This window comes from Canis lupus, chromosome 31 (assembly GCF_003254725.2).
Source record: "Canis lupus dingo isolate Sandy chromosome 31, ASM325472v2, whole genome shotgun sequence".
NCBI classification, from domain to species: domain Eukaryota; kingdom Metazoa; phylum Chordata; class Mammalia; order Carnivora; family Canidae; genus Canis; species Canis lupus.
Genome location: NC_064273.1, coordinates 17,054,390 through 18,207,822, shown reverse-complemented (window position 1 = coordinate 18,207,822; position 1,153,433 = coordinate 17,054,390). Strand labels below are relative to the sequence as shown.

General features: G+C 34.2%; 1 protein-coding gene, 1 long non-coding RNA gene, 1 other non-coding gene and 3 pseudogenes across 4 annotated transcripts; 4 read left to right on the top strand and 2 right to left on the bottom strand.

The window, feature by feature from the left end:
- Positions 1-43,040: 43,040 nt before the first annotated feature.
- LOC112661651 (ADP-ribosylation factor 1-like) lies at positions 43,041-43,425 on the top strand (annotated as a pseudogene).
- Positions 43,426-276,529: 233,104 nt separating this feature from the next.
- Positions 276,530-288,184, bottom strand: LOC112661652 (40S ribosomal protein S4, X isoform-like; annotated as a pseudogene).
- Positions 288,185-303,053: 14,869 nt separating this feature from the next.
- NCAM2 (neural cell adhesion molecule 2) lies at positions 303,054-818,270 on the bottom strand. Of its 2 annotated transcripts, XM_025449670.3 has the most exons (18): positions 817,996-818,270; positions 524,432-524,506; positions 520,612-520,818; positions 518,221-518,364; positions 512,542-512,679; positions 483,756-483,873; positions 472,332-472,492; positions 471,566-471,711; positions 441,749-441,899; positions 409,552-409,739; positions 404,485-404,581; positions 386,205-386,378; positions 360,966-361,085; positions 356,805-356,926; positions 346,307-346,487; positions 317,986-318,190; positions 312,502-312,621; positions 303,054-308,518 (listed from the first exon to the last, which is right to left on the bottom strand). In XM_025449670.3, exons 1-18 carry the CDS (start codon positions 818,048-818,050, stop codon positions 308,407-308,409), a joined length of 2,514 nt encoding a protein of 837 aa, XP_025305455.1. In that variant the 5' UTR covers positions 818,051-818,270; the 3' UTR covers positions 303,054-308,406. The 2 variants fall into 2 exon arrangements, with proteins under 2 accessions (XP_025305455.1, XP_025305456.1); XM_025449671.3 differs by lacking the exons at positions 303,054-308,518; positions 312,502-312,621; positions 317,986-318,190 and adding an exon at positions 333,901-339,939.
- On the top strand, positions 447,663-451,579 carry LOC125754121 (uncharacterized). The gene is made up of 2 exons (XR_007407550.1): positions 447,663-447,747; positions 451,427-451,579. It is a non-coding gene; the product is annotated as an uncharacterized LOC125754121 (long non-coding RNA).
- On the top strand, positions 469,684-469,785 carry LOC112661948 (U6 spliceosomal RNA). The gene has a single exon (XR_003138105.1). It is a non-coding gene; the product is annotated as a U6 spliceosomal RNA (small nuclear RNA).
- Positions 818,271-830,727: 12,457 nt separating the features above from the next.
- LOC112661653 (eukaryotic translation initiation factor 4B-like) lies at positions 830,728-895,618 on the top strand (annotated as a pseudogene).
- Positions 895,619-1,153,433: the final 257,815 nt, after the last annotated feature.

Genomic DNA, 1,153,433 nt, shown 5'->3' with positions numbered 1-1,153,433 from the left:
TTATTTATTTATGATAGTCACAGAGAGAGAGAGAGGCAGAGACATAGGCAGAGGGAGAAGCAGGCTCCATGCACCGGGAGCCTGACGTGGGATTCGATCCCGAGTCTCCAGGATCGGGCCCTGGGCCAAAGGCAAGCGCTAAACCACTGCGCCACACAGGGATCCCCTTAATTTTCAATAAAACTATCAAAATTAAATAAATGTCTTAACAAGGATTTCTAGGAGGTTATTATTTATAAAATGGAAAAGAGTAAACACGATTTTCAAGTGTGAAATTGTTTTCATTTGTTATGCATTTCTCAGGTAAACTGAATTATCACTGATTCAGCAGATGTATTATGTAGTTTAGGATGGCATAATACATGTCATCCGGGAAATATGTTGTAGTTATCACACATTAAATTGGACTGTCTCCCATTGTCTAAATAAAGCATTAACTAGAAAGAATTATAGACATACCTCAGAGATATTGCAGGTTTGGTTCCAGACTTCCACAGTAAAGTGAATATCGCCATGAGACAAGTCAAGTGAATTTTTTGGTTTCCCACATGCATATAAAGGTTATATTTTCACTACATTGAAGTCTTCAACATATGCAATAGCATAATGTCTTTTAAAAAATGTATATACCTTAACTAAAAACAATTTGTTGCTAAAAGTTGCTAACCATCATCTCAGCTTTCCTTGAGTCATAATCACTGATCACAGATACAATAATAAATAGAATAATAGTGAAAGAGTTTGAAATATTGTGAGAATTACCAAAATGTGACACAGGAGACACAAAATGAACAAATACTAATGGAAAAAAAGCACTGTTAGACTTCTTTAGTGCAGGATTGCCCCAAACCTACGAAATTGAAAATCAGGGATGCCTGGGTGGTTCAGCCATTAAGCGTCTGTCTTCAGCTCAAGGTGTGATCTTGGAGTCTAGGGATCGAGTTCCACTTCGGGCTCCCTGCATGGAGCCTGCTTCTCCCTCTGCCTATGTCTCTGCCCCTCTCTCTCTCTCTCTCTCTGTCTCTCATGAATAAATAAATAAAATTTTTTAAAAAATAGAAAATCAGTATCTGTGAAGGGCAATAAAGCAAAAGACAAGAGAAAGACTGTATTGAAAATATCAGTGGAAAATATGTAACACTGTACACAGGATTAAATTCAGCCAAATCAATATATTATGCTGTATTATAGTTTTGGAGTTAATTTTGTGGTTTTCTTGTTTCTTTGTGGTTTTCTAGAAACCTATGGGTTTCTAGACTGGGAAATGTCATTTTGTGAAAATCTATAAGTATAGGGAAGATATTTCTGAGTTATATGATACAGACATCAGTCACACTTTTTGGTGGTCTGAAATGTTTAGAAATGCTTCCTGTGTTGGTGAAACTGATCATATGGAGAATCTGCCCCCACCCCCCACCACCAAGCTGGAGAATCAGCTAAGTAGGCTTTCTATCAGTCATTATTCAGCCATGTGAAATGAGTCCCAACAATCAGAATCTCACTTGAGCCTTTTGTTCATTAAACTAGAGATGCCAAGAAATGACCCCTCCACCCTTCATGCCTTTTCAGTGTCCATAAATGCAGAGCTTCCAAAGATAATGTACCTTGTCCAGTGTCTATGACACGAACTGAGATGTTTGTGTCTAGCTCAGCTCTTTATGCTTATGGGTCTGGAGAATAGTATTACATGTGTTTGGAGTACAACTTCTAATTGTCTAAACTCCAATACTGATTCTCCTGTCCTTCCTGAGATAGCAAATATCATTTCATACATTTATGTTCTCTCTAAACCAGTGTTTTTTTATCCTGTTATTCATAACTAAAAAGTGAAACAAATGATTTAAAACACTTTTTTTTAAACTGATGAGTCATGAAATCAATTTATCCCTCTCATATCCAAAGAATTCAGTTCTCTCTCATATTCCCATAACTTTTTCCCCTCCCCATAGAACCTAAAAAGATGCAATTGTGCTCATTCTAAAACACATGGTTTCATGTGGTTTTTCTCTTTATTTAAGAGATAGGAAGCTCTTAGAATTTTCTCTCAGAATGATAAGAATCTATTTTACATCATTATATAAGAATATCAAGAGGTTTGTTCCTTCAGTAAGAAGGTCATATCCAGCTTGTTTGAACTATTTTATTTCATAAAATTCAATAGTTTGTTTCCTTTGTTGGGCTTTGTGGTCTCTTGTGTCTGTGAAAAATATCTCAACAACCATGGATACATGATACTATTCCTGAACAAAGTGCCAAAGATCTTTGTATCTTGAGGAGATTCTGTATGATGAGACATGCTACATGTTACTAATATCAAAATAACAACTACTGAAGAAAATAGACATAAGCCTACTTATGTTCAGAATGAATGGAATACATAATTGAAATATAATTACTTTTCATGCATTCATTTGGCTGTAGAGAAAAAGGTAATTATGAGATGGATGTGTATGTTCATCAAGGGAGATCAGTATTTGATCAGTAGATTTTTACTTTTTTGGGATGATTTTATTTATAACTGTGAAGATAAACTTACCTTATAAGGGTAAAATATTTTTAAAATAAAATGTGCAGTTGGTTCACATTTATTAAGTTCCTCCTTGCTCCTCTTGGGCTGCGTCACTGGGAGTGTATACTCTCTGCCCCATTGACTTTGGATTTGGTCAAACTTTGATTCGCTCAATAGAATGTGAATAAACATGGCATAAGTCACATTCAGATTAGAGCTATGAATGTACTTGTGTGGTTCAAGTCTGTTCCCCTACCACTTCCAGCTTCTGTCCTCACCCAGAATAATAGCTTGTTCAATATAGTAACTGCACCTTTGTCCTGGATCCTAGAAAGAGAAGACCTAAAAACCTTGATCCAGCCCAGCCCCACACAGTCCAGATGCAGATTAAGCATTTCCCTCACTTAATATGAGTAAGAATATAATGAAATATGTTGAGTTTTAATTAAAGGTTGTTTATCACTGAATCAAAGACACTGATATAGAATGTAAAGAAGTAAAGATTTTCTTGGATGTTTATCTTGTATAAAAGAAAATTTTAAAATCTAACTCACAAGAAAAATCAAAAGAAAATTTTTTTTTTTAAATCAGAGACAATTGAGATCAGGTGCTGAATTAGAGTTTTGGAGCATAGAAAAATAAAATTTCTCCACGTTTCTAGAAATCTAGAAGCACTTGTGATCTAGATTTAAAAAAATATTAGTAAAGAGAGAAGCTAGAACATAAGTTTTGCTTTTCAAAAGGTTTTGTGACTTTCAAAAAATGGCCTGATTGCTAATTAGCACTTTGATTCTAACCATTTAGGCTGCCACTAAGGGACATACAACAAGCAGTCTAATCTGTTTCTGGAAAGGACAAAATAACCGTAAAATTTTAGAGTCTCCTCTTCCTAATCATTTAAACTAGGGGAAATAATATCAGTCTTAGAATTTCTTTTTGTTTAGGATCAAATTAGAAGATATACACAGAATAAGCTTATATTAGAATATTTATGATCACAATTCTCTATTGTGGTTGCAGTCCTGAGAACAAAAAGTAATATTTGATGGAGTGCATCTGAGATACTGAATTATCTGCTGACTTTCAGACTGTACATGTTTCCCATATCTACCCCCCTTAAGCCTGCTCCTGCAGTGTGCAACATTCAACTACTTCTTACTCTGTTATTCTACTTGCTGAAGACTTAAAACTTCATGTCATTCTTGATTCTTCTCATTCACACATGTCTATTTTCAGTGAGTTGGGTTGATTCTACATTTGAAACTATTGCAAACTTGACAACTTTTCATCATCTCATTGTTACCATCCCAAGACAGGTCACATTGTCTCTCTTTAGAATTATTGCAAGGGTCTGATAACTGGTATCCCTAATCCTATCTTTGCCCTCTTCAGAGTCTTCTCAACACAGCCATAATAAAGCGTAAACAGTATCATTTCCATTCTTTGCTCAAAACCTTCTGGTGGTCTTCTGACTTATTCAGGATAAAACCCAAGAGTCCTTCTTAAAGCCCCCAAGGCCTACTACCGGCAAAGGGTACTTCTCAACTCCACCATTTTATTTCTCTTTAACTCATTTTAGTCCAATCCATTGATACTGGCTCCTGCAAGATGCCTTGAACATCCAAGCATGTTCTTACCTCAGCATTTTGAACACATGATCGATCATTCAGTTTGCAAAGATCTTCTCCAAATCACCCACACTCATTCTCTCTCCTCCTTAGATCTCGACTCCAAGGTCATGTCCTCAGAGAGGCTGACCCTGGATACATCTATCTAAAATTTCAACTGCACCCACCCATACATATATACATCTTGTTATCTTTCCTGCTTATTTTCCCTCCCTACAACTTATCACCATGTAGCACACTATGCATTTAACTTTTATTTTTAAAGTTTCTAAGGTCAATGAGGGCAGAATTTGATTTCCCTTTTGTTTTATAATATATTCCCAGTGCTGGCAGTTTTCAGGCACTAATTTAAAACAATGTATTGAAGGATGAATCAACTAATGTAGGAATTGCAAAGAAATGTTAAAATTTAATGTTGGCACCCTTACCCTATCATGAGAGCAGAAATGAATAAACCATGAAGAGGCTTAAGGAGAGAGGGAGTATAGTTTGATTGGAGGTGCTCTATGAGTGTGCTACCAGAAATATCTTTGTAGAGGAGATTGTAAACAGCCAGACTTGGAAATACTGGCTTCCTCATCAAAAGACTATTAGTTGGAATTTTGGCAAAAAGGATCTGAGAAAGCCACAGAAGGGCCTTTGAGAGAAAGAATCATCCATTAAACCAAAGCACCTTCTACATGTGCCATGTGACAATGTGTAATTTCTAATTCTCATTCATGAACCTAACATATGGAGAGATAGGAATAGTAGTAAATGTGCATGCATGCATGTGTGTGTGTATGTGTACATGCTGAGCATGGAGCCACTATATCTAAGATAGATCTGGGTAGCTAGCTGTGCCCCCTGCTGTATCCCCCTCATCCCTAGGCTGATGTAGTAAGTAGCCAGGGAGAGGGAAATGACCTCAAATCTCTGACTCACAGCAGATACTCAATTCTATTTCCGAGAGTTGATAATAATCATCATTTCCATCATTTTATGGAAAGTGCAGGTTCTGTGCCAAAAGGAGAGGTACAAACAATATGTAGTACAGTTTAGAAAAAAAAAAAGCATTAACTGAGACAAGAAAGAAGTTTAATGGAGAAAGAAAATAAAATTGTCATTGATAATCTTGATGGGAAAAGAGAGGTTTAGATTTCAGGAAAGAGGAGTGGGGATTGAGAGAACTGGATGAGTTACTCTAAAGAATATAGGTACAGAAAGAAGAAAAATGTGTTTCAGGTAGTTGAGAACTTTGATACATTTTCCCTGAATTTTCGATGACTATGTTCAACTGCCTCATAAATTGGAAACCCAAGGGTTAGTGGTTGTCATATTTGAAATAAAAAAATAAAAAAAAAGTAAATCAATGTTAAAATCACAACTGCACCAATGTTAGTGGTTCTAGTAAAAATAGTCTATGTTGATTTATGAGTTGATCTGTGTGGGGAAGTTGGCTAGCTGTTCTATGCATCTTACATTAATCAGGTTTTGATATGTGAAAAGTATGTTTTCATCTCAATTTCATCACCTGTAGCACTAAAGTGATTTTTTTTAAGTGACATGGTTTATCTTAAACTTTTCTTACCAATCTAGCCTCTAAACTGGCATAATAAAGGGATATCTGATTATCATCAGCCTATAATTAGGAACCAAACTTAATGATCATTTATGATCATTCACAAAATAATTGACTGATCAAGAATGTTTTCTCTTTTATGTTTCTATGTGTGGCAACATATACCAGAGTATTGCTAGTCTCTTTAAGTATATTCAGGGAGCACGTATCATGTTTCTATTAGGAACAAGACTAATCTCTGATTTAGGACATGAGAAAAATAAGCACACTAATTAGAAATAAATTAAATCTAGTTTTATATTTCCATTAAACCCTACAATACAATACAATTTAAAAATGCTAATAATTGGAGAACTCATCTTGCAGAACAAGAGAAATAAGAGCTGGTTTTCTAACTTTACAAAGATGGCATTAGATAAATTATTAATGTGCCTTGAAATAAGTTGAACACCTTTTTTATGTTTATGGTAAAATTCCCTTTTGAATTTTTACTTATCACTATGGGTTGTTAAGCACATATTGTGCATAAATAATTTTGATAAAAGTTTTAAGAGAAACTCATGCAATGTGCTAGTGATTCAACAGGAAGAAGGTGGTTACCTCAGTTATATCCCATAATAATAACTTTATCTTTGTCAGGGAGGAAGCCCTGATAGCCTACATTATTGTAGCTACAGAAAATAGCTTTCACATCCTTATGTTAATAATAAAAAGTAGAAATGTAAAATTTGAATGTGCAAATACAACTCCCAAAATTATAATAGAATTAAACATGAAGACATTATGTTTCATGCATATTTAACATTATGCAGTAGGTATGTGCTGTATCCTCAATTCTGCTGGCATATTTGCATATTAAATTCTCCTTAGACCTAGTTCACAAAGACATCCTAAGGTGTGATACAGCAAGTGCTGTATCACAACAAATCATTACCATGGAACATCTCGGAACATCTTGACAGAGTATTATTGACATGCTAAATTTCTGTTTCTTTGCATCTTTAGTAATGACTTTGGTGGCCTTCATCTTCAGCAGCTAAACTGGTTTGATCACAAGTACAAACCATAGCATGTTATGAATGGCAAATGTTCAAATCCTCTCTGCAGTTGTATCTCTGAGGAGTGCACATAAATTCTCAGGTTTGCATCAAGGGCAGTGAGTTATTTTCTGCTCCCAGTGCAGCTCTCATGACCAGCAGGCAGATGATTAAGCTTAGTTGTGGGCCCAACGCCCAAGTAGAAAGCACATTTCTCTGATCATTGATGGTATTTTCATTTTTCCTCTTCGAACACAATGAATTTTCTTCTACAATTAGTTCAGGGAGCCAGCATATGCGACATCACAGTTGCAATGATCTAAATCCTCTGTGAATTAACCATCATTAAAATTGATTCATTCGCACTTGTAAATGGGATTCTATATCCTTTGGGAATTGTATTATTGATCTCATTTCTAACCATCTAAATACTTAAAAATTTTAATGTCATTTATCTATTATAAAGATAGTACAATTTCAATGTGTTTGGAATTTTCAAAAATGTACTGAATTGATTAAGGTAGCTAAAAGTAAGTTTAACAAAATCTTAGAAACTGCTGATGCTAACACTAATCGTGTTCATGAGTGTTAGCGTAAGACACATATCTTTGGGACTGGAGAAGGCTAGCCTTTATAAAATTACTTACTTGTAAAATAAGATTTTGACATTTTAAAAATAGTCTTTGGGACAATATTAAGTCATTAGATTTTTTAATATTTTAAAATAGGTTTTATTATTAGAGGGGCATAATCATTTGCTTTCACAAAATACTATGATTAAATGAAATGAAAATAAATATGAACATTAATAATATTTCAATGAGAGTAATGTAATTGAAAAGGCTACATTTTTAAAAAGTCTTCTTTTACACTTGTTAATACATTGACGTAAAGGTGTTCTGGGTACAATAGCTTCATACAAAATTCTTTAGATATTACTTTTATGCATAAAAATGATCAATTCTTGATTCTTTTTTTAAGCCACAAGATTTTTATTTAATGGAGAATATGCAAAGATGCCCAGATTTTGAAATGCTAAAGAATTCATTATATATCTATCATTGTTTCTCAAACAACTACAGATAACAGGAAGCGTTTTTTTTAATTAAAAAATCTTGACTATCATCTTTAAATAGGCTGATATAGTAAGTCTAATGGAGTACTTAGAAATCTGAAATCTTAACCTCCAGGAATTAGTACTCAAGTGATCACAGTTTAAAAACGCCAATGGGGATCATATTCCAGAATATTCTGTACCCTCTTTGAGTTAATACAAAATGGAAAATATTTATTTTATATTAAAAAATTAGAAAAGCATAAACAAGAAATAGGCATGCACAGGTTAGACATCGATTGATACTTGTTTGCTCAAATGTCTTTATCAGCAAAAAACAAGTAATAGAAAACCCTACTTGTTTGACTTAATAACTAAGAAATAAATCATCTCTCAAATAGGCTAACAGTAGAAATCTCCAGGATTATGAGTTTAGCTGCTAAATTATTTCCTGAAGGATCAATGAACCTTTGAAAATCTGTGATGCCACTCTTAGCATGTTGGCTTTTCTCAGGCTAACTCTTCACAAAGCATAGGAAACTTGCAGTAGTTCCAGCCAACGCATTCAGAAATGGAAAAGAAGAGTGAATGTGAAGGGAAGACTTAAAAAAAAAAAAAAAAATAGAATCCTATCCTAGAGATTCCTGGGAAACATGCCTTTTTATCTAATTGGCTAGAATTGCTTTACAAGTCAATGCTTAAATCCATTGGAAATGAGAATGACGCCTAAATAATTGGTTCAAACTGATCAGCTCTGAAACCCAGAGCTGGAGACAGGTAACTATTGAGTTAGTGAAGGATGAACATAAAAATTTGATTTCTCCAGCAAAGAAGTAAATATCTACTGGTCAGGCAACAGAGGTTCCTGTTATGGTTTTAAGCTTTCCTTCAAATAATTCACAAAGATTGTGTCTTTTTTTTCACCTGGATCTCATGAATATTAATAAATAAGCTCTGCAGTTTGTATTCCTTAGATATTTTTAGTGGATAAACCAAAAATAATGCTTGCAATGTGAGCCGAATTGAATATCTCTATTCAATTTGAATATTTTTATGATATCATCATTTGCAAGATCCACTTTGAGAGATTTTAGATGTTCCTTAAGAGCAACAATTGCAGGGACACCTGAGTGTCTCCATTGGTTGAGTATCTATCTGACTTTTGATTTCAGCTCAAGTCATAATCTCAGGGCCCTAGGATCTAGCCTGGCATCTGGCTCTGTGCTCAGAATGGAATCTGCTTGAGGATTCTCTCTCTCTCTCCATCTGTTGCTCCCTTGGCTTCTGCTTGCACATGCTCTCTTGTTCTCTCTCTCACTCTAAAATAAATAAATAAATAAATAAATAAATAAATAAATAAATAAATCTTAAAAAATAAAAATTTAGAAAAACTAAGAATTGCATTTGTCCTAAGAGTATGTAATATAAGTTCAGCATGCACTTTTTTCCTTTTTTTTTTTTTTTTTGCATCATTGATTATTGTGCAGGGTGAAGAGGAGATAACTGATGAAGGCAAGAGTGATGAATGCCCTAGGATAAGGTAATCAGGCTTTCTATTTTTAATATAATGTTTCGCAGTCCCACTAGATCCCCCATTAGTCACTATTTTCTATATGCTGTCGATCTCAAAGGATATAAATCACTAGTTAATCACTATGCTTTTTATCATCCCCTAATAGATCAGCATGCATTTCACACTGCACTAGGCCAGCATGATAAGAATATGGAATTGAGGGACTTTAGGATGTCATGCTTTCTCAGCTGGTACCTATGATTGATGCTATGGCTGCTAACATGGAATTCATGCTAGGTCCTATCAACAAAAGACGATTGGAACAGAAAGCTGAAGTAATATTAAAGTGATAAATAAGCCTGTCATCTAAAAACCACATCTTTCTTTAAAATCTACCCCTAGTTTAACATATATTGCTAGCCACATGGATTATGAGGCTCAGCATCATACACTAAGATTTCTTTCCCTTAAAATGTCCACATTGCCCATGATGATGTTAAATCTACATATTCAGATTGACTAAAATAGAATCAAGACACAGTGAAAGAATCACATTTGGGCAAGAGAAGCAATAAGCCCCCGAACAACAGTTTAAACGAATGTTAAAATTGTTTTCATTTATAGGGACTTTTCAAGGAAAGAAATCCAGGAGATACTATGGCTCTGACTAGTTTTCAGAGCAAACCAGTACTTTCTGACCTTATTTGTTTCCATCCTTTTTGTATGAGTATCATTTTTACACTTGTGAAATGTCTGCCAGAGATTCAGCTGTTAAGATGGTTTTTCCTCTAAAGTAAGGAGGCAAAACACAAATGGGGTTGGTGTGGAATTGGTGAGCTCTCTTTGAAGGGCTCCTAGTAACTTCTGCCTTTATCTTGTTCATAAAATCTATTCTATGATTTCAAGATACAAAGCAAGTTGGAGAAACCTTTTATGGGAACAAGGGAGGAACTTGCTAAAGCCAGAAGTCTTAATTTTTAACTTCCTATCATGTAATATATTCCAAGTCAGTCAGAGACTGACTACTTATTCATCAAAAATACCTTCCTCCTTTATCTGGGCTTCTGTGCATACTTCAACCTGTATGAGAAACAAGTTCCTAGCTATATCTGTTGACATTCTGTTCATATTTAATTTAAAATTCGAATAAAGCTTTCTCCATAATGAATTGTCTCCATTGGTTGTATTATTTTTCCTTGTTACTATTTGGTCCCTAGTAATATTTAATTACGTACGTCTTTTAAGTCATTTAACTTAGTATGCCTCTTATTCAAGTGATTAGATATAGTTTTCTACTCTTTTCTGGATTATACAGTCTAGAATAACAATTATTAATAATGCTAATTAATAATAAATTGGTATAGACATGTGACTCACTTCTATGCCCATACACACAAAAATAGACATTTATAAATTACGAATCATATCTGTGGCCTGGTGCATAAGACCTAGCTTCAATATCAGAGACTATTATTTATCTTCAGACCAAATGAAAATTCCCTCTGCTACAAATGAAGGTAGTCTATATCAGTGCTATTTAAACTTTAATGCCCCTATGAATCACTTAGGAATCTTATTTAAAATGAAGATTATAACTCAGTAGATCTTGAAGAGGGCCCAATATTCTTCATTTCTTACAAACTTCCCAGTGATGGTGATCCTGTGAAGCCTGGAACCATGTGTAGAATAGAAACCATAATAAATAAAGGAAGAGTTCAGAAGGAGAACATTTGAAAGGTTCTTTTTATAATTAATTATTTTATTTTATTTATGTTTAAGTCTACACAGCTATAAATGGTACTTCAATAAAAATAAAATCTACCTTATGCCATAGAGTATTAAATTTGATTATGACTAAGATGGGTTTCAGAAACATCATTCTGTTATTCCTTTAATCAATATATCAATTGCAAAAAACAGTTATATATTTTTCTTTAGAGAATTGAAATTTCGTAAGTTAAAAATGTAAACATGGAAGTTATTGAGTTGTTGATAAACAATATATATCTTTAATCGTAACCATTCAAAAACAATATTCTATTGTTACTTTTAAGACCTCAAAGATCTTTCCATTTTGACTTTTTGATCCAATTTTTTTCCATTTGAAGTTGCTACAAAAATGATCAAATAAATTTAGCACTGTGGACCCTAAACCCTCAGTCCCTAAAAATATTCTAAGTTACTCTGTAAAATTCTACCTTGTTTAAGCTTTAGAACAACTTGGAAAACTCATGCTCAATACACAGTAAGATATGTGTAGCTAGAAAGAATTTATATACATTGAAGCATTGTCAGTTCATCAAACCAGCCAAGCCATTTAACAATTAACACCCGTTGTCACAAAATGCCAACTAAATACAGAAGCATGTTTCTCTCATCAAACAGTCCAATTGTTTGTGCTGATGCATGGTTGAGTCATAGACCAGGTGCTCTGAGCTTTAAATATGAATTCATTTTCCGAAATTAAGTCTGAAAACCTAATGAAAAAGCTGACTGTAATTGCAAATGACACATTACAATCATGACAATCGCCTGTTGTAAATGATTCAAACAGCAATTGAGTATGCCTCTTACTTATTTGACAAAGGTAGTAGAAGAAATTTCGTTGCTTTGCTTTTAGTATTTTACAGCTGGATTTCTGGCAAATGAATATGCCACCCATTTCCACAACTAAAAGGCCAATGGATTTTCTCTGTATAACATTCCACTGGACTGCCTAACCTCAGCAGGGATACGCATTTATCCTATTAAAAAAAAATTTTCAAAAAACCTTTCCAACATTACAATGAAAATTGCAGTAATTGTTGCTGAAGATGATTTCTGTTTTGCTTTTTCACTAAATTAAATGTTTCTTTGTAGCCCAGCATGGTGGCTTTTGTAACCTTTTCAACATAAAATGAGCAGTTTACTGTTTACTAGAGAGTTTCTTTTTTAAGATAAATGAGTCCAGTTGATTGAATTGTATTAAGCAATAAATTCATCCCAAAATGTAAGAGGTTTATTTGTCCTATTTTGTATCTCTAAGTAATTTAACGCTTTGAAAAACTACTCCTCTCAAATATGTTGTCTGTAGTAAATAAAGGAAGTCATGTTACTTTAGACTTTTTAATTATGAAATGACATATTTATTAGTGACTTGATGAATGAGAAAAAAAGTGTAACTAAGCCCTAAGTTTAAGTTGGCATGGTAATGTTGGGGAAAAGTCCAAGTGGTAAGGGTTTTATAAAGTTATTGTATAGTGTTGTTTTTTCTAGACTTTGCTACTCTTAAAAATAATTTATCTGAATTTTTAACAAGCATACACATACCTATTTAGTCATTCTATTCTGAATTTACTAGATGTTTCAAACAAAATTGCTCATTTACTTCCCCACATAAATTCCAAAATGTATTTTAAAAAAACAATTAATTAAATAGACTATTTTTGATCCCCCAAATTTAAAGGAAAGTATATACTTTAAAACAATCACTTTACCATAATTTAACATTCTATGGCTATGAGAATATGATCAGCAAATATGGTCCTAAAATATTTTAACACTATGTCTTATAATCTCAAATTGTGTTACCACATAAACCAAAGAATAGTTTGGCAGTTGTGCTACCTAATTTAATCTTCAATAGTCTATAAATTTTACTGAAACAAAAAGAATTTCCTGTGATTCGTTTTGATTATAAGATCCTAAGATCAAAGATTAAATATTCTGTGCGCTGGTTTTATTTTTCAAAGGTGTTGGAGAAAGCTTAACCCTTTCATGGGCATGTCATGGTCTCATTGGTCTATAATCTGAGGGCACAGTAGCTGCTATTTCAGTAAGTGATAAAGTTAAATAGCATACTTCAAGTCTCTCAAGAAGTTTAGTTTAGTTTTTTTTTTTTTTTTAAGATTTTATTTATTTATTCATTAGAGACAGAGAGAGAGAGAGAGAGAGGCAGAGACAAGGGCAGAGGGAGAAGCAGGCTCCATGCCTGGTGTGGTACTCGATTCCAGGACTCCAGGATCACGCCCAGAGCCCAAGGCAGACACTTAAATGCTGAGCCACCCAGGCATCCCAAGAAGCTTAGTTTTTAAAAATGTTTTTATTATATCAGTATTTTGAGATCTCAGTGACAGTCATAAGTATTATGATATGAATCTGTGTGAAAAAATAGGAGGATTAAGAGTCATACAAAATATAGTTATAAAAAGTATCATTCATCAATCTATTTCCTATAATTCTGGTTACTATAACATCAATTGAATAAAAAATATGTAATGTTTTTTAATTCAGAAAAATAATACTCAGCATTTGTATACTTTAAGATCAGCTTACTCCAAGAACAATTGAAATTTTTCTAGAAGCCTGTAGGAAAATGTGAATGATAATGTTATAACTATGCCCATGAGGGCAATAATTACATTAGCTTGCCTTAAGGAGAGCACTTACTCCCACACTATCAATTGGAAAGTTCTCTGACATTGGAATTCACACTAATGAAAGAGTTAGTATTAAAAACTGCAATTCCTGACAGAGTGGAAATAGTAGCAGAGAAAGGGACAGGAAAATCAATTCAATTATAAGTGAGATATTTTGAGAATGAAATAATGAAAATAATCACAACTTGACAGATGAGATAATAAATTACAATATCTACTATCATGTGCTAGGAATCTTTATGCGATAGAAACAAGGAAAAGTAAAACATTACTTTGTTGTCAGAAGAACTAGAGCAAGTGTTGCTTTGGAAATGTAATAATAATGGAGTAATTTTGAAGGATAGAGAGAATAATAGAATCAAAGAATAATAGATCAAAAGTTGCAATATGTTCCTGGTTTAGCTCAATCTGCTGCAACAAAATATCATAGACTGGGTGTCTGAAATGTCAAATATTTATTTTTCACACTTTTGCAGACTGGGAGTCCAAGATCAAAGTTCCAGCAGATTTGGTTCCTGGTTAGAGCCCTATTCTTGGGTGTCAGAGGGCCACCTTCTTATTGTGTCCTCACAGGGAAAGAGCTGGAGTTTCTTCCTATTATTTCTTATAAAGACACTAGTCTGGATCATCCTGGGAGCTCACCCCCCCTCCCCCCCCCCCCCCCCCGCCCCCGTGTCCTTTCAAAACTAATTAACTCCAAATGCACTCCAAATTCCATCACACTGGGAATTAGGGCTTCAAAGTATTACTTTAGGAGGGGAGGGTCACAAATATTCAGTCCATAACAGCTCCCTTCACTGTGAGGAGAAGAAATTTAGTGTTGATTACATACATATTTTCATTTATTGAAGTTGATCATGCTTTCTATTTTTTATCACCTTCTAGGTAGCAAGAACCTCTTCTTTCCTATAGTCTTGTACCTCAAATGCTCAATCAGACTAAATCTAAGGAGATGATAAAGAATATGTATTTTCATGTCAGAAAACTCTTGTTCAGAATCCTGGTTCTACCTTCTGCTGATTGTATAACACTTGATAAGTTAACTGTTTTGACATCTGCTTTTTCATTAATAAAGTATACCTAATAGTATTTACTTAAGAGACATTTTTGAGGATTAAATGAGTTAATATAGCCAAAGCACTTTAAATGGTTCCTAGGCCAAGGTGGAAGGCTCCTTGGTGAGGTAAAAGTGATCAGTAGAAACCAAAGGGGAATTAACAACTCTTTTTTAAACGTAATGATGATCACATTTAGAAGGGCAAATGTTCCTTGGAATGTAATGCTCATCCTAAGATCAAACAACATTGATTTATATTGAAATAGAAAGTAATCCACTCCAAACCCCATTTCAGAGTGCTGGATGTTACAGAATCAAATGGAAGTTTTTGAAGGCTCTAAAGGGTACTCACATTGAAGAATGAATTATTGAATGATTATTCTGTAACAAGTGTAAATCAAAATGTTTTCTATGGATTTTAATTTCACTGTCTTCTTTTGTCCTTTGCAGGTGTTTCTATTATTTTTTCCACTTTAAAGATAAGACAGTAAGTCACAGAAAGATTAATTTACTTGATCATATCCACAGAGCCCATAAGTACAAAATCAAACCCAACTAGGCAATTTGACTCCGGAGTCTATGCTTATACAGTTTTCTATATCTATTCTCAAAGGTAAGAATGGATATTTAAAGTGGCTTATCTATTCTGTTCGTTCATAATATTTCTAGAATATCTGGAAATCTTATACTATACACATTAAATATTTCCAGAATACAGTGTTATTTTTTAAATTATTCATTTGTTTTATGTCCAGAGAAATAGATATATTTTCAATTTAAATATTTAAAAATCATAATACGTATCTAGCAATATATACAATTTTAAGTTGAAGCAAGAGCATCTCCTTCCAGTAAAAAAACACTCAACATTCATTATTAAATTTTCAAATTATTGCAATAAAAGTGTAACAAAAATGAATTTTATGATGATTATATAGCAATTATTGTGAAGTAAATTCCATTTTCCACATTATCTATGATCCCAACAAGAAAGCACTTAGTATATATTTAGCATTATATTTAGTACTACAAAATAAACTCAGACAAACCCATCTCTTGAAACCTACCCCAGACTCTTGAAAATCCAGACCTATAACATTACTAACAATAAGTAAGTAAAAATGTCTGAGTCATCATCAGATTTTCTATAATCAAAATGTTTCAGATCCTTACACCTTTAGGATTTTCTTCTGCATTTCAATCAACCTTAGAGGAAAAGATTGAACAGTCACCAATAGTTTCATCAGGATTTCTCTCTCCAAATATATGCTCCACTATGTTGTCATTGACTACAGAACAGCTATCAATATCTATAATTCTGGTTCAAGACCTTTTTAATAATCTTAATTAGAATTTGGAGCTAAAAAAAATAGAATTTGGAGCTACTGTGGATAATGGCAACACAGAAATTAAAAAACATTATTATATTAAGCATTTTGTTTGTAAATAATTTTATAAACATAACAGGTATTGGAAATGTGAAAGCAGCACCATACATACTACTTTATTTTTATAAATTGAAAAATTTGGTCACCTTCTTAAAAACACATGGATTGTTGAAAAGTAAAATGTGTAGTAACAATTGTGTGTCTTATTTGCATGACATATTCTTACTACCATGAATTTTAATATCCAAGCTACTGATTATTTATTTATTTATTTATTTATTTATTTATTTATTTAATGTAATTACCTTTTAAGGAAAATTGGTTAAAGAGACATACTTTCTTTTAATGTTTTAGACAAAGCAATGCAGAACAGATTTAATAAACTACTAAATCATCTAATGATTTAAAGTCATTTTTTAAATGATGGAAAAAAGAAAAATAAAAAATAAAGTAATAGATAATGGAAATAGCACAGAGTTTTAAGAAGTACATTATTAACCTAAATATGTGAGAATTGACAGATTTTGTAACTTATTTGAGTTTCATTTCTATCATTTGTAAGTGAGGATTAAGACACACATATCAAAAACTCAAAAGCCTTTTTGTCAAATAATCACTTTGCTTAAGTGACTTAATATAGTTTTCAACACTTAGTGGGAATTCCGTTTACACCTTAATGGATTTATTTGTTTATTCATTCATTCAAAAATATATATTGAGTATTTATTATATGCCAGGCACCCTTCTGGGACACGCAATGTGAACAAAATAAATAATTCCTATATTTATAGTTGTATCTTACATATTATACATGCAGATATGTGCACTGTAGACAGGAATGTTATACACAGAGAATATCATCTTAGAGATTTGGAGTATATCTTGTTTCATTAGAATTTAGTGATGTAATAAAGTCATCAAAAATCCTTGTCATGATATTTATGTATTTGCTTGAGTTGTATGCAGATGGCTTCTCTGCAGCCATCACAAACTGGATTATTACTAATACATAGTATTTGTAAAATGAAAATACACCAATATCTGGGGAGAAAAATGCTTAAAGAACTAAGTTAAATTTTCTAAAGAGTGTATATTCATCCTATAAACAAAATTTTAGTATTATTCCAATAATAACCACAATAATAATTTCAGAAAATAGATTTTTAATTATTTTATTTATTTATTTTAGACAGAAAGAGCAAAAAGCCCAACCCAGGGCTTTATCTCAAGACCCAAGATCATGACCTGAGCCAGGGGCAGATGCTTAACCAACTGAGCCACCCTGGTGCTTCTCAAATATGAATTCTTATAACATCTCTCAAAATATTATGTGTTTGAGTAAAAATTATTTTCAAAAGTCCTTAGAATTATGAGGACATGGAACTCTGTGGCTAAAACTGATGACCTGTCTTCAGACAGACATTTTTTGGCCTGATTAAACTGTTTAGAATTAGCTTCCAAAATTTGAATATCTAAGAACATTAAATTGATACCCAGATTTCAAACTTCTTTCCCCAGACTGGAATCTATGACACCACATAGCTTTCATTCCTACCTATAAACCAGGCACTTCTTCCCTGGGTATCTGCTATTTCTATAAAAACCTTGGGTATCTGCTACCTCTATAAACAAGGCATATTTTCCAGTTTGCATTGTACCTTGGCCTTACAGTTTGCCTACTCCATAAGTAGAGTAGGAACTCTACTCTATTTATTTTTTGTGGTGGAACCTTACAGAAACTGATGGTGAAATTTCTTCATTTTACCTAAGAAAAAACTTTCGCATTGTACCAGATATGTTTGGCAATTTATTTTTCAAAATTGTTCTTTTACAATTTTTTGAACTTTTGATTAACATGGGGAAGCATAAATTTGGAGCTTATTTTTTCAAATCATTTACCCATATTATTAAATAATTAAAATTAATTTATGGTAGATTATTTCCTTTCTGCATTGTTATTATTCTCTGAAAGTAGAAGACATGTGGCTTTACACAAGGCCAAAAATATTATAAGAATGTAGGACCATGCTAAGGTCTGAACATTTATGCTCCCACAGATTTATATGTTGAAACCCTAATTCCCAGAAATGATGATATTAAAAGGTGTGGTGTTTGGCATGTGATTAAGTCATGAAAGTGGAGCCTTCATGGTGCCTTATAAAATAGGCTTCTGAGAGATCTCTAGCCCCTTACACCATGTGAGAACACAGTGAGAAGATGCCAACTATGAACTAAGATGACAAGTCATATCATAACATGCTGGCATGTTGATCTTGGACATCCTCATCTCTAGAACTATGACAAATTGTTATTGATAAGTGACCAGTCTGTGGTATTTTGTTACAGTATGTCCCAGCATTAGTGTAGGCACCCCAGATAGAAGAGTTCATGTCTTCATGCAGTTTATATTTTGGTAGCAAGAGAAAAACAAATCAGGAAAAAAAAAAAAAGTATATTTTGTTCCAACTTAGGGTAATGCAATTTAATATATACATATATGTATTTGCAATTTAAAATATTAAAGGTAGTAATGGAAATGATAGAACATGGAGGATGCATACTATAAAAGGATGGCTACAGAAAGTCCTATCTGATGACACAACATATTAGCAGTTACATGGAGGAATGGGAGGGATAAGGCTTATTGCTGGAGGAAGAACTCTCAAGGCCACTTAATATCATCCTGCTAAAGGTCCAATCACACCACAAACAAATTTGTTCTTTGTCTTGAGAGCCTTTTTCACAATATGATAGAACATCTAACAAAAAATCATTGATGGAAATGGTATGCCTAAATCCTATTTACCTTATGAACTATATATAGAATTACTATTATTCATGGAGTAAACTAGCATATTATTTTAGATGGACTGTTCAGTAAATGAATACATTGATATATAATTTAGGAGAAGTTGTTACCTTTTAAAACTAATCACATCACACTCTAGAATGGATAATTGATATCAACCAAACAGGATGGCAGATGGAAAGCACTAATAAGGATGGAAGCCTGAATTACATTACATATCAAGTGGAAAGTTTAGATATCAGGATCATAGTATGAAATTGGGGTTACATGTTTTATTCATCATTTCAAGGGATATTAATTGAATGACTTTTATGTGTAATGACCCTAAATCTTGGAGGATATAGAAAAATACATGATGGGAATTGTGTCTAAGTTTCTGTCTTTGGGGAGGTGGGAGGAGGCAAGGGGAAAAATGTGTAACCAAATCATAACTAGGCTTTGTTGGATATACTTTTCTTATTTTCAGGTAGAGGACAGAATGACAGCATTTTCAATAGGTAACAACTTAGACTGACTGCTGACGTTCCAACTGATACTTCCTTAAGGAAGGATTAGAAGAGGAGAATACAAACTTGCAAAATGTTTTGGGCAGCTATTTGACTTAATATATCAATTAGGTAATGGGATTGTCCTTGGAGAGGGATGCCAAATGTGAAGGATGTATAGTACTGCAACATAATAACCCATAACCTTGGCAGTCCTGATGTTAAAATAACTTCAAGTATTTCTTTTAATCACAGTAGAGATTATAGTAATTTAAAAGCTGTATAATTTTTCTTACATTATCATTTCAAATCTATTTTATTTATTTTTTATTTTTTTCAAAGATTTATTTATTCATGATAGACATAGAGAGAGAGAGAGAGGCAGAGACACAGGAGGAGGGAGAAGCCGGCTCCATGCCGGGAGCCCAACGTGGGACTCGATCCCGGGTCTCCAGGATCGCGCCCTGGGCCTGCCTTTGGAAACCGCTGAGCCACCCAGGGATCCCTCAAATCTATTTTAAAGCACAGAGAAAACAGCATATTACATTATAATAAATTATTTGGTGCATTCAACACTCATAGCCTAAAATGCAAATGTGATATTAATAAAATACCATTTAATAATTTACAACATATTTGGTAAATAATGAGAAAATACCATAGTATGAAACACATGCTTTGGCCCCTTATTTTAAAATCAGCCCAATTACCAATCAGAAAATTGGTTATTTATACAACATAATGTTTATATCAAGCTTTAGCCGTGTAATATAAGATTCACCAAAAAATATTTGTGCAAAACTACCTAATGGGATACCCACCTGCAGAATGTTTTAATATTTTAAAATGAAATGTCAGCTAACTATCCAAAATTTATTTATGTAACCAACATTGACAAAATTGAGAGAAAGAGAAATAAAAACCAAAAACATGATGTTTGGTCAATTGTGTTCACATGATTTTGGAAGTCATATATTTTTCTTCATAAAATTATTCTGTGTCTTTTGTAAATAATATAATATCAAAAAAGAAACATAACTTTTTAATACTAAGCAGAAAGACTTTAGAATTTATTGGGTATAGCTTTGTAATATCAAATAATTTCATAATCATGAATTTTTACTAACCACTTCAACAAACTAAAAACTCAATTTTGTAGAGACTTCATGATCATTCTGCAACTGTTAAGTTTAAAATAGTTTAAGACCTGATTTACCTGGTTGTTTTTTTCTTCTAGTTATGTGTGTAGACACCTTAAAAGTAATTGATATTATATTCTATAGAAATAAATAGTACCTTTCTTTGTCCTAATTATATTTCAATTTTCATGAATATTATAACTTATTATATCATCTTTCTTATTAGTGTTTTATAAGGCTTCAATATTTTTTAAGATTTATTTATTTCATTTATTTATGATAGACAGAGAGAGAGAGAAAGAGAGAGAGAGAGAGAGGCAGAGACACAGAAGGAGGGAAAAGCAGGCTCCATGCTGGGTGGTACTCAGGAACTCCAGGATCACGCCCTGGCCCAAGGCAGGCGCTAAACCGCTGAGTCACACAGGGATCCCAGGCTTCAATATTTTTTATGTAAAGTACATACAATAGCTTTTTTCGAGAGTTTGATTTTTCTCTCTGGCACATTATAACCAGTCTATTAATTTTGCATAGATGTTAAAGTATAATCAATCTGCATTATTTAGCTTTTCTGATTTTCCTATCTATCTGGGACAAAACTTTAGGTTAACATATATGTGAAAAAATAAATTAAAATATAATGAAACTCTGGACACACATGTATTTAAATATAATACAATTTCAAATAAAACATGGTTGCTGACTGGCACCAGTTCTCAGACCCTTCCCTGTTCAATAATTAAAATCTATCCTTTGTCTTCTGAAAGTCTTTAGTATGTACAAGTCTTGTAAAGAAACTGAGGCAAATTTATCCAGTTTCAAAGTGATTTATCTAATCTTAGAAAGTTACCCTAAGGGGAATGCCTGACTGGCTTAGTTGGAAGAGCATGCCACTATTGATCTCTTGTAAGTTCGAGCCCTATGTTGGGTGCAGAGACTACTAAAAATCAATCAATCAATCAATCAATCAATCAACTTTTAAAAAAGGGAAAAGAAAGGTTCCCTATCCTTGGAAGAATGTCAAATTCTTATTTTTAAATCTGCTTAACATAAGCAAATGTCTAGATAGTTTGACTTTCCATATTTTTATTATTTAAACATTACTTGGTATGGGGACACCTGGGTGACACAGTGGTTAAGCGTCTGCCTTCTGGCCCAGGGTGTGATCCTGGAGTCAGGATGGAGTCCCTCGTCTGGCTCCCTGCATGGAATCTGCTACTCCCTCTGTCTGTGTCTCTGCCCCCCCACCCCGTGTCTCTCATAATAAATAAATAAAATCTTTAGAAAAATAAAACAATAAACATTCCTTGGTATGGAATGAGATGTGTTTTTTTTTTTTTAATGAAAATAAATTCTATTGTCACCTTATACAAATAATACTTTTTTCTATTTTTAGTAATATTTCATTATAGAATAGTTTTAGGTTTGCAGAGAAGCTGCAGGGATAGTGCAGAGTTCCCATAAATCCTGCACACCATTTATCTCATTGTTGACATCTTACTTTATTTTTTTTAAGATTTTATTTATGTATTCATGAGAGACACCGAGAGAGAGGCAGAGACATAGGCAGAGGAAGAAGCAGGCTCTCTGCAAGGAGCTGGATGCAGAACTTGCAGGGAACCTGATGTGGGACTTGATCCTGGATCCCAGAATCACACCCTGAGCCAAAGGCAGACCCTCAACCACTGAGCCACACAGGTGTCTCGACATCTTACTTTAGTATGGTAAGTTATTCACAACTGATGAACCAATATGAATACAATTTTATTAACTAAAATCTGCACTTTTTTCTATGATCTTAGTTTTTACCAAATACTCTCTTTTTTTTTGTTCAAGGATCCCATACAGGATGTCACATTATATTTAGTTGTCATCAATCCTTAGAGTATTCTTGATGATTTCTCTTCCTTGTTTTTCATGAACTTGGCAGTTTTGAGGAGACATGTCTAGTATTTTTTGGGTTGCCCATCAATTTTGTTTCGTCTGATATTTTTCTCAGAATTAGACTGGAGTTATAGGTTTTGAGGAGGAAGACAATAAAGGTAAACTGGCATTTTCAAAACATCATTTCAAGGATTCATGATATCAACATGACTTACTACTGATAATGTTAACAGAATTTATTTTTATAATAATTTATACTTAGTGTTATAAAAATTAGAAAAACATTTTTATTTGGCACATATTGATTTGAAGAGCAATGTCAGCACACTAAGAGGAGATGCATATCTCAAGGAAATCTCATTTTTCAAGTATGTGACACTATTAGAGAGCAAAAATGTCATTTTACTTACTCAAAAGGAAAAGGAAAAGCTTTATATGTGGAAGTATATGTAGATTTGTAGCATTAAACAGTCCATTCTTCTTAAGTAGGCTATGTGGGTAGTCAGATCATATTCAGTAGGTTGCTGGTGAACATTTAAATAAAACAAAGAGGAATAAACAAACTAAACTTTAAAGGGAAATGATGGAGAATAGTTGTATGTATCCTCTACATTAAGCAGAACCTTGCCAATGAAACTGGAATAATTGACATCTCTTGGCTAAAATCTCTGGACAGTGTTTGGATGGGTGTTAGTTGGTTTTTGCTATAATAATGAAACAAATGATCCAAGTTTTACTGCCTCACAATTGCCATCATTTATTTCTCACTCATATACCTGTAAATTGGCTGTGATGGTTCTGGTCAAGCTGTGGGTTGAATTTGGCTTGATCCTCCAGTTTTCTGATTTCAAAACTTAGGATGATAGAGCAATAACACTTGGACTATCTTCTTCTCATGGTAGAGGGAAGAGGCTTAAGGGACCAAGTTAAATCATGCAAATTATTTAAATAATTTACTTAGATGTGGAGTGTTATGTTTCAAATACCATTAGCCAAAGCAATTTGCATTGCTAAGCTCAACACCACTGAATGGAGATCTACATTCTTTCCCCAAAGGTCATGGGTACACCGAACATTTAGTGAAAAATCATATAATCTATCAGTGATGACTATTCATATTCTCTTATGCTTCTTTTGCTTCTATATGTAAAAGCTATATAATCCAGCATATTATTTACCTAGTCTTACTTTCTGTTACTCCATCCTAGTATATTCAACCAGTTCATGTTTAATTTTTTTTTTTTTTTTTGTAGGTTTAAGAACTTTTTTATTTATTTAGAAGTGCTTTGGATGGGTCATGTGTCATGTAATCTATTTCCCTAATTCAGGTTTTTGGTTTGAGTCATGCCTAATTTTACCTCCCAAGAAATAAAAGCCCATGGTATACCATACACTTTTAAAATATATATTTGTTCTTTTTGTCACACAGAAAGAAATTTCAAACTCAACTGATATGTTCAAAAATTATAATACGAATAAGTGAAATATGAAATTTATAGATCAAAAATCAAAGTGCATCATGCATTTAGATAATTGTACTAGCAAAATAGTTGATCTCAATATCAAAATCTGACTTATACAATAGAATGTCAGTATAAATTTATGTTTCTTATTTTATTGGAAATAAGCAGAAAGGGCAATTCAAGAACAAAACATAATTCATTATGAATGAGATAAGAAAAATTAACTTAAGAGAACCTGGGTGGTTCAGTTGGTTGAGCTTCTGACTCTTGGTTTTGACTCAGGTCATGAAATTAGGACCATGAGATCTAGCCCTGTGTGGGCCTCTGCACTCTGCACAGATTCTGCTTGAGTTTTCTCTACCTTTGCCACTCCCCCACTTTCTCTTCCTATCTCTCTCTCCTCTCTTTCTCAAAAAGATAAATAAAAATATAAATAAATCTATTTTAAAAAGAAAAATTAACTTAAAACTAGAATTTCTTTTAACTAGAATTTCTATAAAAATAGAAAATATGTTTACATATAATATACATATATACTAATTCATATATTTTATGTTAGAAACTCTGGATTGATTATAATGTTCATTAAATGAAGCTGAAATGAAAAGTTAATGATCTGGAAGACCAAGCTAAAATTAAACAAAACGTTGCATAGCTACCTAAAACTTGGGAAAGTAAAATAGAAATTGATAAATATATAGTATTAAAAGACAAAGTCTAATATGCATAAACTTTGGGTTCCTGATGTTTAAATAATCAACTGGGTTTGGTATAAGGCTGTATCTGTTTCTTTCCATCTCACTATCAGTATTACCTAAATTGTACTAACACTAGCCAAAAATCCATTGTTACTTTTTTCCCCCATCTCTTTAGAATATGAAACACATTTCAGACCTTGATTTCACGGAGTCAGTAAAGTCTCATATTGTAGGTATCCCTTTTCATTCCTATATCCTAAAAAAAGTCTTCTTTGTTTTTCCTTTCTTAGCTTGTTTCTTGATTCAGAAACTAGCATGCCTGCCCATTTAAACACATGAATTAATTTGTCTTTATATTCCATGTACTTTCAGAAGATGTTCTAGGAAAAACAGAGTGATAATGGGCACATGAAATATATAATTTCATAAATATGTAATTGATTAAATAATTATTTGTTAAAAAATAAAGAAAAAATAAAATTATATCCTAGTACACAAAAGCCAAAATAAGTTATTATTAGAACATAAACTACAAGATATGTTAAAGGAAATTTGTCAGGCAGAGGAAAGATGACAACAGATGAAAATATGGATTTACATACAAGGAATTTAGAATACCAGAAATTGTAACTACATAAATAAAAATACAAGATATATTTCTTATTATTTAAAGCTCTTTAAAGATATTTGCTGCTTAAATTAATAATGCATTGTGGAATTGATAACATGTACACAAATATGTATATAAATTCATACAGACATGTAATATTAAAAGACCTACACATATATAAACGGTATGAAAACATTTTTATAAAGGCTAGAAAATAAAAAATGAAGGTATACTATTTTATGGTTCTTATAGACTATGTAGAGTGGCATAATAACATTTGCAATTAGACTGTGATAAGTTGAAGCAATCACTAAAATAACAAAACAAAGAGATAAAACAGAATAGGCTATCATGGTGATAAAATGCACACATAGCAATACTCAGTTAACCCAAAAAAAGGTAGAGAAAAAAGAAAAAAGTGAATAAAGAGATGATGAAACAAACAGAACATAAATATTGTGATATAGGCATAAATCTTATTGTATCAACAACATATTAAATGTAATGGTCTAAAGTCTTCAATTAAAAGACAAAGTTTTCATATTGCATTAAAAGCAAGCTCTAACTATATGCTGCCCAAGAGAAAGGAAAACTACAAATATAACCACAAGTATAAAAAGTAGAAAGATTGAAAAAGAAATTAACAGAAAGTGAGAAGGAAGGTGAAATTATGATATCAATATCAAAGAATATTGAATTCCACTCAAAGAGTGTTTTGGGGTATGAAAAAGATAATTTCATAATAATAAAAATGCCAATTCATATAATAATCCTAAATGTCCATGCACATAATAATACACCTTCAAAGTACATGAAAGCAGAGCCAGTATGCTGCAAAAAGAAATAGGAGAATCTACAATTCTACAATTATAGTTAGAAATTTCAATACCCATTTTCCAACAACTGAAGAGAATAGACTTAAAATCTACAATTCTACAATTATAGTTAGAAATTTCAACACCCATTTTCCAACAACTGAAGAGAATAGACTTAAAATCAATAGACAAAGAAGAATAGGTAAAGAATCCATAGTATGTTTATACATTGGATTACTGCTCAGTCATAAAAACGTATGAGATCCTGTCATTTATGACAACATGAATGGACTTAGAAGGTATTATGCTAAGTGAAATAAATCAGACTGAGAGAGAGAAATATAATATGATTTCACTTATATGTGGAACTTAAAAGGCAAAAGAAATAAATACATGGACAAAAACCAGAATCTGACCCATACCATAAATGCAGAAAACGAACTGATGGTAGCTAGGCAGAAGAGGAGTTGGAGGTTGGACAAAATGGGTGAAGAGTTGCGGGAGTTACAGGCTTCCAGTTATGGAATGAATAAGTCATAGGAACAAAATGTACAGCATTTGGAATATGGTCAATAGTATTGTAATAGCACTGTGTGATGACTGATGTTAGCTACACTTGTGATGAGCACAGTGTAACCTATAGAGTTGTTGAATCACTATGTTGAAATCAATGTCACATCATCTGTCAAGTATACTCAAATAAAATTATTTTTTTTAAATCATGAGAATATATGACTGGAACAACATTAGCAACCACTTTGACCTAATTGACAATTATGGAACTTTCTAACCAACGATAGCAATACACAAACTGTTTTGAAGTATATGTGAAACATTTTACCAAGTTGGACCATATGTCACATCTCAATAAATTGAAGAGGATTGTAATCACTTGAAGTATTATTTCTGACTATAGTGAAAATAAAAGCACATGAATCTGAATTAGTGGGATGCTACTAAAGCAATACTAAAGGGAAAATTCACGGCAATAAATAAAATCAGCACTCTCAGTTTTGACTTGAGAATATAAGAATATGAGAAATAAATAAAACCTCAAAATAAAGCAACGTGTGGAACTCTGTATCTCCCTCTCCTCTTTATCTATCTTTCCCATCCTCCCATTCTCCTCCTCAACTCCTCTCAGCAACTATCAGTTTATTCTTTGTATATATATAGGTCTGATTCTACCTTTTATTTGTTTATTCAATATATTTTTAATTCTACTTATGAGTGGAATGATATGAAATTGACCTTTCTCAATCTGACTTATTTCATTTAACATAATATCCTCTAGTTCCATCCATGTTGTTCCAAATGACATCATCTCATCTTTTTATGTGGCTGTGTAATATTCTATCCACATTTTCCTTATCCATTCATCAGTTAGGTTGCATTCATATCATGGTTATTGTAAATAATGCTGTAATAAGAATAGGGTGCATATATCTTCTCAAATTACTGTTTCTGTTTTAAGTAAATACCCAGTACTGGAATTATCAGATCATATGGTATTTCCATTTTTAATGTTTTGAAAAGCCTCCATGCTGTTTTCCATAGTCACTGTACCAATTTACACTCCTGCCATCTGTCCAAGAGAGTTCTTTTTCCTCCACATCTTTTCAATACTTACTTTTCTTGGTCATTTTGATTTTAACCATTCTGACAGGTATAAGGTGATATCTCATTGTGGTTTTGATTTGCATTTCCCTGATGATAGGTGATGTTGAGCATCTTTTTGTGTATCTGTTGCCCCTTCTGTATGTCTTGCTTAGAAAAATGTCTATTTAGGTCCTCTGCCATTCTTTAATAAAATTGTTTGGGTTTTTGATGTTCAGTTGTATAAGTTCTTTATATATTTTGGGAATTAATCTCTTATCAGATATTTCATTTGCAATTATCTTCTCCCATTCAGTCGGTTGTCTTTTTGTCTTGCCCATGGTTTCCTTTGCTGTGCAAAAGCTTTTTATTTTGATATAGTCCCAATAGCTTATTTTTGCTTTCGTTTCCCTTGCCTTAGGAGATATATTTAGAAAAATGTTGCAATGACTACTGTCAGAGAAATGATTGCCTTGGCTATCTACTAGGATTTAGGTCTCATATTTAGGTCTTTAATTCATTTTGAGTTTATTTTTGAGTATGATACTAGAGAGTGGTCCAGTTTGATGGGAATAAAAGGCACAGCATAGAGAATACAATCAATGACACTGCAGTAGCAAGATGACAGGTCAGATAGTAGCTATACTTATGGTGAACATAGCATAATGTATAAACTTACCAAATCACTAAGTTGTACACCTGAAACTAATGTAACATTAGTTACAAACATTTGTGTGTCAACATATAAGAAAAAAGAAAGAAAAAAAGAAAATATAAAAATGCACTAATACTTTTTTTTAAAACTCTAAGGTTTTTACTATATTCAGATGCTAGGTTTTTTTTTTTTAGCTAGTTTATTTTTGTAAATAAAATGATATATTAAAATTGTAAGTTAATACAAAAGAAGATTAGTTAATAGTATCAGGGCAATTAGCTATTTGGAAACAGCTTAGGTTCTTGCCTCAGGTCAACAAATTAATGCCACATGAGTTTAAAAGTTAATGTTAATGTTAGTTAATGTTAATTATCTAAAATATCAGTAAAGAGGATTTGTTATTGTTCAAAAAAAATAAAGCAATGGAAAGGAAATAATGATCAGAACATGAATCGATGAAATAGAAAACAGATAAAAAATGAAGAAATATGTACAAAACAAAACTAGTTCTATGACAAAATGAATAAAATTGATAAATCTCTAGCCAGATTACTTAGAAAAGTAGAAGTCACACTCCATCATTACAAGGAATCAGAAAGGTAACAAAACTTAGATGGTTACAGATAACTAGGGAATATTATGAACAACTTGATTCCAATAAATTTAAATTAAGTTCAGCATTTTAAGTTTCTTTAATGCAAACATGACCAAAGTTTACTAAAGTAGAAATAGACTTGAAAATAAAACAGACCTGGAAAACAGTTTCTTTCATATAGCTTGAATATTCTATATCAATGAAAGACATTGAAATTTTAGTTAAAATTTTTCCTACAAGGAGAACTCTAGGCCTAAATTGTTCCTCTAGAGAAACTTTTCTTAAAAAAATTTATTTAGTTTTTATTTATTTGAGAGGGAGAGAGAAGGTGCTCACAAGCAGAGGGAGGGGCACAGGGAGAGAGAAGCAGACTCCCCACTAAGCAGGGAGCCCAACATGAGGCTCCATCCCAGGAGCCTGGGATCATGACCTGAACCAAAGGCAAAGGCTGAACCAACTGAGTGACCCAGGCACCTACCTCTAGAGAACTCTTAAGAAGAAATAATAGCACTTTTATAAAATCTCAGAATGTTAAAGAGGGCAAAACACTCATTCTATGAGACCAGCATTATGTTAAAACCAAGACCAAACACACTGTAAGAAAATAATACTATAGTTCAGTATCCCTCTTGAATACAGATGCAAAGAAAATGTTTATCAAATTTTTATCAAATAGAATCTGATAATCTGTAAAAAAAGATATTTCACCATTATAATTATTTTAGAAATGCAAATTTTGTTTCACATTTAAAATCATTTAATGTAATTAACCATATTGAGATAATAAAACAAAAACATAAGATGATCTCATAGATGCAGAAAAATGTTTGAAATTATCCAAAATTTATTCATAATAAAATCTCATAAATTTAGCATGTAATCTGATATAAGGCATTGTGGTAAGGAGAATTACATACCTTTCTCCTATATTGCTTATATCCTAAGCTTCTAAAACTAAAGAACTGATAAGTGAATTTAGAAAGTTTACAGGATCCGGGATCCCTGGGCGGCGCAGCGGTTTGGCGCCTGCCTTTGGCCCAGGGCGCGATCCTGGAGACCCGGGATCGAATCCCACGTCGGGCTCCTGGTGCATGGAGCCTGCTTCTCCCTCTGCCTGTGTCTCTGCCTCTCTCTCTCTCTCTCTCTCTCTCTCTCTGTGACTATCATAAATAAAAAAAATTAAAAAAAAAAAAGAAAGTTTACAGGATCCAAGACTAACATACAAAATCCATTGCATTTTTACAGAGTGAAAATCCAAATTAATTAACAAAATACATTTATAAAGTTTTGTCTTTCTTTTTTTTAAGATTTTTTATTTATTTATGATAGACATAGAAACAGGCAGAGACACAGGCAGAGGGAGAAGCAGGCTCCATGCCGGGAGCCCGACCTGGGACTGGATTCCAGGACTCCAGGATCGCGCCCTGAGCCAAAGGCAGGCGCTAAGTCGCTGAGCCACCCAGGGATCCCCTATAAAGGTTTTAAGACGTGAAAAGCTTAGAGATAAGTCTGACAAAATACATGCATGGCCTGTCCACTGTATCCTGTACAGCATTGCTGAGAGAAATGAGAGACTTAAAGAAATAGAAAAATACATCTTGTTCCTAGATGAGAAATCTCAATAATAATGTTAACATTTAGTTTCCCTCCTCTGATTGATGGTTGGTAAATTTGAATAAAATCTCCAAATCTCATCAGACTTTTTTTTTTTTTTTTTGGTACAAATTATCAAACCAATTCTAAAATCCAAAGAATTTGGAAAGGTCAAAATTTGAACTAGAATCTCTGCTAAGGAACAAGGCTTGCAGAGCTAAAGGGTGATTGAATAGATAGAGCTCTCCAGACCTACAAAGTGTTATCTTCCTATCTTCCTGGAGATAACATGTTTACATTTCAAAGCGAGAGTAAACCTTGAGTATTTGTATCAAAGGATAATAAACAAGGGATCTTTATCTTACCTCTAAGGGTAGCCTTGACTCTACAAAAAAATAACTTGTTTCTTTCTCTTCATTCCTCCCATCCCCTTCCCTCTACTTCATTTTCCCTTCTGTCTCTCCCTATATTTCAATATAAACCTGAACGTCATTCATATAACAAAAGGAATTATAATCCAGATCATCATGTATCAATTCTAATAATGCATAAATTATAATTAATATCTGTGATAAAATGAATTCAAGAGACAAATTTAATGTTAGAGACATGGCTAAAATATGATGAAAACTTTTTTTTTATTTTTTCAAGTTATTTATTTAGATTTATTTATTTATTTATTTATTTATTTATTTATTTATTTTAAAGATTTTATTTATTGATTGATGAGAGACACAGAGTGAGAGAGAGAGAGAGAGAGAGAGAGGCAGAGACACAGGCAGAGGGAGAAGCAGGCTCCATGCAGGGAGCCTGAGGTGGGACTGGATCACGGGTCTCCAGGATCATGCCCTGGGCTGAAGGCGGCGCTAAAGCGCTAAGCCACGTGAGCTGCCCCTCAAGTTTTTTTAAGACTCTCTTAGGATCCTGAACATCTTTGGAACCATAAATATATAAATATATCAGTGAAAGGGACGTACTTTTTACATTTTAGATTAAAATGGTGAATATAAACCAAGAAGACAAAAAACAAAATCACAAGGCAATTTAAACTTTGGTGGATGCAATCTGGAGATTACACGGATGATATATAAGCAGCTTAATAAAATTACTAGAAACAGAAATACCAAGTTATTTTATCTGTTAGATGTTAGATTTATCCTGCCCATCTCCCTACCCCAGTTTATCCCATAAAAGGAAACAAGTATGTACTCATGGCTAATGATGATTCAGGGAAAAAAATGTTAATTAATCTCCCCACCATCTCCTCCACCCAGAGAGGAATCAGCAACAATAGCGTAATATAACGGACAAACACCATGAACTGGTAAAATAAAATAATACAAGGAATATGTCCTCAATGACGATCAATAAATTAGAATAGGGATAGGACTTAGCAGTGGTAAAACATCAAGCTGATAAATGCTCTGACTATTTAGGGAAGAACTTTTTGGTCCACTCCTGATCTACCATGTCTAAAATTTTATTTCCCAGATACTGTAAAAGAAGTAAGGGATATTATTGTACTATACTAATTTTGAATAAGAAAGATGAATTGGCTGGTAAAAAATGTAAAAATGAAAGCACTATAACTTAAAATCTGTGATTCTGAATAAATGATTTGGACATGTATCCTAGACTTAAGGCAGAGAAAATAGGTATTAAATCAATATCTGAAATTTCTGAAATCATAAAAATATTTTAAATATTTTGAGAATTATACTCTGAAACCATAATTTTAAATGGGCCAAATGAGAATGAAAATGGAAATGATGAAATTTCAAAATTAACATATCTAAAGGTTAGGAGAAGTGAAAGGACAGTTCATACCCAAGAAAAAATACAAATGTCGGGAGGTTATAAATATAGTATTAGGATACCTAAACTTTAGATTATAACTGCTACTCATAAGAAGACAGGAACAGAAACTCTTGGCTATATCTGGAGGAAAAAAATGAACACAGAAGTCATAGGTCTGGTGCTTCAAAGAGACAGTCAAAAGACAAACAAACATAAGATAAAGTCTTTAAATGTTATTTTGAGTCCATTTTCTCTGTAATTTGGGAATGAGATGAAAACCACTTTGGTAAGAAAATATCAGCAAAGTAAACAAAAATGTTATGAAAAGAAAAGTAAGAATTCCCTGAGCTACCTAAATGAGTTTAAGATTCCTGGCTCAGGCAAATTACAACCCAGGCACTGAATGAATTTGATAGGCTCATTAAATGGATGTCAAATATGTGTGAGAACTATAGGAAGACAAGGAGTTGGTGAAGAGGCAAAAGGTTGGCTCAGTTTCAGAAAGGAAGAAGATGAAACTCAGATTCTAGACTAGATAGTGTTCAGTATCAGCTGATTAATTTGGAGGCAATTAGGAAAAGAAATGCTGAAAATCTGGAATGTTATAAAATTGGGATTGCCTATAACAGGTACACTACTTTCTGTGCTGGTTGTACTCATTTGGAATACTGCGATAAGTTGTTCATGAAATATATTTAAGAAAAATACGGACACACTAGAGCAGTTTATCTCTGGAAGTATAAAAATGATGCAACAATTAAAGCCAAGAAATTTATGCAACTGGGGAGCAATGAAGACATTTAATAAGAAGAGACACTTAAGAGTGACAATTGCAAACACATATTAGAAGGGAGGAAATTAGGATAAAGACTTGGGTGTGTTCTATCTAGTGTGATGAAAAGAAAAAAAAAAAAAACAGATGCCATAGTAAGAAAATGCTTTCTAATAATTTCACCCTCCCTTCATAGTTCATTGTGCATTGTGGAATAATTTTATTTGAAAATATGGATACTAAATTTGGGTTACCATGTACTGGACATGTTTTTTGAAGGATCTAGATATATGGAAGCAATAGAACTTCTGACCTTAAGACTTTCTTCTAAATGTGGTGATTGTGTGCAAATAGACATAACTATTGTGCTCACCTATGCAACTTTGAGAGAAGAAAGTGCAGTCTGAATATTTCTGTACCATTTCTTGAGTATTATCAATATTTGATCTTTTTTTACTCTGGCTATGGAGCCACTTATGAAGAACTATAGCTTATATTATTTAAATCTTGAAAATTCCTAAAAAATGTACTGTGGAGATACTCTGCATGTCAAGGTGATGATCCAGATGACCCAATAGATTTTACCTATCTACAATTTCTTTAGCTCTGCAGAAAAGTACCTGGCAGAAATAAAATATGTAGTGCATCACCCTAAATATCTATTATAGTCATTATGTTGCCAAGTTTAATACATTCTATCCCATATAATCTGTAAATCTCCATAATTAACACCTTATTCATTACAGAAGCTATATCTCATATATCATCCATTCACAGGATTAAGTAGCAGAGTTCCCAAGGGTAATTGCTTCATCTATCAATAAAGAAAACAGAGCATTGCACATTTTTACTTATAAAACATTTTATCTCAATAAGTGAACTAACATATTTAATTTCATTATAGATATATTTCACTTAGAAAATATTAGCCAATAAACAATGAATTAAGAGTTACAATTAGACTTCTCTGTTCCACTTTAAGTACTTAATGATATTAGAAAAACTATAAAAAAAGACTATTTAGAGAAATAACCTAAGTTCAAAACAAACATCTTCCAGGGCCAAATAGAATATAAGCATACAGCAACAGGCAGATTTAAATATGCAACCCTGCTAGTTTTGGGGCCAGAAAACAAGCAGAGGAAGAAGGAGGTGAGGGTTCTTTGAAGTAACAGGATTTAAGAGTTCCCTGAAATGCAGAACTGGGATATTTCTATGAAGTAAAGATATCAAATTGATTCCCTGATCTGAAAGGAGATGCAAAAAAGTTGTGATGAATCTTCTGGTTGGAGCTATGACTTATATAAGGTGGATATTTAATTAGGTGGAATGAATGAAGCAGGTACAACCATGCAGCCAAACATGTTGGATAAATTCTGCATGTATATCACCATGGGATAAAACTCTGAACTAACCATATAAGATTGTTCTGGTTGTGGTTGGGAGAGATATATGATATATAAATTCATATTATAAGGAAGGATGAGTATACACACACACACACACACACACACACATAGTTAAAAGAGTAAACCATACACAAAAATTTTTAAAACCCCTGATCAGTATGAACTTAACAACCCAAAATTTGGAAACTCAAACTGATATTAAAGAAAATAACAAACCAAATCAATTGAAGGTGAATATACACTAGATAAAATGAAAATACTAGAGGAAACAGAAAATTACTTTAATACTTTCAGGGGAAAAAATGGAAGAGCATTAATAAAAAGAACAATTTAGGCAGCCTAGGTGGCTCAGCAGTTTAATGCTGCCCTCAGCCCAGGGCCTAATCCTAGAGACCCGGGATCAAGTCCCATGTCAGGCTCCCTGTGTGGAGCCTGCTTCTCCCTCTGCCTGTGTCTCTGCCTCTCTCTCTCTCTCTCTCTCTCTCTCTGTGTGTCTCATGAATAAATAAAAATTTTAAAATAAATTAGATAAATAAATAAATAAATAATAAAACAATTTATAGGGTAGAAATTACATGAATATATGTGTTTATCAAGTGAACTGAGAAATCTTGAAAATGAGAAAATGTAATCATTGACTTGATTAATAAAAAAGAATGAGTGGAAAAAACTCTCGGACACATATAAATAAAGAAAGAATTAGTATATCAAAAGACAGTTCTGAGGAATTTACCTACAGAACAACACAGTAAGAGAAAATAACAAAAAAATAAAGAAATAAAAATAAGCAAAATTTTGAAACAACACATGTCTAATAGGGTTTCTGGAGGCTAATTATAGAGGAAAATGTCAAAGAAACAGTACACAAAGTTAAAAATAACCTAAAAATTCCTCTGATTTTAAAAGCTATGAAACCTCAGATTGAGAATTTGATGAGTTCTGGGAATGATAAACACAAATAAAAATATACCAAGGCCCTCTGAAAAAATTGAAGACAATTAACAATAATGAGTAAAGTCATAAAACCTGATGGGGGGAAAAAAAGAAGAAAAGATCGTAGGAAAAGAAATAATTAAATTGATGATAAGTTTTTTGCCATCAATATATGCCAGGAGTCAGTAGAGTAAAATCTTTAAATTTACAAAAAGAACTGTCAACAAAACATTCCCTATCCAGGTACATTATTAGTCATAATTGAAGGCCAAATAAAGGTATATGTCAAATAGAGGACTATGAAGAATGTTCACATACAACATACCTTCACTTTAAAATCTACTAAAGACTGTGTCAGGTGTGAACCTATATGGAAGGAGTGAGGTGACATGAAAGATCAATATATGGGGCACCTGACTGGGTTAGTGCATACAGCATCCAACTCTCTATCTCGGGGTTTGAGTTTGAACCCCGCACTCAGTGTAGAGATTGCTTAAAAATAAAATAAAATTAAAAAAGTTAAAAAGACCATTATAAAAAAGACCAAAATATAGTATCAATTTAGCTATCATGCACAGGAATAGTAATTGTGACCAATGTCCATCATTAAGACATTATAAATTAATTTCTTAAAAAACATTAGAAATTAATTTCTAGCTAGAATCATTAAGGATAATATGAAAAAAAAGTGCGTTTCCTAAGTCTTTTTAAAATTTGCTAAGGTTTTTCCTTTTATAGCAAAAGGCCAGAGGCACCGAATACAAAAAAATTTACTTAAATATGTACACTAAAGGTAATTACACAGTACAAACGCAGTGCTAAAATTCCAAACCACCAGAAGGAAAAAAGGACTCCAAGTTGGGCATGATATAGTATGGTGGTAAAAAAGTGAGAAAAAGTACAACTGAGTAAAAAGAAGGTAATAAAGAATTAAAAGTCAGCAAGATTAATCCCAACAAAATTGCACTAGGATTTGGAGAAATTAAAGTCACTGGCAAAAGGATATGGGATTGAATCAAGCCTCCCTGTTCAAGTGGTTCATAATTGAACTTATTGATTCACGGATCACTATATATAGTCTTGTAATATATCTGGAATTCTATGCACTTATTCTAGGTTTACTTTCATTTCAACAAATCAACTTTTACTGTTTTAAAACAAAAAATGGTAGCTGGTTTATTGTCAGTACTTATATAACAGAACATAATGCACCATTGATGGTGGCTCCTTAGAGCAGTGAACTGAATAGCAGTCATGGGGACACCGCACAGACACTTCTCCCTTTGAATTTCTCACATGCAGGGGTTTTCCTTGCTGTGCAATGTGTCTTCCCTTTGCTATCTTCAATTCACCCTCCGGCCTTCTCTACCTTCTCACTTGCCACGTGAGGCTGAGCCCTTATCTACATCAGTGAGCTTCCTTGAACTCTGGTGTTCTGGTTGGGCTCAATCCATGAGGTGCTCTGACAGGAAGTAGAGAAAGGTCAGGGTACTTGTGCCCCTGATCCTCTCCCTCTGAGGTTGCTTTGAACTAACTGTGTATCTTAATTGAATGTCGCTGCTACTCTTAAGGAATCCTATATTGTACAATTCTCTTTTATCAAGTTATTGTTACTGTGCCTCTCTCTTTCTTTCCTCCAGGGTCATGGCTGGTGATTGCTCTATTGCTACCAAGTCCAGGTCACTGTACACTTACTTATTCCTCATCCACTTTGGGTACTGTATTCGACTGGTTCCCTCAGAAATCCCATTAGGTACACAACTCAATAAATAGGTAATTTTTTTAAAGTAGTCACTATCCTCATGTATTCAATAGAAATATTTTATCCTTTGCACAGAGGGAGATGGAAGCTTCAGGAAATTATAGAAGATGAGTCATCACTCTCATTAAAAATCTCTCCCCTTCAACATCTTATATACAAAGGCTTCTTACAGCCGCGTATTAACGTGTAAATGTCAGATGCTTGCCTTCCTAGCAGCCATTTTCTTCCTCCTTTCTTCTTGCAAAAAACAACCTCCCGTGACAGAGACTGAACACTATTGAAGTGTATCTCCCCAAACTTCCTGTGAATCACTGTGGCCAAGCAACTCAGTCTTCACCAGTGATCTGTGCGAGAACACTGTTTGCGGTGAGAGGGACTCAGAGAAAGATTTTCACTTTAATAAATGTGGGAGCTGAAAAAAGAAAACTTTTGGATTCTATTCATCATCTTTTTCCTGCTTGGAAAGCTACCAGGTTTGGATTCAGATCCTTTCAGACACACTTGAATTCACCTATGAAGGAAGATACTGCTACCACATACAGGATGGAAAAGTAGACAGCAAGAACCTGGGTAATTTAGAACTTACTGAGGCTTTTAATCAATTCTGGAATAGCCAATATTTAGACTTCTTACTATGTGTAATTTAATGTTGTTATTTTTAAGGCATTATGAATTTTTTATTCTGTTACAGTCCAAACCATGTTTCATTGATAGAGAAGATGAGTTGAAAATGTCATAAAACCAACTTAAAATATATAAATCAAGATAAGGATTTGGATGAAGATATGGGGAACTCTTAAGGTCTCAATTATATAAAAACATCGTAGTCCCAGGAATAGTTGGAAGAAGTTTTATGAACTTCTTGTCTCTGCTTCTCTGCTCACTATTGCTGCAATGCTGAGTGGAACTTATCAAATGACTAAAAGATTAGTTTCTGACATCATCCCCAACCCACCCCCACCAAAACTTTTATATAATGTTTTATATAATGTGAGACACTCAAAAAGGTATTCTTAGTTCTAATTCTGAAAGTCCACAGGTAAAGCATATTCCATAAGCATGCATCAATTTTCTGACCTAGAACATCCCAGATGACTGTTGGAAGGGTACTGGACTACAATGGGAAAGGGGTGGCAGCATTTTGCCCTGAGTCCAACCAGGGGGGCTTTGCATTGCAGAGAATTTATCAATAATAATGAAACAGACTAAGTTATTCTACTTTATATCATCATCACATGTCTACAATTCCAAACAATGATAGTGATATAATAGACCTCTTTGTTGAGGCAACCACCACCCACTTTTAGCATGTCACTAGGTAGTTCTAGAAAAGCAATGAAGAGCGTGTGATCCCAGAAAGTACTATAGTGGTTAGCTACATCATGAATATTGAGTGTCTCTACTATATAGGCATTGGGCTAACCAATAGGAAGAGAATAACAATTAAAACAAGAATATTAGCTGCTCTTAATGAGATTTACAACGTGGTGTCAGTTATTAACCATATGAAACACATATTTTATTTACATTATGTAATGATTTATAGTATAATTATATTATTATATGTTACAATCTATACACATATACATTTTATATAGGTATGATCATATAATATTATACTTTGTATTATACTTGTACTTAATAATGAAGTTTTGGAATATAGGTGAGGTTTGGTGGGGTGAGGACTGGAGCTGACAACCAAGAAAGAAATCTTGAGACATCTTTGGTGCAAATGATGGTTTTATTAAAGCACAGGAACAGGACCCATGGGCAGGAAGAGCTGTTGCTCCAGGCCTGTGAGGCATGGCTGATTATATACCTGGGATTTGGGAGGGGTTTGAGGATAGCACACTCTCTAAGGAAGTTTGGAAGCAAGACTTACAGGACCTTGAAGGAGCTAGCTATTGTTGGGAAAAGGTGACTTATTACTGTCTAATATAGCCTGAGTCATGAGACTCTTCAGATGTATATCGATGGGCCATGTGCTTGGGGGATGATTGCCAACACATATCTTGGGGGGTTAGAGATAAAGGAAATTTCTGAAGGAATTTTTATATGTTAAAGTAGACTGATAGGATTCTGGGGGTCAGGCTAAGATTGCCTGTTGCCCTTAGCAAAGTATGAATATTGAGGCAGTTGAGTCCATAGAGGAATGTCCCTCTGCCTATTTCAAAGACTTGTCAATGTGCTGCCCTGGGCTTATGCATTGTCCTCAGCTAGTCCTCTGTTCCCTCATCACTCAACACACAAAAATAAGACAAATACAAATTACTATATTTAATTTTATTTGTGCACAATAAATTAGCTCTATCAGAAGTTCTAAAATAGAAAACTAAAACAACTCAACATACATTGAGCTTCTCAGAAATTCTAAGTAAGACAGTTTTAAGATAAAAAAAAAAAAAAATGAATTATATGCCAGGCAAAGGATAAGGTAAAAGTAAAAAGATAGTAAATGAAGAATTTTAAATAAGGGAAAACTTGTTTCTACTTACACAACACACAGTAGCCTTAGACAAGTGGGTGCAAATTAAAAACAACAATAACAACTGTATTTCCTTCAGGAGCTGCCATCAATTACTTGCTTTATTTTCTTCATTTGAAAAATGGGGATGGTAACTGTTCCTAACTCATTAAGCTGTGATGATTAAATGTAGTATTTGTACTGTACTTATGGTAGTGCTTCCACAAGAGTATTCAGCAAGCAAATGTTAAGTAAATAAAAATGATGGATGGATGAGTAGATAGAAGAAAGATAGAGAGGGTGGGGGGCTGAGGGAGAAAGGGTGAGATAAGAAAAGGAGAGGAGAGAAGGAGGGAAAAGGAGGCAGAAAGAGGAAAGAAAGAGAGGAAGATAGCCTTCTTGTTCACGAGTTCAAAAGTTTCTCTGCTCAGGTCATGATCCTGAGGTCCTGGGATCATGAGGTTCACATGGAGCCTCATGTCTAGTCCATGCTCAGCAGGGCAGCAGCTCAGCAGCTCCCTCTCCCTCTGACCTTCCCCTCCACTCATGCTTTCTCTCATTGTCTTGCTCTCTCTTTCTCAAATAAACAAATCTTTAAAAAAAAGTTTCTAGTCTATGATGTAGATGGATAGATCGATGATATCTATCATGAACATGGTAATTATCTGTATCTATTATCTGTGTATCTGTCAAGAACAGAATTGGTAGATCTTGATATTTGCACACATTCAACTCTTTAGGCTTTTGCCAAATTACTTGCTAAAGATTTTTTTTTTCTTTCTCTTGCAATTTTTCCCTCACAATTTACACTTACACATGTAGGTATGAAAGTATGCATTCTGCTATTTTCGTGACAATGTTTGTCATTATAGACCTTTTAATTTTTGTGATTTCTCATCGTGGTTTTATCTGCATTTTTCCACTTACAAATGAAGATAGGCATGTTTTTATCCTGTGAAAAGTCTGTTGATGTCTCTCCAAAGTTTTCAGGGGATGATCTTTGCCTGAGTTCCTTTTTTTTTTTTTTTTTTTATCAATTTTGAACAAACTTAAAAATTTGTGACCATATTTTCAATATTTTCGTGGGGCACTTTAATGAACAGAAACATTAATTTTATTATATATTCCAAATTATCAATCTTTTCTGTTCTATTTGTGTTTTTTTTGTCTTGTTTGCAGATATTTTAATGCTGAGTGGTGTGTCATTAATCACCTATATCTTTTTAAAAGGCTTTGAGATACTGTCTTTCATATTTATTATTTTTCATCTGGAATTGATGTGCATATAAACCTAAAATGAATTTTCCAACTTTATAATCAGTTTCACTGCTATTAACTGAAGTGTTTATCCTTTTCCCACTTATGTGACTTTATCTCATGCATAGTTTTAAATATATATGGGTCTGTTTCTGAGATCCATGTTAATTTAGTTATATTTCTGAGAAAAACTACTTCACTCTTTTATTTACTATTATATCACTTATTAATATCTAAATAAATGTATCATGAACCTTGTTCTAAAAATGTATTTTTTTTTCCTTTTCTGCCTTCTGAACACCCATATACATTTTTGAAACAATGGTCAATTGTGTTAATTAATGTAAAGTTTGGTTGTATGAGAGAGTGTTCCAAAAAATCTGTACCTTATAAAAAACAAATATTTATTTTTATCACTTAAAATCTCCATCCAGTGGGATTCCTACTGTATGGTATTGTCAAGGCCGTGAATTCTATTCATTTTGGGTGGTTCACCCTTCTACAGATGTTGCCCTCATTCATATATGCCAAAACAATTCTGCAATACATTCTTATTCCATATAGAAAGAAGGCAGGGGAGTCAATGGTGAGAGGCAAATCCCATTTAGTTAATAGGAAAACCCTGTAATTGTATACATTTAACAAAATGTTCTTGAACTTCCATCTTACTGGAGAGAATTTAGTCCCATGACGATACCTACATGCTAGGGAATGAAGGAAATGTTATTTTTTTCTTCTGGATAATGATACACTCAGAATCAAGATTCTGTTACCATGAAAGAACATAAAGGGACAGTGACCTTTTTTTGCTGTTGTTAATTTATTTCTGTGGCTATCCAAATAGCCATGCACTCACTTCTCATTCATGGAACAAATTCTTTTTCTCCAGCAAGAAAATCCTAAATTAGTATGGTAACTAAATATCCATGAAGAATGAATAATGTTCAGCAAGTTCCAGTATCGATGTTTAGTTTAGACAACTAGGAGACAAGTAATATGTTTATCCACCCCATGTTGAAATATGGAATAAGAATAAGAACACTGGGATCCCTGGGTGGCGCAGTGGTTTGGCGCCTGCCTTTGGCCCAGGGCGTGATCCTGGAGACCCGGGATCGAATCCCACGTCGGGCTCCCAGTGCATAGGAGCCTGCTTCTCCCTCTGCCTATGTCTCTGCCTCTCTTTCTCTCTCTGTGACTATCATAAATAAATAAATAAAAATTAAAAAAAAAAGATAAATTAAAAAAAAAAGAATAAGAACACTGTAATAAAAATTCATTTGGAAAGAGGAAAAAAAAGAAACACAGTCCCCTTTTCCAAGGCATTTATCAAATGTCACTGGTAGGACACAGCACTTTAGAAACAACTCTGTTGTTCATTGTCTAATGTGCATTCTGGCTCTGCCTTTGGAGAGTTTTTCTTATATAGAGAAGCCCCAGGTCACATTTAAGAGGAAATTGGGGAATATTCTCCTGGGAGGTTAGTGCAGGTTTGGTCTTCTGGAGGTTGTTTGTTAGTTATAGGATGCCTCTGCATATCAAGCTCTCTGTTTCTTTGCCAGTACAATTACTTGGCTAACAAAGTCCCCATCCCTTAAGTATGTGATGTGCATAGTAACTTCTAAAGGGTATAGTACAGAAAGTTGAGAATAAAAGAGTAACTTGACACTGGAGAAAGCTGACAAACACTCCCTTCAGGTGAGTGATGAATGATAGCATCAATAGTGAAAAGTTATATTGACAGTATGTACTTTTGATATGGCATGAAGAAAACAGCACTTTGCCTCTGTAATCTTTGTCCCACGAACCCATAAGCCCAGTATGACCATGAGAAACACATCAGACAGGATTAAACTGATGAGGACTTTACCGAGTATCTGACCAGTGTTCCTCAAAACTGTCAAGATCATCAAAAACAAGGACGGTCTGAGAAACTGTTCACCTTCTAGAAGAACCTATAGAGATACTATGAGTAAATGTAATAAGATATCCTGTATGGGGTACTAAAACAGAAAGAATATGAGATTGAAGGTATAACATCTTAGTGGGAGTGAAACCAACTCCTGGCTTGGAGCAGCAGCCTCACCAGGGCTCGCTGGTCTCCAAGGATTTCTCTGTCCAGTGTCTCTCCCTCCAGTCCACAGCATGGGAAATATCTACACAAACCTCTTCTTCAAGGGCCTTTTTGGCAAAAAAGAAATGCGAGTTCTCGTGGTCGGCCTGGATGCTGTGGGGAAGACTACCATCCTGTCCAAACTGAAGCTAGGTAAGACAGTGACCGCCATTCCCACTAGAGCCTTAACATGGAAACCATGGAGTGCAAGAACATCAGCTTCACTGCGTGGGATGTGGGCAGCCAAGATAAGACCCACCCTCTGTGGCACCACTGTTTCCAGACCACACAAGGTCTCATCTTTGTGGTTGATGGCAATCACAGAGGGTTTGTGAACGGGATCCCTGAGAGCTCATGAGGATGCTGGTGAAGGATGAGCTCAAGGATGCTGTCCTGCCAGTGTTGAAGCCCAAGTAGGACCTTCCCAAGACATGAATGCCGAGTTGTTTTTTGTTTTTTTTTTAACGTGGTTTTTGTTCCCAAGGAGGCAATATCTGGTATTCCTTTGAAATATTTTATTAAAAATAAAAATATTTTTTAAGAGGTGGGAGAAAATTTTAATTCATTCACCAGATTAAATGAAAGGACAACATAATACTGTAGACACAACTTAAGACAATTTGGAATCATAAAAAAAACGTGAGGTAGACCAACTAGTGAAATTCACCAAATTTTTGTGAAGAAAACTTTACAGTAATAAAAGAACACAGGTGCCTCCTTTTCCAAAAATCACAAAAAAACCAATTGCATAAATTACAGCCAATATAATTGAATACAACAATTCTCATTCTAATTTTAGCTTACATTCAGTATTAACTTGTGTGAACTGCTACATGTCAAGGTGCAAAAGGTGTATAGATCAATTATTATGCAGGCCTAGCAAACACATTCATACCACAATGTTCTAAAGGATGGCAAGGCTTGAAGCTGAGTACACCAAGGTATGTATTAGCAAATCATGGTGTCCTGTGCTTGTGCAATTTTTTTCTTAAAGGAGAAGGACCTAACATTCTCTAAAGAATTATACTGATAAGGTGATTTTAAAAGATCCAAACCTTAATAATAAAGGCATTGAAAAAAATAGGCAGGTCAAGGTGAATTCAAGTTGACTGTCTTTTGGCTTTCTTCTGGCATTTCTCTTTCACAGAGTTAAATAATATTTAAGAAATCATTCAGAATTTTTTTTTTTATGTTAAAAGTGAATCAATTCACTGTTTAGTACTGAGAAAGGATTTTAGGCGCTCGGGGCCTCCAGCAGTCACTGTGTGGGATCAGCCTTGGCACTCCTCCTCTGGTGTCCATTCTACATGGTCACAATAGGGTCCCTGTGATTCACTCTGTTTCAGTTCCACCTACATCCCTAGACTGTCTGTATTTGCCCTTTTACCCTAAACTATTTTCCAAATTTCAATTGACAATCATGATTGTTACTTGTCTTCCCCAATCTGGAGAATATTGAGAGACTGAAGATCCTAAGGTCTATATCTATATATTCCCATTGTGTGAGAGCTCAAGTTTAATCAGTAAATAGAGTCTCTTTGCCAGGATATAGAATTCTCACCGGATTGTAATTGCACATCTATATTTTTAATTTTAGAAAATACTTTCCTAGAATTCTTTCTTGGAAAACTCCTGCCATACATTTAAAAAAAAAAAAATTAGGATTGGCTAAGATGGCTCTTCTGGTAGGGCCACTTATGTAGATCTAGTAATCTTGCTGGAAAAATAGAGAATATATGCCCAAGCGCCAAAATTCCATATGTAGTTTAATTCCTTTTTATAAAAGCCAAGAAAATGTGACAAACTTGTGATGATCATCATTTCCCTTTATATCTTCAACATCATTAGCAACTGCTCTTTATAATGAATGGGGGACCATAGCAAAGACTAGCAATTAGGTTGCTGGCCTTAAAGTAGAGGTTTAGACAAAGGATGGGTAGATTATTGAGTGGAGGGTAGAAAGGGAAATGATTGATCCAGGATTTAATTGGTGGATGCATGATCCTGACTACTACTTACCTTTTGTATATATTTTGATCTATATTCATTTGGAGCTGAAGCAAAACCTGAAAATAAAGTTGCCTTTTGTTAGAAATTTTTTGCTACTATTCTTTCTTTATCTAATTTTTATTAGAATGCTATATACCTCCACTGCCGAAAGCCTTCAAGGCAACCCTATTTGCTTCTTCCTATGTTCCCAACCCTCAATTTTGAGACTTTGGTAAATACTGTTGAAAAGACAAACTATGGTGATTCCACAGTGGTCCCACAGTGGTACCACCATGATTGGGACATGAATGAATTCTAGGGACTGACATGTGACCGAATGTTGGGCAGTGTGAAATGGGGACAAGTCTGTAGTCATTGGAAGTTTTAGGCATAAGTCTTTACCTCCTCATATAAGAAATGCAAGGTCCTTTACTAGCTTGGTTATTGGTATGTGATGTGATGCCTGATGCCACTGCAACCATCTTGTGACCATGAAAGAAACTAACCAATACTTCAAGGATGTTAGCATAAAAAGATGAAAATAAGCTTTGAGCTACTGAATTGCCTACTTCTAAATTGCTACTTTGCATTATAACAAATTTCTTTAAGGCTTAAGTCATTTTTATTTAGTATTTATTTCTTGCAAATGAAAGTATCTTATCAATACAGATGGTCTATTAATAAAAATTCTGGGGGTTCCTGAGTGGCTCAGTGGTTGAGCATCTGCCTTTGGCTTAGGTCATGATCCCAGGAATCCTGGGATCCAGGGAGCCTGCTTCTTCCTCTGCCTATGCCTCTGCCTCTCTCTTTGTGTCTCTCATGAATAAATAAATAAAATCTTAAAAAAAAATTCTGTATGGTGTGAAGTGAATAAAATTTACCAAATTGTAGCTATATTTAATAAAAGTCTGCTCTAATATAGTTTTAAAACAAGTAGTTATTTTTAAAGGCTACATATAGAATATAGCTGCTTAGTATTTACTTGTTTAAAAATTCAAAATATTGCTTAAATGTGTTTTATTAAATTTAAAATTAATATAAAGGAGGGATGCCTGGGTGGCTTAGCGGTTGAGTGTCTGTCTTTGGCTCAGATCATGATCCCAAGGTTCTGGGATTGAGTCCCACATTGGACTCCCTGCATGGAGTCTGCTTCTCCCTCTGCCTGTGTCTCTGTCTCTGTCTCTCTCTCACTCTGTGTCTTTCATGAAAAAATAAATAAATCCTTAAAAAGAAATAAAAATTAATTAATTAATATAAAGGAATTAAAGTGAATATACTTGTATAATTAATATGGCAAGTAAAAGTAAATCTCTTTTTCCCTCAGTAAGTTTTTGTACTTTTTAAGGGGAGGAGACTATATGAAGGATACTGAATACTACTTTTAAAACATAGTTTATTTTGTATCAAATTATAGTCACACATTTTTCATGTACATTTGGTAAGTTTTAAAATTGACTCTTACTCTTAACTCTATGTAAATCATCTGTTGATCACATAGTAATAAAATAGAAAATGGCAACAAAGTCCTTAATAGTACTGAATAATAAGACTAGAGAATTAAGCTGTTATATGTGACACAGTCATAAATTGTATCATCAATTATGTGGTAAATATATTATTTTCTCTAGCTCATATAAAGAAATTAAAAATTCTCACCACCAAAGGTAAGGCTTACCTTTGCACTAAGATGTAATTTTTTTTTTTATTCATTGAAACTAACTTTATGAGAAACACACTAAAATAATTTTGACACAGTAATGATAGTAAAGTCCATTGTCTGATATTTCTATCAATGCAAATTACTTTCTTCATATATTTCTTCATTTATTTTGTACATTTCCATTCTGGTCATCATTCATTTTGTATTTCAAATCCTAATTCACAGATAGTACCTTAACTATTTTGATTGTATGTCCTGATAACATCCTTTGTGAACTTAATTTCATGAATACATGAATAACTACTTCTCTTTTAATATCTACATAATGATGAGATTTTGTCTGTTTATAAACATCTTCTTGTTAGCCAGAATAAGAATTCACTTCAAAATTAATACATATCTTAATGATTAAAGTGCTTTTAATTTCAAAAAAACTTTAGCCTACAAAATCCTGCAAAATCTGAGACTATCTTTATTTGAAATACATTCCAGATCATTCTGAAATTTGTGCTGATGAAACCATTCCAAAGATGTTAATACATAAAATAAGAATTTTTTTTCCAGATAACAACACAATCCTGCTGATTAAAACTTGGGAATTTATTGAGTCCAATCTATGATCTTTCAGCCTAGTGTTCCATACAGTAGTTTTTAATATAATTTTATTTCACATAAACTGTAACTGCTAGGAATGGATCTCAAATATTATAAATAGAATTAAAAATCTTATGGGTTTCCTTATTCAAAAGTCTCATCCACCTACAAAGAAAAGCATATGAAAGAGTTTCTATTAACTTTGATTTTAGAAATTTGATAAGATAAATACCTGCTTTATAGTTTTTTTAGTGTGGCTTTATGTATTTTTGCTGTTTACTTCTTTCCACAAACTCTTCAGATTTTCAACACAGGGCTTCACTCTCACCCCTAAATCTACTGTCTCTTTTTTTTTTCCAATACAATAATTCCATTGAATAGCTTTTTTTCGATGGTGGAAATTGTGATTTGAGAGATAGACTGATTCACATATACATATGAATGCATTAAAATACGGTGTATTTTTAAAAATATTTTATTTACTTCTTCATGAGAGACACAAAGAGAGAAGCAAAGACATAAGCTAGTATTATTTTCCATGTTTCATTTTTAAATTTGTGTGATCTTATCTTCTGAGTGTGTTGATTGTTTATTTTATTTTTTTTTTTAATTTTTATTTATTTATGATAGTCACAGAGAGAGAGAGAGAGGCAGAGACACAGGCAGAGGGAGAAGCAGGCTCCATGCACCGGGAGCCCGACGTGGGATTCGATCCCGGGTCTCCAGGATCGCGCCCTGGGCCAAAGGCAGGCGCCAAACCGCTGCGCCACCCAGGGATCCCGTGTTGATTGTTTATATTGGGTATAGCATATAAGGAACCCCATTACCTCCACCACCCACACTGTGGAGGCCGAGAAAAATTAAGGCCATCCCACCTAAAGTTTAGCATTAGCACAAGTACAGCCATCTTAGGCCCCTGTGAATAGGAGCTGAACTTTATGGGAAAAACTGCAGAATGTCCTCAACGTCCTCGGCAGGTAATCCCATATCAGAAAGACAACAGAGCCCACGCCCATGGTAGAAAGTCTCATATTAGAATGAGAACAGAGCTCAATGCCCTTGAAAGCCCCACATCAGAATGTAAACAGAACTTGGAGAAATTCTTCCACCCCTTCTGAATATCCCCTAGACCAGCCTATAAAAAATCCAGCTGTAACCCACTTGGAGGTCCAAGTCCCTGCTCCGCTGTGTCAGGTATACTTGGACCCAAGCTCGAGCTTGCTAATAAACCCTCGTGTGCTTGCATCAGTGTCGGCTTCTTGGTGGTTTCTCAGATTCGCAATCTTGGGCACAACACCACCCAATAGCTAATACAGCAGATTCAGCATCAGAAGACTGAACTACTGACATCACATCTCAAAGAAGAGTGAAGGTTTCTTTCATGGATATGAAGAGTGAAATACTTCCTTTCCAAACCCAACATCAAAGACAGCTCTTAGTTACCAATTTGCCAGACTGGGTATATAAATACCCCAGCTCCTGTAGTCCTCTAGTAAGTAATTCTGGTTTGTATGTTTTTCACAGTTTCCCAGAAGTGGTTGCTTTGTTTTGTTTGGTTTGATTTTGGTTTTGTTTTGTTTTGTTTTGTTTTGTTTTCCTTTCTTTTGTTTCTAGGATAAAATTGTACTTGTTCTGTTCATTAGCAACTGAATGCATATTCTTTACCGACTGCTTCCCTAGCCTTCAGGTCTTTGCTTGTGTTCATGAAAACACTGAAAATTTACATTTACTTAAATCCTTATCTTCAAGTCTGCTTCTGGGAACACCAGCAGAGATAATTAAATTCCCAATAATCAATTTGTTAAATAGAAAATTTATTTCTACTTACTTTTATCACGATTTTTGATAAATTAGAGTTCATTTCACCATCCTATTTTACTATTTTGATTTGCCCCATATTTATAATTCCCTTTATTACTTGGAGTACACACAGAGACAAAATACTTTATTTTGAACTTACTTTTATCTCCATTTAATTTCACCTGAAAGAAGGGAAATCCAGAAGAAGCTTGAAGTTAATTTCAGGAGTAAAATGTGTTTTTTAGTGATGCCTGGGTGGCTCAATGGTTGAGCATCTATCTTTGGCTCAGGGCATGATCCCAGGGTTCTGGGTCAAGTCCCATATCAGGCTTCCTGCAGGGAGCCTGCTTCTCCCTCTGCCTATGTCTCTGCCTTTGTCTCTTTGTCTCTCATGAATAAATAAAAATAATCTTTTACAAAATGTGTTTTAGTACAAAGAAGAAAAATAAATTTATATGTTAAACTATAGCAAGCATTAAAAAGACAATTCCAGGGTATGATTCAAATTACCAGACCAAAAGACATGGAAATAATTATAAATTGCTGAGAAATAGTTTATGCTCGAGCATGTGCTTTAAGTATTCAAATAAATAGTTGATACATCAAAATATGATTTATTTTGCAACTCTGAAGGCAGGAGGGAATTGTAAAAATTGAGTGTTACTATAATAACAATAACTATCATTTATCAACTATTAACTAGAACAAAGACTTAGTACTCAGAACATTATATATACTGTCTTTTCTCTTCATCACAACCCTGGGGTTATACACTGTTATCCTCAATTTTTAATTTACAGATGAAGAAACTGAAGTTTCCATACATTCAGTAAATTGCACCACAGACAAAACGTGCCCAAGTTATTCTGAAGTACATGATCTCAATAGCAGGAAAACTGAAGCATCTTGGAAGAGGATGAAGTTGAAACTATTTTCCTGAATCAAAAATTATATTTCGTTTCAAGTATTTAATACAAATCTTCACCATAATGCTCTATATTCTATAGTACTATAATAAAGATACCAGCATCTAAAAAGCAACTGCTGTTTAAATTTTTAAAATTATATTATAAAATTTCCAAAGAGATTATTTTCATTGCTTCATAAACATCCCCCTATATAAAAATCTATATTTTAGGTGTATCAATGTACTTATCTATCTACAAACCTATCTGTTAAAATTTATTCTGCTGCTGCATGGAATCTTCCTAAGTAGAGTCCTACAATTATCTTGGAATGTCATAAATGTTTCCTACATCCTAGTTTAGTGTATTTCAATACCGCTAACTACTTAACGTGAAGTTGAGTGCTATAAAATGTAAACAAATATTGACTTAAAAATGAAATAAACATAGTGTTTCAGAGCAAAGATCAAAGAATATTTTCAGAAAAATTTTGAGTTTTCTGTGTATTTAGTAATCATAAGCTTCTGATCCAGACTTTTAACATCTCAAACCTTTCTCCCCACACATAAGCATAAAATTGTCTCCCCATTCTTCACACATTTGTTGTAAAGGACAAATGAAATCAGGGTAAATGCTGTAAAAACTGTCAAGTGCTCTATAGGGAAAAAATAATTAGAGCATTGTTGTTAATAAAGTAACTATTTATAGGAATTTCCCATTTATAGTCTCCTCCACTGTCTCTCTGATGGAATGTCTTATCTTAGCCACATAAACTAAGTCCAGTATAGATAGATAGCCTCTATTACCTTGGCTTTTTTCTAATGCCAAATGATAAAAATCCTGTTCACTATCTGTTAAAAATTATAGCAAAATAATCCAATCTGCCAATCCTGACTTTATTTCCCATAAGCTTCCCGTATGAAGATACAGCACCTGTCATACTATGTCCCCAATAGAATTCTCACTAAAAATTTTAGTGATTTCAAGATTAATATTAAAAATCCTTTTAGTTCCTTAACCCCAGAAGTCCTTCAACTGCTTCAACTCCAATGATCTTGCCCTTCAGCCATTCACTCTGTGGTTATGCCCTAGTCTTGTTATTTCCCAGCAGCCATACCCTTTCCTTAATATCAACTTCAATAATTCCATTCTCTAACCACTGCCTCCTATCTTTTCAATTTCCCTTCTTATTATTACAGTTTTCCAACAACCTCTACTTTCTTTCTACTTGAACCTCCTTCAATCCATTGACTGGTATTCATTCCCATCATGTCTTTACTGTCTTTATTGCCTGACTTGGATTCATTGTAATCACTCTATTGCATGAACTTGAAATCCCCTTCTCCCTTCCCATTTTCCTTTATGCATTATGCATTTTTCTAAAAACCCCAACCTTAATTAAGTTTGACTCTCTACCTGTCCTGTTGCTGCATCTGTGTGACTCAACATGGCTGGAGGAAAACACATAAACGTCTACCAACTGATCTTACTTTTAACTCATGGCCAGTAACCTCAACTTCCTTCCTGCTCAGAGAGCCTACTTAATGTTGGTTGCCTATACATACTCCAATTAAAACCTCAAGGACTATATCACAACTTTGTCTTTCTTCTCAAACATCCTTTAAAAATATTGGAAAAGTATACTGAATCAGAAATAAAATTCTAGGGGCACCTGGGTGGCTCAGTGGTTGAGCATCTATCTGCCTTTGGCTCAGGTCATGATCCCAGAGACCTGGGATCGAGTCCTGCATCAGACTCCTCGCAGGGTGTCTGCTTCTCCCTCTGCCTGTTTCTGCCTCTCTGTGTCTCTCATGAAGAAATAAATAAAATCTTAAAAAAAAAGAGATAAAATTCAAGGACCTTTCTACCCATCTACCTGCATTTGTACTCATATTCTGGTTTTCCTCTTGGTTTAATTTTTTCTTAACTATATTACTAAGGCCAAAGGCCAAATCCTACACTTTTGCAATGCAATTATTCCTTTTCAAATTATCTTGTTGCACACTTCCTTTGTTTTATATACAATTTAAATTTATTATTAGTTAAAACTAAATGCAGAATACATTTTAAAATGTTAACTCTACATTCTATCGATTATCACCAGCAACATTTGCTCTCCTCTCTTTACAGTAGAACTCTTTCAACAGTTGTCTGCAGTTTGTATATAGTGTTTCTCCTCCCCATTCTCTCTTGATCTCAGTCATGCGAGGTATTTCAATGACTAAGCTAAAGTCCCCATTTGTTAAATCAAATGGACAATTATTTGTCCTTATCTTACTTGATTTATCAGAAACAATGGACACAGCTGGTCACTCCCTTTATAGAAATAGATTCTCTACCTGGTATCCAAGACCTATGCCCTCCCAATTCTCTTCTAACCTCACTGTTCAGCCACTTATGCTAATTCCTTTCCTGCATTTTGAGCACTTCCTTATTTTCTTAGTCAATATTCCTTATCTGAAATATACCTATGCAAAACAGTCACTTCCGTGCCTCTGGATCATCACAGACTTAGCATACCTGAATCTTCATTTTAGTTTTCATTCTTCTTTGAACTTACTTTTCCTTCAGTTTTCCCAATTTCAGTAAATAACAGCTCCATTCTTCCTGTTGCTCCTACCAAGGCCTTGGACTCATCATGGATTCACCTCTTTCTACTTCCTCAGGCATTAGTAGCAAACTATACAATTACTATGTGATTACACTGTTCTAACTGTTATGCACACATAAACACACACATTAGCAATGAATTTTTATAATAACTAAGGTAAGAAACATAATTTTTCATTTTTTACAGACAAGGCATCATGTAAGTTTAAGTAGCACCTGGCTATAAAACATGAGTCAGTTCTGGTATTTAAACCAAAGTAGTCTATCTCCAGTGTACATGCTCTTAAGTCTGTCTTAGTCTTAGTCTTATGAAATATAGCCAAGAGCCAACCTAATCAGTTCTCAAGGTCTGCAGTTACTGACTTGCTCTAAGCAACCACTGTCTAATTCTAGTGTTGCAATGTTCCACTAATTACTATCCAGGCTTCTACTGTTACTCTCTGTAGTTCAAATTCAGAATGATTTGCATTTTAAAAATATCCACATAATATCATATTCTCTGCTCAAATCCCTACAGTTCCGTTTCATCTCTGTCTCTCAAAAAAAAAAAAAAAAAAAAATCCACAATCCTTATCCTACAGGCATGGGTAGATCTGTCCCCCATCATTCTCTTTCCTTTCTGACTTCACACCTTACCATTCTCCCACTCCCAGGGAGGAGACTTTACTTGCCAACTTCAAACCCTGCTTTGTTGTAGCTGTATTTGCGATTCTTTCAGCCTGGGAAACCTTTCCTCTGGACACCTGCTTGCCTTGCTTTCTCCTTTCCATCAGGTCTGTTCAAACATTACTTTATTAGAGAAGCTGTCCCTTAACACACTTTAGAAAATAACAGCAATCTCTCTCTTATTATTTGACCTTGTTTTCTTAGTCAAGGGCTCTGTTAGGTCAGATGAGTTTTCTTCCCTCCCCACCTCTTTTTTATTTCCACTAGGAAATAAATATTTTTTTTATTCTTACAAGAGTACTAAATATTAGTAGATACTCAATAAATATTTATTGAATAAATTAGAAGTCCATGCATATACTAAAATTATTCTAAGTTGTCCAGATACCTTGTAGTTAGCCTAAAGTTTAAATTAAGCAAAAATCACATTATGCATCTCCTTTTAGACAGAAAGTGAGATTTAGGTGCTTATCTAAGTGAAAAAATATTGTCACACATTATGGGATAATTTGATATGAAGTTTTCTAGAAACTACCTTTCTATGCAAAGGTAGTAGCAGAAAAGAATAACTATTCCACAACCATAACAAGTCTGGAATTTGACAAAAGCTGATTTACTGGATCTCCTACTAAGACAGTTTGAAAATCTCCCGATATCATTTGAAAAGTTTGGTGTATGCTCTTGGTTGGCTGTGTTAATTTGTTCTCTGTATTCTCAAAATAAATTGTCTCCAAAGGGAGGTGTATGTATTTTCACAGGATGTGAGTAAGATAATCCATCAGGGTACAAGAAGAAAATATTACAATAAATAATATTTAAACATAGAGAAAGAAAGTGATTCTACTAATAATATATAAAATATGGATGAATACTGATCTTCTCACTCCATCTTAACAACAGATGGAGGATTAGCCTACATGGTTTAAAATGTTCCTTGAGGGAAAGGATGAGAGTTCAACCAGAAGGGATTTACAGTGACAAACATCTTTTTTCCCCCTGAACAGGTTGTCATGCTTTGTGATATACCTCTTTCAGGTTCAGTAAATTTCTGGATAGTATTATCTAGTTAAAAAAAAAAAAAGTCTAAAGTGGACAAGTAGATGAGAAAATACGCCTAGAAAGAACAGTGAATTGAAGATATCACTAGTAGTACAAGTAAGAGCAAACAAGCAATAGCAGAGTATATACTTTTCTTACTTAGAATATAATAAGCACTTTGGAAAAAAATAAAAGAGAATATAAGCACTTTGTCAGCAACTACAGGATAAAAACAGTGCCAGTATAAGATTTAAAAGAAAGATGAAACAAATTGAAATAATCAGAAAACAACTGGAAAAGTGCATTTATTTCTCATTTAAGTGTGTGTTATGCCTTGAGATAATGGTTAGTGATACTGCTAAGCCATCATTGTTAACAAAACTGTTAAGAACTACTGAAAAGTGTCAATTTTTACTGAGCAATAAGTATCAGTAATTTATTGTATTGGGATTTTCTTTGTGTCAGTAATTAATGATACAATTAAAATATCAAATCATGTAGAAATAGAGCTTGTTTATAATTATTCCTTTTTTAAAACTTAATTTTTTAAAAAAAATTCACCTTTTGTATATTTTAGAATGCAGCTGCGTACATATCAGTACATCACTATAAATATATAATATATAAACAAGTAGTATACTTTTATTAGGAGTATAAACTCAAAACATTTGATAATAGAGGTACATAATGAAAATGATTTGGCAATAACTGTCTCAGGATATGAATGGCTCATAGTCTATACATATTTATACAAATCTAAAACCACAAATGGAATATGCTTATTCACACAATTGGTTAGTCTGATAAATATTTAAAATCTGTTAAACAGACTGTTTGGCTCCATGCAAAAAAAAAGAAAATGATTGCATTAATGCTAAAAAGTTCTGTATTCAAAAATGAGAATTTTGATAATGTTTTAGCTAGTTTTTCTCACATGTAGTTAAATTAATTTATCATATTTCACAAGCCTGAAATATTCCTCCAAATACAATATAAAGAAAAGGCATCCTAAAGAATGACAAAGTAAAAACAACTAATAATTCATAGTAATAAGTAAACAAATTAAAAAAAAAAAACAGCTACACATGCACAAATGAACTTACATTGACTAGCAACTCCAAAACCCTTGTTTCTGTATAATAAATTGGTAAATTTAACATAAACACATTACATAATTAATACTATATATCATTAAACATTTTATTTTTTTTTAAGTAAGCTCCACACTCAGCATGGAGCACAATGCAGGACTTGAATTCACAAACCTGCAATTAAGACCCGAGCTGAGATCAAGAATTGGAAGATTGACTGAGCCACTCAGGTGCCCTAAACATTAAACATTTTCAATACAAATGCTTACATTAATATGGATTATAATTGTTCCACATTATTAGAATATTTTTACAGAAATGCAATTGTATCTCTAAGTTATTACTAATATTGTTATTTGAATGTATAATGTATGTTAAGTTTATAAAAATAATAGTATAATTCTTAAATTTCTGTGCATGCTAATGGTTCATATTTAAGCTTTTTAAGTATAAAAATTATTTTGCAAATGCAAGAAAAACAGCTATTGTATTCTGCTTAGAATTAATACTCAAAATTAATTTAAAATGTGGTCTTGAGAAATAATTTGTTCTTATATGCTTATTATTTATAATTCACAGGTATATTGAAAAGAACCCAAGAAATTGCCACAAAAATACTAAATCATGCTGTGACACGTTTTCAGTTGTATTTGCCTACAATAAAGTCTTTAGACTTCCCAATTAGAATCAATGTATATATTGTGTTTTTTTACATTTTGAAGTAAAAAGAATAAAACAGAGCTATTGTACCTAGAATAATCAAACTTCTCCAAAAGACTTGGAGAAATTCCTACACCACGCTAACGTAGATAATATTAAATTATTATTTTATTTCTTCAGTTGGAAAACAATGATCTACATTTTATTTGCAAACTGTGTTTTTTATTTTGATGTTTGGAGAATTTTGAAAGACGACTGAAGGGGAAAGAATATCCTGAGCATTTATAGAATTTTTTTAAGCCTACTATATTTTTTTTCTCAGATGCAGAATCTAAAAAGTAGAAAAAAAAAAAAGGCAGAGAAAGAAACTGTCAATCTAAAAAAAAAAAAGTTTAAACAAAAAAATACACAACAGTTCTATTTTCAACCCCCAGGCTCAATTGGTATTTCAATTAAATATGAGGTAGTCAAGTAGGGTAGTCAAATAAATGCAAGATAATGAAAAGATGAAGTGCTCTTAATATAATCATCCTCAATTTAGTGTGCAAATAATAAAGTGAGCTAACCGATGGCAAACCCAAGCACAAAGCAGTCCAGGCATTAATATTTATCATGTTCAAGGGAAGTTCCGTATTTGGAGTAACATCTAAGTAGGGTGAAATTTTTTAATACCTTAAACACACAAATTGCATTTCTGTAAAAATGTTTGCACTATCTAATAATCAAGAGCAATTATAATTCACATGGTTGTAAGCATTTGACCCTTAGAGAAAACATCTTAGTAAAAAGGCTATGCTGTGCTTTGGATATTAGGACACGGCCTCTCCCATATCTAAAATGTTAACTAAAGGGGTCAATTTTACCTCCAAAGTTTCTGTCATCATAATCTCATCTATCTTTCCCATGTGTAATATACTGTAGTTCCTTTTAAGTGAGACGATGTAATTTCTAAACTTTTCTATTAAAATATCCCCCTTATTCTTAATGGTGGGTTCACACCAACCACCACTGACACAAACTAAATTTTATTATTTAAAAACAAAGATACTACTGGCATTCTCTGCTTGAAGAAGAAAAAGCACCAATAGTAAGCAAGCAAGGATGTCTAAACAAACTTTTATTACCTACCTGTGGTCTACCAGACAAGCATGTGGTCCTGACTCCTTACCTTCTCCTGAAACATACTAACCAATCTCCTCCTGGAAATTGTTCCAGATTGTCACTCAAACTCAACCTTCTTTGCAGAGCATCCTGTGATCTTCCTACTCTAAACTTTCTGATTGTCACTCATGGATACATCTGACTCATTCAATACATTGACCAAGAAACAGGTTTTATGCACAGTCTAAAGTATCCTCATCAAAGTATGTATTTCTGTTACTGTAGAGAATTTAACTTGTCCTCATATTTGTTGATACTCCTTTAGGAAGTGGAGCTTTATTCTCTTTCCATTGATCTTAGATTATGTTCAGTTAGTACAGAGAGCTTTAGCAGTTTATGGACAAGTATAGGAATATTAGATGCATTTGGAAAGAAACATAAAATTAAGAATATCTTGAGCTTCCTAGAATGTTCTAAAAAGGTCCTCAAATTTGTGTAAATTAAGATTTTCCATATAATTTACAAAAGGCAATATTATACAGTTGTGAAATTACTAGAAAATTATTGAAATTGCTCTTGCTTAATGATGTATTTTTAAGGACTGGATTTCAAAATTTTTATTTGTAGTAAGTTAAGAAAGTAAAGCAATTTATAGACTATTTTCTTTTCCCTCAAACTTAAATCACACTTTACTGGGGAAGCTATTGACTTTTAAAAAACAATGGAAGAAACAGTTACATTATTCTAAATGAATTTTCAAAAACAAACACATTAAATCAAGTTAAGAAACTTGCAGATTTGTTTAAATCATAGACCCATGAGCACATCTAGTTCCCCTCCCTTACTCCTAAGCAACCAGTCAGCACAGACAGATGCTAATGAACTGAAAGACAATCCTGTGGGAACCTACAAACACATAGGAAGCTATATAGTAGTGCTTTTGCAGTAGATTTTAAAGTGTTTTTTTTTTTTCATTTATATCTGAAAATAAAATTACCACTGTATCAGAATCTATTTCCTATTGTTTAGTTATCTGGGGACTTGGAAAACTGCTTCTCCTTCCTAATTGCTCTATGAATGACTCATTTCTATAATCAGATCAGCCTTGTCCTTCCTTTCTCTAAGCTAAACAAATCTAATTCATTTAATTTCTGTTTGCCAGAGGTTAATTATCTTAGCTTCTCTTCTCTGACCATCTCCTGTTCTTTCATCTTTTTTTAAATTTTTTTAAAGTTCAATATCTAAAACTAGACACAATTATAAAAACCTGATTGATGTCGAACAGCAGGAAGATTACTTTCCACTTCTTCCATAATTGTTTTATTTAATACCTCTCATTATCCTATTGGATTATTTTTTATCATGACATTTCACTGTAGATTTCACCTTGGCCATAGATGCCATCTTCAGTGATCCTTTTAATTTTTTTTTCTAAATCTTAGAGCATCCTCCTTTCCCAAGGATTTCTCTTCTCAATTCATTCATATATCAACAATTTTGAGGCTCTGACAGTGTCATTTACCTCTGTCTCTATCCTCTCCAACCCATCTATCTTCTACCATCAGATTAATCATTCTAAAGTAGCATTGCTTCACAATAACCTATGGGAAACCAATCCCTGTTAACTGTCACACTGAGTCATGGCCCTTCTGGGTACTTGTAAGATGTTCCTTATTTCATTCTTGGACATGAAGGTGAGCTGCCTATACAATTGTGCTCTCTGACAATTTCTCCTATAATACTCTCTTTCTCCTCTACTGTAGCATTTATAATACTCTTCTGTGATGTTTTTCTCTTCCCTGCCCTACTTTAAATTCTTCGGGAACTTAGACTGTGTGATTCACTACTTATCTTGATAGCCTGGCATTTTGTACTAGCACTAAGACTTTCAATACATTTTTGTTACAAGTGTAAATACATAAGTTAATTAACATGCAAATAATATCATGGAAATATTAAATTGGTGTATTTTAAATGTTTCATAATTAAAATTTCTCCCCACACCCTTAGACATGTCTAAATCTAAACTTTTGTCTATCCTACAAAATGGACAAGTGTGATTATTACTTTGGAAGGAGGAGAACATAACAAAGCAGCACCTCCTGTGTAAAGAAACTCTTGCTTTATGGAGGGAGAAAGAGAAAGAGGGAAAGCTGTCAAACTTGAGGTTGCTGATCACTCATCTGGGCTATTACTTCATAGAGTAGAGGGTCACAAAACTACAAATTCCCCCAAATAGAGGAGAAAGCTAAGTCTATCAAAGCTTTTGTTTATATTGCCATTAGAAACTCTAGAGCACTTTGTAAAGAGCCCTGTACCTATATAATTTTAGGAGAATATAAATGGTGTTTGACTTATTTAGACCCAGAGAGGTGTTTAAAAGTATCCCTCCTGCATCTAAGTCAATTTTTAGCCCGTAAAGAGACAGTTGAGAGCTGGTAGGTACAATGTTTTGAAAGAAGGTGATCACCCCATGACAAGGGCTACAGTTCAAAGAACCTAGAACAAGTACTGAACAGAGAACATGTTGAGTTCCCAGGCTTCAGCAGTGCCAGCAAGAACTGGGTTGAGGATGGGTCCAAAAGGAGGTCCCAGCTGGTTCCACCTGTGACCAGAACACAGATGAGCTTTTCTAGCCACAATTGGTACCATGAATGACAACAGGACACCCAGTGTCATGGAGTATCATTGTATGAGCCCATGAGTACCTAGAGGACAATAGGAAGTTCTAATTCAGAGCTCAGGTTCATTTTTTTTTGTCATAATGAAGGCACATAGGCAGTCCTCTACACAGCAGGCCTACCAAGAAGAAGAATATCCAGAAGACTGGGCATTTCCTTCAAAGGAGAAAATTTTAAGATGAAAATGGGCTTCTTCCCTTTTAACTGTAATCTTTCAAAGCTCCCCTATCCTCCGTAGAAATGGAAATGAGCTTAATGAAAGTTTTCATAGGAAAAAACACTCATGCATTTTTTTTCAGAAAACCTAAAGGGTACTATGAAAAAATTCTCATCAGCAAGAGGTAAATGAAAAGACCACATGCCCCATTGACACTGGAGTGGATGCATGTGAATTTCTCACTCCTACACGTATTCTAGGTATCCACTCTAAAGCTGCATGCAGAGTCAGTGTGTAAAAACCTTCCCATGAAATCGAGCTCTAACTAAAGTAGTGGTACAAACCTAACATCCACTTCACCTTATATCTATAACCCCCTCTTATGGGCTGAATTGTATCCCATCAAAGTTCATATGTTGAAATCATACTCTCAATGTGACTGTATTTGGAGACAAGCCCTTTAAGGAGGTAATTGAGGTAAAATAAGATCATAAGGGTGAGTCCCTAGTTGATAGGATTGGTGTCCTTAAAGGACATTAAACTCATCTTTCTGTCAGCGCACAGAAGAAAGGTCATGGGAGGACACAGGGAGAAGGTGGCAATCTGTAGGCCAGGATGAAAAATTTCTTGATTTTGAATTCTTTGCTTCCAGAACTGTAAGAAAATTAGTTTCTGTTGTTTAAACCACCCAACCTGTGACATCTTGTTATGGCTACCCCAGCAGACTAATATATCCTGCTAAGTAAACTTTCTATAGTCATACCAATCTCTTCATCGTATTGCATTGTTCCCCATTGTGGAGTCTTTATTTGTGAGTCACTTGACCTTCTCTTCGCCTTTTCTGATCCCGCTACCATTGATCTTTAAGAATTAGGTAACCTTCTACCTTCTGGATACTAGTACACATTCTTCTCTCTCTATAGTAAGATCCCAGAGCTGCACAACTTAGCTCTTAAGTGAACCTGTATTACTCATGTTTATTTACTAGACTTTGTTCAACAATTAGACTTTAGATTTCTTAGGAAAGTATGCAACAATTTACACTTCTTGAATAAATCCTACCACATCCAGCAGAAGTTTAATTAGCAAGAACAATCTTTTGAGCTCATGGTCAGTGTTGACTTTCCAGGTCTATTTTATTAGTTTCAAGAAGTTATTATTATTATTTTTTTTTACCATACATCTTAATCCCATACTATGATTAATTTCCTTTTCAAGTGTACTTTTCTTACTGATTTTATACTTTGGATAGTTGTTCAGACAAATTTTCATTTTTAGTTTATATTGCTTGCTTGTTTTTGTTTTATTTTAAAATTTTACTATGTGATCACTCATTTAAAATATACATATTCCTTGCATATGGATATCATTATAACATGTCTAAAATATTGTAGAAAAGATAAAATACTTGGAATCCAGAGACAGATAATGATCTCTTTTCTTTCCTCTGAGCTTCTTAGCACCTTCTTTAAAATATGGAAAATCTATTATCTTTTCATTGTGAAGACCAACTAGAAAAATATATGAAAGTGCTTTTAAATCGTGAAGAATTATAGAAATGTTATTCTTTGAAAAGATCAAAAATTTAAAAATTATCTAAGTTTCAACTAATTAAAATACTCTGTAAATAATTTAAAACTAAAGCTACATCATACTTTATACATTATTTCAAATGTCAATAATTCATCAAATTAATTCATTATTTTAATATTTGATTAAAATGTAATTGAACATTTAAATCCTTGAATTAGCATGACATCTATATTGATAGCTTTCATACAGTTATTCTCCCCTAATTTGCCATTAGGCTCTAACCAACTTATGGTGCTTACATAGGTCAAAGCATTCATCATGGTCATGTGTTTACTGCCACTAATCTGTGATTTAACATCATTGCTTCTATATATCTTCCTTTGAAATAAAAGAGCTACATGAGGTTTAAAAAAAAGAAAACATGTTAGAAAGTGTTTGATGATGACATTGAGAACAAAATCTAGTTTAAATAACGAAATGGTCTGTGTTCCAAGAGAAGACACCTGAATGATGCAGAAAGAAGTGATTATGGGCCAGAAAAACCACTACTGCCAGTAGTTGGGACATGAAGGAATGTGTGTACACACATACACAGGAAGAACATGCATGAGCACACATATACACACACTTAATAGTTTTTTTTTTTCCTTATAGAGAGTATGCACTCTATCATGCTCAAACTAGAGTCTCCAGGAGATCATTTACTCTGCCATCTGTTACCAATCACCATTCTATTCCAGTTTATAGTTACTTTTTAAAAGATTTTATTTATTTATTCATGACAGACACAGAGAGAGGCAGAGACATAGGCAGAGGGAGAAGCAGGCTCCTTGTGGGAAGCCTGATGCGGAACTCGATCCTGGGACCCTGGGATCACAACTTGAGCCAAAGGCAGATAGATGCTCAACAACTGAGCCACCTAGGTGCCCCTTAGAGTTATTACTAAATTAACTTTTACCCTAAAAGTACCTGGTATCTCAAGCTTGACTAACATATTTCCATTTCTTAAATATCCTCATATAGTCATATCAAGATAAGAGAAACTTTTATTTTGCAAGATTTATTATATAATGTTGCCTGCTTTGTTTTTTCAACATATTTTAGCATGTCTACTTTTCATGACACAATTTTAACCAAAATAAGATATCGCTGTGTTCATAAAATACAAAAAAACCCTCATGATTAAAGGCAAATTATAAAGTGTAAGTATCATTTCTATCTGATACTATTAGCTCTCTGATCAATATGAATGTAGCCAGGAAGCATAAGAGGTAGTCTACTCACTAATAAACTGTAAATGAAACTCAGTGATTTATTATATTTTTAGAATTTAATGTGCACATAAATATTTCAATTTTCTCATTTCAAATATATTAAGAAACATACTAATAGATATTTGGATAACACTAAAGTCATGAAGTCTGAGGTTTTTAAATTGAATTATTATACTAATGGAAATTACCAGTGATGAAGGACTATTTTTTAAATAAAATATCATACTCCCTAGTTTTAATCATTTTTTTACTCATATAGATTTTCCCCTACTCTTTCTACTATTCCAAATCCTACAAATCCAGAATAAAGGACTTTTTCATAATTTATTTATGTCTCTCTAGTGGCACATTGCTTTCTATCTGAATTATATTCAAGTACCCACATATGTAGTTTTCCATATTATATTATATTATATAAAAAGTATTTGAGGATATATGTTTATTATCATTTCTTTATTTTCTACAGAACCTGGTAAAATGTCTTACACAGAGTAAATGTTCCATAAATATCTCTGTGTTAGTAAATCTATAACAGGTTGTTAAAGGAAGTTTCCTAACTCACTTTTGTCTGAGGCATAAAATTAATAGATGCTACATTCCAAAGTAGCTTGTAACTCCAAGAAGACATTTTATATTAGGTGGTTGAGAACCAGCTAGAGGATTCACCTTATCTATTTTATAAAAGGGTCAGATTTGTCTGTAGAGTTTTGTAAGAAAGGTCTAATTGGAAAGATCTGTACTAAAATTCCATTCCACAGCAAGGTGGAGAATCCAGGCCACTTTTCTCAATTCCATGGCAATACAGTACCACTTGAAAAGCTTACTATTTTGTGTCCTGCCACTGGAGATGCAGGGGCTGATGTCTGACCCATGACTGACAAAGGTGAGGGTGGGACCTGACTAGACCAGGACTGTTTTGGGAACGATCTGCACTTTTCTTCCAAACCAGTCAAAGGTGTGTGAATCCCAACAACCTCTACAACATTTCCAGTTCCGAAAGAATTCTACCAGAGGGTCGTTCATCCACAGAAGAAAGAGATGGAGAATATCTTCAAATATCAAAGTAGAAAGGGAGTTGGAAGTATGCAAATAAACGATTGGAATGGTCTACATTGAAAGAGTTGCAGTTGAAGTGACCCAACATAGGACACATGAGCATAGGCTAAAATAGCACTATAATATGTCAGCAAAGACACTTAAAGATAACAGCTCTGTCCAGTAAAACATTTTGGCTTTACTTTCCCTTCCTCTCTTCCCTTAGATCAACTCTGGAATCTTATATTGAAAGGGGATATTAGATAGAAGAGAGCAGGACTCTTAATCTACTTCCAAAACTGTAGGTTTTCAGCAGGCTTCAGCTGAAGATGAGGGAGACAATGTCACTGTTTCATCTCTGAAGAGCTTTTGTGAGATGTAATTGATATACAGTAAACTGCACAAATTTAAAGTGCAAAATTTAATAAGCTTGGCATATCCATGCATCTGCGATACTCACAGAACAATCAAGATAGGGAACATATCATCATCTCCCCCAAATCTCCTCATATTACTTTATAATACCTTCCTCCCTCTCATTCCCTACCCCACCTTTCCATCCCCAAACAACCACTGATCTACCCTCTCTATCACTAGAGATGAGTTTGCATTTTCTTGAGTTTTACATAAATGGAATCATAGAGTATGTATTCTTCTGGGGGGGAAGGAGAAGTCTGGTTTCTTTCATTCAACATAATTTTAAGGTTCATCCATGGTGTTGGTTATATCAATAGCTCATCCACTTTTATTGCTAGGATTCCATTTTTTTTCTGGCATACGACAATTTACTCATGAGGTAATGGACATTTAGATTGTTTTGTCAATTATAAATATCTCTGCTGTGGACAAATGTACCAGTATTTGTATAGATATACAATTCATTTTTTCCTCCTTGAATAAAACTAGTAATAGAATGGCTATATCATATGGCTTATATATGCTTAACTTTAAAAAGAGAAGCTGTCAAATGTTTCCCAAAGTGGTTGTTTATTTACTGTTCATGAAAGAGTTTAAGTTCTTTCCATCTCTCTTAGTATTTGATATGATCAGCCTTTTTTATTTATTAGCTATTTGAATAGGCATATCATAGTATCCCAGAGTTTTAATTTTCATTTCATTAAAGACTAATGATGTTGGGCATATTTTAAGATGTATATTTGCAGTTTACCTAAAAATTAACATTTCCAATTATAACAGTTTCTATGACTTAAATGATTCTAGGTTTGTCTGTTCCTTCTTTAAACACCAGACATAGCTAAATAAACTCTTTTTCAGCTTATTATTTCAATAAACATCCTCTGACTTAGTAACTCAGTAAAGCAGTAGCATATTGTTCAATTAGTTAAAAGTTGTGTAGTTGTTAAGGTGGCAGATTCTTAATTAAAGAAAGCTGCTTTTAGGAAACAGTAGAACAAGTTTTGGACTGTCATAGCACTAAGCAAGGCATTTGTTAGAGGTTAAACATATTGCCCAAAACAAATGGCAAAACTAAGGGATGATTTCAGGTCCACTGGACATTTTTTATGTTTCAAAACACACTTCAGACAACTGCTTCAGACTAGAGTCACCACACTGAATATCACTGAACCAATAAATAAAAACTAAATGTAAATTCAATAAAATATCACCGCAAAGTTTATTTCAAATTATTCAGTGTGTTTTAAACACCACTATTATACCTACTAAACTCTGATAGAGTAGAGGCTTCACATCCATCATATATGTGTTCTGAAACATCTTACATATATTCAATTTTAATATAGAACAGGAAGGAACTTATGTTACATAATCTTACATGTATTATGTTTTATTTTATTTACCAATTATCCATGCATTTTCCCTAATTTATTTGCTACCTTGGCTTATAAAATCTCCTAAAGGTATTCACTGATTCAAAAACATTCCTTCAGCAATTTTTTAAATTGGTGGTGGGGAATGCCACAAGATATTTCCAGTTTGACAAATGCAAGTCTTTTGATATCACATTAAACCTTTTGCATTATTGATCTAATGAGGAAGAAGAATATAAGAATAGTGATTTACTATTAACCCTCAATAGTAAGGCTTCAGTAGCATCCGTGCCAACAGTCTACTTGGATGATTGCAATAAACCAGAAAGAAAAGCCACTCTACTAACTTGCCTCATAATAAAAGACAAAATGATCACAAATTCAAAGAAGTTTCATTTTCCAGTGTCCACATACTCTGAGAAAGTATATTGATTTCTGATATAATTTTTTTACTCAATTTTTAGTTTGGAAAATGGAAATACTGGAAAATAAAAACTGAACTCCATTAATTAGAACATTTTTTAAATTGTTCAATACTTTGTTGGTGTTCAATACTTTTTATTAATAATGTTCAAAACAGAGGATAAGATGAATCACTCTTGTTGGGTGGAAATCTGAGAAATACTATCCTCTCATTAGCTAAACAAACTGATACTTCCCATTCCAGTTCTATACTACAAGATCTACTCTATGTCCAACCCCTTTCATTATTGTTATTCCCTTTCACAATAGTGAGACACCTTGTTGCTGTTGTCCACAATATGCATTTGACAGTCTCAGAATATATAGTACTAATTACTGATTAGTAATTAGTTTCCAATGTACTAATCTATGCCGATACAGAAATCTTGCCAGCCATATTTCAGAACATTTTTAAAGAAATCTTTTTTTTGTTTGTTCTGTTTGTTTTGTTTTTTGTTTCGGTCTTCTTACTGAAGGCTTTATAGTCAAAATACTGTGACAATGTGTTTATAAGTCACTTTGGTTATTTCTTTGTTCCACTTTTCTGTTTGGTTGTGCTATGCATCTGAAATACAGTTAGGTTAATTTGTTTTCCATTTTAAACATTTTCCCCAAACTTCATTTATTTTTATTTTATTGGTTGTATAAAACCTTAATGTGGTTCTAAACAAAAAAACTATATGTATATATAAAAAGGGAGATCAGAGAAGTTTTGGACCAATCATTCTTAGGATTTTTTTTTTTAGAAGTTGTAAATACATATAGATTTCCTAATTCTCCTTTCTCATGTAAATGTTAGCATACAATGTATCTCTGTTGTTGCTGTTTTCACCTGACATTATATGAAAATTACTCCATATCAGTTAATATAGACCTTCCTGAGTTTTTCTATTAGCTGCATAGACTCCAGTGTGTAATTATAGTATTTATTCAGCCAATATTCTGTTTGTGAATATGTCTTCCTCCAGTACCTTGCCCTTATAAACAATGTAGCAGTAGCTAACCTGTTGCATATGTATTTTCATATAGTTGGAGATATATCTTCACTCTAACAAGTGAAGCTTCTGAATCCAAACGTAAATACACATATGGTTTTAATATATATTGAAACATTCTATTCCTTAATAGTTGGACCAACGTGTATTCCTAACAATGTTTGAATGTTCATATTTATGAGAGAGAGAGAGAGAGAGAGAAATTGTTTCAGAGATTCAATCTTCTCAGGAATTTCAGAGATTTGACCTTATCCAGAACTGGTGAAGCCATATTTCTAAATCTGTTTGCTTAGTGTCTGATGCTAGGGTTTGAGGTCCAGCGGGGCAGGCAGCAGGGAAGGGAGGGGAGATGCCAGGGTGAGAGCAAGCACTAAATGGAACCCAAAGCCCAAGGTATAGCCCATGAGGAGAGCTAATGCCTGAGTCAGTTGTGGTTGTCTCGACCCTGAGCTATGCGGGCATTCTACAGGAGCGAGGCTCTCCATCAGAGGTAACAATGCCTGATGTAGGAGTTGGATAAGCAGAAAAGGAACAAGGGGAAAGTGAAGCTGCTGTCTTACATGAAGATGAGTTGACAGATCAGCAAGAAGGTGTGAGAGCTACCTAATGTCTCTGCCTCAGTTTCACCCACCAGACCTCTCACCAGTTCTCTTCTATAACTCACCCTAACTCAAAATATACAGTCGAGGATATTATGGAAAACATATTTAAGCATAGCCAAGTTGACACATTGCAAAGCCATGAAGGAATTTGATAACCAGTTTTCTATTTTCAAAACCTAAGTTCTCAAATTCAGTGCTATATGATGATCACTGGAAGGGGCTGGGAGAGTTCCTTCATGGTTTCTGAGTGTAACTATAGTAGAAGCTGCCATGTCCAGGCAATGGAGAAAAGCGCATTATCAGAGAAGTTACATCTAACCAGAATTACCATTATCTAGCACTGCACTTAGCACAATCGTCTGGCAAAATGTAGGCACTTGATAAGGACATATTAAATGAATGACTAGATTGGGGAAAGTGGGGAAAAGGAAGAAAAACTGAATTTGTAATAGATATGAAAGCAGGAAACATGATGCCAGAAACTTGATGGACCTGGAAAGCCAAAAGAATGTTTGAAAACCAAATATTCTGAAGTCAGCTAAAAGCCTAATTAATCAAAGTATAGATTTTTATATGATACTTGTAGTATAATAGATTACCCTTTTTGTTTGTTTTAAACTTCTTTCTACATTTTTATATTAATAGGAGCATTTACAAAATGTTCTGTGGATTTAGTGTTTTCTGGGGAATATGTACTAGAAAATTCTTTTTTTTTTTCAAAGATTTTATATATTTATTCATGAGAGGCAGAGAGAGAGGCAGAGACAGGAGAAGCAAGCTCCATGCAAGGAGCCTGATATGGGACTCGATCCTAGGACTCTGGGATCATGCCCTGAGCAGAAGGCAGATGCTCAAGCACTGAGCCACCCAGGCGTCCCTGTACTAGAAAATTCTTGTCTTTGCTCTCTATCACCACCCACTTATGCAGATTTGTAAAATAATGATTAGCCCAAAAAATTACATTACTTCTATTCAGCAAACATCATGAAGCCATCAACTGTCCTTTAGAGCAATTGGCTTGTTAGCAAAGAAAAAAATACTTTATGAAGAATTTTGGATGAATTAAAACCTATAATTTTCTTTGGCCCATTTTTAAAAAAACATTTTTAGAAATGATCCAAATATTCTAGTTTATCTAGGAAAACTTTCAATGCAAATGAAAGTTGGTCATTCTTAAAATTTTATTTTTAGTGTTAGATTAGCAAAATAGACTAGTGGATATAATCAGAGACTATTAATTGCCCTAACAAAAGACCATAAGGTATCATTTTGACCTGGAGTCCTGTCTTAATGAAGCATAAAAGCAACCTGTATCAGAGCAAAGTTATTTTAAAAATCAATAGTGATAAGTGTTAGATGGAAAGTGCAAATTTATAAGTTTGAGCAATAGAGTTTTTAATGGAAGTAACCTACATGGCCAAAAGTGTATCATGTGTCCCAGTTAGAGTTCATGCAGGTGAAAGGTGGGAATTAGTTTTCCAAAAAGCATACAGAAAAAAATGAAAAGCTAGTCATTTTTATCTTAAATACATAGAGTACTCTATTCATTAGACTTTGAAGTTTCCTGTTTTTTCATTGATTATTCAGTGTAATTATAACCATGCATTAAACAAGGTCACCCAGGACACAACTGAATATAGTAAGCTTGAATTTTAGTTTTGAAGCCTCACTCCAAAATGGAAATGAATGTGGTTAAATAGAAAAATAATTCTCAAACCAATTAACATATTCCCATTCTTTCCTTTATGATGCAAATTGCCATTAAGGAGCTGCACAAAATTTTGCTGCACATCACTTAATGAAATAGAAAAGCCTTGCCATTTAACTTTAAGTTGTAGAAGGAGTACCATTATAAATATTTGTAGCATTCTGAACTGTTCTTTAAACATTTTTCATCAAGTAAAACTCATAAACCAGTTATAACTGTCAAGGCACTCTATCATATCAAACATAATAATATCCCATGAAGTGAAATAGTATAGCATGACTACTCATAACTGCACACACGAGTACACACACAGCACAACATATCTAGTTGTCAACTTTTTGGTCCAACTTCTTCATTCACCAGAAACTCAGACACCCGGTGTTTAGCTTTTGCTTCATAAAAAGCCATCCCCAAACCCAGGAATTAAACACAGCCATCTCTTTTTCTCTCAAATCTATACCTATACATTTTGAAAAGATTCCCACAATCAAATTAATTAATTAATTAATAATCACCTCAGTTACTTTTTTTTCACTTTTTTGGTAAGAATATTTAAGATTTCTCCTAGAAAATTTCAATTATAAAATACAGTATTATTAATTATAGTCACCATGCTATAGATTAGATCTTCAGAACTTCATCATCTTTTTTTTTTTAATTTTATTTATTTATTCACAATAGACACACAGAGAGAGAGGAAGAGACACAGGCAGAGGGAGAAGCAGGCTCCATACAGGGAGCCTGATGTGGGACTTGATCCAGGTCTCCAGGATCACGCCCTGGGCTGAAGGCAGGCACTTAAATCACTGAGTCACCCAGGCTGCCCCAGAACTTCATCATCTTATAACTGAAAGTTTATACCTTTTTACCAATATTTCCCTATTCTCTCCCATGCCTCAGCACCTGGCAACCACCATTCTACTCTGTTACTGTGCATTTAATTTTTTTGTCCTCATATACGTGATACCATGAAGTAATTATCTTCCTCTGTCTGGCTTATTTTACTTAGCATAATGTCTGCCAGTTTCATCCATGTTTCATCCATGTTGTCCAAAGAGGAAGGATTTCAGGCTGAAAATGTCCCATTATGTACATATCACATTTTCTTTGTTCATTCATCTTTGATGAACATGTGTTGTTTTATCTTGGCCATTTTAAATAATGCTGCAATAAACATGGGAGTGCAAATACTCTTCAAGATAGTGTTTTAATTTATTTATATATATGATTTCTATTTATATATGATTGCTGAATCATATGGTAGCTCTTTTTTAAATTTTTTGAAGACCCTCCATCCTGTTTTGTCCGTGCTGATTCTACCAATTTACCTTCCCACCAGCCAATGTGCAAAGGTTCCCTTTACTCCACATTCTCACCAACATTTCTTATCTCTTGTCTTTTTCATAATAGATACTAATAGGAATGGTGTAAATAGCTCCTTGTGGTTTTGATTTGTGTTTCCCTGATGTTGAAATTTTAGGCAGGTTGTAGAAATTCTTTGGAAAAAAAGGTCTGTCCAGGTCCTTTGCTCATTTTCTAATTCGGGTTTGTTTGTTTGTTCATTCACTATTGAGTTGCATGGATTTCTTATAACAACAAAGAATATTGCTAAGACCAGTGTCAAGGAGCTTATCCCTTAGGTATTCTTTCAGGAGTTTTTGAGTTTAATGTTATGTTCAAGACTTTCCATTTTGAGTTAGTTTTATGTATAGTGTTAAATAGGAGTTCAATTTCCTTCTTTTGTATGTGGATATTCAGTTGTATTAACACTATTTATTAGACTATCCTTTCCTCTTTGTGTATTCTGGGAACCTTGTTGAATGTTAATTGACCATATGCATGTGGGTTTATTTCCGGGCTCTTGATTCTGTTCCATTGATCTGTGTGTCTGTTTCTTTTTTAATACCATACCTTTTTGATTACTGTAGATTTGTTACATTATTTGACTCAGGAAGTGTGGTGCCTCAGCTTTACTCTTCCTGTTCAAGATTACTTTAGCTATTTGAGGTCTTTTGTAGTTCCATGCAAATTTTAGGATTTTTTTCCCTATATCTGTGGAATATGTTGTTGGAATTTTGATAGGCATTACATTAAATCTTTAGATCCCTTTCGATAGTATGGGCATTTTAACAATATTAATTCTTCCAATCCATAAACTCAAATATCTTTCCATTTATTTGTGTCTTCTCAATTTCATTAATCCATGTTTTATGGTTTTCATTGCACAGAACATTCACCTCTGTGATTCATTTATTCCTATGTATTTTATTGTTTTTTGAATACTTTTGGCAAATGGGTTAATTTTCTTCATTTCTTTTTCTGGTAGTTTGTTGTTAGTGTATAGAAACATGGCCAATATGTGGATATTGATTTTGTATCATACAACAGTACTACATTTGTTCATTGTTTCTAACTCTTTTGGGTGGAGTCCTCAGGGCTTTCCATATAAAAATCATGAACAGAATAATCTATTTTCTTGAACTGATCTATTAACAGAATCTATTTTCTTGCTTTCTGATATGAATCACTTTTATTTCTTTTTCTTGCCTAATTACACTGACTAGGACTTCTAGTACTATGCTGAATAGGAGTGGCAAGAATGGGCATCTTTGTCATGTTGCTGATCTCATAAGAAAACCTTTCAGCTGTTCACTCTTGAGTATGTTAACTGTGGGCTTGTCATATATGGTTTTTATTATGTTAATATATGTTCCCTCTATAACCACTGTGTTGAGAGTTTTTATCATGAGATAATGAACTTTGTCAAGTACTATTTCTGCATCTACTCAGATAACCATATGATTTTTATTCATTTTGCTAATGTGGTATATCACATTTATTGATTTGCATATGCTAAACCATCCTTGTATCCCAGGACTAGATCCCATTTGATCGTAGTGTATGATCCTTTTAATGTGTTGATGAATTCAGCTTGCTAATTCTTCTTTTGAGAATTTTTTATATGTCTGTTCATCAGGAGTATTGGCCTATAGTTTTCCTTATTTGTTGTTTCCTTATCTGGCTTCGGTATAGGGAGATGCTGGCCTTGCAAAATGTATTTGGAAGTGTTCCTTCCTCTTCAATTTTTTGGAATATTTTGAGAAGGATTAGTATTAATTTTTCTTAAAGTTTTGTAGAATTCATCAGTGAAGCCATGTGGCCTTGGACTTCTCTTTGTTGGAAAGCTTTTGGTTACTGATTCAATTTCCTTACTCATAATAGGTCTTTTGATATTTTCTATTTCTTTATGATTTATATGTTTTAGGTTGCATGTTTCTAGGAATACATTCAATGCTAGGTTATTAAATTTGTTAGTATATAATTGCTTATAGTAATGTCTTATGATCCTTAGTATTTGCATACTATCATTTAGAACGTCTCATTTTTTATTTATGATATTATTTATCTGGATTTTCTCTCTCTTTTCCACTGTTAGTCTAGCTAAAGACTTGTAAATATTTTCTCTCCTTTTTAAAAAAAAATCTAGCTTTTAGTTTCATTGACATATTTTATTGCCTTTCACTTATATCCACTACAATCTCTATCATATCTGTCCATCTGCTTACTTTGGACTTAATTTGTTCTTCTCTTTTTAGAGTCTTGAGATAAATTGTTTGAGACCTTTCTGAATATGTTTGTTGTTGTATACTTCCCTTTTAAGAAATTGCCTTTGCTGCTTCTCATAAATTTGGTATGTTGTGTTTCCATTTTTCTTTCTTTAAAGATAACTTTGATTCTTCTTTGAACCATTGATTCTTCAGGAGCATGCTGTTTAATCTCTATCAACTTGTGAATTTTCAATGTTTTTATTTATATTTTTTTTTATTTTTTTAAGATTTTTATTTATTTATTTTAGAGACACGGAGAGATAGTGTAAGCAGGGTAAGGGGCAGAGAGACAGAACCTCAAGCAGACTCCCTGCTGAGCCCAGAGCCCAGATACAGGGGCTCTAGGTGAAAATCCTAATCATGACCTGAGCCAAAACCAAGAGTTTGAAGCTTAACTGAGTGAGCCATCCAGGTGCCTTAGGGTAGGTGCTTTTAAAGTTGTGGTCTATCCTCTTCCAAGGAAAGGCTAGGAAATGGACATTTTGCCTGCTCCTCCTATGCTTACCTGGAGTGGATAGATGAAGAAAGCAATAAGTCTTAAATTTTAGGTGCTATCTGTGTGGTCCAAACATTTTGCTCCTTACAGAGAAACTGAGAGTTTGGTATTTTCTCTCCATTTTAAGGTGCTGTAATGGGAATGGGGTTTATGGTTATCATGTATCTCAGTCTTTATTTCCTGTTTTAGTGTGATATCGTCTCACTCACCTGATGTGTAGGATTAATTCAACTAGTTCCTGGATTTTTCTCAGAGGAAATTGATCATTTGTAGTTGTATATTCAGTGCATCTGTGGGAGAAGGAAAAGTCAGGAGCCACCTATTTTGCCATCTTGGTCCATGCCCAAAACAAACAAAACCTCCCCTCTCTTTATACATTTTCTTTGGTAGTGCTTTCCCACACTAATGCTGGAACTGGCCATGTGATTTGCTTTAGCCAATGACACAATAACAAATGAGGTACAAGCAAAGCTTTCCAACTGCACTCTGCAACACTCTCTTTTGTGAAAATTGGAATCATTGTGCTTAGTCTATGGCATTATAAACAAGATCACAGTAGCTTATGGATGATAAGAAGCATATGGTCAGTAGTTCTTTTTCTGTTGGCCAACAGCCTACCAACCTCCATTCATGTGAGAAAGATCTTTCAATGTAATCCACTCCCAAACAACTCTCTAGCTGACTACAGACACATGAAAAAGCCTAAAATTAAGATAGACAGACATATAGTAGGTTTGAGAGATTGAAGAGATGGTTGTGGCTTTAATTCGCTGAGTTTGGAGATGGTTTATTAAGGAGCAAAAGCTAACATCATGTCAGAATTTTCATAATGTCATTCTAGAATAGCATTTCCAATACTCAAACATATTACCCCACTTAAATTTATTTGCATAACGTTAGTGGCCATCCAATTTTTTGTTTCTTTATTGTTTGCACTTCTTCCACTATACTGTAATCTCTAGGAGAGCATGATCATATCTGATTTCTTCACTCATATCCCCCAGAGCAGTTTTTTGACAAATAGTAGGAAATCAATGAATATATTTGAAACAATGAAGAAAGAAATGAAGAGTGTATCTGTAATTGTAAATACACTGTCCATGTCATTCTTTAATATGTTCACTCATTCTTTATGAATTCTCTCAGATACAATTTTGAGTCCTTGCTAGATGTATTTGCAGGTGATCAATAAACATTATCTTTATTCTTCTATAGTGAATTTATTTTTGTTTCAAAGCCCAACTCCACTAAGTAGTGAACCCTACGTTTCTTTAAATGTATGGCATCGTGAGCCTCTGAATTTTAAATAAGACTAAAGATATTTTCAGGCTATGGGAGAATGGGCAAAATGGGTGAAAGGAATCGAAAGATATAAACTTCCAGTTATAAAATATATAAATTTCCAGTTATAAAATAAGTAAGTCATGAAGATGAGAAAGTATAATACAGGGAAATAATTAATAATATTGTAATAAGGTCATATGGTGATGGATGGTGACTATACTTAACATTGGTGAACATTAACTTGTGTAGAATTATTATATCACTATGTTGTACACCTGAAACAAATATAATATTATATGTCAACTATACTTCAAAAATAAAAGAAAAACACTAAAGGAATGTGGGCAGTGCAAGTTATTAGAAATGTGTGACATTTGTTACCTGTTCTTCATTTTCTATCCATCAAGCAACATCTGAAAAGTCCTTTCTTCTTTTTTTTTTAAATTTTTATTTATCTATGATAGTCACACAGAGAGAGAGAGAGAGGCAGAGACACAGGCAGAGGGAGAAGCAGGCCCCATGCACCGGGAGCCCGACGTGGGATTCGATCCCGGGTCTCCAGGATCGCCCCTGGGCCAAAGGCAGGCGCCAAACCATTGCGTCACCAGGGATCCCAAAAGTCCTTTCTTCTAACTAATTTTTATATATAAATCAGTGCATCTCAGAAACATTCTTCAAAATCTGCCATTAATTCTCCTATTTTTCTTCTCTTTCCTAGCTGTGAAGCCCTTTAGGAATACAGAAAATTAGAAAATTCAGTCGGATTGTCTTAGGCCTTACACTCTCCCAGTCTTACTTTACTTTACATAGAAAATTATTCTACCCTCTATGTAGTTATGCTTCTGGGGTATAGAGAAAATCCGTGGAATTATCTAAGACTCTTATTTTATGGAAACCCAATAACAATTTCTATTCTATTAACTTGAGTCATGATTGTGCATCCAAAATATCTGGGATCATGCCATTATCTTGAGCATAAGCCTGTCCTGAAGTTCATTTTCCAACAAGTTTCTGAGTTTCAGTTGTTCCCTTCTAGCCTCAATCCCAGGGATACAGCTCTGCTTAGGGACAAGCTTCCTTGTGTAATTCTTACATTTTTCCTATAGCTTTTCCCTTCCTTCCTTAATCCAGAAGCAAAACAAACATCTCTTCTTATCTCTCCAATCTTTGTGAACTGTATTTAGATCCAAATCACCAAATGCATAATTCTTAACCTATATGTACATCAAAGTTGAGAATCAAGGTGAAGTCAAGGAACTTTTCTGAGCATATTGTTAAGTCATCAATCAACTCAGCCACTCAAAATATCAGGACAGTTGCTTGTTTGTTTGTTTTTTCCTAGTAAATTATCTAATCTAACTAAATGACTCTTAATACCAAGGCTTCCCAGAAACTTATATTTATAGTTATGTGTGTTGGAATTAAAAAATGCTGCCAGTGTTTCTCCAAGTACAATACCTAACTCATTTGAATCATCTAGAATTTGTAAGGAATGCAAACTGTTAATTCACACCCCAGAACTACTTAGTAAGAATCGCAAGGATGAAGGAAAAAGAATCTAACTCTTTTGCACTTTAAATACGTACATTAAAAAATAATAAATACTTGCATTAATAAATAAATAATAAAATTAAATGCATTAAAAAGGAACTGTAAAATGAACATAAGAGCAAGTATGTAAAAACATTTAGATGATACAACTAATCCACTAACAATTACATATATACTTAATGTTGTCCCTAAATTGTATAAATAATCCTATTATATTCTCTCCTTTAAGATAGAACAGTCCTATACCCTAACAAAAATTCTATCAAAGTGTCAAGAATGAAATGGCTACAAAATAGAAATATGTCATGGATTTTTATGGAAGTGAATAAGACATTTGAAAATAATATATTGCTGTTGTTCTAGGAAATTAGAAATTTCAAATACTATTGATTACCTCTGAAAATTCCGTTTAATACAAGAGAGTGTATATTCTTGTGATAAACCTACTTGGTTAGATTCAAGATCCTGACCTTAGATTATTTCCATGGACTTCATATTTAAAAAACAAATTTAATTCATAAACTTGTTCTGAACTAGCCTGTCTAAAGTAACCACTAAAGTAGTTAAACAACTATTGGTTTTCTTAAAGTAATTAGGTTAATTGATCAATTGAGATTATCAAATATTCACTATTTTAAAATGAACTTATACATAATTTCTCGGCAAGAATTAGTATACCCTGCTAATACAATTATTTATGCTTTCATATCAATTAAAAACAGATATGTGCATTCAAAACTCTGAACAATTGATATTAAGCATCATTTTATTTCTGGAATTGTCTTTAACATATGTGAAACTCAGACAAAAGATTGAATAAAAACAGACATTAAAGTCATTTTGAAAATGCTTATTGAGCTTGCAATATTAATTATTTAGCCTCTATTACAATTTCTAGTCTAAAGCTAATCAACACAAACCATTAGGAAATGGGTTCTGAATTCAGACTTCCTGGTTACAGATTTGAGCCATGTCTCAATATTAAACTTCTCTAAGTTTCAGTTTCCTAATTTAGACAGTTTGAGGACAAAATGAGTTATCAGTGAAATGTGTAGTTAATGCTCACTCAGTGGAATCTATTATGAGAGCCTAGACATTTCTTCTTAGTCATAATCTTTATATATTTCAAAGTAGCTAAATATATATTTTTAAAATGTAGGTCCTTCTAGCTCTGTCATTGTACATGTGTCAAACACATAACTGAGCTTACATTTTGTGAACTATGTGCCCTGCATCTAATGTGAAGAACAATCAAAATAATGAAGTTGTAAAGATTTTCCCAAAGACAGAAGAGAATCTCACATTAGTTATGACATGAAGTTTTCTACAGACATAATGACTATTATTTGAAATATAAAATTCATTTAGAATTATTTAATTATTTTAAAACATCTTTAACAAGTCCCTTTTGTTTGCTTTGATTTTCATGTTACAAATGAATACTTATGAAATAATCAGTATCTCTTACAAACATATGGTGCTTCTGATCATCACAGCTGTGGCCACAGACCCAACAGACAGTGGGTTACTCTATTACCATATGATGTGCATATTCAGGTAAAAAAATAAATCCAAAAAGTGGAGTTCATCTAGCCTCCATTCTCAAGTGATGTGTATTATAGTAAAAAGGAACACAAGAAAGAACTATGGAATCTCAACCATTTTATTAACTACATTAAAGGGAAAGAATTATAATATCAGGTAACAAGAAGGAAAAATATGATATTCTACAGTGAATTTGTATAAAATGGAGTAGTGTGTATCATAATGTGAATGAGATAGGTTTTTTAACAAAGAACAATGTAGACTTCTAATTTTGTAACCTGTGACTTAACGTAAAAGAATTCTATTTTTCATTTTCCTCAGGCTATTCCAACTAACTTCTTCTTCTAATTTACCAGCCAAATTGGTTTCCCAAATTCTAATGTGTGCCTATGCTAATAGAATCTATAGAGTAATGTAATTACCTAATCCATTCATTATATGGGTTAAAGATAGTACAGTTAAAATGTCAAATAGAACCAAGGCTATCTGAATAAGAAATATTTTCAATTGTAATTTTTCCTTTCCCGAAAGAGATATGAAGGTATAATTTCTTGCATGCATGAAGTGGTTTATATTAAGCTTCTGAAAATAAAAGTCTCAGGAACCATTTTAAAGTGTAAAGTACATCATATTTGTGACCTTGAGCTAGTTTCCTAATTTTAAGGCCTCAGTTTCCTCATCCCTAACATGAGAATTATGAATCAAATCATCCCCTCACTATATTAATTATAATCCAAGGATTTTATGAGTCCAGAAATTATTTTTAAGTAAGAGAAGAATTTAGTGGATTTTAGCAATTTAATAGGATTGAAGGCATCACAATGTTAGATTGATTGAGATTGAAAGCTGAAATTTAATTGAACAGCATTTTATTTTTTATATAAATTTATTTTTTATTGGTGTTCAATTTGCCAACACATAGAATAACACCCAGTGTTCATCCCATCAAGCGCCCCCTCAGTGCCCGTCACCCAGTCACCCCCCAACACACCCACCTCCCCTTCCACCACCCCTACGTCGTTTCCTAGAGTTAGGAGTCTCTCACGTTCTGTCTCCCTTTCTAATATTTCCCACTTATAATAAAATGTTAAAATGCAACTCAGTATTTCCCCTCTTAAAGTTAAACTTTTATCTCTCCTATGCACCATGCATCTCTGGAAAAGAATATGCCCCAGAAGCAAGGTGGAATCAAAAGGGTGAACACTTGTCCAGAGCCCATTATAATTATTCTGAGGGTTTTCAATAGCTATATATTCATCCAGGATAGAAAATGTGAATGAGAAAAAAGTTAATCAACATTTTATCTGCAAAACATACACACTACTACTCATTTTTTTATTATTTTAATTATTATAAATAGTAATCATGATATGAAAATTATATAATATGTTGAAAGCAAGTAAGCGCTTTGAGAATACTACAGACAGAGAGAGAGAGAGAGAGAGAGTGAGTAGATAAAGGTGGTTGGGGATGTCTTTTTGCAAACTACTTTCTAGCCACATTCCGCTGCATGCAGTATAGGCATGGAAGAGTCTAGAAGGTGAATTTAATCAGATTTTTTGAAATTAGTATGTAAAATCAAGAAAGGGAAAAGTGATTTGGGGACACAGGCAAGGGATAATTATTATGACTGATTATAGCATTAAACCTAGTAGGTAAAGGAAAGAAGCATAATAAAGCTGTGAAGATTAGTTGAAAGAAACAGTATGTAGGATCAATGAAATGTATGTTTGGTGAGTCAAAAAGTGATTTAAATGAGGGAATGCATTTATTTTAAACCCGGATCTTTATGTGAAATGAAGATTATGATAGATATTGGTAATATATAACATAATAAAGATTCTTATCAAGAAAAGGTAAAAATTGTTGGCATTTCTATAAAACCACAAAGCAATAATAAAATAATATCTTAAGTAAATTATTGAGTATTTTTATTAGGAAAAATAAAATCATTTTATTTTTTTAAAGATTTATTTATTTATTTATTTATTTATTTATTTATTTGAGAGACAGAGAGAGAACAAGCAGGAGTCAGGGCAAATGGAGAGGGAGAGAGAAACTCCCCAGTAGATTCTCTGCTGAGCCCGATGTAGAGCTCAGTCTCAGGACCCTGAAATAATGACCTGAGCTGAAATCAAGAGTAGGATCCTTAACCCACTGAGCCTCCCGGGAACTCCAAAATAAAATCATTTTAGTCATGTCATAGTTTAATCATGTCATAATCAAACATACTAAATGTTTTAGTATTTTATTTGAAATTTAACATCCTTCATTTCGATAACATTGGAAGTTTGCATTTGTTTCTCTTACTACATTGTCTGACAATTTGCAGGTATGGAAATAAAGGCACAGGTATGAAATAGCTGGCTGATAGAAGTTCCAGAGCTTAGACTCAGAGATCAACTTCTGCTAGCACCTTCCAGTAAAGAGCACAAATCCTCCCTCATAAACATGTTCAGTCACATCTCTTTATTCCATTCTATGAGAAGAGCAATAGACACAGGAAAAATGAGCTACAATGTCAAATGACAGGCATTCTCCTGTGCAGATTATTTAAGCTATTATTTGCATCATTATTTTCTGTAACATTATATCACATATATATGTAATATATATATTTTGAGACATACAAAATAAAGGATAGTTAGAAAATTGACAACTTGAGGGGACAAAGTTTTGAATATCCTTTTATCTGTTATTTTGGAGGAAGAGGGAGGAACTCTCAAATATCTTGCTATTGACTTTTGGTTAATTGCATTTTTGCCTATGTCTATAGCAAAAGTGCCATTTTCTTATAGTAAGAGTGTCAATGATTGTTTTTGTAATAGTGGGAATGGTGTCCAGATTCATGCAATCTTGATGCCCTCCCCTAATATAACACAATGCATAATTTTTCAATTTTATTATAATGAAAATGCTTCGATGTTGTGTTTTCTCTTTGTAATGTAGTAAACAGATGTGAAACTGTTCTACTACCTAATCTATAGTAAGTTTGTATTTAAAAGAATAAAGATTAATATTAGATCTTCTGATTGAAATGCAATTTAACTTTAGTGTCATATTTGAAAAATACTAAAATCTCCAGTTGTAATTGATAAAACTAAATATTTTTATTCAGCCTAATAATTTTAAAAAGAAAGCCCAGCCTTTTCTTAGAGCGTTTCAAAAAATATACTAAAATCATCAGTGACAAGGCTAACATTTCAGGGCATTCAATATGTCTTTTGAATATGCATTGTCAGACAAGCCCTAGATCCCACCAAAATATGTTTCCCTAACAGTAAATCATCATCATGATTGCCATTATTGATCTGTAGAGTCAGTAACCGAATCTATCCATGAGATTCAACACCATCTATCTTGATATTATATAGCCCCATCCTCCTGCCTAAACCCATTAAACTGTCATCTGTGGGTTTATATCATTTTTATTTGAGGGGCCTAGTGAAACTTTGCACTTTACTTGTTTTCTAAAACACTTCTAAAACCAAACTATCTCATCAGGAAAATTCCATTGTTTCCTGTTAACATCTGTTACCAAAATGGAGGCCATAATAACTTTAAATGGGAGGATAACCATTATCACTGAACCTAGCACGTCATAGAGAGTGTGCATTTTTATTTTCCTGTCCGTACATATACTCATATGAATATATAATATGATGATAATCTATATCCACTGGAACATGGGAAATATTATGTAACAATGCCTATCTTGGGGTACTTTCAGAAACAATTAGAATTGGTGAATACTATTTAAATACTATTGCCTACCTCCCCTAAATAATAAACTAGCAATAAAGAAAAGTTATTACTTACAAACTGTATAGTTAATACAATTTGCTTAGAGTAAATATGAAGATACTTTGGACTATGCTGTAAGGATCTTATTACTGGATATATTTCAGTGTGTGCATGGATATCTTGATAATGCATGTGAAGAATTATATCTATGTGCATCTCTGCTAATTGGTGAGGAAAAGATCAATGGTTTTCAATACAATCTCAGAAGATATCATGATCCTTAAATTATTAAGAGATACAGGATAACAAGAAGTCATATTTTTAAAAATCAAAACACAATTATAAAAATCAATCCGCTGAAAATAAAAAATGTGGCAGATTTTACTTAGTTTACACTCAAAACATTGAAAGTGAGCACTGAATATTGGTTTAGTATCAAAATGAAACACAGAACATTGCATATCTGTAGCCCAAAGCTCATTATATGAAATGTGTTAGAAGTTTTCAGAAAAAGCAAATGCATATTGCATGCAAAATAAAAGAAATACATATATAAAATGTACCCTTTGGTTTATGTGTAACGTTTTATGTTCTTGCCTATATTTTATCTCTTCCATGTTTACAAATTGTTTCTTATGTTTATAAAAGTATAAAAACTGCTTCTGTAATAAACTGCATTTGTCTGTTACATTTCATAAGTAATGAAACTTTGAATCTTTAAATCATAGATGTGTGCAATTGAACATACTCATTCTAACTGCTATTCTAATTGTGAGGTAAGAAAATAAACTGAAAATAATCATTCCCATTTACATTTCACATTTTTTCCCATATCAATACCTTCAGAAAAGATTTGAGAGACAGATAAACACAATTTCCTTTAACTTGATAGAAATGACAATGTTCAAAAAAAAAAAGAAAGAAAGAAATGACAATGTTCAATTGGAGGGAAAACAAAATCTTTCCTGCCCCTGTTCCCAAACTTCACTGTTGTTTCTCAAAGCCCTGAGAACAAGAGTGAAGTTTTAACGAATCTTTTAAAATTTTTTTAACTTTCTTTGGAAAAATGTAATATTTTACACTATGGTAATTTTTCTAGAATTTGTGATAGTACTAACAAAAACAATGTTTAAAGAATTTAAACACACACACTATGTCTTCTCTCAGAAAATGCATGTAATATAGGGTGCTTACCAAATAAGTATATTCAACAGTCATATAATGAATACACAATTCACTAGATTTTAGGCATCAGAGAGAAAAAATTATAAGGAATCTCATGTTATTTGTTATAACAGAATGTAGCAAATAAATTTTTCAAGATAGGTAAGTTTTACATGTATTAGAATATCTCTAAAGATGTAATTGGACATAGTTACTGATTTTTACCTTTAAATCATCACTTGAAAATTTTCATAACATATCTAAATGTGTTTTGCTCTAATAGGATCCCATTATATACTTTTTTTAACAAAAAGTATTTCCTGAATATATATATGGTGGACATATTTCTCACACTAGAGATTTTAAAGAGAAATAAGAAATGGTCCTAAAATTGTGGACCTAGGAAAATGCCTTCTACATGAGAAATATCAGGAACATTCTCAGATAAACAGGCCTTTTTCTGGGTCTTAAAATTAAAAAAATATATATCTTAACCTCTCCACTCAGAAGCACCAAGAGCTTTAAACTAAATAAAAAGGAGCGACATGTACAAGGCTCATAGATGCGGAAGTATGTGGTGTACTGCAGACAGAGGCAAAGATTACTATCTGAGAATGGGTTAAGCGAGGATTCTGGAGGGAAAGGGCAGGTAGTCAGGAGAAATGCTTCATCAGGTTAATGAATTGAAAACATCATTCTACAAGCAGAAGAAGCAACAGAAGGATTTGTAAACAGATTTGTTTTTACAAGATTTGGGTTCAGTTCAAGACGTGGACTCAGATGCAAGGCAGCAACAGGGGTTTTTTGCAAGGACTGAATGCGAGAGATGCTAGCTGCCATAATTTAACCTTTCCAACTTTTGACAGTATAAACACATGAGGACTTATGTATCTTTATTGTTATATGTCAAGAATGGGGTAGTAGGAACAGTTTACTCTGAGGAAAGGCGATAAGCAAATGGGTACAATGTCTGCAGAGAAATTGAAAACAATAATAAAGCTGACTAAAAATCAGTCTTTTTTTATTATTGCCTTGAGCCAATAATGCTAAATAATATCAGAAAATATCTTTCATTAGCCTAAGTTCTAAACAATTGCTGCAGTTAATGTTTTGTTTCAGTGATATCTCAGTAAGCCCCAACTTATCACATTTGTAATGCTTACCCTTTAACAAACATTAATACAGAGTATTTCTGTGTGGAAGTTAATACAGATAATTTCTATAGTTGTAACATACATCTCCCAGTGGTTTGAGACTAAGCTAGGCATGTTCATCTTGAGAGTAAGTTACTAAGAATTCATAACTGTTTGACCTTCTTTCAGTGCAATTTGTGTCTCTAACTCAAAGTATTATATAATTTTTATGCAATTTTTCTTTTATAAGTTATCTTTTTCTCCCAATGTGAAGTTTTAAATGAGGTTAATCAGAAACAAAATATATTCACAAACAGCCAGAATCAGCCTTAAAGAATGTACAATGAAACACTAAGCTTTGAAATCATTCTTTGAAAATTGGTGCATGGAAATTGTGGAGTATGTCATTAATTATGCAGGTGCAAAAGTAAGAAAATGGAATCTTCCAAAGAATAGTAGAATCAAATTTCAAAGACTAATGCTTGGAGAACTGACAAAAGATACTCATACTGTCAAAGACATCAAAAGAAATATTGTATTGCCTTGATTATTTTCATCAAGAACTGATACTCATTCTAAATTAATGAATCAATAATGTCAGCTTGCTATCATTCAGCCATTTTAAAATAATTATTATAGAAGAAAAATAACTTCAGAAGTTTTTAAGAAATATAATTGAAATTTATAATGTTTATTTTTGTTTCAGATATTTTAATGGAAAAGAATGAGAATAAAAACAAAACACTATATAGATTTCCAAATAGATTTTTATGAATCTCTACAAAAATTATATTTAAGTCTTTTCTTAACAACTTAATAACTTACTTCATGTGAAAGAATACTTTTGAAAATTAAAATGCTTTAAAAATTAAAATTAATAAGAACCTTTCTTTGAGCAACAAACAAGAGAAAAAAAGATTGATAATTTTGCTGATACTGTCTATTGGACATGAAGAAGATCTATTTTAAAGAAGTCATTGACAAATTTGTGTAGGGTAAAGCTCAAAACACACAAATTGTAATGATTGTTTATCAATGCAACAGAAGAATACATAAGCATGATTGTTTTTTTTAAAAAAAGTGCAATTAAAAAGCATTAATCCATCATTTTCCTCAATTTTATATATATATATCAATATTTTTAAATATAAATATATGTATTCTGTCATTATTTAATACATGTGAAATTCCATAAAATGCAATACTCACTCTGCATTTTCCTGGCCATTATTGCCACTTGTTTCACCTTATTATTATTCCTGAAAAAATTATGTCATGTAGATAAGGTGGATGTTAAAAAATGATCCACTCCACTGTCAAATAAGCCAGGCATTCATTACCTTCATTAGACCTCCAAAAAATTCATTTTAAATCTAACCTTGTGACAACCTCTCAGAAAATTTAAATAAATTCTATCAAGAATTCATCATACAGATCATATACCAAGGATACTAATGAGTTATACATTTTGTTAGGTATGATAATGACACTGACATTACATAAGAAAAGAACAGCATTTTTTAAAACATTCATTTATTTACTTTAGACAGAGAGAGAGAAAGAGAGAGAGTTTGAGTGGGGGGAAGGCCAAGGGAGAGGGAGAGAGAATCTCAAGCAGACTCTTCACTGAGCATGGGTCCCAGATGTGACTGAGGGACTCCATTCAAGGACCCTGAGATCATGACTTGAGACAAAACAAAAAGTCATATGGTAAACTGAATGACCCATCCAGTCACCCCACCCTATTTTTATAGTCATACAATGAGTGAAAGGCTATGAAATTCTGAAATTTGTTTAAAAATATCAATTATAGAAAAATAAAGGAAAATAAGAGAAGAAGGAAGAAATTGAAAAGAGTAAACACAAGGTCAGAAAAATATTGATCATTTTTAATTTGAATGATGGATGTTTGAGGAATTATTATTCTATTCTTTCTACTAGTTGAACAACTGGATTTTTTTGTAATAAAAATAATCAAAGGTGTGTTCACCTTCATATGTGGACCTAGATTGACACTTTATGGTATTATATTTTTTGAGAAGAAGCTGACTCTAACATGACTGAGGGAAAAAATAAAGTGTTATTTTCTTGAACTTGCCGCAAAGACTCAAGGTCTATGCTAAGGGTGTCACAAAAAGTAAAAGATGGAGAGGGTCTCTGTTGTAATGCATAATGGGAATTATGAATTAGTTTATTAATTAGGCCAAAGGTTCAGTGACAAACTCTGTGGAAATAAAGAGAAGAATCAAATTCAAAGTAGTAATAGCCCACAAATAACATTATCAGCCTTAATTTATCACTTTTTTTATAAACCAGGACCTCTTCTAGTTGATTTGTGCATTCTATTTCTATTTCCAGTTCATGAAAAAAAATTAAGTCAAGGCTCACTTATTTAAAGAAAGATCACCGCAAAAAGTTAGGAAAATGTTTGCAATTAGTGTGGCTTTGGAAATGGGAAAAGAAAGTGAGTATGCTACAATGAGAAAGCTGAATCTAAGTACCTCATCTCTCACCCATGTAATCATCAAGTCAGGCAAGGCAGCTAATCCAAGATAGAAAATATATTGAGTTAAAGCAATCAGTTGAGTCTTACAAGCCAAAAATCATAGGAAAGTATGAAAACAAAGCGAGAGAACTTATATACATGTAATTATTCAAGAACTCAGAGTTTGAAGAGGTAGAAGTAATAAGAATAGCTCTATTCTACACATGTGGGGGAAGGAAGTCTGGAGTCATAAACAGGCAGATTTCATGGCTGGTTCAGATCTGAACTGGTGTGAGACAGAGGAAGAAGTCCTGACCAAGTCTTGACAGTACTAGCAATACCACAGCTTGGTGATATACAAGATTGGTAGTTTCCTGGACTTCTAAGTAGACTTAGCAAGATTAGTAAATAAAAAACAGCTTTAGAATTGATCAAAAATAAAGTCCAAAATCATATGAACAATTAAAATTAAGAAAAGTCTGAGCAGCAAGTAAAGTAAGCAGTAGGATCAAGGTTTGAGGCAAGACTTAAGTATGTTCCCAGATGGTATCAAGCAAAACTTAAACCTGAAAAGTTGAACAGATAAGGAAGACTATTAAAGACTCTTGTAATAGTGAAGGGGAAAGTGCAGTCTGAACTCCAATCTGGGACAGCCCTGGTGGCGCAGCGGTTTAGCGCCGCCTGCAGCCCAGAGCTTGATCATGGAGACCCTGGATTGAGTCCCACATTGGGCTCTCTGCGTGGAGCCTGCTTCTCTCTCTGCCTGTGTCTCTGCCTCTCTCTCTGTGTGTCTCTATGAATAAATAAATAAAATCTTAAAAAAAAAAAAATGAACTCCAATCTGTTGGGGGGAAAAAAAAAGGAAAAAAGATGGGAAAATTTTTTCAGATGTGGGGTAGAGGATAGTAGGCTATTTCTGTTTGATAATTGGCTTTACTACTTTTTTTTTTTTTTTTTAAGTAAATTTTCTTCTATCTTCATGACAGGAAGGAGTTTTACAACTTGGAGTTAGACTGGAAGGTAAAAGCTTTCTCTTCTTAATGATTACATTTCAAAAAGATGGCTCCCAGCTCCTTAAGTAACATAGTCTTTGGTTGTAATATTGGCAAGAAACTTTTTAAAAAGATATACATTTTAGAAGGGTAGAGAAAAAATTTTCAATTATAAATTTTTTAAAGTAAATGTTCTAAGAAAAAGGAAATCAGAAGCCTAGAGTCAGGAAGAAGCCTGTCCAAGTTTTAATAAAGCAGAGGAAAATAGTAAGGTTATCTTGGTAAGTAGGCTGTCATTACAATGGGAAACCAAGGAATGAAGCAATCTCAATTTGACAGTTACCTCTGAATTCCTTGGAAGTAAATGTCTTCTATACTTCAAAGAGTCTCAGTTGTTAAGATTGGCACTAATTACTAAAAATATGTAGTCTTTTGCATTTTACATTTGAACTTAAAAAAAATCAAGGCAGATTTCTCTTTCATGATTTTAAGCAGAGGTATCAAATGTTCCTTCACTGAGGCCTTCAATAAACCTGGAAGTCAACCAATATGGGAAGGACATGGATTAATTAAAGGAGAAGGGGAACTGCTGTGAAGAATTTCTTAAGTGTTCACCAAATGATGCTTTTCTTCCTGGATACAAAGCTAACGTATCCATGCCCCTCTCTCTAACTTCTAGGAAGTGAGACAATGTGATCAGGTTTTGGCTACTAGAAATGTGGACTGAAAACATGTAGTTTTCTTCCAGGTCTTTGTTTAAGTTTTCTTTACCCCTTCTCTTCTATTGAGAGCTAGGTAGATGAAGATGATCCTGTGGAGAACATCTTCCTAGAGAGCATGGGAACCACTTCTGGAAGAATCAAGAATCAAGAGCAAGATTTCAAGTTGCCAAGAGCAGGGCATAAGCATTTGTGGTGCTATGATATTAGTTATTTATTTTGGCAGTATATGGAGTTTATAGTAGAGAGATAATGTGAAAAAAGGCAAGGCTGGAAATATAAATGTAGAATGTAGAAAAAAAAAGTAGAAATGCATGAACTCTCCATGAAAAAAGAAAAAGGTCAAAACAAGCAATGGTCCAAAATAGAGCCTTAGAAAACAACAAAATTAGGAAACAAAAGGAGGATAAGTATTTATAAAGGATGAAAGTAATCTGATTATGGAAGAAAAATATAACAGTATAATAGAGTAGAGATTTTCAAATTGAAAGGTTAAATAAAATAAATAAGATCCAGGAAAATATTGATTAAATATTTACATGATGGAAATTTCAAAATTTTATTTCTATTTATTATAAAATTCACTGATGACAGGAGACAATTAATTCAGTGTTCTTATTTTAAGAGAGAAGTGGATTAACTCATAAAGGAAGATAAATTATTAAAATTGTGTCATATAACTCCTTAAAAATAGTGTTTTAATCACAATGGATATCACGAAAATTTGAGCAACAAATATTTTCGAGACACTAAGAGAGTCCATATGAATAAAAGCATACAGTGTTTCTGCCCTCTTGTTCCAAAGAAATTATTAGCAATTATTTTGTAATCTTCTTTACATAAGATGATGGAATTGTATTATTATCAGATAAAAGAGATATCTGCAGATATGTATGTAAACATACAAAGCTAAAGCATCCATTGCCCCTCTCTCTAACTTCTAGGAAGTGAGACAATGTGATCAGGTTTTGGCCACTAGAAATGTGGACTGAAAACATGTAGTTTTCTTCCAGGTCTTTGTTTAAGTTTTCTGATTAGAGATAACTTATAAACAAAAGTTGGGGTTGCTCGGTGGCTCAGTCATAAGCATCTGACTTTTGATTTTAGTTCAGTTCATTTTCTGGGGGTTGTGATATAAAGCTCTGCCTCAGGCTCTGCTTTAAGTGTGAACTTGCTTGGGATCCTCTCTCTCCCTCTCCCTTTGCTCCTCCTTCTACACTCTCTCTCTCTCTCAAAAAAATAATAATAATAATAATAAAGAAAAGGAAACAAAACAGTGATTCTAGGGACACCTGGGTGGCTCAGTGGTTGAGCATCTGCCTTTGGCTCAGGGTGTGATCTAGGTACAGGGATCTAGTTCTGCATTAGGCTCCCTGCATCCTCTATGTCTTTGTCTCTCTCTGTGTGTCTCTCATGAATAAATAAATAAAATCTTTTAAATAAAGTGATTCTAGTATTTCATGCAATTGTAGATTTTGAGTCTGAAATTATTTACTAGTAGGAATCTCTGGAGATGATCCATAAATAAGCTGCAAGGTATTAACTATATTCCTAAAATTAAAAGTAACATTGGAACTGCAAGACATTTTTCTGGAGAGAGGAGACATGATTATCATCAAATTTACAAAATGTTCATGACTCAAAAAGATCAAAAGCTACCATTGTAGTCCATCTTTATCCTTTTTATAATAGAGGCAAGTGAAATTCAGACCAATGAAATCATTTGGTCTACAAAATCATGCAGATAGTTGTAAAACTAAAATCAGAACCTCTGTTTTCTCATCTATAGTCCTTTATTCTCTTCCATATATTCTTTTCAGCATCTTTACTATTCTCTGAAGAATTCTAGAAACAGGAAAACATTTCAACTGTAATGATTTAGTTATAGTTATCTTGAGCGGCATGAGACGTTGCATCCTGTTCTTTAAGCTCTCAAAGCCATTATTTGCCTTTATCTGTGAAGTTGTTTGGAAGCCATTCCCCAGCACATCCTTCCCTGGGTTTGAGGACAGTCATTAAATCAGTGTAGACCTTTCAAGAAAGATACTTCTGATGCTTCTCTTTCTTCATACACCATACTTTCCATTATTGTTATATTTGCTCTCTTCTAAAAACCTTCCAAGTCTTTTCCATGCATTATTGTGTCCAACAACCACAAAAAGATGGTATGTAAATTCTCTAGTAAAATATACAGTTCAGGGAGCATTTTCTGTCCTTTGTTGTCTAATTCTGTAGACATATCTACAATTATTATGGTCTCTCTGCAGTTGAAAAAACATGAAAAAGTATTCAAATAATTGAATGCAATACTTGGAAGTGTTTTAACACAAAATTTGAGATTTTTATGAAATTTTGTAGCAGTGTAGTATAAAGAAAATAGGCTATGAAGTATTTCTAACCTGCTGTGCAATCTTCTCTCTCACAATTCAATGTGTAACATTGCGTATTTTTACTTCTATGAATCCTCAACTCATTTTTAAATGGAAGTATTAATACATAGATTAAAGTCTTCAAACTAAATGCATTAATTAATGAATTATTTAGTTAATTAATGAGTTTAAATTTCCTGGCACTCCTGAAAATTTTACTTCATCATTAAAACTTTGTGTATCATTTGTAATATATATTAGCATCCTTTCTCAAAGGTACTCATTAAACCAAATGAAGACACAAGACTGGTAATTATATTCATTTTATCATTGTATGCATTCTACAGTGGCTTTCTCTTGCAGATTAACATGTTAGTGTTGAATTCCACAAATAAACTTCAGTGTTTCTCACTAGTACTCAGCCCTGAAATTCCTTGTTCACAAGGGATCCCTGATGACCAAAAGATGGAATAAATAAAACCAAAACTGTCAACATTTAATTGTGAATTGGTAAGTCAGTCTCACTTTACCTTTCCCCCATACCAATAACCCTCCAGAGAATTTATTTTAAAAACAATCATCTGGGAATATATTTATAGGAGGACTACATTTGAACTCTTTGTTTTCTTGGGTATAGATTTCTATAAGAATTTAACATTTTTAAGATTTAGGGTGTGTGTGTGTAGTGTGTGTATGTGTATGTGGTGTGATGTGTGTGTGATGTATATGAATGTAGTGTGTGTGTGTGTGTGTGTGTGTGTATAGTGGATGGTGATGGTGTTATGTGCCTATCTTCAACCCTGGAGTGATAATTTTGACTCCTAAAAGGATCACTATTACTTCCAGCAACTTCTTATTATCCTATTTCTTTTGCCTAGTAATTTATCTTTAAGGAATAATTTTTTAAGTTTGAAGAGAAAAACAAAATTGTTTTCCATATTTAACTATTGTGAAGCATTCCCCCCATCTGAGAAACATAGCTGAAGAAGAACTGGAACACTATTGTACAAGCAGTGCTTTATTTAAATAGCATATTTCATGTCCCAGAATTTCATTAACTTGCAGCTCTTTGCTTATTTTATTTATGTATTTGCTTATTTTCACAAGTTAATTTAAAATATGTTTACCAGTATATTATGAAGAATCCCAATAAATAATTGAAACTAGTACTGTGGAAATAGATATATTTTGTAGTCTGAAATATGCAAATTACAGCTTTTGGAAGAAATGAGAATACTATCCTTTTTTCTAGATAAAGAATAGTAGTCACATAAGTTAATGTCTGAATTACAGTATGACATATTACAAGGTAACATAATATGTCACAATAACAACACTAGGTACAATGTGCCACTGTGCCGTAAACTTTGAATTGTTTTATTGATAGTCCAGCAATGTAAGTATGAGTATCTGGTTATAATTTAACATGAACAATGCTTCTGCAGGCATTTTAACAGTAGAAATGTTTATTGTTAGTCAAATCTAGGTTTATGGATGGCAGGTAAATATAAAACAACAAAGACATGTTACTTCATAGTTTAGTGACCAATATTTTCAAAAATATTTTTTCCAAATGAAAATAACTTTCATATTTGTCATACTGAAAGAGATATAAATATTTATCAAGACTGAATTTAGTACATGCTTTATGTTTTACATGGGATTTTTTTCCACTGTTCTATAAGCACATCAATTTTAACAATTTAACTCTTCATGCTTTATATTTTAGATAAAATATATAATTCTGAATTAATTAGAAAAGTATGTCATGGTTCTTGAAAGTTTATATGAGTTTAAATACATTAAGTACCTAGCACAGTGCCTGGTAGAAAATTATTTCTTTCAATTTCTTTATTTATCAATTCTAGGTTTATGATTTATATTCTATGATCTTTAAAAAAAATTTTTTACTCTCAACTCAAAAATTGCCACTGCATGTCAAAAGTCCTCCCCTTATCTTCAAGGTTAATACAATTATTTCTGGAGAATCTCATTCAATTCTTATCTCTATCAAATATCTCACATCTTATTTTTCTTTCATTAGTCAATCCATTCAAAAGCTTGCAGTGTATACATATATCACTCTAAGGGCAATGGTGAACATGGAAAACACAGTGTCCACAAGAAAAATAATGTTCTCATGGGCTTCATATTTTAATGGGGGAATACATGATATAAAAATGAAAGAAAGACTATAATTTCAGAGAGTACTATGTCCTTTTATAAACCACAACAGAGTTCTTGGTTGATGAATGATAAGAAGCCAACTACTTGAGTAAAGTATTAAAGAAGGGAATCCTTGACAAGCTGACCAGTCCTGTGATCTTATTGATAAATCATATGAAAATCTAAGGGAAAGATGTTTCATGTAAAGGAAATGTAAAGATAATGCCTTGAAACTAGGAACAAGTTTGATTCAGCAAAGGAAAATAAATTCAACCAGCTTTAGTTTACATTACAGGAATAATTCTCTATTTCTCTCCTTGTCACCCTGCATTCAGACTTAACTCATCTGCCAAGCCAAGTCAGCCTGAGTCCTGACTCTGTCTGACATCTTCCATCCGTCTTCTCACTCACACTGACTTGATGGTCAAGGGTAGAATCCTTAACACACATGCCAGTTTGTCAGTTTGCAGTCAGTATTTTTGAGTACTAAGATATAAAAAGAAAGGTGAAAAATTGGTTAGATTTGGCATATGATCATCATATATTCTACTCTGTGGAGTTCTTATAACAGAGAAAGAAAATCAAGATTGTGCCCAAGATTCTTGGTGTGAGGATCTAGATTAAGAGGTGAAATGCGACCAGGTGTAACCCAAAGGTTGAATCTAGTATTGCCTTCCCAATTTTAACCTTTTCATCCATTACCAGGAAAATAATTCTTTTTAGACTTTATTACCTACAGTCTTCATATGTAATTAATAATCAGATTCAGTTGATTATAAGATCTTAATATTTTTGTACCTACTTTCTGTACCAGAGTCATATATTACCTGTGTTAATACTATCAACTATATATACACTGACCTTCCTACTTTTAATCCTCTCCTTGAAATGTTCTTTCTAAAATGCAAATCCAGCTATGCCATGTCCTGAATAAAGTCTTTTGTAACTTTTTATTATCTTCAATATCAAGTCTAAACCTTGTAGAATGAGATATATATGTGCCTCCATCAAAAGGCTTTTGCTTCTACCTCCAACCTCTCTTTTACTATGTCCTATCTAGGATTTCCTGCTTCAGCTATTCTAAAATAGTTGTGGACCTTTAAATCTGAATGTTTCATAATTTTATCTATGCTATTTTTTCCCTTAGATGTATTTCTTCCTCCACCATTGGACATTTATTCATCTTTGAAGACTCAGTTCAAGGCTATATCCTAATGAGGTTCACCTGCCCCTTATTGATCATAGTATCTTTTGTGAGCCCATTTGCTATTGTATACTCTTGTTTCTCTTTAGCTCTTTTGATTGTAAGAAATTTGCTCATTGGTAGCAGAGATGAATGTTATAAGGATATGGATGGTACAATAAGAAAGAGGCAGTTTTCATGGGGATTTAAAGACATGATTCACAGACAGCCAACCATCAGGATTAGCTTTATAATTCAACTGGATTCAAGGTCACTGTGGCAAGTTTAACAACATGAATTACTGTTTATTTATTCTCTTTTGCTCTATATGACCTATTCATATTCTAACAATCCCTCTTTTTTCTTTTGAGAAAAAACATGCCTTTTAATTTTTTACATTAAATTTAATTTTAATTCAGAATGAAATGTTTTTTTAAATAAAGCTGAAAGTAATTTTGTTTTATTAAAAAATTTGAGTATAGTACAGTGGCAGAAGGTAGCTATACTTGTGGTGAACATAGTACAATGTATAAACTTTATGAAACACTGTGTTGTACACCTGAAACTAAAGACATTTTACTATTCCTCAGTTTGCTCAAATATCTTTCTTTTCTTTTGCTGTTGTTGTTAGGATGATGATGATGATGATGATGATGATGATTCATGAAAGACACAGAGAGAGAGGCAGAGACACAGGCAGAGGAAGAAGCAGGCTTCCTGTGGGGAGCCTGATGTGGGACTTGATCCCACCCAGGTGCTTCTCTTTCTTGTTTTATAAAACCCCCATATTTTGATATTCATAAAACTCAAATGTCCTTGTATATTTCCAATATCCTTGTGCAAATCATATGCTTTTAGTTCATTTTTTGGAAAGATAATCAGAATAATCCAGTGAATCTTTCTATAAAATGTGTCACAAAGTCTGTATAGGTCTAGAGAAGCTTCTGGATTCCTTGTTCTACATTTTTTACTCTGCATCCATAGATACATGGTATAAAACAAAGCTACCTGGGTAAAATTGGCCAAGAATCAAAAAGTTTCCAAGATAAGGAAGTATGGGTGAAATGAGCATCAACCCAATATATGGCATCCTCTATTATGAATGCTTCCATTTATCTGATACTCATGACATCAGTTATAAAGATGGCATTTGCTGAATGTGGCCTAACCATCATATACAACCACCATACCCACCTTCATAGTCACCTCACAGAGTCTGATCAGAAATATAACTTGTTACTAGATCTAGAAGTAAGGACACAAGTCTCTTTAAAGGCATTTGCTGGGGTGCCTAGGTGGCTCAGCGGCTGAACATCTGTCTTGGACTCAGGTTGTGATTCCTGGGTCCTGGGATGGAGTCTCCCATTCAGCTCCCCTGAAGGAGCCTGCCTCTCCCTCTGCCTGTGTCTCTGCCCCTCTCTGTGTGTCTTTCATGAATAAATAAATTCTTTATTAAAAAAAGGCATTTGCCAATCTTAAAGTCTAGGATTTCTAGTGTTCCTTAATTTCCGACTTCATTCACAACCCCATTCTGATATTATTTATAGATCTTGCGAATCATATGAAATAAATGGTAGATATAACTACCAGTGCCACTGACTATTTAAGTACAGTATTAGGAGGGGGTCCCTGGATGGCTCAGTGGTTTAGTCCTTGCCTTCAGCCCAGGGTGTGATCCTGGGCTGAAGGCAGGCACACACAAATAAATAAGTAAATAAGTAAAATCTTTTTAAAAAGTACAGTATTAGGATAAGAGCAGAAACTGCAATAGTAAGGCCCATTTATAAAAATAATTTTTTTAAAAAAGGTCAAGGGCAGCACAATATATCAGTTACTGGTTGTATCATTTATCCATTGCTATAGAGAAAAATCACAAAACTTTGTAGAGTAGAACAACAGTTATTTATTCATCATTTTGTTCATGTATCTGTTTTGTTTTGTTTTTTCATTTTGTTTTGTTTTTTGTTTGTTTGTTAGTTTTGGCAGGGCTTGGATGGGATTCAGCAGGTACCTGGTCTTTAATTCAAGAGGTTCAGCTGAAACAATTCATCTAGAGCTGGAAGATCTACTTTCTGGTGGTTAATTCACAGTCACCGCTGTGAATTTAGGACTAGCTATCAGCTGGAATCTCATCTATACTGTTAGCCAAAGCTCATGCACACAGCCTTTCCATGGACTGTCTCTCCTTTTTAGGAGCAAGCATCCCAAAAGACCATGGTGGATGGGCATGACATTCTTATGCTGAGACTGTCACAAAGAGCCATTCAATTTCAAGGGGAGAGGACACAGATCCTATCATAAGTCACACTGTAAAAAGAACACACGGAATACAGATTCTGTTGTACTCATCATTGGAAAACTCAATACCCCACATTCTAAAATATATCACTGAAATTTCTGGCTCTCATTTAAAGCAACCAACCATTTCTTAATGATAATATATTTGATCAACCATCTAACAACATGATAAATAGTATTTTTCCTCATATGTTTCCCCATTTATACTCATGCCTAGCAATGACATCATGAGAAGAATCTCAATGTATTCCTCATGTGAATCACACACAAAATAATGATGAACAGGCTTGAAATATTTTTTGGAAATTCAACTTCCCCCCAAAGTCAGCCCACATTCACCAAGATTATAAAGTCTTCTCAGCTCTGTTTACTTGGAGATAATGATATCAGTGAGGATTCTTTTGCTTAACAGATTTGGTCCAGGCCAACTAATCCTAATTTACCTAGCCTAGTTCTCAAATATCCAATGTAACTCAGGTACTGTTAGGAAGTAATGTACTCTTACAGAGAAACGTGACCCATAACAGCTTCTCTAGCCTAACTCAATCTAATGATCTTTCAGAAATTTCTACATCACTCAAAGTCTTTATATAGGCTTAGCTTAAATTTCTGTGTCAGAAATTGTCCTTGGGTATTATCATCTTTATAAGCCCATTTTGCATAAACTGTAGGTGCCTGTAAATTGAATGCTTTCATGATATATCATCTTTTTGATCAAATCACCATGACTTTAAAGTAGAAGTTCTGGGTCATATAGTATGAAGCTTAACCACTAAGGCAGATGGAACTGGAGGGATACAAGGTGGGGATAAAACAGGAATAGGCATCTTCCATCACAAAAGCATATGGATGAGCAGGCATAAATATTAACATATCCAAAATGACAATGGAACTTGTATTTTAATTATGGGGGTTCTTATTATGTTGCATCTGTTTTGCATTCAGGGTACATGTCTGATTCATATTCTGTATTATGGCTGGCACACAATAATACTCCACCGATGTCATATACATCAATAAATGACAGAATGAAGGAACCAACAGGTTATAGTCTTTACTATTGCCACTATAGCACTGGGAGATTATGGTCAGAAGAGTTCATGTCAGTCTTATTTATAATGATATGAAACCATGTTGTATATGATAAAAGACAATTTTCAAGGATTTTTCTACAGTCAGGCACTTTCTACATAATGGAAAAGAAGGAATGTGTAATGCAAATGCTTGTATGCTTGGTTAATCAATTATTTAAATTTTTGCTATTAAACATATTATCAGGAGGTATGTGTGCTCAAATCTGCCTATTAAAAAAAAAAAAATAAAAAAAAATAAAATAAAATAAAAAAAAAATAAAATAAAAATAAAAAAAAAAATCTGCCTATTAAAGGAAACTATTTCAAGCTTAATACCTAATCAAGACCCAGACACAATACTTTCCACTTAAGTGCATCCTTATGAACTGATAACATGAATTATCCTGCATAAAACATTGAATAACTAACATAGTAGCTCAATAAATCAGGTTTTAGAAATATTCTGTTCAATTCAGGTATACTCAATATTTTAAAATATTATATGATTATCTGAGTTATATTTGAGGATAGGCATAGAAGAGTGAGAAAGGCAGGGTGGAAGAAGCTGATCAAGACAAAATGATATGAATAAGTTAGGAATATTTGCTTTGTGTAGCTAGATCCTGAAAGGGGAAATAACATCAGAATACAAGAAAATAACACAAAAGTTTGCTGACAAAATGATGCACAAAACACCATATATATTTTTCCTCTGTTATTTTTCATTAAATTGGGTTCTCTATGTAGGACAAAAAGGGCCATTGGATACAAATCTTAGTAACAAAGAAATAACTCAGGTTAATGCTTCATATAAAGATTGAAATTCTGTCCACAATTAGGATTTACACAATTGGGTGGTAGACAGGCACAAGATGGAGATTTTGATCCACTGATTATAACTGTAGAAATAACATAAAAGATGCATTTCCAGGAGACTTGAACAGCTTTAACCTGCCCATTATATTTCTGCAAATATTGCCCCTCCAACAGGAGTTAACTTTAGTAACACAATATTTCAGTTGTTGGAAAACACTCAAAAGTCACACAATCATCTAATTCTGGTTATAACTGTAGTACCTTTTGAAGCCCGACAGGGCATTTTTCATCTTCTGTGGACTTTTTCTCATTGTGATATGATACAGTGTGCTTCGGGGGCTCCAATATGTAAACTGTTTGCTCCCCGGTGTGCCTGTAGAGCGTGGTCATTCTACTGAAATTGTCACCCCTGGAAGGTAGCAACTCTTGCTTTCCTGCGGGGACTTTGAGATTGATTCATTAAACTCACTGTAGCCATGTGGCAGGATCATTATATACTTCACTTTGAATTTTGATAAGTTCAATGCAAATCTGTGATTGTCAATTCACATAAAATTACTTTTTATGTCAATTCAACATAAAATTATTTTTTTTACCAACATATAAAACGTCCATTTCAGCACTTTCAGGGGTTAAGAATATATATTTCTATTTTTTAGGATATATATATATATATATATATATATATATATATATGCTATTTTACATCAGATAGTTTTTAAGCTATGCATCTAACTTGTGCATATATTAGGAAAGTTATCTGATGTAAAATAGCCTGAATATGACTAAGGAACATGGTTATCAGTATTGATTGTTGTTAGAAATCCTTCTAGATTACTAATCCGTAATTCTTTTTATACTAAAAAGTTGCATTTTCATCTTTTTCCTAGTAATTTGATGAATGTAGTGTTTGTGTTTGCAGTATTTTTTAAAAGATTTTATTTATTTATTTGACAGAGTGAGAGAGAGAGTACAAGCAGGGGGAGCTGCAGGCAGAGGGCAAGGGAGAAGCACACTCCCTGCTGAGCAGAGAGCCTGATTTGGGGTTCAATCCCAGGACACCAGGATCATGACCTGAGCTGAAGGCAGCCCTTTTACCCAACTGAGTCACCTAGGCATCTTGAAGCATTTTTCAACACATTGCTCTATTTATACATTCTGGAAATAATTTTCACATGTTGATCCAGAATGCTTTAAGAAGTTTCTGGAGGCTTCCAAAAGACTTAGACATGATTTTTTTTGCATATCACATTGCAGAAGACCATCCTGGAGGATCCCTAATAATCCCCACTTCCTGATGTTCACATCTTTGTGCACTTCCCTTTCCTTGTGTGCAGGTGGGACCTGTGAGTTGCTTCTAACACACAGAATATGGCAAAGGTAATGGAATGTCGCTCCTTTGATTAGGTGAAATAAGATGACAAAAATGATAGGGTACCTCTTTCATATTTTTAGCAGCCTTAAATGAAAGATTCTCCCTTCCTGTACTTGAAAGTAAGCTTCCAGGATGCCTGCTCAGTGGGTAGTCTGCTTCTCCCCTCTCTCTTGTGCTCTCACTCTCTCATGCTCTCATTTACTCTCAAATAAGTAAGTAAAATCTTTAGAAAATTAAAGAAGAAAGTAGCTACCATTTGCAAGAGGGTCTATAGAGAGGGTCATGTGGCAAGAAATTATAGATAGACTCTAAGAACCAAGACCAGTTCTCAGCAGGTAGTGAGCTAAAAACCAAGAAGGTCTATCCCACAGACATAGGAGATAAAATCTGCCAATGACTTGAGAGAAATTAGAAATGTGTCTTGTCCTACTAGAGCCTCTGATGAGAATGCAGACATGGCTAGCACCTAGGGTGTAGTTTGGTGAGACCCAGAGAATCCCGTTCAACTGTCCCTAGACCCATTAGAATAAGCACCAACACAGATAAAGAAAAGGAGATATTCTTCTCCCCTCATTTACCATCTTTAAATGCTATGGTTCTAAAGAAGCATTGTAAATCAGAATCATCTGTTCATGTTATTAGTAAGTCATGATAAAAATTAAAAATGATTCACAATCCTTTAATATTTGGATGACTGAATGAGTATCTCCACATCCTCTTTCTTTAGAGACACTGAGGAGGGAACAAGTAGCTAGTGCGTTTCCTCAAATGGAAGTAGCTTTTTCAGAACTGTAAAGACAAATCTGAAATACTCTCCCAATTAACAACTACTATTTTAATGGCACTCTAGTTCCTGCAAGATGAAATGTAGTCTGACATTCAAGGCTGTTCACAGTATGACTCCACTTACCCCCCTAACATTAGCCAGCATTTAAGATATACCAACATGTTCAGCTCTCTGAACAGCAACAAAATGTCATGCCATTTGGTCTATGGTCTGCCTGTAATGTCCCTCCTTACTTTGTCCACTAGCCTGTTTCTTTAGTTCAAGCATGATTCCCTAGGCTGTGTCGATGAGCACTCCTTTCACACTGCAATCATGCTACTGAATTCATTCTTCTTTTAGTGTCAAGAATGCTGTGCTGTGATGATTTTTACATATATTTATCTTTTTCATTAGACAACAATTTTCTTGACTTCAGGGTATTTCATTCATCTTTATGTGTTTATGCCTTATGTGTCAGTGCTTAGTAGATATCCATATATTCATCTGTAAAATGTTATTTTTTTAAAAAAGTTTTATTTAGGGGTGCCTGGGTGGTTCAGTTGGTTAAGCATATGCCTTCAGCCCAGGTCATGATCCCAGGGTCCTGGGATCAAGCCCAATGTCGGGCTCTCTGCCCAGCATGGACTCTGCTTCTCCCTCTGCCTCTGCCTGCCACTCTGCCTGCTTATATATGCTCTCTCTCTCTTTCTGTCAATTAAATAAATACATAAAATCTTTTTCTAAAAAAAACTTTATTTATTTAAGCAATCTCTCTACCCCACATGAGACTCAAACTCATGACCTCAAGATCAAGTCACACGCTCTTCTGGGGCACTTAGGTGACTCAGTCAGTTAAGAATCTAGCTCTTGATTTCAGCTTAGGTCATGACCTCAGTGTCCTGAAATCAAGCCCCATGTCATGTTCCATGCTAAGCATGAAGCCTGCTTAAGAGTCTCTCTCTCTCTAAAAAAAAGTCACATGTTCTTCCAAATGAGCCAGCCAAACACCCCTAAAATGTTGTGTTTAGACATCTATGTAGTAGGCCCTCAATAGAGATCTACTAAGTCAAAATATGTAAGAAAACATTTAATCTAAATGCCTTCACAAATATAATGAGTCCTTCAGATGAAGCTTGGTTAGTGCTCAGTTGTTTACTCATACTCTACTCTAGATTTGGCTATAGAGGTAATTGTGAATGCTATAAACATTTACATTCAGTTGACTTGAAGTAAAACAGATTACTCTTCATAGAGTGAGTACATTTCATCCAATCAGTTGAAGACCATAAAAAAAGACTTAAGGTTCCTGAAGAAGAAGCAAAGTTTCCTCAAGTCTGCAATATACAAATTGCAGGCTAGGAACCCAGCATGAGTTCCTAGCCTGCTGAGTCACCTATAGATTTTGAATTTAAGACTGCAGCATCAACTCTTGCCTGCATTTCTAGCCTGCTAAGTAATGCTACATATTTGGGACATACAAAATAACTGTGTGAGTCAATTGCTTAAAATAAGTTTTCCTTTAGATAGATGATTGATGATAGATGATAGATAGATAGATAGATAGATACACAAACAGAAACATAGAGATACAGATGAGATGTATTTCTTAATAGGTCAATGGTTCCTTTTCTCTGGAGAACACTAATACAGTGAATAAATTTTAATTTTTGATGGCTTAATATTTACCCACTTTTAAAAATTATCAATTCAACAGGAGATGTAATTTCTTGATTTTGGACCTTAAATAAGATTTTGAATCTTTAAGATTTGTTCTTTGAATTAAAAAAAATGCTTTTGTCAGTGATAAGCAAAGTAAAAATGTCAGATTTACAAAATCTGCTATAGCTAAAAGAGAAAAAATATATAAAACAAGGTAAATCTTTCTATTTAACAGCTTTCCTTATGTAAGCTTGTTAATGTATAAATCCAAGTCTTGGTTGGTTTGGATGAAGATTAGATGATTTAAAGATATCACATTGAGATAAACAGCTTTTGAAAGGTTTTTGGTTGTTATATGGGCAGGGATATTTTTTATGCCATTGCAATGTATTCTTTGGCACAATACCTCTGTGAAGGGAAAAGAATTATTGCTTTTAACAGGTGTATGTCCTGTGGAAAGACTCAGAGCAACAGAAGTTGTGGTAGGCAGAGTAATATCCCTCCAAAAAGGGTGCCCACATTCTAATCTCCAAAATCCATTAATATGTTACCTTCCATTGTAAAAGATGTTGAAATGTGATTAAGACTTTTGAGATGTGCAGATTAGTCTGGCCCAGTATAATCACACAAATGCTGAAAAGGGCAGAACCTTCTCGTTTGTGATCAGAGGAAGATTTAATTAGGGGAGAAAGGTTGGACAATGCAAAGCACTGGCTTTGAAGATGAAATAAGTTGACCATGAGCCAAGCAATGTAGGTGGCTTCTACAAGCTGTAGAATAGAGGGTACAGGTTCTCTTATGAGTCTCTGGAATATAATGTAGTATGTGCCAACACCTTGATTTTAGCTCAGTGAGGTCCATGTCAGATACTTATCTGATGCAAGATAATGCAAGATAATAAATTGTGTTGTTTAATAAATGTTGTTTAATAAGTGCAAGATAATAAATTGTGTTGTTTAAGCCACTAAGTCCCAGGTCTGTGGTAATCTTATTATAGCATTATTAGAAAACTAATATGGAGGTTTTCAAAGTAATTATGATGTGGATACATAGTCATAAAGTTACAAATACAACAGAAAGAAACACAGGGTAGATTTTAACAGTGTCTTTCCCATGTTCTGCAACACTGATAGCCCAAACTGGGCAATATATATGTTATATTGATAGTTAACTAGAACTTCTCCTTCTCTGCACAGTACAAATAAGGTCACCTAGAACATGAAAAGTGTTTCACCACTGACATCTTCCCAACAGCAGGCAATTGTTCACACCTTAGATGATTCAGTTGGTGACTATGCACAGTTGGAACTATTTCTTATTCCCATGAAGCAGACCTGATTTAAAGCTGTCACCAAGTTATTTGAGAGGTGAGACATTAATTAAGGAGAGAGAAATTTTGGACTTCATAATATTGTCTTCCTTCCCAGCCTATCATCAGTTAGAATTCTTGTCTTCAGCATTTCTGAGACGTTGCTTAGCAATGCCATTGTCTCCAATGGGCGACAGAAGTAATATCCAAAGTGAAATGAGAGCTTGAGAAGTAGAGAGAGTTCATGTAGATGAAGAAGTAGCATGTTGGGCTCTAAAAGAGTGATTTTGAGGACAGCCAATTCTTCAAAGATGTATCAATTTTTTTAAAATAAGAAGGATTTCTTGACTGTGAATGTTGAATGAATGACTCACTTAGGAGTTTAGTTTCTCTAAGTTGCTCTGTCCCCTAGAGAGAGACAAAGGAGTAAAGGAAATGTAAAGATAAAATGGAGTAATTTCTGTCTTATCATATAGTGTTATTATGAAGATAAAATTAGATAAAAAAAAGATATTTGAAATGACATAAATATGGAATAACAGGCCTTTATTAAAAATAACAAACCTACTAAAGAGAAGTAGAGATAGTAGAAAAATCTATCTTTTGTATTGATAATCTATAAAATTCTTAAAAAGATCAATAGTAGCAATAGCTTTAATCATTTCTCTTTTTAAAGAAACTTTTGGTTCAATCTTTACAAAATTGAAAGTTTGCAAACAACTAATTGCTGCTATGCTCTTTGCATTGTTATTCTTTGATGTTTTTCAATGTCCAAGTGCTTTGAGATCAGCACTGACCATTAAAAGAAAATGTGAGAAACATATTTAATTTTAAATTAGGCCGGGGGAACACCTGGGTGGCTCAGCAGTTGAGTGTCTGCCTGCAGCTCAGGGCATGATCCCAGGATCCAGGATCAAGTCTCGCATCGGGCTTTCTACAGGAAGCCTGCTTCTCCCTCTACCTATGTCTCTCTCTCTCTCTCTCTGCGTGTGTGTGTGTGTGTCTCTCATGAATAAATAATAAATAAATAAATAAATAAATAAATAAATAAATAAATAAATTTGGTTGGTGCCTTGGTGGAAATAATTATAATATAATAATAATAATTATAATTATAATTATTATTATTAATAATAATAATATTATTATTTCTCTGACTCTTGATTTCCCCTCGGGTCATGACTTCAGGGTCATGAGATGGAGCCCATGTTGGCCTTGGCTCTCAGTGAGGAGTCTACCTAAAATTCTATGGCTCCCTCTCCCTTTGCCCCTCCCCCACTATCTCTCTCTAAAAATAAATAAATAAATCTTTAAAAATAAATAAATGAATGAATTTTTAGTAGCTGCACTAAAAAGATGAAGAAAAAAGTCAAATTAATTCTAACAATGTATTTTACTTTGTCTAATATATCCAAATAATATTTCAACATGTAATCAATATTAAAAATTATTAATGTATTTTACCTTTTATTTTTAGTATGCCTATAAAATATAGTGTTTATATTATATTTTGTAATAGTTACATTTTAAGGCCCTAATAACCACATGTCATTAGTGGTTACCATACTAGAAAGAAATATTTTAAATTTAATGCTTTTAGCATCTTTGGCTAAACAAACAAAACAATCTAATCATTCATCAAGTGCAAAGATTTAATCATTTTATTTCTTAGAAAACAACTTGTTGTACTCTTACCAGTGACTGTCAGTCCTCTGTGGTGGAGGTAGAGGTGGTTGTGAATATTTACCTTTTTTCACAGCTTTACAGCTTCAACTAGAGTCATTCTAGTTTATATTCTAGTCAGCTATTGTATATTTTTTATATTATTCTTTTTGAACAAACTCTTCTTGGTTATATTTTATAATAATAATCTCAAATAACAACATTTTATGATAGTGATCATAAAATAGAAACCATCAACAGAAAAAAAAAATCATGGACATCATATATTTGGGGCCTGTACAATATTTTTATTATTATTTCTCACATGAACAGCTACATTTGTAGTTTCTTTCAAAAAGAAAAAAAAAAATATTGGTTTACACTTCCCTTGCATGCCCATCCCACAATTGCCCAGGAGCTCCTCTGGAGCTAGTATCTGTTACTAATCCTCAACACTTCCTTACGCATCTACCAAGTACCTGCAGAAAATTAAACGTGCAATTTGTTCTCCAGCATTAATAATAGTATCCAAGACCAGACATCTACAATATCTGCTCATATGAAGTGAAAGTCTATTTTGTTCTGATACTTGAACAACACTAAACATTATAATTCATCAAGAAATCTCAAAATATATCACAACCAAACAAAAATTCCATTAATAAATAATTCTGATAGATGTGCCAGAAATGATAATTCAGGTATAGGAATATCTCAGAGATTTTATAGATGTGGTTCCATGCTACCACAATAAAGTGAGTCAAATGAATTTTTTGGTTTTCCAGTGCATATAGAAGTTATGTTTATAGTATGCCGTAGTATATATTAAGTATGCAATAGCATTATGTCTAAAGAAGCAATGCACATATCTGAATTTAAAAATACTAACCATTATATGAGCTTTCAACAAGCTTTTGAGCAACATTTGCCTCAGTGTTGATGGCTAAAACTGACTGAGCAGAGTGGTGGTTGCTGAAGTTTGGGGTGACTGTGGCAATTTCTTAAACAAGACAACAATGAAATTTGCTGCATCAATTGACTCTTCCTTTCACAAACGATTTCTCCATAGCACACAATGCTGTTTGATAGCACTTTACCCACAGTAGAACTTCTTTTAAAATTGAAGTCAATCCTCTCAAACCCTGCCATTGCTTTTTGACTAAGTTTTGTGATATTCTAAATCATTTGTTGTCATTTCAACAATCTTCAGAGCATCTTTACCAGCAGTAGATTCCATCTCAAGAAACTACTTTCCTTGCTCATCCATAAGAAGCAATCCTCATCCATTCAAGTTTTATTATGAGATGGCAGCAATCCAGTCCCATCTTCAGGCTCCACTTCTCATACTAGCTCTCTTGTTATTTCCACTACATCTGTGGTTACTTCCTCCACTGAAGTCTTTAACCTTCGATTTGTAAACAATACAATATCCGCAAAGCATACAGGTATGCCTATATATGTGTCAGATTTTAAAGGAAAGCTAAATAAAATTATATCATTTACCATCTAACATTACTTGATAAAATAAATTGATAAAATCCAAGAAAAATAGTTGATATACTAAGGTCATCCCAATATAAAGGGCCCCTACCTAATGGAGAATTTCCTAGTCAGCTGATTAATGAGGGAAACTTACTTCTGGGCAAGAGAGAGTGAAAAACAAAGGATTTGCTCTGTCATCTGAGAAACCTAAAAATCAGAACAAAATATAAGACGAGGTGTTTTTAAAACATTGACATTGGACAAAGAAGGCTAACAATCCATGAGATAGGAAACAAGCTGGAAGAACACTGCAATTGTCCTTAATTATTGCCTTGAGCATGCTGGCTTTATGGTCATGAAACCTATGCAGCTACAGATTGAACACTTAGTGCAATGCCTGCTGTCACAGCCTTGAAATTCCTTCTTTTTTAAAAGATTTTATTTATTTATTCATGAAAGATACAGAGAGAGAGAGAGAGAGAGAGAGAGAGATCGAGGCAGAGACACAGGGAGAGGGAGAAGCAGGCTCCATGCAGGGAGCCTGATGGGAGACTTGATCCTGGAACTCCAGAATCACGCCCTGAGCTGAAGGCAGACACTTAATCGCTGAGCCACACAGACGTCCCTGCCTTGAAATTCTTAATAGTATTTGAAAAAGGGCTTTTGCATTTCCCATTTGCACTGAGCCTGCAAATTATGTAACTGGTTCAGACTTTGAGATTTTCTATATCATCTTGTGAAATGGGGGAATCCCAACTAATGGATTTCCTTGAAAGATGGAAAGGAAGTGAGAGGGGGCAGAAACAGCTGGAATTGACAAAGCAGAATACCAAAGAGGACTATACAGATGGAGAACTCCAGAAAACCACAGATGGTGGCCTTTAAGAATTTAGCAGACACGTAACAAAAAGTTTAGGAGGCTTGGGAAGAGGACCTGAAAGGATCAGAAGAGACAATAATTTGAGACCTGGCTGAGAATAGGGACCTTTCTCACTTGCCAGAGTTGAAATCCTCATCATTCATGAAGCACTGGGTTGAATCTTGAGATAAATGCTGCTGTGGTCCAAACTAACAAAATTTAAAAGCAAGTCCCTAAAGGATCAGTTTGTTTCCAAATAACTTCGATGCACTTTAGAACAAAGCAGAAACATTATCTATAGGAGTACACACACATGCACAATGCAGCATCCAGGAAAGTAACATCACAGTGTCTGGTATGCATACAAAGAGGTAGAAAAAGTCTATGCGTGATGAAAAGAACAATCTATGATTTGAACTTTTCATAGAATTGATACATATGCTATAATTACTAGACAAAGACATTAAATTTCAGGTATTCAAGCAACTAGAGGAAACCATGAACATATTAAGAGAGACATGGACGATATCAGAAAGGCACATATCAAGCTGTAAGTGCTGAAAAATACAATGTTCAAAATAAAAAATTCATTGGATGGGATTTTTACCCAATTGAACATTGCAGAAGATTAGTAAATTTGGAGATATAGCAAGAGAAACTTTCTAAAACAAAACACTGAAATAAAAAATAACAGTAATATAATAAACAGAGATAGCTGGAGCATCTGGGTGGCTTAGTTGGTTTAACGACTGACCCTTGATCTCCCCTCATGTCTTAATTTCAAGGTCATGATTTGAAGCCCCTCATTGGGCTCCATACTGGGCATCGAGCCTACTTAAAAAAAGAGAGAGAGAGAAAGAGAAAAAAAGAGAGAGAGATGGGTGACAACTTTTTGGGATCAAATACAGATGTAATTAGAGTCACCAAAGGAAGGGAGGACTAGGAAAAAAAAAAAGCTCAATTATGTTTTACACTGCAAATTAAAGCTCTTACAGGAATACAACATATATTAGTTATGCTGACAACTCTTGACCAGATCTAGTCACATGGCCTCCCAAAAGGACTAGTTAGAGTTTGATGTTTCCTAAAGACTGTTAATATTTATTTTGAACAAGACAATGACTACCATACTCGCATTCATTGTTATAATATATATAAGTCCAAATCAGATTTTCCTAGTGCATCATATAGGGAGTTAGAGCAACACTAGCTATTATAACAAATTCTACAATTTTGGTAGCTTAACATAATCAGAACTATTTTTCATCACGTAAATATCTACTATAGTTTTTGTTTTCATATAACTGTTTTTTATACTTAAAAATTCAGAGATTTAGACTACTACCTTCTATATTTTCCTAGCATCTCAGATCAGTCTTCTTCCAGGTTAAATAAAAAGAGAGAGTGGAAAAGGCATTCATGCTTCCTAATTCATTTGGCCTGCAAACAACACGCAGCATTTCCAATCACATTCTACTGGGCATGGGCCCAACTTATTGCAAGGGGATCAGGAAATGTACTTTTCAAATGGCAAGTTTATAGGGTTCTTACATTTTCCTAAGTAGACTCTATGCCCAGTATGGAGCCCAATCTGGGGCTTGAATTCATGAACCCAAGAGCAAGACCTGAGCTGAGTTCTATGTGGTGAAGAAAGTGGTCTCACAGAGTCCAAGTCTCACATTTGATAGCTAGCTTCTAATACTAGAGAAGGAATGGCTTGTGCTTATTCTTATTTCAAATTACTGAAGTCTTGGGGAAGGACTCTAATTGGTCCATGAGGGTCAGGTACTTATTCTGGATCACACTACTTGATCAAAAACTCAGGGTGTACAGGATATGAGAGCTCTCTTACAGACTATATTTTTTCATGTAGTACTTAAAAAGATGTTTCCAAAAGTAAGAAAAAGGTTCATGTTCAGAGCAAACAATAGCAAATAATCACTTTCCTATGATCTTTTCTCTTCTTCTAAATGATTTCCCTCTCTAAGATATGCCTCATCTTTACCAGGCCCCCACCACCAAGCATTCCCTGCCATGCAGTTCTATAGCTGAAAATGATTTTGCCAAGTTTCCTACCCCAATTTCCTCCTTCCCTTTGTCACTGGGGATGGCATTGTTACTTCTTAACAGTGGAATGCAAGGCTATTTTGGACATGAACATTCCAATTTCCTGCTGTTTGGTAGATACTCTATTTATATGTAGGTAATGTGTTACCTCCTTTCCTTTAATTTCAGAAACTGAGGCATGTATCATTAAATGGGAATTTTAGTGCCTCCACCTCTACTCTGCCTCCTACATTCTCTCATCACTTCCAGGGCCATTTATTCTATTATTAGGCCATTTGTTATATTTTAAAATTCTTTTGCTACTTACATTCTTTTTGACACATTCTTATCCACATTACATATCTATTCTCTATCTAGGAAACGGTGCTATTATCGATAGTAATTATGGATGACAACGTGGGCTGCACTTGGACTCATCTGGGGATTACTGCTGCTACCACAGCCCCCGAATTAATTATAAGGGGTATGGCCTGTGTATCAGGATGCTTCAAAGTTGTTTCCAGATATTCTAATATGCAAAAGTTTGAGAACCATTGATCTGTATAATTTCTTAGCCAGAGCCTGATTCTGATCCTTCAGTCTCTAGTGATACCAGTTGCATGCAATTAACAACAGAAAAGCCCTATGAATCTTGCTTTTTGACTCTCTGACATATCTATTCCCTCTATATATACACACTGCCCCCTCTTTATTTGAGAAATTCCTTTTTTAAAATATTTTATTTGGGATCCCTGGGTGGCTCAGTGGTTTGGCGCCTGCCTTTGGCCCAGGGCATGATCCTGGAGACCCGGGATCGACTCCCACATCAGGCTCCCTGCATGGAGCCTGCTTCTCCCTCTGCATGTGTCTCTGCCTTTCTCTCTCTCTCTCTTTGTATCTCTCATGAATAAATAAATAAAATCTTTAAAAAAATAAATAAATAAAATAAAATATTTTATTTATTCATGAAAGACACACAGACAGAGGCAGAGACATAGGCAGAGAGAGAAGCAGGCTCCCTGTGGGAAGCCTGATGTGGGACTTGATCCCAGGACCACAGGATTACTCCTTGAGCTGAAGGCAGATGCTCAACTGCTGACCCACCCAGACATCCGAGGAATTCCTCTTTTCTCAGGATTATTTCATAAATAAAATTAATTTACTAACCTTGATCTGTCTGCTGGTCAATAAACACTGCAAATTGTCATCAGACTACTCTTTAAAATCACAAAACAGATATTTCACACTTGCTCAAAACATTTGGAAATTGACAATCTTGTTTTGCATGAAGTCCAAATTCTTATTGCAGCCATAACTCAACAGTCTGGTACCAGCCTAGTTCTTCAGATCTACTTTTCCTATAGTCCAGGCTTCACCAACCTTGGATTTCAACATTTCTAAACTAAAACATCAACTCATGTATCCAACCTTTTTCACTTTTCACATTTTCAACTCCCCCAACTGCATGCTCTAACTCAAGTTGAATTGTTATTCTCTGCTTTGGTGCCATAAATGAACTTTTTGCCAATTTGCATGACATCTTTATGCATTATTCACTTATAGGTTTAGTTTTATTCCGTAGATAATAAGGTCCTTAAAACCAGGGACCATACATTATTCATCTTTGTATTGTGATTGTGTCCACCAAAAGGGCTAAAACTGGATGAATAGACACTATCCCTTCCAAGATATTAATTCAATTTAACAAGTGAAAACATAATACTGGAAAGTAATGGTTTTCTAGTGATGAAATTTCAGACAAGGCCAAATATTTTATGAATGTATCCTACAGTTAGATGGTAGGCTGGTCTTATCTACACATAAGTAGCACCTACCATTCCTTCAGTGAGGCCACTTTATAACCTTGATGGGTTTATATATATCTGATCTAGAACAGTGGTTCTCAAGGTGTTTTCCTGGGACTATCAGCATTATTGTCACCTGGGATTTGGTTAGAAACACAAATTCTTGGGCCTCCCCTCAAATCCTAATTAACCAGAAATTCAGGGGAAGGACTCAGCAATCCATGTTTCAAGTAGTCCTTCAGATATTTCTAATGTCCCAAAGTTTGAGAACAACTACTAGGGTCGGAGAAAGAGCCATCATTTGCTACCTGACTAATGTTTTCCCTTTGCCTCATATGGTGACTGCAAGAGCCAGCTCTGAATGGGAATAATAGCCAACATGATCGTCTAGGTAGCATGAGGAAGTGGCTCAATCTTTTAAACCTAAGTTTCCTTATTTATTTAATGGGGTAAAATATTGCCAACCTCAGGAGTTGCTGTGAATATTAAATAAGTTAATCAATAGAAAATGTCTAATACAATTCATTGTATTAGAAAACTCAAATAATTTAGGCATTTTTTTTTCTTTGATACTTTGCTATTTCTTTTGTTACGTTGCTACACAACTCTGTTTATTTTTATTTATTTATTTTTTTCACAACTCTGTTTAATACCACTGTGGCCATTACTATTAATTTTACAATAAAACTAAAAAGGTAGCTGTGAGGTATTGTATTATTCTCATTTTAGGAAGATGGAAACAGACAAGAAGAGGTAGACTAATAGGATCACAAGGATTACAAAATGAAACCAAAATTAAACTATGAGTCAGTTTGATAACCCAATGAATACAATTTTCAAAGTAAATATTACTACTTAAATAACTTCTATTTCAAGAGAAGTCAAAATACTTAGAGAAATGATTAGTACATAAATGAAAAGGAAGTTCAGCCATTTGATAAGAACTACAGATACTATTAAATAATGCAAAGAGAGTATCATTTTTGGAGAGTAGTAACTCAATATGTCAAACTGGAAGCATGGTTAAAAGATGACAATAAATATACAGCTATATGGGCCTATTGATATTTTTCTTTGGGAGTTTATTTGTAGTTATGAATGTCAACTCAAACTCAAGTGCATTAAAGAAATAATGTATTTTTCCCAAGTATTCAACTTATTTTCTATTTTGAGGGCTCATATCACTGAGGTGACTTTAAGTCTTTAAGACTTGAAGTCACTCCATCTGGAGTTCTTTTTAAGTGCCCAGATATTATGATTTAACCCTTGAAATAGTCTACTAACATGAGAATCCTGAGATTTTCTTCATCCTTTCTGGTCTTCAGTCAGGGATCCATTCAGATTGACATTGAAACATTCCTCTTTCCTATCTGCTGACTTTATTTAGATTCTATTGTTTTTTTGCTACTTTCACCTAGAGTCACGGGCATTGTCTGTAGCTTCTTTGTTACCCAGGGGATGAAAATCCCTGGAAGGTTACCTGTGACCCTTATCTGCTTAATGCTGAAAACTTCAATTCCCCAATATATACATAAAATGGCCTAAATACTTTGTGTGATAGAGTGAGCAACTGAAAGAACAAAAAATATATTAATACTTATGACACACACAATATAAACATAGCATATTTTGTGTAATATTATAAAGCTTAAGTCATACGTCCTTCTAAATTCACCTTCAGTCTGCGTCATCTAAGCCTTTTAGCTTTCCTTCACGAAACAAATGAATAAGTAACCATTCAACTGATAAACTAATTCAATTCACTGGAACACAAGCTACACACAATTCTCCTATCTATAATGTGTTTGGCAACAATGAAAAAAGTTTGCATGCACCAGTACAGAGATTCAAATTTTTACCCTGGAGGAAAATGAGGAGGAACATATGGTATTCAAATGTTAGTGATTAAATCTCAAGAAATACAGGAAAAAAATCATTAAAAATTCCTGCAATGTGGAAAAAAGGAGAGTATTAATAATGGCTCATACATTAGTGGGGAGTTAGGGGGAAAACAGGCTTAACAAGAAAATGTTAATTCAAATTGATGAACTTATTTCAAATGGCAGAAAGAAGTTCAAAATGCCAGCAAGCCCAAGTGTCAGCTGTTAGGAAGCATTGACTCATAACACGATAATTGGCTTTGGTTCTTGAACATCATCAAACACACCCACATATACACACACCCCATGCACACATCCTTTACTTTTGATATATGATTGTAATAACCTTTAGGCCACAGACAGTTTTGGTTATGTAGGTTTATTTATTGCAGCTAATAATTCATACGCTCATTTCAAATTTATCTTAATAATGAAATTGATATTTTTATCATCTATGTAAATGAAGTGGTAGTTTATTAGACTGAACAAGCTAACTTCATGATCTGAAACTCACATATCTAATCCAGTGTTAAGCTAATTCATAAGATTGCTATTGACCCAGAAAGGAAACAAAAATATTCACAGAATAGTGCTTACTGAGTATCTATTAAAAAAAAAAAAAAAAAAAAGAATAAATTTGAAAACAGTGAAGGAAAGAGATAGGGAGAGAAGGAAAAAAAACTGAAAATAAAGAAAGGGAGAGGGGGCAGTGAAGAGAGGGAGGAAAAGGAGAAAGAAAGGAATGAAAATGAAGACTTTCAGAAACTCCAGTGAGATTAACATTCAAAATCCCTCTTTGATACTATTCTATTATGGTTAGTTATTTCTTCTTTCAACTTAAACATAACTTTGTGGTATGGTATCATCCAATTTTTCACAGTAGAGATTAATCCTATTTCTTTCAATTGTACCATATTCTTCTATTTAGTTTAACCCCAGAATGACTTCTAAAAATTCACTTTTCTTTGACACAGATTTCAATAGCTACTCATGAACTATTAATATGTTCCCATAAAGCATCCATGTTTTTTTTTTTTATTTATTTATTTATTTATTTATTTATTTATTTATTTATTTATTTAAAAGATTCCACCTATTTATTCATGAGAGACACAGAGAGAGAGAGAGGCAGAGACACAGGCAGAGGGAGAAGCAGGCCCCACACAGGAAGCCCGATGTGGAACTCGATCCTGGGACTCCAGGATCATGCCCTGAGCCAAAGGCAGATGCTCAATCACTGAGCCACCCAGGAATCCCTTCATGTTTCTTTTAAATGTTTGCCTCTACCATCATATTTAGATTGCTACGTTCACTACTTTAATGATTTCTAGGCACCAGAATCCCTGTAGACCTACCCTAAAGGTACCTAAAAACTATCACATTAATTTCAATACTCAGTTTCAATTAAGCTTAATACTACTAGTTTGTCATTATTTCTTTCATTTCTCCATTTTCTGCAATATCATATCCAAATGTGTACCCCCAAACTGTTGACAATCTGTTCCTCAACTTCATTCCCAAATCAATCTCCCACAATTCCTAAAATCCATCCCATGTAGGTTGGCCCCTAAATACTACTTGCATATTCTTTCTTTGCCATCTTTACTTCTGGGGTTCTATATTGGGAACATCCTGGGAGCCCTTTCTGTCACTTTCACATTATGAATGTTACTTTTTATACAAAGCTCATCAGCCCCCACTCCCATGACAAGGTTTTTGGGGCCAGCACAGTGCATGATGAGCTCCAATTCAGCTATATTTGGTCACGGCTACTGTCAGCACATCTATCCAACACATGCCCTCTTGTGTTCAGTGTTTGTGGGTAACATTCCCTGGAGGATTGCAATCACCTCCTTGTTGTAGGTAACAGTGGCAAACGGGTATGACAAACAAGTATTACGGCACAATGGTTAAGGGCATGGATACTTAAACCAGACCCAAGTGCACACGTCTGGATTCAGCACTTACTCTCTTAAATAAATTACTTAGTAACTTTGGGTGTCAATTTTTTTGTTTTGGGGGGATTTTTTTGGTATTTCAAAAGGAGATAATTACCACATTGATCTGATAGTTATGTTGTAAAGAGTAAGTGATTTCACATACATAAAGTTCTTTGAACAATATGGAGATATAATAAGTGATATCTCAAGTTTGCCTGTAACATTAATGACCATTATCATTACTATTTGAAAATAACCAGGGATCCCTGGGTGGCTCAGCGGTTTAGCGCCTGCCTTTGGCTCAGGGCGCGATCCTGGAGTCCCGGTATCGAGTCCCACAGCAGGCTCCCTGCATGGAGCCTATTTTTCCCTCTGCCTGTGTCTCTGCCTCTCTCTCTCTCCCTCTGTCTATCATGAATAAATAAATAAAATCTTTAAAAAAAAATAGAAAATAACCAGTTTTCTGAGAAATTGAACATAATATTAATTATTTTTATATATCATGGCTTTTAATACTCATAATCCCATTTTATGGAAAGGAAAATGGAGCTCAGGAATGTGGGCAACATATTTGAGGACTTGCAGCTGTTAGGGCTAAACTCTAAACCTAGCTCTGTCTCACTCTCAAATTCTGTTAATAACACACTATGCAGACTTGGTGTCAGTTCCTCATAAATGGTTCCAATGTTTTTATTGACTTCATGTCATGTGAAAAATAATATTTAATATAGCAGAAGACAAATTTTAAGGCTCTTCTTAGTCTTGATTTCTGTAACACAACAATTACCAGTCTTTTCTTTTACTTCTGTTTCAACACTAATTATTTCTGTGACTTTCTGCAATATTGTTTCTGGTTGTTTCAGGTCTTTAAAGATTTGTGATAGTCCTATCTATGTATTAATTCCACTATATGTTGAATTAATATTTCTAAGGTAAGATTATAAAATAATAAAGTGTATTAAAATAGCTGGATTGCAAGGCAACTTAAAACTAATACACTACTAGCAACAATTTAATTTACAGAAAAAAAAATCCAGAGTTTGCTAAATTTATAGACAGGTACTAGAATATGTGTTCTGTGTATAAAGAGAGAAATAGAGTGAATTGTTATCCTGAGTATATTGCCATATGTGGATTAGTTATGATGTTTTTCCTATAAAGATATTCATGTGTTTATGTGTAAATCTAATGTGAAATAAGGTTTATAAAATGCATTGATCTATGTTGTCCTACCATTATGTAGCATCAGAGCTCTATTTACAAATATAGCCAGATTATCTCAAGAAATACGGAATATATAAAGTGTAATATATATTAAATATAAATATGTACAACTGTATTTTAATATATTATATATTATCTAATGCTAATATAATAAACAATAATACTTATATTAATAATATAATATTTAACATATTATATAAAGATATATACTACATATATTATATATTTCAGCAGTCATACATGTTTTTATTCATTGCCATCAGGAAATATTGACTTTTTACGTACTGTTTACATACTGTTTTGCCCTCCTTTTTTGTGCCTTGAACTCTTGAAACACATCAATCCTTTCTTCAATGACATTCCTTTTAGCTGAATATACTTCTTAAAATTCTTTCTGTCAATCACAATCCTTCAGTTATTTCAAACAAACTCCAGTCTTAAATTGTTCTCCACATCCTGCTATTCCTTTAATTTTCAAATTAATGAAAAACAGCATAAAACAATTTGTTGCACAGTTTACAAATATCTAATCTTTTAGCTTCTTCTACCTGAATGCACAAACACAAGTAGACACATTTACACACACACACAATAACACACATACTGAAATATTAAAAAAATGGACTACACTATTTATTACTGTATACCTATGTACTGTAAAATAAAACCTGTAGTTTCTTCTTCCTTTAAGATATTGATATTTTTTAAGAGTTCAGTAGACCACACAAATGAGAATGAGCATTATTCAGAACTTTTTGTGCAAGGGAGTCATCACCATTATTTGTGTTTTGGCACATTCAAAGGCAGGCAGATGAGTGGGGAAGCATTATAGTGGGAAAAAGATAAGGCTTCAAGTACGCCCTAGTGTGAGGCATTTACCTAGGGAAGCTGATAGCTGAGTTAACTAGAAGTGAGGTAGCCTGTGTGATTTGTTAAAGGTACATATTTGGCTTTCTCCTGTTAATCCTAAATTAAAAGTAAGAACAAAAATTAACAAAGCTGTCACTTATTAATCAAGCCCTGGCCACTTGGGGCCAATTTTTTACAAAGGTTATTATTTGATTTCCCTGACTGGTTGCTAAGGAAATATTATGATATACTACAAATCTTGTAGGTTGACTTCCTGGACTGTCTACTATAGATAATGGGTTGAATTCTTGGGCCTGTTTTTTCAGACTATGGCTCAAAATTCTATTTTTATGCATGATCTAGACACTGCCTATTTATATATTCAGTCTCTCATATGAAATATCAGACAATCTGGATATGTGCGATCTGTCCCCATCTTTACAACTACACTGAACTTTGTTGTAGGTAGCATTACCGTGATGTATATTTTTTTCTTGCATAATGTATGTAGGTAGATATATAGAATCAATGTGTCCCAATATTTAAGTCAAATCACTTTGATAAGATGTTTGTCAGATTTCTCTGTTGTAAAGGAATTTTTTTCTCTTTGCGGTCAACAAGTAATGTGTAAGGTGATACTTTGAGATGTTGTAAATATCTTATAAATATCCTAGTTCTCCAGTAGAGTTTTATCCAATCTTTGTCTCCATTGATGATTATTACATTGATGGTGGCAAAGTATCTTCAATCATTCTTTCTCTGCTATTAAGTATCATTGCTCTGTTACTAAGAGCTTTCTCTTTACCCTCCTCCTTTTTTTGTTCAAATATCATTATGGATCCATGGAAACTTTTGTTATTCAAATTTTTAAAATCTATTAACATCAATCATTTTCTTATTTCTTTCTTTCTGTGCTTTTTTTTCACTTTAAATACACAATCTGTCCTAAATTTGTCCCATAAAAACACCTTTGCACCAGATTCTTGCCCTTGTCATACATTCACATTAGAATTTGAATACTCCCTTGCTTTCTGGAACAATATGTTACATGCCCATCTTCCACCTTGCCTCACCTAAGTATAAAATCAGTCATTTCTCCAAGGAACATTGGTGCCTTTTGTTGGAACACATTATTATTTTGTTTTTAATGCAGAGAAAACCTAAATAATATTTTCTACCTTGCTGGGAATATTTGTTAAGAAAAACTCTATTATAAATATTAATAATCTTAACATAAAAATTCTGTAGTGATCAAATAATATCGATATTATATATACATCCAAATTACTTAAAAATTTCCTAAGCAGTCACTAGTTCATTGGCCCATGTTAATCACTGTTCTTTTCTTTGTATATGTAATACACATGAGTATTCATGGACTAAACTGATAAAATAGTTAAGATTTGCAAGAGATAAAATTACATTAAATCAGATGTTTTCTTGACAGGGACTTCCCTTTGGCAATATAGTAGCAAATAAAAATGACAATGTTATTTTTTTTCAAATTTCTGGGTATGGGAGAAAAAATGTAAGAGAAGAAGGAAAAGCATTTTTTGTAATTTTTAAACTAATTCAGGTTAGAGAAAATATTTGCTAGTAGTTATGAAACTTTTTGGAGTTAATAAGTAAAAAAACATTTTTCACACCTAGCAATGATTAGAAAATAATTAAATTTAATTATTTAATTATTCTGAGAATGATGCAGGAAGACCTCAATATATATGTATATATGTATATTTTCAACTATATATATATTTTGATATTCCAACTGATGCATGATAAATGAGATATAATTTAAATAATATATACTACTTAATAGGTTTGTAAAAGAAAAGAAAAATAGCCTGATTTATAGGCAAGTTTAGAAATCAATTAAAATTTGAACAATTTATTAAAATAATTTTTCAATTTAAATGTGATCTTTTCTGTATTTTATGTCAAACAGATCACATATTTCTACCATACTGAACTATCAGTAACTCATATAATATTTTTCCTAAACCAAAAAAAAAAAAAAATACTGCTTAAGCAATAAATTACTGGATTGCTATGAAATGATGCTAAAATAATTTTCAGTTATATTGTAGAAATTGACTTTTCATTCATATTAAAAATAGCTATTCATTATGAGAGTTTTCTAAATTATTTCCAAGCTTCTTCTTCTCTTTTAAAAGAAGGACTCTTAAAAATATTGGAAATGTTGAGGGCACTCATCCATATGATTTAACTTAAATGCATGCATTTGCTTTATACTTTTTCCTTAACCCTGAGCTGATTAAGAAAGTTACTGAAAGTGTTGTATATATTAAAATATAAAACAAAATAATATAGGTGATCTTTAAATTGGTTAAAGAAGAAAAAATAGGAAAAGTAAAAATTTAACCTATCCCTCTTGATATCCATATTATTCCTTTAACAACTTTTATTTTGCATATACTGAAAATGGATTAGAAGGAACATGCAGGGGCTCAGTTCTTTGGGCAACCAACTCTTGATTATGGCTCAAGTCGTGATCTCAAGTTCATGAGATCAAGTCTCCAGTCAAGCTATACGTTCAGCATGGAGTCAGCCTGAGATTCTTTCTCTCTCTCTCTCTCTCTCTCTCTCCGTCTGCCCCTCCACCCACTACTCACACATGTGCATGCACTCTCTCTAAATAAATGAATAAATGAAATCTATTAAAAAAAAGGAACATGGGAGTATGTTAATGATAGTAATCAGAATACTAACAATGCATATTTACTATATATTTACTATATGCTTGACATTGTGGTGTTTGACTACCTAATCAATCTTCCTGATGTCCACACAGGGAGATCCTTTACTGGCACTATTTTATAGGGGGAAAATGAAGCTCAGGTACATTGAATAATTCACCTACAATTGCTTAATCTTGGGTGATGAAGCTGAGGATCCAAACAAGACAGTGTTATTCCATAGCCTCTTTGTCTCAGATCACAAGATAGTAAGTCTTCAGAATAGCTTAAGTACAATATTAATAAAAAAGGAGAGACATACAACATATAATATTAAAATGTCTACACATTTTGACATAGAATGTTGTTTAAAACTTAAAAGAAAAAGATGAGATAAACACACACATTTTTGTTTTACCGTTTTACATAATAAAACTGACTTTCTTTAAAGTGAGGTGACTTGCCAAAAGATCCAGAAAGTATTGGGATTGGGACCAGATCCCGATTTTCTCAAATTAAATTGTTTTATTTTTGTAAGAACATAAAGCCTACTAATGAAAATTATCAGGATTCTGACTGGTTAAATAAGAGATGAGAGCAAATAATAATAATGGGCTCATACATAATGTGTACTGTGTGCTAGACACTTCCTTAAATGTTATATATTTCAATGTGTTTATTTATTTATTTTTAAAGATTTTATTTATTTATTTATTCATTCATAAGAGACACAGAGAGAGAGAGAGAGAGACAGAGACACAGGCAAAGGGAGAAGCAGGCTCCATGCAGGAAGCCTGACTGAGACTCAATCCCGGGACTCCAGGATCACCCCCTGGGCCAAAGGCAGGTGCTAAACCGCTGAGCCACTCGAGCTGCCCCTATTTCAATGTGTTTAATCCACAGAACAACTATGTGAGATATGTTTTTATTATTAATCTCACTTTCAAGATGAAGAAATTGAGGAGCATAGAGAAAAAATGCATTTCTCAAGGACACAAAATTAATAACTGGCAAGCTCGTGCAGTGGGTCCAGAATTCTTGCTTTTAAGTCCAAGGAAATGCTGACATTTCAGTTTTGTGACTGGGAGGACTGTGGTAGAAATAAAGAAGGCAAATGCGGTCTCATCAATTTCCCCCCTAAAAAATGAAGGTGAGTAAGCGTTTTACATATGCTATGTTTGAGTCATCAAAAGGTATGATATCCAAATAGAAATTACATCTGAAGAAAAATAATATATGAAATAGTATATGAAATATACTATTTCATGTATATGAAATATATTATTTCATGTATATGAAATATATGAAATAATATATGAAAAATAATATATGCAATATATGAAACTAAATCTTAGCACAGGAATCAGAAGAGACATATTTCATTTACTAGAGATGATATTTAAACTGAGAAAGTAGAAATAATACTACTAACAAAAACAATTGTTATTGCAAATATCTATACTATAGTAATTCTTTCCTTTTATATTTATTTTGTAGTTTACAGCTAGAATTCTTGTCACATATAACCTTATTTAACCTTATATATTATTTAATCTCAGAAATAAAGCTACATATGGGGCAGAGAAGTATGCTAGGACAACTCAGGAAGCAGTCAGAAATAAGAAATGGTTGCAGACATGAGAAATGATCCAAATATAAACTAGATTTCAAGGGTTTGAGTTATGAGTGGATGATGAGCTAATGAAATCGATAAGTTCTCTGCATTTTCAAGAAGTTTAAGGGAAAGAAAAGAAAAAAAAGATTAAGAGATTAAAAGAGTTGGTCAGATTGAAGAAAATAATAAAGGGGTAGAACAAACTAGAGCATATTTGGAAATAGAACTAATGAAGAAAGATGAATTAGAGCATATAAGTCAGGAAGGGATGGTAAATCGATTATGTTCCTTGAGACATGAGTGAATGATATCAGAATATCCTATCCTCCCTTCCCATTAGAGATTATGGACAAACTGGTACAATAAGAAAAGGTTGAGTAGGAAATATGGGGTAGCGATCTAAAAGTTTTTTGAGGTTGCTGGCTTCAGAAAGGTAGCTAACTGATAAATTAATCTGTTGAGAATATGGAATGAGGGAAGAGTACTGAGAATAAAAAATGGTATAGACATGTAAGGAAATGTATTACAAAGTCACGAAGAGTACCATTTTCAGTAAAAATTGTGGTATTCGTCAGCTTTCTGTCTAAGGCACTTTTAGTAAGAATATAGTTTTTAATTGCTTCAATCATTTAAAATTTAAAAAATAAGGATCATATTTCACTGTAATAATAAAATTTTTAGATATTCATTTAATTGTTGTATAAGTAGGCAGCCAATGGCAAAATCTAAGAAAGACTGAATGGATTCTCAAATGGGCCAGTAAAGGATTTCTGTCATCATAAAATGTTAAATGGAAAGAGATTTTTTAATAATAATTACTGTAATCTATACTGGAGCTCAGAGAAGGCAGTAAAGCCAATCACTAAATGATTTATCATCAATTAATGTTTAAGTCCATAAGGACTTCACTGTTACTCTATCTCATACTGAAAGTTACATGTGTAACAGGGTAACTTTTAAAACTCATTCTTCTAATTATTTCAGTTCTATTTATTTCCATCTTCAATTTGTGAAGCTACTTTTCATCTATTTGAGTGTCCAAAATATGCTACATAGCTCTTGTGGGGAAAAAATACAAAAATCATTTAAAAGAGAGAAAAATAATAACTGAATTTTGTTCCTTATAATACCTAATTTCTTTATAAATTGTGGATTCCGTAGAAGTAGTAAGAGAATGTAAATTGAGACTTTTAAATTTTCAAATGAATTTAGACTGACTGTAGTGCTTTAGCAAAACATATAATTGTAGAATCTCCTAAGGAGTTTTAAGAAAATCTAGATACAAATATATACAAGAATTAGAGGGATGAGATGAGGTGAATGGCACCTAATTCGTTTCTGCCAAAACCACATAAATATTGTCTTTGTGCAATAATGACTATTTTGGTTATTGCTTCAGTGTGGAATTATCCTATATACTGAATATATATCAAGTATATATGAGAATTCTTTATCAAAATTTTAGCTGAAAATTGAGACAATAAACAGAAACCAAATGAAAATTGATTTCATTTATAACCAGAATATTCATTCACTAAATATATTATAACCCACAAAAACAAAGTTCAAAGTAGTCCATTATGATACAATATGCAGTTATAGTTTCTTATGCCTGCTATAATGAAGTATAACAGACTTTGCTACAAACGTCATGGCTTAATATAATACACATTTATTCTCTTAGAGTTCTGGGGGCCAAAAGTCCAAAATCAGCTTCACCTGACTGAAACCAAGATGTTCACTGGACCACTCTCTCTTTGGAGATACTAAAGGAGAATTTGTATCCTTGCCTTTTCCAGCTCCTAGAATTGTATTCCTTGACTCATAAGATACCTTTTTCATCTTCAAAGTCAGTGTCAGATCTCTTTCTCTTTCTGTTTCTCTCTGCTTCCTTCATATGGCTTTCCTTTTCTATAGTCTGCGGCAAATGTTTCTTTTATAAGGATACAGTGATGACATTTAGGACCTATCTAGAAAATTCAGACATATTCCCTCATCTCAAGATCCTAACTTAATTTCACTTGCAACGTTCCTTTTGCCATGTAAGGTAACTTTCACAGGTTCCATGGATTAGGATGTGGATACCTTTTGGGGCTCCATTATTCATCCTACCACAGCATGCAAGGCACACAATAATCTATATTGTGGTATCTAATGTATTTTTATTTTTAACTGGTGTATTAAAAGGAAATTGTGAGGAAAACATTTAATGGTTAAAAACTGGCATACTGAAAGGAGCATATGGTCTCAGAAAACCATGCTTGTACAAACCCATAAAACACAAAGGCTACTCCAACCCTAAGACTTGTCACCTACTTCTTCCACAAATCTTTAACAACTGATAACTATGTGGGCATCTTTAGGCCATAGCCTTTCTGTCAGACACTACCTAGCAAGTGTTTGCCCATGAACAAAATAACAGAAATGCCACAATGGAAGCAAAATCTCATGAGATCAAATCAAAATCAAGAACCAAGAGGCTTTAAAATGCAATGAGAATAATGTTTGGAAAAAGTTATGAAAAATCCTGAGAAATTTGCAAAGAGAGGGTAATATATACATGAAATTGATAATTAATTATATTTCAAGTATGTGTTATGTGACAGTCTGGGTTAATGGTGTTGACTTCATGTTATTTGTCAGACATTAATATCAGAAAATGTAAATGTATTTTAAAATATTTTGTTGAAATCACAAATCAGTAAGACCAGCTGGCATAAACTTCAATTTCAAATAATAATGGACAATCATGTTTTGACAAACAGAAACCTGGACATATTTTGGCATAGGGTTATCATGGCATGACAAATATGCAAATTCAGTTTTTCACAAGTTCCTAATCAAGATATGAGTCTTAGTGTCTATGTGCCACTAATTAGTATATTATGTACTGTTATCTTTCATAGTTAATACTTCATGTGTTTACATAATATCTCTTCAACTAGGAGTTTTGCCGCTTATGAGATAGAACATAGCTTGGGCATGCATAGCAATAAATATCCTGAGAAAAATATTGTTTCCCTTTTAACAATTGCAAATCCAAGAGTTCAAAATGAATTGTGTTCTAAAGTCACCCAAGCAAATCTTTTTCATGTATTGAAATGCCTAGCATAGCAATTGATACATAGAATGTAATCAGTAAAAGTATATAGATCTCATTAATGCAATATTTATAAAATAATCTGCACTCAGTTAAATAATTTATTTCCAAAACAAGCCAAAAAACCAGTGCTTCACATCAGGAAATTCTTAGATAAATAAAGTGTTGTGATGTTTTGCTTTGGAAAAATAATAGCACTTAGCCATGGTTTGAAGATTGTATCCTCCTCATTTTTCATCCACCCTTTAGATTCATGACTTGAATTCATAGACACCACTCAGATTTCTAACAAGGGCTTAAGATAGCTTCTCATAATGAAGGAAGAAGGAAAGATGTTACGCAGACTATTCTATCTGGGCACATAGCCAACCAAAATAAAAATGACATTTCTGAGGGTAGTTTCTAATAGGTATAGTTTCGAAACTAAGTTCTAGACACTGGGATATAAAAATGCATAACCTTTGCAATGACTTTAATGTATAAGAGTCAACCTTCTATTTTTTTTTAATTCCTTTAAGTTGTTTGGAATTTGTACATAATGGATACAGCTGGAGAGGCGAAAATGGACTATGAGAAATTCCTGTGAACAGAGTCTTTCACAATTTGAGTTGTGGATACTGAAATGGAGTTAGGTATGCAAGATATTTATTAATAGTACCTTTTAGATCATCCACAATAGAATGTAGGGCAAGGAAACAGGACTGGACAGAGGTAGAAATTGAACTGAGATGGGGGTCCCATAATAGCCTCCAGTGATCTCATGAGATCTATGGAGCAAGAGATGTCCTTCAGAAAGAGTCTCAAGGTGGGTTTGAAGTGGTGAAGGCTTCATACTCCTGTATTGATAAGTCATTAGCTGTCAGTAATCCAGGGGAGCATGAGACCCAAGGAGAGACAGCTCTTTGCTCCTAAAACTACCCCTTGAGTGGTTGACAACAATGTGCTGACAGTTCATTAATAACTGGGAAAACAAATCCTTCAGCGACGGAGATCTGATGGCATATCACAGTGTCCAAAGCAATGGCATGTTCAATGGGTAATAAAATAGAGGAATATCATAAGTCCTGGACCCCTGAAAGAACTTTCCAATCTTAAAAAAAAAAAAAAAAAAAAGAACTTTCCAATCTTGGACTGACAATCTCTGGACTTCACGAAAGAAAAAAATTCAAACGTCCTCTCAGTGGTATCTCCTCTACAACATGGCTTTTACTAACCATACTTATGACAATGAGCCCCAAAACTTCATCTCTAATCTAGATCAAGTACCACAGATATATCAGAAATAAATACTTGCCGTTTCTAGTTGAAACATGAATGCATCTTTATTTCAGTGTGATCAAATTAAACATCATACGTACCAACTACACAAAAGATTTTTTTGTACTACAATCTTATTACATGACACAAAAGTCCATGTAGATGCTCTGATTTCACAATCCAAATCCTTGTCATTCATGAGCTGAAATTTTCTATACCATCTCATAGAATTCCTCATCATACATTCAAAATTCCTTTGCAAAGGGGGTAATTTTCTCTTTTTCCTCTAATCCTTTGTCCACATCATTCCCTCTTTTTGTATTCTCCTATGCTCCTCTTCCAATTACTTCTATTCACATTTTATATCCTAAATTAGATTTTTTTTTCTGGTCACTATGCCCACATTGTAACACAGTTGTATTTGTAATTATTTATCTTCAAAACAAAGCATCATAGTCTCATTACATTATTGTGTCTCCAGCACCTACAAAATGTCTGGCCCATAGTAGGTCTATATTGATACTGAGCAGATAAATGAGTGCATGCATGAAAGAAAGAAACCCTTGATTCCATCTATTCCAGTTTTCTCCCCTTTCCAGTTCGGTCTTCAAAGGTTATAAAAATAGTGAAAACAAATCTGAAAAATATATTAGGATCAAATAACTGACAACAACAAATATTAGAAAAGGTAAATTGGACTTAATTTTTTAGACAATGTGGAAGAAGTCTTCAAGCATAACCTTGAGTTTGATTTCCAGGCCTTGGTCAATTAAAGATAACCAGAATAATAACTACATAACTGGTATCTTACTGGAAGTGTGTGGTCAGAGTTAAGTCATGAATCATTTAAGAGAAGGAATTCTGAAATCAGGATGATAGAATATCAACTGTGCTCATTGACTCTTCAGATAACATTAAACAGCAAGAGAGAAAAGGAAAGAGCTTGAAACTAAAAGAATCTGATAACAATTTAAAGTGACCTCCAGGAGTGTAAAGACACACAGAACAAAATGCATTAAATATAAGATGAGGGAAATATAACTGGAGAGGAAAATAAATTTCCAAATGCAAAAATGTAAGATGCGCAATGTGGCAGATACATAGCTGAGTGTCAGAGTAGATAATGAACTGGCCAAGATCAGTGATGCAGTTCCAGGGAAAGCAAATATAGTGCTGAATCCTAAGAAGAAACAGTGCACTCAGACATGATATAGTGATTCCCAAATCATATTCTCAGTGCTTTGGGTTTTTTTCTTTTTCTTTTTTTTTTTTTTTTTTCCCACTCTTTCCACTTTTTCTTTTTTTTTTTTCCAGCTTTGTAGAAAATTGGGACAGATTCAGGGGAGGGAAATATAATCTGTTAAGTGGTTAACTAATAAAGGAAATCCCAGTAAAGGAAAAGGAAATAAGAGTGACCACGCTAATAGTGGTTGAGGGTTACATTCTGCAAACAGTGGTGTCCAGGCCACTTCCCCTCAAAATTTGGAAGGCAGTGAAAACAAACAGTGATGCGATAGACTATGTTGTGAAGAATGATTCCCTAATAGTTGTTTTTTTATACCAGCAAGAAATGCCACAAAGATAAAAACTAGAACTGATTATAATTTTCTTGGAATGATTTAAGTAAAATTTTATTGACTAGAAAATGAAATAAATACCTTTTTGAATAACTCTTATCCGTCATAAAAACATTTTGATATTATGGGTCAGACAAAATGATTTTTTAAAAACCAATATTTTCCAGTATGAATATTTACACAGAGAAACACACACACACACACACACACACACACACACACACTAGTGCTGTGGAGAGAGTGGCTAACACTCAAGCAATCCTGACACAGTGGAATGAATGCCAGCCTTCTAGTGATCTTGAAAAAGGCAATGATGGGTATTATCAGGGATTTGGTGCATTCTCTGCTGGGAACCATGCTGATCCCATTCAGTACTTAAGTCACATTGAATTCTGATGATGATTCTGTGTGTAAATACTATCAGCATTCTCAATTTTACAATCAAGAAACAGTTAACTAGACTAAGTGACTTGTCCACACTCATGTACCTGGGATATATATCCAAACCGATGTTTGTTGGGCACGAAAATACATATTTCTAGGCATAAATAATACAAGAATTTCAGTCTCAAAAAAAAAAAAAAAAGCAGGAGAGTCGAGTTTTTCTTTTCCCTCTATATCCCCAATGTCAAGCACATGGTATTTACTTAAATATTTGTTGAAATAATATTATAAATGAAAAAAATTGGAAACTAATATAAGATGAAAGATGCTAATGAATTAATGTAAAGATTGTGTATCCTTTCATGATTTTAAATGGACGATATATGGGCTGAATTGTGTTCCTCTAAAATGTTGAAGCCCTAATTTAAAAAAAAGTTACTGAAACTGTACTTAGAGTCAAACCTTTTTGTTATGAAAATCATTAAGAGTATTTCTAGTAAGGCAGAAGTATCTCTGGGTTCACAAGACTAAATTTGACTTTGGACTTTATTCTTTAAACAAATTGTAGAGAATGGAGGGAAAAATAAGTGATTTACAGAAAACAATATCTACCTAAGCACTCAGGTACAAATCTCGTGACAGAAGAGAGTGAAGTACATGCTGGCATCGCACAAGCAATTCTCAAAGAACTTAGTTTTATTTTATTTTTTTTTAATATTAAGAACACCTAAAATCTTATGTCATCTTTGACCTTGGAAGCCAAATAGTATTTTCTATGTCCCATACTAACAATTTTATACTCTATAACAAGTCCATCTGTAGACTTACTGGGTGTTGCTGTAGGAGAGTGGAGTGGTTTTTGTAAAGAAGTCCAGATACCTTAGTGCTAAAGTTAGTGGAACTGGCTCATTTCCTCTCTATGGCAATAGCTTCCTCCTCTTGATGAACATTACTTGATTCTGACAACTTAATATTTATATTTCCAAGTTCTACATGTGCTAAAGGAATAGACAGGGAGGTTTGTTGTCCTACTGTCATTTGGTTTTTAAATCTGGGATAGTAACAATTCTTCTTAAATTCTCTCTTTGTATTTTTATTTTAGATATACTGTCTTCTCCTGAGTTAAACATATCAAATTTTCCAATATTCATGTAATATTTATAATAATTGCACATTTATAGGAAAAAATAGCATAGATATATGACCATAGAATATATGATGGAATGGGAAGGTGAAGACATCCCCTTCATTGTCATTTTTTTATGATTATCTTTCTTTTCATTGTTAATATCACTTTACGGTTTCTGATCTTGGTGGAGAGAAACCAGTCTTAACTTAAAGCGAACTACGGGATCCCTGGGTGGTGCAGCGGTTTGGCGCCTGCCTTTGGCCCAGGGCGCGATCCTGGAGACCCGGGATCGAATCCCACGTCGGGCTCCCAGTGTATGGAGCCTGCTTCTCCCTCTGCCTGTGTCTCTGCCTCTCTCTCTCTCTGTGACTATCATAAATAAATAAAAAATTAAAAAAAAAAAAAAAACTTAAAGCGAACTATTCTGACATTTTAGATTTCTTTAATTCAATGCTCAAGTTGGATTCAATTCAATTAATAGAGAATATTTAAAATGTAGGGCTGCCTGGGTGGCTAAGTTGGTTAAGCAACCAACTATTGATTTTGGCTCAGGTTATGATCTCGGAGTAGTAGGATCAATCCCAGGGTCAGGCTCTGTGCTCAGCAGGGAGTCTGCTTAAGATTCTCTCTTTTCCTTCTCCCTCTGCTCCTTCCCCTGCTTGTGCACTCTCTCACTCTCTCTTTCTCTGTCTCTAAAATAAATAAATAAATACATCTTAAAAAAAATAAATTGGTTTTTCTTAAAATTCTACAATGAAAAAAACAAAACCACGATAAAGTCATTTCCTTTATTAACCTTTTGAGTTACTTACTTCCAGTTGTAAAAGGTTTAAATGAGAAAAATAAATAAGTAAACCACATTGATTTTTTTTTAAATTGGATTGAAGTGTTATAAGTGGTTAGAAGTAAAAATGGGTAATGGAATATATAGAGAGAGAGTGTTTACTCTCTTCAAAATATAAATTTGTTGGTAGAGATTTGGTTTTATAGTCCAGACCATTATCTAATCTTCTGTGTCCCTCATACATAATTTATTTTTGGAGGAGAAAGACTTTCTGTTATGATGTGATATTTGATCCAATATTTTAAAAATGTTCTTCATCATTTCCTACAGAAATATAGTGACAAAAGGCTTTTTGGTCATCAGTGTAGTTGTTTGTTAATTACAACTATGAGAAAGAATACTTGACCGAATTTTCAAAAATGTAAATCCCTAACAATACATAATCTTAGTTTAATTTTAATTATTTAGCAATATTAGGAATGTTTACTGTTTACTGTTAAGCTTCTCTGAAACTGCCTTCCTTATTTATATTTTGGAAAGAAAAATTATGTCAATATGGCAGGCAAAACTGATATGAGCAGTACTTCTTTTGCTCCAAAGACATAAAAATACTGCATAAAAAACATATTTTAATTCATAACAAAGTTTTTAACACATAGCAACAAAATATTTACAATTTTGTTTCAAAAGTATTAAAACAGATGACATTTAGTCTTATATGTAACATTAATTATGTTTCAACTATTTGGTTTCTAAAGTATTTACATGTGTTCCATAGATGAGTAGTGGCATGTAGATAAAGACTGAAACATAATCAAAAGTCAATTCATGAAAAAATAAAATAAAATGCATGATGGAATCAGAATAAAGATATTTCAAAATATTGTTTTAAAAGGAGAGATTATGTAGACACTCTGTATTACAAATACATTAGAGAAATACAAAGCCCAAGTAAAATATCTTAGTGTAAAATAATACACAAAAACTCATCATATTTGTAGCAAATTCCATTTTTGAAATGTGCATTTGATAGAACCCTTTTTTTTTTTAAGATTTTATTTATTCGTGAGAGACACAGAGACGGAGAGAAGAAGAGACACAGGCAGAGGGAGAAGCAGATTCCATGCAGGGAGTTCGATGTGGAAGTTGATTTCACGTCTCCAGAATCACACCCTGGGCTGAAGGTGGCACCAAACTGCTGAGCCACCCGGGCTGCCTTTGATAGAACCCTTGTAGCTGAATTTCAACTGAAGTTTTTCAACTCTTGAATTGCATTATTTGAGCCTCTGAATCTTAATAAGATTTTCCAGACACATTTTTTGCTGTTTGAGTAGCACTCTCCATCAATGTTAATGAATACTTTTACAACATAACTTGTAAAGAACTGTTCTGTCCATTAAATTAGATGGGACTTTTAGCATCATCTTGAAAAAAAAAAAAAAAGATGCATCAGCTGTTTCCAAGCACTTTTAAATACATGATGTATAACTTCTAGACTACAAAATGAAGTTGGCAGAACTCATATAAAAATGCTCTTGATATCCTCACATGGAGTTTTCTAAGACTAGCATCAATGAAGAGAGCAAAATTTGTATAAAGAAGGAAGAAAATGTTGAAAAATCTTAGGATAAATAGCAAGTAACACTTGGTAAATATGTGGGGAGCAATATTGAACACACCTGGTAAGGATAAAGAAAGGTTAGCATAATATAATGACCTATATTTTTATATATAATGTTTATTTGTATATATTTACACACACATTATATATACATTATAAATGTAACTTGTACACTTATATGTGTTATAATACTTAACAAGGGGGCTAATACATATTTTTGATGAAGTTTTGCATTGCTTTTTCTTCACAGAGACTTAAGGAATACTAGTAAGAGTTTTTAAATTGACACTTTTTCTTGCTAGAGGGCTCTGGGAAATAAATTTATGTAACAGGAAAAAAAATCTATGATTAGTTACTGTCGTGTACGAAAATGCTATTTTTGTATCTTTTATAAAAATGTATAATGGGAAGGAAATTTTTGTTGACTGTTTTACTGCTCACAATATTAATAAGAATATTATATTTGAAAAGTAAGAGCAATTGAAATAACAAGTAACGTTTTCTGAATTAAACTGGTGAAAAATGCTAATAGAATAAATATTTTATCCCACCATGTTTTGAGTCTACCTTCCAATATTTAAATTTAATAGCAGTATAGCCCAGACTATAAAAAATCGAACACATGTAATAGGGCAGCTTCTTTCCCTCAATAAATCTAATGGTAAGTGAATTATGTTTTTGTGTAAGCAACTGAACTATCTCCATTTCAGAGGCTTTGGAATAATACATCAGAAAAGTGATGGAAAACAAGTGTCTCCCATGCCATAAAATTATGGCAACATAAAATACATTGGGAAGTCATCTTCTGGACATCAATGAAAAATATATCAAAATGTCTGCACATGTTTTATGTTTCTCGTCATGCCAGAAACATATCCTCCAATAAACTACAAAAATATGAACACGTTTCAATTAAGCATGTCTTCTATTATATATACATTTTATTATTCAACCGGTGCTCAGATGTACATTAGGGATAGTCAGTATAGTCTTTCCAACTCTGTCAATATTAAAATTTAGATCAAAAGAACTCTGAGAACTTAAGTTTTTATATATAGTCTCATTTTAGACTTGACAACTAAATCTTCAGGCTCCTCAAAGTATTTTTATTCTAAAAATCTTTAAATTGTTTTTTAATTTATCATGGCAGCCTGTTTTTATGAGATGTCAAGACAGCACGTAATATTGGCCGTTAATTTAAGTCCACACACCACAAAGTACATTTGAATTCTTTCATTAAGCTGTTTCTAGATCAAGTGACTATATATTTGCAGCAACTGAGATAAAACATATGATGAAATGCAGATGCATAATCACTTATCTGTGATTATAAAACCCAAAAACCTCTTAAAATTGAAAGTATTTTCATAACTCAGTGGACAATATTATTTGACTTGCTCTATGTTCACTTCAGAAGTGAATAGATTTGAGATTATAGCTTTTCTTTCCCACTTAGAGTGACTATCCATATGATTTTCTGTGAATATAACACTATGCTTGATAATAGATCCCACTAGGACTGTTAGGTACACAGGATCTGTATATACTGCTAATCAAAGCATCTCCAAAATTCTAATTTCTAAAATATATCTGGCTTTATGGGTTTGAGAAAAAAAAAACAGTATGAATATGAATAAAGATTTAAGGACATTGTTTCATCTGCATATGTTGAACTATCCTTGTATCTCAGGGATAAATCATGGTATGGTCCTTTTAATGCACTGCTGGATTTGGTTTGCTAGTATTTTATTGAGGACCATTCCTCCTGTGTTCCAAGGATATTGACCTCTTTGATTTTTTTTTGTGTGTGTAGTATTCTGGGTTTTGGTATCAAGGTGATGCTGGCCTCATAAAATGAATTTAAAGGTGCTCCTCTTATTTTGGAGAAGTTTAAAAAAGTTGTGTGTGTGTGTGTGTTAATGTTTGGTGGAATTTACCCTTGGAACCATCTGGTCCTGGGCTTTGTTTCAGTGGGAGGTTTTCAATTACCAGTTCAACCTCTTTATTTGCTATTGGTCTGTTCAGATTTTGCATTTCATCTTGATCCAGAAAAAGTGATACACATCCATACACACACACACACACACACACACACACACAGAGGAATATTATTCAACCTTTAAAAAGAATGGCATTCTGACATTTGTAACAATATGAATAAACCTGAAGGACATTATGCTAAGTGATAAGCCAGACACAGAAAGAGAAATACTGCATAATCTCACTTATATGTAGAATTTAAAATAGTCAAAGGTACAGAAGCAAAAGGTAAAATGGTAGTTACTAGGAAAGGGAGGTGGTGAAGAATGGGGAGATGTTGGTCAAGGGGTACAAAATTTATGTTTTGCAAAGTGAGTAAGTTTTAGAGATAAACAGTGTAACTATAGTTAACAATACCATGTTGTATACTTGAAATTAGCTGGGGATAGATAGCAAGTGTCTCACCATATACACTCAAAAAGAAAGAAGATGGGGGTACCTGACTGGCTCAGTTGGTGGAGCATATGACTCTTGATATCAGTGTTGTAAGTTTGAGCCCTATGTTGGGCATGGAGATTAAAAAATTAAAATTTTGAAAGTTAAAAAAAGAGGAAATGGTATAAATACATAAAGTAATAATATGTTCATTAACTTGAGTGTGATGATTATTTCACACAATGTATATGTATATCAAATCATCAACTAGTATACCTTAAATATACACAATTGTTAATTATTTATAATTACCTCAAAGGAAAAAGATACAAGGATATTATTCTAGAGTAAGTAAATAAAAGGCATCTTAAATTTTCCTCATATTTCTCATTCTGAGTTCATTGTAACAAGATCACAGCTATGAAAGCTCTTTGACCTTGGAACTATATCTCCTACTGTCCTCCCTAGAAGTCACATCTATCTGGATGACACTACCTCACTATTTTACTTTTTGGCAGTCTCATTATCCATATTTTGAAGCTGTGGTGTCACCTCTCTTCTCTAAGTGCTAGAAATAAGCTCCTATATAATAATTTTGTTGGAAGAAACTGTTTCATTACATCCCATTCAGAACTCCCCATAAAATGCAGCATGCAAATCTGACCATCCTAATCTGAGTTAGGGTTATCTCAGTATTTCAGGAGCCACCTGACTGGTGAACCTTTGCCCACTGTTGTGCCCTTAAATTTTCTTCTTAATAAAGCAATTGGTATAAGTCATGTCATTCCTTTCATTAAAACCTTGCTGTGGTTCTCATTTTCATCAGGGTAAAATACAAATTCCTTCTGCTGACCCTAGGATCCTTTCTATCCAGGCTTCACCCACTGCTTCTCTGACCTCGATTTCCATGACACACTCTCTTACTCTCCCCAGCTACACTGGCCTCTTCATGGTGGTTTCTTTCACACAGCCTAAGAATTTTCCAGGCTACTTCCTCTGCCTAACATGTTGTTTTCTAAAATGTCCACCTGGTGAACTTTCTCACACCCTTTAATTTTTTTGCTAAAATGTCATCTCTTAGGAAGTGAAGGCAATTTGGCTGGGATATCTATCACTCCATTGATCAGCAGGGTCTATTGACTAATCTGGCTGGCTAGGCATTTTCTCCTTTACTGCTCCATGTGTGTTCCTCCCAAAGCTGGGCACTCCGTGGAAGAGGACAGTCTTCCCGGATAGAGGAGTTCTTAAGTCAAGGATATGAGTGGCTGTGCTCTCCTGTTCGAGCCACCAAACAAGCTCTCAAGGTCCATTCATAGGAGAAGGTGGGATGGTCAAGCTTTCAAGACTCTAGACACATCCAATTGAGAAGCTGCATGTGGCAATCTGCCTTTCTTTAAAAAAAAGGAAAAGGAAAAAGAAAAAGAAAATTTCACCTCTTAAGTGGACGTCATTGACTTTTCAAGTTTCAGCCTTCCGTATACTCATTCTCTGCACTTTAAATGCCCCTTAATCCATTCCATGTATTTCTTCATAGTATATATAATCTTTTGACATAATGTATTATTTATTTACATAATAGTCACAATAGTAGGGATTTATGTAATGCCAAGTTTATATAATAGTTTTTGTCATAATAGGCACCTGCTGAATATTTGTTATGTGAATGAACAAGTGACTAAAATAATGAGATTAATATCAATTTAATTCAGCCTGAATTGAGAAAATGTTGGATTATTAGAAAAAAAAATACTGATGAACAATTATGATACCTGGGTCATTTTTTGTTTGTTTGTTTGGTTTGTAATTGATTTTGCTAACTTTGGACAAGTTACTTAATATGGGCTTTTGTGATCTAATCTAGTACAATAAAAATGATGGAACTTGGATGAGTTCATTTCTAATTTTCTTTCCTTCTCATTTTCCACCCTCTCATTCTATGAGTGTACTGTAGTTTTCCATAAAAATATAAGAAAAATGACCAATAGTTTATAAATATTTTCAAATCATGACATGCAGTAGGGATAGAATAAATGGCTGTTGAATAAATAAATGCATGGATGGATAAAAGTTTTCAAGTGTACCATTTTAAATATTCAAATGATAAGTTTATGAGTATATTTTGAAAAGTAATTCTGGAACTAGATAGAAATTGGAAAGACAGTGCCAACTCTTCCATGGTATAAGCATTGAAAAGGGGGCACCAACAATCTAAAAGCCATTGATGGGTCACATTCTAGTAAGTGCAATGAGAAATAGTCCTTGTGGGACCATAGAAAGGATACTTATGGAAGTGTGCCATGCCTGGGTAATTCTTTCTTAGTCCTGTTAGTCTTAAAAATGTATCTGTAGTTGAAAATGGATAATGGCCTTTAGGAAACAAAGGATGACCTAAGCTTTCAAAATCTGGTTCTGATGAGAGTAAGAAGAAATGTTGCCAACAATTAGTCCATTTGCTGTATTCTGAAAATGTTGCAGTCTCTGTCTCCAAAATAGATGATGATGTAGTAGATTGATTTGTACTTTTACTACCAATTTGAAAAATAATTGAATTCCACACTCCAATATTTCATAACACTCTTGAAAAGTTAAGCAAAGGTTAGTTTAATCATATTGTTACATAATTTAAAAAATTAATTGGACTATTGAAATATTTTGAATATTGAAATATTTTGACTCAGTATTAGTGTTTTTGTGCTATTAGTAATTATGCTATAGTAAAAACAATCACTAGAGATAAGTATACTTAAATGTATTAAATCCATTCACATCTGAGTAATGAGAAAAATTAGAAAGAACTTCGAAAAAATATATATATATTTTGGTCTCAAGTGAGTAATAGGTTATATCTGAGTATTTTCTAAAGGTCAGGGTAAACCAGGAAGGAACAAAATCTACAGCACACAGGATGGACAGAAACAGATTAAGGTGGTCCTGCGAAATTTATCAAATCAGGAAGAAGGAAAAATCCAAGGTAACCTGAAGCAATAAAAATGCAGTGGAAATTTGAAACAAAATTTGAGAATAGCTAAATCCATAACTTACGATTTTGAGTGTTTATCATATCAAAGAGATATAAGTCATAGGGAATAGAACAATACTTGGAGGCAAAATGTCTGAGCTTTAGAGGTTCAGAAAGGGAAGCAAAAGAAGAGATTCAGAAGTAGACATAGTCAACCTAAAGGATAAAATATAAATGAAACGGGCAGTCCTTAAAGGGCTGTATGTCTGTCATATGCTGTCATAAACAGCAACCTAAAGAAACCATGTAGAGCTGATCACCCCTCCTGTCACCATTGTAGGTGAAATGCTATTATTGCCATGAGCATCTGGGTTGATTCCCTTGGGGACCCTGTAAAGAGCTGTATAAAGCAGATTTAGAATCTCCTGCCTAGGGCAGGAGGCTGGGACATTTCTCCACTGACGCCCATGCCCAAGAGACAAGCTTATTCCCAGTAGTCCTAATGTCCCTGAACTTCTGTGTGGCACCTTCAGGAAAACTGAGGGGCCCTGTTCAGCTTTAGAAAAAAGCTTTTTGTACAAAGGCAGAGAAACATGATCTCAGGTGGGACAGCCTACCAGATATTTTCATGGAGGCTGTGCTGAAATTGAAGGTGTGCAGCAGTGATGGGATATGGGGCTTTAAAAGCATATGCTGCATCAAGTTAGCTTAATATAGTATTTTTTTAATTTTATAAATCATGTTTAATTTTATAAATCATAGTATTTTTTTAATTTTATAAGTCATGTTAAAAGCATATGCTGCATCAAGTTAGCTTAATATAGTATTTTTTTAATTTTATAAATCCAACATTTTCATGATTTTATAAATCTCAGTAAATTAAATGCTCAATAATATATTGTAAACTGCCAATATACCATTTCTATAAATGATCAGCTATCAAGTATGTGCCTATATCCCTTCACTCATGGCATGTTCATACAGAACAACAGTGCATTTGCTCATTAATTTCTTCATTCATTCAACATATAGGTATTGAGAGATAACTATGGTCAGGCACTTTTCAGGCCATGAGGAAATAGAACAGATAAGAAACTGTCCTCTGAGACTTTTTTTGTTTTGTTTTGTTTTTTTAATGGGGAAGTGTGTCCTAAGTCTTATATCATGCAAAAGGTATAACCTAGTGAATTTTCAAGAACTGGCAAGGCCATGGGAAATCCTGTTTTCCTAAATAAAAGCTAACATTTCTCATGTTAAATGTTCTGTATTCAATGAATAAAGTACAGGGGATCCCTGGGTGGCTTAGTGGTTTAGTGCCTGCCTTCAGCCCAGAGCGTGATCCTGGAGTCCCCCATGTTGGGCTCCCTGCATGGAGCCTGCTTCTCCCTCTGCCTGTGTCTCTGCCTCTCTCTCAATCTCTCTCAATCTCTCTCTCTCTCTCTTAAATAAATAAATAAAATATTTTTAAAAAATAAAGTACAGTGAGTGAGCAGGTCATGAAAATGTATTTGATAGATTGAAACCCCATTTAATTGTTAGCTATTTCATACAGTATATCAAATTAAGTGCTTAAATATAATTCAACCCATGCTAACAGTGTGAAGACAATTGAATGCAGGCTCCTTGAATTAAATTTGAATATTGATTGTTCTGATGATAGTAATAATGCCATCACCAACTTACAGACATTTGTTCTACAGACAGCTAGGCTAGGAGAATTTATCTATTGAGAACTTTGGAAGAGGTTAAATGAAATGAGAGCAGAAAAAAAATTTAAATTAATAGCGAGGTTAAATAAATGATTTGTAAAGCCTAATTCTTTAGTCTGACATGTTATAAATCAGACTCCCTATATAATAGCTGAAGTATATACTATTGCCCCAAAATAATTTTTTTGAGGAACTTAGTACAGTAGTTAGACATCATGAAATCTGGGATGCAGAGGGGCTCTGTCACTCCAGGTGTGGTATCCAAGGGTGAGTAATTTGCTATGCCTCAGTTGCTTCATCAAGTGAACATAATTTTACATTCAAAATATTCTCAAATTTCCATAACTAAAGTGTGCTCCAGAAGTTCTCTGTTTCTGTGAGTAATTCTTGGAAAAAAAACAAAACAAAACCCACAAATGGTCAAATCATGGTCTATATTGGTGGAAATTTGCTGACTTGGACATAAGCTATAAAATAAATTTGATTTTGCAGCAGATCATATACATTTTAAAGCTAAAAATATCCCTTTACATTTTGCTTATTTATTTTCTCAATGCTTATGAATCAAGGTTTATATAGAAGCAATATGGGGAATATTTAAAATGTGAACATTAGAACTGATCCATCAATGTGCCTTCTATTTAAATATATACATTTACTCAGGATGTACAACCATGTATCATATTTAAAAGAATTGGAAAAGACACGGATGGCAAAGCGCACTTTAAAATCATTTCCAATGACTTTTCTTTATAGTTGTGAAGGGAGTAGAGCCATATCTAAGTTCATACATAGCTTATGTGGCAGATGAAACATACTTTAAAAAATACAATGAACACTTCACTGTCTCCTGGGACTTTAAGACATCCTCGCCTTGGAAGAAGTATGTTTACCTTTAATCTGAGTAATGGAATTTTAGGATTCCATATTTGAATCACCAAAAAGGTGCCATTCTTTTATCTTCTATCTTTCAACTCTAAATATAGAACATTCTTTTTTGCTTTGTTTTGTGAGATGAAGACTGCACCTCATCATGCCCTTTTCTTTCTTTCTTTCGGGCTTTCTACTGTTTCTTTTCATGAGGGAACCAGATGGAGATCAGAAAGAAAGGAGTCTTGAGAAAGGACCTACTCTGTTTTATTTGCATGCCGCTCCTACCAGCTTCTTCCCATAGTGAACACCTGAACTGACAGAAGCACAGCAGCTGTTGTTTCCAGTTCCAGATCCTTCAGGTCTCCAGGGCAAGCCTCAGGCACCCTCCTTCCTGGAGCAACCAGCAACAGCCAGGCAATGGTTCCTCCTGAAACATCTCAGCTTGGTCTTCATAGGATCCCTTCTCCTGTTCTCCAGGTTTCCATGAGTGCTGCTTCCTCTAGCCTGGTCGCTCTGAATCTGAATGTTCCCTTTTTGACTTTCCAACCTGCCAGCAACCATGAAACAAATGACCGTACACTAAATCATATCTTTCTTTCAAAATACCTATTTTGGTATTTCTGTTTTCTTGACTGATATGAAATATATATTTGAGTGTTTATTTTAATTCCAGTTAATTAACATACAGTGTTATATTCATTTCAGACATACAAGATACTGATTGAAACCCTCCATACATCACAAGTGCCTCCTTAATCCCCATCACTTACCAGTGAGGAAGCCCAATTAGAAGGAATAATGTTTTGTTTGAGATTTAGAGGCTATAAATGAGATAGTTCAGAAAATCCATCCTACAGTACCCAATCCATACACTCTATTGATGGCTCATAGTATTGGACTTAAAAGATGACTATAATGGCTTGTCTCCCTCTCTGATTTCGTGTTGTTTCGGAAGAATGATAGGACACCAGTAAACCTATCATTGTAATTCACTGCATTAATAGAATAAATGGAAAATAATCATGATTATTTTATACACTTAGAAAAGATATTTGATAAAATTCAAAACTCATTCATGATTTTTAAGATACAATACTTTGGAAATTATGAACACTTATTTAATCCACTTCTCCCACTCTCCTGCCCCTCTGATAACCATCAGTTTGTTCTCTGTGGTTATGAGTCTGTTATTTGATTTGTCTCTCTCTCATTCTTTTTCTCCCTTTGCTCATTTGTTTTGTTTCTCAAATTTCACATATAAATGAAATCGTATGATATTTGTCTTTCCTTGCCTGACTTATTTTGCTTCACATTGTACTCTTTAGCTCCATCCATGTTGTTGCAAATGGCAAGATTTCATTCTATTCTATAACTGAATAGTCCATTGTATGTATATACCACTTATTCTTTATCCATTCATCAGTTGATGGACACTTGGGCTGCTTCCATATCTTGGCCATTGTAAATTATGCCACTATAAACATAGGGGTGTATGTATACTTTTGAATTAGTGTTTTGGATTCTTTGGGTAAATACCCAATTGCATGATTGTAAGATCATAGGGTAGTTCTATAGTTAACTTTTTGAGGAATATTTATGCTGTTTTCCACAGTAGCTGCACCAGTTTGCATTCCCACCAATGATGCACAAGTGTTGTTTTTTTTTTTTCTTGACGTCCTCTCCAACACCTGTCACTTCTTGTGTTGTTGATTTTAGTCATTCTGACAGGTGTGAGATGATATCTCATAGTAGTTTTGATTTGTATTTCCCTAATCATACATGATGTTGAGCATCTTTTCATACGTCTTTTGGTCATCTGGATGTCTTCTTTGGAGAGATGTCTGTTTGTGCCTTTTGCTCATTTTTAAACTGGATTATTTGATTTTTTGATGTTCAGTTAAGTTCGTTATAGATTTTTGATACCAACCCCTTATCAAATATTTGTCATTTGCAAATATCTTCTCTCATTTTAGGTTTATTGATTGTTTCCTTTTCTATGCAGTTGTTTTTTTGTTTTGTTTTGTTTTGTTTTGTTTTGTTTTGATGTAGTCTCAATAGCTTATTTTTGCTTTTATTTCTCTTTCCTCAGGAGACATATCTAGAAAAAAGTTGCTGCAGTTTATGCCAAAGTAGTTACTGCCTGTGTTCTCTTCTAAGATTTTCATGGTTTGGGGTCTCACATTAGGTCATTAATTCATTTTGGATTTATTTTTAATATAAAATATTTGTAATAATGTACTGTCTTAGAATATTTTGTCTACATTAGTTTCACAAACCTAAAGAATTTTCAGAAATTAAAAATGAATATAAAAAAAGAAATGCTGACTTGTGTTGATCATAAATATTTTTTAGTTTTCCATTTTTTAATTATGGAAAAAATGAAACTAAGAGTATTGTAGAAAGAGTTAGGGATACCTGGGAGGCTCAGCGGTTGAGCATCTGCCTTTGGCCCAGAGCATGATCCTCGAGTTCCAGGATCGAGTCCCACATCGGGCTCCATGCACGGAGACTGCTTCTCCCTCTGCCTGTGTCTCCGCCTCTCTCTCTGTGTCTCTCATGAATAAATGAATAAAATCTTTATTTTTAAAAAAAGAGAGAGTTAATAAAATATTCCAAATACTATGGTTGTTTTGGTGCATGACATCTCTGACTATTGATTGGCAAGTTTTTAATGAAGAAGTTTACTGATTTGTGGGTTACTTATAGATAAGTATACACACATAAACACACAAAACATCTTACATATATATTAAAGAAATTTTTTCCCATTGGTTTGTAAATTAATTCAGTTGAAACAATAACAAGTATCTTGGTCATCATCTGTAAGGATGTTTAATAAAAATAATTCACCTGGCTACAAGTATTTTACCAATTATATTTTAGAGATTTAACTGAAGAAGAATACCAATTATTCAATTTTCAGAAGAGTATAAATTTCAAGTTTCAGCAATAACACAGAAAGGACAATTACAATGTAGCAGGTTTTTGCTAATGCATACTGAAATGTTTCTTAAGTAAGGTAAATCCTGCAGACTAGACCATGTTTTTTCCACAACCATTATAGGTTCCTCCATGGAGAAATGAGAGATGCGTAAATCTAGATTGTGTTCTTCACTTTCTAAAATAAGGAAACTGTGAGTACTTATGCCAGTGGGTGAGGAGTTAGAACTGAAACTAAGACCATATATTAACATTCTAATAGAAATGTGAGTTACTGCAAATATGACCAAAAGTGTGAAAACCAAACCAAATTAGATAGACTACTACACGTTTTTTTTTTTTTTTTTAAGATTTTATTTATTTATTCATGAGAGACACACAGAGAGGGAGAGAGGCAGAACACAGGCAGAGGGAGAAGCAGGCGCCATGCAGGGAGCCAGACATAGGACTCGATCCGGGATCTCCAGAATCAGGCCTTGGGCTGAAGGCGGAGCTAAACCGCTGAGCCACGCGAGCTGCCCTTTTTTTTTTTTTTTTTTTTTTTGAAGATTACTACACGTTAATGATACTGGATAATCTTTTATCAACTACTACAGGCAAAGAATTGAAAAAGAGGTAATATGGATATTACATAATTCCATATTATAAGTAAGTTACAAGAACTTATTTTATGGTATATGGGAATAATGTTGGAATTATAACATGAATTTACAACAAAATAACTACAAGTAAATGCATGGGAACACATATAAATGATTTGAAAATCTTAAAATACCATGTTTTTAAAAAGTACTCAGGTAATATAAGCTTGTGCAGCAGAGAAGAATTTTCTCAAGTTTCTTAAGAAAATTTCTTTCTTTTTTTAATGTTTATTTATTTATTTGAGAGAGAGAGAGAAAGAGAGAGAGAAAAAGAGAGAGAGAGTGACCATGTGTGAGCCTGGCACGGTGGTGCAGAGGGAGTGGGAGAGAGAGTATTAAGCAGATTCTGTGCTGAGTGCAGAGCCCAATATGGGGCTCAATTTCACAACCCTGAGTTCAGGCCCTGAAACCAGGACTTAACCTGAAACCAAGAGTTGGAGTTTAATCAACTGTACCACCCAAGTACCCCTCTTAAGAAAATTTCTTAAAAATACTTTAGCAGGGCATCCCTGGGTGGCTCAGTGGTTTGGCGCCTGCCTTTGGCTCAGGCCATGATCCTGGAGACCGGGGATCGAGTCCCACATCGGCCTCCAGCATGGAGTCTGCTTCTCCCTCTGCCTGTGTCTCTGCCTCTCTCTCTCTGTCTTTCATGAATAAATAAATAAAATCTAAAAAAAAAAAAAAAAAAAACTTTAGCAGAATCTTATTGCAAATATGTGTGTATATACTGTAGGATAAACAGTGGACCTAGGATGCTGTAGTCTATGAACAGGGAACTATATGAATAGAATATAGTTGAACTATAAAAACATATTAAGAGAGACTAAAATATTCTATCTAAGTTCCTCTTAAGTTTTCTGATCTTTGGTATCAAAATGAAATTTGGTTCATATTTTTCCCCATACATATTCAATTTGTTTTGATTTTGGAGAGTAATCTATATGTATTATAAACTAAATCAAAGAATTACAAATATGTTTTAGAAGCAATAAATTGAGAACTAATGTTTTATTTAGTTCATCCATGCTTCTATCTTTAAAAAAGTTCTAGGTAAATGATATACTAATGGAACACATTTTCAACAACATTTCTTTTTTTTTTTTAAGATTTATTTATTTATTTATGATAGACATAGAGAGAGAGAGAGGCAGAGACACAGGAGGAAGGAGAAACAGGCTCCATGCCAGCAGCCGGACTCGGGACTCGATCCCAGGACTCCAGGGTCACGCCCTGGGCCAAAGGCAGGCGCTAAACAGCTGAGCCACCCAGGGATCCCCTTCAACAACATTTCTACAAAATAGTTGGATATTAGGATTTTAGGAAGTGTATTTCATGAAAAAGTGTCAACAACTTTTCATTGTTGATACTTGTTGATAATAGTTTTGATTCATTTAATTAGATAAACTCCTTGTGTGTCATAGTATACAAGATCAGAAATAAGATCTCCAAAATAAAAATCTACCAACAAATTATATTACAGCGTAAAAAAACTGAAATAAATTAGTTATTACCTTTAAACTTTCATCAAATCTCAGAACTATTTTCACCCAATCAGAGAAAATTGTGAAGCTTAGAATACAGAGGAAGAGCAGCATGACAAGCAGGAAGAAAACAATAGGAAGAGGAGGAGAAGAAGAAGGGGAAGGAAGGAGAAGAGGGGGAAGAGAAGGAGGTAAAGGAGGAAATGAGCAATTTAAATATCTTTGCACTGTTTTGCTGCTAATTTTGAAAGCTATGTCTTCCTTTCTACACTTTATTTTTAGGAGATGCAGTGCTTTTTGTGACATTGCTTTATGTAACAACATTTGCATAAATTTATCTTATTTTGTATTACATTATATTGATATGGAAATGTTGGGGTTTAGAGCAAATGGTTAAGAAAGAATTCTTGACATGTCTTCAGTGCAAGGAGGTGATTTTATTAAAGTATGGGAACAGGACCCATTGAAAGAAAGAGCTGCAGTGGGGTTGTGAGCGGTGGTTGATTATATACTGTCAAGTTGGAAAGGAGTTAGGGATAGCGTTAAGTCTCTTTGGAAGCATAGTTTCCAGGACCTTGAGGGGCTAGTTATTGTTAGGAAAAGGTCATTTATTACAGTCCAGTAAAACCTCAGTCATAAGACCCTTCAATTTATATCAATGGGCCATATGCTTGAAGGATGATTGCTAGCATACATTTTGAGAGGATAGAGATACAAGAAGTTTCCAAAGGAATTTTTATATGTTAAAGAAGGTTTATAGGATACTGGAGGCCAGGATAATGTTAAACTAAGATTGCCCTCAGCGAAGTATCAACATCAAGGCAACTGAGTTCTTAGAGGAAAGTCACTCTGCCTGTTTCAAGGACTTGTCAAGTAGTAAGGAAATTTAATATTTTCTTTTTTTTTTTTTTTTTTTTTTTTTTAATATTTTCTTTTGCCTTTGTTTCCCACATCAATATGAGAAGCATTTCAATTTTCTTGTAACACTTTTGGTCATAAATGTGGACATTTATTTAGATGTTTGCCTTTTAAGACAATCAGGTTAAAAGTAATGACTACCCCCAATGTGAATCAGATGAAATTTGCATGTGCATTAGGAGAATGAGAAAAATGAAAATGCTCACAATTTTAATACTCACAGCACATTTCCAAGGCAATTGGTGAAGTAAAGTTTGGAGAACTTTTGGTCTGTTTTAGTCCCACATCAATTTTCACTGGCAAATCAGATGCCCAAAATCTTTTAGTGTAATTTATTCTTTTCAGTCTAACACATTCCACAGAAATTTTTCAACAGAATTATGTGGGGAATGAGGGCCACATTTAATTTTAAAATAGTATTATATTATTATATATTTTGTAAGAAAATTTTTAATCCTTTGAGTTATTATTTGAACAGTAGACATTTGCACTCTTTTAAGAAATATTTGAGTACCTACAATATACAGGGCACTATAACAGGTTTTTTGAGGGAAGAAACTTTTTTAAAATATCTATAATCCAATGCATAACTATTTTACATAAATAAAGACTTTTCATATATATTGTCTTCTTTTTTCATAAAGCTTGCTTTATTTATTTTTTTATATTTTATTTACTTACTTACCTTTGCATACCTCTGCTTCAACTGCTACATAATCCATATCAGCATCTAGAAAGTAAATGGTGAAAGCAGCAGATCTGCCATCTATTCTCAATTCTGGAAAGGCATTGGTATTCCCAGGAAATAAAATTCAGGTAATGTGATCTATGTTTCTTGTAAACTTGGTAATGATAGGCTTCCTGGCAAACAATTTAATGGCATTTGCTAAACATAGCTTCCTGGGAAATGTGTAAGCTTGTGACCATCCGAGGATGATGGAGATGGTTTATGATTAAGATGGCTTTTTTGGGTATAATTTATGTGGCCACTGTCATTTTTTTGGAAACCTCACATTTTAATCTGGGCCACAACATATTCGATGTCATAAGAAAGCACCTGGTGAGGGATGCCTGGGTTGCTCAGTGGTTGAACGTCTGCCTTCAGCTCAGGGTGTGATCCCAGGGTCCGAGATCCAGCCCCACATTGGGCTCCCTGTGGGAGGGCCTGCTTTTCCCCCTGCCTGTGTCACTCCTCTCTCTGTGTGTCTGTCATGAATGGATAAATAAAATCTTAAAAGAAAGAAAAAAATAAAGTACCCGGTGAGCTCTTTTACTGTCTCTGGCATCTCCTGCATTGTTTGTGCCTAGTGATTGCTTGTATCCTTGTAACTATTCATAAAAATCTAATTCTGGGTAAATTCTCTAATTTGTGTGTACCTGATTTCCTAGTCTGATGTTTTGCATTATTGCATAAACTGTGTATTATTCAGGGATCTCTAGAGAAACTGAACTAATGAGATATATATTTATTATTAGGAATTGGCTCATATGATTATGGAGCCTAAAAAGTGTCAAGAGCTATAGTCAGTAAGCTAGCGACCCAGGAGAGCTGATGGTGCATTTCCAGTAAGAAGGCAAGACCCCAGAAAGAACCAACATTTCAGTTTGTGTCTGAAGGTAGGAAAGAACCAATGTCCCAGCTCAGTGTAATCAGAAAAAAAAGAATTCCCTCTCACTCATGGGCAAGTCAATCTTTTTATTTTATTCAGGCTTTCAACTGATTGGGTGAGGCCTACTTACATGAGCAGAGGTGGGGAACAATCTAATAGTCTACCAATTCAAATGTTAATCTCTTGCAGAAACACTCTCATAGACACATCCATAATAATGTTTGACCAGATATCTAGATATCCATCATTTAGTTGACACATAAAATTAACCATCACATTTAGTATTCAACCTTCCTCATTTTTGAAATATTGAAATGATATACAACTTTTTCTGTATGCTGATTTCCTATCCAAAAATAACTTTGAGAACTCTTTCTCAAACCAAATCAAAGAAGATCTCTTCTCCTAAAGTCTGCATAATTTTCCATGATGTATATACCATGGAACAAAAAGGCCATTTTTGTTTAGCTATTTTCTTATTGATGATAAGAACTCTATTTCTGATTTTTGCTATTTAGAAATAATTCTGGGATAAATATTCTTATGTATATATCTTTATATACTGTTACTTTTATTACTTTTGTATATATTTCAGGAGTCAGATTGATGTGTTTAATGATACATGTTTTTTTTGTTTTGTTTTGTTTTGTTTTGTTTTGTTTTGTTTTGTTTTGTTTTGAGTAACTGCTCCCTGAAGAAATCCCAAAAATGTATGTGGACACTCTTTCTTAAACCACAACATGAAAAAGTCTCATACATTAATTATATAAATTCTCTACAGAACAAATGTTCTAAATGCTTGTGACATGGAAAGATCTCTGTCAGTAATTTTTCCTTCGCTATTGCAAAGCCAACAGAATTTTATTTTTCAGTTTTTCATGAATATACCGGTGAGACAATTTTCTTTTTTGCTCTTATGTTCTTAAGCTCTCACCATCATTTAATAATTTCTATGGAAACTTGACCTAGGGAAATGACTCAGGTGGAACATGTAATATCTTTGAATAATCCACACCTTAACTCTGAATCTTCATCCTTTTTTGAAATCAGTGGGCTTCAATTTTCTCCTTCCCTAGGCTAGTTATTTCCCAGGAAGTAACTTATGAAAAGTGGCTCCCAGTAGCATTTACCCAAATGTCCCAACCTAGACTCTGGATATGCAAATATTTCCCCCATGTCTGAATTCTAGAGTGAGCATGTCTAGACTCTAGAGTCTGCATCCACCCTATAGAAGAAACTACTAATCTAGAAAAGTGTAAACCTTTACAAGAGGCTATTGACTAACTGAGGAATAAAAATGTTTCTGAAAATTCTATGAAAGGTACCATCCTGGAGTCATTGCTGTAGTGCTAAAAGGCTTGTGAAACAAGATCAGCAAGGAGTTAAAGGACTGGCAAGGAAATTTGATGTCAGTAATAATGATGAAGAGAAGACATTACATTGTGGTGGTAGCAAGGGAAAAGTATTTTGAGGCTAGAAAGTCATGAAGTATTTTTGTAGTTAAAGAAAGATTTCATGGAGAAAGTTTTAAGAAGCAAAGCACAATAAGGAAAACAAAATCACCAGAGATGATATGGAAGGAACCGAGGATACAAATGAAGGAACTGTCTTTGGCAAAACTGAAGGTCATTTCCCTTACCCATAGCCTAAGCTTTCCTACTTCCTACATTACTGGTCCATACAAAATATAAATATAAATTTGGTAAGTTGTATTTTGCCTTCCATCTTTTTTTTCTACCCAATCAATTATTTCCCATATGATTTTTGTGTTCTATATATTATTGTATAATTTAAAAGAAGTTACCAGAGGGTTCAAACAATTTACTATTCACAATATGATTGATTTTTAAAATTGTATCTTATAGAAATGTGACTTGGGGTGAGCCACAGCACAAATTTAGATAATCATAAAAGCCAAATAACTTTAACTTTTATTATTATAATTATATATATTTTATCACTACATATAATATGTGTAAGATTATATATATATATAATTTCTTAATAATAAGGAATTTATGTCAAAAAAATTCAAGACCTTCATACTATTTGAAGACCTTTCAGTTTTTAAGACCTTTAAGTATATGTATATAGTGTTTTGGAATATATTCTAAGTATAGGCCATACATTTTATAGATGTTATTTTGTTCTTGAAGGAAATAGTTAGAAGCAATGTAAAAACACAAGACACTTTATGTAAATTATTATTTTTCATATTTTCCATCACTGTCTTCTCCCAAATTTCCTTATCATAAAAATATTTCACAATTTTATTGTCATTTATGAGATTTTTATCCTGTTCATTTCTTGATTATCTTTGGTCTTGTGTTCACAAGCGCATGTGTATTCTGCTAATATATCAAAGCATCCTATTTTAAATAGACTAAGTGATATGGCATAGTTCACACAAATAATGATCTAGAATTTAATGAATTTTAAAATCCATTTATATGTGTAGCATCTTAGAGGTATGGTGTTACCAAAATAATTATTTTAGAAGTGCTATTTATGCGTTATAATATCACCATTGATCCTTGGGTATAAGCAATAATTAGCCAAATATTAGCATCCTCTGCCATTGAGATCCAGTATTAGTATTTTCCAGAGAAATGGAACAGATGGGATCGTATTTTATATAAAGAGAAAATAAGATTTATTAGAAGATACTGGCTCATATAGCCTGAGAAGCCCCATAAGATCTGCAAGCTGGAGATCCTAGGAAACTGGTGGTATAATTTGAAGGCCTGGGATCCAAAGAGCTAATGATACAGATTTCAGTACATGTCTGAAGGTCTGAGATCCAAGAGAATGTGGAGAGCAGCAAAAAACCAATGTCCCAGCTCAGTCGGGCAGAGAGTGAATTCAACCTTCCTCTACTTTTTTGATCTATTCATGCCCTTAACAAATTGGATAATGACCATTCACATTGAGGAGAGTCATCATTTAATGCTAGTCTCTTCCAGAAACACCCTAATAGAAGTACCCAGGAATACTGTTTAGCCAGATATCTACGCATCCTGTGTCGCAATCAAGATGACACATAAAATTAACCACGCAGGTCCCATAAACATGCTTTATCAGTCCCAGATCATTCAATGAAGATCTTAACTTATTTAGAATTCTGAGTTGGAATCAGAACTCTAAATATTTGATCTTCTTAATATTCCTCAATAGCTTGCCAACTGAGCTAATTTTTTTCCCTCTTATGTTCTAAATTCTATAAAAAACAACAAACACACCTTACAATCACCGTCTATTTCAGAGAAGAGAATATACCAAATTTCATTTTTCATTTGTACTTCTACCTGCTGAAATTGCAGCAAGGCATTAAATCAAAGAGTTGATATAGGTCAGAGTGATTCAGCATACCACACTAAATTTTTGTTTAACTATACAAGAAAAGAATGATTTAATCCACCTTTGAGATACCAATCCACTACAAACATAGTTTTAGAATTTTTTAAAGGCTCATGGATTTATTTCCATAGCTAAATTTTAAACAACTCATGAAAAAGGGATCATGTTATTGATGGATTTTTAGTTTTTATTTTCCCATTTAAGACAACGTATTAGATATTAATCTTTGTATTGTCCTTTATGGTACCAAATACATTTGCTATGAAGTGACTATTTTCTCTCCTAAGAAATTGAAATCAGAAATGACTATAGTGCCCTTATTTTCCATTATTTTTATGAAAAAAATATTTTTTTATTCCTCTAGTACATTACTGGTATAAACTTAGCTTAAACTGTGATTGAAAATTGTCCAATGGAATGACGGTAATAAACAACTAGAGTTTTAAAAGATGGTGAAGAAACTTCTAGTACAAAGTCATTTTAAAGGATAAGGAAGCTGGACATAATGAACCTGATCTAACTAAGACATTGGAGGAACTAGTCATTGCTTCTGTCCTCAGATTCTTCTTTAGCCCCTAGGACAAATTTAACTAAATTCAGAAAAAACTATCTCTCTAAAACTGTTGTGAGGGATCCCTGGTGGCGCAGCGGTTTGGCGCCTGCCTTTGGCCCAGGGTGCGATCCTGGAGACCCAGGATCGAATCCCACGTTGGGCTCCCGGTGCATGGAGCCTGCTTCTCCCTCTGCCTGTGTCTCTGCCTCTCTCTCTCTCTATGACTATCATAAATAAATAAAAATTAAAAAAAAAAATAAAACTGTTGTGAGACATTGAGGCAGAAACAGCAATACTTCAGTACACTTTATGCCAGAATAAATGGTCTGTTCTGTCAAAGGCAGCTGAGATTTCTAATATGATACACTAAGAAGTACCCTTTGGACTTAGAAACTACAGAGTTTATATTGACATTTGACAAGCTCCTTTAGAACAGAATGAATATACAAAGGAAGGGAATGATGATGACTCTTCCAAAAAATTTTGTGGTGAAACCAAGAGATAGGCAAGATTATATCCTCATAGATATTGAATGAGTACATTGAATACAGAAAAACTTCTGTTTTTGTTTTGTTCAATGTGTGCCTTTTTGTTTTAACAATGGGGAATACTGAGCTGTGTTGTATGAACAGAGAATTCATGAGTAGAAAGAGAGAAATCAAAGATCTTGAAGAAAAGAAATTAAGTGGCATGATGAGGTGCCAAGAAAGAATATAGGGAAAAAATCCATAGCAGAGTGAAAGGTTTAGTTTTTGTCACAAACAGATCCTTCCCCACTGTAATAGGAGAGCAGATACAAAAATCCATATAGAACTAGGGGTTGAAATTTGAGGTTGCACCCACCTTATGTCTTCAATATTTTCTATAAAGTAAAAGTGAGAGCATTTAGAAAATTTTGGTGTACATATGAGTGAGCAATCAGGAATGAAGCTCGTATATTTGAAGAAATAGTGCACAGATGGCACATGGTTATTTAAAGACACAACAGTATCACCCATATTCTATACTCTTCAGCACTATGGCATAACCACTTTCCTATCAGTAATTGGAATTTATTTTTTAACCTTTCTGAATCTAAGCAGACATACTGACTGCTTTCACCAATAAAACATAGGCAAAACGATTCTGTGCCAGTTCCAGATATAGCCTCTAATTGTGCATTCACCTTCTGATTCCTGTTCTTGGAAGCCAAGTCCTTATAAAAGGGGCTGATATCCTGAGTCCAGCATGCTCTAAGAAGGCAAAGCCATGAGGAGGAAATGAGATACCAAAGACAGAGAGGTAGAGACAGAAGTAGCAAAGTACCAGACATCTGAGTTAGGTACCCACTTTGAATGTCCAGCACACTTAAGAATTCAGACGGATCTATCCTTAGATATTATCTGCAACTAAAAGAGATGATTACTCAATTGAGCAGAGGCAACCTGCAGAGCTATGAGACATGTTAATGAAAAATTATTTATTTAAGCTGCTAAGTTTGGGGATTCTTTGTTACCTGGGAATAGTTAATTGGAAAACAATGTCAAATATGTTGTATTAGAGGGTTCTGGACTGAACTAACCAGAAAGATACAGTAGGAGCTACGAAGCAGTGCTTTTAAAGCCTAAATAGGGTGTGAAACTAAACTTATTTTGGAAACTCTAGTGCAATTGAGTAAATCTAGCCAGATGTAATCATGAGCTAAGTATGAGCATTGAACACAAAGAAAAATACTTGTTCATAATCTAAGGAGAGGATACCCAGGGTAGGTATAAGAAAATGAAAGTCATTTAAAAGAGTAAAAGATCAAAATAAAGAATTTTTTGAATTATTATTTTAAACTAAAATGAATGTTTCATTGTCTTTGACTGCTTTTACCATTTTTACTTAAACCATTCTAGAGTGCTCTAAGTCTCCATCATCGTCACCACCACCACCACCACCACCATCATCATCATCATCATCATTCTTATACCCTGCAATATGCTTTTCCATGGATCTAATCACAGTTTCTTTCTATTAAAATAGTGAGTGGAAATCACTATACTTTTCCTTGGTGCTGGTGTATAGTTTCTAATCTTTATCAAATGATTGGCATTAATTATAGATCATCATTCTTGGGAGGATATGTTCTTTTCAATGGTCTGATTTGGCACTGAAGTTTCTTTTTGTTCCTCCTCAAGTCGATTTACTGTAATTTAAAATCCAGGGATCCCTGGGTGGCGCAGCGGTTTGGCGCCTGCCTTTGGCCCAGGGCGCGATCCTGGAGACCCGGGATCGAATCCCATGTCGGGCTCCCGGTGCATGGAGCCTGCTTCTCCCTCTGCCTCTCTCTCTCTCTCTCTCTCTCTCTCTGTGACTATCATAAATAAATAAAAATTAAAAAAAAATAAAAATAAAATAAAATCCAGAAGATTGTATTGAATTTGAAATAGCCGGCAGGCACTCTAAGAAATATTTCCCTCCTAAATAAAGTTCTTTTCTTTAATGTCCTTCCTTCCTTCCTTCCTTCCTTCCTTCCTTCTTGCCTGCCTTCTTTTCTTTTCTTTTCTTTTCTTTTCTTTTCTTTTCTTTTCTTTCTTTCTTTTCTTTTCTTTCTTTTCTTTCTTTTCTTTTCTTTTCTTTTTCTTTCTTTCTTTCTTTCTTTCTTTCTTTCTTTCTTTCTTTTTCTTTCTTTCTTCCTTTCTTTCAGGAACCACATCCTTTATTGCTATTTAATTTTATACCTGAAGAAATTAGAGAAACTACCTAGAAGAAGAAGTGAACTTCCTCTAGGTTTGCTTTTCTTTCTTTTTTTTTTTAAGGCATTCTTGAGTACATGAGATTGTTGATGTTCTTAAGCAAGCAACTTCACAATATGTCACACATATGTCACACCTACATTTTCACCACACTCCTGAACTGTGAGTCACAGTTACACCTGCCAAGAAAAAAAGAGTACTTTAAATTTTAAGAACTGATTTTCTGTGTTTTCTGTTTTGTTGGCTGCCAGAGAGGAACTGCTAGTCTTTTTTTTTTTTTTTTTTTTTTTTTTTTTTTTTTTTTAATGCCAATGGAAACCAGAATAGAGACTCATTTACACTGATTGTGCCAAAGGGGAATGATGTGAGAAGCTGATATAAATGAAGTTGAAATGTTCTTTCTAGTTTTATTACTTAGGAAAAGAGTTTTCCTAAGAAAATAAAAGAATCACATAACTAATCATTTTGAATTAACTTTTTTAAATGAATTAAAAATTGAATTGGCCATCGGTATATTCCCTGTGTCCTTCAGCAATGCACAGGGGTAAATACTTGATGAAAAAAATTTTAAAACAGACATTCAAAGAACTATGTAGAACAATATGCTGGTATGCATTGGATAAAAAAAGATGTGACTCGACTTTTTCTATTTAGTCATGCAGCCTACACAAAATTCCCTAGTTTGGCCATTCTATTAAGTAGTGCAGTCATGTCTAAAAATGAATAAAATATAAGGGAGGCAATTCGTCTGAGGCAATTTAGCCACTGGAATTTATCCCCCTCCATTTTATAACACAATCCTGATAGATACTCAAATTTACTTTTATTTACATAATTAGGGATTAGACAAGTCCACATTTATATTCTCTTTCCATTTACAAATGCCCTATTGAGTCATCTATTATTGTCTCATATTCTTCTCTAAGGCAAGGACCCCATACATCATTACTATGTGATTTCAATACTACTGTCCATCCTCTAATTTGTAAAGACTTTCATCCATACATGGAAAACATAAGAATCACACGATCTGTGTTGTAATGAAACCAGAGATGCCTGTTATACCTACCATTCCTTCCCGTTAGTAAATTATCTTTGAAAAACTTCAGACAAATAAATGGGCACACAGGCTGATACTGATTACAGCAGTCCCCCTCCCAAAGTTTCAGTTACCCCCAGTTAACTACAGTTCACAGTCAGAAAGCAGATGATCCTTCTTCTGATATGTGGTCAGAAGGTCCATCGTAGCCTAGGGGTATGTCATAACGCTTATTCCATTCACCTCACTTCATCTCATTCTGTAGGCATTGTATCATCTCTCATCATTACAAGAGAAACATGAGTACAGTACAGTAAGATATTTCGAGAGTGAGAAACCACATTCTCCTAACTTTTATTACAATATCCATTATCTTAATTTTGAATGAGTAGGATGTCCCATTGGTAAAATATTCTCTCAGATTCATATATTCCCAACAAACCACAATAAATAACGTGATCGCAGTATTTTCCAGCTACTCAGAAGTAAGAGTGTCAGAGAACTGCAAATGGCAGATACATAATAATAGAATTAAGATTCAGACTCAATCAAGACCAAATTCAATATGACCTCCATGCACAAAGAGGTAGACAAGAGAAAGAGAGTAATGAAAAGCAGTATGAATTTTTTTTGAGAGAAAAGAGTTGGAATCATTCCTTTTTGACAGAAAAGAGTTACTTTTTTAAAATGTAGGTAGATACATGTAACGATACATGATTAATTATGAAGTGCTAAGTTTTAAAGAAACTGTTTAAAAAATTGTTTTAAAGATTTTATTCATTTATTCATGAGAGACACAGAGAGAGAAGCAGAGACATAGGCAGAGGGAGAAGCAGCCACCCACCTCAGGGAGCCCGATGCAGAACCTGAGCCAATGGCAGATGCTCAACCACTGAGTCACCCAAGTGCCCCCAAATTTTTTTGGTATAATTGAACTAATAGTTTCTTTTTTTTTTTTAAGATTTTATTTATTTATTCATGAGAGACAGAGAGAGAGACAGAGAGATGGAGAGACACAGGCAGAGGGAGAAGCAGGCTCCATGCAGGGAGCCTGACATGGGACTCTATCCTGGGTCTTCAGGATCAGGCCCTGGGCTGGAGGTGGCGCTAAACCCCTGAGCCACCGGGGCTGCCCTGTACTAATAGTTTCTAAAAGTTCTTTTTTTTGAAAAATAATAGAAATTGATATGGGATATGGCTAAGTCATTTTTCCATCTAAACCTATGTGCATTACTTTATTCTTTTTCCAAATTAGCTTTGAAATTTCTTTATGAGAATAAATTCTGATTAACAAAAATCTCATCTTAAATGTTGCAGTTTCATTTGTCATTTGAAACTTGTGAGAAAGTACTAAACATAGAAGGACATTTTTAATAATTCAATACTAAATATTTAAACATAATTCTGGAGCATCTCAGCATTATAGTTCTTAGGGTTTCTCTAAGATATAATAAAACTTTCCCAGTTAAAACTGTGATTATGCACAATAATGATCAATCATTCCAGAGATAACATTTAACAAAAGTATATTTTACTGTCTATACTTAATCAATTAAATAATAACATTCAAGAAATTATGCTCAGAGAGTATTTCAGATTTTGAATTTATTCATTTTTTTTTCATTTCTATATAGTACATCCTGCTAGCTGAATAAGTAATTTGTTTGTTATTGTTTCTCTTGATGGCTTAAATGCTTTAGCCATTTATAATTATCTGCATATTTAAATCAGGTATATTGCTACATTAAAGCTAATTTTTCAAGAGCCCTTAGTAGTATTATTTAGTTTGCCTTCCTATATTATATAGAATAGCACTATACAATGGAAACATACTACAAATGACATGTAATTTTAAATTTTCCTGTAACCACACTAAGAAAGTTAAAAGAACAAGGACAATTTATCCAGTAAGATATTTACGTGAACCAATACCAAAAATACCATCATTTCAATATGTAATCAATAGAAAAATTATGAATGAGATATTATACATTTATATTGTATATGAAATTTATTGTGCTTTTACATTTTAATTAAAGCTCACATTTCAAGTGCTCAGTATTCACATATGACTAGTGGATACCATATTTTGGACAGTGCAGTTCTCAAAAACAGAAAGTGGCTTTTTGTTTTGAAGGTTTATTTATTTGAGAGACAGAAGAGAGAGAATGCAAGCAGGGGGAGTGGCAGAGTGAGAGGGAGAGAATCTCAAGCAGACCTCTCTGAGCACAGAGCCATGTGGCTAAGACCCAGGACTCTGACACCATGATCTGAGCCAAAATCAAGAGGTGGCTGCTCAACAAATTGAGCCATCCAAGTGCCCCAGAATATCTTTAAATTTCTCCAAAAAAATGCATTTAAAAATGGCTTAATTAAACTAAGTGCTCAAGTATTCTCACTTTCTCTAAATGTTAACATTGTTTTTAACTTTTATAATGGAAAATTCCCAACTAATTGAAAAGAAGATTCAGAAAAAAGGAAAGAAAGACAAAAAGATAGAGAAAGAAAGAAAAGAAAGAAAGAAGAAAGAAAGAAAGAAAGAAAGAAGAAAGAGAGAGAGAAAAAAAGAAAGAAAGAAGAAAGAAAGAAAGAAGAAAGAAAGAAAAAGAAAGAAAGAAAGAAAGAAGAAAGAAAGAAAGAAAGAAAGAAAGAAAGAAAGAAAGAAAGAAAGAAAGAAAGAAAGAAAAAGAATAGGAGATTCAATAATGTAATAGATCCCTTGTGGGCATCACTCAGCTGCCAGAGTTACCACTTGTGGTATTTTTCCTCAACTCATGTGTCACCTATATCTCCACAGCACTCCCACCTCTATTTTTATTATAAAGCAAATTAGATAAATTATAACATTTCATTCACACAGTTAACTATGTATCTTTAAAAAATAAGCCTTTTAAAAAATGTAACCACAGTATCTCTAATACACCTAAAATATGTACTTTAATACTTTAATATGTACTAAATACAAATACTTTAATATTCAGTGTCACTTTTCGAATTCTAATCATTTCAAAGTGTCACAATTTTTTAACAATACTTTAAAATATGTGTAAATTTCTTGGCAGCCATGGTGGCGCAGCGGTTTAGCGCCGCCTGCGGCCCAGGGCTTGATCCTGGAGACCCTGGATTGAGTCCCACTTTGGGCTCCCTGCATGGAGCCTGCTTCTCCCTCTGCCCGTGTCTCTGCCTCTTTCTCTCTAGCTGTGTCTCTATGAATAAATAAATAAAATCTTTAAAAAATAAAATAAAAGAAAATGTGTGTAAATTTCTATTACATTTTGAGTTACTTTTCCTTTACAGACTTTCATCCTCTTATTTTCTCCTTCCTCCCCACTTTCTCTCCTTTTCTTTCATTTGTTGATTATACTGTTTTTGGTTTCTATGTTATTCCCATTTTGTTTTGTTTTTGAATGTTGCCTTCCTATAGTGTTCCCCACATTCTGGATTTGGAGGACTGTATTGCTACAAAGTAATAAAACTGCTTTTTCTCTTCATGGTATACCCTATACATTGGTAGGTGAATCTAGCTTCAGGTTGGATTTTTTTTTTAACAAGAATATTTTATAATATATCTAAATGTTGTTTTTCAACAGGAGACATAGTTTTTATCAGGCAACACATCTGGTCTGGTTATGTATGTGTGTGTGTGTGTGTGTGTGTGATGTTAACAAGTATTGATGATTAATGCATAAATCCATTAATTCACTGAGGATAGCAAAAAAAAAAAAATTCTAATCCAATCGTTCATTCTTTATGTATTACCTAGAAAGTTTCTATAAAAAGTAGTTTCCTATCATTCCCTACTTGATTACCCAGTATCACATACAATCTTTAAGAGAAAAACCTAAATACTTTTCTTTCTTTTTTTGATTTTTAGGAGCTTTCAATATAATTTTAACTCAAGCTTCAAAATGTTTTTTTTTTTTTAATTAACTTGTGGTGTGAATATATTTGATGGTTTATTTTTGGTAATGTCAAGCATGTGCCACCTTTGGCCAGTGGATGCTTCTTTTTTTAGGCTCCTGAATCTTTTTGACATGATCCTAGCATTCTTCCAGAGTTTCCTCGCTCTCTGATATTAGGATGTTGCAGACTCCTCTTGTGTATATTATCCTTAGTTAGAGTAAGACATTTCTCCTCCATATCCTGGATCAAATCTTGTGGAAGGCTGATCTCAGCATGCTATTTCTAGGGGAGCAACCATTTTTTTTAAGATTACTCAATTTGTATACTTTACAATACATACAATTACCTCAGAAAGGTACCACTTTAAGAAATATAAATTTTGAAAAATACTAATAACTTTCACAATACTTATTTTGGTTCTACTACAAATTAACAAATTACTGTATTTTAAATCCATTTGGCATCATTCCCACCTGTGTGGCTATGACCAACTTTGTGCATCTTCATATGCATTTATTACATTTTATTTTTGTTTGTATTATTTTGGATTTTTAATTCAATTTTGTTTAATAATTATATGAAATATTTGCATAGCTCCAAAGTAGAATTTACAAAACAAGGACTATTTAAAGAAGCCTAATTATTACAGAAATCTCCTCTATTTTATTTCTTTCATTATAAGTAACCCTTATTTTTAATTCTCCTGTATATTTTTTCATGCTATACTTACTATAAGCAAATGTTTTTGTATACTCCGTCTTTCTTAGGTAAACTGCATCATACTATAAATCATTTCATAACAATATATAGACATCAAATGCTCTTTTTTAAATTCAAAAATATTTTAGCCAAAAGAACTTCTTGCATAGATTGAAAGAGTATGAAACAATTTTATATTTTGTGTTATTTATTGTAAACTTTCTGAAGTAGGAACTTTACGTATATCCAAAAAGATAAAACTTTATTGTCTCCTTATGAAGGGAAGGTTACATGGTTTTCCTATATGATCGACTTTTTATTGGGATATATATTTGAACCCAGGGCAATCTTTTAGAAAAGGGGGTAAAGATATGTTAGAGTTGCTTTGTTGCTTAGAGATGGAAAAAAATGGCCATTGTATCTGTTTCATCTTGGAAATTGGAGTGTGGTTTCTAAAAACCTCTCATTTCCATTAAGTTTGAGAATATACCTTTTCCAGCAGGCAGTAAAAATTGCCCTCAAGCAAGATGAACCTATCTTCTATAAGTATCTTGCATTCAATTAAGCTTTGCTTTTTAATATAGCATTTATTAATATGTCTCATTTAATGGATGATGGATCCAAGTGAGAACATTTTGCTTTAAGTAATGTAAACCAATTCAGAATTGCCATTAAGTTGTGAATTTGAATTGCTCCAGTCATGGCTAATTACCAAAGAACTAGTTTAAATTTTTTTTTTTTTTCCATCCATCTCCTCTCTTAAATTTACAAAAGAGAAAAGATGTTGATGGCTGAGGTAGAGTGTCATTTGCTCCAATCAGAGAATTTTGTCAGGTGTTTAAATTTACCCTCTCCAAAGAAAATTTGCATGTCCAAAATGCCTGGAAACAAACCTACTAGAAATAGTGATTGTTACATTGCACATCTGGGAATTTTAAATGTGCTTGCTTTAAACCAAAATGATATTACACACACTAAGAGAGAGCTAGGATTCCTGCAATAACTCATTATGAGGTCAGAAATGATGGATCCTTTGCATATATGTATGTGCATGTGTGTGTTTAAAAACTAAATACCCCATAAACAAGACTGCATATTTTAAAAGTAAACACCTGGGAGATAAGTTCTCTCTCAACTGAATATTATTTTATTTATAGTTTAGCACTCAAGAATGTGAACAAGGACTTATCAGTTAAAAAGAAAAGAAAATTCTCACCAATAGCTTAGAGTGATACACTCATGGAATAAGAGCATGTGTGGGCAAAGGTCACTATAGTGTTAGTAAAATGTTCCAATAAAGAGATTGAAGGCATAAGAAATGCAATTTTTCTTTAAATATAGATAATATTGATACATAATATTGACCTCTATCGAGTATTGTATCATCTAGTTAGGGAGATATACAATTCACTTAGTAAGCCATCATCACAAAACATTAGCATATTGAGACAGGGACCAAAAGACGGCATATAAATGATGATGATAATGAATCATGTTTTGAAAAATTCCATGAGCTTATATTGCTGTTGAGATAAGCTGCTTTTCCAACTTCTTGATTTTGGGGAATCCAATGAAAGGGATGAAGTTCAAGTTGTTAGATACAAAAGCAGAGCAATGACTAGCTGAAAGTGTATGTATGGGGTAGGCAATTGAATGTTGAATAGAGTCTATATCTAACTTTATTGCAAAAAATATTTACCAATTCCCTCCATATTATAATTGTTAAATTACATGTGACTCTTCCATTACTATGGATAATTCAGAGCTGAATCTAATTCATTTCATTTTTATATGCACCAGCAAATGATTAATTAAAGATTTTATGATATACAAGGAAAAAAGTACCTTGAGGCTTAAAGATAATCATAACAAAAGAGATCCACAAAATTGAGGGAAAATGCATGAATCAAATATCTTATTCCTTTCCATTCCCTGTTATATATTGTCCTTCTAAGCAATTAAGCTCCTTTTCATTCAGCTCTTGCAGATATTGAATTCTAAATATCGAAGAAACCACATTTCATTGAAAAACGTAACACTTTCATTTTGGGATAAAAGATTTAGTTTATAAGAGATGAAACTTTAATCTGAATTTCCCTTTAAGGGTATTGCATTCCATTATCGGGAGGCCCTACATATAAATGGGGGATGATAGATTATTTTTTTCCAAATTTAGGATGTTTAGAGATCCTTTCAAAAAATGTTAATTTACTTTTTAGATATGGAGATTTGTTTTTTGAACTGACAGATTGTTATTTTAAGGCTGAAAATTGTTTATCAGTCAACATAATGTTCCATTGCTCATCTTTAAATGAGTCATCTCCCTCTTTCTAAGCCATTATTTCCAGATGCGTGGTAGGTGGCCAAACTCCTATTTATGAGAACTTTACTATGCCTCACCCAAGAAACAGAGACATTGACAATCGTCTTCACTGTTTCAGCTCCTAGTCTTGTCTACTAAAATAACGAGGAAATGCAAGGAGTTCATTGGTGACTCGACTGACTTTATCAATACCGCCTTAAAAGTTCTAAGATCAGTGGAAAATGTGATTTCTAGTCAAATCACTCCATAAAATCCTATGTATATAACCCTGAATTAAGAACTTACATAAACTGCAGCCCTAACTTTCAAATTACTGTTAGTACAGAAGTATGGGTATTATTATTTACACTTCACAAACAAGGAAACTCAAATCCAAAAAAAGTTGTAAGTCATGCTTGATGAAGTTTTGGAATATAGGTGAGGTCCAGAGCCAACGACCAAGAAAGAATTCTTAAAACGTCTTTGGTGCAAAATAGTGGTTTTATTAAAGCATGAAGACAGGACCTGTGAGCAGGAAGAGCTGCTGCCCTGGGCTTGTGAGGGGTGGCTGATTATATAGGAATTGGGATGCAAGCAACAGGGAGATTGCAAAAGGATTTTCATATGCTAAGGAGGACCTACAAGATATCAGAGGCCATGTAATTGTCAAGTTAAAGATTGTTTTTCCTTCTAGCCAGGCATTAACATTAAGACAACTGGAAGCTTCCTGAAGAATGTCACAAGTACCCCATCCTGAGTGGGGGCTGTTTGTGGGATATCAGTTCTCCTTTGTCCTAAAACTAGCCCTGTTCCCTCATCAATGCTCAAAGAGCAATAGCTGGAGAGAGTGAAGAAAAGATTTAACCTAGAATATCTGGTTCCAAACACAGATTGAATTGAGACATTACCCTAAACCACAATCTCCTTGTACATATTTGGACCAGGCTTAGTAAAAAATGCCTTGAAAGATATATGGACACTTAATTTCTCATTCCCCTTTTACTTCCTGGTGTTGAGCGTCTCATGATTAACATTAGTCCTTTTTTCCATGCTTATTTATATTCATTCCCCAGGTATCTCACCCCCCCCCATGATATCAACAAGGACTTTAAAACTCATGGAATGATTAAAGAAATCAGTACCTTAATCCTGTCTTCTCCTCTGTTCTTCTGTTTTGTTTGTTTTAATCTTGTCTCCAACTCTCTCAGATGTCTCTTTATAGATGTCTCACTAATGTCTTAAGAGTAAATTCTGTTTTTGCTTTTCTTCTTAATTTCTCTGCCAATACTCAGTAGATTCACACTGCCATTAAACCTTTGTGATTATCCTTTACCCTGAATATCCCCAGTATACTAGTTTCTTGGGCTAAAGGCATTATTAATCTCTTCTCACCATTGCTATCCTAGGCGAATCCTTGAGGAAAAGTGAAATATGACATAGAGATATTTTCCACGGAGTCATAAAAACATACACATTAAAAGTAACTTTAAAAAATACTTTTAGTATTTCCTTGCAAAATTTACATCCAAAAATGTCAAGAAGAAATTGTGCTACAAAGTAAAAAAAAAAAAAAAAAAAAAAAAAAAAAAAAAAATCTATGTTTAGCTAAACATACTGCTGAAGCAATTGAGCTTAATAAGAGGTCTCCTACTCTAAGATATTATTTTTAGATATTTCAGATTCCTCACACAGTGGGCTCAATCAAATATGGCTCACCTACAAAAGCAACTTGAAATCCAAAGGCTATTTGTAAAACAGCTACTCTTTTTAAACAAAAACCAACAAGGAAAAAAGAGTTTTAGCAACATACTGCATTTCTGGTGACCTCACAATATTCATCTCGCATTTTGTAGATTTTACCACTTTAATTATAATCATTACATATCACCATCGCAGCCATCTTCCAGTTTATGCAGTCAACCTTTCAAAATCTGCATTGGTCAACAAGCTCACTGATCCTTTCACCCAGCTCTCTGTTGTATCTATGAGTGGTATCTAACTTCCTGAGTGTTCTTATCTCAGACAGAAAGTGTCCTCAGGTTCATGCCATATACATTCTTCTATTTTATTTAGGTCATTATTATTTTCTTGATCTCCTTTCAAGTTGTCTTTTCTTGTTCACCATATATTAATTTTCTTAACTATCTCTTCTTCCTTCCATGATTAGCTAATGAATGGCAGCTCCTTCCAAAAGAGGCTAAAAAGATTGTCAATCTCTTTTGTAAATCTGTCTATCACTTACAATGGAGGGTCACACAGAAACCTGATTGAGGAGATTACTTCTCTGTATGTGTTACTGCCAATAATCCATTTTGCTAAGACATTGATACTGAACACATTTTTCTGTTTTCCATTGCTTTCTTTTTCTGTAGGAAATATTGTGCAGTAAAGCAAGAATTGGACTTGGAGTTGTTGTGCTTAAGATTGCAAATGCGAGAAACCACCAAGGAGCAGACATCTATGAAAGCGTCCAGGTCCTCCATTTCTAAGATCTTGGCAGGGGCCTTAGATCTTTTGTTAGGGCAATCTTTCACCCAGTGGCCCTCTTCTTTGCAATAAGCACATTGGTTTTTGTTCAGCTTAGGGTGCTCCCAATGGGGACCAGGGCCATCCTCCTTACTTGTCCCTGAAGCCAGCTTCTTGAGGTGCCTCCGTCTTTCCTGTGGGTCGTCCATGGTTGTAGCCAGCAGGATCTTGGCCAGGTTTCGGGTCTGCCAGTCACTTAGTTTGGTTTGTTGTTCTTCCGGACTTTATTATTATAGACTCGTTCTGCCACTATCACTAAGTCCTGCAAGCTCTTCTCTCCTAATCTCTCTATTCTTTGCAATTTCTTTTTAATGTCTGGAGCAGCCTGGTTAACAAAAGCCATGATAATTGCGGCCTTTGTTTCCAGGGCTTCTGGGTTCATAGGGGTGTACTGCCTAAAATCTCCATGACTCTCTCTAAGAAGGCTGGCTGCTGGACTCTCATCCTTACCCTGTCTCACATCATATACCTTGGCCAGATTGGTAGGCTTGCATGGCAGCCTGGAGACCTGCCCCTAAAGTCTGTGGGTAGACCCAGAGTCTCTCCTTACCTTTAGCCGAATTGTGCACTTTGTGGGGTAAAAAGGATTTTAGCCAAGGAGAGTAATTCTCGATCATGTCCTGCCAGGCCAGGATGTAGGGCACCTGGTCAGGGTGGCTGTCGGTTTGTCCCTGAAGATCATGGCCTTAACCTGTAAGATAATAGGTAGGTGGAAAGTTCCTTCTCGGGGCCATCCCACGCCAAAGGTTGGCCATTCTGACATGCAGTAAGTTTGAAATTTCCCTCTCCTTATGTAAACAGTTATGACAGTTAACAAAGACACAGAACACAGACAAATGCACAGTTAACAAGGACATAGTAACACAGACAAACGTTCCAGTGCGGCCACGGAGACACAACAGAAAGTAATCTGAAGGGCTGGCAGCCGGCCCTCCTTACAGATGAGGACCCCCTCCCCCTTACAGATGAGGACCCCCATCCTCTTTACAGATGAGGAGCCCTGTCCCCCTTACAGATGAGGACCCCCATCCTCTTTACAGATGAGGGCCTCCGTCCTTTTTACAGATGAGGACCCAGTCCTCCAGGCAGGGGCAAAGGCCGTCTCCTCAAGACCCCCGACAACAGCCCACCAGCGCTCTGCCTAAGCCAATGCCGACCCAATACAGACTGGAATTCCTACAGGTAAAAGTACAGTTTAGAGCTCTCAGGGAATATGCGCACAAAAAGTGGAAAAAGTTGAGTGAACTCATCACACATGAAACCCTCCGGATGGGGTCCTGGGGGTTTCTCAGATCTCGGATGAGCCCCCAAATGTTGTGCCCAAGATTGCGAATCTAAAGAAACCACCAAGGAGCCGACACCGATGCAAGCGCAGGAGGGTTTATTTACAAGCTCGAGCTTGGGTCCAAGTGCACCCGACACAGCGGAGCAGGGACTTGGAGGTGGGTAACAGCCTAGTTTTAAGGGCTGGTCTAGGGGACCTCCAGAAGGGGTGGAGGAATTTCTCAAGTTCTGTTTACATTATGATATGGGGCTTTCAAAGGCATTGAGCTCTGTTCTCATTCTAATATGGGGCTTTCTAGGGCGTTAAGCTGTAAGCTGTTTTCTTCCTGTAACTGAAGTAAGGTGAATTTTAGCTCTTATTCACAGGGACCTGGGATGGCTGCACTTGTGCTAATGCTGAACTTAAAGTGGAATGGCCTTAATTTTCTCAGCCTCCACAGAGTCATAACGATTGTGTGTTAGTCTTAGTTCTGCCACTGAATAAATTTGTGTCTACTTTTAAACGAAGTCACTGAAATACTTTGAGTTTTAGTTTTCCCAATAGTGAAATAGTAATGTAAAATTACTAGTATTTCATTTTTCTTCCAGTTTTAAAACATATTGAAATATTTTTATGTATCATATTGTGTCAAGTCTAGAGTACATCTCTCAAAAACAGAAAAAAAACCAGTATTCTTTCCCTTCTTCATGTGTAGTACATGGAATAAGATAAAACTTCTCATGCTCATTAAATATTTAATAATTTAAAAATCAAGGAAAATATTTCTTGCTATTTTGTTAAAAGTTTATGTCGCTATTTAACAATTCTCAAAACTAGATAATGTGCAGAAAGACCTATCACCAGATACAATCTAACTTAAGTAGACCAATGCTTGGACCAATTATGGATTTAAAAGTACCAGAAATAATATTAGTTTCTAGTAATTAAATACATATTTTTGATAATATACTTATTCAGTACTTCTAGGACCTAGCCCATAGCCCATGCTCATTACATAATTAGGTAATTGTATATTTATAGAAAATACAATATTTTGTTATTTGTTACACATATTTTCTTTTTTGTTGTTGTTTTTTCCAGAATATGTAGTACTTGCATAAGCAATATAAATAGACTTTGCCCAACCGACCTAAATATGTTTGATTAAATATCAGAATTAACAGAATATCAGAATTTTAAAGATTTATTTTCCAATAATAATTTCTAAAGATGATTATTACATTTCTCCATCTGTTTTGTGTGTGTGTGTGTGTGTTTCTTTCTCAAATGTTCAAGGCATTTTATTGTATTATTTGTAAATTTAAACTGAGTGTTATGGAGAAACAAAATAAATCTGTAGCCTTCCTCATTCTATAATCCTATATTTGCTGTTCTACTACTCATTTTTAAAAATACATTTAGCTTTATATACATTTTAATACTTTTAACCAATTCTGTCCCCAAAATCTTGTTTAGTAAATTCAAATAGAAATCAAGACTTCTAGAATTGAATTTTGTGAAGATGACATTTATTTCATTTCCTCAAAAACAGTAACTTGTAATAAACCTGAATTTCAGAAGAAACTATATTTTTGTGGAATGCTACAAAAGATCTGGGCATTCTCATTCAATATTATGTTTTAATTTCCTTTATGGGGCAAAACAAAGGTTGTATTGTCATGTGTATTATAAGGTCTTTACCACTCACATAAAATATAAAATTCAGTTAATCTGCTGTCAAAGTAAACTTTCAAAAAGTTAAAAATGTGACTCTAATCCAGGTACAGATTTAACACATATCAAAGATTTTTAAACTTACAAATGACGGAGCCAATAAGATGGTAAAGTTGTTTCTAAGAGCACTTAAGGACTGCTTATGTATAAAAAACAGCAAAAAACTGGTAATGCTAGTTTAGATGCAAAATTGGTTAATGTGTGTCTTAGTGGGCAATTAAGCCCTATCTTTTGAATCTTTTTCTTTTTTTTTTACAGACACAAGTATATCACTTTATATATAATCTCATAGCCTCTATCCAAATAGCAACATTAAACTAGTTATATTCTCCTATAGCTAGACTTCTTAAAATGTTCTCAGTAATCCTTTATACTAAAAATTATAGAACACTTACAAAAAAAGAAAAAAATTCAAGATGCTAATGAGTTTTGTGTTTTTTTGATTCTAGCTACTGAAATTTACAATATTAGAAATTAAATCTAAAAAATCATTAAAAATAATAAATCCATTGAACATTAATATAAATAACATATATCATTCTGAAAAATAAATGCATTTCCATAACAAAAAGTGGAAAGTGTGACATTATTTTATAGTTATTTGCAAGTCTTTTTAATATTAGGAATAAAACTGCAGGATTTTTATTTCTGTTTCTGCATTTGATATGATGAAACATAATATTTAATTTGAAATATATGATGAAAATTCAGCCTCATACACTACGTAATAGGAAAAATTAAGGTCTCATAGATGTTTGAAAGGATTTGGAGTACTTCTTGGGACCCATAGTTGGAGGATCAAATAGTTCTTGGAAGGGCCTGTTAAAACATGCCCAATTGGGGGCACTTGGGTGGTTCAGTCAGTTAAACTTCTGGCCCCTGATATCTGCTCAGGTCATGATCTCAGGGTCCCGAGATGGAGTTCTGTATAGTTCAGTTCTGGGCTCAGTGAAGAGTCTGCTGGAGATTCTCTCTGTGCTTTTCCCTCTGTTCCTTCCTTCCACTCTCTCTCTCTCTTTCTCTCTCTCTAAATCTGAATCTTAAAAAAACCTTCAAACATGCCCAATTAGAATACTAAGAGAACATTATAGTGAATATTCAGTTTTGCTTTATTTCCAAATGTTTGGTAATTTTCTCGACACTACACTCTTTTAACAAATCATTCTGCCATCTTCAATCAATGTCTTTTATTGTGAAGACATGTTTTATTACAGCATTAGTCACATAAGAAGAAAGAAAGGAAGACAGAGAAGAAAGGAAGAAAGCTCATAATCCATAACAGTGTAAAACTATTAAAAAACTAAACTAGTACTTTCAAGAGATATTTCTTAAACGTGAAAACTGTGATGATTGCAATTTCTATCCAAACCTTATACTCAGTTTAAGGGAACCTATAAGAATCCAAGGAATGAAAAAATATATTTGATTTGATCTGACTTTCAAGGGGTCTATCTATAGAATCTGTGGACTAGAATAAAAAGAAAATGCTCCAAGGAAAATGAAGATGAAGAAATTCCTTATTCAAACTGAGCTTCCAAAGGTCTATAGCAGTAGTATTCAAGTGACTTGGTTCAGTACCACACTTAGTATGAGGAAAACTGAAATAGATAATAAATGACCTTAGGCACCCTCTTTCATAGAGTGAATAAGTTTTGCATTATTTATTGTCATCAAGGAAGCCTGATAATAAACACTGAGTGAGTCATGAGGAGCGAGTACTAACAAGTGGCACAATGGATGACACAGCACCATGAGAAGTGAGGTAGCCAGCATTAAATAAGGTGATGTCAAGAAACTGAGAAAAGATTTATATAGTGGGTGTTTTTTTTTTTTTAGATTTGTATAATTTTAATACAGATTCTGAAGAGCCATGGCTTTGTGCTGTCCTTTTTCAACGTCAGTGACATGACATTAGCCAACAACTCTACCGTTGATGATAACACGCACACACACACACAGAGTACACACACACAGAGACACAGGTAGTTGCTATACAAGCAAAGGAAGATATGTGCCTAAACACTGGAAAAATCTTTACAAGCACTTACTGAATAATAAATAAATATGCCAGTGCCTCTTCTCTACTCTTTATTTTAAAACCTCACTGATGAGCTACCATGATTCACTTTGACCATAATTCACTTTGGTCATATATAGATAGGGCCCAGCAAATATTTGCCTGATCCTGTGTATTCTCTGACTTTGACCTAGTCACAAGTCTGACCTACTTTTATAACTTTTGGCTCTATAAAGTGAATTATTAAGATAGCAGGTTCATCCATAGCCACAAAGCTCACTGTTTACATTAAGTTGAATTTATTAATTAAAAACCTTTATCAGGGGGACCCCTGGGTGGCTCAGTGGTTTAGCACCTGCCTTTGGCCTAGGGCATGATCCTGGTGTCCCGGGATCAAGTCCTACATCAGGATCCCTGCATGGAGCCTGCTTCTCCCTCTACCTGTGTCTCTGCCTCTCTCTTTCTCTGTGTCTCTCATGAATAAATAAATAAAATCTTAAAAAAAAAAAAAAAAGCCTTTATCAGAGGTGCCTGGATGGCTCAGTTGGTTAAGTGGCTGCCTTCGACTCAGATCAGGATCCTGGGGTCCTGAGATGGAGCCCCCAGTCTGACTCCGTGCTCAGTGGGGAGTCTGCTTCTCCCTCTCCCTCTGCCCCACCCTTTGCTAGTGCTCTCTCTAGCTTCCACCCTCTCTCTCTCTCAAATAAATAAATAAAATATTAAAAAAAAGAACTCTGTTAAATTAATTTTACTATTCCAGGACATTTCTCACCCAGAAAGATGAGGTTGCCAATAATATTATTGATTATTTAAGTAACTTCCATATATCTCTTTATACAAACACTAGTTAGTCAAAGTAATCATCCTCTTTTCAGAGCAATCACTATCAAGATTAAAATGGTAGTAGTCTTTCTTACTGTAGTAAGTAATAAATTTGGGGTGATTTTATTTTATTTTAAAAAATATTCTATTTATTTGAGAGAGAGAGAGAGCACAAGCACATGTGTGGGAGAGAGAAGAGTAGAGAAAACCAAGCAGATACTGCACTGAGCATGGAGTCTGATGCATGGCTCAATCTCACCACCCTGAGATACTGAAGTCAGCCAAAACCAAGAGTCAAATATTTAACTAACTGAGCTACTTGGGTGCACCAAATTTGAAGTGATTTTAGTGATGTCTTGGGAAGTTGGCTATTGACATACACTCACAGTTAAAGCTTTTAAATAAATATGTGAATGAATAAATCAAGACATATATATTCTCTTTGAAATAAGACAATTTTAATAAATATAACAATTATAGATTTCAAACTGTATTTTATAATATCTACTAGAGACTACCATAAATGACATAATAGAGGGCCTTTGCATTTTAAGGACAGCATTTATGGGAGAGAGGCATCGTACATGCATTCTAGTTCCATAACCTATATGTAAAAATAATACAGTTTTAAGGTAAGAGGGACCTAAAAAATTTACTGTCAAATGACAAAATGTGTATTTTAAGTTTATTTAAAGCTCTTTATTGCATAATAAGAAAAAATAGGCCCTTTATTATGCATACCAAATAATTTCAAATACAGATCTCTCTTCTTTGAAGCTATTTTAAGAATTGATTACTAAAGTTCATCTTTCCATTTTAATATCATGTTAATCAACATCTTAAAATGTAAAGCATTCAAAAAATCACTTCTTCAATACTAATTTTTCCTCTAGTAGACTTTCTAATTAAAAAAAAAAAAGTTTTAGTATTCCTATCTCACAGATTGATATGGTTTAGTCTGTCAAATAAATGTATGTGAAACATCAAGTCTCACTTTTGCCCACAGAAAGCTCTGTAGCATCCATGATTTTTAGCTTCAGATTTGGGCAACCAGTATGGATGTAAGGATGAATGAGACTCATTCTGTACTCTAATTTATGCTCAGATGAAATTCCAGAAAAGGACACAGGAAATTGTAATATAATTTGCCAAATATAAAAATTAAAATGAATGTTTGGAACTAGAAGAGGAAGACCTATCCAAGCCTTGGAAATATAGTGTAGAATCCTCACTAAAAACTACTAGAAAACTAGATGTGATTTGAATATTTTATATCATAAGGGAGTTTACGTAGTTGACAACTATGTTTTGACTGCTTTGCAATGAGGGAAAACCTCCCATGCATAATCATATATGTAACTAACCCATCAAAATATATCTTTAACAATTTATACTTCTTTAGTGTCATATTTCCTTTTTGATTCTTTTTTATTCTTATTTTCAGAATGACTGTGATTCACTTTGTTTTCAAACACATATTTGAATCTCTCCTATGTATACTTTATTTTTCTCAAAATTTTCCTTTTAAGAAAATGAGTATTTAAAATTTTTTTCAGATGTAAATTTACCACATTGCTCAGTCCTTTCTCTTCCCAAAATGCATAGTTAAGTCACTTTCCAAATCTATATTATTAAGCATTGTAATTTCCTTTGCTTTCGAGTGCAAAGACTTGTCCTTTCTAATCTCAAAATTAGCAATAGGAAATGTGGGAAAACTTTGAATTGCACTCATAATATTAAAATGTTACAACTGGTGTGATATCTCCTGCTTTGGGATGGTGCTCAAAGATTCTCATTAAACAACAACAAAATACATGCTTCAGGACATGTGCTTTCATTTCTTTGAAGCTTGTTCTTTTATTTCTTTAGATCCTATACCGGGGGAATTTTCAAGCTCCTGAATCCCATCAACTCAAGATTTATCTCAAAATACCTAAAATTATCAGCCTCTATTGGAATCAAGTTTCAGATATATAGCATTGGTTTGCCAGTCATATGAACACTCAAGAGAGACTTCAGTTTGGAAGGGACTACAGTTGACCCTTGAACAGCATGGACTTGAACTCTGTGGTTCTACCTATATGGGAAATTTTTCTATAGTACAGTATAGTACTATAAATGTATTTTCTCTTCCTTGGGGTTTTCTTAATAACACTTTTCTTTCTTTTGCTTACTTTATTGTAAGAATACAGTATATAATACACTTAAGATACAAAATATGTGTTAATTTACTTTTATCAGTTAAGACTTTTCATCAATAGCAGGCTGTTGGTATTTAATTTGGGGGGAGTAAAAAGTCATATACATGGATTTTCAATTGCATGGGGGTCAGTGCCCCTAAAATCCACATTGTTCCAAGGTTAACCATAGTTGGAAACACACATCCAACTCTCAGAAGTGGTAGTAATTTTGAGTCCTTTCTCAAATCTGCTTCTATTACTGTGGAATCTTTCTCTAGAGCCTAGTGGGGCAGTAGAAGCTTGAGTGGTTTCCTCAACAGCCTGTTGTGTGTTTGAGAAAGCTTTGTTTCAAGTTGGGCTCTCTGGACTCCTCCCTGTGCTGTTCCACAGACTATGAAAACAAAAATAAAAGCCTCTCTCTCTACTTAGTGTTTAATCAGTAAGAGTTATGTTCGCTACAAAAAAATTGATTTTTATGGCTTCTAAAAGGATAAATCATAAAACCTTTGTGATACACAGCCTATTTTTAAAATCATCCTTGCACTCAGAGAAGAATAAAATTGAAAGACAGCAAGAAGTAACCACAAAATAAAGAATTCTAATTGATATATTAGACCATGTGCATTAGTTTTCCATGGCTGAATAACACATTACCCCCAAATTTTGCAATTGACACAATACATACTTATATTACAGTTTCTATGGGTCAGCTGAGCCCTCTGTTTCTCACAGAAGACTATACTCAAGGTACAGGCCAGGGTGCCTCGTCTCCTGAATTCTTGATTCAGGAAGAAACCATTTACAAGTTCACTTAGTGTTTCTTGTTCAGTCACTTGTGGGATGTTGAATTCAGGGCCCCTGTTACCTGTGGGCTGTTAGCCGGAGATGGCTCAAAGTTCCTTGCTGGGGTCCTCTCACATGACAGTTTGTTTGGTTAAAGAACAAACCAAGAAGGTCATTGGAAGAATGTGTTAGCAATACAGAAGTTACGGTCTTTTATAAAAAATCTGGGAAATGACATCTCCTCAACCTTGCCGTGTACTGTTGATCGGAAGCGAATGACTACAGGGGAATTAATAGCTCAAGACTGAATATCAGGAACAGGGATGGTTGTTGGCGTTCTTAGAGTCTCCCTAAATACAATTAGACTTTAATCAACCTCCAGATGATCCTTCTTATGCTTAGTCAAAAAATAGCTTAAAAATAAGTTTTTGTTAAAAGCCATGGCAGGTATTGACAGACAGGTAAAGCAATTGTATTTGTTAAGGTGTTAACACAGCATTTGTTTGGGGGAAGAACTGAACTTCAACCATTTGTGTGGATTGAACAACTAGAAATTAGCAACCTAAGAGCTGTAACACGAAATTAAAAAAAAAAAAATTAAATCTATGTTGTCATAGAGCGAAAAAGATGGTGTGTGAAGTGAGATTTGGAAACTTCAGAAGACATTCACAAACAACCTCTAATTACTGTTTCAACACAGATATAAAGACATTCCTATCCAATTGTGGACTATTGTGTATAATATTTGGCTAAAAATAGGTTGCATTGAGAAATGAGACTAAAAGAAGAAATCCTAGACAATAAAGAGGAAAATACTATAGCTGGTCATGGATTTGATCACAACTGGGGAAAATTTTAAGACTACTTATTATTTGACAAAGTTTTGTTTTGTTTTGTTTTGTTTTTAAGATTTTATTTATTTATTCGTGAGAGACACAGAGAGAGAGAGGCGAGACATAGGCAGAGAGAGAAGCAGGCTCCTTGCATGGAGCTTGATGCAGGACTCCATCCCAAGACCTCAGAATCAAGACCTGGGGTGCATCTCCCTTCTCTGGCTTTGAATATTCATCCCCTATCCTCTGTGCGGAGGAGGTAAGGGTGCTCTCAGGGGGCTGACATCTGTGGGCTGAAGGCAGATGCTCAACCACTGAGCCACTCAAATGCCTGACAAATGTTTTGTTTTGTTTCTCACATTTACAGTAAACCTATGACACAAGCAGCTTAGACCTCTGACTTCCCAAAAGTTCATCAACCGAAGTTGAGTTTACAACCTGCTGCATTAAAGGAGAGTATCAATTTGGCAAGGTTATAGCACTCCCTGGGAAAGGGGAAAATAGGGACAAATAGCAGTGTCATCAGTAATAGGACATATTTTTACCAAGGATAAAAATGTGCAAATCTTATTTAATAATTAATGAATTCTTGAAAGGGGTTTCTTATTCCTACGGAAAAAAACACACTCAGAATTGAGAACTAGATGACAGAAAACTGAACAGTGGTAAAGGAACTTAATTCTATCTTGCCAGGACTTCTAAAAGTGTTGGCTATAGATCTCCAGAAGATTGCCAGAATTGATCATGCAAAGTTGAGTCTATTGTCTGTAACTACAAGGCATCAGTTTGATGCATCTTGGTGTGGCCACAGGACAAATATCAATAGGTGTTCAGCGTCTGGGAGTGGAGAATTTAAGGTAGAATTTCAATGTGGACATTTAATTGAAATGAGCCAATTTTATGGGAAAAAAATTAAGATTAATGGGCACAGTGAGAGTTTTGAAAGTGAGTGTGAGCAAACAACAGTTTGTTCCAAAGTTGAATGGTTTTGTCTGGTTGAACAAGGTATTGTCCTGAAAAGGGGGCTTTGGGCCCAGATGGGCAAATTGCTATCCTGAGGAGGAAATTACTTGAGCAAGTTAGTCTTCAGATAAATTGGTTTCTGAGAAGTTCCAGAAACAAACAATGAAATTATTTACTGATTTATAGACTTGTCTTCCAGGGAAAGAGTTTCCTGGAACAAATAGTAAAATGTAGGCACTTTTCATTCTTAGTCCTAACAGACATGCTGTGTCTGCAGGCAGTGTTAGGTCTTAGTTTTGTTACTCCCCATACTTTTTAAATAGGGAAAATTAAGCTTCTAGAAGTTTTAGTGAGTTTCTATCAAGTACTCTAGAATAAGAGCAAAGGAAAAAAAAAATGAGAGAAAAAAAGTTTTAATTAGTGCTAGTGGGAAGATTATTCTGAAAGTAAGAATACTTTGATTTTCTGATCATGAGTTAGATATTTATATATTACACACATTTTGGTTGGTCTTGTGAAAAGGGACAGAAAAGCAAGAATTTGAGTTGTTGGGGAACGAGTATGAGACAAAAATGAATGAGTAACCACCAGTTCTGAGAAGCACATGCCCTAAGGGTAAATAAATTAGGGATAAGTACATTCTGAAGATTAAGTTTATCAATAAAATGGGTGGTTTAGTCGCCATGTCTGTAAACTTTGGCAACATGAGCTTTACAGAAATGTCTTAACTATTTGATGACTATAAAATACGGCTATACAATTAAAAAATGGCAAAAACCATATGAGCCTGTAAGAGTACCTCATTAAAAATCTATGCTTTCAAATAGGGATCATGTTATCTTATGGATTGTTATATCACACACACACACACACACTCACACACATAATAGACGCTTGATCGTACATATCCAATAGATGGTTGGTGAGTAAATAAATATAATATCATGTCTTCAGCTTAGTACATTGATGATTTTTTACTATTTTAGTTGTTAGCCATTTACTATGTATATGTGCATACATATGCTGAAGAGGCAAATATAAGGCAGCTTATTTTATATCCTGTAATATTTAAAAGGCAGTGTGATAATGGATATATCTTCTGATGATATAAAATTATTTCCTATTCTTTTTCCTAATAAGGAAAAATAAAATAATTTATTCTTTCTTAAAGAAAAATGTGCATTGAACATCTATGCTAGTTATTCTTTATCCAACCTCATTTAAATATTACTGCTTATATACATTGATTGAAAAATGTTATGGCAATAAACAAAAATGTAGTATTATAGGGATGTAGGAACTGAGAGATATAATTCATTAATCTATTGGTTTATTTATTCAATATATTTAATATAATATTTGCTAATGCTTTTTATATGCTAGATGCTGTTGAAAACAACAATTTTAGGACCAGTATATTGGCTTAATATCAATGATATTGTGTTACATAAAACAAGTTGTAAGACAATCATATATAAATTATATATATCATATAGATTGATATATATCAATCATATATATATGAACATTATGTTGTACATAAAAAGTACATAAATATAAAAGCTGCATTCCATTAATAAGTCTGGAAAATACCTTTTACCTCTGAGTACTAACATTTGAAAAATCAGAGAAATTATTTAGCTTTCTATTCTTTCTTAGTTGAGAATATTTGTATTATTTTTACTTTTATAATTCAAAATAAAAAATAAAGTTAAATATTGTTATTGGGCAAAGTTCTTATTTAGCAAGAAATTTCTTTTAAGAAGATTTCAGAAATAACACTAAAATTAGTGTCAGTTCTAGCTTTGATACTAGAACAAGTATTATAACTAATTTTTTATTTAAATGATGTTAATATGTAATTACTTTTATTTTTACTTTTTAAAAAATATTTATTTATTTATCCATGAGAGACAAAGACAGAAAGGCAGAAACACAGGCAGAGGGAGAAGTAGGCTCCCCGCTGGGAGCCCCTATGTGGGACTCCATCCTGACCCAGGGATCATGCCCTGAGCTAAAGGCAGATGCTCAGCTTAACCGCTGTGCCACCCAGGCATCCCTCTAATTACTTAAAAAAAAAAAAAAGCCATATGTTTTCTAGACAGGTTCCTCATCTGTAAAGTGAGGCAATTATTTACTTCATTATAAGGTAATATGATGTCCAATATAAAATTCTAATGTCCTCTGATTCTAAATAATAATCAAGTCAGAATACTCATGAAAGAAAAGATAGAAAAAATGCAAAAATCAACTGATAGCATTATGCTCACCAAAGTTTACATGCAAAAGCAAGAATTTTCAGGTATAAATTATGCCTTCATTTTTCTTCATAATTGTATAAGAGTTATTAACTATGTCTGCTGTTTGCAATTCACATAGAGGATAGGGAAAAGAGATAATCTTTCCTATAAGGGAAATGAAATTCTCAAATAATTTTTCTCAAACCAAGATCTTTGGAAAACTAGAAGCAAAATAATTAGGGGGAGTTTATTAAATATACTGGTTCCAGGGCTGCACCCAAGAGCTATTGGATTAGAAACTTGAGATGGATCACAACAATTGTCATTTATAACAAGTTGCTCCAGTTATTCTTATAGTTGATGACATCAGAAAACCACGAAGAATTAGTATTAGAATTAGGAGGACTGTCAATAAACATAGCCAACATTGTTAAGAGATACAAGTGAGTTAGAGAATGGTATATTTGAGGAGGGGAATGAAAGACTATTTATATTGGATCTTTTCATTGGCGCAATACATTTACAATGTGTTTTTGGTAGGATCATTTTGTCATTTGTTCCATAAATGCTTTAAATGCTATTTAAAGTAGTGACCATAACTTTACCAAAGTCAGAGACAAACTTGAAAATAGGATGATTTTGAACTTCTCACGGGCAAAGAATGTATATATAGGAAATTTTCATATGTTCCAGAACCTCTTGGAATCTCATTCATAATCCTGAATTTTTAGTTTAATGGATGTTTCTGTGAAACTAATGTAATAAAGTAACAAATATAAATTGATCTTATTAAAGATTCAGCTTTTCAAAGTTGGAAATGTAAAAGGTGCTTTATGATTTTTCAACTGTCAATCACACCATAGCATTAGGTAGGTTGTTCTACATATTAGTCATTTAATTTTATCTGTCAAAAGGGAAAATATGTGGGTAGTCACTTAAAAGTTCAAGCAAATTTAAATGAATTAAAGGTTCAAATAAGTAATTACTGTCATTGGATAAAAGGTTACTTAGGATTAAATCTGACCACTCCATCTATTTTATAGTCTGTAGTCAGTTAGGTGGCTGTATATCATTGCCACTCTTTTTTAAAAAGCTGACATAGGCATTAGTATGCTGACATTGAAACTAATTTTACAAGATATTTTGAACGTAACTAAGCATGAGACCTGAGCTCTAAAGATATCCTGTTCCTCTTTAATTCTAAGGACGAAACACTGACAGGTTAAGTGCTGTAAATCTCCTCAGATGCTGTCATGACTGCCTTCAGATGCCACTCAATGTCCCCAAAATGCTGTCAAGAAAGAAAGATCAATTATGGGTAAACATAAAGGGAAAGTAGCGAGAAAATCAGATTTTTCAAAGAATTATAATGCTGATTTGAATTTCAAAAAATGTTAGTCAAAATCCTTTTAGATGTAATTAATGGTAGTTAAGGTCAATTATAAGCCCTAAAGCTTTGGCAGAAAAATTTAAAAAATAAGAGTAACAATATAAATTTAAAGAAATTTATAAATAAATTATATTAAGCCTAAACATTGACAGGTAATGAATAAGTTAAGTTTGCTGAGCATCTACTATATATTGAGTATATTTTATTCACAAAGTTTAATCATTCCAAATAAGCACAACACTCTCTTATACACCTTGAAACCAATCTCCTTTTCTTTTGCTTATGAATCTGAATTTTGTATTTGTAAAAAATAATTGAGCATAATTAATTTCTCTGAAGAGGTATATCATCTTCAAAATTTTCCTGAAATTCTTTGCACCAATATATATTCATGTGCAGTAAAGTTATCACTTTGAGACTTTAAGTATAATGATAAAAACTTTCATATTACTAGATAAAAATATCAACTTTGATTTTTATTGCCCATAACTTTCATTTTCTACCCATTTGTAAGTGCTGACACTTACCAGCACATTACCTATTTCCTTTTAAAAGCTGAGTATTTATCAGCTTATTAGAATTTGTTTTTTTCTTAATACCTATGATACAGATTTTTACTTTTCCCAATATATACACAGGAGTATTACACTCACAGTATTCCTATGATGACTGATTTTGACTGTTTTCATAATGATTTTGAATTATTCTAAGTGAAATAAGGAACTAAAATTTCCTTCAAATTAATTTGGAACAAAAATATTTTCTGAAAGTATAAAATCAAGTTTAAAGGACCCACTTTAGGAAAAAAAATACTCACTTTATATATGTATGTATGTATGTATGTATGTATATATGTGTGCATCTGTATTCATCCATTCATTATTTTATTTTTTAACATTAAATATTTAAAAAGTGTGCTAATGTGTTTTTTTTTTTTAATTTTATTTATTTATTCATGAGAGACACAGAGAGAGGAAGGCAGAAACATAGGCAGAAGGAGAAGCAGGCCCCATGTAAGAAGCCTAATGTGGAATTCAATCCTGGGACTCAGGGATCACACCCTGGACCAAAGGCAGACACTCAACCACTGAGCCACCCAGGCATCCCTGGTAATGTGTTTCAATTCCCTTTCACTTAGCATTTGCCTGGGAAGCTTCAGAATAAAAAGAAATCATTAAACAAATTGCTAGAAGAACATAAATATTTGAGTGAAAAGAGTCACCATGACACTGCAATAAATAGTAAAATAAATAATTCTAGTGTTTTTCCAATATATTATGTAGCTCTAAATAAAACCAAAAAATGGAGAATTTGCCTTTTTTTCATCTTTCATACACATCCTTTATTAATAATAAAGATAATAACTTTATTACCACTTTCTTACACATCCTTTTACTTGTATCTCATCCCTATCAGATAATTTTTTTTCCTAGATGTGGGCTATCTAAATTAAATATGCTAGCTGGGACACTACTCTATTTCCTGCTCTATTTAAGGAACTACCTCTGGCTTATTCTCCCACTACTCTCACCAGAGCCCCTGACAATTTTCAAACATGACTCCAAATTATTTGATACTCATTCCATCAAGAGTCGTATCTCTATCTCCTTCACTTAAAATCTGCAAGGGTGGGTGTCAGCCTCAGCCAATAGAGTACATGGAGCTATAGCACCTCTGAGGCTCATTTATAACAGGTCATGTGACTACCACCTGGTTATGTTGTTTCACTTACCCTCTGGATGGTCCCTCTTGAGATGTATCTTCTCATATTCCAAATTCCATTTTGGGAGAAGTTCAAGACTCAAAGACAGGCATCTATATAGGTGCCTTGGTCTATCTTCCTTGCTGACCTCAGCTTTGGAGTCATTCCCACTCAGCCATTAGACATATGAGTAAGGGAGACTCCAGATACTCAATTTTCCTGTTATCGGAGTCTTTCCATTAGAAACAAGCCATTCCCCCTGTGTCTGGTTCTAATTCAGGATGTAGAAAATGAGCAATCATAAGGAAATGGTTGTTATTTAAGCCATTAGGTTCTATGGGTTTGTTATACCTTAGTAAATAATTTGAACACTTAACAACTGCCCCTAACCTATCTGTTCTTCTTTAGTCAAGATGCATTTACATGAGCAATTCAAAGTTTAAGATTACCATTGACTCTTTCATCATGAAAAGATAAATAGATACTGGAAATTCATCAATGAAAAAAATCTACATTGGTAGATCCCTTAAGCCACTTCATTTAACACAGTTCCCATAGCTGACCAGAAAGAAATACTTCCTAGGTCTGCTAGCTTGTCAGGGACAAATTGTCTGCACCAGTGCATTGGATACAGACAACTATATACCACTGCAGTAAGAGGAACCAGGCAAAACCTAAACTGATACTTGCTATTATTGCATATCAAAAATAGCCTCCTGTCAATTAAAGTAAAAAGAGAGAAGGAAGACAAGAATTACCGCTACTTTCAACAGACACAGCAAAAGCTGTTTGACTTGTTGGTAAACAAATCATAATTTTCACATTAGAAAATATTTTATGATTCTATAAATATAACTTACATCCCTATCAATAAACATATTTATAGAAGAAACTAAGTTGTTCATAGTTAATATACAAATTAACATTTTTCAAGCATTGAATTAATCTATAAATTAAAAAAGGAATGTTATTGAATTTTATTCAGTATGACATCTTTTTTTTTAAAGATTTTATTTATTCATTCATGAGAGACACAGAGAAAGAGAGAGGCAGAGACACAGGCAGAGGGAGAAGCAGGCTCCATGAAGGGAACCGATTTGGGACTCGTTCCTGGGACTCCAGGATCACGCCCTGGGCCAAAGGCAGGCACTAAACCGCTGAGCCACCCAGGCGTCCCCAGTATGACATCTTTTACAAAAAAACTTTGACTAAAACGTCTATAGTTGGGTATTCACATGCAAAAGCAAATTATAGTATTAGTCAACTAGATTGTCTGTAATATATTGATTTTAATTAGTTTTACCTAGACTGTTATCTAGACTGGAGATTCTTTATCAATTTTATTAATAAGCATTTCAATGAAGATAATAATTATTTACAAAAAAAAGTATGTAAAATCCAGAGACTGTTTTTGTCACTTTTTACATTACCCATTAAGATTGTAATTATTTTATTTCATTTACATGCTCAGTTCATTACATATACCACCTCTTGAGGAGCTTGTTAAAAGTTATCTTGGTAGGCTGGATTGAATTATCATTCAAGCAATATTTTTCAATGTTGCTTTCAAAATCCTCCATCAGCTTCATAAGTGGCCTCTATCCTAATACTCATTCTAGTAGTTTCTCCAGGGAGAGGGAGGTAGAAGAAGAGAGGGGATTCATCCCAAATTCAATGCACACTGCGTAGGGTATTAGAGAAGGTCCTTAGTGTCCATGTCTTTCTGAGACTCTAGGTCTTAGCAGTTGACAATAAGTCTGGTCATGTGTTTCCCATGAGTTTTCATCATCCTCTCAAGCATATTTATGATTTCAATGGGCCAAAACCTATGCAGCCATGTGTGAAATCACAGATTCTACAAATTGGACTTCTAGGACTCTCTCACCATGTAAGTTACCCTAAGAAAACATCCTTAGGGCTATTTACTTAAAGAATTTTATATATAGACATTTATAATTTTACATTTATTTATATTATATATATATTATGAAAGCAGCCTAAAATACCTTTAGGTTCCTGCTGAAGGCCAAAGGTGAGTGAGGAAGCATTTGAGTTGTGATGCACAACGCAAGCAGATTTTGAATAATATCAAGAGAATAGCTAGTTAATTAAGTAAGTGACACTTGGCTCTACTGCAACTAAGTTCTTGAGTCCAATTCTCATATGGGTCAATTAGCATCACTCTATCCTGCCCTCTGACTGCAACACTAATGTCAACCAAACTTTTTTATGAATAAGTGTTAGTTGCTTCTTGGTGGCTAGGCCAAGATAATATGCATGATTTCATGCCAACCATCAAACTTCTAAGAGAAAAAAATTCAAAGTCTGTGCTCTACTAACAGAGGGTATTATACCATATTTCATATGTGACACTCTTGCTAGAGATACTAGCCTATAGGTACTAGATTTACAAAGAAGCTTAATTTGTATTCCACATGGCAGTTCAGAGCAAGAAAATATTTATTAGAACAAAGTAATCAAAGTTATTTTATCAAAATGTACCTTTTAATCTAAAAATTGTATTAAATATATTGAGCTTAGATTTACATACACATATACACACACACATACACACACACATATATATACCTGAGGAGTTTATTAAACTTAGCTGGGAGTAATTCAGCACTCTGTAAGATTAGATAAATGACCAAAACTGATCTTTAGTTCAGCAGTGCAATTAAGTCATAGTCTAGATTATCTGATTTACTCTTGATTAAGTATGAGAATAGGAAGAAAAATCAGGTATCTTGAAAAGTATTTATCTTGTTGACATGAATGAAACAAGATAAGTGTATTAAAATCTGTATGTGTCAATAATATTGCAACCCCACTGGACCTTGGAAAATATGTTCACTAGTCACATAGCTGAGGAATGAACTTCAGGCATTCATTGGGAAAATTAAAATTAATCTTACTCTGTTATATTCCTAAGATTAAAGTAGTTTTCTGTAACTATAGAAATGCCGAAACTTAATCAAATTTGCAAAGCTACAAGTGGCAACACTATTATAATATTATAGAAACATTTGTTCCTTATTTTACAGTGGAAGCTTAATTTTCATGTTTGTATATAGGAGGAGAAATTCTCTATTTTAGATTTACAAAGAAACTAACACTATTGTTTGTTGAATGAATGAAGACTGGGGAAAAGGGAATAATATATGTAACACAATTTTGGCCAATACCTCCAAATACTATTTCATCACACATGATGTTTTTTGAGAAGTTATTTGCACGTATAAACCATACTTTAAAATAGATTCATTCGACCAGTGACATAAACCAAAAGATAATAGTTTATATTTAAAATGGCTGAAAATCAATACCTAGAGTATGTAATAAATATGTTTAATTTTTTTTAAAGTCAAATGCTTTTATACAAGAGAGAAGAGAAAAAAACAGAATGAGTGTCACATTAGCACAGAAACTCATAAGAATGCAATTTAGGTTTCTTTACTGTGTGCTCATGTTCACATGTTTGAGCTAAAAGAGTATGTGTCATTGACTGATGAATGGATAGAGAAGATGTGGTATATATATCCCTATTTCTACCTCTATCTCTATGTCTGTATACACACACAATGGAATATTACTCAGCCATCAAAAAGAATGAAAACCTGTCATTTGCAATGATGTGGATGAAACTGGAGCGTATTCTGCTAAGCGAAATAAGTCAATCAGAGAAAGACAAGTACCATATGATTTCACTCATATGTGGAATTTAAGAAACAAAATAGACAAGCATAGGGGAAGGAAAAATAAAATAAGATAAAAACAGAGAGTGAGGCAAGCCATAATAGACCCTTAACCATAGAGAACAAACTGAGAGTCACTTGAGGGGAAGTGGGGGAAGGGTGGTATTTGGGTGATGGGCATTAAGGAGGGCACTTGATGTAATGAGCACTGGATGATAAATGCAACTGATGAATCACTAAATTCTACCCCTGAAACTAATAAAATATACTATATGTTAACTACTTGAATTTAAATAAAGTCAAAATAAAATAAATAAAATAAAATAAAATAATAAAATAAAATAAAATAAAATAAAATAAAATAAAATAAAATAAAATAAATAAATAAAATAAAATAAAGGAGTATGTGTCCCAGGATTATGGGCTACTAAAATGAAACATGTGAGGTGGCAAACATAGGTCACTCATACTTAAACGTCACAGAAATAAACTTGATATTCATGAGATTAAGATGAATTTATAATATTCTGGATGTTTGGGTATGTTTGTGTACCTGAGACTAAAAGTCACATGGTATCAAATCAGAGGTCTTCAATGTAAAACATATGAAAGCCTCATCCTACCATAGTATTTCACTTATTACTCACTAAACTTTATTAGTCATCTTCTTAACTCCCGAAAAACTGGCCATATTTGGTGTTCTACTGGGAGGTGAAGCATATTTATATTAAGGAAAAAATAGAAATCCCAGACATAGAGAAATACTCAATTCTGAAATAGTCTTCATTTATTCACAATATATCTATGGCAGCTCCATTCTATGGCAGGCAGTAATCCCAAGTGCCAAATACTATCCGTTAGGTCAGGTCTCTGTTCTCACAGAGCTTGCATTCAAGTGAGATGGGACAGACAACAAACATACACTAAGTCTCTAAAAGTTAGCTGGTGGTATTTTTGTAGAGAATAAAAATAAAACAGCATAGGAGAAAAGGTAATACAGGAATGGAGATGCATTTGAATCAGGTGAAAATTGAGCAAGCTAGTCCAAGGCAGAGAGAAACGCAGGTGAAAAGATCCTGAAGTAGGAACAATGTTGGCATGTTTGAGAAAAAGCAGAGAGGCCAGTAGACTGCAGAAGGAAAAGAGTCAGAGGGGAGGGCACCCACTTCCACCCAACATGAGGGGCTGCAGAGTAATAATTCAAGTGGAGCTCAAGAATTTTATGTCCAATATGTAAAATGAATAAATTGGTGCAGCCAATTCCTGAATAAAATACCTAGACGTTTCTTACATTGACAAACTTACTTTCCAAACAACCGAGAAGTCTGTTTGTATTTAGAATTCTTGGGCTCCTTAATGTTATCACAAGCATGGAGCATCACAGAGAAAGCTCAGTAGGGAGAACAGTTAGGATCTACTGCAACATTCCACGTGGGATGATGGTGTGGTAGGCCTGGCTTATATCGATGAACAGTAAAACTTGATTAGATTCTGTGTGTGTGGGGATCCCTGGGTGGCTCAGCGGTTTAGCGCCTGCCTTTGGCCCAGGGCGCAATCCTGGAGTCCCGGGATCGAGTCCCACATTGGGCTCCCGGCATGGAGCCTGTTTCTCCCTCCTCCTGTCTCTGCCTCTCTCTCTCTCTCTCTCTCTCTGTCTATCATAAATAAATAAATAAATCTTTAAAAAAATATTCTGTGTGTGTTTCAAAGGTAGATTAGATTTGCAAATGGACAAGACACATGACATCAGATGAAAGGAAAGGCCCTGGATAAATGCAAGATGTTGAACATAAGGAATTGGCAGAATGAAACTACCCCCTCCCTTTAGGATGAGGATTAGAAGATCTTTTGGGCACACTGAAATGTGGATGCCTCTTAGACACCTAAGGTGGCAGCAGTTATTGTGAGTAAGCTCCCACCCATATTAGTCTGGAGTTCAGGGGTAAGTTTGGAGCCAAGGTTAAGCATCTGGGAATGTTCAGTGAACAGGTGGTATTTAAATCTGGTGTACTCACCCTGTGAGCAGGTGGGTGAATTTGGTGGTCAGAACATGTGGAAGTTCTCTTCAGTTTGCTCATCTTCTCTCAGTGAAATAGAAAGCAAGATGACCCTCTGTGAGAAAGGATGGTGGAGAAGATTTGGAAAGTTTGAGAAGATGGGACCAAGTATGAAATCATCCAGGAGCATGGATCAGAGAATGGAATAGGGAAATGTAGAATTCCCACATAGCACTAAAGGCTTATATCTACAAGCAAATGCATCTCCCGGCGGACATACATTATGTATTCACTTCCTTTGTGTGCCTACAATATTAATAGAGTATCTAGTATATCTTTGCTAGATTTTGTTGAATGAAAATGAATGCTGTATCATGAGATTTATCCCTGACCTAATAGATGATGTCTAAAGCTTTTCTAGGTTTCCATCACAGAGAGAAAATCTTTACATTTGATTTCCTGATTTCCCTTCACCACTGATTCTGGGACTTGGATAGAGGCCTGGTGTAGGACAACGTTGCACTCCCTTGTACATGACTTTTGTTATATTTGTGGCTGATCTTCCTCAGGGAAGCATTTGCACGCTTAGAGTAATGGAGGACTGCCTTTGCTTACATCATCAGCATGGGAGTCAACTGAGGAGATTCTAGAGAAGAAAGCTCAGCAATTTTAGAGCCTTCTTCCTGTGATAGCACTGCTGGTCTTAATCCTTCAGGCCCATTCTAGTATTCCACTTTCTCTTCTCTCTTTAAAATGTGCTTCCTTTCCAAATATCCTTGAAAATTGAAAAGTCCCTCTTCTGTCGACAATTTCAGCTGAAAAAATGCAAAAATAATAAAAGAAGCTTCTACCTTTCTGTTTCCTTTTTCCTTTCCTCCCTTGAATCACCTCAAGAACTCATTGTGTTGTACCAGAAACCTGAGAGCAGCTTGCCTAGGGGTGAGGGTTTAGTAACTATCCTTTGCATGTACCCCTGGGTTTTTTTTTTTTTTTCTGAGCACCCCTGGTGATGCTAGCTCATGACCATTGAATCAAATTGAATTGTAATTTTAAATGTCACACTGAACTTAATTTAATGTAGTAATTAAAATGACTTATAGCTCAATCATTTTTCACTGTTCAATTTAGATACCCTCCTCTTCTCTCCCTTGTACTGAATGCCTCACACTGCACTGTGCTTAGCAGAAAGGACAATATTGAGAAGTATCTTACTAGATCCTTTTCCTCAGGACATTTACAATGTTAATGGGGAGACAAGAAATGTATGCTTAAGATTTTAAAAACCACTGTCAAATTTCTGTATAATAATGAAGTCTGGAGAATTACATTTTTGGGGTAGAAGAGTTTAGTTTAAATGGTATCAGTTAAATGGTGTCAGATGATGGAAATGCATTCAAGTGGAAAAGTCCTGCAGGCGGTTGAAAATGTAGAACGGATGCTCAGAGAATGATGAAAATGAGAGATAAAGATCAATTATTCTATTGCATAGAATATGCTTACCCATATGGAGAAAAAAGTAGTAGAGCACAGAAATGACTGGACACATTGGAGAACTTTGAGTCAAACCAGGGATTAGAACCTGACTCTATGTCTCTTACTTCTAAATAATAGTACAAATCAGTCACCTTCTCTGAGACTCTATTTCTTCATTAAATGGTAAAATAAAGCAGTTCTACATTTTCAGTGTACAAAATGGGTGCAAGTTGTCAAACCATAAAACAAGTATTGACTGCTGACACCATCAAAAAAGCCACAGAAGAATCTGTTAATCAAGTAAAGTTTACTGGTCCTACTACAGTAAGAGAGACTTAAGAGTCTTTGCAGTGTCTCAGAAGGGGATTTACCAAGAAGGACATTTATAGATCGTTGGGGTCTGAGATCAAGCAGATATTTCAGATTATTTCCCTTATTCAGAGAGGAAGATTAATTGGATTTATGTAAAGATTGTGACATAATAATTTAAGACTAATGGAAACAATGAGTTGAGGATCTTGAAAGTAAACTGGTGTTTAACAAGCAAGGTATGGGCAGCCCGGGTGGCTCAGTGGTTTAGCGCCGCCTTCAGCCTAGGGCGTGATCCTGGAGACCCGGCCCACATCGGGCTCCCTGCACGGAGCCTGCTTCTCCCTCTGCCTGTGTCTCTGCCTCTCTCTCTCTCTCTCTCTCATGAATAAATAATAAAAAAATAAATAAAATCTTAAAAAAAAAAAACAAGCAAGGTGTGTGGCTAGGTTACAACCTATTGTCTGAAGGGAGACTTCTTTGCCCAAATGAGCTCTTTGCTTGGAAAAAAAATAGCTTATAAGGGTTTCCTGAATAAAGATAAAATTGTTTATTGATTTATGGTCTTATTTATCTGGGTAAAGATTTGTGAACAAAAAAGGTAGGTCATGCACCTTTCCTTTAGCTCAGTGAGACTGATTTTGGATGTCTGACCTCCAGAAACGTAAGATAATAAATTTGTGCTATTGGAAGCCACTATGTAAAATCTTGTTACAGTAGCAATAGAAGTGTAATACAGGTTCTAAGCTCTTTGTATTGTCAGAACTGAAACCAGAAGTCCCAGAGAGATTTTTAAATTTCTCTCCATACTGGATATATTCGACTCTTATAGAAGGATGGAAGTATTTTGAGGTCAGGTAGGAGGAAAGGAGGGATGCATCCCTACCAATATTTTTCAACCCTAACTGTAGTATAGAATTACTCAGAGAACCTAAAACAAAATGTAGTAGCCGAATTCTAAAGATATTCCCACAAAACTTCCATCCCTTGGTTATTCAATCAAACACCAATCTAAGTATTGCTGTGAAGGGATGTTACAGGGGAAAGTAAGGTTATTAGCTTACCTTAAAATAAGGAGATGGTCTTGAATTACCCAGGCGGATTCCATGTTATCACATGGCTCTTTGGATTAGAAGAGGAAGGAGAAGAGTCAGATGAATGTGGAAGAACAGGCAGGAGAGATGAGGCAGAGAGAGGGTGGCTCAGGGGGATTTGATGCATATAAAGGACTCAATCCATAGGCAGCCCAGGTGGCTCAGCGGTTTAGTGCCACCTTCAGCCCAGGCGTGATCCTGGAGACCCAGGATGGACTCCATGCATGGAGCCTGCTTCTCCCTCTGCCTCTGTCTCTGTCTCTGTCTCTGTCTCTCTCTCTCTGTGTCCCTCATGAATAAATAAATAAAATCTACAAATAAATAAATAAATAAATAAATAAATAAATAAATAAATAACCCAATCCAGGGATGGAGTTAAGTGGGTCATGAGCCAGGGAATGCGAGAGGATTCCAGGATCTGGTAATAGTTCACAGTCTATAGCTGATGAGGACACAAGGAACTCAGTCTTACCTATTCAGAGAATTGAATTCTGCCAACAAGCTGAACAAGCAAGGAATTCATCCCCAAATCTTCCAAATATGAGGATCTACCCGCTGACATCTTGTTTTTGGTCTTTTGAAATTCTAACCAGAGGGACCAGCCAAGTCATGCAACACCAGCCAATCAGACCTGCAGAACTTCGAGGTAATAGATTTGTATTGTTTTAAATCACTGAGTTTGTGGTCATCTGTTACGGCAGCAATATAAAGTAATAAACCAACAAAACAATACCTGAGACCCACCCCAGATCAATTTAAATAGTCTGTTGGTAAGAGCTTGGGCATATGTTTTTCTTGCAAATATTCCAAGATAATTTGTACAGTGAGAAGCAAAACTAGGGGTGACCCTCGCTAGTTCTGCCTCAGCCATGGATTTTCCTGATTTGAGCAATTGAATTTCCTTTGTCCTGAGAAAGATCTTAGCATCAAAACAGATACAGCTTGCCAACCCAGAAATCTTCCTAAAGGAAGCTAAAGCCATGTGGAATTTATAAGAGATGCTTTTGGAATTTGTACTTTTTAAGCCTCCGGCAAATTTCCTTGCAAATAGTTTCCTTCAAAACTATGTCAACAATTCTTGCCCTGCCTTCCTAGAAAATGGACCTGTATGTTGAACTTCTGATTCTTCCAGCAATTTGGTGTAGCTGCCTAGAACTAAACTAAAACTTTCACCTAACATCCTTTGTCTCCTTGCAGGAAGTGTAGTTATTGTCATTCACACACTTTTTATCAACCATTATGGTTGAAACTGCTCCTGAAATGTTACTATAACCATACCATGCTGGGCATTTCCACACAGAACATCTCAATCATAAAATTATGTTAAGAAGCAATATTCTTTCACATTACATTGAATCTCAGTTCATACATTTATGAATTGTTTTTACATGATTTGAAAGAAAATTAATATTCAGTCTTAGTTTACACATGTATGGAAAATCTGTATAGTACTATGTGAATGTATTATCTTTTCAATTCTTGATGACTAAACTCTTATTGTAGTTAATCTTAAATATGAATACTTACTCATTTGTATTCAAACAATTTATCCTCAAAAAATTATTCTCTATAATGGAAAACATAATATAAAAGCAGCAATTTCCAGCTATGCATACCATAAATGTTCCCCTCAATAATATCATTCTTCACATTTTATATTATCATTTTTTTTTTTTTTTGCTAACCCATATTCAAAGAGACAAAAAAATTACTTAGCTTTACTACAAATTTTTCAGGCGGAAAAATACACACACACACACACATTAAGGCATAAAATAAATGCCTTAAAATAAATGCATCCTTAATTAAAATGACAAATGTATTGATTTAAACATCCATAAGTTTACATGCCAAAATAAAATCCAGAGGAAAAATAAAAAATTAAGGTAATTAGTATGTCAATTTACTGATTTTGAGTTGTATAATCTAAATAAAATAAAAATATAAAAGCTCTACAAGAATGTATCGTTAGACGTTTTCCATTTAAAAATGACAATAGTTAGGGAACCCTGGGTGGCGCAGCGGTTTAGCGCCCGCCTTTGGCCCAGGGCACGATCCTGGAGACCCGGGATCGAGTCCCACGTCATGCTCCCGGCATGGAACCTGCTTCTCCCTCTGCCTATGTCTCTGCCACTCTCTCTCTCTCTCTGTGTGACTACCATAAATAAATAAAAATTTAAAAATTAAAAAATAAATAAATAAATAAAAATGACAATAGTTAAGTAAAGAAAATTAGAAAGTTAAGTTATTTTTGTTAAAGCTCCAAATAAAACTTTGATTAGAGGAATTATAGGCACTAAAATTAATATATCAGCCTTCATTTTTCTTTGGGTATACCTCATCCTATCCTTACTTTATCACATTCTCAGCCAGATCTCAATAATCATTAAGTCTTATATTTTACACATGTCCTTACAGCAGAATATCTGCTTCAAAAATTGTTAGACTTCTTATTAAATATTAACTTTTTTCAAATTTATGTTCCATTTGTATATTTTATGCTTACTATGAAAAAGTGAAACATGAGGTTAGGAATTATATTTGTCTTTATGTCATATCCTTCTTCATGTATAAATAAACATGATCCTTTTGGCTAAATCGATTTTTAGCTCAGGGAAATATAAATATAGAATGGATATGAATATCCTGTATTATTTTAACCAAAATCTCTCTCTAGCATCAAGTAAGATTGATTGAATCTTGTCTTTTTTCAAACTACTTCCAAAAATAACTCAAAATTTCTTTTTTTGAAGGACATTTATTTATTACACACTCAAATCAAAGATTTTCTGAACAATTCAAGAGGGCTTTTTTTTTTCCACCTTAGAGAGGATCATGCAAAGTTAATATTAGATCAAGATGGTTCACACTTGGGCAACCCTGGTGGCCTTGTGGTTTAGTGCCACCTTCAGCCTGGGGTGTGATCCTGGAGACGGGGATCAAGTCCAGCGTCAGGCTCCCAGCATAGAGCCTGCTTCTCTCTCTCTCTCTCTCTCTCTCGAATAAATAAATAAAATCTTTTAAAAAGAATAGTTCAGGGATCCCTGGGTGGCAGTGGTTTAGCGCCTACCTTTGGCCCAGGGCGCGATCCTGGGGACCCGGGGTCGAATCCCACGTGTCTCTCTGTGTGACTATCATAAATAAATAAAAATTAAAATAAAAAGAATAGTTCACACTTTTGAACATTCTTTAAATTTAGTATTTTATATTAAGTTGGATTCTCCATGCATGTTTCCACCATGACATGTTCAAATGACCTGAAAATATTTAATTTGTTCACTGTGATCAACACAGTCAAATTGCAAGACTGAATCTAATATGAATAAACTGGACTTTGTTAACCCCATCCCCTGATTTGGTTATTTTAAAAGCAGGGTTAGTGAGATATTGAAACAAGGAATTATAAAGTAACTCATTGTGGACATATACCTTATGTGTTATGCCCTTTAAAATCGACTCACTTTGAGTGTGGGGAAACTCTGGCTTGATTGTGCTGATAGGAGATAGGAAAGATGAGGGGATAGTCATTGCTAAGACTATGTTGTAGACCCCATCTTAGCAGAGTAAAACCAGAGAGTGTACTAGTCTTTAAGAAGCAAACTGTCATGATGAGAGGGGCTTAAGAAAGATCCATGACAGAAAAATTTGAACGGTCTCTGGGAGCTAAGAATTGCTTTCAATTGACAGCAAGAAAAGAAATACCATACTCATACAGTAGCAAGATGAATTCTACTAATAATCACATGAACCTCAAGAGATCCCAAGCTCAAGAAAGGAATTCAGCCTTATTGCCAACTTGACTGCAGCCTTGTGAAATCCTGAGCAGAGAACCTGTCTGTTTCATGCCTGGAACACTGGTACACACACATTATGAAATAATGCACCCTGATCGACTGTAGTTTTCAAAGGTTATTATTTTGCCAATCTATTATGTAAAATATGGTTCCTTACTATTTTAATTTGCATTTATCTATTTATAAATGAATTTTGACATCTTTTATATACTCATAAGGCATTTTATTATAAATTTTATTGAGATAATTGTAGATTCAAATACAATTATTGGGTCTATAATATACAATATGGATTATGTCTTAAACCAAATATACTAAACATATATTGTTATTCTTCATATTTTATTAAATATATTACTTATATTTCATTAGCTAAATATTAAAATATGCTTATTTATTTGGAGAGCAAATATACTGGAAAAAAATTAAAAATATAACCACATGAATATGTTGTGTTGAGGTTTCTTTCTATAATCACCAATATTTGGTGACCATATTTTCTCAGTAAATATATCTAATTTATTTCAAGTTCTCTGATAGCAAGCAACAGAAAGCAAGTATAGTCCATTAAGCAAGCAATCTTAAGTATATAGACTGGCTCATAGAACTTACAGAAAAGCTAAAAAAATACTTGTCATATTTAGTACAGAAAATGGATAAGCTTCAAAGATATAACTAGCAGAGACCAAGGCACAGTCAATGCTAGATGCCTCTGTTGGGATTAATCAGCTCTAAGTGTTGGGTGCCTGTGTCACTCCACTCAAGACCCAGGGGAGATAGGGCATCTTGACATTTCTTATCAGGACTCTGTCCATTCTATGTGTGGCAAGGGAAGGGGGTGATAGTTCGCAAAGGCTAATTATTATGAGTACCCAAAATAAAGGTCAAATTGGTGTGCTTCCAACCCCTGCAACATATGTCTATTACATCTGCTATGCTATTTTAATGACTTATTTGTATTCCACTTAATATTAAATCAATCACTTTCTGCTGGACATCAACTACTTTCTAATTTTTGTCATTGTATTCAACGTTGTATTATTCAATTGGCAGCCAAGGCTTTCTAAGCCATCTCTAATGCACTGGTTCAGGGCAATATAAACTTTTTTCAGTTAACTGCCCATCAGAAAATGTATGCCAATTTAAATTTGCACCCGTAGTTGAAGGGAGTATTTTCTAAACATATGAGACATTTGATTTGTTGTTTTACTGCATTGCTATTTTATTTGCAGTTCTTGGACCACCACTAGATTTTTAAAATATTGGACGTATTCTTCAAAATACAATTTTCTTTTGTGTATTATATATTGTCTGGCTTAACCATAGCTCAATTTTTTTCACTAGAAAGTTTGTCTATTATTTATTGATTTATAATAAGTCTTTAAATGTTCTGTTAACTCTTTGTATCTTATACATACAGCAATTATTTTTAAGAATTTGTTGCTTGTTTACTACTGATAGTATATTTCATTATACAGCGGTTTTATTTTTATAAAAAAGTTTTGCTTTTATAATTTCTGCTTTTTGTTGCTGTTGCTTAGATAGTTTCTGGGTGAAATGGAGTCTGTCTTTTTGTTGTTGTTGTTTTTAATGATTAATGGCTTGGACCTGTATAATGTAGTGATTAATCTATTCTTACATTATATAGTTGAAATATTCTTTTCATCATTTTTAAATGTATATGATTGATGTTGATAATGAAAATTATCAGGTAGTTGAACACACATAGGATCCAGAATATTCACCTTGGAACTCCCTCTTCTGCCTAAATTGGTTAACTGTCCTCCACAGTTCCTTCCTCCCACCACATTGAGATGCAGAGGAAAGCTGGTTCTTTACCATCCTCCTTAGCTCCTTGCCGGAAATAAACAGATATTGCCACAAGGTGATCTGACAGGCATTTCAAATTCAAATGTACCAAACAAGACCCCTGATTAACAAACTTTGTCTCCACAAAATCACTCCATTCCTTTCAAAAATATTGTATCAAGGAGCCATCCCCACAGTTCTTGTCCTGTCTTCTGAGTCTCAAACTAAATCTGTGACACTGTTTTGAATCTTTTCAATGGTATTTTGATTTTTCCATAGTAGCATTTTCTGTCTCAAAACTTCTTATTCAAAGGCTCAAAACTGGCTCATGTATCAGGGAGCCTGCTTCTCCCTCTGTCTATGTCTCCGCCTTTCTCTGTGTGTCTCTCACAAAGTATCAAATTGTGGAATTCTGAGTCCAAATATGAACATATCCATGGATAGGCTGGCTGAATAGGAGGAAGAGAGCGCTGTCTCTTTTTGCTTTATTTATTAGCATTTTCAAGAATTGTTTCTTTTACATTTTAAATAAAACTTCAAAAAAAAAACAGCTTGAAACAAAAATCTCCATGTAGCTTTACTTTAATATAAAATCTATGTCTCTTCATATTTAAAGTATACATAAAATTGAAGTAGATTTGGTGGGTTAAACATTAGATGACCAACATATTCCCTTTTTCCCCCCTGATCTTTAGTATATATTCAAAGGCAAAGTAGATCACAAATTTAAAATAACCATTATAGACATTATTTTGCAATGATTTAGTCTGATAAAATTAATTGTATTGGGACGCCTGGGTGGCTCAGCGGTTGAGCCTCTGCCTTTGGCTCAGGGCGTGATCCTGTGTCCAGGGGTCGAGTCCCACATTGGGCTCCTCGTGGGGAGCCTACTTCTCTCTCTGCCTATGTCTCTGTCTGTGTCTCTCATGAATAAATAAAATATTTTAAAAACCCTAACTGTATTTTGGTAGTGTATCCCCAAACCTCTTCATTTGAATATAGATATGCTGCAAGAAGTTCTACAAAACTGTGTATCTGTCACCTGCAGGTAAGAGACAGGTTGTGTACTATTGGCAAAGCAAACTGCATTTTGGAACTGATTTATATAGAATTTAAAAGTATTTGAAGCACAAAGGCCACTGTCAAACTAACATATGAAGTCCTTTGAATGGTACTTACTTTAAAAAAATATGGATGTCCTAATTTCCATTGTTGAAATAAAATAGAAATTCTGACATTTAAATGTTAATGGAAAATTCTCATATGGAGTTTAGGTACAACTTATACAATACCAGGTATCACAGAAACAATTGTATTTTAGGTTATCTTGATATTGTAATAGGGAAATAATAGGCAGTGTTTTTAAATATTTACTTCTAAAAGATCAAAAATAAGAAGATTGGGAATTATTAAAATTCATTTCCATATATTTTCATAAAAGAAAATATAGGAAATCACAGAGGTCAGTACCAAATATATGGGCTTTTTATACAGTTTTTTGAATAAACACAAAGGTATAATTTTTCTCTCACAAATCTGCATTAATGTCAATGCATGTTTAAAAGGAAATAGTATCTGCTTTCTTTCTCTGGACTAATCTGATATCTTTATTGTCCTAAAGCTTGGGAAAGTCATTATGTAGGTCAGGGTTTTACTATAGTTAATGGTTGGATTTGGCTTTCATGATTTCCTATAATTGTAACAGCAGTGGTATTTCTTCAGGCTACCTCCAGACAGAGTCTTGATAAAAAAGCATGGAGCACGGACTTTTTTTTTTTTAATCCTTGATGATTCTTTTCTTCTTTTACTCCCTGAACACAGCAGTTCTTGGTTCAGGGTGTGAACTATGAAGCAGTAAGTAAACCAGTTTTGGAATCAGAAGGTCCAGATTCATGCCCCAGCACTTTTTACTGAAGAAGTGACCTTTGGAGAAAGAAGCATGAGACAGTGCATTGAGTAGGAGCTTTACAAGCAGTAGAAACACATTCAAACCCAGCTCATATCTCTTTACAGCTGCATAAATGTGACAGGTTACTTAATCTCCTTGAACCTTGGTTATTTTTCTGTAAAACAGTGATTGATGTTTTATGCATATCATTGCTCTGCAGCTTAACCAGGAAAACATTCTAAAAGATTGGACCCAGAAAAAAAGTTCTCAAAAAATTGTGGGTGTTTGCCACTTGCCTCATCCTCTGTGCTACAGTAGCTCAGCTGTATAATAAAACCCTTCTCTATGCTTATGTCACTATACCAAATTGCCCCATTTCCAGCCCCTGAAGATTTCAGCCCCAATTTTGTTCCCTCTACCACAGGTAGTAACTCTTGAATTCTCATTTTCTAAAAAGGACACATTTCTGTTTCCATTTGTCCCCCTGACAACCTGCCCCTAATGACAGTTGTCATACTCAGCTGGCTGTACTCTCATTTCTAACTCATTAATTTTGGTGAGGTTTATACTCTCTACTAAAGCCATGGTTATGTTTATTAGACAGTGTCCATGAAATGATTCTAAGAAATGCATGTCAACAGAAAACATTCCCTTTCGCTCTGACTCCAAATATTCTTCAGAACTGAGCAAGGATTTTACTTATTTCACTTTGGGTTTAATGTCACAACTCCTGTACCACTCAGGGAGAATGTTGATGAGCTAAGTGTAAGTTACATCTCTATTTTTAATGCCACACATAATGCCTTTAATTTATCCACAAGATTTTCAGAGTGTCCAGCCATATATCCTTTCTATCAATGCCTCATTTTTACCAGGGAACACTACTTTCCAGAACCTTAGAATCAAGACAACCAGCAAGTTTTCTGCTCTGTTTCCCTGGTAGTTATTCTTTTTCCTGTATTCATTATTTCCATTTTTCTTTATAAAATGTTCATTCTGGGATCTCTGGGTGGCGCAGCGGTTTAGCGCCTGCCTTTGGCTCAGGGCGCGATCCTGGAGACCCAGGATCGAATCCCACGTCGGGCTCCCGGTGGATGGAGCCTGCTTCTCCCTCTGCCTATGTCTCTGCCTCTCTCTCTCTCTCTCTCTCTCTGACTATCATAAATAAATAAAAAATTTAAAAAAAATAAAATAAAATGTTCATTCCTCATCTATCAACTTTTTTCTACCCTCACTGGGTATATTGTTTGGCAGAATATGGAAATTTGGATAAATAGTGATTTTTTTTTCAGAGATCTGTACTCCACTGTCTTCTAATTTCTTCCTGATAAAATACCTGCCACCAATTTGACAACTGTTACTCTTTACAGGCTTTTGGTTTACTGTTTGGATACTCTATGTAATCTCTTGATCCTAAGAAGTTGGGAATCCCAATAATTGTTCTGAACCATCAATAGGCCTTTATGATAAAATGTCTCATATCCCAACATTCTCAAACTATGATGCTATGTGGGCTTTCGTTTTCATTTTCAATTAACATTCACTTCTCCTCTCTTAATTCCATTGATTTGTTGAAAATCTTGCATGTGCTATTTCCTATGATGTACAGGACATCATAGCTCTCTTTTACTTATTCCTTTGCTGTCATTTTAACAAATATTTAGAAGAGATAAATGCATTTTTGTTCCAATGTAGCATCCTGCCTTAGCCATCTGAGGATTTAGAAATAAATGAAAAAATTGGCTGATGTTTTTATTTGGACTCAGAATTCCACAATTTGATACTTTGCAGTGATACTTAGTGAAAAGTGGAGTCCTATCAGAACTGCCTGGAAAGCTATAACACACATGTCCAGCTCTTCTTTGCTTTTACTATGTGGTCCAAGAGAGGGCACACCATTACTTCCAAGGGCTTTGAACAAGAATTGAATTAAAACAAAGCAACATAAGACAAGACTTGTCCTTGAACCTCAAATAACATTCCTCAAACCTGAAAATCAGTGAATACAGGGGTGCCTGGGTGGCTCATTTGGTTGAGCATCTGCCTTCACTTCAGGTCATGATCTCGGGGTCCTGGGATCCAGCCCCGTAATGGGCTCCCTGCACAGCTGAAGTCTGCTCCTCCCTCCCCCTCTCCCTCTGCCTCTGTCCTCAGCTGTCTCTCTCTCAAATCAATCAGTCAATCTTAAAAAAAAAAAGAAAAAAGAAAATCACGAAATAAGATGATTATCTTATCTGTTCAATCTTATCTAAATTCATTCCATCATATCTTCCACTGTTTTCTCTAATATTTGGCCTATTGGCACTTTTCAGACTTTTAACATCAAACCAGATGGAAAGGGCTATGTTGATAGGTGGGTATTTGGTATTTCTGCTCTCTTCCAATGCACCCTACTCACAGACCTGTTGAAGAGTAAACCAATTTAATTGCTGCTTCCAGGTAAGAGCCTCCGTGGCTAATCTGTCTTACCTTGCTTCTCTTGCTTCCATTTAAGACCATGGCATTTCTCACTTGTTACTACATGGACACATGTAGACACTTTAGGACAAGTTTTAATTATTGATAAAAGAAAGCCATTTAAAATACCCTTTCCTTGTATTACTTAGCTTGTTTTCCCATTAAGAAACTGTTTACAAACTATTTTTTTAAAGATTTTATTTATTTATTCATGAGAGACACAGAGAAAGGCAGAGACATAGGCAGAGGGAGAAGTAGGCTCCTCACAGGGAGCCCAATGTGGGACTCCATCGGAGGACTCCAGGATCATGCCCTGAGCCAAAGGCAGACACTCAACAGCTGAGTCACCCAGGTGTCCCACAAACCACTTTTACTTCCAGAAATATTCCATGAAACCTCTGAATGAACCATCCTATACAAAACAACTAGAAATTGCCTGTGAAAAATTCATAGCAGTGGAAATCCACAAAAGACCAAGTGAGCAGTGAACTGCCACCTTACCACTTTAGAAACACTGCATAGACATTGTTTACAGACTTGGAAACGGCAAAGGAGTGACTCTGGAAACCTGTATCCATGGCAAGTTATAATGGCAAAACTTGAAGGAGAAGCATGATGGGAAACTGAAAGGAGAGGAGGGGTCAGATCCATTCACAATGACAGGGAAGCTGTGAGTGTAGAATATGTCTTGTTTTCTTCTCTCAGTATTTCAGTAAGTGAGGATTTGACACCATGATCAAATGACAAGCTTATCATGAACTCTGAAATTTTGTTTCTGATACTTTCTTTGTTTATTTATATCACAATTTTTATTGAACTGTATTCTTTAATGGTCATTTTATTTTGTTATTTTGATGCACAAAAATATATATTATCTGAATGCCTATCATTTTTACTAAACTCTTAGTATAAATTACTTATGTATATGTTTCACATTTTTAGAATCATATATGTTTACTCTTCCAAACTGAATGATGGATTCCCTAAGGTGAGGTCTTTTTCAATTTTTTTTTTTTTTTGTAGTTAATATCTATGGTATGGAATGCTAAATGTTGAAAACACAAATACATCAAATCCAATGCCTGCTTCTCTTCATATCCAGCATAATACTAGGGGCTTGATAAGCTGTAGTGGTCACAAAAAGTAAAAGTTTAACTTCAAAGTCCTTACATTTGTGTTTCTGTATATTTCTTTAATGTTTTGATTCTATTTACACTCAATGCCTTACTTCACCAAATGTCGAAATCTATCACTATATGCCCAGGTATGACTGATTTAGTGAAATGTGAAGAAGAACATAGGCTTTGGAAACGTGCATACAGTAAGAGAAATGCATAGTAAGGTCTCAATTAAGGCTCAGTTCTTGGTTGTCTGTTTCAGTTCTCTATATGCTCAATTCAGGAGAGAACACAAACTTTTTCAGTCTTCAAGTCTGACTTCTTGGCTGCATTTGGCCAATTCCTCTCTGTTTCACTCTTCCTCAAAAACCAATTCCATATTCCCATTGTATTATCTTAGAGACAAATGCATGTAAAATGAAATTTACTATCTCCTCACATTAATTTCCTTTCATCTTTTTTATTTTTTGCTTATTTATTTGAAACAAAGCCATAAAATTGAAATAAGAGATGTTGAATTTGAATAATATTTTTAGTTCTTTATCTTCTAATTTTTTTCAAGATTGTATTTATTTATTTGACACAGAGAGAGCACAAGCAGAGGGAGCATCACAGAGAGGAGAGGGAGAAGCAGGCTCCCCACAGAGCAGGGAGCTTGATGCAGGGTCAGTCCTGGGATCATGACCTGAGCTGAAGGCAGACTCTTAACTGAGCCTTCCAGGTGCCCCTCCTCTATTTTTTTTTTTTTTTCAAATAAGATTCTTTCCATACTCTGTTGTAAATTATTTGTACATTCTGGAAGTATTTCAGCATATCCCCAAATGGAGAGAATGACATAATTAGTAGTATACTAAACTCCCCTTTTTGTCAATTTTCTCCCCTCTTCTCTTGGTCTGTGTGTTCTGTGAGTATATGACACGCAGTTCTGGTTATCATTGTCTAGAGTGAACATCACATCTACCAGCATCCATAGACTTTGCCCAATATTCCTATCAGTAAAAACCTAGGTAGATTATTGGAATAGCAGTCCCAGCATTCCACTGATCATATCTAATATTGACAAAATGGTGTTTGAAAATTTTCATATAACCAATCCAAAGAAGGGTATAGACAGACATATACTAAAATAAACTAGTAAGGGAAACTGAGCATGAAAGGAGAGCATTCATTACGTGCCTTACATAGTTCCCTAATTTCCAAAACTAGTCTTTTATCATTTCAACATTGCTTTAATCATTTTCCATTCTTGTTCATTCTACACATTCACTGTCAAAATATTTCTACTGAGGTGTCAATGTCTTGGGATTCCATTCTCCACTTTCTTATATAATATATTTTTGCTACTATGCAGTAGGACTACTATGCAGTAGGCTTTAGTCAGATTAGAAATATTTCCCTGACACGTATGTCAGAATTATTTAAGAATTATATGAAGAATTTTTACATGAGTTTTTGTATATGGTTATAACAATAGATGATGAAAATCATTAATGAGATTTTAATTTCAGGTTTATTGGACACTGAGAGCAAAAAATGCATTGTAGAAAAAAAACATTGTAGAAAGTTGATGTATTTTTTAAAGATTTTACTTATTTGACAAACAGAGAGAGAAAGAGCATATGTGAGAGGAGTAGGGGCAAAGGGAGAGAATCTCAAGTAGACTCCACACTCTGGGTGGAGACCCAGGTAGAGAACTAACTTGTAACTGTCTAAAAAAGATTATCTTTTTATCTTTGCAAAAATTCCATATAATCACGTTTTTAATTTGTTTTCTTTTCACATTTTATTTTTATGATCTCAACCAAAAAACATTTATCCAAGTTTGCCAACACCTCTGTTTCATCTTATTTCCTTGTTTTTCTTTTTAAGATTTTATTCATTTATTCACCAGAGACACACACAGAGGGAGAGAGAGAGAGAGAGAGAGAGGCAGAGACATAGGCAGAAGGAGAAGAAGCAGGTTCCACGCAGAGAGCTTGATGTGGAACTCAATCCCAGGATTCCAGGATCACACCTTGAGCCAAAGGCGGACACTTAACCACTGAGCCACCCTGGCGTCCCATTTTATTTCTTGTTCAATCCAGCTATGCTTGCTACATCAGTAACTATATCAATTGGACAAGAATGGTCATTGTATAAATAAATATATAAAAGCTGCAGAAAGTCCCATACTTTAATAAATCATCACTAAATATTTAAATTTCTTAAGCAATTAGTAAATGCCTAATAACTCACTAATGTTTAGATTGTTTTCTTTTTTTTTTTTTTGTTTAGATTGTTTTCGAGGAAAAAAGTCACACTATCATTAATCTAAATTGTGTAAAGCTTTAATGACATCAATTTTTTTTTTAATCTGGGAAAAAATCAAGTTAAGTCTCTTCAAATACAATTATAAACCCACAGCATTTCTCTCTTGCTGAAGTGATCTGCAATTTCATAGCAACCATGTTCTGCTCTATAACTTTGCTCCTTTGAATCACTCATAACAAAATTGGTAGAGCAGAAGGGATTTGTTTATCTCTACAGTATTGTTCTATCCTGCTTCAGGTCATGTTTAATTTCTTCACACCACTGTTTGAAAAATCAGCTTCTGACTTCAAGGGTAGAGAAACAACCCTGAAGGATTCTGTTTGTTTTACAGCTCTGTAAGACATGCTTAATCTTCAGATTCCTACAAGTGCAAGATGACAATGGAGTACAAAACAAGGGTTTTAGGTCTTCATAAAAGTGCAAATGTAAAATCCTTGTTTTTCTTAATAACAAAAAATATTTATTAAAATCAGTTTTTAATTTTTGTATTAGCCAGGATGGTTCTATAAGATAGAGTTTCCAGACCAAATTTATCTTTTAGTTTATCCTCTTTTCCCAGAGGCAGCTCTGAAAAATTGCTCTGCCCTTAGAAGTCAGCCTCCATAATTGGAGACAAGTGATGTAAATAATTTGCCCTGCATAAGTAAAACTAAAAGACAGCATGTTAAATCTTTTTAGTTCCAATTACTAGGTAACACTGCTATTAAATTATCGAGCTCAAGGTTTCTGGAATAAATTTAGAATTTATACTTAGTATGCAATACCGTTTTTGAAATGTGAAATCTACATCATTATTCTGTCAGGATGTAGGTTTAGTGATTGAACATGTATATGATCAATTTCTTGCTCTGGTTGAACTTCAACCTTATGAGAATTATGGTATTGGCTTAGGTTTCTCCTAGAAATATAGTGTGAGAATCTGGGCCAAAATTAATAATCACCCTAATTTTTAACTTCTCCATAGACTCATCTATCTCATCTTGCATGAAACATCCTTTAACTTCAGGGGATTCTCAAAATTCAGAAAAGACATATATGTGCACACACAAAAAAAAAGATTATAGGGTACGTAATGGCATGCAGCATTATTGCAGCATCTGAATTAAAATAACTTTTCTTTCTTTTCCTTTTTAATTGTATCTTGTATATTCATGGTCATTTTTTAAAACTCTAGGGTGGGATACACAAATGAATGTAGATTTTATATAATGCTTGCCTGGTGAAACTACTAGGCATAGGAACCAAGTAAGAGCAAACATACAATCATGTTTGTTTGTCAGTATACAGAGAGACTACTTACATAATATTTTCAATATCCCATGTTTCTCCACAAGAGATAAATTAATAAGACAGTACATTATATAGGTCAGTGGAATAAAATGAATTCTGAAGTCAAAAGTGTGTGATCACTGGATCCACCCATTTTGAATAACTTCTTAAGAATCTCTGAACTAAACTTTTTAAGGATGGTGGTAAATCTTAACTCACATATATCATGGACAACAGAGTAGGTTTGCAGTATAATTTATGTTTCTTTCCTGCTAAATCCTAATTTGCTGAATAACTGTCAGTTACCATTAAAACAGCTGGGTAATTCATTCAAAAACCAGTTGCAGAGTCCTACTAAATCTTTGGTTTTGAATTACGTATGAGTGTGGTTTGATCTTGGATACTAGCAGTCCCTACTGTGTGTCTTCTTGAATTAAATATGAACTTATTCAAGCCTTGACACCAAAACTCACAATGAAACAGCTGTTAGTATTTTCTTATTAGATCATCTCTGAAATGGGGTAACAAACAAAAAGTAAGGTGTTTGAGGGAAAGAAACACTGGATATCTTTTCATTAGAAACATATCACTGTATTAAATATTTTTATGCAGAAAATTTTGCTTTAAAGATTTTGAAGGACACTAAAAGAGCTATGTCTAGAAGTTGTCTTAGTAGAAAGACTAAGTAGGTTACATATTGAGAAGGGCAGAGGCTATGCTTAGAGTTTTGCCTTGTATCATACTCAGCAAGTGTTGATTGTGTGATTGATTGGCTGTCCCCAGTCAAGAACTAAGATGAAGTTAAAGGTTTTTGACAAGAAATGGGTTTTGACATAGTGCTTTACTGGTTTTTAGTACTAATGAATTTCCACAGTGTCTATCTCTGTTCGTCTTTTTCATTACCAGAAACAATACCTGTATTAAAGTCTTATAAACCTTTCATGCCTAGAGTTTCTCTCTCGTGCACAGAGTCCCAACCTTGCAGTCATCATGACTTTACTGATCCTCCAACCTTATGCCAACCAGGTAAGATTATGGTTTCATGACTATAAGAGAAACTGTCCCAAATCCTAACGCAACTAGGGGGATAAATTTGACTGACCTTCAAGAAAAATATCTAAAAGAATTGTCATTGCTGCAAATCAACAAATCATGATGACGGGGGTGGAGTTCTCTAGGAAAAGGTATAGTCAACATTTACTATCTTGTTAGTTTTGCTTTCAAAGATAATGCATTTTCATTTTTCTATTTCAGCAGGATGATACAAACTTTCAAAAGTGTAACATCTTATTGAATCACCACAACATTGAATTTGTGATGAAGCCACTGCTACCCAGACCTCGTATGCCCTGCTATTAGAAATCAAGTTAGCAGTTCAGGAAAGATCTATTGTCCTCATCAATAAAACACAGCAAGAAAAAAATATAAGCATACTCATTTTAATTACTTGTACTATTTATCTCTCCTCTTTTTTGTTGAAATTCTTTTTTCCCTCTTTTAATTGAAGTATAATCAACATACAATGTTGTATTAGATTCAGGTGTACATTACATTGATACAAGAATTCTATATATTACTTAGTGCTCACCATGAGAAGTGCAGGCACCATCTGTCATCAAACAACATTATTACAATTTTTAAAAATATTTTATTTATTTATTCATGAGAGACACAGAGAGAGAGAGAGGCAGAGGGAAAAGCAGGCTCCATGCAAGGAGCCTGACGTGGGACTCGAACCCAAGTCTCCAGGATCACATCCTGGACTGAAGGCGGCGCTAAACTGCTGAGTCATGGGGGCTCCCCCATTATTACAATTTTATTGATTATATTCCCTATGCTGTAATTTTCATATCTGTGACCTATTTATTTTATGACTGGAAGTTTGTATGTCTTAATCCCCTTTCTTGTTTCCCCCTAACTATCCTCCCCTTGGATATTAGAATAAACTCCTTTTCAGAGAGGTAGTGAAGGCTTTCAAGCACAGACCTCAGCATTATGTAGTTGAAGATTTAAATCCTGGATTTATCTGTTATCACATAAACCTCAGTTTACACCTTTGTCAAGTCCAATTTAAAAATGCATGCTTTGTGGAGTTGCTATGATTAAATGGTGTAACATAGTTAAAATCCTTAGCCCAGAGCCAAGTATATAATAAGTGCTTGGTTAATCCTATTTATTGTTCAATATTATTCCACAATGCACATTGAAAATTGAAAGTTCAGTTATTCAGATTGCCATATTAATGGACATTTTCTTTATGATGCGATATTATGACTTAGATCTTTTCATGACAAACATATCGGGACTTTTTTTTAATAGAAAGCCCTTAAAGACCTGTTTTTTGTTTTAAGATTTTATTTATTTATTTTGAGAGAGATAACAGGAATAGGGGGGAAAGGGAGAGAGAGAATCTCAAGCAGACCCCCCTACTGAATGTGAAGCCCAACCAGGGGCTAAATCTCATGACCCTGAGACCATGACCTAAACTGAAATCAAGTCAGACATTAACCAACTGAACCACCCAAGTGCACCTAAATGTTTCAGGACTTTAATCTACGTGTGGTTGTTTCAAATTTTCCCTCTTCAATAACAATAATTAAAATTTCAACCCCCTTAGATGTTTAAAACATAATGTTTGTCCAAAGTATCAGGATCTAGCCCCCCAAACCAGTAAGGTACCCTTTAAGTTTTATTTTTAGAAGAGGTCTTGGACTGTAGTATTTCAAATACTACTTACCCCTTTTGATGGATATCCAATTGAATGAAAATTAATGTGTCCACAATTACTGTACAGATCTTGGGACAGGGAGACTACTTCTTTCTTTTAGAAATAGACCATGGATCTTTGCTTTTATCAGTCGTATGCAACTTTCATTCGATAAAGAATGCAGCTGATTTTTAAAAATTGCCCTAGATGAAAGGCGTTGGTGTGGCCAAGGTGAAAATCAAGAACTTGTGAATACATTAAAGGCTTAAGGAATTTTTGGAAACTATTTCCAAGGATGTATAATGCACAATTTCTAAAACGAATAAAAGTTTGAAATAAGCTTTAAATAAGATGTTGAGAAGATGTAAGAAGTGTAGCTACTTTCATCTTAATCAATGCAACTTGTGATGAGGCAATCAGTCAGAACCCAATCTACTCAAATGAAATCTCAAACAACAACAGAGGTTATTTTTTTACTTTAGTTTGTGTTAAGAGAAATGGGCAATGTAAGTGCTGTGCAGACTTAATGTGCTAATGAAATCAATTCATCAAGTTTTAAATTATGTAGGAAATTAAAATAAGAAACTGTTCTGTACACAAAAGAGACTATGCCCCAAGAGACTATCCAGCCTTGATTTAAAAAAAAAAAAAAAAAGAGGGCAGCCAGGATGGCTCAGCAGTTTAGTGCCACCTTCAGTCCAGAGCCTGATCCTGGAGTCCTGGCATCAAGTCCCACATCAGGCTCCCTGCATGAAACCTGCTTCTCCCTCTGCCTGTGTCTCTGCCTCTCTCTCTCTCTCTCTCTGTCTCTATGAATAAATAAATAAAATCCTTAAAAAAAAAAAAAAAAAAGAAAGAAAGAGGAAGAAAACAACAGCCCTAACAAATTTAGGTAAGATTTTTAAAAATGTTAAACATCAGCTGCTTTTAAAGAATTCTGTTTTTTGTTTTTTATTTTTAAGTTTTCCTATGAGTCTCCAGAATTTCTATTTAAAAGCAAGCCTAGGAGAGGAAATCTGAAAGAAGCAAGCCAAAAAGATCCTTTGTGACGTTGTTTAGCCACCAGTGTGGTGCTGTTCCTCACATCAGTGGTCTACCACCCGGCTTTTGTGTGCCACTAAAGTATATGGAGACATTCAAGAGTATGTGGCTACAGGTAGTTTAAGAGAATTGAAGGAATTACACCTTTTATATTAAATCTTTGCTAAGGGTCTTTAATGGAGTTTTCAGTCTAATTTTCCACCACTGTATACTAAAAATCTCCAAATTTAAAAATAAAATGTCTCCTCAACACTAAACTTATAGTGATAATAAGGATGGCTGGGTGGTTTAGTGGTTGAGCATCTGCCTTCAGCTCAGGATGTGACCCCAGAGTTCTGGGATTAAGTCCCACATTGGGGTCCCTACTTCTCTGCCTATGTCTCTGCCTCTCTCTGTGTGTCTCTCATGAATAAATAAATAAAATCTTTTTAAAAAAAATAATTTTTCAATGTTTAGAGGGGCTTATGGCCACAAAAATAAATTAAATCAATAAAACTCTTCTTTGCATAAAATTTATCACCTTATAATAAAAGTTAAGTGTGAGAAGTTGAATGAAATTGGTTTTAGAAGAAAAAATGTATTTAGAAGAAAAATGTATTTAGAAGAAAAAATGGAAAATTTCTGCTGGTTAAGCAAAACAATGTTGATATATATTCCTAAAAATATATAATAGTGGATATTAAATCATTAGAGTACTTTGCTTCCATTGGAAATGTTTAAAAGAGTGATGTAAATGCTTTTTTTAAAATGCCAATATATACCTTAGGCTGGATATTAAACTCTTTGTAATTATTAAAACCTAAGATATAAAGTATAGCTGTCTGCTTAAAAATATATCTACTGTATTTCATCTATATAAGTTCTTCTTTTTAAAGATTTTATTTATTTATTCATAAGAGGTACAGAGAGAAGCAGAGACATAAACAGAAGGAAAAGCAAGCTCCATGTAGGGAGCCCAAAGTGGGACTCGATCCCAGGGCGCCAGGACCACACCCTGAACCCAAGGCAGATGCTCAACTACTGAACCACCCAGGTATCCCTCATTTATATAGATTCTTACTAAACTAAAGACAGATTAAATATTGATTGGGATGGCTTAGACATACTTATGGAAATTTGAGTCCTCTGAAGAAGTCAAGACTGAAAACATCCATTTGTTCATTACGAAGTAGAATTTCATTGGTTCAATACTCTTACGTACACTATATTTTTCAGTAGTCTTTAAAGAAGCTGAAAATTCTATAGATTTTTATAAAGTGCTACCTTTTAAAAAATTATTGAGTGACAAGTATTTTCCATGAATTATTTCAAGTAAACTCTCAGTAGGCCTATGACAGCATTATACATATCTCTGGTTTAGAGGTAGAATGAGGAAAGGAATTTTTCTATGATCATCTACCTACAAGTGGAAGGGGCTGAAATTAAAATCAAAGGACTCTGACCATGGAGTATACATGGATTCTTATCCTTTAGTTTTTTTTTTTTTTTTTACTTATTAATGATAGGCACACAGTGAGAGAGAGAGAGAGAGGCAGAGACACAGGCAGAGGGAGAAGCAGACTCCATGCACCGGGAGCCCGATGTGGGATTCGATTCCGGGTCTCCAGGATCGCGCCCTGGGCCAAAGGCAGGCGCCAAACCGCTGTGCCACCCAGGGATCCCCCTTTAGTTGTTTATGTCTTGGTATTCCTCAATTTCAAGACAAGAAAATAGGAAAAAATCAGCCCATCTTATTTGATGATTTCTCTCTTTACCAATAATATATAATGGAATAGTTATACAACGAAAAGCCAGATTTGGACATACTTCCACTATGCTACAATACTATTCCCATACATTTAAGGAAAACTATGGTTTCAATTAATATTATGCTTATTTACTTTGTACCTTAGTATATTGAAAAATAATTATTTTCTAAATAAAAATAATAGTAAATGTTTATATATGTGACTGCAGATTACATATATCTCTAGCACATAGGGATAACATAAAAAAAAAGATTGAGTAAAAAAAACCAGTGAAACTACATATTAAATATGAAATCTATTCTCTTTTTTACTGAAATTTCTGTTAAGAATATTCAAAATAATTATTGAAGTTGAGAAATTTTGTTACTTCCTCTGAAATACTTATTATATTGCAAAGATCTTATTTTTTTTAAGAGATTTTATTTATTTATTCATGAGACACACACACACACACACACACACACACACACACAAACAGAGGGAGAAGCAGGCTCCATGCAGGGAGCCCGATATGGGACTCCATCCAGGGTCACCAGGATCACACCCCGGGCTGCAGGCGGCGCTAAACCACTGCGCCACCTGGGCTACCCAAAGATCTTATTTTTTACAAAATTATTTCATAAAGAAAAATGTCAATACCATGAGATATGTAAATTTAGTTGTTTAAATTTATCACTCACCCTGTTGATGAATGATGAAAATTTGAAAGGAATTCACATAGACTAACAAGCTTGGAATATTAAACATTCTATCTACAAAACTGAATGTGTCTCTTCCCCCACTCCAAATTCATAGGTTGAAATCTAAACTTCCACCATCATTTTATTAGGAGGGAGGAGGGCCTTGGAGAGGTGATTAGGTCATGAGGGTGGGGTCCTTATGACTAGGCTTAGTTATAATAAGGACCTTTAGAGTTCTCTCACCCTCTTTCTACCATATGAGGATTCCAGAAGATGGCAATCTACAATCCAGAAAAGGACTCTCACCAGAACCTGACCATGCTGGCACCCTGATCTTGAACTTTCATCACCCAGAATTATGAGAGAGAAATTTCTATTATCTACAAGCCACTTAGTCCATGGTAGTTTGTTATAACAGCATGAACTGACTGAGATAGTAATGATATAAAAAGAAAGGCAAAAGAAGAATCAAAATCTGTACAATTTCCAGTCTTTAGCTTAACAATTACAATGTCATAGAACTAGTTTGTTTTCATCTTTCTTCATTAATGCTAGATATCCAAACAGATTTTTTTATACATAAATGTAGATGTTCAGAGAGCTAATGTGGGCCTAATAACTTGCTAAAGATGATTTGGTAAGTTTTGGGCTCAGAAAATAAATTAGACTCACAATTATCATCAGACACAAAAAGTTATGAAGAAATTAATAAATCTTGGTTAGGTTTAACAGTTCATTATAGCCTGTGAAAGAAAATGATTTCTAGATAGTGCTATTTGATCTGTTCAGAAAGTATTGATCAATTTCTCTCTGAACCATATTTCCCACATTCAATTTATCCTAGAAAGCATTAGATTACTGAGAGAGACAAAGAGAAACAAATATTCTTGTCATGATCTATACATTAGGCATATTTATATATGTATTATGTGCATGTATGTATGCACATGTATAAATGCATACACAAGTGTATGCACACACGTGTATATGCATTACAAGCATACATGTATATATGTACATACATGTGTATGCATGTGTGCATATAAATGGCATATGCATTTATAAATGTGTACCTTCATACACTCATATATTTACATACACACATGCACATGGTGGCTAACTGATAAGAAAGAGAATACTGTCATTTTCTTAGGCATTGCTAAAGAAGATTGCATTAAATCTAATCAGGATATATCTTTGACTTGCTCAGACTGCCAGGAGTCCTTCTCACCACCATATCCACATCTACTAGCCACAAACACCATTCTGAAAAGTATTTACTTATCTAACTCCTTTTTTTTTTCATTTCTATTACTATTTACTAATCTCAGGCCCTTAAAATGAACTCATCACCCCTCAAACCAGAGTCTTCCTTCAACCCAGATGCTTCAGTAGTGCCAAATATCTTCTCTCATACATACAATAACAACATCCAACTTTATATATTTTATTGACTGTCCATTGCCTTTGGCTTCATGTTGTATAACATTAATTACACATGCAGACAAAAAATTAATTTGGATGAGGAATAAAAAAATGAATTGACAGAAACCAGTTATTGGGTTGCTGCCATAATCTAGGTAAGAAATGATAATAACATGAACCACAAAAGGAGTGAAACATTTAGAAAACAGCATATTCTAAAGACATCTAATGAGTAAAATAAATAAAACTTGATAATCAATTAGATAAGGAGGATAAGAAAGAAGAAATCTAGAAAAATCTAGCTTGTCTAAATTTGATCATTTGAAGGCCAATGAAGTCACTTTAAACTGGGCTACAAAAAATGGCAGATGGGAATTCATGGGTTCACTTTTGGACAGACTGAATTAAAGGTATCTGGAAATAACATGGAGATCTGAAGTGAGTATTTGAACATAGGAATGTGGATATTCAAGGAGAAGTCAGTGCTGGAAGTCATAGAAGTTGTAGAGCAAGAAAAAAAAGCCAGTTAATATGGAAAAATTCCTTTGAAAATAGCGCAGAATTTACAGATTAAAAGATTAAAGGACTGGGTTGTAAAAAGTCCAGCTAAAAGATGTGTAAAACTGGGTAAAATAAGGCGAAGAAGTAGGAGGAAACCAAAAGAGATATGTCATAAAAGACAAGAAAAAAAAAGTGTTTCAAGGAGGACGTTAGTTGAGGATGTTAGTGAGATAGGCTCCCATTTTTGCCAATTGTAATAGTACCTTCTGCAAATCAGTGATAATGTAATCCAGACTGAAACAGATTGTTTACAATGCAGGTAATGCATCCATATACTCTCTTAAGTGTTTGACTTAAAAACCAAAACCAAAAAACAACAAACAAACAAACAAACAAAAAAACAAATGAGGAAATAACGAAGATGAGAAAGATCAGGGCATATATAAATATCAATTGTAAAATGCTGGTTGGGATGGATAAGTTGCTTGAGACCTCATGATCACAATTGAAATAAAGGAAGTAATTAACAAGCTTTGGGCAGTGGGTCAAATTTCACTTTCTCCACATTTCACTTGTTTCTAGTGTCACTTTCTATTTTAGTTGAAGTTTGTGGAATACATCTACATGTCCTTAAAATGTGTAGGGCATTCTCAGTCTGTGTTCTGAGAGACAAAGACAATTTGAAAAGCATCAATGATTAAATGCAAATACCCCAATGCAAATAGAATGAAGCAGAAACACAAGGATTGGAAATTTTTGCGTCATTTTTATAGAATTCTTGTCAAATAGTGTTAGCACAGGTAAATAACTAAGGTTATTGGCTTATGTTAACCGTAGTTGTTACTCTCATCCATTAATTACACAAGCACACACCCACACACACACATGCCTGCCTGATTCTACAGCAATAAAATAGTAAAACAATGAAAATGATACATAAGCACATTATGAAACAGGTTTTAGTAATGTCTGGCACTTATATTCAAATTTTCATTCTAAATGATTGGTATGTTCTTTACATAATATATGCATAGCAGGTGTTTCAAACACCAAAACAGAAGCTCCACTGAGGTAGAAATAAAGTAATTTTTCTGCTTCAGCAACTGGGAAGATATTTTTTTAAGGAAAGAAAAAAGTTTTGCAAATACTTGCAAGTACTGGGGAAGCAAGGTATGTTCAGTCTTATCTTAATTATTGATAATAGACCTGACAAGCTAACTTTCAAGACTTTGTGTCATTGACAAGGGTCATTTAATCAATTATTTGCATGTAGAGTTACAAAAAAAACCACTCTGATTTCAATGCATCCAAGTCCGTAAATATTCAAACTAACATAAAAAAAATCCACATGACTGTATAAACCACTAACTTATTTCCTATATATTAGGTTGTAGTTTATTTTACTGCAGCTGTAATTCCTAGTGAGGAAACAAATCAGAGCGTAGCAAAATAATTTGAAACATTCATTTATAGCCTGTTTTATTTTAATTGAAATGAAACTGCAGATGAATTATGACAGTTAAATACTCAGTTTTGTTATGTATTAGCATCAATTAATAATATATTTTACATTCAATATATGATTCTATAGAACTTAAAACTACTATTTCAGAATTTTTCAAGAAAAGGACAGAAATATTATAGGGGTTTGATTGTTTTACCAAAAAGGTAACTCAGCACATACTCTTTGAAGCCAATAAACAACATAATATTTTGGGTTTAAAAGTTCAGATGTTGGGATGCCTGGGTGGCTCAGTGGTGGGTGCCTGCCTCAGGGTGTGATCTCAGAATCCTGGAATCGAGTCCCACGTTTGGCTTCCTGCATGGAGCCTCCTTCTCCCTCTGCCTATGTCTCTACCTCTCTCTCTGTGTGTCTCTCATGAATAGATAAATAAAATCTTTAAAAACAAAAACAAAAACTTCCTTCTTAAAAAAAAAAGTTCAGATGTTGCTATAATTCCAAGTATCAAAAAACATAAGAAATAAATTTGAAAGTAAATTAATATAAAAGACAATTTTAAGATTATATACATGTTCATGACATAAATAAAAGGGGAAAAAAAAGCAGCTTTGCTTTGACAAAGATACTTGAGTCATTCCTTTTGTTTCCCTGTGGTCCATTAAAGTGTTGAAATAAGTTTCTACATAAGCAATAAGCAACATGGAGTTTGCTTCTGCCCCAGGTGGTACATCAGGGAACTGAATCTCAGATAAACTTTCATGTCCCTATAAATACTTTGTTAGAGGAGAAATGTAGTATTATAAATCCAGTCAGCCAATCCCCAAACACAAAGCCTGCTCTGGGCACCATACTTACTTTCTGGTTCCTTCTCACCACTAACAAGGCTGACTATGTGGCCCTAGCCAATCTGATATTTTCTTTTTGTCTTTTCCTTTTTCGTTATTCTTTACCCAAAAAAAGCTTCCTGCCTTCCTTACCTTTTGCAGTTCTCAGAATGAAAACTACAGTCTCATGGTTAAATACACTTTGTTTACATCATCTATTGTTTTGTTTAATCATTTTTTTAACAAAAGTGAACAAATACATATGAAAATAGAACTATTAACTTTGTTATTTTGAGTCTTCATATAACAGTAAGAAGTAGTGGAGGCTAACCTATTTATCCATCCTTGACTTGAAATCTGCACAATAACTTTTAACTCAAGTTTTTTGAATTAGAATAGGCATCTGTGGGGTTAATAAGTAAATACAGTCCATTCTCATTATACTTGGTAATTATGTTTTATAAAGCCTCTGTGAACACTGATGTAGCAAGTGGGGAACCATTGTTCCAGGGAAAATACAGAGTTATGTACTGTGAGACTCTGATCACAACATGTGCAACAACCATATACATAATCTTATTTTTATGTGTGCTTCTATTTAAGGACATTTTAATATATAGTGCTAATTCATTAACACTGAATTCAGCAGTATATCTGATGCCTGAATGAAGCTTATCTAACACATGTATTTTATCAGAAAGGCATATCATCACCTAAGAAGATGCCTTTAGGAAATTTAGAGTAACTTTAACGCTAACTACGGGGCCATCTTAAACAGCTAAATCATCATCAACAATAACAAAAAAAGAAAATACAGAAAACATAGCACTAAATAGACTGCTCACGTAGAGTAAGGATGCTCACTTAGAGTATGAGAGCTGACACTAGAAGCCAGAGTGGCCAGAGTGGCCTTGGTCCATGTCAGTGGCAGAAGTTCATTCTGGCCAATTGCATTTTTTGATGCTCTGGGCATGCCTGTGAATGACCTTGACAGTGCTGGGAATACTGATTTGGGGGATATATATATAAATCTTAGCAAGTAGACAAATTTGCAATACAAAATCTAAGAATAATGAGGATTGACTGAATCTCTCCCTTTCTGCTGCCAGTCCTTGACAAATGGCTCCAATTGGCATGGACAACTAGAATTTAAGTAATTGTCAAAAGTACTTGGAAGACTTAAAAACTTAAAAAAATTAAACACATACAGGTTAAGAGGAATTTCTCAGGGCTGTATCATTGAATAAAGACACAAAAGACCATAGTTAGCAACTAAAACTAAGCTGCACATCTATCAACTTTTTTGCTAATTAAATTAAATGGGAGGGTTCTTTTAATTTTGTTTTTTTGTTTGTTTGTTTTGATGTTTCTTTGTTTTGTTTTTGGTTTTGCTTTCATTGACAAGGAAAAAAACGCATGGAAGGATTGATAAAAAATTTGCATTTCTACAAAAAATAAATAAATAACAAGTAAAATTTGCATTTCTGGCCCATAGCAGCTGTGGGTGAAATCAATAGCTATTGTATTGAGTTGGGGTTGCCATCTCCAGTTGATTGATAGTGAACCTATCCGGTAGTATGGGACCATCAGGGAGACTGCAAAAAAAGCTTTGGAACCTATTATTACTCAAGTTTTCATGTTTCAAACTGCCAATAGTTAAAGTTATAATATACCACAGTCTTCTGGGGTGGCTGTTTTCTAAGGGCAAATGCCTATTAACTTATTAAGATACCTGTATATATTTGCAGGCCACTAATTTTAAGAAGATTCTTAAAGTATAGGCATTATTCCATAATCAGTTTTCAAAGTGATTGATATACCCTTATATGTGACTATAAAGCAAGTCAGAGACGTTACTAAAATCTATTAGCAGAAGCATAAGGATCTGAAAATCATTTCTGAGTTATTTATAATTCTTAATAAAAAGTGAAATGTGGGGACTCTGTGGAATACAAATGGTGAATTTAAGGGACAAAAATGAGTGCATTTGGGGATAACACTAAATGCCAAGAAGTGACTTTAAGGGATAAAAGAACCTTTTAAAAATTTTTTGAAGATTCTGGGGAAAAAAAAAAAAACCAACAACTTTATATTCCAAAGAGAATATGGAGAATATAAAATTCAGATATTTGGAGGCAGGAACCAAGAGATTAAAGTGAATGGAGGAATTTCTAGATAATTAAGGTAGGTTAGCTCCATGCTGGTTATCCCCTATTCAAAACTAAAACAGAGAAAAGAAGCTTTTAAAAAAACGTGAAAACTAATATGTACAAACCCTAATGAGATTTTAACATGTTTTTGTAAAAGTCAGCAGATACAGAAGCAGTAGCTGACTTAGCAGAGAAAGGGGAGGAACAACTCCAGAGCAAAATGATCCCATTGAAGCCTAGACAGGTGACAACTTGGAGCCCTGGGATACCTTGCAAACAGGATTGAAGATAAGAAGCTTGAGGTTGAGAAGGAAAAGAGAAGAGTGAGAGCTTCAGAAAGATCAAGAAAGGAAAGTGAAGCTGGTAGGTTACCATGATATATTTGAGCATTTAGAAAACAATATTCCTAAAAAGTATTTGACTAGTTTGTTGAAGCAGAAAAGTGAAACCTATTTGATTAAAAAAATGCATCATACTCACAGCCCTGTGTGACTCAGTGGAGAAGAGTATTGACATAGGCTAAATATTGACATAGGCTAAATAAATACTGACTCAGAATGTGACCAAAAATCATGATTCTATTTGAGGAAAAGTAGAAGTGGGTGTCAACTTGGCAGGAAGAAAATAGATGATGTTTGAAATTGAAAATTTAAAATGAAACAGTATAAATGCTATGTAGAATATGAAGCTAATATATAAAGAAAGAGCTGGAAGACTTGGAAGTATTTTTTTTCTAGTGCTGAAGTTGGGAGTGGAGAGAGAGAAACAATTAACAGACAGGAAAAAAAAAGGTAGTTTTTACTATAAACTTTGGTAACATTTATTTTTTATAAATTTACTTGAATGTATTATTTTTGCTAAAATAAATATGAAACAAAAACAATAATTAAAGCTGGAAGGGGATTTTGGCACCTGTCTGTAAATGGTTTAAGATTACATGTACAATTTTACAGGGCCAGTGGCAAGACAAAAACCCATATTTCTAATAGATATACATATACAGATACAGGTAGATAAATAGATAAATACATACATACAGATATAGATACATCTCTATCATATATATATATATATAAAACATATACATTTTTTACTTCTCTATTAGTTATTTGGATTCTCTTCTTTGTAGATTTCCTTCATTAATTTCAATTCTGTATTCCACTGCTTAAATATGAGCACCCCTAAAGCCATCTACCAGCTTCTATCTCTGCTAAATTGAATTCTTTCCCTTTCCTAAAACTTTGGATCTCTTTCCATACGTGAAGCCACTCTATATTACACACTTTTAGACTTTAAACTTTCCACTCTGGATTTTGCCCTCTGTGTTTTCCCTGTCTTAAATATCCTTTTTCATCCTTCCGTCTTAATTGGGTCTCAACAGCATTCAGGATTCTGTTCAAATCATTCCAAGAAGCCTTCTTGGGCAATTTCAGTCTTCAAGTGATTATTCTTCCTCTGTGAATCAGGACTCATTTAATGGCTGGTTTCGTCAATTCAACTCAAATTGATTTAAGAATAGGAAGAATTTTTTGGTCAACATCCCCAGAAAAGTGCAGGGGTAGAAGAAACTCTAGGTATAATGAGATACAGGAATACCTCTCTCTCTGCATCTCTCAATACTGTTTTCTTTGTCTTAAACTTTATTCCCAGAAGGCTCTTCTAATTGAGTAGCAAAGATAATCAGGAGGACTTCCATGATTTAAGCCTACTAGCCTAGGACCTTCACAGAAATAGTTCCATCCACATTCACTTCAGTAGATCAGGAAGCAGATTTTCATTGGTCCAGTTTGAAGCAGTGTGGCTAGCAAGAAAAATATGCTAATTAACCAGGCAAGAGCCATATACATACTACTGGGGTTTATTGTGCTCTTATGATATCCCATGGCAGGGGCCGGGGAAGAGATACATTCCTAAACAGATTTCCACCATAGATCCCTTCTCTAGCCTCCCATATTTCTGGTCTATAGCACTTGACATTTAGCATTTACCTTACATTATTATAACTACATTGTGTTCACCCACATATGTTTATGAATGCCTATGTGTTTTCTCATCTAGACCATGATAAGCCTTTATAGAAGGCTACATTTTACACTTATTTTTTATACTCAGCACTCAGTCCAATGATATGTGCAAAATAAGAGTTCAATAAACATTTGTGGATAATGCAGAATTACATTCTGGACAGGATATCCAACTATTAATCGGCATATCCTATGCCAACTTGCATGTGAAAGCCTGTGATATGGAGATGTTTCAATACCTATCACATCCCTCAGTATAAGGAACCCTTATGAAAAACTGCTATGTACACAAAGTCTAACATATCAGCTCTGACTCTATTCTCCTAAAGACCAAAAATTGATTTAGTTTGTCAAACTGCACATAAACAGGCAGAAAATAATTCTGACCTTATGCAACAATAGAGCATGGTATTTGTGAAACCAAAAGTTTTAAAGAAACACATCATCTAATAAACTGGAAATGCTGGTGACATTTTATAGCTTAAATGTGAAATGAAAGGGCATTTCATCGACATTCATGATGTTTTAAAAACAAAGGAAATTACTTTGTATAAACTGCATTAAGTAGCCAACCAGTGTTTCTCCACACTGTTGATTATTCATGAAGCCTCTGGATAGGTCTCAGTTGGCTCATCCACTGCCCTGTCCTGCTCAACTCTATACCTCATTCTGTGGCCTCTACTCACTTAATTACATCAAAGCATCCACTTCATCCTCCAGTATGGCCTAGGCCACCTCTGTGGCTTCTGAAGCCTATTCAGCTCAGGGTTCTCTGGTTCTTTAGCTGAGACCAAAGCTGCTTCCTTTCCCAGGCTCTGCTATGCATGAATTGAGCTAAGAGTTTCATACAGGCAGAAAGCTCTTAGATATTAAGGCCTGTTTTCTCCCAAGGGAGCATACACCTGTGGGAAAGATATCAATGGACATGAAGGGGACATAGACTCAGAAGTTGTCTAGTGTGAAATTAATGATCAAGCTGAAAGACAATTGGAAGAATATGAGAAAGCTTCCTTTAAAGAGCGGGGAGCCACTGAGGTATCTGAGGACAGGGACAGCCATGTATGAAGCCTTCTCATGACATACTGTATGTTGCAGTTGTTCTTAAACTCTGGTTTGGGGACTGCTAGGTATTCCAAAACATTTTCATTAACATCTAAGAGGTCAAATTGATTTATTTTTATAAAAAAGATGAAGATTTTTCTTGCCTCTCACTCTTATTCTCTCAGGAGCATACTGTGTAATTTTATTATTGGTGTCATTAGACACCTAACTCTGGGAAATGAACAAGGGGTAGTGGAAGGGGAAGTGGGCAGGGGTTGGGGTGACTGGGTGGTGGGCACTGAGGGGGGCACTTGGCAGGATGAACACTGGGTGTTATGGTATATGTTGGCAAATTGAACTCCAATAAAAAAATTATAATAAAATAAAAATTTTAAAAATCTGATATAAACTAAAAAAAAATCTGAAGACTCATGAATCACACTCTTATGTGTCTTGGATTTTTAAATTTCTCAGTTTAAATATCTCATAAGGTCAACATCCAGAGATATAAGCTACATCAACAAGTTCTTTGGGTTCATCAATGCAGGCATTCCTTGCTTTGCATGGTTCTCATATGCATGAATTTTCCATTAATACTGTACTATGCAGAGTTGGCTGTAATTTTAAGAGTGTAAAGGTGGCCTTAGACAAAGTGTGTAATGGAAAAAAAAAATGTTTTAAGAGACAGAAGGCCTATTTCCAGTCTGACCTATGATCTATAGAACTTATTTGAGTTCTTACCTTTTGTTTCTTGATGTAAAGAAGGGATAAGGACTTCTGTTTAGTGTGCTTCACAGTTTAAGTGTGGGTGGGTGGTGACTATAAAGAACAAAGAAATGTATTTCTGTGGTGTTGGTTGTGATCTCTCCTCATTCCTTCATCATTTTATTTGGGTCCGTTCTCTTTTCTTTTTGAAAAATCGAGTGCGGGATTTATAGATTTTGTTAATTTATAGATAAGTTAATAGAACCAGCTCCTAGTTTCATTGATCTGTTTTGTTTTTTTTTTTTTTTTAATTTCTATGTCATTTATTTCTGCTCTAATCTTTGTTATTTCCCTTCTGCTGGATTTAGGCTTTCTTTGCTGTTCTTTTTCCAGCTCCTCTAGGTGTAAGGTTAAGTTGTGTATTTGAGACTTTCCTTGCTTTTTGAGGAGGACCTGTATTGCTATTTACTTCCCTCTTAGAATTGCCTTTGGTGCATCCCAAAGGTTTTAGACTGCATGACCAAATGAGATTTATTCCTGGGCTGCAGGGATGGTTCAACATATGCAAATCAATCACATTAATAAAAGAAAAGATAATATCCATATGATCCTCTCAATAAATGCAGAAAAAGCATTTGACAAAATAGAGCACTATTTCTTGATTAAGAAGCCCTCAAGAAAGTAGGGATAGGAGGAATACACCTCAACATCATAAAGGCCATATACAAAAGACCCACAGCTAATATCATTCTCAATGGGGAAAAACAGAGCTTTTCCCATAAAGTCAGGAGCATGACAGGGATGTCCCCACCATTATTGCTCAACATAGTACTGGAAGTCCTAGCCTCAGCAGTCAGACAACAAAAAGAAATAAAAGGCATCCAAATTGGCAAAGAAGCCAAACTTTTACTCTTCATAAATGACATGATACTCTATGTAGAAAACCTGAAAGACTCTACCAAAAATTTGCTAGAACTGATACAGGAATTCAGCAAAGTTGCAGGATAAAAATCAATGCATAGAAGGCTGTTACATTTCTATACAGTAATAATGAAGTAGCAGAAAGGAAAATCAAGGAATTGATCCTATTTACAATTACAACAAAAACCATAAGATACCTAGGAATAAATCTAACCAAAAAGGTAAAATGACTGTGCTCTGAAAACTATAAAACACTTATGAAAGAAATTGAGGAAGACACAAATAAATGGAAAAACATTCTGTGCTCATAGATTGGAAGAACAAATATTGTTAAAATGTCTATACTACCCAAAACATCTAGACATTCAGTGGAACCCTTATCAAAATAACACCAGCATTTTTCACAGAGATGAAACAAACAATTCTAAAATTTGTATGGAACTAGAAAAGACCTCGTAATGAGGCAATACTGAAAAAGAAAAACAAAGCTGAAGGCATCACAATTTCAGACTTTAAGCTCTATTACAAGACTGTATTCATAAAGACAGTATGCTTCTGGCATAAAAAAAGACACACAGATCAATGGAACAGAATAGAGAAGCCAGAAATGGATCCTCACCTATATGGTCAACTGATCTTCAACAAAGCAGAAAAGAATATTCAGCGGGAAAAAGTCTCTTCAACAAATGGTGGTGAGAAAACTGGACAGCAACATGCAAAAGAATGAAACTGGACCACTTTCTTAACACTGTACACAAAAATTAATTCAAAATGAATGAAAGACCTAAATGTGAGACAGGAATCCATCAACATCCTAGAGGAAAACACAGACAGTATCCTCTTTGACCTCAGCTGCAGCAATTTCTTATTAGACACGTCTTCAGAGGCAAGGGAAACAAAGGCAAAAATGAATTATTTGGGACTTCCTCAAGACAAAGAGCTTCAGCAAAGAGAACAATTAACAAAACTAAAAAGCCACATACGTAAATGGGAGAAGAAACTCAAATGACATATAGGATATAGGGTTAGTGTCCAAAATATATAAGAAACTTATTAAACTAAAACCTCCTCAAAATAAAAAATCCAGCCAAGAAATGGGCAGAAGAAATGAACAGACATTTCTCCAAAGATGTCCAGATGGTCAAGAGGCAGATGAAAAGATGTTCAATGTTACTCATCATCAGGGAAACACAAATCAAATATACAATGAGATATCACCTCAAGCCTTTCAGAATGGCTAAAATCGATAACATAAGAGGCAACAGGTGTTGGAGAGGATGTGGAGAAAAAGGAAAACTTGTGCACCAATGGTAGGAATGCAAACTGATGCAGCCACTCTAGAAAACAATATGGAGGTTTCTCAAAAAGTTAAGAATAGAACTACCCTAGGGCCCAGCCATTACACTACTAGGTATTTACCCAAAGGATACAAAAATAGAGATTTGAATGGGCACATGTACCCCAATGTTTATAGCAACAATAACCACAGTAGCCAAAATACAGAAAGAGACCCAATGTCCATTGACTAAGGAAAGGATAAAAGAAGAGATTATATCTATATCTATATCCATATCCATATCCATATGTATATCTATACCCATCTTGGAATATACTCAGCCATCAAGAAGAATGAAATCTTGCCATTTGCAATGACATGGATAGAACTAGACAGTATTATACTGGGTGAAATAAGTCAATCAGAGAAAGACAAATATTATATGATTTCCCTCACATATGGAATTTAAGAAACAAAACAGATGAACATAGGGGAAAGGAAGGAAATATAAGAGAGAGATGGAAGTAAACTATAATTGACTCTTACATATAGGGAACAAAGTAAGAATTGCTAGAGGAGGTAAGTCGGGGGATGGAGTAACTGGGTGACAGGCATTAAAAAGGGCACTTAATGTGACACACACTGGGTGTTATATGCAAGTGATGAATCAGTAAATTCTACCCTTAAACTAATACTACACTCCTATATGTGAACTAACTTGAATTTAAGTAAACTTTTGAAAGGAAAAAAAATAAAAGAAATGGAAAAGAAGTCCTAGTAAATCTAATTGATATACTACCACTAATAACAGCTAACCCATGTGTACTAAGAGACAAGCACTGTTCTAAGCAAATGGTACCTGCTGATTTAGCCTTATAACTACTATATGAAACAGATGTGATCATTACCTACATTCCTCATTGGACAAAACTGAAGTTGAGAGCATTTAAGTAACTTTATTTAATTCATAAATTTAACTTAGAAAAAAATTTAACTTAGAGAAGTTTCATTCATAGAAAAATTGAGCAGAAAATATAAAGATTTGTCATATACCCCCTGTCCCTGCACATGCATAGCTTCACCCACTATCTACATCCCCCAGCATAGAAGTACATTTGTACAAAAAAAAAAAATGACCCTACATTCACACATCATTATCACTTAGTTAACACATAGTTAACACTTGGGTTCATCCCTGGTGTTGTACATTCTATAGGTTTTGACAAATGTATAAATACATATGTTCATCATTACAGAATCATCATTGCAGAATAGTTTCACTGCATTAAAATTCCTCTGTGCCCTGCCTATCCATCCCCCCTCCCTCTAACCCCTAAAAAATACTAATCTTTATGCCTTCTCTACAGTTTTATCTTTTCCAAATTATCATATACTCAAAATCATAAGGTATATATAGCCTTTTCAGGTTAGTTTCTTTCACATTTACATTTCCCCGTGTCTTTTCATGGCTTGATGGCTCTTTTCTTTTTAGCTTTCAATAACAGCTAACTGTATGTACTATAATTTCTCTATTCACTCACCTGCTAAAGGACATCTTGGTTGCTTCCACATTTTGGCAATTATGAACAAAGTTGCTGTAAACATCTGTTTGTAGGTTTTTGTGTGGATATAACTTTTCTACTCCTTTAGGTAGTTAAATATCAAGAAGCATGTTTGCTGGATCAAACAGTAAGAGTATGGTTAAGTTTGTAAGAAACTGTCAAAATGTCTTCCAAAGTGGCTGTGTCATTTTGAACTCCCAGTAGTAAATGAATGAGAGTTCTTGTTGTTAATTAACTTTTTTAAAAAAGATTTTAATTATTTATTAATGAGAGACAGAGAGAGAGGCAGAGACATAGGCAGAGGGAGATCCCGGGTCTCCAGGATCAGGCCCTGGGCTGAAGGCGGTGCTAAACCGCTTAGCCCCCTGGAGTGCCAGTTAAATAACTTTTTTTAACTCGCCCAAAGCCACACAGTTAAATAGTGGTTGATGCAGGATTTGAATCCAGTAGATCAGCAAGCTTCAGAGTTCAAGATCCTTTAAAGGAAAAATAAAAATAAATAAAATAAAGCAATTTATATGCCTTTAGCTCTCCACCTAAAGTAAATGTAATTCTGAGTGAATGTAAAATTGACATACTCAGAAATGCCTGGCTGTTTTGGAGACTACTGTCTTGTTTAGTTTAATTAGCCTAGAGCACTCTGGAATTGTGTGCCAGGAATAGGATAAGAGAATATTGCCTGCAAAAATGCCACTAAACTAATCCCTACAGTTTCACATGTAATATATTTGCAAATACCTAGGAAAAAAAGATTACAGCTCCAAAATTTCCACTGATTACATAAAAATAAGTCTTTTCTTAAAATGAAATTTTTTAGTAATCAAGGAGAAATTTGACATAAAGTAGCTTAAAGAAAGAACTTCAAATACTTAAGAGTGATTCATGACTTTGATTCAATAGCCGATTGGAGGAAATAAGAGAGAATAGAAATATTCAAACTGTCTTTCTTTGGCCTGCAAAGCAAAAACTATGCATTTTGTAAAAATGCTAAAGTATTTTTGAACAGATATATCATACATAAGTATTTTATAAAGACTTTTCACTCTAATTTTTTCATTTTGTATTTTTATGCTTTTGACTTTTCAGTAATACATTACATGGTAATTGAGCAAGATGCATCTTCTCTCCCTTCTTCTTCTCTTCTCTTTTCCAACATTGACAAATAGAATCTTTAAGAGACAAATTTAACAAAAACCCTATTTCTGTTACAATATTTTGAGGAAACATAGTAATTTTTGAATGTAGCCCTGTTGGCTCCATCCCTCTGCACTAAATTTGGGTGACTCTGTCAACTGACTTCAATTTGACTGCTGATGTCTAATGGCTGTTTCTAGCTTTTGCTTATTGAGTTTTATGCTGGCTGCTCACTCTCTGCAGGAGATGGGAGGGAAAGGACAGTGCTTCATCCCCAAGATTTTTGTGTCATCCTATGTACTTAGTTTGGATCAGTCTTGGGTTATACCTTTTGCCTCAATATTTATATTGGATTTTTTCAGTGTTTAATGAATCAGTTTTATTAAAATAAGTAGCATTATATATTTTTAAAAGATTTTATTTATTTACTTGAGAGAAAGAGGGAGACAATGAACAATGGGAATGAGAAGAGGAGAGGAAGAGAGAGAAGCAGACTCCCTGCTCAGCAGGAAGCCCAATGCTGCGGGACTCAATCCCAGGACTCAGAGATCATGAACTGAACTGAAGGCAGATGCTTAACCCACTGAACCACCTTGGTGCCCCATTAAATAAGTAGCATTATAATAAGGCAGAGGTTTCGGTAGAACTTCACTTGCATTCCAGTTCCTGTCAAGGTCTCTATTAGTGATATTGAGGAGCATGTACAGTGAACAGAGATAATTGTGGTTAAATCTCACTTTGCCTATCAATAACCCAGCAAGAACTCTTTTCTCAGCACTTTCTATTGAGGCATACCTAAAGTCTCCTTTTTACAGTGGCAAACAACACAATTACTTACAAATTATCTTTAAAAATGCACCCTAAATGGAGCACCTGAGGGGCTCAGTCCGTTAAACATCTGCCTTGAGCTGAAGTCATGATGCCAGGGTCCCAGGATCAGGTCCCACATTGGGCTCTCTGCCCAGCCGGCAGCCTGCTTCTCCCTCTCTTTCTGCCTGCCACTCTGCCTACTTGTCCTCTCTCTCTCTGTCAAATAAAAAAATAAAATGTTTTTTAAATGCACCACATAGATTTAAATAGGCAAGGAATACTTTGTTCAAGACTATTGCAATAGGAGAGAGAGGGTGAGCTTAACTCCATGGAAATAAAAGGTTGAGAGCATTTTTAAGCACTGAGCACAGCTAATGAAAAAGTACTGGAGGGCATCAAGGGATAGGTCTTTGGATGTGAGCAGGGCATCTTGTTTGCTAAATGTTCCATTTTAGTAGTTAGACCTCTACTATCCCACAGAGACTGTTAGGGACACTATCATTCTTGATAATTACATTTCAAAGGAATGGTTCCTTAGGTCCTTGGGGGGGAAAAAAAAAATTCTAGTATTATAAAACTGACAGGAGGCTTGGAAAATATTTACATCTCAAAGAAGCAGGAAGTATTCCAACTGAAAATTTGCCAAGAAAGAAAGAGAGAGAGGGAGGAAGGAAGAAGGAAGGGAGGAAGAATGGAAGGAAGGAAGGAAGGAAGGAAGGAAGGAAGGAAGGAAGGAAGGAAGGAAGGAAGGAAGGAAGGAAGGAAGTCGATAAAATTATTTTTTAAAATCCTTGATTTTTATGTGATTAAGCTATTCAAACCCAAACCTGTTACCACTATTCTTAGAATTATTTCCTCACCTACTGGTTGTCTTCCCAAGATAATTCATATAAAATCCCAAGTGATTTCATTATCTACAATGATTCTCCCAAGACCCCTGGGCTCTTACTTCCTGGATCTTTTCTTCTGCAGGGAACTTGCCTTCCACAATTTATTCTCATGACCAAGCTTTGATTTTATCATTATGCATAAAACCAAAATCTCCATAATCTGATCACAAGCAATTATTTGCATACTCCATCAACTCGCTTGCCTTTCTCTTGCACTATTGTATTCTCTAAAGCACAATCTTAATGAAATCCAATTTTTTGCTTCCCTTTGGCTCCTTGAACTTGAGCATTGACAAAGAGGAAAAAAATGTGTTGACTGGTCTTGATTTAAAATCATAGCTGGGGCATCTGGGTGGCTCAGTGGTTGAGCATCTGCCTTTGGCTCAGGTCATGATCCTGGGTCTTGAGATCTAGTCCTGCATCAGACTCCCCACAGGGGACCTGTTTCTTCCTCTGCTTATGTCTCTGCCTCTTTCTTTGTGTCTCTCATGAATAAATAAAAATAAAATCTAAATAAATAAATAAAACTCATAGCTAATTTCTTCATTCAGAAAATAGGCACAGGTACTTCCCTTAATTCTTACTGTAATATCTGAGGACAAGATATATGTTTACCAAAACCGAATGGACACAAGTTTAACAAAATTGGAGACTTGTGCTTTAATTTCCTGTGATTGTCTTAAGTCCTTGTAACAGCTTTTTTTTTTTAAGAGTTTATTTATTTATTCATGAGAGACACTGAGAGAGAGAGGCAGAGACATAGGCAGAGGGAGAACCAGGCCCCATGCAGGGAGCCTGACGTGGGACTTGATCCCGGGACTCCAAGATCACGCCCTGGGCTGAAGGCAGGCGCCAAACTGCTGAGCCACCCAGGTGTCCCATAACAGCTTTATTGAGTTATAATTCACATACTATACAATATACCCATTTGAAGTGTACAGCTGTGTTCATTGCTACAAGGAAGGGGGTTAGGGATTGGCAAATGGGTGAAGGCGAGTGGGAAATACAGACTTCCAGTTGTGGAATGAGTAAATTAGGGGGAAAAAAAAGGAACAATTTAGGGAATTGAATGAATGGTATTGTAACAGTGCTGCATGGTGACAGATGGTAACTATACTTGTGGGGAGCATAGCATAATGTATAGAGTTGTTGAATCACTATGTTGTATATCTGAAACTAATGTAACACTGTGTGTCAACCATACTCACATTTAAAAAGTAAAAATAGGAAAATAAAGTGTACTACTCAATGGTTTTTAGTATATTGATAATGTTGTACAACCATTACCACTATCATTGTAAAACACTTTCATCACCTCAAAAAGAAATCCCATACAGGCAGCTGGGTGGCTCAGCAGTTTAGCACCTGCCTTCAGCCCAGGGCCTGATCCTGGAGACCCGGGATCGAGTCCCATGTCAGGCTCCCTGAAGGAGCCTGCTTCTCCCTCTGCCTGTGTCTCTGCCTCTCTCTCTCTCTCTCTCTCTTTCTGATTCTCATGAATAAATAATTTTTTTAAAAAAAGAAAGAAAGAAACCCCATACCCTCTAGCTATCCCCTCCAACTGCCAGGCCTGGCCCTAAATCACCTTAATCTACTTCCTATCTCTATAGATGTGCCTAGTCTGTACATGTCATATAAGCAGAATCATATATTTATTTTTAAGTGGTATATTACTAAGCACAATAATCTTTAGCTGACTATATCCTCCATCAATCCTGGATGCTGTTAGAAAGCATTTGAGTTTGGGTTTCCTGGGAAGAAACAAACATGCCTTATATAAATAAAATATGATTATATAAACCTATGCAGACATTTTCAATACTGTACTGAAATCTTAATAAGAAACTATGTTCAAGGGCATAAGTTGCTTAATTTTTTTCTAACTCAAATTTCTCCCCTCTGATGAAGGGTTAATAATATACAACTCACAGAACCTCTTAAAGTAACAAAAAACTGCATTATGTAACCAACACAATGCCTAAAACCTGAAAGCTTTAACACACTTTAGTTGCTTTCTGAGTCCATCTTATATACATACTTTTTCAATCCTTCTTGTGTGGAGGCTGAGAAAAATCGAGGCCATTCCACCTCAAGTTTAGCATTAGCACAAGTACAGCCATCTTAGGTCCCTGGGAATAAGAGCTGAACTTTACAGGAAAAACTGCAGATTGTCCTGGGCAGGGAATCCCATATTGGAAAGACAATAAAGGTCAGAATGCCCTGGGCAGAGAATCCCGTATCAGATCTTAAGAAACTCCCCAACCGGGATCCCTGGGTGGCGCAGCGGTTTAGCGCCTGCCTTTGGCCCAGGGCGCGATCCTGGAGACCCGGGATCGAATCCCACGTCAGGCTCCCGGTGCATGGAGCCTGCTTCTCCCTCTGCCTATGTCTCTGCCTCTCTCTCTCTCTCTCTGTGACTATCATAAATAAATAAAAAATTAAAAAAAAAAAAGAAAATATTTAATGCTGAAGACTTTAAAAAAAAAAAAAAAAAAAAAAAAAAAAGAAACTCCCCAACCTTTCCCCCATATTGGAATGGAAAAAATTCCTCCACCCCTTCTGAAGATCCCCTAGACCAGGCCCTAAAAAACTCAGCTGTAACTAACTTTGGGGTCCAAGTCCCTGCTTCGCTGTGTCAGGTACACTTGGACCCAAGCTTGAGCTTGTAAGTAAACCCTTGTGTGTTTGCATCAGTGTCGGCTCCTTGGTGGTTTCTTGGATACGGAATCTTGGGCACAACACTTGGCTGATTTTTCTTTCTGTAGGTAATAAAGGAATATTCAGAGTTTCTTTGAGGATATTATTTCAGAATTCCATTTCTTTTAAACAGAAAATAAGTTGACTTTTTCTGTGAAAGGTTAAAACAAAAACAAAACAAAACAAAAAACCCTTTCTGATTGAAGACTTCAGTCAAAAGATCCATATTGACTTTGGCATGTTGTGGAAACGTTGAATTGGAAATGCTGAACCACATCTCTGCTCTTTACCACAGAATCTATGCAGGAGTAGATCAAAGGGTCTGTTGAGTGCTGTGTTTGCCACACCTCAGTTTCTGTGGGTCCTCCTTTTCACATTCTCATTCATATTGGGCTAAGAAAGGCTTTCCTACTACAGCCTCACTCCTCCCACAAACACATTTCAACAACTGTTTTGGAATTCAAAAAGGAGGACAACCATTAAGTTGATTATGTGCATTTGAAGAGTGCTTCAAGTATATATTTTAAACAATGGGAAAGGTAGTAATAGTGAATGAGGTTAAGTACACAATTGAATGAAGACTCAAATGTGTATTTGAAAACAAAGAAAGTTAGTACACCTAGGAAGTTTACAATTGTAAAGGGAATGGGTAAAATTAAATTGAATTGAATTAAATTAAATTAAATTAAATTAAAATTAAGACACACATGAATATATATGTTATATATAACCAAATATTATATATAACCAAAATAGCCAAAATTTAGGAACATTTACAAAGTCCCAGTAACTCTATCAGATGCTTTAACCACAGGAGGTAATCTCTATCCTACTGTCTTTGAAGATGTTGCCATTCTCCTGTTCCAAATGACTTTAGGAAGCAGTATGTTTTCAGATTCTAAAGTAGTCTAAATGGGATGCCTAGGTGGCTTAGTGGTTGAGCATCTGCCTCTGGCTCAGGTCATGGTCCCAGGGTCCTGGGATCAAGTCCCACATCAGGCTCCCAGCAGGGAGCCTGCTTTTCCCTCTGCCTATGTCTCTGCCTCTCTCTGTGTATCTATCATGAGGAAATAAATACAATCTTAAAAAAAAAAAAAAATAAGGAAGGGGCACCTGGGTGGCTCAGTGGTTGAGCATCTGCCTTTGGCTCAGGTTGTGATCCCAGGGTTCTGGGATCATGTCCCACATCAGACTCCCTGCAAGGAGCCTGCTTTTCTGTCTGCCTATGTCTCTACCTCTCTCTCTCATATCTTTCATGAATAAATAAATAAAATCTTAAAAAAAAAAAAACAAGGAAGTCTATTTTACTAATTCTGAAATTGATGCTAAAATTTAAAGCTAAAAAAATAAATAAAATTTAAAGCTATAATAACAGCACCAGTATTTTAGCAAATTAATTTACATAATTTTAATAAATATTTTAAAATGAAAAATCTGCACAAAATGTGTATGCAGTAGTTTGCAACATGAAATGTCGATGAATATCTCAAAATGCCACCAAAATCATTTTATTGAAAAGTTACATCTATTATTTACATAGAAGTTTCTATATGCCAAATACTACTACAAACTATTTAAAGATTAACTTAGTCTTCATAGAAACCTAGAATTCACTCTCATATTACTCAAGTACAAGGAAACCAGGACACATCAAGAGAGGAAAACAACTTGCCGAAGATCACCCAGCTAGAAAGTGGTATAGGCAACATTTGAATACAGACTAGTCCCAGAATTCATGCTATCACTTATTTCACTAAAATGCCACAGGAAAGGAAAGAAAAAAAATCAAAATATTTTTCCCCAGAATGAGGAAAAAGTGAATTGATAAAATTTTTTCCAAGTTTTTTTTTTTTTTTCTTGTCTCCAAGTTTGTGCAACAATGTATTTTATGGGCATTTATTAATTTTGATATATAGGGAATATTTTTCCTTGAAAAGGCAGTAACAATAACCAAAATTTAGAAACAATTACAAAGTACCAGTTACTCTATCAGATGCTTTAACTACAGGAGGTAATCTCAGTCCTTCTGTCTTTGAAGATATTGCCATTTTTCTGTTCCATAAGAGTAAAAAGAAGCTCAAAAATATCATGAAGGATAGTCGGAAGAAAGTCAGACAGGGACAAAGAGCCATCAGCTTAAGAGGAAAGCACCCTTAAAGGATTTTACACCACCCTGGAAGGAGTCCTCCACCTTTTCCCACGTGACAAAAACCTGATTGGGTGACAGGCTCAGGGAGGGTTAATCAGATTAAAACAGCCTGCCAACAAACCCATAAAAACCCCTAGACTTATAAATTTTGGTGGCAATCCTCACAGGTCCTATTCCTTTTTGGGAGCTTTGTACTGTCCCTCAATAAACTTTGCTTTGCTGCCCACATTCTTCCAATTGGTATGACCAAGAACTCCACCACTAAAGGAAAAAAAAAATCCTGTAACAAATATATAGTAATTTATTCATAAGCTATGTGTAAATGGCAGAGTCATGACTTTAACCCAGGTTGTCCTTGCTCTACTGGGTGTTGCTTCTACATCATATTGTCTTCTTCCCTTTAGTAGTTGCTTTGGTACCAAACTCTGCCTTGTGAGGGCCTTCATCCAGCTTTGAATGTGTCTAGAGAAATACCTACCCTTCCTGTTATTCTAGCCTCTGCTACTGGCTCATTCTAACCACTTTCAGTCAACCAGACATACTTTTACTTCCCAGTAGTTACTTATTTAAAGAAAAAGGAAAAGGCAATATCAAATGTTGGACTCTATTGTTGACATAACATTAGAATGAATAGATTCCTTACTGTTGAAGTATAAAGGAAAATCAGAATTCTCAAAGTAAGATGAGAACCCAAAGGATCTCACTGGTTGTCAAATGGTATTTTTCTCAATGCTTCTCTCAGGCTCAATTTTTCTGTAGAAGAGATCATTTATTTGGTTAGGCTTTCTCCCACTGATGCCAAAGCCTTCAAAGTTCCTCAAGTTGGCTTTTAGGAAAAATGATGTCATCCATATTACTTCTATTGCTCAAAAAATCCAGTCACAAGGGCCCAGGTGTGACTGAGGCATTAGGACACGTCATGGCTTTTAAAAGGGCAATGGGTCTTCTGGGAAACAGATTTGAGGGATCATCAAAATGTCATATCTCTAGTTAGTAAATCATCAACTGCAAAGCATGTCCTTGAATCCACTTTAGATTATTTTAAAGATTTTTTTTGCTACATAAAAATGCATATTCAAACATTTATATTCAAGTACAAATTTAATGAGCACAACCAATGTTGAAATATGACTTTGATAACCAGACTGATAAGCATATTGGAAAAGAATCACCATGTGTTGTTTTTTCCTAAAAAGTGTGCATTTAGAATGTTGATCAGTGACAGCTTTCAAAAATTATTCCATTTTTCTCTTGAAACTATATATACCTGTAGCCACCTGACTGAAAGCAATAATGAGAGTTTTCAAGAGGTCTGTATTGTTCATTCTCTATACCCTTGTCAGTTTAATAGTGCTTGACATGGTCTCGGCATAAAAAATTCACGCCTTGCACTTATATAATGAGATACTGAGTCTAAAGCTCAATTTGGATGCTGAGCAATGTTTACCAATATTCTAAGACCCTTCATGATGGAATAGTTCATTGCACTCCTGTTAATGGCATTGTGTCTGGGCTATTTCTAATTCCAATAAAGTGCAACATGTTTGTATGATACACCCAGTTTTAATCAAACAATTTTACACAATGATAAATGAGGTCATAGCAATATGCTGAAAGCTGATATTAAGAATTATGCTATATTTCCTTGATAGATTCTAAACTACCATAACATTTTAGAATTTGTACATAATTGTATGCTTTATAATTAATTATATTCTGTATTTAGATGTAAAGATAAAAATCATCTGAGATTTAAAATTCTTTTTTGTTGTTGTTGTTTGCTTTATTTATTTGTTCATGAGAGAGAGAGAGAGGCAGAGACATAGCTAGAGGGAGAAGCACGCTCCCTACTGGGAGCCTGATGTGGAACTCAATCCCAGGACCCTGGGATCACAACCTAGGCCAGAGGCAGATGCTCAACCACTGAGCCACCCAGGTGCCCCATGAGATTTAAAATTCTAACACAGAAAAAAAAAAATTCTAACACAGAGATTGTAAGCCTCTGGAAAGCCTGCTGTACTTTATTATCAAGTAGCCAAGACTAGTACGTTTTTTAAGCCCATTCAACTCAAATGTCTCTTCAGTCCTCTAAATAAAATGTTTTGGTTCTGAATACTAACAGACTTTCACTTACTTGCAATTATTCCAATAGCTTTGGCCTTCATTGATTTTTTTATTTCCAAACAGTGTTTTGCCTCATGCATGGGTTCCTCAGTGCTGCCTTATGATCTTCAAATTACCCTCTCCACCTCTATGCCCAGAGAAAAGTGGACCATCCTTTCCTTTCAACCCACACCGAACAAGATGAGCTATAGTTTTTAATGTTTTCAGAGGTTGAGCTTCTAACATTTCATTAGGAAAAGGAAAAAACAAAGGATGTGGAGTTTGCAAGATAAATTAAAGGTTGCAATACAATTTTCTTGATCATAGTATAGAAACTGCCTGTTCAAGGAATTGGAAATAAAGAAACTTTACCTAATTGGTTTGTATCTGTCTGCCTCAGGAGCCAAAATCACTTGAATCATTCTAAACCATGATGCCAGAGGCATTTCAAAATGGAATGAAATGAAATTACATGGGTTTTGTTCAAAAACAACTAAGAATTTTAAGATGGTGATGGCAGAACAGGAAACCATCAACAAGGCCCTATTGAGTGTGGGATTCCATAAGGTTGCCTGGGTTGCAAACTCATCAAGCCCACCCAACCTTCAGCAGAGGAAGAAGAAGAAAGCTAATATAGAGGAAAGCCTCTATATTGGTATTTTAACTTGTAATTATTAGAAACTACTTGAAATAGTCTTTTTATACTTTGATGAATTACAAAAGATATAGTCTTTGGTAAACAAATAAAATCAGCCATTTAAGCACGCTTCTTTATCGAGAGCTGTGCCTCTGAAACTCATGCAGAAAGACATGAAGCACATCATACATCTTGGAGTGCCAGCACAGCACGGTGTTGACAATAAACATGAAGGAGAATGAGGTCATTTATCAGCTAGCTTTGGCAAAGCACCTCTTTAAAATTCTTAGTTCCTTAACTGCAATAAATATCCATGTTTCCAACCTGTAGAACTGTAATAGAGTTGTAGCCCACTGGAGGTGATTTCTTTGTTAAAAGTAAGGTGAACAGTGGTTACCCTATCAGGAATAAAACCTTAGCTATGAGAATAAGTAGGATGGCCACTGCTTGATCCATGAGGATTACCCTGTGTTCTAGAAGCAACTGTCTCAATAGGAACTTTAATTAAAGTCATTTCTATTTTAGTAGATGTCCAGCTGGAGAGATCATCACCACAGGAAGATTCTGAATGTGTTTAATATCCAGAAAGAATGTAAGAAAGCTTTACCAGTGTTTATGCATAGGTAAATTTTATACATTTATTTTTGTTGTTCTTACAACTAGTATGGCAGTAATAACAGATATATAAACATATAATAAACATATAATCATGTGAACTAAATAGAAAATACAACATACATAAGTATAACAGTCTTTTTCTTAACTATTTTAAATTGAACTAAAGAATGCCTGTATGGACTAATACAGTCTTTTTCTTAACTTTTTTTTTTTTTTTTTTTTTTTTTTTTTACTATCTTTAAATTAAACCAAAGAATACCTGTATGGACTAATACAAAATATAGTCATAACCAAATTGAATTCAGATTATGAAAGTTTTGGGCTCCCAGGTCAGTTTGTTTAACCAGAATATGAATATTGTAGAGCAGTATATTCAGGTAAGTCAATAATTTTGAGTAATTATCATGTTCAAGGCATTTTGCTATTTCCAAGGACATGTAAAACTGCTAAAGTTATAGTGTCCGACCTCATGAGCTAACACTTTATTAGGTAGAAAGGGAATATTACTGAATATATGGGGTTTATATCCGCATATGTAACCAGTTGTAATGCACATTAATATTGATGCAGGTACTCATATTATAGACAAAGTGTTACAGGAGAGAATGCATGGAAGTGATGATGTATTAATCACAAGAGAATCAAGGTAAATTTTACACTGTTGGTGACCTGTGAGTTAGGAATTTAGACATAGAAAGAGAAAAGCAAGTTCTACACCAGGAGAGTAGTTGAGCAAAAACACAGACTTGGAAGTATGACATATGTAGAAATTAGACATGCAATTTCAAGGGATTCAGGAAATTTTGCTACAAGCATAGATGGGTTATTGCAAGATTCCTTCTCTAATATTCTTTTTTTTAATTTCTCATAGTCATCATATGACTCATTCTGTATGAAAATTCATAAAGAAATCAATGGAGAGAAAAAAGAGGTAATCAGTTCATAAAATGAATGACTTTGGGATAAGCATGTGAATTTCTAATTCAATTTATATTGTTTAAAGCTGAACCTTTCTTTATCAGATGCCCAAGGGATAAAGGTCATTTAACATGGAGTAGTTAGCTACAATGACTTTTTAAATTATTCATTAATCAAACCATTTAAGATGCTTTAAAATATGTTCTTTGGCAGTTATATGGTTTCATAAATGCTTTCACTCTTGTAAAATCTTATTGTTTCCATTTTTTCATTCTCCAGTGCCATTTTAAAACAATAAAATGAAACCTCAGGAAGAATACCTTAAGAATTGATTTCAGAAGTTCAAACACATTGCCTCTGGATAGATAGATTTTTAATTTGTTTGTAGTTATCCTAACATGTTCTATAAGAACTTTTGAATAAAGGCTCCAAGATCTAAGACCTTTGAAGCACCTTATGAAAGTTGTGGATGCTAATCAACTTCTAGTCATTCAAGTTTGAATTTTGGACTCAAATTCTACACTTCTTAGTATCATCTTCATGATTCAGTCTGTGCCTTTATAGTTCAAATTAATTTCAATAGCTGTTAGTTGTAAGTTCATCGTTTCTTTATAGCAAATGATTCCTATTTATTTATTTTTTTAAATTGATTCTAAGAATCTTAGCCAGATTGCTTTATTTTTTTTTATTTTTATTTATTTATGATAGTCACACACAGAGAGAGAGAGAGGCAGAAACACAGGCAGAGGGAGAAGCAGGCTCCATGCACCGGGAGCCCGATGTGGGATTTGATCCCGGGTCTCTAGGATCGCGCCCTGGGCCAAAGGCAGGCGCTAAACCGCTGTGCCACCCAGGGATCCCAATGATTCCTATTTAAAAGAAAAAGAGATGAGATGGAGATTTATATCAATGTGGATTCAATCAGGGTGGGAAGGGAAGAGGAACTAGGATTTTGGTTAGGGCATTCATGAGGATATCAGTTATAGTCATAAGGAAATCTGAAAAAGGAGTGCACTGGAAATAGAGAGAATGGGGCCCCAATATAACATGTTAAATTTAAGTTTCTTAAATTTGAAATCAAATTGAAAATTCTGAGAAGATGAAGTTGAAAAGGATGCTTGATCAAATTATTTATTTACTTATTTATTTATTTTATTTTTTATGATAGTCACACAGAGAGAGAGAGAGAGGCAGAGACATAGGCAGAAGGAGAAGCAGGCTCCATACCCCAGGAGCCGGACGTGGGACTCGACCCCGGGTCTCCAGGATCGCGCCCTGGGCCAAAGGCAGGTGCTAAACCGCTGCGCCACCCAGGGATCCATTGAACAATACCTCCAAAGAAGCCTATAATATGAATAAATGTGAGAATGAATAACTACAGTTTTAGAGTTCAGGAAAGACTTTATAAACTTCCATAAGTAGATCACAGTTGAGACAATGAGATTAGATCATCAGGCAGATCATGAAAAGAGAGATGAGAAAATTAATAAAATTAAGCCTGAAAAATATCAGCAAATTCTGGTGTGTGAGAGGAATAAGAGCCAGCAGTTTCTCCTGAGAAGTGGCCAGAAAAAAAGGAGAATCAAAGCAAACAGTGGTTCAAAAACAAAGAGACATCAAATAAAATGAAATGGAAAGTCTACTGAGTTTGTTTTTTATAGACATATGACTGATCTCAGCCTTAGAATATGGTTTAAAAAGCAGATGGCAAATTAAAGTACATAAATGTCCTCTGTCTATTAAAAGTTATCACTATGTGAAAGGGAACATATTGTAAGTATTCTTGTTTTGACCAATTCATTATTTTGATCACTTTGTTTTCAACCAAAATCCTTTCTACAATCCTTTTTCTATTGAAAATAATCATTTTCTATTGAAAATAATCATTTTCTGTTGAAAATAATCATTTTCTGTTGAGACATATTTATTCATATTTATGTTGTAAAGTGAAGAAGGAAGGGTGTGTAATGTCATATTGTTATGTTGAAGTTTTATTTAAGTTTGATCTAATAATCTCTGTTTTTATTTCACCCATGGTTTCCCAAGCCAAACCGAACTCACTCTTTCAGCTGCCTGTGGTTCAGGTCTTGGTCCAAATCTGAGAGCTGATTTTCACTGCAAAATGAGCAGAGACTTGGTGAAGTGTTTAACTTTGAGTAGACAGAAGCAATAGGAACTTGATTTTAAACCACTGATTCCACTAACAAACCATAAATACCATTTCTATTCATCTTTTCATAACTTATTAAGGCCCAGGAAGACCAAGAAGATTGTACAATTAATGGTTATGGCCCTTGAATATATCCTGGCAGCTATCATGAGAATTGGCAGAAAAGTTATGACAAAACATTTGAGCGTATAACTTTAAACAAAAAAAAATCCAACTAGAGAAGGCGCTGGAAAATGTCCTGATAGGAAGAAATCACACAGCATGTGTTGAAGTTTTCAGATCACCAATTAGGAGTTATATAGATCACATTCTGTTCCTAAGTTTAAATTCTCTTATACATGATACAATAATAGTCTTTGCCTCACCAACCTCATACAATTGCTGAAAAACAAAATGTGTGACATTACTGCCATATACTGGGAACTTCTCTGGTATACGAACAGTTTGGTAGATTTAGATCTGTGTACCATGAATATCATAAAAGTGTAATACATTTTCTAAATGTAAGGTAAATTATTTTCAATATCACAAGATTTTCATTTTTAGATTAAAAAAAATTTTTGAGACAATTCTGCTTAAAGATTTCTCTTGCAGAGCAAAATAATGGTCTATGAAACTCCAAGCCCCTTTGCACTCATAGAAACATCAAAAAACAACCAGAAGCTGGCTTTATAAACCTTATAGGGTCTCTGAAAAATGATGCACGGTCTATAGCAATCAAGCAAATCCTTAATCAAGAAAATGTGACCTTCAAGCCAGTAGGAAATTTTGTGGTGTTTTGACTAACCCTTGCCCCCACAGATAATTGCAAACCAATGTTCATAGCAGCATTATTCACAATAGCTAATAAGTGGAAACAATCCATCAACAGATGGATGGAAGAACCAATGAGATGTGTGTGTGTGTGTGTGTGTATGTTATCTATCTATCTATCTATCTATCTATCTATCTATCTATCTATATCTATCATCTATCTATTTATAATAGAATATTTAACATTAAAAAGGAATGAAATTCTGGCACATGTTATAACATGAATAAACCTTGAAAAATTATGCTAAATGAAATAAGCCAGACAACAAAATGATAAATATTACATTCTTCCACTTATATGAGGTACCAAAAATAGTCAAATTCAGAGACCTGAAAGTATAGTAGAGGTTAGCAGGGCCTGAGGGGAGCAGGGAATGAGGAATTATTTTTTAATGGGTAGAGGGTTTTGGTATGAGATGATGAGAAATTTCTGAAGAGGAATAGTGGTGAGGTAATGCACTGTGTAAATGCACTCAATGAAATTTAATGCACTGAATTGTGCACTTAAAATGTTTAAAATGGTCAATCCTACCTTATCTATATTTTATCACAATAAAAAACATCTTCCTAGCATACTCTTTTTAAAAGTGTTAGTATTCCTTTGTAGAATTCTAGGATTTATTCTTGGGGCCCTATCAATAACCGTAAGGAAAGGTCATCAATCATTTTGAATTCACCAAGTAGATATTAGCTTTTGCTATTGAAAAGAATTTCAACATTCCTCTCTATATTCTCTTAGGGAGAAAAGGTGTGGGAATGTATCAATATGAGTTTTATTTTTAATGTCCTTGAGTATAATTTTGGATACACAAAATATTATTCAGAAATTATCCTTTGGTTTTGTTAATTAATATTCAGTAAATATCCAAACACAAAAATTTAGATTATTCTAAAGATTTTTAGTTTCACTTAGAAATACTATTCTATTTACACACCTGGCATGTTTTAACCTTCTGCTTATTTCCAAATCTTGAATGTATTTTTAACAATGGAAATTCAATTCTTAATATAACTGCAAATAATAACTATATCAAACCAAAGCAAATTATACCAATTGAAAAACTGTTCAAAATTTTTCCTATAATCTTTAAAAGTATAATAACTATGGCCAAATAGGAAACATGGGCCTTAAGTGATTACATAAAAAACAAAAAAAAATACAAGTAGTAACCTATGGAATTATTAGTGTTTTCAAGTTTTGCATTACCTTGGGTTGCTCAAAATTTATTTAAATAAACTTTGATGATTACAACATTCATTTCAACAAATTTGTTTTCAAAAAATTACTTAGAGCTGGAAATGGTATTTAAAATGTTATGAAAACATTGCTATTAGATAGAGTAGAAATAATTGACTAACATTACATTTAAAGTTTTAAATGATAAATTTGGATATACGGGACAAATGGTTTAAAAAGCTGATGGCAAATTAAAGTACATAAATGTCCTCTGTCTATTAAAAGTTATCACTATGTGAAAGGGAACATATTATAAGTATTCTTGTTTTGACCAATTCATTATTTTGATCAATTTGTTTTCAACCAAAATCCTTTCTACAAATTTAGTTTCCATCAGTTCTCCTGGAGCTGGTAGGAGCAGAAGAGGCTCGGTATTTTAGCAGCTGATGGAGGTGGCATGGTTGGAGTTGAACTATTTCATAATGCAGACTTTTCCTTCTTAGTTAAATAGTCTCTAAGGTCTAAAACTATCAGCTGTGATAATTAGGGATAAGGAAAGTGGTGTTAAGGATATAAAAAAGATTTGAACCCACATTCATAGAAATTAGGACAAAAGAACAGAAAGAAGAGAGAAAAAACTAGGGGGTTTAAAATTACAAACATATCAACAGCAGGAGAACACTTATGTAATATGCTGAACATTTTTTCTGATTCTTATAACCTAAACCCATGACCTGAATGGGCACATGTTTTGACATTCTCCCCTCTCTTGTCCCACTGCAGATGTACCTGAGGCTGTGAATTTAGGTATAAGCATATAGCTATTTTGTGCCATATCAAAATAATTATGTGGCTTTTCTGCTATTGAATTCCAGATTTTGTTTCAAGCCCAGGTTGGCTCTCCTCCCTGCTTCTTTTCTCTCCTCCTACTTATTTTTATTCTCAACTCTTTCTCCTCCTTCTCCTTTTTTCCTGTCTCTGTTTTTCTGTTTCTCACTCTGTATATACACACACATGCAAACACATTTCTCTACCTGACTCTCCACCATGCCCCCTGTCCAACCCGATGACAACTAAAGATAGGGACTCAAAGTATCCATCTCTTTATTTTGCTCTAGAAATAAAGGGCTTTATTTTGAATTACTATAGCTAAATAGATTCAGCAGGATAAGACACAATCTTGAGACAGTTATAGAATCCGGAATTCTCAGAAGTGACAGAGGTTATGGATTGCTCAAGTGTAGACTGGTGTAGACTTAATTCTGAAATGGTAACTATTCTAGTTAATCTATTGTGTACTGTGCCTTCCCTTGAGAGTGATGTTTACTATATGTTTTTTCTTTTGCTTCTGTCACCACTCTATTTATTCAGCTGAAGTGCTTTCCCCCTTATACAAATCCCTTCTATTCATTTGCCAGTCATGATAGAACAATAGCTATCTGTTATTTTAATGGCGCTTTGAATCCCTAAGGATCTTTAGGTTTGCAATCCATGAGACCTAGGGCTGAAATAACTTCCTCCCATTTCCTCAAAAAACCTATTAGTTATGAGTACCTGTGGAGTTGAGGATATTTACTTATGCATCTTTGTATTCTCCTGGAGCCTTTATGTCCTTATATCCCCAACTATTCATTGAGATGCAACTTGTGCCAAGCAATGCACAGGTCAATTAATGCTTAGTGTTTGAAATGCATTCCTTTATTTTCTATTAATTCTAGCCATAGTTTTTTGTATCACGCCATGCCTGCTGTCCTGTTGAGATATCTGGTCACTTCGGGTTCTACTTATGAGTTGAAAGGGCAGATTGCTAAAAATTGCCTTTTTAATTCCAGTTCTGTGTTTGAGAATGTTTGACTCCATTTAGGATTACGCCTAAAAGCATTTTTTTTTTGTAAGTGTGTCTTTCTCAAAATTAAATTTTTATTTAAATTTATGATGCACAGTGTATTTTGAGGTAAAAGCAAAATTGTGAACTAATATTTTGATTTTGTGCATTGATTTTTTTTTTACTAGCTGCGTTCTTTTTTTTAATAAATTAATTTTTTATTGGTGTTCAATTTACCAACACACAGAATAACACCCAGTGCTCATCCCGTCAAGTGTCCCCCTCAGTCTAGTGGGAGGTTCTAGACTAACATCACCATTAGGTGTTTACAGACTTTGAGAAATTAGAAAGATAAAGGTAGCCAAACAAGAGTTATTAAATCAAGAAAACCTCTCAGGCTTGGACGCAACTAAAAGACTCTCAGGAAAAATTTTTCCACAACATGTAAATGGCAAATAAGATTACTGAGTTTCTTTACATTGCAGTTCTAGACATTGCCTAGTCATCCTTCAAGGGTTATTGGACTTTTTTCTGTGTTTTCACCTTTGTTTGCCTTCCTTAAATAGATAATTTTATGACTCTGTAAGGGTGGAATTTAAATTGTATAAAATGGATGGAAATGCAAATAATTTTTATCCATTGCAAAGTGTACAATTTTTTAGTGGAAATACAATTGACTTCTGCTCTGTAGAAAATATGACCCCAATTATTGCATTTGCATTTTATTTCCCTATAAAATATGAACTCATTTTTGCAACTTTTAGCAAATGTATTTTCGAATATATAGATTTAGGTGTTTTTCAAATTTCTCTTTGAACTGATTTTCACATCTTTCTAGTTTCCACATGCGTTAATGAGTTAAGACATTCGACACATGTTAATTTTGTATTTGTATGAAATCTGTATTTTATCTTCTTAAAATTAAGGTTCAGTAGCAATACTAAGTCACAAATAAGAGCTTCCTTGACCCTTCCTTCACAGGACTTGATCTACCTTAATTTAGAAGGTAAGAATTCATCAAATGAAAGAATTCTAGACCACTACTTCAAATGAACTGTGGGGTCTCTGCATGAAGTTGTTAAAATAGGAACAGCACTAGAGCTACTTCTGTCTCAGAATCAGGAGGAAATCAAGATTAGCTCTTTGCTATTCCCATTGTTCACTGATCAGGAAGGAGCCTTTAGATCCTAAGAGTCTGGTGTCTGTGTCATTTATTAATGTTTAATAACTTAGGAGTATCAATTGGCTATAATCAGATATAATAATATGGAAAATACAGTTTTGATATCTCTTAGACAAGTTCTGTTCTCAATGGAAAAGTTCATTTTTACATCTTTAGGGAATATATCCATCTGAAGTCAAAATTCACATTGGAAATACAAATTTTAAGGTTTTTAAAATAAATTTTTAAAGTTTTTTTTTAAACTGTGGTATCCTTGGTTTTTAATAATATATCTTGTCTGTAATTTCTGTTTTGTTCTTTTGTCCATCTGCAGAGTTAGATAGGTTTTAATTTATTTTTCTTCTATTTGTAATTGCTATTCTTTATTATATCTATTCAGAAGATCTATCTTTGAATTTCAAAAATTAGAATTGTCTTTTTTCGGTACTTGATATCTTGAATGATTCATTTTCCATATAATTAGTTTCCTACAAAGATCAAATCTCTTCTGAACTAAGTTCATTTTTAACAGACTCCTAGAATATATCCATCTCTTTGAAATAATAGCATTTATAAAATAGTATCAGGATAGCTAACTTATTAAAGCTCTTCATATTTTGAAGTAATCGAAAAATATTCTCAAACTTTTACCAAAAAGAAACACTATAGAGCCTTTTCATTTATTAACAACTTTGGGGAAAATGGCAATATGAGAGTCAATATGCAATATTCACTTTTTTAATATCAAATATGTTCTGAGTGCTTTAATATATACACATTGTACCTGATATCATACTTATTTTGGATTTTAATATAGTCAAACCTCTGAATAGATGTGACTTTGAAACATTGTGCTTAGATGATTAAGTCATGCATATCTACTGTACAGCATAATGCCAGCAGTTAACAAATTGCATTCTCTACTTATACAGTTGCTGAGAGGATAGATCTTACATGTTTTTAATCACAAAAAAATTAAAATAAAGAGAGAGGAGGAACCTTTTTTAGATGATGAATGTGTTTATAGCATTGATTGTAGTGATGGTTTCATAGATATATACTTAACCTCAAACTCAGCAGGTTGTATACATTAAATACATACACCTTTTTGTTGTCAATCATAACTCAGCAAAGTGGTAAAAAAAAAAAGCATTGCACATAGAAATGAATTGTTAGAAATTATTATAGACAAGCAAGCATGGAAATACAGTTTTAAATGGTCACACTAGTTTGATAAAAGAAAACTTAATAAATTCAAACCATGGACTGAAAATTTTTCTATTTGTTTCCATGGAAATTTTACTAATACATAAAAATTTGACATTCGGACCATATCAACAAAAGTATTGAAAAACCAAACTGAAAATTAAGAACAGGAAAACATGGGCATTCAAATACACACAGCTTGTTTAAATACTAAAGAAAACATTTTCAGCTGTCCAATATTAATGGATGGTTAAAAACATACTCATCATTCATTCATCTAGTCAAGAACATGTCATTATTAAACCAATAAATGAACCACAGTAAGATGAGTCTCATAATTTTCCATGTTCATTTATTTACCAAATATAATTACCATGTATGGCACCTGAACATTCCCAAGATTATATGCTATTCCATTTAATACCACTTAAAATAATTCTAGAGAGTTTTACATTTCCAATGATATTATCAATAATAGTAGTAATGATAATGCATTTTATAACAGGATGGGATTTCAATGAACACAATTTTTTTTACTTGTTAATTTTAATTTCTTAAAAAAATGTACTCATTTATTTGAGAGAGTATACAAGAAAGAGAGAGAGCACAATCAGTGGGGGAAGGGCAGAGGGAGAGGGCCAAGCAGATTCTCCACTGAGTGGGGAGCCTGTTCCAGGGCTCCATCCCAGGACCCTGGGACCTTGACCCGAGCCGAAGGCAGTTGCTTAGCTGAGCCACCTAGGTGCCCCAAAACTACAGAACTTTTTTTAAATATGATGCTAAAGACCATGAAATAAGGGCCTAGTGACTAGTTCTCTGGTTGGCATACAAATAAGCAGATGTGAATTAAGCTTGTATCATACTGTTAAATTATCAGGTGGATTTGAACTGGACCGTAACAAGTCTTTACTTTGAGCGTCTGGATGCCACACAATTCTATGTTTTCTGACAGTTCTGGTTACCTTTCTGGAGATGATTATGCTTTTGTGTCTTTCATAAGCTAGAGACTACTTTAAAACACATGCTGAAAAGCCACTTGGGGACGGACCATGGCCATACAATTGAGTTGGAGTGAAATTACTCACCCACCTTTCACTTTGCCCTCTCATTTCACAGTCCACACTCTGCTCAGGCTTTGCAGATCTCTTCAATTAAGTGTATGGAAAAGGCAGTAAACTATATTTTCCATTTATTTTTTTTTTCATTCAAGTCACAATATTACAAGGAGTTTGAACTGGGGCCGGGTAATTTCCTACTTACAGAGGAAAGCATGGGTATTCTTTATCAACTATTTCATCAATAGCTTAGAGTTTTCACTAAACATAACTAATTTTTAGTTTTATTTTCTTATCTTAGGTAGTCCAACAAGGTTTTAGCCTTAACATCCAATTCAGTGGTTCTTCTAATTTTCCATACTTTGGCAATTTTCTGCTATGTTGACATATCAGGGCCTTCATCTATACTTCCAAAACTTGTAAAGCTCTAAAAACTAAAATATTTTTAATAACTCATTTAGAAGCAAAACCTGACCTGATTGACATGAATTTTATAGGATTTATTTGCTGTGAATATTTATTTGTTTTGCTTCAGAGTAATTTATTATGAGACATCATCCTCGAACCTGCTGATGAATGCTACAAAATATATCACATATACACTCTAATAACTTCATAAGTCTGCAAATTCTATATTCCATATATATTTGGTCCTAACAGTTTGGATGAAAATTTATGGAATTTTACTGGTTATTCCCTAACTTTTTATCTCCATAATGACTTAAGCTAAAAATCTCTTATCTTCCTTCTCTTGTAAGTCTGTTTTTCCTGATTACACTTTCTATGTCCCCAGTGGCATCATCTCCTGGACCAGCTCTGCTTCTGGTGGTTGTACCCTGCCCCCCTGTTTGTGTCAGCTGTTGCTGCAGAGCTAACACAAAACGTAGCAGTTTAAAGCAGCAATCATTTATCATCACTCATATATGTTCAAGTTGGCCAGGTGCTCAGTGAACCTTCACTGTCTCTGCTCCTCACTGGTGCTCTGCTGGCAGATTGAGGATGTAGAGATTGTGTCTGCAGTGAGTGGAGCGACTCTGTTTCCAGGTCCTTCCTCTTCTTCCTGGAACCAGCAGGTTAGCTGCCTATGTTCTTTTCGTGGTGAGGGAGAACTTCAAAAGAGCAAAGACTTACAGATAAACTAGAAGGATGGAGAAATGGGAATAGGGAGGAGAAGAAAGTGGAAATGAAAGGAGCATATAACTGATAGATTTTTAATTAAAAAATCTGATAGTTTTTTTAAAAAATACCAAATTCTGCTGTTGTTTCCCCTTCCTATCTATCATTACATCCCTTTGAGCGTAGAGGAGGACATAGTGGCTTATGGTCTCTTGTTAAGAGATTGTAAGCACTGAAAATTATAACATAAAATAAATAAAACTGAAGAATAAACTACCCTATTTCATTGTAACCAGTCCTCACCTTTGGAAATAAAGAAATAATGAGATTTTTATCACCTAACTAAATATTTCTCAATATGACCATTGTGAGCATTAGTCCCAAGTTTACACACTGGAAATATACTTTTCTTTAAAATACTTCCAAGTGAGAAACAAGTATTGATTACTTTCTGAGAGTAAACTGTATATTCCATACAAATTTGATTTAAGAATGTAGTTTTTGAACATATAAAAAAAAAAAAAAAAAAAAAAAACCTTGTGGCGCCTGGGACGCTCAGTCAGGAAAGTTTCCACAACTCTATGGCTCTGGTCATGATCTCAGGGTTGTGAGACTGAGCTCCTACTTGCGCTCCATGCTGGGAGTGGAGCCTGCTTGAGATTCTTTCTCTCCTTCTTCCTCCGCCCTTCCCCATGCCACTTATACTCTCTCACACACACACACACACACACACACATCCTCTCTTTCTCTCTTAAAAAAATTATTTAAAAATTCCCTCTATTTAAATTAATTTAAATATTTTATTTACATAAATACTACTCAACAATTAGAAATTTTTCACAGGTCGATGAAATTCAGTTTTTGTTTTGAAAGTGCAAAGTAATAAACACTTTTAATTAGAATTATTCAGAAACTAGCTAACAAAGTCATTGGGCAAGACAAAAATTGGCATGGTTTCAAGTGTTAGAAGAGTTACTCTTTCAGATTTTAAAAAATAAAGTTTAATTTCAATTCACTGGGTTTCAAACCTGTATTTCTCCAAATGCAATTCCTTTAACCGTCAATTTGGGACAATTGTTAAAAATGCAGATGCTCCATCTCTTTTCCAACCTACTTAAAGAGAAGATTCTCATGGTGGGGACCTGAAGTCTTCATATTTACAGGCATTTGGGAAATTCTTAATTACATTAATGTTAGAACATTCTGAAAGCTCTATAATGGGGAGTATTTTTGCTTAATGCTACTTAGTTGCTGGCTGAAGTAAATGCATCACTGGTGTTTCAAACTAAAACAAACACTGATTGAATCAAGGAAAGAATGCATAATGATTTATCTTTATGAAAATTACCTTTCTCCAAATATATTTATAATTGTAATAGGAATAAAATGAAAATTAAGTAATCAATTCTACCATCATTATACACTGCAGCTGTGTCTACAAAAGTTGTCAGTCATCCAGAAGGAGTTTTGTTTTAGGTGAGTGCAGCTAGTCCATTTTTGGCCAAAATATAAAGATGTTAAGGGGCACCTGTGTGGGTGAGCACCCAAGTTACATTGTCACTCAGGTAATGATCTTATGGTCATGAGATTAAGCCCTGAGTTGGGCTCCATGCCAAATGTAGAGTCTGCTTAAGATTGTCTCTCTCCTTATCCTTCTGTCCCTCCTCATCCACCATACACGCTCTCTTTCTCTCTCTCTCTCTCTTTCTCAAAAGGAAAAAAAAGACATTTAGTACTTTTAAGAACTTTGTAAGGAAAATAATATTCTTTCTATCTGAATATTTTTGTATATTATAGATAAAGCTTTTTATAGTAAAAAAAGAGAAAGAAAACTGGCTGATTTTCAGTAATTAAATTGACACTTCTGATAGTTTTCTTTGTAATGTAAAATTATAGTATTAATTCAGAGAGGCATTGGGTGTTTGAGTCTCTGATTTGGAACAGTAGGTAAGAATTAAAATGCAGTTAGGTAATTGTGCAGATATTTTTCATTCAGGACACATGGATTAGTCATTTCTACAAAATGGCAAAATAATTAAGAATAATTGTATAAAGACAATTTTATAAAAATGGGCTTAACATACAGTGTAGCCTTGGGGGCAACTATAAATAATGGGTCTGCTGTTAAGTTAATCACAGTGAAACCTGACCATCAATTTTTGTTTTTACCATCTTTTCAGAAGAAAATCAAGAGTAATCCTTTTTCCTAATAATTTCCCTTATTTTCTTTTCCACTTGAAATAGCAAAAATTGCTATCAGAAAACCTGTAATAATTGTCAAATGTGATATTAAAATTTTATTATGAATATTTCTTTAGGTTTGCAAATGTTATTGCACGATGGATATTGCATGTGCATGTTTGAATCATTTCTTTTAGAAACATCAACTAAAATATATATGAATTTTAAAAAAGAACATCCATATCATATGGATGGATATGTGAATGAGTGTTTACTACCACCTCTCCTCAGTAACTTCCTTTTCCTTTAACTGAAGGCCTGAGCCTATAAAAATCTGGAGTAGACTTGATTGCTAGTGAAATGAGGCAGCAAAGGCATAGGAGCTCAAGAAGTGTGTTTAAGTTTCCAGGACAGCTCTCATCCCTCAGAAAGGACTCCATGACCTGGAAATTTGGTTTCACTTATATTCTGCTTATTCTGCAGAAGCTAAAAGTGAGAAATAGTAAAGACAATTGGAGATATAACTGAAGAAGTTTATTAACTTTTCAAGTATCTTTTTTCTGTAATTAATTTTTGAAAAGACACATTAGTATTCACTGTAATGTCTATCATCAAGGAGGGGAGATGCCTATTATACAGCATATGATGCCTTATCATTTTGCTTGAGAAACTGGGATGTGGTGGTCACTATTTGTGAGTCTTTTCATCATTAATAAAAGTTGGGTGCAAAATCTCAGAGATTCCAATTTATTTCTTTAGGATCTAGATCAGCAATTATGGACCAGAAAAGATGTCTTTAACAAACTTGAAAATTTTCTTATGTTTCAAATTTTATCAGTTCATTTATTTATTTCCTATTTTTTCACAATGATTAACAAAAAATACTCAACTAAATCAATTTGGACACTTCTTTCCTTCAATAGCAGCAAATAGCAGCTAAAAGTCTTGAGCCTAAAAAACATTAAGAATTGGGCAACAGCAGCTTTCAGGGAGAAATGGCAAACAGCTGAGATTTTGCATCCTGCTGAGAAGACAGTATGAATCTGTAGGCAGCAGCTTGAGCTCAAGAAAGGCTGTGGCCCCGAGAAGACACCTCCTTGTGCCCTGTGAACTAACTCTGCCACTCTGGACAGGTGCTCAGGACTCAAACCCTTCCTCTCTCTCTCTAGCAAGCAAATAATTGAAAATAGTTTTTTAGTACAGAAAACCATTAAGGAAAGGAAGGAAGGAGAGAAGGAAGGATAAATGGAGGGAGGGAAGAGAGGGAGGGAGGAAGAAATGACGAAAGGAGGGAAGGAAGAAAAAAAAAAACAATGTCCTACTTAGTCATAAGTGTCCCATGGACTCTTATGGGACTCAGGAGTTGCAAACTCCTTTCCCTGAGGGTAAGCCACTTAATTTTTAAAGATTTTCTCATTTTTAACTGAGGCAACTAGATTATCTCTACACTTTTTGAATTTGAATATTCTCTATTATTCTTTAGTTCTAATAACAATATTGCACCTCCCTATGTAGCCTCAAAGACAAGGGATCAACTCACTTTCACTGAAAGTTCTTTCCTCTATAATAATGGGTTAATACTGTCAGATGACCAGATGACTAGAATAACTTGAGGTACTAGATAGAAATATTGATTCCTTGACCCCAGACTATATCTGAATTCATCTTTTGGAAGTCAGAAAAGCTTGATAGTTTCAACATTTTGCGGGAGAGTGGTACAAATTCTAGTCCACATAGCAACATCAGCATCTGTTGGCTGAGATATTCTTTTTAAACATGTATCCATGATATTCACATCAGATCTACTCAATCTTGATCTCCTAAAGTGATGCCAAAAGATGTATCTTTAAAAAATGTTGCAGGTAATTCCAAGAGGAATTCAGGAATAGAAACCATTAGGTTAGATGCTTTTCTGGTTATAATCTAGCAAAAAAGGTAATTTCCTGAGTGCTCAATGCTGTGATATTTTGGATTAGCATTGGTCCTTTAGTAATTGGTCTTTAGTAAATAAGGGTGGATGTCTCAGAGATGCACAAGTCTTTTCTTTCATCTGACTAAAATGAGATACTCAGAGCTTGATCTTTTCCCCCTCTGCAGCTGTTTATAGAAGAAGCATTTAAGGTGGGTGTGAGGGAAGAATGCCTTAAATTATGTGAGGCCAATTAGATGGTCATTATTATAGTTCCAAATATTTCTGGTTATGCTTCTGGAACATAATAGGATTGGATTTTCCTACTCTCATATAATTAGATAAGGCTGTAGGATTTTTCTTAGAAAATGTAATCAGAAGTGGTGTGTGCATGTTTTCTACACTGTTTTAGGTCAGCAATCTTTTGACTTCAAATCATCATTACTGCATATTATTATTATTATTGTGGGCTTCTCTAGAGAAGGAACTTTTCTCATGCAAGTTCAGAATTCTTGAACCTCATGTCTCTAATACAGAACCTGGCAATACCTTCATGGATTTGTGTCATCATATGTATGGTGACTTTTGACAAATTTGGCCAGATGAAGTCATAAGAATACACAAATATACACACAGAGAGAAAATATTTATATAGTGCCACCAACTGTCCTGATTTGTTCTACATGAGCAATTACCCATAGTAAGTATAAGATAGAATATGGAAATTTTCTCTTCTCTCAGTTATTTAGGTATCATGACACAAAGTATTTATTGAGTGCCACATATTATAGCTACTTGAGATCATTGTTGAACCAAATAAAGATTCACAGCCTTGGAGAGCTTATATTCTAGTGGAAGGGAACACGTAGTAAATAATTAACCTAGTACATAAGTAAATGTGTAGCATGTTATAATTGACAAGTGCTATTGAAAATGGGGAAAGTGGAGTAGAATGAGAAGAGATCTGTAACAAGGTGGTGTCATTGAGAGCAAGTTAAGACTTTAAATTAGTGGTTTAGTGGACCCCTTTGAGAAAGTGTGATCTGAAAAAAGACATGAAGGAGGTAAGGGATATTAGTTAAGCACATATCTTTGGAAATAGTGTTCCAAATGGAATGGATATCTGGAATCAATGCCCTATGATATTCTCCTGTATTTCTGATCATAGAATAGTATGAGATAAGCTGAGAAAATTAACATCTTATGGCCATTGGATGAAATACGTTTTTTGTTGTGATTGGAATGGGAATTGATCACAAGGCTTTGGGGAGAAAAAAATGACATGATCTGACTTAAATATTTGAAGAACTAATGGCAGTTTTCAAATGAAATAGATTCCTTAAAAGAAGGGTAGGGAAGGAAGCAGGGAGACCATTTGTCATGCACTTGCCACAATATGGACAAGGCATTGAGGTGGCTCAGACCATGTAGCTTAGCAATGGAATGGAGTTAGGTTAGGCATAGCTCACTTTCTGTCTTCTATGTCATGGAAAGAAAAATGAAGGATCATAGAATAAAATAGCAATCAACTGTATGCAATCCATATTTTTTAATCATAAAAATATTTATGAGCTGGGAAGCTATAGAAAAAAAATAAAATACCTGTAAGCCCACTGGTGAGATAAACTATTCTAGAAACAATAGAAGTCTGTGTCCCCCTCCACAATGACAGCCCTTAACCGCTGTTCCCAGAAATAGCCATTTTTGCTATTTATAAATGTGTCCATAAACTATAAGTAGGCTTGATTTACCTGCTTTTAAGTTTTATATAAGGGGTATGCTACTATATAGCAAGCAGGATGTATAAGTATACACATCTTTTTAAAATCAATATTTTAATTTTTAAGAATGATCTATGTTTATAATATAGCTCTAGTTCCTTTGATTACACTGTTTATTGTATGGATAAATTTATCTAATTTCTATGATCATGGAATTTTAGGAAATGTCACTTGTATTCAGGGAAATTAAAATTAAAGCTACATGGAGATCATTGGCATCACATTTTGTGAAATGTTTTTAAATTAAAATGTTTTAAAACCTAGCAGTATCTAAAATCTACCAAAACTAGGGATCTTACTATGGTAAGATTATTACTGTTAGGTAAAAATCTAAATTGTTACTACTTATGACCAATTCAGCATAATTTATAAAATTGAAAATTTATTTCAATTTCCTATAAATTCCCATTTATAGGAAATATTTTTTGGTAGTTTCAAGTTTTTATTTAAATGCTAGTTAGTTAACATATAGTGTAATATTAATTTCGGGAGTAGAATTGAGTGATTCATTACTGCCATAAACAGATTATCACAATAAGTGCCCTATTTAATTTCCATCATCCAATTAATCCATCCCCCTGCCCAGTACCCCCCCCCACCCCCGCCCAGCAACCCTCAGTTTGTTCTCTGTAAAGACTTTCTTTTCAATACACTCTTGGTTTGCCTCTCTCACTTTTTTCCCTTATGTTCATTTGTTTCATTTCTTAAATTCCACATATGGGTGAAATCATATGATAGTTGTCATTCTCTGACTTATTTCACTTAGCATAATACACTCTGGCTCTATCCATGTCATTGCAAATGGCAAGATTTCATTCTTTTGATGGCTAAATAATATTCAGTACACACGCACACGTACATATCCCACACCTTCTTGACCCATTCAACAGTCAAAGAACATTTGGGCTCTTTCCATAATTTGACTATTGTTGATAATGTTGCTATAAACATCTGGGTGCATGTGTCCCTTGGAATCAATATTTTTGTACCCTTTGTGTAAATACCTACTAGTGCAATTGCTGGGTTGTAGGGTAATTTTCTTTTTTAATTTTCTGAGGAATCTCCATACTGTTTTCCAGAGCAGCTGTGGCAGTTTGCATTCCCACCAATAGTTCATTTTTGTTTTTATTTTCCTGGCCTCCAAAGATAAATATAGATGTAAATGTAAATAGATGTGTGTTTTTTTTTTAAAGATGTGGTTTTAAGTAGTACCAAAAATTTTAAGCTCAAATTATCCCATTGTCCCCAAATGGATAAATTAAAAAAAAAAAAAAAGAGTGGTCAAAGGGCACTAGCTTCAGACACATTCTCATGGAAAATAGGTCTTGGCCAGAGTTACACTGCTATCATGTCAGCATGTCCAGCAGTCTTCTCTCTTCTTTTTTTTTTTCTTAACATACTTTATTTTCTTATTTTATGCATATTTTAAAATTTTAATTCCAGTATAATTAATATACAGTGTTACATTAGTTTTGGTGTATAATACAGTGATTCAACAATACATTACTCAGTCCTCATCACTATAAGTCTATTCTTATTCCCCTTCACCTCATTCACAAATGGTGTTGGGAAAACTGGACAGCTACATGCAAAAGAATGAAACTGGACCACTTCCTTATACCACATTCAAAAATACATGTGAAAGGAATTAAGGACTAAAATGTGAGAGATGAAACCATAAAAATCCTAGAAGAGAGCATAGGTGATAATTTCTCTGACATGGGCCCTAGCAACATTTTTCTAGATGTGTCTCCTGAGGCAAAGGAAACAAAAGCAAAAATAAACTGTTGAGACTATGGTAGTCTTCTCTTAAGACCAAATGAGCAGGGAAAAGGACTCTCACACTTGGCTTTTCCCCTTCAGTGTCAGTGAATGGTCAACTCAGGAGCCAGGGCCCACCCCTGGTCAGGCCCAGCATCAGCTCCTGCCCTCAGAAGAGTTGGCTCACATAGATCTCCCTTGAAAGAAATGAAAAATCTGCAGGAGCTCCTGCTTGAGTTTTTGCTGCCTCCCACTAAGACAGAACTCTACCGACAGCTCCCTGAAAGTGGTGCACATGCAATGGGCTTCTTTGGAAGTCTGCAGTGGGTGGCATGCTTCCTTTGGTGTCACATGGCTCCAGTAAGAACAAGTGGAGAGCAGTGAGGGAAATGAAAGCCCACCTACCTCCTAGCATAAGATGGATCTGCCGAGGGCCATCACACCATCTACCAAGCATCAGGGAAACTAGACAGTTAGGCAGTATGTGTGTATTCCCAAGAAACTCTTGTACATACACATATGGAGACATAGACAAGAATGTCCACTGCAGCTTGTTATAGCAAAATATTAGAACTCTCCTTCATATCCATTGAGAGGGGATTCTATTTATAATGGCCTTAAAGGTGGAACTTATGGAAATATGAACAAAAGGTATCTGTCGCAGGGAGAAGAAACAGAGTAATCAATACAAAAGGTTAGGAAAATTTAGACATGTCTTAGAAAAAATTCATGTCAGCTAGAGCATGGGATTTGTAAAGGATAGGACATGTGATATATCTGTAAAAGGCCGATTAACATCAAATCGTGGAAGGTTTTGTGTGACATGACAAGAAATACATACTTTTGTCTACAGATGGTAGATAGTAAAGACGGTGAGTCTATAAACAATCACAGACAATATGAAGACAATAAATGTATGTCTAAAGGGGTGCATGTATGGCTCAGAAAGTTGAGTGTGAAACTCTTGGTTTCCACTCAGGTCATGATCTCATGTGTTGTGGGATCAAGGTGGGCACTCATTAGGGAGTTTGCTTGAAATTCTCTTCCTCTGCCCCTTCCCCACCTCAAATAAAAAAAAAATATTTAAAAATAAGTATGTCTTAAGGCAAAAAGATCCATAACAAATACTTGTGAACAAGCACTTTTGCAATGTAGTACCATATTAACAGCAATAGTATAAAATGAGGGAGGAATTACTGTTAGGTAACAATGAAATTGTATTGCAAGTTCTGGTTTTTTTTTTAAGATTTTTATTTATTTATTTATTCATGAGAAACATAGAGAGAGAGGCAGAGACATAGGCAAAGGAAGAAGCAGGCTTCCTGCAGGGATCCCAATGTCAGACTTAATCCCAGGACCCTGGGATCAAGACCTGAGCCAAAGGCAGTTGGCACCCACCCAGATGCCCCTGTATTGAAAGTTCTAGGCAATGATCTACAAGATAAAAGAAATGAAAACAATTTTAAAGGAGCACATGACCAACATGGTAGATGAGCAATGATGAGCAAATAGTTCATGGTTGAGGAGTAATGGCTAAAGTCCTGGGGCTGGGACTATGTAATTAGCATATTGTTCCTGGAATGATGGACTTGTGTCTCACTCATCCGTTGCTTAGAAAGAAGTAAAATGTCTCAGATCAGAGACATTTGCTGAAATCATGAATACCTTGTTTACCAAACTCAGTAATAGGAAAAGCCTGCTGTAGCTCAGCTGTTATTGTGCTGCCATAATTAGAAAATAATATCTGAATTCATGGGAAATCAAGAAAACAAGGACAGCATGAAATATCAAACTGGAAAGTTTCAATAAAGAGTGATTTCAGGCATAATTGTTCTAGTCCTCTCTCTTTTATCCAAATAAGTAACAAAAGGGTCATAATCAGAGAGGTGGATACACTTTTTATTTTCTTAGGAACAAAGCAGTTTAAATCTGAGTGAAAATATTATGCCAACACAAAGCTTCCCCGAAAACAATATTAAATATTGGGAAACATCTGCTAACATATTTCCGAGTACATTTTAAAATATTTTCTTTGACATTTAGCCAAATATGTCTTTTTCTCATTTGCTATTTTTTGCAGGCTAGGTCGGAGCCAGTATTCATGGAATCAACAAGCACATTCCCATATATTTTTTTAAGGCTATGTTTCTTTAGTAGAATGTGAACTCAATAATATTACACATGACTTAAGAAGGTATGAACCACTATCACGACTATTGTTGAAAGTCATTTATTAAGCTCCCATCTGTTCAGCTGTTCTCCTGTGCATCGCATAAAGTGAATTGGCAGTACACTTCTTTGACATCCATATTTAACAATTAAAGACAAATATCTGTAAAACAAACCAACAAAAATAGAGGCAACTCTTTTTGGCAGAAACACATCCAAAGGTAAGGAAGAGACTAATCTTTTTTGAAAGTCAGTGTCTTCAAACAATTAATAATGTTGAATCCTCACTATCATCTAATGCGTTTGGTATCATTGTCTTTTTTGTCAAGGTGGCGACACATTGGCTTGTACAACTGTAACAAGATAGCCAATGGAGTTAGTGGAAGATCCGAATTCAGATCTCTTTGACACAAAATTTTGGCACTTTACATTAATGTCAAAACCTATCAGCCTAGAGATGCTTAACCCTATCTGTACCTTCTAGTCTTTGGTCTGGGACACTAACCAATCTACTGCTCCTCTATTGGGAATTTGAACAGGCAGCTTTCCAGACTCATTTCCTTTCCTTACCCAACTTTCTTGGGGTGTTAGTTCCACAGGTCAATGATTCCTGAGTAAAAAGCCAAAAATTTGCATATAGTATATATAGAGCAGGACAAGCAACCTGGCATGGTCAAGCACCAGAAGGTAGCCGTAATGCAGGTGACCTATTAACCAAACTGGAAAACACCATTTTTTCTCAGAAGCCTTCACTGATCTCCCAAGGCTAGTGAAAGTGCTCCTCTTGTATTCTCATATCTCACATTCTGTTTGATTACTTATACTCCCGATCTCACTATTACTATGCTTGTACATTGACTTAGTCTTCTTGACTAGACTTAAGTATGCTTTAGGCAAAGAAGTATGTGATGTGTTATTAGTCTTTGCCTACCCTGGACCCAACTCTGTTCTTGCAATAGTGTAGATGGTAAATAAGTGCTTGATTCAATGACTGAATGCATGAATGATAAATGCTCTTTACAAATCTAATGATAAACAACTGGCAGACCACTGAACAAATGTTTCTATCAGTTTTATAAATCTGTTCTTTGTTGTGAAGAATAGAATCAGTTTTCACTGTTTGAAGTAGAAACATAATTAATTATGTTAGGTGGTACGTAGAACTTTACCACTCTGCAAACACAACTGCCCCACACAGATACTACTTTTGGCTCAAGAATGCGACCTTGACGCACTGCTTTCCTAACACCAGACACCTCTAACATCACTTGCTTCAGCAAATTAGGTCTTCATACAGATCTGTGCCTTCATGTTGCTCACTTAAGGTCTCACATGGGGACATCTGATTGGGGATACACAGATTGCATGCCCACATCCTGACTGTAAGGAAAGCAAAGATTTCAAGTTACATCACTTCTCTGTTGAATAACATGAGAGCTTAGCCAAATATAAGAAGAAGGCTAATCCAAAGATAATAGACAATGATACATATCCTCTCTACTGGTCTATACCTTTCATGTGTAAGACATTGAGCCCGACTGGGGGTAGGTAGAGATACCTTCTTTACATTCAAAAAGCTCAGCTTTCATTCAGTTTAATAATTGCAATGGCTTTAACGTGGTCTTCGTGCTGCTGAATTTTTAGAACACCTATATGTTACTAAATTGACACATTTGGATAACCGTAAGAGAAAGTAAATCCTCCAAAACTTTTGATTAACTTTGGGAAATAAATTTGAGTGGCACATTGTTATATAAGGGTAAAGCTCTTTCTTGTCTCCTGATAGTATTCATAAAAAGGTGAAAATAAAAACTTGGAAAGACTGACAATAAAATTTTATTGCTAGAATGAACTTATTGGTATGGAAATGAAAGTCAGGTGAAAGTTATTTAAAATGAGGAAAAGTGGAACACCAGATCTTAACAAGAACAAGGCAATGCCTAAAACCTGACACACAGAGCATGCAAAACATCCTCAGAGCATTGCTGAATAAAATTCAAAATGCAGCCAAAGCAACGATGCACAATTTCTTACATTATACTTTAGTTCATACACACATTGATATATTATACATTAAATTGATGTGGAATACATTCCTAAATATTCATGCCTGTTTTTCATGAATTCATTCAAGTGAGAAGATTCATTGATTTGCTGAGTTCAATATTTTTTCTATTTTTTTATTACAGTAAAATATATATAATATAAACTTGCCACTTCAACCATTTTTATGTGGAAAGTTCAGTGCACCTTAAGCATATTCACATTGTTGCAAACTATTGCCACTATCTGTCTCCAGAAATTTTTCATCTCCCCCAACTGAAATTCTGTATCTATTGAGCACTGATATCCCATTCCCTTCTTCCCTCAGACCCTGTCAACCACCATTCTACTTTCATTCTCTGAATTTGGCTACTTTACATACCTCATATAAATGGTTGTCATTTTGTGACTGGCTTATTTCACTATCCTAATTTCCTCATCTTCTAGGTTTTTCTGTGGTTGTAGCATGTGTCTTATGTTGAACGTTCCCTAAATACATCCATCACACTGTTCCTAGGAATCTTGGAAATCTTCATGATAGAAGATATGCTTTCAACAAAGCTGCAGGTCATACTTGACATATATGTTTTCTGAACCCCCATATGCAATCAATCACCTTGATTGATTGTTATTGTATCACTTTACCCCCCAAACAATCAAAAACTGTGTGTGCTTCATTGCATCTTCATTGGTCCAATATGAATACTAGTAAACAAAATCCCTTGTCTCTGCTATTCTGATAACTTGTCTACCTTGTTTCTCCATTTCTATTCTTCTCAACCATCTCCACATAGCAGCCATGGTGATCTTTCAAAAAAAATTAGATTCTCAGTCTTCTTAGACAAGCTGATATTGAAGGCTCTATATGACCTAGCTTCTCCCACCTTCCCAAAATGTAACACTCGGCCGTCTTAGATTCACTCGCTTCCCTCCAGCAGCCCCTCAGAGCTCCAGGCTCTCACCTGTCTCTCAGACTTCACTCTTCCATTTCCTTGGCATGCTCATCCCTTAATTCTCTCTCAATCTATCCTCATTGTTTCTTTACAGAGCACCTGGATGTTCTTTTCACCAAAACATTGATTGCAATTTCAAATTTCATACTTGTGTTTCTATTTATTAAAAATATGTGTCTCCCACTGGAGCACAACCTCCATGAACCAGGCACTATGTTGGTTTTATATACTACCATAGAGCCAGGACTTGGCATGGCACCTGGAACATAATAGGCACTGTGTGGCACATATCACACAATATGTGGAAAAGGTAATGAATAATTTTTCTCTAACATGTATATCTGACCGTATAAGTAGGCAAAATCACATATAATTACTGACAATTCCAGAGTCATCTCAGGCTGCAAATTTCTTTAATTTACTTACTTGACAAATCAGGAGCTGAATATTCTTCATGATCAGCTTTAAGGTTGTTTATATTTGCAGGCAATGACTTCCTCAGTATGTAAAGTTTCTATCATTGGAAATCAGTTTTAGAAGTTTCCATAACTCTCCTTAGTGCCCTGAAGTAAAACCATGAGTCAGATAAGTAAGCTGGTGCTCAAGGGTAAATTGAAGAATGGTGAGGATAATAAAAAAATTCAATATTTTTTAAAAGATCAGATAAAATCATATTTTTGTTAAAAAATACAATGATTTTCAAGTAAGATTTTGGTTCTAATCTTGACTCTTAACTACTTTTTGAAATTTAATACATTAACTCTTTTCATTTTGTTGTCTTTAATATGAAATGAAAGTGGCAGTTCTTTCTGAAGCCACCTCCCTCAATTATTTACATCATTAAAACAAAAATGGCATTTCATGTAGTTGAAAGGGTTTTATAAATCTATTATGATAATATTTCTGTGTAGATGTGGTTAAGTGCTGAGTTCCTATACAATGGTAACACATGTAGCATATACATAAAGCAAATTGTAATTGCTTTATGGCTAATAGGTAGGAAAGGTAAAGAAAGTGATTTTTAAAAGAGTAACATTGTCAAAATAATGGAATCCTTACAGGTTTGTTAGAGATAAATCGGTCAATTCATTGATTTTTCTGTTGAATTATTCCAGAGAAAATAGCAGAGAGCAATGGCCACATTGTGTTTGACACGCTCTATTTCACAATATAATTCCCAGTTTTCCACTTCTACTGAGAGTTATGCAAACTGTTTTTCATTAAAACCATGGCATATTTTGATTTTCCACTTCAGTTTTCCCAGGGAGAGAATGTCTCTGAGACCACTCATTTGTGCTGCACTCCCCTTGAGAAGCACCACTATTAATTGGAACAAAAATGTTTGGATAGCAAATGTCACTGAATCTCTCAGGATGTTTCATGCCTCTGCAGCTATGAGAAAACGTAAAGCAAGTCATGGCTGCATTATCTGAGTATTAACAGGAGGTATCTAAAATTTTGCCAATGTGTTACAAATAGCCTGACCACTTTGATTGAATTCACCAGTTAATAGCATTTACTACATACCTATTATTTGTTAGGAATTTAACCTAGTTATAAGGTTGCAAAGATGAGCAAAAAAAAAAAAAAAAAAAAAAAAAAAAAAAAGGTCTCTGTCCCTGTGGGATAGATGAGTCACAGAAAAGAGAGAATATCAAGTCAAAGAAAGATGTGATAAGTGGGCTGACGAAAGAGTGCAATGTACTGTTGGCACACCAAAAGGCATAAATGTGCCCTAGGACATGTGGGCTAGGTAGTGCTGTGAAACTAATCACTCTGATATTTAGTGGCTTAAAACAACTGGCATTTATTTAGCTTTCAGATTTGAAAAGCAGCTTGCAACTGGCCTTGCTCTATGTTGCATATGCTGATCCTGACTTTGCTAACATATATCTGAGGCTTCAGCTGAGAAATTGAGCTGAATACTGGTCCATGGGCCACTCCATCTTCAGTGCCTTAGTCCAGACTTTTTTATATGGCAGTCACAGAGGACAAAAGAAGGAACGCAGAAATGTGAAAAGGACTCTTGAAATCTACACATGGAACTGGCATTATGTCATGTCTTTTAAAATGTCTTTTTAGTTAAAGCAAGTTTTAGGTCCAGCTTAGATTCATGGGGTAGGAACATGGAGTCTATCTTTTGAAAGAAAGAGCTGCAAAGACATATGGCAAAGGAGCATGGATACAGAGAGGGTGATAATTATTGCCATTTTTGCAATTAATTGCAGCAGATGGTTAAAAACAAGAAGTGATTTTGACCTGTCTCTTGAAGTTTGCATTAGGTGAAAGAAGGACATTCCTCGATAAGACTAAGGACAGGGGTGATTCTGAGTTTAATATATTTTATACATCCTTTCATTTCATTCTCACACCAACATTATTCAAGTTAAGATTTTATTGCTAAAAATGTAAACTCAGAAAAAGAAAAAGTTACTCAAGAGAAGCTGTACAGATAATAAAAATGGTGAGTGATAAATTGACCCATGTTGATTGACTCCAAAAGTGTTATCATTCCAATTGTTCTGCACCATCTGTTTACAAACAATACAGAAAATCTCCCAAAATGTAACATAGTCCATGCAGTGTGTTCTGAAACTTCTGAGCTTCTTTACTAAAAGTAAACTTCTTTACTTTCCTTTGTATTATTATTTATAATCATTTGTCCATTTGTTAGTCATATATTATTTGCTTGTTCATTTTATATATTTGTTCACTATTTGCACATGACATCCATAGTTGTTGTATTGGAAATGTTGACTACCTACATAGAATCTTTCTTTCATTCCTAAAGAAATTATTTTTTCATTTAATATCCTTGTGCCCCATATGCCTCAGGACCCCATCCTTAGCTGCAAAGCTCTATCTTTTTTATTCTAAGCCAATTAATGCATGATATTCTGATGGTGACTCCCCTTTGTCCAAGGGCAGTCATGTGACCTAAGCTGAATATGTCTGGCTGAGGTCATGAACTTTGAAAAGCTGCCTGTTCAGTAGGAACAATGAAACATGTAGTTATGGTCATAATAAGCATTCATTTTGTGACAAGAAAGGAAACCAGACATACATAATTGTTCCTTATTGTTCCCTTTTAGGATGGGCAGATGGTGAAAATAATCTGACCCTTTATGATATTACTAAGCAACTGATCTCACTTTCACTCCACCTTGGATTTCTAATTGTAAGACATAATGCTTTTATTAAAACTGTGTAGGCCAGCTTTATTGTTTTTGTTTTTGCCATTTGCTATTACTCACAGTCAAGCAAAGATCTGCTGACCTAGATTTTGTAATGTCCACCATACCATCTCCTATTCTCCACCTCCACCATCACAATCCTCTTCTGTTTCGGTTCTTAAATTACTCCTATGCAAAAAAGTTTGACTCTTCCTGTTTACTCAATTATTGACTCAAATTTATTTGGGATCCCTGCTTTTTCTGTATCTTAGTCAAGGCTCTAATAACTAAATTAACCTATTCCTAGAAAAAAAAAATCCTGATTACTCTGCCTACTATAATATTGCAACGTTATAATTACTCAATTTAAATTTGATGAAGGAATAAAAATGATCCTTCCACTTGTGATCCACAGTAGTCAATAAATGTTCTTACATATCAAACTTCTGGAACTGTTTTATATACTTTATAAATCTGGGAAATATTTTTTTATCTAAAACAAACATGTGTAAAATGTGTTTTATTGTCACATAAGTGTAAGGCAATAGAATTCATAATAATTTATGTTCATGAAATAGACATAATATTATTAGAATTTTAATGGATAGTATAATCACAAATTTTAAACTAATAGTTAAACTATACTACACATTTATGATTGTTTTAGTTCACTATTGGATCAATATATTAATTCAACTTTTTTTTTTTAAGATTTTATTTATTTATTCATGAGAGACACAGAGAGGGAGAGAGAGAGAGAGGCAGAGAGAGACACAGGCAGAGGGAGAAGCAGGCTCCATGCAGGGAGCCTGAGGTGGGACTCGATCATGGGTCTCCAGGATCACGCCCTGGGCTGAAGGCGGCGCTAAACCGCTGAGCCACCCCGGCTGCCCTCAACTAGGTTTTAAAAATAAATTGACGTGAAAGCAAAATAAAAAATAATAGAATCCTTGGAATCAAGGATTACAGTGCATAATTTGTTTTTCAGTGGTTCCAAATGTCACTATGTTTAACAAATTTGTTTTGACAAGAAAACTTACCTAGAATTCGCTACTTTAATTAAACTTACATGCACTGATAAAGCATATTCCAGCATAATACATCATTTTCAGAAATAAGACTTTCACTTTGGGGCAAAGAAAGTAATTAAAAACTTGAAGAATTGATTATAGGTAACTTAAGAAAATGAAGTTTATTTCTGTGAGAAGGGGACAAATTAAATGAGAAGCATGATTAGCATAAATCAGTATTAGAATATGTGAACATCTGGGAAGGCACATAGTTAGAGAACTGAAAACTAGCACCCAAATGCATAGTCAGCTAAGTCAATGGTTTATTAAATAAATACTTCTTGAACATGTAGTATGTCGCAGTCCATGACGTACTCTCCTGAGGTTTATTTCCTAGTTAAAGAAGCAGATAGCTTCACTCTTCTGGATAATAAATGCTCTGAATAATAATATAAACAATGATGGAGCAGAAGTATTGAACAGGCCAGGTGAACATAATACACATACAGGAAGAGTAAATGAAGTATTATAAACATCAACTGGGTGTTACCATAACTGACACAAATGAAAACAATAAAATAGCTCTGTTTTGCCAACACAATTGAATAATAGGATCAACTTATTATAAGAGCTAAATTGATCCCCTACAAAAGATTCTTCAAGCTCAACCAACACATAAACCTAGAAATTTGTTTTGTATATAAATTAGATATCTGAAAATATACAGCATTTATAGGAAGGATTGGAAATTAGACGTAAAAACACATTTTAACAGCTTAATTAGACCACCTTTAAGGTTAAATTAGTCAGTTACTAAAGTTATTCTCAATCTCCATTGCATGCTTTAAAGACACAATTTTAAATGTTAGCTTATCTCTTCTACTAGGCATTCACTTCAAGAAGATGGCTTCTTAGCTTTAAGTTGAGTAATTATTATTCACCCAATTATTATTCACTAATAATAAATGCTATTGATTATATTCAGGAATGGATAAATGAATGAATGAATATATAGATTATGATATTCTGTGCTCTGTGTTGAAGAGAGGGAAGGCATGTAACTTCTGGAACCAGTGCACCGTTAATATTCTTGACTGTTCCACTACAATGATACTTCCCTAAATTTTAAAAGTAAATTACCTTGGGGCACCTTGTGGCTCAGTGGGTTAGGCAACCAGCTCTTGGTTTCAGCTCATGTTGTGATCTCAGGGTCATGAGATTGAGCCCAACACCTGGCTCCCTGCTCAGTGGGGAGGGAGTCTACTTCTCTCCTTCTCTCTCTTCTTCTGCCCCTCTCCCTAATCATCTTCTCCCTCTAAAATAAATGAATAAATCTTTTTTTAAAAAAAGTAAATGACTTTAAAATTTCCTGAAGAAGGCAAATGTTCTGAGTATATGTATATATATATATATATAAATATATATATACACATATATATAAATATATATATGTATATATGTACACACATATCACAGACATGTAGTATTTTATATACTATATATACAATAAACAATATACATACACATATATATTTTATATATGTGGCTTCCACAAATAACTAAAAAGAAATCCCTGTATTTGGGAAGAAGACAGTTGGACATTAAATAACTGGAAGGCCAGAAGGCAGGAGGCTACTTCACACCATTTCTTAAAATACCACTGCTATGGCTTTTCATTTTATTCATAGATAAAAGCCAAGATACATTCAATCACCTCTTACTTTGTTGAGGAATCCTGTGATCCACAGAGAAAGGAGACACTTTTACTCAAAAATATACAAACTTTAAAGGATTGGCTAGTATTATATATTTAAAAAGTGATATTATATATTTAAAAAGTGTCAAAGTATACAGTTTGACAACATAAAAAGCAACCAGGAAGTGAAGTCAAATTCATATAGATTTTTAGAAGATATTTAAAATACATATTTTGAAGAAACGGGAGGCAGAATTAAGGTTAAATATATTTAAAGATATATTCTGAAAATACAGTTAAATATTTTAAAATTTACATTTGTTTAAAAATAATTTATATGCATATACGGTATTTTATGACTGAATTCTTTCATTTAGCACAATGTTTCTAAGGTTTATTTATATTGTAGCCTGATCAATACTTTGTTGATAAATAATATCCATTGTGTGGATATACCACTTTTTATTTATCTATTCATAATTTGATGGACGTTTAGATTGTTTCAACATTTTGGCTATTATGAATAATGCTACTATGAATATTCATCTACAAGTTTTTGTGTGGACATGTTTTCATGACCCTTGGGTCCACTTAGGGGTGGAATTGCTAGGTCATATGGTATCTCTGTATTTGACCATTTGAGAAACTGCCAAAATATTTGGAAAACCCTTTGATTTCCAAAGCCCATCAGAAATGTATAAGGATAACATTTTCTCCACATCTTCATCAACACTTGTTATTATCTGCCTGTGATTATAGCCATAGAAATCATTTCAAGATTTTGATTTATATTTCCCTACTAACTGTAATGTTGAGTGCATTTTCATCTGTTCATTAGCTATTTACATGTCTTCCTTGGAGAAATATCCATTCAGATCTCTTGTCGGTATTCAATTATATTATTTAAATTTCTATATTGGGTTATAAATTTTCTTTGTGATCCAAATCCCTTATCAGAGATATAAATTTCAAAAATTTACTCCCATTTTGTGGGTTGCCTTTTCAATTCTTTGGTAGTATTATTTGGAGCACAAAAGTTTACAGCTATGATGAAGTATACAATTTATCTTTCTTTTGGTGTCATATCTAAGAAATTATTGCTTAACTCCAGGTCATAACATTTATTCTTAACTTCTCTTTTTCCAAAAGTTCTGTAATTTTTGTTCTTAAATTTAAGTCTACAGTATATTTTTAGTTAATTTTGGTGAATGATGTGAAAAACAGCATCAATGGCATTATTTTCCATGAGTATATCTACTTGTTCCAATATCATTTGTTGAAAAGACTACTATTTCCCTATTGAATTAGTTTTGGCACACTTGCCAAAAATCAGTTGACTATAAATATAAGGACTTATTTCTGTACTCTCAATTCTACTTCATTGGCCCAAATATCTCGTCAATACCAACACCACACTGTCTTGACTACTATAGCTTTGAAGTAAGCAATGGAATAAAAAAATGTGGGTCTTCCAACTTTTCTCTTCATTTTTAAGGTTGTTTTTGTTGTTCTATATCCTTTGGTGCATTAGCTTGCTAGACCTATTGTAACCAAATGCTATTGAGTAGGTAATAAGTAACAAATTTATTTTCTCACAAGTGTAAAAGCTAGAAGTCTGAGATGAAAGAAATAGCAGGATTAGTTTCTTCTGAAACCTCTATCCTTGGTTTATAGGTGGCCCTCTTCTTATAGATTGTCTCTTCACATGGTCTTCTCTTCATGTCTCTGTGTGTTCAAATTTCTCCTGCTTATAAGGATACTGTGAGTACTGGATTAGGGCCCACCCTAATGATGTAATTTTAACTTAATTACCTTTTTAAGGACCTCACCTTTAAATATAGTCACATGCTCAGGTACTAGGGGTTAGGAACTCAACGTATAAGTTTCAGGAGAACACGATTCATGATACTTACATAAACAAGTGCATTTTAGGATCAGTTTTTCATAAAACAAAAAGAAACCAAGGTTTTGTTATGTATTGTATTAAATCTGTATGTCATTTTGGGGAGTATTGCCATCTTAATATTGTTTTCTGATTCAAAATCATGTGATGTGTTTCCATTTATTTAGATCTCCTGTAATTTATTTTTTTATTTATTTTTATTTTTATTTATTTATGATAGTCACAGAGAGAGAGAGAGGCAGAGACATAGGCAGAGGGAGAAGCAGGCTCCATGCACCAGGAGCCTGACGTGGGATTCAATCCCGGATCTCCAGGATCGCGCCCTGGGCCACAGGCAGGCGCCAAACCACTGTGCCACCCCGAGATCCCCTCCTGTAATTTCTTTCAATAATGATTTGTAGGAACTTTGAAAAAAGATTTTATTTACCTATTTATTTATTTGAGGGAGAGAGAGAAAGAGAGAGTGGGCAAATAGGGGAAGAGGCAAAGGGAGAGGGAGAGAAAATTTCAAGCCAACTTCATGCTGAATGTGAAACCAGATGCTGAGAACGATCCCATGACCCAAAGATCTAAGTGGAAACCAAGAATAGGATGCTTAACCAACTGAGTGTCCCAGGTGTCCCTGATTTGTAGTTTTCAATGTAAGAGTCTTGAGCTTGTTTTGCTGCGTTTTCTAAGTGATTTAGTGTTCTTCATGCTGTTGTAAATGGTATTGTTGTTTTAATTTCATTTTTGCATTTTTTATTGATGGTCTATAGAAATACAATTGACTTTTGTATAATGATCTTGTATCTTGTAACTTTACTGAGAGCATTTATTAGTTAATTTGTGTGCAAGTGTGTATTCTTTAGAATTCTTTCTCAATAGATGATAGATACTTATAGATATATAGATATGTATTTATATATTTATATATGAATGTCTTTTATTTCATTCTCTTGCCTAATTTCCTTGGGTAGGCCTTTCACTACACTACTGAAAAAAAGTGGTGATAGCATCCTTGTCTTGTTTCTTATCTGAGTAATAGTTGATCTTGAACCTTCACCCTAAGTGTGAGCTGTCAGAGTGATTAGAATCTGTTTTTGTTGGCCTGCCTTATTATTTTGGGCATTGTGGGGAAGTGAACTCCAGTACTCCTGAATGCATTTGCTAGAATACAGCTTCTGCAAAATAGAGCTACATGGTATAAAAGTTTCTGGTGTCACTCCCAGATTGGAGCAATGGCCCTAAGACTGAGAGCTATGTGGAGGGGTTCTGTCTAAGGTATGAGCAAAGAGGGCAAGTTGAAGTCAAGCACCACAGACACTTTGCTTGTACTATGATATAGTAGATTTTCTTGAACAAGTACTTCTCCGTTTGATGTATGTCCTTAATGCCATTTAGAGAGATTATTTATGATTTTTGCCTATTAAATGATTGTTTAGCTGAGACAGCATTGACTGGGCTCTTCACACAATGACGCTGACATTCCAGAAGCCCTTAAAAAAGGGTAAGTTTGGATGCCTTTAAATTTCACCAGCCCTTTGTAATCTTAAGATCATAAAACTCTTTAAGATACTTAAAAGTGAATTCAAGATACCTTGCATGTCTTTTTGCGACCCAAGATACAATCTAGAGGATGATTTCAAATCAGTAGAGGTAAACAATGTCTCTTTTATTTACATTACTAATTTTCATGTTCTTTCTTGGCATAACAAATTAGTGATAACAAAATAATTGATTAGGAAGACTCAGCACAATGCATTCTATCCTCTTCATCTTTATCAGTACCATTGGCTAGCATCTTTGTGTGTATGTTTCATTATGGACTTATTATTTTTAATATAACTATATAACTTTAATATAATTATAAGGCAAATCCAGTCAATATCCATTTGATTTAAAATTATTGCTACTTGGACAGTATGAACCTCTGTCAATTTAGTCTCTGAGTATTTGACATGAACCAATGAAACTTAAAAGCTGTCTTACTTTCTGACATAGCAATGCATTCTGGGCTTACTTTGTACCTTTCAATTCCAAACATGATGAATTCATTTCTCCAAAGGGTCATGATTCCATTTAGTGGAAAAATTATTGTATGGAAGAACAAGAGTCTGGACACTTAGATGAATCACAGGTTTGAAATTCCTCCTGGAACATTTCAATGGATATAGCCAGAAAAGGGGGAGGATTTTTAATTTAGTATTATTTTATAATATTTTATTGAGACTTATAATACAGGTAAAAGGACATAGTTCTCCTTAAGACTCTTGCTTCCTTAATTATACTACTCACTGTCAATTTTGAAATAGATGTGAGAGTGTGAGAGTTAGCCTTTGCTTTGGATCCACTTATTAAGTAAAATAATTTTTTCGGGTTGTAGGAATTCATTATCCATTGATATTCCAGTGAAAGTCACAGAAATAAGGCAAAGAGGAGAGTTTAAGCAGTTGCAGATTCCAGACAAGAGCAAGGAACAAACACTTGTGGAAGAATTTGTAACAAGAATTTTGTTCATGTTCTTTTCACTCTTTCCAAATCTTAAATCTTTGCATGAAACTAGATCCAAACAGGACTTTTTAAGCCTTTGCTTATTGGGATCTCCATTTACTCTGCACCAGAAACAAGAAAATGGTGACAGGACACAGCAGCAAGGAGCTTGAACTCTGATTCCAAAAGGATAAAAGCCAACCTTTGGCTTTACAACTTTTTAACTACATGATCTGGGCAAATTTTTTAAGCAGATTCTGACAGAGTTTCCTTTTTATGTGAATAGGGGGAGATGATAATTGTTTCTATTTGAGAAGGTTGCTATGATTAAATGAGTTCATATTTATAAATGTATAATATTAAATGAATTAATATGTATAAAACACAACAGTGCTTGGCACAGATTGTTAAATAAACCTAATATGATTCTTAAATAATTTTTCCTAACAATGAGAGTTGTTAGGTCACAGTATTTTCCTTCATGGTGAGTAGCAATCTTAAACAGTCTTTTTTCGTGTTTTTTTTTTTTTTATTTTATTTATTTATTCATGAGAGGCACAGAAAGAGAGTGAGAGAGAGAGAGAGAGAGAGAGGCAGAGATGCAGGCAGAGGGAGAAGTAGGCTCCCTGCAGGGATCCCGACATGGGACTCAATCCCGGGTCTCCAGGATCAGGCCCTGGGCTGAAGGCAGCGCTAAACCGCTGAGCCACCCGGGCTGTCCCTAAACAGTCTTTTTTGGGGGGTAATTGAAACCTTTCCTGGAAAAATATGACTAAAGCTATTTACAAATATTAAAAAAAGAAAAACTTGGGCTAAAAGCAATAGCATGGATAAACTATTTGACAGAAAGTGTTTATCAATCTTAAATATCTATTATTACTATTGTAAAATAGGCTAAATCAAAATAATTTATAATTTTGGAAAAAAGAAAATTTTAAAAATCAAACTAAAGAGTGTCTATTTACCCTGAATATTCTTATAAAACACATGCCACTTCAAAGGAAGATTTATAGCAGTATAGGAAATGATGATTAAGGTGGTTGCTCTTCCTTCTACTTGTCTTTTATAATAAGAATTTGCCTCAATTGTTGTCTCTGATGGAGGCTATACCAGATGTGCTCCTGAAGGCTCTTAAAACATACGAGGTTCCTGGGGGTTAATTTCTGCTTCCATGGAAACTACCCTGGTGTGCCCCAGTTTTAAATGACTCCCTGCAGGCTGACACCTGGAGGCACCTGCTCAAAGAAACACCTTTCTTAGGACAGGAGCAACACACAGGATGAGAAAAAAAGCTTTATGTTTACCCTCCTTTCCATTAAATATATCAGTTAACATTTTCAATTTTTAGGAAATTATTTCTTTAGAATATCCTTAGCTATGAATTCTTTAGCAATGCTGGTAGCTTAGCAATACTGGTAGTTCAAGAATATCACTCTTGACATGGAAGAGGTGTGTTATACCTCTTAATGATAAAAGAATCATTAATAAGTCATTTGTTAACTAAATAATTTATTTGATGAGCACTTATTTAATGGGCTAACAGGATAAGAGATAATTTTGATATAGATGCTGATCCAAAGAATCCAACTATCTGAAAAACAGACCCACAAAAAAAGAGATTATTCTAAAATAATCTGGCAAGTTAAATGAGTACTAAGTATATAGGATAATATGTGTTTAGAAGGCATATATTACTAAGCATGGAGAAGGAGTAGTCATGGAAACCTCTTTTGAGCAGGTAAGGCGACTCAGGAACAGGATAGTCAGAGGGCAAGCAGGGCATAAAGAAGAGAAATATTTTGGCATCTGGATACATATAGGATGTGGCAAGTTATTTGGCATTGTAGAAATACAAATACAAAGGGGGAAACTTTAAAGGTTCCTGAAGATATAGATAATATGGAGAGTCATATAATTGTTATGCTACGGCTCTTAGCCTGTACCTTTTAGGTAAGAGGATCCCTGAATGCTTTAGAGCAGAGAAGAAGCTGAGTTAGATTTGTATTTTAGGCAGATCTCTCTGATGGCCATGTTGAAATTTGACATTCAAGAGGACTGAAAGAATGGGATATGGGATGGTTCTACTGGAGGATTCTAGACCAGAAAACATGAAAGCCTAAAATAACACAATGAAGAGAGATAAAGGGGCAGAAGAGATTAAATATTTGCATGGAAAAAAATCAAAAGAATTTGATTTGAGGAAGTAACAGTTGAATGGGAGAGGTATCCACTGATATGGGAAGCAAAGGCAAAAGAAAAATTAAATTTCCTTATGACTTATAGCCCACTGACAAGTCCTTGAAACAGGCAGAGTGACTTTCCTCTAGGAACTCAGATGCCTCGATGTTGGTACTTTGCTAAAGGCAAAAGGCAATCTTAGCTTAATATTATCCCAACCCCAGAGGATCCTGTACATCTACTTTAACATATAAAAATTCCTTTGGAAATTTCTTTTATTTCTAACCCCCAAGATATATGTTAGCAATCATCCCCCAAGCATATGGTCCACTGATATACAACTGAAAGTCTCATGACTAAGGTTTTATTAGACAGTAATAAGCAAGCAGAGACTCACTTGCTCCAGGGCCCACCGTTCTGGTGGATCAGTGCCTGGGATCAGCATGCAGCAGTCATGCTGATTTCAACAACAGTTTTGGGAGTCATTATAATGGTGGCCCAACCTGAAGCCTGCTTTTCCAGATCTTCCAACATTTTTGTGTTTACCAATTTCCCTGTATTACTTTTTGCTTAAAGTGTATAATATGCTTTTTGTTACCTTCAAATAACTTTTACCTGACACACATTGCTTAGTTTATCAATAGAGCAAAAATATGGAAATATATTACATTTATACATGTGTATTAGTATATTTTAAAATATTAAAATATATATGAAATATACCTAGTATAAATCTTTTTTATCTCCACAAAACTTAAGAAGTTCTGACATTTAATGAGACCTTGAGACGGCAAGGAGAAGATATTTGTACCCAATCTGGTATCTGATCTATAAATATTCATATTTTTATTAATAACTGTAAAACAGATTGAGCTAAAAGTATACATATTATTATGAACAATTATACCTTACTTTTATGCACCTTTTGCATTAGATCAATTTAACTGTTTCTTTTTTTAAATCTATAATCTATATATTTCTCACTATGAAATAGACGTTAAAGTTGTGCTGGAATTTGACAGGGAAATATTAACTTCATATGCACATACTCTGGAACTAATGGTTTATACTGTGTTCTAAATTTGACACATTAGACTATGAAGAACCTTTGTTTCCATTGTCACTTTATTCATCATATAAATACGGTATCTTGACAGTTGCTGGAGGCATATGCAAGGCCCCGGACTGTCTTGATTAAATGCTAATGAGTAATTTTGCCTAGAAACTTCTGTCAGGATAGACTGGTTTGAAAGGTATATTTTGCTAAAATGTTTCATTGAATACTCTCAGTCCCTTCTTACAAGAGCAGTGTCCACTCTATGGTATGTTTGTTTCTTTTTTTTCCCCTTGCTTTTGCAAACATGAAATTCAGCTTTAAAGACTATAGTTCAATTTGAAAATCTTCCCACCTGGCAAAGAAGCAAATGAGAGATTCCTTGGGTTGTACATAACTTCACAATTAATTTTGAGATAGAGAGAGAAACATATCCTGATTAGTTTTAGAACTACTAACAAGAAAATTAGAGACACAACAATGGATTTTACAGGAACTTGAAATAGAAGCTATTTCTTGTTAATGATGGTCTTTGGTGCTCAGTGCTTCAGATGCAAGGTTGAGCATAACAAGGTGATTTAATAGGGCTGATAAGTTGCATGCACATGCAAACACACACAGAAAACAAAGTGGCATCTAGGAAGCTCAGTTTTCTGTCTGAATGAAAATTGTCTTTTATATTAAAATTACATTGACTAAGGTTTATGAAATTCCAAGTTATTTTAAAATTTTATTTATTCATGATAGGCACAGAGAGAGACAGAGATAAGGCAGAGGGAGAAGCAGGCTCCATGCAAGTTGCCTGATGTGGGACTCAATCTCAGATCCTGGGATCATGCCCTGAGCCGAAGGCAGGAGCTCAATCGCTGAGCCCCACAAGCATCCTGAAATTCCGAGTTTTAATCATGCTGGGAAATATTGCTTAAAAATATTATACTGAAAGGGATATAAACCTTAGTAAGCGAAGACACTGTAAAACCTGCGTCAGATAACTAGAGCCACATTTAACATTTTTAAAGTTTATTTTTTTCTCAAGTTTGGGTATGGGATCAGAGAGTTCTTAAACGTGGGGTAGCAGAGCAGCAGATAGCAGTTTATTGGAAATGGGATTGTTTATTTAAAGGAAGAGCTATTGGCACCAGCCTTTGCTTATCCTTTACTGCATTTCATCCTCAAACTAGTTGTGAATGAACAAATGGTAGGTGAAGACATGTCATTGTAACATAGGCCCCATTGGAATATGTCTATGTCCAAACCAGGATTGAAAGAGTCTCCATTCTACGAACTACAACAGAGAAATGTAGAAAGAAGAAAAATGCAGAGAAGAGTAGGTGCTGGGGTATGTGTGTGTGTGTGTGTGTGTGTGTGTGTGTGTGTGTGTGTAAGGGGACAATGGGTGTGAGGAGAAGTCAGAGTGATTCCACCATATGCTACTGTGATCAAATACTCACCAGAAGGCACTGAATATCTTCACTATAATGAGACTAAAACTCTTCTCAGCTCTCATGATACATCAATGAGACATTATACTGGTCATGTAGTCTCAATCTCAAGAACTAAGATGACCTCTGTTTTTGTTTTTGTTTTGTTTTTTTTTTTTTGTCTTTCTAGCATGTTCATATGAAATAAAGTAACCATCACTGTTAAGCCATCACTAAAGTGAAGGACACTAATCAAACAGCCTTATTATTATTGAATACTAGTTAGAATCTGATTAGAAACAATTAAATAAGAGCACACATGGCATTTTCTTACCAAAATCATGAACAGAAGCCATTTCCAAAATAGAGCAATATAAAGGTCATATATCCTCTAAAATAAGAATGCATAATTTAAATATGCCTAGGAGCAGCTGGAACTTACCCTCTAGCTATATAAACATATTTTTATTTTAATATTTACTCAAGTATTCATTATACATAGTTAATTTTCCATTTGCTTCCTCCCTCAAATTGCCCACACCATGCCTGAAAATACTGTATGGTTCTCTTTTGAAGAGTAATTCAGATTTATGAAACTTTTACTACTGAAAGTAAAGAGAAAAATGATTACCAAAAGATGACACTTTCATATTTTTCCAGTTTTTATACGTATTTCTATATTAATTGAGTTCCCAAGTGGATAGATATACTACTAGGTAATAAATGCGTTGTGTCAACAATTATTCTAAAGGACTTATTATATTTCATGTTTTCTTTAATATTTTGTCACTTAATAATTTCATCCTATTAGAAAAAAGTTTACAAATATCACACCAAGTGAAATTGTAAGTAGATAGGTTTACAGTGCATGCATACATTTAAACTGAGAGTGAAAGGAAAACTCAGCACAAAAAATGAACAATGACCTAAGAAAGCAATAGAGCTGACCCTTATTGTGCATTTACTATGAGCCAGATTGTATGTGATGCAATTTCCACAAGATTATCCTATTTAATCCTCAAAGAACTTCTAGATCAGCTTGAATTCTCACATTTTAAGAAGATGAAGAAACTGGAATTTGGAGAGTCCAATATGTCCACGATCACACAGGTGAAATAAAGGGCAATAGTGATTATTCTGCTCACCATTATCTGCTTTCCTTGCTGTGGACCCTGGGAAGTTCCAAGCCCCCCTGCAGGTACACAGAGGCCATGTGACTATTCTGACTAATGGGTTGTGAGGCAACGTTACACGTGTCACTTCTGGTGCGAGTCAGTTAGGAGCCTTTGGGAGTTATCCACATTTTTGCTCACCAATGATGCAGCCCTTGACTGCATGTAGCGGAGCTGTGAAGATGGAACTGGCATAGCAGACCCCTGTGTGCAGCCAGCAACTGGTGCTGGACAGAGAAAGAGAAATCAAATACCTGTTAAGCTACTAGAACTATATTGGCTAGAATATATGGAGGAAAGTAGCATCTTTTCCTGGTATTATTAAATACAAGGAGAAAAACCATCTTCCAGAGAAAGTATATTTTAAAGGCACTGCTGTTCATGCTGCATTGAATAATAGGGTAGCAGCTAACTGCCTATGGCCATTTAAGTTTAAATGAATTAAAATGACAAAATTTAAGTTTTAATTACCCGTATTAGTTACAATGCAAGTATTCAGTGGTGGCACATGGCTAGTGGTTCCTGTGTTGGACAACAAGAACATATCCAACATCACAGATGATATCAAACAGTATGAGGGATGGATTCCCTCTTTATTCTGTACATTCTATATATAGAGAGGTGGCTTCTGAAATTCTTCTGAGTCATAAATACTTTGAGAAAAAACTATATACTGTTGCTAAAAACAAAATTTATTTGGGGGAAAAATAAAAAAGATAGTCATGGGTTTTCCTTCCAGAAATTATCTTTGCCTTTCTGAAAATATAAAAATGTATTTAAAAATTGAGTATCCTGATATGATATCTAATTGTAATGGGAAATGTTATAAAACATAGAGCCTCCCAAGTAATGTGAAACTACTAGATTAATATTTGTTTTTTTTCTATGGACCCATATATAGATGCACACATTCTACTTCTCTGTCCATCAGCATCCATAATAGAATTTCACTGCATGTAGAAAGAAAAACATTATAAGCAGACATAGCTCTTTTTAATTAAAGTAAAATCTCAGAAGATTTATTTCTTATTACTGCCCCTAAACCAAAGTGTGAGGCTTTTTTTTTTTCTCATGTGAAAGAAAAGGAGAAAAATAAATTGAACATGAGAAAGGGGTTAACATAAATGGAGAATGAGAAACTATCTTTTTTTTTTTATTATTGGAGTTCAATTTGCCAACATATAGCATAACACCCAGTGCTCATCCCATCAAGTGCCCCTCTCAGTGCCCATCACCCAGTCACACCAACCCCCTGCCCACCTCCCTTTCCACCACCCCTTGTTCATTTCCCAGAGTTAGGTGGAGAATGAGAAACTTTCTGAACCAAAGCCAACTAAGGCATAAATATATCTGTAACATCACAGCATTATTTCTTCAAAGAGTCAAGCGTTTTTTAAAATTTTATTTATTTATTCATGAGAGAGACAGAGGCAGAGATGGAGGCAGAGGGGGAAGCAGACTCCCTATGGGAAGCCTGATGTGGGACTCGATCCAAGGACCCCAGGATTATGACCTCAGCTGAAGGCAGATGCTCAACTAATGAGCCACCAATTGGTGTCCCAAAGAGTCAAGCATTTAAATTTTCTTTTTTTTAAATCCAACTCTCCATCTCAGTAACAAACTAAGAAATAAGCTTTAAGAAATTAGTACTTTAGGGATCCCTGGGTGGCGCAGTGGTTTGGCGCCTTCCTTTGGCCCAGGGAGAGATCCTGGAGACCAGGGATCGAATCCCACGTCGGGCTCCCGGTGCATGGAGCCTGCTTCTCCCTCTGCCTGTGTCTCTGCCTCTCTTTCTCTCTCTGTGTGACTATCATAAAAAAAAGAAAAAGAAATTAGTATTTTAAAACAGTCCCTGGAACAAATTTCTCAATGTTCCAGTTTTGCTTTAAGTTCTAGACTTCTTTATCCTTATCAAGAAAAAAATGGACTATTATGAAATCCTCTTAAGTAACGCCTGGAGAAAAACCAGCAGCTAGCTCTTTCCTTCTCAATCCATAAGAGTGGAAAGGAGAAAAAAAATGACCAAGGCCCACAGATTCCACTTTTGTTCGGTAGTCAAATGCACCCTCTAGTACCATACATGGCAGGCTCCAGTGTTGACTCCTGATCAGTGACATATCAAGAGAGAGAGGCCATGGAAACAATCTGCCCTGTCTTGAGGAGCATTTTATCACTGATATTGTTTGAAATTGTTAGTATACAGTGACAATAAAAAGTAGAACAAATTTTAGTTGGATTTTATTTTTTTATCATGTTGTCTGATCTTTAATTAAGTATAAAGACTTCCTCCAATCATGTTACCTAGGGGCCATTTTACCCACTGCTGTGTTTGACTGCCAGTCTCTTGTTTCTCTCCTCAGCAATGGTGAAGTGGATACCTCTTCCACTGGGAAGAGATATCCATGGTTTGTTTCCTTTACCAATAAAAAAAAAAGGTGGAGAGCCAGGTGGCAAAGCTGTTGCCATTGTATCTTTCATGTGAACTACATCAAAAGAACAAGAGTATCTCTCTTTGATCACACCAGTTCTTCCCAGGTTAGCACTTCTAGTCACCATCCACAGATTACCATATTTGATGAAATCAGTAATCTTCCCAGTCTCCAAATCAATCTGAATGGTGTCATTCACCTTGATGAGGGGATCTGGATAGTGGGTGGAGTGAGCATTCTGTTTCACCAAGTGAGGGATTCCTTTTGTCCCCACAAAGATCTTTCTCACTTTCTATAACTTATACTTGGCCTCTTTAGGTGTAAGCCAATTAACAGCAAAGAGACCCTGGGTGTCATAGATCAGATGGAAATTCTCCCCAGGCTTGTCAGTGCTGATAACATTCATAAAACTAGCAAGGTAGGTTATATCAGTTTGGACCTTGCCATCACTCTTGATGAAACACTGAATACAGATCTTCTTTATTTCATCTCCTGTTAGGGCATACTTATGTCTATTTCTCAGGAAAATGATGAGAAGGAGACCTTCTCTTAGCTTCTGGGGGCAAGTAGATGGATGACAGACAAACATAACTAGTCAGTTTAATCAGTGTCCGATGGAGCTGCTACATGCTTTAGATGCTCCTTGGGACCATGAGCTATGGCTACACTAGGCACTAAAAGATTACTGGTTTTGGTTTTTTTTTTTTTTTTTTTTTTTTTTTAATTCTCCAAAGAAAACTTGTCCTTAATGGCCTGTATCACTCTTAAAGACCCATACATATCTTGGTAGCCTCACAAACTGGTCACATGGACATGCTAGTGACAGAATTTTGGGACTTTGTCTTATCTACAGGTCAAATATTTACTTTCATCTGGCAAATCTGTGCTCCTATGAAAATTTAGCAGCATTCTTCTGTTATAGTAGGATTTCACTTTTCTCAGATTATATTGCAGAATAGCTTCTTTCTTTTTTTAATTGGCTGTCGATTTAGTCTCAAATACCCTATGAAATATTTTAATTTGTTATGTCTATTCAATACTTTTAGTTGTTTTGTTGTGTAGATTTGAATTATCCTAATACTCTTTAGGGCATAATTGGCACAAACTATGCCAGCAAAAGTTAGGATACGTTGTTTTGAGTCAGTGCCAATTAAATTTAAAGGAATGGATTTTCCAACTTTAAGAAAAAAGGCTCACATCAGGCTAAAGGTGAGATAAAAACAAAACTAAACTAAAACCTTTGAAGCCCTAACATTTATCCTGAGGCTATGTAAGAACACCCATGTTCGATAGCTTTAGAAAAAAAATAACTTAATATCCACATTCAAACAGAATATATGCTGCGATTCAGAAAAGATGGGATTTTATTCAAGCCAATTGCTTTCCATGAGGAAAAAAAGATTAGAAGAAAAACTAATGAAGGAAAATATATAACAGTAATGCAATTTATAATGAAAAGGTCAGGGGTGAGAATGCTCTCTTATTTTCCATTAAATACCAGATACCAAACTGACTGCCATTGAGATCAAATATCTCATAATTTTCCTCTGCCTTTGCTACCACTATACCTCTATACCATTGCCTCTCTACCATTTCAGTCACCATAGCAGGTCCCAATCTAATGGTGCTAAACACAAAGAAAAGTTCATTTAAACACTAATGGAAGTACATACTGATTGATATCGAGTAAAGGAGACATTGAATAAAGGAGAATAACTCAACTTCATGTTGCATTCTTTGAGGATGGAATAGATAAGTACAATAAGTACAATGAGTACATGTTACACAACATGGCACAATGAATGAATGATCTAAAGTTTGTGATAAGCCATCATTATCTTCCAAATTTCAAGCTTTCTCTCCCCTCTCTTTCTACTACTCTCTGTTAGGAATTCTCAGTCCTGTTAATCATAGCACATCTATAAAGTATAGAAATTTCTATGAGTTTTTTTTTTTTTTTAATCCCAGGACTTTCTTTGGGATTCTACTCAAAGGGGCCATACATCCAAACACTGTAGGTCTAAAAGAGAAATAAATGAATGAGCATTGCTGAATTAAATATTTTTTTCTTTTAATTTTGAGAGTTTATCACAGACGTAATTCGTGGCACTTGGAAGGATTTGGGTCAATTTTATCTTGGAATTTAATATAATATTTTCAAATGTCTTGTGGCTTATGCATAATGCTGAGCTACATTTATCAAAGTAGTGAAATAGTGTTACTGAGGCTATATCAAAATAAGTACAGCAGAAACTGATCAGCAGTGATGGGGAGAATAAAAAGTGGAATCAAATAGAGCTGATACTGAGTGCTAGTCTTGTAGATTATAACCGTGTGGTGGAATGTTGTTACAAATTGAAATTCTCCAAATCTTTATTTTAGAATCTGTATAAAGTGAAGTTGTCACGTCTTATGGGATTCTACTGAAGACTTAACTTATTAAGGCACAAAAGTGCTTCTTACAAGTTTCTAAAGGCTCTACAAAGGTCTAGCATATTTTTAGTCATGGGATTTAAATTGTATGATGGTCTTGAAAAAAATCAGCATCAAAATATTCTAGATGTAAACTTCATAAGCAAACATTGCCATGTGATTTTCGCATTTACTTACTTGCTTTTGTATATGAGCTTGTCTGTAACAAGTAAAAGTAAAATTAATTTATGGTTCAGAGTTCAAGATTTCACTGTGGTTTAAATTGAGGGAAAAATGTGAAAGAAGTAGGGGATTTAAGTTGTCCTAAAGGGTAAACTAGTATGGATATACTGAACTAAAACAGAACAAAACAAACTGAACAAACAAACAAACAAAAACAGGCCACCCAAACTGGATATTTCAAGTAGAATATTATCTGACTATGGTCCCTTACTTACTAACTTATAACTGTTCTTTAGAACTGGTATTAATTTAAAATCATCATATTTGGTGAATGCATTATTGAATTAATTGATCCCATAAAATATGAGGAATTGATAAAAAAACTAATTTTAAAGGATATATAATCATAGAAATAATAGAAACATCTCAAAGGGGAATATATTATGTTCTGAATAGCAGTGATCAAGGAAAGAAGGAAAATTCAAAAGATGCATTTTACAGCCAAACCCAACATCAACATTACAATTTCAATAAATCAATAGTACACATCACATAAATGTAGTGGTGCTAACTCAAATTTTATTGAGAATGTGATTTTGTTTTTAATTAATGCATTTGTTTGGTTTTGCATGTGGTTAAGATCCTTAAGCCTAAGGAATTTTTTATCTATTTTGTATCTATGTATATTTCACTGTGTAAAAATTTAACTTAAATATTGTCAAGATTGGGATCCCTGGGTGGCACAGCAGTTTGGCGCCTGCCTTCGACCCAGGGCGCGATCCTGGAGACCCGGAATCGAATCCCACTTCGGGCTCCTGGTGCATGGCGCTTGCTTCTCCCTCTGCCTATGTCTCTGCCTCTCTCTCTCTCTCTCTCTGTGTGTGACTATCATAAATAAATAAAAATTTAAAAAAAAATTAAAAAAATATTGTCAAGATTCTGGTATACAGAAAAATCACTTTCTAAACCAATAATTGAAGCAACTACTTAAACCCATAATCTATTTCTAACGCATTAAAAACTATGTAATGTAAGGATTTTAATTGTGCATGTCTGTTAGTTTTTGCTTAGATTGGTAAGATTGATCTCTCTTTCAATAATGTTTTTCTCATCCTCCATTTCTGTGGTATATAGACCATTTTTATGTCAAGGATTCCAAACCCACAAGATAGAAAAATCTACAATCAAGTATAGCAAGCAAGAAAAAGAAGCTTTTTTTTTTTTTAGGAATAAAAAATAAATTTTATAAATAATAAAAAATTATAAATAAATTTATAACAACTTACCTTTTAAATAATTCAAAAGAGAAACAAAAGGATGTTGCATAACAACAATATTTTTATTGCATATTCTGCTTGTAAGAAGACAAAGCAACAGGGCTTCTTTGGCAATTTTAGTGTGAAATCACACATAATTGAGGAAAGGTACATTGACAGAAAGAAATGAAGATTCTAAGGGAGGAAAAAAGAAAGGTGTTGGAAACAGAGAGAACAGAGAGCAGAGGATGTGCCAAAATTTGCTAGATAAGAAGGAATAGAGGGATAAAAAAGAAGGAATTAGAGGACAGAGAGGCACATGGGCGAGGTGAAGCTAGGAGGGAAGCCAGGTCACACAGGGAGGAAGAGATCATTCATTCTTCATTCATTCATTCATTCAGACAGTCAGTCACATAGCTAATGAAACAAACACTCCTTTACCAAGAATATAATTGAGTTCTGGTTATGTGCCAGGCTCTGAGTTAGAATCTGAGTATGTTGTAGCAAATAAAATGAACACTTTAGTCATGGCTTAATAAAAGAGATAGTCAATCAAATGAACAAAGTTAAATACATCATTAATTCTACTCATTATATAAAAAGGGGACATTAATTTTCCTGTAACTCCTGCTTATTTAAGACACTATTGTGCCATGGGGCAAGAGAAGAATATATAGAAATTATGACTGCATAGTTTGTCTAAGGTTATCCAGCAAGCACACAAATGGAGCAGTTTATTATTCTTCACAGTCACATCTCTTTTTTTTTTTTTTTTTTTTAGCTTGTGTTCAGTTTGGGACAGAAACAGATCAGTTAATAATTTAGTTGGAGGTACACTGTATGTCACATGATGATATTCCCTTGAATTGTCTTTTGAATCATTCATTAATTGCAAATTGCAAATTGCAAAGAGCATAGAATGACCATTTTTATTTTAAAATGTCAAAACCCAGGAATCCCTGGGTGGCTCAGCAGTTTGGCGCCTGCCTTTGGCCCAGGGCGTGATCCTGGAGTCCCGGGATCGAGTCCCGCGTTGGACTCCAAGCATGGAGTTGCTTCTCCCTCCTCCTGTGTCTCTGCCTCTCTCTCTCTCTATCATGAATAAATAAATAATAAATCTTAAAATAAAATAAAATAAAATAAAATGCCAAAACCCATAATTGAACTGGAATTTTATTTTTGTCTTTGAGACTGCTAATTCAGGCCAACATTTCTAAAAATATTATTAGGGATTAGTAATAATTTAGTTTTGTGGTCATTTTTAAATTCAAATTAAATAAAGCATTATGATCTAGCTCGATATTTGTGGAAATGTTATCTAATAAAAAACTTAGGATGAACAATGCATATGTAGAGTTTACCCTTGTACAACATAGGGGCAAGGAACATGGCTCCTCCATGCAGTCAGAAATCTGCATATAACTTCTTACTCTCCAAAATCTATTAATAGCTTCTGTTGACCAGAAGCTTTACCAATAACACAAACAGTCAATTAACACATACTTTGTATGTTGTATGTATTATATACTATGTTCTTATAATAAAGTAAGCTAGAGGAAAGAAAATATTATTAGGAGAATTCATAAGGAAGAAAAAATATATTTACAGAACTGTTTTATATTTACAGGAATAAATCTGCACATAAGTAGACTCATGCCATTCAAACTGGTGTTGGTCAAGGGTCAACTGTATTTAATGCTACAGAACTATAAACTTGAAATAATTAAAATAATAAATTTAATATTATTTAATTTTGTCACAATAAAAAAAGAAATCCTAAGAATGTGTGAAAAAAAAATAAGAGAGGAGTTTCTCCACTGTTTCTTGATCTCAGCTTTCTTACCTAACCCCTTAGAGCCATGGACCTCAACCTCTTTTGTCCATGGGACAAATTTGAGAAACTGATCAAATGATGGTTTCTTTGTGTACATAAGGAAACATGCACAATGGTTTTGAATAATTTTGTAGGTTTCATAGACAGCCTTTAGTCTATCTTTGAGCCTTAGAAAGGATTTGACCTCCAGAATAGTCTTGGAGTCATTTTTAAATCATTGACTCATTAAAGAAAGATTTCTTGTAAAAAATAAATAATCAAAGAAACTCTAATGAATGAACAACTTTTTTTCCTTCTCGTCCAGTTCAGTCTGTTGAGAAATTGGAACGAGGCAAATAAAATAGAGGCATGGAGAGGTACTGTGGGAGAAGAGAAAGGAGTAGCTAAGTCAGGACAGGAAGTGCATAGATACTAAGACATGAGCTGGACATAAAGAATGGAAAAGAGCTTTACAGATTGAGAAGAAAGGAAGAACATTTTAGATAGAAGAATCACTGCAGGCAAGGTCTTGAGAGGGTCTGTGGGTAGGCAAAAAGAATAGAGATCCCATTATGAAAAAAAACATGTAGAGATCAGGACAGTGGGTAAAGAAGAAGCTGGGAGATTAGGCTTTAACAATTTGTATGTATCAGGCTGTGGTGTACAGGACTGATGGGGGAGGGGGAAGGCACAAAATAGGACTGAAATGGACAAGCTGAACAAGGAAGGTTATTGTCCTTGGCATGGAATTGAATCTCTTCCAAATGAGCTCACTGCTGGCAATAGAAATAATATATTTGATTTGCTACTGAGCACAACTTCAGGAAAACCACAATGGAAAATGTGAGTGTGATCACTTAGTTCCTCCATGGAATAAGAGCCTGTCACCGGGTTTGCTACCTCTCTGGCTTTGTGACAGTATGAAGACACAAGAACACGTCAGGTTCCATTGATGACCTACCTAATAATCTACAAGCGATATCCATTTGAAATCATATAACTGGAGCCAGAAAACAGCTATTTGATAGTTTTTTAAAAAGTATTTTAGGTTTGCAAATCTGGAAAGGCTAAGAATTTAAACAGCATAATTATCTTTTAAATGCTTCAATTTTGATATAATGTATGCTGTCGAGGTAAAATTTTTATGGTCCTTAATATAACTATACTCTCCCTCAACCTCATTCCCATCTTAGGATGTCCTCTATTGAGAGTAAAATTTTGAATAGCAAAACCTTAATGACTCACTCATGTTCATGTCATTTACAGCCATTACAGCATAGGTCACTCACAGCTTCTGTTATTATCAGAACATTAAAAACCCTGCTGGGGCTTTTCATTGTTATTTGTTTGACATCCGCTTATTATTTACCATTGGGAACATCACAGATGGCCCAGTTTCCTTCTGACCCTCTTAATGAAGAGTGATCATTATTTTTATGGGTCCTCCTAGGGTACCCTATCTGTAAGTAAATAGCTAGTGGGAAGAAATAAATTATATTCCAAGTTATTACCAATTGACCACACCTCACAAAGAAACCTGTGCAGTTAAACTGGACCCCAATTTTTGAACTTCAATCTTCTGGGAAAGATGTAGATACAGATAAGGAGTTAAATAAAAGTGAAAGAACATTGTAATCATTGCATTACTTAGGAATATGTAGGATACATACAGAAAGACCTTACTCAAACTGATTTAAGCTAGGGAATGTATTAACTTCTCTAATTGAAAATTCCAGAGGAATGCACAACTTTGACACAACTTTTTTTAAAGGTTATATATTTATTTATTTGAGAGCAAGAGAGATGGAGAGAGTGGGGAAAAGGGGCAAAGGAAGAAGGAGACAGAGAATCTCAAACAAAGTCTCTGCTGAGCATGGAGCCAGACATGGAGCTCCATCTCAGGACCTTAAGATTGTGACCTGAGCCAAAATCAAGGGTCAGATGTTCAACCAACTGAGCCACCCAGGTGCCCCAACACAACTTCTTTTAGAGTTCAATTAATGTCATTAAATTTAGTTTCTCTCCACCAATTGATTCTGTTTCTTTAGGTTACCTTTTTTCAGGTAAAAAACACATGCGATTTCAAGATTGCCACTCAACTTTTGGTATTAACATCCTCATCTAATAGGAAACTGTATTTGCCCTGATATTCCCTGCCAAAATCCAAGTATATCTCTTTGCATGGGATTGCATCTTTTGCTCGGCCTTGAATACAGAGCGACATTCTGATAGTGTGAAAACTGTTTTACTCTGGCTCACACAGTTCATATGTGCCAAAAGAATAGAAAATGGAAAAGAAACCAGTTAGTTAAAGCAACAAATTACCACAACAATGATAAGGCAATAATAAGATAGAGTTAAAAAATAACCTAGATATGATTGATATCAGTAGTGGATAGTTTAGTCACCAAAATAAATTAAAGCTAATGCCGTTAAAATTATAAAACTATATATATATATATTTTTTAAAACAGTAAATCTTATAAAGGTATATATTTTTCACTACTATTTTCATGTTTTCAGGCTCAAGACAATTCTTAAAGCATGATGTTCTCAAAAGTATCTTTCTTTCCTAAAATATAGCACCATCAACATTCTACTTTCCATTGTTGCTTTTGTAAAGCAAACATTTAAAGATACTTGGAAAATAGTCTGATGTCACAATTGCTTTTTTTTTAAACAGTTTTTCCTTCAATTTTATATGCTTGTATCAACAGTAATTTTTTTAGACATTCATAGCATATTATAACAGGTTATCTTCTTTCCCTAAAGCACACCCAAAATACATCTTCTTAGATTTCCATTTTTGCTTCCTTTAGAGGGGCTTACAGTCAAAACAAGATGGTATAGACTCATTTCTCCCTATTCTTTCCTGTTCCTCTGCACAAAGTACAACTATAAACCCTGGTAATAACATAAGAGACAACCAACAGAGCAACTGACAGATAGAAAGAAGAGAGTGGGTTAGAGAAGCCAAGATCTGAAGAACAACACAGAGGTAGTTTGGCTGCACCCCCACAACAACACAGACATAGAGACCACCCAGATCCCATGCCTTCAGATCTCCAGCCTAACGACAGAAGGCAGTCCAGGGAGGTTGATTTCTTTCTTGAGTCAGAATCCCTCTGACAGCATCAGAGCTAAGGGGGTCAATTGGGAACCCCATAGTGACAAGCAGCCAGCAGGGGAAGCATTCTTCTTTCCTGCCAAAAAGAAGACAACCCTCTTAGCAGCCTCTTTGTCTACGTGGGCCTGATATCTCTTTTTCCTGCCCAGAGACTCTGGCTGGCTTGGGGTAGAAAGAAGAGAGATTTTTAGTGGAATCCCACAAAATCCTCCTCTAATCTCCCAATCCAGGGACACCCTACTGCCACCTGAGGCAGCATGATCAAGGGAAAGGCGAGTGCAAGTTGCAACAGATAAACCAAGTCAACCAAGACAATTGCAAAGACTCTGAGAAGTCCACTGACAGCCTACAAAGTCAACTAAATCTTGGGGCCTAAACTTAAATAAGGTGCCCACTGGTGAAAAGAATAAACAATGAAGTAGGGGTAGCTGGGTTAAGCCTCTGACTCTTGGTTTAGCTGGGGTAGGGATCTCAGAGTTGTGTGATCAGGCCTGCAAGGACTCTGCTCAACTAGGAGTCTGCTTCTCCCTCCATCTCCCTCTGCTCATGCTCATATTCTAGTTCTCTCTCTCTCTCTCTTTCATATCTATCTATCTATCTATCTATCCATCTATCTATGATGGATATATATATATATATATATATCCCAGAATCTCCTAATTGTGGGGACATAAAACTTCTCTGAATTTCTCAGTATTCCTATAAAAAGGTCATAGTTTCCAAAGACTCTTTATATACCATGTGAATTAGATCTGCAGCCTTCTATCTACTTGATTGTTCTAATGTGAAATAAGAGTAAAATTTCTCCTCTCTAAGAGAACCAAATGATTCTACTCCTGCTAAGTTTCCCAGTAAGCTACAAATGAGCCCTGAGCACACGGAGTTATTTTCCTCAATATTTACATTTCAAGGAAGAATTCTTTGGACCTGGACCTTGAAAAGCGTTCTTCCTTATAGTGTAGGGCTATCTGGCACCCATCAAACATGTTATTTACATCACAAATGTCTGGAATAAAGATACATTTTCAGGAATACAGAGATATCGACCTCTTTCCCCTTTTTAGAAGCAGATAAAAATTTTTCTTCTCCCTCACCTATGACAAGTCAAGTCACTCACAAAGCAAAAAAAATCCTGTGTGCTATCATTTTGTTGCCCTAGGAGTAAGATAAAGTCCCTTAGGGGGACTAACCACTTCTTATTTACTATAAAGTATTTAATAGGAAATCTTCCTCTAATTCAAGAATATCTTATATATAAATTCAGTGTAAAATTATTAAAGATAAATATTAAAAATGTAGTATTACACAATAGACAAAATGCCCAGGATTCTGTTGAAAATCACCCACCATACTAAGAACTAAGAAAATAATGGCTTACATAAGAGAAGCCAACTGATGCCAACACTGAAATGAATCATCTCACAAGGATCTTAAAGCACCTATCACAAAAATGCTTCTGTGATCAATTACAGATTCTTTTGAAGCAGATTTTAAAAAAAGAAAAGAAAATCCCAGCAAAGAACTAAGATTTGTAAAACAATCGAATACATATTGTAGAGCTTAAATTAGAATTAAATTGATATTATATAACTGAAAAATAGAATAAAAGATACTTTTGAAAACCCACTAGACAGACTCAACAGTAGATATGACAAAGGATAGAATCAATAAGCTTAAAGTCCAAGCAATACAATTTACCTAGTATGAACAAAAGAGATAAAAAACATAGCTGAAAAATATTGAACACAGTCTCAGGGACCTATAGAAAAATAAAAAAAAGATCCCACACAGGCATATTCAGAGTCCTACAGGAGAGGAGAAAGAGAGTAGAGCTGAAGGAGCATTTAAATAAATTATGGCTGAAAATCTGCCAATGTTGGCAAAATATGCAAACCTACAGATCCAAGAAACAGAGTGGATCCCTAACAGTTAAAAAAAAAAGATATCATAATTAAATTTTGGAAAATTACAGGCAAAAGAATCTAAATGGAAATGAGGTTTCCACACTTTGTCCCAACTGGAAAAATATCATTAGTAGATTTCTATAAATCAAATATGTATTTTGTATTATCCACTGTAGCATCCACTCAGAAACTATACAGAGATCCATCCAAAAACATTGTAAATAAAGTGAAAACTTAAAAAAAATAATAAAGCGAAAACTTAAACATACTTTTGAAGCAGCCTGATCAAATTTTTTTTTCTTAATTTTGACATTCCCTCCCCCCCCTTTTTTTTTTTTTTAGAAAAAACACACTTTATTGGAGAGAAAGCACTACATATGAGCCATGGATGAAGGCAGGCAGCCTTGTGGGCATCCTACATGTCACTTCAAAAATTGACACAGCAGGTTCTGCTAAGAAAGAGCAACTGGAACATGGGTTCATCCGGGCAACTTTCCCAACCTCATCCCTCCGAGAGGTGGGGACACTCCCAAACATTTCCTTGAAGGCAACTGTGGTCTGCTGGAAACAGAGCTCCTCAGGGGTGCCTCCTTGTTTTATGAATAAAGAACACTTTCTTTAGATTTTTGAAGTGATTTGTTAATTTCATTCTACGTTCTCTCCAAGCCACCAGACTAGTTTCTGTGCAGAACGCCTTGATATGGGCACTGGAGAGATTATCTTTAGCCATGATCAAGTTGTCCCAGGTTACATCATCAACCAGCATCATTCTGCTGTTGTGGATCTGAAAAATGCACTTTTTCAATTTTACATCAAAAATTCGAGGGAAATCAAATCTACCCATCAATGTGGCCTTCTCTGATGAGGTCTAGATCTTAAGTTTCTATTCGGTTTGTGGCCATGATAACTTTCATGTCATGACAAGTATACTCTGAAGGAGATTACCTTCACGTATTTCACTCATCCTCCTACCTACCTCCCCTCTGGTAACCACCAGTTTGTTCTCTATATTTAAGAATCTGTTTTTTTGTGTGTCTCTGTTTTATTTTGATCATTTGTTTTGTTTCTTAAATTCCACATATGAGTGAAATCATATGGCATTTGTTTATCTCTGATTTATTTCAGTTAGCATTATATTCTCTTAGAGCTCTTAGATCCATCTAAGCTGCTGCATATGGAAACATTTCATTCCTTTTTTATGGCTGAAGTAAGGTCCCATTATGCATATATACTACATCTTTTTTACTCATTCATCTGTCAATGGATACTTGGGTTATTTCCATAATTTGGCTATTATAATAAGGCAACAATAAACATGGAGGCACATATATCTTGTTGATTAGCATTTTCATATTCTTTGGGTAAATATGCAGTAGTGGAGTTACTGGATTGTATGGTACTTCTATTTTTGATTTTAATTTTTTGAAGTAACTCTAGAGTTTTCCATAAGTGGCTATACCAGTTTGCGTTCCAACCAACAGTGCACAAGTGCTTCTTTTTCTCTACCTCTTTGCCAAAACTTGTTGTTTCTTGTGCTTTTGATTTTAACCATTCTGACAGGTGTGAGGTGATATATCATTATGATTTGGATTTGCATTTCTCTGACAGTAATGGTGAGCTCCTTTTCATGTGTGTGTTTGTTATCTGTATGTCTTCTTTTAAAAATGTCTGTTCATGTCTTCTGGCCATTTTTTAATTGGCTTATTTGTGTATTTTAGTATTGAATTGTGTAAGTTCTTTATATGTTTTGGATACTAACCCATTATTGGATATATATCATTTATAAATATCTTCTTTCATTCAGTAGGTTGTCTTTTGCTTTTCTGTGAAGAAGATTTTTATTTTGACATAGTCCCAATAGTCTGTTTTTGCTTTTGCTTTCATTGCGTTAGGAGCCATATATAGAAAAATACTGCTGTAGCCACCGTCAAAGAAAATATTATCTGTGCTCTCTTCTAAAATGTTTATGGTTTCGGGATGCCTAGGTTTATTTTTGTGCACATATGGTATAAGGAAATGGTCCAGTTTCATTCTTTTCATATTAATTGACCATCTCATTGGTTTATTTATGGGCTCTCTCTTCTGCTCCACTGAATCTGTGTGTCTACTTTTGTGCCAGTAATATACTGTTATGAAAACTGTAGCCTCATGGTATAGCTTAAAAACTGGGATTGTGATACCTTCAGGTTTGTTCCTTTCCAAGACTGCTTTGGCTATTTGGGGTCTTTTGTTGTTACATATATATTTTAGAATTATTTGTTTTAGTTCTGTGAAAAATGCCGTTGCTTTTTTGATAAGGATTGAATTAAATCTGTAGATTGCTTTGGGTATATGGATATTTTAATGTTTTATAGTTTTCAGAGTATAAGACTTTCAACTCCAAGGTTCAGTTCATTCCAAGATATTTTACAATTTTTGATGCAGTTGTAAATTAGACTGATTTCTTAATTTCTCTTTCTGCTACTGCATTATTAATGTATAGAAATGCGATGGATTTCTGTATATTGATTCTGTCCCCTGCAAATTTATTGAATTTATTAATCACTTTTAGTAATTTTTTGTGAAGTCTTTCAGATTTTCTATATATATTATCATGTCATCTGCAGATAGTGATAGCTTTACTTCTTCCTTACCTATTTGATGGCTTTTATTTATTTTTCTTGTCTGATTGCTGTGGCTAGCACATCTAGTACTATGCTAAATAAACATAATGAGGGAACATATTAGTATTGTTCCTGATCTTAGGGGGAAAAACTTTCAGTTTTTCACCATTAAGTATGAGTTAGCTGTTAATTTTTTATATACAAACTTTATTATGTGGAAGAATGTTCCTTCTAAAGCCACTTTGTTGAGGATTTTTATCATGAATTGATGTGGTACTTTATCAAATGCTTCTTCTGCATCTATTGAAATGATCAAATGTTTTTTATCTTCTCTTGTTTATGTGATGTATCACTTTTATTTCCAAAGATTAAACAACTTTGCATCCTAGAAATAAATTCCAGTTGATCATGGTGGTTTTTTTTTTTATTGTATTGCTGGATTCAGTTTGCTAATATTTTGTTGAGGATTTTTTGCATCTATGCTTATCAGAGATACTGGCCTGTAGTTCTCTTTTTTGTAGTGTCTTTATCTGGTTTTGATATCAGAGTAGTGTTGGCTTTGTAGAATGAATTTGGAAGCTTTCCATCCTCTTCCAATTTCTGAAACAGTTTAAGAAGAATAGGTGTTAACTCTTCTTTACATGTTTAGCTAAATTCTGTTGTGAAACCATCTAGCCCTGGACCTTTGTATTTTGGGCGTCTTGGATTACTGATTCAATTTCATTGCTGGTAATTGGTCTGTTCAAAGCTATTAAATTTTCCCGGTTCGTTTTGGGGGGTTACATGTTTCTAAGAATTTATCCACTTCTTCTAAGTTGTCCAATTTGTTGGCATATAATTTTTCATAATATTCGCTTATAATCCTTTGTATTTCTGTGGTGTCAGCTGTTATTTCTCTTCTTTCATTTCTTATTTTGATTTTTGAATCCTCTTTCTTTCTTGCTGCATCTGGCTAACAGTTTATCAATTTTGTTCTTTACAAAGAATCAGCTTCTGGTTCCATTGGTGTTCTCTTGTTTTTTGTTTGTTTGTTTGTTTTTGTTTTCTTTTCATTTATATTTTGTTTATTTCTGCTCTAATATTTACTATTTCCTTCTTTCTACTGGATTTGGATTTTGTTTGTTCTTTTTCCAGCTCTTTAGATGTAAGGTTGGGTTGTTTATTTGAGATTTTTCTTGATTCTTGAAGTAGGCCTATATTACTATAAACTTCTCTCTTAAAACCACTGTTGCTGAATCCCAAAGATTTTAGACTATTGTGTTTTCATTTTCATTTGTCTTCATGTACTTTTTTATTTCCTTTTTGATTTCTTTGTTGACCTATTTATTGTTTAGTAGCATGTTTTTTTTGTTTGTTTGTTTTTTGTTTTTTTTTAGTAGCATGCTTTTTAACCTCCATGCCTTTGTGTTCTTCCCAGATATTTTCTTGTGGTTGATTTCTGGTTTCATAGACCTGTGGTTGAAAAAAGTACATGAGATGACTTCATTTTTTAAAATTTATTAACACTTGTTTTGTATCCTAATGTATGGTTCTGTTATACTATTTTTTAAGAGCAGTTCTCAGCTCACAAAAAAAATGAGAAGATACATATATGTCCTGCTCCCACACATGCAGAGCCACCCCTATTATCAACAGCAGTCACCAGAGTGGTACATTTGTTCCACAAATGAATCTACAGTTACACATCATAATCAACTAAAGTCCATAGTTCACCTTAGGGCTCACTTTTGAATGTTGTACATTCTACAGAATTGGAAAAATATATAATGACATATGTCCATCATTATAGTACCATATGGAATATTTTCCATGCCCTCAAAATTCTCTGTACTCTACCTATTCAACTCTCCCTCATTCCCATAGATGGCAGTCACTGACCTGTGTATTGTCTCCATAGTTTTGACATTTCCAAAATGTCATATTGTTGGAATCCTGCACTATGTAGCCTTCTTAGATTAGTTATTTTCACTGAGTAATATGATTTTTAGTTTCCTCCATCTATTTTATTCTCATGGCTTGATAGTTTATTTACTTTTGATGCTAAATAATATTCCATTGTCTGGATATGCCACAGTTTATCCATTCGCCTGTGAAAAAACATCTTGGTTGCTTCCCAGTTTTGTCATTTATGAATAAAGTCACCAAATAAACATAGATGTTTAGAGGTCTTTGTGCAGGTTTTTGTGCAAACATGTTTTCAACTTCTTTGAGTAAATACCTTGAAGCAGAGTTGTTGGATCATATGGTAAGAGCATGTTTAGTATTGTAAGAAAACACTAAACTGTCTTCCAAAATGATTGTACAATTTTGCATTCTTATCAGTAATATATGAGAATTCTTCTTGCTCCACATCCTTACCAGTGTTCAATTTTATCAGTATCCTAGATTTGTGGCCATTATAGGTATGTAGTAATATTGTATTATTGTTTTGATTTGCATTTTCCTCACATTATATGATGTGGAGCATCTCTTCATATGCTTATTAGCTATCTATATATCTTCTTTGGTGAGATATGTGTTAGTCTTTAGTCCATTTTTTAATGAAGTTGTTTGTTTTCTTATTGTTGAATTTTAAGAGTTTTCTGTATATTTTGAATAACAGTCCATTATCAGATGTGTATTTTGCAAATATTTTCTCCTAGTCTGTGTCTTCTTTTTTTCATTTTTTTCCATTCTTCTTTTCTTTCTTCTTTCTTTCTTTCTTTCTTTCTTTCTTTCTTTCTTTCTTTCTTCTTTTCTTTCTTCTTTCTTTCTTTCTTTCTTTCTTTCTTTCTTTCTTTCTTCTTTCTTTCTTTCTTTCTTTCTTTCTTTCTTTCTTTCTTTCTTTCTTTCTTTCTTTCAGAGACAGAAAGCACATGTGAGTAGGAAGAGGGGGAGAAGGAAAGAATTCTTGAGAAGATTCCCCATTGAGCATGGAGCCTAATGTGAGGCTCAATCCCACAACCCGTGAAATCATCATGACTTGAACCAAAACCAAGAATTGGGTGCTTAACCAACTGAGCCATGAAGGTGCTCCTGTGGCATCTCTTCTTATTCTCTTGACATTGTCTTTCACAAAGCAGAAGTATTTAATTAAGTCCAGCTTATAAATTATTTCTTTCATGAATCATGTCTTTGGTGTCATATGTAAAACGTCTTGCCATTACCAAGGTCATCTAAATTTCTCTTCTGTTATCTTCTAGGAGTTTTATAGTTGTGTATTTAACATTTAGGTCTATGACCATTCATTCATTCGTTCATTCATCCATTCACTCATTCATTCTTAATGAACTGACAAAAGTAACTTATTTTACTTCTTTTTTTTCACCTTGAGTTTTAAGCAATGGTGCTCTATTCACAATAATCACTGTTAAATATAATTTTTAAGCTACACATCCTATTCACTTTAATTAAAACTTAATTTTCTATCATAGATATATTAAAATATCTCCATAGGAACACCTGGGTGGCTCAGCGGTTTAGTGCCTACCTTCAGCCTAGGGTGTGATCCTGGAGTCCCAGGATTGAGTCCCACGTCGGGCTCCCTGCATGGAGCCTGCTTCTCCCTCTGCCTGTGTCTCTGCCTCTCTGTGTGTGTCTCTCATTAATAAATAAATAAAATTAAAAAAAATAGAAAATCTCCAAATTACAAAATAAATATGCAATTTCATTTAGAAAGAAATTCAGTTTTCATAACTGTCAGAATAAAATGAGACTTTTTCAGATGGGATATCAAAGAAAGTGAATATAACAGCCAAATTATGATAAATCTTTATAGTATATTTCATTAATTATTCACCAAGAAATTGAGGGGCACTTGATGAATACTATTTTGATATCTTTAGTGAAAAAAATGCATGTTCTTTTTTGAAGTTACAACTTGACCTCATCAATTGTTACACAGCACAGATTTTGTTATATTTTCATCAGAGCCATAAAAATGTATGTTCCATTTTGACAAATTTGTTGAGGCATAATTAGTAAACAATAGAATGTACATGTGTATTTATGCAATATGGCCATTTTTGTCAAATGTATATAACTGTGAAAGCATCAAAACAATTAAAATAATAAATACATGTATCATCCGCACAAATTTGTCCTGTACCACTTTGAAATCTCTTCCTTCTGCTCCACTCCAGTTTCCCCACACCCAGAAAACCACTGACATTTATTTCACTATGGATTAGGTTACATTTCATAAAATTTGTTTTGTTTTTGTTTCTTCTTTCTTTCTGTAGTAAATGGAATCATAAAATCTGTTCTTGTTTCCGGTTTTTTCACTCAAATTAATACTTTTGAGAATAGTGTACATTGTGGCAATAGTTAACTTCTTTTTTAAACTCAGATATAAAGGACATATTGTGTAGGTATATAATATCTTAACTAGATATACTATGTATAATACAGTATGGTTGACTATAACCACAATGCTGTGCATTAGATCTCCAGAACTTACTCATCTTCTGACTGCAAATTTATACCCATTAACAATATTTTCCCAATTTCTTCGTTTTGTCTCTAGCTCTTCGTAACCACCATTATACTCTTCTTTTACAAGGTATGGTTTTTGAGATTCCACATATAATTGATATCATACAGTATTTGACTTTCTCTACCTGATTTATCTCACTTAGCATAGTGCCCCCAAGGTCCATGATGTTGTCACAAGTAACAGAATGTTCTTTCTTATGCTGAATAAGAAATACATATATATTATGTATACTATATACATATATTTAAACTATATATCATATATTCTTTGTCCATTCTTTGTCATCATCCAATTGATGAGTGCTTAAGTAATTTCCATATTTTGGATCATACAACTCAATAAAAAGCAAACAATCTGATTAAAAAATGGGTAGAGGAACTGGATAGACATTTCTCCAAAAAAGATACACAAAGAGCCAATAGGTACATGAAAAGATGTTCAACATCACTAATCATCAGGGAAATGTAAGTCAAAACTACAATGAGATATCACCTCATACCTGTTAGAATGACTATCATCAAAAAGACAAGAGATAACAAATGTTGACAAGGAGTAAAGAAAAGGGAACCTTTGTGCACTATTAGAATGTAAATTGATACAGCCCCTAAAGGTTCCTCAAGAAATGAAAATTTGGACTACTATGTGATCCAACAATTCCACTTCTGGGTACATATCCCAAGGAAATAAAAACATAGTATCCAGAAGATATCAGCACTACATGTTTATTGCAGTATTATTCATATAGCTTACTTTTTTTATTGGTAGTTAGTATTGTCTTAATATAAGACAAAGTAGATTTCAGAGCAAAGAATTTTATGAGGGATAAGTAAGATCTTTTTACAATGATAAAGGAACCAATTCGTCAGGAAGACATAACAATTCTAAATATTTCTATATGTAATAATGAGCTTCAAAACAAAAGTAGAAAAAACTGTAGAACTGCACAGAGAAAAAGACAAATTCATGACTAGAGATGCAGATTTTAACACCATTCTGTGAATAATGGATAGAATTAGGAGACAGAAAATCAGTAAGGATACAGAACCCTTACATAGCATTATCAACCAAATTGATATAATTGATATTCATAGAATACTCCACAAAAATGCAGAAGCAAACACATTCTTTTCAAGTTTAGATGGAATGTTTGCAAAGATAGATGATGCTCTGTGTTATATAATAAGTCTCAATAAATTTAAAAGTAGTCAAGTCATAACAAAGTGTGTTCTCTGAACATAATTTGATTTTTCATTTACCTATTATGTACAATTGAAAATCACAATTATTGCTCAATTTATAAAGTATGGGATAGTTTAAAATCTGAATAAATTATAAAATAACTAATGTAAAATCCCCAATAAATATGATTTTTAGAATATGTTTTTAAGTCACGACCTATGAATAATTTCTTGTCAACATGAGATAGAACAAAGACTAAACAACAACAACAAAACATAGCCAGTTCTCTCCTTTCATTTACTGAATTTTATTTTATTTTATTTTTTATTTATTTTATTTTTTTAATTGGAGTTCATTTGCCAACATATATCATATCACCCAGTGCTCACACCGTCAAGTCAATTACTGAATTTTAAATATTACTGATTATTTTGGGCAGCCCGGGTGGCTCAGCGGTTGAGCGCCACCTGCAGCCCAGGGCCTGATCCTAGAGACCCGGGATAGAGTTCAACGTCAGGCTCCCTGCATGGAGCCTGCTTCTCCCTCTGCCTGTGTCTCTGCTTCTCTCTCTCTCTCTCTCTCTGTTTCTCATGAATAAATAAATAAATAAATAAAATCTTTTGAAAAATAAATATTACTGATTATTTTAAAGTAATCAATGTTTTTTCAAACATTCTTAGACTGCAGAGTTTGACTCTCAACATTTCTTATCACTCTGGAGTAAAAATAAGGTAGGTGATTATTCACATAATTTTATTTGAGGTTGATAATTTTTTCTTTGAATTTTAAATAACCGGGCTTTAACGTATGTTCTATAATATCGGTCCTTATATTTTTAAGCTGTACATGTTTTATTTCTTACACTTAAATATATCACCAAAGAGTATATTTTGAAGTTATGTAGCTGATTCTATTAACATTGCTTTGTTGTCAAATCCAATATATATATGGAGAGCATAACTGAAGATCTTGAGTTTAAACCAGATATATTCTGAGATTAATTTTAAATTCATCATTAATATATGTTGTCTCTTGATATGTGATGCTTAGTGGAAAAAATCAGAATAGATTGACCTGAATTTGAATCTTGTTTCTGCTACTTCCCAGATATATAAATCCAAGAAAAAACATTTCATCTTTTTGCTGATCAGAATTTCAGTTATAAAGATAATGGGAATTAACAAGGAGGTGTCTAGTGCCTGTATACACTCTATTATTTCATTCTATTCTATGATTTTCTTTCTGAGTGTAAAACCTCTTTTTATCTATTGCAAATTTAATATTTTGAGCCATTTCACTGCTTAGTAGGATATGTTTTATTTGTCGCTGCTAATCCATCATGTGTCTTGATGAAACCCTCTCTCACAGTGACTGAGTAGGCACAACATTTGGAAGCTGTTGTCATATTAACAAGAGTAATGCAAACAGACGGTTGATAAATAATTGCACACTGGAATTTGTGCTCCTGAAAACTCTCTTTTGAAAGCCATTCACCATACTCTAAAGATCTTTGTACTGGACTACAGAATGATTTGGGGCCCTGTGGAGAAAGATCTAGAGGATGAGAGATAATTTTCCACATTCTAGTTTCCCCTGAGGGTCCAGCTGAATGTGGTTGTGTTACTGACCTTAGCACATCAGTAGGGGAAAAAAAAATCACATCAAATTGTGCAAAGTCAACACAAAAGAATCATAATATAATAGTGTTGTTGTTTTACCATTATATTTGATAATAGTTTATAATGTAGATTGGTAAGCAGAGCAATAACCCCCAAAGCCTGTCGGGGTCCTAATCCCTAAAACCTGCAAATATCTTGCCTTACATGTGAGGGGAAAAAAAGCTTTGTGTATTTGATTAAGTTAGGAGCTATGAGAAGAAAGAGATTACATTGGATTATCCAGTTGTACTCGATATGATCACAGGCTTCTTAATAAGAAATAGGGAGGCAGGCAGTAGGAGTCAGAGAAGGCTTGCTGACAAAAACAGAGGCCTGAGTAGTACCATTGCAGATGGAAGGGTACTAAGAGTCAAGGAATGTGGGCAGTGTTCATGTTATCAACTGAATATTTGTATCCCCCTCAAATTTTTGTGTTGCAACTGTAATCTCCAATGTGATGGTATTTAGAGGTGAAGTTTATGGGAGATAATTAAGGTTAGGTTAGGTCATGAGAGTCAGGCCTTCATGGTGAAGTTAATGCCCTCATAAAAAGAAAATTATAAAATGAGACTTCCCCTTGCTCTTTCTCTCTCTCCTCTTCTCCCTCTCTGTCTTCCTCTTTCCCTTCCTTCTCCCCTTCTTCTTTTACTGTCTGAATACACACACCAGGAAAAGGCTATGTGAGAACATAATCAGAAAGAAGGCCTTCACCAAATCCCCCACCCCCATGCTCACACCCTAATTTCAGACTTCCCATCTCCATAACTGTAAAAAATAAATGTTTTTTTGTTTAAGCCACCAATACTATGGTAACTTGTTATAGCAGCTTGAACTGACTAAGGAATTCTAGAAGCCTTCAGACTAATACAATCCTTCTGGCGTCTTGATATTAGCCCTGTGAAGCCCATATCAGAGTCTCACCTCTACAAATATGAAATAATACACTTGCAGGCAGTGTTTTTTTTTTTCTTTTCTTTTTTAGATTTGTTATTTGAGAAAGAGAAAGACATAGAGAGGGATAGAGAGAGCATGAGTGGGAGGGAGAGGGATAGGGAGGGAAAGTCTCAAACAGACTCCTTACTGAGCATGGAGCCCAAGGTGGAGCTTGATCCCAGAACCTATGAGATGATGACCTGAACGTAAACCAAGAATTGATGGCTAACTGACTGGAACACCAAGGCACCCTGGGTTGGGTTTTTAATTTAATTTTATTTTTTAAATCACCAACTTCCTTGTATTTTTTTGTGGCAACAGTGGGAAACTGATACAGCTCAGATAAGTGAGACACAAAGTATAACTGCAAGTGAGTTACTACTGTAACAAAATCTGAAACTTCTGTCTTTAGCTTTGTGACTGGATAGGAGCTAGAGGACTGAATAGGGTAAGGAGACCATGAAGTCCACTAGAACAGTTACTATCAGATACCAGAGACAAAGCTACCTTTTATACTGGCAGAACAATCAGGTAACAATCAGGCAGAACAATTAGGTAGGTAACAGTTAGGTAACAAACTGTTACCTGTGATAAATTGGGAAACAGAAAATGTAACTAATGAGTTCGTAAATCTGACTAAGGAGATATCCAGGCAACATACTGAAAGTGGTATCTATCTTCTTTTTTTTTTTTTTTTTTCCCTCTCAGGTATGATAAGATCTTTCAAGAGAAAGATTTGCTAACAAGACAGATACTCAAATTTTAAGCAGAATTAAGAGGAACAATTTTTAATCCAAGACTTGTTCTCTCCATCCCCACACTTATAGCTGTCAAAAGTTTCACAAAGCAATAAATGGCATAAGGATAAATATCAAATTAAGCTATTGTCAGTAAAACATAATCTTGAGGTCAAAAATCACAAGGGTTTCCTTTGTTTTGGGTCACATAGAATTTAAGGAATTGCTTAAGACACTTAAGGAAGTGTTTTGTAGACTTTCTTAATTAGACAAATGGGCTTTAAAGAATCTTAAGAGCATTATTCAATGGCTCATTTTGCAGCCCAACACAGAGAAGACACTGCCTTAAAAAGATTTGAGAGTGTGGATTTTGTCAAATGTAATGGTTATAATTTGATACGTAAAAACAACAACAACAACAACTTAAATAAATAAATAAATAAATAAAACAACCATAACAAAGAAAAACAAAAACACCCCTCAGTTTCTAAAGGAGTTGTATTAGTGGAACACCTGGGTAACTCAGCGGTTGTGTTTGCCTTCAGCTCAGGGTGTGATCTTGGAGTCCCGGGATCAAGTCCCACATGAGGCTCCCTGCAGGGATCCTGCTTCTCCCTCTGCCTGTGTCTCTGCCTCTCTCTCTCTGTGTCTCTCATGAATAAATAAATGGAATCTTAAAAAATATATATATAAGATAAAATAAAAGAGTTGTATTAGCTTGAACTTAAGAGGACTCGGTTTAAACGGAAATAGATTTGTAAGTACTAGATATATTTGGCCAGGTAGCAAGACAAGAAATTTACTTAGCTACACACACCATTTTCCACAGAAAAGAAGTATACCTCAAAGAGTTTTCCTAGGAGCCACTGGGAGCAACAGATTTAGTAATGACTGGCACAAATTCAAACCAAAGTTAAAATGCTCTCTGTTGGAAGCAAGGGGGAACTGGTGATGTTTGATTGGCTGGATTTCAAATTTTCTGTAGACGTGGTAATTGTTGAATTCCTTAATTTCCTCCCTTTTTATCTTAAATGGCAATGTCTAGTGCTTTTTTTTTTTTTCTGCTTATATCTTACAATTAATTATCTGTAGGGTTTCCCTGGGGCAGTTATATTGTCTTTTTAGTGCCTCTGTACTGGAAAGTTCCACCCAAGTTATAATAACCAAGGAGCCTTATTGACATTTCAAAGTTATTGAGTTGATTAAAGTCTGAAATTGAAGCTCAAGTCTCTTAAACTAATGAAATAAGACTTTGGAAATCTTGGGAAACGGATAAGTACACATTGCATGTAGAAAAGATGTGAAACATTAGGGGACAGAAAGAGAATGTTTCCATACTTAGGAGTGTTGCTCAAATATGTCATGCTCTTGTTACATTATGCTCACACATTGACTATATGTTATTCACTACTTGGATATCTCAAGTGTGATGCAAGTCTTGGTAAGTATATACACAATGAGGCTTCCATTTGTAGGATTTCTTCCTAGAAACCAGTAGCAATATAAGTGAACTTGGCTACACCATATGGAGGAAAATAATTGCCAATCCGAGTCAAATTAACATATGGTCATGAAAAATAATATATTGTTGATGTTTTAAGCCATTATATTTTGGCTTGATTTATATTTAACAAAAGATAATTAAAACAGAAGTAAAAGAAATAATGAAATGGAAAGCCATACTTTCAGCTTTTAATGACTCAAATTTAACCTATTAATAGATAATTTAATAAATTAGTAAACAATTGACTTATTTATGGTCAGTCTCTAAAGAATGTGAAGTAGCTGTCTAGCACAACTTAATTAGAATCAGTATTAAAAAATGGCAGATATAGAGATAATCATGGCTATCTTATTGTTATTTTCTGTGGTAGACACTGCATAAAGAATTTTATTAATAATATCTCAATAAATCTTTACATCAACTCTTGGAGATGATTATTATCTAACCACATTTTATAGATGATGGAATCAAGATTTAATTTTTTACATAAATTGTTTAAGCTTAGAGCTTGCAATAGGTTGTAGAATTGGACTGTGAGCCCAAGTATATTCTAATTCTAATACTTAGATTCTTATCTGTTTCCTATTATTACTTTAGTAATCTCAGTTCTATCCCCACTGCAACTTTGTGAGACATTCTTTCCTCATCTTTTTTTCTGGTGAGAAAAGATATGGGTCTCTTGGTTCCTGACTTAATGAAAATTTTATGCTTTCCAGGGGTTGTTTTCATTAGAATGGTTAGGGGAGCTTCACACGGTCAGACATGGTGACCAAGTTTCCCCAACCTCTACTGAGTGATCTCTCGCATATGGTTCATCCTCTTTTTTTTTTTTTTTTTTTTAAGATTTTATTATTTATTTATTTATTCATGAGAGACACAGACAGAGCGAGAGAGAGGCAGAGACACAGGCCAAGGGAGAAGCAGGCTCCATGCAGGGAGCCCGATGTGGGAGTCGATCCCGGGACTCCAGGATCAGGCCCTGGGCTGAAGGCGGTGCTAAACCACTAGAGCCACCCAGGCTGCCCTGGTCCATCCTCTTTAATTAGAAGGAACATTACCACTTCCGTTTACAACCCTCTACTTATAAAATGATTCTTCCAAGAAAGTTTGTAATTGCTTGACTTTTCCATTGTGAGTGGATTGATTTTAGCTATCATTCTTTCCTCTATATATCTCAGTCTTGCCAGGTCAGTTCTAGACATTGATCATGCTTTTGTTATGACAGATAAAGGAAGATAAAGGGATCTGCAGAGGAATGTGAAAATTCAAGGTGAAAGAAGAGATGTTGATATTAGTTGAATCATCAGGTTAGTCTTTTTTCCCCAAATCTTAATATCTTAATACTAGAAACCTCTGCCTTTATAGCCTGCTAGATTAATAAAATGACAAAGTAAATTAAATTTTGATTAAATTTAATATTATTCTAGTATAATAGCACAGTTGCCTCCTCCCTGCATCCCCCACCCCCAAATTCTGACTCTGGCAAATGACTTAAGTTATCCAGGAAAGTGAAAATATCCAAATGCATGCATTTTATTTTGGTGAACAAAGTTATGCCAAGGATAAGAACATATATAAGACCCTTCACATAAAACAGAAAACATTTATGATTGAGAACATTCTAACTTGTGTGTTGAAAATGCATTTAGAAAAAGTAATTAAATTTAAAAAGAAATTTAAAGTGCTGACTCCATATATGACATGATTCTTAGGAGACATACATTCATTACCTATATTACAAATAAAGAGGATTATAGTAGGTGATAGCTTAGATTAAAAAGAAATAGAAGAAGTTCTCTAAAATATTAACAGAGTTACCTGATGCATTTTTATCATATATCAGAGACTTTGTTTCAGCCTCTTTCTCATGGTATATTTTGTATTTTATTATAACTGTTCTTTTAATGAAATACAGGGTAACTGACAGAACAAGCACCATATATAAAGTTTTTTTCATTCTTGACCAACTATTAATATTATTTTTACTCTACATATGTATGTACTTTGTGGTATTTGTAAGGCTTATATTGAGAATTGTTCCCTTGTGAAAATTTGGTATTTGCTTTCCTTTCTTTAATTTTTTTTTTCATTTTAAGAATAAGTTGAACTTTACACTGGTTAAAAAATGAAAACACCTTATAAAAGCATGTGAAGAATGACTGGCTTCTCTTATAACTTGTGAAGTCCTGCTTGAACATAATCTATATAATAATGAGAAGTAAAATTTCAACATGAACTAGAAGTTTTTACTTCTAGATTGTCACCCAAATGTGTCTCCAATCCACTCGCTCTCAAATTTCTGTGTGCATTAGGTTACTAGAAAGGCTTGTTAAAATACAAATTCCTGTAGCCCTTCCCAGATTCTTCTAATTTAGGGGGTCTGGGGTGAGGTCCAGAAACTTATATTCATTTCTAACAAACTCCCAAGTGCTAATGCTGCTGGTTTGATTTTAAGTACTGTTCTTACCAACCGTTTATTATCAAAATATTGTGATTCAGCATAGGGCAAAATGGCAGAAAGTATTCCTTTTTTTTAATGTATAGAGATAAATTTGGAAATTCTTTAAAAATGAAAATATCTGAAAAAAAAGAAATGTCAAGTCATAAGCTCACTCAATGCAGAGATGTTATTCAAAATAAACATAAATGCAACACTTTATTAAAGTAAAAGTATCTTTACTATTAATATACAAATGGTGAAGAGTGACAATTTTGATATACTGTAAGCCATACTTTCAATGTCTCTCATAAATACAAAACTTCAACATTTGCAGTATAATTTTTACAGTTTAGACATATATATACAGCATTTCATAGGGACATACTATATTGAAACAATAAGAAAACTTCGTGGTAGCTAACTTAAGAATATAGAATTTGAATGGATATATACGTTAAAGAAAAGTATGTTTTTATGCATACTGAACACAGCATAGAATTCATACACCAAAAGGGAACAAAAAGGTTTTCTAATTTTATTTGTAAGAAGTTCACATATTCCTAACACAGTTTAGAGGCAAAAATGCTAAACCATGAACATTCCTTTAAGAATTGGAACAAATATGTTTTTTCTTAACAGTACCATTTTATATAATGCATATTGTTTTTGAAATAAATCCTATCTGCAAAATTGAATATTAGGTTATTAGGTTCTAAGTTAACTTTTTTCTCTGGATCTAATTGAGTCTTCTCTTTGCACCAGTATAATTGGCCTTAATTTTTATCTAAGTGGTGTTCCTAGTCCCTGGTCCAGCACTTCTCACACTTACATCCTTCCAATCTATCCTAAATATAGGAATTCAGTTTGCCTTTCTTGATTCTTTCAGTTTTTTGTTTCTTTAGTCTCCCATGCCTGGTTGTGATTTGAAATGCTCCAAGCCATTGCATGGCTTATTTTTTCCCAAAGAAGGCTAAAACCAGATGCTACTTTTAGTGTATTATATGTTTTTATTTTAGATTAAAAAAAATGGCAATGTTAAATTTATATAAGCAGTTTTTATATTAATAATTATGAACGTCCATGGCCAAAAACCTGAAAATTATATTAAAAAAACTAAAGTGGTGGTACCAGCTAAGGTATTTAAGTTATTGATAAAATTTTATAGTGAATAATGAGCTATTTTTAAGAACGTTAAATGTGTTATCAAACAAATATTAAACATTATATATATTATAAAAATCTCAGAGGGGAAATAATCTGCATTCTCATATAGTGTTGTTAAAAGAATGCATCTACATAGGTAAATGCATTTTTAAAAAAGGAGATTTGGAAAGACCTGGAAGGAAAAATTGTATGTGTTCAGCGAGTACTACGTCTAGGCTCTTTTTATAAGCTTCCCGTTTACACATATCATTGTTTCATCTCAGAACATGATTAAATGCATGAGTAGAAAGCTTTCTTGAAAGATTTTCACTTCAGGACTGAAGTACTTCATTTCTGTGACCTTACATAGTTTAATTTTAGTATACCCTAATACTTCCATGTGCCATTTCAGTGTGAGAGACAATGTAATGATGCTTCAAAGGATTAACACAAAGATGCAAATCTTTCCTCTCTAAATATAAATAATGCAAACAATTCATTTAAAAAATATTTTCCCTTACTCATAAAGTTTGTTGAGTAAACATTCTGGATATGATTATGAGGAAGAACTCCATGAGCAACTGACATTGAGCACTTACATTATTCTTCATGAAAAAGAACATTGCAACTTTAATAAGTAATTGTAATATGCTATTCCAATATTTCTTAAGAAATGGAGATTATTCTTTCTATTATATCTCTTGTAGATATTTTTATCAGTGGTTAGATTATCAATAATAAAGGATGATGTATGAACCCCAAATAAATGTACAAGATAATGTAGACCCAAGTGACACTAAAATAATTTACCCTATCCTAAAATATCATGTTGTCTTTGTCTTACAAGTGGTAGAACTCAATTTTAACAATATCTAGAATGTATTTATTATCTAGAACAATAGTGTAGACAAAATGAAATATATTTTACATGTGCATTAAAGGAATTGCTTTGTTATAAATGAAATAAGTTGCACAGTATTATTTATTATATTTAGATTTTGTATTCAAAGTAAAATAATTTAAATTGAGCTTATTCACTAAATGTAAATAAGACAGTACCACTTAAGTGTCACAGATATGAACAAAATTAATCAATAAAGATTGCAGTTGATTTTTTCCTTTAATAAAGCAGAATATCATGCTAATCCAAAGGCACAAATACATCTTAATTATTTAAAATAAGAAGCATAAAATAAAAGTCTGATTATAAAGTTACAATTAATTGTTGGCACTCAAATAAATAATTTGATTAATAAAATCCTATTTATATAAACGTTTAAACCAAAGACTCAGATTCATGTAAACTTTGCTGGATCAAATCATCTTTGAAAAAATGTATAACTATTAATATTAAAAATAAGGGAAAACTAGAGAAACATTACATTAATGTTAGCATTAGCATCAAAAGAATGGCAATAAATCAATCAACAAAAATAACAAATCTATAGAAATCACAATTCTTAAGTTCTTTTGCAGATCATTGTAAAATATGTTGACACATTAATTTATGCCAGTTTTAAAAACAGAATGTGTCAAAATGCTGATATTACTGTTCCTTCCTATATGTTGTTGAATATAGATTGTCATTGCCTAATTGCACATTACCTATCAAGAAATATCAATATTTTTAGTTACTTTTTTCTTCTTTGTTTAAATTAGCATAGGGTTCTGATTATTTAACCCACTTATATTCAGTCAAATCTTTTGACATTTTATATTAATATTTAAGAGCACTCTCAGACAGTAAAAATAACATTTATACAGTTATATGGCATGTTTGGAATAAGAATGAAAATAAGAACAGATTATTTCAGTTTTACTCATATTTTACAATTTACTACAGGCATCTCTTGTTTGGAAACTTTTAAAAATAGAGCAAGTTGGAGCATTCCATTGAAACATTATTATTATTATTATTATTATTATTATTATTATTTTTCATCACAGTATTGCCTTGCTCCTGCATGGCATAGATTTCAAGGACAAGAGATAAGGACCACTCAGACAATTGAAACAGTGCACTTGAAACGGTTTGTCTACAATTAGTTTCAAATTATCTGCTAACCTCAGATCATTACTCCACATTAGTGGCAAGAAATTTAACAGCATATATATGTATATGTATATATATATAATATATATATATATAAAAGAAATATTTAAGTAAATTGCTTTACATGGAAAGTCCAAAGAAATGAGAGAGACAAACTTTCAAACTGAGGAAACACAAAAATATTTGTTCTTTATTATGATTTCTCTGCTCTTGAAATATAGCACAAATATAATAATAGTAAACATGCTAAACTGGTTTCTCAGTTTTTCTAATTCTTTCACCATTATCAGTTTAAAACCAGCCCTATCCAGGAAAAGTTAGCATTCATGGCTATTGCTTCATGGACATTTTACTAAGCCTGTTTACTTTGCACAAATAAATTCAAGTACTTTGACTAGTTACAGCACATTGGTACAAAAGGGGGAAAAAAACGTCAAATAAAGCAAAGAGGTGATCAAACCAACATAAATAGATAGCAACAGTCAAGTCTATCAAAAGACCAGGTGGATAATTTCTACTCAAATTCCTAGGGAGGCACAGCATTTCTTCAGAATATGTCAGAAAAAAATATCAAGGGGGATATTCCTGCACTATAATCCTGTGAATTATGAAAATGATGCTGGAGTTTAGTCCACAAACATGCAGACGGACACATTCTGTCCTGCTAATAACTAAAGTTCTGTGAAATTAGTTGTCTCTCCTTGTCTGACAGTTTCAAGCACTTTGTAGAGAAAAGTGCTCATGAGTAGCATTAATATTGCATTTGATGTATTCATCAAGTTATCTCTACAGAGAGACATGCGAAGCAGGTTGCTCTGCACTGTTAAAACTCTTTTTCACTGTTCTGTTGGTATGCACTTCCCAACCAGCCAATATTTGAGCTATAATACCACCTGAAACACTAAAGATTATGAATGTAATGGGGCCTAAAGAAACCTTTGGCTCTCTAGGATAACAAATAATCTAAAACCTGCTCCCAACTGGTATGTATATTTATAAACATAAATACATTTATTTTACCTCACATATGAATGAAAATCACATTTCAGTCTTTTACCTCTGGGAGCTTGCATAGCTTGGAAGTTAATAAGTGTTTTATTCTGGTTTAGGCCCTATCAAGTAACATTAGAAAGTTTGTGTTGAACAGCCAAGGAATCTCTTCAACCAAAGTTATTTATCAAAATTTTAAAATGACTTCTAGCTACAATATCAAGAAGAAAAACAGAGTGGCAATTCAATTGTTTATCACTGACATTTTTATGGCATGTGTAAATGTTGATTTCTTCTTAATTTAACCACTAAGGATCTTAATTTCCAGTAGCCAATTACATTTAATGATTGACCTATAACATTGGGAAAATGAATTTTTAAACAATGATTATCTAAAACAATGGTCCAAAAGCATATCCGAGGATACGAGTTGAAGTATTTCAACACTAAGGACTTATTTTTTGATAAAATTATTTAAAAAGTAAAAGATAATCACATATTTATAAATATATCAAGACAACATTGATATTGTTACCATTTCAATTTACTTTATTTGAAGCTGAGGGCAGAAATCATATTTTCACTTGCAATACATTTATTATTTTGTGTAATCCATTGTGAGTGATTATGGCATATATAAAGAGAGATTTACGGAATCTTTCTAATCTAATTTTACACACAACTAATATTCGTTCAAATGGGTAACAATTTTGATCTGGCACTTTAGTCTACCAAAAATGAACATTGAAATAGCACTGTAATTATAACTTAAAAAGAATTTTCCAGTTTCTCTCAACTTATCTGCTAAAGATACTGGCTCCTTCAAGCCCATGTTCCCTGAAATTCTCCTGATAAAAAGTGTAACCTTTATTAACTGTTTTCATCTTAAACTGAAATCTACTTTAATCATCTATTTGCCCAAGATAGAATGAAAAACATGCAGGGCTTTCTTACACATTTAGCTCACAAAGTTTTTCTTTCCTTTTGTTTTTTCTTAAACCCCTGTTGGTTGGAGAGGTCATTGAATGAAATATATGTTTCTTAAGAAACAGAGCACTTTAGATGTATAATAAATTGCAGTACTTCAATCACAGAATCAAATTGATACCCAAGAGTTGATGCCAGTCAGGTCTCTCTACTGAAATTCATAACAAAATGAACAACAACAATAACAACAACAACAAAAGGTAATGGACCATGGGTAGGAATATTTGATCATATGTATATGTGTACAAGCTATTCCAAGCTAGAAGTTTCCCAAGAAATTAAGGTCAATGGAATAGTTTTGGTCATAGGGTCACTGCAATCCAAATGCTCTTTGTAGCATTGCCCAAGCCTCTGTGATCTTGGTGTTATGCTTTGCTGTCGTCTTCTTTTGATTGGATGATGTCATTAGAAACCTTAATTTCTATAGTTTCTTGATTTAAGACTTCTTTTCCATTTTCTTCTTTTAAAGGCAATTTTCTGGAAGGAAATATAAAAGTAATGAAGTTCATTTTCTAAGGTAATTAATGTGGTATTCTTTAATGCTTACATTATTGCTTTATAGAAGGCAATGCCCGCACTTATTAGAATGAAAAAAAATCAGATTTGTTAAAATTGATAGAAAAATAATTAAATAATTAGCTAATATTGTCCATTGTAAATGTGTGATATAGCACAGAACAATTAATGAGACATTTGAGGTATTTGTAGATTTACATGCACCAAATCGTTCACTATAGGGTGGCTTAGAATTGATAAACAGTCATTAGTATGAAAAATGTAATTGTTTGGAATTTAAACAAGCCAGTATTTTTATATATCAAATAGGTGAGTTACTAGTACATACATTTTTTCAAATAAAAACAGTTTAAAAATAAAACAAAAACTGTTAAAAGTTGCTGCCATATTCTATTACAGAATTCAAAAGCTGGGTGAATTAGCTATATTCTTTGGAACTTAATGGAAGTAAATGCATTTAAGGACTTTCTCACTTTTCTACATTTACTATATATGTTTTCTTTAGTCTCTTGACACTATTATTTTTTGTTGTTATTTTGGTATTATTTATGAGCATGTTTTTTTAAAGGAGAAAGAATCTCTCTTTTTTTTTATGATTTTATTTATTCATGAGAGAGACACACACACAGAGGCAGAGACACAGGCAGAGGGAGAAGTACGCTCCATACAGGGACCCTAATGCGGGACTCGATCCCAGGACTCCAGGATCACACCCTGGGCTGAAGGCAGGCGCCAAACCGCTGAACAACCCAGGGATCCCCTATGAACACACTTTTTGAAAGTTGTTTTCAATTATAACTAAGAAAAACAAGCTCCCTTCTTCTTCTTCTTCTTCTTCTTCTTCTTCTTCTTCTTCTTCTTCTTCTTCTTCTTCTTCTTCTTCTTCCTTCTTCTTCTTCTTTCTTTCTTCTTTCTTTCTTCTTCTTTCTTCTTCTTCTTCTTCTTCTTCTTCCTTCTTCTTCTTCTTTCTTCTTCTTCTTCTTCTTCTTCCTTCTTCTTCTTCTTTCTTCTTCTTCTTCTTCTTCTTCTTCTTCTTCTTCTTCTTCTTCTTCTTTTTTCTTCTTCTTCTCCTTCTCCTCCTTCTTCTTTTTTAGATTTTATTTATTTTTTTAAGAAAGCAAGAAAGAGAGCACGAGTAGAGGAAGGGGGAGCATGAGGGGCAGAAGGAAAGAGAAGCAGACGCCCTGCTACATGGGGGGCCCAAAGCTGGGCTCAATCCCAGGACCCTAAAATCATGGCCCAAGCCAAAGACAGATGCTTATTCGACTGACCCACCTAGGCACCCCTTTATTTCTAAATATTATGATAGCTTCACAAATCTTACTATCATGACAATGATTCAAGGTGTATAATTTTTTCTACCACTCTTGAATTCAATGGTTAACAATTATGCCTTGTGTACATGGCTTTGGGGGTAAAATTTCCTCCCTTGACAAAATACTTTTTCCACATCAAAAACAAATTCCAGTTCACTTCTGTACTTTAATGTCATCATAAAAAATAATGTCATCATTTTGTGGTGCAGTGAATGTTACTATGTTAGTTTCTCTGGGATTTACTTGTAATTTCTTTTCTATTTTTGAATGTATTGTATTCTGAAGATGAAAGCTATTAGTGAAAACTAACCAAACAAAAGTAAGTCACAGGTAAAAGTTACTACAACCCATTGCTGGGAATGAAGTACCATCTACTTTGTACCTACTAGGGCAGTTTCTTTAATTTATATTATAATAATGCCTTCATAGTTCTTCAGTTCTCCCATTCCCAAATATTGCAAACATTCATAATAAAAGATAAAACCAGTGGGTCACTTCTAAGCAGCAAAACACAGAGAAATTTAGAGCTTGGATAAAAGGTTAGCATAATGCTTAATATATCTCTTATTTGAAGAACTGTAACATTGTAATTAACCAGTGTTTTCAACTAATTCTTGGATGATGAATATTTGCATATATAATTTTCACTACTTACATTTATGTTAAATTGTTTTTAAAGATTACTGTTAATTCTATTGTTTTTATGTTGACTATTTCTTTTCTATAATGAGGACTGGAGTAGTTATAAAATCATCTTTTTTATTTTTGTTTTTTTTTTTTTTTGCAAAATATTATCCTGCCACATGTAAGGATATTTTTTAGCTAGTGTTTTTTTTTTTTTTTTTTTTTTTTTGTGGTTACAAGTTTTTATTTAAACTCCAGTTAGTTAACATAGAGTGTAATGTTAGTTTCAGGAGTAGAATTTAGTGATTCATAGCTTACATATAAAACCCAGATCTTAGCTAGTTTCCATACACACCAATCTGATTGCAGGTGTTAATAAGTATATAGAAATTTGTTTGTTTTGTAATATTTTGCTTCATTTAAAATTCTTCTAATTTCTGAAGGGGAAACTATAGAACCCATCTTGTAAAAGCTGCCTCTAAAGAGTAAACTTCAATTTAGAAGATAATAATCTCTAAATGCAGTCACTGACATGACCTGAGGATTTATACTGAAATTTTAGCTACATAGTAGTACTTTGCATTTCTCTAAATAGTAATTATTTCAGCCCCTTGAGAGCAGATATCAGGGAATTTCTGCAACAAGTTATTTTCTTCACCTGTGACAACTCACAGCCTTCCATTCAGGATGAGACGCCTAAATCAAATTTCTCTGCAAGGGAATCTTTGCTGGTAAAGAAAAAGGGATCCTTAAAAAAAATAAAATTTAGAAGTCACTTTAGTGAGCAGTTTTTAAAGAATAATGTGATAGCTATGGTTTTGTTGGTACCTAATACATTCCATAGAATACTATTACCATTCCCTCATAATGCCTTTGACTTTAATCACTTTAACTTTCATGTTGATGAACATCGTCATCTTTGAATGTGTCCATCCTCTTTGCAGATGTAGTTGAAATAAATATCTGCTATGTCTACAATGGACCTCTGATGGGTGTAGAAAGAAGTAAATAATATAATCTTGAATGAAGAGCAAGCACCAGTTGCTATATAGACATTAAAATGATAGACAATTTAACAGTATTTCTTTCTCTTCCTAATGACTCTTCTTTCCTTTTAAAGTACACTTGTGTATATTTTCACACTATTAATTTTTATTTTAAATTGTGATATTCATATTCAGAATAATAACTTATTTCCTGACCCTTTTTTTATATTTCAGCAGATATCACATTTTGAAAGTATACATTCTTTTAAAAACAAACAAACATTTATTTATTTTAGAGAGAAGGAACATGAGCTGGGTGCAGGGAGGCAGAGGGAGAGAGAGAATCTCAAGCAGACTCCCCAACTGAGTGCAGGAGGTTCCATCTTACAACCTTGAGATCATGACCCTGAGTTGAAATCAAGAGTTGGATGCTTAAACCTTAACTGACTGAGCCCCCTGGATGCCCTGAAAGTATCACTTTCTTAAAGAGTAAAATAAGTGTAAGAAAATCTGACTCTAACATGTTCCATGTTTTTGATAATTTTACATAAAATTATAAATACATGTTTGAACAGTTGATTTTCTCTGGTATTGATATAACATTTTCATATGAAATGTCTAAGTAAGAAAATGGTTTACAGAGGCACCTGAGTGGCTCTGTCAGTTGGGTGTCTGCCTTCCACTTAGGCCATGGTCTCAGGATCCTGGAATGGAGTCCCAAGTCCAGCTTCCACTCTGCAGGGAGTCCGCTTCTCCCTCTCCCTTTGCCCCTCCCTACCTCACTCATGCTAGCCCTCTCTCTCTCTTGCTTGTCTCTCTCTCTCAAATAAATAAAATCTTTTAAAAAATGGTTTTTGATATTCACATGTATTTTATTTGAAAAAGAAATATTTTTCTACAAATGATGTCATTTGGAAATATATGCTATAAGTAATTACAACATGTTATCATTAGATCATGTTATAATTTATCATGTTAACTTTTATCCAAAAATAATTAAGCATTTGAATTTACTTACTCAGGTTCTGTTAGTGGTGTGGTTTCATTTGGCTCATTTACTGGGCTCCCATCCTCATGATTAGTGATTCTTTCATCCTCTGTTCTCATCTCCACTATTGGTTCTTTTGATCCATCTTTCCTAAAAAATAAATAAACAAAAAACCTTACTCATGTAATGCAAAAATAGAAGCATTATGAAACATAGTTTAGCATCTCAACTTAATCCCACCTCCCTCTGCCAAAAGTCCAACACAGTCAGATTAAGAATACCACTAACAATTTTTTTAATTTAAATTCATCTCACCCACATAATTTTCACTCAGAAAAAATAGAAAGGAGAAGTTCCATTTTGTCTAGAATTCTTTTTCTCCTCAAAGCTATGTTAATTTTTTACAAAAGTCCAAATTTAAATTTGATGGTGTAGTTTATTTTGTGAAATAAATAAAAAATGTTTGCTAAAGAAAATTATGACATAAAGTAGCTTTTCCCTCTAACTAGCCATATGCTTTAAATTTTTTATTTGAAATATAGCATCAAAAATATTGTTCCTATATTACAATTCAGAAGATAAAATTTATATATGAGATGTTTTATTGTTTTAAATGTTTCCATGAATTATATGAATGATTTTAACTATAATGTGATATTCATATTTTCAAGAAAATAGCTTAAATAAAAATATCATAACATATGCATGATCTGAGCCAAAATCAAAAGCCAGACGCTTAACTGACCAAGCCACCCAGGTGCCCTTCTGTTTGCTTTTAAATTTGGTATTTTCTTTTAAATCTCTCAAAGCTCCGAGATTCTTTCTTCAGCTATGTCTAGTCTATTGGCAAGCTCATCAAGGGCATTGTTCGTTTCTACTAGGATGTTTTTGGTCTCTAGCATTTCTTTTGGATTCTTTTTCAGAATTTCCATCTCTCTACTACACAGGCCATCTATTCTTTCATGCTGTCCTACAGTGTTCTCACCATATTAATCATATACTTAAAAAAAATCTTGGTCTCATAATTCCAACATCCCTCCCCTCCTCTGAATCTGGCCCTGATGCTAGTTCTGCTTCTTCAAAATGATTTTTGCCTTCAGTATAATCTATAGTTTTCTTGATACTGGGACATGATGTACTAGTTAGAAGGAACTGCTAAATACAGGCATTTACTAACATGGTGGTAAAGTGGGGTGTGGAGAGGGTACATTCAATAGTCTTATCATTGGGCTTCATTAAGTCTCTGCCCCTGGACTGTAAATGTCACAACTGCTTCTCAGGCTTCTGTCCTGAAGTGAGTCAGAATGGCTGTAATGGACTGGAGTTATGTATTTCCTTTCTCTCACATGCCAGTAAAGGGGGCTGGATTTGGATATCTCTCTGAACATTGAAAAGCCATTTCCACACACACACATACACACACACACACATACACCTTGGCTAGTTACATCTTATTAATTTTTAATAATTTAGTTCCTTTACAGCTTGCTCAGGTAAGTCTAATCAGGAAAATCCTTTCCTTTTTATGTAGTATTTATAACATAAATTATTTATTTATTCATCCATTTGGTTGTTTTTTAACTGAAATGTGTTTCCCAGTAGAGTAAAAGCTAGATGATGGATGGGACTAGTTTGCTTTACTTCAGAGTTGTATTTCTGGGGCTTAGAATGGTGCCTATGTAGGTGTTCAATAAATATTTATTTGCACAAATTAATGCTTGGGTAAGCAAGAGTATAGGTACAGTTTGATAAAATAGAAATCATTCACCATTTTTATTAGATACATGATAAGAATGCAAGATAAATGTAAATTTAAATTTACAAGAGCCAAATGATATAATATTCTATAACTTTACACGAATGTCATTCTGTATGCTATGGACTTTAATTTCTCTTTTCTGGAACTTTATACTCTTTAAACAAGAATTCTCTAAGTGTGTAATTACCGTATTCTATAATAAAGCTGTATAGTTTTTAATTGTGATAACATGAAAGTACTAGTCTAAGAATGCTTCAGATCTTGTTTAAAGGCCAGTGGAGATCCAATCCATCAAATCAGTTATATTCTATTTCTCATTGCAATTTTATGTAATATTCTTGAAAAATATATATCATGTTTTCCCAAATCAAACACTGAATATTTGAAAAATATTTGAAAACTGTTTTCTCAAAGCACAGGAAATAATGATATAAAAAGTTATGATGGATAACAAGCAAGGAATGAACCCTGTGTTTTCATCTTCCCAAGTCTTTAAGGTTAATTAAACCCAGCAGGACTTATAAACCAAAGTGTTGATGGATAAATTACCAATTAATAGAGTGAAATAAAAATAAATGGCAGAACTTGAATATCCTCATTGTTTTGCACATGGTCACCAATATCCTCCAGTTAATTAAGACAAAAACATGATTTCTCTCTTTAGTTCACCCCAAAGTCAAATCAACACATAGTATTTGACTCTACCTCAGCTGTATCTAGACTCCATACATTTTATATGTCTATACCTTGGTTCAAAAAATGTTATTTTTTATTTGGATTATTTCAAGGACCTTCCACTCCATCATTCTGATTCTAAATAATTCCTCTATACCTATCAACCTTTCTGTAATGCATTCCTCACAAGTAGCTAAAGCAATCTTTAAAAACTTATTGGGCATGCCTGGGTTGCTTATCAGTTAAGCATCTGACTTTTTGTTTCAGCTCAAATGGGGCTCCACATGCAACACAGAGTCTGCTTGATTTTTTTCTCCCTCTCCCTCATCCTCTACCACTACCCTACCTCACTCTCTCTCTCAAATAAATGAATGAATAAATAAAATCAATTAAAAAAAACTTACAGGAGCTTTCTATTTAAAAATATTTCTTACTTGGACTGAAGTAAATTTAATACTTTGGTATCTAGTAATTCTCTAACATGACATTTGTACCAGACTCTCTCTGACTGGCATCACTCATGTTCATTGGCCTTTAACATAGTAAGATGATTTCTGCCTTAACAACTTTTGTATTAATTATTCCACCTTATAGGATATTCCTGCCCTGATTATTATATTCTTGCCCACTATCACTCATGCTACACCCTCCTTCATTTTCCCTGCAAGGCGTCTCATGACCCAATCTGTAGTAAGAATTTATCACTCTATTTTTGTTTTTTTTTTTCTTTTTAGTGCTTATTGCTATTAAACACTTCCTTTTTTAGTTACTGCCTATTATTGTCTTCATAAGTCAGAACAAGAACTCTATGTGAATAAAATTCTTACTTACTTTTGTCATCTCTTTACTGCTTGGTTGTATAGCAGTGCTTATTACCTAGTATTTATCCAGGAAATATTTGCTCAGTGGTTCAAAAAGAATAGAGATACATAAAATTAAGCTTTGAGTTATATTTGTATGAGTGATATATATGTATTATATCATATCATAACACACATACATATATGTGTGTGATACATGGTTTTATACAATATATAAATCATATATGTATGATGTTATATAATATATGGTTCTCTTAATATGTGAAAAAGAGACTAAAACTAAGTTTGGTATATATATATATATATTTAGGTAATAATGTAAAAGCACAGCAAGTTATTAAAAGTAGACTTTGTTCTAGCAAGAGATGCTGGATAGTGAATTGATCCCGCTACATTTACTATGGGACACATTACTATCTGATTCAAAGTGTGAAGTGGAGCCTGATTTCTGTTTGTTCTTTGTCCAACAAGTAAGTAGGTGGCATTTTGATATTGAAATGAATCTAATGTTTTTGAAATGAAAATGTATACTATCTGATTTAGAATCCTGTGAGGTGAAAATATCCCTTGTAGAGAATCCATAAGAAATGGTCATAGACAAATTGCTTAGTAGGATTGAAATAAGCTTGGAGATGTAAACAAAACAAAACAAAGTAAAAAAAAAAAAAACTCAATACAGCTATTAAAGAATGGTTTCTCCTATATTGTGAAGCCTAGAAATTAGTGCATGAGACTGTAGATGCCTAAAAGTATGCATAGAGAAGCAAATAGTAATGACTCAACAATAAAAATAAATGAACTACTAATAAGCAGAACACTATGAATGAATCTTAAAACATGATGCTGAATGAAGGAAGCCAGATACAAAAGAGTCAACATTACAGGAACCCATTTTTATCAAGTTCTATAACAGCTAAAAATTATTTATGATTTAAAAAATCAGAATAATAGTAGCCTGTGGCAGGGTGAGGTAATGTTAGTTTTCTGGATAGAAACATGAGAGAAATTTTGTGGATGATGCTATTTCTGAATTTTGATAGGGGTTGGATTATACAGATATAAACATTTGTCAAAACTCATCAAATGGAACAGTTTGTGCATTTTACACTATGCAAGTTTTACCTAAAGAGAACATTGACACATTTTGAATTGCATGCAGTGATAGGCAGGTCAATGAATTATGTAGGGTTCAGTGGATAGATACACTATGAAATGCAAAAAATAAAATAATGGATTGAGGGAATAGATAAATATGTGATAAGAGAAATAAAATAAAATATTTTTTCTATAATCCACATAGATGATAAATGGGTGTTGGCTATGAAATTCTTTTAACTCTTTTGTATGTGTTAGATGTGGAACAGAAAGACTAAGATTTAAAAAGTAAAGGAAATGTTCTCAATTCTTAAGAATGCTTATTTTTGATTACAGGGTTTAATATACACATATATGTATATGTATGCAAACACACATATACATAAACATTGCATGTTTATATGTGAATGTGCATGTTCTCCTGTGTCCTCTTTTTTTTTAATTGAGCCTTTTGTGTTTTTGATATTAGATAAAATCTAGCAAAAGGCCATGAAACAAAACAAAAAGTATTAAAACCTCTTAGTTGATCTTTTACATAACAAAAGTTTTCTATAGTATTCTGCTCTGTGTATTTTCTTGGAATTCATATTCTAACTGAAGGAGATGCCACAGAGAGTGCCAAATTCTAACATATAGTCATCTTTTGATCAAAATTTGGAAGAGTTAGTTTAGAATCTGTAATAATGTATTGCATGGCACATACAACATCTCTATACAATCTTGAAGCCTCTATGTAGCCTCTTACACTTGAAGGAATTTGCATAATACATATTTTTACTCAGCTTACCCAAGTTTTTAACTCAAATTACCATCTATATCCTTCTTTTATTCAACATAAACTGAAAAACGGTGGAAGAAATGATAAATATATTTGTACCATTGTCTATATTTCCATCTGTTTATATTTAAATCATAACAGTAACTAATTTTTGTGTGGATCCCATTTTAAGATTTATTTTTTAATAATCTGTTTTCAAAAGCATTTGGCTCCATAACATGTTATATTATTTAAGGTCATTAGATTGAAGATCAGAAAGCAGACAGTAGTGTTCACTGATCTTAGAGTTGAGCTCTTTACTCTGCTCAGCAAAGTCCCTGAGCAAAATATTCAAACTTGACTGTGGCACTTGTGTAATGTAATTGCTGCAAATATCTGCTACTCACAGGTATGCAGCTTTTCCTTCTTCGAGTTCTTTACTTTTCCCACTAGAACCACTTTTCTTCCCGCACATTCTCCTCGTGATGCACATCAATAACCCACATTGCCGAATAAAGAAGCAGCTGACGTCCGTTACCACAAGGATTAGCAAGAGTGCCGCCACGCCCAGGCCAATGACTGCTCCGAGCCCAAGACCATTAAAAAGCGTATCTTAAAAAAATAAAAGAAAATAATTTTACTAAGCTCCAAATTAGAAAAAAAAATAGATAGTTATTTTGAAAGTAAATCTTAACTAAAGAGACAGGAAAAAAGTGAGTCACTGGTAAATTTTAATTTCATGATTTTTGGGAACCATTCTCTGGCTTTCTAATAATATTTCAAGCAACTGACATGTTAATGATTTGAAATATATTTTTTCTTTTTTAAAAGATTTTATTTATTTATTCATGAGAGACAGAGGAAGAGACATAGGCAGAGGGAGAAGCAGGCTTCCCATGGGGAACCAGATGTGACACTTGATCCCAGGACCCTGGGGATCACGCCCTGAGCCAAAGGCAGATGCTCAACCACTGAGCCACCCAGGGGTCCCTGAAATATTTTTTCAGACTTCATTTAGAAAAATACTCTTAAGTAGCACTCTTTCCAATATATTTTTTGATTTCCCAAGGGGAAGATAATGAATATTATTATAGCCCCAACTGTACTCTATTAGAAACTCATAACCATTAATGGATCATCACATTATTAAGAGGAAAATGTAGTCAAAACTCCTGTAGGAGAAGGTTAAATAAATGTTCCATATAGAATTATCTCAGTTAAGCCTTGAACTTTCAAATTATGTGCACTCCAAGTACTTTGTTTTGACAGAGAATACATTTTAAAATATCTGTGTATGAATATTTTGAAAATCATCATTTTAGAATAAATGATTTACTTATATTTTTTCAGCTAATATCTTACTAAATCATATTAGACTAGAAGCAAACTTTTTCAGAGCTATGGTACTTATGACCTTTCTGAAGTGTATCATGGGAAGGCTAGGGACGATGGGAGTCATTTTTCCTTGACCTGTGGTTGTGGAAATTCTTGAAAGTCATACAGAAACTATCCATGAAAGAGGTAACTGGGAATAGGATGGAATATGCTGACTGACAAAGTAGAAATAGCAAGAAGGAGAGTGGAAGTGAGGATGTATCAAGTGTTTCATGCCTATAGTCAAAACTGATGTTAGACCACACAATCACAACAGTGTTGGCACAAAAATAAGTACCATGGAAAGAGATTAAACTGGTGATACTTTGTTATCTATCTGAGGGAAGAAAATAATTATTGTAAGACAGTGTTAGAGAATTATTCAAAATGATTCTTAACATAATTAAGTTAACATTTGCTTACATAACATTATAAAATTATAATTATCCTTTTTAATGATAAAATATATTTATTACTCAGCATCATAATGGCATCTTAAATATCTAAGATGTGTGCAATGCAATTGATAGGGACAGATGCACACTTAGTTTGGAGAAAATCACTTCTGAAAAATAGCTATGTAAAACAAAGTTTTTCTAAGTTATATTTTTAAAATTAGGTATAATATTTTAATAGTGACTTGAAGAAATTGTGATATAAAGGAATCAATGTAACTCATTTGCATTTTAAATCAAGCTGATGCTAGATGATGACAGACCTGTATAAATCCTAGTTGATTTTTCCACTGAATGACTGAGCCTGACATCTATATTTATTTTTTTTCTCCAGGAAATGCATGTTCTTTAAAAAAAAAAAAAAAAAAAGAATTCATTCTATCTGTGACATAGTTCCTGGCTTCTTACCCAGGTGACTTTGTGGTTCACCTGTGCTAGAACATGGAGGTACTTCTATAGCATTTCTGTGAAATTGCAGGTAAGAATTCCTGAAGTCTTAAATCAACAAACTTGCAACTTCCAAGCAATTACACTTCCAAGCAAGTGAAATTTTGATAATAGTTCTTTTACTTCTGATAAAGAGAAACAGGAAGCAAACACATAACTGTGTTGGAGGATAAATAAGTTTTCTGCAAAGTTCCAATACACAAATGGAGAGTGAGATTCTAAATGTTATTTATCAAAGATATATCTATAGGCAAGATTGAAAAAAAAACCTAGCGTCTCAAGCTATAAAAATAATACATTAAGCAAACCAGGCTTTCTTTTGACAATTAGAGAATCATTTTATACATTTTCTTCCATTATCCTTTTTTGAATATACGCGATTCCTACCTGAATGTACCATTACAATATAATAAGGACAATTCATCTATGAAATGTCTTTGATTACATATAAAGCTAAATTTTTTTTCAGAGTCCACGGAAATTCATTTTGCTCTACTGCACATGATTCAACAACTAAAGCTGAAAAAAGAGGAGTTGAAAAATAGAAATCTGATCGGGCATTAGGCCTTCTGGATATATTGACCAAATGACCCTTCTGTTATAAACTATTGCCTTTTCTTTTGCTTCACTTAGGATCCTCTCCCATGCAGCACTGTTCTAGACAATAAATCCCCCGGGTCAATGATGATCTACCTGGCCCATTGTTAAATCTTCATTTACCTTTTTTTTTTTTTTTAATGTAAGCTCCACCCCCAGCATAGAGCCCCATGCAGGGCTTGACCTTGTGACCCTGAGATCCAGACCTGAGCTGAGATCAAGCTTCAGACACTTAGCCATCTGAGCCACCCAGGCACCCTTTTATTCACCATTTTTAAGTATGAAAGGACTGGCTTTCTACTTAAATGCACTGAACCTGGTGTCCATCACATACTGCTGTATATCTTTGAGTGAGGCAGCTAACTTCTCAAGGCTGCAATGTCACTTTATTAAAATGAGAACAATTATAGAAACAGCAACAATCACAAACTTGGTCATGGGGTTTTGGAAAGAGTGTTGTGAACATATTAATGTACTTAACACCTCTACATTTATTGTCCAGTGCAGAGTAAAAATTTAACAAATATTGGCAATATTAGCACTAGTATTACTATTACTACTACTACTACTACTACTACTACTACTACTGCTACTACTATTTTGCTATTATAAAATTCTGGGGAAATGAAATTTTGCTAGAAAAAAATTGATCTTCTAAATTTAATCTATTCTGTAAGCATATTTTTTTTCATCAGCACCCTAATGTGGGACACTTTCTCTTATTAAACACTTATTATTTTCTTAAGAATACAGTCACATTATTTTCTTTAGTTTTAGCTAGTTAGCTTTTAAATAATAAATATTTTATTTATGACCTTTTTATCATTAAACCAGCATACTGATCTGCTTTATTACCATCTTTAGAAAAGCCTTTAGAAACATTATATTTGTAAAGCAACTTATGGTAAAGGAATATTGATGCTAAAATGCTAATTACTTTTTTCCTAGGAAACAAAATTATATCTTTTAAGCTCATGATTATAAATGTTGAGAGTTACTTGAAGTTATTTTTATGGAAAACTGAATATGTTTTGTCATTGCAGAGGATAGGGTGGACAGCAAGATAGTTTATGTAATAGATATTTAATTTTCTTGTTAAGTTATGGTTTTTAAAAATTGGCTTAACAATGTATTTAAATGCTAATATTTTCTCACATCCCATGACAATAACTATGAAAGCCAAATTTTCTAATGTTTTCATTTTTTTTTTTTCTACCACCTTTTTAGTCTGGTGTGAAAATTTACTTACTTGTCTTTGGGTTTTTCAGAAACAAAATCATGAACACATGTAAATTACATCACTAGGATTTGGGGACTAGCAATGATTTATTTTTTTCGGTGACATATAGAATATACTTTCTTTTTTAAGTTCATTACAGTTTTAATTATTTAACAAATTGAAACTGAGCCTAGTGATAATGTAAAAGATTTTAAGTTCAACTTTTCTTTTTTAGCTTTCCAGAATATTTACACATGTCCTTTATGATACTATACTTTATGATAATTTTTACAACTCCATGACATAGGAAAATGGTGTTATCTCTACATTACAGATAAGAAAACTGAGGTCCAGAGAGTATAGTGGCCTAAGTCTCAGGATAACCCTTGATATTAGATCAGTATCAGTGAAGACTATTTAGCTTCAGGTTTTATATTGTTTGTACTTGTGTCAGTTTTGTATTGTATATTCCTCATCAAATAATCAGAAGAGGAGGGATGCCTGGGTTGCTCAGTGGTTGAGCATCTGCCTTTGGCTCAGGTCATGATCTTGGGGTCTGGGATCAAGTCTCACATCTGGCTCCACCCAGGGAGGCTTCTTCTCCCTCTGCCTATGTCTCTGACTCTCTCTCTGTGTCTCAAATGAATAAATAAATAAAAATCTTCAAAAAAATCAGGAGAGGGGTAACATAGTAAATAAAACATGTAGTTTTTTTGAACAGGAAAATGTCTATTTTTTCCCTACACTACTAGAGGAACAACAATTTAAATGAGGTACAACAGTGTAAATCATTTATTTATGTATTCTTTATTTTAGTTTTTTTTTTTTTTTTTTTTTTTTTTTTTAGTTTTTTAAAGCTTTAATTATTCATGAAAGACAGAGAGAGAGGGGAGAAGGCAGAGACAGAGGGAGAAGCAGGCCCCCCACAGATCAGGGAGCTCCTCGTGGGACTTGATCCCAGGACCTTGGGACTATGACCTGACCTGAAAGCAGATGCTTAACTGACTGAGCCACCCAGGTGCCCCTTATCTATGTATCATTAGCTCTCTTTTTAGTGATCATTTTGTATTGCTTTTTGATAGAGTATTTTATACTAGAATTTAATAAGAATAAATAATTTAGGAATTATAAAATTTAAACATCTGTTTTTTTGGTATATATTTTGCTATTGAGAGCAAATAGGAGAGTCATTCTAATTGTATTTCTATAACTTCCCTCCCAGCTGACCTTCTGTCCCATGAAATTCAGAAATTGTCAAGCTCAAGCCATATTAGTCCCCAGACCTTGTGTAATCACATCCTAACTGAAATAAAAACATAAATTCAAAGCATTAAAATGAGAAAAAAACCTTCATTTAAAATTTGTCACATGTATATCTTTATGTTTCTGTTGTAGAAATTAATTCACAACTAAAACACGGAATTAATCTTCTGTGAAATGTATTACATTTGATAATAGTTTTCAAAAACCAGTACATTATATTTATAAAACTAGCCTTGTTTTTTGACTCTTTAAATAGTTTAGTATTTTACTTAACTATTTTTCTATGTGTACATATCATCTCCTCCAAATAGATTGAAAATGACTTTCAGTCTTGGAAAGGCAATAAAGATATGAAGAAAAAAATTTTCTTAATTTAATGGGTCCTAAGAGGGGAGATTTATTTTTTCCTCCCAGAATAGTGGTAGCTCTTTCCATAAGAGATATTCCTAAATATAGGTAAGTAAATAGTGTTAGTCTATGAAAGACAAGAAGACATTCAAAAACTTTTGGTGTTTCTCATAACATTGCTAGGTACTATATCCTCCAAAATCGCAGTAGGTATACTTGTCTCCTTTCTTGTATGTTTGTTCTTCCTTCATCCTGCTCAGAGTAACACACTTTCAAACATCAGTTGATCTATGGAAAATCTAGGTGTAAATCTATAAGCATGCATGTTTACTCATATATGTCCCATGTGAAAAGAGGTGAAGCAGGTGGTTTTCTGAGTTGGGCTCCATCTGAGCCACAATGGGAGCTACTTTAAAATCAGATCTGGATTAACTAAAGACTTTGTGGCTGTATAGTTAAAAAAAAAAGACTATCAAACCATGTATGCTTCACAAACTTTCACTGAGTGCCTGCCTAATTAGTGTAGAACTAGATGGGCTTTCTGATACGTACTAAAATAGAACTAATAGAAATCAACATAAATCTTTAGGATTATACATCCTTTTAAGTCCTTTTCTACTTACAAAGCACAAGTTCCTAAAATTTAATTTCATTCATTAAGCTCCAAAAAATACAAGCAAAGAACAAAAGAATAATACCCACCATTTGCTTCAATGTGGATGGAACTGGAGGGTATTATGCTGAGTGAAATAAGTCAGTCGGAGAAGGACAAACATTATATGGTCCCATTCATTTGGGTAATATAAATAATAGTGAAAGGGAATAGAAGGGAAGGGAGAAGAAATGGGTAGGAAATATCAGAAAGGGAGACAGAACATGAAGACTCCTAACTCTGAGAAACGAACTAGGGGTGGTGGAAGGGGAGGAGGGCGGGGGGTGGGGGTGAATGGGTGACGGGCATTGAGGGGGGCACTTGACGGGATGAGCACTGGGTGTTATTCTGTATGTTGAAAAATTGAACACCATAAAAAAATAAATTTATTATTAAAAAAATAAAGGAAGAGCTCAAAAAAAGAAAAAAAAAGACTTTTATATTAATAAAGGCATACAGTTAATAGTAAGGGTTTTCACTAGAATTAGTGGTAATCTTGCATTATAGAAGGCACACTCTACAGTAATACATCCCCCCCCCCCAAAAAAAGGACATTGCACTGGATTCAAAACCAACTATCATCCCTAAGGATTTCACAGTTTCTCACACTGTTGATAAACAAGCTGTTTTCAAAAATCATCTGTCACTTACAGACTTGGAAATTATCTTAAATTGGTAAATTAATGTTTTATGATTTTTCCATAGGATCTCCACATTAACAAAGAATAAAAAAGTGTAGCAGAAAGAACAAAAGTATAGAAATGAGACAAGGTCTAGACTAGTTCAACAAAATAATAATTTTTAAAAAGTTATAAAAAGTTTAATAAGCCTCACAATTTCAAAAATGATGGGGATATTGAAAATAAAGTCTAATCACAACATTCCCCCACTATAGACAAAGCTGCAGTATTTACATTTCTTGACATAACCCACTTGTCAAGAAAGAAAATAATATTCTCCAACCTATGGAATTGTGTAAATAAATGTCTTATTACGCATTTATAAGACTTTCTATTCTCTACTGGGAATAACAGATCTGTTAAACAGATTCTAAATTATGTTAAGATTTGTCTTTGGATTTGATAGCCTTTTCTCAGCTAAACTAAATGGAGAATCAGACATATGTTTGTAAATGTGATATTTATATATTGTATTTAGAAAAAATCATTATAAATATCTATTTTTATATATTTAACAAAAAACATGACTTTCAGGTCACCTTGGTAGTAGTAATCATAAATGAGGAAAAAAGTAAATGTTGATTTATTCATATTATAAAATTCACTATTAAAGAGGGAAGTGTTAAAACCACTCATCTTAGTAAACTGAGCACATGTAACACTGTTTCCATTTTTCCAAATACCACATTTCTCTGTGTCATGACCACAGACCTCCTCCATTTAGGGTGCCTGGTGTTCATTCCTGAATTGATAGATCCATTTTATTTTGATTCATATTTAATATCCCTGTTTGAAACAAAGGTTTGGACTTCTGAAGTTTCCAATGTGTGGTTAATACCCTCTTTAAACTGTATTAAATAAAAAGAAGGAAAATATTACAAGTTGCATCAGCAAGGATTAAAACTATTTTCTGCTAATTTAAAAAAATTAAAAATCAAACTGCAAACTGACGAGCAACTATATTGGATTTTATATTCTTCCTCCGTCTAAACTATTTTTTTGTTGCTTCCACATACACCCAGGAAAAAAATGGAGTGTACTCTCCTAAGATACATTTTTTTCATTTAAATTATAAATAGGTAATATTTTATGACATTTGCACTTTGATAGACACACAATGCAATGCATTGTTCATGCATTTTGTGGCTCACACATTGCAATTAGATATAACTAGATCATAATTACAATTTTATTCTTTTTCATTATTGATAAAATGTGAGTAATAATTTTAATGTATCCTAGCTAAAATATTATTTGAGAATCATATTATGAAAATGATTTGGGAATTCCTAAGAACTGTACAAATGCATTATTATTTCATTTGTTATACTTGTTACTTTATGCTCATTTTTATAGTAGCTTATTTTTATTTTTGTTTACAGTATTTTCTTTAAAAAAATAGAATTTCCCCACTTTTACCCCAAACCTTCCTATATTTTAGAAGCTTAAACATTTGAATATTGCTAACACTTATGAACTGCGATGCATAAAAATAATTGTAAACATGTATTTACATTTTACAAGTGTTTTTGTATCATTATTTTTGATAAACTGTCTTCATTAAGGTCTAAGGTTTAAAACCATTTTCATTCTTCTGGTTTTAGATGTGAATTTCACTATGACTAGAACTCAGCATGGTTAAATACCATTTCTTTTTCATTTGTTCATTATTCATATAGCAAATTATCTCTCTGGTCATTCATTCCCATACTTCTGTATGTCATAATCTTTCTTGATCTTTGTAAGGGTGATGTTAAAATAAATGAAAGCAAGAGAATTATTAAAAATGCTCTTTTTGACTCTTATAGATGAAACTGCTTTTGCCTGGTTTGGGACAAGAATATATATATTATATAGTGGGTATATATATACATATAATTCTATTCTGTAATTCACCTTCCCTCTTTACTTCACCATTAGATTTTTTTCTTGCTGTTACTATTGTTACATTTGTTTTTATGGTTATTTTGTGCATTTTAGACACATTTGTCTTCACTGAAACAAAAATTGGTTGAAACTTGCAACAGATTATTTCTAACAAATCAAAAACCTCTTCCCTGAAATAAAGACTGTACCTCTTTTGTATTCTGATCTTTTCTCTGTTGTATCTTGGTTCCCTCTTGGAAAAGCTTCTAATATTCATTAGATAATGAAAGTACATCGTTCAGCTTCCTGACAAAGTGCACTTATTAGCAACTTTTTAAGTTCACTCAAGTTCATATTATTTGGATATTTAACTGCCTAGTGAACTAACTGAGTGAAAACTGTGTGGGTGCAACATGAATTTTTAGGCATGCAGTTTTCAATGAACAGTGTAAAGAAAAAGTATGCAATGCAACTAATATCTGTGATGGCTGTGTAAGAGTATTGTTAATGGTGAAAAGAAAATTGTGGAGTCTTTTATAAGGGATTGCATTTGGGGAAAGGAGTCTTAGGATTTTAAAATTTAAAATCTTTAGAACTATATTAAAAATTAAAAGTTATAATCATGAGAAGAGTATTTAATTGTATGAAATTGCACTATTTATAAGTGCATTGTGATCAGCCTGACAGATGTTTGAGTTTTAGGATCACACAAAAGTAATTTGCTGTGTATTGAAAGAACATGTATTGAGTTTATTGGAGCTCTTTCAGTAATCCAAAAACAAATTATAAAAGTTCATGTCCGAGATTAATATCTGATAATCCTTGATAACACTATTTGTGTATCCACACATTAATTTCAAAAGGTGAAATTTCAGATTTTTATTAAAGATTTATTTATTTTAGAGAGAAAGAAAGAGAATGTAGGGGGCAGGATATAGGAGCAGAGAGAGAGAGAGAAACCCAACAGACTCCAAGCTGAGTGTGGAGCCCAATGAAGAGCTTGATCTTATGACCCTGAGATCATGACTTGATTGAAACCAAGAGTTGAATGTTTAACTAACTGTACCACCCAGGCACTCCTGAAATTTTCAGGTTTTTAATCTTATAAGTAAAATTTACCAATGATTTTTCAGTACTATTCAAATATATTAACAAAGCCTACTGTTACTATTTGTATGTGTTTTAAATCCTCAATATATTTCAGTACATTTTAATAAGGTGGTGTTGTCTTTTCTGGGTGTACTCAGTTAAGCGATATTGATGTAGGTGTATTCTTGCTTACTACCAAATTTCTTTGTTTGTGGGGGGGTGAAGATTGTATTTTATATCATCTATTTCCTACCATTGTGTTTCTGTGTCTCTATTATTTAGTTATTTTGATTCTTACGTCAATATGTTCTTTACACATATAACAAATACACACACACACACACACACACACACACACACTCAATGATAATACAAATTTCCCTTCAAGTCACTTATCCTTACTAGGAAGTATTATTTGGGAGAAGGTAGGTTGAGAGGGCAGCACAGATAAACCAGACTTTACTTATTTATCTATTTACTTACTTATATTTACTGTCTGATTTGGGGCAAGATAATTAGCTAATTAGCTAATTGAGGATATCTGGTTTGGTAATGGGAAGAGAATTGTGTGTGTGTGTGTGTGTATTATTTATAATTACAAAACTCTATACATTTTCCTAAGAATGTCTTTTCCTAGACAAGGAATGTTTGTTTGTTTACAAAGGCAGAATTATAAAATATCTTTTCAAAATATCTTCTTCTCCTTTGATAATACAGAAATATTTTTGCCCAAGGCTGAATTGGGCCAAAATACATGATCATCCTTTAATTTAGCACAATCTTATTAAACAATCTTATCAAGCAGTTGTGAAGATGAAATAAGAAAAAGGCAAAAGACTCTCTTCACTGGGGACTCATTAAATTGAGAAGAGTAGAGTAAGACATGTAACTGGAAACTGAAATGCAATGCAATTGATTGCTTTACTAGTGGTAAAAATTAATGTAACCTGAGCAGATGGGGGGAAAATCATATATGTTAGTAGTTCGTGGTCAAGTAAGACGTAATAGAGAAGACAATGCTTGAAATGGTATTGAAGAATGAGAACATTTCCATGTGATGACAGGAAGTGATTATTGACAGAATACGCCATGAGTAAATGTGAAAATGTATGAAAATATATGGTATGTTTTTAAATTAGCATATATATAAATATTAGAGATAAAATACTGAAGATGGTTGAAAAGGTCAAAGTGAAGTGATAAAAATGATGAAATTAAAAATGTGGACCTTGCAAACTGAGTAGATAAATAAATCACCCAAACCAAATTAGTCACCACCACTAACAGAACCTCAAACGTGTGATCTTTTCACAAAAGATGGTAGAGAGTTGTTAGAGATACATAGGAAGGGAACTAGAATCTGTTGCAGGAAAGAAGCTAGTGGAAGCCTGGGCTATGGCTTCAAACATCTGTCCAGTCTTTCCTGTCTCCTATTCCACCTCCATTTCCATAATGCACCCAGGCTTGTCAATCTCTACTTGATACTTGAAGCAGTGAGAAAATAGACTTAGCCTAGAACATGTGATTAGTGATAGAACATTAATTAGTGACCATTAATATGTTTTAAAAATGGACACTGTATAAGATAAAGTATTATCATTTACATAATATATATTTATAATTACATATAACTGTTCTGTGTAATTTGTAATGGAATGACATTCTAAGTGGCTCATCTCTTTCACACCATTTTAAAAATTTATTATCTACACAATCCTTCTTAAGGTTTTAGTATTTATCTTTTGAAAACAATTCCCTGTAAAAAGGAACACTCTAAAATATAAAGTTATTATTCTTCTATGAGAGTGTTGATGAAAACTTGTCACATTCGCAGAAAAAGTTAAAGTAGTATATTTAATATAAGGAAAGGAATTAAAGATATAAGCTGTCCTGATTTTGGAAAAAAAAGTATTATCTAATAGATAACAGCACATTTTTGGTAAATGTTTCAAATAACTGAAAACTTTAGAAATGAATATTTCTAAGTGTTTTTTATAAATCTGGTGCAACAAACCATGAGAGATTGTGAAATATCTAGAGTCCTTCCACAACAGAATACCTGTGCTCCTAACTACACTGACATTTCAAATTGCTAAGTGTGTTGGAATGGAAACCACTGATCATTTCACAAAAAAATGCAAGATATAAAATATTTTATATGTCATAACTATTTATTCAAACTGCTACTTTGGAAATTTATTGTTATCTCACTAACTGTACTTTTCCATATGCAGTTTAAATCTTATGGTATGTGTTATTTTTCTTTGGTGAAGATGATTTGAGTATTTCTCATAAGATAATGAAGGTTTTTATTGACTTATAGGGAAGAAAACTTCTTAGATTGGAATGAATATGATAAAAACAGACATGAACCAGTGTTAAAGAATAGAATAACTTAAATTTTAGTTCTTTGGCTTAACCATTAACTGGCCAAATTCATTTTTTTTTCTGTTAACATTAGTTAGTTCCATTTATTGAATATGGAATACTTTGCACAGGTAAAAAATACCATATTTTCTTTTTTAATAAGATTTAATTAATTTATTTATTTGAGAGAGAGAGAGAGGGAGAGAGAGTGCACATGAGTGCTGGCAGAGGGAAAAGGACAGCAGACTGTACTGAGAGTGAAGCCCCACGTGGGCTCCATCTCATGACCCTAAGATCATGACCTGAGCTAAAGTGCAGTCGAACGCTCAACTGACAGAACCACCCAGGTGCCCCCAAAATACTTTTTTTCTTAAAGACTCTATATTACAAAATTGAATCATAACTGTATAAGATTAAACTACAATATTTTACAAATTGTTTGTTTAAATTAAAAACTAATCTATTGCAAAATTATTAAATATACAGACCTTTGAATTTTATAAATATATAAGACAATAAATGAAAAAATATGAACAAATATATAGATCCTATTATTTTCTAAGGAATTTATAACACTAAGTTTTGAAAATTTTCCAGCATTAGACATTCACTATATTGAGTTGTAGAGATTTCAATTTCTGCCTTAGGGTTCTATTTTAAAACCCCCATTACATTATTAAAATGAAACATCTAAATATGTAAGACCACTTATAATGTATATTATTACATAGTACATAGTACTTCAAAATAATATATCATATAGTATACTTTAAAATAGAAGTGCAGATTTTCAATATATTTAAAAAGTACATCTAAGATATGCTCCTCTGGGTGAATGAATACACTGTGGTACATCCAGATAGTGGAATATTATTCAATGCTGAAAAAAAAATGAGCCATCACAACATGAAGAGACATGAAAGAACTTTAAATGCATATTACCTAGTGAGAGGAGCCAATCTTCTGAAAAAGTTATGTGCTATGTGATTCCAACTACATGACATTACAGAAAAGGAAAACTATAGAGGCTGTAAAAAAGACCAGTGGTTGCCAGGGGTTAGGAGAGAAGGAGGGACAAACAGGTAGACAATGGAGGATTTTTAGAGCCGTGAAACTTTTGTAAAATACTATAATACTATATAGTGCGCACATTTCATTATGCATTTATCAAAACCCATATAATGGACAACACCAAAAATAAATCCTAATGCAAAAACTGGTCTCTGAGTAAAAACGATGTCAGTGGTATCAATCGAGGTCGATCAATTGTAACAAATGGACCATTCTCCAAGTTGATAAGGGGAAGGCTATACATGTACTGGGGCAGGAAGAAATGGGGAACTCTGTACATTCCTCTCAGTTTTGGTATGAACCTGAAACTTCTCAAAAGTAAAGTCTTTCCAAAAATGGGAAAAAAATACAATGTCATATCTTGAAAATCTTCCCCCCAAAAATGGCTAACATGCCTCAATTGACTGAGAAAGTCTATAAATTCAATAAACAATCTTTTATGTCCTTCATTAATTAAAAAAAAATGACCTGCTAAGTGATGACACACAGGAAAGTCTTAAACATTTTTGGCTTCCTGTTTTAGTATTATGGGACTCACCGATGAACCAGACCAGCCCTTGCTGTAGAGCAATGGCTATATTCCCTTAAATAAACTTTTCTTCATGTCTGAGCCATTTGATGGAACAGGCCAGTATATAAAAATGCCACAATATTTTTTTCTGTTTTCCACCAATAAGCACTGTGAAAAATTTTTCTTAGCATTTTTCAAGAACATCAGAGAGTTTTGCATTTAATCTTCTATGTAACATATATATTTAGCCTTTGTGAAATTATATAGAGACAATAGTAAATTCAAAGTTGTTGTTCATGCATTCAAAGCAGAAATGCTAGTTTGAAGAGCTGATTTTTACTTTTGCTAACCTTATCTAAGTAAGGAAAAATAGTCTATATTAATTATAATATGAATTTTTAAATATTTTGTTTCTCTTTGTAATAATAAATGAGAAATCAGTAGAGAAGCAAGCATATAGTCACTATGTAAATTCTGGTTTGAAGCTGTTTATTTTGATTTCCTAAAATGAAAAGGACAGATGCTGATATGAAAACACCTGTTTTAGTCTTTATTAGACAGTACACAAAAATATTACTAGAAAATGACCTCTTTCCACTAACAATGCAAAAACGTCATTTTATAAGGTATTTTCAGGAAATATGTAAAAATCATAAAGTGATCACATTTAATTTGATATTCCTTTAGAGCTAGAAACTGAGTGTGAGTTTATTATATTACATTGATCATGGGAAAGGAGCTTTGTATAAAAGTGGAAGTGAGAAAGGTAAACTGATTTGTTGAATGGAGTATGGAGATTACTGGAAGGAACTGTAGTTGATTTATACATGGCCTTTCCTAACTCACATTGTTTTTTCTTTGAGGCAATCAAGAAGAAATTAAAGGAAGTGGGACAAAGACAAAGTCTGTATGAATTATAGACTAGGGATTGAGTTATTCTTTCTCTGATTCAGTGTAATTTGATAAAACAAAGACAGGAAGAATGCTGAGAGTTAATGCCTCCCAATTTGGCTTCTCTGATCCTCAATTTGTTTACATAAAATAATTGGTATTGATGACGCTATTCGAGTAGATTTCCTCAAATCTCTTTAGCTTTTTCATGGTGATCCCAAACAAGAAAGTAATATACAGCTAATAGAGTAATGTAAAGTCTCTGTGACAGTCACTATAAAAATGTCCAATAATTCCCAGATACTTCCCTTTTGATACTGTCTCATTGTCAAAGGGTTTCAGGAAAAATAAGAACAGCAAAGAAAAACAACTTTCTTTCTCTCCCCACATCTAAAACCTCTGTAACTGTTGAATCAACTGAAAGAGCTCAAAAGTTATAACAAAATATTATGTTAAAATTTTCATTTTGAAATGTATATAAATATGTTTTAATGGGGGATATATAGATTAAGACCTACATTTAAGACTAGGCTGTTCTGGAATAAGAAAGATTAAATGTGCCTTAAAATTATGCAAATCTTGAAAATGAACATTTCCTCCTTTGTAATTTCTACACTGTTTCATTTTTATCTGGCAATGCAGCACTTGACTTATTTATATAAGAGAAATACATATTCATATCTAATGCAGCAATTTGTCCTTTGTAAAAACCAACTGAATAATTTCCATATTAAAGAATTGTCATTTGAATCCAGGTCCACTACTAAAACAAAAAAAGAAATATAATGTTTCATTAAGAGCACTGGACCTGGATTCTAACTGTGACTCTTTACATAAATTATTCAACTTCTTTAGACCTCACTATTCTCATCTAAAATATGGGATAATGAAACTTTAAAGAGACTTTATGAAGAGTCAATTAAATATTCCACACAGCATGTGTGGCAGTACACATTAAAAAATAGAATTAATTAAAGAATAGAACCAAAGTCATTTTTGTTTCATACCCTGGCTGTGTATAAGCAGAGAAACTTAGGAACTTTCTATAATTTTATTCTTATGGTGCTTAAACCAAATTATAGCAATACATTAACCAAAGACATTTAAAAATCTCTTTAAGCATTTATCTCTGCCTTTATAAACTTTTGCTAGGAAAGGAAACTATTTAACAATGCTTGCATTATTAAAATTATTAACTATATTCTTGTATTTTATTAAGATAGTATCAATTACTTTCATCTCGTACTGGTTATCGAAGTCTTCTAAGAACACTTGAACTAGTTTACTATGAAAGAAACAGTATTTAATAGTGTATCTAAATTATTTTACATCAGCCGACTGATGATGTATTTATTTATCCCAAAAAGAAGTCACTCAATGATTATATGTTTATTACATTGAGAGATTGGATTTGACCAAGTTAGAAATGAAAACACACAACAAGGACAGAAAAGATTTGTACCAGTAATAAAGAAAACACATATAACAAAGATTTTCCTCAGTTTTCTTTATTACAACAATGGAGACACAGAGGTACAGAAAATAAAATGACATTTAATATACTATGAAACACATGCATAGGATTACACATAGTGCTGGATATTATGTTGGGGGTTTCAAATAAGAGATGATACTGAAGACAATACATTTACAACGTACATTTTTTTTTCAAGAAAATAAGCTATGATGAAAACAAATGCAATTAAAGTGATCAGAAATAGTCACTTTAAAACACAAGTGTTATACATAAAATCTGTAAGATGTGAGATAAAAATATTCTTAAAGAAGCTCATGAATCATGGATGTTACTTAAAACAGTAATTTTTAATTGCTTGCATTTAAAAAAATTAGCTAGGAGACTTATTTCATAGTTCCCATTTAGTACAGGTATAGAATAAAAATAAATATGATATAATTAAGAAAAAGATGCTATCTCTTAACATTATGTAGTGCTTGCAAATATGTAACTTTATATTTTATTAGTTAAAATGGAATGATAAAGAATAACTTAACACACACAAATTAAGAAAATTTACAATATACCTATAATACAATTAGTTCACACTTAAAATGAAATTTGATTATACTTGAATGAATCTATCTTTTAAAATTAGGTAAAATAATAGTCTATGAATTATAGTCTATCAACAAAGCAGTAAGGACATCAGTTGCAGTTCAGATCAGTGAAGCTATAATAATAGAATTCTTAAACATATGAGTTTTCCTTGGCTATTTCAATTTTTTCAGTTTGGGCTTTGAAATTAATGAATAGCTATAGAAGAAGAGTGGACTACTATCAAAAAATCTTTATCTGATTCATCTTAGATAAGAAGATATTAAAACCAAAGGCATTTGGAAAATGAAGCATTGATATTACACTCACATCTCTTATTTCAGAACAATTAAATTAGATTTAAGATTACTGAATTTTTTACCTTAGATAAAAATTGAGATGCTGCTTAATATACTATAATAAACATTATGTATTTCATCAAGTTTTTAGGTACAATAAATTAAAAAGAGATAGTACTAAAGCTTTATATTTAAAAGTTAAAAAAAATATTAACTCTAAATGTTAACTCTACCAATATAGATGGCGATACAAAAGAAATCAGGTTAATTAGATTTTTTTTTTCTTTAGTTAGATCCTAAAATTTACTGTGGTAATATCTTCTGAATTCTATGATAAACTATCAAGAATTAATAGTGACTAAATAATTCTCTTTATTTTTTATGACATCATCAGCTGATTTGGAAATGGAATTTTTACTAATTTCAATTCATACTGAAATAATTTCAAGGGCGATTTGTCAAATATTTGCATCTCTAGTCATATGAATTATGCAAATTTGAGCTACCCATTCAATACGTTAGTCTTTCTGAAGGTTTTAAGACATATATCCAAACCACAAATGCTAAGACTTTAATATTTACCACTGATTAATGGAAAAGGAATAGAAAAAATACATCCTATTCCTATTTATTTATGGCTAGAAATCCAGAGGGAGGAAAGGAAGGCTGGAGGGTGGGCGAGAGAGAGAGGAGAGTAAGAGAGACAAAGAGGAGGAAAAAAGAGGAATAGAGGAAAGAGACAGGGAAAGAGAGGGACTATTAGAAATTATAAATTGGAAGGAAAGAATGGAGGGAGGGAGGGAAGAAGAGAGGAAATGGTGGAATGAATGGGAAGAAAAGAATGAAGGAAGGAATTAAGCCATAATAAGAGAAAACCTACTTAATTTGTACCTATTCAAAGGTTGTTTGAAGGGTATTACATTATACCTCACAGATTTGAGCCATAATAATAAGATGCATAAAATGGCACATTTAGATATAACCTTATGATCTGATATCTTTATTCATTAAGCAAAATTATAATACATAAGGGCTAAAGAAAATTATAAATAACATTTAATTAGGTAGTATTGTAACACACTAAAGCTCCCAGTGCTGCCAATATCATAACCAAAAACAAACAGGTGGAAATTTTCAGATAATTTTACATAACTAGAGAGGTTTCTTAACTACTTCAAACTGCAAGTACTATTATAGGTAACATGAGCTAACTCTTCTTGAAAACTCGCCCCAAACATAGTTAATGGTTGTATTGGTAATATAAATATCTACCTTAAATCACTAAAATCATTTGTAATTTTAAAATTTATTTTTCAATTCCCAGTGTAGGTATACCATATTATAAATAAGACGCTTTTCAGATACATAATAGAGCTCATCCTGACTCAAAAATGATTAATTACCTCTTGCAACTCTGTTTTGTTGAATATAACTGACTAATCACAAATCCAATTGTATAAAGTTGAAACTACAGTAGAATTTTCCGTATTTCAGTTTTAATTTAGTTAAATACGGTAAGTGGCCATTCTTATATGGAAAATATTTGAGTTAAATTTTAATGGCTTCCAAATTGATCCAAATTGTAGAACCTATGAACTACTGTGCATACTTGTATTTTTAACTCTTAATTAAAAAAATCTTCTGTATATTTAAATAGTAAAAACTATTTGCAATTAAATTATTTGCATATGTATTCATTTTATATGTCCAACTGAAATTACATACATACACTATTAACCCAATGTCTAGAATATATTTATTTACTTATATCATTTTTTAAAATACTTAAGATACTTTAGGTGAAGGAAATAATGGAAATAAATTTAAAAAAATAAAGCCATAAGACATTTTAATCTTGTCCATGTCTACCAGGAATGAATGCATATATGTTCTTTTGTGTAATGTTTTTGGAAATAGTATGAGTGTAGCATTTATAAAGTATAGCTATTCCCAATGACTAATATGAGGAGAGAGGATGAAAAATGTTAATTGACCTATGAATCTCCCATGTAAGAAGTTTCATAGAAAAGAATTTACTGCTACTTGCTAGGCATACTCTCCTGGCACATCTGGCACGTGGTATTGGTGCGCTTTATAGTGATCTGATGAATAATTACAGAGTTTGGTTTGGGGTAGAGAAACCAGTAGCACTGAATAATTAAAGGAGAAAAGAAGACAGACCAAGTAAGAGCTGGGAGGAAAAAAAAAGGAGATATCTATGTTTATACAAGAAACTAACCCTGATGCTCCACATGCCAAAGCTGCAATCATCCATAAGTAAATCAGCCTAACCTAATAACTCATATAATATGCCCGTTAATAAAATTTTGGAATGATTAAACATTTGGAGATATGATATACATGTCAATAGACATAGACACATTAAATGTAATGATTAACATAAAACTCACCTTAACACACAAGTTCATATTTTATACATTTCAGACACAGCATTTTATTTAAAAATCTATTGGATGAAAAAAAATCATTGGGTAATATGAGGGAGAGACATAAAATAAGCTGAATTTTTATGTTTTGCTTACCAATATTCACATTCACTTAGACTTATAGGCAGATACTAATTAGACTAAAAAGCACTGTCAAATTACATGGTTGCATATAGACTAAAGACTAAAACTCAGATTATAAAAAAGATAACTTAGCAACACTTACACTTTATTATTATTTTTTTAAATCAGAGATGGTAATTTACAATCCCTAAGGTTTTGTTTATTGAAATGCTATAGCTATACTGTTCAGAGTTTTGTGCTTTCCTATTTCTTGTGGAAATAAACCAAAGCACAGAGCCTGTATTTTAAGATATCTAAGGATCTATTTTCAAGAATGTATGCATTTCTCAGAACTGTAAAATAACGTCTTCTAAGCATAAACATTTGGTCAAATGAAAGGTTGCTCATTAATTTCAGGATTAAAAACCTGATCTGTACTTAGATGTTTATAAAAACTAAATGAAGGGTTCCTGGGTGGTTCATAGGTTGAGCATCTGCCTCTGGCTTAAGTCATGATCCCAGGGTCCTGGGTTGGAGTCCTTCATCTGGCTCCCTGCAGGAGCCTGCTTTTCCCTCTGCCTTTGTCTTTGTCTCTCTTTCTGTCTCTCAGGAATAAATAAATAAAATCTTTAAAAAAAAAAACTAAATGCTGAATTTATTAAATGTAATTCTGTGAGAATAAAAGTTTAATTTTAGATTATTTTATCAACTGTCAAAATATTATTTTAGGTATCATATAAACCTGATTTCGAGTCTTCTTCATATCACTGTTGGTAACCTTAAGTCATAGAATATTAAATTTAAAAAATCAACTATGTTATCTTATAGGAGACCTATTCCATGTTCTTAAGAATATTTTGCTATCATATATTATGTCAAAATAATTTCTACATGACTTTCTTGAAGAAGCATTTATCTTATTGGAAAGATCCAGTCAGGTTATAGTGAACAGAAAAATTGTTCCTGGAAGAGTTATTGAAACTTTTTTCCCAACACTTTCTACATATTAGTAACCAATAAGTCTACATATCTTTTATAAGCACAGATATCCTTGAATATTATATGCACTTATAATTAGTTCTTTAATAAAAAACAAAAAGTTGGCTATGGTGATTTTAAAAATAGAACATTCCCCATAAGCAGGTTAGATTTTCATACTAAAGTCTGGAAGTTCCTTTGTGTCAGCAGAAGAGAAGGGAAGGAGGCAGAAGTATGTTTAATCTGTGGATGGGTTATTGCTAGGTAAGAAGAAAGAAAGACAGCAGTGCACTGCAGAGTTTAGAAAAGATAAAGAAGATAGACTACTAAAGAGAAGTCTAGCCTTAGATCTTACATAATAGGATCCTATAGCTAGTTTTTTGAAAGAGTAAGAGAATACCTTCATGCAAAAAAGTAAATAGTTTTTGATGAGTGATTCTCAAAGCCTAGAATCCAATAATATGATTTACCATATTAGTATGGTCACTTTTGCGCACATATGTAAATCTGATTGCTTTCTAATTATCCAGAATGAGTAGTAAGATCATTTACTAGGGTGTGGTTGGGAGTGAAAAGCACAAAACACTTCTTATTTTATAATGCATGAAAATGTGAAAACTGAAATCATTACTCATGATACTCCCTCAAATCCAGGTTCCTTTGAAAAATGGAACTCAGTTTCATCTTCTTGCAAGTAGTAGCTAAATTATTTACTTCTGTCTCTGGTCCTTGCAAAGATATTGACTCTTACATGTCCAGAAAGATGTGAAAAATAAGTATACGTATATGTTGTTACAACATCAATTTTTGATGCCAGCTCACAGCACAATCCATAACCAGTGAACAGGGTGCAACTTTTTAAACACATTCAAAATTAATTTATTATTTACTTTGGGATATTTGCAGAGATATATTTTCACTTAATGAAAAGTCTGGATATTTTAAATTGGTGTTCAAATTTAAAAGAGGAAACACTTTCACTTTATTCCTATGGCATTTTAGGTCAATAAAAGAAAAATAGGCAGCACAGTAGGGATACACATCTAATATAATAAAAGTTACCAGGTTTATGTTCTATATAAATGGTAAACACCATGAAATTTTATAAATGTCCATGAAGTTAGAAACTTACATTTGAAAGAGTAACAATGAAAACCAATATAAAAGATCCACAATTCTACATAATAAAATTACTATTTATACAGTGTATGGTCATGGATATTGAATTATATTTGCAAAATAATCAAATGAAAGAAGATTAGATGCAGCAAATGCTTATGTTTCAAGTAAAAGTGACATGATATTTAACAAGGTCAACCTTAGAAATTAAAGGAAACTTTAGAACGAAGCAAGTTATGCAGTGAACTGTATCCTGGAAGAAACATTCCTGATTCTCTTTCTTTCAGTGATTTTCTGACAAATTATCTACTTTAAAGATTGACAATTTGCGGAAAGGAAAATAGGCTAATTGTTCATGGGTGAAAATACATGCATAATTAGTTGGACCATAGAAAATCTTTTATCAGAATTCCCGATTAGTCTTGTAAACTTGCAAGGCATAAAAGGAAATATATTACAACAACATTAAAACATCCAAGACAAACTTATGGCTATAATGAAAGAAAACCCAGCAGCATTCAGCTGCCATGACTGGCTTCCATTTTCGCCTTTATTCGCTTCACAGCATTTATCTGCATGACGGAAATTGTTTTTGAAAATAGAGTAAGAATAAAATAATTAAGGAAGAAAAGAGTAGGGTTACAAACATGAAAGTAAAGAAAAGGAAAAAAGTGACAGTAGGAAAGAAAAAAAAAAGAGAATAATTAATGCAAGATTTACACAAAGCCGTTACACATTACCTACAAAAAAATTACATTGATACAAGACAAAGAATGGCTAAAATCGGTATAGAACATTTCTAAATAGCTGTCACATATTAAAAACATATCTGAGCCATGATATTAGTTATTCTTATTTCACATAAACCAGACAATAGTTCTGTCTTTGATTATTTAATATAAGCATCTTAATTATTCTCTAATGAAGATGTAACTTATGAGCCAGGAGGCAGGCAGCTGTCATATCACTGGGCTACTGGTAAATTCACATTGCTACTGTTAATTTGAGCTCGTCACATTCTGCAGTGTTTACTGATAGTACTTTTAGCTGCCATTTTATCTTAGAAAAAACATTTAATAAAAGTAGATTTTTAACAGTGAATAAAACTACCAAGAAATAGCAGTGAAAATTACATTTCACACAATGAAAATTTGCCATAAGAATAGAAGAGCAAGGAGCACTGGCCCAACAGACCAAAGGCAAACTCTAGACATATGTTATTGTATCTCTTTAAAAATAATCTCTTTAAAAATTAAAAAAAAGCATAAAAATATAGGTTTATTTTTTCATTACATGCTTCAAAGAAATATTGCTTTGGGTGTAGTATTAACATTTAGCTTTGAGATTTCCAGATAGTTAAAAAGAAGTTTTCGCCAATTAAATAAACTTCAAGTTCACCATTGTTTTAAAATTTCTCTTATTTATATTCCAAACAGATCATAAATTAAACTTTAAGAAGACATTTTAGTATTGGCCATGCACTTGAATGAGTTGTTTTTGTTTATGTTGAGTTATACTAGGTTTCTTGGAACTAGACTGAGCGTCATCAAGATAATTTTCCTCTACAGTTCATTAGAGGTATAATCAAAAAAACCATGAAAACACGAAAAGAAAAGACCTAAAATTTGTAGCAATATATTTAGTGATGGTGATTATATAATTTATTTGTTATCTTCTTAAATTTGAGGAACTCTCAGAGATGTATTACATGCTTGAATTCAGATGGTAGAATTATTTTATCATCAGATCTTAACAATGTATGAATGGAATTCTTTCTTCCCAAATTATATTGATAGTGCTAAAATTAGACATGTGTTCAATTCATAGTAACAAAAGCAGAAAAAGGGAACAATATTAAAAGAAAAAAGTTCCCTCTTTTTGATTAAAAGAAACAGTATTAAACATGTCACAAACCAAAAGAAATGGTGGGAAATGTTTTTCAAATAAATTGAAATACATAAAATCATCAAGGATTTTTTATTTTATGCATTTATTTTTAAAGGATTTTTTAAAACATTAGATTATATTCATTCCACCAAGTTAGGAGTATTTTTAATCAGAGAGATTATAGAATGAATCCATAAATGTCATTTTATCAGACTCTCCTCCTATAGATTTGTAATCATTTTATAAGAACGAGTCATAACATTTGAATATTCTCATTGGTCATAAATAAAAAGAGACAGCATTATGCTGTGTGAATATTCCAAAAAGGAACAAGATTGTTATTTTGCACCCTATTTCTATGTAAATCAAGAAACACATCTTTCAAAGTAAACACATGTTTAATAAGTGAAAATGAGAAAATACTATTCATCACAAAGTACTTTTTAAGTTAGGATAATACACTATGGAGAAGTGTGATATCCACTAATTTATATATGTAGAAAGGCCATTATTATCAATATAATATATATAAACAGAAGGTGAGCATAATGTTAAAAAATAGTTCTTCAGTCCAACAAGTATGTGTACTTTACATTTAGCCTGTTGCTTACAAAAGTTAAATATATTGAATGCACATGAGCAATGACTTTTTAAATTCAAAAGTCCATAAACTTATTTAGACAGTGTGCAATGCCTGCTACCAAAAATGAATTAAAACTAAATTAACTTGGAAAGTTCACATCTTCTAAAACTGGATAGAAAGACTTAAGGTCTGCTAGTTTATTATAGATAACATATTTCAGATATGAGTTTGAATTTATAATATTTACTTTAAAATGGTATAAGAAATCGTACAGCTACAAGAGTAATTTTGGTGAAGGCACATGCAGATCATTTTCCTTATTTACCAATACATAATTTTAACTCTATCGGATTCTGCTGGCATAAAGACTCCCAAACTCACCATCTCTCTTCACAGCCTTTAAAATTGCCCAGAGAAACCTTCTGGAGCTAAACCGAACAATTCTTAAACTATAAAGGCACATCTTTAATGTGGCTTTCCACAAGGCTTTTGCAGCCAGTGGATTCAGGATTCAAGTTGGTGGCTATAGTTAATTAGACATCATCTTGTGACATTTTTATAGATAAATTAATCTTTTCTTCTTCTTTCCCCTTTTCAGGAAGCTGTTATTGCTCTGCATCAGCTGCACAGTTTAGAGAGGAGAAATTCTTTCTCCTACCTTCTCAGATAGCTTTTTCTGACTTCTCCTTGACTGCATGATCTGCTTCATCAGCTGTGAAACAGACTCCAGCTTTTTTCATCCTAAAAGTCCTTCTGACACTGTTTTTCTTTTTTTAAACTCTGCTCACCTTCATAGCGAAGCTTCTTAAAAGCATTAAATAAACATGGAGTCTAAACCTCCCTAACCTCACATAAATCCTCATTCCACTCCTACCTAATTTCTCTCTCAGCCACTTCAGCAAAGTTGTTTGTACGAAGGACACTTCACATCTCTTTCAATTGAGTTCCACTGACCTCTCAGCAGCATCTAAAGTGGCAAATGCGATTTACAGCTTCTCTTTTTGAAAGATGACTCTCTCTTAACTTCCAAGATACTACAGTCGTCTCTTTTTACAGGACCTCTACAACATCTTATTCTCATGGGAGGGATGTGGTTTGCTCTTTCTTATATTATTTTAATTCCTTTTGGGCTCAGTTCTTCTCTACTCAGTAATCCCAAGAAGTACTCCTTGACATATATGTTGTGCCAGTCACCCTTCTAGGTACCAGGGAGATATCTTCGAGTATTTCAGACATTGACTCCTTTTCATAGAACTTAGGCACTATTCATCGTGTAATTGTTATCCTCACTCAGGCTTCAGATACCATTCAATTAGTATTAACATCATAATGTATGTTTCCAGTCTATGATAGTCTTCTTATCTTAATGCACACATATAACTACTACTTGACATTTCAAACTTAGTGAATAACACACTGATCTTATGTTTGATCCTATTCTCCAAATCCTGCTCCTCAAATTCTTTATCCTGAGAGATGATGCCAACATTGTTCCAACCTCCAAGCAGGAGACGCAAAAGTCATCAATATCTACTGAATTTGATCTGTTACACATTTAAGGTTAACCTACATTATACTATGTCCAGAATTTATTCATGGTTTTCTTTTTCTACCACTATCACTTTCTTTTAAGTGTTCTTGTTCATCCATCTCTTCCTTTTACCCATATGAGTAAGATCAATCTGTCGGTAATGCCTATCTACTCATATAATGTCCTTGCTTGAAATGAGTTCTTATTGCGTTTAAGATCTCCCTTAAGATTGTTTTTTTTAGTATATGTGCTGCTGAAGTGAGTACTCTCTTATGATTGTTTATGCAGTTTTCAGAAGACCTTGGATTATATCCCTCTCTATCTTTTATCTCTGTTCACATATCTCCAGGTTCTCTTTGGCCATGTTTTTTAAAGTTCTTAAAGCAGATCAACTTTTTTTCTCTTCCTTAAAGGCTTCTTCTATATATGACACTTTCCCTGGAAGGCTCATTTCCAGTAAGTTTCTTTTGGGAAGGCACTTTCTACGAGAACCCCTCCCTACCCCCACTCTATCACCCCAAGTTAGGTGCAAATGCCAACCCCCCTCATGGCAGCATACAGTACCAGCACATCTCCTAGTTGTAATTATTTGGTGGTTATTCTAACTCTGGTTTTATGTCTATCTTCCCTAGGAGATTGTAAAATCTTTGAGGACAGAGGCCAGCTCTGTATTTTTCACAGGTCATTCCTCTCTACTCATCTCCGTCCTTGTCACAAAGCAAGATCCCAATAAATATCTGGAACAAATGAATGAATCTTAACATTGCAGATCCAGAAGAACTAACTCAGAGATAAGAAAAAGCATATCAAGAGAAATTAAGTAACAAAAGCAAAGCTGAAACTATAAACCATAATTTTTCCATTTTTCTTCCAGGTACTTCCCACAAATTGATTTTGAAATTGAAACAAAATATTTTTTTATAGTAAATGTATCATAATATATCTTAGGTATATATATGTATGTATGTAATTATATGTATCTATATATGTATGCATATATGTATATACATATATTCTTATTTATTTATCCTTTTTTCTATACTTATTTTTGGCTTTTATTAACAATTTTTTTGAAAATAGCAGGGACTCTGAAAGTATAACATAAAGTAACCTGCATAAAATCTATTTTTTTACAGTTTCTGTGTTACCTATAAAATGTCATTAAAATGTTGTCTTCTAACTTCATACAATATTAATTTTTATCTCAATAAAAATAATTATTTCCTCCAAACATATTAGCTAAATTAAAGATTTAGGAAATAGAGTACACTGTTGCGATCATCCTTTGAAGATTTTAACTCAGATTTAGAATCATATTTATATCATGCTGCAGATATTTGTATAGAGGATAATTACTACAAATATAAAACATTGTAATTGTAGAAGTAGTTACCAATGTTTCAAAGTCACCAAGGCAATGAACCTGACAGTGTATTCAACCATTATTCTTGGTTAGGTGTATCATCTTATAAGGGTACTGGATTCGTCATATGACTAAAGTAGCTCTGATCTTGAACAGATCCCTTAACCCCCAAATTTATATCTGTAAAGTGAGTATAACTTTTCCTTGTTCAATTCAGAGTCAGAGATATATGAATTAAATAATGAGATAATAAATGCAAAAGTAGTTCATAAATTTTTATTTTATTTTTTTTTTTCTTTTTTTTTTTTTTTTTTTTTTTTTTTTAGTTCATAAATTTTTAAAAATGATATTATATCAATATTAGTTCTAGATGCTCCCAACTTCCTAATTTCAAATGATAATTGGAAGCACTTAATTAATATTAATAATGCAAAGTCAAAATATCAATTACTTTTAAACCACATAACCAATAATAATTATTTTTTAATAGGAAGATTAACTATATAAAAATCCTTTCAATTTGAAAGAGAAGATATACGGATCACAAGCTCATTATAATGATATTAATATCAATTTGAAGTTACAAGAGGGTTAAAGAGCATGACTGAACTGACAAACTTTATTTTTAACCCAGTTTCAAAAATGTTATGTAACAATACTGATACTCTCATATGACTCCAATAAGCCATGCTTACGAATATGCTGCTCTCATGTCTACATATATGCATATGAAGAGCATATGTATATTATATATATTCATACATGTATGTTTAAAATTTCCCAGTAAATATTACATATTATATTTAAAAGAACGATAGATGTTAAAATATGATCCATGTGACAATCACAGAGTCAAATATGACTATAAATCAGGAAAATTCTTGCATCTTTACCTCTACAGCATGTATCTGAAAAAAATGTTAACATCCCTCTGTGGACTTTGATCATATCACAAGCATATAATGATGCAAGCATTGTTACTTAATAAAGGTAGAATCCACTAGTGTGCTGTGAATATGGATGTAGGGTGTCCTGCAACATTGCGAGCCTCCTTTAACTCTAATTAATTTTTTTTCTAAGGCTATGTCTGTGGCCCTTTCTGCCTCATTGTGTGTTTGAGTCTATCTTTCCAAAATCAACTTGCTTGATTAGTCATGGATGGGCTTATCGTTATCTTTGACCACATTTTTCCAAAAGTGAAGGACCAGCCTCCATGTGTTTGGTAGAAAAGTTGTCTTCTTTGCAAAAGATTTTTTGGTCTCATCAGAAATCTTTCATGTTGACTTTTGACACTTCACTCTTACCTTCCGCCCCCCCACCCCCACCGTTTATCCTATCTCCATCACTTCACCAAAATTGTCAGCGTGTATTTACAAGTTAACTGATACTTCATGACAAGAATGACTTGAGAAATCTTGAGTAAGACATGTCACAATAATCATGATTAGAACTTGGAATTTACACTTTTCTTCTATAAAATTATGTTTTCAATATTAAGAAAAAATCCAGAGGAGTTATAAAAAAAGATGATATCGTTTTTATTGCCAGCCTAAGAAAGCATATAGTTTTGCTTACCTTTAATAATGTTCGGTTTTGGTGGCATGCTGAACTCATAGACTGTTGGTTCTGAATATCCCAATCTATTGGCAGCTGTAATTTGAACTTCATACCCCATTGTCCACTGTAGATGCTCCAAAATAATGTGGTCTTTATTTCCTTGGACTTTTTTCTCTAGCCACTGATCTTCTTTATCTTTCTGTAGAGGCAATACAAATATTTTGTAAATACCCATATACTAAAGTTGTAATTTAAAAAAAAACAATAATTTATCTTCAGATAGAAAAAGTGGTTTATTAATAGTGAAAAAAGATATTTATCATCTACAGAAAGTTGATAAAGTTGCTTTATCAATGAAGTCATTTCTAAGAATTTTCTATAATATATGTAATATTTTTAAAATTTTAGCCAAACAATGATTTCCTAATTAATTCCTGATAATTCAGTGGTTGATGATTCACCCTCATTAATATCTTTATTTTTATTTCACAGGTATAATTTTACTGTTTGGCCATTTTTCAATTATTAATAGTCATGTGTGCAGAAAAAATAAGACATGATTTACAGAAAAAGTCTAGTATATCCATTAAAATAATTGCCAGAGACTACTGTTTAAGGTTTGAGGTGGTGTGGGGGGAGATACAATGTCTTGCAAATGGAGGCTGGATATTTTTTATAGATTTAAATTTTTATTACTCTGATGTTTTAGAGTCATAATAAAATAATATGTAAGAAATATTATTACCTGTTAAAAATGTTATTAGCATCAGAAAATAAAATATGGTATGCTGTCCTTGGACACCTACACTTAAATCCTGATTCTAAAATAAAGGCTTTAGAACGTGTTTTATAATTACCCTCTATTTCAAAAATATACTATGATTACAATTAACACAGAAAAATAAATCTATACAATTTAGTGACAAACTATCCTAAATAATGTGAACATTTGGCTGTGCCATGTTAACCATTTAAACACTGGTAAGTTCCTCAACCTCAATGCCTTGTTTCTATTATAGAAATGATAGTAACAGTTGCATCTGTCAGCTTTCATGAGGGAACAATGAGGAAAACCAAGTACTTTGGGTCGTCCAGGGCCTTAGGAATCATAAGCACTTAACAAATGACAGCCATTATTAAGGAGAACTTATTTCCATAATAACTGTATGAAAATAAAATAATATTTTTCTGGAATGATGTATTTAATAAATTATCACTGAAACTGCAAAACTCAATTTCCCAGAGATATAATTATAAGTAAATTAGAGCCTGGCGATAGATAGATAGATAGATGGATAGATAGATAGATAGATAGATACATAGATAGATAGATAGATTTAGGTAGGTAGATAGACAGATAAAGGGCAGACAGATGAATCCTTTTTAACTTCAGAGCTCAGCCCAGTATTACTTTATGTTGAGCCAATATTTTACAATGTTTCTTTGGCTATAAAGCATAACAATGTTTTCAGCATTTATGGTAAAAATTGAGGATTTATTCTCTGAAATGAAATTATGGAAGTTAAATGCATGATTGCATTAAATTGATGGTGCTACAAACATGAAGTGCTCATTAAAAGGAGACAAGAAGACGTTATTAATTTGATGCCATACTATTACTCTATCTTCCTACTTAATTATTTTTGGTTATATAGAACTTTTATTACAAAAGCATCAGGCTATTTTGATAATTCATCTAAAACTAAAGATATTAGTACCCCTAATGAATCCATGAGTTCTGGAAAAGCACTTAAAGTTAGCCATATAAACAAGAGACATTTCCTTTGCTTTTTGAAGCTTATAAATGGATTAAGTTAATACATTGTTGTCCATTGCTATTTTAAGGTAATATGAGGAATACTGAAGAGACCAGTGGAAAAACAAATAATTTGGACCAGAATGCTTGTAACTTGCCTACATCACTACATGACTAGTAAGTCTAAGAAAGGAGGTTAGGCATGCTTTTGAAATGCTTGGGACAGCTGTGCCAAACAGCCATGATTTTCCCACCACCTTCATTCCTTATCAATCCATCCATCAACTATTCATTCTACCTTTACTGGGTAGAGGGCCTGTTCTAGAACTATGAACACAGTAGTGAACAACACACGTAGAATATGCTCATCTTGGAGTTCACATCAAGTGAGAAGAAAGACATGAGCTCTTTGAAAAACCAAGAATGCTCTGGGAGCATGAAACAGGGAAACTTAATATTAAATCCCAGGGCTAGGAATGTTTCTTCTAGGGAGGTGACATCATCCTCTTTGGAAATAATAAACTCCAGTGCCATTTTTCATTTGTCCTAACTTAACAAAAAAGTGTGATTCTTTCACAGTGGTTTAGACGCAAACATAAGCGCAATGATGAAAATCTCACAAAGGTGCATGAACACTGGGAGATAGTAAGATACACACTATAGGCTTATTGTTTTCAGTAAATGTAAAAATGCTATAGATATGGACCAAAAAGAACCCTTAAAATATTTATTCAAAAATGACATTAGAGGACATATTATATGCATATGTGTATACATATGTGTATGTATAGATTTTAGTGGTTTTATTATTTGTAGAGGACTGTGTGTGTATAGACATATATATTGTGTCTATATATGTGTGTATGTGTGACACATATATAAACACATACATAGACACAATAAAATCTATGTAACATAAATATCTGATATGTTCTATACTGTGTATACACATACACATCTATAGGAAGGAATGGGTGAGAAATAGGAGAGTTGAAAGGTTAGATAAAGACAAGGGGTACATAGAGCAGGAAAGAGCTGCCCTTGTGGCCTTCTTTTTACCCTAATAATTCCATAAGTTCTAAGTAACTATGAAGTGCTTGGTGAGAATGAATATCTTTTCTGTCTGCCTGTCTGTCGCCAAAACACAACGTGTCAGCTGAGAATGAATATCTTGATGAAAATCCAGAGTTGAGTTTTGCTTTGGATCTGAATAGAGATGCGGGTAAAAGAGCCAGAAAATGAGCCAACAGCTGAGGTCTGGATTATCCCAGGATAAAATTTATTCTTCATAGTGATGGAGACACTTCATGTCCTTCACATAATCCTCCAAAAATAGTATTTCTGGGAACTGAGCATTTGAAGTGATACTTCCTGACAAGCATAAGACATGTAGATAGTCTCTTCTGAAATACCTATCATTTAACTCTTAATTGCTGAAGCTCTTAGTATGATAAATTAAAAACCCCTCCATCATTTTAGGTAGCTGGACTGATGGCATAAGGAACCAAAGGGAGTCCTAATATCTCCCCCCATTTAAGTCAATTTCATTTTCCATTCAATATTAGACAAGGAGGCTTTTTTAATCCTTTAATTGCTGTTCCTGGGGAATAGGGAAAAAAATTAAAGTGGGTGTTACCAAATACTCCCCTAGGTATCAAAATCTCAATTATGCATCTGTAGAGTGCCTAATTTACAGAATTTAAATGCCTAGGGAATGATTTAAGATAATCTAGTTGCAAAATGTTCCCCTAGGTAACTTAATGAGATGATTTGCTGAATAGGGCTATTATTAATAAGCCAATTAATGTTGAAGGGCAGCTACTAAAAGAAAAATGGCCATTTTGCTTTGATATAGCTTCTCTTAAGCAATCCTTTTTCTCAGAAAATAGACAGCAGGGCCAAATGACAATTAAGATTTCTCCTTAATAGTTATTTTGAAATCATAATATCAGCATGTGGGGAAATACTTGCTATCATCTGTCTAGGGAGGAAAGCTGAGAGGAGATAAAGGGTGTGTTGGTTTTATTTGCAGAGGACTTGCTGACTGCATTTATTTATAAGAAGTAATTCACTAATCCTTTTGCAAGTGTCAGAGAATATATGGTCAATATCATCTTAAATGAAAGTAGAATCAGCAGAGGACAGGAGAGGCAATGTGCTTGTACTAAGTAGATGAATTTTAAGGTTCTTGTGAATCTCATGTGTTATGCTTTGTTTTTAAGATTTTATTTATTCATGAGACACAGAGAGAGAGAGTGACAGTGCTTGCATGCACGTGAGAGAGAGAGGGAGAGACAGACAGAGAGAGACAGAGAGAGACAGAGAAGGGTCCCTATGGGGAGCCTGGTGTGGGACTCAATCTCAGGACCCCGGGATCATGACTTGAGTGGAAGACAGATGCTCAACCGCTGAGCCACCCAGACATTCCTCCAATGTGTTAAGCTTTAAGATTTTGTGTTTCCATGAAAGGCAGTTTCTGCTTCCTGGATTACCTGGTAGCATGGTTCAGCTACTCACTATTTGTATGATCTTTTGTAAGAATCATCCCAGAATCTCCTACAGCTCCATTTATTACTCTGATTATAGGAGAGGTAACCTGGCAATTACATACACAAACACACGCCCGTGCATGCATGCACACACACACAAATACACACAAACACACACACAATTGTGATTTGAAAAGGTATAACATTTGGAGGATTTTAGTAAAGTTTCAAATTCTACTTTCTTTCTTTCTAACTGAATCAGCACAGTTGATGCAAATTCTAATTTCCTTTTTTCTATTGTCATAACTGATTCAAATTGCCTTTATTCCATTTCCTGAAGCTTGATAAAATGTTGTAAACTGGATCTTACTTAACCTACTCCTAGTCTCCATCACTCACATATCTCTTTAGGGAAAACTAAAATGTAATTTTTCCTATTAATCACTTTGTTTTCTCGAAACCCATAAAAATTCACCCAATGCAAGTGTTTTTTCCTCTTGCATTATTTCTTATATTTGTTAATCTAATTATATAATTACTTACAATTATTCAACACAGACTGATTCATTCATTGATTCTTTGATGGCTTTATTCATTCAGACAACAAAGTCTTTTTGAAGATATCAATACGAGAATGAATAAAACTTATCCTTTTCACTAGGTGCAAAGGAAAAATCCTAAAAAGCTTAGGATTGTTTAATGGCCATAGTTATTACTTGAAAATGCTTCAAAACTATACTGATGGCTTTAAATAAATTTCAGTATACCCACCTAAATACAAGAAAATCAGAAAATAGGTTATTATCATTAATAATTAATTAGAAAATAAGTTATCTCAACAACAAGAACTCAATTTTACGTAGGTATCATTTTAATATCCTTTTAAAAATTTTCTTTTCCTATGGCTATTGAGATACACCTTCCAGAGACTCCAAGTAGCTTAAGAAGGTCAATTAAGACTCAGAAACGTATGCTAGAGCACTGTTGCTAGTCCCTAAAGTACCTTCTTCACAATTGATTTTAAGCAACTAATTTTTTTTAGTCCTTCTCAGCTCAGGAAACTTATTTAATGTGCCAACACTAAGTGATAGTTATGATCCCACAGCTATCATCAAATCTGGGAGAAAACAGTGAAAAACTTATGGAAGCATGTAAAAAGCTATTTATTAAATTATATGCAGTTACATTGACTCTACAACACAAAGTAGGTGTAAAATATTCTGTTCATAAAATAATTTCTTTCATTTTTCCATATACATTTTGAAATTAATAAGCTTGTCTATTCTCCAAATACATGGTTTAATCCTACTGACTTACTGTTACAGACATTAATTTTCACAAAGAATCCATAGAGACATCTAATTCTTTTACTACTCTAGTTCTGATCTCATAAATTCTGTCTTCGTAATGTGTAACTGAACAAAATCATGTACTCTATCTACTATAAGATAACATGGAATAGTATGTTGTTCCTGGTCTATATTGAGTTACACATTCTCTATATTAGGATATGATTTGTCTTATCCTCATTCTGGTGAAATCCAGGTTTCATACTTAGATTCAATGTCTGCTAGCAGTCAACATTCACACTAGGAATATATTAGCTTAGTTTTGTTGTTCCTAGATGTGTTCCCATGTGTTCCTAAATATACAGTCCCATGCACATGGAGAAATTGAAAGATAGGGTCAAAGAGGCAATCAAGATTAAAATCCTTATAATGTTTACTTTCTGAATTCCTCTACTTCCTTCCATGGAGGTCATACAATTAAAAAAATACATTGCATATAGCTAAATATTTTTTCAAGTTTTTCAGTTGTAGTTTACTCCACTGTGGAATTCATCCAGTTTGAGAAACTAATAGATGAAGGGGCTTGTAATCATACAAAGAGAAGAGATGATTAAAAACGTTTTTGAAATAGTTTACTATTTCTATACAAGTGCAAATATCAAGGCAAATGCTGCCATGAATATCTAGCTACCAAATCTTAAAATGCAAATTTTTAAATGTGATGAAGTAATCAATTGAGAAAGAATATGTGGAGAAAGTTATTCCTTCCCAAGATCTGCTACTGTTTGACCACCTTAATTGAACTTACATTGAATCATGGAATTTCCTAATTAGACCTGCAGAGCATGATGTTTGTAGGATGAAGGAGGCAGAGAAGGAAGGGAAAGAAAAATAAACAGAAATATGGACATAATGTTGATGTGTTTAAGTAGAAGACATACCATAAATGATATGGTAAAGATAAAGTGGGTCAGAATGGCTGTATTTTGGATGTACAGAGCTAAGCTGGTCATTTGAAGTGAGATGGGAGAGTGGTTGAGGGGTCGATACAATCTCCGTAAGCGTATTTCAATTCAACACTTACTGCTGCAAAACTAATGTTTAGATTATAAAGTCTTATGTTCTGATATCTGCTCCCCATGCCCACTAAGTCACCCATATTGTGTAGGGTACAGTTTGCCCATTAGAAAGTATTAAAAGGTATCAATTTTTTTTAGTATAGGTGACACACAATGTTACCTTAGCTTCAGGTGTACAAAGTAGTGATTCAACAAGTTTATACATTGTGCTCTGCGCATCACAAGTGTAGCTACCATCTGTCCAGGTATTTCACATCCCTATTACAATATTGTGGACTACAGGCAATGATATTATGTCAATTCCTTATGCTATGTGTTTTATTCCAATGACTTATGTATCCCATAACTATGTCTCCCACTTCCCTTCACTGAATGTTTAATTAATGGTTTACGTTTATGTGTATACTTATATTTATAGTATCCAAGAGTAGAATGCCTTGCATGAAGTACAAAGGATGGAGATGAATTACTTTTATAAATCTTGCCATAGGAGCCGAAAATTCTGCTACTACAACAGTGTTCCATCTAAAATGCTATTAGTTCTAAGAGTACTAACACACTAATTGATTATCAGTCATTTGTAGCTATGCGTTAATTATGCAACCAATTATTTTCATTATGGCATTTAAAAACAAATCCTTCAGCACTTTTTCAAGTTAGAAAGGGCTGGGGATTGGAAATGAAGAGGAGAGGTATGGCAAGGCAGAAGTAAGATGGAATTGAAAAGAGAGTAAAACTTTTTACTGGTAGAGTAAACATAGATGTTGAGTAAATAGGCAAAATAGAGCTCCCTTGCTATTAGGGCTTCCCCTCCCCCCCTATTTTTGGGGGGAGGGGGAGAGAAGGGAAAAAGAATGAAAGTTACAATTATGTAAAAAATATTTACATCATCTTTATGGAAATTTGAATTACTCCATGTTTTTGAATCTATTATACTTAACACTTTAACTTACTTGTATCCATATGTTTCACACAAAACTTTGCATAAGACATTAATTCTAATCCATGTAAAACAAATAAAAATTAATTTGGCAGCATATTAAATGGCTTGTATTATTAATTAATTAAAATAATAAATACTAAAAATAGATAATAAAATGATAAAATAAATTATTATAATATTTATAATTTCCCCTTGAATATCTAAAATGCCATTTCCCCCCCATTTTGTGAATATAATTGGTTCTAAACAGATGCAGTGCTATTCTAGGGGACATTTTTGGGTTCAATAATGATCAAGGACACAACTGGTAATATAGTGAGTGAGGGCAGGGATACTAAACATTCTGTAATAGGGGGTAGATATCTGGAGGGCTCACTATTATATTTAAAATGCCAATAGTGAGTCCTTTCAGATACACAGGATTCATGACTGATAACTTGTTATGGACTGACTTGTGTCCCTCCCCCATTCATATATTAAATCCCTAAATTCCAGTGTGACTTTATTAGGATATATGTCTGTAAGGAGGTTATTTGGATGGAACACTTATGACTGATATTTTTATAAGAAGATGAAGAGCGGTCAGGGATGTATGTATACAAACAAAAGGTCATGACAGGAAGAAGGCAAAGAGGGAGGCCTCAGAAGAAACCAAATCTGCTGGCACCTTGATCTTGGAATTCTAACCTCCAGAACTGTGAGACAGCAGATTTCTGTTGCTTATGCCAACTATGGTATTTTGTTTTGGTAGCCCTAGTGGACTAAGACAGTTGTTGTGACAATAAAGATAATTATTTTAACAATTTGTGGCAGATCCCAGACCCTATTATTTAGTTGACCTAACTCCCAACTAACGATTTTTCATTTAGTGACAGTCTTGAGAACTATTTGTCTAATGGGACATAATTTTAATTTTGCTCAGTGGAGTTTTTGGAAAATTTGTACTGTATTGCTAGAAAAGAAAGACAAAAATAGCCTATTATTCTTTTGTGCTTTTTACCTTCTCTACATTTGGAATGTGGATGTGAATCCACTGTCTTAAAACACAAGATAATCTACATGAAGATAAAAGCCAACGTGCTAAAGATGAAAGACATGAAGAAAAATATTATGGATGCCTGATTTTATAAGATGAAAAAGTCATACATTCCTAAAATATAATGCTGCATTAATAAAAGCCATTAGTATATGAAGAAAAGATACAATAGGAAATAATAAATACTTGCTATCATCAGTTGAAATAAATGATTCTGGTTGAATTCAACATAGCATTGGTATTAATTCCAGTATCAAACTCTTTAGAAAGGATAAGTCAAACATCACTTTTAATTTTAGGTACAAATTATATTCATAGCAAATTTTAGATGTATTTTTATAACTCCTCATTGTAGCTCAGTTTAAAAATGGGATTTTATTGGAGTTGCCTATGAATTCCTATCATCCACCTGTATTTTGTGCCAAAAATTCTGTCCAATGGTAGGCCACAATCTGCACTGAGGTCTGTTCCCCCCGTTTAATTCATGATTCTGCTCAGGCCTATGACCTTTAGGACTCTTTCCCTTCCAAAGAGTTTCCAGATGGTCAAATAAGAATGGCCATGAAACCTGGCTTGAGTAGCATGAAACCATCAAATTCATAGAAAGACTGGTGAGCCATTCAGAGCCATTTTGGGGTAGAGGCATGAAACCTTCATAGACAATTAGCCACAAAATACCCACAGCTGCTCATCATTCCCAGCATGAAACCTGCAACAAAAAGGTCCCGGAAGGGGATATTAATTTTAAATTTAAAAGACTGATGTCTAAAATTAATAATTTTAAGTATGCTATTCAATATCAAACTTCTAAATAAAACTGAACTCTTTTTTTTACTAAACTTTAAAACTTAGATGTTTGAATTAAAAAATACTACAATTTACAAAATTATGAATTTGTGGGAAACAGCTGAAAATCATTTATAGACTATTAAGGAGCAATTACTTGGTATAATTTGCTAAAATATATATTTGCTAAAATATAATAAACTTAGAAAGTATTATGAGGTGTCCAGCAAATATAAACTTAAAATTGACACTGTATGACACGGATAATCATAAATGTTAATAAATAAACATTATAAAATTTAATTTAAAATTTCATTTCACTTTTAATATATTCCACAATAGACACAAATATTCGATGGCACTTACTACAAAGTTAAGAGAAGTCACTTTTAGTGGCTCTTGACATAATTTTCAGCCAAAGGCAAAATCCACTGGGTCATTTTCTTCATCACTCTACAAGCAGATGTCCTTCACCCCTACATGTATAAGTTCCAAAGGAGTTCTTAGCTGTCCAAAATTCCATATTAGCTAGTGCTAATTAAACTTAAAAAAAACTAATCCTTCTTCCACAAGTTCAATGTGGCCATTCTTTATTAAATGTTGATGAGAATAATTTGTTTTTAATGAAATTATTAATATCATATACCTAATAAAGTTAAGGTACTAATAATTTAATAATTCATAAAAATAAAAATAAAACATTTTTGATACAATAACTAAATTGAGAAGAGGGGCTTAGCTTGAAGCTACTAACATCAAGCAGAATGGAAGGTGAAATGTCCTGTTAAACTTGTCAGAAAAACAAGGAAATGTTACTTCACTTCTGAAATGTGAAGTTTAGAAAGCACAAGTTGAATACATGGCATGATTTGCATGATTAATGCTGAGATTTTTCACACGGATACGAAAGACAAGTATTTCACAATTTATAATGATTTTTCACACAGACTCAAAAGACAAGTATTTCACAATTTATAATGATGAATTTCAGCAATGGACAATTAGCAGTTGAATTTCTATGAGAACTGTTGATCATTACTATTTAATATACATCAACACCTAATATGCTTATGAATTTAATGCAAATTTAATGCAATTTGGAAACACTGTACAAAGATTATAATAAAAAGGTACTTACACTTCTATACTTCACAATGTATTCCAAAATAGGGGCTCCTCCATCATCCTGCTTGGTGATACTGAGTTTAAAGCTCTTCCCACTGCTTGGCTGCCCATGTATGGATGGAGGACTTGGTTCACCTTAATAAGCAAAACAACATTCTTGATGTTTACACACACCTCAGACACCTGGAGAAACTGCATTCTAATAAAGAGAACAATGTCATGTAATAAAAAAACATGATGTGATCCTGAATTTACCCTTTGGTGTGATAAAACCTCTGGTCCTTTCTCCCCATTCAAGAAACAGCAACATTCATAAATCTAGATAAATCTAAAAGTGTCATGACAAAATTGTGACACCTGAGAATCAAAATATTATTCAAATTGATATGCAAAAGTTCTGAGAATATTACTGCATTATACAAATGTAAATTTTTTTCTTGTGTTATTAATAGTGAGCAATCATATTTAATAATGTAATTTTGGTTTACATTGTGTACATATGTATTAATACAAACATATTAAGTTATCAAACTATAAAGAATACATACTTCCCAAGAAAGATAATGGCTTAGCAATTACATATTGCTTTAATGAGTATTTTCTTAAGATTTATCTATTTATTTTTAGGGAAAGAGAGAGAGAGAAAAGAAAAGAGAGAGGGGACGAGAGAACATGTGAGAAGGAGGAGGAGCAGAGGGAGATGGAAAGACAAAATCTCGAGCAGAATCCATGCTGAGCATGAAACCTGATATGGGGCTCAATCTCTTTACTCTGAGATCATGACCTGAGCTGAAACCACAAGTTGGACGCTTAACCAACTGAGCCATCCAGGCACTCCATACTGAGTATTTTTTAACTAGATGTAGATTTGAATTACAGAAATTTTGTTGTATCCAATTGATAGACATGTGTTCCAATATGTTTTTTTTTTCTTTTAACATCATGAACATACTTGCCTTTGATGTTTTTCTTCCCATGGAGGTGGTCTTATAACAAAGATGCTTATATGTTTAACCTGAATAGGGATCTAGTGGAATGTAAGAGTTTTCTATGTGAAAGATACCATCACTGCTTAGCAACTTGGAATGGGAACTATTTGCTGCGTGTCACTTATGTGATGTCCTTTGGCATGTGCTGGCATTCTCTACCTTTAATTCCTCCAATTCATATAGATAGGAATATAGCAATACTAAGGAACTTTCTAAGGACATGCTTTAGTTTGCAAGGTTCCAGAAACTGGTAGTATGGGTCTACTCAGAGGAATGTTAAGACAAAGTAAACAGAATAGAGTTGAAGAGGATTTTATGTATCCAAACTTGGGGGATCTGTTTTTTTTTTTCTCAGCAGGTTATCTTTTCTTAATATGGTGTTTATAAACCTATGAAGTGAGAAGTTTATTTGAGAAAAGGCATATCATTAAAGAAATATGCCAGTAGAATATGTTGATGTGCAAATAAAAAATAAAGCAGCCTAGCATACTAGAGCCATATAGAAACAAAGTAAATAGAGGTATTTTGGAGTGATTTTGCTAAAATTAATTAGTGTTCAGATATTATGATATAATACAATCTGTATTCAATGTAACATATTTTCAATAAGTGAATTAAAATGTCTGTAAAAACTGGTACAATAATTTCTTTAAAAGACTTAAGAGATTATGGAAAATTTAAGTATTGTAAAATGAATTTTATATTCAGTTTAGTATAATTTATAAATTAAATTTTAGAATGTATGCTGTATAGCATGAATTCATTTAATAATACTGTAATCATATTATTTTGACAATAGCATTTTGAGACAATAATTATACAGTAGGAACTGTATTTTCAGTCACAAATGTTTTAATATATATATTTAAAATATTTATGTCTACATTTAACCTTTACAATATTCTAAAATTGTGATTCCATTACAGTTGTTATTTCTTGAAAAGAAAACAAAGTTCCAAACAAATGTAAATGCTATCAAAAAGGAATTGATCAAAATAAGGTTTCCATTAGCAGTTTAATGGAATGTTTATACAAGAGTAATAATATAAATAATAATGAAGTAATAATGGATAGTTATGTCATATTAAGTACTTGGCATATACCATCTCATTTAAACTTCAAAAAAATCATGAGAAGCAGCTACTGGGCATTTGGGTGGCTCAGTCAGTTAAGCATCTGAATCTCAGTTTTGGTTTAGGTCATGATCTCAGGGTGGTGGGATGGAGCCTGTCATGGACTCCATGTTCAGCATAGAACTCTCCTCCTGCCCCTCCATACACTTGGATTCTCTCTCTCTCTCTCTCTCTTAAATAAGTAAATTAAAAAAAAAATCTTGCGAAGCAACTAAAATATATATTTACTATTCAAAACACTAAGACCTGGCCCTTAAAGTCTCAATGTCTAGGACAGAAGTCTGCAAGTCAACTGCAGTCAGTACACTAAGAAATTAAAAGTGTTAGAATTTATTTTATTTAAAAAGATTTTTTAAGTTTGTTTATTTATTTATTTATTTATTTATTTATTTATTTATTTATTTATGAAAGACACACAGAGAGAGAAGCAGAGACACAGGCAGGGGGAGAAGCAGGCCCCCTATGCAGGGAGCTGGATATGGAACTCGATCCCGGGACTCTGGGATCACGTCCTGAGCCAGAGGTGAGGCTCAGCCGCTTAGCCACCCAGGCATCCCAGAAGCATTAGAATTTAAAAAAGGAAAGATGAAAAAATAGTAAAGGAGAGGGGTTTTATGTTAGAAACACCTAGGAGGGTGTTCTAGGTATGAAGGAAGGGAATCATGCTGAGTTGAAGGAGGAGAAGTTGAGAAGTTGGAGTGGTTAGTCAGGGTCTTACTGGTCCCTGTTTGGAGGCTGATGTGCAGTGACCAGGAGAGAGGAATCAAGACAGAATGCACAGCACATTGGAAAGGGAATACAGCTGGATCAAACTTGATTTTCACCTACTGATGCCCAGAGCACTATGGCCAGAGGAAGGGGTAAGAGGAGGAAAGGCAGGCAAATGTGTGTGTGCACAGAAGGTGTGAAGGTGAAGGCTGATGTTGAGGATTCTAAGTAAAGAAGGGACAGATTTGCTTAAATTTGTGTAAAGTTGCTCTAGAATTATTTTAGTCTGAAAGTACGGTTGTGAGTCAAGATGTACCAGCAGTCATCCTGGAGAGAAAATAGGGAGGGACTGAAAAAGACATAGGCATTGGAAATGGAAAAAATGAGACATCTGACAGATTTTATGAAAACCAAGAGTAGGTCACTAATTAGAGTAAGATGATTTATTGTGGCCATTTTGTCAAATTAGGTGTATATAAGAAGCAGGGTGATACATAGATTTTGCAATAGCATTTGTTGAGTCACAGACAAATTTCTCACATTTTCAAATAATTTATTAAGCATAAAGGAAACAGAGGTCTTTTCAAATTTATCTTTGCATTATATAACTCAATTGATTTACAATATCCTGAAAAAGGATAGTAGTGGGGATAAGGATACAATAGTTAATCTTCTGCAGTCACCATGATATTTATTTATTCTTTTTTTTTAATTTTTATTTATTTATGATAGTCACAGAGAGAGAAAGAGAGAGAGGCAGAGACATAGGCAGAGGGAGAAGCAGGCTCCATGCACCGGAAGCCCGATGTGGGATTCGATCCCGGGTCTCCAGGATCGCGCCCTGGGCCAAAGGCAGGCGCCAAACCGCTGCGCCACCCAGGGATCCCTGCAGTCACCATGATAATGGATTAATTCAGTGGTGTCATTCTCTCACACTTACAGCCTAAATGGGCCCTTTATGGGGGATAAAGGCAGTAGTCATGTCTCATCAAAAGAATGGAATATTGGACATATTACAAAGTCACTATTTTTACTTTCTCACAGACTATGGTCTGAGCAATATAATCCAATTAATCAGGCTATAAATGAATAGGATACCTTCCTGATGAGGAAAATTTCCTGAGGGCAGTTTTACTGTATCATAGTGCACCTTTTCCTTTTTGCCTTTGTTCCAGAGAAAAGTTATTTTTATAAATCTCAGATGCCACCATGTTCAGAAACTACTTCACCAAAGACATAATTCACTTCCCCAAAGTGTTGAAACACCTCTCTGCATTTCAAGATCCCTTCAATTTGCTAGTGAAGAGAATAGTGAAAGAGAGCAAAACAGAGATGACTACTTACGAACTGGTAATGTCTGGAAGATTTCTATTTTACTGTAGTCTCCTTGCCCTTTTCCATTTACTGCTGCAACCCTGATTTCATAAGTTGTATTTGGTTCTAGGTTGCTCAAAACAACCATTGCTAGAAGAAGAAAAAAAATATATGTGTGTATGGTTAATATATTTAAATAAGTAAACAAATTGATCTATTACAAAGCTAAGTAAACAATTTCACTGTAAATCTTTCCAGAAAATACCTGAAAAAATAGGAAATATATATAAAAAGAGAATGATTTGTGAACACTCCCCTTTCATTTCTATTTCATTTAGTTTTCTAATTCTATGCAATAACTTCCAAAGAAGAAAATTAGTAGCTTCTTTTATGATTCTTACATTCACAATGTATTCAAGAAATAAGAGTGAGCTAAGCAAAACATCCTTACTGTTTGCATTCCAAATATTCTATCTACTTTAAATTGATTATTTCTATGGGACTTCATAAGATGTAGAATTAAGTACACAGAATTCTGGCCTCCAGTATAAGGTGTTCAACTCATGTCAGAAAAGTGTCACAAAGCTGACTCTACAACCAAAGTAGATCATTTATTTGAAAATATCAAATCAAATTAAGTCAAATTATTTTTAGTGCTATTTTGAAAGTTGTCACCTCTTGTATTTTCTCTCTGAATTTCTTAATTCTATACTTTATCAGACCTGGATTCAACAAGACACCAATAAGAGAGAATCCAAAAAAGTTATTAGAAATGTTTCTTGGGTCATGCCAATCTCTTCCATTTGCCAAAGAATTCTGGGTACAATTGCAGCTTTAAAATATATCCTTACAAATTCCTCTGAGGAAGCCAACAAAATTTCATAGCTGTCTTACTGCTTTTGCTAAGTAGTGCAAAAATTTACCAGTGGAAGTGGCAACGCCTTCAAAAACAATCACAAAGAAATTATATCTGGCTTATACAATAACTCTAAGTAAAATGACCAATTCATAATAGAAGATATAATCAATCGTGAAAAAAGCTTAAATCATAGATAACCAGGAACATATCTGTACAAATACTGCTTTATATCAACCATGAGTGAAGCTGATATACATTATTTATTAACATATTTCTGAAAACTAATTATAGATTTTAGATGATATATTTCATTCCACATTTTATGAATATACTTAATGAATTTGTTTTGATATTTCCTTGTTTCCTTTTTTCCCTAATATTCATTATCATGACATCTCTTTAGCTTTTTTATTATAATTATTTAATCTCACTGAATCACTTATTAAACTACAGAAAAGAAAAAAGTTGCTGAATGCACAGTAAAGATATTTTTTGTTTAAAATGCAGAATTAAAATATATAAAAATTATATATATATAATATGTATCTGATATATTCTATCATATGTGACAGATAATTCTTAATGGCAAAAAAAGAAAAAGACATCAACCAAACCTTATTTAATACAGGACAGATGTTCTAAGACCAGCAGAAAGGATATATTTCCAATTGGTAAAATTGACATTCGTATTTCTGTTTCTCTACATTGTAATAAAACTGATCTACTCAGCCATTAGAAACGACAAATACCCACCATTTGCTTCGACATGGACGGAACTGGAGGGTATTATGCTGAGTGAAAGAAGTCAATCGGAGAAGGACAAACATTATATGGTCTCATTCATTTGGGGAATATAAAAAATAGTGAAAGGGAATAAAGGGGAAAGGAGAAAAAATGAGTGGGAAATATCAGAAAGGGAGATAGAACATGAAAGACTCCTAACTCTGGGAAACGAACTAGGGGTGGTGGAAGGGGAAGTGGGTGGGGGGTGGGGGTGACTAGGTGACGGGCACTGAGGGGGGCACTTGAGGGGATGAGCACTGGGTGTTATTCTATATGTTGGCAAATTGAACACCAATAAAAAAAATAAATTTGTAAGTAAAAAAACAAAAACAAAAACTGATCTTGTTTTGGAGTTTCCATTGCTTTGTCAAAACCTCAGATTATAGTACTTGGTGTCAAAGTTACAGGAGGTCATGTGGGAAAGAACTGATGGGAAGGGATATCTGACTTTTTATAAGCCATAAGGATAAATGAGAATACAACTGTTTATTGTATCTTGAATCCAACTGTTGCTGACAAGCTAACAACCTGTGAGCTTTTTCAAGAAACCCAAATCCAGTTGGTTGGTGACCTGAAATCAGTGAATATATAACATCAGTCCAAGAAAAATAAATAGCTACAATTGAGAGGTTAGTGAATTAGATCATGCAGATTATGGAAAGGGAGGAGGAAATAAAATGAAAAGTTAGAAAGCTAAAATGCTGAGAAGTTGGAATCCTACTGTCCTTGAAAGAAAGCTTCCATTCAAGGTTAGTATAACAAGGAATTCAAGAGCTTAAAAGTCATCATATCTTACCAATTTTCCCAGTAAATAAATATAACAAATTTAAAGCCAATACGAAATAGGCTTACTATTCTGCAGAGATTTTCAAAGCTTTATAACGACGAACATATTTGTTCGTCAGGGCTTGTAATAAAAATGCCTTTGGACAATCAATACTTTCACAGACTAGTCAATGTTCAACGTGTTGTCATGGAACAGTCAGTGTTTGATTGCCATTTCCTTTACCCTACTGGAGAATGACTTAATGTAGCATAGGGACATAGAAGACTCGTACAGGTATTAGTTTGACTACACAAACTCTTGCAAGACACTGTTGTGATGCATGCTTTAAAATCATGAAAGAAGTCATTTGGTTCTGAGCCTTATTCTACCATTGACTGAGATTCCACCAAGTCTCATGGCTGAGTTAGTCTCCCACCTCATCAATGAAGACAGTTTTATTAAGTGTCACAGAAACAAAAGTACAAAAATAAATTGAAAGAATGTTCAGATAAAATAGTTTGTGCTCTGTGAAATAATCATCACCATGCACTGATGATCTATGCTGCTCATGATGCAAAATAATGGATCATACAAAAGTTGTTCATCTTTGCCTCCATTTAATGGCAAAATACTCTGTATTTATACACTTATTGATAAATATTAACATTTGCATAGATACCTATTTAGGCAGTATGCTACATAAGGATATAGGAGAAATTGTCTTCCTGTTGCAGACCACTTTGCTCTGTGCTATGCCTGTCCATATTTCTATGATGTAAAGATGCAACTGCTGTCATCATTTTAAGATCATTGATACTCTGTAACTCAGCAATGTAGGTGAGAACAATCCCTAATGTGTATGTTTAGTTGTCTTCATACAACTCAGCAAGTAAAACAGTAGAACTGAAATCATACAATTTTAATCGTAAATAAAATTATCTGTAAACCAAAAGTGTGAAAATCAGATGTTTCATCTTCTTAGGTTAAAAATGGAAAACAGAGCTAGCAAAGTATCAGAGCTTATCCAATGAGGGGGAAATGAGGTTTTTAGATTAAACAATGAAAACAACAACCTCCTCTCCCTTCCCAAATACCTCCCACATTTACTTGAATTATCTGAATGTTTCTAGTGAAAGCTCTTTCTGGCTTAACTGGTCAGCATTCTTCCTCTTTTACCATTTCACAGGGCTTGTGAGGAGCTTTGAGTGTCCCTCTGTCTCTGCCCAGGGGAAACTCATTTCTCTAATTACATTATAATTATTTTGAAATCAAGTCTCCTCATATTCTGCTGTTCTCCATGTTAGACTCCCCCCTCTCTGGTGTCTAAGAGCAGTGCACGGAGGAGAACAGCAAAGAGCTTAAATGTTGGCTGAACTGTTATTACAGTGCTGAGCTACAACACTCATAGGTAAACTGGATGAGGGGGCCTGATGGAGGGCCTTCAAAATTATAGGGGAGAAGCATGGAAGTAAACCTATTGAAGCAAGTTTTACGAAGTTTATATACAAGAAGAAGTCGGTTTTTGAGTTCTGACTGTAAGGGTTTCGGTACAATAACACTTATTATGAGGCTTATTAACATTGTGCGAACATAAAGATTATTGTGTTGAAATAGAAAGAACTTCTTAAATTGGGACCAATTCAAAGAGAGGTAAAGGAAAAGGTTCAGGGGAGGCAAAGCCCGAATCTGTAATTTGACTTGCCTTTCTTAAATGAGAGGATATATACATTAAGTCATCCACAATTTCCTGGCATATTACCAAACACGGGGTTTTTGAATACCCAAGGTAGAGATTGAAAGCAAACTACCACTTGAAAAACGAAAGCTGTGTACTCTATAATAGACTCATACCTCAAATTATGAAGTTAGTTAATAGAAGACTTGCTTTCCCCAAATGTGCCCATACAATACAACAAAAGAACCACAAACTGAGGTGTGGGATGGGTTCTTTCCCTATAATTTGTTAGAAATTTGAACTCAGAAATTAGGTGAAAGTAGATCTAGGTTACAAACTACTACAAGTTCTCTAAGGAAAAATGGCACAAATTAAGGTATTTTTATAGTTACATTCAGTCAGCATGATTTGGAAATCACAATGCAATTCTTCTGAAAATTATAAACCACAATGAATTTTTCTGTGACATGGCAATAGGTATTGGTTCTGTAAAGGTTCTGGTTTTCCTCATTAATTTAATGTTTCTGCCTGGTTTAATACAATTGAGTTTCATAAAAGACCGTTTGTCACCTGGCTGCAAATGCAAAGGTGCATCAAATATTAAAATGCATAAAATAATGACATTTAAACTAGCAAATGACGGAAAACAGAAACTTTTTTTACGTTACTTTTGCAAGTATGGAAATAGTATTGCTAGAGAGAAAAATATGAAGTTTCATTTTCCCTTTAAGGAGGGAATCAGAGTTCATTAAAGGGAGTTGAATAAAGTAAGTTTTTGTTTGTCCAAATTAGGTATTATAAATCCCATCCCTTCAACTGTCAAGAGAAGCAGAGGCTACAGAATCCTTATGACCCTCAGAGCAAAATAAATTACATATTTGCAAACTAATTAGGTTGAGTAAAGTTGTAAAGTGAGATTAAATTTAGCTATGCTCTTTTGGCTCTCTTAAAACCTCAGGCCTCTCCATAGGGTTTTCCAACTAGTCAATATTAGCAGATAACGACTCCCTGGATGGAGAAGTGCTTTATTACCCACCTGAAATGCCACTTATTTATGTTGTCAGGAATTGTGAGGCATGTCAGACAGCTATGAGAAATCATAAAGCTTAGCTAAGATGGGACTCAGCATTCAAAATTGCACTTGCTGCTTATCTCCTCAGATAAATCTGAAAATATAATAAAATTCCCTGAAGTTTCTCACCTAAGATTCAGCTTTTGTTCTCTACACAATGAAAATAAAACAAAAAACTTTCATTCCTTTTTTTCTTTTTCTTTGAGAGAGAGAGAGAGAGAGAATTACCATACTGTCTTCTGCAGGAGTTTGCAATAGGTTTAAATAAAAGTGTATTTATCCATAATGTAGAATTTATTAAATACTTTTACTCCAGTTATTCTCTACATACATATAAATGACTTGTGGAATTATTCCATTAACAGTGCAAAGTGTTCTTAAGTTTTAAGAAGTTTATATAAGCAACCTTCTCAGTTCAGTTAGATTTTCATTTACGTTTGAAAAGTAAAATATGCATTTTTGTACAAATCACATTGTGTTTCAAGATTCCATTAGTTGCAAAAGAATATAATCTCATCTTTTCAAAAGTGCCTAAAAATTTCTATGAATCATAATATATAACTTGCACAGATACATACTTTGAGATGTATAACATTTATTATGAATAGATTCTGTGTAATACATAATTCATATTGATATGTACTGATGAAAAGCAGAAGGAATAATTAATCAAATAATTATCTGGTTTGTCTGTGACTTTTACTCAAAACAGTATGTTGACGGCACTATTTTAAGACCACAGATCGTCACTTAGGATATTCATAATTTTTTCTTTATTGTACCGCTTTATGTTCTTTTTCATCATGAGTATAAACTATGCATAAAAAAACAATTTAACAAGTCAGTTTTAACTGACATGGGATTTTACATAAGAAACACATACTGTCTCTTGAAATCAAATGGCTTCCCTTTGAAGTAACTCTAGATAAAAACTTTGATTTCAAAACAGGATGGTTTCATCAAAGAATATTTTTTTCACAAACAATTCATACTTTTCTCACTTCAAATATATTTCTTAGGACACAAAATTTATTCATTGAATTTACTATTCAAAAGTTCAAATGATACTTGTTTTCAGGACCCACTTGGTATGTAAAATATGATAGATCTATAATTACCAAACATCTCTTTCTATAGTTTAAACCATAGGTTTTTGTAAAATATTCATGAAATCTCCTGATGATTAAAAGTAATCAGAGTATTACTTTTCATTTATAAATAGGCTAATTTCTTAAAATGTCCGTGTCCACAAAACTTTTAATGCTACAAACTTTTTGTTGCTATAGCTTTGTTTGTTTGTTTGGCAGAGGTTGTCAGCCTAAATTAAGCTTTTGTAATTAAATGCCCCCCTCTGCCCCTGCCCTCCACTGTGCCTATAGAAACTTTAAGCTACATTTCAGGTATTTAATCTCCTCACAACATATATATTTTTTCTCATTGATTATGCTCCCTACTTTTGTAGTTGACTGTGTAATTGTTGGAAGCATTTTATTGTAAGAATCTGGTAAGCTGTTTATATATATACAGGGAGAGTCTCCACCCCTTACAGAGGCTTCACATTTTGAATGCAAAGCAAGAATTAAATAGTTTTTGAATTGATATGGCATATTTAAAAGAATACGCCAAAGAAAACATCACTTTACAGAAACTGACCCAAAGAGGGCACTGCTAAATCTATAGCTGGTATCCTTTATCACTTATTGACTCTACTCTTACACTGCTGAACACTAAAAGTACATTTTATTTCTCCAAGAAAAACTTCTTGTTGGGGGTTGGGGAAATCCACTGTTCAAATTCCATTTGATGCTATTCATTTCACACTTCGACTAGTATAGTTTGGTTGTATTCTACATTCGATAAATAAATGGAAGCTCAGAAAGATCAACCAGCCACTAAGTAGCAAAGCTTAGATTTAAACAAGATTCTGTCTTAGAGTTAAAACTTTACATCCTTCCCCAACCTAATCCTGGCCTTTAAAACCAGAGTACAGAAAATCCTTTGTAAAAAAGGAATTGGAAAAATCCTCATAAACCTAAATGTAGGAAAATGTGTTCCATTTTCCCAAAGACACTAATTACATATAAAACTAAAAATGGTAAACTAACAAAAATGGCAATAATGTATATGCCTTTTAAATTTAATTTAAGCTATCAGAGAACACAATCTCTTAGAATACTCACGCATTTCTGGATTGTTATCAGAAAGAACAATGTAAATGCATGCTGATGATCCTCATAAATTCTGAGCAACATAAAATAAACACAACTCAGTGATTTTCTCCTTTAGTTCACAGGAGCATATTATAATAAAAGCCAAAATGCAATGATGAGAGATTCAAAGCAAAGTTAGATCAGACTATCTGATCCCTGAGTTCAGAGTCTGAGCCCTGTCACTGGAGAGAGGCTTTTACCAGCTGGGTCTGCTTATGGGCATTTTGTCTAATTTACTCTGTCTTATTTATTTTTAAACTAAATCAAACAGATTATTTCATATATCCCACTCAAGCCCATATATTCCTAGCCACTTTTCCATATAATGAGGGATTAACTGGTTTTGCTCTATCCTTTATCATTTATCAGAACCAAGTGCAACTTGGGCAGTTTTCTCTCTAGTTTCTTCTTCTTCTTTTTTTTTTTAATTTTTATTTATTTATGATAGTCACACAGAGAGAGAGAGAGAGAGAGAGAGGGGGGCAGAGACACAGGCAGAGGGAGAAGCAGGCTCCATGCACCGGGAGCCCGATGTGGGATTCGATCCTGGGTCTCCAGGATCGCGCCCTGGGCCAAAGGTAGGCTCCAAACCGCTGCGCCACCCAGGGATCCCTCTCTAGTTTCTTCTAAAAAACTTTTCTTTCTCTATTTCCAAGGAAGTTATATAGTATTTTTAAAATTCGTAACAGTACTTGAAATTTCATCTAAAGAAACCATGCTTTTCTATAGCTAACCCAGACATCCCCATTAGTTCTAATCAATTGCTCGCTATTTTTTAATGAATTTGAGAACATAGAAACATTTTACTTTATCTAGATACTTTGGATCATGTATGTTCCTTTCTTTATCTTGTTTAACATGTATGTATTTCATTTTCCATCAAACCTTAAGCATTTCAAGTCAGTCAATATGAATGCTTGCCATTCATATTTTATAAATATCATATCCTTTAACAACTTCTGTCAAAAATTTATCTGTAAATATTTGGAGTATTTTATGAAAATATTTCTATATAGCTATTTCTAAAGCTATCAAATTATTTGACTTAGAGCATTTTAAAGTGTTTTTTGGAGAATTTATATTTTGAGCCAGACAATTCTATGGCTAAATACTCATGTGCATAATTCATTTATTTATGAATACTTCATATAAACTGAAGATGATCATCTGAACAATTCCACTGGAACCTCTCATGAAAGTGTTTAAAAAAATCATCTGAATCTTGAATTTTAAAGCTAAAAGAACAAATGTCTATAATTAAATTGTCAATGAATGTGAAGAATTATAAATGGAAAGGGAGGATTCTAGGAAGATAGTGAAGGGGGAAGCACCAGGAATCTTGTCTCCCCACCTAAACAACAACTGTACTAGCAGAATCAGTCTGATGTAAATATTTTGGAAACTTAGAGTCTATTAAAAGCATGCAAATTCTAGGGAAGATATGGATGCCAATTTGGTAAATTTTGTTCAATTTCACCTGTTAGCACAGTAGCAGCTACCCATTCCCACCGCAGTCAAATAGAAGGCAGCTGCACACATGTTTCTAGAGTGGCTTGCACACAGCATGTGGGAGTCAGGCTGGGTAAAAAAGGGCACTCTCCTCTAAATACCAGGGATCTTACTCTGATTTTGATTGCTGCTTTTCATCACAGAAATGCAGACAAGGAGGGGGGCAGCCATTGTTGTTGCACACCCCTTCACTGTTGCATGCCCCATCTCTTCTGGCCAAAGTGACTTCCCAGTATTAAAGGAACTGGTGACCTAAGGAGACCTTACATTTACACGACAGTCTGATCCTTGGCACAGATATAGCCTACAACAACAATATTTTTTAAAAATAATAAACAAGAATAACAAGAGTTAATGCTAGGGAAGGGGGAGATATGATTCCCAGAGTTTTCATATTATTAAATTCAAATGTCCAGTTTTTAACACAAGTTTCACAAGGCAGTCAAAGAAACAGGAAATTATGGCCCATTTAAGGAAAAATTTTAATCAACATAAACTTTTCCTGAAAAATATCTCATAGTGGATATACCAGAAAAGGATTTTTAGAACAACCACCTTTAGTTCTAAGTAAAGAACTAAAGGAAGATGTGAACAAAGAAAACAAACAAAACAACAAAAAACAATCTATGACCAAAATAAAGGCAGAAAATCTAAAAAGAAACCAGTAAAAAATTGTGGAGCTTAAAAGTACAATAACTAAAGTGAGAAATTTATTAGAAGGTTTCACAGGTATATCTGAGTGAGCTATAGAAAGAACCAATGAACCTGAAAATAAATGATAAAAAATCTTGAATCTAAGGAATAGAAAGAAAAAAAGATTGGAGAAAAATGAACAGAGCCTAAGGGACCAGTGAGACATGATCAGGGGGCAAAATAATCATATTGTGGGAGTCCCACAAGAAAAAAAGCAAGAAAGAAACAGAATATTTGGAGAAATAATATCTGAAAACCTCAGCCATGAATGTAAATATCCAAGAAGTTCAATGAATTTCAGAGTAAATGAACTCAAAGAGGCCCATATCAAGCCACATTTTAATCAAAATTTTAAAAGCTGAAGACCAAGAGAGAATCTGGAAGCAGCAAGAGAGAAGTTACTCATTATATATAAGGCATCCGTAATAACATTCTTAGCAGATTTCTCATCAGAAACTGTGAAGGCCAAAGGCAGAGAGATGGTTTATTCAAAGTGCTAAAAAAGAAAACTGTGCTATATTTGACAGAATTGTTCATCAAAAATGAGGGATAAACTGAGACATTCTGGATAGACAAAAGCTGAGTTGCTTTGTTACTGCTAGGCTTAGTCTGCAAAAAAGCTTGAGGGAGTCTTGCAGAGTAAAAGAAAAGGACACAAGACAAGACAATAACTCACAGTCTTATAAAAAATGAAGGCAAATACAGAGATAATCACAAAAGCTGGTACTGTTAGAACAATGATTAATAACTGCACTGGTGGTTTTCTAAGTGATTAAAGAGATATTTTTTAAGTATTCTAAAAGCTGATATTATTGTAACTTTGTTCATAACTCCAAATTTTGTTTTTGTATATAATTTAAAATATTAACATTAACATTAACATTAATATTAACATAATTATTAACATAATTTAATTTAATTATTAATTAATAATTAATATTAACATAATTATTAACATAATTATTAACATAATTAACATAATTTAAAATATTAACATTAACATTAACATTAATATTAACATAATTAAAATATTATTAATTTAAAAGAATTACTGATTCATGTTCTTGGGCACACAATGCATAAAGATGTAATTTTTTGGCACATAATGCATAAAGATGTAATTTTTTGATATCAACAACCAAAAAGGATGTCTCCATCCTTATAGCTATAAAAGAGTAGACTTTTTGTATATTACTGAAGTAGAGCTAGTATATATTCAAATTAAAGCATTATAACTTTAGGATGTTAAATGAAGTTCCCATGGTAACCACAAAGAAAAGAGGATAAACACAAAAGTAGACGAGATCAGAATTTAAACATTTCACCACAAAAAATTGACTAAATACAAAAGAAGACAGCAATGTGGAAAACAAAGGACCAAGAAGCTGTAAGGCATAAAGAAAACAAACAGCAAGATGACATAAGTTCCCCCTTATTGATAATTACTTTAAATGTAAATGGATTAAACTCTCCAATAAAAAGACAGAGATTGGCAGAATGACTAGAATCTATAGGAGATTTACTTTAGATCCTAAAGTACTAACTGACTGAAAGTGAAAGGATGGAAAAGTTTATCCATGTAAATAATAACCATAAGAAAGCAGGGCTGGTTATACTAATATCAGAGAAAACAGACTTTAAATAAAAAAGTGTCACAGGAGACAAAAAGGAAATTATATATTAATGGAAGTTTCAATACAGCAAGAAAATACAACAATTATAAAAATATACATGTGTATTAACAGATAATCAAGATACATGTGAAGCAAAAACTGACAGAAATGAAGAGAGAAATAGTTTAATAATAGTATTTGGAGTCTTCAATACTCCACTCACAATAATGGATAGCACATTCAGATAAAAGGTAAGTAAAGAAATAGAGGAATTAAACAAAAAAATAAACCAATTAAGTATAGAACACTGTCCAAACAATTAGATTATTCTTAACTGCACATGGGTATTTTCCAAGATAGACCATATGTTAGGCCACAAACTAAGTCTCAAGAGACTTTAAAAGATATATATTATATCAAGTAACTTTTCTGACCAGAACAGTATAAAGTCAGACATCAGTAACAGAGGGAAATTCAAAAATTCACAAAATCATGAAAATCAAACATTACATACTTAAACCAACAAGTCAAAGAAGAAATCATGAGGGTAGTTAGGAAAACTTAGAGATGAATAAAAATGAAAATATCATGTATGAAAAACTAATGGGAACCAGCAAAAGGTGGGCTCAGGAGGAAATCATAGCACTAAATGCTTACATTAAGATACAAGAAAGATCTGAAATCAACAACTTAATGAACTAGAAAAAGAAGAAATGGCTAATCTCAAAGCCAGCAAAGTTAAAGAATAATAATAATTTGGACAGACAAAAATGAAATAGAGAATAGAAAAATAATAGAGGTAATGATACCAAAAGTTGATTCTTCAAAAAAGATCAACAAGTTAAAAAAAAAAAAAAAACTTTAACTACATAGACTAAGACAAATAAAAGATACTCTATTACTAAAACCAGATATTAACTGGATACATTACTATAAATTTTACATAAATAAAAAGGATTATGAGACTACTATGAACTGTATGCTAACTGGATAACCTAGATGAAAAGGACAAATTTCTAGATACATAAAGCCTACTAAGACTAAATCATAAAAAGAAAATTTGAATAGACTCATATCTAGTACAAAGATTGAATCAGTATTCAAAAATCTCCTGACAAAGAAAAGCCCTAGACTCAAAAGTTTCTGATGAATTCTATCAAACATTTAAAGAAAAACTAATACTGGAGTGCTTGGGTGGCTCAGTTGGTTAAGTGGCCAACTCTTGATTTTGGGTCAGGTCATGATCTTAGTCCTGAGTCAGGCTCCATGCTCAGCAAGGAGTCTACTTCAGAATTCTCTCTCTTGTTCTGCCTCCTCTCTCATTTTTTTTAAAATTTTATTTATTCATAGAGACACAGAGAGAGAGAGAGAGAGTGAGAGAGACGTAGAGACACAGGCAGAGGGAGAAGCGGGCACCATGCAGGGAGCCCAACGTGGGACTCGATCCCAGGTCTCCAGGATCACGACCCTGCTGCGCCACTGGGGCTGCCCTGCGTCCTCTCTTATTAAACAAATAAATCTTTTTTAAAAATAAAAAGAAAAACTATAAACAATTTTTCTCAAAAGTTCCTAAAACAAACAAACGAAAAAACAAAGAGAAGGGAATACTTCCTAATTCATTCTGAGGCCAGTATTAACATGATGCCAAAACCAGACAAAACACTACAAAAAAAAATTAGACTACAAATCAGTATCTTTTATGAACTTTTATGATACTTATCTTTTATGATACAGAAATCCTCAAAACACATTAGCAAACCAAATTCAGCAGCATATTAAAAAGTTTATCCACTATGACTAAGTAGAATTTATTCTTGAAAAGCAAGGGTATTTCAACATACAAAATTAAACACTACAATTATAGGATAAAAAATTATATCATCATCCTAATGCAGAAAAAACATTTGACAAAATTTAATAACCATCATGATAAAAACACTCAAACAACTAGGGAAAAATAAATACTTCAGCATAATATTAAAAATCTCCAGTTAATCATATTTAATGGTGAAATATTAAATCTTTTCCTCCAGAATCAGGAACAAGGCAAAGATGATTTCATCACTTCTATTTCACATAATGCTGGGATTTCTAACCAGAGCAATTAGGCAAGAAAAAATAAAAGGCATTTACATTAGAAAGAAAGAAGTAAACTTATCTCTGTTCAGAGATGATGTGATCTTATATGTAGAAAATCCTAAAAATCCCACAAAAACTTTTAGTACTAAAAAAATGAATTCAATGAAGTGAAAAGACACAAAGTCAACACTCCAAAGCAATCAGATGCTTTTCTGTACACTAACAATGAACAATCTAAAAAGGAAAATTAAAAAAAAATTCCATTTTAATAGCATCAAAAAGAATGAAACAGGAATTAACTCAATGAAATAAATTTAAGACTTGCACAACAGAAACTACAAAATATTTTTTGTAAAAATTTTGTGAAAGACATTAGAGGAGAAATCAATAAATGGAAATACATCCCATATCCATGGATTAGATATATGCAGGATAAGCAGCTTCACCGATAGATTCGGGGATAAAACAATGCTACCCTGGACTTGAGATCACATGTCTTGAACTCCGATTCCAAAGTTCTTGCTATGTGTGTCTGTGTCACAATACCCAGTTGTGAGGATGATCATCTCTAGTAAAATATGCTAAATGGACACAGTTTTACAGAGCATACTAATTTTTTTATGATGTGATAGATATCCTAACTGCCCATTGACATGCCCAGTTGCCAGAACTGCACAAGGATGTTCTATCACGTAAGGAGGTCTTCGTTTTTAATGTTAGGTGAGCAAGTAGCAGAAGTACATGACCTACAGTGGTTGGATGCTTACCTTTGGTCTGAAGTGTGGAGAAAAACAGGAATAATTAAGGCTGCTTTTTTAGGGAAAGATAAACTGCTGTCTCTATTTTCTCAATTGTCTACTTATGTCTAGATTTAGACTATTTTTAAAAAAGCTACAAAAGATTTTTAAAATCTTAATAATTGAAAGGGAGTTTTAATATACAATAGCATCAGATTTTATGGAACAGCAAATTCCATAACATTAGTATCCAGAAAAGCTTGTGGAATCTGAAAACTTTAAAGAAAGGAAAAAACAACCAACTTGCTTAGATGGCTCCATTTAATTTAGCAGGGACCCACTAATAATTTACAGATATTTGGAAATAGTTAAAAACGATATAATTTTATTTGAGTATAAGTAAACCTAGTAATTAAGTAATCCATTCATTCATCTCAGGTGATGTAGAAGATTCAAAGGTTCATACAATATGTTACACAGGCTCTCAAATGTGCAATCAAGATAGAGAAATGTGACTTGTGCCTTAATACTTATATTATGAGGTGAGAAGCTGGCAAATACTAGTATAAGCAATATTTACTCTAGAGTTTCAAAGGAATGTAAAAATATTTCTACTAAAAAATAAACCCTTACCAAAAAGCTCAAATTTATATTGGATCTTGAAGGATGGATAAGAGAGTGGAAGGAGTAACACAAACTCAAGTATGGCCATAAGAACATAGAACACATGTATGACACAGTGAGTGGAAAGGCTTTGATGTGCCATATGTTTATTTAGGGACGTTTTATGAGATGAAGAAAAGGGACATATGAAGCACATACACTCTCACATACATGTACACACACATACATATTTATATTGCCAATTGTTTGTAAATGTGGTTATCTGAATCATAACATATAATTTGATTAGAGAAATGGACCTTAATGGCTGATCCTTTATATATCGTGGAATACAAGAATCCTATTTCGATATCACTGCTATACATAATAGTGATTTTTAAAAAGGGCTGTGAGAAAAGTCAAAGCGGTGCATTATTAGTATAAAATGCTAATCAGACCTGTGTATACAGAAAAACTAAGGAACATATGAGATGGCAAGATATTAAAGAACATTATCTCCATGGTTCACATGTGATGTACAAGAGTTGAGAACCAGAGTATTGTCAGTCTTTGAAACCATTTCTGGTCATGCCAGTCCATGACAATCATCCTGCTTACAGGATGGCACTCCTGAGGAAGGCCTTAGAACCCTTCCAAAGATAGAAGAATCTTGAGCCACTTAGCATATAAAGGAAAAGCTCTACACTCCTCCTTAAACTTTGAGAATATTTATTTACTATAATACAGAAAAGGCTGTTACTAATATTGAACCTTAACAATCAAAAAATCAAATAATATTTATTTAATAAAGTGAAATGTGTTAGGTATGATTTTAAAAATTTTAGGGATATAAAATTTAATCATGTCTTCTAAGATTCCCTATTAGTTAAATTCACTATTAAAATAACCATGATGGTCAGCTCACAGTGATTCTTTGTCAGAATTAAGAAAAATTTATGAGCTATATTCTAGGAAAAATTATATTTACACTGAATATTAAGGTGTTCAAAAAAGTGTTTGAGCAGCGAGATGGACTCTTATTTTTTTTAAGTTTCTAGTAACAATGAATACTGCCATCCTTCTGTGGAGTAAATTCCTATAAAACACTCACGAAATATGTTTCTTTTCTCATTACTCACAAACATCTTTTTATATAAATTAAGTTCATTTTTTTATACCAGTTATTTCTCTGATTTATAAAATTATATACACACAGAATTGTTCCTTAATTTTATTAAAAAGTTAAGAATTATTTGTGTAGAAGTTCTCTTTATCATTATAGAAGAGACCAGGCTGAGTGCAGAATTATAAATGACTTGGGTCTTCATACTGAGATGTGAGGGGAAGTTTCTAACATACAAATAATTTTACTTAAGGGTATTATTTCACTCAAGTTCCTTCTTAGTCTCATTCCCCATATATTTAGATCTATATAGTTTAAATTCATTAAGATTTCTACTATACATAAATTTCTAATTTAGCTCATTGTTTTTAAAACAGGCACAATGAAAAATCCAAGATATTCTTGTTTAGATTTTTAACCTACAGAATTCTTTCTATTACATTCAAATTAGAACAAAGTTCCGGGACGCCTGGTGGCTCAGCGGTTGAGTGTCTGCCTTCAGCCCAGGGCGTGATCCTGGAGTCCCGGGATCGAGTCCCGCATCGGGCTCTCTGCATGGAGCCTGCTTCTCCCTCTGCCTGTGTCTCTGCCTCTCTCTCTTTCTCTGTGTCTCTCATGAATAAAAAAAAAAAAAAAAAAAAAAAAAAAAAGAACAAAGTTCCATTCACTGAAAATAATTAGAATTAATGTGGACTACTTTTATACTTTCTTTTGCAATTATAAAAGCTTATTGCACTTGTATTTAATATAGACAGATGATTTTTGTAGTCACTCTTTTACCATGTGAAACACAGTCATTAAAATGATAACCATTTTTCTTCAGGAGCATTTATGTTGAAAATAGTATAATTGTAGAAGATATTCCTTGTGGAGAATTTTTAAAAGCACTGGAATTTACTAAGATTTTAAAATCTGCAGTAGTTTAGAACTAATTTTAAACAATGGTTATTTAAAATTGTTTCTAAAATTGTAATATTTAGTAGTACGATATATGAAAATCCAGTGTCACCCAGGCAACTATAAATAACATTTATTAAAGAAATATTGGAATAAAAATCTTAAATGTAATTGGAAATGATGCTGTGATAACTTTTAGCCATTGGAAAACAATAGGAAAACTATACATCCTCCTACAGAAAAATCATTCCTACTAAAATAAAAAAGAGTAATGGCTACAGATTACTTAAAAAACAAACTCCAAAACCCTCTCAGACCCTTTTCAACACAATTGGTAGCCAAGGAAGTTTGTTGAGACCTGGTATAATATAGCATTGTAAACATAAGTAACTGTCATGTTCATGTCACTGTACCACATTAACCCTTTGCTCATTATTTAGAAAATAATGCCTACCAAAATATCACAAAACAAAAGAAAATTTATAATTGTGTTTCAAGAACACAGGCATAACACACACAAAGGTAAAAGAAAAGAAAAAGGAAATTCCTTTTTTTTTTTTTTTTTTTTAAAGATTTTATTTATTTATTCATGATAGTCACAGAGAGAGAGAGAGGCAGAGACACAGGCAGAGGGAGAAGCAGGCTCCATGCACCGGGAGCCCGATGTGGGATTCGATCCCGGGTCTCCAGGATCGCGCCCTGGGCCAAAGGCAGGCGCCAAACCGCTGCGCCACCCAGGGATCCCAGGAAATTCCTTTTTATAGTTAAATGAAACCATTATGTATTTGGTTGGTAGACAGGAGAGACAGAAGACAGAAAGAACCTAAAAGTATGATCATGTCATTTGTTACACAGGGACATCTGAGATGTATTTCCAAAAAAAATAAAAAGACAAAAAAAATGAAAAAAAAGTTTTAAGTAACAAAGACCTATCAATTATTTCTTTCATTATTTTTAGTGGTGCCGTAACACAACATAGAAAATTCCTGATAAATTTAGGAAAGTCACACATTCGAAGAAATACCTGGGTGGGCTTACTCTGGTTTAGTTGAGTTATGATGCTTGTTCTCAGTATTTTCCTTCTGTATTTTAAATAAACACTGGCCACCTTCTTAAGTATGAACAAAAGCAAGAAGGTTTTATATTCAATAATAATCACAGCAAAACATTTATAAACAATAACTTTAATATAATGTTTCCACTGACAATAAGTTACTTTTTTTGGAGTCACAATTCAGAAGAAGCCCAATCCTCTATATTTTCACTACGAAAATGAATTAATAATTTAAAAGAAAGAAATCTGCACTATTATATTATCATTCCCTCCTTGTCGACATAGCATTGTATATATACAGAATGTTCCTCAATTACCACTGAAGAATACAGGAACTATTAAGTAATCTGAACTCTATAGCACAATTAATGGGTTTTTGAACAAAAAAAATGAGATGAATATCAAATAGCATGTTTTTCAAAAAAGAGCTGGTTGTATTAAATTATCTTTGGACTCTAACAGGTTCTTTTGCACAATGTAATAATATCTACCAGTAGGCAGAATTACTGTAATGATTTCAGTGGATTCCCTTATATCACAGTCTATTGTAAATAGTTCTTTTTGTGGTGATATATTATACAATATATGCAACCTTACACTGTGTCCACATCTAATGGCCTTTGTTATTTTTAGTATTGTTAGAAAAACTGTCAAATATTGAAGTTTAATTTATATTTAAAATTTCTACTGAATGTGCCTATGAAGCTATCCAGTTTCCAAGAAAAATGTGAATTTCTTTTTGCCTATAAACCCACAACAGAGTAAGAAGATTAGCTGGTTATAGGTGCTAATCATTACTCAGTAAGTAACACTGATATGCTCATTTTTCTTAAAAGTGTGATTTTCAATACTATGTCATCAATATGTAAACAAATTAATTTAATATTGTCTGTTTTAAAAGTTGAAAAACCCACATATAAAAATATAATATTACATCAAAAATTATAAAACTCTGTATAAGATGAGATGATAAGGAGAGGTAAACTAGACCTACAGAAGTCAAGAAAGTCTCAGGAATTTTAAGTCCAAAAAGATGAAAGCACGAGATTGGATGATCATCAAACATTTAAACAATTGTATTATCCTGCCCTCTTCTCAGATTTAAAAGAAGATGAATTCCTCACTTTCACCTAAAAGGAAGATGATAGGTCTATTACCTGGATAACTGGGACCTAAGAAGTTTTGTGCTCTGGAATTCTAAACATGAGAGAGCATGGAGTTGATGTGCTAGACAAAACTTTGTGGAAAGCATCTGACTCCATATGACACAATCTGCTTTTCCACAGTGTCCTGGTAGCCAGGTATGCCAATAATAATCGAAAAGCCTCAAAAAGGATATCCGAAAATAATTACTATTTCACAGACCTCTGTTGATGAGGAAGTTAGAAACCCATATAATGTCAAGGCTTGAAAAACCCTGCCTTTTGCATAGAGCTCAGGCATGATTTTTTTTTCACTTTTAAATGCACATATCCAAGGCAAGGATCACCAAATACTTGGTGAAAATTTTCAATGTGAATGACAGAGAACAAAACAAGTAACAACAATAAAAACAAAGTAAGCCTAAGAAAATAAATGAAATCAGAAAGCAAAAATAACTCTGACAATGAATTATAATTACAGTTATCAGAGCGATAAGAGAATATATTGCACACATGAATTAAGTTATCTGATAATGGAAGATTTAACAATTTTAAAAGTTGATAGGTAAACTATAAAAAATAAGTGTTGAAAAATTCAGGGCAGAGTAAAAGATAAAAGTAGAGACAATGAGAGAAAACACTGGTAACATAGGAGGATTAATTTAAAAAATGTAACATTTGATTAAGAAATTCTAATACAAAACAATGGGAAAAAGTTACAAAAAACTGTACCAAAATCTATCTTAACTTTCTAAAAGGCATTAATGTCCAGCTTTAAAAGCTAAACAATTCTCTGAGGCAAATAATGTAAAAGAACACTTTGTAGGCCATATCAAGCCTGTTACATTAAGAGAAAGTGAATAGGGGTGGGGTGGTGAAAGGACAGCAGGGCATGGAGGTGATTTCTGGTGAAAAACTAAAATATGGAGGAATATGTAACAGCGCTGTTGGTACAAGGAAATTCCATGCATATAATAAATAAACTTATCATTGTTATGTGGAGAGTCAGCTTGAATATATATATGTATATGTATGTGTGTGTATATATATATATATATATATTAAGTTTGTGGTTTGGGAGAATTCAAGCCAGAAAGATTCTTTATTCCAAGAGAGCTGTTGATGCCATTGAATTAAGGGCACCCCCCGCCCCCCCCGCCCTTGAGACAAAGGAAGACACCGGGAAGTAGCATCTCTTCAGTTGCACTGAAATCTTTCTAAGGATTTGATTAATTTTCATTCTATTCCATTTTAAGCTCCTATTTAAAATAAGTTTGTGGGCCTATCAGACACAGGCATATAATTTATAAATCCAAACCTATACTTCAAAACAATCTTGGAAAAACTCCTTCATAAAGCTGAAAATGGATTTATCTACCATATAAGTTGATATTTTTTCCTTTAGATTTTATTTTTAAAAATTATTTATTTATTTATTCATGAGAGACATAGAGAGAGAGAGGTAGAGACACAGGCAGAGGGAGAAGCAGGCTCCACGCAGGGAGCCCGATGTGGGACTCAATCCCAGGACTCCAGGATCACACTCTGGGCCAAAGGCAGGCGCTAAACCACTGAGCCACCCAGGCATCCCTTCCTTTAGATTTTAATTAAAATAGAACTAAAACCAAAACCTGGATAAAAAGTTTGGCATTATATGAAATAATGAACCATGTACATAACCTTAATCACAACATTTACAAACTAAATGCTATAATGTTAAAATTACCATTTACAGATTAAAATATACATACTGCAACTGCAACCTGTGAAGTCATATTGAAGGTTTAGTGAAATTATGCAATGAATGAACTGTAGAGTCCAACTGTGAACTTACTTTCAAATTGTAGTTAGTTATTATTACATCCTTCAATTAATAAAAATGGTAAAAATTTGAATATATTCCTAATGAGTGTCCCATTTACAAAATGCGACTATTTTCAAATAAAAATTATCTCCCTTATTTTCAGGAACAAAGAGAAATTCTACTATAACCTTAGACCCAAATGAAGCAGAGCATATAATAATCTTGGTTGAGATTGAAAGGATGTCTGTGTGTGATTCTATCTGGCTAAACATTTCAAAATTAAAAGAAATAGATTATGCTATCTGAAGAATTGTTCTATTCTCTGATAAAAAGAACCTGATATTTCAAAGTGTTAATTTTTCATTTTTATTTTGAATACTGAAAAATGAGTAGCTGTTTTGCAAGATTATTATCTTCTCTTCATTTGTGCCCAATGAAGTATATAGAACATGCTTACAAAGTGTTAAATGATAGGGTAATGAAAATGTCATGTATCCCTCCCAATCAAAAAGTCTTGCTACACCTGTGCTACATATTTTTCACTCAAAATTAAATGTCAGAATGACTCACAGGTTTAAATAGTTCAAGTTGTTGATATCAGATCTGTTCATAATTCTTCATGTTTTTGAAATTTGGTTTTGTGTCACATCAGTGATTGGGATGATCAGTAAGACTTCAGCTAAACCTTGAAGAATATAATAACTGGTCCAGACTGCAATTGCACTCTAAACCTAGGACCAGGTGCAGAGTAAGCAGGTGAAATTCACTGGAAATTAATTAATGAGTTATTTAGAATCAGACTCTACTAACAGGCTTTTTTTTTTTTTTTTTTTGCTAAAATTTTCTTGCTTATGCTAACACAATCAAACAAGAGCTGATATTTACTTCTAGGTAGAAGTAGACACAGGAACAGTACATAATGAATTATAGATATTTATGAACAAAGAAAAATAACTGAACATCAACTAAACTCACGTAAATTAAATAAATAAAACCAAGTGAGGGTAAAAAGTAGTAGCTGAAATGTTCATGACCATAGTAACTGTCTTTTCATAGATAAACCTAAATTTATCTTCTAACAAATGTCTCAAAGACAATAAGTATGCTTACAAAACTCTCTTAAGCTTTAAAATGAATGAGAAGTACAAACTATAAAACAAAGGTACCGAAGAAGCATTTCTCCATTATTCAAAACCATGTATGTGTTTTAAAATACGTCTTCAGAATTTCAACAATATGGTCACCTATACAGCAAGAAAATCAAATTTTTAAAATATGCTTGCAATTTTACATACCATTTTCAAAAATCTCTTTAAATGCACATATTATCTCATAGAAAAGGAAGGCAAACTCTGAGATATGAAAAAAAAATGACGTGAATGGTGAGACCTGCAGCTAGAGGATTAGTCATGCAATTGTTTTTCTATCAATTACTGCAGTCTTGTGGAAATTATCAGTGATACTCAGACAGCTGAGAGCTTTTGCACAGATGTGTAATAGAGGAGATTGGGTTTGAATGTCGCCACTGGGGAAAGAAGAGAGAGGGAGATCTAAGGCTTAGACCCCTGTATGCAGCCAAGAATCTCAAAGTTTTTGGAAGAATGTAGAAGTGTGGACCAGAAAAAAAAATTGTTTGTCTTGGCCTTGGGCCAAAACCCAATTTTTCTCCCAATTGTAATCCTTTTGAAACCACCAACTAATACATCACATAATCTCACAACTCACATGTACACAATATCTATCATACGTATTCTGGATCCTGTCACCTAGTTAACCATACATATATTGGGTGGAGTGAAGAAACATGCTTAAGATGTAAAACCATAGTCATCTGACAGGTTCTTGTTCTTTCCTTTTTCTCTCCCTCCTTTCCTTCCTGTCCCTTCCTTCCTGCTTTCCTCTTTTTAAGAAGAAACTTCTAAATAATAGGGATATTTCAACTCTAATTCATATTTAACTTGGTTAGGCAAATCATTCCCTAAATTCTCTATGTAACTCCTTCTACTAAGTTTCTAAAACATATTGTAACAAACACACACACACATATTACACATTATATATATATATATACTATAAAATTATTTATATATAAATGTACATAAAATTATATTATATACCTTCAAACTATATATATATATATATACATATAATATATACACACACATGCACACATAGATATAATGGGTCATATTAATACTTTACAGAGCAGTAATTTCTATTACACTTTCTCAACTCTTGACTGAATAGAGGATGAAAGGTGCATAAGAGTCGACAGTACAGGCTCTGGAATCAGATTTTCTGCTAGGGCTTGAGTTTTAATTTCTCTATTATTTATCCATATTACTTTAGAGATAAGAAGCTACACTTTCTAGTCTCAGTTTTCTCCTTTATATAGATAACCCTCAGGTTCATACTCTGTAAAAGAGAAGATATTGATAATACCACATTCTTCAGTTTGTGCTCAAAATCTATTGATTTATTTTCAGTTCTTAACACAGTGACTAAAATAAAATGAGTTTTTTGGCACTATGAACTGAATTGTGCCCACCCCCCCATTCATATGTTGAAACCCAAATTTCTAATGTGATGGTATTTAGAGGTGGGCCTTGGGAAGGTAATTATGCTTTATGGGTCATGAAGGTGGAGCCCTGTGATGGGATCAGTGTTCTTATATGAAGAGGAAGAGAAACCAGGACTTTGAGTACTCAAGTCTCACTGGCAAGCTTTACGGTGTCCCAGTCTGAGGGCATTAGATAGCTCATTTGTGTAACTTCCCTGACTGATATTCAAGACTCACCAAACAGGTTTCTGACTCATGTTTTCTTTCCTCCATAAAATACTCACAGGTAAAGAGTATACCTATCATAGATATTCTAACCAACTAATTTCGAGGACAGTGATTTCTTGTTGTGAATTCACATATGTTCTTTCTTATATGCCTGTTTTATGAACGTGGAAATCTGCTTCTGAGAGATGGATGCATGGAGTAACAACATCAGGTTTTTTTTTTTTTAATTTTTTAATTTATTTATGATAGTCACACAGAGAGAGAGAGAGAGAGAGGCAGAGACACAGGCAGAGGGAGAAGCAGGCTCCATGCACCGGGAGGCTGACGTGGGATTCGATCCCGGGTCTCCAGGATCGCGCCCTGGGCCAAAGGCAGGCGCTAAACTGCTGCGCCACCCAGGGATCCCCAACATCAGGTTTTTGAACAGGAATAACTCCGCCAGATCAGGGCCTTAAACATTCTTCATGGGGTTTTATTTTGTAAGAAGTGGTGAGAGATTCTGTTAATCTTCTTCCCCAGAGAGGAAGGGTTAGGTGTGGCAATACTATTTTGCTAAGTTTAATGTCTCTAATATTCAGCTTTAACATCACATTTCCTCAGGATTGTGCACAAGCACCCACTTTGAGTGTTCCATAGTGTCAGAAAGAATTCATTTCTCTTGCTATCTCTCAGCTTTCACCTCTCTCTTAAAAAAAATTATTCTTGAATCTAGGATAATAGTTTCTTCCCCTAGAGTAAGAACTCACTTGCTCATTCCTTTGGGACATTGTCTTCTCTCCTAAACCACACAGCATTTGCACAAAGAATATTACTTATGCAAAGCCTCTCATCATTGAAATAAATGATAAGAGCTGATGTGTTTGGGGAGCATTATTTGAAGCATGTGGTAAATGACTTGTGACATATTGATTAATATTTCTGGCACTTCTATCAAAAACATATAGTTGATCCCAGTAAAAACGGAACAAGTAGGTGCCAGCATAGGTGAAACTGGAATGACTAGGACAATTCTTCACAGGAGGGCTCATACTTTTTTCATAGGACAGCTCATGGCTTTTACAGCTCCCTTACACCATACATGTTAGGATCCAGCCAGGGCCCCAGGCCAGGGCCAGCAGAGAAGGGGCACTATGGAACCATCATTTCCTCACTATTTTCCTTACTATCCTTTTCGGCTATGCAATGTAGTTCTACATCCCAGCCAATAGAGTCCAGTTCTCATAGTTTATTATGATTTTATACTTTAGTTTCTTCTTTTAGTGGGAAAACAAATCACATTTTTACAACATGATGAAATTCTATACAAGTGAAAAGAAGTGCTGTAAATTGTTTTAACTTCCCAGAATTAGCTTATTCTCCAAAATGCCATAATTGGTAATAAAAACCTGAGTTTCAAAACACAATTTTGAAATAAAGTTTAGTAGACAGATGAGTTTTTATAGATGGCTTCATAAATACATACGATAAGACATCCACATTTTATAGTATGACTTTTATGCCTACTTTTGGAAGACATCTTACTAATAAATGAAAGCCAAAGATATTTCAGAATATTGGATCATCAAATCTGACATGTCAGGAGTTGTTTTTCCACCACCACAATTCTAAATACTAACTTTTCTTCCATAAAATTGAACTTTGGTGATTTTGTTAAACTCTCCCATCTTTATTAAAGATGAAAACTTTCCAACTCCTATTAAAGTCATTCTCAAGAAGAGTAGGGCAGTAAGAAATGTCTTCTCAGCTCTACTTTATTAAAAGAAAAAAAAAGGTACATTTTGAAGGAAAATAAAAACCCAATCACACAAGAACATTGGAGATCAGCTTGAATTAACCAACATACTTTGAAATCACTGACTCACTTTGAACTCCATGGGAGCGTACTATTTTCCAGGTTTCTGATGCCACTTCTTTGACATCCACTTGATAGTGATGAATAGGCACACCTCCATGGGAGTCCGGCTTGTTGAAAGAAACCTTGGCTGTGGTCTGTGACAGCTCTATAATCTTCACTCCATAGGGACTGGATGGCACATCTATGAAAAAGTGAAAACAAAGGAAATATAAGCCAGGATAATGGATGGCTTAATATGGATGGCCATTATTAAGACTTAATGGTATTCTGCTAATTAGGAATAAAGGAAAATTGCTTCCCATGTTGCTTAATATATTTGAATTAGAAGGCTTGCATAAACTGCTGAATGATGTCTTCAAATGGCAAAGAAGTATACATTAATCAATCTTTTTAACTACAGCAAATAAAGAGTAAAATATTCATTATGAAATTCCATTGATTTTGGCAATAATTTTACTGCTGCCTTTTCTATATAATATGAGGATTCATTTGCATTCAAGGAAAACAAGCTCTTATGTGTATATGAGTATGTATGTGTGTGTATTTAAGTATGTGTGACAGAAAGAGAGGAAAGGAGAATGTAGGTACAGTTAAAATACAAGAAGAACAAAGACTTTATTCAATCATTAGCATAAGTAACTTTTGTGAAGATCTGAGATTTCTTTTTGTTCATTAAAATTCTATTAATAATTTTGGGGAAAGTGTTTAGAGTAAATGTCATTATGAACTAAATAAAGCTGCACATGACCTGGTTTACTTTCACTTATATATTATTTACTAGAATAAAGCTTTATTTGGAATATTTAAATTGTAACCCCTATATTTTAAAACAGCTATAAAATCTGTCTTGTGTGTGTTTTTGTATCAATCCATTACTCACATTTATTTCAAGCTCAATAATGTATCCTGCATTAAACTTTATTTTCCAGTATACAAAACTTTATAAACAATTATAAAAAATGGTAAAAAATAGAGAAAAAAGTCCTATGAGGAAATCAATGAAACATCTACTCCAGAAACACGAAGAATTAGAGGCAATTAAACATTGAAGGGATATCTATCTCTCAATTTCTCTTCCTCTACCCCTTTTTAAAGAAGTAATCTCTACACTGAACATGGGGCTTGAACTCATGACCTTGAGATCAAGAGTCACACATTCTAGTAACTGAGTCAGCCAGGTGCACCCTTCTTTCTTTCTTTTCAATACCACATTTGAAATCATCATAAAGTTGGAAATTTATATATAATTTACATAAAATATATACATATATTATAAAAACATGTAAGTAAGGGGCACCTGGGTGGTGTAATCGGTTAAGCATAAGACTCATGGTTTCAGCTCAGGTCATGATCTCAGGGTTGTGAGAATGAGCCCAGCTCAGCACAGAGTCTGCTTAAGACTTCCTCTCCCTCTGCCCCTCATCCCCACTCTCTCTCAAATAAATAAATAAATCTTTAAAATATATGTATATATAAAAATATATCTCTGAAATTAATTTTATAAAAAGAGAAAAAAAAACTTGATTAAAAATAATGCAGTAAATGCAAATTCCTGTTCTGATACAATCAAACATTCCTATAAAAATCTCTAATGGCTGTCAAAAGTCAAGTGTGCCTTATTTGCTAGAGTTGAAAGAGAGCACTGCAGATCACATAAAAGTATGCCTTATAAATGGGACTGGGCAAGAGCCAGAAAGACAGGCTTATGGCCTCTGGATAAGAATATTGTAGAGAAATGTAACAGTGTACATTTTAGCTTTAATTAGTAACTGTAAATTATTTGGATATCCTATTAAGTGTATTATGGAAAAATTCAAAGGTTTGGAAATTAATGTGCAGAATACTGATGCATCCCAAAGTCATATTGTTACTAAAATCTTATCTGGAAATAAAAATTTTAAGTTACCTTAAAAAATCTATGAAAGCTGCCATACATAAACATTATTATATCCTCATGTTTCTTTAATTCTTAGATTATGACTATAGGTTTTTTTAATCTGTAGGTCTGATCTAAAATTTGCAGGGGAAAAAAAAACATACATCCACACTCTGATTGCTCATAATAAGATGCCAATTCTTCACCTCATGCTCAAGACTCTCTAATGTCAGTCAGGTCTAAATTGGACATCATAGCAATTATAATCTTCAATTTAAGGTTACATTTAAAAAAGGAAAGGTACTAAGTACGGGGGAGGGGGGAGCGGTTCGTGGAGGGAGACATATGATACCTCTTGGGCTCCACCTTTGACCACACGTTCAGAATGGACATGGTTCTTGGTTCTTACTCTGACCACAGAGGTATGCAACATTAGCTGAGCTGTGCCTGTGACATAATACAACTACAGAAAAATAAGAGTCTTTTTTTTTTTTCTTAGCACAAAGATACCATTACCAAAACCTGAGCAGTACATATTTTTTTCTAGCCAGATAGTCTATTTTCAGATGGGCTGACTCTTACCCTGGTTTTTCATTTGTATTTATTTTTTGTTGATCTCTTCTTTCTGTTACCTGACTAAAAGGAAAAAAAAAAAAAAAAGACATGCTTATGACTTGCAGCTCTAGGAACTTCCTAAATATTTTTTCTTTTACATTCTGGTTTTGTATGTTCAACCACTTCCTGACTATCAAATTATTCCATACTTATGTGTATATATATGCCATTGAGAAAAATAACTGGACTATACTCAACCCCTGGGAAATAGATGATGAATTAAACATTTCATTTTAACAGAATCTATGGATCCAAAGACTGGCCTTGCTACTTTTTTCAGTAGCAATCTTGGGCAAATCCCTTGTCTTTTCACCAGTATTTTTCTTTCTAAAATGGAGATTAGAATTAAAAATAGTATACAAAAAAAAAATAGTATACAAAGGTACAGAACATATTCAGGTCTTAGATGCCTAAAACCAATATCTCTAATTCTTCCCTCCACTATCTCAATTGTTTTATAGTCACGTTCATCCTTGAGTCTCTCTTATATACATCACAATAAGTCACAAAATTATTTTCATCATTCCCACATCATAATTCTTGTGTTCTACTCTTCCTTCCTGTTTCCACTGTTAAGCCCAAGGCTTATTAGTTAAGTCCAATGCCATTAGTGGCTCTTGGTTTCCTTTCCTATTGGACATCCCACCAAATTTCAATGCATATGGTGTGTAAATGCAAAATCAATCTTTCTAAAGCACCACTCTAATTATGTCACTTCCCTGAGCAAGGTATTCAGAAGCTTCCTCCTCTTTATAATATCAAATTTAGACTTTTCAGTCTGGCTTCCAATACCCTGAATTATCGACCTCACTGGATCTATGCAAACAGAGGATTGTATTGTTGAAGACTATCCAATACAGTCCTATGTTTCCAATGGGGCTTGTGGGTATTGAATTCCATAAACAAAACTCCCATCGTTGTTAGCCTATTTTTCTAAACTACTTCCTAGCACCTTCCATCTCAATAATTAATGAATGCCACCCATCACTAAATGAATAGAACAACTGTACAAACATGCGTTTCTTTCTTTATTCTTTCTTTTCACCTCTACTAGAACCAGCATAGAGCTAGATGAAGAGCCTGGAACTATATCATCGGAATCTATGGATCCAAAGACTGGCCTTGCTACTTTTTTCAATAGCAATCTTGGGCAAATCCTTTGTCTTTTCACCTGTTTCTTTCTAAAATGGAGATTAGAATAATACCCACTGCTAAGATTGCTATAAGGATCAAGTAATGCAGTACACAAAACAGAACCTGAGATAGACTAAGTAAATGTTAATCATTGCCATTTTGTTATCTCTCTTTGATAGCCACACCCTTTCTATTGTATTATTATGTATCCACAGCTATTGTCAATATTTTGGTTACATGGAAGGTAAGAGACAGAACCCTGAGGTTCAGCTTAGAGACATGGACATTATATGATAGCAAAGAATGCCATGATGTAGGAGCAGGACAGAAACAATCTTCAGCAGATTGTTGTAGGAGTTGCTGTATGACCCTGGGCAAATTAAATGCATTGACTATTAGTTTCCTCCTACACAAAAGGTAACAAAGTGAACACTATAAATTGCTGTTGTGAGGATAAGTTGATGGACATAAACCACTGGAAATTCATAAATCCTATTTTCACTTATCCTTTCTTTAAAAAGGCTGTCAGAAAAAAAAAAAAAATAAAATAAAAAATAAAAAAAAAAAAAAAAAAAAAAAAAAAAAAAAAATAAAAAGGCTGTCAGTGTATAAATAATGTTGATAAACATTTTGATATTTATATATATGCTTAAAGCCACAGCTATAATGTAACAAATATAATAAACATTTTGATATGCATACATATGCCTTTAGCCAAAGTATAAAAATGAAACTTCTAAAAAGTATGCTTTGGTGATTATTTTATCTTGTGAAAGGTACCAACACAATGGAAAAAGTTGCTTCTCTGACTTTAATACTGATAAAATAAAATAATGGAATTAAAAAAGAGCTACGAGGGGATCCCTGGGTGGCTCAGCGGTTGGCGCCTGCCTTTGGCCCAGGGTGAGATCCTGGAGTCCCGGGATCGAGTCCCCACATCGGGCTCCCTGCATGGAGCCTGCTTCTCCCTCTGCCTGTGTCTCTGATTCTCTCTCTCTCTATGTCTATCATGAATGAATAAATAAAATCTTTAAAAATAGATAAATAAAAAAGAGCAACTAGTAAGTGAAATGGAAGTACTTGTTACATGGAGTCTTATTTAAAACAACAAAGAGTACAACAATCAGATATATACATAGATGTGTGAAAACAGATTCAAAATAATACATCAAATATCATATTCCTCTTTCTAACAACAATAACAAAAGAATCCCAAAGTAAAGATACACTCTAAAAAGCAAAATTCTGAAAATATATGTCCAAAGATACTCATGTGAAGGGGAAGGTCGTGAACTCATGAATATAATGTGAGTGCATAGGAAATCACGGATGAGTAAATGTTTTAGAAACATTTTTAAAAGGAGATGAATCATGGAATTACAAAATAATATTTCTTCAGGATTCAGGATAAGCTGAGATATGCTGAAATGACAGCAACAACAAAGATTAGCTGTGGTGTGTGCATGTGTGTGTTTGCATGTATATGTGTTTCAACTGTTCAAACTATTCCTCGACTGCATCCACAATTCTCAGCAAATATAAAAAGACCTTAATATCAATAGGGAAAATAGAAGTCGTCAAGTAAGCTCACTCAAATTGTATTCAATGGCTTCTGAATGAACCTGTAACGGAAGGCTGCCTTCCTCTTTTTTTGAAGGGCAAGCCCTCCATTTCTTTAACATGTCTGTTCTCCAGGACACTGCATCGCCAGAGAGCTCTTCTCTTCCCTCTTCTTCTCTTTTTTGTTTTTACTTCTTTTTGCATCTTGCTACCATGAACTATAAATCTCACACGACAAACTGTCTTCACCCTACTTTCTTCTCAGGCCATAAACTCTTCTTTTGCTTCCCTGTCATGCTGTTCCAACAGGCTATCTCTGATTTCTGGCCTGGCATCTTTACTTTACTTTGGCAATTTGGTTTCCTGAAATGCTGGGGTGCCAGTGACAAAGGTAAGGCTGAGAATCACTGACTCAGCTCTTTCCCCCCAGATGAGGATGTGGTATTGCTAAACTTAGATCAGTTGGAAGAGTTCAGTATTTTTCAAACTTCTCTTAAGTGGAAGTACTCGATTGAATATGTGTCCAGAATGGTGCTTTAAATCTAGGTAATAGAAGTACCTTAGACATTTTCTGTTGACACATCACATCCATTTCTATCATCTAAGCTACTCCCCTTTATCATAAGAAATGGAAGGATAAAATTTTCATTTTCCAGACTCACTTGCTGGTATGGTTTGAAGTGCCACAAAAGCTCAGGATGAGATGCACAAGTAAGTGGTTTAGAATACTGAAGAGGAATGAACACTACTTCCACTTCTCGATGGAGGTGCATCTGAACAAGAGGACCTAACTGTGAATGAAGACAGAAGCTGTACTCCCTACTCCAAGTCTATTCACACAGTTTCTGGTGCAGGGTGGCTGTGAAGTCAGCAGGGGGTAGCTTGGCAGTAGGACTTCCTGACCTCCGGTTGGTTAACAGTTGAAGACCTGACCTCTGAGCTTGTACTTTGCTAGATTATGACCTTGAAGCTGGAAGACTGGTGATTCTCTTATCTTCCCCTTTCTCTGCCTCTCCAATGATTTTATAACCACCCAACTCTCAATATGAAGTTCTTTTCTGCTTGGTTTGTTTCTCAGTCTCCCATGTGATAAAAGACACAAATATTAAAGGAATTGTCACATAAAGGATTGACCCTCCTGAATTTAGCAAGACCATGGAATATGCAGTATCATATTAATTGCATGCCCATGGGGAACTATGCTGAGATGGGTTCCATTGGCCTCTGCTCTGAGTAGCCACTTTATTTCCAATAAGATTTTGTATATATTTTTCCTATTTAAATTGTAAGCTTAATTTGACATAAGAGAAAATTTGCAACACATCTGAAACCTTATAAATTTCACAACCTATCCGTTTTTCTCCAATTGCAAATCCAAAGCATTAGTCTACCAATCTTTTCACAGCATTTGATCACACATTTAAATTTTTCTTTGTACAAGTGATTATATTAACTCTGAATAATTGTTTTTCATTTTATTTGTTCCTATCCTAAGTCCAACAATTAAACTGAAGTAACACAGGGATCTCTTTTTAATTACATCATTTTTACCTCTAATATTGTCCATTGAAATGCTCACTTACTCTTGAGATACCAGTGGAAATTATTACCTTCTATAATAGTCAAGTGTGGACCCTTCTCACAAGTCACTGACTCCTATGTCCCTTATTAATTGGACAATTCAACTATGATCAATCAGCAAATTATTATTATTTTTTTTAATTTTTATTTATTTATGATAGAGAGAGAGAGAGGCAGAGACATAGGCAGAGGGAGAAGCAGGCTCCATGCACCGAGAGCCTGACGTGGGATTCGATCCCAGGTCTCCAGGATCGCGCCCTGGGCCAAAGGCAGGCGCCAAACCACTGCGCCACCCAGGGATCCCTCAATCAGCAAATTAAATAGAGTATACTAAATCCTTTATACCTTCAATAATTCATCTAAACTTACTATGAGCTAGGCAGTTTTCTATGTCTGGGGTAAAACTGAGACAGCAATCATTATCTTATGGTGGTTATATCGTAACTACATAGAAGAAATTATATATACAAATTATTTATTGTAAATATTGTGGTAAAAAATTAAGCAAGCAAGGGAGATGGTTGGGAGTATAGGGATGAGAATTGGGAGTGTTGGAGTTTTAAAAACAAAATAAGATGAAATCAGAGAGGGAGCCAAAGCATAAGAGACTCTGAACTATAGGAAATAAACAGAGTTGCTGGAGAGGAAAGGGGTGGGGAGATGGGTGATGGGTGTTAAGGAGGACATGTGATGTGTGATGTGTGATGAGCACTTGCTGTTATATGCAACTGATGAATCACTAAACTCTGCCTCTGAAACTAATAATACACTATATGTTAATTAACTGAATTTAAATAAAAGTTAAAAATTTTAAAAAATTAAATTGAGTGGACAAGAATATCTTTGCTAAAAAAGGTAATATTTAACCAAGGACCTAAAGGAGAAAAAAATTCAACTCGAAAATGCTAGGAAGAGAAAATAGTAAGTACAAAAATTACATATGCCTTGGAGTTTTAAAGAAGGGGATGATATATGCGTAGGAGCATAACTAAGGTGGGAAAAAGGAGACAAAGGTCAGAGAAGCCAATGAAGACAGTGTAGGAAGAAACATTATGAAGTCTTTATAATCATGATGACTTCATCACTGGACAAAATGGTAAGCCACCAAAATGCTCTGAGCAGAAGAGACTTATGATTTTTGTTTGCTTGTTTTAGTTTTTAAAGAACTCCTCTTTATTTATTTATTTTTTAAATTTAGCCTATACTCTAGGGTGACATAGGCCAAAGCAGGAAGACCAGTTTAGGAATTTATGCAACTATCTATATTAAAAGCAAAAGTAAAGCAACCAACCAAACAAATAAAAACAACCAGAATGCAGAATTTGACATGAAAGCAATGAGACTCTTGAAATATTTTGCCAGCAGAATCAACAAGACTTGTCAAAGGGTTGGGCCTGAGTAAGTAAGTAGATTCAAGGATAACTGTGTGTTTCTTGGCCCAAACAAGTGGAAAGAGACAGTTGCCATTTACTGAGATGGAAAGAATGACAAAAGAAGATATGTAGGGGTGAATATAGGAGATTGGCTTTGGATATCTGGATATCTTAACATTTGCATTGCCTACAGAACACCTAAGTAGAGAGGGAATTAAGCAGTTGGATATAAAAATATAGCATTCAGGGAAAAGATCCAAGCTGAAGATGTATATTAGAGTTACAGGTGGAATACAAGGGGTATTTAAATCCATACAAATGGTGGTATTCTGTATTTGATTGTATATTGACTGTACTGATGCCAATATCATGGTTATAATATCGTACTACAAGTTTGCAAGATGTTACCATTGGCAGAAACTGGGTACAGGGTACATGGATCTCTGTATTATATCTTGCAATTATATGTGAATCTACAACTACCTCAAAATTTAAAAAAAATTAAAAGCAAAAAAATCCATATGAACTTAATGTATCAAGGATGAAAGTTTATATAAAAACAAAGAGATCCAAAAATGGAGTCCTAGTGAATTTTAAGAGGTCAGGGAGATTTATAACAACTAGCAAAAAATATCAAGTAGGGTCCAATGAGGAAGAAGGAAAACCAGAAAAGCATGGTGACATGCTAGCTAAGTTGGGGGCTGGAGAGATTATTCAAGGAGAAAGAAATGATCAACTGGGTAGTATTCTGCTATTAGATCAAGAAGTATGAGGATTGAAAAATGGGCCACTGATTGAGCATGAGCAGCTCAATGGATAGCTTAATAATAGGTTTTATAGAGCAGTAGAGGTAAAAACCTGACTGGAAGATGTGTGCCAGAATAAGAGGAAAGTAATTAGGTACAGAAAATATAATCAATTCTTTTGTGAAGTTTATTTATTAAGGAAGAGTAAGAGGCAGAGAAATTATGTAGTGGCCAGAAGAATTTATAAGGTCAGGATGATTTTTTTAAAGATAAGAATTATTTTTCATTACAGAAATAAAAAGCTTACTTTTTTTCCCCACACTGATACCCTCCAGAACAAAATAAAAGCAATCCATCTGCCTGTTATACACACACACACACACACACACATATACATACATAAAATATATATATATATGCATATAAAATATATATATGTTTATATATACACATTCTTTTTCTATCATCTCCCTTTCTTGAACAAAGGACATTACTTTAAGACGTTTGAGTTTACACTTAGAAATTTTAGGATATTTAGAGAAACATGGAAATTGGCAATTGCCACATACCGGTATCTAGGCCATGTTGAGATCAATGTCTACAATGCTACCAACATAAAAGGATCATGCTGCTTTATAACTAAAAACTCCAAACTTCCCTTGCTATAAACATGATGCAGGAGAATGCAAACATGCTAAAAGTTTCTAAGGACATGCATAATCTGACCATCTCGCTACTTTCCTGTTTGCGTCACCACCACTGATCCCCTCACATAATATGGCCTCCTGTCTCTCATTACTGTACAATTCATGCCATTCCACAGCATGGTACCTTTGATTCTTGCCATTTCTCCCTTTCTTTTCAATGGATCTGTTTCTAGTGTCTTTCAGACTTAACTCAGAAATTGATTCCTGTTTGAAACCTTCCCCAAGAATTCTAAACAGAATTCCATTTTGCATTCCTAAATATTTCACCTACATTTCTATCATCACCCTTTTATTTTGTACTCTTACTTCAATGTAAAGAGTGGGGGCCATATATTACTCATCTTCTGATTCTCAAGATCTAACACAGTACCTGGCACTTATTAGAAACTCATTATACAGGTTTTGAGTGAGTGAACTAAGAAATGATTAAAAATTGATGCAAGCATGAGCTCCTTAAAAATAATATCTAGCTATTCTAATTTCCTTTTTTCAGAGGATCAGGGGAATTACAAAATTAAGTTGATTAAGCCATAAATAATTTCTGACGACACACAAAAATTTGCCTCATAGTTTTTTTTAAAAAAAGAGCAAGATGTAGATTTTTCCAGGCTAGATAATAAAACTGATCATGTAAAAGAAACCTGACTTTATATTCAGCTGAAGAAAGTGTGTTTCTAAATGAACAAACTTGAATCTGCTTTCAAGCTTTATATATAATAAGGGTCCAGAAAAAATATGATTCAGATATAAGGACAAGTAGACTGACTATAATTCCATAAATACAGAATTCTGTTCAATTGATTCAGGTTAGCATATAAGCAGGTTTCTAGTCTCAAAAATGACTTGATAGACTTCTCAATGACTTAGGTGAAAATAGAGATGACCACACTTGATATTTTTGAATTAAGTCAATCCTGGAAAGAGGGCTAAAACATTGAATTTGACAGGGTCTCAGTAGGCTAAAAAGGTGAGCCCAAATGGACAAGATGAGATTTAATAGGGTTAAGTACAGGGTCCTGACTGAGGTTAAAATAAAAATCAATTGTGAAGTACAGCACAGGAGAACTCACTTAAGAGCAGTTTGTGTGAAAAAGATGTAGGAACAAAAGGAAAAACGTGGCAAAATCAAATGAAATTTTGTATCCTTTAATAGAAAAGTAATGACCTCCATATAAGTGAGGTCATTATCACATTATCCAGTTTTACTATGCATTGGTCTACAGTGTCTAGATCTATGTATTTTTTTTCTAGATCTACGTGTTATATCTAAAGAGATATTTAACAAACTGACTTTTACCCAAAGTAATCAATATGAACAACAACTTGGCCATAATAGTAGCTAGCTAATACTTATTGAGTACATGCCCTGTGCTGGTGCTTTGAATTCATTTTTTCACTTAACTTTCACACAATTCTGATCAGGTGGATCTTGGAATGGCTTCTGTGGAGCACTGAAACCCCCTTCAGGACAGAAGCACCCATTCCCCAATGTGTGATATGTTGCCTAACAGCTTACAGCAGAGTCCTTCCCCTAAAAGTGCACAGGAAAAGGTGACTTTATCATAAAAGCACATCACTAATGAAGCAAATGGGAGCTCATTATATTAAGCACTGGGTGTTATTCTGTATGTTGGTAAATTGAACACCAATAAAAAATAAATTTATTAAAAAAAAGAAACAGAAGAGAAGAAGGGGTTACAAAAAAATTCACTATAAAATATATTAACTGACAAAATAAGAAAAAGTTTACAGTTAAGAGTTAAAGATGAAATGAATTAAGAATACTAAAATTATTAATGGAATCATTTGATAATGTTCAAAAGTTAGATTAGGGACGCCTGGGTGGCTCAGTAGTTAAGCACCTGCCTTCAGCTCGAGGAGTGATCCTAGAGTCCCAGGATCGAGTACGATGTTGGGCTTCCCTGCATGGAGCCTGCTTCTCCCTCAGCTTGTGTCTCTGCTTCTCTCTCTCTCTGTGTCTTTCATGAATAAATAAATAAAATATTTTTTTAAAAAAGAAGTCTTTAAAAAGGGGGTGCCTGGGTGGCTTAGTGGTTGAGCATCTGCCTTTGGCTCGGGCTGTGATCTCAGGGTCCTGGGATCAAGTCCCACATTGGGCTCTGAGTGGGGAGCCTGCGTTTCCCTCTGCCTATGTCTCTGCTATTCTCTCTGAGTCTCTCATGAGTAAATAAAAAAATAAATCCTAAAAAAACCCACCTCTCTGTCTCTCTCTTCATTTTTTTAGATCGATTTATTTATTTATTTATTTATTTACTTATTTATTTATTTATGATAGACACAGAGAGAAAGAGAGAGAGGCAGAGACACAGGCAGAGGGAGAAGCAGGCTCCATGCCGGGAGCCTGATGCGGGACTCGATCCCGGGACCCCAGGATCACCCTGGGCCAAAGGCAGGTGCCAAACCACTGAGCCACTCAGGGATCCCCTCTCTCTCTTCATCTAATTGCATTTGTATCTGATATTTTAGTAAAAAGTTAATATAACAAAATTGTTATCAAACACATATGGGAAATACTTGATATTTCCCATTAATTGTAGTTTTCCAAAGACAGGATATAAATCAAAGAGAACTGAAACAATCCTTGCTCCTAAATATGAAGCCAGGGCCTGATAGGAAGATCTTGTTCAAGTTTTTTCTGATTTAATCTAAGCACAGCTAAATAAATTTTATTTTAAAAAATCATTTGACAAATGGATATAAGTTCCTTGATATTAATTGTGAGACTGTAAAAACAAAAATGAAATTAAAATTAGTACTTGGCCCCTTAAGATCACATGTAGGAAACATGACCAGAAAAAAAAAAACAAAATGTTGTTTTCTCACTGACACTTTAATCATTGGAGACCTCGGACTAGCCAGTATTTTATCCTACTTACTATTTAAATCATCATCAGAATAGGTATAAAAATAATTATAATTATTATTATAAATTGTGTTTTTTAATTTCTGAATGTATTTTTCTTCTGTAAAATATGTATAAATAGTATCTCATGTACTTCCATGAGGTACTTTGAGAATTATATTGATGACTACTCAAGATTCAACTTAGTTAATCACTCCTATGCATCTTCTTGCTAGAACTTTATCAAGCTGTTCTTTCCCAGCAAAGATAAAGGAAAATTAAGTTGGAAGCACATGGGTAAAATATCCAGCACATGAATATAAGTGGTGTCGATATGCCAATTTTGATACCCTATTATACCATACACTTCGATATCCTACTAAGTCTATGCCTTGATTGTTAAGAACAGTATTATCATCATATCTATTAAGATATTTTTGAAAAGTGTCTAAATTTTATTTCGAATAACATCTATTTTAGAATAAAATTCTATATTTTAGAATAAAAATTATACCTCCATATTTGAAACACCACGTGTCTGTGAATCAATGAATTATTTAATTATTTAATTATTTAATATGCAAACATTCTTTTCAGTATTTAAAACTATAAGATCATATATGAAGCTATGTATGTACACACAAAAGATTGGATTTTTTTTAAATTTTTTTGTTTAATTTCGGATTTTTTAAAAATCAAGAATGCTACCTATATTCACAAGTTATGTTGCTTTTTTAAGGTAGAGTGTATGCCCAGTGTGGACTCCAATGCAAGGCTTGGACTTGAAACTCATAACCCCAAGATCAAGACCTGAGCTGACTTCAAGAGTCAGACACCAACTGAGCCACCGAGGTGCCCTTACTTCTTTTTTAAAAATATAATTTCATGTTTATAGACAATGTACAAGAATAGTGTGTAGAACCTATCTTTTTTAATCTGAGCCATTTAAAATAAATTGATATGGTGCTAACTTTAGTATTTACTATAACAAAACACTCTCCTACATAAGCTCTATAAAACAAATTACTATCTAATCCAAAGACTGCAATCAAATTTCACCTATCATCCCAGTAATGTCCTTTATAACAAAAGATACAGGCATGGCATTTATTTGTTATTTATCTTTACTGTCCTTTAATACAGAAAGTTCCTTAATCATTCCTTTGTGTGGCTTTGACACTTCGAAGGCTGGTTATTTTGTAGATAGTACCTCAATTTGGGTTTGTATTCTATTTCCTCATACTAGATTCTGGTTATGCATTTCTGGCAGGAATATTACAATTGTTATTCTGTGTTCTTGCTGCCTATTTCTGACAGTGCCCAAGTTTAATTTTCTCATTACTGGTGATGCTAATTTTGATCACTTAATTAAAGTGGGATTTGGTAGGTTTACAAATGTAATGTTGCTATTTTTCCTTTGTAATTAAAAAATAATTTGAAGATAGGCACTTTAAAAGTATTTCCGTTTATTTTTTGGTCATCTAGCTCGCTATTTTTTTTTCAATATACACCTGCATTAGCAACCATTGATGCCCCTCAGGTGAATTCATTTGTATGGTGGCATTTGTTAGAAATGCTTGATTGGGGCAGCCCCGGTGACCCAGCGGTTTAGCGCCTGCCTTTGGCCCAGGGCGCGATCCTGGAGACCCAGGATCGAATCCCACGTCGGGCTCCCAGTGCATGGAGCCTGCTTCTCCCTCTTCCTGTGTGTCCCTGCCTCTCTCTCTCTGTGTCTCTCATGCATAAATGAATGGAATCTTAAAAAAAAAAAAAAAAAAAGAAGAAGAAGAAGAAAATGCTTGATGGGGGAACCTGGGTGGCTCAGTTGGTTAACTGTCTGCCTTCAGCTCAGGTCATGATCCCAGGGTCCAGGTATTGAGCTCCAGTCCAGGGACTGGGCTCTCTAGCTCAGCGAGTAGTCATCTTCTTCTGACACTCCCTACTCAAGTTCTCTCTTGCTATTTCTGTCTCTCTCTAGAGAGAGATAAGATAAATAAAATCTTTAAGAACAACAACAACAAAAAAAACCCCAAAAAACAGTTGATGTTTGTTTTCGACATGTCTTTATTCTTTTTTAAATTTCTTTCCTCCTGGCACAACACATTGTTCCAGGCTTATCTTGTACTCTCTTTGTCCCACTCCTAGAATCAGCCATTGTACAAGAAATCTTGGTTATTTTTAGTGAAAAACAGTATTTAGAAACCAAGATGTGGTTGCCAGAGACATGTAGTGCTTTGCTGTGTGGAAGCTCCCAAGTTCTCCCAGTGGATGGAGCTAGCTCAGCGATATATATATATATATTTTAATTTTAAGTTTTTATTTCAATTTTAGTTAGTTACCACATACGGTAAAATTGGTTTCAGGTGTAGAATTTAGTGGCTCATCACTTACACATACAGAAATTGTTTTCTAAGTAAGATTCCTGACAAAAAGAAGTTCCTTGTAGACATGGCTGAGTAAACACACACACACTCCTTTACTTCTTTTCTCCTTTCTATATCTAGCTACATACATTAAAACCTGATTTCACATCAATAACTCCAATACCCAACCATTACCCTAGGGTCATTCTAATTTGTGTGTCTGTATGCAATTACTGATGTTACTCATAGGCTTGTAGAAATGAATCACCCATCACTGCTCCCACCACTTTATTTGGGCCTCTCCTTACACTGATTAGATTCCAACACTCCTCTCTGAGTTGCTCTTTCTGTCTTGGCACATGCAAATCCTTCTCACTTGCCTAGACTCCAACACCCACACTAGACCACTGGACCCCTCATTAGTCTTTTAACTCTGCTGAGAGTCAGACATCCTATGCTGGGCTGCTTCGCTCCAACCTGCATACAGATGTCTACTTGCTCAGATGTAAGACTTCATTATAAAGGAGGTAAAAAAAAAAAAAAAAGGAAGAAAAGAAAAACGGAAAAGAAAAAGGAAACAAAGATTTTTGAAACAAAGGGAATTTAAAAGGTAGCTTTTTGCTGTATTTTTCACTGAATAGATAGCACATCATTTCATGTTTAATTGTCACTGTTTTAATTTATTGACATTTTGAATCAAAGTAATCTGTTATAAAGTACCATATGCCAAATGATCTGGACCTTTTACTAGGTCAGATAAACTAATGAGATATTGAGCTGTGATACTTACATCTATTTTGAAATATTTAAATTTCTACATAACATTTCTCTTACATTTTATTTAAAATCATATTGCACTTTCATTTTTCAAATTCTTCATTAATTTTGTAAGCATTAAATAAAAAGGTCCATCAAATGAATAATGTTTATAAATGCTGATGTTTAAATGTATGTTTCCCCTCTAAGTCTGTGGGTCTAATTCATTTTTATATCTCTGCTACAATTTCAGTCGAATCTATCTCTTTCTTTTTTTTTTTTTTTTAAGATTTTATTTATTTATTCATGCGAGACACAGAGAGAGAGAGAGGAGAAACACAGGCAGAGGGAGAAGCAGGCTCCAATGTGGGACTTGATCCTGGGACTCCAGGATCACGCCCTGGGCCAAAGGCAGGCACTAAACTGCTGAACCACCCAGGGATCCCCCGAATCTATCTCTCTTTTTTTTTTTTTTAATTTTTATTTATTTATGATAGTCACGCAGAGAGAGAGAGAGAGAGAGAGACAGAGAGAGGCAGAGACACAGGCAGAGGCAGAAGCAGGCTCCATGCAGGGAGCCCGATGTGGGACTCGATCCCGGGTCTCCAGGATTGCGCCCTGGGCCAAAGGCAGGCGCCAAACCGCTGCGCCACCCAGGGATCCCCCCGAATCTATCTCTTTCTGAAACAAATATTCAGTATGTATTTGTCACAAAATTTTGAAATATTAGGAAAGTTGCATATTTAAGAAATATTTCCAATAACATTTTAGCTCTTCGCTTGAGTGAACATATTCTATTTTTTTTTTTATGGTTAGGCTGAGGGAAACTCATTAAGTTAATATCTTAATTAGAAGGATACATATCAAATATATTTTTCAATAAAAAATGTTACCATAAGAAATGTGAGATATGAAAATGTACAGGCATTAAATATTTCTTGAGAATTTAATAAGATATTAAAATCTCATGAATATAATGTTCTATTTTTCATTTTTCTGGAATTACAAGCACTTAAAAATTTAAAAAACATATCTTGTCATTAATAAGTTTACCTAATAGATCCAAACGTATATGATTTGTAAGAAAACAATGTAAAATGGTATATCAATGTTAATTAATTGTATATACATATATTGATCACATTTATAGCTATATTTATAAAAAAGTTCATACTAACTACAAGAAAATTTGCCTAATTTTAGAGGCTTGGAATTAATGTAAGGAGTAAATGCTTCTGATCAGTACAGATGATGCTCACTTCAATTCATTATCAGTGAATTTTGATATGACTTAGCACATTTAATTTTCCTACAATTAATGCTTGTGTAATGGTTTATTCATATATCTAAATGTTGATAGTCTATTTCCTATGATTTTCATTGAGATCAATTTTCTAATGATGTCATGGTAGGCAATAAATACTTGTTTATTTCCTTTCTTCCTTAATCCTTTTCTCCCTCTTTTCTCCCTAAATTAAATTCCCTTTCATCTCAATATTTTCCTTACCCCCCTTCTTCCCTAAAGCACTTCACACAATCCCTTCTCTCCCTTCTCCTTCGTGTAGAAAAACCCGAATTGGAGATAAGCAGATTTCAGTCACATAATAATTTTAGTATTACTTGCTTTGTAAACTTTTAAATTTCTCGTTTGGTCTTTCAAACTAATGATGTGACTTTACATATCAATAGAAGGAAACATATTTCTTAATCAAGTTAATAGTTATATACTAGAACACTAATAAAACATTCTAAAAATTTTCATGGAAGCTACTTATTCTATTAAAACAGAACATTACAATAATTTTCTGATATTTCTCTAACTAGCCCTAAAGACAATAAATCATGTTTTTGTATCTTCTGAGCTATGTAAATATACTGCTATGTATATTTTCAGACTTCCAATCAGTCTTGTAAAACATAATGCAAATTCTATAAATATATATGTGTGCCTTATATATAACTTATTTATATTAATAAAAACATAACTAGTTTCTAGTTAAAATAAGTTGTATCTACAAGTTATGATCTCTATATCTTTAAGCTCTTGAGGAAGAACTAGAATGTTTTCATGCACAAAATGCAATAGTTTTCAGTGAATGTTATGTAAGCTCCAAATTTTCTTGAAAATAAGATTATTTGTACTTTCAAGTTTAAGATTTTAAAATAGATTAATTTTAGTGTATTTTCTTTCAAGAGGTCTTTTAAATTTTTTGATAGGATTCTTACTTAACATAAAATATAATTTGCTTTCTTTTTTTTTAATTTTTAATTTTTTATTTATAATAGTCACAGAGAGAGAGAGAGAGAGAGAGGCAGAGACATAGGCAGAGGGAGAAGCAGGCTCCATGCACCGGGAGCCGGACGTGGGATTCGATGCCGGGTCTCCAGGATCGCGCCCTGGGCCAAAGGCAGGCGCCAAATCCCTGCGCCACCCAGGGATCCCTATAATTTGCTTTCTTAAGATATATCTTTCCTATTTCTTTCGTAGATAGCTCACTTGTAAAGTTGGGGGATTAGAATCAGGGTTTAAAATCAATCTTGATTTGTAAAAGTGTTCTAAGTCCTCACTATCTGTCAGATGCAACTATTCCTAATTTTTAAGCACTGGCCCATTCATCCTAATTATAACATGTATTATGACCTAAAAAAATGTAAAGCTATTTGCTTATAAAAATATTTTATGAGATCTCAGAAATTATTGTGCTATACTTACCAGCCAAAGCAAGAATATATTCTTGAAATCTTGTTCCTATACGGTTAGTGGCTGTGCAATTATATCGTCCAAAGTCATTGTCAGATGTAGGTGCTATCTAAAATATTAATAATAATAAAAGTTTAACAATTTTGAAACAGTATCATGGCAGTATTAAAATAGACTCTAATATGACTACCAACTTCACACATGTTCAATTATTCACAATGCCTTGCCATAACTCCTTTTTTCTGTATTTAGTAAGCATCACAACCTTTTAAGATGTAAGAAATGGACCCATATTTCCACAGGACTAGATGAAACATAGGTTAACCAATAATTTAGTCAGTAGACAATGCCACAATTTGATTACATCTATTCAAAAGAAAAAATCATTAGATATTTATGCATGTAAACCTCTGAAAGTAGAACACAGTTTGAAAAAAATATATATTCTGCAACTGCTGCCGACATGAACTTGAAAACAGAACACTATACCAAAAGCAATGTTAATTAACCCTCTGGTTTTTTTGTTTTGTTTTTGTTTTGTTTTTAGCGTGAAGTCAAGCAGATTTAAAGTTCAAGAAAGCCAGGAAATGCATCAGTTTTCTTTCCCTCTCATGACTTTATTGATTGTGAAATATTAATGAAGGATGAAGACTCATTCTAAAATCAATCAATCAATCAATCAATCAATCAATCTTTCCAGGAAGTATTTTGGAAGAAAATGTCACCCTTGTGTAGCAATCCTTGCAGACAGGCACATTATATGGATAGCTAATAACAGTATCTTGCCTCCATTTCTGTTCAATTTGTATCATTCTCTTTCAGTTTAGGTGGAAAATAGCTGACCTCAGTCCTCACACATTTGAAATCCATAATTAAGTTAACCTTCCAGGAATCTATTGCTGAACATTGTGACCAACCCTGTAATTCAAATGTACCGAAATTTTGAAGTATCAATTCAGAAAAGAGATCTGATGATAGTAATAGATATAATTTTCAATCCCAGTAACTGTTATTAAGAGAGAATATGCTTACAACAAGAGTTGCTGTTAATTTCAACTCTATCCCAAAAGGGGGAAAATGATTTTGTGGTAATGGGAGGCTATTAACTAAAAGTGTAATTTTGAGGTCCATTGAAGATGGTGATTCTGAAAAAAGTACAAAAAAGCTGTGTCATTCATTCTCTGGTTAGCTGTCTATCTAGGAATAGATCATAAGTTTTAAGGATTAGAAGCTTTAATCATTCTTATGTAAGTACTCCTGAGTGATTAAAACATTCATTTTTCTTACATTCAGCTTTTAATATACCAGGCTAATTTAACTTGAAAATAACTTTACCAGAGAGAAAGGAATCTGCCAAAAATTTTTCTACAATTTACAGGCATAGGGGGGTTATTTGTATAGTCCACAGGGAATAATGTATGCTGTACTGATAAAATGTAGACAGGATGGCCATGACAGAGAATCAGGAATATTGTGCAGCCCCTCAGTATTAAAAAAGTAATTCAAATATAGCTAGTTTAATTGGAACAACTTTTAAAAGGCTCAATTCAGGGTTTTTTCATTTGATTGTTTTGTCTTCTGTTCCCAGGAGTTCACTAATCAAAAGATAAAAGTTTTACAGTTTTATCTGAAATAACTTCTTTATCATGTATGATTAACAAATACAGAAAACACCTCTAATAGCACAGAGTATTAAAAAAAAAAAAAAAACAAGCCCAAAGGCCTAGATATAATTTGATCAAATCATGTGCTCTGCAGCCTATCTGATGTGTTCTAGGAAAACAGTATGAATGCAACGCCCAGTAGTGGCTTTACACCCAATCCCAGCACAATTAAATGATAGTTAATTTTGTCAAAAATGAAATATTATACAACAAACATATAAGGCATTAATTTAAACATATTTAAATGTTTAAAATATATCAGGAATTGCTGATATTTATCCAGGAAGTGGTAGGAATATCTACATATGGTTCAATTTTTTCACACTTTAATATTCAGTTAACAATTCAAGTTTACCTAAGATACTGGGCTTTCATAGTATATAATAAATCAGATATAGTTTGATATAGTTTTTAACATCAAAATATGAGCTGGGAGTACAGTGTTAATAAAGGAGCTCACTGTTCTTTCTCCTAAATCTGCAAAAATTTGATTTCCTCTTTCTTTGTGTTCCATGGTGAGAAAATCACATATTTAATAGTTAGCATTTTACTTAGGGCAAAGAACAGCAATATAAATGATCAAAAGCACAATATTATTCCAATCAACCTATTACAAAATTCCTACAACAAATTTTTTCCCATATATTAAAATGTTGACTTATTACCTGAGAAAGTGCTCAGGGAAAAAAAATGGATGACCTTTACAGATAGATGATTTTATTGACACTAATCCAAAGATTTATAGATTACTTTTTATGTTTAAGAATTCATAAATTTGAAAGACTTAATATATATATTTACTCAATGAAAAACTTTAAAAAATCAATTCAAGAAATCTGTTATTGATCAACTTGTTATCAGTTGCAAATTTAATATTGTATTAAATGTATAAAATATTCTTAAGAATTACCAGTTACGTGACTATTATGAGTACTAACAAAAAATAACACTGCACTATCCTAAGCAACGATGTATGCTATTAATTCAAATTAGTAATGCTTATCTTTGCTTTTTCATTTTTGTAGTTATTATTTTGTTTTTAAGTTGTATTAGCTACCCTCTAGTTATTTATTCAAGATTTTAATTTTGTTTTAAAAAATAGTATATACATAAAAGTATATGTTCAAGGTCAATGCTTTAATCAACAGATCATGTGGTACGTATAAACAAAAATTGCTTCGTTTTCACTTTTGGGTGGGGAGGAATGCTATTTAAGCAGAAAAGTAAATAAAATGAGAGCTTTATATGAATACAATTTTTAAATATAAAAAAATTAAAATATTTAAATGTCAGATTTATAACATGTTGCTTGACATTGACTATGAAGAATTATGAGCTATCCTAGAAACTGAAAAGTGGTAAAATGAACCAAAAGCAGAAATCACAGATTAGTCTGCTATTTAAACATGAACTTATACTGATCTGCTATGGAATAAATTGTGTCACCCAACAAAAGTCATATGTTGAAATCCTAACCGCTTAAGGTTATTTGGAAATATGGTCTTTAAAGGAAGTAACTGAGGTTAAAAGAAATCATAAAAATGGGCCCTGATGTCCTTATAAGATAACAAGACACCAGACCTCTTTCTTTACGTGCACAGAGGGAAGGCCATGTGAGTACATGGTTAGAAGGCATATCTACAACCCAAGGACAGGAGTTTCACCAAAAGCCAATCCTCTGGCATCTTTATCTGGACTTCTAGCCTACAGAAATATGCAGGAGGGAGAAAGTTATTTTGTTTAAGCTACCCCACCTGTGGTATTCATTACAGCAGCCCAAACACAATAACACAGTGTCCAGAACTAAAGTTAAACCTAACCTGTTTTTAAATTTGGGTGAGTTAAATCTACCCAAATGTCTGTAAAATTGACCTTTGTGTCAACTCACCCAGTTAATTTTAATAAAGTTACAAAGAAGCCAATTTAAATCAAAACAGATATAGACACCACCCACCCCAAGGTGTCTAAATCCTCTGGGATGGGTGGTGTGCACAGATGTTTGTCTTACTAATATTTTATAATATGTGTATTTGTTGGGCATATATATAAGTAATAGTCAAAGCCTCTCTTCCCTAGGCCTCGAATATCGAATGTAAAACAATAGCTCTTTTTACAGTCTAGCCTTTTATCTTTTTGGCTATATTAATAAATAAATAAAATGCAAAATTAAAAAAAAAAGAAACAGATTAAGCAATTGCCTAATTAGCAAAGAGTCAGTTACCCAAATATTTGGGGGAAGTGCTAGCTAATTCCTTCCATTAACCAACATTTTATGAAGTCCTATTACCAGATAAAAGAGTTAATGTGGCACCAATTAGAATACCTTTAAGTTAATGAATTAGGAGTATCAGATGTTATTTTAAAACATGCATATATTAAATGTCTATAAATTGAATCACAAGGAAAAACACAGTATCCTTTTAGTGAAACAAAACACAGTATACTTTCAGTGAAAGAAGGCTATCCAAGGAAGATTCCAATTGTACCGAAAGCATGATAAATTAGAAGGGTTCATGATTGTGACCATGGACACACAAACTTTGTGAATTGCCACACACACACACAATCTACAATTAATAAATAAAAGGCATTGTATTCGAACAGAATTTAAATGCCAGGCACTTGACAGCATAAAGACAATTATCTAAAAAAATAAACAAACAAACAAACAAAAGACAATTATCTACAATCTTAATTTAAATGTAAATATAAAATAATATAATATAAAATGAAGTGAGGGGTGCCTGGGTGGTTCAGTCGGTGAAGCACCTGCTTTCAGCTAAAGTCATGATCCCAGGTCCTGGGATCGAGGCTCACATCAGGGCTCCCTACTCAGGGGGAGGCTGCCCTTCTCTCTCTCTCTTTCTCTCTCTCTCTCTCCCTCCCCATCATTCATTCTCCCTCTCAAATAAATAAACAAAATCTTTAAAAAATTAAAAAAATAAGGCACTGAAAAAGTAAATCTGGTTTATTTAGAAAGTTCTAAGTATGTACCCAGCAAGAAGTTACATATGCCAGTCTTAGAAGGCATGGTCTCAGAATCAATAGCTAGTATCAACACTGAAATTGAACTACTGGCCCTTAATAAATGACGAATTACTCATTCTCTCACCCTATTTTGTCCTGATATAATTTTTTTCCAAAAATAAATTTATGATAAATAATGGCTTTTGCTATACACTCATATTTCTATATAAGTAAATAGTGAGATATTAATCATTAATGGGCCATGGTCCAAACACATAAAATTTCCCTTTTAAGTAAATACACAAGAAAGATATCTAATGAGATTTGTATGTGTATAGATATTATATATTTGTTATATAAATATATTTATATTAACATATTTATATATATTCTAAAATAGCAGATAACTCCTAAAATAATACAACTTATTCATATGTACAAGACTTACCTCTAATATCATCTTTCTCCCTGCACTGTATGTCTTTAAATTAGTGGTGTTTTTAGCTGGCAGGACTAATTTCTCTCTTCTCCAATGGACTGATGCTGGTGGATTAGATTTCACATCACAGCTTATATTGATAGGGTTTCCTTCCCAAGAGTAATAAATTGTTTGGTTTGATATAAACTTGGGAGCATCTGTAAAGCAAAATAACATAACATTTATAGACCTTTTCTTTAAGATAATCACTTAATTAGTATAAACAATAGTAATTACTACTTGACTACAAAAAGAAGCTGCAACAATTCTAATTTCATATATTTATTAATACACGACATTGGAATTCATGATAATATGTCATTTGACTGTCTCATCAAATAATTTTAAAATTAATATAGAAATATTCAAAGTTGGCCAATTGTTAAAATATGAAACATTAGTGCCCAGACAAAAAATTATCAATCCAGTTAATTAATGGCTATCTATATATGTGAAATCTGTTTGTGAAACAAACCTCATTATAAAGTGTAAGTTCAGGATAACAAAATCAGTGGTCTTGTGTCATTTTTAAATATTGTCTTACTCATATAATTTCTTCTTTCAGATATTTTGAAACATATAAAATCTAATTTTAAATGTTAATATCACAATTAAGAAATAGTTTTTTCCTGAAATATCATTTCCAGTTTTAATTAAACCAGAAATGATTTAATTTAATCCACAAAGTTGATTTGAAAATTAACCAATCCCTATGAAGCTCTGTCAATTCTCAGGATCCTACGTCAGACCTCTATATAAAAATAGTTTAAGAGAAAAATACAATATTATTATATTATTTTATTGAAATAACCTAATTGTGAAGACACACAAATGTAGTTTTTAGTCCTGTTCCAATCTAGAACTATGATGTAGCACAAATGCCAATCAATTATAACTTCTTCTAGTCTCAATATTTTGGCTATATTATTATTTGAAAGAATTCACCTTTAAAATTTTTGCATAAAAGCAAAATCCTATATTAAGCGGTAGATAAAATGTTGCTGGTATTTATACTATTATTGTTATTAACCTTAAAAACTTTGTATCACTTCGTAAATTATCAATTTCAGTAATCTAACTTAAATGTTTTGTTTTACTACCCCTAATTACTTAAAACTGAGCTAAAGTAATTTTGTTGTACCAAAGGATTTTATGTAAGATACAAAAGAATCTGTATACAGATTATAATCTGTAGTACAAATGCACAAGTGATTTAAAAATTCTTGTCCTTTTTTTAGTGTATGTTTGTTATGCCAGTCTCACAGAGGAGTATGAAATATTAATTGAATGTTTTCTATGTAAGACAGTAAGATTATATATTTTATTCTATTTTATCTTTTCAATAATCTTGTGTGGAAGATGTCATCCTGTTGTAAGCATGAAGGATCTGGAGTAAGAGCTGTCAAGCTATCCTAGCACGAAGTTGTAGGTCTGGGATGTGAATTTAGGGTGATTTTAACCAGAGACCATTCATTCTATATCTATTCGCCCCAGGAACAAAATTATATTATTCACTGCTAGCAACATTTTGGTGATGTGGATCCCATCATACATTATTGAAGTGAGTACAATTTGAACAATTCCTCAGAAGATAAAGAATCTTAAAAAGCCTTATAATTTTGATTCTGCAATCCAGTCTTAGGTATCTCTCCAGAAAAATACATAGAAGTATCTAAAGTTTATACACAGGACTTTTAATGCATTGTTATCTTAACAAAACTCAAAAACAGCTTACTGTCCCTCCAAAGAGAATTGTGTAGCTATGTAGTAACACATCTTGGCACTCAGGTATGCTGAATATTACATAAAGGTATCTTCTGTGATTATCCTTCAGCTTGTAATGTGCCCGTCCTTCCTTCACCTGGCTGCTTTCAAAACTAACCTCCATACTACCTAAACACAGCCTTTCCATGACTTTCTATTGTGAGTGAGCTTCTGTACTTGGTGCTCCCACAGATTTTGTGTGTTCTCTTAGCCCAGTAATAGGAAGTGAGAGGATCTACATCACTGTTTCTCCACCAAATGATTTGAATCTTAGGAGCTAAGATATGTCTTGGTCACAATTATATACCTGATAGCTTACATAGTGTAAGATGGTGACTTGGTTCTCAAACACTGTATATCAAATTTACTTGAAATTAAGCCATCGATGAGTTTTCAATTCAACAGTTCACATATATTGAACAGAAGGTATTTTCAAGGAGAATAGAAAACAAAACAAAACAAAACAAAAACAAAAACTTTTTCAAGGTCTGGGAAGATTAAGTGAAAAATCTAAGGATGTGTAACTAATTAGGGGTGCAGTTGTAAGAGAAACCAAAGTTCCTGATATTCAGAGTCAAAAGCTTAGGTTATATCTATATCTTTATCTCTAGCTCTATCTATAAAACATTTTATTACACTTACTAAATATGAAATATAATCTCTTTAATATTATAATATTCTAAGGAAAGGTTTATGGGTAATTTATTTGCATATAAATATAGCTCAGTATGAAAATCATACATGCTAGCGGAACTATTAATAGCTGACTCACAGTCTACTCTGTCCACGATGTGGCATCTGTGTGAATATGTATTATGTTATTATAATTTAACCATAAACTTAGGGCAAGATTTGATTTTTCTATAAAAGCAAGCAATTGCTGCTAATTGTTTGCCTGATGATCTCAGTAGGAATTTAATTTGGAATCACTGATGTTGAATGCAAACATGCTTACAGGCAGTACATGCTATTCTGAAAGCCACATTAAAAAAAATATATTTGTGGTGTGAGGCAAGAAAATATTGATAATTTCCATCCACAATTAAACACAAAGTAAATTTCTATATGTTATATGCTTTGTAGATATCAAACCAGATACTGTAGCAAGGCACCAATATTCACTGGCACAAGATTGGCATGTTAATAAAATCCAACAATTAGTGCTGGGTCACTGTTTGAAGAAGGATGTGACTTTGGCACAGGCAGCATGTGAAAACTTCAGGCTAGAAACAAGTAGCCATATTTCATGTTGATAAATCAAATATAGTAATTTTCAGAGAATCGGCCTTTTTAAGAAGTAGGCCTTTCCCATCATGAAAAGCTTCAAATATTGTGCAGAGGAAATAAACTTGAGCAGTTAACAAAACAGCAGGGGGAAGGAAGAGGAGTAAAGAATATGGCATAAACAGAACACAAAGTAGTGGAAACTTCTCCCAAGGCATTATATGTCCTCCAAATCCTATTCAAGTCCAAAATAAATAATTCTAAAAAATTCAATGAGCAGAAATCACTTTATTGGAAGAACGTTTTATCTGAGCAAAGTAGAGAAAAAAGTCAGTGAAATCAATATAGTGACAAGATGAAATATTTCATTCATGGCATGGAAAAGTAGAGGCGTCCCTTAGAAACCTTCTGGTAACAATGAGAAGCAAGGAAAATGGCAACAATGCCCTCCTTGACAAAACTTTCGTCAGGCTTCTATAAGTCTTTCTATAGGGATGTGGCTTTGTGATTAGGTCCTGCCCTGCTCTGCTTCTTCCTTTAGTGAAGAATCCTGCTAAGTCTGTTTAGTGGGAATCGTTCAAGCATTGATATCTGAATATCTTTGAAATCTGATCAAGTTCCTTCTTACTCACCCTTAAAGCCCATGACCCAGGCCTGCCTTTCGTGAGAATTCTAGCATGCGAGTTTAGCGAGAATCACATTACAGCTGAAATTGAATAAAGTTTCTGTTAGTCATTTTCCATCCACTGACTTCTGTCATTCTGCTCCTTGGCTATAAATCCTCACTTGTCTTTATTGTATTTGGAGTTGAGTTCAATCTCTCTCTCCTATTGCAACAGTCTTGACCCCCATTCCAATAAAGTCTTCCTTACTATTTTTAAGTGTCAGTATAATTTCTCTTTGACAAAAGATAGAGTACCCCCCCCAAAAAAGGTAATTAAAGAAAAACTTATTTCCTTTTAAGAGGAAAGAAAACAAGAACAATAACAACAACAAAGATCTCAAGCAAATATGGCAGCGTTAAGAACTACTTAATTTTTGGTCACAATTATATATCAGATAGCTTACATAGTTTAAGATGCTGACTTGGTTGTCAAAATACAAAATATCTCCTATATTTTGTGTAATTGAAGTTGTTAGAATTAGACAATTTTTAAAAATCAATCACACAATAAAGAAATTTACCTCAGGGCAAGGAGAGGCAAGGTGGCGGAAGAGTAGGGTCCCCAAGTCACCTGTCCCCACCAAATTACCTAGATAACCTTCAAATTATCCTGAAAATCTATGAATTCGGCCTGAGAATTAGAGAGAGACCAGCTGGAACGCTACAGTGAGAAGAGTTCGCGCTTCTATCAAGGTAGGAAGACGGGGAAAAAGAAATAAAGGAACAAAGGCCTCCGAGGGGGAGGGGCCCGCGAGGAGCCGGGCTGAGGCCGGGGCGAGTGTCCCCAGGACAGGAGAGCCCCGTCCCGGAGGAGCAGGAGCTGCACCGACCTTCCCGGGCGGAAAGGGGCTCGCGGGGAGGTGGAGCAGGACCCGGGAGGGCGGGGATGCCCTCGGGCTCCCTGGGACACTAACAGACACCTGCGCCCCGGGAGAGTGCGCCGAGCTCCCTAAGGGCTGCAGCGCGCATGGGGGACCCGGAGCAGCTCGGGGGGCTCGGGGGTGGCTCCGCGGAGGGGGCTGCGGGGCGGGAGCGGCTCGGGGGGCTCGGGGGCGGCTCCGCGGAGGGGGCTGCGGGGCGGGAGCAGCTGGGGGGGCTCGGGCAGAGAAAGAGGCTCCGTGCGGAGGGGGCTGTGCGGTTCCAGGAGCAGCTCGGGGGGGCTCGGGGCGGCTCCACGTAGGGGGCTGCGGGGCGGGAGCAGCTCGGGGGGGGGGCGGGGGCTCAGCGGCGGGAGCGAGAATCCAACAGCGCAGGCCCCGGAGCACAGGGCGCAGGGACACAGCCCAGGACCCGGCCTCCCCCGGGACAGGCAGAGGCCGGGAGGGCCCAGGACAGCGAGGACGCTCCTGCCCCAGCTGAGCAGATCAGCGGCCCCGCCCGGAGCCTCCAGGCCCTGCAGACGGAGAGCTCCGGAGCTACTGCGGGAGCTGACTCCAGGGCTGCAGAGCTGGCCCCGCCACTGCGGTGGTTCCTCCTGGGGCCTCACGGGGTGAAAAACCCCCACTGAGCCCTGCACCAGGCAGGGGCAGAGCAGCTCCCCCAAGTGCTCACACCTGGAAATCAGCACAACAGGCCTCTCCCCCAGAAGACCAGCTAGACGGACAAGTTCCAGGGGAAGCCAAGGGACTTACAGTACACAGAATCAGAAGATACTCCCCCCGTGGTTCATTTTTCTTTCTTTCTTTTTTGTTGTTTTGTTGTGTTTTGTTTTGTTTTGTTTTGCTTTTTCATTTGTTTCCTTCCCCCACCCCTTTTTTTTCCGTTCTTTCTCTTTTTCTTTTTTTTTCTCTTTCTCTTTTCTTTCCCTCTTTCTCTTCTCTCTTTTTCTCCCTTTCCCAATACAACTTGCTTTTGGCCACTCTGCACTGAGCAAAATGACTAGAAGGAAAACCTCACCTCAAAAGAAAGAATCAGAAACAGTCCTCTCTCCCACAGAGTTACAAATCTGGATTACAATTCAATGTCAGAAAACCAATTCAGAAGCACTATTATACAGCTACTGGTGGCTCTAGGAAAAAGCATAAAGGACTCAAGAGACTTCATGACTGCAGAATTTAGAGCTAATCAGGCAGAAATTAAAAATCAATTGAATGAGATGCAATCCAAACTAGAAGTCCTAAGGACGAGGGTTAACGAGGTGGAAGAATGAGTGAGTGACATAGAAGACAAGTTGATAGCAAAGAGGGAAACTGAGGAAAAAAGAGACAAACAATTAAAAGACCATGAAGATAGATTAAGGGAAATAAACGACAGCCTGAGGAAGAAAAACCTACGTTTAATTGGGGTTCCCGAGGGCGCCCAGAGGGCCAGAATATGTATTTGAACAAATCATAGCTGAAAACTTTCCTAATCTGGGAAGGGAAACAGGCATTCAGATCCAGGAAATAGAGAGATCCCCCCCCTAAAATCAATAAAAACCGTTCAACACCTCGACATTTAATAGTGAGGCTTGCAAATTCCAAAGATCAAGAGAAGATCCTTAAAGCAGCAAGAGACAAGAAATCCCTGACTTTTATGGGGAGGAGTATTAGGGTAACAGCAGACCTCTCCACAGAGACCTGGCAGGCCAGAAAGGGCTGGCAGGATATATTCAGGGTCCTAAATGAGAAGAACATGAAGCCAAGAATACTCTATCCAGCAAGGCTCTAATTCAGAATAGAAAGAAAGATAAAGAGCTTCCAAGATAGGCAGAAACTGAAAGAATATGTGACCTCCAAACCAGCTCTGCAAGAAATTTTAAGGGGAACTCTTAAAATTCCCCTCTAAGAAGAAGTTCAGTGGAACAATCCACAAAAACAAGGACTGAATAGATATCATGATGACACTAAACTCATATCTCTCAATAGTAACTCTAAACGTGAACGGGCTTAATGACCCCATCAAAAGGCGCAGGGTTTCAGACTGGATAAAAAAGCAGGACCCATCTATTTGCTGTCTACAAGAGACTCATTTTAGACAGAAGGACACCTACAGCCTGAAAATAAAAGGTTGGAGAACCATTTACCATTCAAATGGTCCTCAAAAGAAAGCAGGGGTAGCCATCCTTATATCAGATAAACTAAAATTTACCCCGATCCAACAAGAGGACTTAACAATCCTCAATATATATGCCCCGAATGTGGGAGCTGCCAAATATATAAATCAATTATTAACCAAAGTGAAGAAATACTTAGATAATAATACACTTATACTTGGTGACTTCAATCTAGCTCTTTCTATACTCGATAGGTCTTCTAAGCACAACATCTCCAAAGAAACGAGAGCTTTAAATGATACACTGGACCAGATGGATTTCACAGATATCTACAGAACTTTACATCCAAACTCAACTGAATACACATTCTTCTCAAGTGCACATGGAACTTTCTCCAGAATAGACCACATACTGGGTCACAAATCGGGTCTGAACCGATACCAAAAGATTGGGATCGTCCCCTGCATATTCTCAGACCATAATGCCTTGAAATTAGAACTAAATCACAACAAGAAGTTTGGAAGGACCTCAAACACGTGGAGGTTAAGGACCATCCTGCTAAAAGATGAAAGGGTCAACCAGGAAATTAAGGAAGAATTAAAAAGATTCATGGAAACTAATGAGAATGAAGATACAACCATTCAAAATCTTTGGGATGCAGCAAAAGCAGTTCTAAGGGGGAAATACATCGCAATACAAGCATCCATTCAAAAACTGGAAAGAACTCAAATACAAAAGCTAACCTTACACCTAAAGGAGCTAGAGAATAAACAGCAAATAGATCCTACACCCAGGAGAAGAAGAGAGTTAATAAAGATTCGAGCAGAACTCAACGAAATCGAGACCAGAAGAACTGTGGAACAGATCAACAGAACCAGGAGTTGGTTCTTTGAAAGAATTAATAAGATAGATAAACCATTAGCCAGCCTTATTAAAAAGAAGAGAGAGAAGACTCAAATTAATAAAATCATGAATGAGAAAGGAGAGATCACTACCAACACCAAGGAAATACAAACGATTTTAAAAACATATTATGAACAGCTATACGCCAATAAATTAGGCAATCTAGAAGAAATGGATGCATTCCTGGAAAGCCACAAACTACCAAAACTGGAACAGGAAGAAATAGAAAACCTGAACAGGCCAATAACCAGGGAGGAAATTGAAGTAGTCATCAAAAACCTCCCAAGACACAAGAGTCCAGGGCCAGATGGCTTCCCAGGGGAATTCTATCAAACGTTTAAAGAAGAAACCATACCTATTCTCCTAAAGCTGTTTGGAAAGATAGAAAGAGATGGAGTACTTCCAAATTCGTTCTATGAGGCCAGCATCACCTTAATTCCCAAACCAGACAAAGATCCCACCAAAAAGGAGAATTACAGACCACTATCCCTGATGAACATGGATGCAAAAATTCTCAACAAGATACTGGCCAAGGATCCAACAGTACATTAAGAAAATTATTCACCATGACCAAGTAGGATTTATCCCCGGGACACAAGGCTGGTTCAACACCCGTAAAACAATCAATGTGATTCATCATATCAGCAAGAGAAAAACCAAGAACCATATGATCCTCTCATTAGATGCAGAGAAAGCATTTGACAAAATACAGCATCCATTTCTGATCAAAACTCTTCAGAGTGTAGGGATAGAGGGAACATTCCTCAACATCTTAAAAGCCATCTACGAAAAGCCCACAGCAAATATCATTCTCAATGGGGAAGCACTGGGAGCCTTTCCCCTAAGATCAGGAACAAGACAGGGATGTCCACTCTCACCACTGCTGTTCAACATAGTACTGGAAGTCCTAGCCTCAGCAATCAGACAACAAAAAGACATTAAAGGCATTCAAATTGGCAAAGAAGAAGTCAAACTCTCCCTCTTTGCCAATGACATGATACTCTACATAGAAAACCCAAAAGTCTCCACCCCAAGATTGCTAGAACTCATACAGCAATTCGGTAGCATGGCAGGATACAAAATCAATGCCCAGAAATCAGTGGCATTTCTATACACTAACAATGAGACTGAAGAAAGAGAAATTACGGAGTCAATCCCATTTACAATTGCACCCAAAAGCATAAGATACCTAGGAATAAACCTCACCAAAGATGTAAAGGATCTATACCCTCAAAACTATAGAACACTTCTGAAAGAAATTGAGGAAGACACAAAGAGATGGAAAAATATTCCATGCTCATGGATTGGCAGAATTAATATTGTGAAAATGTCAATGTTACCCAGGGCAATTTACATGTTTAATGCAATCCCTATCAAAATACCATGGACTTTCTTCAGAGAGTTAGAACAAATTATTTTAAGATTTGTGTGGAATCAGAAAAGACCCCGAATAGCCAGGGGAATTTTAAAAAAGAAAACCATATCTGGGGGCATCACAATGCCAGATTTCAGGTTGTACTACAAAGCTGCGGTCATCAAGACAGTGTGGTACTGGCACAAAAACAGACACATAGATCAATGGTACAGAATAGAGAACCCAGAAGTGGACCCTGAACTTTATGGTCAACTAATATTCGCTAAAGGAGGAAAGACTATCCATTGGAAGAAAGGCATTCTCTTCAATAAATGGTGCTGGGAAAATTGGACATCCACATGCAGAAGAATGAAACTAGACCACTCCCTTTCACCATACACAAAGATAAACTCAAAATGGATGAAAGATCTAAATGTGAGACAAGATTCCATCAAAATCCTAGAGAAGAACACAGGCAACACCCTTTTTGAACTCGGCCACAGTAACTTCTTGCAAGATACATCCACGAAGTCAAAAGAAACAAAAGCAAAAATGAACTATTGGGACTTCATCAAGATAAGAAGCTTTTGCACAGCAAAGGATACAGTCAACAAAACTCAAAGACAACCTACAGAATGGGAGAAGATATTTGCAAATGACGTATCAGATAAAGGGCTAGTTTCCAAGATCTATAAAGAACTTATTAAACTCAACATCAAAGAAACAAACAATCCAATCATGAGATGGGCAAAAGACATGAAGAGAAATCTCACAGAGGAAGACATAGACATGGCCAACATGCACATGAGAAAATGCTCTGCATCACTTGCCATCAGGGAAATACAAATCAAAACCACAATGAGATACCACCTCACACCAGTGAGAATGGGGCAAATTAACAAGGCAGGAAACAACAAATGTTGGAGAGGATGCGGAGAAAAGGGAACCCTCATACACTGTTGGTGGGAATGTGAACTGGTGCAGCCACTCCGGAAAACTGTGTGGAGGTTCCTCAAAGAGTTAAAAATAGACCTGCCGTACGACCCAGCAATTGCACTGCTGGGGATTTACCCCAAAGATAACAGATGCAATGAAACGCCGGGACACCTGCACCCCGATGTTTATAGCAGTGATGTCCACAATAGCCAAACTGTGGAAGGAGCCTCGGTGTCCATCGAAAGATGAGTGAATAAAGAAGATGTGGTTTATGTATACAATGGAATATTACTCAGCTATTAGAAATGACAAATACCCACGATTTGCTTCAACATGGATGGACCTGGAGGGTATTATGCTGAGTGAAGTAAGTCAGTCGGAGAAGGACAAACATTATATGTTCTCATTCATTTGGGGAATATAAATAATAGTGAAAGGGAATAGAAGGGAAGGGAGAAGAAATGTGTGGGAAATATCAGAAAGGGAGACAGAACGTAAAGACTGCTAAGTCTGGGAAACGAACTAGGGGTGGTAGAAGGGGAGGAGGGCGGGGGGTGGGAGTGAATGGGTGACGGGCACTGGGGGTTATTCTGTATGTTGGTAAATTGAACACCAATAAAAAATAAATTAAAAAAAAGAAATAAAAAAACAACAAATAGTGAGTTAGAGATTGAATGTATTCCTACCTCATCCCCACACCAAAACTAGTTGCATTTGTATTATTAATTTTAAAACAAAATATGAAACTACAAATACTAGAAGAAAACAAAAAAAAAAAAAAAAAGAAATTTACCCCAACCAGACTTTCAGAGGAGGAGATATGAAAGATTAACACCCAACTGTGTGTGAATTCACCAAGTTCTCGTTACGTGAAGAGATCTTTGTATTTATTGTATTTACCTATTGTATTTATTGTATTTACCTATGAACAAAATTAAACTTGTCTTTTGTGTACATGGTCATTTCAAGTTTGGCAGAACTAGACAGATCTCATAGCATCTAATATCTGAAAAGGAACATGAGAGTCATCTACAAATCTTTGTTCCACATACAAGAAACTTGATTCTGGGATATTTGGGAAGGTGGTGGCAGAGCCAACCCATAGACTTTTGGCTCTTTATGATCATGTTATGACAGTTATTCTATTAATAACTAAGTACATTTTCAGAGACTCATTCCTAAAGATCATTAATAGAAAATTAAAGTTTGAAGTGATTATACCAAGTAATCAAGGAAATATTTATTACTCCTGTATGCTATATTTAAGCAATAAAAGAAACATGTATGCGGTTTAGAAAAAAAATTTGATGGAAACGAGTGCACACTCACTTATGTCCAGGTGATGCCAATAAAATGAAATGATTTAAATCATGACCACTTCTCCAATTTCTCTGTTCATGTATGAGAAGCTATGATGTAAGAATAAATGTATTCTGGAGCAGAGCAGTCATTTTCTGCACTAATGGTTTTACGGTTAGAATTGCATTTAAGCAATATATCCTTGAATAAATAGTTCTTGGATAAAAACTCAGGAAAGTTAATCTCACATTAAGGTTAATAGAGAATAATGAAATCTGGAGTGGGGAGAAAAAGAAGGAGTAAAGGATGAAGAAAAGAGAGGAGGAAAAGAAGAAGGAAAATAAAAGCAAGGACAAGAAGACAATAAAGTATATTTTGCTTCGTTGTAGAATTTACATCTTATAAATATTTCCTGATTTCAACTTGCATTCTCTTCTGCATATGGGGATCGAATGATGAACATGAAAGACAAGGTTCCCCACCTTCTTGAAGTTTATATGTTCTTTCAAGTTTATTTTATAATTTGAGGTAACTTGAAAGAACTTACAGATACATCATTATCAGCATCAGGACACAAAAAACTAAAATAATAAACTAGAAGTTTACTAAAATTGCAAATAGGGAGAAAAATTAATTCACTGTTTCAATATCAAAGTCAAAGGTAATCCCCTCAGCTCCAGTGTGGAAATTTGAACATACTTTTCATTTTGAATAATAAGATATATTAAAGTAGTGTATAAAATTTGTTTGGTTGCTGCTTATATATAAATTGATATTTCAAAGTAATCTCAAAATTTGCTGTCTGGCCCTCTCATGGTTAAGAAATTATGAATAAGCTAGCCACAGCACTTTTGCTCTTGATCCATAATAAATGAAGTCTTGCATTAAAATTCCTAACATAAATGGAAGATATCATTCAACATCTCAATAAAGAATACATTTAATCCCCAAATGAGCATATTTACTAGTGCCTTAAAATGTAATGATTGTTTCTTAACACTTTTTAAATTATATTTTTTTATTTACTAGGGCACCTGGGTGGCTCATTCTGTTGGGTGTCTAACTCTTGATTTAGGCTCAGGTCATGATCTCAGCGTCCTGAGATCAAGCCTCTATTCCAACTTCATGCTCAGAGGGGAGTTTCTCCCTCTCCCTCTGCCCTTCCCTCCCCCATGCTGTCTCTGTCTAAAATAAATAATCTATACAAAATGCATATACTATGTAATTTTTATATGAGGAAAATTCATTGGAATTTCCAAAGTTGAGCTTGATATTCAACTTCCTATTAGGACATTTATGAAGAAAGTAGGTTGTTATTACTTTTCAAAACATTAAGAGTTGAAAATATGTTACATTGCTTCTATCATTATAATTACTAACATGTGCTATGAAACTGACATTTTGAATATGCTCTCTTCATATCTGAATCTGATAATTATGATTTATAGATTATTTTTGTATGTCAATACACTTGCACATATATTGCCTCTAATAAAAGACTATTTTAGAATATAATGAAAAACATGGGGTTTTGTTATTAAAAATATCACTTGTAGGATATAGCAAAAAAATACTAAATGTAACTGCTAAGATAGAGGATATTTTTCTAAAATATCCCAAAAATAGTGAACATAAAATTGCATATTCTAAAAATAGCAAACATATATACTGGTATCTTTCTCATTCTGTATCTTTTCAACAGTGTAATTCTACTTTTGATACTTTTTTAGTCTTAGTGAACTTACAAGCCTTACAAACTTACATGTGTGTGTCTGTGTATTTGCTCTAGTGCAAACACTTATATATGTATCATTTCAGGGAGATTTTAAGCAATCTGTTTTATTTGTTGAGAAATATTATTTGGAATAACTCATAAGTGGCTTCATTTTCATATTTCAAAAACTGTAGCTACTGCACATGAGGTAATATGCTTAAGATTTAAGCAGTAATTTATGCCCACTGACACAAAGCTACCACTAGTAAGTGTGGATATAACTGTTTAGGTATAAAAGTTTTGCCAACCTGGCTATCCATCAAATCATATTTTGAGCTTGTGGGGAAAAAAAAATCAGATGTCTAAAGCTTCCTCTTAAATATTCTAATGCACTGCTCTGGGAGGGGTGGCTGCTGCACTAATTACCCAAATTATTTTTGTTTGTCTATTTTATGCTAAATTCTATTAAAATGTGGGGGATTCGTGACAGCAGGGAATCCTATCTTAGTGGATCAGGAAGATGCAAAAATACATAACTATAATGAAGGCAATATGTAGTGCAATGGAAGTGGAATGGGCAAGGTTCTTGTCTCAAAGGTATTAGCACTGAACCTTGAATCTTCCCATCAAGCCTGACAATAAGAATCTGGACACACACACACACAGACTGGAGGCTGAACTATAATAGAAGACAGAAATTTGCAGTTACTGTTTATAAGTGAATATAATTATATTAGAATTATTATATAATACATAATAATTAATAATAATAATAACAATAATAAAATATTCAAAATAGTGTCAGGCCTTCTATTGGATTCAGGTCCCAATGATACCAGATAGCAATTATGTCCCCTTAATTTTCTGTTTATTAATTTGAGCTTTGGGTTTTTAATTTTTTTCTTTCTAGAACTAATAGTTGAACTTGTTTCTTTAACTCTAGGAGTTTACTAACACAGAAAATATGTCTTGGACAAATTAAAAATATAGAAAGAGGGTGATAATATTTACCATATATAAAGAGGCATTGGACCATATAAAAGTGACATTTGCTTTTGCTTAGAATTATAAATACTTCAGGATAGTTAATTATCTCATGGCTGGTAGTTTACTGTACACACATACATGTAATTACATATATATGTACACATATAATACAAATGAAGAATAAGCCTTCTTACTAAATATCTTTTTAATAAGTTAATATCTTTAAAAAACTGAAGAGTGCATGAGAGAAAATCATGAGTTCCTTGGTGGTGAAAATACTAGGAAGCACATGATTTTCAGGTTTCCATATATTCTACTTATGAATATGATTAATAAAACTATATATATGATTGCACAGACTGTGAGAAGGAGAACATGTAAAACCGAATATAAAATGAAAACAGACCTTAAAAATCAAGGATCTGTGTTCTCCTAGCTATTATCACAACAGGAAGATCTCTAAAGAGAAGTTATTTATGTTTAATTAAATGGTAGCTGAGCTAGGACATTTCAACAGTACTTATGTCCATGACCTTAACTGAATCTCTAATTTAAATTTGCCAGCATAAGAAGAAACAGCAGAGTGTGTCAGTATCTGATTTTGTCATTTCCTCAAAGTGGGGATCAGGAAAAGCATGTTCCAGGAGTACCAGGAGACATTAAAGAAACTTTTCAGACTTGGTGCCAAGTTACTCTTGTTTGGTAAATGTGTTTTCTTATTTTGCCTTATTATTTGTCTTATGGCTGAGACTTAGGGCTGAATGTGCAGCCAGCACTCATCACAGCATTCCTGACACTGCACGAAACTTCCCTCCTGGATTATTTGCTTAATGCAAGCTTTTCACTTTTCTCCTGTCATTCTCTCGTAGTCTCTGAAGGCTTTTTTCTGAACATGGTTTATCTGTGATTGGTACCTGTGACCTAAGTAAAGTCTTACTTCTCGCTGGGTGCTGGCCTGGATTCCTGAATTCTGCTTGCTCATGAGCAGGCTGGAGCTGATAACAAAACACAACACACAGGCTCTGGGATCTGATCTATAAAAATTCTTGACCTGAATTTCCAAAGGTTCATGAATAACAGAATCAGGCAACTCACTATACACACACACTATACACTATCCATTTTGTGAATCAAATTGAAAGGCATATGAGAGGGTAAGATTTAAAATCGATGAAAAATAAATTTGACTTTGAAAATCATGATTTGACTTTGAAAATCATATAGCGAATCTGTCTCACACACTCTCCAAATAATTTCTATACTACCACGAAATACCACCCCCTCTTCTAATCATCATACTTTCTGGCACAAAATTTTCAAATTCTTTTTATTTAATATTAGATTTTTAAGAAACACAATAAAGTGAAATATTCTTAAAAGTTTGACATTTATTCCTCACCAATAAATCACAGCATATAAAAATACCATTCACTTCTTCCAGTTATCACTATTATATCCCTGGTTGAGGCCATCATCATTACCTGGTTAACTTTAGAAGGCTGGTCCTTACTGGTTTCCTGGCCTACCAGCTTCTATTTTAAGATAACGTCACTATTCTGATTAATCCTTGCTGTAAGATTCTCTTCACACTTCTTAAATCAAAAACTTTTTAAAAGATTTATAAAGTTCCACATTAGCTGGCCTATGCCTATTTCTGCGTCTACTTTGTCTCTGAGTTAACTCAATCCATCCTAAGACGGATGAGGGATGGTGAGGACCATCCCTAACTTTCCTGCTTTCAGCACTTTGCACTAGCTTCTTGTATCTTTTCTGAGTTCTGTATGGCACCTGAATTAATATTTGACATTCAGTAAATAACAGTTAAATAAATGAATGAAAATCCAGGTTAAGTATAGATTCTAAATATTATCATTGCATTTAATAGAAAAGGTAAGGTATATCAACATTCGTTTCATTTTCCTAGTATCACAGAATTTAGGACTTTAATCCTGTATTAATTCTGTGCTAATACATTGTCTTTTGTAGATTCCGATTGCCTATTTTGTGAAGGAGCCAGCCCCTTAAATTAACTAAGAATTAACTGCACATGTTTTTTTAATATCTAAAACACCTTGATGCTTTTTTTCAGTCACTGAATTTTCTCATTTGATTTATGCTGAGGGAAACTACCAAGGGAATAAAAACTAATATATCCTTTGGCACATTTAGAGGATAATTCAATTAATAATTTCATAGACCCAGCTCTACTGCATGTTCACTCATAGGTGGAATCAGCTACGGCAATTAACTGGATTCAGTCCATGTATCATGGGAATTCTAGTGGCTACATGGAATACTAAATTAGATGTGTGCTTATTGCCAATTAACCAACCATAGTGTTGGATGTGCATTTTCTATACCAAATTTGAACAATCCAGTAATGCATAACCCTCAGCATATTTTACGACCCTGGAGTCCTAAGTGTCATATGAAGATAAAACTTATATAGGATTTTTAGCACACATTGGGGTTCTCTTTAATTTGACTAATATTAGTGATATAATTATTACTAATAAGAAAAGCTTGATTTCAAGTACAGTGAATTATTATTTCTATTACTACTCTTCTTTTTCTTGTCTTAATATTTCTCTTCCTTAAACCATACATATGTATACTAATAAAAGTATTTTACTACCTATGGTTAATTTTTCCTCTATTGATGCTTGATATAATTCAATTTTCTATAAAACTGCAGTATTTTAAGGACTGTATTATTATTATGCACAATTTTACATAGACATTTAGGAAAGAAAGCTTGAGTGGATCTCTTTGGTAAAAATTTCTGAGTTGTCAAAAGAAGATTGATTGGACATATGGATATAGCAGTGTTACAGTTGTTTTATAAATAACAATACTGTTAGTTTCTTCAGAGTCTAATTTAACTATAGCACATTCTGTTATTTATGTTATTTGTGCTTATTCATGTCAAATAATTTTGGAGTCTGTCACTACTATTAGAATTGAAAAGAAAGCCCTATCAAGTTAAAAGTACAGTTTTTTTCTAGTGATTCAATTTGATGTCTAGGTTATTAATCTTATATGCAGTAAGTTTAATTCTTTTCCCAAACTTATCAAACACTGATGAGCTAAAAGATTTCAAAAACAAACTAAAACATTTTCACTATTATATTTCAAAGTGCATTATTGTGTATTCTAGAATGTTGCTTATATGCATAAAGGAATGTCTGGGTCACAATAATGGAAACCAAAAACAAAAACTCTCAGTATTATTGCCATAATACAACAACAACAACAACAATAATAATAATAATAATAATGATAACAGTTAATGTGGTGCTTATGACCTATCAATGTTTAAGCATGTTGTATAATGAACAAATTTAGTTGCAATTACATTAGATATTATTATTATCACTACTTTATATTTATTGCCTCTTAGTTGAAAGGCTGAAATGCAGGGAATTATGTAAACCTTTTCTATCTTCCTTTAAATGTCTTGAATAAAAATTGGTATCAATTATCACATATTTTTAACTCTCAAAGAATCATAGTATTAGATTTATTTATTTATAAGATTTATTTACTTGAGAGAGAGAGAGTGTGCAAGTGTGAGTGAGTGTGTGTGTGGGGGGTGGACAGAGAGAAAGAATCAAGTCAACTCCCTGCTGAATGCAGAAGGTGGGGTTGGCTCTCATGACCTTGAAATCATGACCTGATCTGAAAACAAGAGTCCACTACCCAAGTGAATGAGTCACCCAGGCGCCCTCATTGTATTATTTAATTGGACTTAGATCACAATTTCTTCCTGCTTAACTGCTGTTTATGTTGACATGTATATTTTTAATGTGTATTTGATTAGAACATTCTTTTATTTAAAGAGGTGAGAAGCTATTGTTAAAATTAAATTATTTTTACATAACATAGCAAAATATTTTGAGCCAAATAGAAAAGTAATTCAAGCTATGATTAGAAATGAATCATGTGTGATATATTTTCAGAGCACTGCATCACAGTAAAATAAACAAAAACAAAAAATGTACAGTCTCTCCTAAAATAATATTGACATAGATCTCCATCTTCAGCTGTTTCTTTTATTGAGCTAAAAAATGTGCATCCTTTATTTGGGTTTCCCCAGGGCCAATATACTGCCTAGCATATAGTAAGCATTAAATAAATATTAATTTAATGAATGTATATGGCAAAAAGTATCAAGCAGCTGGTATTACACTATTATGTACAAAATTCATATTACAAATAATCTACAGTTTTATAATAACATTAATGTGTTTAGGAAGTAGAGAATTAAATGAAAATAATATTGAAACAACACATTGTAAACCATAGTCTGAAAGAAAAATACCAATGTATAATGAAGGTTTGACCAAGGAAGCATTTTTTTTTTACCTCTAATGTTTATTTTAAAATAGTTTATTGTCAATTTGATTAAATTCAAGCAGGTGGACAAACCTGTGAAAGTGCTTTTGATTTTGCTTTCCCAAAATAAAACTCTAAATTTAGAAAAAAAGAAATAAAGATTTAAGGATACCTATTACATACAAAAATAGTTTTGGGATTTCCCAGAGAGCTTCTAGAAAATCACAAATATGTGTTCCTTTTACTTTCTTTTTAACCCCACTTTAGAAAAAGAGAGATGTTCAAAATAATTGGCTTTGGCTTTGTGCATATTACATTATACTGGAAAAATCTCCACTTATTCTAGGAAAGAATATTTCATTGTACAAAATCAAACAACTAAAAATGATCCATATGAGTAAATGTAGTAAGGCAAATGAGTTACATAGGTTTTTGAAGTTGTATGGATATAGAATCCACATTATCTGATCTTAGTTTCTACTTCAGGATATTTTGATGATATTGCATTTCTAAGAGGCTTTTATGTGTTTTTTTTTTCTATTACTGCTCATTTGTATAGTCTCTATGACACATTTTTAATTATAATTGCATTAAATTATATGTTATTTTATAATAGTTTCTAAGCTGATCCACATAAATGGATTCCGGTTACCTAGATATATAGCAATATTTGTATATCCCTTCAATCATTTTGCATCTTTGAAGAGCCCTAATAATACATTACTTCTAATGTTATACAATAAATATTATTAACCCAAGTAATTATTATGGTCATTAAATGAAGATACAAAAATACCATTTACTTCTTTAATATCTTTAAAACAACTTAGTGAAAATTATGTTTTTCCTTATTCGATATGTGATGATACAACAATTCTGAAGCAACTTAGAGAAAAACTGTAGATACATAGGTTTTCACAAACTTGAATATCATTTTAAAATTATCTTTCATTCACGGGTATATACTTTTGATATATTCAGCAGATAGTCACTTCCAAAGCCCTCCCAGTAGGAGTGTGTTCTCCTGCTGGACTGATGATAGGCTTAGCCACATGACTTTTTGGATGTGACATGAGCAGACACATGAAATCAGCTCTCGGTATGGGGCTTGTTCTCTTGTGCCTCTGTCATTGTCACAAGACGGCTTCCTCCCTGTAGTTGTCACCTCTTCTGCCTGGTTACAAGTGTCATTGGATCCATAGAATGGAATTTAGCCTTGTTGCTTGACACAGAGCTCCCTATAGAAAGCCTGCCCGTATCAGCTGGTTCCATTTGAGCATGGGAATTATTATCAAGTGCCGCAGAGTTCTGGGATGTTTATTATGTCTGATTATCATAGCATTAGCTGCATCTCACTGCACTGCTCTATTTTCTTCTCCTTGATCCTTTTCACTGTCCCATATTATATATTTTACAACTTTGTTTTGTTTATTATCTGTTTTCCTTGAAACAGGGTGAGGTTTATAAAGTCATTTTTGCCTGCTTAGTTTAATTCTCTATACTCAACACCTGGAAAAGTGCTTGGTTTGTACTACATGCCTGATAAATACTGTTGAGTGAAAAAATATATAATTAAGATCCTAACCTCAATATGCCTAAATTCATAAAATAATGAGTTTAGATCCATCTCTCTCTCTCCCTCTGTACAAATCCGGAAACTGAAGTTTCCATAATTTAAATTAGCACCATCCTAGGATTAGATCCAGCAGATTCATTAAAATGTAAGGAAAGCTGCTAATACTAATATATTCAAATATTTTTGTAAAGCTCAATATATTAGAAAACTATCTATTTCAAATCATCACAAACAAAAGCTGACTTCAGTCAGTGGATAGATATCAAGAATACATAGATAATATTAGGAAAAGCTTGTCCTTGCCACTGCTCCAAAGAAATTAAAGAATAGAATTTAGAAGATTAAAGGATTTATGGCCACAGAGTTCTGGCTCATTGGATTCAAGCCCTTGGTGGTCTTTTTCAAGAATCAATATCATAACTTTTGGTGGCCATGCTATCGCAGACTAAGAATTAAAGTGGCAAATACAACAAGGTAAATCTCTGGCACCATGTCTCAAGGAAGAGGAGGAAAGTGGAGAAGCACTGTTACAAACTGAATGTTTGTGTCCCATCCCTACCAAATTCATATGCTGCAACTCTACTCCCCAATATGATGGCAGTAGGAGGCATGGCCTCTGGGAGATGATGAGTAGATGAGGTTGTAAGGGTGGACCTCTCATGAATGGGAGCAGTGCCCTGTAAGAGTCAGAAGAGAACATTGTTTCTGGGCCCTGCTCTCCATCCTGTGATGGAGATCTTGGTGGACAGCTTCACTCTGTGAACTTGTGCTCTAGTTCCATCTGTGAAGTGATCTTCTCTGTCAAATCCAGAAAGTTCACTGCTATGGAATGAATGAGGGGGTTCCCACCTCACCCCAATTTCATAGGTTAAAGCCCTAATCATTAATATAATGGGATTTGGAGGTGGGGGGGACCTTTGAGAGGTAATTAGTTTTGATGAAGTCAAAAGAGTAGAATCCCTTCATGGGATTAAGGTCCTTAAAAAAAGAGGAGGAGATAGAAGGTGTGTCTGTGCTTGCATCAAGGAAAGGCCATATAAGGACATAACCAGAAAAATGTTCTGACCAATAACCTGACCACACTGGCATCCTGTTCTTGGACTTCCAGCCTGCAGAACAGTGAGAAATAAATGTTTGTGTTTAAGCCATTCAGTCTATGATACCTTGTTATATAGCAGCTCAAATTGAGACACTCACTTGCTAGTGTGAACTGGGATTCCTGGGGAAAGGAATCAATCCAGAGGAAGGATGGACAACTGTGGCAAACTGGAGGTAGAGCTCACTATTTCTGGGCAGTTAAGTTAAGCAAGTGCCAAGAGGCAGTGATAAATTCAGGGGCTATATGATATGGCTATTTTTATTTCTTTGTTTGATATTTGCTTATTCATTTCTAAGGTTTATCCTCTCAAGAGCTGGATATCTCCTAAAATTCCTTAACAATTTATCATCATAATCTCTGAAGTACATTTCAACATGATTTTATTTGAATCAGATGATGTCTATCAGAAATAGACAAAAATGGAATAAGATTGGAATAACTGATAGTATCTTTACTTGAGGAGCATGGTATTTCAAATTTTCCCAGGAGATACATGGAAAGTTTGGGTTAAAAAAATACAGCAGAGCAGTAAAAGATTTTTCACTTTTTTCCTTAATATTCTATTCTTATCATCTGCATGTAGGTATAAGCTTTATATGCCTCTCAAATACTGTCCTTGAAATTATCATACTGGATATAAAACCTAAGCTGTTGGTAGCATTAGAACCAACTTATTTCTACAAATAAGCCATTTTCTTTAGAGTCTGGACAGCTTAAATTATTATGGTTAGTATAAAAGTTAGGATCATAATACAAGATTTCAATCACATATATAAGTGTGTGTCTACTATGACCAAGAAGGTTTTCTAATTTCAAAGTATTTACTAAGATAATTTTTTAAATATTAAAATCGAATTCACATTTTATCTACCTCATCTTGTACATGCAGCAGATCATGCTACCAGAATCACTGTTATCTTGAGAGTGCAAAATGTGAGGAAATAATTTATGTGATGAAAGATGTATCAATTCTATGAAACACATGTAAATATGGAAGTAACATGAGTCTGTTATAAGATTAATTAATATTGCCACATCCTTAAACAGTTTCTGATATTACTAATGCTTTTATATCACAGGAAAAATGAGTATAACTATTGCTATTAGTCTAACAAGAAATAAAAGCAGGTGCAGAGAGCTGGATGAGAAAAAAATGTAAATGAAAAATTCATTATTTCTTAACATGCATTGTTACATTGTAACTGTTAAATTTATCACATAAAATAATTAAGTCTAATTAACAGGTAATATGCAATGAGTCTGTAGTCACAAAGCTTAATGATATCCTAATTTCAATCAAATGTACTATGTAATCGGTGCTTATTGCATTAAGCCACAAATCACATGCCTGTTGTCTCCTTTGTTTTATAAATTGGAACTTTATTTGAACTTCTGTTTCTTCGTAAAAGTAATGCCTTTGAAATGTTGAAAATGAACTGGCAGGAAGCCAAGAAATCTGTTTCAGAGAAACATAAAAGAGGTTTTGAATATTTTAAAAAGGGAGTTTAATTTAAATACTTTAAGTTTAGTGCTATTACAGTAAATACAGTTGGTATCAATTATAAACGGCTTGATTCTTTTTCACTCTTTTTTAGAAATAAGACTGTAGCTGCTTGAGTCAGGCAATGAAGATTGTTCTGGTCAGTGTTTTATAACATTGTGCAATGCCTTTGTAGTTTTCATAGTTCCTATACTGTTTTTGATTTAAACAGAATAAAAATATTCTTACCATTCTCATTCATAAATATTTATTTACAAAAATAACTTATCATAGCATTGCCTATCAGGTTCCAAAAGTTTTATTGCTATTGTAATTTAGCTGCTAAATAAAACATCCTATCTTATAACAACATAGGCTTTAATTACCAGGAAATAAGCTTCAGTACTTATATTGGTGCAATATTCAAAAATCAAAATTTCTACTAGTCTTTATATGAAAGAAGATGAAGATTTGTTACAATAGTGTTATCACAAATATAAAGAGAGTTCCAAATTTCATAATATAATTACACTAATTTACAAGGAAAATAATTGGAAGAGAAGAGCAGGCCAACTATATTTTAAATTATGACCATGGTTACATATTCCAAATGATCATTTAACAACACCCCAAAATAATGTTAACTACTGTAGACAAATGATAACATTGTGGCATTTCCTCTATTTCTATCACAAGAATAAAATCTGAACTTTAGCAATTAATGAATTAAGATTAATAATTATGTTGATTTAGGTAAAATTCATCTCTCAGCATATTTACATAACTTAGCATAAATGGATTTTCCACTATAATTCTCATCAACTTTAAGCATTTTTATGATTCAGTTTTAATACATTATATTACCCATGAGGTAGTAATCTCATGTACATACAATAGAGAAGAGGTTAGCCACATGGATAGACAAAGTATTATCATGCTAAAGCTAAAATTTATTCTTAAATGTAATATAAGGGTGGAAAAGTGGGTTAGGATTCCAACATATTTTGTATCCTCCTAGAATTCATGAGTAATTTCAATTGTGAAAAATAAGGAATTCTCATTAAAGTATATGAAGAAATAGCATAACAATTTGGATCAATCAAAGCAAGCTAGACTTCTAGAGATTTATCGATAATTTGTAACGGCTACTTAAAAGGTATCCATCTGGAGGAGAAAACAAAAGGAGATAGCTAATACGTAGCATCTGTGTGTAGGTTATAACCGCAGGAAAAACTCCTTTCAATTGGAGATTTTTAAAAAAAAAGATGGAAAAAGAATGTCAATGGAATGTACCGTTAAATGTATTTATTCATCTTAAAATAGAAGATATTTTCTTTTGTTTTACATGAAATATAGCCTGTATCAGTAGAATTAGAATTATCTCTCTATAGGATAATTTCTAAGGGATACTATTAAAAACTTTGAACATCTAACTCTAAACTTCAGCTAAAGCTATCCTATTTCTTAATTTAAAATCTGAAATGATTTACATAGGAAGAACTTAATACACTTTTCAGGATAATTAAGGTTTGTGTATAGATAAATGAAATTGCACAGAAGATCAAAGTAGTAAAAGAGAGAAAAGAAACTCTACTTCTTTTTAGGACTTTGGATTTTAAATAATCTTTGATCAGTATAATGCTTTATTTGAGAACATATGATTTATAAAAAATAAAATCAAAAACATGAAATTTGAAAAAAAAAAGTGAAAGGAAGAAATATACTAAACACTCCAAAAGACTGAAATTAAAACATTTGTACCTCAATTCTGGAAACTAGGGAAACCAAATATTTTTGTGATTTAAAATTATATGAATATAATATATAGAAATTTCTGCTTCCGTAATGGCAGTATAAATCTGATTGTCCATTTCCTCTACTAGTAATGATTAAAAGCTTTAGAGATGATACAAATTAAACAAAAACACAAAAACAATAACAAAAGTCACTATATAAGACTTCTGTAGATTAAACAAAATCAAGGACATTGTGGAAGGGAATCAAAATTAGTTTCCCACTTCTTTTTCTCTCTCCTGGCTTTGTCTAAAGGGCAGGCCTTAGTCGAGCTTCACAGTGATACTGGAGTTAAAATCTGTCTAGAAATAGAGCAGTTCCTTGGAAGAAGCCAATACAGGATGAATAGCAAGGGGGCAATTCCAAATAGGGGTCATAGAGGAGATACCATAATTCTGCACATAAACCACAGAAATTGGGATGCCTGAGTGGTTCAGTGGTTGAGCATCTGCCTTCAGCTCAGGGACTGATCCTGTAGTCCCAGGATTGAGTCCTGCATCAGGTTCCCCACAAGGAGCCTACTTCTCCCTCTGCCTATGTCTCTGCATCTTTCTCTGTGTCTTTCATGAATAAATAAATAAAATCTTTTTAAAAAATTAAAAAATAAACCACAGAAATCAACCTAACCCCTGAACTTTGAATGTATGGGACAGGCACAAATTTATATAGAAAAGGCTTTAAGAAGTTAATTGAGATTTGAGTCACTGCTCACAGTAGGCAATACAGAATTAGGAGTGAATATCTGCTCAATACTCTTTTTCCAGATGTTTGTCAAAAGTCTTACAGTGTGCGCAACATAATAATTATAGTAACCAGGACTCAATCCAACATTTCTTGACATTCAGTGAACCAGAAAAAATATGATCAATTCTAAAGGGAAAAGACAATCAACAAATGTATTCCAAGATGACCCAAATGTTGATTCTATCAGATTTTAGATTTATAGATTTTGGACTGGCTATTCTAACTATGCTCAATGAGATAAAGGAGAGCATGCATAAAATGAATAAGGATAAAAAATGTCAGGAGATAAACAGAAAAAAAAAAGAACAAATAAATTCAGGAACAGAAATTAATATTTTAAAACAAAGAACTCACTGATTGAGCTTAGGAACAGAAAGGAAATAGTGGAATAAAGGTTCTGTTAATTTGAAGAGAAAACACCAGAAATTACCTAATTTAAAGAACAGTGAATAGTTAAAATGTGTAAAACTGAACAGTACCTCAGGGATTTTTTAGATAATTTCAAAAGGTCTCACATGAGTTGAGCAAAGCCCTAGAGATGAGAAAAAGATTAGGAAAGAACTAATAATTGAAGAAATAATGTCCAAATTGCTCAAATAGATTGAGAAATATAAATTTACAGACTTAAGAAGCTCAGTACACCCCAAACAAAAAACTCAAAGAAAACTGCACCTAACACATTCCATTCAGAGCTAAGAATAGAGAAAGAAAGTAATTTGAAAGTAGTTAGTGAATAATGACATGTGGCATATAAGGAATTCACAATTCAAATAATCATGAAATTCTCATCAGAAACAAGGAGGTTAGAAGATAGTGGAACCAAACTTTAAAAAAAAAAAATGTCAATCCAGAATTCTTTCCAGGGGGGAAAAATATCCTTCAGGAATGAGGGATGAGGAGAATATTTTCAGATGAAAAAAAAATAGAGTCTATCCCAAACATATATGCTCTAAAATTAATGGAGAAGAAATTTCTTCAGGCTGAAGGATTATACTATCAAAAAGAAATTTAGAACTTAAGGGATGAAGACAAGCAAAATAAATGGTGAATGGATAAGTGAATTAAAATATTTTATTTTCAGTTCCCAAAAATATGTATGACCATTCAATAGAAATTTAACATACTTTCTGGTGAGATTTCAATGAATATAGATATAATGCATATGAAATAAAAAATAAAAAGATCAGTGGTGGGGCAGGTGTAAAGGTATCTATATGGTTGTGAAGCTCCTCTATTTAATATAAGGTATCAAAATATTACCTCAATGTAAGACTGTGAAATGTTAGGTTTGTGTATTATAATTCCTAGAGAATCACTTAAACAAACCAAAAAAAAAAAAAAACACAACTATATTGCCAACATAAAAATTAAAGTAAATATATTGCCAACATACAAATATATAGCCAATATACAAATTAAAATAAATCATTAAAATCTTATATAACTAAAAATAATGAAGAAAAATCAAACAGAACATGAAAAAACAGAGAGAAAAAGTAGAAAACAAAATTTTACACCTGAATGATATTATATCAATAACAGCATTCAATTTAACAGTGTAGCCTATGAACTATGACAAACTATGAACCATGGACAAAATATACTCCAAGGATCTCTTATATGTATGCTTACAGTTAAGAATTTTTTTTTACATTTTTAATCATTTGTAAGAGAAAAATGTATGAGCCTTTAAGATAGTTTGTAGGTGATAGAGATTATATCATGAAAATTTAAAATATTTATTAACTGGTCCACTTATCACTGATTCCTACTTTAAACACTCTAATGTTAAGTTAGAGATTGACAGTATGAATGAAAAAGCAATATTCTGTCATAAGCCGCCTAAAAAGACACATTTTAATTTCACATAAAAATACAGCAAGGCAGAAAGTAAATAAATGAAAAAGGGTGTATAAACAGTAAAAACAAGAAGGTATGACTAGTTATCTGAATATTAGACAAAATAATTCTAGGCAAATGATTAGTGGAGAAAATAAGGGAAATAATTCATGAGGAAAACATATGTGGGAGAGCAAACAGTGACCTGCCCCTCCAAAGATATTCACATCATCATCTCTGGAACCTGCAAGCATGTCATTTTACATGTCAAAAGGAACTCTGCAGCTGTGATGAAGTTAAATATGTTAATTTGAGAAGAATATCCCAGATTATCCAATGTGGGTCTCATGTAATGGAAAGTCAGAGACAGAGAAGTGAGAAGAGCCCCAGAATTAGATGAGGTGATGTGAGAGAGACTCCATCTGCCATCGCTGGCTTTAAAGATGGAAGAGGACCAAGAGCCAAAAAATGTGGGCAGATTTTAGAAGCTGAAATGGACAGAAAACAATCTGCCCTAGAGCCTCCATAGAGGAACACAGCCCTTCTGACATTTTATTCAAGTGAAAATAATTTTGAACCTCTGACCTCCAGAACTGAACAATAATGTATTTGGGCTGTTTCCAGCAATTAAGTTTGTTGTCATTGGTTTTAGCAGAAATAGAAAATGAATACAACATACAAGCTATAAATGAGCATGGCCTCACTGAACTTAAAGATACGTGATGCAAAAAGCAACAGATTAAAGTGAGAGAGAAAAGTTCACAATCATGGTAGAGGATTTTAACAACTCTCACTGTCATAAAACAGCTATACAAAAAAGTCAGTAAAGACAGAAGATTTAAACAACACTGTCACCTACCTCTATCTAATGGATATTTATAGAACACAGTATTCTATGACTGCAGAATATATATGCTTTTCATATACACTGTGTAGTTGTTGAGATAGATCATATACTGGGGCATAAGTCTCAATAAACAAAAATGGCTAAAAATAACACAAGGGAGTTTATTCATTTCTTATTTCTTATTTATTTATTATTTATTTATTTATTTATTTATTTATTTAGATTCTACTTATTTATTCATGAGAGACACAGAGAGGGAGGTAGAGACATAAGCTGAGGGAGAAGCAGTTTCCTTATGAGGAGCCTGATGCGGGACTCAATCCTAGGACCCCAGGATCATGGCCTGAGCCAAAGGTAGATGCTCAACCACTGAGCCACCCAAGTGACCTAAGGGGGTATTTTTATACAAAACTGAATTAAATTAGAAGTAAATAATAGCAAAATATGTAGGAAAACACTAAATATCTGGAGATTAAATCCTTACGAATAACTATGGACCGATGATGAAATCACTGGAAAAATTAGAAAACATTTTCAAATAAATGACAATAAAAATATAACATATTATTATTTTTGGATTGTGGTGAAGTATTGTTTTGTGGCAAATGTAGAGTCTTATATGGTATTAGAAAATAAGAAATATTTAAAGTAAATGACCTAATATTTCACTTCAAGGAAATATTATAATATAATCAAAGGTCGAAGTAAGTCCAAAATATATAGAATGGAAATATTGAAAATAAAATGGAAATCAACAATCTAGAAAATAGATTTATATACAAAGAATGTAAATTAAAAAAGTCCAAAGCTAGTATTTTATAAATATCAACAATATTGACAAATCCTTAGCTAGAAAAAGGAAAGTCAAAATTAGTGCTGAGTCATTTTGATATATGTATGAAAAAATAATATATATTAACTCCACAAAAATGAATCCAAAACAGATCATAGACTATCATGCAAAAATCAAATCAACAAAACATTAAAAATAGAGCCTAGCCTAGAGGTGCCTGGGTGGCTCAGTTGCTTAAGTGACTGCGTTCAGCTCAGGTCATGATCTCAGGGTCTTGTGATGGAGCCCTGCATCAGGTTCCTTTTTTTTTTTTTTTTTTGCATCAGGTTCCTTACTCAGCAGGGAGTCTGTTTCTCCCTTTAACTGCACTCATCCCCACTGTCTGTGCTCTGTCTCTCAAATAAATAAAATCTTTAAAACAAATAATAAAATAAAATAAAATAAAATAAAATAAAATAAAATAAAATAAAATGAAAGCCTAGTCATAAATCTTTGTGGTCATAGGTTAGGTAATGATTTCTTAGATGGAACATGAAAAATATCATGAGTCCAATATGATAAGTTGGACTGGAACAAAATTAAAATCTTTTGCTCTTCAAAGAGACATTTTTATTCCAGAATAAAGAACAAATCTCTACACAATGTTCAAAAATGTTCACAAGAGCTTTTCATAATAGGCCCAGACTTAAAACAACCAAATGCCCATCAACAGGTGACTAAATAAACTAACTTTGTTTTATTCACACAATGCAAAGACAGAAACAAATTATAAATTTTTATTCATAGTCAACATATCAATGTATGTTGCCTGAAAGTGCTTAGTAAAAAATTAAAATTAATGTACGACTTATGCATATAAAGTTCTGGAAGTGCAACTAAATTATAGTGATAGAAGGTAGACTAACAGTTGCTTGGGAGGAGAATGAAAGAACAGATTACAAAGGAGCTTGAGAAAATCGTTGGAGGTTATGTAAATGTTTGTTTAGATAATGGTGACACATATGCAGGCACTTCCATATGTCAAAACTGTTAACATTTTGCCCTTTATATATTGGCATCATAACTACAATCCAACTATATTTTAATAAAATTGTCAACAAGGGGTATTTATTTCTCTAATTATTCTTAATAAAGAAAAATAAAATTCAATGTTTAATTGTTTAAAGGAAAAATTGATCACATGCTCTAAAAGCTATCCATAAAACAAAAATTATTAAGACAATGGTTCAATAGTTGAAACAAAGTATTTTATTATCTTTGAAATAGATTTACCTAGCCAGCTTCTAATCAACAGGTAGCAACAACAATCTCAAGGAATGTTCAAAGAATTCTCAAAACATTCTTTTACAAAGAAAATTGTTTCTTTTTGATCCTGGCTAAATAAGAGATACTGTATAATTTGCTGGTGAGCTTTATTCTAAACATATACTTCAGAAAATTAAACAGGCCAACCAATGTCTATACCTTTAAGCAAAGGAGAAATGCCTCTGTGATCAAAAGCAACTTGTACTTCGTTATATTAGTCCTTGAAAAAGAGTATCCTAAGCATGTTTTGTGTGTGTGTGTGTGTGTGTGTGTTAAAGTATTCATGCTATTAGAAGATCACAAGAACATGCAATTTGTACTGCAATATACAATCATTTGTTTACCCTATTGCTTTCTACCTATTTGAAATCAGTAATAACTAAAAATCTCATGTCATTATACATCAGCATTTCACATTATCTTGATATTTTTCTCCACCTATCTTTTGGAAATTTGAATTCAAGTTGAGGTTTGATTTAAATCTCTCTCAATCCCAGTGTTCTAATGAAGCATGAGCTCTGTTTTATTCATTTTGTGTCTACAGTCACTCAGTACCAATTCTAAATCTTAAACAGCTTAATGAAAAGATTCTCGGTTTGTTCCAGTATGGCATTTTAAAATTCTTTTCAATGAAGTTTTAAAACAGAACAGAAATTGTAGACCTTAATTTAACTTATTTATTTCATAATGAAAACTCAGGTAGGCATGCATGGAGGACAATTAAGAAGTTCTAGGATTGTAGGATGTGACTATGCTTGAGTAAAAGCATTTTTACATGGTTAAGTATAATGAAGCCCCACAAATTTCTTCCTTTAACCTTCTTAATTCACGTATATGGAAATCAAGGTCCCAGGGATGCATGTCAAACAACTAATTAGCACCAAACCTAGCACTGATATATTAACCTAATATTGCCTATAGGACCCAGTCAGCCTTACTCTGTTTTGGAAATATCAACAATGCTCATTTCTCATGAGCTCCACTTTTCTGAGTACTTATAGCAATAATTTAGTGGTAATTCTAGGATATATTAAATAAGCATTTAAATATTTACAAAATGCGAAGGAAAAAAGCCCTAAAGTTAAGTTTTATTAAGAGAATATGATGCCTACCATTTCTTTGGCACAGTGAGAAAAGGCTGGAAGTATTCTATGAACTGCCCCTCCAAACTGGTTGGGCAGCTCTAATATAAATCATGTTTTGGCACCCTTAAATTTTTGCTCATGCAGGTTCACATTTAAAAAAGTAAAAAAATAGTAAGGTAAATTTTGACTTAAAATACTTATTTTGAATTACAAAATATAAACAAAGATGTTGAAAATTTGAGAAATGTTCATAATTTGTACAAATGCTGTTGACTTGAAAAAGATATATCTATTAATATGTGACATATTAATACATATAAAATAATGGGAAAATAGCAGAAAATAGTGTTAGGAAATAAAGCTAATAAATAAGTTATCAGTATCACTTCTTCCTCTGTGCGTACCGTTATTATGGCTTTTTTTTTTTTTTTTTTTTTTTGCTGGTCTCTATTTTTTTAAGATGTATGGTGACAATAAAAGGACTTTCTTGGAAGTTCTCTACCTTTAGAAAATGAAACCTGCAATTTGTGAAATAATTATTTAATATCCTTCACATTTTTTGTAATTAATTGGCCTTTCCATGAATTTCTTAACAAGAACACTTATGAATATGTAAAATAACATGGATTATTTGTGTCTGTTCTTGAGGAAATATTTACTTTCTAAAGGCATTCTCCATGAAAATACATCTTATTTCACAGTTATTAATCACATTTTATCAATATTAATGCACAAGAAATTCTCCAATGTTTTGTCAATAAGAGCATCTTATACATCCCCACTATGACCGTTATGTCCTCTCAAACATCAGAGAATCTCCAACATTGATGATTCCTGAATATTCACTGAAAATAATATTAAATTTCTTCCTTTTTAGAAACATATATGTGAAATTATTCTAAAATCCCACTCAGTGATGGAAGGTGGATTGTGCATTAGCCTTCATATTCCCCAAATATTACATCTCCTTGTCATAATTCCCACTTACAGACAATAAACACTACTCTGATAAAATATGAATGCTGATACAATCATCTTAAAAACAGTATTTCATATCTTATGAGGATGCAAAATAATTTAACAAAATACACAGGTGATACACAGGACTATTACTATTATAAATAAACAGATAAAACTTTAAGAAGATACTGACCAATTACTGATAACTAATGCAATTCAAATTGTATTGTGTTTGGGTTAAACACTTCAAAAAAGAAAATCAAAGTTTTCAGGATAAGTAGTATCAAAACCATTAAATCTATATAGTACTGTGAAGTGTCCTATAACATCCACTAGATGTCTCTAAAAACTGACTTTGAATGCCAACAATAGTTCTAGAGCTATGCATCAAATCATGAACTACACAGGTATTTCGATGATCCTACCAAAATTCATACTTGTCAAAGCAGAAAAAGTTGTTTTAATAAACATACAAAATGAAAATAACTTACATTCAATATCAAGGTACATGCTCTTTTGGTGCCCTCCAATTCTACTTGCAGCTTCACAGTCATATCTCCCTGAATCTGACAACTTCACATCTTTAATATGCAGTGATGAGCTTCCATGCTGCCCTTTGACTTCGATACGACCATCTGGGCTCTGTTTACATCGATTCAGGAAAAAGAAAGATTTTACGCTTGTTTTGTGCAAAATTATGACCAAACATAGGGTGTTTATCACATATATAATAAACGAAAATAAAGTCTTACCTGTATTACTTTTTTAAAAACCAATGTTTCTGTGTTTATGACTTTCTGTTTTTAGCTTTTCCATTTTACCCACCCACTTGCTTACAGGGACACCAACATGTAGTAAAAACTTCAACACATATTTTATCAACCTCTTTATTTAGTGCACTCTTTGCTTTTTAAAAAGCTTGCATGTTCTAGGAAGGGCTTTGTTGGCTTCCAATTATGCTCTTCACAAACAGAATGGAACAACAATGCCCATTCAATTCTGGCTGAAACCCACCAGTGAAAATGATATTCCTCCTTCACTTTAGTTTCCATTTCACCATGTAAAGTCAGTGTACAAAGATGTATGGAAATTAAAGCTTTAAGAAGAATTTATATTTATTTTGAATGCATGAAACAGCACTGCTCCAAAGTCTGTTAGGTACCATATTTATAACAGATAAATTATTAAAAACAGCACTATGTAAGTCATTCTTAGAAAGTAAATGGAATCAACATGAAAAAGATTAATCACATGCCCTATGAATATTGATGCAAATCAAGGAGTTGCTCATAATCCAAAAGCCTAGAGATTATATTTCAAATAAGAATTCTTGTGTGCAACCTAATCGGTATACCTACAATTGTTTTCTTAAATCATTTAAATACCTTGATAGCACACATGTTAAAACAGAGGTAGTTAATTTACTGAATTTTACTTTGCACAATCAGGAAATATAGTGGTATCTGCCATTTTATAATTCATTTGTAATATGTACTTTAATATTATTGAATTGATTATTTTCAATATTTGAGGTTTTAGTGCCTCAATAAAAACTACATGCCATACATTTAATTTGAAATATGTAAGTTATTATGTAATAACATAATGGCTGTTTAATTTTCTATATAACTGAAATTCAAATGAATTTCAATATGTGTCTTTGTATCATTAAAATTTGTTTATTTTCTTTTATTAATATCAAAAGACTATTTTAAAGCTCCTTTTCAAACATGAAGTTGATTGGGACACAGTAGGATCACTTTTTTGCCTTCTAGTTTTATAAAGGAATGCAATTACTATACAATCATATCAGCCACTCATAATTCATTTACTATCATGATCGTAAAAATGGTTTTCAAAAACAAAGAAACAAAAACATGCAGGGAATGTATTATGTGACCCAGATCAGACCAAAAATATGCTCCTCAACTCTCAAGTATTGCTAAAAAATAGTAAGGTAAGGCTTTCAAGCAAAAGACATTCTCTTTTTTCCAATAATTAAGATGTTCAGTGGCCAACCCGAGTACATACTGAAGAGAAAAAAAATGCAGAAACTCACAGAAGTAAAAATTAGAATGAGTAATCTCAAACAGAATGGCCAATTTGTTATACAAAGTAACTACTTTTTGATAACTAAATGAGTATTATTTTCTTATCTTACTGCATCTCTATCATTGGACCCTACAAACTACCCTTCCGTCCTTATGTGCAAACTTCCCTTGGCTTTCAGGACACCCACACTCTATTGTGTTTTCTCCCAGTGTCACTTTCTGACTACTTGTTAGTCTGGGTTGAGGTTTCCTCTCTTTGGGGGCCCCTGTATTCTGTCCTGAACACAGCCAATGAATTCTGCTTAGACATTCTCATCCCCTCCCATATTAGCAGTTGTCATGACCTGTAGTCACTCTTTCTCTAGGCAAGATTCCTCTTTCCCGGGAGAGCTATGGAACCAGATATGTCTCTTTCAGGACATGCCCATTTGATGTTTCTCAACCAGCATGGGTATATCTGAACATATCACTCGGTCACCCAGCACAACACGATCTACTCCTGTGGTCTTTCCTTCCATGAATGGTACTAATTGTTTTCCATGCTCCATGGTAGACCATGTCTTCAGTCTTAGATCAGTTGCTAAGTCTTTATCCATTTACATGGTAAGTGATGATAAATCTCAGTTTATCATCTTGTTCAACATTATCATGTTCAATGTCTACCAACTGTATTTCCAGGGACCTATCTGCTCTCTGCTTCTCCTATTTGTAAGCTTAGTTGTGCTGCTGAGTTGGAAGAATGCTAACGGGCATCTCTGGGTTTCAGAGAGAACAATCACACTCAGGGTGAATGCGACTGAAAAAGATTCCCTGACTCTGCAAAAGCCATCAGCATAATGTTATTTCCTATGTTTCTTTAGCAAAGTCTCATTGCAGATGCAGAAATTATTTCTTGTGTAGCTAAGAATAAGTTTTTCTAAAAGCAAACTTTTAATTCTCCTAACAACTTCATGAAGGTTTCATATACCATGTGCTCTATAATCATGAATAACATTCTACTGACATCTGAATAAAATCCCAATGTCTCAGCCTGACATTTAAGGACTTCCATGTGACATCTCCTTTCTGTCTAAGACATCGATTTTTTGTTTAAGCCCACTTTATAATTTGGATACCATTAATTTGGATTCCAATTAATCTGAATTACTGTCATTTCCATAAGCACCCTCCATAGACCTGTCTCAACCTTTGCCCCTTTACCTCTTCTATGTTTACATGACAGGGTTCTGTCATCATCCCTTTAATTTCTTGGGAAAATATCAGTTTATATTCAAAATAAATCAACTGTTTTATATAATTATTAAATGTACTACTTTGAACTCTGTGCTTTTCTTAGAACACACTACTTTTTCTAATCTAATTGGAACTTCAGAATTCATCTTGTAGGATATTATAGTTGAACAAATGTGAGAACATTTTTATTTTTATGGCACTTTATGTTAAAGTCACCTGGACTAGTACCAAGAACAGGGCCATTATATTCTAATATCTTTAAAGCAAATTAAGTTATAGTGAAATTTAGATATAGTTGAGTAAAGGAAAAGTATTCCTCCAGTTATTATTTACTATGAATTAAAAATTTGCAGTTAGTAACTTTATTAATGTGATAAAATACCGTTTTAATAATACAAAACAAATTCTTCATTTTTCTATTACGAAAAGTATTGTTCTTTCACAGAATTGATAGAGAAAATATGCCTCCTTTGAAAATAAACAGGTCCTCATGTTATTACCTGCTGTAAATGATATGGTTTTTGACTTATGAAAAACTGGTATCTTTAAAAATTAGTATGATACTAGTAAAGATGTTGGAATTTAAAAGTTATTTTCAATGTATCTGAAATTATTAACAGAAATTCTGGAAGAACAGAATTTCTTTGGGAAAGTGTGTGATTCCCTGAGAAATCATAAGTCATTTTCAGACTTGACATTGACTCTGTAATAATTACAATGTGCATTTGTCTCAAATACTTACATTAGAAGACCAAAGTCATTCCTTCTCATATCTGACATTTCAAAGGACATCTTTCTCTTTGTGTTACAAAAAGGCATTACATATTTCTGAGAGAAAATTAATTTATATCTTGGCTTTGATTCACCACCTACCAAATATTCATGCAAGACATCTGATATTTGATTGAGACAGGTTAATGGGCATATTAGCTGTCCATCTAGTATTTTCAGGTTATATCACTGCATTAAGTAAGATGATTAGAAAGTAAAGTGCCTGACTATACAAAATTATTCCAATCCTTTACAGAAAGGCACTCTGATTTGACTTAATGTTATATTCTTTGCCTTTCCAAAAGGTCAATTTAAGAACTGCTTATTTGAATGATATTTCAATATTTTTATAAAATGGTTATTTATAGAGTGCACTGAAAAAAATGTTTATTGATAGTTTACTGTCCAATCAAGAATCATTTAATGATAAAAAAAAGAATCACTTAATGAAATACATCTATGTGATAACTACCTTCTAGAGTTTAGTTCCAACACAAATATTTTGTTGTCAATTTTAATTGCTGGACTGTTGAAATTATGCAATGTATCATGTTTACAGGTTGTTTTTGTGACCATACTGACCAGATATTTATTGCCAGGTTTAGAACCCAATTGTAGTATACAACACATTTGACGTGGTGATATTCCCTATCTGTATTCTATATACTGATGTCATTGGCCCCTTTGGCTGGCCTTTTGGGAGTTTTGTGAATTATGTCACTTAGTTACTCAGCAATTGTTTTCTTGTGCAATTATTCTACAAAAAGCACCCAGGCACTGGAGATACATGTTGAGCAAAACTGAACCATTTTTACCCTTTGGGAGATTAAAATTCGGCAGATATTAATTTGAAAAAATAATACAAACAAACTGAAAAGTACCATGTAGGAATGCCAAAATTCCATTTTAAGGATGAGTAAATGGAGGGGTGGGGTAGAGTGAGAAGAATGTTCCCTGATAAACGGAGGTTTGGATTATGATCTCAGAATAATGAAAGAGGAACAGTTTATAGAGAGAACTTAAAACTGGTGCCCCCAGAAGGCATATGAAGCAACTGAGAGAAGCCAGCAGGCACAGAGAAGAGAGTGAGGGTACATAGGCTCTCCTGATGTTGAACTGGCAAACAGAGACAGCACGCCGGACCCAAGACAAATACAGACACACAGAAACCATGCATCCCTATATCATACATTCTGTTTGCCTTTTTGTAATGGCATTCTAGCTTCATTGACTGTAAATTAAATGCAACTTCAAATACTTTGAGGTAATGTAAAAGCATAACTGTTAATTACATAAACAAGGAAATATGTTCCAAAGGTTACTGGTATTAATTTACTCAAGCTAACCTCTCAAAATTATGTTAACATTGGGTTAAGTTGAATAATTTCTGCAAGAATTTTAAACAGAAAGATTCTCTTCCTTCCTTATAAGATTCCTATACCTACTCTTAGCATTAATTTCTCTTTCCTCTGAGCTTGCTCCCAGCTTCTTAATTTTCTTCCTGCTCTGATTCCCTAAACTGAACTTTTGTACAACTACCCTTCTTTCTAGCATTGCAAAATCATATAAGGAAGAGTGATATGAACAATGTAATTTCTTAATTTACATAATTTTTCCCTAGGTTCTAATGCCCTCTTCTCTCTTTGTATATAGAGTCAATAATGTATTCAACAAATAGGAACTGAATATAGCGCAGATAGCAGGTAACAGTGGTAGTTAAGATACTATTTTAAATGTTCTACATTTATTAGTTCACTAAATCCCCAATTAATCCTAATACTACTACTATGAGATTTAGACTATTATTTTTCCCACTTTAAAGATGAGGAAATGGGGCACCTGGGTGACTCAGTGGTTGTGCATCTGCCTTTGGCTCAGGTCGTGATCCCAGGGTCCTGGGATTGAGTCCTGCATCAGGCTCCTTGCAGGAAGCCCTCTGCCTATGTCTCTGCCTCTCTCTCTCTCTCTCTCTGCCCTCTGCCTATGTCTCTGCCTCTCTCTCTCTCTCTCTCTCTCTCTCTGTGTCTCTCATGAATAAATAAATAAATAAATAAATAAATAAATAAATAAATAAATAAAATATTTAAAAAAATAAAGATGAGGAAATGGAGGAACAAAAACATTAAATACGCAATTTCCACACATCTTACAAATTATAGCACTGGATGTCAAGGCTGTCTGGCCCTGGAGTTCATATTTGGAATTACTTTCCTTATGTGGCCCTTTGCTGAGCCATAACTATGGGGTTGAACTACATATCTTACCACCGTGCTGGTTTCTGAGGACATCATAATGAATCAGAAAGGCAGAGCCTTTAGTCTTATAGGTCAAAGGGCATAGATGAAAAACATGACATCATAATGCATGCTGGTATAGATGAGGTTCAGGAAACACACATGATACAGTCTATGGAGGTGGGGGACAATGTCTTACAGGTATGTTTGTCTAAACTGAGATCTGAAGGATAAGTAATAAAGATGGGTCCAGCACCAGGCTGACTATATAATTATCAAGACCTACTGCAAAATGAAATGTGGGATATCTTGTCTAAAACTTATTGTGAATTTCAAGGCAACCACAGCAATACATGGAAGCACACAGGGCCCTTGTGAGTGTCAGGCTCTGCACAACTGTGCACACCACACATTGACAAAATTGCTCTGGCCAAGCTAAAAGAAGAAACAAAGGAGGAAGGAAATGGGAACTACATAGGCCTGAACTAGAAGGAAAAAAATGGCACATTCAGAAAGATGAAAGAAGCTCACTGGAACTAGAATACTTAATATAAAGTGGAGAGGGGCAAGAGATAAAGTGGCCAGAGAGGGACAGGACTGCTGTAATGAGGCTCAAAAGTCAAAGGAAGACCTGTAATAACATGAAAAGATGCTCAACATCATTAGCTACCACGAAACTGTCAATCAAAACCACAATACCACTTCACACCCTCTGGGCTAGCTGTAATCAAAAAGATAGATAATAGTATCAGTGAAGCTGTGGACAAATTGGCTGGTGGATGAGAATGAAAAATGGAGCAGGTGGTTTGGATAAAAAAAAATATGACAGTTATCCTGAATATTAAACACAGAGTTATCTTATGACTTAGCAATTACACTCACCAGAGAATTAAAGATATATATGCACACAAAATCTTATACATGGATGTCCATAATAGCATTATTAATAAAACCACAAAATTAAAGCATTACAATGTCCATCTACTACTGCATGCATAAATAGAATGATCTAGTCATACAATGGAATGTTATATGGCAATGAAAAGAAATTAAATACTTACACACAGGCTACAATATGGATGAACCTTGAAAACATTAGGCTAAGTGAAAAAAACTAGTAACAAAGGCTACATATTGACTGCTTCCATTTATATGAAATTTCCAGAATAGACAAATCTATGGATACAGAAGTATATCGGCAGCTGCTTGGGGAGATTGAGAGTGATGGCCAAGAGGGGAGGAATTTCTTTTTCAGATGATGAAAAATATTCCAAAATTGATTTTGTGGATAATTGCACAGCTCTGCAAATATACTAACAGGCATTTAATTGTATTCTTTAATGAGTGAATTGCATCCTGCATAGATTATTTGTAAATAAAACTGCTAAAAATTAAAGAAGGAATTTGGGTGTTCCATAAGCAATTGGAAAAGGATATGAAAGGTTTCAGGCCTACAAGGCAAATGTGTTTGCTCTTTGAAAAGATCATTCATGCTGTGGGGTGAAGGATGAATTCAAGAGGGAGAAGAGAGGCCCATGGAAGCATACTGCATGGATAAGGTGCTAAGAAAAGGTAGTGGTAGTGGAGATGGAGAGAAGTGAATACATTCTATAAATGCTTTAAAGGAGAATCAACAGTGTTTAGTGAATGATTGGATGAGAAATTGTGATGAAAGAAAAAGGGAAGAGAGTATTTCTAGGTTTCTGTCACAGAGCTCAGGATGGGAAATATTCTCTATCATTAGTAAACTATTGTATGTCTATAAATTATACATATGCATGCATATATTCATCTTTTATGATATGTACCCATATTTTAATAACTGGGATAATTCTGTTCCATATTATATTTTCAGTACTTTAAAATTGATATTTAAAATTGAAATGTTAATAAATGAGATGTTGATATAAAGTGAAACTAGAATAAACTCTTCACAGATTTTAATTTCAAAAAAAATTATATAAGGTGGGTTCCAACTAACAGTTGTCAAAATGATGGTTTTCAGAATGTGAACTGCTTATTTCATATTAATGCCCGAGTGTGATGCCAACTTTAGCATAACATAGCAGCTAAGACGGCAGAACCAGACTGGAAAGTTTATATCCTAATTCTGCCACCTACAACCTTTATGACCTGGAGTTAATTACTTAATTTAGTTGTATCTTAGTTTCTGTCTCTGTATAATGGGAGTGCAACACTCATAATCTGCTATGCAGATTAAACGAGTATTTGTAAAGAGCTTAGGATGTGTTATTACATGATAAATAAATTGGCATAAAACATCTGATATCCATATCCAAGAGATAAATATATAAGTTTATACAACATCCATTTCATTGTGATAGCGAAGGGTATTCTGTCTCACAGAGAAATAATAACTCTCCTATCTTCTTTTTACTCACCAGTGCATTACTACTGCTAGACTTTTCTCACAGTCCCATAGCTACATCCCAATTATTTATAATATTTTGTCAATTAAAAATTTGTAATATATTCAGTAAAGAACAAAATTAAAATAGGACAAAGAAACTACCATAGGAGAGCAAAATCCTACTGATAAATGATAAAACATTTCACACATAAATAATTAAATTACTGAATAATGGGATTCATATTTTATTATATCCATAATGCTAAAATAAAACTCTAGATATTAAATTTGTCTGTAATTGCCATCACATTTGTGGACAGTTTGCATGTATCCTTGACTTTGCTCTTCATCAGGATGACCTTCCCTATTCAAAGGCCATGACTTTGGTATGAAAGGTCAGTCTTGTAAGTGTTACATTGATATGAACTCAATGATACCATTCAATGGTTTTAAAATTTTAAGATTCCAATGATTATGCATCACCTTCCTGAAATTTATACTGGTCAAAGCCATATAAAGTAACATGACCCCATGTCTGTGATATTCACTATTACTTATTATGGCCATTCATTGTGATTAGAGCTCCAAGAAAGTAAATTTGAATAAGAGGAATATGCTTATAGTATAACTGACCATAATTCTGGCATAACTGTTGGCTAATCTGCCTGACAAGACTTATTTTTTGTTGTGTAATTATGTATGGCATTTTAATCTAACCTAAGGATAATGAAACAAAATATTTGATATCAGGATTGTTTAGAAAATGCAAAACACACGAATTTAAGTCATAAGTATGGGACTAGAATAGAAAGTCAGGACTTAGAATATACCACTGATTCAAAGTATCATCTATGTAAAATTCCAGTGGTTTTTCCAAGGTTAAGAAATCAAGAAAAATAGAATGGTCACTATCATTTCTGGAGTCTCATTTTTTTTCTGTGTATCCTTTATAATGGAAAATAAGATATGTAAGAAAAACTGGTTATCAAAAAATCAATAAGAAGTAATGAAGCCAAGAAGATACTCAGATCCAAAAATCACATCCTCTATTAAGGTAAAATTTAGTTTCATGTCATACAACCATGAAAAGACAGAAAAGGGTTGTGAAAAAATGAGGCACATTATACTCTAAACCTTCCTAGTCAACATTTATTATAAGATACTCAGATGTAGTGCAATGACTTATGTCACATAACTGAACTTAACTTGTGAACATTGATATCGTGTTATTAAGTCATACTGCTCTGGAAGTAATATGAGTAATCACTAATAAGCACAGATTCCATGATTTTAAGGCTTTGAAGAATCCATAGGTCACCTGGTTCCATGTTTTTTATTCTAAAATTTAAAATGTTTTACTATCTAGCACAAAGATAGTCATTGGAAATAGAAGAAGCACAATATTAAAAATACTAGAATTGGAATAACACAATATTAATACCTGTAAAGGTGAAGAATAGACATGATATTTCATTATACTGTTCTCTAATCTTTTGCCTTTGTTTTCAGTTACATCATACATTTACCATGGGAAATTATAAACAGCACAGTCAAGATGGATCTATTCCTTTAGATCATTTCCTGAACTGTTAGAACAATGTAGAGAAGATCTGAATCCAAAGTCAATACATAAAAATCCATAAAATTCTTAATTGAAAGGCACTGATATTTCAATGTCATTTATTTTGCTAGAGTTATCACAGTACAAGTTGTCTAATACAGAGTATTTACTCTTTGCTGCTTTTTCCCACATCTAGTTAGAATCATATAAGATTAGGTAAGCTCAGTTCTAGGTACATGAAAAATGTTATAGTCAATTATGTAACCAGTTTAAGGAGTATGGTAATCCAGTTCAAATTCTAGACAAAGAAGTTTTAAAAGCAGAAGCATAATATCAAATAGGAAGTAATACAATAATGTTATATGAAGTGCTTAAAAAATACCTGACATATACCATATATTCAATAAATGTTAATTGAGGTCACTATGCTTTTCCATTAGTATATCTTTATACAAATCCTACAAGATATTCTATAATGGATTTTTTTCCACTTTAGTATGAAGAAACTAAAAATATTTTGGGAACATTTTTCTTTGCTCTAACTAATGGGACAAATAGAGCCCTTATCCTATGTCATCTTTGGTCAATACTTAAGACAAAACAAAACAAAACAAAAAAAAGACAGGACTACTGAAAGAATATATTAGTCTGTTTCCTCCATATACATTTGAATAAGTTATATTGTTCTTTGATTTCACTAATCTTTTCTTCTGTAGTATCTTTTTTTAAAAAATTCTTAATTTTTTTTTAATTTTTTTCTTCTGTAGTATGTAATCTGCTATTAATTCCATGTTTTTTTTCTTTTTTTACTTCAGACGTTTCCTGATCTCTAGAATTATTTACTTTGTTTCTTTTGTGTCTCCTTATTATGCTCATGCTTTTTTTTAGACAGTATATATGTAAAAAATACATATATGATTATTCTTTTTTTTTTTAGATTTTATTTATTTACTCATAAGAGACACACACACACACACACACACAGAGGTGCAAAGACACAGCCAGAGGGAGAAGCAGGCTCCATGCAGGGAGCCAGATGAGGGACTCAATCCTGAGTCTCCAGGATCACACCCTGGGCTTAAGGTGGCGTTAAACCGCTGAGCCACCCGGGCTGCCCATATATGAATATTTTTATCTACTATTTCCTACGTCATTAATGGATTTGTTTATATTAATTGATGTATTTTTGTTTGCTATTCGTTATATATTTCTTGCCATAATTTTTGATAGGGTGCCAGACACTTTGAGTGCAGTGTTTTTTTTTTTAATTCCTTTCAGTGTGTTTGGTCTCTTCTCTGAGACACTGTTAAAATCCTTGAAAACTATTTTATTCTTTTGAAATTTTAAATTTTGTTAGGGGAGGTGGGAGCAATCTTTAGTTCAGGACTAATTTGGTCACACTACTAAAGCAACATTGTTCAGTATTCCAGTGGTTCTTTCTATATCTCTGAATAGTCTCTCACACATACACATATTGGTACTCAGCTTAAAACATCAGGGAAAAATACTGAAGATCTTTGGACCTCTCTGTGTGTGAATTTCCCTCTTTCCTACAGAGCTCTCTCCTCTCTAGTATTCCATACTGCGAATTCTAGCACCATGGATGACTCAAATTTGGAACACTGTTTCTTCAACTAAGAGAAACAACCAGACCATTCATCTCTTTGCTGTAGCCTGGAAACTCTCCCGACATTATGCTTGAGCAATCATAAGACTCATATCATTTGTTTCTCTTCTCTCAGGGATCAATGTGCTGCCCATAATGTCATAAATTGTACTTGTTGTTTAAATCCAGAGCATAAATCAAGCCCTGCTTTATCCATTATAAAAGAGAAGCTCTAATAGGTAATTTTTAAAGATTTATTTATTTGAGAGAGAGCACAAGGAGGGGCAGAGGGAGAGGGAGACAAGCAGACTCCCTGCTGAGTAGGGAGCCCAACATGGGCTCAATCCCAGGACCCTGAGGCTGTGACCTGAGCCAAAATAGAGTCTGATCCTTACTGCCTGAGTCACCCAGGGGCCCCAACAAGTATTTTAAGTTGTCACTAATTCCACACGACCATCAGAAAATTTACCTATTTACCCTCCAATGATCACTTTTTGTCATAGATATGAAAACTCTTAGAGTACACATCACTTTTAACATCATTTTCATCAGACTGAAACCGTAAGTTAAAACGTATTTTGTTAGGAGGAGCTAAAATGGCAGAGTAGTAGGAGGACACCAGCCTTGTCTTATCCTTTCAACACAGCTAGATAAATATAAAATCATTCTGTATACCCAAGAAACTGATCTGAGGGCTGACAGAACTGTACAACTAGAGGTAAAGAGGCCGCATTGTGGAGGTGCAGAGATGTGGTTTGGGGGGAGAAATGGATTGAGGGTGCTGTGGAGGAGAGGGAGCCCTGATCACAGAGAGAGTGAAGGGGGAAGGGACACATAGGGGATCACACAAGGAAAACACTTCCCCAAAGTCACTAACTGGGAAAATGAGAGGAGCTGATTTTTGTGAGTTTTTACCACCAGCCAGGCTCAAAGAGTGGAGTTTTGGAGGTACACACAATGGCTGGTGTGAAGCCCCTGAGGGCACTGCAGTGCTCTTGTGGATAAGGGCAGATAGCCCAGCGGCAAATGGCATGATGTAAGGATGCCCTGCGACATAATGGGAGAGAGGGTTCCTCATCTTTGGAGTGGATCTGGGATAGGTGGCATTTCCTCTCTGGGGACAAAAGAGCCAGTAACACCATTTCTCTCCCCTATTCCTCAGCATAAACTAACTTCAGTTAGCAGCAAAGAGCCAACATTGGCTGCCTAAACTGCATACACCAAGTCCTGGCCCCTAGGCTCTGCAAGTGCTGCTCTTCTTGGGCAAGTGTGCCTGAAAACTAGCACAGCGGGCTCATCACCCAGAAAACCAGCACAATGCTCTCCCCTCCCCACATGCACCACATCTACTGACCAGAGAGCTCTGCAAAGCTTCAGCTCTAGTGGAAATAACATCAAATCTCTTTTTTAACAAGCAGATTAGGGCACATCTAGTTAAAACTCACCACACTCTGGCCAAAGTCCAAACACTTCCTACTGCAGGCAAGGAGAAATTCTGCAGAGGGCTGACCTGAGAGAAAGAGCAGCCAAAACACAGCAGCATAGTGCACACAGCACACACCTGAGACACAGAAGTGCCAGGCCCTGGACAGCATATGACCTCTTCTTAATAAAGCCATTACTCTCAGGAGCAGGAAACATAACAGGCTTTCCTAACACAGAAAGAAAACAAGGACCTAGACAAAATGCCAAAACAGAGGAATTCATCTCAAAAGAAAGGACAAGAAAAGGTCAAGGATTTAATTGAAACAGATATAAGTAATATGCCTGATCCAGAATTTAAAACAATAATCATAAGGATTCTAGCTGGGCTTGAAAAAAGCATAGAAGACAACAGGGCATCCCTTACCACATAGATAAAAGAGCACAAGTCTAAAAACTAGTCAGACAGAAATAAAAATGCTATAACTGAGATATAAAACCAACTGGATATAATGACCACAAGGATGGAAGATGTAGAGGAATGAATAAGTGATGACAATAAAATTATAGAGAATGATGAAGATGAAAAGAAGAGGGAGAGAAAAATATTGGATCACAAATGTAGACTTAGGGAGCTCGGCAACTCCATAATGTGTAAAAACATTTATATCATAGGAATCTCAGAAGAAAGAGGGAAAAAGAGGCAGAATGTTTATTTGAGTAAATTATAGCTGAAAACTTCTCAATCTGGGGAAGGAAACTGATATCTAAATCCAGGAGGCACAGAGAACTTCCAGCAAAATCAATAGCAGGCCAGCACCAAGATATATTGTAGTTAAATTTGCAAAATACAGAGATAAGGAAAAAATCCTAAAAACAACAAGAGAAAAGTCTCCAACTTACAAGGGAAGTCAAATAAGGTTAGCAGTAGACCTCTCTACAGAAACTTGGCAGGACAGAAGAGAATGACATGATATATTGAATGCGCTGAATGGGAAAAATATGCGGAAGGATACTTTATCCAGCAAGGCTGTCATTCAGAATAAAAGGAGACATAAAAAGCTGCCTAGACAAACAAAAAGTAAAGGTGTTTGTGATCACTAAACCAGCCCTGCAAGAAATAGTAAAGAGAACTCTTTTAGCGGGAAAGAAAGATGAAAAGCAACAAAGGCTAGAAAAGAACAGAGAAAAATCTCCAGAAACAAAGACTTAAAAAAGTATTACAATGGCACTAAGTCCATATCCATCAATAACCACTCTGAATGCAAATGGACTAAACGCTCCAATCAAAAGACATAAGGTATCAGAATGGATAAGAAAGACTAAGATCCATCTATATGCTGCCTACAAGAGACTAATTTTAGACCTAATGATACCTACGGGTTGAACTTGAGGGAATGGAGACCATTATCTAGGTAGCAGATGACAAAAGAAAGCTGGAGTAGCCATACTTATATCAGACAAACTAGATTTTAAGCCAAAGACTGTAACAAGAAATGATGAAGGGCACCACATCACAATAAAGAGGTCTATCCAATGAGAAGATCTAATAATTGTAAATATGCCCCTAACTTGAGAGTATCCAAATATATAAGACAATTAATAACAAACATAATGGAACTCATGGATAATAATATAATAATAGTAAGAGACTTTAACACCCCACTCAGAGCAATGGACAGATCATCCAAGCAGAAAATCAATTAAGAAAACCATGACTTTGAATGACACACTGGATGAGATGGACTTAACAGATATAATCAGAATATTTCATCCTAAAGTAGCATTCTTTTTGAGTGCACATGGGACATTCTCCAGAACAGATTACATACTGGATCACAAATCATACCTCAACAAATACAAACAGATTTATATCATACCATGCATATTTTTCAAGCACAACACTATGAAACTTGAAGTCAACCACAAGAAATACTTGGGCAGTTGAACATAGGGATAAAAAAAAGGATGGGGGAGGGGAGAACATAAAACCAACTATGGTAGAGAATCAACTATGGTAGAGAATAAACTGAGAATTGCTAGTGGGGAAGAAAGTGGAGGGATAGGATAAATGGGTGTTGGAGATTAAGGAGGGCACTTGTGATGAGCACTGGGTGTTATTTATAAGTGATGAATCACTAAATTCTATATCTGAAACTAATATTATACTATATGTTAACTAACTGGAATTTAAATAAAAACTTAAACAAAAAAATAAAGGGAAGAAAAAAAGTACCTGGCAATGTATGTGTATGTTTTTCCTTCCTTTTTAAATTACATCATGCAAAATATATATTTAAATGTCTACATCATTGGATATATAAGAAATCTTATATAGCTAATATATATAATTATTATATGTGTCACTAGTATTATAGCAAATATATGCTCCTTTTTGAACAGGGAGCTATGCTGAGTGATTAAAACCTTATTTCAAAGTCTCATAACCAGGCATTGGGTAGCTGTGTTGCTATTTGACTCATAGCAAATGAACATAATTATCATAAATGAAAGCAGTGTATATTTATTGGAAATGCTTTATATAAGGCATGAATGTAAAAACCAAAAATTACTCACTATGCACCAAAATACCAAAAACCACAATTTCATCAAATCATTACACAGACACAGAAACAACCTATCTCCAAGAAATGGCTAAAAATTAAAACTGTATGTAACAAATATATAAACTCCATTGAGCTGCTTTTCTTTTGGTTTGGATTTTGCTTGTTTTATAGCAAATAAAGTAATCCTCCATAAAGAATAGGTAAGCTACAAGAAAGAATGCATATGCAAAGAGAACTTTTTATTATTGTTAGAAGCCTTCAATTAAAGAGAAGGAACTCTTCAGAAAGGATATAATAGAAGTTATTAAAATGATAATGCAAAGGAGGAGGAGAACTAAAAATGTTTGATGGGATAAATGAATCAATGCTGCAACCTGAAACCATGAAAAAGAGAAGGTACTGTGTGGAATTTGTCAAAGACATTAGGAGAAGATAAAGCATCTTGTATTTCTATATTGTAGTAATTTTCCTTAAAACAATCCAAAAATTATAAATCAGAAATGCCTGTGGTGAATCTTTACAGTGTTCTGTATCAATCATTAGACCATGAAAAAATTAAGAACATTATCATTAAAGGGAGATCTGGTGAAACTAAATGCCCAGGGATCAGAGATGGTCTGGGAAATTATACTACCTTGGCTACAAGACATAAAATTGATGAGAAACAGCTTTCATCAAGCCTCTAATTGTGTGCTGGAATATGCAAGCATAAGAAGAGGTCAAATAATTATAACATAGGGCAGAGTGTTGTAATTTTATGAGAAGGTACTAAAAAAGCATACTATTAGTGAATAAATATGTAACGTCCTATATCTCAAAGTGCTGATCAAAATAGCCAGCCAGGCAGTTTTCTTATAATATAGGAAGAGATGGATAAGGCCTCAATAAATCTCCAACATCTCCATGATACACATACAAAAAATGTGCAATTTAATGGCTTGATAATCTCCTATTTCTATTCATTTTGTGAACGGGATCCCCTTAATTATCACCTTATCTATCACTTGACTCCAAAGTGCATTTTAATTTATGGATAAACAGATTATTAACTTACTAAGTAATCAAACAATTATATCAATTCATTCAAATTTTGATCAATAGATATGCTACTATTACTTTAGCATTACATGTCTCTATAATTAAAATTTGTTCCTGAATCATCACAGCTCCTATGATAGATACAGTGAACTTCAGAGTTGAATGCAAACATCCAGAGAGGAAATTAACTCTCGTGTTTTAGAGATATTTAAGTTCTTAAGTGGCTCTGAATTTTGTAATTGAAAGAACAGTGGTCTGCAACTTATCCTTAGTTTACATGAAGAACTCAATAATTAACCAAAATATATTCAGAGTTAATACCTGTTAAAAATCAACCATCTATTATATAGACCTCAGTTTGTCGGTCAAGGACTCTCAGAAGATTCAAAAGTAATTGGAAACTGTAGTCAGTACATCAAAGATTTGTGACAGTTTTCACTACACTTATTACTTGCTATGTGCAGTTAATATTCTAGATGGATATAGTAGACACACTATTGAAAAACTTGCAATATTCAAGGATTGATGGAGGAATGTGAAATTTTACTTGGTTGAAACTAATTAATCTTAATAGTAGGACATATGGGAAAAAAGGAGATAACAGAGATTGGAAGAGTGGCCTACCTACAGAGACATGCAGGTAATAGAAGGAATTTCCAAACGATATGAGAAACTACTGGAAGCTTCTGAACAAAAGAATGATATTATCTGGCTTGTTTCAAGTGAAGCAATCTAGCTATTTTAAGGAGACTAATGCACTGAGATCTCTTCAAATCCATTGTAATAATCTAGGCCAAATAATTATGATGGCTTGGACTAGAGCAGTAATAAGTAGGTGTTAAGAAATGAACAAATTTTGAATATATTTAAAATTGGGCTAGAAGATTAAAGAAAGAATATGGGTGTAATAACAGATAACAATCAAAGATAACTCCAAGAATTTTAGTCTATGTAACTATAAGGAAAGTGTCACCATTTAATAAGGTTGAGATGATGGAGGAAGAAGCAAATATGAAGATAATGGACAGATCTGTACTAGATATTTTCACTTTAAACTACGTATTTAATATCCAAATGAAGTTGTCTGGTACATGACTGGATAAAGACTAGGAAGTAGTGAAGAGGTCCATTGGTTGAGATTTAGAGTTTACTGGATCCAAGTGGTAAACAAAGCCATAAGACTAGATGAATAAGTCAAGGGAATAAGCATAGAGAAAGGAATTCAAGAATGGGCCCCAAACCAAGGCCTTTAATCACTTAGAGGCCAATTAGAAGGCAAAGATTAATCAAAGGGTACTGAAAGGAGAGAGAAGTGTGGCAAACGAAAACCCAGAAGTATATTGCAAGCTAAAGAACAAGATTTAAGCAAAAGAGATAATTTCATTGGGTCACTGTTGTTACTAGGTAGAAAAAAAAGGGGGGGGACTGATAATTTACCACTGAGTTTTAAGAAGATGAACATTACTGGTAAATTTGTCAGAGAGCTTCAGTGGGGTGATATGATCAAAGCTTATGTTCAGGAAATAATTGGAGGAAAAAAATTAGAGCAAGGTTAAACAACATTTTTAAGGGATTTTGCTGACTACACAGGATAGAAAATCAGATGGCATGTGGAAGCTATATGAGATATCTATCTTTCCATCCATCCATCCATCCTCTGCCTGTCTATATGTTATACACACATATATTCACATATATGAAGGATATGTGTAGTAGGTATGTGTGTATGTTACAGATATACATATAAAATGCATATGTTTTATATGCAATATATAAATAAAAGAAAAATAATAGAATATTTTTGGATGTTGACAGGAATGATAAATAAGGTACTGGGTAAAAATATTGTTGAGAATAAGGATCTGAATTACTGGACTGATATTCATATGTTAGAAAGCATACTAGGAGCCATGTAAAAAACTCAGATTTTGCATTCATGGTAACATACAGGTTCAGATATGTATGAGTGTAGATGTAGTAGTAGGAATTTGTTAAAGTTTTTTTTTGATTGCTTCTTAATAAAAGAGCAGATCATCAGCAAAACTTTGGGGATAGAGGAAATTTGCAAATTTGAGGATGTAGGAAATGAACTGAAGATAGTTGTCTAAAACTGGTCAAGAAAATGGACCAGAAAAATGTGGAATGAATGGTACACAACAACAACAACAACAAAATGCCCACAGGGTATGCACCACAACTTTAAGGAGAGACCATTCAGAATGATTACAAGCTTTTCCTCCATGTAAGCTCAGCTGTCCTACCACATGTGTGGAATAGATGTGGAGGTTAATTAAACCATGAGTGCTGTTTTGCCAGAAACATTTCACGAAGCCAAAAAAAAAAAAAAATTGAGCAATGCGTATGAAGTCCTAATTATAATAATAGACAATGAAATTTTAGGCTGGGGATTAAAAAAGGTGAGCAAGATGAGTGGTCTAGGTCAGGGAAAAAACAGTAGAATCCACAAATATTAGAAATGCATTGCTTCTACATATCTGATAGAGTATAAATACATTTTTCTTATAAGTATATGCACTATTAAATATGCATCTAAAAATAATCTGAGGATAAGAGATTTAGAAACTCGAAAGAACTTTCTGTGGATTACAAAGCAACAGTAATAATGCTGCTCCAAGATGTAGATCATGACAATGTAACATTAATAGCCAAAACTGATTTACATGTAAAACATTTTTGTCCCACCCTGAACCCCTATCATAAACACCAGTGCTCAAAAGATGGCTGAACACAGCTATTATTGAATATCTTTGTTTAATACATCATTTAATTTTACTGTTCACCTCTGAGTCAAGGGCAATGAAGGCACTGCAGTAACTATGCTAAGGTAATTTTCATTAAAATGTATTCAGTTTTATTTGTTAATTATTGTGAAAGTAACATTCTTTTATGCACCTGTTTTTGTTGGATGCTTAAAGTTGACAACGAAATACATCAGATGTATTATTTTTATGCAAGTTGTTTATTAGATATTGGATTAAATATTTTCTCAGATATGCTGCATTTATTATATAGTAATTTGAATTTAGTTTTCATATATATTATTTTAAATCATACCCAAATGACTGCATAACTGTCATGCATTTATTCAAATTTGCTTCATCTTGTTTCTTGAATTTTGTTAATATTATTTACTAAAATAAAGAAGTTACAAATACCAGAAAATTTATTTTTTGGTCTATTAATATTCACTGACACCTCCATATTTCCTTATAGCTATATGATTTTGTATTTTTTCGGGGACAGTACTAGATTGCTTCATAAGAAGAAATAAATATCAACTGAACTCGATGTAGGACAAAGTATTTACAAGAAAAAAATATTTTCTGCTACAAAGCCATACTAAAATCACTTTCAGTATATAAATGATATGTTTCCCCAGAACAATTCCTGCGAAATCGTGAACTACTGTTATCTTACAAACCTGATGACGGCTTCTTTCAAGTAGAAATTCTTATAATACATTTAAAAATAATAGTTCATTAATAAATAATGTTTTTTAAAAGAATAATGACACTCCTATTTTTAAAATATTTCACCGAATTTTATCAAAAGTAGTTTTTAAAAGCATATGTTGAACTTATGGCTTGACTTCTTTGATAATTGTTATTCAAGCTGTGGGCTGGAAACAGAATTTCAGGAAGCTGTAAATGATTGAAAACCCACCTCTCAGCAAGCTCAGTAGCATCCAGGAAGATTTCCAACCTGCCTAATTCTATTCTACCACCTACATCAGATGGGGGATAGAAGTATCCATTTTGCCTATTGCCCAGCAGGGACCTATAATATTGCTCTCAGAGCACTAGTATGAAAAAATGCATTAGGAGGACCTTAAAAATGTCATTCAAATACAAAATCCTTCAGAAAAGCCCATTATCTCTACAAAGGGAAAAAAAAATACAGGCTTTAAAATCTACAGGTGCCAGACTTATGTTCTTTGGCATTCTTCTCTACAATCAGAATTGACTTTCCCCCCCAATGTAAAGATTTTACTAAAGTAATCTTAATTTTTCTTATAACTGAGTTGTATGGAAAAGCTATATAGAAAAAGGAGATTGCAAACACTGCCTCACTATACTAAGTTATTATTTCAATGTTGTGACTTATACATAGCACTAATTCATAACACTGTATTTTAAATGAACTGGGAATACCAAAGCTAACGTAGTTAGGAACCCATGGGTTATGCAGATTATTTTTTTTAATGTATCTTACTCTATGGATAGCTCCTTGAGATCCTCTAACGCACAGCACATTAAAAGAAAGGTGTTCCTTTCAGACATTGATTTTGCAAATTGCGCTAGAGGAATTCAAGGAAGCATTCTTTCATTTGAAATTTAACAATTTCATTATCTGTAATCCTTGATTCATGGAAAGTCTATGCCTTTTAATAACTTCTACCCTTTTGTCATACGATTACCTGCATTAAGCAATACAGCTAGTTCAACTGTATGTATGGATGTCTTTAAAATATTTGAACAAATATATCATCAGTGCTCTTTCAATTTTGTACTAAAACATTTTATTGATTTTATTTGCCTATTTATTTTTTTACATTATAGTTCTCACCTTGACCTCTATTCCTGTGTTTTTGTTTTGTTTTATCGGTCTCAGAATCAGGCACTAAGAATTGCCCATAACTGCATGCCAAATGGATCTTCTAGCTTTGGTAAAAAGGTATAAATAAAATTCATCATAAAAGTGATAAAAATACAGCTGTAAAAAATTTGCCCAGAAGTATAGCTACTTAAAAGATATATAAAAGATACAGACATTCTGTCCTTCATACTTAAAGATGATGCTATAAATATGCCATATTTTAGCTTTTCATTTCACTAGAGTATTTATAATAAAGTTCAGATATTTGAAACTCTACAGTCTCTCTTTTAAATCAATAATTGTGGATTTGTTGGTCTTATTTTGGTAATTTCTATTTAAAGAGGAAAATGAAGTTGAAAATCTTTCATTTTTCCTTATAATACAAAGACGCAGCCACTTATGCCATTGTTTTTGTTTTTGTTTTTAAATCAGTCTATGCAATTTTTATCATTCTGGAGCAAGCGGAGTGGAGATATTCTATGAGAGTAGACCTACTCTCCAAGGTGCATGATACACAGGCCAACCAGAAGAACAAGTTGAACTGGGTCTGCGATAGCACAAAAAAATATGCCAAAGCAATATCTGTAGTCTTGTAAAAACGCACTTACATACTCAAAATTGGTATTTTGGATGTGCAAATTGCATAATTCAGAATTGCATATTCATAGGGAAAAGACTACTGATTTTAAATATGCTTTGATTCCATCTCCCTCCGAAGTTGTATGCACCATAATGTAGAAGATTTTTTTTCCCACTGCTGCATTCTTTGTACCTAGCAGAGTTCATGCAAACATAACAGTTCTCAGTAGTATTTGTTGATAGCTGTTAAATGAATTTGGGTAAATGATAAAGAAAACATTAGTCATATAAAACCCTATCACTTTAAAGATTATTTTACTGCTTACATTTTATGAAATTTATCTTTTTAAGAAGTCATATTTACTTTAGAGTTAAAAAAAAGAGAGAAACACAGAAAAGGTTAATGTAATCTTCTCATTTTAAATATAAAAGATCTCAGAATTTTCAGTGTAGCTTTTCATGTGATGTGAAACATTCAATCCATTACCTTCTGCTTTTCATTAGAAGGGATTTAAATAAATCATTTTTTAAATGGGAAGTTTCCCGGGACACCTAGGTGGCTCAGTGGTTGAGCATCTGCCTTCAGCTCAGAGCGTGATTCTGGCGTTTCGGGATCGAGTCCAGCATCAGGCTCCCTGAGAGGAGCCTGCTTCTTCCTCTGCCTATGTCTCTGCCTCTCTCTCATGAATAAATAAATAAAATCTTAAAAAAAAAAATAGACTGGACATTTCCTTAGGTCCAAAGCTGTACATAGATAAAAAGTAATAATATCCCAAAGCATAAAATAATAATATAATAATGAATATAATCATGTAATAAATATATGCTGAGATATTTAAATTGTTATAAAATTTAAAGTGTCATATTTTGTTCAAGAAGTTGTATGAAAAAAAAAGTTGTTGTATGAAAGAACTGCCTATCCTTATTACTGCCAGAAATCTCTTTGACCTGGTATTTTAGTCTACAAGAGCATTTTAAGTAAGTATTGTCCAGATCACAGTGTCTAAATACCTGGAGAAATTTGCTCACCACTTCTACAATATTAAAATAGAAAGGGACATTTCAGTACAACTATGACTTCTGTACATAAGTGCATAATGAAATGTTAAAGTATTCATACTTAATTATTTTTAATCTTAAATTTCAGTTTAAATACTGTGAAGTAACAAAAAGCAATATGGGCTTAAAATACAAAAGTTGATGAAGAATCAGCTAGCTTTCTTGGACACAGACACCCTTTTCAAAAGGAATGTAAAAGAATGGAAAATCCTATTATTTTAATCACAAAGTTTTGACTTGATCTAAATTTAAATTCAGACTAGGAGTAGAATTCGGTGTTTTACTTCAGCAAAAAATAGGAAGAAATTGTTTTTGAGGTTAACCACTCCACTTTATGTACTGAGTTTATTGGCATCATTTTGAAGCAGTTTTTTATTTTTGAAGATTTTATTTATTCATGAGAGACAGAGAGAGAGAGAGAGAGAGAGGCACAGAGACAGGCAGAGGGAGAAGCAGGCTCCATGCAGGGAGCCTGACATGAGACTTGATCCCCGGTCTCCAAGATCACACCCTGCACTGAAGGTGGCGCTAAACCACTGAGCCACCAGGGCTGCCCTATTGGCATCATTTTGAAAGGATCACTTGGTATTAAGGACTGTTACTAAATGAGTTTCTGTTACTAGTATCTGTAATCTCTTTTGCCTTTAATTAATAATGAACCATGTTTGTTTAGGGAAGTGTTTGGTCCCAACAAGAAGAGGACGGGAAATGGGTTTTTGTCTTAATCAGGCTATGTGTGAATGTGTTCTACTCCACAAAATTTCATACCTAAACTTTGTATCATGTTAATTCAAAGTATGTTTGACACAAAAAATAGTCATTTTAAAAGTATAGTCTGTGTACCAGTGAAGGTACACATGTTTAGTATGACTTTGAACAACAATTTTATCTTATAGCTTTATATTTATTTAATGATATTTAAAACATAACTAGTATATAATCATACTTTTGATTCCACTGACATTTTGGGGTAGGGTTAGAATAAATGAAAAATTAATTCAATTTAAAGAAAAAATAAGTGCATAACAGGCAGCACATGATTACAGAGGAGATGAAGCTGTCAAATGACTAATGTTTGAGAAATTCTGCTGTAAGACAGTTATAACTTACTGCTATACATTTCAAATACTTCTTATACAATGTAGGGTGGGATTAATTTCTAGTAGAGGAAGGCCTATAATTTATTATGCAGGACAAGTGTACCAGGAATAAGATAATTATAGATTCCGTATCTTAAGAGTATATAAGTGGCATGTGTAAGATGTCATCTCCCAGACAATATTATAAGCACTTTATAATTATTATATAAAACATTCTACTCGTATAGATGGGGTTTCATGCTGTCATGTTTACCATTTTGTAAGAATTCTAAAAGTAAAAATCACTCCCTGTAGATCTTTTTACTTCCATTTACTCTTAAAATAACAAGTAACAATATTGCTTTAATAAATGTTTAAAAGATATCAGGCTTATCAGATGACTATGAAACCATATTTTGAAAACTTATGGACCAGGCACTGTTAAGTCATCTTGCTTTGTGGAGTGTGACATTTTTTTCTTCCTATTTTAATGACCTGTATACTCTTTATTACAATGCATAAGGGTTTATTTAGAATCAATATTTATTGCTATGTAATGTGGGAGATTTACATGGGTCCAAAAAAAAATGAATCACTTCCTACAGAGGAAAATTTGGGGGTTTAGGAGAAGACAGAACTGAGAGAGCAGAAAGAAATCTATGATATTTGATGTCTTTTAAGAAGAAACACCAGCCTTTCTTTAGCATAAAACCTATTCTCATCCAAGCCAGGAAGTTTGAGCCCTCATCTGCGCTCCCTTGCAGGGATGGAGATTGACATCAAACGTACAGTAAGATGAATACTGAAATTCAGATTGTCAACTTCCAAACGGAATGTGATATATAGTTACAAGATCTGGAATTGATATTGCTAGAGATGATTTTATAGTAAATTTCCATATACAGTTATGTCATAGAAGCACAATCTATAAAAACTATAACACTATTCTCCTGTTTTTGTGTTATTCATACGGGACATATGACCATGCTCAATTTTTTTAACTGGTTTCCTTTGTGACAGCAGTCATTAACAGGGAATTAATATGATCATTTTCTCATGCATAAAATATCAGAAGACTGGATACCCCTAAGGACAAGAAAAAAAACATTTTTAAGATATTCAATTTGTGTCTGGCATATAGTTATGAGGAAACATAACATCTTCATCTCCAGAAACTTTTTCCAGGGACATTTCATTATTATCCTGATTTGGACCTGCAAAAACTGAGGTCAGATATAAGAAGTAATATAGTGAATGACACACCAAAGTGACAAAATTAGGATTAAACTTTGACTTGTGTGACATTTTGCATGATATCCCATACTAATTCATCAAAACCTATAATCTTACATACACTAACGTTTATTGAGTAATAAGAATTATAAGAAGGAATGATTTAAAGAAACAGGTTCAAAATAGATGATAAGAATTAATGCCAGGGACTATGTCAAAACACTCTAGAAATATAATCTTACATAATCCATAGATCAATTCTGTGAAAGAAGCATGGTTTTATTTTAAAAATAAAGTTTTTAATATAAAATTAGATTGCTTAGTTTGTAAATTACAAAACAATTTATTAGTTTTAATTCATGGCTGTTTTATATTCCATAAAAATAGCTTTGGTTGTATCTTAAACTTTTTATATATATATATATATTTAAATATTATTAAAATTACGTGTATAATATCTATTAAATGAAAGGGCTAGTGATTTATGATTTTTATAACAAATGTATCTTACGATGACTCCAAAATAATATGCCAATATTAAGCTGTCAGTTTAATGAATTTCTGGATAACACCGGTAAATCAATATTTTTTATGGAAAATCATAAATAATACTTAAGTTGCACTAAAGTGCCTAGAAATTTTTCAATACATGGGTAATTAAAAGTTAGTTAAAACTGAATTTTTTAATAATAAAATGAACAATGAATTGTTTTTCTGAAATAACAATATTAAAAAAAATTTTAAAGCTCCTTTTCTTACATATTACACATATGTTTGAAATTTTCTGAAGTTTTAAAAATTATATATACTATTTTAAATGTAGATAGGATTCATTAAAGTGGATTAGATGATATAGTCATAAGTTTAAAAGGACTCTGTATTTAAGTACCATATTTTTTGTTATCATTTCTGAAGGATGCTTTATTATGCACAGATCTTTTATGGTATCTAAATATGCCTCATTCAGTCTTCAGCAAAACTACAGATATGGAAAACAACTACATGTGAGCCCATTTGAGGTGCCTCATCCACTTAGTCAAGCCTCCCCAAATTCCTGATCCACAAAATCATGAGCAAAAGAAAAAGGTTGTTTTTTGCCACTATGTTTTGAGGTTATTTACCATGCAGTAAGAATACCAGAAGTTAAATTGCAACAATGCATATACAGTGCTTTTTAAGATGTTATTAACATAAAGTTTGTCAGGCAGTGCACATTTCTCATGGACTCCTAACATTTATTCCATAGGAAGGGAGCTCTGCTAACATACGTACTGGACTTTCCAATTCCTTAATTACTCTCCCCCCATGAGAACTAGGCAGATGTTTTATTGGTAAATATGGGGACATCATACTGAATATGCTTTTCCGAGATATTCTCTTTGTATTTTCAGAATGGACTCAGGTTTTCCCTTGCTCTCAGCCATGGTGGTAACCTTAGCAGTGACACCTAGTCTCAGTCTCCCACAGTGGAGGGCTACAAGGTTTAATGCTATTCAGGACTGTGCTGTGTAAGTCTGTCTAATGCTCTAGTTTGGTATAAGACATTCACTTACCTGCAGATTTAAGCCACATGACATTTAATCCCTATTTATTTCTTTTGTCTTAGCTGAGGATTAAGAATTAGGCAAGGAAAGTGGATACTATTGATTGAGACCACATACTTTGAAAATCTACATTGATGAACATATTTGCTAAATGCATTGTCATATTTCTGGGCGAAGCTATAAATTTGAGCCATATTGCACTGATGTTGTTTCACTGTCTATGGCCTAAATAATTAGCAGTTTCATTAAACTTTGATAGTGTATGCATGATGGGAAGTTTTGATATGTTTTGTTCAGTATTTCCCAAGCCCCTATCAGCTGCCAAGTAATCTGTTAAGAGCATATTTCTGTTGACAGGATTAGTTGTTAAATATCATTTGACTTAGAGAATTGTTTTCCAGAGTATGGCCTGAATTCAATCCATATGATACCAACCTTATAAGTTTATTAAATATGTACTTCTTGGTCCTGTGTTAGCATTACCAAATCAACCCTGGGAAATGGGATTCTAGAGAGTGCATTTTAACAGGCTCTCCAAATGATTCTTGTTGAAAATATAATCTCATGCTTTCCGTGACAAGAGATAGGACCTGAATATACTCTGTGATACTGTTTAATCAAATCTTAGGCACCAGACTTTATGGAGTCTATTAACAACTAGAATTTGTTCCAAATAACAGAAATAAGATAAAGTATGCTTTGAAAATTATGTAATATGGCAAAGTAATATAACAAAGATAAATAAAGTTTATTGAATATTTACAAAATATAGAGTTTGGCATACTCCTCATTTCTTGTTCTTTAAGGGAACTATTACTATCCACATTTTAAAGATGAAGAAACTCATATTAATAATAGAGTTCAAATAATCTTGTCAAATGGCAGGGGTGAGATTCAAACGAGATATGTCTTATTTCAAAGCTTAGGTCAAACATTCAGGTTTTGAATTTTGGCTGCTGAAGAAGCTAGTAATGTTAGGAGAAAGGAGGCTTACCATGCAGAAAATAAGATATGAATCTTAAAATAACTTTGGAGAAATGTCAAGATAGAAAGTGAATAACCTGTATTTCTTATATACTGGATAAAAGAAAAACCATTTGGAAAAACAAAAAGAAAAAACATTTGGAAAAACCAAAGAGTATATGGGTTCTAGAATTGTGGTAACAAATAATCCCCCCACCCCACCAAGAAAAGATGAGTTATTTAATCGAGAAAGTTTTGTTCAAACAAAACCTGTTGATTATTGTTCATACCTACTAGAGAAGAAATTTCTGTATGTTTTGGGTGGTTTGGAGTTTATAGTGTAGAAAAAAATATCACAGCCTTCTAGTTACTTGAAAACTTCATGATTAAAAAAACTGAACATAATGTGTCTCTCATTTTTGGTATACACATAAGGAAACATCTATTAAATGAAGAGTGAACACTATCTTTAAGATGAGAACTTTTAGTTGCTGGCTTGTTCCCTTTGGCAGCACATATACTAAAATAGGAAAGATACAGAGATTAGCATGGCCCCTGTGTGAGGATGACATGCAAATTCGTCAAGTACTCCATATTTTTAAATAACTTTACATCAAATCATTCATCAATAAACAGCTACTAATGAAAAAAAAAAGATGAGAACTTTTAGAAATTTTACAGCGGACAAGAAAATAATGGAAGCATGAGGTAGGAATATGGACGTATAATTGATAAGGGCTTATAGACATGACAATCATTATTCTTGAGTGATCTTGTCTAAAGAAATGTACTGAATTGACAATTACTTACAGTTCTATATATCTATTTATATATATATAATTAATTAAATAATTTATTTATTTATTTTTATATATATAATTTAAAATAGATTTATGGAGGGACGCCTGGGTGGCTCAGTGGCTGAGCGCCTGCCTTTGGCTCAGGGCATGATCCTGGAGTGCCAGGATCGAGTCTCACATCGGGCTCCTTGTGAGAAGCCTGCTTCTCTCTCTCCCTATGTCTCTGCCTCTCTCTCTCTCTCCCTATGTCTCTGCCTTTCTCTCTGTGTCTCTCATGAATAAATACATAAAATCTTAGAAAAAATTAAATAGTTTTATGGAAATATACCTTTCAGATTTGGCAACTATGCCTTAATAATATCTGTGATTCTCTAACAAGAAAATATAAGGCAAACTCTATGGTTTCTCTGGATTGCCAGAAGATATTTTATAAATTTGATTTTCAATTTGTATATATAAAATACGAATACCAAAATAACATAACTATTACCAAAAAGGATTAACTCTTAAAAATGCCATTATGAGGAGGAAATGAGGCAAAGAAGTGTGATATATAGATATATATGAATACATGTCGTATATCATATATACGTATGATACATACATATGTACATATCACATATGTGAATACAATTCTTGCAAAGAATAAACAGTAAATAGGCAGGGAGGTAGCTGTTTTGTCAATTTATGGAGTTATCATATTGTTAAAAACTACATGATGAATTGGAGGGATAGAGAATGTCTTTTAGATAAATTGGTTTCAAATTTTTCTGCTATCAATGTTGGTAAGTCAAAGGTATTTATATTGTAGAAATCACTGTCCGTCACAGATCTGATTTAAATAAATGAAAAGTTTAAAAGGGGTTCTCCTTAATATTAAGAAGAGATCTGTAATATTAATCTTATCCTTTTTACATGTGTGAAATGTCAGCTCATCATATCACTAATTCAATATCTTTTCCTTTCTGCTTCACTTTTGTCTATACTTTGGAGTTTTATATGAATAATGAAAAATAACAATAATAAGAAACCTATTAATTAATTTGCTAGAAATTTTAATGCATTCTCAGAACAGGTTGCCTATTTACAGGGGAATGGCAATTGCCAAAATGATGTATTTTGTTGTGTTTGGGCTTATTTCTCTTTATTAGATACTAAATTACATGAAAGCCAAAACCAATCTCCCACTGTGTAACAACAATTCTAAAGAGGAAAGAGTTAATAATGAAGCAGAATCTGGTGAATTTGAATGATTTTCATTTTCACAGCATGAAGTGGGTGAGCTAAAATTGTAATAACACAATTTATAGATTCAATGTATGCTAAAAGTCCATGCAACCTAGTCTTAGCAACCTAAGATTTTTGTGGCTTAATGAAAACATCTTCAAATATCACACTTTCACTTTTTTTCTCCTCCACTTAGTTTTAGGCTGACTGTGGTAGTTACCTTTTTAAAAATTAAACCATTTCTTGCATTCCTACAAGTTACTTAAATTGGAGTCCACCATGAGATTTAATAATACACAAAACTCTGAAAATACAATGGCATTGAAAATCATTATATACTGAGTTCTTATTACCTTATCGCCTTCAGAAAATGTGATGCCATCTACTGCTCTCTTCCAAGTGATTTCTGGAATAGGCTCCCCTTCTGCTTCACATATAAGAGTGACTTGACCATTCTCATAGGTAGTCTCATTTTTAAGCTGTATTATGTGAGGCTGTACTGTAAAGAATACATACGTTACTCAATCTGTCTGGAAGAGAAATACTTCCATTTAAGTCCATATTAGTATAGTATAGAATTTTTAAGTTTGTAGCGTTACAGCAGCACACTTTGCTTGAAAGAGATGCCAAGAGACTTGCAAAGTACAGGAGAAAAAGCTTTAGAAAATAATTCTCATTGATTATCATAAAAATAATTTGAAGTGGCTTAGAAACAAACATGCAAATTATAATTCCTTTTGAAATTTTGCAATTTAAAAGACCTCTAGATATTTCTTCCTCTCTTAAACTACAAAATAAAAATTTCCTCTTTTAAAGTCATATGGTACCTATGTTGAGGAGTATATATGTGTTTATGTGTGACATTTGCATATTTAGTGATTATCTCTTAAATTTCCATCTACTATTATGAGTTAGCCAATATTTTGCAAGAATATACATGTATCATTTCATGTAATTCTTAAAATAATTCTCTCCGGTAGCTGCAATGCTAAAATATATTTCAGATGAGAAAACACATTTAATTTTGGAAAAGTTAGTGACATATAAGTCACAGAGGAGAATTTGACTCAGACCTCCCTCTAGACACTATAATTTTAACCACTATGCTAGAATACTTACCAAAGACCTGGAGGAATGCCTGCTTTTCATCTTCTCCTGCTTTATTTGTGGCCCTGCAGACATAAGGACCCGCATCACTATTAATTATGTTCCTGACAGTGAGCTCTGTATGGCTTCCTTTCAATACGTACTTTTCATTTTCTTCAATGAACTTGCCATTCCTAAAGAAGAAAACAGAGGTTGATCTTCATAAATCTGACTTTGTAACTCAGGAGGAGATTGTATTCCATTTTGTGATCAGTAGTCGTCATCCATTTCATGGCTTTTGATAGACAAAGCTATATTCTAATCGTTAAGTATACTCTGAATAGCCCAGTGAATCTCAATTATTAGATATTCAAATTATACTTGAAAATTGCTTTGAATTTAGAGACAAGAATAACATCTGAGCTATGCTGAAATCTTAACACTGACCTTAGGCAAAAAAAGCACACTGGTTCAATTTTTACTTTGCTTACTAGCAAAAAAAAAAAAATTTGTTTAATTGATCTTAACTCCCTATATACTTTTTATTTGGTAAGTCAACACATGCTTATTGACTAAGTTCCTAGGACACATTAACAGAATTTTTATGGAAACATCCATTAAAGAAGTTTCAAAGTAAATGCAATTTAAATATGTTACAAATTTATATCGCAAATAAGTACTAGTGATGGTAAGAGGGTAGGATGAAACAATTATGTGCAAATGCAGCTAGAAAAATTATGTTGAATATGATGATTTAAATCATTTATGAGAAGAAACCACTTTTCTTATATATGTTCCCTCTTAGATACAAATAATTTTCAATATTTTCCAAGTTCTTTTTGAGTTGAAATAGTCTTCACTCTCTTCCAGTTCTAGTTTTTGTTACCTATTAAAACAATGTCTTTCAAACTTTGTATAATAACTTATAGTAAGAAATACTTTAAATACACTTAAATCTTAAACTATTTCTACAATTTCCCTTCATACGTGTGAAACCTTCTTATACTGTACATTCTCTTCCATTCTAATTTATTCTCCTTATTTCCTCTTCCTCCTCCTTTTCTTTCTCATTTAGTTTTCCCTCTATGTTTTTCTTATAATGGTATTTTGAAGAATTGAATTGATTTTAAGGCCCATTAATGTAAAACGTTAAGGATATGTCCTAAGGGGATGAGACATCTATTTAGCCATACAAGTTTAAATTAAAAAAAAAAATTCTGAAAGAATTATAACAAATATTTCCTAGAATGAAAGAGAATATTTCTTCAATACAATAAATGATCTTTCCAGTGAATTCTAGTTTCACTTTCCAGAAAGCATTGGCACATATCCTAATATAATACTTCTCCTTTTATGACTCATTAACATCTGTTTTTCCATTTCTATTGATATCTCTAAAGATATCACGAAATGTGCAAAAATTTCCTAAGAGCAGGGTTCGAAAGTAGAGTTTGTAAAATACTAATATGTATATATATTGCTTTGTTTTTTTTAAAGATTTTATTTATTTATTCATGAAAGACACAGAGAGAGAGAGAGGCAGAGACAGAGGCAGAGGGAGAGCAGGCTCCATGCAGGGAGCCTGATGTGGGACTTGACCCCAGGGTTTCCAGGATCACACCCTGGGCTGAAGGCAGGCGCTAAACTGCTGAGCCACCCAGGGATTTCCCTGCTTTGTATTTTTTTTTATATTTTATTCATATTTTTATTAGTCTAAATCTCATAACAACTAAAAATGATGTTTCAGTGATTTTGTCTAGAATATAATGTATAGTTTGAACTTTCACAGCAACTAGTGATACAATGTATTTCTTACTCTAGTCAATAGAAATTATTCATTTGTGGAACAAGAAGAACAATAATAATAATACACTAGAGGTTTAAGCAATTTATGCCTTATAAAACACTTTCCTTATGTATTCTACTGACTTCAAAACTCACAATTAGCTCATTTGTTCATTTTCACTCCTACCCTCATTCACAGATTAGAGAACTAAATTTTTAAGTATGATTTTCCCAATCCTGAAATCACAGATGAAGATACCTAGATTTACACAGTAATATAAGCAGCAGATTAAATACATTCTAGTGTTCTTTTTGATAGAGTTATTTCCCCACCTCATTTGGAATATTGTGCTAAATGTTTGAAGTACAGCAAATAAGTGAGACATGGCTACCTATCATGAAGAATTCATAAAATTGGCAGTAACAGCAGTACCAAAGGATAAGGAAAATCCCATTAATGAATTTTTTTCATATTCTTTTTTTGTGTTGGGTAGGGGCAAGGAAGGATCTCTATAGTGGGAGAGAAGGAAAAAGAATAATGGATGAAAATTCCGGAAATTTTCATGGGAAAAAAAAATTATGACTTGGGCTCTGAAGCAGATGGGTAGATCTTAAAGAGATTTAGAGGAAATCACTATGTAAAGACTATGGTCAATTTAAAAATATCAGCAAGGGATATAACCAAAGTAATAGCTCTTTAATACCTATCTCCTAATAAGCCTGTGATATAGAATATACTTGTTATTATTTACTATCCACTTCTGAGGAATGTTATGCCTGAAAAAGATTCCCAAAGAATTCTGATTGAATTCTGTAAGCCCATACTTTAAGATGCAAACCAATTCTCTAAGTATCCCTTTTCTAGGCACAATAAAATAGGGATTAGAACTAGGGAATTAGTAGAAATTATAAGGAAGTGAGGATAATTCCACTTTAAACCATAATGGAGTAACAGGGTTCATATCTACCTTCTCATTGTAAACTGCAAACAACACTAGACATAGACTAAATAACAGTTTTCAAACACTATCAACAAATAGCTCATGAGTGTGACCAGTAAGGACCACCACAGCCTACTATTTAAAGACTGCTCCAAGCTGTAGCTCACAGAGAGAGAACCCAAAACACAAGCCAGGCAGAGTTCTCAGCTGGAGGAGGTTAAAGTAGCTAGAATTTGTGGATCAGAGAATTTAAGAAAAGACAGCTACACAAGAAAGAGGGCAGAGAGATTTGCAGTGCATCCCCAAATCATCTTTAACTAACTCCTTATAAGTGACTGCATGCCAGTAAGGCTTTCCCAGTATATGGAAGGAACCATTGAAAAAGACAAAGCACAACAATCCCAGAACCTGGAATAATTTGCATCTCAACCATCCAGAGTATAAAGACCTTCCAAAATGCAGGACATCAAGTCACCTCTTTAGAAGAATATTGCTTCAGTAATGGAACCAAGTTAATTCAAGGCTGAAGGCTGCTCTGCATCCACTAAAAGAGCCTAAAAGCAATTCTCAAAATATCAAACTTTTCCCAAGTTACTTTCTGTATCTAACCAGAGTAAGAGAATACAAGAATATCCAGGACTCCAGAACATAAAATCCTTAGTACCTGGCACTCAACCAAAAATTACCAGGATAGTATATAATCAGGATAGTATATAAGAAAAAAAAAAAAAAAAGGATAGTATATAAGTGGGAGAATATGACACATAACAAGGAGAAAATTCAATCAATTAAAAAGATCCAGAAATGACACAGATGATGGAGAAAAGACTGTTAAAATAACTATTCAAATATATTCTGTATGTTCAAGGAAGTTAAATACGAGTGTTGTAGGAGAGGAATAGAAGAAAAAAGAAAATCCTCTATGATAGAATGTGTAATAAATATCAAGTAAATAGAGTGGTGGTTCAAGATGGTGGTATAGGAAGATCCTGACCTAAATTCCTCCCACAGACACACCATATCTTCAACTACACAGGGATCAATTCTCCTTGAAAAATACTGGAAAACTAGTTAAGAGCTTCTTCACAATAAAGATAAAAGGCTACACTGAGATAGGCAAGAGAGGCAGAGACATGGTCTCACCAAAATCCCTATCCTCAGCATGGCAAATCACTACTCGGAGGGATCACAAATTTATAGTTTCGAAGTGAGGAGTGAGGAGTTTATACCCCATAGCAGACACCTCAGCCCTTAGGTATTATACTGGAGAGATGAGCACCCAAAATATCTGACTCTGTAAAGTAAAAAGGCTTACATCCCAGACATCCAAAAAGCTGTGAGAAATAGAGAGGCTGCTTTTAAAGGTCTTATGCAGACTCATTCACCCTAGGAATCTAAAAAAATATGTGGTTTGGAAAACATCTTTCCATATGCAGTGGAGATTCATTAGCATGTCCGGGAGACACAGGGGTCTGGTAGGACTTTCTCCAGGGGAGAAGATGATTTTTACATTCTTACCCAATCTTAATAGTATAGTAGGGCTTCCTCCATTCCCTGTGTTCTACCATAACCCTGCTTCAACTTCTTGGCTTGTCCTGCCCATGAGCTTTGATGGCCCTACTATTGCCAATTTGTTCCCTCCTATCCTGGGCTCCCTCTGGGTTCTCCCATAGCCTCTCTGAACCCAGGAGGCTCACTCTGCCCATATGCTGTCTCTCCCTGAGTCTCACTGGAGCAAGTTGCTCATTCAACTTGTGTGTGCTTCCTGATTAAGAATAAATCAGGCTATATAGGTAAGCACAAAGGTTCTAGAGATGACCAAAAACTAGGATAAGGTTGGATGAAAAGTTTCATCATCCAATCAAGGCCATTACTTCTGAATGAGAGGTAGCTGTTCCACCCAATACACAGAAACAAAAATACGGAGAAAGCAAAATAAGAAAACAAGAATACATTCCAAAAGAACAAACAAGATAAAACCCCAGAAAAGAAAAAAAAAAGTCCTTGAAGAAATGGAGATGAGTAATTTATCTGACAAAGAGTTCAAAGTAATGGTCATAAAGATGCTCACTGAATTGGGAGAAGAATGGACAAACACACTGAGAACTTCAAAGAGACAGAAAATATAAGAAAGTATCAAAGAGGTCAAAGAACTAAAGAAAATAATAACTGAACTAAAAATAGAAAGTGTTTCAACCACAGTTTGGACGAAGCAGAACAGAGCTGCAACCTGGAAGACAAGACAGTGGAACTGTCTTGAACAACAACAAAGAGAATTTTAAAAAGTGAAGGAAAGGGACAGAAAACTTGTTTGAAGAAATAATGGCTGACAACTTAACCAACCTAGGGAAGGAAATAGACATCTAGGTCCAGGAAGCATAGAGAGCTCCAAAAGAGATGAATCCTAAGAGATCCATATTATGACACATTTTAAGTAAAACGTCAAAAGTTAAAAAGAGAAAATTTAAAGGCAACAACTTGGTACATAAAAAGAAGCCCCATAAAACTCTCAGATGATTTTTCAGCATAAACTCTAAAGGCCAAAAGGGAATGGCATGATATATTCAAAGTGCTAAAAGAAAAACTTCCAAACAAGAATATTCTACCCAGCAAGACTACTATTAAGAATAAAGGAGAGACAGAGTTTTCTAAACAAGCAAAAGCTAAAGGGTTTCATAGCAATAGACCATCTTTGTAAGAAATGTTAAAGGTAATTCTTCAAGCTGAAAACAAAAGGTACTAGCTAGTAACAAGAAAACATGAAAGTAAAAATCTGATTGGAAAATATATGCTAAAGATAGTGGATTAACCACTTAAAAACTTACAGTGAAGGCTAGAAGATAAAGGTAGTAAAACTAACTATAACTACAATAATTTATTAAGCTATATACATAAAATATAAAGATGTAATATACAACATCAGAAACATAAAATGTGGTGGGGGTGTGTAAAAATCTAGATTCTCTAATATGTATTCAAAACTTATGCTTCTCTCAACTTAAAATAAACTACTATAGATACAGTCTGTTATAGGTGTGCCTGACAAAGCAAAAACCTGCATAGCAGATACAAAAAAAGACAATGGGAAATGAATCTAAACATTAGACTAAAAAAAGGTATCAAACCACAAAGGAAGAGAGCAGGAGAAGAAAGGAACAACAGGGAGGAACTGCAAACCATCCAGAAAACAGGGAACAAAATGGCACTAAGTACCTACCTATCAACAATTAATTTAAATGCAAAGGGCCTAAATTCTCAAATCAAAAGACATATAGTGGCTGAATGGATGAAAGAAGACCTATTGATATGTTGCCTATAAAAGACCCACTTCGCACCTAAGGGCACACAGAGATCTAAAGTGAAGGGACAGGAAAAGATATTCCATGCAAATAAGAATGAAAACAAAGCTAGCATAGCTATACTTATGCAGACAAAAGGATGACTTTAAAACAAATACTATATAAAACGACAAGGAAGGGTATTATGGAATGATAAAAGGGTCGTTCAAAAAAGAGGATATAACATTCATATATAATTATGCACCCAAAATAGGAACACCTAAATATATATAGCAAGTATTAACATACCTAAAGGTAGAAACTGACAGCAACGCAATAATAGCAGAGGACTTTAATATCCCCTGTACACCAATATATTATCATCCAGACAGAAAAATCAATAAGCAAACATTGGCCTTAACACATTAGACCAGATGGGTGTAATAGATATACACAGAACAGCCCATCAAAAAGCAGCAGCATCAAATTCTTCTCAAGTGTACATGGAACATTCTCCAGGATAAATGGCATTAGGCCACAAACAAGTCTCAATAAATTTAGGAAGACTGAAATCACACTGAGTATCTTTTTGACCATAGTGATATGAAACTAGAAATCAATTACAAAAAAAAAAAAAAAAAGGAAAAATCCGATAGAAAAAGAAAGATATCTTGCTATTTGTGACAACACAAATGAACCTCAAAAGTACTACGCTAACTGATATAAAAGATAGAGAAACATAAATACCTTATGGTTTTACTTGCATGTGGAATCTAAAAAAACATAAGAAATGAACAAACACAACAATCTCATGGATACAAAGAATGGACTGGTAGATATCAGAGAGGGAGACAGTGGGTGGGTGAAACGGGTAAAGGGAAACCACTGCCTGGTCACAGACTGTAACTAGACTTATTGTTGTGATCACTTTGTAATGTATACAAAAATCAAATTCGATGTATATCTGAAACTAATAATATTATATACCAATTTTGCTTCAAAAATAAAGTCCTTCCTCAAACTTATAGAGATAAAAAATGGGATGATGAAAAATACTCTGATAGATTTGAGAGCAGATTAAACATTGCAAAAGAAAACTATCAATGAACTTGAAAATATGTCAATATAATTTATTGAGTTTAAAGACAAAAAATTGGAAACAGAAAAAAGTACTCAAAGTTCTATCTGGTATCATTTTATTTCTAAACAAAGTTCTTTAATAATTTTTATGATATTGATAAATATCTAAACATACAACAGACCTTCAAAAGACATGGAACAAAACAGAACTGAGCACAGATATAGACAATAGTTGTCAAATCAGTAAGAGTATAGAAGATGTGAAGAATACTAACTAGCTGACCTATTTGATATTTAGAGACTACTCCACACAATAGTTGAATATAAATATATACATATACACAAACACACATACATACATATGTATACACATGGATGTGTGTGTGTGTATGTATGGTCAAATGCAAACAAAATATTTAAAAATATAGATCATAAAATGAGACCCAATAAATTTAAATAAATTGATAATATATGCAAGTATGTTTTCTGACAGTTATGGAATTTAAGTTAGAAACTAATAACAGAAATACATATGAAACAAATCAACAGCATTATAAATAACCAATGTCAAAAATAACATTACAAGAACAGATTCGAAGGGACACATGTACCCCAAGTTTATAGTAACATAATCAATGATAGCCAAATTATGGAAAGAGCTCAATGTCCATGGACTGATGAATGGATGAAAAAGATGTGATATATATATATGTATATGTATATAATATATATATATACACATATATATATATCCAATAGAATATTACTCAGCTATCAAAAACAATGAAATCTTGCCTTTTGCAATAATGTGGATGGAGTTAGAGTGTATTATGTTAAGCAAAATAAGTCAGAGAAAGACAAATACCATAGGACTTCACTCATATGTGGAATTTAAGATACTAAACAAATGAATATGGGGGAAAAAAAGAAGAGAGGCAAACCATAACACAGATTCTTAACTACACAGAACAAACTGAGGGTTGCTGGAGGGCCAATGAGGGGGATGGATTAAATGGGTATCGGGGATTAGGGAGGGCACTTATTCTCATGAGCAATGGGTATTATACCAGAGTGATGAATCTCTAAAATTCTATACCTAAAATTAATATTACACCATATGTTAACTAAATGGAATTTAAATAAAATTTGAAGCAGACAAAATAACATGACAAGAAAAAAAATTACAAATAATCGAACTAAGAGTGCCTGAGTGGCTCAGTCAGTTAAGTGTCTGCCTTTGGCTCAGATCATGATCTCAGGACCCTACGATTGAGCCCTGCATCAGGCTCTGCACCCAATGGGGAGCCTGCTTCTCTCTCTCCCTCTGCCCCACCCCCAACTCACACTCAAGCTCTCTAATAAATAAAATCTTTAAAAATATATTTGAACTGGACAAAAATGGAATTGTGACATATTAAAATTAGTAAGGTGCAATTAAAGTATTATTTAAAGGAGAAAAGGTATGCTTATATTATAAAAAGTATAAATGATTGAAATCAATAAGTATCCACTTTAAGTGACTGAAAAAGAAGAGACTATTAAACACAAAGTTAACAAAAGATAGACAATAATAAAAATAAGAGCAGAAATCAATGAACTAGAAAATAGAAAAACACAATAGAAAATAATTGAAATTAAAAGCTGATCATTGAGAAGATCTTTCTTTTCAGAAACCTCTATCTAGACTGATGAGGATGAAAAAGAGAGTAGAACAAATAACCAATTACCAGGTTATCAGGATGAGAGAGGGAATATCAATATAGATAATGCACAAATTACAAGTATAATAAAATAATACTATAAATGACTTTAAGCTAGTAAAAACCAATGAAATGGACAAATTGCTGGAAATATATATACATATATATCAACAGATATATGTATTACTGGGATAGACTTAGATGTATGAAAGAATCTGAATTTGTAGTTAAACCTTTACACAAGAAAAGTCCTAGCACAGCCTGTTTCACTAGAAAATTTTCCAAATATTTAAGTAAAAAATAACAAGCATTATATATAAACTCTACCAGAAAACAAAAGAAGAACGCTTCCCTAACTCATTCTGTGAGGTCAGTATTGCCCTGATCCCAAGCAAGTCAAGAACAACAACACAATAAAACAGTTATCTCTCATAACTGAATGTGACAATTTTTACAAAATACTAGCATAATGACTCCAACAAGACATCAAAAAGACAATGCAGCATAATCAAGTGGGTGCATTCAAGGAACACAAAACTGTTTTAACATTTGAAAACTAATGGAATTCCCTGATTAATGGGCTAATGATAAAAATCCATATGGTATTCTCAACAGACAGAGAAGAAGCATTTGAATGGAACAAAGAGAGAGATACTTTAGAGGTAGCTGCTTTTACTAGCATTTTGGCCTCCACGTCACCAAGTGCTCCTGATTCTCTTTGTGAATTTTTTTTTTTTTTTTTAATTTTCCCCCATTCTTTGGTCCTTAACTATTTTCTTTTTTTGGCTTCTCTCATACCCCTTGGACATATTATCTCTGTGCAACAGGGAGACTGGGTCTTTCTCGTTGGGCTGCTACTCTATATTACCTAATGATTACAGGATTTTTTTTTTTTTGGCAAGGATAACATGCTTTTATCTGCATATAAAAACAAAAACTTTTGCTAATACTAATTTTAAATTTGTTGATGTCATTATCATATACTCATTCCCATTCTCCCATTATATATTAAATATCCAGAGAATATAACAATTATTATTTACACCATTAGAGGGATGAAACAAATGCCATATAAATATAAAGATAAAAACATTATAGATTTAAATGACTTACTACATTAGGTTCTGATTTTGATTTATTCTAGCCTCTATGATAATTATGTTTCCACTTAAATATGAGAATTTTGAACAAATATTGAACTTTAAGACAGAAATCTAAACAGAAGGAAGTCTCTCTGGAAAGATACAATGATGAGAATGAGATTCTAGAACAATATTTGTTCATTGTAATGAATGATCCAAGAGCTTTTCTTGCTGCAATTAGATGTAATATTGACTTTTAAGGTTACACATCAGAAACCAGAAGTCTCTGAGATACATGATCATTATGTGGGGTGAATATGTTCATGTTTGATGTATAATCCTTTAAAATATACTAATAGTATGTCAGCAAGGAATTAATGTTTGCAAAGAATATCTATTTCCCTATTTGAAGAAACATCTTGTTTATGGTTACCTGCCATATTAAATGAATAAAAGTTTGAAATGGGTAGAATATTTGTAAGTGCTCAGGAAGTAATAGAAAAAAAGGGAATCAGACTGCAATTATCCTTCTTAAAATAGTTTTTTAAAAAATCTAATCCTCACCATGGCTACTTTTGTCAATGTGAATATATTTCTACTAATTGTTTTCTTGTGATTATTCTTACATTATTGGTTTATGAAGTATAGAAGAGATTCTATAAATATCTGTAGCCATGTTTGAGTGGTAACCTGAACTAATAACTAATATGTATTAATAACATTATCCATTTGTAAAGTTTCATTGTCTCTCTTTTTTTATTTTTTTAAAGTTTTTATTTATTCATTCATGAGAGACATAGAGATAGAGAGAGAGGCAAAGACAAAGGCAGAGGGAGAAGCAGGCTCCATGCAAGGAGCCCAATGTGGGACTTGATCCCAGGACTCCAGGATCACACCCTGGGTCAAAGGCAGGCGCAAAACAACTGAGCCACCCAGGGATTCCCCATTGTCTCCCTTTAAACAGCAGATCCACAACCTAAAAGAATGAAATATGTTGATAGCTGTTTGATGTTAATAGAAATCAAATAACACTCTAAAATCTAAAACAAATATATAAAAGTAAACTGTCAAAGAATAGATTTAGAAAAGAGACTTTCTTCATTTGATGAAGTAAGCTTTTTAAAAATGACATTATATTTATGGAAATTTAACTGTACATAATGAGCTTTTTTCCTGAATAATATGGTACATAAATAAAATACGTAATTACATTCTAATAAAATATGATTTCTATACACATACAATGATGGTGCCATTAATTCTAATATTCCTATTTCTAGACACTCTCTAGCAGTAACATTAATGTAATGTAGTTGAATCAGTCATTAGATTTCTGGGCCCATTTTGCTCAAACATGCCTTATACAAAGAATAACCAATGCAATGGGTGTAGCCTTTGATTTGGGTTCCATCTCTCTGTTAATCTCTCAAACAATTTAACCTAACCAATTTAAGAGAAAACAAAACCATCATGACTTTTTATTAAAATTCAAAAGAATACTTTTATTCTTGATAAAATCACATCAGAAATACGGTTCCATGAAATTGATTCTGGACACAAGTCAGAAGGATATGTACGCACAATAACCTACCTGTACCAGGAGATGGAGGGCTCAGGAGAGCCGGAGGCCCTGCAAGATAACGTCATCTCTTCTCCTCTCTCTGCTGTGGCATTAAAGGTTTTCTGAGGCATTGTGATTGCTGGCGGCACTGAGAAAAAGAGATGAACGCAGATTAAATAGAGATGAAAAACATTTCATCAACACAATTGGGACTTTCTTACAACTACTTTTGTTGTTGTTAAAATGCTAAGTTTCAGAACCTGATAGCTTACTTCTATATCTTTGTATCAACAGGACGAACTTGATTGCACAGTAAGTGACCTTAAGACCACTGACCTGCCTTCCAATGTACAATAAGTAGATGATTCACCTTAATATTATGTTACTATTTTTAACGTATCAAACTAGATGAAACAAGAAACTAGACATTTTAACAAATTTATATATACTTACGTTTATGAAATATTTCTCACAAAAAGACAGACTATAGCGCCCTGATTGACATCAACACTGAGATCTACTTGGAGCATAAATGGATTTCCTACTTGGGTTCTCATTGGTGTATGTAATTCTATAAGCAATCCTTCACTGCTTCAAGACAGGGCTTTCAAATTAGGTGTCAAACTATAATGTTCTTTCTGATTAACTGCACTTAATTTCTTCATACAACTATAGAACATTTTATGAAGAGAAACTGCTGGAGCCATAGAGAGTATGAAATAGATTTTCATGAACAATTCAATTTTAAAATTAAGCTTCCCAATTTCTAACTAATTACATTGCAAAAACTGTATAGGCTGCACATTTTGAACATGTTGAAACTGTTGCTAAAATGTACTGTTTGCAATAAACAAATCAATAGCGTCCATGTCCATAATAGATGCTAAATTTCAAAGTAGAGCATAAATTTTTATTTAATGCACACTTTTATGATTTTCAATTGAATATGACAAAATTATATTCCTAAAATTAATTATATTATTAGAATTGCTTTTTTGTATATCCTAAACAACATGACCAGACAGGCATTTAGAAGTGTGATAAAAATTAAATACATCTACAATAACATTCAGGTCAGCACTGATGCTGTATCATTGCCATCGATGGTAGGGATGGGAACTGATACGTATCTTAGCAATTAAGCACAATAAATCAAGTTTCTGCCTTTATGAATTTAGATACAAGGGACATGATCTGACATGGTGTCTCTAAAGTAACATAATAATTACAAGTATTACAATAGGATGGACCTTTTTTCAGATATTAACTCTGCATTTTAACTACAATGAAATTAGACTTTCTGTAATTTGTTTTACTTCTTTTGTAATTATAGCACATTTTAATCAAAATGTATTGCCTTTCATTTTGTTATAATAAAAGTGGTTCCAATAGCATCATGGCTACATTTTATTACAACAATAAATATTTGTAACCCATTAGATAATTATAATGAAAATGAACTCTTTAATAGAAATTCTCTCTATGGTAAAGTATTTGTGTAAATAGAAATACTTCAGAGCACCTGGGTGGCTCAGTCGGTTAAGTGTCTGCCTTTGGTTCAGGTCATGATACTAGGGTCCTGGTATTGAGCCCTGCACTAAGCTCCCTACTTGGTGGGGAGCCTACTTCTCCCTTCTCTTTCTCTGCCCCTCCCACATGCTTGTACACATCTTTCTCATAAATAAACAAATTTTTTTTATTTTAAAGAAAGACTTCAAAATGGAGAATCACATGCTCCAGTTCTTATCCTGTTATTTTTACTACCTTAAACAAATATTTATTATCATAATTTTCTATAATGTAAACTGCATACGCTGGATGACCTGTAAGAATTGTAAAATCTTAATGTTTATGTTATATGATAGAGTGACTCTGCTAATGAAATGTGCGTTCTTAATTACAATGTGGATTTGTCGAACAATATTATTATTGCTTATTTATATGGTACTTTGAAGAGTAATTCAAGAGCTATTCTGAAGAATAACAGCATTCAAAACCTGCAGAAGTGTTCACTAATTCTGATGCCAACATGTTCAGAGAATTCATTAGTCACTGTTTTAGACTATGGAGCATTTTATGTGTAATACCTCATTGGTTCTGAATTTGCTATTTAGTTGGATTAAATAATTTAAAAAGGGATTACAATTATATTTCATCTTGTCATCTTGTCATCTCATAAGACCCATATCTAGTATAATTTTTCTACTCTATTTTAACTTCTTAAAAATACTTTTTGTATTTGACAGTATCTGAAATATCTAGTTCTAATAACTTTACAAATATTTATATTCCACATATATTAAGTAGTCAATGTTTTCTGGCAAGTTTCAGTTCTCATACTTTAGCTTTAAGAAACATGAGAATGGGAGGGAGATAGCCCCAGAACTCTGACTTAAGTGGAAATTTTGGTCCATCTTCATGTTCTAATTCCCCTCACTGGCTGTTCAGGAATCAAAGATCCCACTAATTTGATAGCTTAATTCCCTTTCATCAACAATAGCACCTAGCAGTTCCACATATATTTTATGTCTTACAATCTCCCTCCACGCATTACCCCTTAAATATTTCTCAGAAAATGAAAACATGGTATTAACTATGGAAAACTCTTGTGGTTCAAATTGACCACCTACCAATAATTCCTCCAAATTTATTCAAGAGAAGGGTAACAACATCCTCACCCCCAATCACCACCATTGTCAGGAAAGCTACTCTTTTATAACTCATTGATTAACCACATCTGACCAAAATATATATCATCAAATAAATTGACAGGTCTGTTCTCTATCCGGCAGAAGACTACTAAAATTAAGACTCATGTGTTTTGTTTTTTGTTTTTTGTTTTTTACTTTTCCTTGTTTTTACTATTAAGGCTATGTGACTCTCAGACATTAGCACAAGAGGAGATTTGAAAAGAATGGTAAAATAGTAAGCACCAGTCATCTGTCTCCCGACCTGGGCAGCAACTGCAGAATCTGGCTCACGTAACTGTCTTGCATCTCTGGAGTTTATTGAAGGCTTACAGCTTCCAGGAGAAGACATGGAAGGTAAGCGGCAAGCAAAGTCTCAAAGAGGTATTTGCACAGCTATGTTCATATTCATAGCAGCATTATTCACAGTATTTTACAAGTAGAAGCAACCCAAATGTCCATCAATGAATGAAAGGATGAGCAAACTGTGGTATACACAAAAGGGAATATTATTTAGCTTTAAAAGGAAAGTTAATTCTGACATATACTGCACATGGATGAACCTTGAGGAAGCTAAACTAAGTAAAATAAAACAGTCACAGAACGACAAATACTTTGTTATTCTGCTTACTATGTACGTAGAGTAGTGAAAATTATAGAAACAGAAAGTGGAATTGTGTTGCCAGGGGCTGCTAGGTGAGGTGGAATAACAAGAGGAATATGGAAAGGACAAGAGGTGGAAGAGGAGAATAGCAAGTTATTGTTAAATGGGTATAGAGTTTCAGTTTTATAAGAGGAAAAGAGTTATGGGGATGGATGGTCCTAAACACTGTACAACATTATGAATGTATTTAATGCCACCTGACTGTACATTTTAAAAGGGTTAAGTTGGTAAATTTTTATCTTATGCAATATTTACCAAAATAAAAAAAAAAAAGAAGAGGGAAAAATCATATATGCTATCTCAGTCCCAAGAGAAGAGATAGATCATGTTAACACTGAAGTACCTTCTGGTTTTAATATTCTATATTGTTTGTCTTAATGTATATGGAAAGTAATTTAATTTCTTTCCTCAGGTCTTTCCATGAGTTCATCCACATGTGTTTCTTTCCATTTTACATATACACTGAAGAGAGAAAAAATGAAACAACTAGGAAACTACATTGGCAAAGCTGATTCATATTATTCAGGGATGCTAGAAAAGTCCATTTTTTTTTCAGTTTAATTTTAAGACTACTCCTTTGACACGGAAGCAAGTACAACTTAACTCTTCAGCACTTTTTCATGTACTTAGTGGCTGATAATCTGTAGTAAAAGAATGATTGGTATTTTAATATTATGTAGACACTAAGCAGTAAGATATTTAAATTATGTATAATGCATTCTCATCATGATTTTGCTCATTTGATTAATACTATCTAATAGTCTTATCAGGCCTTGATATCACATGTGCATGGATTTTTCTTTATTCTATTTTTTATTTTTTTTGTTTTGCTCTTTACTTCTGTTTCATAGGCTATCATCTAACTTCTCTCAATTTTCATTAATATTCATTCTAGTTATTTGCAATAATCCTTCACTTGGTATTTATGAGGATGTTCAATTTAAGGTGCTACTAAGTAAGAATAAGGTTTTTTTGAGGAACTCAAGACATAAATTTAACAAATACAAAATATAAGATTAACATAAAGAAAAGCTAATATATTATACCATTTCATTTTGAAAGAAAATCTAGCGCATTGATAATAGTAAATTAAGTGTTATAGTCATTTCTTTTCAAATAGACATAGTTTCTCATGCAGAGTGTTAGCATACTTACTACTTCCTTCTATAAAATCTAATCAAAAACAATTTTTAATGTATTTGACTGAGAATTGGTAACTCATTGGTGGGCATTTTCTGCATATACTTTCCTAATATGTAAATATAGTAAAATAGTAACATAATTATAATAATTTGTTGAAACTGAGTTTTAAAATCAAACCTATCTGAGGAAAACAGTAAGGGTTTTATCTGATTTCATCTGATTACAAAATTGGCTCAAAATGTTGCTTTAAAAAAAAAAAAACTCAAGGGAGATATTTCTGTTAGCATATCAAATTCTATTCATAGTAAACTCTAATATGGAAAATGTCATAAATATTGGCAAATAAATATTGCTTTCAGTGGAAAGTATAAAAGGAAAGAGAAAATGTTAACTGGAGCTTTGTTGCATTATTATGCTTTTCTGTATTTTCCAAATTTTGTCAAATAAATCTCATTTTTATGTTCTTTTACTTTGACTTTCAAAGTAGATCATATTCACAGGTTCAATAATGAAATAAAATTGATAGGCAAATTCTTGACTTTTCTCCTTTCCTCCTTAACCACTTAATTAATTACTTGTATTTTATGCAAATATTAACATTTTTAATATTTTTTGTTTCCTTCTTCCTTTTACAAAATAAAGCTTTTTTATACCATGCTTCTTTTCTCAAACTAATAGTACTACTAATAAAGTGATATATTCATGTCACAATGTAGAGAACTTTTCACTCCTGTTCAAATTGCACAGTCTTTTACCCTGTGGATAAACTACTGGACATGTGTATGTCACCTGAGAATATCCAAATATTTATCTATTACAATCTTTATCTACTGCAATCAATGCTCAAGTTAATTATCTAGAAGTAAAATTTATATGTCAAGGAGTAAAAATATATATATACATATATATATGTGTATATATATATATATATATATATATAATTTTGACTGAAGAAAATTAAATCAAAGTTGTCACTACACAATTTTTGACTTCAGCTATGGATTATTTTTATCACCAGAAAAAAGTATAAATGAACAAATAAGAAAATAAAACAATAAAAGTTGAAGTAAATAATTTTCAGATAATTCCTAAAGTTAATCCATAGCTGAATGTCTATAAGCATTATAACCCTTATTAAAGAAAGTCCAAATAAAAAGATTACAATTGGAAGCATGGAAAGCACTACTTTGATTTTCTTTTTGTTCCCACAGTAAGAGATGATAACTAAATAAAAGACTCAAGTTAATATAGAAGATACCTCAGGGAAAAATTTTATAAAAAGTCTTAAAGTCTTAGACATGCTGAGGAATATTTTCACAATTAAGCATGGTCATTTTTATGTTTTTCTGAGTACGCTTTATATCAACAATATTCTATAGTACTCAAAGTATGTTTCAAGAACCTCAGAAGCCCTCAAAACCCTTTACCAACCACATATCTCTGTGAATATGGATTTCTGCAAAATTCCCACAGTTTTTACAATCCCAGTTATTGGATTGTGCTAATGGAGGAAAAGCTCAATAACCACCTAATCTAAAAGAGTATTTTTCTCGGGTTCAAAAATATATCACAGAAGATTGAATGCAGCAACAGATACAAGAATCTCCCTATCTTCTGTTATAGTACACACTAGAGAAACTTGCAAAAAATTTAAAATACAAAACAAAACAAAAGGATGTCTTTTTGTCTTGGACTAGTCCCAATAGTTTGTTTCCTTCTGTTTTCCTTGCATGAAGAGACATATTGCATATATTTGTAAATGATATATCCAATAAGGGGTTAATACCCAAAACATTTAAAGAACTTCTACAACTCAACACCAAAAATCCAAATAATCTTATTTAAAAATGGACAGAGGATTTAAATTGACACATTTCCATAGAAGACATTAACAGATGGCCAACAAACACTTGAAAAGATGCTGAACTTTAGTAATCATTGGGGAAATCAAAACTACAAGCACATCAAAATCACACATGATATATCACCTCACATCCAGAATGGCTAGCATCAAAAAGATAAGAAATAACAAGTGTTGGTGAAGATATGGAGAAAAGGGAATCCTCAGGTACTGTTGGTCAGAATGTAAATTGGTGCATCGCTATGGAGAACAGTATGAAGTAAACTTAAAAAATTAAAAATAAGGATCTCTGGGTGGCGCAGCGGTTTAGCGCCTGCCTTTGGCCCAGGGTGCGATCCTGGAGACCGGGATCGAATCCCACGTCGGGCTCCCGGTGCATGGAGCCTGCCTTCCCTCTGCCTGTGTCTCTGCCTCTCTCTCTTTCTGTGTGACTATCATAAATAAATAAAAATTTAAAAAAAAATTAAAAATAAAAATACTATATGATCCAGTAATTTCACTACTGGGTATTTATCCAAAGAAAATGAAAACAGTAATTCAAAAAGATATATGTATCCCTCTCTTTATTTCAGTAATATTTATAATAGCCAAGATATGGAAACAACCAAAGTGTCCACTGATAGATGAATGGAGAACGAAAAGTTGTGTATATATATATATGTGTATATATACACACTCACATATATACATAATATATATTATATAAAAATTGTAGCAGGGAAAATAGTCACTAATACAGTCACTAATACATAATTACTAATACAGTAATTATGCTGTATAATGACAGATGGTGACTACAGTTATCATGGTGAATACTGAATAACATATAGAATTATCACATCACTAAGGTGTATATTCGAGTAACATTATACATCAACTATACTACAATAATAATTTTTTAATGTAAAAAGAAGCTCCTATGTAACTGTATTTTTGAAAATGTTATTTTCTTTAACATGGTATTTAGATTAGTATACTTATTATTTTTGACAATAAATTAACATTTTAAAATTTAAATGAATTAACTATTTTTAAAACTTCCCATTTCAATACCTAATATGATATATATATCATATTATATAAAGAAAAGTAATTTAAAATCAAAGCCATATGTTTAAAATTAATATGTACTGTTTCAGAACACATTCCTAAAGAGTTAGTAATGATCACTTGTGAAAAATTCTGAAGAAGTGAATTTGTTGTGAAGTGTGATCAATTAGAGGATTTCAGGACTGACCAAGGAAAAAGACATGGTAAGCTGGCAGCAGTAGACAATAGGTTATATCTGGGTGGTGCTTGGACAGGTTGCAGAAGAGGGTAAAATCTTCCTGGCAGGAGACCTTCCAGAGACAGTGTGTGTCTCCAGAGTGGGAGGAGGTCAAAGAAACTACTGGGAGAGGTGGGTTTGAGAGGGAGGCTTCTGTGTGTAGGTGATGTCACTCAGCAGCTCAGCAGGGGAGCTCCGGAGGGCAGCAGCGGCCTGGGGTGGCCCAGAGTTTGTCTTGTCTACAGGTAGCAGAAAGTGAGTGCACTTCTGCAAGGTGTGCAAAGCAGACAGATTCTAAATGGTTAAAATATGCATATTTTGGCTATATTTAAAACAATAGATGTGTAAAAATATGAATTTGGTGCTAATGAGGCTTTGAGCTAATGGTCCCAGCATGCTAGGAAAGCAAAAACAACATGACAATTAAAATAGGAGGAAGGGGTTTTTCTTTGGCTCATTTATATGACAGGAATGAAGGTAAGGCTGATGACAAAAACTTTGGGAGAAAAGGGCTATCTTGGTATTATATTAAAAACTGTTCAGTTTATTATAAAATCTGAATAGATATTAGAATAAATCATCAAATGATCATACAGTTCATAATTTTAGGAAGTTACAATTATTATATATTTTTTAGAAGAACAGATTTTATAAGACCAATATAATTTCCATCAGTCATATGCTGCCAGAAAGAGAGTTACAGATTTTCTTTGTTCCCCTCTAAGTAGATATAAATGGTCTTAAATATACTTATGGAAAAAGTTAGTAAGTAGTCTGAGCCATCCTAAAGTCTGAGCTAAAAGTTCAGAGCCACACTTGAATGACAAATTAAATATCAAGTGAGCTGCTGTAAATCATTTCAGTTAATATCTTTATTGAGAAGATACTCATTTTGAGTTTAAAAAACGAACAACAAAAAATTCTGATCATTTACATGTCAACAAGTTTAAAAATAATATTACAGATTTCCAGTTCTGGGTTAATGAGAGTCGCCCCAATGCATCCTGCCTGTATCACTTAATTCTTCCCTAACGCTTAGACAGCACGCATGGATAATCTCTTTTGAGGACTTCGAAATGTAAATAGTAGCAGGCACATCATTACTAGAAAAATAACAGAATTTGAAATACTATAAGAAAATCTGTAAAAAGCAAACAAACACAAAAATCCCCACATTATTATTATTATTATTATTATTATTATTATTATTTATTTATTTTTCCTTCAGAACCCTTGGCCTGGACTGAAGGCAGCTGGATACTCTGAAAAAAAAAAAAAATCAATATGGCCTGATGTTGATCCAGAGATGCCTTCTGGTTCAGTCTCAGAGAACAGAAGAGTTCTCCTGGGACACAGCAGTGGGAGCCTGCAAAGCCTGCAAGTGCCTGAGTCTCAGCGAGAAGAAATCTTTCTCATCAGTTAGAAGAGCTGTGCTCCCAAGAGGGCAAGGCAAATCCCATTGCTTTGCTCCTTCTCTTTCCTCCAGCTAGTTGACCCTCAATAAAGGCACATCTGTGGCACTGAGGGGTAGATAAAACCCCAGGTTTTAGTTCAGGGAACTAAAGGTTATTGGGTTCAGCTTTGAGCTGTACATTTGGAGATCTGATCTTAAACAGTCCCAAGACTTTGAGAATTGAACTAAGAGATAAACCACCACACAGGTACTGAAATGGCCCCAGGTGCACATGCATACAGATCTGAAAATACTGCAGAGGTTGTGAAAATGTAACTAATTTTTAATCCACACCCCACAGAAGTCTGGTCACAATATGTGGCCTGAATTTCTACAGATTGTGAAAATAAAGATATTAACATCATAAAATTGCTAAAAACCAAAGCCATACAAATACAAAAGATGTATCAGTTTTAGGAAAACAATAATTCAAATAACTGTAGGTTTCTTATCAGAAACTATGGAGGCTAAAAGGCGGTGATACAATATTTTTAAAGTGTCATAAAGACAGATATTTTAGAAAAAGTTCTATGTCCAGCAAAAATATCCTTCAGAAACGAGGGTAAAATACATTATCATGCTCAGATAAAAGACAATTAAAACTTCTGCCAGGAGATTTGATCCTTAATGAACTGGAAAAGGAAACTCTTCTGACAAAAGACACATTTTATCAGAGGAAGTTTCAGGGATGAAGAAAGAGCAAGAGAAATGGTAAATATCTTTGTAAAAATATGTTTAATGATTGAAATAGAACTTTAGCGTTGTATAATAGAGGTTTTCAGTTAATGCAGGTATAGTACATAAGACAATTAAGACAAAGAAGAAGGGGGTATAAGGACGTATGGTGCTACAGCTTCTACATTTCAACTGAAACAGTAAACTATTGGTTCCAAGATAAATAGGCACATTGTAATCACAATAGCCATAAGGAAAAAAAAAAACAGATATAGCCAATGACATAGTAGATAAAATAGAATACTAAATAATGTTCACATAATCCAAAAGAAGGCAGGGAAGAGGAAATAGAAGAATGAGAAACAGAATAAAATGAAAACAAACCAAACCCATATGATGGTCAGGTAAAAGGATGAATATTTTATTTCTAAGACTGGGAACAAGTAAAGAAGTCCCCACTCAACACTCCTGTTTAACATCATACTGAACCCAGTACTAAGCAAGAAATAAGAATAAAAGGCAGACAATTGGAGAGGAAAAAATCATTTTCTTCCAATTTGCAGATGCATAGTTGTCTTCACTGCATATCCAAAAATCTATAAAAGCATTACTAGAACTAATAAATGCCCATAACACAGTCACAAGATATGAGGAAAACATACAAACACGATCATATTTCTGTACACATATTTGCAGTGAACAATTATATATTAACATACATTTATATTATAAATATTTATATTATTTTAAAAACATATTAAAATATAAAACCATATACAATAGCACCAAAATAGAACACTTAGGTATTAATCAAACAGCATTCATGTATGACATCTGAATGCTAAAAACTACAGATTAAATCAATGAAAAAATACCTTAATAAATGAAGAGATATACCGTTCATATATTTGTAGACTCAACATTGAAAAAAATGTCAAATATTTCAAAATTGCTATCAAGACTCTGTACAATTCTAATTAAAATCCCAGCAGTATACCATTTTGTAGACAGAATGACTCTAAAGTTTAAGTGAAAGGCAGAGAAATTAGTAAAACATTTTTGTAAAAGAAGAACAAAGTAATAGTAATTGTACTATCTGATTCTAAGGTATGGGTAAAGCTATGCAACTGAGGAAGCATAATAATGGCGCAGGGATAGGTGCATAAATCAGTGGAACAGAAAAGAGAGCCCAGAAATAGACTCTTATGATACAACCAATGTCTTAAAATTTTGTTTACAAGGTGCAAAGCCATTTTTCTCTCTCTCTTTCTCTCTCTCTCTCTCTTTTTTTTTTTTTTTAGATTTTATTTATTCATTCCTGAGAGACAGAGAGAGGCTGAGACACAGGCAGAGAGAGAAGCAGGCTCCCTGTGGGGAGCCCAATGCACGACTCAATCTTAGGACCCCAGGATCATGACCACAGCAAAAGCCAGACACCCAACCACTGAAGCACCCAGATGCCTCTGCAAAGGTATTTCAATACTTTGAGAAACAGTAATGTTTTAGTAATGGTTTTTAAATATTTGCATATCTATATGCAAATACATGAACCTGAGGACAGAGAACTCATCCCTCATACAAAAATGAGCCTCAAATGAATCAAAGACCTAAACTGAAAACATAAAAGTATAGAACTTTTACAAGAAAACTTGGGAGAAAAGTCTCTGTGACTTGGGGTTAAGTGAAGAGTTCTTAGACATGACACTTTCAAAAAAATGGTCCATAAAGAAAAAGATTAATACTTGGACTTCTTTAAAGTTAAAAGGCTTTGCCTTCTGAGTTACACTGTGAAGAGAATGAAAAGATAAGCCACAGCATGGGGGAAGTACTTGCATATCACATCTCCAAACAGGGAATTGTATCTGAAATATATAAAGACAATCTAAACTCAACAATAGGAGAAAAAAAGTGCCTAAGAAGTGAACAGATACATCACTAAAGAGGCTGTTTAGAAGGCAAAATTGCACTGACAATTTGTAAGGAACTCTAACAATGTAATAGTGAAGAAAAAAAATCCAATTAGAACATGGGTACAGACATTGCAGAGAGACATTTCACTGAAGAGGAGATACCATAACAGAAATGAGAGATAAGAACAGGAAAAGGAGTGCACTATCTTTGGCCACTGCATAAAGCCATGGCAATGCATTGCAGAAATGCAGATTAGGACCAGAGATTTCACTACACACCTCTTTTGATGTGTCACATTAAAAACAAACAAAAAATAAAATTACAAAACTGACAAAATCAAGCACTGGTATGAATGAGAAGCAACTTGACTTCGTATGTATTTCTAGAGAGAATTCAAAATTACACAGCCATTGTGGAAAATGACTTGGCAGTTTCTCATGAAGATAAAAACATGCACTTACCTTATGGCCCTGCAACCAAACCCAAGGTATTTACCCTAGATAAGGCTAGGCTTTAGATGATTACATTTACATGACATTCTTGAAAAGACAAAATTAGAGTGAAGGAAAGGGAATGGTGGTTGTGTGGGGCTGAGAGGTTGCAGGAAGATGTGACTTCAAAGAGAAAAAAATAAAAGTGTTACTGAATCTGGTGGAGGTGGTTACATGAATCTATGTATACATTAAAATTCATCGAACTGTACAGTAAATATAAAAAAGAAGTAAATTTTACTGATGTTAATATAAAGCAAATAGGCAAACTTCAAAAAATTATGTGTTAAGGTTTTACGAAATTATAATTGTATTATAAATACTATCATTGTATAATTTAAATAATGGCATTATTTAATGTATCATTAAGTGTATGGCAATTATCTACCAGATTCAATAAGGTGACATCTGAAATCATCCACAACTCCTGGAGAAGTCAGTTCCTCATCGTTTAGAAGCAGGAAAATCGATATAGCCTGGGTGACTCAGTGGTTGAGGGTCTGTCTTTGGCTCAGGTTCTGGTTCTGGGGTCCTGGAATTGAGTCCCCCATCAGGCTCACTGAAAGAGACTGCTTCTCCTCTGCCTATGTCTCTGCCTCTCTCTCTGTGTCTCTTGTGAATCAATAGATAAAATCTTTAAATAAAAAAAATAAATAAAATTTAAAAAGAAGCAGGAAAATTTCAGGAATTTCCCAAAATCTGAGGGAGTCTTGACTCACATTAGGGTGTGCTGTTTTCAACTTTACTTTATTAAACTCCTCCCCTTTCTTTAACTCATTACTCCTATCTGCCAAATGTACTCTGAAAATCCCTTCACTTCTTGCTGCTTGTTTTTATCTATCGTGAACTGCAGATTCCACAGCTTCTGGATTCTTCCTGTTTTCTGAAACACCTAGAAATTTGTCCACATTTCAGTTCATGGTTTTGGCCACCCTGCTAGCAATAGTCCAGCGTCAAAACTGGAGTACAATTAAGTTAATTAATTAACAAAAATACATTAATTTCAAAGCAAAATGTGTGGGTAACATAGGCAGAAAATGAAATTTAGACACAGATATGTAGATACAAAATGATTTTGAATTCAGTACAGAACAGGAGACTGTAATATTTTAAAGTTAGGATTTAGGTACAAGTGAGCAACATCACATTAAATGAAACATATTACTAACATTATTAAAATTCTTACCATTCTCTCTAGGATTATGTTTACTATGCTGAAAGAATACAAGAGAAAAAAAAAAAGTAAGCTTCCAGCCAAGATGCAGAAAGAGGTGCCCAATTTATCTTACTAAGTAAAAGAACCAAGAAATCTGACACACTGTACAAAGCAAGTCTTCAAGACATTGTGAATCAGTTGACAAAGCAGTCAACAGTGATCTCTGAAATATAAGAGGAAATGAGTGAGTCCTATTACTGCCCTAGCTAATTGTCTAGAGAGTTTCTATGCTGCAGTGAAGGGAAGAGGAGCCCCGTTGGAGTCGAGAAGTCTCTCTGAATTGAGGCAGAGAACGCACTCAGGGGAAGCAAAGAGGGCTGTAGTTCACAGGGCAGAGTGCCAGACAGGAGACAGGTGTGCAATAAGGACATCCTGAGATCTGCAGTGAGTTTCCCTGTGGCTTCCAGATGAGTACTGTTTCACATCTGTCCATGAGAAGAAACTACTGAGGTCAGAGAAAGAACTTCCCAAAAGATTCAGGAGAAACAATTTGCAAAGCTCAGAGAAACAAATAGTTTTTATTCCCACCAGCCAGAATTTTTTTTTTTTAATGAGAAAAACAAAGCCAAACCAAACATCTCATAAAATTTGTCAAATAAGGAATTTAGAAAGATTTTTACCTCAAGAGTGAGGCAAAATTAGCTCTGGACTATTTTGATTCCACCTAAAAAAACTTAAAAGCATGAACTGAAAGGATGAAACTGTTTCCAAGTAATTCATATGCATTTCTGAAAAAAAAACTAAAATAAATACAAAAATATTCAGCACAGCAAAGGAGTAAAATCCACAAATTCTGGCAACCAATTTAAAATTACTCACCATGAAAAGAAGCAGGCAATATGAGACAGGATGAGGAAAAAAAAATGCATTCAACCATAAGTGACCCAGAAGTGGCACAGATGATAGAATTAGCAGTAAAGAATATTAAAACAGTCACTATAACTGCATTCCATATGTTCAAGAATTTAGAGCAAAGGCTGATCATGTTACAGACTTAAAAAATCAAACTTATAGATATTAAAATTACAGTGTCTGAAGGTAAAATACACAAGACAGAATTAATTGTAGATTAAACTTGTAGAAGATAACTTGAAAATAGTAACAGAAACTATCCAGAAAATTAATACATCAAGAAGAAAAAAAAGACTAAAAGAAAATGAACAGAACTCTGAGAGATGTGGAGTAAGTTCAATTGGCCTAGTCTATGTGAAATTGGAGTTCCAGAGGAGTGTGGGACAGAAAACAATATGTGAAGACCTACTGGCTAAAAGATTTCCAAATTTGATAAAGATTATAATACAAGTTTGTCAACAAAACCCAAATACAAGAATAATAAAGAAAACTACTCCAAGGTATATCAAATCCTAATTGCTTAAAACAAGTGATAGAAAAATCGTTGAGAATCTAGGAGGGCTAAAGAATTCAATTTTATATTCTATACTTAGCAAAATTGTATTTCAAACATGAAGGCAAAATGAAGATTTTCACACATATACAGCAGGTGAAGTGAATCATTACTAGCAGACCTGCCCTGTAAAAAGATGCTAAAGGAAGTCAATCAGACATTTGAGGAGTGATATCAGATAGAAATCTGGATATATACAAAATAATGAAGAACTCTAGAGATGGTAACAATGTGGATATATATAAAAAATTTGCTTTCCTTATTAAAGTCACCTTAAGAGCTCATTGACAGTTTAAACAAATAAATACATAGAAAAGTGGTAGTAGATAATAATGTCCCCTTCATCTGTAAAGATGTCAATGTCATCCATGCCATAAGCCCAGCCATTTATGAATATGTTAAGTTAAATGGCAAAGAAAATTTTCAGATGATAATAGGATTAAAACATTATAGTAGGAAAAGTATCCTAGATAATCCAGGTCAGACCAACTGCATGAGCCCTTAAAAGCAGAGAACATTCTCCAGTTGGAATACCAAACAGAAGGCAGAAGGAGATGCAGCAGAAGTGAACGTCAGAAATACTCCAAGTATGAGAAGGATGGACTACACCTTTGTCTGCATGTTAAGCACCAGAAATGCCCCTCAAAGCCAAAGACAGTCTCCTGTGGGTGATATCTAGCAAGGAATTAGAGCCTCAGTCCTACAGCAAAAAGAGGACAAACCTGTCAACAATCTGAATATTAGAAGAGATTTTTCCTCAGAGTTGATAGCAAGGAGGGCAATCCCACTAATACCTTGATTGTGGACCTATAATTCCCTGAGAAGATCCCAGCTGAGCTTACTTGGATTTCTGATCTACAGAAACTATGGAGTAATAAATCTGTATTGTTTCAAGCCACCAAATTTGTGGTACTTTGTTACCATAGATGGAGAACTGATACAAGGTTTATAATTTATATAGATATAAAACATATGATGATAATTACACAAAAGCTGGAAGGAAATACTGTTACTCAATGTGTGAATAGTATAACATCACTTGATAAAGGACTGTGACAATTAATTACTAAAATAACATAACAATGATTTATAATTAAAGAGCCAGGATAGAAAATTAATTGATTGATACAAAATACTTCAAAAATTAAAGGAGTCAAAAATAGAAGAAACGAACAAAGAACAATAAGATATATGGAAAACAAATAGAAGATTTAAACCCAATTAAATCAATAAGACATTTAATATAAATTGTGCGAATATTCCAATACAAAGTCAAGGATTGTTAGAATTGACCATTAAAAAAAAAAAAAAGACCACTAAACCATCTATATACTGCCTAATCTAATGATCAAGAAGTCAATTCATCAAGAGGACATAATTCTAAACTTATGCATAAAATAACAGTTTTGAAACACTAATAGAAACTAATAGAACTACAAGGAGAAATACACAAATCTAACAAATTGAACAGCCCTCTCTCAATAATTAATAGAGCAAGCAGACAAGAAGTTAAAAAGGATAAAGAAGACTTGATTAACATTATCAATTGACCTTAACCTAACTGATTATTATTAAGACTCTAACCAAACCAGCAGATCACACTTTCTTTTCTACTCTACAGAGAATATACCTGAAAAGATCTAAACCAAATAAAGTGGGTTCTCTAACCACATTAGAACCAAACTAAAAATTATGACAGAACAATATTTGGAAAAATCCCCATGTATTTGAAAACTAACACAATTCTAAATAACCCACAGGACAAATAAGAAATCAGAAGGGAAACTGCAAAACATTTGAACTGAATGGCAAGTATACACAGCATATTAAAAGTTGTGGAATGCAGTTAAAACTGTACAAATAGGAAATTCTCAGGACGCCTGGGTGGCTCAGTGGTTAAGCGTCTGCCTTCAACTCAGGGAGTGATCCTGGACTCCCGGAATCAAGTCCCATATTGGGCTCCCTGCATGGAGCCTGCTTCTCTCTCTGCCTGTGTCTCTGTCTCTCTCTGTGTGTCTCTCATGAATAAATAAATAAAATCTTAAAAAAAAACCCCGGAAATTCTCAAGCATTAAATGTATGCTTTAGAGGCAAAAAAAGATTTCAAACCAGTGTCTTTAGGTTTAAATTAAAAAAAAAAAAAACAGAAAAGAGGATCAAGTTAAACCCAGAATAAGCAAGAAAAGATAAAATAGAAAAAAAAAAGCTAATTAAACCAAATCAGTTCCTTTAAGAGACCAATATAACTAGCAAAATTCTAGCCACACTGATCAGAAAAGATGAGAGAGAGGAGTGAGGGACAGAGAGAGAAAGTGAGAGAAAAAGAGACAAGGCAGAGAAAGAGGAGAGAGAGGATACAAGTTGCCAATAGTGGAACTGAAAAAGTCAAGATGACTGTAGATTCTAAAGGTATTAGCAGGATAACAGTGGGATATTGTGAACAATTTTATGCCAATAAAGTCAGCAACTTAGATAAAATGGACAAATTCCTTGAAAGGTATAAACCACTAAATTCCACTTAAGAAAAAATAGATAACTTCAAGTGGATAAACTTTTATCTATTAAAGGCTGAAATAGCAGCTTAAAATCTTCCCACAATGTAAACTCTAGACCCAGATGGCTTTAATGATGAATTTTACTAAATATTTAATGAAAAAATAAACTAAGCACAAACTTTCTCAATATAAAGAAAGTTCTTTCCAATTCATTCAATGAGACCAATAATATTCTGGTACCAAAATAAGACAAATGCATAACAAAAGAAGAAAACTGAAAAACAAACAAACAAACAACCCCTCCTCAAGAAACTGCAGAATAATATCGCTTAGAATACAGATGCAAAAATCCCAGAAAAGTAAATCCAACGTTATATGAAAGAATAACACATTATGGCCATGTGGAAATATAAAATTAGTTAACATTCTAAAATCAAGCAATGTATTTCACCAAATTAAGAGATTAAATGAGCACAAACTATATTATTATCTCCTTAGATTCAGAAAAGAAGTACTTGGAAAAATCCATAATTCATTATTGATGAAATTTTTTACCAATCTAGGGAAAGGTCACTTTTCAACCTGATAAAGACCAGCTCTGCAAAGCCTATACCTAACCAAATATTTGATACTGAGAGAATGAATATTTCCTCTGAAAGATTAGGGTCAAGGCAATTGAAATCTCCATAATAAGAAAATAATCCAGTAATAAAAAAAGGTGGATTAAAGATTAAAAAAAAGAAAACTGATGGTTGCTCCACATCTTTAGTCATTAGAGAAATGCAAATTAAATCTTCAAATGTGAAACTACTAAACACATGTAATCATAAATGGTCTGACCATAGGATGTTCTGTTGAGGATGTGGAACAACCAATACATAGCTTTTGGGAATATAAAGTAGTCCAACCACTTGGGAAAATTATTTGGTGGATTTTTTAAAAAGAAGGTTAAACACATACATATCCTATGATCCAGTCATACCTCTCAAAGGTATTATTCCAGGAGAAATAAAAACATATATCCATGCAAAGACTCATACATACAAATGTTTATAGAAGCTTCATTTTTAAGGCAAAAACTTGAAACATTCCAAATAGTCATTTGGGTGAATAGATAAGCAAATTGTGAAATATTCCTAAAATCGAATGTTACTAAGAAATACGAAGGAATAAAGTTATTATTTGCATGGAACAACATGAATGAATCTCCAAATAATTTTGCTGAGTGAAAGAAGTCACTTAGAAGAGTATATACTGTATGATTACTCTTATTTTTTATTTTTATTTTACTTTATTTTAGTTTTAGAGAGAGGGAGTGAGCTGGGAGGGGTGGGGAGGAGTAGATAGGGAGAGAGAGAATCTTAGGCAGGCTCCAATGCCCAGTATGGAGTCTGACTCAGGGGTGTATCTCATGACTCTGAGATCAAGACCTGAGCTGAAATAGAGTCAGGCACTTAACTGACTGAGCCACCCAGGCACCCTTACATGATTACTTTTATTTTTATATTTTTTAAGATTTTATTTATTTATTTCATGAGAGAGAGAGAGAGAGAGAGAGAGATAGGCAGAGGGAGAAGAAGGCTCCATGCAGGGAGCCCGATGTGGGACTCTGGGATCACAACCTGAGCCAAAGGCATACACTCAACCGCTGAGCCACCCAGGCATTCCCACATGCTTAGTTTTATATAAATTCTGGGAACTCTTGTGGATAATGGGTATTATCCTGATTGTCATTAGTCATATTATATATATGGCATTCATATATACATATATATGTATATATATGGCATTTTAAATATGCAATTTATTATGTATTATATATAACTCAATAAGACTGTTAAAATATATGCAACATAACTAAAATTGGATTGGTAGATTAGTAATATAAGGGAGAAACGTCCTCAAGGTAATAGTAAGATAATTTGCATTATTTAACCTCAGGAGAAAAAAAAAGTAAGCCATGATAATTATCAAATAAAATGTCTTTTGTGACTGGGGTACTGATACTTTTGTATAACATAATTAAAAGCTGAAGAAATTATTCCTAAAGTTGACTGCTTTCTAAGAGTTCCAAAACTCTAAGGTATTTCTTGATGCTATAAAATATTACCTTTTTTCTTGAAGCATTAATGATCTAGTCTGAGATAATTTCACACACAAATAGATAATTTCAAATCAGTGTGAAAGGTACACTGAGAGAGAGATTGTAGAGATGGAGGTGGTTAATAGCTCAGCTGAGAAAGTTCTAAAAGACCTTTGGGCATACTTGGATGTCTGTTGTTTGACTTTGGACAAAGATAAAGGCTTTAAAATTTATGATGAGCCAGAAACTCCCCTAGCAATCTCCAAACATTTTCTGCCCTAACAGCTTGAACCTGGACTGGCCAATTTATAAAAGTTGCTTTAATTATTTAAGGACCCCCACTGAAGGCTTCTTGGAGATTCCTCACTCAGATGGTGGTTCAAGGTAAAGAGCAAAGAGGGTTTTTGAGGATCTCACACTGGGGACTGTGTCCGGAAGCCTGCCTGATGTTCACCTGCATTATTTTCCTCTTGCTGCACCATGCATACTCTTTCCTTTAAAATAAGACCTTTCCGTGAGTATTCTGTATGGAATTTGGTGAGTCCTCTCAAATAACTGAACTTGGGAAAATTTTAGAGATGAACTTAGTGCTATGAGATCTCAAGGAGAGAAAGTCAGGTAATGAGGCAGATAAAATTGGGAAAAGCTTGCTAGACATGATACTTGAATTAAGTCTTACAGAGAAAATAGAAATCAGGCTACTTTTGTGTGTGTGTATGTGTGTGAGACAGAGACAGAAGACTCACTTTATATAGAGCCTACACACTCCTTTACCCTGGTAAAACTAAATGTACCTACATAAAGGGGCAAACCATACTGTACTTAAAAATGTGTTCAGTTTAGGGAACTAATTTTACTTACAACTGGGTATTTATTTAATCCATACTTAACTTAAATGGAATTCTTTCTGTTTCTTAACTATTTCCACTGTTAAAAATACACATGCTCTGGATACCTACACTTTTATTGAAAATCATAGGATATGATGCAAAAAAAATAGTAAGTGAAAGCAAGAAATACTGGTCATAAGTAACTTGCAGTATGAATAAAATAGTGACACTGCTTCCTAAGTTATCCTTTAGTGTAGCAGACTTTGAAGAACAGAACTCATGAATATCATGAATGTAATTTAGACACTAATTGTCCTCAATGTCATTCATCTGCACAATGCCAGATAATAGGCTGATGGTGTCTTTTACTTTACTGATTGATTCCATGAAATGTAAAATATTTCCATCGTTGCAGAATCTTGTAGCCACTATAGATTTCTTGAAATTTTTGTTATTGCTTTCACAAATGATAGTATTCACTTCTGTACTTATTAACCAAGGGTTACAGAAAAATTACAAAGACCGATCACCGATCTCTACCTAACCAGCAGGAAACTGCCATTCAGAGGATGGTTGAGATCAGAGCTGGGATCTGATTCAAACAATGGGATAATTCTGCCTTTGGAAAGGAATACCTTGTAAAATAAATGTATGCTTTTCTACAACCTTGCAAATATAATATTATGCCCTTTGTGCCTAGGAAATTCTGGGCAAAAAAGAAATACAGATTGAAGAAAAGGAAGAAACTATATTAAATATTCACCCCAATTATTTATATTGATGGGAAAGGCAAAAAAAAAAATGTCCTTAGATATACGTAGGTGATTCATCTGTCTATCTATCTGATAGAATAGGCAGTTAGCTAGATATGAGCAGGGAATAGGTGCTTTCAGACTGATATATAGGGTGGAAACCAAGTTCCAAACAGCAAGGAAAGACCCCAGGGGATCCACATGCATTCTTCCCTATAAATTCAGTCCTATAGCAAACTCTAGCTTCATTTTGATACATTTACATTGCTGTTTTGACCCTCCCTCCCTGTGGGGGAAGGCTGCCATGGCAGTTCCAACAAAGACCATAGAGAGCCAAAGACTTCTCCCAACAGGCAGGAGGAGTCCCTTAGATGACTGAAAGCAACCTCAGTCAGAGACCACCCTAGCTATGACTCATAACCTATGCAAACATAAAAAAGAAAGGATAACCTGGACCCCCGCCCCTGGCATGCAGTCACACCTGCCCACTCCCCCACCTTGAGTGTTTCACTTTGACCCTTGCTTATTTAAGAGTTTGGCTCTGAATTCTTTCTTGGCTGAACTCAAGCACTGAGGCTGGGGAAGTGGATTCTCATGCTAACATATCTGTCACATTTCTTTTTTTTTTTTTTTAAGATTTTATTTATTCATGAGAAAGACACACAGAGAGAGGAAGAGACATAGGCAGAGGGGAAAGCAGGCTCCCTATGGGGAGCCTGATGTGGGACCTGATCCCGAGATTCCAGGATCACGTCCTGGGCTGAAGGGAGGTGCTCAACTGCTGAGCCACCCAGGCGTCCCGATATCTGTCACATTTCTATATTATGGAGATTTCTTTCTTTTTTTTTTTTTTTTAGATTTTATTTATTTATTTGAGAAAGTGAGAGAGGGAGAGCCAGCATGAGCAGGAGAGTGGAGAGCCAGAGAGAGAAACAGATTCCCTGCTGAGCAGAAGCTTGACTTGGGGCTTATCCCAGGACCCTGAGATCATGATCTGAGCTGAAGGCAGATGCTTAACTGACTGAGCCACTCAGGTGCCCCTGGAAATTTCTAAAATAGCATTGGATAAAAGTAAAAAGAAAAAAAAAATTCTAGGGATCCCTGGGTGGCGCAGCGGTTTGGTGCCTGCCTTTGGCCCAGGGCACGATCCTGGAGACCCGGGATCGAATCCCACGTCGGGCTCCCGGTAAATGGAGCCTGCTTCTCCCTCTGCCTTTGTCTCTGCCTCTCTCTCTCTCTCTGTGTGACTATCATAAATAAATAAAAATTAAAAAAAAATTCTACCTTATATTCTTAGACTTGTAATCTTTCAAAATTAATGGGACCATTAGGGGTAAAAAAATAATAATAATAACATCAGAAAATAGTCTGGTTTTGATAAATGCTATTTACTAATTCTTTGGTGAATTACATATTATTGCCATTATTTAGAAATCCCATCATAATTTGCAGTCATTAAACTGACTTAACCTATTGCTCTGAATGGTTGATTCAATTATATTATTGATAAAGAGGCTAGTTCACTATCTTTTCTATTTTTCTATATCCTTTATGTTATATAACATTGTGTAAAATTTAAAGAAGAAAATTCTGACTTTTCATTTTTTTTTTTTTAAAGAAAAGTATCCAATGTTCTTAATTTTCAGAAATGGGTAGAAAATGGGTAGGAATACAAAATCACTGCCTGAAGGCCACTGCATTAACAAAGTGCACTATCCATTCTGACATGTACTTGCACAAATATCTCTGGCCATTGTCACTTACTGTTGATTTTAATGTTCAAAGGAAGACTAAAGACACAATTGCTGTAAAATTATACCACTAGGTGTTTTTCATCCACTCTGAATTGTTCCTGCTTCCATTATCCCAAGTTTGAATTGGCAATTAGTGGATCACTCTCCACAAATTTACAAAAGATTTGGAAAATAATGAATCATTATACTTTAAAAGAGCATTTTATAAAAATAACTTTCTATTGACTACACTTTAAATTTAAGACTTATTTCCAGACCTGTCATTTGTATGGACATTTTCTGAGCAGCTTTAGAGACTGTTCTACTTAACGAAGGGCTAGGAGTCTGATGGGGCATGGGTTAAAAAGACAGAAATGATTTTGATTTTCTTTTAAGAAATGTAACTAAGATTTTGTAGTAGTGTGTCTGTGGGGGGGTGCATAATATAACTATCTAGTAAAAAGCATCCAGGAATTTATAGAGAATATGGCTAGCCAATTTATCAAATATGTAATAAAGTAAGGTATAATAATAAAAGGAAGAGAGCCACTGGAAGATTTGTGAACAAAATTTTAGGCATGTTAGAAAGCTTACTTGAAAATCCAATAAAGAGCAGATGTAAACACATAAAACCGTGGAGAAATATTTGAGCAATATCCAGAGTATATCAATGTTTGCTAGTGACGAAGCCAGGTGATTGGAAATAGAATAGTGAACTCATGTGGCAACATTTCTCTCAAATTATCAACCAGACCTATCTTTGAATTAATTTATCCACATCCTAACTCATTTCTGACTCTCTTGCTCCAGGCTCAGCATAAAAGATATCCTCCTTATGTTCAAGGACTATCTTCCTTACAAATGTCCTAATACTCCAACCATTTCCTCAAGTCTTTAATTCAAACTTGTGATGTTTCCTATTTAACAAATGATTCCAATGAGCTGGGGTAACAAATGCTGTGCCTTTGCTACCTTCATTCTTCAAATGAATGTACAATGTACATTCTTCAAGACATTGCAGTATGAATTTTTTCCAGGCTATTCAATGCTATCATTGACTCTAATGTCTCTGGTAATCTCATAATGGTCAAATTCAGCAGATATATTTTAGTTCTCACTTTGTTGGTCATTTCTGTTTGCATTTATTATACAGAAAACCTAGAATCTACACTAAAAACCATCAAATTACCCTTGATTGCTCTAGCCTCTGTGACACATGCGTAACACAAAGACTTTGCTTCAAATAATACCTGATTATGTATCTCCTTCTCCATTTCTCTGTCTTTTAGCACTGGCCCTAATTATCTTTCACTTTAACCAACTCACTTTCTCTCCCTGCCTCTATCCTTCTGTCAATGCCCTTGCTCTCTAGTTTTCCTGTTCTTCCATGTCAGCTCATCTCCGTCTCATAGAAGATAGTCCATAGTCCTCCATGATCTGGCCCTACCTGTTTTCCAGCTGTATCTTCACCTAAAACTACTATCACTCCCTCCCCAAAATATCACATCCAGTCACAGTTTTTGGATGCTTTTTCATGTCATACCTCTCTTCTCTTTTGTAGATACTGTTTTATTTCTCTATCACTCTCTCTCTCTCTCTGTTCTGTAAGGCAACACTTTTTCATCAATAGATTTGTCCCAAATACCAAGCATGTCTCCCTTTAAGCCACATTAGGTGCCTCTTCTTATTATAAAATAGTCCATGTATATCCATATAAATTGCGCTTAGTATATGCTTTTGTATCCAACTGCCTCATAAACAATAAAGGACTTTAGTAAAGTTGATTACCTTAAGTTATTACGATAAAAATCTAAGTGCTTTGAGGGAAATGATGTTACATTAAGCCTACTAGTATTTTGAGCATAACATACTGTGAAACATACAGTTAGCACTTCATATGTACCTGTTCAATAAATATACAAATGCAATATAAGTTAATATTGAAACTTCTATCCAGAGTCTTCAGTTGAATTTCCAATATTTTGATAAGGTGATAAAAAAATCATAAGAACGATCACCATCAGGGGGAAGTAGGATTATAAGATGCCTGTGCCACAGTCAGCGAAGTAATTTTAGAAGTACCCCTAGGTTAAACAGTATTTAATTTGCTTATTTTAAGTAGGAAAAAGACTGCATTGCATTGTCTGCTTTTCTGCGATAACAAATGATTCTTAAATTTCAGAGCTTAAAAAAATCATGCTTTAACTTCTTATTTATGTTACGTGTCTGCACCTGCAGACCAGCTGTGACTCTGCTGCACATGTCTTCAACATGATGTCCAAGGTGAATGAGAAGTCTCTCTTTGTGTCATGTTAGTTTCATGTCAGAAGGAAAGAACAGGATAAGAAACATGTTATTCTTGCAGCTTATTTCAATCATAATGTATACTGTGTTTGCTTATACGCCATTGACCAGACCAGTCACATCATCAATTGGGTGGGGATGCATAACTCTCCCACCAGAAGCACCATAATCCACATATCATTGAGCAGTGATATATAACCTTTTCAGCGGAGGAGAGAAGTATTTGTGAAAAACTGTACACAGGCATTAAAAAATATAGTAAGAAAGTCACTGAGGAAGTTAAGAAAAAAAATATTCCTGGGGCATCTGGGTGTCTCAGTCAGTTAAGCATCTGCCTTAGGCTCAAGTCATGATCACAGGGGGCTGGGAAGAAACCCTGCATCCGACTCCCTACTTAGTGGGAAGCCTGCTTCTCCCCCAACCTGCTGCCATACCTCTTGCTTGTGCTCTCTGGCTCACCCTATTCTCTGTCAAATAAACACATCTTTAGAAAAAAAAAAAAAAAAAGAAAAGAAAAGAAAAGAAAAAATATTCCTAACATTTAATACTGCTGGTACCACAGAGGAACCTAGCTAATATATCTTTCAACTAATTATTGAAACAAAAAGTATGAATTGGAAGAAAGGAAATTTGAGGGAAACATTTTCAAAAGCAAAATATAGAAGAAAGAGAAGAATTTCTTCCAGAGCCAAGATTTTACAGGAAGTAGTGAAATGTACATAAGGAGTTGCCTGGAGCCTTTGGTCAGGACTCCAGTGTACTTGAGGAATAGGGGACAAGTAAAGGAGGTCCAGGATAAAATCCAGATCAGTTAGGATAAAAATTATTAGCAATTAAGAGAGAGGGCTTGCAACATAAATTAAGGAAAAAGTCATAGAACAAATCAAATTTGTAATTAAAAAGAGAGATAAGATAATGTGGATAAAGCTATTGCTTTATTATTATTATTATTATTAATTATTTTTGTACCCTTGAACTTTTCATTGAAACATCTTTAAGAGGTTTTATTAGAGAGAATTAATAGGGGGATAATTCTAATAAGAGTTCAAAATGTAAAAGGAACCAGTAGTCAGTAAGCAGCACCAGAGTCAATAAGACCAGAACAGAATGATTTTTCTGGCTGAAGTAAAGGCAAAATGTGAGAGAAAAGCACAGATGAACTGGTGGCATTAGTCAATGCATTCCCTTGACAGGGTCCAACTGCATCATCCAGAAGTGAAATAAATCAATGGCTGATTTTTGTGAACACTGTTATTTTGAAGAGTAGTGGCACCAGGAACTCTAAGGTATGAGTGTCTGTGACCAGAAAGGGAAAATGTGACTAATTAGAAGAAGCAGAGATAAAGCAATGATCGAGCAAAGGTCAGATTAGGATCTGTAGTTGATTCTGTTAGAGGAAATTGGGATATGGAAGGAGAATGATTTGCCTGACTTTGGGAGGCTCCATCTGATGCAGGCAGAACAGAAAACCGTCTACATGATTGATTTGAGTGGTACAAAAAAAATAAAATCTCATGTTTATCTACTTGTGAACCCTGACATAATAGGAATAGACATTCAGAACTAAATATTCCACTTTGAGCGTACACCACGATGGACTTGAAGATTCAAACTTTGTTAACCCAACACACTCATACCCAAATAATGCCTCTTTTGAAATAAATGTAATCATGTATAAACATTCACAGCTAAACTAGTATGGAAATGGATTAGAACACTTATTAAGTGTATTACATGAGAAATTACAATAACAAAATAGTTAATGAAGGGTGAACATGCTATGTTGGCTAGATAACATTTCTTTTGTAGTATCAGACTTCAGTTAATGTTTTAGTGTAAAATATGTGCATAATTTGACATATATATCCATATATATAACATATAATAGTAAATATTTACATACTGCCTCCAAAACTTTATATGTAAGAATATTATAATCCCCATTTTCATAAAATAATACTCAGCACAATGATTTGTCTGTGACAAAATATACTTAACATATGCCAGCTTAAATTATTTTGAAAATAAAGCACAGTATAAAATGTCAATAATTAAACAGTGTAAGTTATCTTTGTTTACTGGACATAATAGAAATAGTTTAAAGATGCTTAATGGTAATAGAAGTAGATGGGGATACAGATATAGATACACATCTACACTTTAAACTATTTTTCATGCACTGAAACTGTTCCCTTGTGTTGAAGGTCAAAACATCTGGGGTATGGTACTCTTAATAGATACTGGACTCTGCATTTCTAAAAGAGAAAAGCTTCTTCTCTGAAAGCCTGGCCCTTTGGCCTCCTTCATGAGCATGTGCAATTTTTACCAGCCTGTCTAGTTTTCATGTCATACCATCTGGTCTATTCCATTATATTATCCATAAATCCCAATGAATTACAACTTGGAGAAGGAGAGAAAAAAGATAGCAGTATTTTAATATTCTCCTTCTCCTTCAGCAAGAACTTTGTGGTTAAACTCCTTTGCTGCAAGTAAGAAAAGACCAATGAACTCTTTTAGATTTATATGAGATTCCTAGTATTCTCCAGTCTTCAAGACCCTGGAGAGAGAGAGCTCATGGTGGGATGGGGATAGAATACAGAAGAAGACACAGATTCATTTCTCTGTCCTTGCTCTAACTCACAGGAAACATGTGGCTAACTCCTTAATATTATATTTTGTCTATTCTAAAAAGAACAAATGACATTCTGCTTACAGAATCCTATCATTATAGTTATCACTAACTTGTTATTTTACTTTTTGTGGTGGGAGGGGTAGCAGGAGAGGGAAAGAGCATTTAAGCAGGCTCCATGACTAGTGCAGAGCCTGATGTGGGGCTCCAACTCACAACCCTGAGATCATGACTTGAGCTGAAATCAAGAGCCGGATGTTTAACCAACAGAGCCACCTAGACACCCCTAACGTGTTATTTTCAAGAAGAAGAAAAAACAAAACTGCATTTGTGTACTGTTACTACTTGTATTTCCATATGGCTGAAGCGTAGGCTGCTCATAGCTGAATGTTAGGGAAGAGGGGCTGGTGATCATAAAAGGATTCCTATAGCAAAAAAAGTGGTTTTGATTTTGGCTCAAAGGTAATGGGAAGCATTGACAATTTTAAGTGTTGGAGGGCTGGATGGAGAAAAAGTTGTTGAAATCATGAGACTAAGAGTAAAGGAAAAAGGTTGTAGCAATTCCAGAAAAAAAATTTTTTTTGAAAGGCTCACTCTTATGGAGGGATATCATAGTAGAATATATTTAAAGATGTTAAAAGTATGCAATGCACATGTCATTTACAGATTAGATTACCAAAATGGAGACAACCAGGATAACATTAATATATCATCTGGGCTCACAGAATGTCATGTTAACACAGGCAGGAAATATAGCAGGAGAAGCCAAGTTTGGAAGAAGAGATGTCATCGTGATATCATAAACTTAGTTATCAATCTCCCTGTGGAATCAATTATTAAATTTAAATTTGAGAAAACCTACAAAACTGTTAAATAGATTAGTTTAAGCAACAAGTGATTCATGCAATTTAAAAGTAAAATCTAGTATGATACTTTACTAGGTTTCATTTAGCATTCTTTCAACAACTACAAAGCCAGAAAAAGGCAGCTAGTGTCTTAGAGAATCTTTGTAAAAGAAGAGGATGGTGTTAAATAAGTCACGGATCCTGTCCTTGAGGCTACACACAATGTAACAGATTCTATTGCTGGGATGAGGAGATTTCCTCCAGGTAAAGAAGAGGTGTATTAGAATGCTGCGTGTGCATGGCTGCCCTTTCAATAAACATATTCCCAACATGCAATAATAATAAGATACATACAAAGTATTCTCTGCTTACCATTAACAATAACGATGATATCACGGAAGTCAATTTCTCCCCTAGCCTCTACTCTTCCTTCACACCTGTATATACCTTCATCACTTTTATTGATGTTGAGAATCTGCAGATTATTGTTGGCTAGCATAGCAAAGCGATCTGGAAAGTAAGCAAAGGGGAGGAAATGATATCAGTAATTGAAAGCAGAGTCCAGTGTGCTCTAAATTGCTAAGAGTTAAAATATGGCACTTGTCTGACACTATTAAACTTTTCATCAACAAACAAATTCAAATTTGAAAGTAAAATGTAATTTCATGGCTTCAATTTTCCACTCCACACTGCCTTGTTACACCTTTTTTTTTTTTTTTTTCTAAAACACATTCAAGACTTTATTTCCACATAAAACGGTCAGGCTATTATTTCCCCCTTGGTACTCTGAATGCAGAAATGATACACAAAAGAACAATGCTGAGAGATTAGATATTGCAAACATGAAGACATTTTGACTGCAAATATGTAGCAACTTGTGTATGGGAAAGGGTTAGAAAATTGAACAGTCTTCCTCACACAATAATTAAACTAATAATTTTGTATACTCTGAGGAGGCAGCTGAATGATACAATAATATTCAATTCACATAGAGGATATATAAAATGGCCACATACTGAATTTATTTGAATTTTTTTCTGAATGCAAGATAATTCACTTTAGGAATGAACAGATTAGACTCGATTATTTTTATTTGAATATTCCATTTTACATGTGAGTATATGCACATGAATATACATTAAAAATAAGCTGTTACAGGGCATGCATTAGTAGATTGCTTAAAATAATCTGGCTGGCCTAGGCATCATCTCAGCCTGACAGTGCTTCTAGAAGGTCTGGCCTGATTTTTGAATCATCACAATTTTATCGTAGTGCTAAGACCTTTTCTCTTCTTATCAAGTAAAGAATAGTCTGATATCTGGTCCTATTTTAAAACGTTGCAAAAGCAGTATCTTAAATTTCATTAATTAATACATCATTAAACATCATCTATTTGGTATGTACAGTATTTGAGATGCTTTGGTAAATATGAGAAATATGTCCTTGACCCCCTTGGACCTTTTGGTAAAGTAGAAACGCCGATTAGTTTAAGGTATTCATCTCTGGGATGAACTGTTTATTGTTATACCATTGAAATTTACTTTTTGGATCTACTCCAATGTTTACTGCTCTTTCCTTATCTGGTGGCTTGGTAGGTTAGGGCAAACATGGAAGGCACATGAGATAAAGGTAGAGCCTCCCTCAGCCTAGAGTGATGAATGGATGCATTGGGTACAGTCCTACCCCTAGATCTGCTGCTAACTGGACTTTGTATAAATGAGAAATTAACTACTTTGATATCAGCCAGTTTGGAGCTCAGTTCAGATTTGGGATTGATCTGCTATCGTGTTTCCTTAATGCAACTCCTTAATACCATATCGATTCTAGTTTGGGCTACAAACACAAATAGGGGAATCATCAGACTAGGACTTTGCTTCATATGGGTAAGCAAGAGATAATTAACACAGAATGGAAATATCTAGATTCAGAAGATCCCAGAGACAGAAATGTTGATTATAAAGCAACAACCATGATTTTCAGCTCAGAAGGCACTGCTTTAGTCAATCACACATAACTCTGGATATCAGAACTATTTGATTATTAGAGACTATTTGTTTCACTCAATTATACAGAAGTTTCATTATTAAAATGCAAATTTTCATTACTGCATTAAGAAAAATAAATAAAATAAGATAATACTCAGTAAGTGATCTGCTTTATGTTTCTTTAGGCAAATTGTTTTCTAGTTCTCTTCTCTTCTCTTCTCCTTCCCCAGCCACTGATGATTGGTCTCATCTACTCTTATGGCTTCAATCACCATCTATATTTTGAGACTAGCAATTTTTCTTCAGACCAGACCATTAAATGATTATAAAAGTGTTTAACAGTAGACTGGATGTCGTTACTCAAAAGGACTGTAAGTACTTCAAAATCATCAAATGAAAAATTTACTTTACTATCTATCCCTGGAATTTTGCATATGGTCTCCCCAGTTCTGTCTTCACGCATCTTTACGTTGAACTATTTGCCCAAGTCAAATTCCTTGAGTCATCCTTGACTTCTCCATCTTCCTCCATTGCATATTTAATCAAACCTTATGTCCTGTGACTTCTGCCTTGATCATTACTTAGTCTAAATCTCCTTCTCCTTCAGCAACTATTTCATTAGGGTTTGAATTGTTATCACTGCCTGGAGTTTTGCCTTGATGACCATCCAATTCATTCTTCTCACTGAAGCATTAATATCTTTCTCAAATTCATATTGGGTCATGTTACTGCCTTGATTAAAATCCTTTAGTGATGTTCCCTTTGGATAAACTCCAGATTCTTTAGCAGGGATGTTAAGGCCATAATCACTTGGCTCAACCTTCCTTTCCAGTTTCCTTTCTTATTAGTCCTTTATGATCAATCCTAGTTTATATTTGTCTATTAGTATGAGTATTCTAGTTGCACTTATTCATAAATCCCCATTATAATGAACTAATTCCAATTTCTTAAAAGCATCATTCATAGTGTCTTTTACCTCCAGGCTGCTGCAGATGGCATTTTCCCCTTCTGAAAAGTCCCTACCACTCTTTGCCTGGCTTATTCCTTTTCATATTTAAGGATTATTTCTCTCTTCAGCAGACATCTTGAACACCCTCCCCTGCCCTAACAGGTTGAGGTATTCTTTTTTTTTTAAATCATCCTCTGTCATTGCATTTTTCTTTTCATAGACCTCAATATACCTTTTCATTGATTCTCTATTAATCTTTTCTACTAGAGTATTAGCATTTTTTAAAGGTTTTATTTATTTATTCATGAGAGACACAGAGACAGAGAGTCAGAGACAAGGAGGAGGGAGAAGCAGGCTCCATGCAGGGAGCCTGATGTGAAACTCAATCCCGGGTCTCCAGGATCAGGCCCTGGGCTGAAGGTGGCGCTAAACCACTGAGCCACCCTGGCTGCCCAATTATTAGCATTTTGAAGGCAGTGTACTTATTTACCTTGATAACTATGACTAGCCACCATTCAGCATGCTAAATGGCACACATTAGGTTTTCAACAACTAGTTTAAAATGGAATGAATTTTTATACTGGAAGTAGATTACATGAAAAAATATTGAACAAAATGATCCATAGTTTTTGATGCAAACAAGGTACTTCATTAGGCAATTATAAAGGCATCTAGGATATTTTAGAGATAACTTTCAAACTGGCTGAGTTGAATGAGCAGCTGCAATAGCATATCCCTCCATCCTGAGGATACTAAGTCAAGATATTCAACTTTGTAACAAAGTGGCACATTTACTCCCTAAATGCTTGGGTTCTTTAGCAGATGGATTCCTTTCAACAAGCAACATGGAAAACCTCCACTTCAAATATTCTATTGGAATTTTAATTATGAATACCTGCCATACAGCTGCTACCAAAAGCAAGGCTAATAAGATGGACATTTCCAACCTTTCATTATATCATCTGGAGCCTGCAAACTTTACTCACGTACCACATTAAGGCTTTAGGAAGTTACCTGGACATACTACATTATTCTAAATCTCTTTACATGTTCCTTTCATAGTTATAAATGTAATCTTATTCCATTAGCTTTAATAAAAGGGCCATACAAGGTATAATCAGGTGAAGAATATTATTTCTTATAAATCCATTATGAATTTGCAAATTGCCCCACAATGAACTATGTGGTGAGTTCCTTCAATATTAAAAGATTAGAAAAGTTTGTCCCTCCTCACAATTCACCTAAATCCTTTATATCCTAGAGTTTAAAAGAAAAAAAATTATTTTCTTCTTTGCTTGCCATACAACTCAGAGCCATGTTTCATTTCATGCTTACTCTAGACTAGTCACTTCCCCTGCATTGGATTTTTTGGTTGTTGTTGTTCTAGTTATAGCCGAGTGCATATAATTCTGGTAACACTGATTCTTGAGATTTCAAAACTCAATGAGAAGGGAGGATAAAGATGAATGTCATTGTGTTGAGAAACTGATATATATATATATATATATATATATATATATATATACACAAACATTCATTCATTTAAAAAATATTTATTATGTGCCTAAAGTCTTATTGAAACTCAACAACTATTGTTGAAATTGGAGATAATAACCCATTGTTTACAGATAGGGAATCTGAATTAGATACAGAGCACTTAGAAGATTCAAAGTTTCTAGGCCAAGGAAAGGAGTAGAACCATAATGGCATTCCAGCTTCAAATCATCTCATCCCTGGATACTGGGAAAAAAAAATGTGTGAGCTGTATCACAGAAGCAGCGCTCCTCCGTCACCAACACACTTGACTATCAATCTCTGCTTTGAGGCTTTTATTCTACGTGTCTTTTAAAAACTATAATTCATTTCAAAACCTTCATGTAATTAAGGTTCACAATAAACCAGATGCACACTTGAAGTCTAAGATGAGGCAATCTGAAAATGTTTAGACATTGTCATTTAACTGCTATAAAAGAATTGCCTTTTCTTTACTATTGAGGTAAAAATTGCTGAAAATACATTGCACAATGTACTCATGTGATTTGTTAATAAGATATAAAGCAGTTATCCTGAAATAAAGTCAGAGGAAATAAAGTATTATTTCTCACTAACTTATTATAATAGAAAAAAGAGAGGTAGTCAATAAATGACAGGTGCTGAAAATGCTAAGACCAGAAAAATTGTCTCAAAATTTAAAAAAAATGACTATTAAACATGATTATGGCACATTCTCTGTACATATTCAAAAATAGATACTATCTGCTCTCTCTCCTTTATGCTATAAGTTTTATCTCCTAGAAAACACACAACGGAATCATCCAAGATGGAGAGTATTTAAAAAGATTCAATTATTTTGTAACTCTCTGCAATGCAGGTGCATTGAAAAATATTCTAAATTGAAAATGCTTCCCAATGCACAATGGTAAAGTAGCATAATATAAGCAAATTATGCTTTCAATTTCAGATGTCATATTATTCTGGAATTTTAGCTCAATCTGAATCAAAATTATGAAGACAATTTGAATGAATGTACTTTTTTGTCTATTATCCATATGCATTTTACCATAATATTTAGAACACGTAGATGTCTCTGAAAGAACAGTGCCAGAATAATAAACAGGATTCTTATAGATATTATTATAAGATTATGTAGATGAGCCTACGGGATGATGTTTGAACTATAATATGTAGAATTTGAATGGATCAGGATTGATTCCTTCACTCACTTATCTTTATACTGTTTGTACTAACTTTTTCTTGAATAAGATAGAGTCAGCAAACTTTTTTTGTAAATCTCCAAATGGTAAGTCTTGTAGGCTTGGTAGGTTACACCATCTGTGTCATAGCTGCTCTACCCTGTCCCCAAAGTGGCCATGCATTCTATGTAACAGTGAAGTTTGGCTGCAATCTCATGATACCACACAAAAATAGCAGAGGGGCTGAATTCAGCCCAAGGTCTATGGTTTGCCAATCCCTACTTTAAAACTTTAAAGTCCTCAGAACAGTTATTTGATGCTCAGGATTAAAAAAAAAATCTATATTCAACAAGGTGGATCCAGTCTTTCTAAAAATTGCAATGTTATTAGAACATATAATTTAGGGAGTTACCCAAATACTAACTGTCGGAAAGAGCGGTGACTTCCTCATTATGATACAACCAGCTGACAACAGGGGCAGGTGAGCTGCTGACTCGGCAAACCACTTCTGCATCCTCTCCTTGTTTGAATTCTTGAGGAGATACCACTTCTTTGAAAGTGAGTTTTTCTGTATCAAGAAAGTAAAACAAACCATAAAAGTATTATTGCTTGCTCAGTTCTCCCGATAACATATTCCAAAATCTGTGCTGATTGATGCTATGATTAAATCATTAGTTAACTCTAGATCTTTTAAAACCTTAAGTCAAATAATGTAATTCCTCTACCCAAGAACTTCACATCTCACTGAGAAGAAAAGTCAAAGTCCTCACAATGCCATATTAGATCCTAAGTGAACTGGAGTCAACCCACAACTTGGATCTCAATTTCTTCTCTCTTTTCCTAGTACCTGTGATCCAGACAAACTGTCTTTGCAATTCAAGGAATTGCGTTTCAGGTTTGTTCTCATCCTCAGGCACTTGTGATCCTTTGAATTCCTTCAGATTTCTGCTCAACCTTCACGAATAAAATAACTATCTCCCTTGCTAATCCACTTCTCTCCATCTCTTTATCTTATTAACTTTTTTTCACTATAGAATTCTATAGCATGTATATATGGCATCCATGTATTTTTCTAAGCTCATTCATTGCTTGTCTTTCTCTGCTCACTAAAATATAAGCACCAAGTGGCCAGTGACATTTCCGTTTTAATGAGTGTCTAGGACTCAGAATATTGTCTGTTATGTAGTAGACACCCAATAAATGTGTTGAAAGAATGAATGAACATGGGTATTTATGCCTGTTGATAAGTTTTCACAAAAATAGTTCACTGTTTTTGCCAGGAAAAATAAAAAAGTCATTTCTTTAGTTTACAAAACAACACCAGGCATCTTCAAAATGCCAGGCATCATTCAAAGTAAGGAAAAATCTTTCCAAATACTATGTCTGTGAAAGGATCACTTCAGTTAATTTTTTTTCTATTTATGAAATAGGTACAGTAGAGTCACATAAATAGGTCCACTAACTTTTCTTAAGGAGCTTAGAAGCCAAAAGGAGTGGGGTGAAAATCTAAATCAGAAACAGAGAGTGCAGTAATATGCCAACAATTTGCCCTGGGCATCAAAGAGGAAGTCATGCTGTGGGAATGCTTTGCCTTTCTTTTCCTTCCTGTCTTATTTCAATAATGATAATAATAATAGTAATAATAATAATAATAATAAATCTATAAGGAAGAGATGTCTTATGACTTAGTATTTAAAATTTTATAGATTTTCACATATTTTTCTTAATACATAATAGAAATACTATCACGTAATAATTTTAAGGCATTGTTCTAAGCACTGTACAATATTAATTAATGTACTGCTCAAAATAACTCTGTGTATGAGGTAGGTAATAGTATTATATCCATTTTATAGATGACAAAACTGAAGACAGAGAGGATAGGTATTTGCTTAAAGCCACTAAAGTAAGTGATACAGCCTAGGGAGTCAACAGGCTTTACAGTGTTCTTAAACAGGTTAATGATTCCTGGGCCACTACAGTGGTGCAGTCAGTTAAGCACTGGACTCTTGGTTTGGGCTCAGATTGTGATCTCAGGATCATGAGATGGAGCCCTGTGTCGGGCTCTGTGCTCAGCCTTGTGTTGGGCTTCCTGCTCAGCAAGCAGTCTACTTAAGACTGTCTCCCCTCCCCCCACCCTTGCACCCTGCCCTTCTCCCTCTCTTTCTTTAAAATAAATAAATAAATCTTCAAACAAACAAACAAATAGGCTAAGGATTCCTAAGTGTAAGAAGGGTGAAGGAATGCAGAGAGTGGGCAATCTCAAGTCATAAAATGAGGTGTAAGTGTGGAACCTTGTTAATGAAAATTCTGATGCTGAAGAATTCAGCTAGATATTATTCTCCAGTAGATGAGTTTTCAGTTTTTTGTGTGTCTACTCTTCTTCACTGACCTTTTCTCAGTTCTCATTCTAGACTGTTCAGTGTTACCATATATGTTATTTCACTTGTTCTAATCCTGAACTTTATTTTAGAATGAAAAAGTACTCCCTATAAATTTCTTAACATTAAATAATCTACTGTTTTCTATTTGTCCAACAGATGTTTAATGGGTGGAGAATATTAAAACATTTTCATCTCTCTTATTTAACCAACAGAAGTGGCTCCATCTACGTGTTTATAATAAACTATTATCCATTATCCACTCTATTTTAGAGATGCACTATGGTAAAATATGAACAAGCTGATGCTTGTAATGGTCTTAGAACGTTGCCTATCACATAGTTCTTCATGGGTGTTATTTTTTATTAAACACATTTTTTGTTCAAGTTTTTATACAACCACAATTTCAATCAACTAATAAATGCATGACTTACGGTAAATTTCCAAAACAACTGTAGCTTCTTGTGTCTGTCCTTTGGCATCTGTTGCTTGACAACGATAGATCCCTGCATCCTCTATGTTCGCATTATAGATGGTTAATCGTGATCTAACACCTTCCTTTTGCACTGCTACTCTCTGGGTTGAAATTATCTTCTCTCCTTGAGGATTATACCAATCTATACTCTCAGGTTCACCAATTGCTGCAAAGAGCAATGGAAAAGAAATGTTTGAAAATATGTTTCAAGTGTTTGTTTTGGCATTGACATTTACTATTATGTAACAATTTTTAACAATTTTTGGGGAAAATGTAAATAAGAGAAGGCTGGAAGTCTGAAAAATCTTACGAAATTGAAAGTAAACACAAATGTTAGCACACATGTTCATTCGTATTTATTCAGTGTTGAGAATTCAATCCTGTTTGCATAAGCAAAACCCAGAAGTTCTATAGGAAACTTCCAGTATGGTATTTAAGCTCTGATAGTTGAAATTTTACCATAGCAATCTATGAATTATTACTGCAGTTAAGTTACGAAGCTTGCTTTGGCCACCGAGTCAGACATAAATTAAATGTGATCAATACATCTGAACAGAAACACGATTACTAACATGATTTCACCTGTTCCCAATTCTCCTTGCTAGGGTCAGGAGATAGCACTTTTTTCCCAATTAAGTACAGCTCATAACAATGTAAATCTTACACAAAATAAACTTTGGCTTTTGATAATACTGAATTTGGAATTAATTTCCCAAGTTGTTAAACATATACAGATAAGGTTAATAATTATTTTTTGAAATGGAGTCCTAATCTCTTTTCTCAAATGAAATGAATAATTTCATCATTTTAATCTAAAACTGTTAACTATTTAATCATACGATAATTAGAATACATTGAAATGATACTTCTACTGTTAGGCAATTACAACCAAATCATTATAGGGTAAACATTTATTTAAGTTTTCCAATTTAGAATCCAGGTTCTTATCCTCTTCATAAAAACTTCCAATATTTGCTTTTACTCACGAAAAGGATGTATTTCACCTAATTAGTTGAGAGATAATTTGTGGAAGCAGTATATGCTATTAACTCAAAAGTATCAGGGGAAAATGCATAAAGTTAACTAACATTGGCAGGACAACTTTGAAAAACATTGTTCCTTCTTATTTTATTACCAAGAAATGGCTTTACGAACAAATTATTGTGCTTACCATATCAAATTAGACATGCTTGAGCAAAAAGTATGAAAGACAGTTTAGTTAAATCTTAAATGGATATTAGATATGTTATCTTCAGTTCTTTCTGGACAGAACCATAAAATCTTAGAGTTATGGAATGACTCATTTGGGGGAGGTATGTGTTTTAATTCCTCTCTCCACAGAGAAGTTACAAATGAATAATTTAAATGAGTAGCACTTTAAATTTGAACAGTACAAAAATCTCATTTTATACAGTAACTAGGATATTCTGTGAAATATTTTGGGCATTCTTTTCCTTAATAATATGGTATAAAATTCCATTATCATGGAGAGTTTATTATGGATTTTCATAGAGCAGCCATGATTCTCTTTTTATGTCATCTCTAACAACTACTAATTTCCAGTGAAACTTTCTATGTTATTTATTAAGACTAGACTATTGGACATACTGATAAATATCATTAAATTTTGTATTTTCTTAAAAATGTGGTATACAAATTCATTTGCTAGTTATGACATACTTTTATTTAGCTCTCTGAGGGTCCGATATATCAATTTTGGACATATATTTTATTGAGTTCAGATGTCTATGCTTTAGTGTGTTAGGAAACTTCAGAGTCATATCAACTTGGTCAGCACTGTAGTGGAAAAAATATATGAAAGCATTCCGACTTGCAAGGGTTTCCCACATCTGATTTTTAGACTCTTGTTTTATTACTGTATTTAATGTATATAAGGAAATTTACATGACAACAGTATGGCTCTTGGTTATGCAACTTTATACAAGGAAAAGAAAATATTTCATTATTTTATCTTATTTTAAGAGCGAAACTTAGTACCACTGAATGATGTTAATTCATTCTTTAAAATTATGTCTTAATCTGACCTTATGTAATACCTACAGAGGTAATAACATTATATAATTTAAATCGCTGTGTATATACAAAATTTTTAACTACTATTCTGTGAATATGTGACACAATTGAGCTGTGTGTGCATATGTGCACTTGTGTATATAAAACATGGATGAGATTCATAAACAATGATCTACTTTCTTATGCTAAAGCTCTGCTAACATAATAAATGATGATAAACCAATATCTCACTTCCTCTCTGCCTTTCTACTTGTCAATATGCAAAAATATGTATCAATAGACCTATTAATTCAGACCTTTAGGAAGGCAAACATATGAAGAATCATGGCTTCTATTAGTTTTTTATAAAATGTGATATTACACATTCATAATTCATGTAATATATATATAAAATAGTATATATTATTTATAAATTTTATAACTTTCTATCTTTATTGATTTTAATAATGATGTAAATCATGCAATTCTCAAGACTTTTATAATTCATTTTATGTCAGAAATGCCTATTTTAAGCCAATTTTGAATGACTTAAGCATAATCAGGAATACAAACAATTTTAAAATACTCTAAAAAGTTGGGACGCCTGGGTGGCTCAGCTGTTGAGCGTCTGTCTTCAGCTCAGGGCATGATCCCAGAGTTCTGGAAGTCCCACATCCGGCTCCCTGCAAGGAGCCTGCTTCTCCCTCTGCCTGTGTCTCTGCCTTCTCTCTGTGTGTCTCATGAACAAATCAATAAAATCTTTAAAAAAATAAAATACTCTAAAAAGCAATTCTGGCACTGGATGAATACTTTTTAAAACTTTGGCTATGAAGGCTTGTATGCATAAAAATGAATTTGATGAATATAAATAGAAGTCAAATGTGTGCATTTGTGAGCTCTATAGTACTCTGAATTAGAATTCATTGCTTAGGTATTTAAATGTCTTCTGAAAAAATTCTGCATATGCATGATTAAACTAAATGAGGTCCATAAACCTCCCACAGGTATTATGATATATGATATTTTTGATTAATAGTCTCAAAATTCTTGCAAAAAGTTTTGCTGATTCAATATTAACTTTTTTTATTTTTTTTTTTTTTTTTTTTTTTTTTTTTTTTTTTATGATAGGCACACAGTGAGAGAGAGAGAGAGAGGCAGAGACACAGGCAGAGGGAGAAGCAGGCTCCATGCACCGGGAGCCTGACGTGGGATTCGATCCTGGGTCTCCAGTATCGCGCCCTGGGCCAAAGGCAGGCGCCAAACCGCTGCGCCACCCAGGGATCCCCAATATTAACTTTTTTTAAATTCACTTTTCATAAGGATAGATTTGATTTTCTTTGTCCCAAAGTTTTCACTCAGGTACAACTATAATGCAGTGTGCCATATCTAATTTATTCATTATATATTTACAAAGATAATTCAGTTATAATATTTTCATTCATCCTCATATTAACATTTATACAAGAATAATATTTGAATTTATTTAAGTTATTGTGCACACAATATATTTGCTAATAAGTTATTTTCAAAATAAATGAGCTAGTTTGTTTGGCAGGAAAAATTAATAACTTGGAATTAACAAATAAAATTCATACTTTTTAACATGCAAAATATGGTTATTAACACTTCCCAGTCCCATAAGCCCAATGATAATAAGGTTTTATTTTCAGAGAATTTTTCACTATCTAAATTTTGCAAATATATAATATTAAATTATTAAAGCATAAAACAAGTCATCATCTGAAAATATTTGTAGAAATACATACCTGTACATGTGAAGAATTTAGATTCGCCCACACTAAGCTCTACTTTGCTAAGTGAAATTGTCACTTGAAGAAGAGCTGAAAAAAAATTAAATAATAATTTAGTATGGCTTTCAACATGAATTCTAAGATTTTATTACATGATCTATAAACTCCACAGTCCAAACAGAAATTATTTTCCCTGTAAATTTTTGTTACCTGTAAAAAGAAATGGAAGTTTTATAAAATACAATCTTATTATAAAATACAGTCTAACAGCATTATGTCTGATTAGATGTAATTCACAACCAGACCAAATATAAGACTTATTAAATCTAACATGTTGAAATTTGTTGATCATGTAAATAAGTAAATTCATATTCACTTTCATATTTGCATTCTTGGTTGTATATGTACTACCACATTGGGCAATAATTACAGAAAATGTTTGCCTAACATATGGAGGCTTGTTTGAAAGAGTAAATCTTATACTGTCATCATAACAATAAAAATATAAACTACATTTTAACCATCTACTAAAATATTTCCATGAAAAGAAGAAAAATATTACATAAGAAATGTGAATGAGCATTATTTTCAGAAGATAAATAAATAAGTGAAGGAACCAGGAAACTAGTAATAAAATAGAGATGTTCAATAAGTTTGTTGTCAAAGTTGAAATTAAATAGCTGAATATTCTAAAATTTTAGAAGGTAACTAGAATTATTATTATTATTTTTTAAATATTTTATTTATTTATTCCTGAGAGACACAGAAAGAGAGAGGCACAGACACAGGCAGAGGGAGAAGCAGGCTCCATGCAGGGAGCTCCATATGGGACTCCATCACAGGACTCCGGGATCAGGCCCTGGGCTGAAGGCGGCGCTAAACCACTGAGCCACCGGGGCTGCCCCTGCTTTTTTCTTTGAATCTTTAGTATGCGCTTTTCCAAAATCTAATCTTGTGATTTCCAACCCTCAGCTAGAATTCCGTTTGGACAACATGTTTTAATTTCAAATTTCCTATGTGCAAACTGAACCCATTTCCCTTCCACCAAAACTTGCTCTCTGTTTATATTCCATGTTTTGGTCACCGTCAATCAGTTTTCAAGTCTTGGAGATACAGCCTCTGAAATATCATTTGCTTGCATTCTTATTAATTTCCAATACTTTTCCCCTAATACATGTACTCATTAATTTTGATGTGAGACGTTTATTTTAATCTGAGATGGTGATATATCAGATTATTTATTTCTTTTTCTGACTTTTCTCTCTTCAATCTCTTTTTCCATGAAGTATTTCTCAGGCTGTTGTATGCATAAGTTTCTAAAACTGTTCTATTTCACCTTCCTAGTTCAAAAGTCCTCAAAGTGGATTTACTGAGCCCAATTAATTATTATACAAATTTTAATTGAAAGAAAACTTACCTTTCCAAGTTTATTTCCAATTAATCTTTCTCAATGTTCTGAAGCTAGAGACAACTGCAATTAATTATCCCTGCCCTTTCTCCATGGACTCTTATTTTCCTGCCACTATGTATTCACTCAAACCTATTTCCTCTGGCTTTCTCTCCCTTTTTCACATGGCTGGCTATATTCTATCCTCAAAGCAAGAGTAAAATATCAATAACTTTACAAAACATTCTTTGATAGTTTCTTTATGCTATCAATAAATAAATATCTTTGATCATTAGGCATTTTCATCAAACTTACATAATAGCTACTTATATTAATTTCTCTACCTTATTTAAATGTAAATTTCTGAAAGTGAAGGCTCATCAACCTCACTTCTGTTCCTTGCTTAATTAAACTGATAAAAAATATGACTATATGGCAGAACAATGGATAAACACCAAGAGCTTATTACATGGCAGATACAGGACACTGACATTATTGACATTATAAAATTTTGGAATGACTTCATTCCCTTAAATTGAATTTAAGTATATCAGACAGTTTGAGAAATGTCTGCCAATTGTTGTTTAAATAATTTCCATCTTTGGTCTTTGTGGTAAATTTGCTTTCTTAAGGAAAAGTTTATAGAAAAGACAAAACTTGAAGGATGTAAGCACTTTAAATGTTAAATATAGTTCTCGATAATTTTATATTAATTTGCTGATGGGTATAATAAATATCCTATCATTGTAATAAAATGGAATTGAGCCTGAAATTAATTAGTTAATTTATATTAAAATACTTGGTTAATTTTTCATTAAGCAAAACTATCAATTCACCCATTAATCAAGAACATATTTTTCATGGACATTTTGGTGACTAGACACACTGCTATATTTCAGGTTATTAAAATATATAAAGAAAATATGTAATAACCTAGTTTAATACATTTCCCAAAGGCTCAATTTGCACTATTGACCTCTATAGATACATTAAAACATGTGCATATTAGGAAAAACTTGAAGAACTAAAATTTAAGGTCATGTCTTAATCATGGCTCTTGTGATTTAACATCCAGAGTCCCTTGTAATCATTCTTGCCCCATGGCCACCTCCAATAGTCTCATTTTGGACCCAAATATCAGAAGAAAATTAAAGTTTTGTAGTGTCAAAAGTTGTGTCCATAAAAAACTGGATAGGACTCTTCTATTTGATACCTACCTTGTTAATCTCTCCTTCATTTCTGGTGTTTCAAGTTACACACACAAAAAATGAAAGTGGATAGTAATATGAGGCCTTTATCTCATTTAGAAAAAATAATATTAAGCATTTCTAATTAAAATTTCTATGTAGGATGGAATTTGAAACTTAAATGGCATTCATTGATCCTCAACAATCTCATTTTGATGTTCTACTTTTTTATATATTTGGAATAGACATAATAACTTTAAAGAAGACTGTGTAGAGTATAATATTTCATAGATTCACCTCTTATAAGTCATTACTGATTACATAATGGCATTTCTTAAAATTCAACCAATAAATCATCTTTTTGTATTAGAATTAAGGTTGAATAGTAAAAAAAATGCATCTTCACAATACATTCTTTTTTTAAAAGTTTTATTTATTTAAGAAATCTTTATACCCCATCTATGTGGGTATACTCACAACCCTTAGATCAAAAGTCACATGCTCTTCTGACTGAGCCAGCCAGGTGCTCTTCTTTATGAAAGATTCTGAAGGGTAAGAAAAAACTTTAACCCACAGACTGAAAAGTGGAACGTTGATAAACCTATGTTCTCTGTGAACTATTCTCAAAGAAATGAATGTAATATCAACTTTAAAAGGTTGATTTAATTTTAAAAAATTAAAAATTGTCTATAAAAATCAGTGTTTATTAACTATATGCATTTTGCAAATCACTCTTTTAAATTCAGTGGTATACAAAAATAATAAACCATAATTCCAAAATCAAAGGAATTATAATTTATTTGCAAAGATTAACACTACATAAAACGATAAATAATAAGATGACATGTATCAATTACGGCCATCATGAGATTTATAATCAGGAAGGCTGCATAGTGGACAACAAAACTTTAAAAAATATGAAAGATATTATAATAGACAGAAAGAGGATAAACATTCCAAGTAAGGATTATGTATGCTGGTGGACATTCCAGGTAAGGTAATAGTATTCAAGGAACATTCAGAGGATAGTTAGTAAATCAATATAGAGGAGGTTAAGTTCATGTATAATATTGGTAATATATTATCATTGGAGAAATAGTTTTGAAAAGACATTGGAGGATCTCAAAAGCCATGGTAAATGTCAAACCTTAAATTTTTCTTCATTAATTATTTATAAATAGATACTGACATGACAAAATTGGCATTTAGTAAAGGTTAGGCAAAGATAGGATGACTGACAATAATTAAGGGGACATGCACTCTAGGGTAGTTATGTTGAGTATCTGAGTTGGCTTGTGGCAAAGAATTTGGAAAGACCGGAACAGATGTAATAACAAAGAAAGATCAAAATAGAAGTTACACCTGGGATCAATTAGAAAATTAGGATGAATAGGGAAAAAGTCAAAGATATTAAGATTTTCTACTTCAGTGAAACAGGTCACCAACATGGAAAAGAATATCAGGAGGAGAGCTAATGAAAAGAATATACAGAACTGCAATTTATTTCCTAAATGAAAATTATTTCTCAAGATAGAACACAGGCAACACAAAGGTAATCGCTATCATAACAAAGCTTAAATTAATATTTATAACTTTAAGCATGCATATCAAGTAGCAGATATTCGAAATAGAGTTTCTTAATTCATAGGAATATAAATATAATGAAGTCATTGGCATTTCTAAGTGCCATGAGGGGCCCAAGAGCCTGTTGCAGTTTGATACAACATTTAACAATGGCATTTAAAAAGGGCCAGTTTATCACCTACAGAGGTTTAAAAGCTGACAACTTCATCAGTCTACTATATGCCTGACACAAAGCAGAGTTGGATTCACTTAAAATTCAACAGACATGCAGAGAGAACTTAAGGCACTGATTTATCTTGATACAATGACTTGTAACATTTCTCAAGCAAGCACTTTTATTCCTTGGCCTCTACATCCAGGGAGTTGGGGAACGAAGGCACTTGCCTAGTAATTACAGAAACTCTCAAGGAATCTTACTCACTTAAAGTCCTTATAAATTACTGATACCAAATGAGTATGATATTCTCAATTTTTCATTGAAAACGTTTTAAAACTTACCTGCTTTAAGAGAATTATGTAAATAGTTTACTTGTTCACATTTTTATTATTGAATTTTCATGTCATTATAGTACAACCGTCTAAGTGGTTTATTAGATTTTGAAAATGTTCAAGAAAATTCAGAACTTTTGAAACATTTAAGAAATAAATACTCAAAAAAAATACTCTGTCATCAAACACTTTAGGAAATTTGATGCTATGAATGTTTCATGAGAATTATTTTTAAATAAATTTTTTCATCTAAGTTTATCAAGATGAAGTTAAACTTTTTAGTGTAATTCCTCTCCAGCTGCATGGTTTGTTTTGTTTTGTTTTGATATTTGAATTCAATTTTCCTATCCTAAGTTAGGAAAACAAATGTCGCAGTTGCTAGATCACTTGGCTTCTAAAAGAAAAAGCCTGACTCTCTAATGCTTCTGTTCAGTTGGCCCCTTCCTGTCAAACTATAGACTCCACCTAAGGGCTTCCATCCTAAAATTTCATCCTAATTATTAAGTGAAAACAAAAACAAAAACAAAAAAGAGAACAAAACAAAATAACCAAATAAGATAAAAAGAAAAATCATCCTTTCCTTGCTTCTCTCTGAAATTACTATGGTACATCCTATTTGTCTTCATCATATTACTTAAAAAACAAAAAAAAGAAGAAAAAGAAGGAAGAAAGGAAAGGAAGAAAGGAAGAAAGGAAGAAAAGAAAGGAAGAAAGAAAAAGAAAGAAAGAAAGAAAGAAAGAAAGAAAAGAAAGAAAGAGAAAGAAAGAAAGAAGAAAGAAAGAAAGAAAGAAAGAAAGAAAGAAAGAAGAAAGAAAGAAAGAAAGAAAGAAAAAAGAAAGAAGAAAGAAAGAAAGAAAAGAAAGAAAGAAACTCTTGAGGCCCCCAGTCATTCTTTATTCTATTCCACTTTACTCAGTTCTTTTCATTCAACTAATAGGCTTGCTATTCTAAGGTCAACCACAATCATCCAATTTCCAAATTCAGTAACACTTTTCAGCTTTGAAAAAAAACCTGACTTAATGAAGGATGAGGCACTGCTGACTATTTTGTTTTTAACTGTCCCATTCCTTGATTCCTACATATTTATTCTCTGCTCACTTTTCTACATCCTCCTATTTTAGTCTTCTTGGATACATCTCTTCTTCCATATATGCCCTGAATTTCTGCATTTCTTAGTGATCTCTTCTTTGATTTCTTCTCTTGGAGTCCTACATATTCTCTTCTACTCCAAACACATATATGATGTTTACTATGTGCTGGGCAATGTTTTAATCAGTTGGCAGTACTAGGAATTTACCCAAAGAATACAAAAATACTAATTCAAAGGGATACATGCACATCAATGTTTATAGCAGCATTATCTACAATAGCCAAATTATGGAAGCAGCTCAAGTGTCCATCTACTAATGAACAGATAAAGAAGATGTGGTGTATATATGCAATGGAGTATTACTTGACTGTAAAAAAGAATGAAATCTTGCCATTTGCAACAGTGTACATAGACCTAGAGAGTATTATACTAAGGACAATAAGCCAGAGAAAGACATACCACATGATTTCACTCATATGTGGAACTTAAGAAACAAAACAAATGAGCAAAGGGGAAAAATATATAGAGAGATGCAAACCAAGAAATAGACTCTTAACTATAGAGAACAAACTGATGGTTACCAGAAGGGAGATGGGTGGGGATGGGTGAAATAAGGGATGGGGATTAAGGAGGGCACTTGTGATGAGAACTGAGTGCTGTATGGAAGAGTTGAATCATTATATTTTACACTTGAAACTAATATTACACTGTGTGTTAACTGACTGGAATTTAAATAAAAACTTAAAAAATGTATACATAAATGAAGTGATACTATAGGCAATGAAATAAAAACAAATGAAACTTTCTTATTCATATTCCTCCATGGATGTTTCTGTTGGTTGAAGTGAATAAAAAGGAGTTTTAAATCTACTTTTATTTTCTATAGACTATTCTATTTTTGAGAATCTAGATCTTGCTAAATTTATAAAAATTTGCATAAATTACATTAGTGACATATTAAGTGACTCAAGTAAAATGTTCTGCTACCATGGATTATTCAGTAATTGTGAGTGTTTGTGTTTCAAATCAGACATGCATTTTACTCGTGAATATGTGTACAAATATGTCATTCAAATGATTGGTACTCAAAAAGTAACCAATGTTCAAAAGAGACATGTGAAGGAAAAGAAAGAGTGAATAAGGATAAAAAGAAAGAAAGAAGTCCAAAGGAAAGTGAGAATGTCTATAAAGAAATGTCAAGAAATGATCAGCTTGGGAAGACCATCATGGTGAGACAATACATTTTATGATCATTACACTCATATGTCATGGAACCACAGCACTGAACAAAAATCAATCACTTATGTATTGAGATTTTCCAACATGTCAAACATTTAAAAACCTGGGCTTATCAAGAAATTATGAATAAATCATAGCAAAGAGGAAGTGTTTGTGAAATGAAGTTACTGCAGATTCAAATATATTTTTGTTGTAACAGACAAAATGATTTTTCCCAAAATCCATTGTCTGAAATTAAATAGCATGCAATAAATTTAGAATGAAATATAGAAGTTGAAACTCCAAATATGTCAATACTTATTTTTTGAAACTCCAAATTTAGATAAACTTCAACACACAGCACACTCAACAAAATAGTTCATTAATAAAAATAAAAAAATGGCATTACTTTATATTTATAAAACTGGAAGGAAAAATACCATCTGTCCCATATTTTAAAATAAATCTTTTTTCTTAAATCATTTAATGTAAATAAAAGTGAAAAAATATCCCTTCATGCCAATTAGTCTAGAAGATGTCGTCTGAGTGATGAGTGAAGCAATCTGTGCTTACGTGGTGGGCAGGCTTGGAGTCCATTACCAGACCAAGCACAGCTCACTCATCACTTATTTTGAGTGTGACATTTAATTAAAACTAAAATATCATGAAGTGGCAGCTAAGTCCAAGTTCTACATCCAATCCAAGTTTGTTTCAACAGACACCACTTAGACATGTAACTTATTAGCTGCCTTGATGAAACCAGCATAGAACATTGTGTGAAATTTTGAATCACTGCTAATACTATGCGGTAATAAATTAAATTAAGGAAGAGTGTTTGCGTTGGGGCTAATTCCTAAGTGTCTGGATGCCTATGTAAGTGCTTTGTCTACTTCAAGTGTGTGGACTTTCTCTCCAGATTGAGGTTAGTCTAAACCTTATTTATAAGCCTGACAAATCAAAAATCAAACATCCATCACAGCACAGCTATGCCAGAATGTTCACCTGCCTTCCTTCCCTGAGTCGTCTCATTGGGCTGGGTATTCAACACTAATAGTGCTTATCAGCCTCCCTTGATATACATTGTCAGAAAACGTGAAAGCTGTCGGGATATTGCAAATTCTAGTGTGAAATAGTGAGGAAAAAAAGAAAGAACATGTATTCTGCAACTTTAGGAACAAAAATGTTTTAAATCAGAAGCATAATTATAAAGGACCAATGAAAGATGTCATCCATAATGTAAGAGTATACTAATTTCCTTTGCTCAGTGCACATCATAAAATTACTATAACATGAGTACATTATGTCACAGAGTCCAAAATATTTCTATAGGAATACACTCCATTAAAATAAACAATTTTGAAAGACTATAGGCATGAGTCATAATATTTTTAAAAGTTTTCAATAGCACAGGGTAACTAACAGCAATTACTAGAATAAAACTGACATTGATCATTCAAAGATATATGCAATTAGTTACTCATTGAGTGGCTCACTCAATAACCATATATGGGATCACGGAGTAGATTTGCCTGAGCACATATATATCAAGTTTGTTGTTATATAACCACAATAATATTTCATGAGGCTGAAAAGTTTATAGTTTCATGAAATAAGCAATTTATATGTTTTAAGAAGTCAACAACAGTTTTGTTTCCTAGGCCTCCAAATCAATGATAACTTTATATTATGACCAGGAGCATATAATACTAAGCTTAAATATTACCAAAAAAAGGATGTTTTACATATGATTTATTCCAATGTGTTCACAGAGTCATGGAGGCAAGCCAGAGAAATTTTTAAAAAGAGCAAATTAGTTTGGATCGTTAAATATAGAGAAGCCTTTTTTTTTTTTTTTAAAGATTTTATTTATTTATGAGATGCACAGAGAGAGAGGCACAGACACAGGCAAAGGGAGAAGCAAGGAGCCAGCCTGATGGGGGACTCAATCCCAAGACCCTGGGATCATGACCTGAGCCAAAGGCAGATGCTCAACGACTGAGCCACCCAGTGCCCCACCCCGACTTTTCTTTTTAAATGAAAGCATTTTAAACATCTCCGTCAGATTATTACAGCCTGGAGGTGTCTACAGGATCTCTAGTCTAGTGATCTCAGGTTCCAGATGAGGAAATGAGTCCAGAAGGTTTATCTATTTCAGCAGGTGCCAAGATAAACCAGAAGTAGTTCTGTGCTTAGACTACTTCCAAGTAACGTTCGATTTCCATCTGAAGTAATGTTCGATTTCCAAAATACTTGGTGCTATGTTGTTGAAGACTGAGTGAAAGAGCAGACTGGTTACCTCCTCAGAGGGGCGGAAAAATTAAGTTGGGGATAATCCCTTCCAGATGGGAAAAGAGCAGATAGCCTACCCCCTCTTCCAGGGAGCCAAGAGAATCAGAAAAGACATGTAAACCATGGAGCTGCCAGGACTCATCTTCTACAGCCTCCTACTTTGGGCTAACGGAATGAGAGGCTGTCCACAGGTGTAGAGGAAGGCTGGAATCAGAGAAATGGAACCTTGCAATTTTGTGTGGCTCTACATGTGAACAGGCTCTATGTGTGAACAGCAGCAACTCCACAACTGGTGACTGCAACAACCCAAGGCAACAGAGAACTCAGAGTGACAGAGTGAGTAAAAAGAGAGGGAGTTAGTACTGTTGCAGGGTGTGTTCCTGACTCCTGTGTGGTGCAGGAGGATGTAATGTCCCCAAACCCACACAAGTCTCATGGAGCAGAAAGCAGCATCAGGCATGAGGCTTCCCTGCTGAGAGGTGAGTGACTGACAGTGAGGCACACACCCGCCAAGGACAGGGCAGAAAATGTAGGAGAACTCAGAAGTCCTCAGCACCAACAGCAGCTGAAGTGCAGCTGAGGCCGCATGAGAGAATTTCTCACCCCTGACTTGGTTCACAGGACAAACCACATATTCACCAGCAATTTCTCTAAGACACCAGTTCAAGGAATCAGGAACCCTAGCAGGGCTGGAAACCAAACCAAACCAAACCAAGCAGCTGAAGCAAGGACCACAGTTAGAACTAAGAGACCAGAGACTGGCCAGTGTCTCCAAGTTTACGTAGGAGAGTTTCCCCTTGGGGTACAGGGGCTTTCTGTAGAGCATCCAACTCTTGATTTTGGCTCAAGTCATGAGCTCAGGATCATGAGATCTAGGCCCACTTCAGGCTCACTGGCTAGATGTGGAGCCTGCTTAAGATTCTCTCTCTCCTATAGGGCACTGGGTGGCTCAGTGGTTGAGCATCTGCCTTTGGCTCAGGCATGATCCTGGAGTCGTGGGATCTAGTCTCGCATCAGGCTCCCCATGGGGAACCTGCTTTTCCCTCTGCCTATGTCTCTCATGAATAAATAAATAAAATCTTAAAAAAAAAAGAATATTTTCTCTCTCGCTCTCTCTCCCTCCCCATTCTCTCTTTAATAGAAAAAGACAGAGAGAGAGGGAAAAAAAGGAAGGTTTCCCTACCATACCAGACACACAGATGCTACTATCTGAGGAAGGTGGTATTAAAGATTCAGAATTTACCTGAATGATATTGAATTAATTGTATAAACTGGAATAAACCCATATTCTGTCTTTGGGATGAAACAAAGTGTCTGATACAAAGTAAATACCAAATGAATGTTAACTGCAATCACTGGAACACCTCCTCTTCGTTAGCTCCAGAGGTGCTCACAAAGACAAATTTCGTATCTTTGTTCCTCTTACCTAAGACGACTGCTCCATGTTTGCACACCACTAAGATTGCCATTCAAACTGTACTGGTCGTTTTTCATCCCAAATAAACTGAGAAATTGTTTACTCAATCCAAATATAGTTAGAATGTATTTAAGCAAGATTTGTTCACTTCAGTCTTGGTCCACCTAGACTGCTATAGCCAAATGCCATAAGCTGGGTGATTTATCAATAACGAACATTAATTTATCAGTTCTGAAGGTTGGATGTCCAAGATCCTGACACTGGCATGGTTCTGCCCTGGCGAAGGCTCTCTCCCAGGGTGCAGACTGCCTACTTTCTTGTGTCTTCACATGGTGAAAAGAAAATGAGAGCTCTTTGAGGTCCCTTTTAAAAGGGCACTAATCCCATCATGAGGGCTGCACTCTCATAACCTCATCACCTCCCAAATGCCCCACCTTCTCACATATCAGCTCGGGCATTAGGATGCTATTGTAAAAGTTGAAGTTTCATCCTTACGAACAAAATAAAAGCTATTGTCTCTGTCAGCATTTATGCAGAAAATTGTGGACGAGATAGTTACTCTTAAGCTATTATAATGTAATAAACACACCTGAAGTAACCAAATTTCTAAATCAGTGCTAAGAAAAATTATAATAGTATCAAAGTGATTGATTTCTGCCAAACTAGTATAGTAATTAATATTTCAGGGTATCATATGTTTCAAATTCTGTCACATGTGCATATGACTCCTTCTCCAACAAGACCCCTGGAAAATTGTTATTTGTACATCAGAAGTCTCCCCTTTTTACACCTGTTTCATGCAGCTCCTCTTCTTCAACATGGCAAGCCTCCTATTTTTCTCTTCTCTTCTACCTTCCAGAATTATGTTGTCTGCCTCATTCTCTTTGTCTCTTTGTGTCTATAGCTCCTTCAGCATATCACTCTGTCTAACCTACCATATTTGAAGGATAATTATTTGTTTTATATGGCCTTATCTCTAATTAGAATTTTTGCTGAGAAAACACAATGCTTTACTAAATGTATTAAATAATCTGGAATATTGCCGGCATCTATTTCATTTCTTAAAGAAAAAATGTATACATGAGTTGGATTTTTTTTTTAATCAACACATTCAAATCTAAATTTGTCAAATAAAAGGGTACAAATCTATTCCCCACTCCCACTGCCAGGAAAGAGAGGGTACTTATTTTAACTTATATTTTTAAATATTTTCTATAATCAGACCTTTCTATTTTGATATCATATAAATAATGAAAGAAGCAAATCTGAATATGTACTATTTGATTGATTGATTTGTTGATTGCAAAGAAAGATGATTATTACTGTATCAGTGAGTTCTATGATAGGTTTCAAAACCAAAATAACATGCTCACCTATTCATTAACCTTTTTCATTCAAAACAACTACATCTCATGCAATTGAATACTGAGTACTGGGGGTGATAAAAGTATTTTGTACTTTAATATTTTGTGACCTAGCTTAGAACCTTAACAGAAGTAAAGAAAGAGTGAATTTTGAATACATATACTTTTAAATAGAATATTAACAGTAAAACCATATATTATATAACTCATAGTGCTCAACTTTGTCTACTTTTTCAATATTAATTAAATTTATGTGACTCTGCCTTACAGTTGTACTTTTAAATTTCATCAGTTAGTCCCTCTCGACATGAGTCCAAGGGGTCAGGAAACTGAGCAGAGCCCCAAATGGGCAACTGACCCAAGAACAACAGAATCATGCATGTATCAATGGATCTCCCAATCATTGAAAATTTACATAAGTGGGTTTCCCCTCCCCACTATATATGCTAGCTAAGATAATATAAGTACAGCTAGCTCAGAAAAAAAAAAAAATCTAGTTTCATGTTCTTTCTCTTTCATCTTTGGTTCCTGGATTCTTTATTTTATTTGTTGTACCATTTGGTCTGGTAAAAATTTAGAAGACACTATTAGATTTCTTGAGCCTTTACAGTCTTAGATGGCAAATAACACACTCTAATCACAGCCAGAAGGATTCCATAGGACATTTTATCCACCTTCAGAGGTTCCTGAAGTTTCTGTCTCTCCAATTATTCACTCCCCACTTAATTGACAGAAGGGAGTGCTTAGCTGTCAATTCTGTGATTACTCCAGTGACCAGTCTTTGCTCCTAATCTGCAGAGAAATCGGTTGTATTCTAATTCAATCCATCACTTAATTTTACAAGCCAAAGAGTTTACGGTTTAATGGCAATTCCAGGCAAGTGGTTTCTTTTTTTATCTTGTTTATCTGAAAAACTGGAACAGGGTCAAATTCTCCTCCTACATACAGAAACCCTATGATAATGACTTCTAGGACATACTAAATCACTGCAGAGTTCTATTCTATATTAGCAGCTTGATTAAAAAGATGAATGATTGCAGGTCTACTGCAGGAAAGCCAAAGGAGAGAACAGACAATGACATTATCAAAAACACTAGTGGTAAAGAACAGAGGACTGTTGCTTTTCTAGTGTTACTAAGTATACAGATGGGGTATCACAGGTATGTCCAACACACAGAAGTGACTTCATCTAGAGGTTAATTAACAGGTTAGTACTTGAATCTCTAGGCTGAAGAACTATAATATATTTGAATATATTGTAACTTGTTCTTTAGGTTGGACTTGTATGAGCCTCTGTTCTCTGCATTTGAAAACATAGCATTCCTTTAGAAATGCACATGATTATTAAAGGTTGAATTTTAGGTCATCAACAAGTGGAGGGAGAAGGGACTCTATTTCAGTCTCTAAGCGTGAACACTCACCAACAATCAAAGGCATCCAATAGCCCTTCTGTATGCAAGAAGATATAAGCAATCTATCATCCAACTTTATACAACCCAGGTAAAATAACTGATCTCTGTATGCAAGGAAGGGGACTAGTCTGAACCCCCGTAACATTTATAGTATTCTAATAACTGGAAATATTATTTCAATCAATCCCCATCCTGGTCTGCCCGGCAGAGGACTGAATGTCCCTGTTCCCCTGAAATTCTTATGTTGATCTCAATGTGATGGTAGTATGAAGTGAGGTCTCTGGGAAATAATTAGATCATGTGACTGGAGCTAGTGGCTTTATAAAAGGGACTCCAAAGAGCTTTTTCATTCTCTTTCTACCATGTGAATATACAACAATATACTTGTCTTCACCAGAGAGGGTCTTCACCAGACTTGACTGTGCTGGCACTCTGTTCTTAGACTGTCGGCTTCTGAAACTGTGAGAAATAAATGTTTGCTGTTTAAACCACCCAGTCTTATTATAGCAGCCTGGATTAAGAGATATCCTAATGCAGTCTATCCCTATCTTATAGAAAATTCATCTTCAAACATGGGCTTATATATATAAAGGCAATTACCTCAGTACTTACCCATCCAGTGTCAGTCATACCAGGGATTGTATTTCAGGGCAAATTTTTCAATAAAACTATTTTCTGGGGGATGATGACAATTATTGAATGAGCTTGGCATCCTAAGACTCTTAGACCTAATCACCATAGCCTAGAGTAGGTAGGGATAGCTCACACTATGCCAAATCGTTGGGCCACATCATTCAGCAACTATTTACAAGGAATCTACTACATGCCAAGTACTATTCCAGGCAATCAGGTAAATCTGTGAAGAAAACAGACAGAGATCCCTACCCTCGTGAAGTTTACATTCTAGCAGGTGGGAGACAGACTAACATGAGAAAAAAGTAATGCTATAGAAAAAAATATGAATTAGGGAAATAAACCATGCTATGGGGGGGGGGATGAAAATAGGGAGCATTCTTCAGAATACTTTGATAAAGTGTTTCTAGTCAGGTACTTTGAAAGGCACTCTATCACATAAGCAAGAAGAAAAAAAAAAGAAAAAAGAAAAGAAAAAAAAAACACCATTAGCTGAAGGACAGCATATAATGCTAGCAGCAGATTATTACTTCCTGCTGGCCATAGTGCCAGGGATGCAGAAGCAAGCAGAGATAGCATAGAGGGTTCATAGGATGGTGAAGCGCTGCTTGATTAAAACCACCAGCTTAGATCTTGGGAGGACAAGTCTTTAACAAAGTGAGGCACAGAAAGCACTCCAGTCTCTTCATTAAATAGGGCATACCTCCCAGGGAAGTCTGGAAGCTACTGATAAGCTGTAGCACTCTGCAGTATAGGAAAGCATGATTCCAGTGCCAGGGCCATGACCAGTCCCAAAAAGAATAGAGATATTATGACCTTCAATCTTCAAAAGACTTCAGGATACCAACACTTTTGCTGCATCCTAACTGTGTTGTCTATGTCATTTTGATAGCTTGTGGTTTATTCTACCCAAGCTTTCAACTTGGAATCAAACTCGTTTAGGAGGAAAAAAAAATTGTAAAAAAAAAAATCCCTAATACATATGCTTACTATCAACCACAAATAGGTTGATGGGAATAATGTCTGTTTTCACAACAGCGATATAAAACCAACCTTGTCACAAATGGAGGACCTACCACCCCGAGTTTTCTGAAATCATTGAAGTGGTTCCCTAATTCTAGCACTACCACTCCCCAAATACTTCATGTATATTTATTCCATCTTAGAAGTATCCTGCTTTGGTACAACTCTTTACTCCAAACCTAGACTGGGCAACTGAAGAAATGAAGCATACTGCATAGCAGAATAGGGCCAACTTCAGTGACTTGCATTATAAGAAGATTACGGGCCAGATGATGGTTATGGTCTAGTCTTTAAACCCAATCTCTTACCAAAAGATGTTCTGGAGGTGGGAATCTCAGCAAGAGGATAATGCCAAATGACCAACATGCCATTTTCTGATCATTCACAAACACAACTCATTTGGCAAATAAAATCCAAGCCACAAATCACAGTTTTGATTATAGGCTATCAGTCAAGATTTCTAAGGAAATGTTGAGTGATTAGGACTCAAGTATTGGTCAGACTTGATTAAGAGATCCTGGCCTGCCACCCAATAGCTCTGAAGTGTCAGTTAGTCTTCTTGATGTCTCCGAGTTTTAGCAGATGGATACCACTGAATTTATAGAGTCTTTCTAAGAATTAAAATGAACAATAACGTGACAAGCTTAATGCAGTGTTTGACACACAATTAAAGAAAATAAGTAAGAGAAACAAAGTAAATATAATGAAATTAAAATTTGGGCTATCTTGGTTTGGGGACTCCTGCAGTTGACTTCTTATTTTGGTATTTGCTTCTGATCAATTCTATTAGTTTGACTATTCTTTTTTAATATTGTACTTTTTGATTCTTTTATTTGGGAATTCAATACAGGTCTTGGATTTTGTAATTCCTCTGTGTTTCTTTTTTTTTCCTCTGTGTTTCAAAATTTCTAGCATCTTCAGATGAAAGTTAACATATCTCACTGAGTTCTGATGCCAAAGCCTGGGCTTATAATCACTAGCAACTCTGTTTCAGAAATCTTGGCCAGATGCCTACTGGGCCCTAGAACTCCAGTGTCTAAGCTGGTTCTTTTTTTTTTTTTTTTAAGCTGGTTCTTGATATCTACCAGTTTAAAAGTGTAGGCGATTTAATTTTAATAGTTTTCTAATATAAGAACTGATATTAGATTTGGTTAAATAGTATTTATTAAGGACTTACCATATAAAGGAGAAATGGTTCTAGGTATTGCTAGGATTACAAAAATAAATCATCTGCAGTTCAAATTAAGTATTTGCATTCATTCATTAACCTCATCATTAATACAAAAAGGATACATAAGAAAATAAAATATTCACACTCCATTAAGAATTTTTACAAAAAGTGCCACGAACAGATTCTTCAGTACTCAATGTTTCTGGTCATTCTCTTTTAGAATAAAAAACTAACACTTAAAGAGGGGGAGAAGATAATGAGATTATGCTCAGTTTAATTTAGTGGAGGGATCCCTGGGTGGCTCAGCAGTTGAGCGCTTGCTTTGGGCCCAGGGTGTGGTCCTGGAGTCCCGGGATCTAGTCCCATGTCGGGCTCCTTGCATGGAGCCTGCTTCTCCCTCTGCCTCTGTCTCTGCCTCTCTCTATGTCTCTCATGAATAAATAAATAAAATCTTAAAAAAATTAATTTAGTGGAAAGATGAGCCATACCCAACCAATGTAATGTTCAAGAAAGAATGTGAGAAACATGGATAAGCAAAGTGCGACACTAGCATAAAGAAGGCAACATTAGGGGATCCCTGGATGGCTCAGCGTTTCAGCGCCTGCCTTTGGCTCAGGGCATGATCCTGGAGTCCCGGGATCGAGTCCCATGTCAGGCTCCCAGCATGGAGCCTGCTTCTACCTCTGGCTGTGTCTCTCCCCTGCCCTATCATGAATAAATAAATAAAATCTTAAAAAAATAAAAAGAAGGCAACATTAAAAACTGACAGTTTGTGGATGGACTTTAGAAGAAGCAGTCCAAAGACATACTTATGCAACAACTGGAATTGGAAAGAAAGAAAATTACCTCTAGACCATACAATCAAAAACACAAGGAAGGTAGGAGGAAGCCATTTTCCAGGGGTTTTGGTAGATTCAACAATTTAGAGCCAGATGGTGGTGATACTTCTAATGGCCCAAAAATAGGCTGAACTTATTGTATATGCTAGAACTTAACTGGAAGTCTTGGATCTGGCTGAGTGGTAGGGAAATGATGTCTCTACAGGGACAGAGAAGGAAGTAAGGAGAGGATGAGTGGGAAGGAGAGAAGAGAGAAAAAAAGAGTTTTTGAAGACTGAAAGAAGATGATTTCATTTTCATTTTATAATTGATTCTGGCTATTCGTTTTTATTTTTTTAAAGACTGATTGATTGATTGATTGCTGAGAGACACAGGGAGAAGCAGAGACATAGCAGAGGAAGAAGCAGGCTCCCAGCAGGAAGCCTGATGTGGGACTCCATTCTAGGGCCCCAGGATCATGACCTGGGCCAAAAGCAGACGCTCAACCACTGAGCCACTGAGGTGCCCTGATTCTGGCTACTAATTTATTCAGTGTAATTTCCCACGTGTTTAAGAGCACAAAAAGAGAGCATGGGCGTGGAAATATTTTTATTGTTTAATTATTTGATATAAAATAGCATGAATACTTAAGTCACAACTGCCGTATTTACATTACTCTTGTTTTATCTTGATTTAGTTTTAGAAAGAATTTCCTGTGCATCTCCTGTTTTGGTATCTTCCATAATCTATTTTCTATCTTTAAAGAACATATTTAGATAGGTTATAGAGCAAAGATAGTCAGAGTCAGCCTTAGATGAAGTTATCTGTTAAGAATAATTCTAGCTTATGCACGTTAGAGAAAAAGAGAGAAGGAGCACTTAGCTTTTTTTTAATGACATATAGTCAAAAAGGAAAAAAAAAACTGCATTTAATTCTTTCCCTATGAGACAGAATAGACAAGTCAGGTGTTAAACAGAATCATGCACTTAGCTTAATCTAGTTCTGCACTAGTGGAGGACATATTATCTAATAAACAAAGCAGTTGTAATAATGTAATATTAGATTAGCTGTAGAAAAAAAAATCTATGATCAAAATTGTTTTTTTGTGAATAAAATATAACCAGACCAGAAAGGGAATTTGTTAAATAGTTACTTATACATCTTATAAAATAATCCTTACAATTACATTGAATGAAAATTGATATACTTGGGGCACCTGGGTGGCTCAGTGGTTGAGCATTTGCTTTTGGCTCAGGTCATGATCCCAAGGTCCTGGGATTGGATCCCACACTGGGCTCCTTGTAGGGAGCCTGCTTCTCCCTCTGCCTATGTCTCTGCCTCTCTTTGTGTCTCTCATGATTAAATAAATAAAATCTTAAAAAAAGAGAAATGTAATATACTTAATAACATATTCACAAATTAAGAGAAGATTTGGAGCTGAAATTTCCTTTCAGGGGTTACAGACTGGTAATCCACTGACATGAGATGGCCAGTAGAAATGTCTTGTTTGGCTCACAAGATTGTCTCAAAAAGTGAATTTGAATGTCTTCTGGGAGATCATGCATGCCCAGGTCTGTGGTGGTATCTGTATTTCCTCTCTTCACTAATGCAGTTATCTACCAGGGTCTATATAAACATTAGACTTGTTGACACATGTACTGCGTATCTTGATATGTTTGCTTATTTCTTTTTCCCTTTTAGGAAAAATGTTTAAAAAAAGACTGTCATAATTCTTACATATTTTTAAATAACTATCAAATGCAAATTTTGAAACATGTGGCACATGTGGTCACATTATATAAGTCAAATCGCATTTTTTCCAGTTTGTTAATCAGTAATGAAAGTAAAATTTCTAGGTAAAGTAAGCAGCTCCCTTGGCAGCATGGACTGAGGAGGACCAAAGTGCTTGTATCAAATTTGATGCAAATATAATTTTTCCTAGTAACCATTTAGAATTTTGGCGACTCCAAGTATACTTTCTTCCTTATAAGCTTTGTCTTGCCCAATTAGCTTTCAATGGTGCTTGAAATTCCCACTTGAAATGCCTTATGTTGACCTGTCCATTTTAATCAAGTTAAATACTATCTGGGAGGAAGATATATTAGCTATCACTTAGACACAAATTAGTCTATCTGAACCTATTACTGCACATTATCAACCAGCACAAAAAAAAAGGCCTTAGGGCACTGGTTCTTGAAATCATTCAAATGCTAGACCACAGAGAGGCATGGTAAACTTGGTGGAAAACCATGCACTATTAATCCATTACTCTTATAACCATTAAATATATTTGGTTGCATTAAATCTACTGTCATTTCATTCTATAATCCACGCAGTAGGAAAAATCACAGATCTAAAGAATTTAACAGAAGAAACAATTCAATTATAAATATTTCACCCAATTTAAATTTAAACAATTGTCATAATATTTTATTTAGAGAAAAATCTTGTTTGCTGCAGAGACATTCTATTTTAGTGCCAAAGGATTGAGGGAGAAAAATAAATCTGTAAGGGGATGCTGATGGGATGCAAAAAGAAGGTATTCAATTTTCTTAACCCTAGTAAGACATTTATTATAAGGTAGGGTCATCATTTTAGCGGAAGTGTATCATGAAACAAAGAAAATACTACTTTACTGAATGTACACATTGGCTATACAACACAAATTTCAGAAATGTGAGAACATGTTTATAATATAATGAAGATGGAGGCCCTAATGTGGACTCCAACTGCCTTCCCTGGTTGGCCAAAAAGGAGGGAGATGGGACAGGCAGATAATTTTTTCATACCCTGAGAGTGGAAGAGCTCTACTGAACCACAGTTCTACAGGAGAATTAAAGTCCAGTGCCCCAAGGCATTATATGCAACCTATTAACTCCTCTCATATGCATCAATAATAATATTAGCAATATACCTTGCTTGAAAGAATCAATCAAATCATTTTCTATAAACTTAATTTTCTGCAGAATCCCATGTGAAAATGTTGGAGTACAAGGCTATTGAATAACTGGTTCAGATGCAGAAAAAAACTACATTCTTTTTGATTTACTTCCTAGGTAACATTACTTTATCACCTTGATTTATAATAATAATAATAATAATAATAATAATTATTATTATTATTATTACTATTCTTTGCCACATTATTGGAAAAGATAAAAAGAGATAGAAATCAGGAGAAATAAAGTCTTTTTCAGAAATTAGCATTACCTGACTTGCATTTTTTTTTTTTTTTTTTTTTTAGCATCTGAAAGTTTTCATCAAAGTTTTATGTTTCTATTTTGAGAGCAAAGCATTTTGGTACATGAAGAAAACTGTAAATCTTAGTGAACTCTATACTTTTGTAGGAAAGCAAGAACTCTTAAGTGTGATGGTTCGTCTTATGAGTCAAAGAACATTTAGTAGAAGAGCACTAAAAGGTTATAAAGGGAAAAAGGAAAGCTACTCAATTGTTTAATGAGAAGCAAAATGATATTCTTTAAATCGTGAAAGGATAATGACAACTAGTTAAATGGACAGAAAGCAAAACAAAGGGACTTAGAGATCATCATCTGGAGTTAGAATAACTATGTTCTCTAAAAAAGACTGCTTTCTAGGAGAGGTGGGAGTCAATGATCAGGGAAGGACTACGCATCTGGATCAGTAAGTTAGATTCTCACTTCTGGAGGATTGATGCTCTACGTGGAGATAATAAGGCCTATGGTCTTTCTTTACATCAATGATCTCTCTCTCCTCTCTCTCTCTCTCTGTCTTTCTCTCTTTCTCTCTCTCTCTCTCTCTCTCTCTCTATCACACACACACACACACACACACACACACACACACAAGCGTGGGCACACTTCCTCTCCACCCCTTGTCACCCTTCTGTCTATTCTTTCCTCCAACCTTAGGCCTTTAAAGTCAGTTTAAACTCATGTTTTTAAAAATGAAAGAAAGAAAGCCTCTGTACAGTAATGAGCAGTAGTAGAAAAATTCTCCCCTGAGTTAATCACATCAAACAGGATGATCGAAGAAAAGCAGGTGTGAATAAGAATGAATGTGCATTTGTCCTACTTTATACTTTAATAGTGTAATTACATGGCAATATGAATCTACAAGCACTGGTTACGATAAACAATATGATTATATGGTGACTCATTTCATTCAACACAGAGTTCCTCAGGGGATAAAAAATAATTCATCAGAAATTACAGGGTAGTTATATTTCACTTTCACAGTAACTATTTTAGGTCTACCTAGATAGAATTTCATTCATCAAAGACACAGTTAGTGAAACACAAATATTCCAAAATAAAATAGATTTTAACTTTTAAATCAAAGATTCATTCTGAACTTTTTTTCTTCTTGTCTTTAATAGATTTGTCTGAAGGAGCCAAACAACCACAGTCTCTCTGTTTAATTCATATTCTTTAACATAATAAACTACTATAGAGACAGTGTAATGTGACACACTAGTCACATCCTAGCTATGTAGCCTTAGAATTCTAAGCCTCCATCTATAAAGCTCACATCCATTGTTCTCCAAAAAGTAGATGGAGGTCATGACTTATAGGTTTCTGTTCTAAAAATTTTGAATCATGTGTTTGCTGTCTAAACCAGTGGTGGTGATAAATATTGTAGTGGGTCTGAATGTACTAGGGAAAATAAAATAGAGGTATTAGACAATTCAATCACAGAAATGCTAATATTAGGTAGATAAACTAAGGTGGCTTATATAAGTAAAGATACTGATGGTGTCACCAAAAGTTAAAAAAAACTTTATTTTTAAAATTTAAAAATTTGAGCCAAATGAGTAAGGAAGTTTTTTTTTTTTTTTTTTTTTCACCGAGTTGTTCTGTTTCCTTTATTACAATGTGGTTATTGTCAATATCCAGAAAATGTAGTAAGTATGAAATAGGTTAGAAAAAGGAAGAGTTTGCAGGTTTCTGTAAAATTGGCAATTACAAAAAAATGAACAAGACAAAAACTTGGAGGCAAAACTTATTTAAAAAATGGTAGCTGTAGCTCTGTTATTGCATATATTTATGAATTTGTAAGCATAAATCTGTAATATTTTTCTCTATTTCTACTTCTCTCAGATGTATCATATATCTACTTCTCTCCAATTTACTGTAGTATATAGTGATGCAAATCATTATTACCCTAAACATTATAACTTAAAACAACAGAAATTTATCTAACAGTTTCTGGAATCAAGATGTCAAAAGAGGCTTAGGTGGGTGGTTTAGGCCAACATTTTTCATGTGGTGGCAGTTGGGATGTCACCTGGATGATTCACTTCCAAGACAACTTAAATCACAGGGCTGGCAACAGGAAACCTCAGTTCCTGGCTACATCCGCCCTACTACAGGGCTGCTTGGGTGCCCTGAGGGCATGGCAATTCACTACCCATACAGTGAGGCATCCAAGACAGAAAGGGAGGGGGAACGCTCAGTGCTTTTATCACCTAGTCTCAAAACCAGCACATTGTCATTTTACCCTCTATTCTATTTGCCAGAAGTGAGCCAGTAACTACAATCCACTCAAAAAGGAAGAAAAATTAGGTTCCATCACTTGAAAGGAAAACTATGAATTTATGGGCTTATTTTAAAACCACCAAACAAACAAACAAAAAAACCCACCATATCCACCATCTGGGTACTCACATCTCACTTCCTACCATCTGTCTATCTACCTATTTTCCTTTTATCCTTCCTTTGTTCCTTCTCATTTTCTCTCCCTCTTTTCCTCCCTCTCCCTCTCTCAGAAGGAGAGGAGAAAAAGAGAGAGGAAGAATGCAAATAATGGTTTTCATAAGAAAAATACCAGAGAAATATATGGTATAAAATAAACCAATAAATTATAAGCTCTGATATTTGCAACATGATTTTAAGGGAGTGAAAGACTTTGGCACATGTTTAAAGAAGTAATTTCTGGTAATCTGGGTCCAAGGAAAGAGATACTCGGACCTATATTATTTTCATGTCTTGTCCCAGAAATTTTACTGAAGAGATGGCTTATCTGGCCATTGAAGCTTTCTGCCCAGTCCATCTGGGCAATAGAACAACTTTTCATGTGCACCCCAAAACAGGAAAAAAAAAACTTATGCTTATGACAAAGGAAAAAGACACATTTACGTTCTCAAATAACTTACCCCCCCAACAAATAAGGGAGATATGTATCTCTCTGTCACACACACACATATGCAATCACACCAATATTAACATACAGTGTGATAAAACTGCAAAAGCTAATAGAAGCACAAAAGAATGAGTCATTATCTTAGCCCCAGAAGTGGTGAGTGCAGTATATAGTGAAGAGTTCACAGGTTTATGATATTTGATCTCTGAATGAAGAATGAGTGATACAGGGAGAGAAAGGGCATCTGGGCAGAGAAAACAGCTTAAAGCTTGAAGAAACGCATGCACATGAAATGCGACTGTGATGGCTGGCCCATGGAAATGTGGAGAAACACGTAAGGAGTGGTTCAAGATGTTTCTCAACCTTATTTCAATCACCGATCTTACAGGCGGTATCCTCCTTGGATACTGGGTATTCTCAATTTATTTTTAAATCATGATTTGAAGAATTTTGACTTTTTTCGCCAGTGCTTGTTACTGAGGAGGCACATCATTTGTCATGGATTCAATTCAAGGGGGAAGCTGGGAAAAGAGTCACCCAATGAAGTTGTTTGTATCTTAATTTCAAATTTTATATTCTAGTCAGTTAACATATATGGTAAAATTGGTTTCAGGTGTAGAATTTCCTGATTCATTTCTTACATACAGCACCTAGTGCTCATCACAAGTGTCCTCCTTAATACCCATCACCTATTTAGCCCATTTCCTGTCCACCTCCTCTCCAGCAACCCTCAGTTTGTTCTCTATAGTTAAGAGTCTCTTATGGTTTGCTTCTTGCTCTCTTTTTTCCCACTTCCTCTATGTTCATCTGTTTTGTTTCTTAAATTCCACTTATGAGTGAAATCATATGGTATTTGTCTTTCTCTGACTGACTTATTTTGCTTAGTATAATACACTCTAACTTCATTCATATTGTTTCAAATGGCAAGGTTTCATTCTTTTTGATGGCTGTGTGATAATCCATTATATATATTATATAATACATATAATCCATTATATATATATATATATATATATATATATACACCTGTCCATTATACCACACACACACACACACACACACACACACACCTGTCTACCTCCTCCTCCACACCCATGTGCACAGTCAGTGGCCACCTCCGTCATCTTCCTGGGGTCCTCTGGGACCGAGCCCTCCTGAGCAAGGAGGATAATGTATGTATAATGGTGTATGTATACACACACACACACACACACACACACACACACACAAAAGGCCCTGCATCTCCTTCATCCATTGATCAGTCAATGGACATCTGGGCTCTTTGTATAGTTTGGCTATTGTTGATAATGCTGCTATAAACATCTGGGTGCATGTGTCCCTTCAAATCAGTATCCTTCAGTTAACCAATAAAGTACTGTGAAGTACTGTGAATATCATCATGAAGTACTGTGATACAGCAGTCCTTATTTTTTTTTTGTTTTCTTTATGCATAATTTGAGCATTTAATGTGGAGGGTATATATAAATTCAATTAAAAACAAAAATTTTAAAAGGTTTTTATTTTCCCCTGGAAACTTCATTGAGTTAATAACAAAATTTCATCTTTTTCTAAGAAGATAAAGCAGCAATGTGCTTGAAAAGTTTACAATTAGATATTAGAATTTGTATAGATTACAAACTTGATGTCAAAACTAAGTTAACTATGTATTTCCAATAACTACAGTTTTTAGCATAGCTATTCCTTGACTAAGTTTTGGTTTTTCCTTCTAGGAAGGAAAATTTCCTTTCATGTTGAAGGGAATTTATTCTTTTGACTAGTTAGCCAAAACTAATGCAGAAAATAGGATATTCTGTGTACTTCCAGGGCTTTCTACCAACTTTGACCAGGTCTCATCTTAGTATACATAGGCAGAAAAATATTCCTTCTAATCTTGACAAATGGTAATCAACTCTGTTTCTACATAAGATTACCTAGGCTGTTTTTAAGATATGCCAATGTTTGGGGACCATCCTAGGTCAATTAAAACAGAATTTGGAAAGGATAGAAAAAACATTCAGCAGGTAGTTCAGATGTACATCTTGGAATTAGAACCCCTGCTCTCTGTCTTTCCCCATACATTTTTTTTTGTCTTTGTTTTTGTTTATTTGTAAAATAGGCTCTATTTTACTTTCCTCGAATAGGACCCATCCCTTCTCCTCTATTCTTTCCCAGAAACATGTATTTTATGACTGTTCTAGAGGACAAGCTATGACATTTGCAAGTAATTTATACTTCCAACTTCTAATCAGCATCTAAGTGCTGGCAAATGGCCTCAGTTATGTCTTAAGCTACAAGGTCATATGACTGCATTACTATGACCACTCATGTCAGGATTAAGTGTCAGGACCAAAGTCAAACCTAGCCGATTACGATAGACAAAATGGCTTTGAAGACTTATTTTTCAACATATCTTAACAGTAAAATAAATTCTCATCAACTGGTAAGCCCAAGCATGTCTGTACTTGTTAAAATCCAAAAAAAAGGTAATACAGCCCCAAATATCTTTCAATCAGTAATAATAGAACCTCTGCTAAACTTTATGAGCTATAATATTTCCCCTACAAAGAATTAATAGTATTTTATGATTTTTTCAAGGTGTAACTCTCTTTCTCAAATGGTCTGGAACATATATATGCATTCTAAATGATTCCTTCCTTCAGTTTTAAGACTTTTGCTCTTCACTAATAGAAATATTGAACCTCTGGGACACTGAGTTTCATGCAAACACTGCCTGTATGCACTGGCATTAGATCGTTTCTTTGGTTTTTAAAACCTTAGGAGCATCTGCCCTATGGGTTTTCTGTATTTCTTTCAAGATCCTCTGTTTTATCTCTCAATTATCTCTTTGTATGAAGTATTAATTTAGGTATTTAAGACAGCTTAACTGATAGTTTATATGGTTTTGCTTGAAATAAGAAGGTCTAGAACACACAGGGAACAATTATCTTCTTCTATAGCTTTTCTTCCACCATTTCTTGGCTATTCTTATTTCTTCTCTGACTGGAAAAGCTTTCCTTTACCTCTTTCACTTGGTGGTGATTCCAAAAGTCTTACCTCCTATTTAAATATTAAGAACAAATAACCAGTAAACATTTGTCAATAGACTTCCTGTGCTGTCTTCGTATTCCTACCACTCAAAATAGTTCCAGCACTTTAATGGGTGCTCAACAATTATAGTATAATGTGGTATAACTTGCTGAATGAATGAATTTCCACAGTCTTCTTCTGAGATATATTATTTTAATAGTTTCCAAATCTTAATTTATTTTTTTTTTTTTTTTTTTAATTTTTATTTATTTATGATAGTCACACAGAGAGAGAGAGAGAGAGAGGCAGAGACATAGGCAGAAGGAGAAGCAGGCTCCATGCACCGGGAGCCCGACGTGGGATTCGATCCCGGGTCTCCAGGATCGCGCCCTGGGCCAAAGGCAGGCGCCAAACCGCTGCGCCACCCAGGGATCCCCCAAATCTTAATTTAATAACATTATTCTCCAAGCTCTCAACCTAGATTTCTAGCTAGACCTTATTTACAATTAGTCGTTTTTTTTTTTTTGTTTTTTTTTTTTTTTTCTTTTTCCTTGTACCATCAATTAGTGGGGAAGCTAACCAAGTAATGAAGACAGTTTTTGAACTCTCAGGACCAAACTTTATTGATTACAAGCACAATATACTCTAAGCCGACATTTTGGTCAACAGGATGTTCAGAAGTATGCAAGTTTTTGTATCAAATCATGGGTTACATTTTTAAAAATTAAATCAGTCTCTATTTCAGCTCCTTAAATTACCTGGAATAAACCCTTTACAACCTGGCAAGTGCTTCACATGAATGGAGTTGGCAAGACTTCCCAGACAGCTTGTCATTAGAGTCGTCTCCACCATCTGCCCTACTGCAGCAGGGTAAAGCACGTGTGTGGAACTTGGGCAGAATAAATCTGGGTTACAGCATAAACTCTATCACACATCCTCATTGAGCGTGGCTAAGTTAATTTGCATATACGTGTTTTAATTCCATAATTTATAAAATACGTAAAGTAACAGCTATATGTGAAACATTTCATAGAACTTAGAAGTTTAAGTAAACAGGACTAGCCTATATAGATTGTGATGTGATACTTCTTTCATCATTTAGAAAGGGGTCCTAAAAGACTTTTCTCATAGACAAATCATCAGGAAACTATGGTTGTTTTAAGGTCAGTAAAAATAATCTCCTAAAGCACAATATATGTTTGTTTGTTTTTTAAAGATTTTATTTATTCATTCATGAGAGGCACAGAGAATAGAGAGAAGCAGAGACACAGGCAGAGGGAGAAGCAGGCTCCATGCAGGGAGCCCGATGTGGGACTTGACCTCAGGACTCCAGGACCCCAGGACTCGACTCCAGGACTCCATGCCCTGGGCCGAAGGCAGGTGCTAAACCACTGAGCCAGCCAGGGATTCCCAGCACAATATATGTTTTTAAAAATCATTTTTCTGTTGTTGCCATTGTTTTACTGCCCTTTTAAAGGTCAGTGATTTTTATTGTTTGTTTGTTTTTAACTGAAGATATTTGAGACACATTATGGTCCAAAATGTGCTCTGAATTTATTAATTATACTGTACAAAAAAAACAGTTACACTTCCTAAAACAGTTCCAAATCCTTTATATAGGTTTTTAATCTAATCACGGAAATAAAGTCCTGTAAGAGTTCTGGTCCTAGTAATTTTAACTGTATTATGGTAATGCTAATGATGATGTTGTTTATAATAACAAGAATAATAATTGTGTATTTATTTGGTACTTACTCTTGCCAAGGACTATTCTGAAAATTTTATAAATATTAACTCAATCCTCACAACCCTGTGAAATAGATATAATTATCCCTGTTTCTTCAGATGAGAGTTGATATATAGAAGATAGATAACTTGCTTACATTCATTTCCAGTCCCCAAGAAGTCATGACATCTTAATGGGTAACAGAGATCATGGGATGATCAATATGTCTCATAGGATTGATGTAAGAATAATACAGGATAATAGATATAAAAATATAATCATGATTCCCCAATGTCTCATAGGAGTGATATAAGAATAATATAAGATGGCAGATATAAAAATATAAATTCATAAACTATTATAAATAGCACAATTTTCCAAAAGGATAAATGGTCACTCCAATAAGAGATTTCCCCAAAGATGATTTAGATAATTAGTGACAGAACAAGAATTAGGTTAAGCATACTTTCTACCACACCACCTGTCAGATAAAGAAGGAGAAAAATGAAGTAGTTTTTCCATAGGGTGGATATGCAATAGTGTAGTCCAAAAGCCAATTTTCTTTTGGAAGCAGTTAATGCAGATTGGAGAATTTTGCTTTTTAAAAAAATTTTAGCAAATTCATTTTGCATGCTAATATTATTTCAATCCCTAAATTCTTTTTTTTTTTATTTTTATTTTTGTGAGAGAGAGAGAGACTGAGCACATATGTTGTGTGGGGGCAGAGGGAGAGGGAAAGAGAGAATCTTAAGCAGGCTCCATGCACAGGGTGGAGACCACCTTAAAGGCAGGGTGCCATCTCATGACCCTGAGATTGCGATCTGAGCTGTAATCAAGAGTCAAGTTGGACACTTAATTAAGCCACCCAGGTGCCTTTTTTTTTTTTTTTTTTTTCACCCAGGTGCCTTAATCACTGAAACTTTCTAAACTTTTGGTAGAAAGCATTTAGGCTTTTGCACATTACTTTTTAGGTATGTATGCCACCATAAATGGGATGAGTTTACAATTCATAAATGGCTAAAAGAAGTCTATTGGGCACTTGATATATTCCCATTTAAAACAGTTTTATTTTATTCTTTTAGTACTTCTTCAGTACAAGCACTTTGCAATATCAAAAATATGTATTGGCTACAACACAACTTCTTCTAGAAGAAATGGAAGCAAGGTGATGGTGTTATTGTGTCTGTGTGTGTCGGTGTGCATGAGAAACAGGGACAGAGACAGAGAAAATTAGCCACAGATTTTCCTAAAGCAATTGCTGTTTGGAATGAAAAACATGTAAGATTACCTAAAATTATTTATATTTATTTGTGTTTATATATTTATTACCTATTAACATGTAATTTAATAATTATAATATAATTATATATATAATCTTAAAGTATCTCTGACCTTAATTTTTAAAATCCTATTCCATAAAATGCATCCAAATTAAATCACATATATATTATACATTAGAATATTTTCATTTAAAGCCGCCATGCCTTGTAGGTACAGACTGATCAATGATATAATGTGCTGTAAGAGCAGAAAAAATTCCCACCATTTTGGGAATGAGTGTCCAAATGTTATTTCTGAATGGTCGCTAATTTGTGGTCATAAATACATACATCAGATGCAAGTTTGCAAAAAGTTTCAATAATTAGATAGATGGTACCTGCAAATTCAATGTTTAAACAGAGAAAGCTTTACATTTTACTAATACCAACCGAAAACTGAACAATCATGACACTGAATCATTATCAGGACTATCCAATAAGTTCTTTATAGGTAGATCATTAATTTTTATGAATACTTGCTGGTTGCAAAGCATAATACCCTATATATAGAATATGGCTAACAGAATGCTTGCCTACTGTTTTCTGCCACCAACCACATTTTTTCCCCTCTTAAAAATTTTCTGCTCCAGATGTCTCCTTGGATGAGTGTTGCCTGAAGATGGCTGTGGTGGCATGCACACTCTTCCTTTTCATACAGAAACTTTTTTTACAAAAAATTATGAGTTGCCAATGCCGCAGGGAAAAAACTGCTCACCAGCCCTTTCTGCACTGGATTTCTACAGCATCTGAATTTACAGTTTGCATAAATGTTTAATTTAAAAAACAAACATTTTAGAGATGAAGCTAAAGGAAATGGGGGAGCTCTGTGTCTCTCTTTTGTACAATGTCAACACCCCAGTTTATTGCTCAATAAATGTTGACAACATTAGGAAATATTCTCATATGAGAAAACTGGGAATCTAATTTCATTTAGGCCAATTTTATCTAGAGATTACAAATGCTTCCATTATTTGCTGTAATGACCCACCAAGGGGAACTGCTCTGAGAAGATTATGCCACGCGATTGAAGCCTTTATCAGTATTATAATACATATTTGAGGAGCTGCTACTTTGCAACCCTAGGAAATTGAGGTAAACAACTCTCTGAACTGCCAGTTGATTATTTCAAGGGAAAATGACCACTTATTACAACTCTTTACAGGAAAGACTACTGCTCTAATGTTTGTTGCTAAAAGTGACTAAAGATTCCTTTTTCAAAAATTCTTTACAGATTTCACCCTCTTCAAAGGTGATTTAATGTAGGTCTGAGCTAACAAATACTAATGTCAAGAAAAAAATATTGATGCACCCTGATTCTACTCAATTAAAAACAAAAACTTGCTTTTAAAATTAAGTTTATGCTCAAAACTAAAGTATTCATAGTTTTAAATGTTTCTATGATTTCATCTTAATCTGCTTTTGTATTTTCATTTATGATAATATATTTGGTCTTCTACAATCTTTATGTTCAAAAGTAAACTCTATTCCATAATTAAAAGACTATTTGTAAAACTTCCAATATTCAATGTTAGAAGAATACTGTTAGATTAAGGAAAAACTGATTTTATTAATCATTTTAAGGGAAACATAAAGATGTAAATCTAAATAATTTTCTTATGTTTTGTCCTAATTATCAATTTGTATGGCAAACTTTTATAGAAAATCAAAGTAATTCATTTTGCAAATTTAGCATGATGTTGTGGGTTTTGGTTTTAAGGATTTAAATGCATTGAATATAATTTTTCAAAGGAACAGAATATCCTCCAAAAATCCTATCCTATTTTTTTAGTATCTGCAATCTAGTATTTAATAATGTTTAAAACTGTGAAGCAACACTAAATATGAATATTGTTTTAAAAACCTTACTTAAATCATAACTATACTCCATGATTTGATGAATGAACTTTATTTCTTTTTGTAGCAATGCTCTTCATTAGGATAATATAATGTACAGCAAATAGGATTTACCTTTAAAATTTCTGGAAAGACAAGTCTCAAATTAATCTGGAGAACTGTAAATTTTGAACTGATTCCTACTTCTGGAAACACGTGCTTTCATGAAGTGGAAAACAGTATATAAAATAGATATTCTTAATCTGGGAGAGAAATTCTTTATTTCAACATAACTTTGGGCTATAAAGCAGGTTAAAGGAGCATTTAAATGAAGACTGTCGGAAGTTAGCAAATGGGTTTCTGATTTATAAAGGAATTGAGAATTTGGAGTTGGAATGCTAGAAAGAGAAAATAGTAGTCCCAAGGTTCATCATTGTACCACCACTTATTATGAAATATTTAAATATGTCAAAAGTTTTATGTTGCACCTACTTATTGCCATAGCTTATTATAGAAAGTAGTTAAATGGAACTTTTCTTCAGATGTAATGATATGAACCCTTAAAAACTTCGAAATCACAGTGACAATATGAGCCGTTCCCTCAGGGCTCTCTGCAGGATTAAATACTCTACTAAACGGGATGCCTGACTAATGAAAGGATTATGGAATTAGGTAGTCATGCCCATTACAGCTGTATTATTTCTGTTCCTTCTCCTGAAAATACCAACCATGTGCCTCCAGAAATAGGATTAACTATCAATCAGTAATTAATGGCTTGGAAAGCAGAGAAACCAGGGATAGAAACATAAATAAGGGGCAGAATTCCAAGGTTAACAGTTTAGGCCTTAAGGGAAAAAAAAAAAAAAAAAAATAGAAAGAGAGAACTTAAAAAAAAAAAAAAAAGAGAGAGAGAGAACTTTGAAAATGGACACATAAGACAGAAAATGTGCACAAACAGAATTGCATATTTAACATTAGTTTTCTGTCCTGCACCTCCACACTGCCAAAATGTCTACATTAAATATTTTGTAATTATTAATGACATTTTAGGTAATAGAGAAAACATAGGACTCCAGATGTTATTTGTAAAATGTAGACACACACACACACACACACACACGGATCGGCACACATAGTGATCTCTGTGGGTATAGCTTAAACTCAAGAGTTTGCTATTATTATGTGTGTTATTAGGTCATCAGATATGCTGTGACCTCAAACAATCCTAATAATCCTAAATAAAAAGTTTTGGGAGCTTGAGTGGCTCAGCTTGAGTGTCCAACTCTTTATTTTGGCTCAAAAATAAATCAAATCATGATCTCAGGGTCCTGGTATCGAGCTCCATGTTGGGTTCCATGCTCACTGGGAATCTGCTTGAGGATTATCTATCTCTCTCTCTCTCCCTCCCTCTGCCTTTCACCTAACTTGTGCATCCTCTCTTTCTCTCTTAAAAATAAATACTAAATATTATAAAAAGATTTATAAATACTACAGTGTCATAAGCTTAAATCCAGTGCTCCCAAGTTTAAAGATTTTATTTTGAAAATGCCTACAAAAATAGGAAACAGTCTTTCATAAAGTATATCAATAATTATTTTATCTGAGCATAATGTTCATGATTTAAGAGTTATACAGGAATATCCAAGTTTCATAAATAGAAGCAAAACTACTAAGTATAAAAATAAAGATATAAATTATTTTGGAAACATTTTACACTTGCTTATCAAAATCAACACCTCCACCTACTAATGGCTATACATATTTCTTAGATATTACAAAATTACAAAAAAAAAAACAGAAAATACTTTTTAAAGAACCATTTTTGAAAACCTACAGAAACATTTTCATTTTATACATGTTGGATTTAGTAACTACCTATCAGAGTGAAACTCTGATTTTTTTATGTCTTACATATCTACTGATGTTATTGAGATTCTATCTCATGGGAAAGAGAACAATGAAGTTGCCTAGTAAGTATTGCATGTTTATGAAATATAAGTCATCATAAAAAAGAACTGAGTTTATCTCATTCTATTTCACTTATAAATGGATATGGGGAGACCATTATATAATAAAAATCTACTCTTTTATTTTTTATTAAGGGATAATTCTTTTATTTTATTTTATTTTTTTTAAATTTATTTATTACAGTCACACAGAGAGAGAGAGAAAGGCAGAGACACAGGCAGAGGGAGAAGCAGGCTCCATGCACTGAGAGCCCGACGTGGGATTTGATCCCGGGTCTCCAGGATCACGCCCTGGGCCAAAGGCAGGCGCTAAACCGCTGCACCACTCAGGGATCCCGGGATAATTCTTTTAAAAGCAGGCAGTCTTGGGATCCCTGGGTGGCGCAGCGGTTTAGCGCCTGCCTTTGGCCCAGGGCGTGATCCTGAAGACCCAGGATCGAATCCCACGTCGGGCTCCCGGTTAATGGAGCCTGCTTCTCCCTCTGCCTATGTCTCTGCCTCTCTCTCTCTCTCTCTCTCTCTCTCTCTCTGTGTGACTATCATAAATAAATAAAAATTAAAAAAAATTAAAAGCAGGCAGTCTATGGAATGTAATTTGCACAAATTTGATTAAATATGATATTGTAGAGCACTACCCAAATCAAGATTCAGATCCCCTTCACATTTACAAGGAAACACTGGTAGCTGTAAACGACATCAAATTGTCAAATAAGAGGAGTGCATCTTTTATTTATTAACTCAAATATATTTATTTATAGCTGTGAATTCTCTACCATAGAAAATTGAAGCACAAGACAATTCATACTCTCCAAATTTAATGATCTAGTAGAGAAAAAAACACACATCCTCAAATCACTAGAGGATATTTGACCATAATCAATACTAAAAAAAAGAGAGTATCTCATGGGTTTCAAAGATAGTTTAGTTTTTGTTTTGTTTTGAGAATCAGGGAAGTTTCATGGAAGGTAGAATTTCAGAAGAGAGCAATGCAGTCACAAACAGCGAACAAAGGCCAAGAGAAAGTAACACTGACAGTTCTGATGTTCATGGTCATGTTATGTGTTAAGAAAGGTGAAGGGTGCTTGATTTCATTGAAGCATTCATTAGACTCAGTAAGTGCAGACTATATGCTGAAGATATGCCAGGCAAGGAAATAATTAATTACAAACTTTAATAATAATAAGATTACTACTACTCTTACACTTATTACTACTACTAAGTACAACAAGAAAACACTAGAATGTGCTATGGGAACATATAGCAAAGGGACTTCATCTAGTCCGGTAAAGACAGAGGTTGATGCCAGGTCATCCTAGTGGTATTGACCTTTGAGCCAAGATCTGAATGTGGAGGAGGAACTAAGCAAACTGCAGCTGGATGAAGGTGCATCTACAGTCAATCATCCCACTATACTTTTAATTAAGTGAATTAATTCCATTCATTATTTATACCAGTTTTATCTGAAATTTCTGTTATATTCAATACAAAGGGTCCTAATTGATTTGGAAGTGTATTGATCACTTCCACTCATGCTATTTTCAGTTCATAATTTTAGATATCTCTGGAGAGTTTCATGATTAATGAATTTAATTTAATAGAATTTCTAGAAGTAATGAAGTGGACTAGGTCCATCTACTGATCTATTTTTTTTGTCACTGGCCAATTAAATCCATATATAAAATAATAATTTTGAGATTATTCAATCTGAGAATAAATAAACTATGCATTAAATTTCCTTACAAATATCTGGAAATCTTTCAATCCCAAGTGTTTCTTACTTGTCCAAACCTAAGATGTAAAATATGTGAACATTTATATTTCATTAAGTTCTAATAAAAGTTTAAATTGGTAAAAAGCAAAAAGATAAAGCTATTTTTCTTTGTTAACAAAGCATATCAATATTCATGTTAAATATCCTTTATTTTTCTTGTATACCTGCCATAAAGTTATCTAACACTAAAGGTGTTTGAATAATTAAATTTGATGTCCTATTTTAACTTCCAGATGGACACGTGGAAATTACTTGAAAACTCTTTTCCTGCAATGTTTCACTTATAAAATTGGAAAATATTATAGATGATGTTATGTCATTATAAACGTAGCCACTATAAAAGTAAAATATGGAACTCAAATACCATTAGCTGCAATTTACTTTTTACTAAATATCTATGTGAATTGCAAAAGAATCTACTGAGCGATTTATTCATCATTTATTTAAATTCTCAGCACAATAACAGCAATAATGACCTGCTGGTCAGGCATTTCCTGTAACATAATGACCATATGGATCAAGGGTCCTCAACTCCTCTTAAAAAAAGCTCCTCTACTCCAGATACTCATTAACTCTTAGGGAAAGTTTGGGCTAAGAGGTCATTAATGCTGGGGGAAAAAAAAAGTGCATATATGGTTCACACCATGGATAATGTGCAAATGAGAAATGTCATCACTAAAAAAGTTATTATAGAATTGAAAATCAGCATCTTTCACAGTATTTTAACATAAAAATTTTCTTTGGGAATGAATCAATAGTTTAAACACTCTCTTAAGAAGAGGAGTTCATTCACATTGTGATTTAAATTTCTTTCCTAAGACACACATACCCATTTAAAAGATATTTCAGTGCATATTAGTATCTTTTCCCACAGGGGATTTTTCCTGATCCTGACTCTAAGATACTTTCATTGCAGGCTCATATAGTTTCTTGTATTTTTCCTATCCTCACACATCTTGCTCATTTTCTTACTGCGTAAAGAGTATAAATTTCATGACGGCAGATGTCCTACCCTATTTCTGCACCAATCATGGCACCTCCCAGGCAAGGTGCTTTTCTGGTACACAGTATATTGTTAATAAATGGAAAAATAAATTAATGCAGGAATATCCAATATCCTTCAAGAGGTGATTGTTAATTTTTCCAATATTAATGTTTACTTTGGCTATTAGTAAAACCTCTGAAAATATTTTAAAAACTAGCCCTCAGATCCTCTTTTTCTTTACTAGGGGTGGATGTTAATGAAACTTTCATAATGGTTGGTCATGGTTGGTCAATAATTATTCATCATTTCTTTGAATACATAATACTCTAAATATATAATACTCTAAAATATTAGTTAATCATCAATTTAATCATAATTCTTTATTTTCAATGTGTGTGAAAGTTATGAGCTTTAGGTATGCTATTAAATATAGTATATACTTTCCATTACACTATATAGAAATTATATCTTATTTCAGAGGGCTGAATATGTATAGTGATAGTTATTTGGGATGATTACCAGATTTAACCTCCATTACTAAATACAAAAAAAAAAAAACAAAAACAAACCTCACAATTTATCTTTTTAGTTACAATCTCTACATAGCAAGAAAAATATGCATTATAACCAAAATTACTAATTTCATGAAGAAGAAAAAGCATATATAACTTCTTGTGCTTTTACTTTTAATTTTTTTTTCATGGTTGGTCATATCAAAATTTCATCTGCCACACAAAGTACATTTAAACAATTCCAATTTAAATTTAAGTATACTCAATATCAGTGTCTTGACAGCAAGAAATCGTTAATACTCATAAGAGGGAGTTGACTGGAGGGTTAGTGATGAAAAGGATCTCCTGTATAATTGAAACAATCTTGGTATTACACCAGGGAATGATTTTAAAAGATAAAATCCTGTTTAAAATATTTTTAAAATAATGTTTACTCTTTATTTAAAAACCTGCAACTTATGAAATGGGAGAAAATAAGCCCAAACCACAGATTTCATGAGGGATTAATATTCAAAATATACAAGACACATGTACAACTCAATAGCAAAAAACCTAATTACTCAGTTAAAAAATCGGCAAAGGACCTGAATAAATATTTTCCCAAAGAAAACATACAAATGGCCAACAGGTGCATGAAAAGGTGCTCAACATCACTAATATCAGAAGGATGTAATTTAAACCATGATGAGATAATAATGTAATGATGTGTCTTATCAAAAAGATGGAAAAGATGTACAGAAAAGGAAACCCGCGTACACTGTTGGTGAGAATGTGAAGTACTAAAGAGTCAATGTAAATCATTGTGGGGATTCCTCAAGAAATTAAAAAAAGAACTATCATATGAAAAAAAAAGAAAAAAAAAAGAACCACCATATGATGCAATTGCACTTCTGAGTATATGTCCAAAGGAAATGAAATCATTACCTCCAAGAGATATCTTGTACTATTAGTATGTACTATTAATATTAATAGTATGTACTATTCCTATGTACATAGCAGCATGATTCACAATAGCCAAGATACGGAAAAAATCTAAGTGTCCATCAACAGATAAAAGAATTTTAAAATCTGGTGTCTATACACACACACATTCACACACAGACACACACTGTACTATTATACAGCCTTTAAAAAGAAGGAAATTGTCATTGCAACTACATAGATGAACCCGGAACGCATTATGCTAAGTGCAATAAGCCAGACAGAAAATAGAATCATGATTATCATTGACATGCGGAATAAAAAGACAACAGTTGAACTCATGGAAATAAGAAGTAACAAAGAGGTTGCTAGGGGATGGGGGAGGGGGAGATAGGAAGAGATTGGTGAAAGGGTAACACATTTTAATTATAGGATAAATAAGGTCTGAAGATCTACTATATGACATGGTGACTATGGTTGATAACACCATATTGCATAATTGAAACATGAAAGAACTTAATGTTTTCACACATACAAAAGATATATCTGTGAGGAGATGGATGAGTTAATTAACTTGATAGGCGGAATCCTTTTAAAAGCATATTACATCAAATCATCATGTTGTACACTTTAAATATCCCACAACTTTATTTGTCAAATGATCTCTCAATAAAGTGGATAAAAACTTTCACGTAAATATATCCTCCTATATCTAGCAAAAATTAGTCTTGGTAAATTTTTTTTTTTTAGTCTTGGTAATTGATATTATTCTCCACATAACAAGTTTAGTTTTCCTAAGATCACTGACTATGTGTCTAAATCACCTAAACCCCATTCACCAGAAGAGAAGCTAACTGCCCTTCTGATACCAAACACACGACTGCCATCAGGTGGCAAATCAAGTAATATTCAAACATAGCTGTATAACTTAGTCATAATACTTACTGACTGATTCTTCTAGTAAGAGATACGAAATTATTTCGTTCAAAGACTTTATAATTAGACTAACATTAATTTTGTAAATTAATATAATTCTTGTTTTTAAGTCATCAATCTCTGTTTTTGGTGGCAACTAAATATAAATGTGTATTTATATACACTTTATTTTCAGAATTTTTTTATATTTATGTCATATAATTTGGGTGTAATAGAAAACTTCGAATATGCAGGACTGGTTTATATTTAAGTAATGCTATAATTATGGGTATGATAGGAATCTAGTACCATCGACCATCTGAAAGCCTCTTAGGAACCTCTGTTTGGATCCGGTATTGTCACAGGTGGCACACTAGTGCAAGAAAATGGGAAGAAAAAGCTTAAGATGTTTTTTTATAAGATTTTATTTATTTGAGATAGAGAAAGCAGGAGCACGAGCAGGGGAAGGGACAGAGGGGGAATCCTGAAGCTGACTCCTCATTGAGTGAGGAGCCCTACCCAGGGCTCAATCCTAGGCCTCTGAGGTCATCACCTGAGTCAAAATCAGAGGTTTAAGCATGTGCCACGCAGGTGTCCCAAAAAGGCTTAAGATTATCTGAAAAATTATGCATTTAATAAGAATGTGGTGGATATGCAGAAGTATGTTCCTAAATTAGAAGCTAAAAAAAAAAAAACAAAAAAAAAAACCCAAGAGCCAGAAGAGAAATGGTCAATTTCAAGAGAACAGAATTTCATTAAAATGAACAAAGCTGGCTTTTATAATGACACAAGAAGACTCAGTACTATGTTCTGTTTTTGCTATTTAGGTAGGCATGGAACATACAAATGCATTAGAAATATTTGTGAGAAACAGTAGTTATATACACCCCTAAATGAGGTTAGATATCTAAAGAAATATACATCAGTTTTTGTAATTCCTGACCTCCCAACAGCTGGAAAAGTAACACATTAAGGTAAGATCATTTTGGTTGGAAACAGTACAAACTACATAATATCCATAAATAGTATCTTCTCATGATTGCTCCTAAATCAAGCAGGATGATCCTACACAAGATTTACTTCAATCAGTTCGTGTTTTTAAGTTTTCAGAAATAAGATTTGTTAACTTCCTCCTAAATTTTGCCCTTTTAATAATTTCTGGCAATGATTAAACCATGAAACATAATAAAGTAGATAGAGTCCTTAAACAGCAATAATCTACAAAAATATGCATTCATGCTAGAGTATAAAATTACACCTAAAATAAGCCAAGTGTTTTGGCCTTTATATTTAATTTTATAGTCTGTTACTTTCTCCAAAAGTGCATATCTCATGCTGTTTTCCCAGGAAGTATATGATAATGATACATACATTCCTGTAAGTTTTTGTCAGAACTTTTCCCATTAAATTATTAAAAGGGAGAACTGTCATATAAATTCTACAGCAGTTCAATTTATTAGGCAATATTTTGAATGTTCCATGCACATCTCTGTTTTATGAAAAGTTCGGTTAAATTTACTGCCCCCTCATCTACTAAATCAGCTCTTTAGCTGCAATAGTTAGACAACCAGGTACTTTTGGCATTGTACTTTTAATTTTTTCTTAGTGCAAATCAATATAACACTTCTACGTTTTTAGCAATGATTAATTTCCAATTGCTAGTCTTGCCATCATTCTTAATTGCTTGGCAATTTTGTGAGGATGTCAAAATTTTAGCAGCCAGCAAACACTGAAGCAATGTCTTCAAAAATATTTTATAATTGTACAAATCATTATTACATATCTCTCATATGCCTATTGCTATAATGAAATATCCTATCCACCTACAATACAACTATGTGCATTGGTGGAAACATTTTGGAGGACAATACAATTCAATTTTGACAAAATTCTTAGACAATTATGGATAAGCATCTCACTAGCAATAAAAATTTTACAAAGATGAGTAAGGTGGACTTGCTATTTTCATCATAATGAAGTGAGAATGGAAATAAAGGGATAGAGGAGAAGGAAAAATGATCACAAAATCATGTTTGTACTTTTATTTTTTTTTTTGTTTTTTTTTTGTTTTTTTTTTATGTTTGTACTTTTAGCATCAAAGCACAATGTGCGATTAGAAAGTAATGCTTTGACATCTTTAGGCCACAGACTTGGATTTCATGGTTAGCCAAATCACATAATAAAAACAAAACAATAATTTAGGGCCACACAGGTTTCTAATTTTAATGTTTAAGCAAGTACATTAAAATAAAGCAAATCTGAAACTATTTTACCATCCACAATTTAAAAAAAAATTAAAAAATAATAAAGAAGAGAGAGAGGGAGAGATTTATTTAAAAAACAAATTAAATATATCGCAAGAGGGTAAAGAGAAAAGATACGAGACCAAAACAATGTTGGTATCATAGCAAGTGAGAGAGCACAGCATCATCTGTATAGCAAAGTGTTGTCTGCAGGTCAAGAAACAACCCAAAGAATGTTAATTGAAAAAAATTTTAAGTAATAATCATTTTAAAACTATATAGACTAAATACAGTCTACATAACCATATAAGATATTATTTTTAATACGTTCTGGCTTTATTAAAATAAAACATTTTTTCATTATTAATTTAAAAAGAAATAGCAAAAGTATGGCATTTGATGACTACTAATAGAGCCCAATCCCATATCCAAATCTGGTACCTTATAGCTGTGAGACTTCAGACAAATTATTAAAAATATCTGCTTCAAACTGTTCACTGTTAAATGGGATAATGTAATTATGTCACGTGTGTGTGTATGTGTGTGTTTTGAATAAATCAATATACCTCAAGCCCTTAGAAAAAACAGTTCCCGGGCATATAATATATGCTCAAAATGTTAAATGTATCATTTTTGTTGTCTTTATTCAATATTTAATTTAATACTATTTCCAAAAACCCAACTAAGTGATTATTAGCTTGTAAACACCTCTGAGATAGTTAATTTAATTTTTAGAGCATTAAAAATCTGTATTGCTTCCATGTTCCCAACTTAAAAACAATGACTAATATAAGAATGCATTCACTAAATATTTTTGACCTAGTTATAGAATAGATTAATATATATTAAGAACAAAAGGGACTGATATCACAAAGAATGAGATGAGATGACAGCTTATCTCTAAAGAGAGATTATCAGACTAAAAATACCAATATATCACTTCCTAGCTTTGTGACCTTGGCCACATAACTTGATACTCTTCACTTCACTTCCTCCTATGGAGAAGTAGTGACCACAGGATTCTATGAGGATTAAATAAATTAATGTATGCAATGTACTTAGAAATGTCCACAGAATAGAGAAACCAGTAGAAACGTAATTACTATCTGGTTTTGGGATCAAGGTAATGCTGGCCTCATAGAGTTTGGAAGTTTTCCTTTCATTTCTATTTTTTGAAACAGCTTCAGAAGAATAGGTAGGTATTAAGTCTTCTTTAAATGTTTGGTAGAATTCCTCTAGGAATCATCCAGCCCTGGATGCTTGTTTGTTGGGAGATTTTTGATTACAGCTTCAATTTCTTTGCTGGTTATGGGTCTGTTCAGGTTTTCTATTTCCTCCTGTCTCCATTTTGGTAGTTTATACATCTCTAGGAATGCATCCATTTCTTCAAGATTATCTAATTTGTTGGTATATAGTTGCTCATAAAATGTTCTTATAATTCTTTGTATTTCTTCAGTATTGGTTGTGATCTGTTCTCTTTCATTCATGATTTTATTTATTTGGGTCTTTTCTCTTTTCTTTTTGATAAATCTGGCCAGAAGTTTATCAAACTTAATTCTTTCAAATAACCAGTTGCTAGTTTTGTTGAAGTATTATACTGTTCTTTTGGTTTCTATTTCATTGATTTTTGCTCTAATCTTTATTAATTCTCTTCTCTTGCTGGGTTTAAGCTTAAGAATTACAGACCAAGGGATGCCTGGGTGGCTCAGGGGTTAACCACCTCCCTTTGGCTCAGGGCGTGATTCTGGAGTCCCGGGATCAAGTCCCACATCGGGCCCCCTGCATGTGGCCTGCTTCTCCCTCTGCCTATGTCTATGCCTCTCTCTTTTGCTCTCTTTCTCTATTATGAATAAATAAATAAAATCTTTTAAAAAAAGAAAAGAATTTCAGGCCAATATCCCTGATAAACATGGATGCAAAAATTCTCACCAAGAGACTAACCAGAAGGATTATACACCATGACCAAGTGTGATTTACTTCTAAGCTGCAAGGGTGGTTCAACAACCACAAATTAATCAATGTGATACACTACATTAATAAGACAAAGGACAAGAACTATATGATCCTCTCAATCCTGTCGAAAGATGCAGAAAAGGCATTTGATAAAGCATAATATCCTTTCTTGATTAAAACTCTTCACAGTGTAAGGCTAGTGAGAACATACTTCAACACCATAAAAACCATATATGAAAAGCCCACAGCAAATACCATTCTCAATGGGGAAAAACTGAGAGCTTTTGCCCTAAGGTCAAAAGCACAACAGGGATGACCACTTTACACTGCTGTTCAACATAGTATTAGAAGTCCTAGCCTCAGCAATCAGACAACAAAAAGAAACAAAAGGCATCTAAATTGGCAAAGAAGAAGTCAAACATTCACTCTGCTCAGATTACATGACACTTTATGTGGAAAACCCAAAGACTCCACCCCCAAATTGCTATAATTCATACAGGAATTCAGGAAACAGGCAGGATATAAAATTAATGCACACAAATCAGTTGCCTTTCTATATACTAACAATCACAATGGGACAAAAAGAAATTAAGTTAATCCCATTCACATAAGCACCAAAAACAGTAAAATACCCAGGAATAAACCCGCCCTCAAAAGAGGCAAAGGATCTGTGCTCAGAAAACTATAGAATACTCATGAGAGAAATTGAGAAAAACAAAAGAAATAGAAAAACATTCCATGCTTATGGATTGGAAGAACAAATAATGTTAAAATGTCTATGCTATCTAGAGCAATCTATACATTCAATGCAATCCCTATTAAAATGCCATCAACTTTTTTTACAGAGCTGTAACAAACAAACCTAAAATTTGTATGGAACCAGAAAAGATCCTGAATAGTCAAAGGACTGTTGAAAAAGAAAACCAAAGCTGGTGGCATGACAATTCTGAACTTCAAGTTCTATTACAAAGCTGTAATCATCAAGACTATATGGTACTGGCACAAAAACAGACGCATAGATCAAAAGAGCAGAATAGAGAACCCAGATGGATCCTCAACTCTATGGTCAACTAGTCTTTGACAAGCAGGAAAGGATATCCAATGGATAAAAAGACAGTTTCTTCCACAAACGGACAGCCACATGCAGAAGAATAAAACTAGAAGAATAAAAGAATAAAAGAATAAAACTAGACCATTTCCTTACACCATACACAAAAATAGAATCAAAATGGATGGAAGATCTAAATGTGAGATAGGAATCCATCAAAATCCTAGAGGGGAACACAGGCAGCCACCCCTGTCACCTCAGGCACAGCAACTTCTTGCTAGATACATCTGTGAAGGCAAGGGAAACAAAGGCAAAAATTAACTACTGGGACTTCATCAAGATGAAAAGCTTTTGCACAGCAAAGGAAACAGTTGACAAAACCAAAAGACAATCAACGGAATGGGAGAAGATATTGGCAAATGACTAATCAGATAAAGGGCTAGTATCCAAAATCTATAAATAACTTATCAAACTCAACACCCAAACAACAAATAATCCAATCAAGAAATGGGCAAAAGACATGAACATACATTCCTCCAAAGAAGACATACAAATGGCTAACAGACACATGAAAAAATGTTCAACATCACTTGGCATCAGGTAAATAACACAAATCAAAACCACAATTACCAGTGGTAATTGGTAAATCTCACACCAGTCAGAATGGCTAAAATTAACAAGTCAGGAAACAACAGATGTTGGCAAGGATGAGGAGAAAGGGGAACCCCTTACACTGTCGGTGGGAGTGCAAGTTGGTGCAATCACTCTGGAAAACAGTATGGAGTTTCCTCAAAATGTGAAAACAGAACTACCCTATAACCCAACAATTGTACTAATAAAAATGTACTGATCCGAAGGGGCACCTGCACTCCAAAGTTTATAGTAGCGATGTCCACAAAAACCAAACTATGGAAGGAGCCCAGACGTCCACAAACAGATGGATAGACAAGATGTGGCTTTATATAGAGAGTGGAATACTACTCAAAAAAATAAAATCTTGCCATTTGCAATGATGTAGATGGAACTAGAGAATAATAAGCTAAGGGAAATAAGTCAATCAGAGAAAGACAATTATCATATGATCTCACTTATGTGGAATTTAAGAAAAGAAGTGTAGTATTTGTACTGTAATGCTTAAGATATCAGCCAATAAACTAAGCTTTTGCAAAACTGGTAGCTTCTTACAAATAGTTTTATAGTTTATTACTCATAGTATCTGAAATAAAATTCTGACATGAAAGTCAGTCGATTACAAGGAAAATGTCTCTATAGCTTAATAGTCAATTAGGATCTATAGTAATCAACCTAGCAAGTCAACATAGGTTCTTAAGATAATAAAATGATAAGCATTTGAGAATGTATTATTTTTTTATTTTTAAATTTACTTGATAATTTAAAATCCTCTCAAATACTACAATAAACCCTCTAATGGTTCAATATGTTTTTGGTCGACAAGTGGCAGCAAAAGTGACTGAAGAAGCAAAGGCCCACTATAATTATTAAGCCAAGACTTCCACAAGGGTACACACATACATGTGTGTGCACATACATACTTTGAAATACAAAAAAAAGTAATTTCATAGTTAAGATTTTAAATATACAAAATAATTTTAAACATTTTAATTTGTAATGAAAAATTACTTGTTTTAGCTTTTAAAAACAGCAACAGAATGCCTCAAACATTAAAAAAATACAGAATAAAAACATAACACTTAATTATGATCCAGTACTTAGATGTAATGTTAAGTGGCATTTATATATTATCTAAATTGTTCTCTTTAATAAAAAAGTGTTAGAATTGCAGCAAATGCAGAAAATTTGCAACCCCCATTTCTTCTCCTTTTTTCCTCCCTAGGAATAAAAATTATCCCCAGGATAGTAAATGGTTCCCAGGAGCAGTTTTGTTATTAGGCCATATATGCACAGTTTGAACACATACCACATAATATATTGTGTGTTTTTAAGTCTTACATGAATTATATCTTATTTTAAATAGTTTTAAAATTTTAGCATTTCACTAAATACTGGATTTTGAAAACTTTATCCATAGTGATTCATAAAGATACACTTCAGTCATTTTCATGGGTACACAATATTATTGCGTTGTGGGAATAAATCACAGTTCTTTATTCTTTAGCTGAAGGATACTTAGTTTGATTTGTTGTATTTTTTGTCACCAATTAGGTCATCTACAAGTACTACCATTTATCTTTCTTTTCCAGTCCTTTTTAATTTTTTGGTTTATTTGTGTTTACTTAGTGTGCCCGTGACAACTTTAATATTATGTTCAATAAAAATGGATTGTTGGCAGGAACTTTGTCTTATTTCTTAAAGAAAATATGACCTAAGTCTCTCCATTATTTATACTTGCTCTATTTGCTACTGGTAGATGCAATTTATCAGATTAAGAAAGCTAACTTTTAGTCCCAGTTTGCTAATAGTACTTATAAACAAGTTTAAAATTTTTCCATTTCTTACGTCAACTAAAATAATCATATGCATGTTTCTTTGTTTCTCCTTTAATCTAGTAATGTGGAAAATTGTATTAATAGTCTCTGTAATGTTAAAGTACCCATGTATTCTGGGAAAGTTGTCGTGTGTGTATGTATGTGTGTGTCTGTGTATTTGTTATATTAATATTTTATTTTATTTCTTTATGTAGTTTTGGAAGACAGGCCTATGATTTAATTTTCTTGGGCTACTCTTGTTTGGTTTCAAGATTGCAAATGAGGTGCAGAAATTATATTCTATTTGGATCTTCAGGTATATCACAAATTTAATTTAATTTAGAAGTATATTTCATCTAACTTCATTGATTTTATATTTATCAACAAAATATAGATATATTCCCAATCATACAAAACTGGATACAGAGTATCTTACAGAATATATTAACCTCATACTCAATCTAAAATGTTTTTCTATAAATGCAAAATTCTCTTTGAGAAACATAAAATTCCCCTCTATATAAGTACAAAGTTACATTACATGTCGTTATCATTGCTATGTCTGTTTTTTGAAAGGTATCTCCTTATTTAAAAAAATAATCATAATCATTACTCTGAAAACTAAAAAAAGTATATTGGTAGACAGAATGACAATGACTTGCCCCAAGACAGGTTCCACGGCCTCTTTAAAATAGGAAAAAAAATATGAAATTTTGGTTGAAGTCAAATCAAATTTAAGAAAACATCTTTAGGTATTTATTTATACAAGCTAAACTGCCACGAATACATTTGTAGCTAGAGAAAGATAATATAGCAAAGGCTGTATGGTATTCTTATTGACTCAATGTTGAAAGTCAGTCTAGAAGCAAGTGTTGGAATAAAAAAAATTTTTTTGACGATAATACTCATAATTTGGTGTAAAGTGGTCCAGATAAAATTGTGAAAACAGATCAAGAAAGCAAGTTGGTTCCAGCAAACTAAAATAAGTGGGATACAATGAGATTCATACAGTGTTGGAGGCTTGCTTTTGAGAATCAGTGAGGATGTAATGAATTTGCATGTACCATGAGTTTGAGGAGCTAAGAATGAGCCAAACAGACATTGCACTGTATGCTTTATCCCTAGAGTATGGAGCAGGACTTTTCCATTCACTCTGTAGATAAAATTTCATAACATGGTTGAGTTGAGTCCCTCTTGAAGTAGAATGCAGGTTCTCAATTTTTTTCTGAAGCATTTTAAAACATGTATAAATAATCATGTAATACTTAACACTCAGAGTATGAAATAAATTCTTGCAAAAACAATTAAACCCTTCTGTTTAAACCTCCTGATATTATCCCCTCCTATTCTACAAACAAAAAAACTGCTGCCCTGAATAGTGTTTATATTTCCATGTTTTCTTTAAATCTGTCTATCATCTATCTACTATGTATCTATCATCTATCATATATATTTGTGTTTTATAGAAGTAGTACTACACTGTATATAATTTTATGCACCTTGTCCTTTTCATTCAACATGCAACATTGCATGTTTGGCATTTATACAGAGACTGGTACTTGCAGCATTAGATCATATGTTTTAATTGTTCTATATTTTAATTGCTCTTATGAGCTGTGGTAGACAGTTTCTAAGATGTATGTCAATGAACCCTGCTTCCCACTGACTTGTTTGGAATGAAAATCAAAAGCAATGAGATGACACTTCTGACATTAGATCACAAAGATTCTGGCTTCTTTCTTGCTCACCTTCTCTTACCCTTTTGTTTGCTCTGATGGAAGTCCACTGCCATGTGGTGAGAAGCCTATATAACAAGGAAGTAAGGGAGGCTTCTAATAACCAACAAGGATCTGAGGCTCTCAGCTCAACAGCTCACTAGGAACCAAATCCTGCCAACAAACACTTGAGTGAACTTGGAAGCAGACTCTCCCCAGATTGGGATGTTGGGATGAGAGAACAGCTCTGGCTAACATCTTGACTACAATATTATGAGCGATCTTGAGCCAGAGGACTCAGCTAAGTCATGCCCAGACTCCTGACGCACAGCAACATAAAATAATTAAACGTGTGTTGTCTTAAGCAGCTACATATTAGGTTATTTGTTAAATAACAATAGATAAATAATAAAATTGCACTGTATAAATACTAAATTATATGCATTTACATGTTAATAAACATCAAGGTTATTCTTTGCGGGGTCTTATTTGTTTTTGTTTTTGTTTTGTCTATTACAAAGTATTATGCGCTTCACATTCTTGTTGCTGCCTCCTTGAGAAGACGTGCAGGAGAATCTACAGTATCTGTACCTAGGGGAAGATGTGCTGCATTAAAGTAAACATGAGGACTTCATCTTCGCCAAGTATTGTCAAATGTTTTATCAAATTGTTTTGCTGTCTTGCACTCCCATCAAAAATACATGAGAGCGATTCCTTTGTCATATCCTTACCAACATTCAGCATTAACATATTTTTACTTTTTCATCAAACTGACGGGTTTGGAATGGTATCTCACTGCTGTTTTCATCTGCATTTCCCTGATCATGATGAGGCTGTTTACTGACTGATGGCCATTATTTGGTCATAGTGAATATTTGGTACTACTTTCAACATGAGTTTCAGTTCCTCTCTATAATAAAATAGTAGAGCTGGACAGACAGTGAGAATTTGGTGGATTACGCATATATGGCATGGTGGAATGTGTTTTGCTTCCTTAAGGAATAGACAAACTGATGGAGAAATATTATGGTTCAATAATTTTGATGGGGAAATCCTATGGATTTTCATAATCTTTATTCCTCTTTCCTTCACAACTGACATGTAATAAATCAGAAAATACTGTGGGTTTACCTTGAAATGATACGTAGAATCTGACCACTCTACACCATTTTCACTGCTAAAATTCTCTCAAAAGTCAATTCTCTCTCACTCTGGATATTTGCCATAATGGCTAATTGGCATTCCTCTTTCAACATTTGATTCCATTATCAATAGTGTAGTAAGTTCAATCTCTTAAAAACAGAAGTTTGATCAACACAGCAGCAAGATTGTTTATTTGAACAGTAATTACGTAAAAACATGAGTTAGATCTTATTACATAGCTAATCAAATTTTATCAGTGGCTCCACTTTTCACTCAGAATAAAAATCAAAGATCTTTTATGAGTCCAGCAGGAAGACTGATCACTCTCTTACCTTCTTCGGTGTTTGCTCAAACCTCTATCTTGACCCCCACCTTGACTACTCCTGCTTGATTAATTTGCTGTTTTTATTTATTATTCCTTACCAGCATTTAACACACTGTACAACTTACTTGTTTACCTTTGTTATCTCTTTAGAGTTAGTGGAATAGATGGTCCATGAGTACAAGTATTTTAGCTATTTATTCACCAAGATATACTCAGAATAATATATTCTCAATGAGTATCTGTTGAATAAATGAAGAATCACAAATGATTCTAACAGGTAGTCTTCCTGCTTTTTGGTAGGACAATGTAAATGATCAGAGGATAATCAAAGACGATCTCCTAATTGAGTCATCTCTCTATACATAGGGAATGGCACAGTATATATGTATATATATGTATAGCTCCTGGAGTATTCACAAACATTCTTGAGTGGCCAGTATCCAAAGACAGCAGCTATCACTCAAAGTTTACAAATTTTTAAAAAGATGCAACTCCTGGGAAAAGATATTACAAAGAGTTGTCCTGTCCTACCAGCTGATGTGGCTCTGAACCGCAGTCCTTAACTTTGGGGAGTAGAACAAGATCTGGGTTTTATCTCTCATTAGCCTTCCTTGGTCAAGGTAAACTGTGAAGGACAAAACTTGTACAATGGTGACTAAAAAGAAAACTCTTTCTGACTAGTGTGGTGATATTATTTGGAACTGTTATGAGGTTTTAGAGATAGAAGATATAGATATCATGGAATAGTTTTTTCCTGGATGCAATATGCAAAGATATTTTTAAAGTATTACTGAGATGAACGAAGGATATTCTGCAATCTCTGAATTAATGTGAAAATAACCAAATCTATATAACAAAAAATGTATCATTCAGTTATTGAATTATAAGAATGCTCATGCTAAAGTTTTTTAACTATACAGAGATCCAAATGTTCTACTCTATTACTTTCAGATGTGAATATATAGGTTTTTCTTTTTCTTTTTTTTTTTTTTTTTTTTTTGAGCAAGCTGTTCTTTCTGAAAAACAAATGCTGTGAGTATATGGACATGATTACACACACACACACACACACACACACACACACACACACACATAAATCTCCGGATGATACAAGGAAATCCAAAGTGACTTCATCCAGACATTTGTCTTCTTGCTATTCTTTAGGTTAGGTGGGACACTGTACATTTTTATTTCTGGAATATGCACAGTAGAGCCTACAGCATTTAGTCCACAAAACCTGCCTGCCATGCAATTCTTATAATCTCACAGTTTTGCTCTTTGTAGTTAGAATTATGTCAGGAATTTCAAAGTGTTATTCTGAATTTTATTTACTTAAAATTAAGTCTGAAGCAATGTATATTAACATAGGTTTTGGACATCTATTTCTCAGTTTCTCTTTGCATTGCCTCTTCTAAAATCCTAGGATAGTTATTTTAAATGTTACTACGGATGACAGTAGATACAAATTCTTAGTGTGTCACCTCATTCAAATCAACTGTTGAAATATTGTTACTGGAAAATAACAGTATTGCAAATTTGGTTCCATTTTGATTTGCTGTATATTTATAATTTTAACTTTAGGTAAAGTTTAAAGGTAAGGATTAAGAAATTAAACAGAATATGATGTAAAAAGAAAATTAAAAGGAATAAGTAGGATTCATATCTAGTATCAGTGTTATATTATACATATATATTCTGACACCTATAATAGATTATTCAACATTATTTTAATTAGTACATTAAGGTAGAAAGGTCCAACTGTGACTTTAACAATGTGAGCTTGGGTGAGTCTGCAACCTCTCTTATATGTGAATTTCTTCACCTTCAAAATAAATAATGCATGCCAGATGAATCTAAGTATTTTCTAGGATTTTTAAGTTGACTTTCTCTGCTGTGCAAAGCAATGAGCCTTTTGTGACTGCCATTCTAATATATAATAAATATATAATGAAGCAGAATTCTTCACATGTTTCTATTGCGATACATAATATTTTATTATTTTAACTTAAAGATAATATGCAAGGAACATTTCTACTTCATCAGCTTTAATCACTTTAAAAATATTTGAGAGAAGTGATATTACTGACAATAGTTCCATATAAAAAATTTAAAATCTATTATTTCTCCATAAGAATCAACAAGGATATCTGTCCAGGTCCTGTCTTTGTTGGCCAATCATATGTTAAAAATAAGATTGTTCCAGGGCAGCCCCGGTTGCTCAGTGGTTTAGTGCTGTGTTTGGCCCAGGGTGTGATCCTGGAGACCCAGGATTGAGTCCCATGTTGGGCTCCCTGCATGGAGCCTGCTTCTCCCTCTGCCTGTATCTCTGCCTCCTCCCTTTCTCTCTCTGTGTCTCTAATGAATAAATACAATTTTTAAAAAAATAAGATTGTTCCAAATAGCCTCCATATAAATGCTAATCTCCTTCTTTTAATTTTCTTTGGATTTCATGTAAATTCAAAAGGTTAAGTGAGTCTTATGGATAGAGTTATATATTATCTCTAAAATATATTTAACATATATCTATGTGTTTCTGTAAAGATTACAGATATTTGTACAAAAAATTAATTCTTTAAAATAATCCCTTGGTGAAGGACATCTACTTGAAACAAAATATGAGATAACAGCATCCAAACATTTGTTTACATTCTATCTAGATTATCTTTGACCATCCTATATATTCCAGATACAACTAAAACATCTTAAGCATAGTGGAAATTCAGTAACATCTGAAGCACAGAGCTACTCTGTGCCAGTTACAGTAAATAAGATTGTTTTTCTCCCTTGGAAAGATTCATATCCTATTCACAGATGAGAACAAATGTGAAAATCCTTTAAGTCATAAAGGCTTTGCAGTATTTGGTAACACCCATGGGGGGAAATTTTGTCTTTGACTTTCTGTGCTAACATTCAAATTGCTGCACATTTGTGTGGCTGGATTGAGCACTCAGTATCAGTGGTTTTGTAAGAAAAGCACTTATGGAGCTCCACTATGATAACAAATGTTCTACAGAGCTCTGAATCTCCCACTCCCCAACCCTGTCATGCACTGTGTTCAGTGATTGCTTTTTCCTTCTGATGGGCTATATTTCAGATCTCTCCAATTGCGTTTGAAACGTGATGATTGCAAATGCTTTTTCTGCTTTATTTTTTGTTTCTAGAGTATGCTTGATTCTTCTTAAGCATGCCACTTTATCTCTGTTTACATTGTATTTAGTTTGGCAGTGTTTTGAGATAAAGCATAGTTTCTGAATCTCATTAATATAACTATTATCTTTTTCAATTGTATGGCTCACTCAAGCTCTAGTCTGAAAAGAACTTGCAAAGCAAGGCTGTTTCAATGGTACTGACAAAATTTTCTATATATCATAGAACATTGCATGGTACATTAATTCAAGCTTTATGTTCTCCTGTTTTATACATTCTTTAGAGGGAGGCACTGCATGGCTCACAAAATCCTCATTCTAGTACTCTCTAAGGTGGCTATTACTGATCTGAAGACATGTATACTTGGCTTGAAAGAAAGAAGGGCAATGTTTTCTTTTCTACTTCTTCACCATTTCTTTTATATACCTAAAAACCTCTGAGTTTTATTGAGAAATGAGAAAGTAAGTATGTTCTCTTAGACAATATAACAGGATGGTCAGGATTTTAAAAGGATGGTATTGATGTGTCTAATGGTTCCCACAGATAAAAGAGGGGAAAAATCAGAAAAAGTAGAATTTTAAAAACTATTAAATGTTATTGAATCTATCTTTATTGCTTGGGCATTTCTGTTATTCTAGAAATTTGCTAATTAATTTTCAGTATTTCTAGAACCAAGAACCATGTAAGAAATTATATAATGGTGACAACCAATGTGGCATCTAATCAAGGCAATTTAGTGAATAGTAATGGGAGATATATGTACACACCATGTACCTATGTGTGTTGTGTAAAATGAGAAAAGAGCTAGAGAAAGTTTTCTGGGAAAGTTGTTAACCAGGTATGTAATAAATAAAAATGTGTGATGAGGACATCATCTCTTTAGAAAAATCTCCAATAACTTTAGTTATTGGGAACCATTTAGTTATGGGGAACCATTTGATTTAGTCTTGAATGAGTTTGATTTCAAGAATAGACAAAATAGACAATGTTTACTAGGAAGACAGATTTCAGGGGGATTTTCAAATAAATTTAACATTTTGATAGGTATATTTTAGTTTTTTGGATAGCAGTGGATAGTCACGAGCCATTTTGGAATTTATATATTAAAATAAAATGTTTGTATTAAGAGGAGTGTTTTGAGAATGGAGTATAGGGTGACACAAAATGAACAAAACAGAGCAGAGGGCAGCCCAGGTGTCTCAGCAGTTTGGTGCTGCCTTCAGCCCAGGGTGTGATCCAGGAGACCCGGGATGGAGTCCCACATTGGGCTTCCTTCATGGAGCCTGCTTCTCCCTCTGCCTGTGTCTCTGCCTCTCTCTCTCTCTCTCTCTCTCTCTCTCTCTTTGTGTGTGTGTCTCTCATGAATACATAAATGAAATCTTTAAGAAAGAAAAAAAGAGCAGAGATTAATGCAACAGTCAGGTAAGCCATGAGAAAGTGAGAGCAGTACCTAGAACAGAAGAATAGAATAATTAGAGGTAGCCAAAAATAAAATAATAGTTAGAAACATGAGTGTAGATGAAACGTACAATAGAAATAAAATGTGTAGGAGAAGAGAGTTCAATGGCAGAACTTTAGAAAACCCATACATCTCCTGGCCTCATTCTCAAAAGTAAGTTAGTAAGGTAATGCAACCAAATTTTGAAGTGGCATACAAACTATTAGGTGCTTTACAAATGTTACCCACTCAATCTTCATAACATCCTTGCAAGATAGGTAGCATTATTCTCCATTGATGAACAAACAATGGTTGAGAAATAGGTGACTTTCCTGAGATATAGGATTCTAATCCAGGTCCATATCCATAGTCCAGTCCCCTTCTTCCACAATATGCTACAAGTTAATGATACACCCAGTGAGAGAAGGGGAGGGTTGAGGAGGTATAGGATAGCAGAATATTAAAAAAGGAGGAGGGCTTCCACAGTGTCAATAGCTTTATGACATAAAATAAGATTAAGAAAACTTGGATTTTACGTTTCAGATATTGACAGTATTTGAATGAATAATATCAATGGCTTAGTAGAAGCAGATGTCATGTTGAAGAGTAACAGACAACTAACAGACAACTAGTTAGACAACTAACATGAAAAATAAGGTATTGTGCTACAATGCAGGTTCTATATTCAGACAGCCTTCCACATGAACTGTGACTAATATCTAGAGGGATTAGAGATGCTTATTATTTCTGAATATCAGTTACTTTATCAACAATGGGGAGTAGAGTCCCTACCTCTTTGAAGTTGTTATGGATACTGAGATGGTATATACAAAACACTAAACACAGGTGATCATATGGTAGACAATTTAATATACTAGGATATAAAGAATATTCTTTAAAATAAGACTTAGAGAGGGATGTGTCTGTACATATCATTTGTAAGGATGGCTGGATGCATGTATTTAAGCCACATCAACAATATAATACAAATGTGTCATTTATGTATTAGTATAGGTACAACAGATTGGATATTATAGAGAATAATTATAGTTGACCCTTGAACAATGCAGGAATTAGGGGTGCTGATTCCACCCTACAAAGTTGAAGATCCACATATAACTTCTGACTCCCAAAAAACTTCACTTCTAACAGACTACTGTTGACTGGAAGCCTTCCCAATAACATAAATAATCAACACATATTTTATATGCTATATGTATTATAATGTATTCTTACAATACAGTAAGCTAGAGAAAATGAAATGTTATTAAGAAAATCATGAAAACGAGAAATTACATTTACAGGACTATACTGTATCTATCAATACTATAAGTTTATATACCTATTGAAAAAATATGTGAGCCTGCATTGTTCAAGCCCATGTTATTGTTCAACCACATAAAGCATTGTCTTTTATCACAACCATGTAGAAAATGCTATTTTCCCTATTTTATAGACTAGCCTTCTTAAAATTTGAGAGAGATGAAGTCACAGTCATTGACTATCAGAAGAAGGACTTAAATTCACATTTGCCAATCCCTTATCTTTGTTTCTTGCTTACTAAGTACTATAACAATGACATCACAACTTAATCGATGAAAAGAAGCTTACTACTCAGGTCAACAGATTTCAGTCAAAGACAAGGATTCAAAGAGACAGAGTGGCCATCAATTTAAAAATAACACTGTTTCTCTTATTTTTCATGGTAATATTAAAAACACATGGGATTCTTCTGGTTGAGTATGTATAATATGAAGTTCTGCTTTAAAAGAACGTGAAGCTATTACATTTTTAAATCTTTTAGCTTCACTTTGCTAATGATTTGCATACCAATTAGTTCATTATATTTTCCTTCCACTGTATTCACTCAATTAGTTTTTGTGCAATTGGCATTAATGAAAAGAATTTTATGATGTGCTCTAATAGGCATTAGCAGGATATAAGAAAATTAAATGTTTTAGTGGATAAAATTATATAACTGTTCAGATCTATCTATTAATTTATTCACTGCTTCTAACTTGAGTAAAGCCAAAGTGTTAAAAACATGAATGGTGCTAAAGAAATAAGCCAGAATGAATAGAAACATCCCAATATGGCAAGAGAACAATACAAAGTTGAAAAATAAATATAATAAATATACTGATGGAAGACCAAATATGTAAAAAGCTAATCGATACTTTATTATAGTAAGACTATATCAAAAATGCATTACAGCTACTCATAGTCAATGAACACTACATAATATAACCATGATGTTTAAATGAGAGAAGTGATTACAGCCAGAATTTTTAGAATTGTTTAGTGAGCTGAAATCATTACTATTATGTGTTTTTCTCCCAAGCTGATAAAATGTATTTCTGTATTTACTGACCTATGTACATATGAACTATTCCAAAGTGATATCTTCATTAGTACTTAATTTTATACTTTCTGACTGACAAATTACCCCAAATAATTTTTTTTACCAACAGTTTTGCAGTTCAATAAATTTGTAAGCCTATTTTAAATTTCATTTATTTTACTAAAAATCCTTCTAAATGACCCATTTGTTTGGATTCCATCTAGTGGGCTCACTTCCAACAGTATATATGAATTTAATAAAAAATATGTCAATCATGATTGAGCTTAGTTATATTCTCATTGAGAATGGGAACATAGAATTATGTGTTCTTCATGTAGAGTTTGTATTTCTGTGATTCTTAACTCTTCTGGATCCTCCAAGACTTGATATATTTATCCGTGTGTGTGCTTGTGTCTGTGTGTGCGGATGTACAAAAATTTTGGTGTAATTTAAGATACCAAATAATTTAGATATCTTTTTAAGTTTATCTATTTTTGGTAGTCTCTATACACAACATGGGGCTTGAACTCATGACCCCAAGATCAAGAGCTGAATCCTCTTCTGACTGAGCCAGCCAGGCATCCCTAGATATTTTTATTATGTGAGGCTTTTAATCACTTCAGAATATAGTTACTCTCCTATGAATTTTTAGATGGAGAGATTGACATAAATAAAATATAAATTTTTGTGTGTATATATATGTGTATATATAAATATAATTTATTCTACTAAAAGTAGTTCTAAATGATTCATATATGTACTTCATATATATACTTCATGTAATTATATATATAATATATATCTGATCCATATATGTGCTTCATATATATACTTCATGTAATTATATATATATAATATATATCTGATATATATATATAATATATATATATATATATAAATTTTTAATATAATTGAGGCTGAAGAAGACCGGGGTGATGAGTACATACTGCTGTGTAATAGTTAAAATCATCAAAACACACCAACCACTCAGTTAAATTAAAAGTATTGTAATTGAACATATTGAAAAGCCTCAGCTCTGGTTTTAGTACACCAGAATCGTTTGTTTCAATTTTAGAAAATTGAGCAGCTTAGGGAAAGTAGAGATAAATTAGTGGATGTGTTCTTTATAAATTTATTTATAAGAAGAGAACCCATAAGTAGTTCATAAGATATGCCCTGTCTTAAACTCGAATAATAATATTGGTAACACTTAAGAGAATTTAATAAAGAACAAAAGCTTCAAAAATATATATATATATATATATTATAATATATCCACTTGGCTAAGTGCCTATGGTGCCAGTTGTTTGATCCAACACTAGTCTAGTTGCAGTGTCAGTATTTTGTAAATGTAACTAACTTTCACAATTAGTTGATGTAAGTAAAGAAGATTGCCCTCAATAATGTGGGTAGGCCTCATCCAATCAGTAGATCTTAAGAGCAAGAACACACTCTCACAAAACAAAATAATTCTGCCTCAAAACTATAATACAGAAATCCCATTTTCAACCTCAGAGGTTGTCCTACAAATTTCAGACTTGCATTCCCAAGATCACATGAGGTAATTCCTTAAAATAAATCTTTTATTAATAAGCCCATGTATATCCTATTTGGAGATATTATTGACATATAACATTATACTAGTTTCAGGAGTACAACATAATGATCTGATATTCATATACAATGTGGAATGATCAATATAATAAGTCTCCTTTCGCTTGTCAGGATATAAAGTTGCATTATCTAGGATACAATATTACTGACTATGGTCCCATGCTGTACATTGCATCCCCATGATTTATATATGTTATGACTGGAAGTTTGTACCTCTGCCATTTCACCAATCTTTCAACCCTCCTGCCCTCTAGCAACTACCAGTCTGTTCTCTGTATGAGACTGGTTTTGCTTTGTTTTACTTTTTAGATCCCACATATAAGTGAAATTATTTGCTATCTATCTTTCTCTGTCTGAATTATTTCACTTAGCATAAGAATTATTTACTGAGGGAAATATAGTGAATGCTGTGCTCCCCAAGGCCCATCAATGTTACAAGTAACAAAATTTCATTCTTCCTTATGGCAGAGTATATTCCTTTCTTATATAGTTTTTTATAAATACACATATGCAAAATAAATATAAATAATATATATTTATAAAATAAATTTATGAATAGATATGTATTTACAAATACATATATAAAGTAATATATATATTTAAATAAATATCACATCTTTACCGATTTATCTATTAATGGACACTTAGGCAGTTTCCCAATCTTGGCTATAAAGAGTAATTGTACAATGAACACAGGAGTGCATATATCTTTTCAAATTAGTGTTTCATTTTCTTTTTTTTTTTATCTGAGAGAGAGTGAAAGAGAGAGAGAGACAGAAGGAGCAGGGGGAGGGGTAGACAGAGAGGGAGAAGCAGACTCCCCACTAAGGTGGAAGCCTGATGTGGGACTTGATCCCGACTTAACCAACTGAGCCACCCAGGCACCCCAGTGTTTTCATTTTCTTCAGATAAATATCCAAAAGTGGAATTGTTGTATCATATAGTAGTTCTTTTTTTTTAAAGATTTTATTTATTTATTCATGATATACATAGAGAGAAGGAGAGAGAGGCAGAGACATAGGCAGAGGGAGAAGCAGGCCCCATGCAGGGAGCCCAACATGGGACTTGATCCCAGGACTCCAGGATCATGCCCTGGGCCAAAGGCAGGCGCTAAACCACTGAGCCACCCAGGGATCCCTCATATGGTAGTTCTACTTATAGTTTTTTGAGGAACCACCATATTCTTTTCCATTGTGCCTACACTCATTTGCGTTCTCACCAGTAGTGCACTAGGGTTCCCGTTCCTCTACATCCTTGCCAACACTCATTATTTCTTTTCTTTTTGATAATAGCCATTCTGACAGGCATGAAATGATACTTCATTGCGATTTCGATTTGCATTTCCCTAATGATTAGTGATGATGTGCTTTTTTTTTTTTTTGAGTTGTATGTTTTTGTTGTTATTGAATTGTATGAGTTCTTTATATATTTTGGATCTTAACCACTTATTGGATGCGTAATATGCAAATATCTTCTCCCATTCAGTAGGTTGCCTTTTAATTTTTTTTAAATTTCCTTTGCCACGCAGATAGATGCTTGTTAGTTTGATATAGTCTTATTTGTTTATTTTAGCTCTTATTGCCATTGTCTTTGAAATCACATTTTAAAAACATCACCAATAGCAGGGCCAAGAAGCTTAGCACTTATGTTTTCTTCTATGAGTATTATAGTTTCTGGTTTTAAACTCAAGCCTTTAATCCACTCTGAGTTAATTTTTATGTATGGTGTATGATAATGGTCCAATTTCATTCTTTTGCATATGGCTGATTATGCCATATGATGAAACTGTCCTTTTCTCATTATATATTCTTATCTCTTTTGTCAGAAAATAATTGACCATACATGCATGGGCTTATTTCTGAGCTCTCTATTCTGTTCAGATTGTTTGGGATATTTGGTATATTTTGTTGTTTCATACAAATTTTAGAATAATTTCTTTAATTTTTGTGAAAAGAATGCCATTGGGATTTTGACACATATTACATTGAATCTATATATTGCTTTGGAAAATATGGACTTTTAAAATTATTTTTTAACTTATTTTTTAATGCCAATTGCTCATTACATCACATTCCCTCCTTATTGCCCCCTACCCAGCTATCCCATCCCTCCTTCTCCCTTCCCCTCCATCAACCCTGTTTGTTTCCTATGATTAAGAGTCTCTTATGATTTGTCTCCCTCTCTGATTTTGTCTTTATTTTTTTCTCTCTTCCCCTATGATTCTCTCTTTTGTTTCTTAAATTCAACCTAAGAGTGAGATCATATGATAATTGTCTTTCTCTGGTTGACTTATTTCATTTAGCATAATACTTTCTAATTTCATCCACATCATTGCAAGTGGCAATATTTAATTTTCTGATGGCTGAGTATTCCATTATATATATCATGTATATATTATATTTATATATATACAATATAATATATATCTATATATATGATATATATATCACATCTTTATGGACATTTTGACAATATTAATTATTCTAATCCATAGCATGGAATATATTTTATTTCCTTAATTTCTTTCATCAGTATATTGTAGTTTTCAGTGAGCAGGTGTTTCATTGCTTTCGTAAAATTTATTCCTAGATATTTCATTCTTTTGGATACAATTGTAATGGGATGGTTTTCTTAATTTCTCTCTTTTATATCTTATTGCTAATGGTACAAAATATGCAACGGATTTTTTAAAAAGATTTATTTTAGAGAGAGAGAAGGGTGGGGAGGGATAGAAGGAGAAGGAGAGGGAAGGAATCTCAAGCTGATTCCCTGCTAGACACAGAGCCCAATGCAGAGCTCCATCTCATGACCCTGAGATCATGACCTGAGCCAAAATCAAGAGTCAGACCCTAACTGACTGAGGCCCCCAGGTGCTCTATAGTAGATCTTTGTATATTGATTTTCTATCTTGCATTTTACTTAATTTATTATTTCAAATAGGGCTTTTTTTTGTGGAGTGTTTAGCATTTCTCTTTATATAAAATTACATTGCTTGCAAATAGTCACAGTTTTACTTATCCTTTAAAATATATATCCTTTTTATTTATTTTTCCTGCCTAATTGGCTGGATAGGACTTCCGATACCATGTTGAATAAAAGTGGAAAGAATACTCATCCTTTTCTTTCTAATCTTAGAGAAAAAATTCTCAACTTTCACCACTGTGTATGATGTTAGCAGTGGGCTTGTATATGGCTTTAATTATGTTTAGGTACATTCCTCTATACCCACTGTTCCAAATGTTTTTTTCTATATCTATTGAGATAAGCATATTATGTTTACCCTTCATTTTGTTAATGTAGTGTATCACATTGATTACTTCGATTGACTTGTGAATGCTGAACCATCCTTGCATTCCTGGACTAAATCCCAACTGATCACAGTGTATGATCTTTTAAATATATTTAATATATTATTGAATTAGGTTCAATGATATTCTGTTGAGAATTTCTGCATATATGTTCATAGGTATATCAGCCTATAATTTTCTTTTTCTGTAGTGTCCTTGTAGTTTGATTTTAGTATCAGGGTAATAATGCTGACTTCGTAAAAGAAGTTTAGAAGCATTTCATCTATTCAATTTTTTTGGGAGAGCCTGAGAAGGGTAGATTTTAAATCATCTTTGAATGTTTTATAAAATTCATCAGTGAAGTTGTCTAGTCCTGGACACTTATGTTTTATGAGGTGTTTTTTTTTTTTAAGATTTTATTTATTTATTCATGAGAGGCACAGAGAGAGAGAGAGACAGAGAGAGACAGAGACACAGGCAGAGGGAGAAGCAGGCTCCACGCAGGGAGCCCAACGTGGGAGATGATCCCGGGTCTCCAGGATCAGGCCCTGGGCCGAGGCGGTGCTAAACCACTAAGCCTCCTGGGCTGCCCTGGGAGGATTTTTTTTTTTTTTTTTTTAAGCAAGTGTCTTTTTTTCTTTTTCTTTTTTAATTTTTATTTATTTATGATAGTCACAGAGAGAGAGAGAGAGAGAGAGAGAGGGGCAGAGACACAGGCAGAGGGAGAAGCAGGTTCCATGCACCGGGAGCCCGATGTGGGATTCGATCCTGGGTCTCCAGGATCGTGCCCTGGGCCAAAGGCAGGCCCCAAACCACTGCGCCACCCAGGGATCCCCCTGAGAAGTTTTTGATTACTGATTCATTTTCTGGTCTAGTAATCAGTTTATTCAGATTTTCTATTTTTTTTTTTTAATGATTCAGTCTTGAAATTACATGTTTCTAGGAATTTATCCATTTCTTCTAGGTTGTCCAATTTGTTAGCATATGATTTTTCACATTAGTCTCACTCCCTTTGTGTTCCTTCAGTACCAGTAGTAACTTTGCTTCTTTCATTTCTGATTTTATTTCAACCCTCTCTCTTTTTTTCTTACTGAGTCTAACTAAAGATTTATCAATTTTGTTTATTATCCTTTCAAAAATCAGCTTCCAGTTTAACTGATCTTTTCTATTGTCTTTTTAGTCTCTATTTCATTTATTTCCACTGTTACTGTTTCCTTCCTTCTACTAATTTTGGGCTTCATTGGCTCCTCTTTTTGTAGTTCCTTTATATATAAAATTAAATTGCTTGTTTTATATTTTTCTTGAACTTGAAGTAGGCCTTTATGAACTTTCCTTTTAGAACTACTTTTGCTGCATCCCACTGAATTTGGTATATCGTATTTTCATTTTCATTTGTCTCAAGGTATTTCTTGATTTATCTTTGGATTTCTTCATTGGCCTGTTAGTTTTTCAGTAGCACATTGTTTAATCTCCACATATTTGCAGACTTTTCCACTTTTCTTTTTGTGATTGATTTCTAGGTTCATATCACTGCGCTCTGAAAAGATGCTTCGTGTGATTTCAACCTTCTTAAATTTATTGAGACTTATTTTGCGGCCTAATACATGATCTGTCCTAGAAAGCGTTCCATGTGCTCTTGAGAAGTAGTATGTATATCCTGCTGCTTTGGGATGGAATGTTCTGTATATATTTGTTAAGTCCATCTGGTCTAAGGTGTCACTTATGTTTTCTTATCTTCTGTTTGAATGATCTATCCATCGATGTTATGGAGTCTTAAAATCTACTATTATTATATTGCTATTGCTTTGTCTCTTTAGATCTGGTAATATTTACTTTATTTAGTTGCTCCTATGTTGGATGCTTAAATATTTACAAATATATTACAAATATCTGTTACAAATTAATATTTGATTTAGATATTTAGGTGTTCCTACATTGGGTGTTTAAATATTTACAAATATTTGCAAATCCATCTTCTTGCTGGATTGACTCCTTTATGATTCAGTAATGCACATTTTCATCTTTAATTACAGTCTTTGCTTTAAAGTCTATTTGGTCTGACATAAGCATAGCTATGCTAGTTTTCATTTGGTTTCCATTTGCATGGAATAACTTTTCAATTCATTCACTTTCATTCTGTGCATGTCTTTATATCTGACTCTCTCAAAAGCAGCATATAGGTGGGTCTTACTTTTTTTTTGCATTCAGGTACTATATGTCTTTTGATTGGATAATTAGGTCCATTTACATTTCAATTACAGACAGGTATGTGCTGACTGACATATTGTTAATGATTTTATGGTTATTTTTAGTTCTCTGTTTCTTCTTTCCCTGATCTCTTCTCTTGTGGTCTGTACCCTACTTTAGTGTCATATTTAGACCCATTCACATTATTTTTTGTGTATCTATTATAGGCTTTTGTTTTGTGGTTACCATGAGGCTTAAATATATTAGCTAATATATTTACCAGTCTATTTTATTTTATTTTTTTTTTCTATTTTTTTTTATTTACCAGTCTATTTTAAGTTGGTAGCTAGTGAAGTCTGAATGCATTCTAAACTCTACATTTTTGTTGTTTTTTATGATTTTGGTGTCACATTTTATCTCTCTCTTTTTTTACTTGTGTATCTCTTAACTAATTGTTGTAGTTATAGTTATTTTTGCTTCTTTTGGCTTTTAGCCTTTAAGTTAGCTTTAAAAGTGATGAATCTACTACCATTATTATATATTTACTTTAACCAGTGACATTTTTACTTTTATAGAGTTTCTTGTTACTAATCTGTACCATTCCTTTTCATTTTATAGAAGGTTTTTTAATATTTCTGTAAGACCAGTTTGGTGGTGGTGAACTCCAATTTTCACTTGTCTAAAAAATTCTTTACTTCTCCTTCAATTTTGAATAACATTACCAGGCAGGGTATTCTTGTTTTAAGTGCTTTTGCTTTCAGCATTTTTATATTTTGCCACTCTCTTCTGCCTACAGAGTTTCTGCTGAAAATCTGCTGACAATCTTAGGGAGTTCAACAAGTATGTAACAAGTTGTTTTTACTACTACTTTTAAAATTCTACTTATCTTTAATTTTTGACATTTTGTCTGGTTTTGGACCTCTTTGGATTGATCTTATTTGGAAGTCTCAAAAATTCCTAGATGTGGATGTTTGTTTCCTTCACCAGGTTAGGGAAGTTTTCAGTCATTATTTCTTAAATAAGTTTTTTGTCCCTTTCTTCTCCTTTTAGAACCTCTATTATATGAATGCTGTTCTGCTTGATGTTGTCAAGAAGTCCCTTAAAGCATCTTTATATTTTAAAATATTTTTCTTTTTGGTGCTCTGAGTGAATTTCACTGCACTGTCTTCCAGGTCAATGATCCCTTCTTCTGCTTCATCTAGTCTGCTATTCATGCCCTCTAGTGTATTTTTCAGTTCAATTACTGTATTTTTTAACTCTGTGACTCTTTTGGCACTTTCTTATATTTTCTATGTCTTAGTTGAAGTTTTCTGTGTTCATTCATTTTCTTGAAATCAGTGAGCTACTTTATGATCATTACTTTGAACCCTTCACTATACCTAATACTTTTGTTTCATTGAGGATTTTTTTCCTGGGGTTTTATTTCATTATTTTGTATGAGGCATATTCCTCTGTTTCCTCATTTTGCTTGAACACTGTATTTGTTTTACATATTAGGCAGAAAAGCTATCTTTCCCAGTCTTGAAGGAGTGGTCACAGGAAGATCTGTGTGTTTCAGTCTGCTGTTTGTGCAGTACCCTGGGGGATGATAATCTTCCAAGAACAGTTTCTCTAATTGTTTCAGTCCCCTGAGGCCCAGAAATGCATGCTCCTTTGGCCACCAGAGCTAGGCATTCAAAAGGGGGTCCCCTGTGTGTACTGTGCTCACTCACTGGCTTTGGTGGGGCTGTGGAGCACAATGGGTGTCAGCAAACCTTCCCAGCAAGTTTACCGGTGGTGGGAGGGTCATGAGGAAGTTCCAGGCTAGGGCATGCCTGCCTGCCTACTGGGTTTAATGAGACGGGTTGTATAAGAGCACCATGTTGGAGCAAGCCTTCTTGCTAAGTTTAGCAGGGGAAGGCCACAGAAGAGTACAGGGGCAGGACAAAGGCATTAGCAAGATAGAAAGAGAGTACAACAATTGCAATTGCCAAAACTTGCATCCCCAGAGTCAATTCCAACAGACCTCTTCCTGTCCAAAAAATGCTTTAAAACCAACCCACATGAATCTCCTTCACATATATTCTAGACACTTTTCAATCTGCTGCTTTTGTGCTAGGTTCTGGGGCAGGCGAGTCTGCACAAGCCCTTCAAGAGACAAGTCTCAGTTTCCTATAGCCTTTACGTCTCCCTTATTGGTTTTCAAGGCCAGATGTTTTAGGGGCTCATCTCTTTGGTGAAGGTCCCAAGCTTGGGGTGTCTGATGTGGAGCTCAAGCCCTTTGCTCTTCAGGGATATGATACATATTTGTGAGATCTCTCCTGCTTGTGAGTCATCACACCAGGGTTGTTTCTGGTGAGACCTCATCTCTCCATCATCTACTCATCTTGACATGGTCTTTTTATCCTTCATTGTGAAGGAGCCATTCAGCTAAGTTTCAGGTCTTTTTCAGAAAGAAGTATTTTAGCTGTAGATCTGGTATGTCTGTGTGAGTTCAGGGTCTTTGTATGCCACCATCTTGAGCTGCTCCCCATATACGTCTTACTGATTCTGTTTCTGTGGAAAACCATGAATAATACAAGGGATATCTGTGTGTGTGTGTGTGTGTGTGTGTGTGTGTGTGTGTGTTTATCATACACATATACTCCCCAGATGTGCATAACTTTAATTCTTAAGAGAAATATTTTTAAAATTCGTATTTCATGATTCATTGGAAAAAAATTACCTTTCTAAAAGAGAAAAGTAAAAGTAATGGAAAATACGTAGGATAATAGTCAGGCTTCACATGGATCAATAAAGCCTTTGTCCCAAAAGAAAAAATGTAGAAAAAGAGTAAAAAAGAAAATGACAGAGTATATATTTTCCTTAAATTTTCTCATAAGGGACGCATGCTTGGGTGGTTCAGCGGTTGTGTCTGCCTTCCAGCTCAGGGTATGATCCTGGAGTCCCAGGATGAAGTCCCACATCAGGCTCCCTACATGGAGCCTGCTTCTCCCTCTGCCTGTGTCTTTCTCTCTCTCTCTCTCTCTCTCTCTCTCTCTTTCCCTCTGTCTCCCATGAATAAATAAAATCTTTAAAAATAAATAAATAAATAAATAAATAAATAAATAAACAAACAAATAAATAAATTTTCTCATAAAATGAAAGGGGACTGACTAAGGAAGCAAACTCTTCAAACAAAAGAAGAATAACATAATTTATCTAGCTCACTTGAAAATATACAGTCTTAAAAGATTTATATTCTCCTACTCCTCTAAAAACATAAATGGAGTTAAGGACAGAAAAAAAAAAAAAAACCAAAAGACAGATAAAAAGGAGAGTAGAAAGAAACACATACAATTATTGTACATTTATCCCATATCACCATATTCCTTTTGAATATAAGAAGCCATGATCAGGGGATCCCTGGGTGGCTCAGCGGTTTAGCGCTGCCTTCATTCCAGGGCGTGATCCTGGAGTCCCCATGTCAAGGCTCCCTGCATGGAGCCTGCTTCTCCCTCTGCCTGTGTCTCTGCCTCTCTCTCTCTCTCTCTCTCTCTCTGTCTCTGTCTCTCATGAATGAATAAATAAAAAAAACTTAAAAAAAAGAAGCCATGATCATTTTCCAAGATAAAAGATTATGTTTTTCCAATTTTATTTCACCAGTATTTAATAATCAGTGGTTCTTCGGTTATTATATTTAAAGGGATGGGGATCCCTGGGTGGCGTAGCGGTTTGGCGCCTGCCTTTGGCCCAGGGCGCGATCCTGGAGACCCGGGATCGAATCCCACGTCAGGCTCCCGGTGCATGGAGCCTGCTTCTCTCTCTGCCTGTGTCTCTGCCTCTCTCTCTCTCTCTCTCTGTGACTATCGTAAATAAATAAATAAAATTTAAAAAAAATAAAAAAATAAAAAATAAAGGGAGAATTTCTCCTGAAAAAAATTGTAGAATATTGCTATATATCATACTGAGATATGCAGTGAAACTTTACCCATTTGCCCATAAATAATCAAATAATGACATCATCTGTGGATTCCATATATTCATTGAGGAATAGGAAGAAGGAAAGTTCTATATGGCAAAAGTTGGAGATGTCAATGATAGCTACTTGCTTCACTCAATTTCTACTAAAGTAGTGGCAGGATAGTCTGAGCACCAGCAGCTTAAAATACATTGCAAGACAGAGTGAAGTAACAGCAGAAGAAAGAAGTACTCTGTGAGTTAACAGATTAAAAGCCTATATGACTTTCTAGAGGAGCACTGAATAGAAGAATTTTAGCAGCTCACAAGTATAAGCCACAAAAATAATTTTAAATTTTCCAGCAGCTACATTAGTAAAAAGTAAAGGTATGCCTAGGTGGCTCAGTTAGTTAAGCTTTCAACTCTGATTTCAGCTCAAGTAATGATCTTAGGGTCTTGAGTTGAGCCCATGTTGGGCTCCACACTCAGCACAGAGTCTGCTTGAGATTCTCTCTTCCTCTCTCTGCCCCTCCTCCCACTTGTGCTAAATAAGTAAATATCTTAAAAAAAAAAGTAAAAAGACACAGAAGGTGTTAACTTTTATAACATATTACTTGACCTAATATACCCAAATTATTATCATTTCAATATATCAATATAGAAAATACTAATGATATCTTTTTAAAAATTTTTTTTTCTAATGATATCTTTTACATTCATTTTTCACATTAGGCCCTCAACATTTGGTGTGTTTTTACATTTACAGAATATCTCAATTTGAACTACACATATGTCAACTACTCAATAATCACATGTGGCTAGTGGTTACTATATTAGATAGTGCAGTTCCAGACCAATGAACCTCAACGCTGACCTGACAGACCACTGGAATCACCTGGAGAGCTTTAAAAAAGTATTAATGCTTTAGGTCCAATACTAAAAATTCTATTTTAGCTGGTCTGGGAGGAAGTGTAAATACTGGTTTTTAAAAGGTCCCTGGATAACTGGAAACCACGATATGATGTGTACTGGTCTATTTAGATCATCTCCTGGAATTACTGGGAAGTTATTATTTCTTTCACCACCATCTATCTATAGCTCTCCTTGGAGATAATGACTATGTGTGAAGATAAATGCAGACTTTCAAAGGGAAGTGGTTATCTTTGCACTTAGTCATGATAGCAGACATAGTCAGTTGATTTTGTAATCTGTACTGAATTCTGGAGAGCACATCAATTAAAAAGCTACAATGCAAGAGAAATTTCATATTCTAGTATGTATCTCTAAACACTAACCACTAATTATCAAAAGGCTCTTTGTACAAACAATTCAGAAAGGTAGCCAAACTGTTTTGTTTGTTTTTATTTAGAATTCTGGATACTTTGTAGCACAATATTTTGGGAGATTTTCATGAGCAACTCTAATCCTGACAATGTTACTAAATTTCTCAAACCTATTTATTTTCTCAATATGGAAGTTAAGAGTTTTAGAACTCCTAGAATACACAAGAGTTTTCCAAAAATACACCTTTGTTTTATATGTGTGTATATATATATAATGTATATGTTTGTTAATAAGTTCTTTAAAATTATAGAGAGATAATTACGTATGACTCAGCTGCTGGTTTGAAGGTAGTTCTATCTGTTGCAAACTCACTGAGTCAGGGTAGCAAAGTATCATCTGTGGACCAGCAGCTTGGTACAAATGCAGAATCCATACCTCAGCCCAGATTGAAAAAGAACTTGCTTTTTAACATAAAATGGAGATTCCGGTACATATTACATTTTGAGATGTACAGGGGAAATATTTTGAAGGATCACTAAATGGAAATAGATTTGGCAGATGGAATAGAATAGAATTAAAGACAAGGTGGGGTGATAGGAGGTAAAGTTCCTTAAGGGACTGAAGTGAATATTTTAAATTGAGTAGAACCAAATTAATAGCATGCAACTATTCACTTTTGAATTAGCTTTCTATTTGCTGCTATAATAAATTATCACAAACTTGTTTGTGTCTTTACACAAGACAAATTTACTGTCTTTAAGTCACAAGCCTGCACAGGTTTTACTGGGCTAAATTTAGGGTATCAGTAAGGCCATGTATCTTTATGAAGAGACTAGGGGAGAATATTTTTATTTTAAGGTCAGCTGATTAAAAATCTTATTTCTGGGGGATCCCTGGGTGGCTCAACGGTTTGGCGCCTGCCTTTGGTCCAGGGCGTGATCCTGGAGTCCTGGGATCGAGTCTCATTCGGGCTCCCTGCATGAAGCCTGCTTCTCCCTCTGCCTGTGTCTCTGCCTCTCTCTCTCTCTCTCTCTCTCTTTCAGTTTCTCATGAATAAATAAATAAAATCTCAAAAAAAAACCCCTTATTTCCATCTTTATTTCTCCTTTGCCATGTAACAAAACATATTAACAGGTTCCAGGGACAGAGACATCTTTGGGGGAGGGGGCATTTTCTCTTCCAAACACAACCTTCAGTGCAACTATTTACTATATAGTTGACAAACAGTGTCCAATGGAACAGCTGACACTGGCAGCCTCTTAGGAGGAAACAAAAATGTAAAAGGCTGTGTGTCCTCTTAGGGGAGTTTCTCTTGATCTCTAGTAGAAGAAAGTCATAGAATAAAAATATACAGAATATTAGCTAATGGGCCTGCCATTTAGAAACTATCTGAAAATTCTCATTTTATTACAACTGCTATTTGCAAATGGGTGTATTTTTGTTAATGAGCCACTCACATAAATCTTGTTACTCTCTCTTTAAAATAATATGTAGACCAATTTAATGAGCATTATAGTGGCAAAAATATCAAAAAGGAAACCTTCATGATGATGATTTTGGGCAAATATAATCTTTGGGCCTCAGGGGCTCAACGATACCTGATATTTATAACAGGATCTTCAAAGCTTTGAGCCTACTCTATGTTATAAAAGCTCATATGTTATCAAAAATAATGTCCCTATAAAGATCTCATCTCATTTTCTCTGCATATTAAGGAGTCTAATGCTTTCAAATTTTGTCCGTAATCTGTGGTACTGATATGCTGGTGTATGTCTGAGAAAGGAAATCGAATGGTAACTTGGTTCACAGAAACAACATACAAGATGATTCTCATTGTCATCCACTGTATGTTTTTGTTTTTGTTTTAATTTTCTTTTGTGAAAATTCAGGAGGGCAAATTTACTTCCCAAACTGTATTAGATATTTAGGTAGTATTAGGATAGCCTCCTGCTCTTCTTTTAAAAGTAAATTAAGCAATGTAATGAGTGACGCAGCACAGCTGAACTGGTCTGCCCTGCAGGCTAGGATTAAGCCACATACTTGGTTTATTTCTATATAACTTCTAGCCCCTGAATATCCTTTCAAAGTGAAAATGCCCAACATAAAAGTCTGACTAGCAATGAACTAGAACTCCAAGAGGGCTTTCTGAAAGTGTACTGCATTGCAAATCTTTAAAGTAAGAAATAATTCTAATACTACCATTTCAACGCGTGCTAGCTGGAATCTGGTGATTAAGTTTTCTGTGCACTGGATTTCTCTTGGTTCAGCATACTGGTCATGCTTGGAAGCACAAGTAGGCACCGCCTAAGAGTATATTCTAAATGCACTTGTGCAATGTATCTGGTTCCTATTGCCAAATGGCCACAAACTTAGTGGCTTAAAGGCACCCATTTATTATATCACCCAGTTTTTGTGGTTCAAAAGTACTGACAACATGCAGAACTTGTCCTCTGCACAAGGGCTAAGTCAAGGTGTTGGTAGGGCTGGGCTCCTTAGAACCTGGAGGTTCTAAGGTTTTACAGAATTCAGTTCCATATGGTTGTAGAACTAAGTTTTCCTCCCCCCCCCCCCCGCCCCCCGCCCCCCGCCCGGCTTTCAGCCGGGGATTACAGTCATCTTCTGGAGGCCACCTGCATTCCCTGGCTGTAGTTCCTTTCCTTCATCTTCCATGCCAGCAGATGTCCTTGAGTTCTCCTCATGCTTTGAATTTCGGACCTCTCCTTTGGCTGTGCCTTTTCCTTGCCTCTGTCTTCTCTTATCTAACTGACACTTCTGTTTTCCTCTGCTGATTTAAAGGCTTATGTGATTACACTAGATCCAGGATAATCTCCCTACTTAAGGTCAGTTGATGAGTATTCTTAATTCCATCTGCAAAGTCCCTTCCCAGCAGTACCTAGATTCATGTTTAACTGAATAACTACAGGATGAGAATTTGGGGGATTATTTCTAAAGTTCCTTCTACCACTTGTAGGAGCTACATTTAAGATTATCTTTTCATTTTTACAGTGCCTTACACACCTCCACTTTTGCGATAATATGATTCAATAAATCAAAGAAATAAAAAATGTATATTTAAACACAGATTCAATATCAGTAGCATATACTAGTTGGTATTTAGTATTTCTATGCTCCAAGGCTAGATGGATGGTTACCTTTCACATTGATGTGTCCAGACTTTGTGCTCTAGAGTTTGTACACAGATGTAGACTCCTGTATATAATTTGCCTCAGCAGTGATTCTCCCCAAATGTTGCTCGTATACTGAGCTATCAATGCCCTGGTGGCAGGTGACATTATTATTATTGTCAATGGTGTCCTATATATTCTTGTCTTCTCCTTTAATTCTTGCCCGTCTTTATTCACTAAGCTCCTTCTGACTGATAATTAAATGTCTAGCTCGAGACTAACTGATACTTTCCTGGTGCCTTAGCACAGTGGCCGACACACAGTCAAAACCCACTACAGATTTCTTGACTATCTCTGCTCAAATTGGATCTAGAGGCCTGAGACCCAAAGGTCTGGGAAATGGACGATATGGATGATGCCTGTTTCTGTTATCAAAATAATTATTTTACTAGTCTTCTACTTCAGTTTAGCTTGAATTTTCTCTCTAGGTTTGGGGAGATTTTATTTTTTATTTTTTATTTTTTTTTGGTCAAACTAGTTATATTTCTTCCCATGCAAATAGATAGAGGTAGGAAAAAGAGAAGAAAGATTCTGTTATTAGAGAGATTTTCCTCTTATCCTTCATGGAAAGAATCTTCATCAAATATCTGATAACCCAGAAGATATACATATATATCTATATCTATCTATCTATCTATCTATCTATCTATCTATCCATCTATCTATCATTCTATCTATATATATAGAGAGATCTTCATATCTTTTTGCTCAGGCTCAAAGAATGAAAAGCTCTATTTTATTTATTCAAGCAACATTTAAGAAATAGGCATTTCAATGAGCTGATTACATTAAAAATAATCCTTAAGTGTGTTCTTCGAACAGCTCTTAGCTGTGTTGCTGTTTTAATGTGAGTACATCACTATGGCTCTGTTCCAGACAGCATTGCCCAAACTGTTTTATCCTGAAAGTTTCTGACACAGCATGTATTACTCTTTGTAGAAAAATGAACACATACATATATGGAAAATCTGAAGCACATAAGTTCACTAGATTCATGGAGCTTCTCTTAGAATATCCTTAACATTTGGAGTTGGTTCTATAGAAGTTCTTTATACTCTATGATCTTTCCATCATCACACGTTTTTATTCTGTAGATTTTGATCTTCACAAATAAACTGATCAGTAAAAAATATCGGTTCTATCCTTTTACATTCAATGTTTATTGTTAAATATATTAAAGACTTCTAAAATCAGCGTATTTCCAGTGACATCATTATTGCTCTTGCCAAGAGATTGTTTTGTGTAACTTCAAACTAAAATTATTTATATCAGAACTTAAGTCCCTCTAAGAAACTAATCCTAATTTCATTATTTCTTTCTTTCTTTTTTTTTTTTACAAACTTGTTTGCTTTACTTGCGGCAGTCATGATTTTAGTGATTTCCTTTAATGCAAATACCCAAATATATTTCAAGGTCTAAACTTGATTGCAAATATTTCTCCTTCATTATAATGTCTTGTGCTGAGAGCACAGCCTGTATTGTATCAAGAAATAAAACTCTCTGGGAGTTTCTCAAGAGTTAACAGTAATTATTTGAGTGAGAAGAAAAAAAACTTCAATCTTAAGACATTGTACTTACATTGCCAATTGTCTTGGCATCCATATTAAATATGTGACTTTACTCAAATTAACTTTTCACTAACCGTTGTATAATTTAATAAGTACTTCATAGAAATTAGATATCATAGAAAGAAAATTGGAGCTGGCTATTTAGAAATGCTGACATTACTAAAGAATGCAAAGCATGGGTAATTACCATACTTATTTCAACAATCTGGACTCCACAAGCATATTTCATAAAATGCTTTACTTGGAAAGACTGTAATTCTCAAAAATTGAAAAGTTACACAAAAAATAGGTGGAAAGCACAAAAACACCCACACAGTACCATGAGCTTCACTTCCTACACATCTTTAGTGTAAGTGAAATTCATTCACAGAAGGAAGGAAAATAAAACAAACGCTTAGAATTTAGCTTTGGTATATCTTAGCAGGTTGCACTCAAAGTAGAAATTGATTTTCAGATATTGTCCTATCAAATAAATCACCAAGATTTCAGGTGCATATGTATATTTAGTGGCAGCGGTCAATATGTGGTTGCCAAAAACTCAGTTCCATTGATCTGAGCTGATCAAGAGGTTCATTTGTAGAATGTCTGGAATGTCCTTCAAAGAATCACCCCTAATATCATGTTTTTATTTATGTTAGGCAATTTTTTAAAATAAAATCTATCAAAAAACAGGATGTGTACTCTTCCATTGCATGTGGGGTGCACCTAGTTATTTCATGTTGTCAATCTATGTGATATTTATATACTTCTGTGAAGTTCTGACATAATGGGTAGCTATGTTTATATGAAACCCGAAGATTTACAAAACATGTTTCAAATGATAATGAGCCTGTGGAGAACCGAAGACAGAAAAATAAGATTAAAAAAAAAATAATAAGATTTTTCTTCAGTAAAAGGTGTAAAAGGCTGTATAATATGAACATATACTCAAAAGCACTGTTCATAATAGCATCATCCCAATGCTTTTACCTTGAAAGTTCTTGATATAGCATGCCATACTCAGAGTTTGAGAAATATGGCTTCCTAGTATATTTTATGAGGTCATGAACTACGTATCATATTTTAAGTGAGGTAACAATATAAAATGTTATTTATAAACCAGTTGAAATTGGGAAGCATTTACCAAAAATTATTATTTTAAACAATTTCAAAGTGTAGCTTAACCTTTAGTCAATAATTGGCAACTCTAAACAGTACTAAAGTTACAAGTTAGATATACTAAATCCATACCAGTCACATGAGAATGCCTATCCTCCTATGTGTCTAGGAGGTTTAGTAGTAATTTTAGGTTTTTAATAAGTTTAAGAGAAAGCAGTCATAAGTTATTACAGATCCACACATAGCTAGAAATTCTTCACTGACTTGTTCACTTATTCTTTCATGGGACAAGTATTTACTTAGTTATGTATATTTTCAAGTTGAGATTTTAACAGAGATTATTGAAGATTCACATGAAGATGTGATACAAAATACAATACAGCAACACAAATACACCACATACACACATTGCCCAATTTTCTCTGATGACAGCCTTCTGCAAAACTATAGTATAACATCACAAATAAGATATTGTCATTGGTAGAGACCACCTATATTATTCAGATTTCCTCGAGTTAGCTTACAGTCATTTGGTATGTGTATTATATGTTTATTAAGCTCTCTACGATTTTATTAACTGTATAATTTTGTAAATCTACCACCATAGTCATAACAATAGGGAATGCTTCCAACACCACAGGATCTGTCCTCTTGCTTTTTGTCCTCATATACACTCTTCTTTTCACCTGTCCCACTAACATCTTTGACCCTATGACTCAATAATGTGTTCTCTATTTCCAAATTTTGCCACTTCAAAAATTTTAGATAAAAAATAATACAGTATACAACTTTTCTGGATTTTTTTTCATTCAGCACAATGACCTGATATTCATCAAACTTGTTACAAATTTAACCATTCCCTATTAAACAGACTACTATTCCATGGAATGTATGTTCTACAGTTTATGTAACAATTCACCTGTTGAAAGATTGCTGAGCTAATTCCAGTTTGGGGTTATTACAAATAAAGCTGAAATGGGCATCTGCATGCAGGTTTTTTTTTTTTTTTTTAAGATTTTGTTTGTATTTATTCATGAGAAACACACACAGATTGAGAGAGAGAGAGAGAGAGAGGCAGAGACACAGGCAGAGGGAGAAGCAGGCTCCATGCAGGGAGCCCGATGTGGGACTTGATCCCGGGTCTCCAGTATCACGCCCTGGGCTGCAGGCGACGCTAAACCACTGCGCCACCTAAAACACTGTGCCACCGGGGCTGCCCTGCATGCAGGTTTTATGTAAATACATAGTTTCATTTTTCTGGAATACAAACTAAAGAATGCAATTGTTGGGTCATATGGTTAACTACATATACAGTTTCATTTTTTTATTTTTAATTTTTCTTATGGACTTTATTTGTTTGAGAGAGAGAAAAAGAATGAATGGGGGAGGCACATAGGGAGAGGGAGAAGCAAACTCCCCTTGGAGCAGAGAGCCTGATGCAGGGCTCCATCCCAGGACCCCGAGATTATATTCTGAGCCAAGAATAGATGCTTAACTGACTGAGCCACCCAGGTGCCCCACATATGAAGTTTTCTAAGAAACTACCAAACTGAGTTCTAGAGTCACTGTATCATTTTAAATCAGTACCAATAATGTGTAATTTTCTCTGCATCTTCAACAGTATAAAGGTATAAAGACTCAGGGCAAAGAGCACTAACAAGGCTCTATCTGTCAGGATTTATAATCTGGCCAGAACAGCATTTTACAGGCTGAACTTGACAGTATATTTCTATTATAGGTCTACGGAGCAAAAGAAGCTCATTTTCAGAGAGAGAGGACAATAAAAGGAACATGAGGAGAGAAGCAGTGACTGTAGGAGAGAGGAAATTAACAGCATCTCAATCTCAGACCTATGTATTTTTTCAGAAAATATGTGCTGCCCTTCCTACAACATGGATTTTACAAGATATTTCATTATATTTTCCTCTCTTTATCTAGATAACTTCTATAGCTCAACACAAAAGAAACAAATAATCCTGTTTAACACACTAGGTGGCAAAGAGTGTAACTATAGGTTTGGTACCTAAATTAAGGCTATTTCCTGAAATACACTGAAAATACCAAGGTGCCAAGGACTCTAGGGTCAGTCAGATTTGAATTAAACTTGAATCCTGGCTCATAACATATGTTACCTATGGCTGTTGTACAGATTAAATAAAGCTTGTTCCTAAATGATTTATCACCATGCCTGGTGAATATGACAGCATATTGTTTCTAATAATAAAAATGCTTTACAAAAAAATCAGATGCACTACTGTTAAGCAAAAAGTTTTCATGGATTTTGGATGAAACTGCCCATCAATTGCTAAGTTTATATTTGGGGAAAGGATGTTGTTGACCTTGGAGCTGAACCTAAAAAAAAAAAGGCATAATTTAAAAAATAATATTTAGGCTTATTTAGCAGAGAGTTTAAGACTGTTAAAATTTATTCAGTGATTGCGATGCCTGGGTGGTTGAGCGTCTGCCCTCAGCTCAGGGTGTGATGCCAATCTGGGGATCAAGTCCCACATCGGGTTCCCTGCGAGGAACCTGCTTCTCCCTCTGCCTATGTCTCTGCCTCACTCTCTGTTTCTCATGAATAAATAAATAAAATCTTTTAGGAAAATTTATTCAGTGATTTATGAAAGAAAGATGGGAAAGAAGTATTGGTAGCAATTCCTGATATTAGTAATTCATGTGCACACGCGCATGTGTCTCTGTTTGGGGAGATTAATAAAAAGCCATGTACTTCTCTTATATAGAAAGCCCCTAACTGCCCAGTTTGGTGGTTCCTCCCCACTTCCCATTCTCCTCACTCACTCTCTCTCTCTCTTCCCTTTACACCTACACATCAGTGACTTATCAAAGGACCTCCTTCAACTACAAAACATATTCTTCCTCAAGGGGAATTCTGGTAAATAAGATGATCTCTACCTTATTGCCTTTCAAAGACATTCTAACACTCCTTGTAGATTATAGTCTTGGGCAACCGTGTAGCTGACTTGTCCTATAATCTCTCTGGTTGCCCAGAGAATGGAATGCTTGCTTCATTTGTTTCCAGTCAACAAAGAAATCTTGCCTGTTGATTAATACAGGTAAATCTGTCCTCACAAATACAAGCTCACCTTTCACAACACTCATGAAATAACTCTGGAAAGAGAGTTATTTAGCTCTCTTATTTTTCTTGAATCTGTAAGAATTTGTATTCCATGAAAGATTCTTACAGTACATCAGTCATGGAGTGGCCCAGTGCTCTTAAGTAACTATTTGAAGAAGTGTTTAAGAAATTACAGTTGACACTTGAACAGCATGGGGGTTAGTGTGCTGATGCCCCTGTGTAGTAGAAAGTCTGTGTATAACTTTTGATGCTCCCCCCCAATTTCCCTGCTACTAATAGTGTACTACTGACCAGAGGCTTATAAATAATTAGTAAATTCACACATATTTTGTATGTTATGCATATTAATATTGTATTCTCACAATAAAGTAACCTAGACAAAGAAGCTTATTAAGAAAGTTATAAAAGACAGTCTATATTTACAGTCTGTACTGTAAAAAATCCATGTATAAATGGACCCACACAATTCAAACCTGTGTTCAAGAGTCAACTTCAATTCTTTCAGCTTGTAGACCTTAGGTGATTAAAACTTTAAGTTATGAACATTAAATAACATGATAGCTTAGAATTATCATAACTTGTAAATAGTGTATTTTTGTATGTATTTCAAATCTATTACCAAATTTAAGTGCAATAATTACCAAGATGGTGATGTTCTGCAACTAATAAAATGTCTCAAGGTAAAATGAACTTGATGGGAGATAAGGGAAAACAGTGAACTGCATGGCCAAGTTTTATCTATCATAGTATGTCGACTATTGTGTGGCAGAAGGAACAATTGTTTATTTTCTTTGTTCTCAACCAAACCCATGACAGTGACATAAATTACTGAATTTATAATAAAATATTATCCAGCACTTCCAATCCCAGTCTACTCCTCAGAGACTATGCTCAGGACAGGTTTCTCAGGTTCTTCCACTCTGACCACTTTGCCATAATTCAATGCTGCTTTCGAGGGGGTTGGAGGTGGGTGGACAGCAAAAGTGTGTCAAGTACCACTTTTTTGAGGATAATGGGTTTCTAGTATTTGCCACTGCGTCTTCTTCTCAGTCCTCCTGTGAAGGGATATCACCAGTCCATATGTCTGTGCACAGATCCATTCTCATGACTGGCTGAAAGTTTCTCTAATCTTCCTGCTTCATGTAACCAAGATCTGCTCCCCCAGCACCAGATGTACCACTATGCTTTAAAATGCAACCTAAGCCCATTATCAACACAGAAATGGGAATCAGTTCTTAACTCTTGCTCATTACCATTTCATGTTCTCAAATTTACCTCTTGATAGGATACTGAGAGTAGAAATTTCACAGTGTAAATAAAGCAAGCACATAGCAATGCAACATCAGTATAGATCATAGACTCAGGATTATTTTTATGTTAAGACCAAACATAAACAAGTATCAATGTACGAATCCAGATTTTTAAAAATCCTGTTCAACCGCTGCTTATTAAGTGTGAAACTCTTATAGTCCACTCTCAACATTTACCTCACTAAACATAAACCACAGAAAGAGAAAATATGTTTATAAATTAAAGTAGATCATTTTAGTTGAATATAAAAACACTGCATGAGATGAAATGATGCAATGAGAAAACTTATGCTGGGAATTTTAAGAACTAAACTAAACTAATTTATTTTTCCATGGGTCTCTTTGAACATAAACTAAGTAGCTGTATACAGGTGAGAATGTCCAAGATTTTTTCCTTAAGATCTCTCTTATTATAATCTCCAAATAAGTAGTACCACTTACCAAGCACTCATATTATCTTATAACCAAATTTTGATCTATTGTTAAATACATCCATTAAATAAGGCTTGAAACTTATATATATTTTGCCACAAATAAGCTAAAATAAAGAAGATTCTAAGTATTTTACTCAAGTCATTCTAATTTAAAAATGGACTAAGAATAAAATCATGATACTTAATAGATATCTGCCTGCCCAGGCTCTTAATATTACAAAATCTTTTAATTGGTATTAATATTACAACTGAGACAGACAATTCCATCCTCCCCTGCTGCCTAGTACAGATTGCATTTTATTAGCGTGAAGACATTTAAATGGTTTGAGCTGATAATTAAAATGTTTCTTTAATATGTTCTATTCTATTCATTGTCAATTGATTCAAGGTCACATACAATTGTCCAATGCTACATTCCACACTTTAAAATTTTTCTATTGCACTTTATACCCTGGAAATATTTATAGCTGTTAGACTTTCAATATTCCTTGGAATTCTTTCTAGCAACTAATTGTAATCAACTTCAAAGCGACTTATGTGTCAACAGCATTTCCATTAATTGGTTACTTAAGTTCATAGTCACAAAAAAATAATAATGTATTAAAAAGTTGCTTCATAATTCAGAGGCATAGTCTTATTATTTAACTTGGAAAACTGACAGTCATACTTTTCTTAAACAGATTATATTATAGCTTTCGGTGAGTCTAGAACATTTGTATTTCATTATGATATGCAGTTTACCTTTTTGAGAATTTTGCAGTCAACAATTTCTATGCACTTCAATTGTGTGATATTTTATCATTTGGGGAGGGTCTTCTTATGCTTATAGGTTTAGTTCTCTGCCATCATATCCATATTCATTCCTACCAGCTGACAAGTTCTTATGCTATACTTGACTTGGGAACAAATACCTGAATAAACCAATATAATTCATAGCTGCAATATATACTACAGGTTGGTTATTTGAAGACTCATAATAACTTTGTGTCCTGCTTCTAAAAATCAGGTTCTTATTCAGCTCTCTGTGGGCAAACCCCACAGCTCTCTGTGGACAATCTAGTTTGCCCCTTTGTGCTAGAGTCCTAGACTTGATTCCCTGGCTTGGCATGACAGATTCAACAGAATGGCTTTAATTTCCTTCAAGCACCAAAGTTCCATGTCTTCGAGTGCCTAGTCATAGGAAAACGGTGCAAAGACGGAGACAAACATCGGGCATAGATAATACTGTTTCTTCTTGACTGCCAAAACTCACCCTTGCACACATTCCTTCCTATCCTTTTTTTTTTTTTTAAGATTTTATTTATTTGAGAGAGAAAGGGGGAGACAGAGAGAGAGGGAGAGAGAGAGAACATTCAGAATGAGGGGCAGAGGGAGAAGATTCCCCCACTGAACAGGGAGCCTGATAGGGCACTTGATCCCGGGACTCTGGGAGCAGTACTTGATCCGAAGGCAGACACTTAACCGACTGAGCCACCCAGGCACCCCTCTTTCCTACCCTTTAAATTAAACCTCAATTTTGCTGAAGTTTTGCCCAATTAATGGGACAATTTGCATTTTAACATAACAATATTATGATTCTGTGCTATGTGTTATATGTATGCAAAAAATTTGACCACATAATCTACAATATGTCTTGTTTCTGTTTTCCCTATTTTATTTTTTAGATAATTTATAGGGTGGTATCTTTTTTTTTTTTACAATGTTACACCAAGTTTATTTAAGAAAACAATCTAGATTAAACATATTTTGTCAAACCATCTGATTTAGCAGGTTCTACATTCCATGCAAAATTATTATGGAAAATTACTATATGGTCCTCAATGTAATAAAACTAAGAAAACAAAAATAAAATTATAAATAAAATAAGGTAGCAAAGGTAGTTAAATCAGCAAACAATTACCATGAAAAAATTCTCAAAGAAGGTCTGATTGTTGATTAAGTAGCCAAGGCACACTGAAACGTGGCTTTGGATTTATGCATACAGTGTACTCTCATTGAGCAGTTCTAATACTTGGAATTTGTTGCTTTCTGATTGGGTAGTATTTTTTCTTGGGGCACAAAGGTCCATCTTGAATGATATGGTTCTGTAATACCTAAAAGTTTCATATCTAATTACTCAGCAGAGAAGGCAGATAATAAAATTGTTCATAAGCAGATAAATGTTTCAGGTATTTCTGAAACGAGGATCACTACTCATTTTTAATTTATTTTAGCAGTTATTAAAAATAAAAACTTATTTATTATTATTTTTTAGTATAGTTGACACATAATGTTACATTAGTTTCAGGTGTACAACAAAGTGATTCAACAACTTTGGTTGTTATGCTATGCTCATCACAAGTGGTAGGGCAATTTATTTCCATTACAAACCATTTACTTCAGGGGGCCTTACCCAACAGGGTTCTAATGTTATATAAAACATGATTTAATTTACAAAAAGCCAATATACATACAAGTGACTTATAAATGTCTATTTTATGTTCCCTTGCTTTTTGTATTTGTTGGATTCAGTGGCAATGTATTGAAATCCGAATTCTCTCACTGAGCACAAAAGATCCTTAACAATTATCTATATTTCTGCCACTTCCTCATGTAGTAAGTTTTCTCTTGTTTTGTTGTTTTTTGCCTTTTTATGTATCTTACTGCCCTTAGCCTTTCTCTTGCCCTGTCTTGGCCTACCATTCCTGTATTCATTCTTCAAGATGAGAATTCTCAAAATGGCATCATCTTGGCAAAACCTTCCAGCACTCCCCTGAGCAGAATTAACTGCTTCATCCTTATTGACTGCAGAGTCTGTATTTGGATTATAGTATATCAAATAGTATGATTATAAAGGAAAATGTTTTCTAGGTTTCCTGTTTAGAAATTATAATACAAATATTAAATCTAGAGTTTACAAATTAAATACAAGTAAAACTAAAGCATGATGAAATTTAAAAACCAGTAGTAATTTAACATGCATTAAATCACTGTTCACAGAGCACTCACGGTGCTTATTATCATGGCCCAAGTTCCTTTGAATTTAAAGAAGATCCAATTGTCCCAGAACTTTTTTTCTGTCAAAGCTAAAACCAAGTTTGCTTCATTAAGTGTATAAAACATTATTTAAGCTCTTCTTGGTATAAAAGCCCCTATTTGTTTTTAATATTCAATAATCAGCATAATGTATTTTTTTAATTTTCTAAAGACAATGTTAAAATTCTGAGAGATATCCATTAATACGATTTTGGCTTATGTAGACATTTATAAATACTTTGTACATCCTAAAGAAAGAGACACTGGCTATCTCCTCATCCATATTCAAATTATCCCCTCATAGTTTTAATAAGACATTATTTAGTATCTATAATAATCTGAGTTAACTGCAGATGTTATAGATACCAAACCAAGCAGCATTGGGTTCCTACTGAATGAATCAGTGCTTTTATCCTTTTATTTAATAATCATTACCAAAATAGTTACATTATCTCCAATTTATATGCTAAGAAACTAAGGTATCAATTTAAAATAACCTGGATTCCAAATTGTGACAAAATCAAGAAAATTATTAAGCATGACATTTTATGTTGCAGAAGCATATAACATCTATAACATGAAGTCATAAAACATCAGTATTGTAAAAATGGATTCTTTAAAAAAATTATAAGAACTTACTGGAGATAATATTTCTGATGCCATTAATGTTCTGACTTAGTAGGGCTATATGACATTTTACTGTGCTTCAAGTGTCTTTGTCTGCTACTATAGTAGCATTGTGGAGCATAATTAGGTGAATCAACTATAAAGTGGGCTTTCATATTTCCATATATAAATATAATTTAAATACCTGTTGAATATAGTTTGAATTAGTTTAGTAATAAGACAAGTTTCTAAGAACCAATATTCAACTTTATCCTATGAAAATCTACCTATCATGACGTAAAATTGAGCTTATTAATACATATAAATTTACAACTATGATGTGGAATTCAATGCATTGCAAAATAAATATTATTCTATCATTTGTATACTCTTCTATATACTCTTCTAAACACCCTTCATTTATTGAATTTATAGGTGCTAATATCTACTATGTCCAAGAAACATAGCAAGTATTTTAGGGGACATGAAATTGGATAAACTGCTAAGAGTACTCTTAAAGTTTTTTGAGACACCTGGGTGGCCCAGTGGTTGGGTGTCTGTCTTTGGCTCAGGGTATGATCCCTGGTCCTGGGTCCTTGGATCGAGTCCCGCATCAGACTCCCTGCAGGGAACCTGTTTCTCCCTCTGCCTGTCTCTGCCTCTCTGTCTTTGTCTCTCACGAATAAAGTATAAAATCTTAAAAAAAAAAAAAAGTTTCTTGAAACTTTAAAGTTTCTTTGAAAATCAGGGATTTGGGGGCAGTCCGGCTGGCTCAGCAGTTTAGCGCCACCTTCAGCCCGGGCCGTGATCCTGGTGACCAGGGATGGAGTCCCACGTCAGGCTGCCTGCGTGGAGCCTGCTTCTCTCTCTGCCTGTGTCTCTGCCTCTCTCTCTCTCTCATGAATAAATAAATAAAATCTTAAAAAAAAAAGAAAATTAGGGATTTTGGAAACTTCTTTTGAGCAGTCAAATGCAGGTTATTCACTGTGCTGATTTTATCTCATTTTTATTCTATTTTAAAGGAAAAAAGTAGGCTTTATAATATCATGATTTATTAAAAAGTTTCTAAACTTAAAACAAGATTTAAACGAGGTATAATCTACATAAAAAGCAGTGGGTTTCAAGGAAGTTTATACACATCATAGTGACGTGAGAAATTTAAAGGAAATTATATGTCTAGACCATATTCCAGCATATTCTGATTCAGGCAGTCTGCAGTAGTAGCCAAGCACTGATAAAAATTTAAATAAAATTTTAAACGTCCACAATTAATAGGTCCAAAGTTCTGATATACTTAGTATTTACAACACTCGGTTGTAAGCTATTGAATGGTTTTATGAGAAATTTATGATTAAAATGTCTGAAGACATACAGAAAAAAGCTAATGTTCAGTTCGAATATTAAAATATATTAAAGCTTCTTCAGCAGGTAAAATATTACAAAATCCACATCATTAATGGTACATTATGTGAACAATAAATGTCTGTCTTCTCATCAGAATTTTTAGTGTATGTGTGTGGATTCACTATATGTTATACAGCTATACATATGAACATACATACATGTATATATGTTCATATAAGTACATAATTTTTATTGAAACATCCAGTAAATATCTCACGTCTTTTATTACAAATAGTAATTCATGTACCTATGAAAGGGAAATTTAGAAATTAAGCAAAGGGTGTAAAGGAAAAATGGAAAGTGCAAGTAACTACTATCAGAGGATCAAGTTCCGTATTAATGTAGAAATTGTAGTCAAGAGAGCTACAGTAGTTCCTTGCTATGCATAACACCCCAAAAAGCAATTAAGGAAAATATTTGCCAGATGGCTGTATGCAATGATATGAATACATTGGCAACAAGCCAATTTTTCTAAAACCTTTCACTATATATGTTAGAGAGCAGAAGTCCGAAAAAGGTTATTTCATTTTTTTTTTTTTTTTTTTCGAAAAAGGTTATTTCAAATAGGATGATTTCATTTCAGTCCATGCAAATATTCATGGTACAATATAAGGGGTCCATTTTAACCTTAGTGCCAAGGTTGGAAGACTCTTTAACAGAATATTGGCTGGAATCCAGATCTGATTTCCAGTGTGGCCGTTCTTCCAGTTTTAAAAATTATCTCAGGCTTGAAAATATTATTTAAGAAAAACAAAATAAAAAAACAAAAAACAGGCTTCCAAAGAAATTTCTTTGTTCTCATTGATTTATACAGATTATGTACCACAAGGTTATAGAGAATGTGTTTCTTATAAAATATAACAAAGCTATTGGAAATCTCAAAGCAAATCTCAAAAACATGCCCATAAAAATAATTTCAGCAGTAACTATCTTGAGAACCATAAATATTCATTTTATATTTTTATTATGCTGGCATGGTTCTCTATGAATAACTGTCATGCTTATGTCATGATGTCAGAGTCAGAGCTTAAAGCTAAAAATTTTAAGAATTAAGAAAGACAATAGTAAAATAACTTCTAGATGAGAGTTCTGACTCAGTAGGTAAGCATATTTCAAAATTGAAGATGGAGCATTGTAGTAAGCAGAGGTCAAAGTAACCAGCTATATCAGGAAATACTTGCTAAAAGCCAACAGGCACTTAATTGAATGAATAAATGAATGACTTTCAGTGTTAAAAAATATGTCAAACATTCTATAACAATGTCAAAAACTTGTATTGATTAATAAGAAGAAACAGAAAAGTTATTGATTTTAAATTGTCATGATCCAAAGGAAGAACTCTTAAAATAAATGTCAGTAAACTTAACTTACAAATAAGTCTCTATATTTATAAATCAATCAATTCTGAATCCCAGTGATAGAGCAAAAATCAACTTCTCAATATTAATACATTTTCTAAAGGAATTAAGAAAGCCATTAAATTCTATTTGTTCCAAAATTGAGGATTATCTCAAGCAAAGATATCTGCAAAACTCTCTCACTGTTGTGTAGTTCAGGCTTTTTACAACAGAACAGCATCATCTCATGTTTTTTATGCCTTTATGCCCAAACATAGATTGAACATCTACCACGTGTTAGGAAATGCACTAGACTCCTGGGATTCAGGAATGAATAATACAAAATTTCTATCCTATTGGAAATCATACTACTGGAGAATATTATGGGCAATTTCAAACTTACTCTGAGGTTCTTACTGTGTATATGAAGTGATACCCCCCAAAACCTTAAGACTGGCAAAATAAATGTCATTAAATCTATGTGTGATAAGTTTGTACAGTTGACTTTTATGAGCTTTCAGAAAATCACTCTAGAGTATACTAGTTTTTTATTTCCCAGGTGAAATACACAAGAACAAGTAAATATATAAGCGAATCTAGAGCTAGTTATTAACAGGAGAGACAAGAAAACAAAAACAAAAGAAATAAAGACCATAGCTCTGAGGAGGCAACTAATTTAAAAGTCAAATTACACTTACATGGGATTCCTTAAACTTTTTTTTTTTGTATCTTTTTGAATTTTTTGTGTCAATGATTCATTTGACAGTCTGATGACTCTGTCTCTGAATTATAATTTAAATAAGCTGTAACTATTAAATAGATATAATATGTACAATATTGTATTGTACACATTATATATAACTATATTTATCCACTGCATATAAATAAAGATAAAATAATATAGAATTGAATACAAATTAAAATAGAGTTCCAAAATACTAATTACATTTAAAGTTCAATCCATGAAATCATTGGTGTTCTTGGACCCCAGGTTCTTGGCCCATTTCAAGAGCCTCTGAAATTGGAGGCAGACAACTAGTATTCATAATGGTGACCAGAGAAACAAATAATTACATCCAAAATACTCTGATAAAAATGTGATAAAACAGTATACATTCTAGATAGTTACCTCTCTGAAACTGATCCAAAGCTGCTGCCTTCATTCAATGGAAACAGAAACTCTGAGTGTGGGTATATTTCCTTAAGAGATTAAAAAGTGCAGGCCAGGGATGAGAACCACTGCTTTCTTACAGTATCTATTTCATTGCCATTGTTGGAAAAAAAATTTTAATATGTATATTAAAAACAACTGACAGTGAAGCACATTGTGTACCCAGTCTAAGGAACACAGATACTCATATTTAGTAGATATTGAAACTGCCTGAGTCATCCAGTTTTTTTTTTTTTTTCTTTCTTCTGGGTTATGTTTTTCTTTCCATTAACTGACAGTACAAAGTTATCATTATTGTCCTTTTTCTGTCAGAAAAAGGTCCGGGGTCATTTGTTGTTATGGAGCCATGTTTAGGTTATCTGATTTGAGATCATTTGGTGGTACACCTGCTGTTCTAGAATTCTGGCTTTCACCCACTAACCATAGGGGATGACATTTGTCTTATTAAAAGAGGCATTCCTTGCTAAAAGGGGAGAAAGCAGCATAACTCAAGATCATGAATTTCGGAAGCTGTCTTGTCTTTAGGTCCTGATAGACTATTTCAATCAGCCCCAAAACAAGAGCCTTGAAACTAGAGGCTATAGTCACATTTATAGTATTAGCTCCCACATCTTCTAATATCAACTCATAAAATAAATGTATGGTAAAGAAATGAAACTAAATTGGGAATATTGTTTTACTATAGAGGTGGGCTTAATTATCTGCACCTATAGTATCAACAAGCAACAGTAGTCTCATTATATTCCACATGCATTATGTTATTCCAGCAAACTACTTGAGAGGTGGAAATACACATAAAATCATAAAATGTATTCTTAAATCATTTACTGATTACTATGCACTCCAATACAGTTGTAGAAGAAAAGATCTATAGATACATTATCACTGAACCTAAAAATTTATAAAGTTAGGAGAATGTAAGATAAGCATACATGTGCATGTGCATGCACACACACACATTTAAAAGACAATTTTATTTCTCAAAGAATCAAGATGTTTTGAGAGGTTTGAGGTTCATAGAGGTCAAGGTTCACATAATTAGAAGATTATTTTTAGAGCAATCACATTTTGAGCCTTGTCACTAATTTAGCTATATCATAACCTGATAAATAGAAGATAAATTAAACAGCAAATACACTGTCTAAAGATGTGATCTGCATTTTCTGGTGTGTCTGATCCCCTGTTCCATAGTGAGCAGAAAGCTTAAGGCTTAACAAATTGTACCTGACAGTTTTATCTGGCCACTTACTGTTTTCTATCCTTTTTATCTCTTAGAACCAGAAAAAATAATAGCTGGGAAAACTACTAATGAAAGACAAATGAAGATTTCAGTTTTCTTACTGGCATGGTGTTGTCTCATTTGGAATTCTCAGAATCTACTCCTAACGGTTGATCAGCTACATGAGTCATGCAACTTCTGAGAACCATCAGGCAGTGTTTCCTGGTATGAACTAAGTGTTGACCCCAATGTAAGTTCATTTCATTGCTATCCAAAGTAAAGCACCCCTTTTCCAAGTGCATTTTCTATTTATCCTTTCACGACGGCGCTGTTACCAGGGGTCAAGCCAGGAATGCATGGCATAGTTATTGGATCTATCAGCTATGTTAGTCCAGTCCATCCTGCCTTGGTTTGTTTTTTTCTTTTCCTCTACTTTTAGGTGTGCCTCTTTAAAGATTAAAAAAATAATAATAAGGGATCCCTGGGTGGCGCAGCGGTTTGGCGCCTGTCTTTGGCCCAGGGCGCGATCCTGGAGACCCGGGATCGAATCCCACATCGGGCTCCCGGTGCATGGAGCCTGCTTCTCCCTCTGCCTTTGTCTCTGCCTCTCTCTCTCTCTCTCTCTGTGTGACTATCATAAATAAATAAATTTAAAAAAAAAGAAAAAAAAAGAATAAAACAAAAACTGAAACATTTTCTTATTAGAAATCCCTCAAGTTTGGGGGGCAGTCTTGATGTAGTGGCACAGAAATACAGTCAGTTAATATGTGCACCAGTAAAATTGTGAATAGTTTTAATTATCCTAGAGTTTTATTTTATCTTTCAATGGCCATTTATTAGACTGCATAAGTCACTGTATAAATGCTGTGGAATATTCAAAGGATATCCAGGCTTTAGCTTTGAAGTGTTTTGTCTAAGAGGAGACACATGATATGACATAAATAGCTATGACTTAAGTATTTTCTCAGAATTTTAGACAATTATATAACAAAAAGACAAACCTGTATAATAAATCTTTTACAAACTATCTGACATCCTATCCTATTATATGGCAAACAGTCTCTACGCAGTATATATGTGCATTTCTTATATATATATATATATATGTTAAATTTATTTTATTCTTATCTTGTTCTCTATTGAGGTCATGAAATAAGGTCATCCACAGTTCGTTAGGTCCATCCTCTGAATAAGGACACTAAGTTCAAGGTTAATGGTGGAATGTTAATTCTCTGTGTTTACATTGCTTTTGTTTTATTCATGCAACAATAGTAAAAACACTTCTTAATGCTCCATTTTGGTCTCTGATATTTATGTTCATTAAGAATTTATGTATCAAGAATTTGTTATATGGGGAGCTCTGTGCTGTTGATTGAGGTATATTGTATATAATATAAAGAGGAGCACAGGGAAGTTTATAGCCACAGCCAGGAGCCTTAAAGAATATAATGCCTTTTTCTGCTCCATATGCTTAGACCAGTGGTTATTATTAACAGACCTTGAGATGAAAGTTAATCTTGAGGACAGGAGTCAGAACAGTAAAATTTCTTCCTCTTCTATTGCTAGCCTTGAATGACCAATGTTTGATTTTATTAAGAGAAACAGCAAGTTTCCTTACAACTTCCAAAGCATTTTAATTCATCTTTACATAAGGTCATTCTCTATTCATGGTATGAATGTTCTAATTCAACTCACTTTGTTATATAGTTTTCTTCCCCATTAAAATGCATTTTGGCTAAACTGAACAGATTATTCTTCTTTGTATTCTGTATGGTTACACTAAATCAAAGTAATGCACAAGAGAAATTTATAATAACTTTAATTGCATTAAAATGCAAATATATAGAGTTAACAATAGTAAAAGGTGAAAAAGGACAGATCTCTAAATGGAAAGACATTATATTTAAGAAAATAAGTGAATTCGTCTTGGATAGAAGAGAAACAGCTGAAAAAATCCTAAAGAATGTGTGTGTGTGTGTGTGTGTGTGTGTGTGTGATGAAGAAATAAACACTGATAAAGTGTTCTCATATACATTAACTTCGATGATCCTCACAAGAGTGTAATGAACCAGGTAAAGTGGAAAGTATTTATGTTAGCATTTTTTAACAGAGATAAAGATCAAGGCATGGAAAATATCACTTATATCCCTCGCTGTAGTAACTATGGAGACAACCTTCAGCCCGAATCTTTTGTCACCAAATGTGCAATGCTTCCATTTCACCAAGCCTGATATTTCAGTTCCATGTTAACTGTGTTCAAGGGGGCTTTTGATTTTTGTCTCAGCGTTTTCTTGGCAAATTCCTCAACTCAGTCTACTGTATGTATTTTACTGACCTTCATCATTTCTATACTGACAGTTCTTTAGCCATGGAACAGGAAGGAACTTGGCAAAGTATATTCTTTACACAAAAAGTGCAGAAATAATTTGCATTAAATTCTGTTTTGTCATATTTTAGTTAGAAACTGTAACATGTTATTCAGAGTTTAAGATTTGAAAATCCTGAGTGTTGCTTTACTTCTTTCTCCCTCCCTTTCCACACGACTTTATGCTTTGAAGATTTAGCAACAGTGAGTCTTCCCTTTTGGATTGAAAATATATTTTGTTTGCCTCGCAATATATTTTGTTCATTTGTTTTTAGAGAAGGCCTGTGCTCTCCGGTTTCTGGTCCCCATGGTCTCATTGTCATACTTGCTATTATTTTATATTTAGGCTGATTCACTTACTTCAACTTACCCACTTGGCTCCCACTGTGGTCTAAATGCGTCCCTGTAAAATGAACATATTGGAATTCTAGTACCCACTGTAACGGTATTAATGTAATGGTGAGGTCTTTAGGAGGTGATTAGGTCTTGAGGGTGGAGCTCTCATGAATGGGATTATAGTCCATAAAAAAAGATCCCACAGTGCCCCCTGCCCTGTGCCATGTGAGGACATAAGAAGGCTGTTGACAGAAAGAGCACCCTCACCGACCATGCTGGCACCCTGATCTTGGTTTTCCAATATTTAGAACTGTGAGCAATAAATTTCTGCTATATATAAGCTCCTCAGTCTGTGGTATTTTAATATAGCAGCCCAAACAAACTGAGACAGTTCCTATAGAATTTGATCTTGGGCCCAGGTGGTAACTTTGTTAAGAGCTCCAGATCCTTATGTTATGATTTGAATCCTTTGTGCAGCAGACTCCAAGAAATATTTAGTGTTCAGAAGTCAACCCCTTTGAAAAAGAAGCGAGGAATGAAGGATTAGGTGGAGAAAAAAGAATTGAGCTACAAAGCTGGTTGTAAGTACAATGGGTTCAGCAATCCTCATAGAGAGCTGTGAAAAAAAAAAGAGAGAGAGAGAGAGAGCTGTGGAACTTAAATGGTTCTTCAGCATTATCTTGTATTGGACTGAAATGCTCAAGTCTTTTTATCCCTACTTAGTCGTCAGATCCACACTGTTCCAAGAAGGATATGACTTTGGGTGAAATGACTTTTGAGTTGGAAATCCTCAAGTGAGCTGACAGCTAAAGTCTATCTCTTGACAAATCTCCCGGAAGCAGAAGTCCTTTCTTGGGGCTCTGAATGGTGCCTGCCCATGTTTAACACATCATATGACCTTATTCAACCCAAAGTGGGATTGGTTAGAACTTAGATCAACTAGCTGATTCACACTCTGATGCAGCTTAGGATGACTAAGAATGTGAAATGTATTTTTAGAAGTCAGATTATTTTAACAATCTAAACTCAGATATTAATCAATCCTATCAAAATTTTAAAGTCTGGGGCACCTGGTGGTTCAATCATTTAAGTGTCTGCCTTATTCTCAGGTCATGATCACAGGGTTTTGGACTGAGCTCTGTGTGGGGCTCCCTGCCCAGCAGGGAATCTGCTTCTTCCTCTGCCTCTCCCCTGGTTCTTGCTCTCTCTCCCCCTCTCTCTCTCTCTCTCTGTCAAATAAATGAGTAAAATCTTAAAAAAAAAAAGTCTTTCCATCCCTACTACAAGTTTATAAGGTCAATTTAACTCACAGTTTTATTTCCCATTCAATCACTTCCCTCCTAGGTTTGATGTATCTGAAAATATAAAATCAAGGAAATATTACTGAAGTCTAATATTTCATATTCACATACTGAGCTGTTCATTACAGTTACAGCAATATCTGCAACACTGCACAAACTGTCAAAAAACATGTTAAAGAGTTAGTTGATCAAACATACATCAGAATAATTTTTATTCAGTCTTTTTTTTATCATTTTATATAAAACACAAAATGTGTTCCACATTCCAGATCCTATTCTTTACTCCTATAAAAAAATGCTTCTTGCTAATGATGTTGTATTAATATTATTTTTTCAGAACTGCACACCTTTGGGATGATCTACTATAGACGGAACATCATGTCATCACAGAAACAAAACTATAATGGTTTTGAAAAGATAGGTGCAGTGACCTAATTATTTTACTTTCCCTCTTGACTCTGTTTTTTAACTGATTATTCTAGGTTCTTATTCATGTATTTCTATATGGATCTTTAAGAATAAGGTAAATACTCGAAGCCTTCTCTGTAGAATAAAATTTTCCTTAAAGGCATAAACATGGAATACTTTAATTCAGAGTTATTCTTTTACTTTTATTCTAAACTTTAGGACACCAAGTGAAATGTTATAGTTCTTATGTCTTAACAATTTTATACATTCATTCACGTTTATTTCCTTCTATTTCTATTTGTTTTTCTACAGAAATATGGCAATAAAAATGAACAATGGTAGTTAATGTTGTCCTTCCTTTATTGCCTCAGTGATTGCTATAAAATTTATTCCCCACCCTCAATTTACAATACCACTTTCTATCCTTTCATTATCATAACGTATACCTGGAGTATCAGCTCTCTCCCTTGCAAAATAGAGGTCAGCTCCAGTTAATTATTTTTTAAAGATTTATTTATTTATTTTAGGAGGGGGAGGGGCAGAGGGAGAAGGAGAGGGAGTGTCTTAAGCAAGCTCCACACCCAGTGCAGAGACCCACGTGAGGCTTGATCTTAAGACTCTGAGATCATGACCTGAGTTAAAATCAAGAGTAAGATGCTTGACCAACTGAGCCACCTAGGCGTCCCTCCAGTTAATTATTTATATTATATATATATTAAACTCTTTATCTCTCTGTCTCAGTTTTCTTGTCTTTAAAATGGGAGATATACCTACCCATTTATGAAAATTAATGAATTAATAGATGTAAAGTGCTTCAGTCAAGTCCTAGCATATTATGAGAACTCCGTAACTATGATTATAAATGATATTGTATGTGCATGTATCACACGTGTGTAAGTGTATATGTGTGTATGTATGTGTGTGTGTGTTTATTTATTTATTTATTTAGCCATACTTCAAATTCATTCCAACCTGGAATGCTTTTCTGATAAATTAAAGAAATGATCAACCATATTATAAAGTAAAGAAAAGCTATACATCAATTACAATTATGGTTTTAATAAAAGAGAAATTAGAACTATTCACTAAGGTCAGACTCTTTCTAGTAAAGATAAAGGTCATATACTGGGAATCTATTTCATATGATAAAATTAAAAGTGGGTTGTTTAATTATCATATTTTATTATCTTTTTAAATATTTTTTGAAAAACTGTGGTCTTCTCATATGAAAGAGAAACTGTATCACATGCAACATAATTCACTACAAAATGATCACTAAGACAAAGATGTTTTAAGTTCAATACCAACATTTAACTATATTTGCCTCTACACCTGAAATAGTAACTCATTATTGAGAACTTCTGAAAATAGACTGTGATATTAACTGTAATGAAAATTAAATGAAGTATATATATCCTCTCCACTTATTTTCAGCTGTTCTTTGAAGTTCTCATGTTTGTTTTTACTCTCATGGCCACGATTATTCCCAGAACAGTCTATTTTCCTTAACGTTTCTGCCAGTGATAGGTAAAAAAGCTTATCTTTTCTTCCTCTTAGCATGATTCAAACAGGTCAGATTTTACAGGACATTTTATTAAATAATAAAGAAGGAAACAACTAAATATAATATAAATATGATACACCTACAACCCATTCATTCATCCAGTTGAAATCTGAGTGTCCATTCTATACCCAGTTTGGCTTAGACATAAGTGATAGAGACATAATCTGTTTGGATGGACTGGGATAAAGGAGAAAGCTGGGCACAGAATTAATATTTTAGGTAACTGGCATAATCAAGAAAAGGAGATTAAGGGGCACTTGGGTGCCTCAGTGGTTGAGCATCTGCCTTTGGCCCAGGGCTTGATCCCAGGGTCCTGGGATCGAGTCCTGCATTGGGCTCCCTGCATGAAGACTGCTATGTCTCTGCCTCTCTCTGTGTTTCTCATGAATGAATAAATAAAATCTTAAAAAATAAAGAAAGAAATAAAAGGAGCTTAAGTTTAAGGCCAAAATCTGTTGAATTCAAAATTAAGTATTTCACATAAACAAACTACCCTGAAGAAGAAACTAAAATAGCCCATTATTTCTAAGTATATAAAAGAATTATTTTACCCTCCTTAAAGCAGCGTACCTTGGTCTATTACCCTATGCCAATAGCCTCACCGCACTGAGATAGGCTTGAGGCTGGCGCTCAGCCCCTTGAAATCCCTTCCCTGTCAAGTCTCTTCTCATTAGCAGTAGATTGGTATTGCTGACCTCAATCTGTAATTTCATTACACCCTCCTCCCATGCAAGAACCTTCATTCATTCATTCTCGGGTTTCTCACATCATCATTTCAGCCCCACAGGGCTTATTCGGTCTTGCTCTTAGATTCACTGTCTTTAGAACTCACCCTGGGGCCACATGTCCCTCCAGCAAACATCCCAATTCTCTGTGTCCTGTTTGGCTAAACTTCTGGTTGCTGTACTGTCTCCAATTCTCTTTTCTGATTGACTCCTAAATCCTCCTCAGTTTGGGTTCAACTGCCACCCTGGCCAGAACAGGCTCTGTCAAGGTTTCCAATAACCTCTATGTTTCTACATCATACACCAAGCATTAGTGGTGTTTGTGGACTTTACCACCATCCCCCTTAGGAAACAATCTCTTCTGCTCCGTTTTAGAGCACTCAGGATTTTTATTCCACCGCACTTGTTTCTCTTTCTAATTTATGGGCTTCTCTGATCTTCAGTTTTTAAAACCAAGCCTCTTCTCAAGTTTCCCCAGGTGATCTAATCCATGTCCTCAAAATGCCAGCAAGTCACAAATGTGAGATTGTTGACAGTCCATTCTGTCCCTAGGTTGTAAGCAGCATGACGATAGTGAGCTAGTCTGCCTGTTGTTCACATCTGTTTCTCCAGTACCTGGCTTTATGCCTGCTGCACAGCAGAAACTCAATAAATACTAAGAATGTACTAATGAAAATAATTTTAAAATAATCTTAAAACAGGGGCGTCTGGGTGGCGCAGTCGATTAAGCATCCAACTCTTGGTTTTGGCTCAGGCCGTGATCTCAGGAAGGTGAGCTTGAGCCTCACAATGGATTCTGCACTCAGCACAGACTGCTCTCTTCCTCTCTTCCTCTCCCTCTGCCCCTCCTGCTTGTGCTGTCTCCCTCCCTCTCTCTCTCTAAAATAAATAAATAAATTTCAAAAATCTTAAATACTTTTTCACAGGTATGTCTAAAGTACGTCTTACCCAAGACATGAGAAATTAGGTAATTCCTGAAACTGCTTTAATCACACAGTTGTTTAAATAAAAAATAAATAAATAAGGATTAAGACACCTACAGAAAGACTGATATAAAATAAAACATGTCAGTTTATCCTCTGACATGAAATACATATTTAAACATATAATTATGAAACTTTTAGCTGTTTCTGAAAACATTGCTACATACTTGGATATGGAAAGGTCACAACAGGATTTGAGAACATTAAGAAAAGAAGTCAAGGAAATCCATCATTGGTCTTATAGCCTATAATCAGGACATCATTACAAGCCAAATGAGCATAATTTGTCACTTTGAAAATTCTCAGGTTGAGAATCGGGTCACTTCAAATACTAATTTTCACAGGGCAAACAGGTCATACAGTCCACCTGTTCTGTGTATTTCTCCCAAATAACTTTCAAAGTGGCTGGCTCTCTACAAACTATCATTCATCGCCAAAGGAACCTCCTGATGTTTCCTTTCACATGGCCTCCATTTATATGTAGCTTTTGCTTTTAAATCTAAAGGGAGATTATTTGTAAATGGCTTTTCAGAACATAGTCTGACAGTTTTTAATAAATATGTAAATATGTCTGACCTTTGATCTAACATTGTCAGTAACAAGATATCCAACTAACCAGCATTCTCATTTATAACAGTGTTAGCAATAATAAATAATTTTATGGAACTTTACATGTGCTCAGAATCATTCATCTTATTCATTTCTTGAAAGAGCCCCATAAGGTAGGTACTATTCTTACACACATTTTAAAGAGAAGCAAATTAAGGCATCAAAAAATTAACTAAATCACTAGAGGTCACAATGTTAGTAAGTGGTACAGCTGGAATGTAATCCCAGCTAGTCTTGATCTAGAGTCTGTTCTCTTAACTTCCTGCACTAGACTCCTGAGACAGACAAACACACACACACACACATGCATGTACACACTGAATTCAGGCAATACAAAAGAATCCAGAAGCTTTATAATCTTACCTAGGAGCGTGGACTTAATCTTGCTCCCAAATGTATTATTACTATCAATGATAAGTTCTTACATCAATAACTACAATACTGAAGAAACAAGATTCAGGGTCTAATCATAAAGCAAATTTATTTTCCCCCATTGCCTCATTTCAAATTTGTTTAGTGGGGAAATTTCTTCTCTTTGGCCCTGGTTAAAAGCTTGTGGGTTGAAGTAGGTGGTAGGGAGTGGAGTGTGGATGGGTGGGTGGATAAGAAAGGTAAGCCAGCAATATCGGGAGGTGGTGCTGTGCTTTCTGGAACTAGGAAAGAGTACAAACTAATTTATTTATTCACAGCACATGTCTGTCAGTATTTGGAGACCTGTCCTCACTTGAGGTAATTTTTCCAGCTGCTGTTTGCTCACTTCTTAACACCTAGGAATCCAATGGTCTCTTTCCAGATTCTGTTTTGTCAGTTTTCATTGCTCACTTGGATACAGCCCAAATAAATCCCTCTCTTCCCCAATACATCACTTCTGCATGGCCCGAATCTGGTCATTATTAACACACAGGCATTCTTCTCTTGGATAATTCTAGAAGTCAAGAATTACTGCAATTTAAAAACTAACTTCCTTTATTCCATCACCAATACAACCCACTTGCCCATCTCTCTCCTACAGAATATTCAAAGACTAGGTGGACATTATTTTTCAGTCTTCCCCTGACAGCCAGGGACACATTGCTAAGCGGTCCCATAAAAGGCTGATCAGAGAAGACAAGAGTACCAATTCACATATTTGCCTTTGGCACAGAAATGAGTAAATCCCTAGCAGTTTTATCCAAAGAGGCGCACTTCAAAAATATCTTTCTGTCACAACATCAAACAGTTCCTCATTTTTACACCTTTTAGTGGGTGAGGGTTCAAGAGTAATCCAGAAGTAACCAGGTTTAAAATAACTGTTTTGAAAACGTGATTCTCTCTCACTTAACTTTGGATTTATGATATTGTTTATATCTTGCAACTATAGTCAAGTCTGGAAACTTTAACATCCAATTAGTAATCCTTGACACCCTTACTTACACAATATTTAAATCTTATCTAGAAGTAGTTTTCTTTTTAAAATTTTCATTATTAACTTCAAAGCCATTCTGTAAGAGATGACACAGTTTTTTCTCATTTTTTATTATATATTTAAGAGTTGTCTTCAAAAAATGATTTGCTACTAAAATAGGTATCAACTGAGCAAATTTTTAAGAGCCAAATGATTTTAATACCCCTCATTTGGTTTCAGAAGACAGAAAGTTTCTGACTACTTCCTTTGGGATTAAAAGGCAAACCCCCAAACCTGAAGAACTTTAATATCTCATTTGCACAATGAAGGAGTGGGATTAGATAAATACTGAAGTTTTATTAGGTCTAACATCGTATAAGCTAAAATGCACATGTGTTCTACTGAAGGCTTGGGATCCCTGGAGTATTCTCATAAGTTTCTGGGCTGGTTTCCAAGACACCTGCCCCATTTTAATCAGCCCTCCTTTTTATACTTTGTGTACCAAGGGACTCTACATAAATTGCACTTGACAAAAAGGTTCTGTACTTTGAAGGTTTATATTTCATTTGTTTTTCGACTGCTCAAGGCAGAGTGACTGTATCTAGCTCTCGTATGCTATTGTTTTTAAAATGGACTAAAGTATTCACCATTGGATGGAACCCTTCATCTCTTTTCATGGTACTCTTGGTGATCCATGGGACCCACATGAGGCAATGAGCCCCGTCCTTCCCTGCAATTCACTGGCTTTATTTACTTTTGCCATTGGCAAAGAGCATAAATATAGGTACTGCTTCACGGCTAGAAAATCCAAGGGCCCCTTATGAAATTATTTATCAAACACTTATTTTAATCCAGCATCTTGCTGATTGTTAATGGGCATCTCTAGTCAGAATTATATCCAGCTTTATTTTAGTAAGAGCTTCCTTTAGAGATAAATACCATGAAATGAGATTGCTGGTTTTTGTAAAGCATAGCCAATTACAGAAACATTTCAGTCTTCCATATGAAATAACTCATTTTTATTTTAAAATAAATTTGTTAAAGAACTTTAATGGGTAGTAATTATACCTTTATTCCATCACTGAATATGAAAAATAATTAACTAGGAACTTTGTCCTGATTTCCATAAACTACTGAGTATTTGCTAAAACCCACAAATATGTATATGTATTAACAGCTATACTGACCAATATTTAAAGTTATTTCCTTCATATTTTACTTTTTTTGCAACATAACATAAAGTTTGCAGTATAGAATTTCACAGATATTATCTATCTAACCATGGTGACATAATCTACCCCTTTGATTTCAACTCTCATGACAATTTGATGTGTTATTTCACTAATGTGCTCATTTACCAGGGAGACAGGTTTAATGAATACCCAAGACACAACGATTATACAAAGTCATATGGCATAACCCCAAGGAAGGGATAAAGTTTTAATAACTAGAACCATTTGTGTCATGACCTTCTATTTGCTTGGTTTATGTCATATAACAGTTATATTTGGAACAAAAAATTTATTTAGCTCTTGACTTTATAATGACATCATTAAAAAAGACAGCAAAAAAAGGAGATAAAATGATGATTTCTCTTTTCAATGCCCTTCATGACCCACAGCTCACTCACTACTGAGGATGGATGTTTGGGCATCGTCAAGACTTATGTCCATGTAAAAATTCTTCTCACATTATAAATTTATACTGGAAGGGAGGTATATTCAACAATCTTACAATATAATTTCTTAAAGTTCACACTTACTGCTGTTTTGTATAGATGGAAAACAAGATAAAATGAATTATTACCATGAAAGTAAATAGTTTCTTATATATCAGTGGTATGAGATATGATGGTGTTATGTATTTTTTAATTTATGAAATTTAAATTAATTCCAGGATTTGTAAATGTAATTGGATGTCACAGAACTCAAAAAAACTTCATTGTTTTCTTTTACTTTGTTAAATTAGGCCAATTTCAAATATAATCTTGAAATGTTCTTTTTAACAGAGATCATGTTCTATAAACTCCTGGCCAATCCAGGCATACATTTCAAGCTAATTGGAGAAAAAACAAACAAAAATTAGAAGACACAGATTCTGGTCTTTACTCAAACAACTATTACCCTTGTGACCTTTGGAAAGCCATTTAACCCATCTGGGTCCTAATTTGCTTCTGTTTATAATAGATTAATAATAATTTATTTTCCCTACTCTTTAAAGTTTTCCTAAAAACAATACATTTGAGAATAATGAGAGAAAGCAAAATGGTAAACACATGGAAAACTATAAATTTTTAAACTTGTGGAGTATTTACTGCTTTATGTAGCTGTTGGAGTACAGTGTTTGCAGACTTTTACAAAAAATTAATCAATTTTAACATCCACAAACCCACAAATATACACTATATCATCAGTGATGTTTAACCATGACTGATAACAATGCTTCCTCATTATCAGGGCAATCAATAATAAACTATACTCCCCCCATCCCATTATACATACTCAATCTAGTCTGTTCCAGAATGACAGGAGTTAATAATAAGGAAATCATTTTCAAATGGTGTCTACATTTGCAGCATTGGTCGTCTAGTGGTGAGCACAGACGTCTTCCAAATAGTATCTATAGCTTTGCCGTTAGAAAAATGTGCCCTGTACATTAAAAATAGCAAATGTCTACAAACTTTTCTTAAAGATATGAGTTCTTAAAATAGATATTTGCTGGGGACAACTTTTAGAATTAGTAGCTAAAGCAAATTTCATTATTTTACAAGTATTACTTTACAAGTATTCAAAACAAAATAAAATGTCTTCTTGCAAAGCATCTAAATAAAAAAGGAAAAGAAGATAAGGCAATATAGGAGAGAAACTGATCAAAGTTCAACTGTCTTTTCAACATGACTTAAAATCAAGATTCATAAATATTTAAATAAATAGGTCTACCTTAAATGTGCATATTTTAATATTTAAAATGTACTCTTAAAATGTCATTTAAGTTTGTAATTCACATACATACACACATTCTTTCTCTTGCTTTCTCCCTCTCTTTTTTTCTAACAATGTTATATTTCCAAATCCTAAAAATACATTGGGATAAATTATAATACAAGAACTATTGTATATTTGAGATAATAAAAATAATTGAACATCAAGAAAGACTTTGAAACCAGAAATTTTTTCTTTTTTTTAAGATTTTTTTAATTTAATATATATATTTTTAAAGATTTTATTTATTCATTCATGAGAGACACAGAGAGAGAAAGAGACAGAGAGAGAGAGAGAGAGAGAGGCAGAGATACAGGCAGAGGGAGGAGCAGGCTCCATGCAGGGAGCCCGACGTGGGACTCGTCCTGGGACTCCAGGATCAGGCCCTGGGCTGAAGGCGGCACTAAACTGCTGAGCCACCTGGGCTGCCCAAAACCAGAAGTTTCTAATCATAGTATTATTTATGTGCATAATTATTACATTTAAGAATCTCTTAAAAATTGTCATTTGTGGGCAGCCTGGGTGGCTCAGCAGTTTCGCGCCGCCTTTAGCCCAGGGCCTGATCCTGAAGACCCGGGATCGAGTCCCCTGTCGGGCTCTCTGCATGGAGCCTGCTCCTCCCTCTGCCTGTATCTCTGCCTCTCTCTCTGTGTCTCTCATGAATGAATAAATAAAATCTTTTAAAAAAATTGTCATTTGTTCTTTAAAAAAATTACACTTAAATGATACTATGTTTTTATAAGGCTGTCACACGTCTCTTTAAAAAAAGATAGCATGTTTTGCTAAGATTAGTTTATTCCTGGGGCAATTCTGCAGACAAGATATATAAATAAGAAATAGGTAATTCTATCATACATAAAAAGCTGGTAATACTCTACTACCGGAATTAATTAGCATGAGTTACCCTTTCAAAGAACAATGATAATAAGACTACATTTAAAAATCAGGAACACATTTATTTTCTTATATTAATAATTTCTAAATTTTAGCGATCTTAATTTCTATTTACTATTTTTATATCATGATTATCTCATATAAAACTACCTAAATTAGTTACTAAGTCAATAATTAAATTGAAATAAAAGCACTAAAATTTCCTACAAATAAAACTTATTTTTTATGATTCACAATGAATTCTGAAAGATAGTTTTCTCATTTGCCAACCACCTGAAGTCTCACTGAATCTTTAAAAACTATATATACATATTATATATGATATATATATATGATATATATATATTATATATATAATATATATATGTATAAGAGGTTAGTTTAAACCTCATTTAGAATGTACATAATGCACATAAGTTGAAAAGTTTAGAAGCCTATTAGGAGGAGAAAGAATAATGGTATACCTAGAATAAATCCTATGGTTCCTGCTGGGTCACATACATTACTAAACCTCCTGTTGATCATCATGGTATTAGTTCAAATATCACAAATAAAAAAGTAAACGGGTAGTTTTTTTTGTTTTTGTTTTTTTTTAAGGAGTAGTTATTTTTTTAAGATTTTCTTTATTTATTTGTGAGAGAAAGGTAGCACGAGCATGAGAGAACAGGCAGTGGGGCAGAGGGAGAAGGAGAGAATCCCAAGCAGGTTCCTTGCCGAGCACAGAACCCAGTAGGGGGCTCAATCCCAACTCCCTGAGATTATGACCTGAGCTGAAATTATGTTAACTGGGCATCTGTCCAACCAACTGAGCTACCCAGGCACCCCAGGAGTAGTTGATTTTTGGCCTGTGAGAAATTGATGAAATATATTTTGCTCTTTATAATAATTACAAATTCCATATTTTGTTTGTATTCTAAGTTATTTTTCAGAAAATACTGGAAAAAAAAATAAAAGGATCTATCTGGATTTTTAGGATTGTAGCTCAGTTTTGGCAAAATTTTGGATGTTTCTTTCAACATTTTATTCAAGTACAACAGATATAGTGAAAAATACACACATTGTAAAATTATGTCATTTTGAATTTTCACAGCTGAGAATAATTAGACTATACATCAAGAACGATGACAGTACCTGTGCCTAGAAATACCTCCTGTGTTGTTTTGTAGTCACAATCTGCCCCAGGCCATTATCCTGCCTTCCAAAATAATACAATAGCTTTTTGTAAATTGTATGTTAATGTAATTATATATCATATGCTTTCACTTTTTCCATTCCTTTTCCTCAACATGATGTACAGAAAATCAACTGATATTATGCATATAACTTGAGGCCTTTATTTGTTATTGCTATATTATAATTATTGTGAATATAACACAATGTATTTTTTCCACTTTATTACTGATTGGCATAGTTTTGCCATTTGGGGTTAACTGAAATAGTGCTACTATGAAATAACTTTTTCATTTCAGTTGCTACCACAATTAAGACCAGACAAGCTGAGTCATAGCACACTACAAATGAAGTTATGGAAGATATGGTCAAACAATTTTTCAAAGTGACTATACGGCAAACTTTTAAAGATAAAAGCAAATAATTAACATTAATAATTGTATTTCCATAGAGGGTCACTGAATATAATGGAAAAGGTAATCTTCTATAAGTAAAGTAAAAACAATTCTGAAAGAAAAATAGCAATTTTAAAAGTCAAAAAAGATAAAGCTTGAAATTAAAGATGATGGACAAGTTAGTCAAGGATAAATTTGCTGAGTATCTGAATAAAAAATGTCTTATGACCACATGTCATAGGAGTTTCAAAACCTTCTAGCCTGAGTCTTTGCTAACCCCCATCTAATGTCAAAAGTAACAAGCATAGAACAAAGCCACATCTAGAGTAAACTGGATGAATGTGATTTTTTGGCAAACATTCTTAAAAATGTATATGTATACATTTGAAAACCAAAACACTATAGCAAATATCTTAAGGTATTAAAAGTGTGTTAAGTGTTAGACTTCATAACTATAGAGGATTAAGCATTTTAACTTGCTATGTGGTACTATGAAAATTCTAAAACATGCATCATTGTTTTGTATATATATTTTGCATATTATTTTCCTCATACTGAGAATATGGTGTCATTTGTCCACATTGACCAAATTAGTGTTGACTCCTCTATCACCTCTGACAAATCCATCTGTAAACGTACAGTTATTCCTCCACTTGAAACCTTAAGCTCCTTTTGTTAAAAAAAAAAAAAAAAAAGGCTACAGAAGTACTATAATGACAGTAATTTGCTGAACAGTTTCCCAAAGAATACATTTCATTTGCTCTTCCTAGAAACAGCCTATGCGTTTCAATATTGATTCATTTCATTAGAAGCTCCCTGGGAATATGGGACAATTTCTTTAATTATTAACACTCTCAGTATTTACTAGATTGAAAAACTGGCAAGAAACAGGGCCACCATGTAGGGACACTGTTATCAGAATATTAACTCTTCCCAAGAAATAATCCTCCCAACTTTAATTTGCTATAAAGCCCTGAGTTATTAGTTTTCAACAACGGTTGTGCCTTGGAATCACCTGGGAGCTTTAAAAAATATATTCATGACCAGGTCTCCATCAGGCCCACTTAAGTGTTAATCTAGAGGAGGAGCCCAGGCATCTGTAATTTTTAAGCATCCCCATGGTGATTCTAAGAAGCAGCCTGTTTTGAGAACCAGGGCATGAAGTCATCAGTCTTTCATGTGTCAAAATATACTCTACAGTTAAGGCAGAAATTGTTCAAGTTCTTTTAAGTTAAGGGATACTTTCTTATTTTTTTTTATTTCTCTTTTTCTTTCTTTTTCTTTTTTCTTTACAAATACCAACTTTAAAGCCCTACCTTGGCATATGAAGTCATTAGCATTTCCCATATCTCACAGAAATGGACTCCTTAATTTTACTCTCTTCACAGATTCCTAATCTTAACTGTATGTTTTTGTCAATGGTATGACCCAATAAACTAAATTACCTCTCTTAAAAGCATTTTAAACAAAACAGAAAAAAATTGTATAATAATAGTAAAACCCTTCCAGGGCCCTGAAAAAAAATGTTGAAGCAGGGACCCCTGGGTGGCGCAGCGGTTTAGCGCCTGCCTTTGGCCCAGGGTGCGATCCTGGAGACCCAGGATTGAATACCACGTCGGGCTCCCGGTGCATGGAGCCTGCTCTCCCTCTGCCTATGTCTCTGCCTCTCTCTCTCTCTCTCTCTGTGTGACTATCATAAAAAAAAAAAAAATGTTGAAGCATATTCTTCCTTTTTTTTTTGTAATATTTGTATGGGTATGTATGTATTAGCCAGTGAATATTTTTTCCTTTCTCATATTTTAGTATCTTAGCAAATAAATATTCTGGTAAACTCCTATTATGGTGAGAAACTTCAAAACTCGGTGATTAGCATCCAATTCTATACTTCTATTAAATTGCCGTATCATTAAAATGAAAATGTGAGACTGTGGAGTAAGATTTACTTTCTTTTTTATTTACATTTTTGTTACTTTTCCAACTTGGTCTCAGTACAGCAAATTGGACTTTGACCACCTACTTATTTTTGGTCAGTATAGACTGTGGTATTCTTTTAGATACAAAAGATTAAGAATATGACATGAGCTAAAACAAATACTTTCAGCTCCTCTCAGCTCAGATCCATATGAAATATTCAAGAGAGAATCCTCCATATTTCATACTTTTAAGATTTTTGTTTAGATGTCACATTTGTTTAGTGCATTTTCCCACAAAGCACTGTCATGGCCAGGCTGAAGAATTTAACAATGAAAAGACAAAGTAGGTCTGTATCCTCACCAAGTTTCCTCAACTTATTTCCTTGCCACCCAAAGCTCCTTTAGCTGGCTGCTCCAACATGTTCTCATGGCATCCTTACTTACCCTTCTCATAAAACTCACTGCACAGTAAAGTAAAGATAGATCTGTTTGTTTCTTTCATTAATAATCACTGCTGTGGCCTAGTTATTCACAGTTATATGGGAGGCAGCATAGCACTGGGATTAAGAGACTGGCTTCTACCGTCAAACCACCAGCATTTGAATCCTCGCTTCATAATTTATCAGTTGTATGACCCAAGCAAATTACTTAACCCTGGTGTCCCTGCATTTCCTCTGCTGTAAAATGGAAATAATAAATTAATGCCTGCATCATAAGTAGGAGTACAGGATGCACAAATTTATATAAAGTGATAACACAGTGCCTAAGATAGTGACATCCCAAGAACTGCTACCTATTATTATATTCCTATTTTTAGCACCATGTGTGTCATGGAACATATGTACGGTTTATGTTGGTTGAGTGAATTTATCATTTGTATGGTACTATTTAATACAGATATCATAAATACATTTTCAAAATTTAACTTTCAAAATTTAACTTTAATTTTCAAAAGGTTACTACAAAAATTATCTTAACTTTTCCTAGAATATTTTATTTCACAGAAGGGGAATTGTTATTATGAGATTATTTCAAATGTTCCATTGAACATTTTGAGCAAGTGACTAAAATGATTTGGACAAGGCATACATGCATCTTAATAGAAAAATACTGCCCAGCCTGTCGAGCTGTCAAGTGCCAATCTCCATCAAAATCATATCTAAAGTATATTTTACAAAGATATTGGCTTTCCAGTGCATTAGGACTATGATAGCAATTGTGTCTGAAGTAATATTCTAAATTGAACAGCTAAAATAAAACTGGGTTGGTGAAGATTGCTAATATAAATTTTATCAAAGCCAATTCAAAGAGAGCAAAACACTAATGAACATTTTAAAACAGACACATGACAAAATTTATAGATGTTATTTGGGATCATGAAGCACATTAATAGCTGGTATAATGGAGATGAATATCAAAGTTGGGGCTACTGTCTCAACAATCCAAGACCAAAGTAAAACTATGGGGATTTATGTCATATGAAAATATGTATTCTGAAAATATGGATTCAAATTTCAGCAACCATCAACTTAATATAGAGACTCCATGTTTAAGATGTTACATAGGAACCTAATGGTAGCCATCAATCAAAACCCTATAATAGAGACACACACAAAAAAAGAAAAAGGAATCCAAGAATAACACTAAAGAAAGCCATCAAACCACAAGGGTAAAAGAGCAAGAGACAAAAGGGACACAAAAGAACTACAAAAACAACCATAAAACAAGTAACTAAATGGTAAGGGGTACATACCTATCAGTAATTACTTTAAATGTAAAAGGACTAAATGCTTTGATCAAAAGACATAGGGTGACTGAATGGCTCAAAATATGTATTCTGAAATTATTATGAAAATAGCTTTCCCACTAAAATAGTTAAAATGTTTTCATACTGTCCAGAGACTTCACATTATATATGTTTCTTACATTTAGTGAGATGTGTCAAAGTGCAAATTAATATGTATTTCCTATTGCTGTTGGGAATTCACCTTGTCATAAGGTTACTAAGTAATTCTCTAGAGGAATCAACATAAAAAGCTTTATGTGAACACCAGTTAAATATATATGTTAAATATTTCATTTAGGATTAATGCTGAGTTATCAATGCCTCAATAATGATCCATTCATTTATTTAAAAAGATTACTAAGTGACTACTATGTATCAGTAGCTATTGTAGGTGTTAGGGCTATAGCTATGAGAAATATTAAACTAAAAAATATTCCTGGTAGTCACGAAGATTACATCTAATGGAGCAGGGAGAGAATAGGATGATAAATTAATACGTTATCAGTCTGAATGGTAACAAATAATGTGTAAAAAGAAAATAGAAAAGGAGACAAGAAATACTGAAAGACTGAGAGGTTGTCACAGAGAAGGCAACATTTCAGTAAACATCTGAGCAAAGGAGGAAGAAGCCTAGTTATGAAAGTATCTGGAGAAAAGCATTCCAGTAGAAGTTTCAGAAAGTGCAAAGGCCCTAATACAAGAATGCGTTTGATTGGCGAGCAGCAGTCTTACAAAGGGTGCGGGGCCATCACACTCATCACCATACCCATAAAATGCACATTGTAGGGCAGCCTCGGTGGCTCAGTGGTTTAGCGCCACCTTCAGCTCAGGGCGTGACCCCAGAGACCCAGGATTACAGAGACCCAGGATCGAGTCCCACATCAGGCTCCCTGCATGGAGCCTGCTTCTCCCTCTGTCTGTGACTCTGTCTCTCTCTCTCTTTGTGTCTCTTATGAATTAATAAATAAAATTTTAAAGAAAATGCACATTGTAAAAGATTTTTATTCATTGCAATGCACACACCGAAAAGGTTTAGGTTAAGTATGAAAACAGCATTAGTTATTGTAAATTATATATTTCTGCATCAACACTGAATATTCCACTTCTATTAAATAGACATTGTAAGATGAGAACAGAATAGGTTTTTACTTGCCTACAGTGCTGAGATTATGTGCAACAAAGTGGTAATTTTGTGAAGAGACACACTCAACTACTACATATTTACAGAAAAACTACAGAATTGTGTTCTGTAAAAGACAGTATGATTTTAGAACTTAAATCAAAAGTAAATTTCCTTCTATCAGCACATCCCCTTATTGCATTGAAATTCAACACCAGGGAATAACATGTAGGAAAGGCATATGAAACTGAGTTTGTATCTTTATAAAATGTAATTCCATCAATCTTTTTTTTTTCTAATGTGAAAATATATAGTTGTATCAGTGATCTAGTTTTGAGATGATAGCTTGTTTTCAACAGAACTGAAGCCCAGTGCCCAAAACAGAAGACATAAAAGAAAAAAAAAATGCCACTTTCAGAGTTGATGTGATTGCAGAATACCACAACATTCTTTTAAAACACACATGTGCATACACCCACCACATCATATTGATAGCTTTTTCATAAGAGAATGTTCCTGAATTGCCCATAGCTTTGCTATAGTTTGAGGGCAAAGACATCAATGCAATGTATGGATTTCTTTATATGACCTTCTTCCTATTTCCTAGGCCGATAGTTTTCTATATGGTGTCGCTCTGTTTGTGATATTATTTTAGAGTGTTTTATCATAAGTTCTAATACATATGCTAACCTTTTGTGAAACAAGGCAAAATAATTAATACATAAATGCATGAGAAAACACTCATCTTTAAGCACTCAAAATCTACAAGATTTTTCAATATAGCAAGCAATTATTTGCTGAATAAATAAATAGAATTAACTCACAGTCAAGGAGAAGAAAACTTACTTTCCTTCCCCTTCTCTGTCTCCATCCACAAAGGCTTGAAAAAATTGCATGTGGCAAGAGTGATACTGTGTAACTGTGAGGTCTGGCTCTTTAGAGCTGCACAGCTTTTGCCAATACTCCTCCTTGGGACTTAGCCATTATTCTCAAAGGATGCCCAAGTAGTGCTGAGAAGAAGTCAATGTGGAGAACAAATGCTGTCCCTGCCCCAAAACTCCAGCTGATCTCTCCTATGGCAGGGGCACAATAGTTAGGCATTTCTATGAGGTCATTTTGAACCTTGTAGGAGCTCCATTTGGCAATGCAAGCAAATTCCCAATGAACCAACAACATTATGAGGAATAATACATTGTTGTTGTTTTTAAAACAACTATGAAGTTTGGGTCTGTTTTTGTTACACATCAGTAAAGAACTGAAATAACACATGAATGGTCCCTCTGTGGTAGATACCATACTGCTTCCAGAGTTAGCCCATAATGTTCTATATCTGCACAAGCAACGCTGACTATAAAACAATTACATGGGATCCCTCGGTGGCTCAGTGGTTTGGCGCCTGCCTTTGGCCCAGGGCGTGATCCTGGAGTCCCAGGATCGAGTCCCACATCGGGTTCCCTGCATGGGGCCTGCTTCTCCTGCCTGTATCTCTGCCTCTCTCTCTCTCTCTCTCTCTCTCTCTCTCTGTCACTCATGAATAAATAAATAAAATCTTAAAAAAATTACACATCTTATTGTAGCTTTCATTTGTATTTCCCTGATGATGAGTGTTATCACCTCACACCTCTGAGATGGATAAAATCAACAACACAAGAAACAACAGGTACAAGTAACGATACAGAGAAGGGGAAACCTTGTATTGTTGGTGGGAATGCAAACTGGTACAGTCACTATGGAAAACAGTATGGAGGTTCCTCGAAAAGTTAAAAATACAACTACGCTATGACCTAGCAATGCGCTACTAAGTATTTACTCAAAGGATAGAAAAATACTGATCTGAAGTGATACATGCACCCTGATGTTTATGGCAGAATTATCAGCAATACCGAAATTATGGAAATAGCCCAAATGTCCACTGACTGATGAATGAATAAAGAAGTGATGGTTGGTATATATAAATGAAATACTACTCAGCCATCACAAAGAATGAAATCTTGCCATTTGCAGCAACATGGATGGAGCTAGAGGATATTATGCTAAGCAAAGTAAGTCTGACAGAGAGAGACATATATCAGATGATTTCACTCAGATGTGGAATTTAAGAAATGAAACAAATGAACATAGGGAGAAGGAAGAAAAAAAAGGAGAGGGAAGCAAACCATCTATAAGAGACTCTTAAAGATAGAGAACAAATTGAGGGTTGCTGGGGGGAGGTGGATGGGGGATGGGATAAATGGGTGATGGGTATTAAGGAGGGCATTTGTGATAAGCACTGGGTGTTTTATGTAAGTGATGAATCACTAAATTCTATTCCTGAAATCAATATTACACTATATGTTAATTAACTAGAATTTAAATAAAAACCTGAAACATAAAAAAATTAAAAAAATAAAATAAAGCAATTACATATTCCTCATGAAAATGACACATGTAATAACCAGAGATATTTGTATCTGTCATGAAGTTAATATACTTTCTAATTTGAATAAAACTGCCCAGATACACCATAATAAGCCAAAAGTATGAGGATGGCTTTTTGACAAATGTCACACATAAAAGAAGACAAGAGCTATTGGGATTAATTATAGTTAACACCCGAGCATTTTGGGAGAATGTCATTTTAGTATTGACTGGAATTTCTCATTAGTATTTTTATAGTAAAAAAAAAAATTTCTTAAGGCAAAGCAGTTTGTGAAGGGAGAAAAAGAGGAATTTGTAGGATAAATTCAATTCTTTTTAGGTATATATGATTTGAGAAATACCTCAAGCAAACCATCAGAAAACATTAATTTAATAATGCAGTAAAAACTATAGTTAATATACTTTCCAAATAGTTTTTAAAACACAAAAGTTCTTAAGTTCTTTAGAAGGAAAAAACATTTCAAACCTTAATTTCATGAAAACATTCCTAGAAGTGAGAGGCATCCCTGAAAAGTACTTATCAGGATATGAGTGAAACTTTCAAAACTGCAGTGTTCAGATATTACAGTCCCTCACCTCTGAATCTGCCCTCACTAATTCTAAGACAACTAGCAAATATTTGTAAGACAGACACAACCTTTGTGACAAATTTTTGCCCTGCTCTATGCCAATATGTGACACTAGTCTGCAGCCAAAATGTGTGCTTTTCAAGTATGAGACCTAAGCATAAGAAGGCCATGTCAGAGGTAGTAACAATAGGTAATCCTTAATTATCTTTTAAATACTAAAAATGTATTATTTTAAACAATGTACTTATAATACTATTATTTTAAAAATAATTTCTACCAGTGTTAAAGAATTATATAAGACTAGATTAAGAGTTTAAACCAAATGATTACTGAAGGCAGATTATAAATTGTTCCACACTTTAAAAGGTCCACTTGGAAATACTAGAGTATGAGATCAGCAAACTTGTCTAATTTATCTCTTTAAGTCTCAGTGATAGGATCATAGTATGTATTCAACATAGAGTATTCTGTGTTAAATAACCTTCTTAGAAAATATCTTTCTGACAAAAATTCAGAAAATTAAAGTTTTCCTAAACTGAATGAACAGTTTATATAAGAACTGAAAATTGTAGAGGGAATGTTGGAGAAATCAGAAGTTAGCGATAAATCTAAATCTTTAAATTAAAATGAAAAGAAAGACGTGTTTGCCATGTTTGATGTTTCCTATAAGCTGAACTAATGTATGTCTCTCTCTCTCCATCCCTCCCACTCTATCCCCCAACTCCTCATTGTCTTGGTCTCTGCCTTTCTCTCAGAAAAGGTAAATCAGAGCACTAGTTAAAATTCAGGCTTATAACTGTTCTATCAGAAATGAAAATGGAATAATGCATCCAGATTGGTTGCTTTGGTGAGAAAAATGTTATGTGAATTATCATGACAAGAAGAAAATAGTAATATGCCTTATATTAAGTAATTCATTTTCCAATATCCTTATTGTTATTATCCTTATTATCTTCAGATACAAAAGACTGATTTTCAACTTACGGGATTAAACTCCAAAATAATAACATTACAATTGTTAGTATTTAATTCCTATCCAATCCTACCCAAAGAGAATTACAAACATGTGTAAAATGTTTTCCCAAAATATATGCTAGGCATTATACAGCAAAATACTCTTCTTATATTATGAACTTACCTATCAGTAATATTTTTCCAGGGCAAAAGCAGTGATGGTCAGTGTGACAAGGAAGATGAAGTACAGTTCATTTCATTGAAGGGGAAATGTCCCATTCATTGTTGGAAGGAAGAAAAGGAGGGAGAGAGGGAGGAAGAAAGGGCCAGGGGGGTGGGTGGGGAGAGAAAAAGAGGGGGATATATGTTAATATATTGTGCTATATTAATATATATTACATAAAATAAGTTTTCACAAAAATTGTAATATATGATTTCATTTTATTGGCTTTAAATATGCATTATAAATAATTTTGATACAAGAATATGAAACAAAAATAACTACATAATTCATTTATCTTCACATAAAATGATAAGCATTTCAAAGGTATTTGGTAAACCTAATTAATTAATGTTTCTACAGCAGTTCAAGATAACTCTATGAAGAATATAGCGTTTTCTAGATATTCTATTAAGTCCCTTAGAAACATTATGAATAGATCCAAATTTTGAGTCAGAGATACATGAGGATTAAACCTTTAACTGATAATTAGAAAGTAGTTGCAGGAATACAAAGGAAAAATAGATGAAGCTTAACATTAATTTATTTGTAGGAAATAAGTCACTAACACCAAATTAATAAACATAGACTGTACAACATGGTCATCCTCTAAGTTTCTGATAAAGCTAAAGATGATAAAGAAAGAAAGAAGAAAGAAGAAAGAAGAAAGAGAAAGAAAGAAAGAAAGAAAGAAAGAAAGAAAAAGAAAGAAAGAAGAAAGAAAGAAGAAAGAAAGAAAGAAAAAAGAAAGAAAGAAAGAAAGAAAGAAAGAAAGAAAGAAAGAAAGAAAGAAAGAAAGAAAGAAAAGAAAAAATAAATTAGTTGTTTGTGAGAAAACTTTCATAATAGCTCCTATAATATATCTGTCCTGTCTCTCCTTCCCTTTCTCCTTTCTCTTTCTTTCACTCTCTCCCTCTCTTTCTCCCTCTCTGTCAATGTGGTTGGCATTGTCTTATGAAAATACATTAGAGCGGGATCCCTGGGTGGCGCAGCGGTTTGACGCCTGCCTTTGCCCCAGGGCGTGATCCTGGAGACCCAGGATCGAATCCCACGTCAGGCTCCCGGTGCATGGAGCCTGCTTCTCCCTCTGCCTGTGTCTCTGCCTCTCTCTCTCTCTGTATCTGTCATAAATAAATAAATAAAAAAAAAAAAAAAAAGAAAATACATTAGAGTTGTGCCAATAAAAAGACTAGAAATATTCTAGGTAAATAGGCATTGGTATTTAATATGACTTAGATATTTCTATTTAGATGCAATTTTTGGTTGTAATAGAGAATGATGTTGAGAAGATTTTAATTTCTAAATTATGGGTTTCTTCTTTTTCTCTTTTATCATTACATCAACAAATAGCTCTATAATCCTCAGTAATAAATAACTAGTACAACAATTATCTAGTACAGTTAAATGTTGATTCTGTAAAGAAAAATATATCACATCATCTAGCTGTTTTAACAAAACCATGGTTTACTACAATTTCATGATTGTATATAAAAGCTGGAAAATAAAGTATATGATACATTCTCATTTGGAAAAGGATTTATCACAAAAGCCATATATATATATTGAATATATAAAATCTCAAACCTTCTTCATGGACAGTGAACTTCTGAAAAATACATTTTAATATATTTTTTCAAATTTAAAAAACATTTTACATAAAAGCTATCTTAAAACTATGTTATTTTCTTCCTCTAAGTAAGTTTACTCACATTTTGATCATGTTTTAATTTTCTATTGTCAAAAACAAGGCTGCAGGCTCAAAGGAGAGTTACTTATGCTAAAACCCACATCATCAAATCAAGCCTAATTCCAGTTTTAGCTCTCCCAGAAATGGATTCTTAAACCAGTCAACAGTCACCTAATCTGAGCTAGTCAGGTAATCTGCATGATAGGCCCCAGCTATCCCCTAAAGGAAAATTCCCTTGATAACCAACTTGTTGTTTTTTTTTTTTTTGTCTTGTATAACTTCCTTGTTTCCATTCTTTTCGGTCTATAAAAGTCTTTCATGTGCTATAGCACTTCCTATCTCCTGGATTGGATGCTGCCAGATTCGAATCAATTTTTGCTCAGATAAACTCTTAAAATTTTTAATACACCTCAGTTTATCTTTAAGCAATTCTGGTGTCAAAAGGAAGAACTGAAAGAGGCCCCTGAAGGCTCCCAAGAGCAATAAGCAACCAGGTTTAGGTACTTGTAAGCCCTGCAAACTCACTGCTTTCCTGCTGCCTCTTAAGGCTGTGGGTTAAGTCCCTCTCAGATCTAGCTTTGCAGCTTTTACATTATATGCTTCCAGATTTTATTTGAGAGCATTTCTTTTCCCAGACTGAGCCCAGAAATCAGCTGGCATCAGATTGGGTCTGACTTAGAAACTGGACTGGGTCCAGTGTAAGGCAAGAGAAGAACAAAATTTTGTTTTAAAGCTGAACAAGCAGATTAACCTTATCAAAGATAACCTTGAATTACAGTGGCCACAGTGGGGAACTTTTAATCCAGATAACCTCATCCATTTTTGAGATGCCTAGAGAAAAAGGGGTCTCAGCCAAGTATTCACCATAAAGGGTAGAGGAAATATTAATTTCCTCCTCTACATTTGCGTGTAACCAGGATGAGATTGACTAGAACACCCAGACTCACTTTACAGCATATCAGTGGGATTCAACTAGCAGAAGCTGGCAAAGAGTGAGAATTGTTGCCAAAGCCAACTCTCCCAAATCTTTATCCATAGTGCCTGGTCAAGAGAGAAAGGTAACATTTCATATTGTCCCTTTCTTCCCAAATTCAGATTGGCAGGCAAACAACAACCAACCCACCCACCCACCCACCCCCCCAAAAAAACAACCCTCCACATTTGTAAGAATTAGATCTTTGAATTTATGACTCATGGATTTGCTTTCGGGTGTCCACATGCTGTTGATCCTTCTATCCCAGGGATAACTACTGCTTTTAGTTTGTCTTGTTTTGCATCCTGGGAACTTGGCATGGCAACCAGTAGGTTGGGGCTCCCCAAAATATGGCACAGTGCATCTGGTCCTGAGGAAAAGTTGGAGATCTCAAAATCAGAGAAGTTGCTGCCATCAAGGTAGTCTGCTTCCTCCCAAGATGTTAAATCAAGAATGTTTTATTCTAACCCTCCTTCACTCTCTGAACACTCTTTTCCTGTTTTTTTTTAGATCATGAATGTCTTTATTCTTTTGGACATGTTTTGCTTTTCTCTGCCCTGGAAAGATAATCCCATTGTTCACATGTCTCAGGCCATTGCAAAGGAGGTTGATCCAACCTCTGCGCCAGTGTTGTGTTTGCCACTTTGATGGTGATCCTGTAGTTTCTCCTGTCATAAACTTCTCTCTGATTTTTAATGCCTCAGTTCCTCTGGAAAAATGTCAGCCCCCTCTCTACTGTGTCACACTCCGTAATCCTGGAGGTCCCTTTCCTATTCTCTAGTTAACAACCCCCAACCTGGGGAGCCTTGAGTCAAGAGTCTGTACAAAGAAAGGGACATAAATCCAGGGAAACCAGAATAAAACCACCAGGGTAGTCTACACATCCTTAAATTCTACTGGCCTCCATGGCTGTCTGCCATCTTCCCAGTCCCAAGTCAGGAATTACCAGGAAGCATTCATGATTCAAAATCCACTTCCTTTGGTGGGTTTCTACTCCCCTGGCAAAAATGAGTACAAATGAGGCTCTGATCAGGAATCACTTCTTCACTCTTGAAGATATTGCAGAATCTCTGTGAAAGCAATAGTGGCCCCCAAATCCCTAAACTCTCTGGGTAGCTTTGTTCTTTTTTTTTTTTTTTTTTTTTAAGATTTTATTTATTTATTCATGAGAGAAACAGATAGAGAAAGAGAGAGAGGCAGAGACAAAGGCAGAGGGAGAAGCAGGCTCCATGCAGGGAGCCTGACGCAGGACTCCATCCCGGATCTCCAGGATCACGCCCTGGGCTGAAGATGGCGCTAAACCACTGAGCCACCCGGGCTGCCCCAGCTTTGTTCTTGATAATAGGATAACCCTTGACTATCTTTTAGCTGAGTAAGGAGGTATTTGTGCTATGGCCAACACCCTTGCTGCACTTGAATTAATACTTCCGGGGAAATTGAAACCCAGTTATGTAACATCACTGAATAAACAAATTGGCTTAAAAAAATGACTCCTTGAATGAGGTCTTCATCTGATTTATTTGATTGTGATTAGTTTGGGTTTTGTGAGGCTGATCAAACAGAAGAATTGTCAAAGTTAAGACAACAAACTCAAAATGAGTCACTTATGCAAAGTCCTGTGTCACCAAACTGAGACTTAATTACAGTTTATTATAGTTTCAGCTCTCCCAGTAGTGGAATCTTAAACTAGTCAATAAGAAATCACTTCATTAGCATTAGTTAAACCGTCTGCCTGATAGACTCCACCCATCCCCCCAAAAATAAGTAACTTTGCAATAACCAACCTGCTTTGTTGCCTATAAAAGTCTCTTATTTTGTGCAGCTTTTAGGAGCTCCTTTTATCTGCTAGATTAGATGCTGCCCATTCATACTGATTTTTGTTCAAATACACTCTTAAAAATTTCAGTATGTCTCAGTTTCTTTTAACACTATATTATCATATGTATTATGCCTATTTACATTTTTCATGGAAAAATTGTAAAGTCAATGTTTCTAAAAACCAGATTAATATTTGTCATGATTTTATTAGAAAGCCAAATCAGCAAATGGATATGAAAGACAGATGGCTAATAATGAAATTCAATTTTGATTATCCATCATCATTAGAAGGATATCTCAATTATATATAGATTTTTGAAATTACACTCCTATTTCTCAGTATTTATGGTTATAGAACTTTCTGTGAATTATTCTGATGATAACTTTTAGTCAAATAAACTGGAAATGGCACTGAAGTCATCAATACACTTATGAAGTATGATTGATTTCATCTAAGATCTCTAGACAAATGACTCGGGAAAGGTAACAGAGTAATACAAAGAGCCTATTCAAAATCAAATAATTCACAGGTGTTATCTCTTGATTGGAAAACTGGGTTTTTCAGAATCATTTCACAGCTACCTCAGTGCTCTTTTTTTAGAGTACCATGTATTGCTTAAACACACTTCGTCTTCCTAAAATTTAAGGAACTTTGATTTTTAGATATATCTGTTTTGAACCAAAGTTTCTACAGAGAATTAGTCCTCTAGGAGATAAGGGGGAGAAAAAGTTAAAATCATTGTTTTGACTATTAGATGGAAATATTAGACTATTTCATGCTAGGAATCAAACAACAAATAATTAGGGAGCACCTGGGTAGCTCAGTTTGTTAAATATCTGACTCTTGATTTTGGCTCAGGTATGATCTCAGGGTCTCTCTCTAAAAGTAAATTAATTAATTAATTAATTAAAATAATAAAAATAATAACAACAATAATTAGGATATCTACCAAAGCATATGTTCATTTGTCACTTTTAAAAATTAACACTTGATTTTATTTCACAACCCCCTTCTTCCTATGATCCTTCTTCCTATGATCTGGTACTACTCTTAGCTAGAATGCTGAGTCATCCTTCATTACTGTTTTTTTAGTCCCAACCACTCAGCCCTTTGTAGATCTCAGGAGCCCTTTCCTTTGTAGGCCTAAGGAGCCCTTGTCACTTCCTGAAAGCAAACCTTACATTTCTCCACTTCTTGTCATTTTTATTGCTACCACTCTGGTTTTCTTTTTTTAATTTTTTTATTATTATTATTATTTTTTTAATTTATTTTATGATAGTCACACAGAGAGAGAGAGAGAGGCAGAGACAGAGGCAGAGGGAGAAGCAGGCTCCATGCACCGGGAGCCCGACGTGGGATTCGATCCCGGGTCTCCAGGATCATGCCCTGGGCCAAAGGCAGGCGCCAAACCGCTGCGCCACCCAGGGATCCCCCACTCTGGTTTTCTAAATCTGCCATCTTCCTACCTGCCCCCTAGACTACTGCATTTGCATCTTAATTTGTCTGCCAGTTTGTATTTATGTTCTCTCCCTGTGTTACTTGAACTCATCTTCTGAAAATAGAAACCAAAGTTTGCTATTTTTCTGCTTTGAGGAATCCAATGGCTTTCTACTTTGAAAAGTAAAACAGGAAAACACAATTAAAAAAAAAAAAAGAAATTCTCATTATGATTCGCAAAGACCTATTTAATGTTTCTATAAAATGTTTCATTCTGTTCCATAACTATTTTCCTTTACATTCCATATTGAGTCCTTTTGTGATTAGGGCATTGTTACAGAAGAATTCCCACTCCCAAGCATGTTCTTATCTCCAATTTTCCTATGACTAATTCACATCATTCTTAATTTTTAGGTGTTAGGTCATGTCTATCCCCTCAGCCAGCCTTTCCCTGGCCTCTTTATTTAAAGGCCATTAAAGATGGCCTCCTTTCTTTCACATTAGTGTTTTATTTATATCATACCATCTTTCTTCATTTAAAATTACTGATTCATTTTGTTTATTATCTGTCTCCTATCTATAATGTTCTCTCGCCAAAGTCAGTGATCCTATGTTTTCACTGCCAAGTACCTTGCAGAATTCCTCACATCCAGTCGGCACTTAAAAAATATTTGTTGAATGAATTGAATTTTAAAATGAAATTCATGCTTATTTCCTTCCAGAAACATAGTTTTGTGGTAAGTTCATTATCCCTCAAACAGTGCTGGTCATGTGGCAAAAATGATGTCCAGCCTCATCTGCTCCTAGATACTCAATATAGGGTGCTATATGATTAAATGTAGGACAATCAAAAAACTTTCAGATAAAATCTGATTTTTTTAAAAGATTTTGTTTATTTATTCATGAAAGACAGAGAAAGAGAGAGGCAGAGACACAGGCAGAAGGAGAAGCAGGCTCCACGCAGGAAGCCTGACATGAGACTCAATCCCGGGTCTCCAGGATCATGGTCTGGGCTGAAGGCAGGTGCTAAACTGCTGGGCCACCCAGGGATCCCCTAAAAACTGATTTTTAAAAAGTATAAATATGTTCCAAATAGAGTGCGGGAGATACTTATACTGAGAAATTACACATTATTTACCTAAAATTCAAATTTAAGTAGGCATTGTATCAGCATTTGCTTACTCTGACAATTCTACCACTAAACATATTGTCAATAGGGTGTGAATCTTTGCTTAAATCTCTAAGTTTCAAAATTATAGGTCAACTGTAAGTTTCATGACCTCTAAGCCTATTGATACACTACTTACCAGCCACATGGGTACTATGATACTATGTATGATATCTAGGCTTGCTAGAACGATGGCTGTGAACAGACTCCTGCTAATATTTACCAGATATCTGATTAATAAAAAGTAGTATATACAGATACTTTGAAAGTATCAGGAATATTTCTTTAACTAAGCATACTACTTGTTACTCCAAGGATGTAGGAAAATGCAGGATTTAATACCTCAGAATAGGGGGCACCTGGTGGCTCAGTAGTTGAGCATCTGCCTTGGGCTCAGGGCGTGATTCCAGAGTCCTGGGAGCCTGCTTCTCCCTCTGCTTATCTCTCTGGTTTTCTATGTGTCTCTCATGAATAAATAAATAAAATCTTAAGAAATAGTAATAATACCTCAGAAAATTAGCATATATCTGTGAAATTGTCTAGGCCTCCTACAAAAGAAGTTTCATGGCATTGCCTTTGGAGTTCTGCTCTTGACTTCCTGCAAGGAAACCTAGAGAAATAACTAAATAAAGGCAACTTCGCATGTTTCATAGTGTATCCTTCAGGCCATTCTCTACTATATTTGTCAGTAAAGATAAATGAAGGTGTGCAAAATGCATTATGTTTTACCTCACTGCCATGGTGCACCTCTAAATGGATACCAGACTCAGTGTCACTGACAACCCTAGAAGTTGAAGGAACTAAAATGCTATTAATATATCTCTAAGTAAGTTTGTGTTATGCTGATATATGGCTACTCTAAAGTACAGTGCTGTATATATAACTCTTCATTACACTACCATATTTAATTCCATTGAGCTTCAACCACTTCCTTTCCAATGAAGAGCAAGAAATTAACACCTGAGTACAAATAGTTCCTTTCTGAGATACACTTCTTTATCAACAGAGAAATGTTCTTGTATGTTCATAAATAAAAATACAAAATGCCATCATTTTTTCATTTGTACAACTCTTAAATACTCTTTCTGCTCTAGGCATTGTGTTATATTAATTATTTACATTACTTTGCCCTCTCAAATCCCCATGCAAGAAAGCAAAGTGAAGATACATTTTACACTGTTACCATTAGTCAAGTCCACTATTATTGAGTCTCATAAATAATATTACGGGGTAAAAATTGAAAGCAAGAGCAGATCAAGTAGGAGAAGTGAATTAAACAAATGTAGTTTCATATTTACTGTTTATTTCTTCTTTATGAAATACACATCTGGAAAACAACATTATGAGATACATATGAAAAGTGATTTCTACATCTGTAAATTTTCTGAAAAATCTCAGCCAATAGCATGTTTGGTGCAGTTTATGTCTTCAGTTTTCAGTTAGATGAATATTTTAAATGTCATATATTCATCTGCTAAAGTATTAATGAATTGCCTGAAGCTCTAGATGAAATTGATGGTGCCATTTAGTTAGTGAGAGGAAACACTACACCCATTTAAATGTTGAAGTACTTTAAGCCAATGCAGTTGCTTCTTCCATATAATTATGTCAAACCTTATAAATGGCGACTGATTATATATTTATATATGACCTCAACTGTTCAATATGCAATGTGTATGTAAAGTGTATACTAAGAAGCCATTATTTTAATGTGTATTTCTACAGGACAATGTTTCATACTTATAGATGGAATGTGAGTAGGAATAAGAAGTCTTTATATATATATTATATATATATAAAATATATATATATATTATATATATATACACACACACATATACATATATAATATATATACTTAATTTTATACTTATTATATATATATATAAATTTTAAGTAATATATAAATATATATTATTTATTTATATACTAATATATATTAAAGTAATATATACATATATTACTTTAAGAAACTTCTCCTAAAAAAAAAAAGAAACTTCTCCTAAAGATTAAAATTAAGTAATTAAGTTAGATCAAAATGACATAAATGTATGAAAGAAGAAAATGATTTTTTATTGGACGATTTGTAAGACATCACAAACTATTATGATGCTTTTAAATAAAGGTGCTATGAGTGTCTGTAGAGGTTTTTTTTTTTTTTTAATGTAGCCTGAGGCTCCAGATGTGAAAAATCTGTTATTTTTTTCTCCTAATTTACCAAACTGATGACTTTGTCACTATTCTGTCAGAAAACAACTGGAAACAAATGCAAGCTTGCTAAAAAAAAGTTTAAATAGGACACTAGACTAGGGGGAAAAATAAGATCATCTATATTTGGTAAGGCAAATAAATATGTGGAAGAGTCACATTCTGTCTGGGCTACGCTGATTTATTAAGGTTACTGGGGGAAAAAAAGACATAAAAAGTGATTCATTTGTTTACGATGATTGGGCTTTTTAAAAATATAAGGAGAAGTCCTTGCAATATGAAATTATAAACAGAATATAATCCTGCTACTACACTAGTTAGTAGAATTCCATTTACTCTAGCCACCAAAACAATATTCTGCTGATTTAACATCAACTTTTCTGTCTGCCCACACTAGTGTTCTCAGTTAAAATAGTTTGTTATTCAATCAACTGTACTTCACAATCTTTAGGCTACAGAAAATATTTGAGATTTTTTTTTGTTTTGTTTTGTTTTGTTTCTCTTCACCCATCAATCTTCTCAGGTGGCTACTGACCTAGAAAACAAGGGAATGAAATATTTTCTTTAAAACTCACTGCTCTTGCATTTCCAGTCAGTGACAGTTAAGAGGAAGGTAGGAGACAAGATCATACTCTGGAGGCAAGACCATGATCATCTGACTCCAACATTCTCTACCTATGTGACTTCAAGCAATTACTATAGGCCTGGGTGCCTCACAAATTCCTTAATGCCACAACAGGTTGAAATAGACCCTACAAAACAAGGATACTCCCAGGACAAAAATAATATTATTCATGTGATGTCTCTTAATACCAGTGTCTGGCACACTTGGAGTGGTCAATACAGTTTAGTTTTTATTCCTAGATTACTGTTACTAATGTCTCACCATTTACAAGGCATTGCAGCACCAGTATTTGTAATTTGAAAGAATTTCCTAAGAAAACATCCTACAAGTCTTTGCCTTCCTCCAGTTTAGAACCCTGTTCAAATAAGTAATAATCCCATGATCATTACCAAGTGTGGTTTCTCGGCCAATGTTTAATGCATGGCAATTAATCACAGCAGAAGCTGAAAGTGTCACATTATAAATGTATTACCACACCCTTGTCTAATTGACCATGTAATCTATTACAATATCAAAATTTAAAGCTGAAGATGTGTCCAAGTACCTCTAAAATAAAAGGAAGAAGTTTGGAACTGATCACCTAATTTTTTTGTTGTTGTTGTTTAAGATTTATTTATTTATTTGAGAGCAAGGGAGAGCTAGCACAGGTGGGGGAGGGCCAGAGGAAGAGGCAGAAGCAGACTCCCCATTGAGCACAGCCCAACATAGCTCATCCCAAGCCACTGAAATTATGACCTGAGCTGAAAGCAGACGTTTAACCAATTGAGGCACCAGGCACCTGCAATCACATCACATTTTTAAAAAATAATCTTTATTTTAGAGCAGTCTTAGGTTCACAACAAAGTTGAGTAGAAAGTATGAAAGGTTGCTATTCTCACACACACATACCTCTCACAATATCGACACCCCTTAGCACAGTGGTATATTTGTACCAATAAACCTACATTGGTACATCCCCACCAAAGTCCATAGTTTATGTTATAGTTCACTCTTGGTATCTGATGAATGTATAATATATTTTTTTTCTTTGAAGATTTTTATTTATTTATTGATGAGAGACACAGAGAGAGAGGCAGAGACATAGGCAGAGGGAGAAGCAGGTTCCATGCAGGGAGCCCAATGTGGGACTCGATCCCGGATCCTAGGATCACACCCTAGGCCGAAGGCAGACGCTCAACCGCTGAGCCACCCAGGTGTCCCATCTGATGAATGTATAATGATATGTATCCACCATTGTAGTAATATACAAAATGCTTTTATTGCCCTAAAAATCCTCTGTACTCAGCCTATTCATCCCTCGCTGTGCCCCAACACCTGGCAAACACTGATCTTTAACCATCTCCACAGTTTTGCTTTTTACAGAATATCATATGGTTGGAAAAATGTGGTATGTAACCTTTTCAGATTGCTTCTTACAATTAGTAAAATGCATTTAAGTTCCCACATGGAAGTTTCTGTGATAAGTGCAAGTTTTCAGGGACACCTGGGAGGTTCAGTGGTTGAGCATCTGCCTTTGGTCAGGGCGTGATCCTGGAGTCCTGAGATCGAGTCCCACTTTGGGCTTCCTGCATGGATCCTGCTTTTCCCTCTGCCTGTCTCTGCCTCTCTCTCTCTCTGTGTGTGTGTATGTCTCTCTCATGAATAAATAAAATCTTTAAAAAAATATAAGTTTTCAAATTATGTGGGTAAGCATCAAGTTATGTGACTGCTGGATTATATGGCAAGACTGTTTGTTTTGCAAAAAAGCTGCCAAACTGCTATATTCCAAAGTGCCGGTACCTTTTTTTGCATTCCCACCAGCAATGCATGAGAATTTATTTTTCTCCACATCCTCACCAGCATTTGGTATTGTCAGCACTTTGGATATTGGCCACTCTAATAGGTTCGTAGGGTATCTTGCTGTTTTAACTTGCAATCCTCTAATGACCATTTTTTCATATACTTAATTGCCATATCATTTTTGGTGAGGTTTCTCTTCATGTCTGTTGCCCATTTATTAATTGCATTATCCATTTCCTTACTAGTTTTAAGAGTTCTTTGTATATTCTGGGTAACAATCTTTTGTCCATTGTGTCTTCTACAAATGTTTTATCCCAGTCTGTGGACTGTCTTCTCATTTTCTGGACAGTGTCTTTGTAGGTTTTGTTTTGTGTGTGTGTTTTGTTTGTTTTAATGAAGTCTAGCTTAATTCTTCCTTTCATGGTAATGTCTTTAGTATTGTGTCTACTAAGTTACTACCATACCCAAAGTTATGTAGGTATTCTTCTATTCTATCTCATAGGACTTCTATAGTTTTGAATTTTATATTTGACATTTAAGTCTAAGATTCATTTTGAGTTAATTTTTTGAAAGCTGTAAGGTATATGTCTAGTTTTTTTGGGGGGAGGGAGGGCATATTGATGCTTGGTTGTTTCACTATTTGTGAAAAAAGGTGTATTTGTTCCATTGTGTTGCCTTTGCTCCTGTGTCAAAAAAGTTGACTCTACTTATATGGACATGTTCATTCCCTCTGTATTCTGTTCCACTGCTCTATTTGTGTATTATTTCAGCAGTACTACCATGTCTTGATTACAGAAGCTCTTTGTTAAGTCTTAAAAGTAGAGTTTTATTAGTCTTCTAACATCGTCCTTCTTCAGTACTGAGGTGGATATGCCAGCTTTTTTGCCTCAACATATAACCTTTAGAATCAGTCCGTTGATATTCACCAAATAATTTGCTGGGATTTTGACTGGGATTGCACTGAATCTGTAGATCAAGTTGAGAAAAACTGATATCTTGACAATATTGAATCTTATCATTCATGAACATAAAATATATTTCAATTTATTTAGTTCTTCTTTGATATCTTTCATCGGAGTTTTCTTCTTTTCCTCATATAGACTTTGTACGTATTTTATTATATTTATAGCTAAGCGGGTGTCTGGGTGGTTCAGTGGTGACCTTTGGCCTACGTCATGATCCCGAGGTCCTGAGATCTAGCTCTGCATCAGTCTCCCTAATGGGAGCCTGCTTCTCCCTCTGCCTATGTCTTTGCCTCTCTCTTTCTGTCTCTCATGAATAAATAAATAAAATCTTAAAAAAAAAAGATTCAAGCTAAGCTTATCTTTTTAGTAATACTGTAAATGGTAATGTATTTTTAATTTCAAGTGCCACTTGTTCATTGCTGATAAATAAAGTACTTTTTTGTACTTTAATTTTGTATCCTGTGACTGTGCTATTACCATTTATTAGTACTTAGGGGGTTTTTTTCAACGGTTCTTTCAGAGTTTTTATATAGATAACCATGAACAAAGTTTTGTTTCTTCCTTCCCAAACTGTATGTCTTTTACTTCCTTTTCTTGTCTTATTGCATTAGATAGGACTTCCAGTACAATTTCAAAAAGCAGTGGTGAGAAAGGCTATCTTTACCTCATTCCTGTTCTTGGTGGAAAGCTTCAAGTTTTCTCACTCTACAATATGGTGTTAGCTGTAGGTTCTTTGTACATCTTCTTTATCAAGTTAAAGAAGTTACCCTCTATTATTAGTTTGCAGAGATTTTAGTAATGAATGGGTGTTGGATTTTGTCAAAAACTTTTCTGTAGCTATTGATATCACCATGTGATTTTTAAGAACTTGTGATGTGATAAAACGTATCAGTTGATTTGTAAATGTTGAATTAACCTTTATCTAGAATAAACCCCACTTGGTCATGGTACATAATTTTGTTTATACAGTGTTGGATTTAATTTACTGACATTTTATTGAATGTCAGTAAAAAATATTTGCATCCATATAAATGAAGGATATTGCTTTGTGGTTCTTTTTTCTTTCTTTTTTGTAATGACTTTGGTTTCAGTAATCCAAGACTAACAAAATAAAGTAGGAGAAATTATCTCTGTTTCTAGTTTCTGAAAGAGATTGTTGAGAATTGGTATGATTTCTTCTTTCATTATTAATAGGATTCACCAGTGAACCTGTCTAGACCTGCTCTTTCTGTTCTGGAAGGTTATTAATTGTTGTTTTGATGTCTTTAATTTGGATTATTTTCTCTCCTGTGCGTTGTGGCAGACTGTGACTTTCAAGAAATTTGTCCATTTCATCTATGTTCTCAAATTTGTCACTATAAAGTTATTCATAGTATTCTTTTAGTATCCTTTTAATGTCCATGAAATCTGTAGTGATAGCCCCTTTTTCATTTCCTTTGATATGAGCAATTTGTGTTTTTTTTTTTTTTTTTTTTCTCAGCCTGGCTAGAAACTCATCAATTTTTTGATTTAAAAAAAAAAAAAAGCTTCTGGTTTTGTTATTACTACTGATTTCCTGTTTTCAATGGCATTGACTTCTGCTTTAATTTTTATTGCTGATTTTCTTCTACTTCCTTTGGGTTAATTTGCTCTTATTTTTTCTAGTTTTCAAAAGTGGAAGCTCATAAGATTTTTATGGACAATATGTAGTATCTTTCTTCTAAATTACTCAAACTAAAAACGAAGATTTGTCATATGAAAGCAAATCCTATTACCTTGGGATATGCCTTTTCTCCACTTCAAAATCTATTTTCTAATCATGAGTAAAGCTTTTTGATAATCTGATTATAAAGAATAATAAATTTCAAGAAGAGAGAGAGGATGTCATTCTGTTTTAGGTAAGATTGGCAGGCCTCTCTGGAAACAGGACAAAAACATTCACTTTAATTCCCACCCACTGACTGGAAAACCTCCTTTCTGTACTTTACTTCCCCCCAAAATTGAAAACCATTTCTACAGAGATTAGGTAGATAAGAAAAAGAGAATGAGAAAAAAAATGCAACTAAGAACATCAAGGGGAGATAAGGCACCAATTAGAGCAGAGTACTTAACAGGTTATGGCAAAGGATGTGACTATTTCTTACACTGGTATTGATAAAACTTGATGAAATGGAATATTCTAACTAACCAGAATGACTCTGTTCCACCAAAAATATCTTTTAGAAACAGATGTAGTATGGTGAAAAATAAACAGCTGCTTAGAAGCCCATGAAGCATTAAGTAAGGAAAAGCAACAAAATAAAATGTTATAGTATAGATTATGACAATTAGAAACTCAATCAGGTAAAGAAAATTGGTATTTTTTTTCTTAAAACACATCACAAAAAGAACCAAATTAGAGTTCAGAGAAGAGGATCAAGTTATCTGGAGAAATAATGGAAGCAATGGCTCCAATGCCACTTTTTTAATAAGACCACACTGACCACTCCATTCAAGTCAGTGTTTCTTTTTCATTCTGTACTCATAATCTTTCTTGCCTTGTTCTACTTTTCTATTTTATTTATATCTTTAATATATAATTTGCTTGCTTGTTATATTTATTGTGTCTCTCTCAAACAGAATGTAAGGTCAGTAAAAACAAAGCTTTAAATGCCTGATTTTTCACTGATGTATCTCATGCTCTGGATTTTATTTCCCCAAAATTAACTTGAATTCATCTCTTGTTTCATTGTTCTCCATCATCCTACCTAAAACTGCAACCTACTTTCATCCATAATCTCTTCTTCCTCTACCATAATCCAGCACTTACATGAAAGAAGGATTCTTTTTGAAAAAGAAATATATCAATTCTACAATTCCTTACTCTTAAAAAATGTTAAAAGTCCTACATAATCTGGCCCAGTATATCTCTTGAATTTTACCTCACATCATGTTTTCCCTCACTCATTCTTGACTATGCTACATCCTCGTTTAACTTGCTACAATCCCCAGAATATTCAGGGTTTTCTCCTATCTCAGGGACTTTATACCAGTTACTTCCTCATTTGGAGTGCTTTCCATTCCATTCTTTCTAAGATTAGTTCCTTTTCACTCCTTACGCTTTGTTTAAATGTCACTCTTTCCTTCTTTGATCAACTTTTCTAAAGTTGCATCATTGGATTTTGAGAAGGTCATTAATCACATGTCCAAGTCGAAATGTCATCTGGGGATACAAATAGTAGCTATCTGGGCAGTAAAGAGTGATCTCCACAGTCCTGAGTTGTTCAAACTCTGCATATTCCAAAGAAAGGCCTATAGCACAATTATTATACCAGATGTCCAAGAGGGTGAAGCCATCTGTTTTCCAAGACAATCCCTACTTTCAGAAAGTAACAAGTTCAAATGAAAACCTATAAAACTGAATTATATTGTTCTGGGAGATATTTTGGTCATACAATATGATGATGATCCAAACCAATCACTGATGACTGAGTGGAATTCTAGTATTGTACCAGAATGTTTGGGCTCTCATTTTTCTGGTTACATCTACTACAAAAGATACCATTTGTGAAGAAATTTCTAAAAACTCTTCTCCATTAGGTCATCAGAGTATGAGGTGGTATATAATTCTTAGCATACTAATCACTATGTAACTATAAACAGTGATGACTAAATGCTTAGAAGGGCCCCTGATAATATGGACAAAATAGGTAACTGCATGCCCAATAGGCCACATTGTGCTGTGCATAAATACTTATCATCTGTGTTTTTGTAGGTAGAAAGTTATGAAGCAGAACTGTAAAAGACAATGGTTTCTAATGGGAATAAAGCAGTAAGCATCACAGAATGAATCCAAAATGCCACAGAGGATGAGCCTATTTTAAAAATACAAAGAAGGCTGAAACTGAATTATTATCCCTACTTAATCAGTCTCATTACAAGCCTGTGTAGAGTGACTGGCTTGTCGCCAACCAACTTAGAACCCAAAAAATAACTGAATAATGGCCAATTTTAATGATGCTTGTCCATAATATATCTGATATATGTGCAAGGGCTGATTTTGTTGGGAAAACATAGCAAATACATTTGTAATTCTCATTGGTTTGTTGTATGACAGATATATAAATGCTATACTAAATGCAGATGTTCAGAAAAAATAATAATTGCTTTACAATAAGAGAGCCTAGGACAGGACTGAGAAGTCAAATTTAATTTAGCAGACTTGAGTTGTTCTAACTATTCACATTCCAAAGAAAGACACTGGCTGATTCTTGGAGAATAATTTCCTAACTCTTGGAATGATCTGCCTGGTAAGGGTGTGTTTGTACGCCTGGGCCCTTTGGCCATGTGGAACCAGTTTGGACAAACTGATTTACGGTGAATGTTTGTTTTTGATCTGACAGGAGACTGGAGTTCGAGTGGCTATGGTTAGTCATGAGGGTATTGCATGCCTATGGACTGATTTCAATAAAATTTCTACATACCAAAACTTGGGTGAATTCCCTAGTTGACAGTACTTTGCACGTATAGCACTTTGAAGTACAGCACTTTGCGTGTATGGCCATATATCATCAGTGGGAGAATTCAGTGTGTCCCAGTGTGACTCCACTGGGAAGAGACACTTTGAAGCTTACACTTTGGCTTCTCCTGGACTTTGTCTTATGTACCATTTTCTTTTGCCCATTTCAATCTGTATCTGTTCAATGTAATGAACAGTAATACAAATACTGTATCTGTATTATCAGAAAAAGCTTTTGTGAGCCCTCTGAGTTCTATCTAGTGAATTATCAAAGGTGATTTAGAGGATAAACACTAACAAGGTTGTTGTAAGAATGAAATATGACAGTGTGTGAAGAGTACTTACAACAGTGTCTGGCACACGGTAAGAACTGGATCGTCTTATTTTCCTTATTACTATCTCAAACCTTTCTCTGTTGCATTCAGAGAATTTAACACAATCTACAATCACAATGATTAGCTGATAATTGTCTGTTCCTCTCATTAGACTATAAACCCCACAATGGCAAGAGTTTTGTCTGTTTGACTCACTATCTGACCCCTTAACCATCTGGCATCTCACACAGTGTCAAGCATAAGGTAAATCACTGAATTAATACTTCTTCAATAAGTTAATGAATAAATATAAACATGACTAAGAAGCAACAGAACTGTGGTAAAGTAAAAGTTATTTAAATGTAGATTTTGGCTCAATTTTAAAAAAGCACTTTCTGGGGTGTCTGGGTAGCTCAGTCAGTTAAAGGTCCAACTCTTGACTTCAATTCAGGTCATGAACTCAAGGTCATGAAATAGAGCCCTACATTGGGCTCCATGCTGACTGTGGAGCCTGCTTAGGACTCTTTTTCTATCTTTCTGCCCACCCTCATAGAGCACTTTCTAATTGTGATTTGACCAAAGATGGCACAAGTAGTCTTCAGGGACTGTGTTTCTTATTAGAGAAGTGCAGGCAATAACTCTACTTAAAAACAGAGAAACAAAGAAACAAACAAAAAACCCTAGCTATTTTAAGAGGAATTCAGTCATTCCATCTTTTCAGATTAATTGCCTTTAAACTTCCTTGCAAGTCTCAGATTCTGATTCAAATGATCAAATATAGTTTCTCTGAAAGTATTTGCAAGCATCCATAAAATTTTAATAATCTTCTTTCTGGAATTTTTTTCAATTTCCAATCAAATATAGAAAACCCCACTGAAACAAGAATAAGTGAAGTCCAAAAATTCTCAATATTGTAAACCTCAGAATTACAACACATTATTCAGCCAAACTGACCTAAAGGACCTGATACCTTGGGACCCGAGCTTATCCTTCTACTTCTGATTGTATTTGGTGCCACCTAGTGGCAACTTTCCACTCGAGTTTATCTATAATGAGAGACTTTTTGGGTACCGGAGTCTTAGTTGAGACTCCCAGTAGACCTCAACGATGCAAGTAGCATTTTTCAGTTTTCATTTCACTACAATAGTCCAACTCAGATATGTTGGGCCAGGAGAAAACTGGAGTAATCAAGTCCTGATCTAGTCCCACATCAATAATTAAGGGGTAGAACACAAGTTTCTGAAAGCAATGTCAGGATCAAATCTTTATCCCACCACTTGCTAAATGAAAAACCTTTACTTTACCTAAATTTGGCCTTAATTTATGTGTAAAAGAGAAGTAATAATAATAATTTTCCATAGATCTTTTGTAATGATTAAATAGATAACTCATAGAAGTTCTTACAAGTGTTCCTGGCACATTAAATAGATGATAGATAGATAGATAGATAGATAGATAGATAGATAGATAGATAGATAGAGATAGATAGATAGATAGATAGATAGATAGATAGATAGATAGATAAGTAAGTAAGCTTTAGGTGGTTTTATGTGTTTCTCTTCATGTGGAACAAAAGAAGGTGGAAGTAGACCACTCTGTATCAACCTAAAAAAATTACAGGACAAATATACCTTTAGGATATGCTAGCCCATGTAAATGTGCAAGAAGACATTTCTAGAAAGGTGATTTCTTGCATTAATTTTTTCAAAGATGTGATTTATTTGAGAGACAGAGAGAGCACGAGCAGGTGCAGGTCAGAGGGAAAGGGAGAGGGAGAAGTAGACTCCTCCTCACTGAGCAAGGAGCCACCCCCCACAGAGAACTGGATCCCAGGGCCCTGAGATCATGAACTGAACCCACTGAGCCACCCAGACACCCCTTGCATTCTTTTTCTTAAATTATGAGTTGAAATACCTTCTGAGCATTACCTTCTGTGGGGATAATTTTTCTTCTTGCCTTTTTGAGCCCAAATTCAGTAATCAGATACTGCCCACCTATTATCTTATTATTTGTAATTGTTCTTGTATGCTTCAAACCACTGGTGATTCAGACTGTTCATCCTTTGCCTTATCTAACAAAAATTTTGCCAGGTAGGCGGAAAGGAAGTGAGCAGGGTCTCATTCCGTAACTCAGTGCTGCTGTCTACATCCCATGGAAACGTGGCATAATCAAATATTTGTTCTGCCTGACTCTTGCTGGCTTTTCTTGATTTTAAAATAAGTTGTGATCAATAATAACACACTTGATTACACATTTATTACTGCATCTCTTAGATGTTTTGTGTCTCTTTAATGTAAGAAAAAAGCAAACTAAAAATACATGAGAATGCTGGGTTTGCAGAGTGTGTGTGTATATACATATGTGTGTGTGTGTGTGTGTGTGTGTGAGAGAGAGAGAAAGAGAGAGAGATAAAGAGAATTAAAACCATAAAATTTCACTTTTACTAAACAAAATGTCTTCAATGAGAAAGAGTGCTGATTAATACACATTTAGCATAGTAAGGGAACCAGATAAGTGGGCTGCATTCTTAACCACGGAGCTTTATCCTCCTTTCTATCTTTGTACATCTTTCTCTTCTAGTGAACGGCCTTTGAAGTACTTCAATCATGCTTTCTCCTACAGGTAATCACTGACCTTGATTTTGGCTGTCACCACTGAAAATAATGCATTTATCTTTATTTTTACTGGAGTGTAAGCTTCTTCAGGGGAATTGCTTAGTTTATTTCTCAGTCTGTACCCCTGACATCATTAATTCAATGGCATATATCAAGGACAGAAATATATGATTATATAAATGTCTCTTTTTGCTTCAACATTACTATTTAGGAAAGGGGATGAAAGAATATGCTAATTGGACACTTCATTATTTTAAGCACAAGGACTGAGTAAGCAATTGGGACTTCCCTTTTTTATCTATTCATAAAAGCAGTTTAATCTCCTCACAGGAACTGCCAAATTTTTTCCAAGTGAAAAATTTAAACTCCTTACTCATGATACTTTTTGACAGATTAAACGTCCACCTGTTTTTTCTTTATCAATAAAGGATATATTTCATATCAGTGTTGATGCCGGTAACATTTAGAAATAGCAATTGCTTGCTTCCTAGGGTTTGGGGTAATCCAGCAAAGCTTTTTACAAGCTTTTGTCTACATCTTGGTACATGCCAATCATTACCAAGAATTTTTTTCTTCTTTTTTATGCCTGTAATCATTTAAGTACATATGTCAAGTATAATACCGGGAAAGAGTAATGTGCAATTTGGGCTTTTCAACTAAATGGGAAGAGAGGAGGTATATGAACTTGAGAGGACCTTCGTTTTTCATGCAGTTTCTCATGATCTAAATAAACTCCAATCCCTTAACAGCCTACAGTCATATGTAAATTGTGATATTTTATGCTAGTAATTTGCTAAACTGGTATTTAAACAAAGTTTTAAGCACAACTGCTCATGAAAATGTACAATCTGGTGAATCAGCAAACATTCGTCTCTATGTTTTATGTATATTTTTCAGACACATGACCCATTTTATTTTCCTATTTCACAGGAAGAATATTTTTTAAACTTCTGCCGAGAGTTGTCCTTCATTATATGAAATAGTTTTGAAATCATGTCCTAGAATTTTATTTTGTGAAAATATGATTACATTTCAAATGTGGTGCAGATGAGTATCTCTGTGAAATAAATCATTCTCTGAATTTGCTTTTCAATTGGATGTAGGGTAAGTTTTTTAAAGCAGGATAAGAAATAACTGAATGTGCAAATATGAATATTGTAATAAATATCTCTAAATATATCATAAATTCAGTGAGATACACATGAAGATTCTAGTCATAGAATTCATCCTGCTAAAATCCCAATTGTTTTTGAGAGATATAATGCAGAGAGTAAATAAGAAACAAATGAGATATGAAATATTTTTACTTTTTACATTCTATCATATATCTCATGAACCAAATTATTCCAAAACGGTCTCAACTGTACCCGTGTACCACATACTTCTAATCCACATGCATCTGGCTTTGAATTCAAATATGATGTAAATGGTAGCTGTTATATAATAAAGATTTTTGACTAGTTTCATTCCTGGTTCCTGGGAAGGAGATTCTAACTCTGTGGAATCTAGGCAATGTTTTCAGTCACATTGCCACTGATTTCAGTCACGTGGCCATTGATTTAGTCAATCATGCCATAGGTAATGCAACCTCAACTTTGGACCATACAGAGTGGAGCTTCCTAGTAAGTGCACACATTAAAGTGCTGGGATGGTGACTTGTCCGGATTCCATAAGAAATGGTCATGAAAGCACTATTCATGACTCTTCCAGACCTTACTCTCTATGGCTCTTCATTAAGATTTTTCCTAAGTTGTATCCTTCATAATAAAAGTACAGATATTGAATGCTTTTCTGAGTTCTAGGAGTTATTCTAACAAATTTTCAAGGCTGAGAGAGTCATGCAAACCCTAGTATTTGAATTCAGGCATTCAGAAGAATGGGTGGACTGGTGACTTCACTTGCAGCTTGTCTCAAGTGAAGGCAGTCTTGTGGAGAACTGAGGCCTTACTTCATGGGGTCTGCACTATCTCCAGGCAGTTGTCTGGGTCAGAACTAAATCACAGTACACCAACTGTGGTCAGAACAGAATGGTGGAAAATATTTAAAACCATATATCCTAAATATATATTCCATGTAGTAAATTGAAAGTTTTTCCTAACATAAATATATACAAATCCTACGAGAAAAAGATTTTCATGTACACCGAATGTTGGCTAACTTGATAGGAACTCCTCAAACAAATATCAGTTGACTAAAAAAACCCAAACTAATGTAAAAGTAATAAAGTACAAATCTAATATAATGAAACACACTCATGAAACACACAAATGCTTTTGCATCGGTCATACAGACCTAGAATGGTGCCTGATTTGCATGACTCCGAATCTCTGCTCATTTGGCCTTCCCGGGGTCTGAATGCATTTATCTATTATTCAAGGGTGCCTCAGGCTTGCTAGCTCTTCTTTTTAGCTTTTGGCCTTCATGTTTAAATTTGGCCCTTACAATAACACTAAGATATATTAATATATAACATACAAGATGATACATTCACTCAGCTCACTCAACTCCACAATTATGAGATTGTCATAAATCTAGTATGGTGGACTATCATTTGGAAGAAACTTTTAGTGATCATCTGATTGTTAGTATACTAAAATCAACTCTAACTCCCAAAAAGTTACTCTAAAATTTGGACTTCAGAAGAGCTTAATTCATATTTGTCAAATACATGAAAATTATATAATTAAAAAAATGAAGCCAGTGTCTTATTGGCATTTTAGTTCCTAACTTAGTCTTTTTTTCTATGTGTTAAGATTACTGATTTTTTTCTATCTAATCAATTGTATATTCATGTATTATAATTTTGTTTTTATTGATCTAACTTTTTCTTTTGTCTAAATTGATTTATAGGAAAATTTCTTTCGGTGTTTTGTAATGGAGGTGTGCCAGATAGCAAGAGAAAACCAACACATAGGTTGAGAATACAAAGTTCTCAATCAATATTTCAGGGACTTCACTGTTACAACATGAAGTGATCTTATGAATTTATGGCCAGAATCCTTTCAGTCAGTAACCTAAACTGAATCAAAAATCTTTCTAATATTTTTCAGTGTTCCCATGCTCATTCAGTAGAATATATAACAAGACTAAATGATTACATGAACAACTGAAGCAAATGCCATTGCAAACAAAGACTAAAAAGTAATGATGTTGGAGCTTTTTTTTCCACACTTCCCAGTGATGTCCTAGAAAATTCACTTTTTGCAATATTTTCTTGTACAAACAACACTGTATTATGGAGTTAAAATATAAAAAAGGAAATAGTAAGTTATTAATAAATGATTGGACAGATCAGATTTATTCAATTTTAGTGATAATGAGGGCATAATATAGTCCATAAATCTTTTCACCTTTAAATTTGTTTTCTTTTTTCTTTTTTTTTTATTTGTTTTCATCTTTAAAATTGTTTAACTAATGTTAACATTCTTTTGAACTTTTATAAATATTTTAGAAAATATTGTAAGATTTTAGAATCTTGTATGGGAAAGAAATAAAACATTTATCTTTAATAAAATGTCCTTTATTAAATTTAGCTTCATCTGTCGTGTAGCATGAATATTCAATGCAAACTAAAATTTGTAAAATTCTTGACTGAAATAAGCATGGACTTAAAAAATATTTTTGCTACAAGAAATGATACTTAAGTCAAATTTTATATCATGGAAATAGATGGATCAATGACACTACTGGGTAAGCTACTGTTTCTCTATGCTTATTTTAAACTTGCAGAAATTATCTTTTTTTTTCCATTTTTCACATGGTGACACTAAATAGTCACATGAAGATTAAATAAAATAACAATTGAATCCAGTAGAAAAAAAATTACACAATGCATATAGTTAGAGAATTTGATAATGAGAAATGGTGAAGCAGAACCCTTGTCTAATTATGGTTCATAAAGGCACAACATATTTGGAAACATGGTAAGTAGAAATTGACTTTCTCAGTTGTTCCTTCCTTCAATATTGATAAATGCCTACTTTTTGGAGGCCCTTTCTTTCCCTGTATATATCACTCATCCAGTCCAATTTCAATGTCAGAGTTCAATATTTTATGTATGTACATATAGATTCTTATCTTACTTGATAAGATATTCACATAATAAAAATTAACTGAACAAAACACACATACACAATATGTACACACACGATATGTAGAATTTAAATTCTATTCAGCACATACTCTATTCCAAATATATTTAATTCATTATTCTAAATCAGTTACGATATTTAATTCTCATAAGCCAAGATGGGAGGCTTTGCTGGTATTTTATATCTATGCCTATCATAGTTCGATAATTTTTGAGTAAACAAATACATGAGAAAAACATTGTTTTGTTTTTTTCTTTTAAGATTTTATTTATTCATTCATGAGAGACACAGAGAGAGAGGCAGAGACATAGGCAGAGGGAGGAGTAGGCTTCCTGCAGGAAGCCTGATGTGGGACTCGATCCCAGGACCCTGGGATCACGACCTGAGCTGAAGGCAGATGCTCAACCATTGAGCCACTGAGGCTCCCCACAAATATATGAAAAAACATCGATGTTAAACTTTCAAAGATCACACAGCCAGTAAAAGATTCAGAGGTGAAATTCAAACCCAGATCAAGGTGAGCTCAAAATCCAGACCTTAACCTAAATGGCTCCCTTCTGTTAAGTACAAATATCTATGCCTGAGAGAATGAGGTGTGCCTCCAAGCTTCACATTTCTGCAATTGAGGAAGGAGCTGCTGTAAGGTTGTTCAATTTAGTAGAAATTAAACAAGAACGACAACAAAACTTCAAAGACTTCACCGTTTTGCCTAGAGTGGATCCTTCTAACCTTCACCTGCCTCAGTACAAATAGAAACTGTGTACCAAAATATTTCTGTCTTGCAGCTGCAAGTACAGGCAGCTGTTCTTTGCATGTTTTATGAAGATCTTTTTTAAAAACGCAGATTATTCCATATAAAGGAAGTTCTCATTCTGAAGATTCTGTAACAGGGCACACATTATAAAGTGTAATGCACTTAATTCTCTCCCTTCATTTACTTGACAATGCACAAATATGATGATAGTACAAATATGGTGATACATAATTACTCTCTGAAATCTAAATATATAATTGTTGTGCGACCATAAGCCTACATAGATAGCATCCTAAAGACTTCCAACAGTCCTGTGTTCAAAATAATTTGTGATGGTACAAAAGCAGAATTTTACCAACTTTTGGAGCTACTGCAATCCATAACATTGAGTGTAAAATATAGTTAAGACAAATCCATAGTGCAGCAGCCAGGGAAAAACGTTCAATGGTATTGCATAGGACATAACAAGGTGTTCATATTTCTAACCAATGTGGAGGCTAATTTTAGCTCAGATTCAAGTGGTGAATTACTCTTCCTGCCAAAATTCTGGGCAGGACATAATTCCTTTCTATTAATGCAGCAGTAACACATCAGTTGAGTGAAAGATACAGCTATGAGTCCACAGATGAATAGAGAAGCCATTCCATGGGAATAAGGAACATGTGTCAGGTACGTTACAGAGTCTATTAGAGAGAAGTGGGAAAAAAATTCGTAGGAATACAGCTGGTCCTCTGCGGTGAAATGAAAAACTGTGTGTACAGAAACAGAAATTTCTACCAGTAATAGTTTGGATTCTGTAAAAAAGGTATTAGGCAACTGTGAGAGAAGAAAGGTGGGACTTAGACAATTAATAAAGAAGAGACAATAAGTCCTTATTAGAATAGACGCCATCTCCTTGGCCAACCCTGTATAGGAATTTCCCCAGTGCCTTTGTTAGGAGAAATTACAACTGCATCATAGTCATAGTTTTGTAAACAGTTATGATTGTGGTTTCTGGAAGTAACCCTCCATTCTTTTTGATACGTTAAGTTCTTCTCAACTAATTTTCTTTGTTTTGTTTTGTTTCTCTGGAAAATGTCCATAAAAGAATACCATCTAGATAGCATGACATATATCTATAATGATAGCCATATCCACTTTTATACCTTAATCTTTGTATCTATATATCTATCTATGGACCTATGCATCTATGCATCTATTTATGCCTATCTATCTACCTACTTATCTATCTACAACTAATTCCACCGTTAATGACTTAGTATTATAGGCAAATTAGCAACCAATTAATATCACTTTCTTTTTTTTAAGATTTTATTTATTTATTCATGAGAGATGCAGGGAGAGAGAAAGGCAGAAACACAGGCAGAGGGAGAAGCAGGCTCCATGCAGGGAGCCCGACGTGGGACTCAATCCCGGGACTCTAGGATCAGGCCCTGGGCTGAAGGCAGCGCTAAACCACTGAGCCACCCAGGCTCCCCTTAATATCACTTTCATAGGATTATCAAGAAGTTCCTGATAAGCCATGCCACACTTGTGTTGTCATATATGACTCCCATACCAGATCAAATAGGAAGGACAAACATTTGTTATGAAATGATTTAATGTTCAAAATATTGTTGTTCTTGTTGGCCTCATTACCATCTAACCAAAGATGTTTAGGTGTGTCCAGAATAAATTTATTCCTTTGGAATTCAAACACTACTAATTTGGAATTTACCTTATTTTGGTTTGTTTCTATTAAACAGAAGAGAAAATGCTTCATCCCTTATAATAGGAGACAGGAATATTATAGAAGCAGCATACTACAGTAGCATGACCATTTTTATTTTTTATATCATTGTGTATAGGTGTCTGAAAAGATTGATGAATATTCAGTATGGCTTGGAGTGGTCTCTGAACATTTTCCAGATATTGAGTCCAAGGGTAGGAAGCAGAGGTGTACAGATTACGACACCCTTATTATCAATGATAATTTAAAGAAAGAAGGACCTTCTTCATAGATGGAAATAAAAGTTTAATATGGTTGTTCTACATATCAAATTAAATTAGACTAATTATTAATTTTTTAAACTATTTTAAAGGGTGTTTCCCCAGGTTTTCCTGGTATTTCATGCATCTTGCTCAGCATATTTTGTATATTACAGTGATTTCTATTAAGTTTATTGATTTAAAGGTCTTACTTCAAAAAAGGAGCTCTTACCATATACTAAAGCTAATGTAAACGTCCAAACTTCATCATGCCACTAATAAATCATCTATTTAGCCAGAGGTTGACAAAAAAGAAGAGTAAAATAAAATGCACCAGGATAGTCATAGTGATATTATGAATAATCATGATTAACACACAACTATAGCATCCTGTACTAATTTTCTTTAAAAAGTAAAAATAAAAGATCCACAAGATATAGACAAATGTATACTTAATTTCAACATGTTAATGAGTTTCTATAAAATGTAAAAATTTAAATGGATCCAATTTTTTTTAAATATTTTATTTATTTATTCATCAGAGAGGGGGGGGTGCAGAGACACAGGCAGAGGGAGAAGCAGGCTCCATGCAGGGAGCCTGACATGGGACTCGATCCCAGGACTCCAGGATCATACCCTGGGTTGAAGGCAGCACCAAACCGCTAACCCACCCAGGCTGCCCAGATCCAGTTTTTTAATATATTCAAATAAAAATATTTATAGTGGCATTAAGCAGATTCAAAAATTAGAGTGTGTAGGGAGAGATAATGGTTGTCACTAACTGTGTGAGGACTCATATGGAACGCATTTTCTGAAGTGTCTTTTCTTTAATGGATTATCTTAGAGTGAGATCATATCCATCATATTTCCTCCTAGAGCTACAATCCTTTCCCCGTTTGCTATTTTGGTTGACAGCATTACTACAGTCAAGTCCAAAACTTTGGTTTCAAAACTGAATTTGCTCTCCTCTTTTCCCTCCAAACTTGAAGCAGTTGCCCAATCTTGGTATTTTTACCAAAATGATGGTGCATTTGTGCATTTCCTTTCTTCATAATTTTATTTTCATTATCATAATGAAAGCCCCACTCACCACCATTTCTCCAGATTTTTTAATGGGTTCTATAGCTAATCATTTTCCAACTACCTAAACGATTATTAGCTTCAAGATATCTGGTGTTGGTCTTCTAATTCTTTATTTCATCCTATAGCAATTTTATATAATTTATAACTTAAAGTGTCATATATACACATACACATATATGTGTACATAAATTAGTATATTTGTGTATTTTTCTAAAATCTATAATCAAAAACTTTCTTTTAAATTGCACACTTGAATTTTTAATCTCACAGAAATTGTCAAACATAGACAAAACTAGAGCACATGGCGTCAAGAATGATCAATATTTTTCCATTAATTTTATATGTCCTTCCCTTTTTGGCTTTTTTCTACAGTATTTTAAAGCAAATATCAGATAAAACACAATTTGTATCACACATCTTGCTAACACAGACCTATTATCTTAGACTTCTTTTTGAACAGGACCACTTTGCCATCCTTATGCTGAATTAAGTTAAAATACTTCTTCAGTATCAAATAATATGCTATCCATATTTAATTTAATTTTTTTAGAGTTGGTTTGTGCAAACCACTATCAAGTAACATTCATATATAGCATTGTTGTAAAAGTGCATGCATTTTTTTGTTCAATATTAATTCCCCTTTTTTGGATATCATAAAATCGGTTATTTTATTGATGTAATTCCCTGTATGAAATTGACTACTTGCTTCTTTATGGTGTTATCTACCATGTTATTCTATGTCCTATGCTTTTTTGTTACCTGGAAAATCCAAATCCAATTGCCAAATAGATATATCTACCCAAACTTGAAGCAGGCTTCTCCAATCTTTCATGCTAAAAGTTATGTGATTTCATCCTCTCAACTTTTTATGTTGTATATTCTCTAGCTCAGTTATAAAAGTATAAGCAGGTATTAGGCAAGAAAAATAAACATGAAGCATACACTTTGGACCTTCCTCATTACTACACATCTATCTGAGCATTGTATCTTATTTTCTACTCTTATAGCTTCTGATTAAATTTGCTTCCTCTACCTGTATGCGACCAGAAGTATCTGAACCCATTGGTCTTTTGCTGAAAAACTGATTGAGTTGAATGCAATTTTCCAATCATCATTGTATTATTCAATATCCTTCAGATTTTTCCCCAAGTTAGATTTATATTCACTTCTATGTTTTCTAATTTTCCAGTTTCTGTGCCTTTGTTCACATGATCTCCTATGCCTATAATGTGGCTTCCTAGCATTCCATATTGCTCACAGTCATATCCTATAAAAGTCATGATGGTTTTTTTCCTGAACTTGAAATTAATTCATTTTGTCCCTAAACTTGGGCTTAATTATTTACATTTATGGAACTAAATGTTTCATTATTTTTCTATTACAATATTTTGATCATATTCTCCAGTTATGTACATAAACAAGTCAATGTCAAATAAACATGGTGTAGTATAACAAATGGATTAATGGAGAAAGCACAGAATCCCATGGCAGCAAATACAGAGGATATATGGACTCACAGATCCCAGACAGCTTCTAGGGTATTGGGGAGGAGGGGGAGATGGGGTGGAGGCATTTAAACTGAGATCAGAAGGAGACACACAAAATGACGAGGGAATTATGTTCCATATTAAAAGAATATGGTTTTGTAAAGGCTTCTAATAAAGAATATATTATTAAAAAGAAGAATAGTAGACTTTCCATTGCTGGCCAAGATGGTATAATTGGTTCCAGACAAACCCTCTATCTAATCAACTTAAAACTGAAATAGAACAAAATATTTTCACAGACAACAGGCTATACAGTACACTGACCTGAGAAATGAAAAATAACTATGAGGCTTAAGATCATCCTAACTTTCTGCCTAGAGGCATAAACTAGACACCAGTACACGGTGGTGACAGAGGACAACAATTTCTATAATTTATGAAGACAGAAAGTTAAGCTCAGAGGAGTTAAGGCAGCTAAAATTTGTGTCAGAGGATTAGAAAGAAAAAAGGCCACACAGATAAGGAACTCCAGCATCACATAAGTCCCCTTGAGTCTATTGCTGAGTCCTAAACTAACCTTTCAGAGGGAAAGAACAACTACTAAGGAATGACAAGTTTAAAAAACACTACAACTTACAAGGCTGAAAGAGTTCCAAACTTGAAGAAGACAGAGAAATTTGTTGAGAAATTGGAACATTCAGTAGGGACTTATAAAAGGCCAAGACCGTTAAGTCCAGCTATGCTAGTTCTAAACTACTGCCTCCTCAAAGTCTCCCATAAAACTCATTAAGAAGGTGCTTAAACAGGTCAACTTAATCCTCAAATAAACCGTCATCACAGCAAAATACAATCCTCTTTAGAGGAAAACATCAAAAACCAGAAACTTAACAATGTGACACTCATGATGACCAGTACAACAAAAAATAGTAAACTCAAGAAGAATCATGGACTAGGAGAAAAATATATGAAAAGAAATAAATGAAAATGACAAATAAAATGGAATTAATACACATGTCAAGGATTTAAAGGGAAATATGAATTATAATAAAGAGAAATGGAGTTACAGAAAAAAGAAATCAAGAAATTAAATGAAATTTAACAGTTGTCAGTACAAAATCTAAAATTAAATATTCACTGGATGAGTTTAATAGCAGATTGAAACTGTAGGAAAAAATATTAATGAACGTGAAGACATATCAGTAATGTTAACCAATAAAAATAAATAAATGAATAAAGTATCAGTGGTCTGAATTAACACCAAGAAATCCAACATACATTACATGAGTCTCAGAAAAGTAAAACAGAACATGCTTGAAGAAAAATATAAAATTTCCATATTTGATGAAAAAATATAAACCCACAAATTCAAAAAGCTCAGCAATCTCTAATTAGGATAAATACATCAATCAGCAATATTTCTTAAAACCCACATAAAAGGATAAGGCACTACTAATTAGACTTATTTTAAAAATTTAAAAATCACACTGAGGTACATCATGACAATATTGCTAAAAATCAATGATAAAGATAAGACCTTACAAACAGCTAGATTAAAAAATCAATTTATGCATAGAGGAACAAATTTAAGAGAATTCTGATACTGTATCAGAAAAAATACTAATCAGAAAATAGTGAAAACACATATTTAAAAATATAAGCATGAGAAAAAGATACCATGTAAACATTAATCATAAGACAGCAAGGAAGGCTATCTTACTATGGGGCAAAACAAAATTCATTACAATATGATCAGATATAGAGAGGGGTGTTTCAATATAATAAAAGACTAATTTCACAAGAATGACATTAAAATTTTTCTGTGTTAAGAAAACCTTTATGAATATATTGCTAATAATAGAGCTTCAATATAAAGGAAGAACTGAAAAGAAATATCTGACACAATTTAAAAAAACAAATTAACAATATTGTTAGAGATTTTAACACTACTCTCTGAGTAATTTAAACAAGCAGCCAAAATAGGAAAAAAATGGGAATATATGAATGGTCCTATCAACAAACTTCACATAAAAAAACAGTAATAGTACTCTATAACAAATCATTGTTGACTAGACCTCTTTTCTAGTGTACACTGAATATTCTCTAAAATAGATGATCTTCTGGGCCATAAAATAGGTCTGAGTAAGTATGATATAACTAAATCAACCCAAGTATATTCTCTAAACATATGGTAAATAAATTCAAAATAAATATCTGGTATATTACAAATATTTGAAATTAAATAGCCACTTCTAAATAACCCACAGATCAAAAAAGGAAATTATAAAATATCATGTTAGTGAAATATATCAAAATTTATCAGATGCAGAAGTATTTTTTAAAATGTTTTGGTTTGAATAATATTAGAAAATAAAGATGCGAATTTAATTATCCTTAAAAAAGACAAAAACCAAGTAACATAATAATATCAACTAAATAAACATGTAAATATTAAAGAAACAAATATGATATTTTAAAAATATTCCTACAAAGAAAACTCCAGACCAAAATTACTTTCCTGGTGAATTTCATCAAGTAATTTAAGAAAGAAATAGCATCAAAAAAGAAAGGAAGGAAGGAAGAAAAGAAAGAATGAACAAACATCATAAACTCTTCCAGAAAACAAACACAGAACACTTCCCAACTAACTAATAAAAAGAGTATTAGTCTTATACCAAATACAGAAAAAGATATTACTAGAAAATAATAGCACAGTCAGGAACATAGATATGGCAATCAAAAAGAAAACATTAGCAAACTGAAACCAATACATAAAACAGATAACATATCATGACCAAGTTGGATTTATCCCAAGAATGGATATCAAACAATATAAGATGCCACATTTATAAAATAAAAGGGAAGTCATATGATCATCGGTAGAGATGCCAAAAAAGCATCTGACAAAACTCAACATTCACTAATAATTAAATATGTTACTAAACCATAAACAGAAGAACATTTTCTCAATCTAATAAAGAATATTTGCAAAATGCCTCCATTTAAAATTATATTTAATGGTGAAAACCTGAATGTTTTTTCCATAAAATTAGGAAGTAGACAAGGATGTCTGTTCTCACTACTTCTATTTAACATTGTCCTGGAGTTCTCAAGCAGTAAAACAGGCAAAAGACAAATATACAGGGGCACCTGAGTGGTTCAGTGGGTTAAGTATTTGCCTTAGGCTCGGGTCTTGGGAGGGAGCCCTGATAGTGCTTCCTGCTCAGCAGGGAGTCTGCATGTCCCTCTCCCTCTGTCCCTCTTCGTCCCATGCTCTCTCTCTCTCTCTCTCTGTCTCTCTCTGTCTTAAATAAATAAATAAAATCTTTTTTTAAAAAAGAAAACAAATATGGAGAAAGATACTATAAATATTATAAGAAGTAAAACTACGTGATTCTCAGATGATTTGTAACAAACTTATAGAACCTAACACAAAAAACTGTAAGAATTAATAGGTAAATATGTCAGCAGAGCATAGGTCAATATACAAAAACTAATTGTATTTCCACATATCAACAAATAAATATATCTTTGCTTGAAAAATAGTAACTTTTAAAGTAATATAAAAACATAAGATACTTAGGGAGAATATTAACAAATTACACACGATACCTGAACACTTAAAAGTAGCAAAAAATTCCCAAGAAAAATTAAAGTTCTAAAAAAACTGAGGAAACTGATCTATAGATTCAATGCAATATTCCCAAAATTCTCTGCAGACATTTTTAAGGGAATTTTCAAGAAGTTTCTAAATTATACAAAAAAAGAGAATAGCTAAAACAATTTTGAAAACTTAAAGTAAGAAAATACATAATACCTAATTTCAGTAATTTATATAAACATAAAGAACTGAAGATAGTTTGGTGTTGGAATAATAATAGAAATTTAGATTAATGGAACATAATAGTCTGGAAATAGATCCACATATACATGGTCTACTGGTTTTGACAAAGGCTCTATGATATTAAAACTGGAAAAATAGACTTTCAAGAAGTGTTGGTGGATAAAGTGGATTCCTATTTGAAAAATTTAAAAAAGGTAGCTATGTATGCCTTACAGCACAAATATAGTAAATATTGTATGAGATATACAACTTTAGAATCACAATTGTTTCTATTTCTGTTCTAAGAATTATTTGCAGATTAGTAAATGCATTCAAGTCAATGTGTATGCAAAAATCTGTGCATTAACTGAATATACTGGGAAAACTCAGGGAAATTCTCAGAACTATTAATAACTATGACAACTTAAGCACATGTGACTACTCACAGCAGTTGCTAAAAAAAGCTTCCCACAAAGAAAACTGCTGTCCAGCATTATTCTCTACTTTGAAAGATTCCAATAAATAAATAAATAAATAAATAAATAAATAAATAAATAAATAAATATTTCTGGAATGAAATGCTATATTTGTCTTCTTTTGGGTTTGTTTTAAAATCTCCATTTTAACAATATCTTCTCCTTAGAGGAGAAAAAAATTTTCCAGAGAAAATAGCAATGAAATAAAGGTGATACTGTGAAGTAATCAGTATCTGCTCTCCAGCAAACCAGGCTTGTGCAATCTCCTTCCTGTTCAACAATATTTAAAATAGAGAAAGCCTTCATTTCTGTGGTCCTAATATTTATGCTCAAACCCTTCAGGTAATTTCAGTCCACATGAGGTATTTAAGATCACCACAGAAGGCTTAAACACCTGCTCAAAAGAATCAGATCATATTTATGTCAGAAAGACAGTTTGCTTTTTATAATGTGTAATAGTCAAGACAAAACAAACAAAAGAAACCTGAATAGAAGCTAAAGGTAAAGTAAGGCTGTGATCTTACCTGTAGAAATAGCTTATCTTCTTAAAGTTAAAATGAAATAGAATATTTTATTTCAGTAAAAATATTATGAATGTTTTAGGTAATCACAGATGCTTATTCTTATATTTCTAATAGTTGTACAGCAGCATACAGTGAGAGAATTTATTCAATTCATATTTTCACTTGATCCATTATTATTTTTATTTTTGAAGACTGTAGAAAAATGTGCCTCTCCACTGCAAAAGTTTCCAGGCACAGCTGCTATTTAAAGATATTGCCATCTTTACTGTCTGTAAGCCTGCTTCTCTGTGAAGCCTTCCTGGCTCTCTTAGTTCCCTCAGGCAAATTTAATCATAGTCTTCACTATTTTCTGAAACTCCTTAAGTACACTGCTATTGTTAAATGTATCATACTTCACCTGAGTCACTGCCTGCCTATCTTTCCTACTAGACTGTAAAGTCCTTAGGTTAAAAAAAATCTTATTTATTCATCTTTTTTATCTTCAGTGTCTTGAATTGTTCCATGCATACTGGAGATCATAAACCTCTTATAGATAAATCTTTAATTTATAAGTTCTCTTGTGTTGGCCATAGTTTACTATTCATAGTTTCCTTTTGCAATAATCCTTTTACCCTCTTCTATTTTGGCTTCATCTTATTGTCCGTAGCATACAGATTTATAAGCTACCCTAAATAACAAACGACTAAAATTATATTACATAACAAAACCAAAATCAAAATAGTTCTCATCAATATTTAATTCTGTAGAAGACAGTGCATGGTTACATGGGGAACATCAAGATTGTTTTCATCATTGTGATTACACATATAAATTTCAATAAGTTATTAATAATTTATACTCCATTTCATAACTATTCAACTTAAAAACATCTAAGTAATATTCAAGATGCTGAAAAATCTTACCAATAAAAACAAATAACACAATTTAAAATTTTTGTTGTTTTTCTTGTCTTATTGAATGAAGCCATTGTAAAAATATTTGCAATTCATGTTAGCATTAGCTTCAAAGCCTTTCTTTCTGCTTTTGCTTTGTCATTACCAAAGGTTTTCTTGTTTTTCAATGATAAGAAACTTTTAGAAAGTTCAGTGGAGTCATCATAAAATAAAATGACTGATGTATCAAAATGCATTGAATTCTCTACTAGGAATTCATTCATGCAGAGACTAAGATTGCTTAATATTCATATCAGTGGCAATAAAGTTTTTCAATCCTCAGTGATCAATCTTTCTTTCAACTTCTCACACATTGGTTTGTTTTTCATATATATGCAAGCCAATCTTTGACTTTTCAAGGAAAAGTTCCATTACTGTTGGATCACTTTCTGCCTGTTTCTCTAGATTTCCTCATATATCAGTTACTGACTAAGCATTTTATTAATCAAGATGCTTAGATTTTGTATTCTTCCTTCTTTGTCTATAGTTAAAACTACAAACGTAAAAAAGAGGTTAAAAGGAATGATGGAGGCATGGTGTTAGGCATTTGGGAGCAGGAGTTGATCTAAGCTGGAGAGGATTTCTCCTGTGTTGTATGATGGTAAGATAAAAGAAATTCAAAGACATGTCATGAATAAGACATCCTAAATTTTAAAAATATATACTTATTTATAATATATATAATATAAAATTATATAAAATTATGTTTTATGTAAATATTGAGATTAAGTGGAATATACAGATTTAGAAAGAAGTGCCACTTTGCTACTGTTGAGTCATTTATTACATGATCATAGGGTGTGTCTGCACGTGTTTGAGTCTTGATTTCTCCCAGCAATGTTCTTTTGTTTGCAGTTTACACATCTTGAACTCTTTTTTTTAATATATCATTTTAAAATTTTATTTTAAATGTTTTTTTTTAATTTTTTACTTGCCTTTATAATGCTGGCATATAATAAACCAATTTTACTTTGAAATATTGAAAAAAAAGGACAATCACAAACAGGCATAAAAGTAATACACAGAACCAAAATACAAATACTATATCCCGTGAAAGGAAAATCCCACATTATGAAAATGTGAATTATCTATAAGTTAAGCATTTTTGGCAATGCCAATGAAATCACATCAATTATCTGAAGCATAAGAATAGGATTCAAAAGTTTATTTGTAAAAACAAATAAGTAGAAGTAATTTTTGTTCAAAACATCTTAGGGACAAACAAAATAAACAAAAAGGAGAAAAGGTCCACAGGATGCCAAAAATTTTAAATACTCTAAACTGTGTTTGGGTGCAAGAAAAAACAAGGCTCCAAAGGGGAAATGGCATATTAGAAAAAAAGACAAAAAATGTATTCTTGTAAGTGGTGTTTGGATAACTGGAGACAGTAAGGAAAAGAGATAAAATTGTATCTGTTCATCATATGATACATGAGGATAAATTCCAAAATGGCTAGAGATTTAAATATAAAAGGATAAAACTATATACATAACAGAAGAAAACTTGGCTGTCTTTTTTACAAATGGGAGAAGAAAAATTATTTAAAGCTATAATTCAAAATCCAGAAGCAATAAGGAAAATGTGAGATAAACTTGATTACATTTTGAAACTTGCATAGCAAAAGACACTATAAGTAAATAGACAAATGTCAAACTGTGAAAAATATTTGGAACTTAAAATATCAAGGAGCTACTATGCTTAATGAAGAGCTCTAAAGTTAGAGAAAATCTTCAACAACACTAAAAAGTAGAGAAAGGAACACACACTTTCTAGAAAAAAGAAATGGAAATAATCCAGAAACTGAAATGCCATTTTCTCAACTCTTCATTGGCAAAAAGTCAAAAATATAACAACATATTCAACTAACTAGGGGGCAGCTAAATATTAACCTTCATACATTGCTGACAGGATGATACAATGATAAAATCACTATAAAGAGTAATTTGGCCTATGTGTGTTGGAGGAGGTCATCAAGAAGATGTGACCACCAGTTGACCCATGAACTGGACCCAGGTGATAAGAGGCTTGACATCCTCTCCTCTGTCATTGGAATTTGGATTCAGCTTGCCCTGCCTGATCCCAGAGGCTGCCTGCAGGACATGGCCTTGAGATAGTAATGTGGTATTAAGACCATCTGGAAGGTACATTTGACTGAACCCAGTTAAGGACTCTACGTAAACTTTTAAGATCTGGCAGGCAGGTGTGGAGATCTACTCATCTTGCAGCCACCTAAGACAAGCCTTGTTATATGAATATCCTTGCTTATTAAACCTGCCACCTACCAATCTGGAGTGGTCTGACTCTTCAGTACCTCTGAGCCCTCTAAGTAAAGGAACCAGTTTAAGAATACACCCGGGAAGCGCCCAAGGAGCCTATGAACCAACAACATGACAAATTTTTAAATTATTTACCCTTTGACCCAGCAATATAACTTCATAGGAATGTATCTAAAATATACACTAGCAAAAATACTTTTGAAAAGAATATCTTTTGTAAACTAAGCAAATAATGGCAGCATCCATGGGATGGAGTGGGACCCAACAAAACTAGCAATAAGCCACATTTTTTTCCAATGAAGATTCAATTGAATAAAGTGTGCTATATCTCTGAAATCCAGCTCTACAAAGGAACAAGTACTCTTGTATATAACTATGATTTGCTCCCCATGTATCATAAGTGAAAAAGGGGAGAAAAATAATACATCCATATTATACACACTTTGCTTTGCTTTTTGGCTGGAAACCCATTCAAAATATTTTACACAAATACAATGAAAAAGAAAAGAACAAAAGAAAAAAACGGAAAAGTGAACTTAAATATGTGTCTAGTCATTGAACAGACACATGACCCACAAACACACACGGTTGAATGATTCCAAGTGACTTTAGCCAGAGCAATTTGACTGTATGTTTATAGCGAGATACAGCCTAAGGACAGAAAAAAATATCAAAAAATAAACTATTTACAGTATTCATTATTGGTTGTTCTTTTGTTTTTTGTATTGCTGAGGCTCTTGTATGTACATTGTGAAGTACAGCAAATGTTACTCTAATTCAATTATTTCTAATGTTGTTGAAAAGGAGGAGAAAAGTAAAGATGTGAAATGAATCAATTATACAAAAACCCTTAAAGGCTGAATTTGAATTGGAAAACTCAGCAGGGACTTGACTTATTTCATCTATGTAGCTATGTCAGATAAGAGATCTAGCATCTATTTTCATAGCTCTGTTCTCTGAAGTGTGTAGAACAAGGTAGAATGCAATAGTAATAAGCATCCCTAGCACCCAGATTAGAGTCCAGATACAGTTGCCCAGTAAAAGGAAGCAGTTCATTTTGGAGATATGTCTGATTTCTGGTTAATAGAAGGAGATATATAACTTAAACCTGGAACACTGTTATTCCAGAGAGCTTGGAAGCTACCAAAGACTTAGTTGGGCTGTGTCCGAAGAATTTAACTAAACTGAAGAGGCTCCTACGAGTAGAAATTGAGAAAATTTGAGTATCAAAAAATGAGAATCATCTGAGTGGATGGAAGGAAATCCATCATATTCATTTATATTCAAGAGTTCATAACAATGTTTATATAAACTAATTGTTCACTAATGAAGGTTCTAAATAGGCAAATCTTTATTCTGAAAACTAGTCATTGATAGGAATGAAGCAAGCGCTTCCCCTGCCTTTCTGATACCACTAGTAGCCATATAGTTGGTGGAGGAATGTTTTCTTTCTTTTTTTTCCATTTGCATATGAATAAAGGTGATCTTTAGGGTGAAAGGAAAGGAAATAACAAGAAAAAAAAAAAAAAGGGACTGGAAAGACACGAAGACAGGCAGTTGACTAAGAATACCTGGATGTCAATCCTAGCCCTACTTCTTCCCAGGTGTTTTGTCCAGGAACAAGCTGACCTCGAAATCTCTGTGTCTCATCTGTAAAACAGAAGTGATGATACCAGTCTCACCTACATTACAATGCTCTTGTTGGATTCAAATGGTAATCCTAATTGTGGAATTATACTCATGGGTGCCTCATAGCCCACAATTTTGAAATCTTTCCTCATGAACTGCACAGAAGTTCTAGAGGGCATTCAGTAAATACTTAAAACTAAAGCTTATCATTGTCATGAAAGCAGAATCACATCATAACAAAGCTTCTCATACTTTGAGCACATATGTATATCCTAACTGTACTGGGGAGCAGGGTGGGGAGGGGAAGTGGGCAGGTGGTGTGCAGAACAGTGAACTGTCCACAGGAAAAAATGTGTGTGTGTAAGTGATGTGGTGGTTTTCATCATGTCAGGGCATGAGTGGTTCTTATCTCCGTTATTATGTTCAGGTAATCACTGGAGCCTTGCTAAAGGGATGTTCTTCTTTATAAAGATATCTACTAATAAGTGAGGATAGAATGATGGAATTAAAATAGCATCATTTCTAACTGTTGGTGAATTAATGGATCTAAGCAAAGATCACCAGCAGCTGTTAGCATCATAAAAAGAGACACCCGACAAGCTGTCCCTCCTAATGGAAGAGCAATTTACAGGAAATAGAAAAGTTTGTCAAACGGCAACATATCATGTTTATACACACACACTTGTAGCCACTCTACAAGTTTTCTAGCAACAAAATCAAAAATATTTTACGTAGTATAAATTTTGCAATTATGAAACGCCATGTCCTCCAATTTTGTCAGGAGCAAAGTCAAACTCACAAAAATGTGCAAAGATGAGAAAATATTAATTAAGATACTATGGAGAGAATCTCTAGGACTATGGTAAACAGTCCATTTGGATGGCTGCAAAAGGCCTTTGGTACCGGGTGCATCTCAAGTCAGGGTTAAATTAAGGAAATCATTTCCCTCCATTCCTGGTTGTTCACTATACACTGTCTTAGGGCGACCTCTGCACCCGTGCCACCAGTAATATGCAGAGATTTTTATTAACTTATTGCTTTGACAGTCCTTAAATTGAATTAGACAGCATTCCTAATACTGTATGGATTCAGAAATTGTAACATGTTAAAAATACTGAAAAAATAAAGTGATTTTTCAAGACTTCCTAGGAGGCAGTTTGAACAAAAGGGAGAAAAAAGAGCACTAAAGAATAATGTAAGCTCTTGCTGATAACCTCTGAGTAAACTAACAGCTGTAATCAGAGTACAAGATTCTGAACTCTGGTGATCCCACTAAGAGAAAGCAGTTGATGAGATTCACAGTGAAGAAAAACCTGTAGACTTCATGTGATTTTTATTCTGTATTTCCAAAATTAAAATATACCTTGCTTGTTAACATCATGTTAACATCATGATGGTAATTTATTGAAGCCCAAAAGGAAAATAGCACTAATAGTAGGATACAAATTATCATGTTTCTGTTAATAGTTCTATTTTCACTAAGAATCATTTACTGAAGTTCTGGCTTACTTAATATATTTGCTGTGCCCAGAGGCCCCATATGGAGTTTTCAGTTGCTCTAGCCAACATTACTACAATAGAAACTTTTATCTTTGATATCCAGGTATTGCAATACAATAATTTATCCTTATATCTCACAAAACTGTGTTTAAATTTGCAGTACCATTTATTTTTCAAGACTTTTTTTTATTTTAGTCTAAGACTTTTGAAATTGATACAATTAACAACATTATACCCATTTTAATGATTTAGAAGTGGATTTCAAGATTTTTCTTACTTTCTAAGTAGTAAGTAGCCTGACAATTTACTCTAGCAATAGGAAAATAATCTTTGAAAAGAAACTCTGGGTAAATCTCAGAATCCATCATTACCATGTCCTAAATTCTTGGAATATCATCTTCCTCAGTGAATAAACTGTTCATCATGAACACTTTCTTAACATGGAAGTTACCAGTATATTTCCAACAAAGCAAATCTTAATAATAATAAACTGAAAATAATTTTAGATTTGTTTATACTAGATAACTAAATTTTATAATTAAATTATTAGCAAACTGAGTTTAACAAAGGTAGCAGTATTCTTCATACATAGAACTAAAATTCATTATGCATTGGCATTTTAAATATTTTAATATATAGATATATGCATATATAGGTTACTGGCGAATTCTTATAAATTTATATTGTAGACTTCTTTTCTGTACACATATTTTCAAACAATCGTAATTTTTTCCAGCACTTTAAAATTCTAAAAATAAGAATTTAAAAATTTCTTACATATTTCTCCTACATCAATGTAAAAGACAGAATATAAAATAAAGACATCTATAGATTGTTGCAATTATATATGTATACATATGGATATTATTGTGTATCTTGTATGTTAATTTCCTTCTTGTTTTCTACAGAAACAAACAGGTTAAGGGTGTTTATGAAAAATCATTCTAAATCTTCAGGAACAGGTGTCAAGAACTAGAGACATTAACAAATTTGTATTAGTTTTCTGAGGCTGCCATAATAAATTACCACAAACTTGGTGGCTTAAAACAACAGAAATGAATAAGTGAATCAAAGAAAGAAAATTATCATATGATTTCACTCATATGTGGAATTTAAGAATCAAAATACAAAATGTGGAATTTAAGTAGCTCAGTCAGTTAAACATCTGCCTTGGCTCAGGTCATGATCTCACCATCCTGGGATAGGGCCCCATATCAGAGGCTCCCTTTCAGTAGGGAGCCTGCTTCTCCCTCTCCCTCTGCACCTCTGCCCCACGTACACACAGCTCATGCTCACAAGCGTTCTGTCTCTCAAAAACAAATAAACAAACAAACAAAATCTTTAAAAAATAATAAAACAGAAGAGCATAGAGGAAGGGAGGGAAAAATAAAACGACAAAATCAGAGAGGGAAACAAACCATAAGAGACCCCTAATCATAGTACACAAACTGAGAGGTGCTGTAGGGGAGGAAGGTGAGAGGATTGGGTAACTGGGTGATGGGTATTAAGGAGGGCATGTGATGCAATGAGCAATGGGTGTTTATACATCTGATGAAACACTGAACACTACCTCTGAAACTAATAATACCTTATATGTTAATTAATTGAAAAAAAAAACTCAAAATGGGGGGAAAAAAAGAGAAATGTATTCTCTCATAGCTCTGTTGGCTAGAATTCTGAAATGTGGCAGGATTACACTCCAGGGCTCTAGGGGAGAATCTAGTTCCTCACCTCTTGCACCTTCCAGTGGCTATGTGCATTCCTTGATTTGTGGGCACTCACTTCAATATCTCCCTTTGTGGTCATGTTGCCTCCTTATTTTCTGTTGACCTCAAATCCCCCACTATATTTTTATTTTATTCTATTCTATTTTTTTATTCATGAGAATGAAATAAGAGAGATGCAGAGACACAGGCAGAAGGAGAAGCAGGCTCCCTTTGGGAGCCCAATGAGGGACTCTACCCTGGGATCAGGCCCTGAGCTGAAGGCAGACTGAACCGCTGAGCCACCCAGGTGTCACCTCCACTATCTTTTTCTTAGAAAAATAACTGTTGTTGAATTTAGGGCCCAGGCAGATAAACTTCATATCAAAATCCTTAATTCAATTACATCTGCCGCTATGGGCTGAACTGTGTCCCCACAATATTCCTATGTTAAAGGCCTACTCCCCAGTACCACAGAATGTAACTGTATATGGAAATAAGGTCTTTAAAATGGTAATTAAGGTAAAAGGAGGCCACATGTTTGGGTCCTGATACAATCTGACTGCTGTCCTTATTAGAAAAGAAAATGTGTACACAGAAAGGAGGCACACAGAGGAAAGACCATCTCTAAGCCAAGAAGCCATCTGTAAGCCGAGGAGAATGGCCTCATCACAGACCACATCTGCTAATACCTCATTCTTGGACTTCTAATCTCCAAAACGGTAAGACGATGAACTTGTGTATTTGAAGTCATCCATTCTGTGATATTTCATTAGGGTAGACCTAATGAACTAAATAAATCTGTGAAGAGCTTTTTCTCAAAGAAGGTAACTTTTACAGGTTCTGGGGAAGGCCACTATCCAACTCACTACATTCTTTATTGTGAAATATCCTAGCATGAACAAAGTGATGAATAACTATGCAAAAAATTACTATATAATGACTGCATTGTAAATGCAGAGATATTTAATATCACCTAAAGTCAATGACCACAATGTCAAATAGCCAAATACTAAAACATGAAACATATTTTTGGCATAAGTATGCTTAGCTATAAAACTGTGCTTTAATTATTAGGAATATTTTTCAAAATCACCAAAACGAACATACACTTTTTTTTTTTAATATGAATATGTCACAGCTAAACGCAGTTATCTGTTAGAGTCTAATGCTGGTATATAAAGATTGCATTCTGTTTGCAATACTGCTGTTGATTTGGGTGGTGATAATGTGAAAAATGCAACCTTTATTCTCATGTAGTTCACAAAATGGTGGGGGTGAGAGCCAGTCATTTGATATAAACAATTACTTTTAATTGATTCCCACAATGTGGTAGGCAAATAAAGACACTAAACAGAAGATATAGCTTAAGATTTGGGAACTATTATCATTATCATCTCCAATTTACAGATAATGAAAATGAGGCATAGAAAAGGCATGTCAAACATGCCTATTTGTCTCTAAAGCCCCTGTTTTTGTTTTTCAGTATCACACCAAGTTTGAAAAGTGCTGTAAAGGCAGTTTACAGAGTGGATTGGAGAGAATGATAATACCTGGGTCAGCTCTAGGCAAACCAATGGGGGAAATTTCACTTTGACATTTTAGACCAACAATTAATGAAGTCTGTGCTTGTAAACATTCAGGGAATATGAAATGTAGCTATTTCCAAGATAAGGCTTTAGCAAGTGGCAGAACTTGCTTTTTGAAGTGCCTTGATTAGAGTTTGGAAGGGGGACATAAGATGTGTTTCTCAGCTCTAGGAATATAGACCCTAGACAAGATGGCAGCAAGCTGATGCCTGGAGTGAGCTGAGTTTAAGGAAACACTGTTAAAAATGCTCTTGCCAAATGTACCAATACCAAAGTATGGTGCCAATTTCCTGCTAATACCTTACAACCATGAAGTGAAAGAAAAGAAGCCATCCATCACAAAGAGCGCTGAAAAGAATCTCAGCATGTACACAAAAAACATCCCCTAAAACTGACTACTGTCTTCAAAGGATATCCTCTAAGGCTTGGAAGCAACCAGAAGGAACTCATCCTCATGCTGTCAATATTTTCCTAAGTCATACTGAATGACACAAAAGTCTCACCTGATTTAAAATATTTTATAGGCACTTTAAAGGACTAACGTTTTTAAGAAATATGCTATGATGTGAAATGTCACAATATAAAAAAGCATGATTCTTTCCAAAATTCTAATTTTTTAAGTGATGTTTTTAGGTAAGATCACTTTTATATACTCTGGCATATACAGCCATATTTTTAGCACACTGTTCGTAGTGTAATGTTCCCTCTTTTAAATTTTACTATACAAGCAGCATGTTTAACTTACATCTTAAAATAGGCTCACAAACTTTAAACTCAGTAATTGCATTTTCCCAATATTGTTACCAATTAATAATGTACTTTTTATACAATGACTATGTACTTGAGGATTATTTTGTGAGAAGAAAGGACAGTAAATTGAGTATCTGATGACTAATTAATACTGTAGTCACAGAACTGATTACTGCAGTTCATGAGATACAGCCAGACCTTTCCACTCCAGCTACACAATTACTTTGTGTAATTGTGTACTTCCCTGCCTCTCTTTGAAATCACGTATGAGCCTGTGACCTACTTGGGTTATGATTAGGAATGGAAGTTCTGTGTCAGTTCCGGGAAGATGCTTTAAAGGACAAAATCCAATTCAAACCATTTACTTGTTTCCTTTGCCACAGAAATGGTAAATGTCCCAGATATGGCTGCTTTTTCATACTAACAGTAAAGAACATGTTGTATAGACTGGTGATAGAAGTGTAATGAGATAGGAAAGCCAACATAATTCCTGGTTATTATCATCACTATTATCCTATCTTGTTATTTCAATTTGTAGGTTTTAATATGTTCCAGTCTAAGACTATTGCATTTTAAATTAAATCAGTGGAATTCTGTACAGATATCATATAAATAATCCAGATTTATATACAAAATGATGGATGGATTTTATAAATATAATCTGAGAAAAGTAAGCAAGACATATCATAATACACAGAATGTAATTTGATTTATATTATAAAAGCAGGTATGAATATATTGTTTAAGGCCATACGTCTAAGGGCTAAAAATATCAAGGAAATGATTACTAGAAGGTAGAACAGCAGTTATCTCTAAAGAGTATGCCCTGGAAGCAACATGCAAATGCTTCTAGAGTGCTGGCAGAGTTCTTCTTATAAGGTTCTGTACTATGCTGTGGTTTATGTGATGATCTTTTTTTTAAATGTTAATTATGGTGCAAATTCCTGCTTTATGTAGTTGTCTCTGTTTTATATTCCATAACAAAATGTTTTCATAAAAAGAGATATTTATCTATGACAATAATACAAAACCAAAATCTGTGTTTATACCATAAAGAACTTTCCATCAAAATCTTTAGCAAGGTTTATGAAATTTAATAATAACTTATTTTAATAAGTATAGGGACTCTGTTAAATCTAAAATTAGAATACTGAACATTTTTCTCCCACTCAATATGCACACATATATTATAAATGCAGTTGTAACAGAAATATAAGCATATCTCCTGAAGTAGACAGAAAAATGCTCCCTCAACTGAAGATGTCCATTTATAATCCCTAGGACCCATGAATTTTTTTCATTTACATGGTCGGGGGGGAGGGCTTTGCTAATGGGATTAAGTTAAGATTTTGAAGTGAGATGGGAAGATTATTGTATATTATTTGTGTGGACCAAATGTGATCACAAGGGTCTATGTAAGGGAAAGAGGATGGCAGGGGAGTCAGAGAACCTGTGACTAATTGGAGGTCAGAGAAAAAAGAGAAAAGGACAGCAAGACCTACAGTGAGGGAAAGCAAGAGAGGTGGATTTGAAGACTCCCCACAGGAGGCTCTAAAGACAGAAGTAACTTTGAGCAAATACATGCAGGTAGCCGTTAGAAATTAGAAAAGGTAAAGAAAAGGATTCTTCACTACAGCCTCAAGAAGGAAAATATGCCAATACCTAGATTTTAGTTCTTTGCGATTAATTTCAAAATTCTAACTTCCAGCAGTCAGAATGATACTAAACTACCAGCTTTATGGCCATTTGTTACAGTATTGTGTTGTTTTAAACTACCAGCTTTATGGCCATTTGTTACAGTATTTATAGAAAACTAATATACCTACATAGTTATTTACATAGATACATATTTTATATTTTTCACTTCTATATATCCAGAATCTTACACAGGATCTTACACATAGTAGAAGTTCAATATATATTGAAATAAATGAATGAGGTATAAGAGATGAATGGGTATTGAGGCAAGAAAAGAAAAAGAGAAAAATTAGGCAAAGTTGCTACTAATTTTTAATTAATCTTGTAAGAATATTTTAAGTGGTAACTTTTATTACATATATTTTTAAGTTAAAATCTTTTGAATGAAATATAAGTTGAATATATGAATATGAATATAAATTGAATAGCTGTTTATTTTTCATACAGTGTTATTCTGTAGGTAGTGTCACCTATATATAGAATTGCAGTAGTTAATAGATCTCTAATTAGAGAAAACTAGGATATAATTCTACACAGATTATAAATCAACACATAACTTTTTTAGTTTTTAAATTTTTTAGAGAGAGAAAGACAGTGTGTGTGCACTCATGTATGTGAGCAATGGGGACAGGGATGGGCAGAAGGAGAGAGAGAGAGAAAGAATCCCAAGTAGGCTCCATGCATAGTGCCAGATGTAGAGCTCAATCCCACAACCCTGAACCATGATTTTAGCTAAAATCAAGTATTGGACGACCAACCAACTGGGCAACCCAGGTGCTCCACAATACATTATTTTTAAAATAGTACAGCATAAAGGCCTATATATATATATATATATATATATATATATATATATATAATGCTCTAGTTATAAAGTTACTAATCTGGCATTGCTTCTTGACATGGTTACTGAATGGTAATACTTTAGTCTTTACCACTACTCCTACCATTTTCCCCAGGCATCAGTCAGGTATGTCTGTGTCAGCTACTTTTTTCATAGGTAGTAGCTTAGCTCGAAGTTTCTAGATAATAATTTTAACCTTATTAAAATAAATATAATTTTTATGATATAATTACATTTTTGCATATGCACATATAGATCTTAGAGGTAAGCAAAACATCTATGGAATTTCACAATAAAAATTTAAATATATTGTCCTCTATTTTAACTAAAATCAAAAGTAATCACTGTACACCTAAAACACCTAGTTTAACCTAACAGCATTATTTCTGCACCACTAATTCATATGCATATGAACTAAAATATTAATAAATGTCTGCCCCCCCACACACACACCATTTTTAATATTCAACTCAATCACACTGTCAACTGGTTTTCATTTGAAGACTCCCCACAGGTGGCTCTAAAGACAGAAGTAGCTGTCTACTGGTTTTCATTTAATAACCTAATATATTTTTAGATATTATGACAATTTGGTAATTTTTTAAGAAGCAAAAGTTATAGAAAATTGTTTTTGTCAAGTAATATTCCATGGCATGGATATATATTTTAGTTATTCATTCATCCACTGATGGACATGAGTTTTTATACTTTTTTGGATATCATAAATAACACAACAAAAAAGAATAAAGTACCGATGCATGCTACAACATGAGTGAATCTTGAATGCATCATGTTACATGAAAGGAATTAGAAACAGAAGTTCAAAAATGTCTATAGTGAGAAAATTCATATAGATAGTAAGTAGATTAGTGCTCTCTCAGGGATAAGAGAAGTATTAGAGGGACATGGGGAGTGACTGTTCAGAGATAAATGGATATGGGGAATAAAAATGATCAAAAACTGGAGTTTTTTGATGGGTAATGAAAATGTTACAAAATTGATTAGGGTAATGGTTGTACAACTCTGTGAGTATACTAAAAATCAATTATTTTAAGTTGTTGAATTATATATGTGAATTATAGCTTTATAAAGATGCTCTAAAAACAAAAATACAAAAACCAAAAAATGCACAAAATAACTGTTTTTGTTGACAGACGACATTGTCTATGTAGAAAATCCAAAATAACTGAAAAAGAAAACCTACCAGACTAACAAGCAATTTAGCAAGGTTCCAGGACAGGTTAATGTGCAGAGGTCAACTGCTTTCCTACACACCAGCAATAAAAAGTGGAATTTGAAGTAAAAAATACAGTAACATTTTCATTAGCATGCCCAAAATTGAAATATGTAGGTATAAATCTAAATAAATAGGTGTAAAATCTGCAAAAAAAAAAAAAAAAAAACCCAACAACTATAAAACCAATGACTTAAAAAAGAACTAAATTATTGCAGATAGTCCATGTTCATGGATAGGAAGTCTCTATGTTGTTGTCAGTTCTTTCCAACTTGATCTATAGATTCTGTGCAATCCCAAATAAATCCTCAGCAAGTTATTCTATGGATATTGACAAACTGATTCCAAAGTTTATATGGAAAGTTAAAAGACTCAAAATAGCTAACACAATTTTGAAAGAGAAGAACAAAGTTGGAGAATTGACACTACTCTCTTCAAGTTGTAATATAAAGCTACAGTAATCAACATAGTGTTAGTATCAGGAAAAAAAAGAGAGAAACAAATAGATCACTGAAACAGAACAGAATGCTTAAAAATAGATCAACATAAGCAGAGCCAACTGTTCTTTGAAAAAGAAGCCAAGGCAATACCATGGAGCAAAGGACTGTCTTTTCAACAAATGGTGCTAGAACAATTAGACATCCACACCTACATACAAATTTAAATATAGATTCCAAATCCTGTACAAAAACTAATTTGAAATGGCTGGACCCAGCTGTAAAATGCAAAACTATAAAACTCCTAAAAGATAACATAGGAGACAATCTAGCTAACCTTGGGTATAGTGATGCTTTTTTGCATATGACATCAAAGGCATGATCCATGAAAAAAAAAAGAACTGACAGGCTGGGTTTCATTTAAATTAAAAACAATTGTTCTGTCACAATAGTGTCAGAAGAATGGCAAAGAACACAATTAGCAAAAGACTGTGATCCAAAACATAAAAAGAGCTCTTAAAAATAAAAAAAATAAGAAAACAAACAACCAAACTAAAAAGTGGGCCAAGACTTTAATGGTCACTTCATCAGAGAAGATATATAAATGGAAAATGAGCATACAAAAAGATACTCCTCATCACATGTCATCAGGGAAAGGCAAATCAAAGAAATAATAAGATACCACCCATATCTATTACAATGGCCAAAACCTGTGACATTGATAACAACAAATACTAGCAAGGCTATGAACCAGTAGGAACTCTTACACATTGCTGGTGGGAATGCAAAATGGTACAGCCACATTGGAAGAGAGTTTGGTAGTTTCCAAACACAGTATTACCAAATGATCTAGCGATTATGCTCCTTGATATTTACCCCCAAAATTGATCCTTAAGTCCACAAAAAAATCTTCACACTGATGTTTACAGCAGCTTTATTAATAATTTCCAAAACTTGGAAGCAGTCACGATGCCCTTCAGCAGGTAAATGGATGAATAACCTATGGTACATTCAGAAAATGGAATATTATTCAGCATTAAAAAGAAATTATCTATCAAGCCATGAACAGTTACAGAGGAATCTTAAATGCATATTAGCAACTGAAGGAGGCCAGTTTGAGAAGACTACATATTGTATAATTCCACTATATAAAATTTTGGAAAAGGCAAAACTATGGACACAGGAAAAAATCAGTAAATGCCAGGAGGTGGAAGTGAGAGGAATAAATAGGATAGCAGGCAGTGAAGCTCCTCTGTATGATATTATAATGATGAATACATGTCATTATACATCTGTCCAAATCCACAGAATGTACAGCACCAAGAATGAATTCTAAGATAAATTACAGGCTTTGGGTGATAATGATCTAGCAGTGTAGGTTCATCTCTTGTAACAAATGTACCACTCTAGTAAGTGATGTTGATAATGGGGTTGGCTATGCATGTGTGCAGACAGGGAGTATATGGGTTTCTCTGTATTTCCCCCCAATTTTTCTGTGAATTTAAAATGACTAAGAAGGGATCCCTGGGTGGCGCAGCGGTTTAGCGCCTGCCTTTGGCCCAGGGCGCGATCCTGGAGATCCAGGATCGAATCCCACGTCAGGCTCCCGGTGCATGGAGCCTGCTTCTCCCTCTGCCTGTGTCTCTGCCTCTCTCTCTCTCACTGTGTGCCTATCATAAATAAATAAAAAATTAAAAAATAAATAAATAAATAAATAAATAAATAAATAAATAAATAAATAAAATGACTAAGAAAAAAATGCCATTGAATGTATTTTCAACTGGTTTTGATTTAATAAGTAATAAGTTAATGTCTTTTAAAAAAATACCACAATAGTCTGTAATTTACATAAAAGCAAGGTTATAGTACAGAGAAAGTGAGCAAAACTAAAGTATTTCCTCAGCTATGGATAGTATTCAAAGGCAATTATATTGTACCATGTCAAATTAAGTCAATATTTAACCATATTAACTAATTTCTACTGACTATCCCCTATAGGCTATCAATTAACACTTGGGATTAATTTTAACTATATATGCTTCTTTTTCATATGTTGAGGCTTTTATATTAATCCTAAAAAATTATAAGAGAGACAATTGCACGGCTCACTAAGAGTTTGGGATATTGATCCCCATAAACTTAAAATTTATTCCACAATTTTGGCCAATATTGACTAAAATATTCTAAAATAAGAGGTATTCCATTGAATATTTTATTAAGTGTCTTTAAGAAAATCCTCTTGAAAAAAAAATCCTCTTGAAGCTATATATTTCCCAAGATGAACAGGATAACTTTTGCATAATTTCCAGTTGTATAAAACACTGAGTTACAAAGTGCTCAATCCTGGCAAATTATTATGTTAGCATTGTTCCACAGACAACAAAACTGTAAGAAATGAAAGACATTTCATGAACAATTTTTTTGTTGAAAACATACTTAGACCATATAAACTATCTTGTTTTTTATTTTATATATATTTTTTGTTTCTTTCTTATTTAACATCTTTATGTGTGCATATCTGACAATATAATTAGAAAGGCTAGAGAAGGGGCAGCCCGGGTGGCTCAGTGGTTTACTGCCTGCCTTCAGCCCAGGGCAGGATCCTGGAGTCTCAGGACTGAGACTCACGTTGGGCTCCCCTCATGGAGCCTGCTTCTCCCTCTACCTGTGTCTCTGCCTCTCTCTCTCTCTCTCTGTCTCTCAAGAATAAATAAATAAAATCTTTAAAAAAAAGGCTAGAGAAGTCCATATCTAACAAAATATATTCATTTTTCTAAAGATATTGGTTTCATATTCCTCTTTAAATGAAATGATATTCCAGGGCGCCTGGGTGGCTCAATCGTTTTAAAGTGTCTGACTCTTGGTTTTGGCTGAGGTCATGATCTAGGCATCCTGGGATCAAACCCTGTGTCATGCTCTGTATTCAGTGCTCTCACTCCCTTTTCCGCTGACCATCCCCCTCTCTAAAATGATAAATAAATAAATCTTTAATTAACTAATTAATTCTTCTTCAAGTCTCAGGCAAAGGCTCATGTATTCTTGTACATGATTGCATGTTCTAAGTCCATAATCCACCTTACATCACCCAAACAAGTACCATAGAAGCTATAGCGGATTCTGATAAAAAAAAAAAAAAAGTAGATTCATCATACAATTTATTTATCATACTTATATTCCTTTCTTATGTCAAACTTTCTATTGCCTGCAGAATTAACAGGCAGCTTAAAAATTTATAAAAAGTTAAATTATTATTATAACCTTCTCATTTGCTCTAATTAATAAGGTTTTCATAAAGAAAATATAGTAACTGTTCTAAATTATTTTCAATCTACCAATTGTTTAAAACTTGTTAAATTGTGATATTATACAGATTAATGTGACCAATATATTTACAATAAATAGCAGCTGCAAATTCATGTCATAAAATTTGTCTATATGCAAAATTGATGGTTGTTATTCAAGAAGCAATTTAAGCATATTTTATAATTTAATATTTGTTACACACATCTGCAGTATTTGCTGTATTTATTTTAGATCATTTCTATCCACTATTCTTTCTTTGGTTTTTAGCTTGATCTTGCACATATATAATATACTAAAGTGTCTTTAGTACTTTAAACATTTCCTTATTTCCTTTATTTTTTATTGTACAATTGTTTATTGTACAATTCTGATTCAATTTTGTACAGCAATAATTATGTTCTTCACCATCTCAAAGGGTAGATTTAATTCTATTGATATTTTGTTTCTTTTCTTCCTTTTTAAAAAGATTTTATGTATTCATGAGAGACACAGAGAGAGACAGAGACATAGGCAGAAGGAGAAGCAGGCTCCCTGCAGGGAGCCCAAAGTGGGACTTGATACTGGAACTCTGGGATCATGCCCTGAGCTGAAGGCAGATGCTCAACCACTGAGCCACTCAGGCAAGCCTGATCTTTTGTTTCATTACTATCTTGTTATGTCAAATCACTTTTTATCTTGAGATATGCTTTCAATTCATTTTTATTTCTTGCTTCACAAAGTCCAAATATTTTATATTTTATATTTATTTCATATTTCATCCAGAATCAAATCAAATGCTTAAAAGTACCTGTATATTATCACATACTACTCCTGCTCTGTTTCTATAGGATCTTATAAATTTCAACTTTTACATGTGGTTGTATAGAATTCTTACTTTTATCTTTCTTCATCCTTTATTTTTCATTTGTCTCAACAGTTAATTCAGAAGAGATATTGATCTTCTCAGTCCATGTTTTATTTACTCCATCAGCCACCCCATGTCTCCATTTGCATACTAACGAAGTTTCCCTATCAGATGTGAAGTTGGAAGTCATGGTGACATGTATAATACTTAGATAAATCTGTGAATACCAGGTGTGCATTAATTTTAATTCTGAACTAAAGACTTTACCTTACTCTTACGGCCTTATCCTTGAAATATAATAAAAATAATTATTCCTGCACAAATTTGATTCACTCTGTATTTTTTCTTCGACCACACAAAGAAGCAAAGCCAGTATTAACTACAGTCTACCATTCACAGATTTCTTTCTGATTTCACCTTCCTTAAAACACACATACCAGATGTAGTATATAGTAGCATAGTCACACACTTCACTCATGGCATACAATCCTTTTCTTGACTAAAGAGAAACAGTAGTAGTAACATAGAGTGGCAAACATACTGCACTTGCCATCCCAAAACACCAATCCCATCTGTGAGCTGAATGCCAGCCAAGTTTCCAGTTGTTAATATCATTGTGCATTCTCTAAGTAATTTGGACAGTTTGTTATAAAATATATATGTTTAGATAGACAAATAGATATATTTCTATTTATTTAAATGTGTTTAAATAAAGATATAATCAATCACTTGACCATATTTAGAAATGTTTCACTTTGGCCTCTTTCTTCTATTTCAGGATACCTGTTTTCTGACATTTACTTCTAAATGTTCATTGATGTATTCATTTTATACTTGTACTAAATTTATTACTTATGTGATGATTTCCATAAGGGTCAGGCCAAAACTATTTATAAACAAAACAAAATCATGTAAAAATCATAAGGTATATATATATATATATGACTGATTCCTATTCTTTTTTAATAATAGGAAAACATAGATGAAACAGAGTAACAATGTATATATATTACTTATTTTTGAAAGTTTTTATGATAAAAATACTTGAAAGACTAAAATTTAGTTGCAGTTTTTTGATATGTATTTTTATTGGTTTGTTTTTGGAAAGCAAAAGTACCATTATTCTGACCTTTAAGGTGTTTCTTCGAACTTACAAAATATGACAATGACTTTTAAAATGCACATCTATACCAGTTAGAAAAATAAAATTGTAAGTCTAAACATACATTTGAGTTTTTTTCAATATTACTGCTTAGCAAATAAATGGTTATTTTATTTAATTGCTAATATTCCTATTATAAGGCCATTAATTTTTATAAAGCTTATATATAATATATATATATATATACACACACATATATATGTATGTGATATAGCAAGATTTCTCATGACAAGATGAGCTTCTCTTTCCACAGAAGTGACTGTGAAATTTCAGGTTCATTAGATTAGTGGGCTTCAACAAATATATCAAATATATGATTTTCCACAATACAACCACAACACACATACATTTACACATATCCCACACAAAGCATGCATATGACGTTGTACTGAAGATATTTAATGAAAGGCTTATACTTTGGTTATTATGTAACTGTGACAGAAATATAAACATAGGGGCAGCCCCGGTGGCCCAGCGGTTTATCACCGCCTTCAGCCCAGGGCCTGATCCTGGATACCGGGGATCGAGTCCCACGACAGGCTCCCTGCATGGAGCCTGCTTCTCTCTCTGTCTCTGTCTGCCTCTCTCTCTCTCTCTCTCTCTCTGTGTCTGTCATGAATAAATAAATAAAATCTTAAAAAAAGAAAAAGAAATACAAACATATAGATAAAAAAATAAAAAATAATTTCTTGTTTTCAAAGTACACATATATGTGTGTATGCATATGGGTCTACATATGTTTAGCCTTAATGAATAAGCAAATATATTTGGATGTATTTTACCATTTTGTACAATCTGAGAAGAGTACCATAATAATTTAAAAATTACTGGGCAGCCTGGTGGCTCAGCGGTTTAGCGCCACCTTCAGCCCAGGGCCTGATCTTGGAGACAGGGGATCGAATCCCACGTCGGGCTCCCTGCCTGGAGCCTGCTTCTCCCTCTGCCTGTGTCTCTGCCTCTCTCTCTGTGCCTCTCACGAATAAAATAAAATAAAAATCTTAAAAAATATATTTTCACTAGGTTACATTAACTCAAAGAAATTTTTCTCTATAAATATTTTTAATGTTCCATGACAACATGACAAATGAAACTCCAATCTGACCTCATCTTTTCACAGCACTTACCCCAGTCAAAGTTCTCTCACTAAACACTGTCGAAGGCAATTATTTCATTATGTTTTACTAAGAAAAACACCCTTTATAAATGAGACTAATAGAACATTCTTATTAAGAAATATAATTGGATGTAGCCAATTTTTGAAAGCATGTTAGTTAAACATTACAATATTAGTAGAAGCTTTGGGATTCTTTGGCACAAACAGAGTAAGTGCTAGAGGAAAAGCTTTACAGACAATTGTTTTGTTGGGTGAACCTGATATACTGGAGAAGAAAAAAATGAGGTATTTGCTTAACTCTTTTTCCATGTTTCTTTCCAGCAAATCTGAAAATGAATGAAATATGAAGTTCATTCAAGTTCAATTTAGAGACCATTGTGCTGTGCTGATTTCATGCCAGTTCAACAAGTTTGGAAAACAAGGTTTGTTTGGAGTCAAGGGGTTCACAGAGAAAAGAAGATGTGGTTTCTACTTTGGCTGAAATGGCTTGATTTTTCAAAAAAATGTATTTTTATCTCCATGCAGATATTTTAAATTAGGTTTCCACAAAGCAGTCAGATAAACTAAATCTCACAGCAGGATATGATATAGTTGAAGGAAGAACCTATGTAGAGAAATAGTAAGAATTTACTGGGAAATAACTGCATAGTAGGTCTCACACAAAAGTAGTTAAACAGCCATAAATGTGACATTACTAAATGTGGCATTTAAAGAAGACATAGAGTAATACTAAATTATATAGTATTTCTGTCATATACAATAGATGTATAACCTAAAGAACATAAATAGAGATGTGTAATGAAATAATTACAAAATGAGGAGTTTGAGTTATCTTTAGATTTTGTGTTTTTTACAGATTTATCTATTTGAGTGAGAGAGGTGGGGAAGGGCAGAGGGAGAGGGAAAGAGAACCCCAAGCAGACTCCTTGTGGATCCCAGGGTACAATATGAGGTTCCATGACCCCAAGATCATGACCTGAGCCAAAATCAAGAGTCAGATACTTAACTGAGCCACCGAGCTGCCCCTCTTTGTTTTTAATAAAATTTATATTTGTAGTTTATGAAACTTAATTCTTGAAGTCTGTGCTTAACAACCAGCTCACCAGTATATTCTAGTAGCAAACGAATGTAGGAAGGAGGATGGGGAGGGATAGAGGATGGCAATGTCCCAGCTGGCCATCACCGATACAATTTGGTATTTTGGTACTTCTAGAGGGCAGATGGCCAAGTGTACACTCCACAGTTTCCCTCATGGAGAGAATGCCCAAGTGTCCCCATGTTGTCTCCTTTTATCTGGCTTTGAGCATCAACAGCATTCTGGCTATAAAGTAAGCTGTGCACCCTAGATTATTGTTTCTGAGCTCTGCCTAGCAACTGTGACTGATGGAGAGAATTGGTACAGGCTCCTGCAAGATCTCACCCTCCAGTTTTACACATTCCTTTTTTTCCCAGGGTAAAAATGGTAACATTAATGACTCACTAAGACCATTCATTAGAGAAGTAGGATCAAGTTTTATTCTTTATTCTACTATGATGGCTGCAGAACTAGAGTTGGAACTCAGGTAAACTGAAATAATGGTGTCATATCCTAGGAAAGAAAGCCTAGAAGAAGAAAAAAAAAACTGTTCTTAAAATAACAACATGGTTCAAGTTTTAAACTATATGTTAGGTTTGGTTCATGATTCAGAAATTCAATGCAATGGGTTTATTTAAGTTTTTTTTTTTAAAGATTATATTTATTTATTTGAGAGAGACAGAGAGTAAGCAAGAGAGAGAGAATGTAAGCTAGGGAGTGGAGTGCAGATGGAGAGAGAGAAGCAGACCCTCCACTGAGCAGGGAACCCAACGTGGAGCTTAATCCTGGGACTCCAGGATCATGACCTGAGCCGTAGGCAGATGCTTAACCCACTGAGCCACCCAGGTGTCCTGTTTTATTTACGTTCAAAGTTTTTGTGAGGATAAAGTATTTCCCTAATTTGATGTCTACATATTTTGCCCTATTATTCTAGTTCAATCAGCAAGCATAACCTTCCAGAACTGATGGTTGGTTACAATTTTAGAAACCTACACTAACTACTGAAAGACTGTAACAAATGCTATTTGATATTGGTTTCTTTATGTAAGCCAGACAAAATCCAGGCTGTCTAATGATGTGTGTAGATACTGTTAAATTCTAAATATTGTGTAAGAACTCAGTATAATTTCACTGTAAATGATTGAAGGGCATTGTGCTAAACAGAGTAAGTTTCGGCAACATAACCTAGCCATTTTAAGGGTAATCTTTGCCCTTGATGTACCAAAAATTATCAACTTGAATGTAATTTGAAAACAATATGAAATTAAATTAAATGTTATCTCTTTCTGTGACTCTGATTCATCATCTGTAAAATGGTATAGCCATAACATCTAAATCATAAAGTTGTCATAAGGAATAACTAAAGTGATTAATATAAAAACCAATATATTTTAACTCTTCTAACTTATTTATTTCTTCATATACAGCAAAACATGTTATTTGCAACATCCATCATAGATATTTACTAAAGAAATAAGGCAGCAAGAGGGACTCCTGAGAGGCTCAGCTGTTGAGTGTCTGCCTTTGGCTCACGGGATCCAGAATTGAGTCCCACATTGGGCTCCCTGCGGGAAGCCTGATTCTCCTTCTGCCTATGTCTCTGCCTCTCTATCTGTGTCTCTCATTAATAAATAAATAAATCTTAAAAAAAAAAGAAGAAGAAAGAAGGCAACAAAATATCTCAAAGACATCCATTCCCATCAGGGGACAGCACTTGAGGTTAAGTTTAGTAGCCAGTGTGTTATATAATCCTTAATCCTGGAGTATACAATTTAGAATTGAAAAAGAAGATAAAATTGAACAGGTGTTAAAGGAGGACAAATGTAGACACCACTTACTGTTTATTTTTTTAACTAGACATGTTTTGAAGTAGTTTTAAGTTCATAGCAATATTGACCAGAAGGTACAGAGATTTCCCAAATGCTCCCTCCTGCTACACATGCCTAACCTTCCCCATTATGGACATCCACCAGCAGAGTGACACATTTGTTACAATTAATGAACTTTGATGAACCTATATTGAAACATCATTACCATCCAAAGTCCACAGTTACTCCAGAGTTAACTCTTGATATTGTACATTCTATGGGTTTGGACAAACATACAAGGATAGATATCCACCATCATAGTATACAGAATACTGCCCTGAAAATCCTGTCTGGCTCACTTATTTATCCTCCTTTCTTAACAACTGGAACCCGCTCATTTTTATTATTCTCAAAATTTTGCCTTTTTCTGAATGTCATATACTTGAAGATCATACAGTGTATGTCATTTTCAGATCAACTTCTTTCACTGAGTAATATCCATTTGTTTCCTCTATGACTTTTCATTGTCTGATGGTGCATTTCTTGTTAATGATGAATAATATTTCATTTTCTGGATGCACCACAGTTCATTTATTCATTTACCCACTGAAGGGTATTTTGGTTGCTATCAAGTAATGGGAAATATGAATAAAGCTACTATAAACATCTGTATGCAGGTTTTTAAAATTTTCCAATTCCTTGTGTAAATATTAAGGGGCACAACTGCCAAATCATTTGGTAAGGGTGTTTAGTTTTGTAGGAAATTGCCAAACTATCCTCTAAAGTTGCTGTACTATTTTGCATTACCACCATCACTGAATATGAGTCTATGATGCTCCAGATCTTTGCCAGAATTTGGTGGTGCCAAGTCCCTAGTGACATGAGATTGAACACTTTTCCCCATGATTCTATATGGTCATACATATTCAAACGCATTGCTGTTATTATTTTGAACAAACTTTTTTCTGTTAGGTCCATTAAGAATAATAAATGTTCTTAGCATTTATTTCCTGTCCCATGCTCTTCCTTTCTTTAGGTAGATCTGACTTTCTGATTTATATTGTTTTCCTTTTCTTTAAAGAATTTCTTTTAACATTTCTTGCAAGGCAACAGATTCCTTAAATTTTTGTTCATATCAGAGTCTTTATTTCTCCTTTACTTTTGAAGGATAATTTTTTGGGGTTCAAAATTATATATTTTTTCTTTTTTTCTCTCTCAACCTTTTAAATATTTCATTCCAAAAAACAAAACAAAACAAAACAAAAACAAAAAAAATAAATATTTCATTCCACTGTCTTCTTGTTTGCATAGTTTCTGAGAGATTAGATGTAATTCTCACCTTTGTTTTTCTACAAGTATTTTTTTTTCTTTCAGATTTTGTCCTTATCTTTGGTTTCTTTGTAGTTTGAATGTGCTTACGTATAGTTTTTCTGACATTTTACCTGCTAGGTGTCTCTGAGCTTCCTGGTTCTGTGGTTTGGTGTCTGATATTAATTTGGGGAAATCCTTACTCAGTGTTTCAGATATTTCTCCCATTCTTCCCCCTTTCTATTCTTCTTCTGGTATCTCCAATACTAGTATAGCTTCTAGACTTGTCACACAGATCTGAATATTTTCTTTTTTTCAATCATTTTTCCTATTGCTTTTCAGTTTTGGAGGTTTCTATTTATCTCAGATTTTTTTTTAGAAATGTCCAGTCTACCAATAAGTTCATCAATTGCATATCTTCCTGTCTCTTACAGAGTTTCTTACCTCTATCATTTCCTTTTCTTTCATAGACATTTTCTTTGTTTACATGGCCCGTCTGTTCTTGCAGTCTGTCTACTTTATGTACTACAGTCTTTAGCATATCAATCAAGTTATTTTAAACATCCAATTTAATAATTCAATATCCCTTCCACATGAGTCTGTTTCTGATGTTGCTCTGTCTTTTCAAATTATGTTTTTGACTTTTAGTATGTCTTGTAATTTTTTTCTTGATTGCTAGCCATGATGTACTGGCTACACAATGCTGTAAATAAGTCACTAGTAAAGTGATGGTAAGGTGTTGGGGGAAAGGAGCATTTTGTCATCCTATAATTAGATCTCAGTCTTTTTGTGATCTTCTGCCTCTAGATTATGAACTTTATATATGCTTCTCAGGCCCCCTTCTCTCTTAAGTAGGACAGGATGGTTAGATGAACAAGAGCTGAGAATTTTCCTATAAGGAAGGGTAGAAGGAGGAGCCGTTGGGTATTACTATAACCCAGGCCATTTAGGCTCCAATAAAATCTCAGCAGTTTAGGCTCTACTGAGAACAGACCTTGTTGAAAACTACAGAATGCTCTGGCCTACTTCAAAATGGCTCCTTTTGCCCTCTCTATGGTGAGCACAAGCGTCTTTTTCTCTGATATTCACTGTGAGACCATGTGACAGAGAACTGGTATAACTCCAGGAAATAAAATTCACAGAAATATGGGGACCCCCGAGGAGCAGATTTCTCTGGAGAATTTCTCTCTGACATTTCCATGCTGAGCTTCTAGCAATTCTTCAATTACAATGCAGGCTTCCCTACCCAGACACTGGTTTCTGAGGAGGTTTCAACCCTGCTTAGGTTAAGCTGTAATTCTGTGCACACCTGTCAGTAAACACCTGTCTTCAACTTGAAGGGCAATGGTAAACCCTGTGATTTCATTTCTCTTCAGATCTAAGAAATGTTTTGTTTTGTTTTGTTTTTCAGTTTGTTCAATTTTTATTTGTTAAGATAACATGAAAACTTCCAAATTTCTTACAGGCTATACTGGAAATTATTGTTTTGTTTCTGTTTTTCAATTTTGTATTGTGCATAGGAGAATTTTCGAATAATATGTGCTCAAAACATTTTTAAAATTTACTTACACTTGGATAATTTTATTGGCAAGGACAATACATAGCCTGCTAAGACATGTGTTTATTTGAAACTGAGTTGCTATTTTAATAAGGGAGAAGTAGTTGAGGAAAACTCACTGAGGGTAAATTCATTGAGAGTAATAAGCTTGCTTGAATTGTATAGGAGAATGTATAGGAGAGTATGGTGAATGGTCTGCAATGCAGTTTTGCAGTATCTATCAAGAGTTGTAGTTTATTTCTCTCTTACTTCTAGAATAGTCTTTAATAACTTTCCTAGGCTACAATGTATGAGAAGTCACAGTGTGTCAGCTCTAATCTGAAGGTTCAACAGGTTTGGCATGCTTCCAAAACTCTTGGACTCCTGCCTCTGATTTATTAACACAGGGCTGTCTTGCTAGAAGATATAAGGCCAAGTGAAAGAAAACTGAATTAGCCCAGCTAAGACCCAGCTAGTTTTCCAGTCAACCTACCACTTGACTGCAGATACCTCAGAAAGCCCAGCCCAAATTAGCCAATGTAGGCTCAGAAAGAATCACTTAGCCAACCTTCAGAATTGTGAGAAATACTAAATAGTTGATGTTTTATACAATAATTATTGGGATAGCTTTTTGTATAGCATTATTCTGGAAATTTACAACTTATATAAGGAGAAATGATGCACTGGGGGGGAGGGCAAAATATTCACAACTATTTATCTTTTGCCTATTACTAAAATTAGGGCTCCAGACTACATGCATTATGAAACTCAGGCTTTATATAGTATATGGAGTACCTTGACTATATACAGAAAATAGGATCTTTTTTCCCCATATTGAACCATGTGCCATCTCATGTAATCGCCTTAGCAGAACATATTAAGAAATTTAATAAAATGTGTTTGTTATCATTGTTAAATTACTAATTAGTATTAAATTACAGATGGACAATCATAGGACAGAATTCCTCTAACTAAAGGTTGATTCTTTTCCTAGCCTATCAGTGTTTCCTACTTCTGATATCTTATTTTATAACTTGTAAGCATTACCAGACCTCTAGTAATAACAGTAATTGGTTTTAACTCCTTGTAAAACACAAGTGGGTCAAATCCTCGTAAGAATGCATTGTCTTCAAAGCTCACACTCATATTTTCACAGTTGTTTTTGGAAACAGCTCAGCTCAATTAATTGTCCTTTTCCCTTCAATTTGTCTCACCACCTCTTCTGAAGCAATGTGAATCTGCAGATAACTCCGGTATTAGCTTCCTGATTTATCATATACCACATCATGATGGAGGCATCAGGTCCATTGGTGGGCCACCTGAATAACATGATTCTGGGAGGCATTCTTGAAAGCTCAGCCTATATATAGCCTTTTCCATCAGCTCTCAAAACACTTCAGTGAGCAAGCTATAATCCATGATAAATCCTTTTCTGTTTAAACTGGCTAGAATGGATTCTCTTATCTTTCAGAGCTCTGGCCTTAAAAGAAGGATCATGATTACTTTTGTATCCTTAATCGTATTTGGACACATTTTAATTGCTTAATAAATACAGCAGAGTAAAAAAAAAAAAAATACAGCAGAGTAAATAAACTTCCATAACTTTACCAATCACAATTAGAGCCTTGTCAAAGTTATCCAAATTTTTAGCTATGATATGCAACTAAATATAAAATTATGATATAGAAGAATTTCTTTCATCATTTGGAGTTTATATTAAACAGCAAATATTAAATAAGACTACTAATTTCATCCACTCTCTCCTTGGCAATTAATGTACTTGGAGGATTATAACTATATTAAAATGTAAAGAATAATTTTTAATAAGTAGGTTAAAGACAAAAAGGGAGAAGGTGAAAAAAGGAGGAAGTATCTGTGATGTACACTGCAAACATTAGAGCTGTTGAAATCAACATTGTTAGAGTGTAATTGTTCATACTTTTATAAAAAGAAACTTGTATGATGTTTGAGAGAAACTTCTGAAATATTAGAAAACAATATTGTAAATAGTAATCATATGAAATATCAATGAAAAACAGAGAAATTCAACAAGCATATAAAGAAATAATGTATTCTCAGTAAAGTCATTCACAGTATACAAACAAAAAACATTTAAAAAAAAATTGTTTCTTTTAAAATTTTTCATTGCCTTTAAAAAGATTATTACATTCCTTTCCATGTTGGACCAAGCTGGTCTTTTCCCCATCCTGTCAAACCCAAGCTCCCTTTTATTGCAAGGGTTCTGCATGAACAGCTTCCACTGCCTATAAGTACATATTTCCTACTTTCACCTCACACTCCCAATATCATCTTTAAACCATGTCCTAAGGAATTACACACCCACACACAGACATGCACACAGCAACACCACAGAAATTCCTTTTCCATCCCTAAATTAATGTTACTTCCTTCATCATATAACTTGTATTTTTTTATAATGATATAACTGCTAACAGTCAAGTGACATCACTGTCTTTTTCAACTTTTCATTTTTAAACAAAATACTGGAAAACTCAAATTCATATGTTATTATCCTCAGAAATCAATAACAAAGCTATTAATATAAACAAAATCCTTATATTCAGAAAATGCATTATATCCCCTAATAAAATAATGAAGCCTAAGAAAGTATCTTGCATTCTTTATAGTACATAAGGAACAAATGCAACAGGTAAAACTTTCTAACTAAAGACAATACACTTATTAAAGCAATTATAACAACAATGGAGCTTCAATATAATCATCACTACTAACTGGGCAACAAATCAAACACTGAGGTAATGGAGAAAAATCAGTGCTTAGGGACCAAGGCAGAATGAGGTCACAATGGGATTTTGCAAAAATTTAAATCAAAGTAGAAAGATTATACCTGAACACGAACAATAGATTTTACTTAATATGAAGCTAAACTATTTATATTTTGAGATTCAAATTTCTAGTGGTATAAATATAAAAATATAAATCTCAATATCTATGAGCTGCTTTTGTAATTATTTTTTCTAATAGTTTAGATGTAGCACTAATAAGATGTCTCTAGAGAATATCTTCTTTTGTTCCTAGACCTTATTATCAAAGAAAAAATTGAGTTCATAAACAAATTATCTTAAAGCTTGTAAAAAACTTGCATTATTTTCTATATTGGCTTATTAAATAGGATAATAATAAAATAAAACAGTTATTTTAAGATGCATTTTGTACATTCTCTGCCACTTTATAAACTATGAATGATTCCAGCAATAACAAAAATATATAAGCTGAAGAGCAATTATTGCTTAATATGCAACTTAGGGCTATGAAACAATACTACAGTTCCTTTAAAATCAAATACCTAACAGAATAGCATAAAATCCTTCATTAAAACACTAATTTCTTCTTATGATGGGAACACGGAATAGCTATATGACTATCAGAACCACCAGAAATCTGAGCTTACAGTCAGCTAATTTAAGAAACAAGATATGAAATTAGTACCCTGGGGCTGAAAACAAGCACTTAGAATTGAGATGTGACATTAATTAAAGTAAGAAGAAAACTATAATATTACTGTGAAGTAATCATTATGCTAAAAAGAACATATAAAAAGAGAATTAGAACTGAAAGAAAATGCCCAATTACCTTGCTCTGAATGAAGTTCAAATGTAGTATCATGATCTTCCAAATGAAAAATGACAGTTGAACTTTCAAAAAAGTAATCCACAATATGCTTAAAACAAAATGAAAACAAACAAAAACAGGAACCATTAAACAAAAAAGCGGAGGATGAAAATGATTACAGGTACCCATAGGATAGTGCTCACTAATCCAAAAACTAGGAGTGAGTATAAAATTAAGAACCTGCACAACATAAACATAATTGTGTTCCTAAAAACACTGTCATACAAAATCACTGGGAATAAGGTGCTAATCTTTTTACATCAGAAATTAGTGAGTGTGGGGAGAGTATAAGCAAGCTATCTCAACAAGAACAAGCACAGGAGTGTGTATTTGGCGGGTGGAGATGGAGAAGGGACTATTCAGTAGTGGAAATGCTGGAAAGGGAAAGATAAGAATGAGACAGAAGAAGAAACAAAGAAGAAAAATGAAGGAGGATGGAAGGAGGATGAGAAAAAAGAAAGAAGGGAAAAAGAGAAGAGAGAAAATTAAGGCAAAAGCCTTTCTTTCAGTGTTACTCTAATTAATATGGCTACTGATCAGTTCAGACTGTATACAGTAATTGAATATGGAGCATTCTCCCTTATTAATTTCTCTCCACCTAAAATGTTCCTTTCTGTTAGCTCATCTGAGTTGGTTAAGCTTCAGAGTCCAGTTTAGATCACCCATCTTGCAGGAAGACAGAATGACCTCTCCCATTCCTATACCATTAAGTCACCTGTTCTTAAACTCATTTTCAGATCAAATCATATCCTTACTCTTTATGTCTTGGTGGTTGTTTGTAACAAATAATTCCTTAGAACAGGTGGTTGGGTATGTGCAGTGATAACCTGAACTCCTTTCATGCTGATGATGTGATCCATTTAAACCATCAAGAGTATTGAGCATAAAAAGAAGGTAACAAATTCTCATTCTGAAGAACATTCAAAGATACCAAACAATGTCATCACAAGAACTTACTCTATTTTTTGTTGCGTCTCAGTAGGCATTCTAACAGGTGGGCACTTTGACAAGGAAAAATTGACAATTTTTTTCCAATTTCATATTTACTGATTTTTCCATTAAGATTTGAAAGTTATTCCTAAATAAATGCACTATTTTAGTTCTGTCAGTATAATTAAAAGACATGAATATCATATAACTTAATCTCTTCATTATTCCAGTTGTCAAACAGAATTGGATTTAAGTTTTCAAGTTTTAGTATGTGCCTAATAATGAGTCATGCTCTTGTTTCAGTTGTCCATCAAATGAGATACAAGCTGTTTTCATAGAACTTGAAATTAAGTGAGAAAAACCACTTGATTTCAAAGAAATACATATAAAAATGTGGATCACATGGGACACCTGGGTGGCTTAGCGGTTGAGTGCTTGCCTTTGGCTCAGGGCGTGATCCCAGATTCCCAGGTTCAAGTCCCACATCGGGCTCCTTGCATGGAGCCTGCTTCTCCCTCTGCCTGTGTCTCTGCCTCTCTCTCTGTCTCTCATGAATAAATAAATAAAATCTTTTTTAAAAAAATGTGGACCACAAACTGTGATACATCCATTAATTCTCAGTAAATCTTCATAAGCCAAATCAAATGATGGAAGAGTAGATTCTGTATAAAGACTAGTACTGGTGGTTTCTGGTTTTTCTTCAAAGACCACTGCCTTGTAATTTTAATTCTTTCTGTGACTTCATTCATTCATTCATTCATTCATTCATTAATATATTTGTTGAGTCAGTAGGTGAACAACTATTTCTTGCAGCACTATGTTAAATGGGCCAAATAGGTGCTAAAGATAGTGACCAAAATTGACATGACATTAAACTAAATATACAGTTCAATAAGATGAAAGCCATCAAATCAATGATTACCCAACTGGTGTTTAAGTGATAGAAAAAAAAAAATACAGAGAGACTTGAAGCAGTTTCGAAGATCTAGGAAGATTCTTCAAGACTCCTCAAGGAAGTGATCTGAGGAAACTAGTGAAGAGAATTAAACAGACAAATAAAAGGGGTGTCCCAGAGTGTCAACAAAGGAAAGGACTTAACACTGAAAGAAATCAAATGAAGGAAAAAAAAAAAAGAAATCAAATGAAGGCCAGTATGTCTAAACAACTTTGTGAGTTCCCTTTAGACATCATATATTATTATACATATCAATAAACCTACAAAGTATTTAAGGGTACATTTTCTTTGTTGTATGTCATGTTCCAAACAATCTAACAATGTTCTGGAAAATAACTGTTTCCCCCTTCAGTACTATACTAGTCAGAGCAGTGGTTTCCCTAAATTATTCATTCAAGCAATCATGATAATCTGTTGATACAAGGCACATAACTCACTTATGGTAAAAGAGACATCTATCTGCTGGGAGGATCTGAAAATTGATTAATCCTCAGGTAAGAAATGCAGGGATAGAAGATATAGTATCTTCCTTTGTACATTACTGTATCTGGATTTGATGCCTAGAACTGATGTATCCAAACTGGAAACAGTCTAACCGAGGAAAAACTCAACCCATGAAAAAGGAAAAAGAATCCTAGAGAAGTGGAGCTAGAACCCTAAACTCCAGTCTTACTCATGAACTTCCTGTTATCGCACAAGATAACATTTCAATATCTTTGAGCCAATTTGAATTGATTTTACTTCTCTCCACAGAAGACACTGCAAATCACACACACACACACACACACACACACACACACTTACTCTCTCATGTACACTCATGCACATACACATGAACACAATTTCTATGGTTCTGAATTCAATTTTTTTTTCCAGGAAAACCATGTACAATTGTTGGGAAGGAAGTTTTTAGAATCATGAGTACCCAAAAAATGAAGGTGCTTAATGCAGAATACAGAATTATAGGATAGCAATCTCAGAAAAGTCATGTTAGAGAAGATTTTCTTAAAGGAGCCTGTAACCAGGAAAATAAACACTGAATACAGAGACATTCCATGAACCTACCTACAGAAGCTGGTAATGGGATTTAATTACCTGTGAGAAGAGCAGTTTTAATAACTGATCTGGCCATTAGAACCAGAATGAACCTAATATTTTAACTGTGGAGAAGACATGCAGTGAAGAATTAAATGGGATGGGTAACTAAAAATAAATTTGACATTTTTAATGTTTTTATTTAACTTAACCAATTCCTATAGAACTTGTTTCTTGAGTATTCTCTATATGGTAATTAAACAACAAGGGCGATACATGGTGACTGAGCATTCAGGGCTGGGGGCAGACAGTAAAGACTAATGCTAGAAGAATGGACTAGAAAAAACTCTAATAAAATTTCTTTTTTCATGCTAGCTAACATCAGTGGGTAATTTCTCAAGTAAATGTAACAATGACTTGCAGGAACAGTGATTAATTATGGCTTTCTTGCATCTTTTTCACACTATTTCACTATGTCTTCAAATGAAAGCAATAGACAAAAAAAAAAGAAAGCAATAGACAAAATGAGTAAAACAGGTCATTAAATTAAAAAAAAAAAAGGCAGAGATGCTTTAGTTGAAGGTGAGGAAGCTGTGGAAAACTCTGAGGTCTGTTTGGTTTGTCATCTAGTCTCCCACCCTTGCCCTAGAAAGTCTGCTCAGTGGTTCATTATGACAGCTTTTGATAAAACTGCTTTTTCAGTGCTCTTGGCATCATTAAAATAGCCTGAACCACATTGTTTGTCATGCTCTTTAGTTTTAAGAAACATATTTGGCACAGATGACACCTCCACCCTTATTACTAACGTGTTCCTATGGCGGTGCATTAACACCGACCCTTGTAAAATAAGGGTTATATCCCAGGAGATTCATTAGTCCATGATCACACTTGTATTCCCAATTTTAGAAACACATTCATGCAAAACCACTTGCAAGCAACTTACAAATGATACTTTTAAAAGTACCATATAGGAAAATGAAATATTGCTTATAACAGCCTACATTCTATTTAAAGAATAAGGTATTATATACAGAACAAAGGTCTATTTAAAAACTAATATCAAAAGAAAAATAAGATATCAGATGTTTTATGTTACTTTCAAGTGTGTATATGCCTTAATATTCTCGAGGAAGCTTGCCACACTCTTCTCCCAAAACCTGGGAGGAGTGAGGTTCTTGGCCAGTCAGATGTAATGTAAAAGGCATACTCAAAAAGCTTATCATTTTTCTAATAAATGCTATATAATATAAATTGGGAGGTGTTTTTTGTTTGGTTCATGAGTATTCCCAGAGTAAATAGTAAGAATAAATTTTGGAAGCACAGATTAAACAAGAAATAGAAACAGGAGCTAAAATAGACATGGCAAAATTAGTTGATTCACCTGAGTGATTAGAACTCAAATGAATGATTATAACTCAGAGAATGATATGACACTTTTAGACTGCCTTAACTCTAAAATACAGCAATTATGATGAAGTTGAGGTCATTCAAATTGAAATCAACTGCCTAACAATATTACTATACCTAGTTAAAACCAGCATTAATATTGGATTACCAGAAGGTCAATCAAAATGAAAGAGGCATTAATTTAAGTCTTAAAACCTGAGATAAATAATTGGAGGAAAAACCCACATCAAATATGCATAGTGCAGTATATTTCTCACTATTTAGAATTAGCTGATTAAAAGCACAAATTATAAGAATGTCAACAAATATTGTTAGTTTCCTAGAAGTGACAGGCTTGCTTTGCACATTTTAGGGAAAAAAAATAATGTCTGGTAACCCAAATCTGAATAACCGTGTTTTGTCAGTCATTTTTCTCAAGTTAGAATAATGTCCCATGTTTAAACAGATAGCTAGTTTAGCTCACACTGAAATAACCCACATTTGCTTCTTCCTCGAGATAATTATATCTCTGTTTGGAGCAGAAATGCTCTATATGTTGTTGCAATTTTGTCACACTAAATATTGAAAAGATGTGTCGTCAAGTGTTGAGCACGTTACATTTTACTGCTTATTGAAGAACATTCTTAAATGAAATTGGCTTTCTTCTCCCTGTGATTGTGTGATAGTGAAGAAAATGACCATTAGAATAATTTTGTGGCACTGTCTAATTCTTGCTAAGGGTCACTTTTGCCCACCACTGCTTTTAGACCACTAGAAAGAGCAAGTGTCGACACACTAGAAAAGTCAAATTACTGTCTTAGCATTATTATGAAAATAGCTTGCTTAATTCACAATCCCCTGAAAGTTTTAGTACATGCATTTGGAGGATATTCTCACTCTGAGAACCACTGCTATAGGTCTTAAATTCTAAAAGACCCAATATCTTATGCTAACTCTTCACAAAGTTGTTCTGTGAATAAATGGCTATGTGTCGACAGCAACAGAGGTGCCACATTTAAGGGCCAGGTGTAGGAAAGCCACAGAACACACCACATCCTTTTTAATCCTAGGAAGCCAATTCTAAACCTAAGTAGTTGAAGGAGGCCTCAAGATATGCTTTTACTAATACTTGTTATTGATTCAAGAGTGAAAAGATGAATCCTGTGGAACTTCAATCTTACTGGCCAATCTCCTATAAAAATCTGCTTCGGGACATTCTTTATGATCTGCACTATTCTTCTAGCTTGACCACTGGCTTGTGGGTGATAAGGCCTGATGGTGACACTGATAAAGTTTTCTCTTCCGTACATTTCTTAAATGGAGTTATCAGGACTGATACCATCTGGCAATCAGTGTGTCACAAAATAACTACCAGAGAGGAGTGACTGCAGGCCTGGAAGTATAAGAAGGAACTGATACATTTCAATTCCCTTTGAGGTATATTTAAAGTACATTCAGGCTGCCTGTGATAGTTCAACTTTATTTCAAATAGGAAAGCAACACTGTTGATAGAAGTTATAATAGAAACAGGTAAGTAATAGAAGAATGAGGATGGGTCATGCTTTTAGAAAAATAGTTACCTTTTTCAAGCTGCCTCTATTCTCTACAGACAAAAAAAAATGTTCTAAACACAAAATTCAGAACTCAGAGCAGAATGTAAGGAAAAAATATGTTTTAGGGGGTACAGAGGAAAATACATATATATAGAGAGGGAGGGAGAAAAGAGTGGCAAAGTAGAAATAAAACACAAGGAATCACTATAAAATATTATATCTTATAAAAAGAAACTTCAAATGTTAAGAATATAGTATTTTGTTTTAACAGAGAAGGCAAAAAATAAATTTGTATATGATAAATATAGTAATTAAAATGACAACGGGATGTCTATACTAAATTACAACGGTTCAACCATTCAGAATATTATTAAGGCAGGCTTTAATACAACTACAGGCACACTACTTCAGAGATAACCGTGGTTGGTTCCAGATAACTGCAACAAAGCAAATATTGTAATAAGGTGAGTCAAGTGAAATTTTTGGCTTTCCAGTGCATATAAAAGATGTGTGTTTTTTTTTTTAAGATTTTATCCATTTATTCATGAAAGACAGAGAGAAAAAGTCAGAGACACAGGCAGAAGGAGAAGCAGGCTCCACGTAGGGAGCCCGATGTGGGACTCAATCCTGGGTCTCCGGGATCACACCCTGGGCTGAAGGCGGCGCCAAAGCCCTGAGCCACCTGGACGTCCCTATAAAAGATGTGTTTACACTATACTATAATCTGTACTAAGTATGCAATAGCATTATGTCTCAAAAATGTACACACCTTAATGAAAAAATACTTTATTGCTAAAAAATGCTAACCATCACCTAAACTTTTGGTGAATTGTAATCATTAATCACAGGTCAACATAACAAATACAATAATAATAAAGTCTGAAATACTGTGAGAAAAAACAAAATGTGACACAGAAACATAGTACGAGCAAATGCTGTTGGAAAAAGATGGAACCAATAGATTTGCTCAAGGTAGGGTTGCCACAAACCTTCAATTTGTAAATATAAAGTATCTGTGAAGTGCAACAAAGCAAAGTGTAATAAAAGGAGGTATGCCTGTATTACATGATTCATTAAAATAATGATTGAGTTATTCACACAATAAACATTAATCTATTCTGCCATAGGGGCAGCTGGGTGACTCAGTGGTTGAGCGTCTGTCTTCGGCTCAGGCCGTGATCCCGGGGTCCTGGGATTGAGTCCCACGTCAGGCTCCCTGCAGGGAGCCTACTTCTTCTGCCTGTGTCTCTGCCTCTCTCTCTCTCTCTCTCTATGTGTGTGTGTGTGTGTTTCATGAATAAATAAATAAAATATTTTAAAAATCTACTCTGCCATAATTAATCTATTGGAGTTTATATCTACTGGTCATGAAGCACAGTTTTTGCTTTGAAAAACACACAAGTCAATGAGAGGACACATAACGTCCTTAGTCAATGAGTTCCGAGTCCTCTGGTGGAGTGCTCCATGCCTTCTCCATTTTCCTCATCTCAAACATTCCCTCCCACCTCTTCACATTTATCAGATGAATAGGACTTTATTTTTGAAAAAAAAAAAAAAAGAAATAGTAGGGGGGTGTCTGAGTGGCTAGGTGGTTGAGCATCTACCTTCGGCTCAGGTTGCGATCCCAGGGTCCTGGGATCGAATCCTGCATCAGGCTCCCTGCATGGAGCCTGTTTCTCCCTCTGCCTGTGTCTCTGTCTGTGTGTGTGTGTGTGTGTGTGTCTCATGAATAAGTAAATATAATTAAAGAAAAAGAAATAGTAGAATCATAAGAGAACTTTCACCTTCCCCATCTAACCACAGTTTCACCAAGCATCTAGTTTCTGTAACCACCTGCACTTTGCCTTTCTTCTTGTTCCAGTGAGTGGATTATCCCTGCACTGTATCTGATCTGCCCTGATCTGTAAGAAGATCAGCCAGTTTCCCCCCTTTTTTTAAAAGATTTTATTTATTTATTCATGAGAGACACACAGAGAGGCAGAGACACAGGTAGAGGGAGAAGCAGGCTCCATGCAGGAAACTTGACGTGGGACTCAATCCCAGGACTCCGGGACCACGCCCTGGGCTGAAGGCAGGTGCTAAACCACTGAGCCACCCAGGAATCCCCCAGTTTCCCCTTCTTGCATCACTTTCTCCACCTGGCTTTTGGAGCAATTCTCTCTTGCTTCTCCTCCCTGTGGGTCCTAAGTCTTCTTGTGAGACGAACCTCATCCTGAAGACCTCCAAATGCTGCAATGTCCCAGAGCTCAGCCTGGAATCTCTTCCACTATCCATTTCCCTGACTAATGGATCACATCCAATCCCATAGCTTTAAATAATACCTCTGTGCTTTCAGTTCCAAATGCACAATTCTAGTCCTGATCCCTGGAGTGAAATTGATATTTTAAAGGAGCAGTATTGTATGAATAAAGTAAAACAGAATAATCAGCACTTGGAAAAACATAGTTACTGCAATATGTTATTCATTTAGGTTTGAGTTTCTTCAAATGTAGAAAGATTGATTAGAAAGGGAAACAAGATGGATATTACAATATCCTATTTTGGATGAAAGTAAGTATAATCTTTCGTTCAGAGAATAATGCTTTGCCTGAAACTATATTCAATGAAAAATAAATTTCATCAGCTTTTAAACAAAGGATAGTTCTGATGGTTACCAGAGGTGAGGTGGGTAGGTGGATGGATGCAATAGGTGATGAGGATTAAGGAGGGCACTTGTGATGAGCACTGAGTGTTGTAGGGAAGTGCTGAATCTCTGTACTGTCTACCTGAAACTCATACTACAGTGTGTTAACTAACAAAGAATTTGTTTACTGAACTAATATTTACATAATGATTCTTTAGTTTAGTACTATGGCATGCCACGTTATTCAACTATTGTTATTAAACATGCACCATATCCAGACACTTCTTTTCCCCAAACTTTTTGATAATCTCACAATTCTGTAGTCATTGTCTGAATGTACTGGAGTAAGAGATGAAGCTTCTAAATTAAGGTACTAAATTTGCTCCATCTATAATTAGTAGAGCCAGTATTTAGGCACAAATTCTTTTCCTTGTCCTTGTTCAATGTTCAGTGATAGTTTTGTAGTAGGGAAACATGCAGTTTCCAAACAAATGTTTTAGTAAAATATTAGGATGTTTTCAAAACTAATTCACAGAAGAAGGCATTCTGTGGGACATTCATGAAAAGTATAGGTTAATGATAATTTGGTATGTTACTGTGATAAAACATAGTTCATAAAACACTGATAAAATTATTCTTTCATGACATACCTCAATTTAAAGAATTAGTGTGTGTGTGTGTGTGTGTGTGTGTGTGTGTGAGTGTGATGTTCACATATGTTTCACATTTAATAGAAGTTTGGACAGGAAATACTAACCCTTTCTCTTTCACCTTCTCTTTAAATATTAAGTGAGATGTTACTACATTCCAAATATTGCATTAACAGTTGAGGAAAAAAGAGATGAATTATAGTTTGTCCTCAAAATTTAATAGATGTGAAAAATACGATAATCCTATGACTGAATTAACAATTTTTAAAAAGAATTTTTAAAGATTTTTTTTGAAATTTATTTTAGACACAGAGAAAGAGAAAGTACACAAGCAGGGGGAGGGGCAGAAGGAGGGAAAGAGAGAGAAGCTCAAGCAGACTGTACACTGAGTTTGGACCACCAAATTGGGCTTGATCCCAGGACCCTGAGATCATGACCTGAGCTAAAATCAAGAATCAGACACAACTAACTGAGTTACCCAGGCACCCCAACAAGTTGATTATATATTTATTTAAATTATATATTTATTTATAAGAAAGTTCAAGCTTAACAAATAAGCTTAGGAGTTCAACAAGTTGTCAGTCTTATCACTACGTTAAAAAATGATATGAAAGTGGGTGCCTGGGTGGCTCAGTCAGTTGAGTACCGGTCTTAGGCTCAGATCATGATTTCAGGGTCCTGGGATGGAGTACCCTGTCAGGTTTCCTGCTCAGTGGGGAGTCTGCTTCTCTCTCTCCTTCAACCCTTTCCTCTCCTTTTGCCTCTCCCCCTGCTCACACTCTCTTGCACTCACTCTCTCACTCTCTCACTGTGTCAAATAAAAAAGTAGAATTTTTTTTTTAATGAGAAGGAAAAGTATCTTCACTGAATGTTAGCCACCATGTTTTATTTCACTAAAATGAAATAATAGTTTTATTAACACTAAAATGAAATTTTTAAAAAGACAAGGAATATAGTATTAGGAATTAGGTACTAAACAATAGAGGTACTGTGTTATGTTTCTATGCAGGGAAAGAAGTTCACTTTTATCTTATGAAAGTTAATCATGCATTTCAAGCATTTAGCAAACTTTTAAATTAGAAAATCTAAGATATGGGGCGCCTGGGTGGCTCAGTCGGTTGGGCATCTGCCTTCAGCTCAGTTCATGAGTCCCGGATCAAGTCCCACATCGGGCTCCCCGCTCAGTGGGGGGTCTGCTTCTCCCTCTGTTCCTCGCCCCACCTGTGCTCTCTAATAAATAAACAAAACCTTAAAAAAAAAGAAAATCTAAGATATGTGTGTATGTATATGTCAAATAATGCAACTCAAATATTTAAATTATCTTATTCAAGAGTTTCCAGGAAGTGCAGAACCATATTTAACTGGCCATTTATATCATTAATCTTAAACAACAGAATCATATCTCACTTATACCAGACTTATCCTTGGAAAGACATTTTAAAAGCAAGACATTTTCTTTCTAATTAAAACAAAATATATATTTCAGCCACTGCAAACAGTATTATCTTTTCCTATTAGTGGTGACCCTAGCCACTAAACAACCCTTGCATATACGTTATGTTACTGTTATAATAATTTAGATACCAGAAACATATATTTTTAAAAAACACAAAAACTAGAGACCATTACCATAACTACAATCAAAAACATTTGACTCTGACCCCAAACACAACCTTGGGTGGTATTTGAGAGATAGTAAATAATGAGGTTGATTTATCCTGTATTTTTTGGATACATACTCTGATTCAGAGATAAAAGCATATGATTTCTGAGTTTGATTATAAATTCCTGAAATTCAGTATTTTGTGTGCCAGATAGTCCTCCAGGTCCAACAGAAAACAAAAAGATTCATGAGCTTTGGCAGTGAGGAATTTCAGATCCAGGTAGAAATATCCTTATTCTAAATTCTGTGTAGTCTTCACAACAAATCAGAAATTGAAAAACCTATCTATGTAGAATTTTCTAATTGTGGCCCGGTCTTACAACTTGATAATCAATTCGCCTTAAAACCCACATATTATATGGAGTTCTTATCTCTGCTTGATAAAATTACAACACTTCATTTCATAGCCAAAGCTTTTCAATTAGCATACTCGTTTTTGACAACCATTTGGATGGCAGTGTGACAGCTTCTGTATAGCTTCAAAATTAAAAGTGCCACTGATGGCCAAATGTATTCTACATTGCTGTTTTTCAACTTTTATAACAGAAATTAAACTGTGAAAGAAATTCAGTTGTCTAAAATACGGCCTCACTTTGTAGAATTCCTGAGTGAAACTTAAAACCTGGCAGGCAGTACATTTTAATGCTTTTAATGAAAAATAAAAGCATTTATGATTTAAATTGTTTTTTAAAAATATTTGATTATGATTGGGTGAAACAATTTAGCCTTTGAACATAAGGACATTCTTGAGATATAATATGCAAAAAATGAATAAAATAAAAACATAAAATTAAAATAAACTTCATGGTCATTCAGATATTACAGGTGCTTTACATAGAACAAATATATTTCCACTCACATGTGCAATAATGTACACAGGGAACTTTCAAATGTTCATTAAAACACTAATAAACTGTAGAACAATACTAGATTATAATCAAGTAGTATCTTATGAATAAGTTTCTTATGAAGTGACCAGATTAAAGAAGTCAAATATAACTCCTATTCCAATAAATATCTTGTAAATCTTAGCAATGACATCGAGGTTGAAGTAAATTCAGCTCATGTCATATTCACTGGGTAGTGCTGAAGAGATAAGACCCAAATTGTCAATAATGAAAGCATTGATTAGAAGGTGTTGTTTCTGTTCAATGATTTCTCTAACATGCCTTATATCCCCAATCAACTTTGTAAGCTCTGTAGGACTACAGTCTTGTCTTAGACACTTAAATGTAGTAAGTACAGTTTATTAGGACTTATATGAAGTCATTTTTAATTGAATTAATAAGTATACTCAAAACAAAAATTAAATAGAAAACATGGCAGGTGCCATATTCTATTAGAAATAGAATATTGCCATATTTTCTATTTAAAACTGCGATATTTACTATACAGAGAGAAAAGTGTAGGTTGAGAAGCTGGAGTGGGAAAACATTTTTCAGAAATAATTTCCTGTCCCTGTTCAATAGTGAAACCAAATGGGACATTCTGAAAGTTGTGTGAATAAGTATACAAGCTTTGAATGCAAAAAGAAAAAAAAAAAAAAGAAAGTCTGATTTACTCTTTTGGAGGCATTATTTCATTCTGAGCTCTGGAGTTATTTTCTTTCTCCACTACTTACTAGATTTATAATGGTGAATAAACCATTTAACCCCTCTGAGCCTCAGCTCTCTGATTTCTCAAGTGGATGCCATTAATCAAAGCTACCCCAAGTTATGATAAATATAAAATGAGACACTGAATGTAAAGCACAAATGAGATGAGTAATTACAAAAGTAACACATTATTATTATGGCTGTTATTGCCAGATGAAATTGCCTGAAAGGTTAAGACCTCTAGTAAACCCTGAACTAGATACATTACTATCAAATAAATATGGAAAGCAGAACTTTCTTACTGATTTTAAATATGATTCTTGGTCAGTCTCGAAAACCAAAATTATAAAGCAGCATTTCAGTGGATACAATTCTCTTAATATTACTACATTAGATCTTGAATAAACTACCATTTAACGTGAGAATAAGTTTTGGGAAATACTTTTTACCCAATTAAATTCTTTTGCAAAAACTGACAGAACGAATACATCACTTTAGCAATCTCTATGAAACATATGTGCCTGGTCCATGATTTATCTGAAAACCAGGAAATTTGATATCTGTAATAAGTCTGTAGCAAATATATATATATATATATTTCCTTTAAAAAAAAAACTATGTTCTGATATTTTATTTTCTCCTCAATGATCAATCCAGTTTTATTTTCTCTTATTATTCTTATATTTTTCTGCTCTAATTAAAATCAATAAATGCAAAGAACGATTATTAAAGTCTTGAAAAGGTAAATAAGGTAGGTAACTGTGAATCTTAAATTATCACTATAAAGAAAAGATTTGAATAGGGAAAAGGACTACTGCAAGAGAATCATTTCTGTACTTATTTGTTACACTAGAAAATCACGATATAGATTATGACTTTTAAGTATTTTTTCTTCAGTTTATTTTCTTTTTTACATAGTTTTGGATTATCTGTATTTGTAAAAATAACATGTCAATCAAAGGCGCAGAAAGAATTGATACGCTGGACTTCACTGGAATCTAAACTCCTGTTCTGCCAAAGACACTGTCAAGAGAATGAGAATAAAAGCCACAGGCTGGGAGAAAACATTTGTAAAGGACACATTTGATAAAGGGCTGTTACTCAAACTATACGAAGGATTCTAAAAACTCAGCAATAAGAAGATAAACAACCCCCACTCCCCCCCAAAAAAAAGGCCAAACACCTTAACAGATACTTCGCCAAAAAAAATCTACAGACAGCATATATGCATATGAAAAGAGACTGAGCATCAAATTTTACCAGAGAAATACAAATTAAAGCAACAAATAAAATACCCCTAACACCTGTGGTAGATTAAAATTGTAAAAATCCAGAACACTGACAACACCAAATGCTGAGAAGAATGTGCGGCAACAGGAATGCTCATCCATTACTGATGACAGTGCAAAATGGTACAGCCACTTTGTAAGACATTTTGGCAGTTTTTAAAAATTTTATTATTTATTGATTTATTAAACAATTTTATTTATTTATTTGACAGAGAGAGAGAGAGCACAAGCAGGGGGATCAGCAGGCAGAGGGACAGGGAAGGCAGACCCCCTGCTAAGCATGGAGTATAATGGAGCATAATGCGGGGCTCAATCCCTGGACCCTGGGATCTTGACCTGAACTGAAGGCAGGCTGTTAACAAATGAGCCACCCAGGCTCAGACTGCTTCTTGGGCAGTTTTTTAAAGAACTAAGCATACCCTTGCCATATGATACAGCAATTAAACTCCTTAGTATTTATTTATCCAAAGGAGTTGAACACATGTCTACACAAAAATCTGCACACAGATGTCTATGACAACTTTATTCATAATTGCCAAAATTTGGAAGCAACCATGATGTTCTCCAGTGAATGAATAAATAAACTGTAGCAAGTCTAGACAATGGAATAATATTCAGTGCTGAAAAGAAATGAGCTATAAAACATTGAAAAGTCAGAGAGGGACCTTAAATGCATATTGTTAAGTGAAAGAATGAATCTGAAAAAGGCTATGCACTGTTTTATTCCAACTATATAACATTCTGGAAAAGACAAAACTATGGAGACAGTAAAAAGATCAGTGGTTGCCAGGGGGTAGGTAGGAGGGAGGAATGAGTAAGCAGAGAAGAAAGGATTTTTAGTGAAAATATACTATAAAGATTAATAGATGCACGCCATCATATATTTGTCCAAACCCAGAGAATGTACAATATCAAGGATACTATGGACTTTGGGTTACAATGATGTGTCTATGTAGGTTGATTAATTTTAAAAAAATATACTAGTCTGATTAGGGATGTTAATGGGAGAAGCAGAGAGGCACATTTTGCAGAGTGTATACGGAAAATCTCTCTACCTTTTTCTCAATATCTTTGGGAGCCTAAAATTTCTTTAAAAAGTAAAGTCTAAAAAATAATAAAAATAATAAAAAGTAAAGTCTATATACAAAAAAATATTAAAAACAACACGTCAGCAAAAAGAACCTTAGAGAGAAAAATCTAAAGAAAGCAAAAAATGATCTCCACTACTTAGAAATATTGACAACCGCTGAACATTATTCTGAATATTACCTTTTAATGCACGCACATGCACACATACACACACAAATAATGGCATGGATATTTTACATACATGGATTCATGATCAACACACCATCCTGAAACCATTATTTTGCTTAACATTATGCCATTAGCATGATTCGTTACACATACAAGGATGAGTCTATCAACTACTTCCAAATTTCCACAAACATAAATAATCTTGGAGTGAACAATGAGTATTCTATCAATATTTCAAATATTTCATTAGAATAAATTCCTAGAAGAAGGATCTCTGGAACAAAGTGTATGCATTTTTCAGACTAGCTTCAGAGAGTTTATATCAGTTTTGACTCATATCTACAATAAATGAGAATGAACAGTTTTCCGGGCTTGCCAATGAAGAGGTTATCAGTCTTTTTAAATCTGTGGGATGAAAATGTCATTATTATTGATTTTTTTTGCCCATAATAATGAGATTGAGCATCTTTTGCAAATGCATTTTGTCATTTATAAATTCATTAGTTATGTGCCTTTTATTTTTCTCATCGATCTTAAGTAATCATGTATATTAAGGATATCCCCATCTTTAGCATTTCTTGCCAGTTCTATCACCTTTGTACCCAATAGTTCCACTTGTGTTTGTTCTATTCAATTCTAATCATTATCATACACACATCTGTTTTACTCCTAATTAACTTGACATCCTGATGAATTATTATGGTCCTCAAATTACTGTGTTTTAAGAATCAATTCAGTTTTATTTATAACAAAGTCAGATCCCTTTATGTATATGTATATGTATATGTATATATATTTCATAATTTCAAATCACTTAATAACTTAAGCTTTTTTAATAACTTAAAATTCAAACTCTACCGAAGTCTGTGAAATCCTACATCAAGTCATTTCATTTCTAAGCACTCTTGTGTATTCATCATTTACTGCTGCATAAAAAAGATCTCCAAACATGAGTACTTGAGGCGATAAGCAGTTAATTTTCCACACTATTTCTGAAGGCCAAGAATCTAGCAGGAGCTTAAACAAGTAGTTATGGCTCCAATAAAATTGCAATCAAGCTGTCTGCTAGGGTTGCAATCTTAGACTTGTCTGGGGCCAGAGAATCCATTCTAAGCTCACTTTCATTGTTCATAGCAGGAGTCTTTAGTTCCTCTCCACATTAATGCATTTATTTTTTGAGTTTTTCAAGTTTTCATTTAAATTCCAGTTAGTTAACATACAATATAACATTAGTTTCAGGTGTAGAGTTTAGTGATTCATCACTAACATACAAGACCCAGTGCTCATCACAAGTGCTCTCCTTAATGACCATCACCCATTTAACCCACACCCCCCCACACACACACAGACACTTCCCCTCCAGCAACCCTAAGTTTGTTCTCTTGAATTAAGAGTCTGTGTTATGGTTTGCCTCTCTCTTTTTCCATATGCTCATATTCATTTGTTTTGTTTCTTAAATTCCACATGAGTGAAATCATATGGTTTTTGTCTTTCTCGGACTTATACTGCTTAGCATAATACTCTCTAGCCCCATTCACATCATTGCAAATGGCAAGATTTCATTATTTTTATGGCTGAGTAATATTCCTATATATACATAAAATAATGACTGCTTTATCCATTCATTAGTCAATGGACATTTGGGCTCTTCCCATTATTTGGCTATCGTTGATAATGCTGCTACAAACATCAGAATGCAGTGTGTATCCTTTGCATAAATACCTAGTGGTACAATTACTTATTAATTGCAATTAATCTTTTGCATAAATACCTAGTAGTGCAATTGCTTATTATTTCTCATTTTCTCTTCTTCACTGGAATACATATCCCATGACAGCAAAATGTGTCTGCCTTGTTCAATGCCATGATTAAAGTAAATGCATGGCAATTAATAAAAACTCTATAAAAAGTATACATATAAGGAACTACCTATGAGAAAAAATACATAGATGATCGGAAGCCTTTATTATATAAGATGTATGGCAAATATTTTCCTTGTTTTTATTTTTCCATTTTATCTATTTTGCATTTCACATGCAAATATACAAAACACACTAATATATATAAAACATATATCAGAATATATATATTATCCAATAATGATATATACACATATATATCACATTATAGCAACTGCTTAAAAAGAACTTACTTAAGTTTCTTTAGGAAGAGAGAGGATAAAGGGTAATAACATTTACTAAAAACTTAAGACAGTATCTCAATTAAAAAAAATCCTACAACTTTGAGGTAATTAAAATGACTGAATTTTTCACATAAAGAAACTGAGTTTCAGAGGAGTTACTTAACTTTACCAAAGTCCCAGAAATAATACTGAAAACAAAGGGGGGGGGTTTCTATTTAGATCTGCTGGATGTCAGACATCCCTCTTCGTTGTTCCACTCCACTGTGACAAGCATGAGTCAACATGCTGAAAATTCCACAAGCATGTTTATTTTCACAGCTGTTATTTTTTTGTTGTCAAGGAAATGGTTTTAGAATTTAATTTTTCATTCTTAAAAGTAGGATTTTTTCTCATCAAGATCCATTGATATTTAAGGAATCATTAACACACACAAATGAAATGACTAACATTAGGCCGTGTTCACCTAATTACAAAAAGTTAATATTCCTTTGAAAGCAAAATGTATAACCATCTTCCATAGCAGCATGTAAAACAGGTACATATTTCTAAAAGCAATATTCCTTTGTACTTCTCTCTTAGCATCCAAAAGAGAACATAAGTAACAAACTGAGCATGCTAGACACTTACAAAAGTAAAAAAAAAAAAAGTATTGTAGATTTTTTTTCTCTCGAAAGCAATTTTGAAGCTCATTTAGCTCAAGCTCTTAATTTCATGGAGAGAAATTGGCTATTTCATGTATTGTTAATTTTATATTTTATATTTTGAAATACATATTTCTCTGGGATGGATATACATTTCTCCTAATTAATTGCTATTATACTGCCTCATTAATGATTCTGTTCGTGCCTACTGAATTTGTATTTTTTTTTCTGTTTGTTTGATGACCATTCCCTTCAAATAATCAGCTTTTTGTTAAGTTTCCTGAGTTTAATTGCAGTTCCACACAGATCAAGGAATATGGAAACTGTCCAAATCTGGGTTTTGTTCATTTTTTTCTTCCTGTAACAAATGACTAACCATTAATACTGTATAAGTATTTCTTAGACTAAATTTAAAAATAAGGTGAGGTTACAGGGAAGGCTTCTTAGGAAGATTTTACCCCCAATAATAGCTGTTTTGTAAAACTTGGACTTTCTACAGCTGCTGAATTTTTGAGTTTCCTAGGAGACTGTAAGCTAGCGTCACTTTCTTAAAAACGATGAAAGCTCTCTTTGGTCTGGGTCTATGCCTTGTTGATTCACAAGAATGAATCCTTTGATAAAAAGACAAGACAAGAATGCATGCATTAGATGATGAGACTTAAAACTATTTATGACAGATTTTATAAAAATGGCAAAGTCACAATAGTATATAAGACATTTGGATATATCACATAATTATATATAAGGATTTTTTTTTTATTTCTCCCTAAAATCTATCAGGAAAATAGCAACAGCAAGAGAATGGTGCCTTTCTCTCCTTTCTTTCTTTCTTTCTTTCTTTCTTTCTTTCTTTCTTTCTTTCTTCTTTCTTTCTTTCTTTCTTTCTTTCTTTCTGTCTTTCCTTCTTTCTTTTATTATTACTCTCATTTTAAATAAACCCCAAAACCAAAGACAGGTTGATTCACTGAAAGACCTTTTCAAACTGTTTCACAATACATTAATGATAGTTTCTACTGGAATTTTTATAACTCAGCATCAAGTTAGAAAACCATCAAATGAGAATATCTCATTTCCACTATTTTCATTTACTCTTTTCCTTCAAAAACTTATCACAGTGCTCTACACATATTTTGCACTTGAAACCAATTTTCATTGTAATTGTTTTGGTGCATATCCATGAATTATTAGTTAAGTGCAAAAGAGTCTTATTAAATGCCCAATTCACTTCCCTTAAGCTACTCGGTTTAAAGTTTTCTGTAATACACGAGAACCATAACATACATGAACTACCACTTGAGTAGTATATTTTGAGGAACTAAAAAATTAGACTGTCAACTTCTTACAATCTTTCAAATTGAAATTATAAGTAAATAGTGTTTCTAATAAAAAGTTTTATGTCATGTCATATATCCTATATATCATATTATACTATACATTTAAATTTAAAATCTAAATAAATGTTGTGACAGGACAGCTTTAGGCTTGCTATGTTATAGTCCGCCTACAACTCCAAAGTCTTATTTTAACTAAAGGGTTTATGTTTTGCTTTCGTTTCATCTCCAATGAAGGTCAGCAGGGGGCTCTCTGATCATGGTCACAGTCTCAGGATGATGGAAGCTTCCTCTTGACTAGAGCTTCTGGGATCATCAGAGGAGAACAAAGAAAGGTAACAACTGCCACTCCTCGTACTTCACTACTTCACGGGCCAAAATTTGTTACATACAAGGCCTAACTTCAGAGGCAGGCAAATACAATCCCGGAACATACCCAAAAAAGGTGAGAACTGGAGATGTTTGATAAATTTGACCAATAATTGTAAAATCTGTAGTTTCAGGTAGCAGCCTTGCATAAACTCAAAAAATAAAAGTGGGATCACAAAACTAATGATTTTAAATTAATTTTCTTTTTTTGGATTATTCAGTTGTTTGTGCAACCACCTAAATTCATTCTTAATTTCTGCTGCTTTTGTTTGTTTCATTACTTCAAAAGTCAAAGAACACATCAGCTCTTGGCCTTTTGGCTAAGATCAAGTGCAAAAGTTAGAGAACATTATTCTGATTTTTTGAAAAAAGGTTACATTTAAATATCTCACTTCTCAGTATTAGCTACTGAGTCATAAGTAATTTTTCTTTTACTTGTCCAACAAAGGTGCCATGTTTTACCCTATGATGTCAGAAATCTAGATTTGAAATAAAGTTTAAAGTTATAGTATCTATAAAAAGAATATTCATAAATAACAATTATTTGGTGCTTACTAGGTGCTTCACATTATCCCGTTTAATCCACAACACAATAAATTATGTATGTTATGAATACTTTTTGAATTATGAAACTGAGGTATGGAGAAGTTCGGTGACTTGCACAGAGTCAAACAGCCAGGAAACATTGAAGATGGTGTTCGGACATGGGCAGTCTGACTCCAGAGACAGAAAAGCACTTGGTTATATTGAGTCGTCCTTGATCCTTTAAGGACATGCATATTTTGTTATAAGTAGGGTAGTATTCATTGTTTATGCTTCCAAAAATAACAAGTGGTCTCTAAGGAATCATAATCACAAAGGAAAAACACAAGAGAAATGAAGGATCATTTCTGTTTTATAATTAACTATGATTAAGTATTTGTTATATTTTTCATGCATATTTTCCCATGTACAAACAACATATATTTATTGTCTATTATCTGTATAGCTTAGGGGTGCGCATGCTTCTGCATATTAATTTTTAAGGAAAACTGACACGTGCTATTTAGTATTTATTCACATAAAAGTTTATATTGAAATAATGTTTGTGAAAGTATTTTTTAAAGAGTAAATATTATAGATTCACATTAGACCATTAAGTAACTACTTCCTCAGAAAATAGATAGTATCATACATTACATACACAGTGTGCCCTTAAATACCACCATGCTACGTAGATTTCATTGGGAGGTACTGTTGGGTACATTTAGGGCTTAGTAAGTCAATGTTACAGATTAAAAGTATTAGGCCTAGCAAACTAAATCCTAGGGAAGCACATTTGTTACATTAAGACAAATGAAAGGGCAAAGGGATCCCTGAAAGAAGTGTGCTCCCCAAAAAAGGGATGTTTATCTACATCTCTAGGCCCTGCATAGGTGAGGAAGGAGATTTACTAGAAGTCACAAGCCAGAGAAACAAGAAAGGAGAAAAGAAGGCAATCTGAGTAGAACGAGAGGCCAATTATATCAAAAGTCCATATTTGGAGGAACTGGACTCAAGCTTGAAAAATGCAAAAAAAATTAAGGAAAGAAGGAAGGAAGGAAAGGGGGGAGTGAGAGAGGGAAGGGGTGGAGGGAGAAATTAAAAATATATCAATAAACAACCAAAACATTGCTTAATTTCTTAGTCTGTGCTGGCTACAAGAAGACAAAAGATGCTTAAAAAACATGGCAAGTTACACCCATGGCAAAGGTATCATGCTGGAATACAGGCAACTAGAGGCTATATAGCATTTATTTTCAAAATGAAAATTAAAATAAAATAAAGGCAAGATAAGCAGAAGCGTCATGACTAAATTATGTCCAGCAATGCAGAAGTAACTATGGTATGACAGGTGGGTTAGGGGCATTGAGATATCTACTATAAACTCTAGGTCCAAAGGAAGAAATGGAGGAAATCTACCAAGATTCCCTCTGGCACTTGGAAATGATTAAAGGTAACAACTGGCCCTTTTCTTAGATCCCATTTCCTTACTCTTAGTTTATACATTTAATGTAGGTTGGCTGACCCTAGTACTCCAAAATTAATGATAAATAAAGGCAAAATATGTGTACTTCACTACAATTCAAGGCAGCATCCAGGATCCATCCACCTTTCTATGGTCTAGAATTCTGTTTGATTACAGATCTCAGGTTTGGCTTTCTTTCTCATTTCTTTCACTCCTTCTGCCTCCACGGCCTTCTGGATAATATCTAACACACTATGAGAGCTCAACAATACCCTGCCTATTAACATACTAGTGAAAGTGAATTCATGGATGGTCACTCCACTTGGGTATGGGTTCCCCATTGGATTCCTAACCTTCTCTTAGTACTGCCACCAAACCTCATCCCCTAGCTCTTCCTATGCCTGGACATTTCAGGCAGGAAATGTTCCCTCCATCAGTTTCTGGTAATTTCTTGAAATGAGTGCACTAGATGAGTCCACTTTAGGCCTCTGAGAAATAATAGATTTAATAAAAGGGTTTCCATATTGATGTAAACTTCAAAAGTATTTCTTTTTTGTCAACTTTTACATCCCAGCCAAATAAGGTTAAGGAACATTAAGAGAAAGTGTATGAAATACATTCCTCCTCATGTCTCAGGGCACATCACAGAAAATATTTCAGCTTTGGAATGAAATGGAACTAATTCCTCAGCTCAATCCACTGAACCTCAGCTTACTTGTCTGTAAAATGAAGACAAAAATACCTCCCTAATAGAGCTAGTGTTAGCAATAAATCTGTTAATAGGTTTAATATCTAATCTATGGTAACACATTAAAAATGGATCATCCCTTTTTGCTCTGAAATATATTTGAATATTTTTAATATAATGTCAGATGTGAGTAAGAATAATAAGGGTAGTTCTATGAAAACATAAATTCATCACATTATAAAATAGGTCTATTATGAAGATATATAGAGAAAAAAGCTAATAAGTCTAATAGTAAGAAAATACAGTGATAGCATTGAAACAATAGCATTATAGATCCTTAAACTTGCATTTATCTAATAATATCAATGCACATCTTTATAAATAATTAAGTTTTCTAAAAATTGACTTCAATATTTATAGTATTATAAGAGCCAAAAAAGCTACAAAAAACAAAAAATTGAAATGAAGCTATTTACAAAAATTTTATTCATACAGTACTAAAAAACTAAAAATAGTTTAGAACTATATTATATAACATGTACTTTCAATTTTATAAAATTAAATTCTAAAGGTATATATCATAGCAAGAATAGAATGTAAAGTACTTTCTTTAATATTCACTTATTTTTTATTTAAACAAATTACATTTAAAAATGTTATAATTCCAATAAATAGAAAAATATGAGTAAAAATTTATATAAATGATTACTATCTAAATATTTGTATGCTGGATATTTTTGTGAGACAAATATAGTAGACAAAAGATCTATGTTGGACTCAAGAAAAAATAATGCTGTTATGATTCCAAAAAATTCTAGAGAACCATATTCCATTTTTATTTATTAAAAATATCTATTAATGAGTAATACTGTGCATGGAGTTCTACAGTACTTAATGCCTCCTGCAAATGTATGAAAAATCAAGAAACACTGCAGGTGTCAGAAACAAAGGAACATTTTGACATTGTAAGCATCTTCTTTCATCAAAAATTTCAGTTTATATTTGAAGCATAACATTTAATTATATATCTTGTTAATGAAATCTTTTTGCAAATGAAATAAAAATGACAACACAAGTTCTGATTTAATAAACTTAATGTCAAATATTTTGCATGTTCTTTTAAATTTAAATTTTTTCAGGGTGTTAGGAGATGAACTGTGTCCCCTTAAAACAATGAATGTTGAAGTCTTAGCCCCCTATACCACAAAAATGTTACCATATTTGGAAATAGGGTTTTTGAAGGAGTAATTAAGTTACAGAGAGGTTACTAGGATAGGCCCTTAACCAATATGACTAGTGTTATAATAAGAAAGGAAGTTGGGGGGAATCCCTGGGTGGCTCAGCGGTTTAGTGCCTGCCTTTGGCCCAGGGCATGATCCTGGAGCCCCGGGATTGAGTCCCATGTCGGGCTCCCTGCATGGAGCCTGCTTCTCCCTCTGCCTGTGTCTCTGCCCCCCCTCTATGTCTATCATAAATAAATAAAAATAAATAAATAAAAATAAAATTAAGAAAGGAAGTTGGGCACAAATACATAAGGAGGGACGATGATGTGAAGACACATGGAAAAGAAGGTCACCTACAAGCCAAGGATAAAAAGCTTCAAAAGGAGCCAACTCTGCCAAAACATCGACCTCAGACTCTAACCTACATAACCATGAAAAAGAACACTTTCACTGGGGCACTTGGGTGGCTCAGTCGGTTAAGCGTCTGCCTTCAACTCAGGTCAGGTCCTGGGATCCAGCTCCACAGAGAGCCCCATATCAGGCTCCCTGCTCCTTGGGGCAGGGATGCTTAACATACCCATTACAATACTTTGAATTTTTTTACTGCCTCAATACATTCAAATTCAATTCATAAAGTATAGACTGCTTCTCCCTCTGCCCTTCCCTCTGCCCATGTTCTCTCTTTCTCTCTCTCTCTCTCTCTCTCTCTCTCTCACACACACACACATGCTTTCTCTCTCTCTCTCAAATATATGGAATCTTAAAAAAAAAATAAAAGAATACTTTTGTTGTTTAAGTCACCCAGTTGTGGTACTTGTTAATTGTTTTTTATTATGGCCACACTTTCTTTTTACTCATCACTTGTACCTGCACAAAGATAACAGTTTTAAACAGACAAAATATTTTGTGTTCTATTTAAAATTACCAATAGAACATTGTTTTTGTGCTTTTAACTGTTCCCCTACTGCAAAGCCAAATAATGATAATCTATGACAATATTAAAGATTGATGGCATATGTCATAGTGCTATCTATCTAACAGAAGATAAATATATTAAATTATTTTCTTTACTTTTTGAATTAGGCACGTTTTAAGATCAGCTGTAATTGTAATGTTTTCTCATTACGTGAAGAACCCAGCATAGAGCTCAAGTATCTTCTTTGTGGGATTGATTATGATACTTCTCCATCTGGATAAATGTTAATACGGAAAGTCTCATTTTCTTTGTCCACATGATTAAAGTGAAAACTAAGTTGAAAAAAAAAATGGAATGATACCTTTTAAAACTTAGAATTTAATTTATAATAATTATTTCCCGCATATTTGTTGACTATAAGAATTCAGAGTTTAAGGACATAGTTAAGATTAAATCCATGGGAAATTCCAGTTAAAATAACTAATAAGTTCACTGGAATAAATAATCTATTCTATTACCTTAATGAGTATTATTAGTTCATTAAACAGATACTTAAATCACAGAATGTAATATAAAATGAACAATAGAAGATGAATTAAGAGTGACAAAGGTTAACATCTGCTGTAGAATTAAATTCATGGAAAAGTATTTAGGGAGCATAGCAAATGCACACCTGGTAAAGCATAATTTGATTAATTATAGCCAACATGAATTCAGGCAGGAGAATTCATGCTTAACAAACCCATTACAATACTTTGAAGTTTTTACTGCCTCAATACATTCAAATTCAATTCATAAAGTATAGACTTTAGGAAAGCTCTAGATGAAGTTTATCATCTGCTATTACTAGATAAATTAACTAACCATAGAATGGGAAGTAAAATGAGTTAGATAAGAGGATATCTTTTTAAGAGAAAATTAACATCAGAATAGAAATATTTCAAACTGAAAAAATTCATAACTGTGATTAAAAACTGCCAAAGTCTTGCTGTTTTCATTGTACATAATGAAAGATGAGTGTGGTTACCTGTGAATATCTATTATGACTACATCATAAACCTAGACATTGAGCAAAAGAGAAGGATGTAAAAACACTAGAGTCACGTCATTGGAAGTCTGTGTTTGAGGAATGGTTATTTTGGATTATGGTTATTACAGTTGTAGAAGTACTGGTCATTAAATAAAACACAGAGAAGAAAATTGACATACACTCATCACTTATGGTGAGATAATGCAAAATTATATTACAGATACCTAAAAGAATTATTTTGTTAAACATCTAAGCACAAGTTATGTTTTTAACATAAAACAGATATGAATGCAATTCCTCCTTGGTTTACCACAGAAATCTATTTAAGCCAACTACATTTAGAAATCATATCTACAGTAAAATATTTTTCATAAATATATCTAAAAGTTAAATTTACCAATGAACCTATAAACTATAAATTCATACAACATCTGTGGTTATTTGGCACTATAATAGGAACCACAGTACCACACACTAGTATTAAACATTCTTATATTCAAAATTCCAGTTAACGTTTACATATTATTTAATTTATATTAAATGGAAATTGTTACTTTTTAAAATTAAAATTAAAAAAATAAACATAGGTGTAGATGCATATTGAAAAAAGTTACTTTTGAAACTAAATAGCATAATCATTTCTTACTAAAAAGAGAGCTCTCATAAAAAATAAAAGAGTTCCCATTATTTTGCCACAATGTGGAAAAAAAAAGCCATCCTTTGGTCAGGAAAATAATTATAATTAACACACACACACACACACACACACACACACAATGGATACAATTATTATACATAGAAGTAAACCAAAAAGTAGTATGGTGTGTGAATATGCTCCTGATGAAATATAAACATGACAGTGATGAAATTGGGCTGTGTTTCAACTCTGTCCACAGTCCTGTGTGTATTCTTAAGAAAAGATGTCTTGATATGGCTGACGTAAACAAAGTATAATCTGATCCAATTATACAGCAATATGTCTGGAAAGAGTAAAGGATGCTGATTGTAAGAACACAAAAATACAAAAGAGTTTAAAAGAAAAAATGTTCAATGCATTTCCTCTGTTGGTCAATGCTCAACAATAGTAACTGACATATAGTGCTTAAGTAAATGTCAGGCAAATATCTAAGTGCTTAATACTTATTATTAACTTATTTAAATAAAGCATTTAAAATTACATTCTAGTAATTGTTATTTTCTGCATTTGACAGATAAGGAAACAGAACAAAAAGGTTATGTGCCAGGGCCACTGTCACATGACAAGGAAATTGTGAAGCTGGAAGTTTAACCTAGTTCACTACGTGGCTCTGGAGCCAAGCTCACCCCTTGAGTCACATAAGGCAATGTTAAAGTTCCTGTAGACACACTGAGAAAAGTAAAAAGAAATAGGTGAAACTAATACAAATAACATTTTATTTAAACCAATACATCCAAATATTATTTCAATATATAATTGATACAAAAATTATTGAGATTTTTACATTATGTTTTCATAGTAATCCTTCAAATTCAGCACATTATTTTTGTAAATTTATTTTTTATTGGTGTTTTACACTCAGAAAATGTTTTAATTTGGATTAGCCACATTTCAAGTGCTCAAGTGCCATGGTGGTTAATGGCTACCATAATGTGATGTACTACTCTAGAATATGTGCTTTCAGGTATCAGGCATCCTGCCTCTTGAGGGGCCTGTCAATGAGAACATGTACTCATTTTCTCTTTGAGGGTAGAGCCCTCTAATTCTAGCTTTTTGTCCAAGCCCATAACATGACAACTGAAAGTAGTGTTGAGATTCCTATCTGTGAAAGAATGTATTACAAAATGCAGTGCGACAATATTCATCTAATTCATAGTTATTTTTGTTACCAATTCAAAGATTTGAGTTGACTCATCAATTGCTTTTTTTGTGCTTTGGTAGGATGAATCAATCCCTGAGGTCTGGTAAAGAATTAGTTTGGTGCAAGAGAATGTCTGCAGACCCTTCTTATAGTCACTGGCCTTGGCATGCTTGAAACAGCCAGATAGGTTTTTACTGTTCACCCAACAGGTATCTATTATGTGTCCAAGTTCATGCAACATAAACAGGACCATCACTGAAATTTATGTGCAATTTAAAATACAGAAAAGTTGGGGATCCCTGGGTGGCTCAGTGGTTTAGCGCCTGCCTTTGGCCCAGGGCACGATCCTGGAGTCCCGGGATCAAATCCCATGTCGGGCTCCCGGCATGAAGCCTGCTCTTCCCTCCTCCTGTGTCTCTGCCTTTCTCTCTCTCTCTCTCTCTCTCTCTCTCTCTCTCTCTGTCTATCATAAATAAATAATCTTTAAAAAAATAAAATACAGAAAAGTCTGTGTTTAAAACAGTAAGCATATGAGAAGTTTTAAGTGACATCTCTGTTAATAATGGATAATTTTAAGAGTCTGTTTTGTGGTTTGCCTTTCTCCCCCCTTGCTCATTTTTTGTATGTCTTCAATTTCACATATAAGTGAAATCAGATGGTATTTGTCTTACTCTGGCTGACTTATTCCACTTAGCATAATACTAACTCCATCAGTGTTCTTGCGAATGGCAAGATTTTGTTCTAATTTACGGCTGAGTAATATTCCATGGTATATGTATACCGCATCTTTAGCCATGCATCCATCAGTCAATGGACACTTGGGCTGCTTCCATAATTTGGCTATTGTAGATAATACTGCTATAAACATCGGGGTACATTTATTCCTTTGAATTAGTATTTTTGTATTTTGTAGTAAATACCTAGTAGTGCAACTGCTAGATGCAGGGTATTTATATTTTTAAATTTATTAAGGAACCTGCATACTATAAAGAACAAACTAATGGTTTCAAGAAAGGAAGTAGGTAGAGGGATGAGATAATAGGTGATGGGGATTAAGGATGGCACTTACTGTGATGAGCATCGGTGTTGTATGAAAGTGCTGAATCACCAAATTGTACACCCGAAACTAATATTACCCTGGATGTTAACTAACTGGAATTTAAACAAAAACTTAAAAAAAAATAAGTAATCCTGAGAAGTAGAGGAAACAGACCTTAAGCCTTCAGGCCAATGGTAGAGCCAGGGCCTGTGCTTAGTCTTACTAGGTTCTATTTTAATTTCCATAAACTCACATATTTTTATTTTAGAGAAACTAAATTTAAAAATGGATTTAATTTAAAAAAACTAAATTAAAAATGGAAATAATTTTACATGTATGTCCGTACAAGCAATATCCATACCAAATAACAAAAATGCAGGAAGTCTTTGCTTTACACAGTTCCGGGGTGTATGAATTTTGGTTACCACAGTTCACTTAAATAATAGCCACTAAAACACGGTCCAGGGCTATATTGTTACAATGGCATGTTGACCATAACTGCCTTAAGTACACAGGTAACCGCTAGCTCCTCAACACATAAAGTACTATGTAAATAACAGATGTTTATCATGAGCAATGACCCATCATGTCACTTCTTCTATAGTCTTTCGGGGATTGGTCAGATCAACCCATTCAGTTCATGAACCAAAAGCAAAGCCAATGGTTGTATTGTCTCATGGTGTCCTAGTGATAAACTCGTATGATATTTCACAGAAATGGATCAACAATGAGGGAACTGGCCAGTGAAAACTAAGGAAGAAACTAAAAGTAATAATGCTGAAGTGAAGTCAAAGGCAAATGGAGTTATAGAAGAAATAACTTACTTGGGAATGCAGATACTGCTGCCATTGAAGAGGCTTCTAGCCAAAGGAAGTTGGGTCAGGCAAAACTTGGCACAGATGAAAAAATTGATTGTGACAAAAAGGAGGAAGATATTCCAAAGGAAGTGATGCCAAAAAAAAAAAAAAAAATCACATCAAAGGAACTCTCAAAAATATTTCACGATATTGAAAGGACAAAGAATATTAGAAAGTTGATCCAAACTTAGAAAGAAATATGACAATCCACCAAGGCATCAGAAAAAATGATACTAACCATGAACTAAACAATGAGAAGGCAAGTTCACACAAATCTGGAGAAGTATTTTACAAAAAAAGAAATCATTTGAATTCTTAATATGCCTAATGTTTTAAACTATAGTGTTTTAAATATTAGTTTTACTATTTTTTCATGCCTCTATGCATTTATGAACAACGTAAGAGATGTTTTAATATTTTAACAAAAAATTTTAAATGGGAATAATCATAATTTTCCCATTGATTTGTTTGCATAGGTTCATTTTGCAGTGTCATTTTACAGTCCTGCAGTTCTATGCAAATGTACTTTGAGAGATCATTACAGTGAAAATGTCAAAAGAAATTGACACTAAACAATTGGGAATTTAAAACGAAGTGAATTAAAACACTTAAAGTCAACATCTAATCTATTCTGTCTGAGATAATGAACTTTGAAAAAACCTGGCAAACACCCTTGTTGATAAGAAATTGTGACATTGTTATCTAATGTATTAAATAAAATTAACGGTAATAGGTAAGGGGTTTTAGGTAAGACAAAGACAAACGCAAGGGGAAAATGAAGAATCTTCATGGATCTTCCCATAGGATAATTAAGGACTTTTTAGTGTCCCATAAACAGATGTTCTGATCATATTGTCTGATGCAATCTGCCTCATTAGTTTCTTCTCTCTTGTCTCTCACTTCCTTTCTTTTTAAAAAGTACATCTGTGAATTTCTGATGGGAAGAGTATAATATTCAACAGCCAATCCTTAATGAGTTTTGCTCTCTATCAGATACTGTGCTACATTAGAAATATAAAGAAAAGATAAATCATGGCTCTCTAAAAGATACTATGGGAAAGCTGATACTTTGAAATTTGAAACAAAGGATAAAAATTAACATGATTTTCTTTATTTAATAAATTATACACAAGTATTTAATATTTATTTTTCACTGATATTTTTCTTTACAATACCCATGTTCCAATGATTTTATTTATATTTTCACAGGTACACAATAGTGTACAGGCTTTTTGTAGAAACAGGCTTATTTGAGAAATATTTTATCAGTCATTCTCCCTTAAAGATCTTATCTTTTTAGTTTCACTTTACGTTTGCTTCCATACTTTTTTGAACATGTACTCATTGTCCATATATTTCATGTTTTCTCCCTTTTCTCATCTTTTGCTAAAAGCAAAGTTAGCTGCATCTTTCGATAGATGACTCTGAAAAACTTATGAAATATGTTTATATGCTTAACATAATCACACTAGTGCTTCAAGTATCAAAAATCTTATGTATATATGTATGCCTTAATTTTTCTTCTGTGACTAATGTCACTCATGTGATCTATACCCTCCTCCAAAAAATACACCTCCAAATGAAAAAAAATTTTTTTTAAAGATTTTATTTATTTATTCATGATAGTCACAGAGAGAGAGAGAGAGGCAGAGACACAGGCAGAGGGAGAAGCAGGCTCCCTGCACCGGGAGCCCGATGTGGGATTCGATCCCGGGTCTCCAGGATCGTGCCCTGGGCCAAAGGCAGGCGCCAAACCGCTGCGCCACCCAGGAATCCCTCCAAATGAAAAAATTAAACTGTAGCATACGTGCTTTGAAAGAATTTATTTGTTGACTTATATTTTTTGACAATGAAGTTACTAGCACTCCCATCTTAGAAATGGTATACACTTCATTTTTTAAAACGTAGACATAATCTGAATTGACTTAATATTTCTCAAGACATTCAAGACAACAGTTCTACTTCAGGAAAGTGACCATATTTAACTAATCAAATGTTAATTAATAAATCTATCTGGAGAAAGCTAACAGACTGATTCCTTTTTAATGGTAAATATCAATGCTCAGAGAAACCTAAAACTCTCTTAGAAGTCAACAATTACGTCTCTAATATACACCAATATTCTTTATTATTCACTGATTATGATTAATATCCCTATGGAAATTTTGCCAATTAGAAGTGTTTAATTTGAATTTTCTTAAATCTTTTAGTTAATCTACCCTTTGAGAATTGTCTTTAAACATGCTGACTTACATCTATACATAAACCTTCAAATAATGTCGCATCTAATATCTCTGCAGAAAGCTACCTTGTAATACACGTGATTTTTTTAAGTTCAAAATAAAGCTTATAGTCATTCTAAAAGCGTATTGTAAAACCCTGAAATAACTTACATTTATAACACCACATTGAAGTGTTTTCATCCAAGCAAATCTCACTTTCTTGATATTCTAAGTAACAGTTTACCTAGAAGAATCATATTTAATGACTGAGCATATTCCTTACCTTACCCTTCACGTAAAAAAACAAATAATGTCCAAGCATTGGGATTATCTTTATGTTACCTTTCCTGCAGGCTTTTTTAAGGGCATATGTCTCCTTTTTCTTCCTAAATACATTTGTTTTTTGAACTATCTGGCTAATCATTTGTTTTCTTTGTTTTTGTATGCTTTTAAAACAAATCCATGTCTCTACAAGTTATCATCAAATGTATATTTGTGCATATAAATTTAACAATAAACACTTTAATTTCATTATCTGTCATAAATTTCAATTTCCAAGTAGTGATTTTTTTTTTTCAATATCCAACCTGTACAGCCAGTCACAATATAAAGGTCAAATATACAGTGTATGGCAAAATGAGGTCCTGGATCTCTTCTCATAAAAGCTGACACAGTGGGGAATGCAAATGTATTAAATTTGCAAATTTGATGAAATATCTCATGAGTACAAAATACAATGAGAGCTTAGAGAAGAGGCATCTGACCCACTCAGAGACATTTCCTTGAGAAAAAGGTCTCCTTGAGGAAATTATACTAGATGAAATGTAAAAAGCAAGGAAGGAAGATAAGATCATTAGAGGCAAAGGATGAAAGTACAAAGGACTGAAATACAGATTGTATTTTGGAACCTGGAGACCAACATCAGTCACAGAGAAAGATGCTGCTAAGGGAGAGAGATGGGAAAGATGAGGCAATGCAAAAACAGGCCCCAGTAAGGAAACTGTCCTTTAGACTAGTCTGTTCATACTTCATTCTAAGACTGAAAGGTGACTAAATGTGAATTTTTTGGCAGCAAACGTGATATAATCATACCTCCAGTTTATAAAGGATGCTCTCTCAAGAAGAGGGACTAGAATGGATGTGAATAATTACAAAGTGATTATAGCACTGTTGTCTTGGTCCATGAAGGAGGTTATAAAGATGGAAACTAGTGAATGACATCCAAGATCATTTTATTTAAGAGGTCCAGGCTGCATGAGTTGTGATGGATTGTGTATTGGAGGATGAATAGATAGGAGATGATTCCAACTCATCTTTTTGGGCAATGGAATGACTGGCAATGCTAGTCACAGTCATAAAATATTAGAAGGTCAGAAGGTGGGGATGGGAGTATAATAAGTTCCTGACTCAGGGAAAGCTATCTTTGTAACCATTATGACTGGACCCAAAAAGAGGGACAAGTAAGCCAAGTATACCTTTAGAGTAGAAAAGCAGGGCCCCTGATGAGGTCCTAAAACACTAGACCTCAGGCTTCCTGATGCCTTGAAAATTTTCTAAGTACCCCTTTGGTGCTGAAGGCTGAGCATAGCTGGAAATGACCTCTGGATGGGGTATTGTGAGCTAAGACTAGGACCCATATGATTTCCCTTCCACATTTCTGTGTTTTATGATACTCTCTTCCAACCTGTTTAAGAGGTCAATCTAATGCCCTGAAGGTCTCTGAAACTTGTTTCTATGTGATCTTTTAGGACCTCGGTGGTAAGGGAGGTTTTAAGAGAGTGGCCTGATGAAAACATCACTCTTGCTGGTCAGTCTGGGATTTCTTTTCTGAAATTACAAAACTGGCTCACCAGAATTGTCCCAATATGCAGATTTGGGGACTCAAATTATTCATATAAGCAAGAATACTGCAAAATATCTGTCTGGGTCTCCCTTTTCCCCCACATGCACACAGTCCAATGAATGATTCTGTGGAGAAAACCATAGGGGAAATTTGTGATTTAAAAGAATGATCCATAAAGGCTTCCCAAACCAAAAGCCAAAGGAAAGAGAGTATTCAGAAGAGAATTTGAATGCTAGGCTGGAAGGAGACACACAGTGAGCCAAAATATTAAATAATCCCTATCTTGATCAAGGTTAGAAGCTAAAGAAGTCCTGTTCAAGAAATAAGTATGACAGACATTGCTAGATTAAGACCTAGGTAGACGACAAATCTTGATTATGCACATCTCCTTTTTACTTGGCTTTAGGTTGTTGCTTGATTATGAGAGAGCTCTGAAAGGAGCAGCTTTCTATGGAAAGTTGTGGGATTCCAGATCTGAGGTCAATATGATTATTCATTAATTAAATGAGTGGGGACATCTCATTGAAAATATTATGGAAATTTTTACTTCATTGTCCACATTAATGGATACTGAACTTGATGCCTGCTAACACCCTTTCATCTTTATGTTCTATTTTCCTATATTATATTTGTTCCCTGTTTCTTCTGTACCTTAAATTGTGAGTTCAGTATAGCATATCCTAATATATAATCTGACCTCAGCACTATTAGGAACTATTCTTGCCACAGAAGATGCATTAATCAAAACTCGAGCTGAGAATTAAATGAACCTAGTTTCAGTCTAAGTAAGAATTACTGGCTCATGTAACCACATAGCAGGCAAGGCAAAGTGAAACTGAGGACTAGTGGGGCAAGGACCTGTATGCTACAAAGAATTTTATTATCATTTTTTCATGGTTTCCCTTGAAGGGTTATCTACAGAGCCCTTCATGTACACATCCTATTAACCCATGATCCGAAGAGGAACAGGCTCTTTTCTGCTATCTCCCTTGGAAATAAACTTAACAATGACTGTATGAGATTACAGCACATGTCCATATCTTAGTTGATAGCAGTGTCCAATAGCATCTAGAGAAGATAGAGAGGTAGTTGTAAAAAAAGAAGGCTATACTATTCTAGGGGAGGAGAAAGTGAAGAGGCAAAATGATAGGTCAAGAGGAAGATGTCAAAATCTCAGCCTCCTTGCTATTCATATACCAACCATGCCTCCTTTTAGCACCATACCATTTAAACTTTGACCCAATTTGTTACTCCTATCAATTTTCCTGGGCATAACCAATTGTCTTCCTGACCTTCCTCTAATTCCTGTATTTTCTGGTATCTTTGGACTTGACACATAATGAAAAGTTATTAAAAAGTTATGAAAATTGGGACACCTGGGTGGCTCAATGGTTGAGCGTCTGCCTTCGGCCCAGAGTGTGATCCTGGAGTCCTGGGATCAAGTCCCACATCAGACTCCTGCACGGAGCCTGCTTCTCGCCTGTCTCTCTCTCTCTCTCTTTCTCTCTCTTGAATAAATAAAATATTTTAAAAAAAAGTTATGAAAACTATAGGTAATGTCAAGTAACTGACATTCCACTCATTGCTACAAAAATTCTGCTGAGTACTTGTAATTGACATTGCTATTTTTATTTTAATATTTTCTATGATATTAAATAAAATTTTACTACACTAATAACAAAAACAACATATATATAAAGAGATATGAAGTATTATTTTCTATTATATACTAGCTGGATTATATATCAGCTTAATCTCTGGGGAATGTCTACAGTATGTAATTATATATTACATGTATACACATGGCTTAGTTGAGAATCAAGGGATTTGAGTTCCTATCCAGATTTCCCAAGTTGTATCACTCTTTTGCCTCATATTTTGTTTTCCAGATTAAAACAGAAGTATTAAGCCAACTAACTTGATATATTTAACCTAATATCTCTATAAGTATTCTGAGAAATGCTACTCATTTATGTGTCTTCTTACTAGCACCAAAGCAGATAGCTACTATAAGCTGTCATTATTTATAAAATAAAAATAACTATACGTGCTAATAGATATTTCCACTAAGACTGAGAGGTAAAATTAAATTATTAGTGCAGTAAATTCTTCTAGCCTAACCATCTATTTTGCAGCATATAAGGGTAAAATAAATATTTACAATTATTTTTAATGCTTAAATTGAAATTCAACTCAAAAGAAGCTATAAGAAGTCTACTAAGTATTCTACATCATTAACATAGATTAAATGAGAATTCAAAATTGTCATTCTTTTAAGGTTATTTTTGTCTATCACAGTGGAAACATCTGATAATGCTTCATTGAGTACATTTAATTAACTTGTAAGTAAGAGACCCTCTACCAACTACCCACTACCAATTCCATTTTATCGAAAGAGCCTCATGACCCTTCTCATGACAGGCAAGTTCCCCACCTATCACTAACCACAAATTCATTTTTAATGAATTAATTTGTTACTTATCAAATATTTATTGAACATCTAGTTTGTTAGGGTTTAATTTATTCATTAAAAACAATGTTTCTAAAACTATTCCCTATTTGACGGAGAATACATAAATTAATATTAGCTATCAAGGGGTTTCTGTGTACATCTCAGGATTTTATAAAAAGTAAAAAAAAATTAAAATTTAAAAAAAGAAAGAAAAAGAAAAATCTTTTTTAAAAGGATTATTTCTTTAATATTGAGATGTAATTAGAGGAATAAATCACTTGTGCATTTTAAGATATTCTATCTATGGGACACCTGGGTGGCTCAGCGGTTGAGCACCTGCTTTCAACTCAGAGCACGATCCTGGGATCCGGGATCGAGTCCTGCATTGGGCTCCCCGCGAGGAGCCTGCTTCTCCCTCTACCTATGTTTCTGCCTCTCTCTCTCTCTCTCTCTCTGTCTCTCATGAATAAATAAATAAATCTTTTTTTAAAAAAGATATTCTATTTAGAACAACCTATTCAGTGTCAGATGATTATGAGGCTAGATAGTGCACTTGAGAAAAGTAACATATGGTTTCAAATCTCTTTCTTATGCTAATAACTAAATAGTACTCAGAATCATACTTGTTATTCTCAGTAAAATGTAAAATATTTAAAGAAAGAATTATGTAAGATCATTTCTTTGCCATTCTGATTTAGGGAGAAAAAAACTTTTCAAAGGATAACTGGACTTTTTAAATTATACCGTATGAGATTTCCTATTTTGAAGGATTTCCGATTTTATTTTATTATTTGTTCAAAAAAAATTTTATTTTTATTTTATATTTTATATTTTTATTTATATTTCTATTTTATTTGTTCAAAACAAATAATAAAATAGAGCTGAGATATATAATTTAGAATAGAGTTGATAATCACAATTTAGCACTCACAATTTAAAAGAATTTTATTAAAGAAGATAAGATATGTTATGGGCACATTTAAAAGTAAAATAATATAGTCATAAAACTTTCAGGATAGCAGAGGAATAAATAACCCACAGAAACATATAACCTACGGAATAAAAAAGATTCTAATCATGTTATACCTACACTACACACTTACTTAATAAAATCCCCTTCAACTGTGTACTATTACCAAACAAACTAAAACCTGTGAGTAATGTCACATAATTTTTAAGCAAGGATGTAATCCATTTCTGCCACACCTGTTATTAAGAAGCTACCACCCATGTGCCAAGCCTCGCACTCAGACCAGGGATGTACATCAGGAAAAAAAAAGACCAAAAGTCCCTTTCATAGAATGAACCCTGGAGTGGTGAGAAACAGGAAATGAACAAATAAACCAATTCACAGAAGTCTGATGATGGTGAATGATCTAGAAGGAAAGCATAGAAGAAGGGGGCTGGAGTGAAAGTGGAAGGCTATCAACTTCCAGTTTTCATCAGAGAAGTCCTCATTGTGAAAATTACATTCGCAGCAGCCCTTAAGTAGCTGAAGAGCGAGTCATGCTTGAATCTGGGTAAGCAGCACTGAGGCGGAGTTTTTCTAGGTGGTTGAGGAAACAGCAAACTTGCTCGGGTGCCTGGACATAATTTTAAACAAGAGAAACTGGAGTGACGGTCTTTCAAAAAGTTTGCAAGGTGCCAACTTTTATTCCTGAGAAATATAGAGGCCACTGGAGAAAATGATAGTTTCGACTCTGTTTCTGATAGGGTCACTCCAGCTGCTGTATGACTACGATACACACAGTACAATAGTGAAAGCAACCAGCATTATGGATAAAATAAACTTGGGCTGTTTATTAAAAACTAAACAAAACTTGACATATCTATAGAGAGCAATACTTGATTTTTTATTGTTTGCTTAATTTTTTAGGTACTACAGTTTCCTGAAAATACAATAAAGCTGCCCACATTTACTTCTGACATCAGATGTTTTGGAACAGTTTGCGAACTGATGGCCTCTCAGACCTAATGATATTTTCAGTTTGTTTCACTGGTCCCAGAAAGTATAGGGGGAAAAAATGACAGTAACAACAAAAACCAAATTAGATAATTTTTGAAAATTAAGAACTTTCACATTAAAAATCCACATACCCAGAAAGACTTCAGCAGATTTGACAATCGTGGATAGAAAGACACAAAGAAATTAGAAAAAGAGAGAAAAGCAGTGCTTCTCAACCACTAACATGTACACACATTGCTTGGAAATTGTGAATGGCAGATTCTGACTATGTCTGGAGCAGGACCTGAGAATCTGCATTTCCAACAACCTTCCATGGGCTGCTGATGTTGCTGATCCTCAACCCAAATCTTGAGTAGAAAGGAGCTGGAGGACAGTAGCAGTTCATGTCCCTTCCTCCAATTCCCACACTCCAACCCATTAGCAACCCGCTGTTGTTGCTAATGTTGTTAGTGTTACTGTATTGATATCTGTTGGTTTCTGAATATTTATTCTTTGTTTGAGAATATGATCTGTTGGATGAAAGAAGAAGTAAAGAGGATGGCAATTATTAAACTAGGAGTTGCAATTTATGCACACAGGGGATATACTTATAAACTCAAAAGAAAAAAATTAGTAGCATATTTCACCATTGACGTATACTGTCAGTTGACCTTTAGGAACACATGGACATGGACAGACAGCTTAAATATGCTATGTAAAGAGCAGTGACAGATCTCAGTGGAGGATGCTGTGGGAGAGCAGAGGGACACACTAACTGAACCAGAGAAACAGAGAAACAGAGAAAATGAAAGAAGGCAGACAACAGTTGTTCCAGATGTCATGGGCATCAAATCTCAGTTTCAGACAAACAGTCTGGTATAGGTATCCAATTTCAATTACAAATAGATGTTCAGAGAAATATTCAGCCTCCATCATTACCAGTAGTGTGATAATTTCAGAAAACTAACAGAAAAAAAAAAGTGGTGGTTTTTAATGTGATTCTTTATTGTGGGTTTGATTGCCACTAATAGGCAGCAGATGGGATAGATACATTAGGGAGAAAAAAGCACATAGAAGTTTTCTGGCCAAAATAAGCAGTTATATTCTAAATTACACCATAACTTTGAGAATAGCAAAATGCTATTGGAGAAAGTTTTTCAGAAAACAAAATTATTTTTAAAGGTAGGTTTCTTTATTAACAGTAATTGTTCCAAATACTTCTATTGGGGTAATTTTTTATTGTATTTTCAAATAAAGATTCCATTTTCTTGCAAAGCATAATTTCTCTAGTTCTAAACTCTGTGTATTGAGTGGAAGGCTTTGAACAGTCAGTTTTTACTAAAAAAGCAAAACAAAACAAACTAAAAACTCACAAAAGATTACAATAATATGGCTAGCTACCCAAATTGTAAATCTATGATCCCTAAAGCTTAAAAACCACTACCTATGAAGGTGTCTGGCTGTGAATGGATGTGCTCAGTAATCAGTTTCAGTGAACACTGATTGTTAAAATCATAAATAAGTTCTGCAAATCTAATGCAAAGCATAGTAATTATAGTCAATAATATTATATCATCAACTTCAAAGCTGCTAAGAAACCAGATCTAAATTGTTTTCACTACAAAAAAGAAAAGTGTGTGACATCATAAGGGTGTTAACTAATGCTATGGTGGTAATCATATTGCAATACATAAATGAATCAAATCAAGACATGTACATCTTAAGTGTACATAAAATGACATGTCAATTATATCTCAATTAAAAAAAAACTCCCAAAAGCTGACCCTGAAGGAAAAAAATTGATAACAAAACGAACCCCTGGGACATAAGACTATCAATACTTCTCTGTTTGCAACAATGATTGATCACAAGGGTTGTTATATGTGATTGAGAGCTTTCCTCTAATATGAAAGTATGAAGTAACAACATGGACATTCTGTTTTTAGTTCAGTTTCACAATGTGAAGAATTTCAACACAATTTTTTCTTGAAAATTTACAGCTGAGAAATGCAATTATATATAATTTAAATATAGTCCTGGAAGATTATTCGATATCATGGATATTAGTACATTAAACAATGCAACATGAATTATAATTTTGGCATAACCTAATATCCATTATATTAGCTTTGCATTATTTAAATTTTTATTGACATATGCTTAGTTTGAAAAGGAGGTAATGCTTCTTCTAAAGTGATTTGGGTAGTACATTTAATATTTGTATTGATTGCAAATATGGATCATATTTAATTATTTGAAAGCTATTAACTTTACATACAAATTAATTATGATTTAATATAGTGTCATATTCTTGGTATAATGTAATTACGGTTCCAAAGCACTTTAAAGACCTTCAACATATAAAACCAATGAGGAGATATATATTTCAAGATAAATTTAGATTATTTATATGTATTTGAAAAACAATGCTCAGATAGTAAGGACAAATTTGAGGACATGACTAATTCCTGATACACCATTCTTAGTCATATTGAGTCTTTATGTGATCACACAATTACTGATCACACACAGATGAGATTTTGTCAGAAATGATGTGAAAGCAGACCATCATTTCTGCCTCCCAAAGACCAAAACCAAACAGAAGTTCCAAATAAGAGGCATTCTTAGTACCTTATGCAATAATTGCACAATTTCCTGTCTCACTGGATTCCATATCCTGTCTGCACTATCCAAAATGCTGTAACTCCCCATGGTCCACACAGGATACAGCTGGTACACTCAAATTAAGATAGCATCTTATTTGCAAAGGGACTAATTACAAAGATGTGGACAAGGAATAGGGAAACAATGAGGGAAAGTTCTGCCACCAGAGCTAACAGGGAAGGAGCAGTTACCACTAGTCTCCTCAATGAAAGGAGTGGGTATCAAAGTCCAGGAGAGATGTGTGGATGAGTTACCTGAAGGGAAACAGTGACATTAGGGCAGGACACAATCTCAAAGAGTAAGTCAAAGAATAAACACTCAGATCCCCTTCTCTTCTGTCTCTTGAAAGGACTCCCTATTGGCCCATCCCAACTGACTAAAATACAAGACAGTTTCTAGGACAAGAGAAGGGTGCAGAAGTATAGAGGGGATCTGAAGAAGTAAATGAAAGCAAGCAACATAAATCCTTAAGGGAATACAAAAAAAGTATGCTATAATATTTTTCAAACCTGAAATTTCTTTTCTACTCCTCACAATTATCAGTAAAGAATTTAAGAGGAAAAACAACCATGCATAATCTAAATGTTAGAGACAACCTAAATTCTTATGCAATTCTCGTCTTGCCAGAAAGACACTAGAATGTTAGATATGTCCACAATAGGATAAATATCATTATTAAAAGGATGGATTGATTTTTGTATTTGAAAAAAAATCAAGAATAAAATCAGGAACTCTTTGAAGCACAAACTACAACATTTTAACCCAAATAAAACTGCTCTCTTCACTCTTCTAGTTGAATTAACTGTCCATTTTATTTAGAACTCACATTTAAACACCACCAAACTACTGTTACACATCTTATTATGTAAATCTTTCAAAATGTCTAATTACAGATTCTGAGGTGGTGACGTTACTACACTGAAGCACTGTACATTGCTTTTTGATAGCCCTGACCCTTGCAGCATTGCAAAATTAACCTTATGCATCCTAAGTACTGTAGTACAAACAAATGAAGTTGTATAGGAAAATGAGATAAACCTTTCCTGGCCATTTAAGATATAGAATGTATTTTGAACAGTGGTCTATTGTGCACATACAATTCTACCATTATGCATTTCCTTATAAGTAGCAAGTTCATGCTAAAAGAGATTCCTAGCCTTGGAACACTGACAGGTCTAAGAAAACCCTCAACAACTGGGACCTATCAATAGTGAACCAGGCAATTTAGACAATCACAAAGGTTCAAGGGTCAACTAACAACTAGGGAAAAACTGAACAGAAAGATTCATCATCTATACAAGGACTTCTTTGAGCTGAAAAGAAACCATACTAATTAATAACAAGAAAACGTGAAAGTAAAAATCTTACTGGGAAAGGTATATTGTAAAAGTAGTACATCAATCACTTATACAGCTACTATGAAGGTTAAAACACAAAAGTAGCAAAATTAATACAATAATTAGTTAAGAAATAGATTTAAAAAGATATAAAATGTGATATCAAAACATAAAATGTGGAAGGAGAATAAAAAGGTAGAGTTTTGGAATATGTTCAAATTTAAGTTGCTATTACTTCAAATAAACCATTCTATACATAGGATGATATACACAAACCTCACAATAACCACAAAACAAAACCTTATAGTAAGTACACAAAAGAAAATGAAAAAAAAAAAAAGAATCTAAATATAACAAAGGAAATTACCAAACCACAAGGTAGGAGATAAACAGAAGAGAGGAAAAGAGAAGAACTACAAAAACAACCAGAAAACAATCAACAAAATGACAGCAAGTGTGTATCTCCCTATCAATAGTTATTTTAAAGGTAAATAGACTTTCAGAATGGAAGAATGGGTTAAAGAAAAAGACACATCTCACATCTATATACTGCCTAAATTTAAGAGATTCACTTCAGAAGTAAGGACACACACAGAATGAAAGTGAAGAGATGGGAAAAGATATTACACACAAATGGAAACAAAAAGAAAACTGGTATACCTATAATATGTCAGACAAAGTAGAATTTAAAAAGGACTGTAGAGATGTGCCTGGCTGGCTCAGTCAGAGCAGTGTATAACTCTTGATCTCTGTGAGTTTGAGGCCCAAGTTGGGTGTAGAGATTAAGTAAAAATAAAATCTTTAAAAAAGACCATAGAGGGGGGACAAGACAAAGAGGGAACTACATAATGATAAAGCATTTAATTCAGCAAGAAAATATTTTATATATATATATATATATATATATATATATATATATATATCTTATGTTTTAAGATAAAGACTTATTATAAGATAAAATATTATATATCTCCAACACAGAAGGTCTGAAATATATAAAGCATGTGTTAAAAGACCTAAAGGGAGAAAAAGACACCAATACAATAGTAGGGCATTTTAGAACCCCACTTACATCAATGGATAGATCATTCAGATAGAAAATAAGTAAAAAACCATCAGCTTTCAATTACACATTAGATCAGATGGAATTGATAGATACATGCAGAAGCAAAACACACATTCTTCTCAAGTACACATGGAACATTCTCCCTGATAGATCACATGTTAGGCCATGTTAGAAATCAAAAACAAATATAAAAATACCTAAAGACAAATTAAAGTGTAAATACAACTCACAAAAATCTATGGGATGCAGCAAAAAGTGATCCTAAGAGGGAAATTCATAGCAATATAGGCCTATCTCAGGAAATAAGAGAAATCTTAAATAATTTAACTTTATATCTAAAAGAAGTAGAAAAAGAACAAGTAAAGCCCAAATTTAGTCAAAGGAAGTAATTAATAAAAGTCATAGTGTAAATAAAGAAAATATAGACCAAGAAGAAAATAGGAAAGATAAATGAAATTAAGAGGTGATTTTTTGAAAGGATAAATAAAATAGACGAACCTTTGGCTAGACTCACCAAGAAAAAAGAGAAGGCTCAAATAAATAAAATCAGGAATGAAAGAGAAGCTACAAATTCAGCCACAGAAATACAAAAGAATGGGCAGCTTGGGTGGCTCAGTGGTTTAGCACCATCTTCAGCCCAGGGTGTGAACCTAGAGACCTGGGATCAAGTCCCACATCGGGTTCCCTGCATGGAGCCTAATTCTCCCTCTGCCTGTGCCTGTGTCTCTTTCTCTCTGTGCCTCTCATGAATAAATAAATACAATCTTTTAAAAAATAAAGAAATAAATACTCACATAAGAGACTACTATGAACAGTTACATGCCAGTAAACTTGACAACCTAGAAGAAATGGATAAATTCCTAGAAATTTACAGTGTTCCAATACTAAATAAAGAGGAAACAGAAAATCTGAATAGAACAGGTACTAATAAGAAGATTAAATAAATAATCAAAAACCTGCCAATGAACAAAAGTCCAGGACCAGACAGCTTCACAAATGAATCTGTCAAATACTCAAAGATTTAATACCTATGTTTCTCAAGGTCTTCCATAAATTTAAGAGGAGAGATGCTTCCAAATTCAGTGTATCAGGTTAGCATTGCCCTAATACCAAGATCAAAGAAGGATACCACAAAAAAGAAGATTACAAGCCAAGTCCCTGAGTAACATAGATGCAGAAAATATCAAAAAATATTATAAACTGAATTCATCAATACAAAGAATCACACTCCATGATCAAGTGGAATTTATTCCAGGGATGCAAGGATGGTTCAACATCCTTAAAAATCAATCAACGTGATATACCACAATACCAAAATAAAAGTTAAAAATCATCTGATTGTTTAATAGGTACAGAAAAGGCATTTGGCAAAATTCAACATCAATGTGCCCAATCTCAACAAATTGAGAATAAAGGGAACATACCTCAACATAATGAAAGCTGTGTATGACAAATGTACAGCTAATACCATACTTGATGGTGAAAAGATGAAAGCTTTTCTTCTAAGATCAGGAAAAAGACAAGGATGCCCATCTCCGCAGTTCTATTCAATATAGTATTGGAAGCTCCAGGCACAGCAAGTAGCCAATAAAAAGAAATAAAAAGCATTCAAATAGAAAAGAAAGAAGTAAAACTGTCACTATTTGTAGACGACATGATACTACATATAGAAAACACCATAGAGGACTCCACCAAAAACAAACAAACAAACAAACAGAAACCTGTTAGGACTAATAAGCGAATTTAGTAAACTTGTAAGATACAAAATGAATACACAGAAATCCATTGCATTTCTATACACTATCCACAAACTATCAGAAAGAGAAGTCAAGAAAACAATCCTGTTTACAATTGCATCAAAAATAATAAAACACCTGGGAATAAATTTAGCCAAGAAAGTGAAAAATCTATACATTGAACCCTCTAAGACATTGGTGAAAGAAATTAAAGAACACAAATAAATGAAAAGATATTCTATGCTCATGGCTCAGGATAATTAATATTGTCAAATGCCCATACTACTCATGTAAGGTCAACTAATATCTAAAAAAGGGGGCAAGAATATACAGCAGGAAAAGGACGGTCCCTTCAATAAATGGTGCTGGGAAAATTGGACAGCTACATTTGAAAAGAATGAAACTAGACTATTACCTTACACCATATACAAAAATTACCTCAAAACAGGTTAAAGATTTATATGTAAGATCTTAAGCCATAAAACTTATAGAAGAAAACAAAAGCTATAAGCTTGTTTTTAGTGACTTTTTTAAAATTTTAAAATTTTCCAAAGCCAAGGAAAATAAGTAAAAATAAATAAATGGGGCTACATCAAGCTAAAAAGCTTCTGTACAGCAAAGAAAACCAACAAAATGAAAAAGCAACCTATGGAATGGAAGAAGATATTTTCAAATCACATATGCAATAAGATATCTTTAGATATCACATACATGCACATACAATGGACTACTACTCAGTCATAAAAAAGGAATGAAATCTTGCCATTTGCAACAACTTGGATGGACTCTGGGGGCATCATACTAAATGAAATAAGTCAGACAAAGAGAGACAAATATTGCACAATTCACTTATATGAAGAATCTAAAACCAAAACAACCAATAAAAACAAAACAAAACTCAGATTCCTAGATACAAAGAACAGTCTAGTGACTGCCAGAGAGAAGGGGAGTGAGGAAAGGCAAAAATGCATGAAGGGGATCAGCAGTACAAACTTCCAATTATAAAATAAATTAATCATGGAGATACAATGTGAAACATGGAAAACACAGTCAATATTATATTAATATTGTATGGTGACAAATGACAGCTAGACTTTCCATGGTGATCATTTTGCAATGCATACAAATGTTGAATCACTATGTTGTATACCTGAAACTAATATAATACTAATAATCTAAACTAATAATACTAACATCAATTATAATTCAATTTTTAAGAAAGATTAAATTTTGGCCTTCTGAATCCTATGATAATGTGATAATGGAATAATTTTAACCACTGATTGAAGCAGAAGTGGAGATGGCAGGATGGGTGCATCGGTTTCTCTGGTATCTGTAAAATCACACCAGTGCAGTGACAACTACTGTAACTCAATATAAAAATATTTTATTTACATGAGTGAAAATTATCAAACATGAAAGAGTCCTGTTTCTACTATAAACCCAGAGTGAAAATTATCAAACATGAAAGGGTCCTGTTTTTACTATAAACCCAGAGTTTTTACTATAAACCCAGTTTTTACTATAAACAATTTTTAAGCTCTACAATTTTAACTACAAAGTTATTCATTCTTTTAGACAAATATTTATTATCAACTACATGATGTGTGCTCTACAAGTCAATTTGGAAGCAACAAAATGGGGAGTGGGGGACAGATGATATAGTCCCTATCTTCATGGCATGGAAAAGAAGTATCCAATTATGATAGTCTCTTAATCAATGTGATATATATAATATGCACAGATGAAAGTAAATTATTAATATTATTACTACTTCTTTATTGATTACCACAATATTTTTTAAAGATTTTTTTAATCCATTTGAGACTGGGTGAGCCAAAGAAAAAGAACACAAGCAGGGAAGGGCAGAGTAAGAGGGAGAAGCAAACTCCCCACTGAGCAAGGAGCCTAAATTGGGCTTAATCCTGGGACTGCAGGATCATGACCTGAGGTGAAGTCAGTAACCCAACTGACTGAGCCACTCAGGAGCCCCTGATTAAAGAATATTATAAATTGAAGAATCTTATATATTACATGCTAATATAATTCCATTCACATAGCATTTTTAAAACATCAGAATTTTAGAAATGAAGGCAGATTAGTGATTGCTAGGAGTTGGGAACTGGTGGGGGTGTGAGGAGGGAAATATCTGTTGTTGTGAAGGCACAGTGTGAAAATCTTTGTGGTACTGGAACTGTTCAGTATTTCCACTATGTTGGTTGATACAGGAACCTACAGAGATAATAAAATTGTATAGAACTTATTACACCCAAAGCACATACAAATGAGTAAAACTGAGAAAAGTCTGAATCAGCTAGGTACATCAATGTCAATTTCCTAGTTATAATATTATACTAGAGTTCTGCAAAATCTTACCATTGAGGAAAACTGGACAAGGTTTAAAGGAATTTTTCTGATCTCTTACAATGATTAATTTTATATGTCAACTTGACTGAGTCAAAGAGGATACCTAGATGGCTGGTTAAACATTTTATCTGGTTGTGTCTGTGACGGTAATTCTAGAAGAGACTGGCATTGGAATTGTAGACTCAGTAAAGTATATGGCCCTCCACAATATGGTGGGTACCATTCAATTCTTGGAGGGCCTAAATAGAACAAAAAGGCAAAGAAAGTTTGAATTTTCTCTCATCTGGTACATTGATCTCCTATCCTCAGTTCTTAGCTCTTAGGCTTTCAACTTGGACTGGAATCTAAATGATTGGCTTTCCAGCACTCAAATCCTCAAACACCACTACCAGCTCTCCTGGGTCTCCAGACCAGCAGATCATGACACTTTTTAGCCTCATAACCATGTGAGCCAGTATCTTATAACAAATGTTTTCTAGATCTATCTCTATCTACCTATCTATCCATCCATCCATTCATCCATCCATCCATCCATCCATCCACCCACTTCTTACTGGTTGATTTCTCTGGAAAACCCTAACACAACACTGAATCTACAATTATATCAATAAAAATCTCCATTAAATAAAAAAGATGGATTTTAGAGTTCACTGGAGTCTAGTTTCCAAGCTCAACTGATAGGTCTGCAAAGAAATAGTTTCACCTATCGAAACCTTAGCTTTCTCTCCTGTAAAATGGAGATGATAATTACCACAAAGATATCATTTTATCCATTCTTTCATTCATGTATTCATTCATCCATTCAAACATCAGGCCTGCAATGAGCTCCAGGTGCTATAGTAACACGTTGGAAATACAAATGCTATTACTATTAAAACTGCTACTACCACTACCACTATTATTACCAGGACTGTTGCCACTACTACTATCACTACTACTGATCATAATGGAGATTTCTAACCTCAGGGAATAAAGGAGCCAGTGAGAGACCCAAATCAACAGATGCTCTGTTTTGACAAATGCCATGGTAGAAGGAAAAGACTCTGGAAGGAGCAAACAGTAGATTTCCCACTCAGATTTTTAGGAGAAGCTAGGGGGATTTCTGAACTATACAATGCTTGGACATATGTCCCCCATCCTGAAATAAAGAAAGAGTAAGAGCTTTTCAGGCAGTGGAAGCGAAGTGCAAAAGCTTAGAGGCTAAGAGACTGGTGAATTAGCTAAAATCTAAGGCATCTAGTACATCTCGAATATAGTAGAGAAGGAGATGGACAAACTACAGTTCTACTACAAGGAAACATGTGATATAAAGATGACCACAACAAATCAGACCAGTGACTCCTTCAGGTAACTGCAAAGGCTCAGGTAAGCTCCAAAAGTACTATTGACAGTGCATGGTAAATGCACTTTAGCTATTGCTAGCTGTAGTAGTGTTAGGTATAGTAACTGCAGTAGTAATAGCTAAAGTAATAGTAACATTTAGTATGACTTTTAATGAAGTCTTTAATAAAAACCAATTTTTAATAAAAACTACTTTTCAAACTAAATTTAGCAGCCATAATGTTAGAGAGATTAAATATTCTGTGAAACAGGACACCTAAAATAAGTGCCACTTATGTCAATGGTCAGATGATGATCCACAATTAAAAACAATTCAGAAATTACAATCAATTCTTCAATACAAAAGTAGGCTGAATCCATATAACACCATACTGTTTTACATGAAAAAACACGTATGTAGCCAAGCCTCAAATTCATACACAAGCACTCAAATACACAAGCCCTAAAAATAACTGAGTCTAAGTAAGAGGTAGTAATACTAAATGCTTCTATTTTGTTATACGTTAACATAGAACAAAATCAAACACACTCCCCTTACACGTGAGACAACACCTTCACTTAAAATTAACCTATATTCTTAAAGTGTTATGAATTAGAAGTTTACTGACTTCAATTTCACTATTGCTATTAAATAATTCTGCTACCATTCTTGTTCGGTTAAATTCAAAATTTGATTACAGTCTTCCCTAAATTCTAATCTTCAAATTTCACTGTTGACTTCACCAAAACCCTAAAGAGTTAGTTACAATTTGGCCTATAAAAGTCACATGACAATTTCCTCTCTCTACATCAAGTAAATGAGTAACATGGTGTTCCAGTGAATGAATAAAGTTGAATGCCATAAAATAGTGATCTGTGGTCTATTAGTAAAGGTCAGTTAAAATACACCTGTATCTCTTTTGCAATGTAGTCAGTGAGAGTTTATCTCAAATTTATCTTAATATTTTGAGTTCCTGCTTTTTCTATGTGTTTGAACTATTTTATTTCTTTATAGAGGGAAAAAGAATTTTCATTCTGTACTTCTTAGTTTTTACTTATAAAATGTGCAAATATTAAAGCAAACAATCCATTTTACTTTTTAGGTTATGTAACATTGATAACATCTGGGCATTATCACTTAAAAAATGTTACAGCCTCAAAAGGTAATGAGTCTCATTAATCTGAAATTGAGAAACAAGACAGAAAAACAGGGGTATGTTGTTCCTAATTGTGTGCAAAGGCCAGAAGATGATTCCTTTTCAATAATCCTTCAATTATCTTTGAAAGGCAACTGAAGGCCTATCCTATTAAGGAAAAGGAAAAAAAAATCCAAACCTAAAATCTGCAACAGAAGACAGAGTATTTTCTTTGCTTAGGTTTAAATCATCTAATGTGGAAATACTGGGATGAAGCAAAGCACTAAGTCAATTCCAGTGCTACATGTTATCTACCTTAAGTAATTATCACCTGAGTTGCAAATTATGGAAAAACCTATGCCATGCACTTCCTCTAAAATATCTTGTCATAAAGTTTTCTTTAAAGGTAGGAGTTGTCCCCCTTTTTTCTTTTTTTACTTTTTTTAAAATTAAAATTTATTTATTCATGATAGACAGAGAGAGAGAGAGAGAGAGAGAGACAGAAGCAGGCTCCATGCAGGAAGCCCAACGCAGGACCCGATCCTGGGACCCCAGGACAACGCTGGGCCAAAGGCAGGCACTAAACCGCTGGCCACCCAGGGATTCCCCCCCGCCCCTGCTTTTTTCCTAAATAAGAATCTGAAACTAAGAGAGGCTGAATACTTGTCTCAGATCACCAATCTCACATGAGGTGGAAAATGATTCCATATCTCCTTTCTCTGACTTCTCTACTCAACACACTGCCTCCTTTTTCCTGACAATCTGTGATCATGGGAAGAAATTGCCCAAACAATATGGCCAAGGTTACAGGCATCTCATACTCTCTGTCAATGTACTCATTGCAAACGAGAGGCCTCCCAATTCTCTGAGCCTCCCTGACCAGATGGGAGACAACAGCTGAGAAGGAATTTGTGCCCTATGGGATTCCCTTCATTTTACTCCAAGAAAAAAGGGCCCGTCTGAACAGAATTATGTTGGGGCAGCCCGGGTGGCTCAGCGGTTTAGCACCACCTTTGGCCCAGGGTGTGATCCTGGAGACCTGGGGTCGAGTCCCACATCGGGCTCCCTGCATGGAGCCTGCTTCTCCCTCTGCCTGTGGTTCTGCCCTCTCTCTCTCTCTGTGTGTTTCATGAATAAATAAAATCTTAAAAAAAAAAAATTATGTTCCGTACACCCCCCCATGGGGCCTGAAAAAGCGTAGCCTGTTAGGAGCCTGGAAAACATTACATATGTGCACATGCCCAGTTGTGAGGACTTTAAAAACTATTTTATGAATCATATATAATATTAAATGTCAGGGAACTTATTTTGGAATCAATAATCTTCAGAAAGCAAGGAAATTAAATCAAAGCAGACTGACCTAGTTTTAAGACAAATGATATTTAGGAAAGAAACAAAGGAAGGAAGAGGGAATGACATGTCTCAAACTTAACTGAAAGAGCTATAAAGATGTTTAAAAAGAGAAATCTAGACAAAGCAAAATGTGCACAAAAGAAAGCAGTAAAAAAAATCTAATGGCTCTAATTTTCTAACAAATTTTTGCAAATATAAGCCTGAAATAATTACTTAGCAAAGCACGCAAAGAGATCAGGACAGAAACTAAAGAGATCCTTTTTGTTTAAGTTTTTTTGTTTTTGTTGTTGTTGTTGTTTTAGTAAATTGTAAAGGTCCAAGTTTCATTATGTGCAGCATTAAATGCGTTTTCAGCTTTTAAAAATCCCATAAAAGCACTATGGAAGAATGTTTTCAGTCCATTTCCCTTGTAATACAAATTATACTTTTATCAAACTTCTTTTGAAAATGCTGATCTTCATGATCATATTCTTAAATTACATCATCATAAAGTTTTCCATTTTTAAAAATACGTTTCTCAAGTTTTTCTTTCGAGATTTTCATTTTTAAGTTAAGTTTCTCTTATTTTATATTTCTGTATTGAATCGTGTTCATATGGGATTTAAAGACTGAATATTCCAAAAAGGAAAATTTACATACATTTAAAACATGAGCAATTAGACCAGGTTATTGTGACTTTGGGGCAAAGTAGAAGTTTACTCAAACAACATGCTGAAGATTTCTGGAACTGCCATTTACATCTACCACAACCATTCCACATTGCAGCAAAGTCAGGCTTATCTGGAAGCCTCTGATTTCATTTGGGCATTAACACAGGTAGATCTAAAGGGACCACACACAGAACTGATTATGAATTAACAGTAGCTGTCCTAGAGTAAGTTTTTGCTTTTATCACCTTCTTGCCATTGTGACTGATATAAAATTACTGTCTCCTAGGCTTTAAACCTATTTATATAATCCTGTATGGTACCTACTTATGTTCACTGGGAATTACCTATCAGCTATTACATCATCAATACATATTGATTCTATCCATCTCAACAAACATTTGTAGGATTCAGCTCTTACTTATCTATCACAGTCTATCTCAGTATATAATGAATCTGTCCCTATGCTGTCATTAAGGCATGACTCAGGTATGAGAATGTGGCTCTGTCAGCAATTGTTAAAAAATGGGAACTGAATCTTGTATAGGTAATGTCCACACATAAAACAATAACTACCATTAACAAAGATGATTCTTTAGTACTTTCTCCAAATCAATCTTGTCAAAGAAATACCTTTAATCTGATTTTATTAATACCAAAATGAACACAGAGTAAAGACATAGGAAACAACAAAGAACAAGTGTTAGCTAAACTCCATCTGGTCACAGGGATGGCTCTTCAGAAGCAATAAGTGACTATGATTTTCACCTTATCCATCTACCAGACCCTGACCCACTGATGAATTCTAGATCCTGACCCACTGGAAGAGTTCCAGTCAATTGACCTGGATTCTAATATTAAATCAGCATTCCAACTGGTATTGAACATTAAAGCACATCTTCAAGGTACCATTTATCTTATGAATTCATTTATTTTAAATTCATTAAAATATCTTGAATTATATATTACCATTTTTGTAATATCAACACATTTATGATAAGCAATTCTATTTCTTTACATATCATATCTCAGACAGGAATATGGCATACTTGGATATTTTTCTTGGGAGATAAGGCATGAAACATGGCTTTAATTAAGTGATAATTTCAAGACATAATTACGAAAGTGTGGCTATTGCAAACCAAGGCTAAGCAAACAAACTTGTAATAAAAATAATACATCAGAAACCACAAAGAACACTGTATTACAGAAAGAGCTATGGCTGGAGAATCAAGAAATCTTAGTTCTATTCTTGACTGACAAAAGCACTTGATCCTCAGGCAAGTCACTTAAAACCTCAGAGTTTCAGATCCCTTTTATATAAAATAAGAAAGATGAACCTGCCTAAAACACACTATGGTCACAAAGACTAGACATATAAGCACATATTTGATTTATTGATCACATTAAGTGACCTATAAATGCTTGCACTTGACAGGGTAGGGGAAGATCACCTGGAGTGGTTCCAACAACATGGCATGCCATTCTGTTATGCTGGAATGGGGAGAAAACTGTTTAATGATAATTTCCAAAACTCATTTGGACAATGTGGTTATATAGAGTGGACTTTGAGGTCCTAAATATGAAACATGAAACTCTTAAATACTTGTTCAATTTGGGTATACTAAAGGTATAGTGAAAATCTGAGACCCAACTCTTCTGTGGTACTTAAGTAAACATGTGCAGGGACTAATGGAAATGCTGAATTATAATACCACATTCACTGCAATTTTGCATTATACACTAAATTGTTCACTATGACTGAGGAGGACGCATCAGATATGACATGTTTTAATGCAATGTCAATATACTTTAAAATTTTTTGGATAAAATTTGAAAGTATAAACAAAATATATGTGTGTATATATAATTATATATACATATGTGTATATAAATGTATATGATTTATATACACATATGTATACATTTTATTACATTATGTATGTGTATATATGCAATGAAATATTATTCATTCTTATAAAATGAAAGAAATTCTGACACATGTTATAACACTGATATACCTTATCGACATTAAGCTGAGTAAAATAAGCCATCACAAAAAACAAAAATCTATGAATCTATAATTTTATAAGATATATTCTATTTCTACTTGAAAGGACTTAAAGGAAATTAGGACCTATAGAAGAAATCATTTAAAGTGATTCAGTGAAAATAAAATTAGATAGATATAAGCCTCATATATCTATCTAATGCAGTTTTGCTAGAGGGTTTCTCAACACCCATTCTAGCATGGTATCACTCATCCTTCATTCAATTTATAGCTGAGGGCCTATTCTCCAGAATATACTACACAGTAATTCAAGAATGTGGAGTGGAATGTTTCTATATAATTTTGGGAAACATTCTGTTTTGATCAAATCTTGATTTCATTGAGTAACAGTTATTCTGATTACCTTCATAGAGTCCAATTCAAACTTACTTTCAAAAATTGAAATAAAAATAAATCACATTTGTTTTAACCAATGATTTTTACTTATTTTTCATGAAGGAAAAGAGAGTTATAAATCCAAATTCTTACCTCCCAGAAGGGAAAATTATATCTAATACCTTTTAAACCACTCCTTTTAGGTCTCCCCCATCTACTTTCCTCCAAAATCATTAGAAGTTCTTAGTTCAAACCAAGTTTGTAAAGAATTATAATATTTAGGATTTTTCTAATTAAAAAACTCCCAAGTGGTGCTAAAAAAATCAAATTCTCTAAAATTGAAAGCACAATTTAAACTAATGGCCAAAAAGAAAATGATTCTTCTATATTTTTTGAACTATGTCAACAGTTTGTTACACTTTATCTTCAACATAATGACTTAAAGTGAATCACTACTTGTCTAAGTGTATATACTGCTACCATCATAATTAAGAGGAGATAGCTCACTCTTCAGTTAATAATCCATATTATTCCTGTACATGGAGGCACCATTGGTAACAGGACACAAAGTCAGGTATTGGTTTAACAGTTCTATTTTTTCTTAGCTAAGAGAAACCTATAAAACCAATAGCAATAGCAGAAGCAACAGCAACAGTAACAACAAAAAATAATGGTTTCATTAGACACCTATGTATGTTACAGAAAACAATCATTCATAGTGATTAATATTATAGAAAAAATAAAAAAGTTATAGAAAAAATCAAAATAGGTATCATTTTAAAATCTGGTAATATTTACAAAAAGGAACCCAAAGACTGACACCCCCATTGTCTGGAAAGGGCATTCTAATGAAAAAAATATATTCAAAGATTAAAATCTGATTAAAAAATCAAGGATTTATTGGTTTTTAAAGAAAATCATAAATTTTTTTCAGCAAAAAATGAATCTTGTATAACGTTTCAAATTTTGCCAAACTGCATAGAGAATATCCCATGAGGAAATATTTGTCCTTGTGTCTTTAATTGGAGATTCATTCACTGATCATAGGGACACTAAAACAAGGACACTCCCTCCTCAGTAAATCTGGAGACAGGTCATAGAGGCATCTGTTCTCCATATACCTATTTAATGAGGTCATTTGGTACACATGCCATGCATTGGGGAGTGCTTAATTTTTATTAGGAGCATTAATCTAGCTAAGAGTTAGTGAATTAAAATTATCTTTGAAATGAAATAGAACACTCCTTTGTCTAATTTGCTCAAATTTATTGACATACAATTCTTATATATAAGCCATTTTGTAAATGGCTAACAATAAATATATTAGTCATAGCACATATTTCCATCTAAATAACAAAATACTTTCATGACCTTGAATAATAATTAGTACTCAACAATTTCAAACTATGTATATTAAATTAACTAGTAACAGCCAGCCTCAATGACTTGGGACTCTGGACACCCTGTCATACAGGATGACAGCCACCATTTTTAATAACAAAGAATATTTACATGAGTAGAAACACTCTGTAAAGGAGATTCATTTATTCAAAAGTGAATAAAAATGGTCCTACAATGCCAGTCTGCCTACAAACTTATGATGCTTCAGCTGTGGACTTGCTTCAAGTATTTGTCTTTGGTGTTATTTTAAGGGTCTTTTGTGATTCTCAGCTATCACTGGAAACCATAAAGCTTGAGTTCTTTAAGATTGTTATTCATATGATGAAAATGAAAAACCAGGGCACACAAGACTTAGGATTTTCAGGTTAATACCTGTATTAAATGGAACTCAAGGAACAGAAGTACTGTTGGCCTATAATTTCTATAATATTCTATTATTTCTAAATGAGACTCTTGGCTCTAAAAAGAGGTGATGGTGGGTAATCAAGCAGTCAACTGACCAAGATCTTACAGATTTGATGTCTAGGTTAACACAAGGGAAAATGCAGTAACAGCCCAACCACTATACAAAGTTACAATAAACTAAAAACTATGTCTGGAGACCTGAGATTAACATTTCTCAGCGTAGTGGAACACAATGTAGAATTTTATTAAAAACTGTCCCCTTGATTTTCTAATAAACAATCAATCAAAGTGCAAGAGAAACCACACTTCTCAAAGGGTTCTGAACCTACAGCAATTCCTAGAGTGATTAATATGGTTGCAGATGGAAGCCAGGATGCTTTTGGTGGAGCAAAAGGGCATACATGACAAGAAACCATAATGTGGGACCTATATCAATACATCAATGACAAAGGAGTGTAATCTTTAATGAGTGCTATAATTGAGAAACTTTGGAGAAAAGATATCTAAGAAGTCTTTTGCACAGCACATTCCACAAAAGTGCTAAGTCAGTCTTTTTAAGAAGCAGAATAAAGATAAACCTTGTTCTTTGGGACAGCTGGACTGGGTCTCCTTTTATTTCACTCAAAGCTTAAACAGACACCTGAAGGATGATTAAGGTTATGTACTTGGATTAATATCAAAACGTTTTACATGTCCTTCAGGGACTGGTGTAGTCTTACACCTTCTATATCTGCAGCTGTAGAACATCCACATTTACTGTGCTATAGCCACACTGACCTTACTTTATTTTCAGCATGTACTAAAATCTCTCAGCTCACAGTTTTCATAGGTCCTATTCCTTCTACTGACATATATGCTCAATTCTTCAGAAGTCTCCAGCATCACTCATGTCTCAGATAACACATCTCTTCCTACATGTCTAAATCAAAAAAATTGCCTGTTATTATCTCTCATTATATCCTCCAATTTTGCTTTCTTTCTGGTGTCAGCATTTGTGCATATATCCCATGCCACCAGACCAAAGCCTCTACTGATATAAAAAGCCTTTATTTTTATTTTATTCCCAAAATGTAATAATGTGCCTCATAATTAATAAGCTCTTAATGCTATTTAAAATGCAAATATATATTAATTAGAATGGTACCTCATTAACAAATATTATAGAAAGCATTGATAATTTACTAAGCACATTTTATCTCATGAGATTTGATTTTTGTTTTGTTTGGATTGTTTTTGTTATTTCTTTTTTCCTTTTAGAGTCTGTCACACATTTAAGGTGGGAATTTTATCAACTGGGAAATTTATTCTTTCCTCTGACACTTAAATTTATATGTGATTTTTAAACTTCAAATTCCACATTTCATCATCTCCCTGGTGTTAAGACTGTAAAGACAGTTTTCTTACTTCTAATTCTGAGATTATAAATCTATTTACTTGTAGGTACTACAGAACTGGTTTTGCCAGCAGTGGGTAAAAAAAAAATAGTTAAGTAGGATTACTTTGGACTAGAAAAAAAACTAAAATTTTATTATTTTATGCCAATGTTAATGCTCTCTTTTCACGTTACATTTCATTATGATAAATAACAGTATAAGGTTAACACTGCAAAGATCTGTAAATTTAAATGCTTCACGTTTTGAGAACTCAAAACACTATTTTCTTCACACATACTTCTTCATATATATTATATGTAATCATCTTTCTCATTGTCTGACATAGAATATACTTTTCAAACCCAGATAAGCATAATAATTGTTTTCTGAAAATGATTAGATTATTATTTGCAATCGTCCATATATGAGGGCTTTCTTTTCTAAGCAAGCTATGATTGGCCTTTTTATTAGTATAAATATAAAAACAAATAATACATTTTTCTCATTCAAAACATTTGCTTATTAGTTGATGTATCAGCTTGCCAGGCTGCTATTAACAAAATTCTACAAACTTGGTGATTTAAGCAACTGAAGCTTGTCTCACAGTTCTGGAGACTGGAAGTCTGAGATCAAGGTGTCAATAGGGTTGGTTCCTTCTGAGGTCTGGAGGGGAGAATCTGTTGTATCTTTTTCCTAACTTCTGGTAGCTAACTAGCAATCTTTTGGTGGCCTTTGGCTTTAGCTGAATTACCTCCATTCCTGCCTCCATCTCCACAAGGAATTATTCTTGGGTGTTTATCTCCAGATTTCCCCTTTTTATAAAGATATAAGTCATATTGGAATTAGAGCCCACCCTAATTACCTAATTTTAATGCAGTGAGCTCTGGAAAGAACTTGTCTGCACATCCGGGTCACATTCTGAGGTATTGGTACTTAGGACTTCAATGTAGGAATTTAGGGAAGGATACAAATCAGGCTCCCACTGTTAGTTTGATGTAGCAACAGCCTCTGTTTTAAGACATCACATAACTTCACAGGCCATCAATCAGAACATACAGAACAAATAATTCAAGAAAATGTTCCAAGTAAGTTTAATTAAACTTAAACTTAATTAACAATAAGTTTAAAAGATATTGCAAGGGGAATCTGGGTGGCTCAGTGGATGAGCGCCTTTGGCTCGGGTCGTGGTCCCGGAGTCCTGGGATCCAGTCCTGCATCGGGCTCCCCTCGGGGAGCCTGCTTCTCCCTCTGCCTATGTCTCTGCCTCTCTCTGTGTCTCTCATGAATAAACAAATAAAAAATCTTAAAAAAATTAATAAAAGATATTGCAAGTAAACATTATATAACATAAACCAGACCACTGTAAGATAATTTTGGAAAATAATTCTCAATTGATAGACCTATGTCACATTCACTCAAGGAAAAAAAAAGTCATGGAATACGTCAAAACATAGTTAAATTAATGTAAATACAATGAAAGCTCCAAAAGAGTACTGGATATAAAACCAGAAATAAAATAGGTTTGATCTCAAATTGTCTACTTTTTTCCAGTCTAACAACCTCATTGGAGCCACGTGCTTTCTCTGAGGCTCAGTATCCTTATAAATAAAACAAAAATAGTATCATCTCTTCTCCTACTTATCACAATGCTCTTATTTATGTAATTATTTGTCTCCCTCCAGCTTCCTCTTTAGTTATCAAGTCCTGAAAGGGCAGGCATGCTGTATCCCAGCCTGCCTAAGATGTGGCACTGAGTAGATGCCAACTGTATGTTGGGTGTATATCATTTGATTTACCACCAAATGTATTTTTTAGTGATTTATTGATGTTTTTAAAATAGATGTTTTATGGATATGATATTCTATGTGGAAATGATGATTTCTGTGTGTTTAAGAAAAAATTCCCAAAAGACAAAAAAATATTTTGAGATGTTGCTATTAGTGTTTTGCAAATGGTGATAATTTTATGTATGCCCAAATACTACCCTTCAGCTTTGTTTACATTTCTGTATACATGGACAGTTAAAAATTAAAAAAAAAAAAACTTTCTTTCAAGACATTCTCCTCACTTTAAAAAGCAGCCTCCCCCAATTAATGTTTAGCTTTATGTTTGACCACTTCTGACTACCAAGTAAACGTATGAGTGTTTTTTTGCTTTATCATTTAAGTTAAGAGAGCAGGAATATCTAGATTAAAAGTGCCTAGACAATCCTTATTTTGTAAAGTTGGTGCTCTCCCACTCTCTACTCTCTATTACGCCTGTTTTCCAATATAGAATGTACAGTGTGATGGTAATTGCTATTACAGCAAAGTACTACTATTATTTCTGTGATATTATTGTAACTGAATATCAAAACACTGTAAAAAAATATTATTTTTAAACTGCATCATGAATATTTAATAGATTAACAGAATTAAATAACAGCAGTCCAGACCCAAATAGAGGACTATAAATAGACCTTTAAGACACAACTATACGTCAAACCAAATTTATATTTTAAACATCTAATCAATACCAATAACTATTTAATTTCTATTATTTTGCCATAGTTAGTATATGTTTCAAAGAAATAAAAGGTTAAAGGATATTTTGCTTTTAAGCATCAGCAAAATTATCTATCTAAATTCTAATTCATCAGTGAATGAATGAATGAATGGTTTCCATTCAGATTATCTATAGAGAATTTCATTTTTTTAAATATAAGAAAGCTCTCCCTCCTTCAACCCAGAAAAGAAAGGGGTCATTAACATTGATCAAATCTAGTTGTATAAAATGCACCTAAATCTAAATGGTCTTGGCCTTTATCTCTAAAACCAGAAAAAAACAGAAGTACACCTTACAATAGAACAAAAATGATGTGTTCAGTATCTATAACTGTGGTTGTTAACAGCAGCCAACTAACAATCAAGCCAAGCCTCAGCAATAACTTGAAATGACACTAAGACTGTATTTTCAAGAACACTCTGAAAGAGACTGTTTAATATTTAATATGGCCTTTAACTCTCTTTTAGAATAGAAATATCAAAGTAGCTGCATATTATGTAGATTGGTACCATTCAGTTGAACTCTTCACACTTCCAGCTTATGTCCATAGCTAGTTTCTTCGCTATGAATAGCTATTCTGAACCTTCACATCTTTTAAACCTTATACTATCTTTCTCTTTTCCCACTAAGCCTCTTTATACCTTGGAGAGAAGAGGAAGCCAGCTGAGAAGATCCTTTAAGAACACAGGGGAGGAAAAAAAAAAAAAGATGCAAAACAGAAAACAGACTCTTAACTATAGAGAATAAACTAAAGGTTGCTGGAGGGGAGGTGAAGGGGATGGGTTAAGTGGGTGGTGGGGATTAAAGAGTACAAATGTCGTGATGAGCACCTGGTGTTGTATGCAAGTGATGTCACTAAATTCTACACCTCAAACTAATATTAGTATGTTAACTAACCAGAATATAATAAATGCTTGGAAAAAAAAGAAAAAATTTAATTTTAGACCCATCTTCATTTGGATTTTTCCTTTCCCTCTTAGCATTTCTTGCTATTTGGCTATTGCCCAAAAAAGTTTACTAGGATCCTGGATGACTTGCCCTCCTTTCAAAAGCACTCTCCATCAAGGAATTCCTCATCATTTTATAGCTCCCACTTCTCTACTAGTCCTATGCTTAAGTTTGTTATATTAAAATTTGCCCGTGAACAGGTAAAAAAAAAAACGTATTCCTTTTCCCAATAAGAATGCATATATACACCTATACCTATATCTTTATCTCCCCTGCTATCTGAAAGTAGAACATGTATATGGAAACTTTCATAAGTTGAAATAGTGTAAAGCAAAGAAACAATTAACATTAACTTACGTGGAAGAAAAAAATCTTTAGCTTTCCCAGACCCAAAAAATAACCTTTCTTAAGCTTTTCCAATGCCTTAGGATGCATCTTGCTAACAGATGCACAAAATAAATCTAAATAGAGTACAGATGCTCACAGGCACAGTTCAAGCTATGGCTGCTTGATCATGTGATGCTAAATATAATTTCCAGGGAAGCAGGTTGGTGGGGCCACTCTTGTTGCTTGGAGTGTGTCCTGCCTCTGATAAAGTCTCGCTGCAAAACAAGCACTGAAGTATATTTTCTGCTTTTGAACCTTTTTTTTTTATAACAGTGAAAATCCTTTTTGGATTTTTCAGTTAGCAAAAACAGGTATTAATGTAGGTCTTTTGTAAAAGTGAAGTGGCTTAGCATGAACTTTCCAAAAGTAGAGGATATCTGTATACACATATGTACATACATATACCATCCTTACTCCCCTCCATTAAGCTACAGTTATTGAAAAAATAGACATATCTCAGTATTCCAATTTTGTCACCTTCTACATCTGCTTAATATTGTGTGATAGATTACACCTTGTCCAGATAGACAGTTTTACTCAGCATTTAATATTACTAATGTTCCTATACGTCTTGAAACTCATGTTTCTCATTTTTGATGCCTGAAATTATCTCCTTCAGAATAAATTTAAACATCTGGATAGAAAATTAAAAGGGACAATTAAACATATTTCAATTGGAATATTTTTCTTCAGATAAAATAATTTTTAAGTAATATGTTCTAAAACTTAGGGGATTGAGAAAATGTACAGATACATACACAGATACGATTATGCATTTATAATGTAGCACATTTACATGTCGTTGAACATCAGAATAGATATAAAAATGGTTTGACTATCAGTGACTATTTTCAATGATGTGATCCTTTTGTTGTTTTTCAGTGATGTGGTAAGTTGAAATAAAATAAATAAATAAAATATTACCACTTTGAGTATTATGCATAAGAAATCCTATTGAACTTGGTACCAATGGAATAAATATACATGATTAGTGTATCTATAATAGACACTCTTTAAAAATATATGTCAAGAGTGTATAAACATAACCCTAACTTCATAATCAGATTATAGTTCAGACATGTGTACAATATATTTCACGTAATAAATATAATTATACAAAATCCATTAAGTTGGACATTTCTACATCTGACCAAAAATACTGCCAAAAACAATCATTCAGACATTACAACCTTTTAACTTCCACAGCAGTATTTCTCAACCTCCACTCTATTGACAATTTGCATTGGATAATTCTTGGTTTACAGTGGTGATGCTGTTCAAGGCAGAAGATTAGCAGCATTGTTGGTCTCTGTCCACTAAGTACTAACAGCACTCCACACTCATGCACAATTGTGAAGGCCAAAAATATCCCTAGATGTTAAATCTGTGGAACAAAACATCCTCTCTAAGAACCACTATTTTAGAGATTGAGAATAGGTTAAAGTCAAAGAGGAAAAAAAAAATAAAGTCAAAGAGGATACTGTGCAAAACCATTTTTAACTTCTCAATAAAATATGGCTTATATCATAAATGCTATGTAAAAGATAAAGATGACATTAATACACACAACAGGCTATTGTATTCTAAGTATAAAAAGGTTCTTAGGTTAAAATGTTCCCTAATATAATTGCTTAATTCCGTTCCTATTTACAAAATACTCCCATATACATCTTCTTAGACACAAAGTCTAGAATGAAATATTAATTCCATTTAAATAAAACTTTTAAAAATATTTTTATTTCTAAGAATGCTTCATAAAACATATAACCTCCTAACAATGTTTAAGTCTACAGTACAGTATTGTTGATTATAGGTACAATGTTGTACAGCAGATTTCTGGAACTTACTTATCTTCTTTAACTGAAACTTTATGCTCATTGATTAGTAGCTCTCCATTTTCCCCTTCTCTCAGTTCCTAGCAACCATAACTCCATTTTTTTAATTCTATGAGTTTGACAATTTTAGATATATCATGTAAATGGAATCATGCAGTGTTTGTCTTTTTATGAGGTTTATCAATGTTGTCACATTTGCAGAATTTGCTACTTTATTAAAGCAGAATAATATTTCATTGTACTTTATCCATTCATCTGTTGATGGAAATACAGGTTGTTTCTTGAGAAAAACACTGCAATAAACATCTGCATACTAATATCTCTTTGAAATCCTAATTGCAAGTCTTTTGGATAAATATCCAAAAGTGAGATTGATGGATCATATGGTAGTTCTATTTTTAATTTTTGAGTGACCCCCATATTGTTTCCTGTAGCAGCTGCACCATTTTGCATTCCCACCAACAGTATACAAAGGTTTCAGTTTCTCCACATCCTGGCCAACAATTTTTGTGTGTTTCTTTGTTTGTTTGTTTTTGTAATAGCCATCCTAAGAGGTGTTAGGTAGTATCTCATCGGAGTTTTATTACTTTTAATTGTATTTTATTTATTCATGAGAAACACAGAGAGAGAGAGAGAGAAGCAGGCTCCATGCAGAGAGCCCGACATGGGACTCGATCCCAGGTCTCCAGGATCACGGCCAGTGCTGAAGGCGGCGCTAAACCGCTGAGCCACCTGGGCTGCCCTCATTGGAGTTTTAAATTAAGTTAACCAAAGTCAAATCTGAAATTTTGAAAGACTTCATCTCTGCTCACACTACTTTCTTCCAATACCATATCTTATTAATGTCCCCAAATCTCTGACACATTTAGCTTCAAACTTTAGCTTTAAAAATTCTCTTCTGAATCAACTGACATAGTATAAACTTCTTTCCCTGCCTTCATCTATATTTCTCTTATATTTCAACTGCTATGCACTAGATCAAAAAACACAAAAATGCAAAGAAGTTGACATACATAAGATAAAAAGAAGTTCTTCATTTCAAGCATAAAAAAGAGTCAAATGTGTGACATGGTAGATGAAATAGCTAATGAAAACTGAAGTTGCTGTAAAAGAAATAATTTCTATGCCACAACAAGAGAGTGAGAGTCGGCAAGTCAACTGTAAGAAGAGGAGATGGAAGAGGAAAGAGGAGGATGAGGAGGAGAGGAGGAGAAAGACAGGAACAAAGGGAGAAATACATTCACCCATGGTCAAGGAATATCTGGGTTATTAAAGTCAAGTTTGAGTGTCACATTTTAAGCAACTATTGGAAACCAATGATCATGGATGATCCTCCCTTTTTAAAAAAATTTTTATTGTGGCCACTAGCAGTATGCAACTACTAAGTATTTGAAATGTGGCTAGTTTGATGGAGGAATTGAATTTTATTTAATTTTCATGAATTTAAATTTAATAACCCATTGAACAGCACAGGTGTGTTTCCTCATCTGACCAAGGAGGAATTCATGTGTATGTGGTGCACCTGGCAACGACAGGAAATCCATGCATGCTCTCCCATCCCTTGCCCCGTGCTACTGCAGCAGACCACAAGCAAGGAACCTAACCTGAGTAAAGGCACCATCCACTATGCAGGTAGGAGGACCACAATACATTTTTAAGGGCAAGCTTGGAGAAGGGACACCCACAAGGACCCTCTCAATAAGTAGATGAAATAATAGATAGCACTTCAGGACATTTCCCATAAGTAGGTTTAAATGATTACATTTTTTATGCTTTTAAACTGCTCAGAAAAGCCTTGGAAGTCCTTAGAAGTGCTTTGGGGTCAGTGAAGAGCCTTGAACATAGGATCTGAACCATAGATTCTCCCCCACTCTGCTTTTGGCTGCCTTTCAGGTTGGGTTTCTTCTGTTACAGAGCTTAAAATTCACTTAAATATCCTAGAAACACACCTTGGAAAATACTGTCCATAAATGTGAAACACAACCAGCCTGCCACCAGCACAAGGCAGAAGAAATCTTCAAACAAGGCAGGAGAAAATAGTGTAATGCAAATTAATATGAAGACATCTGTATTTGGTTGGCTGCAGTAAGAAATGCATTGAAAAATGGAAAAGCTATTTTCATATATCAAAAAATAAAAAATGGACTATAAGAGAAAAAACTGATTTTTTTTTTGTTTAGCCAACATGGAAAAACATGACCCGATGAGTCAATATATAAATGAAGTTTAAAAAAAGAAAAGAAAAACAACTCTTGTGAATTTCAGTGCAAGCCTGCTTTCACAAGTACCCGAATGTATAGCTGACAAAACAAAGTGTTTCAAAATCTATGTAAATCTTATCCTTGACATAACATACTTCTAACTCTATAGACAACTGCTATATGTTTCTCTTTCTTTTCTTTGAGTGTATCAACAAATGTTTGGTGATGCCTTTAATATAAATTGCACAATAAAATATACTTTGTGTTATTAGAGAGTAGATGGGTATTTTAGGTGTTCTTGACATAATAATGTAAAAACTGCTCTTAGATATCCATGAGCACAATGAAATAACATCACAGAATACACACAGACACACACACACACACAACCACACACACACACGCTCAACAACTAGATCCCAGTATTTCTGAAATCTAAACTACTAAAAATGGGAATGCACTGTAGGAATAGAGTCAATTGTATTTAAAAAAAAAAAGAAAAGAAAAGAAACTACTGAAAATGGGAACAAAGTGCTATACAAGCTTTCATTTATTTTTTTTTCTTTTTACTTTGGAAAGCTAGAGGTTTTTGTTTTTGTTTTTGTTTTTGTTTGTTTGTTTTTTGGAGGTGGTGAGAGAGAAAGGTACTTGGGGGCCACTTTGGTACATTCTTTTTGTACAGTATTTGTCATCAATCCACCGGGAGTTCTTGAGCATTACTGATCACTGGTGCAGTGGTTCTTGATGAAGTGGTAAGCATTATGCCTAATTACAGAGAAGTCATTTTGATTGAGAGGATGAAATTCTTTGCAGGAATATCATGTTTTCTTCCCAGTGGTTGGGATCTAGATAGAGGAGTTGGATTTTCTGGTCTTTTGTAGGTAGGGTAACATCTGGGGAGTATCACATAATGAAGAAGAGGGTCTAAAGAGAGAAATGGCTTAAAAAAAAAAAAAATTCCAGGGAAGGTGAGAGGCCTGAAGCCTCTAGGAGCAGAGCCAAGTGATCTCCAGATTGTGGTAGTTAGTGTCATCACTGCATTATATTATCTTCAACCCTTAGGAAAAAGTCTTTTAAAAATGACAACTTTAGAAATGCCTTGGTTAAAGTAAAAGCATCAGTTGCATGGACATGCTCCCCCAGAAGCCCAGTTACAACTAGGGAGAAACTGAGAGAAAAATCAAATGAGAGATGACAAGTAACAATCAGATTTGCAGAATGTGTAAATACTTTGTCCTGATTGGGGATCACTTACACTTATGGATTATAAGCGTTCAACTATTGGACAATAAAAGTAGAGGTTACTCCTTGAAGTCTGGAAAACTTCAGTATATTAGGGTTATATATATGAAATCTTGAAAATGGAACTAAACCATTTCAAACTATGAAAGCAGAATATACAATTCATCCACTGACAAGTAATCGCATCTCTTTATTACATCCCAACAGTTTATTAGTACTCGTTGCAATCTCTCTCCTCTTGCCTGTAATCTTTTGACCTTCGTGTAATTGCTATTGTAAATTCTGTATAATATTTTCATCAACGTTTATAAAGTGAAGTTTAAACTACTTATAAAGAAAACATTTTAACTCCTAGAAGTGTGCCTTTATTTTTATTTTTAATTTATTTTTTATTTATTATATAAATTTATTTTTTATTGGTGTTCAATTTGCCAACATATAGAATAACACCCAGTGCTCATCCCATCAAGTGCCCCCCTCAGTGCCCGTCACTCAGTCACTCCTACCCCCCGCCCACCTCCCCTTCCACCACCCCTAGTTCGTTTCCCAGAGTTAGGAGTTTCTCATGTTCTGTCTCCCTTTCTGATATTTCCCACTCATTTTTCTCCTTTCCCCTTTATTCCCTTTCACTATTTTTTATATTCCCCAAATGAATGAAACCATATAATGTTTGTCCTTCTCCAATTGACTTATTCCACTCAGCATAATACCCTCCAGTTCCATCCATGTCGAAGCAAATGGTGGGTATTTGTTGTTTCTAATGGCTGAGGAATATTCCATTGTATACATAAACCACATCTTCTTTATCCATTCATCTTCTGATGCACACCGAGGCTCCTTCCACAGTTTGGCTATTGTGGACATTGCTGCTAGAAACATCGGGGTGCAGGTGTCCCGGTGTTTCATTGCATCTGTATCTTTGGGGTAAATCCCCAGCAGTGCAATTGCTGGGTCGTAGGGCAGATCTATTTTTAACTCTTTGAGGAACCTCATGAGGATAGATAAAGGGAAATAAGTGACAGCGTGAGGAAGAAAAATCTACGTTTAAGTGGGGTTCCCGAGGGCGCCGAAAAGGACAGAGGTCCAGAATATGTATTTGAACAAATCCTAGCTGAAAACTTTCCTAATCTGGGAAGGGAAACAGGCATTCAGATCCAGGAAATAGACCCCCCCCCTAAAATCAATAAAAACCGTTCAACACCTTGACATTTAATAGTGAAGCTTCCAAATTCCAAACATAAAGGGAAGATCCTTAAAGCAGCAAGAGACAAGAGATCCCTAACTTATATGGGGAGGAATATCAGATTAACAGCAGACCTCTCCACAGAGACCTGGCAGGCCAGAAAGGGCTGGCAGGATATATTCAGGGTCCTAAATGAGAAGAACATGCAGCCAAGAATACTCTATCCAGCAAGGCTCTCATTCAGAATAGAAGGAGAGATAAAGAGCTTCCAAGACAGGCAGGAACTGGAAGAATATGTGACCACCAAACCAGCTCTGCAAGAAATTTTAAGGGGGACTCTTAAAATTCCTCTTTAAGACAAAGTCCAATGGAACAATCCACAAAAACAGGGACTGAATAGGTATCATGATGACACTAAACTCATATCTTTCAATAGTAACTCTGAACGTGAATGGGCTTAATGACCCCATCAAAAGGCGCAGGGTTTCAGACTGGATAAAAAAAAAAAAAAAAAAAAAAAAAAAACCAGGACCCATCTATTTGTTGTCTTATTTTTATTTTTTTAAATATTTTTTTAAAGATTTTATTCACTTATTCATGAGAGACACACAGAGGCAGAGACAGAGGCAGAGGGAGAAGCAGGCTCCCCACAGGGAGCCCGATGTGGGACTGGATCCTTGGACCCCGGGATCACATTCTGAGCTAAAGGAAGACGCTCAACTGCTGAGCCACCCAGGTGTCCTTAAAATATTTTATTTAAATTCAATTTGCCAACATACAGAGAAGTTTGCCCTTATATCTGATCTTAGATTAATGAATCTTTTCTAGTATTATGTTTGTATAATTTATATTTTATGCATCTTATGTTATATATATTATATATTTATATGAGCTTATTTATATAAGCATATTATATGTTTACCATAAACGTAATATTATACATTTTGCTCTTGAAGATTGTGCTTATTGTTTTTTATTTTAATTTCAGTATATTTAACATTGTGTTTTAATAGTTTCAGGTATACAATATAGTGACTCAATAATTATATTTAAGATTGTTTCCAGGCAAAATATATAACAAAGAAACACTCCTTAAAAGGTATTTTTCAAAGAATTAGGATTATGGATAATAAAAAGTATTCACTCCAACATATTATTAAAGAGGTTCTATAATGCCAAAAAATAGATGGGAGAGGAAAAAAGGTAGAAAGAGCCAACTGTTTGGTTTCTTTGATGTTACATGATTCCAGTTCCAATTACTGAAGTGTATCCTTCTCAAATCTGCAGGTTGCCCTTTGCCTTTTCATTACAATATCCATTTCTATCTCTGTTTATTCTCAATTTTTAACTGCATAAATCAAAGCTGCACTCCAACTTTCTAGAGTAGCAACAGTTCAATGAATTAAGTAACCCTGAACAAGACTGTCTCTTCCTTGCCTTTCAGATCAGTTTTTTCTTTAGAAGTAATAGTAGAAGTCTTTTGTGATAAAAACAACACATATCTCTGTCACTTGCTCTCCACTGGCAATTATCTATTTATTTTAATTTGTCTCTTGAGGAATTTTTGCAACTTGATAAATGAGCTAGAAGAACGGGCAACATAGTCCTACAAATGTAAAATAAAATTACACTGTAGGAGAAAATAAGGAAAAGTCAAATAAAATATATTTCCTCATTAATTTCTGTTGGAATTCCACAATGTTTCTGCCCTTTTCTTCACAAATATATTCAATATATGTTGTTGATCAAGGTATACACTCTTGGGAAGTTTCATAAATAAATACAACAACCCGACTCCATGTTTAGATATTAAAATGAATCCTGTCAGCCTTCATAAGGTTTCTATTATATAGACACTGGCTTTTCTCATTTTTTGTTTGTTGTTTTTTAACCATGGGCACAGACAGTAGTTGAATCAGTGCAAGTTAAGAATGCCTAAGCCAGAATATCTATCCCCAGAGAGAAAATAGTTTATTGGATATAAAGCTAGTCCTAAAATGAGGTACTTTAAGAACAGGTGTACTATTTTATCTTTTATTCATCCTGATGGATTTCTAGTCCCATAGAAATGTGTAATATACATTTAGAGATATGTAAGTATAATAATAATGGTGATAAGAGCTCATAATTACTGAGCATGGGATATTCCAGGCATTGTATCAACATGGGTTTTCTCTTTCAATTCTTCTACCAAGTCTGTGAGTTAGGCTCCTTATTATGATCTTACAAATCAGGAAATTAAGGTTTAGGCAGTGTAAATAACAGGCACAGAGTGATGAGGTGATTAGTCTAATCCCACATGGGGGGCTCCTGAGCCTTCTCCTAACCACTCACCTCTACCAGTAGTTCCCCCAATGCTTCCCATTTTGTTTTGAGATATGATATGCTTTTGTACTTACAAAAGTAACCAAGAAACTGTTTGTCCTTTTGAGAGTTCATTCTACCTCTAATTAATGAGCACAGACTAAGAAGACACTGATCAAATAGGACTGCTCTCAAACTATCTAGGGCTTCCCATCATTATCCTCTACCTAAAACATATCTTATTAATATGTTAAACCTACCATTATTTTTAGTAAAGGGAATCATCAGTGTAGTTTCCTGCTCATGACCTATTAAATAATATCTTGCTAGATCAAGAGAGATGATAAGGTTACTTTTAAACTATTGTACTAAGTTGCCCAGTGAACATAATCACATACACACACATCCATAAGTTATTTGAATGCCATCACAGGTTGATCACATAGTTGGTGTCTAAGTGTTCGGGAAGTAATTTAGCTTACCTTACTGGCTTCTCTGTATGTATGTATGTATGTATGTATGTATGTATGTATTTTAAAGAGAGTGGGGACGTGAGGGACAGAGTGAGGAGGAGAGAGAATCTTAAGCAGGATCCACGCTCAGCACACAGCCTGACATGGGGCTCAATCTCACAATGCTAAGATCATGACCTGACTTGAGCTGAAATCGAGTCAGATGCTTAATGGACTGAGCCACCCAGGTGCCCCAGTGGCTTCTCTGTTTTAATCTCTTTTCTCTGTTTATCCAGACATATCAAATATATACCAAACATAACAGGTAAAAAAGTTGGGTTTTTCCATACTTAAGAAATGCTAGAAAAAGAGATACCATACATGAATTTCTTTCCTGTAGCTCATTGTTTCATTTTCCATTAACGTGTTTATGATATACATTTTCCTATGAATCTTAAAATAAAAGGAAATGATCCAAACTTGATGTTTTAAGTGATAGCTTCTTTATTTCTGCACTTAAGAAATTTCACCCTAAGAAGGCTTTTAGCTGTAAAGATGTATGAGATATAAACACTCTCATTGATTATTCTCTCAGGACGATGAGAAAGAATTTTTTAAAAGTTAAGGGTTAGCTATAAGTAAGTAGTACACATTTGGGTTTTGTCATGCTTTTCCTACATGAATATTTCTCTTCAAGACAAATACTCAGAATCTAAATTTAATGGGAAGACTTGAGTTAGCTTTTACAAAAATATATTGCTTACGTCAAATTTTCAATTCATTTATCTTCTAACAATTTAAAGTGGAGCTTGATATAACTTCTTTTGGAACCAATTTATTTACTTTTTGAATTACTACTATAGAGTTGCCAGTTATGAACTCGCCTGGAAACAATATTTTTCTCTCATATTTTAAACTTTGCCGTGGTATTTTATTTCTACTTATGCACAGACTTGGAAATGGAACTCTCCAATATGTCTAATAATTGAATGCCCAAAAATCATAAATCATGAACATTTGAGGTATTAATATATACTGATTCTACATGTATATGTGTTAATATTAATACATAGATAATTACTCTTCAGCAAATTTCATTAAGTCTATGATTACAAATCATACTTCTATATATTTTGTTATAATCGTCATGAGCTATTATATATGAGTAGTATATCTTCATGTACTGAATCAAAGTTATAATCTTCACATTTTACATTAATGGATGAAGTTAGAGCACAGGAGTATATTAGTAGCAAGTTTTATAAACTGAAGTAAAAGTGTTAACATGAATTTTAAAAGCAAACAGATGTTTGCTTACCTTATATAAGATACAAGATACTCAGACATCTGAATATCTTATATCTTGCACAGTATGGAAGTATTGTCCAAACTATACTCAACAATGAATTTATATTTATGCCTAGACTCCTAATATACAATATTATTAAAAATATTTGTGATAAGATTATGCAATAGCACAAAATAACAAAAAGCTTTGGTGATGACAGTTGACTGGGGAATAATAACCTGTAGTATACAATGCTTATTTTATCAAAATTAGTTTCTAATTCTGAAGTCAAACCACTGAAAATAAGAAATTTCATTCTAGATGTTGAGTTGGCTGAGTAATTGGTATTTCTAAGGATCATCTTCTAAACCTACAAGGAAATAAAAACTGAGATTCCCAATTATATAAAGATACAGAGTTAAAAAAAAGAATAGTTCAAATCTAAACCTATGGGAAGAGTATATGTATATAGTATGTGTGTGTATATATTACATATATATGTATATATTATACTATTTGCATACTCACTGATAGTATATACTATAAAGAAGAAAATGAGCAATAAAATAAAGAAAAAATTTGAGGACCAATATGGATAAAAAATTAATTTAATGTAATAGAATATTAAACACAAAAATACAGAAAGAAGTGGTTAAAAATAAAAGCTAGTTTCTTAAAAAGAATATCCTTGTGACCAAAAAAAACAGAGAAAAATATACAGCATTAGGAATATAAGAGGCCAATAACATAAGTATGTAAATTAATAATTTTAAAAGATGTCACATAAAAATAAATTGCAAAAAATTAAATTTAGAGATAATAATAATAGGTTACTTATAAAATGTAGTCCACAAAGTTGACCTCCAGAATTCAGGAAAACTAAGCAAGGAAAAACACATAAAAAGAACTGGAAATAATAAATGTTAACTATTTAAAAGGGTATCTAGTCCATAAGCTTTACAGATGAGTTTCATCAGAATTTGTAATAAAAAAATTTTGGAAATACAGCTGGCATGAAAAGATTAAAAAAATTTATCACCTATACCCTGATGCCCACCCCCAATTTTTATATTACAAATTCATTTTCTCCTTCAACATTTAAACGTATAACTACTATATAAATACTCAGAAGCAAATTTTAAATTTTTAAATAAGTCTATCAAGATAATTTATTTATTCTATAAAATTATAATAACCATTCTCAATGTCTTCACAGTAGAACACACAAAAAAATCTGATTTTTTGGCTTTTGGCTTATAATTTTTTGTGCTTCTATTCAAAAAGTGTCTAAGTAAAGGAAATTATATATGCATATCCTTAAAGAGTAAGTAAATGGTGAAAAATGGTAATGGGAATAGTGAAGCACAGCAAAACACCAAAATACAAAAAAAAAAAATAGAATTGACCATCTGAAGCCTATGAACCCTTTATTATCTCTAAATTTCCTTAAAAGTCAAGAGTTCTGTACTAATAGTCTATTATTGTCTAGTTTTATTTTCGCTTTAAAGGAAAGAATAAGCAAGATACTATACAATCATTTACTTTCTAATTATAGTGGAAACTCCAGCTGGAACCTAAATTAGATTCATTATAGGGTTTCTAACCTGTCTGAGCTTGTCTGGTTGGCAGGATTACTGTGTGGGCCACCAGAGGTCTATTTGCCTAAGAGACCAAAAGTCTTTCCGGGAGGAAATTCATTCTAAGGAAGATGGAGTTTATGGGTTTGGAGGAAGGAAAGATTTTCAATGCTTAGTGTAGATGACAATTCCTTGGACTCTGTCCAGCACAGATGCCACAGAATCTTTACTCTGTGCTAGAAAGATGCTACAAGTCATACCTGTCGTAGGACTTGGATGAAAATCTCTGGGATCCATGAAGAAAAAGGCTTCATGGGAGTCCCCAGTTATAGAGCTCACTAAGATCATGGTTAAAAGAGTCTCTCCTTAAAAAAAAAAAAAAAAAAAAAAAAGAGTCTCTCCTTCCATTGGAGACACTAGCCTGTTATCAACAATAACAATAATGGAGAAATGTCTTGAGGTTGACTACCCAAGCCACTGTTTCTGTTACATATTAACCATGCAAAACAGGACATTAATCATTGTCTTGCAGTAAAGATATTTCTACACTTTTGTGAGAGCCTAAAGGGTTGACAAAAAGAGGAGCGGGCAACAGAAGTTGTTAAACAGCCAGAAACATTCTGCCTGCTGTTTTGCAGAGAAGAATTTGCCATGAGCCTGTTAGGGCATCAGACACTTCACCAGGTGTGGAAGCTACAACACTGAGCCAGAGCACCTATTGTGACTTAGTCTTATCCGCAGCTAAATGTAATCCAGGACACCTGAGTTTGCACGCTGAAGATAAAATGCTTTGTATTTTGTCTCTCCGCTCAATTTTATATCTGTTTATTAAACATCCACTATGTGAAAAGTACTAGTACTATGTATCTCAGGCTGGGTTTCCTAGAAACAGATTCTGAGGTGCTTTAGCATTTAGGATATTTATTAAGGTATGCTCTTGGGATCAACACCTGTTAAATTGGAGGGAGAGATACAGGCTTAAGAAGAGGGAGATGTTGGGGCACCTGGGTAACTCAGTGGGTGAAATGTTTGACTCTTGATTTGGGCTCAGATTATGATCTCAAGGTTGTGAGATCAAGTCCAGAGCTGGGCTCTGCACTGAGCCATGATCCTACTTAAGATCCTCTCTCTGGGATCCCTGGGTGGCTCAGCGGTTTGGTGCCTGCCTTTGGCCCAGGGCGTGATCCTGGAGATCCAGGATCGAGTCCCACGTCAGGCTCCCTGCATGGAGTCTGCCTCTCTCTCTCTCTCTCTCTCTCTCTCTCTCTCTGAATAAATAAAAAATCTTTAAAAAAAAATAGATCCTCTCTCTCCTCCCTCTACCCCTCACTCACAAGCTCTCACTCTCTTCTAAAATGGAAGAGAGAGATGCCAAACTGTAATATGGACCCAATGGCAGCTTCAACTAACCCTGTGGAATCTCTGGAGTTTGGCGGGGGGTGCTATAATTTATTTTCTGAGCTGGGTAGTGAAAGCCAGACCTTTATATATCACCTCTACTTGTTATAGGCTATAGACAGACCCAGAGAAAGGGAATGACCTTAAGCATGGGATCATCTACAACTGAAGCAGTTCCTGAAGAAACAAAAATCTAGAGAACTGGTGGTTATCAGAGGGGAGGTGAGGAGTGGATGGGTTAAATAGGTGATGGGGATGAAGAAGGGCACTTGTGATGAGCATTGGTGTCATAAGGAAATGCTGAATCACTAAATTGTACACCTGGAACTAAGATTACACCATATGTTAATTAAACAGAATTTAAATAAAAACTTTTTAAAAATCTGCTATTGACAGCCTTCTCTGTAGCTGGTACAAACCCCCCTTTTAGTGGAAACCAAGTGAGGTTGGGCCCAGATTACTTGGTCTGAAGACTGACAAATTCAAAGTCACTTGATAAAAGAAATCAAGGTTCAAATACTGTTACCAAACAAATATTTAATATCACAGGCACATTCATTTTGGATAGCACTATCAGGGTTCCTACAACCTCCAAGAAAAGAACACTTGTGATAACCAATAATAGCTAACATTTTTATGCCTATATGTTCTAAGCACTAATCTAGGGCATTAACTCATTTAACTCTAACAATCACACAGGGACTTTTATAATGTGTTCGTTTTCATTTCCCTGATCAAGACAGTAAAGCACCAAGAAGGTAAAACACTCAGTACTAAAACATCTTTCAGCTCCCTTGCTAGACCAGTGATGAACTCTACGGGGAATCCAGAGATCAATAAGACACAGGCTCTGACTTTAGTATCTTACATTCCAGCAAGACAAAAATGTTGCAAATCTAAAAGTGAATACTAGACTAAGTGGGGTTGGCATAACATTGAGCTGGAATTAAAAAGAACGAACCAAAGGGGTCAATGAGGAACACAGAGAGCAATGTGAATTAATGCATATTCTTGAGGCTCTAGAATTCTGCTGATATTCATAAACCCTCCTCAAAAAAAGTCACATGCGTAGCACATAATCTCTGACTTAAATTCTGCTGAAAATAGATTTTGGCATAATTAAATGACATGGATTCTAAAATGATAATTTCTCCAGGGCTTCCTTAAAGAAATTTATAACTTTCATTTTTCTATCTCTGGTATAGATTGGGAGAGTTTGTGAAATAAATTAAGAAGTGATCATACTAAAGAGGATTCATGAGGAATAGACCTAGTTTTGTGTTATACAGGACTCAGTGTGAATTAGATAAACATCTAAATTTTGCAAGTTCTAGTCAATGTAAGCAGTCCAGTCCTTAAATCAGTCACTTGACCCAAGACAGACCTGTAGGATCACTGTGCTTCTAATAATCTAGGATAATAATTAGGTTGTCTTCAGACACTCCTACTACAATATTAACACCTCCACTTGCATTCTATTTACATTTTCCAAAGCTCATTTCTATGCATAATGTTACGTAATATTAACTAGAATATTAAATGAAAACATCATTAGAGTAACACACAGATAAATCCTTTATAGTAACACAGAGGAAGAAGTGGCTGTGGTATTCAGTGGCTGATTCCAATTCTCACGCTCCTTTTATTAGGCAATTCAGAGGGGTCTTTGCCATCAATTATAAATCCATTAAAAAGAATCAAACATGTAATTAGAAGCCTAATGTTGTGGTATTTTATGGACATGAAAAATTACACTTGAATTTGATCATTATAGGGTATTTAATCTGTACAGTTTGGCTGCATCAGCATATAAATTAAATATAAAAATAAAGACAAATATATTAGTATAATATTATAATATTTCCTTTATGGCTGCAGAGATAAATTATGGAATAAATTATGATTAATTCAGCTGCAATACTCCCCAAAATGTGTTCCAGATTTAGACTGAGAAGGGGGTTAAAGAAAACAATTTGATTTCATCAACAGGCATAAGGTAAAATTCAGAGAAAAGCTGTAATTTTTGCTTTGGTAATTACTGTAGGGAAGTGAAGTAGAATTACAACAGATCATTAATAAAATATAATGCTTGAAGGCCCATAAAAGGAAATATTTGCACAGATGGACCAGCAAAGGATTTTTATTAAGGTAAAGGGATAACAACTGGCTTCTTTGAAAAATTTCATTTAGGAGACCAAAATTTAAGAGTTCTGTATCTGAAAATTAGCTTTAAATGATAGACCAAATAGAAGAAAGTGAAAAAAAACAGCTGTCTCAAAATGGAAAAGTCATCCGAAGACTGGGATTCTCCCTTTTATAAAATGCAAATTCATTTAATTTTCCGAATATCTTACGACTAAAGGTGTGTGCAGATCTTTCTAATGCTCTTCTAATAGCCTTGTGATTATCTTATGAGGGATGCACAGTATATAAGAAATCTCAGGTAAGTAAACTTGAGTTCAAGATGGAAGAATCCATGGATATACAGAATTTGAAAAACCAAAAAGTGACACAATTTCCCACCCCCGTAAATGAGCAATAACATGGCAATTACCTAATGAGATACAAAAGAGGGCAAGAAAACATTGCATAATATTTTTTAAAACATCGCATAATATATTGACATGAGTTGACATTTGTTTCTATACCTTTATTAATGCTATTCATGAATTATTTTCATTTACCTCTAAAATTATATCAATACTTTTCTGAAATTCTAATGCAAGTTTCCACACCATATTCAATTCTATTATTAGAACATCCTTCCATTGAGTCACATCAAACTGAATGTTTTTTAATTTTATTTCATCAACCACAGCTATACCTTCCGTCAGCGTAAAATAAACAAGCAAAAAACCTGTCTATTCATTTTTGTTGCTCATTAAACATCTGCTCATTAGCCACCTCCTGGTTAATGAATACTTAGAAACTAAATGACAACCTATTAGCAAAACTAGTTTTGTTTTCAAGCATATTTTTCTATTTTTCAAATAGTAGTTATTTAGAAAAAATATTTGTTTAGCCAAATTCATGTGATCATACCAAAGAAATCACTGAAGAATTACAAGCTTTGTCTTAAATGCCCCAATAAAAATAGAAATTTCTTTATTGCATTTCTAAGTATATATAATCATTATTTAAAGCAAATCTAACAAAACTATTTAGTAATAGCTTTCCTAACTTATACAAACCAGTGATAACACAAAATCTTTCTGAAAAAGGGTACAGACTGTTTCATAAAGCAGCTATCCAAATGCAGACAGATTATTTCAAATGGTGTTTCAGAAGCTGTAGTATATCTTACCATCAAATACTAACTCAATTCCTTTAGAGGTTAGTTTACTAAATAAAGGAAATACATAAATTTAGAATAAAATAACTAAATAAACACCATTTAGAGAAAAATACTAAATTTTCTCAGATATTTTGCTATTATTGTTTGGTTTTGCTTCTCTTTCCTCACACTTTCTTCTTTGTCAAACAACAGAAACTAGAGCTCAGTTTCTTTTTTTTTTTAATATTTTATTTATTTACTCATGAGAGACACAGAGAGAGAGGCAGAGACATAGGCAGAGGGAAAAGCAGGCTCCCCACAAGGAGCCCAATGTGGGACTTGATCCCGGATCCCAGGATCACACCCTGAGCCAAAGGCAGACACTCAACTGCTGAGCCACCCAGGCGTCCCATAGAGTTGTTTCTTTACTTAGCTTATGCCCTTGTAAACATTATTTTTAATTAAACTGAAAAAAAAATCAGTAAGAATAAAGTGTCCCTGAACTGCAGCATCAATGCAGACATGTAACTAAGAAATGAGCTACAAGCACTTTTTGGTACTGGCAAAAAATCTAAACCAAGAGATGAAGCAGAAAGGGTCAGAGCTCTGTATCACAAGACCTGACTATGGTAATAGGAATCAGTGGAAAGGAGAAGGAAAGGATTTATCTTAAAAGTTGTAAGAGAAAAATACATATGATTTTACGGGGCAGGATTTGAGATTTAAATGTTTGGATTTGTGAAGAGAGAATCCAATGGCATTTCAAATAAAATTTAGTTCTAGTCATCTACAGGGGACCCAAAAATTTAAGGCATTATAAACACCTATTAACAGGGAATGTAGGGGCACCTGGGTGCCTCAGTTGGTTAAGCTTCTGACTTCTGCTCAGATCCTGATCTCAGAGACCTGGAATTGGGCCCCATTATCAGGCTCCCAGCTCAGCAGGGAGTCGCCTTGGCTCTCTTCCTCTCCCTCTGACCCCCCCCCCCACCTTAGTGGTCTCTCTCTCTCTCAAATAAATAATATCTTCAAAAAATATTAAAACCAAACAAAAATACGGAATCTACATTTGAGAAAGCTCTTTTAAAATTAAGTATAACAGCAGTCAAAATAATTAACTTTCTGCCATTTGCTTGAAATTAGAATAGACTTAAAACAGTAAATAACATTTTCCTTACTGCTCAGGCACTCAGAGTCTCCTGTAGAAGACAGACATGCAAACTAGTATCATAAGATATTTCTCTACCTGATGTAGAAAACAATAGGTAACATCTATTGAGATCTGAGTTTTTCAGAGTGCTTTACTCATTACACATTGCCTTTAGTTCTCATGCCTATCCTAGGAGTGAGGACCCATAGTTATCCTCCTTTTCCAGGTAAGAAAATGAGCATAAGAGAGGCTAAGTGACTTTTCTGAAGGAAGACCACTAGTAAGTGATGTTACCAAAATTTAAACCCAGACAGTGTGGAACTTGTATTTGTAAAGACTATATATCTGGTATAAATCTTCTCTATATTGGTATACTAGATAGGTCAAAAAGAATGGTCATGGTCTTGAAAACATGCAATACTTCTGCAGATAGGCAAGGAAGAAGAGAACACAGCTGACAGCATGTGATATATGTGTCCATGTTAAATTGAAATAAGTTGAGGGCTCAGATTATTAATTCTTTTTAAATAGACCTACTTTGATTTTAAATGCAAGCCTATCTGATGACAGAAACATTGATTTATTCATTGCCACTAACATTTAGTACTACCTAATATGAGACAAGTCTTGCACATTCACTTTGATTTATATTAAATCAGTTAAATCTATAATAATTACTGTATTTTTTTTACAGAAAAGGAAACACCGATCCTATGGCGTTTCTATTTCACCTTTGTCTATGTTTAAAGGGTATACAACTCTTAACAGGAGATTAAAGTGGCATCCCCAGTGGGATGGAGTGGGCTTGCATTTCCTCACTATGGTCATCAGCTTAAACTTACAGATCTTAAATGTAATAAAGAATATTAGAAAAACCAACAGAGTAATACAGACCATCTTTTACAAACCCTGCTCTTCTGTTGCTATTCAAGCTATTCCATGGCTTTGAAAAGACTAATTCCTTCTAGTATAAATCTGCCACAAGATTATATTTTTTAAGATTGCAGTAGCTATAAACATACTCTTAGGACATATTAACTGAAATTCATATTTTAGTAGATAAAATGTACTAATACATTTTACAGTGAAATTTCACATGAATGAATTTATTCTCTCTCTCTGTCTCTTACTCTTTCTCTCTCTCATACACATACATGTAGTCTTTAAATAAAACATTTGGAAAAAACACTTCTATGGCTAAAAGTAGTCAAAATTATCATCAATGATCCAAAATACTTAATTAACGTGTTCCAGTAAACCCTGTTGTAAGTTCCATAAACTTGTAGTTTTGTATTTTTTTATTTTTTCAAAGACTAATAACGCATATTTTACCTTTTAAATTAAAACATAATTTGACAGCATCACTCTAACAAGAAATTACTAACATTACACATATTTCTTCATAAATACTTTTTTCCTTGAAAACAAAATTTACTCACTAGGTGCCAGGAATTACCATCCAATTTATCTATATTTTCTCATTTAATTCTCAAAACAATCCCATGGAATAAATATAATGATTCTTATTTTACAGATAATTACTCATCCAAGATTCCACACTGTGTCACTAGAATTCCATATTAGTCATACTGAGTCCAGAACCCTGGTTTTTGTTTTATTTTTGTTTTTGTTTTTGTTTTTTAGAGAGGGAGCAGGTACAGGGAGAGGGAGAGAGAATCTTAAGCAAGACTTCACACAAACCATGGAGCCCGAGGCAGGACTCGAACTCATGACCCTGAGATCATGATTTATGACCAAATCAAGAGTCAGATACTTAACTGACTGAGCCACCCAGGTGCTCCAAGCCCTGGTTTTTAACCACGGAACTGTATTTCCTATATAAATCCAATTACTGTGTTTGTGATATTTACAGACTTCAATGTAGCCATTTATAGAGGGGCATGAGACAGGGAAAGGAATAATCAGTTCCTTTAAATCAGAGGCTGTGGCTTCATACACAACTCCTTACCTGGGTATAATTCATATTTGTAAATTAGATACAATTTGATGTGTTTAAAAATGTTAAAGTAGTTAAACATAGAAGCCATTAGGCTGAGATGTTTCTGAAGCCTTTGGTAGCCTGGTAAACCAAAGCCAGAGTCAATGAACTCAAAATCCCAGAAAAATTAGAGGTAAAAACAGTCACAAACAGCCAATAAGATTTTCCCAAATAAGGAACCTGCTCAAAACTGTAGCCAGGCAAACAATATATCTGCTCTATTTCCATATCTTCTCTAAAAAAACCTCTCCCTGGGACCCCTGGGTGGCTCAGTGGTTGAGTGCCTACCTTTGGCTCAGGGTGTGATCCCTGGATACTGGGACTAAGTCCCACATCAGACTTGCCACAGGAAGCCTGCTTCTCCCTCTACCTATGTCTAAGCCTCTCTCTGTGTCTCTCATGAATAAATTAAATCTTAAAACACACACACACACACAAAAAAAAAAAAACCTCTCCCTTAGCTCCCTTTAGTGGAGTCATCCTAAACCACCTTAACTTTGGTGCTGCGCCATTTGAATCAACTCATGCTCTGACTCTGGAAAATTTTAGTGTGCCTCAGTTTATCTTTTAATAAAAAGAATGCCTGCCATTCCTTGGTATAGTGATTTCAGAAACATTAATTGTGGATAAGTTATGTTGATGGCAGCTGTTACAATAAAATTGAATATTGATATTGATATTTCGATTTCAGGCATTTTATTTTGTTTCTCTTGCCTTTTTTATAAAGCTTTCAAAGAAATAAAATGTAATGTGTTCTCTAAGAAAATTAAGCTTGTTGTTATTTAAACCTATTGATCAAGGACAGCTCTTGCAGAAAATAAGATCTATATAAAGCTTGCATTCCATTTACCTAGCCAACTCAATTCCTCATTATTTAGAACCAAGCTGATTTCAGGTTTCTAATATCAACCTGAGTAACAGCTGCTATGTGAGATGGAGAGTCTGAAGGGAGTAATTCACACTTCATTTTGTACCTGGCAACATTCCTCATTTATAGATAAAAAATTCAAGCTCAAATAATTTAAAATACACGAAAAGACGAATCCCTGAGATTTTTGCACAATAACTCTTACTTCTAAATTTAGAAAGATAAACCTTACTTTCCTGTTAATTCCTAGAAATACCAAATGCTTACCCCATAAGACCCCATGAGAATTTTATGCCTATCTACCCCTCAACAGTCAGAATGAACAATCTCCAGATACTTTCCAAATTTTTTTTTTTTTTTATGATAGTCACACACAGAGAGAGAGAGAGGCAGAGACATAGGCAGAGGGAGAAGCAGGCTCCATGCACCGGGAGCCCGATGTGGGATTCGATCCCGGGTCTCCAGGATCGCGCCCTGGGCCAAAGGCAGGCGCTAAACCGCTGCGCCACCCAGGGATCCCGACACTTTCCAAATTTTAGATTCTTAATCTGTTTATATATCACAATCCTTGTCTTTGTATACGTGTTACTGTTTAAGAAAAATGTGTAAATATCTTCAAAAATGTTTCACTGTGCTTAAAATTAATGAAGGTTGACACAGTCATTTAACCTGCTACAAATCAATTCTTTGGTCCACATTTCTCCATATTACCCACAAAGTAAGCTTCTACTAAACAGTGAGCTCACATTCAGATATACCAGATTTAAAAACTTTCCCTACTCGTCAGTCCAATGACTAACCATAAATAAAGTCAAACAACATCTGAATAATCACTATTTTCATTCTTTCAGCTCATGTGTTTGAGGGTACACACACACACACACACACACACACACACACACACACGCATGCTACCTAATGTACTCTGAAGTCTTACCCAGAATCAAAGTTCACATACATATAGTTTGGTACATCTACTTTGTGAAAAACTCAAAAAGTTCACATTTTCATAGCAACTTTCACTACTTCAAAGACTGCAGAATAAAATGTTCTCACCTAAGTTCAGGTATTATTCTGTGATAGAATTTATTGGAATAAAGAAGATGAAAAGCATTTATGGTAATTGTTTTCCTAAAGACTACTCACCACACTCTACTTGCCAATGCTCCTCAGCTCTCTCTTCTGAAAATCATTCTCAAAGAATTGAAAAATAGTACATCTACTTTATCTCTATCATTAGCTAACCATACAGTTGTTTTATTTAAAACCATCAATTGGGGCACCTGGGTGGTTCAGTGGGTTAAGCGTCTACCTTTGGCTCAGGTTATGATCCCAGGGTCCTGGGATCAAGCCCCATATCAGGCTTCCAGCTCAGCGGGAAGCCTGCTTCTCCCTCTCCCTTTGTCCATCCCCCTCCTTTTTGCTCTTTCTCTCTCTCAAATGAATAAATAAGAAATCTTTAATAAAATAAAACCATCTATTTACATAATTAGTGAGTGACAGCATCTTTTAACATCACACCACAGCTTCGCCAAGTGACTTTCTATTGTTGTCAACATTCTCCAAAGCCTCCCCTTATTCTTGGCTACACTAATTTTGTATTATTCTTATAGAATAGGGAATATTGTTTTGTATCCACTGGTTCTGTGTTACTTACTGTTAAGGCCCTCTGTAAATGTGCATCAGAAAGCTCTTTTCAATTGATACTTTTCTTGTTTTTTTTTAATCTGGATAAATTACATTAATTTTGTGACATACTGATTGTAGGACATGGCACTATTTCTATACATAGGTTTCCACTGGCTTATGGCAAAACAATATATTAAAAAATAATTCTTTTGTAGGTAACAGTGCGCTGAGAAAGGCAGAGACAGAAAATAAATGAACTGGATGCTAGAACAGGACATGTCAGTTGTATAATTTGAAGCAAGCAAACTAAACACCTTCTCTAGGCCAGCGCATAGTAAGTCCTCAGTCATGAAAAGCCATTAGGATCTTCAACAGGAAAAGGAACACTCATAAGGTATCCTGTACAGTTCCTCCTCTACCCTTTCTAAAATTCTATAACTCCATAAAACTGCACTTGGCTGGCAGCTGTTAGCTTGGTAAAGGGAGTAAATAACTTTGTGGCGTGACAAGAATTAAAATGGAGGATTCTAGAGAGAATTACGACGTGCTAGCTGAGGTTGCCCTTAACAGTAATAACTGGCAATGTGTAGCCTCCTTACCGGTGTAAAATATCTGCAGCTACTCATCACAGACTCCCCTCTCTGGGAAGCTGTCAGAATAAAAAACACTCCTAACTGTTTTGAAATATAATAACTCTAGTTAATATGCTTCCCTGATCTGACAAGCGCTGATTTATGATGTTAACTGAGGATTGGATATCAACAAGCAATCCTAACATTTAGTGCTGCACTTGAGAGAGAACACCATAAGTGACCCTCTGGCAACTTCAGTGATTTGCATACGTCCAAGGCAGAAAGTTATGGAATTGCTGGGAAAATACTCTCATTTTAATTTTTAATGTTTTCACACATCAAAAACCCAAATGATTATTAAAATACTAAGTTAACATATGCATTCACTTAAATATAACCCTGAGTTTTTCCTAAAGTTACATTATTTTTCTTCAAGATTTGCTGTTCCCTCTCAAAAAGCTATCCCATAGTGATCCACTATTGTCAAAGAACAAATTGATATTAATGTGCCTGTTATATCTACTTTCTTAATTAAAGGAAACGTCAGAAACTGTAAAAGAACACGTGTGGGAAACATTACTTTATAGAGATGAATGGAATAGACACACCTCAGAGTTACAGGTCTTAGTTTCTCTGACCAAGAAATATATCCGTTGTTAGTGTGGCTGGAAAGGTGAGTGGTCTGCTTAACGTTTTAAGATGATAAACATTGAGAGAACGTCTTCCAGGAGAAGAATGAGGTTCTGCTTGGCAAAGTGTTCCTGTGCAGAGCCATCCTAATGGAAACCTACTGAGCATGAAGACTGCTTGTGCATTCAGTCCACAGTCAAAATGGGATTAAATAAATCAGTAAATTTCAAAAGTGACAGTGGAAGATCAGGATTTAGGTTCTCTCAGAAAAGAGCAATTTATAATTTTTATTTCTTTTATGGAATGAAATCATTTAAAATCAAATTAATCAATGGATTGATTGCCTTTCACATACAAATATTTCAGCCAAATCATTTTCTGAAGATCTGTACCTATTCTTTTTGGGGGGTAAATGACTAAATGGTTCTTATTATGCTGACTGATCTGCTTCTTAATCTCTGTACTCTTAATAAAAATCAATCTTGTCAGCCACTAAAACAAATCCAGATTTGGATCATGCCAATTGGTAATTTAACAGTAACAGCAGGAAAAAAAAAAATCTCAAGACAATTGTGAGCAGAAACAACACGAAGTAAACCATTATTAAGGCCAGAAAATAGGAGAGACCATCTTCAATACCTTTTTGCTCCCATTTTTCATAATCTCATAAGCAGATAAAGCAGAATTATTTGTAAGACATCCCAACGCAAATGATATTATCTGTATTAATATGTCTTTAAAATGGGGATTCTGCTTTTCAAAATAAAGAAGTTCTGTTTTCACAAGATCAAAATTATCAGAAAATTGAATCATCCTACTCTGTCGTTTCCAATTTTAATCAGGTAAACATAAAGTACCAACTTAAAAGTATGTGGTGTACAAAGGAACTATATATCAAAATGAATCAGTACATTCAAACCAAAATTATTATTCTCCATCCACCCCACTTTTAGGTTAGAATTTCTAATTGACAAAATCTGAGCTCTAGTAATATCTCCATACTGTTCTCTCAGACTTTCATTTATGGTAATCATGAAGACTTAAACAATTAGTCTACGGCTGCAAATTAGCAAATTACTGCTTATTTGTACTGTTTTATTAGACATGTAGCCTAACATAGAGCCTGTAAATACCAATAAATGCCTATCAATTTCTTATTTCTTCTTATTTCTAATTATTTATTATCTAAGAAATATATAGAACAAACAACTTGAAGTGAACAATCAATTATAAATCATTCAATTTCACTCTCTCATTTTGAAGAGTTTAAATACTAACTATAAAATCATTTGACTTCTTGGAAATCAAGAAGGACTTGGACTTCTTAACTGGCTTAGTGGCTGTCAGAAGAAGAAGGTGAACCTACAAAGTAAGAGGAAAGCATGCACTACTCCTGAAAATTACGTTCTATAATCAATATCATTCTATATATAAGAAATATAGGAACATTTTCCTCTGACATCATGATCTTAGCTATAGCCATTTAACACTTTATCATCCCAAGTGCCTAAACACAATGTGGCGCACATTATGAATTTTGTGTAAAAACACAACCTAACGAATGAACATACTGTTAGGAATTAAAGTTACTACCAGAAACAAAACAGAACACCATTTTGTCAAGGTGTGTGGATAAGTTTCTAAATGTATTTTATGAAAAAGAGATTAAAGGTCACAATACAGTACTGATGAGTCTGTTACTAGCTACCAATAACCATTAATTTACTTCATGAAATAAGTTAATAATTATGTCTCTGACTATTCTATTGTTTGAGTAAATTAGTACTTGGCTACTTCCATGAAATAACATTATGTTATAGTTTCATAATGCACTGTAATTATATTCCTTCAACAAAACACTAAGAGCTAATCCATATTTTAGAACTAAGGCAAAATGCAGAATGTTGATGTGAAATACTGAGAGGTTTATTTTGATTTGCTATAGTCAACACATATTTTTCTTTTCAAACTGAGATACTGTAGACATTAGGATTATTTGCTGATAGTGTTTCTAGCAATTACAATAACATTTCCTGGTGTTTAAATAGATAGCTACCCTGTAATTCACAGACTAATGCCAGTGAGTGGTTTTCTGGATGAAGGAATCATAGAGACTTCCTAGCCTACATGACAAGGGAAATCTCATAGAAAACTTTAACTTTAAAATAGCCATTTATATATTATGCTTAAGTAAACGTAACTTGTAATTTAATTTCCTTACTAAATAATAAATATAAATAGTTTAGCCACTGTAGTTTTATTTCTATTTCTATAATCACTGGCTATAATATATCATCACTAGTTGGAAATCACTCCCTAAAGAAAATTATCTATGGAGTAATTTAGAATGAAACCATTTTTTTAATAACGTAATTTAAAAGTCATAAACAGCTAGATATTTTCCTAAATTCATATGCTCAATATTACACTGACATCACATCAAGGAGAGGAACAGACAATCCTTGCTAAGTTTAAAAATATCTAATCAATATTGAAATTTAGCAAACCACATTTACCTTAATGTTCCTCTACTATAAAGCATGATATTATCAAGATATCTGCATAAATATTACCAAAAAATCTACTGAAACTGTACAAAGACTATATGACACTGTTCAATGTGTACTTTTATAAAGATAATGAAATTGTGTATGTGTGTGTATGTGTGAGAGAGAGGGACAGAGGGAGAATATATTTAATAAAAAATATACTAATGCATATTGAGGTAAAAGTGAGTTAACTCAGTAAAAGCTTAACTGGGACCATTAAATATAATTCTAGTTTACTTGACAATTCCATTGACCATCACTGCCTGCTTGCATGTGAAAGACCTACTTTTTAAAATTTAAATTCAATTATCCAGTATATAGTACAGCATTAGTTTCAAATGTAGTGTTTAATAATTTATCAGTTGCATATAACACCCAGTGCTCATCACATCATGTGCCCTCCTTAATGCCCATCACCCAATTATCCTCCCACCTACCTCCCCTCCAACAACACTCAGTTTCCTATAGCTAAGAGTCTCTTATGGTTGTTCTCCCTCTCTGATGACTGACCATTCAGTTTTCCCCACCTTCCCCTATAATCCTCTGCAGTGTTTCTTATAGAGGCCTACTTTAAGAGTTTCATATCATGCAGATTTCCTCCACCAAAATCAAGATGATCTAGGTCACAAAAGAAGTCTAACTCTTGCCAATTACTATATTACACAAATGAACCTGATTAGGCAGTAAAATCAGAAGGCTAAGGGCTCATTAAGTTCTCTCTTAGAATTTAGGGAGTGGCTGGACCCAACATCAATCACTTTAGAGTCCAGTGAATAAGGCAGCAAGTGAGCTTCTATTACCAATTAGTTGTGTGTCTCTGGGGAATTTACTAAAACTCACCATGTCTCAGGATGACATTTTGTTTATTAGGATTAATACCCTGTCTAGTCTTTAAAAATCATTGCAGCAGATTATAAAATGACTCAATAGAAAATGGCAAATACAAGATTAAAAATGACAGAAAAAATAAATGGTAAAACTAATGATACATGTTAGTTGTCATGCCTCAAGAGAGGTAATATGTGTATTAATTAAGTGATATATTGGTATTAATATTTATTAATTAAAAATTATTGTGATGAGTTTCTTGTCATACAGTTTATACAGCTTTTGAACTCCACTCTAGTTTTGTATTTTTTAAACAACACTGGTTGCTGAATATAAATGTATTAATATTTCCCTGATTAAACAATTAATACTGAATAATCTCTTTTGAGCTCTCCACAGAGAGGACTATTATGTTCTCCAACTTACCTCCTTTAACATCACACATTCTAAAATATACACTGGTGGTTGGGGAAAAAAAATGGCCCTTGAAGATGTCCTCATCCTAATCCCCAGGATCTATGAATGCTGCCTTATGTGGCAAAAGAGAATTTGCAGAAATAAATATAAATCTTGAGGTGGAGAGACTATCCTGAGTTCTTTATATGGACCCATAATAATAGCAAGGGCCCTTATAAAAAAAGGGGAGGTGGGTGATTCAGGTGAAGACAGAATGTCAGACAGAGGGAAAGAGAGGAAGGGAGAAATGTAAACATTCTACACCAGTGGCTCTGAAGATGGGCCATGAGCTAAGAAACTGCTGATGGCCTTTAGGAGCTGGGAAAAGAGAGGACATAGATCCTCCCAGTTATAGCCTCAAAAAGGAACACACTCCTGCCGACACCTTCATTTTTATCCCAGTTTTCTGACCTCTAAAACGGAGAGAAAATAAATCTGTATTACTTAATAACAGACACTTGAAAAAATGCTCAACATCACTCACCATCAAGGGAATACAAATCAAAACCACAATGAGATACAACCTCATATAGGTCAGAATGGCTAAAATTAACAACTTTGGAAACACAGATGTGGGCAAAGGATGAGAAAAAGAGGAACCCTCTTACACTATTGGTGGGAATGCAAGCTGCGGCAGCCCCTCTGAAAAACAGTATGGAAGTTCCTCAAAAAGTTACAAGTAGGGCTACGCTATGACCCAGCAATTACACTACTAGGTATTTATTGAAAGGCTACAGAAATAACGATTCAAAGGAGCACATACAACCCAATGTTTATAACACCAATGTCCACATAGCTAAACTATGGAAAGAGCCCAGATATCCTTTAAGAGATGAATGAAAAGATGTGAGGGGATATACATACATACTCAGTCATCAAAAAGAATGAAATTGGGCAACCCAGGTGGCTCAGCAGTTTAGTGCCGCCTTTAACCCAGGGTGTGATCCTGGAGACCCGGGATCGAGTCCCACGTCAGGCTCCCTGCATGGAGCCTGCTTCTCCCTCTGCCTGTCTCTCTCTCTCTCTTTCTCTCTCTCTGTCTCTCATGAATAAATAAATAAAATCTTTAAAAAAATTAATGAAATCTTGCTCCTTGCAACAACATGGATGGAACTAGAGGGTATTATGCTAAGTGAAATAAGTCAGAGAAAGACAAATACCGTATGATTTCACTCACCTGTGGAATTTAAGAAACAGAACAGCTGAACATAGGGGAAGGGAAGGAAAAATAGATTAAAATAAAAACAGGGAAGGAGGCAAACCATAAAGGACTATTAACTACAAGGAACATACTGAGGGTTGCTGGAGGGGAGATAGGGGGGTGGGACAGGGTAACTGGGTGATGGGCATTAAGGAGGGCACGTGGTATAATGAGCACTGGGTGTTATATGCAACTGATGAGTCACTAAATTCTACCCCTGAAACTAATAATACACTATATGTTACCCAAATTGAATCTGAATTTTAAAAAAATCAGTATTGCTTAAACCACTAACTCCGTGGTAAAAGAAAACTAATATCATGCAGTCAAATATAAGGCCTTTGAAGTCAGGCTACCTTGTCTTGAAATTTTAAAAAGTCACTTAAAACTTCAGAGCATTGTTTTCATATTCTGAAAATGGTCCAGTAATAGAATTTACCTTATAAGGTTATGTTTAGGCTCAAGTGAGATTATATATGTCTAATGTTTAGCACAGTGCCTGGGATAGGTAATGCTCAAGAAATATATTTTTACAGACCTTTGCTCAAATGTTCAATATCACTTCCTCCCTTCTGTCGTCAAGAAGGTAGTAAGAAATGAGAGTTGAAGTTCTAGCTAAAGGTAGAGTCAAGGCTGTCTGCAGTCATGTGAACAAGAATTTTGAAAGCAGACAGGACAATCACAGTTTTTGAATTCCAGATTTTACCATTATCAATTGGACAACCTTGGAAGAGTGATTTGCCTTTTCTGAGTCTTAGTTCATTAATTGGGAATTTATATAAATGAACATTCCTTGCAGATTAGCTATAGGATTCAAAGTATCTAACAGAAACTAGGATATAGGGGTTGTATTCATTTAATGTGAATTTTCTTACGTTCCATTCCTACTCAGCACTAATGATGTGAATACCCTCAAAGCAGGTAACAAAATAGATGTATATAGACAAAGATATGGATTCCCAGTGAAATTAAGTCAAGATTGGATATGAACCCAGTAATTTTGTTTTGAACCCAAGCATTATTTTTTCACTAAATCACATTTGGCTAGAATATTAACCAATCAATTAGGGAATTAAAGCAAATCAGGCAACACTGTTCTTGAATTTTGTGACTTTCACCTCCAGCCAGATGCAGGGAGTTCTAGATAATATAATATCATGGATAATTATGTAATACAATTTTTGACAGATTATTTTTATTAAATTCCATCAATTTTACATGAAATTTTTGAACATTTAGATTAAAAGCAATTTTAAAAAGCAAATATGATACCAATGAAACTTTTAGTCTATGAAGATAATTATTTGTTTTCTAATTCTGAAAGCTAACACTATGGTTAAATATGCATCAAATACAGACCCACTGTCCTGAGTTCTCCTGCCCCTACATTTGTTTCGAGCTGACAACCTCAAAAGTTAATCGCAGACATAGATTTGGCAGGCATCCCAGCACAGAAAAAAGGATGTATGGATTAAAACTACTTTGCATTCTAGTCACAAACAGCACACTAGCAACATGACAACTGAGAATTTTACATCAGAAAGAATCTATTGTTCTCTGATTGCATTAAATGCTTGTGATTAAGTCAAAATATACCTTGACCACTGTCACAGATTTCATCTGAAAAATATAACAATTAAAGTTTCACGTAAGGTAGGAAGTCAAAACAGACAGAAAAAGAAAACTGTAAATATTTGTACAAGAGCATACCTTGGCTAATGAACAGTTTCTGTTTTTTGAATCAAAGTGCATTGATTTGTATTTATGGGTTATGACCACAACCTTTCTACAGAAGCTACACGTAACTCATTCTCCTATACTTCTAAGTCCACACTTCAAGGCAGCTAAAGAGCTATATTTTCATTCAAATTAATTCTCTCGGAACTTAGTTCCTCCCATACTGAATTTTAATACTAAGAGTAATTTTAAACATTCATACTTATGAAAAATATAAATTATATGTATCTCTGATGGTAGATTGCATTTTAAAATTTTTATGATAACATTAAACATCTTACACACAAACACACACACACACACACGCACACACACGTTTTGTTTCCCTATGCTCCAGGAGAATATTAAGTACAATCAGGTATCCTCATATGAGACATTGATTTTTATTCAACAATATTGGTATACTATAGACATGTACACTTACTGATGTTATATATTACAAAAGACAGACTATTTGGACATTTTGTGTACAAACCTAATACGTTTGTCTTGCGTAAGTCTGCGTATCTTACAGCCCTGTCTCATTTTAATTCAGTTAAGGTAATCTATGCTGCAGCTTTCTGCCCCTGATTACATGCCGGCTGCACACCAAAGTTTTCCGGGGAGAAGGACAAGATGCTGGGAAGATTAAGTACAATGACAACAACAAAGTGACCTCAAATATGACTCAAAATCATTTAGACTGAAGGTCTGTTTGGGAAATGTAAATCACTGTATTTGGTTTTCACTCAAAAGAGCTGGCCAGGCCTCATTAAAGAATCTAATAAGTAAATAGTTTCACCCAAAATATATTTTTGAATAGGATTATCAGTTAATAGTATTTGTGCAATAATAAGATGATTGGATCTGGGGGATTCATATAATTTCTAAAGAATCAAAAAAACAAATTTGGTACATAGGAAAAATGTCAAAATTATAAAGTAATCAACAAGCCAACTGAGCATAAGAGGTATTTTAGCAACAGTCCTGTTCACTCTAGAAACTTAAGAAATAAATACAATTCAGAAAAAAGGGCATCCTAAAAGAACTATGTATTCATGTTCGGAACCCACTTTGGCATATTAAAATTACTTAAATAGGGCAGCCCTGGTGGTTTAGCAGTTTAGCGCTGCCTTTAGCGCTGCCTTTAGCCCAGGGTGTGATCCTGGAGACCCTGGATGGAGTCCCACGTCGGGCTTCCTGCATAGAGCCTGCTTCTCCCTCTGCCTGTGTCTCTGCCTCTCTCTCTCCGTGTCTCTCATGAATAAATAAATAAAATATTTTTTAAAAAATTACTTAACTAGGTAGGAAAGTAATGTATATAACACAGGATATGCTCCTGAGTAATTAAAAGGAAGTGCAGAGAGTTCAAACAATATGTCCATTTTTGAACATATTTGCAATGTGACACATCTGTGATGAGCACTGTGTTAAACTAGGGAAAGTATTTTTATTAACTGTTCTTCCCTTGATATAAAGCAAGCCTGAAATAAAGCTACATTCTCATTTCCACACTTGAGGAAACAATTCCAAAGTTGAAAGCAGACTAGTCAAAGAATATGATAAAATTATATTTCAGTATTATTTCATGTTCAAAAATTGCTTCCATTTTTGGAACCATTTGAGAGCTTGGTTATAATAATTAGAATAATTTATTGGAACTGTTTGCTTAAGTGTTTTCTCTATTGAAAACCTAAAGCTTCCTGAGCTAAAAGACAAAAGTTTGATTCATCTCTATAAACTAATATATCAAACGTTTATCAAAATGGCTGGTAAACAGCTGATTCTCCAAAGAGGTCTTAAAATAAGTAAATCCATAAGGGACTTCACATTATCTAACAATGGAAAATATATAGTAATACCTCAGACTGCCTGTGGTCAAATAAAAAAAGTCAGAACTCAAGAAAATAAGAAAGCTGTCATGGTTAAACATGGCTATATAGAATAAATGTCTGTGGCCCTCCTCAAGCTCCCTCTGCCTCAAATGTATATGTTGAAAACCTAACCCCCAATGTAATGAGATTAGGAGGCAAGACCTTTTGGAAATGATTAGATTATGAGGTGGGCCCTCATTAATGGGATTAATGCCCTAATGAAAGATATTGAAGTGAGCTTTCTAGCCCCTCCTAACAAAGAGGACACAGCAGAGAGACAGCTATCTACAAACTAGGAAATGGGCTTTCACCAGACACTGACTCTGCTAGTGCCTTGATCTTTGATGTCCCAAGATGTCAAGAGAACTTTCCATTCTGAGCATTTGATTTTGACCTTTGAAATGTTTTTACACCTTCTTCTCCAACCTCTTGCTTTTCTCAAATAGACCCTAGCTATCTCCAGTTAAGTATTCTTCTGCTTGCCTTTAACACAATGTTAGGAAATGGTCACTCTGTGCCTTACTTCCAAGCTCCATTAGTCCCTCTCTTAACCACCATGTTTTCAGAATGAGTCCACGTACGCCAATATTTTCCAAGTTCTCAATGCTCTCATTAAACTTATTTCTGGAGTTTAACCTCTAAAGGACTCCAGCATAGAAAATGGTTTACATTGTTCTCAGTCTGTTATCATTCACAATTTAATAAAAAATAGTGACTGTCCTTGAACTTACTCAACTCTGTCTTCCTATAATTTCCCAAAAGACATTATCAATTTGCTTAACACTCTTTGGCCAAGACTTCATAATACACTCCACAAATCAATTTCCTCTTGACTTACTCTCTCATTCTGATTCACAACAGCTCATAACCTCTAGTATACCCAGTTTGTTGGCTCTATCCTACCAATACAGCTTCCTCTCCCCTGGAAGGGTGATAGCATTTCTATTAATTTTCCTTAAAAATGCCCCCTCTCTGTGAGAAATAAATATTTACATCACATAATAAAATCCTGGAAGATAAAATATACTGGTTTGATTCCAGGTAAACTTAACACACTTTTTCAGATGCAATAAAGACTTAATTTTAACAGTGATTTTAGTATTTAAAAAAGATAGGAATTGAATTCCTCCAATTAATCACAAAATATTAAAAAAAATAGTGGGATACTCAGTATCCCGAAAATCTCTTCTCTGATATAAAAGTATTGTCACTACTGGAGAAAGAGAACATATTACAACAGTTCTAGTCTTTAAGTTTTAAATCACTTCCCTTTGGAATAAAGAACTATAGTGGATATTTGGATAAAACACTGGAGCCCATCTGGCACATTTAGAATAATTTTAAGGGATGCCTGGGTGGCTCAGCAATTGGGTGGCTGCCTTTGGCTCAGGTTGCGATCGCGGGATCCGGGATCGAGTCCCACATCGGCCTCCTGCGAAGAGCCTGCTTCTCCCTCTGCCTGTGTCTCTGCCCCTCCCTCTCTGTCTCTCATGAATAAATAAATTAAAATCTTAAAAATAAAAGAATTTTAAAAGCACATGAAATTTTGGCCAAACACAATTTTTCTCCTAATATGAACTATTTAAAGTTTTTGTACTTAAGTTGAAAGTCAATTTAGATTAAGCTATGCTACCTTCTAGCTCCCAACAACTGAACAAGTCACTTATCCCTTTAGAGGATTTTTTTATTTACATTTGTAAAATCAGATTGTTGATTAAAATGATTTGCAACTCTTTTTCTTATGAATAAATATTTCAAGTCACCCTGTTTTTTATAGGAATTCTTGGACAACACAAAACCTAACCATCTTCTTGGCTCCAGGGAGAAGTGCATGAGCAAAAGCAAGGTGCCTGACCCCAACAATAATAGTAACCATAAAGGAACTGGTATGTTGTGGTGGCAGGAAAAACTGGTTGATTTTATGGTTCTTCCTGAGTCAGAGTTTCATTGCACTGTGTTGTTTCAATCAAATTCTTAGCACTTGGTGGACACACATATAATCAAATTGCATTCACAGGTTGATACCGCATTTTGTCACTTATATGGAAAGATCATATATTCTTTGTATTATTGCTTTGGGAATAAGTGTATTATTACTGATGCTAGATGGTTAATCCCTGGAGAAAATGATTCAGGGCTTATATATCTTTTTATTACCCGTAGGCTTCAATGGCTTCAAGGATAGGAATGAGTACAAGATATACAAACTCAATTCTGAAAAATGCATTTGTGAATTTTTCTTTTCATTATTCATCACTCAAAATTGTGTTTTAACACCTTGATTTAATGTAAAAAATCTAGCATCACTGAACTACCTAAAAATATAAACACTAAACACTGAAAAATGTTTATCTCTTTGTTTATATTTTATATGTATATAAAATATGTACATACAAACAAATGATATAGATTAACATAATCTGATCTGCCCTAGGCTCTTTCCAAATATAGCTATATGAAATGGCACTATATAAAATATCTGGATCTTTCCTAAAACTGGAATGGAAGTCATCATCTATTAAACTGTTTAAAATTATCTGACCTTAGATGCCACACATTAAATCAATTTTAATCTTCCTTCTGGATAAACAGTATGGTACAATTTGATCATTTGATAATAAAAATTACATACTCCATCTTCCCCTTTACCCAGAACTCTGAATTTTTTTTTTATTTTTTACTTATTTATGATAGTCACAGAGAGAGAAAGAGAGAGAGGCAGAGACATAGGCAGAGGGAGAAGCAGGCTCCATGCACCGGGAGCTCGACGTGGGATTCGATCCCGGGTCTCCAGGATCGCGCCCTGGGCCAAAGGCAGGCGCCAAACTTCTGCACCACCCAGGGATCCCAGAACTCTGAATTAAATATAACTTCAAATGCACTGATATGGCTCATTTCAATTTTTATGGTAGTACCTTTCTTGCCTCTCATATTCTTATTTAAGTTTTTAGGAGTACTGTTGTGTGTATATCTTTCACAGTGTGACCACAGATAAATTTTCACATTTACAGGCTAAAAATCTTAATGCATTTTAAAGCAAATTAAATATTTAGGAATATTTTATTTTAAATCACAGACATTTTTGGGATGGCTAATTTCTCCTACTTTAACTTTTACTGTGCTTCTGTTATAGCTGTTTTGCTTATTTAATTACTATAAGATATATATTCATATACAAATCACTTCTCACCTTCTGACCTTTTTCCTGTTAAAATTAAACTGAAAAGAGATTATAAGAGCTTTATTATTTGTTTCATCAGAAGGAAACACTGAAAGTAATCAACAATGGATTACTCAGAAATTGTCAATACTCTATAATATTACATGAACATAAATGGAGTATTTAGAAAAAAATGATCTTTTAATATCTTACAATTATTTCAAAATACGTATGTTACAGAGTATTCTTTGGAGGTATTTAGTAGTCAGAATGAATGAATTTGGGTATAAGTCTTATTAATATGATAGTTTTAGTAACAAAATAATTCAAATATTTGTCTAGATGGTGCCATTTGAAAAGTCATTTTATATTTCTTATAACTGAAATAGACTTTTGCTATAGAATATTAAGGGTCAGGAAAAAATTGTACAAATTTAAATAGGAAGGGAGGGATCCCTGGGTGGCTCAGCGGTTTGGCGCCTGCCTTTGGCCCAGGGCGCGGTCCTGGAGTCCCGGGATCGAGTCCCCGCGTCGGGCTCCCTGCATGGAGCCTGCTTCTCCCTCTGCCTGTGTCTCTGCCTCTCTCTCTCTCTCGCTCTCTATGTCTATCATGAATAAATAAATAAAATCTTTAAAAATAAATAAATAAATAAATAAATAAATAAATAAATAAATAAATAGGAAGGGAATGCACATAAGTAACTAGAGTATATACAAGAAGATATGATTCTGGGTTTCTGACTATTACACTTACTTAATAGCTTTTCTAAAAGTTTGTGAGAGATCATTGAGAAGGAAAAGTGTAAATATTCCTTATTAAATTGCTGACTCAAACAACTGAAATAATATAAAGAGGAAAAACACAGAAGTTTAATATTTAAGTACATATTTTCAGTGAACTTCAAGGCAACTTTGATTATTTAATTTATATTTCTACCAAAACTGTTCTAATCAGGCACCTGGGTGGCTCAGTCAGTTAAGCAACTGACTCTTGATTTTTGGCTCAGTCATGATCCCAGGGTTCTGGGATTGAGCCCTGCATTGGGCTCTGAGCTCAGCAGGGAATTGGCTGAGGATTCTCTTTCTCCTCTTCCCTCTAGCCCTCCCTCTGCTCACTCAGGCATGCAATCTCTCTCTCTCTCTCTCTCTCTTTCTCTCTCTCTCAAGTAAATTAATAAATTTTTAAATATTTATCCTTTTAAAAAATACTCTTGTAAAAAAGTACAAATATTCTATAACATTTATCAGTAAAATATGCTAAATAGCAGTCCCCACAGCCAGATACTTATCTTTTTTTAAAATTTTATTTATTTATTAATGAGAGACACACACAGAGAAAGAGAGAGAGAGAGAGGCAGAGACACAGACAGAGGGAGAAGCAGGCTCCATGCAGGGAGCCCGACGTGGGACTGGATCCCAGGTCTCCAGGATCAGGCCCTGTGTCGAAGGTGGCGCTGAACTGCCGAGGCACCCAGGCTGCCCGATACTTATCTTTTCTATTTAACACAAATTCCTTTTGTCACAGTTTTTAATCTCTACTTTTACTACAAATATAAATAGCACTGTAAGAGCATCATTCACTTATTTTTTTTCAACAGCTATTTACTGAGTATCCACTATGTGCATCACATAACATAAAGCCTTTGTGTATAAGCTTAGAATCTGATTTAAAAGACAAGATTAGTGAAAGTGAAATTAAAGCACAACCCAAGACTATATGAGATTATAAACGGGCAGTACTAATCTATATTCTAGCGGTTTATAAGAGAAAGGCAGTTTGGAATGACTAAGAAAGGTTTCAAAAATGAAGCAGGATTTGAGCTTCATTTTATATGATAAACTGAGCAAATTCAAAACTGCCATCTTACTATAAGGATCTAAAAAACTACCTCTAGAAAATTATTCTGAAATTTCTAGTGGGGGATCAAATCAATCCTCCTACTTTTGTAAACGTAATGATCACAATTCACTCATTGCCCTTTCTTTCATATTTCCATTTCCTTCTAATATGTCTACACACTGAGTCTTTATCATCTTGCAGCTCTGGGAACCTGCCGTCCAGGGCTCTGCACTCATTGCACTAAACCATCCAGCCCTTGACAGAGAGTGAAAGAGTGGAGAACCAACAGGTCACTATCAGGGGTGATTTTCAAATAGCACTTTTAAATAGAGCATGGCAGATGGATAGCTTTGAATGCTAGATCTTTAGAGTTGAAATCCAGGCACTTGAAAGAAAAGAGTATTTTCATAGTAAGTGACCCTTTCAATATCAGTAACTGATGACTCAGAGCAAAAAGGTTATAAAATATCCACAGAGAAGGAAGACTACACCCAATATAAGGACAGTTTCCTATTTCCTAAAAAGAGAAGAACTGCAGCTAGTTTTGGGGAAAGATAAAACAGGTGATGGTCAAGTGTCTCTTAAGAGAGTTATCTTTTTCTTCTTTGTGTTGTAATTCTTGGCGGATCCAGGAGGCAACAGGCTGGCTTGTCCTTTTATCCCTACCACCATAATCTCTACTACCATCACCACTCACTCAGAGATTTGAGAGCAGAATAGGGTTTTTTTCTTTGTTTTCCAGCTGTAAGCATGGAAAGGGCACCAGCATGTCTGACAATAGGGAACAAAGTTTGGGAAGGTTAATTAGCCCCACATGGCCCAAATGGTGCTCTTCCCCCAAGACCTCAGTGACTCAACTGTGATATGCAACAGATGTAATGTGTGTTCTTATAATCCCTTTATTATGATGCAGATCTTAAAGGAGAATAAATTGTCACTGAACTACCTTGGCCAGGGGAAGGAGATGTTAAAACTTAAACCAGAAAACCCAGTAGCACAGGAGATGGGGGGAACACCACCGGGTAAGTCATGAGGGAGGAACTACTAAGGCTCAGCCTCTTTGCATATCAGAGTCAGTGGGAGCTGAGGCAGAGCCTTATTCAGTAATGTGGGAACCACCTTCATTGATCCTATCATGGAAAGGGACCAAAATGAAACATCCACGTTGAAGGAGGCCATTAGGAGGACATAACTGCCAGCTGACCCACAAGCTAGACCCGGGCAATTGGAGGCTCCTCATTCCCTCCCCAGGCCTTAGAGGGAGGATGCTATGCCAACTGTTCCCACAATGGGAGCCATTTGCAAGTATGCAGCCTTGAGCGAACAATGTGTTGGAGAGACCATCTGGATGGTATTCATGATTGCATCCAGTTAAGGCCTCTATATAAATGTTCAAGATTGTGGCAGATAGGTGTAGAGATCTACTGTCTGCAGCCATTCAAGACAAGCCTTGTCTGTGCATTTATGAAGCCTGATCCCTCCCAATCTGCCTCTTTCCTTAATCATTTCTTGCCCCGCCCCCATGTGTGTGGGCCAGGTTGCAAACCATCTGGCCAGTGGTACAGATACTGCCCCAAATCTAAGCAGAACCAAGAGGCACACTTGACTTAAGGATGGATAAGAGTAGAGAAACAAATCAAGACAATAAGCTCCCACCTAAACCAGGACAAGAGTCTGAGTAGGGTTATGTGAAGAGGAGGAAAGTCCTTGAGAGGGAAACAGAACTTGGCACTAGATTCAGGATTTAAACAGCTCTGAGGTGGTCACATACTAAGTGGCATAATTATCCTTAATTCCTTGTTCTGCCTCAATTGTGAAGCCCTGCACTGTGATAGCACACAGCTAACAAAGAACAGCAGGGAGACCATAAAGGTCTCAAATGCTAAACTTACCAGTTGTCACCCACCCTTAGCAATATGTGGGAAAACTAAACAGAATGTAATCAATGGTGCGGTGATAACACAGCTCTCCAAAACTAATAATCATGTAAAAAAAAAAAAAAATCGAGACACTATACCACAGCATTGTTTTCCATAGAGCCAGACTCTCTTTAGAAGCCTTTTAAGGGGGGATCCCTGGGTGGCGCAGCGGTTTGGCGCCTGCCTTTGGCCCAGGGCGCGATCCTGGAGACCCGGGATCGAATCCCACGTCAGGCTCCCGGTGCATGGAGCCTGCTTCTCCCTCTGCCTGTGTCTCTGCCCCTCTCTCTCTCTCTCTCTGTGTATGTGATTATCATAAATAAATTTAAAAAAATTAAAAAAAAAGAAGCCTTTTAAGGAAGGTTGGTTAATAAATTATCAAACAGGTAATTATACCTTGGCTTTATAGTAATATTAATGGTAGTGAATATAATTGAACACTTACTACGTAAGCAGTGCTGTTACTATCCCCATTTTACAGATGAGAATATTAAGGAATAGAGGAGTAAATCCCTTGATTGTGGCCTCTCATTGAGCAAGTGGGTGAAGAGGATTTGAATTTAAATCTGCCAGAGATCAGAGTCTGTGCTCTTCCCCATCTCACAGCCACTGATATGAAAGAATATTTTGAGGGCCCAAAGCATTTGCATGCCCACAAATCAAAATAAAAATGTTTGCAAGTAAAATTAACAAAACTTTTGCCTTGACGCTAAAGGAAATGTAAAGATATTCAGATATTTAGCTCTAAGTAGAGATCTGGGCTTCACTGAGTATGGAACAGAGCTGGAAATAAAACACAGATGTTGAGTTATTTCTTGAAGACATCATTTGGGCCACAGGATCCAAATTTAATCACAGGAAACCACTACCAACTTGTGCATGGGAAAGAGTTTTGCCCCAGCACTAAGCAGCCATTGGCCTCAGTGGCTGGAACTGCCATGTGCTGGCACGAATTCATTTAGTACCCAACCACTCAGAGAGAATGCTTCACCAAGCAGCCACGCGATGTGAATTCTGAACACTTCCAAAACAATTTTGACTGGTGTCACCAAACCATAAGGACTAGAAGAATATCAAAAAAATCTTTTAAAATGGGACCATTCAATGCCATTTAGAGGAAAGGGAAAGCTCCTCTCAAAACACTTTTTATCTCCATAAAGCCATAAACCAGTCAATGATAAAGTTAATAGAAACTATTTAATTTGAACACTATTATTTGGCTGCAAATAAGTAAACTCAGTTGTCTTGAATACCTGCAAAGACAGAAATGCTTTATATGAAAAACATTAGCAACATATCTCACAAAAGCTCTTTACACAAATGAATTTGTTCTCTGTCATCAGAAATAGAAGCAGACTATCTGCTTAGTAATCCTCAAAAGGGACATGGCAATCAAACACAGATACAAGAGAATGTGTATCTACAATTTTATGATCCAATCCTTATTGTGATATTACAAATATGTTAAACAATTTGTTCAGCAGCATTGAAACAAATGTAACTCAGTTGTACAGAGCAATGTAAAAGAGAGCATAACACTGCTAGGAACTTAGCAGGCTTCATGTCTTCAGTTGCAAACTGGGGAAAATGAAAATGAAGAATTTTTCAAGCATGTGCATGCATTTCAATCACAGTCCCTGAGCTGGAACCAAAGCATCCATGCTCCAAATGCTGATTTTATCTATATTCAGGGAATATGTTTTGATGGAAAACATCATAAATTATGAATGTTTGTGTGCTGGGAGTTTGTTTAAAAAAAATAAGGTGGGAGAGCTGTTTAGCTGTTCATTTTGTGTTACAGAGAGACAACAGATATTGTTTTGTAGTCTTGAGAAATTAAACACTAGCTAATTAGTCTTCAGTTACACTAAGTGTGAATAATAAGTCCAATGTTTTATCATGGAGTACATTTTCTTCTTAGAGGCAAAAAGCAGCAAAGAACAAATCATTTTAAATATTCATGAATTTCAGCCCTAATGAAAATAATGCAATAAATAGAGCAAGGATTCTGACACAGCATAAAATGATGGAATGATTTTCCAGTATATATATATCACACACACAAAGGTATACACACACACTCCCACACACACACATGCACAAATATATATTTTATATATTTGGCCATTCAGAAAAACAGTGTTGATGAGAGTACCTGGCATGGGATGGGGGTGGGAGGAACTAGAATGACTTTCGAAGAAAAAGTAATTAAGAGTATGCACACAGTTTTATACCCTAAGCATCTTAATCTTTATCCTGCCTTTTAATTCATTGTATAGTCTCAGGAAGAAACCATCTAGAGGCCAGGAACTGGTGTAGTTCACATCTTGGTCTAGGCATGTAGTAGATTAGCACTCTGATTAGTGAGTCTACTCATTTCAATACTTAGCCTGTCTCATCAGTAAATATCAAGTCAATATTCTTTGTTTCCAATTTCCACTTCTCTTTCTAAAGGAGACCCTGGTCCCCATTTCTATTTTTCATTCAACTCTTCCAGAGACCAAGTGAGAATTTTTCCTTGCCCTCCTTAAATTTGAGAACATTATTCTCCTATCTAGTTTGGGTAAAAATGAAATATATTTCCTTTAAAAAAATGAGTTTATTTTATATCATAAGATTCTGGAAGACTGATCAGGTTTATGTAATTTGTTTGATTCCAAGTCTATTACCCCAGCCCTGCCATACTTTGACTACAATCTTTAAGCATTATATAGTGGGAAGCATTCAATGCCTCAAATTAAAAGTAAACTTTTAATCAAATCCCACTTTGGCCACTTCATAGCTATGTGTCCTCAGGCAAACTGCTTTATCTACTCTCTCTTAATTTCATTATCTGTAAAATTTTAAAAAATGGTAAAAGATGTATAAACACATATTAAATAAGATCAAGTATAACAGCTTTCTCAGACAATTTCCCAGGATATACCCTATTCACAAAGGAAGTTGGTATTCTTACCTACCATTCTTCAAGTTAACAATAGTAAAACTATGCACAGTGTTAACAGTTTCCTTTTACAGTGACCTGGCAGGGAAAGAGGATTCTGTTGCCAGCCAGCCAGGGTTCCAATCCCAACTCTGCCACTGAGCAGCTTTGTGAGTTTGACAGGTCATTCAAACACTTCAAAACCTGTTCCCAGCCCCTTCTCTACAACAGAATCATCTTCACAATTAGTCTGAAGAATTAAATTAGATCACACATACAAAGTACACTGAAATGGCACACTGTAAGTGATTAATAAATATTGAATTATTTTATTTTTAAAAGATTTTTTGTATTTATTCATGAGAGACACAGAAAGAGAGAGGCAGAGACACAGGCAGAGGGAGAAGCAGGCTTCCTGAGAGGAGCTTGATGTGGGACTCGATCCCATGACCCCAGGATCATGACCTGAGCTGAAGGCAGATGCTCAACCTCTGAGCCATCCGGGTGCCCCATAAATATTGACTTCTGACACAGTTTACATTCTTTGTCAAAAAAGGCCCTCTCAGCATCCCTGTAGCAGACACATCTGGCCACCCACTGCACCCTATGTCCTCTCCCTCATTCTTTAGTCAATGAACACTGAATTTGATTGAACAATCATAGGCTCCAAGGGAGACTAACCTTTCCCTCAGCAACAGAAAGGAGTGGATTAGTAAGTGGAAATCATGGTGATCACATTCTCCTCACCAGCCATTAGTTTAGGGGAGTTCATATGATAGAATTCAAGCCAATGAGAACTGAAGGAAGACTGATCAATGATATATGAGAATTTTTATTTTTTTGTAATACAAGGCCAGTGACATATTTTTCTTCCCTAAATTCAGATTTTATTGCAGAAGAATATAATACATGAAACTGTTGCAGCCACCTTTCTTCCATGAAGTCAAGGAAAAAGAGCAAAAAAAATAAGGAGAAAAAGTCCAAACCTGCCTCTAGGTGGTTTCTTATATGCTATAATAGATTTTTATTTTTAAGCCCTATAAAATATGTCCTTTTCTTATTTGCCCCTAAAAGCATCCTAAACTGATGTAATTTCATTATCAAAGTACTCAGTAAGTCAACCACGAACTGATGACCTACTGAATTATTAATAATGATAATGTTTTACAATAAGAGAAGCCATTTAAAAATACAACTTATATTTAAATATTAATGTTAGCCCTTAATGAATTACACTAACCTGGACAATTAAACTGCCCCATCTTGCAGCCACCATGAACCCAATATTTCTAAAACCTGCTGGTTCTTTGTGCTCATTAACATTTTAAGTCCCTAAAAGATTTACTTGTTTACTAATTAGTAGTCACTCACCCAGAGTTTAACCATTCAAAAGAAATAGTCTGAGAGCAGTAAAAACCTGAAACTAGAGCTACTCCTAGTACTTCCTTTCTGCTTTCTCCTTTCTGTTTCTAAGGTACCATGTTTTAGTCAGAGAAAGGAGTCAAGTTTTAGAACCAAGTATTAACTAAATCTGAAATTTCAAGCCCTTTACTTATTAGATGCCACTTAACTTTTATGCAATTCAGTTCCCTCAGCTGTAACATAATACTTCAGAATTCTATATATCTTGCAAATATAAAAATGAAGTAATGCATGTGAAAGTACCCTTTAGGGTGACTTAAATTTTTTTTTTCTAACATTCTCTGCTTTACCAAACTCTAACCAGGCTACACTTAGCTCTCCTCTCACCTAGGCCTCAACTTTGACCTATAAAGATTTGAATGAAACACTAGCATTTTTAACAGCTCAAGGCTGCATCCCTGGAATGACTTAAAGTGGCTGAGAAAACTTAAGGCTGCCAAAGACTTCCTATTTGCTCCAGTCCACACCTGTCTCCCAACCTCTGTGGGAAAGTAGGAACGTTTGATAACCACCAGTTAACAAACCCAGGTAGATTTCAAACAGACCAAACCATCCTTCTAACATTTTGCAATTTTTCACTTCCCTAATTCTACTGAGCCCCCACATACCTCGCTTGCTATTCCCTCATTCTCCCTTTTAAAACACCCAGTCTGGGGCACCCAGGTGTTTCAGTGGTTGAGCATCTGCCTCTGGCTCAGGTTGTGATTCCGGGGTCCTGGGATCTACTCCCACATCGAGCTCCCCACAGGAAGCCTGCTTCTCCCTCTGCCTATGTCTCCGTCTCTGTCTATATCTCTCATGAGTAAATAAATAAAATCTTAAAAAAGAAAACAACACCCAGTCACCTCTGTACAAATCAAAGTTGAGCTCAGCTCACACTAAGCTCTTCACCCTACTGAATATAGTCATATACTTCATTTCCAACATGGTCTATTACTGATTAAAATCTGTCCTTAACTGCTGTGACCAGTGCCTTGCTTTGTTTATCTCTGACACTTCTTCATTCAATTAACCCATTAAATATTTACAAACAGACACTGCTCCGTGAGGACACAAGGTTGTCTGTTGTCCCTCTCTATGTTGTTGGGCATCTCCTTCTCCCCTTGCACACATGTAACTGTCAGACTTGATCCCAGCTCTTCAAAGTCTGACCCCACCATCCACTTCCCTCATTACCTTTTAGCTGATGAGTTATCCTTGAAACAAAACAGTGACTGATCTTTACTAACAGTATTTACTTTCCTTTCTCATTCTTAGCTCCCTGCATGCCTTTCTGCTCAGGAGTCAGAATGCATTCTGGAGTCACAATTAGTAAAAGATAATTTACGCGTCTTACAACAACCTCTCTTCTCCCATCACACACCCACGTGTGGGTACAGCATCTGAGATGTGAAGACTTTTAAATGAGGTGCCTTCTGAGAGGCAGCCAAACAGGAAGAGACAAGTGAAAGTTACCTTAACATAAGTCCCTTGACCAGCCATAGTCAGTAAATTTAATCCCTTGCAAGAGAGACATTCTGCTTAAATAAGGCGTCTTTTACCAAATAATCTGTATTCATGTACAGCGTAGGATGGAGAGTATTTTTAATAAAATGTTTCATAAAATAGGAACAGAACAAGGACTTGAAGGAGAAAATACATGAGCAATTTAGGGTACTTCATAATTGCTCAGAATTCTGTTCTAAACATTATTTAAATATCATAAGAATACTAAAGTTGAATACTTTCTATCCACTTTGGATATGGCTGTGAGAGTTTTCAGTAAAGCACAGAGAGTGACATAATGTCATGTAATAGCCTGTGCTGAGTTTTGTTGCTAAATTGCAGACCACACACAATGCCCACAGAAGTAAAATGCATTAGCATGGGGGCTCTCGTGAGGGGGCTCCGAAATAAAATGACTCAAGAGGATAATCAATTAAAGTGATTATAAATTATGTGAGATTTAAGGGGGGAAATGAAAGTAAAAATGGATGAATCAGGAGCAGTGGTCATATCTCTAATTTCCAACTGTGTTTCACGTTAGAAGTGGCATATGCAATACTGGTAACAGCGCATAAATGGAAGGAAGACAAATAAATAGGTGATAAAGACATTCTGGAGTATCTGAAAATGTATTCAACCCAATTAACTTAAATGCTCTTACCACTGAAGTCAGACATAGAAACATCAGAAAATCAGGACAAAACATGGCTACCAGACAGGAGGGGATTTTTTTTTTTTTTAGGTTAAAATGAATTTCATTTTTTTAAAAAGAAGCAAAACCCAAGTGTCTATGAAACAATAAGGTAAAATACTCTTATCTTACTTGTCTTCCTATACATACAGTTTAAAATTGGCTTCCAATAATCATTGATTGAATAATCAACTTTTAATTAACCCCAGGGATTATCTTGATTTTTCAGGGCTTTAAATACTTGCTGCATTGACAAATCAGACATTTACTATTGACAATATCTAATCTGTTTAATTATACCATTATCAACATATTATATCTTCCTCATTTATTTCTACGTATTGAAGACTTTGAAACCTCAACAACGTAATGGTCTCCTATTCCTCAGATAAGGCTTCAAAAGAACAAATCTTACAGTAAGATTTAAAAGTTTGCTTTACTCCTGGTCTAACTTATTTTCGGTATTGGAGATAAAGCAGGTTATCTTTTCTTTCCTTCCGAATTAAGTAATCACTGTGACTGGATTATTTAATAGATACTCAAATATTTAGTGAAGGCCTATCACGTGCAGTAGTGATATAAACAAATTTTTAAAACAAATACACAGACCAACAGATAATATATTCCCAACAGTCAGAACTAAATATATTTTTAAATAGTTTGTTTTACTCTCGGTGGGTAATATATAAATATTCATTTAGCACATATTTACTAAACATCTACTATGTTCCAGGAATACACATATGAATTTACAGTGAACTCCCTAACTATTACACTGTATTTAATAGCAAGCCAGCATGGAAAGGCATTCTTGCTCTCAGGGAGATCACAAAAAAGGTCACATACAGTTACAGTGAAGTCTGACATGCAGAATTCAGGTATATTACCACCTATGATTGGATCTTCAGTGTCCTGCACATTGACTGGTGATTAGGTATATTTGTTGAGAGAAAGAAAGATGTCTTCACTGATGACATGGATTAGCTGAGTTTTGAAGAAAAATAATGGGAATTGTCTGACCGAAGAAAGTTAGGAAAAGTGTAAAATACATGAGCTGTGTTAACACAGAGCCCAAGTCTGGGGATCTCAGAAATGGTGCAAAACTGCTTGGTGGGCATGGTAACAGGCATGAGGCTAAGGAAACAAGATCCTGCAAATGAATAAAAGGTAAATGTCTTAACAGTTTTAAGTCAGGAACTTCCAAGTAATTCAAGTGAAAGGGAGTCCTCTAAAATGAACAGCACGTGTAAACGCAGTCCAAAAATAACTTTGAAGAGCCGAATAACATAAAGTATCTTCTGTGCCACAGTTATTTCTTGTTTTTTTTTTTAAAGATTTTATTTATTTATTCATGATAGACACAGGGAGAGAGAGGCAGAGACACAGAGGGAGAAGCAGGCTCCCAGCAAGGAGCCCGATGTGGGACTTGATCCAGACCCCAGGATCATACCCTAAGCCAAAGACACATGCTCAACCACTGAGCCACCCACGCATCCTGCCACAAAGTTATTTCTGAGAATTGCTCCATTAATATGAGTAAAATATATTTCTGCAAAAGCACAGACTTTAGAATAGGAAAAATGCTGTATAAAGAATAAAATATTTATATTAAGTCCTGGGCCAACCATTTTTCAAGTCTTTCTTCCCGGACAAGTAATTTGACCTCTTCGGCATTCATTTTCCTCTTTTCTAAATCAGGAATAGTATCTACGTTTCAGGGTAATTGTGGGACTTTAGGTAGGTAAATTTAAGTTGACCATCTCAGCATATAATATATCCACTCAAAATTGTTAAATTCTACAAGGTAACCCTAACCCTTTGATAATTCAAAAGTGTAACCTAGTTTAAAGTATTAATATATAATCTATACAATAGGTAGGGTGAAGCCAGTGATTCTGCAATAAAGAATATAAAAAAGAAGTAAACAGGATTGAAAATGTTTTCAGTTAGCATTAGAAAATTATATATGGTTTACGTAAGTAAAGAAAATTAAAAAAAAACAGGTCAATATCTTGATCAGTACTTTGACAAAGATTATGGCATATACTTCATGTTATATCTAATTTTCACATAATTTGTGTTTCACATTTCTCTCGTCAATGACACAAAGCTATCACTATAATATAAAGATGCTACTTGCTCTGTTGAGGCAGTATATTCAATACTTGTCATTGGTAGATAAAAATAATCAGAGAGAGATTAAGGAAGGCAATATATATAAAAGTAATCAGAAAGAGTAGTACCGTATTATTAGAAAACTGCTTGAGAATGGACAAGTTACAACAATAGAAACACTGTCCACAAACCCTCATTAATCCTTAGAACAAAGTATAAGTGCGCTTATTTTCTTAAATTAGGATATACTCTATTCTACTGTAAGTCTTAGCTTTATTACATTGGTTTATTGTACAAGTGGTGGCATGCATTTCTATGCTAACACCACATTTGCATTCCTGAAAAACGCTGGTGCCTGCAAAATTACGCAGTAAAAAATATCATGGCTTATTGGAAAAGACAGGATTAGAGGTCAGAACATTCCAGACCTACAGAAATGTGTAACCAAGCACTAACAACAACCATAACAATCCTAATTAAAATACTAGCACTGTTAAATCTTTCCTGATGCTTGTACCTAGCATTTGCATTTTCTTTCAAGATGCAGGGCCTGAAGGGCATTCACTTTAAAATGAAAACTATGATCAGGGTGTAGCCTTTTAAAAAGTAAAAACAAACACATCATTTTAACACAGGAAAAAATGACTTTCCAGTTTTTTAAGCTGTACTCTCAGTATTTCCAGATATATAATATACTGGAAATCAAGGTGGTTCTTAAACTGCTAAACAGATACTTGCAGTAAAGGAAAGCATTTGAGTTAATTTTTCATATTTTTTATTAACATCTTCATAGATTGCCAAGGCTTTCTCTTTAACAGTGAGAAAGCTTGCTCTTGATCACTTAAAATTTAATGAGCTAAAGAAGTAATATATGGAGCAACACAATTCCTGTATCATCCCCCTACTAACCAATCATGTATCAAAAACACACACAAAGAAACAGAAGTATATCTTAAATGCATAGGATGCTCTTTGGCTGCAACTTTGGGTGTCAGCCACAGACCCTAGTTAATAGCTCAAGGCCAATCTGACATTCTCAATCTCAAGACATCATCTATCAATGGTGATTTTGTCAGGATTAAAGGAGACAATGAGTGAAAATACCTGGCACAGTACCTGGCATACAGTAGGCACTCAAAAATACTAGTTCCTTTGAAGATTCACAGAAAAATGTCCAATTCTATGTATTTAATATCAAGATTTTTTTAAGTTTTTATTTTAGTTTATTTTCATTTCTTTTTAATTTTCTTATTTCATGTTTTATTTCTCCAGAATAAAAAGGGATAAAAAGCTATGTATAAGCACAGAAAAATGAAGAACATATAATAAAAGCAATTTTGACCTACATGCTTCTGAAATTTTACTCAAAATCCAGACACATACACACCAATTAATATTAGAGTGCAAACAATGATGGAAGACAAGAGAGCAAAGTTAAATGAAAGTGGAGACAAATTCTGAAATGAAGATCAACAGCTGGCCTTTCCAAAGTTAATGATGACATTACCATCTAGATGTTTCATGGATACTTCAAAGTCAACATATCAACATAGAAAATCACAAACAAGCAAAACATAAACAAAACAAAACAAAAAACCCTCTTGCCTAAAATAAGTGGTTGCATTTATCTATTTCCCTTATTCTATTTTTTATTATTTTTAAAATTTTTTTTAAGATTTTTTTATTTATTCATTCATGAGAGAGACAGAGAGGGAGAGAGAGGCAGAGACACAGGCAGAGGGAGAAGCAGGCTCCATGCAGGGAGCCCGATGTGGGACTCGATCCTGGGACTCGATCCTGGGACTCCAGGATCGCGCCCTGGGCCAAAGGCAGGCGCTTAACCGTTGAGCCACCCAGGGATCCCATATTTCCCTATTTCTATTAAGATAATCATTCTTTCTGTCAAAAAAGCTTAAAATTTCAGGTACTACATTTTTCCCAATTTCCCAAATCGAATGACATATGAAGATCCATTAATTCTTCCAGAGAAACACATGACATGACCTCTCAACTCCTTTATCATTTCCCTCAGGTCCACCCCATGCATGGCCAGGAGACTTAAAAACAAACCAAATTTTAATCATGTTCTTTTCCTGCCCAAACAACAACTCCTAAAGATATAGACCTGAGAGCCAAGCTGAGCTTGGCCTCAAGGCCTTTCTACCTCTCTGTCCCACCAATATTTCCACAATCATGCCCAACAACTAACCTTTCCAAACTCTTAAATTAATTGAATTGGATCATTTCTGTCCTCTGAACACTTGGGGCATCCTTTCTCACAGCATGCTCACCTGTTTTGAATCCCTTGTCTTATCTTCTCCATTTTCCATGCTGAATACCCTTCTGCTTCAGTGAATGGCAAGGTGGGGTCCTGGTTAAAAGGCAAGTCTTTGGATGTGTCCTGAGTTCACAGCTTTGTTTCTTGGCTGTGCAACCTCAGATAGTCATTTAAATTTTCTATGCCTCATAGCCCTCAAGTGTAAAAGGGGAATAGCAATATAATAATTAGAGGGCTGTTTTACATATTAAGCTAGTTAAGTACATGTAAAGTGCTTACCATAGAGCCTGGCAGTTAGCAAACACTCAACAAATTTTAGCTCTTTCTAGGTGCTGAATTCCTAAGGGCTTATTTAGGCTTTTTAATTTTTAGTTAATTATATAAATTTTCTCATTTTGCAGCATTTTGTTGACCAAGTTTATTGATCTCTGTTATGCTGATTTGGCTTTTATATTTTTTGCCTTCTCAACTACCAGCATTGAATTCTGTGTACTACCGCTCCCACACACATGCAAATTTTCAAATGAATACATTAAATACATTTAAAATATAGGCACTGAACTAGAAGTGAGAAAATCGAATCCTAACTCCAGAAAACTACTAACTATAAACGATGTAGGCAAATCAGGGAATTCCTCTGTACCTCAATTTCTTCATCCACAAAATAAATATTCCTTTGGATTCTTGAGCATTCTTTACAAGGACGTTGTATGAACTTTGAACTAGTGGTCTATACTGTTACAAGATGCTGGCATTGTATTCATTATAAGGCCTGCACAAGTATTTGTTAATCAATGAACTGACAAAATGGCACAAAATTTAAATATCACCATTACTTTGAGCTGAAGAAATGTTAGATTAATTTTTTTAAACCAGTGCAAAAGCCTGGTGTTCAGGGAACTGAATCAAGAGTTTGGAGACCAGAGCTCTAGTTACTATTTGATCTTTACTAAATCACTTTTCCTAATTGTGTGCCCATTCTAAGCCTCTCTGCAACTAATTTCAGCCTGGTGTTGGCCCATAAAACGGATTTAAGATACAATAAGAAATCCATTCCTCAAGACCCTTTACTGCCATCTGCTGGAAAACTGTGAAAATAAATATGTATTCTATTACCATGACTATGAGTGGCGCCCCCTGCAGTTGTTCATCACGCAACCTATACAACCATTCCTCTGAATATCGCTGAATAAGGTGTCTGAGGCACTGTAAGGATTCAATAAATGTTAGATAAATGAGTAAATGATGAATGAGCCACTCATCCATGAATTACATTATCTCTGCCCCCCCTCAATATTTGTTTATAATCACAGAGCAGTTTTTAATGACTTAAAAAATTGAATAAATGGAATATTTTTAAACCATGAACAGATTTATCTGTATTCATAATATACATCCGGCATAATAACATCTGGCATAGTAGGGTTGACATTTTATAGGAGGCGTACACATATCTATTATCACAATTGCTCCTCACAGCGGTATAGCAACTATTAGATATATTTATGTCTGATTTTCAAATAAGCACATGATGGCTCTGAGAGTTTAAGTTGTTTCTTCAAAGTCAAGAGATTTAATGGTCTAAGTCCTCTGATTTCAAATTCAATGTTCTCTCCGCTTCCCTGCTAGTTTTAATAACAAAATGAAGCCAAGAAAATTTTGACCAACTGATTTGACACCCTTAAAACTGTCATCTATTGATTGTTGTGTTTGTAAATACCCATAAAATTCCTTACTAGACTTCTGAACTATTTAAATTCAGACATGTTTGTTTCATTACATCATAGCTTTCTAAAATGCCTTGTAATGGCTGATGAACCATTCACTACTGGCAGAGGTGAATATGTGACACCAGGAAGTACGTTGATAGCCATTTGGAATCAGCACTATTACAACTGTAAAACTGTAAATAGTTAAAAGTCATTAAAATATTTTAAATAGTGCCACATAGAAGCACTTTTATTTGCTGAACAATTAAAGATACCTTAGCTCTATGAAGCTCAGGAATATTACATTTAATAAAAGCCTAAAAGCACTGGGTGCATCTCAAAGTGTTCTCCTATCATATAATTTGGAAAATTAAAACTAATTTATAATCTTTTAAATAGGTCTAACTTCAATATAATTGGGATAGTATGAAGGGCACAAAGAACGTACAATCTAGGTTAGTAAAACTTGAAATACAACGGACGGTATCCCCTTTATAAGTATATTTAAATTATTAAATTAATTTCACATACACCAACACCCGGAGGACTCATTTTATTCTGGACCAAAACAGAAACAACAACAACAACAACAACAACAAGCAATTCAAACTTGCTCTACCACTTATCAAGCACTTTCTTCATGTTTTCAAAAGTTCACTACTATGAGAGATGACCCTGAAAACAGATAAATTAAAATCGTTTCCCAAATGTCAAAAGCCAGAGAGAGCAGCAGGACTAGTTCCAGGGCCTTCTGATTGGCAGCCTTGTTTCCATTCGCATTGCTCCCTCACAAGGAAATAGACAAAAACAAATGAGACTGTTAGGCTTGGTTACCAGCCTCAATTTCTATAGCTCATTTCTCAGTCCCATTACAAACTAGCTGTATGTTTGAAAGAAAGCCATTTTATTCACTAAATTTTATGAAGTTTGACTTTATTCTTGTAGTGAAAGAGGTCATTTTCTTCCATTAATTGCTTCTCTAATAGGACATTACCTCTGGAAGAACATTAGCCCCCTGTGTCACTGGAAAGGCTCACTGGACCCCCTGGGACCTACCACCTTCCCTTCTTGCTCTTCTCCCGGGCTCCGATTCGGCTTTAGAAACTAAAGTGGCCAAGTGGTCTGCTTAATTCCTTTGACATAAAGCAGGAAAGAAAACCCTCTGGGTTGTTCATTGACAATAACAATATTAATTCACACCGCCTATCTTCTCTAAGTGCAAATGCATATGGAGTTGCTTCAATAGAAACGTTGCACAAGAGGCTGACATCAAAGAATTAGAGCAGAGTAGATTAGAAAGGATGTGAGAGAGGCTGTCTGCGTAACAGCCTACCCTGAAGACAGGTTTGTGGAGACCTTCCTGTAGAAGTGAAACTCGTAGTCACCCACACACACCCACACACACTCCACACTTCCTGTAGAAGTGAACCTAGTAGTCACCCACACAGCCACACACACCCACCCAAGCCTTATTTTTAGCAGGTACACTTCTCTAATGAAGGATGTCCTACTAGCACTTCACCAGAAAGAGAAAATGTAAGCAGATGCCTGTAAGTTCAGCTAATTAACTGGGCAAGTCACCTCCCTCTCCCCATGATTTTGGCTTAGGTAAGTGCTCTGACTGTATGGCTGAACTGGACTGCAAAAGAGATGAATAGCTCTGTTCTTACAGTTTCATACAAAAATCCTTCTGTTTCATATATGTAAGCATCCAGGAATAGATATTTATTAATCATACTTGAGTAATTTTTAAAAGGAGAAGACAATAATTTAAGGCAGTGAAAAAGCTTCAGGAAAGCAGCCCATACATATTACAGTTTGGGAATTGGAATTTACACAGATCCGAACAGCAAATGCACTGAGAATCACAGACTCGGGTTACTGATTGAGATTTACGATGACAAGAGACTGTGACCAAGTTTTGAATACAAAAGAAAAATAATTGCAAAAGTTAAGAGTTATAGAATCTCCCTTCCATTGACAATTAAATTCAGACTTGACAGGTAAATCCCAACCTTACTTCACTGGATATTAATCTTGCAGTGGAAATGAGAGGCTTTTGAGGGGAGCATTTCTGCTATAATAAAGGCTCTCACTACAGCAGAACAATAATGTTGTGTTGAAAGTTAGAACTATTAGACCTTGTTAGCTAATTATGGTATTGGCATCCACTTAAGTTGCTCAGTTTTTCACTTCTGTCATTTTCTGCTGTTCAACTGCTGCAGTTCAAAACGTTTTGACTACTTAAAAGGGAATACATCATCGTTGCCTTTCCCCAGTCTAACTGCACACCACTTTCCAAAGCAATAGCTTCAATCATGCTTCATAAAATCCCCTGCAAGTATATTGTTGGAAACATAAATCAGCAAGCTGAGATTTTAGTATTTCTAAGGCAAGCTCAGGGATCACTAACTGGAGGCTTTTCCGTGGCCCCATTTATAAAAGAATAAACAAAATTATGAGTTACACTAGATCCCTTTTTTTTTTTTTTTTCAAAAACTGCTCCAGTGGTGTGTCTGATACTTGCTTCTGCATCCTTAATTGAAGAACAAAACACTAGCATAGAAGAATTGGACTCCAGGATCAGGATTGCTGTTTCCACGCATCTCTGACTTCATTAGGACACATGGCACAGAAGTACTACATGTTCAGTTTCACAAAAGCTAGGTCTCTCTGACATGCATCTACGCCTCTATGAGTGCCATGCATTTTTAAATCGCACTAGATAGAGAGATCTTTAGAACGATGCTCTCCTCCTTCTCTGTTTCATTACAGTGAATATAGGCTCCCTTTCAGGCATGCTTTAGTTTTAGAGCCCCTCTTTACAATCACTCTGCATTCTGAATTATGTATTAGGGGAATCACAATTTCAGATATGTCACACATACAGAGCCAAATTAAATCGTGTCTGCGTATAATCCTTAAACATTCCCAGATTTCTCTTTTGTCCCCCAAATCCCAACACACTTAGTGTCTATAGCTGTAAATTCACAGACTCCACCACTGAGACATATTTCTTCCCCAAACCAGTCACAATGCAATCATAAGTCTGCATAAACTTGCTTTCTATTATGCTCCCGTCTTACTCCTCACTAGCCACACTCGGTTAATTGCAGTGCTATTTTAACTGCAATTTTCAGGGGCTGCTTCTTAGGATTCACTAATACCTGTCCGTGTTATAAATGAACAGTTAAACATAATCAGCAGCTCTGCCAAAATGAAAGCAGCATGTCTGTAGGGCATAAAGTCTATGTTGATCTTTGCTATAATAGTGATTAAATTAACTGGGCTGATATCAGCTTTGGATGGACACATCTGCAATTTCGCTGTGACTGAAATTTTGCATACTCTATGTTATTAAGGGAAAATGGGCAGCATCTTTTCCAAGACACTTTATAAACTATGGCAACATTCGGTGTTTGCATTCTGATTTCTGAACATAAAAATCTGCATCCAATCGTGTTTCATCAGCAACTAACACCGTATAGCTTTAGGGAGGTGAGGGCAGAGAAAGGAAGGCTTCATATCCAAAATGTCAAGCCCTGCTGAAGAATGATAGAAGGACCCAGGGAGTGTGGAAGAACAGAAACCACCATTTCTGGGTTTAAAATGGAGTTCTACTACCCCCTGCTGGACCACACGAGCAACACAGAGGAGGAGAGAAAACGCTTAGTATTGAAGACAGTGGAGATATTTTAACTTGTCTTGTAATTTATGTTTTCTCAAAAGACAATTTTCATGCCATACTAATAATATAACACTCTACGCAATTATTACACACCACAAAATTACTGCTATTTTCTTTTTCGTTAGAGACTTCCACCAATGCATGCTTTATAGCATGTTGTGTTCCCAATTAAATGTCCAAACTTGTCTGGACAGTTGAAAATGCTTCCATTTATTACAAATATATTTTACGTGAACGCGAACTACCCAAACAAAGCAAGATAAATTCAGATCTATCTCTATACAGATAAACAGAGGTAGCTTCCACAAATTCTCCCAGGTTATTCTAGTAAGCTATTCATTTTTTTTTTTTTTTTTTACCCCTCGAGAGATAAAAATCTCACCCAGTTCTCCACAAGCTAAAGCATCCCTCACAGGTGTAATTACAATCTGACGCTATAAAAATTTCCAACCTTGATGTATTAACAAGGGTGGTGGGGGGGGGAGCTGAAAATGAATGACTGCAACACATGCCTAGTTTTATCCATTTGCCGTCTTACACACAACATCCAGGGCCCCTCTCTTAGTTTCAATAGAAATAAACCATCATCGTTCACTTCCTAGTCAGGAATTGGGGTCTCGGGAAAGGGGGGAAAAAAAAAAGAGTCTCTTAAGAATTGAATTTCTTGCACAGCAGAGACATTTCACCAACGAGTTTGATGCTGATAGTTTTTGCTCCTTCTGTAAAACATCGTCGTTCCCTTTCCTTCCGCAACCTCAGATCTTTAACTGTGAATACACACCAACGTACTCATCCAATTTTTGATAATGAAAATCGGAGAAAGCCAAGAGCCCAGAAAAAAAAAAAAAAAAAAAAAAAGAAGAAGCAGTTTGCCTAGATCTCCTGCTCACTGATGCCAATCTCCAAATCCCGTGTTTTCTCTTATTTAGGGGTCTCCGCAGCACCGATAGCCTTCTCAGCGGCAGCTAAAATAAACAGGGAACGCAGAAATGGCAAGCACCGCAACTAGAACTTTAAGTTCCTTCCTTTAATTCTTCGGTGCCTGCCTCTGCCTCTGCCTCTCTGGGTTGGGTGGAAGGGGGAGGGAAAGTAAATGCGATAAAGCACCGCGCTCCTACCTTGCCCGCTACTGACAAGCAACCCGAGCAGGTGGAAGGAGAGGAGGAGGCTCATGTTCAGGACGTGACCCCGGAGGACAGTTCCAAAGTTACTGAGTCCAGCCCCGGAGAGAGAACCTTCGGCCGCCTCGGCCGCCTGCTGGAGCCGCCGCCGCTCCCGGGTGCCCCAGCCGCCCGCAGCCCGCGCGCGCCTCCTCGCCAAGTGACTGCGAGCTCCGCGCCTCTCCGCACTATATCCAGGCGGCGGCGGCGGCGGCGGCGGCGGCGGCGGCAGCAGCAGCGGCCGCCGCGGCGGCAGCAGAGCCGGGCGGGAGGGAGGCGGGGGCGGGGGCGCGGGCGCGGGCGCGGGCGCGGGCGCGGGGAGGGGGGCGCGGCCGAGGCGTATCCCTCCGCGCCGCGCGGCCCCGGGATTCGTCCGCAGTCGAGCTCGCAGCCGCGGGTTCGGCCCCCGGGGCCTCCGAGGAGAGGCGGCCCGGAGCCCTGCACGCCGCCGGCTAGTCCGCGGGAGCCGATGCCGGGGCTGCGGGCGGCCGCCGGGCCCGCGCTCTACGCGCGTCCGCACTTAGCCGGAGCGGGGCGCCGGGGGGCGGGCGGGCTGTTCCGCGGCCCTCGCTCCCCCGAGGGCAGCCCGTCTCGCCCGGGCCTCGCCCCCCGCCGACCCATGGGCCGGCTGCCCCTCCCCACGCTTTCCCCGGTGCCGCGGCGGACGGGAGGCAGCTGTGCTCTAGTGTCCACACTGCCCGTCTCCTCCGGCTGGAGAGGGGAGGCGGAGGGATGTGGACGCTGCCTCCCGTCCACGCGGACCCGCCGCGTTAAGAGCAGGTACTTCGGCGAGAGAGGCCGGGCGGAGGCGACCGACCGCGGGGACCTGGGGACGCGCGAGGAGTGCGCGGGGACGCGCCCCTGCCCGCCGCCTCCCGTACACACCTGCGTGTGCGCGCGTGGGCCGGGCCGGGCCGGGGGAGCCGCGGCGGCGCCCAGAACCAGCTCTCCTGGGCTGCGGACCGGGCCTGGCTCGTCGGGGCGCGGGCGGGCCTGCGGCGGGGGCTGGCGGGGGCTCGGCGCGGCTGCCGCGGACGGTGCGTCCTTCCATCTACTCGTTCGTCCTGGTTCCCCGGGGGCTTCACGCCCAGCCAGACCACTGGCCGCTTCCCTAGGAGCGAGGACACTCAAGGGGGAAGTAGGAGGGGACGGCAACATTGTAGAAGTCGGAATCCAGCGCCCAGACCCCCGCCCCGCCCCGCCCCGCCCCGCACACACAGGGGTTCGGTGCTGAAATGCAGGTGTCCCTGCTTCGGGGGGCCCACGGGGCAAAGGGAGAAACGCGCTTACAGGCAAGGGCAGGCGTCGGCTGCGCCTGTGCTCCGCAGGCGGAACCGGCTCCTTGCACGGGAGATCCACCTGCTTGGCATCTGGGGTGGGTTTGCGAGAGGAGGGGAGGCCAAGGCAGCCGTCCGGTACCCAGGGCTGGACGCTGACCAACGGCCCTCTTAGCGCCTCTCCGTTTGGGAGCCTCTTCTTTCGCTTGGTTTTGACAATACTGTATTTAGGACAGTATATTTAGGAGATTCTTTTGTCAAAGCTCCCACCTTACGTCCTCTCCTCATTCTGGGAGGCACCAACTGTACTTAAGTAAGGTCACAGTCAGCTCTTTGCGGGAAAGGGTGGAAACAGCACATCTGTAGGTGTGAAAATGATTCCTTTATTTTCACCAGTTCTTGATTTCTCTAGGGAATCAAGAAATACTACACACACACACACACACACACAGGGTCACAGAAGACATTTGAAAGCGTGCTACCTGTGCCAAATAGCCCCTTCACCACAAAACCTGAAATTTTTCAGTGTGACACCAGGAATAGTCAAGTACCTATGACATACAAATACACACACACACACACACACACTCACATCTGATAGTTTTGACAATTAGATCCCGTTCTTTATTATTGGAAGTCAATTTACTTTTACGGAGGGTTGAACTTTGCCAGGGGAGAATTTGCCTGGTGTCCTTTGAGGTGATTTAGCTATTAAATCTTCTTAGAATATGGTAAAGGAAGGGGAGAAGGTAAAAATGATCCATCAAACACTAATGAAATTTCTGAGTAGAAGCTTATTTTATAAGATGCGTACAAACTATCTGTGAGAAGCAGAAAGAGAGAGAAGGGGAATGTGTGTGTGTGTGTGTGTGTGTGTGTGTGTGTGTGTGTGTATGCACCAATGTGTATGGAAACAATGAACAAATAAAGCGCTGATATTCAGGAAAATACAAAGGTGATATAGGTATTGATCCTACTCTCAATTTGCTAATAGTGTTATTGACTAGATCAAGAATAAACACAAGATCCGATCATATAAATCAGGTTGTGAAAATATCTTAATAGAAAACAAACTGTTATTGGGACATAAACAGAGAGGATGATTTCTGAATAGAGGATTGAGAAAGGCTTCAGGAAGCTTTGAAGAAAGAGGATAAATTTGATCGGTAGAGACAGGGAAGGTCAGAGAGAAGCTTAAGCAGAGCCTGGAAATGTGAAAGCACACCGCTTGCATGGAGAACAGAGAGAAGTCTAATTTGAAAAAAGTATGGTGTAAAATATACAGATTGTTTGGAGTCGGAAAAGGGGTGTAGGACTATGTTATGCTAAAAAAAATCATAATAGTATGTACAACCCTCTTCAAATAAAGGTCCAGACATACATGGTCGAGAAGATCCAGGCTGGCTATCTCTCCATCCCTGAGACACAAGTCTGAGTTGTGAACCCATGGGAAGATTATAACATAGGCTCTCAGGCGTTTTATGCATAGTTATCTTGAATTTATGTTGCTGTGGGGTCTCAATAGCGGGGTGACACATACTCAAAGAAAGCCTTCCCACACTTGCTCAAACTGCTTCTTAGCCAGAGGTAGGAGTGTCTCTCCAAGGCTCCATCAGAAGCACATTCATTCCCTGTTGCAGTGACAAAGTGATACACAACCTGACATTTGCCTTGGTCACTCCTGCTCCACAACAGATTGCCAGTGTGAGGACAACTTGTAGAAAAATTGTCTTTGCCCGCTGTCCTCCTCCCCTCTCCAAATGCATGCTTCCCATGTGCAGACACTGAGTACTCTTACCAAATGTGCCAAATCTCTGAACATGACTAAGCCATGTGTCCTGGGCAGGATATAAAAAGTATAGAAATGCATCCTCCCTCCTTTATGTGTCCCATGATTACATTTAAGACAAATTATCATAGTCTCCATCCATTTGGGGAAGTGTTTCAGAGATTGAGCTGGGGCTTTAATTATTTCATTTATAAAAGTAAGAGAAAGTTGAACAGAACTCAGAAGCTATGAAGAGCTGAGTAGTAGGAAATATCAACAGGACGGGATGCATGGTTAAATGAAAGCAGATAAATTTGTTTTTAAAAAATCAATAAAATGAACATGAAGGAGTAGCACAAAGATAGAAAACGATAAGGTGCATTATGTGTGGAAATTATCTTCTCAGAGAGGTTCTAACTCTTCCAACTGCAATCTGTTCTTGCAAAAGGCATGCAGGCATATAATCCACACATAGATCCCAGGCATGAATGGTGTGTAGTGGGCAGGATTTAAACATCATTTCTGTTTGTGTATTTCTGATGTTATTTTTGTTTAGTCTCTGTTAACAAAATCTATGTGTGTTAGGATCTTACTATTAGGAAATGGGACATTCTGTGTTTTCATTTATATTTTTGAAATGTCATAAACCATTATACCTATTCATTTACTTGTCTAGAAAATTGCCTGTTTTGACTTTTTTTTATTACAAAGGAAAAAAAAAAACCACTGTATATATAGGCAGATAGCCTGATACCTCTATAAATAGATTATCCTGCTACTGCTTTTCCTTCTCCATTAATGCCACTTTTTCTAACGGTCATCCCTTTGAAAATAATTTCAATTTTTTTGATACAACAGCACTTTAGATGTTTTATCAGGCTACTTGTGAGCATCTGACAGTAGCTACTATAGCAGTAGAATTTAGATTTAACACCTTCCTTTGTAAATGCTTTACTTTCTTAGCCATTCTACTTGAAATTAAGAAACAGAAGGGAGAGATTTATGATACTTGAGGCACCCTAATTGTCACAGACTCTTACTTTTTAATTTCTTTCAAGATACATGGGGTCATTTTCCTTCATGGCTACTTCATGTTCCCTCTGGGCAAATAACTGCTCACTTCACTCTGAAATTATGCATTAACTGCCTATAATTTGCCACTTGCCAGAATAATATTTTCTTAACTCTAAGGGGTATTATATTTTTCTTTACCAAGACATCCCTGGCACCTATAATGATGGGCAGAGCAGATAATGTAACAAACCTATTACCCATTGACAAAACAGTGATTGACACAACTTTAAGAATATAGTTAGGACAAAGTGAGACGGGAAAAAGGAATCAAGCAATGGCTAGCAATGAGCCTATTTGATATGACAAGGATCATAATGGAAAGTGCTGATTGCCCAAATATTAATCACAGCACTCAGAAATCACATTTTTTGTCCATAGGTAATATTAAACAAGGTGATGTCTGCACAAATCCTATCATGGGGGGGGCAGTTTTTACATCCTAGATAAAAGCAAATCCTTCATATCTGGCAAGTGATTCCATGCAGGTATAGGTTTAAGAGGAAACAACACCAACCAAATGCATTTTGGCAGGACAATAGGTAGTTACATTTGAAAATCTCTTATTGCGTAGGATTATTTGGTTCTCTCCTTAATAAAATTATGTTTCTGTTAATTTTCAAGTTAGATATGCAATTCTCCTAGTAATCAGAAAGCTACTGGTAGCAATAGGATTCCCTCTTATATGTCCACAAACCATTAATAATGTCCTAATAATTAACCAATGCACATTATTTGAATATACACATTCTTTTACTTTTATTTTAATGTGTATTGTTAGGTGAAAAATACTTGCATTTTACATTTACATGAGATGATCCTCACTCATTAAAAAATTATGATACATTTTCCTTACAACCATTTTTAATCATTAGTCCTCATATTTAAATGAATATGTACTTAATACTGGGTTTGATAACCTTCCATAAAATGAGGAACTCAACACTTATGGAAGAAAATGACCTGACAATATATAAATAAAATAGAGAAATGAAACAATATATCTGTCCATGTTTTATTGTAAATTAATATTTACTCTCCCCAAACACCTGCATTCTAATAACTAAGAAATTAAAAATGTCTATACCCTATCAACCTGACAGATACTACCTTTGAACACTTTGGTCCATTTTCTTCAAAATTTCATACATATATATGTTTTTCTTAGCATGGCTTGAGATAATACTACTTGGCCTATTTCACCTTGTTTCATATTGGAAATCAGTATTTTATACTGCCATTAACTTCGACAAATATAAATTTAATAATTTCGTTTGATTACATGAACTATAGTCTAATCCATTTAACAATTTTCCTACCCTAAGACATTTAGTGTTTTTCTGTAATTTTATTCTTATGAGAAACACTGCAATGTGAATATCTTTCTCCATAGAGCGTTGAACATAGTGGAGGTTATTTCTGTAGACCACTAGAAGTTGTATAACTTGGTTTAAAGATATGACCAGTTGTAGATACTAGATTTGTATTGCATCTGTGGATGCCTGAGAAATGAGGCATCTTTCACACATAAAACCTGGTGATTGTGTGTAATCCCAACACCACCTTGTGCTGTTCCCTCCCCGGAGGTTACTTTTTGCCATCTTATAAATGGTTAGCCAAGGCTGTACTCTCCTTTCTGTATCACTTCACTTGAAGCCTAAAAAACAGCCACCTGCCTTAATTGCTCGGAGCTCAAGCAGAGATGTTCAGTAAAGCATATTGAAAGCTTGAGAGTAATAGAGACACAATAAAACACAAAAAGAAAACCCAACCTTGAATAATAGATACCACAGTACATCAGCCACTTTGGAAGACAGTTTGGCAGCTTCTTAGAAAGCTAAACATAGTCTCTCACCGTATGATCCAGCGATTGTGTTCTTTGGTATTTATCCAGAATAGTTGAAGATTTATGTTCACACAAAGACCTGTACACATGTTTATAGAGCAGCCTTATTCATAACTGCCAAAACTAGAAGCAACCAAGGTGTCCTTCAGTAGGTGAACAGATAAATAAAATTGTAGTATGTCCAGACAGTGGAATATCATTCAGCACTGAAGAGAAATGAGCTATCAAGCCATGAAAAGTCATGGAGGAAATTTAAATGTGTAGTATTAAGTGAAAGAAGCCAGTCTAAGAGGACTACATACAGTATGATTTCAATGATATGGCATTCTAGAAAAGGCAAAATTATGGAGATGACAAAAAAAGATCAGTGCGGTTAAGGGAGAGATGAAAAAATGGAGCACAAACAACATTTAAGGTAATTAAAATACTCTGCATGATAGTATAATGATGATTATATGTTATTATACATTTGTCCAAACCCATAGAATGTATAACACCAAGAGTGAACCCTCAGGCAAACTATGAACTTTGGGTGATTATGAAGTGCAGTATACTGTCATCCTTGGTAAAACATGTACCATTCTAATGTTTGATTTTTATAACAAGGGAGGTTCTGCACGTATAGGGGCAGGGAATAAATGGTAAATCACTTTACCTTCCTCTCAATTTTGTTAACTTAAACTGTTCCGAAAAAAGCTAAGTCTTAAAGAAATAGATACCCATTCTTGAGACCATGGGCCACTTCATCTCTCCATAGTGAATCCCCTTAACGGATTCTCTTTCTCGGTGCTGGGAGGTTTTTTAGGCACCAATTACCCTCCCAAGAAGAATTTCTCTAACCTAATCCTTCATGGCTGAGGACTATTCAGTTTCCTAGGAAACATTTGTTAATGTCTTGAGCCCTTATGATCGTCGTGATTGGGAGGATGATGCTATTGGCATCCTTTAGCATCCTACAATGCACAGAGCTGCCCTCCACAATGAATAATTATCCAAAATATTAGGGTGAGAAGTCCTGCTCTAAACTATCTTTCTTAGGGCACCTGAGTGGCTCATTTGATTAAACATCTGCCTTCTGCTCAGGTTATGATTTCAGGGTCCTGGGATCTAGCCCCATATTGGGCTCCCTCCTCAGTGAGGAGTCTGCATCTACTCTCTGCCCCTCACCACTTCTCATACACTCTTTCTCACTTTGCTCTCTCTCTCTCTCTCTCTCTAAAATAAAATTAAAAAAATCTTTCTCAGGATGGGTCTAGAAACAACTGCCTGTGTCCTGAGAAAAAGAGCTGTTTGTTTGCTTCTCTAAAACCAAAGCCAGCCCCATTTTCTTCTCAGAAGTGTTTTTAATGGTGCAATCCTCATCCTCCAAAACCAAATTTGACCCTAGATATAGTGTGACTTTTTGTCATTACTTTGTCATTTTTCCCAAAAAAGGCAATAATTATAATGGAAAATCAATTTCCTGAAGTTTCTTTTTCCCCTCATTTTAAATAATGTTATATGCTAGACCTCAAAGAAAAAAATGCATTCAGTAGAGCAACCCCAAGGGGGCTCCAAATTCTTTACATAAAATGTCTTCATTTAAACATAAGTCTATGAGCATAGCAACTTAAAAGAGCCCAGTCTGGCAAGTCCTACTGACTTGACACTTTCAATCTTATAAACTAAGTTTTGGAATGGCATGATTTGGGGACAGAGTTAGGGAAAGCAACTTTAAAGAGTCAACTATTGTTATGAAGCCAGCACAGTCCATCTTCATTAAAACAAAAAGACAGAGGTGCCTGAGTGGTGCCTTCGGTTAGATGTCCTTTGGTTTTGGCTTAGGTCATGATCTCAGGGTTGTGGGATGGAGTCCCACATTGGACTCCACACTCAGTGCTGAGTCTGCTTGAAACTCCCTCTCCCTCTTCCTCTCCTCCTCTCTCCCACTCTCTCTCTCTCTAAAATAAATAAATAAATAAATATTTTTAAAAAGCAAAAAGACAAATATTATATGTCCGGAAACATCCAGTTTGCTAATTATGCACTCAATTTATTTTTTAAAATGTCTTCGACATTCAAGGTGGAAACAGCTACACAGAGACAACTTCATTAAGTCAGAGATATCCCAGAAAAACAGATGCATATGTGCCCTCTCTCTCCCTACTGAAATGAGTTATCAATGGAATCCCTCTATGAATGAAAACATGTCTGACCCATGCTCAAAAATGCAGAAATTGCCAACAGCCTGCTGACATGGCTACTTTCAAAACATTATGATTCAGACCCCATTTAACAAACTGTTATATGTCCAGAGAGCTAAGATAATTTTATCAGTTTATTTTACTTCGACTACTAAGCTCTTGAGGAAATAGGGATGTGCCTAGAGGCTTCTGATCCATTCATATAATTGCTCCAGAATTGCCTACAACCCCAGTGTCTTTCTTAGTTTCCCTACTCTGGCTTTATAGTTACCCATCTCCTTTTAGCATATCAGCCTTGCAGGCCAGTTTTATACTGTCTTCCTCAGCTTTGATATGACTCCATCCCTTCCTACACTTCAAATCAGGTCTTCTGATATTTCACAATGAGCTCACGCCTCCTCGCATGGAAACTGTCCCTTGCCTGTATTCACTCACCAGTTTAGGGCTCAGTCCCTCCTCTGCCCTCATAACTGTTTCCATAACACAAATGAATAGCTATCAAGACCAGCTCCCAGAAAGGCAAACATAGCAGTGCTCCTACTTAAGCTACAGAACCTGTACTGAAGGTCTGGGGTCATTCTGAAATGAATTGTGGAGTTATTGAATGCATCAGAGTTGAAGCAACGGTGTCTTAAAAACACTGGAGAATCTGTTCTTTAACTCACCCCTGAAATAGAGGAGTCATGTTTAAGAATCTTGAGATATTGAGAAGCTAGTGCTAATAAGGGTTGCAGAGTGGAAAATGCTGTAGGGAGGAAGCAGGAATATGGTAACTTCCATGAAGCCTGATACTTGAATACACTTTTTACTGCCGCCTTTATTAAAAAAATAATTATACCTAATGCACCTTGAAATTAGCAAATGGCAATATTAAAGAGTGGTCATAAAATGTAACTTCAAAAGTCATTGTTCATACAAGAAAGAAAATCAATGTTCAGAAAATTTGACCTTTAAGTAGATCTTCTTCAAATTACAGGTGGTGTCTCAAGAAAGTATCACAGTAACACCTAAGTATAGTATAGTAAAATCAGGTTCACTCAGTATTGGAAAGGCCAAAGTGGTGTTTAATTCAATGTTTTGTCTTAACTTCATTTACTTGAATATATAATTTGGTAGATTTACAAGACATTTTTCTTCTTTGAAATCAGAAGACTTACTAGTCGTAATTGTTTATAAGCCACTTATGCCTGGATTTCCTTTTACTTACAGACAAATACATGGTAGTAAACTAAACATTTTGTTCTATACACCATCATCATTTGTATTCCATAGTCAGTCAAAGGGATGAGAAAGTTTAGGTGGAACATATGAGTCTGGCTCTCTAAATTTACAAATGAAAAAAATTGACACTAAGAAAGATTAAATGACCTGCCCAATTTCATTGAGCTTCTGGAGCAAAACTATAACTTGAATCAGAGTAATAATTTTTCTGCTACAGAATGCTTAAAAATGGAAAAATGCAAGATCAATTTCCTAATCACTACATAATATAATTCTATAATTTATTTCCTAAATGAAGTGTGAGAGTATTGCTGTTAAGATATTTTTTAAAAGTTAGATTCCACTCTAATGATTTCAGAGGAGCAGTTTTATTTATTGGTGACTCTGATGCCATTATTATATATTAATAGATTCCTTCTTCTTAATTCAGCTTTCATCTCTAATTACCAAAGTGACTATAGCTACCAATGCCAAAAACTGATTTAAAAGTACAAAACTGAGCCAAATCATCACAGGCTGACAAATTATTGGCTAAAATTCCCAAATAACTAGTTTATTTATTTTTTTCTAAATGGGTCTGATCAACAAAATCGACGCTCAATAAATAATAGGTAATTGGCTATAATCACCTCCTTAAGCATAATGCAAAGAGAGAGCGCACAAGTTAAAGTAGGGTATATTTAATGCAGTTAGGTAGTTCAGAAAGCATTGTACTATTAGTTTTCAAAAGTAAACCCCTTTTTCTGTGCTGTCTGTAGCATACAGAATTGCTTTTGGAGGAATGCCTGGGTGGCTCTGTCGGTTGAGTGTCTGACTGTTGGTTTAGGCTCAGGTCATGATCTCAGGGTCATGGGATCATGAGATGGAGCCCCCACATTGGGCTTGGCACTCAGTGGGGAGTCAACTTCAGATTCTCTCTCTCCCTCTCCTGCTGGCCCTCCCCCGCACATTCTCTCTCTCTCTCTCTCTCTCTCTCTCTCTCTCTCTTTCTCTCTCTCTCTCTCTCTCTCTGTCTCTCAAATAAATAAATAAATAAATAAATAAATAAATAAATAAATACAATCTTTTAAAAAAAGAATTGCTTTTTTGATTGTAAGTGCTTACTAAACGTCTATGGAAAATAAAAATTTGACTTGCCTATAATTTAAATAGTGCAATGGTTATAATGTAATGAGAAAAGTGGCATCGGGTAGAGGGAAGTAACTATAAGAGGAAAATACCCATTCATTATGTTTTCTAATATAATATAAAGTATGCATCCTATCTGCAGCTAGAGAATATACTAATTTTGGCAATGTGTTGGTTTGCAACCTTGGGAGCTTCCCAGGTGAGGTCTGAAACCAACCCTCTCCCCTTCATGCAGGGCAGTGAGAGAACAAAGAAAGAAGCAGGCCACTACAGATTGGCAGGTGAGAGATTTAATAAACAAGGTGATGGACATATGAGGTTTGTCTTGAATGACTATAAGATGAGCAGCTCGCTGTACCCACTCTGCCAGAGTTTTAAAAGTTAAATACAGTAGCTTTAACATAGTTCCATCATATATATCATCTAGATATTCTCAAGAACACATTGCTCTCTCAAGCCTACATCCTTGAAAGTGGGTCCGACTGTGGTAATGATGGATAGAATATACATTCCAAGGACAGAGGAGAGGATGAGGATGAGGAGCCTCAGATGGCCCAGGCCAGCTCAAGTGTCCACCAGAGGTCATGTCCTCTGCATGAGCTCCTCCAACTACATCCATTAGCATTTTGGTAAATTTTGGTTTGAGGATTTTTTAAAAGATTTTATTTATTTGTTCATGAGAGACATACATAGAGAGGCAGAGACAAAGTCAGAGGGAGAAGCAGGCTCCCTGCGGGAAGCCCCATGCGGGACTCGATCCTGGAACTCTGGTATCACACCCTGGATGAAGGCAGATGCTCAACCACTGAGCAACCCAGGCGCCCCAGCATTTTAGTAAATTTTGAATAGGTAATATGTCCTATGTACTGAGTTAAGGCATTGGTACATACACATCATGCAATTTATTCCTCATAGAAACATTATGATATGGATTACTATTCCCATTTTATATATGAGATGCTAGAGGACAGAAAGCTCTAGCTACTGGGTAAGGTCAGAGACATGAAGTGCTAGAGTTATGGTTTGGACTCAGGCATACCTGACAGCAAATATCTGTATTTCAATCAGTTTAAAACCTCTTCTTTAAGTATAACGTGCTGATAAGCCATCTACTAAAGGCTCTTCAAAAGCAAAGATGAAAAAAATTAAAAAAAAAAAGCAAAGATGATGTAAAAGGAAAAAAGTAGACAATTTTCAAAATTCTCCACATGCACTATAATTTCAATTACTTAAGATGACCAAATGACCAAAATGAGAATGATCTAATTAAATTATCAAAAATTCAAGATGGAGAAGTTAACATTAAAAAGGTTAATGATATTAGTCTGTTGATCTTTAATAGCAATTATCAAGTTTTGACACATTAATTATGGCATACACATTAAATATATATTAACATGAAGTTATATAAAATTTATAATTTGAAAACCTATTATTTTATTAGTTGTCAGCATTAGAAAGAATAAAATAACTTACAAATGAAAAATACCCAATGTACTGTTAAATAAGTATTAATGACAGCACATTTGTATATATGTAGAGATATGACATTTAGTAATTTTATTTACTATGCATGTTGGATATATTTATCACTTAGAAGTATCTTTAGCATATATTTAATTTCCCCTAAGTCATAACATTTATAATTTTTTTAGTGTGTGGCATTATCAATTGTCCACATAAAAGAAAGAAATAACTGGTTCAGTTATTTTGCCGAAAAAGACACTCTTATGAACAACTTTAAAAGCACAAAATGCTTAGAAGAAATGTCTTAAAGTATTCTGGTAGAAAGAGGATGAAAGAAGCACTTATTTATACTTTGTAGGTCTGAGTGTTTGTAGGAAATTCTCTTCTTGCAACATTTTGAGTAATTTTCTGAAGTGTTCATGAACCAAATTACCGATCTTCACGAAGATGAGTAATTATCCAAACAGAATGCTTCCTTGTGAATACTGCAAACACAATTAAAGAGGCACTAACATAAATTATGCCACAGTGTACCACTCTATCACTTGTATTTTTTCACTTGGTTAAAAAAAAATCTTGAATACGGCCATAGATTGGATCTATTATTGGTTCTACTTTAGTTCTAACACCTTTAAAAAGTGGTTGTGTTCAAGCTAAATTCGGCCTGATGAAGTGACGGCAGCTGTGGTGCTCCATAGCCTCACCTTGAGGCTCCCTTCCCTCTCAGAAATGACCACTGTGTTTGGGAAAGCTGTCAGTGTTTGTGTTGGTTTGATTTACCTGTCTAATTTGGATTGTAATTATGCCCACTGGGTGGAGAATGTGACTAACTTTGTGTTCCGACAGCACCTGGCGCACAGTTGGATTTCCACTAAGTGTTGAATAATAATCTACAGAAATCAATTTAATATTAGCAATGTAGGTCTTTATGCAGGGCAATTCCTTCTTATCTCTAGGAATTGTAGGGAAAAAATCTAGCTTAGCAAAGAATATGCTATACTTGGGGTCATTCTGTCCTACAGGAAAATACCATGTGTCTCCTGAGTGCACTTTCTGTCTATAATAGACAAGAACAAAGCAGTGAACTCTGAAGTGAATGAAGTGCAAGTGGGAGAGAGAAAGAGCAGGCTTCACATGCCATATTCTTTTTTGGTCTTTTCCCTGAAAAGGCTGGCGTGAGACTCACAAAGCAGATGCAGTCCTTGAGGCAATGCGTGTGCCATGTGCTGTCCTCGTAAGGTATGTGGCCATTGAGAGTATCTAAAGAGCAGGCCCTAGGACTACAGGATTCTATAGCTGCAGGACCTTCAGCAGAACTGACCCAAGACTGGAAGCTTGAAATTGAACCCCAGAGCTAGGAAGTGGTGTGCCCAGAGTCCTTCATGTATTGAATGGTGACCTGGTATTTTATATATTGCTCTTAAAAATTAAACTTCATCCCTGTCCATATTTATATTTAGTTAGAGAGAAAATAAATCAAACGAATACTGCTACACCACTGTTCAGTGGGGAAAGTAATGTAATGGTATGATATTGATCACTGGATACCATTCAAGTATTTGTGGGAAAACCCAGTCTTTTGTTGTGACTTCCCCATACCTGTCTTTTCTCCTCTGCTATTTTGAACACTTACTTGAAGCGATTTCTATCCTGTGTTCTTCCCAGTGGGGTGTTGATTGCCCATCCAAGGCTCATAATTGGTTTGGTTCTCCAGACCCATTACTCTGATATACGAAATAACAGAATAATAGTAGCATTGGATACATTAACAACTGCATTTCAACACTTCTATCTTTGGGTAATGGACTCAGGGCAGAGTACTATGATCTACCCTATATTAAGGTAGCCACTGGGTCTTTTTCAATTTCAACAAAATTATGATAACAAATGAAGTAATATTGGTTAAAAATCTTGGTAATCATACACCCTGAAAGCTATTCCCTGTATGTTATTTGCTACGTATGATGAAAGTCCTCTACAACCTGTGCTGATTGCTGAATTATAGGTAACACTTTGGAACAAACAATTGAATGTGATTTTATAGTTTGGGATCATACATAACTATGACTTTTGGAAAAGACGGGTTATCTACTTAGAAATAAAAATGCATTCTGGTTCACCATTCATTTGCCTTATCTCACTTGCTGGACCTTTTCTCATGCCCCTTTGAAATAAAAATAATTAGAATAATTAGTGATGCCACTATTTTTGCCTCTATACTAAATCCGCATGTGGGAGTTATACATATCCTCCTTAATATGGACATGCCATCACTTGATCATTACCTGAAGATTTATTAAACCTAACACATATTATTTTACTTTCTTTTGCGCTTTTTCTTCTTTTCTTAAACTTGGAGAGAATACTACAACAGAGCTTATATGAAGATTCTTACTTCCACCTTGAGATGTGTTTAGGTCTGACAAAAAGCAATGTTTTTGGCTGAACAAACTTACAAAACACAAAAGTTTAAATTAGAATTACAAGGCAATATTATGACAGACAATGCTATCAAAATGATACAACTAAATATGGTATATATGGGCAGCCTGGGTGGCTCAGTGGTTTAGCGCCGCCTTCAGCCCAGGGTGTGATCCTGAAGACCTGGGATCGAGTCCCACATCAGGCTCCCTGCATGGAGCCTGCTTCTCCCTCTGCCTGTGTCTCTGCCTCTGTGTTTGTGTGTGTGTGTCTCATGAATAAATAAAATCTTTACAAATAAATAAATAAATAAATAAATAAATAAATAAATAAATAAGGTATATATGAGATTCATATTTTATGTTTTTTTTCAGAGAAGCAAACAATAAGCGCCAATTTATGTCAATATCTAGATGAAGCATGATAAGGCCCTTAGCTTTCCACCTAAATGGTGAGGTTTTTGCTAATAGTCAGGGAAACCTATTTCTATATCTGTATTTCTGTCTCTTGTACCTGGGCACGGGAGAAGCATTGCTAGGGTGATATTTTTTCCTCTTGTCCTTCCTCTGCTGTCATGGCCTCTGGTGATTCCACAGGGTAACCTAGGGTGAAAGCAGAAAGAATTTATCTTATCTGTGGTCCGTGAAAGATGAATAAATTTCCTTCCCTTCTCTTACCTTCCTGAGAATCTAATGCCCTATACAACTTCTCTAGTCTAAACACTTGCAGAAATCGAGTCCAACATAAAGTTGTTTACTGTGTGTCACATGGATTTCAAATGAGCAAAAGAAAGTGTGGGGAATAGAGATTAGAGTTTGCAGCTCCTTCTAACAGAGTAGTTCCTTTTACCATAGAAGGATCAAGCTTTAGAGCTAGGCTTTTAAAAAAGATTGATCATCCACTAAGCTCTCTCTCTTTCCAAAACCCTTTTTTTCATATCTCTTACTATAATCTCCCTGTCAATGGAGCAGCTCAGACTTCCGCCAGATGCTAGAAAGAATTCTCTGTTCATATATGCTGCTGTCCCTGAGAGGTGAAGGCTGAAGCCGTATGAAAAGCAGGGACTAAAGCAGACACTCAGCTCCATTCTTCACACTGGAGTGATCTGGAGAGGATTTTCTCACTAGTTCACCCAAGAAGCAAGCACATCTCACAGAGGAAAACTTGCATTTTTTTTTTCATAAATAATACACTAGATTCTTAAAAGAAGAGAAGACATTTTTCCTGTGTGTGTGCATGTGTGTGTGTGTGTGTGTGTGTGTTTCTTATAGGGCTGCTTAAAGGCAACAATAAACTATAAAAATGTCATTGTTGGGATGCCTGGGTGGCTCAGTTGGTTAAGTGTCTTGCCTTCAGTTCAGGCCATGATATCAGGGTCCTGGGATCAAGCCCTGCATTAGGCTCCCTGCTCAAAGGAGAGCCTGCTTCTTCCTCTCCCTCTGCCTACTGCTCTCCCTACTTGTGTGCTGTGTGTGTGTGTGTGTGTGTGTGTGTGTGTGTGTGAAATAAATAAATAAAATCTTAAAAAGAAAACAATGTCATTGTTTTACAAAACAGCTGTGGATTTCTCTTGGCGTGGCATATCTGATAAGGCTTGACAAAAGTGCAGATCTTGGGCTTTTCTGTTGTTGGGATTTTTTTGTTTGCTTATTTGTTTTTTAATATCAAACCTTCCCTAGCCTTGATCAGAGGACTCATGGATTATTTCTATCATAGCAAACAATTTTTGCACATGTTTGTCTCTTCTTCCAGGAAGACTTTCTCCATACCTAATATGGCAATCGAGTACATTATACTTTATAATTATAAAGTATTAGTATAAGGTGTGTACTTATAAATGGAGCACATGCCTTTGATTGGTTGATTCAAACCAAAAGGTCAGAGTTTTGGTTAGTTACACGGAGGGTTTATCTAAGGCGCAATAAAGAGAAGTCACTGGGAAGCAGAGGAGACTTGATCACAAGGGCTGTAGGGGGGTGGTGTTGGGAACTTGCCTGAGGGGACTAGCCTCAGTTTAGGGTCTCAGCAGGCTGTCAGTCATATAAAATGGTTGCCGAGGCAGCAATACCACAGCATAGCTTACTAAACACTTGACAGTCGTCATCCAGTCGTTATTTTCCTGTGTGTACTTTTGACTTTGGAGCTGAATTATTTTGTAAACTAATGATGGCCTGATTCTTACAAGAGTGGTATATTTAACTCTAGAATTATATTTACATTTATAAAGGTGTATTTTGTTCCCTGCATATTTTTTCAACTTTATTTACTTTTGAAATAGCACTACAGAGATGATAATTATATTATTTTTATATATAATAATATTATTTTATTATATATTATTATAGATATTTTTATTATATAAGAGAGTATTTTTATATATTATGATATATAAGATATGATTATTATAAGAAGAAACACATATTAGGTCTTTGTTCTTGTTTGTTTCAGGCACTGAGTTCCCGAAACCTTTGAAATTTCCTAACTGTTGAGACTGATCAAGTCTCTGGTTATATTTATGCAATGACTTTTAGGATCTGCTTAGAATGGGGGCTGGTTGTCAGAAGAATCAGCCATGTGTTTGGAGGGTTGGAGCTCTAAGTCCAAAATCCAGGGAGGGGTTGAAAACCTGAAAGTTGAATCAATTACCAATTGGTAATGATATAATCAGCCCTGCCAATGTAATGAAGCCACCATAAATACCTAAGAGGACAGGGTTCAGAGAGGTTCCAGGATGGTGAACATGTGAACTGTAGAGAGAGTGGTGCCCTGCAGGGAGCATAGAAGCTCCTTGCCCTATGCATTCTTTTACCTGGCTGTTCCTAAATGATATCCTTTTTAATGAACCAGTAAACTGGTAAGTCATATGTTTCTATGAGTTCTGTGAGCCTCTCTAGCAAGTTAACTGAGCCCAAGAAGAAGGTTGTGGGAACCTTCAATCTATGGTTGGTAGGTCAGAAGCACAGGTGACAACCTGGGCTTGTGATTGGCATCTGCAGTTGTGGAGGAAGGGCAGGTAGTCTTATAGAACTGAACCCTCAGTTATTATCTTCAGGAGATAGAACTGACTTGAATTCTTGGACCTCCTGCTGATTTCTGAGAATTGCTTAGTGTTGTGTGGGAAGCCCCCCATTCCACACAAACATGTTGCAGTTGGATCCCATAATCTAATTTATCATCACATATGAGAAAATATCAGTGGCTATATATATATTTTTTAATGTGTAATTTATACAAATACTGACATTAATCTATATAAAATTGCATAATTTATATTAATATATAACATGATCACATAAATATATAATATATATTTATAATTATATACATACATATGGAGCAGAGATTCCTAGCACTGTGTGACTGGTAAATCAAAGTCAAGTAGATTTAAATGTACTCATTCACACCAGAATTTAATGAAATAAGCAGGGTAAAATATCAGGACATGGAATGTCTTCCATATAATTATAACCTGCCACCTCTTATTGTTACCTTTCTTAAACCACGTAACAGCCTTTTATAAGTTTGTAAAACCGTGAATTTTTTCTAACGTTTCCTGAAATTGTCTCTGTTCTTAAATAAAGGCTTTTCTGGACACAAATATCGGTGGTTTTTGTACAAATAGTTTTGTTTTAATATAGGTGATGTTAATGAGCTCAATTATTAAATATAAATTTAAGCACTGACTCTTTTAGCATTGAACAACTTGTTTCTACAGTTTAGAGACTTAGATGGCAAAATCTCTAAAGACCATTCCTAAATTACATTGATCTTATGTTTTCATTTTCAGTAAACAGCAGTCTGGGCATAATAAGTGTCTATCCTAGGAATACCTGTTTCCTTGTTGCAAATTAATTAAAAGTCATGCTCACTTCTTATGTAAGTCTTTATAAAATGTACGTTATTCTTGCTCTTTTTATCCTCGTGTTTATGATAGAAGTTGATATTTTAAATCTTTGATCTTGTCTTCTGTCCTTTGTAGGTAACTCAGAAGGAACTAGGCGGACACCAGAGGGAGCCCACGTTACCTACCTATCTCAGGAACTAATGTGACATCATCCATCGCCCTATTTATAAAGAGTAAATTTAATATTCAGGCACAGCCCAATACACCTAAGAATTCAGGGGAGGGAAGCAACAAATAGCTTAACTTATTGAGGTTTATAAAAAATAAACTGCACTATATATCTACACTCCTTAACACTGCCATTTAATATAATTAAATATATTTTAATTACTTTATATTATCAATATAAATATAATTACTTGAAATGTTTCCATTAAAATGCAAAGGCATGAACAATTTCTAAACCACTTGGAATCTAGAGGGAGAGAAGGAGATATGAATGGTAAAGTCCCACTCCTCTAAGGTTTGAATTTCAGTGCAGTTGGGACAAAAGGTCTATCTCCCTGCCCTGTTGTGAGAACATGTTGGCTTGCAGTATTCATAGGCTATCTTTTGGCTTTATTTTATAGGTGAAGAAACCCTTTTCTGAGCCCCTTTACCACTTTGGCAAAGGGCACTCACCACCCAAACTTTATTTTTCCCCTAAATCGAATGCATGTAAAAAAAAAACAAAAAAACAAAAAAAAAAACCTAGCACTCAGGCAATTCACTTTTTATTTGAGCCTTGGGCAATGACAAAATAGAAATTGCAACATTTTACCATAATCATAATGTAGTGATACAAGGTCTCTTTGAAACAGGCACACCAGGCAAAAGACTGGAAGAGCCTGTGAGCTGAACAATAAAAAGAATTTCTAAATTCCCTTTTATAGCTTCTCAAAAGTGCTTATTGATTTCATGTTTTTAAAATAATTCTAATGCCACATCATATGAAAATAATATCCTATTTCCCATGAATGTTTAATGTTCTTTGGTTTTGTTATTGTTTTTGTTTTTTTGGAACATTCTATCAGAACACATAGTGTGTTTTTCACAGTGGTGGAGGGGGAAAAAATTTCTGGCTTATTTAGAACTAATCCAGATATGAGACTCTCAGAGTCTCCTTTTTGGAAATCATTCTTCCAAATTCCTAAAGAAGTTTTCATTAATGTTGTTAAAACCTTATTTAAAGATAATCTTGCTAGTGATTTAAAAACCTAAACTATTTTCAAAAATCAATTTAATGGTAATTGTAATCTACATCTCTTTTGAAATCATTCTAATGCATATATCTGATCCTTTTCATTAATCTAGTTTCCCTTCTGGTCTTTCTGTCACCCACTGATAACCTTTATCTTAGTTACTGAGAGCTTCTTTTACTGCCACCATTTCCCTCCATGCTGTGGCAAGTTCCTGCCAACCTCCCCTTCTCACCATTAACAATCCTCTCTACCTGCTTGTGAAATAATCTTCTGTAAGAAAAGGAATATATATCAGCTGTTGCACTAAATAGCAAATTTAATCTGTACATTTACAATGTAGGGAATATTTTTATTTCTTGGATTTTTAAAACTGACAAAGGCATTATCACTCAAGAAGAACAGACCTTTAGGGGTGAAGATGTTACTTCTTGATTACATGTGACAATTTATAGTGGACAAATATTTGTGCATCTGGAAGGAGCAATGCTTTATTTTAAAAAAATAGGTACACTCGTTATCAATATGGCCAGCATATTTAAAAAAGGTGTATGTTCCTTTCATAATCATTCATTTGGGAAATATTTACATTTATATTTTCAAGAAATTAGTCCAATTTTCTTTTGCTAACAAGATTTGACAATATACAAATGTTTTGAAGTTTAATTAGGCTGATGGCAAATGGTATGGTATTTATTAACAAGATTCAATCATCATATACACCGGCACCATTCACTATTAACCATCCAGATCCCATTTCTTAGATCCTCTTATTCTCAGTTTCCATATTTCTAAAATTTTATGTATGTTAGGTATCTCATGAAAATGCTGTCAGAAGGTAATGGATTATTTTATAAGAAATACCATACTATATTTCTTAGTAGCTCCTGAATAAATGTGAGATAACTACACTGTTCTCTAAGTGAAAGATTATATTGGAAATAAATTTTCAACTTTATAAAATTTTTACTCTAGCATACTGTACTGAATTTTTACCAACATAGATGATGATGATAGATAGATAGATAGATAGATAGATAGATAGATAGATAGATAGAGGCATTTTATTGAAGGGTACCAAAGAAGATAATACAAGTCAGTCAGAATGTGTATTACATGTCCCTTTCTCCCCCAAATTTCTCATATATATATATATATATATATATATATATATATATATATATATATATGTTTTCCCTTGGTAATAAGTCAATAGAAAGTAGATACCTTTGTAAGTTATTAGATACATCAAATCCACTTATAGTCTGCAACATACATTCTGTGTTAGCTTAAATCCTGAGTTTCTATTTAGTATATTTAACTGTAGTTCACTTTGCATGCTCCACCCTTGCCTCCTGGCCCTTCACATTCCTCTGGGTCACGGACAGCAAGCACTCTTCCCTATATTCTGAAGTTTCTCTCATCACACTGAGATTTATTGAAAAAATAACAAAAAAGCCAACAAAAAACAGAAGCTCATCAAAAGGGTTTCACTTTGTACTGTATCCTTTGTGCTCTACCCCTTTGGAGTAGGTAAGAAAAGCCCTAGCACAGGATTTGTGATTGAGCACGTCACAATGACGTATTTGGTCTTAGGCCTGTTTTCACTTCAGCTCAAGGTACCAGGCAGCCAGTTTGGCATCTGAGCATGCCTTTCATAGCTCAAAGCACCTTTCCCAGTATATCTGGTCTAAGTTTATAAGCATTTTCTGATTACTCATTTGGGATTTAAAACCACATCCTAAAAATATTAGGTGAATGTTCAAAAACATGTCACAGAATTGATAAAGAGGATTACTAGTTTCTGTTGGCAGTACATGTCTTAGTTTAATTTAAATACTTGATGAATAATTATGTACTGTAGCACCATGACTGTTGAAAATTTAGTAAAAATGAAAAACATGGCCATCTCCTTCAATAATAGCTAGGAAAAAAATCCTAGGCACATAGTGGCTATGCAATAAATACAGAAAACCACTGATAGCAGTTGTAATACTGATAGCATTTGAAAAAAAATCTTTATTCATGATAACGCAGATACAAGAAAGCAGAAATTAAAAGTATATCCTTAATTTTTATAACCATTGTACATACTTAGAAAGACAGGGAAAGTTTTGAAACTATGTGAGTTACCTATATCAAGCAGTAAGAAGTGTCCCTGTAATTTGCACATTGTTTTACCAATACCCTATTTTTAAAACCCTGTTGAAAAATTACATTGATGCATTTTAGCCATTTTACAAAATGTATAGCAAACTCGGAGGGAAGAGGTATTTCTCTGTCTTCATGACATTCAGGCGGTGCATTTGCTACATACTGATTTAGAGACAGGGCATTCAATTATAGTGAAGGGAGCTGTATATCCAATTCCCTCTGCACAGGTTGTGCTTGGGAGTTGCCCCTTCATGCTCCTTTACTCTCCATCATTCAGACAGAACAGGTGGTTGCCATGGGCAGCATAGCATTAAAGGACGCATGATCGTTTAGTGACTGCTGATTGTATGAGCCACTGCAGTCCATGAGGACTTGAGTTTCTGTGTTTACTTTCAGAATGAAAATCTTAGAACTATTTATACCTAGACAACTGGAAAAGACCTGCTTTTCTTTTTTTATGATTTTATTTATTTATTCATGAGAATACACAGAGAGGAGAGAGAGAGAGGCAGAGACACAGGCAGAGGGAGAAGCAGGCTCCATGCACCCGGAGCCCGACGTGGGACTCGATCCCGGGTCTCCAGGATCACGTCCTGGCCCGAAGGCGGCGCTAAACCGCTGCGCCACCCGGGATGCCCAAGACCTGATTTTCCAAACAATCTTTCCCCCACACACTTCAGAAAAGTTCAGTCAACTTTACTGTGAGGGGGAAAGTGGGAGGTGGGGGTACCAAAAGATTCATTTGGAAGCTATCAGTAACTTTTGGAAGTCATCACATAGAAACTGAATAGAGTTTTTCTTTTTCTCTTTTTAATTTCTCTTGTGGGTTTTATTATGCTTTCAATATACCTGCATGAAATGGTTTGTCAAGGAACAGCTAATTCGTCTCTCCATGTAATAGATTACATTCCTTTTCAATTGTTTTGACTGATAAGCAATTACTCCAAAATTCAGCATCCAGTAAAATTTTGCTTATCAGAAGGAATGGAGTGTAGCCAGAGCATAGGTAATTCAAAGTGATGAATAATATACAAATCTTTAATTTTCAATTACATTTAGCTTTGCATTTGCAATTTAAAAAACTAAGCTGGCATCACTTTTCCTCTTATTTACTTATACTTTACAAAATAAAGCTATTTTCAGTAATTGTTTGAATGTTCTAAATATTATGACATGTTATACCAAATTTATATTTTAGATACATGCAAATACACACATACACATTTACTTGCATCTTCCTAAAATAATTCCCAACAACACTGTAAACTTCTTCAATCATTTCTTTTGTCTTACCTACTCCAACCAGAAAGCCTCATGCAGTCACTTAAAAAAACAAACAAACAAAAAAAAACAGCTTTCTATGCCTTACTATGTAATAACTCTAATTCAAAAAAAAAAAGTCTATATGGAAACAAAACTACAAAATGAGAATGAGGGCATAGCAAATACAGTCCAGAACAATTATCAGGCAACATCAGTGCTTTGGTTATGGAGTAGTTTGTTTAGTGGCTTTGATGGGAATTTGAAACCACATTGAATATTATCTCCAGGTACTCTCAGTCATAGACATGTTGAGAATTGTCAGATGATATTAAAGATAACTCTAAAATCTTCCAATACTTGTTATTGAATCTTATATACTTTCCATTGAAGGGCTTTCCCTCTGTGAAATGATGGGCTGAAACATAACCAGGGGTATGTCTGGGGCTTCCTTTGAGTAGTTTCATCCTACAATCCAGTGATTGGAGCTGATTATGAGTGGATATTTGGCATTTCTGAAAAATGTACAATTCTGTAAATAAGATACCTTTTTATGGAAATAATGAAAATGGTAGGAGGAAGTGGGATAACTTTGATAAATTAAGAGTAAAATACCTATACCTGTATTTGTGTCACTAATTTAAAGAACATTATAAAAGGTGATAAAATATCTAAAGAACTAACGAGTTTAAATAACATTGAGTTTGCCAGAGTTATTCTTGACATAAAATTCCAATACAAATGGAACATTTTAAGCTCTGTCTGAAATATAAAGTTTATATATTTCTTAATATAAAATTCCTCTCTTTTTCATGATTACAACTAGCATACCAGGAGTGCTAGCTTCTTCGATTTACAATCAAACATGGAGATCATTATATACGTCTCTTTAATGCTTGCTTTTCATGGAGATAAAGAAATCAGCTTGTTTTTAAGCTGCACAAACTCTAGAAGAGAAAAAAAAATTGTGGAGCAAATTTAAGTATGTGATCTTTTACCGTATATTTTGATTAAGGGATAAATTAACAGCAAAACTAAGAAAATAAAGAAATTAAACTTTATCAAAAACACATGGCAAATCATAGAACAGAAGTGAAAAGAAATTGCTGGTAAGAAAAAAGAGCATATAGGTTGCAAAAAATAATGAAAAAAAAATCACACCATTTTATTAAGAAGTATGTGGTCATGAGTTATGACTATCATTTAGAAAACAGAGTAAATTTGAAGCGCACCAACATATAAATAAACACCAAATTTTCGTGGGCCAAACTTTTAAATGATGACTCAGACTATGTTAAGGACAGTTTCATTAAAGTATAAAATTTGAAAACACCAAAGAAACTGTATAGAATGTTGAAAAACAATGCCAGAAACAAAAACATTTGCAATAAAATCAACCAAGATGAAAAGATTGTGCAGAGTATAATTCTCCTTTGTGTGAGAAAGTCTGTATGAGTTTCAAATGGAAAATAGGATTACAAACTTAAAGACTGTTTTGTTCTGCGACGTTAAAGTCTACTTTCTAAAAATATGCACCCCAATCTTCTACAAAACATGACATATACTGAATTATATCTGTCAAAGATGCAGTATTACACTGGGTACCAAATCTTATTCACTGGAACAGTGTCTCTGTAGATCCTGGAGTCATCTCTGGTCATTAACTTTGTGTAGATCTCCGAGGTCCTATGTCTGTAGGAATTTTAGGACATGTTACTAGACTTTAGTCAGGTCATCACAGAGCTCAGAAATTCCATTAAAGATTAATCATTGGGGACACCCAACTTAATTGTTTGTTTGGAAAATGATTTCGCACCAGGTAACACAGTGTAAACTCCCTTTCTATCTCATCCCTTGGCCAAGACCTTGGGGATCCTTCAGTGTTTTAAAGCTTTCTGAAAATGCTCTGTACCTGACAGTCAAGCAGGTCCCTATTCACCACCTCGAAGAAGAATGGAGGGTAAGGATTGGCCTGAATTCCTCTTAAGTGATTTAGAGGTTTCACTGTTCCATCATTGTTTTGGCATGAAGAATTTATGCTTTCAAAACCTAGTTGTAAAAGACTAGAAGTGAAGGGATTTTAGAAATTTGTCAATTCCCTGTTCATAAAGGCTTGGTAGCAATAGGAATTGATCACTCCCTTTGTCATTCTTTTTTTTATTTATAAGAAACATTTGGCTCTTTATTCCAGAGTGTCTTTTCTTTTTACTCATAGCTAGTGCACTGCATATCTATGATCATCAAATAACTGCCTAGAGATTTTTGAATCTTAATTTTGTCAAACTTCATATTAACTATTCATCTAAGTGTAACAGGGTGCCTATTAAGAGAAAGAGATTAAACACAGTGCCCTTTCATAAAAAGTCTTTAAAATGCCAGCCTCTTCTTTAAGTGCCTGGAGCTGACTAGATTTAGGAAACAAGTAAATGAAATTATATTTAATTTACAGAGCAAAGTTTTTTTCTTTAAATTTAACTTTGTGACAGTTATTGTGCTTTGCAGGGGTTACTCATTCAATTGTCATAACAAATCTTTAAAGCAGACAATATTTTTATTCCCATGTTATATATGAGGAATCAAAGTCTTGTAAACATTGAGTGCTTTGCCCAGAGTCATATAGATATTAAATTGTAGTAGCAAGATTCTGTGAACTGTATTCTTCATTATAATTTAATATTATATCATAATAAAATTAATAGATGGTTTTCGGGATCCCTGGGTGGCGCAGCGGTTTGGCGCCTGCCTTTGGCCCAGGGCGCGATCCTGGAGACCTAGGATCGAATCCCACATCAGGCTCCCGGTGCATGGAGCCTGCTTCTCCCTCTGCCTGTGTCTCTGCCTCTCTCTCTCTCTCTGTGACTATCATAAATAAATAAAAAAAAAATTAAAAAAAAATAGATGGTTTTCATGATAGGTGAGTGATCCTATTTGACTCAATAAGTGTAAGAGCTTCAGGCCAGGTGGACATCAGTTAGTGAGGCGACTTGGTAATACCCACTGATAAGAAACTTTATTGGAACAGTGTAAATTAGTTGACATTATATTTACACAATCTATGGCTTTTGCTTTTCTCTTACACTCCAAAAACATGCTAAAATTTTTCATGATAATGTGAATTATTTTTAAATCAAATCAAACTTTACAAGTCAAGAATTTAAAATTAATAAAGAACACTATGCATGTTGTATTAAAAAAGTCATCACGAGGTTGAATTTTGTACCACATAAGAATAGAATAGCTGCAAATAAAGAAGAGTATTGTATACAGGAAAGCACAGAGTTGAGGTCATCATTGGCTCTACCCGTGCTGTCTTCCTACCTCTCTGCCCAGTGCACTCTCTGCTCCTTCAATTGCACGCTGGGCTACCTGGGAACCAGATCCCAGAATCTCCCTGCAGTCCCACGGGCCTCTTGTTTAGAAAGGATAGAGCCATGTGTTGCAAGAAGCTACTGAAAAAGATGAAGAACTGAGCATGTTTTTAGCCACAGGTGCACAGAACATCAAATTTAGATCTTCCTAATTAGTACACACTGACTGTAAGATGTGGAGGAGTGCAAACTCAGATCTTGCTTCTTGGGGTCACTCTTTGAGATACAAATGACTAGCCCATGATCCCTGGCTGCCCAGTCTCTATCAGGATCCCTTAGAAGCTAAGGTTATCAATTTCTTCATGTCCCATATGTTACTCATTTGGAACATATAAGGATACCATAGTATATGATCTAGAAAGCTCTCCCCTTGAGCATTGTTATTCCGACTTCTGTTAATGAAAACAATAAATTAAATTAAAAATACAGGCTAATGAATATCTGCTTTGTACCTAAAACTTAGGATAAAATTTAGTTTATGCTATATTAGCAGTTATTTTGATTCACACCTGTGTGTGTTCAATGGGAAGATACTTTTATTACTAAGCATTGCTATTTAATTTATGAAAACTATAGGAAAAATTGTACTCCTGTGGAAAACCATGTGCTGTCTACAGCATATCCTTTTGGGTTGATTCTAGACTTTCAATCATAATTTGTAGGTCATTGATTAAGATGCAAATTGCACCCTAGGTAGTTGAGGTTCAATTGACTTTTCTCTCTTACCCTAGAGAAAACCCATCTTTCCTCCAAGTACATATTAATCTGAATATTTCTAATCTATAAATGTGTCTATTTTTTGTATTCTCTTTTGAACCAAATGTAACATCTGCATGGACCCTTCATTAAATAAACAGTTAACATTTGCTTATTTTTTTTCTGGAAATGATTTTTTTTAAACAAAATCTACTCATTTACTACTATCTTGTAAACTATATTTTAAAAAAACGTAAATTTAAATGAGATAATGTATGTGAAAATGCTCTGCCAGTTCTGAAGCCCTTTGCAAACAAAACATAGAGTTATTACAATAACAAATTAAAGGAGTATAAGAAATATCTTATTGAAGAAAAATCTAGTATTTTCAGTAGAAAAGGAATTGCAAGTTTTTTTTTTCCTGTCAGAATAAATTCAGGTACACTGAAAATAACAGGAAATGCTGATCAGAACTGAGAAAACAACATTCAGAGAGTGATGAATTGTTTAAAGAAAATCAGCCTGGATCACAGGAAGACAACCACACCTGACAAACCTGATAGTATTTTGCTTGATAAAATAATACAGTTGTCAGAGAAAATTGGGGACATAATTTTCTTACAGTACAAATCGTTCCCTAAATGACCAGATAGAAAACTAAATCTACAAGGTCAACCATTATGGAGAGATGTGGAAGACAGCTACTTGGATAAAGAACTGTCTTGAAGAATGAAGACAAATGATAACAAAAGAAGAAAAACCTTCGCATGGATAGGAGTGACAAGTGCGATGTATCAAAGACCCACATTAGTTCCAATTGTATAAAGTTAGATACCAGTGATGTGAAAGCAGAATACCCAACAAGATAAACAAGTGTTCATTTGAAAAAACTTTGAGTCTAAAGCCAACAATTCATTCAAGGATTAAGGTCACTAGCTTTTCAAAGCTTTGGCAAGACTATGTTGAACATACTAATTGAACAATGATTCTAATAGACCAATGACTTGAATGTTATTTGTTGGAGTAAGACTGGGACAGTTAAGCCACTGACAAGAAAAGAAAAGAAAAGAAAAGAAAAGATAATGTCAAATCCTTCAAGGTTATAATATATTAAATAAAGAAAAAATATGTTGGGGATGTGTGCGTGGGTGTGCGCATGCTCATGCAGACATATGATAGAATCATCTTTACCTTTTATAGTGTCCTTTACCTTTTTACCTGAACCAGGTGAGCTGATGTCATCATTTCAAATCTCAATAGAAAGTTGCCTATTTCTTTTAGCACAGCAGGACAGAGTGATAAAAAATAGTGCTGAAATCCTGAATGTAGCAATGAGCAACTGAACTTGAAATTCCTGTACAGCCTCAATATTTTTAAGAGAATTTCTGAGTATGAAAAGATCTTTAGCTGATCCTCATTCTACTTCAAACAATTTGATAATTTGACAGATACTAGTTGTAGACAAATACTAAAGCTAATAAAGAAAAATCTGTCTTCAGTAAGGGCAGGTGGTAGGACCTGGAAATGAATTGTAGGGAGGATATTACAAAATCCTTTCAAATTAACTTAAATTGTTTTTTTCCCTAAATATACATTCAAGACATGAAAATTATGAAAATTTAGCAAAGCTTATGGAAGAAAGACTTTTAAAGAATGAATATTTGATATTTAACCTGCATGTATGTAATTGGTTTCATTGATTAGTGGTGGAGATGGTTCTGGTTTCCTTTAAAATTAAACAAAAGGGATCCCTGGGTGGCTCAGCAGTTGAGCACCTGCCTTCGGCCCAGGGCGTGATCCTGGAGTCCTGGGATTGAGTCCCACATTGTGCTCCCTTTGGGGAACCTGCTTCTCTCTCTGCCTATGTATCTGCCTGTCTCTGTGTGTCTCTCATGAATAAATAAAATCTTTAAAAATAAATAAATTAATTAAATTAAATTAAAGGGAAGACAATGTTTATTGAGTTACAACATTATACTAAGGAGTTCTCTAAGCATTTTTTAAAACAAAAATTGTCTCAGTTTTTAGAAAAAATTTTGAATACCGAGATGTAAGATATATACAGAAGAATGGACCCTCTGACTTTTATGTTAATAATATAAATATGTCCCACATTTCTCTTTTTTTCCAGCACAATGCAGAACAGAGGATCAATAAATATGTAAAAATTAAAATGAGATTTTAAATATCTAAAACTCCAAGTGAGATATCAAAAATATACAATCTGATTACTGAATGTAAATGATGTACTGTGTGTGTTTATCTCTTTTAAAAAAATTAGATCAGCACTGTCTTCCTGAACTTTCTGCAATGATAGAAATGTTCTAGAATTGGTGCCATCCAATATAATAGCCACTAGCCACCTGTGGCTGTTAAGTACTTGAAATGAGGAATTGATTTTTACATTTTATTTAATTTCCAATACTTTAAAGAGCCACATGTAACTATTGTCTCTCATATTGAACAATGCCTATCTAGACAATTGTATTTTTTCTCCAGTTACAGATATATACTTTTTGCGTTTTCATAAAGCTACCCACATGGAAATGAGATAACACCCCTTCAATACTTTCATGATGCTCAGGAGTGATCAGATCTTTAATCTCTATGTTCTCAAAAACAATCTCACTTCCTATATGAATTCTGACATTTGTATGCATTTTAATAACTTTAAAATAACAAAGCATCTATGAATGTTTATTAGTTCCTTTGATAAGGCCTGTAACAAATGGAAAAAAAAATAGGTGATCCAAGCTTTAAAGGAGGTAGGAAATATCAAAAAGTCACTACAATTGCTAATACCACACCATTTTCAAAGACTGTTGTCTGTGTTCCTTTCACAACTCAGTGCAACTTGAATTCATTTAGTACTTTACTTTTTTAATATTTTATATATTTATTTGAGAGAATGAATGAGCGTATGAGACAGAACACAAGCTGGAGGAGAGGCAAAGGGAGAAGCTGACTCCTGGCTGAGCAGGGAGCCCCATATGGGACTTAATCCCAGGAAACTGGGATCATGACTCCAGCCAAAGGCAGACATCCAACAGATTGAGCCACCCAGGTGCCCCACTGAGTACTTTCTAATAAATAGCATTTTGTTTGAATCTCAATGGAGATTCAAATATTAATGGGAGATACTTGTTTTCTAGTGTTTTTGTCCTGGGAAATGTATTTTAATCACTTTTGTTTTATTTTTTAACTCATTTTCTTGTCGGTATGTTTAATATCCCTTCAGATTCTGGGGATAAAATGTGGAATATTTGTTTCTCAAAACAGAACTTCTTTCAAGGTATTCACAGAGTAGAGGAGGATCATGTACATATAGCACTATGATGAAAATCCCAGTTGAAGTTTCTAGAATATTGTGGGCTTTAAAAAGAACTCTTACATACTTCATTGATTTTCAAATCAGTAAATTAGTGCGTTAAGTAAAGCATTAACCAGTGAGAAAAATTGAGACTCCAAGTCATTAACTGATGACTGAGGAAGCAAGAACTCCTCTAGGATTCCCTTCCACTGCACCAATATACGGTTTAGCCAAAAGCAATGTCACCATCTCTACACTAGAGGGCCTGTATTTGAATGATTTTGAATTATTACAGAGTGATCTCAGAGACACCTGAAAATATTCAGATAAACGGTGCCATTTGAAAATAAACTCTAAGTATTAATGGTTCAAATGGAAAATACATTTTTAAAATCAGTGAAGATTAGCTTTATGGGTCGACCTAGAGGTTCTACACATTTATAACTCCCCATAGACTTGTCTTAAAATGTTGCCTCTAACTATAATATACAAATCACTATACATGTACTTTAGGGTTGACTTGTTAAATAATTTCAAGAGGGTGTATTTTATTCATAATAAATTACATGAATATTTGCAATGAAAGTATTTCAGTAAAGAAAATTTAAAATCTAGGACCCTAATCCTCTAGTTTATGTGTTCAAGGAAAGCTTCAAATGCATTAAAGAAAGCATTACCAGGACCAAAAGCCGAACAAATGGTAACTTTCTCTGAATCTGAGTTCCTGTTTGACTGTCACAAATCACGGTGAATGGACATAGAACTGCAATTCTCAAAACATGTTCTGTAATACAATAGTGCCTAGGCCGTCAATTACACATTTGCATAAAAATAAGCAAAAAATGTGTTAATTATAATAGTCAAGGGGTTGCACCAATTTGAATGGTTTATCTACATCAGGATATTTCTGATCCCTTAACATGCTAACACAAATATGGAGAGAGATGTCAAAGAAAACCAGAGGAGGATAGATGTTAAAGTTGTAAAAGCAGATATTATTTATAAAAACTATTGCAGCAGGGAAAAAGAGACTTTACTATTAACTGGGCTGCATTCTGAATACGGCATGAACAAGTGGGAATGGACAGCCAAGGAGCAAGGTTGGAGGTGTTGTTGGATGGAAAATTAGTCAGGAAGCATCAGAGATATGGAGGGATTCTGGCTAAAGGGACCTAAAAGAATTCTTGCTCAACGTATGCCTGGGTAATCAGATACCAAAGATGGTGGTGAGGAATTGATCAGATATCAAGGGTTGATATTTTTACAAAATTGACTTAGCAGGATTCTTGCTAGAACTGGACTCTACAAAGAAGGATGTGGAAGCCCTCATCAAAAAGAGAGCTCAGAAGAGCCTGTCCAAAAGTTGGTCAAGGAGAGAATCTTGCCAAGGACTTGAGTTTCTAAATATTTTAGATGCTGAAGATGTTGTTTTCCATTAAACCTCTCATAGGACCCGCTATCACTTGGAACATACTTTGAGAAATTATTGCTAGAGCATCCCTTCAGCCTGTATTTCATAGCCTTGGGCTCTCCAGTATTAGTACTAAGAGCAACAATTAAATGGCTTATGGCTTTTGCTCTTCCTTTCATGATGGGATAAGAAAAAGATAATTTATTAAGAAACTTGAATTACAGATCTAGCTCTGATATTATCTACCATAATTAACTCTCTGTAAACAATTTAAACTCTTTAATCTTCGGTTTGAGCATCTGAAAAATACGGGATGGAATTTGTTGATAGCAAATTTATTTCCTTCAGGGGCTACTATCGGGCTCTCTCTTGCTCACTTTAAAATTTTTATCTGAGACACTTCCCTGATATTGCTTTGAAAACTATTTATATTAACTTCCCTTACTTCTTACTTACCTGTCTAGTTTTTCACATAACTCTCTATACCTTACCAGGGTAGAATAAAGGTAACTAAATCCTTTAAATTCTTTTTATATCCCTTTTTCAAAATAGAGAAAATCACATTCTAGCAACAATCTGATCTTTAATTTCAAAGGGCTGTTCTAAAGGGTTAAAGAATATCTTGCAGCTAAGACGCTTAAATTGCTGTCTCCCAAAATTAACTTAAAAATCTGTTGGTCATTCCCAAACAATCCTAGAGGCTATGTCTCTGAATATAAAAACAAAACAATTGTCCAAAAACAAAACAAAACAAATGTAAAAACAAAATAAATATCCCCTACCATATTTTATACCATTTCCTTACATTTTTATACCATATAACATATATAATATGAAGTTTAAATTTTGTTAAAAAAACAAAGTTTAGGTAATTGAAATATAAGACAGGGAGTTAAGGGATGAATGTATCATTTTTAAAGCATTCCTTGATTTTAGTCCACATGCTAGGGACCATACACTAAACACTGTGACATCTTTCCCTCAAAACACTCTTATAAAAAAAAAAAAAACACTCTTATAGGTCATATTTTGTATCATGCTTTTGCAGATGAGAAAACAAAGGTCAGATGATAATTAATAATTATTAATTGTCTAGTAATTTGGTGAACCAGGATTCAAACAATATTTTCCAGAGTCAACACACTTTAAATGCAGAATTGTATACCGCATTGGAAAATAAGAACAAGCAGAGATAAATATGAAAAGGGGGTTGGAGAATTGCTGAAAAAGAAGGATTTGAACACATGTAATGTGAGTGGGTCTTTCCAGGAGTGACATCAGAAAGACAATCTTATTAAAAGAATTTTATTTTGGGATAGGACACCCAAGAAGGGAGGTAAATGATAACCCTAGGTTGGAGAAATGAAGATCCAGTGCCCAGATTATACCCTGAACTTTTTCATCACTTCATGAAATAAAAATAGCACCTTGATTAGGGGTTCTCAAGTCATGGTTACATGTATTTCTCTAAATCAAGATTATAAAAAGTCCTGAATTATAAAATACATTTACAATAAACAGGTGATACCCCAAAATCTATCTTTCCTTGATTATTCCCTTGTAAAACAAACAAGCAAACAAATAAACAAAAGACAAGAGCATATAATATAATGCTGGACCCTCTAAGGTTTTTTAAAAAATAGTAAGTGTAATATCTTCAATAATAACACATTACACCTCTATTCTTCTATCTTATCAGAATAAAAGTAAGAATATAGAAAATGCATATGTTGGGGCACCTGAGGGGTTCAGTTTTAAGTATCTGACTTTGGCTTAGGTCATGATCGTGGTGTCCTGGGATCAAGACCCAAGTCAGACTCGCTCAGCAGAAAGTCTGCTTCTGCCTCTTCCTCTGTGCTCTCCTTCTCTCTCTCTCTCTCATTCTCTCTCTCTCAAATAAATACATAAAATCTTAGAATAAAAGAAAAAAGAAAGAAAACACATGTGTTTCCCTGGGCAGCTTTGCATTCTAAAACCTAACTTTGTTGTGAACACTTACAAATTTACAAAAGAACATCCTACCTCTTTATCTATTTTAAACAGTTTCTTTGGGACATTCAAATGTCTCTAAAGGCTTAAGTAAAGGGAAACGCTTTATGCCATATATGCTAACTCACACTTTTTAGTGTTTCTAAAAGTTTAGGCAATCAGGATTTTTGTTTGTTTCTCCAAAATAGTACAAAATAAATAATTCCATAGATTATGAAAAGGATAAACTTAAGCAGAATCAGATGCAAGTCCTATCTTGAGATCCAATCAAAGAGACAGTGAAGCACAGTAGATTAGACCTGTGCTATGAGAGACAATTCAGCCATTTTTTAGTGTTTCATTTTTCTAGAAAGGATCAAGACTACCTGCCCAAATTTAATGAAATTTAGAACAGATAAGGAATATTGATCTAGGTCAAAGCCGGGAAATTAGTGAATTGGGGCCTACATGTAAAAGTTACTATATATATTCACAGAATTTTCTTTTTCTTTTTCAGGAGAGAAAGGGAGGTGAGATGGTAAGGGCTAAAGGGTGAGAGACACTTTTAAGTAGGCTCAACATCCAGCCCAGCACAGAGCCCTGGGTCTCAGAACCCTGAGACTGTGATTGGAGCCAAAATTAAAAATCAAGAGTCAGATGCAGTATGTTATTCTAGTTACTTATATTGTAAAAATCAGGGTAAGTTTTCATCTCGCAATGTCATTGAGAGTCAATGATATGCTATGGATTTTAGTTGCCATTTTGACTAATGACTAATGCTTCTATCTTAGAAGCATTATGGGAAACTTAAAGGAATTCCTGCAGAGAGGAAGTAATTTGAATTTCTGAAACATGCATGATAATTTATTAAAATTGAAAGAAACCGAGGTTTTACATATAAATATCTTGGCAAATATTCATCATCTTTATATTCTTTGTTGTCTTTTCAATTTTAATGTAATAAATGCATAAATGTCATGTGAAAGCAAATTGAATTTTCTTTCACAGTCAATGCACAATCTTCAGTTCTTTTGCTATAAGATATTGTTTATTATTTTGCCATGGGAAGCCATTTTTAGTTTGTAATAGGATACGAAAAATGGTTTTAATTAACTTGTTTTTAATGCCAATCACAGATATTCTATTACACTTTCATCTTACCTTACTAAAGATTCAAAGTACACGCAAATTTTATTTAAAGAGAAAAGTTTTATGAGAATATTATATTATCTGAATGGGGAAATTTTTCTATATTTCATAGTAAGAACAAGAGGGATAATTGGCATAGTCAGAGACCAGAGTTGAGAAATAAAATTAGTACCTGACACAAATTCAGATACACTCAAGTTTTAAATTAAGATAGCATTTGGAATATTTAATCTGTTTTTCCTCAACTTGTTAGAGAAGTAAGTTTGAAATCTTAGTGTGACTGATTTGTGAGATTCACTAAGTATTAATAATCAGTTTTTGGTCTCCAACCACATTTTTATTTTAAAAGGAGACCTCTATAATTTTTAAATACAAGTAAAACTTCAAAATATAAGGAGTTAGATTTTTATATTAAATTATGGAAAACATTTACTACCATAACTATTAAAGAGTATATCCTCTTAGCTACCATTCTATATTGTACAATCTTGGAATTTTCATTATATAAAGAGTATATCCTCTTAGCTACCATTCTATATTGTACAATCTTGGAATTTTCATTATAGGTAAGTTCAGAATGATCACTTAAGTAATTTAAATGCAGTAACTAATATTACTGATCAGTAAGACATGCATTCAGAAATTTACGGTATTTGTTTGAAGTAGATACTGCATATAAATTTATTTTTAGGAGAATAGGAAAATAATTACTGTTGAAAATGCTAAATCAGTAGAAAAGCCAGATATATCATTGAACAAACAGTATTCAATTTTTGACTGGTGTTGAGAGAGGTAACATGAATAAGAAAAGTAAAAAACTGTCATAGGAGGTCTGAATTTATCAAAAATAAGAATTAAGATAAGAATTTTTAAAATATTTATGATTTATTTTGCTGGACATTGCTAAGATGGTTTTAAGTTTCCCAAAACTAAGTGAGCATTAGCTATACCTGAATTTCAAAATAAATATATCTCCTGGGCCTTATTCTTGGTCACACTTAGTCTTTCTTTCCCTACTCTTTGTCTGACAATTATTTTCCAGTACATAATTATTTCTCTCCCATGCTTTCAGAAGTTTCAGAGGCAAGTTTGATCTCTGGCCCTTGATGATCACTGACTTTGGACAGTGATAATTAAATCTTAAATTAGAACACTTTTGAAATGAAAAAAATTCTAAAAACATAATTATTTTAAAAGCAAACAAAAATTATTATAATTCAGTGGTTGGTTAATTTCCAGAGGTAAATTATCCTATAGAGGTAGTAATAACTCAAGAATGAATCTTTGTAATCTCTAGTTTCACCATTAAACTTTTTTTTTTTTTTTAGAGATTTTATTTATTTATTTGAATGAGAGAGTGAGCACGAGCTGGAGCAAGGGGAGAGGCAAAGGGAGACAGAGAAGCAGACTCCCTGTTGTGGAGGGAGCCAGACTCAGGGCTATATCCTAGGGTCCTGGGATCATGACCTGAGCCAAAGGCAGACACTTAACTGACTGAGCCATCCTGGTGCCCCACCATTAAACATTTTAATGTCTCTGTAACTAATAGTTTGTAAAGAAAAAATTAAAAAGACTTAGTGCAAAAGAATGAAAGAATGAGAGTAAGAAGAAAACAAAAAAAGTGAGCAAAATAGAAAAAAATGTATTAGAAAGACATACATGTCAAATGTATCATTAAGTAATCATTTAATTATGAACTAAATATTCAGAATAAAGGTTCAAGATTGTCAGCCTTGAGTAAACATAAATACAACCATAGATTGCTTTAAGGGCTATAAATCAAATGAACACAGATTTAAGTAAAAGGCTTGAAAAGATATATTATGCTTCAATAAAATAAAATTCTTGTATCTGTATGTAAACAAAATAAAGACAAATGAGTCTTATTTCAGTTTTGAAAAATGGCTTAACATTTAAAGACAGAGCCTTTTTCACTAATAACAAGGTAGAAACAATTATAGAAAAAAAACAAATTTTAACATAGCTTTATGTCTTTTTATGCCTTATGTGTTGCCTGCTTTGTACCAATTTGGATCATAATGCTATTGCTTGAAAGTGATCTTGTTTTTAATATTTTAACAGAAGAGTGGACCATTGTCACTCTAACTTTCTACTTTGATCTTTCTTGCTAATATTAGGGTCACATTTCCACACATTTTGTTATCTCAGTAACCTGCAGATATGATGAATCCACTTTCCACAAAGGGATTGCTCACAATGTTTCAAAGGATGGCTTAAGAATTCCTTTGAAGAATAATGCAGTCATGGATTATTTTAACTTTTCCTGAGCTTTATTTTATTCTCCTTCTTCTTGATAGAAAGTATTGAGGATGAACTGAATCTGCATATGAAAAAGATGTCAGATGCAGAATTTTGTTTAAATTAGTAGTGGTATTGTGGATTGAGTGGTGAATGTGGTACTGAGCATATGAATAAAAGTGATTAATTGTCTAGCTAATCAAAGAATATATTAAAGACTGCATGGACTTATATCTGCCTAGGGAATTGCTGCAGCTCTGAACACTTTTGCATGCATAAGTACTAAAAATAAGGAACTTCCATCAAATGCCTATCATCTAATAGGCATCAGGAAATGGAATTCCTAATAAAATCCCATCAGGAAATAGAATTCAAACTCAACCTAGGCAGCCTATGGCAACATAATCATCAATATTTTCTTAATTTGCTAAAAATAAGAATGACTTTAATTGAGCCAATTCTTTATGCAGGAAGAAATAGTTCAAATAGTTTTTTTTTTTTTTACTCTTCATATATATATATATATATATGTATATATATATATATATATTTTTTTTACTCTTCATATTGTAGCTAAAATCAATGTAGGCATTAAATAGGGATTGGTCAAAAAACAATGCCTCCTTCTTCGAATCAGAATCACTTAATTGATTAGAGACTCGTAATAAGTTATAAAACATTTCATCTCCAGGTTAGCAGTCCAAACACCTTCAAGATTAGTTGTGACTCAAAGTTGCTATAATTTAATGGATGTTAAGTGACCCTTGGGAATTGGCTAGTGGTCTGATTTCAAATCTGGAAGGCAAACTGTCATATCTCAAGCTCATGCACACGACAGTTACAGTTTAATGCATCAACCTTTAATAAACAGTCCTTTAGAGTGAACTGTCTGGTTCCAATAAGGTAAATCCTACAAGAAATATTAGGGATTTATGCACTGGCATAGGTTATTGCATAAATAAACATATCATTCTATGAGTTGCTTGATTTGAATGGAATTTAAATTTTAGTTTTAAAAAATTAAATAAAATGAGGCCAATGCATTATTAAAAGCAATAGATGAATGTTTTCATTAATTTTTTTCTCACATGCTAGGATTGGAAGATAGCTTAGTGGTAAGCTTGCCACCATTTATTCTTCAGCTCAAAGTAGCAAAGCAAGCTAAGCATCTTGACATATCCATTTAACCTCTGCTTTGTATCTAAAAGCTGAACATTTATCAACCTCCACAGCCTTGGCTCTTTGAATTGCTTAGAGTGAGCATCTGTATTCAAACATATGCTATGGATAACTACTATGATATTTTAGCCAGTTTGGTTTAGCAGCTGTTCCGTAAAAGTGAGATGAGTAATTTAATAAGAAACTCTCCTTGACTCTGATACTCCTCCCCCAGTGTATGCCAACCTCAGCTAGAAATGCAACCTAAAAAGGGTTCAGTGCTTGTGAGACATAAAGACAGGATAATGATTTATGCAGAGGACCAGCTTCCAGGCGCTGACAAGCACTCACTGTCCCACACAAGTCATCACTGCTGCTCTAAAGAGAACAGATGGCTTTGCACACACCACTAACAAAGAAGGGATTCTGCACAGATAGCATGAAACTTCACTACTTTTCTGAACACATCTTGTTTGAACCAAGTAATAAAAAGCACTTGCCAAAATACAACTTGCCAAAGTACAACAAATATGAACCTTGGTCTTGCTCCTAGAAAAACATAACATAGGTTAAAAAATGTTTTAAGAGATAGATGAAGACAAACTACTATATTTGTTATTTCCTATATTAAACCAAATAGAAAGACTCACAATATGAATACAAAGCAAATTCCCTGATGTATTTGACAGGTTAACAACTATGAAAGTATCAGACAAAATTCTGAATTAAATAATATAATGACCAGTATTTGTTCATTGATAAAATGTTTGAAATGCTTCAGAATTTAATCAGATACATACCCTAGTTGTATATTTTAGAAAATATATTTGAACAATAGACAACATTCTGATTAGTAATATTTTTGGTATCCCATATAATGATTATTTAGGGAATATGTTTCCCAATAATGCCCCAATAGATTGTGCTTCTGTTAAGGTGCACCAATGAGTTTCATTCTATTATTACCTTACAGCATATTCAGTATATTGGGCCTTGTAAAGTATTCCAAAATTTATAGGTATACAGGTGACTTATTCAGAAAGCATGTTTGTTCATCATGGGATCCTAGAAACATGAGCGTAGATCACATAACGGATTGTGGACCAATGTGGCAAAGCAATATAAATGTTTACTTGGAAAACAAACAAAGGGGCACCTGGTGGCTCAGTGGTTGAGTGTCTGCCTTTGGCTCAGGTCGTGATCCCAGGGTCCTGGGATCAAGTCGCACATCGGGCTCCTAGCAGGGAGCCTGCTTCTCCCTCTGTCTGTCTCTGCCTCTCTGTGTCTCTCATGAATAAATAAATAAAACCTTTAAAAAATGAAAAACAAACAAAAACTTGCAATTGGAAATTCTGAGGCTTATAACATTGCTAAAAAGGAGATTGGGCGGTCACCTGGGTGGCGCAGTGGGTTAAGAGACCAACTCTTGGTTTTGTTTCAGGTCATGATCTCAGGGTCATGAGATGGAGTCCCTTGTGAGGCTGTGTTCTCAGTGTGGCATCTGCTTAAGTTTCTCTCTCCACCTGCCTCTCCCCACCCTGCTCTGTCTCTCTCTGAAATAAATAAATAAATCTTAACAACAATAAAGAGAGAGAGAGAGAGGGAGATTGGGCATTATAGCCCTGTTAAAACTGAAGTTTTGGTGGGTTGGAAATTGTAGCTGCCATATCATCTTGCTTCTGGCTACACAATGTGTAGTACATACAACACTGGCATCTGCATCCTCTAAGGCCTTTGTGGAAATACATACTTTCAGGACCCACTCAATACCTACTACATCAGAATTTGCATTATAGCAAGATAGCCAGGGTGTTTATATGCACATTCAAATTTTGGAAGCACTACTCTAGTGGTTCTCAACCTTGACTCTACCACATTGGAAGAATCTGAGGTGCTTTGAAAAATTAGCCATGCCTGGAAGCATGCCCAGGCCAATTACATCAGTCTGTGAAATAATTGTGAACAATACAGTCAAGGCTGTTATTCCTTTGAGAATGCATACATTCTGGCATTTTTACCTGTAAGTGCACATGGTCCATATGCATGGCATGACCCCCAAAAATGGTAATCACTGGACAATATTAACAAATGTAGTTAATGCTAATACCTCAAAAGCCAAACAGCTTTAGTTGAAAATATGAGGCATTGCTTGTTTTGGGTCATGATTCCTTTTTATTGACAAAGCATTATGAAAAGCTCTCTATTCTCTGCCTGCTTAACAACAGAAACACAATTCTAGATTTCTGAGCCACAGATTGATCTGTATGCCATTGTTTCTCCAGCCCATATCTTCATCAATATATGAAAACATGCTTTTTTTTTTTCACTCTCTCTTTACCATTGCTCAGCTGTATGTCAATATAGAGTAAACACATAGATGTTTTCTTCATGAAGCTGGATAAGTCAGCCACAAAGACAAAACAGAACAAAATAAGGCAAAAACTCATAAACAGCAAGGGGAACAGAGAGTAGTCCTGAAATATATTTGAAAAAGTCTGAAATAACTCCATTTTCAACTGCAGATACATTGTCAGATTCCTAATGGTCTGAAGTGGGGTACTAATACAATGAAAATGCCATCTGCTATGAAAACAATGTCATAATATTTGAAATCCAACTATAATTATTCATGTAGAATTAAGTAAGTTATAATTCCTTTTTTGGCATTCTGTGGTACTGGTGCAGACAACATTATATTTTGAATATGGGAATTGCAGCTTATGATTATACATGTGATGAGTGAATATATATATATATGTATATTTACATATGTGTATTTACACACACATGTGTGTGTTTATGTATAAAAACGAAAAGCAGGGCAGCTCTGGTAGCTCAGCGGTTTAGCACTGCCTTCGGCCCGGGGCGTGATCCTGGAGACCCTGGATCGAGTCCCACGTCGGGCTCCCTTCATGGAGCCTGCTTCACCCTCTGCCTGTGTCTCTGCCTCTCTCTCTGTGTCTTTCATGAATAAATAAATAAAATCTTTTTAAAAAAAAATGAAAAGCAGGAGTAACATTTTATCTGAATTTGGAACGTAATTTATATAATGGAAGGGACTGGCAGCAAATTAGCCTTAAGGTTTGAGGATAGAACTACAGTTCATGCTTCAATCACTGGTATACATAACCTAAAGTCACTTTATTTTTTAAAGGTTAATTTATACACTTTAGAGAGAGAGAGAGAGCAGGGAGGAGGAGCAGAAGGGGAGAGAATCTCAAGTAGACACTCCACGGAGGGAGGTACCTGATGCAGGGCTCGATCGCAGGACTCTGAGATCATGACCTGAGCTGAAATCAAGAGATGGATGCTTAACGGACTATGCCACCCAGGTGCCCCAACCTAAAAATCACTTTAAATAGATACCTTTGCAGTTGGATTTCTTCCTATGAAAAGAAGAAACTGGTTTTAAGCATCTCTGTGCTGCTGAAATAAATATTCCAGAGCAGGGCTTATTTTCCAGCTGGATAACTTCAAGTGCCCTGCCATCACCTCTTCAATGTAATAAGAGAGTGCCTTGTCACCTGGAGCTTTCACTGACCTGCTCTTCATTTCATACCAATACAAGTGCCATTCCTCCTGGCTTGGGTCCCATGCAATATCTGGTGATTTAATTTCTGGCTGTAAATATAACCTTACCTGGTATGAATGTCCCCTTCTTGTAGATAAGCTGAGGAAGTATGGTCACACCTGAAGGGGCTAGGTCAGACAAATTGCTGACAAGGCTTTCCCAGTCCCTGCTGCAATCCGACTGGTATAGGAGCTGACAAAGCTATCCAACCCCAGAATTTATTTATTCCCTTGTCAAGGAAGTGTTGATTTAGCACAGGGCCAAACTTTCTCATGTATCATTAAACAGGTTTGAGCCACAAGATGGAAAGATGATGGATACTGAACTCCCAATGCCAGGGTTTGGGTGATGTATTTGTGACACAAAAGGCCCTCGGTGTTTAAAAGTAAGTAACCCTTAAGTGATAGACAAAAGCATAGTGATCAAGTTCAAAGGCCTAGAAAAAACATGAGATTTACTGCCTCTTCCACAATATATATATATATATATATATATATATATATATATATATATACAAAGACTATTTGAATTAGGATGATTCTAAAACCTGACATTGATAAGCAGTATTGGTCAAAACAATGAATAAATGAGTGCCTATTGCAGACTTGCCAACTCAGGAGAATATGTGATAGCTGTGGTCTTTGTGAAATAAATTAAATTTTTTTCATCAGAGAAAATTGGTGTCAGGATGCTAATCTCCTTAAAACCATCTCTTATTCTACACCATACCATGTCTAGGTCATGGTATTGTACCTGGAGCAGAATAGGCCCTCACCACGTATTTATTGAATAATGTGTCCTTAGGCATTATTATTATGGATTGTATATCAGCTTCAGACAGGTTCTTCTACTAAAATTATTAAGTTTATTATCTCCTGGACTTTCAGAGAACATAGGGAGTTTAAATCTGCAGAATTCTGTAAAAGCCGCAGTGTTCAGTTGCACACAGAGTGGCATTATCATCCTTGATCTCACCATAAATGATGCTGGCTCTCAATTTACCCACCAAAAGGAGAACAAGGTGCCTGAGTTCACAAATCACATTTAATCAGCTGCCACACTGGCAGGCTTTTCTTGACAACTTGAATTTTAATGTTCAAGTTCTTCCAGGCAAATGCAAGAAGCCTCTTTATATGGGCAACCATAGATAAATCCCAACACTTTCACAAAGATCTAGCTCAAAAAAAAGGAAGAAGAAAGAAAGAAAGAAAGAAAGAAAGAAAGAAAGAAAGAAAGAAAGAAAGAAAGAAAGAAAGAAAGAACTGAAAGTACGTTATGGAAACTAGTAAGTAAACAGAAGACAGAAGACACCAGTAAGATGACACCAGTAAGAGAGCACTCTGTACTTGAAAACTCTTTTTTTTTTTTTTTTGGTGATCATTTACTCTACTTTGAATTGCCATCAGTTAAAAGCACAGCTGCAAAGAATTCTTATTATGTTAACTCTTATAATATTTGTTATTCTGCATACACATTGTTATAAAATATAGCTCTTGGCAAAACTGTTTAAAAACTGTCAGAATCAATGCTTTTTTTTTTTTTTTTTCAATCTCAGCTATATTTCCATGGTGGAAGAAAAAAGATAACAGTAGCCCAAGAAAAAACACAGTTTTTGTTTGAAAGCTCATTTCACATTCTTTGAAGAAATAGTACTATTAGAATCTTGGGTGAAATCTAAGTCCTCCTACCATTCAAAGAGAGCAATAAATAATATGCTACACTTGGCTTTATACTTGCCAATTCCAGTTTCTCAGTTTAATATTATGAATAACAGAATACAAAATGTTCTAGCTTTCGGGGCAATAACTTTTAAAAATCTGGATGTCTTAATTCTCAAATGCCATATGGTGTGTGTGTGTGTGTGTGTGTGTGTGTGTGTGTACATGTAAAATAAACACTTCAGAATTATACTCTGATGCATGTCAGGAGCTCCTTAGCATATCCCTAGTGATCTAGTTAATGAAGTGTGCGCTGTGCTGACTGATAAGGCTTCCCTTTGCTACCTTGCACTTTGGAGCTCTTGAAAAGTATTTGCCAAGGGTGGCTAGTCTACAGAATCTGGCTACACACACAGGGCGACATTTCATCTCAATTTTTGCTAAAAGGTTTTATTGCCTCTTATTTGAGAGCCTTACTGATGTCTTTGGTGAGTATAAAAAAATGTCAAAGGAAGATGAATTGAAGTCTGTTACAAAGCCCCCATGTTTATCATATCTCAGATTGGCAAAATTTCAGTGTGCAAATGTGTTTTCTCTGCAAGTCACCTTTATTAGAAAAATAAATAGGTGCTTTTACAATAGGTTAATCAGTGTGCATGTTTTTGGGAAGAACTGCTTCACATCATCATCAATTCTCTTTCAGAAAAACCATACGTGCATAGTTTCTTTGAACTCAATTTTATATTCTTTCATATTGCATGACATTATTTTTATAGGCATTGTAGTACATTTATGTGAGGTCACATATATTTCTAAGATGGTTTATAATTTTTCACAACTACTCTCATTTTACATTTAAGAATATTTTCTACTTTCTCTTTGGTATGTTCTAGCAACCGAATCCACATGCATATCTCTGTGCAGGGATGTCTGCTGTTTACTCACACCTTCCCATCCTTTTCTATACTTTTCCCTGCTAACACAGGCTAATCATTTTAGGAGGGTTCAAAGTTAGACCCTGTTGATGAGTAACACTGAATGAAAAAACACTATTCTTCAGTGGGTTCTGTGGATAGGTGCGTGGAAATCTGAGGTTCTGCTACCTGTTTCCAGATAAGCTAAGCATTCATTTTAGTTCCACAGTAAGTTCAGATAATATGCCAGAGTATCTTTTAGATCTTCCAAAATACTCTGTAAGTCTAAAACTCCCTACTTTATACTCCCTCCTGTTAAATGCTCCCAGAGTGTTCTTTGTTTTCCTGACCAACCAGCCCACTGTTTCAATATTGATGTGTGATGTTAAGATCTGATATCTAATTACCCTTCATGTTAATATAAAGCAGGTATCAGATGTATTTACTATCTTGTTTTTCTTATTTGTGACACAAATTCTTATGGCTAGCTGGTAGCTTGACAAATGGGAAAATCTTCAATGCTTGTAATACAATGCTTAAATTCAATTCTTCCAGGACAGCTGGGTGGCTCAGTTGGTTAAGCTTCTGCCTTTGGCTTGGGTCATGATCTCCAGGGCCCTGGCATGGACCCCTGCATCAAGCTTCTTGCTCGGCAGGTAACTGCCTCTCCCTCTCCCTCTCCCTCTGCCTGCTGAACCCCCCCCCCCACCCCGCTTGTGTTCTCTCTCTGTCAAATAAATAAATGCATTCTTTAAAAAAATTCCATCTCCAGACTGAGTTTAACTGAAGAGCTAATATCAATTGAGTCCAAAATTAGTAAATCAACATGCACAGAGTTTTAAAGGGAAATGTCTAAGAACTTATTTCATGATTCTTCAATACTTTTGTTCAAATAACATTTTAAAACACAGAAGGGAAGGTGATTTGAGGAAGGTATTTTGCAAAAAGATACACTGTTAATTCCATTTCAGTCTCCACTAAAAAGTGGTGACTCCACTAAAAGAAGAGATTGTTGCTCCTTCCTTCAGCTCAAAGTCCAAGGGCAGAGGGGCTTCGCCTGAGCTCCTGCCCTGGGGTCACTCCGGCACTGTGGCCTTCTGCAGGGCAGAGACAAGAAAGGTCTAGTAACCAGGAGTGGCCCGATAATCCAGAGTATTGAGGTAAAGGATATGTATTTTCTATGATTCAGATGCATCCCATGTTGGTGAGAGCAATCTAGTAAGTGGTTCCTTTGTGTCCTGTGCAAGATGACTGTCCAGATGGGTGGGGAAATCTCAGCCAAAAGAAACTGCAGGTAGCTACCAGTTTCTAAGGAAACAGTTACAGGGGACCAGACTTATTAAAGTGTAGAGATGCCTCCATCCAAAGCAAGGCAATTACGAAAGAAAGGAGCACGAGCAGGGAACTTCCAAAGAAACCTTTGCCAGGTCCAGTGAAGGAGAAACCAACTCCTAACAGCATCTGCTCAAATAAGATCTTTCCTCTTCTGTTGCCAGTACCCCTCCCACTCACTCAAGACTATTGCACAGGTAAGCTAGCTAGTTAGCTTTTGTGGAGGAAAGGGCAGAGAGGAAGATCAGTGCATAGAAGATAAAACACAAAAAGCTGTCATGTCTGCCTACGTCACTCAGCAGTCTCACCTCCACCAGACCTAATCTCCAAAGGAAGATGATTTGAAACTAAATCACGTTCATAGTATTGGTTAATGTCTTGGGTTGGACATTCCATTTCCTGAACTAAGATGCGTTAGGACAATGAGACACCATATATGTATCTATTTCCTATGGGACCCCCATGGAATCTATAAGTTTTCATCCAGGGGCAAGTCAGATTACTCCCCCTTGGATACTGCATAAAGAGATAATGTGAGACAAATTTGAGTTAGAATTTGGGTCACAATTGGTAGAACTGTGGTCAGAATTTGGGTCACCCATGTTATACAGACACAACTTAATTAGATATTAAATATCCATCGTGGCAAATAGGAGCATATTGACAAAAATTGCACAAGCAAATGATCAGAATTCCTTGTTGCTTCTTGAGGTAGTTTATTTGCTTCATATTCATAAGAAGAGCATTTCATTAGTTACATTTAAGAAAAGCTATCCTCTCTAAGCAGATTGGACAATTTATTTCAATGTTATCCTGTAAGGAGTAGCTCCCGGATGAATCTTCTTCTTTTTTTTTTATATAAAGAAAAAAATAGCAGTAGCTTTGAAATCAGACAGAGCTCTGAGTCATGATGGACACAGTAATTAAATTCATAGTTTCACTTTCCTCACGTTAAACTAAAAACTGGGAGTGAGGAGGAAAAAGTGAGAGAAGACACCAATATCTATCTCAGATAGTGTTATCATGGGAATTAAATTAGGTAACATTTGTAAAATTCTCAAAATCAAAATAAATTTTAACTTCTTTCTTTTTACCCACGCTTCACATAGAAATAAACTAATAATGGAAATCCTTCCAATTTAAATTGAACATCTCACCTTCTGATACAATTTAACATTTAAGGATAAATACATCCCTGTCCATCCCTAATGCAAGGAAAATAAAACAGTGTAAGTAACTGGATGTTGAATTCACTATAGGAGAATTGGGCTGCAGACTCTTTTCTATATTGTAGAAAGGATGGCAACATAAAAATAAAGTTATGCTTCAAACTAATGAACACAAATTAATAACTATATCTCAAAAGAAATATGATACTTGATCTGCATGTTGAAATCCCCAATATATAAGCCATATTGATATAGCCACTAGGTTTATCTCAATATCAATTCTTCTTGGTGTCCCCTAATTACTGACAATACATCCCTCTCTTCTTTATTTCCATAAACAGAGCTGAAACAGGAATGCATCCTGTCGTTTTTTTCCCTAATAATTAGCAAAGGAAGCTACCAAATGCCGAAGCCTTGAGATGCTACATTTAAGATGTAACTTATGTTTATATACCTCAAACCCCTTTCTTAAAACTTTGACAGGAAGAAGCATCCTACTTAAAGCTCAGCTGAATGACTTACTCCTCCTCAGAAAGCTATTGATTAACTCCCACAACATACTGTTGTTTTTATCTTGAAGTTTCCACTGAGATCACCATTCTCCTTACCAGGCTGAAGCAGCATTTTGAGATTGGGTGGGTGTGAACATTGATTTTTGGAACTGGTCGCTGAGGTCAGCTCTTAATTTTTCTTACTTTGATCTTTTACTATTAGAATATAATCCATAGTTCCATGGGGTTGGGATAGAGTAGAAAGGCTTGAAAGCCAAGATACATCTTCTAAAGTGCAAAGCCCTGGCTTATTTTATCTGTGAGTCTGAGGTAACTCCAGTATGAACTTACAACAAGTTCATATGAGTGCATTTGAGTTCTAGTTTCCTCAGTTCAGAAGTAGGATATTCATTCATTATAGGGCATATATTTTGTTATCATTTATTGGAAGTTCAAGGAAGAAGCACAGCAAGGGCTCCAGGAAAGGGATGCTACTAAAACATCATGAGAGTCCGCCAGCTGGTGACATCAGTACTATTGGCAAACAGGATGAGTTTGGAATCAAAGGACATGCAAGAAATCCTTGATTACTTAGCTCTGCAAAAAAGATCTTCCAGTATTTATTGTTTGTCAGACACTGAGTGAAATGTCGAGGCTATTTTCAGTAACACTACTCCCACCAGGGCAGTCTCAGAATAGTGGCCTTCTGATTCTTTCAATCAGATGGTCCATGTAAAGTGTTCTCTGTACTGCCAAGCTCTCTACATATTAGGTGTCTGTTCTGTTATTATGCTAACAGACCTGACATTGTTCTCTGGATGATCAATGTGTGGAGGGGACCTACCAACTCTCACCTACTCCATATTAAACTCTATATACTTCACATGGACATTACTATCTAAAAATAATATTTGGTCCATTGGATTTATAATTTTCATGATTTGTCCCTGGGATAAAATCTTGACCCAAAGGTTAAGCATCTTGTACCTTCTCAGAGCCATCATTTCAAACATCAATGAACACTGATCATGTGGTACTATAGATAAAGGCGGTTGAAAAGCCAAGCCAAATTTGTGTTGAATTCAGGTTTCTTTTAAAAATAAGTCACAATCAGGATATTTTGTATACAATTCAAATCTTTCTTATAAAATTAGCTGTGAAAATGGGAGGAAAAATCCATTTACTCTGGCAATGGGAAATTTATACAATTTGACTCACTTTTGCACACACACACAGACATACAAATACACGCACACATACTTACTGTTTGTTTCAAGATTACCTTATGATTCAAATAGAAAGCTATTTTAGTCAGTTAGATGAGCTACTATAAAAAAAGAACCCTTAATATCAATGGATGAACATCCTTAAGTTTATGTCATAGTCCAATATGGATGTGGTTGGTCAGAGAACTCTTCGGGGCCAGTCTCCTTCAAGGGATAATTTAGAGAAGGAAATTTCTTTCACTTTTTGGGTCTATGGAACTCCAGGCACTTGCCATCCTGCCACTGAAAACTGAAAATTTTAGGACCAGGAGTGAAAGTTCACTACAGCACATCTACCCATATTCCTTTGTTCCGAACTTGCTATTTGGCCCCATCTCGTCAATAAGCGAGTGATGAAATGGAGTCATCTCCTGTGCACGGAAGGAAATTGAAATAGTCCAAACAAGTTATAGCATTGCCTTTATCATGGAAGCTCATTACTATGGCTCTATATGGATTTTTAGAAAAGTACTTATTATTTGTCATTATCAATAACTGAGATGTTCTCTAAGTAAATACCTTATATTTGCTTGCTATGTATTTACAAATTAATGGAAGAAATCACTAGAATTTGTGATTTGCAATTCCTTTGCCAGATGTTCACCTTAGGCTTTAACAAGAAGTGGACAGTTTACTAAAGCTAAACTGCTGCATTTCGTTTCATTCACAATTTTTGGTAGACTGCATAAAGAAAATGATATTCTCTAAATGACTTCCCACCTACATGTAAGCTTGAAGACAAGACTTGTCTACCAGAACTCAGGTGTTTTCTATAACTAATATAATCTCATTTTGTTTTACTGAAATTGAAAAATACAACTGCATAGAAAACCTCTTTCCTTTCCTTTTCAGCCATAACAAATTTGAATGAACATAACATTCAAGCTGTTTAGTGATGATTTCTTTTCCTGACATGGTGAATAAAATACATTTCATTGTGATCTGAGTAAAATTTCATGGGATGAAGGTTATTATACAATAAACACACATACTTAAATGTTGCTGAGTCCTTTTTAAGTTGTTATAGGTCTCTATACTTGAGATAGTCCAGAGAAAAGTAATACGGCAAATCTCCTATAATTTCACATTTATCTGAAAGTTAATAACTGATGAACTGTTGGAAATATGAGTAAGGGTTATATATATTTGTCATTACAGATGATTTAAGTTTGTGTTAGATAATGTCTCTGATATCATCATCAAAATTAGAGCAATGACACTCTGTATCATGTTATCTGTCTCAAACTCTATTTCATGTGTGATACAATATAATCTATATTCTGTGCTTTATAAAAGAATGTTGTCCTGATTGATAATTATTTGGCCAATGATGCTTGCATCTTTCATCATTTTAAATAAAAAAATAACTAAGTATGTTTCATGTATAATAGACATACAGCCTGATAGCATTGTGGTGCAGATGACTAACTCATTAAAAAGTACTTGGCAGAAATGAATTTAATATATTTTCCTTTGGATTGTTGGCTCTGTGGTTGATCACAGAAAAAAAATTCTAATTTTCCCCAATTAGTGTGTCTGTTAATCTAGTTAAGAAATTAGAATGCTACTTTATTTAGAACACCAGTATGCATGACAAAGGATTGATAGATAAATAAAAATTGGTCCTTAATCTTCTAATTTTACTTTAATAATATATATCCAAGAGGCTTGGAGTAACTTTATAGATTAGTAGCAGTATCAGTACGATATTTTTCTTTTGTCTTGGTAAGATTTCAAACTTAGTAAAACATAAGGGGCTGCCATGGTAGCTCAATCTGTTAATTATCTGACTGGTGATTTTGGCTCAGGTCGTGATTTCATAGATCATGAGATGGAGTCCCGCATGGAGCTCCATGCTTAGCAGGGAGTCTGCTTGGTTCTCCCCCTGCCCCTCCCTCAAGTCTCTCTCTCTCAAATAAATAAACAAATATTTTAAAAAGCAAATAAAGCATTGCAAGCATAGTATGAAATAGTTCCGTAAACTCTTCACAAGATACCGCATTCAAGTTTACCAATCTCCTCAATGATGCTGGTTTGGGGGAAAAATCTAACCCTTGATCATTCCTTGCATTGATCACCATGTTTTTTAAGTTTCCCTCATCCTAAAATACCTCTTCAGGGCTTCTTTGATCTTCATGGCCTTAGATTTTTAAAAGTATAGGCCAGTCATTTTGTAAAATGTTCCAGAATTTGAGTTTGTCTGATGTTTCCTCATGATTAGAGTCAGGTTACACATTTTTTGTCAGGAAAATCATAGAATTGATGATGTATTCTCATTGCATTTCTATGAGTGAATTTCAATGTGTGCTAGCTTTATCTACTCTTTATCTACTCTTTCCTCCTTATAATTAACAAGAATTTTGTTGGAAAGTACTTTGAGACTATGCAAATATTCCAATGCTCAACTAACTTTCACATAGTACCTCTATTCTTCATTGATGCTCTGGTTAAATACTACTATGATGATTGCCAAATGGAGATTTGCTATTTCATTTATTACTTCTGGACTTATTATTTTATCTTGAGAAAGAACTTCCCTCTCTATTTGTATTTAACTTGTATATTTACATCAGTGAAGACTCAGAGATTCCTATTTTATTCAAATGGATATGGTTTATTAGTATGACTATATTGATGTTCCAGTTATATTCAAAGATATGATCTTTAGAAGTGAGTAGGATGAGGAGATGCTCACAAATGAATGTGTGAGGCAGTTCAATATAGCTTGTGGTGGATTTTAGGAAGACAATATCTTTTGAAAATATAACGTCTCGGGAAAAATCATTTTGAAAATCTTTGACAGTATTACACTGCCTATTTTACATTACTAAATATTTTCTTTTAATAATCCCAGAATTGTCTTATTCTCATCTTTCAAGGAAACTTAAGAATGAGAACCCCAAGATAAAACTTTCTGAATTTCCTGAGGCAAAACTACCATATACTTCTATCATATGGTATTTGTCAATAAAACATGCTGAAATATACTGGATAATGTGTGGAGACTCATTTAAATAGCTAATATCCATATGCCTGTTTCCATAACCACAGGAGTGCTCGTATACTGTGCTTACACCATTGCATATTTCATTGAATTTCATATGTGAGTATCATCATTTGTACCACTTTAGGCATGGAATAGTTTCCTATAAACTTATCAGGTAATATGGTTGATAATCATTATACTGTAAGAAAACTACTTTTTGACTTAGCCAAATTGTCATAAATTAAGAACCAACCTGGATTTCCACTTTGCTAAATCAATAAATAATTGCCAACAAAAACTACACCAAAATAAATTGCTGAGTATCACAAAATGATGTTTAAAATATAACTAAATAGAAGGAGCTCAAATTAAGCATTAAATAAACATTTAAACTCTTTGTTTAGCAGTCTTATTCATTTTGGCTATTGAATTTATTAAACCTCTTTAAGGAGATTTTCATAAATACTCTTAATTGCTTTCAACTAAATTTTAATATTCAGCATCTTTGAATCACAGACTTTGGAGGATATTTTAGGTAAAAAATAAAAAGAACTATTAAGAAAACTGGGGAAGGAAAGTTTATTTCCAAATTGTATAGCAATTCAAAGTGGACACTATGCTACTATAATGCCATAATTTTTATAATAAAACCTGTGAGTAAGAAATGCTATTTCACCATAGCTGGTTTTATTATTACAATTAAACAGGCTAGAAATGTTTGTATTTAAAAAAAAAGAAAAACTATGCTTCCTTTCTTTTTGGATAGGTTCTTCAGAAGAGAAAGAAAACTTTGTGACATTGCAAATATGGTGTGGGCATTCTATCAACTACATGATAAAGAGCATTTCATAAAACAAACAAACAACAAGCAACTTGGAAAAGATTGACAAACTTGAGTGAGAAATAAGCCAACTCTTAAAACCCCAATCTTTTTTACAGGAAGAATTTTTTCAAGAGCTTAATCTGAAGGAATATTTTTCTACTCAAAGTCGCATCAGGGTAATTTAATACCTGTATTTTCAAAAATGAAATCTTTATGAATATAGTGCTATGTTATTATGTTACCATATGTGAATTAGACAAAATATTTGTTAACAATTATTGTTGATGGATAGAGAGGAAGATTTGCAGCGTACACACACACTGTGCATACATACACAGTATCTTAGCGTTTTAAGTTTTTATATATTTCCAATATATAAAATAGTTCTTAAATATTCAACATGTAAATTTTATTTATTTTTATGTCTTATTCACTGTTACTTTCTGATACAAGATAGATAGTGATTAAACTACTTAAAGCTTAGTTCATTAACTTAAAGGTGTATTGTGGTGAATAAAATTATATTTTACTTCATGATCTTCTTTTAGGTATACTTCATTTAATCAGTGGGAAATCCCATCATCATTCCATGCCAGAAATCTGTGTTTATGTGGTTAATAGTTTACTAAACTTATTACTGCTAAATCTGCACATATATTAAAACTACTATCGTCCTTCAAGAATATGGAGATTTACCCACTGGTCCTCTCTAATCTATTTTAACAATATTTAAAAGCTATTCATTACTTCTTACATTGTTTCCTATAATCAGTGCTTAACATTTCTGTCCAACCTGCATTTACTACTTATTTTTTCAACAATTACTATACTGGCTGTTTCCAGTTTGTTCTTTCCTGTCATATTTTATCTAGAATGATTGCAATTCAACTAATCCTTAAACCTCTAGTACTTTACTTTGAATTTTAATGCCTAAATTGTATTGGCTTAAAAGTAATTGTTTGTATGAATCCTCAACAAAATAAATTGTCCTGCTTGTCCAAAGGAAAATTATCAGCCATATTATTTTTCAAAAATGATTTGTTTATTGTGTATATTAATTTACACAAAAAATAATAGTGATCATAATAATAACCCTAACACATAATTGGCATTCCATAAATATTTGTCAATTAGACAAATATGGATTAGCCTCCATTTTTTAATAACTTCCATGATTAGTTGCTTATATACTACGTACTTGACATCGATATATAGAAAAATCATATATATGTATGTGTATCTACAGATCGATGGAGAGAGAGAGAGCAAGAGAAAGAAAAAATTATCCCCACTCCTTGAGGACAAAAATGAAGTTGGAGAATTGGACATGGATAAGTCCTACGGTTGGAAAAATGATCTGGCCTCAAAACCTATGGATTTCCATTATATCCCTTGCTCTCATAATATTTATCTTCTTATGCAAAAGCCCCACATTTAGAAGAAAAAAAGCTGAGTAAAAGAGGAATTCATTGACTATCTCTTGGATCTTTGAATTTGCTGAAGCATACTCATAAAAATAAGGCCTGGAGAAAGGACTTTATACATTTAAGTTTAAATACAAAAGAAGTCACTATGCTAAAACCAAACTTATTTTCTGAGAAAAGGATATGCTAAGAAGCTTAGAACTCAGTGTATAAAATGAAGCAGAGGAGTTAAGTCTTAAGGAAGTTACCTCTGTTTCTTTCAAGTGCCCCCTTCAAACAATGTCTTTAAGAAGCATTTTTCGTTCTTAGCTTTAACCATATCCATTTGATTCCCATCTGATATGAATATGGAATTCCTTTTTATCTTTACAAATAAATCAGTGATGTGAAGAGAACTTGATCATAGGGAGGAAATATTTTCATAGCCTTCTGCCTTTTAGTAATTAACACTAGCTTCTAAATATACAGAATAACAGGCTCATGCATCACATGTTTATAAAGCATTTCTTAGGTGAATAATAAGTATAATTTTCCTAACATATCCATATGGAAAGAGATTCAAGCATTTTTTCCCCAGACAACTGTCATTAATATATCAAATGATCTACTTCTCGACCTCTACCATACACTAAATTTTTATAGGTACTTAAGTATTTCATGGTTTTCAGCAAAGTTCTCGGTTTCTTCAAATTTTCAGTGTGCCAATGGTTATTTTCCCATTATAATTCTGTATGTGTGTTGTGCATGTTCCTTCTTATTTCTGATTATTATTGCTGTTTATGTATTTTACTATTTTATTCAAATAATTGGCTTAAAGCTTTAATTACTAAGTGTAACACTATTTTGCTGCTCATCTATTTCAACAATTCAATATTTTTCTTCCATCTTCTATCTTTATTTTATGATTTTTCCTTAAGCTTTTGAGTTATATGCTAAAAAATGTTAAATTTTCTTTTTAACTTTGGGATGCCTGGGTGGCTCAGTGGTTGAGCATCTGCCTTCGGCTCGGGGCATGATCCCAGAGTCCCAGGATTGAGTCCCACATCGGGCTCACTGCATGGAACCTGCTTCTCCTTCTGCCTGTGTCTCTGCCTCTCTCTCTATGTCTCTCATGAATAAATAAAATATTTAAAAAATATATATATATATAAATTTTCTTTTTAACTTAATATAAAAATTTAGAGTTATTCATTGTTCTCCTAATAATTGCTTAACTTGTATCCCAGGTAAAAATTCAGTTTCGATTTCCTTTCAACCACTTTGAAGAAGAATTTTGTTGTTGATTTGTGTTGTTTTTTTTTTTTAATTTTTACATATGGTGGGCTTTTAAAATTCTGATTTATTATCCATAAGTAGTTTTATTTTATTGAGATTAGAGAATGTCCTCTGTACTCATTTTTCTTTTCAGAATTGAGTGAAAATTTCTTTGTGGAGAAATAGATAACATTCTTTAAATGTTTCATGTATAAGTGAAAAGAATGTCTAATTTATGTTTTCAAGAAATACAATACAGCATATTGGAATTTGATCTGACTTGCTGTTAAGTCATTATGTTATCATCTCATTTGGTTGGCCATAGAATTATGGAGGTATAGTAAAATGTCTTTCCTATACTGTGTCTCTCTCTTTCTATTTTGTCTTCTGTGGTTGTTGTTATGAATGCAAATGCCGTGTTATTATGTGTCACATAGACATTTGTATAGTACTTTGATATAAATTTTAAGTATTTGGGAATAAACTTTGTGCTTTTCAATTATTTAAAATAGTTGCCAGCTCTACCCACCCCCACCTTCTCTTCCAAATGTAGAAGCTATTTTTTTGTTTTTTGGTAATCAGCTGGATGCACAGTTGTTTTTCATTGTGAATTGAATTTTCATTTCCTTGACCATTAAGAAGATTATGCTCCATTTGCCATCATATGTTAATTGGCTATTGAGTTTTCCTATTAGTGATTTTTTTCATATAATTTTTCTGTTTATATGTTGCATTGTATTTAATTTTGTTATCAATAGACACATGCTTTTGTATAATAGAGACATTAACCATTTGTTTTCTGGGTTTCAAGCATCCCTCTTATTTATTCTTATAACCTGGGTTTGTTTGTCACATATTTTGTCTTACAAAAGTTTTAAGTTTTATACAGCTAAATATTTTTCTTTTCCTAGTATAGCTTCCAGGTTTCCTGTTGATTAGAAAGTCAAACCTTAGATTGTCTTTTTGACTTTTTGATGTGTCTCTAATAAATTAGAACTTTATTACCACCATGAACCAAAAAATTTTTCAAGTAAACCAGCTATAGTGTTTCTGTTCCTTCAGGAGCACTTCATCCATTCATGGCCTTTAGCTGTTGTCATGTCATATAAAGTTCAAAATTATCTTGTCCAGTGCTATGATGAACTGTGTGACTTTTATTTAATTTGATTTTTACAATTCTTATTTAACAATATGTTATATCTCACCATTGACATAAATTCTTTTTTAATGTGAATGTACTTCATATATTTTTATTTATGTTCTAAATTATCCTTTTCAAATTATTACAGTAGGACCTTGGGCACAGCCTTTTAAAAAGTGATTGTTCTGGGGCACCTGGGTGACTCAATTGGTTAAGTGGCAGATTCTTGACATCAGCTCAAGTCATGATCTCAGAGTCCTGGGATTGAGTCCCCTTGTGTTAGGATCTGTGCTCAGCAGGGAGTCTGCTTGAGGATACTCTCTTTCCCTCTGCCCCTCCCCCCACTATCTCTCTCAAATAAATAAATAAATCTTTAAAAAACTTGTTCTAACTTTGCTTGAGAATAATATGTAATCTCAAATTATTGGGTTGCTTGAGAATAATATGTAATCTCAAATTATTGGGTGCAATAATCTACTTATATTCATTAGGTAACTGAATTGTTTTCTAATTCTGTTGATTTTACTATAGATGCATTGGTTAGTTTTTTTCATATGCTTAATTAAAGAGAAATATGATTTTAAAATGATGAAGCTTGGGACTCCCAAGTGGCTCAGTTGGTTATGTGTCTACCTTCTGTTTAGGTCATGATCCAGAAATCTTGGGATTGAGCCCCCATCAGGCCTCCTGCTCAGTGGGACATCTGCTTCTTCTTTGCCATGCTTATGCTCTCACTCTTTCTCTGAAATAAATAAAATATATTTCTTAAAATGATGAAGTTTATCCATTTTACCTTTCATATTATGCCAATTTTTTCTTGTCTATATTTTGGAGTTATGTGATCCTTTATAGAAAAATTTTGTATTCGTATCTATCTATCCAGAAACTATTCATTTCACTGATGTCTTTGAAGAATTGCATTAGATTTGTATATTATACATATTTTGATTTAGTTATTAAAAGCGTGCGCTCAAGTAGAACTGGTTTAAATTCTATCCACTATTTACTTTCTGTTTGACCTTGGCACTTCCTTCCAATGTCTAAGTCTTAGTTCTTTATGTAAAATGGAAATAAGTGTCAGCCTCATAGAGCTTTTATGAGGATCCAATGCAATAAGGTATTCAGAACACTGAACGCAAGGTCTGACATTGAGAAGAGTTCAGGAACTTAAAGATAGTGTTATTTCTCAATTTTTCAGTTTGCAACTTCATTAAATTACACATTTTTAAAATTGTATCCTAACAACTGCCTCTCTACTATTAATTTTATTTTTTGTTTTACTTTCTTGAGATAGATGCCTTCACTATTCCTCTTTTTAAATAAGACATTTTAAGGATAATTGTTCTTATTTTGACACAGCATTGGTTACACTCCTATATTTTTTGGTAATATTTTCACTTTTGCTATTTTTTCAATAGATCTTATTTTTAGATCAGTTTTAGATTTATAGAAAAATTGAGCAGAAGTTTCAGTGGTTTCCCATAAGCCTCCTGACACCACATATACATAGCCTCCCCATTGAGACTATTACTCACTATCAGTGACTGTTGATGGAACTCCACTGATACATCATTATCACCCAACATCCATTTTTTATATTAGAGTTCCCTCAGTGCTGTACATTCTATTTTTTAAATGTATCCATAATTGTGATTTTTACACAATGTTACAGGAAGATTCTTTAGCATTGTATATAAATGCTTAATGCTTACCAATTCTACTTCAAGATTATCATGTATACAAGTCAAGAATTCAGGTCTCAGATTCATAGCAGCTTTATTTTCATAGCATTGTCTGAAAAACCAACTAAATCTCCAGTGATTCTGGATTGATTTGAAAAAATAATAATTTAAAATATTCATATTAGTGACTCAATTTGCTCAATTTGAAATTACATTGTAATATATATCCAAACCTTTACTGATGTTGTAATCTTTTTCATATTTATTCTTATGTAAAACAAAATATGTATATATGTATGTACATATATATATGTATACATGGGCATGTGAGCCTGCTTGTAATTTTGAAATGAAGCAAATTGAAAGCTTGGAATGCAGGATACAGAGCTAGCCATTTCATTTTCCACAGGAATTCTAATCCTGTTCCAATGGCATGCTGAAGAATTATTGGACCAGTGCAAATGGCAAATCACAATTGTACCAGGTATCTTCAGAAAAATGATAAATATTCATGGTATAATGTCCCCAGCCAAAACAGTAAGTCGAAAAGTAAAAAATATGTTTTAAAAATATGCAGATATAGTTGTTTTGAGAGGATTATGCTATTATATTAACAGTTGTTAAAAACTTTTGTAAGTAAGCCCAGCTAATGGAGTCTTCTCTTCAATTTAAGACCTGGAGAAGTATTGATGGGACCTTTGGGTTCTACAAATCACCTGTTGAAAACCATAGGCTTGGAGCACCTGAGTGGCTTAGTCAGCTAAGTGTCTGTCTTTAGTTCAGATCATGATCTCTGGGTCCTGGGATTGAACCCTACGTTGGGGCCTCTACTCAGCTGGAGCCTGTTTTTCCCTCTCCCTCTGCCTACCCCTGTTCTTGTGCTCTTTCATTCCGTCAAATAAATAAATAGCATCTTACAAAACAAAACAAAAACTCTCACAGGCTTGTGAGTAATACAGTGTCATCACTGCTCTTCATTATGCCCTCGTAAGTAAGTTGGTAATCCGGGACCCAAAATATGAAAAATCCCGAAATATGAGGTATAGGTATTCTTGAAACAGATATTGTATGGGCAGCATTTTAATTTTAAGAAAAGCTTTTTAAGCTAACTCTATTTTTTAATCAGAATGTATATAATTAACAAAACATATGTAATTATAGCATATTAGATATCACACAGGAAATATTTGTTTAAGAAAAATTAACACGGATGTCTGTAACTAAAGGAAATTTATCTATAGCTTTCTTTTTTTTTTTTTATCTATAGCTTTCTTTTAGAAAAATGAACAGATGCTATTTTTCAGTGCAAACACCTAACTTGCTGTCAAGTAGATTCCATAAGGAAAAGTTAGTTCTCTTTCTGGCAAAAAAAAAGAATAGATAATTAGGAATTGTAATATTAATGGACATAGACTTCTTGAACTTATGTCTTATGAGAAAATTGGAAAGCATAAAAATGACAAATAACTGTCTTGTATTGAATATTCCTTCTGCCATAAATTGAACTTAATTTGACTTTCTGAATATACTACTCAATTGCTATTTGCTGTTACAAGCAATTTGATCTAAAAGGCTTGTGGGATATTCCAAAAAATGTCAGCACATTTTCCCAGCATTTATTGTGTGCCTAGCACCATATCTGGCACACAACAAACAATTAAATGATAAATAAATGAACTAATGAATTAGTGAATGGACAGTGTTCAACATTTTCAAAGGAAAATGTTCAATATGTCCATAATGTATATCACAATCATTTGACATAGGATTACTTTTTAAACCTCCTAGAATGTGTACAAAAGACTATCGTCTTTCACTCTTTTCTTTTTTCTTTCTCTTGTATACATTTGTGTGAAAACCCACTCACCCCATACACAACCTTATATAATCCCCAATGAAGACAGATACTGCTTTGACTAGAGAACTTTGAGAACTATTATCACCACCAAATGCCTCCCTCCCTCATACTTAAATATTTCCTGGGCTCTTGAGGGAGCAGAGTAGGGGGACTGGAGAACTAGTGTCACTTTCATTTTTGAATCTCTAAGCTGTCTGAGAATTTATCATCGTTACCGTTCATTTGACACTTCAAATATGTACAACTTCATGCTGGTATAAATTGTTTTATTTCTATTAGCCATACTCTCCCGACTAAAAGGAAAAAGAAGCCTAATTGCAAGGGTTGAAACACCACCTTATATTTAGTGGGTGCACAGTTCTGATTGTTTAGAAGACTTGCAGATGCAGCAAAAGCAAATTTCTAAGTCAAAGGTAAGACTTAAATGCCCCAAATTTCATATATAGAATTATAAGATTCTTATCACATCTATAGCTAAGTACTCTCTCCTGACATGTGGATGGCACTTAAAATGCTCCAAAAACTCTTTATTATTGTGTTGAAAGGTGTTTTGAACTGCAGAGATGGTCTTCACCTCAGGTCTTAACTTTCATCTGCCACTCTGAAATCCAAAACTTCGCAATCAGAATTTTCTTATAACTCAATTAAATGACAAAATGTGGTTGGGATGACAATGAAGTTATTTAGAAGATTTTCTTTGTATTGTGTTGCTATTTTTAACACCAATTAAGGAGTGTCTGTTTCATCCACTTTCCTTCAGAAATATTACTGTGTACTGCCATGACCCTACTGATATCATTTGACTGAGTGTCAATGATAAATATCATATCTGTGTCAATCTATCTTACTAAATACAGAAAGCATGAATCTTGAAATACATCTGGCCCCAAAGATTTTGAGTAAGGGGTTGTGAATCTGTACTATTTATTGACTACATATGTTAGGCCATGCTTTCTCAAAAGTGTGCATATAAAAGCTATCGATAAAAATAAAGGCAAATAAAATCTGCAATAAATTGAACCAAAATAATTCCTGGCATGGTGAATCTGAACCTCTTTGTAGAAAACAGAAAAGAATTTTTCAGAGTTAGTAGTTTAATAAGAATTCTAACAATAAAAATGTTCTTCTAAATAATTCAGATTATGTAGAGTCTGTTTCTGTGGGGCAGAGAAAATATACAGTGAGAAAATAATCCATATACTATTTCCTACATTCTGTATATGTTCTTATATTGGTAATTCATTTTGAGGTTTGGCACAGTTTATTAATATTTAGTGCATCTAACTCTGCTTTCTTTGCACATTGACTTGAAAATATGTTTGAGAAGTAAATTTAAATGACATTTTAAATTAAAAACAAATTAGAAAACATTTTATAAGGTTCACACAATAAAAATAGTTTTATAGTACCTATTAAACAGAGAATATTGAAAAATATTCTTTTTTTTCTGTAGCTAAAGTATAAATGTTTATACTCTTCTGGTTTAATAACTCACTCAGTGACATTTAAATCTATTGCATTTTTTTAACTTACTAGATTTTTTTTGTTGGTATATCCAAATCTTCAACATTTATTATCTCATTATTTATTATTCTTTGCAATGTACATGCTATCCTTGAGAAATAGAGAGAGGTGGTAAGAGAGACACAGAGAGGGAAAGAGAGAAAAAAAAAGAGAAAGATTATATTCACTATCACAATGAATGTGATCTTTACATTTATTGGAATAAAAATTAAATTGTTCTGTGACCAGCTTCAAAAAGTCATGAGCGGTGTGGATACAGAGGCAATTTGTTTCTGATGCTTCCTGCGTTTCCTCCTTTGGCCTGCACAGAATAATTGTAAAAAAACAGAAAATCAAAGCCTTATAAGCTGAGTTGCCTTTCAGCAAAACTAGAAGACAAAAATATTCTCATAATTCACATCACTTTTGAGTCATCACACATCCACTCGGAGTAGTAGAGCCCTTTGGGAAGACATTCAGAACTGTGACCACAGCAGCAAGGAGGAATAGAAGTGGTCAGGAGGCCTTAGTAGTGGCAGATCTCAGAAAAAATCAGTAAAAACAGATTTCCAGAAGGGAAGCACCTCACCCCAAGTGGGAATCATTGTGAATAGGGCCAAGGTCAACCAGAGTGGGAGCATTAGATAAGGTACAGTGATAAGGCTCATAAAGGATGTATGTAGCCTGCAGGTGGAAAATCCCAGAATGTACCAGCAAATCTCTCCAGCCTAAAAAATGGGCATGCTGTGGACTCAATAGAAAGTGGGATCATGGGTAACTCAGAGCTGGACAAGGAGCCATCCTTAACCAGGGGAGGTGTGAATAGAGGAAGGAAGACTACACAGAGGCCTCAAATGATCCATCAGAGAAGCAACAGAGAGGGGGGCATTAACTTAAGTTAACCTGACCCCTTCCAATGTCCCCTTCTCCAAATATCTTGCAACTAGGACAGGTAAAGCCCAACTAAGCATGAAATTTTTAAAAGGAATTGTCACATCTACCACATAAAAGTTCGACAGAAAGTTTGAGGGTGATGACAACCAAATTTTCCCACAAGAGAAACAATAACAACAAAACTAAGAGAAGATGGAAGAGGAGGAGGAAGAAGGAGGAAGGGAAGAAGAAGGAAAGGTAGATTTGGGCATAGGTAGAATTTGAACATATTAAAGTGGAACTTGGGAGAGTTATGAAATTGTCACTTGAGGAGTAAGAATATGAATGGACTAGAGCAAGTAAAATAGGGTTTCTGGGTAATAGGAAGAGCCCACTTGAGCTTTATGGCTATAACAGGTTTCCCCCACTATAAAAGTAGAGCAAAGTAGAGCATTCCTATGAAACATTTCCTAAACTGAAAGATGATCCCCACTTTCTGGAAGTTCACGTTATACCACTTCATTTTTATGAATACCTGTTTTTCACTAATCAAAAAAAATCCAGAAGGATTTTTGCTTTTGAAAAAAAAACAAGCCATTACTATACTAATGTAGGTACTTCATAAAAGGCAAGTGGCATAAGGCAAACTTTCAGAAAGCAGGGCATACCTATAACTGGAAATGAGATCAATCAGCTTGGTTTGTGCTAAAAATACATTTTTTTTCAAGTCTAGTGATTGATTCAAAGTATTTTACGTTACTTCTTGTAACCTCTCCTGTTAAAGGAATCAAGTTTATATTATGACATCCAGGACTAAACTGTTAGACCATTTGATAGTTACTGTTTGTAATTGAAGAACAAGAAAATAAAGATGAATATTGTCAAGATTTAATTTTATTATTGAGGATTCAAAATGTAAAAATGCCATTGCCCTGAAAAACAAATATAATAGTAATTAGAATGAGTTATATGTTTAATATAAAGTAAGGTAAAACAGAAAAAAATAAGTTAAAATTATAGTAAACAAAAAATACTTTTATTACTGTTATAAAAACAGAAAATTATATTTAAATTAATCACTGTCCTTTAAGATGTATTTTTCATTGCTTTAAATATAAATTATTAAGATAATTTTATACAAAGGAACAATACCACACTATTTTTCTCTTACTACTGAAATCCTGATGTCACTCTCTACAGACCAGCATAAAGGATGGTTTGGATGGAAAAAAATTTTCTTCATGCTTTAAATTATCGAGGCATATGAAGATATGCAAATAAAGGTAAACTGATGTCTAGTATTTTTATAAAAATATTTATATTTTTAATCGTATTTTTTATAAAAATTTTCACTGCTTTGTCACTGCTGTAAGTCTATGTCAAATATGAAATTTTTTTTTATTCATGGGATATTAAGGAAATCTATGACATTTTCCTGCAACATATGTTTTACCTTCTGCTGGCAATACTATTTGGCCCCCAAAAGTGTGGGCAGTGGGAAAGGTGATGATTAAGTCCTATGATTGAGTCTTCAGGAAAACAAGCAAAACAACAATAAATATATCTGCCAATATGAAGAGGTAAAGGGAACTACAAGAAAATACTATGTCCAATTTGCTACCAACATTCCAGATGGTCTGAGATCAGTTAAAGCAGATATGTTGCCAGAGAAGCATGTTCCCTTGTGTGTAAACCTGGAACTGAATGACTTCTGGGTGTGTCTTTTGAAAACCTCAGAGCCCATTGTACTAGAATTGCTTCTACAAGCTAATGCCAAGAATTTGAAGATTATGTCCTGTTATTCTTACCAACTCTCGAACACACTACAGTTAAAGTGATCCCTCTAATTAGTCCAGTTACTGGATGCATGGGCATAAAGCACACATTGCAAACTGCCCTATTCATTCAGTCTATGCTTCAGCACTCAGCTCAAGTAAAAGGTTTTCTCAGGATCAGCTTTGGTTGTGTGTAGCTTATAAGGTCATGTGACCAATTTTCCCCCATTGACCAGTACAGGGTTGGTTTACATCTGTTTTCTCAGTGTTATTAATAACGCCCCTTCTAACTCAGGAATTGGCTTCGTTTGAATAATAAGTTGAGAAGTCAGGGGGATCCCTGGGTGGCTCAGTGGTTTAGTGCCTGCCTTTGGCCCAGGGCCTGATATTGGAGTCCGGGGATCGAGTCCCACATCGGGCTCCCTGCATGGAGCCTGCTTCTCCCTCTGCCTGTCTCTCTCTCTCTCTCTCTCTCGTGTGTGTCTATCATGAATAAATAAATTAAAAAAAATAAGTTGAAAAGTCCACCTACTTACAGAGTGTATAGAGAGTCGGTTGTGTACTGGCTTTCTTTCCTGTTTGGGAATAAGAAGAGGAGTAAGAGGGTCTTGAATCACAAAAGGCAGTACTTCATAATCAGCAGCAATTTTGCTTCCCAAGGGACATTTGGCAATGTCTAAATACAGATATATTATAGATAGATGATAACTTTTTTTCTGATTGTTACAAATTAAGAGTAGGGCTGGAGGCTATGGTTACTTGAATCAAGTCAGAAAAGGCCATGAAAGTCTCTTTTTAAAGGTTTTATTAATTTATTTGACAGAGAGAGATAGCACAAGCAAGGGGAAGAGGTAGGGGGAGAGGGACATCCCACTGAACAGGGATCCCAATCCAGGGGTTGATCCCAGGACCCTAAGATCATGACCTGAGCTGAAGGCAGATGCTTAACCGACTGAGCCTTCCAGGTACCCTGGCCATAAATGTTTCTAAACATCCTTCAGTAGTCAGGACAGATGCCTCAACAGGGAATTTTCTGACCTAAATTGATAATAGTGTGGGGGGTTATTTTTTAATGGGATGAATGTTACACTGTTTATGGTAGTACCTCTCTGCCACCAGGATGCAGGCCTGTCCTTATGGATGTTTCTCTGCTGGTATTCATTACAGCAAAAACAGCTCCTCCCTAGTTCTTTTATCCCGGGATGATGCTTAGAACTGGCTGTATAAATGTGCAGAAAGTGAAAATGCAGGGAACCTTGTCCAAAACTCAATCATTACAAACTTCAAGATAGTGATAATGAAGTTCTAAGTCAGACCTAATTCTGAATGATTGCAGAGGTTGCACACTCATGAATTGGACACTTATGCCCCATCAGCAGTAGAAGGTGAATTTCTACTGAGTTAATTTTATGAAGATGCAATCAGAAGGTTGAATGTCTAACTATCTTTGATTCCATGGTAGTGTTATTTAAAGAGATAGCTTTGTAAATTTAAAACATTAGGCTAATTGGGTTAACTGGACCAGTTATATATATTATATATTTATATATTTATATATTTATTTATATATTTATATATTAAATTGCTGAGGGGGGCCTGACTGGCTCAGTCAGTAGAGCATGTGACTCTTGATCTCAGGGTTGTGAATTCAATCTCCACATTGGGTGTGCAGCCTACTTTAAAATTAAAAAAAGAGCTGAAACATTTTGAAAACTAAAAGCAATAATGTGGGCTTTCTCCTTATGTTTTAAAATCTTTTATTTGAGTATAGATGACACAATGTTACATTAGTTTCAGGTGTACAACATAGTGATTCAACTGCTCTAAACATTATGCTGTGCTCACTACAAGTGTAGCTACCATCTGTCACCATACAGTGCTATTACAATATCATCGACTACATTCCCTATGCTGTGCCTTTTATTCCCATGACTTACTAATTCCATTACTGGAAGCCTGTATCCCCCACTCCCTTTCACTAATTTTGCCTACCCTTTCACCTCCCTCCCCTCTGATAACCATCAGTTTCTTCTCTGTATTTACAGGTCTGATTAGGCTTTTTCTTTCCCTACTCATTTTTAGATCCCACATATGAGTGAAATCAAATGGCATTTGTCTTTCTCAGACTGACTTATTTTACTTAGCGTAATACACTGTAGCTCCATCCATGACACAAATAGCACAATTTTGTCCTTTTTATGGTTTCATAATATATGGTTGCATAATATTTCATTATATATATATATATATTCTATATTCCATTATATATGTATTTCAATATATATACACAAGTCCCATTATACATATATTGGAATATATATTGATATATATCCATTCTTCTATCAATGAACACTTGGGTTGCTTCCATATCTTGGCTGCCACTATAAACAATTCTTCAAGAAACATAGGGCTGCATAAATCTTTTTGAATTAGTGTTTTTTATTTTCTTTGGGTAGATGGATACCCAGTAGTAGAATTATTGTATCATATAGCATTTCATTTTAATGAGGAACTGCCGTACTGTTTTTCACAGTGGCTGCCCCAAATTGCATACTCACCCACAGTATGAGAGTTCTTTTTTCTCCACATCTTCACCTCACTTACTTCTTGTATTTTTTATTTTAGCCATTCTGACATGTATAAGATGATATCTCATTGTATTTTTTATTTTTATTTCCCTGATGAAATGTAATGTTGAGCATCTTTTTCATGTGTCTGGTGGCCATGTCTTCTTTGGAAAAAATGTCCTCTGCTCATTTTAAAATTACATTGCTTGTTTTTTTGAGTGGTATGAGTTCTTTACATATTTTGGATATTAAACCTTGTTGGATATTAACCTTTAAGGATATTAAACCTTAGTTTGCCTTTTTTGTTTTGTTAATAGTTTCCTTCACTGTGCAAAAGTTTTTAATTTTGATCTAGCCCCAATTGTTTATTTTTACTTTTGCTTCTCTAGCCTTAGGAGATATATCTAGAAAAATTGTTGCTAGAACTAATGAGACAAAAATAACTGCCTGTGTTCTAGGATTTTTATGGCTTCAGGTATCACATTTAAATCCTTAAACCATTTTGACTTTGTATGGTGTTAGAAAGTGGTCCAGTTTCATTCCTTTTGCATGTAGCTGTCCAGTTTTCCCAGCACATTTGCTGGAAAGACTGCCTTTTCTCCATTGTATATTCTTGTCTCCTTTTTCATAAATTAATTGACCATATATGCATGAGTTTATTTCTGTGCTCCGTATTCTGTTTCAATGTTCTGTGTCTATTTTTTGTACTAGAACTATACTGTTTTGATTATTACAGTTTTGTGGTGTATCTTGTAATCAGGTTTGTTTTCTTTTCTCACAATTGCTTTGGCTACTTGGGGTCTTTTGTGGGTCCATACAAATTTTAGTATTATTTTTTCTAGTTCTGTGAAAAATACTGTTAGCATTTTGATAGGAGTTACATTGAATCTGTCTATTGCTTTGGGTACTGTGGATATTTTAACAAAGGTATTCATATTCACCACTTTTATTCAACATAGTACTGGAAGTCTGAGCCACAATCATAGGACAAATAAAAGAAATGAGTCATCCATATTGATAAAGACATTAAACTGTCACTATCTGCAGATAACATGATACTAAACATAGAAGAGGTAAATGAATTCAGCAAAATTGCAGGATACAAAATTAATGCCTAGAAATTTGTAGCATATCTATACACTATAATGAGGGAACATAAAGAAAATTTAAGAAAATAATTCCATTTACAACTGCACCAAAAAGAATAAAATACCTAGGGATAAACTTAACCAAGAAGGTGAAAGTCCTGTAATCTGAAAATTATAAAACACTGATGGAAGCAATTGAAGATGATACAAACAAATGGAAAGATATTCCATGTTCATGGTTTGGAAGAATTAATACTGTTAGAATGTCCTTGTACTTTTAAGGACAGGAAAACCTGTTGTAATATTTGGCCTAAAAATTACCTAATATGTAAATAGACATTTGCTTCATTATCTCCTCTGGTGCATCAAAGTTAGCATACTTCATGTAGACCATTAAGTACATCCTTTGGCAACATTTATGCTAGTGTTCCCCAACATGTGGTTAGATATTGATAGTTAGAAATACTTGATATAGTCATTCTCTTTCACATGCCAAAGCACTTTTACTATGTCAAACATTAAGGCTTAAGATGTTGTTGGATCAAGACACCATCAGCTTCTTAAAAAGATCTTCACAGTATTTCCAGACAGGGAATTGTCAAAGGGCATGCTTGCCATCATTGTCATCTATTTCAAAATGTTAAGGATATACTTTTAAATGTATTGTTTTATCTACTTTTTTCCTTCTTCCACTTACATTATACCCACCCTACCTTATTTACTCACAAATAGTGTCCCTTTTACAAGTACACTTTCTTTATGTCTGGTTGGCAGCAATATTTCAGAAATTTTCAAACTTACCACTAAAGCCTAATGTGGTCATAGAGAAAAAAACGTCATGTAATCATTTGTTTTCTCAGTCCAGGTGTATAGGGATTTTTTGGAGATATGGTTTTGATTTCGAAATTATATAGACATCTGAGCACAGTCAATAACCAGGTTTTTGAGGGGAGACAAGTTTTCACATTCCACACAGCAACATTTCTTTCTGAAAGAGTAGAGAGCATCTCTACCTTTAATTCATTTAAACAGGGCTTTTCAACCTCTGTGCTGAATAATCATGGGAAGGCTGTTCTGTGCACTGTGGGACGTTGATTAGCATCTCTGGCTGCTACCTACCAAATGGCAGTAACACCTTCCCAGTTGCGAAAACCAAAAATATTTGTAGACGTGGCAAAATGTTCCCTGGAGGGAAAAATCACCCCTGGTGGAGAACCACAGCTTTAAAACAAATCTAAAACAAATATATCAGATTTTCAGGCTGAATTTCCCTTTATTCTTCCCAAAGGAGCTCAGTGAATTTTCATGCAATAATCCGTAAAGCTACCCTGAGAAAGCATATTAGACAAATGAAATAGAGATTCTATTTTATTGATATTATAACAAATCTTTCCAATCTGATGAATGTGTTGATTTTTTAATATTAAATTGAAAAAAAAATACTTTTAAAATGGTGTGGCCTGGAATAGTGCCTCGGCATGTTAAGCTTGCATATTACTTCCACTGTCATTGTACTAATATCACAAATTGTACTAAGGTCAAAATGTGCCCTTCTTAGATGCCAAAACAGGGAAAGAAAGGCAAGCATTGTCTTCGGAGCTGAACATTTGTTCACTTCTCACACATATTCATATAATCATGTCATCTCAGGCTGTCTCTGCTTAACAATACAACCATTTGAACAAAGAAGAAAATCAAACAGCTGCATAAAAGATGAACCCATAGCTGTTTTCACTGATTGTTTTTTACTGTCTCCTTGCACAGATTCCTTGGATCTCTTATGTTTATGATTGTCTTTACCTTCAAAAGGTGAAGCAATCACACTGCTGTACTTGAAGAGTAGATAAAGGATGAATTAACGGGCCGTTTGGATGGATTCAATTCAACTGGCTGACCTAGAGAATGTGCTTAGATATATTTTAGTGAAGAATGAATTACATACATCTACACAGTTATGTTCCCTATTTAAAAAAAAAATCTCCTTATAATTAGCCTTTACTTAACATCTCCTGATTCTCCGTCATTCAAGATAAATTCACCTGGAAACAGAATTCCAGAAAACTCAAAACCAAATATATTTACCCTGGAAAATGAGAGCTAGAGCACGACAGACAATAAGGGATTTAGTGCTATTTCTACACATTTTCCATTAATGGAAGTTAAGAAAATGATTAAGAAAGAATAGTTACTTCAACCACAAACTAGTAAGCTTAAATTATTAAACTAGTAAAACTATATTACAGAAAAGTTCAAGTTTATTTTAAATATCTTCCTATTTTTAATTTTACATGCTGATTGCTTTATTGTTTTTCCCCTTAAAGATGACAAATAATACACACTTAAACTATCAATGAAAAAATTATTTCTCTAGCTTTACTTTATTTCATGATTACTTATTGGCATTATACTGTGATTAAAATTTAAGGGAAGGTAACAATGGTTTACTAAGCATGATTAATAATTTACTAAGTCCAAGCTTTGCTTTAAATGATATTTATATTCCAGAAAGTTTCTTGAGTGAAATTTAGTAAAAGCATTGTTTTCTTCTGTTTTTCTGTATTGGTAACAGAAGACCATGAAACTCTGTTGAAAGGGGACTCCCTTAATGTCATACATTTATATAGCATCTAGAAATGCCTCTACTTTGTAATCCAAAATGAGAAAGGATAAGAGCATGCAAATATGAAAATTTCTAGCATATAGATTTCTGAGTCACTCTTGATATTATAGTCCTACCACTTAAAAGTGAATTATTTTGGAAAAATATTACAATCAAGACATAAAATATAATAGACAATCAATATGCAGGATGCCAGCAAAACATCATATAAACTATGCATTTTTCCTTGTTAAAGTCTTATGTGAGCCATGAATTATGCAAAACAACCAAGAGATCCTATTAAAAAGGCGATACATCTTCGGGATCCTAAGACATGAAGACCATTTGAGCTTTCCTCTCAAGGTTATTACAGAGTTATCAGAAATCCTCAGAGTCTGAAAGTTTTAAATGGAAGTAAGAATATATTGCAAATTATATGCTGGTAGAAGAGAAACATTACAGAAAAAAATTATTTTTGATGAAGTAATAAAAATCATTTATTAGGTAGGCCACTGATTTGCTCAAGAGCACAATTTATAAGGCAATAGCCTGATGGCTGCAGTGATGTCATTGGTTAGAGCATGTGCTTTGAAGAAGTTTCCATTAATATGCACAACATACCACCCAATGAGAATTTATACTTACTTATCTGGCAAAATTCAGTATATTTTTTTTTTTTTTAAATTCAGTATATTTTTTATGTCTCTTTTAATACTTTAAAGAATGATTGCCAAACATTTGGAATTATTAGTAATAACACTGCCACGCAAGTGGCAGTGGAGACACTGATTAATTCTGAGAAATCACAGAAGAGTGGATTCAGATGATCTATTAGAAACAAGATTATGGATTTAACATGTAAATGTTTGTAAGCCACTCAAATTCCTGGACCAGATGTAGCAAAGCTAGGTTGTCAGTGGTTTGTGTGTGTGCGTGTGTGTGTGCGTGTGTGTGTGTAATAGTCCTCACCAGTTTATTAGTTTTTCCCTTAATGAATTATTTCGGCAAAACTAAGGCTGATGAATTTCAGTCAGATGTGTCTACAAAGCAAAAAAGTAGATATTTGGTTAGCCAATGAAAGGAATGACAAAATGTCTTTCAGTACAATTTAAACAACACAATTTTTACCCCCAGGAAATGTCTAATTTCAATGATCTTGTGTATTATTGTTCAGCACCCTCACCCTGCCTCCCCGTGCACACACAGAGTTTCAATTTAAATAAATGCATACTACTTCCAAAAAAAAAGGGGGGATTAGAAGGAAATGAAGCATAACATTAAATGTGGTACTACTATCTCAAACATTTTGAAACACTCAGCTTAATTGGGTCAGTTTGGGTTTATATCACACACACACAGAGAACCTGGATGTTCTCTCAGTGATACCATTAGTATTGTGCAAGTACCATATTCCTTGTCCTAGCCCAGTTCTCACTGAAAATGGTGAAAGAGGTAGCAAAGGAAGGTTGCTATCTCATAAACCTTCAGAAATGTTAGAGTTTATTACCAAGAGTCAGCAGAGTGACTGGCTAAAGCAGGGGCTTTGGAACCCTAACGAGCTGTGATTTCAGGTGAGTAGCTTGATGTATCCGAGCCTTTTAAGAGGTGTCTTCTCTTTAGCATGGGATAAAAAGATAGTCTAATACTTAAGGCTGCCACAGTGCAAGCTGTCCTGAGCTTTCAGTTGTTCTGCTTTATACCACAAGGGGGGCTACTCCTGCAGGCCATACATTTCATTCCCCAGCAATATTTGCCCATGGGAGAAAGAGAGAAGGGATCTTCCAGCTGTAGGAAAGAAGCCAGAGTATATCCCTAGCCACTCTATATTAGTTTGCTACGGCTGCCATAACAGAATACCACAGACTGGGCAGCGTGAACAAAAGATTTTTCTCACAGTTCTGGAAGTTAGAAGTCTAGGATCACAGTGTCAGCAGGTTTATTTTCTCTGAGGCCCTTCTCTTGGTTTGTAGATGGCCGCCTTCTCACAGTGTCTCCTATGAACTCTCCTCCACATGTATGCACTCCTGGTGCATCTCTTTTGTGTGTGCAAATCTTGTCTTCTTAGAAGGACATCAGATCGATGGATTAGGGTTCCCCTGTATAATATAATTTATCTAATTCCTTCTTAAAAGGCCCTATCTCCAAATATAGTCATATTCTGAGGCACTGAGGTAAGACTTCAACGTAAGAACTTGGGGAGGGGAGAGATGGGGACATAATGGAGCCCACAACACTCTCTCTGCTTCTGTAGCTTCTCTAAGAACCACTGTGTATCCTCCTTGGGTTCATCTTCCACTGGGAGCTCTGTAGCTCTCTAGGGATAATACTCAAGCTACCACTGGAGAGATCTCTGTTTTTCCAGCTTCTCTTGGTGACTTGGGCCTGGGGCCCTGCCTATCCCTGCTCCTGTCATTTTTCCTCCCACTTGAGAACTAATACAGAATTCTGTTGTTGTTAATTGGGATATCCCAACTTTCCCTGTTTGGGTGCTCAGCTCATGATCAATGGGTTAAATTTCCTTTCTTTCAAATACAGTGGAACCTCCTTTGCTATAAAAGAAGTAAATAGATACAGATAAGGAGTAAATGAATAAAAGTTTACAAAGTCAGGAGAACATAGCACCATGCATGTGTTTCAATAAATGAACAATATTTCTTTATTCAATGTGAATGAACTCTGAACAACTTTCTTCAAAGTTACTCTACTCAAGCTCTTTGTTATTATTTCTTTCTTTTGATAAATTCTTGTTCCTGAAAGCCAACGATTTGGAGTAAAATCTGGAAATTTTTGTTTTAGTTTTCAAAATGAAAAAAAAGGAATAGAACAGATTTTTGGGGGGACCAATTATAGTCTTTGTTCTGTTACTTCTAAAAAGTGGGTTTTTTCCTCTTTTATAGTGATGAATGAGTTAACATGTGGGAGTTTTCACAGATTTTTAAATTCTGTGTTTTCATCCTGCTTCTGCTCTTTTACAACCTGCTTATCACCACTTTCTCATCTGCAATTCAGAAAGGGCCATATCCACCTGAAATTTCATGTAAAGATTAAATGTGAGTTGCTCTTTCAATCTCACTCCTTTCTTGTCTTTTTCTCATCATCATATTAATATAACTTGATTAAATTTTGCCCCCTCCTTGGAGAGATCTCATTATGCCAAGCTTTTAAAATGTGAATAAAATCTTACCCCAGAAGACGTAAAATTTGACAAAAAAAAAAAAATTATACCACAAAGAAGCATTTTATTAATATATCCTTTTGATATTTTACTTCATAATTTCTACTGTGTTATCTGGCTGCTGGCTTCTCCTTGCAAAAAAAAAAAAATTCTCAAAATTGAGGCAACTTATTCTCTCTCTCTTCCCTTTTCCTTGATCCTTCCAGTGATTTTACTCTTGTTTTATCCGTTCTCCAGTGAAAATCAACTGTTTAGATTCTCCTCCTCCTTCCATGTTTTTTTCCTCCAACCTAAGATCATCCCAATATGAATCCAGAAACAAAGCAGCATCAACCCAGCAAAACACACTATGACAAATTGACTTTAGCATTTTTGTTCCTATAGTGTAATTATGTAAGTATACTCATTACCTCTTAGCATAACAAATAAGTAAATCAACAAACAAAGAAAACACACACACACACACACACGCACGCAGCACACACACAGCTCTTATACTTTTGCTTCTATGATCATGGATTCTAACTGGACATCACCAAATATCTCTGTTGCTTTATTGCCAAACTTTTTGGGAAAGTGATTTATTCTCATTATTCCTTCTCCCTTATCAATTATTCCACCCTCAACAACTTGAATTCCACTTTCTTCCTTTGTCATTTTATTCTAAATACTTACCAAGATTTCCAATGATTTAGGGATTATCCCCATATATATTCTGTCAATATGATCTTTTACCCCTCTATAACCTTTAGGATTCTCAGCCACTGAACTAGGGCTTTTTCTTATATTTTCTGCCAAAGCTTAAGTCATACCTTCTTATTTTTGAAGGCTCCTTTTTACTGGACAGAAAAACTGTTTTTTTCTGAAGTTTGTATTGAGTATTTGTCTGCCTCTACACAACTTGATATTTCAGACCTTATTTACATTATCTAAAAAAAGGGTACAACCATGGCATTTTATTACCTATGTATAAAGACTTACAAAATACTTATGTCCTAAGCAGATCTTTCCCTCAGGTACCACTTGTTGTCCATGTAATTTGCTATATGTGAAATATCTCCTAGGGGAAGACCTTCAGGCAAGTCAATTAAATATGTAGATTTGAACTCATCATTTCTCCCAAACCTGTCCCTATAGCTATGAATAGTTCTACAATCCAATTTTTTAAAATCTAAATTAATTCCAATGCTTTAAGTATTTTTAGACATATAATTATAGTCCCTAAATACATACTGTCTTCTTTCCATTAACATTGCCATAAAATTTCCTCATATTCTCATCATTTTTATTCAGTGATCTGCAAAGACTCATCTCATCTCACTGCTCATTGTCTTATCTGCCTCCTGCCTGGAATACCCACCCATTCCTACCCAAACCATGTTTCATATAGTTGTGGATTGTCCTTCCATAAATGCAAATATAATTAGTTGCTCTGTACCTAAAATAATTCCAGTAACTCCCTAATGACACAGGATGAAATTCATGTTCTTACTATGGCTATAAGACTCACCATGCCTTGATTTCTTTACAGAACTTCAAGTTAGTTCATCATTCCATGTTTCAAATTCTGCTCTCTAGCTATACAAACAGAAGTAGCTTCTAGAAAACAGGAGGATCTTGGAAATAAATAAATATGCCATAAGATCTCCATTCAGCAATTAACTACAGTTTGCCTCTTTGTCTGGGATCGCCTAACACTTTTTTTTTTTTTTTTTTTTGCTACTAACTCCAGTTAGTATTTTTGTTTTTCTGTTCACATACTTTAAAAAATCAGTTTGTATCCATCCACTGTTAGGAGGCCTCTTTATACAGATTACCCAATCTGTATAAATTTTTGAGATTAAAAGAAGATAGAAGGGGGTCATCTGCTAGTAGATTTGTATACTGTATAGTGATAACCTATGTTTTACTTTCTGTGTTATGGAGTCTGGAAAGCTAAATTTCTTTCCCCAGACCACCTTGTGACTGGGGTTATCGATATATTGAGGTTCTGTCAATCAGATGCAGTCTAAAAAAAAAAAAATCTAAATTTAGAGAGGATTTGTGAAAAGATAGATTGCCACCACTTTGTACTCCATGAGCCATCCATTTGCCATTAATGATCTAAAAGAGAGGATGTGGTACTAGAATGAAATATGGAAGCAGTGGGTCTCTGATCCATGGACAGAAGTGGTAATGGCATATTTCTGGAGACAACAGCTGTATTGATGCTTTTTTCTTTTTTTTCTTTTTTTTTTTTTTTTTGATGCTTTTTTCATCCCCCAACTTCCTGATTGTGGCACAGATGGACCCATTCTCAAAATTTTTCTGGAGTCTTAACCAGACCTTAGAATACTCTGCTTTACCCTCTGCCAACATGGCAGCCTCAGCAAAAAAAGAAGAATAAGAAGGGGAAAACTATCTCCCTAACAGACTTTCCAGCTGAGGATGGAGGGACTGGGGGAGGAAGCACCTATGTCCCCAAACCAGTCAGCTGGGCTGATGAAACAGACGACCTGGAAGGAGATGTTTCAACCACTTGGCACAGTAATGACAACAACATGTATAGGGCACCTCCAGCTGACTGTTCCATCCTGCCCACTGCTCCACGGGCTGCTCGGGAACCCAATGTCAACGGGAGCCGTCTTCCAAAATCGCCATCCTATACTGCTTTTCTAGGCAACCTGCCCTATGGTGTCATAGATGATTCCATTAAGGAATTCTTTAGAGGATTAAATATCAGTGCAGTGCGTTTACCACATGAACCCAGCAATCCAGAGAGGTTGAAAGGTTTTGGTTAGGCTGAGTTTGAGGACCCGGATTCTTTGCTCAGTGCCCTGAGCCTCAAGAAGAGTCTCTAGGTAACAGGAGAATTCGAGTGGACTTTGCTGATCAAGCACAGGATAAAGACAGGGATGATCGTTCTTTTGGCCGAGATAGAAATCAGAATTCTGACAAAACAGATACAGACTGGAGGGCACCTCCTGCCACAGACAGCTTCGATGACTACCCACCTAGGAGAGGTGATGAGAGCTTCGGAGACAAGTATCGAGACCTTTATGATTCAGACCGATACTGGAATGGGTATCAAGATGGGTATCAGGATGGGTATCGGGATGGTCCACGCCAAGATATGGACCAATCGTTATGATGACCCAGGCAGCAGAGACTATGACAGAGGCTATGGTTCCAGGATAGACAGTGGCAGAAGAGCATTTGGTAGTGGGTACCGTAGGGATGATGACTACAGAGGAGGCAGGGACCGCTATGAAGATAGATATGACAGACCAGATGACCAGGGATGGAGCTCCAGTGATGATTACTCTCGGGATGACTATAGGCATGATGATAGAGGTCCCCCTCCCAAAAAAAGACCCAAACTGAATCTAAAGCCTCGGAGTACTCCTAAGGAAGATGGCTCCTCTGCTAGCACCTCCCAATCCAGTTGAGAGGCCTCTGTCTTTGGAGGGGCAAAGCCTGTTGACACAGCTGCTAGAGAGCAAGAAGTAGAAGAGCAGCTGCAGAAGGAGCAGGAGAAGCTGCAGCGCCAGCTGGATGAGCCAAACAAAACTAGAGTGACGGCCTCGAGAGAGACACCCAAGCTGGAGAAAGTGAAGAGACTCAGGGATGGTAATGGTCCAGGACAGGAGGTGAGTCATCACAGACTGGGACCTCGGCCACATCTGGCAGAAATGCACGAAGGAGAGAGAGTGAGAAGTGTCTAGAAAATGAAACACCCAATAAGGAGGAAGACTGTCACTCTCCAACTTCTAAGCCACCCAAATCTGAACAGCCTCTGAAGGTAATGCCAGCCCCTCCACCAAAGGAGTATGCTTGGATGAAGCGAAGTTCTAACCCTCTTGCTCCATCTCAGAGCTCAGACACAGAGCAGCAGTCCCCTACAGGTGGTGGGGGGAAAGCAGTCCCAGCCTAATCACAGGAGGGAGGACCAGCAAGGAGAGCAGATGAAAACAAAGTAGATGGGGTGAGTGTCCCAAAAGGCCCCAGTGGGAACTCCAGCCGTGGTCCAGGAGATGGAGGGAACAAAGACCACTGGAAGGAGCCAGATTGGAAAGACGGTAAAAAGGATCAAGACTCCCGATCTACACCTAATTAAAAGAAACCTGAAGAAAATCCAGCTTCCAAGTTCAGTTCTGCAAGCAAGTATGCTGCTCTCTCCATTGATGGTGAAGATGAGAACAAAGGAGAAGATTACACCGAATAGGCCTCTGCATCCTGTGCTTTCTTTCTCCTAGTCTCTCCACCCTGGAACGTTCAAGAGCAAATCAAACCTCTATCCAGAGAAGACAATATAACTCACCATCTCCTGGAGACCTTTCTTAACTTTTTTTAAAACAAAAAACAGTGAAATGAAATTCTTTTGCATGCTGCTGCAGCCTTTAAAGTATTGAACTAACTGGAGAATCGCCAATGTAGCCAGAGAGAAAGAGATGTACAGCTTTTAAGGGAAAAGTTGTGCATTTTTATAGCACATGCAGTTGCCTGTGTGATTAGTGCCTGGGGGCCTCCATTTAGCAAAATGGCAGTGACAGTGATGCAGTGTCTGGAATCTGGTTGGGCAGTAGGGCGGGCTTAAGGAAGAGTGCGATTTCTACCTTCTGATTCTCATTATCCTATTGTGGCATGTATGAATTCTCAGACATTATCAAATTTTCCATCTTTGGAAAGGTAGGCTTAGTCTCTGAAGTTGTTGTAATCTCCAGATGGCTGCCTGCCCCCCCCCCCCACGCTCTTATTTAATTCTGAATTACTGGGGCCAGCCTGAGGGAATTCCTTCATTTTTACCACCCAGGGGGGTAGTTGAGAGTGAGTCTGTAGGCCACTAAAGAACAGGGCTGCTTGGTGACCAAAATGAGCAGGGACATCATGGTTTAAAAAGAGGCCCCTGGGGGGGTGGGGCAGCCCCAGTGGCCCAATGGTTTAGCGCTGCCTTCAGCCCGGGGTGTGATTCTGGAGTCCCAGGATCCAGTCCCTTGTCAGGCTCCCTGCATGGAGACGGCTTCTCCCTCTGCCTGTGTCTCTGCTTCTCTGTGTGTGTGTGTCTGTCATGAATAAATAAATAAAATCTTAAAAAAAAAAAGAGGCTCTGGGGAAGTAACGGATTATTTTGCACCAGTAATGGGGTGAATGACATGACCTCAACTGATCCCTGGAACAGGAAGCACTTAGGGGTCGTGGGAATTCCCAAGTCTTCTGTATGTCCTGGTTTTGCCCTCTCTCAAATACTGTCCTTTCTGAAAGTTCACACATACCCATAATCCATTGAAATCTTGAAGCTTTAAAAAATGTAGACTCTTGTCCTGGGCTTCTGAGCCTCATGCTCTTTGCCGTCATTCCCCAGAAGCAGTTTCTGATCCAGGTGTTCTCTATCTGCCCCAGGAGCAGAGGCAAATGAAGAATCACTCACTGCTCTTCTCCAGCAGATTGGGGCTCCTTCATGTCTTTTGACTCTCACTCCTTCCCTCCATTCCTGCTTCTACTTCTTTGACCCCTTTTACACCTCAGAAAATTCTAGAATTAATGGCTTAGGTGGTGAGTGAGGGCAAATAAATAAGGATGGATTGTGGGCTGTTCTTACCACCTTGATGGGAGCTTTTTGGTTTTGTTCTGGCAAGTTTTCTCTCCACTGAAATCCCACACCAATGTTTGTATTTATAATGTGGCCTTGACCAATGTGCGGTTTTGGGGGGCTGTGGGGGTTTGGAGGGTTTCTTTTCTTTTCTTTTCTTTTTTTTAAGCTTCCCTTGAGAGAACAAATGATACAGGAGAGAACTTCTTAACAAGGGCCTGGTTTCTGTTGCAACATAGTAGCTTCATTTGCCTGCTTTTATGTGCACCTTTATACTGTCAACCCAGGAGCCGGCATCCTTATGTGTGATACCTGCACTGGCAGAGAAGTGATACCTCTGTCTCTTGTTGGCAAGCCCTCCTCCCATCAGTCCTAGGTTATCCCCTGCCAGGCCATGCAGACGAGCATTGTGGGAGTGCTGCAGCAGTGAGCTAATGAATCGTTTGCCCCAGGGGCAGAAAAGACTTACCAAGTGGAGTAACTTTAAATAATTGGCTTAGATTGGCCAGTAGCCAGGAAGTGGCTTTTAGAGAGATACCCAAGGCTGAAGGGTTTGGTTGGGTTTTTTTGAACCATTGAAAAGGTAGGTTTTGCCCTCTTCAGGTCTACTTCCAAATGGTTGTATCCAAAAAAGCAGTTTTTTTCCCACTCCCCACCTGTCCTCCTGTTATCACAGTAGCAGGGGTCCTGTCTCACTCCTTAGTACATGTAAAATTTGTACAAAATATCTTCTATGAAAATGATTTGTAATCTGTAGACTTAATACCTGGGAAATGTCTTGAGATGTAAAATCCCAACCTTTGGGTTGTGGGTTTTTTTGTTGTTGTTGTTGTTTCGTTTTCTCCAAATACATCTGATCTTTAAAGTTAAAAAAAAAAAAAAGTATACTCTGCTTGAGGTTTACCAGTGATTGCGGAACACAGCACTTCCTATCTTAAACCATATTCTGCCTAAAAAGCTAAATATCTTCACAACAATTCTTGTTTTTTTTTTTTTTAATTTTATTTATTCATGAGAGACACAGAAAGACAGACAGAAAGAGAGAGAGAGAGAGAGAAAGGTAGAGACACAGGCAGAGGGAGAAGCAGGCTACATGCAGGGAGCCCGACGTGGGATTCGATCCCGGGTCTCCAGGATCAGGCCCTGGGCTGAAGCCCACGCTAAACTGCTGAGCCACCCAGGCGGGCCTCTTCACAACAATTCTATCAGGTAAATAACATAATTGTCTCCCATTTCATGGATAAAGAAGCTTAGATATGGAAAGTAAATCTTTCAAGGTTACACAGACAGCAGTGGATCTAGGACAAGAACTCAAGCACTCTCTCCCAAATTCTATCCAAAACTTTACATATAGGATCTCTAGTATGTTGCGAAATTTGCCGTAGTTTTCAGTCTTAGAGGCACTGGAACTTGATTTCTTTGGAACATTTTGGAACTCCATTGCTAGTAGTAGATTTACATTAAAGGAATTCACACCAGAATGCCATCTGTTAATACAAAAAGAGATGTAATTCCCACATAGATGGAAATGTTTATCTCAGGCTAACTAGCACTGTTTTTCTGTCCTGTGGGAGATCTATGGGGGAAGCCACATCATTATTAAAGTTTGCTTGGTCATCTTCAGATAATAATGAAAAGAATTAAGGAATAAAATATTTAATGGCTTTCATATCCATATGAGGTGTGGTCTTAAATATGAGAGTGGATTCTTGGAAGTTATTGGCCTTAACTTCTTATACATCTCTTACTGATGTGATCAAATTTAGCGATAGACCTAGAATAATTTTTTAAATTTAGCTAAGCCCACTCCCATGGATAGCTCTTTGATTAAAACTGTTGACATTTAGGGATCCCTGGGTGGCGCAGCGGTTTGGCGCCTGCCTTTGGCCCAGGGCGCGATCCTGGAGACCCGGGATCGAATCCCACATCGGGCTCCCGGTGCATGGAGCCTGCTTCTCCCTCTGCCTGTGTCTCTGCCTCTCTCTCTCTATGTGACTATCATAAATAAATAAAATTAAAAAAAAAAAAAAAAAAAAAAAACTGTTGACATTTGGGGCACCTAGGTGGCTCAGTCGGTCAAGTGTCCTACTCTTGATTTAGGTTCAGGTCATGATCTCAGGGTCGTGAGGTCAAGCCCTGCATGGAGCCTTGCACACTCTCACTGTCTCACTCTAAAAATCAAAAACAAACTGTCTACATTAGCTTCTATGATCTTTGTATCTTTTTTTCCATTGGCCGGCCTTTCTTCTGAGTAACCTTTTCCTTCTTTAGCTGATACTTCCATTCAGTAAATTATTGCTTATGTCTTCAGGCTTTGGGACTATTGTTTTTTTCATGACTTCATTTATCACTCAAAAGGTAATGTTGTTTACCTTACATTAAATTTCTTACAGAAAACTCAGTCACCTCCCTTTACCCAATACACTTACTATCCTTAAATCTAATCATCCATTATCTATTCCTCCAATGAGAGTGAAAGCTCCAGAAAAATAGAGACTGTGTCACATTTATCTTTGTAGCCTCAAGTTCTTAGCAGAGTACAGAACCAGATCCCAAAATACCCAAAGTATTATTATGAATGAAATAATAATATGTTTGAAGGGACTTTGCCAGTTGTAAAATGCACACTAATATAAGACATTGATATTGTGAGGCTTGTTGTTCAAAACATACCTTCTGAATTTAAAGATAATTTCAACTGTGTTTGCCAAAGAGCAAATTATTAGAAAAAGTTTTATGTTCTTTATTTTTATTCATTTCCATAGTACTAGCTCCCAAAAACTCAATATGGTAAATTATCATTTTGAGCTCTAAGAGAAAAAAAGATAAATGTATATTATTTCAGCCCTTCACACTTCAGAATTGCTCCTAAAATGCATTCTGAAAAATGTGAATACTCAATTGCCTTATTTGGCATTTCTAAAGATGAACGAGCTAAAGAAAATATAAGATTAATTCAAAATATCTCTGCTGGGGTAATAACTTATTCACAGTATTGTACCATAAATATGCCATGGCAGCCTTATTAACTGATTTAATCTAATTAGTGTCAAAAGCAAGGTACAGGTCCTGAATGTAAGATTGCACTTGACAATAACCATTAGGGCCAAAATACATGTAATGAGATACATTTTTCAAAGAAATGTTTTCATTGTAAGGATTTCTGAAAAGATGTTATGGGATGTCAGTTTAGTTTACTCCAACAAATATTTCCTGAGAATTTATCATGTACACAATGTGCTAAGTTCTAGGCAGGCACAAGTGAATTAAAAGCAATCTTATCATTAAGGAGGGCACGTGATCTGATAAGCACTGGGTGTTACATGCAAATGATAAATTGTTGAACAGGACATCTGAGACTAATCATGTACTATATGTTGGCTAATTGAATTTAAATTAAAAGAAAAAGAAAAAAAGGAACTATGAAAATAAAGAATGCTAAAAGAAAAATTAAAAAATAAATAAAAGTAATTTCATCAAAGAGTTTATAGCTGGAAAATTACATATTCAAAAAGAACATTCTAATTACAAATGTCAAGTGCTTTAGGGGAAAAAAGAGCATTAGGGGAGAAAAGAGAAGGATATATAAGCCTGCCTTGGGGACTGGAGTTGAGATAGTAATAAGAAATAGGCTTTCTGGTTAAGGTAAGATCTGAGCCACATGCTAAAGAATGAGAAGTCTGAATCCAAGAGAATGGGAAGAGAATGCTCTTTTTTCAGATCAAGAGACTTGTGAAGTTGCAGAGACTTGAAACTAATTGGTAGGTCTGGGAACCAAAAATAGATCATTAAAGTTGGAGTGTAAATTGTGAGATGGGGACTAGTAGAAGATTACATCTTTTTTTCAGTGACAGAAAGCATCCATGTCATGGAAGCCCTTGTCTGCAAGGATTAAGAGTAGGTGGCGGAGGCTGCCCAAAATATCACTGCAGATATAGTGTTTTACACAAAGTTGTTCTATGCATGTTATTGCCTTATCATATGCTGTACAAACATCTAGTAATAGAGCTAGAAAGTTAGAACCCATTTACTTTGCTTTTAGTTATATAATGTGAACCACTTTCAAAATGTAAATAACATTGAATTTCATAAAGTATTATTGATAATACTTGAACTGAGGAGTGTAGAATCAGTGGAAATTTCTGCATTGCCATTAAGCAGGCTTTCACTAGTAGGTTACCTTTGTCACCCTATTATTTTATAAAATGTGTCTTTCTGAACCTGGCCAAAACTATAACTGGTTTAGGCCACCAGGCAGTCTTAAAACTAATGCTGGAAAAGTGAGGTTATAAGCTTTATGGTAAAATTGGAAGTGCTTTCCAACCACTCACATTGAAACAAATCTCATACGGAGATTACCTCCTTAATCTGTCACCTATGTCTGTATGCTTCTCCCCATCAGATCTTTTTCCAAGTCACAGCCTAAAATACTCTTTTTAAAAGAGTAGTTTTATCCTCCACTTCTATCCGCAGTGTAGAATCCTTTAATGGATTAGCACTGTATTTAAGATTAAAAATTAATGATGGGATGAGCACTGGGTGTTATTCTATATGTTGGCAAATTGAACACCAATAAAAAATAAATTTATTAAAAAATTTAAAAAAATAAAAAAATTAATGTTTAAGATAGCTTATCAGGCCTTGCATATTCTAAATTCTCTGTAAGAATCTTTTGCCTCAAGTTTTGCTCCTAGGAATCCTCACTCAAAACCATCTTCACTGGCCTGTTTTTGTTTGTCCCAGCACTAAACTATTGAATGAGAAAGTCTCTCTGCTTAAGATGTTTTTCCTAATTCTCCCCAAACTCCACTCTATTTCAGCAAGTTCATTTGTACTCAACTTTCAGACCTCCACTATATGGTCTCTTACAGAAGGCTCAGCCAACCTCTTTATTGGTCCAAACCATCTTCAGGATGTGACTCACAGCAGCATTTACCTTCCCTTCTAAGCATTTACTCAGTTGTAATTTCACACTTTATTATTACAATTGTTATTTTTATCATTTGAATAATGGTAATTTCCCTTCTACACACTAACCTCCAAGGGGACAGGGACCAGACTCTTTCAGTTCACCATTGCCTCTCCATGGCAATGTCTAATATATAACAGCTACAACAAAAAGTTAAACTCAAACTTTCAGTAAGTCCATGTTTTGTATCTTGAAAGAGTTGCTGGTTCATAGGGTTCTTTAAAGCAAGTGACTGGTAAGTGGTTCCCTTACTCCTATCCGTGATGCAAAATGTTTGAGGGAATGACGATTGAGGGAAGATTTCTGAGTCAGATTGATAGGAACTGTTTTGATTCTTAATCAGTTCTCTACCAAAGTAAGTAGCAATATAAGGATGGGGCTCTTTTTCTAACTTCAAGCTTAGTCAGAAGGTGCTTTTAACTAAATCATTCCTGGAGCTTATTATATACTTTATGTCATTGGAAAGGCATAAAGAATGAGATTCTGACTCATCCTTAAGAAAAGTAGTGACCAGTGACAATAGGAGGAAGAAGGTCTAAAACTTGAAGGTAACTACCCAACAGCAGAGAAACAAAGATGTGCAATTCCTGGGGCCCAGTGAGACAACCACCATTAGGAAGTCAGCACAGGAAATAATCTACAGGGTGATAGGACACCAACAGTAGGAGGCTAAAGCCTGCTCCACAGGGAGAATATGCTAAAGTTTGCAAATTGGGTAGCTGGTTAATTGAAAAACAAAGCCCTTGCCAGGACAATCAAGAGAACCAATGAGAATTCAGAAAATTATCTGTGAAGGAACGGCTTTAAATGTTTATTACTCAAGAGAACACAAAGCTATCTTTCATAGTACCAAAGAATTAACTCTTTCTGATTTCCTCACCTCTTATCTCTCCAACCTCTTTGTTTCAGATGGTGCTAAAATAGCAGAAAAAGGAAGGGAAATTGGTGAGTGATACCTAACAGTTGAAGAACCATAGCTCTATTTCAAGGCAACTAGAAATGAACTAAATAGCTGGCTTTAGCAGGGTGGGGGAGGGGGGAATCTTATCATTGAATGATAGTTACAGTATTGATCAATATGTTGGGTATTTGGGATCCCTGGGTGGCGCAGCGGTTTGGCGCCTGCCTTTGGCCCAGGGCGCGATCCTGGAGACCCGGGATCGAGTCCCACGTTCGGCTCCCGGTGCATGGAGCCTGCTTCTCCCTCTGCCTGTGTCTCTGCCTCTCTCTCTCTGTGTGTGACTATCATAAATAAATAAAAATTAAAAAAAAATATGTTGGGTATTTTTTTAAAAAAAGATTTTCTTTATTTATTCATGAGAGACACTCAGAGAGACAGAGACACAGGCAGAGGGAGAAGCAGGCTCCATGCAGGGAGCCCGATGTGGGACTCGATCCCGAGTCTCCAGGATCAGGCCCTGAGCTGAAAGCAGATGCTCAACTACTGAGCCACCCAGGCATCCCTGGATGGTTTTAATCAATGAATTGAAGGTGTATTTTCATTGTAAAGCAACTATTTGACTTTTTGCTATCTCATAGTGATAAAAAAAAAAAAATGTCATGGAGTCATTCTAGCTTTTCAGTCAAGATTAAGAGGAGAACTATTCACTTTGGGAAGGTTTAAAAAATAGAAGAATGAAGAAAGTTAATTTATAACTACATCCCATGAGTAACACCAATTCAATGTGCCTGTTGCATAGCACTTTATGCACATTTGTGGAATGAGGGAGCTGCATTTTCATCTTGCCTTTTACTAATAAGCTGTATGACCTCGGAAAATATCTGATACAATTGGCCTCATGTGTAAAAATAAGAAAGTCCTTTGGATCTCATAGTCCATTTCCAGTCCCAAATGTCTACTATTCTTTAGTAACCTCAATTGCTTGGGAATCACTTTGTAGAAAGTTTAGAATACTATAATGCTGCCAACTGCTAATAATTACCTTGCATTTTTAATATGGAGATACCAAATGAATAGATATATGCTTGATATCATGGAGCTGAACATTTAGCTGAGGAGAAAGAAAATAGATAATTGCAATATATTTTATAAATGAGAAGATGAAATCTAAGGATACTTATAAAACATTTTTAAGAGCTTTAAAAAATAGATGTTGGCTCTCGGAGTCCCTGAGTGGTACAATAAGTTAAGTGACTTACTCTTGGTTTTGGCTCAGGTCGTGATTTTAGGGTCCTGAAATTGAGCCCTGTGTCAGGTTCCCTGCTCAGTGAAGTGCCTGCTGGGGATTCTCTTTCCCTCTCCCTCTGCCCCTCGCACTAATGATCTCTCATGCGTGTGCTCTCTCTCTCTCTCTCCCTTTCTAAATATATAAATAAATAAATAAATAAATAAATCTTTTAAAAAAATAGATGTTGGCTTTTTGTAAAGCCAGAGTTATACTCAGGATATCGAAAAGTTCCAAGTCAAACTAAATTTGAAAACTAAATAAAAATCTATTATATAAAACTAAGAAAGTCTTTTTTTTAGCAACATGTTTTATATAATAGATTTATTTCTTTGGTTTCATGAATTGCTTATTTGTGTGGGCAATCAAAGCTTAATACCATGTTTTTATAAGCACCTTTGAATGCTTGACCAGTTTAATCTCCAGGTATATGGATTCAATATGCAAAGAAAGGACATGGTGTGAAATGCTTAATTAGTTGTGTAGGGAAGCATTTCATTAGTATGTAGGTAATGATATAAGCTTTATATCTTGTATTTGCTCCTGAGAAAAAGAAAACTTTGGCCTTTTCCTTGTTAATTCCAGTCAAATTTTATTTTGATTAACATTATAGATGTATAAGATAGACATCATAAACTGTTAATTAATTTTGTATCATTAGTAAATTTTACTTAAAAATATCAAGGAGGGAAAAACAAAAAAACAAAAAAAACAAAAACAAAAAAACAAAAAACAAAAAACAAAAAAAAATATCAAGGAGGGGATCCTTGGGTGGCTCAGTGGTTTAACACCTGCCTTTGGCCCAGGAGTCCCAGGATTGAGTCCCATGTCGGGCTCTCGTCATGGAGCCTGCTTCTCCCTCTGCCTGTGTCTCTGCCTCTCTCTCTCTCTCTCTATGTCTATCATGAATAAATAAATAAAATCTTAAAAAAAAAATCGGGGAAAATTCTGCAAGATTAAACTTTGAAAAATATATGTGCTATCTTGAAAAAATAATATGAGAATATTTCCAGGGGGAAGGAACAAGATCGAATATTGTACTGCATAAACAATCACAAACAGTGAATTACACAGCACATATAATGTGAATTTTTAAAATATTTATTTATTTATTTATTTATTTATTTATTTATTTATTTTAGAGAGAGAGAGAAAGAAAGCATGTGCAAGCTGGGGAGGGACAGAGGGAGAGGGAGAGAGAATCCTCAAGCAAACTCCCTACTGAGCAAAGAGCTCACAACAGGGCTTGATCCCAGAACCCTGAGATCATGACCTGAGCTTGAATCAAGAGCTGCTGCTTTTCCAACCTAGCCACACAGGTGCCTATAATGTGAAAGTTTTTTTAAAAGCCTTAAATTGTTTTGAATTTTCCATCTACTTTATTTTTAACCGTATAAAATTTTAAGTTCAAGTACACGAAAATGTGTAGTGCTAAGAGACAGAAGTCATAAATCTGTAAAATACTGGTCATTCATATAGGCCATTGACCCAAACAAAGGTACCCATTCAGACTGATGGAGGAAAATATGACACAAAAAGTCCAGATTACCTGTTTTATTTTAAGATTGCTATCTTGGGTTTTGATCACCAATTTCAATGTGCATGTAGTAGGGTGAGGGTTCCCCCACACCAACAAACAACGTTCAGGATATTGGCTAAATTTCCTATAATTCAACTCAATTCTGACACTATCTGCCCAGAGAAAGCATCAGATTCCCCAGAGGGCAGAGCTCAGAAGACTCCGTTCTCCCCAACTTCAAACACTAGTCACAAGTCCAGGTTGTTGCTTGTATTTCTGACCATATGGCTATAGATTATAGATTTCCATCATGGAGCCTCCTCCTTGGGTTCTGTTAAAGAGGCTTACAGAATTTAAACACTTTATTTACTGGATTACTAATTTATTATAAAAGAATATATTTTGGGAACAGCCAGATGGAAGAGATGCATAGGGAAAGGTATGCGGAAAGGCCGCAGAGCTTCAGTGCTCTCTGGGAGCAAATCCTCACATATTCATCAACTTGGAAGCCCTCCAAATTCCCTATTTTTGGGTTTCTATAAAAGTTTCATTACATTGGCATGATTAATTAAATCATTGGCCATTGGCCATTGACCTAACCCCGAGTCCCTCTTCTCTCCCTAGAGGTGAGTGGGATGGTACTGGAAGTTCTAACCTTTTAATCACTTGGCTGCTTTCTCAAAAGATCAGCCCTCATACTTGAGTGATATAAAAGTCACCTCATTAACAGAACAAAAATCATTTTTTATCTCTCTCACAATTTAAGAAATTCCAAGGGTTTTAGCCTCTGTGCCAGAAGACTCAATATATATTTATTATAAATCCCAGTATCACAACAGCTTAACAATTTTTCTTATTATTGAAAACACAAGAACCACCCTTTTTTAACAATAGTAAAATTAAAGACATTCAATTAGTTTTTTAAATATTTACAATATTTTGGAACATCTAAGCATGTGAGGATACAAGTGAGAACAGTTTTGAAAAAAATATATATCATATTTGGCATAAGTTAGAGTACAAATTTAAATTTTGGTTAACCATGTTGACCAATACTCTCAGTAAAAATTCAGAATGATATTAAGAAATCCAAGTTTTAAGAAGTCTGACGATAGAGAATTAAAATTAAACTCGGGGCACCTGGCCAGCTCAGTTGGTAGAGCATGGGACTCTTGATCTCAGGATCATGAGTTTAAGCCTCATGTTGGTGTGGTGCCTATAAATAAATAAGTAAATAAGTAAATAAATAAATAAATAAGTGGAAATGCATAAGAGGTTTTTTAATAATCTCAGTAGGCACCGGATACAGTGTGAAAGACTGACATGACTAGAGCCATTTTAAAACAGAGCCAGAGCTGTGCCTGCAGAGAAACTACTGTTGCCACCTTTGTTTGAACTGGGCCAAAACCTTTGGATTTGGCAAAATGGCATTTGTCTAATGAAATTGCTTGAGAAGTCAGAGGGTGGAGGGACATCCTAATCACAGGCTGATGGTTGTAGACTTTCTAAAGATAGAATCAATGGTCAATCAATGTATAATCCAGAGTAATTTAGCTTGTTAAGATCCACAGAAAACTTTTTTCCCTCATATTTCTTCAACTCATAGAATTTCCCTCTTCCTTTTTCTCATAAAAACCCTGTACTTTCACTCTATCAGCAGGACATTACTTGAGTTTCTACCTGAATCTGTGCTTCCTGAAATTCAGTTCTTTGATCCCAGGAAACCCCCATTAACTGCTAATTGTGTGGTTCTTTATTTTCGGGTTAACAGATGCTAAGTAATATAGTATGAAGAGATCAAAATGGCAGATGAAATTTGGTGAGATAGAAAGTGGGCCAAAATAAATGCTGCTTTATCTGACATATTCTTTCTTCATAGTTCTTCTATATATTGAGAAGAAACACATTTTCATAATTTACCATATACAATTTAGTGAAATGTATTACTTTCATAATATACCATATATTACATAATGTACTTTAAGGTCTCTTCAACACATCCTGCAAGAATCTACATAATTCTTTGAATGCATCAAAGTGTAAAGACAAGATGGATGCCATCTAATAAATGGTCATACACTTAGGCTTCGCTAGAGCTTATAATTCTTTTAAAGAAAATATCTGCCAGGGATTGAAATTAGTAAATAATAACATGAGCACTCACTGTTGTGTGAGGAAACCTTTGGTTTCTGTCAGCTTGTTATATAATCTACCAACATCCACAAATTTCAGCAGAAACATATCACTAACTCAGTCTCTATGTTGATTAAATTGTGGCTAAAGAAAAATGATACCTAGAGAAATTAAGAATCTCTTATATCAGAAAACTACACACTTCTTTTTATTTGGCTTGTCCAGCCATTTCCTTTGTCCACTAATAAAAATGCTTTACGGGTCTTAAAAATGTTCTAAATATCTATACTTTTCCTTACAAGAAGATAAGACTTGCAGGAAATCATTATTGCTGTGGAAGCCAGCCTCCACTATTGCCCCAGTATGGTTCACCTGGTGGTGGTCAGGCCTTTGTCAGGTCCCTTCCAACACGGCATCAAGCTGACTGGTATAACCAAGAGGACACTCTGGAAATTACAGAATATGACTTCAAGGCTAAATCATAAAAGGCATATTAATTTCTGTGTCTATTGCATCATTCCCTTTGGGAGAATTCAGCAGCTATGTTGTAAGTCATCCCTAACACCCCTAAGGATAGGGAGGAATATGTGGTGAAAAACTGAAAATTCCTGCCAACAGCCAGATCAGTTTGCCAGTTCTGGAAAGGAGCCCATCATAAAAACAGATCCTCCAGCCATAGTCAAGCCTTCAGATGTCTGCAGCCACAGTCATAATCTTAACAGGATCCTTATGAGAGATTCAGAGCCAGAACCATTCAGCTGAGCTACTCCAGGATTCCCCACCCACAGATACTGTGTGAGATGATGTTTATTGTCTTAAACCATTAAGTTTTTGGATAATCCCTTGCGCAGCTAGAGAACTAACACAAATGCTAATCATAGTGGTAATTTACATCCTAAAATGTGTTTGCAAACTGTATGTATTGGCATATTTTATTCTTTATGATCACATTTCCACTTGTTCTCCAGATATTTAATTTTTTAAAATTTATAGATGTTAGAAAAAAACTACTTGCTTCACACAACGGGCCATTTCATCAAGAGAAAAACAGTGAGTTGATGTTGATTTCTTCCAAATTCCCGATATTCCCTCAGAAATATTTTTGAGAGCCTAGTATGTGCAGATGGAGATAATAATATATAAAATGCCTTCCCTCATGCAGATTACATTCCAGAGTGGGGACATAGAAAGTGAAGAATGAAGTGAATCAAAGTGTGGTGAGTAATATGGAGAATAATAAACCCTCTGGCAAGAGGAGAAGGTTTCCGTGTGATATGAACTGACATGTTTTAGTAGGATCCCAGGGCTCCCAACACCAACAGGCAGAAGTCAGGCAGCTCACATAGTTGAGAAAACTACCAGTGGGTGCTGGAAAATATAGCTGCTGTGTCTAGAAATTCAGTATTGTACCTGAATTTTCATATCAACATTTCCAGTTGAAAATGGGCAATGTAGCTAATTGTTGGATTTAGTCATGAGAATAAGCTCTAGCCATAAAATGTCAAGCGGAAAACAATGAAAAGTCTGTAATTTTACCATACTTGCCAACTAACAAGTTAGCCCGCTGTAGAAAGTCAAGGATTGGGGCTCCCCTGGGTGACCCAGTGGGTTCAGTGTCCAACTCTTGATTTCAGCCCAGGCCATGATCTCAGAGTTGTGGGATGGAACTGCACATGGGACTCCATGCTCAGTGGGGAGTCTTCTTGAGATTCTCTCCCTCCCCTTCCTTCTGCCCCTCCCTACTCCCCCTCCCCCCAACCATGTGCACGTTCTCTCTCTCTCAAATAAGTAAATAGTTTTGAAAAATAGTCAAGGACCATACTGCCATGCTAAGTCCATTCTGTTTAGTGTTGGGACAGAATGTTGAATACATACCAGGGCAGACTAATAATATACAGATGACTCCTTAATCAGAGACAAACACCATTTATCATCCGTATTTGTTCCCTATACATCAATTCCCTCAGGGCAATATAACTAGAGCCAGAAGTTATCTGCACATGCCATGAAGTGCATCATAGGATAAAAAGGTCAAAATTAGTAAACTATGATCTTGTGTGGGGCTGCTCATGACCTGTCTATCCTCCCCTCTAGAGAAAGAAAGAGCAACAGGAATATTATCTTCATTGTGATATATAAGGAAATATGACAGTGAAAGAGAAGCCATCTCTATGTATAATATCCTGGGGTATAAACAAATCCCTCCCCCCACAAAAAGGAAAAAGACTTAAATATCCTGGACTGTTTCCTTACATAAAAATTGACTGTACATGCTTTTGCTCAAGGGACTCCAGCTGTACAGGAATGCAATTCATGGGAAAATGTCTTCCAACACCAGAAAGGCTAAAAAAAAAGAACATAAGGCATTTTCAGATTTGATACTGAGTTTCAGGCTCTTCTTCAAAAAAGTGGAAGATTCTGCAAATATATAAGCAAGTCAGGTTCTGGATAGACAAGAGGAATGCTAATAACTGCTAAAATTGACCTCAAATGTGTCTGATTTATTGGCACCATAATGTGGACAGAAACTTAATTTTTTCTCATGTCTTCATTATTCCACCGTTTTGATTTATTTCAACATCAAGCTCTTTAAAATATAGTAACAACAGTCTCAGAAATCATGTAAAAAATAGCATCAACAGCAATAATGGCAGAAGCAACAATAATATGTTTTAAAAATAGAAGAGATACTGTATTTTCCAGTGGCTCTATTTTGTGAATGAGGAAACTTTTATTAGAAATCTTCTAACAGAATATGCTTCTCATTCTATTGTTTAGTATTAGATCACATGCCTTTTCCTCAAACTGCCAGTGGTGTAGAGTGTGGAATATACCAGTTGGCTTAATCAACTAAGGTGGATATGGAAATGACCACCAGAGGGTGCAATGGGAATGGTAACTACCCTGGATTTGGAGGATCAAGAAACATTCTGAAATACCAAACTGGGAGGTTAAGTAGGAACTAAATAGTTGAAGACAGTGAAAGAAAGTGTTGCCCATAGAAAATACAGTATAGGAAACAGATGGGGCAGGTGTAGAATTTTTTCAGGAATAGAAGGGAGTTCAATTTAAATGGAACTTTGATTTCAAGAGTGTAGTTTCCAGAAATAAGACCAAAAAGGCAGGTTAAGTTTAATCACAAAGAATCAAGCATAAGAATGTTTAAATTTTCATAAAGCCTATATTTGTATATGATCCCATATAACAACTCCAGAACAATTGATTCTTTAACTCCATATAACATATATCTTACACTAACATTAATTTCAAAATTTGGAACTATTTTTATAAAATGTATTCATATTTATTTCAATCTTCTGCCTCCTTAACTGAGAATAAGTTTTTATTATTTCATACTGTCTTACATGAGACTTGAATTCAAGATGAGACCAATGCTTATAGATGATGAAGGAATGGAATATATTAATCACAACAAAACAGAAATGTTGGAAAGGATAGTAACTTAGTAGTTTTTCAATAAGTTTGTAAGTGATGGTTATATTATCTCTATAAAATAGTTCATGTTTCTTCCTCTTTCAAATATTTCCAAGGCTTTTAAGGAGAATATTTTTAAATTTACCAAGCATTTGTTTTGAGTTTCTGATCTTCTTTACCCTACTTGGAGTCATATTGCAGTTACAACAAACATAGAAGCATGTAAGATTTTTAAGGATAAAGAGTTGCAAGCAATTATACTTTCAAGATGGTTTTAGTGACATTTAGGTCCTCTGAGGTTTATTCTCATGAGTAGTAACTGCATGAAATATTCAGTCCAGATAAAAGATTTTTCCTTCTTCCTTCATTTTTATCCCATCACAATGTAGTAAGATATGCTTTTATTGACAATATCAAAATGGGAAACATTTTTCAGAAGAAACCTCCTGAATCAAAATGAATATCTTAAGACACACTCTGTTAAATTAAAATTTATTTTCATTAGAATTTGATAAACAGAGTCAAAAAACAATTTTGCAAAACACACAATACACATTTTTTTGAATTCTAAAATAAGACACATTTCTAATTGAACACACTAGACAACAAAACATATTTTATGGTATTTTTTAAAGATTTCATTTATTTATTAATGAGAAACATAGAGAGAGGCAGAGACATAGGTAGAGGGAGAAACAGGTTCCCTGTGTGGGACTCGATCCCAGGACCCGGGGATCACACTCTGAGCCGAAGGCAGATGCTCAAGCACTGAGCCTCCCAGCATCCCTGGTATGTTGCTTCTTGAAAGTAAGTTATCACTTTACCTGATTGTAAGAGATTTTGGCTGTTCCATATTTTACCTTTAAATGCAGTTCTGTCAAGGGATGGAGAAGGGGGGTCATAAAAACATAAATGTCATATGAAGAAGGATTATAAAGGAAGAAATAAGCAGCTTTCATAGAACTGTCAGAAACCCTAAACTATGAAATAATAGGTATACGTCTTAGCAATAGGCAATTACTGGAACCAAAGTATGTTACTGTAAGTCAGAATGAAAGCAAATGTCCTTTTACAGTTTATTTTCCATACTGCCTTTGGAGAAGATACCACAAAACTGTTGTGGTTTAGAATTTTTATCTTGAGAAGACTATGATTGGTGGGTTCACATTAGCATCAATTAGCTCCCTAGAAGGAGAAATATAATTTTAATTTCTTTGGTTTAAAGAATTCACATGGATATATTATCATGAGTTTTTCCCCTAGGTTGGCCTGTCCTGCTCACTTTAGTGTTATGGAATTTAAGTTTCCATGACAGATACTCCAGGTAAGAATAAAAATTATGGCTCTGAACAGAATCATTCAGAACTTAAGTGTAGGAAAATTCAAAGGTAAGGTATACAGCAAGCACAAGAATTGAAACTAAGCCACTGTCACAATATTATCACTTCTTCCTGCTTCATTTGGCATCAGCAATGAGCGTTGGAGATTAGTGTTGGAGGGAGTCAGAGCAGGGACAACTCCCAGGACATCACTGGAGGACATTAGAATAAAATTGAGTGACAACTAGAAAGTACTAACATATTTCACCAAAATTGCAATTCTTTTTTCCACCACTTAAATGAGCACCAGACATGAACAATGACAACTAGATTATGATGTATATTTTTGGAAGTAAAAGTACACAGTTCTGTTTTCTTATTTTGTGGCTTTTATTCTTTTGATGACTTCATAATACTATTGCCACTTCCACAATTTTTTTTCTTATTATATATTTACCTTTGAAACTAAGCCTCTAGAGTAGTGTCTGGTAGATGGGTAGGAAGGTATAATTGCATTAGGTGGTGTGGAGTGTGTTCATGGTTGGTAAGAGAAATAATTAATTTCTCTTTCTTGTCCATATTCAACACTCTCAATTTCTCATGGAAAGATGCTGAAAACAGCATTTCTACCTAACTATTTATAGCATGTCAACTCCTTGTGTCCCAGGAGAAAGTATATAAAATTTGTCCAGCAATGTCCAGCTTGTTTTAATACGTGCAAAGTGGAAAAATTCTTACATGCATAGAAAAACTACTGAGAAAGAAGTCATGAAAATTTTGAAAGCCCTATGCATTTTATTATCTCCAATTTCCCTCTTTTGTAAAACTCTATTCAATTACCCATTCCTTTATTCTTAGCACATATGTTCTCAATTTGCACTGTATCAATTTGCATTTATTTGTAGATCGCTGTTGGTAAAACATTTCTTAATGTTGTGTGAATGTACATTTATTTTTTTATCTCCACAACTGGATTGAAATTTCGTGCAGGACAAGCACTTAATTGACTCTCTCTCTGCCTCTAAGCTAGGACAAGTGCTCAATAAAAGTTTATTGAAAATGAAAACTCTTGCCTCAAAATCACTCTTTACCGCCAAACACAGAAACTATAAAGGAAAAGATTGGCTGATTGGACTACACAAACATTTTAACTTCTGTGCTTTAAATACTGATGGATGAGCAAAATTGAAAAGTAAATAAAAATTGAGAAAACAGCATATATGATATACAATCATAATAATCATTACTAAAGGAGTTAATTTAAGTCAGTAGTAAAAAAGGAATACTTCACTATGTAAGTGAGAAGGGGTTACGATCATGGGATTTGCAGCGTAGATGATAGATACATACATATGTACATGGATAAATATACATGTTTATATGTGTATATATATGTATATCTATCTATCTATCTATCTATCTATCTATCTATCTATATATATAGTAGAGACATAGGGATAATCATAAGAAAAATATACTGACACCAATACTAATGGAAGAAAATATTATTTAAACAAAGGCAAAACTTGGGATGTCTTCTGGCTCAGTACGTTAAACCTTCGACTTTGGCTCAGGTCGTGATCTCAGGGTCTTGGGACTGAGCCCTGACCATTGGGCTCCCTGCTTAGTGTAGAGCCTGCTTCTCTCTCTCCCTCTTCCCCCATCCCCCACTTGTGCCCTCTATCAAATAAATAAATAAATAAATAAATAAATAAATAAATAAATAATCTTAAAAAAATAAAAGCTAAATGCAAAACTTGTGCTTATCTCTTAAATTGGAATAGAATCTAGGAATAATAAAGCTAAATATCAGTTTAGTTGTAGAGGAGTTCAGAACTTTCTTAGACCTGTGGGTGGGAGTACCACATGCTATACACTTTACAGAGGAAGTTTTCACCATGTGAATCATATATTTAAATAGATATTCAAATTTTGGCCTATAATTCTACTTCTATGAACTTACTGTAAAAAATATTGAATGTATTTAATAACATAAACTTCTAGACAATTAAGTGTATTATCTGAAAAAGTTGATGTTTTCAGAAAATTAGTGGTAACATAAAAAGATTGAATATCTAGGGGCAGCCCGGGTGGCTCAGCAGTTTAGCACCGCCTTCAGCCCAGGGCCTGATCTTGGAGACACAGGATTGAGTCCAACGTCAGAAGCCCTGCGTGGAGCCTGCTTCTCCCTCTCCCTGTGTCTCTGCCTCTCTCTCTCTCTCTTTCATGAATAAATAAATAAAATCTTTAAAAAAAAAAGATTGAATATCTGTCTACAGGTTGCTGGTTGGCACATTGTGTAAATATATTGCATATGATGGACTTGGATTTCCCTTAAAATTGACATATATATTCTATAAAGAATAGCTTATTTTCATACTTAAACCTTTTTTTCAAATAATTACTTCACAATATTTCCTTTTCAGTAACTTAGACCTTCTAAACTTAGACCTTAGGTCTTACATGCTAACATACAATAATTATCCAAAAGCCATCTAAATGAGAGACAATAATTAATCTGCTTGTAAGATCAGACTGTGTACAATTGTTCATATTTGTGATATTTCTACTTTTGTTTTTAAATTGTGTTCAGGATTAAACTCTACTAGTTTCAGAAATTAGCTAATATTAAATGCAGTATATGCTTTTTCTTGAGAGGATGACTGATAATACTGATTATAATGTTATAACTAACTGAATTTTAAATTACAGATTATTCCATATTAGCTGAAGTATCACAGAAAGTGATACTTCCTACTCTTGATTTAGGTTCAGAAATTAGCTAATATTAAATGCAGTATATGCTTTTTCTTGAGAGGATGACTGATAATACTGATTATAATGTTATAACTAACTGAATTTTAAATTACAGATTATTCCATATTAGCTGAAGTATCACAGAAAGTGATACTTCCTACTCTTGATTTAGGTTCAGGTCATGATCTCAGGGTCGTGAGGTCAAGCCCTGCATGGAGCCTTGCACACTCTCACTGTCTCACTCTAAAAATCAAAAACAAACTGTCTACATTAGCTTCTATGATCTTTGTATCTTTTTTTCCATTGGCCGGCCTTTCTTCTGAGTAACCTTTTCCTTCTTTAGCTGATACTTCCATTCAGTAAATTATTGCTTATGTCTTCAGGCTTTGGGACTATTGTTTTTTTCATGACTTCATTTATCACTCAAAAGGTAATGTTGTTTACCTTACATTAAATTTCTTACAGAAAACTCAGTCACCTCCCTTTACCCAATACACTTACTATCCTTAAATCTAATCATCCATTATCTATTCCTCCAATGAGAGTGAAAGCTCCAGAAAAATAGAGACTGTGTCACATTTATCTTTGTAGCCTCAAGTTCTTAGCAGAGTACAGAACCAGATCCCAAAATACCCAAAGTATTATTATGAATGAAATAATAATATGTTTGAAGGGACTTTGCCAGTTGTAAAATGCACACTAATATAAGACATTGATATTGTGAGGCTTGTTGTTCAAAACATACCTTCTGAATTTAAAGATAATTTCAACTGTGTTTGCCAAAGAGCAAATTATTAGAAAAAGTTTTATGTTCTTTATTTTTATTCATTTCCATAGTACTAGCTCCCAAAAACTCAATATGGTAAATTATCATTTTGAGCTCTAAGAGAAAAAAAGATAAATGTATATTATTTCAGCCCTTCACACTTCAGAATTGCTCCTAAAATGCATTCTGAAAAATGTGAATACTCAATTGCCTTATTTGGCATTTCTAAAGATGAACGAGCTAAAGAAAATATAAGATTAATTCAAAATATCTCTGCTGGGGTAATAACTTATTCACAGTATTGTACCATAAATATGCCATGGCAGCCTTATTAACTGATTTAATCTAATTAGTGTCAAAAGCAAGGTACAGGTCCTGAATGTAAGATTGCACTTGACAATAACCATTAGGGCCAAAATACATGTAATGAGATACATTTTTCAAAGAAATGTTTTCATTGTAAGGATTTCTGAAAAGATGTTATGGGATGTCAGTTTAGTTTACTCCAACAAATATTTCCTGAGAATTTATCATGTACACAATGTGCTAAGTTCTAGGCAGGCACAAGTGAATTAAAAGCAATCTTATCATTAAGGAGGGCACGTGATCTGATAAGCACTGGGTGTTACATGCAAATGATAAATTGTTGAACAGGACATCTGAGACTAATCATGTACTATATGTTGGCTAATTGAATTTAAATTAAAAGAAAAAGAAAAAAAGGAACTATGAAAATAAAGAATGCTAAAAGAAAAATTAAAAAATAAATAAAAGTAATTTCATCAAAGAGTTTATAGCTGGAAAATTACATATTCAAAAAGAACATTCTAATTACAAATGTCAAGTGCTTTAGGGGAAAAAAGAGCATTAGGGGAGAAAAGAGAAGGATATATAAGCCTGCCTTGGGGACTGGAGTTGAGATAGTAATAAGAAATAGGCTTTCTGGTTAAGGTAAGATCTGAGCCACATGCTAAAGAATGAGAAGTCTGAATCCAAGAGAATGGGAAGAGAATGCTCTTTTTTCAGATCAAGAGACTTGTGAAGTTGCAGAGACTTGAAACTAATTGGTAGGTCTGGGAACCAAAAATAGATCATTAAAGTTGGAGTGTAAATTGTGAGATGGGGACTAGTAGAAGATTACATCTTTTTTTCAGTGACAGAAAGCATCCATGTCATGGAAGCCCTTGTCTGCAAGGATTAAGAGTAGGTGGCGGAGGCTGCCCAAAATATCACTGCAGATATAGTGTTTTACACAAAGTTGTTCTATGCATGTTATTGCCTTATCATATGCTGTACAAACATCTAGTAATAGAGCTAGAAAGTTAGAACCCATTTACTTTGCTTTTAGTTATATAATGTGAACCACTTTCAAAATGTAAATAACATTGAATTTCATAAAGTATTATTGATAATACTTGAACTGAGGAGTGTAGAATCAGTGGAAATTTCTGCATTGCCATTAAGCAGGCTTTCACTAGTAGGTTACCTTTGTCACCCTATTATTTTATAAAATGTGTCTTTCTGAACCTGGCCAAAACTATAACTGGTTTAGGCCACCAGGCAGTCTTAAAACTAATGCTGGAAAAGTGAGGTTATAAGCTTTATGGTAAAATTGGAAGTGCTTTCCAACCACTCACATTGAAACAAATCTCATACGGAGATTACCTCCTTAATCTGTCACCTATGTCTGTATGCTTCTCCCCATCAGATCTTTTTCCAAGTCACAGCCTAAAATACTCTTTTTAAAAGAGTAGTTTTATCCTCCACTTCTATCCGCAGTGTAGAATCCTTTAATGGATTAGCACTGTATTTAAGATTAAAAATTAATGATGGGATGAGCACTGGGTGTTATTCTATATGTTGGCAAATTGAACACCAATAAAAAATAAATTTATTAAAAAATTTAAAAAAATAAAAAAATTAATGTTTAAGATAGCTTATCAGGCCTTGCATATTCTAAATTCTCTGTAAGAATCTTTTGCCTCAAGTTTTGCTCCTAGGAATCCTCACTCAAAACCATCTTCACTGGCCTGTTTTTGTTTGTCCCAGCACTAAACTATTGAATGAGAAAGTCTCTCTGCTTAAGATGTTTTTCCTAATTCTCCCCAAACTCCACTCTATTTCAGCAAGTTCATTTGTACTCAACTTTCAGACCTCCACTATATGGTCTCTTACAGAAGGCTCAGCCAACCTCTTTATTGGTCCAAACCATCTTCAGGATGTGACTCACAGCAGCATTTACCTTCCCTTCTAAGCATTTACTCAGTTGTAATTTCACACTTTATTATTACAATTGTTATTTTTATCATTTGAATAATGGTAATTTCCCTTCTACACACTAACCTCCAAGGGGACAGGGACCAGACTCTTTCAGTTCACCATTGCCTCTCCATGGCAATGTCTAATATATAACAGCTACAACAAAAAGTTAAACTCAAACTTTCAGTAAGTCCATGTTTTGTATCTTGAAAGAGTTGCTGGTTCATAGGGTTCTTTAAAGCAAGTGACTGGTAAGTGGTTCCCTTACTCCTATCCGTGATGCAAAATGTTTGAGGGAATGACGATTGAGGGAAGATTTCTGAGTCAGATTGATAGGAACTGTTTTGATTCTTAATCAGTTCTCTACCAAAGTAAGTAGCAATATAAGGATGGGGCTCTTTTTCTAACTTCAAGCTTAGTCAGAAGGTGCTTTTAACTAAATCATTCCTGGAGCTTATTATATACTTTATGTCATTGGAAAGGCATAAAGAATGAGATTCTGACTCATCCTTAAGAAAAGTAGTGACCAGTGACAATAGGAGGAAGAAGGTCTAAAACTTGAAGGTAACTACCCAACAGCAGAGAAACAAAGATGTGCAATTCCTGGGGCCCAGTGAGACAACCACCATTAGGAAGTCAGCACAGGAAATAATCTACAGGGTGATAGGACACCAACAGTAGGAGGCTAAAGCCTGCTCCACAGGGAGAATATGCTAAAGTTTGCAAATTGGGTAGCTGGTTAATTGAAAAACAAAGCCCTTGCCAGGACAATCAAGAGAACCAATGAGAATTCAGAAAATTATCTGTGAAGGAACGGCTTTAAATGTTTATTACTCAAGAGAACACAAAGCTATCTTTCATAGTACCAAAGAATTAACTCTTTCTGATTTCCTCACCTCTTATCTCTCCAACCTCTTTGTTTCAGATGGTGCTAAAATAGCAGAAAAAGGAAGGGAAATTGGTGAGTGATACCTAACAGTTGAAGAACCATAGCTCTATTTCAAGGCAACTAGAAATGAACTAAATAGCTGGCTTTAGCAGGGTGGGGGAGGGGGGAATCTTATCATTGAATGATAGTTACAGTATTGATCAATATGTTGGGTATTTGGGATCCCTGGGTGGCGCAGCGGTTTGGCGCCTGCCTTTGGCCCAGGGCGCGATCCTGGAGACCCGGGATCGAGTCCCACGTTCGGCTCCCGGTGCATGGAGCCTGCTTCTCCCTCTGCCTGTGTCTCTGCCTCTCTCTCTCTGTGTGTGACTATCATAAATAAATAAAAATTAAAAAAAAATATGTTGGGTATTTTTTTAAAAAAAGATTTTCTTTATTTATTCATGAGAGACACTCAGAGAGACAGAGACACAGGCAGAGGGAGAAGCAGGCTCCATGCAGGGAGCCCGATGTGGGACTCGATCCCGAGTCTCCAGGATCAGGCCCTGAGCTGAAAGCAGATGCTCAACTACTGAGCCACCCAGGCATCCCTGGATGGTTTTAATCAATGAATTGAAGGTGTATTTTCATTGTAAAGCAACTATTTGACTTTTTGCTATCTCATAGTGATAAAAAAAAAAAAATGTCATGGAGTCATTCTAGCTTTTCAGTCAAGATTAAGAGGAGAACTATTCACTTTGGGAAGGTTTAAAAAATAGAAGAATGAAGAAAGTTAATTTATAACTACATCCCATGAGTAACACCAATTCAATGTGCCTGTTGCATAGCACTTTATGCACATTTGTGGAATGAGGGAGCTGCATTTTCATCTTGCCTTTTACTAATAAGCTGTATGACCTCGGAAAATATCTGATACAATTGGCCTCATGTGTAAAAATAAGAAAGTCCTTTGGATCTCATAGTCCATTTCCAGTCCCAAATGTCTACTATTCTTTAGTAACCTCAATTGCTTGGGAATCACTTTGTAGAAAGTTTAGAATACTATAATGCTGCCAACTGCTAATAATTACCTTGCATTTTTAATATGGAGATACCAAATGAATAGATATATGCTTGATATCATGGAGCTGAACATTTAGCTGAGGAGAAAGAAAATAGATAATTGCAATATATTTTATAAATGAGAAGATGAAATCTAAGGATACTTATAAAACATTTTTAAGAGCTTTAAAAAATAGATGTTGGCTCTCGGAGTCCCTGAGTGGTACAATAAGTTAAGTGACTTACTCTTGGTTTTGGCTCAGGTCGTGATTTTAGGGTCCTGAAATTGAGCCCTGTGTCAGGTTCCCTGCTCAGTGAAGTGCCTGCTGGGGATTCTCTTTCCCTCTCCCTCTGCCCCTCGCACTAATGATCTCTCATGCGTGTGCTCTCTCTCTCTCTCTCCCTTTCTAAATATATAAATAAATAAATAAATAAATAAATCTTTTAAAAAAATAGATGTTGGCTTTTTGTAAAGCCAGAGTTATACTCAGGATATCGAAAAGTTCCAAGTCAAACTAAATTTGAAAACTAAATAAAAATCTATTATATAAAACTAAGAAAGTCTTTTTTTTAGCAACATGTTTTATATAATAGATTTATTTCTTTGGTTTCATGAATTGCTTATTTGTGTGGGCAATCAAAGCTTAATACCATGTTTTTATAAGCACCTTTGAATGCTTGACCAGTTTAATCTCCAGGTATATGGATTCAATATGCAAAGAAAGGACATGGTGTGAAATGCTTAATTAGTTGTGTAGGGAAGCATTTCATTAGTATGTAGGTAATGATATAAGCTTTATATCTTGTATTTGCTCCTGAGAAAAAGAAAACTTTGGCCTTTTCCTTGTTAATTCCAGTCAAATTTTATTTTGATTAACATTATAGATGTATAAGATAGACATCATAAACTGTTAATTAATTTTGTATCATTAGTAAATTTTACTTAAAAATATCAAGGAGGGAAAAACAAAAAAACAAAAAAAACAAAAACAAAAAAACAAAAAACAAAAAACAAAAAAAAATATCAAGGAGGGGATCCTTGGGTGGCTCAGTGGTTTAACACCTGCCTTTGGCCCAGGAGTCCCAGGATTGAGTCCCATGTCGGGCTCTCGTCATGGAGCCTGCTTCTCCCTCTGCCTGTGTCTCTGCCTCTCTCTCTCTCTCTCTATGTCTATCATGAATAAATAAATAAAATCTTAAAAAAAAAATCGGGGAAAATTCTGCAAGATTAAACTTTGAAAAATATATGTGCTATCTTGAAAAAATAATATGAGAATATTTCCAGGGGGAAGGAACAAGATCGAATATTGTACTGCATAAACAATCACAAACAGTGAATTACACAGCACATATAATGTGAATTTTTAAAATATTTATTTATTTATTTATTTATTTATTTATTTATTTATTTATTTTAGAGAGAGAGAGAAAGAAAGCATGTGCAAGCTGGGGAGGGACAGAGGGAGAGGGAGAGAGAATCCTCAAGCAAACTCCCTACTGAGCAAAGAGCTCACAACAGGGCTTGATCCCAGAACCCTGAGATCATGACCTGAGCTTGAATCAAGAGCTGCTGCTTTTCCAACCTAGCCACACAGGTGCCTATAATGTGAAAGTTTTTTTAAAAGCCTTAAATTGTTTTGAATTTTCCATCTACTTTATTTTTAACCGTATAAAATTTTAAGTTCAAGTACACGAAAATGTGTAGTGCTAAGAGACAGAAGTCATAAATCTGTAAAATACTGGTCATTCATATAGGCCATTGACCCAAACAAAGGTACCCATTCAGACTGATGGAGGAAAATATGACACAAAAAGTCCAGATTACCTGTTTTATTTTAAGATTGCTATCTTGGGTTTTGATCACCAATTTCAATGTGCATGTAGTAGGGTGAGGGTTCCCCCACACCAACAAACAACGTTCAGGATATTGGCTAAATTTCCTATAATTCAACTCAATTCTGACACTATCTGCCCAGAGAAAGCATCAGATTCCCCAGAGGGCAGAGCTCAGAAGACTCCGTTCTCCCCAACTTCAAACACTAGTCACAAGTCCAGGTTGTTGCTTGTATTTCTGACCATATGGCTATAGATTATAGATTTCCATCATGGAGCCTCCTCCTTGGGTTCTGTTAAAGAGGCTTACAGAATTTAAACACTTTATTTACTGGATTACTAATTTATTATAAAAGAATATATTTTGGGAACAGCCAGATGGAAGAGATGCATAGGGAAAGGTATGCGGAAAGGCCGCAGAGCTTCAGTGCTCTCTGGGAGCAAATCCTCACATATTCATCAACTTGGAAGCCCTCCAAATTCCCTATTTTTGGGTTTCTATAAAAGTTTCATTACATTGGCATGATTAATTAAATCATTGGCCATTGGCCATTGACCTAACCCCGAGTCCCTCTTCTCTCCCTAGAGGTGAGTGGGATGGTACTGGAAGTTCTAACCTTTTAATCACTTGGCTGCTTTCTCAAAAGATCAGCCCTCATACTTGAGTGATATAAAAGTCACCTCATTAACAGAACAAAAATCATTTTTTATCTCTCTCACAATTTAAGAAATTCCAAGGGTTTTAGCCTCTGTGCCAGAAGACTCAATATATATTTATTATAAATCCCAGTATCACAACAGCTTAACAATTTTTCTTATTATTGAAAACACAAGAACCACCCTTTTTTAACAATAGTAAAATTAAAGACATTCAATTAGTTTTTTAAATATTTACAATATTTTGGAACATCTAAGCATGTGAGGATACAAGTGAGAACAGTTTTGAAAAAAATATATATCATATTTGGCATAAGTTAGAGTACAAATTTAAATTTTGGTTAACCATGTTGACCAATACTCTCAGTAAAAATTCAGAATGATATTAAGAAATCCAAGTTTTAAGAAGTCTGACGATAGAGAATTAAAATTAAACTCGGGGCACCTGGCCAGCTCAGTTGGTAGAGCATGGGACTCTTGATCTCAGGATCATGAGTTTAAGCCTCATGTTGGTGTGGTGCCTATAAATAAATAAGTAAATAAGTAAATAAATAAATAAATAAGTGGAAATGCATAAGAGGTTTTTTAATAATCTCAGTAGGCACCGGATACAGTGTGAAAGACTGACATGACTAGAGCCATTTTAAAACAGAGCCAGAGCTGTGCCTGCAGAGAAACTACTGTTGCCACCTTTGTTTGAACTGGGCCAAAACCTTTGGATTTGGCAAAATGGCATTTGTCTAATGAAATTGCTTGAGAAGTCAGAGGGTGGAGGGACATCCTAATCACAGGCTGATGGTTGTAGACTTTCTAAAGATAGAATCAATGGTCAATCAATGTATAATCCAGAGTAATTTAGCTTGTTAAGATCCACAGAAAACTTTTTTCCCTCATATTTCTTCAACTCATAGAATTTCCCTCTTCCTTTTTCTCATAAAAACCCTGTACTTTCACTCTATCAGCAGGACATTACTTGAGTTTCTACCTGAATCTGTGCTTCCTGAAATTCAGTTCTTTGATCCCAGGAAACCCCCATTAACTGCTAATTGTGTGGTTCTTTATTTTCGGGTTAACAGATGCTAAGTAATATAGTATGAAGAGATCAAAATGGCAGATGAAATTTGGTGAGATAGAAAGTGGGCCAAAATAAATGCTGCTTTATCTGACATATTCTTTCTTCATAGTTCTTCTATATATTGAGAAGAAACACATTTTCATAATTTACCATATACAATTTAGTGAAATGTATTACTTTCATAATATACCATATATTACATAATGTACTTTAAGGTCTCTTCAACACATCCTGCAAGAATCTACATAATTCTTTGAATGCATCAAAGTGTAAAGACAAGATGGATGCCATCTAATAAATGGTCATACACTTAGGCTTCGCTAGAGCTTATAATTCTTTTAAAGAAAATATCTGCCAGGGATTGAAATTAGTAAATAATAACATGAGCACTCACTGTTGTGTGAGGAAACCTTTGGTTTCTGTCAGCTTGTTATATAATCTACCAACATCCACAAATTTCAGCAGAAACATATCACTAACTCAGTCTCTATGTTGATTAAATTGTGGCTAAAGAAAAATGATACCTAGAGAAATTAAGAATCTCTTATATCAGAAAACTACACACTTCTTTTTATTTGGCTTGTCCAGCCATTTCCTTTGTCCACTAATAAAAATGCTTTACGGGTCTTAAAAATGTTCTAAATATCTATACTTTTCCTTACAAGAAGATAAGACTTGCAGGAAATCATTATTGCTGTGGAAGCCAGCCTCCACTATTGCCCCAGTATGGTTCACCTGGTGGTGGTCAGGCCTTTGTCAGGTCCCTTCCAACACGGCATCAAGCTGACTGGTATAACCAAGAGGACACTCTGGAAATTACAGAATATGACTTCAAGGCTAAATCATAAAAGGCATATTAATTTCTGTGTCTATTGCATCATTCCCTTTGGGAGAATTCAGCAGCTATGTTGTAAGTCATCCCTAACACCCCTAAGGATAGGGAGGAATATGTGGTGAAAAACTGAAAATTCCTGCCAACAGCCAGATCAGTTTGCCAGTTCTGGAAAGGAGCCCATCATAAAAACAGATCCTCCAGCCATAGTCAAGCCTTCAGATGTCTGCAGCCACAGTCATAATCTTAACAGGATCCTTATGAGAGATTCAGAGCCAGAACCATTCAGCTGAGCTACTCCAGGATTCCCCACCCACAGATACTGTGTGAGATGATGTTTATTGTCTTAAACCATTAAGTTTTTGGATAATCCCTTGCGCAGCTAGAGAACTAACACAAATGCTAATCATAGTGGTAATTTACATCCTAAAATGTGTTTGCAAACTGTATGTATTGGCATATTTTATTCTTTATGATCACATTTCCACTTGTTCTCCAGATATTTAATTTTTTAAAATTTATAGATGTTAGAAAAAAACTACTTGCTTCACACAACGGGCCATTTCATCAAGAGAAAAACAGTGAGTTGATGTTGATTTCTTCCAAATTCCCGATATTCCCTCAGAAATATTTTTGAGAGCCTAGTATGTGCAGATGGAGATAATAATATATAAAATGCCTTCCCTCATGCAGATTACATTCCAGAGTGGGGACATAGAAAGTGAAGAATGAAGTGAATCAAAGTGTGGTGAGTAATATGGAGAATAATAAACCCTCTGGCAAGAGGAGAAGGTTTCCGTGTGATATGAACTGACATGTTTTAGTAGGATCCCAGGGCTCCCAACACCAACAGGCAGAAGTCAGGCAGCTCACATAGTTGAGAAAACTACCAGTGGGTGCTGGAAAATATAGCTGCTGTGTCTAGAAATTCAGTATTGTACCTGAATTTTCATATCAACATTTCCAGTTGAAAATGGGCAATGTAGCTAATTGTTGGATTTAGTCATGAGAATAAGCTCTAGCCATAAAATGTCAAGCGGAAAACAATGAAAAGTCTGTAATTTTACCATACTTGCCAACTAACAAGTTAGCCCGCTGTAGAAAGTCAAGGATTGGGGCTCCCCTGGGTGACCCAGTGGGTTCAGTGTCCAACTCTTGATTTCAGCCCAGGCCATGATCTCAGAGTTGTGGGATGGAACTGCACATGGGACTCCATGCTCAGTGGGGAGTCTTCTTGAGATTCTCTCCCTCCCCTTCCTTCTGCCCCTCCCTACTCCCCCTCCCCCCAACCATGTGCACGTTCTCTCTCTCTCAAATAAGTAAATAGTTTTGAAAAATAGTCAAGGACCATACTGCCATGCTAAGTCCATTCTGTTTAGTGTTGGGACAGAATGTTGAATACATACCAGGGCAGACTAATAATATACAGATGACTCCTTAATCAGAGACAAACACCATTTATCATCCGTATTTGTTCCCTATACATCAATTCCCTCAGGGCAATATAACTAGAGCCAGAAGTTATCTGCACATGCCATGAAGTGCATCATAGGATAAAAAGGTCAAAATTAGTAAACTATGATCTTGTGTGGGGCTGCTCATGACCTGTCTATCCTCCCCTCTAGAGAAAGAAAGAGCAACAGGAATATTATCTTCATTGTGATATATAAGGAAATATGACAGTGAAAGAGAAGCCATCTCTATGTATAATATCCTGGGGTATAAACAAATCCCTCCCCCCACAAAAAGGAAAAAGACTTAAATATCCTGGACTGTTTCCTTACATAAAAATTGACTGTACATGCTTTTGCTCAAGGGACTCCAGCTGTACAGGAATGCAATTCATGGGAAAATGTCTTCCAACACCAGAAAGGCTAAAAAAAAAGAACATAAGGCATTTTCAGATTTGATACTGAGTTTCAGGCTCTTCTTCAAAAAAGTGGAAGATTCTGCAAATATATAAGCAAGTCAGGTTCTGGATAGACAAGAGGAATGCTAATAACTGCTAAAATTGACCTCAAATGTGTCTGATTTATTGGCACCATAATGTGGACAGAAACTTAATTTTTTCTCATGTCTTCATTATTCCACCGTTTTGATTTATTTCAACATCAAGCTCTTTAAAATATAGTAACAACAGTCTCAGAAATCATGTAAAAAATAGCATCAACAGCAATAATGGCAGAAGCAACAATAATATGTTTTAAAAATAGAAGAGATACTGTATTTTCCAGTGGCTCTATTTTGTGAATGAGGAAACTTTTATTAGAAATCTTCTAACAGAATATGCTTCTCATTCTATTGTTTAGTATTAGATCACATGCCTTTTCCTCAAACTGCCAGTGGTGTAGAGTGTGGAATATACCAGTTGGCTTAATCAACTAAGGTGGATATGGAAATGACCACCAGAGGGTGCAATGGGAATGGTAACTACCCTGGATTTGGAGGATCAAGAAACATTCTGAAATACCAAACTGGGAGGTTAAGTAGGAACTAAATAGTTGAAGACAGTGAAAGAAAGTGTTGCCCATAGAAAATACAGTATAGGAAACAGATGGGGCAGGTGTAGAATTTTTTCAGGAATAGAAGGGAGTTCAATTTAAATGGAACTTTGATTTCAAGAGTGTAGTTTCCAGAAATAAGACCAAAAAGGCAGGTTAAGTTTAATCACAAAGAATCAAGCATAAGAATGTTTAAATTTTCATAAAGCCTATATTTGTATATGATCCCATATAACAACTCCAGAACAATTGATTCTTTAACTCCATATAACATATATCTTACACTAACATTAATTTCAAAATTTGGAACTATTTTTATAAAATGTATTCATATTTATTTCAATCTTCTGCCTCCTTAACTGAGAATAAGTTTTTATTATTTCATACTGTCTTACATGAGACTTGAATTCAAGATGAGACCAATGCTTATAGATGATGAAGGAATGGAATATATTAATCACAACAAAACAGAAATGTTGGAAAGGATAGTAACTTAGTAGTTTTTCAATAAGTTTGTAAGTGATGGTTATATTATCTCTATAAAATAGTTCATGTTTCTTCCTCTTTCAAATATTTCCAAGGCTTTTAAGGAGAATATTTTTAAATTTACCAAGCATTTGTTTTGAGTTTCTGATCTTCTTTACCCTACTTGGAGTCATATTGCAGTTACAACAAACATAGAAGCATGTAAGATTTTTAAGGATAAAGAGTTGCAAGCAATTATACTTTCAAGATGGTTTTAGTGACATTTAGGTCCTCTGAGGTTTATTCTCATGAGTAGTAACTGCATGAAATATTCAGTCCAGATAAAAGATTTTTCCTTCTTCCTTCATTTTTATCCCATCACAATGTAGTAAGATATGCTTTTATTGACAATATCAAAATGGGAAACATTTTTCAGAAGAAACCTCCTGAATCAAAATGAATATCTTAAGACACACTCTGTTAAATTAAAATTTATTTTCATTAGAATTTGATAAACAGAGTCAAAAAACAATTTTGCAAAACACACAATACACATTTTTTTGAATTCTAAAATAAGACACATTTCTAATTGAACACACTAGACAACAAAACATATTTTATGGTATTTTTTAAAGATTTCATTTATTTATTAATGAGAAACATAGAGAGAGGCAGAGACATAGGTAGAGGGAGAAACAGGTTCCCTGTGTGGGACTCGATCCCAGGACCCGGGGATCACACTCTGAGCCGAAGGCAGATGCTCAAGCACTGAGCCTCCCAGCATCCCTGGTATGTTGCTTCTTGAAAGTAAGTTATCACTTTACCTGATTGTAAGAGATTTTGGCTGTTCCATATTTTACCTTTAAATGCAGTTCTGTCAAGGGATGGAGAAAGGGGGGTCATAAAAACATAAATGTCATATGAAGAAGGATTATAAAGGAAGAAATAAGCAGCTTTCATAGAACTGTCAGAAACCCTAAACTATGAAATAATAGGTATACGTCTTAGCAATAGGCAATTACTGGAACCAAAGTATGTTACTGTAAGTCAGAATGAAAGCAAATGTCCTTTTACAGTTTATTTTCCATACTGCCTTTGGAGAAGATACCACAAAACTGTTGTGGTTTAGAATTTTTATCTTGAGAAGACTATGATTGGTGGGTTCACATTAGCATCAATTAGCTCCCTAGAAGGAGAAATATAATTTTAATTTCTTTGGTTTAAAGAATTCACATGGATATATTATCATGAGTTTTTCCCCTAGGTTGGCCTGTCCTGCTCACTTTAGTGTTATGGAATTTAAGTTTCCATGACAGATACTCCAGGTAAGAATAAAAATTATGGCTCTGAACAGAATCATTCAGAACTTAAGTGTAGGAAAATTCAAAGGTAAGGTATACAGCAAGCACAAGAATTGAAACTAAGCCACTGTCACAATATTATCACTTCTTCCTGCTTCATTTGGCATCAGCAATGAGCGTTGGAGATTAGTGTTGGAGGGAGTCAGAGCAGGGACAACTCCCAGGACATCACTGGAGGACATTAGAATAAAATTGAGTGACAACTAGAAAGTACTAACATATTTCACCAAAATTGCAATTCTTTTTTCCACCACTTAAATGAGCACCAGACATGAACAATGACAACTAGATTATGATGTATATTTTTGGAAGTAAAAGTACACAGTTCTGTTTTCTTATTTTGTGGCTTTTATTCTTTTGATGACTTCATAATACTATTGCCACTTCCACAATTTTTTTTCTTATTATATATTTACCTTTGAAACTAAGCCTCTAGAGTAGTGTCTGGTAGATGGGTAGGAAGGTATAATTGCATTAGGTGGTGTGGAGTGTGTTCATGGTTGGTAAGAGAAATAATTAATTTCTCTTTCTTGTCCATATTCAACACTCTCAATTTCTCATGGAAAGATGCTGAAAACAGCATTTCTACCTAACTATTTATAGCATGTCAACTCCTTGTGTCCCAGGAGAAAGTATATAAAATTTGTCCAGCAATGTCCAGCTTGTTTTAATACGTGCAAAGTGGAAAAATTCTTACATGCATAGAAAAACTACTGAGAAAGAAGTCATGAAAATTTTGAAAGCCCTATGCATTTTATTATCTCCAATTTCCCTCTTTTGTAAAACTCTATTCAATTACCCATTCCTTTATTCTTAGCACATATGTTCTCAATTTGCACTGTATCAATTTGCATTTATTTGTAGATCGCTGTTGGTAAAACATTTCTTAATGTTGTGTGAATGTACATTTATTTTTTTATCTCCACAACTGGATTGAAATTTCGTGCAGGACAAGCACTTAATTGACTCTCTCTCTGCCTCTAAGCTAGGACAAGTGCTCAATAAAAGTTTATTGAAAATGAAAACTCTTGCCTCAAAATCACTCTTTACCGCCAAACACAGAAACTATAAAGGAAAAGATTGGCTGATTGGACTACACAAACATTTTAACTTCTGTGCTTTAAATACTGATGGATGAGCAAAATTGAAAAGTAAATAAAAATTGAGAAAACAGCATATATGATATACAATCATAATAATCATTACTAAAGGAGTTAATTTAAGTCAGTAGTAAAAAAGGAATACTTCACTATGTAAGTGAGAAGGGGTTACGATCATGGGATTTGCAGCGTAGATGATAGATACATACATATGTACATGGATAAATATACATGTTTATATGTGTATATATATGTATATCTATCTATCTATCTATCTATCTATCTATCTATCTATATATATAGTAGAGACATAGGGATAATCATAAGAAAAATATACTGACACCAATACTAATGGAAGAAAATATTATTTAAACAAAGGCAAAACTTGGGATGTCTTCTGGCTCAGTACGTTAAACCTTCGACTTTGGCTCAGGTCGTGATCTCAGGGTCTTGGGACTGAGCCCTGACCATTGGGCTCCCTGCTTAGTGTAGAGCCTGCTTCTCTCTCTCCCTCTTCCCCCATCCCCCACTTGTGCCCTCTATCAAATAAATAAATAAATAAATAAATAAATAAATAAATAAATAATCTTAAAAAAATAAAAGCTAAATGCAAAACTTGTGCTTATCTCTTAAATTGGAATAGAATCTAGGAATAATAAAGCTAAATATCAGTTTAGTTGTAGAGGAGTTCAGAACTTTCTTAGACCTGTGGGTGGGAGTACCACATGCTATACACTTTACAGAGGAAGTTTTCACCATGTGAATCATATATTTAAATAGATATTCAAATTTTGGCCTATAATTCTACTTCTATGAACTTACTGTAAAAAATATTGAATGTATTTAATAACATAAACTTCTAGACAATTAAGTGTATTATCTGAAAAAGTTGATGTTTTCAGAAAATTAGTGGTAACATAAAAAGATTGAATATCTAGGGGCAGCCCGGGTGGCTCAGCAGTTTAGCACCGCCTTCAGCCCAGGGCCTGATCTTGGAGACACAGGATTGAGTCCAACGTCAGAAGCCCTGCGTGGAGCCTGCTTCTCCCTCTCCCTGTGTCTCTGCCTCTCTCTCTCTCTCTTTCATGAATAAATAAATAAAATCTTTAAAAAAAAAAGATTGAATATCTGTCTACAGGTTGCTGGTTGGCACATTGTGTAAATATATTGCATATGATGGACTTGGATTTCCCTTAAAATTGACATATATATTCTATAAAGAATAGCTTATTTTCATACTTAAACCTTTTTTTCAAATAATTACTTCACAATATTTCCTTTTTCAGTAACTTAGACCTTCTAAACTTAGACCTTAGGTCTTACATGCTAACATACAATAATTATCCAAAAGCCATCTAAATGAGAGACAATAATTAATCTGCTTGTAAGATCAGACTGTGTACAATTGTTCATATTTGTGATATTTCTACTTTTGTTTTTAAATTGTGTTCAGGATTAAACTCTACTAGTTTCAGAAATTAGCTAATATTAAATGCAGTATATGCTTTTTCTTGAGAGGATGACTGATAATACTGATTATAATGTTATAACTAACTGAATTTTAAATTACAGATTATTCCATATTAGCTGAAGTATCACAGAAAGTCAGTCATTGATATATAACTGGTGCTTTTCTAGATTCAGTATGACCCAAGAAAAGCAATTTTTTCTATATAATTAGTAATCAATCAACAATTTCCTAGAAATATAGGAGTAGCACAAACAGGTAGGTAGTTCCCTTTTGGGGTAATCACCTTTAATGGATTGGAGAGAATAATGCTAACTGCACATGGCGCCTGTTATTTCTCTTGGCCTAGCATATTTTCTGCATGTTTTTGTGACATAAACATCTGTTTGCTTTGCTTGCAGTTATAATACCAAGAGAAAGAAGCTAGACAGAGGCAGCAATTTGATGGTTATATTTTTCCAAGTGCAAAGATAAAGTAATAATAAAAATAGTGATCATGTTTTCAAGTAGCACAACATATAATCCCTTAAAAAATTGAAGTGCCTCACATGTAGCAGAACAACTGCAGCCAATTCAAGTTGGTGGCTATAGGGTATGTTGGAGAACTACTCCAGAAAAGATTAATGGAGCATACCTTTTAGGAGAAATGGTATGGTTGATCATAATATTTAACTTACATAGTTATGAAAAGGATGAATTTGAAAGCAAACCAAAAGGCTTGCATACTTATGGCTCCTATGTTTACTCCCTAACTGTGACTCTCGATTGGGACTTTCCACCTATAATTTTGGTAGATTTATGGTTTTATATATATTTTTTCCAATTTTTGTTCTCCCTGGGGCAAGCTGCTCATGTTTTCAACTGCTGCTGAAGTATCTCTTGAAGGTAAATAGAACAGTTGAAAAGCTGTGAATAACTTATTTGCTGGAAGTCAGAGACAGGTTCTCCTACCACTTGTAGTTTTCTACAGTCTCATACCAAGAATCCAAAGACTCAGTCTGAGAGGCTAACTCTACAGCCCAAAATAAATTGCATCACTCCTCAAAGTCCCCGAGCTCATTGTGATAGCAGCCTCAGCAATTAATAAAAGGGTAATGTGGGTCCCACTACATTGCTTTTTCTGGAAAAAGCAAAACTATAGAGATGGTAAGAAGATCAGTTATCAATGGTTAGGAGAAAGGACTGAATATATGGAACAGAGAGGATTTTTAGGATAGTGGAACTATTCTATATGATACTGTAATGGTAGACACATGTCATTATACATTTGTCAAAACCCATAAAATATACAATGGAAATATAATGTGAACTATGGACTTAAAAATATATCAATATTGTTTTATCAATTATAATATCAGTTATAATTATAATATATAATCAATTATAATGTACCACACTCATGGAAAGGTGCTGACAGTCTGTAGAAGTTCACCCTTGTGACACTCAGATCCACCTGTTCCTCACAATAAATTCTCTCTATGCTGACAATGCTTCTTTTTCATGATGGCAGCAAAGCATAATTTCTTTAGGGAACAAAAAAACTTAAAGAGGAAAAGTAATAAAACAATCCATAGTAGTCACTGTTGCAATTGATACTAAGGCTACAAATAATGCTCATCATATTATTTTCTAACATTTGGTCAAGTGTAGGTTGCTCACCACATGGGATAATGTAGATCTTCATTCTCAAGGGACTGGAACTCTGGTTTCCATGCCATTGTCAAACTATGGTTACCTATGATTGTTACCCAACATAGATATTGCCAAGAGGAGACCCAAAGAGTAAACTAAGATCCAGCTGTCCACCTTCCTGTTCCTACTGTGTTGCAACTATCTACCCTATCATGAAAACCAGAGTCAGTAGTTAGTGAAGGCCTAAGAAAGGTTCAGTTGACCTAGAATGTGTTTATCTAGGAGGTTTTGCTTGGCTAGGTACTAAAGTTGGAGGTTGGGTTTAGGTCCTCTCAAACTGTTCACTTTAGCTAAAGGAATAGTGCCTAATACATAATAATAGCATAAGAAGTAAGCCGAAACATGAGTACACACTGAAGACCTGTGTTGCCATCAAATGTGCACACATTTTTCTAAGCAGATAACCCCATCTATTGGCAAAAGTAAGTCTCAAGTCCAACCCACACTTCATCAGGCAGGGTAATAAACCCACCCACAATGGGTAGAAGAGAGAATGAGTATTTGTGAATAAACTTAATACAAATTATCCTACACCCTTCTAAGGTTGTTAAATGATTAAGTTAATTAATGTTTTAATCTCTTAGGGCAGTTCTGATCCAAAACACATATTATGCAAGAGTTTGCTAAATAAAAATAAATAAATAAACCAACCAGTGATCATTTGCAAAATCCATTTTTTAAACAAATTTGCAAATAGTTTTTCCAGTAATATATATATATCCCCGGTACTAAAAGAAACACTGATATTACTGCTATAGCTCTTCAAACTATCAGAAATAACTAACCAGATGATAACTTGATAGAGCTAGAAAAGAACAGCTTTTATCTCTGCAATATGAATATTATACTGTGTTAGGAAGAAACCCTTCTAGAATACTGAATGCTTACATTTATTCTTCTTAAATAAAAATTCTTAAGGCTAAAGTAAACCTCAAGTTCAATTCAGCTTCCTTAAATGTAATTTCATTGTAGAAAAAAAGTTATTGAAGCAAAATTTCAAATTTAGCAAGCTGAACATCCCAATTAAAAAATGACAATTGTCTATGTCAGAGAGTGTTGGCAAGGAATCCATATCAGTGGGCTGTGCAGTTATTACTTACATGTTGATGTAGATATACTACATCAAAAGCATCATTTATGCTTTAGGATAATATTTAGAGTTTGTATTTGGAATTCAAAGTTAGTATGTTGAAAATAATAAAGAGATTCAAGATATCTTTCCAAATCTTCAACTCTTCCTGTGATAACCACCATTATGTTGTAAAGTGTACCCTTTAAGTCCTAATGTTTATGATAGAGCACTTTTTTCCTTTTAATAATATTTATAGATCCTATTATTCCATCTGTATACATTATGTTTCTTTTTTTCTTTTTTATTTTACAACTATGTTTCATATGTATAAATAAAGTAGCTACTTCTGAGACAATGGTAATAAAGACTTTCTAAACTATAGCCATGTTGTGTGTGACGTAAGCAATAAGACTGTAGAAACCCTGAATGGAAAGATCTCATTTTTCTCTAGGTATGAAAGTAAACTATAATCTATTAAAGAAATCTTCACTCAAGCCCTTTTGATTATCTACTATTTCTCCCCGCTTTATCCAACCCTCCGACTGACCACCATGCTCTGGAATGATGTTTCGATCATACAAGACAACCGAAATCCACCCAACGTGAAGTCAGTGGTGAGCTTTTAGCCAGTAGGTGCTGCTGTTGAACAATGTGAACAGGAACCATTTTCCAGGAATAAAAAAAAAAAAAAATCAGGTTGACACTTTGATTTTAATGGATCATAAGATAAGAAAATATGTCTCTGTAATTTAAATTAAGATTTTAGCAGGTAAGACTTCCACTATATATCATATTTCATCCCATCATAACAAATCTCATGGTAACCCCTATGTTATTTAAAATACTTTGGACAGATTTATTAGACAAATGCATTATTCTGTTTAATGAATTAGAATTTGATGTTCCATTTTCATCTACTTTCCAATGTGTATCATTGGTAAAAATAGAAAACTCTTAATTGAAACCACTGTAGTTCTATATGTTTAACTGTGACAATATGCAAGTTGATGACTTCTGCTTTTTCAAATATTAAGCTATAAATAAGGAAAATAAGAAAATGACTTACTTTTGCTAGAAAATGTCTGAATTCAGCCTCATTCATCTATAAACTGTTGTTTCTCAAAGTCAGAGTCATTTAAAGAAAATTTGTGCTTTCTCTTAGATGTTACTCGATCTATAAAAATATTGCCAGGCATTATTTCATCTCAGTACTTCAGCATGGTGATGATAATGGATTCCACTTTTTGCTCCATCTTAAAATCTGCTACCAGATTGAAAAGAAGAATGAGGACTTGTGATATCATTGTGTATAAAATGAAGTCATAAAAACCAGCTTCACAATCAAGTCGATCAGATAAAACACTATGTGCTAAAAAATTACCTTAAATTCTTAACCACTAGCTTTTGTCAAAGGAGAACATTTTTTTTGTGTGTGTAGACTAGAAAGTCTGTAACTTTGTGCTGATACACACACGCACACACACATATACACACATATACATACCTATATATAAAACATGCCATTGGGACACCTGGGTGGCTCAATAATTGAGCTTCTGCCTTCCACTCAGGATGTGATCCTGGGCTCTGGGATCAAGTCCCGCATCTGGCTTCCTATGAGGAGCCTGCTTCTCCCTGTGTCTGTCTCTCTGCCCGTCATGAATAAATAAATAAAATTTTAAAAAATGCCATACATATACAATGTGTATACATTGTATATTAGGACATATATGCATTTAGGATTTAGATGTATGACATATATGATTTGCATGACATAGTCTGTATAATATGATGAATAGCACAGTATATATCCACAAATGAGTAGAGATCACAAATCTAAATGCTTTCTATTATAAATTGAATCATGTTCTTCTCCCAAAAGTATGTTAAAATCCTCACTTCTAGTAACTCAGAATGTGACTTTATTTGGAAATAGTGTTTTTACAGAGGTAATTACTTTAAAATAAGATCATTAGCATTAACCCTGATCCAATATGCCCTGCATACTTATCAAAAGGAGAAGTTTGAACACAGGGGCAGGCATACAATGAGGAAAGACAAAATGAAGCTACACAGGGAAAAGATGGCCATGTGGCTGGAACGATGTACCTACAAGCCACAAGATGACAAAGATTGCAGATATCAGGGAGGGTGAAATTTTTCATGTCAACAGTGCCTCCAGCTGGATTAAGAATTAAATTTACATGAGGTAGAATAACAGGAGAAAAAAAAATCAGTTTTATTTTGTGTCCATGGAGGTCCAACAATGACATCAAGACCTAAAGAAATGACCAAGGTGCACAGTTCTTGTGCTTTTTAAATAGAGACAATAAATCTGTGAGGAATAGACAGGACAATAAAAGCTTAACTTGGACTTCAATTAGTAAGGAATTCTAAACAGATTTTGGGCTATGGTAGTAAATTGCTAAAAAGTAACAAGTGTGTATATACCCTTCTCTGCTTCTCTAGTGATAAGGGTGTCTTCTTCACCTCCTGGTATAGGGAGGGAATGAATATTCACCTGCTTTCAGGGGGATGGAGGAGGGTGTGAGTATCCCTTCTTCATGGATCCCTCTTCAGTGACTTTTATTTAAAATAATCAGTATGCCAAAGTGGCACAATTTGGGCAGCCTGTCCTTGGCCCCTACACAGTCAAATACCAGGAGTCAGAAGAGATAAGTAAGGATTCTCCCCTAGAGTCATCAGACAGAGCAATGCTCTGCCAACATCTGGAATTCAGATTTCTTGCCCCCAGAACTAGGAAAAGAGAAACTTTTGTTGTTTTAAGCCTCCTAGTTTTTGGCATTTTGGTACACCAGCCTTAGAAAATGAATATGCCGCCTTGGGCATTTAAAAAAAATAACTAACTAAAAAAAAAAGATAAAAAAATAAAAAAAATAACTGTACTGGCTAATGAAAATACTTATATGAATCAAATTTAGCCCTGGAGACTTTGTTTTGCATCCTTAGGCCTAGATTCGTTTTAATCAAATTTGTAGTCAACACAAATTTGAAATTGCTACTTAATATCATAGATATCAGCATTAAAAATTTAGAATTACCTCAATATCCTGGAAACATGGGATGAAACCAACAGCTATCATCTTAATGGAGATAAATGAAGTGTGAAAAATGCACAAACTCCAGTGGATGTTAAAAATTGTGGAGGGTTTGCTCGTCACAAGTAAGAGACAACAAGGATATAAATTACTTAAAAAATTGACACAATTTTAGAAGACTACATTTAAAATATTTCAATCATAGGAGCTATTATTATTTCAGGGTGTATGGAATAATACATAAAAATCATATCTAATTAGAAATGTCACAATGTAACTGAGATTATGCAGACTCCTATTGTCAAGGATAAACCTGTGTGGTATAATAACAGCAAGCCCTAGAATGAATTAACCTGCATTTAGTACAAACCTGGCTGCAAACTGTATGATTTAAAGTGATTCACATGTCTTCTTGAAGCTCAGTATCATATATCAAATGAGGGGCTTAAGTTCAATGCTTATTCCCTAGGATCATTTAGAGCTACAAGATTCATCCTTTTATTCATTCATATAATAGGTATTTATTGAATATACCATGCGCCAAGAATTGTGGTATATTTTAAGACTTTAATAATGAAGAAGGCAGATAAGTTTCATTTTGCAGGGAACTTATTTCAATGCATGAAAAGAGACAATGAGTAAGTGGTAAGTAAAATGAACATTGTTGTAAGTACTGTAAAGTTAGGGGAAAAAAATGAGACCATAAAGCATGACCATGGTGGTATAAGGATCACAGATTTGTTGAGCTGTATGGAAAGCATTTCATGAAGATAGTTCACTGAATTGTGGATATCATCTTGAAAAGAAAATGTTAATATAAGAAATCATAATACCTTGAAAATATCTGAACAGGTATCATTTTTCAGAAGGAGATTAGTTTTGTGTGGCCTATATGTACAAATAATACCAGCAAGTGGAAGATAATAGTTTGGGATTCAATATAAGATCTTTCTGAAAATATAAAAATAAAAATAGGATGGATTATTTTAATACCATGAGTTCCCTGATTATAATTGGATAGGATATTATATCAGAATTCCAACATTGAGCATGATACCTTCATATCACTGATACTTAGCATAATTCCTATAACGATAAATTATACTGGGTTCATGAAATGCCATTTGAATGAAATGCTAATCACTCTGGGAGAAAAATATCCGAGAAAGTATAGCAAACCAGTAGAGATTTTCATTTCAGTTTTACAACCTATGAGAGTAACATAATTACTCCAAATGTTGTTTTATCTAAAGGTGTTGGTGTATGTGTGTGTGTGCGCACGCCTCCCTTGAAGTTATACATAGTTGTTCAATCCAATTTTTGTGGATAGATAATTAAGAAAAAAGTGGAAGTGAATCAGAGAATTAGAGTATCAACTATTTTAGAATGAAGACATTACAAACAAGAGATTTGGGAATGGAACGTGCCGGAAGGATGGGCGGACAGAATGTTGAGCTTATCAGCGTTGTGTTGGAAGTAGGCTCCCTTTCTTCTGTACCCTTGCTGCTCTGGGACTTTAATGTATTCTCCCTCCAGAAATGTCAGACATGGAGATTTAACGGTGTGATAGAAAGACTGAAGATAAAAACAAATCTACTAATAGTATACCTGCTACATCATAATTTTAGGCTTACCCAAAATATGGGTTCAGCATGACTCCAAAGACTAACTCTGAATATTTGATTCAAAAATCTTTAAAACAATTGTTTTTCACACTTAATTTTCAAATTATTTTGAATTCACAATATCTTATGTTTTTGAAACAAGACTGCTAATTTTCATTCTTGGTTCTATATCTGAATGCCTGGGAGGCCATTTCTTATTCTCTTATCAGCCCAGTAACCCATTTATAAATGGATATAATATTTAAATAGGGACAAAGGGCCATGTTAAAATTAATACACTTTTACATGGCACACTAAGATTTTTGCTTACTGCCTCATTTAAGAAAAAAATAATCTCAGACTAAAAATATCATAATGATATAATGGAATTGTTCATGAAAATTTAAGTGTCAGCTCTGTCCCAGTAATTTTTCAGGACTAAGTAGATATCTGAATTTTGGCCAGACATTTTAAACCGAGGATCTCCAATACTCTTTGATGAGTCCTAATTTGAAAGAGACAAGCAATTGTTTACAAACGGTGTGGTGTAGCTGATATGAGCTGGAAGGTATTTTTTCTTGGTTTCTGGAGGAAAGCCATGCTCATGTACATCTTTACACTGACAACGTGTGCATAGCAGTTAAAAAAAAAAAAAGATATAAAGCTTACTGCACTTTAGTTTACAGTTTGGTGGGAAAACAGTAAAATAGAATGGTGGCTGACCTGTGGCCATGGCAAACTAGATAGATATAGAATTGTCCCGAACCTATCTTAATGATGCAGTTGAGAGTTATGAACAATAATTACAGTGCAGACTGTAAGACTGCAATTAGCAGGACTAATAATAGCATTGCACAGCCTAGTAGGGTGATGATTTTCCTCCCTTTTTTGCATATTTTCCTGGAAAATCAACTTAACTAAAAGCGGCAATATTCCACAATTTTCCAATTGTAGTCAATAAAAAGGGGAAAGGAGAGTGATACCACCAAGTTGATGTCATAAGTGATTCCTGAATTTCCCTTTTCCCATGGACACACAGAATACACAGCTACACATGGTGCAGTTCCCTCTGAGAGAAATCCAGAAGCCAGATTTGAATAGCTCCTACACACTGAGAAAATGCCCACATTGAAACAAGTAGAAACAGATGAGACACTCTCACCATAAGCCTTATTCCAGGCACAGTGCCTTACAACTGGGCACTCCCAACTCCCAGCTTTCCCCTGAGGAGCAAAGGGTTCAGACCATACATGTAATTCTCCAACTTTTAATGCTGTCATCCAAGAGACAGGTCCCTAAATCACCCAGCTCTGATAGCCAGTGGGGCTTGTATTCATGAGTCCTACAGGACTATAGCAAACACATAAGCAGCTGTTAAAAGGACACACGAGCACTCCCTCTGGCTATTGCCCGGAGACTCAGTGCAGAGGGAGCAGACAAAAATGGCCATCTCTCAGTTTTTCCCTGGAAGAGTTTGAGTGCATACATTACCAGATTTTGCTTGAGGGTCCAGCTTCAAATTAGTCTGCATCTAGTGCTGAATGAGATCCTTCCAGGAGCCCAAAAGGGCCCATCCTCCCTCTGTCTTGCTCCAACAATAAAACCAAATTTCCAGCTTCACCCTAGAAGGATCTTATTCATACCTTTAATAATTTAATAATGCAACATTTAGGGATTTAAGACTGTCACCCCAAGGATGTCTTCCCCACAATTACCTATTTCTGATGGGCAATGGGCCATGCATTCTTCAGTCACACAGAACAATAGCAAACAAAGAAGCAGTTTTTAAATGAGTGCACAAACACTCCCTGCAGCTACCCACCTGGGCTCAGTGCAGAGGGCATAGGCAAAAGCACCCATCTCCCAGTTTCTCTGGAAACAAGTTGATGGAATACTTTCCCAGCTGCTGGCAGTGCTTCCAATTTCTAATCCCTCTGTACATGGGACCAAACTGGAATCCTCACAGAAGCCTGAAGGAGATTTTGAGCATGTCCTTTATTGTCTCCTCTCCACTCCAAATACAGATTTCTCCAACAGTAAAACCAAGTCTTTGGTATTTCCTTAGAAGAAGCTTGGTCACATATATAGCACTCCAATTTTTACAGCTTCCATTAGAGAAACTGGATTCCAAATCAACCACCTCTGAATGCTGATAGGGCTCAGCAGCCAGTCTCCCAGGGCCACACAAAATACAGAGGTCGTTCTATTGTGGGGCACAAAAATTTTCAGCAACTATTCCCTCTGGCACAGCACTGTGTGAATGAACACACACTCAGTCCCAGTTCCTCCCCAATAAGAAGCTAGACTGCATTATCTCATGTCCACTGCTGCCTGAAAGTTAGGCTTCCAATTTGCCTGCATTAGAGAGCTGAGGGACCAGATAATTATGCCTGGGATCCAGAACAGGCAGATGGACATTCCCCATGTTTTTGGGATACTGATGGGTCTTGGCACACCCTGAACTACTGGAAGCTACTAAGAACAAAAAACATGACTTGGACAATCACCAAAGTTTGAGAGGCGATCGGAATCTCTGGTCAGACTGATTGACAAGATTCAACTCCTACGTAAGACTACTCTCTCAAGATTGGGAGAAATGGCTGTTTTACCTAATACACAGAAACCAACACAGAGAGTCAAAGAAAATAAACAGGGAAATATTTTCTAAACAAAAGAAAAAGATCAATATCCAGAGATCAACTTTATGGAGATATGGACCAACCTTATGAAATGGAGATAGACAATTTACCCAATAGAGAGTCAAAATAATAGTCACAAAGATGCTCACTTAGGTTAGGAGAGCAGTACATGAACAAAGTGATAATTTCAACAAAGGCATAAAAATATTAAAAAGTGTCAAAGGGAAATCATAAAGCTGAATAATACAAGAACTAAACTGAAAAGTTCAGGAGAGGAGTTCAACAGTGTACTAGATCAAGCAGAATAAATGGTCTGTTAACTGGGACACAGAGCTGTGGAAATCAGTTACCCTATTTGTTAACATGATAGAAGAGCAGATGTTCAGTTTTGTTTTCCTATTGGTAGCCAATATGTGCTGATCAACATAAAACAAATGGACATTAAACAATTCTAATAACTATTGTGTTCGTATCTTGCTCCTTTATCATCTTCTCATTAGCACATTTAGACTTCTCTATTATTTTAAAAGAATACACAAAACTTCTTTAATAGGATTTGTACCCAAACAAACTCCTCTGTACCCAACTCACTTGTACCCAAGCAAGTTCCCAGAGGTCTTTATGAGCAAGTGCAGATTCTTTTTACCGATCCATAGAAGGCTATTTATGTTCTTGCTTCTAACAACCACTACAGTGTGTTCTCTTACCACTCTGTATGTTATATCCTTTTGTCATTCTGTGAGTTATTAGGTATTGTTAGCATTCTTCTCTTTGTTTTCCACCTCCACATTTTTATATTTGGTGTTCTAGCCATCTAGAATACCCTACATCTCACCTCCCACCCCCACACTGTTCCAACATATGACCATGTACATATGTACATGCATACACACACACACACACACACACACACAGAACTGACTTGGGCCAGCTTTTCCCAGAGGCAGATCCTGAGAAAAAGATTTGAGTACAAGTAGTTTACTTGTGTCCCCTACAAGTAACACAATGCATGTGATATAGTAGAGGCCGTATCTCATGTATTTATGAACCAGAGAATGATAGTTAATGATGATAAATAATAGCATACTAATATTTGCTTAGTATGCTTACATTACTGAAATGTTTTTTATCCATCATATTAATTAAAGCAGTTGGAGTAATTTTCTATCTTTTTCTAAAACCTAATAACTCACAAACAGAAATGTAGACTTAACGTTTTGGAAATTTCTGGCTCTGCAATTCTGTTCAAGGAGACTGGAGTTGCTTGGCAAGATTCTAAAAGAAGAACATATTCAACATTAGTCTTTATACTCTCGAGGTTTGGTTTTACAAAACCAGCTGGCTTCCATCTCCATGTAGGCCCATGTTGTCTAATTGAGAAAATAATCTCCACAAGACTCTGCAGTGCCTGCACTCAATTTCTATTTTAACAGTTGATATTATATATTCTAACCCAGTGGTCAAGTTGTGATGTTCTCAAAAATTTGCTCTATGCCTTTCTCACTGTGCATCTGGACTCCTACTCATTGTCTGGAGTTAAATCCCAAGTGATAGACTGTAATGACTGAAGGGAATTTGGAAGACTATTCACTTCAAATTTTTTGTTTCACAGCTGAGGCTAAGAAGGGATTAGTTTGCCCATGTTCACCAGCAGAGGAAGAGTGATATTTAAAATATTTAACAACTTGTACAGCTGGGTATCAACCAATCAAAATGGGGCATCAGTCAATCAGAATGAGCACTGGTTACTGAGCACAGCCATGCTAGTGCATGGAGAATAAATATAGATTCTTCAGCAGAGACTGTATCAAATCCGAGCAGCTCATGCTGTTGCTGATTTTACACTGCCACAGCCTCTTCTCTGCATACTACCTTTCTGCATCTTATAAAATAATAGAACTGGTATCTTTAATGTAAAATATTCACTATTTTATACTTCCTTGCTTCTTAGAGAATAATCTAAGAGCAAAAACTACCTTACAGAAGTTTATGTATACATGTGGAAAGGGATGTAGTGAAGAATATGGAAAAATATTTGTTTTCCAGAGTTTGTATCTTTTTGGCTCATTTCCAAATCACAAAGAATATTCCAAACCAAGTCTAATAATTCTTTAAAGTAAAAATTAAAAAAAATAAATAAAGAAGAAGAAAACCCTCTCTAAGACAAATAAAAGTAAGTTACCAACACATGATGGCTCAGGTATAATCAAACTGAGTACCATAATGGTCTGAAAGCTCAAATCAAAAAATTTATGAAATAATCAATAGCAAAAAAGGAAGCCTTATATCAATAATGGAAATTAAATACTATTTCTGAACATTCCTGATAAATGAGCCTCACTGTGATCTTAATCTTGGTACATAGATTAATTTTTCTAACCAACTTCCAACATTTTAAAAAATGTTCAAAAGGAAAAAATATAAGATGAGTACATCAAAGCCTATTTTTGCATTAATACCATGAGGGCTTAACTTGGAACTCAATGTGTAATTCTTTATTTTAATGCACAAATATTATTTTTTGAGGAGATCATTTTTGGAGCTCTCATTGCAACATTAATTTTCATAGAGTTCTATATTATCACATTTGTTAGCAGGAAATTCAGCCCAATGTAGCTTGGAAATAATGATTACTTTCTGAGTGGAAATAAGGGTGATTATATTTTGAAATAACTCCTTTTCAATAGTGATTCTTTATCTTAGCAACCCCAATTATAGACAACAAATGTTGGTATCTTGTTTGCTCTAAGAAAGTTACATGGAATTTTTTAACTTTGATATTAAATATGATTAGAGTCCTGTTTTACTTTCAAGGTATAGTTCAATCTATTGATTATATTAAAAGTTGTTAAGGTAATTTTTAAATTTGTATATAAATTTGTATGCATATACCTCATGTAAACTGCTTTTTTTGACAAATGAAATAATTAGCTAGGGGGATACTGAAATTTTTAATGCTTCATAAGAAAAGATGTTTTAAATTGGTAAATATCTTTTTTTGTTTGTAATCTATCTCCTTTAGTTAAGTGATAGGATCTTTGAGGTCAGAGAGCTTTGAACTGATCATACTATCACTTAGTTTCTCCTGCACCTGGCATAGTGGCTTGCATATTAATGGATTTTCAACAATAGGATCATGATTGAAATTATTGAGCTTGTTTAGCAAACAGGACTCTTCTGTGAAAATTAGAGATGACACATGCTGAATTCTCACAGTTATGTAATTTACAGTAGAGACTTCTTACTAATACCAATGGGATGCATTCTATATAATAGAAATATTATTATTATTGTGATAGAGAACTATCTTTGAAATAGACCATTTTACAAACTCCTTTTCATCTAGGAGTGGACATAATTTATGCCCAAACACTCTCTTGTAATTTTGGGACAGAAGATTAACAGAAAAGTAACCCCAAAATGCTCAGCATGTAGCTTCTTTTTTTTCCTTGTTAGTCCATAACAATGTTTTATCATAAAATTTATTTTTTATGCCATAAGTATTTCCTTTTTTAATCAGTAAAATAAAGAACAATAATAAAGAGTAAAAATATGAAAATAAACTTGGGATTAAGAAAAAAATCCTTTAATGAATGACACATAAGCATGACTCATGGGATGGGTCAGTTCAAGGTCTAGCAAAGGTCTGTTGGCCTTTGTGGATGATTAACACATTGTGTGCACCTATCAACTGTTGAACAGCCCTCACAATTTAATGTTTAAATTCTAAAACGCTCTTCAGAGTTGGTGCAGAAAGTAAGAGATAAGTAAATGATAAATGGAAAACTGGATAAAGCATGATTATAAACAATGTAAGATGAATTTCTGTAAATGAACTTAACAATTAATGGAAGTGATATCACACACAAAAATAAAGGCTTCTGGTAAAAAAAAAAAGAATTAGTAGCTCACAGACAAATAGACAACTACTGATTAACTGATTAAGCTCTATGAAGTTTTCAAATTAAATTAACTTTGAAAAATCTTATATTAAATAAATTATTTTTCTTTTTTAGAATATATACACACACAGATGTATGCACACACAGAGATCCACATATATAGATAAATATGCACACAACATACATAATGTGTGCACTTTTATCCAAGGTATCCATATAGAACCTAAAATTTCTTAGCCTTCAGTTGTGCCCTAAATATTATCTTTGGACCAAGTTATATGGCTGAGCATGAAAAACTGGGCTTTATAATAGGAATGTTGACAGAACTTTAATTACCCTGGTGTTATTTGAGTGCTACTATAGTTAATTCTCTCATATACTGATAACAAAAGCAACAGTGACTTGTAACCTGCAGCTAGCACATTTTTATTAACTCCTTCTACAATTTTGATATTTCATTATAGATTTTGGCACCTTATTTTGCCTGACTCCCTTTCTGTACTCAATCTTGATTTACTTCAACATGTTGAGAAAGGATATTTTCTATTTACTTTATATTAGTTCCTTATTCCTTCTTCCCCCATTTGGTACTACATTTTTAGTTAACTCACTGGATTGTGTTTTTACGCAGCGAATGATGTCTTTAGATAGAATCCTCCAATCAATCCAACTGGTCATGTTTATATCATAGGATTACAACTGGGCTTTTAAGATAACCAGCAATCTCAAGACATTTCCCCATAATATCATTTCTAACACCTTTAACAGTGAATTCTTAAACTAGTCAAAGTATTAACTGAATACCAAACATTGACTAGAACTCTCTAAAAATGTCTCTCAAATTAGCTCCAAACTTAAAAATTTCAAGGAGCATATTCCATATTTGTACCACAGTCTGTACTACAGACTGTATCCTAGCTTGGTGAGGACAAGGTCATGTCATAATTTAATATTTATAGACCTAGTACAAATGTGATTTGTTAAAGGTAATAGAAAGAACTCATGTAAATTTTTTTAAGATTTTATTTATTTGAGAGACAGGGAAAGCATGTGTGTGAGAGAGAGAGCATGGGTAGGAGGCAGGGGTAGAGAGAGAGAGGGAAGCAGATTCCCCACTAAACAGGGAGCCTGATGTGGGATTTGATCCCAGGACACTGGGATCATGACTTGAGCTAAAGGGAGACTCTTAACCTGACTGAGCCACCCAGGCACCTCTCATGTAAACTTAGGCAATGACTTAGGGGCAGGGTTTGATGGAGACTTCACCTAACTAATTTGCTTTGTTTTGAAAGCTATATTTATGAAGGTGTTCAGCTAATTTGTGCCTTTCTCTTTATTCATGTATTGTAAACTTATTAATTCTCCACAACTCCAAACCTCCCATTTCATCATTCAGTCATGTTCCTGTTATTTCTAGGATCATGCCTGGATTTCTAAGCACTATATGAATGAGTAGAGTCTACAACTTGGCCCCTCTTCCCTTTCTCAACCTATTTCCAACTCTCTGTCCCCTCCAAATTCATCCAAAAGTCAAGGTCACATTTGAATGTCTTCCCCATGCTGACTGTGTTTTTATTTACTTGGTGAGGAAAAATATTGAGTCAGTAACACATTTTTAAAAATCAACAGAGTAAACCTCAAGTGCCACCACCTCCAAGACACCTTCCTCACCCCATGAGACAGTAGAGTTTCTCTTGGTTTGTTACTTATCTCATAGAGATGACTTAATGAATCTGCACTGCAGGAATTTAAATCATGCTTCTGTCAGAGACCAGCTGTGAAACTTTGAATATGTTTTTTTTTTTTTTTTTTTTTACTCTCTGTTTCTCAGTTTCTTCCTTGTAAATCTGGATTGTGAAGATATTATAGGTCCATAACCCCTTGTCCAATTTTGAAATCTAAAACTCTCCAAAAGGTAAAGGCTTCTTTTGTTAACTCAGACAGCTGCAAATTCGACCTGACCTAAATTCTTTCAGAAGCAAAAGCTGACTTGAATTAATCTTATAATCTTCTTCATACTTAGTGTGAACACTCACGTTTTACTCCAGAAGTACTAGTGTGTTTTATTACAGGTTGCTCTCTCAGATCCTCCTGGGCACGTTAAAATACTTTCTTGTATCCTCAATAGTGGTATGTAAACGAAATATTTAGAAACCAATGAACTGCAGTCTTAACAATTAGATGATGAGAGTCCCAGTTCGGTCTAATTGTATATTTCCAGCATAAATCTTCCACCCCTTCATGCCCTGCATTTTTCAGAACTTGTACATTAAATTTAAAATGAATGCCTAGATTAGATAGTCACTATATTGGTAAATATGCCTTAACAACAAACTTAATGGAGAGCAAATCTAATATAGCCTCAGAGGAATTTAACCTGAGCTTCTGTTTATTTAAAGACAAATACAGCATATGGGAAATGCTGTTCTTCATCAAAAAGTCTTTTCAACTGAGGGGAAAAATAGTGAGTAGAAGAAGGTGCAAACAAACATAGGGAAAATCCAAATTGAGGTTAGGTTAAAAAAACATCTCTCTCAAATTCACAGCATATATTTCACTACGCTTCTGATTAAACATTTCTCTTTTAACCTCTCCTTGATATTCTTTGATCTCATATTAGAAGCTCCCCACCCTCAAAAAGAAAAAACAAACAAACAAACAAACAAAAAACCCTTCCTATTTTTTACGGGGATTTTGTTTTGGTTTGGTTTGATTTTGGTTTTAGTTTTTATAAGGCAGACAAAATTTATACTGAGTCCATTTAAGCTACCACATGTCAGTCACCTCATAAATAAGGCATCAGAGAAGTCTAAAATGGGTCACAATTATCCAAGAATGTATACATAACATATAGCCTTTTGAAAGCTTTGAGACTATGGGTCAATTGTACATGTAGCCTTCTCATCCAGAGTTGAGGATATGGTGCCATAATTAGAGAATTGGAGAATTCTAAATGCAGAGGTAGATGGAGTGGAAGAAGTAGAAAAGAAGAGCCCAGTTCCCCCAAAGCATTCACAGTTGAAAGTGCCCAGCACACCCATAGGTAAACTTCCATATTCTTATTAGAGAAATAAAAATATATAGCAGGCATATTCATCTGCTTAGACTGCCCTAGCAAAATACTATAGACTGGGTGGCCTAAACAACAGAGATTTATTTTCTTACAGTTTTGGAGTTCAAGATCAAGGTGCCATCAATGTTGGTTTCTAGAGAGCTCTCTTCCTGGCTTGAAGACAGCCAACTTCTCATTAGGTCCTCAAGTAGCTTCTAACTCTGTGTGTGCAGAGAGGTTTCTGGTGTCTTTTCCTCTTCTTAGAAAAACACCACTATTATTGGATTAAGGTCTCATCCTTAGGACCTCACTTAAGCTTTATTACCTCCTTAGTGACCCTATTTCCAAATACAGTCACATTGGGAGTTGGGGCTTCAACATATCAATGTAGGGTGTGAGAAGGACACAATCCGGCCCATAACTCAAAAATTGTACCTTGCAGGACACTTGGATTTCTTGCAGATGTTCATTTTCTTTCTCTTTCATAAAGAACTCTGATTTCATTAAGGAATCCTCCCTTCTTCATCTTGCACATTTGCCCCAACAAAACCAGATCACATTTCCAATTTCAAGATTTGACCAGTATGACTTTAGGTAGAACAGTAATATAATTTATTATTCAAACTTAGACAATATTAAGAGTGAAAGGGGCCATTTAATTTAATTATGACAGAAAACAGGTAACATTTTGGAGGAAACTGGAATGTAAGGTCATTGTTGAATGTTTGGTTCAAGAATGAGCTCCTGAAAAAAAAAAAAAAAAAAAAGAATGAGCTCCTGGTCCAGTTTGTGGCAGTGCATCAAAAAGGTATTTGGTGGGGGCTTTAAGGAGGTCCTTCCTCATTATCCTACATTGGACAGGTCTTCCCTAACCCCATGTAAAACTTTTAAAAGCTGTTACTCCATTGTTGTTGTTGTTGTTGTTGTTGTTGTTGTTACCGCCTAAAAATAGAGTAGCCACATGGAGTGTATGTTAGGGGAGTAGAGCTAGAGGGACTATAGGATTCAATAAGTCAATCTTTAACCCCCAAATTATCCCAACTCATATAGGTGCATTTTTAGGAATAGAAAATTTTCTTATAGTTTAATTTAGAAAAGACTTTCTTGTCATACCAAGAAGCATGGTAAACAGTTTGAATTTGCATTGAACCTCACTATCTCCATTCCTTTCTTCCATTTTTTTTTTCTCTTCTTGCCACAATTATCATTCCTTATCACCTTGGTTCAGATGAAACCATTATAGTTCCAGTGTCCTTGAGCTTCCTTGGGCCTTAAATCTTGTTCCGCCAACCACATTCATAAGCCCTTCTTCAAACTCCAGCTTTCTAGAACACTGGATACTTTTAGCTAAAACTAATTAAAATGGTTTGAACAGAAAACACAGACACTTGGGGATTTGGGGATGTAAAAAAATAAATCATTATAAGAGTAACATACAGTAACCCTAATTGGTGGCTACATCTAAGTAAACAAGTAGTTTTTAGCAGAATATTTGCTAAAGTGTGTTTTTAAGTTTAGAGTTAATTGAGATATTTTAACCTGACTCATATTTCACAGATGTGTCTAATTCTTTTTTTTTTTAAAGATCTTATTTGTTTATTCATGAAGACAGAGAGAGAGAGAGAGAGAGAGAGATGCAGAGACACAGGCAGAGGGAAAAGCAGGCTCCATGCAGGGAGCCTGACCTGAGACTCGATCTGAGGTCTCCGGGACCAGGCCCTGGGCTGAAGGCAGTGCTAAACCGCTGAGCCACCCGGGATGCCTGATGTGTCTAATTCTATGTCTGCATTTATGATGGTCTCTCTCAATCTCCCAGAGTCTGTCACTGTCTCTCTCTCTCACTCTCTGTCTAATATAATCATACTATATTTATAATTACTAATTATGAATAATATTCATTGTATTGATTGCTGATTAATATTAATAATTATTAGTCAATACTAATTTATAAACAGTAATTATATAATAGCATTACAATGAGGATTTACAGAATAGATAAACTGATATAGAGGATACACTAGTGTATCCACTACATCAGAGTAGTGTAACCTCTACACATTTCTATAATATATTACAAATACATATTATATATTTTTATGTATTTAATTTATATATATTTACATATTTTATATATTCTAATATATTAGAAATACATATTATGTATTTTATATATCTTATATATAACATATTAGAAATAGTATATCCAATAATAGGTATCCTCTAGACCAGTTTATCTTTTCTATAAACCCTGATTATAATATTAACTGTCCAAACATAATAGGAAGTATAATAAGATCATTCTGGATAATATGCCCAATGTTGTAACTGGTAACTCTAAAATGACAGTTAAATGTGGACAGTGTCCAAGACTTAAGTCACACAAAACAATATAAGCATAGTCAGAAACTATGTTTTAGACTACTGACTGTACCACAATCGAATAATAACATTCTGAATTTGATTAGGATATTATTTAATATCTGAGGAATTCTGAGTGGGAACAGACTACAGGTTAAAACAGTGCAAGAAAACCCCAAACCAAAACAAAACAAAACCAAAACCACACACACACACACACACACACACACCAGAGAATTTTTAAACTTTTGCCAGATATTAGACTGACACAACATATCACCCAGCATGCATTTTCTCTTCTTCCTTTTAATCAATGAACTTCCCACCCAAAGTTTAAACTGAGCACATAACCAGAGACTGCATTTCACAACTTTCCTTACAGTTAGGAATGCTCATGTAAATGAGTTCTGGCCAATGAGGAGTCGACCAACATGACACATTTCACTTCAAGGCCTTGGCATTTAAGTATTATGTGAGAGTGTGATATTGTACTTCTAATAAGAAATATATATTTGGTATCCAGCCCCATTCCCAGCAGAGCTTCTAAAACTTTTGGAATTTCCGAAGTGAGGAGAGGGGCAAAAGTGTCCTTTATTATGTTAATGAAGTGAATTTTGGGTTCCATCTAAGCTTGTGGGTTGGTTGCCAGGAGTCCAAACAGATGATTAGAAGGTTGGAACTTTCATTCCTACCAACAAACCTCCAGGGAAGGAGATGTAAATTGAATAAATGGCCAATGTCAATGATTTAATCAATCATGTCCTTGTAAGGAAGTATCTGTAAAACTGCAAAAGTGTGAAATTTGGAGAGTTTCTAGGTTGGTGAACACGTTTAGATGCTAGGAGAGTAGCACACTTGGAGAGGACATGGCAGCTCTGTACCCTTTCCCCAGACCTTGTTCTATGCATCTCTTCTATCTGGCTGTTCCTGAGTTACATCCTTTTATCACAATCTGGTAATCCAGCAAGAAAAATGTTACCCAGATTTCTGTGAGCCCCTCTAGCAAATTAACTGAACATAAAGACGACATCATGGACCACTAAAATCTGTGGGCAAGCTTGAATTGTGAGTGTTGTTTGAGGGTATAGGGGGTGAGTGTTTAGGGTATCTTGTAGGACTCAGCCCTTGCTGTGGAATCTGATGAAGTAGTTAGAGTCAAAATTGAGTTGAATTGTAGGATGCCAACCCCATGTCTGAGAATTGCTTGGTAGTGTGGGAAGAAAAAACCCACACAATGGAAACGGGCACAGAATATTAATGAGGTAGCCCATTCTCTCTTTTCTTTCCTTGCAGAGGGCTGGCACGAGATGACTAGACTAATTCTTACTGATGCAGAAGAGGATCATGGCCTCAGCAAAGGAGAGCAACAAGCTGAATCCGTGCTTAACTTTGTGGAATTGTTGAAATACCAACCATTTTTTATAAGCAATTAGACTTTTTCTGACATCAATTTAGCCTTCAGTCTTCCTTATATACTCAGGAAAATTCACTACCATTTTAGTGCAAATATCCAAATATTTGCATATGGTAAACAAATCATGCCTTTATCCCTATGCTTTAATTTGTGTGTGTCCAATATAAGATCAAACGCAGTCTTTTCTAAACATATGAATTCAAATATTAAGCCCACAGAGACACACATCGACATGCTCTCATACACACACTCACACACACAAAGAATAAAACAAAGAAACTTCAACCATTTTCATTCACATAAGAAAATCTTACTTCATTGAATATGTTTAATACGTTTAATGAGCATTTCCTTCTCAGAGCCGACCTGTAAGTCAGTGTCAGTTTCCACAAATGGATACTAACAGAGAACTCCTTTATCATGGGGCTTAATAAGATCTGATTTATACTTTTATTTCCAGGATTAGCTTTCCAAAATCCAAATTGTAATGAAATTTTGAGAAGCATTTAACCTTCATGAGGCATCTGAAAATAAGTCCTTATGAAAATGAAGAGCTTGGCACCCTCCGGAGGTCCCATATCAATCCTCATAGTCATTCACCTCATTTTCATATTCACATGAAGTTCCTGGTAATAGTGTAGGCAACAAAATCTTCAATTACTGCTGGACAACGGTGATGTATGCATGCTGAAACTTGATCAAGCTGCACTTAATAAAAACTTGAATCTCAGTATCTATGTTGAGTTTTAAAATGCATTAGATTGCAAAGAGAAATTTTTTCTGTTTCATTAATTTTATAGTGAATGGCAATTTCCCACAATCTCATCCTACTGAATAAATTTGTTCATTAGCACAAAAACAATAATTCATATAATGCTCATCTAGGTGAGTACTCAATTTTTATGTGCAGTCATGGTGCATTTTAAAAATTTATTTAACATTTTAGAAATGAGGGATCCCTGGGTGGCGCAGCGGTTTGGCGCCTGCCTTTGGCCCAGGGCGCGATCCTGGAGACCCAGGATCGAATCCCACATCAGGCTCCCGGTGCATGGAGCCTGCTTCTCCCTCTGCCTGTGTCTCTGCCTCTCTCTCTCTCTCTCTGTGACTATCATAAATAAATAAAAAATTAAAAAAAAAAAAAAAAAAAAAACATTTTAGAAATGAATTTTAACCATACTTTTGATTTCTTCTGTCACATGGAGTCCTTTCAAAGAGCAAAGATATGCTAGGTAGTCTTACTTAAATGAACAAACAAGAGATATCCAGTTTGGAAGAAATATATTCACATATGATTTTATATAAACAAAACCACATGTGTATGTATATACATATATGTAGCCATATATGCAAGTATGTATATGTGGGTACATACATGATAAATATATGTTGCCTATACAATTGATGATATGCAATTAGGTGTCTATCTATACATTCAACTGTATATTATTAAATGTATGTGCAACCCAACAACATTTATGGCAGAAATAAATGTCATCATTAATCCTAAAATTCCAAGCATCTTCAAAATGTCAATTATAATGACAGACTGGTAGTATTTCTGATATCAAATAGTCTTCATCTTCAAGGAACTTTTCATTTTAGAGGGCTTTTAATTTTAATTCAGAAAAAATAACCCTGTTTTTAGCTCAGTATGATAACTGTTATCATACCTATAAATACTGGGTATTATGTAATTTCCAGTAAGAGGCGTTTAACCAGGTCTGATGTGGGAGAGCCTGGAAGAAGTAAGATTTTAAAGTGGATAATTTTGAGATTATCTTGAATTGTAAACAGGAGATAGAGAAATATATACACCTCTGGGCTATTTTAACATATAAAAGAAACATCATGCAAAGGAGTGTAGGTGAATGGAATTGACTGCCCCACAGTGTGTCTCTTTGGCATGTGGATTGTTTGGGGGAGTAGTTTTTAAGAAACAGAAATCTCAAGAAGGTTTTCATTTTGCCTTCCCCACTAAATGCCTAAAATAATTTATATAGAGGACCTGTTCCAGGAAGGGAGCCATCACTGTAGATAGCCACAGTATAATATTAATTAGGTGTAGTAGACAGGGAGGAACTTGGCAAACTCTGTTAAAATTTCTATGTCCCATTGTTTCTGTACGGCCTAGCAAAATTGGTTTACCAAACATTTACTCTTTTCATCTTCCTATGAATTGTCCTCCTTCCTTTTGAAGTCCCAAACCCCTGCTCACTTCCCCTTCGTTCAGGATGACATATAAAGTCTTAACTACTTGACTGCCTATGAGCTTCATATTCTTATGGAGCTCCATTGTATATAATTAAATGTTATTTTCTCCTGTTAATCTATCCCATATTGATTTAATTCTTAAAATGGCCAGAAGACTCTTGAAGAGTAGAGAAAAGTCTTCTTCCCATCACAGAGCAAGCAGGTGATTGCATGTGGATTGCTCTGTGTGGAGAATACCATGCAAATGAGGCCTTGGTCCTTATGGGAAGCAGATGCTCCTACCCCACCCCTAGAAACTCTGTTTCCAACCTCCCAACGACAGTTTTTGATCATACAAACTGCCATTGTAATGCAGAGAATAAATTTGAATTTAAGACCACCGGAAAAAAAATCACTTTAAACTGATAATTCAAGGGGAACCAGGGTGGGGAGAATGGGATAAAACTTTTCATATCAATATTTTTGTCTCCTCAATACTTTTACTTATTCAGTGTTTCATAATTATTAAATGAGAACACTATTGTATCGAGATAAATATGTCTTGTCCTTGAAGAGAGTATGCCCAACTCAAAGAAATTTTGTTAGTAATATTATGCATTTAAAAATTTCCCCTGTTAAAAATATACATACATACATACTTATATACATACACAAAGTTCCCTGTGGTTCTTATTTTAGCTTCTATTCCCCATTCTAGTGTTTAAAACATAGAGACATGACTTCTGAAAATGTTTATGCTGCAACTACTTGAAATTCACTAAAGTCCACACTGCACACTATAAACACGATTTCCTCTTTAAAGTATTTTTCTTAAGCAGTAGTTTTCCCAAAGTCTGTTTTTCTAGTCACCTTTGTAAATTTTTGCTTTCAGTTACATTCCAGGGAATTACCCCTTGACCCCCCAAAATTCTGTTATACTTTAAATACAATTTAAGTTTTATATTTATAGATTCAATGTCATACGGCAGAATAAGTAAAGTGAGCGGTTTTCAATTTAATTGCTCATATTTGTAGATATTATTTGTCTTGCGATTCAACTCACTGTAGCAAATTGCCTTTTAATGATCTACCTTACAAACAGGTATAGTGTGCAGAGCTACAGAGATTTTTAATAGCTTTGCCTGTGGCATCTTTTTGCAAGAAATGAATTGCAGCTATTGCCTAATTTATTTAAAAAATAAAACATAGGTATTGCATGTATCCAGATTTTCTGTAAGACTAAAAGAATTAAAAATAAGAGTAATAACTTATTTTCTCCATTGAAGCAACACCCCCCCCCCCTGCTATGCCTAAGAAATAGGACGATTTTGAGTCAAATGTCAAAATCATGTCATATATCAGGAGTAATCTTTGAGGAAGGAAAGTGCTCAGATTGTTTGGCTACACCCACACACTTTCTAGCAGTATTTTTTTTAAAAGTTCTTTTTGAATTCTACTTCTGTCAATAGCAATTCTTTGTCTCTCTCTCTTATTGAAAACTTTATTTATTTATTCATGAGAGACACAGAGAGTGGCAGAGACATAGGCAGAAGGAGAAGCAGGCTCCCTGTGAGGAGCCCCATGTGGGACTGGATCCCAGGACTTAGGGATCAATCACAACCTGAGCCAAAGACAGATGCTCAGCTACTGGGCCACCCAGGTGCCCCTGTAAATAGTAATTCTTGGTCATTAGTTGATTGGCCAGTAAGGAGAAGCAGTAGCACACTTGTCCCAAAAGTTTCAGTGCAAGTTTAAGCTTTGGTAACTGCAGATGCATAAACAGTATAACTTTAAATAAAACTGAAAGTTGACATTTAATTTATTGGACATTCATTTATTCTTGTAAATTTTCAATAAAAAAATTCTATTTTATTTTTTTTTTCATTTTGGACCCTCAGATTGAAGGTCTAAATTGTCTAAAAACTACAAATTTAAAAAAAAGCAACAGTTTTATTTAAAAATCTAAAACCATCTGTTCTTACCTTTTGCAATCTATAGACCTAGATTTGGATCTTAATTCTGATACTATTTGTGGAAATTTAGAGAAAATATCAATTATCTCAAATGACAACATCAAACCAGTAACACTGCCTTTCGGAATTATAAAAAATATATATATGCAGTTTCTACAATGGTACCTGACATTTGGGAGATGTTACTTAACTTTAGGCATTATAATTATTTTTGTAGATTATTCATTTGGTTTTCTTTCTTTAAAACACTCCAGATGTATTTTCTTTAAAATACACAAGATGTTTGAAATCCAGGAGAAACCTGTAACATGTAACTGGAACTCACAATGAAACATATTATTGAATTGCTATGACCTTTCTAATTACAAACCACACTAAGTTTTTTTTAAGCACAGACCATCTTTTGATATGCAAAGCAACACTGAGACAATCAATTTAACTTCCACTGTATTCCTCATCACAGCTCAATATATTGCAGCAAGGTCATTAGGATCCTGGTTTGGGAATCAGGCAAAATTGAATTGCATTCTTTGATCTAACACGTACTAACTGCGTGTCCATGGGCAAATTTCTTAATCCGCAATTACCAAATCTCAATTCCCTCAACTATAATATATGGGCAATCAAACCCAAACCAAATCCATTTATGCAATCCAGACCTTTGTGATATAGAACAAACAGACTCAATCAGCTTAATCTGCATTCTCTCCAAGTCCCTTCCCAGGGTTTTCACACATACCTAGGAGGTAAGGTGACTCTTGTTTTCTGTTCCAGGAAAATGAGTGTTTCTTGCAACCAGAACATTAGCCCCCAGGAAGCATGGGCTTTTTCTGCTCTGTTGGCTGTTTATTTCCAGGGTCCCAAGCACCATAAATCAATAATAGAATTTTTATTGAACGATTTAATTAATACTCCCCTTATATGTCTAGGTTCTTCAAACTCTTGGCTGTTCAAAATCAGAATAATCATTACTGAGATTCTCAATGTTTAACAGTATAAGTGTTATAGACATTTTAAAATAAAAAAAACATATTGTTTTCTTCTTAGCTTTGTTATTTTAAAAAGGAGCAATGTGGGAGAATATTTATAAAATGCTCAACACAATGCCTATGTGCATAGTAAGTTCTCAATAAAATGAGTCCCATGAAACAGATGGAGTTCCATGCACAGGTCAGTCTCTTGTCATTTGAAGATATAAGAATATATGTGATATTGGAGTTCAAAATCAGCAGTCATTTTAAATGAGGGAATTGAGGATTGGAGAGGTTAATTAACCTTCTCATAGATATATAGCTTGACCGGAGTAGATAGATCCAAGACCAAAAATCAAGCTTCACTATTCTGGCAATGACTAAAGGCTATAAAAGTTGGTAATGCCCACTCTCAATCTGTTATCATATTAGAAACTGGAAACCATTCACACAATGGTAGTGAACCTCAGTCAGAGAAGCATAGATTGCTCGACTATTTCCTACAGTGTTTTCTGCTCTTAGGAGACAACTGAATATAGTATTACTCCTTATAAAATATGTTTAAAATATTAATGTGGACAGCTTATTATCTCTAACCCTCTACATGTAGGAAGTTTTTCAACTTTTGCCTACCTGTTTTCTCTCCTGCATTTTTTTTCTTCAAAGTCAATGCTAAATGAAATTATTGATGTGAAGAAATTCTTCTCTACATTTGAGTAGAGAAGACTGGATCTAGGATAAGTAATAGATATCACATTATCTCCTAACATTCCTTTGGAACAGATTTCTTTTGGGCCACATGATTATTTATTGTGAGAGAGCTATTTGGTGCACTATAGGATGTTTAGTAATAACTTGACTTCCATGTACTAAATAACAGTAGCATCTCCTCATTTGTGACAACAAAACAACATCTCTTAAAATGTTGGCAAATGTCCCCTTGGAAACAACATAGTGAACAAATACTTAAGATTATGAATCAAGATGTAATCTAGAATGACTTTAAAAAATTTGGTGTATGTCAGAATAATCAGAAAAATTTGTTCAAACCTTTCTAGATGGTCCCAACATAGGGAGATTCTGATGGAGTAGGACTGCAGTGTGTCCACATAGTCACTTCTATGTGAAATCCCCAGGTGATCTGGGCACACGCACAAGACAGAGAAACACCATCTTAGAGAATAGGGAACATGTTGCTTTGCTATTAGAGGAACACAAAAGTAGACTCTCTGTAGGAAAGGCATCATAGGAAATCTGGCTTGGTTGATCCACATTATCAAGGACACCTGAGCCAGGAAGATATTTGTGTCACCAAAGGAACCTAGGGATTACTGACATATACACTAATGAGGGCAGACAGAAAAAGCAGCCAGCTCACCCATGCTCAGTGAGCTCATCTCAGATTGGACCCAGTATTGTGACATAGAATCCTTGTCTATGATAATGGATTAACCAAGGTTTCAAATTCACGGCTTTATTCTCCTTCAATTAGCATAAAGTCAGAATGACATGGTGGTCATGAACTTGAACATTACTGTACTGATTTCAGGCTCTATCATTTCATTAGCTAAATAGCCTTACACAAGTTTGATCTCTTTCTAACCTCAGTTTTCTCATTTATTTATAAAATAAGGATAATTATAGTTATTCATGGTAGACAAAATAATGCCCCCCATATATATTGAAGTATGAATGCTTAGAACCTGTGAATATGTTACCTTACATGTTAAACTTTGCAAATGTGAGTAAGGATCTTGGGATAAGAAGATTATACTGGATTATTTCTGTAGGTCCAATCCCATCACAGGTACCCTTGTAAGAGGGAGATTTGGCTATAGAAGAGGAGATGAGGATTTGACAACGGAAGCAGATTTTGGGATGATGTGACCAGAAGCCAAGGAATGCCAATGGCCTCTAGAATTTGCAAGAGACAAGGAAGGGATTCTTTCCTGGAGCTTCCAGAAGGAATTAGACTTGCTGACATGTTGATCTTAGCCTCATGAAACTCTTCAGGTTTATGATTTCCAGAACTGTAAAAAGATAAATTTGTGTTGTTTTAGGCCATTAGGATTATGGCAATTTATTACAGTAGCAACAGGGAACTAGTGCATTATCTCACTGGGTTCTATGAGGATTAAGTTAATACATGTAAAACATTTAGAATAATGCCTGCTCACAAGAGGTATTAATGTGTTCACTTTTATTATCCATAATGTATTGTATGTCTCTACATCACAATGTTGCTCTAAATAATCTATCATTACTAATACTCCATTATGTCTCAATCAACATATCAATGGTTTGCATGGTGGACCATGTAAAGTCTTTATGACACTGTCCTGCATGTTCTAATAGCCCAGAGCTTCTCAGATGGGAAAGTTTAATCCAAATTGTATTAGCTTATTTTTCATTTGAATGGAGATAAAGTTTCCTTGTGAAGAAGTAGGATGTCATTGTATAAGCCAGAGTTGTAGGATCATCCAAGACCAAAAGTCTAAATTTATTGATGAAATCTATGAATTATAAGGTGTTCCTAATTCTAAACTATAAAATTAAGTTCTATCTGCAGATTCTTCTTATTTTTGCTTAAAAATATATCTGGTTAGGGATCCCTGGGTGGCCCAGTGGTTTGGCGCCTACCTTTGGCTCAGGGCGTGATCCTGGAGTCCCGGGATCAAGTCCCATGTCAGGCTCCTTGCATGGAGCCTGCTTCTCCCTCTCCCTGTGTCTCTGTCTCTCTCTCTCTCTCTCTCTCTCTCTGTTTCTCTCATGAGTAAATGAATAAAATCTTAAAAATATATATATCTGATTAAAAGATATGTTGGAGAAACCTTTTTTAAAATTTATCTTATGTTTTGTCTTTCAAAAATTTGTCATGTAAAAAAACCATATACATTACAAATAGAAAACAAGATAAATAGCTTCTTACTCTCCTGTCTTTATACAAAGGAGACCTCTTGATCTGATGGTAAAATTACCATATAGTCCTTTCTAGTTCCATAAAATAGTTCAGCTAATTTCCTTATAATATGCTCAATTTAAAAAAATGTTTGCATATGGTCTTTTATTTGCATCATATCTATGAAGTAGGTAAGGAATGGAAATACTATTAGTCCTAATTTATAAGTAAGAAAATTGAGGCAAAAGGATTTTAATGATTTACTTCTTGCTATGTTCTTACTCAATAGTAGAGAAAAAGTTATACATTAGATCATCTGATTCCTAATTTAGACTTTTCAATATTTTTGGTATAATTGGTTAGATTTTTCAGACCAAGAGGAAGAGACACATGAGTATTACTGTATGAATTCAGTGCAGGGAAATAGAGTTGTAACAATAGAAAAGGATGTATAGATTTAGCAGCATAATCAACACAATTCTTAGCCTCAAGCTATAGAACAAGAAGAGACTTCACAGAGCACCAGGGAAGGTCTTCAGCACTGTATGTGATGAAAGCCTGTGCTGACTGAGCATACATACCATCTTGCCTTACCAATGTTTTTTACTTGGAGAATTTTCAACAACTCTTTCTGAGGCTATTTATTATGAGCTCCATATTCTTACAGCATTATGAGAGAGAGCACTGATATGATGGTGTCCTGCCCATAGCTACTCACCTCTGGCTTGTTTCAAGTACCCATTATGGATATGGAGATAGATGATCTCTCATCAGAGATCTAGTTCTATTAGAACCCAAAGAGAGTCACCATCCAAGGGTGAACTCCTATAGGTCCAAAACGCCTATATGTAGCAGTTACTAAGGATAAAAGCACATTTCCTTTACTCTGTTTAGAACTTTACTGCATGACACTGTGCCATTGATTTATGTACATAAATACTTTCATTCTTAGATCAAGGCAAAAATGAGAAAGATTGTTGTAGAACACGTATTGTCATTTAAAACATGATTAGGCAGTGTGTTTTTAAAACTTTTTATACAAGAGAAACAAACTTTAGTATTCCATGAGGATGTCAGATTTAACATATAACTTATCTGACTTTCTAATAACTGTGTCGTGTCCACTGATGGTAATTGTCAAATAAAGTGAAGAGCTTATTTAACCTGCTTAGCCTAATCATGGAAATAAAGCTATGCTAGCAGATTTGTTATTTGGTAGTTTACATCCTCGCATTTTTTAAGGCAAACATGAAGTGGAAATTTGAGGCTCCTATTTTTTTCTTATGGTTGTTACTTATTGGTTTAATAAGTAACCATGTACATCAGAAAGATTTTGCTTCTGTCAAAGGAAATATTAAATATTCATTGAGAGAGTTTTCTTCCTTTGTGAAGGATCACTCAATACACTGTCATGACAATTTTGCAGAATGAAAGACGGTGTTTTAAGTAATGGCACATAGTCACCACATTAAGTGTGAAGAGTTCAGAATTTGCTCCCCTTTATCTCATCAATTCTCACTCATTCTTTCCTTCCCTGTTACTCCCCTAAAAATAGAATCTAGAAGGCTATGCTTTGGATGTTAGTAACTGCTCTGGGAAATTCTGCAGTCAATTTTTTCTCCCTCTCTTATATTTTTAATCCCTTATTCCGATGCCTTCCTATTTCAAATTGAGGAAAAAGTCACCCTTTGGCTTTATCTGTTTCTCAAGGGACACATCTCCTACATCACTTGGAGAATTCAGAGTAAAGTCTTTAGCTGTGGGAACAGTCACTGACTACACCACACGACTATCCCTGGTATTCCCCTCATTCTTACATTTCATTTAATATTTGCCTCATTTTAAACTTTACCTGAAAGAGAAAAGAGAAAATATATTTGATTTTTTTTCTGTTTTGCATGATCCTTAACATGCCTCTTGCATTTTCCTAGTTTCTGAGTTTTCCATCTGTGATTTTATGATTTATAAGAAATGTTTATTTGGCCATTCAGGTGACCAAAATATATTTCTCATATGTATCTGGTCTTGGTCCACAGTTCCAGGCTCTCAGCTCCTATAAACCTTGGAAATTCTTGTGATATGAATCACAAAGGTGTCTTTTATTATTTTAATGAGTGACCTTTAGGAAGCCCTTGGGTAACTTAAGGATGGAGGCTGGTTGCCAGAAGAACTAACCAAGTGATTACAGGGTTGGAACCTTAAAACACACCTCCTTGAGCTCCTAGGAATCAATCACCAGTGGCCAATGCAGTGAAGCCTCCACAAAAGCCAAGAAGTACTGGGTTCAGAGAGCTTCTGGGTTGGTGAACAAATGGAGATTAAGGGAAAGTGGCCTGCCTGGAGAGGATGTGGATGCTCTGTGCCATTCCTCATATCCTTTCCTACATATATCTTCTCCTGGCTGTTGATTTGTATTGTTTATCATATTCTTTAATTAACCAGTAAATGTGTTAAAGTGATTCCGAGTTCCATGAATCTCTCAGCAAATTAAAAAAACTTAAGGAGATCGTTGGAACCTCCAGTCCATCAGAGGCACTGGTAACATTTTGGGGCTTGCAACTGGCCTCTAAAGTGGGTGGGGGACAGTCTTATAGGATTGAACCTTTGCCCTATGGAATTTGATAGTATCTCTAAGTATATAGTGTTAGAATTGAGTTGAATTTTTGCATAGTTGCTGGTATCTGAGAATTGCTTGGTATTATGTGTGGGGAAACTGCCCATACTCTCCTCACATTGCAAGTGGGTCTGAGAACTCCAAGTACCTTTCACTTGATGCATATTTACATTTTATAAACTCATCTGTGACCTATACAAAACTATAATTTGGTACTGAGTTATGGTTATATCTGTTATATTTTGTTTTTCTTACATCGGTGCATCAGAGACAGTGCAGCACAGTGATGAAGAGCATGGATGTTGAGATCAGATGCTTGTGTTCATATATTTCCTTTGACAATGTATTAGCTGCATGCTAATGTATTAGTGCTCAAATTGCTTAATATTTAGAGGATATATTTGTATCTTAGAGATAATATCTATAGTTTGGATAAATATTACACTTTAAAACAGAAGCACAAATATACTACTAACTAACTGAATATTTATTTAAGCAAGGTTGGCTTAAGGAAAGTTTACTTAAGTGAGAGGTGTAGATATATGAAGTTTGGGTGTGAAATAACAAGTTTAAATTTCCTATGAGGCTTATCAATGCTTTAGAATCAAAATTGATGTGAAATTTTTTGGATTATGAATGTCATAAATGATATTACAGAGGAATAAATGGTTGTTCCTTATTGCAATATAGGTCTATAAAGTTACCATTTGGCATTCCATTTTATATTAGATGTATCTTTACATTCAGGCATTTTCAAGAAACTAGAAGTACTTATCTGCTTAAATTATCCGACTATCATTTTTTTCAACTAAAAAGTTTTCTGAAACATTTAATGATTTTTTGACAGTAGATACCTGAAACATAAATCAAATATCCTTTAAAATTTATGATATTCAATACTATTGTAAAAAATATTGGTGTCTTGGGGTATATTTTATCTTTTCTTTTAACTATAATATAATTTAACTGTAATTTAACGATTGAATTCTTGGGGGGCTACTTTCCCATGGATGCATGAGAATATACATATAAGTAGGTTCAGCTAACTCTGAAAACCTACTATTTTAAAGATGACTTTAAGTGGTATGTTTTGTTTTATTTTTAACACTAAAATAATGCATTTCTATAAGTAAAGAGAGTTAACAATTTTCATCATTTCCAATGATGAATCAATATCAACACAAGTTTTGTGATTATTCTTTGAAGTTATAGATTTGTTTTGAGTTGGAGGGAGGTTTGTTTATTAGCAGATCTGACTCCCTAGTCCTAAAGACAGAAATACTAAAAGCTTTGAAAATTAGAGAAAAATGTCGCAGAGTCAAGTTCTATTCTAGACTCAGTCTAGGATCTGAATACATCACCACTTTTTCTTTCTCTTTTTTTGAAAACCATTTTGCTCCAATATTTTTACATGTTCTTCCAACCTAAATAATTAATTTCCTCTAGAGAATAACCCTTAGTTTCTGCTGTTTGAGTACATTGCGAGTTATCCATTGTGAAAATGGATTTAAGAAAACTCCATTCTCATCAAAATGCTTAATGAATGCAGTCTTCCAATTTGCTTTAACATGAGCAGTCTGAAACTGACATCAACCAGATTTACTGTTATTCAAAAAGGGGGGGAAGCCTCTAAAATTTAAAGTGCTGCTCTTGTAGATTTAAAAAATGCTGTCTCTGCTGCCAAGAAGTTTTAGATTTCAGATGATTTACCTTTGAGAACAACCAAGGATCAATAAGAGGACTGAAAGAGTATAGACTGAGTGAAATAGGGGTAAAAAACCCTGAAAGAAACATTATAGGAAAACAAAAAGTTCTGTAGTATGGGAAAAAAAAAATCTCATGGGCCAATAAAAGAGAGTCTTTAGGTACCAAATTGAGAGACCTGTTCTTTTGGATTAAAAAAAAAAAAAAAAAAGTGAAGGGGAGAAAGTACAAATTAAAGGAACAGTTCACATATTTTCTTTGCCATAAAAAAAAAGTCATGACATTTTCAGGCAGATTATGAAGTGAACATGTCTCCCAAATGATAATGTAAGCATATTAGCTGTCCTAGAGTAGAGTTAGTCAATAAGCAATTGTATCTAGTGAACAGTAGGCAGCTCCCTAGGCTCTACCTCTACATCTTTATTAGCCAAATATCCAACAAATTTCTCAGAAGGAACAGTGCAAAATTAGCTGTATTTTAAAAGAAAACCCAAAAGGCAGGCTCATCTCCATCTCTCCTAATGTATACATTTTTATTAAATCTGAATTTTCAGTAATTACTTTTGACCAACAGCTCCTGAAATCTCAAGATCCATTATCTCTTTCTAAAATGCCTTACATCGACAGTTATGTTCAAAATTGAATTGCCACAGTTATCATTAGCCAAAACTTGCAATTACCTAAATTTCATGTAGGATAAAACCAAGTATAATGGTTGAGAATTTGGAATTCTATATTCTACATGGTATTAATTGGATAAAATTAAAAGTTCATTTTTATTTATACAGCATAGACTTAAAGATCTGGAAACATAGGGCAAATAATTTTATCTAGCAAAACCATTTTGCAATGTAACTATTTGTTATGCACATGCATCTATTTCAGACTTTATCTTCACCCTGGACTGATATATTGAGTACATCTGGTGTACAGAAATATTTCAAAGAATTTTCCAGACTTCAAAACCATAAAACTTAAAATTTCTTTGACCGTGATGCAATCTCCTTTCATATATGGGAAATCTCCATTGAAGATTTCTGACAAAAATTTATCCAACCTCTTAAATAAATGAAGAGGAGATCAGAAATATTTTAGGCAGCTTAAATTGTTCAAAAATTTATATATCTAGAATCGTTTTCATTTTATTAACCTCAAATCTTCTTTGAAATTTATGATCATTAGTCTTAGTTCTTCCCTTGAAGGAATTCCAAATATCTGTTTCCTTTTTGATCTGCTTGTCATGCCAATGTTTGGAATAACACCTTCTACTCTGCTTCAAGCATCATGTACTCTATATATCATGATTTCCAATGTTTTGGATTTTTTTCTTAGATTAATTTTTATTTACTCATGAAAGACACAGAGAGAGAGGCAGAGACATAGGCAGAAAGAGAAGCAGGTTCCGTGCAGCCCGATGTGGGACTCAATCCTGGGATTGCAGGATCATGCCCTGAACCAAGGCAGATGCTCAACTGCTGAGCCACTCAGGTGTCTCTATCATGATTTTCAGTCTTAATCAACATTGTTTGAGGCATCATGCCCAGAACTTTTCATACTACTCCTTATTTTCTTTTCTATAAATCTAAGACAGAGCTTCTTATATATTATAATATTTACACATAACATTTTATAATTTAGAGAAATCAAACAACTTTTAAAGAAGTTGGTTTATGATTCCACATTTGCCTGACTTCTGACTCCATGGTATTAAAAACTCTGTGTCACATCTTTATCTTCAGAAATGCACTGAACATTGTGAAGATAGGAATAACATGAATTTTTTGTCTGCCAAATACTATGTTAGGATATGGTCAACAGACAGTGCAAGTGTAGGAAGACTTTTACATACTCTGGACTTGATGTTCTACTTCTGGGGCTTAGTTTCCCTATGTCTACTTTACATTATATTGTGATCCCTGGGTGGTGCCGCGGTTTAGCGCCTGCCTTTGGCCCAGGGCGTGATCCTGGAGACCCGGGATCGAATCCCATGTCGGGGTCCTGGTGCATGGAGCCTGCTTCTCCCTCTGCCTATGTCTCTGCCTCTCTCTCTCTCTCTGTGTGACTATCATAAAAAAAAAAAAAGTTTACTTTACATTATATTAACCTTCATCTGAATCAAAGCTAAGAATATAATGGTTAAATGTATAATCTTACAGGTTAGAACAATGTTGGGGTTCGATGGTCTGTTCTGTCATGTCCGAAATATTTTTAAATATAACAACTGTCAGTGTCTTGTGACTATAGGAAATAGGCATTCATAAATGGTTGGTAGACAAATTGGTATCCTTTTCTGAAAAACATTTGTTATATGTTCCGTGTTAATTTTATTAAAATGATTACATCAAACTTGTGTATAGATAGCTAAGTAAGCTCATACCTTGGTTCTATATATCAGTGCTATCAATGCATAGATTGGTAGAAAAAATGAAAATGAGAATATAAAAAGATAACCTTGTCAGACTTACATAAGATATATATTTCCAGATTTTTGAAAAGGGACCAAAATGTAGAACATGATTGGGGCTATTCCTGCACACCCACTTGACTTTGAAATCAGGCACTGAGGTTAGGAATGGGATGGAAAAGAAATAGGGAGGAGACAAAAAAAAAAAAAGTTTATATTCAGGAAGCCATAAAGAGAACAACTGATAACAACCACACCCTTTTGTTTTCTTATAGGCATCTTAATTAGGTCCTTTTCATAAGTATAACATATAAAAGTGACACAGTAAAACTATCTCTCTCTCTTTTCTTTTATCCTACAGTCAAAACGAAATTTGGAGTAATATGTTAAGAGCCTTTTTGTTGATTTTGAAAAAAAAGTAAGATACAATATCCAATGATGGATACAATATCCAATAATATTTTGCCAAATTCAGCATTTATGTCCCAATGTTTAAATTATCACTTCTTATCATTGTCTCCCCTGAAAAATAAAAGAAAAAAATACATACTTTCAACAAGATCCTACTAATTCTAGGCCAGACAACATAAAAACTCTAAGACATGAATAATTTTAGAGACAATATAAAAATAGAATTCTCGATCAGCAATTTCAGGAGATTGGCAAATGGTGTGCTAGTTTACCCACTATGCCCATTAACACCTTACAGAATTATTATTTACTGACTTATGTAATGGACATGAAAATACATTAAGCTGAACTCTTAAGGAAATTTTATGGTTCCAATTTATGAAACACCATCAACATGTGATTCAAACAAGAGCACTTAGGTAAAGACATGAAATCTTTATTGGAAAGAATACCCCTTGAAGACAATATGTGATTTATAAAGAAATTAAATTTCACTAATAATAAAATGAAGGAGACGTTTGTTACAAAAAGTAAAATGCTAGTAAAGATGACTATTCTCTAGGGAAAACTAAGTAAAGAGGTATTTCTCTATCATGTGGATAACATTTTAAGGAACCTCATGTTCTAACTAAAAGATGGCCAAGGTTCATTTGAATTATAGAGAAAAGAATGTTTACAGTAAATAGCAAAAATATACCTATGCCATACATTATATTTTTTCTCTCAAAATTTCATATCACATGATATTTCAAGTTAGGTTATCAACATCATCAAAGTTTCACTTCTCCAAACCCCTGCTACATAACTTATGAAAAAAGAAAGGTTAAATAAACTAAAAATGTGGCTCATACAATGCTTTTCAGATTTAATCCATTAAAACAGTGACTCTAGTATTTTAAACTGTCTGGTATGGCAGTTATGTATACATACAGTTTAAAGAGTAAAATAATTCTAAATTTTCTTTTTTTTTTAAGATTTTATTTATTTATTCATGAGAGACACACACAGAGGGGGGTGGCGGGGCAGAGATAGAGGCAGAGGGAGAAGCAAGCTCCATGCAGGAGCCTGATGTGGGACTCGATCCCGGGTCTCCAGGATCACGCCCTGGGCTTAAGGCAGGCGCTAAACCACGGAGCCACCCAGGGATCCCAATTCTAAAATTTCTTATGAAAAAGTGTAGTCTCTGCCATTCACTTCCTCTGTCCCTCTTTTCTAAGGTCTCATTTCGGTTAGCTTTCTACTTTTGACTTTATCTCTTGATGGCTAAGTTATGTGATTGTATTTTGATTTTTTAGGTTTAAATATTACCAGTTTCCCAACATAAAAGATGAAGAATTAACCATTTGTTTCCCTCTCCATCATCTACTTAAATGCTCTCACCCTCCCAATTCAGTTACATGATAATTTGGAATAGACCAATGTTTACTTTATGAAGATAATTCATAATTAACTAAATTCAGTAAAGTATGAATACTTTAAATTTTTACTAAACATTTTCCTTTTATTCTTGTAATTTTCTACTTGCCTTCTTTTTTGTCAGCTTTGGGTTTTTTGCTTTGTTTTCAATGTACACTTTCTACTACACTCATTCATGTCTAAATCCCTTCTTAAAACATGAAGACCATCATGTATTCTATTCATCTTTCTCAAGCTATCTCTTGGAACACTTGGTCTGATCTGTTCTGGATTGGTTGCTCTCTGTGCCACTTGCACAGATGCCATCTTGAGATTTCTTTCACCATTTCCTGGGGACTCCATTAGATCTCTAGTTTATGTATCCTAAAACAGTTTCTTCCTTCTTTTGTTCCTTTTTTAGTGACAAGCATCTGCCAGAACCATCTAAAACAGAGCAAATGGAAACAAAACAAAACAAAACAAAACAAGAAAAGGGATGCCTGGGTGACTCAGTTGGTTAAGCGTCTGCCTTTGGCTCAGGTCATGATCCTGGTTTCCTGGGATCCAGCCCCATATTGGGCTCCCTGTTTCTCCCTCTTCTTCTGCGACTTCCCCTGCTTGTGCCCTCTGTCTTTCAAATAAATAAATAAATAAATAAATAAATAAATAAATAAATAAATTTTGAAAAATATTCACAGTTGGAAATAATTTTGATTCAACGTTTTGAACACACTGTCCCATTGCTTTTGGCTTCCTGTGTCATCCTTTAGGGATCTCTAGCCATTGTGTTTCCTTATCATTTGTATGTGACTATTTTTTTCCTTCAGATCTTACAGAATTTTCTCCTTGTCCATAATGATCTAGAATTGTATGTGCGTTGATGTGGTTCTACTTTCAAACATGTGCTAGGCTTGTCAAACTATGTACTTGTTTTGGGGAACATTTTAATTATTTTATGTATGATATTCTGGTTTTTTAAATTATTTTTTGTAAGAAATAGCATAAATTTCAGATATTAGGTTTCTTGGAGCAGGCCTCTGATGATCATACCATCTCCTTATTTTCCTTATTTTGAGAATTTGCTCTCTTTCAAGGAGATTTCTCCAGCTTTTTATTTCAATATATCTGTTACTTTTATTAATTCTGCCATCCTCACTTTAATTTCCTATGGTTGGTTCAATTACCAGAGTGTCCTTTTATCTTTGAAATAGTAATTTTTTGCATGGTTGCAGTGTAATATCTTTTGACTCTCTGTTATCAATGTTATTTTCTTTTAAAGCTTTTCTATTCTTTACATAATTTCTACTTCATCCAAATTGTTTTCTCTTTGTTTTATTCTCTTTCCTTTAGAGGTTTCCCTTAGATGTCTGGTAATCCTTCATTGTTTGCTTGCATTTAAAGTGGAGAATGAATAGCTGATTTTAAACTCTGGATTTGTGGATGTTACTTGTCTTCTGAGAGCCTCACTCTAGGGTAAAGTGATTGGCCTATTTAGTTGAAGAAACATAGCTGTCAGGGTCTTTTTGTCTTTGGGCCTCATTAGGTATCCCATCAGAGAATTTGGCAATTTCCTATCTGTAGAGAAAAGATATGTTTGCTGGCAATTGGAGGATTGTGTAGAATTGTGTCTGGGTATCTCAGAAAATGGAATACTTAATTAGATACTTAATCCTACTGTATCAATAGAGTCTAATTAGGAGATAGAAACCACATAGTAATTTGAACAGAGTGTGTAATATATAAAGAATTATTAACTATAAAGGGTAAAGAATATTCTAAAGAATATCCTCTGGCAGAAAGAGTGTCCCATAGAAGGGAACAAACTTGGAAGATGGACCCCTTTGTCAAGTCTGGGGTCCAGATTCTCATTGGAGAAGATATGGTTGCAGCCTACCGGATAATGGACATCTTGGGTTGCTCTATAGAGGCCAGAACTAGTTCACAGTTGCTGGGCAAACGGAAAACAAAACAAAACAAAACAAAACAAACTTTTTGGGATACAGATGGCTGAGTCTGGCAGGCAGAGAACCACAGCCAGGACTGGCAAGCAAGTAACATCCCTTTTTGATACTGATGGTCAGGAAACTAAGGCTTGAACAGCTAACCAGTAAACACATCTCTCATGTACAGATGAGAAAAGCATCAAAAATGTCATTTGAGGACCACTAGGGTGGACTCACTAGAAATTTACCCAGTGGGCTGCTGCTGAAACTTCAATGAGGGTAAGCATCACTGGGCATCTGCCTCATTGGCTGCTGATAGCTGTGTCATAAGAGAAAAAAGAAGCAATGAAAGTGCATCAAAACCAAGGTCATGATGGATGGGATGGGAATGTTTGCATGGCTAATACTTTGTGAGTTTATTGGTGTATCATATCAGATCTCATTCCATTGGCTAGAACTTAATCATATTATTCCTCTTAATTGTAGGAAAAACTAGAAAACAGTCTGCCTGCCCAGAATAAAGAAAAAATGGGTTTGATGGTTACCTAGTAATATGTGTCATACCAGGATTATATAAAAGTTCTTAGATCTTATTTGATATCAAACTAATTGCCTACAACTGCTCAATTTTAAGTGATGTATGGTAGTTCTGTGATATTTCTTAATTCAAGTTTATGAAGTGTCATTATCTAGAAATAAAGAAATCCTTTTACTGTTTATCTCCAATTACTGCATTGTCAATTGAACCTTGACCCTGAGTATACATACGATGTTATGATAGTATCAATTTTATATTAAATAATGTCTCTCAATATTATGACTCCTACATTAAGAGAAATCATTGGGTTGAATGAGAAAACCAAATTGTAAATCTTACTACATTGCCTCTTGTAGGCACTTTGTTACCAAACCCATTAATTTTTCCACAAAGAGAAAATTGATACTGAGTATCCAGTTGCTACAGGTCTGATGAATTTATTTATTTCCTTGAGCATTCCTCAATGCTTATGCGGTATAAGGTTTTAAATGCTAACATCAGTGCCAAACGAAAATGAAAATAGTATTGCTGAAAGGAGCAGAGGCACCAGTGCCTAGGAACTCTTCAAATAAAAATGAGGATTAATGAGACAACAAATTGAGATTCCCTGGAAAGCACATCTCCATGATTTTGCTTTAAGGCAAGAGGAGTTAGTGTCAGTCACAGCCACTTCAGTAAAGAAAAAGGAATCTGCTCATTTAGCTATTTAGGACCAATGTGGTTGACTTCTGTCTCTTGTCGGGGGAAGAGCACTGTGGTTTCCCTTAATGTTCTAGTTAATATTTCATCTTTTAATGAAAAGAGGTTACTAAACCTGACCTAAAAATCTCATTGCAGATCGGATGTTACAGAGGCAAAATTAGATTCAAAATCCGTACTTCTCAAAATCTGCCTTATAAAGTTCTGCAATTCTTCATCTGCAAAAACAAAGCTGTATAAAGGTACTAAATCTAAGCTTTGGTATTAAATTTTTAACAAGTTTCTTCCACTTACAATGAGATACTGAAATAATTAAAGGCTGACAAATATATATATTCAATATTTTTCTCTTCTATGGGTACTCCTTGCAAATATTGCTGGAAAATACAGTTATACAGTGGTCATCTCTTTTCTGATGGCTTTAGAACTTGGTTCTCAGAAGGAATCCATTTTATAGTTTTGTATGTGTAACATGGGGCCACTTGAAACTTTAGAGATTCTTTCAAGTAGATTATTTGCCATGCTTTACTCATCATTATCTGGTGTCTCTCTTTCCTATTTCATTCCCTTCCAATACAAACTGCATACATATCCCTGGCTAGATTTTGGAAACATCTCTTTAGTCACCTTTCTCTCTCCTGACTCAAGAATCTCCAATGACCTTTTCTTGCCCAAAACATGAATATAGTCAAGACTAATCTCCTCATTGATCTGCAGGCACAAAATATTTATTTATCCCTATAGCCATGGTTTTGCTTATGCCATTCCTAGAACCAAAACTGCCCTAATTAACTTTTCCCTGATCATTAAATGTTATTCCACTCAAGTCATGGTTGAATTCTTAGAAGTTTCACAGGGATTTCTAAGATTTCTATGGCCCATAACCCTCTATCCATCATCTTTTATTTTGGTGTGTTGAGTTTATCTCCAGTGATATTAATGCTTTACTCCCACTCCTAGGTCTTTATTATAATAACATACTGTTAAATTGCCAAATATTTTTTATTAAAAATTATAGCATGGAAATCTTATGGTATATTACAAAATTCATGGAAGTTGTTAGAGATGATTTAAATTGATAAGACTTTCTACAGTATAGATTTGATTATTTCTATCCTGAGATGAATAATTTCCATGAACCAATCAATTTCTGAAAAACCATCCTATTTTCCTGCAGAGTATTTGAAACTCAAAATACTTGATGAATCTTATTAAATATAATTCCTATATAACAAATGTTTTATCTCTTCAACATGTGATGAGCTTGTCATAAACAATAAAGAACAGACCAACAATGTGATTTTTGAAATTGGTTAAGTATGTGAACAGATAGTTCATTTAAGTAAATAAAATGACTCAGGCTGCTTCTGGTGTTTTGTTTTTTTTTTCAGCTTAATCTTAACCTTAGTGACACTACTGCAAACCAAAACAGAAGTAAAATAGCATTAATTTTTTCAATTATTAGCAAATATGATGTCAAATATCATAATTATGAAAATATGATGTCAAATACCAAAAATTCTGTCAGTGGGAAAATACATTGAAAGAAGCACACATTGCTTCTGGTATATTGATCATTTGGAAAACTGGTATATTGATCATTTGGAAAACTAAAAGTGGACATGCCCCCAGCCCTTGTACAAAAAGACACCAATAAAGATAATGTTGAAGATCATGTCAGTTTCCGCTTTACATCTTCTCATCTTTACAAAAAAAACCCAAAAACTATTTCACGTGAACATGTGCATTTTAAGTGTGAGGGTTTCCCACCCTCCACCTCTTCTTAGCTAGAAGAGCATGGTCAGACCATGTACAGGGAATACCAAAAGTACTATAGAGATAAGATCCCTGTGAGCAGCTCACAGTCCATGATGGACTGAGGAGTTGTGGATAAGTGCTATCACTTCCCAGCCCCTGATTTGGAATAACTAAGGTATATTCTACTTTATGTGCCAGAGTTCCCCAGCAAGACTGAAATCCAGTGACCTACAATGGCAAGTTTCTTGAAACTTGGATTCTCTGTCTCAGATTCTCTCCTTTCCCTGTGTCTCTTTTGTCACCCCCTGTCCTGTGTTTCTGGCGTCTTTATCAAATAAACTATTTGTACCCAAGACCTTTGATTAGGTTCTGTTTCTGGAGGAACCCAAACTGGAAAAGATTCATTGCAACCTTGTCTGTGAAAGGAAAGAATTTTGGAAACATTTAAATGCTTCTCTGTAAAGATTGGATGAACATATTAAAGTGCACCATTTTAACACAGTAGGATGTTTCCTTTCAAACAAGTGAAATAAGTCTCTATATGCTGATAACAATCAATACCTAAGCTATGATTCTAGGTTTTAAAAAAGCCTGTAAAATAAGAAAGTACTTAGGTATGAGTCAATATAATCACATCATATCTCAAGTAAAAAAAACCAAAAGAATTGGTAATAATAGATATCTCAGACACCAGAATCTAGAGGCTATAGAATATAAATAAGGAGAATTCAATATTTACTCTAGACCCTTTTGTGCCTTTTGATTTTTATCCATATATATTTGTACCTGTTAAAAAATTGAATAACAAAATTCAAAAATTAGGATAACTTTCTATCTATGCCATTGTAAGTTGAATTTCACCTTGAGAAAATTGACTTCGGTAAAATGAATAAATATACATTCCAAAGTTATTGTGTTAAGATTCTGATATTCCTTAGTAAATATCAGTCTGAAGTTTTAAATGTAAGAGATATTTCATAGGTTACTCTGCATGGCTGGCCATGAAAACAGAAAAATAAAACATCAGCAAGAAAACAAATGTTTCTCTCACATGGGAAACTCATATTATGACTTTACATATGAAAACCTTTAAGTATTTTGGGATGTGTTTTCCAAGAATGAGGCATGAATTGGACAAGGATATGAAGAACATTCACTGAGAGGCTAGAAAGGTCAGATTAGCTTAGATGTAATAGGTAAAGAAAAATCCTCTATGTTAAAGGATTCTGAAATCTGCTTGTGAAATACGAGTTGTATTTTCATGTGTTTTTATTTTTTATGTAATTATTATGTTCATATTTTCTAGTCAGGAAAAAAATATTATAAGCAAAGACCATTGTAATAAAATTATTCTTGCTTGAAAGTATGTCATTTATTGCTTCCAAATTAAAACTCCACATTAAATCCTTCTCTGTAAAGTTCTTAATTTGTTCCTCCTCCGTCCTCACCCTTTTTTGCCATAGATCTCTGGGTGTTGTTCACGTTGTTCTATTATTAAGGATTTTCCCCAAAAGACAAAAGAACTTTTACCATTTTGGCAGCCTGGCAATCTTCAAGCATTATCAAATAACAGAAACCTGTCCCCACAAAGAGCTGTAAACTGTACTTGAAAAAGTATAATTGTATTAACATTTTTTAGACCACTCTGCTAACATGACCCTCATGGTACAAAGGTGTCAAGACTATATGGTTTGGAGAAACTGGCATGGGGTAGCGCATTTTATAAAACAGGATTTCTCTATGTGCATTTCTCTAGTATAAAACAAAAAGTCATGCTATTAAGTGGGAGGCTATGGAGAACATTTAAATTTTAATCACAAATTAAACTAGAGACAAAATTATGTGAAGTTTCTTTTTTGGACTAAATATACATTGATTCCAATAATATTCACATATACTTTAAAACAAAATGTTTAGTCTTAATTTTCATGGAATATGTTTACTTGATATTTTCCTAGACATGTGCAGTTAATATAAGGTCTGTTTTATTTAATCTCCTGGAGAAGAGAGTAAATACTCTTGGAATTCTATTGATTTAGAGTGAGAAAAATACAAGGTAACAATCAGTCAAGCATTCAGAGAATAATTTTCTAAGGAAGAGTTGCAGAGCTGGACCACTAAAATGAAAACCATCAGCTCCGTATCTGACCATTTTTACTGAAGACACATGGTCATGCCCCTTCAGGTTATGCTTGTTCAAAAGAAAGCTCCACTTCTGAAAGGTCTGCCCTAACAGTGCATCAAAGTCTGTACCTTTAGAATAGGAAAGGGAAGTTATAACTCCTTTTTAAGACAAAAAAAAAAAAAGCATTTCTGACCACTGAGAAAGAAGCAGTTCAAAAAACAACTGTCATGGATCTTTTATAAGAAAGGAAAAAAAAAATTAGAACAAATTGCCATAGTATTTCCTTTGCCAAAATTACACAATACAACAACTAAAATTAAAACAGGAACTGGAATACTTTGGATCAAGTTAAACACTTGTCTGTTGAAGAAATTTTCATAGCATTTAATATCTGTATATTTTCAGAGTCAATTTCCAAAACATTTAAGGGGAAATATTATGTGAGGCGTGTCACAAACCCGCAATCCATAGGGTCACTGAGGATATTTTAGTTTGACTGAATTCTGTTCGGTCTTCAGCTGCATTTCTCAATCTGCACATATATTGAATGCCACTTTGGTAGGTGCTACACATTAAAAATTAGAGATGTTTTTAAAAATAACTCTTTAAGTGTGGATATATGAGAATCCCAAATGTTGTACGTGTGTGCTGCTGTGTTGTGTGTGTGTCTGAGTGAGAGTACTAATCAAGATTCTCCAGATAAATAGAATCAATAGGAGATGGAAGGGCAGACAAAGAGATTAGACCTGAGGAATTGGCTCACATGATTATGGAAGTTGAAAAGTCCCATGATGTGCTGTGTGTACCTGGAGACGCAGGAAACCAGTTAAATCATTCAGTCTGAGTCTGAAGGCCTCAGAACCAGGGGTGCTAATGGTATAAATCCTAGTCACTGGGCCAGGTAGGAAAGGATTAAATGAGGCGTCCCTCTTCAACAGTGAGGCAGGAAAAAACAGGAGTTAATCCCTTCTTCCTCAGCTTTTTAAAAATTTTAAATTCAATTAACTAACATATAATGTATTATTAGTTTCAGAGGTAGAGGTCAGTGATTTATCAGTCTTATATTATACCCAGTACTCATTACATCACATGCCCTCCTTAATGCCCATCATCCACTTACGCCATCCCCACCCCACACCCCCACCCAGTCCCCCCCAGCAACCTTGTTTGTTTCCTATGATTAAGAATCTCTTATGGTTTGTCTCCCTCTCTGATTTTGTCTTATTTTTTTCCTCTCTTTCCTTATGATTCTGTTTCATTTCTTAAATTTCACATATGAGTGAGATCATATGATAATTATCTTTCTCTGATTGACTTATTTCACTCAGAATAATACCCTCTAGTTACAACTACATCGTTGCAAATGGTAAGATATCTTTTTTTTTTTTTTGGATACCTGAGTGGTATTCCATTGTGTGTGTGTGTGTATATATATATATATATCACATCTTCATTCATCTGTTGATGGACATCTGGGCTCTTTCTGTAGTTTGGCTAGTGTGGACATTGCCTCGGCCTTTCATTTTATTCAGGTCCTTATTGGATTTCATCACCACCACCACCCTTGGAAGGGCAATCCATTTTACTGAGCTGAGTTCACAGATTCCAATGTAGATCTCATTCTGAAAAGCCCTGACAGACATGCCCACAAATAATGATTATTATCATCCTGTTGAGTTAAGGACAATTGGGGCTAGCCTGGGCTAAGTAGAGGGTCACAGAACTAGACTCACAAAAATCCCCAAAATGTGGAGATGAAAGTAAACCAGAGATAAATAAACAAGACCATCCTGTCCCAGATGCCCAAGGTGGGGTCTTGTTATAACAGCTACTTGTGACCAACAAAGAATTCCCAGACCCTAAAAAGGAAGTAAGCCATTGAAGGTATTATTACTAGTCCTTACTCAATGGTGATATCAATAGATAATGTTAAAAGATTTAGGTTTCCTGGTTGGCTTTCAGAAAAGGCCAACCCTACAAGCACTCAGTGGCAAACCTGTGGGGACCCCTTTCACTTCTAGGAGCTTTCTCTGTATCTAAATTTCTATTGCTTTACTCACTCTCCTTGGTCGGTGAGATACATTCTTAGACTCTGTGAGACATGAACCAAGCTCTCCCATATCATTGTAGAAGGAGTGAGTGTGTGTATCTGTGTGAGTGGCAAAATCGGAAGAATTTCCTCACACTTTGGGTGATAGCCTGTGTCAATAACATTCCACAAATTCTCGAATTATTGCTTTTCTCTACTAGAAAAAAACATTACTTTTCATATTATTTCATATACACATAGAAGGTTAGTTGTCCACCCAAATATGAACTCTTGAGGAAAAAAAAAGTGGTAAAGACAGACATTTCCCTGGCTGAGCTCAACATTCTGTCAAAAAAAAAAAAAAATACAGATGCATTTGTCACCACAATTATGATTTTAGGCAAATTATATTATATTTTCCCCATTTTATCATCTGTAGGCCTTATATGGCTTTGACAAGGATTAAACAAAAATAAAGTTAAATATTTTAGGTAAATGCTTATTAAAAGGTCCTGCACACAATACGTGCTCAACAAATATTAGCTATTGGTTTTTTTTACAATTATTATTAGTCTTGATGTTGCCACTATTGTTAGTTTGTTTTTCATATATTTCTTAAATTGTAAATAGCTCAAATCACATACCTCCATACAGATCTTCATCTCATACTGATTTGTAACCTTTTTGAAGAAAGTCCATTTTCTTACTCATCTTTCCTGAAGAAAATGGTTGAGAACAAGAGATCTGGAGTCAGACAACCCAGTTTGATACTTTGATTACAACATTTTACTTATTGGAATATTTTGGTGAGTATTTTCCTTGAGGTTTTCTCATTAATATTTTATCCCACTTCTTTGCTAGGTTTCTGTGGGAGATAGTTTATATTTAGGTGAGAAAAAAATAATCACATGAAGATGTCTTTAGGAAATATGCGTTGACTTGCTGTGGGCTCAAAAATCACATTGTTCTTCAATATGACAGTAAGAGGAATAAATTGAGTCATTCTGGAAAAATAAATGTATAAATACAGAGACATAATATAGTAAAGAGAATAATATTTTTATAGCACTTTGGAGTAAATTATAATTTAATGTTTTAATTATTCTAGGAGATATAGATGCCACTGAAAATAAAACAAACAAATACCCTCAGAACTATACATATATGCATTGATAATTCTTCTTTTTACACCCATGGGCATCTCTAGGACAAGTGCAGAGTGAACAGAATCAAATTCTTTACTAGTGTTGTGCCCAAGTTTGCGAATCCGAGAAACCACCAAGGAGCTGACACCGATGCAAGCCATGAGGGTTTATTAGCAAGCTTGAGCTTGGGTCCAAGTATTCCCGACACAGCGGAGCAGGGACTTGGACCCCGAAGTGGGTTACAGCTGGTTTTTTTATAAGCTGGTCTAGGGAATCTTCAGAAGGGGTGGAGGAATTTCTCAAGTTCTGTTTACATTCTGATATGGGGCTTTCAAGGGCATTGAGCTCTGTTCTCATTCTAATATGGGACTTTGTACCACAGTCGTGGGCTCTGTTGTCTTTCTGATATGGGATTCATTCTGCAGTTCTTCCTATAAAGTTCAGCTCTTATTCACAGGGGCCTAAGATGGCTGTACTTGTGCTAATGCTAAACTTGAGGTGGAATGGCCTTGATTTTTCTCGGCCTCCACAACTAGTATTATCAGAAAATAATGGATCCTACAATTTGAAAGAGAAAATGAACTCTTACATGTAATTGCATTAATAAACATAGGGCAGGGCAGGGCAGCAGGTCCACATAAGATAGGCTAGTTTGTTGAAAAGAAACATTGGACAAATGTCTAATTTTGAAAATAATTAAATAGAAATGTCCATTAATCAACAATACAGTGCAAAGAAGGGTTGTTATTGTTTAGTAATTTACACTAACTGAAGAAATCAGTTAATTAGTTTATAGCCAGGCCCTTTTACCTGAGACACACGTCCCTGTTACAGCTCACATTTCATCAGTTTTTAAATGTCCTATGAGAATTTAATGCAAATAATTTCTAATAATTGACATATTTATTGCTTTGTGACCGTTTCTTTTTTTTTAAGATTTTCTTATTTATTCATGAGAGATATATAGAAACAGAGACATAGGCAGAGGGAAAAATAGGCTCCCTGTGGGGAGTCTGATGCAGGACTTGATCCCAGGACCTCAGGATCATGCTATGAGCTGAAGGCAGATGCTCAACCACCGAGCCACCCAGGTGTCATTTCTGACATCTTTCACTTTATTTCTTTTTTTTTGTTTGTTTTTCACTTTATTTCTCAGTCTCAGTCTCTTAATATCAACAGCCAATATAACTTCAACTGTTAGAAAGCATAAGCATTCCCCCAAAGAAGCCATCATTGTTCATAACTATCAAAGTGTTCACAGACAAAAGTCACCCAAATTCTCATATTGTACATCCTAGTTCAAGTATTGTGTGCAACAAGTACAGTAACAGCACTGTGGGTTTTTCCAGGTTGTCAAAGAAAATTACACTGGACAATGTTAACCTGGCAAGGATGAGTTTATTTGAAACTATTGTAATAGGGGAGTGAGGTCATAAATAAGTCTGAACTCAGTTTTGCTGGAACTAAGAATGGTAAAGTTTTTAGGGGCTGGGATGAGCTAGTGGAAAAGTGCTGGAGGAACTGATGCCAGGTCTATTTGCCTGATATGCAGCAAAGCCAATCACTGAGACACCAAGTATGCAGCAAGGAAAGGCTTTATTTGAGAGGCAGTCAAGAGAAAACAGGAGGATAAGGTTCAAATCTGCCACCTGGAATAGGGAGAGAACAATTTTTATAAGGGATTGAGATTACATACATATTGATGAAAAGGGTAGGGAAACTTATGACTACTCATGAGGAAAGATGGAGCATACACACGAGCAAACATGTATGTAACATAGATCTCATGCTCACTTACTTCTAAGTAAGTCTCAAGACTTACTTAACATTAGAACTAAGCAAAGTTAAAAAAAAAAACAAAAAAACAAAGCAAAGTTGAGTGCCTGGTGTCAGGAGGTTATCATAGGATAAAGAGGAGCTGAGACCTGCTCCAAGAGCCAGTGTAAACTGGATAAGGTCTTGGGCTCATTATCTAGGGTTAGGAATGCAGGGCCTTGCTTGTTCATCGGCTGGAAACATATCAGTTGACCTTGAATTCAGGCATATTTGTTAGTGGGGTCTGAAAAGACATACTGGCTGCTAAGGGCCAAGCAGTTCTCTGAAAAACAAGTTTAAATTCTCTGTTAGTTTCAACTTCATTAACCTTATGGGGCAGAGTTTCAGAGGGTGTTAGAGAAGGTTGATCAATGGGTTGTGTTGAGTGCACTGGGTTGTTTATTGAGTTTGTGATTAGGGCCATTGGTATGGAATGTTTTTCTCTGTGATTAGGTTACCTCTATTCTGAAAAGTCCAGTGTGAAAAGGAGGTCAGGGATCTAATGGCAGGAAAAAGCCTGTCTAAATTTTAGTTAAATTGTGGAGAATATTAAGGACATCTTGGTCAGCACCATTCATCCTAAATTGCCCTCAGAGACAGCAGGAAAGCCTTTCTAGAGTAAAATAAAGGTATATCCCATACTACTCAGAAATTACTGTTCTAGAAGCTCTCCAGCAGGGACCTCAAATAAGGTAAATTTTTTCACATGAGGGAGAGATAACAAATTAGAAAATAAGGCAATACCGAATTCAAAGTGTATGTGAAATTGAAGCATTTTATGTCTCGAAATGTGATACCAGCTGACATATATTGTGGACACACTGGTTTTCTTTGAAAATTTTCAGTGAAGCTTTAAGAAAACCACCAACATTATAATCTAGTATTTAGTGGGTTCAGCTTTAACTAGACTTATTTCAATCCAAAATATAAGACACTGTTATTCCTAGACCAATTACATCACTAAGAACACACAGGCAATAGATAATATAGCTTTTGTTGCAATGTCAGAAATATGTATGTTTCAAGATTTCTTTTTCCTTTAGTGCCCAGTCCTTGGTCACACCACTGGGAAGAATAAAGAAGTAGACCAGACAAAGAGTGGTGGGCAGCAAAGCAAAGTTTATTGGGTGATACTACAAAACTCCTGAAGAAGAAGGGGACCTGAGAGGAATGTCGTTAAAGTTTCCACATCTAGGGGATTTTATGAGAATGTTGACAGGTTGTTTTAATCTGGTTAACCCTCCAGATGCCTGTCACATAATCAGGTTTTTGTCCACATGCTCATATACCAATCAGGTAGTTGTTTACATGGGAAAGCAAGCGTGAAGGGCTCTTTCCTTGGTAGTGTTGAATAACAGGATGGGGTCTTTTTCCTTTTAAAGGAAAAAGGTCTACCTTTTAAAGGTCTTTTTCCTTTTTGCTCTTAGGACCGGGCCCTTATCCCCTGCCTGCTTTTCTTCCAACTATCCTCCATTTCATAGATGATGAAGAAGGGCACTGGTACCTTTCAAATAACCTGAGAGGCCTCTTTTAGTTTCACAAGTTCTAGAAAAGATTTGTTAAACCTGACAGTGGTAAAAGTACCAAAAATAAATCAGGAATAGTGATCAGTACTGAAGTTGTTTTGTTTTTTTTTTTAGTTCTGCTTTCCATCCACAGCCTTGTAGGGTCTCCTATATGGAGATCCCCTGAGTTAATCACCCCCAAAGGGAGTTGAATATGTGAATTGACATAAGCATCCTTTAACACACAGTCTACATTTGTAAATGTACTCCATTTGTCAGTGGGAATTGAAAAAAATTAGTTAAGATATTAATTTCCGTGTGCCTCAGTAATTAACATGTGTTTCCAGCTAAAAGTAATGTTTTGAAGTTGGAAACAATTTGGAATTACCTGTGTTTCTGAACCAAGTTTCAATCTGATGAGTTCTGAAATTAATTAAGTTTGAATTGTTCCTTAAATACATAATTTAATTGATTAAAAGATTACTCTTCTAGAGTTTATACTATGAAAAGACTTATTAGAGAATGATCACCTTGCTGATGCATAGCAGGGGACTTCAGGCTTGGAGAGAAGCAGATTAATTATAACAGTATTTTACATAATACCAGGAAAAAAATCAGTGGTGGTCTTTATTGTTGTTTCAATACATTTTAGAACGTTTGCATTTATAGAATTTTAAAAAAGATTTTCTGAGAAATTCTTGAAAGGTCATTACTTCTACATTTCTGGGTGCATGTGTGTGTTTTTTAATTAAGAGCTGAAATAAAAATGTATGAATATATTTTAACATTTATCTCACTTCATGGCATCTATTAAGCAAGCATGTGTTAATTTGTATGACCTTACATCCTTAGCATCTTTTTGTTTGTGGTTCCTACTTTCAGAAGAATAGGCATTAATTATAACAGAAATAATTTAAAATATCAGTTCAAAATTCTACAGCTTGAAACAGCTCATCCTTTAATAAATTAAGTAAATAAAACTAAATTTAATTTAAATAGCAATGCTGTTTTTTAGGCTTTGTGGAGTCATTATAATTAGTAATTCATAATTAGTATTTTATTGATGTCCATGCCCTGTGTTGTAGAGCATCATCAAGAAACTATGATGATTGGTGGTAATTTGACAAATATTCAGAGCCATTGCATTAATTATGTGCCTTCCAATTACATCTGAAGTTAATGAATGTATGTGAATATTATAGATACGAATTTAAAGGACAGCCCAACTTTAATTATAAGACAGTTTTTTTTCTAATATTCTAATTATAACTTTCCTAGTTATAAGCTTTTATACAAAATGAGGCTTATGTAAAATATCAAATTTGAGTATTATACATACATAACAATATGTTTTCAATCTGTTATCAAATATGGTAATGATTGATTCAAAATAGCGTCATTGTATAAAAGATGAAAAAAAGCTATCATGCAGTTTTTAGTCTGAAACAAAATCTGAAAAAATCTATATAGTGACTAGAAAACTTTAAATGATTTTACTAACTTTGACACTATTTTTTTTATAATGAATTTTTTAAACATTTTATTTATTTATTCATGAGAGACACAAAGAGAGAGGCAGAGACACAGGCAGAGGGAGAAGCAGGCTCCATGCAGGGAGCTGATGTGGAACTCGATCCTGGGTCTCCAGGATCAGGCCCTGGGCCAAAGGCAGCACTAAACTGCTGAGCTACCCGGGCTGCCCATTTTGACACTATTTTTAACATAAAACTTTTCTAGAAGCTATGCTGTATTTAACTTAATGTACCTAGCTCATAAATTAAAAGAATTACTATAAGAAAAATGCATATTTTCATAGATAAAAATCAAAGTCATAAATATCTTTTTCTTTGTTGATGGAGCTGGAGGAGGGGGCAGTGTCTCGTGCAGTTGGCTCCGTTTAAACACAATTAGCAGAGTGTATTTTGAATTTCCATTTTAATAGCCAGCTGAAAACCAGTGAGCTTTCAATCTGAATAAGAATGGAAATCTGTAGCAATGTCTATAGAATTTAGATGTGGTACCTCTCCAGAGTACTTTCTGTAGGATTCCAAAAACTCTAATGTGAGTTAAAACCCTTGGTTCACTCGAGATATGATGCTCACATCATCACACAGATGATACCTTCTCTTGACTGCTTCCTACTGTTCCCTTTTTCTACCCAAATATCTAAGATTGAAGGTTAACTGACCAGGCAAACTATCAGTGTTAGTGGTGTTGAAAATATAGGGAACTGTGCCCATGAGTAAAGAGAGAAATCTAAAATGAGAGAGAGAGAGAGAAAAGAAAAAGCAATAAAATGCTGAAATTTAAAAAAATCCCATGAAACTTATTTTTCCAAAGTAAAAAAGAGAAAAAAAAAAGTGTAATATAAAGTGTAAAAAAAATATTGTAATATACAAACAGAACCAAAATCATCAGCTACTAGCTAGGCTTTAATAATTTTCCGAGTGTATTTTCATTGATGGTGAGGATATGGTCTTGAGATTTGGAGGATTCATAACAAGATACTACAATTGGATGTGTGGTTTTTAAACAAGTCATTGAAATTTCTCCAAAATTTGATGTTTGCAATAGATAGGAATAGGAATAACTTCAAAATTCAATGCCTATCAAAATAAAATTATTGCTAAACACAATGGTTTATGTTTGGAAAAACTTTTTATTCTCACACTTAAAAATCTTAATTAAGGAGTACACTTAAATGGTCAGTGTTAAAAGAGAAAACTAACAAAACTACTACATTACTGAGTCAAGGATTTTGGTGGTCACTGCAAGCAGTTGTATTTTGTTACTATTTAAATCCATTGTTTATATTTAGATTCCTAGGTTTGTTCTTTTTTAAACTTAACCTGGCTTACATGCCGTATTAGTTTCCAAGGCTTGCCCTAATAAACCGGGGTACTTTACAAAGGAAATTCATTTTTCACAATTCAGAAGATCCTATGTCTGAGAGCAAGGTGTTGGCAAGGTTGGTCCATTTCAGCATTTACCCCATAATGTTGTTATAAGAATTAAATAGGAACACAGTTATAAAGTATTTAGAAGTATGCCTGAAAATACTACATGAGTTTCTTAAATTAAAAGGAAAATACATACATTTGTTTATTCATTAAAAAGCTCTACCATAAATGCTTATTAACAGGCAGGTAATGTTCTAGATGTTGGACATAAAGTATTTGATAAAGATTATAGACTCAGAAACCAGGTTTTTTTTTTTTTAAGATTTTATTATTTATTTATTCATGAGAGACAGAGAGAGAAAGAGGTAGAGACACAGGCAGAGGGAGAAGCAGGCTTTCATTGTGTCAATATTTCCATTTTGTATCTTTATACAGTTTTATTTCAACACATTTTACAGCAATTACAAATTACAACAATTTACAAATAAAGTACAAAATTTGCATGAATGGAAAGGAGTTTTCAAGGTATTTTTTTTTAATTTCAGTATTTCTATCATTTTATGATAAATATGTATATGCATGTAAAAATATATGTCTATAAAACCATTAAGTGCAGAAGTCGTATCAAAGTTTGTCTAATTTAAAAAGCACTCAAAGTAGGTGCACCAGAAGGTTGTAGAGGAAACTATGGTAAGGACAAAGGAGAAGTTACAGACACCAGCTCTAAATTTGTATCTAAAATTCTATACAAAATTTTAAAGTATTCATGGTTCCTCCCCTTATTGTCACCTCATGCTCATAGCTAGCTCACTCCAGTCACAACCAGCTACTGAGTACTTAATTTCAAATGTGATGTTTAATCTGAGTGAACTTAATATAAGATACTAAGAATACTTGGATATCAATACCTTCTTAAGTTTATTGAGTAAGTGGCTTCATCTGCTTATGGAAAATGTCTTCAGTTTGGTTATGGTATGATACTGATGATTTTGATGATAATACTGATGGATGAAGAAATAAATTTTATTGTTATTATTACTATGATATTTTTACTACTACTGCTGCTGCTACTACTACTACTACTACATATATACACTAGTCATAAATTCGATGCATCAACCCAATGATAGTCTATTTAAATCAGCTTCAACATCCAAAGTTATATGAATTATGATTTTTTTTCCTTTTCATACTTTGTATCACCGTCAGAATAGCCATTCATTCATAGTAGTTAGTAAGTGACTTTTCACATTAATGTATAATTGTACTATAGCTACCTTTTCTGTAAGGTTCTCCAGTTTGACAGTGTGGTGAAATGGTTCTCTAGTCTCAAAGAACCAATGGAACTTTCTAAATATAGCAAATGTTTTTATATCACTAGGAGTATAGCCAATTCCCTTACGTCTTGATAGTCTTAGAAAACTCTTGCATTTGTTGTAGGGAAAAGCCCAGAGCTATTGGGGTGATGAGTCTACCATAACCATTGGGAATGCGTGTGTAGGGAGTGGGAGTGCTACCATGCTGGGAAAGCCCAACCAAATGAATCCATAAGGTAGCCAATTAGGTAGGCTTGAGTAAAGAGGGCTGAGCTGAGACTCTGTCCCACCAATACGAGGAGACTGACTATATCTAGTAATTTAAGATTATATATCCAATGTTAAGTTTGCAAACAGTAGGCTTATGTTGCAAGAAAGTAAAGGCAACCAATTTCTTAGTAATTTTGGCTTATACCAAAGATTCCAATGCTTCAGGTAGACTGAAAAAAGATTTAATTGAAAGCATGTATCATAACGTCCATAAAGGGTACATTATTGAGAACTTTGGCTAATAACATATTTGAAAATAGCTGTTTAAAAGCAGTAGCTATATTTGTGTAATTAAAAAGTGTGGACATAATACAACATCTAGAAAATTCTCTTAATTTCCATAATTGCTATTTGTGAGGTAAATGTGTTTAAAAGCAGTATTGTATCATGTTTTTCTATTGTATTCAGCTAAAAGCAAAATTTTAAATGTTCCTTCCATTTCAAATACTTGAGACACAGTTTTGATTTTTCTATGGCTGTTGTTATATTCTCTGTAGGAACAAATGTATTAAAAGTAATATTTTCATGTGACAACAATATTATTTTATAGGGCTCTGTTTTTCAAATGTTCAGAATAGAAATTTCGGTGACAATTTCTTTTTTTAATCTCAAAATATAGCCTTAAAATTATCACTTGGACAAAAGCCTTAGAAAAATACGAATGCCTTATGTGCAAGTAGGCCACAATCCCTCAAGTTGCTAAATTGTAGTCTGACATTATGGGTGCAGGGAGCTTCCTCCAAGGAGTTGCCCCCTGGAGGAAGGCTTATTATTTAGCCCAATGATGAAAGCGATTGTGTCATCCTTGATGCCAGTGAAAGATGCTTCCCACACAGAGTGGGAGCTTTGAAGTCTTAGTATTTCAGTCCTTAAGTTTCCATGTGTCAGTTCTGAAAACAAAATGTAGAAAAAAGAGCTGTACAAGAATCTCCAGAAATAGCCTGAGTCAGTAGCAAATGAACAGGCATTCTGTTGGATGTATTGATTTAGTTTGTAATTTTCCTGTTGCTTGTTAAAAACCAGAATGTACTTAGAACCTTCAGCTCTGTACAGCATAATACGTCATTGATCTTTTCATAAAAAAAGTGTTTATTGGGGAATATCTGTCCACTTGAGCTTTTACATGGGTATTGTCAGTTCCAAACGCAAAGCTTAATCGAGATGTATGCTTAGTTTTATTGAAGGGCACATGAAGGAAGAGAAGGCAATGAATAGGAAATTATTCCTACCAAATTTCCAGGGTCATGTAATGCAAATCTCACAGTGATGAGTTGGAAAGTGCTATTTGTAAATCCAGCTCTGTTGGATGAGGATAATGCACTCCTTTCATTTCATTGCTTCTGAAATTTTTACATTAATGGTTAGTCTCCTGCTATAAAAGACTCCCTAATTCATTTGTGTCGTATAAATAGAGCATTTATATATATGAAATACATTATATACATGTATATAATATAATGGAACAAGAGGAACCAAAGAAAACAGTGTAGGAAAAAAAACGACCTAAAGGAACATCCTTAATGAAAGGAACACCCATAAATAAAAGCAACAAAAATTTACTGAATGATTACTGTGTAAGTTCTAATGTTTGGATTTGGTGGAAATGGTGATGGGTGGAAGTACAAAGATGGAAAAAATATTTCCAACCCTGCAATAATTTAACATGTGTAAACAGATATTAAAAATTCAAATTGGAGACATAAGTTGAGAAAAAAATACAGGGAATGCAATAAGGCTCTTTGGGTACAATTATAATCATAGTTAAGACAGTTGTTGGTACATGAAAGCAGAAGGTGGTCAGAAAAGGCCTACAAGGGAGAACACACAGGTACTAAACAGAAAATGACAAAATGGGAAGAAGGTGGAGGTTTGGGGAGACGCTGTCTGATGAAATGTATAAAAGATGAAACATTGTAGCCAAGAAAATAAAGAAATAAAATGAGTAAAAATGTTTGGTAACCTTTTAATATGCTACCTTGGCTAGAAATAAGCATTCCAGAAGCGTTTGGGAGGCATCGGGGTGCCTCAATCAGTTAAGGGTCTGCCTTGGGCTCAGGTAATGATCTTGGGGGAAGGATGAAGCCCCAAATCTGGCTTTCTGCTCAGTGGAGAGTCTGCTTCTCCTTCTCCCTCTCCCTTTGTATTCTCTCTCACTCTCTAATAAATAATAAAATAAAATATTTTTTTAAAAAGAAACATTTGGGTAAATCAACAGCTGGGTAGTAATATTACTAACGTATGAGATCTCTTTGAGAGAGAGGATTCAGTTTCAAGGCAATATTCTTCGCAGCTATGCTGGGCATTTGCCTAAAATAATGTCCTATGATTACTTGGATTGCCTCTTTTTCCAAGAAAACTTCTCATGAGTCTCCTTTATTTCAGAAAAAAAAAAAAAGAAACTCACTGTAGAATTCAGTGAAATTATTACTTCTGAGGAACTGAGAACTCTATTTTTATTTGTGCATCTTCAGTTCTTAATTTTGTATTGTCCCCTCCTCTTTTAAGCACTTTTTCCAGCTGCCTCTATTCATTGTGACATGGAATTTGTAAGGAAGTTTTAGTTGACTCCCTTGCTAGAGTTAGGTTATAGGACATAGTGTTAAGTAGACCTTTGGGGTAATAGGACCTAGATTCTGACTCTATCACTTCCTGGCTGTATACATTTGTCAGATTTATTTAACCTCCCTATGTCACTATTTTCTTCTCTGCAAGAGAAGAATAGTAATAACAATAACGCCTATCATCAGGTAGCTATGGAGGTTAAACTACATAACAAAACAGATGACAGCAACATCAAAATTAAGGCGACACAAGACATGATGATGAAGATGGCGATGATGACATGATGACATTATTATACTTAGCATTATTACTACAACTGCTGAGGCTCTGATGCTTTGCTCTGTGATAAGTTTCCAGTTTGCAGACAGTTCGGGTTCATTCCTGTCTTAACACATAGCATTCTTTTCAGTCTCAACATATGCTGCTTTGAACCATGAATTACATGGTCATGGAACTGCTGGGGATGATTCCTTCACCAATCACTTAACTTATGCTGCTAAAAAAAAAAATTAAAGAAAGAAAGAAAGAAAGAAGAAAGAAAGAAAGAAAGAAAGAAAGAAAGAAAGAAAGAAAGAAAGAAAACCCCTTCTTGATTTACCTGACTCCAAATCCCAACATTTCACATTAGCAGTGTAGCAGATTTGACAATGTCCCTACAATTTCCCACCCACCCAGCTTTTTTTCCTTTCTCAACAGTAAAATAGTTCTTTGAAAAAGAGTCCAGGTTTCATCTTTCCTCATTTTATTTGTTGCTTAATAATTTTATTATTGTTTTATTATTGTAGTTTTGGTATCATGGAACACTTCACAAAATAATCCCAATATGTTTATTTATTTAATAAAGTCCTTATAAACTCCTGTAGATGTGTTCCTAACTACTTTTCTAGCTAACTCTATTCCTCTTCCTTCTCAAACACTGTGCTTTCTAGTTAGATTCTCTCCTTCCCCCTTTTTACATTTTCAACAGTCAAATGAAGAGAGAAAAACATATAGAGCAAAAAAACCCCACAAAAAGACACCAAAAAGCGCCCCCCCAAAAAAAGAACAACAACAAACAAAACACTGAAAAACCCAAAACCCAATCCCTTCAAACCAACAATAGCAATAATAAAACAGATTTGTCCACCACTACAATGACAGAAGTGCATTAAATTTGGTCCAATACTTTCTTAACAAGGCACCGACTCTGTGTAACTATGTACAACCCATAGCAATTTGACTCAGAACTTTCCAATTAAATCTTGTTTTGAGGTATGGATCTTACTTCTCTCCTAGTTAACTCTCAAATGCTTTCTACAGTCAGAATAGCAATTCCTGTTTGTGTAATTATTTTGTTCTGGGAAATTGAGAGTTACCAACATGATGTTCTAGCTTACTTAGGTTTTAAGGATTTTTGTCATTTTGTTTTTATTTCTCTTTCTTTTCCTTGGGTGTATAGATGGTGATGGTATACTGAGGAGAAGGGAGGGACCCAGCAGAATAAGAGGTCACAACAGTAACAAATGCTTATTCTTAGCCCAGTCATTACGATGAAAGACATTCTTTTTTTCCTGTCAGGAAACGCTATAGTCAATATGTTGTCTTCCTAATAATTCTTAATAATTTGGTAACCAACAAGTACATATTTGTAGAAATTGCATTTATTTCCTATCTTCCTCAGTGTATAGTTGATGTCAGGAGGCTGGGCAATGTTGGGGGAGCAGACCTACCTGGCCTACAACAGCTTCCACAATCATGACTCTACCTCACTCATAACCCCTGCTATATTCTAGCCCTCTAGTCTCACCATACAGACCTTAAATTTTCTGGAAATTTCCTGGAAAACTGGAGGACTTTAGAACCTGAAATATCTTCATATCTATATTACCCAAATATACTGATCTTGCACCTGTCCTTTTAGAAATGAGATAATAATTACATGTTCATTATAATTAGAGAAGTAAATAATCTTGAGGAAGACTAGTAGGGCTGTTAGGCTTTCCATTAACTCCAGTAATATTATTTTTGTCAATACATCAGAAAATGATATATTAATTGCTTTTTATTTATTTATTTTTTTAAAGATTTTTTTTTTAATTTTTATTTATTTATGATAGTCACACACAGAGAGAGAGAGGCAGAGACATAGGCAGAGGGAGAAGCAGGCTCCATGCACCGGGAGCCCGACGTGGGATTCGATCCTGGGTCTACAGGATCACGCCCTGGGCCAAAGGCAGGCACCAAACCGCTGTGCCACCCAGGGATCCCATATTAATTGCTTTTTAATTCAACATATATATTTAGTTACCATCTATACACATATTTATTTAGATAATTGGATTTATTGGGCCAGGACAGCAGTATTAGACATTTAGTTTTTGCCTGATTTTAATTGCACCTAAAATTAAGTGTGCAAATCACATGACATCTCAGGATATTAATTTGATTCTCTTATAAAACAAGATCATTGGAGTTGGAGACTTCCTTCTCATTTAGCTTTAATAGGAGGTAAACTGAGTAACCAATACATAGTCACCTAATCGTTTTATTTATTTGCAACAGATTCTGTCAATTTCAATCAAGAAAAAATTAGAAAATGTTATTTTAGAACTTAGATGTAAAGTTGGAGACAAAATTTTTGCCCCCAAAAATAGTGGGTTAAATATTTACACATTTTAGCTTACTTTAAATATATACAATCATAATTTATTATAGCTTCACAATTTTCTGATCTAAAAGTGCAATGAAACTTAATTTATACATTATTGCAGCTATCTAATATGATGTTGGTTTTCAAGGGGAAGGATAATTAATGGAGGGCAGAAACTTTCCTAACATCCTATCATATATTCTGAACTTAGTTTTTCATTTTTATTTAGGTTGGTATCATTAAATCAAGTCTCAAGAAATTTAAAATTGACAAGTCCTTCTTCCATTTAATAATGCTCAATATATGTATAGTTCAACTAAAGGATAAAAACACAAAATGCCCAAGGCAGAGGCTCACAGAGATTTTTAAAGGGGAAAATAACACACTTGACAGAGTGTGAGATAGAAAAATGAATTTCTTGACAAGAGAGGTTGTTAAATATGTGAACAAGCTCCTAAAGGATTTTATAAAACTGTAGGACTTTAGAACCTGAAATATCTCCCTATCTATATTACCCAAATCTCACTGATTTGGGTGAGATTATGACTAACAGTTAAATAATAGATCTGATGAATACAAATGGAATTTGCTACCCCTGTGGGTTTTAGATTTACGTTGGAGGCTATGATAAAATCAGATTTAAAAGTCATACGTCATTACAAAATCCAGCTAGAGAAAAATTTTGATTTTGAGATATTTTTGAACAAGGAAAATGACAGAAAATTGTCTGTTTTATGTTATGCAGTCAGTCTCTGCCATATACAAAACAAAAGTTTTGCATTCCCATAACACTTGTGAAATAATGTGGGAAGCATTTAAGTGCATATAGCCAGGAATTAAAAAGTGACAACAGAATCAGAGAAATGGAGAAAGACTGTCTTTGTTTAGTAAAATATTTTGATGGTCCATTCGGTTATAGAAACCAAATGCCTGGGGTCAACCAGATGCCTAGGGGAGCTCCAGGGCTTAACTCCTATTGGGTCATGTGGAGTCCTGTGAATAACTGGGCTCCAGGAGAGGAGCATAGGAGCCAGTCACTCCATCGGTTAGAGCTGCATATTTCTACAGGCTCACTGAAGATGGGGGCCATCAAGAAAGAATGACTGGTCATGTGGTGACCCTGCAAATGCAGGACTCTGGACTGGTTACTTTCACATTTTGAGGTTTGGCTTGAGCTGTGGGTGAGTGGGAGCATGTGTTGAACAAGGCACTGTCTCTGGCTAACATTAGATGCCTGCCTGGGGTAGAGGGCATTCCTTACTCTGTGTGACACCCTACCAGGCATGCTGGCAATCGCCTCACCACAGCAGCGAGCCCTGGCACATATGCACCAGTCCTCCAGGGGTGGCTGCACCTATATCCTCTGAGTTTTTGAGACCACTGCACCAAAGCAAAGGGGACCTAACATGTGAAAGATATGGATAAGACAACATTAAGTAAATGATTTTAGGGAACTACAGGTGCAAAAAATATCTGTATGGTTTTAATACAGATCATTTCTAAACAATCACAATGTGAGCAGTAGTTATGTCATATTTTTTCACTACCTTTTTCTCATTGTGCTCGATATAAAGTTAGACAGTGAGGTAAGTAGAATGTGGAGATGGACCCCAATGACTTTTGCCCTTGTATCATCCCTTCCCTCTTCAGTGCGGATAGGACTTAGGAAAATAAGGAGATATCATTCTTGTGATGATGACACATGTAAAGCAAAAGGGAAACTGTCCTGGGTGGGCCTGGCATAATCAGTTAAGCCTTTTGAAAGCTGAGTGCTTTATCTTGTTGGCTGAAGAAGAGGACATCAGAGACAAAAGGTTTTGGCTGCTCTGGAGGAGAGCAAACATCTATTTGGTGAACTGTCTGGGGAGCTATACGGTGATAAATTCCATCCAGGTGTCCTCCAAGAGTTAAGAGCAGTCTATAGACAAGAGTTGGCAAGATCACAGGGATCTCAGTCTGCAGCCACAAGAAATGATTCTGCCATCATCCTTTAGTGAACTTGGAAGAGAACCTAGAGCCCAGCTGAGAAACACAGTCCCTGCCCACATCTTCATTCCAGACTATCCAGGCCTTCAGCAGAGAATCCAATCACTTTGTGCCTTGAATTCTGACCTTTGAAAACTGAGAGAGAATAAATTTGAATTTTTAAGCTACTAAGTTTGTGTCAATTTTGCAGTAGTAGAAAACTAATATACCTAGGAAGGGCACAAATGACAGCAAAGTACATAAAGAGATTGTTGATAGCCTTGCACAGGAAGAGATAGTGCCTGGACACTAAAAAATCTTCAAGTGCACTCTTGGACAATGAACAAATATTTATGGCCCTCTTCTCTACTATTAAGATAAACAGTCATCAGTAAATCACTATACCTCACATATGCCATGACAGTTTAACTCAGTTGTAAAAAAATAAAATTCTTCATACTGATGGGTTCTCTGCCAAAAATATTTTCCCAGGACCATGCATACCCTATGGGTGTCACTACACTCTGACCATGCATTTTCTGTTCTGATGGTAAATCTTTTCATTAAGACATAATTTAATTTGAAATTTTTGTTACTTATAGGCAAAAGTATATCAAATGATAAAACAATATTATTTACATTAGGGTATCACAGATGATTTTAACTCTCAATTTTGCCAATACAAATATTCAGTCAGTGATCAACTGTATTTTTATTCTGATTGCTTTTCTTTCTATAGCAGGAGATATAATGATTTTTACTATGAGTGGATTTATGGTATTGATATAGCTTCCAAACCTACGGAATCGTGGACTAATGCAATGACTGAATTATTTGTGATGGCAACTAGGCACTTGCAGGGATAGTGGTTCTATTTATATATCATCTGAGACATTTAGGGAAAAAAATCCTCTTATTTAGCAAATCATTGCATCTCTATTTCTTAAAATCACCAACTGGTATCTTAAAATCAATACCACATAATTCAGACAATATATTTCTGTCAAATCCTAAGGACAATGGGGCCCAATAGAGTTAGGCCATCATTATAAAAGAGAGTTAGTGAAGGAAAAGGTCATATTCATAAAATTTTCATTCAATTGTATTTCTAAATACTGTATTTCCCTTAAAGACATATAGGTTAGAAATAGTGAAAACTGTTTCTTTCAAGATCACACTTATCATGGTTTAACTCATTTCATTGCTGCCAATAATAATATAAACAGGCTTTTAAGAGAATACTATTGAGAAAAATCTGTTAAAGGAGTACCTGAACTTTGCTTGGAAATCCTCAAGATTCTGGGGTAAGCAAGAACTTTACAAAGAGCCCAAACTTGAATAAAGTTACCTGCAAGGGATTTTCTTCAGACTTATTTACCTAGTTGTATAAAACAATACACTCTACAAACATTAAATTATCTTCTGTGACATACAAAGGATGCTAAACATGTTTTCAGAATATGGATGATTGACAGAAAATCTTTGCAATTCACTATGCATTTATGTATGTATATAACATGAGGTATTATTGTTATACAGTAAGGTACTATATAGCATAAGGTAATATTATATATAGTTGTCCCCCTTTATCCACGGTTTTGCTTTCTGGGTTCCAGTTACCCAAGGCTAACTACAGTCTGGAAGCAGATGATCCTGCTTCTGATGTATTCTCAGAAGTTCAGTAGTAGCTTAACACTGCTTCATCGCAATGCCTGTGTCATTCACCTCACTTCATTTCATCATGTAGGCATTTTACCATCTCACTTCATCATGAGAAAAGTGATGAGTACAGTACAGTAAAATATTCTGAGAGAAAGAGGACACATTCACGTAACTTTTAGTACAGTATGGTGTTATAATTATTCTATTTTATTAGGCATTGTTGTTAATCTCTTACTTTAATACGTACATTAAACTTTATCGTAAGTATGTATGTATAGGAAAAAACATAGTAAACATAGTGTTTACTACTATCCACAGTTTCAGGCATCCAAAGGGGTCTTGAAATGTATCTCCCCATATATAAAGAGGAACTAATATTCTAAAAAAAAAAAAAAAAAAAAAAAAAAAAGGAGGGTATCTCCTATTCTCATAAATAGAGAAGAAAATAAAAATGTAAACGTATCAGGTCAAGATGAAATATACTTACTTCAAATTATTAACTTTATTAATGCAATTAAACAGCTTGTTCTAAGTTATATATTAATTAATTGGCTAATGAATGAATGATAATGTTTTGTAAGAAGTAACATGCTTTGTTACTACTAAAATTTAAAGTTGGTTTAAGAATTTGTGATGCAGAAAGTAAAAAAATCAGATTTTACATTCAGATTATGTGGGTATTTTGTCCTAATGGTTATAATACTTCAGAAATAGATGTTGCAATTACATACAAAGGTAAATAAACATTACTACTGTCTGTCCATGGTAAAGCAAGATGTTCATTTAAAAGCATAAAAAAATTAACAACAGCTATAGTTTTAATTTAGCTATGAAAATTCCAATTTTCCCTAATATCTATCAGATACTTTAAATAGCTAATAGTGTGAGTTATTTTGCAATTACACATTTATGTTACATTTTATATTTACATATATTATATTTATATTATATGACATTTTATAAATACATACAAAACACATTAAGACTCTTAAGGCACTAGAATATCACCAGGCTATATAATATGGCTTTAAAATGTTTTAAAAAAATGTTACCTAAATGAGAATTTTAGTAAGTGACACATTTACCACACACATAATTTTCAATAACAAAATACATACAATGAAAAATTTCCAAATTCTGTTATAAAAATGATCTCTCTATAGCATAAATCTCTTTCAGAGATATTTCTTATTTATTGTTAGCGTCACTTATATATTAAAGAAAACATTTTAAAATTAAATTGCTACTTACCAGCCCTTTGTCATCAGAGGAAAAAGTCAGCAAATATGGAAGCAGTTTTTTCCCAAAAAATTGTTACTCATAATTACATTTGACATATTTTATAAATCCTTTATAGCCAACAGCTCAGATTCCAGGCTCAAAATTACACTCTTTTAGAGTTAGGTGACTACCAGTACTTTTTCTGATCTATATTCTAGTTGATTAATATTTGTTCATCAGCATTTTATTAGCTTGTTTATTTATTAATTGATTTAGCCAGGCATTTATCATCTCAAGTGTGAAATGTCTGGAGAGTGTTTATACAGTTTAATTATTAGAGAACTTATAGTTGATCTAAAGTATACTTGTGCATATCAACTTCCAATTATATTTCATTTTCTGAAAATTAGGCCTAAATTATGTATCACTAAAATTTCTTCAGTGATCTTATTGCTTATCTCTATCCTAAATGTATATGATATTACTAATTTTTTAGGAAAACATCAAATCAGCCCTTCATTATTGCTATTATATGCTGACCACAGTGCAAAGCAAATGAGTATATGGCAAGGACCTAATCCTCCTGAGATGAGAATCTAGTAAGGAACACAATACATTTAGGCACATAAAAAATAATGATGATACAAGTCAGCACTATTGGTCCTCCTTAGGCAATATTCAAATACAAGTTCCAGTAGCATTTTGGAAAATAAGTACTGTAAGTTTATAACTTATAAATGAGTACACTGAAATGATAAAAAACTGGAAGTGCTCTTTAAACATGGAAGTAGTATGGAAAAGTACAGAGGAGAGAAGAGATGCCCACAGACAGAATGTCAGGATGAGGGACCATACATGGAAATGCCGATCATAGACTGCAGACACACTGAAATACTGGTAGTAAAATGCTGGTAATCAGAAAATAGGTTGAACCTGGGTGAGAAGTGCTAACCTACTTGTAGGTTCTATAAGGAAAGCCTTGGTGTAGAGATGAAGTCTTAAAATCTTGAAATGCTCAGCTTTCTTGCCATAGAGGTGCCTCATGGGTATGGTAGCAAAAAAATAACATTCAGGGAGATTTTATTGGAGGAAAAAATTAACACTAATGAATCAAAGATGTGGTAAATATCAAATTTAATTATTTAAAAAAGCTCACATGAACTCATGACTCAGTCTTCAATACGTTCAAAATGGTATTCTAGTGAGTAGCATATACGTGCTTCATTTATTTTCAGAGTGAAGACTTGAGTTAAGCTGACTCGTTCACTATTACAATCCAGGAAAATAATGCTCATATAACCAGATGCAACTTGCTATGCATTCCTAAACTCTCCAAGTTGCTTGTCAATTTTTCTTTTATTATTTAGGTAAAATTGTCTTAAATCATCTCTCCATATATGATGAAGGTAGGAGAAGATAACTTTGTTTCCAATGTCCTTAGAGATCCTGAGGATTTGGAGAAAAGTTTGCCTACACACTTGTTCTAAGGGCCTCAAGCTCTAAATTCCTACTTCAGGTTCTCTTGCTCTCTTCTGGATTTTTTTTCTTCTTCTGTACCTATAGTCCACTTTCTCTGTGATGTCATTCCCCAGAAGTCACTCTTCTCCACATTGTGCCAATTCCCACAAGCCATTTCTTTTTCTCGGGGACTATGGACTCAACAAGGCTGTGTATATACCAGAATTAACTGAACATGAGAAGCATAGAGGAGTTTCACAAAAGAGTTTGCAAAACAACAATGTAATATTAAATATTTAAGAATGTATTCTTAAAGTTCTCTCAAACATTTCTGCCTCCAGGAAATTTTTCCTTATTATCTCTTTAAATCAAGAACAAATCTTCTACCAATAGAGTAGTAGTAGTATAGTACTAGTACTATATTAATGGAGCACTAGACTAGTAGTAATAATATCAGTCAACAATTACTAAACACTCTATATGAGTAATTAGTATTCACACCATACTAAAGATATAAGAAAAATAAAAAGAAATACATTCTGAAGAGAGGTAAAAAAGAAATACAAAAGGATTAATTTTCTCCAAATCTGCTAGCACTGAAGTATGGACTGGACATTAGAAAGTAGATTCCAGATCATGTGATTATACTGACATACTGTATCAATAGCATATTTCTGGACTAGCCCAGGGTTATGCGAAGCTTTAAGCAGAACATTTTTGCAAGGGCCATAAAGATCTACAAAGAGTTTGATTTTTAAAAATGTATTAAAAATTCATGGACCCATGTGAGGTAGAGTGATTTAATTAAGATTTAAAATAGTGAATCAGTATTTATGTATTTATTTATTGTTCCATAGTGCACAAGAAGATTCTTTGTAGAATAGTAAACCATCTTCTCTTATTCAGGTCCAGAGACCATGTATTCTCATTCTTTATTGTCAAATGTGTCATTTCTTGTTAATTTCATAACTTATACAATAAGAAAAAAGATAACAACAAGAAAAAAAAGATAACAGTATCATTATTATACCTAATGAAATAGCTCTTCTCAGCCTATTTGAATTGAAACTATATGGACTTTTTTTTTTTTTTTGCCTCTGCAATACTTGAATGTCATTTATTTAATGTTACCTACATCATTACTGATGATACTGTGTTATTCATTGTGTCACTCATGAGTACTGACTTCAAAGGACTCCAACAAATAACTAAATAAAATAACTAAAAAAATAAAGAAAATGTGACTCTGCTTCATTGATAATGACCACACATACAATGTTTTTCAGAGTATGCAGGAAAATTTGAGTGAAAAACAGTTTTTTTGTCATGTTATATTTACCACTGGGAGTCCCCCCCCCAACTGGGAGTTTATAATGTGCATGTAGAATAATATATCTTCAACCACATATTAATTGTTTTATACTCTTTAGGCAATAATCACAGCATTTTAAAACTGTAATCTCTTTTATTTTTTTTAAAGGTTTTATTTATTTATTCATGAGAGACAGAGAGATGCAGAGGGAGAAGCAGTCTCCATGCAGGGAGCCCAACACAGGACTCGATTTCGGGTCTCCAGGATCACGCACGCCCTGGGCCGAAGGCAGGTGCTAAACCGCTGAACCCCCTGGGATGCCCTGTAATCTCTTTTAATATTGACATTCCATACTACTTTTGTACAAATCATCATGTAGGAGGGGGAATGAGAACCAGATGAGCGGTCTGAATGAAGCTAGAAGAATGTTCCCAATCACCCAAGTAATGTCTACCCCTACTCTACTTCAGCTTATAAACTACCTGGGAAAGCATGACATCACATTGATCAGAAGCAATTAGATGGCATGGTCCAGAGACCTCATTGATGTTGTGAAGCAACAAGATCTGAAAAGTCTTCAGGAAATATAAGTATGAGAGTGCCTAGGTGGCTCAGTCAGTTAAGCCTCTACCTTTGGCTCAGGTCATAATCCTGGAGTACTGAGATCCAGTCCCTTATCGGGCTTTCTTTTCAGCTGGAAGTTTGCTTCTCCTGCTCCCTCTGCCTGTCGCTCCCCCTGCTTGTGCTCTCTCTCTCTCTCAAATAAATAAATAAATAAAATCTTTAAAAAAAAAAAAAGAAAATATGAAGTTGGAGTGGGTGGACTATGCTCAGTGACAGGGCTGGGAGACACAGGGTCAAAGAGTGCCTGCTACCTCCCCAGAGATTCTGGGATGATATAGTCAGAGGCAGCACTTTAGTTGGAACAAGTTTGAGCAGGAACTATAACCAAAACCTACATATGCAATTCAAGCCCCAGGGTCAGTGGTGGACAATCAGTAATCCAGAGCCCTGCATTCTTTATGTGAGTGACAATCACTCAAAATTACCATTAGCAATATCCAGCATCTCAAGGAAAAGATGTTGTGGTTAGGAAACAAATTTCCCAAAAAAGATTCCCAAAGGAGACTTACCCATTATTCTTCAGCAGCATCAGAGTTTTGCTATCATGTGACTATATTATTGCTGATGATAAATGAAATAACTAATAAAGAAAATCTGACCTGCAGAAAGTAACAACTCAAAATTAGATTAAACATATTCCATTGTAAAATGCTTTAAAATCATCACTTCATTATATTAGATAGATAAATTGATAAAAGATGAGTAGGAAATAAATGAATGAATAGATGTACCAGGATTCAAAACAGTTTTCCAATTCATACTCCACATCTCTTGGAAATAATCCACAGTATATATACATCATTGTTTCTTCCAAAGCTCATGACAGAAGATAATACATAATTTAAGCTGCCTACCAATTCTAATGTAATCCCATTCAGCCTCAACTCTCCACCAAGTTCCTCATATTTTAGTCACATCATAACCAATTATTCTGTACCATAGCAATACCTTTGTTATTTTTATTTTTACCACAATAAAAAATCTTCATGTAAATTTAAATTTGCATCAGTGAAACTCTTGCCCTTGTACTAACCATCATTATACTTCATTGGGGGTACAGTAAATGGAAGAGAGAAAATAATTAAGATGTTCAAGCGCCTTTTTGATAACAAAGAGAGATTTGGATATGTATTTTCCTGTATTTTTATTTTTAATTATTTCACTTTTACGTTACTTCTGCTGGCAATGAGACAACATTCTTGCTTTTTATTTAGACATAACATAGGTATTCTAAATTCACATCACATTTTCTTTAGATAATGTGTAGCTGGTGAATACTGCCCAAAACAAAATTTGTGTGTTTTCTCATTCATAAACATTTTTTCCCCTAGATTTTGAGAACATTGGTCAAAAAAAAAAAAAAAAAAAAAAAGAGGATCCTCCTTATTAAATAAATAATCATCATCCTCTAAAGAAAACATATCTTCTACTGAAATAAATATTAAAATAGCTAAAGAGGGATCCCTGGGTGGCGCATCGGTTTGGCGCCTGCCTTTGGCCCAGGGCGCGATCCTGGAGACCCGGGATCGAATCCCACGTCGGGCTCCCGGTGCATGGAGGCTGCTTCTCCCTCTGCCTGTGTCTCTGCCTCTCTCTCTCTCTCTCTCTCTGTGACTATCATAAATAAAAAAAAAAAAAAAAAAAAAAGGAAGACTGTATTTATAGTTCTGCTTAGTGACTCATGCTTTCATTAGTTTGGGAATTCTTAAAAATTAAGTTTTTAAATTTGAAATCAGTAATTAATTTTATTTAAAGAAAACAACCAAAAAACCTCGGGACCCCTGGGTGGCGCAGCGGTTTAGCGGCTTAGCGCTGCCTTCAGTCCAGGGCATGATCCTGGAGACCTGGGATCGAGTCCCACGTCGGGCTCCCGGTGCATGGAGCCTGCTTCTCCTTCTGCCTGTGTCTCTGCCTCTCTCTCTCTCTCTCTCTCTCTCTCTCTGACTATCATAAATAAATAAAGATTTAAAAATAAAATAAAATAATAAAATAAAATAAAATAAAATAAAATAAAATAAAATAAAATAGCTAAAGAATTTGAGAAGCAAATATATCTTAATCATCTTAATCAAAATAGTAGCTTGGCACATGGTAAGCATATCATAAGCACTCAGTCATGGCTGCAGAATGACTAAAAAGGTAAAAAGAATGTTCAAATGATTTCTGTAATGACTTTGACTTCTTTTTTTTTAAATATCCCTTTCTTAGCAAAAAAATTAAAAAGACAAAATTCTCTGCAATTTGGGTATTTCCTTCCATCCCCTCCTCACTTTGTCTCTCTTTTTCTTTCTTTCTTTGTATTTTATAAAAGCATTTGAGATGGTTCCCTTTAAGCCCATATATATGAAAAGCTGATAGGAAAATAACCTTGCTGGGCTCAATTCAAGAAAGCTCAGAATTGGTTTTCATAATCTAGAAACTTGGGTCCTAGGTTAAAAATTGATAATTTAAAAACTGTTTTGGATACACTCAAACCTGAGTTTTAGATAATCCCAAACCAAGTGGACATAGAAGAGTAGCACTAGAACTATGGATACATTTTCAAAAGGCAGGCTGTTCCACTTACAAAAATGTAATCAATGATTCTGACTTCTATTATTCTATGAAAATTAATAACTTCGTAACTCAATACAATGTAAATATGGGCAGCAGACTTAGTTATGTTTCCAGCAAAATGGTTTCATCTTACTATTCTTTATTTTAGTCAATATCAAGCCCTAAACTCAGGAGTAAATTGTAATCTGTCGTCCCTTTCCCTTTGCCAGTGATTGGACATGGCATGACACTCTACATACTAAAATATTGGTATGTATTACCTGGAGGTTCGTCACTCCTCTCATATCCACGAGGTTTTCCAGAAATACACTAGGAATGATAGAACAGAAAGATAAAATGGACTCAGATCTTTAATAATATCATTGAGCCAGTAAATTAACCAATAGAAAAGTCATCCTTCCCTGGATCATTCTTGTATTCAAAATAATATATCTTACTGTTTGAACCATTTTTTTTCTGTAACTTACCTGAAATCATTCTCATTGATAAAATGTAACTATTAAGAGACTTATTCCCATTGCTGAAATCTTACATGAATGTCATTAATAATTAATTAATGGATGAATCAAATTATAGACAATAAAACAGTGATTTAAGACTTACCATTTATATATTCATATAAAACTTATTAAATATGTACTACGTGTTACGTAGTTATTTGAAGTACCATAAATCACAAAATATTAAAAAAAGAAATTGTTTCTATCTAGAAGCATGATCATGGGGCAGCCTGGATGGCTCAGCAGTTTAGTGCCACCTTCAGCCCAGGGCGTGATCCTGGAGACCTGGGATGGAGTCTCACGTTGGACTCCCTGCGTGGAACCTGCTTCATCCTCTGCCTGTATCTCTGCCTCTCTTTCTCTCTCTCTGTCTCTCATGAATAAATGAATAAAATCTTTAAAATAAAATAATAAAATAAAATAATGATCAAATGAGATTGTAAAATTACAACCAAGAAGTATCTGAGCCATGGGTAAACTTGGCCTCAAGTTTCGTAATGCAGACAACTTGTACACTTATTCTCTGCAAGTGGATTCTTTTCAGACTTTGTCTACATGCAGTTGTTTGACTAAATTGAATATTCAGTCAATTTATTTTTCAGTTGGAATCTATTTCCTCACCTGTAACTTGGGAAATCTACAAGCTGCTTTTGAAGAATAACAAAGAATAAACAAAGTAAAAAAATCTATCAGACACTATGCTGAAAAATAACTCTATAAAGAAAAATGGAAGAGAAATCAGAATGAATCCATGCAGTTGACCAGGGAATTACCAATTACATATAAAATTTAATACTGGAGATATCCTTACCTATGACTCCAAATATTGGGGCTGGTCTTGAAACAGTAGTGTGGTCTTAACCAAATAATCAGTTCTCCAGGTAGTCTTAATTTTACTCTTAAATCAGCAATTGGAGTACTGATAAGTGGTTTGGTCCTTTGGAAAATTGTCTTTAATTGAGGAAAGTTATAAAAAAAAATATAATGAACTCAATACAGTATCTTCAGGACATATGTTTCTATATCCTAAGGGATTCCCTATAGACATTTCATTCAAGTATTAGTATCAAGAAAACAAACAAGCAAGCAAACAAACAAATTCTGCTCCCCCTGTATGAGTGGTTTCTTTTTAGCTTGAGTGAATTAAGAATCTAAATATCAAGCATGTTTACTCTTGATTTACTCACCAAGATTCTAAAGAGATAAATTTGAAACTGCCATCTCCTTAGTTTTTTGTCCAGTGTTATTGAGATGTAATTGACATACAATGTTGTGCGAGTGAAGTGTACAATGTAATGAATCGATACACACACATATATATTAGGAAATGTTTACCACAGTAAGATTAGGTAACAGATCTATCACCTCACATAATTACCATTTTGTTGTTATGGTGAGAACATGGGAGCTCTACTCTCAAAGCAATGTTTGATTATACAATATTATTACCTATAGTCCCATGCTGTACCCTAGATTCCTGGAAATTACTTACCTTATAACTAAAAGTTAGCACTTTGACAATCATCTCCCATTTCTCTCACCCTTTAGTCCCTGGCAACTACCATTCTACTCTTTGGAGCAATAATAGTAGATAAGTACTCTGCTTTGATTATACCTCTGGCATTGATATTCTACTTGTACAGTTCAGCTTCCTCATCTATTTTTTCTTTCTTTCTTTCTTCTTTCTTTCTTTTCTTTCTTTTTCTTTCTTCTTTCTTTCTTTCTTTCTTTCTTTCTTTCTTTCTTTCTTTCTTTCTTTCTTTCTTTTTTTCTTTCGATTTTATTTATTTATTCATGAGAGACACAGAAAGAAGACAGAGACATAGGGAGAGGGAGAAGCAGGCTCCTCACAGGGAGCTGGCTGTGGGACTGATCCCAGAACTCTGGGATCTCACCCTGAGCCAAAGGCAGACACTCAACTGCTGAGCGACCCAGGAGTTCCCCCTCTCTATATAATTTAAACTCATGTACTACGTCTTTTTAAAAAAATATTTTTATTTATTTACTTGCAAGAGAGCAAGAGAAAGAGAGAGAGCCTGACCCTGGGATCATGACCTAAGCCGAAGGTAAACTCTTAACCCACTGAGCCACCCAGGTGCCCCACTCATGTACTGTATCTATTTTTCTAGTATTTGTGAGTTGATAGCAGATAGATGCCTGGATTTCCTCAGTATAAATCAGTTTACTGATATGCAGAGATGAGCTAGGTGACATCTTTAAATTTTTAAATATTCTCTTGTCTGTTTCTTCTTTCACTTAATTTGGTGCTAATAAGTTGTGGGCATATGTTTATTGATATTGATATTTCAAAGGAAGCCACTTCATCTCTAGATTTAAAAAATTCAAAGAATGTGATTTGAAATAGAAAGACTAGTTGTACTAATCCAAATTTGTCATTAAGAAAGGTAATTAAGAAAATATCTAGGTAGGAAAAAAACATGTATACATATATATATATTATTAGCATTAGTTTTTCTTTGTTGTCTGTAAAACCAATGGTTATTTTACCACAGTATATTTATTTTCTAAATATAATGATATTTTTAAAAGGTAATAATTACAACTTGTCATGTTCTGATTTTTCTAATGGCATACTTTTAAAGAATTATTTAGGCATGGGCAACTTAGTTTCCTTAATCATGTTCATATATCAATGATTCATACATTTCTATGTATCTCTTATAGTTTTAAAGGAGAATATTGCCCTAAAATGTATTCCACAGAGATAAAATATAATGCCACTTCTCAACTAAAACCCAAACAAAACTAGATTCAAGAAATCCCTCAATACAAAATTAAACTGCAGAATTCTATTTTTCCAATTATCTTCTACATCTTTAATCTTCTTCAACATCCCATAGAGTTCATTTCAAATGTGGATATCAAGTTCTGCATAAAAGAGAAATATATTGGCTTAACTGTATAAAATATCATTTAAATGTAAACATTCAGATCGCATATTTCTAATTTCATCAGGCTTTCTAGTGATAGAACTAAGAATAAAAATTAGAACAGGTATTTTATATAACACAAATCCTAATGATTTTGAATGAATGCTTTTTTTTTCTCACAGACAAAGCAGAAACAGTGATTAGTTGAGGTTGAGGGAAAGTGGAACATCGGGCACAGCATTTCTATTACACAGCTATCCCCCCTTGTCTCTAGCTACAACTCTTAGGCAAACTATGGCATGTGAGCCCATTTCATTTCGCGGTAGCCACATCTTCTCTTCCCTTCCTTAATTTCTAATTAGTCTGTCATCTAAATTTCCACTTAATCCTTATGAAAATAATATTGCACAGCTTGTAGTTTCATAGGCTCCTAATGGTCTTCTTGGTTTCAAATGTTTTATGACTTTCATTATTCTGATTTAAAATGTTTTGCATGTCATTTTAAAAAATTACTTAACTCTTCCTCCTCCAAACTACTTAACCCAAGAGGAAAAAAATATTGTTGTTACCTTGATGTTTGTCTAATATTAATACACTTGTATAACACAAATAAGTAAAATGTGTTTTAATTTCCCTTTGAATTATACCCTATTGGTGGCTGAATTATGAGTATAACATCCCAAAACACCTGGGGTACCTGATCCCTTTAGTAAGGCAGTAGTTTGAAATCCAGTTTCAGATTTAAAAGAGAGAGAGAGAGAGAGAGAGAGAGAGAGAGATTCTAAATTCCTGAAGAACCAGTCTGAAAGATTCAGAGCAGAGAATTCAGTGGAGAATGAAGCCTTTGTCAGTTGAGCTATATAACATTTATTCTTGAGTAAAGGATAATATGACATGGCAGAAAGAATGCTTTTCCCCTCTTGTATGGATTAAGAGAACAAAAAAGAGAAGAACAAAGAGTGAAGGTAAGTGGCCAAAATTGCTAGTTCTGTTCTCCCATCTCTTGGTTTGATGTTAGATAAGTCAAGCTGAGGATAGAGATACAGGAACTCTCTCTCTCTCTCTCGCTCTCTGTCTACTCTATCTATTATCTATCTATCTATCTATCTATCTATCTATCTATCTATCTATCTCTAAGTATCATCATTCATCAGTCTAACCATCCCCTAAGAGGAGGATAGGGCAACCCAGAATAGGCAGATAAACAGGCTCAGTCTATGAGTTCTACCTGAAATGACAAAATGATAGTGTTATCACTTGCTAAATAGAAAACAATAGGGAAACAACTTGCAATGAAATATTTTGGTTGGTGAGGGAAGATAAGGAGGAAAATTGAAAACAGGTCATTCAATTGAACAATTTGAACACTCTATCCTTCCTATAGCCTACCTCCTCTGTCTCAGAGATCCATGCTTCTCCACATACTGCCAAGAATTTGCCAAACTGTTGTTTAGAAAAAAAAAAAAAATGGAAGAGTAAAAAAGAAAGCTAGAAAGAAAGAAAGACTACAGATTATATATTTTCAGAATTTGAATTTTGTCATTTACTTAAGATCTCTCAAATGAAGGTTATGAGTGATTTTAATCATCAGCCAGAAAAAAAGGATCACTGCTGAAAATTTTGAGAACTGTAAACATTTAAAAAAATAATCTCTACACCCTCAAACTCATGACCCCAAGACTAAGAGTCACATACTCTAACAACTGAGACTTCCAGGCACCCCAAGAAATGTAAACAATTTAAGCAAAATTCTTCTGTTTGGACAATCTCTTCATATCCAAGTTTTAACTACTTAAAAATTGCTTATGTAAATATATTCTAGAAATATTTTCACAATTCTTTATTTCTTTAAGATTATTAAAATTACAGGAGCCAAGTAATATGACATTCATCTGTATGAGCACTTGAGACAGACACCATGGTTTTGAAATCTGGTTCCAATACTTATCAGCTGTTTTACCTGAATCTCTTCTACCTCTTGCTAGTTTCCTCATCTGTAAAAGCAAAAAAGAATGATTCCTGTTTCATTGCCTTGCAAGGATGACACAGGTTACTGTATAGGAAGTACTTGGAATAGTACTTTTCTACACTATTACTCAACACTCACAGGACTTAATAATGAATCATGGCATATTCTAATAATGTGATATATATTACCAAAGCATCTTCTAGAAATCAGGCATGTTTTCATTTTTTGCCTCGATGAATAAGATACAAAATGCTGATTTTCCAACATTCTTAGCATTTCTTGTATATTCATTTTTATTCTTTTTTGACAATATGGTAGAAAACATCATTATGCTCAAATTTGCAATCATTATTATTAGTTTTCTTTTCATATTTTTTTCTTTGTATATTTTCTTCTACCCACTTAGGGGGCATCTATATAATTTTTAAAAATTCTAAAAATCCTTTTTAAATTAGCAATGATATGTAAGTAAATACATAAACTAATGATGAATACAATGATATGTAAGTAAATACATAAAATAAATGGCAAGTATTTTCAAGAACATTTTCATCTACATGTTTTTCTGGGGCTTTTTGGTCATATAGTTTAAATTATATATATTTTCCTTTGTGATTTCTCTTTTCCTTTATGTTATCACTTTTATGCTGTGATATGATCTGATCCCCAAATTGAAAACATATTCTAACATCCAGTTTATAGCTTCGTTTTTACAATTAATTGTTTTAATCATTCTGGAATTTATGCCATGATATGACATGAGACTGGGGTATACTTTGATTGTTTTCTAATTAGTTAGCTTATTATCACAACTCCTCTGACATTTTATATAATCATTATCATTTGTTCTATCTTATCTTGACTACCCCATTAAGTTGTCTATCATTTCATTATGTCAGTACTTCAGGCAAAATGACGTTTCTTAATGTTTTTGTAGCTTTGTGCAATGTAATTTAAAATTTGTGGAGGAAGTTTCTTGTCCTCGTTCTTTTTTTCTTTCAACTTATTTTCACATTCCTTCCCTGGCAGCAAGAGTATAAGCATGTGTCCTGATCTGATAATCTGAAGTGAAGTCTTCTGGGGGGATTTCTAGAAGGGTGTGCCTCTCTAATTAAAAGAAAAAGAGAGGAGATAAAGAGAGAGAGAGAGATGAACAAACAGAAAACCACCTTCTTAAGTCTCAGATTGGACTTGGTCATATGAATATGTGGGGCTTAATCCACAGGAAAGCCATTTTATCAACAAGAGAATGATATAAAGGTGACCTAGAATCCTGACATTGTTAAGCAACTGAATTATGTAACCCTTGAATCACCTGCTCCTGACATCTTTTAATATTGAATAATTAAAGTAAATAATAGTGTATTCTGCTCCTAAAGCAGTCCCAGCTGGTATATTTTCTCTAGTGATATTACTGAATTGAAAAAGTCTCTATTAGGGTGGCTCAGAAGTTGAGCATCTGCCCTCAGCTCAGGGCGTGATCCTGGAGTCCCAGGATCAAGTCCCATATTGGGCACCCTGCATGGAGCCGACTTCTCCCTCTGCCCATGTCTCTGCCTCTTTCTATTTCTGTGTCTCTCATGAATAAATAAAATCTTAAAAAAATAGAGAAGTCTTTTTTAAGTCAACTGTTGATTGATCCTCCCTCTGCCACCCCCAAGTCCTACCAAGTAAAACCAAAGTCCTAAGGTTAATGGTCAGAATTCTTCAGAATCTCTCTCCTTTTTTTTTTTTTGTTTTTTCCAGGCTCACCTCAGGCTACTAATCAATGGAGCTAAATATTCACTTCCTCTTCCCAGATTATAGCTTCACACACTTTAAATTAATTCTAGTTAGAACATCTTTTCTCCTCATGGCTTCCTATTGAATTTTCTTGTCTTCATTAATAGTCATGATTTCCAACAGAATCGTGAACATGCTTTCTCTCATCCTAACTGAAATATGATGCGTCTGTACTCTGAACACTAACATTTGTCTTATACCATTTAAACAGCAAGTTTCTACATGAGAATTGAAACCATTTACAGCCACACAGCTGGTTGTCTACACTAACATGAATTTAATATTCTACTGCCTGCAATTAACATGAATTTAATACTTCAGAAATGTTTTACCCAGAGAGATCAAGTTATAACACGTTTTTATTTGGTTTTGGAACTTATCGGGTAGCCATTTATCTGAACAGGCCAGTCTATTTGCCCCTGTGAGAGTAAATAGCTCCTTCTCAGAATAATAATGCTCAATTCAGCTGAACCAACAAATCTTTACTCATTAAGACTCACTTAAGACCATTCTCTTACTGTGCCACCAATCCTAAACTACTGTATCACAATCTTTACCCAGCCCCAAACAGAACCCCTGCATTGGAAGTGTTGGGCAAATACACTGACAAACAAAACATCCCAACCCGGAAATCCTTTCTACAAAGGTAGTAGAGAAAAAGAACACATTCATTATTGAGTAAACTTTTTTTTTTTTTTTTGAGTAAACTTTAAGTAAACCAAAACTTGATATGAATCACAAGCAATATGCTAAGAGAATGTGAAGACCAAAATAAATGCCACTCTTTTATACATCCATGCAGATACAGGCCATTACTTACATGTTTTCAACATAAGCAATGACTAGCTCCTCTCAAATCAGAGGACTTAACAGCATTATTTGTCACACAGAGTTAGTTCATCTTAACCTTATCTTATTATTGGGGTGACCATCTGTGTGAACTAATTTGCTCTATCCAGAAGAAAACAAACTATCTTTATGATAGGAGGTGGCTTTGCAAGTTGGAGCAAGGTGCCCACAGAAGTTAAGCTTCTTCACTCCCACAGAGACTGGCGGATAGGGGTGCTATCTCCCTTGGTCATCATATTTTAAAGAGATAGTTCCAGGGTCCTTGAGAAAGACATTTCTAGGTCATACACTAACAAGATGCCAATCTACTCTTCAAAAGGACTTATGTACATTTCAAAGAGAGGAGAAAGTATTTAAAATTACAAGTTTCTAATGTAAATGCTCCAAGAAAAAGGAAGGAGGCAGGTTCTCTTCCCTTATTTTAAACAGAACAAATTAAGCCTCTTATTTTTAATTTATATTTGTCTTACAGAAAACCTGTCGTAAATGAGATATCCAAAACCTTTTGAATATATCAATGGTAATTGATGTCTCCTTCTGGGACTCTCCTAAAACTCTGTCAAATCAGTAGCTCCCAGGGCTGCAGTCCTGATAAACTTGGGCTTTGCTGGATCTACATGTTATTATGGTAGCATTTTCCCAGACCTGGTAGTAGACACCTATTGTCTCATACTAATTTTTAAAACTGCCATCTATGCTGTAGTAGATTATAAACTACTGGGATGTAGAAAATATTTATGTAAATTTATTTTTCCTTTTTCTTTTCTCTGTAGTTAGCATAAGATTCTACTCTCATTTGAAAATTCAATGAATCAAATTTCCTTTTATAGTTTCAATGATATCTTGTCCATATTTTGAGTTGTGAATAGGACAAAATTAACTGACTCTCCCTGGAAGATAATTTTTATAACTACTTTGAATACAATTTAATCACAAATACAAACATAATAATAACCATCTGTTTAGTGTAAACTGAGAAAAATGACTGAAACAACCAATTACAAAATGCCTGCCATAAATTAGTATTATTTCATCACATCTTCCATAAAATACATGCAAATCGCACTATTTTATCAGACATTATTAGATTTCCTAACTTTTTTTAAAGATTTATTTATTTATTTATTCATGATAGACGTAGAGAGAGAGAGAGAGAGGCAGAGACACAGGAGGAGGGAGAAGCAGGCTCCATGTCAGGAGCCCATCGTGGGACTCGATTCCGGGACTCCAGGATCAGGCCCTGGGCCAAAGGCAGGCGCTAAACCGCTGAGCCATCCAGGGATCCCCCTTAACTGACTTTTGAAATTACTTCTTATTCATTAATGAATCCCTAGTAATTCTGATCCTGAGGATTTTTGGCTGGTTCTCTATATTCTAAAAGACTATGCTTTTAATTTTTTTTTATTTATTTTAATTTATTATTTACTTTTTTTTTTTTTTTTTTTAGAGAGAGAGAAACAGCATGTGCTGGTGAGGGTACTGGGGGAAGGGTCGGGGGAAAGGGAGAGAGAGAATCTTAAGCAGGCTCCATGCCCAGCACAAGCCCAACAGAGCTCCATCTCAGGACCCTGAGATCATGACTTGAGCCGAAATCAAAAGTCGAATCCTTAACTGACTGAGCCACTCAGGTGCCCCTAAAAGAATATGCTTTTTAAAAAACACTTCAGCGATGCATAAATCTGAATCCTTCTGAAAATGACCTCCCCAAAGAGGTCTTCTTTGAGAGAGATTTTAAGCCCTTTCATTCCCAATTAACCCCTTGCCCAGGCATTGTACAGTTTCTCAATCAACATAAAAGCCACAGATTTCTTTTCTTTAAGCATTGCAGAGAGCAATGGCTCCTGCTGTGATGAGACAAAGGCAAGATGCCAATAAAAGTTAGCTATGACCTTTTTTCCTCTACCAGAGTCATCAGGCAGTAGCTACTTCAAGATCACAGATGAAATAGCAATACTTTAAACGGCAATAAAAAGTTCTTCTCTAATTAGGAAAAAAAGCTTGATACTGCAATTTCTTATTTGATACTTATATTTAACTTACAGGAAGCTCGATAAAAGTGCTGAAAAACATACTAGGGAGTTTATTTGACCTATGCATTGCAATTTCCAAATATCTGCCAAGACAAGCAATTAAAGTGGGCTAGTGAAGAGCTTGTACCCACTGCAAATATCTTTTTCAAATGGAGTAAGACATTCTAAAAATACTCAGGAGAGTTCATCACACATCTTTTTTTCATGTGCTCGAACTTCTCCTGAGTCATGTTTGGTTTTGTAATTCTAGAATTCAGCAATCTTTTCATTTCAGCCACAGACACTTTTTCTCCAACTTAGGTGACTAGAACCAGATGAATTAATTAGGAACACTATTTTTCCCAAATTTAAATAAATTTAAATAATAAATAAAGAATTGGCAAACGTAAGAGGTTATTCCATATTATAGCTTTAAAGATAAATAAACCAATTAAGATTAGAATATAAACACTAGGAAGAAAGATACACTCTTTTTGAGAGAGTATTAACAGGATCATCTAATCTAGTCTAGAACTTCAGAAAAATTTTCAGAGAGAAAATGATCTAAGTCCTGAGAAACGCAGATTGAGGTGACATTGGCTGGGTAAACAGGGATGGAGGAATAGTAGTCCCATACTTGGAGGCCCTGTGAAGCCCGAAATTTAGAAGAATTAAAAGAAGATCAAAGGGATTGGATGTGGCTTTGGAGTGTAGAATGACCTGTAGAGGGATATAAGGGGCAGTCTGTAAGGGAACTTTGAGATTACATGGAGACTCTAATATATCCTACAAGAAAGGAAAAAACTTTCAAGGGTCTAAATAGCACCTGAGAAGTACTAAAGTGTCTGACAAGTGTTTTGATTAGGTTATAATTTTTAAATTTCCAAACATCCAGGCTCTAAATAGAAATAATAATACTTGGAGATCCATGTATTTCTTCCTAGGAGACAGAAATAGGGTAAAGGGGAAGAAGAGTGAGCAGGTATCTGGAAACAACTGTTTTTTTTGTTTGTTTGTTTTGTTTTTATTTTTTATTTTATTTATTTATTCATAGAGACACAGAATGAGAGAGAGGCAGAGACACAGGCAGAGGGAGAAGCAGGCTCCATGCAGGGAGCCCGATGTGGGACTCGATCCTAGGTCTCCAGGATCATACCTCAGGCTGCAGGAGGCGCTAAACCGCTGCACCACGGGGGCTGCCCGAAACAACTGTTTTGAGTCAGTAGCAGGCACTTCCAGAAAGTCTCCTGAAAACCTTAATGCCATTTTGTTTATTGTGCTATTGTTAGAAGGTGGGTGAGGGGCAGTAAAGAATTCCCAAAACTGAGAAGGAAGACATTTGAAACCAGAAAATAAAGCAGAACCATACATGTTACACAGAATTTTATTCAGGGTAATTTACTGACGGGGGGATCAGGCCTGATGATTCAGGTAGCTACATAGCTATTCTCCCCAAAGTCCAGACCTTAGTCCACAAATAATTTTATACAGTGAGAGAATGTGCGGGAGGGTACTGTAGTGATCTCAAAGGATTTGCATCCACCTCAAAGAGCTTGAATGCACCTAACTGATCTTTAATTAGATCTTGTGGCATCATCTGTGCATCAGGATGGGAAGAGATTATACAAACCTTAACAAAGTTGTGCAGGGCCTAACCAAGCATACCCCAATTCTGACCCTGGTGGATATTTCTAAGATATGTGCATTAGTCTAAAGGGGCCCAGAGGGATCCCTGGGTGGTGCAGCGATTTAGTGCCTGCCTTTGGCCCAGGGCGCGATCCTGGAGACCCGGGATCGAATTCCACGTCGGGCTCCCGGTGCATGGAGCCCGCTTCTCCCTCTGCCTGTGTCTCTGCCTCTCTCTCTCTGTGTGTGACTATCATAAATAAATTATTAAAAAAAATAAAAAATAAATAAAAAAATAAAGGGGCCCAGAACAGGTAGCAGCAAGAGAGGCCATTGAGCAAACATGAGCAATGTGGAGGGCCAAAGATGGTGTCAGCATTCCTACAGCTATTATGGAATGCAAATCTTAACCTATATTACTATTCAATTAAACCAACCAAATTATATGTTCATTTTTCAGTGTTTAGATAAATGGTCTACAAATTACTTCACGTGCATGACTATGTAAATATGAGATTTAATGTTAAAGTAACCTGACTGGTTTTCAAATGTGGTTGCTAAGCCAATCTCAGAATTATACTGTACAGAGAAAGAAAAAGATAAATGGCTCATTTTTCTGTGAAGTAACATCTAAATCAGAGGAACTGATACCACTCAGTTGGGATTAAAAAATAAAATAACTCAATGGGATCAATGAGTCATTGATTACTGAAGTGAGCCACGCTGTTGAATACTTTAATATCTGCTCATGCTAAAACTATTCTTTGTGGCAACAGTCACAATTGCATTATTTGGAAGATGGATTCAATCATCTAATGGTAAAAGGGAGTTCATAGGGTAAATAAAAACAAGTATCAATATCACTATTGCAGACTACTTACCATCTAGAAAAAGATAACCAGATATTAACTATACTGAAAAATAATCATTTCTAAGAAACAGAAAAAGAAAAATTGCTACAACAACTCACCTGTCATTTTGAAGTAAACTCATGTCCCCAAAACATTGGCTCTGAGGACATCAAGACTGAAAGAAATGTCACTGATGCCTCTACTTTCTGGACCACAGTTCATTAAGTCACATAGTTCAAAGATAACCTTCCTCAGTAGCTGACAGTGCTATTCTCTTATTGAATGAAATACCACTACTACTGTTTTACACAAACTAATACATACTAGTATTTAGCAGTAAAAATCCAGTTATGTAAGGGAGGAACTGAAATGATGTTTTGCCTTTTTATTACCTTTTTCTGCATTCAGATTAATGTTGAGACCAATTCCTATGGTTCTATGTTAACTCAGAATCAATGAAAACTTAAAAGATTTCATTCACATTAACAAATTAAGAATTGAATATGTTTTAACAAATCATAATGTGAAAGTGAAAACCTTGGAAGTATCTTTGCTTTTCTAGAGCCTATTTGTGAAAATCAGGGGCACTCTGAGAGGACAGCATGTCACATCACACACATAAGTTATAGAACTACAGAAGCTAGAACACATCGTGGTAACATAGGCTGGCTGTGTGAATTACTATGCTGTACATAAGGCCCCAGATGGTGGATCTTACCAATTTGCATAGTTTCAGTCTATATCTTGTTGTTCTTCATCACGTAATTTGTTCTGTAATCAGAATTACTGCTTTATTCTTCCTGCAACAAGCCAACTTTATTCCTATTACCTTGCCTTTGTAGTTGCTCTTAAATTTGCTTCAAATATATTTTGCTTCACCCTTTTATTTATAGAGATGCCAAATCTTCACAATATGACTTAAATTCCACCTGGTTGTATAAAGCTTTTCCTGATTACTCTTTCTTTAAGGAAACATTTGTTTTCACTATGATAAAATCGACTCTACAGGTTTGCTGAAGGTAGGCTATATAGGTTAGCTCTAGGTTAACTGAGCTCTGCTCTATTAAGCTGGACTTGACTGGACTCAGATTAGCTCCATGCATCTTCCAGTTCCAGAACACAGTGTGAAAGATTGACCAAGAACTGGGATAATTTGTTTTTAAAGTAAGAAGAGTCTGAAACAAATTACATGGATGTACATGAAGATTCAGCTTGAACATCTTGTGTGTCATGTCTATGCTCATTCATTGGCTAAAACAAATTACCATCTAGAAATGGTACCTTACACTAGAGTGGGAAAGTATACTTCATTTTTCTGGGAGATAGGATTATATAGTACTCTTAGAGGGGAAAGAGCACATATTCAAATAATAACACTATTTCCATCTCCACTCTTGATGCCATATAATGGGCTTTCCTCTTATGTGAAAAATGCACTCAGTACTTCCCCAGATGGGTTTAATTAAGGCATAAGATGCAAAAGCCTGTATCTCACGATTTAAATCACTCCCAGATGCAATTTCTTTTGATCTAAAAACAAATGAATAAATAATACAAGTATATTCCTCATCCACACCAAAGATTTTATGGCAAAACAAGTGTGCTATAACCAAATAAACATACTCATTTAGAGAGAGGAAGAAGGTGACACACTCATAGTCACTGTTCCCTGTAGTTAATCTGTGTCACAATAGTGCAAGTCCATCATTACTAAACATAGGGCATGTATCCTAATTAGACCCCAATTCTACTCACTCCTGTGTAGTAATAACCATTCCTTGTTTCTTTTTTTTTTTTAAGGTTTTGTTTATTCATTTGAGAGAGAGAGTGCATGAGCAGGGGGAGGGCAAAGGGAGAGAGAAAGAGAAGCAGACTCCCCACTGAGTGGAGGGCCACCTCCATGTGACCTCAGAGGCTTAACCAACTAAGCCATCCAGGTGACCCTCCTTGTTTCTTATTTGACTCTGGCCTCAGAGAGGCTCTTTTTCCTTCACTCTCCTTGGCCACATCAGAAAGGCAGAGAGAATATGTCCACCATGGAAGCTCAGTAATTTTGCCTATTTCTGCTATTAGAAAATTGAGAGTCTAAGGATTGTTTCATCTTTTAGTCACAGTCTCTTTAAAACCAAGCTGGTAAAAATAAATAAATAAATAAATAAATAAATAAATAAATAAATAAATAAACAAACCAACCTGGTGACACTTTTTTGGAAATAAAGCTTTAAAAATGTGGTGGCATTTAGCTATTCGATTTTGCCAATATTCACACCCACAATTCTTTTTGAGACTTATCTTTTGTCTAGACTTCTCCATAAACATTTTGATCTTACCAGGCATCCTTGGGCCCACACATGTGGTTGCTTTTCTCTCACAAGTCAGTGAAAAGTCTTAGCAAACAGCTGGATGATCATCTCTCCTTCTCTGCCTTGATTTGGTGCTTTCAGTAAAGCTTTGTCTTCATTGATTTTGTGGTTCATGTCTTTTCTGTAGTTTATGCTTTAGTGATTGGAGTTGAGTATGTCTTTCAAACCTGATTAATATATAACATAAACATAATATAGTAAATATAATATTTTATGAATATAATTTATAAATATAAATGTTATATAATTTTTCATATATATATGAAAAGAAGTAGAAAATAACATGGTGGACTGGATTCCAGGAACTATTTCAACTTGAATTACTAGAATATAAAGCATAATGTAAGGTATAGAAGAAACAAGTTTGAAAAACAAGGGAAAAGATCATGATGGGCTTGGAATGTTATGTTGCAGATTTGAAATTTTGTGGGATGTAGTGTTAAATATAATTTTTACTCTTCAAAATGTGTACTCTTTTAGCAGTGATATAGTTTTTGGCCTAACACTAATTATTAACAGATTTTTTTGTTAAGCTAATGAGAATAAAGGTACTTGTCAGTATCTTTATTGAGGAATTGAAGTATTTAAGAATCTGAGGAATTTAAAATCGGTAATGTATTTCTGACTTCAATTTATATGATCAATGGTTAGACAGAGTCCAAGGATCCCAAACTGGACTAGAATTGTTTATACAAATTTTTAGATAGTTCTTGAATCCATAAGCTTTTCACCACCCCAAACCTTAAGCATATATCATCAGTTTTGAGGCAAAACATTTTCTTTTAGTCTAATTAGCTCCACTTGAACCTGAAGCATACCTATAGGGGAGAAGCTTTGTAATTCATACAAAGCTCATATTCTAAGGAGTTTGACCTAAATCAATGAATCACTTTTGAAATTGTGACTTAATAATCAACAAATGGCTCAGCAATTCTTGAAATCATGATTTTATTGAGTTGAAGGCATTTCAGCCAAGGGGAACCGGTTCAATTTGAAACTACCTACAGCTTAATCAAGTCTAAGGTTGAAGTTATTTAATCTCTTAAAATCAGCAAAGCAGTTTTTTCTCTGCAATTGCAGGTTCATTGGCTTGATGGCTTCTGTCCCAGAGGAAAGAGATGGCAACCACGTTAACCACAGCTGAGGAGCATATATCAAAATAAATAAAATCTTTATAATCCTCTTAAAATTCTTCAATTGATTTTTAGGAGTGTGAATGTCAAAATATTTATTGCTTTTTAAATTTCATCATCACTTCTAGCAGTGAATTTGATTTACAAACTTAGCACACAAACTTTCATAATAAAGAATAAAGTGGAAACCTGGTACACAGGCCCCTTCTGACCAGAACTTTCTTTTCTTGTACATTTCAGATGCCCCCATTCAAGCTATGAGTGTAGGCCCCAAATTTTATACTTTTTACTTAAAGGTGGTTAAGTTATACTTAAGGCCATTAAGATATACTCCATTAGCTAAACTACCTCAGCAGAAATAACATACTTATTGAAAACAAGAAGGTTGAAAATAGTGGTAACACAGATTGAATTTCTTCCCAGAATGCCTGTTAGGTTCCATCTTATCTTGGATTTGGAACTACAAAAGAGGTGCTATCCCGTGATATCTCACTGCCAACCACAATCTCACTGTGGGTTGATTAGAGGTAAATAGAAAGTGACTTGAATACATCAGTTCCCTAAAAAGCCAGGATGATTGTTATTTATTGTTTTGTTCTTTTACTATTAATTTTAGAAACATTTTCCAAATATTCATTTCTGCATATTAATAAAACATACCCCTTTTTATATTATTTATAGGAAAAGTTTTAAACTTAATTTTAAGATAACATACTACTTCTGCTTTATGCTAATGCAAAATGTTGGTCTTTTATAAGTTGCTTAATTCAAACCTTTTATTTTTAGAGCAGGCTTTTTAATTGGTCATATGAAATATGCAATAGAGATGTTTATTGTATAAACATCTATTAATTCAAATTTAAAGAAAGCACTCAGGTTGATCTAATCGGTAGGGAGTTCATTAAAAGTAAAGATGGGGAAATGATGCTTTTAAATTACAGGAAACTAAAAAAAGGTATGTGATAAATTAAGTGATTTGAAATTTTTATTTTCTCAAGTTACCATTTACTGGGTCAGAAACCAATTGTACCACTATCTTCTTTAATAGCTTTCCATTCTAATCCTTTAGTCGAATAGATCTATTTTTTAAAATAATTACCTTCTCAACTATGCTGCTAGATAAAACACACAGGCAAAAACCTCATCACTCTAACAAATCTTTAGCAATGAAATCATACACACAATTCCAGCAATTTCTCTGGTCCAACATCTAATTATGTATCTACCCATTACTTATTTCACAGAAGTGAACGTCAAGCTAATTAGGACTTTTATTAGGATCTTCATCCATATAGAAAATTAAACTCTGGTCAGATTTCCTACTAAACTGAAAGGCTACCTTACACTAAATGTATTCTAGGATTTTTATTGTCTGAATTTATTGCTACTACTGTGCAAATCTTTTCAGCAATTGTCAGCACCATCCCCAGAGCTGTTGACTTCTTCAACACTTCCAGTGGTGAAGATGGTACAGATTAGGTGAAGCCAACGAGTTTTCTGTGCTCCTAGAAATAGTGTTTTTCTTCTCTCTGACCACAGTATCACCACTACAATCAGTCTTGGAGATCCCGGACACAAATCTCATTATGCCCCTGTTCTTTGTAATTCAAGCATCATAAGATTCCTAGAAATCCAGGGTCATGCCTCTTTCCCTGGAAACACATCCTGCAGAGATGGATCTGTATGTGGCTTAATCTGACTTCATCTGCTCTGCTCCTCAACTTCTGAAATCCTTCCATTGTATCCTCTAAATCACATGATCTTTTAACAGTTAAAACTTTTCTAAGCCCAAACTTCCCTCGTCATTTTACTTACCTTCTTGCTTCAAATGATACCTGAGATCTTTTACCTGTAGCCCTCATAAAATTGAACCTGAAGGTTCAATCTTTCCTCCTCTCCTTTTTTCAGGCTGAACCCATCTCTTCATCTCTGCTTAAAATACTTTTATTTCCCTTAAAACACTTCTTACTAGATTTCATTACCAGCTCTCCATCTTTTAAAAAACTTAATTATAGATTCTGTGATCACCTACCCTTCATTTAAGATTTTAACTCTTCTCTAACTGAACGTTACTCCTTTACAGATCCTATCACAGTTATTCTTGATAGCAGTGCATATACCGATGATTCTTCCACTTGTAAAGTGTGGCAAGCATTCGGTGCTGTTATCAGGTATTCTGATTTTTTCTTATTGGGGTAGGATTGCATTTTCTGGTCTCCTTGCTATTGGGTGGGGCCTTTAGCTTAGCTCTGGTCAATGGGTTCTGATTAGAAGTGATTTAAGGGTCCCTTGAAATTAGAGCATTTAACTATCAAGTTCAGACCTTCCTGAACATAATTAATCATGTTGACTATGATGGGCCCATAACATGAAAGAAATAATCTTGGATTTTTAAAAAACTGGATGTTTTAAGCTGCTGAGTCATATTTATTTTATTTTCAGCAGCCTGACCTGGCTTATTTCATGGATGCACCCAGTCTTTCCATTCTTTGCTCCCCCATAGCAAAATATCTAGATTGGTTAAATTCTATTCTTTATTATAACTATAAGCATGCAGCTGAATGTGGCTGAAAAAGAATAAAAAGTCTTGCTGACTGATATTTCTTTAAATTCAGGACTTCTAGCAGTATGTGACCCCTTAATGCTGCCCTGCAATCCAGCCTTATTTTCCTAGTCTGTTTAACCTCCCACTCACAAGCAACTATTATATACCTTCTCTTCTGTCCTCAAACATCTTCTTCTATAGTTTGTAAGTAATAATAGTATTAGAAGAAGTATTAATCCATTAAAGCTAGATATCAATCATAGTTTGTGATCATTGTTTCCTTAATGACTTAATAAATATATTTGGGACGTAGAAATGTGAGAGTTAACACACACGCTCCTCAAGGCTCCTCTTTTACTATCTGACTTAACTTATGCATTGCTTTTTTTTTTCTTTCAATTTTAAATAGCTATTATATGTTTAGTGCCTGCTGAGTGCCAGGCAATGCATTACATTTTTTATAGGTAGTATCTCATTTAATTTTCAAAATAATACTATTACTGGCTATCATTATCTACATTTCATATAAGAAAATGTAGGCAAAGATGTTAAATATTCTATCTCAAATTACACATTCAGCCAGCAATAGATGTGGAATTTGGAGAGGAGTTGATTGTGGATTCGAGAGATCATTATCTAAGGGCTAGGTCCATGCCTCCCACAACATACTGAAAAGAGTTTGAACAGTTCGGCTAAGAAGCAGGAGGAATAAAGAAGGTTATATTGCCTTCTAAGGTTCCCACATTAAGAGCTGATTATCACACAGGAAAGAAAACACTCAGACACTCTCAGTTCACTTGATAGTGTTGTCTATGTGCGGGGATCACAGAGGAAAAAGGCTGTGTTGCACTGTATTAGTCTTGGTAGTCAGTCAATTGTTATGATAACGCCAATGACATTTTGAGTAACAATATATCTATTTTGGGGTTTAGAGATATCTATTTTACTCTAACTTTGCTACTTCTTATGTGACTTCAATTCATCATGATTTCTTATTATAAAATATAAAACAGTAACTCTAAACATGACCGAGTTACAGTGAGCATTAGGGAGATGTTACATGTGCAAGGGACTTTGTAACATGTTGCTCTTTCTGGAGAGCTTTGAGTTTGAGGTATGCTAGCTATACTGGTCAATGTGATTGGATTGCCTCATGAGTACCACCAAATGGATTTCTGGGCAAGTACAAATTCCTTAATTATTATCAAATGCTTGGTATTTTTATAAGCTTGTATCTCACTACTTCCCCAGATTTCAAGTCACAGATGTCCATGGAATATAGGAGAAAGAGACACAAAACCCATCTGACAGAATGATGATTATGTAATGTTATAAAACAAGATTATAGGAAAAGATCATGAGATACCTTAAAAAAATATATTAATGAAGAAAGACCCTGGTATGGGATCCAGACTGAGCAGAGGGTCTACCTGGTAGAATGAAACAGTCATATTGCACAGAATGCAAGGCTGTTCATTAACCTGTTAACATTCTCATTTTGGGCATCTTGGAAAGGAGAAGACTATGTGATAAGATAAAAAGTCTATATTGCTGGACAGGGGGAGGGAGGTGGCAAACAATTCTACTTTGTAATCTCTTTTTACAAGAACCATATATGTTGAAGAGAATATATTTTCCTATCTTCCAGAAAGAAGGAAGCCTCTAGAATACAGAAATAGGCAGAGATAATGATGAACTCAGAGTGGTGACTGCAGAAGGAAGAGTTTCCCTAAGATTGTCGGGGTCCAGCGATATCCAAATCCAAAAAAGAGTTTGCTCAAGGGAAGCACTGCTCATGTAGCAGAGACCACTGCAGGTGGATTAATGCAGAACAAAAGTGACACAAACAGAAAGGCAAAGGCATAGTAAGGGGAAAAGGAGGTCAGAGAACTAGAGGCCGCCAGGCAGTAATTTAGAATTTTGTGGCCCTTCTTTGGGGATTCCTAGAAACACAAGCAGAGTAGTAACCTGAGACTTTTATTTTTGGTGAGTGATGTCCAGTGATCCATGAAATTAGGGGTTAACTGCTATAGTGCCTTTCCTATGATCCTGAAGCTAATGTAACTTAAGGCACATTTGTTTACACCAAGTAAAGTATCTGGTAAATATTGTTATCATGAAATATCCATTCCTTCCCTGACAACTCTATAACCCATCCTATATAAGTTGGAAAATGGCCTTTAGTGTACACATTTTTAAGGCAGGGGTTTTCATATTGCATGGAGCCTTATGTAGGGGTGATATGCATTTTGGCTGTTTATTGTAACCTCTACTTTTTTTCCCACTAAAAGCCAGAGTTCATTCAACTAACCGAACGAATTAACTTTCCACAATGTTTTTGTGAAAGCTTGTTTGCTTATGGTTAGTCCAAATGTGCTAAAAATTGCTAACTTTCTGCCTTCTTTGTAGCCAGTAAATTTGTCCTTGAAAATAAATTTAGAGATTAATATACTTTTTCCATTACAGGCTGTTTGTGTAAACCTATGTGTCAAAATAAAGACTTTAGTGAAGGAAAGTGAAATAGAAAAGGAGTTAAAAAAAAAAATCAAGTTGATGGATTAACTCAGTATTTCCCAGCAGAAATTTTTATTCTCTTCTGTTTGGTAGTTTCTTATCTCAGTGGACTATATCTCTAGTTTTTATCAATTACCTGAGGGGCACTTCTCTGCAAATAGTTTCAATTCTATAGACTCTTTTGGCAGACCTCCCTGTTACCTTTGGCTCTTTATCTCTGCATTTTATCAGATGCTTTCAAGAGAACTATTTTGGAGCTCAACTTGAGGAGCCTGAGCACTAGACTGTTTCAGATCTTTTTTTCTGTGAAATAGCTAAGCATCCCAAGATACCTATTTTAAAAGCAACCATCATGTTGTAAAGGCAGAAAACTCTCTTTGATTCACTCGATAAGAAAATTTTCTATAAATTTCATTTTTGTTAATTTGCATCCTTTTACAAAATTCCTATGGAGTATTAGATTGATTCAGAAAAATAGAGAGGTAGATAGATATAAATATACACAGTCAGGTCATTTATTCATTGTTGTAGACTATTTAAAAAAATTTTTAAGTAGAGGTGACATACAACACTATATTACTTTGAGGTGTGCAACACAGTGATTTTGACAATTCTATACACAAGGCTATGCTCACCACAGGAAGTATAGTTACCATCTGTCACTATACAATGTTATTACAATGTCATTGGCTATATTCCCTATGCTGCACTTTTCATCCTTGTGACTTATTTATTTTATATCTGGCAGTTTGTACCTCTTAATTCTTTTTACCTGTTCTTTTACCCTAGCTCCCTTCCCCTATGGCAACTAACATTTTGTTCTCTGTATTTATGATTTTGTTTCTGGTTTGTTTGTTCATTTGTTTTTTGTTGCTGACAAAATTTTTACAGACAGTATTCTCTACAATTGAAAATGAGAATCATTTGAAAAAACATTTCTGTTAAGTATAGATTCTTAATTTGGTGTCTTTAGTGGTTCAAGAGCTTCATGGATAGAATATAAGGAATTCATGAACTTAGATGGGAAAAAAATTACATATTTGTTTTTAGTAGTCTGAATGAAATCTAACACTTTTTTTTTTTTCCTAATTATAAGCCTGGATAGCCAATCACAGCAGTATTTGCAGTACTTTGTTACCAGAAGATATCATACATATTTTTCTATTCTTAGCCCACTAGAGATATTGTATATGTGCTTCATTTTACACTCATTGCTAATTTGTAATTATAATTTTTAGAATCTTTCTGCTAAAGCATGTTAATATATTTAATAATGAGGTACTAATTAAACTATGTAATTTAAAAATTATTTTAGAACTTTATTTCAATATATTTGTGTTCCTATTTATTCTTAACATTTTAGTTTAAAGATTTAAAAATATTCTGAGAAGTAAACCAAAGGTGCCATACAATTGCCAAAAGAGCCCTTTAAAAATTAATAAACAAAAGCTTAAGAATACCCAGTACAAAACCTCAGAAGTCTAAGAAATTTTAGATTCTTGATATACTTAAAAAATTACAATGATAATAAAAATCTTCATTCCTATGGTGATGCCAATGAATAGATTTCATGTTAATGTTCACTTAACAGATGCTCATTGAACATCTGACATTTGCCTAATAATGTTCTTGTGACAAAATAGACAAAAATAGATTATATTTACTTTACAATCCTGGGTTTTATATTTTAGTGTAAGAGACAAAAATAAATAAAATTTAAAACAAGTGCTGTAATGAAGTTGAAGGACTTACACTCATTGATTCTAATCCTTTATAAAGCTACAATAATCAAGAGATTGTGGTATTAACAAAAAGACTGAAACTTAGATCAAAGGAACAGAATAGAGATTCTAGAAATAGACCCATGAATATATACTCAACCAATTTGCAAAAGCAATTTGAACGGAGAAGCAATAGTCTTTTCAACAGATGGTGCTGGGACAAGATGACATCATAGGCAAAAAAAAAAAAAGACAAAACAAAAAAACAAAATGAAAATAAGCCTCAAACAAAAACTCATATAAAATAATTAACTCAAATGAATCATTGACTTAAATTTAAAAGTTGAAGTTGTAAAATTTCTAGAAGAAACCAAGGGACAAAAACCTTTGTGCACTTCCAAGTATAGTATTATCTCATTGTAATTTTACTTTGCAATTTCCTACAAGCTAATGATGTTGAACTTCTTTTCATGAACTTATTTGCCATTCATATATCTTCTTTTATATCAACTAACTCTTTTGCTCATTTTAAATTTGTTCATTTTGTATTTTATTATTGAATATTGAGAATATTTTATATACTTTGGATATAGGTGCATGATGAGATACGCGTTTTGCAAATATTCTTTTAGTCAGTGGCTTGTCATTTTATTTTCTTACCAAAGTCTCTGGAAGAAATAATTATCAATATTTATTCTTTCCAAATGTATTTTATTACACTTCCTTTCATTTGAATAAAATTTGAATCTATTTGTTGATTTTTAAAAACAAAGAACAAAACAAGTAAATAATAATAATAATAATAAAAAAAACTTGGTCAAATTTATTGGATTTGCATGGACTCGTTAGAATTGCCATCTCAATAATATTGAATCTTTCAATCCAAAACCATGTTTTATTTAGATACCCTTGGCTTTCTCTCATCAGTATTTTGTACTATATAATTTTAAATAGAAGTGGTATGAATGGACAGTTTTACTTTGTTCCTGATTTTTGTAGGGAAAGGTTTAGTCCCCTATCATTTGATATAATGATAGCTGTATGTTCTTGGTAGAATCTTTTCACTTTTTTATTAGGGTAATTATGGCCTCATAAAATAAGTTGGACAGTGGTCTGTTTGCTTCTGTTTTCTGAAAGAGTTTTTTGTAGAATCTATATTATTTCTTCTTAAACTTAGTGGCATATGCCAGTGACATCATCTGGGCCTGGAGCTAAGAAATATTTTTAATGATTAAGTTCAGTTTCTCTAATCGATTTCAGACAACTCAGCACAGCCATTTGTTCTTGAATGTGCTCTTCAGTACTTTGTGTCTTTCAATTAATTTGCCATTCCACCTCACCTGTCAAATTTATGGGCATAAACTTGCTCTAAGAGTCTATTGTTATACTTTTAATGTCTTTATGATCTGTGATAACTGCTACTTTTTCATTCCTGATACCAGTAGTTTGTATATTCTCTTTTTCTCTTCACCAGTTAAGCTAGAGGGTTATCAAATTAATAAAATATACATAACATTATAAATTATCTATAGTATAATAATAATACATATAATAATGTATTGTTTATATTACTTATTTTATATAATTTAAAGTAATATTAATATAGTCAAATTAAATCTATCACCCTGTTCTTATTTGTTCTCTTTTCTTTCCCTGATCAATTTTTTCTTTTTTTGTTTGTATGTTTATTTTGTGTGTTTATTTTTTATTACATTTATCTCTACTACTGCTTTATTATTTTGGATCTTTATAAAAAATGTTAGTGATTATCTTAGGGTTTATAATAACATCCTTCATACATCACAGCTTTTCATCAAATAATATTATGTTTTTCTGTAATGAACTTACAGTTTATGCTTCTAATCTTACTCTCTCAATTGTGCTACTATACTTACTCTTTTTAATTTTACCTATGCCACAGAACATTACTTTTATTTTTTAAAACATAAAATATCTTTTAACAGAGTTCCTCAGTACTGGCACTGTTAACATTTTGGATCAGGTAATTCTTTGCTATTGGGACTGTCCAGTTTTACAGTATGTTAGCATCATCTCTGGTCCCTACCTAGTAGACTCACTCAGTCATAAAAGTAAAAAAAATGTCTCCAGAAATGGCCAAATGTGCCCTGGATGGGTGTGTGTGTAAAATTGTCCTTGATTGAGAACTTCTACTTTAAAGTCATTTAACAAAGAAAAAAAAAAAGTATTTGTATGTTTATCTGTATTACAACACCTTGCAGAGCCCTTCATTTTTTGTATTTGAATGTACTCTTTGTCATCATAATCTTCTGGCTCATTCTCTCTCTCTTCTCTATCTGAAATGTGAATTATGTGCATGTTAGATTATGTATCCTTGTCTCACACTTCTATCTTCAGTAATGTTTTTGTGGGGTTTTTGTTTGGTTTGTTTTGTTTTACCCTGAGTATTTTTATTTCACTACTCCTTACTGCATTCTGGTTACTCTTGTAATTGACCATCTATTTTTCCATGCTCTACCAGGTAATTTACCATATTAATCATAGATGCTATAAGTTATCTCTCTGGGATGGGGTGTCTGGGTGGTTTAGTTTTAGCTCAGGTCATGATCTCAGGGTCCTGGGATTGAGCCCAGGTGTTGGACTCCACTCTCAGCACAGTTTGCTTGGGATTCTCCTCTTTCTCTTCCTCTCCCCCACTCCCCACTCCTCTGCCCTACTGTGCTCCCCGTGTTTTCTCCTTCTCTCTCAAATAAATAAATAGATAAAATCTTAAAAAAGGATTATCTCTCTTGAAATTCCTACATAGGGATCATCTCTGAGTCTGGTCTTATTGATTACTTTGTCTATTGGTAATATATTTTTCTTTCTTCTTTCATGAGTTTCGTGTTTTGTGATTGAATCCTAAACTATCTATGTAGAACAGTAGAAACATCTCAAGAAAATCTATAACATTGTAGTTTATCTGAGGTTTTATTCCTATTTAAGTGGATGTGATGTTCTTTCCTATTTTCTACATCATAGGCAGATGTTGAACTAGAAAACCATTTTGAAAATAGAAGTGACATGATCTTATTTGTATATCTTTGCTAAAAGATAACACTTGCTGGTCTATATTACTGTAAAGTAGAAACGGGAGAAATTAATCAACTGGATATTGCAATAGTTCAGACCATAGTGGACCATGAAAAGTTGTCAAATCATGATATAATTTTAGAAAGAACCAAGAGAATTTCCTCATGGATTAATGAGAGTGGAATAAAGAAAATTTTGAAAGTAAATTTCCTGAGAAATTGGATGGATTGTGGTGACATTTACTGAGATGGAAGATAATGGATAAGAAGCAAGTATTTCTTACAAGCAGGGGGAGAGGAGAGTAAATCATCCATTCATTTATTCAACCAAATAATTGTTATACTTTAATTTTATTTGAAACGTTAAGAGACACCTAGGTGGATCAGAAATATAGTAGGTATCTTTGAAGTATGAGTGTTATAAGACTATAAGCAGGAAATTACATTCCAGTGTGGCATATTAGAAGACAGAACTAATTCAGTACATTATGAGAATACTCAGGAGGAACAAACACCAGTTTATCTGACTCTACATTGTTCCTACAACATTTAGGAAGTATAAGAAATCTAACTACAACATGAAATTAAAAGTCAAGCAACTAAAATTTAAAATATGAAACTAAAATTAAGAGTGACATTTTCATACTTCATTTTTACAATAATTCCTGATTGTCAAAGACTTAAATATCTTACTGTTAACACATAAGTCTCCCTGTGATCTGACCTTTTTTTACTTTTATAGTTCAAATCTACAAAATTTTTATTCCTCTCTCTCTCTTCTACAGTTTGTCATATGATATTGTCTCTGATAGAAGTGGCTACTCCTACATCCTCAATTCCAGGTTCCATCTGGTAAAATCTCACTTGACTTAAAATAATCAACTCAATTTTGATCTCCTTATAGAAGCTTTCTTGCCAAACCGCAGAAAGAGTTGACATATCCTCCTCTCTGTCTTCTATTTTCTTACTGATTTTCTAATCCTTTTTTTCTTTTATTAGTTTGATTGTCTCTACTTCAGATTTTTAAGTTCCTTTCATTTTTTTAGTTCAGGACAGAGTATGTGATATAGATGAAATGGCTTATAAATGTTTCTGAAATGAAAAAATGCATGGATGAATAATCCATTCCTGAAATAAATGCATTTTGGAACTATAAATTGGAGAAGACACATTGGCTAAAACATGCCTTCATTCTTATAAATGAATTACCTAGATTACTTAGAACTGAAAGGGACCACTAGGAAAGAATTGACTTGGACTTGCTTGATACAATCAGCATTGCTCTAGAGGAATCCAACAATGTCACCTATATGACTGTGTGTGTGTGTGTGTGTGTGTGGCCAGGAAAGGGGATGAAAGTGTTTGTAAGTAGAGGAAATATGTTTGTAAGAGAATGAAAGGAAAATAGGGAACATGAAAATAAGACTGAATTTCTTGAGGTAAGCGATACAACTTGATGATTTTTTATTCCCAGAGACTGACTCAGGAAAAAGCCAAAGAAAAATTATTTTCTAAGACAGTTACAATTGACTTTCACATCTTTTAGTACTTCCAAACCAAAATATTCTCTATCATCTATCATCTATAATTTAAAGTTTTTATTTTATATTCTCTTTATATTACTAGAATAAGAAGTTGTATAGAGAAGTATAAGATCCTTTTATAGCAATAATGCATTTGCCTGTTATTATGCCATAATTACTCAGTTCTGCACTATTAATAAGACTATTTATAACTTTATCTCAGGATCATGAGATCAAGCCCTTCATAGGTTTCTGTGCTCAGTGGGGACTCTGCTTAAGATTCTCTCTCCCCTTCTTCTTCTACCCCTCCCCCACCTTTAAATAAATAGATAAATAAATCTTTAAAAGTAAAAGATGATCCATAACTTTATTAGCAGGTTAAATGTAGGAAATGTGTCACCATCTTCTCATATTGCCTAGACCACAGTCACCAAATAGAATTTTTTAAAAGAAAATCGAATACCATTCTAATGTGTTAATTAGAATGGTACAAATGGCACAAATTCCTTAAGCAAGATTCCATAGGAAATCTAAACCCTTGAATAAAGAGTCATTTCCTATTGAAGTATATATTTACTAATGACATATAATATATAGTAATATATATGTTTTATCAGCACAACGAAGAGATTTGAAGACCAGCTATAATTTCCTAGAATATTTCCAAAGAAATTAATGGAGATTTAAATAATTGTTAAATCAAACTGAATCTAAGAGTGGCAAAGGGCCTATCTAGGCTTTCCTTTCCTTTATTGTCCCTGGTAGTTACTGGACTGAAGAGAAGTTTCCCTCAGTTCTTAGGAAACCGTAGTGTTATATTCTCTAAAGAAAATTGACATTGACTTACTTTGTAATTTTGTATGTGTGGAAATTTAAACTTGCAGGCCAGCTATACCCTCCAAACACCTTCCTATCAATGAAACGAAACAGAAACTTTATAAATCTTTATTGAAAAAGTTAGTCTATATTTATTTGATGTTCTAGAGCTTCTCTATAAGATTTTTCTGCTGATGTTTGTTATTTTCTGTGCTAAGAACTAGTAAGATTTTTAGAGAAATTTAGTAATTTGCTTTGATTATTTGTGGAAAAAAGTGTGCGTGTGTGTGTGTGTGAGAGAGAGAGAGAGACAGACAGACAGAAACAGGGATAGGAAGAATGTGTGTAGTACCTAGGCTAAGTACAAAAATTCATTTCTAATGAATAGTCTTTTTTGATTTATTACATATTTTCAAGTTCTAGAAAGCACCAGATTTTAGAAAACTCTGACAATTAAATTCCTTGTAATCATGATGATTCATAACTTGATAGCAGGGGACATATTATTGTGTTCTCTCCTTTCTATGTTCATGTGTGTTTACTAAAATGGGACAGTTTTCTCACTTAAAATGAGAATACACAAAATGATAATTTACTGTGTAATTCAGGTAAATGTATTATAATTTTTTTGGTCAGGGTTGTCATTACCTTTGAATTAGGGAATGAATAAAGGAAATTTAAAAATTAACAAGTAATTTATTTTTTCAGTAAAGTAAAATTGCATAATATTCTCATTATTTAAAGAGCATTGTTGACTCATTCTCACTCGGCTATATATGTGTGCTGTTTATGTGTGTCTTGTGCACTATTTTTGCCGTAGCTATAGTACCCTTTTTTATGATACAGTCATATTTTAGCAGTATTTTGATATCCATCTGACAGAAAAAAATGTAGAATAGAAGGATTATGTATGTATTTTCTTAAATTATCATCAACAACAACAAAATCTCAGGGAAATGTAGTTTCCACAGAGCATTAACCTTGTTCACAGTGTTATACTGCATGGCAAATTTTGTCCCTTTGCTGAACTGAACTGCTATTGAAATACCATTTTCATGATTCTCAATTTTTCAAATTTATGCAGGTGTTGTACTGCATGAGAAAATCTGCATTTAGTATGCGAACTGAAATTGGCAAAGGAGGATGGCTGTTCTCCTGCTAACTTTAAATAAGTCATGTCACAAATTGCATGCAAGCCTTATAAAATATTAACATCGGGAGACACTGAAACAAATCAGTATTACTATTAACCTGGGAAAAGATCTTCCAAATGTATATCCAAACAAAATAAATACTGAAAAAAAGTTTTAGTTTTCAAACCAAGTTTATGAAATATTTTCCTGAAGTTTGTATGATTATTAGGCAGGTGACTCAAATGGTAGAGAAAAGCTGGTAGCTTGTGTGTTCCCAAGCAGCTCCTCCTACACTTTGCTTCTCTGTTGCCATGGACTGGCAGAGCTGCAGACAGGAGACATTTCCTAAATTAACAAGTGGAAAAGGTGTAGATAACACATTATACACTTTTATTTCAGGCTTCTCTCTTTCTCTTTGTCCAAGTATTACAGCCTGCTTTTAAAAAGCCCTTATTAATGGGACTTACACAAAAAAACTATCGTGGTTATAAAAGTGTGGCTGCCTTTTCGAAGGAAGTGCTGATTATAGTTCATAAAAGTTAGTTTACGGCATAAACCATACAGAGGCAATTAGTTGTTTTTATTTTTGTTTGCTTTCTATAATAAAAAGGGTAAGTTATCAAGAAGAGATGGAAAACTATAAAGAGCATAAGTTGGTGTCTACACACAATTTGCTGTCTTGCTAATTAGTAAAAAATGAAAGGAAGAATGAAGATACAGAGAATTCTGTTTTATTGACAACACCAGGAGGGAGGGGGACTTCGTTAAGTGTCAGCCTTATTAAACTATAATCAAGCTAGCTTGTGAACAGTCTAGGCTTTGTAAAAACAGATAAGTACATAGATGATGGATGGATTGGTAGAGAGATAGATGCATACATTCATACATCTAGTGAATGATAATTAAAACCTTTTATCTAAGACTGATTAATTGGCAACCTACTATATTTTACTTTGTTATATTAGCAGATAGTATAGTAAATAGAAAAGTAAGATATAGTCTCTGTCTTCAAGGGAAATATAATCTTGTCAGGGAGGTAAGCCGTATTTGTATGCACTAAATTGAATAGGTAGATTAGAGGAGAATCTTGAATGCCATGCTCAAAATTTTGAACTTGATTCTGAGTACAAAGGAGAGGCGCCAACGTTTATGACCAGAATTTGGCCGTTGATATGATTCATTTTAGGAAAAGAAATCTATCAATTTCAATTTCCAGAGGTGAGGACCATTTTGCTTTCATATTTTACTGAAATATTCTAATACGATTGATACTGCCACTCATTTCCTCTTTGAAATGCTCTTATCTTTCAGCTTTGGTCCCTAGGATTCTGCTGATTCTCCTCAAATCTCTCTGACCATTTTTTCTTATTCATCTTTATGTGCTTATCTTTTCCTCCACAATGTAGACAGTTCTTTGCAATATTAATATTTCATTGCATTCTTTCCTCAATTAAAGGTACTTTTTATTCGCTCTGTGCTCTATAGGTGATCAAATGAAATTACCTAAACTCAAATACCATCTAAGTGCTGATACCTCTCAACTAAGTCTCTGGTCTCTCATGTCAGATTCACATACTAAACTGTGCGTGTCACTAGGTTGTCAGAAAAACGTGTTCCATATTGAGTTCCTTTGGACATTCATTGTATCTTGACCACCCAGCATCAATTTGCATGCTATTCTTGATAGTGTGTCAGTTTTATTTTGTAGGAATAATTCAATCTCATTTGAATGTATCTTGTCAGTCAGTCCAGGTGCTCTGCTCTCTTGCAACAGAAGAATTTTTGGAGAATAAAAAAGGCTGTCTTTGCTAGATCCTTTCTTTTACCATCCTGTGTTGTCTAAGGGTGAGCATATGAGCAACATCATTACCGGATTCTCTCTTTCATTTCTGAAAGTTGTGATGCATGGATTGAAGACTCAAAGTCTATTGATTTCCATGGTGGCATCCTTCATGCATGATTAAGTCATTCTAGCAGCCTCATTCCTTTCCTGGTTTCTGTCCTGTTTTTGTGGGTGCTATTCTAAATATAGTGTATATGTTATCTTTTTCTATTAGTTATTTTCTATTAGTTATTATCTTTTTCTATTAGTATATGTTATTAGTTAGTTCTATTAGTTATTAGTTATTAGTTATAGTGTATATGTTATCTTTTTCTATTAGTTATTTCTATTAGTTATTTGTTGCTGTACAACAAATCATCAAAAAGTGTAGCAACTTAAAAGGACAAATGTTTATCATCTCTCTTAGTTTCTGTGGCCCCAGAATCTAGGAGTGGCTTGATTGGTTGCCTCCAGCTCAAGGTTTCTTGAAATCATGCTGCTGATGGGGTGACAGTCATCACCAAGTTCAACTGAGGCAGGTGACTCTAATTCCAAGCTCACTCATGTGGCTGTTGGCAGGCCCCAGAGCATCTAAGCTTGCTACGTAGGCCTCCTCATAGGACCTTCTGAGGACATGGCAATTCGCTTTCACCAGGGTGGGTGACCTAAGAGGAAGTAAGAGAGAGCAGCCAGGATAGAAACCACAGTCTTTTTTACTCCCAATCTCTGAAATGACATCCCATCACTTCTGCCTTATTCTGTATATTCCAAGTGAGTCAAGAAATCTAACCTGCACTCAAGGGGGGCAGATTATGCAAGGATGCTAATCTTAGGGGAATTAGATCATCAGGGGCAACTTAGAGGGCACCAATCATACCTTTCAATACATTTCCTTTCTGCTTAAGATAGCCAGGGTGGCTCCTATTGCTTGTGGCCCATGTCTCTAACTGGCAAACCACATCAGCATTATCCTTCTCCTATATTGCTGTATCTTTTGGTGCTATTATGAGCCACCCAGGCGCCAAATGTGCAAGTCTTGGATTAATGTTTGTCATTTCATTTTCTCCAGTTTCTCACATCAAATATATTCTTACATTCCAATTTATACCCTTCCTTCAGTTTTGTAAACCACATTTGCTGAGGGAAATCTCTACCACCTGAACTTTCTCTCCTGTATTTTCTACATCTTCTGTCTCTAGAATTTAGTCTTGTATTTCTTTTTTAAATTCTTTGAATGACTCACACTGTGCTAATTTTTGTTTTTTGTTGTTCATGCGGTTTTCTCAGACAAATACTTTCTCAACCATCTCCCCAGTCCCACACTAGATTATTTTCTCAGTTTCCCAATTTAGAGGGCATCTTACTTAGAAATCCACTTCTTAGTGTGAGTAAAATATTGTCATTGTGAACCCACAATGCGCTGTGACTATCTCTGTTATTGTACTTTTATATGTTATTAAAATAATCTGATAAGTGTCTGTCTTCCTCATAGGACTGGATAGTTAACTCTAGTTTTTGTATTCATTTTGAGATCTTCATGTCTTACACATGCCTCTTTTATATAAGATTCTCAAAAGATAATAAACTATAAATAAATTCTACATCAACACTCTAGATGATTCAATAAAGATAGTTATATTGAATCATAACTGAAATCAAATAAAGTGAGTATCTGTGTAGAAAATAAATCATTGAAAAAAAAAAAAGAAAATAAATCATTGAAAGTGTCCTATGTTAAGTTTAGAATACACATTGAATTGGAAATGTATGAATTCAGAAGTCTAGTAGAAAATAAAAATGGAGAATTAAAGCAATTGCAGATATACTTTCTCATAACTGCAAACTTTTTTCCTCTATTACATATGCAGCTTATTATATGAAGTAGTTTTATAGGAATTATCATAAGTGTTTAGTGCAAGTGTAGAGCTAAATATTAGCAGACGCTCAAAGAGCAAAATGAAGAACTGGCAATTTTTGATGATTAGAGATCATGTCAACAGTCAATGTGTAAAGTTATTTTCAAAAGTCAAATTTTACAGAAGATTCACAACAACACAAAACAGACACAAAACAAAAACAGAGGAGTTTGTGACATTAAAGAAATGTATGTCATGGCGTGTGTCTAAAGGACAAGACACTAGGATGTCACTACTTTAGACTATTTTTCTTGAAAAACTTATCTGCAAATTAACATTTCTTATCTGTTTCCTAGCCCCTTATTTTAAATTATAAAATAAAGAATGACCCCTGATCACTGTCCTGCCAAAGGATGTTTTAACATCCTTTGTGGAAATAACAATGAAGCCCTCCAAATGTTTTTATTTTTTAGCTTAATATTTAAATATTTTTATTAATATAATATTTATTTCATTAGGAATGAAAACAACTTTCTAAAATGTCCACAAGTGGCAATAGGTTTTTCTCATCTGAGCACATAAATCATTAAAAAAGAAAGTATAACATTTGTTTAGTCTATATTTATTCAGATTTCAAAATCTGAGTCATTAAGAAGATTCCATTTCATGTTTATACATATTTGTCTATTTTCATTGAATATGCATTCTTGGTTTTTAAAAATGTAATATAGCTTATTTATGGAATTAAATTGGACATTCTAGCTCCTACTTATTGTCATCACTTGAGACATTGGCTATTTTGGAGTCTGTGGCATAAAAATGGACATTTTTATTTTTAGAATTTTCCTATTTTACCTTTGAAACTGATAATGTTATTCAGCCATGCATCCAGATTTTTGTACTATTTGGCATATTCTTTCCAGAGTTATAAAAATCTGCTCTTTGCATAATGAGATTTCCTTTAGTATCACTGAAAAACCCACAGAGATCATATTCTTAAATAGGTAAGTAATTCAGGGTAATTTATAGTTTCAAGAACACCCATTGCACTTACATTTGTGTGTGTGTGTGTGTGTGTGTATGTATGTGTGTGAGAGAGAACCGGTTTCGAGCTTAATACCATGCTGTTGTTAAACCATCTTTATTTTTTTATTTTTATTTTTTAAGCCATCTTTAATATCTTCTGATTAGATATTTGTTTCAGGTCTAGTTCTCAAGAGTTTCCCATAGAGCTATAAATTAAACTGTCTTGAACACTTTCAATGAAATCCTGATGTTAACATTTAAAGTATATAACAATCATGTTGACAGTGCTTTCTGTTTAAAGAAACATTTCATAGAAAATAAGAAAAAATAATTTTACATAAATTTTACCACTAATACAGAGGAAACTCATTAGGTCCTCCGGATAAAGATAAAAGACTCAAATTTCGTAGAATTTGTTTAAAGGATAATATTATAAGACATGTTTTCTGAAAATTTCTATATGCATCAGATCATGTTTAATAAAACAAATTTAAAACATAACTATCTTTGAGAACTTTAAATATGCATGTAAACACTTTATCTGTTTCCCACTAACCCTATCTTTTTCACCTTCTTTCTTCCTTCTTTGTTATCCTTACATACCAATATTCTGAACACTGAGATTTGTTCAACATGCCACGTCTTTTTATGTCTCCATATATTTTACTCTACTAATCCCTGGAAGGTAAATGCTCTATTCACAATTGGCCTTTCCTCTCTAATGATCCAACTTTCAATGCTTATGCAATATAATCATGAAGATACCTTTTCCAGTTGCCCTAGATTTGGCAATTAGGATTCAAGGATAAAGAAAAAGAGACAGTACTCTGTACTCCCAAGAAAGAACCATCAAAGCATTTTAATAATCACACAAACATTTATGAGAAGTTACTAAAAGATGATCACATTAGGTCTGTTACCCCCTGACCATTCATTGCCCCAGCTTCCCATTCATCTTTGTTTATATAGATTGCAGAGAAGAATAAATGGAGAATCACATTACCTAGAGATTTCTGAGACAGTTCCTTTCCCACGCCTAAGCCAAATCTATACATAATCACTCTTAGATATCAAAGTGTCTATAGACAAGGGAAATGAAATCTTGATCCCTGGCAGGAAGTTTGATAAACTGGGAAATTAGCAGTTTAACCAAACTGGGGAGAATATGGGGGGAAAGGTCCACAGGACAGCTTAATATCTTGCAATTTTGGGGTGGGATGGGGGATGACTCTGACCACAGAGCCTGGTACTTGCTTCTTAGCTGGAGATGTTTAAGCATGAAATATTGATTTAAGCAACTCACATCATCAGAATGAGAAAGGATGAATTAATTAACAGCCTATAGAATGAAGACTTTGGAAGTCTCTGTGAATTTTCTTATTTAAGACAAAATTCAAGAATACTTTCCTTGTGAGTGCATTGTTCTTGAATATTTCTAAAATTGTTCTGCAAATGTATTATTCACATATATTTTCCTGAATATATTAAAAATTCAGTTAATATAATTGTCTACAAAGATAGGCAATATATATTTCTATGTTCTAATAATGTATACATTCATTGAATTTGTATTGAATAATACATTTGTTGAGTTTTATACTTATGACGGACTTATTATTTGTATACTTTGTCTCTGGATGCACAGGCTGAGACTCTGATAGAGACAAATGAACAATACTTAAAATATTGTTATTTAAAAAAGAGAGAAAACTAGGTGCCAGAAGTTGAAAGAGAAGTTTTTCTAGAATGAAATCATACCCCTTGCCCCATCACCCACTCAAGGAGACTGGAGTTACAAGCCCAGTGAAAAACTGGCTACATTTCCTCACCCACTCCACATCCCCAGTATAAGCATGCATAGTGCTGGGGGAGCACAGGAGATGGAATTTGAGTCAAGGTTAAGATTGGTATTTTCATCCAGGCTTTCATCACAGTCTTGGAAAGAGGGATAAGGGAGCAACTTGACCTCATCAAGTGGAAAGAGCCTAAGCTTCAGAAAATGATAGAAGTCAATATCCATCTATTCTGTAAGTTTGTGACTTAGTCATCATTTTCTCTCAGATTTTTAGTTATGTTAGAAAACTGGACTGTTAATTCTATCCCAGCTAGACACATTTGGTACATGATTAGTGCCCAAATCTTTTATCTCTTTTATTGGTATGAAATTTCCTAACATACTTCCTCTGGCAAGTACTTTTTCCTCTTCTCCCTTTATTATCACAACTAGCCTCATTATTATGTTGTAGGCTAATAATTTATAATTACAATTTTTTATTACACTGTCATCTCCTTGACAACAGTCACAGTATATTCATCATCTTGGAATCCCCACTTCCCAGCACGATTTTTGGCATGTATTAATTTAGTTCAGATGTCCAAGCAATATTGTCTACTTGCTGTGTTCTAACACTTGGTGACACAGAAGTCAAAAGAAAGTGTCTCTTACAAAGTAAAGAAGACAGGAAAAGCTACACAAAACTTCAGTAGAATAGATGTATGCTTAAAGTATATGGTTGTTTAGGAGAAACACTTGCTCAGACAAGACCCACTTTCAGCATGCAGTGTGCACATTTCTTATATTTCTTGTAGAACTACTGCCCATCTGAATCTGGAATATAAATACAGATTAGATAGTTGAAAGAGTAAAAGACTATTTTAAGTCAGAGGTTGGCAGACATTTTCTGTAAAGGAAGAGCCAGATAGTAAATATTTTAGGATTTAAAGGCCATACACTCTCTATTGCAACTCTGCAATGTAGTATGAAATCAGACATAGGCAAGCATAGGGAGTAGATTTGGCTGTGTTCCCATAAAACTACAAAAACAGGCAAAACACTGACCTCTGTTTTAGGCAAAGACATTAGCATGTAAGGGTAGCTAAACATAGTTTGCAGAGGGATCTAGAAATGATTGGCTATTAGTGATAAGTTTTGTGAACATTTAAGAAATAATGAGAGTTGAAATAAGATTTTCATATTGAAGGGAGAACAAGATAGGATTTATTTATCACTTTAAGCAGTTTAAATTTTGCCCATAACTCAGGGTGAGAAAAGATAGTTAAAAAGTAGTCATGAGGTCTGAAGCAGATTCATCTGGGAAGATTTTGAAAGGAATAACTTCACTTTATGCCATAAAATATTGGGGAAGGAAATGGGAGAGGTTGGGAATATTCATGTTAAAAAAATTTCTGTAGCTAAGCTTTTCCATTTGAGAAGCACCACAATATATGCCAGGTGACACGGAGGAGTTTAAATCAGGGTTATGGCATGGCCATATTTCTTCTTAGATGTATTATTCTTGGGACCTTATAGAGGCTTATTTAAGGGGGTCAAATGCATAAGAACAATTCTGAAATGATCCTAGTAAAGGATGATGAGAAATTTTACAGGCCAAGAATGGTGAGGATGGTGAGGAAAGTAAGAACAAACAAAAATTATTATAGTTTTGGAGATAAATTTTGCTGAATGGATAATTAATAATCATCAGGAAAGGCTAAAACAATACTATACAGTCTGTATTATATTTTAACTTAAGCTTATTATTGGATTTTCAAGAAGTAAAAAATTCAAGAATGGAGGAAATTGGATATATGTGTGTACAGGGAACTGAATGACTTCATTGTTGAAAATGTTAACTATTTTCATGTTAATTAGATAATACAAAAACAAGTTAATGAGAATAAAATTAATATTCCTCAATAGGAAAAATAGACTGATTATTTTCCGGTGGAACTGCATACTTGATTCATACTTGATTTTCCTATGAACTCTTGCTTTTTCAAGTTAAGAATTAGGGTTGGAAAAATGTTGTGTTCATATTCCTGTATTTTTTCTGAAAAATTTAGACTTCACTCGGGGCAATGTCAGTGTTATCAGTCTTTTTCCTTAGAAAGATAAGGGTTGCATCACATCTAAATCGTGATTTTTTTTTTTTTCTCACAGTGGGGAAGTGGGAGAGGGAGAGAGGGAGAGAGATAGAAACAGAGAAAGGGAGGAGATATGCACCATAAGAACAATTTTATATTCCCATGTAGCTAATTATAAATTTTCGGGGGTAGAAATTTGACAGTGATTTTAATAAATCTTGATTCTGTACATATCTATTTTGACATATGCCTCTAGTTGAACATCACTAAAACATTTGGTTTCTTCTTCCCTTGTCAGCGCAGAGCTATTCAGTGATAAGTATGACAAGAGTGATTGGTAGAGGGTCTTTCAAAGGATTTAAAGCCATCACTGAGGGAAGAGTGAGAAGGAAATTCCATTTTTAAGAACCAAAGAAGAACAAAATCCCCATTAAGAACCACGACTTGAACATCACTTAGCGATGTCTCCTATCCGGTCTCATGTATCACTTGAAAGGTATTGAAACTTCAAGCACAAAGTAGAGTAGGGTAAGATTAAAGGTCTAACAATATACTTTCTAGAGTGAGTTTCCAGAATAGCTAAGATCACGATTCATCTTGACTTTTCTTTGTAGTTCTTGTTTTGGGGGCATGCAAATCATCTAAGACTTCACATTTCACTTATTATTTTTAGGCATCATGCTTGCATTCATTGTTTACGAAGTAGCTTGAAAGCATGATTCAGATCAGGAATAGCTCTAATGTCACGGGATGGTGTCAGAGACGAGCACGAGTAAACTTCTCTATCTTCCTCAACACATCACCAGTAAGAGAAAGCACAAAGAAAAGTTGGATACTTTCTGCATGCATTATCTTTCCTTTTGAATTTTCCAGGATTTGGATATTAGAGTATTTATGACTTCCTTTTTCCTTTAACCTATTTGTCTTAAGATTTAATTTTTTTTTTTTTTTTTTTTTAATTTATGATAGTCACAGAGAGAGAGAGAGAGGCAGAGACACAGACAGAGGGAGAAGCAGGCTCCATGCACCGGGAGCCCTATGTGGGACTCGATCCCGGGTCTCCAGGATCGCGCCCTGGGCCAAAGGCAGGCGCCAAACCACTGCGCCACCCAGGGATCCCTGTCTTAAGATTTAAAAACCCCATTCAAATGAAGTAATTTGTGTTTTTTTTTGTATTTTTTTGTCAAATGAAGTAATTTGAATTATATTTGTTTCTATCAATTTTATATATTTATTAACAGTCTAATTTTATTCCTCAAAAATTTGAAGTAACAAAATTACACACAATTTAAACTTTTTCTTTTTATAATTTATATCATGTTAGTTGAAAATTCAGAAAGTAAGACTAGTAAAGATTTAAATCTATAAATCTAGGGAAACATGATTTGTAACAAGAAAATAAAGTTTATGGCACAGGATAAAGCATGTGATTAATTTAGCTGGGATGTCAGGAGTCAAATTCCTGACATCGGAAGTTGTGACCCTGAATCAGCTGTGAACCTGAGTAAGTTATTTTACCTCCCTCTGCCCTGTGTTATCCATTTATAAAGTCAGCTACTTCCCATGAATTTAATGTAGATTTAATGAGTTATTAAATATAAATCACTTAGAAAACCAGACAGTATATATTAAGTAATGAAATAGTGTTAGCTATTTTCAACTATTTGCTATTACCCTCCTTTCCCATAAAAAATAATTTTGAGAAAAATCCACTTGCTGTATTTCTTCCATTGTTTTCCATGGCGTATAGTGTAATATAGTTTATAAAGTGAATAGGACATGCACAGATACTAAATTTCAAATTTAAAGCTCTAATACAGAAAACACTCTGTTTCAGAGAGAAATTAACGTAGACTGTTTTCATGTAAACTTTCATGAAATGATTGATGTTGTTATTCAAAATAAAATGAAAAGTTGGAATATTTTCTTGGTTAATATAGTCTCAAATATTTATACTGAAACTGAGCTCTTTATACTACTTCTAGCTTCTGTTCTTGCTAGAGATTATCTAGATTTATAGTAATCACTATGTTAAAAAAGAGAATTACCTATTAAATATCCAGGTAAGCATTTAGACACAAAGGTATGTATAATTATAAACACGTTTGGAAGCTTCTGCCCCAATTAAAGTTAAATGTACACATATTCTTCCTTTCTTATATTAATAATTATTACATTAATGTATTACAGTATTATATTAAAACAATAATTATAGGAAATACACATATACACGTATAAAAGGCCAAGTATATCTATAAAGCCAAGAGTAACTATAAAGCTAAGTATACATATATAAATACATTATATGTGTATTTAAACCATATATATATATATATATATATATATATATATATATATATATCCATATATATTTAATTGACAGATACCCTCAATCATGCCTTGGTTTTAAGGAATAATCCAACAGAAATTTACTGAAAACAACTCATATTTTTGAGACCAAGAAATAATTTAAAATTGTCCAAATTAGAATAAGAACATTTCTTTGCTTGTTTGTTTTAACACTGAGGCACCTGTGTTAGATAAAGCAGCTGTATCCTTGCTATATTCCAAATTCTATAGAGATGATGACACTAATATGTATATATTTTTAAAGATTTTATTTATTTATTCATGAGCCACAGAGAGACAGAGACACAGGCAGAGAGAGGAGCAGGCGCCATGCAGGGAGCCTGACGTGGAACTTGATCCCAGGTCTCCAGGATCATGCCCTGGACTGAAGGCAGCGCTAAACCCATGAGCCACTGGGGCTGCCTAACACCAATGTATTTTAGTGGATTCTCTCCTCTCTGTGTTTCTTATTTCCTTTATTCTTTGTAGGGTGACTGGATATATCTCCTTGTCTATAAGCCAGTCTAAACACAACAGTCAACAGATCATGCTTAATAAAGACAAATTTGGAAACATCTTTCTTTGCAAGCTAAAAGATTATCTATGCCTGTGGATGGGAATGAAGGGCATTACTTTGATACTAGCTTATTTTTAAATCTCTCTCAGATTTACCAACCTTCCCCAAAGAATCAGTTATCTCTCTGGCTCAACCAGAAAATAGACATACAACTCTTCTCTCAATGACTTCACATTGACATTACTATTCAGGTGACATGAAGGGAAAGAGACCTGGATATTGAGAAGTGTAGCATGACTTTTTCTATATCACACTTAAGCAGTTCCCTTTCTGAATATTTTCTATCTTATTAGAAATACCTGAAGAGGGATGCCTGGGTGGCTCAGGGGTTGAGTGTCTGCCTTTGGCTCTGGGCATGATCCTGAAGTCCAGGGATCCAGTCCCATATCAGGCACCCTGCAAGGAGACTGCTTCCCCCTCTGCCTGTGTCACTGACTCTCATGAATAAATAAATAAAATCTTAAAAAAGAGAAATATCTGAAGAGAAGGGTTGCTATGGGATTTTATTAATTTTTTATTTTTTAGGGATGAAAGAACCTGATTCAACAAGGATCTACATCAGGTGTAGTCTCTAGTAACAGTACAATCTAGAAATGCACCTGAGAAAGGGATTACAATAGACATTCTAGAAACTCAGGCTGGCAGATTTATGGTAAAATAACAGCCTCAATATTTTTGGTTCCTCCAGTAAAGCTCACGAAAAATATTGCTAACTCGCTAAAACACCTTTGCAATAACCTAAGTGCTTACAGCTTTATTCCAGGGTATCTCAATGGAGCAAAAACATTTCTTGTGTATAGAAAAATTGGATGACTATGGCTTTACAGCAGATTTTCAATTATTAATATTTATGCCAATAATAGCTTAGCAGTGCATCTATTAACATATATAGAAATATAATGCACATAGACAGATGTGTAAAATTGGAAAATAAACATAATAAAAGAAATACATCTTTTGGACAGATAATATATATATGCACATCAAATAAAGCAATAGCTGTAGTGACTATGATATTTATTTCTCATTTTAAAATTGGCTACATTATTGACAACCTGGAGTGGCAATGGACAATGCAGCTAGAGGGAAAGTCTCAATCAAAGTCTAAAAATAAGGACTATGTACAAAGTGTATTTCTTTCTGCTTTCGTAATCTTAAATTGCAGAAATTTATACACTTAAATAGCCATCTGTTTTCTTAGAGTAGAATTTATTCTCTTTTCTCTTTTTCTTACCCTGAAAACAGCTGTCAGCCAGGAGGGCAGAGCTGAAATTTATTGTTCACATCACAGGAAGCGTGGGACAGACCTCAGTACTCCTTCAGACTCAAGGGGGTGCCGTGCTGGCTCAAAACTTTGCCTCCTATAAGATTACCTTTGTTTTGTCTGGTTGATAATCACCCTCTCCTTTTTCCTCTTCTGTGCTTTTCCTTTTTTCTTTTTCTGATAATCCAGTTTGCGAGTGACTAGGTTCTGTGTTAGTTATGATAATTCTCTCAAGAAATATTTTTAAATGCTAGTAATTGACAATTAGTCACTATCTGAGTGTTTGAAAGATAACCATCATTTTGAGTTTTAAAACCATATGTTAATTTTTAGGCCTCTGTTCTGCATTTTTTAAAATTTATTTTTGTTTTTTGGTTTGGGTTTTGGATTTTTTTGGTAATTGTTGATTCAGTTTTGTTTTGTTTTGTTTTTTGAGGCATGGAACTGTTCTCTCATGCATTTTTAAAATTGAATTAAAATCTGCACACAGTTAAATATACAAATAACAGGTGTACAATTTGATAAGTTCTGACAAGTGTTCATTCTTGTGTAATGAACACTTCAATTGAGACAGAATCACCTAAAGGCATTTTTTGGTGCCCTGTTCTAGTCCATCCATGCACACCATAGACAAAGGCTTTTGTGATTTCTGTTGCCTTAAATTTACTTTGCCTGGCTTTAGCATTTCATATAAATGTGATTGTGTGGTGTGCATGTATTTTTGTGTGTGTCTGTCTCCTTTCTCAACCAGCATGTCATAATTAAAATTCATCCATGTCATTTCATAATTCATAGGCACCAGCTAGCCAGCTAAGAGAGATAGTTTGTAGAGTTTTAGCCTTAGCATAACAAACCTGAACATAGAAAGCTAAGTTTGGAGCAGATTCACAGTAGTTTATTAATGGCACAAGCAAAGGGGTGAGTATGAAGGCTATTATAATCTCTGATAGTGCATGGTCATAAATGGTGAGAATGTAAGAGAAGAAAGAGCATGGATTAAACAAATACAAAGTAATTTATGACTTCAAAATAGTTCTGGTAGACTGAGGCCAGTAGCTTGCTTAAATAAATAAACAACTAACTAGCCAGAGTGGAAACATAGAGATATTGATACCAAAATTTGGAAGCTATTTCTATAGTTTCCAATCTAGTTCAACTGTGAATGAACTAGATTGGGAAAAGTAATCATGGGCTTATCCATACTTTACTGGTGAAATCGAGCAGATTTATCAGCAGAAACACAGAAAGAAATTTCATTTATTTTCTAACTTTAAAGTCTGACCCAGAGACCCAGATCTCTACTCTCTGGAAAACCAGATAGTTATTATTATGCTGTACAATTGATACAGTTTGAAGAGGTTTTTTTTGTACTGTTGCCCATAGTTTTATAGCCATTTGGGAATTGCAATGCTAAGAAATCAAGGCAGCAGGGAGTCAGGAAGACTGAAAGTGGTGAAGAAGGATACAGCATTGCAACCTAGAAGCACTTTCATCCCAAATAAAGCACTTTCAATGGGGTGGAAATGAAAACATTCCTGGAAATAGTACATTCTCAGCATCCTGCTATCCCTTATTTTAGATTATCAGAAAACCAAACAATGGTCTTAGTTAGAGCTTAATACAAGAAACCTATGTTCTACAGCTATAGTTGGCTTATGGGAATATGGCAGATTTGTATTCTGTAGGTCATCTTTCAGATCCAGATATGAGGAGGGGATTTAACTAGAGCTTATATGAAAAGTGTTCCCAGATAAGGCACATTCTCACATATTGACTAATAAAATGATGCACCTGAATAAATTTCTACTTGGTCAATCTATAACTAAAAATTAAAGAAAAAGGCAAAAAAGTTCCTATGAAATTTCAGGTTACGTGAAATAAAGAAAGCATTATCAGGAAGATGCAAGAGAAGGGCGAGTATTTGAAAATTACCTATTGCAGAAACCCAAAGAAAGTCAGGATATTTTTGTCAAAGAAAAAAAGTGACCTTTATAAAAGAAGAACATAAACTAGTAAGCACAATAGAGGTAGCTTGCCTAAGTCTAAGAACTTTTGGTTGTAAGAAATAGAAATCCACTTACACCAACAGTAAGGTGGGTAAAAAACATGGGGGAGATTTTATGAAAGGATCCAGACTGTGCTACGGAACTCAAGGGTAGCAATCCCTCAAAGGATCTCTGTCTAGGCAATGGGAAATATTTGGGAACCTGTAGGATGATAGTCATTCTGTTTGTCCTTCAGGCATGTGTCTTCACAGTTGCTTCACTTTTTTTCTCTACAGAGCAGGTGCCAATGCAACACAAGCCTAACAATGTTCTGATCAACGTAACTTGGAGCCCTGGAGCAAATATCATTTACCAGATATCAGGTGCTCTCTATTCAGCCTTTACATTCCCACCTCTCTCAGTCATCAGGCTGTCCTGGGCAGATTGTGACTTTCGGGCAGGCAACTCTCTATGGCTGAAACGAGGGAGAACAGAGCTGAGCCCCAAGTTCTTTCTTGAAGGGCAATCTGGATGGAGCATCCCTGTAATTACCATAGTCCACCCTCTGTGCACATGGATTTTCTTCTCCATACACTTTTGGTGACCAGCAACTCCATGAATCCATGGGGCTCTTTTCTGGAAGAGAAACAAAAGAGAGATTAGTTGGATGAACTACAGACTCAATTCTAGAGCTATTCTCAAGGCCCAGCTGACACTCATAGATTCTTTCTTCCATTATCTGTCTCTTACCACCTTCATCTTGCAGTTACCACTTCTACTGGCTTCCAGGGTACCTTAGTGATTGGGCCTAGACCCTCATTGCAGAGGATCTGATCTCATTATCATCATGACTTCTCAGGCCAGGTTGCTACATTTGTCTTTTTATAGTAACAATTGGGCAAGGAATTCCCAAGAGGCACCTAACTGGACTACCTGGCTTCCATACATAGTCTTAATTTCTCTTACCTTTTCATGATGATCAGAATCTACCCCTGCTAAGATGGTGACTTTACTTCTTATCCATTTGTGTCTGGCCCAAGGAACCCAAAGCTCCCAGGGGACAATAATAGTTTATAGTAGGTCCCACTACAGTGGGACACTTGCTGTTTGCCCTGGCAAAAACATTAATCTTTTATAAACCCAAAGACTCTATTCTAAAGAGCCCAGGGTTACAGAGATAGGAAGTATAAAGTCCCTTAGTGGGTCATGGGAATAATAGCCCCTGGGAATCCTCCTATTTCCTGTCCTTGTACTCTGTGATTATTTCTATTGGGACACAGAGTCATATAAAGGTCTTTGAATCCATGTATATCCTGCCTCTTGGGTGATGATATCCCATTTTCAAAGAATATTGCCTCTAGGTCAATTGCATATCAGGTCAGGAAATCCTGACTGGTATAGAATGTAATCTGATCAGTAGATCCCATGGTCATGGGTCTATACATGTGCTTAAAAGCATTTCTACTGGTACCAGAGAATATTAGGTGAGATCCAACCCAATGGATTAAACACTCTGCAAACCCTCAAGTAGTGTTGTCTGCTGAGGTCTTGAAGCCAAGAAAGGCAAATTCAAATCCAGAATATGTATTTCGTTTCTATGAGACCAAACCAGTGATCATTCCAATATGGAAAGAACCTAGATATCTTGCCAGTGAGTGGCTGGATTGATTCCTAGAATAGTGTCCCACTGGGTCCTCAGCACTGACCTTTATTTCTAGCAGGCTAGATTTGACAATGATGGTAACTAGATTAATCTTAATGAGTATCCATTCTGTTGGACCCATACACACCCTCCATTTCTGCCATATTGACCATGTCTTTCTTGCGCCTATTGTTAGTGCTGGAGTGGTCAATGGCAGAAGCTGTTTGATATTAATCTACTCAGTGATTTTTGTCCTTTTGTTTAACATCTATAGTCCAATGTCTTTTGGTGATTGTTAACACATAATAGACAGATCTTTACACTTTGTGCCCACTCCAGTGTGGCATCTTCATGCCTCTCCCCCTGAATTCCTGGCTTCTTCTAATCCTTTTCATTCCAACTCCTTGACTAACTGACCAAGACATTTGCAACTGCCATATGACCATAAATTTAATGACTCTGGGTTCCCCTTGTTCTATATAAAGTAGATTATGTGATGTTGCTCCTGAAATTGCCCACTGGAAGCATTTTCACTGAACTCTATCTTTGAAGATCACCCTTAAAAGAAGCATAATGCAGTCATCATCCATTTTTTTTTTATTTTTAATCACATAGAAAGCCAGGCTATCTATAACCAAAGGACATTTTTTTCCTCTATTTTCCTAAAATGTTCTTATGGAATGATGTTTGTCTCATCACGAGTTCAAAGAAAGCACTGATGTAACAGTGTTGTAAGCCATGGAGCTCTGGTCTACCTGCTTGCCCATCTTACTTCAGCCATATAGTCATGTTCAAGCTCAATCCCAAATGTACCATTTCATTGTTAAAATGGATGGTGCTGGGTCCATCTCACCTTATGACTTGGTGTATCTGATAGGGTCTGGCTAATCCTGGGCTTCTCTGGTGTTATGGTCATATACTACTGCATGGCCAGGTATTCCCTCTCTACCTGGGTCTAGTATAAGTCCAGGATCTGTTTTTCACAAGCTTCATAATTCTCTACTGCTGATGACATCATCTTGTTCCAGAACTGCAGGGGTCGGCATTATAATTTCTCACTGAGTCTTAATACAAACTCTACATTTTCTTTCTTTCTTTCTTTTTTCTTTTTTTTTTTAGATTTTATTTATTTATTCCTGAAAGATACAGAGAGAGAGGCAGAGACACAGGCAGAGGGAGAAGCAGGCTCCATGTAGGAAGCCTGATGTGGGACTCAATCCCGGGACCCCAGGATCAGGCCCTGAGCCAAAGACAGATGCTCAACTGCTGAGCCACCCAGGCATCCCCAAACTCTACATTTTCATGAACACTTCCTATATTACAGGATCTGTTGGATCATATGGGCCACATGATAAGGCTACTTCCTCTGAAACCTAGACCTGCTGCAGACCCTTGTCCTTCTCTGAACCCCACTTAAATAGGTATGACCTCATCCATATAAAGGATCAATGTGATATTCTGCAAAACTTCCAATTGGTCTAGGACAGAGAATACTATGACAGAGGTAGGCCAAATTCTAAATGTATATTGTTGGTGCTGCAGGGTCATTCATCCTGATCATGTAAACTGACACACACTTCAGAGTGCGAAATATTCACTAGGGAATAATACTTTTAAAATTAAAGGAAAGGAAATAAGATTATGCAGAGGAATAAATCGAACTGCAATGTAGGCTTTGGTAAATGCTGAAGTGAATATTGCTCATGAGGTTCCCCCTTCTGGGCTGATATTGCTAGGCATTATACTCCCACCACACTCTGTCACCAGATGTGGATTGTCCCAGGAAAGTCATGACCAGGGGCAAGACAGTTTTTTGTTTTTGTTTTTTTGTTTTTTTTGCAATGAAGATTGACCCTGAAGGAGTCAACAGCTGGAGGCTGAGTGATAACTGTCTTTCTTGCAGGTGAATAGTATGTTTTTTCCTGAGTACTATCTGTCATATCTCACTATCTATCATAGAGGACTATATTAAAGAAACTGGGAATTGTACAGACACCCAAAAATGTACTTATTATAGGAGTAAAAATGAAGACCAGATAAGATGAAATAAAAAAGAAGGTAAAATAAAATAGGATTGGAAAAACTTTTTAAATAAATTAATTTAAAAAGAGAATTGACCAAGAATATTAAAATCTAGGATTTGTTGAAGTGCTTTGTTCAAATTTAAGCAAAGTCAAAAGAGATGAAGGAAAGAGATAGATTTTTATAAATATGAAGTAAAGGAAACAGAATTATTTTTTTAAGTAAGATTTTTTTTTTTTAAGTTAGGAAAAAAAGAAATGAGAACAAAATAATTCAAGAAATACTATATTTAATCCTAATACCCTAAATTTTTCCTTACATTTTAATTTTCTTGAAAGAAAAAGAAAAGAAGAGACTTACAACAAATGTCATTGTTTAATTGGCAGGACTTATATTTCTATAGTGAAATATAAAACAATGGCATGTTGTACCCATGATGGGGATATAGAATTGATAAAATTAGGTAAGTGAAGAAAAGAAACTATCAAAAAAGGAAAGAAAAGAAAAAAGAAAAGAAAAATTAAAACGATTGAATTTCAATCTTGATATAAATTGAAAGGAGTCCTCACAGCAAGCAGAGATCAGAACCTAGAATTTAAGTTCCATAAAGTTAAGGGCTTTATTTAGTATAGTGTTCACAGCTCCAAGAAAGTTGCCCGGCATATAATCAGAACAAATAAATATTTTCAATTAACTGCATAAATTCTGACACCAGTTTATATTTTAAAAAATATATATATCGTTCCAAGAAGTTTAGCATATGCTTTAAGAGTACTCTGGAGCTAGAATGTCTGGAATTGAAACTCTGGTTTTGCCATTATCAAAAATGCTTGTAAAGATTACTGATAACTATTTCTCTTTTCCTCCAGAGCATGTGATAGGATCATACTTCTGTATCATCATATTTGTAGTCAAGGTCATGTGCTAGTTCTGTCCTGTGAGTTTGGCCAATTTATGTCACTCTGTTTGAGTCATTTAATTGCCAGTGCAAGACCCTTTGGCACTTTCTTTCCCTACAGCTTTGGGCATGGAAGCACACATTGGGCCATCAGATCAAAGTAGTTGAACTCTGAACCAATACAAGGAACATAGCTGCCTTGAAAATTGCGTGATTCTGGACTAGACTTTTACAGAAAGTGATCTTTTGTGGATTTTTGTAGTTGTTAGTTACTACAACATGACTTAGTTGTATCAACCAATAAGGCACTTATACATTGAGTGACATTATATGTTTATCCTTCTATAACTTGGTTTTCTTATCTTCATATGGTTAATGATTATACATAACTCAGTTTTTTAAGAATTAAATGTGCTAATCTAAGTAAAGTAGATCTGAAAGCTCCTGGCCCATATTCAGAGCTTACTAGGCAAAGGAACATTTTATAAGTACAGGAAATTTTTCCAACATGGGAGGAAAATGAGATAGGCCATAATTTGAGAATAAAAGGGGTAATGTGTTCAGAATTAAGAAGGAAATAACCTGCTCCCTCAATAGGTTTATCACAAATGAGCTTGTCTTTTACATGTGAAGGTCACAAAAATATTCTTCTATATAAGAACACTGAAATTACAGACCCTTTGAAAAACAGACCCTAGACAAAAGAAAAGACATTAATCAACATTGATAACTCAAGATTGAGAGAAATATAAAAATGGCTTATCTAAACTTATCTCACTTGGTTTAAATCCCAGTCTAATAAATTTTGTTATGTGGAATTTTGTAAGTATTTCGGTTGGATTCTACATCTCTGGGGTAAAACTAAGTTCTACCCGATTTTGCACCCAATTTCTTCTTCTCCATCAAGAAATTAATAGAAGGAAGAACTAAAGACATATTTTTGAGTAGGTATCAGGACTAAATAAAAAAAAATGTTTTGATCAGAAGATTTTAAAAGCTAAGAAAGTTTTAGTGCGGTAGGTTGAATAATGGCTTCCTAAATCGTCCCATCCAAATCCCTGGAATCTATGGCTGTTACCTTATACAGCAAAAGATAGTTTGCAGATGTGCTCAAGTTAAAGATTTTTAGATGGGAAGATAAATGTGGGGTTATTTAGGTGGGCCTATAAGCACAGTGGTCCATGTATATGGGATACAGGAGGAGTTTGTCAGACAGAAGGTAATGCAAGTACCAAAATAGACTGGAAAAGAGGTTTAAAGATTCTACACTTAGAGCTTTGAAAATGGAGGAAGAGGGTGTGAGCCAAAGATTGTAGGTAACCTCTGGAAGATGGAAAGGACAGGGAAATGAAATCTCCCTAGAGCCTCCAAGAACACAATCCTGGCGACCCGTTTTAGAGTTCTTACCTGCAGAAAGGGTATGTGTTGTCTTAAGCCCCTAAGTTTGTGGTAATTTGTTAGTGATAATCAGAAGCAAGCATGGTTATTTTGAATGATGATTTTTATGAAGATCATTGAGTTCTTTTTTTCTAAAACAGTTGAGTTTTGAGCTTATAGGCTGTTATCAATGTCTCGTGTCCTTGAAATATTTTTGAATATTCAATTGTCAGTAATATAAGTAGTGTGATATACTTGCCATTTTTACCCCTTTAGTTTTTAAAACTTGTTTTCTTATTTTCATGAGCAAAAATAATCATACAGAGCTAACATTTTATATTTCTTTGATTACATGCCTGTGTGACTATCTAACTTATATTCATATTCATGTAACACTAATAAATAAGCATATTTAATAGATCAAAAATGAAATTAAAATGGGAGAAACAGAATATATGTGAATAGAATATCTAATACCTTCACTTCCTTCAGCACTTCCCTGGGCCATATTGTAAATCCCCTGGAACTTTGCTCCTTGCATTAGAAACCACTGTATTAGATAACCGGTACAGATCACTTCCTACTGTTTAATGATTCTCTCCTTTTTCTACTGTGAGATATTAATGCCAAATGTAGTACAGATTTAGTTAGATGCTATGGGGTATGATACTGAATAAGCAATGTGACTAATCCTCATTGTGTATTCCCAAGCTGACTCTTAATACTCTATTTTCATGTCTCTTGAGCACTATAGCTTATTAAAACTGTCTATTTCTGCAATGTTTCAGTGAAAGGTATTATGATGCAATGCATTTTCTTTCTCAATTTGCAAAGGTGATGAACTAAAATTATATGATCATTTGGCTAATGACATTAATTTATCTGTGTGAATATATATTTTTGAAAAATCATATGCTGTTATGGCAGGAAATAAGATTAAGTTTCTCACATTTTGAAAAATCAGATAATATACATGCCACAACTAAAAAGACATTTCGTTGAATGAGTCTATTTTAATCTCAGTATGATGATGTCAATCTTGTGGTTTTTCATATTAGAGTGAAATGTAGAACAGAGCTTTTCTATTTCTAAAAATCCTGGGTTTCTTTCAAGGTTTCTGGCCTCCAGACACCCCAAGTGACCTAACCCATCATTACAATGGGCCTTAATTTACATGAAAGAGGAAAAACAACCCATAGTTGCTGCCATTAATGAAATGGCTCCAACTATCTGCCAACATTGAATAATTTAAGTCCAAAATGACTTAAAAAGGACCGTGGTGTTTTGAAATTTAAAACATCTGCTAAAACTTGCTTTTCACAAAGCACCCTAGTAACCTCCCGTAGCATGACCAAATTCCTGGCAGTAATATTAAGGTCAGTAATAACAAAGACAAAAATAACAGGCAATCTTCAAAAATTGCATCTTTGCCTTCAACCTTAAACTTCATTCTTTTTTTCCTTAAAGTGAGTTATTTTGCTCTCTGGGATCCAGTTATTTCTATAGACTATGATAGGTTCCATCTTGTAATCAATACCTAGAAATCACTCTTTGCATAAGAATCACATGGACATTGGTTATTACAAATATTACATCTAACTGACACAAAGAATGGGACTGTTTGAAAATGACCTTGAAACTTTGCCTTGACTGCATGGAAAATGATTCAAGGGTATCTGGAGGGGAATGACACCACCGTGGTGTTCTGGCAACCTTACATGTGTCTACCTAGGCCATGGGGCGGGGGGGAGCTTAAAGCCTATTGTCTGAATCTTGTAGATTGCTTTGTGGTCTCCTCTGAGTGGGAAAAGATGAGAAGTTTGTGAGGCACTACCTCAGGGTTATCTCTCACTTGCCTGCCCCCCTGCCCCAGGAAGCCATATTGAGAGAGTTTCTCATTGTCTCCAAGGTTCTGAAGAGGTGTCTCCATTTCACTCAGGGTATAGCTACAGACTATGAAAACAATGAGCTGCAGGTGAGAATTGATACTTAGATTTCCCCACAACTGGCACTGCAGCCATTTGGTGCTTTTTTGTTTCGGTGTTATCCTTTTCAGTATGTGGTTATAGATATAAGGAGTTGGTACCTTTGGCTATTTTTTCCTTTCACTGTATATATTAAGTAATAAACTGAGTCTTAAAGTGGCTGTTGTATCTTTATTTGCTGAACTGTCAAACTTGGCCTTGGCCTTATGTACTGTGGCCTTGCCTACACAGGACCGTGACCATCATTTTTCTAACAGCAGTGACCACAGTGACATTTAGCTCCTGCAGAACTGAGAGGGATTCAATTTTCAAGATGTCCCTATTTTCAGACAACTCTTGAAAACAAGTGCAAGCCAATCCAGACTGCTTGGCATCCATATCTGTAACATGTGGATCTTCCTCCATGGATCAGACTTCTTACCCTGAGAGAATCTTTTCACTAGAGTGTTAACCCATCTTGTGCACCTGGTGGATCACCCAATCACCAGCATATCCCTCTGAGGGATGATGAGAAGATGGGCAAAACATGCCTCCTCTCCTTTTGCTGAGTCTTGGCTTTTAAAATTCTCCTTTCTCTGAGTCCATTCTATTGAAGGTATGGAAATTTTCCTGACACCTAAAAAATGAAAGGTGGTGACTCTTATGAGATGGATCTTTTAGAGCATGGATATTTAAGGATGTAGGCTGTTATGGGCTGCATTGTATCCTTCTAAAATTCGTATGTTGAAACTCTAACTTTAGTACCTCAGAATGGGACTATATTTGGAAATAGGGCCTGTAAAGAGGCAATTAAAGAGAAATGAAGTCATGGATGGGTTCTAATCCAACTGACTGGTGTCCAAACAAGAAGAGGGAATTTGGACACACACGGAGACACCAGAGACATATGTGCACAGAGGACCAACATGTGAAGAGGCAGCAAAAGGGTAGCCATCAGAAAACTAACAAGACAGGCCTCAGAAGGAATCTAACCAGCTGACACATTAGTCTTGAACTTGTAGCCTTCAGAACTGTGAGAAAATAAATTTCTATTGTTTCAGCCAACCATTATGTTGTATTTTGTTTGATGTCCCTCGAAAACAAATATACGAGCTGAAATTATGAATGTACTGGCATGAGAAAAGTCATGTTTGTAGGAATTTTCTATGTAATAACTACCAGCTTCCATTTGCTTTTGAACTTAGAAAACCCAACTCACAGAGAGGGGGACACTTGAAGAGCTAGAAACATCATGCCTCACCATGCTGATACTATTTTAGGTTAGAGAGTTGCTGCTCTTGTCTAAACTGCTGACTCTGGCCACACCACCACCATAGCTCTTAAAATTAAAATGTGTCATGTTTCCAACTTTCTGGACCATCTTAATCTGAAATCAATGGTGGACCTCTTGATACAAAAACGATTCAACAATAACTTATTCTCAAGATAGTCAGTGGAGAGTCCATGTTCCTACCATCCATAGACATTTGGTATTTTTGAACATTAGAAAGGTCTCTTCAAATATTGGTGTAAAGGGGGTGCTTGAATAGCTCAGTCAGTTCAGCATCTGCCTTGGGCTCAGGTCATGATCCCAGGGTCCTGGGATGGAGCCTGCATTGTGTTCCCTGTTCAGTGGGGAACCTGCTTCTTCCTCTCCCTCTTACCCTACCCCCTGCTCATGTGCTCTCTCTCTCTAATGAATAAATAAATGATCTTTTAAAATTTGGTGTAAAAAGTTTTCTGACTACTACTCTGACCTCTTCTTTCTTCACACATTTTAGTAAGGGAGTTTTGTCATTGAATGTGACTATAACCAGAAAGGGATAATCTGTTTTCAGTTGCTTCCTGGGCACTGATTAGGATGAACAAAATAGGAGTTAAATAGGAGTTGTATACATCTATGTCAGGTTTCAGTCCCAAACCATTCTTGGGCATGATGTTTCTATCTTTTTCCTAAAGGCAACACCAGGTCAGCTTGATTGGTATATACTCTGAGTGGCAACTTGGAAAAGGGAACCTACCTTTTGTAGGTTTAGTTACCTGGATTCTATGTTAAATCAGCATAGTCCGAGACCATAAAGATAAAGAATGGTTGAATGTACTGCTGTGTGCCATGCCCACTGATTCTGTCCACAATTTGATCACTATTCTCCTTCACTTTATAGAAAAGTCTATGGAAAGCAGTAGAGGATGGCTACTGATCTTGCATCTTCCAAGCAAAACATTTGTCAACATAGTTTACTACTTCCTCCATGCCCATTTCTATGACAGACAGGCAGTCATATCATATGGAAAGTAAGGCTTCCTGACTGCTAGAATTGACAGATAGTGTAAATTGAACTTAACACCCTCATTCTTCAGAAACAAGGACTAATCCAAGTATTCAGACTAAACTGAAAACTTACGGACTATAGTTCTTGAGTGGAAGCCAGGTATTTATCTGCTTCCTTTCTAAAAATACAGTTGATTTGTTCATCAAATATTTAAGGAAATACTCCTTTTGGCCTGGAAGACTTTCATGTCATCCTCAATTCACTGGCCTGTTTTAGAAGTTGATATGTCCTAGAATTCTTTCTTGCAAGCAAAGATGGAATCTGTGTAATTGGTACTGCATCCAGGTACTATACCCTGTGATACTGAATTAATGCCTCAGGCCATGTGGACTGGCCAGTTCAGAAACCTGAAGAGAGCAGTACGTGGCTTTCTAGGACATGCCCTGATTTGTTCAGCTGGTTAAGACCAAGATGATAGGGCATGTTTGAAATATGAAGGCAGGCTCCATCCTGCTGCTTGGAGTCATGTCGATAACAGCCTAAGGTAAATGCTGAAGGAAAAAAATTGAACAGGTTGGATACCAGCTACTCACTATCTGATTAACCACAATAGTCAATGGAAAGGTGTACGCATGATGAAATTTCCCAGAAATCAAGATTATAAAAAATGAGGGGCAGATATTGTTAGGAGACAATCCTAATGAATGTCTTTTATTTCTGCATATCTTGGTATAGGTTCCTTTTAATGATGTTTGCACAGCAAAGAGACTTGGAAGATAGAAATAATATCTTCCTTCAACACAAAGGGAAGATTTGTTAGCTGTTCAGTACAGTGAAATAATGTTTATATCAGGATCAAAGGGAAGTCATGCTTAGTGCCCATAGTAGAAGATGAAGTTCCCTAAGCTCACGGTTTCTTTCCTGTTAACTCACTCGTGTGCAAGCTTCACCTGGCCATCTTTGCCCTGCCCTGTGGGAGCTGGAGCCTGAGGAACTTGCTCAAGGAAATGTTGATATTCTGGCTACTGAAATTGTTGTGTCTAATAAAGTCATTTGTGCCCCACCTGGGAATGTCATGTCTTGCTGGCATCCACGAAACAGAGGCAGGCTAACTTGTCAGCTTGCAAGAAGGAGACTATCTAACCTTCTTCTCAGTACTTGACACTTTGAGACTTGCTGTGCATATAGATAGCCCGGTTCTTATTATTTAAGAAGAAAAAATATATATATTATTACAAAACCTATAGAGATGATATCCAGTCACTACTTAATATTATCTCAAGTAGAAAATTGAAAGAAACTTGCTTAAAACTCCCTATGAATATGAGTGTCTTTGGGATTTTAAAAATTCTTCCATTGGCACTTTTATATTAAAAAACCCATTTAATTAATTTAGTGTAAAGCATGGAGAAAGGAGTATCCCCTGTTTCTTAAGCCTGTAAGAAATGAGCAAAAGCACTATTGAATAATGCAATAAAAAAAAAAAAACAATAGAAAGTGTTGGAAGTCTGTTGATGCAAAGGACTCTGGGAACTGATGCAAAGGGGAAAGACTCCCAAACTTTTATTGCTAATACAGCTTGTTCTCTTAATTTGCAGGTCCATATATTCAGGGCTGTACTCATCCTGGTTGCATTGATATAGTTGTGAACATGTGAAATATACTATCTGAGCCAGTTAAAGCTGCTGTGCTGTACACTGAAGGGCCAGCTCCTTGGACAGGAGATCCTTGCTCCAGCCCTGCTAAGATGGATCACCAACCATCCAGTGCTTACACTCTTCTTATCCTCCCTGTCAGCCAGCAGGACCCTACTCCAAGGAACCACCCTGATTAGCTACCACTGCTTGTCTTATATCAGTTATGGCATTTTTTGAATATCAAAAAATAATTTGACTAATTGTTAACTTAGGAATCATACTGAAATCTCAGTTAACATATCCAACATCAATATCTTTATCTTCCCTCCAAAATATATTTTCCTCCTCATCTGAATTCTAACTCAGAGGGAGGCAATCACTACATCACTACTAAACCCACTCAGCCTGTTGCCCAAGAAATTTTTTATCTTATCTTTCTCTTCTCCACACCCAAATCCTTTCTACTCTACTTGTTATCCTTGTAATATACTTCTTACTTTCTCCTTATCCCCTTTATCACTGCCTAGTTGTCTCTGCCTGTTTCACCCTCATCCAATCCATCCATGCTCAAGATAGCTGCTGGAACAATCTTTCTAAAATGCAGTCTTACTTGATTATTCTCATTTAAATTCTTCAATAGCTTCAGTATAAACTTTTCACCTGGAATTTTGAGATTTGGTTTCTTATGACCTATTTAACCCATTTATCACCAATCCACCAGTCATACTTTTGTTTCAGCCATAGCAGACTACTACTATTATTCTCTATAGTTGTTCTATGCCTCGCTACCATTGCCACCAGGAAGTTTCTTCACCTCTTTCCCATGTTAGTTTCTGCTCAACTTTAAAAAACTACATGAATAAATAATACCTCTTCTGACTCGTATTATACCAGTTGTATATTTCATTCTATATTCATTCTTTGGTTACTCTTCCAGCCCTCCCAGTTCTTTTTACTGTTAGTTCATGACACACTGTAAGATCTCAAAAAATGTTGGTTAAATGAATACATTTATTCTTCCTGAAATATCTTAAAAGTTAACTATGGGTATTGTGTCAATTTTCAAACTATACATGACTGTGTTATGCTTGTTTCAGCTTTCTGTCCAGTTATTTAAACTTTATACTTTCCAATTGCACTTCTTTCTCTGTCTTATATTTAAACCATGATTTGGTCTCATCCATTTTTCTTAGTGGAAGCTTCCACTAAGAAGCCCTCAATATTTAAAATATTGCTACTTGGTTTTGTTCAGTCAAGGCACATTCCAGAATCAACATGGACTCAGGGAAATCAGACAAATGATTTTCTTTTATTTCAAAAGTGTATCAAAGTCTGTTGTGCTGGAATGTGTCTCCACATATAAAGAAGCACACAACTTCCACAGTGAATTATTTCTGTCAACATAAAAAAATAACATGAATAACTATTTAATCTACTACAGCTGCTGGGCAGCTTAAATCCTCCTTCTCTGAAAATATATCCCTATCTTAGACCTGAAAAACAATATTTCCAGGCAGAATTATGTTATAATCACTGATTCCACATGGCTCAGAGACTTATGATTAGTCAGTTTTCCTTCAGGTTCCCTCTAAACTAACATTCTGGTTCAAGAAAATGGCACTTTTTTTTTTTTTTATAATAGTCATCATTCCAGAAGCTACCATTAATTTCTGCTGATATTAAATGGTGTTATATAACATACACCCTGGATTTTGAATAGTGAACTTCCTGACCACTGCAGGCAACCCAAATAATATATTATTATGTTAGTCATTGTAGGGAATTCTCTCTTGCTTCTGTTTCAAAGACCTGGAACATGAGAAGAAAGGGAGACTCCTTGGAGGACAGTAATTAAGTCCCAGTTTCTTCCTCTAGGTCTGTTTTCCATTCTGCTCCTATTTCTGATACCATGTCACCACTATTAGAGTTTTGGTATTCATTTGCATTTAATTTTTTAAAATTAAAAATCCTCACATATAACTTTAACCTAATTAAAATTCCACTAACAACTTTTTAGAATGATATCCAAGCATGTGATTTTACAAATTCGATGCATATTGCTTTGCATATTATTTGCCAGTTGTTCCCCACAATCTCTATCATGGATTGACCTACAATATCTTCTACCCAATCAGCACCCCAAACACACTACATTTGATAAGATGTGGAATGAATGATAATTGTTAGGATGCTTAAGGTCATAGAAGTTATTTATGGCAGGAATTGCAAATACCTCTCTATATTTGCCAGGCAGAAAATTTAAGTAGGTGAAACTATAAGGATGCAGAGGCTTGTTCTGACTTAGGAGGTGGTGGGATGCAGACATTGGTTTTGTTAAATTTCTAATATTTCAAAAGAATTAACATTGCTATTTTTATGTAACATCTCCCAATGTCAAAATATTGACTAATTTTTAAAAAATTCCACAGATGAAACAAAACATATCTGAGGGCCAAATTTTGCCCTTAGGCTACCAGTTTGCCACATTTAATATACAGATTAGTTTTTGCTTCTTGATTTTTGTTCTTTTTTTGATGAATTGTTCCTCCCATATATAATCTGAGACTATTTGGTGAGAAAAATAATTCATAATAAGGAAATTATTTTGTGATTCATAGGACAACTAGCAAAGAATATTTAAAATGTGTTGTTTTGTTTTGTTTTCAAAATGTTGAGATTCAAAGATAGATCTTATGGAAATAATATGTTCTGTTATTACTCTAACCACATACATTTATGAAATGCTATAACGTTTGATAAAAATAATATTTATCTGTGAAAGAAACATGCTTTCACTTGATTGCATCTGCTTGCAAAACTTATTAAAAACATAGTGTTAATGGATTATACTGCAGAGCTTCCCAAGATATGTGTTTAGTATAAACTTGTGCCATAAATGGAATACTGTCATCCATTTAAGGATTATTTCAATGGCCAAAACATGGATCTCTCAACTGAATCTTCTTAGAGATGGACACAAATTAAAATCACCTGTAGCAATATTAAAAATTCATTTGAAATCCATCTGAAAGGATTTTGTTGAATTGTCTGGAGTATCTTTGCATAGTGGATAGAAAATCACCCAAAAATAAGGTAGGACAAAAAAATCTGAATATCAAAATTATCACACTGGAACGAATTGACATGTGTAGAGCACTGTACCCAACAACAATCGAAATTACCTTCAAGTTTATATGTAAGGTTCATCAATATCAACCATACAGTGAGCCATCTCAAAGCCTCAACAAAATTTAGAACTTTGAAAAAATTGAAATTTTAAAATATTTGAGGTATTTTAAAGCATATTTTCTAATTATAGAATTAAGATGGTAAATAGTAACAAAATTATACTAGAAAAAAGATGTACCCGCTGGAAATTAAATAACACATTCCTAAACAACTCATGGATGAAGGAAGAAGTCATCATGGAAATTAGAATATTATTGAACAAAATTATAATAAAATATGATAGACCAAAACTTGTGCAATATAGCTAAAGGAATATTTAAAGGGAAACATAGCCTTATATGCATATATGAAAAAAAAGAAAGGATAAAAATCAACATTTTAACTCTCTATCTTAAGGAATAAGAGTATAGAAAAAAGGAATAATAAAAATAAAAACAGAAATGAATAAAAATTTTAAAATATTGTATAATAGAGCAAATAATATAGCCAATAGTTAGAACTTTGAAAATATTGAAAATATTGATTGATTTGATAAATCCTTAGCAAGATTCATCAGGCAAGACAGATTGTAAAGAGTAAAACAAAAATAAAAATGGAAAAGGGGGCATAAATATAGGACTATAATATATTTAATAAAATGACATTATTAACAACTTTAAGCAAAGGGATTTGATAATTTAGTTAAAATGAACAAATGCCCCCATGAATACAATTTACTGAAGTTAAAGAATGACATATAAAACCTCAGTAGTGAGGCATCTGTTGAGGAAATTAAATTTGTTACTTAAAAAAAAAAAAAGAAAGAAAAGAAACAATTCCCACAGGAAACTCTACAACCAGATGGCTTTAATAGTGAAATCTCTTCCAAATATTTAAAAAAGAAATAACCCCAATCTTGCATAAAATCTTCTGAAAACAGAAAAAAAAATGAAGGTGATCTTTCCTAACTCCTTTTATGAGGCTAACAAAACCTTGAATCCTAAATCCTGTCAAGAACAATCAAGAAAGGGATCCCTGGGTGGCGCAGTGGTTTGGCGCCTGCCTTTGGCCCAGGGCGTGATCCTGGAGACCCGGGATCGAATCCCACATCAGGCTCCCGGTGCATGGAGCCTGATTCTCCCTCTGCCTATGTCTGTGCCCCTTTCTTTCTCTCTCTGTGACTATCATAAATAAATAAAAATTTAAAAAAAAAAAAAAAAAAAAAAAGAACAATCAAGAAAGAAAAAAAAAAAAAATCACTCCAAGAAAACAAAAAGAAGCATTTGACTAAAATTCAAAACTCCTTATGAAAAATCTTTTAGTAAACTCAGAGAAAAAGTGAAATTTTTAAAATGATAAAGAATACCTACAGAAAATCTAGAGGGGGTATACCTTTAGTATCTAAAAAAGAAGTTAGATTTTACCCTATAGAAAGGAAAGAAGATACTCACTATTTCCACTTTAATATAGTAGTGGAGAGTCTAAACAATCCATTAAGGCAAGAAAAAAAAAAAAAAAAGAGACAGAGGATCATAAAGATTGGGAAGAAATAAAACTTATTTTCTTGGAGATGACAACTAAAAACTCTAAAATATTATATGAATAACTTTATTAAATTAATGAATTTACAATCATCACTGAACCCTTGATCAATATGAAAAAAAATTGTTGTATTTCTATAGAAATAAACCAAAACAGTTGGAAATTTAAGGACTGATACCCTTACAAAGCAATAAAAATAATCAAATATCTTGTAATAAATCAAATAAAGGTTTACAAGGACTTTACACTAAATAAAATACTATTGAAAGAAATGACTAATGACCAAAATAAATATCATGATTATGTATGAAGACTCCATATGGTAGATATGTCAGTTCTCCTCAAATTATTTACTTATTGGCAATGCTAACTGAATGTTCAGTCTTTTTTTTTCTCAGAAGTTGGTAAACAGATTATAAATTCATAAGGTTATGCAAAGTGCCAAGTACAAAGTAATCTTCAAGTAGAACAAATCTAGGGATATTACAGTACCAAATGTAATTCTACTTAAATCTATACATCTATATTAAAACCTTGTGTCCTGAAAAAATAATAGAAAAAATCATTATGGAACAGATATAAATTCTGGGAGTACATCATAATCTATATTATGACATCTAATCATGACAGACACCACTGTCTTACTTCAGTGTGATGAGAGAATGATTGTGCTATCAATACATGTCGATTGAACATCAATTTATGACAAGAAAGTATGTTCACCTCTACCTTACACTACACACAAAAATGAAATCCAGACAAATTAAACTGCATTAAAATTAAGAGCTCTGATTCATCAAATGGCACCAGTAACGGAGTGAAAATTTGAACTACAAAGTGGAAAACGATATTCAGAATTCATATACCTAATAAAGATCTTATAGCAAAAATAAATAACTCTTACAAATCAAAGAAAACCAGATAAATCTTTTTTTTTTTTTTTAATGGGCAAAAGACTTTTGACACCTTGTAAAAGAGAAGGTTCAAAAGGCCAACAACCATTAAAAATGTGGTTCAATCTTAGTAATCATCAGGGAAATACACACTAAAGCCACAAGGTGATGCTACTATTCACTGACCAAATGGCAGAAATAGAAAAGACAACATTAATTGTCACTCTGGATGGAAAGCAATAAGAGCTTAAACAAATGCCAATGGGGGTATATTTTTAAAGCCATTTTAGATAACATTATGGCAGTATGATTCTATTTATCTGAAAGAGGACTTCACCTACCTCCAGGTTGACGTCAAACTTTCTAATTGATTAAGTTCTTCTTTCTACCTTCTTTCTTAACCTAGGCTGAAGACCTAGTAGGCAAAGGATGCCCTGATGAGAACCGAAACTATCTCTTCCAGCAATAAGAACTGCCCTGAGCCAGCAAGACCCATCGAGATTGACAATGATCCACCTGACCTTTACTGGCCACCTGCAGTATCCACCAACCTTTGTTCCACATTTTCCTTACGTGAATGTAGAAATATTAGCAGCAGTTTGGAGACAGTCTTTGAGATGATAGTCGGCTGTCTTCCACATGTTGGCTTCACTGAAATAAATTCCTTTCTTGTTTCACCACCACTGTCTCTCTGCTTTTGGATTTGGTCAGTGACATGTAGCTGAATCTGGTTCATGGGGGAGCCCTGAAATCGGGTATTCTTGTACCCCAGTGTCCCGGCTACATATCTACCCATGTTCTGTTTGTTCCCCATATATCTCAAGTTCACCAACCAGGAAGCTTTCCAAGTCTCATTGTTCAGGAGTTTTTAGAAACCAACCTCTAGTGCTCTCCTTTCTCCAGAGGATCAGAGGAGGGGGCCGAAAGTTCCAATCTTCTGATCCTGTGTTTGGCTTTCCTGGTGACCAGCCCCCATCCTGAAGCTATGAAGGGGCCTCACCATGACTTAAAGCCTATAGCGTGAACTCAGGTGTGTGGCTCTTCATGAATAGCAAGACCCTTCTCTCACTCCAGGCATTCTGAGGGTTTTAGGAGGAGCTCTGTGTCAGAAACGAAGAACAAAGACCAAATACATGTGATTACACAGTTCTTTAGAAAGAACATTCTCTAGTTATGAAGAGGCTGCAAAATTCTCCTGAGATTTGCCTTTTTCCAAATCTTCTGCAGCTTTTGAGTGTTTCTCTAAATCAGATTTCACTTAAAAAAATCCTTTTGGAAATGAAGCACCATCTATTTTTTGCTGATTTGTAGGCACAACAATATATTACAGCTCTCTCCCTATTTGCAGTAAGGGAAACTGTCATTTCACCTGACCAGTGTTTTCCACACATCTACTAAACATAATGTTTTTTTGTGCATTTGTGAAATTATTGTGCCCAAGATTGTGAATCAGAGAAACCACCAGGGAGCGACACCGATGCAAGGGCACGAGGGTTTATTAGCAAACTCGAGCTTGGGTCCAGGTATACCCGACAGAGCAGAGCAGGGACTTTGAGCCGAGGTGGGTTACAGCTGGGTTTTTTATAGGCTGGTCTAGGGGATTTTCAGAAGGGATGGAGGAATTTCTCAAGTTCTGTTTACATTCTGATATGGGGGTTTCAAGGGCATTGAGCTCTGTTCTCATTCTAATATGGGACTTTCTGCCACTGGCTTGGGCTGTTGTCTTTCTGATATGGAATTCCCTGCCGAGGACATTCTGCAGTTTTTCCTGTAAAGTTCAGCTCTTATTCACAGGGGCCTAAGATGACTGTACTTGTGCTAATGCTACACTTGAGGTGAAATGGCCTTAATTTTTCTCGGCCTCCACAAAATGACTACTAAAAAGTTTTTTTAAAAAAGGTTTTAAGGAACATACTTTTGGAAAACTGTCATTTTCATTTTTTCTCCCTTTTTCTATATGATGTTAAGAAAACACTTTCTTGGGAAAAAAAACACAGTAAAGTTTTCATTCAAGTATTATATGTAAAATCCACAAGATAGCCAAAACTAAATTCCAAGTATTTCTTATTTTTTTATGACTCTATAATAGTATTTATCTACTTATATTTGTTTTGTAAACTCATCTCCAATTCAAATTTAACTAACAGTGTGAACACTTGTGTTATTTTATTTACTGATCATAAATGTTTTGGGACGTACTTATACCTATGCCTATATTTATATTTTTATCAGTGTTTTAGAGGATTTGTTTCTCTGTTTCTCTGAGATTCTACCTCTTCCCTTCAATAATCAAACTAGCCTTTCTTTTGTGTTACTCAGACACGAATACTGTCCTCATAGTCTTGATCATTTTACCTTCAATATAAGTTTATAGAAGGAATTTACCATCCCCAAAGTAGCAGTTGTATTATATACATACTCCCCCTGGGCATCCCCAATTGCTTCCACTCCATTTCTTCAAACTTTAACTCCCAAATTCAATCTCTGAAGGGCAGGGCAAGTGATAAACTTATCATCATAGTCATCATCACAAGTGCCCTAAGGCCTAGAAGATTTCCTTCCGACCAGTCCTGTAGTAGATTGACTTTATATAGTTGAAATTTCCAACCAGAACTGGTTCTAGTTATATTTCTTGGGGTTCGTCATTATATGACAATTGACCTGCTGGTAGTTTACATGTACCCATGACTAGCAGATTTCATATCAAGACTAAATATTCAGAGTTAATTCCTTGGCAGAGAATGTGTATGTGTGTGTGTGCTTATTCACATATTTGTATATGCATATTTTTATGTTTATGTGCATGTACATGTATATATAAATCATCCTTATGCTGCCAAAATTGTTAACTAGCATGCTACTTGGAAATGGTTCCTGAATTTGTCACTTACTCCTTTGTGGGCGTTAATGCACTCTCCCTCCTGAATATCAAGAAATGGAGTATGAAACTATGTTTCCATTTATTATGATTTTTAATAACTACAGAGGAAAATATACATGGCAGCTTCACTGTCTGCTCTGCTCTGGACCAAAAATTTTCTTTTTCTTTAATAAATTTCTACTACATATCTTATTTAGAAATATCTTTGATAATGTCTGGAGATACTCCTTGAGTTTTTGATTCCCATCAATTTGAATACTTCCAAAAATTATGATCTCAATATTGTTTTATTTGTTTGAAATGCATCAGAATAGAGCATCCCATACTAAAAAATATATGTTTTCCCCGGTGTCCACAGTTTTCATAATGAAGTATCCCTGAAGTTAGGGTTCCCTGCTTCAAGTATAAGGCATTGGACTATTTTATACTTTTTGTTTGTTTGTTTTTATTTGACAGAAAGTGCAAGCAGGGGGAGCAGCAGAGGGAGAGGGAGAAGCTGACTTTCCACTGAGCAGAGAGCCTGATGCGGAATTCTATCTCAGGACCTTGGGATCATGACCTGAGCCAAACGCAGATGCTTAACAGACTGAGTTACCAGGTGTCCCAGGGCATTGGGCTATTAAAGTATCTATTAATTAGTGAAAAATATGCCTTTCCAAATCCAAGATGTTCAGAATATAAAAGTTCTGTATGCATCTGTGATGGTTGTGGAAGGTAAAGTTAGTAATGTTCCAATTTCTACTTACTTTAATGTGGCAACCAAAGTAAAAATCTGCTTTGCCCTGTGGCCCTCTGTTTTACTCAGCGTAATATGAACTTGAGTCAAGATATCATCTTAAACTCATGCTATGAATGATGTGTGTGTATATATGGGAATTGGTAGGGTGAGTATTTGTGTGTTATAACTTTCTCCTTTCTACCTGAATTAATTCTAGAAATCAAAGAAAGTCTTGGTTGGGAGGAAACTCTAAAAGTTCCATGAGAATCAGGGATTGAGGTTAGAATAACCGAGGTCTGAATATGATAATCATTGCCTGGCTTGCTGAATCTCAGTCCTTGGACTCAGTCCTTGGACTCCCCTCTGCACTGCCTTTTGCAAATAATATTTTCATATTATTACAAAGCTAAAATTCTTTTCAACTTCTTATGCCAGATGGTCTCACATTCCACATATGTTTCCTTGGCAATTTCTCTGCTGTCAAACTCTTCACTGAGTGCCAGTAACCAGTCAAGTACAGGTAATGTTGGAGTCTTGGCTTTCACTCCAGGCACCACTTCAGGACTAGGCCCCCAAAGCTTACATCAATTGTCAACATTTCTCCAGCTCTCAGAAATCTTATGCTATACTATTTCTTTCTTATGTTCAGTGCACCATTCAAATGCTTCATTTTTCAACCCTCACCTTTCTTTCCTTCTAAAATTCCTCAGTTTTTTGTACCTGGTACAATCCAAATTCGGCTATCTGTAGAAAAGTGTCAACATAGCTGTTACCCTGGGAAATTCCTGCTTGCAAGATTGTTCTTATTTGGCATCCGAGATATGGGGGGGGGGGGGGGCGGTTTCTACCATTGTCTAAATCAGTTAGAATGGCTTACTGTGCCTAGACTGTACAAACAATATGATTTATACTGAATACTTGGTTACTTTCTGGGAACCTGGAATTTTGGAACATCCAAGGCAGAGGGTGCCTTTTGTGACCAGTTCTCAAATAAAACCCCGAGTACTGAGACTTCCATGAATTTCTCTGGTAGACAACATTTTACACATGGTGTCACAGCTCATTACTGGAGGAAGTAAGCACACACTGTGTGACTCAACTGGAAGAGGACTCTGAAGCTTGTACTAGTTTCCTTGGCAATAGTGCTGTATTAGTTAGCTTGGGCTTCTATGACAAAATATTATAAACTGGGTGGCTGAGACAACAAATTTATAACAGTTCTGGAGGTTGGAAGTCTTAGTTCAGGGTATCTTTCTTGTCTTTCTATATATAGAGATCCAGAAAGAGAGAGAGTGTATGTGTGTGTGCCCGAGAGAGCAAGCAGGCTCAGTAATCCCATCAGACCAGAATCCTACTCTCGACCTCATCTAATCTTAATTACCTCCCCAAATCTTTATCTCCAAAGATTATCTGTTAGGAGTTAGGGCATTAACATATGATTTGAGAGGAACATAAACATTCAGTCAATAACAGGCCCCACACTCCTTTCCCTTTGCTAATTTTGCTTTATCCTTCTGCTATAAAAATCATATCCTTGAGTAGGACTATGTGGTGAGCCCCCCTAGTGAAAAACAACTAAACTTGGTGTTAGTAATAGAGATCTACAACACAGCATGCATCACTTGATACATCTTTTATTCCAGGGCACTAGTCCAGATACCTGGTGCTTCCTATGTCAAAACTGTTGCTTTTAATCTTCCCACCAACTTTATGATATTGCTCAAGAATCTACCTTCCTTTTCCAGAAGCAAACCTACTTGTTAAACAGCTATGTGTTGGACAAGGCATGTATGTGAACTATTGTCCATAAGCTTCTTTGCCTTGGATGTCTCCTATAGAGCCTTGTATGAGAAAATCACATGGCAACAGAAATAAATAAATAAATAAATAAATAAATAAATAATAAATAAATAAATAAATACAAATAAATAAATAAATTATTATTATTATTTTTTTAAAGACCCACCAATTAACAAAGCTCTAGAGTTGAAATCACTGTTCTTTACCATGATAGCCTTTTCCTGAGAGGGTTAATCCCAGGGCCATTATTGCTTTTGCCAAATGCCTTTTTAATTTGACAAAAATTAACAGTTTATTTGTTATGATGACCTGCAAATTGATTTAATCCTATAATGTGCTTGTATTCAAATTCAGCACTATACTACATGTGGAGACATCCTGCATTCCAGGTCAATTTTCCTATAGATGAACACTCTAAAAGGCTTAGCCTTAAAGTTTAGAAGAAAGCAAAGTAAAGCCCATGGGTCTTAGATGATCAAATTGTCCTCTTTCTCTCTGACATAAAGAGGGTACACAATGCATTTTTCAATTTTCCTTTGCTCCGATCAGTCTGTATCTAAATGCAACTCAGAGAGGTAGAAGGAAATTCTTTCTCTGGCATCTCGTTTTCTCTTTCTCCTTTGTCTCCAACTTTTCTGCTCAACTTCTGCAATGAGCTTACTTCTTCATCCTTTTGTTCTCTGATTGAGACTGTTTTTTGTTTTGCTCTCTCACCTTTTCTTCCACTGGGAAAAAGGATTGGGATTGGAAATAGATTACATTTCTGTTTAAGGAAACAGGGAAGTAAGCAATAATGTCCTTCCTGACCCTTCACAAAAACCCAAACTTTCCATGGTTTATATTGATCAAATTGTGGTATTAATGTGCATGACTTGAATTATCTATATCCATGAAACTCATTTTTTACTTTCATTTTGGTCACTGCATCTGACCATAAAAACATCCTTCCATCTCATAATTTGCCTATAAATTTTGTTCTTTATACCTCTGAATGATTTAAACATGTCCCACATTAAGATCATGATTGACTCTTTAAAAAAAAAAAAATGATTGACTCTTTTATTCATAACATAGTCTTCTTCAGTGTATCTCCCTCCATCTTTGTAAATAAATAAGAAACCTAGAGGTTTTCCTTGGCACTTTCTTTTCTCAGTTTTTTTTTTTTTTAAGATTTATTTATTTATTCAGAGAGAGAGAGAGAGAGAGAGAGAGGCAGAGTGTCACAGGCTCCACACAAGGAGCCCGACATGAGACTCGATCCCGGGTCTCCAGGACCACACCCCAGGCTGCAGGAGGCGCTAAACCGCTGAGCCACGGGACTGCCCTCTCAGAGTTCTTAATAATCAATCCTTCACCAAGCCCTAACAATTTACCTCAGAATTATAGGTCACTTCGTCTTCTCTCTTTCTCTCCCTACAACCAACATCTTCATCTGGAATATTGCAATATTCTTCTGAATAATCACTTTTAACTTAATCTTGATCCTATACAATCTCTCCTTCACACATGATAGAATACATTGTTCATTTTGAAATACAATCTGATCATATCACTAACCTCAGTCAAATATTCTCCAGCTTCCTGTTGGCTTCAAAACACAGGTTATACCCTTAAAAAATGAGCCATTAGCTATTTGAGATCATGTATCATGATCTCTTCTCCATTGCTCTTTTGCTTTCTTTCTATATTCCAGTGTTTTGGTTCCTCAAGCACCCTGTGTCCCTTTATTTGCACAAGGAAAACTGTATGCAGGAACAACTTTCCCCAACTCTCTCTATTTAATATCTATTATTTCTTCATTTCCCAGCTCGGTCATTTTTTCCTCTCTGGTGCCTTCCATAGTGGTTATAACCAAGTCAAATCCAACTGTTAAGACTCTAATGACACAATTCATCTCTCTTTTATGGAGATAAGTGTAATTTGTAAAATTATACTTATTTATATGTGATTATCTAGGTACTGTTTACTTGCAAAACTCTGGGCTCCTTGGGAGTAGGACACATCTGTGTTTATTGACCATTGAAATCCCAAACCTAGTATATATGCAACTCATAATTAGTTTTCAATAAATATTTTATGAATTAATAAATATATGAACTATCCTTTTGTGTCATTATTCAAAAATATCTATTTTTTTTCTTTTCAGTTTTTCTAAAGACCTAATTCTCTTAACATAACCTGTGATGTCCCAGGGATCTATATCTAAACATGGGTATACACAATATCTAGCAATAAGTCTATGTGGAGGGGAGGGAGGAATAAAGGAGGACGACAAAATATATAAAATAATTTCTAATACATTTTATATTAAAAATAATCTTAATATTAGAAAAAACAGTTTATTCAAATGTTTAGATTTTGGATTTTTAAAATGAATCCTAGAACTCAGAATAATCTTCCTTAAAATATCCCTTTGCTAATTCTTAACTGTCTGGGCACAGTATATATTTTAGTATTACTTTCAGTCTTTTCAGTAGACAGTTCCTTGAAGCCATAGTCAACTTGTTTTCTTCTCCTTGGCAAGTGGTGAATGGTACTTAACATACCAAAGTAAGACATCCAAATCTAAAGAACTGTTATGGCAAATTATCTTTGAGATATGATAACTGCCACATCAGGTTAGATAATTTTCTATCTTTTTGTTCCTCTATCTAATCCTAAATGATAATTCTAATTTTATACAAATGTTCTCATATCTGTCTCAACTGGCTTTTCTTTCTTCTCTGCTCCTTTCTACTTCACCATTAAGCAGGTTTAACTTGTTCAATTTTGCCTTTGACTAACTTTATAGCTCTTTTACAGATGTGAATAGTTATAGACTCTTGTCTCTGAGGCGAAATTTGATGCCAAACATCATATATATGTTCAGTCATATATATATGTGTATGTGTCACACTTATATTTATGTCACACACACACACACACACACACACATATTCTTCACATATACATGAAGAATAGGAGGTAAATGAGAGTCTTATCTCCAGACTCTATGCTCACTTCAGTCACGATCCTTACTTTAGGGATTCAGTTAAAATTATATATAGAGATCAATGAAAATATTGGTTTGCTTCCTTTGACTTTGGTGCCTGTCTCCCTCATTAATGTTATTAATTTTTAGTTGTAGTATCTTTGATGGAAGAGATTTTTGACTAAGCTATCTGTTTATCTTGAGTTGTAAGGTATAAAACTTCCTAGATAGGTCCATTTGCAAAATTCCTAATATATACTTTCAAATAAATTCTTTTTTTACATAGATTTAGTCTTCTCTGAAGCACAACAGGCCAAACTTTCTCATAAGAGCTCAAAACATTGGTTGAATATCCAAAGGGAGGGACTATCGATGACATTGTGAAGTTCTAAAAACATAATTAGCAAGACTTGCTCAGCAGTGATCAAAAACAGGTTCTCTGACTCTTATCCTGCAACTGCCATTAGCCAATGTATCTAGACAGGGAAGCAGTTATGAGAGAGAGTATTATTTGTTTAAAGATTGTACTAGCCACTGCTGTGCATTGCCCATTCTGTACCTACAAGCCATCTATGTACAGTGGGATTGAATTGTAGGACTTGTGAGGTATGGGAGTGTTTCCCAGGAGGAAGACAAATTCTCATCAACAAATCTAGGTCCAATGTTGTCATGGGACAAGAGTAGAGCAAGAAAGAATCTTGAGGGGAATGACTTGAATTATTGGAGTTTTTGGAGCATGAAAACCGTGCTTGACTCTTTCCAGGACAAATCTAAATAAAGGTGAGAGGCTGCTCTGAGTTGCCTTTGATGAGAGTAAAATCTTTTTCCAGATTGTGTTGAAAGCCATCTTTGTTTCCAAAGTTTGATGTGGCAAAAATAAGGAGCCCTTTACTGAGTTAAGTAGACATAGTAGAAGGAAACTAATTCAGATGTATTTTGATCTTTTCCAAGCAGATTACTTTGGAAAGTGAGAGGACCAAAGAATGGTTGTAGATAGGTAACTTTTGCTATAGCAAATCTCAAGGTGAGCTGGAGCAGGTGTCGTACTGAAATCTAGTATGACTTTATGTGAGGTACGGAGCAGTATGGGAAGAACAGGAGACAGGGAGCAGTGTGTGAAGAACACACATGAGAGAAAGAGCCTTCAGTCTCAGAGGAACACCAAGGACAGTTCACAGTGGTTTCAGTTAAGCAATATCCTTTGTTCCCTTGTTTCTTCTTCTTTTTTCTTTCTTTCTTTTCTTTTCTTTTTTTTTTTTTTTAGTTTTTATTTATTTATTCATGAGAGACACACAGAGAGAGACTGAGAGAGAGAGAGGCAGAGACACAGGCTGAGGGAGAAGCAGGCTCCATGCAGGGAGCCTGACATGGGACTCAATCCTGGGTCTCCAGGATCACGCCCTGGGCTGAAGGTGGCACTAAACCACTGAGCCACCTGGGCTGCCCCCCTTGTTTCTTTTAATACTAGTCTATTTCTCCACTCAAATCTGTTTAGCAAATTTCAACTACTATTTCAACTACTATTTGTTAAGGGTACTGAAATTTCATCTAAACCCTTTTGCTTTTCTCATGAAATCTAACAAGGTCATGAATACTTAAAGTGGTACTTCCTTTCTTCCACCTCTTAAATATTTTTATTTATTCTGTCATGGTTCTACAGAAGCCCACAGCCACAGTAAATATAAATAAATTCTGTTCTATGAATATAACTAGTTGTGGAAAGACGTTTATTTTTTCAAACAATATTTAAATCTTGTCCTGCTGATATGGCTATTTATAACATTTCTACAATACGCTAAATGGAGAAAAAAAATATTCTGAATATAAAGAATCAATACGAGATGCTAAAATCTCTTAGAATTAACTAATGGTATCAATTCTTACCCTGATAAGATTTCATTATGTACAACACAGGATAACAAGATGGCAATATGTCGAATATCTTCTTTAGAGGTAAAATTCTTGGACCAAAGCATATTAGCTCAGAAAAGAGTTACGTGTGGTATGAAGCAGCTGTATAGGTTTGTTTGCTTGTTTTTTTGTGTTTTTTTTTTTTTTTTTTCATCTTGTGTAATTTCCTGAAACAATTGCCTTTTTCTGTAAATACTTAAGCACTCGGCAGTTAGAGTTTTTGCCTGAGGCTTTATTTTAAAGCAAATGGTGCCATTTACTTCTCTTCTCCACCTTTACTTCTACCACCATCATATCATCCTATGTTATCCAAAGGAGCACCTAGACCCTCACTTAAGCCACAGGAAAATTACCTGGGTAGTTTAAACAAGGGCACTTTATCTCTAGAACAAGGAGGATCACTCAGGTGTTATAGGAAGGTGAGAAATCTGTTCATCTAAAAACAAGTTTCCTCATGGTCAGGGCAGATAGCTCCAGCATCATAGTAAAGTAATAGCAGTGGTGTAAGGTTAGGGAACGCAGCCCCTCATAGGACACGGTCAAGCAGATACTAACAACCTCAATATGCACCAGTGGCCGGCAAAATATGAATGCTAGAACTTTCATTTATGTGGCTTTTGTTAAATAAAATTGCATCCACAGAGAGGTCAACTATCTCATTTTATGTTATTTTTCTGAGTTAGAAACAGTGACAACAATGCAATCTTGAATCAGTAGCTTCCTTTCTCATACCAGTGATAAAGCAGCTATCTTCATTTATGAGTTCACAGAGGGAGTAGATAAGTCTATGATCACCTGTATACTTATGCTCTAAATCCAAACTATTTGCCACATTTAGCTGGGAGGGATTGGGAAGCAGGCTGGTATATTGAGAAGGAAATGCCAGCAACTCCATAGTCAGAGAGGTAGGTGGTGGAACATTGGTGCCCTTCCTTTTAGGCCACCGTGTGAATGGTGCCCCCTAAGGACGTGTAAGATGGTGACCCTGGAAAAACAATAGGTCTGACTTTTGATTTTGTTGCTTACCTGTAGGTGACCTTGGACAAATTACCCCAAATGATAGTAGTTTTAATTTTTGTTACCTAAACCTGGGCTAATTAAACCTAACTTCTGTGTTACTTGTGACAAAGAGAAATACAGTTTCAGGCATATATATGTATATTTGTGGCTATAACTCACTATTATAAATTAGCCATAAATATGCTAGTTTACAAAGATAAGGATCAAAAAGATAGTTCTACCAAGCAAAAAGGACAGGGTGATAATAGAATCGTGACTTTAAAAAGTGATAAAGCGGTGAATATACTCGGTGAATAACAGAAAACTGAGACCCTAGGAGATGACTGACTCTTCCCTATTAAGATTTTTTTTAAGTGCATAAGGAATCTGGTATGTCTTACTTCTAAATCTTCTACATATTTCTCATCCCACAGACTCTGAGTTGGACAATATTTGACACATAGTAATATGTGGTGAAAAAGCCTTTTCCAAACTGTTCGGATGCCCCCTTAGAGTTCTTCTTCTTCTTCTTTTTTTTTTTTTTTTTTTAGATTATTTATTTATTTATTAGAGACAGAGAGAGAGAGAGAGGCAGAGGGAGAAGCAGGCTCCATGCAGGGAGCCCGACGGGGGACTCGATCCCGAGTCTCCAGGATCATGTCCTGGGCCGAAGGCGGCCCTAAACCGCTAAGCACCCGGGGCTGCCCCGCTTTAGAATTCTTAAGGCATTTTTAAAATGTTCTTATAATAAGTACTTATTTTAAAGAACTGTAGTTAATCAATAAATAGAAAATAAGACACATGTAAACTTTCTACTCAGAGAAAGCCACTGTTATATTTTCCTGTTTATGTAATTAGCCATTTTAAAAAGCATATAAAGATCAATCATATATTAAAAATAGCTAGTAATGAAAACTTGATGGTGAACTGAAGGAATATAAATATATAGCATCATTAATATATAAAAAAATGCATGTTCAATTCTAGTTCTCTGGAATTTGGGCAATATTATTTTGGGGGGCTTATTTTTCATTTTTAACTATTTAAATTGTTATTACTGAAATATGGCTGACATATGATATATTAGTTTCAGGTGTATAACAATAATGGTTCAATACTTCTGTATATTATATAATTACCTTGGGTAACATTGTTGCGGGTATTAGGATAGAATACAGAAAAAAGTGTAACAGCAAACATTAAAGCAGCAAAAATTTTAACTTACACAATCAAGTTATTATGGTAGTAGTAATAAAAATTTGAACTACATATTTTTATTTTTTTATTTTTTTAAATTTTTTTGAACTATATATTTTTAAATAAACAGAGCATTTTCTTTGAGTGCAAATGATGACATAAATTTTAATCAACAGCATTGGTAAAAAAATGTTTATTGGTGGGTGCCTAAGTATCTCAACAAAAAAATAACCAAATACTATATTATTTGAAGAGGAAGTTTTCAAAAACATTTGAAAGTTCTGCTTAAATAAGAGTAAATATTGCAGGTTTTTTAAGCCTCTATTATAGAAGAGCCAGGGAAATAAAAGGAATTGGTAGCTTGGAGATAAATGAGAAGTTGAGCTAGTTTTATACCAGTAACAACACACTGGTTAGAAGGTGAGAGCCGTAACATTTAGTGCAAACTGCTTCTGAGTTGCTTGCTCTGGGCCTGGATATTTACCTGATTATCTAGGGCTCAGAAGAAAGAATGTTCAAAGCAATGTACTTTGCAAAGTATGCTTCTTCTGGGTCTCTATCTTTTCCCCTGTTGGGATTCTGGATGAATTCAACTAAGTCCTATTTGCAAGGCATAGTCAGCAAGAGAAGAAAAAACTGAGATTGCTCCATCTCCCTACAGGGAGAATCATCAGAGTTTAGGGACATACAAGGTCGTTTATGTCCTAAGGGATATTGCCTGCTCTTATTCTTCACTATATGGAGTAAGTGTGAGTATATAGTCTTATGGATGGAAAAAACAGAGGGAGTTTGGTCTCAAGCAACCTAGAATTTTGATGCCAGCTACTGACAGAAGTATGGTAATATCAGCTGCCCAGCTCCTGGGGAGCTTGGCTCCCGTGACGTGTTATATCCTCCTTGTCAAGGAGCAGCAACAACTTGTCCCTTGGGAAGCTGAGGTTGGGTGCAGCCTCTTCTGGTAAGAGAATGTGGGTCCAGCCTCCCAGCCTCCTATGTCAACTGGCTCAGTAACCAGGAAATTCAGAGTGAATGTCCATGGTCATTTTTGAAGAATTCTGTTCATTTCACTACAAAATGACTGGAAGGGAGTATTTATTTATGTATTCATTCATTCATTCATTCATTCATTCATTCATTATTTTTTCATATCTATATTTATGCCTATATATGAAAAATTTACGTGTATAACAAATTTTAGTTAACATATGGTGCAATATTAGTTTCTAAGAATATAATTTAGTGATTCATCACTTACATACAACACTCAGTGCTTATCACAAGTGCCCTTGGAAGGGGGCCTTTAAATCAAACCAAATTTTCAGTGGAAAAATTCACAACAGAATAGCGTCCTTCCTTTGTAGCATAGTCAGAACTATTTGAGTAAGCCAGTCCTTTAAAGACATGATGCTTTCCTTAGGGAAGTTTTGGACTGAAATGAGACTTTTATATTTTAAGTTTTTATGCTGCTTCTGTCTTAAAAACACAGAAGTAATAAATCTCCAATAAACAGTTGGATTAGGTAGAGAATTTTTGTTTTAGATATAAGCAGAACTGAAGCAAATGTGAAGCAATATTGGAGATAAGCAGTCAAAACATTGCTAAACCTAGACAAAGAAGCAAGAGCTTAGTTCTGGCCAACTTCTAGAGAGCCATGGCTGTATGCAGCAGATGACTCTAAATGGACCATAGTGAGGTAGGGTACCTGTAAGGTAGTTTACATCTGGGTGAGTAAAATATGTGAGGCAGCTTTGGGAATCATTGCTTTGAGGAATCAGATTCATAATGATATATGCAGGCTTCCTACACCACAAATGACTCCTAGAAGTAAGTGAATGACTTTACCCATTACTCATTCTCTTCTTTTATAATTTTTTTAAAAGATTTATTTATTTATTCATGAGAGACACAGAGAGGAGAGAGAGGCAGAGACATGGGCAGAAGGAGAAACAGGCTCTTCCAGGGATCCAGATGTGGGACTCGATCCTGGATCCCCGGATCACGGCCTGAGCTGAAAGCAGCCACTCAACCGCTGAGCCACGCAGGCATTCCCCCATGATTCATTCTTTTAAGGGGTAATAATGAAAATGATGGAAAGTAAGACCATGGAGTTGAACTCTTAAACTTGTCTGTCACGATTTGAGTCCTACCTTCTTTATTTGTAAAACCGTTATAAATTTCATCCTAACTTAACTTTTGAATTGAAAATCTAGTGTGGCCTAGTAAATGTGAATATACACTGAAAAGCATATGTTTTGGAGTTTGAAAAGCAAAACTTCTACTGTTTTGTAATTAGATATGATTTTTATCTGTGGTCAGATCTTCAAGAACATAGTGGTACACAATCATAATACCTCTAGAAAACCTGTGGGTTCTTTTTTTTTTAATTTTTGAAGAGCTAATTGATTTGGGTGAGATCAATATGTTAGAAATCACCATTTTTCCATTATCTTTTTTGTGATTCACGATATCCTTGAAAGGTATAGGCTTATGTCTTTGGAAACCATTTTAAATTCTCATTTCCACTAGCTTGTCATTCACACTTCATCATCTTCATCCTCACCCAACCACCAAAAGTGGAATAACCCTTTCTGTCCTAAGAGAAAATATTCTTTAGTAAAAGTGAAAGTGGTACCTAATTTCTAATATTTTTTTTCTGGCTTAAACTGGATCAACAGGACTTATTCATTAGAAAGCAGATGCTGTCAATATGACTTCTCTGGAGGGGTTGTTTCATCAAGAATAAAAATTTCACAGACAAAGAAAGATGAATACCAAATGACTGCACCTTTATGTGGAATCTAAAAAACAAAACAGACAGAAAACAGAAACAGAATCATACATTCCAAGAACTGGTGAAAACTCGTGGTTGTCAGAGGGGAGACATTAGGTGGTAGGGTGCAATAGGTGACGGGGATTAGAAAGTAGAAACTTAAAAAAAAAAAACAAAAAAAAAGTAGAAACTTCTAGTCATGGAAATGTAAAGTACAGCATAGGACAAGGTGCAACATAGTCAATAATATTGTAATAACTTTGTATGGTGACAGATGGTAACTACACTTATTGTGGTGAGCATAGCATAATGTATAGAATTGCCAAATCACTATGCTGCGCACCTGTAACTAACACAACATTGCATGTTAACTCTACTTCAATTTTTAAAAATATAATAAAAAATTCATATTTGATTCAGGATAAATGAACACGAGATTCATGCACTCGTTCACGCATTGCCACAAGTATTGTACACCTGCTCTCTGTAGTCTTTTTCTTTTATGACTGGTAGAATGAAGCAATCTCGGAAACTGTGTCTTGAACATTTCTTCCACCACTCTGTCACTCCTGAGAATTTATTAAACTCTCAAGCAAGATTGTACTTAAACTCTTTTTAAAATGATTTTATTTTGGAGGCCCATTTGTTACAGTAGTAATACCCTAACTAATATATAATTGTGCAAAAAGCAATGAAAGAACCAGTCAGCTATAAAATAGATAAGTAATTTTCTAATGGTTGCAGTACTCTGGTATTGTGTACCTGATGGTAATAGGATGGCAGTTAGGGAAATACAGCAGAAATTAAGCTAGGAAAGTAGATTGAGGTAATGCAACTTTAAATTCTCGTCTTTTTTCTCTCCAGAATATTGAACAGGCAAATGCATATGTGAAATCGGTCTAGTTAAAAGTTGTTTAAAGTGTGGGTTCTTGTGTCTGATGGCTTTGTTTTGTTTGGATTCTGTCCTGACCATTAATTAGTTGTGTATCTTCGGGTGTTAGTAACATATTGTATACGTTTGCACATACATGTTAACATCTCTGATATCAATATCTTATAGTTAATACTGCCTTAAAATTGAAGACAGCCAGAGAGTAATCATGGAATAATTGTCACTGTCCATACAATGGAAAAATGGATATCCAGCTTTAAAATCTGTATAATGGCCGGCAGAGGCATAGAAGATAATCTGAATGATAACACTGGAGTTTTCTTTTTACCTTCTAGATTGACCTAATTTGGGGCAGGCATCAGAGAGTTGGTGACTCAAACATGTTAAGCAATGAACTCAGAGTGGTGCTGTTTTATGAAGTTAGCTTAACACCACATCAGTGGTTTTGGTTAGCTCATAAAGTCTTTTAAGGAATATTGTGAACTCATAATGACACAGAGGAAAATATTGTCAATATTACCAAAAAGTGATGAACTATTATATTCTGAATGTTAATACATTTTAGGAATACCTGAACTAATTGCTTTTACTTATATTTCTACTTATTTATGTACAGTGGCTATGGCTGATTAATAAAATCTGTGTCTAATTTGTCTAAGAAGCTCTAAGTGATAAGAAGGAATTGTGTCCGATTAATTAGCATGTTAAAATTTCTTTCTTGCTGATCTTAGTATCTTATTTTTTATGGAAAGCAGTAATAATGCATACCAAAAAAAAAGATTTAATTAATAAGCCCAGGAAAAATGCCCTAACAAAGAGAAAGAGGTCCCTAAAACATATTATTGTTTAGTGTCAATGGAAGACTATGGATGTAGACTGTAAGTCTGCAATAAAATAAAAATCTGGTGATATAAATTATTCCTTGGATCATCCGGTGTTTACTACTTTAGGATTTTTAAAAACTGTTAATGAGTCAAATTATAAGTGCTCCACTTTTGAGGTTGGTTGCCTTTGAAAAAATTTACAGGTCTGACAATCTGATAGACAAAAACGATGATCTTGATTATATACAGGAGAAGGAACATCAACAGGAGCAGAATAAGTGTATTTATTCTATCTGCTGAAAAAGTTCTGTTTTTTTTTTTTTTTTTTTTTTAACAGACCTCCTGGTCTAAGCATGAGTGGTAATAACCACTAGCTATATCACTCTTCCCCTGAGATCCTATTAGTTCTTTTGTGCTTGACCTTCCCGATCTGGCAGTTTTATTGGCCAGTTCTTCTGGGAAACCTGGTGCATTTGTGAAGCAAAAGAAGTACTAAAATATCCTCAAGTCCCACTCCTATTTTGTTCAAAAGACAGTGCTTCGTTAACACAGTGCTACCCATTAGCCGTTATCCATCACCGGGTTGTGGAAACAAGTCATATGCCTTTCTAGTTCAGCTTCCAAATGCAGACAGAGCTCTACAGAAACTGTAATAAGGGGGTGTGGGGGAGGCAGGGAAGGCCTGTTGCATCCCGTAGGACTCCTATTTAAATTTTATTTTTGAATGACCCCGACAGCTCTCACAAATACCTCTACTTGCAGTTTACTATATTTTTCTACATTTTTCTTTCCTTTAGATAAGAGTGCCTATTATTTTAAAACCAATCAATTTTATTCTATTTACAGGCTTAAATAATAAATCAAATAAACTCTCAGATTGAGGAAATATGGTTACTACTAAATATTCATTGGGAGTGAATGCAGCAGTATGTCTTTGTTAATGTGGTCTTCTGGGTTTAGTTTTGTGACTTATTTGGCTAAATTCAATTGAACTTAATTGATTTAGCAAAGCCAGGCATAAAATATAGAGAAATGGAGTGCCTATGAGAGAACAAGGCAGTTATGAATTCATAAATAGAGACAAATATAAGAATTATAAATAAGATCCAGGATGCAGAGCATAAAGGAGATAAACACAGAAGAGTTTATGACATGTTAGCCTCAATCAATCTATTCTCATTTCTCTAAAAATATTTAACTTCTGCATCTTGGCAGCAGGTTAATTTTGACCCCCCCCCCCCGCCCTTAATTACATCATTTTGTTTCTAAAAGCAGAGCTAATGTTTCAGTATCATTCAAACATTTATTCTATTCCCAGGATCAGAATTCCTTAAGGTATTCATTCATTCAAATATATATTTTGAATCTCTACTATCTGTTAGATACAGATTGGATCTGATCAAGTGCAGGGAAAGGGGGAAAAAAAAAGATACCAGCATAGTATCCAGGATTCGACTATCAAATAGTCGATTGGAAACAAAGGATAGAAAGCAAGTTTGAGGCAGAGGTGACAAAGTTTATGATCTCTTGATTGTGAGGGGGTCGAATTACCTATGGGACATATCAGTGAAAATAGCAATTAGGCAATTAGATACCTGGGTGAGAGGCTTAGAAAAACTATCTGGCCTGGGAATAAATTTTGAAAGCATACAGAATTGCAAAGGCATATCTTACTTAAACAGCTTGTGAATATAAAAGAAGGACTATTTATTTATTTATTTATTTATTTATTTAATCATTTTGCAGGTGATCTTAATTATTCAGTGGTACTTATTTTTTAAGTCAGGTTTCTTGAGGTATAATTTACATACAGTAAGATTTACTCTCTCTAGGTATACAGTTCTATTAATTTGGAAAAGCATATGTAGTTGTGTTACCACCGCTGCAGTCAATATATGGAGAATTTCCATTATCTCAAAAAGCTTCTTTGTGTCTGTTTTCAATCTCCTGCCTCCAGCCCCAGTCTTTGGTAACCTGTAAACATTTTCCTGTCCCTTGAATTTTATCTTTTACAGAATGTTACATGAGGGTAATCATAAACTATATGACATTTTGAGGGTGGCACTACTTAGTGTAACGTCATTGATTTATTAATGTTGTATGTATCAATAATTCGATACTTATTGCTGAGTAGGATTCCATGGCATAGATGTACAACACTGTGTTTACTCACTCAAAATGTGGTGGAGATTGGGGCTGTTTCCAGTCCTGAGTGATCAGGAATATAGATGCTATGAATATTCATTCAGATATAGGTTTTTGTGTGGATATATGTTTTTGGTACTCTTGGGTGAATATCTAGAAATAGGATTGCTGGGTAATATAAATAGTACATGTTTGACCTTAAAAGAAGCTGCCAAACGTTTTCCAACTGGCTGTGCCATTTTGCATTCCTACCAGTAATGTGTGAGCACTCCAGTTGTTTTGGAACCTTTTTAGCATTTAATATTGTCAGTATTTTTAAAAAATTAATTCTAATAGGTTTGTTGTGGTATTTTATTATGATTGTAATTTGCATCTCACTAATTACCTCATGCATTTTATTGTGTTTATTCGCCATTAGGATATTTTCTTATTAAAATATTCTCTGTGGCTTTCAGTGTATCTCTTACAATTTTTGATTTTTATGCTCTTTGATGGTACTGTAAAAGGTATTGTCTTCTTAATTTCATTTTTACATTGTTCATGCCTACTCTACAGGAACACAACCGATTTGTGTGTTGATTTTGAATCCTGCAACATTTCTGAGATAATTTATCAGCTCTAATAATTGTATGTATGTGCATACTTTAAGATCTTATAATCTGTGAATAGAGATACGTCACTTCTTCCTTTCCAATATGTAGGTTTTATTTTATTTTCTTGCCTAATTGCCCCAGCTAGAACAATACTGTACAACATCGAATAGAAGTGGCAAAAGCAGACACTCTTGTCTTGTTCCAGAGAGTAGGTGGAAAGCTTCCAAGATTCCACCATTAACTATAATAGCAGCTACAGGGTTGTGTAGATTAGATGCCCTGTATCAGACTGAAGAAGTTTCCTTCAGATAATAGTTTGTTGAGTGTTTTGTTTTTATCATAAACACAATACATGCTGAGTTTTGTCAACTGCATCTAGTGAAATGATCCTTTTTCCCCTTTCATTCTGTTTACATATGTTATATTACATAGATTGATTTTCATACGTTGAAACAACCTTGCATCCCTGGCTGTGGCGTACAATTTGTATGCTGCTGGTTTTGGTTTACCAAATATGTAAGCAATATCAATATTTTTGATCAAATTTGGGAAGATTTTGACCATTTCTTCAAAAATTACTTCTCCCTTTTTATCTGTCTCCTTTCTTTTTTTTTAATATTTTATTTATTTATTCATGAGAGACATAGACAGGCAGAGACATAGGAAGAGAGAGAAGCAGGCTCCATGCAGGGAGCCTGATGTGGGACTCGATCCTGGGACTCCAGGATCATGCCCTGGCCTGAAGACAGATGCTCAACTGCTGAGCCACCCAGGTGTCCCCTCTCTCTCCTTTCTTTTCTGGGACTCCCGTTATTCATATGTTGATATGCTCCATGGTGTCCCACAGGTTTTGAAATCCATCCATTTTTTTTATTATATTTTCTATTTCAGACTGGATAATCTCATTTGACCTATCTTCAAGTTTGCTAATTCTTTCTGCTCAAGTCTGCCATTGAGGCTTTTACTGACTATTTCATTTCAGTTATACTTTCCAGCTCCAAAATTTTTATTTGGTTCTTTTATATAATTTCTAGATCTTTACTTATATTCTCCATTTGGTAAGATATCATTCTCATACTTTCCTCTTTTAGACACACTATTCTTTGGCTTGTTGAACATATGTCAAGTAGCTGATTTAAAGTATTTGCCCAGGGATGTCTGGGTGGCTCAGTGGTTGAGTATCTGCCTTTGGCTCAGGGCATGATCCCAGGGTCCCAGAATCTAGTCCCACATCGGGGTCCCTGCAGGGAGCCTCCTTCTCCCTCTCCTATGTCTCTGCCTCTCTCTCTTTCTTATGAATAAGTAAATAAAATCTTAGAAAAAAAAAGTATCTGTCCAGAATTTCTTATCTGGCTTCCTCAAGTATAGTTTTATTAATGGCTTGTTCATCTTGTGTATGGGCCATACTATCTCAATTACTTTGCACACCATTTCATTTCTTTATTGAACACTGGACATAAGATACACTGGAAAATTAGATACACCTCTTTGTCATGGGTTTTTATTGCTGCTGCTTAATGTAGTTGTTTTTTGTTATTTGTTTAGTGACTTTTCTTCACTAAATTTGTAAAGTTAGCATTTTTTGTTGTTTTGGCCACTGAAGTCTCTATTCTATTGGCTTTATAGTCCGTTAATGATTGGACAGAATTTCCTTAAATACCTAGAACCAAAACAATCTTCTAGCGTTTGCCAAATGGTTCTCTGTATATGTTGGGGTGCCCCTTCAACACTCAGAGAGGCAGTTTATAACTTTACCTTAACATTCATTTTCTGTCTCTACATAGACTCAAGATTAGTCAGTCAGGTTTGAGTGCTGAGAACCTGCTCAGGTCATTTCTGGGTATGCACATGCCTCAGGGCATGGGTGTGACCTTCTAGTGTCCCAGAAATATGTTGGGGTTTGTCAAAGCCCATATGAACATGTCCTTAAATATCCACTTCTCCCAAGCTTTTCAGTTAGTCCTTCACATGCTCCAGTTTTTATTTATTGCTTCTGGCAGCTGTGACTAAAAGATTGTTCTGTAAATGTTTTTGATAAACAACCTATGGTAGCAGTTTTAGCACTGGACCAGTTCTGAGGGTGGTGACATGCAAGACTTTTGAGCTAGTGTTCCAAGTCATGACTAGATGGAAAAAAATGATAAAAAAGTAATAATTACAAGTATTTGCAAATGAGGTCTGGTCTGTTCCGTCTAGTACTGGGAATGTGGGCTTTTATCTTCATAGATGCTGCTGAGCTAGGGAATGGGGTATCAAACTGGGTTAAGTTAAAATACTACACAGGTCGCTGTGCTTACTAACATTGTTTTGTTTTGTTTTGTTTTTTTCTTGAATAAGCACTATCTGTCTTGCTCCAAGTCTTTAGTTATATTCCAGACTTCGGAAGAAAATGGAGTTTCACCAGTTTTTTTCATTGCTTTTGTAGAGGGGTGGGGTTTTGAGTTTCTTATTTCTCTATTTTGCTGATATCACCCCACATTCAGCACAGTAAAGTGAATTTCTCATATATGTCATATATTTAGAGCATGCTTTCTTATCTAGTTTGATTAATATTGCTTCTTAAGTAATATGTTAAACCATTTACATTTAATGTGATTATGGATATTATAATATTTTGGTCTATTCTGTTGCAGTTTGTTTACTATTAGTCCTTTATTTTGTGCCATTTTTTTTTCTTTTTAGTAGTATTGTCAGAACTTCTGTATCCTTACTAATTTTCTGTCTAATTGTTCTATCAATAACTCTCTTCTTTCTTGGACTCCAATTACATGTTAGACTATTTGCTATTGTCTTGTGGATTTAAATTTTTTCTTCCAATATATTTTCTCTTTGTGTTTCAGTTTGGACAATTCCCATTGAAATATTTCCAACCTATTGGAGATGGTTGAAGAAATTTTTCACTGTCAATATCATGACTTTTAATGCTACTATTTCAATTTGACCTTTTTTTATAAACCCTTCTCTTTGCTGAAATACTTATCTCTTCCTCTATGTTGTCTGCTTTTTCTAATAAGTCTTTACCATATTAATCATGGGAAATTTATCTCCCAGAGAGGTTTTCCCTGACGATGCTCCTTTATTGGGCCATATACTTTGTTATTTCAGAGTCTTTAGTTTGTTCATTTATTTATTATTTTACTTCTTCAACTAAACTTAAGTTCCTCCAGGATAATGACTCTGTTTTTCTCAAAACACTTTCCTATACCTCTCATCATGCCTGACACAAATAATTAAAAAAAATATTTAAAGGATGACTAAACATGTGAATAGTGACCTGTCTATACTCCCTTAAGATGTGTTTAGTTATTTCCAAATGCATGATAGCCTTCTATGAATAGACCTTTGTGAGATCCTATAATATGAGGACTCCACATACAACAGCTCATTTCTCTTGAAATGATGTAGTGGATTGAATGAGGCGGTATGAAGACTATGAAATATTTACACTTGCTTTAAGATTTCTCCTTAATGTTAGCATGGTTTGTTATATAAACCCTGTCTCTGATATTTTGTCATAATTCCTAGAAGATTCTAAAGATTCCTACCACTATGTAATTGAACCCAATTTAGAAGTTTTAGAACCATTTTTAATATTTTAGGAAGTTTTCTGGCCATTTAGTGAGATATAAAATAGCACAGAGGGCCATCTGATCCTGATTCAGTTGATGGCCTTACCACTTACAAACTGTATGATTTTGAATTGATTATTTAATCTTTTTAATATTTCACTATAAAATGAAAGAAAAATTTAGAATACATACCTCACTGTAATATTGTATGAATTAAATGGGATAATCTGTTATACACATTACATGAAACATTCTGAAATATTTCTAGTTTCTGTTGCTATTATTATAAATACTATCCACTTAGGATTGAATCAAAATCCTCCTCATGAGTTATCTAAAGGACCTTTTCAAATTTGAATTAAAAAGAAAAATGTGTTTTCTTTAATTGCAGAAGAAATTTGACCATGAGCTTGTTCTGTTAATTGGTCTTTTCCTGAAAATTTTATTGACCTGTGAGGTTTCCATAGATATTCTTCTGACTCAATTTTTATTTATGCTTACACAGCAATGTCTTATTATTTGGGAAGCTCTCATTAAATATGTGTTGAATAACTAGATATTGAATTTTTCAATAAGCTACTGGTTTCAAAGTACAATGTAGAGAGAGAATTACAGATATTATTTTTCCTCCTATGCATTAAATTTCCCAAGTTTTAGAGTGCACAGGAGTCACTGAGGAGTGTTTAAAAAGAAGACTCCTGAGCTCCATCTAAACCAGGTGGACCTGAACCTCCTGAGTGGATCCTGATCCATAGAACAAGTAGTGCCCAAACCTGTTCTTTTAAAAATACTGCACTAAATTGTGATCTGATCATGCTAATTTTCAATCAAACACAGGGAGAAGGAAGCACATTCTAACTTAATTAAGAGAAAGCACAGACAAGTTATTACATTAATCTTTTTCCATAGGCTTAACAACAGCATGAGTAGCAAGTCATGAAATGATTGAATCTGGAATACCATATGTACCTAATGACACAATGGTAATTGAAATACATGCTTAAAATTTTCAGTTAAAGATGCAGTCTCAAATTTACTTATGAGGAAGTTTAAACAGAATGATCTACAGTACTTGTTAAAGGTTAAAAAAGACTATTCTTATGGGAAATAGTATATGATTTGTGTCTGAAAATATGTTGACATTACATTGTTTCTTCTTTGAGTATTTTTGATAATCAACCCAGAAGTTAAAAAAAAATAATGCTAAATAATCCCTGGAATGCACAAAAAGAGTAAACATTTATATTTTGTCTGTAATATGCATAATACCTATTGAACTTGATGTAAGCTAAAAACATGTATGTCAGTCTCATAACTGAGTATCATTATTTCTTTTTATGTTGAATCTCACCTATTATTTTCATGACAAATAAATGATTTTAAAAGCGAACAATACCATTCAACTAATGGTAAAGAGTAAGGAAAACAACTGTCCACACTACCAAGGTAGTTTTCAAGTAACAAATAACATGCTTTTATTTCTTTACTTTTATAGTAATTATAGTTTTGATAACTTCCATTTCATCATATTTTAACATTTGTCAGAACCCCTATACTATTAAAATTATTAATTTTTTCATTCGCTATTCAAATTTGCAAATTATCTTTCATACACACACATGACTACACATCCCAAACAAGTCCCAGTAACAAAAGCACTGCTTCTATACTACTTTGAGAAGATTAATTTACTATTTATGTTTTAGTAAACTAACTTTGCTGCCCCTAAACTAAAATCATTCCCTTGGTCAAACAAGAGTACAAAAGGCAATAAATAGTTAGATCCAGGAATAAACTAAATTATTGATTAAATAAATTAATCATATCTTAACTTACATTTTTAAAAATTGAACACACGTAAGAGCTTTTGGTGTCTGGGAGTCTGGAAGTAACACTTATATAATTGATGGAAGAAAGGCTCAAATCCGTGGCTCCTTCTTACTTCAATGTTCGCTCTGCAAGAATCTTTTGCCTCTATCAAGGAATCTGGCAGCTAAAGTCATGATTAATAGGAGCATTGAGGGGTGCCTGGGTGGACTATTCAGTTCAGCTTCTAACTCTTGGTTTCATCTCAGGTCGTGACCTCAGGGTCATGAGATCCAGCCTCAAATTGGGCTTGGAGCTCAGTGGAGTCAGAGTCAGCTTGAGACTCTCTCTCTCTCCCTCCCCACTGCTCACTCTCTCTCTCTCTCTCTCCTTCTCTCAAGTAAATAAATCTTTAAAAAAATAGGGGTGTGGAAATGTGTTTGTGTTTCTGGGTTTTTCTTCCTTTGATTAATGATATTCAATTCGTAAAGCAGGTTAGTTTACTATATACCATAATTTGTTTATTTAGCAATTGAAAGACATGTTGGTTGCATCAATTAGGGCAATTATGAATAAAGTGGCTATAAAACATTTGGGTGCAGGTCTTTGTGTTGATATGTGTTCAACTCATTTGAGTAAACACCTAGGAGTGTGAATGCTGGATTGCAAGGCAAGAATATATTTATTTTGTAAGAAACCAGCAAACTTTCTGTTGAAGTGTCTGTGCTATTTTGTAATCTTACCAGCAATGAATGATAGCTCCTGTTGCCCCACATTCTTGTCAGCATTTGGTATTGTCAGTGTTTTGATTTTAGACATTCTAACAGGTATATCATGGTTAACTCATTATTGTTTCATTTTGCAATTCTCTAATGACATAATACTGATCATGTTTTCATATGCTTCTTTGCCATCTGGATATCTTCTTGGATGAGATATCTGTTCAGATCCTTTGCCACTCAGCTCCAGTTTTATAAAATTAAATTTCAGAAAACTAGGCATGTAAGCAAATGAACTAAAGAAAAATTATGTTATAAAATTACCTTAGTTTTACTAAAAAATTCACGATAGATATACTTTAATGGAAGTGTTTTAGAAAATTCTAAATATTATCTGATTTATAATTTAAAATTTAAAACCTATCAGTAGCACAAAGCAAGGTACAGCTATATTACAAATTGAGACAAAAATGATCAGAAAATTCACCATTTCCTACTATATTCTTCAAGGAAAACACAGTTATTAATTTTATGTTTGATAATTGATATCCTAATGTAATTCTGCTTTTATATATATATATATATATATATTTATTTATTTATTTAAAAAATTTTATTTATCTATTCATGAGAGATACAGAGAGAGAGAGGCACAGAGACACAGGCAGAGGGAAAAGCAGGCTCCATGCAGGGAGCCTGACGTGGGACTTGATCCTGGGACTCCAGGATCACGCCCTGGGCTGAAGGTGGCGCTAAACCACTGAACCACCAGGGCTGCCCCGGATTTAATATTTACAGAGAAAATCACTTTGATTGATTGTCCTCTTCTAAGCTGAGTATCTCCTTATAGGGAAACATGAAGAAAAAGAAGATCCAGTTTTATCCTTGATGACAAAAAGCACTTATTTTTCTTATGTGGGATTATATCTCAAGCCATTACAAGTACCAAACTTAGAAATGAGAGATTGGAGAAATACCTACCATTGCAAGAGAATTCCTGGGAAGTATACAAGAGTGCCAAGAGCAGAGTATTAAATTTACAATCAGAAAAAATAAATAAATAAATAAATAAATAAATAAATAAATAAATAAATAAATTTACAATCAGAAAACCAAGTTCAGGCTCTTCCATGTATTAATTATTTAATCATGTTCCTATTTACTTATATGTGTTCATAGTAATCATATAACTGTGCTTATTTTGATGTTCTGGCTACCATTCTTTTATCAGTTATACTAGCAGTTATGTTCAATGTTTTCTAAGGTTTGCTAGCTAGTATTCTGAGATGCTAAATCCTTGGAGGGTGGCCCACATATAAACTGAGCCTTTTACTCACACTGTGGAAAATAAAAATATGTGGAAATATCTGAACTATCTCTATCTCAATATGTGGGACTTTTTATATTGTAATTTAAAATATGATTATTTTAATGCAATCTCTGATATCATTTTTTCTGAGAAAAGAAAGTATAAAAACCAAGAAAAATTATATTATAAAATACAGAATTATCATGGGATTATTCACAATGAGATCAGTATATTGAGAAAGATTTTGAGTATGGATATATTCATTTTTCAAACCAAAAATATATATATACACACACATATAAAGGTTAATGCACACATCAAACTTAACCAGTTCAATGAATTGTATCAAAAATAAACCCAACAGCTAAACATGGAAGCAACTCAATGTCCATAAACAGATGACTGAATAAGCAAGATATGCTATATGTATATTATGAGATATTAGCTTATAAGAAAGAAATTCTGACATATGCTACAATGTGGATGAAATTTCAGGACATTACATTAAGTAAAATAAGCTAGACACAAAAGGAGGAATGTGGTTTGATTCCACTTATATGAGGTACTTAGTGTAGTGAAAATCATAGAAACAGAAAAACGTGGAATATTGTTTGCCAGGGACTGGGGGAAGGAGGAACGAAGAGTTACTTTTTTAATAGGCATAGAGTTCCAGTTGCACAAGAGGAAAGAGTTACTGAGGTGGATGGTGGTGATATTTGCACAGCATTATGAATATACACTGAACTAGTCACTTAAAAATGATTAAGACGATACATTTTATGTTATGTGTATTTTACCACAATGAAAAAGTTGGGAGAAAAAAACTAATAAAGATATCCATTAAACTACTACACTTAATAGTTCAAAATGAAAATCACCAGAAACCCAGGAATTGATTTTATGTTCAGAGATTAGTTTGAATTTTATATAAATGAAATCATGCATTGTTTTCTTATTGCCTTCTTCATCCATTATGTTTGTGGACTCAAGCATGTTGTTGTGAGTCCTCTAGTTAGCTCGTTTTTATTGCCAGGTATTTCATACAGGTAATTCACTGTATGATATTTTACTACCACTGCTTACCCGTTTTATTATTGATTGAGATAAATTTACACTATGTAGCTTTGTAAGTAATGTGCTATCAGTGTTTAAGTTCATGATTTTGTGCACATTTTGTTGGGCATGCTCCTAGGAATAAAAGTACTGTATAATTTGGCATATTTATGTTCAAGTTTCGTAGCAAATACCAATGAAGTTTCCAAAACGATTTAACAATCTATGTTCTCACCAGCAGGTATAAGAGTTTCACTCAATGTACATCTTCAACAACACTCAGTAATATCAGATTTTTAAATTTTCAGATGTTTGGGTAGGTGAGTACTGCTGTCTTCTTAATTTGATTTCCTGTGGAAACTAGTAAGATTTTGTACTTGTTCGTGTATTTGTGGGGTACGTGAATATCTTCTTTAGCAAAATGCCTGTTCAAGGCTTCTGTTCTGTGTTAAGATTGACTTGTATTATTTTAAATTTGTTTAGAGAATGACACTATATAATCCAAGGCTATGTTTAATGAATAAATAGGTAGGAAATGTAGGTCACCTCCATGTCCCAATTTCACAGATTAATGACAGCTATTGATAATAACATGTCCCAGTTTAGACATTGTATAATTTCTTCGTGTTTAGCACTTTTTATCTTGGTTAAGAAATGTTACCCTATTACAAGTTTATGAAACTTTTTTATTAAAGTATCAACTGGAAGCTTTATGGTTTTTATCTTGTAGAATTACATCTTCTGCTTCTGCCCTCCACCTGGAGTGGGTTTTTGTATATGATATAACACAGAGTTAAGTAAGATTTATGATTACTCATTGGTCTATAGTGCTCTTCTTGTCATAATCAAAAAGTCTATATAAGTGTAGGACTGTTTCTGGACTATTTTATTCCACTGGATTATTTTTCAATACTTGTACTTAAATGACATTTTTGTAATTAACCATGCTATTTTATTAGGTTAAATTTATAAGTCATGTCATCTTGCAGTGTGAGCACTTCAGTTTTGGCTGCTCTTTGTATTTGTAAATCAATTTTAGAATCAATTTGTACAATTTTATACAACTATACATGAACATGCACATTCAGACAATGCTGAGATTTTGTCCGAGATTATAATGAATTGATATCGATTTTGGTATATATAGAGAAATAGTATCTTAAAACAATGAGTATACCAATCTGTAAACAAAATATATATCAAATTACTTTCAACATTACTCTCAATTAGTTCTTTGTATTTTTTGTACAGAGATTTTGTATATTTTTAGAATAATTTTAAGCCTTTAGATGATTGTTGAATTACTATAAATAATAATTTTATTTTGTTTTCCAATTTTTGTTTTTGATAATATGAAAACAAAATTAATGATTGTAAACTGATCATGAATTCAAAGATTTCACTGAATTGTTATTATTTCTAATTCTTTATCTTTATTTTGTAATTTCCACGAAATATTTCTACCTGAGGAAAAAAATAGCAGCTTTATTTCTTTCCATTCCATCATTATATGTTCATTTCTTTGTTATTATTCTACTAGCCAGTACATCCAGAACAATGCTGAATCGAAGTGATGATTACAAGTATAACTAAATATGATTCCAGTTATAATTGCTGCAAAAAGGGCAGCCCCGGTGGTGCAGCGGTTTAGCGCCGCCTGAAGCCCAGGGCGTGATCCTGGAAACCCTGGATCGAGAGTCCCACGTCAGGCTCTCTGCATGGAGCCTGCTTCTCCCTCTGCCTGTCTCTCTCTCTCTCTCTCTCTCTTTGCATCTCTATGAATAAATAAATAAATAAATAATCTTAAAAAATTAAAATATTAAAAAAAATAATTGCTGCAAAAACTAATAAACTACAGCAAACATTCTTATTATAAACTAAGCAAAATGGTATATTTAGAAGGAAACTAATGTACCAAAATATAATAGCAAGTAAGATCCTAAATATTGAAATAATACAATCATTTTTCTTAAGATTAACAAATACACAGGATTGTCCCTTTTCACTGTTGTTATTTAACAGTGTTGAAATTACTAAAGCATGCTTTGGGAAAAGAATACTGATGATTTATAAAAAATAAAAAATATAAATTTAAAAAGCTCTCTAGTGACATAATTATCTAGAAAACTCAAATGGCATTTATAAATAACTTCTAGATACTGATAGATAAGTGGTAGAAAGCTTAAGTGTACAAACAATAGATGTCCCCTGCTTTGGCAATAGGCACTTAAAATATATAGTATAGTTATATGTAAAATAAGAATAATAAGAGCATCTATTAAGTTATCATTGTGAGGGCTAAATGAGATAGTAAGTCTAAACTGTATATCCTATTTCAGACATAGTGCTCAGGGAATGTCATGTGTTTTAGTAAGCCATATACTCAGATTTTTACCTCAAGATTTTCACACATGCCGAATGTTCCTTTGGCCTACCTCAAGGGTAAGCTAACTGCTCCTTGCCTATTTTATTGGAAAACAGTTATGCTCATTTATTTATTGTGTATCCTCAGTGGCTGTGTTTCCTTGCAATAGAAACCATGTGGCCTGCAAAGTTAGAAATATGTACTCTAAGACACTTTTACAGAAAAGCTTGCTTCCCCTGGTTTGTAATGCTCTATCTCTAATTTTCTTAGCTGACTATTATCTTGTATGTCATTACTTAGTTAGATTTTATATTGCAAACTAAACTGGGCAGCCTGGGTGGCTCAGCGGTTTAGAGCCGCCTTCAGTCCAGAGCATGATCCTGGAGACCATCTCACATCAGGCTCCCTGCATGGAGCCTGCCTCTCCCTCTGCCTGTGTCTCTGGCTCTCTCTGTGTCTCTCATGAGTAAATAAATAAAAATCTTAAAAAAAAAAAAAAAGTAAACTATGTTCTCTCTCCATATCAAAACCTGTAGTTTTTTTTATGAATTTTTATAACATGCCCTCCATAATTAACTATATATTTCATAGGGACAAGGAACTTGTCTCATTTGTTCACTGCAATACATTGTCTAACTTCTGACATAGCCTTTAAATGGTAGTTATTTAATAAGCATTTCTCAAATTAACCAATGAATGAAAGAATGAGTGAATGAATAATCTAAAGCTATAAATTGTCTTTATAATTGGTTTAATCCAATTCTTTATTTTTATTTAAAATATAAAGACACAAACTAAAAATAAGCAAACTCATTCAAAGTTCCATGATGTAAATGAATCATGGTTACCATTTTAGCATCTATATCTATGTATACCTATATATATATAGACATATGACAAAGATAGTTTCTAGTCTAGAAAATCATACTGAATTTTAACACAAAAATATAAGATATATATATATATATCATATATATGTCACATAGATGGTATTTCATTGTATAATATTATAGTGAATTTTGCTACTTTTTAATTTTTACTACCTTTAAATTCACCTACTTTAGCAGTATTTCTATTGTGTGGTCTTGTTGAGAGCATATATGGCTTTCCATTCTACTGAAGAATCTCAAGGGGCCAGATAATGCTCAGATTATGAGCAGGTGACCAGGATTCAGCAAAATGGATGTTCATCAGAGATGGTGGCACTATGAGGTGAGTGGTGGTGAACTACACAAATGCCACCAACATGATATCTCAGCCAACTGTTTCTGTGAGATCTTTGAGTTTACTTCTTACTGCTTGGACATTTTCTCCATCAGCTTTCATATCTAAGTTTCTCAAAGATTTCCAGCTCCTCTGATCCTTCTATTATCTTTCTAATGATTTTATTCTCTACTTCAGTTAGCTGGAGTTCACTAATCTTATCTGCAGTAAGATATTTTGACTGATAAATAGTATTAATTTATTCATCAGTCCATCTTTTTAAATAAGTTTTAGGCATGTGCCAAGCACTCTGCCAGGTACTTGACATCTATTCTTTGTAATTGTCTATAATACTAATTAATTTGATGTTGTTCCTTTTGCTTGGGCAAGATCTCAGTTTGTGAATGTGTCTCCACCAGTTTGGAGAACTATTTCTGAGAATTATAGAGGAAATTTTGTTGTAGATTTCTGGATGCATGACATTTCTAACACTACTTGATTTTGTTATTGCTAATTTTACAATAATAACTATGTTTTTAAGCCAACTTTTCATTCATTATCTGAGCTTCTGACTTTCATCTGTGACATATTTAAAGAAAGAGAAAGTAACGTGTTCTTATAAAGGAGATTTGCTCCTGTCATGGTTAGTATTTCTGAGGGAAAATGTGCTTGGATTGAAAGCTAATGGTTACTGAAAGTCAATTAGAGGGCAAAGTATATAATCAAAATTTCTCGGCAGAAAACAAAACAAAACAAAACAAAACCCCAGCATCAAATGGCTTCATTGCTACATGTCACCTACTTTATGACTCCTTAAAAATATCCTTTCAAACATCAACAGCCACTTCCTATGGAAGGTTTATACCTCTGGAATAGATTGTATTAAAGGAAAGCTTCAATATCAGGAGCTAAAGAATTATCTTCTGAGGCCTTAAAATATTATTTCAAAACAGAACTTTTTGATTTGCTGGCTATGTTTAGTTATGTCTAATTCTATACTGCTTAGAGTGTAGCTAAAGCATTACAAACATAGCCTAAATTACTCAAATTGAAAAAATGGTGTCAAAATGCACACTTAGCATTATCCTCTCTGCAAATTCTTTCTTTGCCTCCCCCCACCAAGATGAAGGAAACTGTTTTTCATTTATGTAGCATAACCCTTAAAATGGCAAGTTTTTCCAAAATTTTTCATTTATATCTAATCTTATTAAATTGGTTTCTAATAACTTCTAAAATCTTTTCTAAAATTTAAACATCTTGAAAACACAATATTTTCAATTTTTTAAATAAAATCATTTGCATATATATGCAAATGATTATATTTATATATATATATATATATATATATATATATATATATATATTGAATTTGAGTTATTTCACTGGTAGAGATAAAGACGGTAAAAGACTGAAGTCCTCTGCACGTCTACCTAAGTCATTCCTTGGCAGCAACACTGTCACTTCAATGCTTAACTAGTATTTACACTGTCCCACCACTACGCCTTAGTGCTGCTACAAAATTCACCCACTGCTCATTCTATTTTCTGATTTAAAGTGCCCACTCACTTGGGTAAAGAGTTTGCCTACAGCAGGATCTCACTTGTAAAGTGTTGTGTTTGAAGTAGTGTTTTCATAAAATGGGATCAGTTACCTACTTTTATTATTTTTTAAGATTTATTTATTTATTTATTTATTTATTTATTTATTTATAGAGAGGAGCAGGGAAAGGGGCATGGGGAGACAGATAGAGAGGATCTCAAACAGACTCTCACTAAGTATGGACCATAATGCAAGGCTGATCACATCAACCCTGAGATTATGACTAGAGCCAAAATCAAGAACCTGATGCCTAAGTGACTGAGCTACCCACAGGCCCAGTTGCCTACTTTAAAATGTAGGGAATTAACATGAAATTGCAATTTCTAGAGGCGCCTGGCTGGCTCAGTGGTTGAGTGTCTGCCTTTGGCTCTGGTTGTGACCCTGGGGTCCTGAGATGGAGTCCTGCATCAGTCCCTGCAGGGAGCCTACTTTTCCCTCTGCCTATGTGTGTGTGTGTGTGTGTGTGTGTGTGTGTGTGTGTGTGTGTGTGTCTCATGAATAAAAAAGAAAAAAAAATAGGAAATTGCAATTTCTAGCTCTTGCAAAATGTCATAAGATCTAGAAATATTGTGCTGATGCCCTGATGGAATCAATTGGCTTGAGCTCAGTAGCACTTGACTCCTTAAGAAAGGGTCACTCAACCCAACACAACCCTTTGCTTGTGTTACTTGCTTAACCCTTGTTGGGATTGGCATACTCAATTCCAAAAGCACGGATTTTTGATAAATGCCTCTAGAATCAGACTGCCCAGATTCCAGTCCTGGTAATTTTGAAGATTTAGCGTCACAACTCTATGTTTGTTTATTTGTTTATTTTAAGAAGAATAAGATTGGAAATGGCCTGTGTGGTAATATGGGAATTTGTACCTTCCTCCTAATTAAACCTATTTTTACATTGTTAATTTTTAATAAAGATATTGCCCTTTATCTTTCACAGATGAATTAATAAGATAATATATTGGAAAAAGTTTTTGTAAATGTCAAAAACACTGCACCAAGTTTAGCTGGTATAAGAATAAAAGCGGGGAAGCCTGGGTGGCTCAGCGGTTGAGCATCTGCCTTTGGCTCAGAATGTGATCCCAGAGTCCCAGGATCGAGTCCTATGTTGGACTCCTTGCATGGAGCCTCCTTCTCTTGTCTCTGCCTCTCTCTGTGTCTCTCATGAATAAGTAAATAAAATCTTAAAAAAAAAAAAAAAGCAACATGGCTTGAGTTGCTTCTGTTCCATCACTTTTGACTTAAGAAATTTGTAAACTGGGACCTAGGTCCTGGAGCCAGCTTCTACGTCCAGCTGTCAGGAATGTCACAACTGAGTCAGGGTGTTCTTTGGGGACATCCTCCCATCCCCAGGGTCTCCTTTTCATTACCTGTGCCATCTATTGTTTGGACCTTGCCTGCCTTATAGTAATTATTCTCTCAAGCATAGTGAAAATCTAAATCAAGTGCCTTCTTGTATTTCCAGGGGTTTAGACATTTCTGCCTTTGCCATCATATTGTACTTCATTATCTTGTATGAGCATTGCTTTTTTCCTAGTATTGTTCCCAAAAGTGCAGTGCACCCTGTCTGAAGGGGAGTCCTGGAGTGTTTCCAGTTCTTCTAAAAGGGCAGTTGATGTTTTAGTAGTAGCTGGCATTTCAAACTATAATATAAGATGAGAAAACAGGGGTCATAATAATAGCAAACACTTCCAAAGTGCTTTCTATGTGTCAGACATCATTCTACATCGTTTCTAAGTCATATATATTAATTTAAGTCACATTACAACCCTACAAGATAGGTACTTTTAACTGTTGCAGCCCTAGAAATTCACTTCCTCTTTTTGAATCTTGGAGTACTAATCTGAACAGTGACAATAAGGTGAAACATTAGTGTTCAGAACATAGAAATATCATCAGTTAAGAGGAAAAAAATCCACTATGAGTTTGTGTATGTTCATGTATTAAGCATTTAGTAATGCCGTGAATCAGATGGGGTTTAACACATAAGGATTTGCTTTTCATTCTTTAATTTTTCCAAGCCACAAAACATACTGTAAACAGACCTCTTCTAGGTACTTATTTAAATGGCAACTGATTGGTACGTGTCTATGGCCTATACAGGCATTTGATAGAGAAAATGACTTTGAAGAAATGAACTCTAGTGCATTTTTTTAACTTTCTTTCTTTTTTTTTTTTTTTAAAGGTTCTTACACCCTCTTTGGTTCACCAGGTAGACTACAACAGAATGGCTAAAACAACAGATATTAAGTGCACTAGAATACAAGTTGGTTTCTTTGCCTCATGAAATGTTAACAGGGACTATGTCTTTGGGCTCTGTGGCTTTTTGTCCAGGGTTAAATACAGGGTGAGGGGTGAGCTGAGGTTACAGAGTGGATACTATATTAAAATGCTTGCCCACATGATTGGGTTGATTTTTCACTGCATGTAGACATCAACTGCTGATTCTTTCCTTAGCAGCAGATGCTCCACTGTGTTCTCCTCAGGGCCCTCAGATAATTACACACAGCTCTTGAATAGTCCCATTTTCTCTGGTGTTATTGCCCAATTTACTTTTTAACAGACTCATATGATTGTTGCCAAAAAGACATGCTATACTCCAGTAGTGAAATTTCCCTGACAAAAACAGACATGCAAGGAAGAAATAAGGCACAAACGTTTTCTTGTTAATTGCTATTAAATGATTATAGGTTCACTCCATTGTTCCGTGGCACTCTTATTAAATAGTATAATAATATTATCAAGGATTCCCATAAAGACTAAAAATTCCCCAGCATTGAATCACAATTCCCTTTATACAACTAATAATCTCAAAGATTCCTCTAGATTTTCCTTGCAGGCTTGGTTATAGAAAATCCACCATTTTCTAGAGATAATGCCACAGAAAGGAATCATGCACAGTATATAGAAGAGTATATTAAAATTACATGTCAGAACAAAAGGTGAATTGGGTAAGTAAATGTGACATTTAAAAGTCCTTGTTATTATGGCTTTTAAAAACTCAATTCTTTATGAACATTCATTTTCAGTTCTCAGAGGAATAATGACCCAGTTATTATTATGCTCGTTGAGGAAACTCTAGGGGTATGACATGAAAATGATTTGCTTTTGAAATTGGGTGTATTTGTCATAATTTTCTTAGTGCTAGTAGAAAAAATATTTCATAAAATTAAAAAAAATATATGAGCTTGAAATGCCTTTGGATTTTGACCTAGGAAAAAAGTAATCAAGAATAAGAATAGTTATGTGGTATGTAGGCAGACCAAGGGGAGTTTGCTCTAGGTGAGCAGATTCAAAATTGTGGTCTCCTTACTTGATACACTGAGTCAGTTGTCATATTTAGATATCATATATTGACTGTCCATATTACCAAGATTCATAGGGGAATTTATTAATTCAGTTAATCCTGGATTTGCAAGAACAGGGATGAAATTTAAGGGGATTATGCTAAGTGTAATAAGTCTGAAAAAGACAAATAATACTGTATGATCTCATATAAGGAATCTAAAAAACCCAAAACAAATGAAATTCATAGAAAAAGAGATCAGTGGTGTTGCCACCAGAGGCAGGGGTGTTGGAAAGGGGACTTGGAAAAAGGTGGTCATAAGGTATAAACTTCCAGATGTAATATAATGAAATGTACATGATGACTAGAGTTAACATTGCTATATGACATATAGGGATAATTTTGAAGACAGTAAATTCTAAGAGTTCTTAACTCTTTCCTTTTTCCTCAGGAAAAAGGACATTTTTTTTTTGCTTCTTTTTCTTAATGTGTGTATATAAGATGATAAATGCTAAGTAAACTTATTGTGGCAATCATTTCACAATATATGTAAGCCAAACTATTATACTGTTAAAAAAAAGAAAACAATGGTTTTTACCCCTTATTTTTGCTCCTTTTTTTTTTTTTTTTTTTCTGGGACTCTAATCCACATGCAGTAAATGGACTTTACATACCTATTCTATTTAATTTTGGTAGACATTGGTGTAATCAATTTACAGACATAGGAAATAAGGCACAGAGCATTTAATAACTTACCAAAATGACAAAACTAATGCCGTCACCTGTAGAATCAGGATTGGAAGACAGGCCACACTCAAAATCTGTAGTTTAGAACTTTGTATTTTTTGTTATAGAATAATTATATTCTATATTCTATAACTATTTTCAAAGTTACATTCTATATTCACTTTCCAATAATTATTTACCCATTTGCTACATTTTAAATGAGAACATAGATGCCCTGGCCACTTATTCTAGGCATTCTTTAAGACGAAATAAAATGTGAATATTTCATAGTAGGTTGACAAAACTCACATCATAGGTAATCTATAAAAGCATTACCAATTTTAAAGATAGAAATCTTATCGTTTTGTGACTTTTAAACACTAACAGACACCATTATTCTGTTTTTGTGTGTTTATTTGTGCCTATTAGGACAAATACTAAATGCCACAGCCAGATTCAGGCTATGCTCAAACCTTCTTTTACTCAAAGAATTTCTAAATGCTTTATTTCTAACCTCAATGGATGACTAAGTGGTTATACAGAATTGTGCTTTGAACTTTCAAGACATATTTTTAGGCATCTCTGGCTCCTGTCTACAATGTCCTTGATGGTGACAATACTGCATTTTCCCTTAGCCTGGTGATCCTGGCAACAGCGAAGGTTAAGAAACCGCCCACCCTCTTGTGTTCTGAAAAAAGGCCAACTCTAATAAATCACCCTTCCCCACATGACTTAATTAAGGTTCATGGATGTTTCCCTTGCTGTCCTATGACAAAACTAGACAAACTCTCCAAATTCCTTATTCTTTGCTTCATAAATCATTAGCTGAACTACCTGTTCCCACTGGTCAATAAGAACAAAATGCTTGTGAAAGCAAAACAAAACAGAACAAAATAATTTGGGTAAATCTTCTCCTCCTCCCTGGGTCCCTAGCTTTGGCTGGCATGCAACCCCTTAACAGCTCTTCCTGAGGTTAGGCTGGCCTCAGATCAGACATTACTCTGATCTCCTATTGGATCCTTTCATCGCACTTCCCCCACATGGGTCCTTTTACCCCTGTTCACTCCTTTCTAGAAAAACCCTCTTTGCCTAATCCTTGAGATACTCTAATATCTTATGATCAGAGGGTTCTCATTATTTCAATTCTTCCCCTCCTCTCTTGCAATAGTCCTTTTTACCCTTGGAATAATCCTTTCAAATCAAGTCTCTCCATACTAGGTCCACATTTGATTTGGTTTGACAATGATAATGAAAAAATGGAAACACAGTACCTTCATCCCCTTAGTAGGTAGCCTCTATGATAAAGTGTGTGAAGAGGGGTGTTATTTTAGTGCTGAAAAATAAAATGAATAAAATGAGATGCTTTCATACAGATCAAAATTAGTAGGTGTCATTTAAGCCTGGCTTTAATGGTGGGTCCTGGAGCAAGGCAGGATGCTTCTCTTTTTGCTGTGAACATAGCTAACAATCTTTATGAATCTAAAGAGAGAATGCAGCTCATAATAAAATGTGATTTCAGTAAGGATTTTCTTTAGCTGCTCAAAGATGAAGTTGTGGCTCTTGGACCACAATAGCATTATAACTGCCTTGTGGCATTTGTGATGAGCAGTTGACAGGTTGTACTTATTTTTCTGAATAACCACTTTGAAGGAACATGAATACCTTTCTTAATAAAATGGATTCATTTAAAAAAATATTTTTTTTATTTATTCATGAGACACACACACACACACACACACACACACACACACACACACAGAGGCTGAGACATAGGCAGAGGGAGAAACAGGCTCCCTGCAGGTAGCCTGATGCGGAACTTGATCCCAGGACCCAGGTATCATGACCTGAGCCAAAGGCAGACCCTCAAACACTGAGCAACCCAGGTGACCCAAATGGATTCATTTTGATAGTACCCCTTTCAAGGAATTTTACAACCAAATGCAGAAATAAAAGGTATAAAACAATTATTTTGTGGTAATAGGAAACACAGGTGTTGGTAGGAAGTTGTTATGAAATTAGTTAAAATAATTCCACCAAATGCTTCTGAAAATAATCTTTGACTGGATTGAGATTCAAAGAAGCTAAGTAAAGTTGGAGACAATTGACTGACCATCAATATACTTTGTACCAGTTATAAGCAAGAGAATTCTAAGTAATACACGAAGACTATAAACTTTTCATCCTAAAAATTTCTGGTCACTCATGGTCACTTAGACATTAAAAGCTTCCCAGCAGTCATGGTGCCAAGGATATTGAAGAAGAAAGAGACTTCCATCGTAGGGTTAGACCATCTCTGACACAAGATTCTGCATAATGCATAAGCAACAGTCACTTTCTAGAACTGTCAGAGTGTGATTTCATGGGCTCCTCAGCAGCTCAAATATTTCCTGGCTTTTTGCAATAGCAGAGCCTTGTTTTGTGAAGTATAAATGTTCTCTTTTTATTCCATATTAAAAACAAAATATTTCACAGGTGCTTGGGTGGCTCAGTCAGTTAAGCATCCAACTCTTGGTTTCAAATCAGGTAATGATCTGATTGGTCATGAGATTGATCCCTGCATCGGGCTCTGCACTCAGTGGGGAGTCGGCTTGAAGATTCTCTCCTTCTGCCCTTACCTCCTTCAAATAAATAAATAAATCTTTAAAAACATATTTCATTAGAATGGAAATGCAAAGTTAATTCTGTCTTGAGACATTCTTAGGTGAAATGGATTTTTGTATCACTGATTCCTCGATATTCTGTTTTCTCTTTCTGGCATTTCTTCAATTTGGATGTTGAAACTTACATGATTTCCTCAAATCTCTTACCTCTTTCTTTATACATTCTGAACCCTTTTCCTTTGGAGAGCAATCCTCAATATCAACTACACCTGCTTATTAACTCTTCAGCAGCATCCATTTTGCTATTTTTAAAATTTTTTATTTTACTATGTTACCCTATTTGTATGTGTATGTGCGTTTAAAGCCTTGCTTACTTTAAAATCCAATCTTACAGTTTTGTTTCTTTGTGTTAAAATGTTTCCCTTCATTGAGCCTGCTGTTTCTCTGTTCTGGTGCCTGCTTTTCTGTCTTGCTTCATCAGTCTTGATATTGTTTTGTTGAGATTCCCTGCTGTGAATGGAGACTACATTCACACAGCTTACTGTCTGCATTAACATGTCTCTGCTCCTCCACTGACTTCATGGACTTAACTTTAGTACTACAGAAATCTCTTGCCCCAGAAGGTAAAATTTGGAAATAATTTCATTTTTCACTCTCGGATCTTTCTGAATGTGAAGACCCATTGTAGTACTTCAAAATTCTCTCCTCCCTGTTGTGCACGATCCTAACCAATGTTGTTATGGTTTTACCCAATCCTAACCAAGCCTCCACACTGAATGACCGTATAGAAGACTTTAAAATCTCATTAAGCGCTCTTCTGCCTCTGTCAGGGTAGTATTGTTTACCACGGCAAGAAATGAATTGGGGTGTGTCTCATCAACTTGTTTTTGGTGATATTTTAGAAAATCAACATTGAATATTGCTTATTTTTGAACAAGTCTTTTAGGAGATAGGAAATACTGAATGCTTTGTGTCGTTTGCTGGGAAAGGAGAGGCAAGTAGGCCCTGCTGTTGGGTGCGATATCCAGGCAGGGTGAAATGTCCATTCCTTCTACATGAAACCAGCTCTCAGGACTTGCCTTCCTCTTTCCCCTCCAATTCTCCAATCTCACTGCTTGCCAATGAAGTCAGGCATCATTGTTAAGGCTCACCTAATTAGACTGCCACCTGTAAACCAGAAATTTAGAAGCTATAATTAATTTATGCCTAATTGTGAATCAATTCTAATTGAGTTTAGACTATTAAAAAAAAAAGTACAAATAATTGGATATCAGATTTTTTTTTTTTTTTTTTTTTTTTTTTTTTTTTTTTTTTTTACTTACAGACAGAGGACTGTGATGGAAGCAGAAAAGCCCTAGACAATAGTTGCTAACAGAAAAGAAAATGATTGTAGAAAATGATTCTGTCAGAAGATAAGCCTCAAGGAAGTCATAACCTTGATTAAGGTGGACCCAATTTATTTTAACTTCTTTGGGGAAAAAGGTACTGAGGCCTTTCCATTAAAAAAAAAAAAAAAGACTTATATAGACAGCTGTTTTCAGTATGAATATTCAGTCTATGTTTGAATAAGATAATTTGATTTTAAAGGAATTTGTTCTTTGAGGAAACATATTTTGTACACTGATTATTTTTCTGAATTATTTTTTACAAATACTATATATTTTACAAAACACATTTGAGGTTTAACTTTGTAATATGCATTGTAAAAAAGCAAAAGTAAAACCAAAACCAATTTTTTCTTTCCATCTTCTATTTTTAAAATCTCAGGTTTGCTACAACTTATTTTATTGATTGATTTACTGCTAAATGTCAGGTCCTCGAAATTTAAGATGGCTTATATAAGTACTTTAACAGAGCAGAAAGATTTACATTTAATTTCCTAATCATCATTCTTTCCTAGAATATAACCAGTAGTAAATGCTTAAATTAATACAGTTAATATTCCTCATATTCACTTCCATATAACTTGGTTCAATCTTGAAAAGTGATAATTTGATGTGGTATCTCCAAAGCTGGAGGACTTGTCTGTTTAGATGTAATTCTCAGAAGGTCAGGATAACCTGAAGCCATCAGTCTTCATCACTGGTGATTCTTAAACTTGAAAGCAGTTTTTGATCTCGAACTTTGTACAACATTTTAATGCATATAATAACATCATTAAATATAACTATGATGCTTTAATGGAAATTAGAACTTTTTTATTTTTTATTTTTTTTGAAATGAGAACTTTAAACAAATTGTCACTCACCCACTGTCTTACACCTTTCCTCCCTAAATAACTGTCATCACATTCCAACACTTGTCCCAATTTTATTTTTTCATACTGATAAACATTTTAATATTTGAAGAATGGTTAGATGGATGAAAGAGAAGTAACAGCACATTGAGGTTGCAAATCAGTGATGGAGATTAGCAATTCATATCCACATATTCCCTCACAGTTTCTTAACTTTAAGATAGTATGCCTTCTTTTTTATTAAGCATATCCCACCGATGTAGGTAGAACCAATGGTACTCTTCCCACTTTCCAAATGTGGAAAGACTATGTGATTATGATCAAATTGCTAGTCAATAGAGTTGGAAGGGACTTTTACATGTTAACTTATATCTTATAATTACTCAAATGTTACCATAATTCCTGTATATCTATAGAAGTAAAAAAGTGTTTCTCTATTTTAGATGTTTCGAGAGTGGAAATTACTTTTCCTACTCAGAACTCCTTGTGGTCTTTTAGTCTGAGATCATGTCTTTCTATATTTGTTAAGAAAAATTAATCCACTTTCTATTTAAGTATAGCCTCTCTTCCTTGTCTCTTTTCCCCAATTTCTAGTGTTCATTTATAGACATATATCCCAGGGTGCCTGGGCGGCTCAGTCAGTTGAGCAGCTGCCTTCTGTTGAGGTCATGATCCTGGGGTCCTGGGATCCAGCCCCACATATTGTTCCCACTCAGTGGCGAGTTTGCTTTGCCTTCTCCCTCTGCTCCCCTCTCCCCCCTCTGCTCATGTTCTCTCTCTCAAATAAATAAATAAAATATTAAAAAAATAAAGATATATATCTAGGTTCTATCCTGTCTCCTTAGCTCAGTCTTTAAACTCACTGTGATGTATTCTTGGTATTTTCCTCAGCTCTATTGGCCAAATAATCAATTAACCAACAAGTAACTAATTAACTCTCTAATACATCACTTTTTAATGTAAACACCAATATTATTTGTTTCTGGAATTTATGTATTTTTAAAATGTCCTAGGCCCATTATAAATTCTATTTCTCCATTTATCTCTCTGAATAACTTATTGTAAACTAAATTTCATAATGTCCTAAATCTCCATTTTCTGGCTATGAATCTTCCTTTTATTCTCTTAATTCAGTATCAGAGGAAAGGATTCATGTCTCTGCTTTTTGATATTCTGTGCTAGCCCTTCTTAAAAGGCACTGTCTTCACAAGGTGTCTCATGTGTTCCCTGGGTTGTGGAAACATTTATGGGCAATTGGAGTGCATTCAATTCTCTTGGGGCCTTGCCCAGTATCAACTGCACCCCCTTTTTATAGTTTCCTCTTCACTGTAGAGGAAAAGCTGAGAACTATTTTTTTAGAACCCCTGATTTATAGTTTACCAATAAGAGAGCTCATGTAATATTTAGAAGGTATTTTCTTCCAGAATTCTGGGCAGACTGAAGAGTCACAGGAGCTTCTCAGCAAGAACGTGAGAAGTTCCCATTTTGGTGCTGTTGATGAGTCAGCCAATAACAGCTTTTAACTATTCATGCCAGCCCTTGAGATGAAGATTTTGATGTTTGTTTTCCTTCCCTCCCACTTGTAATGACCTTGTATTTGGTTCCTCTGATGGCAGCTCCGCTATCTCTCCCTACAGTCCTATAATTCCAATGAACTTATTAAGCCAACTATTTCATTAAAGTGACTTGTTTTCCCAATGGAATCAAGACTGATACAAATTCCTATATAAATTATTTATGTTTGAATTTTTAAGTTAGGTTTTTAAATAGAAGATTTATCACCAGAAACTTTGGAGTTCAGGCTTAGCTTTCTGTTTATCCACAAATGACACTCTTTCCATTCATCATCTGTCACTTCAGTCCGCTAATTGGTAATAGTTAGCAGTGTCTTTGCCCATTCACAGAAAGGATGATTTCTTTTGGTTTTGTCATGGTCTGTGGCCTTGTAACCGCCATTATTTTATAGGTGGTGCTAATAGTTATGGCAGCACAACAGGCGAACACTAGAACATCCCAGGCAGACCACGTCACCTTACACACATCTCTCTCTCTCTCCAGATCTAAATATGTTACATATTATACATATTTTTCATATACTCAGCATTTGTGTGTCTCAGTAGCTGAAACATAGCATTCTATCTTAGCCAGATGTTCGTTCCATGCTTCCTTTCATAATTCTACTGCTTTTTCAGAGAAATATTAGTACTCAACAAAAGAGACTTCCATGTACAGTTGCTAAAACAATAAAAATTTAAAATAGGCTGTCACATCATTCATACTGATCACATATTTTAGTAGAAAATCCTAACTTGTGATAACCACGTAGGAAGCTCTAAACTAAAGGCCTAGAAGCCGAGGTCCCAATTCTTGCTCTCCTTCTAATAAGCTGTGTGGCTGAGGCAAGGTCCTACACTTCCCAGTATTTTTCTCATTTGTAAAGTATGTGTAAAATAATTGCCAGTATTGAGCATCTCTTCCACCTGAAAGATTGGGGTTTATATTTCAGTTAAGTATACTATTTTTCATATGTACTGAAGGAAATGTATTTCAGAGGTAGTCTTGAGACTAGAGAAAATATTTGCCCTTTGATTATTAAAATATGACCTCTGAAGTTCTCTTGTTTTTCAGAGCATCAAATTCTTTCTCGAGTATGGAATATCTGCCTTTGACAGCTCTGTCAGCGGTGAGCTAGACTACAAAGCCAAATCAGTGTTCAAAGACTGGCAAGAATGACAACTCAGATTCAACTAAAGTTGCTGTCACTTTGGTTTACCACTATCCTGGCAAATAAGAAATATAAAAGGTCTACAAGATACAGGTGTACGTGTAGGGAAACAGCTTCTGGTGCTTTCCAAGTGCCTTCTTGAGGCCGGGGTGAAGTTCATTGTTGAACAATGAATCCCAGATAGAATGAAAAATTAAACAGGTCAGGAAAACAATGGGCTTGCTGCCTTTTATAACTTTCAGCTACCCAAGGACTCCATCTCTGCTAAACAACAATGCCTCCCTGCCAGAGTTTCAATCTTCAATGAAATGATTCCTTCTGCCCCATTTGGGCTATCCCTGATGATGGCCTACTGCAGTATTTCTCATAGTCGGATGTCAGCCCATAAAATTATTACACTTCTTTTCACAAACAACTTAAACATGCACTTCAAATTTTAGAAGCCATGACAACGGTTAGCTTTGAGTCTTGCCAACTGAGAACTACACATTAATTAGATTTTAATTTGGGTTTTCTTTTGATTTTATTAAACTATGAAGGACACATTAAGAATGTGACAGTCTAGGATGACATAAGGTACTTAAAATTAATGCATCATTATTACTGTTATAGGTTATAATATTAGTAAATAAAATTATAACATTATAACTAATTTCAATTAGCTGCCAGAAACAAATAATTACTAAAATACTAAATAATTTAGCTATAATGTAGTAGGTAAACCATAACTATGTTAACTATATTTAATTGCATTTTTATTAACAAAATAGTGAAGGATCTCTAGGAAAGATAAACTGTATCTGTCTCATATATAAAATGTCTTGAAGGTATTCAAAATTGTTGAATTTATCCAAAGTCAGTTATTCACCAAGATATTTGTGTGTTTTGAAGACACTTGAAAAAGGTTACACTCACATAAAATTGGAGTGCACTAACAAGGAATACAGTTTGAGGACTAAACATGAAACTGGGGGTATTTCAAATCTAGCTCACTGATTTTCCATATAATCTGCCTTATGTGGCTTTGTTAATGTTCATGGAAAATTAAAGCTGGCCATAAATTCTTTGACACTTTTCTACCCAGAGGTGGAGCCGATGTTCCTTCTTCTTGAATGTGGGAGGTTTGTATGGCTGCTTTGACAGTATATCTATCAGAATAATGCTATGACAGTTTCTAGGCTCAGGCCTTAGCAAAGTAACAATTCCCACGTCAGTCTTTTGGAAATATCTCTCTTAGACCCAGCTGTATCCTAAGAAGAATCCTAAGTAGTTTCAAGGAGATACCCATTAGAAAAGGAACTGAGATCCACGACTGGCAATTCTGATTCAGATAGCAGCCATATATGAACAGAACATCTTGGAAGTGGTCGCCTCTCCAGCCACTGTCTAGCCACACCAAATAATGCTTTGTTAAAGTAGAGGAGTCATCCCACCCTAACTCTGGTGGAATTGCAGATCTGTGATCAAAGGAAATAACTGTTGTTGCTTTAAAAGCCATAACTGTTGAGGCAGTTATCTACACAGCAATAGATAACCAGAATAGAAATGTTTCCAACTTCTGATACTACTTCACTTATATGTGTTCGGTGTAGTTCAGAGCAATCCAGCATCCCTTTATGAACTTAGAATATATTTTCAATATCTATGTGTGGCTGAGGTCTAGCTAAAATTCTTGAATTTTTTTGTGCTTCTAATGTTTGTTATTTGATATAAGGATGCTGAACATTTGCAAGAATAGATAAGATTTTTCACTGAAATGTGAGCAATTTGGATAGAGTTAAGATTTTCATGGGAAGGATTTGGCAAAATATATCATATAATAGAAACTAAACCTCCATTTTTAGGTAAATAGAATCACATGTGAGACTCAAAAGAATAAACAACAAAGTTCATACCTTTTTTTGTTAATTTTGTCTAATCCTTACTTGTGCCATTATAGCAAAGGCTGGAGACGAACTTGGTGGAAATACAAACTTTTCTGCAGTCTTACTTATTTCAACCAAGTTGCATTACTATAAGCTGATGAAATATCTCAAGGTAAATAAAGTTTCCTAAAGGTCTGGAAGCCAGACTTTTGCCATTTCTTCAACTAAGAGAAGAAATAGAAATGACACAGATACAGATAGATGCAGAGACAGAGATAAAATAGATTGTGCCTATGACAGAACTAAATACCTAGCTGAAAAATGGTTTTATTGAAATAGTGATACTAGATGATAGAGATTTTGGGTGCATCATTTTATAAAATTCACATGCATATTCAGGCATATCTTTCTCTCTCTGCCTATTATACACACACACATGATTATGCTGAATCCTTCCAGATTTCAGGTTGGCTTTTAGCCTGAGGAATTGTAAAACTGGTTTTCTACTGCAACACATATAGAGATCTGAAAGTAAAGATTCTGAACAGAAATTCCTCATAAGAATAGCTAAAGCCTTGAGTTACAGTAAAGATTAATTTATTTTTAACCTACCTTTTTTAGACCTTCATATTAAAGATGACAATTGCCCCGGCCTTAATTGAATATGAATTGGTATACATTTGAGGTAACACAGATTCCCTACCCTGTTTTCAGATTTTTATACTCCTTGAAAGAAAACAGAGCACAGGATTTTCGCTCAGAACATATTTTCTCCAGTAGAATTTTGGAGGACATTTTGGCACTTCTGAGTCTTTCTTCTGCAGGACAATTTTTTAAAGAATATATATTTTCAGAAGCTTACAAATAATGTGAGTTTCCCCATTTTTGACATTCTTTACATTTAAATATGTTTGTATTTTTTTCCTTTTTGTTTCCAGCCCTTTCTATCTTTCATCATTAAATTGTGGACCTAGCCAGTACTCTGGTTCTGTTTTCTGTTTTTCATTTGCTTCTTAAGCTTGTTTTCAAAAAACTAAAAACAATAGAAAATAAATGAAAGCACCGTTTTCAGTTTACAGCTGGGATTTTGCACAGCATGTAATACTAACTGCATCTGTGCAGAAAGTCCACCATATGGGTGGGAGGGGAATCATTTAATTTAGTTCATATGCATGAAGTAAGTGAAAGTTGACTATATTTTAGATCTTGCCAAAGTCAAGCAACAACAGAGCTAGGAACAGAATCCAAAAAGTTTCATAATCAATCTTATGCTCTTCTTGGTAAACTACTCCATATTTTAAGGCTGTTCACTTGTACAATACAAGTGATATATCCTTAGAATTAAACTGTATTTTTTAAATGTAGTTTTTGGCATATTAAGCTGTAAAGAGATTCTATTTACAATTTTTAACCTTTGAATATATGTCTTTGAATTTCTTTATCAAAACATATCTTAAATGTGCAATTTAGAAGAAATTAAAATGTATATAATATTTAAAACTGTCAACCATCTCTGGAAAAATATTAATATGTGTTGTATGAATAAAGATATAATTGTAATCTAACCCAAGTAAAATAATTCAACTGATGTTAAGGCTGTAAGAGATTAAAGGAAATACATGAGAGTTGACATTGAGTATGAGATTTGGAGGCACATTTGTCACTCAGAGATAAAAGGTGAGCACTGAATATTCAGAGAGAACTGAATATAAGAAAGCATATCTCAAGAGCAAAGACCATGCACCTAATGAGGAAGTTTACTGTTTTTTTTTTTAATCTACTGTCCTTAACTTCAACAAATTCACTCAAAGTATTCCATTTACTTTATAAGAATAGTCTTTCTACAAGTTTTTTCAAGGGATCTTTGAACACAAGTCTTCAGTTTTTTTCATCTGTATTACGGAGATCATGTCTACTAGTTGACATCACTGAATATTAAAATGAAGTTATAAGCATATTTCTATAACTTCTTGGAGAAGAAAGTTTTAGGGATTGTGGCTTCACTAATTTTTTAAGAAATCTTATTCACTGCTATGGAAAAAAAATATGTACTCTCTGAAGTCTTATTTAATTGTGGGAAGATCATCCCATAATTATGAATTCAGAGTCATTATATCGAAATGAAACTATGGGATTAATATCTATTTAAAAAAAAAGGTAAGGAGAGTACTTCTTATGTACAAATAAGTATTATTTTAATAAATCCCCCATATAGATGTTGCACATGGTAGTATCTACTTGCTATGAAAGCTCTCTCAACTAGGTGGCACTAAAGTAGCCATTAGAATTAATACACATTTTCATTGCCATGTTGTGATTACTAATTTAATTTTAATGAATAATTTAGTAAACTAGTGAAAAGTGCTTGCAAATAGGTTTTTTTTATTCTATTGAAATTAAATGGTTAACTGGAAAAAGGGCATTCATTTAATGAATTGTCATGTTAGAATTAGATAAGGCAACTGTAAAAGTCATAAAATTTACTGGATATCCAGATGTTTTAAAAAATCTTGTCTTTTTAGTTATTTCCTATTTGACTTTAATTTCTTATTGAAACCTTTAATCAATATAATATATGCGGATTTATTAAAGAAAGATTGTATAGCCTTGGAACCATTTAAGAACTTCAGACAATAAATGAATATAGGTACTAACTTGATAGATAACAATGCATCTGTCTTATGATTCTCCTTGTTAACTGATTTGTTTGTTAATAAACTAGTTACCAAGCCCAATTATGTAAGCACATAATAAGGCTTCTATATATTCTATAATGTGTTCATGTATTATAAGCATTTAAAATGTACTTTGTAAAAAAAATAAATAAATAAAAAAATAAAAAAAAAATAAAATAAAATAAAATGTACTTTGTAGGGTGCCTAGGTGGCTTAGTTGGTTAAGCGTCTGATTCCTGGTTTCAGCTCAGGTTATGATCTCAGGGTTGTGAGATGGAGCCTCGCATCTAGCTCCATGCTCAGGACAGAGTCTGCTTGAGATTCTCTCCCTTTGCCCTCCCCTGCCCTCTCTCTCTCTAAAATAAAAGAAACAAAATCTAAAAAAAAAAAAAAAAAAGTCTTTTATGATCTACAAAGTCACAAAAGGTTTTGAATAGCATAAGACAAAAAAATTATTTGAATATTTTACTTAGTTTCAACTCATGACAATGTAGAGAGTTTCTGTTTAATATTCCTGTCAGTTGGTCATCAAACTCTATTTCATGGAGTTTTTAGGTCACATTTAAGAGATACAGTCTGGATTTTGGGTTGAGTTGTGTAATATATATACATCTAGAAGTAAAGCCATATGGTATAATTATGCATCTCATTATATTCACTCAAACTAACAAAAATTTGGGTACAAAGATGGCAGAAGAGGATAACATGCAAGTGTTACAAAAGTAGCTCATAAAAGTGTTACAAGTGTCTCACAAAAGTAGCTAATATGAATCTAGATATTTTATTTTATATAAAATTCTGTGTTACTATTGTGCTATTGATTTTCCCTAAGTCAATAAGTAGAGTGTATGTAAGTTAATATTTATCTATTTCAAAGATTGGGAAGGGTAGCTAAATATAATCATAAGATTCCTAGTAACAATACTATAATATTTAAGGATACAGATGAAATGTACTAATGTATTATTTTACTAAGAACTTTAAATTGCCTCATTAGTTCTCACAAATTCCTATGAAGTCAATCTTGCTATGACAACTTTAGAGATGTATTCTTATTGATAGATGATACAAAGAATGCACAGTGAGAGAATAAGAAATTTTGAATTTAATTATTTCTAAATTAAGGCCTAACTTTGTGGTGGCAGCCTTGTTAACCATTTTGTTGGCAGGAGTTAAAAATAAGCAGAGGTTGTGAAATACTGCATTGAGAGAAGCACTTTTTATTTTATAACTTTTGATTATAATGTCTATGTTTGAGCTGCATGGAAGAAGTCCAGGACCTAGCTCCCATGATAGGACAAACATCAGAGTTTCGATAAATTGCCTAAGATTCTGAGAGCCAAAATAAATTCTATGTGGGAGTTACTATCTAGAATCCAAGATTCTACTGCAAAAGTGATTTTGGTAGCTACAAACATCTTCTAGTGATCTAGAGGAAAATCATCACATGAGGCAGCTTATTTAATTTTTTGATGTGAAAAAAAGTAACTGCCATGGAATACTGACTATATGCTAGGAATTATATTAGGACTTTGCATGTGTAAATAACATTTATTCTTTAAAACCACTTCCTGAAAAAATCACTAAACCCATTGTAAAGACAAAGTCCTTGAAATTCAAAAAATTTCAGGGGATCAGAATTTGTGCAAAAATATGCAATGAACCTATACCAGTTTAAATAGTTTAACCATTCTTTTTTTTTTTTTTAAGATTTTATTTTATTCATGAGAGACACAGAGAAGCAGAGACACAGGCAGAGGGAGAAGCAGGCTCCATGCAAGGAGCCTGACGTGGGACTTGATCCCAGGTCTCCAGGATCAGGCTCTGGACTGAAGACGGCGCTAAACCGCTGAGCCCCCCGGGCTGCCCTAGTTTAACCATTCTTAACCAATGTATTGTGGCTAGAATCTGGAAAGGGAGTAATTCTTTATCTTTTCCTTCTCTATTTTTTTAAGGAACTTTTAAAGGATTTAAAAAAAAAAAACAAAAAACAAAACTCAGCTAAGAACAATTTGCAGGCCACATGTTAATTATAGGATGTACATAATTGACTCATAACCAATTTACCTATAATATATGTCAAACAGTTGAAAGCTGCTGGGGATAGACAGGCCAAGGAGTCATTGTTTTGAAGGTCCCATAGTTGGGCAAGGAGAAACAGATATGAAAGCAATGAAATTCTACACATCTTATGTACCCTTTAAGAAATAGGCACATGTACACTGGATAGACAAAGAAAAGAATTGTCAATTTATTCAGGAAGCCTGAAAGAATCATCATAATGTGGGTGACTCTTCATGTATATCTTTAAAAAGCCTTGTGAGGTTTTCAATGGTTTTGCGTGGAAAGAAATAATATTTTCTATAGCTTCTAAGTAATCTTTAGTTAGAGAGATCAATATAATTCTGTCTCGATGACCTAAATTACATTAGAAGAAAAAATTCATTTATACATGAAAAATCCTTCAACAAAAATTCCAAAATTATTTCAGGTGAAATTGAGACATTTGGTAAGAAGCTTTATTTTCAGAGGTATAGCAGAAGTAGTAATGATCAATTGATTTAATAAATCATATCTTCCGTACAATTCCTCTCAATCATTGAGTACTAATCTTTTTTTTCTAGTTGCTAGGACATTCTAGTGCAACGAACAAAGGCTATCTGAACAAAAAAGGTAGAAAGCTAAATTCTTCAAGGGAAAAAAGAAAAAAAGATAGTCTGTTTACATAAGTTATGGACCATTCTACCAAAGAAGACACGGGACCTTGAAGAGATAAGACACTTGTCCAAGGCCATGCAACTGAAATGACAGATTTGAGATTGACTTCTGTTTTTTTTTTCTTTCCAGTCTTGATGCTTCTATCACTGAAGAGGATCAGGCATTTTCTCAGATTCTCATAAATAAGTGTAACTTGGATTGCTATTTTTCCAAGATTAACCTTTTTCTGAATACAGTGTGTATCACTAATGGTTAAATGTTCCTCTCTCTCTCTCTCTCTCTCTCTCTCTCTCTCTCTTCCCTTTTAGGAAGCACATTCTGTGATCTACTAACCTTGATTTTACAAGTTTAATCTTCTGCAGGCAGATTTTGAGATGGACTTTGGGGTGCAAAATATTTAATAAGAATCAATACCTGTGAAGGGAAGGATGCTGACTCAGGATTTGGCAGAGGAAGGAATGAAATTGCATTTCCAGGCTTGACAAAGTCTGGGCCCATCCCATGGGAAGCTCTGGGGTGAAGACTGCCTGTAAGAGTGCCCACATTGAGCTGATATTGCCAATCCTTTATACTCCCTACTTGAAAAGTCACTGAATGTAGACTGCTCAGGAAGAATGTGGCCTTGGAAAGTCAGCTTTCTGAAGAGACAAGGTCCTTAAAAGAACTGACAGCTGTAGTCTATCTATTGAGTGACTTCCCAGAATTGGCAGCAAGTGACTTCCCAGAACTGGCCACAAGGGCTTTCTTAAAGGGGCATCTGGGCCCATACATCTCTGTGTCTACCACACCTTGCATCCTGGCAATAACCCTAAGTCTGCTCTATTTCTTTAAAAACCTTTTATTTTAGGATGTGTGACTTTCTACTAGAATTATTTCTTGTATCATATTTCACAATCACCCAGTTTCTCTAATGACACAGTAAAAATTTGAGAGGAGCTGGTTTTCCTCAAACTCTTCTTCAGCAGACTGCTCAGAATGTGTTCACAGCACATACACATAATGAGGGCCCCTGAGCAGAAAGGTCAACATGACCTACAGATGGCAGGTCCCTGGAACAGTGTCTTTGCCTTTTGTAACTTCACAATCCCAAAGTGACCTCATTGTACTTCTCCCAACACATTTCTAAAAGTTCTTTTTTGTCAGTTAACTGTATGAATCTAGATTCTTAGTTACACAGGTTCTTAGAGGAATTGTGTCTTTAAGCTCCCCTGACGGTGCCTCATAAGATCCTTTTTAACCTCAATTGAACTCCCATGCATTAGTGCTTGCTCAGCCACAATTTAGCCAAGACTAAAAATTCAACAAATCCAGGGACCTTTGACCAGTCTTCCAGAATCTCTTAGTTTATTACACATTTTTTGCTCTACAATTTTTCCCAGCTGAATTCGGTATCACAGCCAAATACTACTTCATCAAATACATATGCTACAACATTCTTCACCCCGTTTATGCAGGAGAGGGGGTGAGGAATGTCAGTGAATAAGCAAACACTTGGTGTTAGGATTGTAAGTTATACAGTTTTTGCAAATTATTTAACCACTTTTTATTTTTGCTGTTGTTCATTTGAACAAGGGGGTATCGATGCTTATAGTATGATACTGATGTGAATTGTAAGTATGACACGATATTTAAAGTTCTTGACATATGTAAGCTCTCAAACACTTTGATAACCTTTGCTTAGCATTCAATTTCATTTTAATTTACTTTGCTCTAATTCAAGTATTCCTATTGTCACATCTCCTTAACACACAGCCTTACTGTAATTTTTGCTCTAATTCAAGTATTCCTATTATCACATCTCCTTAACACACAGCCTTACTGTAATTTTAAATGGTACTATTAATCTTACTCAGTAAAACACTGATTGGAAAAAGGTAGAAAACAAATGGAAATATTCCATTTTATTCTACTCTTTTAAAATTTGGCCCTTTCATGTACACCTTTGCCATTTGTCTTTAGAGAATACTCCCTAGGGAAGAGCCGTCATAGTTTTTCTTTTCTTTTCTTTTCTTTTTTACTACTCCAGAGTAGATTTTTTTCCATGTTTCTCAACCCTTATTATAGAACACAGTATATTCACTTATGATTTTGACATTTATCATTGATTGGATTTTACTAGCATTACAATAAGGATGACTATTACAGTGAAAATGTTATGTTCTAGATACAAACTTCTGCCCACTTTTAAAAAATTTAACTTCCAATCTTTAAACAACATGGATACCCAGAAAGATAAGATTGTTATAATTCAATTTTATTTGGAGGCAGAAAGGATTACTTTCCATCCTTAAACAGACTGGTCTCTTTAGCTCTTATTGGCATTTTATTTAGATAGGTAAATAGTAGTTAGGCAAAAAAAAAAAAAAAAAAAAAAAAATCTGACAAAAGACTTGCCAGTCTGACAAAAAGACTTGCCAATCAATGCTCTTTTGAATTATATCCCTATCCAACCCACCCAGGCAGGGAAACAAATGAAATAGCCAGTTTACTGCCATTTCTGTCTCTTTCAAGCTATTTGATACAGTTGAAGATTATTATTATTGACTCTATTATCTAGAGTTGAAGATAGTAACTTTGAATTAAATTATGGGGACACACACACACACACATACACACACAACTTCACATAAATACATGCAGCCACAAAAATAGTGCCTTAAAAGTTATAATGTAGTTTGGAACTTGTAACATCTAATGTATTGTTTAACTTCTTCCCCATTTATTTCAAAGTTTTCATGAGGTAGGAAAAACTAAACTAAATCTTATTTATTACTCTTATCTATAGTTGATTAGATAAGTTTGTAGTTTGATTTTATTTACATCAAACTAATTTAACAGTTGCCTAAACTGCAGATGTGGTTCTGAAAAATTTTACTTGGAGTTACTTCTGACTATATTGGTTTCATTATGGTCAAAATCCAACTATGGCGAGAAATATGTGTGCACTGCTCACTTATGATGTAATCTTCAAACTTCTGCTTGGCTAGTTTGAACTCTTTCCCATTTTTTTAATTTTAATTTTTATTTCTTTTGCTTATGTGTTTGACCTTTTGGAACCCAAGGTCAAAAAGCTGTATTGATCAAAATCTTTGATTCATTGCACGCTAACTTCATTGGTAAAGATATGGACATTTATTCTTAATTTAGCATCTAAAAAGATTTATTGTAATGTTCAGATGAACATCCACAACACATTGCCAAAGAAAAGGTGTAGTTGATGACAACTCCCATGGATATGTGTGCTCCCACCTATCATATCACTCCTAGATGTAATCTTTAATATGAGTGGAGTTTATCATGGCCCATTTTATTTTTTAATCAATATGTATGTATCTAAAATAGGCTATTTTACTTATATTTGAGGTTTATGTAAAAAAATTGTCTCCTATAAATAGTTTTCTGAGACTTGCTTTTCTAACACAGTATTTATTAGTATTATTCATTGAGGTGCTCTCTTCATTTTCACTACTATTTGCCTGTGGGATTTTCTACAATATGTTTACCCATTTCCTATGGGGTAGTGTCTTGTTTGGTCTGAGTGTTTAACTAGAACAATCAGGGATTCTCTTCTCTAGATACCTCTAGGTACACAAAAATTAAAGATAAGAAAGAAATGGCTATAACTAAAGGTATATATAACTGTTCAATCTAACTATATAAGTCTAAGTTGAGGGGTGCCTGGGTGACCTAATTAAGTCTCTGCCTTTGGCCCAGATCATGATCTCAGGGTCCTAGGATTGAGCCCTGAGTCAGACGCCCTGCTCAGAGGGAAGTCTGCTTCTCCTTCTGCCACTCCCCCCATTCCTGTTCTCTCTCTCTCTCTCTCTTTTGCTCTCTCTCTCTCTCAAATAAATAAATAAAATCTTTAAAAAAACAAAAAAATAAATCTGTTTTTTCCAAAGTAGTTTTACTGGCAAGAAACTTCTTATCCACAGCTACCCTAACTCTTTGTGTCCTCAGATTCCTTAATTTAATCCAGGTGAATAGGGTAAAATAGTATTTTGTTCTCTCCTCTTTTCCATTCTGATATTGATAATGATTTTTTCATTGAAATCTTCCCACTTCTTTCTTGATTTCTGGAGAAAAAATGAATTCTAGATTATTATAGATATGTACAGAAAAAAATTAAGTCTTGCTTATTTAAGTAATCTGTTCACTCAGTGTGGGGCTTCAACTCACAATCCTGAGATCAAGAGTCTCATGCTCTTCCAACTAAGCTAGCCAGGTGCTCCTGAAGTTTCCTTCTTGGTCTTCAGTTTGGAATAATTTCAAAAAGTTGTTCATCTATTTCAACCAAGAAATATCACATATAAAAGACAGGCATCATTGTTTTGAAAATTTGTTGTTGCTGTTTACACAGTGTACTACTTTTCTTTCTGTAGGTGAAGAGAAATTTTTAATGCCTGCCACCCAAAGCCATATTCTGAGTTTATGTTCCTTGTTAACTAGAGACCATGTGGGTGCTGGAATCTTTTGTCTATGATAAAAGCCACATGGATCCAAGAGGTTAGCTTATTCATAGTTTTTTCTTTGGCTCTTAAAATGTCTAAAACAACATAGAGATGAAGTGCTTGCTTGATAGCACTTGCCAATACAGTGGAAGCCCCCACTGGAACATGGATTTTGTACTCCTGGTTGAGAAACCAGTCATGGATACCTAAGAGGCCTAGATACACAAAGACTCTTCCTTATAAATGAATCTCTGTTTCAGCAGTATCTAGTTAAAGCTGGTCAAAATCAGATTCACAAATTCTAGTCAAAGCAGTTGGTCTTACTTACCTAATGTCTGCTCAATTAGAGCTAGTCAAGTAATTATTAAAAACTAATAATAATAAAAGTCAGTAGAAACTAACCATAAACCATCAACTCAAACTCATTTGGCACACATTGAGAATCAGGTCCTGTGACAAACAAAGATTCTGAATCTCTGTATGTAGCCGTGTTCCTCAAAAGTAATTCCTCATCTGTTTCTCATGGTGCCTGGTTAATGCACCAAAATGTGCAGGTCTCAGGAAATCAATTAAATAAGAACTATTCTTTCACTTCCACACTTCGGAACAAATTGAGAGTAAAGACTATCCTCAGAGAAATGCAAATTAAGGAAAACAGAGGCTGCCTGAAACAGTAGTTAGCAGATTAACTATTTGTCTTAAAAGTCAGTATTTTCTAAGTTAAGCATGTGGTCTTGATATACGAATAGAAAATACGAAGTATCTTTAAATCTTAAAATTTTCTGGAAACCAGCATTCTTTCATCCTATGAACGAGTGCTAGAAGAGAAACTAAATAATTTGTGAACAAAGCATGAGGAATCATGAATCACATTGTGAACGAGCACAAAATGAGGTCATCTTAGATAAATCACTAAGAAGATACACAGAGTACTTATTTCTGGGGTAAGCTGCTCTGACCTGGACATTCCCTAAAATATGGGATGTAAAAACTTTAGCTTTCTAGGTTAAATTGAGATATCAAATCACCTTAGCTCTAGAGAAAATAGAACTTTAGCCCTGTGAAAATATGTGGTAAGTGAAAGAAAATGTATATTAAAAAGTGTTTCTGAGCCACATTCATTTTTAAAACCACTTTAAAATATTCTGTGTTTTTGAACCTGCATTTATCAAGTTAATTCCTTTTTAAGGCATTTAAAATAAATAATTTTTCAAATTAGAGTTATCCAAATACAAATCTTGAATTTTTAAAAGAATGGCTTGCAACACTAAGTACCACTTTTCTTACAGGTCGATTTTTTAAAAGAATTCTACAAATAGAAAAGTAAAAATAGATCACTGCTTTGTAGCTTCTGTGTTGTTCTGGGGAAAGAAGAAATAGAGGAGGAAGAGGACAAATGGAATATCCTTGACTTTAAAAGTAAACATTTTTTAATAAGGAGCAAACTCCCTGTATTTTCAAAGGTGCTTTCCTGAAATCTTTGTTTTGGAAAGTGATATTTTATTTTTCTTTTCAGGTAAACATGGTAAATGCTTTTTCCTCAGTTCATTTGGTGAAACCATTCTACCAAATCATTTCCTTGCCTGATTTTGAAGATGTCATTAGTTATATATGAAATGTCCACTAAGTGAATCAATTGTTTTAGTCGATTTTTGGCACTAGTTCTCACCCATAGCTGTGCATTTGAATCACCAGGAGTGCTTTAAAAAATATACTGATGTGTGAATATTAGTGCATTTAAAAATCTCCCCTGGTTATAGGAATAAGCAGCCAGATTTGAAAAACAATGCTTCAGAGAAGCCCTACAAAAAAAATATAACACTAAATTTAAAAATATGATATAGAAACACATACTTTTAACAATCCTTATGAGAATCTGAATTGATCAAATACTTATTTGATCTCTTTAGAATATTAAAGTATGTATAGTAGCTAGAATTTACACTGAGCTTCACTGTAAAAATAGAAGATGGATTCAGGGAGACAAACACACATGTGATAGTATGTGACATGTGAGTCAGAAGATGGAAGAAGTAGAGGGCAATTAGAACTGCCACATAATCTAGGCAAAAATGTGAAAGAGCAGATGCTTGTTTTTAGAGATCTCCTACTTTTATTTTATACACTTTTTTTCCTATCCCAGTTACTTTGAGTCCTCAGATTTCTTTCTGAGTCAGTAAAATAGCCCCTACAAGTTCCATTTTTCGCCCAAATTCACACATAGTTCAATGTTCACTTTCTTTCTTCCACTACCATACATGTCATTAAGATGCCCATTTTCCCCAATCAAAACCATAACGAGATATTACCGTACACCAGTTAAGATGGCTAAAATCAAAATGACAAGAACCAGCAAGTGTTAGTGAGGATGTGGAGAAAAAGGAACCCTTGTGCACTGTTGGTGGGAATGCAGACTGGTGCAGCCACTGTGGGAAACACTATGGACATTTCTCAAAAAATTAAAAATAAAACTATCATATGATTCAATAATTCCATTACTATTTACCCAAAGAAAGCCAAAACACTAATTCAAAAAGATAGATGCACCCCTGTTTATCACTATTATAAACAATAGCCAAGATATGAAGCAATTGAGTGTCCATCAATAAACAAATGGATAAAAAAAATGTGACACACACACACACACAAGCATATTATAGAGCCACAAAAAGGATGATATTGTGCTATTCAAAACAACATAGATGAACCTACAGGGTATTATGCAAAATGAAATAAGTCAGACTGAGAAAGACAAATACCATATGATTCTACTCATAAGTGGAATCTAAAAGAATGAATAAACAAACAAAAAGTAGAATCAAATCTATAAATACATAGAATAAACTGATGGTTACCAAAGATGAGGAGGGTGGGAGTTGGGAAAAATGAGTGAAGGTAAGTGGGAGATACAGAATTCCAGTTATAGAAGAAGTCATGGGAATAAAAGGCACAGCATAAAGGAACACTATCAGTGATATTGTAATAGCAAGGTAATGGTACAGATGGCAGCTACACTGGTGGTGAACATTGCATAATGTATAAACTAGCAAATCACTAAGTTGTACACCCCAAACTCATGTAATATTGTTTGAACTAAACTAAAAAAATGCCCATTTTTTTCTATTTACTTCAGAATGGTAGAAGGAAAATAGCCAACTAAACAGAGCTGTACAAAATGGACATCCTTTGAACTATCAGATTATTATTTTAAAAACTGGAGAACTTTTAACTTAAATCAACATATAATTGATAATATTTGGGCTAATGTGACTAAACAAAGTTAAAAAATACAAATTTTGGGTGGTTTAAAAATTGGGTAAGGAACATTTCAATTAAAAAATATTTATTGACCATTAACTATATCTAAGGACTAAAATAGACAAAAGGGGTAGTCCCTGGATTTAGGAAGTTTGTAAGCTAGTAGGAAAAATATGTAAGTAAACAGTTAAGTCAAATGTAGTGTACTGAATTCTGTATTGAAAATTTGTTAAAAATGTTACTGATCACAGAGGAGCACCTCTTGGTGGTGCAATTTCAAAGAATATCAATGATCCTTTTATTCCACCAGTTAGACAATGGATAACTTTTCTTCTACATATGGATAGTATACATGTTGTGCTTGTTTAAAAGAAAATGACTAATGAAGCAAGAACAAATTTTCCAGACTAAATATTTTTTGGAGAGTCTGAGAACATATTTATTTTTACTCTCTTAAAGTGAGAAGATAAATTCAAAATGTCACATAATAAAGTACATTAATTAATGTGATTTTGACATCTTTAAAGTTATTTTATAGTTCCCTCTATAAACCTCCACTGTATTTCTACTTTTAATCTTCACACAAACTAATTGAAGCTGAGAGAAATCGAGAAAAGATTGGAAACACTGAGGTGAGGGAAGTGAGATGATTTGATGACAGGTGATAATATCTAAACTTAAAAAAATGATTTAGACAGGCACAGAGGAGGGCACTTGATGGGATGAGTACTGGCTGTTATACTATATGTATAACTTCAACAAAAACAGAAAAAAGTGATTTATGTGAAAAGCATGTGTACTTTTACCTAAGTGTATGTATATTTGTCAAATTAAAAGGCAATTTGTCATAATGAACAAGAGTATACGCTTTATAGGGGGAAAAAATCTAAGCATTTAATTTAGAATGTTCATTTTGAAGACTTTTTTACCTCAAATAATTATAATGAGATAGATTAATAATATAGAGAAAATTCTTGTATCAAAATAAAAAAGCAAAATTCAAGTTATATTCTTGTACTTATTTGGATTTTATCACAAGGTTCTCTCAAATGCTTCCCCAATCTATTTGCATATTCAGACCTGTTATGTGCAATAAGGCACCATGTCCAATGAAGATTTTATTTATAGGCAATAAAATCCAAACAATAAAATGAATTATCAAAATATTTATGAACAAATTTTATCTATTATAGCTTTTGTTAGCTTTGATGAGTTGCTAGTTATTAGTGGAGATGATGTTTTCATCTCATGTCCTAATACAACTCTGGAATGTCATTGATGCTTAAAGAGGCATGTTTCATTTAGTTCGGAGGAAAAAGTTTTAGAGTAATTATCATTACTCTTTTATGACTCATATCAAAACATTCACTTTAGGTGAATGGTACTATTCACCTCATGGTACTATTGTCAACCTGCCCCACCCAAAGCATGTCTTATATAAAGAAAATACAGCATGTCTTTTCAAAATTACAATTTTCTACCAGTATGTCAATCTTCTTTTTATATTTGAGATAACATTTATAAAAGACATATAGTATGCTGAGTTTTTATATTTGTATACACCTAAGTAACCAATTCTGGTACACAGATAGAGAAAATTCGAAATTTAAAATCTCAGGTGGAAAGATTTCTCAAGTCCCTCCCAGACAATCCTCATCTTTACAATTCCTCAACGAATAATTACTTGGATACTTATCCTTTCCCCACTTCAAAAGATGAAATCATGCAGCATTATTTTTTTCTGTTTGGTATCTTTTACTCAGCATGTTACTAAAGATTACTTACATTGTGGTAAATACAGTTTTGGTTTTCCCTTTTTGATGATTGAGTAATATTCCATGATTGGTATATCATAATCAGTTTATCCCTTATTGTGTTGTTGAACATTTGGATTATTTCAGTTTGGGCTACCATAAAAAATAATTTCTTTTCTACAAATATTTATGCATAAGACTATTTCTTTTAAATATGCCTTCATTTCCTTGGGGGACCTCAGTATTTCGAATTTAAGTCATTTTCATAGGAATTGAGAGTTCTCCCAATGTGTTTCAAATCTGCATTACCCTGACAATGAATTGAATATTTTAGAACAATAGAGTTAAAGGATACATGCTTATTGGTGTGTAATAGATGAAGCTGGGCTAATAAATGAAGCTGGCCATTAAGCACAACTTCTTGTGTTTCATCAATGTCCTTATGATAGATGTCCCTAAGAGGCTGACATTTTAAGATTAGATAATATTTTGAACTGTAGCACCCAGTGTATGTGGAAGAGGGGAAGGCAAGAATAGTAAATTAAAGTCACCCATAGCACTAATAATGTCATTTTGATCAATCAATTATATGACAAATTATTTCTGTACTTACATTTTAAAATCAATGCATATTATTTAACTCACTTTTCAACAAGTATTCTGTTGCCTCACATTGAAAGGCCTTTAAGTTGGGTAGATAGATGAGAAAGAGTGAGGCTTGGAGAAGTGTCATAGGTTGAGGTAGAAAAATCTGTTGTGGCAAATAAAAGACTGACCATAAGACTAAAGTAAGAGACAGACCAAGGACATTTCAGCTCATGCAATGGGTTGAGATGGCAATGTTAGAACCAGATGACATGACATCCCAACCATTTATATCTCTTTGGACAAATATAAGGAGATATGTTGACCATATATGAGGGGTTTCGCTGTCAATGCCCCAACTGTGCACCTGCCTTTTCAATTTTTACCTATCCTGCAAAGGAAAGATGAGTTGCCTGAGAATACCCTTATTTGACCATTTTTACACTGAATTAACACACACATTAGAGCTGACTCTCATGTTAGCATTTTCAGGAGAAGAAATTAGGGTTGAATTTTTGGACATATGTGTGTGCTGAGGTTTTTATTTGTTGCGTATATTCTTCTTTAGTTTCGTTAAGACCAACTCAGACAAACCTTCTATTTATCTCCTATCTTGATATCCATCTGTCATGCATTTGAAATTAAATGCATTAGGTGTGTTGTAACTTAGATGCTATTACATATTTGATAGCATCATAAAAAATGCAAACTCCCAAATTTTAGTTCTTATTTGGAATTGAAAGGCCAATCGCTCATGTTTTACATAGAAAACATTAATGTGAATCCCTTTATTTCTTTAATATTGTCAAAAAGAATATCCTTTTTCAATTCTCCTTTTCACATGTGGGTTTCTTGCACTTAAAACATAAAACCAGACTCCCTTTTTCAAATTTGAAATGGAGATTGCTAAGGACAGATTCTGACACATTCCAGGTAGCTCACAGTTGGCTCAGGTTAGACTGCTGCTCTGCTCCTGGACTGCTTGTTACTCAGAAAAAGAGAACATTGTATGGACTTAAACTCCTTTCCTTCCTTCCTTCCTTCCTTCCTTCCTTCCTTCCTTCCTTCCTTCCTTCCTTCCTTCCTTCCTTCCTTTTTCCTTCCTTCCTTCCTTTTCCTTCCTTCCTTCCTTCCTTCCTTCCTTCCTTCCTTCCTTCCTTCCTTCCTTCCTTCCTTCCTTTCTTCCTTCCTTTCTTCCTTCCTTCCTTCCTTCCTTCCTTCCTTCCTTTCTTTCTTTCTTTCTTTCTTTCTTTCTTTCTTCTTTCTTTCTTTCTTCTTTCTTTCTTTCTTTTTTTCTTTCTTTCTTTCTTTTTTTCTCTTTCTTTCTAATACATGAAACCTTGCCTTGATGGCACCTTGGGTTGTAAGAAATTGTTATCTGACTCTTAAGGTATTCCTAGTACTGATTCATCATTTTCTATGAGTGATGTCAATCAGCAGAGGATATACAAAACTTCTCAACCAAGAACTGAGATAATTTGGTTGAAACTAAGCTATTTATTATCAAATATTTATTTAAAATGAAATGAATTTATAGTTGGAGTTTGGTGAATATGTAATAGAGATTGGTTATTAGCAGCAACATCGGGAACTCCTGAAGGTTTTATTAAAAATATGTAAGTTGAATGGACTCTTGTCTCATATTTAGGCCTTTCATCCATTTTGAGTCTGCTTTTGTGTATGATGTGAGGAAATGGCTCAGTTTTATTCTTCTGCATGTGGCTATCCAATTTTCCCAATACCATTTGTTGAAGAGAACATTTTTTTTTTTCCATTGGATATTCTTTCCTACTTTGTCAAAGATTAGTTGACCATAGAATTGAAGGTCCATGTCTGGGTTCTCTATTCTATTCCATTGATCTATGTGTCTTTGTGCCAGTGGCATACTGTCTTGATTATAGCTTCGTGATAGAGCTTAAAGTCCAGAATTACGGTGCCACCAGCTTTGGTTTCCTTTTTCAATATTCCTCTGTCTATTTGGGGTCTTTTCTGGTTCCATACAAATTTTAGGATTATTAGTTTCCAACTATGAAATAAGCTGATGGTATTTTGATAGGGATTGCATTAAATGTATAGAGTGCTGTAGGTAGCATAGATAGTTTAACAATATTTGTTTTTCCAATCCATTAGCATGGAACGTTTTTCCATTTATTTGTGTCTTCCTCAATTTCTTTCATGAATGTTCTATAGTTTTATGAGTACAGATCTTTTGCCTCTTTGGTTAGGTTTATTCCTAGGTATCTTGTGGTTTTGGTTGTGATTGTAAATGAGATTGACACCTTAATTTCTCTTTCTTCAGTTTCATTGTAAGTGTATTGAAATGCAACTGATTTCTGTGCACTGATTTTATATCCTGCCACTTTGCTGAATTCCTGTATGAATTCTAGCAATTTTATGGTGGAGTCTTTTGGGTTTTCCATCTAGAGTATCATGTTATCTCCAACGAGTATGAGTTTGACTTCTTTGCTGATTCAGATGCCTTTTATTTCTTTTTGTTGTCTGATTGTTGAGGCTAGGATTTCTAGTACTATGTTGAACAGCAGTGGTGATAGTGGACGTCCATGCCATGTTTCTGACCTTCGGGGAAAATGATTTTTTTCTATTGAGAATGATATTTGCTGTGGGCTTTTCTTATTGGCCTTTATTTATTTTCTTATTGGCATAATATCGAGGTATGTTCTGTATCTGCCTACACTATGAAGAGTTTTAATCAAAAGAGGATGTTGTATTTTGTTGAATGCTTTTCCTGCATCTATTGCGAGGATATACAGTTCTTGTCTTTTCTTTTATTAATGTAGTGTATCACATTGATTGATTTGCGAATGTTGAACCACCTTTGCAGCCCAGGAATAAAACCCACTTGATCACGGTGAACAATCCTTTTAATGTACTATTGGATCTTATTGGCTAGTATTTTGATGAGAATTTTGATATCCATGTTCGTTACGGATATTACGGTCTGTATCCTTTTTAGTGGGATTGTTGTCTGGTTTTGGGATCCGTGTAATGCTGGCCTCAAAGAAAGAGTCTGAAAGTTTTCCTTCCATTTCTATGTTTTGAAACAGCTTCAGAAGAATAGGCATTAATTCTTCTTTAAATGTTTGGTAGAATTCCCCTGGGAAGCCATCTGGCACTGGACTCTTGTTTTTTTTGGGAGATTTTTGATAACTGCTTCAATTTTCTTGCTGGTTATGGGTCTGTTCAGATTTTCTATTTCTTCCTGTTTCATTTTTGGTAGTTTACACATATCTAGGAATGCACCCATTTCTTCTAGATTACTTAATAGAGAACACAAACAGCAGCCTTTTTGACCTTGGCCACACTTGCTAGATACATCTCCAAAGGCAAAGGAAACAAAGGCAAAAATGAACTATTGGGACTTCATCAAGATAAAAAACTTTTGCATGCCAAAGGAAATAGTTGACAAAACCAAAGGCAATCTATGGAATGGGAGAAAAGATTTGCAAATGACATATCAGATAAAGGGCTAATATCCAAAATCTATAAGAACTTAACGAACCCAACACCCAAAGAACAAATAATCCAGTCAAGAAATGGGCAGAAGACATGAATAGACATTTCTTCAAAGAGGACATACATATGGCCAACAGACACATGAAAAAATGCTCAACATTGCTCAGCATCAGGGAAATCAAAACCACAAGGAGATATCACCTCACACCAGTCAGAATGGCTAAAATTAACAAGTCAGGAAATGACCAATGTTGATGTGGATGTGGAGAAAGGGGAACTCTCTTACACTGTTGGTGGGAATGCAAGCTGGTGCAGGCACTCTGGAAAACAGTATGGAGATTCCTCAAAAACTTGAAAATAGAGCTATTCTATGACCCAGAAATGGCTCTACTGGGTATTACCCCAAAGATATAAATGTAGTGATCTGAAGGGGCACCTGCACCACAATGTTTATAGCAGCAATGTCCACAATAGCCAAACTATGGAAAGAGCCCAGATATCCATTGACAGATGAATGGATAAAGAAGATGTATATATATATATACACACACACACACAATGGACTACTATTCAGCCATCAAAAAATGAAATATTGCCATTTGCAATGGCATGGATGGAACTAGAGGATATTACATTAAGTGATATAAGTCAGAGAAAGAGTATTATCATATGATCTCACCCATATGTGGAATTTAAGAAACAAAACAGAGAATCATAGGGGAAGAGATGAAAAAATAAAACAAGATGAAATCAGAGAGTGAAACAAACTATAAGAGACTCTTTTTTTTTTTTTTTTTTTTTAATTTTTTTTTTTTTTTTCTATAAGAGACTCTTAATCATAGGAAACAAACTGAGGGTCACTGGAGGAGAGGGGAGTGGGAGGATGGGGTAACTGGGTGATGAACAGTAAGGAATTCATGTGATGTAATGAGCACTAGGTATTATATAAGACTGATGAATCACTGACCTTTACCTCTGAAATCAATAATATATTATATGCTAATAATTGAATTTAAATAAATTTTTAAAATTAAAATAAATAAATATTTATATACATGAATATAAGTAAATTACTTACTAATCATGAATTATGAAGCTAAAAAACTTTCTAAATTATCAATAATCAAAACAAATTTAAATAAAAAATATAAGTTTTCTGATCTTCCATCCCTTGATTAAGATTTCTTCCTTGCATTTTGTATGTGTATGTACAGACCTTCCTAATATCTCCCCCTCCTTCTTCTGATTCCTTCAGCAAATCTTTGGGATTCACATACTTCCTTCATTGTCTGCATTTACTCTTTTATTTTGTTTTCCTTCTGAAGGTTCTGCTTATTTTCCAGTGAGTCATATTCAAAAAGAGCTAGAATCCAGAAGACACACATGTCAGTAAACTAAAATGTGCAGTCTTCTGATGTAAATAAGGGCTTATTTGGTCATTATACAATGAAGAAAAAATGTAAATTAAAAAATATAATTCATTACATGATGAAATAATAATACACATATATCCTATGAATTGAAGCCCTGACATATTTTGGAAATGCACGTGAGACAGTAAAAGAGGAAGATATTTGTTAACAGTTTTTTTCAATAGTTTATTCACAGTGTTTAAGATCTATTTATATAATGGAAGCTAGATTGGATCCAATAATAGAAGAAACACTTGACTCAGAGCCTAAAATAAAGTGGAACTACCTTGAAAATAAAGATGAAAATATTAACCTCCATACTTTTCTACACAACATATATTTCATTTGGCTTTATTTACAAAGAACTGTTGATGTTCTATCAGAAATTGCTAAATGACATGATTAGTTCTTTGGAAAGTGATGAGTTAGCACCATAAAGAAATTATATAATGGATTGAAATCCAAAAGGAATAGTAATTTATCCAAATAAAGTGAGAAACTTAGAAGTTTGATATCCCTATCATACCACTCCTGATATCCTTTGAGATTTCTCAGTTCAAGCGGGGGCTGAAATGTTCCACTAGTTAATTATAAAATAAAAATATTAGAAAATAAAATTCTGAATATTTATTGAATAGCTACTATTTTCAAGTGACTATTATTTTCAATTATAAAATTTTAGAAGTTGGGATATCAAGCATAAATAGATAATAAAATAATAATTACATAGTAAGCTTCATAATTCAGTACTTGAGTTTTCATGACAGCAGTGATTCAGGAAAGATGAGTTTTGATTTAAAGGCTAGAGAAATCACTGTGATTTCAGTTCAAACAGAAGCTAATTTGTATTTGCCAGTTATATAATTTGACTGTCTACACCTTGAGTACATTATTGACCAAAAGGGAGTAAAAAATGTATACCACCATCAAATATGCTAACCAGGAAGATCTATAGTAATCACTCTTAGCGTTCTAAATGGAAAATTAGACTTTACATTTTGTATATTTCAATTGAATTTTGAAAAAAAAAAATCTAAAAGTGACTTGGATGATCCACTTCTTAAGTGTTCTGTTTTTATCCATGAGAAGAGATTTTCCTAAATCCTCCTGGCTGTTTCCACCACTCATCACTCCTTAATATTTCTTTAGGAGTAGGATGTCGTAGCTGGTAGAGGTCAGTCTTCACCCCAATTTCTCAGCTAAGTGGAACTATCAGGCACATTTTGTTTACTGTCTGCCCTCCATCTCTGACCCTCCCTCCCCTAGCTCCCAGGACACCCACAAACTCCAAAATTGGGGAAGGTAGCAACATGGGTTAATAATGTCTACTCCATAGTTTCAAGCATTCTTTTACATGGGCTATTCCAAGAACAGTAAGAAGTTATAAAAATGATTTTTATCTCAGATAAGTTGTATCTTTTATCAGTTAAAGCAAACAGAGTCATATGCTACTTATACATATGCTAATTCGTTGTTTTTTTTCTCACTTGACTCCAAACTTGATGGAAAAGAGTGATTCTCTGCATTTACGTGTGCGTTTTATTCCATAGTTTTAATTTCTCACAACTTTCATTACATTGCCAAAAGATCTTCACTCAGTAACTATCCCTTTTAATAACTTTTTGATTTAGAAATTAAATGCATATTTATAAAACTGAATTGTAAAACTCAATATCAGAAAGACATCTGGTTGTTTTCTGATTTGATCACAAATAATTCCACTTCCTATTTGAAAGGCTAACATTACTTTATATAAATGGATAAGGTTGGGGCACCTGGGTGGCGCAGTGGTAGAGCATCTGCCTTCGGCTCAGGTCATGATCCCAAGGTCCTGGGATCAAGTCCTGCATCAGGCTCCCTGCAAGTTTTCTCCTTGAAAAATAATTCAAATGTCAATTAAAAAGAGGCTAATATCAGGGAAAGTGATAAAAAAGAAAAAAAATTACTTATCATTTACATCAACAAGAGAAAATTATCTACTTTTTATTTTAAAAATTGGGATTTTCCAATTAATGTTGGGGTCTCAGTGAGAAGGACCAATATATTTCTTTAAAAAATCTAGAATTGGTTATTTATTTACATTTTGTACTATAATAAACAGTGATATTTTATTATTTATTATTTTTATGTTTTTATTTTCTTTTAAAGATTCATTACTTGAGAGAGTGCATGCCCATGTACCTGCATGCAGTGGGGGGAAAGGCAGAGGGAGCTGGGGAGAGAGACCTCAAGCAGATTTCCTGCTAAGTGCTTTGCCTGACACTATGGGGCTTGATCCCAGGACCCTGAGATCATGACCTGAGACAAAAATCAAGAGTTGGATGCTTAAACGACTGTGCCACCAAAGTGCCTTGATTCATAAAATAGATTATATTGCAATTATGCCATTATTCTTTTGTATGCTGCTAAGCCTGTGCCTTCTTTTTTCCTCTTATCCCTTCCTTCATCCTTTTCATTTGAACATCGAGATAATAATTCTTAGGTTATGGAAATATTTTGAGAATCAAGTGAGAAACTGTAGTGCTTGGAATATAGCTGACTCTCAATAAGTGGTAGCTTAATACAATTATCTTGGTATCGCTTCAGTTATAAAAATACATAAGATGTTCATTTACACAGAAATAAAATTCAGGTAGGCTATTTCTTATTAATTCAATATCACACTATTTTATGTCCTGAATCATAAAAATTGAAAATTTTAAATTTAATTCTAAATTATAAATTGTAGGTGGTACCATTTGTATGTCAATCTTTTATTTTTTGTCTCTTTGCTTTTAATACAGCTACAGAATATATTTCCACAAGTTTTATAACTTGGTACTCATTCTCTTGTCTGCACACAATCACTTATCACAAAACTATAAAAATTACAAAGTAACGAAAGAGATGGCTAAGGGTTTCCATGTTTATGATATCATAGTGGTGGGATAAATCACAGTAAATAATCTATAATATTTTGTTTCCTTTTCTTCAAAATTGAGTGTGTAATAGCCTACTAAAATCTAACCATGAAGCTGCAAAAATTAGCATTCTAAAATCACATCGTGCATTAACTTTTTTTTTTAAGATGATGCAAAAGATGGTAGGCACATAAAAGTAGCATCAAATCTAACAGTATTTAAAATACTTTTTCACAAAGTTAAATATATGAAGGTGTCAAATTATTTTGCACACATCAGTAGTTTCTAATGAACTCAGGGGTTATTCATAAACCTAGACAGAATTGGGTTGGAGAGACAGAGGCTTAGGAGATCACATATATTTCAGAGAAATATATTTTTCATATTACTATTAAATATAATGAAATGGTGTAGCTAAACCAAGTAATATAATAAAAAATCCTCCAAACTATTTAGCACTCTTGAAATGAAACTTTAAATTATGTTCTCCCTCTTTTTTTCCTTTTACTTTGAAATTAATTATATCACTTTAGATAAATTTGAAGCAGGTATTATTATTATTCTTATGTCACAAATTGAAAAATTAAGGTGAAGATATATTTTCTTTCCCAAGGCAACAAGCAAGTTAATGAAATAAAAAAATGAAGGAAAATAGTGAAGAATTTTTATTGCCCCTATGATACCATCTCCCTTTGCTCATGGTAAATCATTTCATAGTTTCACCTACTTTAATATAACTGAGTGAATAGAAGAAACTAATGGATATCCCTGAGAACTCTCTATAGAAAAGATTTCTTGAAAATAAAGAAACTATAGTTAGGCACTATTATTACTGATTGTAATGTTGGAATTACATTATAAACACTATAAACACTAAAGAGTAAATGATTTACTTAAAAGATATTTTATAAATGAAAATTTTCCTATGGGATGAAATTATTTCCCGGTCAAAATATCAATAATAGATAACTTGTCAAACATTTCTTAAAATTAATTTCATAACTGTATATAACATTAAAAATAAATTACTTTAAAACTCTTATTTGATCTCTATGAATTCTGTGATCTCTGCTCTTACAAAATTGAAGGTCACCTATAGTTTCTCCTCCAGTGTTAATATTCTGATGTCACTATGTATACTGTGATCACTTCTTCCTTGCTGATACTCTTACCTGACTTGTAGTTAGGCACTGGTACTATCTAGGAATCCCCTTGTCTTCTTCCTGCTTCTCTTCCTCCTCTTCCATTTCTTTTTGGTGGATTATTTTCTACAATTCTCTGAAATTGGGTGATTCAATGTTAGGTTTTGTGCTTTCATTTTTGTAACATCCTTGAGCGCTTATCTTTTCTCACAGCATTAGAAATCAAGTCTCTACTAGGAATGACCCTAAATCTTCTTTGGTACTCAAAATTTTTTCTAAGTTCTGGGGCTAAATTTCCAACTGTCTCATGAGCCCTTTTGCTTGGAAGCCTACTATCATTCCAAGCTCAAAGTGACTAAAACAAAAGTGAAGTCCACTCATAAAAATTTTTCGTCTCAGCCATGTTATCAATATCCAGATTTGTAATTTCCAAGACCATAGTTCTAACTTCATGCCTACTCTATCATTTTTTTTCTGATTTTGTCAACTTCTGTGTAAAAATTATTTTTTTCTAATTTTTTATTAGAAATGTGAGGAACTGTAGTTAAATTTTTTACAATAAATACTAGAAGTGTAGCTAAACCACTTTTTTACAATAAATGCTAGAACTGTAGTTAAACCACTGTCCCTGAAACACAAGAGGTTAAGTAACTTTGTCTCTCTTCTCACTGTTATAAATAATTTAAAAATATATGCCATTAGAGTTCCTATTTGGATACAAAATATGCACTCTTCCATTAGTTTTATGTTCTACTCCTACAACACTTATTGTTGTCTTCTATTAAATAACATCTACAATGGCCAAATTATGGATACACGCCAAGTGTCCATCAACTGATGAATGCTTATAGAAGTGGTATATATACAATGGAATATTACACCACCATAGAAACAACGAAATCTTGCCATTTGCAACAACATGGATGGAGCTAGAGAGTATTATACTAAAGAAAATAAGCCAGAGAAAGACAAATATATATGATTTCACTTATATGTCAAATTAAGAAATAACACAAATGAGCAAAGGAGAAGAAAAAAGAGAGAGACAAAGAAACTGACTCTTAATTAAATAAAACAAACTAATGGGGGCACCGAGTGGCTCAGTAGTTAAGTGTCTGCCTTTGGTTCAGGTCATGATCCCAGAGTCCAGGAATCCAGCTCCACATGGGGCTCCCTGCTCAGCAGGGAATCTTGCTTTTCTCTCTGCCTCTCACCCCACTGGTGATCACTCTCTCTCTCTCTCTCTCAAATAAATAAATAAAATATTAAAAACAAAACAAACTAATGGTTACCAGAAGGGAGGTAGGTGGGGGAATGAGAGAAATGAAATAGGTGAAAGGAAATAGGGATTAAGGAGGGCAATTGTTGTGATGAACACCAGGTATTGTAGTGAAGTGTCAAATCACTGTACTGTACACCTGAAACTCATATTACACTGTAAGTTAACTGGAATTTAAATAAAAATTTTAAAAAGTTTGTATATATTATATATATTATACATTATATACCTATATCACATTATTTATATATAACTATATAACTATATAACTATATAACTATATATAACTATATATATATATTTATATATACATAAATAATTTTACCCTCTCCCTTCACTCATGTTTTTCAGAGATTACAAAAAGTTAATATTGAGTAATTAGGGGTACCTGGTTGAGCATCTGCCTTCAGTTTGTGATACTGGAGTTCTGGAATCGAGTCTCATATTGGGCTCCCTGTGAGAAGCTTGCTTTTCCCTCTGCCTATGTCTCTGCCTCTCTCTAGGTCTTTCATAAATAAATAAATAAATAAATAAATAAATAAATAAATAAATAAATAATAAAATCTTTTTAAAAATGGACTAATATGGAGCATTTTCCTTCCTTCATTAATTCCATTTTTCTTCCTTCTCTCCCTCCCTCCCTTCTTTCATTTCTTCCTTTTTTCTTCTCTCCTCTCTTCCTTCTTTCCTTCCTACCTTCATTGTTTTTGTCATTAAAAAGTAATAATAGATATTAATGCACTCGAAATCTGCGTTTACTTTTCCACTTGCTAGGTCATGAACTATCCTGTGGGTAAGTGAATACTGATTTTGTTTGTTTGTTTTGTTTTTAGTATAAGCAAAATCTATTTCATGTCAACACTACAATTTAGTTAACCATAACCATTCCCATTCGGATGGACATTCAAGTTTTTTCCATTTTGTTCATTTTTGAGAGACAGTATTATAATAAACATTCATCTGTGTGTGCATAAAAAATAAATACATCTTTCAAGTATATGATCATTCTGACATTTTCACTGGGCATCTCCTTTTGCCCTGACTCTTTTAAAATTTTAGAATTTAAAACTTCACATCTCTAGAATGTAAGCTCCAATAAAGTGGAAGATGTTGTCTATTTTGTTCAGTTAGTGTCGCCAATGCCTAAAAAAAATGCCTAGCACCTGGTAAGTGTCAAGAACTGTGAAGGGCCTGAGATTTTAGTCTCCTTTTAAACTAACAGAAGATTCCTGCATCAGAAACAAAGGTTTTTTTTACACACGGCAAAACAGTTATCATGAGCTGCATGTTGCTCTGATTCCCCATGCTTCCCCAGATCTCATGGCAATAATTCAGATAGGCCACGATGGGTGTAACACAGGAATTATTTTTGCTCCCATCTGAAGAATTCCAATTTCAGAAAATGTCTATCTTTTATGAGGTGATACAATCAAATCCACCCAAACTTTGCCCCAGAGGGAGACATTAGCCTTATTATTGTGGCTAGCAAACAAATTTTCTCTCTCCTCTGAGGAAGACAATATCTGTCTTTCTGAGTGGTTCACTATGTAGACAGCCTTGGAAATAGAGTCTGGAACAAAAACTGTCAGTGCCTTTGCTTGCAAGATGTTCAGAAACATAAGGAACTGGTAGAGAATCATCTCCCAAAAGGTGGTGCTCTAAAACTATTTTTAGACTGAGTGAATAACAGAAACTCTTGATTTTATTTAGGTGGCCATTTTTATCTTGGTTCATTTTCTTGAATTAGCCTTCTTTCCTGTATCTTAGGTTTCATTTCAGCAGCATCTTTATCCTCTTCCAATCCTGAATCATCTCTTCTTTTTCTAAGCTTGAGTTCAAGTTCAAATATAACTAGACATAACTCATTTGTTCCTCCTCCGAATTTTATAGAGATTAATATAGAGTTCAACCCCCTTCATGTCTATAAATATAAATTTTACAGCATTTAGGGAAAACTGAAAGGGAAACAATGCATTATGCCTCCAAAAAAAATCGTTTCCTTAAAACTAAACTTCTTCCTGCACAATATTTTAATACCAGTTATTTATTTAAATTTTAATTTAGCAGGAAAATAATTTCCTAATAACTAATATGGAAAGAAAACTCCAGATCAAACATCACTCCTAGTAAATTAACAATATTCTTTGTAAGTTAAGATAGGACAGTTCATCAGAAATAAGCCATTGTACTTTCCTCTATCTAGAACAAACTAGAAGTTGATATCATTGTAGTGTGAACTAGAAAGAAGGGAAGGCACACACTAGACTTATTTGAATATTCCACTTACCATGATACATTACTCTTTGGATTTTTACAGATAAGAGGTTTTCCACTGAAATGCCATTCTTTAAGCCTTTGTTATAAGAGAAACAATAATGAAATCCAGTTCATTTTTATGACACTAAAGTATTGAAAAAAAATCCTAAATTTCATGAGTCATTATAAACCAGTTCTAATTTCCCTTCAGGTAAAGAAGAAAGTAACCCTCTGATTAATCTTTTAAAGTATATTTCTCTTTGTTTCTTTATAAATTAATGTGGGCTTATATTATAGGTTACCTGCTAAATCTCTATTACAATTCTTCCTTATTTGATTAACTTCTGAAATGAGTTTTGTGTAATTAATGTTATCTTCATTAGAGCTTAATAATGCTTTTCTTTTTACATATTGTTTCCTGAACTATTGTGTACTCTTAGAAGTAGAAAATGAATAATTAAACTCAGTATTTCTATTATGATCATATAAAAATATTAAAAAGTGGTACCTGAATAAAATTAGGCTATGAATTTGTGAGTGGCAGTATTAATGTAAGGCAACATAACAATAATTCACTTCAACTTATTGAATATCTCTCTCTCTCTCTCTCTCTACACACACACACACACACATATGATTAGAGAATGATGCACAAGCATTAATGCATTATGTCTTAACAGAAATCCTTTTCTTAAACTTTATTGTACAATGATTTGTTAACATGCACTAGTCACACCAGATTTGCTTTTACTTCTATTTCAGTAAGAAAATTGCCTCTGCATCTAGTGCATATAATCACTTATTTGGTAAATATACATCAAAACATATAACCTGATACGAGGCAGATAAACTCTAGATAAGCATGCATTATTTCTAATAAATAGCCAACAACTTTTGTAGTTAAGAAAGGACAGTCTGTCATAAATAAACCTCTGTACTCTCCTCTTTCTAGGAATAAAGTCAAGAGGTAGGACCCATCATGAAGGTGGAGTAACTGAGAGATTGTCCTTTTAATTGAGAGGGGGCTTCTTTATTGACTAGTTGGGGAGAAAAGAATATTTCACAATAACTATGTCTCTTTCTTTCCTATATTAATGTAAGATACTGAGTGGCTTTTTTGGGGGGATATAATTATATCAATAATCATCCGAAACCGTGAATATATACTTCAAATATATGTTATTTGTTTCAGAAATTAAATTTAGTTTATTTGAATAAAATCATGATAACATTTTTCACATAAAATAGTTTAGATTCTTCCTTTTATCCATCATCTTAAATTCTTCCTTAAATTAAAACTTCTACTTGACCTTTCTTGTTTAGCTTTAAAAACAGTTGCTCCCCTAGTTCTCATGGCATTTTAGTTTCTATTTGCTTTCATTCACAAAGATAAATGTAAATTAAAATGCACAATTTGAAGAAATAAATGTCTATGTCCTCCCCAATTTCCTTAAAAAGTATTAAGTGAATACTGATACACATTTGTGCTCCTTTTTCCCGTTAGTAGAATCTACTGTGTCAGGATTATGTTATTCAATGCCTTGTTTAACATTACTCTTTTATCTCAAATATTATATTGCTTAGTTTTCCATTCTATGACTCTACCTAAATCAACGTTTATTTTACAGATAGATTTGTTGTTGTTCTATTATGTACAATACTGACAGTACATGGCTTCTGGTGTACGAGACTATATTCCTGGAAGTGTGATTGCTGGGTCATAGGAATGTTCAAGTTCAACTTTGTAAGATAATGTAACGCCAAACTGATTTTCTCAATACAGTCCCGATTTGTCTTTAACAGTATAACCACTGTTCTATTATCTCATCAACAATTGAGATTGTGATACTATTTTTTTTCTATCTAGTAAACTTACTTTTTGGGTTCCACTTATGGATAGTTTATGATTTCCTCAGTAATGTAAAATGTGACTTTCATCATACATTAGACACCCATATATGGCAGTCTTTTTGGCCACTTTTTTGTTTTCTTAGTCCATTTGCTGTGCATACTGCCTTGGTTATCATGGCTGTATAATGTCCTGATACCTTGTATAGCAAGTCTCCTACCTGCTCCTTCAAGAAATGTCTTTCAAAACTTTTATTTCTTTGCATTTGTCTTCTTGAATGATTAACCCAAAGGTCACTGTGGGTTAATATTTGGCAAAATGGATAAAAACCTGAAATTTAAGTAAGGAAAAGGGTTTTTTAAAATAAGGAAAAAGTTTAAAAGCATATTTCTGTACACTTTAATCCATAGATTTTGAGAAATATATGCTTCCTCTGCAATACAAAATTGTTCAATATACCTTATCAATATTCTAATTTTCTAATATAAAAAACTATGTCTGAAAAAAATCTTATTTTTATCACTTTTAACATAATTTCCTGTTCAATTTCCATGTCCTTCTCATCTTTCTACCAAAGATAACTTTCAATTGAAAAAATAAGTTATTCATTTGCTAATGGACATCGGATAACTAACCAGGAATCAATATTAAGAATAAAGAGGAACAGGGATCCCTGGGTGGGCAGCGGTTTAGCGCCTGCCTTTGGCCCAGGGCGCGATCCTGGAGACCCGGGATCGAATCCCACATCAGGCTCCCGGTGCATGGAACCTGCTTCTCCCTCTGCCTGTGTCTCTGCCTCTCTCTCTCTCTCTGTGTGACTACCATAAAATAAAAAAAAATAAAAAAAATAAAAGAATAAAGAGGAACAATTAGAAAGACTATCAACACTAGAGTTAACTATTGCAATTCACACTGTAATTGAGTTCAGGACTTTAAATATCAACTAATGCTAGACTTTTATACTTGTGCTTTGGCTTGAAATCCTATGCATTAACCTATTTTGAATTTATTCACAGTGAGCCAGTGGTTGCAATGTAGCAATTCTTCATTTAATGTCATTTAATGTCATTGTCTGTCTTTCGGTTTTAATAAAAGAAGCTGCTTATGAGGGATCCCTGGGTGGCGCAGCGGTTTGGCGCCTGCCTTTGGCCCAGGGCGCGATCCTGGAGACCCGGGATCGAATCCCACATCGGGCTCCCGGTGCATGGAGCCTGCTTCTCCCTCTGCCTGTGTGTCTCCGCCTCTCTCTCTCTCTCTGTAACTATCATAAAAAAAAAAAAAAAAAAAAAAAGCTGCTTATGAAATATATTTTGAACAGGCCAAGATAGAAACATTTGCATACAGTTTATCGAATGAAAATAATAATGACTTAACAAAACACTTAAGATTTGAAAATTTAAGATGCAAAAAGGAAACAAAGTTGCCTTTGTTTTCAATTTAAAATAAATATATAAAAAATAAAACAAATAAAAAATATAAATTCAAACTGTTCTGCCAATTCATAATTTATTACTCTGAAGTATTTTAAAACCTTGATTCCACAAATTAATATAACTTTATATAGTTCCATATTAAACAGATATTTTTGAGAAAAAATGACTGTTCTTAATGTTATAACTCAAGATAGCTTTTGAACTGTCAACAACGATACTTTTTAGGCTCATTTGGATTTATATGTATAATCCTTAATGAATGTGCAAGGACTGAAAGAACTCAGTAATTACTTTCTCAAATTATCTATTTTAATTATATTCTAGCTATATGCAAAAAGGAAGCAATCTAGCAGCTCTATATTAAAAAAAAAAAAAATCAAAGATTTCCTCTGTATGGATGCTTTCCATAAAGATGGCTGAGGAGTTATTGCCTCAAACTCATTAAGGGTGAAGGGTCACCCACCAAAGTGAGATATAACATGTATTAAGCAAACTCATTTTTAAAAAGGTTTATTGCCACTCTGGAAAACTGTGTGGAGGTTCCTCAAACAGTTAAAAATATACCTGCCCTACGACCCAGCAATTGCACTGTTGGGGATTTACCCCAAAGATACAAATGCAATGAAACGCCGGGACACCTGCACCCCGATGTTTATAGCAGCAATGGCCACGATAGCCAAAGTGTGGAAGGAGCCTCGGTGTCCAACAAAAGATGAATGGATAAAGAAGATGTGGTTTATGTATACAATGGAATATTACTCAGCTATTAGAAGTGACAAATACCCACCATTTGCTTCAACGTGGATGGAACTGGAGGGTATTATGCTGAGTGAAGTAAGCCAGTCGGAGAAGGACAAACCTTATATGTTCTCATTCATTTGGGGAATATAAATAATAGTGAAAGGGAATATAAGGGAAGGGAGAAGAAATGTGTGGGAAATATCAGAAAGGGAGACAGAACGTAAAGACTGCTAACTCTGGGAAACGAACTAGGGGTGGTAGAAGGGGAGGAGGGCGGGGGGTGGGAGTGAATGGGTGACGGGCACTGGGGGTTATTCTGTATGTTAGTAAATTGAACACCAATAAAAAATAAATTAAAAAAAATAAAATAAAATAAAATAAATAAAAAGGTTTATTTAATAGAAATACAGTGTGGCACAGCTCGGCCATCTTTCCAATTACCAAACATTATTTCTCAAGAATGACACAAAAAATCAGCATTGTTCTGCAACATATGAGCCTCCCAACTTCAATATATGTCTCATTTAATTGGGTTTCCAAAGAAAATCCATCACTGTACACTTTCCCATGAAACTGATTATAATTATATTATAATAATTATTATAATTATATTTTAATTTGTTCTAAATAATAAAATAGCTTAAATGTGTAAACTATTAGGCAAACTCATGATAATTTTCAATAAATGTTAAAATGATGAAAGCTATCAATTTTGTTGTTATATATCCATGTATGTATTTAGTATAGCAGCAAGTACACCAACTTATAACAGTTATAGATAATGGGACTTCTTAAAAGAATAATGTTTCTCTGTCTCTAAGAATGTTCTAGTAGAGCCTGGTTGATCTGTGTAAAAAGGATACATGCACATTTATTGGGTTAGATGACCTCAGAGATTCCTTTAACAAATATGTAAATCAATAACTTTAGTAATAATAATAATGAAGAACAATACAACTGCCATCCTTGAAGACTTACGTCTTACCATTGTATTGAGTAGAAGGCAAATATTGTCTCATTTGTTACCCATGGTTACACAAATGGGATCTTCCGTAAGCTGATTGTTCAAGTGACAAAACTGAAAATTAGGGAGAATCAATTACTTGCTGAAAATTACACACATGGTAAAGATGGGATTCAAATTGAGATAAGCCTTTCTATAAGCCCACAGCTCTTTCTCGAACACTACTCATTCTTCTCATTTGTTTGGATTTCTTTTAAATGAGATTTAGTTGGGAGGGCTGGGTGGCTCAGCCGTTGGGTGCCTGCCTTAGGCTCAGGTCATGACTCCGGGGTCCCAGATCGAGTCCTGCATCAGGCTCCCAGAGAGGAGCTTGCTTCTCCCTCTGCCTATGTCTCTGCCTCTCTCTCTTGGTCTGTGCCTCTCATGAAGAAATAAATAAATCTTTAAAAAAATAAGATTTAGTTATAAATATACATCATATGTACACATATAAATAGTATGCATAAGGGCATAATATGTAATATTATGCATTTCCAAAATTTTAGGGTTTTGGCTTTTCTTTTAAAAAATATTTTATTTATTTATTTGATGGAGAGACAGAGAAAGAGAGAGAGAGAGCACAAGCAGGTGGGGTGGCAGAGGGAGAGGGTGAATCAGCCTCCCCACCCTTCAGGGAGCCTGATCCAGCAGTTCAATCCTAGGATTCCTGGGGATCATGACCTGAGCCAAAAGCAGACACTTAACCAACCCAACCTAGCCACCCAGGTACTCTGGAGGGGTTTGGCTTTTCAACATCAGAAAGAATGAAGCTGAAACAATCTCTATTACCACTTTTTTAAATATTTCAAATAATTTGCTTCTTAAGACTACTTTCAAAAATCTCTCCCTCTGGATTTTGTTGTGTTATTGGAAATAGTCTGAATAAATAAGCCTATTTCAAATCGCTACCAACACCCCAAATTTTTTAAATGTACATTTTTATTATTATCACTAATGCTATACCACATCATTGTTCATGCATTTTTACACATGGATGTGATTTTGCTAGGTGAAATTTTCATAAGTAGAATCACTTTATCAAGGTACATATCGAATATTGATACATGCTGTCAACTTAAGTGCCCTTGATTTGTATAAAGTTATGCTTTCACTGATAATCTATTTATCATCTTTACCCATCACATAGATAAAAATAGCTCTTAAAGTAATAGACCATAGACCTAGTGTTGGAAGTCACAGATTTAGTACAGCTGAATTAATACTAATCTGACACCTCATGTTCCTGGATAATTTTATGGAGCAGAGAAGCTCTGCCAACATTAGAACATTCACCATTTGCCTTTTGTGTGTGTGTGTGTGTGTGTGTGTGTGTGTGTATGTGCATGTGTGTGTGAAAGAAATATAGTCTACAACATTTGAACAGTTGAGCATTGCTCCTTATTGGATTCTGAATTAATGAAGGCCTCTCAGATTTATCTTCAGCAGTTCGGTTTGGATCATTATACAGGCTTACACCTGCACTACACAATGGTATTAGTATTCACTACCCAAACCCCATCAATGACAAGAGTCCCTTTCTGTTTCAGCTGTTTATATATTGTTTTTTTTAATCCCTGAAATGATGTTTCTTAAATGATTTTGAGCGTAAAACGGAATTCAGAAATGTTTGCTATAGTTCATTTACTATCCACTTATAATACAGTAAAAACCCGTCAGCATATTTGCTTTGCCATACTCTCCCTTACACATTTTTTCTTTATTGTTTGATTTTAATCAAGTATTTTTAGTTAACACCCTCTAGTTTTTGGAGATGAAAAACATTATTTTACTTTGTAGGAATTCAGACAATAAAATATTATCTGGTCAGTGGAAACAAAAAGGGAGAGCTCTGTATCCTGACATGGAATAGTCACCTTACTGAACTCTATCTCCAATACCCATCCCTGCACACACACCATGTACACACTCAACACAGAGACACTCAGGTACATAGCACCTAATTTTTCTCACAAATATTTATGTTTTGTTTAAGGTGGGAAGTGCCTAAAAAACTAAAATAAATAGCATTCTGGACATTTTACATTTGTTAATAAACATTTGTTACTTTTTTTTTTGGATTAGATAAACACAAAGGTTAATGTTTTAAAGTAAAGATTTTGCTTCAAAATTCAGTTTAATTCCCAGGTATGTAATCTTTTAGACAAGATATTTAACATAGCCACGTTCTCTTTAAGCATAATATATTTAAAATCTTTAAGAATACTATTGTCTTCTATATGAATTTACATCAATTTACCATGCAAGAACTACTATATAACTTAAAATCTACTGTTCATAGGGGTGCCTGAGTGGCTCAGTGTGTTAGGCTGCTGTCTTTTGCTGGGGTCATTGTTCAGGCTCCCTGCTCAGAGAGGAGTCAGTTTCTCCCTCTCCTTCTGTCCCTCCCCCTAGCTTGCATGTAGTCACTCTCTTTCTCCCTCTCTCTCTCTCAGATGAATAAATAGCTCTTTTAAAAAAAATCTACTGTTTGGAGAATAAAAACTTTAATTTCCACACACGTTTAAAGAACTGATGCCTCCTGCACAAAAAACAGCTTGCTTAGTATCTTCTTTTTAAAATAAAATTCTGTTAAATTTATTTGCTAAGCAAAAAGCACTGTTTCATCGTATAATAGTTTGTAAAGTTTGTAAAGAGTAATAACAGGGATCATAAAGTAGTTTAAAATATAAATTAGTAAATGCTAATGGTGTTTATCCTGAGTAATATAATAACATCTTCATAATCTGAGTAATTTTAATTTAGAAAATGAGTTTATAGAAAGATAATAGAAATTGTAATTAAAACTTACATAATGCATTGTGAAATAAATTGATTATGGTATACTTGAGTTTTCAGCAGTTTCATACATACCTAAGATACACACACATACTTAAGTCAATATGCCAGTCAGTGGTTGTTCATTTGTTTTCATTTTTAAATAATTAAGTGTAATTTATAATTATTGATTATTACTTACATTTATTAATATATATTAATAATTTACTGCCTATTATTTTTGACTACTGCTCAGATACAGATTCATGGATTAAGTGCACAAAGAATTTTCTCCTTTGTACTGAAACTGTCAATAAATCTGTAAAAATCTAATGTTTAAAAAAAGACATAATTCTCTAAATATCTTAATAAACTTATGGACAATATGTTCATGGCATATTTCTGACCATTTTTGTTTCTGTAATTTAACATTCTGCTACAGTGGGTAAAATATTTTATTAAGTTAGTATTCAGGCTAATGAGACCAAAATATTGTCTTATAAATGACAGGGTTTGTTTTTATTCTCTGATATATTATCAGTTCATTCATGTGATCTTAAGATCCTTCAACTTCTAATAATATTGTGAAATTTACAGAGTTAACTTTGGTGGATAGAGTCACAAAATTTGAAGATAAAATGGCTTCTGGAAGTTCAAAGCATTAGGAAGTCAAATGAGCATTATTCTAGTTCTATATGAAGCATGCAACCAGAATGAGCTCTTGATCATTAAATGGGGAAAAAAAACAAAACAAAAAATCAAATCACGTCATCCTTCCACCGTCATCTTCTTTGATGAATGCCTACTTTATATAAAGACTTATTACTAAAACAGAGAGAAAAAATTATATCCATTTCAGAGTCCCAGTTAGGACAATCATGCTATAATTATCATTCTGGAGTTTACGTCTGAAAACAAATTTAATCTGGGAAAAGGAATCTGTAGACTCTGCAAAGATGAAATTTAGGGGAAATAAAATTTCCAGGAAATGGAAATTTGTTTTCTCTTCTAATCCTTTTATATAATTAGCTCGTCTGTTTTCTTGTTGGAAGAGAGGGGCTTACAGATATCAGGTAATTCATGTGTAATAATAAAGACTGCATGCACAAAACTAAGAAAAAACACAAGCACAGTATACCAAATGGACTTCTGGAATAATTCTTTGTCAAAAAATGCTTGTGTTTAAAAGAACAATGCACAATTTACTACTCGTTACAAGAATTGTTAATGTTTTTGATGTTTTCCAAACAATTGGAATCTGTCTTCAAGGAAATTGTTCTTGTTTATTCTTTGACATTAAACACACATTGAAGACAATAATGCCTGTTAGAAATGTGTTCAGAATATAAGGGCAAATTTCAAGGTTTTGTGCTGAAACAACCTGAAGAAATAAATACCACATGTTCTGCAGTTTGCAGACTTCACAGTGAATTTCATGTGTCCCTCAACTTTGATCTAAACAATTGCAATTGATAAATGGAATAGGATCTTGTAGGCAAGGGAACAGACATTTCCCCAATTTCTAAACAATTTAGTTGCTTACAGGTTTTCTTTGGAAGAGACATTTCAATTTATACACTAGTTCCTATTCAGGAGAGTTGGATGAAGGCAGAAATATTTTAAAAGACTAGAATTCAAGATTATTGATAAGAGGTGTGAAGTGGTTAATTCAGAACAAAATACAGGAGTTCAGTTTAGTGATAGAGTTCAAAGGAAGAGGCATACAAATTTATCTCTGACTCTTAAAAAACCCTCAACTTTATTCAGGTAAAACTGACAAAATTGTAAGATACTTAAAGTGTATGTCATGGTGATTTTATATACATATTCATTATCATCCACTTGATTAACATATCCAGGTATGTATGTATGTTTGTATGTATGTTTATAAAAATATCTAAGTTCTACTTTTTTTAAGCAAATTTCAATTATTATTATTATTATTTTTTGCAAATTTCAATTATATAGTAATGTGCTATCAACGATAGTCACATGTTTTACAAACCTCCTTCATACTACAGCTGAAAGCTTGTACCTTTTTACCATCTTCTCCAGCCCTTGGTAACTGCTTTTCTACTTTGTTTCTCTGAGTTTGACTTTTTCTTTTCTTTAATTCCACATCTAAGTGATACTTTTTTTTTAAAGATTTAAAAAATTTATTTGACAGAGTGAGAGCAAGAGTGAGAGAGAGTACAAGGACGGGGACCTGCAGAGGGAGAAGGAGAAGCAGACTTCTCGCTGAGCAAGGAGCTGAACGTAGGGGTCCATCCCAGGACCCCTGGATCATGACCCAGCAGAAGGCAGAGACTTAACCCACTGAGCCACACAGGTGCCCCTCACATCTAAATGATACTCTGCAATATTTGTCTTTCTCTCGTTTATTTCGCTTAGCATAATGCCTTCAGGCTCCATCCATGTTGTCACAAGTGGCAACATTTCCTTCTAATAGTGGAAATATATTCCACTGTGTATAGATATAACTTCTTTACCCATTTATCCATTGATGGACGCTTAGATTGTTTCCATAGCTCTGCTATTCTGAATAATGCTGCATTTACCTTTCTTAATTTGTCTAATCATTTCAAATTGTTGATCCTCTCTGATTTTCAGTTCCCTCCTCCTAAAATTCAATAGCAGAAATTTAGCAGGTTGTAAAACTTAAAAGAAATCAGGTTTGTAGAAAGCAAAATTTAAGATAAAAAGTACTATATATATATATTTTAAAATATTTTATTTATTTATTCATGAGAGTCACAGAGAGAAGGCAGAGGCATAGGCAGAGGGAGATGCAGGCTCCTCACAGGAAGCCTGATGTGGGACTCGATCCCAGAACTCCAGGATCACGCCCTGGGCCAAAGGCAGATGCTCAACCGCTGAGCCACCCAGGTGTCCCAAAGTACTATATATTTTTGAAATAAATTTTATTTGATCTATGATGATTAGAAATTAATCTGAGAGCAAATAATACCTACCATTTACATCAACATGAATGGATTTGGAGGGTATTCTGCTGAGTGAAATAGGTTAATCAAAGAAAGACAATTATCATATGGTTTCATTCACATGTGGAATATAGGAAATACTGCAGGAGACCATAAGGGGAGGAGGGGAAACTGGGGAAAAATTAGAGGAGAAGACAAACTAAGAGAGCCTCTTAACTCTGGGAAACAAACTGAAGGGTGCTGAAGGGGATGTGATTGGGGGGATTGGGTAACTGGATGATGGGCACTAAGGATGGCACTTGATGTGATGAGCACTGGGTGTTACACTATATGTTGCAAATTGAATTTAAATAAAGAAAAAAAGCAAATAATTTTAAAAGTCTTTAAACAGAGCCTATCAAATCAAATCTACCTGGAAAACTTTGGCCAACCAAACGTGAGTTTTAGAATAGAAAAATAGAAAACATCCATAATACTCTAGCAAACAATAGTTTAAAAGAAGAGTAGGATCAGCACACACTAGCACTGAACTCTGTCAAAGAGATATTGTAGTTATACATATTATAGAATATATGCATAGTATGACTACATTCTTATAAAAGTGTATATTTTAGAAGTTGGCTAAGGGGTTTTAATAGTCACGTGATTGGAATGGTGTTACTGACATTTAGGGAATGGTAGTGAAAGATGTTAAATATTCTGCTGTGCATTGCATAAACAGAAAAAAAAAAAAAAAAACTTACCAGAGACTACACAGCTTTAAAAATATCTCACTATATACCCATGTAGGCTAAAACAAAACAAAACCAAAAATTGATTTTACTTATCTGAGCCTAGTATTTAAATTTATTTTGCATTTACATATTGGGAAATATTTAGTTTACTTTAATATGCATTAAAAAAAAAAAAAAAACTAACCTAACCTAAACTAAACTAAACTAAGGGGAACAAGAGGTTTCCAGAATGTTGGAATAAGGAACTCAGCAGACACTCTCTTCAGCAAAAACAAATTAATTCATGAATTTTTAAACTCATTTAAGGAATCTGAAGAGTCTGAAATAACTGGAAGTGGCAGGCCTTCCTCATGCTTCAACTCCTGCCTTTTCCTTTCTACCTATCTAAATCTTACCCTTTCTGCAGGGCTCAGTTCCAATACTATCTTTCCATGACACTTTTCTACAAGCTCTCATGACTCTCTTCATTCTTAGCATAGTTTTGTATCAGTAATGACTCATGGCCCGGTTAACTCTAGGCTACTCTCTTCAGCAGACATTTTATAGGCATTGTCTATAAGGAACAGATGTGGGTGTCATTTCATCAGCCTGAAATCATGACCTTGATTGAAACCAAGAGTTAGCACTTAACCAACTGAGCCACACAGGCACCCCCACAAACAGACTTAAAAACATAGGTTGGGAGAGCCACTGATACAAAAGTTTTAAACAAAACCTCTGGCTAAACACTGACTGAATGATAAAACTGAAAAATTCACAGTGAAATGCAAATTCACCCTCATCCCTGGCAATTTAGAAAACTGAGCGTATGCCTAAGGCTAAACTTTCTTGGGAGTGACCAGAGAGGATATCTCCATGCTAATGATCTTTGGCTGAAACTGGGGACAAAATAAGCCACACACATCTAACAGGAAATGGTACAATCTAAATGGCCAAGAGGACTTAAGTAAAACCTTTGTAAAATGCAGTTTATACCAGCTCAGGGATGCCCCATAGGTAACCTGACTAAAAGATAAAAACAAGGGGGAAATGATCTGAACAGAGACAACAGAGTCTTCAAAATACAGGAAAATGTGATCTCACAGAAATAGTTTGGAAAATCACTAAACAAAAATTGACTAAGCTAATAACAACAAAACAACCTCTGTGAAGGGGGAATTTATTCTCAGAGTTTCTGCACCGTATTATCTAAACTGTCCACTTTTCACCAAAAAAATTACAAGTTATGCAAATAAACAACAAAAATGTTTGACACATACAATGGGGAGAAGGCAGCATTAGAAACTGCCTGTGAAGGGGCCCAGATGGTGTATCAGAATTCAAAGACTTCAAAGTACTTGTCATAAATATGTACAAAAGCTATGCTTTCAAAATAAAGGAAAATATAAATACAATGCATCATCAAATAGAGTATCAAGAAAGACATTTAAATTATTACAAATAACAGAATGGAAATTCTGTAGTTGAAAACTATAATGATCAAATGGAACATTTATGAGAGAAATCTAACAATTATTTCCAACAAGAAGAAAAAAAGAAAGGGCAAATTTGAAGAAAGATAAGTAGAAATTATAAAGAACTAATAGGAGAAAGATTAAAGAAAAAATAAAATGCCTAAAGGAAATGTGAGACACTATTAACTGGACAACAGATGTGTAATTGGCCTAGAAGAGAGAGAAAAAGAAAAAGAAACACTTGAGGAAATACTGACTGAAACCTTCCCAGATTTGATGAAAAGGTTAATTTGCTGACTCACTGAAGAAGCTCAATAAACTCTAAAGAAGATAAACACAAAAAGTTACACACTCACATGCATCATAGTTAAAATAATAAAAGTAAAAGGCAAAGAGAAAATCTTGAAAACAGCAAAAAGAAAAACTACTCATTACTTATATGAGAGTCCCAATGAGAAACGAACTAACTTATCAAAAGCAACAAATTCCGAGAAACAATTTACAATTGCACCAAAAAGCATAGGAATAGATCTGTACTCCTTAAACTATAAAACACTGATGAAAGAAATTGAAGATAACACAGAAATAGGAAGACATTCTATGCTCATGGACTACACAAGCAAATGTTAAAATGTCTACAATACCCAAAGCAATCTATGTTTAATGCAATCCCTATCAAATATCATGAGCATTCAGGGCTAGAACAAACAATCCTAAAAATTTTATGGCACCACAAAAGACCCCAAATAGCCAAAGTGAATCTTGAAAAAGAAAAGCAAAGCTGGAGGCATCACAATTCTGGACTTCAACTTCTATTGCAAACTGTAGTCCTCAAGACAGTACTGTACTGGCATAAAACCAGACACATAGATCAGTAAAACAGAATAGAGACCCCAGAAATGAACCCAGAAATTATATGGTCAATTGTTCTACAAGAAAGAAGGAAAGAATATCCAACAGTAAAAAGATAGTCTCTTCAATAAATGGCATTGGGAAAACTGGATAGCAGCACACAAAAGAATGAAACTGGACCACTTTGTTACACCATCCACAAAAATAAATTCAAAATAGATGAAAAGCTTAAATGTGAGACAGAAAACCATCAAAATGAGAGAGGAGAACACAGGCAGCAACCTCTTTAACATTGGCTGTAGCAATTTCTTACTATATATGTCTCCCATGACAAGGGAAACAAAAGCAAAAATAAACTATTGGGATTTCATCAAGATAAAAAGCTTCTGCACAGTGAAGGAAATAATCAACAAAACTGAAAGCAACCTTTGGAATGGGGGAAGATATTTGAAAATAACAAAGGGTTATTACCCAAAATCTATAAAGAACATATGAAACTTAATACCCCAAAAAACAATAATCCAGCTAAAAAATGGGAAGAAGACATAAACAGATATTTTCCCAAAGACATCCAGATAGTTAATAGATATATGAAAAAATGCTTAGCATCACTCACCATCAGGGAAATGCAAATTAAAGCTACAATGAAACAT

Excerpts from the sequence above, each read along its gene's own strand:
- NCAM2 (XM_025449670.3), bottom strand. The coding sequence starts at position 818,050 with ATGAGCCTCCTCCTCTCCTTCCACCTGCTCGGGTTGCTTGTCAGTAGC. Across the intron at positions 441,900-471,565 it reads CATTTTCTGAAGGCGATAAG|AGCCCAGATGGTCGTATCGA; the intron begins GTAATAAGAACT and ends CGATGTAAACAG. Across the intron at positions 346,488-356,804 it reads ACATTGTGAAGTATAGAAGT|AAAGATAAAGAAGATCAGTG; the intron begins GTAAGTACCTTT and ends TTGCCTCTACAG.